This window comes from Stegodyphus dumicola, chromosome 6, assembly GCF_044657685.1.
Source record: "Stegodyphus dumicola isolate Sdum_Otavi_A_Nest chromosome 6, ASM4465768v1".
In the NCBI taxonomy this organism is placed as follows: Eukaryota; Metazoa; Arthropoda; class Arachnida; order Araneae; family Eresidae; genus Stegodyphus; species Stegodyphus dumicola.
The window spans coordinates 10,904,426-12,057,858 of NC_140773.1; the positions used below are offsets into that span (position 1 = coordinate 10,904,426).

Here is a 1,153,433-nt window from a genome sequence, read left to right on the forward strand (position 1 = left end):
GTACAGTAAATGCAGAAGTGAGCACCCTGGTTTTAGTCAATGCGGTTAAATGTTTTCAACAGCGTATTAAAAAATTACTCGATTTCAAAAATAACCAAGCGTATTATCATATTTCAACCTTTCATATCAGCCAGAGAACACGATAAATTTATGTTTTCGACGTTAAGATAGAAACACATTAATCTATAGATGAAGTGATTTGACGAATGCAAATAATGCTAAAATATTAATACAGAATGATCTCTATCTCTTAAATATAAGCAACTGTATTCCTAACCACTATCTTAAGACCAAGATTCATTTTAACCACCTTTGGCAACATCTTTTGAGCATCGTGCTGTTTTCCTAATTTTCGAATGCGTTACTTCTATTTATATGAACTTCTATTTATATATATATATATACTATATTTCATTTTTCCAGAGTTATTTTACGACTTAAGTGTTATTTGTTATGATATGAACTTTTTCCTCGTTGTTGTTTAGGAGGAGGGGGTATTTAACACCCGCAAAACATTTCCCTTATCAATAATAGTTATGTGTTGTTCGTTTTTCGACATTTCGGTTTATGAAACATTTTACAAGAACTCTCTCTCTCTCTCTGTTTTTGTAAATCTTGGAAAACCTGGAGCCTTAAATTTCAGAAAGCGCAATAAAGAAAGATGTCTGATGTGAACAAGAAATGACATTCTTGTACGGCTTATAAAATTATACTAATTTTTTGCTGCACTTCATGTGAACATATTTCCTCGAATTTCATCAGAGATAGAGTTCTCTTTCAATCAATTCAGATTTCACTTCGCGTAAAAACCTCAAAACATCTTCATTAAAAATTGTAAAATACAGAAACACTTAAAATACCAAATACAGTTGAAAACAGTTAAAAAAAAATTTGATGTGTACACCACATGACTTCCTTCTACGGAATATTAAATTATACGCATTTTTTCTTGCATTTTATTTAAACTTATTAGATTGAATTAAACCTACTTCGCCGACAGCGCATAAACTACAATAGAATAAATGCATTCTTTAAAATTCACTTTGTTTACCATAGCCACACTCTGGGGCTAGGTTTACTTAACAGTATTATATTTCATTCATATTATAACTCAGAATGCACAAAATGTATATCATTTAAAGAATTATCTAATCGTTGCTACATGTTCTATTCAAATACTATAATAAAGCTAGAACTATGTATAAAAGAAATTAAGCAAACAAAACAAAAAAGAAACAGTTCTTCACAGACGATTCAATATTTCTCATTTAATTAATTCAGTTCTCACTTCGCGAGAAGGCAAAAATGCATAAAAAATCAAAATATCTATATTAAAAATTACGAAGTAAATCTCAAACGCTTATTTCCTCGAAAAAATTCCAGAAAGAATTAAGCATGATTTTATTGGCAATAATAAATGAATGCGTTATCTTTGTTGTTGCGAAGCTAAGTTTCTCTAGATTGGTAACAAATCCATTAGTCTCCTGTATCAAACGTAAACATCAATGGCCGCCATTAAACAACTTTAAAATTGCTGATAATTCTAAAAATATTGCACACAGATTTACTAAAGGCATAAAATCCTTAACCGGAAGATAAAACAACATAATTCAATCATTTTTAAAGCAAAACATGTACAATTTACAAACATATAAGAGTAAAGAAACTGAGATCACTGAGCCGGGTAATAGAGTAGATATATATACAAATATATTTATATACGTTTGGTGCGGCCGATTGCAACCAAAATACGAGGTACACATCTACATGTTATAGCAGTTCCTATATACAAAATTTCAACGTTCTGAGGCTACTCGTTTTTGAGTTATGCGAGATGCGTACGTACATACGGACATACAGACGCCACGAAAAATTCTCTTCAGAATTCATTTTAAAGCAGTTTCGTAATTTTTTTGGAGGAAAAGAGTATTTTATTCTGTCCTTACGTACAGATATCACGCAAAAACATCATTAAATTGCATTCGATAGCGGTCAAGATGGATATTTTCGTTGAACTATGCTGCCTGAAACTTTTCGCGATTACAATACTTCCTTTTTACTTCGTACAAGGAAGTAAAAAACAATTTTTCTATTTCAGATTAGTGTTTTTCTCAAAAACAAGCAATTCGGCCGACAGGTAGGAAGACAAAATTTTCGATACATAAAAGTTTATAGTGAACCTTTGGCCGCACTGGGTAAGGAGACACTGAAGTCAGTGCACTAATTGCCTTAATTGCCTCTGCTACTGAGAGTTTCAATTTTTTTTAAACTGTACTTTTTAATTTTTACAACTTTTGTAAAAACATATCAGATATAAACTATAACGTTTCTGCCACCACATAATGTAGATGTATTTCTAGGCATACCTGCAAATAATCAAACATTTTCATTGAAAATTTTTTTAAAAAAAATTAAAGTGTCTACTGAAAAATAGGCAACTCGGCCAGGGGACAGGAAGAACCGAAATTTTGGCTGGACAAAAAATTTAATTTTGTTCCCACTGCCGAAAAGGCATTGAAATTAGTACATCAACTGACTTAATTCACTGCTCTTCTAATAATTTCAAATAAAAACAAATTGCGGCTTCGTTAGGCCTAGCGCCACTGAAACTTTTAATTTTTTTATAATTCTATAACTACTCCATGCACATTAACTAAAAGCATAAAAACCTTAACCAAAACATAAGAACTACATAATTCAATCACTTTTAAAGCCAAAAATTCATAATTTACCAACATATAAGAATAAAAAAAACTTATGCTTGTGGAATGTATGTATATCTATTTATTTGTATAAGTTTGGTTAGACCGAATGCAACGAAAAAGGGAGGTGCAAAACTAGAGGTTATAGCAATCCCAGATACAAAAATTCAATGTTCTTTCAATGTTTCAATGTTCAAATTTCAATGTACTCGTTTTTCAGTTTTATGAGATACATACAAACATACGTACAGATGTCACAAAAAAATCTCTTCTGAATTCATTATATCCCTTTTGCTATCCGTTTTGAAAACAAAAGAGTCCTTTATTCGTTCATACGTACAGGTGACAGGTGACAGCAGGGTCGGACACCCGTACGGCTATCAAATACTAATCGGGTCTAGTCCGGGACCCGCTCCATCTAGAGCATAACATGTTTACAACATAAAATACCTAGAGTTGCATTACCTACACGACAGGAGAGCATTGCATAGCGACATAACATAGCTCAGCACAGACATAACATGGCATAGCATTCGACGGGACATAGTATAGAATACAGTCATAGTGACATAACATATTTACAACATTAAATACATAACGTAATGTAACTTATATGACAGGTGGATATAGTATAGCAACATAACATAGTTAAGCATAGATAAGACATAGCGACATAACATATTGTGGTTACATATTTACAACATACAATTCGCAGTGTGGCATGACCTATGCGACAGGTGGACATTGCATGATGACATATCATAGCTTAGCGTAGACATAACATAACACAGCATTAACATTGCACCATCATGTGACATAGCATAGAATAAGGATTACATATTTACAGCATTAAATACACAACGTAACTTAACTACATGAAAGATGGGTATTGCGTAGCGACATACCATAGCATCTCATAGACATAATATACATAGTAATGCGACATAACATATTGACATCACAGATTTACGACATAAAATACACAGCGTCATATAGCCAGCACGGCATACAGAACATAGCCTTCCATATGAACATAGCTTAGAGGCATATGTTCATACGTACAGATGTCACGTAGAAATATCGTTCAAATGAATTCGAAAGCGGTCAAAATGGATATTTCCGTTGAAATGTGATACCTGAAATTGGTCGCGATGACAATACTCCCTTTACTTCGTACAAGCAATAAAAAAGTGTTTAAAAAAGCTCTTCTTAGCAGCAGCAAAAAATTCAATTTGTTAAAAGGATCGAATAAGTTTTAAATGAAAATTGTCTCTCTAATTGCATAAATATGCAGTAAATTAATTAATAAAACACATTATAGGATGTGTAAAACTAGGAATTTACATTTTCCTCTTTCGCTTTTGATGCAAGAATTTCGAATTTTTTATTAGTTTTCTTTTACCTTAGCATAAAAGTTATCAGAAGCTTTAGGAATTCCCGATTTAGCGACAGGAACAAGAAAATAAGCCCCTAATCGATTACACTATTTCATCCAATTATGGAGTCAAGAAAGGTGCTTTCAGTAAAAGAAGCCAATGTTATAAAGAAACCAAATTGTTAAAGCAAGACGAGTCATTGTTCCAAACAGTATTCCCATTTTGTGCATCACTTACAATGTCTCGTATTGTGCTAGACTTACATAAAAAGATCTTTTTGTTCTTTAAAGACGCCTACGCAAGTAGAGTATATCAGTGATAGCATTAACATTTTATGCAGGTAGGAAAAATAACAAATAGAGACGTTGACGTTCTGAGCTTTTCGTTCTTCTATTTTAAACTTCTTATTCCTGCTCTTTTGTAATCTTATTTCCTTCTGTGGAGAGAATCTAAGCCTTAACTCATTATACTTCCCATAGTCGTTGAATATGGTTATTCTGAAGTAAGTTTAACTTGGAAAACACAGAATTTCATCCAAGGGTTTTAAATATTAAACAAATGAGTTGTTGAAGAGTGCATCCCTTTATATCTTAATTTTTGTCAAATTAATTTAATTTTTTATAAGTATTTCAATGCAGCTCTGTCCAAAAGGACCACTTACAACTTTTATTTCGCTGTTATTAAGGAATTATTCGCATGAGAAAACTCAAGAATTAAAACAAAATATATAAACCTACGATAAGGGGACCCATACACCTTAAAACCCATACGATCTTCGAATATGTGACTGTTGCAAGAATTGGTATATTTTATTTATTTTAAAAGCAATCAACTTTTACAGCTTCCAACTTTTTACAGCTGACTACGTAATATAGCTGCTTTCTGAAATAGCAATCAGAAAGTTTGTGTTGCCACAAATATTTTTATAATTTAATCCGCTTTTTGACAAAATATTTCGCCATGTTTCCACCTTCCGCGCACAGTTTAAAACATTCTGTTGCATAATTTAATTCCATATTTAATATATAGCTTTTATAACATTTGCAAAACTACTGTGAACCAAAAATTCTAAGAATCTCATTTAAAATTTTTATTTTATTTGGAGTTGAGTTTATAAAATGTATTTTATTAAAAAAAATCTGAAATGTTTTCGTTCATAAAAAATTTTTTAATATTAAAATATTCATCAGATTTTTGGTTCAGTTAAAAAATAGAGCCCGTATAAAGAATTCCATCCAATTTCAAGTATGTAGCATTAGCCATTTTTAAAATATCCTGCGCGCAAGGTGGAAACATGACGAAAGATTTTGTCACAAAGCGGATTAAATTACAAAAATATTTGTGGCAACACAAACGTTCTGGTTACTCGTTTCTAAAGCAGCTATATTATGTAGTCAGCTGTAAAAAGTTGGAAGTAATTGCTTTTAAAATAAATAAAATATACCAGTTCTTGCAACAGTCACATATTCGAAGATCATATGGGGTTTAAAGTGTATAAGCCCCCTTAAATAAAACTTTCACTTTGATTGTAAATAATATACCAGCTCACACTGAATGTCATAAATTCTAAAATCGAATTCGTAGAAAGTTGTAAAAAATGAGGCTCGAGCTTAGATATTTCCTACTATACAACAACACGATAATAAATTTTTCTTAAAGTTATGAGATATTTATTTTATGTGATGAGTTATTTTATTTTCAGTAGCTATACTGTTAGTTCTCCCTTTCCGTTTTCCTCCCAGAATGCAAATTTTAGTTCGTGCGTATTTACATTAGGTAGGAAGGGATAGTATTTAAAGAGAAATTTGGGATTGTTTAGACAGAGCGTGTTCCGCCTGTGGAAGGCCACGTTGCTAGAATTTCTACGATAGCATTCTGTCTCCGGTGTTGCATTATTTTTGCCAGTAGTACTTGTTACACCGGTGTACGCTCAAGCCAACTTGCTGGTTAAATCTTTCTTTATACCTTTTAGCTAATTTAAGATTTGTAGTTTTAATTTGAAATTTCTTATTTTTGATTTATGCCGTAAATGCTGGCCCGCGAACGGGCTGGCTGCATGGGTGTTTTCGTGGTTTTCCCCATGTGTAACGTGTATACGAGCCAGTTTCCCTTAAAAAGTCCTCCACGAAGGCATCCCTCCCTTACGGCAGATATCCCTCGAGGGCTTTGCCGTAATCTAATAAACCAAACTAAATCAAGAAAAAGTAATAATAATATTTTTTTAATCTGAAAGGGTTTAGATTTTAACGGTCGCCCAAAAGGGTTTGTTAAGGTTTTTTAAGCTGTCGCTGAGTTTGCAGTTTACCAGTCTGCTGTTATACTTACTTGTACAAACACTTTCTTTTTTAGCTTTATAGTTAAATATAATTTTCTTCGCACTTACGTCACATACAATTCAACAATAAAACTGTAAAATCTTTAACAGCTAGCAGAACATGTTTAAAATTCCTGGTTGAGTATTAAATACTGGCATACATATTCACATCTTAATAATTTAAATTTTCGTTTTACTTTTTAATAGCACATCTAAATTATACCGAATTCTCCGTGCATGGTCTAATAGTGTGCGGGGTAGCACGTCCAGCAACGAAATGAGTTTGAAGATCTTATTTTACTGCCATTTGGAATTTTTAAAGATATGCTGTTTTTAAATATTTAGAGATTTTGCCGTTGAATTGGATTTTATGTGGAGTAAGTGCGAATAATGCGATATTTAATAAACAAAGCAAATACGTAAAAAGTTAACAATAAAAAGACAAAAATTTTAAAAAAAATCTGAAAGTTTCAGATTTTAAATTACGTCCCAAAGGGGATGTTTTCAACGTTTTGTGTGTTACCTTTTCTGTGTAAATATCATGTTCTTCGCACTCAAACCATAAAATTCAGTTCAATAGCAATGTTGCAAAATAATTTTAAATTGAAACTATCTTTAGAATTTCCGATACACAGTTCCGCGCACTGGAGATAGAAAGGTTCCCCCCCCCCTCCCGTAGAGTGTTGCCATTGCTCGCTTTGAAATCCTTGAGTTTGTTAATCAAAAATTTGTTAAAGTTTTACAAAATATGAAATCGATAATAAAACATATTCCAAATTTCAAATTTGGTCTTCCACATGCCCATTTTCGTAGGAGGATTACATCATTCAAAATTCGATGACTCTATATACCAGTGCTCCGCAACCGGTGTGCAGCGGCACACTGGTGTGCCATGAGTAGGATATAGGTGTGCCGCAATCAAATACATGTATTTGACATTTTGCAATTTTTTATCATGTATTTAATGCACAATGACAATTTTTTTTTCCCTTAACAATGTCTATTTTAAATGTTTTTATATATTTCACTGTTGTGTGGTTGTGATTGTAAGTGTGTCAGCACTTGAATTTTTTCGACACTTCCTTGATAACTCGGAACTCTTTGGTGTGCCACGAAATTCCAGAAAGATTTTTTGTGCGTCGCAGGTGAGAAAAGGTTGCGGAGCACTGATATAAGGTATGTGCCAAACTAGTTATGCATAAATCTTTCACCGTACCAGGCTGAACACTAAACCGAACGTTAAACGAAGACTAAATCTGAAAGGATTCACATTTTAACCATCATCCAAAAGGATTTGTTAAGGTTTTTTAAGCTCTCGCTGAATTCTCAGTCTACAAATCTGCTGCTGCACTCACTCCTGATAATCCACTTCTTTTGTCTTTTTAGCTTTATTATTAAGCATCATTTTTAGTCCAAAGGGGCTTTGTCCCTGAAGGACTATTGTTTTCGTTTTGCGAATTTGCGTTGGTTCACTATAAATGTCCGTTTCACATTTCAAACTGTTGCCACCAAATGTTAGAGTCCTGCGTTATATTTGAAGAAATTAAATAACGAAAAATCTGCATAAATGTATGTATATTTCTCACATTGTGATAAAACAACGGTATATAGCAGTGCTCCGCAACCTTTTCTCACCTGCGACGCACAAAAAATGTTTCTGGAATTTCGGGGCACACCAAAGAGTTCCGAGTTATCAAGGAAGTGCCGAAAAAATTCAAATGCTGACACACTTACAATCACACACACAACCACACAACAGTGAAATATATAAAAACATTTGAAATAGACATTATTAAGGGAAAAAAATTGTCATTGTGTATTAAATACATGATAAAAAATTGCAAAATGTCAAATACATGTATTTGATTGCGGCACACCTATATCCTACTCATGGCACACCAGTGTGCCGCGGCACACCGGTTGCGGAGCACTGCCTTATATTACCGACAAATACATAAAATCGTAATTCTCGGTACACGTTTCAGATACAAAATCTGTTACTCATATTTTAGCATTGTTATAGGAGAATAAAAAGGTTATTGTTATAGGAGCTATAATTTCCATTGAAAATTCACTAAACCTCTTTTTAAATTACATTAATAAATATTCTTTCACAAATTAGCATATTAATATCCAAAGAGTTTTTCAATGAGGTGTATTAAATCAAGGAATTTATTTTTGTATTTTTCATTAACTGACATTTTCAGAGTTTAAAATGAAAGTTTCATTTTGACACACATGAGAAAAGGGCAACTGCTATTGATTAAAACGCGTCTGCTATTTAAGTAAATAATTCACATATAGTATTCTTCATGGTTGGGAAGCTGTACAATAACTGGCAAATGCAACCTTACAAACGCGAGAGTTGTTGGCCTTGGGCGTAAAAGCACATGCAAGACGTGATTGCTCTGTCTTCCCCCTTGAGGTTATAAACACTGCGTACCTAACGTCTTTGTTTCTCTCGGAAAACCCAGGGTGATAAACTGGAGCAGTTTTTTATTCTGGATAGTTAACATTTCCTTCGGGAAGCGTTTAAGTCGAAAATTATTCCGTTTGACTACTTCGAGATAATTAACTTACGTAATCCACAGAACAGATATCAGATTTAATTAAAACGCATTAGAAGAAACAGCTGAAGCATGTAGACGGTTACGTCAATGACTTCAGGTTACATTTATCTCGTTCACAAGAGATGGCAGAGAGTTAAATCTTTGTTTACTCTATCGCTTTTTGAAAGAAGCCTTTCAAAGAGTCGATTGCCTATACAGGCAAGCGTGAAATTTCCTTTACTCTGAAAATTACAAAAGTAAAAACGTATTTCTTTCTCACAATGGCATTTAAATTTGTGTTAGTTGCGATTCGGCTAGTATAAGCATTTTTCTGCATATTGAAGCATAATTTTATGGAACAAATCATATTACTTCCTTATACAAAGTAAAGGACGCTTCGTAATTGCAAAATATTTATGGTATCGCGTTTCAACGGAAATTTCCATTTTGACTGTTCCCGATTCCATTTTGACTATTTTCTTGACTAAACGTCTATATGTATGGACAGAACAAAGGACCTATTTTGCAAAACAAACTGTAAAAGGGATTTAAGAATATATATATATATATAATAAGAAGAAAAATTATAGTGAGCTCGCCAAAAAGTTACCAGGGGCTGTGACTCCAAGAAATAGTACAACGCAGTATTTTTTAAAAAAACAATGACATTGAAGGGTGAAAAATTAGGCTACACGCGAAATGAAATGTGGAATATAAAAAACAGTTAAAATCAATCGTTGGAAACATGTGAATGGCAAAAAATACAGTAAAAACCTATCGATGTGATAAGTGAAAAGTTAACATATATAAAAAACCGATCGATTTAACAAGTTAAAACAAAATTAAAACATATGAAAAACATAAAATTATAAAAATTACAAAGCGGAAAATGGTAAATTAGCCTAATTCGACCTCCAACCTGGCTTTTCAAGGGAAATTTCAGTTGGACGTCGAACCAAGCTAACACCATTACGCGTTTCGCCGAAACAGACAATTGAAACTCTTCTGTGACGAAAATTTTTTAAATAATATGAATTGTCCCAAAAAAATATTTTGGAGCTTCTATTCTCTGTTCCAATTTCCCGACGCGTCCGCAAAAAATGACACACACACATATATATATATATTGTAATACCTGCGCATATGTATCTCGAATATCTCGAAAACGATTAGCCGTGGAATGTTGAAATTTTGTATAAGGGAGTGCTATAACATCGAGTTAAGCACCTCCTTTTTTTATTCAATCGGCAGTACCCAAAGCCTATATATATCACACATATATATCACACACTTTCCCCCTACTTAAGTCCTTACCCAGACTTTATTTTCCAGTTGTTGGTCGTACTCATATATTTCCAAATATAGAAGAGTTTCAGGTGATAAAAATATTCATCTTTTGGAAACGTGAAATTTACAAAAAAAAAAAAAAAAAAAAATTAAATTTGAACAAATGACGAATGTTAACTTTTAATGCGGTATCCCGGTTATTATATTTATATTTAGGAAAATTGTATACTTGTTTTGAAAAATTAAAAATACAAGATATTTGACTCGCTTGCAACAAAAATTATTATTTTTCAAACAAAATTATTAAATTATTAATTAACAAAAATTATTATTTGTTTTATTTGATTTCAAAATTTTGAAGTTTTTGATGTCGTTTTCAGGTTACCTTGAGGAATTGGTAATTAAGTTATAATTCGAGAATATAAGTTTGTCCACATCAGAATGCTGAAATGTCATCCTTCCGAAGCAAATAAAACAACAGTGAAACTTTGTCTTTCTTAAATCAGCTAATAAGCTCAAAATTATAAAAAATTAACTTTTTTTCACATGTAACTTACAGTTTTATACTGTGCTTCGTGATATCTAGAAATTAAATTTTGAGGTGTAATCATAATGTCAAAACTAGAGTGTAACATTTTTTTTTTTTTTTTGCTTATAATTTTACTATTCAAAAATATGATTTAATCTAAAATTTATTTGATTCCTTTGAAATAGATTATTATCATTTAAATTCGTTATCACCCAAGTGAAAGAATTGAAATACTACAAAAATTTGATTTTCTTTAAGCTATAAAAGATCGATCAAAATAATTCATGATCTAAATTAAACTCAGTGGAGCAACAGTCCTAGTGGGCCACGGCCTGAAGTGCGCTTTTTTTACTTTCTTGACCTTTGGACCCCGGAAGCGTAATGGCAAACTGCACATTCAGTTGATCAATGTTAAAGGAATTTCGCATACTGCGCATGCCCAGAAGAGAATTTGGCGTAATTACGATTTTGGTACATTTTTAAAAGAAGATAAATACGGTGTGTGGTTGATATTCTGTTATCTAGGCGGAAACATTTCGGGGTTTTAAAACTTGTTAGGTTGTAAGTTCCTTTATTGCTTAAAGGGTAACTATCGATTGTAAACGACTCAAATTTTCGTTTAAGAATCATTACAAAACAGGAAACATTACAGGATATATTAGCTGAATCTTTATTGAATATACTTGTGAGGAATAAAAGCAACTGCGTATGGTAAATAACTATATGTTCCATTCGTATGTACTTTAACAAATTAAAGAATAAATCCAGTTTAAATTACTGAATTAAAGTCAAGGAAATTATTATAAATAACTGATATTAAATATAACGTTTATGAACAAAATAAGCCAAAATGAAATGAAACAAAAGCAAATATTAGCAAAAAATTCAGCACAAATAAATTTCGGTAGTATTGTAAATAGTCGATAAGACCTACATGATGAACAGGCTTATGTAATGGTTGCTTATGCTTAGTCGCCAGTATTTCCTGCCACGTCAACGGTACACCACTGAGCATGCGCATTAAACGAAATTCGTTAGCATTGATCAACTCAATGTGCGGTTTGCCATCATGCGCCCCGGAGTGCATGAGCATATGTCCTGGGCAAATGGTCAGCTTGTCGCAGGACCCCCCGTAGTTTAGTCCCCAAGCGTACTTGGTACTCATTTTAGCGACCCACTGAAGGGAGGAAAGGCTGAATCAACCTCGCCCAGCCCGGGGATCGAACCCCGGACCTGTAGTGCAGCTGCGTGACGAGCTAACCACTTCACCACCAGGCGGTAATTTATGATCACTAAAGTCAATTAGATGGTGTCACATCAAAATTTTCTCTCAGGAAGCTGGAGCCGAAAATACACGGAAAATAAACAAAATTTCTCTCCATTTAAAAAAAAAAAAAAAAAAAAAAAGTGTTTTGAAAAAAAAAATAAAGAATTTGTGATCAAAAGCCTTCGAGTATATGCCCGGAAAGTATGTCAATACAGACCTGAAAAATTAGTCGCTACTGACGGAAATTTGAAAAAACTGTCAATAAACCAAAATTCTAATGAAAGCTCTTACGCCGCTTACTTCCATTTTATTCTCAATATGCCGGTGTGTACTGTCAAGGTTCTCCGCTAAAAACGACGATTCAAGAGGCAATGGCCTCTTCTTTCCCATCCTTTTTTTCCTCTATTTCAGATATTATAGCAGCTCAGGATTACTTAGTGTCACATACCATTACGGCTTTATATCACAGTAAGTAAGAGATCGTCTTACCGTATGCGCTTGAATTTAATTTACTAATCAAACGTAAAATTCACTTTCGTCTGACTTAAGTTCTTTGCTAATTTCAAGCTTCTAGGAACTTAGAATGGACAAAAAGGATATTCCTCTAGGAAATGAAGAGTAAAACTTTTGTGTGCAGAAACTGATTGAAAGTTGATCCCTTATGAAATTACCATTCACTAGGAAAATTAAAACTTAGTAAAAAGTTGTAAACGTACTTGAATTAAAAATAATAAAAATAAAAACGTAAAGTGAAATATTATTGATGCCATGGAAAACGGCTGACTTTTCAGGGGGAATTAGTCTCTTTCCAATAACTTATCAAAAATTAAGTTAGATGATTGCCTTTGGTCTCTTTCGTGTATTTGAGAGAAATTCAATTCAAAATGCGAGAAATATGCTAAGAAATGTTAAAATGTTTTTCAAATCAATCAGTTGTCAAATATACGAAAGTGATTCCCCTACGTGAACTAACAAAAAGAAATAAGACACAATAACACGCCGAATAAATACTCATTCAGAAGTCGAACTACAAAAATCAGCGTTATATTTTCAAAATTTTCACAGGACTAGTTTCGATGGTTTTACCGAACTACCACCCTCAGCTGCAAAACCGCAAATGAACAAGATAGGAAATAATGATTAGATAAGATAAGAAAGCCTGGACAAGAATAAACAAGTGGCGCCATCTGTTGGTGAAACCAGAACTAAAACATAATTTCTTTAAAGGCTGAAGGCAAAGATGGATTGGAATTAGGATCGTTAACTAGAACAGAGAGATTTTTTTGGATATGAAATGTCTCTAGAAAATCCAGTTCTCCAATGGAAGATGTTTTTTGAATAATTTTGGCAGCAGAAAAATTGGAAGTGTGATTTTCGGACCAACAATGTTGAGCAACAGAAGACTTCTGTGTTTCCTTTTTTCTAACATATGCCTCATGTTCCTTGACGCGAAATTTTAAGGCTGCGGTTTTGCAGCTGAGGATGGTGGTTCGGTAAAACCATCGAAACTAGTCCTGTGAAAATTTTGAAAATATAACGCTGATTTTTGTTGTTTGACTTCTGAATTCGTAACAAAAAGAAAGTTAACCCCGATTACCGGGTAAAACATTGAGAACTAACAATTCCTAAAAACTAAGGCGGGAAAGCATTTATACCAAAATGCGTAAAAATAGTAAATTAAAGATTACCGAAAGGCATTAAAATATTTAAAAATTGCTTTTTATAAATTTTCACCTTTATACATATACATAGTAAAGATATAAAGGAAGAAATTTAGAACCAATTTTTCACAAAGTTTAAAAATTGAAATTCAAATGAACTTCATAACTTCTATAAATGCAGACTAAGAATATTTTAAAATGTAAAAATTTAAAATGAATTATCACAAGAAAATCCAAAAAAGAATATAAAAGAACAAGAAAGAAGAGAAATACAACCAACCTCGACGTCAGAAGGAGGTATGTCGAACAGTTTCCTTTCCAAAACAGAATCCTGGCTTTTCTGTAACCAGAATTAGCTGAAGAATCATTTCAATATATTTTTTAATCTTAATAGCTCAGCCGAAAATTCTGATCCTCCTCAAAGCGAAGAAAAATGACAAAAATACAAGGTTAAATCAATAAAAATATCATCCAATTTCTGTAATATACAGTAAAGAAATATATAAATATATAAATATAGTATATAGAAAGTTTAGTATACAGTATATAATAAATAAAAACTAGAAGATGAATTTTAAAATTTATTTCATAAGACTAAAAAGCAAAATTCTGCGCTATTGCTGCAAAGATACTATTTAGTTTAATAAAGTAAAGAATATAAATAAAAATTATCTCCTAGTAAATTTGAACAGAAATTTAGAAAGCAAATGTGCACGATAAAAATTTTTGAACTATAACTTACAAAAGTTTTACCATCACCTTAAAGTCGATGTATTTGTAGGCTAACCTGAAAGCAATTAAGAGATTTTTATTCAAAATTTCCCAAGGTATACGTCATTTTATATATTGATGCGTTTTGAGATTTACCATATATGTTATAAGCGATAATAAGTCCAAATGTAACTTACGCACTTTATCAAAATTATTTGAAAGAATGAAGGATGATTTGAAAAAATGAATGAATGATTCCTTTTTACTTCCTTGTACAAAGTAAAAAGGAAGTATTGTAATCGCGAAAAGTTTCAGGTAGCATATTTCAACGAAAATATCCCATTTTGACCTCTTTCAAATGCAATTTAACGATGTATTTCCGTGATATCTGTACGTAAGGACAGACTAAAACACTCTTTTTCTCCAAAAAAAATTATAAAACTGCTTTAAAATGAATTCCGAAGAGAATTTTTCGTGGCGTCTGTACGAACGTATGTACGTACGTACGTATCTCGCATAACTCAAAAACGAGTAGCCTCAGAACGTTGAAATTTTGTATATAGGACTGCTATAACATGTAGATGTTCACCTCGTATTTTGGTTGCAATCGGCCGCACCAAAAGTATATAAATATATTTATATATATATATATATCTACTTTGTTACCCGGCTCAGTGATCTCACTTTCTTTACTCTTATATGTTTGTAAATTGTACATTTTTTGCTTTAAAAAATGATTGAATTATGTTGTTCTTATCTTCCGGTTAAGGTTTTTATGCCTTTAGTAAATCTGTATGCAATATTTTTAGAATTATCAACAATTTTAAAATTGTTTAAGTGCCGCTAAGCCTAATAATGTTTTTGATGGTGGCCATTGCTCTTGTTTACATTTGAAACAGCAGGACAGCGGATTTGTTGCCAATCTAGAGAAACTTAGCTTCGCAACAACAAAGATAACGCCTTCATTTATTATTTAAACCATGCTTAATCCTTTCTGGAATTTTTTCGAGGAAATAAGCGTTTAAGATTTACTTCGTAATTTTTAATACAGATATTTTGAGTTTTTATGTATTTTTGCCTTGTCGCGAAGTAAAAACTGAATTAATTGAATGAGAAATACTCATTCGTCTGTGAAAAACTGTTTCTTTTTTGTTTTGTTTGCTTAATTTCTTTTATACATCGTTCTAGCTTTATTATAGTATTTGAATACGAGTAGAACATGTGGCAACGATTAAATAATTCTTTAAATGATATAAATTTTGTGCATTCTGAGTTATAATACGAACGAAATATAATACTGTTAAGTAAACCTAGCGCCAGAGGGTCGCTATGGTAAACAAAGGGAATTTTAAAGAATGCATTTATTCTATTGTGGTTTATGCGCTGTCGCCGAAGTAGGTTTAATTCAATCTAATAAGTTTAAATGAAATGCAAGAAAAAATGCGTATAATTTAATATTCCGTACAAGGAAGTCATGTGGTGTACACATCAGATTTTTTCCCGTTGGTGCACAATGAAAGGGAACTCGGTTACCGTGAATTGAAAATTTCGCCAAGTGAATTATTCTTGGCGCAAACTGGAAACGTGCACGAAGATAAATTTTTTAATTTCTCTGTAAGCTTCTCATCAAATTTTACAACATTTAATATTTAGGCTTAATTTTAGTCTTAGAATCGAAATATGGAAAAAACCGAAATGTCATTTCAAAAGAGTCCTATTTTGCGTCAAAATACTTATGTTATAACAATACTATATATAAATCTAATACATATATTAAGTTGCGCTTTAGAGATATTAAAAAGCAAATTAAATTTTGTCAATCGGCTCAGTAGAACGGGAGACATAAAACTGACCACCACCCACTTCTTTTGATGCAGAGTACATGTTATGTATTTATCAAAGTAGTCATGTCATAATCGTATATTAGTATTATTTCAGGCTTTGTGCGCCATTATGTTATTGTTTAACAAATCGTTTATTGTTATAAAAGAAAATTTTCCTTCTTTATGTTACGGGTACGTACTTTATGCCATTTTTGTCTAAGGCTTCTTTGAACGTTGGACGTTGGATGTTGAATGTTGAACTTGGATGTTGGATCCCCTTTGAACTCTGGATGTTGGTAGAAATTGTATTTATCTCCTTGCGTTGATGCAATCCTAATTTATATCTATTACCCCTATATTAATTTGAAATATAATAGATATTATAATTTTAAATACAGCATATATCAAAGGATATAACATTACTTAATAAAACTAAAAAATATTACCGAAAATTTGCTGCCAAATGTGTTTTGAAAAATCCACTATTAATTACGGCATGTGAAAGAAATGTTTTAGATAAATATTGAAATGTTTTTTTTTTTTTTTTTTTTTTTTTTTTTGTAACCTTCAAAGAAATTGCGAGAAAACTTAATTTTCATTTATTCAGACGAGGAAAAAAAATGGATTATCAGTTAGGAGGAATTAGATTTCACCTGAAAACTCTTTTTCGTCGATAAAACTTCACTAATTAACTTCGGAAATTCATTCATTAAACCGGCAAGAAGGCGCTATTAAAATATGCCGCATTCTAATGAAGCGCACAAATGATTGGTAAAATCAATGAGATAGTGAAAGAGAAATAAAGGATGTTTAAATATAGTGAAAGTAAAATTTCTTTTCTATAGATATAGATGGAATTAAATGACTAGACATTGTTCCTTTGCTTAGCGTATTGTCAAAAATATAGCGAAACTGTGACATGATTCAAAAACCGTTAATTATATTAAATCAATTAAATTTATGTAACGTCTTCAAGTATGTGATTGTCAAGGATGATAATATAATGTTATCATCGGGAGATATACCACTGCTTCGTTCATGTACAGGGTGGTTATAATTAAAGTGACCCTATTCAGACCCCGCTAGAATCTGTTCTATATACTGAATTTTGATGAAATTTGGTATATATGGATCCGTGGGGATGGACCGTGGGGACCGTGGGGATATATGTTATATGGACCGTGGGGAAACGATTTCTGCAGTCGAAAAGATAGCTCGACATGGACCCTTTTCGCAATCCCTTTAAACGGTGATATTCACGCAATGCAGCTAAGCTATTGCTGCCGTTCTGATTAAACGGTTTTACCAGTTAAGCTCGATCTTTCTTCTATAAGGGCAAATTAACGATGACAAAGGCACGCAGAATGATTTTCTGGCTTAGACTCTATAATTGACCGAGCTATTGCGAAGAGCAACTTTGCCGGTTCCAGAATTAAAGCCCAAGAGCACTTGATATAAAGAAAATCTCAGATGAGAAAACGGAGAAAAGGGGAACAAGAGAAGTACCAAAAGGAGCAAGACAATCCAATCGGACAAGTTCGCAAAACGTGACGAGCGATCATAGTTTTCAAGGAGGACCCAAGACAATGCAAATCATTGACAACAATATGAGAAGATACACTACAGCAATATTTCCAATGACAAATTCAAATACAACTAAACAACCTCAATCAGTAGTGCTAAATACAACACAATACAATACAATTATACAGCACAATTTTAATACAACTATTCAACGCAATACACTACAGCAACTCAACAACAACCTATTTACAACACTACTATATCATCACAATGCGAAAAATCTCACAGCATTAGTTTTATAACTCACCAAGAATAATATTCAAGCTACAGAAGAACTTCAATCAAAATCAGATGCATTGGAAGTATAAACAGCTACCGATTCAGGAGCTAAGTGAAAAAATTGTCGTCTCCTCCCATGAAGGTGTGAGCTGCAAGTGGTCTGACGCTGCTATCTTCGAAGAGAATTTCATAATTAAAGACTTGGGAGTAATTAACAAAGTCACATTGCACAGCTTTGCTGAAGTGAGTGAGTGAGTGAGTGAGTGAGAGATTATGGCGCAAAAACCAAAGATGATTATAGCACGCCAAACACGAGATGGGATGATTACAATTGATGATTTAAAATTCAATAAATAAACAAGTAGACAAATGTACCAAATCCAGAGGATGGAGTCATATAAAAACAAATTAAAAGCACATATTAAAATTCAAGACACAGTCTTCAAAACAAATTACATTTGGTAATAAAAGCCAGTCTCTTTCAAATAATAAAACAAACCACAATTGACCTCTCTTCCGATTAAACGGTCGAGAGGCAAGTCACAGCTATTAAAATATTTCTGGCGAAGCCTATTAAAACATGGACACTCAATTAAAATATGACGAACAGATAAACAAACATTACAGTTAAAACAAACAGGCTCATTTTCAGCTTTTAAAAGGTAGCTATGTGTCACTCTTGTGTGACCAATTCTGAGGCGAGTCAAAAGAACTTCCTCCTTACGATTTTTGGTTAATTTCCAGTGCTCAATTCTAGGTTTTACATGTCTTAATTTATTTTGAAGCTGAACATCCCAAAGTTGCTGCCATTTTTTTTCGGATCTTTTGTTTCACAACACAACAGATGTCTGCAAAAGGGATGAGACGACTGGACAGTTCAACAGCACATTTTGCTGTGATATCTGCCAGCTCATTCCCTTTTATTCCCACATGCCCGGGAACTCAGCAGTACAGGATTTCATATCCACGATTCATTAAGTTTATATGTATTTTGAGAATATCCACTATTACTGGATTTTGAGTATTAGGAAAAGCTTCTATTGATTTAATAGCACTATACGAATCTGTATAAATTATAAACTTTTTGTAGCAGAGCCTTGAGATGTATAAAAGACTATAATATATCGCAGTTAGTTCGGATGTTAAGACAGAGAAAGCATTGTGCAAGCGTCTGCCCTCCATGTGGTCTTTAATTACAAACGCCATCCCGACATGATCTTTTGACTTGGACCCATCTGTATAAACTGGAAGATAACTGCTATATTTGTTCCTGTGCTCAGCGAAGAATTGTCTGTAAATAATCTCGTTAGTGCTTGCCTTCACATGATACTTAAAAACATCAAGAAGCTGAATCTGTGCATTTTCCCAAGGTGGGATTTCAAAATTCTGTACTGCTTGGGGGTGCATATCAGCAGCTTTGCTGAAGAATTTTTCATTAGATCTTCTGATGTAATCTGGAATCGCCTCAAGGTTTGAGTCTCTGTGTAAAAGTGTAAAAGTTTATTGCGGATAAGATAGTGTGAATCAGTAATAATGCGCAGAACTTTGTTTTGCACTACTTGTAATTGATGCAGTTGAGTTTGAGTGACCGTGTTCCAAGCAGGAGCAGCATACCAAAGTATCGGTCAAATGCAAATGCTATACATATGTTTTTTGGTACGCAAGCTAAGATTTGAATATTTTCCAATGACCGGGAGAAATCTGCATATTATGCCCATGGCTTTGCTCTTGATACTATTAATGTGGTTAGACCATGTGAGCCTTTGGTTCAAAATAATTCCTAAGTATTTGGCTTTTGTGACTAGAGGAACAGCTTCCTGAAAAAAATTTTATGGCTCTGACTGCAAGTCTCTTTATAGGTTTGACTAATTTGCATAAGGAACTTTTGAGCACTGCCATCTGGTGGTCAAAATTTGAACTATTTTTTATTGCAGAAATCTTTTTCCCGTAGTCCATATAACGTATTTGCCAAGTTTCATCAAAATCCGACTGGCAGAAAGGGTTCTATAGGGGTCTGAATAGGTTCACTTTAATTATAACCACCCTGTATAATGTAGCTTATTTACACGGGAATTTTGCTTACTTAACTCTACAGGTACAATCGAGAGGGACTCACCTTGGCCATACAGATATAGCCCATTGCACTAACTGTGCAGCTCTTCCCGGAAGATAATCTGAAGGTTTCTCACCCATTTACCTTTACAACCAAACTACCGTAATTTCCGGAAGAAACGCCGCGGCGTTTACGTGTTTAAAACTTAAATTTTCAGCGGGTGCGGCGTTTCTACCCATGCGGCGTTTAGGTGCACTAAAAACAAAATATTTCCTATGATTGTCATTGTACATAGTTTGGATGGCCTTGTCATTGTGCATAGACTGGTGCTGTTCCCACACAAAAGACCACTCAGTTGCTTTTTGCGAGCGTTATTTTGTTTACATTCATTCCCTTGAACGGACCTACATGCCTTATTCACCCTAAACGAGATCTCAGAACAATAACATTCTTCCCCCTTTCAAATCAACATTCTCATCAGTTTGAATAGTCTCTCTCCTCTTCCATTCGATAAATCTTCCAGGACCCATCCTCTCCCCATCCCTGCCTTTTCTGCAATTTTTTTCAAAGGCGGACATGACTCCACCTGCCTCGCAATAACGAACTCTGACGTATTTTCCCTTCAGCATGAATGTATTTTTCTTGGCATTCTGCCAAATACAGATCCCATCAGTTTGGGTACAAGTACTCGTTGAACAGTTTTTAAGTAAGAAGGGAGCGGAAAATTTTTGAAAATGTCTCTAAACGGCACAGAAGCTATACATTTCTTACCTTTAATTTATTTTTGAGTTATGGTTTCATTTCATGCATTTTTCTTAACTGGTATGTCATATATCAGGACTTAGGTTGAGTTTTTGCATCTATACGGCCCACGACGATGTCACGCGCAATTTAATCTATTGCGGCGTTTACGCTGATGCGGCGTTTCTGTGTAATTTTAATTTTTTTCCCGCCATTTTTCTCGAGTGCCGCGTTTACGCTGATGCGGCCTTTCTTCCGGAAATTACGGTAATGGAGAGTACTATCAGCTTGCCAGTATTTTAAATGTCCCCATGCCACAAAGACACTATACGCTGTAGAGACATTAGGTTATTTCGATGCTGGGGAGAAATGACCAATGCCGTCGGCGGGACTCTGACCACGGACTAACCACTGGTATTGTAATTAATTCCTGTTTAAACTAGACTGAATGTTGACTTGCATAGAAATACCACTGAACCACACATATAGAAATTTAGATGGGACATCTATTTATTTTAGAACTTTGGTACTATGTCGCGCCATTACTGTCTATTGAACAATAGAAATATCCCTTTTAAATTAATGTTCGTATCGTTTGAAATGGAATTTTTCAAGGATTGGATTTTTCATTGGTGGCTGTAAGGACATTTTTTTTTTTTTTTTTTTTTTTTTTTTTTTTTTTCAGTGTGAAAAAACTAGCATATATTCATGATGATTCTTCCAGTACTTAATTTTGTAATATAATACAGGGTGATAATATTTGTTGGCAACAGTTAGAAAAGTAATGCGACATTTATAGTAATTCAACGCATTCAAGACTTGTATCCCATTCGGGACTAATGGGCTTAAATGTGAACCAACATTTAACGCTGCATCGAGGATTTTAAACGTACACTGCTATGCTGCTTTTAAAATGTTTGTAATTTTGCTGTTGGTTTATATGGTGTAAATGGGAAGAAGATCTTGCTTAATAATAAAGCTAAAAAGACAAGAAAATGGGTTAGCAGAAATGAGTGTTACAGCAGACTGGTAGACTGCGAGCTCATTGAAAGTGTACAGAACCTTAACAAACCCCTTTGGGCGAATCTTTCAAATCTGAAACCTTTCAAAATCTTTTGTTATTGTTGTTATTTATTTTATCATGTATTTAAACTTTAATCTAAATTGAAAGAAAGAAAAAGAAAATTGGTAAGTTAACTGTAAAGCATTTTAATAAAACGATTTTAAAGAAATTAAAGGATTTTTTTTTCTTTCTTAACTTGAATTTAAGTTTGTGTTTAGTAACTCTAGCTCTTTAATTCATTCATTGTTATTCTTTAATTCTTTCACTGTTATTCAGTCTTACACTGTAATTATACTTTTACTGAAATAAAAAGTCTTGCTTTAAAGAGCTAATGGTTTTAATTGAAAAGCATTCAGAAATTGTTTGTAATATGTGTAATGACTACTTATGTTCAATAATAGAAGCACACAATAATTTTCTTGGAAAGCACAAAAAATAATTTCAACAAAAAATAAATGTATTAATTAGAGTTCTGTTATTATTTTTCATTAATTTTTATAAAATGTAGCAATCCATGTGACAGACCGTGCTTACAAATTTCTTGTTTTAAATGTAAGCTGCTGCTGCCATTCCCGATAATTCTAATAACTCACTTATAATAAATTTTAAAAAGAAAAAATTGCTTATGCTACCATAAAAAGGTAATCAGGTAATATCATTTAGAATTCCTATTTAAAATCTTTCGGAAATGCTGCACAGAAGGCTTTTTTCCCATGAAAAGTATATCTAGCCCAATAACAGTTCCATTTTGCTTTGAAAACTGCTAAACGATCTGTTTTCCAATACAAAATGAGATATCTGCGCTTATTATACTACATAACCAATGATGATTTGGCCGAAAATTATGGACCTAATAAGTGAAAGGTACTTAAAATCCGTATTTAGTGTGCTGTCGTGACTTATGTTTTACATTTCTAAGAACCAAACATACTTTCAGCTTTCTGCACTTTCGCAATCAAGTTTCAAAATTAGAAACTCCACTCTATCGAATTCTGGTCAGTCCCGTTGAAATGTCAGACGACATTTATGTTCCGGAATCGATCGAAGTTTCTACCGGCCATTGCAACGGCGAATGTGGCTATTCTCGTGGCGTATCTTATATTCTCGAAAATGCAGCAGTTTTCCATGCAATTGTTCTAACAAATTCTGTACATACATAACTGCCATATTTAACAGCTCAAATAAAATAAAAGCTCATATCTGTAACAACGAAGTTTTACAATAAACGTTTCACGAGTTGTTATTGATATATATACATTTTTAGGGGTGGATCGAACTTTAAATTTTCTCTTCTCCAAATCCAATCCTCGAACCTTTCGAATAGTTTAACTAAAGTAATAATAAAAACAAAAAAAAAATTATTTAATTTTAAATGTTTTCATAAAGCAAATTTAAAATCTGAGTTTCAGGGAAAAAATTTTTCAGGAGATATAAATGAATTTTAGAAACTGGAACATGTAATTAAGACAATTGAATTTTCGGGTAAATTTCCTCAACATAATTTGTCAAAAAGTATTTGAGTCCGGCCCAGTGAATGCTACTAAAGGAGGAAAATAAAGCTAATCTTTCCAAAATGCTGCGTTAAAAGCGTTTAGCCCAGCAGCGGCCGAGCGGTAAAGTCGCTAAACACTTGTAGTGCCGCCCAACCGGTATAGTGTTTAGAGTCGCTAACTGTTGTGTTGAAGGGCTCTGAATTGAATCCCGAAGAAGTCATGGATGTTTGTAAATGTATAGTGTCCGTGCGGAATGGGGAGATACTCCAAATATGCGAGCCAAAAACCCTCTCGAGAGGTTGGAAGGGGAAGAGGGATGGGAGATCCTCGGGCTCGTTCCCGCCCCCGAGGTGCTGTCCATCAAAATTTGGGGCGGAACTGAATTAAATCACACTGTCGCCTGTAAGGTGCTCAAGGCTGTTGCCAACGACAGGTGTAAACTTTCTATTAATATAATCAAACTGTCAGTTGTAATACTAATAATATGGATAGTATTGTTATGAAAAGAGCGAATTTTTAAGCACGAAGTCTCTTTCAGTAAAATCCATCGAATCGTTTATGTTTGATTTCGTCAGTTCGAATAGGCTTAGCTGGCAATTTTATCCTATTTTCTTCAAAATAGGTTCACTCTTTTCAGTTTTAATAGAGATAGTGTTATAAGGGACACTATATTCTCAAATTGAATGGGGTTTCAAGGCATTTATTTAAGCTCTGTTATTTTAAATCATATCTACGGTTTCGCGAATTTGATATTAGATTAATCCTTGTAAAATTCATAAGGACTCTTATCGCCGTTCCTTAAACATTTGTGGAAAAGCGAAATACATTGTGAAACTCAGAAAAACGCTTTTAAAAATGTTTTTATAAAGTTTCGTTAGTTTTGGCTTGGTAAAGCTTGGCCTCTTCAGTCGTCCATTTTTATCCTCTCTCATCTTTTTCATCCGTCCTCTTTAGAAACACAAATTTAAAACTAACTCAGAACTAACAGAAAGAAACTAAGGGAAACTAACAGAAGTACTTATTACAACTTTCAGCCACACAGTATTCAGATATTCTGCAATGACGTTAATAATGGGGACGCCTAGCTCAAGGGTCAAATGCAAAATATTTTACTGCATTATTCTGCCTTACCAGATTTATGATCCAAAGAAACGGTACTTAACAAGGTACGTAAAATGGAAATAATTAATAAGTAAATCATTTAAGTACCGCCCGGTGGAAAAATGGCTAGAGCGTCGCGCAGCTGCGCGCTGTTCGATTCCCGGGCTGGGCAAGGTTGATTCAGCCTTTCATCCCTTAAATGGGTCGATAAAATGAGTACCAAGCTCGCTTGGGGACTAAACACCGGGGTCCTGCGGCAAGCTGACCACTTGCCCAGGGAATATGCTGATGCACTCCAGGCCCAAAAGGCCAAGAAAGCAGAAAAAGGGTACTGCAGGCTGTGGTCCACAAGGGCTCTTACGCCACTGAGTTTAGTTTAAATCATTTAAATTTCAGGTTCCATACAGCAATTCTTGTTCGTGATTGCATGTAAGGCAAAACAGAACAATTATACTCGAATCGCCAGGAAATCTCAAAAGATTTACGAGATCTTCTAAAGGCTGCATTCGTGAATCATGAAGTGCCCACCAGCGGCCGAGCGGTAAAGTCGCTGAACACTGGTAGTTCGGTCCGAGGTTCGAATCCCGCGAACAGGCTGGCTGGGTGGGCGTTTTCGTGGTTTTCCCCATATGTAACGTGTATACGAGCCAGTTTCCTCTAGAAAGTCCTCAACGAAGGCAACCCTCCCCTTAGGCAGATAGCCCTAGTGTGCTTTGTCATAATTAAATAAACCAAACCGTGAATCATGAGTATATTTTGCTTAGATGTTTTGTTCTTGTTCTAGTAGCTTACAGTTGGTAAGGAATGCTTCAAGATTTGGTAGAACGTACAATGACGTACGTTTGATTAATGCATACTTCAAAACAAAATGATCGACATACTTCAACATCAAAAGACAGAAGAAGATTTATTATTTTAGTTATTTTGCACATCATTGTTTGATTTTTATTAGTAACCTCTTGAAAGTTATTAAGTCTGTCGCTGGGATCTTATTGTGATATGCAGCCGTCAATGGGCATTTGCAAAGACGATCTGCGAGATATATCGAGCATCTCATCTCCCCGCGAAATCATCAATCTTAAGCTAATCGTTACCTGTTGGTGGGTCGTAAAAGAAAATACGTAACATATTCTATGGTAACCAAGATAAGTATGACTAAATCAATGGTCCTTCGTCCAAAATATTGATATATATTTTTTAAATGATGTTTATCTTAAGAAAGACTCATTATCCAAAACTCACTCGTTTAAAAGAACATTCTGTGTAAGTCTCTTCCACATATATTCAGTAATAATCCATTTTCTTAGCAAGTGATATAATATTAATATATATTAATTTATTAATACTGTTATGAAATGAACAGGCGCGGTGAGATGGCTTCCCCGCAAAGCAGTTTTAGAGTTGCCATAAAATAGCAAGGAGGCAGGGTTGCCACATTTGGTGAGAAGTCGCCCGTTTGGCGATATTTGGTGACAAAATTGGCGATATACCATGGACGGTTGGAGAACCTTCTGGAACAAATTCTTACCGGTTTAGCCCAGAATGTTCTCGAACACAGGCCGAAAGCTATATAAACCCTGCTGGTCCGCAGTCAGTTAGTGTGCGTCTCTCATCGAGTGAGTGTGTCTCGTCTAGCGAGTCAATCCCTGCGGAGGCGATCGCGTTGACAGCCGGCCAGCGAGTGCCGAGTGGGTTGTCGAGTGCACCGAAAGAGTCTCGTAGAGTATCGCGGTTAGTGCATCGTCGAGAGAGCACGTTGAGCTCCGGAAACGACTGAACCGAAGAGTGGGGAGCTGTGCTCTGTGTGTCGTCGAGTGCATCGCGAGTTGTAGCGTGGAGAGTCTCGAGAGTACGTGGAGTTCTGAGAATGACCAAGCAGAGTCGGGAGCTGTACTCCGAAAAGCAGAGTCGGGTGCTTTGCAGGAAGCTGTCTCCACCGTGATAGCCTGATAACCTGAAGGCTGTGTCGCTGATCGTATCAGCATGTTTATAGCAGTTCATCGACGTTTGTAAAACGTGTTTTGGAGCTGTCCTGACAATATTGTCTAAATAAAGTGTGTTTCGATACTTCATCAAGTGTCGTCGTTAATTACTCCAAATCTACGAACCCCGTACGAACGTGAAGAAGAAAATGCAACAACTGGTGTCAGAAGAAAAGAAAAACGCAACAATATGATAATAATGCGTATTACTGTAAAGTTTAAGAGTACTGTTATGTATTTACTCAGGATATGACTCAATTTTTTTTTTTTTTTTTTTCGTTTCTCTCGTTAAATTTCTAAATTTTGAAGGTAATGCGATTTATAAATATTCAATACTGTAAGACCGAAGATGTTGTAGGTGTTTGAGCAGAATTATAGTAGTCTCCGTGTTTTTGTTTGATACTTTTTGCTTAGTTTTGTAAAAGTGGTAAAATCACTGAACTTTTATGTCTCAATCCTGGATAATGTGTGTGTGTGTGTGATTATGGCAAAGCCTCGAGGGCTATCTGCCTAAGAGGAGGGATGCCTTTGTGGAGGACTTTCTAAGGGAAACTGGCTCGTATACACGTTACACATGGGGAAAACCACGAAAACGCCCATGCAGCCAGCCCGTTCGCGGGATTCGAACCTCGGACCGAACTACCAGTGTTCAGCGACTTTACCGCTCGGCCGCTGGTAGGCCAATACTGGATAAAATCCCAACAAAAGGAAATTTTCACGTTTCTCTCTATGTGCAACAAGCGAATACATAGCTGCATGCGAATTTTCGCGTTTTTCTCTATGTGTAAGGTGAATATGAGCTAGTTTCCCTTAAAACTTCCTCCTTTCTTTGCACACCTTTCTTTGCATAGATAAAGCCCTCATATGCTTTGCAGTTTATTCTCATATACCAAGCCTTTTGTTTGCTATCTCTAATTCTTTAATTTACTATGCACTTCACCAAGTATCTTATGAACGTATTCAAGAAGCAGAATAATTTTTAATCACTTGCGTAAATACTTGCAGCAATTTACTAGAAAAAAAACTAATATTTGAAAAATGAACGTTTTAAAAAGTGTTTTAATATTATTCTTTGCTATTTTTTGACTTAAATATATATTTAAAAAAGATTATTTTCTCTATTCAGCTTTGTTATTCACATAATAATAGAGACAAGAAGAGAAATAATCTTCTTTGGGATTCTCGATGATAACGTAACAAATAGGTAACAGATTTTTAATTTGTCATTATTTTCCTGACATGATTAAAATATTTAACATTTTAGAGAAAAGATGCAATACTTTTTTTTAATTATTATTTTTGAAGGCTTCTTTGAATTTCTTTTGATTACCGTGGCATTCTTTTTAAGAGATATATTCCTTTTTTACTTAGTTAAAACCTGCATTTCTGATGTTCGAAGGTACACTAAAAGTTTACTTCAATTTAAAAATTCAGTTGCTTTTATTCATTTATTAAATTTGTATGGTTTTTTTTTTTTTTTTTTTTTTTTTTTTTTTTTTTTTTTTTAAGTTTCATGTTTATTACAACAACACAATTGTTGTTTGTTTATCGCAATTGTATTGTAAACAAAGAATTCTGCTTTCATACGAAGATAAAATTTTACTCCTCAAGATTATCTTTCAAAGATGTTTTTGTTAAATATAACAGAGATATATATTCTATCACTATTTTATAACGTGGAATTTCTTTTTCTTTTGTATGAAAGTGAAACTAAAAATAATTAATTAATTAGCGAATTCCAAGATTATGTAACATTTCAAATCTCGAAACAGTTTTTTTACGAGGTCGTCAATGACTGTAATTAACTGAATTAATTTTCCATTATACAGCAAATAACTGATGGAATCTAAAATTATATGATCCAAATTCCTAGTGTATTTTTACTTTGCTGTCCGAAGTAAAGGAAGTAAATGTAATCGCGATAAATTTCGGTTATCACATTTCAACAATAATACCTACTTTGACCGTTCCCGAATCCATTTTGATTATTTTTTTGCATAACATCTGTACGCACATACAAAATAAAGGACTCCAAGATGTCCAAAATGGATTGTAAAACGGATTCAAAATTTACTTTTTTGTGACATACCTACGTATCTCACACAACTCCATAAATTATTTCTCCCGCCTTCCTACCATGCCTTCGTGGTGTGGTGGTCTGCACGCTGGATGCGTATTCCAGAGGTCCATGGTTCGATTCCCGATTGCTCATTTTTCATCTCTCCTGCTTCCAAAAAAAATACTTAATGTCTCTACAACTCAAAAGCGATTAGATACATAACGTGTAAATTTTTTATATGGAAATGCTATAAGATCTAGTTGCGCACTTCTCTTTTGTATTCAATCGTCAGTCCCAAAATTATGTATATAAAGTATATATATATATATAATTTCTAAAATACATTGGTTTCTAGATTTATTTTATTATTTTATAAAAAATTAATTTTTAAAAAATTTAATTTTTTAAGAAAAAGTTTAATTCTTGACTTTACTTGCTTGTTTCTCAAAAGACTTAATTAGTATTTTCCTTTTTGAACTTTAATTCTTAAATGTTAATACTTAAATGTTAATTTCTAAGGGTACCACTTTATTGGAATTACTTTTGGTTTTGACTTTTACCCTTGCCTGCATGAATGACGAAACACGAATTGAATGATTGGAGAGTTAGGTTTGGAGGCAACTTCCCCTTGATAAGTCTGTCTCCTGCCTACTCTACGATCATTCACATACGCATTTTTTAAAAAAATTGTTTAATTTAATTTTAATTTATTAAATTAGTAGATTTATTTTCATGGATAGATTTTATATTTGATTTGCTTATGCTTCTGAATTTAAATGATATTGTAGATTAGTTCGAGAATTAAATCTTTTACATGTTTGCATATTTTTAAATTATTTTAAATTATTTTGGCTTTTTTCCTTTTTTTAGAATTTAAATTTGCTTTTCTACTTTTTTACTTTTATACGTATTTGTTTAGAATTTAAATTTGTTTAAATATATATAAAGTATATATATATATATATAATAATTCTTTTGAAAACAATATACACCCATTCTCTTGCTCGTTTTAATAGTTCTTACGAAAAGTTGAAGGAAAATGTAGTACGAAAGTTCTTATGCGGCCTCCATTTTAGCGATCATTGGTCTTTTAACTACAGAAGCATTTTAAATAAGGAAAATATTCATGTTTTGGTACCGTGAAATTAAAACAAAATGAATTTAAATAAATGAAGAAATCTGATTCTTGGTTCTTATATTTGGGAAAATTTTACATTCGTTATGAAAAAACAAAAGCGCAAGAATTTTGTTTTCCGTCCGACAAAAATTGACCTTGATATATAATTCCAAATTTTTAATTTTTGATGTCATTTTCCACTTGCCTCGAGGCACCAATTAATTAAGTTAGAATAATTCGAGGAAATAAGTTTAAACGAAGTGCAGCAAAAAACTGTGTATATTTCAAAAGACTGTACAAGGAATTTATGAAGTGTCCATGTCAGAATTTTTCTTATTCTGAAAAGAAAATAAAAAATAAAGCGGACTGAAAATTTTTCTTTCTTGCACATAACATTTTGTGGAAAAGGTAATTATTATTTCACCCATGGAGAGTAAGTGAACAAAACCTCTGATACGGATATTTAGAGCCGGATTCAAATTTTGACAAACAGGCTATGAGTATTCCTCTGCCTCTTTCCGTGAGTAATGTGAATAAATTTTCCCTTGAAATTTCTACACGAAAGCATTCCCTCCTTTAAATAGACAAACTTAAGATCTTTTGTCATATTAAAACAAGCAACAAATAACATAATTATTGTTTTACACTATTATTATTTCCTATGTTATATCTCTGAAGAGGGGAAGCAGACAACTGACTTCATATTTTTTAAATTCTCGACATAGCTTTCTTAAAAAACAGAAATTAAAATATTCTGCGAAAACTATTTATACCGTCAAGTAGAAAAATGTTTGACTTTGAAATAATAAAATATACCTTTCACTTAATTAATTATTTCATTGAGATTTGCTTTGAAATTATGTGATTACGCTATTGCTTTAAATTGCCAAATTACCAAAAAGTAATTCTTAGAGACTGCCAAACGATTTTTCTCCCTAGGATTCTAACGAAAAGCAAAATTTTTTCATTAATACGTCCAGCAAACGGTTGCACAAACTCAAAAGTTTAGCCGGAACAAAAAGCTACTAACTGCGGAATATATGTTCAAATTAAACAAAATGCGAAGTACAAAATAACACGAACTAAATCTTGGCTCGCAGCTAAATGTTTGTGAAACAGGAGCAGCTAGCAGAAGCATAAGCTGATGAATTAAATCCGTAGGATGGAATTAAAGCAGAGAAACTCTTAACCTACGCTGTCAGAAAACTTGATGTCTGTGGTCTTATTTATAACTTAAAATTTAGGTATTTAGTAAGGAGCTGACGAAAGCAAAAATCAAAATGGTTTGGTTTATTGAGATTGCGGCAAAGCACACTAGGGCTATTCGTGGAGGACTTTCTAAGGGAAACTGGCTCGTATACACGTTGCACATGTGGAAAACCACGAAAACGCTCATGCAGCCAGCCCGTTCGCGGGATTCGAACCTCGGACCGAACTACCAGCAAAAATCAAAATGAAAACAAAAACACACTAACATAAAACCGTGCGAATGAATTTTAAAGTGTTTTACTTTAATATTATAAATGTATGACAATGTCTTTTTATTTTTCTCAGCAAAATTTGTTTAACACGTTGAGTGGCACGCGTATGTTTTATAGGCAATCCCGTTCAGGCCACGCAGTTCGCTTAAAAGCGCTGGTATTGTAGGGCCAGTGATTCGTATCGCGGTAGAAGATAGCAACAAGTTGTGAAAAAGAAGACATTCCGTCGAACAAAAATGCAAGAATATCTAGAAAACGACAACATAAACTCCGAAGGAAACCGGGAAAAGCCTCTGAAGTACGAAAATATTGTAAATTATGTTATGATAAAAATGCAACAGAAGCTGGTATGTATAATATTGCGCATTCAAATAAAATAAAAATAATAAAATAATCTTGCACATTCAAATGCTTACATTGGTCTTGCACAACATTTTGCCAGTCACCTAGTTTTCATATTTCATGCCTTAACCTAGGCACAATTCGATTCTGCATTCAGTTGCAGATAATTGACATAAATAATTACATAGTTGAACATTAGTTGTCAGCATATTTCCTCAACTAATTGTTCAATTTTAACATAATTAATGTATGAGGATCATTCCAAAAGTAAAGAAAAAAGACTAAAAGAGTGTTCTCACATTTTGCAATAGCTGTAATGGAGAACCGTTTTTATATTTACTGTGTTTCAATGAAATCCAATGAATCAAAATCAAATCATGAATCAAAATTAAGTAAATTTTAAATAAATTTTGTGTAATTTCATAAAACAGTGTAAATTTTATAGTTATATATCGTGTTACACGCTGTCAGACAGCGGCGGTCGACGCGGCCTAAACGAAAAGGTCTAGTGTCAGCCAAGGATAGCTGACACGGCCTAAACGGAAAATCTAGTGTCAGCCGCAGATGTCTGACGCGGCCTAAACGGAAATTCTAGTGTCAGCCACAAATGGCTCACGCGGCCTAATCGGAAAATCTAGTGTCAGCCACAGATGGCTCACGCGGCCTAAACGGAAAATCTAGTGTCAGCCACAGATGGCTCACGCGGCCTAAACGGAAAATGTAATGTCAGCAGCAGATGGCTGACGTGGCGCTCAACGTGTTAATAGAATTTCTGATTTTTGGAAACAGCAATAGACTAAAAGAACAGATAATCTTGCTCTCAGCAGCTGCCGTGCGGTTAAATCGTTGAACACCTGTAGTTAGACCTGGATTCGATCCCAAGTGAGCGAGTTGGCTGCATGGGTGTTTCTATGGCTTTCCCCATGCATACGAGCTAGTTTGCCTTAGAAATTTCTCCCTGAAGGCATCCCTCTCCTTAGGCCCTAGTGTGCTTTGCGATAATCTACCAAACCAAGCAGCTGATGTTCTGACTGAAATTCTGCAAAATTGATGAAGTTGTTTAGTTACAGAAAATTGAGCTTGTCTGACGTAAGAGCATTCTTTTACTCAGATCTTACAGAAAGAGACTGGCTTTTTACTCTGTATTTCTATCTTTTATTATAATTTTCTACAACTTGTAGCCTAAATTATCTTCCTGCTTTCAACCCGTCCTCAAATAGGCGCATTTTCTTGTCATAATGAACCCAATCCTTCTCTTTTCTAAAATAAATTTTTGAGTCAAGACATTCATGTAATATCATTTTCAGAAAGCTATGGTAGTGTTCGGTCTCTGATGCTTTGTCTTTATTTATATCACTCACTCCTGATGCTCGCTTTCTCATTACTTCTTTATTTCTGACAGTTATTGTCCCATTCTCTCTCTCTTTATTCCGAAAGAGAGATGCATTTCAAGTGTAGCTAGTAATACAGTAGTGAATGTGTTTGCTTCGAATAATTCAACTTCTTGCAATAAGATGAACAATATTTTACTTTTATTTTAGGAAATAATTAACCAAGATGTGAGTTACTTTAAGATTTTTTGCTGCTTCCAGATTTATATTTTCTTCTCTCCACGCCTGTTCCATGTTTGTGCCGGAATGACTGGGAAACGATCGACAAAACCGTATATTTCAAAAAGCGTTTTCTGGTTTTGTTTGAAGTTATAAATATTAACTCAGAAATATATTTTCTCAAACAAATAAGGATTAATTTTTATTACTAAGTTTCTTGGTTTCGTTATTCTTCATGCATTATACGTATCTTAATTAATTTTCCAGAGGATTTTCTCGTAAATATTTATTCCTTCCCTTTCAAATCCTTTTAATCCAGAAAATAGCTATTACAAGGCTTATGGCATGCATTAATTAAATAAATAAGGTACTAATTCATTAGTGCATCATTTAAAATTTATTACTTACTTGACATAAGCGAGTTTCATAATCTTTAATAATAATACAGCTAACTAATATGAGATGAGTTTTGGGTCGTTTATATCTCATGCATCTAAGTTCAATAAATATTTTTAAGACTTATTAACTAACAAACTGATCTTGTTGAAACCTTAAAACTTTATTTTTCAAGTAAATGCACCTATTCTTATTACCATATGACAACTTTTGACAATGCGTATTAATATCAAAACAGAACAGAAACACGCCAAAGGGAAACAAAAAAAAACAAAGCAACATCGTTATATCTGGCGTGCATTTAATCAAGATCTCAATCGATTTCGAGGGCAAACAGGCACAGATTCCTCTTCACCAGGAGTAAAAAAATCTACATATTAATATATATAATTTTCTATCTTAAATAAATCAGGTATTGTTTACGGGATGTTTCATAACACGTTAGCATGGGTTTGAATAATCTGTGCATCTGTCGTTATCTTACACTTTATGCCTCCATTGTTAGCAACAGAATTTCATAGCCCAGAGGCACCACAACTTAAAAATCTAGATTTTCCAGGCGATAGTACCCGAAGGCTTCATATGTTTCTTTTCATGCTGTCAGCTTCTCGAGAAAATCTCCCTACCGGCTAATTTCAAGAACTTTTATTCCGCATATGCACAAAGAATAATAAAGGAAAGAAAAATCTGAAAGGTTTCAGATTTTAACGGTCGCTCAAAACGTTTTGTTAAGGTTTTTTACTTTCTCGCTGAGCTCGCGGTTTACCAGCCTGCTGTTACACTCAGTCCTACTAATTCATTACTTTTTTTCCTTCTTAGCTTTATTATTAATAATAAATTATATAAAATTATATAAAAGCAGCTACAGAAAATTTATCGAAACACGCTCGCAGTTTAGTCCTTTGACGGTTATCGCGACTGCAATTAAAATTGCAGGAAAGGAGAATAAAATGTGCTATAATAAATAAAAACTGACAGTTAATATTTTAACTATGTTTTAAAGTAATTTAATTTGTAGACAAGTTTATTTGGCTATGTAAAATAACACAGTACTCAAAACAACAACGTTCTTTAAAAAAAGGAAAACAAAAAAGTCTGAAAGGATTTAGATTGTAATTTTGCATCAGAAAGTTAGTTAAGGTTTTTCCTGTTGCCTCTGAGCTCGAAGTTTATCTGCCTTCTCTTGGACGCACTCCTCCTGCCACAACTACTTTTACCTTTTTATAGCCATTACTAGTTTATTGTTGGTATTGTTATTTAAGAAAAGAAATGCAAAACATCACTTTTTTCACCAGATCGGTCATGAGGCTTGCAGAAGTAAGGAAATACCTCAGCAATACATAAGAGCTATAATACAGATGAATAAGACAACGCAATAATATATGACACCTAGATCTGGAGAGAATAACGAATATATTGTTCCGATTTTGTATTTAGTTAGCAATTTTTAGTAGAATTGTAATTAAAATCGTTTTATTTTCCCGTGTAATGCAGCGCGTGACGAGTTTTAAGAGAAACCACGCCGGAAAAGTAAAAATACTGGAGCACGAGCAATTAATGATAGATATCTGGCAATTTACGAGTATATTTAAACTGAATAAATGTAATTGACTACTGTGTTAGCTGTGACCGTAATTCTAATCTTTTGATTTACAGAAATCTCGAGAAAACGGAAATTACCAGAACCTTCTTGCTCACGATTAAAATGTTTTAAAACGCCGGAGAGAAATATCTCAGTTTAGTTGTTTACATAAGTGGTTTGTTGACTGTAGCGAATTTGAAGTGAGATCGGGTTAGCTTTCTCTGAGCTTTGGATTGCATTTCATTTGATGCTTTAGTCGTTTAAAATGTAACTACTGCGTAATATTCCATGATATTGTGATATTGTACGCATATTTAAGAGGAAAAATCCAGAATTGTGTTTTATTTGTTGCGGTAAGAATAAATTTTGGCGCCCCACTGACCCAGGCGCCCTTGTGCGCTGAACAATTTTGCCACCCCCACGCGGCGGCCCTGTTTCCGACCTAAGACAAAATCAATGTAGCATCTGATTTCTAAATAACGAAACAAACAAATTTAACAGTGAAAAAAAATGTAGGTTCTTATTAGCAAAAAATATCTGATGAAGTGAAGTAAATTCAGCTAGCAGATCGAAATATTAACTAACAAACATTAACAATTAAAGTAAAGTAAGAAGCAATAAATAAAAAAAAATAGAATACCATCTTAAAAAATTACTGCTATAATGCTAAATATCCAGACTTGAGAAAGAATCTAACAAGAGAAATAAATAAATTGACCAGAAAATAACATCCTCAGCTAAGAATTAATTAAATGAAGAAATATGGATTAAAATAATAGAAAACTAGCCATCTGGTTTTAAGATTTTCATCGTACCTAATAAGCGTAATATAACGCTAAGAATCGAATTAAAATCTGTAACTTGCGGAAGACTCAGAGACTGAATTTAAGGTATCGACAGAGATCATGTGAGATTATGAACCTATGACGTGATCTCTGAGTCACGAGCTACTTTTGGCGACATTTTGTTTCTTTTCTTCCTACTTAATTCAAAATTATCTGGCAATATTGATACCAGCTGGGCAGAAAAGAAGATAGAAAATCTAAAAACATCTATACATAACCCGCGATTCGAACCTAGGTCCAATGATATGACAACTTTGCTAGCACCGTATCTAACATGGCAGCATAGAATGCATTCCTTGGAATAAAGAATATCCTTGCTATTTAAGATGGAGATTCGCATGCATCATATGAACGGAATATGATATTACCGTAAAAGACCAAATGCATTAAGTGTTATGGCGATGGACGGATTGTGTTATTAAAATATTATAAAGAACTTGATAATTATCTGCCTCAGAAGAATGCTGCTTTCGTGGTAGACCTTTTAAGAGAAATTGGCTCATATATTCATGTTACACCTCAAATTTTCTCATGAAGCCTTTCTGTTCGCCGAGATTTGATGGCCAACTACCAGTATTTAGCTACTTTACCGCTTAGTAATAGATGGGCTTCTATAATGGCGATAATCTCATCTATTAAAACTGTTATACAGTAATTCTTTTAGAAAAATCACCTATAATATGAAATCTTAGTGTTTTCCTAAAAGGAATGGGATAGTGCCCGAACTAAAACAGAATTAAAAAAAAAAAAAAAAAAAAAAAAAAACATGTACGCAACTTTCTGCATTAAGGGCACAAAACTTAGAAATTCTTTGAGAAGTAAATCGAGGAACTGTATTTGGACTATCAAGAATTTATGTAGATTAAGGTCGCACAGTGAGCTGCAGAAGTTTTAGGAAACCAAACCTTGAATTTTAAACTGATACCTGCTAATATTTAATATTAACGTTTTGTTGATATTTTTTGTTAGCCTAATCATACCTTATGCTTGCACTTAAAAGGCAGCATGTATTGTAGCCGTATTATGGAACTTCTTCAAATATTCATTAAATCTGTTGGTTGGGAAATTTCTTCGAAATAGTCGTATTGCAGCATTTATCCTTGGATGTTTGAATTCCGTTGTTTAGGGTTAGGTTTTAAATGCTTAAATTTAATTCGTATGTGGAAGGAAAAAAGATTTTCTGATATCGTAAAAGAATATCGTTTTGCAGAAAAATGTAAATTGTGCTGAGTAGAGAGCAATTCTGGTGCTTTAAAACATAATTGGGAGAAACAACGATGAATGGCTGGAGTCAGGCAAAACAGATAAGGTTTTCTTTATGCCATGGTTCAAGAGGAGAAGTTAGTAATAAAGAAAGGGAAGATATAAAAATGTTGAAACTGAAGACGGGATAAATGGTGCGGTCATGAACTCTACTGATAAGCTGTTACATGGAAATCAGTTAAAATTTGGATCAGTGTTCCCATAATTGATTAAAAACGTGCAGCATAGCTCAGAGGAAAGAATACAGTTGACACATTCTAGAAGAATAAATGAAAAATCTATGTAATCTTCATGATAATTTCAATAAAACACTATTTTTATCTGTTTAATATATATCAGTCAATCAAAACTTTCGAAGACTATCCGTTTTTCAAGTTTTGTATGCCTCACATGGCTCGGCAGACTTTAACATTTTTTATTAGGTCTTGATTCTACGTTAGAACAACTATGCGTCATTAATACATTATGAGCAATTACGGCTGATATGTTCGTGAGAACTATTTCTTGATAGATGTTGGGTCTCGAACCTGAAGACTCCGGTGATGCACTACTCTTACTTACATAACCTGCTTCATTGTATAGTTGGAAATTCAACATGTTTCATTGTTTTCAAGTTTTCTCATTTCAGCATGAAGGAAATAAAAATATATGCCCCGGTAAATGTGAAAAAATTTCAAAAAACGCTATATATCAGGATTCTGAATTAAAAATCTAGTTAAATTTAAACTTTACATCTAGTTAAATTTTTATTAAAACTATTATCTTTCTCTCATTTGTATCAATTCAATCAAATAAAGTATTAAAATTTAACTCTAGAGGTAGCTTTTTGTTCATTACCTACGCAAACTTCAACTATTATCAGTATTTAGTAGCTATTTCTTTAAAAGTTCAAAGAGAAGGGCAACAGCTTTCATCTCAGTTGCGGCCTCTGGCGGCAGATCTTGATAATTTCAATCTGAGATTTGTTTATCACAGGAGTTGACGGTTGTGTTCGTGCGGTGTCTTGCAGTCGCGTAAATTATGTAATGTGCGCTGTGTTTTATGAAGTAAATGTGAGAGTTACGTGAAATATATCTACTTTACGATCTGAAAGTGTTTTAATTTGTGTGAAAGTTTATCTGTGTTTTGCAAAGTTATGTTTCTTCAACCTAACATATGATTAAAGAAATAAACACGTTCTATTTCTCTTTATAATAAGATATGTTCATATCAGTTACATGTGCAATATTTTGAACTTATTTCTTAACTGTTAATTTATCCGGTTTATTATCTGTATTAAACATATATCTTGCATTATTTCAAATGCCAGTGACCATGTTCTATAGTCCGAAATAGTATAAATGAGTTCTGAGGAGATCATCAGTAATTCTACGAATAAATCTGCACTTTCAGGGGAAGTTAGGAAAAATGGTAATTGTGCGAATGTTTGTGAAGGCACTTCTCCTATATCAGTTTCAATTGATAAAAAGGAGAGTGCGAGTGATTGTGATCGAAAATATTCCAGTTCTGCTCCCGTAGGAATAAAACCTGTGCGAAAGGATTTGCCAAATCTCCCACCAATTTCTCACCAATTAACAAAGAGCTTAAATGTGAAAGATGACAAAAATAGTTTATCAGAAGAGGACAGCAGTGAAAATTTAGAAAGTTTGGACTGGTCCTGTTCTGGAAGTAGAGATGATGGAATGCTGCAAAACCAATCCCAACGACCGAAATCAGTATCATTTCATACTGGCTCTAGTCTTCCGGTCGAGAGAAAGATATCTAACGGTAAGCGTGTTTTTTTTTTTAATGTATTATAACTTTTTAAGTATAATCTGGTCCCAAAATATGTTTCGCGATTACTGGAAATGACTCTTCTAATCGTCAAATAGTCACGTATTCTGATATTAAAAATTTAATTATTCGTATATTATCAGTGCTTACTTTTAGCCGGAACCTGACTTTTGTACTTTTTCGTTTTTTACGGAAATCATTAAGAAACCCGGAATTGTGACCTATCTGTAGTTCTGAAGTGCGCTCTTTCAGTTATCTTCGGTACAGCGGCAAATTTACGAAGTAGTGTTTTTTACCCAGCTCACCAGAACTTTTTTGTTGTGTTCCTCATTTTTAGATACAGAGCATAATTATTACTTTTTAAATCCAGGAACTGATTTGAAAGCATCTCGCGATAGCGACTTTTACCCGAAACCATACATCCATCTTTTTACAAGGGTACCCTGTTTTGTATTCGCTCATTTATCAGGTGAACTTATTTTAAAGGGGCTGATTGTGTAGCGCTGAATTTTAAATCAAGGGGCATGATATTAATTGTCTTGTTATTTAATAATGTATTCTACACTGAAAACTGATGCTAATTTAATATTTATAAATGTACAACACTGATCCTTCCATATGCCTGGTTAAAATACAAATGCTAAATTTTACATTTCATTTTGTATCAGCTTATTTTTAATTTATTACCTCTTTTCATTTCATTTCTTTCAATTTCAAATTTATTTCTCATATTTATTTTAATTTATTTATATTTTCTTTCATTGTTATTTTTTTAAATATGCATTTCTAGTTATGGATTCTGTAATACATAAAAATGAAATTAAGACGTACTAAACAATACTTTCATAGTGAATCATCAAAACGTGTAATATATTTAAAGCAGTGAAAAATTTCATGTTACTATTCTTAAATTATAAGTTTTTTGGTCATGTTGATTATTTGTGGTAGTGAATTGTTACTTGATTAAATTTTTAGCTATTATTTTTTTATCTGAAAGTTTATTCAAGTACTATAAAGTAAACATCCTGCATGTGTAATGTGTTATTTTACATTTAACAAACATGTTTCATTAATTTAACCTATAATTTTTATATGTATTCTTATTGGTGGTATTGCTTGCATTTTCATTATTATATTTTATATTACCGCATATTAGTGGGTACTTTTAAATCGCAGTATAGTAGCCATTGAACAGATTGTGTTTTTATAATTGAAATATGAAGTGTTGCCTATTTGTTCATAGAGATGTACATAAAAACACAATAAGTGAAAAATTTTTCCCTTGCTTCTTCTCTCTCCCAGTAGACTTAAAAGAATATCATAGATTTTTTTTAGGTTAAACTAACATGCCGAACAAAGATTCATTTAGAAGTCAAACAACAAAAATCAGCATTATATCTGCAAATTTTCCAGGATTAGTTTCGATGGCTTTTACTGAAACATGTTCCTCAGCTGCCAAAGTACAAATGAATGAGAGATTTGCTCTTTGAGAGAGTAAGAAAGAAAGATTGGGGAAAGTGCAGAATCGGCCACTGCTTCGCACGTTTATAAGAAATGCACATACTCGGTATCCATGTACACATCAACCTATTTTCACTTAAAAAAAATTCCAGAATTGCACAAAAATGGCATTGTGCATTCCCTTGACTTTATCCATGTACACATCGACCTATTTTCACTTAAAAAAATCTCAGAATTGCATAAAAATGGCATTGTGCACTCCCTTCACTTTATCTATGTACACATCGACCTATTTTCACTTAAATAGTCAAAGAAAATTGACGAAAATCCAATTCTTCTTACTCTTATAAAAAGTGCCAAACAAATAAGTGGGCAATTCTGCACTCTATCCGATTTGCACCTCTCTCTTTCATTTGCACTTTGGCAGTTGAGGTAGTGGTTCGAACCATTTGAAGTGTTGAGGTAGTGGTAGTGGTGAAGCAGTTGAGGTAGTGGTTGAAACCATCGAAACTAGTCGTGGAAAGTTTGCAAATGTAACGCTGAATTTTGTATTTTGACTTCTAAATTGACATAACAGATGTCAGTTTTCATCAGATAGTTTTCAAATTACAAATGTTGAATTAAAAGTATAGTATAAATATTTCTTATTTCAAAAAGAGCCACTGGTAATAATACTCTATTAAACATTTTCAGGTTGCTGTTATTGTGACTAATGTCGCTTGTTTGAAATCAGAACAAGCCCACGAAATTCATCGTGGCAAGGTGTCAAGATTGTGCGTATCATTGGCAAGAGACAATACGACTTTGTGCAATTCTACCCCCAATTTTGAAGGAGAGCACCCTAGAAAGGGGACAGATCTTGAGGGTCTCTCTTTACCTTTTCCCTTACCACCAACCTCTCGCCTCTCGATAGGACTTCCGTCTCATATTTTGAGTGCCTCCATGCCGCAAAGACATTGTTCATTTACAAACATTCATGTCTTCTCCAGGATTCGAACCCGGGTCCTTTGGTGTGGTTATGACTGGGGTTAACCCCTGTTCCAGTTGGGCAGCTCAACATAAGTATTCTATGCGAAATTATAAAATTTGTGAAATTCTCTTTATGTAGAATTTTGAGATATATCTGTAAAATTTGTATCCATTATCTTCACTTCTACTGTAAATGCTACTTATTGTAATCTAAACTAGCATTTTTTTTTTTTTTTTGTTAATTAACATGGATTTGAATAGCAATAAATTTGTATGAATTCTTCCTTATAAAAAGGTTTTTGTCTGCCTTATGTGCAGTATTCATATAAGTACATGAAGGTACTTATATGAATATAAGTACATGAAGGTACATAGGTAAATAGTCTTTGTTGTACAGTAGCAAATTACTTATCAGAAACTTCCTAAAAATTTTTAAATACTAATTTAATCAACAGTTTGCAGCCAAAATAGTACTAGCAAATGCTGATGGGATAATTTTTCTTTATATGTAATGTTCATAATTATAATCGATTAAGTGCCGTTGAGGTATGTTCTGCACTTTAAAGGATATTTGCAATCGTGTAAAATTGTGATTAATATATATGCATTTTCCATATTATGGGAATTTGGGGATCAACCTAGTGTCATGTTTGTTTCATCTCACTTAATGCTGTGTATTGTTGTTTCATTTGGACAATAAATGGCAGAATTTTGATCCACATTTCTTCATTTGCAAAGAGTTTTGTATGGAGCTGTTCTCTTTCTTTTTAAACCCTCATACCGGGTTTAAAGATTGAGAAAATTGTCATGTATTTTCGTGAAATTTTTCTAATTTATGAGAAAAAAGCAGTGTACATGGATATGGTGAAGAGTGTGCGCAATGCCATTTTTGTGCAAGTCTGGGATGTTTTTTTAAGTAAAAATAAGTCGGTGTGTACATGGTTTATGTGTATGTGTTACTTTGAAAAACGCATAAGGAGTATGGTATTGTGCACTTTTTCCCAATTTTGCAGTGAATATTTGTCATGATTAAGCAGTTTTGTTAGATAAAATTTCTAGCATAAGTGTAATTCGGCTAGTAGATTGTTGGAAGGAGTGTTCAGTAGATAAAAAGAAAAGAAACATGTCTTTACTTCGTGAAGACAAAATGGTGGCAGGAAAAAAAAATAGAGGGTTGCTGTAGGAGAGTTGGTCGCCAAAAAAACGCCAAGTTACCATAATGTAAAGATCAACCGCAAAATTGTTTGAAATATTTTTTAAACAAGTTGTATTAGTACATGGTAAGAAAGTGTCTCATTGCCATGTTCATCTCTTCTCGAACATAAATTTGATATGTCTGCACTAATTCAAAACACACAGTGAATGATCTTAAAAAGAATGAATACTGAAGTACAGTATTGCTTTAGCTAATGCTAGATGTTTGCTCTAATATTCATACTCAACCAATACTCTATGTCAATATTTCTCAAACTTTTGACATATGTGGACCCCTTCTATAATTTTCATAATGCTGATTACCCCTCATAAAAAATGGATGCATTTTAATAACAATCAAAATATTTATTTTAAAATTTATTTATTTACAATTTATTTTACTTTACAATTTAGTTTAAATACAATTTTTTTTTTTTTTTTTTTTTTTTTGTGACATACGCAAAATAATACGAAAAGAGAAATAAAATTATTCATAATAAAATGTAAATAAACACTATATTATAAATAACATTTATTTGAATTAATGAAAAGATAAAATTGTTTGTGCAGAGATGACAGATCGTCATAATTTGGTTTCCTGGTTGTTAATTTTAATCTGAGATGCAGTTCCACGTTCAATAGTCTGTTCCTTTTTTTCAACTTAATATGTACAAATATTGAAAAAGCAACTTCACATAAATATGAAATTATTGGAAAAGGCAAGATGTGTTTCAGAACTTTTTCAATTAAAACTGGATACACATTTTGCATTTGTAACCAGAATGATGTTAAAGTACATTCCTTATGTATATTTTTCAAGAATCCGTCTGAAGCCAATTCCAATAATTGCTCTTCTTCCACATGGGACAAATCTTCTGGCATGGATTGTGTGTTAATGTTAAACAGATATTTTATCCATTCAATATTTTTGTTTAAATCAGGGAAATAGTTTTGCAAGCCCACTTGCAAACTCTCCAAATGCTGTGTTATGCATTTCAGAGTATCAGCATCAGTTTTAGTAGACGAACTTGTTGTAAACTCATGAAGAGAGGGAAATGAGTCTACTTCTTGATTACAAAATCTCTTTTGTCATAAATTTAGTTTTGCGATGGCAGCGTTCACTTTATCTTAAACATGAAACAATGAAATTTCTTTGCCTTGTAATGATAAATTGAAACAATTTCAAACAGAGAATATATCTGCTAAGTATGCTAGTTTAGCCATTTCCTGTCATGTAAAGAATTTCTCAACTCATATCTATCAATAAGAAAACATCAAGTTCAAGCAATTGATTTAGAATTTTTCTTCAGGATAGCCAACGATTATCAGTATGAAAAAGAAGCTGAGTATGACTACTTCGCATTTCTTCACATATCTGCGAAAAAGGTCGTGCATTCAATGGACAGTATTTAATGTAGTTAACGATTTTCATGCTTTCATCCAGAACTTTCTGTAGATTATCGGGCATCTTATGTATTGCCAAAGCTTCTCTGTGCATGCTATGCAGCCATGTGTAGATATAACATTTGGGGTAAAATTTTAAATTCTTGCAATGAGGACTTTTTTAATTCCGACCATACTTTTTGCTCCATCTGTGCTTATTCCAACACATTCCAATCAGTTTTGTTCTCTTGCATAAATTCATTCATATCATTAAAGATATCTTCTCCTGATGTGTGACCTTAAAGGCTTTCAAAATAAAAAGTCACCATGAATTTCTTGATATTTTTCGTATCTAACAAACGCTATAAGACCTGCAAAATGTGCAATATCAGTGGACTCATTGACTTGCAATGCATAATAATGACTCTGAGAAATATCTAACAATAACATCTGTCTCACATTAGTAGACATATCAATGATTCGTCGCTATATTATTTGAGGGAGAAACGTGGTCAAAAGTTTGGTTTGTTCTATTTCCTATCAGTACCTCTGCGAATATCTTGGCTGCAGGCTTGACTAAAATTTCGCCAGTGGTTTCTGCTGCTCTACATTTTGCAATTAAATGCGACACGGGATACGAAGTTTCTAGCATTTTTTTTTTTTTTTTGTCACCTCCTGTCAGACCCACATTACTTTTGGAGATTAATTTAAATCCTTAAATTTATTTTTAAAAAAATCTAAGGGTTTATCATTGTACTGATTATGGTTTATCTCAAAGTGGCATTTTAAGTTGGATCGTTTCATGATTTCATTTGTTAGATTTTCAAAACAAATGACACAAAGTGGAATAGGTTCATTTTCATCTCCAGTCCACAAGAATCAAAATTTAAAATATTCTTTGTCATACTTGCAAGTTTTCCTTGCTTTTTTCCTTAATAGGTTCTTTCAGAATTGAAGTTGATTCATCATTAATTTCATTATTTCCTGTTAGTTGATTGCTACTATAATCATTACTTTCTTTTGGTGTAGTAGTTCCAGATTTCAACCAGCGATCCATAACCTACATTAGAGATAAAAATTATGTTTTATGAAAATAATAAAAATCAGAAGGACTTACTAAAGCACATAGCAAACATTTCATATAAGAAAAATCGCACAAAGCTAAAAATACACAAGGGCCGGGAGAAGCTACCAACTATTAACAAAGTAAATTGTCTCTGTAATGAAGTGCTGTATATTCCTCCCATGTTACACCGGACCATCTCATACTTCACAAGAGTGTCTTGACTCATAAGAATGTAGAATTAGGAGCAACTAATTTCGGTGTAGTGCATATCCCCACCAAACTCTGGTGCTATGTTGTTGTGCTATGTCTCTCACCAAAATCTCGTGTACCCCAGGTGAGACACATACCACACTTTGGGAAACACTGGTCTATGTGAATGTTTTTACAAAGAATGCAACTGTGCATTTTGTGAAAACTACAAAACATCATTAACAGAAGTGAAAATTTATTTATCCATATTGCTGATGCCATTAAAATAAATTAAAAACAAGTTTAAATGTAAATTTTATAGTTTTGTAACTGATAATGCAACAAATATGACAGAAAGGAGAAAAGAATAAGAGGTACTTTTCCGTTTGGCGGCGTAAATTTCACCAAGCAGACTTTATTGGGGACAACACACAGTATACACATAAAAGATGTTGACAAATGTTAGTTCTAAGAATATTTTATGATATAGAATTTATATGATATAGAATATCTAAGAATATTTTATGATAGGCATAAGCATTTTAATGTTGTTTAAAATTTTGTAAAAAAGCCAATAAATAAAGGCAATGAATTTATAAAAAAGATATTAATTTAAGATTTTACTATGCTTTCATGGTACAACATCCTGATTCGTTGGTTCGTATCACGTGACTCCAAGTGATCTCATCTCACATAAACTACACTACAAAAATCTAATTCTCTCAGTAATTATCTACATTAATTTCAAATTAAATCTTAATTTGGAATACAAGTTTAAATGCAAGAGTTATTTCAATTTGTACGAAAAGCTTACTCAGAAATTATGTAAAACCGCAGTGCTTTACTTTGCTAGTGCATTCTCATTAGAAATAATTAATTTAACCCTTGACTTTGCCTTTTCTAAATTTTTGCCTTCAGGTGAGCAGTGTGACAGCATCCTAATTGATTTAGTTATCGCCTGAGGCACCTTAGGGCATAAAATTAAACTATCTGGTAAAAATTCTATGTAACTGTATGCCAGTATTGAAAGAAGCAATAAATTTGATAAGAAATGGCTACGACTTGTTTTGAAAAGGAGTAGTAAAAGGTTACCAGCGAGGATATTCCATTTGGCATCAGTTGTACCATTATTGGCGAATTTATCGGCCTGCACCAGCAAAACGAAAAAGTACCGACTAAGAAAACAACTTCCAGTTTATATCTTGTTATTGATCAACACATGCACTTGATTTATAGGCTAAAGTTTAAATGTATCGAATGTTACTGAGCATGTTATTCAAATCATAATACATTTTTGAAATCACCAGATTGTGTGAGCCATATTTAGTGAATTAGTTTAAATATAGCTTCTGTCAGAACAGGTAAACAGAGGTTAAATTTCACAGAAGCCCACTACAGCCTGGCTACAGTACTTTGAAGTTTTAGAGATAAATCATAATTTTAGCTGAAGTGCACCAAAGTCCTAAATAAAGAAGCTTCTATGTAAGTGAACCTCAATTCCAGCTGATAGATTTTATTTTAATAATAAATATGACTTGAAACTTGATTATAACTTCTGAATGCACGTCTGTGTATCCTTGGGAAACAAGCCCTTTGACAGAAGTTGAGACTTTTAAAGAAAGAAAAGCCCCTACCCACATATCGAAGGCTTATTCTCCAGATAGTGCAATGAATTTATGACAGCAGTTAAGTTTTTTGTTTCTGAAAGCATTAAAAGTGATCACCCTTGTTGTATACGTGCATTGCTAGTAACTTCACACTCCAGAGTCTTTGCTGACTTTTTTAAAGAATGTAACCATCAGGGAGGACAGTTGTCACTTGTGCAGACGAGTTTTAATATTAATTCTCACATTGTTATCAGATTAGATTCAGGGAAAATTTCTGCATGACGGCTCAATTTGTATCAGCAGGAAATTGCAATCAGAAAGAATTGGACTCTTCCCATTTTCGAAGCTACCCCATCTCCATTAAAATTTCCTTCCGTACACTCGTACTGTTTCTAGTATTTTTATATTCTCATGTGTGATGATTTAATTGTTTTATTTTTTTCATTGATGTGTTTGAAAAGAGTGGTTTTATATTTACCATCTCTTGAAATAGTACATTATGACATATATTCAGGGTTAAAATTCAGCCAGAGATGGGCTGAGCTATTTCTTAATTTTTGAGTGATTGTAATTTCCAGCATTAACCCCAAATAAAACGAGATCTGATTTTTTTAATATTTATAATTAATTTAATAAATTATTAAATTTTTATTTATGTCTTTATATTTCTTTTAATTTGATTATTACAAAGTCCGTAATCCGGACTCGTCGGGACTTCGGCGATTCCGGATTAGGGGTTTTTCCGGATTATAGATCATCAGTTTAAATTTGGTAAGATGGCATGCAGAAATTATACAATTAAAAATATGAAACCGTAATTTATGAAATAAAGAGCAATTATGATATAAAGGGTATCAAAATTTACAAAAAAAAAGCGTAATATTTATTTGTTTACTTTATTAAACATTTCTTCACTATCGGAAGCGCACATGGGTAAACGCTTTACTGGCTTTATGCGCATGCGTAGCGGACACGCGCATTTGTAAGTTTGTGGCTTTGAGGTCCGGATTATAGATCATTCCGGATTTTGTACTTTGCACTATATTAATGTAGTATCAAAATCAAATGTAGAAACTCTCTTTTTTTGTATGAAGTCAATTTCAATCAATATGACCAAAATCTAGAAGAATAACTGCAAGATTGCTGAAGCTGTTGAAATTAGGAACGATCTTAAAAACAGCATAAAAAGTCTTGATATAAAGCATGTATAAATTTATCTAAAACAGGATGTGAGCAACAGTTATCATCAGCACATTTTTAACATATACTTTACTGTCAGAATATAAAGATGAAACCTTATTAGCAACTTAAACAGGCAGTGGAATTAGTTAATGACAATATAGATACTGTTTTTGTTCAACAATACATTGAAGTATATAATTTGCGTTTTACTTCTCTGTGGAACCATTTTTAAAAATGAGTTGTCAGGTCATTTGAATTATAGAATAGAAAGAATGTGCATTGAAAAAAGAACTGGATATTATCAAAATGTTACGACTAAGATCTTCAACAGAAGGGACTAAAGGAATGTTTTCTTCTTTTGGAGTAGTATGTAACAAATTGAACAATGAATTAGGGATTGAAAATATAGCCAAACTTTCTTGTTTTGTTTTGTTTAAAGCACTGAATGCAAATCTAATGGGGTAAACTACTTTGAAAAAGTTATGCAGACTGCAGCTATAAGTACCATTGCTATAGTTATATTCACTTCGATTTTTTATTCTTATAAAAAATATAACTACAAAAGTTCCCTCCCCCCGGTAAAAATATACTTATGGGTGTCCCTTGGTGAAAATTGGCGGTACATGGATACCGAGTTTGTGCAGTTCTTTGACTTGTTATTTTGGCTTTGTGTAGCAACGATTTTTGTGTCAACACTATGCCTCAAATTGTGGAAAAATTTTGTAAATATTGTGGATTTTTTTTTTTTTTTTTTTTTTTTTATTGGCACTCAAAATGTTTGCTTAGTAGAATTTGGTGTACACTAATATAATTGGTTTTTTAATTAAATTTTCTTTACATTCCCTTTTCATAATCTGAAATTTAATTTAAGCCAAATAAAATTAAGGCTTTTTTATTTATTTAAAAAAAATTACTTTTACATAATTACTTTTAAATAATTTTTTTAAATGCTTTGAAAAACTTTTTCATCTACAACCTATAAAAATTTGCGCTCTATCTGAAATTAAAATTTTTTTAGCCATATTTTCAAAAGGTTAGGATATTTTTATTTAAAATTCTGGAGATATATTTAAATATTAAAAATGTTTGGCAAAGATAAAAAAACTATGATGCTATAATGGTCTCAAATCTGAGCACTGTTTTGCACTATTAAGTTTTTTCTTTTTTTTGTGTGTGTGTGTGTGTGTCTAGCCGTTTTTTAGGGTGCATTATATTATGTATAACTTTAGTTTTGACAATTTTTTTTCATCATAATATTTTAAATATTTTATTTTTAAAAACATCAGATTTACAGTTTTTGCACAGCAAACCTACAGAGAAATTGTGATGTTGTTCCAAAATATCATCTGCAAACTTACTGATATTTTAAATGAAAATTTTTTTTTTTTTTTTTTATTTTTTATTTTGCCCTGTTTTCACCGAAATATATTTAATTTTTAGCTTTTAATTAGTTGAATTTTACGTATTAAAGAGATTAATGTAGATTAAAATAGAAAAATAGTTGTTGAATTTATATGAAATCCATAATAAACTTGCATCAAAATGTATGTTTCACAGAATGGCGTATTTTAACCTTCCAAATATGGACAAACTTCCGTATTGAAGAATGGCTTTTCCATTTGTTATACAGGAAAATTGCTACCAGGTCTAGATGAATATGATTTTTGGTTGGATATATATTTGGAAGAAAAAAGACTTAAGGTACAAAAGGTGAAAGCGTCGTTTTGGAATTACAATCAAGAAAATACCATTTGTTCTTTACACTTTGGTGATTTTTTTAAACCAGGGCCAGACCCGCAATGCTAAGACAGTTAAAAAACTTTGGAGAAATACTTTACTTATTATATTTTTCCAGTTTTGTGAAATCCATAGTTATTATTTCTCACAGCAATTTTATGATGCAAAATAAAAAGTGCGGAATGTATTATTGAAAAAATTTCCTTTTATTGCCAGGATAAAAACTCATGTGCAGATGATATGATTGATAAACTGGTAAATAAAATTGCAATTTTTAAAAATACCTTTACAGTATGCAATTGCTTATACACAGAAAAGATTAATTATTTTATTTTAGAATAAAATATGCTTAATATTTTCATTGAAATAATGGAGACTGCAAAAGACATGTGATATCCCCTTTTCCCTCGTATATGAAAAGAGTGTTATGTATAATCGGTTGTTAATAGTAAATAATTTAAAAAAAAAAAAAAAAAAAAAAAAAAGATAGCAATGCAACTTCAGCTTCTTTATACAGTAAATATCTGACTATCTTTCGTTCAACTAAACTGGAATATTTTCTATTTCCCCACCCCTATGTAAAATTAAGCAAATAAGAGATTTGTAACTCCTTTATAAAGCACGAATACAACTACGATTCGAATCAAACAAAACCGTCGCCGGACAATGCTATTTAGCGCAAATAATGCATTAGCGTAACGTAATCCTTTGTTCTTTTATGTACGCTCGATTGATTTTCGGTAAGTCGATTTAATTTTTATATAGAAACGATGTAAGTTAACTCCTATTTATCTGTATTTCAATCCTATTTTCAGAAAAGAAAAAATGAAAATCTTAGACTTGTGTTCAACTGAACTGCATGCAGTATTTCCCAAATGACGGTAGCCTGGCTTCAAAAACGCGACTTATATAAAAATGAGTTAACACTGGTTGTGCAACGGAAAAAATTATGACGAGCGATTTAAGTCTCTTTATATGTTGCATCCGTAACTTATATACTATGATGATTATATACTGAATAAAGAGTGACTCGTACCTTCAAACTTCTGCCTAAATGACTGGTTCATGATTGGCGACATGTCTGCCGATTGTCATCATCGTGACGGAATTTCGTAATCAAGTATGATGCCTCACTTCGGCGTTTATGTCTGTAATGCTCGTTTTTCCTTTGAAATCTCACATAATTTAAATGTAGGCATTTGATGTTCAAGTTGATAATAAATATTTTATTTAAAAAAAAAAAAAAAGTTCGAAAGGGTTCAGATTTTAACAATCGTCTAATAGGGCTCTTTTCAAGTTTAATATTATTGCGTGCTTACTTGTTCGTAATAGACTGAATCACAAAGGTCTGATGATAGGTTGATAAAATATTTTATCAACCTAATAAAATGATAGGTTGATAAAACATGCCTTCTCCGGGATTCGAACCCGAGCTCATCGCTAGGGCAGTTAGGGTCATTAACCACTATACCGGCTGAGCCGCAGTAATTACACTTGCGGTGATACAGGCACCAGTGCAAAATGTCGCCAAATAATCGCCAAGTTTAGCGGTTATTTGGCGATAAAAATTAGTCTCCAAGACCGTTGCCAGCTTTGCAATATCTCGCCAAATTAGCAAGACAGCTATTCACTTATTGGTAAATAGACTTATCCCGGTATTCTTACTTTCCTGCTGGAGCATCGCCTCTCTAGACTTTCATGTTACGTTATAAAGGAAAAATACAATTTCACACAGTATGCACTAAAATCATCTATCTAATTGTATGTACAAAATTCATAACATTGCCCCGTTCCCAAGGACTGCGCGTCCCGCGCATTATGATGCCTGGACAGGAAGCCATACTTACAAGTAAGACAAATTGGTTACAGCCGAAAACATCGCGGCAAAAACATCGCATACGAAAACGTCGCGGAGAAAACAACGCAAGGCAAAAACATCGTGGGAGAAAACATCGCAGATCTAAAACATCGTCGTCGAAAATAAAGTGCTTCAAAAACTTCGCAGTTTAAAAACATCGTCGTCAAAAATATCGTGGTAAAAAATAAAGTATCTACAAATTATCGCATGACGATAACATCGCAAACATGCTTTTTTCAGGCTTTAATAACTATACATGGATATTCCCGTAATGATTTGTGAGCACAAGATGGAAAGAAGGATAATTTTTACTTTCATATTTTTTATTAATCAATAAATTTTTGCTGAGAAAATAAAAAAGAAACTTAAGCATAGAAAATTAATGCAACTTATAGCATTGAATAGAATTGTAAACCGACATAGTTAACTAACAAAGGCCATTAATAAATAATTTTTTGTAAAGTTTTCACTGGTAATTTTTCATGAAAAGTATAATCTATAAGTTGCATTTAGTTTTCTATGCTTAAGTTTCCTTCTTACTTTTTCAGCAAAAATTTATTAGTTAATAAAAAAAATGTGAAAGTAAAAATTATCCTTCTTTACATCTTGCGCTCACAAATCATTATGGGAATATCCATTTACAATTATTAAAACCTGAAAAAAGCATATCTGCGATGTTATCGTCATGCGATGATTTGTAGATACTTTATTTTTTACCACGGTATTTTCGACGACGATGTTTTTAAACTGCGAAGTTTTTGAACTGTTTTATTTACGACGACGATATTTTGTACCGCGATGTTTTAGAACTGCGATGTTTTGTAGCACGACGTTTTCGCATTGTGTTGTTTTCTCGGCGACGTTTTCGTCCGCGATGTTATCGGCGGACACCGACAAATTAATACAATAATTATAAAAATAAATGCGTAAATTTACAAATTAATCCTCAACTACCGTGTTTATTCGAGTAATAGGCTCAACCCTGTTTTGAAACAAAAAAAAGGGGGGGATCGTCAAAAGTGTACAATATTGTGTAGTAGATTTTCCCGCACCTAGACCATAATAGTCGCACTGCAATAAAATATTGGCAAAAAAGTGCCACTATTACGCGAGTAAACACTGTGGGACTACTGTGGGACTGAGTAAACACTGTGGTCTTAGTAAGCTAGTTACATTATATACACTATGGGGACTACTTACTTTTGCCATAGTAAGGGTATTGTGGGCATAGTACCTATCGTACTGCACGACTTATAACTTACGGATCCCAACTAAGGCGAGAATATCATGACTTATGGATCCGCACTGACGTTGTTCACTCCGTTTACGACCGTTTAAGGACCGACTCAAGGTGACTAGTTTAGAAGATAGTCCTTTCCGTCAAATCGGATTCCGTAACTACACCTTCTCACCTTCGTTGACGTCCTGTAGCTCTCGTGTTGTATCGGGTCTTCATCTTCTTGGCGCCAAGTTGACTTGCTTTCATGCAAAAATGTGCATAACTTAAAACCGTACCTGGATATCTTGAATGTGCTTTTCAGGCGATGAAAGCGCATCTGAAAGGCGACCAAACAAGAGATCACGACCAAAGAGCATCTGGCATGGAGAATAGCCGGTAGTTTCGTGGATAGCACTGCTATTGGTCAGTAAAAACAGAGATAATTGTCCCAGTCCTGTTGGTTTCTGGAAACCACCAGTGAGAAGTTATTAAGGATAGTTCGATTAATACTTTCTACCATGCTATCTGACTGCGGATGTAAAGGTGTCGTTTGGGTTTTATTGATGGCGAGTAGCTTGTAGAATTCTTTAATTACAGCCAAGGTAGAATTTCTTCCTTGATCGGAATGCAACTGAAGAGACGCTCCGAGCTTGAAAATTTAATGCTGTATCATTACCACTGCTACCGTGACAGCCTCCTGATCAGGAATAAAATACGCTTCTGGCCACTTGGTGAAGTAATCGATGATAATGAGGATTTATTTGTTACCATCAGCAATTCGTGGCAGAGATCCCAGGATGTCAAAGGCGATACGTTCAAAAGACGCTTCTACATTGTAACGTTGTAGCTTGCCTCAGCTGCGTTTCTTCGGTCCTTTCCGACCCGGCAAGTGTCGAGTGATTGGGCATCGCTCTTGCACATCAGCCCTTGCATTACTCTAGTAGAAGCACTCTCGAACTCTATGCAAAGTCTTCATTATTCCGAAGTGGTCTCATGTAGAGCTGTAATGCAATTCTTTAAGAACATCCGGGATCTTGGAAGTATGTGCAGCCATCAGAATGCCTTTCCATCATCTTATTGAAATTTCCGGTAAAAGACGCCGTTTGGCATATAGAGTGGTTCCCATAGAGTCTAGTATTATTTTTCCATAGGACTGTAGATCGAAATGTCTTGCCAGGTAGGTTTCCTGTTTGAAATCTCCATTAATTCAATTATTGGGTTTAAATGTCGCTTTCTTCCAACTGGTCTTTCCTGACTTCTTCGTCACTGCATGGATCTGGGTCAGACGATGTTGGATTCGTAACTTGTCGTACGACCGGACCAAGCAGCTCATATTTCGCTTAGACCGTGAAATGATATCGAAGGTTTTCGGGACAAGGTCTTCAAGACAGGGCGTCGGCATTTCCATCTAACGATCCCTTCCGATAACGGATAGTTATGTCATATTCTTGCAGTATATGTATCACCTGGCTATTTAACCTTCGGCATTCTTGAAATTTAAGAACCAGGTCAACGATGCATGATCTGTGCGGAGCAGGAATGTTCTGCCATAGATAGAATGATGGAAATACTCTGCGGCTTTAACTATGACGAGGAACTCTTTCTTGGTGAGACAGTAATTCCTCTCCGGTTTAGATAAACACTTGCCATGACACGTTCTTGACCGTTTATTTCTTTGGAACAAAACGGCAGTGACACTCTCATTGCTCGCATCCGTATCGAGAATGAATGGTTTGTCGAGCTGAGAATACGTTAGGATTGGAGCAGATGTTAAATCTTCCTTCAGTTTGTTACATGCATCCTCACACTCTTTTGTACACAAGAACTTCTGCTTGTTCTTTATCAGCTAATGAAGGGATCTTGCAGTGGAAGAAAAGTCCTTCACAAATCTCCTGTAAGGCTAAGGAAACTTCACAGCTGATAGACATTTGCGGGGCGTCTCCAGTCTTTAACTGCTGACACTTTTTCTGGATCTGTACACACACCTTCGGCTAAGATAGCATGTCTAAAGTAAGCCATTTCTGTCTGAATAGTTTGCATTTGGCAGGACTTTAGATTGGCTTCCTTCAGTTCCTTAAGCACTAAGGCTTTCTATATCCTCTTCTAAAGTTTTCCGGACGATGACAATGTCATCGAGGTATAAGAGACAGGCTTTGAGGTGTGCGAATGTTTGCGGTGCACTACATAATCCAGACAACATCACCTTGAACTGGCAATGTCTGGTAGTAAAATGTGTCTTTTATCGGTCATCAGGATGTGTGTCTACCTGCCAATATCCACTCTAAACAACTTGCTTCCGGAAAGAGCGTCCAGAATGTCGTCAGTTCTAGGAAGAGGGTAGCTGTCTAACCTCATTCAGCCGGCAATAGTCAACGCAAAATCTTGTTGAACAAGCTTTCTTTCTGACCAGAACGATCGAGAGGCCGAAGGATGTGCTAAAGGGTCGATGACGTCGCTTTTTTGCATGTCTTTTAGGAGTTCACCTACGTCTTCCTTTTTAGCAATCGGTAGACGTCTTGGATGTTGCTTGATTGGCGGATGATCCCCGGTATCAATTCCTGTGCTGTGTCAAAGTGGTTCGAAGTGCGTCAGAAGACTAGCAGGGAAAAAACGTCTTGAAATTCTTGAATGGCATATTCGCAGAGTTGCCATCGCAGAGTTCCGATCATACTCTCGCCAGCCCGATTTTCAACATAGTTCTCCCGACTTTCTCTTATCAAAATTTTTCACGACGTTTATGTAACTTGGAATAATACTTCGTTATTTGCACCAAAAAAAAAGTGCTTTTCGGCATCACGATGTTTATGTAGCATGGTATAATACTTCTTTATTTGCACCCAAAAAAAGTGCTCTTTGGCGTCTGAAAGCGCTTGATTTTCTCTAGATGCATATAAAAAACCGAAGTTGTTTCATCACTGAGATATAGCACGTTTCTGGTTTGTTGTGACAGTCCGAAAACATCGTGTTCAGTTCTCCAATGAGAATGAAACGCCATTGCAAGTTATCTGGCATATATTAGCCAATGAGCACAAAGCAAGATCGAGGTTGTTTATTTCATTCGTCTCGCGAGAGAGCAGAGTACATTTCACATGCTTTCCAGAAACACTTTAAGAAACTGTCATATTTAGTCTTACTTATGTCTGCTTAAAATGTAAAATACTCATGTACTTTTCAAAAATCGTACGCATGTGACTTCCGTATATGATTTCCTTTTATTATTTCGTCAAGGATATGTAATATTGCAATGTGTATCGTTTGCCATTGCGATTTTTCGTTTTCGTACGGTGGAGGGGCCGATGTTCTTAAACATATGCGTATACAAGGAAAGCATAAATTGTATTGGGGGAAAAAATTTAATTTTTCTGTAGAAAAAAGGACCAAAAAGTTATTGGTGCAGAATGCTTGTTTTTTGCATTTTACTGGAGCACTTGCCATTGAATGCCTCGGATCATGCTGCAGCTTTTTTAAAAAAATGTTTCCCGACAGTAAAATCGCTGAGAACAAACTCAAGGACAAAAACACCTGCAATTGTAGAAATGGGTTTAAAAAATTGGTATGAAAAATAAATCTTCTGTTATTGATTGCATTAAAACAGTTCCATTCTGCCTCTTTATGGATGGAAGCAATAATACCAATACAAAACTGTATCCAATTGTTGTTTCTTTTTTTTTTCTTCTTTTATAATCCAAAGTCTTCAGAAATTGGGTGTAGTTTACTTTCTGCCCCCATTTTATTCGACAGACTTTAATATATAGCATAGATACTTATGAAAACTTTAGAAGAAAATGCGTTTCTTCAGCTTAGCACTTATTGCCGCACCAGGAACTGTAAGCTTGAAGACTGATATTGCAGGCATCTTAAAAAAGGAAAATTCATATTTGCAAAGTATAAAATGCACCTGTCACCTTTTACATTTAGCAGTGAAGAATGGTCAGCTTCTTTGCCAATAAGTGTGGCTGAACATATTGTTAATATTTATTATTATCTTGGAAAGATTGTTAAAAGAAAGGGAAAATTGAAACAATTCCAACAGCTGCATAATACTGAAATAAGAAAAAAAAAATTGAAATGTGAATCTGGTTATCTTTAGAGAAATATTTATTTAGAATCCTCGACCAGTGGAAACCACTTTTTACATTTTTTAAGGAAGAAGTTGATGCTTCTAGAGTACAATACCTTATGTAAATGCCGATGTAGTTATTACTTCCACTGTTAAAAATCGATGTGAGGAATTTCTGCACCTGCGAGTAAGTAATTTCTGCACCTGCAAGCAATTTAATTGGCAATTCTCAAAATAATACTACAAAATATAAGTATAAAGCTCTCTCAAAACAAAGTTCTCCCAAAATAAAATAATCGCTTGACAAGGGACACATTTTCTGATTAGTGTAAATTTATCTTGTGAACAACGAATATTTATGTTTTTGCCTTCGGACCTTAACAAAGCTTTTTGCTTTTTTTGTACGCTTCTTTTTGCCATCATTCGATGTTCTTAACTCAGTTTTACAGTGCAAATTCATGTTTTGCTATCATTGATTAGTGATCTAGTTAAATTATTACTTAATGATTAAGAAAACCGATTAGAGTATTTTTTTACATGTATAAGTATTTTTGCATTATTTGCATTGAAGAGATAATAACTGAACTTTCAGATATTAATTAGTACAGTTAATTTATTGTTTAAAAATATTTTTTCTTTCTGTGTATTTTTATTATTTTAAAAAAAAAAAAAAATTCTTTTTTTCATTGAGAAAATTCTCTTGATTTTTTAGGGTCGTAGGTTGGCAAGTATGCCCTCCTATATCACTTAGTTGTGATATTAGGCTTTCCGAAGATAGCGTTTGGCGGACAATTGGGTCGTTTAATACAGGTCACTGGAGTACATCGCCTGCAACCAGTTCGCCTTTCTTAATGATTCTTGCTTTACCACTGACGTTGACAACTCTTACCAGGATAACTGTCCTCGATAAGTCGACGAGTGCCGAGGCTACTAGTCCCCCTCGCGGGGTGTTAAGAGCTCTTGGGATATTCCATTACACTGTACTGGAAAGTTCTGTTTTCGGCATTGGATTCAGGAAGTAAAAATTGTGTTCTCTCATGTACAATGATATCATCTTTAGCTATAATTTGGTGGGCAGATTTAACTCCTTCATCAATAATTCCGAATAGAATTATGTTCTCAAATGCAGACTGCAGTTCGTTATTTTTAAAGTTCAAGGAAAAATTTTATTTCTGTACAAAGTCTAATCCAAATATGCAAGTGTCTGTAATATTCGCTACATATGCCGTGTGATGGTAAGGCGGCAGTTCCAAATGTGATGTTAACTTTTAATTTTCTATCGATGTCGATTTTATTCCCGGGCACTCTGAAGGATAACGCAGGGCTGCGTTCAGATGAGCTTGCCTGATTGTTGACACAGATCTTTTCAGATGATGGCAGCATTGACTCCTGAATTGATGGTCATACTGCAAGGAATTTCATTGATATGTCTCATGCTGAAGAGTCCATTACTTCCGCCGCTCATTGCAGAAATCTGAAGCGCTTTAAATTCGGGGGTTCTTATTATCTGATAACCTCCACCCCATGAGAGAACCACTAATTTGGTTCCTGTGTCTTTACTGGGAGTGGTCTTATTTTTCGTGCCTTGGGATGTTCTGCAATTCCTTTGTACATGGCTTTCGCCACCGTATTTCCAGCACTTTATGGTCGGTCTCTTGTCACTCCTATTCCGTATCAAGATATCGACTTGCTGGTTCAAGACTTTTTCAAATTTTTTAGCATAAAATCTGCTGTGTGGAGCATAGCAAGATCGTAGGAGGATGTGTCTCTAGATATGTTAAAAAAATGCTTGGCATAGTTTATGGCCAGCTACCATATTTCATAGTGAGGACGATGAAGATGATAGCCGCAAATTTGAACGTTTTCAGACATCGCAAACTAAAGGTGAAATTTTCCAGTTATTGGATTTTGTAAAGAAATCTGGAGAAGCGGTAATAAATGAAGATGATATAACAGAAATTTTTCATTGCGACGGCAATGCCCCAATCATCAATTAATTAACGGACGGCGAAATCTGGAGTATGGTTCTAGATCCAGAAAATACCGCTTCCGATAGTGAAGAAAGTGACAGAGAGGTTATTGAAAAGGAAAAAAGTGCGATTGACAAGTTAGTCAGTATTCTCGACACAGCAATTACAGGACTTGAACAGTGGAACTTTGAAACTGAACAAGAAATTATGTCTGTTTATGGAATTAAAGAGAAAGTATTAGCACAAAAAAACGAAGCAACGTAAACAACTTACATTGAAAGAAATGTTTAATAAAGTAAACAAATAAATATTAAGCTCTTTTTTTTTTTTTTTTTTTTTTTTTTTTCAAATTTTGATACCCGTTAGATCATAATTGCTCTTTATTTCATAAATTATGGTTTCATATTTTTAATTGTATAATTTCTGCATGCCATCTTACCGGATTTAAGTTGATGATCTATAATCCGGAAAAGCCCCTAATCCAGATTCGCCGAAGTCCCAACGAGTCCGGATTACCAACTTTGTACTCTACAGTTAGGCAAGCAACCAATAAACTATCTGCGACAAACAGACACTTAAGCCGCATATAATAAAGATGTTTATTTATTTCATTTTATTTGTTTTTTTCATCATTGCCGGTTGCATATTTCCAAATTCTATTATATATGGATCTTAAATTTATTTATTAAATGTTAAATGCACGTGCTCTTGTATTTTTTATTTTTAAGCCGGAAAAGGCTTAGCTTTCTCATAATATTCGTCACGCGCTGCACTGCACGGGGAATAAAACAATTTACAGTTAGGCAAGGATCCAATAAACTATCGGCGACAAACACTTAAGCTGCATATACTTTATAAGATAAGTAGGCCTTTTGGGCTAAAAATACTATTGAAAAAAGATTTTTATACAATAATCTTTTTTTTTTTTTTTAAATCGATATTATAATTAATGCACTAACGGAGAAAAATAATAGATCATATTGTTTAATGGGAATAGTAGAACTATTTAATCTATTATTCCCATTTAACAATATGGGCACTCATTTAAAGAGATAATGATTTATTCTTTTGACAATGGATAGCAGTTAAATTAGTAGAAAATTTTATACATTTTGTTATTTAAGCACCCCACAGTTTTATTATTTGCAATATAAAATTATAAATGAATACTGTAAGTAGAATTATTCAATCTAGTATTCCAATTAAACTGTATGATAAACTATTTTTCTGCTCTTAGTGCATTAATTGTCAAATTCATTTTAAATGAAAGCTTATTGTATTTAAAGAAAAAAAAAGAAACTTTTTTCCTTGGAAATTGTAATTTATTTTGTTTTTTAGTCTCATTTTCATATTATCAATGAGGAAATTTTTAGTCATTATTAAAACATAAGCAAATAATTGTAAGAAAATTATGAAGTAAAGGAAAGTGTCATTCAGAGAATAAAGAATTTGAATATTCAAAATATTCAGTTTCAGAAAGTGGATGTGATAATATTACAACAAGCATTTTACATGAAACTAAATTGAAAACATGAAAATCATCAGTTCCTCATAAAGTGCACCAAGATAGAAAACTTGGTCATTAAGTGCACTAAGATGGCAAACTCAAAAGCAGTTTTTTTTTTTTTTTCCTTCTGTGGTCTACTTCAGATTTAACACATTTTTTAAAACAAGCTCTAAAAATCACTCAGTTATATTTATTTTTATCATTCTTGTTTTAAAAGAGGGCAAAAAGTTTGAAAATTTCAAAACTTTATATTTAATACATTTTTTTTTGTATTGAAATTATGAAATCTTAAATGTCAAATAGTCTTTTTAGACTATTATCATTTTCAAAAATTCATTCCAAACTACAGAAATTAAGTTGGAATTTTCACACAAGTTTCATTGAAAAGATTTTCTCCTGCTCTATTCAATAGTGCAAACTAGAATAAAAGAGAAACACGCCAATGTGACAATCAAAATCGCAATAAAAACCTTGTTTTTAGCGTATATATATATTATTATTATTGACTGTAAAATTCTGATATCTTTAAAATTGTTTGTTAAATGAAGGCATGTAAAAATTTATTTAAACATCAGATAACAATAAATCTGAATCAAATTTCGAAACAATTTATTCTCACCATCACATTTTCATCAACCAGCAGCGTATGTAGAAAATTTGAGCTCGATAGCTTTTCTGGAAATTGGAAATTCTAATTTTTCTAATAGGTATATTTTACATATGTACATTTCTTCCAGCTACTGAGTCGATTTCATTGTACTTTATGTTAAATACATAAAAATATTGAATTATTTAATGACTAGTTCATTATTAGTCAGGGAATCTTTTCTGTTTTCTGTTCAAAAATAATGCTAATAGTATGCTCGTGGATGATAAATATTGTTGCTGATATCCACCATACCCCTAAAGAAGTCCACTCTCAGAGCAATTAATTTTCATTGTTTGGTTTATTAATTTGTGTCTAAGTTTAGCCACAGGCTAGCATTTAACCTCTGCTTATTTTGTAAGGTTCTTACTCTACTACTGTCTTACATTAATTGTTTAATCATAACATGGTCTTAGTAAGGAGCTTATTCATTTATTTCTAGCTTATAACAAGCACTCTATAACAAAAAAAATCGACACACCAAGAAGGAGTTGTCCGATGGAGACAAAAATTGGTGGATAGGAAGATTATGTACAGAATAGAAAATTATTAAAATTTCAGAACGATTGAATGATTTATTTCAGAGTTACTTAGTTACGAAGTAATGAGCTCAATAAGGTGTTGACCCACCTCTAGCCTGGATGCAAGCTGCTACATGTCGTGGCATAGACTGATAAAGCTCCTGGATGGTCTCCTGCAGTATTTCATGCCAAGTTTGCTCCAATTGTCAGGCTAGGTCATCAACATTTGCTGGCAGATGCAGTTGCTTTTCTCTCATATCCCAGACATGCTCAATGGGAGAGAGATCTGGCTGGGCAAGGAAGTGTTTGACAAACTGAAAGAGAGTTTATAGCAAGACGTGCCATATGTGATCTGGCATATCTTGCTGAAAAATAAGGCCAGGGGACTGCAGAAGGAACGGTAGCAAAACAGGTCTCAGAATGTCGTCAACGTACCACTGTGCTGTAAGCATGCCTCTAATGAAGACCAAAGGAATCCGGTTAGAAAGAGAAATAGCACCTCAAACCATAACTCCTGGTTGAGGGCCTGTGTGGTGTGCAGTAGTAAAAGCAGGATCGGCATGCTGCTCTGGGCGTGATCGTCATGGCACAGCTGGAAGTGGGATTCATTGCTAAGGACTATACATTCCCAGTCAGCATCATTCCAACCTGATTGAGTCAAGCACCACTGTAATTTGGTTCGACGGTGTGCAGGCGTGAGTGGCAGGTGGTGTAACAGTCAGTCTGAGCGTAGATTTTGCTCTATCAGCCGTGTGTGAATGGCCATGGTGGACATTCATATACGTGTCGCACATCTGATGGTTGATAGCGATGAATCAGGTGCTGTGACAGCTGATCTGATAATCACTCTGTTCTCCCAATCAATTATAGCCCTAGGTCGACTGCTAACATCATGACGCTGAAATCTGCCATTGCTCACCCATTCTTGCCAGCATCTTCTAATCGCCGCATCGCTTCGACTCATATGACGAGCGATTCTCCAATTTGCCGAACCTGCCTCTTTCAATCCAATGATACAACCTCTTTCAAACTCTGACAGTTGCACGTAATGAGCTCGAATCATGTGACGAGGCATTTTTTCAGTCGCTGAAAGGTATTCTAAATCACAATGCAACAGAAAATTTTAACAACAGTTCAAGAACAGCTCCTTATATACATCTGCTGGATGCACAGTATTGATGCGCTGGAGATTACACTATTCATTCATTGGACACCAAATTTTGAAGCAATTGGATGATTCCTTCTTCGTGCGTCAATTTTGGTTTTGTTGAAACCAGAAACTTGGTGGCCGTGAGTCCAAAAACAGATCAGCCTCATTTTGGACGTCCTGCACAGAGTGGAAGATAGAACCAGCAAGATGTAGCTGCAGGTGGGAAAAAAGAAGTTCGATAGAGCAATGCCATAGCTATATGGTGGGTGTGCCAAAAGATCCCATTCAATTCCATATAGAGTCCAGCCGGTGAATGCAGACACATGTGGTCTTGCATTATCTTGACGGAGCATTACCTTTTTGCACTGGAACTCAGTTCAACATTTTTGCTTGATAGCAGCATCAGCATGGACTAGCATCTCGCTATACACCTTATTGTCAGGGTTTTACCTTTTTCCAGATACTCTTTGTGGATAATACAACGGCAGTCCCACCAGATGCAAAGCATGATCTTTTTGTTAGTCGAATTGTGCTTTGCGACACTGTCGACGGACTTGTCGGGCACAGGCCAACCCCCTTTTCGGCCTGCATTGTTGAAGTAAATCCACTTTTCATCACAAGTGACGATTCGGTCCAGAGTTTTGTCCTTACATTGATATTCGAGCAGATTAGTGCAGGTCCGAACACCTCTGTCCTTACCAGCTTGAGTCAGCTCATGTGGCACACAGCAACTGAACTTTTACATAAGTTTTTGCAGTGCGCATTGCCAATAATGAACATGACACTAACGTCTAACTCCTTAGCAAGCTCTCGAATGGTTGCATACTGATCTTCTTCGACAAGTTCTCGCTGGCGGGCTTTAACATCAGTAGGCCGGCCAGAGTGCTCTGCTTTTTGAATGTCATAATCCTTGTTTCGGAACTTTCAGTACCAAACTTTTACACTGTAATATTATACAACATTAGTACTTAAAGCTATACATATGATTTCGTAACATTCTATAGCTGATTTTTTGCTACAGAACTGGAAGTAAATGATGGTTTTAATCTGTTAGCGTGATAGTTCCATTTCAGACACCTTGCACTTAACCCCTTCATGCCGACTGTCACGTATACGTGCCAGCAACGAACACACTTACCGGCCGCCATGCAGGTGTGCCAGAGGATCGTTCCGTTCTCTACCGACTGTCACGTATTTGTGCCAGTACTTTGGATTGTTTTTCAAACTATAATTTCTGCCACAAGATGGCACTGTATGTCCATATTGTTTCAGATATATGTAAATTAGACCTTCTACTCGAAATGAGAGAAGCATGACTCACATACACGTGTTTTTGATTATATAAACAAATGGGGAAATAAATGTTTCCGAATGGCGTGATTTATGACGTATCTTTATTCGCACGTGGTAGTTGTTTACTGTAAATAGAGAAGTTTTATTTGCTCTAAAGCATTGGGTATTTCGGTTTGCAGTTCAGTTTTTAGAAAATAATTAGATCTTGTTTGACGTGAATTCTTTCTGTTTTTACCCTTTCAATGTCGAAGCGTCGAAAATGTTTAACAGAGCATGAAATAGCAGAAATGATGCAAAATATTTCAGATATTGATTGTGAAATTCTGATATTGATTCTGAAAGATTAACTGAAAGACATTTTCCAAAACTTTGTTCAGAAGAGGCTGATAAGAAAATGAGACGACGGTGCTTCGTTTGTTCACATTCCCGGAAAAATCCTCCAAAACGGCAAATGAGTTATTACGAGTGCAAGGAATGTAACGTAGGACTGTGTGTAGATCCCTGTTTTAAAATTTTTCATACGAAAAGAGAATTTTAAGTAATATATTTAGTTTTCAGATGTATAATGTTAAAATTCATAAAATGGTGAGTAATTAAATAAAATGTGTAAAATATGCATTTAAACAAGAAATAAGGTAATTAAAGTATATATATAAAAATATCTATAAAGCACAAGCCGTTTAAATACTCTATAGAGCATTATTAAACAATGCGTTGATACTTCGGAAATTTCATGGATTTAGGCTTAGTAGCAAAAAATCCCCCGGCCCTGGAGAGACGCTCGCGTAAGACACTGCCGGCCTCAGCAATAAGCGCGCGTTTTCGCTACCCGGCTCGAAGGGGTTAAAAGCGTTGCCTTCAAGGCCAGAGGTTAGTCCTCTTGATAATTTCAAACGTATCGTAGTTTTAGCAGCTCTCTGTACTACATAAGCACGCTTTTTCGCTACCCGGCTCGAAGGGGTTAATGACATCTTTTTACAAATTTCACAACACAGTGTTCTAAAGCAAAAGTCTTTGTTTCAAATGCCAAAAATCATTTGGCAAAATATGATTAAATATGCCAATGTGAACTGCTTGTGCAGACGATATTTGCTGTAGCGGGGATCTTTCGTTAAAACCCGATATATATGTAGATAGATAGATAGATATAATTTAACAAATATGCTTAAGTAATCATATTTAACATACTTGTAATTGAAAAGAAGAAGTGATTTTTTTCCAAGAGCGTAAAATTTTGCATAGTGAGCAAATTTGAAAACATGACGACTCAATGAAATTATTTATTTGAAAGAAGGTATTTATAGATACTATGTGAAAAGCTGCTGTGTAAGAAAAGTCTTTGTGCTGATAACTGGCCAGATTTCTTTTTTTACTACCTTGCACTTCATGTGCTAGTGGGTTGAAGAATTAACTTCCATCAGATGGTGCAACAGACAGTTAAATATAGCTAAACATGGGGCAATTAATTGGAAAAGCTAATTAGAGAAATCTGTTGCTTGTTTTTGTTCAAATGCTTGTATGGTACACCTAAAATGATAGACATGAAAAGCTTATTGAATCTGTCTATCAAGCCAAAGGACAATAAAGCAGAATTTTGTTAAATCTGTTGGTTTGGGGAGATATCTAAGAGGAAATAAACAAATGTTTTCTTGTGCAAATACTGGATAGATGTATCAAAACTCTAATGGAGATGATAAAAAACTGTGTGTATAAAAGAAGTACAGTATATTCAAATCACTGGAATGATTAATAAGAAACTATCCAGTTTTTAACAATTTGCAGTGGAACATAGATACAACTTTGTAAAGTCAACATTAGCCACAAATACACAGAAAAATTAATCATTCTGGGGTGCAATCAAATGGTGAAACAAAAGACAAAGAGTAACAGTTCACCAGGAATTTGATCCATATTTAGAAGAATTCGCAAGTCGACAGTATGTAGGACAAGAGAAAATATTTGATTCAATAATTGCAGCAATTCAAGAATAATGGCATCCACACAAGGAAATAAATGTTGTCATATTTACTCGCATGTATCTCCCCTCGCATATTCCCCTTAGTTTTTAGCACAATTTTCAGAAATTTCTGATTTATGGTAACAATATAAAATGTATGCTCAAATAGAAAGTTATTTGGTGTAAGTAAAAGGAATGCTATTAAAAATGATAATTCCTATGAAATGCATAATGTAATAATATTATTGTGCCGTTATGTGGGCTTTTTAATGTACTGTGCTTATAATTTAAGCCATCTCTTTAAAAACAGCAAAAATTACATAGTTTTCCATTCCCAGTTTTCATGTGATAAAATTACCAGAAAAGGGTGGAAATACACTATTTCCCATTGCACATTGTAACTTTTCAATTTCTGAAGGTTGCCATAGTGTTTTCTTTAAATTAATTTTAAATGCCGCCAAATTTTACCAAAACTGTTTTAACAAGAAAGAACCAAGAGTTTTAATTCATTTTTTATTTACAGCCATCAGTGGACATTCAAATTATTTTTTGGGTGTGTGCACACTGTTATATATGTAACTATTATTGCATCAAAATGTTTTTCTTTTTCACTTAGCTCTGGATTGTCTGAGGTACATGATAAATGGGAGCAGTTTGATTAAAGTGAGGCCAAGTGCTCGTCAGTATCGGCGTTTTTTCTCTCTTGAAGAAGATCTTTCTGCTCTTCGATGGATACCATCATCTAAAAAGTCTTCAAAAGCCAAAAGTATTTGCAAATTTTTTCTATCTGTTCTTTAACTAAAATTTTTGCATAATTAGAAAAAAATATTAGGTTTAGTATTTTCAATGTTTTTTTATGTACACTTGTGTGTGTGTATAGGTATTTTCCTGTTGACCATTTTCAATTTAAGGGGGGAAAAAAACTGTCCTCAAATAGTGCAGTTTAGCACCAGTAATGGATAAGTGTAATGTCACAACATGCTTATAAGATCTTTACTTTAGTTTTATTTAACTGCAGTCTACAGTTAAATAAAACTAAAGTAAACTAAACTAAAGTCCATTTAGTCTTTGAAAAAAAAAAACTGGTTATAATAGTTCACATAATTAAAACATTGAAAAGCTGTGAGTCTTTGAAAAAAAAAAACTGGTTATACTAGTTCACATAATTAAAACATTGAAAAGCTGTGGGGTTTGACGAAATGGCGCAGTAAAAAAACACCATGTTACACCACTTTGATTTGGATTCAAGTGAGTTTTATGTTACAGTAAGTTTACGAAAAAGGTGACCATTTATTGTTGTTTTAGCTGCCATTATGGAATTTTAAATTTTTTCTGCTATGTCTGCAATTTGTACCTGTTCATTATCTAACTAGTTAAATAATGATCTGTGATTATCTAACTAAAGAATTGTCTATACCTTTAAACTTCCTGAAGGATTGACATAAGTTCTGGCAGGAACTCTGCCAACTTTCCCATTGATAGGAAAATACGTCCTATAATAATAGTAAAATACAACTTTTAGCTTGAAAAAATTCCATGTTTTAGTTAATTAATTCAAATTAATAATAATGCATATCTATTGAAAAATAGGACCTTGAATGTAAAACTCTATGCCTAGGATAAATTTTAAGAAATCAAAACATTGATGAATATTTTGTCTTCCAGTAGTTTTAAAGAAGAAAATCTTAGTTTTCTTCCTTTTCTTTTAGAATTTCTTCGAAATTACTGTACTTTTATATGTGGCACAAGAATATTTTTATTGATACTTTGTTACCCACTTGTCTTCGGGCATGTCAATGACCAATATAGAAGGTGCAGATCTGAATGAAAATTAGTTAGATATGACTTTTAAAATTGGGACTTCAAGTATAGCTAGTCAATATTTTATTTTTATATCATTATGTATTTGGATTTAGAATCTTTTGTTTAATAATTGATAACTGAGTATACTCTAGAATTCTCGCAATGTGTCTTACTACTTGTTGCACAGTTTCGTTTTGTTGTAAGGTGTAAGTAATTTTCTATAAGAAATTAATTACTTTAGCAAATTTTCTTAATTTTAAAGACATGCAGAAATCTTATGTTTATTAAATTGCCATATTTAATCTGTTACTTAAATATATTTGTTTGCATTGTTATTCTAGTATTAATTAGGTGCATGAAAGAAGTCAGAATGGGGCGAACGACAGATGTACTTAGGAGCAAAGAAATTGCTTGGACCTACTCTGAAGACTGTGCTTTCTCTATTATATATAATGATAACTTTGAATCTCTAGATCTGATTGCTTCCTCACCTGATGAAGCCAATATTTGGGTCACTGGACTGAATGTTCTTATTGGAGCATCCAAATGTAAGATAAAATATGTTTTATTTACTAGAATGTCTATTAATTTGCATATAAAATTTAATGTGTTATTGTTTACTGTACTAATAGTAGTAAAGAATAAAAAATATACTTTACATCGACATATACATGAACACTTTTTATATAGTTTAAAGTAATTTTTAATGAAGCAGTTTATTGACAAATATCCACAATTTTAGTTTTTTTACAAATATCTTTATGTAAATTTATAAAATACTTACTGAAAAGTTGCAAAAACGTATTCATGAGGCAAAGCAGTCTGTAGCAACCCATGATGTCACCAAAAAGTATTTATGTGGCAACCTAAGTATGTGCGTAGCGCATGTGTGTTTTGGTCAATGCTGAATGCACAATGCCAAACTTGTGGAATTCTCTGGTGTTATTTTAAAGCTAGCTGTGAACCTGGGGAGAACAACAATGCAAATAAGAAAATTTTTGTCAAAAAAAGCAAGCATTTTATAACCTATATTTCTTGCTCTTTTAATTTTATTAATTGACGGCTGTTTATGGAATCTTAGCACATCACCATTTTGAAAATACAGTCAAAAGTCGTTAATTCGGACACCCATAATCCGGAATGATCTATAATCCGGACCTCAAAGCTAAAATCTTTCTGTGCATGCGCCGCGTTGACGCATACGCATAAGCATTTAAGCGTGCGCGCAAGACCTTTACGGCTGCGAATATGTGTGTGCACATGCGCATAATACGTTTACGCATGTGCGTTTAATGTATAACGGACGGTATAAGTTAAGGTAAAATTATCTATTTCAGTTAATGTTGATGATTGCATTGTTCCTTAATCTTCGAATTAGATCCGGCTTATTATTCTTTGCAGACTGTAAGAGCAATTTTATAAAAGTAAGCTTGAACTTTTGATTATGTCAAATAGAATTTCCGATGCTGGAGCTCCCAAAGGATCTACAAAACGAAAGTATGTTTCGATGTCCATCAAACAAAAAGTGGAATTGCTACAAAAAAATGGATAAAGACATATCCTTTGTTTATCTAACCGTTCCGAAATTTGTTTATCAATTTCATGCTGCTCTGCGCGGGGAGGGGGTACGTCGCGGCGCGCAATGAACTGGAAGTTGATCTGTCAGCACTATCGTTATCTTCAGGGCAGATGTTTTTATTTTATTCGGCTTATAATTCCTTACTAAATGTAGTATTTTATCTCGATGTAGTCCGTCTTTGATATGATTTAAATCAAATTCCTCGTCATTATAAATATCGCGAATACAAATCAAATAGTTTTCTGGTTGCGATTTTCTAATTTCGGCTATGCGTAATGTATGCTTTACGCATGCGCGCGTTGAATAAACAAATAAATATTAAGCTTCTTTTTTTTGTAAATTTTGATACCCTTTAGATCATAATTGTTCATTATTTTATAAATTACGGTTTCATATTTTTAATTTTATAATTTCTGCATGCCATCTTACCAGATTTAAACTGATGATCTATAATCCGGAAAAATCGATAATCCGGAATCGCCAAAGTCCCGACGTGTCCGGATTAAAGACTTTTGACTGTAGCTGTTGCCTCTCGCTCATTAACTTGTTAAAATATTAATCATCAATGGGTTAACAAATGTTCTCCGAATTCACCAACAAGTTTATCTCATTTTTGTGCGGATAATCAAAACGTACTAAAATTTCAATGTGCCAAATTTGCATATTTAAAAAAATTACTCATATAAAAAAGCTAGACATTCATTAGTCTGAACTCTGAATCGCATTTTAAGAAATTTTGTATAGTGAATATAATCAAGTTAATGTTTGAGCTAAAAATAAATTATAATTATTATAATTAAAAGAACATTGTAATATTTAAAGATTTTTTTTCAAACAATTTCCATACATAAGTTGGTACCAATATCCATACATTGTCCATCTTATAGGAGCTAAATTCATTAAACTCAGAGATTCTACATTGGATTCCTAGCTAAAAACTGTTAAGATCATCATTATTGTGTTACCTTAGATTATGTTAAACATATGTAACACTTCAGGTTAAAATAACATGCCGAACAAAGATTAATTTAGAATTCAAACAAGAACAAACACTTGTGTAGTAAATTTAAATCCTAAACCCTTATTCAAGATGTGAAATCAGTCTTAACCTTTAACTAAACTAATACAGTACAAAGTCTGTAATCCGGATGTCCATTATCTGGAATGATCTATAATATGGACCTCAAAGCCACAAACTTTTCTTTGTATGCTTTACGCATGTGCATTTAATATTATGCATGCATGTTTAATGTTTATGCATGCGCATTTAGCACAAAAAACAAAGCAACTTAAACAACTTACATTGAAAGAAATGTTTAATAAAGTAAACAAATAAATATTAAGCTTTATTATTATTATTATTATTTTTATTTTGATGCCTTTTAGATCATAATTGCTCTTTATTTCATAAATTAGGGTTTCATATTTTTAATTGTATAATTTCTGCATGCCATCTTACCAGATTTAAACTGGTGATCTATAATCCGGAAAAACCCTTAATCCAGAATCGCCCAAATCCCGACGAGTCCGAATTACGGACTTTGTACTGTATTTAATACTGAGCAAGTGGTTAAATGAATGTAAATGATGTGTTTTTCTCTTTCAGTACAATAATAAATAAGATAGTATTATTTGACAAACTAGTTATGTATGATAATATTTAGTTTTCACCTTTGTATATTGTCTTTATAAACACGGGTTTCCAGAAATTAAGGGAAAGTCACAAAAATTTCACTAACTCTAAAAAATAAACCAATCTTTATAAAATTTGAGTATGTTGCCAAATACGAGATGTTTAATAGAACTGCAGTATGCAAATTAGTGGCACTGCAGTCATAATGCGTCATCTACGAGGAGCATAAAATTGCATGTTTGAGAGTAAGCCTGCAAATTTCTCTGTGATACTGAGACATGAAATCTGGTATAGCCAAGGCATAACAGTGACCACTAGGCATCAATTGCCCGAAGAACTACAATGGAGAGCTATTGGGAGACTAGAGGCAGAACAAAGTCAGAAAGAAGTGGCAAAATATGAGTCTTTCTGTGGTTCATAGATTTTGGCAACAATTCTAATCATAGATTCAGCATCCTGAAGGTTCAACCAAGGATGGACATTTGCTATGACGAGTGTCGATGACGGATATTTGTTGTTATGTGCATGAAGGTATAAAACCGACTCAACTTAGATCCTCCCTTCTTGCAGCCATCGAAAGGTTGATGTCAGCGTCAACTGTGCGTAAAAGGCTTTAAGAATGAGGTCTGTACATGAGGCAACCAGCCATTTGTGTGCCGCTCACATAATGTCATAGAAGGGAAAGTTTGAGATGGCCACATAAACAATTCAGCACGTGGAGTGACCAGATCGATCACTGGATCTGAATCCTATCGATCATGTTTAGGATGCTTTTGGAAGATGTGTAACTGCTCTCAGTCCTTCTCTTTAGACCCTTGCCACACTTGCAACTGCTTTACAAGCGCAATGTTCTCACTTCCTTGGAACTGCTAGACTGCATAATTGATAGCATCGCACATCGCTGTATGTGTTGTATTGTATTGCTTCTAGGGGAGATTTTACTCCATATTGAAGGTAATTTTCGTATATCAAATTGACACATCCGATTTGTTCATATTATACATTTGCTAATTTTTATAATACCATAATTGCCTGGTAATTTATTTTCATGTTATTTTATACCTTACTATGTGTTCTATACTGTGGGTCAGTTTCATTAAATTCTACATGAAACTTTTTGTGTAGTTATCATTTTTGTGACTTTTCCTTAATAGTCTGTGTAGTTTCACCATGTTTGTGTAAGTATACTCAGAAAATCATATGTTATATTACTTAATATGTAATTACTAAGAATTAATATTTGTACTTAATCTAGTTTATGTTACCTGTATATTGTGAATTTTTTTTTTTTTTTTTTTTTTTTTTTTTTAATATGAACGTTTTGTTAAATTGCACCATTTTACTGACTATTTTTTCTGAAGTGGAAAATAATTTTCCCTTTCATTTTGTTGATTTTTTCTTTGTAACCATTTTTTTTAATAAGCTTTTGCTGTTATAAAAAAGGTGTGCATTATTTCCAAATCTGTCTGTACATTTGCTGATACAGTTGAGAAAATTGTAATTATGTGACATTTTTCAGAAAATTAAGAATTATGTGCTGAATTTGAGAAGTCTAGAGAAAAATCAGTTTTAAAATGTGTTTAGTTTTAAAGTAAATTTCTCAAAAAAAATCTTTTTTCTTAGAGGCATAGCAAACTGTTATTGTTATTAACTTTTGCTAAAAAAATTGATCTGTTTGTTTCTATATATGTGTACTAGTTATAGATATATTGTGCAGATGATAATTCAAAAATTATATTTGATGATTATCAAGATAATAATTTCAATATACAAAATGTATTAACTGTTTTAAGGAAATATTGTCTAATATATAACAATACTTTACTTGAAGATTCAGAAGAGAAAAGACTAGTTTGTTGTCTCCTAAACAAGTAATATTTTTTTATGCTGTTATATATTTCCAGCTTATGTTTTAACATATTATTTCATCAGCAGCTCCTGATACTTTTGACGAGAGACAGAAAATGCGAGAAAAGTATCCTTTTCTGTTATATAAAATTGATTTATTTCTGTAGATTTGGCTTTATGATTGAAAACTGTATAACCTTAATGAAATTGGTCAGATGGTTAAAAGAAGTTTTTGAACAAGCTGATACAAGTCAGAGAGGGCTTTTAAGTGAAGGTGAGACTATATCATTGATGAAGAAGCTGAACAATCAATTGAGCACTGTTCGCCTGCGACAAAAAATTATGGTGAGTAATGCAATGTTTTGTATTACATATTTTGTAAGTTCTTTTTCAAATTATTTGAACATAGTGTATTTAGTGATATTTAGGCTAAACAAAAATACATATGTCATGTCATCCAAAAAAATTGCTATGTTATTTTGGAAAAGTGGGATTTTGTGTCAAAATGCCTATGTTAGAACAATGCTATATATAAGTCTAATATATATCTTAAGTTGCGCTTTCGAGACATGAAAAAGACCATTTGAATTTTGTCAATCGGCCAAGTAGAGCGGGAGATATAGAAACGTCTCCTCCTCTTTTTTTTTTTTTTTTCCGAATTGTACATATTTACTTAATCACCCTCAAAGTAGGCTCCTTCAGAAACAAATACATTTGTTCCATTCCTCCTGCTATTGCTGGAAACAATAAAAGTCCTGTTGTGGTAGCCTCTAAAATTCATGTGTTGCATTGTTTTGATGTATTCTGTGGTGTCAAAGTGGTAATCTTTAAGGCCCACTTCGATATTGGGAAGAGCCACAAATTCAATGGTACCTAAAATCCAGTGAATAGGAAGGCTTTTTGAAGTCTCGAATGTTCTTTTTTTTTTTCCCTGCGAGCTATGTCTGCACAACAATGGATGTGCAGAAAGGAGCATTGTTGTAATGCATTTACCATCCTCCTTGCTGTCTGGCAGGTCATTTTCTTAGGATTGCCTCCCTCAGTCTTTTCAAATCTTGCACGTAAAAAGGGCCATTAATAGTTTTTCCAGTTGGTACAAATTTACAGTGCACCACACCTTCACTGTCAAAATACACAATGAGCATCACTTTTGTTTGGGATTTAACATGATGTGATTTCTTTGGTCGAGGAGAGGACATTGTGTGTCATTCTGACTCCAGGTCATAAGCATACACCAAGTAACAATTGCCAGTAACAATTGCCTGAAGAAATGGCAAGTCCTGTTTGCTTTTTTCAAAACATTCGGCCTCAATCAACTGTTGAGTTTCCATTTGATCCGGGTTCAGCAGCCTCGGGACAAAGTTGGCACTGACACTTTTTACAGTCAAATTATCTGATAGGATTATGTGAATGGATCTGTGAGAGATTCCTATTTCTTCGAAAGGCATTCTTTGCTGTGATCTGATTAACTGTTTCCCTTCTTCAACTATTTCTCCGTTTCTGGAGGTTGAAGGTTTCCCACTGCAGTCTCGTCTTCCAGAGATTCCTGGCCACCTAGAAATCTCAAAAAGCAATTGCAAACGGCTTTAACCCTCTCGGCGTTGCGGCCAGAAAATTCCGTACAGAAGGTTGTCTTCTATATTCATTATACATGAAAATTTCTGCTAGCTTTTAAATGTATCTGATTTCGGTTTGGATGTATATTGGAAGAAAAGGAATCAAGGTACAAAATGAGATAGTCACTTTTTAATTAAAATCAAGAAAACATCACTTATTCATGACATTTTGAGGAACTTTGAAATTTCAGGGCTAAACCCGTAATGCTCGGAGGGTTAAAAAAAAAGAAGAAGAAGAATCACTATAAACTGTTTGTAAACACAATGTCTCTGAAGCAGATTTTCCCAATCTGCACATGAACTTGATGTTTGTCCATTGCTTGAACTTTGCTATCACACCCACTGATCACCACACACTCCTACTGCCTGCCTGTAATGTATTCCAGTAGTAACTAAATAAGTAGTAAGAAAAAATTATATGTGGTGATAAAGAGTTACAATGAATTTCTGGGAACTTTTTGACTGCTGGTCAGATCTTTTAAAGAAAAACTATTCATTCTCAATTCCAAATTTAATTTTCTGTTATTTAAAAGAGTAATAACAAATAGTAACCACAAAAATCTCAATCAAGAATTTATCAAGAAGCAAGAATTTTACTTATATTGTCTGTCTTTAATATCTTATGCCTTTATTGTTCTTTATTTCTGATTGTGAGTTTTAATTTACCTGCATGGGATTTTATTAATGGGTATAATAAAGTTGCTTTATATTAATTCAGTTTTCTAAATTTTTATCTTATATTTTATTAGGAATTTGAGCATGGCAAACAGGGAGAGGAAAGAGGCAGGATAGACAGTAGTGATTTTGTTAGCATATTTAAAGAAACATCTACAAGACCAGAAATTTATTTTCTGTTAGTAAGGTAAATAGCTTTATTCCCTTTAATTTTAAAATAAACCAATTTAGTTTCACTCTTTCTCTTTCTCTCTCTCTCTCTCTTTTTGTTTGTTTGTTTGTTTGTTTTAATGTGACTAAATGTTTTTGATGGAATTGTGTAAAATATGTTTTAGTTAACTTTCCATAACAGTTAGTATTTTAATTGGATCCTAAACAATTTTTATCCATTCCTTATTTCACTGTGCAGAATTAGATTGAAAAATCCTTTGTTAAACCCTTCAGTAGATAGATATTTAAAGCAAGATTTCAGACTTTACACAATTTAACAAAGTACCTTACATTTCCAAATATGAGCTGTTCTTTAAGGTGAGAAGTAAAATTTTGCTACAAAAATTCAGTCAAATTTGAAAACTAATATATAAGTCAAATGTAACCATTTAAGAAGCACTGCTTTTTTAATCCGCTCATGAAAATCTGTATTTAAATGACATTTGTTATCTAAATTTATGTTATTACTTATTTTATTTTCTGTTTTTATAAATTTCCATTCAGTAAGAGAATATTTTAATCATGCAAGAAAGAAAGAATACAAAGTATTTTAAATTATAAGCTAATGTAGGCCAAGTGAAAAGAAATCTCATGATCGGCTTTATCCTATCATGCCACTCAGAGGGTTAAAATCATCTTGAATGTCCAGCATTAAATAATGTCAAAATTACAGATGATTGGTCATCTAACTTAGGTAGACCTATTGGATGAACTGAAGATGAGTTTATCATTTTTGATGAGCAATCAACTTTTGATGGTATTGAACATGATATGATCTATAAAATGTGGTAATGATGTTAACTGTGAAGTGATAGATGATGACATTCACCTGGACTTTGCCTGTAGCAAATGTAGACCTCCAAGAAGTTCTAGAAATTTCCAAATTAGGTACTGAACCTGAGAACTTTAATTAATATATATTAGAATTAAATAAAATTTATAAACATTTTCAGTTACTTAATGTGTAATATCATTTATGTATATAAATTATTTATAAATCATTTTGAACTCGTGTAGAAACCAGTCTCCATATTTTAATGGTAAAATCGTGTCCCAAATTCTTGACTTGTATATAGTATATATGGTTAATCAATTACAGACTGATGAGTATTTTTCAGATATACTTCATTTTATTAACCACTTTTATTATGCTTTATTTATTTATTTATTCCATTTTTATTTGGATTTCCCACCCTCTCTCTCTCTCTTTTTTTTTTTCCCCAGTTTGTAGTTTATAAACCACTGTGATCTTTTCTCAGTTAGAGCTTCATAAATCAAATTTTTCATAATCTTCCCATTCCTTTTCACATCCTTTGTATTACTGAAACTGTTATTGTTAGAATTTTATCTGCTGTGCATGAAAACACTAATAATATAAAAATATTTTAACTGTTCCAGTGAGATCATAATCTGAAGATATTTCAGTGCAAATGACTAAAAGTTAGACTACAAGTCAAAGTTTTAAGCTTAACAATAATTTTGTATTTCAAGAAAATTGCTGCTTTTTTATATTGAATCACAAAGTCAGAAAACAATTTGCAGAACCTAAGTGTCTAATCACTAAATGTTGATTTTTTTCAATTTGCTATTAAAAACCATGATTTTTATATCTAATCTTCTGCTTTCTTGATGATATGGTGGCATAGGAGCCAGCTGCCATAGTCTTGGGCTGTGGTTTGTATCCTGGAGAAGGCTTGAATGGCTGTAAGGTGTTACAGTGTCTTTGCACTTAAAGTATGTGTAGTTAAAAGGTCTGTGAAGGAGTTGATCATAAGAGAAGAGGGATACAAGACCTCTAGATTAATTCCCAAAGGTGTTGTATTTCAAAACTAGGATGGAGTTTCATCTTTCTTGCTGGTGGAATTCAGTCATCCTCTGTGGTTCACCCTGGGCAATGTTCTTGATGATGAGATGGCTAAATAACTAATGGGTTCAGCCATTCCTGAATAATGCTTAATCACGTGGTTGGAAAAAAATATTTAATAATCTCTGAAATGCATACTTATAGAATGCAAGAATTTATGGTATTTACATTTTGCTCCATTGACTATGAAATTTGGCTGCCATTCAACCATGTAAGTTGATGGAGATCCTACCAAAATTGCACTAATTGCTCCTGCAGAATTCTGAAGAAACTGATGCCTCTTTATTAACTAAACAATCAGTATTTGACTCATTTCATTTTTACGCTTCTTAAAAGGGCTTTCATCGATTTCTACACATTTGTTGTGCATTGTGACCCAAGGCTGGAAAGGTGGGTTCTGATAGTCGAAGGGTGAGGTACTGTCTATAGTACACTGTTTTGGTCTCTACTTCAGATTGAAACAGAAGGAAGCTTCCCCCCCCCAATATCAGTTGGCTAGTCATTAGTGTCAGTATCTCTGGGATAAGCTTTTGGGCTTTCAGAAAAGCTGATTGTTGGACTCCTGGTGCAGGAGTGTAGGTCCTCTGGTTGAATTTCCTGGAAGGTGGGGCCACCAGGTTCAAATGTTTATTAATTTCAAATACAGATTCTGAAACTACATCAAATGCTAAAAATGAAAGTGCCTCTCTACTCTAAAATGTGAAAATGAATATAATTGCAAATCCTGATAAAAATCTACCAAAATTCTTTGTTGCCAACAATACAACAGACAAACTTCAGAAAATATCACCAATCAGGATCTGTAAATATAAACAGGCTGCAGTCTAGTGACCTCTTTATTGGAACTTCTTCAACTCAATCAGCTACACTACTTAAATTGAAAAACTTCGGCTAGTTGATGTTGGTGTTTCAGAACACAAAACTCTAAACTACAGTAGTGGTGTATACTCTGAGATCAATGTTCTGTTCATATAAGAAGAGGAAACTGTCTCAGAACTGTCTGTGTTGTTAAACATATCAAAATGAGCAAAGGTCAGTTGATAAATATGAAACGCGTAATCCTGATCTTTAGTTCCCCTGATTCTGCCAAAGCGTATCAAGGCTGGGTACTTACATTGCCCTCTAACACCCTATGTACAAGATCCCTTACAAGGCTTTCTGCAACAATATTTTACCCATTCAGAAATGTCCTGTCATAGTAAGCTCATGTGTACACATTGCTCTTGTGGAAGGTCATGATGCAGCATTACAGTTGCAATTGTAAAATAAAAAGGAGCACTCAGCATTCTTTTGAAATATCCTTAGCGAAAATTTGAAAAAGTCACTGCAGTGGAATGTGAGCAGTTGTCTCTTCATTACTATTTCAATGTACGTAGGCTATTCAGAAAGTAAGAAACATTTCCGTCTGACGTCGCTAGGCGCGCGCCGATCACATATAGTTTGGTGTCTGCGTGCTCTGCATCCAGTCATCACAACGGGAACATTTCCATGCTGCCCGTTTTTTCAATATTCAAATTTAAAATGTGCGCAGCAATTGAAAATCCCGCCAGTTATGAGATGCGGTCTGTGATACGGTTTTTGTTCGCAAAAAGCCTAAAACCTATGGAAATTTATCAGCAAGTGTGTGAAGTGTACGGAAACAACGTAATGAATGAAAATTCAATCCAGAAATGGTGCATTCAGTTTAAAAATGGGCGAACTAACGTTCACGATGAAGAGAAGAGTGGACGCCCTAGCATTGTGACTGATGAACTGGTTGCTAAAGTTGATGAAAAGATTCGTGAAAACCACCGTTTCACAATAACAGAGCTTTCGCCTAGTTTTCCACAAGTTTCACGGACTTTGTTGTTTGAAATTGTCACACAAAAGCTAGGCTACCGCAAATTTTGTGCAAGATGGGTGCCGAAATTGCTTACAGAGCACCATAAAGGTCAACGAATGGGAGCAGCTTTGGCATTTCTGAAGGCCTATGACAGACATGGTGATTCATTACTGGATTTAATCATAAATGGTGACGAGACATGGGTGAGACAAAATTACATTCCATGCATTGCGGGCACACAATTTCCCCCAAAAGACCAAGAAAATGTTTGCAAACCTTGTCACCAAAGAAGATTATGGTGACTGTGTTTTGGGATGGGCAAGGTGTGCTTCTGATTGATTTTCTCGAATGTGGTACCACAATAAACTCTGAGCGGTACTGTCAAACTGTGAGCAACCTTAGGAGAGCAGTTCAAAACAAGCGCCAAGGAAAGTTGATGTCCAAAATTTTGTTTTTGCACGACAATGCCCGACCTCACACGGCAAAACGCGCTCAAGAACTCCTTAATTCATTCAAATGGGAGGTTTTTCCTCATCCTCCCTATAGTTCCGATCTTGCACCTAGTGATTTTCACTTGTTTCCAAGGGTGAAGAACTGTCTAGCAACACAGCGCTTTGACTACGACAAAGAGCTGCGGGTGCGCGTCACTGAGTGGCTGAGATCGCAGCCGGCAGAATTCTATGACGAAGGAATTTCAAAGCTTGTCCACCGCTATGATAGTGCCACAATTTGTTTGATGACTATGTAGAAAAGTAGAATTTTAGTCACTCTTTCTGACGCATATAATGATTTTTTTTTTTTTTTTTTTTTTTTTTTCCCTTGTACTTAGTTTCTTTTTAATTCCAAAATGTTCCTTACTTTCTAAATATCCCTTGTAATATACCAACCAGACCATCCTTGAAAACTGTCCTTGCTTGATGACATGTGTGATCTTTTGTTTAAAGCATGGCCATCTTGTGTGCCTTTTTCTCTCTGAGGGTTCAATCTAAGAATATTGCATGTCAGATATTTATACCGACAGTAAACTATTTTGTGGTCCCTCCTTGGAGTATGTACATAGCCAACTTCTTAATATTTTCCACCATCTTGCCAAAGAAATGCTAACAAGATAATTTAAAAACAAAGTTTTATATCCCTATATATATATATATACAGATGGATCAAAAGCAGCTGGTCATGTTGGGAAAGCATATTTAATTGATGACCACATGGAAAGCAAATGTTTCCATGACAATTGCTTAGTCTTGACATCTTGCTGTATATTATGTGCTTTTGTTGATATCAAAGCTCTGCTAAAGAAAGTTCATAACTTTTACAAACTCATATATAATGTATTGAAAGCTTTAGAAATCTTTTCTGGAATCCACAAACCTGTAATCATTGAAGTTAAATGTAAACATGCAAATATATTTAAGTATGTAGGTAAAGTATTTGTAATTATTCTTAATATTAATAAATTATGTACAGTGTTGAGTAACCACTGACAATTCTGTTATTAAAAGTTATAATTAAGATTTTAATTTATCTAAATTTCTATGTTATAAACTAAAAATTGTGTTTAAGTGATGTGTATTAAATATTTCCTTAGGTAGACTGCTGTTTTAAATGATTGCCATAATGTATTCCATTAAAATGTTTTATTTCCTGATAGGTTCTCTGGCAAAGATTACATGACATTAGAAGACCTACATTTATTTCTTGAAGGAGAACAAGGGGTAATCAAAAATTCCTATTAAGTCATCTTAATTTATTTTATGTTGTATGTTTTGTATTTGTTTTTAATTTTTATATTTATTTATAGTTTTTAGTTTCATTTTAAACATGAGGAAATTTCTGTTTTATGTACTTTTTTTCCTTAATTGTGTTTGAAAAGGAACTTGTGTTTCTTCAAATTATGTAAAATTTTTGTAAAAGTTATGATACTTTGTATATTTGATCATATATAAATTAATTTATGGTTTCTTTTGATTTCTTTTGTCATAGTGCTAAAAGATATTCTGAACTTTTCAGTCAGTTTATTTACTTGGTATTTTGGGGGGAGAAGGGAAAGTGAGTGAGGAAATATATCAATTATTATAAAGAGGAATTTGTTAATGGAAAGTATTAATTATTTATATGTGAAATTTTCTTCAGTATTTAAAGTATTATGTAGCATGTTTTTTTCAATCAGTGTCTGATATCTAGGATGAAATTTATCATTTAAAGTAGTAATTAATATAAATTAATTGTTTAATTTAGCCTGATTGATATAATGGTTAATGATGCTAGCTGCCATATCCTTATGCCCAGTTTTGAATACGAAGAAGGCTTGGATGCTCATAAGTGTATAGTGTCTTTGCAGCATAGAGGCATTTAAAATACTGACCCGCCAAAAGTTCTCTCAAGAGATTTGGTGGTATGGTAAGAAGGAGAAGAGATTCTAGGGTCTGTCTGTGAGGAAAAGAATAAAGCTGAGTAAAGTCTTTCTGATATGTATAATGTGGCCATGACAGACACACTTGTGCTACCCTCTGCCATAATAAAGTTCATGAACTTGATGATTTGATATTACTATCAGACAAGTGAGATAATTCTCAATGAAACAGTAACACTTGAATAAAGGCCAAAGTTTCATTCTTTTTTGTTAGGAGATTGACCATTTTCGATCGTAAAAGTAATCAGAATTTAATTGCTTATTGACCATTTTCGATCGTAAAAGTAATCAGAATTAATTGCTTGAGTACTTAAAACAGGAGAGCTCAGTAATAAGTTTTTTGGAGGGAGGATAATTTTGTAAGTAGCTGCACAATAAAGATAAGATAATGGACTCTGATAAACACTTCAGTATTGAACAAAAGCCATCCACATGATGACACAACACTTTTTGTTTGCACATTTCACTTAAAAACACAGTTGTAATAATATCCAAAATGAAATACACTAATACATATAAACCAGGCTCATTACCATGACAGCCATAAATGAAATCATGAAGAGATCCTGCCATCCATTGTTGTTAAGACACACTAGAAATTTGCTTGGTAACAGAAAAACTAAACAGGGGGTTTAATCAAAAATTTGATTTCTAAAAAATAATTGACATTAATTTTGCGTTCTACATTTTGACATTCAACTACTATTGACAGCAAGTTCTACTGTCCTGGGTCTTTCTATTGTAATCGAAATTTTATCTGAGAACTCGTAGCATAAACAAAGCAGAGAGTTATGGTTCCAGTTAAATAATGCTTATTCAGTGTCCTTTTAATATATATTGTACACTGATGTTGCTTGAGTTTTACATAGAGCTTCATTTAGAGGTAGTTTTATCGAAATCTCTGGTAGCCAGTGATTTTCCTTTTATGCTTGAAGTTGAATTGCACAAAATTTTACTAATCCTGAATAAAACTCGTTAATACCTGTTATGCAAAGTGATTGTACCTGTGCGTTGTTGAAAAATATAGAGCGCAAATCTGGTGGGAAATTGCAATTGCGGGATATTAAACAGCATATTTTGATCATGGGTATCAGCGAAGGAAGAGGAATAAGTACATCTTCAACTGCAGCATACCCTGTGGTGATAGGAGCCCCTATTATGTTCATTTGTATTTATTATTAATTCTTAAAACCTCACCATTCATTTATAAATATTCTGTGTATAGATGATTTTAATGATATATAGATGATTTAAATGAATCTAGGGTGTAATTTTCTGCTTCCAACTAATAATTAATAACATTTTAAAGTATTTATTGCTTTTAAATCGCTTAGTTTCTTAATTAATAACTGAATAAATTTGAAAAAAAAAATGTTAAATGTCTTATGCTTTTCTGGACAATAGCACACTTAAAAGTAATTTACTTTGGTCTGTGGCAATAACTTTTTTCAAGTCACTAAATTTGTGTATGAAATTTGAAAAACAAATATGTTGCATTTTGCTCAATGCCAACACACATCTTTTATATTGCTGAGTTTTCTGATTAATTTTGAAACGTATTAAATTGCAAATCTTGTGCTTTGCAATCACTGAAATTTTAATCAAATGTTCATTAAGTTAGCATAAAATACGTATTTACATAGTGTCTGAACACAATGGGGTGGTTTTTGACAAACTTTATATAGATAGTGACCTTCCTATTGTTTCTGAGGTCTGATATGTCAAATTTTGTCAAGGTCAAACTAAAACTGTAGATTTATAGGAAAGACAAATACACGTACACTCTTCCTTATTCATATAGATTTTTATATCTTTTTTTTTTAAAATAAGTATGTTTTTAAAACACAAAATTGTTAAAGCTTATTATATATAACTTTATCAAATGAAAGAAAAGTTTACATAATTTATCACATTCATTTTTTAGATGGTGAACGTTACAACTGAGGAATGTTTGAAGATTATTGAACAGTATGAACCATCAGAAGAAGCAAAACAAAATAAGCAAATACTAATAGATGGTAAGAATTGAATATTTGTGAAACAGAAAATTGAAACCATTTTAAGTATTAAATACATAGCATGACAGTTAAATAATGGGACTTGTCTAAAAAATATGTCTTTCTCAAAACTTATTACAAATGTAATATATTTGTAATAAGTTGCAACCTCTTACATACCTCGCTTGCCTATCTGTACAGCTCTGCATAAAATTGCCTGGTATAGTACAATTAAAATTTTCAGGTGAAGCTGCTGAACTATCTGCAGATGAATTCATTGAACTCATTAATAGTGAAACATTATCTCCAGTACAAATTTACAGTGCTGATGAAACTGGTCTTTTCTAGCAATATATACTGCGAAATACCTTGGCAACCTCTACAGAAAAGGCTCCAACTGGTGTCAAAGATCCCAAAGTTAGACTAACAATTTTAGCATGTGCAAATGCTGCAGGAATGCACAAGTGTAAACATGTCATAATCAGAAAAAATACATGACCTCGAGCATTTAAAGGAGTAAAGATTTTCCTTGTCATATATCATGCAAATAAAAGAGCTGGGATGACACTGTAACAGCTTTAAATAATATTAAAATTTTGTAGTTTAAATAATTTAAATAGATGAACATTAAGGTATTTGTGAATGGCAATATTTGAAACCAGACTCGAGTGCCTCGTGCGACTCTCGCACGACGAATGTGATTTATTTTTAAATGATAGAATATGTTTTATCTTCTTGTTTGTATGTCGCCATTTTTTTGAGTGGTAAATAAAAGTTATTGCTGTGTTCCATCATTGGAGTTGCTTCATTTCGCCAAAGAAGTATCACAGTCTTAATTATTTTGGAGGCACCGACCGAGATCGAATAATCGTGCGTATTTTTATTTTATTAGTTCATCATTGAACATAATATTAGTGATACCAGATTATTACCTCCTGTTAATATTGAATTGCTTTATTTTATTAGTTCATCATTGAATGCAATATTAGTGATACCAGATTATTACTTCCTGTTAATCTTGAATTGCTTTATGTTATTAGTTCATCACTGAACGCAATATTAGCGATACCAGATTATAACTTCCTGTTGATATTGAATTGCCTTATTTTATTAGTTGTTCATCACTGAACGTAACTTCCTGTTGATATTGAATTGTCTTATTTTATTAGTTCATCACTGAACATAATTTAGTGATACCAGGTTATTACTTCCTGTTGATATTGAATTGCCTTATTTTATTAGTTCATCACTGAACGTAATATTAGTGATATCAGGTTATTACTTCCTGTTAACACTGAACTGCCTTATTTTATTAGTTTATCACTTGAACGTAAACTTAGTGATACCATTTTAATGCCATTTCTACTAGAGCTCAAAGGAAAAGAAAAATAGCTGAAGAGCAGATCTTGGAACCGATGAAGGAAGAAAATAAAGCATCCAGAGATGTATTTGAAGAAGAAGTTAAATCACCAGAATTAAAAGAGGAAGATGTTCACGAAAATTTAAAAAACGATAAAGAAATTAATATTGAGAATCATTTTGCAATGCAGCGTTATCATCATCTTTCGGCTTTTGATTTAATATCAAAGCCGCTATTAATATACGAAGAAAACAATTGTCGAAAGCAAATGACAAATGAATATTATCCGAAAGGCACAGATGAACTGAGGAAAGGCTTTGCTGTGAATTATAGCCGATGAACTGGTCCACCATGGAAGAGATCTAGGCGCCGTCAAGAAAAAAAAAGAAGACTAATTTGAATGTTCTCCATTTTTTTTCTTCCTATTTAAATGTGATGTAAAAATATTTGTTTAAAACTTAAAAATTTTGGCCTGAAGTTTGGAAATTTATCAGAGAAGTTACCTTTACTCTTTAAGCAATTGAGCAAGCCGAGCTTATAAACTTTCGAAATTTACAGAACTTTTCCCTTCGGTAAAAGTCTCTCCGTTGGGGGAGAGGTTGTAACAGCTTTAAATAATATTAAAATCTTGTAGTTTAAATAATTTAAATAGATGAACATTAAGGTATTTGTGAATGGCAATATTTGAAACCAGACTCAAGTGCCTCGTGCGATTCTCGCACGAAGAATGTGATTTATTTTTAAATGATAGAATATGTTTTATCTTCTTGTTTGTATGTCGCCATTTTTTTGAGTGGTAAATAAAAGTTATTGCTGTGTTCCATCATTGGAGTTGCTTCATTTCGCCAAAGAAGTATTACAACACAAACATTAATGTATGATTGGTTTGAAAATCATTTCATCCCGAGGCTGAGCAAAATTTGAATTCAATTGGTTTACCTGATGATGCAGAAATTGTTGTGATTGTAGATAACTATTTGACTCATATTTCACTTAAAGTTTTAATGAAAAATAATGTATCCATGTTATTCTTTCCTCCAGACTGTACATCCATCATTCAGTCTATGGATATCGGAATACTGTGAGCAGTGAAAGGCAAAAATAAAGTAGCATTTTTAAAATCCATGTTAAATTTCTTAAGAAATGGTAAAATTATTCAAGAATTTTTTAAATATTTAGCATAAAATGTGCTGTGTAGAGAATCGCAAAGATCAGGGAAAGGTATGTGTACGGATACTTTAAAAAATGCTAGGCATAATTTATGGCCAGCTACCATATTTCATGGTGAAGATGATAGCTGCGAATTTGAAAGTTTTTGAATATCGCAAACAACAGGTGGAATTTTCCAATTAGTGAATTTTGTAAAGAAATGTGGAGAAGTGGTAATAAATGAAGATGATATATAACAGAAGTTTTTCATTTTGATGACAATTCTCCAATCATCAGTCGGTTAATGGAAGGTGAAATCTGTAGTATGGTTCTAGATCTAGGAAATACCGCTACCAATAGTAAAGAAAATGACAGAGAGGTTAAAGAAAACAAAAAAATTTCAATTGACATGTTAGTCAGAATTCTCAACACACAGCAACTATGGGACTTAAACAGTGGAACCACATTTAGTAGATATATCCAAAGCTCCTGTGGAACTGCAAATGGAGTTAGAGTTGCAAAAAGATAGTAGCTTCCAATCTCTTTTTGACGCTAAAAAGGATCCCATAGAAATCTCGAAAAATGCTGTTGAATATCCATGCCTTATGAGAGCATGCACATTATTTACTTTCACGCTTTGGAAGTACTTCCTGCTGTGAGTCAATTTTTTTTTCTTACGACAAAAATTAAATGTAGTTTAAGAATGCAAATTACCAGATGCTCATTTAGAGAATCTGCTAAGGCTGCCCATTACGAAGCTTGATCCAAATATTCAATTACTTTCAGGAAAGAAACAAATGCAAATATGCCACTAAATTAAATTTTCCATCGTATTTAACATTATTTCACATACTGTTGCTATGTTTGTTTTTATAACTTAATATTATTACTTTTCTATTGTTTTTCTGTATAATGTAATAAATTTATTGAAAAATACTTCTACTTTATTATTTTTATTTGAAACAGTATTTAAATATATATAGTTGTTTATTAAAAATATTTTAAAGATTATTGTTATAACCAGATCTGTGGAGTCGTGCAAATTTTGGGGTAAAAGGAGTCGGAGCTGTAATCACTAAAAACAGGTCGACTTCGACTCACTTCAGTTTTTGTTGGACAGTTTGAATTTGGAATGAAATTAAAATGAATTGAAAAAAATTAATGGCAAGCTGAGTTATTATTTTTATTTATGGACTGTATAACTATATACATTAATAAATAGTTATTTTCTATTTTATTGACCTATTAATAAATAAATATAAGGAAGGAGGAAAGATGTGATATTTGCCATTAATGATTAAACTGATTCATTTAGTCAAATCTCGCTGATAAATTTAGGTAAGCAACAAGAACTCACACAATTGATACCATTTTTAGGAAGCAAGCAGGAAAAGAAACAATTATCAATGAAGCAATGCGATAAGGAACTACATATTTGATGATAAAGATGTTTTTAGAATTAAGAACTTTTTTAGAAGATGTAGATAATCCTAATGTTTCACTTAAAGACTGGGGACTGATCTTTCAGAATTGGAATCTCTTCTTTCTACACTGTATAAGCCTCAAAAATGCTGCAATCTGAAGAATTGACAGGAGGTGAGAATGGAAGAATGGGATGTTTGTTTTTTCTGAATGGAGGGTTTATTGCAGAAGAAATAATTTCTTCAATGAAGAAAAGGGAAACTAGTTTGCTAGAGAATGAGATCTTGTTGGGTTTAATATATGTGGATCCGAAACACCGTTTTTTTTTTTTTTTTTTTTTTTTTTTTTTTTTTTTTTATGCTGAATAAATTAAAAAGGCAAAGAAAGCCATGTATGAACTTTCATTAAGAATGAAATTATTCTGAGAACAATTGGAGAATTCAAATCAGAGACTGTCAAACTGTAGACATTGCAACTGAGTCTCTATCATCCTCTTCCAGTGATGAATAAGATTTTGAGAAATATTTTTGGACAATATTGAAAAGCTAAGGCAAAGCGAATGAAAATAAAGAGCCTTTAGATATAAAAATGAAAAAATACAAACAAGGTTTCTACACGGCCTTTGAAGAAATAGAGAAATATGATTGCGCTTGCAAGACACCTCTTTTAGAACCTCTAAAAATATATCCTGAAAATTTAAAAGAAGTAGTCCTAACAGTAACAGCTCTTCCTCCAACTCAAGTTAGTAAGGAAAGACTCTTCTCAGCTCTGAAGTTTATCAAATCGAATCTATGGCACTCCAACAAAGAAGATCTTTCCGAAGCTATACTGTTTCTTAGAAATAACTAATACCAGTTTTTCCATTTCGTAATAAATGCTAATTAATATAAATACACCATCAATTTTATTTTTCTGTAGCATCTATTGCACCTTAAAAAAAATAAGCTGTATCTCGTGTGTATATGTTTACATGTATATATATATATATTGATATTGTTACGAAATGTAGAGGTGCGGTAAGATGGCAAAGCAGTTTTAGAGTTGCCACATTTGGCAAGAAATCGGCCATTTGGCGATATGCCATGGACAGATGGAAAACTTTCTGGAACGAATTCTTACTGGTTTAGCCCATAATGTTCTCGAACACAAGCCGAAAGCTATATAAACCCTGCTGGTCCGCAGTCAGTTAGAGTGTGTGCGCGCCTCGTCGAGAGGGCAAGTCAGAGTGTGCCTCGTCGAGTGCTAGTCCATGTGGAGACGATCGGGTTGACAGCCGGCCAGTGAGTGTCGAGTGGGTCATCACATGCACCAAAAGAGTCTCTTCGTATATCGCAGTTAGTGCATCGTCGAGAGAGCATGTTAAGCTCCGGAAACGACTGAACCGAAGAGTCAAGAGCTGTGCTCTGTGTCGTCGAGAGCATCGCGAGTTGTAGCGTGGAGAGTCTCGAGAGTACGTGGAGTTTCGAGAACGACCGAGCAGTGTGGGGAGCTGTACTCTGGTGCTTTGCAGTGAAGCTGTCTTCACCGTGATAGCCTGGAGGCTGTGTCGCTGATCGCGTTAGCGTTTTTATAATAGTTCATCGACGACTGTAAACGTGTTCTGGAGCTGTCCTGACAATACTGGCCAATAAAGTGTGTTTTGATACTTCATCAAGTAGTATTGTCATTATTCACTCCAAATCTTCACGAACCAGTACGAACATGAAGGAAGAAAATAATGTAACAACTGGTGTCAGAAGAAAAACGTAACAATATGTTGTTAATGCAATGATATTAAATACATAATACTGGAAGAACTGGGTAAACTTGTCCTCCCTCCTCTATGATAAAAATGCTCAAACTGAATTCAATAAAGCATTTATGGGAAGGCATTTCCGTGATATTTTAAAGATGGTCAATGACATGCTGATGACAGCCAGCGGACGTTTACGTTTCCCTTCATGGTACGCCATGCTCGAGTTATTTTTCAACAGGATAATGTTAGCTCCCATAAAGCTCGCATATCCCTGTACTATCTCCGAGCTGTCGATACTCTTTCTTAGCCAGTAAGGTCACCAGGCCTTTCGGCAATCGAACATGTATGAGATATGGTTGGCCAACAGATTTGGTCACCCCAAAATATCGTAGATTTAGATCAACAGTTATGGAATGCCTGGCAGAATGTACCGTAGAAAGAGATCAGGAATTTTTATCACCCTTTAACATGACGAACATTCAATGGACAATTGTTAGCCATAGATTCGTCCTATGGCTTTGAATTTTTTATCATTTCAATACCTGTCACTTTCTTCATTGTGCTTGTTTGCTTTTGAAAATGAGTGTATAATGAAAGCAAAAATATTAAAAATAGACTGTAAACTGCATAATGCCTCATTTGTAGTCAAACACAAAAATTAACTGCAATTCTGCTTTTTCATTGGAGCCTTAATATTTGATCGTATCTATTATCAAGAAAATTTCTGTGTATTCTAATACGAAACGCACTGACGTTTAACAATGCGAAAGCTTTTATTATGAAAACTTCGTGGAAAAAGTTAGATTCCTGATGTAAAACTTAGGGCACAATTCTGATTTAAAACTCTGCATGAAAGTGAATGATAAACGGATGCATTAAAGACGGAACAAAACAAACCTACAATAACTATGAAGATAAATTATGTCACTTTCTTTGTGAATATTATAGATTTGTGCATATTAGATTTTGTGAAAAATTTAGACTAAAATCTAATATTTCTGTGGTCTGATGCTAAAATTTCTGGAATTTGAGTTCTTTTTTACAGTTGACATTTCAACACCTAGAAAAAGTTTTGCATCTGTTTATCGAAATTGTCAAATTTTTCATTGGAGATTCATTCATTCTTGTAAGAGAAAAAATTGTCATCCATTTTGCTGCTCTGACTATTTGTTACTTGTGGAGATTTTATTTTTGTGTTTCATTAGCATTTGGTCTTCAAATAGCTTTTAGTAGGTCAGGTGGGGTCTATATATTAAAAATAGACTGTAAACTGCATCTTATGGTCTATAGAGGAAAAATTTCCATTTTGCTGCCCTCGACTATTTGTTACATGTGGAGATTTTATTTTTGTGTTTCATTAGCATTTGGTCTTCAAATAGCATCTGATAGGTTAAAAATAGACTGTAAACTGCATAATGCATGTGATATAGAATTACAATTTTTTAATTTTTAGAATAATGCAAAGTGTATGTGTGCCTTACAATTCAATCATTGTATATAACTTGTTTTCTCTTTTTTATATTAGGTTTCACTTTGTTCCTCTTGTCTGATAGCTGTGATATTTTTGATCCCTTCCACAAGACAGTATGTCAAGAAATGAATCATCCCTTTCCTCATTATTTTATTGCCACATCACACAATACGTACGTATTTGGTACATTCATGAAATTGCACTGTTTTTGTTCAGATATAATGTGTGTACTTCTGTCTTGCAGTTTCAAGTATCTAATGTCAGGAAAGAATTGTGTATCAAAAAAAAAAAATTATTGTTCTGACACTGTTTACAAATTTATACTTTAGTGAAGAAAAGTTGTAGTATATTTTCTAATATTTGATATATTTTATTTCTCCAAGTACTGAAAGATATTAAAGAATTTGTTTACATGTTTTTCGTTGCATTAACTTTTTATTTTTTCTTATTTCTTCTTTTCTTTTTTGTTGCATTAACTCTTTTTTATTTTTTCTTGTTTAAAACTGCTATGAAAATATATTCAAATATAAATAGGGAAAAAATAAAAGCTTCTTTCATTAAAAGCTATCTTTATAATGAAAGAAAAGTAAATAATTAAAAATTAAAATTAGGTAGTAAAAGAAAAATGTATTCATAAATTTAACAGTTATCTTAACACATTATTTTTATCTCATAGGTACCTTTTGGAAGATCAATTGAAAGGTCCTTCAAGTATTGAAGGTTACAGTACTGCTCTTAAAATGGGATGTCGTTGTGTGAAAGGTGCATTAATTAATATTTGGTTTTGCTGTGTCACTTGTGAAAAATATATTTTGTTATCTCATGTATTAGATTCTTTGTAACATTTTAAATATTAATAAACTCTTTGAAATAATTTGTAAGAAAGTTTTGAGACTCAATTTCATAGTTTTTTTAAATTTTATTTCAGTTGATTGTTGGGACAGTATAGATGGACCAGTTGTGTATCATGGAAATACGCTCACATCAAAAATTCCATTACATGATGTTTTTGAAACAATTCAAGAATTTGCATTTGTTACTTCACCGTAAGTAGATGTTATAGTAAACTACTAATTTCTTAGTTTTAAGTTGAAAACTGTTGTTTCAGAATTACAAACATGAGATGTAAAACCGTATGAACAAAAAATTTGAAAAAAAAAAACTGCAACAAAATTGTAATTTGATTGTTTACGATATGCATTAACATTGATTACTGAAATATTGCTTTAATGTTATTGTTTTGATGTATGTTAAGTAGAATAGAAATTCTGGAAAATAGTTGGAAAGTATATGCTTAATTGTAAAAATAAAAATTTTTAGTTATGAAATGCACTTTTCTGTGCAGAAGTTATATTTTTTTTTTTTTTTTTGGTTATTTTTTTAGATATCCTCTTATAATACACTTAGAAAATCATTGCAGTCTTGAAAACCAAAAACAGGTTTCAATTTTGACAGAAAAAGTATTTGGAGACCATCTGTATGTACCTGGTAGAGATGGTCATTTGAAAGTCTCTCAAATGACTCCTGAGCATCTCAAAGGAAAAATCATTATTAAAGTGAGTGTTTTATATTAATTACCAGCATTATAATGACTTTTTAACTTGAGTAATCAGCGAAGAGTTCAGTTTCTGACTTGTTTTGTTATACTTTATAAATATAAGCTTTTATAAATTTTATCAAATTTTTATGTATTCCAGGAATTTATTTAGTTTTTGCACGCATCAGTAAATGATATACATGGAAAAACTGAAAGCAGCTTGAAAAACTTATTTGAAGAGTATTAAAAATCTTCTCTGGAGAAATTAATGTTATAAGCCGATTTGACTGATGAAGTTTTGAAAAACTGATACAACATGAGTGAAAACTTGAGAATAAGCAAAAACATTATCAGGAGTAATCTGGAAGAAGGTAAAGAAGAAAAAAGTAGTGAATTAAATAAGAGAACAGTTTATATTTGAAAGAGCATTGAAATATTTACTATATGTGGTGGAAAAGATGTATTTTAATGTCAAACGTAAAATTAAGCAGAAATCAGCCTTTACTATATTAGTTTACTACTGTCAGTCATCTAGTCAGTATCTAAAGTTTGTCATCTAACCTACTTACTAGTGAGCTTTTATTCTTTTTGTGCTGGTGGAAATTTCATGTAGATCATTTTAAAAATAACATCCAAGCAATCAAAATACTGTATTCCTGTAGAAATTTCATGTAGATCATTTTAAAAATAACATCCAAGCAATCAAAATACTGTATTCCTGTAGAAATTTCACCTCAATTTCTTCCATTTCAGACAAATGCCACAAACCTATATATTAAAACTGAGATTAAGACAAAAAATAGTATGATTTATCTGTAAAAATGGAACTTGGAATACCAACAAAAGAGTACATGTAAAAATGGTAGCTTTCCTTGAAACCAATGAATTGCTATGCTCATGGTTGTCAAGGTATGAGACATTCTGAAAATTTGACAACCTATATTAATGATGGTACTACTGGACCTGTAAGTAACCATATTTCTTTAAAATATTACACCATGCTGTTATGTTCTACCGTTTTGTGGATTTGGAGAAGAATCAAAATACAGTTTATTTGGCAGTATTACACAGTTCGAAAGACCCGTTTACACTTGTCAAAAAACTATGACAAAGACGCTGAAACATTCAGGGCACATTCTTCAAGCTATAATGAAGAAGAAAGCTTCACAGCAAACACTAAAGTATGGTTTTTGACTCTCTGAAGCTAATCTCTGAACTCATACTACTCTCCTTGTACAAGCAGGGTATATATAGCTTTAACCTACCTTTGAAAATATTCTTGAGAAAACCACTAAGAAGGCGTTCCAGAATGTTTTTGTTCTGTCTATTGCATATTGCCAGTGTGATCACCAAAAGAATGATTTCGCACCAAATCTGGCAACCCTAAGCCCGCTTTGCAGGGAAGCTATCTAACAACGTAGCCACTGGGCCTTTCACAACATTTCCCCAACCCAAGGAAATCATTGTTTCGACCAATACAAGGTTAGGAGCCAAATTCAGTATGAACAGACAAAACAATCTAAAAGGTAACGAAACAAATAAAGTAAAAAAAGCTAAAAGAAACTGTTGTTCAGAAGCCCATATTCAGAGTAAAATATGCATCGATTTAGGACAACACACTTTATTTATACAATTAACAAATAAAAAGTGCACATAGCAAATCATATTGACCATCACACAGCATATAATATCTCACCATCTCCGTACGCTCGAATGACGGATGTGTCGGGAGAAGAGACAGATGCTCCATAATTAATAAGCATATGCATAAGAAAAACGTTTGCTCGCCTCTTCTCAACACACCCCTTCTGCGAGCAATATTTTTTCAATACAAAAATGAAATACAAACAATACATAATACATTACATTAAGAAATTATTTTCAATGTATTCATTAATTTTTCTTCACTGATACTCTTAGTTAGAAAATCTCCAATCATATTATCAGTTTGTAAATATTCCAACTTAATGACATTGTCCTTCATTAAGTCCTTCATAAAAGGGAAATGTAAGTTCATGTGTCTTGATTTGGTAGAGGATCTGGCACAGTTGATCCACCGGATAGCTGCTTGACTGTATTCAAAGCCACTGCACCATTCAAAAATTGTTTACATTTTAATTCTGATAATAAATGTACAGTCCAAATAATAGCCTTACAAATTTCAGAAATAGAAAATAATTCTGCTTCACAAGTAGACAAACTAACACTTCTTTGCTTACGAGATTTCCAAGAAATCGATGAATCACCTAGTAGAATAGTACCACCAGAAAATGAATTACCATATTCTGCATTTCCCCAGCTAGCATCAGCATATGTATTTAAAACTCCAAAATCATTGCTATAAAAAGTTTTTTATTTTTTTGTACCTTTTAAATACCTTAATACCCTTTTAGCCAAAAGGTAATGCCTTTTTTCTGGTACATGATTAAATTGTGACAAATACAAGGTTACAAATGATATATCAGAATGCGTTCTATTCGCTAAATATAAAAGTTCCTCAATTAATTCCTGATACAAAGTTGTATCAATGTTTTCATTTGTATATGAAAAACCTTTATCTGCTCCTTTAACGATTGGCGTTTTTACTGCTTTACAATTTTCATATATTTCAGTTTTTAGTTTCATATACCAATTTCGACCCGATTGAGGCAACCCGTAAAAACTTTTCTTTAATTTAAATGCTTTTACTTCCCCAATCAGTTTTTCATAACCAAGTGGAGGAGTCCTATACATATCCTCGTTTAAGTCACTTACAAGTATGCTGTTTTTACATCATAAAAGTTAACAATCAAATTTAATTTAGCTGAAAGTGCGAGCAATAATCTAAAACATTCAATGTTAACTATGGGTGAATATGATTCGGTTTAAGCCTTATTTTTTATTTGATTAAGCCCAGCAGCTACTAATCGTGCTTTATATTTTACTTCCCCAGAGTCTCCTTCCTTCAAAGTGTACACCCACTTACTTTTTACTAATTTTTTTTTAGGCCTCTCTATTGTTTCCTACACTTTGTGTTTATGTAATGAATCTAATTAATTTTCCATCGCGGATTTCCAGTCATATCAATTAGCACTTTAGCTTCTGAAACGTTTTGCTTCTGAAAAATCATTCCGAACATTATTGATTATATTTGACGATAGTTGTTTTGATTTGAGCCTCTAGGATCCGATCCTCTTAATGGTATTTCATTTCCATATTTATTACTTTCTTCATAGCTATCAGATGTTTGGATTTTATTCCCCCTGTCATCACCCCAACAACTTATGTGGGTGATTTCGAAATTCGAGGAGTCATCATCATATTCGCTTACTTAAGTATTTTCCCTAACAACCAATTCGAGATGTGGTTTTTCACTTTTTGTTTTTTGATCTACTTTGTTTTCCTTACACAGAATTCCTTTTAATTCTTCTATATCCCAAGTTTCTATATCTTCATGTGGTTTTATTTTCCCCCATATAATTACTACCTTTTAAAGATTTGTTAAATTTAACTGATTGTTCTTCAATTATTTTATTACTTTCTATATCATAAATATGATATCCTTTTCTTTCTCTAGCATATCCTAACATTATCCCTCTTTTTCCCTGGTTATCAAATTTGTTTCGCATTACTTTCGGAATATAAAAGTATGCCACACATCCAAGTTTTTTTTAGATAATTTAATTTGGGTTTTTTACCAGTCCAAATTTCTAAAGGAATTTTTTCTTTTCCTTTCCAGGGTGTTAAATTTGATACTTGAGTACTAAAATTAATTGCTTCTACCCAGAATTTTACCGGAAGCTCATTCTCAGGTAGTAATGTCCTAACTCTTTCCAAAAGAACTCTGTTTGTCCGCTCAGCTTTCCCATTACTCTCACTGTTATATGGAATTGTTTTTTCATGAAAAATACAGGAATTAGCAAGATAATTATCTAATTGTTAATTTACAAATTCTAAACCATTGTCTGTTCTCAAACGTTTAATTCTTTTACCAGTTAAATTTTCATACTTAGCTTTAAATTTAGAAAATACATGAAATACTTCGTTTTTACTTTACTTGTACAATCATTAGCAACGCAATATTCAGAATTATAATATGGCTCTAAATTAACTTCAAGCTTACCATTATTTTTAAATGCTTTAAAAAGTAATTGATTACACCTACTAAAAACTAACACAGAATTATTCAATTCAATTTTACATCCTTTATCCATTAATGCAATGAGTAACAACAAATTATTTCTTAAATCAAGAGTGTAACTAATATTACTAATAGTTAAATTAACAGAACTAGACTTCTTTGTACTTATATTTTTTATTTAACAGTACCAATACCCTCTGAAAATATTTTTGAATATAAATCTGCCTGGTAAATCTCCCTCACCTCTGATGTAATATTCTGAAACCAAAAGGAGTCTTTTGCCATGTGTCTAGTTGCACCACTATTCAGCAACCAAATTTTGTCACACTCATCATTTTTTCCACGTGTAAGTTGAAGAGCGAAATCACTTTCTCTTTCATCAGAACGAGATGAAACGTTCACACTTGTAGGTTGCAACTTCTTTCTTTCTTTGTTACCTTTGGGATAATTCACTTTTTCGATTCTTGTTTCTGTTGTAGCAATCTTTCGCGTTGTGACCAGACTGACAGCAAATGTAACAAATTCCTGGATTATAATTTTTATTTCTCCTTGATACAAACGCCTCAGCGTTGGTTCCATCAGATCATTTCCTGTTCGTTGTACTGTATGTAGATTCTTCCTCATGGAGTATTTCGAGTACTTCATCAATTGCTTTTTATGCTGAGTTTTTTACAATTTCCCTAATTCAAGAAAATTTTCCATGAAGTCCACGGACTCTGTAAAACACCAGTTCTTGAGGAGATACCTCTAGTCCTAGCAATAGGCACTTAGTTGCTGTTCCTCTCACTCTAATTTTTGCATTCTCTTCTGTGGAGAACTGAAACATCTGTTGATCCGATAGTGAAAGTTTTATATACGCTGCAACATCAGCGTTTTTCTCATTCCACAATCTTTCATCTTTCTTGTCTAAGTTTTCTGGTTTATAGATGAAATTAATGAGTCAGGTCTTTTCAATGATAAGGCAGCTTTAATTTTCAATGCCCAAATAAAATAGTTCTTCCCAGTTAATTCAATTCGGGAACATTCCACTTCTCCATTTCTGGCTTTCAGCGAGACATTTTCGATTTCTACTTGGTATTTTACATTCAAGTCTTCTTGATATAACCACGCTCTGCTACCATTTGTTGTTCAGAGTAAAACATCCATCGATTTAGAACAACACGCTTTATTTATACAATTAACAAATAAAAAGTGCACACAGCAAATCATATTGACCATCACACAGCATATAGTGTCTCACTATCTCCATGCGCTAGAATGACGGATGTGTCGGGAGAAGAGACAGCTGCACCACCATAATTAATACGCATGTGCATAAAAAAAAAGTTCAAATTCTGTATCACCAAATGGGCGAGTTTGCACCAAATCTCGCAACCCTAAGCCCATTTTACAGGGTATTTCACAATGATATTATTGTTACAGTAATGTGCTGAGCTGTTCTAGAGAAATTTACAAAAAGAATGGAACTGAAGAATGTTCAACTATTTTAGGTACTCCCTCCCGTTAAAAATTTGTAATTTAATTTTATTCATACATTAAAAATATTTCTTTCATTCTAAGTTTTTTTTTCAGTTAGTTATATTAAGTTGAAGAGAAATATATAACTGGACGAGTTGCAGCATTTTATATCCATTTTTAAATTCAATAAAGTATATTTTATTTCACATGTTGTTATCCAGAGATAATTAACGGTATTAAATGAGAAGTTGCTGTGTTTCATTTGTGATTCTTAAATCAAGTATAAAATTTAGCGTTAAGTTCTTTAAATGTTTTATTGTGTAATGCTATGAAAAACTCTAAGGACTGAAGCTCAAAATTTTTAAAATTTCATATAAAACAGTCTCATTTTTTTTTTATAAACTTTGTAGGGTAAAAAATTGCCTCCACAGTGTACAGAAGAATTTGGTGATGTGTCTGATGAGGATGAAGATCAAGACTGTAGTAATAGTAAGGTCTGTCAATTTTTTAGTTATGTATACTAGTTGCATTATTTGTTTAAATTTCTTGAAGGTAGTGCCGATTCTTTATCTCTTATTGTTGATGCTTCTGAGACACATGTGTGTATAGTAAAACCAAAAAATTCCTTGAAAGCATTAAGAAATGATGGTGCTCATTCAGATATATTTCAGGCCTAGCTGAAGAATGCACTTTTATATCTTCGTCTTTCAATCCAACATTCAATTAAGGAGCCTGTTCTACATATATACTTTAAATTGAAATATTTATATATCTGTTATTTATGGAGCTATTTAAAAAATTTGTTTGTATCCAAAGTTATCCCAATTCATAATATTCCTAGGTTATTAGCTACAGTTGAGGGGTTCTTAGACAGGGGGAAATGCAGTCAGCCTTTTATTTAGGTGTTGAGTATTTAGCTTTAGTTTATGAATATAAAAAATCACTTTTATTCAGGTTTTGGTATTTGCCAATATTTACTGTAACGTATAAAAGCATGTTAAAAATGTTCTAAATATATATATGTATGTATGTATGTATGTATTTAACAAACATTCTCTATTCGTAAAAAGCAAATTTAAATTAATTGTATTTTCACAATTTTGGAAAGGAGAAAATGATCTTGCAACAGTGGTGAAAGAGGTGCAGTTGATAAGAAGTGAGAACCATTGCATTCAGGAGAATGTAACGTAGTCATTCAGGAGAATAAAACTATAATTTTCTGCCAAGTCTAATAACTTAGCTATAAAAATCTTCCAACCAAAATTTCCTATCGTAACTTTTTTTTTTTTTTTTTTTCTTTTCTTTCTGCTAAGTAGTTTAATACTTCGTCTATTGAAATGCATCTGCCGTTAGGTTTAGAACTTTTCAGAAAATCCTTTTTTTTTAGGTGTATTAATTTGTAAAGCAAAAATTGGGGATATTTTATACTAGTTTATCTTTGACTACTGTAAATGTATCTTTTCATAGTCAAATTTCTTCGCAATTTTTTATGTTCTTAAGTGCTTATTCATATGAATCTAAATGTGTTCATGCCACAACTAAGTTTATTAGATAAATGTAACTTTTCTGAAAATATAATATATGCAATAATGTGACAATATTAAATGCTATTTACCTCTTTTTTCCAAGTTCAGCTGTATAAAATCATTTAAAAAAACTGATTTCTATAAATAGTGTAAGTTATGATGATGATTAAATCTCTAAAAGTGTTTTCCTTCTCTTCACCGAGAAAAGTAACCTCTAAAATAATTATAATTTTTAGGTATTTAATTTCAATATCTGCAATTTTTGGTGCTATTTTTAACTTGTTTGGAGGGACCGGTTAATAGATTAAGTTGAGTAATTCCAGGAAATAAATTTAAATGAACTGTGGCAAACATTTTAGGTAATTTAATAGACTCCATCAGATTTTCTTTTTCTTTTGCTGTTCAAACATTTTTCATTCATCCCAGGTTTTTTTTTTTTTAATGCTAACTAAGCTAAGCAATTTTAACAATAATCTGTAAGTTAACTTACAGACTAACAGGGCTAAGAGTAGCTTACAGACTAGATGTTCTAAATTTAACAGTTCTTTGGATCATTTGGGTTCAAATGGATAAACTTATATGCCATAAATTATGATATTTAATTAAAAACATGAAAGAGTTGTTATATAGCTAGAACATAGTTTACGGAGGTACATAAATACTCTTGCATTACATTCTCTTATCCCCCCATATGAATCCAGGAATTATGATCCACATGCTATAGTTTAATCAAAATTCTAGACATTAATTTTCGGAGAATAAGAACTCGTGTTTAACTATACTTTTTTATGCATTACATTAGTTTATAGCATTCTAAAAATGTAAAAAAGGAAATGAGAGAAGAAACTAATTGAGTCTCTGTAATACTTTGAAAGGAAACAAAATGACTATTTTATGGATAGAATTAACTAACAAGAAGCATAGCTAAATTTTGGCTGATCAGACCATTATACTGTAAATAATAGATAAATTCTGTGAGTAAAGCTTTGATACGATTAACTGTGTTGCAAATATTTTAGCAATAATTCAATTTAGTAGAAAAATTTTGCAAAAAAAAAAAAATTTATTAGGAATAATTGACAATTATGCTGGACATGTAATGGTTTTAGGTGGATCAAATTAAACTAGTAACTTAATTCTGTGTGCATTTTCCTTTATTTTACAAATTCAGTTTAACAAAATGTGATTGGCTTAAAATAGCACTCCGTTGTGCTGTAGCAGGTATAAGAATATCTTTGCAACAGTTAGATATAATAAATTATATAATAATAGTTATAAGATATATTTTGAATAAGTTAAATAAATAAGTTTCAATAAATTATAATATATATTTCAAATAAAATTTACTTAAAATTGTGTTTGAATCTTTTTATTTACTCATTCATAAATATAAATATATATTAAGTAAAATCAAATGGGAGAAACTCTATAGCTCGAGTACCAGTAATTGGATTATATTTAATATTTACCATATTTCTCAATGTATAAGATGCACTTAGTCTAAAAACTGGGTGTCTGACATACAATGATGGCACCAGTCCCAAATCCTCAAATGCAAGCCTCAGCTCCTAGTAGATTCTCAGTTACTTTGAGAATAAAACTGTTAACTGTGATATATAAAATCATCTTTAAAGCAAAAATAAAATAATAATTAGTCACAAAAAATGGAGAATTTCAAAATTTTATGCTGCATGTATTAGACTTTCTATGAGGACTTTTAAACATGGTGAATAACATCATTAAGTACTTTTTTATAGTTCGACTGCCTCATCCGCGACCATGAGCGCAAACATGCATGCGCCATTCGGACCGAATTATTCTGAAAATAAGGTGGAAGGATGGGGACTTTCTTTCCCTCCATCATAGCTCTTTCCAGAAAAGAGAAGACCTTTCACATCGCAGTAAGCAATACCGCCCCTTTTGGACGAGTCTATGGGTTTTGGCAGAATGCCAACCAGGGTTGCACTTGAGACGGCCAAACTATACCATTACATATTCATAAGTACATATGTTTTGTATTAAGAATTTAGTCTTTGAAGCAGTATTCTCCCCATTTAAAGTATACTTCATTGATATCGGGAATTTTCTTTTCTTTGCAGAATGTTTTAAGGAAAATTAAACTTTCTCGTTCATTATCAGATCTTGTTACTTTGACAAGGATAAGATTTTGGGATATTGAATTAACTGAGGAAATTCGTAAGTCTATCTTTTATATAAATTTTTATTAAAAAAAGAGCAGTCTGGTTTTATTTTAACATTATTTTTTTCATATATTGTAACTAAATGGTTAATGTAAAGAAATTGGATCTTTTGTGTTGTAATAAAATATGTTCCTTTAGAGAGATATATGAGCCAACTTGATATTTTGTATATAAAAATTTACTCTTTTTCATCAGTCTATCCTAGCTGAAGTTCATTAACCACTTTCTTACTTTCAAGTCAATCTATTTATGGTGCAGTGGGAATTTTTATGCATTTGCTTCATGTTATTGATAGCAAAGGTAAAGCAGATGATTTTTTGCAAAGTAAAGGGCTTTGTATATGTTACACTAAAGTTTTCATGTACTGAAATGCAAGAATTCTGAGAACTAACATATCTTAACTGCTGCATGACTCACCAGTGGATCATGATAGGTTTGTTTTGGGGGGACTTATGATCCACTGGTAGTTCACATCAACATTCACATTTGTGAACATATGTACCACTGGTAAGTCAGCTTTTCTGCAGTTTTATATGGGACCACAAATTTTTTCAGCCTCCAATCCACTTTGGTCACATAGCTAACATACATAATTTCATAAGTGTATTTCTTTATTACTCATAAAAATGTATAAAGTTCTAAAATTTTAGAAATAATATTAATTTTTTTTTTTTTTTTTTTTTTTTTTCCTTACGAAATGGCGTTTAAAATATATGAATATGTGCTGCAATGTTCTGGAAAGCTCAAAGCATTGTTCAGAAGTAAATAAAATTTATATAAAATACCGCATATATGCATCCTATGCATAATAACTTGTAATTACTTTTCTTTTAATTTGTCTTATTGAAAATATATTTTTTGAGATTTTGAATGAGTTAATACAGTTGCTAAGTGTAGTTACACATATTATTTTTGGACCATTTTTTAATTCTGTGTTTAATGATAATTATCCATATCAGATATTTTTATTCAAAGGAGGGAAGAATGTTGTGATTGCATCCCACCTCTTTAAAATTATGTGTCGCAGCTGAACTGAATAATGATTAGTGAAAGTTAACTAAAAGTTTTTGGAATATAAGTTTAAAATATCTAGGCAACGATGAATAAATCATTCACATACATATTTAATAAGATTTTATTTTATATTTTACATTTGAATTCCAGTTTCTGTTAATTTATAGCAGATTTAAACATAATTATTTAATTGTGCTAAAAGCAAAGGTGAAGCTTCTATAGTTGTAGATCATAAAGTAAAATGCATACTCTTCCTTTTTTACTTTGATGGAGAAATCGAGCAGATTATGTGTCATGGAATGATATTCCTTAATTGCTCAAAATGTTGAAAAAAGATGCTACTCTTTCATTTCTTTATCTTTTTTGTATTTTTCAGTGTTATTTTTTCCTAATTATAACAATTTTATATCTCAGAAATATCTCCATACTTTTCTTTCCTGTTCTGTAAATTATGATGTTTGTATTTCTCCCAACTCTGACTCAAAGTTGATTTTCAGTTTAATCTCTAAGAAGTACTAAGTATATAAAAATCGCAAAGAATTAAACCTTTTTTTTTTGTTGTTGTTGTTGTTGTTGTTGTTCTGCCCATGAACATAGTAGTCTGTTTTCTCTTAATAAAAATCAGAAAAATTGCACAAATTCAGCATCACATGCAGCTTCAACATTGCATGCATTAAATATTATATATGTTATTCTTATATACATGTTCACATTCTGGTATAAACAGGTTATCATATTAAGTGACTGGCATCTCGTTAATAGAAAAGTACCAAAATTTTTACAGTCCCAGAGATCAGGCTATACTGCCATATTTCTTTCTCTGATGTGCTTAACAATGTGTTTCCATAAGAGGGAAGCAGTTTTCGGTTTAATGTGTATTTTTTATATGTGCTTTATTTTATTACTATGCATTCCTCCAATCAAAAATTGTTCAAATTCATTCAAATGTTAATAAGTTTGAACTGTTAAATTTTCTTGATATTTTTACATCATTTCTGTTAATATTTTTGATGCAAAATTATTTGTAGTGTAAATATTATTTTGTATTTTTATTTTTAGAAAGGCTGTCAGATGTTTCCTCTTTCTCTGAAGTGATGGCTTCTAAATTATCTCAGTTTTCAGCTGAAGATATGGTTAACCATAACAAATGCTTTTTAACTCATGTTTTTCCGAATAGTAGCCGCATTGATAGCAGTAATTATAATCCTCTAGAATACTGGAGCTGTGGATGCCAATTAGGTATGTTCTTGGCTATGATTTTGCAGTCTGTTAACAAAACTATATCTGCTTGCTTTGTGAAATTAATTTCTTATAATATTTCCACAACTGTTCCTTCTTAAAAACTATAGTAAAATTATGTTAAGAGGGGGAGGGAGATTAACTGTCAATGTGTAAGTTGTTAGCACTTAATTAATAAAAAACATTTCAAATTTATTTGTGTGTTGAATGTTCTGTCTTTCATTGTATAATGTTTTTATTATAATTGTATAAAAAGATGAGTTTGCTTTTGCTTTACCCTTCAAAACTTTTTTGGTTTGGTTTGTTTAATTACGGCAAAGCACTCTAGGGCTATCTGCCTAAGGGGAGCCTGCATGCGAAACCCAGATTAAGTTACTTGTGTTCAACGACTTTTATCATTCGTACGGTGGTAGGCCTTTTCAAAACTTTTTATTAATTTCCATATTTACATTCATTTGTGTGCTTTATGCATATTCATGTGCTGTATGCATCATGCATTCAGTTATGAGCTTTGTATTTTCCAAAAGCACATTATGTAGATAATTATGTATTTTATTACTTACATATAAATTTAAAATGTATGAGCAAGTTCAGTTATGCACAATTATATTTTTTCATATTTATTGATTAAAGGTAAAATGTCTTTCCATGTGGTCCCTTGTAATAATTATTATGTCATGTAAACTAAGTGCTTCAGTATAAGTAAAGGAATTTAATACAAAGCATGCACACAGAGTTGGAAGTGGTTAAATGCAAACAGTTTTTTAAATTTTGTGCTTCCACGTGGATTTTGATGAAGCAAATAATTATAAATGAAATATGGGGCATGAACATACTTCTTGAACTTAGGTTCATTTGTTTAATTTCGGGGAAAATATCAGTCTTGAGAAGTAAATTGCAAGATTGATTTTCCCCAAAATTTAATAAATATGATTGCTTGAATTTAAAATAGTAATGTCATCATGTAGATGAAAAAATTGTTTTAAGGCACTAATTTTCAATTTGAGGGGTACTAATTAAAAGGAAGATTTTTATTTTGTTTTTTTAGATTTTAAAATAAAAATAAGGGGGCAATAAATTTTTAAAGGAAAAGCAAACAGGAATCATTCATTATTCTCTTCTAATTATTAAATAATTGAAAAGGGATATAATGTGTAATAAATAACTCAGTAATTGAAAATTTTATGTTTATAATATCAAATTGTATATTTAACTGAGTATGAAAGCTTATTCAAACTTAAAACCTTTTACGAACACAGACTCACTTAAGAAAATGGGTGCCACAAATGTGAGGAGAAAGAAAAGTCTTACCTTAGAATCTGCATGTCAACTATGCATGTTTCCATACAGAATATTTATGTATCAGTAAAAGCAGATGTTTCTCGCCATTGTACTTGATATATTAAATCTATCTGCCTTAGCATATAACCAGTTAGTTTTCAAGCATATATTTGCCTTGCATATAACTAATTAGTTTTTAAGCATATAACCAATTCATTTTTTTATCATTATTTACCCTTTAGCCCCCCAAGGGATTCTTCTTCTCTCTTTCTCTCTCTCTCTTTCTCTCTCTCTCTCTCTTTCTCTCTCTCTCTTTCTCTCTCTCTCTCTCTTTCTCTCTCTCTTTCTCTCTCTTTCTCTCTCTCTCTCTCTCTAAACAATGTTAAATATCAAAATAAATGCATCAGAGTGAAAGTATCAACAATTAGGCATTAATGGAAGTGCAGCAATAGACAGGGAAGATCCCAGAATTAAATCAGGAAGTAGAGATAAAGCTTTCACAGTTCAGAAATAGCTTTAACTGATAAAGGTCTCATGAAAACCGGTTACCCATTGCAGAGGTTCTTCATTTCTTTCTTAGATTTCTAGAATTTGATTTTGTTGTTATATCATTTGAGTTGCATTTTACATGGTAAGCAGTGGAATAGTTTTTTAATTTTACCAGTGGAAGTAGTGAAAACTATATGATTCTGTCAATAAGTAAACAAATTAATAAATAGAGGCTGTTCACACATTTTTTAGACGATGTATATTGTATTCACAAAACTAAATTACATAAAATTCTTGTATTTTAAATGTTCTATTTGACATCCCTTATTCTAAACTATCTTTCGACACCGCAATTTCCAGGATAATAATGCCTTTTGAAGTGGCAGAAGAGGTATTCTATCCCATTCCTCCTGAACAGCTTTCCAGAGTCCTGTTAGGGTTTTGAGACAACGTTTGGATAATGCAGTTTTTAAAAGTCTGAAAGCACAAAAATCCATAGGTGACACATCGGGAGATTTAGTAGGGATATCAGTGAAGTGTATAGCCTTGATACCAATTTTTTGTTCCATTACTTTTAGGAAATTTACAGTGGATTTGGATGTGTGACTGCTAGCTTTGTCCTGATGGAGTCTCAGAGATTGATGGCACTGTGGGTAAAGCGATGGTATTTCATTCAGAAAAATTGGCGATAAAATATGTTCCTGATAGTATTTGGAGTTAATCTTGACATTTTTTTGCACTATCTTTATTTTTAACTTGCCATTATAAGAAAAACCAGCAACAATCATGAATCCCTTAGAAAAACTTTCTTTCGATTCTTTGAACCATGTACTTAATTTTTTCTCCCCTTTTATGATAATAAATGGCTCCTTTTTTATTACAATCATTTAAATACACCCATGCTTCATCTATTGTGACAATTTTTTTCCATTATTCTTTGGATTAGTGTTTCTCATACAGAATTCTGCAGCGTGTCCTGCATTGAGCGATATGCTTTGGAATAACATTAAACAACATACCTTTGCAATAGTCGAAGATGACCCTTTTTTCCTTGGATACTTGTTTGGAATTTTTGTCCCACTTGAGGCTCCAATTTGACTTTTTTTTTTCCTTTCTTGTTGATGATATTACCTATCGACGTTTTAGATGTCACAAAACCATGACTCTTACATCGTTTTTGGAAAACAGAGTATGCATATTTCTCTTCGGAAAGAGCGTAAATGTAGCCTTCGAACCACTGCTTTGTTAAATTCGCCATCTTGAATAAAAACAAAACTTTCAAGCCACAGTTGATAATTTGGACTTTTAAAAACATAGTACAATTGCAATTACTTCTTTTGCAGCAAACAATTTTTTTATTACCGCTTACCAAAATCGTCTAAAAAATGTGCGAACAGCCTCTGTAAATATCTAACATCCAAACATTCTGTAGTCCTATACAATGCAAATATTTGTGGCTTGCTCCTCCCCATAGTTGCATAAGTGAAACTCCTTTGCTGTGTGCAAAGAGTTAGAATTCCTTCCAGCCAGTTAATGGTCATATTAGTTGACTTCATTTATCAATAAATGCCTTATTAATACTGATAACTAGAATTTAATATGCATCGACAAAATATTTAAGAACAGTGAAATATTGTATGTTTATATTGAAAAGTCCAGAGATATAAAGAAAGATCTTTAAAAGTAAACTAAGAAAACATTGAGGCAAACCTATTCAAAAAGATAAACTAGGATTTATAAAATAATTAAATGGTATAGATCATTTCCATCATGTACTAATTTTCTGAATTTGTGGCAGTCTTATCTCCAGCCCATATTATTTATATAAGCTTCATTAGAATAATCATTTATATACATTAATTTACATTTCTGTTTGAATTTTATGAAAAATTGAACTCAACTGTCATTTACCCTATACTAAAATCATATGCTCTTTCAGTTGCTATGAATTACCAGACTGCAGGTCATATGATGGATCTTTACCAAGGTTGGTTTCAGCAAAATGGTAACTGTGGTTATACTCTCAAACCCTCCTTTCTACGAGATCAGCTTTGCCTTTATTCTGGTGGTTGTGCAAAAGATCCTCTTCCTGGTGTGGAGCCCACAATCCTATATCTTAAGGTATCATAATTAATGTAAATGTAATCTCTCTGATTTATAAAAAAGGCTATTAATAAATATAATCTTTTCATTAATTTCTTTCCTCATCTGAAGGTATACAGTAAAAGTAATTTGGAAGTTTTTCATGAAAAATGAATTTATAAACTCAAAATGGTGCACTTCCAAACTTTCTTAAAGAAGACATGTATTTAATTTCAAATCATGTTATAAAAAGTTTATGTAAATGGATTGGTTCTACTAGATTCTGTTTCCTTTAACATATTATTAAAGAAAGGTTTACCAATATGCCACTTTAAGAAAAGATTTAAGTATAATTGCAACATTTGTAATTTTTAGGAAGTAATTGCTTATTAATGTAATTTTTATTTAGATTATCAGTGCTCAACAATTGCCTCAGCCAAAAGGTGCATCTGCTAAGGCAAGCTCTATTGATCCTTATGTTGTTGTACAAGTTTATGGGATGGCCATCGATTGTGCAGAAGCTCGTACAAGGACAGTGTCAAATGAAGGTTATATTTCAAATTTATGATTTATTCTATATTTTTCAGCATCATTATTTTATATTATTCGTGATTACTCTTTTATTTGATAAAATGTTTCTTTTATCATATTAAAAAATGTAACACATTTCATCTTTTTGTGTAATAAGTAATTTTTTATTTTATAATTATATAGGTCATTCCCCCATATTTGATGAAAGCTTTGAATTTACTGTAACAGTTCCTGAATTGGCCTTGTTAAGAATAGCAGTTCTAGATGATGAATTCATTGGGGATGATTTTATAGGACAATATACTGTTCCTCTTACGTGCTTACGAACAGGTAGGCATCATATCATTGTCTCTTGCCACTTCTACCATGCATTAACAAAAAATTTACAATTTGTATTTCAGACGTAAGTTAAACTATTGAACATTATCGGAAATTATTATTTTTTCAGTGTAAAATGCACAAACCTATCAAAAAATGTAAATGTCTTATTAACAAGAGCAGTCAAGTGTCGTTGTTCTCATTATATGAAAAGTAAGAATTTATGTCCACAGTAGAAATTATTGCCTGTTGAAGAGGCCTAAAATCCTTTATTTATCTTCCATGTTAAAAAAAATGCATTCTTATTAGCATAAAAAAGGGAATTCTCTGAAAATAACTTATGTGCACTTTCTACTATCAAATTTGTTAGCCAGGAGTCTCTTGAAAAAATTGCTGGATGTTTTTCATCATGTGACAAACTAGGATGTTCTAATCTTCCACCAGCTCCCAGTATCCCGTTCTGGTCTAAAAATGGATTAAAAAGATATAAATATGATTTCTTTTCAACTTTATTCACTTTCTTCATAGACTCGATTTCTTTGGGATAAAAACTTTCTTGTTCAGATCGAATCCAATAATTTTCGGCATCTATTTATTCTTCAGTTATTAATGGACCTGTCATATGGTTTGTTTTCATACTTTTACCAATGAATTCCTTCATCCAACCAGTTATTCTTAACGATTTTCCTAAATGACTATATTTTTAGATGTCTATAAGCCTTTCTTCAAATGCTGTGCACACAAATTCATAAATATCATTAATGTTTTTTGCAATATTCTAATTCTTCTTCAATGATAGGTTTCTCTTCATTCTGTCGAGGCCACAATTCAGACAACATTCTAGGCCATTCTGGTCCTTGAAACCAGATAGGATTGTTTTTCAACTCATGAAGTTTAGCTCCTCTCGAAGCCAAATCAGCGGGATTACATTTACTGGGGCAATAATGCCAATTTGTCAGGGGACATTAAATTTTGTATTTCCTGAATAAGATTTTTAACGAAAAGCTTAAATTTCTTTGCACAGTCTTTTATCCAGAAAAGTGTGATTTTCGAATCAGTCCAAAAAAAAAAAAAAAAAAAAAAAAAAAAAAAACATTAAAGTTTTAACTTTAGTGATGCTAGTGCCTAATTTGGCTGATAAAAGAGCTTCCATTAGTTCCAACCTAGGTAAGGTGAGCAGTTTTAAAGGTGCTACCCTAGTCTTTGAAGCAACAAAAACTGTAAATATTTGTTCATTGCTAGAAAGTATACGCAGATACGCTACTGTACCATATGCCTTTTTGCTAGCATCAGAAAAACAAAGCAGCTCAATCCTTTCCACATCACTATTACCAATTGCAGAAAAATTATATCGTGGAATACCGATTTCGTTCAAATTTGAAACTTCTTTGCACCATTTTTTCCATACAGAACATAAATTTTCTGGTAGTTCATCATCCCAATCTAAAACAAGTGTCCAAATTTGTTGTAATATGATTTTGACTCTAAGTACAAACGGTGATAATAGACCTACAGGATCAAAAATTCATCCTATTGCTTGTAGGACAAAACGTTTAGTATTAACTCATTTTGATAAAAATGTTATCAAATTTTTGACATCATAGTAAATTATGTTACTTTGGATGTCCCAAGCGACTCCTAACACATTCAATGGAGGATTTCTAGCTTCTGAAACATGATGAGATTCCTCGGATTCATTTAATCCATATTTCGCGCAGTTCTTGAAAATTGGTGTGCCATTTATGTAGAATCATACCAGCGTCTCTAAAAATACTAACACATTCTAAACTGGTACTGAAAGCAAGTTCAACGTTTTGGTGTCCTCCAATGATGTCATCTACATAAATGTGATCATTTAAAAATTCGCAAGTGGCAGGGTAGGTTTCCTCGTGTTTCAAATGTTGTTTAATAGTTGCAGCCAGTAAAAAAGGACTGCTATTTATGCCAAATAACACACGACTGAACCTATAAGTTATGAAATCTTGTGGATCATCGAATAGGTTTTTAGTAAACAGAAAACACATTACATCTCTGTCTTTCTCATCTACTTCTATCTGCAGAAAAGCCTGCTTTATGTCACTTGCAAATGCTACAGGATGAAGCCTGAAGGCCAATAGAAGTTCAAAAATGTCAGGATACAAATTTGGACCAATATACAAGCAGTCATTCAACGAAATTTCACCAGGTCCATGTGAAGATACATCGAATACGATACGTAGTTTACTAGTAGTTCGATCACTATGAACGATTTCTCTGCGAGGCAAATAAAATGTGATTTGAGATTCATTATCAACAGTGTCTGAAACTAGTTCGATGATGTTTTGTTGTAAATAATCTTGTAGAATTGTTTGGTACGAATAAAAAAGTTTGGTGTTATTCTGAAATCTGTTTATAAATTTCTCAAATCGTTTCAGCGCAATCACTTTATTATCATGCAAATCATATTTTCAATCAGACTTCCATGGCAGCCTAACCTTGTAACAAGAATTTTTGTATAAAATTTTCCCATTATAGTATCGTCTAATGGGTCAGATCATTCATCTTCTGGTTTTATACCTAAACTTTCAAGCTCCCAAAATTTCTTTATCTGATCAGATATTATATCTTCCTCAACTACGATATTAAAGGCTGTGGACGTGTGTATTGTACCTGTAGTATAAGGCTGTGGACGTGTGTGTTGTACCTTTAGTGTAACGTAGCATAGACCAACCGAATAACATTTCAGCATTGTCTAAACACTTAAGTTTCCCAGTCACTATATCATAATAATAATCAGCTCCTATCAAAAGAGTAATTTTTTCTTTGTAATCCCAAGAGTCTGCGAGTTGTAAACCTTCTAACTGTTTGCCTAAAATGTGTTCACCCAGTTTAGGAGGTGGTAAATCAGAACTTGAAATTTGTTTAGTCACAAGAGCTTCAATTTTGATTTTCAAATTCGGTGTTTCCTTGTTCTGTAATTTTATCTTAACAATGCCAAATGTTTTTCTAATGGGTGTTTTATTTCCTAACGTTAATACTGAAAGAGTCTCTGTTCGAATAATAAGGAAGCTTCAATTTATCCACGATTTCTTTTTTCACGAAAGAACGCATACTACCTGAATCCAGTAGAGCTCTAATTAAAACCGACTGAGTATTTGTTCGAAGTGTTATGCAACACGTTTGATGTGAAATAGTTTGAATTTTGCTCTGTGATAATGCTGAAAGAGCATGCGAATCTTCTATACCTTTATTTTTTCCATTTAGTTCTTTCTCAGCTCAAAAGCATATTGAACAGTTATGTCGACCTGTGCACTTGGAGCAGACAAGGTCGCTTCTACATTGCTTTATGCGGTGATTCGATTTAAGGCAAAGGAAACATCTTGCTTGCTTATGCAATATATTTCTCTTCTCATCAACTGTCAATGATTCACTGTCTTCAGTAACATGTTTGGGTGTATTTCAAAACAGACACCAATTAGTAGTTTTGTTTTCTTTGACCGGCGCCAACAGCTGCTGAGTGGAATGGGTGATACTTCCCTTTCCACCCTTCTCTTTATAAACACAGGAAGTGTTTTCTGATTTATGAGTGGAGAGCAAAAGATGGCTTCTCTCGCAACTTTCCAGTTCTGAGCGAACAAACTGCAATAACTTATCCCCATAAAAAAAAAAAAAGATGACAAATCCATTTTACGGTTGAATTCTAACTCACATGGCAGAGTTTTCATTATGGCCAGAATCAACATATAACTGTATTTATCTGGTGTGACTTCTAATGATTTCAAGCTGCGTATTTGAGTTTCTATAGTGTCCCAAAATTTGCAAAGTTTTAAAGTGTCACTGGATTTGATTACTGGGGTAGGATTCAGGAGTTTTTGCATGTGCGAGTTTATAGTTATATCTTTTCTGCCAAACCTGTTTTTAAGTATTTCAATAACTCATCATTCAAAATTTGTTTCTGAAATACAAAATCCTTCTATCGAGTTTGCAGCATTGCTGCATAAGTACGATTTTAAATAATTAAATTTTTCGATCTTTATTAACCCTTTGCGACACGCATATTTAAAATATATTTTAATCTTTAAAAAATGCCTTAGAATAAGTCAGATGGACTTACTTAAGTGCCTTTAAGGCTTGAAAAAAAAAATCTGCGCTTTTATTTTTTACGGGAGAAGGTGGGATACCGTTTGTCCCACCATGCAACTAGCACATGTCTTATAGCATATTGGTGTATAGCAGGGGAAAAAAATCATATGTGGAATGAATAAACAAAATAAAGGGTGCATTCTAAAATATTCATAATAAACACACTAAAATGCATTTTGTACTTATTGCATATATGCACGACTTGAAAAATTTTGCAAATTGCACACTTTGCATATATATATTTAATATTTTTAAATTTTAGGAACAAAAGAAAATATTTTCTTGAATATTATTTTAAGATTAAAATTTGATACTCGTACATATGAGACTAAATAAAATATTAAAATTGACACTTGATTCAAAAACATTTGTATATGATTAAAATTGAAAAAAAGTCATTTTTCATGAAACTTTGAAAAACATGTTGTTTCATTCTTTTGTAAGCATAGAGGCACTTCACATGTTTCACACATCCAAAATGTTCATCGTTCTTCTTTCGATGTGCTGCAATAGGCACATCTTCTCCTGCTCGTTCTCTTTGGCGTGTGACTTACATGTTTTAGTCTCTTTTCTGGTTGTACGAACGGGTTTTTAGTTTTTATTTGAACTGGGGATTCCAGTTTTCTTTTCAGCTCTTTCTTGCCTGCAAGTGCCGTTAGACCTTCTATAACTGAGAGAAGAAAATCTTTCATTGTTTTTACATCATGATCGGATTCACGAACAAACTTAAATAGAATAAATGCGTTTACTATACTTGCATCTAAAAAGTAAAAAAAAAAAAAAAATCATGTGCCACCATTTCTTGCTTTTGCGGTCTATTTCATATAGTCCTTTCAGTTGATCAATCAGTCGACATATCCCATATTCTTATTGTATGAAATAATGCTGTTTGAACACAGTACTTTTTTTTTTTTTTTTTTTTTTTTGTCTTTCCATCTCGTTCTTTTCTATTAATTTCTTTCATTTCGGTTGCCTTTTCCAAGCAAGACAGGATAGAAACGGATCTTTTATCCTTCCATTTTATGCAATAAATTGAATCATCGCTAACTGAAAAGTCTATATATTCTCTTGACATAAATTTGTCTTTTAAATTTTTGGGTAGATACTTCCAATTCATATTTACAGTGCCACATGCATAGATGGCAGTCACATGCATAGACGGGTCTGTGTCTTTAAAAAGCGAAACAAATTATAACTACTTCCCTTTCTTCTTCAGCAATAACTTCAACCTCAGTTATTCTCTCCTGGATTTCAATTTCATCTGAATCAGAACTGACATCTGAAGCATTTGAGTCGCAATCGGATGGCAATTCAGCAAAAAGATCCAAAGCTTCCTGAGTTAACTTTTTTCTAGACATTTTAGCACATCAGAGCATACAACGGATGTAAAAGCGCGCGCAATCACGAAAAAAGTAGATGCAAAAAAGAAAAGAAAAGTAATCGTGAGTGCTGCCATCTATTGAGTGGAAATTCAAGTGTGTGGTGGGACAAATTTTAACCCACTTATTTCAACTGCAAAATTAATGTTATAAAATATTGAATCCAATTAAGATTTTTGAAAATAAAATACCTTTGAATATTAAAAAGAATCGTACATATTATAAATTGTATACCAAAATTTTTAAAATATTGAAAAATGCGAGATACATGGATATCACTCTTGTGATCCTATTTTGAATATTTTTTGCTTATAAACTTAAGCCCTGGTATAGTAGTAACATCTACTGAGAAAAATAATAACTAAAATAGATTATTTTTAAAAAATAGATTATTTTTAAAAGATTAGAAAATTTCTAACGGAAATTGCTAAGTGAGAAAATAAATATTAATTAGGTGGGACATATATTGACCCACCATGCCGCAAAGGGTTAAAGATTCATTATCGTGGATTGCTACTTTGAAAGAGTTCCAAAAACTTGTCCACAAGGTATAATCTCCGTAGAATTTAGCGATGGTTAATTTTGGTAGACGTGTACATTTATTACTTTCGATTTTAAAATTAGTTTTCATTATCTGAATTTGTTACTTTATTTAATTCTTTCAATTTTTTATTAACTCTGAATTGCCATAACTGAATTTCCTCTTCGTATTCGATGGAAGATAGAATTTCTGTTTCAAACTCTTCCACCTCTGATTTCAAGTCGCGCTCTATCTGATCATCTAACTCACTCAGAGTTTTCGATTTCATTATTAATTGATCTAAATTTTCTTCTAATGTACTTGTATCAATTTCTTCTTTATTCAATTCGGTTTCGATTTTTTTTAGAATCTTGGACATGGTGGTCCTGATAATTTTTCGTTTTGATTTTAATTTAACAACAGACTCTTCCACAATTGTTACTTTACAAAATAGAAAATTTAGCCTTTCCTTTGCTGTCTTTGCACACTTGCAATGTGCTAAATCCAATTTTGGTGGCCCTATGCACCAGCTGTTTCAAAATATTCTAAGATTGCTATAAATCAACATCAATCACTTTTAAAATATAGCTTTTAATATGTACAATGTTTACAGATCATTAATTAAAACATGGTGGTTCAGTTATCAAACAAATGTATATGCTTTCACAATCGAAATCTTTTAAATAGGAACCGAAGTGTTCCTAAAGTGTGTGAAGCATCTAAACATCCATCTATCGAGCTGCCGGTGGGCATATTTCACAAGTGCACATCAGCGGAGCCACTGAGGGATTGACCAATGAGCTTCTTTGCTCTTGTGACGCTAAATCATCATGCTTCTGAGTGTAAGTTTGTTTACGTTTTAATTTGTATTTGTTTTGCAGTTATAAATGTATGGCATAATAGTAGAAAATCTGAAAGTGATTTCATTTTATGAGTTTAATTAATTGCTGACTTTCGCGAATTTTATCATGCATGGATATTTGGATTGATATTCACGGCATGTATTATAGAACAGCATCGAGAAAATGACTCAAGCTACTATTAGCCTCGAATATTATGCATTTTCTAATGATTATATCCATTGTTAACATTAAAAGCCTATGTAAATAAATTCAGTATATTCATTGTGAAGGAATAAATTCATTCTGTTTGATGAGTATTTCTCGTGTAGATAGTACATTTAAGAGTGAGCAGTTATTAAATGTGAAATTTAACATACGAATGGAAATTAGTGAAGTTCACTTTGAATAAAATTCTGCGTTGGCTAATATTATAGAACAGCTTTTCATATAGACTGCAATAAAAAGTGCTGACTTCTATTTACATATATAATTAGTGTAAATATTTTTCTCATATGCATAGTTTTATATAAAGATAGCATTTGGGCTCAGATGTTTAAAACATATTTCTTTCTTCATCTTATTTATCACTTATTAAGTAATATTTCACGTGGATATTTTTGAGCAGTATCCCAATATGTGCTTGCATTTATCTCAAATTCTCTCAACCAAGTAGTAAAATCGTCCCAATTGGTTATATTTGTTTCACAATCGTAACAATTGCTTATATTAGATCTAACTTCAAAATAAAAATTTCGCTTATATTAGATCTAACTTTGCAATGAAGAAAGCGACGATGCTTTAGTTATTTTGTACGGAAAATTGCGTGGCAAAATATTTTCAACCATGTTTCTTAAAGCGTGCGATAGGTAATGTGACGTGATAGAAATATTAATGAATACCCATTGGTCCATCCTATAAGCCACTCCCTCGTTGGCTACACAGATGTGCACTTGGGAAATATGCTGCCAGTGGAGCATATATGGAAATTCAGAAAGCACGTCACGTTTCACACATGACGCTATCACCATCTATCAATTAATCAAAATAATTTCCACAAGCATAATGTGTGATGAAATTGCATAACTGTAATTTATTCCATGTGTATCTGTATGTATGTATCTGGCCATATGTGTTCCATATGTATCTGGCCCTCTTATGCCTTCCAGTAATTTTGAGAAGTACTAGAGATTTCTCAGTGGATGGGGAAAACTATGCAAGACCAGGGAAAGTGTTAGTTTCTGAATTGAGTAGTTGTTAGTTCAGAGTGGAGTATTGAGAAATCCATGAAAGCCTAGAGTATGAGAGCACATAATCACAAAAACTTCTTTTGTATGTAAATAGAGTTGAAATCAGTTATAGGTTTGTCAGGAGAAAAAATGAATAAAAGGTAATTATTTCAAATTCATAATAACTTTTCACAGTTTGATTTCATTCTGCACAATATCTGATCATTAAATGCTGGGCACAGAACTTATTTCAAAGCTATTAGAGCAAAGAAAACATTCAAATTTATTTGCAGTTTAAAACTTTCGCTAGCACAATTTATATCTGGAGCTTTTCACATTCTTTTGCTATGAAGTAATAAAATATAATGCTAATGAACTGAATAATATTTTATAATTATCTTTTTCAAAGGTTATCGGCACTTGAGACTTTTATCAAATAATGGAGATCCTCTGTATAATACCACTCTATTTATATACATCACCATGACCACAAGATCTGAAAAACAGGTAATGGTATTCATAATTTTCTTTTAAGTTATACAGTCAAAAGTCGTTAATCCAGACTCGTCTGGACTTTGATTCCGGATTATCGATTTTTCCAGATTACGGATCATCAGTTTAAATCTGGTAAGATGGCATGCAGAAATTATAAAATTAAAAATATGAAACTGTAATTAATGAAATAAAGAGCAATTATGATCTAAAGGGTATCAAAATTTACAAAAAAAAAAAAGCTTAATATTTATTTGTTTACTTTATTTAACATTTCTTTAAATGTAAGTTGTTTAAGTTGCTTCGTTTTATGTGATAATACTTTCTCTTTAATTCTATAAACAGACATAATTTCTTGTTCAGTTACAAAGTATCGCTGTTCAAGTCCTATAATTGCTGTGTCGAGAATACCGACTAATTTGTCAATCGAAATTTTTTCGTTTTCAATAACCTCTGTGTCACTTTCTTCACTATCGGAAGCGAGTTATGATGATGAGAAATTTGATTTAAATCATATCAAAGACGGAGTACATTGAGATGAAATACTACATTTGGTAAGGAATTATAAGCTAAATAAAATAAAAACATCTGCCCTGAAGATAAGGATAGTGCTGACAAATCAACTTCCAATTCATAGCGCGCCGTGGCGTTTTCCTTCCCCCCTCCCCACCGCAGAGCAACATGAAATTGAAAAACAGATTTCAGAATGGTTAGACAAACAAAGGATATGCCTTTATCCATTTTTTGCAGCAATTCCACTTTTTGTTTGATGGACATCGAAACATACTTTCGCTTTGTAGATCATTTAGCAGCTGCAGCATCGGAAATTCTATTTGACGTAATCAAAAGTTCAAGCTTACTTTTATAAAATTGCTCTAACAGTCTGCAAAAAATGATAAGCCGGATCCAATTCGAAGATTAAGGAACAACGCAATCTGCAACATTAACTGAAATAGCTAATTAGATAATTTTAGCTTATACCATCCGTTATACATTAAATGCGCATGCATAAACGTATTATGCGCATGTGCACACGCATATGCACAGCGGTAAAGGTCTTGCACGCATGCGTAAACGCGACGCATGCACAGAAAGTTTGTAGCTTTGAGATCCGGATTATAGATCATTCCGGATTATGGGTGTCTGAATTAACGACTTTTGACTGTATATGAATTTTATTTCATCCCAGAATTTGTTTTAGTTAAATATAATATTGAAAGATAAAAATTGATCACCACATTTTGACTTTTTTTTTTTTTTTTTTTTTTTTTTTTTTTGTTCATTTTCTTTTCAAGTATGAACTTGTTTTCTTAAAATATTCCAAAGTATATTGTACAGCACACTATGCACATTTAAGATTTTTGGCAATCTCAAGATTTTCTTTTCATTTTTAAAAAAACAAGATCTGATATAATTCCTTCTTAAGGTCTCTATGTTTAGGCATTTTTTAAAGAATTTGTGTGATTTTCAGATTTTTCAACTAGCTAGCACAACACAGTAATGCAGCTTGCCCTGAAACAAAGTAAATTGGAAATTTTAATAAAAGTCATTTTTAAAGAAAAAAAATATAATTAATTAACCATCTGACTGGACAGGCTTTTTGCTAAGAAGGTACAAATTTCTCAAAACTAATAAGAGAAAAAATTATTTTCTTGATTTTTATGTAAAACTTCTCCTTGTATTTTGTATGTGAATTTGTGTACCTTTAATATATTGTCTTAATTTCTCTCACATAGTTTAATATACACATATATATGCATTCTTACACATATCACAAAAATTATCTTGCACATATCTGACTTTGCCAGTCAGAGGGTTTAAAAGTTGAACTGTTTGTTCACTTTCATACTTCATGTAATAACTTTAAAAAGAAATTTATAATTGTATGCAGATTAGTATTTCTTATCTGACTACTTTTAAAGCTATCTTTAAAATACTGGGGTGCCCGACACTTTTGACCAAGGTTGTATTTTCTTTAATATGAATGCTTAATGTTAATCCATCTTTTTAAGAATGTTTAGTTGATACTCTGATTTACTAGAGTTATATTCTGAGTTTCTGAGATATTCTCAGTTTAATTGGTGTTCATAAATTGAATGAGATTTCGTTTATTTATTTATTTTATTTATTATTATGTTTGGCTAATTCAAAATAATTTCTCTACAGAGATCTAAAAGGAGGAAAGCTTGGTTGAATATGAAATGTGTGGGTATAAAACAAGCAGATGACGTATTTAAGGTATTAATTCAATTTAAAATATATATATTCAAAAATTTTTTGAATAATCTATAATTTTTGTTAAAGTTGTATGTTGTTTAAAATCATAAAATTTTTTATATGTTATATAACAAATTTTGTAGGAAAAGCATAAAAATGTGTTTAGCTAATTTAATTATCTGTAATTAATGTTGTAAAATTTAGTAGTATTCGTGATATGATACAATTTTAGAGGTAGTTTGTTAAATTATATTGTTATCTTAGTTAAACATTACTGTTCTCTAATTTATTTTTTTAATTATAATAAAAATTTTAATTTATTTAAATATTTAGAATCACCAAAACTTTTTTTGGGAGGTATATGTATCTGTTTAAATTGTTTTGTTATAAATTATATAAATATCTAAAATTTTCTTCACATAAGTAAAAATAATACTTCATGAAGTAAGCAATAAATCTGATGTATGTTTTCATAAAGTAAGAAAAAGATAAACTTAATTATTATCCAATCCAATTTTGTGTGTTTTCTGAAGTAAAATAATTACGTGAAGTTGTTAAACATTGTGGCAAGTAATTTAAAAATGTAAGCGAAATTCTGAACAATTAGTCAGCCATGAGTTAATGAGTAAACTTGTTTCTGTCTGTCAGTTTCCAATCTAATCGGTATTTCAGTTTAAAAGCTTAGTGCATTTATTACAAGAGCTACTGAACATGATCTTCCTAAAATATGCATTATATGTCAAAAGTTTTCTTAAAAAAAAAAAGAGAGAGAGAGAAATTGAAGATAGAACGAGATTGATTTAAACTGCCAAACTATTCTGTTAGAAATAACATTGTTAGTTTTTTTCTAAGAGACCTTTTTATGAATCTGGATAATTCTTAAATTCCATAACTTCATTCATCTATTCAATTTATTATAAAATGCTCAAACTAGAAAAGCAGTATAATTTCACAGTCAATACAATTAGCACCCAGACACATAAATAATCCATTACTCATTATTATTGATTTCATGATTATGCATTTAAGTTTTAAAATCATTTGGAAAGTATTTTTTATTGATGAATTGTGTTTCCTTTACTCATAAAATCTCTCTCTCTCTAAATGTTACCAACAACAATTGACCGATTTGAACCATTTACTGGTTGAAAAAAGGCCAGAATACTGAAATAGGCAATACAAAATCATTTCTTCATAACAATGCTCCATCGCATATGGCTAAACCAGTTCGCGACATGTTGGAAGCACTCAGCTGGGAAGTTCTACCGTATGTGGCTTACTCACCAGACTTGGCTGCTTCTGATTATCACTTGTTTGCATCGATGGATCATGCACTTGCTAAGCAGCGCTTTGGTTTGTACGAAGATGTGATAAAAATGGTTCGATGAATGGTTTGCAGAAAAAAGGGAAAGATTTTTACTGCCATGTTATTCACAAATAGGCCAAAAGATTGAAAAAGTATATAACAAGTGATGGAGCATACTTTGAATAAAGCACTTTTTATCATTTTTCCGGATTTAACATGTTTTTTTAGAAAACAAAAAATCTGTATTTTGTACTTATACACCTGTAAAGCAGTAAGAATGAGAGAAAGGAACTCAAGCCATGTATTGGTATGAAATGAAAACAACTATGAAATAATTTCTTTAAATCTTTCATGCCAACTGTCACACATATGTGACAGTCTGGAATACCCTCACTTCCTGGCTGGCACGCCAGTATGACAGAGCATTTTCTCATTCACCCCATCCATCACACATTCATGTCAGAATTTTAGAATGTTTTAGAAATAAATATTTTTTGCACAAGTTGGCATTATATGTCCATAGGATTTCAGATAAGTGTAAATTTGATCTTCATTTTCTGCTCAAAATGAGATGACATGCACACACACATACTCTTGGATTTTGATTACATAAACATAAGGCAAAAAGCATGTTCTCAACTCTCAGGCTTTGTGATGGCCTTTTTAAATGCACATGTAGTATTTATTAATAAGTGTTATAAAAGGTGATTTTTAGAGCATTAGGTGATTCTTTAAATGTGCACATAGTATTTATTTATAAATATTATATATATATATATATTTCTGCTGACCAGGTGGTATAATGGTTAGGCAGGCCTACTGCAGTACTGAAGGGCCCGAGTTCAAATCCGGGAGAATGTATGGTTGGTACTGCCTGTCCTGGAGGCAGTGGTAGCTGCCCCTAAAATAAAATGGCCATCACTTCTGGCCTTAGGAGTGGCCAAAGCTGAATAAGCCAAAAACAAAAAACAAAAAAAAAAATCCTCAGAATATGATGATTGGATTTGTTTGCAGTCCAGTTTTTAATCAAGAATTGTACCTTGTCTGTGTGAAATGTTTCTATTTTAAGTGTTGCAATGTTGAAGCATCAAAATTCTTTACCAAATTATGTGAATCTAAATCTAGTTATTTCTTTGATGGCAATGCTTCATTTGTTCGTGCTGTTGCAAAAATCTTCCAGAAAGGCAAATGAGCGATTATGAATGCAAGGATTGTGACATAGGACTGTGGTGTAGATCCCTGCTTTGAAATTTATCGCATCAAAAATGAATTTTAAGTAAAATATTAAGTACTGAAAAGTAGTTAATGTACAGAATAAAAATATTTAAACAGAAAAACTTCAAGTGTATGATGTATGCAAATGAAAGAGTATGTAAAGCATCTACCGCATACATACTCTACATAACATTATTAAACAACACGTTCATTCTACATTGTTGGGGAAAATATCATTATTTCTGCAGAAATGCAGTATTTTTTTTTAATCAACTGGCAAACTCCGTAGTCCCATTATGATCTGTTGCAATATAGATACTCAATGTATAAAGAAACACTAAACAGAAAATGATGGTTGAATTTCAGAAATGCATATCAATGTATAATTAGGTATGCTAACTTCATGCCTGGATTTCCACATAAACGCTCTCTGACAACATCCTGGTTTGTCACACATCTATTTTGGTGACATTACTGTATTACCTCATGAATACTTTTTTATGGTTTTACAATGAGGGGCAGATAATCGGGAAGTACCAAAACATTTATCAGACAACAATGTGGACATGTTTTATTTCCCCCCCCCTTGCAAGCAAATTGATTGTGATGTTATGGCTATATAGTATATTTTTAATACAATAGATAAACTTCTTAAGTAACTGGTCTTTGAATTTGATTTAATCCAGGCCATCTCATTTACTTATAGAAAATTCACAGTTTAGTCAAGAATTAAAAACGCTGAATGCCAACATTAGGAACTTGATTTAATTCTGTAAAATATCCGTGTATTTTGTGTCTGCTTACAAAAATCCCATTCTTTGTGAAATGAAATTTTAAAATGCTTCATTCATACATTTAACAAATAATATCCTCATCAATAAATTATCTGAAAAATCGGTTTTAAAATAAAATGCAAGCTAGGTCTATATAATGAATTTCAAATTGTGGAGAAAATAATAAATTGCACTTCTCTTGTTCAGAAAAATATGTGTAGATTTTGTACTTAAAAAGGAAACCTATTTTTCTGCTTAATTTGTATATATAAAAGTTTGTAATTGGGAAAGGAAGTAAAGTTATCAGGTTCAAAGTTCCGCCTTACTTTCTTTGGGAACATGCAAAGACCCTGACTCGGAACAGGGAGCTTACTAAAGCTATGTTCAATAAATGTGGGAAGTACACAAGATACACAGGAAGGGTATACGAAACCCTTTATTTTTCACTCTTTACAATAATTTCCGTACTTCGGAAATACAGAGACCAACTACTTGTGGTCTGAACGTAAGAATATAAAAATATTTAACTAAACTCTAACTTAAGTTTGGAACAATAAACAAGGGCCTACGTGGAAGATTGGCCATATATTAACAGGAAGCCGTATGTAGTACAGAGAACTGTTAACACTACAATATGTTTAAAATTATCAAGAGGATTAAACCTCTGGCCTGGAAGGCAACCAGCAACCGAGTAAAACTGCTAAGGTAAGCGGCCTGCTTCGACTAACTCCTTGCTCTCTCTCGCTTGGCAAAAAGCCACAACTTAAGTACTTGGCGTTCGCCAGACAAATTTTGCATAAATAAGTTAAAGCTTTTAATTCTGGCCGGAAGTAGAAAATAAGAAGTGATAGTAAAGATTTAAAATAAAAATAAACATTAGTAAAACTTAAGATCCTTACAAAGTATATAAATATAAATGTCAAAACAAGCAAACTAATGTGATAGGTATTATTAATAATCAACCACCAACCAGTATAGTGGTTAGTATCGCTGACTGCTGTGCCAAAGGTGGAAAGGGAGAAGGGTGGGAGATCCTCGGACCCATCCCCCCCCCACTGCTGGGTGCGTCCATCAAAATTTAGGTGGGCGGAAATGAACTAAATCGTACTGTCACCTGTATGGTGCTCAAGGCTGTTGCAATGACAGGCATATTCTAGCGCTTCTTGCCCCAAGGAATTTCATGGCCTTGGGCTGACCATGTTAGACAAGTGAGCATAAGCAACAACAACAATAATTAATTATTAGCATACAAAATTATAAATTTCTTATTTAAAAATATGTAATGAAAATTGCCGTAAGTGTTTAGAGAATTGTGAGTAACTAATTCTCTGCTGATATCTTGATTAACAATAATTTTTTAATGCTTAAGTTTTATACAAAGATTAAAATTTAAACTAAAGCATGTTTAATATAATAGTATTATAGTAGTGTAAGTAATTTTTATTGCAGCATGCAGTTTTTAATTTTTACATTTAGATAAATGTTATGATTTTTTTTAATAAAAAATTTCACAATTTTTATGAAAATTTTTTCAACAGCATATCTAATGTTATCTTAGTTGATTACATGCACATATATATGCTGTTCTGAAATTGTTTGTATGAGAATTTCATGATTCCATCTCCACCTTTCATTATATTGCGTAATAATAGAAAGAAACTTATAAAAAATTTCAATTTTCAAACTAATGTAAATGTTTTATAATTATTGTTTTGAAAAGTTTTGGATTTTCCTTTGTTATAGAATGCAGAAAGTCACTTAGCTGAAGCATATAAAATGCGAGTAGATGAAGAACAAGCAATGCTTGATTTGTGTAAAGAGTGTGGTGTACCTGATAGTGCGAACATTGTTCAATGTTTGCGTGTTCTTTCACTAAGAATGGCTAGTTGTCCTGCAGTTACAAGTTGGGAAATAACAAGTATTAATAATGTAAGTATTACCTTTAATAGGAAAATGCAGGAATTTACTTTAGAACATAATACAGTGGAGCCTCAGATCGTGAATGTTCCACAAATTATCTGAACAAAAAGTCCTTTTGATGATAAACAGTGTTTGGAGTTACTAACACTCAACAACAAATGAATTTCAAATTCTGTTTAATATTTAGGGGCATCCAGAAATATCATTTTAATATTTTTCCTTGCTGATCTCTGATTAAGTGATTTTCAGGAGCATGTGTTTGGTCTCGAAGAAATCATGGATAGATGGCATGCAGAGATTTTGAGACCTTTGACACTTACAATGTTTTTATTATTATTACTTGTATTATGTCTACTGCAGCTACTATACTTGAAAGTTAACATAGAACATATGCATGAATTATTAGAGGACCATAAAAATGAGATGAACAAGAAAGAACTGAACAACTTCATAAGCAACAAAAGGCAATTGTGAAGGGAATGTCTTCAGAGGAAGGGAGGAAAGATGACACTATTTCTTTAACTCTCAAATTTTTTATAAAACAAGATGGCAAGATGAGAAGTTTCATTTAGTGATATCGCCCTGATTAAGCACTAGCAAGTTACAGCATAATCATTTTCTATGACAGCACAATGCCTCACTTTATAATCATTTTGAAATATAGACAACAACAAATCACAGGGCAGCAATTCTTACTGAAACAAATCCTCAGTAAGTCTTAAGCAGAATTAAATGGTCCTCAGAGACCCTCCCCACTAAAAAGAGGAGAATGCCACAAGAAAAGTGTCAGTCAATGTTTTACGTTTTTATGGAAAGCGACTCCTCATCCATCTCTCCACTTCCTTTTCTTCATCACTTTTTGCTTATGACTTTCATTCCCCTTCATACAGGTATAGTAAAATTAAATTTCATGTACTTTATCTGTTTGATTCTATGTTTTTCTTTTTTGTCATAGATTTAATTATTTTCATTAATTTTTATGAACTTACAAAGTATTATTGTTATGAAGTTTAAATAATCATCTGTAGTACAGGAACAAATTAATCTATATTACATTTATTCCTGTGTTCCTTGAAAATAGTTTCTGTTCATAAACGTTTTAGATGAGAAAGTACTTCAAGAACAAATTAAATTCCTGAACTGAGGTTCCACTGCCTTTAAATAACTCTGTTTATTTAAATATTGTATTATGAATATTTAAAACAAGCTTCTGTATTAGTAGATAAGTGAAAACTTTTAATAATTGGCACAAATAAGCAAAAATGTTTTACTGACTGTGCTTTATTTGAAGCTTAAAATTCCTGTTACAGTATTCAAACTTGAGAGAGAATTTTTCAAATACTTTGTTGTGGATAAAATTTGATAAACCACTGAGCTGTATTGATAATGAAATTTTGAGTTGTATTAAACATATTGTATTAAAACATCTAATTTTTCTGGCCTGGGTTTTAATTTTGTGAAACATTCTTCTTAAGACAGATTATTTTGTAATGCTGAGTTAAAGTAAACAGTTTAACCTCAGTTTAAATACTAGATTATATTACAGTACCACACATTAGCTGCATTATAGAGCAGTCAGTCAAATGTTATGCTTATGTTATGCAAACTCCTTTTGCAGATTTTAGCTTTAAAGCAAAAATTATATATATAATCTATTATTTTTTTCTTAAACCAATCTTTTACCTCTTGGCCTTTAACTATTATCTACGCAGCAAGTGTTATTGGTAGTGCTTAAGCAAGACAAGTTAATCTAAAATAGTAAGTTATAGATTAAATACAAATAACCTAATGTATTGGATATATATTTACTGATCATTGTACCTTCTTGGATACATTAGAAATACTTATTTATTGTTATAAATTTAGTTCTGCTTTTCATAATTGCATTTTAAAATTACAATATATAAAGTTATATTTTATAAAATCAAAATTCCTTCATATTCTTGATAGGCAGCTGTAAGCAATTTTAATTTTAGTAAATTCAAAAATCAAGTGATAATTTATTTATTTAATTTTGAATGTAATTATATGCTTATGTTATGTAGTTAACTATAATTTTTCTGCTGTTAATGTGCTATAAATAAAATTGTATTCACTTTATAATAAAAGTAGCTCAGTAAAAAAAATAAACTATTCCATTTAACAATTTAACCATGTTGTGCTTAACCCATAAAATATGATTTGATGTTAATTTGATAATCTTTCTGTGCCCCCTTCCTGTAGCAACCATCTGTAAAGGTTTGTGGTGAACTTACACCATGCCTGTGTAAAGCAGTTTCATTATTAGAAAAGGTAATTATCAGTTTTACACTTTTGAATACAGTATGTTGTTTTGTATAAGCTGACTTTGAACAAGGCTTGTTGCATAAATATTATCAATTCAATCCATGTACAGCATTTCTTTTCCTGAAAACTTAACTATTGACCATCCTGCTGTTGATCTTAAATTTTACAAATAGCATACACTGTTGATTAACACATAGTTTATGTGTTACATGTGTTAGGTATTCTGCTTTTATACTAAAATAAGTCAAAGAAAAGGAATTTGTGGTAAGAAAACCATAAGGAAGGAAAACTGCAATTATAATGTATATATTTATTGATAATTAAGTTTACATTCATTCTTTACAATGTAAATCATTTAGTTAACATTAATATTCATTGATATTGACACAAAATGTCATGTGGATGATATATGTACTACTAACATTTATTATTTGAGGAACAACTGCACTATAAGCTAATATGCAAATTTGCTTGCTTTGAAATTATGGTTATATTTTCCAAGACTAATGTAAAATAAATTAAAAATTAAAGTCATGGTGACTTAACATGTCATTGGGCTGACTGGCTATGAAATGAGCTCTTCTTTTCCTCTTATATATATTTCATGAGATAAATGGAATAATTTCCATACAAATGCTTCTCATACATTTGTTTAAAATGTGTTGTACATATAAAAATATTCACATATTAGGAGATCTGTCTAATTGAACTCTGAATGGAAAGAAAAGTTTTGCTAGAATTTTTTTAATAGTAAACAAATGATGTATAATCGGCCATTTCCCTAACACAATATATTTCTGCTGGGCTGTTACAGAAACAATATCATAGTCATCTTTAATGATACGTGACAATGCTCTGAAACTATTTGTATTTGAAACTAAATTTATCGGGATATCCTTTTATATATATATATATATATTAACCCTCTGGCTGCTCATCCCGCAATTTCCACAGGCAACTCAAATGTAGCAAAATCTGTTCATCCCGCGATTTGCACAGGCATGTGTTTTTCCTCCTTTATTGAGGAGCATATCCCATTTAACGACTGAAATAAATTATATATAGTATTGGACTTTTAGTTTATGTTTTGGCCAATAGATATCGTAAGTTATCCACTAAATTGCGGCATTTGAAGACACGTGGTATTACCGCTCAAACTTCACTTTTGCCACTTTTTTCTTACAGAAATGGCTGCTAGAAAAGGTTCAGCGATTATCTTGATTATTTAATTAAATTATTGAATTATTTATAGATTAATAATTAGTTTGATTATTAAATAGATTTATTGAATCTGGTGCAAAAACTGTGAAGTTGAACTTTGCTTTGAACCCTGTTTTGAACTCTATCAGACTAAACTGCATTTCTAAGATATGTTTTCCTCAGTGCTTTATATTTTCTAAAATTTATATTTTACTTTTTTATATTATGCAATAAATAGAAATTAATTGTAATTCAACTGAAATTTATTTAAAAATTTGGGGGGGGTGATAACATCTGAAATTGGTTTTTCTGGCAACTTAGTTTCTCATGATAAAAATCTATAAAAAAAAATATTTTCTAGAAAGGAAAAATGCATTTTTTCAATTATCCAATATATATTGATTTAAAATATGAAACAAAAATTTCACAATTTTTGAAGCGATTTTGGTCCACAAATTGAGCAGTCGGAGGGTTAAGCTCATAAAATTATTCTGAGCTTAAACTGAACTGTTCATTTTATTATTTATATTTCCATGTTAATTTAATTATAATATTAGAAAAAGATTTAACTTTGTAAAAGTTTGCTAAAAATATGTTCAAACATTTGTGTAAATACTTTCTACATAGAAAAATTCATTTTAACCATGTGGACTAGAACAACATTTGTTAAAAGTTTCCTGTCATAGCACTTAGAAATAATACTTTTTTTTTTTTTTTTTTTTTTTTTTTTTTTTTTTAAATTTCATGCTGCTTATTTGTAGTTAAGGCATAAGTCTGCTTGTAAATTTTCGAATCCTTAAAATGGTCTTTATAAAATTTTAGATTTATTAAAATTTCTGTGTGAAAAAAACTTGTATTTCCATTTAGCCTTTATAATTGTAATACATCATATTATAAATGTTTCTGTAAAATATCTGTAAAACTGTATCTGTTCTGTAAAACTCCTGGTTTTAACCAATTAGCCTGAAGATTTTTTAAATATTGCTATTTTTTAATTCTGCATTCATTATATGAAATTCTTACACAAAGTTATGCAATTATGATTGGAAAACTTTACATGCAAGTAAAAGAATCCTTCTGATTAAGAGTTCTTTACCAATACTGGGAAGGAAAAGTGCTATTTAATCTGTTTGTTATAAATATTTTGCACTCTATTTTTTCATCACTTTTTATATAATTGATAAGGACTGATGAAATTTTGTACAAGGAAAACCATATATTACTCAAGACTGTAATGAAAACAGATTTCATCTGATAAGGTAAGCCAAAAAAAAAAAAAAAAAAAAGGATGATACCATGATTGTAAGGATTTTTGTGCTCAATGTGCTCATAATGAGAAAAGATCCTATGAAAGCCTCTTGAATTTTTGCATGGAACAAAATTTTATGTGTTAAATAAAAAATTCTATGAATGAAAGGGATTTTGAGTTGCAAAAGATGGTAAAAAGTGAGATGAATACTCAACTATCCATCTCTCTTTTAACCATCAGTTTCTATCATTGATCAGCACTAAGACAGGGTGAAAAACAATTTTCTCCTCTGGCATTTCTTAAAGTTATTTAGTATAACTATTAAAATTTAACTGAATATATGAGCTCTTTATTAGTATCAGTAGTCATTTCAGTTTTAAAGTGAATCAACCAGTTGATTAAATTATTAACTGATTATTTATAAGTTTAGGATATACATGTTCAAAGTTTTGATTATGTCCTTTTGATTTTCATAAAGAAAATAAAAGTAAATCTGAAATTATATGTTTTCTAAGCATAATTTTTAACTGATGTATATTTAACTGTATTACAGGTATTGATTGAATATTGTTATATTAAAAAAACTGCTCATGAAACACTTAAAGTCGTAAGTATAATCTGCTTCTGTTTTGCATTTTTTTAATTAAAAAATTTTAATTAATTTAAGCAATTTCTCTTGAAGCTGTCAGGTCTGTATAAAACTGGTGAAGCAGCTTGGTGTGAAATGATGCAAAATACATCTAATCTTGGATCAAAAGGAAGAAAAGTAGAAAAGGTTAGAAAACATCAATACATTTGTTTCTGTGTTTTTGTAATAGCTAAATCATTTTAAACATATTTATGTATATGCATGTAGCTCTATGTGTATGCACATTAATAGATACATATATAGTATTTGAATCCTGTTGTAATGAACTTCAAGCAATTGAAAGTTTGGTTCACTGTAACCAATAATTTGCTATATTCAGTCAGATAAAAAGATTCTCACATAAAATGTGTAAAATTTAAATAATGAATTATTCCTACTTCTCCCCCCCCCAAAAAAAAATTTTTTTTTTTTTCTACCAAAGGCTACCAAAGGTGAATGATGAATCTTTTTTTTAATGTTATTGAGATACAATTATACAATTATTATTTAGCTCAGTTACCAAATTTTCTTTCCAGTTTCACTGTATATTAATAATATTCCTCTTAGCAGAATTATCACACTTCTGATCTTTCTGTTTAATTACACATAACTTTGAATAATTATTTTATCCATAAAAGTATAAAAACATTAAAATTTAAAAACAAAACATATTGATGAATTCAGCTTTAACTTTTGCATAACTTCTGAGTACAAAAATGATTTGTTTCAGCTGCCATGATGCAGATTGCAGGAAATTTTTTTTCTGTATTTTTGGTCCCAAAGTTGAAAGAATTCCATCACTTTTGGTTCTACAGTTTGTATGAATGAAAACTTATTAATGAAATGTATTGCAGCCTTGGCATCTGCTGTAGTCGGGAGATCATTTTCTGTATATTGCATTTCCTCAACATCTTCATCTGCATCAGAAGAAGAATCTCCAACATAGCATTCCTCGTTTTAATTTCTATCATAATATCTTCATCATTTAGATCCTGCATTCAACAACATTAACTCTCCATCACATTTTGAAAATATTGAAATGCAATATTTTCTAGTGCGTCAGCAATAGGCAAAATCTCTTCAAAATGCTTAAAACAAGCTGCTTCCTGTGATGATACTTCAGGCTTCTGATCACTCCTTGGTCCGTACCATCTCAAGTTTCATTCGGGGACAAGAAAACATAATTGATCCATTCTAAGTTTCCAACTCTATTACATTTGTCAACCCAGAGATTTTTTTCACTTTTTTGGTCAACATACAACTTCAACAATAACTCTTCAAACAGTTTACAATTTTGACATCATCCCTGCCTTACGATTAACTTTTTAGGAAACGGGAGGTTGTTTCACATTTTTAAGCATCTTCGCTTTTGGAATTTTCCAGTCAAAAAAAAAAAAAAAGAAAAGAAAAAAAGAAAGAAAGAAAGAAAAAGAAGAGCTTGTGGTGGCTCTCAGTATCATTCATAGTTTGTAATCTAGCATTTTTATTTTTCACTGTCATATTATAAAGTTCCATTTTATCCACATATTATGCAATGTTTTGAATCTGAAAAATAAGCAAGGTATAATGCTATAAAGCACAATTTATGAAACAGTTTTTAGCAAAAGCAAAATAGCTATGTAATTAATTAAAAACGTCTGTTTAATTTTTTCATGGTAAGAGTTTTTCCCATTTCTCAGAATATTCAGAATTCTCAGAATATGCATCAGTTTTCTCTTTCTCTACTTTTCACTAGACACAAGCATGGAAAATATCAAAAATGCTTCTAATCTTATCTTATGGACAAGCATTATAGAAAGGAATTTTTTTATTAATAAAGAAATTGAAAACTGACAATTTAAGATTCATCTAATATGTCTTAATGCATGATACACAATGCTGGCGTTAGGCATTTTGCCATCTGACGCAGTCTCTGTGGATCCTACCTGGTGCCTTTCTAAATTCTGCTTCCAATGCCTGGTATGGCAAAAATTATGCCATACCAGCTCTGTGACCGAACCTTACCATATGTATTTCATATTTCTTCTGAATGTTTGTATTACTAAAGAAATAAAATTAGCAGCTTTTTCCATACATTCTAAATGCATTTTGTCTTTTAGAATAACAGAAATCTTTAATTAAATCCAAAAGTGAAAAGGAAATGGGTTGAAGAAACGAACTAAATATGTAAAGAGAAGGAAAATTATTCTTCATAGATATGTAGTTATTATTATGTAAATTACCCAGTTGTTAACAATTTCAGCCTTTACTATTTATAATTTCCCATTTCTATTTCTTCACCAGAATGCAAATCACTGAGACAGTTTTTAAATTGAGGTTTTTGGAGTGTAAGACAAGAGTGTGTTTCTGACCTCCACTTGCTCCCTGTATTAGTTCCTATCAGCTCTGATAATTTCCATTCCCGCTACTGACATTTGAGTTTATTATGACGATAGAGTTAACCAGATTAAATTGAGCACTAGTCCATATTTTTAGTTTGGATATTGAAACTTGTTTAATTACATCACCATGAGCTGTAATTGAGTTTGTTAGCATAAGAACATGCCTTTATAATCTAATTTCTTTTTAAATAAGAAACTTATTTAAACCTCTGATTTATAGTTACTTTCAGACATAGTCACGTCTGTCGGGGGGGGGATTATTTAACTTTTACTAGATCAAGTAAACCTCATTGTGGAGCGGTTGACAGTTAGGAGATAAAACACACAGAAACTAATGAGAACATTGTTTTGCGTATTGAGACAAATTTTTAATTGTTAGAAGAGATGCTTAAGGAGAAGGAAATCGATAAAAATTAGCCAAAATATCTGGGCAGGCTTCTATCAAATTAAAAAGATGCATAATTATTTTGTTGAGTTTTGTTGCTACAAAACATAAATGTTTAATGTGTAATTATCCTAATATTGTTTTAAAATGAATGTCATAAATTACATGTATTTTAAACTGTGAAATTTTATTAGATTGTGATATTAATAGGGTTTTTTTAACAAATATTATTAAAAAATAAATTTAATTTGATAGTGTCCATGTAAATCCATATCTAATACCTAATTTAATTACTTATAACTAAGTGCTTACCCTTAAAAATTATCTTTGCATATTAAGCCAGTTATTGCCTTTCATTAACATTTACTGTGGTCACAAGGTAAAACACAAAAATGTAAAAATTCATGTAAAACTTATTCTTCGCATCTAGTGAAACTTAAAATAATTCAAAGCAACTTATCTTTAGTGCTTTAGTGGCTTAATAGAACCTTAAAGTATATTAACTGAATTACAACCCCTGGAACTCTGCACGGAGCTATGACACTAACTGTGTGAGACAGAACTCAGCTAACTTTCAAAACTTACTTTTAACTTACTACATCAGGTCTTTCAGGTTTGTTCTGTTCAGCAGGCAATCAGGAGTGATGACAAAAGCTACTTTTTTTGTTATGAATCATGCTGATTATGATTTTAATGCTCATTTTAACCTATGCTGCTTGACATAAAAATCTACTTACTATTTACTAAACCTCTAGACTGAGGTGACAAAATGAGACAAAAAAAAAAAGAACTGTTAGTAAAACGTAACTAAAATGTCACTTATCTTCTTTCAAATATGTCCAGTTATTATAAGTGTAAAATATATAATGCTACTTGATAAATTTCATAATATTTATTTTATTCTCATAGTAATAATTATGTTAATTAAGCGATGTTTAATAATAATGCATCCTACTTACGGATCTCTTTTATTTTTAGGATGGTATTAAAAAGTGCAGTTCAGGCATAGATATATTTTTAATTGAATTTATTCAGTTCCCATTTGCTCATAGGGTCTTAATTTTTTTCATTAATGGTCCTTAAATGTCCTTAATTTCTGTATGAAGAAATGTGTACAAACCCTGAATCGGAATAAGTTGAAGATTTAATAATTAAGATTCTAATCCTGTTTGATTCAGTTCTTTAGCTAGTACTATGGTTCTTTGATTAATTACTCAAAACAGTTTATCGTGTATTTTTTTAAACCCTATAGTATAAATATATTTCATAAGTCTAACTCTTAAGTATGTGTTTTGAGCCATTAGTCTAACTAGTTGTAACTGGAAAATACGTTAATGAATGTAAGTTTTGTTTTTATTTTTATAGTTATAATTTTGATTAAATAGAAAAGGTTTTAATTTAGTTATATTGTTGAATATTAAAACTGTCTTTGCTTTAGAATAACCTGCTTTTAGTATAATAATTTTTTACTAATGCTTCAAAATAGTAATACAAAAATTACTTCCTGTTCTCAAGGTTGTTGAGAATTTTCTGTGGAATATGACTATGCTTGCTACTCAGACTGACTTGCTGAAAGTTGTTTATGAACAGAGTTGTATAGCTCTAGATCAGGTAACTTTATGTGTAATTTTAACACAGTGAGCCACTAATTTACTCCTACTCTGTTAAATATTTAATAATTCTTATTCTTGTAGTCATTCATTATTATATAAAAACAGATTTCATTGTATAGGGTCTAAAAAAATTGATATTGAAACTTTAAGGGGTGATAGAACATGGCAAATGTAAAAATTTTGCAATACAATGTGTGGTGGAGTGCAAAATGTCAATGTTGAAATACAGTAAGTATGAAGAATATGGAGAACAAAAAGTCATTTTGAACAGAGATATTTATAAGAAATATTGTTTAATATTTACAAACATTATTCAAATCAATGACTCACAACTATTGATACAATAACTATTATGATACATGCATCATTAATGACAACAAATATCATTTATGAGAGACTAAGCTAACATTTTCTGTGTTAAAAGCATTGAAAGAAAAACCATTTTGCATCTTTTGAAGCCAAGTGCCATTCGAATTTAGTCACGTTTTCATATGAGTGTAAGGAGCTGAAGTAGTGTTGGCTCTATGCAAGAGAGGACTGTCACCTATTCCGATAAATGGTATAGACATGTTAATTAGTGGGGGACGGTTGTAAGAAATTTTAATTTTCTCTTGGTTTTTTATAAGCAAAATTAATTATTGAGCTTTTATTGCTATATTTTAGTTCAGCTTCATGAAAGCAATCTTGCGGTACTTGAAAAAATTCAAAGTAAAATATATTGTTCCAGCAACTCCAAGTTTCAACTATGGAGAAGGAAGTGGGATAAAAAGCTACTCCTCTTACAACAGAACATGCACAATCAACCTATGAAGCTGTTTATGACAGGACACATCTCAGCTGTTATTGTCGCAACTTTATGCTTTTGATCACATTTTATGCGATAATGTGTTTTCAAAAGACCAAAATAATGAAAAAAAGTAAATGTAATCCACATGTTCTTATTTGCATAAATATGAAACATTATATCTATTATTCCAAAGCAGAATATTATATGACAGGTGTGGCCAAAGTGCGGCATGTGATCCTGATATGGCTCTCGCAGGCAATTTGTGTGGCTCGTGCATATAAAATATATGTATGAAATATGGTAAACTAAAACTCAGTGTCCAAAAAGAAGTAATTAGTTAAAGGAGTAATTTACAAAGTTATCAGGGATTTCTTTCTATTTAAAACCTCCTCCACTACTTCTATAATGATGCAAATATGAACTTGTGGCTTTTAGAAAATCTAGATGCAACTCTCGAACATTCCTGAATTCAAACATGCGGCTCTTCCTGACATGAAGTTTGACCAATCCTGTTATATGATTTCCAAATGATTAATGAATGCAAACTTAAGATGCAGTCCGTTTTGCTAGCCTTCTACTGTTTCTGAGATATAATGCTTTCAATTATTAATCTTTTAAGAAATTCATCATTCAGACCACCACAACTTTCTTTTCAATTAAAAAGGAAAGTTGTGGTGGTTGTATCGTACACGAAAGAAAAATGTAATTACTTTTTTTAAATCAAAATTTGTGATACTGTAATATATACATGCAAGATAAAAAATATGAAAGCAAACATGTTAATTTTAATTGGTTAAAACCTTTTTTTTTTTAATTTGGGAACTTCCTCTCTCTATCTTAAAAATAGTGCCACTATAAGTCTAAACTGCGTCATTCAAATTAATCATGTTATCCCACGTAACGCTTAATTCAGATACCTCATGCCCAATCAATGAATTAAAAACCAAAACTTTTCTAACCTGAAGTGAAACTTTTGACTCCCTCCCTTCTTCCTCTGCATAGTTGCAACACTTCTGCTTAGACTTTCCTTCTGGCCAGACACTCTGCGGCTACCTTCTTTGTTCACTGAATATACACCGAGCTAATAAAAATGTAGGGTTCATAAGATGCTCGTCCATGTGTGAACTAAATTATTGTGAATCCCGAATTGCTTTCCTCGATAATAAAATTATCTTGAATTCGGCCATGTTTTTTGGTCAAGTTCCTTCGCTGATCATCTATTATGCCACCACAAAGTTCCAAATTATTCATATCATGTCACATATACACATGTGTGCATGTGTGATGCTAATGTAGTTTGTGGCAGATAATTTGATATTAGATGACAGGTTGGTTAAGAAAACATTAATGCATGTTTTAATCATGTCCGAGAAAACTGCTGTTAATGACTGGATGGAATTTTAGAAGAAGAATGACCAGATTGGTAGTTAAACATCATTTATTTTTACTTACTGGTACTTAACTGGTCACTTAACTGGTAGAACACTAGAGATACTTAACACACCCCACAGTTTTAGATTTAAAATTACATCTTGCATAAGGAAGAATAACTAGCAGAAACTAAACAACAAGCAGCCAGCAGGAAGATGAAGTGGCAAAAGAGAATGTGTCATTGGTTGTGGTATTTTTATAAGTTTGTAAAATCTGTTTAGTTTTGGATAGCAACTAGGCAATGCACAGTGCAGAGAAAGAGTTATACAAAATGGTTACAAAACTTATCTTTGAATCAGGGATGTGTTTAATTAAAATTTGTAAATTTGAAGGTTTATTGCCAGTTGATTTAAATTAAGTTTAATAATTTTGTTTCATATTTTAAATTTTACATATTGTCCCTTCAAAGAGAAAGAAGCCTGAGAAGAATGCAGTAGTATAAGCAAAGGAATAGAAATTTTGGAGAATATTTGTAATATTTACAATTGCAAAAATATAATATAGTTTTGTCAAAGATACACTTTGCACTATTTTGAGTCACTCTGCCACATGTTATGTCACACTTTCCCTACACTATGACAACTTTTGCCCCATCGCTATCCAGAACTAAAACAAAGATTTTCCGAGCTTATAAAAATACTGCAACCAAGCAGGCATTTTCTTTCACCACTTCGCCTTCCTGCTAGCAATGTGTCACTTAGCTTCTACTAACTATTCTCCAGTATGCAAGATGTAATTACGTGTCTAAAATTGTGGAGCACATTTAGTACCCTTGGTGTTATTCTGTTTTAAGCAAAAATGTACTTTTGAATAATTGTTCCTATGAAAAAATAAAAATCATGTTTCATCCATCAAACCAGTTGTGATTTTCACACACCATTCATCGTCTAAGCAACAGCCTTCTTGAACATGACTCAAGAATGAATTAGTTTTCATCCCCTGCAGGAACTACAACATCACATGCATATATCTTAATAGAATTGTGTGAACTGTATTTGTAGTATTTAAGAAATTATGTGCCTAGAAAATAGTTAGAGAAGTGGGCAAAGAGTGTCATTCTGAGGACAGTGCTACCCATCACTTCTGATGTGGCAGCTTGTTTCAAATAAAAATTCTACAGTATCTTCTTATCCACCTTATTTGTTAGATCTGGCAACATTCTCATTTTTCTGAAATGCCCAACAGGCCATGAGAGGTAAACATTTTGAACTGATTTATGGCAACAAAGAAACCATGATATTGAGGTTTTAATTTCTAAAATTAGAAGTGCTAAAGTTCCGTGGAAACCCATCAGAATCAGAAAACAAAATTTTAAAAATAAAATAATGATTAATAAAATATAATGTAAATAAATGAATAAAAATTAACGAATTAATGATAAATATTTATACAATAAATGAAAAATATCAGAACTTATCTTATGCAGAACTCTGGCTGGAATTAAATTTATTTAAAGATTCAGAGGTACAGAGGTCTGGTTCTGCCTGAATTTAAGCCTTTATGACCCCATGACTAAAGACACAAAAGAAGACTTCTAACTTTTACTGAAAGTGAAAAGAAAGATGGGATAAGTACATTCAGAATGAAAGGGAGTATTTTGGGGAGATTACTGTTAATGTATCTTTTATGTCTATTTAAAAATTCATTGTATTTTTATTACACTATGTTATGCTATGCATAAAGAAAATATCATTATTTTGAAATTTTAAATGAAGACTTTCACTTACAGTTGAATAACTTAATGGGAGTATTCAGCAAGTTATTTCAAAAAGAACGTGAAAGTGTAATAGCTGCAAATGAGTCTAATCCTGCTGTAACACCAGTGCTTACAAATCAGATCAACTTGATGCCTTTCTCTGAACAACTTCCCCTTACACCAACTTCTCCTGGTGATGGCAGGCTGCGAGGCATCTTGAAAAAATCCACTGCGTCTGCTGTACCACCACCCTCTGCAACTCAGCCAGAGTGCAACAGTGGGTCTTCTGTGTTCTTCCCAGGTCATTCTAATGAAAACAGTAATAGGTAGCATACAATGTAATTAGTTACAACCTTTATTGTTCTCTTCCTTTGCATTAAAGTAATGACAGTTGCACAATGGAAGGTAACTTTTGTATTGTTTGTATAATGGAACTGAAAAATAAGAATGTTTGTTATGCAAAGTAATTGATCATCAATTTAAAATCAAGTTTCTTATATCTAGTCCTACATTCCCAACCCAATTTACTTATGAAATCATAGTATTTTTTTTAAATCCTTTTACTTCCTCCTTTTTTTTTTCTTTTATTTAAGAAACTTCATGTATATTAGTGAGATGTATAAAGTGATATGTCTGGAATTAGTGCAATGTTACATTTTTGTCATGTAGAATATATTCTAATACATTGAAGTTTAGGTGTTAAACTAAAAAAAGATTTTATAAATTTGTGTGATTTTTGTTCCTTGGCATTTTGCCCGTGATTTATTAAAAAATATCTCAATAATTTTCTTAATGGTAGTTTTATCATCAATCATGTAAATCATGTTATTGGAGAATATTTTGAATTATATGGTTTTAAAATTATTCTTTGTCTAAGAATTTTCCTTTAAAAAGTGTTTTATATATGTTATTGCCAAATATTTTAAATTTGTAGCATATCTTATTTACTTAAATGATGGCATTTTTTGTATGTCTATATATTATTTACTATTAAATATTATGCTTTTGCTACTTTATCATCTATAATTTGAACTGTAGATATATTTTAATTTTTATTAGTTTTGCCAAAATGTCGGCAGTGTTTACTTAAATTGCTTTAAAAAGAAATTTAAGTTGAGCTTGAATTTGTACTCTGTCATGGTGCTAGTCGTATATTAGAAGCTACTCATTTTAATTTTTAAATATAGCATGCATATTTAAATCAAAATATAATACAGGTGTAAATATTCTGTAATTTTAATACAAAACTGAATCTTAATTTAATTACAAATTTACTTCTTATCTTAAACAATTTCTCAACAGATATTATGTTATATAAAATGTATTTTTCTATTTAAAAAATATTCATATTATTTGCTGTATTTTCATAAAAGTATTATTATTATGGACAATGGTGCTTAATGAACACATAATTTAATGTTGTAATTAATTTTTACTGCATAAAATACTAGTTACTAATTTTAAAATATAGTTTAGAATTCTGATATATAGTTCTTATTGCTGTAACCATTTTAACAGAATAGTTAGAAAAAATTTTGACCTTGAGAAATAAAAAATCTTCGTAAGATTATTTCTAATCATATCTGGAACAGTATTTTGAAAAGCCCAATCTTATTACTGTGTTGAGTAGTTTTATTATCTTCAGCTCTATAGATTTTAAATTTTATTTTTACTGTATGTCACTCCCCCTTTAGTTTAGTTAACCATGCATGAAGAAAATAGATAATAAATTATAATAGCAATATAATGTATGCAAGTGAGAGAATAAGTATTTATAACAAGTTATCTGCAATGTTACTTTCCTTTTATATGGGTACTATCCGCAAAAATAAAATATAATATATATATATATAGCATATAACTTTTTAAACACTATATTAATTGCATTCAAGAAGTTCCTAATTAAATTCCTCTGTCCCCTGTTTTCAATTTAAAGTTTATACAGTATTTCACAAAATAAATGTTAATTTTCTTTTCTTAAAAAAAAAAAAAAAACTAACTTATGGTTGTTTCTTCTTCAAAAATTGGTTTTAATTAGCTTTTTGATGTATCTTTTGGTTTAAAAGATATGCATTCAATAGCAATTAAAACCAAAGTATTTCAATGCCTCTGACAAATCTGCCTCTGATAATACAAGTAGCAAAACTATTAAGCAAGTTCTTTTATTCCTTCCCTTCCCTGGGATATAGATTTTTTTTCTTTTAATGGCTTGTAAATAATGTCATTTCAAATGAAATACTTCATCACAAAGGAAAAAAATTACAGCCCAACTGTAACAGTTATGTAATTATATTCCATACAGCAATAAACAGTGAAAGAATTACATATCAGAGAACAAACTAAAAGCCAAACTATTTACTTATTTTAGAAAGGGAAGAAGGTTAATTACCACTGAGATTAAGACCAAATTAAATCACCAATTGTTGGTATTAGTTTCAAATTAATTTTAGCCATGCATATTGACATACCTTGGCTTTAAAACTAAAGTAGGAGTACATAAAATGAGCTATAATTAATTATTAATATGAATTTTAATTCTAATATACTATTGCCACATGAATGGTCTATCAATTGATTTGGATTGAAGTGAGTAGGAAATTTCATTTTTTATTACAATTGTAGTTTTTAAATAAAAGGTTAATTAATAACTTCTAAGATTTTACAGAGTGGAAATTCTTAAAATAAGATATGACAGTATGACAAAATTTATTAATGAAATAAGTTAGCCAGTATAAATTATAAAAAATAATTATTATTATATAAGTTATGTGGAAAAAAATTTAAGAGATTATTAAGCCCTTTAATGTGTAAAAATATAGCATATATCAGCATACAAGATACATATATCAGCATTACAAGCACGCACTGATTTTCATACCTTAAATTATGCATATAAATACTGTAATATGTGGGATGAAAATTTATTAAATCATGCAATTTAAATCTGTAGTAAGAAAGATTCACATCTGTATATGAAGTATTAGCATTTAAGAAAAAAAAAAGTGTCATACAAATACAGCACAATTAGATGTTCATTGTCAATAACCTGCAAGACATATAGGAGGTCCTTTTATTCACCATAAATCCTCATAATCCAAAATAATAAGCTGATTTTGCTAGTTAGTTTTTCAAGGATTTGATGTATGCATTTTTGGTTTAGAGACACGTATTTATGTGCTCCCAAATCCCTTGAGATATTCTTATACTCTTTCTGATATGACCAAGTCATAAATGTTTGAATAATTAAATCATATATCACAGTGCCATTTGAAATAAATTAATTAATTTTATTATTTTAAAACCTAATTTGCAGAGATATTGAAGAATAGAAAATTTGTGCATTATCCCTGAAAAGAATTTTCACAGAATGTAAATGTGTGCTTTGGGGTTCCAATCAAAGTATCCTGTATACAAATTACAACCTAATTATTTTTATTTAGATTCATAATATATGAAATTTTATAACTAAGATATCATAGTATCTTAGTTATAAAATTTCAATTTCAGTATATTTCCTGAACCGTAATTAAAATGTTTTTTGTGCATTTCATGTATATGATGAAAATCATCATGTAAGTCTTTTTCAGTTTACATTCAGAAAATGCTATCTTAGTGTGTTTTCTTATTGTAAAAGCTGTATGGAAAAGCTTTTAACCCCTTCGCGCCGACTGTCACGTATACGTACCAGCGACGAACACACTTATCTACCGGCCGACACGCAGTCGTGCCAGAGAATTGTTGTGTTTTCTACCGACTGTCACGCATTTGTTCCAGTACTTTGGAACGTTTTTCAAACTATAATTTCTGCCACAAGATGGCACTGTATGCCCATATGGTTTCAGATACATGTACATTAGACCTTCTACTCGAAATGAGAGAAGCATGACTCACATACACGTGTTTTTGATTATATAAACAAACGGGGAACTAAATGTTTCCGAATGGCGTGATTTATGACGTCTCTTTAAATCGCACTTTATTCGCACGTGGTAGTTGTTTATTGTAAGTAGAAGTTTTATATGCGCTAAAGCGTTGAGTATTTCCGTTTACAGTTCAGTTTTTAGAAAATAATTAGATCTTGTTAGACGTGAATTCTTTCTGTTTTTACCGTTTCAATGTCGAAGCGTCGAAAATGTTTAACAGAGCATGAAATAGCAGAAATGATGCAAAATATTTCAGATATTGATTCTGAAAGATTAACTTAAAAACATTTTCCAAAACTTTGTTCAGAAGAGACTGATAAGAAAATGAGACGACGATGCTTCGTTTGTTCACATTCCCGGAAAAATCCTCCAAAACGGCAAATGAGTTATTACGAGTTCAAGGAATGTAACGTAGGACTGTGTGTAGATCCCCGTTTTAAAATTTTTCATACGAAAAGAGAATTTTAAGTAATATATTTAGTTTTCAGATGTATAATGTTAAAAGTTATAAAATGATGAGTAATTAAAATAAAATGTGTAAAATATGCATTTAAACAAGAAATAAGGTAATTAAAGTATATATATATAAAAATATTTATAAAGCATAAGCCGTTTAAATACTCTATAGAGCATTATTAAACAATGCATTGATACTTCGGAAATTTCATGGATTTAGGCTTAGTAGCAAAAAAGCCACCGGCCCTGGAGAGACGCTCGCGGAAGACACTGCCGGCCTCCGCAATAAGCGCGTGTTTTTGCTACCTGGCTCGAAGGGGTTTAATAGCTTAAATAGAGCCAGATGTATATGCATATATCATATACTATGGAGATAGTGAGTCAGATCTGTAGAAGCTAGGCATTAGAACAATAAAATAGATCATGCATTGCTAGATGAGACTGGTGAGAGTATTCCTGGCAACAAAGGCTAGAATTTTAGCAATAATAACTCAGAAACTGTGAATGAGAACCAAAAAAGTATAAGACAAATTTGCATAGCTCATAAGGATATTTTTCAGAAATGAATTGCACAGATTGAAGGTTGTGGATTCTATCTTTTGAGTTTTTTTAAGTTGTATTTGCATAACTTTTGGTTCATTATGCAGCACATTCAACATATCTACCATCTGCATACATATTTGTATTACAAATATCAGATTGTTATAGACAATTTGATGCCTTAGATCTTGCTGTTATTAAAATTCACCGCTTATATAATTTCAGCACATATGCTGACTTGATTCCTCTCTATTACTGCATAAGTTGGAAATTAAGTATAACACAGCATTCTTTAATTGAATTTGCCAACCTACTACTTCATCTTTCTCATCTAGTCACACGCATGTCACTTTACAATACCTCACTTCCATAGCTCTTATCTTCATTCAGATATTTTTTGGGTGATTTATGCTGCTACTGAGTATCTTATGTAGATAATCTGATGTCATTTTAAGTTTTCAAAATAAAAATAATACTTAACCGTAGATTTTTCAAAATAATAAAGCTTTCTTATATTACAGGGCTCCATTTCTGTGCAATAAAAAATGCTACAGTTTTATGAACATATTCTAAACATGTATAAATTATCATACTTCTTAGTTTCAAATGAGATTATTAGTACTAGAACTATCAGTCAATGAAATGATTTTTTTTAACCTTGGTTTAATTATATATTTAAAATTCATGTGGAAAATTATCTGCATTGCAGTGAAAATTATAGTAGGAAAGTTAGCAATGTATTTTATATTGTTTTTAAACCAAACCATGTTTCTGTGTGTGACGAACAGCTCATACAAATATACTATAAGAATCTAGTCCATACTTTTAAACTTCAAGAGCATATATAAAACAGTATTATATAAAATATTTAATCTTTTTATATGCAGTTACATTTGTTTTATACATTGGGAAATAAATATCAAATGGACTTTGCTTTATATATTATTTATTTTATTCAAATTAATACGAGTACATTTATAATTAATTCATGTATGAAATAAGAAAGTATTCTGTATCAAAGCTATTCAATGAACATATATATTGAATAGCTTTGATATATTATTCAACCTGATTGCTTTGTAGTACAAAATCATAAGATATGTGTTTGAGTAGGTTTTCCCCCCTCCCATCATAATGTATATAAAATATATCATCTTTGATTCTAAAAGATCTGCAGTATTTATTGAGTGAACATTTATAAAAATAATTTATTTTTGTCCAGTGGATTGTTATAGCTGTTGATTGTGCTTAATATAGATGTAATTTGTTTTCTATCTCTTGTTTGTAATTTAAAAGGTGTATTAATTTGTTGTATTTTTAACTTGTATTAAAGCTTTATAAAGCAAATATTTAAATTTGAAATTGATGCTTGTCATTTCAAATTCTTACTATTATTGAATTTTTCCGGTAATATTTCTGATAAATGTGCTTCAGACAGTTTATTTTACAGCACTACTTATGCATTTATAGTTTAGCATTATAGAAATTTGAAGCATTTTAATTTTTGCTTACTAAAACAACTCTAATAGATTGTTTTTTCTTCTGTTGTGGAAGAAGACAGATGAAATTTACATTATAGATTATATCAAATTTGTGGAAAATGTGTATAAGTTTACAAAACATTCAAGCACACTAGAAATGAGATTTTCATAAACTTTATGTTTAGTAATACAATTATTTGACGATAGTTTTGTACAGTCATCAGGTTAATTGGAAGCAGAAAAGATGAAAAATTAACGCATTCGCCAGGAATCGAACCATGGAATACCAGCCCAGCGTGCTACCATTACACCATGATGGACGCTTGGAAAGCGGGAGAAATACCTTATATACTCCCCTTTTAAGGGCAACTAGGGTTTTAGAGGACCTAGTCACCAAATCCTGGGTGTGGAGAATCATCATCCACAATTCTTTTAGTTCGGGTGCCACTGTAGAGTCATCAGGTTAATTGGAAGCAGAAAAGATGAAAAATTAACAACGGCTTCACCGGGAATCAAACCACGGACCACTGGAATACCGGCCCAGCGTGCTACCGTTACACCACAAAGGACACTTGGAAAGTGGGAGAAATACCTTATACAGAGGGTGTTCGTACATTTTTTTAGATGATTTTGGTAAATGGTAATAAAAAATCGTTTGCTGAAAAAGAAGTAATTGCAATAGCACTATGTTTTTAAAATTCAAAATTACCGTCTGTGGCTTGAAAGTTTTGTTTTGATTCAAATTGGCGAATTTAAAAAAGCAGTGGTTCGAAGGCTACATTTACGCTCTTTCCGAAGAGAAATATGCATACTCCGTTATTCAAAAACGATGTGAGAGTCATGATTTTGTGATATCTAAAGCGTCGATAGGTAATATCATCAACAATAAAGCGAAAAAACGTCAAATTGGAGCCTCAAGTGGGACAAAAATTCCAAACAAGTATCCAAGGAAAAAACGGACATCTTTGACTATTGCAAAGGTACGTTGTTTAATATTAAAGAAAAACCCCCTAGTCAAAGGACAGTTATAAAATCATTAAAATGCTCGGTGTCCACTGTAAACCAAATGATAAACGTTGATTTAAATCTTAAGAAAGAGAAAAAACGCAATGTGCATCGTCTTCTTCCAAAGCATATCGCTCAACGCAGGACACGCTGCAGAATTCTATATGAGAAACACTTATCCAAAGAAAAATGGAAAACAATTGTCCCAATAGATGAAGCATGGGTGTATTTAAATGATTGTAACAAAAAAAGAGCCATTTATTATCATAAAAGGGGAGAAAAAAATTTAAGTATCGTATATACCCGCGTATAAGTCGAGATATTTTGAACAAAAAAAGACTTCAAAGTAGGGGGGGTCGACTTATACGCGGGACCATAAAAAATTAAAAGAATCGGAAGTTCAAAAATTTCTTTATATAATGCTGTTGTTTTCTTCCCACACTCAAATTGGATGACTTATCAAATAAGTCACTTAATTGAAGTAATTTCATGACTTAAATTATGTGACGAACTAATCACAGAGTTTCATACTTTAACTAGAGTAAGTTTCGATTAAATCAAAGAATTTTCGGCCTCCGAACAACCGATCAATATCGAGCTATAAAAAAAGTTTCGCCAACACGCCAAGAAAAGAGAAATGCAGATAGTTTTTACATACATATAAGTCTTTATAATAGTTATTGTTCATTCATGAAATACTTTTATTAATGTGTTTCGATCTACCAGAAAATAAAACAATTGAGGGAAATTGGGGGGAAAAAGCATTTTGATAAAAACGACCGGGCATGAAAAATCCCATTTTACATTCGTTCTTTCGTGCTTGGCTGACGGCAGTAAGCTTTGTCCGTTGATCATTTTTAAAAGAAAAAATTTACCGAAAAACTTTGTGTTTCCATCAGGTGTGTTGGTTCGCACCCACGAAAAGGGATGGATGGATGCTGACGGAACAGTCGATTGGCTTAAAAGTATGTGGGATAAAAGACCGGGAGCAGCTTTCAAAAAACCTTCTCTTTTAGTATACGATTCTTTTTGTGGACACTTTTCTGAAGAAGTGACAAAACACCTAAAAACGACTGTGGCCGTAATCCCGGGAGGATTGACATCCATCATTCAACCCCTAGATGTCTGCCTCAATAAGCTCTTCAAAGTAAATGTTAGAAAACATTGGGCAGAGTGGATTAGTTCCGGTCGACCAACATTTACAAAGGGAGGCAACATTAAAAAGCCCAATATTACATTAATTGCTCAGTGGGTTAAAGATGCTTGGAACGAAATACCCTCTGAAATGATTATAAAATCATTTTTAAAATGTTGTATTAGCAACGAACTAGACAGCACGGAAGATGATGCTGTTTTTGAAAGTAAAAATGACGACGAAGGCTCTAGTAGTGATTGTAACAATACAGAGTTCGAGACTGAAAATATGTATGATAACGACAGAAGAGTTCTATGAAATGTTTGGCGAATCTGACCATGAATCGGACGTTGAAGGATTTTGATTTTGTTGATTTATCAAGTTATTTTTTATCATATATTTACTTTTTTTTCTCAGATGATTCTAAATAAATGGCGTATTTAAAAAAAAATTTCGAAGTTTCTCGATCGATTTCGGACTTATACGCGGGTTTCTTATTTTCTACGAATTTTTTATGTCGAAGTGGAGGGGTCGACTTATACGCGGGTATATACAGTACATAATTGAAAGAAAGTTTTTCTAAGGGATTCATGATTGTTACTGGTTTTTCTTATAATGGCAAGTTAAAAATAAAGAGAGTGCAAAAAAAATGTCAAGATTAACTCCAAATACTATCAGGAACATATTGTATCGCCAATTTTTCTGAATGAAATACCATCACTTTACCCACAGTGCCATCCATCTGTGAGACTCCATCAGGACAAAGCTAGCAGTCACACATCAAAATCCACTGTAAATTTCCTAAAAGAAATGGAACAAAAAACTTGTATCAAGGCCATACCCTTCACTGATATCCCTACTAAATCTCCCGATATGTCACCTATGGAGTTTTCTGCTTTTGGACTTTTAAAAACTGCATTATCCAAACGTTGTCCCCAAACACTAACAGGACTCTGGAAAGCTGTTCGGGAGAAATGGGATAGAATACCTCCTCTGCCACTTCAAAAGGCATTATTATCATGGAATTTGCAGTGTCGAAAGATAGTTCAGAATAAGGGATGTCAAATAGAACATTTAAAACAAGAATTTTATGTAATTTAGTTTTGTGAATACAATATACATCGTCTAAAAAATATGTGAACAGCCTCTGTAGTTTCAGAAAACATGCTACCTTAAAAACAGTATGGTAGTTGGCAAACTTGTAACTTTATCCAGATGGCTTTGAATTCTGGATAAAGCAAAAACATTTATAACTCAACTATATTTTTGCAAAATGATAATACTTGTCCTTGGATAAGGAAACAAAGCTACAAAATCCTCTAATCTCATACCCTAGACATGCCTTAACCATAAGACCGATTATTATCGGCCAGGAGGGTTGCAGCCCACTCATATATTAGATTACCCTGAACTTTTCTCATAAAATTTGAGTAGTGCTGGATATAAAGTTTTTTTTTTTTTTTTTTTTTTTTCCCTTTAAAGCCTAAAAGCACAAGGTCTTTTGCCAATAATAAGGTTCCACCCCTAATGTTATTCATGATCCTTAATGAAGCCATTTATATGTTGCTAAATATGGAGAACAGCAGTAACAATAGAAAATACATTCAAAAATAAAAATTTAATAATACAGAATTTGTTCACATTTATTTAAATGGAAATTAAAGACCCTCACCCCCGAAAAAAGATAATGACCTCAGCAAACAGATGACAAACAGAATTGAATAAATTAAATCAATTATCTATGTAATTATCTTCACTCTTGCAATATCATTCCAAGAATAAAATAGAAATATACGAGATAAATTATTATTAGACAATCTAATATCTAACAAGACTAAAAACAAGTTCCCTAAAAATTTCAAAATTTAGTTGTGTAATCATATCCATGGTTTCACTTATGCACAGTTCAAAAATGCTTGAAATACAAAGTGAAAACATACCATAATGTATTTGAAGTATTGTATTTCAGATATAGTCTTTCAATATACAGGGGGTTTGGACAAAAATATGGAAACTCCTCGTGAAAATGCATGCTTGAACTGAAATGTTTATTCTAGCAAAAGCTGTTGGTGGTGCTGTACAACATTGTCAAATTCGTTACAAGTGTCATTTGTTATCGAAACAGTGTTTTATGTAGTTGAGTAGATACTTTTTAAAAAATGTTAAAAAGCTCAAGAGTAATGTTTCTTTATATATAGTATGTGATGCAAGTAATAATGGATATGGAAGTATAGCATATTTCAGATAGATAAATACGTTTGGTGAAATTAAAACAAGTTTTGTTTTATCAAAAACCAGAGTAGCTTCTCTTAAAAGCTTAACATAGCCCTCTTTAGAATTGATGGGAGCAATTATGGCAGCTAGAATTGCAAAATATCAAACTAAATTACTAATTCAGAAGTCAAACAACAAAAATCAGCGTTATATTTACCAAATTTTCACAGGACTAGTTTCGATGGTTTTACCGAACCACCATCTTCAGCTGCAAAACCGCAAATGAACCAGATAGGAAATAATGATTAGATCAAAAACCTAATCATTATTTCCTATCTGGTTCATTTGCGGTTTTGCAGCTGAAGATAGATGGTGGTTCGGTAAAACCATCGAAACTAGTCCTGTGAAAATTTGGTAAATATAACGCTGATTTTTGTTGTTTGACTTCTGAATTAGTATTTATTCGGCATGTTATTGTGTCTTAATCAAACTAAATTATTTAATCACATTTATAAGTAGATAGCAGAAGTATATTTTCACAGATATACTTCTGGACAGGTTTGCAAATTGTATTACACTGGATCAAAGAATCTTCTAGCAGGGTTCATAGCCACATTTTAGTTAAAAAAATAAGCACATTTTAAGAAAGAAAAAAATAAGCACCTATCTAATTACATTATACACGACTGCATAACCTTAAAAATTAGACTCGTAATTTAAGATATGAGGAATGCAGTATTTATTAAGAGAGCATAAGCATTACCTCAACCACGGAAAATAATTTTTTTTTTTTATTTTAAATAACAGTTCAATTTACAGAACTAGTTTACAATGAGAGAAAAAAACTATGCAGAACAACACTATATTACAAGATTTAATGATGAAATTTCAGTTCAAAATAGAGGAAATAAATAAATAATAAGGCATATTTATTCTATTCGCTTGGAACTTAATAATAAAGACAATTTATTTTTTCACTCATGTTGATATTTAACTAATTTAAATCTAAATTCTGAACATTTTCTAAATTTTCATCGTATATCAGTTTTCCCTTAACAGGTATTGCAAGCAAAGTAATTTAAGTAAAAAAAAAAGGAACATTTCTGAAATCAGAAAACAGAAATTTGCTTCATGCAGTCATCCTCTAACAGTAAAAGCTTAACTACCCGCATACTTGGTATTGGCGAATATTCGGACAGTCGAGCGTAACTTGAAAAAGAGGAGCGGGGGTATAGACTGTAGCCGTTCTCTAGATTTTTCCGCTAAATAAATGCTTTTGACATTTATGTATGTGCATTGTATAAAAACAAACCAACGGAACAGAAAAATATTCTGCTTTGCAAGCACAGTAAAACTCTTTTAAGTGTTCATAAACAAATCTCGGACCAAACATCAAAATTAATTATCTCTGCAAAATATTGCAATCGTTATTGTGCAATACGTGCGCCGTAATTCTTCCCTACATGATATTATGCAATCGGATTCAACAGCTGCCGGTATTGGGAAAATAAAGTAAAAGAAAGAGACTTACCAATCTGGGGTGTTTTTCATTCTAATTTTCAACAGACTGCGTTAAATTTCCGGAATAGAATCATTCTTCGCTTGGGCTGGTAGACCGCAGAACTTTTAGTCCTATTCAATCCAGATTGGAAAGTGACAAAAAAAAATCTGATGTGTACACCACATGACTTCCTTGTATTGGAATGTTAAATTATACGCATTTTTTCTTGCATTTCATTTAAACTTATTGGATTGAATTAAATCTACTTCGCCGACAGCGCATAAACCACAATAGAATAAATGCATTCTTTAAAATTCACTCTAGTATTTGTTTACCATAGCGACACTCTGGCACTAGATTCACTTAACATTATCAATAATTATATAACAGTTAACTTATATAATAATTATATAACGAAAATTAAGTTAACTGTTATATAATCCAATAATTATATAACAGTTAACATATATATTTCATTCATATTATAACTCATAATGCATTCATAAAGAAATCTCGGACCAAACATCAAAATTAATTATCTCTGCAAAATATTGCGATCGTTATTGCGCAATATGTGCGCCGTAATTCTTCCCTACATGATATTATGCAATCGGATTCAACAGCTGCCGGTATTGGGAGAATAAAGAACTAAATAAAGTAAAAGAAAGAGACTTACCAATCTGGGGTGTTTTTTATTCTAATTTTCAACAGACTGCGTTAAATTTCCGGAACAGAATCATTCTTCGCTTGGGCTGGTAGACCGCAGAACTTTTAGTCCTATTCAATCCAGATTGGAAAGTGACAAAAAAAAATCTGATGTGTACACCACATGACTTCCTTGTATTGGAATGTTAAATTATATGCATTTTTTCTTACATTTCATTTAAACTTATTGGATTGAATTAAATCTACTTCGCCGACAGCGCATAAACCACAATAGAATAAATGCATTCTTTAAAATTCACTCTAGTATTTGTTTACCATAGCGACACTCTGGCGCTAGATTCACTTAACACTATTAATAATTATATAACAGTTAACTTATATAATAATTATATAACGGAAACTAAGTTAATTGTTATATAATCCAATAATTATATAACAGTTAACTTATATAATAATTATATAACGAAAATTAAGTTAACTGTTATATAATCCAATAATTATATAACAGTTAACATATATATTTCGTTCATATTATAACTCATAATGCATTCATAAAGAAATCTCGGACCAAACATCAAAATTAATTATCTCTGCAAAATATTGCAATCGTTATTGTGCAATACGTGCGCCGTAATTCTTCCCTACATGATATTATGCAATCGGATTCAACAGCTGCCGGTATTGGGAAAATAAAGTAAAAGAAAGAGACTTACCAATCTGGGGTGTTTTTCATTCTAATTTTCAACAGACTGCGTTAAATTTCCGGAACAGAATCATTCTTCGCTTGGGCTGGTAGACCGCAGAACTTTTAGTCCTATTCAATCCAGATTGGAAAGTGACAAAAAAAATCTGATGTGTACACCACATGACTTCCTTGTATTGGAATGTTAAATTATATGCATTTTTTCTTGCATTTCATTTAAACTTATTGGATTGAATTAAATCTACTTCGCCGACAGCGCATAAACCACAATAGAATAAATGCATTCTTTAAAATTCACTCTAGTATTTGTTTACCATAGCGACACTCTGGCGCTAGATTCACTTAACACTATTAATAATTATATAACAGTTAATTTATATAATAATTATATAACGGAAACTAAGTTAACTGTTATATAATCCAATAATTATATAACAGTTAACTTATATAATAATTATATAACGGAAACTAAGTTAACTGTTATATAATCCAATAATTATATACCAGTTAACATATATATTTCGTTCATATTATAACTCATAATGCACAAAATTCATATCATTTAAAGAATAGAATTATTTAATTGTTGCCACATGTTCTATTCAAATACCATAATAAAGCTAGAATGATGTATAAAAGAAATTAAGCAAACAAAACAAAAAAGAAACAGTTGTTCACAGACGATTGAGTATTTGTCATTTAATTAATTCAGTTCTCACTTCGCGAAAAGGCAAAAATAAACTCAAAATATCTATATTAAAAATGACGAAGTAAATCTCAAACACTTATTTCCTCGAAAAAATTCCAGAAAGAATTAAGCATGATTTAATTGGCAATAATAAATGAATGCGTTATCTTTGTTGTTGCGAAGCTAAGTTTCTCTAGATTGGCAACAAATACACTAGTCTCCTGTTTCAAAGGTAAACATCAATGGCCGCCATTAAAAACAGGCTTAGCGGCATTTAAACAACTTTAAAATTGCTGATAATTCTAAAAATATTGCACACAGATTTACTAAAGGCATAAAATACTTAACCGGAAGATTGAAACAACATAATACAATCATTTTTAAAGCAAAAAATGTGCAATTTACAAACATATAAGAGTAAAGAAACTGAGACCATTGAGCCAGGTAACAGAGTGGATAGATATATAAATAGATTTATATATGTTTGGCATGGCCGATTGCAACCAAAATACGAGGTGCACATCGACATGTTATAGCAGTCCTATATACAAAATTTCAACGTTCTGAGGCTACTCGTTTTTTAGTTATGCGAGATACGTTCATGCAGACGCCGCAAAAAATTCTCTTCAGAATTAATTTTAAAGCAGTTTTATAATTTTTTTGAAGGAAAAGAGTATCTTGTTCTGTCCTTACGTACAGATATCACGCAGAAACATCGTTAAATTGCATTCGATAGCGGTCAAAATGGATATTTTCGTTGAAATATGCTGCCTGAGACTTTTCGCGATTACAATACTTCCTTTTTACTGCGTACAAGGAAGTAAAAAAGTCCGTTGCTTGTTTTGCAACGAACTGTAACAGTTTCAATATTCGAGATTTTGCGGAGAAAGGCGAGAACCTCCCAATCTTCGTACTGTATAATGTATTGGCCAAAAAAATGAAATTATTTTGACTATTCGATTACTTTCCCTTTAAGCCATTCCGAATATTATTCCTTGGAAAGCTAATCTGTGTTAAAACACAGCCATTTTTGGAAGTTTACTATACTTCAGCAGTTACTGCAACTATGTTATTATAAAGATTCATACATATACTCATAATATAAGCATAACGATCGTAATAAATACGAATATGAACTGACCAAGCGCAACGAGAATGCAAATTATTAAGATCTGGATAGAAATTCAAACGTGTGTAGTATTTAGGTGGGAGGAAAAGAATGCCGAATGTACCGGAATTTTCTACTGCTTTCGCAATTCTTTGACCAACAGAATGACGGGCACTTGTCTGTACTCTCCACGCACACCAAAGGTTATGCTAATGCAGAGAAAGGGGGAAAAGCTATTTCCTGGAGTATGATTCACCATCTGACATTCCATATTAGGAAGAAAAGTTGTTTATTTAGTTTTGGCTTTGGTACTGGTTAAAATTGCGCATTCACTTAAAAAAAACACTAAAAGCAAAAAATAAGCACTAAAAACAAAAAAGAAACAAAAAAAAAAAAAAAATAAGCACTTATAAGGACCGCTACGAACCCTGTCTAGGAACTCTTCGTCTCTAACAGGGTTGCAGAAATTCAGACTTTGACGAATCCCAATGACTGGAGATATTCATACTGGCATACATCTCAAACCAAAACATTCTACATCAAAACATCTGATTTTACACCTACTGAATAATCTATAAATATGTTGATTTTACACCTACTGAATAATTTATAACCCTGATGTCAAGCTGGTGAATCATTACTTATTATTTCTGCCTTCATTACCACAAACAAGTAGCAGCTTGAGGAATGATTTACACACAATGCATATTGTTTTTGTTTTAAATATCAATAACTGAATACCAAGGAGCATGGTAACCTTTTACATTGACATTACACTTGACAATAATTTCAGATTTTGGCTAACTGGACAGCGAAAAATTAAGTGCACTGACGAGAAGAAATTTATTTCCATATGCAAAAAATAGATCTTGTAAATGGTATTCATAGGCTCAAAAGATAACATTTTGTGTTTTTTTTTAAATGAGAATAACTGACCAGTGCCCAGGATTGGCGCCAGAGCTCGTGCAGCCTCACTAAAGAGCAGAATTTAGGGTATGTAACATTTTTAGAATTTAGAGAAAAAAATTAATTTTTTAGAATTTAGGACAACATTTAGGTTATTTTTTAGAATTTAGGACATATCGAAACTGCAACAGGCTGCAAAATTTATCACGCTGGCCCTTGATAAGATAAATATGTGCGAATTTATTTATTCAAGACTTGGGTAAGCCTGCAAGTGCAGGAAACGGGTGTAAGTATAATAAATAAATAAACTAATATAATTCAGGCTTAATTTCATCAGCTTGCTGTAGAAGTAAGACAAAATTTGGCTACCAATCTTATGATGCAATGCCAAAAGTGTATAGCGAATGCTAGCTAAACTTTATGGAGATAGTCACAAATTTAAAAGTTTTCAGATATTGCAAACAAAAAGGAAATTTTTCTAATTAATGGAGTTTGTGGAGAAATGCAAAGTAATAAATGAAGATGATATAACAGAAGTTTTTCATTGCGATGACAATGGACCCAATCATCAATTAACTAACAAATGGCATATTCATTTGTGTGGTTCTAAATTCACGAAAAATTGTTATTGACAATGAAAACAAAAACATTTCAATCGACAATTTGGTGGGAATTGTAGACATGGCAATTACAGGACTTTGTAGCTAGAAGAATGGAACTTTGTAGCTAACCAGAAAATTATATCCATCTATAGAATTAAAGAGAAAGTATTAATATAAGAAACAAAACAACTTACATTTAAAGTATGTTTAGATCCTCTTAAGGTCATAAATGCTTCATTATTTTATAAACTAGTATTTCATATTTTTAATTTTATAATTTCTACATGTCATCATACTAGGTTTAAACGGATGATCTAATATCCAGAAAAATCCTAAATTTGGAATTCCCAAAGTCCCAATAAGTCTGGATTAGAATACAAGGAAATTTATCAGTATTAAAAAGTCAAACTGTATTTATGCTAACTTTGGATGAATCAATAAAAGATTATTAGATTTCCGAATCATACAACTCAAATTAAATAATCAGACCTCGACTTTCAGTATTATTTAATTTCCTTTGCTTCATATTAATTATATATTTTATGATGCTTCAATTAGTAATTATTAGCAACTGGTTTAAAGTAAAAACTTTTATTTCAATTACAATGCATTTGAACCAAGGCGTTGGCTTTCGGAGTACCTTTGCTGAAAACAGCAATAACCTCCACAACTTCATTAAGAAAAACTGAATAATTAAGAGTAAAGCATGGCTTAAGTAGAGAACGAGAACCATTAAGGGCTTAAAGGGTACAAGAGATCGATAAGAAGTCCACACAATAGGATGAAGACTTCTTTCAACTCCTAACTTTGTCTAGGTAGGAGCCAAAGACCTCCTGCCGCAGCAAATGAGGACAGAAAGAGGTAAGGATTGAGGCGATTACCGTCACGTGAATGGTATCGAAAACAGGTTGAAAGAAAATGGAACAGGAGGCGAATTCCTTTAAGTTCCGGGAAAGGTTGTCATGGCAACTCAAAGAGCTGCGGAGATCGCTAATGCTTTGGTAATGGTCGGGGGGGGGGAAGGTCAGAGACCTAAAGAACTGGTATTGTAAGAGGATGCATTTGGAGGACTTAAAAAGCCTTTTTGATATAATAAAATTCTCAAAATTGATGGGCGAGGCCAATGTTCAGTAACATCAAAAAACCTTCAAAACATCCAAATTATATGAAACAGAGGAATAGTATAAATATCAGGAACAGTGTAAATCATTTCTATATTACCAATTCAAATGATAATTAAATCAAAATTTTGAGATTCAGTATTTCACCTCTTATAGTATTAAAGCTTTAATAATGCTATTTTCTTCTTTTTAGTTAAAATGAATAAAAATTTTCTACAGTTGCTCATTTCTAACATTTCTTCATTATAAAAAACATAAAGGTAAAACTATTTGAACTTCTACTATCACCTTACCCTATAAACTTTCGGTTTAATTAAATAAAATGTATTAATGCCCCTTTAACAATGAAAAAATTTCCTTTATATTCATAACATTCATATATTCACATTTTCTTTTAATACAGAAATTTTAAAACAACATTCAGATGTATTCTAAACTTTTCAAGTAATAATATTTTTATTAAAAAACATTCTGGTGTATAAATTCTAAGAAACATAGAAGACAAATAATTTCAGTTATGTGAATAATGAAATATCTGCAGAATTCTAAGTTTTGAAAAATAATTATACCTTCTTTAATGTTCAGAATTTCCTAAGAATTTATTTCTAAATTTTAACATGAACACGTAATACAATATGCTTATCTACATAAAAATTCCAGGATTAGGAGGCAGCTTTCACTAGTTCCTCATTCACTTCTATAGCAATCTGGGCTTCTGCTTTAGCTTCTTCAGTAGTAGCAGAACTTAACTGTTGCTGTGCTTTAGCTAGCCCTTCTCTACAAGCCTGCAAATGAGTCATTAAATTTTTCTTAGTCTGAAAGAAATATTAAATTTCTATCTGCAATACTTCAAATTTCAGCAGTATCACAGATTACATACTATTCAAAATGGATGCCTGCCTTACCAGTTTATTATTTCAATTATAATCTACATAAAATAGCTGCTAACCTTGAAATATGAAAATCTGGGAGTTTCCAGGAAATTTTCAAAGTGTGCACCAATGCCATTTCAAAAGAGCTTCAATTTGACTTTAATTCACGAGTGATTCAGGTTATTGAAATATTTACTTATATAAAATATACTAATATTTAATTAGATATTCTGAATTTTATATTTATATTCTTTCATTTTGTGAACAAAATGCTAAATCAATTCTTCTCTAATTTTTGGCTAATTCATTTTGTAAACAAAATTAAATAGATTAAATCTTCATAAAAATGTCTTACAGATATCAATAAATTAAGACAATTCAGGTGAAATTAAATTTAACAAAAAAAGGAAAAAATGCTGAAAACCACAAGGGGTGGAAGAATGGAATTTATTAATTAAATGGATTTCATTTATTGTTAGGAAATCTTTTCCATAAAGGCTAAAAATAAAGAATTAATTAAACTATTAATCAGTTATTTTCTAATTTAGACCTTTAATGTCACATCTTCCTTCTGTTTCTATCCCAGATTGCAAATTAATTTGCATATATATAAGATGAGATTTTTAGATAACACAGAATGCATTCTGCTTCTAGAGGCCACATTACTAAGTTGCTAGCTAAGGCAAAATTTGTCATTATAATTGCTGATATTGAATCTCCATACTGGTTAGACTGTGAGACAACTTTGCATTAAATTGAACTGTGTAGCCTTTGGCTGCAAGCTTATTTAATTTAACACTACAACTGCGGATGGGGTCATTTTGACCCAAAAGCAATTTTCTTTCTGATTTTCTCAAGTTACTAAAGGAATTGAAAAAATTTCTTGACTTTTCCTATTTTTATACCAATAATAATCTGTGAAAATATGATACGTTAAATACTTATCATTTTTTTGTTTTTAATACTTATACCTAAAACCGCAACCCCATTATAATCACAAGTACTCAATTTTTAATTCAACATTTCCTGGAATGGGAAAAGCTTTTTCAATCCTCTTTCCATTTCCGAGATATAAGTAGAACAATACTTCAAGGTCAGTAGATTGTTACTGATAACAGAAAAGCAGCTGAGAATTTCATCGTAGTAGTAGCCAGTGTTGCAGATCTCCCCTCCCGTTATCATTCCGTATGGGCAAAATGCCTCTGGTTAAGCATATGCAAGGAATGTTTTTTTGCTTTGGCCTATTAAATGGAATGTGGTGCAATACTACCATAGCCAATGCGGTAGTCTAATGGGCGCATATCTTATTCTTTATGACTGCACAACTGGTTATTCACATTGCCTTGAAGATAGTTTCAGTGTACCAATCTGTTCGATTTTTGCCACCTTGTTTACATGCTGAGATAAAATTGATCTTAGGTGAAAATGACTGGAAGAAATATGCGTAAATTAACAGTTAGTGAGGCCCTCGAATATATGTGACAATTATCGGAAAATGATAATGATGAAGAAATTGTTTTCAGTGATGATGAATATGTGCCTCCAGATGAAAAAAATATTTCCTCGAGATGAAGATGCTGTATCCAATTTTCCTGTACAATGTGATGCTATGGCGAGAGATAGATTCAGAGAACTTATGAAATTTCTGCGATTTGACAAAACAACTACATGATCTGATGCCTTTAAACAGATAAATTCTGTTTCATTTCTGAAGTTTGGAAGAAATTTATTGAAAATTCGATAACTTGTTATAAACCAGAACCATATATAACTATTAATGAACAGCTGTTTCCGTCTTTAGCTGGATGTTTCACGCAATATATGCCAAGTAAACCAGATAAATTTGGTATCAAGTTTTGGCTTGCGGCAGATGTTGATAGGAAATACATGCTCAATGGTTTTCCATACTTGGGTAAACGTGAGGAATATCCTGAAAATCTATCTCTCTCCGAATACGACGTTTTGCGTTTGACAGAACATTTTGAAAATAAAGAAAGAAATTTCACTACACAAAATCTGTCCCAAATGTTAAAAACAAAGAACACTAGTTTAACTGGAACGATGAAACAAAATCAGAAAGAAGTACCCAAATTTGTGAAAAAGTAAACATGCTATTATATAATACATTGTTACTGGAGCACGATGATATAACTTGGACAGTCTATCAGGGAAAAACCAGCAAAAATGTCTTATTATTGAGCTGGTTTCAAATGAAAAGGTACGAAATGTCGCAACAATCAATACGGCTAAAATTTGAACACTACACTTTGGGATAACTTACTGAGACAACTAAGGTGTGAGTGTAGTGTTCGGCGTGGTTGTGCACATCATGTGTAGGTAACCATAGATGACATACAGGAGAAGCAGGCAGTTGCGTGTTCTGTCCAGTTGACACGGCAGTGCATACGAGAGCATCATAGCATTTACATTGAAAAATTTGATGACTGAGGAGCAGTGAGGTATTATCCAATCTCTGACTAAAGTAATTAAACCCACTGATATTCATCACTGAATGCTGGCTGTACATGGAGTAGACTCTATGTCTGACAGGTAAGCAAGAAAGTAAGGTGCCATTTTCATAAAGGTCCGGGAGTGTTAAGTATTGACCTGAGACCAGGTCAATAACAATCTCTAGTCTCTGCTCCTGCTACTTAAAGCAATTGCAGCTTGTTTGCATTGGTTACGTACCAGTAACTGTGTTTGAATCCAGGTTTTGGAATACCTAGTTTTTCTCTCTCCTTATTAGGCAAGAGGAAAAGTAGTGCTACCTCACTCCTTATTAGGCAAAAGGACAAACAGCGTTAAGTTACTTTTAGGTTTGCTTTAGTGGCCTGTAGGCTAACACGAGGCAAAATGGGAAGGCTTGCTGGCACTGACCTCAAATAGTGGCTGATATAGGCTGATGAAAATAAATGAAGTGGGCCAAACGTCTGAAGAAAGGAAAGAGAGCATGAGCTGAATGAAGGTCTGGGCAGCAAGCCATTGGCTGAAAAGAAAGCAGAGTTCTGAAAGACTTAAGCTTGGCCTAAGGCAAAAGCATGACTTAAGGCAAAAAATGTCTTAAGTTAAGGCAAAAGCATGACACCAACTGTGAATACTATCATCCAATTGCAAGATTTACCATAGCAGCAAATTCTTTTACCCGTGTCTTCCAAATGACCTGTATGCTTTATTAAAAATATTACAAAATTACAAAGAATATATATATGAGAACACAGATAATTAGAGTAACTAAATTTACAATATTAAAAGATAATAATGAATAAAAAGTAAGAAATTGATTTCATTCTCTTAAGAAAAAAACTTTGTTTGAAGCCATTATCTCTGGTGATGGAAGGTGATATGGATGGCATTACGCTGTATTCGAGCAGGAGGTGATGCAGTTTAACATGCCAGTTAGCTCAATGCTGGGTGTGTTGATGTAGATAGAAACCTATCCTGTATAGTATTGCTTTATATGGTTAAATTTAGGTGTTCTTCACAGCCAATCAACAAGGAGAATAACCTGGTGAGAAATTATCAATGTGTCACAGCACGAATGTTATAAGTGATACCAAGGGCCCGTGTTGGAACACTGAACAGGTTAGGCTACCGGAAGGTGCATGCACAGTGGATTCCGAAGACGCTCAGCGAACCAATGCCGTGTCCAGGAAACTGTGTATGGACCTAGCACAGCAACACTTGTTCCGGTATCACGAAGCCTCTGCTTTCGTCTAGTGCCATCACTTCGAATCAGATGAAGCTGGACAGCATGCAATGGAAGCATGCGTTATCATCCCCCCTGAAAACTTCAAAGCTGTGCTCTCGGCAGGCAAGGTGATGCTCACCATCTTTTTTGACGTCTGAGGTCAGATACTTTTAGAATTCCTCAAATGCAGTGATGAACTCCGTCCATCAAGAACAAACAGCCTGGGCTGCTCTACGATAACTCACATATACATGCCGAAAATTCACACACAGTGTAATGGCCAAGTTCAAGAGAGAACAGCTTAAGCATCTGCTCTACAGCCCAGACTTTCATGTGTTTGTTTCACTAAAAAAGCATTTCAAACAAAAGCACTCAACTTAGATGATGAACAGAAAGACATAATGGAGGACTAGCTCCTTCAGCCACAGGAATTCTGGAACCAGGGAATCCTTCAGTTCATGAAACAGTGGGAGTGCTGTCAGGTATCTGGCGATTATTTGTGAATAAAGACTTTAATTATAACCACAGTGTTGTTTCATACCATTTTATTTGAACACCCTTCATACCCAAGTTTATTCTATTTAAAAAAAAATGACAACAAATCCGAAGAAAGATGAATACATTTATTTGGGGCTCACTCAGTCCAATAATATACCTTAAATATCAAAGCAACCTATCTTAGCAAAGTCTGATAATATGTGATATAACAGCCTGATAACATGCAAACAATAAAACAGTTCATTTACTTAACGTTATAATACCAAGAACATTTCCAACATTAATGATATGGGATATTTTTCACAAATGTTTAGGCTATAATGTTCTAAATGGAAACTAAAAGAATTATAGACAGAAAATTTAGATTCAGCTGTTATTTTACATTCAAAATTATATTGAAAATGATAGTCTTCCAAACTTCAAACAATTAATCATGAATTTTTTTTTTTTTTTTTTCCCCCCATAATATAAGAGTTCCAGCCAGTGAATTAGAAAATTATAAAGTGTTTACGACATTCTTGGAAAAAAACTATTGGTGAAAAAGCAATTAATCATGATAGCAGTGAAATAAATCACCAGTCTGCTTTTATATATATGGTACAATGATATGACACTAGCATCCACAATAAAAATAGGTTTAAGAGACATTGATTTTCTTTGCAAATGATGTAGGTGCAAATATTTAACACTAACAGTAATTATTTATTTACACAGAACAATTTTGAAAATAATAAATTCACCAAGTACGTAAGGAACTCCTCTTATATGCGCCCTCAGGTCAGCAAACATTTTTGGCGAGAAACTCCACACTGCCATATTACTATCTAAATTTTTTGTCTACATTTCAATCTTTAAGGCTAAAATGTCTCCAAAATCGTGGTTTTCACGTATGCAAAACCACGTTTTGAACACACAATTTAAGCTAAAAATCCGAAACAAAAGCAAAAAATTTAGATAGCAAAAACGAAGTTTCTAACCAAAAATATTTGACAAGAACCCATGTACACAGCGATATGTTTCAACTTTAAAAAACAACAACAAATTGCACAATCAAGGCAACAAACGAATCTACAAACTACCCCACCTTGTTTTAATAAATTAACATAACAATAAATTTCAAAGAACACCATGTACACAGCATCCTGTTTAAACTTAAAAAAAACATCTACGAATTGAACAATTTAGGCAAGGAACGAATCTACACACACCTCGCTTTAATAAAATAACATAACAACAATAAATTTCAAATAATACCATGTACACAGCGTTCTGTTTCAACTTTAAAAAACATCTACGAATTGCACAGTCTATACACTAAACAACAAAATAAACTAAAATAAATTTCAAACAATTCAAAAAAACAACAATAGCAACAGGAATTCATTCTAAAGAACCAATGAACATAACATTCTACAAAATAAGAATAAAATAAAATGCACTTACCATGAATTAATGCTTTTTCGAACAGCAGAAATACCAATTTCATACAGCCTTTAACATGCCGCCACGTAATCACTATCGCATTTATATGACAGCCAGACGCACTATCAGAAAATTCATACTATGGTTCACAAATAAATAAAATCACAAACCCTATTTCTATCATGCACAGCCACTAAAAATAATCTCCCAGACCCTCTTTCCACACCTCCAAATACCCACTTGCCCCTCAACAGGATGGCCACAATGATATTTCCTTTTGCCGAACTTTAATTCAACAACTTCCACCATTTTATCTATCCCCCCTAGCTTCTCAGATACAGAGCATGATGTGAACCAATGAACTCTAGTGAAAGATTTTTCAACGTCAACAGGGTTGCCATACAACACACAATCACACCAAAAAGCAGTGCAGAACACATATTGCCACATTTGGTGAAATTAGGGCATATATCAGAGTTATACAAGCCAAGATTAATATTAAAAACACATCTTTATATGTTAGTTGTTTACTTGATGGTATTCTCATATGACAGCAATTTTCATAACACCTATTTTATAAAAATATGCAAAATGTTTGGTACAAGCTTTATTTCCTGAGTTTTTGACTAAAGGCCTTAATTTTTGGATATTTAAGGAAATAGCCTTAAATTTTTATTAATCACCATTTGTTCAGTACCTGTCCCCTAAGATTTGGGAAATATTTTATTTTGGTCAAAAATAAACAAACATTGCACAAAAAGGTACAGAATTTTCTGCATTTTACTAAATATATCAGGAACACTTTTCTAATTGATTTTTTGCATTTTTCAAAACATTCCATGTCTGGTACTAAGGCAGTTTTCATGAAATGTTTAACTTTATTTAAAGAAATTTTATAATTGGTATTATTTGCCTATATTTGACAATTAAGAAAGCAAAGCTTACAGGTATTTTTTATCAACATCCTATACCTAAGAAATCCACAACTATAAGACAAAGCATTTACAATTAACTTCAGAATGTCAATAAATGAATCATTTAAAACAAATGCATTTCATTATATTTTTTAAAAATTTACTGAAATGGGTTCAGTGAAGAAACATCTCCAGAAACGTGCAGTAAAGTCCAAAAATACGTATTTATGTCTCACAAATTATCTTGTACCATTCTTGGTTCAAAAGGAATTTCAAGGTTTTAACACAAAGATTTTGAGAGCACTGCTGTTATCAATCTGCAAACTTTTTCACATTGTCAAGTTAACTTGTTAAATTTATATTTTTAATAAAAATAATTTAATTTTTATCAACAGAAACCCTCAGTTTGACTAAAAAAATTGTATACGCTTTCACACTTCAAATAAAGTTATTATAGCAATTTTCAACTGAAAGAAATAAATATAGGTACTTTTCCGTTTCGCCGGCGCAAATCTCGCCAAGCAGACTTTATTGGCGACAACATACAGTATACACATAAAAAATATTAAAAAAATGTTAGTTCTAAGAATTCCTTTTTCGAAGGCATAAACATTTTAATATTGCTTAAAATTTTATAAAAAGCCAATAAATAAAGACAATAAATTTGTAAAAAGACATTAATTTAAGAATTTACTATGCTTTCATGGTTCAACATCCTGATTCGCCGGTTTATATCACGTGACACCAAGCGATCTCATCTCACGTAAATTACTCTACAAAAATCTAATGCTCTCAGTAATTATCTACATTAATTTCAAGTTAAATCTTAATTTGGAACACAAGTTTAAATGCAAGAAATATTTCAATTCGTATGAATAGCTTACTCAGAAATTATGTAAAACTGCAGTGCTTTACTTTGCTAATGCATTCTCGTTAGAATTGATGAATTTAACACTTGACTTTACCTTTTCTATATTTTCGGCTTCAGGTTAAGCGCTGTGATTGCATCCTGATTGACTTAATTACCGAAAATGGCCTTAGACATAAAACTGAACTATCTGATAAAAATTCTATGTAATTATATGCCAGTATTGAAAGAAACAATCAATCTGATAAGAAAAAGCTGCGACTTGTTTTGAAAATGAGGCTTAAAAGGTTACCAGCGAGAATATTCCGTTTGGCATCGGTTGTACCATTATTGGCGACTTTATCGCTTGCGCCGGCAAAACGGAAAAGTACCTAAATATATTTAAAACAAATTTAATTAAAAATATTTTAATTAGTTTTCCTCTTTTAATTATAGTACTCATTTCAAACAAATATATTTTATATGTGAATATTTGAATAAATAAAGCAAAAGTTATGCATAACTCACTTGAGCATCTAGTCTATCAACTGGCACTGCTTCTTGAGCCAAAACTTGTACAGATGAATCATCATTGATAGTTATAGAACCACTGCTTACTAAAAAAAAATTAAGAATTAATTTTATATTACACTGTGACTACAATACTTTTTCAATTAACATTTTTAATTAACACACAGGAAATGTAGAATTACTTATAATTGATTTTAATAAAAGAAAGAGAATCATACATTTAAAAAATATAATTATAAAGTAGATATGACTTTTAGATTTCATATTGCTCTATATATTTTACTTTCATTAAATTACGCACAATAAAGCTACAAAGATAAATATGATTTTTTTTTATTTGTCAAAGTATGTTTTCTCTGTTTCATATTCTGCACTGTACTTTTGGAAACACAGATAGTGCATTGCAACTGAATATTATTATCACATTCAAATTATACTAATTTAAACCCCAGACTGACTGTATGTTTATATATTTATTTACATTTCAATCATTAGATATTTTTAAAAAACACACAAAGAGTATAAAATAAGTTAAGAGTATAAAATTAATACTAATCACAACGTTCAGCATGAATAAAAGACCCATCCTAATAACTCAACAGAATACAAACTCCATACAGATTTGATATTTGCCACTGCAAACTAAAACTCACATTCAGAATTTACTACTGGAGTTTTGACTGCATACAAGATGAATTCAAAATTTTTTTGAGAAAATAAAACTAATGCTGTTGTCTTTCACAAATACATATCGATATAAAACAAGATTCTCTTCTATACAAGCATGAAAATAATATACAGAATTTATGTGAATGCAGAACAAGACATTTGTTTACATTTATCAACAGCTGAACCTAAAATAAGAAATTGTTGTCCAAAATGAAACCACAGATACCACTCTCATCTTTTTATGTTTCTTAATTTAGGCCTACAGTGCCGATATAAATTGCATAATAGTAAGATTATTTTGTAATTGTCTAGCATAGAGTTAAAAATATTTTTAAAAAATAAGTAATAAATGAATATATATTTTAATTGAATTGCATACAATGATTAATCTGCAGGAACCAAATTTATTGTGATGACCTTAATGATTCTCTCAGCAACACAGCAAAAATATACAGTCAAAAGTTCGGGACTTTGGCGATTCTGGATTATCGGTTTTTCCGGATTATAGATCATCAATTTAAATCTGGTAAGATGGCATGCAGAAATTATAAAATTAAAAATATGAAACCGTAATTTATGAAATAAAGAGCAATTATGATATAAAGGGTATCAAAATTTACAAAAAAAAAAGCTTAATATTTATTTGTTTACTTTATTAAACATTTATTTCAACATGCGCATGTGTAAAACATACATTACGCATAGTCAAAATTAGAAAATTTCAACCAGAAAACTATTCGATGTGTATTCGTGATATTTATAGTGACGAGGAATTTGATTTAAATCATATCAAAGACGGAGTACATCGAGATGAAATACTACATTTAGTATGGAATTATAAGCTGAATAAAATGAAAACATCTGCCCTTAAGATAAGGATAGTGCTGACAGATCAACTAACGTTAATGAGATCAACTCATAAATGCATTATGCATTTACGCATGTGCAGAAAGTTTGTAGCTTTGAGGTTCGGATTAAAGATTTTTGACTGTATTATAGCACAAATTGGTTTGATTTACTGAACTTTGGAAGAATATTTACATATGGTTAACTTCTGACAATATCATGTTGAGAATAAATCAAGATATTATTGTAAATTTAAAAGTTGATTCTGACTGACAATTCTAAAAGCAGAATAAGCTTTCAACACACATGTGAAATGAAACAGAATGCTATATAAAATAGAATATTCATACGACCTACATAAATATAATGGAACTTAAAAATTGTATACTATATGACATTACTAACAATAAAATATACTATGTACTATACTATTAAATAAAGTAATGCAAAATATACTGGAAACTATATACTTTTGATACTATTTATACTTTCTAATACAGTGAAAAGTCGTTAATCCGGACTCGTCGGGACTTCGGCGATTCCGGATTATCAATTTTTCCGGATTATAGATCATCAGTTTAAATCTCGAAAGATGGCATGCAGAAATTCTAAAATTAAAAATATGAAAACGTAATTTATGAAATAAAGAACAATTATGATCTAAAGGGTATCAAAATTTGCAAAAAGAAAAAGCTTAATATTTATTTTTGTTTACTTTATTAAACTTTTCTTTCAATGTTAAGTTGTTTAAGTTTTGCTTCGTTTCATGTGATAATACTTTCTCTTTAATTCTATTAAACAGACATAATTTCTTGTTCAGTTACAAAGTTCCGCTGTTCAAGTCCTATAATTGCTGTGTCGAGAATACCGACTAATTTGTCAATCGAAATTTTTTCGTTTTCAATAACCTCTGTCACTTTCTTCGCTATCGGAAGCGAATTATAATGACGAGGAACTTGTTTTAAATCATATCAAAGACGGAGCATATCGAGATGAAATACTACATTTGGTAAGGAATTATAAGCCAAATAAAATAAAAACATCTGCGCTGAAGATAAGGATAGTGCTGACAGATCAACTTCCAATTCATTACGCGCCCGCCACGGCGTTCCCCCCGCCGAGTAGCGTGAAATTGATAAACAGATTTCGGATTTCAAAACATACTTTCGCTTTAGATCCTTTACATGTTAACAAATATATATCGGAAATTCTATTTGATATAATCGAAAGTTTAAGCTTACTTTTATAAAATTGCTCTTACAGTCTACAAAAAATAATAAGCCGGATCCAATTCGAAAATTAAGGAACATTGCAATCATCAACATTAACTGAAATAGGTAATTAGATAATTTTAGCTTATACATCCATTATACATAAAACGTGCACGCGAAAACGTATTCTGCACTTGCGCACACTCATATGCGCAGTCGTAAAAGGTCTTACGCGCACGCGTAAACGCCTATGCGCATGTGTCAACACGGCGCATGCGCAGAAAGTTTTTAGTTTTGAGGTCCGGATTATAGATCATTCCGAATTATGGGTGTCCGAATTAACGACTTTTGACTGTATACTATAACATACTTTTGATCTAATAGAATATGCTGTTCAAAAAACTTTACAAAAGAACGAGAAGTTGTTGTATGGGACTTGAATTCTGTAGCTATATTAATGATCAAGAGATTGCAGCAGCAGCATCTGATCACAAACCATTGGAATTGTTTTATGCTTAACGTCACCTACAAGTAGACTTGCTGGGTGGGCTATGTATGCATCTACAGTCCTTTAGTCTGAAAATAGAATACATCACTAGAAGAGCTAATTTTTTGGCTGATATGTTGCCACGTCTTGTGTGCAACCATGAAGGAGAATTTTATGAAGATGGTTCGGTAACCATAATGCCAACCAAAAGTGCAGCAGAAATACATGGAGAACAGCTGAAGATATGAATCTTAAAAAGATCATAAAATCATTTGAAAGTGAAGTAAAAAATGCAAATTTGTCTAACAGGACCAGACATGATTTTATGTTAAATCAAGGAAATTTGAATTGCTATTCTCCAGACTCCAAATCACAGGAAGCTCAACTAGTAGTACCAATACATGAGTGAGAAAGAATTCTTAAGCAATATCAAGATACTAGTACAGCAGGACATTATGGTGCTGAAGTGACATATCACAGAATTTCTCACAGGTATTATTTCACAGGAATGTGCAAATATATTGCAGATTATGTAAAAAACTATGACGAATATAATCGTTACAAACCCTCAAATCAGAAACCATCTGGGTTGCTCCAAACATTAACACATGGCCAAAACTTGGAAATGCTTGCTGTTGATATATTTGGTCTACTACCTGAAAGTACCAACAGAAAAGAAAAAAAAAAAATTTTTTTTAGGGCTGACGTTTGTAACACGAAATGGAAAGAGCTTTTTGCTTTACCCACTGCTACTGCAAAAGAATGTGCAATTACATTAACTGAAGAGATCTTCTTATGATATGGATTGCCTTGAAAGCTAATCAGTTATAATAGAACTCAGTTCATTAGTGCTGTCATGCAGCAAGTGTTTTCTTCTAGATTGACCATATGTTCCCTCTCAAGCAAATCCTGTTCAGCAAAAAAACATAGGTTCAAAATCTAGATTAGCTATATTTGTGGGTGATAAACATTCTTCTTGGGCAGAAAAGTTTCCTACAATTCATTTTGCAATAAATACTTATTAAATGTGAAAACAACAGCCAAACTGCTGCATTCCTCCAATGTTGAATGATGCTACACATGATCTTACACATATTATCTCTAATGATAATTTTATAGCAGAAATTACTCCATATTTAGCACCACAGTCAACTGGTAAAGGAATTGGTTGAAAAGAAACCAAGAGTACTGAAAACAATATGTTTATACACGTCAAAGCCAAGTTCCAATTTAAACCTGAAGATTGAGTTCCGATTTCCAAGCACAATGTAAGCAAATTCACTCAGCAGAAAACATCAAAGTTTAACCTCGTCAAGATGGCTCCTACGTTATTATGACTTAATACTCACTGACTACCTAAGAAATTTTAAACTTAAGTCAACCAGTTGCTCCGTTAGGTGTTTATCATTCCTCAACCTTAAGACCTTGTCTTGACTTAAATTCTACAACCTCTCTGAAAAAGACAATGTCCTAGGAAATTTACTTCTGGTTCCTTATCAAGACAGAGCTAGAGAAGCAAGATTCACTTCAATTACTAGTTAGATAATTGGAATAGCATCAGCTGGATTCATTAAAATCATAATATATATATATATATATATATATATTTAATAATAACAATTTTAGGTGGCTGGTCATGCAAATGACTAGTATTATAAAAATTGTATCCTTGCATATAGTTCTAGCATATCCATAAAATTGGATACAGTTTAGCATGCAGAAAAATTTCCAGTTCCTAGGACACAATTTCATGACATTCAAGAAAAGCATTTATGCACATACACCAGTATAAGTCAACCTAATAAATTTATTACACTAAGAAATTGGACCCAGCAAAAGAAGTTTCAAGACATCAGGGTTATATTCAAAACAGAACATGATTTTAAGCAATATTCAATAATCAAGTTTTAAATAATATTCAATAAAATATACAGCCAATTATCAATAGTTAGGCATCAATGTCTTTAAAGATGCTGGATCTCACCAAAATATTTCTTTGAGGCTCCATCTTCTTCATACACTGTTACCACACCTGGCTTTAAAACAGCTAATGTTGGAACATGATTTGGCAAAATACCAAAGCTGCCACTGTAGGAAGGCACGTCAACTTGTTTTACATTTGCCTTATTATAGAACACCTATATGATGAATTAATAAGTAAATAAATAACAGTTCAAATTCCATAAAAATATAATCACTTTTTAATAAAAATTTAAAAACATTGTAATGATTTATAAGAAATCTAACAAACATTCAGAATTCTAGCATAAGGAAAATGTGATTAAAATATTCTTTTAATAATATGAAAAACATTTGTATTTTTAATCTGAAAACCAACAAATATGTATTTAAAATTTTAAAATGAAGTCACTTAGGACAATTCATATTACATTCCAAACTCTGACAGGCCAAAATCGATACTAACAGCAAAAATTTCTGATAATCTTGAGGCTATTAACTGGCAAATCTAATGTCAAATTGAATAATGAAAAATTACTATCACACATTTAAAACTAAGTTATTTTCTAATGTGCAGGACTGCCCTTTTCTAATACAGGATATGTTCCATAAAACATTCTGCATTATATAAATAAATATTTCTACTTTCTGTAAGTTATGTAATATTCCTCAAACACCATATACCTAATTTTATGTATATTGTACTTTTTCTTTTTAAAATTTATTTGTCACACATATTGTATCATAGGTCATCTATATATTCAAATTTGCTTACTGTGTTTTTGTACATACTGTTATGAATTTTGCACACAGGTAGATCATTTTAGTGCAAATATATGTGAAACTGTTTCATTTTTCTGTGTAATAAAACATGAAAATCTACAGAGAGGAAGTATGCTGCAAAAGTAAGACTATAGGGGGAAGTCTACTTAACAATGAGTAAATGGCTATCTTGCTAATTTGGCAAGATATCACCAAGCGGGCAACTAAGAAAGCTGGTTCAACTAGATTTTGTGCTGCCTATTGCTGGTTGAATGAGATTACAGAGAAAGACAGTCAACCTCTTCCTAGAATTGACAACATTCTAGACACTTTGAAAGCAAGTGGTTTTCGACTGGATATTTAAGACTGGATATTGGCAGGTAGAGACACATCATGATGACTCAGAAAAGGCAGCTTTTGGGACCAGACAAGGACTTTGGCAGTTCAAGATGATGCCATTTGGATTATGTAATGCATTGGGCAACATTTGAATGCCTCACAGAGACCATGTTGAGAGGTATTTCCTACAGCAACCATCTGATATACCTGGATGGCATCACCATTGTCAGGAAGAGTTCTAAAGGACATTCAGAAAATCTTAGAAAGGTGCTCAAGAAAGTGAAAGAAGCTACGGGTGCCTCTTGGCAAAAGATAGCGATTTTTGGCAGTACATAGATATAAAGTTTGAGCAATTCTTTGACTTGTTGCTTTTGCTTTGTGTAGCGGCGATTTTTGCAAGTCAAAGTGTAAGGATCTTAAGTTTTACTAACGTTTATTTTATTTTAAATCTTTACTATCACTTCTTATTTTCTACTTCCGGCCAGAATTATAAGCGTGAAGGAGTTTATGCAAAGTTGTCTGGCGAACGCCAAGTATTTAAGTGTGGCCTTTTTGCCAAGCAGAAGAGAGGAAGCCGTGAGTTCGAAGCAGGCCGCTTACCTTAGAAGTTACGCAGTTGCTACTTTGCCTTCCAGGCCAGAGGTTTTAATCCTCTTGATAAATTAAACGTATTGTAGTGTTCACAGTCTCTGTGCTACATACGCTTTCTGTTATTATAAGGCCAATCTTATTCTAAAGTTAAATTAGAGTTTAGTTTTATTTTGATATCTTTTAAGTTAGACCCCGAGTGGAGGGTCATTGTATTCCGAAGTACGGAAGTCATTGTATATAAAGAAAAAATAAAGGGTTTTGTATACCCTTCGTCTGTATCCTGTCTACTTACTACAATTAGTGAACATAGCTTTAGTAAGCTCTCTGTTCTAGTCAGGTCATTGTATGTTTCCGAAGAAGGTTAGAAGAAACATTGAACCTGATAGTGGCGCCCGACGAAGAATAACCATGGCCGAGTTTCAAGAAGAACCTGTGCTGCCTGCAGAAACAGCTCAGAATCCAGAAATGCCAGCTGCCGCCCTGGAAGGATTTGGGTATATTGTCCAGACCATGCGCGCTTCGATGAAACCAGAAGCAACGTTTAATGGAAACTCACAGGTAACCAGTTTTTTGGAAAAATTGTATGACCACTTCATGCTCTACCCCGTGCACAAGTTTCAAAAAGTTACCTTAGCTACCAGCGCTTTGAGGGGCCAAGCGCTTAACTGGTTCAAATGTATCGGCAGAAGTCTCTTGGGTCAAGCAGGAAGTCCCACCTATACCTACGAAAATTTCAAGACTGCCCTACTAAAAGCCTTCCCTGTTGTAAGGGATCGTGCGAAATTAGAAACAGAACTTTTCAGTATATATCAACAAAGAATGGAAAACATCTCAAGTTTTATTTTAAGAAAAATTCACGTTTTCAAGCTCTTGTATGGAAACCGTCCGGATCCTGAAATAATTCAAGTGATTTTGCCGAGGTTACTACCCCAAGTGCAAGACTTTATTGAATTGAGAAATCCGACTACACTGGAAAAATTATTTGAGCTAGCAATCCAGTTTGAAAGTAGAAGAACGGCGGACGTCGAAAGAAGACGCCAATATCAACAGCGAAACCAATTTGGTACGCCAAGACTACAGCAAACTCAAGCACATGGCTACGGAGAAAAAGCGAATCAGTGGGCAAGGAAACCCGAGCATTCAAAAACAGCCGGCGAACGTCGACAGTTCAATAGCAACCCAGGAAAAAAGTCTCAAGGCCAGTGGAGAAAGAAGGAAAGCACCGAAAGGAAAAATAATTTAAACTAAAACGGATTTCTGCTGACGAGAGGGTGCGGAAATCCGAAGGCCACGAAAACCCCTCTTCCTACAAGTTAAATACAGTAATGGTGAAAAATTTAACTCTTCCGAAGATTGAAGTCTTGGTAAATAATATCCCGGCCACCGCACTCCTGGATACCGGCGCGCAGTGTTCCTGTGTGGCAGAAGTTTTTTTTAGAAAGTATTTTCGCAAATACCGCATATATAATGCGGATAATACAACAGTATTAGCGGCGCAAGGAGAACAATGTAAGTGCGTAGGTAAAGTACCTTTGTACATCCGTATCAAGGACGAACAAGTAAAGGTGATGTTTTTTATAGTAAAGAATTTGCAAGCACACTTAATACTAGGAATAGACTTTCTTTCAGACGCACAAGCTACACTGGATTTTAATGAAGAGTCTCTTAAGCTGACGATGAAACCAGTGCGTGTAGAAAAGGTTGAACCGCCAAGGTTAAATCTCGACCACCTGCCTAATGACGAGCAAGATAGAATCCGACAAGTGGTAAGTGAATTTGCTTCCTTATTTAGTGATATTCCAGGATTTACCCAGGTTACTAACCATAGTATTGACACCGGAGATGCATTGCCGGTTCGTCAAAAACCATACCGGTATGATAAGAATAAGGAAAAAATTATAAAATGGCATATTACCGATATGCTACGTAAAAAGATCGTAACGCCTATCTCAAGTAGTTATGCTAGTCCGGTGGTTTTATGTAAGAAAAATAATGATTATCCTTTGGAGCATCCAAAAAGGTGGAGATTCGCTATTGATTACCGTAAATTAAATTCCATAACGAAATATCCGGTATATCCGTTACCGATTATAGAAGAAATTTTAAGGAACATAAAATCAACCAAATTTATGACAACTTTAGACTTAACGAATGGTTATTTTCAAATAGGGATCCGGCCTGAGGACGTGCCTAAGACTGCTTTTATAACCAAGTCTGGCACTTATGCATTTTTGCGAATGCCGTTTGGCCTTTCAGGCGCCCCAGCAACATTTCAGCGATGCATGGACATTGTAAATGCATGGTCTTAACAGACCTGTTCTCGGAAAGTCCACATTTATCTATTTAGACAATATCATTATTACTAGTGATAATCTAGACCAACATGTACAGGATTTAAGATAGGTGTTTTCTTTATTAAATGAGGCCGGTCTAAAAGTTAATGTCGAAAAATGCAAATTTGCAGCCCCTGAATTAAAATATTTAGGTTACAAAATATCGCAAAAAGGGATCGAGACAGATGAATCAAAAATAATCGCTGTACAAAAGTATCCGACTCCAAACACGGCAAAGCTCTCTTCTTTTCTAGGACTTTGTTCATATTATAGGTCCTTTATAAAAGATTTTGCGGCTATCGCTGAGCCATTGTTAAAATTAAAAAGGAAAAAGGCAAGATTCTCGTGGACGGCCGAAGCCAATAGTGCTTTCGAAAAATTAAAACAAGCATTAACGCAAGCCCCTGTGTTGAAATTTCCTGAAAAGGATGAAAATTTAGAAATTTCAGCGGATGCTTCGGATTATGCGGTAGGAGCGGTACTTTCGCAAAATCAGCAGCCAGTGGCATTTTTTAGCCGAACTTTAAATCAAACACAAAGAAACTATTCCGCAACCGAGAGAGAGGCACTTGCAGTTCTGTTAGCAGTGCAAAAGTTCCGAGTCTATTTTGGAAAGGCGCCGATAACAGTATATTCTGATCATGCGGCGGTAACTAGATTGTACTCTGGAAAAAATTTATCCCCAAGGTTAATAAGATGGGCACTCAAGCTGCAAGAATATAATCTGGTAATCAAGCATACCCCCGGAAAGGAAAATATCGTAGCAGATGCCCTGTCACGAATTAAATTAGACGAACAGGGTAATACCGTAAAAGTTGCAATGCTGACAGCGTGTACAATCAATTCCCGAGAAACTGTAATAACCGAACTGGGTAAGGATCCTGAGTTTGGAAGTATTTATGAGTATTTGAAGGATCCTGAAAATTTTAGCCACCAAGATATTGTGGCGATAAGAAATAGGGCGGCCCATTACGAACTAATAGATGGTCTATTATTTTATACAAAAACTACGAATTCCAACAACGAATTTCGACCTGTTATCCCAGCTAGTCTTAGATTAAATATCCTGCAAGAGCTCCATGACAGCCCTTTAGCTTCTCATGCTGGTATTCGAAAAACTACTCAACGCGTACGCGAGGCAGTCTTCTTTCCTGAACTGCAAAAGTTAACAAGGGCGTATGTCCAGTCCTGCCCAACATGTCAAGCCGTTAATTGTATTAATTTCCGCCCGGCCGGGTTTCTAAATAGTATTAAATCCGAATTTCCAAATGAAATAATCGGCATCGATTTATTGGGCCCTTTCCCAAAAAGTCAGTTAAACAAAAGTCGCTATCTCCTTGTTATAGTTGATCATTTTAGTAAATGGACCGAAATTGTTCCCTTAAAACGAGCCTCCGCGAAATTAGTTACCGATTCTATTTTAAATAAATATATTTTAAAATACGGGGCGCCCCTAAAAGTTATATCGGATAATGGTCCTCAATTTGTAAGTAATATATTTGAAGACATGTGCCAAAAACTGGGCATACGTCATTTAAAAATGGTCCCGTATCGGCCGCAATCAAATATAGCGGAACGGGTCAACAGAAATATAGTGAAAATTATCCGTAGTTATGTTAAAAATTTTCATAAAAGCTGGGATAACTATGTCAATGAATTTGCTTTCGCCCTTAGGACCGCAAAACATGATACAACGGGCAAAACTCCTGCTGAGTTATTTCTAGGCAGAAAGGTTATAACACTGTTAGATAAACTATTTTATGTGCAACAAAGAGCCCCAGAATTTAAAATGGGTGATATAGAAAAACTAATAAAAGAAGCAAAAAAGAATACGGAAGTAGCACAAAGAAAACAAAAATTGTATTATGACTTGAAACGACGGGGAGTAACTTATAAAGTAGGGGATGAAGTACTAAAAATTAAGCATTCACTTTCTTCAGCACCAGAAGATAAAACTGCCAAATTTTTTCCACGCTTTGAAGGACCATATGTTATAGAAAAAATAACTCACGCTGTTGTAGTGTTAAAGGCAAGAAATGGTGAAACCTGTTCCGCAAACATTGACCAGATAAAACCATTCTATGACCGTAATAAAATGCAAATCTTTTCAGATCTTTTGCAGGATCCGGTACGGCAGACACCGCAGTTACAAGTTCCAGAGGTGGGAAAACGACAAGTACAAGGGCAAGCCAATGAGAGACAGAAGCAAGTGAAAAGAAAATTGCCCCGCGGAAAAACTGAAGGTAAAAAGAAAAAGAAGCCGTTCCACCGTCCAGAAAACAGAGTGCACGAACACCCCCAGAATGAAGAAGGGAGAAGGACGACGTATGTGGAAAGGACCGGGAGAAAGGACGGCAACTATAACCCGGCTGTGAAACGGAAGATTGACTCATCCGACAGAACTCTCCGCAGCAAAAGTCGCAGAACTGCGGAAGGGCCATCAGCGGCGGAGGAAAAAGTACAAGAAAAATTTGAACGGCCAACAACGAGGTCCAAGCAGGATCACGACAGAAGTTTCCCGGTTCCACCAAGACCAGCTGCCTTCAAACGGCCAAGACCACAAGCAGAGGACAGAAGGAAGATGTTTAAGGGTGGCCGTAGTGGTGAAAAACGGAAGCTTCCAGAGGAAAGCACTGAAGGGCGAGCCCGTACAAGAAGGAGGATCAACCAAGCTACGGTCTGCAGCACCTTTAAAGACTGGGCCCAGAAAAGGATGTCTGAATATTACAAAGATAAGTAAAATTTTATGTTACTTTGCAAACTTAAGTTAATCTTTCATTCTTACTGCAAGTGGCAGATTTCAAGAAGTTTTACCTCATGCGAGGTCTACCTTTATCGCCAAAAGGGCGAGAAATGAGTTGTGACCGATTTTCTTATTATGTTTTTCAATTACTCGCGCGTAAAACTAAAGTTGATGTATAATAGCGTTGTATAAAGACTTAAATATTGTAAAAAGTTATTGTATAAATTTTATTTAAAATATTCTAACAAGAAAGAAGTTTTAGTCTGAAAGACTTTTTGAAATGTAGTATTATTTCAATGTAGAAAGAATTGGCACTTGCTTTGAAAAGAATAGAAGTTAACAATGTACTACTAATGTATGTTTTCAAATGTGTAAAATTAACAGCATCTTGATATGTTCTTGTATACATGTGAACTGTTATTTTGAATGTTTAGAAATAACGTGATATGGTAAAAGTGAAAGTAATGTTAAAAAATTTGTTATTCGTGTGACTGTAAAGATTAAATCATGGTGAATATGTGTTAAAGGTTGAATGATGTAGTTAGGCTCTCTGACGCTACACTTTAGAGTTAGCCACTTTCAGAATAGTACCTCAGGGTCTAGAGTTGAAATTAGGGTGTGTTAAGAGGTCTCGTATGTTGAATTTTAACACGTTAGTGTTTTGATTGTAGGAGGAAGTGTTGAACACATAGACAGAAACACATTCGTGTTTGGTGTTTTTACAACACATGTCAGAGAGCACGGGGAGAGATAATTAAAATAGTCATGAATGAAATAAGAATGTTAAGAAAAGTATATTCTATATGTTATTTGCAATGTCATTCTGTAACATTTCATTAAACTAGTTTTCCTTCCAGATCTCTGGAAGGAACCAGAATTGAATAAAGCTCCTGTTTTGATGCAGTACAGATGAAAAAGAAAAAAGATTGTTGTATATTCCGGGAGCTGCTATTGTAACAAATTTCTTTCTTTTAAAATTTTCTAGTTTCTAGCTAAGTTATGATTGTAAAAGTTTGGCCTCGCGTTAGTTTCTAGAGCTAAAAGTTTTCAACAAGGTCGTTTTAGACCTCAGTTTCAAACTAATTAACTCTGGCGGGAAGTATGTAAGGATCTTAAGTTTTACTAACGTTTATTTTATTTTAAATCTTTACTATCACTTCTTATTTTCTACTTCCGGCCAGAATTATAAGCGTGAAGGAGTTTATGCAAAGTTGTCTGGCGAATGCCAAGTATTTAAGTGTGGCCTTTTTGCCAAGCAGAAGAGAGGAAGCCGTGAGTTCGAAGCAGGCCACTTACCTTAGAAGTTACGCAGTTGCTACTTTGCCTTCCAGGCCAGAGGTTTTAATCCTCTTGATAAATTAAACGTATTGTAGTGTTCACAGTCTCTGTGCTACATACGCTTTCTGTTATTATAAGGCCAATCTTATTCTAAAGTTAAATTAGAGTTTAGTTTTATTTTGATATCTTTTAAGTTAGACCCCGAGTGGAGGGTCATTGTATTCCGAAGTACGGAAGTCATTGTATATAAAGAAAATATAAAGGGTTTTGTATACCCTTCGTCTGTATCCTGTCTACTTACTACAATTAGTGAACATAGCTTTAGTAAGCTCTCTGTTCTAGTCAGGTCATTGTATGTTTCCGAAGAAGGTTAGAAGAAACATTGAACCTGATAAAAGAATTGCACTAACTCGGTATCCATGTACACACTGACCTATTTTCATTAAAAAAAAATAAAAAATCAGAGAATTGTACAAACTTGGCATTGCATACTCCTTTGACTTTATTCATGTACACATCGACATATTTTCACTTAAAAAAACATCAGAGAATAGCACAAACTTGGCACTACACACTTCCTTGACTTTGTCATGTACACATCGATCTATTTTCACTTAAAAAGTCAAAGCAGCACCCAATTCTACAGTAGAGCCAAACAAAAAATACATAATATCAATAAACTACATTTTAAATCAAACAATAAAATAACATAAAAAAGGAAATTCATCTTATGCATTCATCTTATGCACACAAAATTCAGCATCCAAAAACTTCTTAAAATTATCTGAACTAGAATCCATATATTGGCATCACTACATAAATTCACAAAAATAAGAGTAAAAATCTTTCGTCGTGCCGGTAGCCTCCGGCCTTCAACCATACGCATTTAGTTCCTACAAATGGGACACTTATAAAAGCTACTAAGTAAACCTTATTTTACACACCAGTCAATTAATGACCTTTTCCCATTTTGTTCCAAATCGTACAGAAACTTCAAATTAATCTTATCACATTCAGCCATTCTACCGTCTAAACCACAAAACAAGTAATGTATTTCCTAACCAATACACACCAGAAGCCCTTATAAATCTTTCCCATCATTCAAAATTTACCGCAACCACACAACCAATTACATCATAATAGGGTTTCCATAACATCAACTACTCAGGTTACTATAGATGAAACAACAACCTGGCGATAAATGAAAGAACAATTTTGTGATAATACAAGGGGCACCCTTCAATCTACTCTTACTGAAAACAAATAAAAAATAGCATTAAAACATGAAAAAATTGTGATAAGAGAATATGAAAACTGGAACAACAAACAAAAAACAAAAAGAAAAGCTGTTTATGGGCGACAAAAAGTAACTATTGAAACAATTACCTGGGGGAAGTCTGTACTTATAGCATTCTTAAAAGGGAGACTTAACGAAATAGCAGAAATCAATGAAAGCCTTTTTTTTTTTTTTTTTTTTTTTTTTTTGAAGCATAAAAACAAAGCAGATGGAATATTGATTATTTATTACATAAAGAGACATTAGTTCCTTCAAAATTCCACAACAATGATTAGCACAACTTTGGCGAGATCTCTGTCAATTTTCATGGTTTGATGGTTGTGAACTTACACGATTGACAGAATAATGCCCGAATACCAATCATCATTTTCATGTTAAATTCAGCTTTCAGATGATCACTTGTAGAATTTGCCCACAGTGAAAGAAGTTGCTGTAACATTTCTGCATGAATACAATATTTGCTGCAAAATTGCCTAAAGAGAATAACTGCTTTGAATCTATTCTGAAAGCAATTATCAAAAATTCTCAAAACAAAAGAAACAGAAACTCACTTTTATAAAAGTAAAAAATTTCAAGATTCATTTTTAAATGCTTCTAAGTCATTTAATTCAACTGCAATTCTACTAACTTTTGCAAAGGAAATTATGTATTCAATGCAATGCATGCAATGTATTAATTCACAGATTAAGTCATCATTCTTTTGTAAAAAACTACCAAACTGTGCCAAGGTGGCTATGCTAATATGGAAGTACAGTCAAATACCGAAAATCCGCCGACCTGAAATCAGTGTTGCCTCTCAAAATATAAACATTCAGTTTATAGGTTCCGGAAACCGCAACATTGAGTACGAAATATTGAAGGAAAAATGTCATAATTACCGAATAATAATGAGTCATAACAGAAATACCAAATTATTGACATCATGATAAAAGTTTTTTCCCCTCTAATCTGCATCGAGGTAAGAAAGCAGACGATTCACTCAACTCTTCTTTCAAGTTCACGATTCACGTTGTTGTATTTTCTGAGCTTTGTTATTTCACGAGATTATTTAGTGCTTCCTTTTTTGTTATCTGGCTATTTTGTGAATAAATTATGAATATTTTAAATTTCAGCCCTTTTTAATACAGTTACAGATTAAAAATGCACTTATGATTTTACTGTTTGCAACATTGAAAAATGTAAACACGTTGCATTGGGGTAATGCAAAAAGTGCAAATTCTGCAAAAGATGGAGACAGGTGCTACTCCTCCGTTTATAGCAGAATCGTATGGAATTGCGACACAATTGTGTATAATATATGGAAAAATAAAGAAAACTGTTGAAATTTTAAAGCAACAGTAATTCTAACACTGGAAATCTTTGCATGAGACGAAATCGGCAAACCTCGATGCTGTGTATATATAATACAATGAATAATATAATCAATTTATATATGTAATAATAATTCAATGCATATACAGTCAAAAGTCGTTAATTCGGACACCCGTAATCCGGAATGATCTATAATCCGGACCTCAAAGCTAAAATCTTTCTGCGCATGCGCCGCATTGACGCATGCGCATAGGCGTTTTACTCGTCCGCGCAAGGCATTTACGACTGCGCATATGCATCTGCGCAAGTGCAGAATACGTTTTCGTGTGCGCATTTAATGTATAACGGACGGTAAAAGCAAAAATTATCTAATTATCTATTTCAGTTAATGTTGATAATTGCGTTGTTCCTTAATCTTCAAATTGGATCCGGCTTATTATTTTTTGCAGACTGTAAGAGCAATTTTCTAAAAGTAAGCTTGAACTTTCGATTATGTCAAATAGAATTTCCGATGCTGGAGCTCCCAAAGGATGTAGAAAACGAAAGTATGTTTCGATGTCCATCAAACAAAAAACGAATTGCTACAAAAAATGGATAAAAGCATATCCTTTGTTTATCTAACCGTTCCAAAATCTGTTTATCATTTTCACGCTGCTCTGCGCGGGGGGCACGTCGCGGCGCCCAATGAACTGGAAGTTGATCTGTCAACACTATCGTTATCTTCAGGGCAGATGTTTTTATTTTAGTCGGCTTATAATTCCTTACTAAATGTAGTATTTAATTTCGATGTACTCCGTCTTTGATATGATTTAAATCAAATTCCTCGTCATTATAAATATCAAGAATACAAATCACATAGTTTTCTGGTTGCAATTTTCTAATTTCGGCTATGAGTAAGGTATGCTTTACGCATCCGCGCGTTAAAAGAAATGTTTAATAAAGTAAACAAATAAATATTAAGCTTCTTTTTTGGTAAATTTGGATACCCTTTAGATCATAATTGCTCATTATTTTATAAATTATGGTTTCATATTTTTAATTTTATAATTTCTGCATGCCATCTTACCAGATTTAAACTGATGATCTATAATCCGGAAAAATCGATAATCCGGAATCGCCGAAGTCCCTACGAGTCCGGATTAAAGACTTTTGACTGTAATAAGTTATTGCAATAATGTATATAATAATTTAATCAAATGTATCTAATACGCCTTATTTATTTTGTACTTTTTGTCAGAATATTATGATTTATCTTTTCTGTCCTGAAATCCGCAAAATCCTAAAATCCGCACAACCTCTGGTCCCAAGCTTTGCGGATTTCTGGAATTTTACTGTACCAATTTCACCTCCTCTCTTGCAGATAACATGTGGATAAATATACTGACATATTTTTTGGATACATTCTCAAAACTAAATTATATAAATCTCTGTCTACAAGATCTCAAAATAAAGATAAATTCAATAACCCTTGAGATTCCTAGGATTTAATAATGCTTCAGAAAATACAGGGGCTCGAGAGAAAACTTGGTTTGCGAATTAGTTGTGTAAAACGGAGAATGTTTTGACAATTTCCAACCTTAGAACCTTTTTCAGTAGAAATGATATCATTATCAGAAGAGAATTGCATAATGGCATATGTTTGCATCTTGAAACTCCGAGATCAGAATTTAAAATAATAAGTAGTAAATATAACATAACATATGTTCATGGGTTTGAATTAATTAACTGTCACTGAATAGAACAGAATCTCTACATATAATAAAACAAAGAGTCTGTCTACGTGTGTGTGTGTGTCTTTCGTTTGCGCTGCACGTAAGCTAATAGAACCATTTATGTTTAAAAATGTACAGTTTATTTTTCTTTCATTTTTGGACATGTTAAACTTTCATCCTTGCGACTTCTTTTACAAAAAGAATTTTGGAAAAAAGATAATATTTTGTATTTTTAAAAAAAATTTTAAATGAAGCTTCCGAGTACACTTTTCACATCTTACATCTTTAGAAATGTGATTTTGGCAACAATTTTCCTTATTGTTGTTGATAGATTTTTGATGAAATCGCATTATTTTGAATAGTTTCATTCTTTTAGAAATATGGGTTTGGCAACAATTTTTCATCGTATTTCTTATGTCACTGTTTTTAAGAGATTGGCATATTTCATTTTATTGTTATTTCATTTTATTATTATTTTTTATTGTCATTTTTTTGGTAGACGGTTGCACGGATTTTGCCGATTTTTCGTTTGGTGAGTAATACGACTTATGGTAAACCCATTGCTGGATAAGTTATTTATGGTAACCAATACATTGTCATTTTATTTTTAAAATAATGCATTTTATTATGCATAAATTCAGTGTTTTAAATATTATTTATGGCTTCTAAATATTAAAAATCAATTTAATTTTGCATTTTTATTTGAAATAAAAAATTTGTTGTTTATAATATTTTATATAATTTTATGTTGTGGATGATGTAATCAATGACATCACCTTACTTAAAAGGTAATTGGTTTTATTAATATCTATAAATTTAATCTAATGTTTTAAACATTTTTTATGGCTGTTAAGTATTAAAATACAATTTAATTTTGCATTTATTTTAAAAATGATTTTATTATGAATGATTATTTAAATAATTTTAATTCTATGCATGATGTAATTAGCTCCCTGATTGGTTACTTAATATTTGTGCATTACCGAACCATTTAAAAATTTTATTATTCATCTCTTCGAATTCCTCAGGTTTCAAATGGAATGGATATGTCTGTTTCGAAGATAAATGTTGTTATTGGTAATTACCAAGAATTAGTGGTATGGGAATAAAACCTTCGAGACCTTATTTTGGCCAACCTGGCTTTTTTAATCAAAGATTTGTTAAAGCTTATTAGGAGTTAATAGCGTCAGAGGAAATTTATTTTAAATTTTTGGAGAAAACCTCGCTAATTGCTTCTTCAATGAAGTGTGAGAGATGTGGATCACAGATAAAGATCATTAAAAGACTTTTTTTTTTTTTTTTTTTTTTTTGCTTTTTTTGTTTTTGTGGTACTTATCAATATACGACAGGTGAAATACTTTAAAAAATGTAAGTACATAATTTTCTTTCACTTTATAATTGTATACTTCAACTTTTATTAAAAAATTAATACAATGTTTTCAAAAATTCCTGAGATATTTATTGCCACATATGTTTTAATGTTAAATAATTAATTCCTATAAAACTTAAAGTATTTAAGTAATATTTTAATTCTTTTAAAGGTTGTATGATGTTTTTAATTCGATATTCAATTTAAGTAATATTTTAATCCAATTAAATGTTGGTGCAATGTTTTTATAGCGGTGTTTTTATTCTATTATATGAAAGTAATAATTTAACCTTACTTTAGCATTTTATACTCTTAGTAAATGTATTTATTTACATTTGCCAGCCATCTTAAAAAACAACGTTTTCAAAAAAAAATTAATCCATGATTTTTAACGATATTTACTTTTTTAAAGTTTCTAATATTTTACTACAGTCAAAAGTCGTTAATCCGGACTCGTCGGGACTTCGGCGATTCCGGATTATCGATTTTTCCGGATTATAGATCATCAGTTTAAATCTGGTAAAATGGAATGCAGAAATTATAAAAGTAAAAATATGAAACCGTAATTTACGAAATAAAGAACAATTATGATCTAAAGGGTATCAAAATTGACAAAAGAAAAGCTTAATATTTATTGGTTTACTTTATTAAACATTTCTTTCAATGTAAGTTGTTTCAGTTGCTTCGTTTTTTATGCGATAATACATTCTCTTTAATTCTATAAACAGACATAATTTCTTGTTCAGTTACTAAGTTCCGCTGTTCAAGTCCTATAATTGCTGTATCGAGAATACCGACTAATTTCTCAATCGAAATTTTTTCGTTTTCAATAACCTATGTCACTTTCTTCGCTATCGGAAGCGAATTATAATGACGAGGCATTTGATTTAAATCATATCAAAGACGGAGTACATTGAGATGAAATACTATATTGAGTAAGCAATTATAAGCCAAATAAATTAAAAACATCTGCCCTTAAGATAAGGATAGTGCTGATAAATCAACTTCCAATTCATTGCACGTAGCCGCGGCGTTTAAGATAAACAAAGTTTAGATAAACAAACGTTTAAGTTTAGATAAACAAAGAATATGCCTTTATCCATTTTTTGTTTAATGGACTCCGAAAGATACTTTCGCTTTGTATATCCTTTACATATTAGTAAATATATATCGGAAATTCTATTTGACATAATCGAAAGTTCAAGCTTACTTTTATAAAATTGCTCTAACAGTCTGCAAAAAATAATAATCCGGATCCAATTCGAAGATTAAGGAACAACGTAATCTGCAACATTAACTGAAATAGATAATTAGATAATTTTAGCTTAGCTTATCCCGTCCGTTATACATTAAACGCGCATTCGTAAACGTATTTTGCGCACGCGCAAATTCGCAGCAGTAAAGGTCTTACGCCTTACGCGCATGCGTCAACGCGACGCATGCGCAGAAAGTTTGTAGCTTTGAGGTCCGGATTATGGGTGTCCGAATTAACGACTTTTGACTGTATATGCGTAAAATACGTAAAACAGCATTTTTCAAGATGGCTGATGACTGTAAAAACGGCGCCAACAATTGCGCCAATGTAAATCGCCAAAAATCCGTGCAACCGTCTACCAAAGTAGCACCTAATTTTTTCTCTTGAAAATATAACATAAAATATCATTAATTATACTTTGCTTTTCAGAATATTTTGTTTTTTGTATTCTTTTATGTTATTTATTGCTCATTTCACTGTTTTCAAGATATTGAAAAGTTTTGAGTGATTTTTTTTTAGGAAACAAAGTTTTTAACCTCCTTTATACCATTTAAGTTCTTAAGAGTTTGCAAAGGGAAGTTGGTTAATTTATTTATTAGGATAATTAATATTTGTATTAAGGGATATTGCTTATTTCATTGTAATTTTGTTATACGTAATAACTTTTTTTTAATGAAGTTTTCTGCAGAGTAAAATTCTATGCAGTTTTTAAATTTAACGTTTGGTGCTCCCTTCAGCCATTTTTCCGGTACATTTAAAAGCCAGACGAAGGCTGGCAGTGAAGCTGCTAGTAGTTAATATATTCTCGAAGGTTTCATGTGCGAAACTCAGACTTATGCTAATTTACTAGTATTTAACCGGGCTTTATGAATATTCGTCATTTCACTGTGTTTCTCATAGATATTGTGAGCAAAATGGCTGGCGTTCAAAGAGTTGAATGTGTGAATTCTGCTTATTTGATTCAGTTGCAAGATAAGGACGAAAGATGTGCGATATAATGGTACATGAAGTGTGGTTTGATTTTGAATGTATACGAATGTCCTTAGTGTAAAAATAGTATGAAATTAGTTGATAGGAAAGATGCAACAGATTTGTGTAAATAAAGGTGTCATGTGTTCAGTTTTTGCAAGCACGAGGTCAAAAGAAGCATGAGAAAGGGCTCTTGGTTTTCTGAGGGTCAAATATCTGCGAGTCAATCCTTCAACCAACATATTTGTGGGGTAAGAAATGCACAAATCAGTTTATTATGAAATGCACAAATCAGTATGTTATTATGGATGAGTTGCATGTGAGTGACCACACTATGGTAGATTGGATGATGGGCTGATCTTTGGAATATGGTAACAGGTAGTCTGGCGACATTTTGGAGGCAATAAAGGGTACTACCTAAGACTTTGGTAATAATGTGAGAAGTACTGTTCCGATTACGCATTATTTTGTGTGAGGGAAATGAGAGAACATGAGATATGTCATGTGACATTAATGGACGAATTACAGTTCTTTAATCGGAAAAGGGGGTTAATTTGGAAAAATTATTTTGTATTAAGCTTCATTGTGTGTTGCATGAAATAGTGTTGATTAATTTTCGGATTGCATGGCGCTATGTAAAGTGAATTCTAAATTTTTAATGCGTTTATCTGATAATAATAATAAATTGAGATTGTGTGAAAGGAAGGATATTACAGTAAAGTTTAAATGGCGGTGCAAGAAATCTGGTGAAAATGGACATTTTGTGAAACGCAGTGTAAGGAAGGGTACGTGGTTTGCTGAAAGTAGTTTGAGTATAGGTGAAATTTTATTAATTTCTTATTACTTGGTGAATAGACTTCCAGTTGACTACTGGATTTCGGATTTAGAAATTAGCAGTAGTACTGCAGCCACGTAATGAAGGTTTTGAAGAAGATTAGGTAAGTTAGTATTTTTAATCATTTGAGGATATTATTTTTATGCATTGTTCTAAGTGTAAGGAGTAAATAAATTAATATGGTATTATTGGAAAATTGTTATTAGCAATGATTTAGTTTAAAGTAATTAGGATCGTAATCTAATTTTTATTAATTTAGTGTATGTGCTTATTTATATAAGTAGTGTTTTTTAATTTAATTATATTTTAATTTAATGATCGTGATTTTGTGAGTTATATATTTGTAGTATTTTGGAATACGTTTGAGTGATATACGTTGAGTATTTTCATGAAATTTTTCTAATTTATGAGAAAAAAGCAGTGTACATGGATATAGTGAAGAGTGTGCGCAATGTCATTTTTGTGCAATTCTGGGATGTTTTTTTAAGTAAAAATAAGTCGATGTGTACACGGTTTAGTGATATTTTAATTAAATGATAGTTATTTTGTGAATTTTATGTTTGTAGGAATTTGGTATACGTTTCAGTTGAAGTAAACGTGTATGGAAATAATTTAAATATTTGACACCAAGTATTTGTAACTATTTTTAATGTTTGCGTATAAATTTGTTAGTGACGTTTATAATATAATAGATAATTTAGAGGTAAAAGCTTTTGGATATTTTATTTATTTTATACGTGGAAATGTTCATCCTTGGAAAGGGTATGTACTTTTTCGTGATCAGGTAATTTTTTATCGAGTTTAAAGATTAAGAAAATTTTCCTGCATTTTCGTGCAAATTTTTGTAATTTATGAGAAAATAGCAGTGTAGATGGATAAAGTTAAGAGTGTGTGCAATGCCATTTTTTGTGCAATTCTGGGATGTTTTTTTAAGTAAAAATAAGTTGACGTGTAAATGGTTTATGTGTATGTGCTATTCTGAAAAACGTGCAAGGAGTTTGCGATTCTGCACTATTTTCCAATTTTGCAGTTAATACAGTCAAAAGTCGTTAATTCGGACACCCATAATCCGGATCTTAATCTATAATCCGGACCTCAAAGCTAAAAACTTTCTGCGCCTGCGCCGCGTTGACACATGCGCACAGGCGTTTATGATGCTAAAGCAAAGTTTCAAGTTTAAAGATATTAAACATTTAGCAGTATTAGCAATGAAAGCTCTCTGAGTTATGTTGTGCAGACATTGAAGACAATAAAAAATTTTGAACTTAACCAATTTATTAACAATAGAATAAAAAATAAAAACACATAAAATAAATTTCAACAATATTAGAGTATTAGGAAAAACATAACATAATCATCATTCATCAAATATTTTTACCTGTACTCCAAAACACTGGCATTCTATACAAACAAATTTCAAAAAAATGAAGATGTCCTAAATAGTGACTACGCAGCCTAAAAATAAAGCAGGCTACCCATTCCATAAGTCCATAATCAATGGTCAAGAAAACACCTGAAAAAATTTAAATGTGAAACCACTTAAAACCGGCCTAACGCCGTTTGCACAAGGAATCGTTGCCGCTCACGTATTTTTAATTCCACCCTCCTTGAAGAAACATGGACGCTGCCTACGGCAGTCACTCACAGGACAACCCCCGGAACTGAAGAACTTCAATCTGGAACCATCATCTTGTAAACCGGAATCAAGGCATCCTTTCACCGGACTGCAGGCATCCTTTGGAAGGGGCTGGAAACCGCTCACACACCAGCCGGGAAACCAGGAACTAGAAGCAAGGTTGAGCCAGAGCGACGCGAGATACTTATAGCAGAAGTAGGAATGACGTCATCTCACGGCAACCAATCAGCTATCGGCACGAATCGGCTTTTCAGATGACGTAAATCATGTTTCGTTTTTGCATCTCAATTAGGTTGAGACAGTCCGTTTTCAATGCAAACAGTGGCAGCAAGAAAAAGAAGTAGAAGTAACTACTATGTTATATTAAAAATAAGGATTAAACTAAATAAACATTTCAAGGAGGAGAGATGATGCATTAAAAAGTTTAAAAATAAGCTATATTTTCCAACAAATGCCCCCCACATCATCATCTCCGACCTGAAATAAAAACCGAATGCCAGTATCTTTACAAAATTCAAAACAAGAATAAATAAATATCACAATTTCATTCAGAAATTTTTAAGAACATTTTTCTTTGGGAAAATCTTATCCCATTATTCAAAAATTTTACCGTAGCAAGAAAGTCCAACATGTTACAAAACAATACAAAGTCATATATATGATCATACGCTCAATACATTTACCCAGGGCCCTGGTCACTCATACAACATTTTACACTATACAATTTTACATTTACCTAATATCCATCATATATGACTTATAACATATTTTTCAAATTAACAAAACTCTTAATTTAAATACACACAAAAACAAATTTCATAAGAAAATTGTTCCACAAAATTTTACCAGATTATGCTTAGTCAGCGGTTTTGTCATGGGATCAGCCAGATTATCTTTACTTGGGACATATTTTAAATCAAAAATTTCCCCGTTCAATAGATCACGAATGAAAAATAGTTTCACATCTATATGTTTTGTCCTCGAGTTTTCAATGGGTGATTTTGTAAAACATATAGCAGCCATATTATCAGCAAACAATATTGGTCTCAAAACATAGTTACTTGCAATTTTAAACTGAATGCATTCATCCAAAATGTTTTTAAACCAAACTAATTCTTTTGCTGATTCAGTCATGGAGATAAATTCAGCCTCCATAGTAGATAAACTCACTCCCCTTTCTTTAAATGTACGCCAAGATACAGGTGATTCTCCCAACAAAGCTATTTGTCCACCAATAGACACCATACCATCCCTGCTTGAAGCAAAATTCGAATCTGAATATATATTGAGCTTCAGTTCCTTGCATACCAGCTTGAGTTTGTGCTGTCTGGTATTGGAAACGTACCCTAAAAGTTTAAGTAATCCTTCCCAGTGAAACTTACCAGGATTGCTTTGGAATTGAGAAAGTATATTAACAGCATAAGCTATATCCGGACGAGTACGATTGCAAAGAAACGATAGACATCCCAAAACATTTCTATAAGGATAATTCATCATTTCATTCGTTTCTTCTTGTGTACTGGGACTTTGAGACTTTGAGTATTTCACACCTTTAAACTATTGGAAGGGAAGTAATTTGTATTTTAAAAGACTTAAATCGATTAACTATGTCTTCTATATATAATTGCTGATGAATTAAAACATTATTTTTCTCATATTCAAACTCCACACCCAGAAGCTTTCTTGTTTTACCTAAAATTTTCAAATCAAAATGTGAACTCAGAACTTTTAATATCCTTTTGGCCTGAACTTCACTTTTCCCAAACACAACTATATCATCAACATAAACCAACAGAATGACAAAATCTTTAAAACGATAGACACAATTACACCACTCAAACTTGATGAACCCTAGGTTACATAGTGTTCTATCCAACTCGTAGTACCATAATCGGCCACTCTGATGTAAACCATACAAGGCTCTATCTAATCGACACACAAAAGTTTCTTTATCTCGCTCTACAAAACCCTGTGGTTGGGACATGTAAATTTCCTCTGATAAAGGAGCGTAGAGATAGGCACTTTTCACGTCACATTGTATATTTGCCCATCCTAGGTGTGCAACTAAAAGGAAGAAAAAGAGCCTTATTACTGAAAAGTTGACTACAGGAGAGTAGGTTTCATCATAGGTATCGTATTTAATTTGCCGATAACCCTGAGCCACTAAACGAGCTTTAAAACGAACAATGTTTCCAAATTCGTCACGTTTAATGTTAAAAATCCACCTGCAACCTAGTGGAGTCTTGTCTTTAGGAAGTGGAACCAGATGCCATACCTTATGCTTTCGCATGTTGGCCATTTCCTCTTCCATTGCCTCTATCCATTTAATCTTTTCTGTGGATTTCATTGCCTGGTTATAAGTGTTTGGAATTGAAACATCTAGTCAGCTATCTCGGGTATACGACGTTGAAGGAGTACCAGTTGGGTCGATTTCACCACTATAAGTATTGCTTCCCTTGAAATCAAACAAGGTAGGATCATACTGAATATTATGTTCAGTGCAATACCTTTCTACATCATTTGGTGATCGTAGTCTTTGATTACACCCCCTCTCAAAATAATACACATCCGTACGAGTGCCGTCTGGCCTTGGAACAGGTTTACAAAGCCAAGTTACTTGTCTCAATGTAGATTGAGTGTCAGTGCCAATTGTAGAAGAAGGTACATTGGTATCGGTTCTTTCCTCTATTTCAGGAAAATAGCCAACTGGAGTGTCAGTAGATTGGAACTCTACCCTTTCTTCAGATTCCAAATCAGGTAGGGTGCCCAGTGCAGCTCCACTGCCACTTTTCTGCATTCCAATCGACTCTTTAAAAGTAGCATTTAGGGTTTCTACTACCTTTTGCTCATTTTCCAACCAAATCTTGTACCCTTTTGTTCGTACACTGTACCCAATCAATCGGCCCTTTGTTGACTTTGGATCGAGTTTAGAATTTCTTTTAGCCTTTGGAATTCCCACATAGTCAATCGTTCCAAATGCCTTAAGATGACGTACTGATGGTTTCCGCTTAGTGTATAATTCGAATGGGGTTCTATCTTGGCCCTTATGACAAATTCTATTAAATGAATATGCAAAATACATTACTGCATCTGACCAAAATTCAGAACTTATTCCACTATCGTGTAAGATTGCACGTACATTATTTAGAGCTGTTTGATTAAATCTCTCACAAACTCCATTCTGTTCTGGAGTATAGACATCTGTAAATTCGTGCTTTACACCATTTTTATTACAATATGACCTGAATTGATCATTATCATATTCTCGCCCATTGTCAGTCCTAAAGTATTTCAACTTAAGGTTCAAAGATCTTTCCGCACGTGCTATATGCCTTTCAAATACTTCAAACACCTGACTTTTCTCCACAATGGGGTACATTACCACATAACGAGAATATTCGTCAATAAAGGAAACGAAATAACGTTCACCATTCCTACCTGGAATGTTAATAGGTCCCCATACATCAGAGAAAACCCTTTCAAGCGGTCTCTTTACTTGAATACCTTCTAAAGGTCTATAGGAGATTCGTCTTTGCTTATTGATTTGGCAATGTTCAAAAAACAAATTGAGTGCTTTAACACAGGAAGACCTCGAACTGAATGTCTCTTACTAGTCCTGACAATAGTATCATAATTTATATGACCAAACCGACCATGCCATAATTCACTGTTATTATTCTGAACTGCGGATGCTTCAAATTTTACAGATTTGCCCCCCTTTTTGATTATTTTCGGGAACACATGATAGTTACTTCCTATCAACTTAGCCTTGTACAAAGTTGAATTCTCATCATCAGTAACTTTAATTTGCCCATTTTTACCATAAAATCTTGCTCCATTGATATCCACCCTAGGTCCAGATATTAAATTTCGTCTTAGTTCAGGTGAATATAACACATCTTTAAGCAAAATAACCGTATCCCCAAATTTCATTTTAACAGTACCCTTCCCATGAATTGGAAAAGTTACCCCATCAATAGCTACTAGCATATTCTCATTTTTCACAGGAGAAAAAGTATCAAACAATTCATGATTTTTACAAAAATGATGAGATGCTGCCGTATCAAAGATCCAACTATCATCATTTTCTTCCAAATTGTTAATATTGGCTTGAGCTATAAAATGGGACTGTGCATGGGAATTATTACTTTTACTCAACTTGGGTTTATTCTTACACTTAGAAGATGTTTTATTACTACTAGATACAGCTGAGGAAACAGAAGAAGCAGGTGAGGGTGATCTGGAAAAATTACCACTCATTCTACAGTATTTTTGAATATGACCTGGACGGCCACATTTATAACACTTGAGCCCTTTAATCTGCTTAAATTTGGGTTCATAGTGAGTACTTTGAACTTCTATAGTCTTATTGGAGTTTTCCCTATCCATCTCTCTTAAATTAAGACACGTTTCCTCTGCTAGAATTTCAAGTTCAACATTTTTAAAAATGAACTTTTCATCTGGCCACCTCAAAATATTCTGAACTACTTGATCAAATTTATCTGGAAGAAACCTAAGAAAGTCTCTTACAGCCTGATTAATATCAGCTAACTGTTCAGTTACTCGTTTTAATCTAGAAGAAAAGAAACTAATACTTTCATTTGGCTTGATTTTGCAATTTAAGAACTCTGAAAACAGGGACATATGTCTTGACCTATAATCTGGCTGGAAATATTTGGCAAGCGTATTCCATGCCACTACTGGGTCATCAATTTCACATATCAAGTTTCTATATTCAGGGCTTACATTCATATAAATTAACGATAATGCCAATCGACTTCTATTTTGAAAGTCGGCAATAATTTCTTTTGCAATACCCTTAACATCATCTAAATCAGGACATTTCTCAACACCTTTGACCAAAAGCCATGCATTTTTTTCATTCAAGACAAACTTCATATCTTTGGACCATGTAAAATAATTACATGCATCAAGTTTAGCAATATTATGCATGACACTAACAGTAGACATATTTGAATTTTAACAAAAACCGCCCCCCAATCTCTTAAGTCCTAAATTAACTTTAAACTTCAAAAGTCTGCACTAAAAATAACTCAGGAGCTACTGGGCCCATAACCAAAATGATGCTAAAGCAAAGTTTAAAGTTTAAAGATATTAAACATTTAGCAGTATTAGCAATGAAAGCTCTCTGAGTTATGTTGTGCAGACATTGAAGACAATAAAAGATTTTGAACTTAACCAATTTATTAACAATATAATAAAAAATAAAAACACATAAAATAAATTTCAACAATATTAGAGTATTAGGAAAAACATAACATAATCATCATTCATCAAATATTTTTACCTGTACTCCAAAACACTGGCATTCTATACAAACAAATTTCAAAAAAATGAAGATGTCCTAAATAGTGACTACGCAGCCTAAAAATAAAGCAGGCTACCCATTCCATAAGTCCATAATCAATGGTCAAGAAAACACCTGAAAAAATTTAAATGTGAAACCACTTAAAACCGGCCTAACGCCGTTTGCACAAGGAATCGTTGCCGCTCACGTATTTTTAATTCCACCCTCCTTGAAGAAACATGGACGCTGCCTACGGCAGTCACTCACAGGACAACCCCCGGAACTGAAGAACTTCAATCTGGAACCATCATCTTGTAAACCGGAATCAAGGCATCCTTTGGAAGGGGCTGGAAACCGCTTACACACCAGCCGGGAAACCAGGAACTAGAAGCTAGGTTGAGCCAAAATCAAATCAAATCAAATCAAATCGTTTCATGAACGTAGCAGTGTTAGTCGATCCCGACTTTAACTGATTCTTTTGTAGTTGTATGCCCTAAGGCGATGGAGTTAGAAGGAGAAGGCGAAAAAATCGCCGCGCCGTTAAGGGCGAAGCTCCGTTGCGTGACAACGCTAATCTGGAAAGGCAAGAAAGCTGTTCGGTGATGCGTGAATGGCGGGATCGGTCAATGACCCCATACGTAGCGTCTTTAAACGCTCTTTTGACTGAAACTGGTTCCTATGAATGTTCTCTCGGTGAAAAGGCACTCGTGAGTGAGGGAAAAGCTATCTCGGTACACAGAGAATTTGAGTAAATAGTAAAGAGTCATTACGCTGTAAACTAAGTCCGTTAGTAGTTTCCACCGGGGTATTTACACTATAAACACTAATTACAATATATTGTAAGTATAATACACTGGTAAAAATCTTGGTTAAATAGTATATGATAAAATGAAAAATTTGAAAATAAAACTTGATTATATAGTTGATAAGAGTAAGAAAACAATAGTAATGTGCGGTCGGGTACCGGACCAAGTCCATTTTATAAAGTCTTTATATACACTATTTACAGTTACCACTTGGTATCGTGGAAAATATTCCTCGGTCTTTTAGTTGGTGCGATGACTGTTGGGTCGTAATCTGTAAGTTTTCTGATGTGTTCATATCTTGAATGCGTAATTTTAGAGTAAAGATTATGGCTTGTTTTTAAAATTTCGTCTTCAATGGCATTTATTTTTATATCTTTGTGGAGTTGGATGTTTCTTGTAAACCAAGGAGCATTTAGGATTTCTCTAATAATTTTATTTTGATATATTTGAATTTTCTTCCTGTAAGATTTACATACGGTGGCCCAGACTGGAACAGCATACAGGAGCATTGGCCTGATAAGAGTGAGGTAAATTCTTCTTTTTAGATTAATGCTAAGGTTGGATTTTCTATTAAGGAGTGGTCGTAATGCCATTTTAGCAGCGGTGGCTTTCCTAATGGAGTAGTCAACATGGGTTTTAAATTGTAGTTGCTGGTCGAAGTAAACTCCTAGGTATTTGATGGTGGTAACTTCATTGACTTGTTGGTTGTTAATTTTGATATTATTAAGAATGGGAGTGTTTTTATGGTGTCTTCTGATGAAAATTACTTGGCTTTTAGTAGGATTAATTTTGAGCTTCCAGATATTGAAGTAGTGGGCGATTTGATTAACTGCAATTTCTAGTTTATCAGCTGCAAGTTGCGGCTTCAGGGATTTGGTGACTATAGCTGTATCATCTGCAAATTTGAAGATTTCCGAATTAAAGGGAATGGGCATGTCATTGGTGTAGATATTGAAAAGTATAGGGCCAAGAACACTTCCTTGTACCACTCCACTTTTGATTTTTTTCTTTTTGGATATGCGATTATTGATTCGGACTTGGAAACATCTCCCTTTAAGGTATGAGTAGATTAATTTAATGAAATTGATAGGCAGACGGGCAAGGTATAGCTTGTAGAGCAAACCCTCATGCCATACCTTGTCGAAAGCCTTTTCAAGATCAATAAAGCAGCTTGCAATAGTATTTTTTTTGGTGATGGCCTCTGCCATATATTCTGTGACGTTAAGTAGTTGATGGGTGGTGCTATGATCTTTTCTAAATCCAAATTGCTCTTTTTTAATAATATTATTGTTTTCAAGGTGGTAGGAGAGATGCTTTTTCATAACCCGTTCGAAGACTTTGCCCATACATGGTAGCAGGCTAATAGGTCTGTATGAGTTTAATTCTGCTGGATTTTTTCCTGGCTTGACTAAGACAGTGATAATGGCATGTTTCCATTGCCCTGGGAAATAGTTAAGACGAATGCAGGCGTTAATTATATTTGTAAGCAGGACTATGTAACTATGGGGGAGAATATCCAGTATTTTGTTGGTGATACCGTCAAAACCAGGGGCTTTGCGTTTTTTAAGGTTATTAATTATAATTTTGATTTCATTTGGAGTAGTAAAGGGCATGCTTTCAGTGTCAGTATAATAGTTGAGTTGGTTGATAAAATTATTGACTTCGGTTTCAGTGTCTTCATCTTGATAATTATTGGTGGTAAAGGTATTTTCAAAGTGGTCAGCTAACGCTTCTGCCATATCACTGTCTGTGTAAGCCGTTCCGGTTACGGTGTTGATGGGACCAAAGCTGCTATTACTATTCCTGAGAGTTTTGGCGATTTTCCAGACAGTGTCCTGATTTGTATCCATTGAATCAAGTAGGAGCTCCCAATTATTGGATTTATATTCGTTCATGAGGTTTTTGATGTTTCTAATTTTTCTATTAAGTATGTTTTTAATTCTAGGATCAGCTGTGAGCCTCCAAAGTTTTGCAGTTCTATTTTTATCTTTAATTTTATTGCGGATTTCTTCGGGTAGTTTAGGTTTTTTATATTCTTCGTACCAGGTAGCTTGATGTAGTGCAGTATTGATGCTTCTATTGATTTTGGTGATATTATATTCTATGTCAGCGGAGTTGGAAAGAGCAGGTCTGGCTGGAAGTTTTTCTAAGTAATTATTGAATATGTCCCAGTTAATTATTTTTTTCATTGGGATTCTATTGTCAAAGCCATAGTAGATGAATCGCACTGGAGGTTGAGCCAGAGCGACGCGAGATACTTATAGCAGAAGTAGGAATGACGTCATCTCACGGCAACCAATCAGCTATCGGCACGAATCGGCTTTTCAGATGACGTAAATCATGTTTCGTTTTTGCATCTCAATTAGGTTGAGACAGTCCGTTTTCAATGCAAACAGTGGCAGCATGAAAAAGTAGAAGTAACTACTATGTTATATTAAAAATAAGGACTAAACTAAATAAACGTTTCAAGGAGGAGAGATGATGCATTAAAAAGTTTAAAAATAAGCTATATTTTCCAACAGTTTATGCGTGCGCGTAAGACCTCTTACGACTGCGCATTTGCGTGTGCGCAAGTGCAGAATACGTTTTGCACATTTTATGTATAACGAACGGTATAAGCTAAAATTATCTAATTATCTATTTCAGTTAATGTTGATGATTGCGTTGTTCCTTAATCTTCGAATTGGATCCCGCTTATTATTTTTTGCAGACTGTAAGACCAATACTATAAAAGTAAACTTGAACTTTCGATTATGTCAAATAGAATTTCCAAATCTGGAGCTCCCAAAGGATCGTACAAAACGAAAGTATGTTTTGATGTCCATCAACCAAAAAGTGGAATTGCTGCAAAAAATGGATAAAGACATGAAGAATGCGACAGAGAGGTTAGTGAAAACGAAAAAATTTCGATTGGCAAGTTAGTCGGTATTCTCGGCACAGCAATTAATGGGACTCGAACAGCGGAACTTTGTAACAGAACAAAAAATTATGTCTGTTTATAGAATTAAAGAGAAAGTATTATCACATAAAATGAAGCAACTTAAACAACTTACATTGAAAGAAATGTTTAATAAAGTAAACAAATAAATATTAAGCTTTTTTTTTGCAAATTTTGATACCCTTTAGATCATATTTGTTCTTTATTACATAAATTACGGTTTGATATTTTTAATTTTAGAATTTCTGCATGCCATTTTACGCGATTTAAACTGATGATCTATAATCCGGAAAAATCGATAATCCGGAATCGCCGAAGTCCCGACGAGTATTTTTTTTTTTTGACTGTATTTTTCATGATTAAGCAGTTTGACTGTATTTTTTTTTGTACTTTTGACTTTGACTTTTGACTGTATTTTTCATGATTAAGCAGTTTTGTTACATAAAATTTCTAGCATAAGTGTAATTCGGCTAGCAGATTGTTGGAAAAAGTGTTGAGTAAATAAAAAGAAAAGAAACATGTCTTTACTTCGTGAAGACAAAATGGCGGTGAAAAAAAAATAGAGGGTTGCTGTAGCAGAGTTGGTCGCCAAATTTTCGCCAAGAAATCTCAAAGTTACCATAATCCAAAGTTCAACCGGATGATGTTTTGTAGAGAGGTGTGTAGGGAGATGTGCGTGTGAAAGAATAACGTACTTGAAAGGCCTGAAAGTGTGGTTAAAATTGATGAATGTAAATTTGGTAAAAAAAAATATCATCATGGAAGGTAAATGGGTGTTTGGGGGTTATGGAAAGGGGAACGACTAAATGTTTTTTCCCGTAGTTGAAGAGCAAACGAAAGAATGCCTGTTGAGGATTATTAAAGAAAATACTCTGCCGAGATCTATTATTATTTTGGACTGTTGGAAATGGTACGATTGCCTCAGTGATGAGGGATTCATGCACTTTCATTTAAATCGCTATCTCATTTTTAAGGATCCCATGACAAGTGCTCATACTAATTCAATTGAGGGCACGTAGAATGCCATTAAAAAGGATTTGAAGGTTACTCGGCAGGTAAAAGATGAATTTGATTCATACCTGGCCGAGTAGATGTGGTAGAAGAAATATTCTCATTTATCTGAGGGTGATCACTTCTCGAAATTTATGAGAGCAAATAAGATTATTTACCCACCTCAATCATCAGATGAATAAATGGAAAAGGTAAGATTCATTTTTGTTAGTTTTTCATAGATTTGTTAAATTTTCTGAATTGATTAATACAGATTTTGATTTAAATATAAACCACAATAAAAGTAATTTTCATTAGATGTAAATACATTATACGTGATTAAAACCGTGGTTGAAATGAACACGCCATTTTGAATTATATCTTCATTGTATTCTTATATTTTAGTGTAGATGTACACAAATGTGGGCTTCTATTGTTTATTACTAATAAAAATTTATTGTAAAAATATAATTTATGTAGTTAAAACTGTTAAACCATTTTTATTATTATTATTATTTACTACACAATGGCTCATGTTTCAGTCAATCAAAATTTTAAGTTTTATCTTCATTTTTCTTCCACATTTGTTTTAAAGTTTTAGCTTAAATATGAATCAGTGCTTTCCTATTATTTATTGCTCATTTACTGCTTATTACAATTGCTTAAACTTCATAATAAAACGTTTTACTCTCTTTTGCTACTGTATTAACACGGGAAGACACGCATGGGGTGTTCCGGCACCCCACGCTAAAAAAAATTCGCTGGCAATCTAATATAATCCGAAATGCTTAGGTCCATCAGCAGCTGCCTTCAAGGTCATGTTCTATATGTCTCGAGAGGAAACGGCAAAATCTGAGCATTTACCGTTTAAATAATAGTTTGGGGTCTTCTGACAACCCACGTGCGCTTTTGCGTTACTATTTTCCGTGTGAGCCATGGCGTGTGCAAGTCGCTCTGTTCGGTCTTTCCCTCATTTGACGTACGATCAAGAGATGAAAAGACTTCAAAATTTATAAAAGGGAGTTTCGTCGGATGATGATTCTATAGAAAAAGAATTAGAAGCTTCAGATAATGAAGATATACAGTACAAAGTCTGTAATCTGGAATGATCTATAATCCAGACCTCAATGCCACAAACTTACGCGTACGCGTTTGATGCGCGCGTCCGCCACGCATGCACGTAAAGTGTTTACACATGCTCACTTCGATACTGAAGAAAGTCACAGAGAGGTTATTGAAAATGAAAAAATTTCTATTGACAACTTAGTCGATATTCTCAACACAGCAATTACAGGATTTGAACAGTGGAGCTTCGTAACTGAACAAGAAATTATGTCTTTTTAAAGAAGAGAGAATTAAAGAGAAAGTATAAGCACAAAAAACGAAGCAACTGAAACCATTTGCATTGAAAGCAATATTTAATAAAGTATTGTAAATTTTGATACCCTTTAGATCATAATTGCTCTTTATTTCATAAATTACAGTTTCATATTTTTAATTGTATAATTTCTGCATGCCATCTTACAAGATTTAAATTGATGATCTATAATCCGGAAAAAACCCTAATCAGGAATCGCTGAAGTCCCGACGAGTCTGGATTACAGACTTTGTACTGTATTTAGTGATCATGAGTCTGAATTAGAAGAAGAGTGCGACTTTTCAGAAGACATTCCTTGTGATCAAACTGACTATTTTATAGGAAAGGATAAAAATTAGCTCCAATAAGAGATTTATTTGAAAATTTTGTCAAGAATTGAAAGAAATTATAGCATGTAGGGGAATACACGATGCTCCTTTCGGCAGTATATACCTAAGAAACCTGCAAGATATGGTATAAAGATATTTGCTATGGTTGATTCTAGAACCTTCTATGCTTTCAACATGGAAATTTACGCATGTCAGCAAACAGATGGGCCGTACAAGAAAGTCGGCAGTTCGGTAAAAGTATAGTTTAGGGTACCCCTTGGCGAAACTTGCCGATTTTTGGCGGTACATGGATACCGATTTGGTGCAATTCTTTGACTCGTTATTTTGGCTTGTGTAGCGGTGATTTTTGGCGCAAAAATCGCCACTACACAAAGGCAAAATAACAAGACAAACAATTGCACAAACTCGATATCCATGTACACATAGACTTATTTTCACTTTAAAAAAATCCCCGAATTGCACAAACTTGCATGCCACTTTCCCTTTACTTTGTCCATGTACGCATCAATATATTTACACTTAAAAAGTCAAAGGAGCACCAAATTCTACAATATAGGCAAGCAAAAAATACATAATCTCAATAAAATACATTTTAAACCAAACAATAAAATAACATAAAAAAGGAAAAACATGTTATAAATTTAAGCACTACCAAAAGCAAGTATTCACTTACCATGATTCTCGAGTTCGCTTCGTACACCCAGAGCCACGTAAAAATCAAAATATCAATCATACTCAAATGACTTTTTTCAAACCAGGTACTCTTTCTGATCGAACGCTTCACATAGTCACCATCTGAACCTTTCTTCCTACAAACCCATTCAAATCTATCTAAGTGGTTTTTATGTTCGACTAGATGCATATCCTTCCCACATACAGGACACTTATAATGGCTACTAAGTAAGCCTTCATTTACACACCAATCAATTAAAGCTCTTTTCCCCTTCTGCTTCAAATTAATCTTACTACATTCGGCCATTCTACCGTCTAAAGAATCAAACCAACACACACCACAAAAACGCTTACAAAACATCCCATGATTCAAAATTTCCCAGAATCATGCACCTGATTACGTCACAATAGGGTTTCCATAACATTCAACGGTTGATCTTTACAATATGATAACTGGTAGTTTGGCGACATTTTGGAGGCGATAAAGGTTACTACCTGGCACTTTGGTAATATTGTGTGTACTCAGTTCCGATTACGCATTATTTTGTGTGAGGGAAATGAGAAATCATGGGATATGTCATGTGATATTAATGGACGAATTACGGTTCTTTAATCGGAAAAGGGGGGAAATCGGGAAATTTTGTATTTGGCTTTATTCTGTGTTGTGTGAAACAGTGTTCGTGAATTTTTGGATCCCATGGCCGTAACTAAAGTGAATTCGAAATGGGTATTTATGTATGTATTAATTTAATGTATGTGCTCATTTATATTTTAAGTAGTGTTTTTGAATTTAATTATATTTTAATTAAATGATAGTTATTTTGTGAATTTTATGTTTGTAGGAATTTGGTATACGTTTTAGTTGAAGTAAACGTGCATGGAAATAATTTAAATATCTGACAATAAGTATTTGTAATGGTTGCGGTATGAATTCGTTGGTGACGTGTATAATGTAATAGATGATTTAGAGGTAAAAGTTTTTGGATATTTTATTTATTTTATATGTGGAAATGTTCATTACTTTTTCGCGATCAGGTAATTTCATATATGTTCTTTTTACCAGGTTTAAAGATTGAGAAAATTGTCATGTATTTTCGTGAAATTTTTCTAATTTATGAGAAAAAAGGAGTCTGCATGGATATAGTGAAGGGTGTGCGCAATGCAATTTTTGTGCAATTCTAGGATGTTTTTTTAAGTAAAAATAAGTCGGCGTGTACATGGTTTAGTGATATTTTAATTAAATGATAGTTATTTTGTGAATTTTATGTTTGTAGGAATTTGGTATACGTTTAAGTTGAAGTAAACGTGCATGGAAATAATTTAAATATTTGATACTAAGTATTTGTAATGCTTGCGGTATGAATTCGTTGGTGACGCGTATAATGTAATAGATGATTTAGAGGTAAAAGTTTTTGGATATTTTATTTATTTTATATGTGGAAATGTTCATATTTGGAAAGGGTAAATACTTTTTCGCGATCAGGTAATTTCATATATGTTCTTTTTACCAGGTTTAAAGATTGAGAAAATTGTCATGTATTTTCGTGAAATTTTTCTAATTTATGAGAAAAAAGGAGTATGCATGGATATAGTGAAGGGTGTGCGCAATGCAATTTTTGTGCAACTCTAGGATGTTTTTTTAAGTAAAAATAAGTCGGCGTGTACATGGTTTAGTGATATTTTAATTAAATGATAGTTATTTTGTGAATTTTATGTTTGTAGGAATTTGGTATACGTTTAAGTTGAAGTAAACGTGCACGGAAATAATTTAAATATTTGATACTAAGCATTTGTAATGCTTGCGGTATGAATTCGTTGGTGACGTGTATAATGTAATAGATGATTTAAAGGTAAAAGTTTTTGGATATTTTATTTATTTTATATGTGGAAATGTTCATATTTGGAAAGGGTAAATACTTTTTCGCGATCAGGTAATTTCATACATGTTCTTTTTACCGGGTTTAAAGATTGAGAAAATTGTCATGTATTTTCGTGAAATTTTTCTAATTTATGAGAAAAAAGCAGTGTACATGGATATAGTGAAGAGTGTGCGCAATGCCATTTTTGTGCAATTCTGGGATGTTTTTTTAAGTAAAAATAAGTTGACGTGTACATGGTTTAGTGATATTTTAATTAAATGATAGTTATTTTGTGAATTTTATGTTTGTAGGAATTTGGTACACGTTTAAGTTGAAGTAAACGTGCATGGAAATAATTTAAATATTTGATACTAAGTATTTGTAATGCTTGCGGTATGAATTCGTTGGTGACGCGTATAATGTAATAGATGATTTAGAGGTAAAAGTTTTTGGATATTTTATTTATTTTATATGTGGAAATGTTCATATTTGGAAAGGGTAAATACTTTTTCGCGATCAGGTAATTTCATATATGTTCTTTTTACCGGGTTTAAAGATTGAGAAAATTGTCATGTATTTTTGTGAAATTTTTCTAATTTATGAGAAAAAAAGCAGTGTACATGGATATAGTGAAGAGTGTGCGCAATGCCATTTTTGTGCAATTCTGGGATGTTTTTTTAAGTAAAAATAAGTCGGCGTGTACATGGTTTATGTGTATGTGTTATTTTGAAAAACGCGTAAGGAGTATGGTATTGTGCACTTTTTCCCAATTTTGCAGTGAATATTTGTCATGATTAAGCAGTTTTGTTAGATAAAATTTCTAGCATAAGTGTAATTCGGCTAGTAGATTGTTGGAAGAAGTGTTCGGTAGATAAAAAGAAAAGAAACATGTCTTTACTTCGTGAAGACAAAATGGCGGCAGGAAAAAAAAATAGAGGGTAGCTGTAGGAGAGTTGGTCGCCAAATTTTCGCCAAAAAAACGCCAAGTTACCATAATGTAATGATCAACCCATTCAACTACTCAGGCTACCATAAATGAAACAACAACTTGGCAATAAAGCAAACAACAACTTCGCCATAATAAAATGGGTACCTTAAAGTCTACTCTACCCGGCAGTTCTAGTGAAATAGCAAATCGCATCCTAACTCCATTATACTAATCTGAAGAAACCACAGACAATTGGCATATCAGTTATTAATTGGCCAATTTCTTACAGAAAATGATTTAATGAACCACAAAAAAAGAAAAAATATATAATACAGATGTTACATGTGCTGAAGAGAAAAAGAGAGAAAATCAAAAACTATGTGTGTGAAGTGTAAAAAAGAATATGTCAAGAGCACTGTGAAATAGATGATTCATGTATATATTGCAAAATATCTAATGTTTCTTGAGCCTAATTGATTTCAATATTAATTATAACTCGTTCATGTAATAATTCTGCATAATTTTGATTATAATTCCATTCACAAATAAAAAACATCAATGATCCCTACACATCTGGAAGAAAATTATTTATTTGGGTACAACTCTGATATACGCCCTAATTTCACCAAATGTGGCGATATGTGTTCTGCGCTGGTTTTTGGTGCGATTGTGTGTTGTATGACAACCCTGTTGATGTTCAAAAATCTTTCACTGAAGTTCGTTCGCATCATGCTCTGTATCTGAGAAGCTGGGGGGAAAGATAAAATGGTGGAAGTTGTTGAATTGAAGTTCGGCAAAAGGAAATATCGTCGTGGCCATCCTGTTGAGGGACAAGTGGGTATTTGGAGGTGTGGAAAGAGGGTCCGGGAGATTATTTTTAGTGGCTGTGCATGATAGAAGTAGGTATTTGTGATTATTTGTTATTTTATTTATTTGTGAACCACAGTATGAATTTTCTGCATAGTGTATCTGGCTGTCATATAAATACGATAGTGATTACATGTCGGCATGTTAAGGGCGGTATGAAATTGGTATTTCTGCTGTTCGAGAAAGCATTAATTCATGGTAAGTGCATTTTATTTTATTCTCGTTCTTATTTTGTAGAATGTTATGTTCATTGTTTTTTTAGTATGAATTTCTGTCGTTATTGTTTTTTTTTTTTTTTTTTTTTTTTTTGAATGGTTTGCAATTTAGTTTAGTTATTTTGTTGATTAGTGCATACCGTCTAAATTGTGCAATTCGCAGATGTTTTTTAAAGTTGAAACAGGACGCTGTGTACATGGTATTCTTTGAAATTTATTGTTGTTATGTTAATTTATTAATGCGAGGTGTGCGTAGTTCGTAGATTCGTTCGTTGCCTAGATTGTGCCATTCGTAGATGACTTTTTTTTAAGTTAAAACATATCGCTGTGTACATAGACTATTGTCAAATAATTTTGGTTAGAAACTTTACGGTTTTGCTACCTGAATTTTTTGTTTTTGTTTCGGATTTTTAGCTTAAATTGTGTGTTTAAAACGTGGTTTTTGCATTCGCGAAAACCGTGTTTTTGGGGACATTTTAGGCTTAAAGTTCGAAATGTAGACAAAAAATTTAGATAGCAATATGGCTGCGTGGAGTTTTTGGCCAGAAATTTGACGACTTGAGGGGACATATCAGAGTAGTTTCTTTATTTGTTATTAATTTTAAAATTAGCATTATTTTAAGCTATTTTATATAAAAAAATGTTGCAATTAATACAGAATGCATTCTTTTACTGAATTGTAATAATATGTTTAATTTTTACATCATTTAATTACTTGGGGTGTTCTCGTGTTACATAATACAGCACGCATCCTCACAAGTTAAAAATGGTATATGATATTATGAAAAGTAGATCCCATAAAATACATAGTTATTAACTTTCAAATACTTTTTCGTTGTCTTCCTCGAACTTCTGTTTTATATATGAATTTTTTGCATGTTTACATAATTCAACTTCGCAACCATCTAATAAAGCAATCTGATGAGTTAGCGATTTTTCTAAATGTGCGAAAATAACAGATTTGGCGATTTTTTGAAAACTCGCAAATTTTCTTCCATTATTAACTTAATACCCAAAAACAATTAAGTGAATTGTAATGAATTTTTAACTTAAAATATAAACACACCGGTAGTAAGTATGCTTAAAATTTAATTTTGAGTGGAACAAAAGTATGTCCCACTCAAAATTATGTCAAAGTCGAAAATACTTTGAGTGGGACAAAAGTATGTAATTAGAATGGTCTGTAAGCATTCTAATTTGAAAATGCTATTCTACAGGATAATTCATGTAAGGTTGGCAAAGATTCTCTTGCAGCAAGGAATATTTTATCAAACCTTGCAAAAAGACCAAATATGCTCGTCGAGATTTATTACTTTATGTACACTGTAAAAACGGGAACATAATTATGGGAAAAATTACAAGATCTTGTTGAAATTCTACAATGGTCTGGAAGTTATGCCCAATAGCCATTTGGATTTAAATCCTGGCAAATGATTTGGGTACATGGGCATTTTCATGCTTTTCTCCATGTATTATGAAAATATAAACTATATTCTCTTAAGCAGTGCCATTTTATTTTAATTAACTAACTTTACCCTAAGGTAAACACTGGCTAATCTACAAAACTATACATATTCATGGCTGTAACTAAACCCAAATATTAGATGGAACCAATGAATCAAAATTAACTGCCACAATGTAGAAACTTATACACATCCAAGGCAGTATATTAAAACCAGAGAGGAACCAATGAATCGAAATTAACAGCCACAGTGATATTTCATCACTGTGGCTGTTAATTTTACGTTAAATAAAGGCATACATATTACTTTCAATGACACATTACCTGCATAAATTTCAAATGTAAGCTTTAGTTAAAACAAAATAGCATTTTCACATACATGCTATGATTAAATATCTGCTCAGTTTTTACTGACATAAATATCTAGCGTTATATTTACTTACTTCGCTTGGGGAGGAAAAAGTAAATGACATTTCACTTGCATATCGCCGCTGTTGCTTACCGGAATGATTCAACAAACGATATGTGAAATTTACGGAATTTCGAGTTAATAATCTCGCCATTCTTTGAATTAAATCAGGGATACAAACAGATTACAGACAAGAAATATTTGCCGTAAGGTCGTATCGTCGGTCGCGCAGAAATTCTTAAGTTGAAGTCAAAGTCGTGCCAAAGAATCTCTAAGGTCTTTTTTGCAACTATTAAGCAGACATTTGAAAACAAGATTGCCAAACGTTTTAAGCGTAGTTTATTTATAATATACAAAATGCTTGTGTTATGCCAGGCTTACTAGTCTTTTTTTAAGCTTCTCTATTTTAGCCCAAACTCTGAATTGTACTTTTATGTTGTTTTTAGTTGTGCCTTTACGGTATCCCATATTCAAGACTGCAAAACAAGGGTTCCCTTTTCTCAGCCTGTCTTTTGCTTTCTGTTCTGTTCTACTTGTTCCTTCTTTTTAAGGTCTTTTTAAGTTTCAGGAAATCCATACAGTAAATTTATGAAATACCATTCAGTGATTAGACTTGAAAATAAAATTCTGAAAACTCGTTTAAACACTCTTAGACAAAAAAAAAAAAAAGGACGCACCAAGAAAGAGTTATCCTAATGGGACAAAAATCTGTAGAAGTGATGTACATGTACAGAAAAACAAATGATTACAGTTTGAGAAAAATTGGATGATTTATTGAAGTGATAGAGCTTCACAAAGCGAAAAAGTCAATAACGCGTTTGTCCACCTCTGGAACTTATGCAAGCAGTTATTCGGCTTGGCATAGATTGATAGAGGTTGAGGATGTTCTCCTGAGGAACATCGGGCCAAATTCTGTCCAACTGGCGCGTTAGATCGTCAACATCACGAGCTGGTTTGAAGGCTCTGCTCATAATGCTCCAAACCTGCTCAATAGGAGAGAGATCCGGCGACCTTGCTGGCCAAGGCAATATTCGGCAAGCACTAAGGCAAGAGTAGAAACATGTGCAGTGTGGCAGACGGCATTATCTTGTTGAAATATAAGCACAGGGGGCGTTACATGAAGGGCAACACAACGAGCCTTAGAACTTTGTCGACGTACTGCTGAGCTGTAAGGTGTAGACGGATGACAATCAAAGGGATCCTACTATGAAATGAAATGGCACCCCAGACCATCACTTCTGGTTGTCGGCCTGTCTGCCGGAAGACGGTCAGGTTGGTATCACACCACTATCCGGGGCGTCTCCAGACTCCCCTTCGCTGGTCATCGGGGCTCAATTCAAAGCGAGACTCATCACTGAAGACTATTCTACTCCCGTCAGTGACATTCCAGTGCGACTGAGCCAACGAAATAATATACTGGTAGAGAGCGTATTGCAACCTTCAACCGGTTCCAACATTAGTGTCACGTGACTGCTGCGCGAATTCCGAAAGTGCGGAAATACTTTACATTGCTTTCTATGGGACGAAAGACTGCTGCTCTGCTTGGTCCCATAAAATTTAATCCCAATTAATTTACAATCCAGAGTTTGGTTATTCGCTGCAGCGCCTACGGATGTAAAGAAAGTTTCGTGAAAGGAGGACTGGTAACCTTTCATACAATACATACATTCATTTCAAGTTAATACTGCATGATTTATAATTTTATTTTCAGTATTTTTGTCATTTTACTATCTCTGTTGAATTGGTTGGAAAGTTTCAGCCATATTGTATAAGAAAATTGCCGCCGTATATGACATTTTCAGCATGTATTATTAGCATCAAAATGTATTAAATACTGTGACACTATTTACAGGAATCACCCTTTCCAAATAATTGAATTTTATATGTTTTTTCCGTGTATTCCGTTGAAATAGAAAGCTGCGCCAATTGGCGTTAACCTTTTTTCGCCAAGTCGTACGCGTTTTGATTTCATAAACAATTACTGCCTGCGATAAAAAAAGAAAAACGCTATTATTAGCATTAAATTATTGAGAAAAGATTGTGCGATATGTTTACTTTGTTAAAAAAAAGCTAAAGATCTTGATTCATGCAACATTGAACATAAAAAGTTAAACAGCATTATTTTAAAAATCAGATTACTTTTATAAAGCTCAATGCTTTATCATTATTTTCTATAAAATCAATTAAAATAAAAATAATCTGGATTATAATTCTGTCTCATCTACGATGCTGTTAGAAATTTATTGTAATTGAAAAAATGCGATGTGAAAAACTTACCATATTTTAAATAGTATTTAAAAAAAAAAGAGTGAGAGAATTTTTAACTGTAATATCGTTTTGATCCTAATAATAAATACTGAGTTGAAGTTTGTTACCGTTTGATACATATTCAATATAAAATAATTTTTATAGTTAATAAGATGTATTGATCCCCCCCATGACATACATATGAGTGTGGAAATCAGTAATTAAGATTGCATTATTTTGTTCCAGTAATATAATCTCAAGAAAAGAGTGCATTATTTTGTTCCAGTAATATAATCTCAAGAAAAGAAATTCAATCAATGGCATAAATACATATAATACAATGTGATTTTCTTTTTCTCTTTAGGATGCAATGCATTAAAATTAAACGAGATTTTTTTTACCTTCTCAAATATTATAACAGTAGTGCAATTAATTTTTTAACGTTATTCAAAATTAAAGTTTCCATCTCAATATTTTATTATTTATTTTAGATTTTCTTCCTAAAATTATTTAACCTAAACATCTTAAACAATGGTGCAAATAATTTAAAGGAATTAAAAATATAGATAAAATATTCAGGAAAAAAGGGGTTAAGTTATATCTAAATATAATTGTAAAAAATCGAACAACCTAATTCGAGGCCGTTGTCTGCTGACTGCTAGCAGATGGAAATAAAAAGTACTACCTGCCATATCAAAAGCGGGCCAAACTGGCGATGAACAGCCTAAGCTATCACTCCCCAAGAGCATTAGTCACGTGGTATATGTTGGAGACATCCTAGCAGACGAATTCTCTGTGGGTGAGCCGTCTACCTGTTATATGAAGTCGTTGGAATGATCCCGACACCACTGAAAACGGGCTTGACGTTGTACAGAGGTCAATGGTAGTCGGCACAAGGGACGCCGTGCCCTCAGCCCCTTTTCTGTGAGTCGTCTATGAAAGGTCCTTGCGGTCACTGAAGCACTAGTTGCACGTAGAATCTATGATAATGCTGCACCAGGGGCTTTGAGTGCCGATCTGACGGTTGCTCGGTCTTCATGCTCTGCCACTTCTCTAGTATGTTCCCTACGGTTTCCTTCTTGACGCTGTGCGCGGCCATGGTTCACCCATTCCTGCCAACATCATCTAATAATGGCATCGCTCCTGCTCAAATGTCGAGCTATTCCTCGATAAGACCAACCGGCTTCTTTGAGCCCACTACACGACCTCTCTCAAATTCTGACATCTGCGCATATAGTTTGCGCACCTGTATACGAGGTATAGTTACTGTCTACCAGAGTACACGGAATGAAATTGGTGAAGAATTTATGACCTGGAATCGTAATTTCTCCTCCTAAATATCCTGTTAGTTGCGCAGATCAGATGCGCTATAGCGACAACTGTTCATTCATTGGCAGCCAAAATGTAAAATTTTGCATTTCTCGTCGAAACCTGTATGCATATCAATTTGTGTCCAATTTGCTTTATATCTTCTCGGTGCGTCGTTTCTTTTGTCTGAGAGTGTATAAGCGGAATATTGAGCCTAAATAATTCCAGAGAAAGTTACGGTTTTTTTAATAAAATGCATTTCATGCGCTGAGAAAATGTCGCAAGTGTAAATGGGTTTCATTGGTCTAATAACAGTCAAGCTAAAAAACTTTGGCCAAGCATCTACATGCATATAAAATATTTGTATAATTTTCTGCGTTAATAACGATATGTAATTTGAAGTTTTGAAATGGTAATTTCAAATGTAATTTTAGTGCTTGTTTATTTATTTTGAAACTACAACAGGGAATAGAGAACTGAACATATGTAAACAGAACGTTAGTAAGTAAAAGTTTCTAAAGTTTTCAGATTAATGTGCAGACTAGTATTCTAAATTTTTAAATACTTATGACGAGCAAATTATTGAATGAATAAAATTTGCTTTTGAAAAAGTATTTAATAATAGCTACAGCAATTTTTTTTACTATTGTCTATATTCGAGAACATCAGGTATTCCCAACCCTTTGCCAATCGATCGCAATAAAAGTATTTTAGTTCTCAAAATTCTATGTGCAAAGTTTCTCATTATTAATGAAAAAGAAACTGCGTGCAACACAGATACCAGCACAAAACGAAATACGACTAATCTCTTTTTTTATGCGCATGCATTATTCACTATTTGAAAAAGCAAATGATATCCAGCGTCCAACAGATACTCTAGATTGTGCTTTTAGGGACAAAACGTTTGGGGACTTCTGTAAAAAAAAAAAGCCGCAAAGACTGTTGCGCAGCGCCCTCTAGAAATATTTTTTATCACAATCAAGACCCAATGGCTGAACGAGTAGCTTTGTGTGTATGAATACGTGTTTGAAATATACGGGGTCGCCTTCGTACGCGCAAGGGTGTATTCGTTGAAGAAAAGTATAACGTTTTAGGAACCTGTATAAATTAAGAGTTCTTTGATTTAAAATTTATTATATTTGCAATATTATTAGTATTTAGGTTTCAGTTTGTGTGCTATATTACTATTTTTTGTTTTTATACAAATAAATATACATATATATGTATATATTGTATATGTATATTTGATGTACATACTCGGAAAGAAGGTCTGTCTAGGTTCTCTATTTCTGATAAACGAAATAGTACTATAAAAATTTCCATTCAAGTGTATGCTGTAAAGTGAAAAATTAGGAAAGGTAGGTTTGTCTATCCAACAACGTATATTATTTTGAAGATTAATGTATTTATAAAGATAAGTAACGAAGGTTTACACGTAAATAAATATATTAGCTGAAATATTCGTGTGGTATTTCTGTCGTAGTATAAAGGCTTGGAAAGGTGAGCAGAATCATTTCAGTATAAAAAGTAAGTGGATTTCAGAATTCCATAAATATGATTAAATGCAAAAGTTCTAGGTTAAAGTGTTCTTCCATGTTTCTAAAAAATGGCGTCTCAGTTCGTGGTAATGGCGTTCAGTTGAAAATGGCGATGCAGTAAGTTGAGGTGAAGGTTATTAACGGCGAAAAAGTTTTCTTAGGGTATCGTTTTCTCAATTCTTATTTGTTTCTTATAATATAAATCATTTGAGTTTGTAAAACATTGATATTGCAATGTGTTTCATGTTAAATTCATAATTTGAACTACTCGTTTTTTTAAAAATTTTTATTATAATTTGGAGATGTATCATAGAATGGCTGAAATTTAGTTTGATGGATATGGGACAGTTGTGTGCGAATTTTTCTTCCATTCGAGTTCTTGGTATAAGAGAGTTCATAAGGAGTTTAGTTTCTTGCGCATATATATATATGATAGTAAATATCTGATCATACATTCCTTTTTTTTATTGCAAAGAATTTATTCGAACGAAGTAGTGCTTGCAAGATGAGAACAGATTTTCCCCATGTTTTTCATGTATTTGAAATTAATGCATTCGCGAATAAGATTATTTTTTTAGATATATAAGACATTTTTAGAATAATAGTGCTTTACTATAATTTTAAAATGTAAAATAATATTGTGAAATAATACTGAGATTCTGCAATGATATATAGTTTGAGAGTTAGCAAAAATGACAAATTTACGTTTTAATCCTTTACCTCTGTAATTTGCATTTCAGGTAAGAAAGTATTGTATAAATTAAATTACATTGTCTGGCTGATTAAACTGTAAAATAAGGAATGAAGTAATATTTTTTAAATAAAATTTACGGGTTTAATCCTGCTACCATACACACAGGATTTGGCGACATCATGATCATTAAGCAAGCTTTATGTTTTGACAGAAAATATGAATTTTTATACACTGATAAAAAAACGGAAGACATAATAAAACTAATTTTTTTTGAACTTGTGTATATTAACATGCAGAATGCAGATGAAAACCCAATATAGGTATTCTAACATCATGCGAAGTCGTCATAGTACTGGACTTTTTAAGAATAATTTTTGCCGTTGAGATGCTCTGTTAAGAAGAGGAAATCTTTTTCTTGCTGATAACTGACACTAAAGTTTCCTAATTGTGATTTATTCAAAGAATGTTCACTAGATCAAAGTTTCTTAAACAGGGTCGCCTAAATTTTAGCAGTTTTGGTATTTCTTTAACTTGGTTATGATATAATAATTTTACAATTACCAAATATTTTTATACAATGTATCTGAAGCTAAGACAATACAGACGTAGGAAAAAAAAAACAAAAACGTTTTGATACATTCTTTTTATAATATAAACGTTCAATTTACTTTGCGCATGACGCTGCCATTTTGCTGTTATTTAAAATTTTGCATGTGTTATGTCTTAAAATTGGACATTAAAGTTAATGATCTGAAACTGTGATAGTATATTAAGTTCAGGTGAAAAAATTGACAGTCTTACTCACCCATATGTCGGATGCAAGTTCTGTGCCTTGCTCTAATCCAATCTTTAAAATGGTGCTCTATAAAAAATTGTGGTGGTTGATTAGTCGTTCCTCTAAATTATTAAAGTTTGTAAACATTTTATCTTGAGAGCAGGGCTGTCATTATTGCTAAATATGATTCATTTTTTATTTCAAAATATTCTTGATTCAAAATATTCTTTATTTCAAAATATTCATTTAGATCTGCAGTATCTCATATTTAAAGTTATTTTTAGGACATATCTCAGTTTTATCATCCAATGTTATATATTGTTTTAGCCCAGCAATCTACTTTCTAAGTTTTTAATTGCTGTATCTGATTTACATACAAAGGGTATAGCACAGTTCCTCCCCCTCTAGTTAATTTTACCAGTAAAAGATGTAGTAAGATCGTTATGTATGTACTGTTTTTAATACTTTTCTTTCTACTTACACTACATAGTTTATTACTTATACATATGGAAACGTACAATACCTATATATATATAATGAATATACAAAGGGTGTTCACAATAATGTTGTAATGATTTTGCGAAAATTTATGTATAAACAAACCTTAGAATTTTATTTTCTAATATGTTCTATTTAATAGCCCTTCTGCTGAACTATCATATTACATCTTGATTTCCAAAATTAAAGTCCTTTTCTTAAAACATCAAGGTTGATTTTATATTACTACTTCACATGTTCCAGTCCATCTAATGCTTTGACATGCCCCTTTATAACATCTTGTTTTAAAATTCCAGATGTGCAGTAATTCATAGGAGATACATCAAGGGATGTGGGATCCATTTAAAGGAAATTGCTTCAATTCAACTTTCATTTCTCATTTTTTCAAAAAAAAAAAAAAAAAACAGAGCAGTAGATATGGAGGTATGGCTTGGAGCCTTATCCTGTTGGGATAAAGAGAGGGAATTTCTTCTTTAAAAATAGGAGTTAACATATTTCTGATAGTAATCCAAATTAGTTTTGACATTTTTCTACTTTCCTTAAGTTTTCTGTTATAAGAGAATATAATAGTAACCATAAAACCTTTAGAAAAACTCATGTTTTCTCTGAGCCAGCATATTTTTTTGGAACAGCTTTAGTATGGGTCCTTTTGTCATCAAGGTAGACCTGACTAGATCGAAAAAAAAGCGGATTGTCAATAAAACCCGATCTAGACTAAATAACAATCCTAAAAAATAAGCTCTTGATTAGAATAAATGGTAAAAGTTTACAATTTGGTGCCCCTTGTTTTCGGCGATTCTTTTTTGACGTTAAGATCGGTGCCACGAAGGCACAATTTCAAGATGGCTGCTACACAAAACCAAAATAGAAAGTCAAAGAATTGCACACACTCTGTCCATGTACACATCAATCTGTTTTCACTTAAAAAAAATCCCAGAATTGTACAAACTAGACATTGTGCACTGCCTTAAATTTGGCCATGTACACATCAATCTATTTTCATTTAAAAGAAATCAGGAAGCTAAAACAAAGTTAAAACTATCATGGAAATGAGGTGGTAAAAGTATATTTTAGGGTACTTTTTGGTGGTACATAGATACCGAGTTTGTGCAATTCTTTAACTTGGTATTTTGCTTCGAGGCAATTTTTGCCACAAAGCCAAAGTAAACAGGACAAGGAATTGCACAAACTCGATAACCATGTACGCATCGACCTATTTTCACTTAAAAAAAAATCAGAGAATTGCACAAAGTAGCCTTTGCGCACTCCCTCGACTTTGTCCTTGTACACATCGAACTATATTCAATTAAAATGTCCAAGGAGCAGCCAACAAAAAAATGTATAATTTGAATAAAGTATGTTTTAAATCAAACAATGAAATAACATAGAAAAGGAAATTCATTTCAGCACTACACGAAGTAAATGCCCACTTACCTTATTTACGAATTTACGCATCAACACAATTCCTTAACAGCATCGAAACACTTCCCAAAAATATCCGATGTTCGACCATACGCATTTTCTTCCTCCACACCGGACACTTAATAATGGCTACTAAGTAAACATTAATTTACACAGCAGTCAATTAATGCTTTTTTCCCTTTCCTTCCGAATCCTACAGAAACTTCAAATTAATCTTATCACATTCGGCCAATTTGCAGTGTAAGTCGCAAAATAACAATGTACTAATCCATCACACACAAGCCCTTGCCCAAAATCTGACACGCACTTTCCAAATTTTTTCCCATAAATCAAATTCGCTGCAACCAATTACATCATAATAGGGTTTCCACAGCATTCAACTACTCAGGTTGTCATAAATGAAACAACAACTTGGCGATAAAAGAAACTGCAATTTTGCGATAATACAAGGGGTACCCTATAGTGAGCTCTAACCAATGAGGTTTTATTGTCAAAATTTTAAAAGCATATTGCTAATCGAAGGGGCACCCAATTCTACACCTAGAGCCGAATAAAGTCTTTAATTTTCAACGTTTCTAGTACTGCTATGATAAATTCTTGAAAAATTGCCGTAAATGAATTTATGGCAGTAATTATGAGTAATGAAATGTACAAAAGGTTAATATTTTAAGTAGTTGGTTAATATTTATATTATATTAGTATTTAGCTAATATTCTAAAGGGAACTACTCTTATGTGCCCTCAAGTCGCCAAACATTTTTGGTGAGAAACTTCACGGTGCAATATTACTATCTAAATTTTTTGTCTACATTTCGAACTTTAAGCCTAAAATGTTTAAAAACGTGATTTTCGCAGGTGCAAAAACCACGTTTTGAACACGCAATTTAACCCACCGGGCGGCTCGCATTCAAATCTATTTACGTCTCGAAAACTGCAGGAAAAATTAACCATGTTTACAATTTTTTTTTCATTTAGTGTGAACCAAAATTGTCCTGAAAACGGCCTTTGTTAGATTTTCTCCCCCCTTCTTGTAGGGCGATCAACAAGTCGTTTCACTTAAGTGATGGTTTCCTACTGTCCTTTGATTACCGCCTAGAGGCGAGTAAGCAGATGGGCTGCTTTTGCCCTTACGGAGGAAGGAACACGTTTTGTGTCCATGCTTTGGTTAGACGAAAAAAGATATTTTTTTCTGGAAATCCAAAACAGAAAAGGAAGTTTTGTATTGCCTTGTTACTAATTTTGTGCATATTTCTAATCTTAATTGCTTATCAGAGCCGTGCCAAGATAATTTTTCACCTGAGGCAGAAAGGTCAATGCACGTCCATATAAATATAAAAATAGCTACACTTGTATTAAGCAAAAGTAATTGTATTAAATCAAAATGTCATAACTCTTATAGCATAATTATACCATAATTCTTAAATTATTTTTTAATCGTAGTTTTATAAATTCAGAGAAATAATGTAGCCAATTATTTATAATTTTCAAATGAAAACGTTAAAAAATTCGTTTTTGATAAATAAGAAATAACACTGAAATGCATATTGCATTAATTTCCAGGTTTTCTTGCAATTTTTTTGGTTTGTTTTATTGATTTAAGTTTGACGAAGCCTATTTCTTCTAATAATTAAGGTAATTTTCTTCTAGTGATTCACATGAGCCCGGCTTTGTTGTAAAATAAAGCAAACCAAAACAAAAGCTTCAAAATTGGTGTTTAACATTTTTTTGGGTTCAAATACGCAAATTACTTCTTGATCTCAATTCACATTATCAAATGTTATTATTTAAATAAATAAAAGCAAGCTGAGGATTTCCATTTAAATTGTTTGTTTTAAAATAAAAAATAAGAACAGTAAGTTTTGAATAAATCTTGTCAACATCAAGCAGGGACAGGAACACGCCAATGTAAAATTTAATATTAGGCAAAAAAGAAACGCTTTGACGTAGATTTTGGATAAAACTTAATCAAATTCGCAGGTAGTCAGAGACAGGCCTTTCTTCAGTAGAGAGAAAAAAATGTTTCTGAAGTATTTGTGTATTTATTACATAAATGTTTTAATGCTTCCATAGCACTGCTAATCGATAAAATTTATTTGATGAAAAGTAGGAAGTTTGCTTTTAAAATTCCGATTTTTCAACTTTTTCAGTGACATATGTGGCATCGAAAAACACGTCTGGCCAGGAGGCAGATTGATGGCTGAAAAATTCTTAGAATTTAAAGAGGCATCGAACAAGAAAATTTAGGGATGGTGAAATTCTAAGAATTTGGCACTTGACAACGGCAAAAGTTTTAGAATGTAGAGAGCTACAGAATTTAGGCAGGGCAAAATATTTTAAATTTATAGAACATCGGTCAGTAGATCCCACAGCGATTGCACTGAGAAACAAATCGACCTGCTCCTCGATTATGCGGATGGACGCAGATTAACTTCTGAAAGCTCAGCGAAGCAAGAGCTATACATAATGCAGCTATTTACGATTTCTGCTATAATAAACTGAAATTTAATATAATAATTTAACACTATATATCAGTTTACGAAAACATGATGATACTTTTGAGAAATTTTCTTTAATTCCCCAGATTGTATAATGATATTACTAACAAAATGATGTCGATGACGCATTTAATTTTTATCTTTTTATTTATCTAAATAAACGTCATTGAGTTTTCCATAACTTATAGTTTTTCAAATTAAAAATGTTCAATAATATAATATGTGATTATGGTATTATTGGTATGGTGCTATTCAAGGCAAAGCACACGAGGGTTATCTGCCTAAATGGAGAGATGCTTTCGTGGAGGACTTTCTAAGGGAAACTGGCTCGTATACACGTTACACATGGGGAAAACCACAAAAACGACCATGTATCCAGCCCGTTCGCGGGATTCGAACCTCGGACCGAACTACCAGTGTTCAGCGTCTTTACCGCTCGGCCGCTGGTGGGTAATATATGATTATGAAAGCTGTGTAAAAGAAGAAAAATTCTTGCACATTCGTCAGGCAGCATACGATGGGCACCTGCTTGAGGAAAAGGATGCGTTTGTAGATGATTTTTTCAGAGAAACTGGTTTGATATATTCAACCTAAAATTCACCAAAATACCAAGCAACGAACGCATTCGCCGGAATTCAAACTTAGGCAAAACTACCAGTGTTCAGTTGCAAAAGAGAGTTAACAACATAAACAGGCAACATGTCTGAAATTAGTATTTATTGCATCCATCAGTGATATGATTTTCTGATATAATTTAATGGAATATCACTGTAAAAAAAAGGGAATCTTTTTTTTCTTTTTCCTTTAAGGAGATTTTTTTCCACTTTGTTTTCAACATTTTGGTTGAAATGCAAATTAAATAAATATTTACAAATGCAGAATATTGGATAGTTATTGATGATTTCGAGATTGTTTCTGAAATCCATTTCATGTGTCATTTCCTTAAAAAGGTGATACTGAAACCAACTTTCGAGGAGTAAAATGATTACTAGAAAAGAGTTTCCGATTTCTTTCATTCTTTTATTCCCATTATAAATTTGTCCCGTAGTTCTTAGAACATTCTTCTATCCGTAAGTGATGATTTGCTTTCCGAGAAAATTTTCTGAAAGGAATAAATTACTTAGTCTTCAAACCATGGGGAAAATCTTGCCATCGCCGGTACTTAATTCCCTTCATTTACTGAGATAACCTGCTTTGTTATAAGTATGGTACTTGTTTTCTGATTTTTACTGAATTTGCATGCTCAAAGCTATCTAAATAAAGAAACGCTATTGTAAATATCAGGGTATGAGTACATATATGAAAGGGTTATATATTTTTCAGAATTCCCCTATGAGCTGTTTATTCTTAGGGCAGAAAGAGGAAAAAGCTTGCATACATCGCCATTCCCGGAAACTAGACAGTACCGAAAACATTACTAGACAGTCCGGTTTACCAGACAATAGAGTTTATCTGATTCCTAGTTGTAAAAGCTGACAGTTATAAATTGTTATGTTCATGGCGACCTTCAGAAGGCATGAAATTACTTCAAAAGTTCCGCTGCTATAAATTTTCAGACTGCAATTTTGTTCCTTTAAAGTTTCGAAAATACCTATTTTTTAAGTATTTTTTGGTACTTATATTAATATTGATACAAATAATATAAAAAGCACCAAACGTAGCTATGATGTATTTCAATTTGTCCTTAGTATTTTCTCACATATAGTATTAACACTTTGTCTACACGTTTCTAATGTTTCACCATAGTAAGCCTTCTCTTTCCGAATGTATTCAGTTCCTTTTCGCTTTCGTTTTCTTCTTCTTCTTCTTCTTCTTTTTTTTTTTTAATTTTATTTATTTATTTATTTAATGTTACCATATCCTGAGTTTTACTCTAGCTATTAACTAGAGTATCTACTAGGTAGCATTCATTATAGTACATTCATTATATTCATATAGCTACTAGCTAGCATTCATTATAGTACAAAAACTAATATAGCTTGTCAATATCAACACATTTTTATCTTCAATAAAATCCACTAATTCGATTGATGTTGTAAAAATTACAATTTAATACTTTAGCCAATTATTCTGATTATAGTGATTTAAATTCGATTTTAGGCAACATATGCATTCTTTCAGAAAACACGATATATTGAGCACCGCTGTTACAAGTAAATACTGTACATTCAACCGTTTCATAATATGTAAATGTAGCATAACTTCTTTTCGAGTGCTTGCACTGAGAGTCTCCTTCAAGTAAACTTTAATGGAACTTTATTTCATGAAAATTTAGAAGTATTATAAAAGCCTCAGAATTATTTCCATTGCAAACATTTATGAATTATGCAGAAAAATATATAAGAAAAACATCAATGAGAAACTATTATCGAATATACATTTCATGACAGTAGTAAAACATTTTTTCAGTACCGATGGTATTAAAAAGCTCAATATTGTGATAAGCTAAATAAAATAAAACGGCATTAAAAGTTTAATATTGTGATAAGTAAAAGTATACTAATCTATAACACTCATTTGATATTTTTGCCATTAGAACTATAATGTAATTCTAACCGTTAAAGTGACATTGTATTTGTATTAACTAAAATTATAATTGTAATTTCAATTAAATTTATCAGTACTTGTTGTTTCCTGCACCTTGAGGGAGACGCATTATTATTATTATTATTTTCTATTATATAAAATACTGTCCTCAGAAAAAAATGCCTCTAGACATGATTCTGCTCCAAAATTAATGAATGGGGTGAACAGAAATAAGGCAGAGTATAATAAATAAATAAATATAATCAGTGTTCAAGGAAGATGAGAATGTATGATGTATTGTTAGAAATGTCTAAGTGCAGTAAGATAGCTTTCCCCCTGTCGCAAAGCGGGTTTAAAGTTGCCACATTTGGCGGGAAATTTCCCATTTAGCGACAAAATTCGCTATGTGCCACGGACGGGTGGAGAACCTTCTGGAAAGAATTCTTACCGTTTTAGCCCAGAATGTTCTCGAACACAAGTCGAAAATTATATAAACCCTGCTGATCTGCAGTTAAGAGTGTCTTTGAGAGTGCGAGATAGTGTGTCTCATCCAGTTAGTCTGTGCAGAGACGAACGAGTTGACAGCCGGTCAGCGAGTGTATCGCAGTTAGTGCATCGCTGAGAAAATGTGTTGAGCTCTGGGAACGACTGAACCGAAGAGTCGGGAGCTGTGCTCCGTGTCATTGAGTGCATTGAGAGTTGTGTCGTGGAGAGTACGTGAAGTTCCGAGAACGACCAAGCAGATTCGGGAACTGTACTCTAGTGCTTTGCCTTGAAGCTGTCTCCACCGTGATAGCCTGATAACCTGGAGGCTGTGTCAGTGTGTTTATAGTAGTTCATCGACGACTGTAAAAACTTGTTTTGGAGCTGTCCTGACAATACTGGCCAATAAAGTGTGTTTCGATACTTCATCAAGTAGTATTGTCATTATTCACTCCAAATTCTCACGAATCCCATATCAGAGCTGCCAACTCTCCCGATCTTTGACCGCTCTCCCGCCAACCCGATTTACAATACAATATATTTCTCCTGACTTTTTCTTATTCTTAAAATTTTTCACGATTTTTATTGAACTTGGATTAATACTTCGTTATATGAACAAAAGAAAGTGACTTTGGATGTCTGAAAGCAATTGAATTATATCTAAAACAAAACCTTGCGAATCTGATGAGAATTTCTGCTTTGTGAGTGAGAGCATACGTATCCAGAAATGCCGTTCTCCAGTGAGCATCAAGCTCCACTGCGTGTCATCTGGCATATATTAGCCAATGAGCACAAAGCAAGCTCAAGACTGTTATTTGGATGTTCTTTAGTTATTTCGTTCATCTTGTTCTGAGTTGTGCGAGTACACGTGCCTTCGAGAAATAGTTTTAGAAATTATTATCTTTTGATATGTCTGCGAGAAAGGTGAAATACTCCCGTACATTTCAAAAATAGTACACAGTTGACTTTCCTTCCGTTTATTTCCTCAAGGAAATGCAATAAATTTGCGATGTGTATCATCTGTCGTTGCGATTGTTCGATTTCGCGTGGTGAAAGGGCGGATGTTCTCAATCGTGTGTACACAAAAACACAAGGACAACGTGAGTTGTTTTGAAAAATTTTCTTGGAAACAAAGGATCAAAAAGCTATTAATACAGAATGTCTGTTCTCTGCCTTTTTCTGGAGCACAACTTGCCACTGGATGCATAGGATCACGCTGCAGCTTTATTTAGAAAAATGTTTCCCAATAGTGAAATCGCTAAGAAATACTCAATTGCAAGGACCAAAACAGGTGCAATTGTGGGTTTGAAAAATAAATCTTCAGTTATTGATTGCATTAAAACAGCTCCGTTCTACCTCTCTACGGATGGAAGCAATAATACCGATTCAAAACTTTATCGAATTGTTTCTTTTTTAATCCAGAGTTTTAAGAAATTGAGTGCAGTTTACTTTCTGTCCCCACTTTAAAAGGACATTCGACAGGCTTTAATATAGCACAGCTAGTTATTAAAACTTTAAAAGAAAATGCAGTCCCTCTGGGTAATTGCTTAGCGCTTGGTGCCGATAATGCACCAGTAATGGTAGGCTTGAAGACTGGCGTTGCAGGCATCTTAAGAAAGGAAAATTCAGATTTGCAGATTATGAGGTGCACCTGTCACCTCTTAAATTTAGCAGCTGAAAAAGGGCAGCTTCTTTACCAATAAATGTGGATGAACACATTGTTGATATTTATTATTATTTTGAAAGGAGTTCTAAAAGGAAGGAAAAATTGAAACAGTTCCAACAGCTGCTAAATACTGAAATGAGAAAAATTTTGAAATATGTGTGTACACGCTGGCTGTCTTTAAGGAAATGCTTATCTAGAATCCTCAATCAATTGAACCTTTTTGCATTTTTCAAAGAAGAATTAAATGCTTCGAGAGTTAAGATAAAAGGCTCTGTTGAAAGTTATAAAATACCTAAGGTAAATGGAGGTGTAGTTACTACTTACATTGTTAAAATAGATTTGAGAAAAATAAAGTAATTTCTGTACCATTCAGCAATTCAACTGGCTGTTCTCAAAATAATGCTGCAAAATATAAGCGTAAAGCTGATACAAATTTCTCCACGAAGTAAATAAATTGCTCAACAGACGAAACATTTTCCGATTACTGTAAGTTTAGCTAAGCACGAATCTGCCACTGTTCATAACATTCTGAATACGAAAGCAAAATCTGCCACTCATAAGATTTGTACGAAAACTAATTAAACTGTCTTTTTTTGTTTTGTTTTCTTAAACGATGCAAGTAATAAAAATGTTTTTATGTGCAAGGTATTTTTGTGTTGCTTGCATTTAAGAATTAGTAACTATTTAATTCATTATTAAAAACTATATTTTTATCATTTTGTGAAAAATCTCCTGATTTCTTTAAAAAATCTGATTTTTGAGTGTCAGAGGTTGGCAAGTATGCCATATGAACGTGAAGGAAGGAAATAACGTAACAACTGGTTTCAGAAGAAAAAGTAACATTATAATGATGTCAAATCTAGAAAATTATGTTGGGGGGAGATTAACCCTCTGAGGATCATGATTAGCTTTATCTGATAATAAGATTTGTCACTTGGTTAAATATTAGCTTATTGCTTTCTGTAATGGACACTAAAATAAGTAAATATACATATTTAGCTAATAAAGGCTGTTTAAATACAGGTCTTTGTTGACAAATCCAATTTTAATGTTTGAATGTTGGCAGGAAATAGTAAAAAAAAAAATTTAGTAGCTTAAAATTCTTTATAAACTTCATTTTAAACAATTTTTCTTCCTGTATTCAGTGGTGCAGACCGTAAAGTTCTAAGATTAGTACTTTTCTAATAAATCCATACCATGCATTCTTAGCATAAATATTAGTGCCTTGCTTTTCTTACACATTTTGGCTTGACATTAAGTCCCTTCCAAGAAGGTGTATTTGATTTCTCTTTTTAATTGAAAGGCTGTCGGTTTTGTACTTGTATGTTAATGTAGTTACTTCGGTTAGTTTTAGACTTCATGAGTAGAAAAGATATTTATATATATATATATATATAATAGTAAAAATTTCATGGAGGTTGCATTATTCAAAGTGGTTGTTTCCTTGGTGATTTTATGACAAAAAAAAACTGCATTACTTTAAATGTTTTACTACTGTTTTTTCCTTAAAATATGCCCACACGTGTATATTTTAAAATTTTAAACAACATAAAAAAGTATGATTTACCTGTAGAAGCAGAATATGGAATGTAACTAAAAATGCAGGGGTGTTTTGAACATTTGGCGATTTCTATAAAACTGGTTGTGCAAAACCAGAAATTCTTTATTTCTGTGAGTTTCAATGTGGGCAATGCTTGTTTACTGTGACATGGTGCTTTACGTCACTAGTGCTAAACAGATCAAGTTGTGTTTAATATGAACCACTTAGTGCGCAGGTTATTGAAAGATAATAATGGTGTGCTGTAAACTATACCAAATAGCGAAATCCACTGCAATAAAAAAAATAACTGACTAAAACTTGTTTGCACAAATGATGACTTATTGCTAGAAAAGAAGATAAATTAAGCGGTGGCTCTTGGGATAGAGAAAAATATTTAATTGTGAAGCTTCAATGGGAAAGAGTTGGAGGGAAAAATGGTTATGAACTTTCAATAATCTAAGCTCCATCCAGTCGAAAATTAATTAGAATTTTTAGCAAAATTGATATATCATTCTTATATGCAGTGAACTAGTAGTTAATATTATGCAGTATATTGATTCAGCATCACAGAAGTTGACAAGAAATGCAGAACATGAAATATAAACCATTAATAATGTATGCTATTAAAAATAGTACATTGCTGATTGAGTATTTTGTTATGAAATGTACCAAACCGGACACATTACATCAAAGTGTGTAAAAATATGAAGGCTATTGAAATTTCAAAGAGGTCTTGTTGTAAGGATTTTAAATTTTACTAACATTTATTTTAAAACTACTGTCCCCTCTTGTTTTCCACTTCAGGCCAGAATAAACACTGTTAATTTTAGTATGAAAATATGCAAATTGAGCTTACAAATTGTCAAGTATTTAAGTTATGTCTTTTAGTCAAGAAAGTTGGAGAGAGAGACTTTTCGCCACCTTATTTCACGCACGCTTTTCATTCAGTTGCTGTCTGCCTTTAAGGCCAAAATTTAGTCAAGACATCTTGTAGTTATCCTGCATACTACATATGTAAAGATTAAAAGGCCAACTAGTTACTAGTCTTTGTAAAGTATTTGAGTTTAGCTCTTATTTAAATTTAGTTAGGTTAGTTTGTAGTTCTTATTTTTACATTTCAGACTTAATCTTAATGTTGCATATTGGGGCATCTGTCATATGAACTATAGCAGTCTTAAAGGAAATAAAATACATCATCAGATTTATTTGCTTTTTGCATATGATTGCCCACAGCCTTCCTTTTTCACGTAGTAACCATCTCTCTTGGTAGATTGTTTTACTTTCTTTGGAATATTAAAAAAGTTTTGTAATTGAAAAAATTCCAGTAACAGTCTGATTTCAACGAAATATCTGTTTTGACCTTTTTTGCTTTAAGTCTGTATATACACAGAGAATGACTGTTTTTTCCAAAAACAGTTGTGTAAAATAGGGTCAGTTTTTTTATTATTATTATTGTGTGTGTGTGAGATGTATATCCGTTTAAACTCAAAAATGACTAGTCATACAATGTTGAAATTTTATACACGGGACTGCTGTAACATCTAGTTGTGCATCTCCCTTTGTTATTGCAGTCAATAGTAAAGTTCATATATGGATATGTGTGGAATAATTTAGGAATGACAAATTCTCAAACTTAAATACAAGAGTAACATGCACAGTTTTTGATTTATGAGAACTGGATTCTGCTTATGAAATATGAAGTGAAATATTTAATCTTGATGTAACTATAAAAACCTTCTCATGAACTTTGTGAAACTGTATAAATTTCTCAATCCTAAAATTGATCTGATTCAGAAATGTATATGCATGGTGCCAAAAAAAGGAACACAATTATCTCCCGGGGCCGATTGATGAAATTCAGATTGCGTTTTTTATGTCTCAAAAGTGCGACTTAGGCTATATATTAGATTTATAGATAGCATTATTCTAACAGGTATTTTGACATGAAATTGTACTTTTTCTAAAATGACAATTTTCTTTAAAATTGCACGAGTAATTTTTGAATTTGATTAATTGAATTAATAATTGTTACTGTGTTAATTGAATTTGATACATATATATTAATATCTTTTTTTTAAATTAAACTTGCTTGATTCATTCCAGAATTTGAAATTTAGGCTTAAACCAAATGTAATGTGCACATTTTTTAATGATTTATTTTTAAAATTTGTATTTTATAATTTATAATCATCTTAAAGTAGATGTATTTCTGGGTGCACCTGCAAAAAAGTAATTTTTATTAAAAATTTTCTAAAGGTATGCATGAATTTGCATATTGGCACGTTTTGAGATTAGGCTTTTTTTTTTTTTTTTTTAAGGGATAATAACGCCAAATGTGGTTTATGCACTTTGTTAAAATTATTTGAAAATGAACAATGAATCTTTTTCTTCTCCTGGACAATGAAAAAAAGGAAAGGAAAGTAGGTTGCTATAAATTTAGAAGTTCGCCAAGTCGATTATTCTTAGTGAAAATTGAAAAAAATAGACCAAGATAAATTTTTGAATTTTTCCATAAATTTTGCAAAATTTACAAAATCTAATATTTGAGGTGCAGAATCGAAATATGGAAGAAAACTGGCATGTCATTTCAGAAAAGTTTGATTTTGTGTCAGTGTCAAAATACCTATGTTAGAATAATGCTATATATAAATTTAATGTATATCCTAAGTCGCGCTTTCGAGATGTGAAAAGTGCAATTTGAATTTCAAGAACAGGAGATATAGAATAGTTCTGCCTCTCTCTCTTTTTTTTGGGGGGGGGGCATAGTCTACATATGTATACAGTACAAAGTCCGTTCGTCGGGACTTCGCATATACCAGATTAGGATTTTTTCTGGATTATAGATTATCAACTTAAATCTGATAAGATGGCATGCAGAAATCATACAATTAAAAAATCGTAATTTATGAAATAAATAATTATGATCTAAAGGGTATCAAAATTTACCAAAAAAGCTTAATATTTATTTGTTTACTTTATTAAACATTTCTTTCAATGCAAGTTGTTTAAGATGCTTCCACAAAAAATTCAAAAAGTTCCTTTTTATTGTGTCATATTAGTGGACTTTCCAATGCCATACTTCTTGCATAATTTTGAGACGGATAGGCATTTATCCATTTTTTGCAGCAATTTCACTTTTTGTTTAATGGACATCGAAACGTGCTTTCGCTTTGTATATCCTTTGGCAGAATTGGAAACTCTTTTTGACATATTAGAAAGTCCAAGCTTAATTTTTATAAAATTGTTCTAACAATCTGCATAAAATAATAAGCCGGATCCAATTAGAAGATTAACCCTTTGACGGTTATGGAAATGAGCAGTTTCTGTTGACTTAATTCGTGCAGCATTAGGAGTAAACAGTAGTCGAAAGTGGCAGCTGTTTTCCCCCGCCGTTCTTCCGAAAATGTCACCTTTCTCTGGCAATGCCGTAGATAGCTCGCCTCGCGCGTTTTAAAAATTTCTTAAAGTATTTGTAGTACATAAATAACAGTTTTTACGTACTTTAAAATAATTATTAAAGAGTAAATTATAAATGATTATATAAATAATAGTTAATTATAAATATAAGACAAATATTAAATTGAAAGGACTAAATAAATACAACTAATGTAAAACTTTATGAAGTACAGTATAAATACAGTAATTACCTAAAAATCCTTTTGTGTGTGATATACAGTCAAAAGTCGTTAATCCGGACTCGTCGGGACTTCGGCGATTCCGGATTATCGATTTTTCCTGATTATAGATCATCAGTTTAAATCTCATAAGATGGCATGCAGAAATTCTAAAATTAAAAATTTGAAACCGTAATTTATGAAATAAAGAACAATTATGATCTAAAGGGTATCAAAATTTACAAAAAAAATAAAGTTTAATATTTATTTGTTTACTTTATTAAACATTTCTCTCAATGTAAGTTGTTTAAGTTGCTTCATTTTATGTGATAATACTTTCTCTTTAATTCTATAAACAGACATCATTTCTTGTTCAGTAACAAAGTTCCGCTGTTCAAGTCCCGTTAATTGCTGTGCCGAGAATACCGACTAACTTGTCAATCGAAATTTTTTCGTTTTCACTTAACTTCTCTGTCACATTCTTCATGTATTTATCCATTTTTTGCAGCAATTCCACTATTTATTTGTTGGAGATCAAAACATACTTTCGTTTTGTAGATCTTTTGGAAGTTCCAGCATCGGAAATTCTATTTGACATAATCGAAAGTTCAAGTTTACTTTTATAAAATTGCTCTTACAGTCTACAAAAAATAATAAGCGGGATCCAATTCAAAGATTAAGGAACAACGCAATCATTAACATTAACTGAAACAGATAATTTTTGCTTACACCGTCCGTTATACATTAAACGCGCAAGCGAAAACGTATTCTGCACTTGCACACACGCATATGCGCAGTAGTCAAGGTCAAGTTTTTAGCTTTGAGGTCCGGATTATGGGTGTCCGAATTAACGACTTTTGACTGTACTTTAAAACATGGAATTGCACATAATGGGGCATTACAGTCTTTGCAATACGTACACGGCGAATTCTTTTTCCGTTAGCATCATTTTTGCTGCAACATACCACGCATCGTCTAGTAGGTTCTTTCCAATAGAGAATTTCAGAAATATTTGTCACGCAAGCTTTCATGCCTACATCACCAGTAAAACTAAATCGGCTAGGAGTGTGAGAACTTGAATCAATTATACACCACTGTCGAACACTCGAAAAATCTTCCTCATCGCTTGAATCGTCTTCTGAGCTTGAAATACTGTGAACAAAGTCTTCATCAGATTTAAAACTTGATAAGCTTTCTGTATCATAATCATCATCATACCTATCCAACTTTTGCTTTTGAGCCATTTTACTGTACAAACACCCTAAAAACCGTGCCAAAATACGTATAAAATTAACAAGGTCAAAAAAAAAAAATCCACCTTCATTATGCAAAGAAATTCATGGAACTCGTACTGCCATCTGTAGACAGTAAAACTAACTAAATTTCGCGAGTAGCATTCGTTTGAAACACAATCAGTGCAGAATAATAATGGCGAACGAAGTCAGCTCGTCAGCACGCATTGGGGAAAAATTTCACTATGCGAGTAGTGCTCGTTACTAACCATTTCGGTCAAAAATCTTGCTCCCGAGCGGAACTCGTTTGCGCGCATTATGAAGCACGACTCAATTGCGAGCTGAACTCGTTCATAACCATCAAAGGGTTAAGGAACAGCGTAATCTGCAACATTAACTGAAATGCCTTGGATAATTTTAGCCTAGTTTATACCGTCCGTTATACATTAAACGCGTATATGCATGTGCATAAAGTTTGTATGTTTGAGGTCCGGATTATGGACATCCTGATTACAGACTTTGAACTGTATATGTTTGGGTGTGTGTACGCACACATTCATATATATTCACCTTCATACATATCTGCATTTCTGAATAAGGTTCCAATAACAGAAGAGTACCTTCCATATATATCGTAAAATGCAATTTTAGGAATGTATTTAAATGTAAAATTACACGTAATGAAATATTTAAATATAAATTCATTTGAATTATGCTGAAATATTATGTTCTGTGAGAAATTTACATGTGTAACCTTTTTAAATATTTTGTTAATTTTTTTTTCAGCTGCAGTGTACCAAGCGAATGCTTCCCTATTAGAACAATTAGTGCATCAATCATGGTAAACATTTGACAATTCATATTTTATTAAGATGATAAAATGATTTATAAACCTACTATGTAGTTCGTATGTAAACCACCTTTTTAAGTTAATATATCAGTTGCTTCTTTTTTTTTAAAATTTAGATGATTTATTAGATGTAGATTTATTATAATTTACTTTACCTCATTTACACCAGTATTAAAGTGCATGGCTTAATTATTTTAATTTTCTAAACATATAGTAAAATAAATCTTTGCATTTTATTAGAGATCATGAAATCCAGATTCATCATACATTCTGTAATATAAGGATTTTGAAATTGTTTTCAGTCCAAACCATCACATAAATTTTTGACTAGTTTAAATTTCGCGTTAAGTACAATTTTTAAGAAATGACTTTAGATGATGCCACTGTGTTTTTAATTTACCTGGAAGCAGCAATTTTTAATTTAAAAGTTCAGTACTTCAAATTTTAGTGTTAGCAGAAATAAGGCTTAGTATAATGCAGTTTCAAAAATTTTTTTTATAAGAATTGGAGAAAAATCTATAAATTCTGATGGAAAGCATTTGCATGTAACAATAGAGCAGCTGTACAACATAATAATAAAATAATGGATTTTCGATTGCCGCATCTGGTGATGTTTTATTGATTGATAATCTATAATGCTTGAAAGTTAGAGCATGTTTTATGAAGTACAGTATTAATTTTTTCTTTTAATATCTTCAATAAATTCTAGGAATTTATATTGAGTTTATATATGTATTTTCTACTCTTAAAAGAAAAAAATAGTATTTTAATCCTTTAGACTTATTTTTCAAGCTTGTAAAAATTAAGAAGTCGCTTTTGTTATTTAATGTCATTAATAAATGCAGTGAATCTTTTTTTTTTTAGTACATTAGTTAAAGCGCAAACTTCAGAATTACGTGCAAGGTCTCATGGAAAGTTCTGCCCGATAATGTTATTTCAAGTTTCGGCATGCACGCAGATGTTCGACTGAGACATATGGCTGTCTCTTTATCACTGCATGTATATAAACATCTGCTTTTCTGAATTAATTGAAACAAGTATATTATGCCAGTATTAAGTAAGAAGTTAATTTTGTATGAATTTGAACAAGGATAAAATGCTGCAGAAGCATTTCAAAACTTGTGACCATTTTGCTGAACATACATTTTCAAGTAGAACATGCAGGAAACTGAAAAATTTGAGACTGGTGATTTTGACCGTAATGATAAACTATGCTCTCTGCACCCGTGAGATTGTCAGGATCACGATAGAGCAAGATTCTTAACATTGGATACTCCGGAAAAGCGAATTCAGCTCAACAAACCATTTCAGACCATACAGAACTTTCTAGTTTCTAAATAAATATTCCTGATGGGCACCGTATTAGGTAGAGGGGAAAAAGTGCATGATAGACTTGTTCTGTGCCCATCTCTGCTTGCTCGAAACAGAAATGGAATCCTTTTTGGACCTTTTAACAAAAGCATTGCTCTGAGCTCAGACAACCTGCCCTCTGCACCTCTAAACCAAGTTTCAGCATGAATGAAAGAAACACATTCCCGCCCCATAAAGGTGGGATGTCCAAAGGCCAATAAATATGTTACGAACATTTGAAACTTAAAGAAGCTGGAATTTGAAGAAATAATTTCATCAAATGGACAATTTAAACAAAGCTTTTGAAGAAAAAGACCAGCGATGCTGAATTGAAAGCCGTATTCTGCTTTGATGACCTGTCAGATAATTATAGAGCTAGGCTGGGAAATTTTGCCACATACGTATATTCTCCAGACTTCTCTTCGCACAATTTTTTAAATGGAGACTAGGTCTTCATCTTTAAGGACAAGTCATTTTTAAAAAATTGTCTACAAATTGTTGTCATGTTGGAAAGAGGTCATAAAGTAGTGAAAAATTATGTTGTACAATAAATATTATTAACCGCTTGTCTGATTATCCCGAGTTATCTTGGGTTCGTATATATTGCAGTTATTTATTATCCTGAGAAAACTTGGGTGAAGCAGAATTTGTTAGTACGTTTTATCGCGGTGTTACTAGCCCTGGAGGAAATGAAAGGAAATATTCAGCTTTGATTGGCAGTTTGCCAAGTTTTGTTTGTTGCGGGGGTTCTGTTGACAGGACTGGTCATGTGTTTCCCTATTGCATAGTACAGTCAAAAGTCGTTAATCCGGGACTTCGGCGATTCCGGATTATAGATCATCAGTTTAAATCTCGTAAGATGGCATGCAGAAATTCTAAAATTAAAAATATGAAACCGTAATTTATGAATAAAGAACAATTATGATCTAAAGGCTATCAAAATTTACAAAAAAAAAAGCTTAATATTTATTTGTTTACTTTATTAAACATTTCTTTCAATGTAAGTTGTTTAAGTTGCTTCGTTTTATGTGATAATACTTTCTCTTTAATTCTATAAACAGACATAATTTCTTGTTCAATTACAAAGTTCCGCTGTTCAAGTCCCGTTAATTGCGGTGCCGAGAATACCAACTAACTTGTCAGTCGAAATTTTTTCGTTTTCACTAACCTCTCTGTCACATTCTTCATGTCTTTATCCATTTTTTGCAGCAATTCCACTTTTTGTTTGTTGGACATCGAAACATACTTTCGTTTTGTAGATCCTTTGGAAATTCCAGCATCGGAAATTCTATTTGACATAATCGAAAGTTCAAGTTTACTTTTATAAAATTGCTCTTACAGTCTGCAAAAAATAATAAGCGGGATCCAATTCGAAGATTAAGGAACAACGCAATCATCAACATTAACTGAAATAGATAATTAGATAATTTTAGCTTATACCGTTCGTTATACATAAAATGTGCAAAACGTATTCTGCACTTGCGCACACGCAAATGCGCAGTAGTCAAGGTCTTACGCGCACGCATAAAACGCCTGTGCGCATGTGCCAACGCGCCGCATGCGCAGAAAGTTTTTAGCTTTGAGGTCTGGATTATGGGTGTCCGAATTAACGACTTTTGACTGTATATGTCGACTTGTGGATTAGTAATGTATAAAGAAGGATACATGCGTTGAAAAAAAGTAAAATAATGGCGATGGTGCAAGATAGTGGAAGTGATGATTTTTTCAGATAGTGATTATGAAGAGTTGGGAAAAATTAAAAAAAAAAAAAAAAAAAAAAAATCAAATCCAACAAGACAGTATAATCTGTGCTCCTGTGAAAGAGATTCCAGCAGTAAGTCAGTAAGAAAAGAGAACAGATACCAATGTACAGAATGTTAGGTATCACTTTGTGTTCTCCCTTGTTTCAAAAACTATCGTACAAAGACTATTATGTTAATTTTTTTGTTTGCCTCAGGATAGTAAACTGATATTAAAACTAAATGCTTTTACACCTTCAAAAAATTAAATTTCAACTTAAAACCTACATATTTTGATTTGTTTTGTTTCGTTGTATTTAATAATAAACTTAAAAAATGGGATGATTTTTCAATTTTTTCAAAAAAATTGAAAAACGAAAAAATTGAAAAGGAAAGTGGTTAAAGATATAAAAAATGTATTATTTCCTTTCACTTCCCAAACGAACAGAATTTTCCAGTAGATCTTGTATGCATTTTCTAAAATTTACTTGAAACAAATTAGCTTCTTCAAAGTAATATTTTTTTGAGTTAATGAATTTTCTAACCAATTATTTTTATTGCTGTTTTTTACCTTTTGTATTCTGCAATGTAAAGAAAAGCTGACTTTGGATATTTGCAGTAGGTGTAGTATTTTGCATAATATGAAGACATAGAATGAGTATTAAAATTGATAAAAATATAATGCAACTTATTTTAGAATTTAAAACATGGTTGGTTGTAACTCACGAAGACAGAACTCTAGATATTTTCAAAATAGTTGATGTGGCTGTTGGAATTCATATTTGAAATATTAAAAGATAAAGTGCAAATAAGAAACTGAGGAAAGTGTGACATTTGACAAAGCAATGTCCAACTTATGAGAGTATTTTCTTAACATCCATAATGAAACACTGAAAATTACATAAAACAGCAACAGATTAATAAATTAAAATTCCAAGAACATCTGTAATAAAACACAATTTTCCCCCCACTCTTCGATGTAGGCACCTGTTTAAACTTTAAAAAAAAAAAAAAAAAAAAAAATGGAGAGTGTCAAAAATTTAAGAAAGGTATCATGGTTTTCAATCATCAAAAATTTAAGAAAGGTATCTGCAGTCAAACTACCTTCTTCTTCTTCCATGTACAACACGACCTGTTTTAACCTGAAAAGGTTAGAAAATTGGACAAAGTAGGAAAAGGCTGTCTTTGCAACTCTCTAAGGCCCATATCACATGGCATTTGTTTTACACGAACAACTGTTTTGAATAATGTTTCTGCCTGGTTTACTATTGAAAGAAAGACTCACAATTTTTTTCCCTTCCTTTCGGAAAAAATTACAAGTTCTTCGTTTTCAACCAGTCAGCTTCGAATGCTGTTAGCTTGTTTGTAATGGAGAACCAGTTTTCCCTATGGTAACCACAAAGCGATCTGTGGTGATTAGCTGTTGTGACAAAGCAGAAAAATTGTTCCAAACAGTTGTTCTTCAGAAACAAACGAACGTGTGATAGTAGCCTAAGAAAGTTGAAAAGCAGCAACCACAAATATGAACATCGAATTTCAAAAGCTAAATTCTTTGGTGATGTAATGCATGCTTAACCATTCATGGTTTATCAGATAAATATATTTTCATATAATTCTGTGTTATTTACTTCGGCGACGTAGCATATTGCCCAGCGATTCTTCACACCTTCCCTGTTGAAATTAACCTGGATGTTTAATCAAAGAATACCAAATAAATTTTAAGTAAATTGAATGTTTTTATTTTGAATTTTTTGAGAGCTATTAGAATGGTTTTAAATAAACATGATTAAGTGCATAATTAACAACAATATAAATGTACATTTTCTTTTTAGAATAGAAGTACAGTACAAAGTTGGTAATCCGGATCTCAAAGCCCCAAATTTGCTCATAAAGCGTTTACGCATGCGCGCTTCCGATAGTGAAGAAAGTGATAGGGATGTTATTGAAAACGAAAAAATTTCAATTGACAAGTTAGTCAGTATTCTCAACACGGCAATTACAGGATTTGAACAGTGGAATTTTGTAACTGAACAAGAAATAATGTCTGTTTATAGAATTAAAGAGAAAGTATAAGAGAATAAAATAACAATAGCACAAAAAAGAAAGCTTTTTTTTTTTTGTAAATTTTGACTCTTTAGATCATAATTGCTCTTTATTTCATAAATTATGGTTTCATATTTTTAATTGTATAATTTCTGCATGCCATCTTACCAGATTTAAATTGATGATCTATTATCTGGAATTGCCGAAGTCCCGACAAGTCTGGATTATGGACTTTGTACTGTATTAATTTAAAGTAAATTAGGTAAATATTTAAAATTATTAATTTATAAAATATTGTAACAAATTAACAAGAGGAATTATGTACCATATAGACACCTAAACAGGATACTCCAAACAAAGTGGACAAACGGAACATACATTGCCTAATAACAGTGAAAATATAAATTTGTTATTTAAATGTAATTTTAATTCATTTGCAATCTTAATTTCTTTTGCTCGGTGTTTAAACAGCAGTCTGAATTAGTGTATATAATTATTCTGGAAGGAAACTAGAAAGGAAAGAATAGGCAAAAAAATATATCAGATTGGCAGTAATAAACTTTTGCTTGATGTTACAAATTGAAGTCATTTTTGCAAAATTAATTAAAATTATGTGCTAATTCTTAACCGCTTTAAAGCAAAATGAAGATGGTCAAAAATTTTATATTGGCAAATTGTTAAATGTACATTTTCCTCAGCATTGTTTTGAGATAAACAATTTTACATGCTCATGATGTTATGTCTATTTTAATTATTATTTAGAAAATCATTTCGTTTTGAGGAAAAAAGTTTAAAAAAATAACTTTTCATAAAAGTTCAAAAATTTTGAAAATTGCTACTTTCAGTTCCTTATATTAATTGATTCATGTTTTTTTTTTTTTTTTTTTTTTTTTTTGAAGTAAACCACTATGGCTTGTATGTCCGCATTTAAGAGTATTTTAATTTTTTGGAATGAGTAAAATTTGAACAAACTAAATGATTAGTCATTTTACTCATTCTTTTTTTAAATTCGAAGTGTAATATTTTGAATTTTTTAAGGTTCTTTTAATAAAAATGTGTTTAATATTTTTTTTTTTATTATTTTTCAAGTGTACCCATTAGACAGTAATTTTTCGACTGTTCAAGTAAATTGAATATTTGCACAAATGACCGAGTCCTTTATAATTAAGCTGTTTTGTAATTAATGTATATGGTATTCATTCCTAATCGTAATTTAATATTCATATGGTATAAGAAATATAAATCTTATAACCTTAAATGTTGCAATATATTAGAACATATTGTTATTTATCGTTTACTTTAAATTGTCATGAGACTTGATTTGAGAAATTTTATGTTGTATTAGAAAAATACTCTCTTTAGAACACTATTCTATTTTAGATAATGGCAAATTTTAAAATTTTCTTGCGTAAATCATACTAAATGTGTGCTTCGAAATTATAAATTAAAATTTGACTATGCACTCAAAATTCAGTTGTGCCCAAAATTAAATATGTATATGCCTTTCCTTTTGGCTATTGTTATTTTTCTCCTTACAATGTTAAGTCATAATTCATCTCTAATTTAGTGAATAAAAAGGATTAATTTGGAAGAAGACTCTTAAGATCTTGGAGATTTTTAATTTTCTGTATTTTTTGCACTTCCTGCAAATTGTTTGTTAAATTAATTTAGGCTGTTGATATTTTTTCGATTGAAGTGACTACATCAACTGGAATTCTAATTAATGTCGATCTTCCACTGGTAGCAGCTTTCTTAGCCCCATAATGCTTGTTTTATGGGCATGATTTTTGCTTTTTTCCATCTCCCTTTTTTTCTTTTCATTTGTTTTCCAGTTTTCATGATATGTGAAGTGATTGTCCTAAAACCATTCATGAGGAATGCCATAGAAATCTTCCTCGGTTTGCGGAAAATGCGACATTTATTGCTAGTCTTATCCTTTTCTCGTATTGTAATTTAGATTCCTTATGTATGTATGTGTATATATATAGAAGCATGAATTTCTCTGTATTGTGCATACAACTCAAGTACACTGTGTTTCTCTGATTTTAAAACATTTTCCCATATGAATGTAGCAGGGTGTGCTACATTCATATGTAGTTTTCCCATCCTATTTGTTTCTGAGCTTTTGGTTCAGCCTTTTAAAATATAAAAAATGGTATTGATAGTAAAAAAGAATCGGTCTGGAATCATGAGTTTGTTTTATTTCATTTACTGATTTTCTTAGAATTGAAGCCTACTTTGATGGTATTAAAATTTTAATGGGTACTTTTAATTGATTTTAAATGAGCATATTTCTTAATTCTCTTTTTCATTAAAAAATACTAAACGGTCCTCATTTAAAATGAAAGGCAGTTTTTTTAAATCATGAATTCATGCTAGTTTTAAGAGCTTAGAATTAATGTGTTAGCTAGAGATAAGAGTCTAGAAACTTTTTCATGGTAGCCAATTTCTGTACACATGAAGAGTCACTTTTAAGATATGTGTTGGAATTGTAAACTACATGATTTGTTTTGTCCAGCTGATAAGAGTGTTCTGGAATAATTTATTTCAAGAAATAAGCTCAGATTAATTTTATAGCTAGTTTTAGAACGGTGTATCTAAAGTGTTATTCTTAGCATGTGTTTTGATAAAATATTTTGGTACTTTTCCCATTTTGCTGGCACAACCGATAAAGTCGCCAATAATGGTACAACTCGTGGCCAAATGGAATATCTTCGCTGGTAGCCTTTTACACCTCATTTTCAAAAGAAGTTGCAGCAATTTCTTACCAATTTGATTGTTTCTTTCAATACTGGCATACAATTACTAGAATATTTATAAAGATAATTAAATTTTATGCCCTAAGACCATTCACGGTAAGTCAATAAGGATGCAATCACATCACTCACCCAAAAGCGAAAAAATAGAAAAGGCAAAATTAAGGGTTAAATTCATCAATTCTAGTGAGACTGCAGTAGCGAAGTAAAGTTTTACATAATTTCTGAGTAAACTATTATTACGAATTGAAGTAATTCTTGCATTTAATCTTGTTTTCCAAATTAAGATTTAACTTGAAATTAATGTAGATAATTACCGAGAGAATTATATTTTTGTAAAGTAGTTTACATGAGATGAGATCACTTGGTCGCATGATACGAACCAGCGAATCAGGATGTAGAACCATGATAGCATAGTAAATTCTTAAATTGATGTTTTTTTACAAATTTATTGTTTTTATTTATTGGCTTTTTACAAAATTTTAAACAATATTAAAATGTTTATGCCTTCAAAATAACAAATTCTTAGAACTAACATTTGTTAACATTTTTTATGTGTGTACTGTATGTTGTCGCCAACAAAGTATGCTTGGTGAGATTTGTGACTGTGAAACGGAGAAAGTACCAATATTTTTAATTTAATTGTTTAAAATGTTAAGAGCCAATGAGACTATTGAGTTTTTTCATTTAAAGAACATGTATAATTGAAATTTTCAATGTTGCTGGTACATATTGAAAGTGTGATCAATAATGGGAACAAATATTAATGTATTCCAGTTTCTTATTTCCATTTTAGTAGTTGGTGCATGATAAGGTATGATATGTATTGTTATCCTATCAAAGGCTTAGCTTGAAAATCCCAAATTTCTCCCAAACATCATTAAGAAGTTTTTTAATAGTACTTAAATACATCTGGACTTTTTTGTTTTGGTATGCTTTTTTAATTGGATATGTTGCCAGGCATTCTTTAGAATATGTCATTTAGGCAAAGTAAAAAATACAAGAATTATTATATACTTTCCCTTGCCATTGTGTATACATAGGCATTCTAGAGAATGACAAATGCTAAATGCAAAGTATGAAAATAGGGAATCATTCCTTAAAATAATGAGAGTGCCATTAAAAAAAAAAAAACTGATTTAGAATACATGAAGAAAATTAAATTGTTTCATAATGTGCACTTTAATTTACATGTACACTTGGTGAATCCTTGGCCACTTCCATTGAACTGAGCAATTGCAGCTCACCAGAGAAAAATTTCATGTCTGGGAATATCTTTTATTCTAAGCATGTACTTAGGATGTTTTAAAATTTCTTCAGAAGTTCCAGGTCAATAGAAACTGTCTTTTGTCTCGCTTATTACAGTTGACAGTGTATTGTGCAAATCACTTCATCCCTTGTTGGTGTCAGGAATAGAAACTCTAGAAGTAGTTTGCAAAGAAGCAGTGGGAAATTTTATTCTCATTTTCATTTTTGACTTGTTTTTATGCATTTATTTTGGAATAAATTTTATACTTGATAGCATTTTCAGTCCATTTCATCATCTTTAACTTGAAAATATGAATTTTTTTACAATGCTTTGTGTATGCGTATTTGTCACGGGTTTCCTTTAAGTGCATACAAAAGGTAGAAGCCAGTTTGTCATTTAGCATTTCAAAGAATGCCTAGGAAGTGTGTGAAATGTTAATCATTTCATATACTGCTAGCCAGTTTTCGACGTTCTATAAAATACCGGCTTTCATATCTTGCATACATTATAAAGTCCAAATATATATACTTAAAGAAGTTACAAACATATTCTTAGCCATATGTGGGATATATATACTTCGCTCATAATATATGAAAGAAAACTGATAACTTTAATTTGGCTGTCTCTCCTTCCTGTTCTAAAATTGCTGTTTGTAATACATTGGAATTAATCCCCATGATAGTATCTCAGTTGCTGCCATATGTGCCAAGGTCGTAGATTTGAAAAAATGTGAAAAGTGTGGTTGAAATCATGATCAAAACATTAGGTTCCTGATTTAAATATGGACCAGTGAATTAAGTCAACTTTTGGAGTTAACAAGGAAAGGAGCTACCCTACATAAGGTGGCATGATGAGGATTACTTTTGAGTTATTATAAACGGCAAACACTTTGGGTGAAGTGCAGAATTGGCCACTTATATGGCGTGTATCGATGTGTACATGGACAGTCAAGGGAGTGCGCAATGCCAAGTTTGTGCAATTCTCTGATTTTTTTTTAAGTAGGTTGATGTATACATGGATACCGTGTGCAATTCTTGACTTACTTTCAAGTTGGCGATTTTGAGAAATGTGCGAATTAGTGGGCGATTCTGCGCCTTCCCCAACAATTTTAGGATATGAAGGAGACTTAGCCAGGTAAATAAGCCTTATGAGAAATAATATGCGACTGATGCCAAATTAAAGTTATATTTATATATATGGACCAGCTGGCTGCAAAGTTAATGATTCACAGTAATTGCTTATGAAAGAAATTGTAATTTAATAGGATTTTTGACACTGAAAGCCTTTTCCATGTAATTGAATATGTATTTCTAGAAATTACTTGTTTATATTTTGTGGTACCATTAGTAGAAATTGTAGCATGCAAAATGCCTCAGTCATATTTTAATGTCAGCCACAATTAAATGTTAAAAATAGATTATTTACAATTAAAAGACATAGGTGGGATTTTATATTTCAGAAAAACAAACACTATTTTAAAATTACCGTATTTACAAATTGCATGAAAGTTTTGAACTAGATGATAGCGTCTAACTTTGAGTGTTTGCCTACTTACAAGATTATCGCTGTAATGTTATAGTTACCGTAGTTGCCTACTTACGAGATTATCGCTATAGTTATAATTACCGTATTTATAATTGCATGAAAGTTATGACATTCTTAGGTGATAGCATCTAACTTCAAGTGTTTGCCTACTTACGAGATTATCGCTGTAGCATTAAAATTTTGCCGTTTGTGAAAGTCTGCAATTTTTTTAAGCGTCCTTTCCTGTAACTTCATGCTGTGTGCTTCATCTTTATCTTCTCTTTCTTTCTTATTTATCTTTCTCTTTTTTCAAATGAATGTGTGATTGTTCGTCGTTATCTTGGGAGAAAGTAGGGTAAGAGAACTTACACAACATAAAACTGCAGCTCCTCTCTGTCTAACTACTTCATTATCATAGGTCATAATTTTTACCAGTAAGTAAATAGCGAGTCTTTCAGTGGGAATTTTTTCTGAAAATATGAACAATACTTTCAAAGTTCACATGACCAAAAAGAAAAAAAAAAACATTTATGTTCTAGATAATTTTTTAGTCCATTGGTTGGATAATATTTGTCTTGTTGGCGCTGAAAAGTGAAATTTGGGGGGGGGGGTTAAATCATCAAATTGTTAATCTTCAGATTTAGACCTTGAAGTGTTCTTGTTATTATACTGCCAGTTACAAGAGATTTTACTGTTTCGAGCCAAATATAATTAAAAAAGGGTCTTAATATTAGGATTAGGAAGATGGATAAAGCTTTGAATCCTTTTAAGCATGCTATTTTTTAGGAAGTTAATGCTGTGTAGAGAAGGTAATCAAATCAACTTTGAGTATAGAATTTGGCCGGTTAACATGTTGATTACAGATTATGAGATAACTTTTACCCACCATAAGTATAATTCCTTTATATTGTCAGCTATGAATGTTCTCATGGTAATCGTCAGAAGTTATGCATAGTGTGTGTTCCTGGAGTAAGGACAATTAAAATAAGTGTTGGCAGAAAGATTGGATGTGCATTTTCATTTCGCATGTTAATATTTTATTATATAGCTGTTTGGAACAACAGTTATTAAATTTTGATGAGAATTTTAGATCAACAGTGGTAATAGTCAACAGAAGAGAAATATCAGCCTCCGAAAAAAATATATTGTGTATAGAATATATATATATATATATATATATATATACAGGAGTTTCAGCATTAAAATATGTGATTGTAACAAGTTTTCTGCCCAAAAACATTCTTAAGAAATTTAGGGGACATAAATGCAGTACGGTTAGTGTAGGTAGTAATGACCACCCAAATCTATGATTTCCTGCCGTTTCACTAGTTTTTCGAAGCCTTCAACCCCAACCCTCCTCCTGCTATTATGGTGGCCGCAAGTCGAAAAACAGATCAACTTCGTTTTGGAAATTCTGTGCAGAACAAAAGATAGCATCAGTAAGATGTAGCTGCAAATGTGAAAAAGGGTAGAATTTGAAGAAGTGATGTCAGGGTTATGTGGTAAGTGTCAAAAGATCCTGTTCAAGTCCTACAGAGTCCAGCTGGTGAATGCAGACACATGTGATTTTGCATTATCCTGATGGAACATTACCTTTTTTGTGCCAGAACTCAGTTTGACATTTTTCTTTGATTGCATCTCGCTGTACACTTTACTGTGGAGGGTTTTACCTTTTCCCAGGCACTCTTTGTGGTTAATACTATGGCAATCCCACCAGATACAAAGCATGATCTTTTTGGTTGTCAAAATACGATGCTGCCAACAGGCTCACCCGGCGTAGACCAACCTCTTTTTCAGCCTGTGTTGTTGAAGTAAATCCACATTCCTTCAAGTGATGATCCGGTCCAGAATTTTTTTTCTTGTGCTGATATTCGAGCATGTTAGAGCAGGGCCGAACACGTCTGTTCTTATCGCTTGAGTCAGCTGGTGCAACACACAGTGATTAAACCTGTATGTCTAACTCCTTAGCAAGCTCTCATCTTAATTTAATAATTTCTTCCTCGACCGTGACTGATGTAGTATCTATTAAATGTCCTATTTTTTCAGATACTCCATGAATGGTAACATTTTCATTAAATGGAAATATCATAAAATTGAGTATTTCTTCCAACCTAATTAAGTCAGCAAAACTTCTTTCAAATTCTTCAAAGAAAACATCTAAGTATTCGGCGAAATCTTCGGTTTGGATTATGGATGCACTCTTCCTCCATGTTTTTGAAGTTTCTCAATTCGTGTTTTCTTAATTGAGACGCATACCTATTTATTGTTTCTTTGAAAGTTTTAATCGCGCTCATCATATCTGTTAAACATTTATTCCTTCCTTGTAGATTTAGGTTTAAGTCGTTAAGTTTTGCAGTGATATCGCAGAGAAAAGCTAGTTTCATGAGCCATTTCTCATCTTCCAATTCAGTAATGTGCTCTCCTTTTGTTTGCAGAAAATTTTTTATTTCAGGTAAAAGAATACGAAATCCTTTTAAAAAGCACCACGGCTCAGCCACCTCACGTCTGTGTGCAATAAGAGATCTCCGTACTCTGATACAGTTTCTTCCAAAAGCACCCGAAATTGTCATCTCTGAAGACTTCTTGAACGAATTGAATTGACGATTTAAAAGCAATTTGCATTATATCATTAGATTTTAAAAGCAATTTGCATTATATTATTATAAAGTTTTTAAATGAATTGTAGATATTTTGGCCTCTCATTTGTCCTTTCAATGGAATTACAGTTAATAACTCTTCTTTTGAAGTCATATCTTTGAAAACCATTCTCACAAAAATGCATAACTGTGCAATGTTACTAATATCTGTGGATTCTTCAAATTGAAGTGATAGGAACTTAAAAACTTTTAAATAGTCATTTAATAAATCCTCCAAATTATTATTCATAGCTTCCGTCCATCGCATCACAGTGTTATGCGACAAAGAAATATTATTTCAGATTTGTTTTAAAAATTGTGGAAAAGCACTTCTCCCGCTTTACAGAAAGCTTCTTTTATCAATTCTCCATCTTCGAATGGTTTTTTTCGCTTTATCAAAACTTCTGTAATTTTAAACGCCACCTACTAGATATAATCTAAGCATCATGCTTTGTCAAGTTGTTTCTATTTAATTCTCCACTGTAAAACGACAAATTCATTGTACTACTTTGTACAGTTTGTTTTATGTTTTAAAGTGTAAACTAGTAAATTTTTATTTTAAATAATTCATTAATTCTATGTTTTAAGTCATAAATTAAATTGTTAATATCCGAGGTCATTATCGGGATAGTTGCGCGGACTACCTAAAATGTCTTCGCTGTTAATATCCGAGGTCATTATCGGGATAGTTGCACGGACTACCTAAAATGTCTTCGCTGTTGACAGGGGTCTTGGCCATCCCTGCCTTATACAGTGCGAAGTCGAATATCCAGACAAACTTCCAGACCACCAACCATAAATAAATAATGTAAAACAATCCCTTCCCCCAAATCTTAAGAATGTATATAATATAATAAATACTAATAAAAGAAAGTAGTTATGCTATAAACAGGGTTGCCACGCTACCTGGAAAACCGGAAAAAAGTCGTAGAATTAAAATGTTTTGGTCAAAATCTGGAAAAGTCTGGGAATTTCATATGCCGATCCCCCCAAAAAAGCGAGTTTTGCACTGACGTTTGGAAGCGATAACTTTCTTGGCGAGTTGTGTATCCCGTGAGCGTCATTCGGGCAGCTGGCATAAAGCCAATTATCGCAGCTCCAATTAGATTGTCTTTTAGAAAGGCAAAGCAAGTTTCCAGCAACTTTGGTTTCCAGTAACCTCGAGAATCGCATGTGCAGTGCATGTTGAACTAAACAAAATATTTATTCTCGTATAAAACAAAATCTGTTTAATCCTAGTATACAGAACTATGAAAGTTAGAATCGAAGAATATGTATTGCTAAGAAGGAAAACTTCTCTGCAACAGGAGTGGCTCTGTTCCAATGTAGAGGGAAACAGCTGCGCATGTGCGAAATGTGTGTCGCCAAAGCTCGAAGCCGGTGTTGAAGTTTGAAGGTCACATTATCAAGAGTTCATAAAACGAATTTTGCTTAAAATTTCTCTAAACTTTAAAGCAAAAGAAAATATTTTTTGCGCAAGTAAATAAATTAATGGATTAGTTATTTTAAGGGAAAAACTATGAGAATCTGTGTTTAAATTATTGCGCAAAATCAAAAATGTTTTCTTAACACTTATTTCTCAATGTCCTGCACATAACAGGGAGAGGGAAATTCTGGCCGTCAGGTTCCGTCGCCAGATCCCTTGGCGAATTTTCCCTCCGATTTCTAGCATTATGTCTATGGAACCTTTCCTTCTTTACATAGATGTTCTTTGGTTAGAATAACCTCAATGTACAGTACACACGGGATATGGCGACATTATGATGAGCAGTAAGCAGGTCATTTTGGTGTTGGCGACAATTTTCAAAATCGTGCCCACCATATACTAGGATTTTACCACAAAATCTTTTAAACCTTTTTTCTTTTTAATAAATGCCTTATTTGTCATTTTGCAGTAAAAAAAAAAAAAAATGGTAACCAGTCATTTAGCTAACCATTTAATATATATGCCAATATTTGTTAAAATATCAATGATTCCAATTCAATTTTTAAGTAATTATCTTTATTTTTATATTACTCATATCATTTAATGCTACTTCTTCCCTCTAAATTTGTTTATTATTAGTAAATAATACTTTTAAGTTTCAGGAAATTTTCTCTGGCAAAATCCTCAATTCTGGCAGAAATTAATTCTAACATGCCATCACGAAATTTAATGCACATATTTGTTGCTTATGTATGCTGCTGAATAAATATAAAATACCTGAATTTATTTAAAAATATCATTAAATATATTTCTTCCTTTCGTTTAGCTACAAAACGTCTGCAAAAAAACACATTTTTTAACCCGAATTGGGCAGATTCTAATTTCAAACTTCAGTGGAGAAAACAATTCCATGTTATAGTTTATTATAGTAATGCTTTGGGGATTATATATATATATACTCAAATTTTCTTGAAACATACCTAGAAAAGTCGGGGAATTTCACTCTCCTGTTTGAGTGGCAACCCTGTCTAAATGCAAATGCATTTGGGGGGATTAACTGAGATCACTGCTTGTCACTTTCAAACACCTGCTGTTTAGGGAGTCTCATCCTGCCTAATGACAATACATACCTTGTACTGTTGTTGGCCATGATCACATTTTCATCCCTTGAGTGATAGAATGGGGTAGTAGCATTTTTATTCAACCTAAACAAGTGAAGGCCAAATATTGCCATGTGTACATGCTATCTTACCAAATTTTAAGTGATCAAACATCCAGAATCACTGAAGTCTCAGCAATTCCGTGCTTTACACTGGATTATAAAGTGGTTGAAAAAAAGACAGCACAACAGTAAGTGAAAAGACTTGCAATTTCCTTTTGTAGCTAAATCCCAAAAATATTACTCTTGAAAATATGTTTCAAGGAACATTCACTATATGCTGATGGACTAATAGAATAATTTTCAAGTAAATGATGAAATGATAAGTAAAATATCGTCGTAAGAGAACTTCTAATGAATATCACCTGCACTGTAGCTTTACTTCAAGATTATAAAACGTTTTACATCATTTGTTAGTTTTAGAATTCATGTAATTTATATATATGTATATCCATTTATGACGCATGCATGCGAAATTTCAGGCTTTCCATATTAGCTTTTAAGGAATTGTATGTGCTATTCCATAGAAACTCTTAATATACATTACCCTACTTCAGCTGGGAAAAAAAAAAAAAAAATGTTATAAAAAAGACATATTGGTAAATGTTATTATAAAAGTATTCGGTGCAAGAATGGACTTAATATTAAAGCACAAAAACTAGATATTTTAAGGGGAAAAAACTAAAAATTGTATGTACCATAAGCATTGCATTTTCTTAGAATGATAATTATAAGTTTATTTGTGGTATTCGATTTAAATTAATTTTTTTAATTTATCAACTCTGGAAAATGAATGAGGGCTTAAAAGTGTCTCATCGACTGCTTCAGCTTTCTAAGTGTGATTAAAATGTGATAATATATGACTTTACATTTTTTACTGTTATGCAATCTCTAATTCCTTATTAATTTTAAAATGAAAGAATGATAGTAATTTTAATTGCATAGAACTGTAGTGATGTAGAGGATATAGGTGTTAATAAAAGTAGCATGCATTTGAATGAAAATTTTAACAGTAATTGTTTTATTCCCTCTTAATTTTGCAAATTTTGATAAATTTATTTGCGAAAAGGTTTATTCACTTTTTTAATTCTTTTGTATTTTTTATTTTTAATTAAGTAACAAATTTATGAAATGAGGAAAAAATTTGATTGAAAGAGTTAAAAATTTTGTAATTAAATCTGATTTTCATTAAAAATATCAGTTTTATAGTGGACATGATATAAGAAATTAAGTTCATGAGGAGAATTCCTTCATCAAATGTAATAAGTGGTAGTCTGTTTGCAAAAAACTTTTTATCATTGTTTATACTTTACACACAGTAAGATATCAATCATACTATCCTAGCTTCTAACTCTCCTGGTTTATAATTTTAAACTTTTACTAAAAAAAAGTGCTTTTCAGCATGAGTGATGGAATTGTGCCACTTTCATTCTCCCTTTCCTAGTGATTTTCAGCATAATTTAAAGTTTTATTTGATCTTAATTGTCTCATCTACAACAGACATTTCTAGAACTAAATGTGAAGATTTGACTAATATTAAATTTTGTTTTGCATCAAAATGTACCATATTTCCTTGCCTAGTTTTTCCCTTCATATATTTTTCTGCATAGCTTATTGGTGTTTAATAAGTTTAGAGAACATGGTGCTCGGAATTTTAGAATGGATTCATCCATGTAGTAATCATTTTCTAATAAACCCTCGCAAACCGCATACAAAGGTCACACCAAGCCTCACCTTTAACTGTTGAATTTTATGCCAGTCTGGTACAAGAACCGATGAGTCACAGGGAAGCAAACACAAACTGACATTAAGCCTGATTTCTCTGAGTCACATGCTATGTTAACAATCTCTAATTATTTGTGGAGGATTTGAAGCCTGAGTGGCAGAGATAATAAAAACGAATGAGATTCAAGTTACAGTCATGTAAGTAGAAATATCATATTAGATATTTTAATATTAGTATGTACTCTTATTGAAATGTAGGTTTCTTTTAAAGAAGTAATGTGATAGCTGCTTGTAGTTTATCCATAACTATTTTTTCGTTTGTTGTAACTGGGTCCTTTGGAAATGAAATTATTTGCATAATTTTCCCTACTTGATTTTCAGATGATAAAATTGATTAAAAAAAGAAGGGAGAGGAAATGCAATGCTCTGCTTATCTACATGATAGAATGCACAATAATGAATTATATTAATCTTATTTAAAAGATTATATAACTTTGATGAGTTAAAGCTTTGCTCCCTTATTCAGAAAAACGTAAAATGAAATTAACCAAAACAAAATGTAAAATTTAGAATATTGAGGCTTAAAATATAATTTACATTAGAAATATGAATAGTTAAATAATCTAAATCATACATTATATAACTTCAACTTTTCCTTTGGATTTTATTCAGTAATTCATTTGATTTTCATTTTGTAAAAGTGAATTTGAAATGGTCCCTCTGCTTCCCAGACAATCCTGATTTTTCATATTTAAAATAATTCAGCTAAATTTGAATATATATGTATATAAATTTTTAGTGACAACTGGTTTATGTGCTTGCATCATTAATAAGTTAACAGATGTAAATGCAGTAATCAGAAGAAATCAGTATGTTATTAAAAACAGGAATGGCAGTTATTTCACTTATATTGAGTACTGTAGTGGGATTTGTATTCAAGAAATCATAAGGCCCCCACCCCGATTTGTGAAATATGCACATATCATTTCAGAATTGGATATCAACGTGAAGGTAATAATTGTGAAGAAATTCAATGAATCGAGGCAGTATATTTAAGGTATAAGAAATAAAACCTCACCTTCCCTTTCATCCCTAAAAGGAAGAGAAAATAGAGCATATATTACTGATACATATTCAGGAATAAAAATAGCCATTTGAGAAGGTCTTCTAATATTAGTAATTTAATCATAATAAAATTTAAAACATGAGCGTCATATCTGCAACAAAATGGTTTAAGTAGTCACGTTAGGTTCCTGATTACTTGTAAATGTAACATGGTTAATTTCTTTCTATAATTGGTTTTGAAGAAAAATGCTAGCAGAATTTAATAGCATATTTGAAATGGTCATTGAATTCTAAAATATCAAATATAGTGATGGCGTTTTGTAATGTAGATGCTCGTCTGTTTTTAAATAAAGATAGCTTGTAATCTACTTTTTGCTTAAAATAAGTTTTAAAATTTTAGTAGTTTTAAATCTGAACTTTACCGTAATTTATCTGAAGCATTTTCTTGTTTTTTAGAAAGAATATTAAATTTTATGTATCCAAAGAAGCAAAACAAACCCTCTGAATTTTTCTTTTTAAATACATCTTCCTTTTTGCTATGTACTTTCTAGGCACACATGTACTTTTTTAGTGAATTTAGAGCACACAAGTTTGCATTAAGTTGTTTAAATTTTAACTTAAAATTCTCCGTTTGTTTTTGTTTTTTAGAAGGGCTGGGGGTCATGTAATTTGATAAATGTTGATTTTGAGTTATTTTGGAAATGTATCGTTTTCATTAAAAAAGACCTTGTACAGTACAAAGTCTGTAATCCAGACGTCCATTATCTGGAATGATCTATAATCTGGACCTCAAAGCCACAAACTTTTTTTTTTTGGCCATTGTGCGTTTGCGCATGCGCGTTTAGCATAAAAAACGTAGCAACTTAAACAACTTACATTGAAAGAAATGTTTAATAAAGTAAACAAATAAATATTAACCTTTTTTTAAAGAAATTTTGATACCCTTTAAATCATAATTGCTCTTTATTTCATAAATTACTGTTTCATATTTTTAATTGTATAATTTCTGCATGCCATCTTACTAGATTTAAATTGATGATCTATAATCTGAAATCGACGAAGTCCCGACGACGGACTTTGTACTGTATACGTAAATTGCCAGGTATGGTGATTAAAAAAGTATCTTGGAGTACTTGAAGGGTAGATGCATATTTAATCTTTCTTTGCAATATATTTAAGTATGAAATTTGAAGTATTTCACCATTATTACCTGCCAAATAATAAAATGAGCTTTTATATTCAGCCATACCTGAATCGTCAGATACTGCACATGCTGAGTAAAACAGCGCTTTATTGAATAAATAGTATGTTATCCTGATTGTACAATGGAGCAAAGGTTATGTTTTAAACACTCGGATCACTTTGTACTTACCACTATAAAGTTGATTAAGGGGAGTGTTTGGAGATGCATATATATATATTATTGTAGATGTTTCCCATTCACAGTTCAGCTGTCAATAAAGGAATCTTCAGAAAATAGGAAAGTAACCAGGGTGTGTATTTTCCATCCATAAAGAAAAATTCCTTATTAAAGGGAAAGAACACACCAAAGATCAAATGTAGCTGAGAGAATTGTTCTAGGTAATACTAATAAATAGTGTGCAGAATCTTATTGGTAGGTAAATGAGCAAATAGAAGGTATTTTTCCCATTTGTTACATACTAAATGATTTAAAAAAGATTATGTGAATTACATAATCAAAAATTTCATAAAATTTAGACATGGCTGCAGTCTGTTCTACAGCTAAATCTCTCAGTGTTAATTGGAAATCCCTAAAAGGTAAAGAGTTTATTTTTGAAGGTTGAAGATGTATATCTGTTGAAACTTAATGGAACTGTTTGATATGAATTAATATTTGAAAGATACAATGTTTCAAAGAACTGCTTCCTTTTGCATGACAGTACATCTGTACATTACAATGTTTCAAAGAACTGCTTCCTTTTGCATGACAGTACATCTGTACATTATGCTTTCACTGCCCAGAGGATTTGCTAAAAAAACAAGTGTATTGGTTCAATTATTTTTGTTATACTAAATCGTACATTTTTCATTTGTTTAATTAAATGAATTCTTATAAAAGCTAGCTCTGTGTAGGTCTTTACCAAAATTTAACGATTCAATTTACCAGATTTGGCGATTAATCTTGGCAACCACTTTAATAAGGAGGTATACATAAATGCATATAATTAAGAATTAACAAATGAAAAGGATTTTCATTAAATTTAAATTTCATTAGCTTTGTAAAATAAAAAATTCAATAGCTTTCGCATTTGAATGTGTGGTGAAATGGCAGAGAAAATGAGTGATTAAAATAACCAATTTTAGATTTACAATCTAAAAAGTGACTATCTAAAGACATCTGCTATTGCTTTTCGTAGAAGCCAAACAACAAAAATCAGCTGAGGATGATGGTTCGGTAAAACCATCAAAACTATTCCTGTGAAAATTTGAAAATATAATGTTGATTTTTTTGTTTGACTTCTAAATTAATACTTGTAGATGTTTCAGTCATGGTGTACCATGTATTATTGAAATGATTTTAAAAAAAAAATTGGCTACCCGTGTGTTCTTTCTGTTTAGAGTAATAATTTGTGCGTCCTAAATCTTGTGTTTTTTAAATCATGATAAAAAATTGCCTTTCAAGAAAATTGTTTTAGAAATATTTTAGATGAAAGCATTATTGTTTCTATCTAGTGTTTAAGATTCTAATTATTAGAAGGACTAACAAATCACCATTTTCTAATATCAGTATTCATTTAGCCACATATTTCTATGTTAAAAGATCTGTGGCATATTTTAATCTATGATTATTTTATATCATTGTATTTTGTGAATAGTTTTTATAAAAAGAAAATGCCCGTAGTCAAATTTCTGAACATTATTTGCATCAAATATTTATTTAAATATGTACTTTTGAATATTGAACAAGTTTCTATTTACTCGTGCATTTAATTTTGAAAAGTTAAATACACACAGATTTATATAAAATTGCATTGAGTTAAAATTTTATGTAAATTTATTAATATTTTAAAATTTATTGTGCAGTTTGAGTCATATAATAGTATCTTTTAAAAAGTTTATTATTTTAATATAAAAGGTCTGCATTAAGCCTAAAGCAATTTCTGGTAAAATATTTAAGCAGTACACATTTAAATTACTGCTATAATAAAATTAATAGTATAGCCTTTTTTCACATAATTTTTTTTAGATGTTTTAAATTGTATCTAGTATGTATTTAAAAAAAGAATACTTTGATGCTTTTCTGCCAATTAAAAAATAAGAGATTTAGAAATAATAGTGTAATATAAATGATTTGGTAAATTAAACTAAAACTAGCATGCAAATATGAAATAAAATTTTTTTTTTTTTATTTGAACTGCTGCATTTTTGCTTGAGCAGATCAAAACAGTTCTTATTTTTAAGGAATAAAACTGTTTTCACTAATCAAAGCATTAAATAAGTACATGTTTATTTATTTTTTTTTTTTCATTCAGCAGTTGTGCACTGTTATTGCATGCTCTTTGGCAAATAAAATGCAATGTCTGTCGAGCATATTGCTGAAGCTGTCACATCTGTTTATGTGTAAGAAATTTAGCCTTTGCTGCTCATTATGTATCATTTTAAGAAATATAATTTTTAGGTAGATCCTAATTTTGAAGTAAAGTATCGGGAAGTACTAAATGACTTTACACTTGCGCTGCTGCAAATTTTATATTACTGTAATTTTTACAGGATATTGATTTAATGGAAACAAGGGATTTTTTAGGCATTATTCTTGATTTCTGAACTCATCTTTCTCTTTTTAACCTCTAAATCACTTGCACAACACCAAAAACATCATTTTATTTATTTATTAATTTATTTTTTCAAAAAATTCATCTTTGGGCTACATTTAAACTAAATTTTGAGTGCTTTGCTATTTTCCTTGGAAAATAGGTTCTAATATTTAAATTATATATTTGTCTTTGAATATTTAGCATTTAAATCGTTGTCAATGTATAATATTGACACAGTCCCGAATATTTTTAGTTATGCTGTTCGAGACAGCATTTCTATTCCCTGAGTTTTGTAGGATTTCTTTAAATCATGAAAGGATTGTCTGTCCACCTGGGTGAATTATCTTTTTTTGATGACAGACTCGATTTTTGAAGCTGGTGCGCCATCAGGATGGCAAATGGAAAGCTTTACCCACTGAAACTGATGATTTAGCTCAAGTAGTACTTAAAGAAAGAAAATATGTAAGTATTTGTAGAAAGTGAATGCTGGAAAAAAAAAGTACTCTTTTTCTGGAAAGAAAAAAATGCAGTATATATGTATAATACACAAATATAAACTACTGATTCTGTCTTGGGCCACCTAAATTTAAAACTTGTGTATTTTTTGTTAATTTTTTTAATTTATTTATTTATGCACTTAAGATTGCATACGAAAATTAATTGCTTCATGGAATTTTTCTGTTTATGAAGGTGATTTAATGGTTTGATGTTTTTGGTGTGGTCTCCTACCTTCCTGTCGGCAGAAAGCATGTTTGTTTTATTACTTGTTATCTGATATTGCTTTTCTACACTAGCACTGCATTTAGCACTGATTTTAAATATTGCATGTTGGCTTTTAGTTGTCTTTTTTTTAATAAATAAATATTTATAAACATATGTGGCATCATCCAAATGTGTCCGGTATTAATTTATGTATTTTTTACCTACCTTTACATCTTTGTAAATGCTATTGCCATTTTGGAAATAAAGTTTTTTTTTAATTTAATGATTAGGTGCACTGCAGATTGAATGAGATGTATTTTAAATTATAAATATAATTACATTTAAAAATAATTCTTTTTTTACAAAAATTCACTTCAAAAGAAAATCAAATTTAGTACATCATTTAAAATGGTTTTGGGGAAAAAAATAATTCTGTCTTATGCTTATATACATAAATATAGAGATTCCTCTAAAAGGAGAAAAGGTTAGGTTAGGTAATCTTTTTAGTCTAAAAGGGGCCATGGGATATTAGTCTCTAAACAACATTTTGTGTTGAATCGTAAACAGTGTATCACTTTTCAGACTGTTGCCACGAAATATTATCTCCTTGTATTTTATTTAAAAAATTAAATGAGGAACAAGCTGCATTAATGTATGCATGTTTCTTGAAATGTAAAAAACAATGGTACCTAAAGTCATCAAATTTTGAATAACGTAGTCTTCCACCTGAACATGGGTACCTGGAAACCCAAATTTTGAATTTCAGATTTGTTTTATCTATTTAATATTTTGCATAATTTTAATGAATTTTTTATTAACAAACTCAAAAATTTCAAAGCAGGCATTGGCAACATTGTATGGGAAAGAACATTTTTTATCTCCAGTGTGCAAGATTGTCTATCCGAAATTCTAAAGATATGCTGTTTTTAAATATTTTGGGATTTTTCTGATGAGTTGAATTTTATGCTGCCTAAGCACTAAGAAAATTATGTTTAATAAATAAAAGTAAACACACCAAATGTTAATAATAAAAGGACAAAAAAGTTTTTTAAAGCTATCTTTAGTAAGCTGGCTGTTGGACTGTGATCTCAGTGAGAGAGCATTAAAAACATAAGCTATTAAAGATGCATAAGTAAACATAATATTAATGTATTCTGTATTTTCAAGGTTAGTTGTTAATTTGGATAATAATCTTTACTTTCACAATGTGCTTTCCTATCTGTGCATGTATTTTAGATTCATATTCCATTCCCATCTTACGTCATTAATCCATTGCTGAAGATCTTGTTTAATTTTTAGCTTTGTTAAAGAAAATATTTCCTAGTAATAAATTAATTGAATTAATGAAACTTAGTAAATTCTCTATTCCATTCCTGTACCTTTAGTAATTGTCATCATTTTCCGATTAAATTTTGTTTTTCCATTCCTCTACCTCTAGTAATTGTCACCATTTTTCTTATTAAATTTTGTTTGACCAGAGTTATCTTAATCTATTGTAGGCATTTGTAGAACTTTTTTCATAAAGATTTAGTGATATTTAATCAGTGAAATGTGTTTGATTTACATAAATTAATGAACATTAAATTCATCCGCACTATAGTATAGTATGTACATTAATGATTAATTTTGTTTCCATCATTTTAAAAGTACTTTGATGAATAAGAGTTTCTCTCCCATATTCAGGATTTTCTCAATAGAACGCATAAAGCAATTATGAAATTACTCAGAGAACATAAAATAATGGCATTAAATTAAATATTAATACATCTAATTAAATATTGATATATTTTATAACAGAATCTCAATATAAATGGTTCAGTAACCTGAATCATATTATAAAGAGAATTAAGTTCAGTTTCATGTGATATTGCCATACAGAATGGAAAACTCTTTGTATTGTGTATTTCAGAGTTTTGCCAGTTTTTTTATTTTTATTTATTTATTTTTATGTACAGTTATTACTAGAAATCAGAAATTTCAAAATCATATGTGTGAAAAATTGAGGGAAATGTATGAGAAAAAATATGCAAGTAAATATGGCATAAATTCTTAATTTAGAGGCTGTTAGAGAATATCCCACCCACCCAAAAAAATGTGGAGTTTTTTTTGTTAGAATTAAAGTTTAAAATCCATACAACTATTAGGTTAAAAGCTCTGAATTTCATTAAACATTTATTTCTATTATTGAGATTAGTTTTATTTTAATTTTTACCTTCTTTTGAGACATTTTGGTGTTTTACGAGATTTGAGATGTAAAACGAAAGCTAATTTATATTTCTTTATATTTGACTGTGTTGTCTTAGAAACTTCCTTTTCTTTGAATGTTATGCATTATAAATAGACATTTTTTTATAATTACTTGATTGTTAGATAAAGGTTGCTTGATTTTTCTTATATTTATCACTGAAATAAGTAAAAGCTGTACAATCTAGAAACCTCGAGAAATGTTAAATCCAGATAAGTGAAAATTCTGAATAGTTTATAAATGCAGTTCATATCAGAAAAGGCAAATAAATGGGCGAAGAAATTTCCAGCCTAGCTTGACTATCAAAAGCCTACATTTAATATTATGTAAGATTTTGAATGGGAAAAAAATGTATCTTAAAAATATTACATTACCGTATCTGATTTTGGCGTATATCCTGCCACCCTTGTTCTAAAAACAACTTTGAAAGAATTGTCCACTGTTTATTTATTAGAAAGCTAAGATTTAAGTTATGGGCATATTATAAAAACGTAAGTGTTTGTGATAGTTTTTTGGGGTTGTATTGCTTTGTTTATTAATTTTCAAAAGTTATGATTTTATGATTGTACTGTGACATTATTGCCTAAATCGATGCTTAGTGACAGTTTCTGTTTCCTCAAAATGTAGGTTCACTTTATGATGGCTTAACAAATCATTTATTTGATTTCTCTTAAAAAAAAAAAAAAAAATTAACATTTTAAATGTTCTGCTTGCTTGAGTTTTCCGGCTAGGTGAAGGCCAGAAAGTCAGGGTTTTACTATATTTCTTTTAACACCTTAGTATATTGTATTTACTGAGTATTGAATGTGTATTTTAAATAATAAAAATTATGAAATGCTTTTGATAAAGCATTAATTGAGCAAATATTATTCTTGCAGATGTTTTTAATACCAGCCAGCCAAAAGTTTAGCCCCAAAATCATATGAGAAGAGCTATTTTCTGAATTTAATTCGTAAATTTAACTCTTTTGTCTCGTATGTACTGTTTTGTATGGTATTTTTGCAAGAGGCAGTTATGTGTATTTTCTTGTGTGTCTTTCTGCGAAAAGAAATATTGTGCAGCATATGTGTATAGTTGTCTGACTAAGGAACTAACTAAGGAGGTTAAGGAAGTACAGAAAAAATTTAGGTTGTGAAAATGGTGCACAGTTTCTTAAGTGTGTGCAGAATGGAATTGGATCTGATGAAAGATCAGTATTCTCTAAATTTATAGTTTATGAATTGTATTGGTTTTCTTCATAAATGGTGATGTATCTCGCTTTCTTTGTAAGCTCTGTGTGTGTGTGTGTGTGTGTGTGTGTGTGTATGGATTTCTGCATTTATTTTCTTTGCACACACACCTAGCTGCTGGGCATCAACATGCAAATAACTTAAATCACTTTGTTCCATTCAGCTGCATTTTTATTAATGTTGCCATGATGTTTGGCACTTTTCCATTAACAAATGTGGTTCATGGCACAAAAACATAAATGCTGGTGTGAAATCTTAACTAGATCACCTGTTGACTGAACATTTCTGCTCGGAGGACTGTCAGAAGTAATGTGCAGTTAATCCATATTAATTATTATTCAAATTTTGTTCTTTTTCTTAGATGTGTACCCCAAAAGCTATCTTTTTTCAAGCCAGTCTACAGAAGCTTTTGTACAACCGTTGTTTTGGTCCTGACGGGTAATTTGTTTTGCTTCATGAACCTGAAACACCAGTTAGGTACTCCAACAAATTTTTAATGCCTGTTTGTTGAGCAGTTACTTTAGCTTGAAGGAAGATTCTTATTGTTGACACTCATAATCCAGTTTCTGTCTGCTCTATTGTCCATTTCTCTAAATTGTCTAGTTAGGCAAGTAAGAACTTGCTGCACTGTTAGTGCAATCTAAATGCTCTTATCAGTCTAAAATGTTGTGAATTTTACATTAATCGTTTTGCTTGTACATAATTTACGATCTAAACTAGTAAAGTTTTAAAGACAAGAAAAAAAATTAAAAAATACAGTAATAAAGCAAGAGCGGTAAAAGTTTAGTCCTTTTTATTCAGTTCATAGGAGTTAACACTTATAAAGAATGGATCAGTGTTTGTTTTAACTAGGTAAAACAATAAATAGTTACTTTATAACAAATAAAAGTCATGGACTATTTTGTAGTAATCCCCCGATTCTCTAATGAATCGAATAATGCTTGAAATATTTAAATGCTTAACCAGTGTACTTGTGCCGTGTCCAATGTTCAGCCCTTGTTTTCAGTCTGCAATTATCTGTCGTGAATAATTTCAATTTCTGGTGGTTTTTTATTACTTTCATTTTCAAAAACATTTCTCATAAACATTAATCAGCTAAGTGTATTCGTGCCATACACATTTTTCCTTCGCCACATCCGCTGTTGTGATCCAAATAAACTAAGATGCTATCATTCTTAATGCTGGAAATAGTTAAATTAGGCATGGTATGCCTTAAAGCTCATTATTCTCATATCTTAAAATAAACATCAAAACAGTTCATATAATGCAAATTATAAAATTTGACTATTGCAATAAGCATCCTATTAAATTTATTGCAATCTTAAAATTTTAACCACTTGCGCTAAAAAGACGTGCCACGCACGTCGAGATGCTTTTGTCTCAAACCGCGAGCGACGTGAACACCAGGTCGATAGGCAGGCATTTATCGCAAAAAATGAAAATAACGTAGTGCACACGTCGCCTATTTTTCGAGTTAAACTCTGGATTCCATTCAAATGTGCAAAGCGGCGTAAATGAGACACTTTACATTATATTGTAGCGCATGGCACAGCAACCGTGAAGTTTAGTCGTGATTTCCAAAGTAAAGATTTTAAAACTCAGTATTCCATTTTAAATTGCTTTACTAATCACTGCCATTCACAGCATCAAAACAAAATAATTAAGCATTCTGATATTTTCCAGAGTTTTCAAGAATGGACTTAGTATTTTTGTTTTCAAAAGTTCATATAAACTTTATGAATAAACATGCCAGAAGATCATAAAGAATAACCAGATATTTCAACTCCCCCTTTTTTACAACTCCAAGCTGTAATAACTTTTATAGGTAAAGCTATCTAGAGCAAATCTATATATTAGTCATCCAGATACTTTCACCTATGTACCTACCAAATATAAATAGTATGGCAAAGGTAACATAAAACGCTGATCAGCTGACTGCATGCACTTTTCTCTTTGCATATTCAAATACAGGATAATAAAGGCAATCTGTTTTCATCTCTTTTTTTTTTTTTTTTTGCTTCCTTGTTATTGGTTAGTATACTGATTCTGAAATAGGAGAAAATTGAAGATATTATGTTTGTGAGTAGTAACTATTTGTGGTATGATCAGCAAACACAGATCTTAAAATTTCTCTTTAGAGTAAGTTGAATGCTCGCACATGATATCAGTGATTTAAGTTTGTAAATATTGCTCTACCCCCTCCCCGCAATCCCAGAGTTTATTGAACAAAAGTAGAAAAATAGAAATATATGTAAAAATTTGATCGGTAGGATAAAGGGTGAATAAAGTAAGTATTTTAATTAGAAATGTTTTATGGTAAGCAGATTAATTACGTCTAAAATATATATTTGCTGTGTATGTGTGCCTGTATATATAGATATGTATGTATATGTGATGCGAGCAAGTTTGCAGTGTTGCAGAGTTGCTGGTGTTAGAAAATTATGACATATTTTAGATTCCATATGCAGTTTGAATGTTGAAGGAATTGATATAGCTAAAAAAAACAGTAATATATTTGTGGGAGTTGATGTAATATTAAACAATTAAAAAAATCAGAGTGGAGATATGGATGATTTTCTTTATATATGCGTGATGTCAACAATAACACATCAAATAAATACCTTCAGATTGTTTTCAGCTTAGAGAGGGGAAGTAAAGTTCACATTACCTGCATTTTAAAATAACTGACCAAGCAGCAAAATATACTTCTTGAAAATGTGCTTTTTTATATGCATTTTAAGACAAAAGATTTTTCTCATGCCGAGTTTTATGTAGTATACCAAAGTATTGTTTTCTTCATGCCGTTGCTTAAGGAAGGTAGAGGATATCCGGGAGCAATACTGTAGAATTTCTTGAAACCTGCAATCATCAGGCTTTCGAATATTGGAAATTTCCAGATTTTACATAATTGGTTTAAATCTAGTAAGATGACTTAAACATGGCAACATCAGGGCATCACTTACTGTTTAGAATTCTAGCCCCCAACAGGGATGGCAAAAGTTTTATGGGTTGTTTTATGTATTTCTTTCTTAAACCCATAATGGTATTCTGTCACTAATGCTATATCTTAATTTTATGAAATTTTTCACTGCGGAGTTAATTCTAATTTTATTGCAAATATATTCTGTAAATGAAACACCTTGGCCCTTGGTTTGAGGAGTAAAAAATGAATGACTTGAGTTTTGAACCTGCAGATATTAAGCCTGGCTTCTATGATTGCTCAAGGGCTGAATATGTGATCCTGGCTAGCATCAAAGTAAATTGCAATCAGCACATTATTATTGGCTACACTGTGACTCCCTAATCAGCAGGTGTTTGAAAGGAACACAGGAATCTCAGTTTGATAGAAGAAAAATTATATTTACACCATACTTGCTTTTTGTTTTTTTATCTCCATTCCTTGAATATGAGGAGAGAAAATTTTCATTATTTTGTTGGTCTGAGTGTCTGGATTTCCATTTTAATGCTATAATGATGAATTCAGTATTTGTTTTGAGTTAGTGATATGAGTTTCTGGTTTCCTACGTTGTGCTACAATAATAGACATTTGAATCAAGATATTGTTACTTTTTTTTTTCCCTGATACCAGTTGTTACGTTATTTTCTTCCTTCACGCTTGTACTGGGTTTGTAGATTTGGAGTGAATAACTACGACACTTGATGAAGTATCGAAACACGCTTTATTGGCCAGTATTGTCAGGACAGCTCCAAAACATGTTTTTACAGTCATCTATGAACTATTATAAACACATTGACACGATCAGCGACCCAGCCTCCAGGTTTATCAGGCTTTCACTGTGGGGACGGCTTCACGGCAAAGCACTAGAGTACAGCTCCCGACTCTGCTTGGTCGTTCTCGGAACTCCACATACTCTCGAGATTCTCCACGCTGCAACTCGTGATGCACTCGACACACAGAGCACAGCTCTCGACTCTTAGGTTCAATCGTTCCCGGAGCTCAACACACTCTCTCGACGATGCACTAAGAGACTCCTTTGGTGCACTTGACGACCCACTCGTCACTTGCTAGCTCGGTCGTCTCTGCACGGACTAACTAGATGAAACACACTCGTTCACCCTCTTGAAGAGGCACTGAGACACTGACTGACTGCAGACCAGCAGGGTTTATATAGCTTTCGGCTTGTGTTAGAGAACATTCTGCGCTAAACCGGTAAGAATTCGTTCCAAAAAGTTCTCCATCCACTTTTGTCGCCAAATGGGTGATTTCTCGTCAAATGTGGCAACCCTGCCTTACCTTTACAGTTTATGGCAACCCTAAAACTGCTTTGCAGGAAAGCCATCTTACCACACCTGTACATTTCGTAACAATATTAATTTAAGACTAGCCTAGCTGCTAAGCAGAATTGTTGGCAGTTGTTGAGGATGTCGCATAGTTGTGAGAGGCAGCTGTGGAACTTGGTGGTCGTATTGCCAACGTTTGTTGTGCAACTGCCTAGTTATAGGATCAGTGTGTGAATAGACTAACTGAAATATGATTATCTTCAAAGTGTCATGTTCACTTTAATCCAAATCTATTGACATGGGTTGGGTAAGTTTAAGTATTGTGTAGTGCCTCTGATAAACAAATTTGCTGTATAACAGTTTGTAATCACATCTAGTTCTGTCATGATTACACAGAGAAAACACACACTTGCTTTTATGACAGTTACTGCGTTTAAAGCAAAGCAAAATAGATCAGTTTGTATATATTCTGAGATGGTACCACACAGTGTATGTAAAATAAAGATATAAAATGGGTTTATTATATTATAGCTGCTAACTCTCCTGTTCTTTAATTTTTTACATTACTGGGGGAAAAGTTTCTTAATAAACGAAATCAACTGAAATAATGAACGTTAAATTAGGGAAATTCCATTCCCCACCCCTCTAGTGATTTTCAGAAAAAAATTTTCTTATTAAATTTGATTTTATCTTAATTGTATTTATAACGTAAACTTTAGAACATTTAATTAAATGCTAAAGTATTTTACATCAAAATTGTATTACAAATAATTCAATATCAGTCGTGCATTATAAAGTGAATTAAAATCAATTGGAGTTAATTAGAAATGGTTGCAGCGAGCATGAAAACTTCCTTGTGCTTAGGATTATAGCAGTTATTGTAAACTACCAACAGAGGTGTCACATTTGTATGATATTGTGTGTTTTTTATTTTAAACTTTTACAAATAGTGGCTGTATCAGATATTCTGGCCCCTGTACTTTCTAAAATGTACTAGAAACTTCTAAGATTGAAGTAGCTTGTGTGTTTCACTTGTTATAGTCACAGAAACAAGTTTGTTTTTATAAGTGATTGTGTTATGTCATCGTAACAAATAATCTAATGAGTAACTGAGTAATAATAAATTCTTTCAGAAGTATTCCAGCATTCATTCCTTCAGAATTCTAAATTTTCTTTAATTTGCCAGGTTTTATTAAACTCTTAATTTTTGTAATGCATTAATGATTTTAACATCATGTAAAATATTGGCCAAAATTTTGGCTGTCTCCTTTTTAAAATGCATATAACAATGATATATTTTTAAAGATATTTCAGTATTTACATGTTATGCTGTCAATTGTAAAAGTTATATCATGTCAGAGTTGTGCCGATCTCATTCTTTTGGAATTCTAAAGGAGCCGTCACCTCTTTATTTAATAAACAATCAGTATTTGACTCACTTCATAAAAAAAGGCTTTTTGTCACTTTCTGCTGTTTTATTAGCCCCCACCTCCAAAATTCTACTGGAAGCTGTGTTTAGAATGCTCTGCACTTTTAAGTGCAAACTTTCCGCCAGTGATTGTTCTAGTATATTTAATTTTTGTTGACCATATCGTTATCAATAACTTTTTTGTTAATATAATGATGTGAGTTCAAAATATTACCTCTGCTTCCTTTGTGGTAGAAGGCAAGTGCCAGATTTTATTTTTTTATTCAAAATGCAAGAAAGAATATAACACTATAGCTTGAATATTTTAATATAGCATATAAGAAATGAGTGAACACAAGAAAAAGAAAAATTTGAAGATCAGGTACCATTCAGTTAAAAGTTTACCAGGAAGAAGACAACCTTCTCTCTCTCTTCCCCCCCATCTCCATACATGTAATCATCTTATATAATGCTTCTCAAGAAAAGATTTTATCCTTTCATTTTAAATTATAGTATTAGATTCTTTATAATTCTGAAGTGGGTTTGTAAAAGTGTTTTTTGAAAGATTTGCATTTGGTCATGATGTTAAATGTTATCCATTCTGGTGAAGCTGTTGTCACACCTACAGACACAAAATGCTAAAGATTTACCTAGAAATGGATTGTCCAGAAGCTAGTTTATACAAGAGCAAGTGTTCTTAGTTGCAGTGTTTTATGACAGTAATGGGAAGTTTCCATTTGTCATTGTTTTGTGTAGATGAAAGGATTACAGTACCTAACTGCAAAATTCCCTAAAGCAAAGATTTTTTAAATATTGCTTTTGATGAGAGAAATGGTTATCTGATTTTAGTGGTTTAAAAGTTGTTCAGTTACAGCTTTTTATTTTTTAGGTAGGTAACTGTAATGATAACATATGATTAATGCAGGATAAAAATTCTGGATTCAAATTTAATGTACAAGTTATTTCAATGCAGTAAAGGCAATATGAACCAAATTGTTTCGCCACAGTATTGAATCTCCAATGAATAACATTTTTACCCCCCCCCCCCCGCTGAACCTTTAATTTTAATCAAAGAACTCATGGGATTCACTAACTTTTTTATTTATTACTTTAATGGCAATCTTAATACCAGTATATATTAAAAACACTAAACAACTATGTCATGCTGTAGAGTGTCGAATTGTTTTCCTTTTGTTGTATTTGTAGTGTGTGGTTCTTTTCGTCCCCCTCCCCAATTTATTGTTAAACATGTTCACAATTTAACCAGGTTACCGGGAAAAATTGGTCCTAACAGAATATTGATCGCTTCTTATTAAAACAAAAGCATTAAAACCATCGATAAGTTGCTTACACTTCCTCCAATACAGTGTCACCTCGCGTAACAATCTTTTTCCACTATGGTGTTCGTTTAATTTTTTGTTGTGTTTTGATTTACTCTTTAAATTAATAGTACATACTTTTAATTTATTCCCCTTTCAGGCCAAATAATGAAACATTGTAAAAATACTCTAAGAATATTAAAATTACCAGCATTATTGAAAATTTTAGGAATTTAATAGTTGTAAAAATATTGAAAGCAATGCCTATATACACTTTCTCTAATTTGTGAGCCTTTTGTTCTAGTTTGGAGCAAGAAAGTAAAACCATTGAACATATATATGTGTATGCATTAATAATTAATGCTTTAAATTCAGATGCATTTTCTAAAAATTATTTGAAAAATCTTTGCAATTTTGTTTTAACATTTGAAAGAGAATTGAGGGGTGTCATTCAAACATTTTGATTTGGCACTGTGTGTGTCATTAACATTTATCTTTGCTACTAATGACATGTAAACTTCCTTGTAAGATATTTTATAAAACATCAATGTATTTCAGTGAGCAAATGTTGTCCAAGTTATGTCTTTCACTGATAACTGGAGGCTTAATTATCCCTTACTTTTTCCTATATATGCCTTTGATTTTTTTTACGTTTCAGTTTTAAAGTTGTCATAAGTGGTTTTGCAGTGCTTTGATTGTCATTCGAACTGATCAAGGCTGTTTTGTCTCCACTTGTATGTATGCCAGTGCTTTAGTGCAGCCTATATCTATTCTTGATTTTATAATTGAATAAATTTTCTCTTTAAGAAATATGAATTCCACTCATGTCGTCATTGAACTGATCAACCCTGTTTTGTCTCCACTTGTGCCACTGCTTTAGTGTAGCCTGTATCTCTTTTTGATTATAATTGAATAAATTTTTCCTTTAAGAAATATGAGTTTTCCGCTTATGTCAAAGATTTTTAAAAAATGTGCTAGGCATGAATTTTCTGTGCTTTCCTTATCTTCCCGTGAAGTTTTCTACTTTGTTCCCTGATGTTCCTGTTCAAGGACTTGCATTTCTGTAGTAATGTTTTAATATTAAAAAATGTTAATTTTTCCTCATATTTTGTTATTTTAATGTATAGATTTTTTTAAAATTAAAGTAATACAATTTTAACTCTCCTGATACCTTGTTGTGAAAATCATTTTTGAGTATGTTTATTGAGCTAGGCATGGTTGGACATTAAATTGAGCTATGAAAGTCATTTCACCCTTTCATATCTGATATTTTTGTATTATTCAACAGGATAATATTTCTTGATTTCTAGATGTTTATTTCTTTTTATCAGTAAAATGGTAAAACTTTTAAAGCTAATAAATTTTCTAGGGAAGATTTTTTAGATTCACATATACATTTTATAAAACCTGCTGTTTCTAAATTATATGCATGTGCGATATAGCAGTTGTATATAAACAGAATATGGGAAATATGAATTTAGACACATATATGTGGTTTGCCATAAGACAACTTTAGATTGATTGAAACCTTTTTAACAGTGATATTTCTCTTCCTATTTGACCTATTCCTCTATTAGCTTTAAAAGTTCAAGAACATTACAAAATAAGCTTTTATTACTGTGTCCCTGCCCCGCAGAATATTTAGTGCAGTCATTTAAGATGCAAATTTGAAACTGCATAGATGTTATACACACATTAAGTAAATTTATAGTGCCATAAAAGTATCTAGTCTTTAATATTCATGTAAACTTTGATAGCTAAATTAGGATATTTTTTAATGTGTTTCAATTCTTAAAATGTTATTGTACATAAGTATAATACTCAGCTATTCACAAAGCATTTACTTTACAGTATGTAGATAAGACTGGTATTGAAATAGCAGTTTTTCATGTCACGGTGATCCAAAAAATAATGCACTACAGCCAGCTTTATTACATGGAATTTGTGATTAACTTATAAATGTTCTTTGACGATGACGGAATTCAAGAAAACCTTCGTAGAGGTGCCAGTTTTTAATTTTTAGCCTTTACCAAAAAAAAAAAAAAAAAAAAAAAAAAAAAAAAAAAAAAAAATGTTTTAAGCAATAAATGAAATTTATTGTATTAAGGATTGTGTAAGGAAACTTAAAATCAAGCAAATCTTGTTCTCCCACTGCATTATTTTTAGCATCATTTTTCATAGAAACTTTATTTGTTCTGACCTATGTTAATTTACTCTAGATATCTTTAGACTTTCAATGATGGTTCAGCCAACATTAAATTATTAAATATTTGTATTCGATTTTATTTTACGTAAGTATAATGGACCATTATTAAAGTTTATCCAACGCAGTAGTACATACATTAATTGTTAACTTTCTTATTTAAAACCACTTTGATGAATAAGTTTACTTCCATAGTACAAAAGCATAAAAAAATTACAAAATTGAAATTAGCCAATGAACATAGAAGTTTTAACATTTAATTAATTATTAGTGTATTTTACATCAGAATCTCAATAACTAGAATTATGTGATTAAGAGTAAATTAAAGCCACTATGGAATTCTTTCGATGTGGTGTTTCTGTCAGCAGAAAAATCTCTTGTTTTTCGTATTTATGTTTGTCAGCTATGTCTTATCAAAATACTTGTATCTTTATGCCCAAGAAGGGATCTCTTAGTGAAATAATAAGCATAAGTAAAATTTACTGAAAGTTTCATTTAAATATGATAGGACTGAAACTGAAAACTGAGTCTTATAGCTTTATATTTCTACTTACTACTCAATTTTGATTATTAATGTCTTTTCCGTCTTCACAAAAATCTCACCAAGAATTTTAATTGTACCAAAAAATTCACCTGAAACCGCCATAGGAGAGTTTCTTTCAGAGATACAGTTTAAAGAGTTGTAAAATTAGACAAGCGTTGCTTGCACAACACTAGCAGTTTGATTTTTAATAGACTTGCTGGATCGCACAGATTCGTTAGTCAAACTAGTGGTGTTTCACACACTAAAACAAAACAGAAATTTCTCCCTGAATTGTTACAAAAGCTAAAATAATGTTGAATCTGCATTAAAAAAAAATTCGAGAATTTCATAGAATAATTTTATTACCAGTTCCGCATAAAATATATAATTCATAATTTTATTTATATATTTTATGTGGAACTGGCAGCTGAAGTTTTTATTAGAGGTATGAAGTATGTAAATAAAATTGATTTAGAGGAGCTTAGAATGCAATGAAATTTAAATCTGTAAGGAGGAAAAAACAAAACTAAAAGGGTAAATGTTTCTGACAAAAATTTTTTTCTTTTATAGTAATTACCGTATTTGACGACATGTAAGACGCACCCTTATTTAGACGGCCACACGCAAGGAAAAAAAGTTTCAATAGCGTGGTTTCTTTTAGTTCTCGCGTTTCGTAAAAGCCAAATAAACAATTATTGAATGCAATTACCTTCACGTATAAGGCGCAGGTAACTTTTTTTGAGACCAAATTTAGGGAAAAAAGTGCGTCTTATATGCCATCAAATACGGTAAGTATTATTGATGTGTTTTACCACACTATATAGTGCAGTAAAATATTTGCAATTTCATCCGATTAAATTATAGATGTTTTTTCAAGATGCCAAATTAATATTCTGCAGCTTTTAATGTTTGAATGCTGAATATTAATTACATATACGTTGCAACTTTGGATTTTCGCAAGAGCTGTTTTATATATCCCCTAAAATGGGCTACTGAAAGGTGTAATATTTAAAAATCTATTTTTGCCTAGTCTCATCATATGCAAATAATATCTGCAGTATGACATATAATAGAGATTGTAGTTAGATATGTGTAGCTTTTTCCCCAATATGATTTCAGAATTACTTTTAACATGCAGGTTTTGCCTATTACAACCTGTGCAAAACTGTTTTTATATTAAGAATTTCATGTGAAAAGAAACTTAGGACTGATAACTTTTAAATGATTGCAATGCAACTTCTGTGTATATTTAAATTTTAATAAGCATGAATTGAGCATTAATCATTATATTCACTTCTATTTTCCTTGTAGGAAGTAATGTATTTAGTTATTATACTCTCCCTCGTATGTTAATTTCAGCACTTTTGCATACTATGTGTAGTTTTTATAGGGTAAGTTTATATTTTAATTTAGAGTAGTGTAATGTGTATATTTTTAAGTTTAATATACATTAGTTTGCCTAAGTTGCTTTTTCTAAAGTTTTTAATCAAAAAGTATTTGTTTTATAGTACAGTCTCAAAAGTCGTTAATCCGGACTCGTCGGGACTTCGGCGATTCCGGATTATCGATTTTTCAGGATTATAGATCATCAGTTTAAATCTGGTAAGATGACATGCAGAAATTATAAAATTAAAAATATGAAACTGTAATTTATGAAATAAAGAGCAATTATGATCTAAAGGGTAGCAAAATTTACAAAAAAAAAAAGCTTAATATTTATTTGTTTACTTTATTTAAAATTTCTTTCAATGTAAGTTGTTTAAGTTGCTTCGTTTTATGTGACAATACTTTCTCTTTAATTTTTCTATTAAACAGACATAATTTCTTGTTTAGTTGCAAAGTTCCGCTGTTCAAGTCCTATAATTGCTGTGTCGAGAATACCGACCAATTTGTCAATCGAAATATTTTCGTTTTCAATAACCTCTGTGTCACTTTCTTCACTATCAGAAGCAAATTATAATGACGAGGAACTTGATTTAAATCATATTAAAGACTGAGTACATCGAGATGAAATACTACATTTAGTAAGGAATTATAAGCCAAATAAAATAAAAACATCTGCCCTGAAGATAAGGAGAGTGCTGACAGATCAACTTCCAATTCATTGCGTGCCGCGTTGGTTCCCTCCCCCGCGCAGAGCAGTGTGAAATTGATAAACATATTTTGGAATGATAGATAATCAAAAGATATGCCTTTATCCATTTTTTTGCAGCAATTTCACTTTCTGTTTAATGGACTTCGAAACATAGTTTCGTTGTAGATCCTTTACATATAAATAAATATATATCGGAAATTCTATTTGACATAATCGAAAGTTCAAGCTTACTTTTATAAAATTGCTCTAACAGTCTGCAAAAAATAATAAGCCGGATCCAATTCGAAGATTAAGGAACAACGCAATCTGCAACATTAACTGAATTAGATAATTTTACCTTAGCTTATACCGTCCATTATACATTAAACGCACATGCGTAAACGTATTATGCGCATGTGCACACACATATTCGCAGCCGTAAAGGTCTTACGTGCACGCTTAAAAGCCTATGGGCGACGCATATGCAGAGAGTTTGTAGCTTGAGGTCCGGATTATGGGTGTCTGAATTAACGACTTTTGACTGTATACGTAAAGTGCTATAGATGGTTTGGACTGAATGTTCTTGAATAAGTAATGAAATAATAAAGATGGTAAAAGATTTTTATAATTAAATTTGCTTTCCTTTTATTATTAATTTAATTTTTTATCATATTTAGTTTTATTTAGCTGTTATGCATTTTATTTCAATTTTATTAGTAGTGTAAATCTTTAAACTTCTGATTGGGAGTACAGCTGAAAAGCCACACTTTTAGTTCCTGCTACAATGCATAAAAGTATAAATTGGATGTATTAAGTGTTATTTTTCTGTGCTAGCCTTAGGATAAGTAAAAAAAATAATCTTTTCAAGTCAACTTGGATGATGTCACAAACAAGTTCATCTAAAATTATGCATCTGCTTATTATATCTGCTTTATTTGCTTATTGCTTTTAGTTACTCTTGGCATATTTTCTTTGTAATAAGTAATTTTCTTTTTTGTATGTGTGTAATGCAAAATATGTCGCATTTTAATTTTTGCTTAATATTTAATGTTCATTTTTTGCATAGCTTTGAAGTCAATCTGGCTTAGCAGTTGAAAGTTGTGTGAAAAAATATAACTTTTAAAAATATTAAGTAACATGCTTGCCTTTAAATGTTTATTTTCATTTAAAGAAACTTGCTTATTTAAATTAATTTAGAATTCACTTGAACAAGAATGAATATTAAGAAACTGTGTAATGATTTTAATTAGTGCATGGTTCAAAGTACACATAATTCATTAGGTATAAACAAGTAGCTATGATAGGCAGTTTTTGATCCCCAAATCCTTAAAAATCAAGTAAATTAATTTGTTACTTAATAACTGGTGGTATGCAAAATGATTATGCACCACATTAAAAATTGGGTCTTCACAATGCTGCACTATATAATAATTTTTAAAAATATGGAATTTTGAAGTACTAAATGATGTTTTAGAACACATTTCTTTTTAAATTTTTCACTAAAAATATATGCACAAGCATGTGCAAATCATGTCTATACAGCTGTTTATCATGTAAGTTGGGGCTTAAATTATACCAAAACCTGATTCCAAATCTCAATTTTCCTCTGAAATCAGTTCCAGCTAGAGAATAATTGGGGTCGTTGTGTTACTAAATGACTACTAAATTAAAAAATTTTCTTATTAGTGCAACATGTTATTTAGCAGTAAAGAAAACTCATTTTCTGTGGGAGGACCAAAGCACTGAAAGATCCATTAGAAAAGGAAGTCTGGTGGCCTTTTTTTTTTTTTTTTTTTTTTTTTTTTTTTTTTTTTTTTTACTGAGGCAAAGATGTTTTCCCAAATGAAAAAATCTGATGTGTACCACCACATTACTTCCTTGTACAGAATATTAAATTATACACATTTTTTCTTGCATTTTATTTAAACTTATTGGATTGAATTAAATCTACTTCGCCAACACCACATAAACCACAATAGAATAAATGCATTCTTTAAAATTCACTCTAGTATTTGTTTACCATAGCGACACTCTGCCACTAGATTCACTTAACAGTATTATATTTAGTTCATATTATAACTCGTAATGCACAAAATTTATATCATTTAAAGAACAGAATTATCTAATAGTTGTCACATGTTCTATTCAAATACTATAATATAGCTAGAACGATGTATAAAAGAAATTAAGCAAACAAAACAAAAAAAAAAAAAAAAAGAAAGAAAGAAAGTTTTTCACAGACGATTGAGTATTTCTCATTCAATTAATTCAGTTCTCATTTCGCGAAAAGGCAAAAATACATAAAAACTCAAAGTATCTATATTAAAAATTACGAAGTAAATCTTAAACACTTATTTCCTCGAAAAAATTCCAGAAAGGATTAAGCATGATTTAATTCGCAATAATAAATGAAGGCATTATCTTTGTTGTTGCGAAGCTAAGTTTCTCTAGATTGGCAAAAGCTAAGTTTCTCTAGATAGTCTGCTGTTTCAAATGTAAACATCAATAGCCGACATTAAAAAAAGGCTTAGCTACACTTAGACAACTTTAAAATTGTTGATAATTCTAAAAATATTGCATACAGATTTACTAAAGGCATAAAAACCTTAACCGGAAGATTAAAACAACATAATACAATCATTTTTAAAGCAAAAAATGTGCAATTTACAAACATATAAGAGTAAAGAAACTGAGATCATTGAGCCAGGTAACAGAGTGGATAGATATATAAATAGATTTATATATGTTTGGCATGGCTGATTGCAACCAAAATACGAGGTGCACATCGACATGTTATAGCAGTCCTATATACAAAATTTCAACGTTCTGAGGCTACTCGTTTTTGAGTTATGCGAGATACGTTCATACAGACGCCGCGAAAAATTCTCTTCAGAATTAATTTTAAAGCAGTTTTATAATTTTTTTGAAGGAAAAGAGTATCTTGTTCTGTCCTTACGTACAGATATCACGCAGAAACATCGTTAAATTGCATTCGATAGCGGTCAAAATGGATATTTTCGTTGAAATATGCTGCCTGAGACTTTTCGCGATTACAATACTTCCTTTTTACTTCGTATAAGGAAGTAAAAATACCTTTATCCTCAATACCTTATTACTATACATCAAATTATTTCTTTTTGTTTTGCTGTTCATTTGAATTTTGTGTTTAATTTATTATTTCTCCTTTATCATAATATATTTTTTATATTTTAATAAATTTTTCCACTCTTGCCATTGGATTTTGCAACTTCTAGTTTTTAAAAATTAAGCTCCGTGTCTTGTGCTAATCATTAAAACTTGTGATTGAGAATGAGCAATGTTTTTTGCCCATTAATTTGCAATAACTTTACTAAAAGTATTGTAACCTCTGGTTTGAACTAGCTTCATATGTTCAGGAATGTCCCAGTTGTATGGAATTTTTTAAAGTTCTCTGTGATAATGGGAGGTTATCAAAGTGTCTGAATTCCCATTAAACGTAGAAATAATTTATGAATTATAAGGGGTTAAAGGTCAGTTTGCAGTTTCTCTGAAGTAACAAAGGGCGAGAGAAATTTTTATGAATGTACCACTACCTGTACCAATTGTAGACATGATGTTAAAAAATCATATAACCAGTCTACGTAATTCGGAATGCATGAGCAGCTAGCTGTCTTAATAGTTAGTGTGTAGTTAAATGGAAACTGTTTGTACATTGACAAATTTGAATTTATGGTAAAGGAGAGGTATGGTTTATGAGTGAAGAGGGTAGAAATACTGAAGTACGTCTTTGAGAAGTTATCGGGTTGGTGGGAAAGTTCTGTCCTATTTTAAATAGGCAGGTGATTTTTCTTGTAAATAAAAAATACATCTGGCTAGTGAGTCAATCGAATTTTTTTTTTGTTTTTTTAGCTGCTGTATAATATAAAAGGTGCCCTTTTTTACTGTTCATCATTTACTTGTAATATAAGGGAAAAACATGTCGGTAGGTAAAGTGCATTTACCACACTGCATTTTATATGAATTCCAAAAAGGAAGCAATGCATCTGTTGCATGTAAAAATTTATGTGCGGTATTTGGAAAAGATATTATAAATGTTCGTACTTGTCAAAGATGGTTTAGCAAATTTCGTTCCGGGGACCTGAGCCTCAAAGAAAGTGTTCGATCTGGACGACCATCCAAGATCGATAATGATGTTTTGCGATCCATGTTGGAAAATAATCCACATTTAACAAGTCGAGAAATTGCAGAAGAGTTTGGCATTCATCATACAACTGTTGGAGATCACATTAAATCTCTTTTGTCGATGTTATTTTTTTCTTGTCTCTATTCTTATCTCTATCTATTTTCAGATACATAGCGTACAAATATTTGGTAAATTATAATAAGTTAAATATCAAAGCTGCTAAAATATTTGGTGACCCCCAATTTAAGAAACCCTGCTTTAAAGGATTAATATTGTACTATTTTTTCTGACAACTTCATTTTATGGCAATATCTGGCAATTAATGATTTATAGTTAAAGCAAAATGTGATTTCTTTGTAAAAATTTTTATACGTGCTGAGCAGCAAAAATATTACTAAATACTGTATCCTTCCATATAGCTTTCCTGGCAGTTTTTTGTTTTTAAGCACTTTATGTCAGTAGTCATAATTCATATTTACAGGCTCCAATAGATCCTGCTCAGCTCCTTAAAGCTCTTGATTCTCTTCTCTCTGTGGATGGAGGAATAAGAAGTGTCGAAGATGTGCCAAGATTAGCTAGGTAATAATCAAGTTTAAAAAAAATTTTTTAAATGTTGTTTGTTTCATTTCTTCATGTATTATTTTTCTTGCAGTTACAACTTGTCATCATCTCCCTGTATCTGGATGCCTGTGATTCTGTAAATCCTGCATCAGTTACTTTTATTCATTATTATTTTCAGTACATTTCTTAAAGGTGCAGTATAGTATATTATGGATGCAGCTCCTTTGGAAATAATTTACTCTTAAAATGAAACAAGTTATGCCTTTTCGTCCTTAATATATAGATGCATGTCATAATATTAAGACATAACAAAACGTATTAAGACTCGTATTTCAAACTTTTATTGGGTTATTTATTGGGCAAATAAATTTTAAGCACTATGCTTATATTTTACATTTTAAATTCTTATTACAATCAAAATTTTATTGCACTTTATTTTTCTTGTTGGTGAAATAAGGTAACTAATTCTTTTAAAGTCAATTTTGTATTTTAGAAAGTAAGAATTGAGTTTTAGTATATTGTGAGTAATGCTGTTTATGAAAATTATTTTATATTGTTTTGTATTTTTCCTTTGAAAAATAAAGAAATTTTTAACTCTCTGTGTCATTCTTTTTATCTACCTGCAGTCTTCATACAAAACACAGTACTTCCGACAACACAGTTATACCAATTTAGCAATTCATTGTTATCGAAATAATGGATTCTTTTTAAAAGCAGTAACTGATCAGTTATTCATTACTCTTAACATGAAATATATCTCCAGGAATATAGAATTTTAAATATATATTTTTAAATTTTACATTCTTGTATTAGAAAGGAACAAAGTAAATGATTTTATATGGATGTTTGAGAAAAGTAATCGCAGGATTTCTTCATATTGGTTTTAAATGTATTTTCAATTAACATAATTTTTAAGTTAGAAAGGAAATTTAATAATGAATGCCATTTACCCAAGACATGGGCAACATCTGTTTTTGTTAAATTTAATTCTCAGATCTACAATAATATCTAAGTAGGCATTGAGAAGTCACTCAGTTTAATTTATTCTTTCGAACTTAAATATTTTAGTGATTTTTTTTTTTTTTTGCTAAAAATATAGATCACTTAATATAGGCCATAAGTATTTAATCATACAGAAACCTTACTTAATGGAGTCGTGTAAAAAGCTAGATTCCCCCTTCCCCGAAAATTTAACCTTACTCCCGACATAACCTGCTTTTTATCCAAATATTTGTGTTCTTGCATATGATATTTAAATATTTCTTATAAAAAGAAAATCCTAATACTTAAAGAAAAATTCTGAATAAATTAAAGTGCAATAATAGTAGTGGTGATTATATTCCCACATTTATTTTTGTAAAATAATGAAAATACTTAAAAATCTAAATATCAGCTCTTGTCATAGCCTTCTGCTATGCTTTAACTTACAAAACTTTTAGCTTGCTTACATTCCATAAAATGCTTCCAAATTTTGAACGTGTGTTGTTAGCATCGCTCATTTTCTTTTATAGAATAAAATAATCATCACAGCACACTTTAGAGATACTATTCAGTAAGTTTTACCAACATTCAGGCATAATTTCTGTACATTTTAATATTTGAAATAAAACTTTCCATTTTAGGTATGATATGGTGGGCCATTTGTGACAGTTCGTTCCTGTATAATGTTTGGGCGATGTCCCCATGGTGGAAAACAGCCGTATCATATATGAAATGCTGAGTGAAAAGAGGTTAAAAGTGTGATAAAAAATGATGAAGATAAAAAATACTTCAGCTTATTTTAAGAAACTTAGCACTTGTCTAGGATCCAAAAATATGGCCTGTAATTATATTTTTCAAACATCTAGTGTACATGCATGCAAGGAAGTTCTTAACTTTCTGTAATTTTTATATCAAATAAAATTTAATTTATTCATATATATATATATATATATATATATATATATATATATGCATACACACTTCGCCCACATGCACACACATATACAGAACAAAGTCCGTAATCCAGACTCGTCGGGACTTCGATTCTAGATTATAGATTATCAATTTAAATCTTGCAAGATGGCATGTATAAATTATACAATTAAATATATGAAACCATAATTTATGAAATAAAAAGCAATTATGATCCAGACTGTATCAAAATTTACAAAAAAAAAAGCATTATATTTACTTGTTTACTTTATTAAACGTTTCTTTCAATGTAACTTTCTTAACTATTGAAAGCACGAATGGGTAAACGCTTGATGCGCATGCGTAGCGGACGCGTGCATCAAATGTGCATTCGTAAGTTTGTGGCTTTGAAGTCTGGATAATGGATGTCCGGATTACGGACTTTGTACTGTATATACATATATCATTGCGATTGATTCCTTTGTAAAGAGTTGTAGGTTAACTGGGAAAAATATACATAAACTTTGAAAATAGTTTATTTAAGGTTAAACTTTTATTTTATGTAGAGGTAATATGGAAGTATATTTTTATACATTTACACATACGCACCTGTAACTGTTGATTCAATTTAACACAGGCATAGGTTTAAAAAATGCTTTCAAGAAATGTTGGATTAATTTTAAACTACTTTTTTAATACTAAATATTTGTGTACTCAAGAAAAAAAATTTTTAGAGATTTTATTATTGATTTTTAATTGTCATTAATACATAAAACATGTACAACAGTTGTGTGTATATAATTAGATCATACTTGAATAGCTACAAAAATGCTGCTGGCTAATGAAAAAATACCAGCTTAATTTTTTTTTCCCTTTTGCAACTTTGGAATTAAGTACTACTATTCTTTGCAGGCATTGGATGTTTTAAAGTGCTAGAAAACTTTAAAATTTAAACTAACCAAATAATACTTTCATGATCCTGATGACTATTTTAGTTATAACAAGCATTTTGATTTTTTTAAGTATAAAAAATATAGTTTCTACTATCACAAGGAATATGAAAGGCCGACTGTATCCAAGCAGTAAAAAATTTCTTGCCAAAATTAAGAAATAAACAGCTACGTAATAAAAATTTGTCTCCCCCCCTGCAAAACTAAAAATACCAGTAGTAGTTGAAAGCAAGTCTTGTGTCCAAAATCTGATGGATAAAAGAATAACAATGAGATTAAAAAAACATACTGAATAATTTACAGAAATCTTCAAATATCCTAAAAAGAAATCTTGAAGCATTTTGTCAAAGCAAGATTTTTATTGAAGGAAAACTAATTTTAAAAAATGAATTTGTAGTATTGGTTTGACGATGTCTAAAGGGCAACACTTAGTCACAAACTATAAATTATGCATTATTCAAAGAATAGTTCTTGGAGAACTAAGCCTAATTCATTATTAAAAAAAAGTTAGAATATATCATGACTAAGGGAAATTTTTTAACTAAAAATGCAAGTAAAGCTGATGATATACATTAAAACAATGAGTTAGTTTGATAGTTGAACCCTGGATTTGAAGATTACCTAATTAATTGTTCCAAGACATGTTTTCTACTTTTGTCACTCTTAAGAGTTTTGACATTCAAAAACAAATACATGGTTTAAATGTGTAATACTATTCATAAGTAGGATTTCAAGTTTCCGTTCTTTAGATAATACTATAAGAGGGTTTTGCATACTAGGGTTAGGAAAATGTAGAAGTTATATAAGAAAAAAAGGGAATAGTTTAATGACTGGTTGATTAATATAAGCTTTCTTTAATAAATTGGATGTAAAAACATTACTGCCTGATTTGAATTGGATTTTTTTAAAGCTGAGCTTAGATGCATGTTGTAGTTTATTGAGAAATTTTTATATTATCTATTACTTTCTACAGGTTTTGGTGTTTTACCTTTCCCTTTTTTTTTATGCTTCATTTGATTACATTTTATTTTGTGTGTAGCTTTTCATTATCAAGTACATGTGCATCAAATTCCATTCTTGCTTCAGATATCCATAAAATAAGATATAAGTAAACTTTATTTTACATTGTGATTATTTTTTATTAATGCGTGGTCCAGTTTTTCTCCGAAGAAAATTGTATATATATATATGTATAATTTTTTTGGGGGGGGAAAGTGTCTCTTGACCTGTGTTGAAGAAATTTTTTTCCCCTGAACTTGGAGAGCAGAATTTTGGTAGATTTCTTTTAATCAGTTTGCTTTGAAGATATTTTTTGATAGAAAGTACAAACTGATGTATTAGTATCAGTTTAATTTCTTAATTTTGCCTCCAGTTAGCTTAATGGTTAAAATTTCTTTAAATTATGAATACCAGGAGATGTGTGAAATTAAAATTCCTACTGATGATTGATAAGAGATGACTAAAAGATCCCTGAGAAACTCTTAACATATTTTTCTTCTTGATTTCAAAGTTTGAATTGATTGGCATTCACAAGCCTGATGGAATCTTAAAATAATAAGTGGTTATTGTGAGATTAAGCAATTCTTTCTTCCGAGACAATTTGATATTTAAAGGATTAAAAATTCTTTTTCTTTTTTTTTTTTATGTGTAGGTATTCATAATATACCCATTGTAGTGTTCAGAGCCTGAAAATAGAATTTTATTTTAATTCAGAACAAATTCTAATTTAGCGCAGAAATTTTCTGAATGTGTAAGCTTTATTTGTTTATGGTGGTATGATTTTGCATAACTTTTAAAGTTGTCCACTGATAATAATTTACATTTGATTCTGCAATAATATTTGAAAAATACTTCTGTCATGCAGCCGAATGCATCTTTTAACCTGCCTATATTTTCAGGTTTTATTTTAAATTTGATTAAAAGTGAATTTTTCATGTATTACCAAGGGAATGGTTTTTATATAACCCATTTAGGATGGAAATATTGTAAATATAATTGCCTTATTTATTGAAACTAATTTATTCTTTCAGCTTGTGTAATCCAATAATGATATGAAATAATAATTTGATTAATTAACAGTGTATTCAAAATATTTTCAGGATTTTATAGTCTTTTTGATTGGAATATAGAAAATTCTGCATGTATTTCTGTAATTAAATTTGATATACTATTAGAATTACTATGCTTAATTGTTTTTGCATCTTGCAGATTATGCCTCAAAGACCAGTGATTTATGAGAGCTGAAATCTAACTCCTCGATTCATGTGCTTCGTTGAATTTTTTAGGTTGTTTTCAGAATTCAAAGAAAGCAAACTCTCTGTACTGGCTGGTGAAATATTTTGTTAAATTTAGTAATATTTATTTGTAAGTTCCTAAATTCTAGATTAGATGTCTTTGAAATTATTGCAGCATTTAATTAAAAACAGAATGATAATTGTTTAAAGCAGACACCTTTTTAGAAATTGATGCTTGTTAAATATTACAATCACTACATGATCTTAACCTCTACCCCTAAAAAATTTTGAGGTAATTATATTTCCTAATAAATTTCTCTTTTTATGATTTACCAGGAAGTGTAACTTCTTAAATCTAATTACAAATGTTCAAAATTAAGTTATTCTGAAAGATAAACCATCCAGTTGGTGTGTCTGCTTTGCTTTAATTCTGAATTTTTCTGGAGAATTAAAAAACTGTTAGTAATGTAAAAGGATCTTTTATAACTAATTTTCAATTTGACTGAGTTGCATTAAGTTTCTAGCTGTAAGTTCTGCTTGGACTGCCTTTGTACAAAAAAATTTGTGCTGTGAAGACAAGGTTTCTTCTGCACAGAATACAGAGAAGTGATGTAAAATGTGGAAGTACTCTATCAGAAAAGATGAAGCTAAACATATTACACAGATGGACTTTCAAGATTGTTAATGCAGTGGTATTCATGTATTGAAGTGGATTGCATGAAGCTGGAAGAAAGAAATATATCACTGCATGTATCAACTTTGGAACATTTTGAAGTGGACTATTTGGACTGTACCTGGAATTAATAATTTTTCTTCCAATAGTTTTAAGTAAGGCTAATAAAAGGTATAACCTTTTCTGAATGCCTTCTTAAAATTTTGGATACATAAAGGTTTGAAGATTTTTCTCTTTTCTGCAAATTAAATTTCCACCAAATTTTAAATGTTTTAGTTGAAAGTTAATTAAATCTCATTTTAAAACATTTGATTTTATGCTGAGAAAAATATCAGAAGGTTGAGAAGCCAATTTCATCATATTCAAACTAGGAAGTTTTTCTTAAATTTATATCTTCACTGTTAAGAAAGTCATAATATCATATAATACTCAAAATGCTGAATGTAACAAATAAGATTTTCAGTTTAAATGAATTTTCAAAATTTAATATTCTGTCACACAGTTAAAAATTCCTCAGTTCTTTGCATTGGAATCTGTCTCACAGTTGAAAATTTTTCAATTCTCATAAAGAATTGAAGATTATCTTTAAAAAATATAAATTGGAATATCAAAATAAGTAATGGCTCCTTATGAAAGTAATTTATAAAATTAATAGATGAAATATGTCTAATGGTAAAACTACTTTAAGCTTTATTTCATCCTTTAGTAAGTTACAGCTACAGAAATATATGTTAAAACAATTCATGAACTTTGTTTTTAACAAAACTTCTAAGAATTTGTTTTAATAATACCCTACAGGTATTTTTGCATATATTTAAAATACTTGAAAAATTTTATGTTTTAAATGTTAAAATATGCAGTAAAGGAAAATTAAAAGTCTTTCGGAAGTGAAGATTATGTGGATTGGCTTCTACACATTGTAAAAATATATTGCTTGTGCTACAGCAGCAATATGGAAATGCATTTGTTTTTTAATTTAAGTTTTTATCTAATATATTTGTTCCAAGTATTTCATATAAAAATATTGACTTTAGTTTTTAAATAAAAAAAAACTTTTTAATTCAAGCATTTTAACATTGAATTAATTTTTTTAAATTACAAAATTATTTAATTTGAGATTTGATGTAACCCTTTCTTAGTTTAATCTGCTTACAATAAAGCATCTTGAGGAATTTAAATAATACATAGTTTGGTTGATATATAAGGTCTCTTATCACGTGGTGTCTTTAATATTAGCAAAGAAAATTTCTTTGCTTTTCGAGGGTGCAAATGAATGTATTGTAATATTTCATTGTTTAACCCATAACTTCCCAATTTTTTAAATTTCTATGAAAAAATTATATCAGCTACTTCTTAAGTAATAATAAAAGGGGAAAAAAATTTTTTTCTTTTTCTTTCTTTCTTTCTTTTTTTTTTTTTTTTTTTTTTTTTTTTTAAATTAAGCAGTTTTAAATTGAATTTCAGTCATTTTTTTGTTTGTTGCAGAAGCGCAACATTGCACAGTAGTGCTGTAAAATTACAAAACTTTTTTTTATATGAGGATTTTATTATTCATTGTTATAAATTGCTTTAGCCTTACATACAATGAAAATTTTTAAAGCAGTTATTGACTTTGTTGTAAAAGGTCCCCTACTTTACACTTTTCGCACTCAGTTTGAGTGTAGCTCTTGCAGTTTGGAAACTTGCACCGTATTCTTTTCTGATCATATTGGCCATCTCTACAAATGTCCTTACATGAAACGGATTGGGCAGGCCCTTTGCATCTTTTAGTCTGAGTCATTTGTTCTATTGAAGTATTACTAGGTCTTCCTCTTTTAGCATTTCGATCGTACCCCATTTTGCATAAGCATGATGCAACTTTGTAAATTCATTAGATTTTTTTTTTTTTAATTTTCAGATTTCTTCACTGTTTCTTTAATTTGATCAAATCCAAGCTCTTCTGACCAGTATGCTCTATAGTTTGGCAGGTGAACTAGAGATGCATAAATGCAAATACCCAAATATTGATTTATTTCATTCTCTGATATAGTCAAAGGCTTACTTGGATTCTTTTGAATAGCATATCATTTGCTGTCTTCATAAATGTTACTTATGATCTCTTCCGTCCATAAATATTTAAAAAATTGGTACGTAGTGTCCAAATCCGTAATTTCTCTTGGAAGTGTGTCATCTCTATAGAATTTTATTATTTCTTCAATCAATGAAATGTTTTGATTTTTCCATAAAATATTCTTTGACAATGTTTTATTATTCTTAACAGTTAAATTTAAAAAAGGTTCTCTGACTGAAATATACCAGCGGCCGAGCGGTAAAGTCGCTGAACACTGGTAGTTCAATTCAAGGTTCGAATCCCGCAAACGGGGCTGGCTGCATGGTCGTTTTCCCCGTGTGTAACTTGTATACAAGCCAGTTTCCCTTAGAAAATCCTCCACGAAGACATCCCTCCCCGTAGGCAGATAGCTCTCGAGGCTTTGCCATAATCGCACACACGCACACACACTGACTGAAATATTTCTATCAAATTTATTATCATCATCATCGGATTTTTTTATGTTCTGAATTGTATTTTGTGAAACAACACTATTTGCACAGTTGCTATCCGAATCATCATTAGATGACACACAATCAGGTAAAAAATGAACATCATCAGCAAAATATTCAAGACCATCCTCACTTAAATCACTTAATTTGTCCAAATTATTCATATATCTAGCAATTTCATCTTGGGTTAGTATACGCATTTTGGTCATGTCAAAATGGTAACCAAAGACCAATGTAGCAGACCTGCAACATATAATTAAAATCAAATTTCTTTCAAACTTTTTCCATTAGAAAATCAAAATTACTTTTAAATGAACATAAAAAATGTTTAAATTTCTTACCTGATAATTGTTTTCGTCAGTAAACGAGAGGAAGCATAAAATATAATGGATTCTTTTTATAACACAGTTCTTGAGGCAGCAGAGATTTTTACAATTGTCGTGATTTCTGGAAAAAATGTACTGCTATCTAGTGACAAAATTAGCATGCATTTCGTTGCAGTAATCTTTTTTCTCAGATAAGTGATTTGTAGGTAATTAAAACAAATATTGAGTCTGTTAAATTAAAATAAATCATACGTTGCAGAAATGCAATAGTGGGAAGTTAAGGGTTAACCTCTTCAAGTGATAGCATTGCTCAGTCATGATACGAGTGCAAATATGCACACGCTGTACCGAGTTATTTATAGCATCCCAAAACTTATCGGGTCTTCCTGAGACAAAAATACATATAAATTATTCCTTGTGTAAATAATAAAATCATCTCAAAACTCGATGTTTTATGATTTTGAGCTCCCCAAGTGCACTCAGCGTGGCGCTCATTCATGTTATATACGATCACACGTTCTTAAGTGATCTTGAGACTACTACTTCCGCGTAGCTTACTTTAAGAGACCACTGATTTGAAGGATAGAGTGGATAGGAACAAAATCTTCAGTGTTACCCCTTCACTAGAGCATTTTCTGTCGAACAAATAGTTTGGCAGTGTGCAAGTTGTGTGGAATATTACTCTATGAAGTTGAAGTCCATATAAAATAGTCGTCAATAATTTATCTTTTGTTACCGAAAGGTTGCATGTCAGTTCGTTCGACTTACTGAAAGCTGAAGTAAAATTGAGAAGAATGTGGTTAGGCAAGGTTGATTGATTAAGGTAAAGCAATTCAAGAACCATCTGCGTATGGGGAGGGATGCCTTCGTGGATGATGTTTTTAAGGGAGATTGTTCGTGCATACGTTACATAAAGCAAAAACACTGGTGCAGCCAGTCCATTCAATAGAGATTAAATCCCGTACTGAACGATAAGTAATGATCGGAACGTCGCAGCAATTAGAAGAATGATCGTCATACCTTTCCGATATAACAGGTTTAACATCGCCCAATCTTTGTTTGCGTTGGTTAAAAAATCAAGAGATGTTTAGGTCTGTTCCGCATTCATGATACTAAAATTGAAGTTACTGCGTGAAAGTGTTTCGAAAGTAATTAAAACTTTTCTTCATGAATTAATAAACACTTTGTAGCTATAAATCGTGACTTTTGAAAAATTAAATTTATTTTTCCTCATTTCGATACCACTGTCATTTTTTTTGTGTCGTAAGATTGCTTCATTGCTTCAATACGGCAAAGTAGCTGCTTTAAGAACCCACGTCGAACTCTCGATATTTAGTGGTCTTAATGACAAATAGGCCTTTCATTGGGCCTATTTGTCATTAATTTATTTTATATGATAGGAGGCCTTACTTATCAGTCACCTATTATGAATTAGAAATATTCACGCAAAAATCATTTATAAATGTGTCATTAATCAAAAGCATAATACCGCGAAATTTATAATTGAATTCCTAGCAAAATATTTTTGGAAGCATTATTTTCTGTTTTTGGACATGATGTGATGAATGTGTAACTAAGACTAAAATATGATAAAAATACACAAAAAAGTAATCAAATGATAAAATTTAGATCACATAGAAAATTGAAATTTAAGGACAGAGCAGTAGAATACAATGTAGAAAACCATATCTCCTAGAGACTAATTATTTATGATATTTTTGTTTAATATGATTAGATCATTAAACAAATCAATTCCAAATAAATTATTTCAGATGAACGGAACGTAACCATATACAGCTTTAGTTTTGAATCTAATTTGCTCTGCATCCATAGTACTACTGCGTCCAAAAAGACGCGGGAAAAGATTATAGGACGATTCTGTTTAAAATATAAATTGCTACCTAGTTGCCTTTTAAGTAACATCCGTCCGAGCACTTTTTTTTTTTTTTTTTTTAAATCTATGAGAAATCAGCTGTAGCGTCATAGCTTAAATTGTTCGAAAACATTTGACTTCGTTACAACCATCAAATACATAAAGAAAAGTGACTCCAGAAGGTTGAAAATTTTATGTAAGGTTTTTGATAATACCATAGGTTCTATTTTGATAAAAGGCACCAAACACTTTTTTACGCAAATGCTGTATGCCTCAACATCTCCGCCGGTTTTAATCCTCCACTACAACAAGAACTACACTATTCCAAATGGTGCCGTTTTGTACAGTTATGAAAAATACACAAACGCCCGTTTGACAGACAACCAAATTCGATGACTGTAAGCCCACCTACACAACAGGATTTGACGGGAATTAAAATAAATATGAAACAGTATGTCTCGTGAATATTCAGAATATATACATTCACGATTTTTTCCAATTTCGTGTACATTACTGTTACTATTTACTCACTTAACCATTAGACTTGAAGTCTTATCGGGAACTAAGTCTTTGCTTTAGCCAGAGATAACATTTTGTGCTAAAATATAGCCATACGATCGGTGTCGAGTACTAAGTAAACTGACGGTTTGGGAAATGGTGCAAGGGAGCTTCATATTTCGTTGCAGTTTAATCTGCGTACAAATGCGTGTGTGCAGTAGCTATATTGTAGTACTATTTTTAAGAAATCGACTTTTTAAAATGCTAGGAAAAAATATGCATAATTTTACTGTATTGAACTTTAGGTTAACGATAAGTCCCGTTAATTTTTGTCGAAATCGCTTATATTGTCGATCTATTCCAGGGGGAAGAGTCTAATTTTATATTAAGTGAAAATAAGAAATATTTTGATCATTAGTCAATTTCTTTTAAGCAGGAGTGCTAAGAATTTTCTGTGGTATGTCATGTATAGAGAAAGGATTAATAAGCTTGTTGTCTAATCATCGTAGCAGATTTCGTGAATGCGCTGTCGCGTGCTAAGTTTCATGCATTTAGGCAAGTATTAAAAATTTCTTCACACACCACGGTTTGCCTATTATGAACAAGCGTAGTATTCGCAGTGATTCAAGTCATCGTAGCTAAGAAAATTCATGCTTTGGATTGCGTATACATACAGTACAGTTTATAGCACAATTCTGCGTTTTACATATTATCATTTTACAGAATAAACTTTATTTTATTGTGGAATACTGGAGCTGTTAGTAATTTTTAGCATTAAACTGTTATACCAAGACCAAAAGCTACATTTTAAATTGCAGCTGAAAACTAATCTAGCGACCAGATGGAATGTAGTGTGCTCACACAAAATCATAAATATTTTAACAATAATGTTGAAATCATGAAGTGAATCTTAGAACTAATCAAAACCATAATTTTAGTGGAATTCATATTACATACTGAGGTATTTGAATCATAATCAAGTTGTGTTAGTTATCGGCAGTTTGTGAGAAGTAACTCTTAACACATGTGATGCAGAATCTATCAAGAAAATCAGAGTGAAGATTTTTTCATTACATTTTTTATCAATTCAGAGCTTGAAATTAAGTCGAAATACCGAAGAGATGCGTCTGTCCTCAGAATCGTAATGTGTGCCCGAAGTTTCGGGTTGGAGAGTTTAATAAGCTCTCAAATTTAAAACTGGGTCACTTCACCTGTCTTTTTCCTACTCGGTCTAAAACGTTTGGGTTAAAATCAATAATTTCAGAATGACAAGTGCTTCAAGTTTTCATCATAATTACTCCGCCTTTTTAAATTCTCAATTAAAGTCGATTTTGAGGCCAAGAGTAAAACTAAAGATATACAGGTATTCTCACTTTGCTTAAGTATGTTCAATTTCGAGGACAGGTGCTCGTTTATACTACTAATTTAATCCATGTTTCATAATTTTGTATGAACTTAAAAAGAGCCTTCCATATGTTTATTATTTATCCTAGTCTTCCACAAACATGCTCAAGTATTTCATTCTTGTGAATAGTGTCCATATTTTAAATTTAAAATAAACTGATCAAATTTGAAACAGCAGCGGTTTAACAAAAGGTTATCTTTTTTAGAGATGATTCTTAAGGCCGTATAGAAAAATGGAATAGTGTATTCTTGCGCGTGAGAAAAAAAAACTTCCGTTGTCATTTCGAAAGGCAAAGAGGCCTTGAGAATGAAGGCCCCTTTGAGAAGGCGCCTGCATTCTCAAGACCCCTGTAAATCTTTCCACTTCAGATGTTAAAATAAATTACAAGTTACTGAATTATCCAACTTCCCCACGAAAAACACACAAAAAATATTAAGCACCTAATACTCTTATCAGTTTTGATAGCGAAAGGATAAAAAGTATTAAAGAATTAGTTTAGAGAATTCTATTTAGAATATTCAGTTTTGATAACTATCTCAGTATTCTGAAAATTTCAGCGCATGCATTGCAAATTGCATTTATGCGTTTAAAAATCGATAATTGATATATTTTGGTAGTTTACAAGAACAAAGTATCAGCAATTCTTTTAGAATACAGTTCAAAAGCAAGTTACGGATTCCAATTTTTTTTTGACGGTTTATCGAATGATTTTAAATTCTTAAATTATGAATTAGAAGTCGAAATTCAAAATAACCTCCAATCACGTAAATTTGTGAGCATTTAAAAAGTTTGAAGTGATTTACAGTCAATCGTAAGTTCCCTTATTAGGGAAGTATCTGACCCATTTCGAATATAAATAATTGTGAGTTTTCGCGTGTAAATTAACAGAAACGTTTATCATGTAACGAATAAGATAAAAAATGAAGCACAAATGGCTTTAAAAATCAATGTATGAGGCTCAATTAAGTGACGTATAATTTGTTTTAATTATATTGTAGAATTTGATAGATTTGCATACCCTTTTTCTTTTAATATACAGAACATTCCTTCCTCATTCTCAGTGCGATCGCTATGTGCTTTTCTTCCAAATTATCGGAAGATCTGGGCTGAATTCTTATTTATTCTTGTTGTTTGAGCTCCCAAGATTCGATTTTCCCAGATTTATTTAAGCGTACTATAATGCAACATAACAAATGTGAATTTTATCCATTATTTAATTGATATATGCAGATTTCAATATAGGTAACTTGCAGGAATTGTGTAAGATAGGTATTTAATAAATCTGAATATTAACGAAGTATAAATTTTTTAACTAAAGGCTTAATAAATATAAGTAGAAAATGCTGAAATTTATAATTTGTCAGATAAAGTAGAATTAATGGTAAGGTTTACACACATTTTTAAAACTTTTTATTGTCCATAAGTTAAATTATTTCAAAGCGCGATGCTACAAGTGTGCTGCTTGTTTAGTATGTGGAATCGAAAGTAAGTTTTGGGGTCACGGAGAAAGACGGTTTATCGGTATTCGTAACATAACTGTAAAAGTAGTTTGATCTGTTTCTTCACCGGGTAGTGGTAGAATACTTTCGACTTTAGAGTTCAAGGAGATTTTTTCCCATTATTAAGGACAGTTTTAATCGGCATTGCGTTATCTGTATAAATTACGATGCATTATTTACTCTTTCGAAAAAGTGTATTTTCCACTTAGATTAATGAAGCTAATTTATGTAAATTTTTTTTTCGCCTGGAAAAGAAAAGCCTTATTTAAATTCAGATTGACTCCATAGTGAAAGATACTGTTAGATTAATGAAGCTGATTTATACAATAAATATTTTTTTTCGCCTAGTAGGGTATTTTTAATTTCCGATTGAATGCGTAGTGAATCGTATTGTAGATAACGATAGGCGTATTTCTTTATCTGCTGATACCTAGTTGAAAATTATATTTATATTCGTAACAGCGAATACAATTATAAAATCTGGGTTTAACGTGCAGATTTGCGCATGGCCAAATGTTTTGAACTTGGGTTGTGTGCCCAGAGTTCGATTCCAGCAACTGAAGAGTAACAATCTACTGCATGCACTGTTCTCTATATTCATGGTCACGGTGCAACGTAAATTCGACTCATGTTTGATTAGAAGGGACCATCATGAAGGCGTATAGTTGCTTTGCAACAATAAGTTGAACCAACTTCCTTCGCCGAGGTAGTTTCCATATCAGACAGCCCTTGATTGCTTTGTCGCAATATGTAACTTTAAATTAATTAGCTAGCGATTCATCTTCAAAATAAGCTTTCTTATTTTTTGTAGACTTTCGTTACGTGTTGTTAGATATATTAGTCCATCGGAGTTTTGAGTAGCTAAGTTAGCGCTCGTATTTCTTTTTGGGCTCGAGCGGGTTGTATTGAATATATAGTTTTCTCCTCCTCCCCCCCCCTCCATCTTGCCAGTATAACGAAAATAGAGGCAGTATTCCTACAAAGGCGGTTTCCGTCTGGCCTTTACAAATCCTCGGTATTAAGTGTGAAGTCTTTAAATGCATTCTTCCTTCTCGTGCGATCTCGCGCATTGTTTTGTGAATAAACCAATCAAATTTTCCTCCTGCTACTACGAATTGAATTAACCTAAAAAGGAATTTTTGATATTGGCGAATCACAGATTTAATACTGTGAAATAAATTACTACAAATTATTTTGTTCCATTTCTTTTATTAATATCAATTTTAAAAGTAAAATTAGCTCCGATTATAAATGTATTTTGTTCTTTCTTTGAGGTATTTAAATTTTATTCCTAAAATTAACGCTAATGAAAAGGAAATTAAAATTTTCGTGGAAATAATAAATCCGAGCCATACACAACTGCCACTATCCGATAAGATAATATTTTTCAATATATTAGGGAATTTATTCGCCAGCATGTAATTAATATTAAATTACATATCCTCGGTATTATGTGTGCTATTAAGTACGCATATGTACGTTATTTAAATTACATGTAAGTAGCCCAGATTTTAAACTTAAAAATATGCCGAGCTAGGTTTTTTTTTTTTTTTTTTTTTTTTCCCCTCCTCCAGATGTGGATTTTGATTATGAGCGATACCAGTAAAATGAGATAGGATAGATAAGGGCGTTGATGACTGGTAATGCAGTTCTGTTTCGAATGAGTTTATTACATGAGTGTTTTCGTTCTTTTCATCATAAGTAACATGAATATTAGCCAGGTTCCCTTAGAGAGACTACTCTAGAGTCGCCCACCAGCGGCTGAGCGGTAAAGTCTCTGAATACTGGTAGTTCAGCCCGAGTTCGATTCCAGTCAAACTGGCTACCTGTATAGGCGTTACCATACTGTTTCTCATGTATAACGTATATACGAGCCATTTTCCCTGAAGAAGTCCTCCATGAAGGCATCACTTCGACAAACGTCTTCGCGTGTTTTAACATACTTAAAATGAAACCAATGATGCCGTAGTTAAGTAAACAAACGAACATGACGAGAAGTAAAGTGAAGTCTCAGTTCTGTCATTTGTATCTGTATATGTCTGTTCGCTTTCATTGAATTTATTTCTGATCAAAGGAAAGAAAACCGCGGGAAATCGATGATGACATGCGCAGCAAAGTGTGCCGAACTTTAGGTGGTATAATTCTTAGTTTAATCTGAAATACAGTCACAAGAACACTGTTTTCTACCTTAGTCGTGTGCTATTTTTTGTTCCGGATCATTTCGAACGGGTGCCTAAATTATTTTTAGCTTTGATCGATTCTGGGTTTTTGATTAAATAAAATTAGCATCCGGAGTATTTGCTCAGAAGTTTCTAATATCAGCGAATTTTTAGTTTGAGATATCCAAGAAGTAAGTGGGATCATATTTTATAAAAAATTTCATTACCATTAACATATATTGGGGTTTTGTAGCGTTTATACCCATCTTCATTATTTCTATTTATTTCGTGCTATAAAACGATTAGACGCGTAGTAGCAACTTCGCATAGCATCTAATTTTTACATTTTAAAATTGCGCGGGTTGGGGAATGGCTCATCCGGTTTCGCGACAGACGAGAATGCCCTTTCATTTTGAGTGTAGGATAATTGGTACGTTAAACAACATACAGTATCACCAATTTATAGGAATAGTTTTGGGACATAATTGATGCTTTCTGATATTCTTATTTTCAAGAAACATTCAACCCTAAAAATAATGGCTAGTCAACTACGAAGTAAAGTAAAATACGAGCACTTTTTATTTTAATAAACTTTGCAAAAATCTGCTTAAAACGATATCTCATTTTTCTTACTTCTCTTGGATGGAGATTTTTTCATTTAAGTAATTTTAACAAAGATCTGAAGTTTATTATTGGTAGTGTCCGAGACATTTGCTAATGAAATGCGATAACAGAACTTGATGTTATTTTTAATTTTAATAGAAAAAAAGGAACCATTATTTATTATCGTAAAAACGAAAGATTTTAGCCTGACCATTGTTTTTCCCGATGAGGTGTTACGAACCGTGGTACTGAAATTAGAGCTGTGTGCTAATAATTTCATATAGGCGGAAAAAAAATTTGATGTACTGTATGTTATTTAGTCACGTAAATGTGCATTTCCATTAAAGCTGAATCTGTGGTATTTTTTTACTGAATTATCTACTGGAGTATTAACATTTTTGAAGTACATTTAGAATTTAAGTAAGCGTTATAAATGCCACGAAGCACATAACTGTTTTAAGGAATTTTGATACCCATCAATATTCTAAAGTTTGAAAAAATGTTTTGAAATTCTATGGAACTTTGATAAGCCTAATTTGCAGAGAAAAGAAGAATCTTTCGAGTAATGAAAATCCGATTTATCGAAAGCATTCACATACCGAATTTCTGTATTTATAACATCTTGGAGAAACGGAACTGCAGTATTGCTTAAAATACGCTGTGTTCTGTATGTCTGTTGAAGATTTTGTGAGATGTCCCAAAATTTCCGACTCCGAGGCTTGTACTTGAAGTGGATATGTAACAGTGGTTTATGGGCAGACGAACAAGAAGGAGAACCAAAATGGCTGGAATCAATGAAGTATCTGAAGATAGTTTTCAGAAAATCGGTTCCATTTGCTGTTTTATGAATGTATCTTAAAGCGTGAAGTTTCGTTTAATGAGTATATCTTGTTCAGGATTCGATAAGTAGCGTTATAATGTAAATCAGATAAGTTCTGAAACTTTGTTATGGTAGGTTTTATTTTGCATAAGAAGTAATTGATAATATTTATGATGATTTAAGTGTTTACTATAATTACGTATCATCTGTACTTTTCCTAATTAAATGTATATTTTCCTTATCCTTTGTGTAACTTGTATTGTTTTGTTTATTCGAGATAAGCATTTTTTTCAATATTTCCTCGGGGAGCTGCATCTGTTTTTCCTCCTTTTTTTAGCCAAATTACAACATTTTTTCCTTTTCAGATTTTCATGTGGAGGTGAACTAATGCTTTTGTTTAGTTTTCAGGAACTTGGACGTTTTCTAATTTACTACTCATTTTCAGCATAACATATGATATATCTTAATTAGCTGATATAACAGCTGAAAAATTGTTGATTTATGCGTTATGTGGGAGCTGCAAATCCATCCTTATTTGTCAAATTAAAATACTTTATCAATTTATATTCTGGCCGTAGCGATACATCATTAGATTTTTTTTTATTTTCCCTTTGAAATGATTTTTTTTTCTTTTGTCCTTTTTTGTATAGTTTGATGAAGAAATTTTCGAAAAAACTTGTCAGCCGTTGTGTTTATTGCAATGTACTTCAAGCTACACAACCAGAAATACTTTCAGAGTAAGTGTATTTAAAGAGTTAAGGTTATTTTGTAACATATTTATCTGAAAGGGATTTTTTTTGAAGTACATTTATATAGAAATTAGATTAATTAAAAGATTTGCTTTAAGTAGTATATTTCTGAAATTCATGTTCTGAATATCTGTATCTAAATTAATATCGGTTTAAAAATTAATGTCCATTATAATAAATATTACTCATTTGACAAATACGGAACCTGCAACGTGTTTAGACGCAGTTTTTGGTTATGCTTCCGCATAAGCGTTTAAGTTGCGTATTTCGAAATTAATGATGCAGAAATTCGTTTGAAATAGTCAGATACTGATAATGTGTAGACATTTTCTGTCTTGAGATTTTAGCAAATTATATGTTGTATGTGTTATTTATTAATACTTTTCGCTTAGCTATACGATGAAAGATTTTCTTCTTAACATTTCACTTAGTTATCACTTGGCCGACTGAATGAAACTGCTTTGATTCGTGAGATATTTATATAATTACATTAACGGTTTTCCTTGTATGTGACATGAATGGAAATTAATTTTCCTCAGGAAAACTTAATGAAGTGTCCATTCTCTTATGTATTTAGTGTTTGCTATAATAAAGCACTGGCTTGTTTAATAATTTCAAATTTTTGACCGTACTGGTCAAAAAATTGACCAGTACGGTCAATTAATCACGCTTTTTCATGGTCAGTTGATTGTCCATTCTCACCGCAGACTTTGCTGCATGCGTTTCTGTGATTTTTGTTATCGCATGAGGTCTCTTTGTATACTTTCTAACCCTATTTCAATCTCATCTACATTGTCAGAAAGAATTATTTGTCTTGACGTTGCAAAGGGGGAATGCTGTAGGAGAAGTAAAAAGATCGTTCCATTGGTTCTTGAATCGCAATATGCTTTAACAGGCAGTTAGTGACACATGAACTGAATATACGGAAGAGACATATACCAGTTTTTAATGTAAAATTACATTTAGGCAGGTCTCTCTATCTCTCTCTCTTTTTTTTAAATATATATTAAGGAGGGGGAAGAAAAGGCTCAGCTAAGGAAATAAAATATGCACAGTATATGCTGTTTAAAGAACAGAGACCTTGTTGCATGAAGTTGAAAAGTTTTCTTAAAATAACACCATCTGAAATTGATTTTTGCTAATTTTGTATATATGACTGGGATTAAGGTTTGTAATGCAAGTAAGGAAATAAATGGCGGAAGCCTTATTGTTGACATTTCTTGCCATTTCGTTAACGTTACAATCTGCTTTGACTGCCATCTTTCAGTCGTACATTCTATACGCAAGCCGTCAGCAACTGAGATCTTTTATTTGTATTTTTGTGGAGAGTTGTATGATTATGGTCACTTCAGTAATAGAATGATTAATCTAACTGTCGACGATGTGCCCATAATATACCTTAGTAAAATTGGAATTTTTTTATCCGTTCGGTTAGAATAGACTTCTCAATTCCCGGAAAGCCTTGTTCTTCCAAATTGGGACAGGGCTGTTCAGTTAAGTGTGGAACTGTCAGAAAGTTGGCGAAGAACTGGTGGCTCCCCTACTTTTCCCCGTCTTGTCTTAAGACTATGTATAGCTGGTGACTGGTTTTGGGTTCGTTCCATTATGCCCCGGAGAAATGCCTGTAAAACTATCACTAGTGTTTTGGTTGTTCACTGTTTAGATGAATAGGAGGGTATGCAAAATGCTTAAAACCACACATTTTGTATTTGTAAAATTAAATTGTTGTTTCCGCTTAGTCTGTTGATAATTGGGAGTACCTCTTTTGCAGAAATTTTAATAACTGAATTTTAAAAAGGTTGCCGTGGTAATATATCGATAGAATTTATTTATTTTCTTGTAATTCTTCGTATTTACGTCTCATTTTCTTGTATTTTGCATTTAAATAGTTATCGTTTTGCTTTTTTATTTTCAGGTATCTAGATAAAGGTGGATGGGAAACTATTAATACTTGGCTTCAGTACGCAAAATCATCATCGTCTCATTGTTTCTTGTTAGAAATGCTCAAATTGTGCAAACAGCTACCTATGACTTTGAGCAGGCTGAAGGAAAATAATACTGCGAAACTGATTAAAGCATTGACGAAGCATGAAAATTCAGGTACGTTTTTATGTTTCATTTAGTTTACGTTTGATTTGCAAGGGAGTGCCGCCCCCTCGTCCTTTTTTTTTCCCCATATAACGGTAGTTAGTATAGTAGTATACCTTACGTAGAAAAATAACAAAATATGTATCCCGCATATATATTTATGGTATGATTTTATTTTAGACAAATATCTTTGGTTTAGAGTAGAAAAATTCAAAATCAGATGCTAAGAAGCATAAGCTTAATGGCTTTCCGTCCATGGAAGTCTTTTGAACCTTATTTTTTATTTTGTGAATTCAAGCGGTCGTTAGGAAAAGCCATTTTATAAACAAGTTAATTGGTATAACGAACTGTAGCTTGTGTTTATTAGTTTTTTACTGGCCTGGAGAACGTTTTCGTTTGTTGTCATTTTTTTTAAGAGACTCTTTACTTTTAAGTTGTTGATAGACATTCAATGAGTTATTGCTGAGTGACCAATCAAGTTTTATTCATATATCGGAGAAAAAGTGATTACGATATAACGAGTTTAAGGAAATTATTACGAAAATTTCCGTTCATGAATGCAGCATAAAATAGTTGCTTAAAATCACCTACTTTTGATAATTAGAATCCGAACATTTGTGATTTAATTAACTTTCAAAAATTGTATGACCTTTGACAACAGAGTAAGGCATACATATTATTAGTTAAATATTGCATTTGATAAAAATATTAGATTTTGATTCTGCTGTATTGTTAGCGAATTGGACCGATTGTGAATGGTCTTATAGTTTGCTGTTTAAAGTAAAATGAGGTGTGTGTGGAAAGATTAATCTTCTAGCAAAATCCTTCATTACTTAGAATTGTTTTGAAAACTGTTGTACACCTTGCACAAAAAAAAGTGAGTTTATCTCCCGTTCTACTGGTCTGATTGTCGAAGTTCAACTTGCGTTTTCCATGTCTCGAAAGCGTGACTTAGGATATATATATTAAATTTATATATAGCATTGTTCTAATGTAGGTATTTTGACACAAAACCGGATTTTTACGTATCGATTTTTTTTCCCGTATTTCAATTCTATGACTCAAATTATACCAAAGTGCTAAGTTTTGTAAAAATCGCACGAGTATTTTTTTTAAAAAAAAATTAGCTCTCAAAATTTTAGCTTCTCCATGCTCCATGGTATATATTTATTAATGTCTCTTTTTTTATTAAACTTGATTCTTCCTTTCACATTTCGAAATTTAGGTTCATTCAAAATAAAATTCGCCCATTTTTTATGATTTATTTTAAAATAATTTTTATACATTTTACTGTTGTGTTAAAGAAGCTGTATTTCTGAGCATACCTGCAAAAAATTAAGGTTGATCTTTACATTATGGTAACTTGGCGTTTTTTGGCGAAAATTTGGCGACCAACTCTCCTACAGCTACCCTCTATTTTTTTTTCCTGCCGCCATTTTGTCTTCACGAAGTAAAGACATGTTTCTTTTCTTTTTATCTACCGAACACTTCTTCCAACAATCTACTAGCCGAATTACACTTATGCTAGAAATTTTATCTAACAAAACTGCTTAATCATGACAAATATTCACTGCAAAATTGGGAAAAAGTGCACAATACCATACTCCTTACGCGTTTTTCAAAATAACACATACACATAAACCATGTACACGCCGACTTATTTTTACTTAAAAAAACATCCCAGAATTACACAAAAATGGCGTTGCACACACTCTTCACCATATCCATGTACACTGCTTTTTTCTCATAAATTAGAAAAATTTCACGAAAATACATGACAATTTTCTGAATCTTTAAACCCGGTAAAAAGAACATATATGAAATTACCTGATCGCGAAAACGTTTATACCCTTTCCAAATATGAACATTTCCACATATAAAATAAATAAAACATCCAAAAACTTTTACCTCTAAATCATCTATTACATTATACGCGTCACCAACGAATTCATACCGCAAGCATTACAAATACTTAGTATCAAATATTTAAATTATTTCCATGCACGTTTACTTCAACTTAAACGTGTACCAAATTCCTACAAACATAAAATTCACAAAATAACTATCATTTAATTAAAATATCACTAAACCATGTACACGTCGACTTATTTTTACTTAAAAAAAATCCCAGAATTGCACAAAAATGGCATTGCGCACACTCTTCACTATATCCATGTACACTGCTTTTTTCTCATAAATTAGAAAAATTTCACGAAAATGCATAACAATTTTCTGAATCTTTAAACCCGGTAAAAAGAACATATATGAAATTACCTGATTGCGAAAAAGTATATACCCTTTCCAAATATGAACATTTCCCCGTATAAAATAAATAAAATATCCAAAAACTTTTACCTGTACATTATCTATTATATTACAAACGTCACTAACTAATTCATACCGCAAACATTACAAATGGTTACAAATACTTAGTGTCAAATATTTAAATTATTTCCATGCACGTTTACGCAAATTACTTTACTTCCACCTTACATTTAGAACAATGCATAAAAATAATATCCTCAAATAATTAAAAATACTAACTTACCTATTCTTCTTCAGAATCTTGATTACGTGTCCGATAAACTTTTCTTATTTCTGTTTCAGGATCTTTAAAATCATACTTATAGTTCACAGCAAGGTACCAGGTAAAATAAGTAACTTAATAAAACATCTTTACTTCTATCTCACACAACCTTAAAGAAACACTTATTACTACCCCTTTCAATTCCACTAAATACCCATTCCGAATTCACTTTAGTTAGGGCCATGGGATCCAAAAATTAACAAACTCTGTTTCACACAACACAGAATAAAGCCAAATACAAAATTTCCCGATTTCCCCCCTTTTCCGATTAAAGAACCGTAATTCGTCCATTAATATCACATGACATATCCCATGATCTCTCATTTCCCTCACACAAAATAATGCGTAATCGGAACTGAGTACTGCTCACATTATTACCAAAGTCCCAGGTAGTAACCTTTATCGCCTCCAAAATGTCGCCAAACTACCAGTTACCATATTCTAAAGATCAGCCAAAATTAAGAGTTTTGTATTCAAAATTTCCCAAGGTGTACGTGAATTTACATTTTGGTGCGTTTTGAAGTTTTGCATAATTTGTTATAAGCGACATTAACGCCAAATGCGGTTTACACACTGTGTTAAAATTGTTTGAAGCTGTGAACGATGACATTTTTCCGCTCATGTACAATGAAAAAAGGGAAAGGAAAATAGGTTGCTGTAAATTCAGAAGTACGCCAAGTGACTTATTCTTAATGCAAACTGAAAAAAATGTGCCAAGATAAATTTTTAAAATTTTCACCAAAAATTATAAAATTTAATATCTAGGCATAATTTGAATCATAGAGCCAAAATATTGGAAAAAAGGGGTATGTTATATCAGGAAAAGTCTGATTTTATGTTAGAATAATGCTATATATAAATGCAATATATATCCTAAGTTGCGCTTTCAGAAAATGGAAATCGCAAGTTAAATTTCGACAATTGGTTCAGTAGAATGGGAGATATAGAACTGTAGCTTTTACAAAAGATCTAAATGAATGTAAAGTAGTGTTTCTTATAGTACATGATGCTACATACATTTTTTATTCTTAATTATGTGGTACAAAATTTAAGAAATTTGAAAACCCCTGTCTTAGGATGTTTAGCACTATGATTTAATGAAACAAAACTCATGTTGAACATTTTGTGTTAAATAATTTATTAGGGACAAGACAAGTTTTTATTAAATTTTCATTGTTAATTTTGTATCCCCCCCACACACACTTCAGTTAAGGATTTGCAACTTTTGGCAAAATATTTATTTGCCCATGCTTTTAGAGATTAACTAATTCCTCATTAAAGGCAGTGATATATTTGTGTATCATAATCACAAGTTTAATGTATTTTCGCATGGGCGCTTAAGTTGGTGGCTAATGTAAGTTGCAGCCCTAACTAGAGATCTGTGTTACAAAGTATGTGCTGTAGTAAACTGTAATTTGAGGAATATTAATAGATATTAAAGAAATGCACCAACTTGAACTATAAAGTTAAGCAAATTTCAAACTTAGATTGGCGTTAGTTGTAGAGAAATGATGTTATGCATTGTGAGAAAATTTGCCAAGGATCTCTGCCAGAATAAAACAATTCTGCTTTCATTATTCAATTAAAAGCAGAACTGAATAAGTATGTATTTAGCTTGTTAAGAAGACAATTTTAAATAGGAGCTCCCCAAAAAAGAATGCAGATATAAAGTAAAGAAATGAATTACTGCAGATGTAATGCATCCTTGTTTTGAAATTCCCTTTTATAGCTATTTTAAGTTATAATATCTTGACTCACTTTTAGAAACAGAAGTACATCTGTGCCAGTTTTTATGTAAAAAGTATGTGCATTTGCCTGTTATTTTACTGCATGCTGTGATTGATAAATAATATTTTATAATAATTTCTAACATGAAAATGCTATATTGGTAAGATCCTTTATAGAAGTAATTCATTAGTGGTAATCATTTTATTGATTCATAATGGTTAATTGTTAACTCTGGCTTTTGCATTTGATGCTGTTTGTGTTATAGCTCTTTTAATGTCTTAAAAATGTGTTCATTTCTGTGATGGTTTGTGAATGCTGCAAAAATTTTTATTATATTCTTTTAACAGAAGTGAAGACTCTTTCTTCTGAAGTTGTAACCAAATGGATGTCTATAATTAAAGGAACAAAAGCTGAAGTTCCTGCAGGTATGTCTGTGTTGGTCTGTTACAATTGCACTGCCTTATGAAATTCTGTTACGGTAGGTATTGAAATGTATTAATCACTTATTTATGTCTTCTCACCTATAATTTTATGTGTATGTTTGTTTATAATTCAGCAGGAGGAAAAAAGAAAAAGAAAAAAGTAACAAAGCCTGAGGAAGACAAAAAAGAAGAAGAAAAGCCTGCTGTAGAAACTGTTAAAGAGCTAGTTGACAAGAATCCTGCAAAGATAAAAGGAGTGAAACGCACGTCAAGTGAAAAAGAGGCTAAAAAAGTTGAGTTTTATGAAGATGTAAAAATTGATCCTGAGCCCTTATTGCCTCCTCCTAAAAAGCCACGGCCTGATCGACCGAAGACAGTGAAATTATATCAGAAAAAATTCCGTGCCACTGGTAATTTAATTATTAAATATTTAGTGACACTAATCTTTTGCTTTATTATACTTTGTTGGAGAAATTTTTAATAATTAAATAAGCAGTGTGAGTTTTGATTTAATTCAAGAATCAGTAATTTATCTAACTGTATATAATGGAAGAGAATGAATCTTAATAGAATATATTTAATTGCAGTTTTTTGTAATATATTTCTTTTGCATAAGGAATTAGAATCGCAATTATTTTATTTGCAAAAAATATTGTGGCGAGTAATGTAATTTTACATTTAAGCTGGTCTCGCACGTCTTATGTCTAATATATGTTAACTTTTTAAACAGAAATAAATACATCCGCTGACTTTTGAGTAGTTTATTGTTTATGTCCCAATATTACTCAGGTTTATATACATATTCCACTTTTAATAGATAATGTAATTTTAAAATCTGAGAGACAAGGGTACCAATGTTCCTTTCTCTATCAGTTAATGCTGCTAGATATTTTAAAATGAATTTTCATGTATCAGATTTGTTTTCAGTTAGTTAATGTCACCTCTCACAAATAAGAAAATGAAATTTTGTTTGAAAGTAGAAAATTTTCATGCATAGCTTTAGTTATGTGTTTAATTTATTGCTTTTATATGCAGGTTTAGAAGAAGCAACTCCATTGCCAAAGAATATTCCCAAAAAGGCTCCTACTGTTGATAAAAGTGCACTTGCTGTTGTTAAAAATGCTCAGGTGAAAATTAATGCTCCTGATAGGATACTAGAGAAAAAAATAAAGCCTGAAAATCTTATGGCTATTAATGAAAATTCAGCAGCTAACAAAGGCATCAAATTGATTCCTGCAAAGCCACGACGTAAGCATGTCATACTGTTATTTTTATTATGCTGTGCACAGCATATTAAAATTTTTACAAGCTAATTTCTTTCAGTTAATAATATAAATTTCTTTTGCAGCAGCACATGTACTTCATGAAAGTGCAAGTTTTATGGATGCATTAATATCACAACCAATTGTTCCTGTAAAAAGAAAGAAAAAAGTGCAACCTAATAAAGCAGCAACTTCTCCTACATCTCCCACTTTAACTGCTCCAAAATTGCAAGTATGTTGCAAAGCTTTTATCTTTTATTTCTTAATTTTATACTCATTTTTACAGAAAATTATTGTTTTTATACATAATAGAAATAGATAGTGACCAGTGTATGGATCCAGGTCTAAAATGAAATTGCTCATAGCAGTAGTAATGCAATAAATAAATATAAATATATATGTTATATATATAAGACTTACTTGTATGTCTTATTTAGTATTTAAACAGTGTAATTATTCTGTATAATATGATAATAATGCATTTCCTCACATTCTGAACTATCTTTATCAAAATTCTCATTTATAAAGTCTGTCACAGATCCTAGTTGGCCAGTAGATGGTTTGAGGAACATTCTATCGAATTCTTTCTTGCCCACAGTTAAGTTCTGTTGCACACTTTTAAGTTATTTTGAAATAGATGGGGGAAACATGTCATCTATCATCAAATTTTAGAACAAATATGTCGCAAAAGAAGAGGGTCTTATTGTTAAGTAAATATGGTTATAGTTGTAAGTATAGCTTCTTTAAGCAGATTTCAAAAGTAGCATGATGGTTGAAATTTTGTATTGAGACACCTTCAATTGAAGAAATGGGTTTAAAAATAGTTTGGGAATTGTGGGTTTTTCTTCCACTGAGTCAACAAAGTAAGTCAACAGTATGTCAAATACATCAGTAAAGAAAAAGGAAGAATAATCAAGTAACTCTAAGGGATAAGTAGCAATAAATGATCATAATCCTTCATAGACTCAGTTTTATCATACATAGCCAGCGACATAAAAATCTTAATTCAGGTGACCACCCAGCTGAATGAGAGTAGACAGACAGATTATGGAATATCTGCTTCACTTTATGGGTTTCACTTCTCATTGCACTGGACTACAGAACACATATGACTGGATCATTGATGATTGGAAACATGATCAACGTTGCTGCATGGAGTATTGAGTCTTGAATCCAGCCACGTCATGCTAATGGTAGGCTAAGAATATGTCAACACCCCTTGAAGCCCCAAATTGATTGTTCTGGTTTGGAACTGTACTAGATTATGGCAACTCAATGATTGTCTGTGATGTTTTCATTTGACAATGCTCCGTACCTTTAATACTTGTACCAGGCATCCTCAATGCATCTAAGTGTCTAGTAGTCACATCAGTAGAGAAAAAGGAAGAATAATCAAGTAACTCTAAGGGATAAGTAGCAATAAATGATCATAATCCTTCATTATGATCATGAGTCAACTGTACTAGATTATGGCAGCTCAATAATTGCCTGTGATGTTTTCATTTGACAATGCCCCGTACCTTTAATACTTGTACCAGGCATCCTCAATGCATCTAGGTGTATTGGTCCTCTGGCCAATCATTTACAACACTACGTGCTTCTCTGTCGTCCAGGTTGCAATACAAAATACCAATAAGAAAACTGCTTCTGTTACAGATCCCCAGTTGACCAGTATCTGGTTTGAGTAGTATTTTAGTGAATTCTTACAGCCGAGTGCCCAGGTTTAAATCCCATTGAGTAATTTTGGAATATTCTGAAAAAAAGATCTGCAAGCATGTTATCTATCATGAGGCATCCTTAACTGATTTTCTGAACTGCATCATTTCTAGATCAATCCCTCTTGCATGGCTTGTGTAATGCTGATGACATAGCTAACTCGGAACCTGAACTCAAAATTTTCAGAACTGAAACTTTTCTGATCTAAACCAAAACCTTCTCTTGGCTAGCTTCCATACTTCTAAAATACGATACTCTGTGTAGTGATGAACAGTATGTTTTGATCATTAGTTTGAATAATAAAAGTTAAGTTAAAGTTAATAAAAGTTATATTCAATTCAGCCACATCTGTCTACAAGTCTTTCTTTGAGTGTTATCTTTCTAACTATGCAGTAAAGTCTTCACAGGCTATAATGCAGAGAGAACCATTGTCACTCTGTTGCAGTTTACTCCAAGTCATCTTATTACTTATATACTATACATATATGCAATAATTTTATTTTTATTTTTTGCAATTAAAATTTCTTAATTAAATTTTAAATTTATCTTAGCTTTATACGAATAGAGAATATTTGTTATATATATTATATATATGTTAATGTGTTTGAATCTTTTAATCTTCTGAAATATTTATATGTGGGAGAAAGAGATTGGTGAAATCATGTCTTTTTTTACATATCATAAAGGAAATTTTAGGGAATTTTAGTGCATATCCAAAATTAAACTTGTAAAAATTTAGAATTTAGCATAATCTTTGGTATTTTGAAATTTTGTGAGTGAATTTTAAATAAATCAAGTTTATTATGAAATAATTTCATAGATATAAATATTCTTTTGTAAATATATTAGGCATTTTATTCAGCCTGTTAATTTCTAATGATTTTGAGAATATTTATGCATTAGCCAATATTTGGCAATACACCTTCTATAATATCCTCACTACTGTAGTCTCTTTAAAGCATTGAACATTGGGGGAACCATAGAATAAGTGTTATAGTTAGTATTGTTACAAAGTATTGCAGGGTATTGATTAGTAGGTAAACATGAATTTTGATTTAATTAATTTCTGCTTTTCTGTTGTTGGATAATGAATTGGCGGATTTTATGAGCACAAGAGGAAATTAAATATTTTATTCTTCAGTTTTACAAGGATACGTTAGAAATGAATGACGAGGATAAAAAAGAAGATAAAGATTCTGCTACAAATGAAGAAAAAATTACAAGTTCAGAAGAGAAAAATAGTGCTAATAATCAAGAAGAAAGTGAGCCAATGGATACAACTGAGGAAGGAGGACAAACACCTCCTAATGAAGAATCAACAGATATAGTTAGTCCATCTGAAAATTCCCAGGAGTCCAAAGGTATGTTGTGACTAGTTATATTTATGCAATATGTAATTATAAGAGAGAGTAAAATTTAATTCGAACAGCTATCAAATATATTTTACTTGTTTATGTTCCATAATTTTAAATTGTGTGTTCCCATTCGTACCACCACTTCATAAAATCACCGAGATATTTTGCGGAATGTAATAAACTCCTGATTAATTATAGCAATAGTGGAGATGATGTTTGTGATTAGCACAAAATCATGAAAGAGGATAATAGAATTAAACTGTAATTTTAAGCAATTTAATAAGTTCATTTAGTGACGTATCCAATCAAACGCGATGAAATTCATTTGCGTATGATGTCTTCTAACTTAGAAAAAATTATGGTTGCCATCTGGATCCATGCTTGTATTTTAGCATTATCCTGTTGAGTGAGATTATTGTACTCTCATAACCATTTTGGACCATCTAAGAGATTTAATTTCTTAACTGAAAACTGTAAAAAATCTTATCCCAGAAATTCTCAAGAATTCCTTTTTTGTACTTTATTGAATATCTATTTTTTATGCACTCATACATTTGGGCATCAAAATATTATTTTCTTTAAATCTATTTTTAAAACAGGTATTAATTGAAGATTTAACAAGAAAAGAATGGGAACAAAAATATAAGAATAATGGGCTACACGAAATTGACGAAAAATTTCAGGGACAAATTTCGGAAAATGAGAAATGAGTGGATTGAATACATTTGTTACACAACGAATTGAATTATGATAATTATAATTAGTTTCAAAGACATGCATTCGTTATCAAGGGTGCATGTATGTTGTTCCTGCACTCAAGCTGGTCATTCAGTAAAAAGTCTGACATCTGTCTGGGTTGCTTCAGTTGTATGACCATAACACATTTCATTTCAGATATTTTACTTTTTACACACATATATATACATCAATTAATGGTGGTGCATAATTTATCATTTATAGATAGCAAAACCCCAAATGTAGCTGTCGATCCAAATAAATTGAAATCAATTTTATCACATGGAAGAAGGAGAGGAAGGAAGAAGTCTGTGAAATGGGTTGATGATTCCAGTTTGAAAGAAATTTTTTACTTTGAAATGGATGAAAATGAAAGAGGTTAGTGTATTTCTCTTATTTTGAGAATTTTCTCTTACACATAAAAAAAAAAAAAAAAAAAAAAAAAAAAAACTTTCATTCATCAATAAGTCTAATGCCTGTCTGGCTGATGTTCTTAATCAGTTTTAAACTGCAAGCATCTTGAAAAATTATAATAAGGTTTACTTTTAGAATGTACCCTTTTTCAAATATTCATAATTTTTATAAAGTATTTTTGAAATGGTTCATTAATATTTAAGTCATTCAACAGTTTTTTAATTCTTTGTAACGGTATCAAATCAGTAAATTATTACTCAAATTTTGTATTTTTTTATTATCATTTATTTATTTGTTCTGTAACTGATGATCCGTTATTAAATTTTAATGAGCTGCTAGATTTTTATTTTCATGTTTTTATTATTTATTGCTTATATGCAGATCTATCTGATCCAGAACCTTTCATGCTATTATATATAATGTTTACAAAATTATAGAATATAAAATAAAACACTGAATGTGTAAAAGATATTCCATGTAATTAACACATTTGCTGCCAAAGGTGATGGTGAAACCATTCACTAGTACCAATATCCCATCTGCATTTGTATGGTTTTAAATTATTATATGTTGTTTTATTATTTAAATACATACATAACAGATTCCTTTTAGTGGTAAATAAATTCAGACAAATGTACTCATAGTTGGCATATGAAGTAATATTTTTGCTGCCTGTGCCAACTACCAGATAACCTGGAACTAGATAAGCAATGCTCACCTTCTGCATATTCATGCTGAACTCCTTCATGTTCAATATGATTTTCGATTAAATACTGAACAAAAACTTGAGCAGTTTGTATAAAATATTTTCAAGGTGAATAAACCAAAAATGGGGGGCTTTGCTTTCTAAGTAAGGTGAAGAAATAAAAGAGAGAGAAGGGGACGTCCATTTCAGTATGCCAACTGAACTATTTAGTCTGTTCCGGTCTGCCAACTGAACTATTTAGTCTGTTCCAGTGTGCCAAACAATTAATCATGCATGCATTTGCTATGGCTATTCTCATATTTGTGGATTTAAGTACGGTGATCAAGAATGAGTTATCTTGTAGGTGACAAGTAAACTGAGTTTGCCAACTATGAGTAATATTGTAGATGGCAGCAAATTTGTTAAAGGTGGTTTTCTTATCCAGATTTTGTACTGCATTTATATTGCATTAGTTTATGCTCATCGTGAAATAGAATAATTTTGCTTCAGTTTTTTCGAAGCTTCCCCCCTCTCACCACTTTTTTTTTCTTTCCATCTCTTTTTTGATACAGGAGGCAATAAAAGATTTAATATCTAAAAGTAAGAGTACCTGTGTTAAGTATTCAGATAGTGTAGTGATTTTTAGATTTCTTATGCTTTCATAAATATATTTTTGAAATACATGAATGCATTTTATTGTGAAAGCTAATTTTTTTTTTTTTCCCTAAATAGTTAATGTGCTGAGAACTCAAAACTTTGGCGATCTGAAGTCTATTGAAGTAAAAAGAGAAAGAGAAGCCATGGAATTAGCCAAGCGACAAGCTGGTGATAGAATGGAAGAATCAACTCGGGTAAGTTCATCAGTCAAGTATTAATTTACTTATTATTTTGAAAGTTTATGATTAATATATTTTACGTATAATAATCATCAATCAAATATTTGATTTTTCTTTGGAAGAATGTATAAAACTTATTTCTTCTCCAATTTCTTCTTAAATTCTAGTAATATGCTTTGTTGTTAATTAGGTGCTGTGTATGAATTTTTAACACTGCTTTAATAGGAATACTTTTTACATTTTGATTTGTAATGTATTATGGTAATTGTAAATCAGTGAAAGGTTTTGCTATATATATATATATATATTATGTTTATGTATATAAATTAATATATCAGGGCACATTTTTAAAAGGTGAAATTTAAAAGTCGGTAAATCTAATATATGGCAACTTTCATAGGATTTTCTCTTTCCTTCGTCTCCTTCATTAACCCCCCTTTCTTGGAAGTTTATGTTTCCCAGCAGTAAATAGAATTTGTGGAATTATTGAAACTTAAATTAGATGAATTCCATTCCCCTACCTCTAGTGATTTTTAGAATATTTTTTCTTATTACATTTTTTTTTCATCTGGATTATATTTTTTTTATTAAATTTTATTGATGCTATCATATTTTTCTTGCTAAGTTTATCCAATGCAAATACTATGTACTTTAATTATTAATTTTATTTTCATCAAATTTAAAAGTACTTCAAATAAGTTTTTCTTCATTCCTTAAAATTTTCTTGGCATAAAAGTGTAAGAAAATTACAAAGTCAGTTTTTCAGTCATTATGAAATAAGTTTGGAGTTTCTTTGAAATGGTATCACTGTGTAGAGTTATCTCCAGGTTTTTAAGATTTCAAGATTAGCAGCTATGATCATAGGAGATTGTGCACTCACTCACTAACTTCAATTTACCTCCTAGAAACATGCTTTTCCTCTCAGAATTATATAAGGAATTTGATTAATATTATTGAATATTATTATTGAATATAGTGAAATCATATAGGTAATAATATAAACTCTGAACTGAGGGATTAGACTCTTGGCAAAAATTTCACGCAAAAACAATAAGGTCTGCCGGGAAATTCCACCCCTTTATGAAGTGAAAGTATATAAACATTTTTCATACCTTTAATAATATTTATGGTACAGTATAATTTCTGCCATTAATTATGATGTCTTGCCAGTGAGACGGTAATTTGTAGATAGTATTTTTGAAAAATCAAGTAGTGCTTGCCTGACATCTGCTTCAGTTTTGAATCCCCCCCCCCTTCAAAAAATTTTACAAGGAGAGAAACAAGTGATAATCAAAAGGTACTAGCTCTGCGAAGTATGAGGCATAATGATGTGCTTCTTATTGAACATTGCTCAGCCTGTTTTCTTTGACTGCTATCTTTATCTCATCCATTTGCTGACAGTGTCTCTCTGAATTGTGCTTTTCGTTAGTTTTAAAAGCTCATAATATATTGGGCCTTTTGACATCCTGTCATATACACAGCATTTTCTGATTCAGACTTGGCTTAGAGGTGGAGGAAGAGGTTGTTTAGGGTCACAGTATGCTCCTTTGCTAAGAGTGTTTTCATAGGTAATTCAGTTTTAATCCTGTTATTATTTGGTCCAAAAAGTGTTCATTTTTGTTCCGAGCAAGCAGAGATGTTCATGGGATGATTCAATGATATATGTCTTTCTTGTTTAACTCATGAGGCACCATTTATAGAATAATCCTGATTTCCAAATACTGCCCAAAACTGCCTGTTGAGTTGTTAAGTTTTTCCACATTCTTTGATATTCTGAAATATATATATATATATATATATCTTGCTGTGTCATAGTCTTCACAATATTGTCATTGATGAAAGATAGATGCCCAGAGTGTGACTCATCATTAAGGTCAGAATCACGTGCTTCAAATTTTTTTTAACAATCTTCTGCATGTCTACTAAAAACTGTCTCTAAATTTTGACATACTTGTGTAGCATTTCTTCCTTGTTGGAATTCCTACAAAATACAGTGTCATAAATATTAATAGCTATGTTTTCAAGATCACATCTTACTAAATAATGAGACACTTTTGTTTCAATTAGTTTATAAGAGGAGATGTGTATAAATGCAGTGAAGAGAGACGGCCATATATGTCTTAGATGAACACTTGCATGCATGTTGAAACTTGAAATAATATTCTCGGTTAGAAATTTCCGATAGACATTAAGAAACGTTAGTATATTGCAACCTGTATATGTTTTTATACGCAATTGCACAGTTTTTATTTGGAAAAATATTCATACTTTTGATAAAAATAATTCTTATGCACACGAGAGAGCTCAGCATTTTCATTAGTTTTCCCCCATGCAGAAAATTTAGCAATTAAATGTAAATTTTTCACTTGTGGATTGTTGATCATAAAAATAGAATTTTGTGTTACATGTGCAATTTGTTTTATGTCAAGTTTAAGAATATTAAAGTGCAACTTTCAGAAAAAAATTTGCAGTTATATGTATCTTTTTATTGCATCGTAGAGATCATGATCAGTATTTCTTTTATTCAACAGTGGTGGATAACTCCTATATTAATCGATGTACCACCTCCTCTGGTGGAAGTTGGCTGTGAAAGTGTAGAGAAAGATTTGGAAAGGTATAGGCAGCAATGTACATTACAAGAAATCTATTTCACAAGAGAAATGTAAGTCATGCAGTGTTTTATTCTTTTACTTTTTTCCCAATATATAAAAGAGTCAAACTTGGTGTAAAAGTAACTTGTAAATGGTTTCTAAAAGATTTTTGTGATTTAAAAAAAAAGAAAATTTTTCATGATGTAATCTGTTCAAAGTAGTCTAAATGAATACAAATTTACTATATTAAATTAAATATTCTATCGCCAGAAGAAATTCAAATCTGTTTTTAAATTGCATTCTGAATCTTGCTTAGTATAGAATAAAGGAGCAATAAATAATTCGTAAAAGGCTTTAAGCATGCTAGTTTTATAAATATAGAAATTAATTAAATTTAGTAAGCTAAAATTATTATTTTCTATTATAAAAGTCTGGTGGTTACAAAGTGAAGTATGTTTTTAAATTTAGTCTGAATCTTGTGGATAGAAAAAATATGGGATTATTGTGACAAATTTTTTTGGAATACAGTATATTTAAAAAAAATGCGAAAATTCATTGTAGTAATTGTTAAAATTTGTAATGCATATACTGACTAAAGGGCAAAATATGTTAATTTTTTTAATTTATGAGCACCATATGAATTCTTTTTTATATGCTGTTGTAATTTTAGGATACCAGATTCTCCACATGAACCAGATTTAGAAATTGTTCCAGCACAAGAACCTAAAGTCATTCCTTTAGATGAAGTAAGAAAATGGATCACTGATATTGTAAAGAAATTTATTAGTTATTATGCATGTGAAAATTATTTAAACTATTACAGTCATATCATTTTTAAGGGTATATACATATAAAATAGTCATTCATTTTATAAAGGAAGAAAAATGATAAAATGTTTGTAAAAATCCAAATTTTTTTGTCCTTTCAACGTATTAAGTAATTAAATGAAGAAAAGTTTGCAACCCCTATAACAATAAAATTATGCATATTAGTATAGTTAATTATTGTAGGCAGTGAATAATAGATGTACAGTCAAAAGTCGTTAATTCGGACACCTATAATCCGGACCTCAAAGCTACAATTTTTCTGCGCATGCGTCGTGTTGACGCAAGAAAAAATGCCGCGGCGCGCAATGAATTGGAAGTTAATCTGTTAGCACTATCCTTATCTTCAGAGCAAATGTTTTTATTTTATTTGGCTTATAATTCCTTACTAAATGTAGTATTTCATCTCGATGTACTCCGTCTTTGATATGATTTAAATCAAATTCCTCATAGCAATTATAGGACTTGAACAGCGGAACTTTGTAACTGAAGAAGAAATTATGCCTGTTTATAGAATTAAAGAGAAAGTATTATCACATAAAACGAAGCAACTTAAACAATTTACATTGAAAGAAATGTTTAATAAAGTAAACATATAAATATTAAGCTCTTTTTTTTTTTTTTTTTTTTTTTTTTTGTAAATTTTGATACCGTTTAGATCATAATTGTTCTTTATTTCATAAATTATGGTTTCATATTTTTAATTTTATAATTTCTGCATGCCATCTTACCAGATTTAAACTGATGATATATAATACGGAAAATCGATAATCCGGAATTGCCGAAGTCCTGATGAGTTCGGATTAACGACTTTTGACTGTATATATAACCTTTGCTATCTTTTCGAATAGCAAGAGTTAGCATATATTTCCATGTATAAGCCAAAAAGTTTTGTAACCTTTTCCAAAGCTAATTTGTGGGGCTCGACTTACATAGATTCACTAATCTAGGTAAAAAATATAGGTATACTTTTCCATTAGCCAGGAGCAAGCAATCATCACCAAATATTGCACTTGTTTATTTCTCAAGTTTATATTTGTTTCATTTATGAGAAGTTTTTTAAAGTGAAATGATTTATTTTATTTTCAAAATTATTCGTGATGCTGGTTTGGTATTTTCATCACGATAAATCTAATGTTGGTGAAATTGCACCCGTTTCTCCATTCTCTTTTTTATTTAATGCTGAGCAACTATAATCTTGTTAGGCTTGCAGTCGCGCTTTCTGATTTAGTACGATCACACTGTTACACATCAGTTTGATACACTTTTAGTCTCTCTCAAGCATGTAGCAAGAGAAAAACTGCATTTAACACAAGTCACCTGTAGTTTGAAATTTGCCATATAAGAATTTCTCTTCTCACTCATCTTTCAAATAAAAATAAAAAATGGCATTAAAAAAAATGGCTAGCACAGATGTTAAAGACTGTATACAAGAGAGCAAATGAATGGGGCAAATTTGCTGCCTTCCTATAGGGTTACTAGAGTTAAAACTACCATCTTTAACATCTATCTATAATTTAACAGCAATTTGAAAAATGATTTTTACTTGTTTGGCAATGTTTTCGCCCACATGGCTACATGTTTTAGTGCTAGAGAAATCCCATCTCCATTTTGACTTTGGTTTTGAATTTTGGATAAATTTTTGGAGAAAAAAACATGCTCTTGGCCTATACATGAAAATGCAGTTGCACAAACTGAGAACATTATGCATTTTTTCACACTTTTTAACATTGAAAGACATGATTGTATTTTTTAAAATGTTTTTAACATCCATCCGTCTTCACAGGAAAATTCTATTGGCTCAGTAATGGATTATTCAAATTATAAAGCTCCAAAGCCTCAGTTACCAGAAGTTTTAACATCCTTAATTCGATCAACTGGCCAGACTCAGAATCAGAATATTTCTCAAGAACAACAGGTATGTATTTTCTTATTATTTTACATTTATTCTTTCGATTTTCAAAACCTTTGAATCTATTATTTAATAATTCCATATTTCAAAATGCAAGCAACTTCTGTGTGCCTAACATCTTTCACAGAATTTTCCTTATGTAGCTGGATCATCTTCAATTAGTAATTTACTTCAATTAGTAACACAAAGTAAAATTCTCTATGCGTGCATACATAAAAATGTCTTTGCTTAATAATGATATCTCTTGGCTTTCATTTAAAATGCTTCAAAAGAAATATTGATTTCAAGGATTAAAAAATCTAGCCTTAAGAAATTTCTAGTATATGATTTAAATTTGAAATTCATAATGTTTAGTAATATTTTTTTAACATAGTTTCATATTATTTCATATTCATTAAAGTAGAAAGAATCAAAGTACATGAAAATATTAAAAAATATTTGTTTAGAGTTGATGTAATAACTTGACGGTGTATGAGAAAGTATTTTATTTTAATGAATAATACTTGTAGCTTTTGCAAAATAACTAATGTTTAAAAATAATCAAAGGGTCAATGTTTTCTTATAAGTTATGCGTAGTGCCTCTTTCCCCCCCCCAATCATACATTGTTTTATTGTTTATAATTTTTTTCTTTTTAAATGTAAGTAGTTTTACATTTTTTTTTTTTTTTTTCCCTGAAGAAATTTTTAAATGTAATGGCTATAATGTTAATTTAATGGTTTATTATGATGAATAAATTACTAATGTTAAGCAAGAATTATTTTCTGTTTCATTTTTAAAATAGTTTTCTTATACTTTACAGATGCCAAATGATCTTAACAATATTTTAAAGCAACCTATATTAAACCCTGAAATTACTAACCAGCAACATATTCAAGTACCATCATCTTCACCATATGATCCAGGTAAATTTATTTTTAATATTATATGTATGTATTGTATTATAGAGTGTTTCACATGCTATATGGTACATGTATTGCTCAATTATCAAAAATCTGGTATAATTTTTTACACATTTGCAATGAAACTGACCTGAACTGTGATGTAGTGCCAGTACACATTTTTTAGTTTATTTCAGAGAACATTAATCAGTTCTTAGCTAAATTTGAAGCAAAGAGCTGTAAATCATGCTTGCTCTTTCAAACATACCAGGTAACCATAATCCTAAGCTGGTTGTCACTAGCAAGTGAAAAATGAGCAAGGAAAGGTGAGCTAGTTGTGATACATGATTCCATCGCCAGTGTAATATATCTTATCCAATATATGCTGTGTATTTCTTACTATGAGTAAAATGTTGTGGAAAGCAGGAGTAATTAATAGTGGCAATTCATGAAGTTGTAATTCTAAGCAAATTTTGGAGTTTGTTAACTAGTCAACACTGACAAAAGTAAAAATATGAATGATGCTTGTGTCTACCAATTAAATCTACGAAGAAATTAATGTAATTTGTTGGCAAAAACGGCCTCTTATATATATATATATATATACCTCTTATTTTTACTGCAATCATATATATATATATATATATATGATTGATATATATATATGATTGCAGTAAAAATAAGAGGTGCATAACTAGATGCTATTGCAGAGTTTCAACCTTCTATGGCTAATCGTTTTAGAATTGTACAAGATATATACATATGTTATGGAAACAATTATCCAGTTGGATTCAGGAATAATTTAAATGCGTATTTCTGTTGAAAATGAAACCCAAAATTGTAATATTTTGCATTTGCAGGTTTGTAGGATTTATTTCCTATAAGGTCATAGGAAACTGATATTATAAACTTCTGGTCTGAGAAAAAGTGAAAAACAGAAATATTCAGAATTGGAGGAAAAAATTGCTTTAACTTGCTCGCATGAATCCACTGTTGAAAATTCATTTAGTTGTATTATGACAGAATATAGAACATCCTTGAACATTGATTGCCCATATGCTGACAGACTGTAAAAATATTTATTTGCATTAAACAAAAATGCATGTCAGGTTTTTTGGTGGGAAAATTCCCTCTCAAGTCTCCCTTAGTGACAAAGATATTTGAAATACTTTTGGAATACTTTTTGGTAAGCTGGGCAAGTTACTATAATTACTCCATGTATTCCCTTCTAACTAGTAACACTTCTCACCTGATCTCCAATGCATGTTAATTTGCATACTTCATTTTATAATCTAAAATTTGTTGAAGGTTTAAATGAAAAGTCATTATTTACATTAAAATAGCTTGCAGATAATACTAAATTTTCAGTTATTAGCAAATAAAAATATAAAGAAGCAAATTCTGAGAACTTAAAGCTCCCCAAAAAGCAAGCTAAGCATAGCAATTAGTTTTTTCAAATGGAGATATAACACCAAAAAGATAAGTGATTTTATGAAATGTAGTTAAAACATTACTTTTTAGTAATTATATATATACACTCATGTCCATAAATTAAGATTAATTCGGAGTCACACTGAAATCGAACTCTAAAATAAATAGATCACCTGTAAAATAACTACACACATCTTCAAGAATCATATGCAAATTTCAGGAAGTAACCAGATGACACCGATGGTGCGTCACAATGACGAGAGTGATATGTAAGGAATACAGGCAAAGAAGTAAAATTGTTCGCAGGCGCTTTATAAGCATTTCAGTGCAATAACCGAATAGTTATGACACAAAGGACGCAATTGGATGATTTTTTACGTGGTAGAATTATCGGCCGTCTGGAATGTGGAAGTATCAGACGAACTTGGAATTGCCCAGAGTGTCATCTCCAGGCTTTGGCAGCGATTCCAAGATGATGGTAATGTGAGTAGACTTTACAGCACAGGTCGCCCCAGAGTTACAACGCCGAATGAGTACCGGTATTTAACAGTTACTGCCAAAAGAAACAGGCGGAGCACAGCCTCAGACCTGTCTCATCAGCCACTGGTATGACAATTTCAAGGCAGACCATGTACAGACGTTTAGGGCAGATTAGTCTATATACTCGTAGACCTGTCAGATGTGTTATACTTACTGCAACTCACTGTTGCCTGCGGTTAGCTTGGAGTAGAGAGCTTGCATTGTGGACACCACAATAGTGGGCTTGTGTGATGACGAGTCCAGGTTTAGCTTGCAGTCTGATTTTCACCAGACTTTCATATGGAGAGCTCCAGGTACCTGTTACCACCAAGAAAACATTCTTGAACAACACCGTTACAATGGTGCAGGTGTCCTCGTTTGGGGTAGAATTATTCTGGGTTCCAGAACTGACCTGCATCTTCAAATTTGAACCATGACAAGCCAAATCTATCGGGACGTCATTCTGGAACAACATGTAGATTTGTTTTGGGGCGCCATGGGCACACAATTTATGTTTATGGATGACAACGCCCGTCCTCACCATGCAAATATCGTAAGCGAATGCCTTCAATCAGAGGATATCACCCGTACGGACTGGCCAGCATTCTCACCGGACTTAAATCCAGTAGAGTACGTGTGGGACATGCTTGGCCGTGGAGTTGCAGCCCGTCAACCTCCTCCTACATGTCTACTGGAACTTCGGAGAGCATTGCTTTTTGAGTGGTGTAATATCCCCCAAGATCAGATCGGTAATTTGATACTCAGCAAGCCTAGCTGTTGTACGCACTGTATTGCATCGTCTGGGAGACATACAATGTATTAACAATCATACCAACCATGTAATTTTTTTTTTTTTTTTTTTTTTTGTAATTTGCTCCAGGGAGGAAAAAAAATCGCTAATTTTTTTAATAATATCAAACATAGAGCATCTTTTTTTGCTCTTTACCTTTTGTTTAATAAATAAGCTTTACAAATAAGTCAAATTTGTTTTGCTTCTAACTCTTCCTTTGCCTGATTTTGCGTTATCCTTAATTTATGGACATGAATGTATTTAATTATTAAAAATGAGGATGAATCTTATAACGAAATCGATAACACTTTTCTTCAAAATATACACCAAATGGTGTTTTTTCCCCCCTTGATAATTTTAATTTTAACATTGGTGCATTTTTTTTTTTCCTGTTAGTTTTTTTTTTTTTTTTTTTTTTTTGTTTCCCTACTTTTTTTTTAAATTAATCATCACTTTTTAAAAATCAGAGTATATAATAGATCAGTTAACATTTACCAAAAAGAAACCAGCATTGAAGAAATTGCCTTTGACTTTCAAATGTATCAATTGTTGCTAATCTAATTGAAAAAGATATCAATAGGAGTTAGAATGATATGTAGTGGAATAAGTGCATTGAAATTAAAAGCTCTATAGTTATGATGATGACATCAGAGTTGCATAGAAACTTCATGTGACATTTTATAGATGACATACATGACAGTTTTAAATTGATTTATATATTTATTTTTATATTCATTTTCAGTTTTATGTTTAATATATATTTATTTATGCACCTACAAATGATCTGATTCTGAGGCATTTACAGGGCATTGAGGGATGGGGAGAATGAAACAAAAGTCTTAAAATTTAGTTTAAGGTAGTAGGATTCATGGTGTTTCGTTGCTCTGGCAGAAGCATTCCTTCCTGTTGTGCATCAAATCAGATTCTAAAACATTAAATATTGAGATGAATTGTAACAAAGAATGGTACATATTTGTATTCCTAAAAACATATTGTACATATCATTGCATTATTACCATAAAGATATGTGTGAATATTTATTTTCTATTTATGTTTGAAAAGCAGTGTTGTATCTTAAAAATTCAGAGCATCTACAATTTTTAATTTGAAAGAGCTGCAACTGTCTGCTTTATCTTCCTGATAATTGCCCATTGCATAATTTGCATAATCTGGATTCTGTTATATGTTAAATCAGTGAATTTTTATTAAGAAAAAGTAAAGAAGTTATTCAAAGTGCTGTAGTTTATTAACATTTGGTTATCAAAATCCCTCCTTCATTAATTAATTTCATTGTTTTTTCAGCGGAACCAGTGTCTGTTATGCCTTCAAACAGTTTACTTGGACCTCCTCCACCGTTGCAAAATATGTTTGGTATGTCACAAGATGTCCAAAATATGAACTCTCAAAATGATTGGCGGCCATCAGAAGTGATGCAGCCTGATCAGTTTTTTGGTGGTTATATGAATCCAAACATGGTTCATGATCCAGTTCCAGGCATGAATATGAGACCAAGAATGGTGCAAGAAATGTTCCGACCTCCAAACATGCACAAAGTTCCACCTCGAGGAATGGGTAGGTTTTTATCTTACGAGGGTGAATCAAATATAAATGAGCCTTTTGTTCAAACAAAATTAGTTTTATAGGAAAAATCTACATTTCTCCAAATTATTTTTCTAAATAATCTTCTACTTTTATGATAGATTTTCCTCAATGTTTTTCATTCTGTTCTCATAGAATGAAGTGCAATAGGTATCTAATCAGTTGTGCCTGGATGTTTCAATTTGATCTTTGGACTCAAATCGCTTGTCTCCAAATGCCTTTTTAAAGTGTCCAACCATGTAAAAATTGCCTGGTGATAAGTCTAGGCTGTAAGGTAGATGATCAAGCATTTTTCAGTGCATTTCCATCAGTTTCTGTTGCGTTACACCTTCTGTGTGGGACCTGGCATTGTCGTGGAGGGGACAGTCTCGTCTTTTGCATCAATACTGAAGCAAGACTTGATCCAAGAGACCTCAGCAGTAGGTTGCATTAGTTCTGATGCCGTAAAAGAAATCCATCATTAAGACCTCCCTTCAGTCCCAAAAATCCGTTACAAGTGCGAGGATGGCGGGGATAACCTTGATTCGCAACACGTTCGCGGCCTTAACTGAATTCGTTGCACCAAACCTTCACTCTTGACTATGAAAGGGTAACTTCCCCAAAGTGGGCATGCAGCCTTTGGTAAATTTCAGCTAGTTTCACGTGTTCGGGGACGAGAGAACTTCATGATGATGCGTTGCTCAATAGGGACAGGCACACTTCTCTCACTCAGCATAAGGACTACAAAATAAAGCATGGGACAAGCTGCTGGTATAGTTCCCTTACTCTAGGCAACCACATCTGCCCAAGCACGTACAAATACTCATGCTGACGCTCAGTCAGTGAAGGCTCGTTCATATTTGATCGTCCTACATATTTTTTATTATAAGCACTCTTTGGCATTTAGACAGTCAGAATTTAACATTGGGAATGAATAGTTAAAACTTTTTATTTGTGTTAATATGTTTTTTTTCCCTCCTTTTAGGTCCTCGACCAAGAAATGTTCACAAAGTTCCATGTCGACACTTCATTGCAGGAGGTTGTCGATTTGGCATGAAATGTTCCTTCTTACATCCTGGAATTAATGGGCCTCCATTATAGTGTGATAGGCAATTCTTCATGTGAAAATGTGCCTTTTCAGTATTACTGTGATATGGACATTTCATTCATGGCTTCCATTATTGACTATTACTGCTTTTTGAGAAAGCAGAAGCCTATCTCATGCCATTAATGTACATACTATTTACTGTACAGATTGTGAATAGATACCATGCGGAGCTGAATTCACAGACTAGTATTAAAAATTGATCAGAAATCACGGAATGATTTCTTTTGCTTTAGTTTGCATTCCACGTAAAGGGTGTGCTTAATTAATTTGGACAGCTGTTAAATTCTATAAACTTTATAAATACAGAATTGCTGATTTAAGTTTGTGGGAAAATAAGCATTTAATAGTGAATTGGTGATTGGCATTGCTTTTGGTTTGACAAAGCATAAATTTTCATGTTACTTTATGCATGCTGAAATTTGTTAACATTGTCTTGAAAATGTGTACTTTGCTGAAAATATTTTCTTTCCCCCCCTTCAATATTTCAGTGCAAAACCAAATAAATAGTTTTAAGGTGGAATTTAAAAATTTGTCTCTTAATCTGATATTTGCATTTTAATTGGTCAGATTTTCTTTAAAAGATTGATAATAAGTATAATTTATAAGGATAGGCAAATGATCTGCTCCATTTTATTTCTGGGAGTAGTTAAAAATAAAATGTTCAGATATTCCACAGATGAGTAATTGCTTTCATAAATAAATAAAAAAAAAAAAAAAAAAGAAAAAAATATTAAGAAAGATTAGCAGACATGAAGTTCTGCAAGTTTTCCCTAAATTTTTCTTGGTGTGCTTTAAAAATTTTACTACCTAGCTCGTTTTCCCAATTTTTATATGGATAAGGTTATTGATATATTTCATCATTTGCTCACAATGTGAAAGCCTTTGGCAATTTTTAGTTTCTTTTTAGATACACTGTTTTATTTCTGTACATATTTTATTGTAAATATGTTGTATAGTATTATGTTTTTTTATGTAAAAATGCAACACTTGACTGAAAGTTTATTGCAAGTAATATAAAAGTTTATGTGTATATATGTGATGCTCATACTTGAATTTCTTTCTAAAGGAATTAAAAATAATGTTCATTTAAGAAAAAGAGTGCTATTGTGAGCAGAAGCAATTCAATAAAATTTAAATATTTTCTTTTATTATAATGCTTGCAGTTCTTTCAGCCAAGTAATGTATAATATGTACATTGTAAAAAGAAATACTGAATATCTTTTATTTGCAGTTATATAAAAAATTATTAATTAAATTTAAATTGCCTTTTTATTTTTCAAATCCATGCCACCACATTTCAAGCATATCGAAAATACGATAATTTCATTATTTTAAGGTACATGTTTTGGTTTTCCAAAAAGCATTCTTTTGAGTGCTGCTCTTTTTCTTCCTCTTTTTCGTTTACCTGAAGTAGACAGATTTATCATTTAAGTTGTCACCAGTACAGTCAAAAGTCGTTAATCCGGACTCGTCGGGACTTTGGCGATTCCGGATTATCGATTTTTTCAGATTATAGATCATCAGTTCCCTCCACCCATCCCCCGCTGCAGAGCAGCGTGAAATTGATAAATAGATTTTGGAATGGTTAGGTCATTTTTTGCAGCAATTCAACTTTTGTTTAATGGACTTCGAAACGTACTTTCGCTTTGGTAGATCTTTTACATATTAGTAAATGTATATTGGAAATTCTATTTGACATAATCGAAAGTTCAAGCTTACTTTTATAAAATTGCTCTAACAGTCTGCAAAAAATAATAAGCCGGATCCAATTCGAACATTAAGGAACAATGCAATCTGCAACATTAACTGAATTAGATAATTTTAGCTTAGCTTATACCGTCCGTTATACATTAAACACGCATGCGTAAGCGTATTTTGTGCACGCGCACACAACTATTCACAGCCGTAAAGTTGCGCAGAAAGTTTGTAGCTTTGAGGTGCGGATTATAGATCATTCCGGATTATGGGTGTTCCAATTAACGACTTTTGACTGTATTTCATTTTTAAACATTTTAATTATTTAAAATTTAAGTAATAATAACTTACCATGTTTAATTTCTGAAATGCCTTCTTCAGGTATCTGTTAACAAAAAAATCTAGTTCAAAATATATATTTTTATCAGTTTAACATGAGCTTTGATGGAAACACTGATAAGTGGATTTCCCCTCCCCTTTTTATAAAAATTTTTAATTTTATTATAGTGAGTTATAAAATAGGTCGGCTATTATTTTGTGAAGTACAATAATGTTTAATAGTGTGAACTTGCTTTCATACAGTAAAATGTGTTAGGTATGGGTTGGCTGCCTGTGAACCTCCCCTCCCCCCCCCCCACACACACACCATGGAGGTAGGAAAGGGAGGAGGGGCCATTCCGCGCTAGAAGTGAAGCACTGCTTTCAAGCTTGGGTCACCAGACGGGGTGTTCTTTGTTTACATTCAGAAGCTCGCTTGACAAGATTCTGATAGTATTTCGACACACGACAGTTCCATAGAAATCGAAAAAAGGGACACTCTCGCATGAAAGAAACATTCATAGTGGGATGGATAATAGCAATTTGTATACTTTACTGACACTTACGCAAAAATCACATCTCGGTTATTTTTCGATAACTAACAACAGCGATTTTGATTATGAATTTGTCTTATAAAATTCTAAGCTGTTGCACTACAAAAATATAGATTTTAAGAAAATTGCTAAAAGAGATCTGCCAAAATTTATTTTCTAGATGATTTGAAAAGTTTGAAACTTGATGGCTAAATGTAAATATAAAATTATGTATGTTAAAATATTTGTAATTAGGCACATAGGTCAGATTAAGTTTTTATTAAATAGAGTAACGCATGCAAGGGCTATCTGCCTAAAGAGAGAGATGCCATCGTGGATGAATTTTGAAGAAAAACTGACCTTTGAGTGGGTATTAAAAATAATACTTATAATTTTCATTCAAATTATATTCATATATATTTTTATGTAAAACTTTCGGGTGTATGCTAAATTAGTGTAAATTACTTTACACGAAAAATATAGTGAATGCACAGAAATTAAAGATTTGCACATGCCGGAAATGATAAATAGGAAATATGTATGGGTATTTATGCATGTGCTTGCAAAAAGCATGTATCTGCCTTTGAAAAAATACTTAAATATTCATTAAATTATTTATAAATGTAATTGAAATGAAGAATTTATTCACTTATAAACAACTGTGAAAGTACTGTGAAGAAATCTAATGATTAAATGTATCTAATTTATAATGATTATAAATGTTATCTAAATATATAATAACCTTAATATTGAATTGTAAACACAAATTGAAATCCTGTTGACAAATACGTTATAAAACTATTTAAACAAGAATTGTTCGTATTGTAAAGCAAATGCTATGAGATGCGCACTTAACAACGTAATAAAGAGTTTTGGAATATGTATTGTTGAAATGAATTGTAAAAAAAAAAAAAAATCTGATGAGTATAATTAAAAGAATTATTCCCTTTACATTTTATAATAACTCAGTTACAAGTTTTAAATAATACTTTAAAAAAAAAAAAAAAACCTTATTTTATTCCCTTTCAGAAATGTTCAGAGAAAGTGAAATACTATTTTCCTAATAATTCTCTAATTTAAAATGAACCGAATAGAGCATTAATTATAAATTGATTTACATTTTTCAATTTAAAAGAAGCCAAAAAATCATGTCATATTTAAGAAAGTATTTTAGGAAGAAGCTCTATAAATAGAAAAGAAATAATGCATAATTTTAATATTAATAATACAATACACCTTGATCTTAATTTTTGTACCTTAACCGAATAAAATCGAATTACCTTAATTTTTTTTTCTAATGTAATTAACGAAAACTTGTGAAAATATTTCACTCAAATTAAACCATTCTGAGAAAACTGTCCTGTGAAAAGTATAGCATTTAATTCCGTTCAGAATGAAATGTTGTTTAAAAATATGTTGTTTTCACATACTTAGGACTCTGAAGTGTTGTAAAAAAAAAGAAAATATATACATTTATATGTATATTTGCGACGTAATTACAAAATATTTACACCCGAACGCGTCAAATCCCATAAAACTCAATGGTAAATGACCCAATGTTTTGGTCACCACGTAGGGATCGCCGGTGCTTCAGAGCAGGGTACGGAGAAACTTGTTTAGGGCGACTCCTTCTTACTTCCTACCTCCATGACACACACACACAAAAAAAAAAGATAGGGGTGCTGCCAAAAAATATTGTGAGAGAGTTTTAAAAAGAAAATGCTTAGAAATGTTTTATTTTCCAACAAGTATTCAATCCTACCAATCAAGTAGCAAAATCTCTGAACACCAATAATTTGACCTGGCTCAAATAATGGTGAAGAGGCAGACTGAATGAGAGTTTTCGTGGTTTTTCCTATGGGAAATAAGCCAATTTCCTTGAAACTGTTCCTCACACACAGGCATCTCTTAACATGCTTTGTGGTAGCCAAAATGATCTAATCCCATCTTGACAAGATGGGGTTGTGCACTTACATTACATAGCCAAAAAAAAAAAAAAAAAAAAAAAGCCTTAGCCAAAGAACCCTGTACTGTAATCTAGTGAATGCTCAAAATGAAAAGCTGTAGAAAAAAGAATTCAGAGAAAATCAGTGTGCACAGAAGCAGGTTTAGTGTCATGTCAAAGCTGAATTATAAATCTTTGGTACTTGAAAATGCCAGGCAGTTTAACATGATTAATTTTCACCTTTAACCTCTTTGCTCCAGACATTGAGGAAAGAGAGCTGCCCATGACCTTGGAGCAATGAACATCACCATGTACCTGAGTGCATTTTGCAGTAAGTCTAAATGCAAAAATAATTCTTATAATAACTGCTTTTTATCTAAATATTTTGATTCTTGCATATGTTATTTAGATGTTATTTTTTATTATAACAAAGAGAAAATCCTAATATTTAAAATAAAAATTTGTGATAAGTTAAAATGCAGTACAGTACAAAGTCCGAATATCCAGAATGATCTAAAATCCGAACCTTAAAACCACCAACAAAAATATTTTTTTGAATTTTTCTTTATGCTTTATGCATGCGCATTTCATTATTTTCCCCGTAAGAAAACGTGGTAAAGAAATGTGGAGAATTCAGATTCTTAATTTCACTTCAGCATTAAATAGAATACCTCATTATCGAAGAAACAACCATTTTAGCATAAATTTATGTGATCAGTAATTTGGCTCCATAGCTGCATATCTGCTTGGCATACATCTCAAACCAAAATATTCTACACAGAAACATCGTTAATTTTACAACTATTAATATTTTATATCTCTGACTGCAACATGGCAAATCATTATTTATTATATTTTGCTTTAATCACTATGTTTATTAACACATGACAACTTGACTCATTCAACGATGCCTAAACTTTTTTTTTATGTTAGTAATTGAATAACAAAGAGTATGGAAACCTTTTATGTTGACATTATGCTTGGTGATGATTACAGATTTAAATTAAATGTGCTAAATGTGTTGACAAGGGAAAATTTCTTTCCATATGCTAAAAATGGACTTTGTTAATGATACTCATAGGCCAAAAGATTACATTTAATGCTATTTGAATAAAGAATAACTGATGTTTTATTCGCATAAACGCAGAACTGGCGCCTGAGCTCGTATGGCTGCACCAGGCGGCAGAATTTAGAGAAGCACCGAATAACAAAAGTAAGGAATGATAAAAATTTTTAGATTTTAGGGAAAGCACTGGGACCCAAAATTAAAGAGCGGCAAAAACTTAGGTGTTTGGTAGCAGAATTTAGTACCCACAGAGACTGCATCAGGTGGCAAAATGTCCAGAGCCGGCCCTTGGTAAGCTTATGTGGAAATTTGATTTATTCAGGACTAGGATAAGCTTTGAGCATGTGCAAGATTTAGACGTATGTATAATAAATAACTAAATTAATACAATTCAGGTTTAATTACCTCAGTGCACGATAGAAGCAAGACAAAATTTATTGGAACATTTTTGTCTTTTGTCACCATGCTACATAGCCAATAATGCATAGTGGACGCTGTTAGGCTAGGCTAAAATTATATTACTAATTACAAAAAATTTCAGTTAATATAGCAGATTGCACTGTTCCTTAAATTTCTGATTTGATCCAGCTTATTAGTTTTTGCAGGCTGTTATAATTTTATAAAAACTAAAATTTGAACTTTCGATTATGTTGAAAAGAGTTTCTAAATCTGGAGCTGCAACAAGATCTACAAAGCGAAAAGCATGTTTCGATGTGCATTAAAGAAAAAGTGGAACTGCTGCAAAAAATGGATATAGGTATATCCGTCTCAAAATTATTTGAGGAGTATGGCATTGGAAAGTTGACTGTATATGGACAACAGAGAAAGGAACTTTATGAATGTTTTGTGGATTTCGACACCCGACTCGCAATGAATAACAGAAAGATTATTCGCTGTACTAAAAGTGATGATCATGACGAAGTGATGATTGAATGGTCAGACAGAGATGCAGTGCGGGGGCGCCATTGACAAGTCCAATGCAAATGGCTCAAGCCAAAATTTTTCGTGAAGATATGAACTTAAATACTGAATGTACCTATTCAACAGATTAGTTATTTTAAAATTGCCATGGTATAATGCATTTGAAAATCTCAGGTGAAAATCTTCAGCTGATACCGAAGCTGCTGAACTATTTTCAGATGAATTCATCAAACTCATTAATAGTGAAACGTTATCTCCAGGACAAACTTACAATGCTGATGAAACTGGTCTTTTCTGGCAATATGTACTGTGAAATACTTTGCCAACATCTACAGAAAAGGCTCCAACTTGTGTCAAAGCTTCCAAAGCTAGATTAGCAATTTTAGCGTATGCAAATGTTTCAAGAATGCACAAATGTAAACTTTTCGAAACTGTATTAGTAATAATGTTTATATTGCCATATTTAAATTATTTCTGTATAGTAATTGAAGTAAAAAATGTAAGCATTTAAATGTCGATGCTTTTTATATCACACTGCCATCTTTATGTAAAGAATTTTTAAACTATTCAACAAAACTATTTACATTGCATTGTTTGTTTCTAAATTATGAATATATTGTTAGCCTCACACACTTTACTTTCATAGAATAAAATATTAGTATTCATCACAACATTCAGTAAGTTTTCACAGCATTCTGACATGATTTATGGGCATTTAAAATTTTATATAAAACATTCCATTTTAGCGCATCAAATATGATAGATATTGTGGGCCATCAGTGACACTTCGCTCCATATCACATTTGATATGGTGGGTCCATGCCGGCTACGAAGAGGTTAAAGTAAAGATATTTCAAGAAGAAAAATTTATCCCTCAAAGTATTTCTGGTGTTGGACAATGCATTTTAAAAGGGCTTTGCCTTCTGCCCTCTAAAAAAGTAGATTAATTTTGGTACTTGCTATTATATCAGAGGTAAAGGAAATTAGTGCTGATATGTAGGATTTGCAGAATATCATATTTCATGGCAAACTATGCTGATTAACTAAAAGGCATGATAACTAGAAACTTTACTTGTTAACATGAAGAAAAATTAAAACTTCTCAAATATAATTTGAATAATGGGAGCAATTTTCAATACCAGTGATAATAAATCATCCAGATGCACCCTAGTAAGTGAATATAGTATGTCTATTATACCCAAACCCAGAGCACTTTCTTTGTAGTTTTTCTTTGAAGATTTGGCTGCAAAATTTACAGCAATACCCAAAAATTTACATTGTAATCCATTACTAGACCAAGGATAGAAATCAAGAGAAGTTTTTCCAAATTTTCCATAAATATGAGGGTAAAACAACAAAAGGGCAAGCAAGGTAAATAGTAAGATTATAACGAAATATAAACAACTACTTGGCTATCAGGACTGAATAATATAATCCTATTAGATTTGTCAAAAGAAATATCTAAAAATCATATGATATACTGTCAGGAGCTGTATCATTAGACAAAATATGGAAATATACATATGTTAGTTAAAGGATGTAATCAAGAAATTTGATTTATCCACTGCTCTTTTTTCTATTCAGCTAGTGAATAATAAACTTCACTCATTTTTTTATTTTGCTGTTTTCATCTTCAGTTCATTAGAAAATCTTTTTTCAGTAACCAATTCTGGATAGGATGCCTCATACCTGGAGCATATAAAGGCCAAGAAATAACAATATTTTATTGTTGTAGCTGCTGTTTTAAATTATGCTTTATCTAGCTGAAAGAAGAATTTTTACCCCCACAAAACATAGCAATTATGTATGAATCATATTGTTCTAGCAACTCTGCATAGGTCTGTTAATTCTTCTCTTTAGGGATAAACACATATCCCAGTTTTAACTGATTTCTGTACACTCACTATTGGGATCATAAATATTTTATGTGGCAAGATCTAATTTTTTAATTTTGATACATGCTCAAGATTTTCAAAATTGTCAGAAAAAAATCAGTTTTCAAATATTAATTTTAATCTAAAATTAAATGGCATTGAATATGATCACATTTACTTACGTCTTGTTTGCTTTAATAACACTTAAAATAATTGCAAATTTCACCGTGATTTATAAACTGTAGATAAAATAATCTAATAGTATGTATAATAACAATCCCTTTAATAAAAAGCAATTTTTTTTAGATGTGTCTAACAAATGTTGAGTTTTTATATCTTCCAGTTTTTCATGATCTTTAAAATCTCCCCAAATAGGCAGGCACTAAGGCCAGAAGTGGTGGCCACTTTATTGTGGAAGCACCCAATAGGTGGGCCACCATTACCTCCTATGAAGGGATCAACAATTAAAGCCATGCCTTGTTGAGATTTGAATTCAGACCCTTCAGTATCACAGTAGGCTCCCCTATCCACTATACTATTTCGGCGTCATGATGTTTAATGTTTTAGAAGGAATTTTAAATGGAAGTCACTAATAATATATTATGGAATGGTCAAATTATATCCTATTTAAAATGAAAAGTAACATTTGAACTAGCATTTCTTTTTCACAAAATGGAGAATAAAAAGGATAGATTCATAAAGTATGAAAAAGTTAATTTCATAATGTTATATACAACAATATCAAGAAATGTGAATTTAAGAAGGGCACACATTGTTCATAATTTGTAATCGGATCACAAATGTCAGTAGGTCATCATATCAAGGATGATTCATCTGAATTTTCTTTTTGAGTGGAAATTATTGTCTATAAAGGCAGAAAAGTCTTGGGTTCAAGTGCCAGTCAAAGACCCTATTTTACAGCTTTTTGGGGGACAGGATTATAAATGTTAAAATTTTAAGCTACTTTTTTGCATTACCTTTATGTGAAAATGGGGTTTAATTTTTCTCACTATGTAAAATTATAATTTTTTAATAAACTTCTTTCTCCTTACCTGTATTACTAAGAAAATTATGTTTAATGGAAATGTCTAAAATCAAAATTAATTTGATTTATCGCATTACATGTTGTAATAAAATTATTTGAAACAAGAAAAAACTTTTTAAAATTTATTTCCTACCTCCAAATCAAGAATATCATCACTTTCAGAGAACTTAATTTCTTCTAGACTATCAATTGCATCATCACTCTCCTGAAACATAATTTGAAAAATTAACCTTTATAAAAGGTATTTTAAAGTATTTTTAAGTTCTATATTCTACTGCGTTTCACTATTTAAAAATTTCACTTAATTTATTGCTTGTTCCTTTAAGTGAGAAATAAGTCTCCAATCCAAAATGCTGTGATAAAATTTTCCCTTAAAATACACCTACTATTCAAATTTACTAGTGAATTTTCGTGAATTTATTAATTTTAAAATGAAAACCTCATGCAAATTTGTTTGCATAATGTTTCTTTTTTGTTTATCTGAGGTTTCTAAATTATAAACTTTAATTTATCAAGATTATTAAGTTTATTTGGAAAATTTTAATGTTATAATTGAGAGTTGGAAAATTTAGAATCTTACAAATAACTGAAATACCTAAAATTAGTAATTATAAAAAAATTAATAGAGGGAGGTTTACCTGTTGAGGGGTGACAAATCAACAGTTTCCTTATATCTGGTTTAAGGTTTTCGATGTACAAATTTTATACTTTAATTAGTTTTTGATATTATCTTAAGCACATTATGTGGCAAATTTAATATTCTACTACTTAAAAAAATGTCCAGTTTTAAAGGAAATTTCCCACCACCGCAAATATTGTCTGCGCAAGCAGTTCACGTTGGCGTGTTTAGTCATATTTTGTCAAACGATTTTTGGCATTTCAAAGAAAGAGACTTGCTTTAGAACACTGTATTGTGAAATTTCTAAAACAAATATCGTTATCATTAAGTACAAGGTGTCTGAAATGAAATCATCACTCTATCAGATTAGAACTATTATTTACTTCCAGTTCTGTTGTAAAATGTCAACTACAGGATGTCACCAAATCATGTGAACAGCTTTAGGTACTAATATTGTATCATATGACGCTGTGAGGGTTTGGTATCGAAAGTTCAAAATATGATACAAGGACTATAATATTCAAGAAGCAGAGCGCTCTGACGGCTTACTGATAGTGAAGAAGCCCGCCTGCGAGAAATTGTGGAAGAAGATCAGTATGCAACCACTCAGAGCTTGCTAAGGAGTTGGACATTAGTGCTATGTCCATTAGTCATGATATGCATGCCATAAACTTAACGTACAAGCTCAATCGCTGGGTGCCACATGAGCTGACTCAAGCAGAGAAGGACAGACGTGTTTTGGCTTGCACTAATCTGCTCGAATATCAACACAAGGACAAAAGTCTGAACCAAATCGTCACTTGTGATGAAGAGTGGATTTACTTCAACGACATAGGCCGAAAAGAGGGGTTGGTCTGCGTCCGCTCGTCGGCAGCATCGCAAAGCGCAATTTGATTAGCAAAATGATCATACTTTGTATCTGATGGGATTGGCGTTGTATTATCCACAAAAGAGTATCTAGAGAAAGGTAAAACCCTCGACAATAAGGTGTACAACGACATGGTAGTCCATGTTGACGCTGCTATCAAGGTAAAACGTCAAGCTGAGTTCCGTGTCAAAAGGGCAATGTTTAATCAAAATAATGCAAGAAAGACTACATAAGTCTGCATTCACTGACTGAACTCTGTACAGACTCGAATGGGATCTTTTGCCACACCCACCGACATCGGACCTTCGGACGTCTAACATTTTTCACACCTGCAGCTACATCTTGCTGGTGTTATCTTTTATTTTACAAAGGATGTCCGAAAATTGATCTGTTTTTGGACTCGTGGCCACCAAGTTTCTGAGCCGAAGGTTTTGAAAAACTACCAAAACGTTGGCAGAAAATCATAGATTTGGGTGGTGATTACTACCCGCAGTTGCTGCTTTCATGTTCCCCCCCCCCAACTATTAATAATGTTTTTGGGCAAAAAACTTTCGTTACAACCAGATATTTAAATTCCAAATATGAGTCATTTATTTATTTAATTACTTTGGACCAGGGGGTCATAGTCTAAAGACTGGGTACTAAAATAAGAGAATCTGGGAAAGAGTAACATAAGTAAACGTAATTCTTAAAAGGACAAATGGCATTAATTTAATTTTAGCAGAAGCGCTTTCAACGATTCAGATACTGTCGTTCTTTTTCATCTGTAACTAAAAGAAAGGCTAATAGCAGAAACAGGAGAGAATGAAAAATTTTCGGGAGTATGCTAGTAATTGCCCATGGCCCTCTTCATAATGAAAACAAACAGCAAGCAGTGCCATCTAAGGACTGAATATGGATGGGAAAATGAGTTACAATTTGACTAATACATAGAGATTTTTATGGATTTTTAAAATCTCAAAGAAGTAAGTCTAATTCAGGAATTGAAATTTAGTGGATGATTTTGACTGAAGTAAAACTGAATTTGTGGTTTGCAGCCCATTAATGCTGGGCAATAGTTGATTTATTTGTTTCCTTTTAAAATCTAATTTTACCCTGAGCGTAAGATTTTTTGTTCCTTAATGCGACATTTTGAAACTCGTTTTAATTTTTGAATGTATATCAAATTGCAATGGCGGTGAGTGCTATCAATTCCTTAAGAATTCATGTCCAGAATAGAGTTTTAAGCACAGAACTGCATATTTCACTAATGAGGAAAAAAAATAACTGGAAATTTCTATAAAATACACACAGTTTTAATAACTGACAGTAGAAAAGATATAAATAAATAACTATTATTAATTGAAACAGAAGAATGTATTTTCATTTTAGAGGTGAAAACACTTAATTGTTTCTTGTATCTGCGCCATTTTTTGGTTTTCTTAGAGTCAGGAATTCTGTTTACTTTTTTAATATGAAGTTTGTCTTCAAAAAATTATTTTTTCAGAATTACTATCAAGTCAGAGTTTTGTTTCTTAAGAGAGTAATTTAAGCCTTTTATTCATATATGAGAATTCCAGCAAAAAGGTTAGAACAAAATTTGTCACATGAATATACACATGCTCCAAAACTCCTTACCCAGCCTTTATTTTCGCAACTTTTGCTTTTCAGTTATAAAAATGCTTTAAATGTCGAAAGTTTTTTTTTTTTTTCGCCCAAAAAGCGTTAATAGCCCAGAAGGGCTATTAATTTCGTTTTGACATTTTGCGTCGAAACATTTAAAAGTCTGAATCACTTTTCAAATTGTTGCCACCCAATCTTATCGCCCTGTATTATATTTAAAGAAATTAAATAATGAAGAATATGCATAAATGTATATATGTTTTTCGCATTCTGATAAAATAACGGAACCTAGAGCCATCAAATTTTGAATAACGTAAGTCTCCGCCCGAATGTGGGCATCTGGAAACTCAAATTTGGAATTTGTTTTATTATACATTTCATATTTTGTAAAGCATTTATGATTATGAAACTCAACGATTTCAAAGCGAGCAATGGCAACACTGTAGGGAAAATCATTTTTATCTCCAGTGCGCGGGAATGTGCATCCGCAATTCTAAAGATATGCTCTTTTTAAATTATTTTGTGATATTGCTGTTGAATTGAATTGTATGGTTTAAGTGCAAAGAACATGATACAGTCAAAAGTCGTTAATCCGGACTCGTCGGGACTTCGGCGATTCCGGATTATCGATTTTTCCGGATTATAGATCATCAGTTTAAATCGCGTAAGATGGCATGCAGAAATTCTAAAATTAAAAATATGAAACCGTAATTTATGAAATAAAGAACAATTTTGATCTAAAGGGTATCAAAATTTACAAAAAAAAGCTTAATATTTATTTGTTTACTTTATTAAACATTTCTTTCAATGTAAGTTGTTTAAGTTGCTTCGTTTTATGTGATAATACTTTCTCTTTAATTCTATAAACAGATATAATTTTTTGTTCACTTACAAAGTTCCGCTGTTCAAGTCCCGTTAATTCCTGTGCCGAGAATACCGACTAACTTGTCAATCGAAATTTTTTCGTTTTCACTAACCTCTCTGTCAAATTCTTCATGTCTTTATCCATTTTCAGCAATTCCACTTTTTGTTTGATGGACATCGAAACATACTTTCGTTTTGTACGATCCTTTGGGAGCTCCAGATTCGGAAATTCTATTTGACATAATCGAAAGTTCAAGTTTACTTTTATAGTATTGCTCTTACAGTCTGCAAAAAATAATAAGCCGGATCCAATTTGAAAATTAAGGAACAACGCAATCATCAACATTAAGTGAAATAGATAATTAGATAATTTTAGCTTACACCGTCCGTTATACATAAAACGCGCACGCGAAAACGTATTCTGCGCTTGCGCACACGCAAATACGCAGTCATAAGAGGTCTTACGCGCACGCGTAAACGCCTGTGCGCATGTGTCAACGTGGTGCATGCGCAGAAAGTTTTTAGCTTTGAGGTCCGGATTATAGATCATTCCGAATTATGGGTGTCCGAATTAACGACTTTTGACTGTACTTGATAAATAAAGGTAACACACAAAAAGATACTGTTTCGTGATATAAGATACGTAGCGTATTCGGAAACTAAGTACCGTTTCATTCTAGCGCCGTCGCAGCGCTGTGGTAGGCATCCCGCGCATGCGCACTAGTCTTTCTTGTTCACTGAGTTTCAATTGTTGGTTTTGGTTGCTCTATGTTGTGTTTTATGTTTGCTGTGCACATTCAAAATGTTTAAGAGAATTAGTTCTCCCGCTGACTGTGAGATTCGTGCCGCAATTAAATTTTTGAACGCGAGGAATGTTAAACCAGCCGAAATTTATCGTCAAGTGACAGAAGTTTATGGCAAATACGCGATAAGTGATGGAATGGTGAGAAAGTGGGTAAGAATGTTTAATGCAGATCGAACAAATGTCCACGCCGAAGCTTGGAGTGGTCGGCCTTCTGTTGTCACCGATGATTTGGTAAGGAAAGTTGGTGAAACAATTCGTGAGAACAGGCGCTTCACAATGACAACTCTTTCAGAGGCATTTCCACAAATTTCACGTACTGTTTTGTTCGAAATTGTGTCTGACCGCTTGAATTATCGCAAACTGTGTTCCCGATGGGTTCCAAAAATGCTCACTGATGTTCACAAAACAAAGCGACTTGGTAGTGCCCTGATATTTCTCACGCGGTACAGTGATGAGGGAGAAAACTTTTGAAATCAAATTGTGACAGGTGATGAAACTTGGGTGTGTCATTTCACACCAGAATCGAAACAGCAATCGATGGAGTGGAGACACACTCATTCTCCGAAAAAACAAAAGTTCAAAGTGACAATGTCATCACAAAAAATCATGTGCACTGTCTTCTGGGATAGGAAAGGCGTTTTGCTTACTTAATTTCTTTTCAGAGGTGAAACCATTAATGCGGCACGATATTGTGAGACTTTAACAAAACTAAGGCGTGCCATTCAAAAGAAACGAAGCGGAATGCTCAGTAAAGGAATTGTGTTGCTCCATGACAATGCTCGGCCCCATACTGCTGGTGTCACTCAATCGTTAATTCGACAGTTTCATTGGGAGCAGTTCGATCACCCGCTGTACAGCCCGGACTTGGCGCCGTCCGAATATCACTTGTTCCTGCACATGAAGCGCGAGCTTGTTGGCAAGCACTTTGGATCTGATGATGACACGAAAAATGCTGTGGAGTCGTGGTTATCGAAACTGGCAGGATGTTTCTTTGACGATGGTATCTTTGACAAAAACTGGTCACCCGCTATGACAAGTGTTTGATCATTGGCGGAAACTATGTTGAAAAATAGTTTAAGACATGTATTTTGATGTAAAAATAAAATTGGATTCGAAAAAATTGTTTTACTATTTTTTTTTTTTTTTCAAAATGGTACTTAGTTTCCGAATACGCCTCGTATATTACCGTTAAACAGAAAAATCTGAATTTACGTATATCTTAGAAAGTAATTTTGTATGAGAAAAAAAATCTAATTTTTACGCGTTCCTCTGGTTCTATACTTTGAAAATTTTGTACTTCATAAAAAATTAAACATAGGAGGTTTTATTCTCGTACGGCAAAAATTGACCGAGATATTTAATTTCAAAATTTGCTGTATTTGATGTCATTTTGAATATGTATTGATGATCCGGTTAATAAAGAAATGAGAATAATTCGAAGTTGATTTTTCGTCCCTTAAATGTCATTCAATGATTCTTTTGCGATTTGTTTATAATTTTGTTACATATGGTATGCCGAAAGAATTTTAACACAAGCAATTTGAAGGAGAACACAAGTAGTTTGGAAGTCTAAAACTTTGTGATTAATATTCTCACACGGAAGTTTTATTACTTTAGAATTACAATCTGATAACCTGAAAAATTCACTAAAATACTATATAAAATATTACGAGTGCCAATAATGAAGTCTACCAGTGCCTTTCGGGAAACGAATTCTTTAAGATTCGGTAAATAAGATCGCCATTTTGAAAAAAAAAAAAAAAAAAAAAAACCTATATTCATCACTATTTTTCGCTGTAAATTTGCACAGAAATGCTCGTCACGTAATCTCTTTACATAAGAAACCCTTTTCTGTATGATATTTTATTTACACACAAATGCAAACATTTTGTGTACAGCCCCTGAATACGATTACCAATTTTTATATCAATACCTCAGTCAAAATTTTGTCGTACGGGGGCCAAACTTTTTGTGTTTTATTTTTTATAATGAGTAAAAAAATTTTCTAAATGTAAGTGTAGAGACTGGAGAAAAGTGTAAAAAGTTTAGATTTCGTATTTTATTCAAAGTTACTTTTTTTTTAACCTTAAAAATATGCAAACGTGAATCTTTGCATTATTGAAAATATTTCTGTTAGTATGCGTCTACAACAAACAGTTTTGAAAATAAAGGCCAAGTAAAGGCTTTTGTGAACCTCGCCATGAAATTTTATCATATTGTATGGGAAATATAAATTCCAGCAAAGAAAGTGATATAAAACTAAGACTTAACTGGGTCAAGACAAAAGAGAAGCACCCCAAAGTAAAGTCCCAATCACATGTGTTTCCGCTACTAGGGACTGGACTTCGAAAGGGACAATTTTTAGAACGTGTGCATTTCCACGAAACCTAAGTAGCTGGTCCCAATCACATCATATTTCGGCTACATGGGATTTAATGCCCAAAATACATGGCTACATGGGACTTAATTCCAAAGGAACAATTCTCAGAACTCACACAATTCCAGGAAACCCACGTAGCTAGGTTACCATTTTCAGTTACTACAAAGACTTGAATGCCAAACAGTAATCGATTATTGCTCAGATTGGAATCGAGTGCTCCTTCAGAAGCAGAACTTTTGTGTGATTGGTTGATCTCTACCCGGGACAGAGCTGCAGAAAAAACATTTTCGGCGAGGTTTCGAAAAATTCCACGTAGCCGGTACACCGTTTCTCTAACTAGGCGAGACTTCCAACAGAGCTGTTTTTTTCTAGGAATCCTCCCATTTAAACCAGTGTTACCAGAATCTCGTTTCTCAAAAAAGTCCCGTCTAGCAGGGACCATCGCTAGATGTGATAACCCTTTTAAACATTAAATTAGGCAAAACAAAAGTCTTGTGTTTAGCGTAGATTTTAGTGAAGACTACCGATTTCAAGGGCAAACATTTGCAGGTACGTCTTCATCAAGAGCAAAAAATTCGCAGTGAAGAGAAAGCCATGATTTTATTTATACCCCCAAAATTAGCAAAGCGAATACTTCATTTGAATGATTTTAATTCCAATCCAGTCCTTCCTAAAGCTTAAAATTCTATTCATTTAATTTTGCAGTTTTCGTTACTGTTTTTGCCGATAGATGGCACTACTTTCCCGTTTGCTTTACTTCTTTCGAGTATAAATACAACCATAGTGTTCCATCGGTTACAGATTTCTTTGCTTCTGCTGAAGATTGACTTGTATCTGTTTGCCCTCCAAATCGAAAGAGTCTTGACTAAAATCTACACCAAGCACAAGGTTGTTGATAAATTTTCTGGATAAAGATACCAGTATACACTGGTCTAAAACAATGGATATGCAAAAATATGCAAACGTGAATCTTTGCATTATTGAAAATATTTCTGTTAGTATGCATCTACAACAAACAGTTTTGAAAATAAAGGCCAAGTAAAGGCTTTTGTGAACCTCGCCATGAAATTTTATCATATTGTATGGGAAATATAAATTCCAGCAAAGAAAGTAATATAAAACTAAGACTTAACTGGGTCAAGACAAAAGAGAAGCACCCCAAAGTAAAGTCCCAATCCCATGTGTTTCCGCTACTAGGGACTGGACTTCGAAAGGGACAATTTTTAGAACGTGCGCATTTCCACGAAACCTAAGTAGCTGGTCCCAATCACATCATATTTCGGCTACATGGGATTTAATGCCCAAAATCCATGGCCAAAATACATGGCTACATGGGACTTAATTCCAAAGGAACAATTCTCAGAACTCACACAATTCCAGGAAACCCACGTAGCTAGGTTAACATTTTCAGTTACTACAAAGACTTGAATGCCAAACAGTAATCGATTATTGCTCAGATTGGAATCGAGTGCTTCTTCAGAAGCAGAACTTTTGTGTGATTGGTTGATGTCTACCCGGGACAGAGCTGCAGAAAAAACATTTTCGGCGAGGTTTCGAAAAATTCCACGTAGCCGGTACACTGTTTCCGTAACTAGGCAAAACTTCCAGCAGAGCTGTTTTTTTCTAGGAATCCTCCCATTTAAACCAGTGTTACCAGAATCTCGTTTCTCAAAAAAGTCCCGTCTAGCAGGGACCGTCGCTAGATGTGATAACCCTTTTAAGCATTAAATTAGGCAAAACAAAAGTCTTGTGTTTAACGTAGATTTTAGTGAAGACTCTACCGATTTCAAGGGCAAACATTTGCAGGTACCTCTTCATCAAGAGCAAAAAATTCGCAGTGAAGAGAAAGCCATGATTTTATTTATACCCCAAAAAATAGCAAAGCGAATACTTCATTTAAATGATTTTAATTCCAATCCAGTCCTTCCTAAAGCTTAAAATTCTATTAATTTAATTTTGCAGTTTTCGTTACTGTTTTTGCCGATAGATGGCACTACTTTCCCGTTTGCATTACTTCTTTCGAGTATACAACCATAGTGTTCCATCGGTTACAGATTTCTTTGCTTCTGCCGAAGATTGACTTGTATCTGTTTGCCCTCCAAATCGAAAGAGTCTTGACTAAAATCTACGCCAAGCACAAGGTTGTTGATAAATTTTCTGGATAAAGATACCAGTATACACTGGTCTAAAACAATGGATATGCAAAAATATGCAAACGTGAATCTTTGCATTATTGAAAATATTTCTGTTAGTATGCGTCTACAACAAACAGTTTTGAAAATAAAGGCCAAGTAAAGGCTTTTGTGAACCTCGCCATGAAATTTTATCATATTGTATGGGAAATATAAATTCCAGCAAAGAAAGTGATATAAAACTAAGACTTAACTGGGTCAAGACAAAAGAGAAGCACCCCAAAGTAAAGTCCCAATCACATGTGTTTCCGCTACTAGGGACTGGACTTCGAAAGGGACAATTTTTAGAACGTGCGCATTTCCCCGAAACCTAAGTAGCTGGTCCCAATCACATCATATTTCGGCTACATGGGATTTAAAGCCCAAAATACATGGCTAAAATACATGGCTACATGGGACTTAATTCCAAAGGAACAATTCTCAGAACTCACACAATTCCAGGAAACCCACGTAGCTAGGTTACCATTTTCAGTTACTACAAAGACTTGAATGCCAAACAGTAATCGATTATTGCTCAGATTGGAATCGAGTGCTCCTTCAGAAGCAGAACTTTTGTGTGATTGGTTGATGTCTACCCGGGACAGAGCTGCAGAAAAAACATTTTCGGCGAGGTTTCGAAAAATTCCACGTAGCCGGTACACTGTTTCCGTAACTAGGCAAGACTTCCAGCAGAGCTGTTTTTTTCTAGGAATCCTCCCATTTAAACCAGTGTTACCAGAATCTCGTTTCTCAAAAAAGTCCCGTCTAGCAGGGACCGTCGCTAGATGTGATAACCCTTTTAAGCATTAAATTAGGCAAAACAAAAGTCTTGTGTTTAATGTAGATTTTAGTGAAGACTCTACCGATTTCAAGGGCAAACATTTGCAGGTACCTCTTCATCAAGAGCAAAAAATTCGCAGTGAAGAGAAAGCCATGATTTTATTTATACCCCCAAAAATAGCAAAGCGAATACTTCATTTAAATGATTTTAATTCCAATCCAGTCCTTCCTAAAGCTTAAAATTCTATTAATTTAATTTTGCAGTTTTCGTTACTGTTTTTGCCGATAGATGGCACTACTTTCCCGTTTGCTTTACTTCTTTCGAGTATACAACCATAGTGTTCCATCGGTTACAGATTTCTTTGCTTCTGCCGAAGATTGACTTGTATCTGTTTGCCCTCCAAATCGAAAGAGTCTTGACTAAAATCTACGCCAAGCACAAGGTTGTTGATAAATTTTCTGGATAAAGATACCAGTATACACTGGTCTAAAACAATGGATATGCAAAAATATGCAAACGTGAATCTTTGCATTATTGAAAATATTTCTGTTAGTATGCGTCTACAACAAACAGTTTTGAAAATAAAGGCCAAGTAAAGGCTTTTGTGAACCTCGCCATGAAATTTTATCATATTGTATGGGAAATATAAATTCCAGCAAAGAAAGTGATATAAAACTAAGACTTAACTGGGTCAAGACAAAAGAGAAGCACCCCAAAGTAAAGTCCCAATCACATGTGTTTCCGCTACTAGGGACTGGACTTCGAAAGGGACAATTTTTAGAACGTGCGCATTTCCACGAAACCTAAGTAGCTGGTCCCAATCACATCATATTTCGGCTACATGGGATTTAATGCCCAAAATACATGGCCAAAATACATGGCTACATGGGACTTAATTCCAAAGGAACAATTCTCAGAACTCACACAATTCCAGGAAACCCACGTAGCTAGGTTAACATTTTCAGTTACTACAAAGACTTGAATGCCAAACAGTAATCGATTATTGCTCAGATTGGAATCGAGTGCTTCTTCAGAAGCAGAACTTTTGTGTGATTGGTTGATGTCTACCCGGGACAGAGCTGCAGAAAAAACATTTTCGGCGAGGTTTCGAAAAATTCCACGTAGCCGGTACACTGTTTCCGTAACTAGGCAAGACTTCCAGCAGAGCTGTTTTTTTCTAGGAATCCTCCCATTTAAACCAGTGTTACCAGAATCTCGTTTCTCAAAAAAGTCCCGTCTAGCAGGGACCGTCGCTAGATGTGATAACCCTTTTAAGCATTAAATTAGGCAAAACAAAAGTCTTGTGTTTAACGTAGATTTTAGTGAAGACTCTACCGATTTCAAGGGCAAACATTTGCAGGTACCTCTTCATCAAGAGCAAAAAATTCGCAGTGAAGAGAAAGCCATGATTTTATTTATACCCCCAAAAATAGCAAAGCGAATACTTCATTTAAATGATTTTAATTCCAATCCAGTCCTTCCTAAAGCTTAAAATTCTATTAATTTAATTTTGCAGTTTTCGTTACTGTTTTTTCCGGTAGATGGCACTACTTTCCCGTTTGCTTTACTTCTTTCGAGTATACAACCATAGTGTTCCATCGGTTACAGATTTCTTTGCTTCTGCCGAAGATTGACTTGTATCTGTTTGCCCTCCAAATCGAAAGAGTCTTGACTAAAATCTACACCAAGCACAAGGTTGTTGATAAATTTTCTGGATAAAGATACCAGTATACACTGGTCTAAAACAATGGATATGCAAAAATATGCAAACGTGAATCTTTGCATTATTGAAAATATTTCTGTTAGTATGCGTCTACAACAAACAGTTTTGAAAATAAAGGCCAAGTAAAGGCTTTTGTGAACCTCGCCATGAAATTTTATCATATTGTATGGGAAATATAAATTCCAGCAAAGAAAGTGATATAAAACTAACACTTAACTGGGTCAAGACAAAAGAGAAGCACACCAAAGTAAAGTCCCAATCACATGTGTTTCCGCTACTAGGGACTGGACTTCGAAAGGGACAATTTTTAGAACGTGCGCATTTCCACGAAACCTAAGTAGCTGGTCCCAATCACATCATATTTCGGCTACATGGGATTTAATGCCCAAAATACATGGCCAAAATACATGGCTACATGGGACTTAATTCCAAAGGAACAATTCTCAGAACTCACACAATTCCAGGAAACCCACGTAGCTAGGTTAACATTTTCAGTTACTACAAAGACTTGAATGCCAAACAGTAATCGATTATTGCTCAGATTGGAATCGAGTGCTCCTTCAGAAGCAGAACTTTTGTGTGATTGGTTGATGTCTACCCGGGAGAGAGCTGCAGAAAAAACATTTTCGGCGAGGTTTCGAAAAATTCCACGTAGCCGGTACACTGTTTCCGTAACTAGGCAAGACTTCCAGCAGAGCTGTTTTTTTCTAGGAATCCTCCCATTTAAACCAGTGTTACCAGAATCTCGTTTCTCAAAAAAGTCCCGTCTAGCAGGGACCGTCGCTAGATGTGATAACCCTTTTAAGCATTAAATTAGGCAAAACAAAAGTCTTGTGTTTAACGTAGATTTTAGTGAAGACTGTACCGATTTCAAGGGCAAACATTTGCAGGTACCTCTTCATCAAGAGCAAAAAATTCGCAGTGAAGAGAAAGCCATGATTTTATTTATACCCCCAAAAATAGCAAAGCGAATACTTCATTTGAATGATTTTAATTCCAATCCAGTCCTTCCTAAAGCTTAAAATTCTATTAATTTAATTTTGCAGTTTTCGTTACTGTTTTTGCCGATAGATGGCACTACTTTCCCGTTTGCTTTACTTCTTTCGAGTATAAATACAACCATAGTGTTCCATCGGTTACAGATTTCTTTGCTTCTGCCGAAGATTGACTTGTATCTGTTTGCCCTCCAAATTGAAAGAGTCTTGACTAAAATCTACGCCAAGCACAAAGTTGTTGATAAATTTTCTGGATAAAGATACCAGTATACACTGGTCTAAAACAATGGATATGCAAAAATATGCAAACGTGAATCTTTGCATTATTGAAAATATTTCTGTTAGTATGCGTCTACAACAAACAGTTTTGAAAATAAAGGCCAAGTAAAGGCTTTTGTGAACCTCGCCATGAAATTTTATCATATTGTATGGGAAATATAAATTCCAGCAAAGAAAGTGATATAAAACTAAGACTTAACTGGGTCAAGACAAAAGAGAAGCACCCCAAAGTAAAGTCCCAATCACATGTGTTTCCGCTACTAGGGACTGGACTTCGAAAGGGACAATTTTTAGAACGTGCGCATTTCCACGAAACCTAAGTAGCTGGTCCCAATCACATCATATTTCGGCTACATGGGATTTAATGCCCAAAATACATGGCCAAAATACATGGCTACATGGGACTTAATTCCAAAGGAACAATTCTCAGAACTCACACAATTCCAGGAAACCCACGTAGCTAGGTTAACATTTTCAGTTACTACAAAGACTTGAATGCCAAACAGTAATCGATTATTGCTCAGATTGGAATCGAGTGCTTCTTCAGAAGCAGAACTTTTGTGTGATTGGTTGATGTCTACCCGGGACAGAGCTGCAGAAAAAACATTTTCGGCGAGGTTTCGAAAAATTCCACGTAGCCGGTACACTGTTTCCGTAACTAGGCAAGACTTCCAGCTGAGCTGTTTTTTTCTAGGAATCCTCCCATTTAAACCAGTGTTACCAGAATCTCGTTTCTCAAAAAAGTCCCGTCTAGCAGGGACCGTCGCTAGATGTGATAACCCTTTTAAGCATTAAATTAGGCAAAACAAAAGTCTTGTGTTTAACGTAGATTTTAGTGAAGACTCTACCGATTTCAAGGGCAAACATTTGCAGGTACCTCTTCATCAAGAGCAAAAAATTCGCAGTGAAGAGAAAGCCATGATTTTATTTATACCCCCAAAAATAGCAAAGCGAATACTTCATTTAAATGATTTTAATTCCAATCCAGTCCTTCCTAAAGCTTAAAATTCTATTAATTTAATTTTGCAGTTTTCGTTACTGTTTTTGCCGATAGATGGCACTACTTTCCCGTTTGCTTTACTTCTTTCGAGTATACAACCATAGTGTTCCATCGGTTACAGATTTCTTTGCTTCTGCCGAAGATTGACTTGTATCTGTTTGCCCTCCAAATCGAAAGAGTCTTGACTAAAATCTACGCCAAGCACAAGGTTGTTGATAAATTTTCTGGATAAAGATACCAGTATACACTGGTCTAAAACAATGGATATGCAAAAATATGCAAACGTGAATCTTTGCATTATTGAAAATATTTCTGTTAGTATGCGTCTACAACAAACAGTTTTGAAAATAAAGGCCAAGTAAAGGCTTTTGTGAACCTCGCCATGAAATTTTATCATATTGTATGGGAAATATAAATTCCAGCAAAGAAAGTGATATAAAACTAAGACTTAACTGGGTGAAGACAAAAGAGAAGCACCCCAAAGTAAAGTCCCAATCACATGTGTTTCCGCTACTAGGGACTGGACTTCGAAAGGGACAATTTTTAGAACGTGCGCATTTCCCCGAAACCTAAGTAGCTGGTCCCAATCACATCATATTTCGGCTACATGGGATTTAATGCCCAAAATACATGGCCAAAATACATGGCTACATGGGACTTAATTCCAAAGGAACAATTCTCAGAACTCACACAATTCCAGGAAACCCACGTAGCTAGGTTACCATTTTCAGTTACTACAAAGACTTGAATGCCAAACAGTAATCGATTATTGCTCAGATTGGAATCGAGTGCTCCTTCAGAAGCAGAACTTTTGTGTGATTGGTTGATGTCTACCCGGGACAGAGCTGCAGAAAAAACATTTTCGGCGAGGTTTCGAAAAATTCCACGTAGCCGGTACACTGTTTCCGTAACTAGGCAAGACTTCCAGCAGAGCTGTTTTTTTCTAGGAATCCTCCCATTTAAACCAGTGTTACCAGAATCTCGTTTCTCAAAAAAGTCCCGTCTAGCAGGGACCGTCGCTAGATGTGATAACCCTTTTAAGCATTAAATTAGGCAAAACAAAAGTCTTGTGTTTAACGTAGATTTTAGTGAAGAATCTACCGATTTCAAGGGCAAACATTTGCAGGTACCTCTTCATCAAGAGCAAAAAATTCGCAGTGAAGAGAAAGCCATGATTTTATTTATACCCCCAAAAATAGCAAAGCGAATACTTCATTTGAATGATTTTAATTCCAATCCAGTCCTTCCTAAAGCTTAAAATTCTATTAATTTAATTTTGCAGTTTTCGTTACTGTTTTTGCCGATAGATGGCACTACTTTCCCGTTTGCTTTACTTCTTTCGAGTATAAATACAACCATAATGTTCCATCGGTTACAGATTTCTTTGCTTCTGCCGAAGATTGACTTGTATCTGTTTGCCCTCCAAATTGAAAGAGTCTTGACTAAAATCTACGCCAAGCACTAGGTTGTTGATAAATTTTCTGGATAAAGATACTAGTATACACTGGTCTAAAACAATGGATATGCAAAAATATGCAAACGTGAATCTTTGCATTATTGAAAATATTTCTGTTAGTATGCGTCTACAACAAACAGTTTTGAAAATAAAGGCCAAGTAAAGGCTTTTGTGAACCTCGCCATGAAATTTTATCATATTGTATGGGAAATATAAATTCCAGCAAAGAAAGTGATATAAAACTAAGACTTAACTGGGTGAAGACAAAAGAGAAGCACCCCAAAGTAAAGTCCCAATCACATGTGTTTCCGCTACTAGGGACTGGACTTCGAAAGGGACAATTTTTAGAACGTGCGCATTTCCCCGAAACCTAAGTAGCTGGTCCCAATCACATCATATTTCGGCTACATGGGATTTAATGCCCAAAATACATGGCCAAAATACATGGCTACATGGGACTTAATTCCAAAGGAACAATTCTCAGAACTCACACAATTCCAGGAAACCCACGTAGCTAGGTTACCATTTTCAGTTACTACAAAGACTTGAATGCCAAACAGTAATCGATTATTGCTCAGATTGGAATCGAGTGCTCCTTCAGAAGCAGAACTTTTGTGTGATTGGTTGATGTCTACCCGGGACAGAGCTGCAGAAAAAACATTTTCGGCGAGGTTTCGAAAAATTCCACGTAGCCGGTACACTGTTTCCGTAACTAGGCAAGACTTCCAGCAGAGCTGTTTTTTTCTAGGAATCCTCCCATTTAAACCAGTGTTACCAGAATCTCGTTTCTCAAAAAAGTCCCGTCTAGCAGGGACCGTCGCTAGATGTGATAACCCTTTTAAGCATTAAATTAGGCAAAACAAAAGTCTTGTGTTTAACGTAGATTTTAGTGAAGACTCTACCGATTTCAAGGGCAAACATTTGCAGGTACCTCTTCATCAAGAGCAAAAAATTCGCAGTGAAGAGAAAGCCATGATTTTATTTATACCCCCAAAAATAGCAAAGCGAATACTTCATTTAAATGATTTTAATTCCAATCCAGTCCTTCCTAAAGCTTAAAATTCTATTAATTTAATTTTGCAGTTTTCGTTACTGTTTTTGCCGATAGATGGCACTACTTTCCCGTTTGCTTTACTTCTTTCGAGTATAAATACAACCATAATGTTCCATCGGTTACAGATTTCTTTGCTTCTGCCGAAGATTGATTTGTATCTGTTTGCCCTCCAAATTGAAAGAGTCTTGACTAAAATCTACGCCAAGCACTAGGTTAGTGATAAATTTTCTGGATAAAGATACCAGTATACACTGGTCTAAAACAATGGATATGCAAAAATATGCAAACGTGAATCTTTGCATTATTGAAAATATTTCTGTTAGTATGCGTCTACAACAAACAGTTTTGAAAATAAAGGCCAAGTAAAGGCTTTTGTGAACCTCGCCATGAAATTTTATCATATTGTATGGGAAATATAAATTCCAGCAAAGAAAGTGATATAAAACTAAGACTTAACTGGGTCAAGACAAAAGAGAAGCACCCCAAAGTAAAGTCCCAATCACATGTGTTTCCGCTACTAGGGACTGGACTTCGAAAGGGACAATTTTTAGAACGTGCGCATTTCCACGAAACCTAAGTAGCTGGTCCCAATCACATCATATTTCGGCTACATGGGATTTAATGCCCAAAATACATGGCCAAAATACATGGCTACATGGGACTTAATTCCAAAGGAACAATTTTTAGAACTCACACAATTCCAGGAAACCCACGTAGCTAGGTTACCATTTTCAGTTACTACAAAGACTTGAATGCCAAACAGTAATCGATTATTGCTCAGATTGGAATCGAGTGCTCCTTCAGAAGCAGAACTTTTGTGTGATTGGTTGATCTCTACCCGGGACAGAGCTGCAGAAAAAACATTTTCGGCGAGGTTTCGAAAAATTCCACGTAGCCGGTACACTGTTTCCGTAACTAGGTGAGACTTCCAGCAGAGCTGTTTTTTTCTAGGAATCCTCCCATTTAAACCAGTGTTACCAGAATCTCGTTTCTCAAAAAAGTCCCGTCTAGCAGGGACCGTCGCTAGATGTGATAACCCTTTTAAGCATTAAATTAGGCAAAACAAAAGTCTTGTGTTTAATGTAGATTTTAGTGAAGACTCTACCGATTTCAAGGGCAAACATTTGCAGGTACCTCTTCATCAAGAGCAAAAAATTCGCAGTGAAGAGAAAGCCATGATTTTATTTATACCCCCAAAAATAGCAAAGCGAATACTTCATTTGAATGATTTTAATTCCAATCCAGTCCTTCCTAAAGCTTAAAATTCTATTCATTTAATTTTGCAGTTTTCGTTACTGTTTTTGCCGATAGATGGCACTACTTTCCCGTTTGCTTTACTTCTTTCGAGTATAAATACAACCATAGTGTTCCATCGGTTACAGATTTCTTTGCTTCTGCCAAAGATTGACTTGTATCTGTTTGCCCTCCAAATCGAAAGAGTCTTGACTAAAATCTACGCCAAGCACAAGGTTGTTGATAAATTTTCTGGATAAAGATACCAGTATACACTGGTCTAAAACAATGGATATGCAAAAATATGCAAACGTGAATCTTTGCATTATTGAAAATATTTCTGTTAGTATGCGTCTACAACAAACAGTTTTGAAAATAAAGGCCAAGTAAAGCTTTTGTGAACCTCGCCATGAAATTTTATCATATTGTATGGGAAATATAAATTCCAGCAAAGAAAGTGATATAAAACTAAGACTTAACTGTGATATGAATACCAGTATACACTGGTCTAAAACAAGAGAAACCGTGTGATGTTAGTATGGCAATATTAACAACGTAAAAATTATTGATTCACATTTCGAGATTTACGTTTTGGTAGGCAATAGCCTTCAGGTGAAATATTAACTAAATGAAATTAAAATTATTTATCACTTTGAAATTCATGAAAAGCTTATTTACACGAAAGCTTATCCCAAATTAAATTTAAGCGGTTATATAAAGTTAAAAAGAATGTAAATATTAATAATATTCGTCAGCTCTAATAGAAGAAGTATAGAACAAAATCTAAAATTACTAACCTTTCCTTTGAAGTCTGAAATTGAAGATCGTAAAAGTTCTTTCAAATATGAATCTTCTTTAGACTAAAGGAAGAGAAAATAATAATATATAAATATTTTATTGTGCAATATATATTCAGTTAAATACTTATAATAAAGAATAACATGCATTTACCGGCATAATAGCTTTCTGACAAAACTGAAGTAGCACTAAAAATCTCTTATAAAAATTTCTAAAAGGATTAAGTCAAACCAGGGGATTTCAAACCCTGCTGTGATTCATTCGTATATATTTCATACGTAAATATGCGATGATTTGGGAATGATGCAGATAAATGTTGAAGTACAAAATTAGAAGCTTTTAGTCGTAGCAGATTTTAAATATTCGTTTGATTTTAGTTAAATATTTTGTGACCACAGACAAATTTGCACACTAAACGTGTCTGTTTCAGAACATCTAAGTAGGCCGAAGAGGGCAAGCAGAGTAGAAATGGAGATGCATAGTTATCCAATATGGAGGCTTAATTTAAGTGAAAGGTTTTGATTTCAAGGCATTTAATTGGGTAATTAATACAGCTTAAATTATTATTCTGTGTTTGAGTTTTGGCTCCATTTCGTCCCCGGCGCTATGTAAAAGTCTTATGATATGGATTAATCTAGAAATCATTCTGTCCAGAAAAAGTTGTTATAAACAATTGGTATTGCTTGTATATCGATTGTTCAGATATGTTATAAAGTATAAAAGAATTTTAAGGAAGATATTTTAAAAGGAACTATTCAAATTTGAAAGATTTTGCAGAGACAATAATGAAAATTATAAATACGAACAAAGATAGAATTGGAATTTGGCACTGAGACTCAGATTTTGAATTTTATGTGTTCTTCTTGACCACTCCCTTATTTTGATCACACGGCCGGCTTGTACAGGCTAGGAGAATCGGGGCTGTGCCTTGTAATAAAAATGATAGTGTTATAAGGTATTTCTCTCACCTTCTTAGCATGTCTTCGTGGTGTAGTGGTCAGCACGCTCGTCGCGTATTCGAGAGGTCCGTGTTCCAGTCCCGACGAGGACATTGTTCAATTTTTATCTCGTCTGCTTTAAAAAAAATACCTTATGCCTCTACAGTGGCGCCCGAACTAAAAAAGGTGGTGGTGGATGATGATTCTCCACCACCAGGATTTGGCGATTGGGTTTCCTAATCCCTAGTCGCCCTTTAAAAGGGGGGAGTATATAAAGTATTTCTCCCGCCTTCTTAGCATACCTTCGTGGTGTAATGGTCAGCACGCTCGACGCATATTCGAAAAATCCGTGGTTCGATCGCCGACGGGGGCATTGCTCATTTTTATCTCCTGCTTCGAAATAATATAAATGTCTCTATAATGTAATGCGTCATTTTCGTTTGCAGTAATCTCCAATGCTGTATACTCTCGTTCAGTCACTGTTCATTATTCAAACAAAGCATAGCGAGCTTATTTATAGATCCTACTGAAGTACGCAATCACTTCTCTCCTCTCCTCTCGCTATGTAGGCATGTAATTAACCGTTTGGAAGCTTCTCTATTATAATAATGCGATTTTTTTCTTCTTGGTATGCTCTAGAGCCGGTTTTCGGCCAAATCTGTCTCAGCCAGTTTATGCCATCTTGATCCATCCAACGCCGCAGTCCTTCACCCATTGACACCAACGTTCTTCATTCAAACAAAGGTGCTGGTCTTCCTCTCCTTCTCTTTCCCTCTGGCTTTTGGAATGTCACTCTGTTCACTAGATATTCATCTCCATAAATGTGTATATGGCCTAGCCATCTTAGTTGAGAGGCTTCAATAACTTTTTTATTGGGTTGGAACATAAATAATGGCCGTTTATGTTGTGTTTAAAATTACGCGGTAAAAGTAAAATATACTGGCATAATGTTTTGTATTATTCGAAAGAGAATCTTTCCCTCTACAAGATGGCGTATTTGATTTTTCTGTCTGAGGTAATTTTTGTTATTTTTCAAATCCTTAAAATGTCAAGTCGACAAAAATAAGCATTGTCGAAACCTTTTTGCGTTTAATCGAGGCGCCAAAGCTGCAGAAGCTGTCAGAGAGATATGTGAAGTGTATGGAAAAGGTGCAATACCAGAACGAACTGCAAGAAATTGATTTGCCAAGCTCAAAAATGAAAATTTCGACCTCGAAGACGCTGCTCGTTCCGGACGACCCAATGAGTTTGATGAAGAGCATTTGAATCAAATTCTGCACGAAGACGAGCGTCAAACCACTCGAGAATTAGCCAAACGACTATAGTTTCGGCATCTGTAACCAACGACGCTAACCAACGATCTGTAACCAACGACATTTGGTTGTAACCAAATGACTATTGTTTCGACATCTGTAACCAAACGACTAACCAACGATCTGTAACCAACGACATTTGGTTGTAACCAAATGACTATAGTTTCGACATCTGTAACCAAACGACTAACCAACGATCTGTAACCAACGACATTTGGTTGTAACCAAATGACTATAGTTTCGACATCTGTAACCAAACGACTAACCAACGATCTGTAACCAACGACATTTGGTTGTAACCAAATGACTATAGTTTCGACATCTGTAACCAAACGACTAACCAACGATCTGTAACCAACGACATTTGGTTGTAACCAAATGACTATAGTTTCGACATCTGTAACCAAACGACTAACCAACGATCTGTAACCAACGACATTTGGTTGTAACCAAATGACTAGAGTTTCGACATCTAGGTTCTATGAGTAAAGTCACAAAAGTCGGATATTATTCATTAATGTATTGCTTTTTGTTTTGTTAAAATAAAAATTTTTAAATTAAAAAAAGGCAATTATTTATGTTTCAACCAAATAATATTTGGTTTTCTAAATTATTGCTGGAGTTCAAAATTATATCACATTCTCTACACTCCATTTTCCCTTATTTGCTCCAAAAATTCTTCTCAAGATCTTTCGTTCAAATGCCATTACTCTATTCTCATTTGCTTTATTCACTGTCCAACACTCACTTCCGTAAAACACCAACAAATCTTACTAAGGTCTTGTGCAACTGTATTTCAGTTTTACTGCTTAAGTATTTTCATTTAAACTGGTTTCGTAATCCATAATTAGATATGTTAGGAATATTGATTCGGTTTTCAATTTCAATAGTTATATCATTATTATTATTTACAGTTGTACCCAAATATTTAAATTGTTCCCAGCCACCTCAAAAACATAGTCATTTATTTTCGGTTGTATCAGGTTATGTCTTCGGTTTGTAACTGTCATGAACTTAGTTTTTTCTTCATTGATGGTCAAACCAATATTATTTTTGCGGACTCGAGAGCAAAAAAAAGCCTCAGCTAACAGTGTGATTTGCGTATATAAAACTTCGGGATGCTTGTAGACCACTAGTGTTGTTCCAATCAAGAATGAATTCTATGAAATTCGTCGTTCAGAAATAAAATGATTGTTTTACCTATCAAGATAGTTATGTTTCTCCAGTTATTTTTACAACAGTTTCAAGTTATCTTCTATCACACATCGTACTCGTATGCGAGCTAAATCTCTTTAAATCTTGCTCACGATTGCTAGTTAATTTGCTTCATCTTCTGCAAAATTATTACAAATTATGTATTGAAGTCTACATAAATTCCAAGTTTATGAAGTCGTAATTTTTTAAAAAACAATAGAAAAACTAAAAGTAAAAATTTTTCAAAAACTTTTATTTTGATTCACTTCAAATTACTATGAACGCTGAACACAAAGGCGTAAATTCTCACAGTGGTCTCGCAGCACTCAAAAATAGACTGAGCTGAACTCAGCTCTGAGCTAAATCGAAAACAAATGCTCTCTCTGGTCTTAGATAGTTTCCGAGAAATTTCCAGTACTCATTACAGTTGCATGGGAATCAGACCAGTTACGCTTACATAGGGTTCGGAATGAAACGTTTCCAAATAGTTGCCGAGATTGGCGATTTGCGCCGAATTTGGTGATAAAAATTAGTTGCGAAAACTAAAGTCAACTTGGCGCTTAGCTGTTTACCTCAGTGTTAAATAGAACCTTGTTTATCCTGCGATGTTTTGTTCTCTTCAGGCCTTTCATGTTACATTATAAAAGACACTACAATTTACACATAATTTCATCAAAATTATTTACGTTATACCAAATCCGTAACATCATAATTTAGTTTGTAATAGGGTCAGTTTGCATGTCTACCAGACATCAGACCACATATCATAATGTAGTTTATAGGATTATACTAAAACTACGAAATTACGCAGGGCCGATCCTAGCGGAGGGGGAGATGGTGCACAGAACGTGGGCGGCCAAATATAAGGATATACGGTCGACGGTCTTGGACCGGTACTGATATTACGAATTCAATGACTAAAGATCATGGACCTTGATCTTATGTTTCTTATAAGGTCCATGCTAAAGATGCGCCAGTTGAAGAGTTGGAATGTGGAGTAAGTAAAAATGTGGAGGAGGGAGGATGAGCAAGTATGACCCACACAAATCCGACTGCAGGTATTTTGGGTGGACTGGATGAAAGCATAGTTAGTGCCCCGAAAAATTAACCGTCGTGATTCAAATTACACAGTGGAACCTCGAGATGCGAGTTTAATTTGTTCCAGTATTGAGCACGTATAGCGAATTTCTCGTATCTAGAAACAAACTTCCCCATTGAAAATAATGAAAATCCAGTTAATCTGTTCCGCATACTCAAAAATCCCATTTCATCTTCAGTAGACGTACCTGTTGTTTTTCGGAGAACGTCCAACTACAGATTCTTAGTCTTAGCGCAAATAATAGCTTCCGATACCGAATCGCTTTTTAACTGCTTTCTCGTTAATCCAGACCAACAACAACTTTTCAACATCTTCTAGGAGTTTTGGATGGGGCTTGGAAATAACGGTAACTCCTTTGGCAACATCAAGTTTCTTAATTTCTACCTTCTTCTTCAGAAACCACAGATCGTTGAGGTCGAACGGCCGTATATCTTTGCCAGTTCCATCACTCTTACACCACACTTATATATGATTTCTTTCGTAATTTCAACGACTATGGCTTCTTTTGTTTTCTTTGCAGCACTTTCTGAGGCAACAATCTTCTTGCGATGCATCGTGAAATAATTATTTTCACGTTAAATGTAAAATCAATGAACTCAGAAGCGCACAAACACGTAGATTAAAGAACACTGACTGAGTGCCATCAACCAGGCTCATTGCTCGAGTCAATGCTCCTATTTAGAGACAAATGTTTCGCTCGTAATTTCCTAGTATCTCGAATCTCTCGTATATGGAGATGCTCATATCTCGACGTTCCACTGTATGCTTTTATTTAGTTGTCACTTGCGATAACAACTTGTCTGCTGCCCTTTGCCAGTATCCTAGGCAGCTGCCTCTGTTATTCTGTGCTTGGAACAAACGCTGAACCCACGGTAGGGCACTATATAGGGCAGATAAACTGTTAACCTGCATATACATCAATAAAATAAGTTCCATGTCACTGCTTTTTGCAGCATTTTATATAGAATCTGAGGGAATGTTATCAAGACTTGCGAACTTGTAGAGTCATTAGGATATTTTTGGAAGCCAGAGAGATGAAAAAGAAGCAACCTTCTTCGCCGGGAATCGAACCACGGACCTCTAGAATACCGGCCCAGCGTGCTACCGTTACACCACGAAGGCACGCTAGGGAACTGGGAGAAATACCTTATAAACTTATCAACGTTATCTAGGGTGTTGGCTACTGAATCTGAAAAAACTACGAAAGTTCATTTTCGTTTAAACTGAAACTTATAAACCGTTTTAAACACCACATTATATATTCTTATTCAGAAATTTATGAATTGCTCTAAACAGCTCAGCTTTTGCTGCACATAAAACCAATTTTGGATTATTCAGTTTTTTTCTATTACACATGCATATTTCATATACGGCTAACCGGGAGTTCAGTGCAAGTTTAAAGATTTTTTTCAAATATTTCATTTCCTTAACTGTTCAATTTCGTTAGCTATTTTAGAAAATAATGTTATGTAATGGAAGATTAGCGTAACAAACCTTAAAATGCTTTTCAATTACTCATACCTCAGCTAGAGTAGCCTTCAGTATTACTCCGGTATCAAAAGATGAGCTAGGCTTTGGTTCCAAAAGGATCTAGAAGTAAAAATTATCATATATTTACTAATGTCATTCGCACTAGAACTTTTATACATTAGCAACTATGCAAAATTACGTATCATAATTTAGCAGCTGTGAAGAGATAAACTGAAAAAAATATATATATAAACGTCATTCACAAAATATGTAAGCAGTCAGTCGCTTGAAACAGTTATTTACAGAAAAGAAAAAATCTAATGTGTGTCATCCCATGACCTCCCACCAATTGTATGTAAAGATGTAGTATTCTCGGAATAGCAACAAGTTTTAAGTAAACTATCATTTTCACTTGAAGTAAACTATCATCTCCGATTGTTTCCAGATGCATTTAAAGATATCTGTAAAGGAATTTTTTTTAGGAATACATTCGCCAGCACGCCCCTCTACAAAATTACTTTATGTATAAGTCTCGAAAAAGAATTTTGCGTTAAATCACTGGAAAAGGCTGGATCACTTTTCGAACTGTTGCTATCAAATATTATCAAACTGTATTGTTTTAAAAGAAATTAAATAAAGAAGAATGTGCATGAATTCAGGTACATTTCTCGCATTGTGAAAAAACGACGGTACCTAGCGCCATCCAGTTTTAAATAACATAATCCTCCACCCAAACATGGGCACTTGAAAGCCCAAATTTTAAATTTGTTTTATTTACCTATTTCACATTTTGTAAAACTTTAACGAATTTTTGATTAACAAACTCAACGATTTCAAAGCGAGCAATGGCAACACTGTACGGAAAAATCATTTTTATATGCAGCGCGCGAGACTGCGTATCAGAAATTCTAAAGATATGCCCTTTTTTAATAATTTTTAATATTCGGTTGAATTGAATTTTATGTGGTTTAAGTGCAAAGAACATGATATTTAATAAATAAAGATAACACACAATACGTTAAAAAACATATAAGTATAAAATCTGAAAGCTTTCAGATTTCTTTAAAGTTTTTTTTTACATCTTGCAGCCATACCAACGAAAAGTCATCATTGCTATAATTTTCCAGGAATTAATATCTAATTATTTTTGCTTATGTATCTAAGTACTTGGACAAGCGATAAAACTTGAAGTAGCATGACTTCTTGAACTATTTTAGCTTTAGTAGTTACAAATGATAAACATCTTTAGAAATCTTAGTCACTTCTAGCATTTTCATGAATTCTGGTTTGTGTATTTTCGAATTTAAAAATCATGTATTTGATGATCCAAAAGAAACTATTATCTTAATTAAAATAGTAATCGGGCATCACTGAATTTCATCTGGCCATTAAAGGAAACATAATATTTAAAATTGCAAACTACAGTACCGATATTACCTCTCTTCTTTCTTCTTCTGTTCCACCGCTTTCGATCTCTGATGACTCTCTGAAAAGGTTATATTCTGGTAAATATGAATATGCTTTTAGGATCAATGAAACAAAAGTTAAATACAATGTAGGGGAAAACAAGGTATTTCATGACGCTGTACATTTACTTAAAGTGCTTTTAGATTTTCAAAGATGTCTCTGTGACTGTACTGATTCTGTGTCTTTCTTCTCTGTAACTGTACTGATGTTTTACTTTTTATTTAACCAAAAAATGTTTGTTTAAGCTTTAAAATAAATATTAAGAAGGCCAGTGGTCTGATTATTTTTCCATCTCGGAATCTCGCTTACGTTACAACCTCCGCGATCTCAAGCATGTCAAGTTCTTATAACAAGATATTTTTCATTCATATCATACACCTAGCATTTGTACTATTAGTGTCGCCATCTATCGGCATCTTATTTAACCAAAAAGTGTTTGTTTAAGTTTTAAATAAATATTAAAAAGACCAGTGGTCTGATTATTTTTCCATCTCGGAATCTCGCTTACGTTACAACCTACGCGACTTTCAAGCATGTCAAGTTTTTATAACAAAATATGTATGTTTTTTTACATATTTATCATACATATCATATGCCTAGCATTTGTGCTATTAGTGTCGCCATCTATCGGCGTCTTAATAAATGAACTTCTTATCAGAAAGTGAATTTAATAATATTACATTGTACATATGTATAATACATCATGATTATCAATTTATATCCTAAATAAAAAACATTCAAAAAATATTTCTTAATAAATACGTTACAACCTCCGCGACTCTCAAGCAATTCAAGTTTTCATAATAAAATATGTATGTTTTTTACATATTTTTCATACATATCATAACCTAGCATTTGTTCTATTAGTGTCGGCATCTTAATAAATGAACTTCTTATCAGAAAGTGAATTTAATAATATCACATTGTAGATATGTTTATAATACATCATGATTATCAATTTATATCCAAAATAAAAAACATTCAAAAAATATTTCTTAATAAATTTGTGTCAGATCACACATGAAATTTGTGTCAGATCACACATGAAATTCGGAAATTAAAAGATTTAGCACCGAGTAAATATCATTTGACATCTTTGAAAAAAGTCACACTAAATTATGATTGCACAATCATAGCGAAATTAGATTTTAATTGTATTGAAGATGGATATTAACTTACAAAAAATATATTAGAAAAGATTCTTAATTTTATTAAATACTTATTATTTTTTTACTTTAATTTGTAAATAAGTATACGTTTCGTAAAAGAAAAAACGTATTAACTAAATTTACAATATATAACTTATAGGCAATATGCTAACTGTAATAAAAACCAAAGTTAAAAAGTTTCATAATAATTTAGCTTTATTGATCAAATTAATGTAAAGAGCAATGAATAATTATTAATGTATAAATAGTAACTGTGAACTGCTTACTACATTGATTTTAGAACACGTTGGAGAATAATGTATCCGAGTACCTGGTTGTAAACATGTAATCGAAGATTTTTATTTTTTTACACTTAAACTAACTGTACTTTTAAGCATCTCAGTACAACATTCTCGAAAGAAATTTGAGTTCATTCAAAATCAATATGTTTATTTTCATTTATGAGGAAAAGTAATCGCAAATCCACAAATACTACGAAAGAATGCTAAATAAATCACTTACGCTAAATTAAAACAAAAAGATGGACAGGTCGTCATCACAGATACATCTTCCATTAACGGAGTTTCTTCTTCTATCCTGTAAATAAATAAAAAATATAGATAACACGTCACAGTTTCGGTACCCAATATTTTGGAAGAATCTGGAGAATCAATGTTAATAAGAATAAACATGTGGTCTCTCTTTACTGTGAAGAGGAGCTAGAGAGGGAGATTATCTTTAAAGAATTTTGCTGTTTAAAGAATTTCGCCGGGATTCGAATCTTGAACAGAACTACCAGTGTTCAGCTACTTCACTGCTCGGCTGTTGGTGGGCCTCAGTAGTGGAGCCAGTGATACACAGAAATTAATATCGTCTGCTATAATGACCCACAGATAAATACAGTCACGTTTGTGAAAATTGCAACACCATGAAGGACTTACGCGAGTGAGCTGAAATTTTCAGGAAATGCAAAGTAGCGCATGATATGCAAATGATTAGAATTGCAAATCCGTAGCGCATGCGTATGCTGAGCAGCGCCCTCTGAACGGCTGATGGATCCGAATAAATAGACGGCTGTAGCGAGGCGTGTATGGTTATCGGTGGTTATCTGCTAGTGGTAAACGTTAACTCAATCTGTACTTATGCCTCGTCGACGAAAGAGAGCGAGATTTGAACAACTTACAGAGTTTGAACGAGGGAGAATCATCGGCCTTCGTGAAGCTGGATTGTCGTATCGTGCAGTAGCCTCTCGTGTGCAGCGTAACAGCAGCACAGTGATGCGCGTTTGGAAGCAGTGGACGGACGAGTGTCGGACAACTCGGAAATCCAGGAGTGGACCCCGAAATGTGACGTCAGCTCGCGATGATAGACACCTGGTCCGCATGGCGCGGACGGACCGTACAGCTTCCTCTAGACAATTGGCAGCACTGTGGTCAATAGCTACAGGTGTTTCATTGTGTGCTTCATCAATTCGTAGACGTATGCTGCAGTGTGGACTGCGCGCACGGACTCCTTTATACAGGATCCCCCTAACGCACGACCATCGCCGCCTGCGGCTACAATGGGCCAATCAGCATAGAGACTGGCGTGCTGATTGGCAGCATGTCGTGCTTTCTGACGAATCCCGCTTTAATTTGTGGTACCATGATGGCCGCATTCGTGTCAGACGCTATGCCGGTGAACGCCACCTTCCGGAGTGCATTATCGAACGCCACAGTGGACGAACACCCGGAGTTATGGTCTGGGGCGCCATAGCATATCATAGACGATCTCAATTGCTACGAATTGTGGGCAATCTGAACAGCAACCGGTATATCCGTGAAGTTCTACAGCCCGAAGCTGTTCCCTTCCTTCAAAGCTTGCCAGGCGCTGTATTTCAACAGGACAATGCCCGCCCTCATACTGTTCGGATTGTTAAATCCTTCTTTGCAGCGCAGCAGGTACAGCTTCTTCCTTGGCCTGCGTGTTCCCCGGATATGTCGCCAATTGAACATGTGTGGGATGTCATTGGTCGGCATCTTGCTCGTGATCCTCGTCCTGTTGCGTCTGCAGACGAACTTTGGGTACGCGTACAAACGATATGGAATGCTCTTCCTCAGTCAGACATTCAAACTTTGTTTGACTCCATGCCACGTCGTGTAGCAGCACTTATTGCGGCGCGTGGTGGCCACACAAAATACTGATTCTGATCTCTTGTTCTTGTTTGTTTGCTTTGAACATTTAATCATTTATTTGTACCACTACCACTCAACTGTGTATTAAATTGCATTCAATTATGACGATTCCTTCTTGGTGTTGCAATTTTCACAAACGTGAGTGTAGAATGTTTAAATGGGAAAAAATGTTACAAATTATCGTTTTGATATTAGTGGATTAAAGGAAATTATAAAAGACCTGTTTGAAAAGTAAAGACTGCTAAACTTCATACACCGTTTCATAAACAGGTTGACCACAATTGCATTAAACGATAACTAGGTGAATAAAAATTTATTTATAAGACCTCTTATGCACAAATATTGAGTTTATAGGAACTTTTCTCAGAAACCACATAAGAATTTTTATATAATAGAAAAAAAGAAGTGAAGAGTTGATGCAGACAAGGTTGTCCAATATTTGGCCTGTGGTGGTCTATATTGGAAATTTTCTTGATAATAGATACCATCAAATAGTAAGGATCTAATGAAAAAGCAGAGTTGCAGTTAATTTTGGTGTTTGACTACAAATGTGGCATTATGCAGTTTACAGTCTATTTTTAACCTATCAGATGCTATTTGAAGACCAAATGCTAATGAAACACAAAAATAAAATCTCCGCAAGTAACAAATAGCCGAGGGCAGCAAAATGGATGATATTTTTCCTCTATAGACCATAAGATGCAGTTTACAGTCTATTTTTAATATATAGACCGCATCTGACCTGCCAAAAGCTATTTGAAGACCAAATGCTAATGAAACACAAAAATAAAATCTCCACAAGTAACAAATAGTCGGGGCAGCAAAATGGATGACAATTTTTTCTCTTACAAGAAGGGTTCCAATGAAAAATTTGACAATTTCGATAAACAGATGCGAAACTTTTTCCAGGGGGAAATTTGAGCATCAGACCACAGAAGTATTAGATTTTAGTCTAAATGCTTCACAAAATCTAATATGCATTTAATAGATTAGCACAAAAAAAGTGATATAATTTATCTTCATAGTTATTGTAGGTTTGTTTTGTCCCGTCTTTAATGCAACCGTTTATCATTCACTTTCATGCAGAGTTTTAAATCAGAATTGTGCCCTAAGTTTTACATCGGGAATCTAACTTTTTCCACGAAGTTTTTATAATAAAAGCTTTCGCACTGTTAAACGTCAGTGCGTTTCGTATTAGAATGCACAGAAATTTTCTTGATAATAGATACGATCAAATATTAAGGCTCCAATGAAAAAGCAGAATTGCAGTTAATTTTTGTGTTTGACTACAAATGAGGCATTATGCAGTTTACAGTCTATTTTTAATATTTTTGCTTTCATTATACACTCATTTTCAAAAGCAAAGAAGCAAAATGAAGAAAGTGACAGGTATTGAAATGATTAAAAATTCAAAGCCATAGGACGAATCCATGGCTAGCAATTGTCCATTGAATGCTCAAATCGGTAATTGATGAACTCCCCTCGCAGCGATGCATGTTCGTAAACGTTGAGGTAAAGGGTGATAAAAATACCTGATCTCTTCCTAAGGTACATTCTGCCAGGCATACCTTAACTGTTGATCCAAATCTACGATATTTTGAGGTGACCGAATCTGGCCAACCATATCTCATACATGTTCGATTGGCGAAAGGCCTGGTGACCTTACTGGCTAAGAAAGAGTATCGACAGCTCGGAGACAGTACAGGGATATGCGAGCTTTATGGGATCTAACATTATCCTTTTGAAAAATACTTAGCTCGAGCGTGGCGTACCATGAAGGGAAACGTAAACGTCCGCTGGATGTCATCAGCATGTCGTTGACCATCTTTAAAATATCACGGAAATGCCTTCACATAAATCCTTTATTGAATTCAGCTTGAGCATCTTTATCATAGAGGGGGAAGGAAGGGTTTACTTAGTTCTTCCAATATTATGTATTTAATATCATTGCATTAACAACATATTGTTACGTTTTTCTTCTGACCCCAGTTGTTACGTTATTTTCTTCCTTCACGTTCGTACGGCTTCGTGAGGATTTGGAGTGAATAATGACAATACTACTTGATGAAGTATCTAAACACACTTTATTGGCCAGTATTGTCAGGACAACTCCAAAGCATGTTTTTGCTCCAAACGCGATGAACTACTATAAACACGCTGACACGATCCGCGACACAGCCTCCAGGTTATCAGGCTATCACGGTGGAGACAGCTTCACCGCAAAGCACCAGAGTCCAGCTTTCGACTCTTCTTGGTCGTTCTCGCAACTCCACGTACTCTCGAGATTCTCCACGCTACAATTCGCGATGCACTCGACGACATGCAGAGCACAGCTTCGAACTCTTCGGTTAAGTCGTTCCCGGAGCTCAACACACTCACTCGGCGATGCACTAAACGCGATACACTAAGAGACTCTTCGATGCACTCGATGACCCACTCGTCACTCGCTGCCCGGCTGGCAACTCGATCGACTCCGCACGGACTGACTAACTCGAGACTAACTATCTTGCACTCAAGACGAGGCACTCTCTGACTCGCCCTCTCGATGAGGCACACTCACACTGACTGCGGACCAGCAGGATTTATATAGCTTTCGGCTTGTGTTCGAGAACATTCTGGGCTAAACTGGTAAGAATTCGTTCCAGAAGGTGCTCTCTCCGTACATGGAATATCGCCGATTTTGTCGCCAAACGGGCGATTTCTCGCCAAATGGGGCAACCCTGTCTTCTTTTATCATTTTATGGCAACCCTAATCCTGCTTTGCGGGGAAGCTATCTCACCGTACCAGTACATTTCGTAACAATATGTTTTAAAACCCTTTTCAGCAAGACTATAATTTACATGGCATTTATTTGATAATAATGGAATTCACTTACTCAGTTAAAAGGTCTTCTACAGTTTCCTTTACGCCTTTCACTGTTTCTTCGTCGTAGTCATCATCGCCGGTTACTTTTCTTGTCTGCAGAAAATATCGCAAAATATTATTAAACACGCTTGGAAGAAATCTCTAAAGAATGAAAAATACCATAAACTGTTAAACTTCCGGTTTTAAATTTTGATTTCAAAGACTGAAACAAGTGAATTATTTTAATACTGATGGAAAAAGCGTTTCGTTAAACAGAACTGCAGTCAGAGGTTTCAGTTTATGTGCTTGTTTGTATTGTTTATAATTTCTAAAGCTAAAATTTTATGCCAAAAAATATTTCATGAATTATTTTCAATTATCAACACCAGAAACCTGAAATCGAAGCAAACCGCTTTCCTTTCTAGCTTTAAAAAAAAAAAAAAAAAAAAAAAAAAAAAAATCATTTGAAATTTTCGTTTTGGTATGCAGGCGATTCTCGCTATGGTAACTACTGGTTAAAATAGTAGTTCCCTACAAAAAAATCATCAAGTTAAAAAAATCATCTACGGATGAGAGTACGTTAAATCGAGTTTCATATTATCATGCAGTTCCTGCTCGTGTTACTCCAGATACAGTGACCGATATGAGAATTTGTAATCGATGGGTCCAGGAAGGTCTCACAGAGAAACTTGCAGGATCTCAATGATCCCAGCACAGTTCTTTGAAAAAGATATCCCCCCGAGACAGGGCAAGATAGAGAACCCCCCTCTTGTTCCCGAGGTAGACCAATACAGCCCTCGAGAAGAAGGCTACCTTGTCCACTGCGCTGTTAAAAGGCCGTTCACACTGGGGTTTATGTGTGAGCTAACGGAGACAACTGACATAGCCGACCCATCTCCAAAACCAGTTTTTCTCCATAGGGCTGCAAGTTAAAAAATCTGAACTGCAGGCATAGGGGAGCTAGTCTACACACGAAACTGACTCCGTTAGCTCCGATAAGCGCCGTTCCCACTGGGGTTTATCTGAGCTAGATGAGTCAGTTCCATGTGCCGACTAGCTCCGTTGTGTCTGCAGTTAAGATTTTTCAACTTGCTGCCCTATGGGAAAAAACTGGTTTTGGAGACGGGTCAACTACGTTAGTTGTGTTCGTTAGCTCAGATAAACCCCAGTGGGAACGGCCTTTAAAATTTTTTAAAATTGTTTTAACTGTGTTTGGTATTCTATGTTTTGGTACTATTCCGTTTTGAGGACCGTAAAAAAATTTCAGCGAAAATGTATGCGCAAAAGCGCCAAATCTAGCAAACGCGCCCATTTAACAGTGCGCCAAATCTAACGTACGCGCTGATTTCAGATTGCGTAAGTTTATGGAGTTCTATATTTCTCAAGACGCCATTGAAATACTAGTTTAATTTTTAAATCCTTTTTTATGATTTTAAATCCTTTTTTGATATCTCATGGATTTAACAACTTGGGAATTACCCATGACGATATGTCTGCAATAAAAATTTTGGGTAAAGTGCAGAATCGCCCACTGCTTGACGCGTTTTTAAGAATTGCACATACTCGGTATCCATGTAAACATCGACCTATTTTCACTTAAAAACAAATCCCACAAATTCACAAAAATGACACTGCGCACACCCTTGACTTTACCTATGCACACATCGACTTATTTTCACTTAAAAAGTAAAAGAAAATTGACAAAAATCCATTTGTTTTTACCCTTGTAAAAAGCGGCAAACAAATAAGTGGGCGATTCTGTATTTTACCGAGAATTCTTTCAAAGAAAAGGCATCATTCATTATAGAAAATTATGTTTGAACAACCAACGAGATGAAACTATGCTTTAGCGATAACTCGGTAGCGAAATAGCGATGCAGGCATCCATTCGGTTATGTTTAGCAAATTTGATATAAATTATAATAATAAAAAAAGTATTATATGAAATTAACCTTTCATCTAAATTAAAACATCGATCTTAGATAGTTATTTACTATTATACTTCCTTTCTTGCGTTAGGGTTGCCTCAATTATTTTTGGCAGCACTGCCATCAACAATAGTTTGGCAATTTTTTACGGCCCTCAAAACCGAATAGTACCTATGTTTTTCTGTATTTTTCAATTTTTACTGAAGATTTTTTGCGTTTTTATGAATTTTTGCTTTGATGCGAAATGAGAACTGAATTAATTGAGAAATATATCTCTAATGAAATTCGAGGAACTGAGTTTAAATCAAATGCAGCAAAAAATATGTATAATTTGATATGCCATACAAGAAAGTCAATGTGGTGCCCACATCAGATTTTTTGATCTCATATTTCTTTAAATAAATGTGAGGAAAGCTCTGAGGCTTGTGTTGTGGGAGCTAAATACTTAAAAATACATTATACTCGTAATTAATTAGTTATCAATTTCTAGCTTAGAATAGGAATATACTTTTTTTTGGACTTGATTTAGGTTAAACCTTAAATAAGCCACACATATTATACAGGACTAATCTTGATGATCGATGTCTGTGACTTCAAATAAAACTCATGATTATTTGAAATCCATCCACAGTGATAAGCAGTTATCAGAGCCAGAAGTTTCTGAATAGCTAAAATTATCAGCCTGGCATCAAGAACAAAGTCAAAATAGCAGCCAATCGGAGAAAAGGTAAAAGCAATCTCAAAATAGAATTTGTTAATTAAGACACAATAACACGCCGAATAAATACTAATTCAGAAGTCAAACAACAAAAATCAGCGTTATATTTACAAAATTTTCACAGGACTAGTTTCGATGGTTTTACCGAACCACCATCTTCAGCTGCAAAACCGCAAATGAACAAGATAGGAAATAATGATTAGATAAGATAAGAAAGCCTGGACAAGAACAAGCAAGTGGTGCCATCTGTTGGTGAAACCAGAACTAAAACATAATTTCTTTAAAGGCCGAAGGCAAATTTGGATTGGATTCTTGTTCATTTGCGGTTTTGCAGCTGAAGATGGTGGTTCGGTAAAACCATCGAAACTAGTCCTGTGAAAATTTTGTAAATATAACACTGATTTTTGTTGTTTGACTTCTGAATTAGAATTTGTTATTCAAAATTTGAAATGGGATCATCATGAAAACTGATATTCTGTCTTATCAGTTTTCCTTATTTCCGGAAAGAAATATTCGTTTCATAAAAGTAGAATGCATATTTGTTTTACAATGCAATTTTTTTAAACAGAGACTTGTTAGTACTTTTAGTACCAGGTTTAGTTTAGTTATTTTACTTGTGTTGCAAAAAAATTTGCAATATTATAAGGTATTTCTCTCGCCTTCTTAGCGTGCCTACGTGGTGTAATGGCCAGCACACTTGGCGCATATTCGAGAGGTCCAAGGTTCGAGTCGTGACGAGGGCATTGCTCATTTTTCATCTGTCCTGCTTCGAAAACTAATGTAAATTAATGAAATCATTAACCAGTAATGTATATTATCCCTTGCGTTTCAACTTCGCTTCTGTAGATGGTATAAAAAATGTATGTGCAGGAATTAAATTTAATTAAAATTTGTTTTTGTTTAATATTTTCAAAATCCTTTTTCATATTTGCTTGGGTACGCGTTTTTTTATTAACTAAATGTAGTCAGATTTAGTTGTAAAAAATTTCGGTTGCAATAATGAAAACATTTACCTCTATCTGCTTGTCAAGTTCAGGGTAATACCACGTTATCATATCTATGAACTCCATATCTACAGTCTGAAACTAATGAGAAAAGAAAACTATTGGAATGAATTTCAATTAATAACCTATTCTCTTGTTGTAACCATATTTGCACATGACACTGAAAATTCGGAATTCAGAAAATTACTAAATAAATATAAATATTTTAATACTAAATTCAGAATTAGAAAAAATGCTTCGGGTTTTATTAGAATTATACTTTTTATCTACATTAAGTTTTTTTCAATATTTTATGACTTGCTAAGTAGATCCTAAGATTCAATAAATATTTTTTATAGTATTATATTTTTCAACTAATATTAGACGCACGCATTCTTACAATAAATGTTTGGGTTGAAACTTTAAAGAGTGGCGACACTGCTGCATATATACGCCACGAAAAGGAAACAGATGGTTCTCCCTTACATCACAAATTAATTGCCCAGTAACAGTGATTAAGACTGCTGAATATTGGGAGTTCGAACACACGTGAACGAGCTGGATGCATAGTTGTTTTCCGTGGTTTTCTTAACGTATTATGTGAATACGAGCCAGTTTCGATTGGAAAGTTCTCCCCAATCCCTTTGCTTCTCTTAGGTAGTTATCCTTGATGTGGCATGCCATATTCAAATAACCTAACCTATCACAGGTTATTGAACCTAACTCACAGTAAACGGACTCTTTCAGTCAAAGCAGTATGTGTTGCGAAAGTCAGTCTTCCGTATGTGTTGCGGAAGAGAAGAGCGAAGAACGTACGTCTCATGCGGTCTTAAATTTTATAGCTATAGTGTTTTCGAAGCAGGATCGAAGCAGGAATAGCGCAGTTGTAGGAAATTCAGAAATGGCTACAATAAAGTGGTGTGCATATGTCTTTTGACAGCGAAGACAGGACTTACATTGTTAAATGGATGAGACATAGGCTAGATGATATGAGCAAAATTTGAAACGACAGTCGAAAAAATGACGTCATTACTGATCACCAATAGAACTCAAAACTTCAATTGAGTCACAACAATATGAAGATTAAGGAGTATTATAGTTCATTTTTGGAACTTAAGTTGTGACCAGCTTTGTAAAACGAAGTGGCGAAGGAACCGAGCTCCTCCCATCTTTTGCAGGACAATGCTCGGGTTGGTTAATTTATTAGCTCTTGGGTTAATGTTTTCTCAGTGGGTCTAATATGTGCTTGATTATATATCACTCTCTTCTGAGGTTAATTTGTTTCTCCAGTAGGGCTAATAGATGCTCGATAATCCACTATACGCTTGGAATTTGTCTTTGTCAATACGTTTCCTTTCCTAAGGAACTACTTCCTGTGATTTGTGTTTGAACTGTTGAAGATATTCATTCTTCAAGTAATAGACCGTTTCATCCAAACCATCAACAGAATAGGGGTTGCTACAGGTATGCTACGAATTTCACATCCCTGGGAGGCAGTTGCAGGGCAAGATGGTGGTAACATCGAAATCCAGTACAAATTTCACATGGGTAGTACTTGTTTTATGTCCATATATATTTGCCGCTATTAAAATTCAACCTTCGTAGTTTTATTTCTTTAATTAGACATCATCAAAGGAAAACTACACCTGTTAGCATCACGTCCTTTAGATATATCACGCTACTATAACATCGTTTTGTTTATTAATTAAACAACACATGTAGTAAACTATGAAAAGTGGTTCACCTTTAAAAAGCTGAGCAAGACATCTATAGATGACATTAGCTTTATTTAGAAAATAGATAATGTGGTCAACGATTCTAAAATTTTTCGAAAGCTATATTAATCAGTTTTAATATCAATTAAGAAACTATTTAAAGGTTTTTCATGAACAACGTGCTTAAAAAGATGAAAAGGTGATAAACCTTTCTTGGAGTGTTTTTAATAATGATATTGTTACGAAATGTACAGGCGCCGTAAGATAGCTTCCCCGCAATGCAGTTTTAGGGTTGCCATAAAATTGCAAGGGAAGGCAGGGTTGCCACATTTGGCGAGAAATCGCCCATTTGGCGACATAATTGGCAAAATACCGTGAACGGATGGAGAACCTTCTGGAACGAATTCTTACCGGTTTAGCCCAGAATGTTCCCGAACACAAGCCGAAAGCGATATAAACCCTGCTGGTCCGCAGTCACTTAGTGTGTGTCTCTCATCGAGAGTGAGTGTGTGTGCTTCATAGAGTAAGTGCCTCGTCGAAAGGGCGAATGAGTGTGCGAGTTAGTCAGTATTGAGTGTGTGTCTCGTCTAGCGAGTCAAGCCCTGCGGAATCGATCGAGTTGACAGCCGGCCAGCGAGTGCCGACTGGGTCGTCGGGTGCACCGAAGGAGTCTTTTAGTGCATCGTAGAGTTTTGCTGTCGACTGTGCTGAGTCTACAGCTATTCTCTTGTGTATCGTCGAGTGCATCGCTTGGACAGTCGCGGGAGTACGTGGAGTTTCGAGAACGACCAAACAGAGTCGGAAGCTCTACTCTGGTGCTTTGCAGTGAAGCTATCTCCACCGTTATTGCCTGACAGTGTGAAGGCTGTGTCGCTGATTGTTCCAGCGTGTTTATAGTAGATCTTCGACGACTGTAAAAAGTGTTATTGGAACTGTCCTGATTAATATTAGTTAAATAAAGTGTGTTTTGATACTTCATCAAGTGTCGTCGTTATTCACTCCAAATCTACAAACCCCGTACGAACGTGAAGGAAGTAAATAACGTAACAACTGGTGTCAGGAAGAGAAAAACGTAATAATATACAAGATAATCCCCTTAAAGGGCCATAACACTTCACACAATCATACATGGTTCAAGAACGAGCTGGCTAATTTAAATTTCAGTTTAAAGCAAATCAATACTATAAAAAAGCTAATGTTTTTTATAAAATATACAAAATGGTATTATTAAAAGTCCACTTTTTTAGCGTTGTTAAAATAATGGCATTTAAAACATTAATCCAGAAGTACGTTCCAAAATTCACAGTTTGCCGTGTTCTTTCATAATATTTTTTTAATAAAATAATATGTCATTCATAAGTTTAAAACGTGCTACAAGCTAGACAGAGCCATAAAAATGGTGAAATACAGCAGCAAACTCATGCAAAATTAGCTTTTTGGAAACGGTACTACTGTGAAGACATACTGACGATAATAAAAATAGGAATTTGTAGGAATATCATTACAGTTAATGTATCTTTCAGTTTTAATACTATCGAATACTGTAATTTACTCATTGTTAAAAATCTTTTTGAAAAATTGATGTAAGCGCTAACGATTTCATTTATTACGATTGTATAACATTTCATTAAGCCATCTTAAAAATTCATTTTAAAATTATCTTCTGAAATAATTAGTCAACTTTGAACTTTTTCTGTGCATACTACAGACACAACTTTTCTTTATTTTCTGTCTAAGACTGGTGAATTTAAAGTTATATGCAGAAAAGGTAATGTAAAATTATTACACAATTCTCAACAATTGTCTAAATTTAAGAATTTTAAAATAAAGATTATCCGAGAGACGATTTTTTCTGAATAGTTTAAAAAAATAGAAAACAAGATATACCATACTTAAAAAGAGTATAAATTTTTTGCTACAAATACCTGCTGATTGTAGATATCCAATCCGGATATAATATCAAGTGTATTTGGATCAATGACATTACTTTTCTGTTCTGAAAAAAAAAAAAAAAAAAAAAAAAAAAAAAAAAAAAAAAAACAAGGCAAATGTTTGTAAGTTATTCAAGAAATAGTAGAATTAACTATTTGGCGAATGTTTAGGTGCTTGTAAAAATTCTTATTGGAGACTGAAAACTTATTTCCCGCCATAGTAAGGTGTAGTTCGGTCCGAGGTTCGAATCCCGCGAACGGGCTGCTGCATGGGTGTTTTCGTAGATTTTCCCATGTGTAACGTGTATACCAGCCAGTTTCCCTTAGAAAGTCCTCCACGAAGGCATCCCTTTCCTTAGGCGGATAACCCTAGTGTGCTTTGCCATAATTAAATACACCACCACCACCGTGATGTAATTGGAGGCATACTCGATGCGTATTCGAGAGATCCGGGTTCGACTCCCGGCGAGACCATTGCATATTTTTCACTACTTTTCGAAAAACGTAATGACTCTACAAGTGGCGCCCGAACTAAAAAAAGGTGGTGGACGACAATTCGTCACCACCAGGATTTGGCGATTGGGTCCCCAGCCACACTTTAAAAGGGAGACACTTTATAAGGTATTTTCTTCGTTTTTTTCCGCATCCCTTCGGGGTGTAATTGGAAGCATAGTCGACGTGTATTCGAAAGGTCCAGGCTTCGAGTCCAGGCGAGGCAGTGCACATTTTTGACGTCTCTTGCTTCAAAAAGAACCTAATAACTCTAAAACTTTATTGAATTTAATATTTAATTTATGCGGAATTATCATCTTCCCATGAACATGCTCTCGTGATGTAACTAGAAGAATGAATGGCTAGCTGTCGGCTGATCTGCTGTTTGTGTCCCAGCGATGGCATAGCAGACTTTTAGTGTTTTCTGTCCTGATTAACCTAGCAGCTCCATACATTAAAAAATCCGAACGAGTTTTTTGTGTTTGAGTATATCTTTTTTGCTTTTCAACTGAAATTATAATGAGCTTCTAATCTTTATGCAGTCTATTTCCCATGATTCCTAGAAAAATTAAGATATCATGTTGGAACTGAGAAACCGGTTGCTTGATAAAATCTCTAAGCTAATTTTAAAATGAATTTTTAGCGGACAGGAGTAATCTGATATCAAAGAGGAAACTACTTGCATTTACATTCTGCGCTTATAATAATAATCATAGAATCTAAATTACTTTCGGATCCTTTTGGAATATCCGTCTTCAAAACTCGGCTGTAGGACAGAGGTACGGTTTTCTTTTTATCTCGTAGAGGCTTTACCATCTGGAAGCAAACAACGATTTATAAAATAAGTAATAAACGATTCAAATCTTATTTTAAAAGGAAAATATTTTAAGATTAGAAAGCAACTAATAACTTTCATTAGTGCTCGCACTTTTACAGTTACGTGCGTAAAGACTGCGTCTATCGCTGCATTCTTTAATTACAAGTGTTGTTTGACGTAAAATATTAATCTTCATTCAAATGACTGGTAGGTAAACAGGTAGGCTGAAGGAAGGCCCGACATCTGTGCATGCAAGTAGGTATATTATCTTGTAGAATCATTAGGATTTTTGGAAGCCGTAGAGATGAAAAATTAGCAACCGCCTTCGCCGGGAATCGAACCACGGACCTCTGGAATACCGGCCCAGTGTGCTACCGTTACACCACGAAGGCACGCTAGAGAAGTGGGGGAAATACCTTATATACTCTCTTTTTAAAGGGCGACTAGGGTTTAAGGGGACCTAGTCGCCAAATGCTGGGTGCGGAGAATCATCATCCACAAACCTTTTTAGTTCGGGCGCCACTTGTAGAGTCGTTAGGTTAATTGGAAGCAGGAAAGATGAAAAATTAGCAACCGCCTTCGCCGGGAATCGAACCACGGACCTCTGGAATACAGGCCCAGCGTGCTACCATTACAACACGAAGGCACGCTAGGGAAGGGGGAGAAATACCTTATAATCTAACGGCTACCATTGCACACTGCTAAGTTATCGGCCCAGGCCGAAATCCGAGGGAGAACACCCCGAAGTATCTCACCCCTAATCCCCCACCAATAACCTCTCGAGAGGATTTCGACTGGCCGTGTATTTTGAATGTCATCTTTCCGCATAGACACTACACGCTTACAAACATCCATTCCTTCTCCGGGATTCGAACGCAGATCCTTCGGTAAGGCAGTCAGCTTCACTAATCACTATTCCGTCTGCGCGGTACTGATAGAGATGATGCAGGGGTAGATTCCTGGCATCTAGCAGAGGTTAGCAGAAATTGTCTCTGCCTTCTCAGAGTGAGTTTATTGCTACAAAAGTAATTTTCGCACTGCTAAGACAAGGGCTGAGAGTATATAAATGATATTTTACAGATGATTTTGTTTTTTCAGTACGCAATAAACAGTTTGGTCTTAAAGAAAAAAAGCGTGTTTCTTAACCAAACATGTAATTTTAGGACATAATATATAACATAATACTAACTAAATTAAAATTAAATTAAAGTTAAAAGAATACTAGAAATAAACAAAAAATTAGATTAAAACTAAAACTAAAATGTACTTTTTCCGTTTTGCCGGAGCAAACGATAAAGTCGCCAATAATGGCACAACTCATGCCAAAAGGAATATCTTCGCTGGTAACCTTTTACGCTTCATTTTCAAAACAAGTCGCTGCCATTTCTTATCAGATTGATTGATTCTTTTAATACTGGCATACAATTACATAGAATTTTTGCCTAGATAGTTAAATTTTATGCCCTAAGACCGGTAATTAAATCAATTAGGATTCAATCACACGGCTCACCCGAAGGCGAAAATATAGAAAAGGCAAAATCAAGGGTTAAATTCATCAATTTTAATGAGAATGCGCTATCGAAGTAAAGCACTGCGGTTTTACATAATTTCTGAGTAAGCTATTCGTGAGAATTGAAATAATTCTTGCATTTAAATTTGTATTCCAAATTAACATTTAACTTGAAATTAATGTAGATAATTACTGAGAGAATTAGATTTTTTGTAGCTTAGTTTATGTGAGAGGAGATCACTTGGGGTCGCGGTATACGAACCGGCGAATCAGGATGTTGAACCATGATAGCATAGTAAATTCTTAAACTAATGACTTTTTACAAATTTATTGTCTTTTTACAAAATTTTAAACGATATTAAAATGTTTACGCCTTCAAAATAAAAAATTCTTAGAACTCACATTTGTTAACATTTTTTATGTGTGTACTGTATGTTGTCGCCAACAAAGTCTGCTTGGCGAGATTTGCGCCGGCGAAACGGAAAAGTACCAACTCAAATTATGCAAATAAATTTAATAAAAGTTATGAGCTTAATTATAGTTTTATTTAAATTTTGTAGATTATTTTTTTTAATTTGTTTGGTTGTTTTATCGTTATTAATTTATTTTTAATTGTTTTTCAATTGTTTTAGATTAATTGTTGCTTTGCTGGAAAGAAGTGTAACTGAGTGAGTGTTCCTAATTTGACTAGTGCTGTTGACAGATATCTTGTCCAATGCACTTCGAATTTTATCATTCTGAAAATTTAGTTAATCTCCGTTTGTTGATTAAATCCCTCTTATATGCATCAACATTGTTGGTAAGTACACACAGATTATTTGCCACCGTTAGCAGGCAGTGGAAACTAATGTGATCAAGGTAGACGCAGTAGTTGTTTAGAAGCACTTAAACAACTTTTAAATTGTTGATAATTCTACAACTATTGCATGCAGATTAACTAAAGTCATAAAAACCTTAACCGGGATATAAGAATAACATAATTCAGTTCATAAGATCATAGAGTATAGATCCAATCACAAAAATCACCATAATCACCATCACTCTGTTCACCATAGTTGCATCGCCGTGGTACGATGAATTAACTGAATTTTAGCCCTCGAAGCTTCGTGAAAGAGCCAATATGGCGCGCAGGCTGAAATGTTTGGATACCCTCGTTCAGACCATTCTATAACCAACTCGATCCCCAGATTTGTCCTCTACCGATTTAATTTTTTTGGGTTACCTAAAAAGCCTAGTGTAAGTATTCTCAACCGGTGGTACGCAAGAGAAAAATAGGTGGTACGTAAGGAAGAAAATTATTTTTAACTATTAAATTCAAAAATTAAGACCACAACATCTTGATTTTCTTTCTCTAACATTCGTCAATTTATGCCATCTGAGCTTTGTTCAAGAGTGGTGGTGTATTAGTACTTTGTAGTGGTGGTACTAAATGTTTTCAATTTTTGTTTAGATGGCAAGCGTTAGTCAAAAGGTTGAGAAACGCTGGCCTAGTGTATGAAACCCTGGTGGAAGCGGACATGAACCTAATAGTACGCATCGCTGCTGCAAGTGATTGTGGTGTTGAAACGCTCGACTATCTTGCAAACGTTCGTCTATCGACGCGTCATCATTGCGAGGATACGAGGCGTGCATTGCATCTGCAGGCTGCAACTTCAGGCATCTGATTTAATAGTATCATTTCAAACAATACTCTCTCTTTGTTAGAACCCAGCCTTAGTTATTATCTTTCTTTTCATAGTTTGTCACTGTAAGAGTGGCAACCATCTGATATTTGTTGCAGTTTGTTGTAGTTCTACGGATTTTGAAAATTAATATGACGCTTTGGAATTTTATATGTAAAGTTATTTTACTTTAAGTTTACAGCCTGAGTAAAAACTTTAAGGCCAGTAAAAATTTTGAGAAAATGTAAAATGAAATAAAAGGGATTCAAATAATATTAATTATTAAAGTTCATTGATAAGAAATAAATGCTATAAACATAATTTGTAAATACATAATTATGAGAAACATGTGGTTATTTACAAAGTTTGTATTTCTGCCTGAGTAAAAACTTTAAGGCCACCAGTCATTTTTTAAAAATAAATATAATATAATCATGTAATTACCATTGCAACTACTAGCTTGTGACAACGCTGCAATTTTCATATTTGTCATATGTTTCTTCGAAGTATTAGTGATCTTTGTGAAGATGGCGAATGGTAAGAAGTTAACTGATCGTGAAAGAGGAGAGATCGAAGCTTTGTCTTCAACAGGAATGAGTAGTCGTGCTATTGCGATAAAGATAAGATGAAAGACTATAGTCAACAATTTTTTTAAATTGAAAAAATTATGGTAAAAAAATACTGGGGAAAGACCTAAAGCTTTGTCCTCGCGTGATGAAAGAAGAGTTTGCTAACTTGTATCTACTGGGAAGTACTCAACCAGGAAACTGATTCCGACGAAATCAGTTTTCTGGTTTCAGGTTTAAAATTTTGTCAAAAAACGATTTATAACACAATTAGAAGGTCTGGAAGGTTCACTTATACAGCAAAATTGACTAAGTCTCAGTTACTGCAGAGACACAAAATAGAGCGTTTGAACTTTGGCCAGAAAGTCATGACCTGGGACAACCAATGGATAGAAATTATTTTTTCTGACGAAAAAAAATAGAATTTCGATGGACCAGATGGCTGGAATTTCTACTGGCATGATATAAGAAATGAAAAAGAAATATTCTCCAAGCGTCAATTAGGTGGAGGGTCTGTCATGACTTGGGGTTGTTTTGCTTACAATGGTGTGGGCTCAGTTGCATTCGTTTCAGGTAGAATGAATTCACAAGGATACCAAAATGTCCTAACAAATCATCTTTTCCCAAATGCTGAATGTCTTGCTGGAAAAAATTGGAAATATCAGTAAGACAATGCATCGATCCATTCGAGTAACAGCACAAAAAATTGGTTCCAAGTCGACAATGTTGAAACTGTGAAATGGCCAGCTAGATCACCTGACCTCAACCCAATCGAGAACCTTTGGGGGTGTCTTAGCAAGAAGAGTTTATGCAAATAGAAGACATTTTACATCAACAACAGAGCTGAAATCTACTATCCAGGATGAATGGTATAAAACCGACTCCACCCTTTGTCAAAAACTGTTTCATCCATGAAAACAAGAATATTTGAAGTAATTCGAAGAAATGGCTCCTACGCAACATTCTAAGAATTTGTAATTTTTTTCTTATATGTTATTTTTTATGTTGGCCTTAAAGTTTATACTCAGGCTCAAATATTCATCTGTGTGTTCTGTAATATTTTCTAATAATAAAATATTTTCAAATTAATTTTTCTACTTTTTTTTTACTTTTTTAAGCTTAATAATTATCAATCAAATGGTATTTTAATTTATCAGTTTAAATGTTTCCATTTTCTCAAAACTTTTTACTGGCCTTAAAGTTTTTACTCAGGCTTTATTAGGAGAAAGGAGAACGGGTAGTTCTTGCAAATCTCGAACACTCTGTGTGTGTCTCTTCGAGCGTATAGCGATAACCTTATACGATAACAGTTAATAATCTTATATGAATATTGGAACAACCAATAATATTATATTATTACTGGCTGAAGATTATTGGTTTTTATCGTGTTCCGGATCTTCATGCGTATTTCTGAACATAATTCTGAAACTTGCTGAATAGGTAACGTATTTTCAAAGATATTTTAAAAGAGAATGTTTTTTTCGTTTCAGTTCATATGTAGAATTCTTTATCCACTTACTTTTCTGCAATCAAAAGCTGACATTTCATCTATGAGTGTTGATAACTCCAAGGCCACATCATCCGATCTAGTGGTCAAGTCCTTAAAAGAAAGAAATTATAATTATTAGGATAGTTTTATATGAGGAGGCGTGAAGTTGTTGATAATTATCGAGGCGATAATCAATGAAATGTGGTAAATTGGCTGCGTTATTAGTAAAAGAAGTTTGTCTTCAGTAACGTTCAAATATCTCTAACATTCGCCAAATTCTATCACATACCTCAAATTGAAGAATAAACTGTTATCTTACTCAAGGTTTTAGGTAGGGGAATATATCTTAATTTCTAATTTCTGCACCCTTGGTTTCAACATTTGGCAAAATTGCTGTTTTTTGGCATACTTTAGGGTACATATGAGACAAGAGGCAATCCACACATGGACTTACCGTACCACATTTTTCCGTATCATAGTCGTAAAAAATAACCAATAATTTTTCGCCAGTCACAAAAGTCTTCAATAAAATGACGATTTTTCATGGAGGTGTTGAAAATCAGAAAATAACAAATATTCTTTAAGTGTTTTTGACGTGTAATAAGCAATAAATAACTTTAAGTGCTTACATATTACAGCAACCGTCTTGGCGCAAATTTGTGATTATTTACAAATGAAAAGGTAAAAGTTAGTTACGGAGTACAAGTTGGTGACTTTACCGATTTTTTTTAAGATTACGAATTTATCTCTATTTGTCACAAGTTCGCAAATATACCGGTTATCATAAATTAAGGAAAAATCACAAAAATAGCGATAACTCCCTCAAAAATAAGTCAAACCGTGTAAAATTTGAATATGTTGCCAAGTAAGAGTAGCTGAGTAAAACTGCAATATGCAAATCAGTGGCACTGCACTCGGAATACGTCATCTGCGAGGAGCATAAAAGTCCATGTTTAAGAGAAAGCCCACATATTTCACTGTGATAGTGACATCAGAAATCTGAGATAGCCAATTCGTAACAATGACCTCCAGGCATCATTTGCCTGCAGAACTACGATAGAGAGCCATTGGGAGACTACAGGCAGGACGAAGTCAAACAGAAGTGGTTAGATGGCTAAATGCGAGTCCTCCTGTGGTTCATAGACTTTGGAGGCAATTTCAAATCACAGACTCAGCACCTAGGAGGTTCAGCCAAGGACGGCCAACTGCTACGACGAGCGCCGATGGCCGATATTTGACATTGCACTGACTACCAATAAGTATTTGGACACCTGTGATAGAAAAGAAAAACTAAATTTATTCAAAATCAGTAGTTGGTAGAGCGTCCACGAGAGGTAATTACAGCGTGGACCCTCCGGGGCATACTTTCTACAAGTCTTTGTATGACAGCTAGTGGTATTTTCTTCCACTCGGCTTGGAGAAGACATAGAAGTTCTTTCACAGATTTTGCACAGGTAGTGCACCCCTGAACTCGGGGATTCAACTTGTCCCAGAGGTTCTCGATAGGGTTCGGGTCTGGACTCTGTGCAGGCCAGTCCATTCGATGAACTCCATTGGCACCATATTCTCACTCCATGGCCTTGGTTAACGTCGAAACATGACAACTGGCATTGTCGTCCTGAAAGTAACAGGGGTCCAACCCATAAAACTGCCACAACGTAGGAAGCACATTGTCATCCAAAATAGTGCAGTAGGCATCGGAGTTGAGCTTACCATGAATGGGGACCAAGGGTCTCAGCCCATACCAGGAGAAACACCCCCAGACCATAATTCCACCTCCGCCGAACTTGACTGTTGGCCCAATGCATTCTGGCAGGAGAGGTTCTCCAAGTAGACGCCAGACCCAGACCCTGCCATCCGAACGGTAAAGGGTGAACCTTGATTCGTCACTCCAAAGAACCCGTTTCCACTGATCTGTGGTCCAATTTCGATATGCTTTGCACCACATTAACCGAGCAGCACGGTTGGACTTTGTGATCAAAAGCTTATGGGCAGCAGCACGACCATGAAAACCAAGTAGATGTGCTTCCTTACGGATGGTATTCATTGAAACAATACTTCGGGATGCCTGTTGAAACTCCTCGCGGATGAGGGCCATCGGTTGGGTGCGGTTCTTCCGAATTTCTCTGGACAGCACTCGTCGGTCTCTATCTCCCAGTTTCGTTGGTCTGCCGACTGGGGGCACATTCCGACAATCACCGCTCACCTTCCACTTCTTAATTACATAAACCACTGTCGATTTTGGGTACTTCAAATCGCTAGATATGTCCCTTAAGGATCGGCGACATTTGTGATACCCGATAATTATACCTTTCTCGAAATCAGAGAGCTCCGAACTGCGAGGCATCTTGCATGCGACTAAAGCCGATACTGTTTCCTACACGATATATACCGGCGGAGTCCGTGACATACCTTAGGACCGCAGATATCGTCATTTGCCTAGGTGTCCAAATACTTATTGGTAGTCAGTGTATGTACATTCACGAATAGAACCGCTACTCCGACTCTTCTTAAGACCCTTCCTTGTTGCAGCCACCGGTAGGTTGGTGTCAACGTCAACTGTGCTTCACGAAGCTTCACGAAGGGCGAAGGGTGGGGAAGCTTCATGAAGGGTGTGGCGAGGCTAACAACCATTTGCGTGCCGCTCAAGTCACGCCATAGGAGGGACCGTTTGCAGTGGGCACGACAACACGTCCACTGGACGCCTGAGCAATGGAGGGCTATCCTCTTTATGGATGAGTCCAGGTTTAGTCTAGAAAGCGATAGTAGGCGTTATTTGATATGGAGAGAACCTGGAACCCTATATCATCCGTGAAAGAGATGCATGCGGAAGAGGCAGTGGCATCTCTTTGGGTGGACGCACAGACCTCCATGTTTTTCCAAGGGGAACCGTTGCTCATGCTCATGTTTATAGAGATGACATCCTTGATGCTTATGTGCACCCATATGCGGGGCCAATAGGTGATGCTTTCCTGTTACAGGACGAGAATGCAAGACCACACAGGGCTCGCATCGTATATGATTATCTTCAACAGGAAACAATTATGCGCATGGAGTGGCCAGCTCGATCCCCGGACTTGAATCATATCGAGCACGTTTGGGATGCTTTAGGGAGACGTCTAGCTACTTTCAATCCGCCCCCTTAGACCCTTGCCGCACTTGCAACTGCTTTGCGAGAGCAATAGCTCTCGCTTCCTATGGAACTGATAGACCATCGCTGAAGCATCACACATCGCTGAATGTGCTGTATTGCTTCTAGAAGCGATTATATTCCATATTGAAGGTACTTTTACTATAGCAAACTGACATCTTCGATTTGTTCCTTTTATACATGTGCTAATTTCTATACTAACCATAATTGTCTGGTAATTTCTTTTTATGTTACTTGATACCTTACTATGTGTTGTATATTGTGGGTAAGTTTCATAAAATTCTACATGTAACTTTTTCAGTAATCGTGATTTTTGTGATTTTTCCTTATTTATGATAACCAGTGTATTACCATCTAAAATAGACATTTTAATTATGAAATAAGGGTTATAGCATACAAAAATGAATAAATAAATAGATTTTTCGCAAATGGCTTTAATATATAATTGAGTGGCCCTTCGATTGGTGACAAATTTTGTTCAATTTTGCTGATGAAACCCCTTTTCTGGTTACTGGGATAGTTTTAATTTGGTTTTAGCTTCAATTACCTTATGGTTACCGAGACTTTTTTTTTAACTTTATACGACGTCATCATTAGTCGAAAGGGATTTGAATCTCGAAGGACTATTAGTTTCGTTTTGGCATTTTGCGTCGGACTCATAAATGTCGGTTCACTTTTCAAACTGTTGCCACAAAATGTTAGAGTCCTGCATTATATTTGAAGAAATTAAATAATGAAAAATCTGCATAAATCTATGTATATTTCTCGTATTGTGATAAAACAACGGTACATAGAGTCATCGAATTTTGAATAACGTAATCCTCCAACGAATATGAGCATGTGGAAGACCAAATTTGAAATTTGAAATTTGTTTTATGATCGATTTCCTATTTTTTAAAACTTTGACGAATTTTTGATTAACAAACTCAAGGATTTCAAAGCGAGCAATGGCAACGTTGTGCAGAAAAAACATTTTTATCTCCAGCGCGTGAGTCTCTGTATCGGAAATTCTAAAGATATGCTCGTTTTAAAACTATTTTGCGATATTGCTGTTGCACTGGATCTTATGGTTTAAGTGCGAGGAACATGATATTTAATAAAGAAAGGTAACACACAAAATTTTAAAAAACGCCCCTTTGGACGTAATTTAAAATCTGAAACATTTCAGATTTTTTTTTTTCGGGGGGAGGGACGTCATTTTGTTTTTACGAAGTAAAGGCTTTTTTTTTTTTTTTTTTTTTTTTGTAACTCGACATTTTTTCCAACAATCTGCTAGCCGAATTACACTTATGCTAGAACTTTTATGGAACAAAAGTGCTTAATCATGACGAAGAGTGGGTGCGAAACTGGGAGAAAGTGCAGAATCGCGCACTGCTTCGCGCGTTTTTAAGAATTGCACATACGCGGTATCCATGTACACATCAACCTATTTTCACTTTAAAAAAACATCCCAGAATTGCACAAAAAATGGCATTACGCACACTCTTGACTTTATCCATGTACGCAAGGACTTATTTTCACTTTAAATTCAAAGAAAATTGACAAAAATCGAATTCTTCTTACTCTTGTGAAAAGCGCCAAACAAATAAGTGGGCGATTCTGCACTTTAGTAGCGAAATTGTTTCTAAGTGCTTATTAGCTAAAATCACGATCGGAATTTTCCGGAAAATGTCACATGACATGTCTCGTGATCTCTCATTTCTCTGAGACAAAATAATCTGTGATTCGAACTGTGCACTTCTCAGATTATTGCTAAAGTCCTACCTAGTAACCTTTATCGCCTTACCAAAATGTCGCCAAACTACCTGTTACCATATTCCAAAGATTAGCTATGGTGTCTTCTGAGTGTTGCTATTAATATTTTTTAAGTTGATGAAACTTCTTATTTTGTTTTTTGGGTAGCGGCCATCTTGTAACTGTGCGTTCTTGGCGTAAAAAAAATCGCCAAAAAAACAAAGGGGCACCGCACCCAATTGTAAACTTTCATCTAGCAAATTTTTGGCTCTGTTCTCCGTGTATATAGCAGTCTATTTTCTATTAAAAAAGGACAGACAACTGCACAAACTCGGCATTGCTCGCAACATCAGCAGTGCTAGTAGGGTATCTATCAAAAGCATTTCATCATTCTTCGGCTTAGCAATTTTACGACAAAATACTATATTGTTGCAGAAATTTTACATGAGTTTCTTTCAATGATAGCAAATTTTCCAAGCGAATATTTCTAAAACTGAGTTTAAGGTAACAAAATTTCACGATTTGTCTATAAAAACGGTTAGAACTTGAAATACTATAAGAAAAAGAAAGCAATTTGAAAATGGCGATGTTGTTTGACTAAAATGCTGTTAGGAGGTTGCCTGAAGAATGCCCATGCACATGGTTGCCAAAGTTTGACACATACTTTGAATAATTTGGAAACTTCTACTAATGTGCTTGCGATAAAAAGTAAGTATTTGTGTATTTGCTTTAAATGAAGAAACAGGTATAATGAATAAAAAAATCTGATGTGTACACCACATGACTTCCTTGTACGGAATACTAAATTATACGCATTTTTTCTTGCATTTCATTTAAACTTATTGGATTGAATTAAATCTACTTCGCCGACAGCGCATAAACCACAATAGAATAAATGCATTCTTTAAAATTCACTCTAGTATTTGTTTACCATAGCGACACTCTGGCGCTAGATTCACTTAACAGTATTAATAATTATATAACAGTTAACTTATATAATAATTATATAACAGTTAACTTATATAATAATTATATAACGGAAACTAAGTTAACTGTTATATAATCCAATAATTATATAACAGTTAACTTATATATTTCGTTCATATTATAACTCATAATGCACAAAATTTTTATCATTTAAAGAATAGAATTATCTAATCGTTGCCACATGTTCTATTCAAATACTATAATAAAGCTAGAACGATGTATAAAAGAAATTAAGCAAACAAAAACAAAAAAGAAACAGTTTTTCACAGACGATTGAGTATTTCTCATTGAATTAATTCAATTCTCACTTCGCGAGAAGGCAAAAATACATAAAAACTCAAAATATCTATATTAAAAATTACGAAGTAAATCTCAAACACTTATTCCCTCGAAAAAATTCCAGAAAGAATTAAGCATGATTTAATTGGCAATAATAAATGAATGCGTTATCTTTGTTGTTGCGAAGCTAAGTTTCTCTAGATTGGCAACAAATCCACTAGTCTCCTGTTTCAAATGTAAACATCAATGACCGCCATTAAAAAAAGGCTTAGCGGCACTTAGACAACTTTAAAATTGTTGATAATTCTAAAAATATTGAATACAGATTTACTAAAGGCATAAAATCCTTAACCGGAAGATAAAAAGAACATAATACAATCATTTTTAAAGCAAAAAATGTACAATTTACAAACATATAAGAGTAAAGAAACTGAGATCACTGAGCCGGGTAACAGAGTGGATATATATAGAAATATATTTATATACGTTTGGTGCGGCCGATTGCAACCAAAATACGAGGTGCACATCTACATGTTATAGCAGTCCTATATACAAAATTTCAACGTCCTGCGGTACGTACGTACGTACATACGTTCGTACAGACGCCACGAAAAATTCTCTTCAGAATTAATTTTAAAGCAGTTTTATAATTTTTTTTGGAGGAAAAGAGTATTTTATTCTGTCCTTACGTACAGATATCAAGCAAAAACATCGTTAAATTGCATTCGATAGCGGTCCAAATGGATATTTTCGTTGAAATATGCTGCCTGAAACTTTTCGCGATTACAATACTTCCTTTTTACTTCGTACAAGGAAGTAAAAACGTTTACTAATTTTTTGAAGTTTATGAGGGTAAAAAGGAATCCAAGTGTACAAATATTTCAAGACTTACCGACATTTATACTTGGCCACTTCCTGACACTTTTAAGAAGAAATAAAATTTAGATTAAAAAAATTAAATTTCTTTATTGTTTACTTTTACCATAGAAATAAAATCTTTATAATTTCCTGCATGCAACTAATTTAATCAAACACACGAAATCATCTCCTCCTTGCATGTGATAAATTAAGTCTCGAGCTTGAATTTAACGAGACAGAAAGTTAAATTTGAAAAAGATTTGCTTTACAAAATGTATGCGAATAGAAATCTGTGAGAGTTGTTAACATATGCAGTGTGTTAGTTCTATGCATTCAAAATAGCTGGTATGTACAAATGATAAACGTTAGCCAACTCCTTTGGCCAGTGAATAAGGACTTCCTTAGCTCCGATATTTTTTCCTGTAATAGGAGCTATATGCCGTATATACACCGGTTGTGAATTTCTAGGGTATATACAATACTCTTTCCCAATGTGGCTTCATTTGTAATAGTTAAACTATGAGAGCATTCAAATTTGCACTAAGAAGCACAAAACATATGTTAGGAAAAATAAATACATCAATCCCATAAATGTCCCTGCGGCGAAATGGCCTCAGAAAATAAAAATACACTTCACCGGTTTTAAAATACTACGGTGTTTATTTATACGAAAACGTAGTTAGAACACACTCACATCTTTATTATTATTTTTAAACTCAACTGCCAGATAGAATATTCTAAGTAAACAACATAATTTCTGTTGCCATTCCAAAAAGGTAAATATGAAACGAAATAACTGCAATCATTTCCAACAGCCTCCAAAATGGTATTAAAAAAATTTAGATTTTTCATTTCTCTGCTGCCAAAGCTATTCAAAAAGGTATCTTCAGTTGGCGTACTAAATCGTTTCACATTTGTAATAATCTTTCACTTTTAGTCAACGATACCAGTTCTAATCCATCTGGATTATCAGCTTTTAAAGAAAGTATTACTTTTTATCAATAAAGAGCGCGAATGACTTTATTCCCTTCATTAGCTGGAACCTTTATCGAATTTTCTGTCTAATTGGTATCCACATGATCTCATAGTATGCTTCCTTTTCGCCATTTTCACTTCTGAAGCTGAAGAAGGTGGTTCTATTTGACGTTCGGAACTACTCCTGTAAATTTATGCAACATACGCTGATTGTCGTTGCTATAGTATCTTTAACATTTAAGTGTGATTGGTTGCCAAAAGTTGCGAACATCCACAGAAATGAAAGAGACTAAAAGGTGATCAGTGCAAATCATTTAACATCCGGACAACTTGTAAGGTTTATCCTAAGTTTTTAATAGTTATTTTAAGCTAAAAATCCTTTCTTATCTCTCCTAATTTCAGTTTACAATTTCCTACCAGAATGGGTTTTTAGAATCGCGTTTAATGCAAATAAGTAGGAGTACTATTTAAGTCGAAGTTCCACTGACTTTGAGAAAGAGCCTCAGAAGTTCTGACTAGCGCGCGTTTGACATTTGGTCACGTCTCTCTAAGCTGCTACTACTCTTGGTCGTATTACGAGCCCTTGACTTTAGTTAAGCATTAGTTAAGTTCTTATTTCTTGTTATTTTGAGTTCAAGCCCAAGTAGAGGCTTTGCTGTACGCCCTGAGAAAGAGGCCAACTGTTCATTCTTATTTTGAGCAATAAAGGGCAGTTAACCTTTCTCGAGTATTATGTTCCTGTTACTGAAGCGATTATTCGCTTAGCTGTTCACTAGGTTCTTCCACATTTAGTTGTTAGACAAAAGGGTGGAATCCCAGAAACGTACTTAATTAATACATACATATAGAAGCAAGTTCATTTTTAACGGACACATTTTAGAGGCAAGAATGATGCCTGAATATAAATTCAGATGGGTGCGACTCTACATGACGAAGAAGTTTATACCTGAGTTTTTGTTTTGTTTTTCAATGCATATTGTTACGAAATATACAAGCGCGGTAAGATGGCTTTCCCGTAAAGCAGTTTTAGGGTTACCATAAAATGACAAGGGAATGCAGGGTTACCACATTTGGCGAGAAATCGCCCATTTGGCGACAGAATTGGCGATATGCAATGGACGGATGGAGAACCTTCTGAAACGAATTCTTACCGGTTTAGCTCAGAATGTTCTCGAACACAAGCCGAAAGCTATATAAACCCTGCTGGTTCGCAGTCAGTCAGTACGTGTCTCTCATCGAGTGTCTCAGAGTGTGCCTCGTCGAGAGGGTGAGTGAGAGTGCCTCGTCTAGAGTGCGAGTTAGTTAGCGTCGAGTGTGTCTCGTCTAGCGAGTTGACAGCCGGGCAGCGAGTGCCGAGTGGGTCGTCGAGTGCAACGAAGGAGTCCGTTAGTGCATCGCGGTTAGTGCATTGTCGAGAGAGCGTGTTGAGCTCCGGGAACGACTGAACCGAAGAGTCGGGAGCTGTGCTCGTGTGTCGTCGAGTGCACCGCGAGTTGTAGCGTGGAGAGTCTCGAGATTACGGGGAGTTCCGAGAACAACCAAGCAGAGTCGGGAGCTGTACTCCAGAAAGCAGAGTCGGGTACTTTGCAGGAAGCTGTCTCCACCGTTATTGCCTGACAGTGTGTCGCTGATTGTTCCAGCGTGTTTATAGTAGATCTTCGACGACTGTAAAAAGTGTTATTGGAGCTGTCCTGATTAATATTGGCCAAATAATGTATACGTTTCGATACTTCATCCAGTGTCGTCGTTATTCACTCCAAATCTACAAACCCTATACGAACGTGAAGGAAGAAAATAACGTAACAACTGGTGTCAGAAGAAAGAAAAACCGTAACAATATTTTTTTTGTTTTGTCATTTTATGAATCTCTATGAATGTCTGCTTTCTGTTTGTAGTATCTTTTCCCGTCAAGGGAAGATAACAAATAGTAGCGTATTTAAATATTTAACAGACAAAGAACTTATACCTTGAAAAAGCAAATTTTGTGCACACACACACACAAATCAGTAAACCATTTGTTTCTCATTAAGAAGGAAACGCGCTTCGTTAAGGCCTCTATAACAAGGAAGCACCTTTAAATTTATTAATTTCAGTTCGCTCTTTAATTACGTTAAGAATTTGACGCCTAGACTACATAATTCAGTCAACAGATATTTCATGAAATAGGTCAGCACGTAATACAAAACCCACTCAGCAGTATAATTCTCTCGGACATAAAAATTCTCTTTTATTTACTAGGATGTGCAATAGATGGCAGCAGCAACACTGAAAGAGAAGTTTTACCGTGAAATAGAAATTCATCCCCGCCGCTCTCATTCACCGTTTAGTTTACAACTAAACGTTTCTTTTAAAGTCTTATACCAGACAACTAATTTTTTTGTAAAGTCTTACAAAGCCTAAAACGAAATCATAAAAACAAATATATTTGCTATTTAAACTTAACTTGCTTGCTATTTCTGTGAGGTATTGTGCGAGCCTTGTTTTGTATACATGTAAATAATTTTAGTGAAATTATATGTAAATTGTAGTATCTCTTGTATAATGTAACATGAAAGTATTTAAGATGGAAGCGTTGCCGGAAAAATAAGGTCCAAGCAGTAAGTTCATTCAACATTGTGATAAATGGTTATCTCGTCAATTTGGAGAGAAATCGCCAAGAGTCACCAAACTTGGCGATCACTTGCCTTCATTTTTGCCCCAATCCTGTGTAACTGTATCTAACCCTATGTAACTGCACCTGTGTATACATTTCAGCAATTTTGAGAAATCGAAGGTACAGGAAACTTCTCCGCTGCCTGAGGTATACCATATGAGATCAGAAGGAACATCAGTTTTCACTTTAGATTAGTTTGTTGTATTGAGAGTTCAGAGTATTAAAAGATTACCGTTTGAGCTTACGTTTTGAGGGATTTAGCATTACCTAGCCTTCAATGTTCTTAATAGTGTTCCGTGCGTATGAGTTTATAATAGATTGAATGTCGACTACCAAAAGGGACACTTCATAGTTCTGGAACTTTCCACAAACATAGTCGTAGAGCTCTTCACAATGTCACAGAGTACAATTAGTAATTATACTTCAAACGACTAAGAGCGTTAAATACAATGCAATGCAGAGCGCATCTAAAGAGCTAAGCTAACCCAGAGATATTTCAGTATTTCAAACTCAAGCTGAACTAACAATTACAGCGACTAACAACTGAGAAAATTACGTTCTCTTTAGTCTTATATACTTTTCACCCAGCCACCAAAATATTCATAGTACTTTCGGCTTCTTGAAATTACTGGAAGGCCTATGAGGGCCGAATACGGTTACAGCTGCATAGAGGATCAATTACAGTTATTCATTTACAATATCCATTGCAGTTATACAACGACCGGACCAAACCGTAGCAAAATGGTCGCCGAGTTTGCCGACTACTGGCGATTTCCCGCCAAATTTGGCGAGAAAAATTAGTTGCCAAACACAATGCCAACTTGGCGAGATCAGCCACATAGCCATTTATCTCAGTGTTAAATAGACTTAACCCTGTAATCTTATTTTTCCGAAAGAGTTTCGCTTTGACCCATTCAGTCTAATCCATCAATTCTTATAATACTATGCTAAAACGTGTTGCTTGTAATTATAGAGTAATATGAAATTAACTATTGAATGGAAGAATGATTTTTATTTTATGTGTCTTAATGTATGAGAGCATTCAGCTGCATACAAGATCAATTACATTTATTCAACAATATACCAATTATAGTTATAAAGTGATCGGACCAAAATGGCGCCAAATAGTCGTCTAGTCTGAAGACTTCTGGCTAGCCAAATTAGCAATATAACCATATGTGTTAAATACACTTGCCCCTGTATTCTTATTTTTCCGGCACATCGTGCTTTTTCTCAGCTTTTCATGTTACATTATACAGAAAAATACAGCAATTTCACATATAATTTCCCTAAAATTATCTATCTATGTATAAAATTTGTAAAACTGCCACTCCCGGACGCGTAATGGCAAACCGCACATTGAGTTGATCAATGTTAAATGAATTTCGCTTACTGCGCATGCTCAGAATAGAATTTGGCGCAACTACAACTTTGGCGAAATTTTAAAAGAAGATAAATACGATATATGGTTGATATTGTGTTATCTGGGCGTAAACCGTTCGGGGTTTTAAAACTTGTTAGGCTGTAGTGGTGGTGGTGGTAGTGGATATATGGCGCAAAGCTCTAGAGGCCATATGCGCCAAATGCAGGCTTGTTAGGCTGTAAGTTGCTTCATTATTTAGAGTGTAACTATCGATTGCAAACTACGCAAATTTTCGTTTAAGAAGGATAACAAAACAGGAAACATTACAAGATATATTAACTGAATGCTTATTGATTATACCCATGAGGAATAAAAGCAGTCGAGTATATTATCAAATTAAAGAATAAATTCAGTTGAAATTACTGTATTAATTTAAATTTCTGAATTTAAAGTCAAATAACTGATATTAATTGTAATATTTATCAACAAAATAAACCAAAATGAAATGAAACAGAAGCACATGCAATAAGCACACAACAAATTTTCGTAGTAATGCGATTGTAAAAAAAAAAAGGTAGCCCCCCCCCAACATGACTAACAGCCTTATGTAGAGTTGCTTATGCTTAGTCGCCAGGATTTCCTCCCACGCCAGCGGTATACTATTGAGCATGCGCAGTAAGCAAAATTCGATAACATTGATCAACTCAATGTGCGATTTGCCATTACTCCTCCCGGACACTGCAATCCTTGGAAGCCATATATACAATAAATTAAAATTAAAGCAACACTAAAACAATAATTTCAAGAAATAGCGAATCAAATACTAAACCAATAAATAAATGCATAAACTTACAAATTTATATATAAATATGACCATAACTTCGCTTCTTTAAATTTTCATGTTATATTGCACACACACAGAAGGGGGGGGACTACAATTTTACAAATAATTTCACTAAAATTATTTACATATGTAGAAAATTCGTAACAGTATTCATGATATACGAAAGTAGATTAATATTTCATCTTATTGGTAAAATAACAATCATATTTTAATAAATAAAGTAAATTAATAATTTTATGGTACTTTTCCGTTTTGTCGGCGCAAACGAAAAAGTCGCCAATAATGGTACAACTGACGCCAAACGGAATATCTTCGCTGGTAACCTTTTGCGCTTCGTTTTCAAAACAAGTCGCACCCTTTTCTTATTAGATTGATTGTTTCTTTCAATACTGGCATACAATTACATAGAATGCTTACAAGATAGATAAATTAAGTCAATTAGAATGCAATCACACCGCTCACCCGAAGGCGAAAATATAGAAAAGGCAAAATTAAGGGTTAAATTCATCAATTCTAACGAGAATGCACTGCAGTTTTACATAACTTCTGAGTAAGCTATTCGAACAAATTAAATAATTCTCGCATTTAAACTTGTATTATACTTCCAAATTAATATTTAACTTAAAATTAATGTAGATAATTAATGAGAGAATTAGATTTTTGTAGAGTAGTTTACGTGTGACGAGATCACTTGGGGTCACGTGATACGAACCGGCGAATCAGGATGTTGAACCATGAAAGCATATAGTAAATTCTTAAATTTATGTCTTTTTACAAATTTATTGCCTTTATTTATTGCTTTTTATAAAATTGTAAACCAAATTAAAATGTTTATGCCTTTAAAATAAAAAATTCTTAGAACTAACATTTGTTAACATTTTTTTGTGTGTATACTGTATGCTGTCGCCAACAAAGTCTGCTTGGCGAGATTTGCGCCGGCGAAACGGAAAAGTACCAGTTCTATATTTACTTCTGTCAACTTAACATTCATTTTTCCCTTTCCACAACAGGAGTTTTCCCCAAGTAAAAACGTAAGAGCTTTTTTTTTTCCTTGAAAAGCTCTCCACGAAGACGTCGCTCCTCTTAGATTCTTGGCCCACCAGCGGCCGAGCGGTAAAGTCGCTGAACACTGGTAGTTCGGTCGGAGGTTCGAATCCCGCGAACGGGCTTGGGTTAATCTTTGGATTATGGTAACTTGGCGATTTTTTGGCGACCAACCCTTCTACAGCAACCTGCTAGTTTTTTTTGAACGGCATTTTGTTTTCACGAAGTAAGTGCATGTTTTTTTTTTTTTTTTTTTTTTTTTTTACAACTCAACATTTTTTTTCCAACAATCTGCTAGCCGAATTACACTTATGCTAGAACTTTTATGGAACAAAAGTGCTTAATCATGACGAAGATTAGGTGCGAAAATTGGGAGAAAGTGCAGAATCGCCCACTGCTTGCCGCGTTTTTAAGAATTGCACATACACGGTATCCATGTACACGTCTACCTATTTTCACTTAAAAAAACATCCTAGAATTGCACAAAAATGGCATTGCGCACACTCTTGACTTTATCAATGCACACTGTTAAAGTCCTAGCTAGTAACCTTTATCGCCTTACCAAAATGTCGCCAAATTACCTGTTACCATATTCCAAAGATTAGGCCGGGCTTGCTGCATGGGCGTTTTCGTGGTTTTCCCCATGTGAAACGTGTGTACGAGCCAGTTTCTCTTAGAAAGTCTTCCACGAAGGCATCCCGCCCCTTAGGCAGATAGCCCTAGCGTGCTTTGCCATTCTTAAATAAACCAAACCTCTTAGATTCCTAGTTCTCGAACGCTCTGTCGTAATCTAAATAATTTAATCTGTTTTATCCTTTCGACCAGAAAAAAAACCATTGCTGAAAGAGACAACAAGAAGTTTGCCAACAACGAGAAGAAGCTCACACCTATACGTTCTAGGAAGAGAGGGCAAATGATCTTTTATTACAGGAATTGAGGAATTAATTATTACCTCTTCATTTTGACCGTTCCATTTTATAGAAATTCCCATACTTTTTGTTGAATTTAATTATAAAAATGTTAAGTATAGACCAAATACACAAAAACGTAGATGCAGTCTGTGAGATCACGTGAGATCATATCCTTTATAAAAGCCTTATTGTATACAACTCACAGTTTTTTAAAGTTCCTTCAACTAAAATATTTCCACTTTACTATAAATTTGCATTCATGAATATGCTTCGAATCTAGGAAGATAATCATAGTTATCTGAAATATGACATTATAAAACATTATGGCTAATGCCGTGGGATTATCTAAAAATATTACTTCTGTCCCAATAATTTATTACATACTATACTATACCTGTAATAAATATTACAAAAATTGCTTGCAAAGAAATAACTTTAAACTTTAATGATTATCGTTTAGAAATTTTTACTTTATCTTCTTCGTTTCCACTATGCGGCGCGTAAACAAAGATAAAATCAGTTAGAATATGAATCCCGAACGCTCGTCATGCCCGTGGTGTGGCATCATACAATGAGTACTTAATACCCCGCTGAGAGGGGGAAGACAGGCTGATTTACGGTAAGAGTGCTTACTAGCATGGCCGGATATCCGGGTTGGGCATTCCGGACTGGAAATCTCTCGGATTTTTATCCTGGTGTTTCGTGAGCCGGAAGGAAGTTGAGAGGGCTGAAAAGACAAGCGTTTAGTCACTATTTAGATGACACCCGTGGAGAAGATGAGGTATCAGCCCATTTCATGAGATGCATTAATGCTGGTAGAGTGGGAATATTTTCGTGAACTTCTTTCCCTCTTAAGCCTTTATTATTAACGTAGAACGCGCACTTTTAATAATAATAATAATAATAATAATAATAATAATAAAAGACCGAAGTGTGCGGGTGCGTGTCATACCCCGGATATAAAAATGATAGCGTAAAAATAAGGAAAATTTAAATTTTTACATGCACCAAATTATTTAAACGAAATGGCGGAACTACTCTGATATTGACCTCAAGTCGCCAAATTTCTCGCCAAACATTTTTGGCGAGAAACTCCTTGCTGCCATATTGCTATCTAAATTTTTTGTCTACATTTCGAACTTTAAGCCTAAAATTAAAATGTCTACAAAAAGAAGGTTTTCGCGAACGCAAAAACCACGTTTTGAACACACAATTTAAGCTAAAAATCCGAAACAAAAACAAAAAAATTTAGATAACAAAACCGTAAAGTTTCTAACTAAAATTATTTGACAAGAGTCTATGTACACAGCGATATGTTTTAACTTAAAAAAATCTACGAATGGCACAATCTAGACAACGAACGAATCTACGAACTACGCACACCTCGCTTTAATAAATTAAACATAACAATAAATTTCAAAGAATACCATGTACACAGCATGCTGCTTCAACTTCAACAAAAATCTACGAATTGCACAATTTAATCAACAAACGAATCTACGAGCTACGCACACCTCACTTCAATAAACTAACATAACAACAATAAATTTCAAAGAATACCATGTATACAGCGTTCTGTTTCAACTTTAAAAAACATCTACGAATTGCACAATTCAGACGGTACGCACTAATCAACAAAATAACTAAAATAAATTTCAAACAATTCAAAAAAACAACAATAAAGACAGAAATTCATACTAAAAAAACAATGAACATAACATTCTACAAAATAAGAACAAGAATAAAATAAAATGCACTTACCATGAATTAATGTTTATTTGTACAGCAGAAATACCAATTTCATACCGCCTTTAACATGCCGCCACGTAATCACTATCGTATTTATATGACAGCCAGGCACACTATCCAGAAAATTCATACTATGATTCACAAATAAATAAAATAACAAATAATCACAAATCTCTACTTCTATCATGCACAGCCACTAAAAATAATCTTCCAGACCCTCTTTCCACATTTCCAAATACCCACTGCCACTCAACAGGATGGTCACGGCGATATTTCCTTTTGCCGAACTTCAATTCAACAACTTCCACCATTTTATCTTTCCCCCCTAGCTTCTTAGACACAGAGCATGACGCGAACCAACGAACTCCAGCGAAAGATTTTTCAACGTCAACAGGGTTGCCATACAACACGCAATCGCGCCAAAAACCAGCGCAGAACAGCCACATTTGGTGAAATTAGGGCGTGTATCAGAGTTGTACCGTCAATGGCATACCTCATGAAATTAAACATTTTCACGATCGGATAACATGAAGAGTTCGATGTGTTCGTCTTCCGTTATATCTTCAGGCATATCATCCAATTTTGTTTCATCTTCACCATCATTGTTATTTTGATCCATAAATAAATAACCATTATCCGTTCCAACTTTCACCGACACCAAACATCCTTGCTGCAGCACGATTTCCATTTTCTTTGGCAAAATAAATGGCTTTGCGTTTGAAACCAACACTGTGTTTGTTTCGTTTCGTGTGAGTCATATTTACTACTAAAAGGAGTACTACATCAAGTTTATATCAACTGAAGCAAATGCGATTTACGAAAGTCTTCGATTTTCACTTTAAAATCTAGTCTTCAAATGGCTACAGAAAGCGTAAACATCTAATTCTTACGAATTCATTCAGGTTAAAAGGGCTCTAAAATAGCACTCTTTTGGATAGCTGCATTGAATACAATCCTCCCTCATTGCCGGAATATTTACTGCCTTGAGCATTTAATATACACACATATTGTTTTTCTAATCGCTTGTCAGGGTGGTTTGCCATTGTTTAAAAGGCTACGATAAATATTCGAATAAGTGACCTCAAAAGATAAGAGCATTGCAAATGTATCTTTTGGATTACTTCATGAAGAAATGGGTGCGCGTTACATGGCGAATAAACTTAAAAATTAAAAAAGTGTAGCTTGAAATTATACATGCGTGTTATACACCGCTGCACGTTATATAATGGAAAATACGGTGAATACCTTACACTGAAAAAATCTAGTTAGTATTTGTAATAAAAATCAATTCTTATTAATTTTCGCAAACTGAACAAGTATACGATACCTGAAGTTATTAGTTTATATGATTCATAGTCATGTACTGAAAAGATGTGTGTTATAGCCGCTGAGTATACAAAATTTGCCCTTGCTGAAAACTTTAGTTTCCTTTTAATCGTAATTTTTCTTAAACATCTATATTTCTTCAACGATCTATTTATTCTGGACAAAAGCTGATACATCATATATATATATATGATGTATCAATCAGCTTTAGACTCCTTGTGATGTATCAGCTTTAGTCGTAGCTTAAATAATCAGACGATAAGTTTAAAAAACAGGATCCATTTATTATTGGTCAGGAGAAATAGCAGTTACAAAATCCTATTTCCGGAGTAAATAAAAAAGAATTACTAATAACTTTTTGAATGAAGTTTACTGCATCGTTATATTTAAGAAAAAACCCCGGATATTCTTTTGCGAGTCCTTTTATAACCTCTGGAAAGGCGGAGCTTCAAAGAAATGACATCAGCCAATCCAGTTCGCTTTAAATATCTCGAGAACATTCTATAACTGTACGTGTAGAAAAGGCGGGAAAAACAACTTGACTACGGGGCTGTGGATTTAATTCCACGTACTTTCAAATAAGAGAACGTCGCCATTAAAAATGAAAAGAACATACAGTTAGAATTTTAAGATTATTCTTGACTATGGAATTTTATTATTACAAATATATATATATATATATATTGGAAATATAGGAAAATCAGAAGGACCACATAGTGTTGTGTTCTTTTTCTTGGAGGACCACATTGAGAAACTCTGCTCAATTATTTTCTGGAATAGGGTAAAAGTACATTCTAAATTCTTTAAAAATCTTGTTAGTGGCCAAAAATTTGCTCTATATTATTTCGGAAAAGGGTAATTACATAGAAATTCTTTGAAAAATTGAGACGTCCTCTACGGCATTGACTGCCTTTTTACTTTCTATGGCAGTACGATGTCTAACCGGGCGGTGATCCAGACAAATACTACAGTGCCTTTAAAAAGTGCATGCAATTATTTGTAATTTTGCTTATTTTCAGACTTGGGCAAAATGTGCAATTTAAGACAGTTCGAAAACTAGAGGACATGATGTATCATACTTTCTATCAGATAAATTAGTTGCGCGAAATTTACCATTTATTATCTCCGAAAAAATTTCACCCGATCATTCATCGATGCCGTAAAACTTGACCCCGCCCTTCTATTTTATCAAACTGCACAGACCCGTGAGATCTCAAACTAGATCGAGGAAGGCCTGTCCTTCAAAGATGCGCGTGACTCTTTTCATCCAGCACAGTCGCGTGACTCGGAGGGTGGGGCTTTTGGTGTCGAGAATAAGGACTAAAAACAGCAATAAAGAATTTTATGGGCGGAAAGATTTTCCGCCGCGGAATCTTGTCCCCAAGAGATTTGATTAAAGGGATAAAGTAGCAGTTATCTAGCCAGAGCACAGTTTACAGGAGGAGACACGCAAGCTCTGCGACAACTGCCCTATTATCTTTTCTTTATTTTTCGACAAAACTCCAAAAATCCCTACTGTGATACGTCAGATGCATATGAATAAAATTTCTAGTCTGCTAATTGTTAAGAATAATGAGAATTTCATGTTAAAAAGTTGACTTTTGCCTTGTGCATTTCTAACAGTTAAAACATTCTAAAGAACTTGCAGATTTGCATAACAACGAAACAGATTCCTTTCTTTTAAACTATCTTTTTAAAAGAACTTTTTTTTTTCAAGCAGATGTTTTATATCACAAATCCGATTATTTGATTATTAAGTTCTTGTTTTTTATGCTGTCCACCATCTTTCTATTCTCAAACAAGTTTAAAACGAAAAGATTGTGAGCGACACAACAGGAAATTTCAAAACAAATGTCTTTTTTTGAGGTCAGGGCGATAATTGATTCCTGTTTGGCCTTCCAGTCTGTTTATTAAGTGAAGATAGTTACAAAGCTACGAAAGTTTCGTGGAAATGGGGTTTCTGAGAAATGTTTCTTTTGACGCATTGCTCCGGGTAGGAATAGCAGATGTAATAGCGGTTAAAGTTGTAGGGCGATCGTACCCGTTGGACAGTTGAGTTGTCGGGAAACTGAGTGTCAGGCAAACGGCCTGATGCGATTCATACAGCTGTTTGATTCTTTCGCAGAACTCGTCTTTCGGAACTCTGTTTAAATATCTGGTTACGATTTTCTGAATCTCCTCATTACTACTGAGATATGACTTCTGAAGTGAACTTCGCTTTAACCCTTTCCGGCACGCTACCTTTTAAAGTCGGAATTTTGATTTAAAAAAAAAAAAAAAAAAAAAAAGGTAGGCAGTCTAATTAGGCCTAGAGGAGTACACAAGTAACATTTTGTGAAGATAGCACTTATCGTTTTAATTCTGTGGGTGTGCCAAAAGTGGGCACACTCATTGAATAGAGCTTCAAAAAGAGTGCTGAAACGAGCATTATTGTCAATGAACTGACCGATGAGATGAGGAGAAACAAAGAATACAGACTCTCAGTAGTCTAGATGATCGGTGAGCCCGGTCTGGGCACACCTAGGGTTCACCGTTTGATTTTAGGCAAGATTTCAAAGTAAAAATTTAAAACTAATATAGAATAAGGATATTAGCATACAGCTAAAAAAACGTAGGAATTTCTTTTCAAACAATTCCTTTTATACCCTAAAAAAATCTGGAAGATTTCTTTGAAACATGAGGGTCCTAAAAAATTAAACATGGCTAAAATATATGGACTGGTTTGTGTTGAGCTGCCATCTACTATAAATAAAGAAGGTTCAGAGTAAAACTTAGTAACCTATAAATTCTTTTTCATTCAATTTTTCTGTGCGTAAAGAAGGAAATTTTTAGGTATGTCCGGACTGGACCCACTGTGCCGCAAAGGGTTAACAGAGAGAAATTATTCCGCAGGTGACAGATCCGATGAATAAGGAGGGTTGAGAAATGTGACGTTTTCTTTGCTAGAACCTTCTTGACGAGAATGTGGTTATGTTATTCAGTATTGTCGTGCAGAAGAGAGCAATTGTTTGAATAAGCGTTTTCAGGTCCAACGCGTTAAGTTTTGTTCGGAAATATATTCATTATGTCTTATAAAATATGCAATTCATCGTCTACTCACCAAAGGAAAAATCCTTATTAATTGCTTTTTCAATGAAAAAAGATCACAAACGTTGTCTGTACTCAGGATTCCTGGAAGCTGAGATTTATCCTGGTGGTTACTTCAGATGTTTATCATTTCGTCTTAGGATATAACGAAAGTGCCAAATTACAGCTCAAGCCTCTCTTTGTATCACAAAATCAGGATTAAATCCCATTTTATAGCAAAACTCTATTGCATACTACTTGATTTTTCACGACCACCGTGATAAACCGCCAAATTAAGTAAATAAATAAATAAAAATAAAAAAAAAAATAAAAAAAAAAAAAAAAAAAAAAAAAACGGGATTTTTAAGAATTTGACAAACCCACGTTATATATTAGTAATAGTGTTTTTTTTTTCAATTTAAATGTTATAAAAAATGTTAGTACATTACGTAAAAAAACAGCAATTTCACTTTCAACGAATATTCGCCAAATTTGACGAACTGCGTGATATCGTTATAGTGTTTTCTCAAATTTAAACATTGCAAACAAATGCTGACAATTTTTAATTTACCAGTTGAAGAAGATGCCATATCGTTTTTCCCAGAAAGAAAAATATTACCTCGCATTCAAATATGCGTAAATAGCCACGAGATGAAACTGTATGTAAAACGAATGAACGTGACGATGGAACGGGAAAAGTTGCTTAAAAAAAATCTGAAAGGTTTCAGATTTTAAATTACGTCTAAAGGGGCTGTTTTTAACATTTTGTCTGTTACCTTTATTTATTAAATATCACGTTCTTCGCACTTAACCATAAAATTCAGTTCAAGAGCAATACGCAAAATAGTTTTAAATTGAGCATATCTTTAGAATTTCCGATACACAGTCTCCCGCGTTGGAGATAAAAATGTTTTTTCTGTACAACGTTGCCATTGCTCGCTTTGAAATCCTTGAGTTTGTTAATAAAAAATTCGTTAAAGTTTTACAAAATATGAAATCGATAATAAAACAAATTCCAAATTTCAAATTTGGGCTTCCACATGCCCATATTCGCAGTAGGATTACGTCATTCAAAATTCGATGGCTCTATGTTCCGTTGTTTTATCACAATGCGAGAAATATACATACATTTATGCAGATTTTTCATTATTTAATTTCTTCAAATATAATGCAGAACTCCAACATTTAGTGGCAACAGTTTGAAAAGTGAAACGGACAGGGCCGGATTAAGGGTGTCGTAGGCCCTAGGCACTCCAGCAGCGTAGGCCCCGAAATAATAAACATTTTTTAACTGAAATTGACCGCTAATATTAAGTAATAATTTTGTTGTAGATATAAATCCGAAAATGTGATGATGCGGTAAAATAACATTATTTTATTTTGGGATTTTAATGTTTTTATTTTTCATAGAACCATTTTCAATAGCCATAATTCCAGAATTGAGTTTATCTGCAACAATACAACTTTTATATCTACCAAATTCCATGCAGAATTCCAGGGTTTTAGTACATGAACATGACAAGACATTAGCCGCCGGGAAAACCTCTCGGACGGGCACATGCGTTTGACACAGTTGGCCACGTTTCCATGCCCACTACCAAACGCTTGCGCGCGATCGAGAGGTTTTCCCTGCTGCTAAGGTCTTTTGTTTTAGTAGCTCAGTTGTGTAATAAGTTAATATGTAAACACTACGATAGAGCGTGTATGCCTGTGCTTCTATTTAATCACGCTCAACCCCAAGTCAATCTTTAGTTTAAAAACTGGAAGTTAAATTTATTATAAGTAAGGTAAGTAAAGGAAAGTTGTTTTTATACTCTACTTATTTCAACCTAGTTTTTGATTCTGGAATATTGCTTCATACCATTATAAATAATAGAATTTTCATTTTATCACTTCTTATTAGTATAATAGTCCGCCGTAGAATGCAGCACAATGCAAGGAACTTTGAGTAGGCCTACTATGGGGTGGTTTGGCCATACTATTGTAAAAAATCTCCAGTAGTAGTCGTAGAAATAGTACAGTCCAAATCACCTTTGGAATAGCTTAATTTTAATCCATACTCGTAAATCCGGGTTTCGTTTTTACAAGTTTAAAATGCATTACTTAACAAATTTAAAATAACTTTTTAGCTTTCTGATAGCATAATAAAAGCGACGGGCGCAAACTAAAATGTATATTTAAAGGTGACGAGAAGAAGGAGAAAACAAGTTTAAATTTTAGTTTGTGCGTGCCCATCGCTTTTATTATGGTATATCAGAAAGTTAAAAAATTATTTTAAACTTTTAAGCGCAATTTATAAAAGCTTTTTTTAAATATTTTTTTTTAGCGAAAAATGTCTGATGGATATAAAAGAAAACACCAAAGTGGACATGAAAAACGCAAAAAGAAAGAGAAAGTGAGTGAGTCGCTTAGTAAAATTAAAGGTTCTTTATTGAAATATGTTAACATTTCTAAGGAGACAGAAGATAATGCAGATGCGGTAGATATTTCCTCGATCGAGGTTAGACCTAAAGAAGCTGAGGCTTGTTGGGACTCGCAAGAATGTTCAACCAATAAAACTGAGAATGTCACAGAAGACGAGGCTGACGGGGGTTTACGAAATTTTAACGACGCTTCCAAGCAGGTGGTGCCTGAATCACTACCAACAGCATCAGCCTCAAGTATTTTCAGTTCTGATCCAGCACGGTGGACAACCATAAGCGCAGATCTTATCGATTACTTCTCTCGTAATCACCCTGTGCAGAAATTGGATATAAATTTTAAGTTATACGCCACTAAATTTGGCGAAATAATGAGATGTCCATCACAAGATTATTTTTTCAGAAAACTGAACAACAATGATATTATAAAAAGGGACTGGTTGATATTTTCCGAATCTACTGGCAAGTTTTTTTGTTATAAATGTATTTTGTTCAAATCGGACCTACCTGGAAATCCAAACCTGTGTAACCAATTCCTTACAGGCTTTAATGACTGGAAAAACGCACATTCGAGAATTTCAAGTCATGAAGTGTCAAAAGAACATTTTGCATCTATTTCTGCTTTAGTGAACTACCAACAAACTAGAAAAATTGATGAGACGTTTGATATTGTCAAGGAAAAAGAAAGCACATATTGGACAACGGTTTTAAGAAGAGTAGTGGAAGTAATTAAGTTTTTGGCCGAAAGGGGACTAGCGTTTAGAGGCGATAATGAAATACATGGCAATCCTAGTAATGGTAATTTTCTTGGGTGTATCGATCTCTTAGCCAAATTTGATCCGTTTCTAGAAGAACATGTAAGAAGATACGGTAATCCAGGCCGCGGAAAAGTATCATATTTATCCTCCACAACGTATGAAGAACTAATAATTTTACTGGGGTCAAAAGTATTGGAAAAAATAGTTACAGAAATCAAAGAAGCCAAGTATTATGGAATCACTGTGGATTCTACACCTGACGTTAGCCATACGGATCAACTCTCCATAGTTATTAGATATGTCTCAAAAACTGGAGATATATATGAAAGATTTTTGATGTTTGTTAAAATAGAAAAACATGATGCCAAGTATCTTTTTGACACTCTAATTTCAGTTTTAGAAAATCAGGGAATAGACCCAAAATTTTGCAGATGTCAGTCTTATGACAATGCGGCTAATATGAGCGGAGTGTATTCGGGAGTACAAACTAGATTTAGGGAAATCAACAGCGCAGCCACTTGGGTACCATGTGGAGCTCATAGTCTTAATCTAGTTGGCACAGCGGCGGCAGAAAGCTGCTTAGAAGCTGTAAAATTTTTTGAAATTTTGCAATCGCTCTACAATTTCTTTGCAGCGTCCCCTCAAAGATGGTCTAAACTAAGGTCTTTGGGAAGTAAAATTTCTGTAAAAAGACTTTCAGAGACCAGATGGTCAGCACGTTATGAGGCTGTAAAAACATTATGTGCCCATTATGATGATATACGTGGTATTCTTACAAATATTTCAACTAGTGAAGGTATGAAACCTACAACAGTGATTGAGGCACAAACCTTAATCCATCAAATGAATACTTTGGAGATGGTATTACTCACAGTTATTTGGGAAGATCTACTAAAACACGTCGATATTGTAAATAAATCTCTTCAAGAACCTGGCATCGAGTTTAACACGATGGTGCGACTTTACGACAGTTTAATTCAATATTTATCTCACTGCAGAACTGAGGACATGTATAATAGCTATTATCTTAAGGCAAAAGCCCTTGCACCAGATTCAGAATTTAAAGAATCCGAAACTAGAGTTCGTAAGAGAAAACGACAGTTCGATGAAGGGCCAGATGAGACTCCCTCTCGCAGTGCCAAAGATTCCTTTAAGATTAATGTTTTTTTTTATTGTTCTGGATGTGCTTTGCGCTGAAATGACAAAGAGACGCACTGCGTATACCAGCCTTTATGACACATTTAGTTTTCTTACGGATAATACACTGACCGAGGACATTATCAAGGTTAAGGCTCAAGCTCTGGTAAAAATGTATCCGTCTGACTTAGAAGAAAACTTTGTTGATGAGTATTTGATTTTTTCAAATTTGTACCCCAAAACCACCTCTATAACGGATCTCATCAAATTACAAATAAAGGATAAACTTGTGTCAAGTTTCCCAAATGTTAATATTGCATTGCGCATATACCTTTCGATATTGGGTTCGAATGCAGAAGGAGAAAGATCATTCTCCAAGTTGAAGCTTATAAAAAATTTTATGCGTTCAACTATGGGTCAAGAGAGAACTTCGTCACTGGGCCTTCTGTGTGTTGAAAGTGATGTCGCTCGCGGCATTAATTTTGAAGATATAATACACGAATTCGCTGTGTCAAAATCCCGAAAAAAGGAGTTATTTTAGGATCTACTTAGTAAACCAAACGTTTTGTATTCGTATTTTTTGTGTATTTGTATTTACATATATTATTTTGACCTTCACTATATAATAATATAAAAATGTTTATAAGTTTTTGGGGTATTTTTATTTCAATATATTTTTTTTCAAAGCCCTAAGACCTTTGGCCTTCGTAGGCCCTTTGGCCTTCGTAGGCCCTAGGCACGTGCCTACTGTGCCTAATTGGTAATCTGGCCCTGGAAATGGACATTTATAGTGAACCAATGCAAAATCGCTAAACGAAAACAATAATCCTTCAGGGACAAAACCTCTTTGAACTAATAATTGAAATAGACGTATTATTACTTAAAACTGTCAGAAAAATTAGTATTATAAATATTTTTTATAAGTATTCTCAGCTGATAATATTGACAGCCAAACTGTTATGTTCGAAAGATATACAGTTGCTCCGACAATAGCATTCAAAAATCCCTAATGTCGAAGGCAAAGCTCAGGGAAAATCTCACAAAGGGAAAAAACAAGTTTCACTTGTCATTCGTGTCGCGCTCTGTATGGACAATCTGTAACAACGCTTTATGTAAGAGTGTTCGAGATACTCCATCTAAATTATTCCTATCTGCGAGGCAAATGAAGCGACTGGGTGGGGATCCATGCAAACCAATAACAGAGACACATACGGTGCTGTTTAGAATTCCAGGCGCGTTATCCGAGGTCGACGTTTAATTCACGAGTTGCTTAATTTCGTGTCATCCGAACAGAGATTTTCGTCACGGAATCCTTCTGGGGGATATCTGGTCGATTGTTGTTGGGTGGATGAAGTATTGTGGCTGAGCATGCAGAATCCTTCCTTTTGTTCTCTTGGGATTTGAGTGGGCACAAGGTGTTCGTTGTTACACAAAACTATAACTTTACCCGACGTCAGAAACCGCAGAGTAATATACAGCTTCCTTTGCCCTAAATTTGTAAGTGATTCAGTGAAGTTTGTTCTCTCTTTCAAGATGGTTCTCTCCCGCAACCTGTTAAAATGATCGGAAAACTAACTTGCTTTGTTTTATTTAACAGAAATTTCTAGAAATGGAATAAATAATCCCGATTAGAGTTTTCTTCTAAGATTTGTTGGTATATGTCAGTGGTCCTCAAACTTAAACTCGCGGAACCCTTAGAACTAAAAGATTTATTTTTTCAGGAATCTCTCCTACTCTTAGAAAAATATATCGTAAAATAATATATAAGTAGATCAATATTTTTTTAATGGCAGGCACTAGCCATTTCGCCTTTCGCCACTACCAAGGCCAGACGTGATGGTCATTTTATTATGGAGGCACCTAATAAGTGGGCACCGGTACCTCCTATAAGGGTGTAGAGTTCCTCACTTTGTAGTTCTAAGTTACTGTTGGAAGTGAAGAATGTTATGAAATGATAAGCGACTAATCGCTTGAGTTCTTGTGACAGGAAACAATAAGATAGAAGGGTAAAATAACCCTTTATTATTCCAATTAAAGTTTAACAAAACTCCGTCTTGGAGTGTACAATAAAGCCGACACTTGGGCTTGAACTTAAGAGACTAAGAATCAAACTAAATCTTAACTAAAGAGATATAGCTGAAGCTATCAAGATTCTAATAGAGTTGGCCTCTTAACGTTAATAGACTGCAAAGCTATCGAGGGCCTAAAGTACGGCCGAGCGTGATAGTAGCTTACGAGAGAGTAGCCTAAAAAGGCGGAAGTGTGTAGCCAGAATACCTGGTATCTCTCTCTCTCTAAGATCGAAGAACTTCGCGGTTAAATACCATTCTTCCTCATTATTGTTTCAAATTGAGCGAAAAGAAAATTATTATTATTTTCATGCTAGAATAATTTAAAATATTTTTGTTAATACAATTAGATGAACGTTAAAATATAGTTTAATATAGGATTTATGAATATAAATGTGGAACTATGTAATAGTATTTTTGAATTATAATTTCTGATCACTTATTACTTTGAGCCCAAAGAGACGCTAGCCTAGAAGAGCTATTAGACTCGAAACATCATTTTGCGTTGATTCACTAAAAGCGTTCACTTTCGAGATTGCTGCCACCAAATAGTATCGCCCTGTATTATATTTAAAGAAATTAAATAATGAAGAATATGCATGAATGTATGTATCGCACTGCGAAAAAACAACGGTACCTAGATGAATTTAGAAGTCAAACAACAAAAATCAGCGTTATATTTTCAAATTTTCACAGGACTAGTTTTAATGGTTTTACCGAACCATCATCCTCAGCTGCAAAAGCGCAAATGAACGAGATAAGATATAATGATTAGATAAGATAAGAAAGACTGGACAGGAAATAAGCCACTGGAGCCATCTGTTGACGAACCCAGAACGAAAACATAATTTCTTTAAAGGCTGAAGGCAAAGATGGATTGGAATTAGGGTCGTTAACAAGAACAGAAAGAATTTTTTGAATATGAAATGCCCCTAGAAAAATCCAGTTCCCCAATGAAAGATGTTTTTTGAATAATTTTGGCTGCAGAAAATTTGAAAGTGTGATTTTCGGACCAACAATATTGAGCAACAGAAGACTTCTGTGTTTCCTTTTTTCTAACGTATGCCTCGTGTTCCTTAACACGAAATTTTAAGGCTCTCTTAATTAAGGAACATGAAACGTATACCCTTTTTGTATATCTTCTTGTCACAACCTCATTTTTTCTCTTTTTCTGCTGAGTAGACGTTGAAGCCATCTCTCACTGTCTTGTATCTTATGTAAAAAGGCGCGAATATTCATAAAACCCGGGGCAAATTCAATTAGAAATAGAATAAACATTTAGAAAGTGTTTTAAAAGTTTTAAAATGTAGAAGAACGCTTGACGCGCGTTACAATCGCCCTGCGGAAGTTTCACTTGAACGCGCTAGACGCGTTACGGACGACGAAGATGTTAAAGTGACCTTTTATTTAACACATATTAGGCTTAAATACACAGAAAGGCACAGCTTGTGCGACGAACTCCGCTACTTGTAGGTAATTAAATTAACATCACAGAAAGTTACATTCAAATGTAGTTAACTTAGACTACACATTTAATAGACTGCTTAAACTGGCTAAAGTCCCGTATGTTAACAGTCGGCCAGCAAGAAGCTAAAACTGGAATGAAACTTACGTAGAGCTGGCGAAAATAAGCAACAGCAAGATGCGCTACCAGAAGCTCTAATCTAAAAATTCAAAATCCTCAGCTAAAGTACACAAGACAACTAATTTGTATTTTGGGGAAGACCACGGAAAGGAGGAATTATAGTAAAGGTTTAAACCATTATAACTGGTTAATTAACATAAAATAATTTATAAATTAATAAATTATATTTGTGGAAAGGCATGAATTATGGTTATAGAGAAACGCGGGGTTTGCTTTATTGATATTTATTTCCAAAATTAGCTGAATCTTACCATCTTAATCTTCTGCGTTAAATATATTTCTTATGTTTTCTTTGACGTCAAAAAATTGAAGAGGGTGTATATTTTCATATGTCGTGCACTACTTTCTCTTCAGTTTAAAAGCGCCTCTTATTGCGTGTCCATTTAACTAGCGATTTCGAATATTATACCTATCAGCACACATCAGCTGTGCCTCTCGTATCTGTTAAATGGCGATATAAGGAAAAGAGAAAAAAGGGCATTTTGTAGATAAAAACCAACTATTCCGTGACATATAGCCTTTTGCACAGCATCTCATAAATTGACATAGGATAGGTCGCACGACAGGTTATATTGAATGATGTGAAATTTCAAAGAATTCCCTCAGCAACCATTTTTGGTCACCAAACCGTTGAGTGGTTATAAGATCAAGATCAGGGCTAATATGTTACAGCATTTCTAAGATATCGACAAAAGTTTTGACTTTTTAATTCTAAACGTGATAGCCGAAATAAAATTTCCTTTTCCCTGTTATAAAGAAATTACGCTTTCTTATTTAAGAGTTAGAGGAGAGAGATTATAAATCTTTTAAATCAGAAGTGGATGCCCACTGCACTTTATTGCTTTTACTATTCATCGTAAATTTCTTGATATATGTATGTTTCCACATTCTTGGCATCTCAGGACCTGTTGAAAATAACAATGCCATCATTTAAAATGGCTTTGGTAAAGTTATAAAGTCTAACTCAATTTGACTTAGTTTTGACGAATTTCACTTGCAGACTATTTATTTTGCTCGTTCGAATGTGTACTCAGGGCACCTCGGAAATGGAAAGAAAACAATATGAACTATATTAAGGAAGTCAAGAAGCCAAACAACAAGAGTTCAAATAGTTCCTCCTCTTCTCCTTATAGTTGTGGAGATCGAATTAAATCCAAGATTTCTGACCACTATTTTATTTGAGTCCCTAAAATAGGGCTCTTTTATGAAACTTCCTTCTACGGAGTAGAAGTTCCCACTAGTGATCCAGTGGTCAAGTCTACAGAATACTGACAGTTTGATTCAAGTTCTAACCCAAGCACATGAGCTGGCTGCAGGTCGGTTTTTGTGGTTCGTCCATGTGTAATGGGAGAACACGAGGTAGTTTCCCTTAGAACGCCCTCCACAAGGGCATCCTTCTCCTTAGGTAGACAGCTTATAAGGTATTTCTTCAGCCTTCTTAGCTTGCCTTCGTGATGTAGTGATATGCACGCTGGGCGCGTATTCCAGTGGTCGGTGGTTCGATTCCAGGCGAAGGCGTTATTCCTTTTTCACTTCTCCTGCTTGCAAAATACCTAATGTCTCTACAAGCTCTTGTGTGTTTTGCCATAATCAAATAATCTAATCTAACTTAACGTACGAAGTAGACGTAAAAGTGTGTAACCCTTTCGATAAAATTATTTAACAGGAAGGAACAACTCTTTTATAGGAAAGTGCAGAGTTTTAATATAAAGGAGTTTGCACACCAGATTTTCGAACTAAATTACACGTCAGATAAACTCGCCTTGTCATTAACTGATATTTTATTTCAAGCCTTAAAATTTACGAAAATGAATATTTCGTTCAAAATATGCATTCATGAAGATATTTTGAATTTTTTTAAGTGTTTAATTTTACATCTGACCTAGTGTTACTTTAAGCTAAAATACAAAGATAAATTACAACCTGTTTAATAATACTGTTATCCGTGTCTATTATTCTAAGAATCATTTCTAAATGTTGGCCGAGCAAAACATACTTTACGGCCTGTTGTCGTCAATATATAACTTTAATTGACCAATTGGGATTTCTGTTTATTTTCACTAACCAGTTAAATTTAAGTTTACGTTCTTTCCTATAAGCCTTCATTCCCCTAACTGTCAATGCCAGAATATTTAAATTTGATAACGCGCGTGAAGTAGTGTAAATTCTGCCTTAAGGAGAAAAGGTTTAAATAGAGTTCTAGAAGAGAAAGTTAGAAACTGTGGACAAGCGCCGTACCTTTGAAGCGTGAGCTTCTGGTTCTGCATTTATTGCTGGTTAACTTGGCGTTGCTGGTTAATGTGGCGTAACAGCTATTACTTTGCTGCCACTAGATTTTAGGTAATAGGGAGGCGCAGCGGCTAGCGCATCGCGTAGCAGCACCACAGGTCCGAGGTTTGAACTGGTTCAAGGTTTGATTTCCATCCCTTGAGTCGATATAAGAAATTAATATAAGAAAGATAAATTAATATAAGAAAAGTTAAAGTTTCATAAATTAAAGTTAATATATAACCAAAAAGAGGAAAACAATTTTTAAAGAATTAAAATGTTTTCAAGAATTCACGTTTTCACGTATATGTGCCATATTTACGTATATGTTCACTTATATGTGCACGCCATATACGTGTATGTATACGTATATATATATATATAGGCGCAGTGGCTAGCGCATCGCGTAGCAGCACCACTAGTCCGGGGTTCGATTCCCGGGTTGGGCAAGGTCGACTCAGCCTTTCACTCCTTAATTTCCATCACTTGGGTCGATAAAATGAGTACAAAGTTCACTTGGGGACTAAACACTGGGGGTCCTGCGACCAAGTTAACCACTTGTTCTGGGCATTTGCTTACGCACCCTAGGGCCCACGGTCAAGAAAGCAGATTTCGGGGCACTGCCCATCAGGGCTGTTTGCGCCACTGAGTTTTAGTTTTTTTTAGGTAATAGGATTATCTGAGACCTATAGAGTAATTCTACTGCTTGTTAATATCTTCGAATTTTTAGTTTAGTTCTTTTATTTGAGTTACCGCTCGAGGGAAGCGTAGTGTGTTAGTGTCAAGTCGATGCATTGTGAATTTTAAAGAGTTAATAAAGGGTTCTTTTTACCCTTCTGCTGTGTAGTTCCTATTACGTACTTCAGCTGTCACATCAAAAGATAAACAAGCAAATATTACAGACCCTTGTATATATATATATGTGATGTACCAGCTTTTGTCCGGAATAAATAGATTGCTGAAGAATCATAAATGTAGTCGTAGCTTAAATTATCAGACGATAAGTTTAAAAAACAGGATCCATTTATTACTATTCAGAAGAAATAGCAGTTACAAAATCAGATATCCGAAGTAAATAAAAAGAATTACTAATAACATTTTGTATGAAGTTTACTGCATCGTTACATTAAAGAAAAGCCCCCGATTTTCCTTTGCGAGTCCTTTTATAGCCTCTGGAAAGGCGGAGCTTCCAAGAAATGACGTCAGCCTCGTCAGCCAATCCAGTTCGCTTTAAATATCTCGAGAACATTCTATAACTGTACGTGTAGAAAAGGCAGGAAAAACAACTTGACTACGAGGCTGTGAATTTAATTCCACGTACTTTCAAATAAGAGAACGTCCCCATTAAAAACGAAAAGAACATACAGTTAGAATTTTAAGTGTATTCTTGACTATGGAATTTTATTATTACATATATATATATATATTCAAGTTGCTACTTCTTTCTATAAAAAATACTTATGAATAAATTTCAAAAGAGGGAATTTTAACCTTTTAGGTTTCTTCGTTATTTTGGCATTTATTTAAGTAAATCATTCCGAGTTATATGGTGCCCCATAATTAGCCCATGCTTTCACGTTAATAAAAACTATGTAGTTATGTTTTTACTATGCATTACTAACGCTTGAAAATTATATACTTTAGCCAATCTGAGACGAAAGAATGAGCTTTCAATCATAAAAATTTTACTTATGCTTCTACGCTGCTAGAGTATTCAGAGATTCATGTAGCGTAGTTATCAATTCATTATAAGAAAGACAGGTAAACCCTTACAGCGGTCATGGTTTTCTTAATATAGTTATGAATTTTGTACATATGCAAATAATTTTAGTGAAGTTATGTTTAAAACTATACTTTTTTTTTGCATAATGTAACATGAAAATTTAAGAAGCGAAGCTTTGAGGGAAAGGTAAAAATACAGCGGCAAGTCTATTTAACATGGAGTAACTGGCAATCTAGCTAAACTGGCGAGATATCGCCAAGTTGGCAATAATTTTGGCAACTAATTTTTGTCACCAAATTTGGCGAGAAATCACTTAAAGTCGCCGAACTTGGCGATCATTTGGCGACATTTTGATTCGGTCCTTGTATAACTGTAATGTGTATTGTAACTGAATAACTGTAATTGATGCTATATGTAGCTGTAACCGTATCCGACCCTCATATGCTTTCTAATAATTTCGAGAAGATATTGGAAATCTTTCCGCGGCAGGGAGAAAACTATGTGAGACGGGGGAAAGCATCAGTTTCTGAATGGTAGTAGTAGTTTAGTTCAACATAAGGTTCGGAATAGTGAGATATCTCCGTGTTAGCTTCGCTCTTTAGATGTGCCTTCCGTTGCGTTCTGTTTACGTTCTTAGTAGTTTGAAGTGTAACTCCGTGATACTGTGACGATCTGAACGAGTATTTTGGGGGAAAGTTCCGTAAATGTGAAACGTTCCTTTTAGTAAAATAAATTTTATCAAGCTATCATCAATTCTGCGTGCATTGAATTTACTACGAACCCCTACGCACGCAATAATATGCAATAATATTATTCTAATTAAATTTTTGAACACATCCAAACTTCAGTATACATTTAAAATTGGGCCTAGCAAGCATACCAATTAGATCACTTGCAGATATTATCTTAAAGTTTGCAATCATCGGTATGCGTGTGTTTAACCTAAAATAATAATTAATGAAAGATTAAGTTGCAGCCAATAAGCAACTCGTTTCCAGCGGTTTTAAGTAACGGTAATGTTAATAAGTAACGGTTTTAAGTAACGGTAGGATCATTCGAAACGTAAAAAATAATTTCAAGAGTTTACGAATAACAACCACCGTGGGTGACTCCTCCCGTATTTTTCTTCCATCCTCTTAGAACTAGGTTTTTAAAATTTTAAAAATATTCCCAAATATTCCCCTTCTACTAATTTACATAGTTTTATCCTTTGAGGACTAGTTTATTGATAAATTGGATTCCCCTGATTATTTTTATTCAATGTATTCAATTTGTACTAGTGTTTTATCCATTTTATTTTGTCTCTCATTTATCATTTGAAACGTATTTTGTGCAGATTCTTTGTTGAGATACCCGGACGTGGCAGGTGTTCTAACACTACCCCAGACTTCCCGAAAATGTGATTTTACCTTACTTCTGTTAGTTACGTTCCAACTCACTGTAGCCTTATCTACTGCTGATGTGCTCGATCTTTGAAATCCGAGTCTTTTGTTCTTCCTGTTCTCCTTGGTTCCTTTGATGTCCCTTTTTGAAACTGTGGTCAAGATTCATTCCTGTGAGGTGTCTCTGGTGCTTTACAAGGTAAACTGCTGTTAGATTTCGGTTCAATAGCCATCAGATATTGTAATGGTATTAAGGGGACTCATACACCTTAAAACCCATAAGATGTTCGAATAGGTTACTGTTGCAAGAATTGGGATAACTTATTTATTTTAAAAGTAATTACTACCAACTTTTTACAGCTGACTACATAATATAGCTGCTTTCTGAAATAGTAATTAGAAAGTTTGTGTTGCCACAAATATTTTTATAATTTAATCCGCTTTGAGACAACATTTTTCGTCATGTTTCCAACTTGCGCGCCCAGTTTAAAACATTCTGTTTCATAATTTAATTCCATATATAATATACAGCTTTTATAATATTTGGAAATTACTGTGAACCTAAAATTCTAAAAATTTCATGTTAAATTTTTATTTTATTTTGAGTTGAGTTATAAAATGTATTTTACTAAAAATTTTGCAATGTTTTCGTCCATAAAATTTTTCAGTATTAAAATATTCATCAGATTGTTTGTTCAGTTAGAAAATAGTGCCCATATAAAGAATTCAATAAAATTTCAAGTATGTACCATTAGCCATTTTTAAAATATCATGCGCGCAAGGCGGAAACATGGCGATATATTTTGTCACAAAGAGGATTAAATTACAAAAATATTTGTGGCAACACAAACTTTCAGGTTACTAGTTTCCAAAGCAGCTACGTTATGTAGTCAGCTGTAAAAGGTTGGAAGTAATTGCTTTTAAAATAAATAAAATATCCCAATTCTTGCAACAGTCACATATTCGAAGATAAGGGTTTAAGGTAACATAAGGGTTTAAAGTGTATGAGTCCTCTTAATATATGCATTCTTATTTGAATTTGTTAAGAAACTGCTAGATTCTTATGTTTATTAACCGGTTATTATGATTTTGGTCTTTACTTTTCTTTCCGTATTCCTCACTAGAATGCAAATTAGCTTTGAGTGTATTTTAACTAAGGGTTTGGGATATGTGAGAGATTCTGGCACTAGAGTCCACTGTTAGAATTTGCAGCTGTCTCTAAATGTAATTATCTTGGCTTTTATATTCTCTAGTAGTGCAATTGCTTTAAACTTACGTACCGATATACGTAGTTATTTGAGCCAGCTAACAGCTTAGCAGAGTATTCTTAAACTGCTTTATCAGCGTTTAGATTTAACTGTCTGTTACCTTTTAATTTACGTCGATAAAAGTAGTGGTTTATCTGTAGCACAAGTCGTGCCTTTTATGTTAAAAGTTCAGTTTAAAAATGTTCAGGTCAGTCTGTTAAAAATTCAGTTTTTTCTGTTAAAAACCTTTACAAGTCTTAGTCATGCTGTTTCACACAGACGATAACTCGGCAACTTGTCTAGTAGGACTGTAGGATTTAAATTTGAGTATCAGCTATCATTGAAACCTTACAAATTAATATTGCGATAGTTACCAGTAGTTAATCTATGACTAAGTTTCATTTGTTATGTTCTTACTGTAAACGTATTCTTCGAAAATTAAGTTAATCTGAAATTTTTTTTCTCTCTTGTTTTTTAACCTACTTTTGGAGGAAAAGGTTAGTTAAAAACGGGGGGGGGAATATGCGAGGAAACACGGTATGCATTAATTATTAAATAAGAAATTCTCTTTTATAAATGCTTATCAATTAATGACGCGTGCCTATTAATTAACTGTGATCAAGACTCATTTATTTATGGTGTCTCTGGTGCTTTACAAGGTAAATTACTGTTAAATTTCGGCTCAATATCCATCAGATATTGCAATGGTATTAATATAAACATTCTTATTTGAATTCGCTTAAAGAAGTATTCGTAAAGAATTCTTAAAGTTGTAAGGATTATGTTAATTTTATTAACAGTTAAATTTTAAGTTAAAGTTCCTTTCCTGTCAAATTCTTAACTTCAACTTACTACTTCCGGCCAGAACGTAGTTTTGGAATCTTGCTGAATATTTAATGAGGAGGAGCGGTATTTAAACTACGAAGTTACTTACTGAGTGAGAGAGAATCAGAGTTTCTGATTTACGCGCGTCTGCCATTTTTTGGCCACTCTCTTTCTCAAAGCTGTTATTACGCTCGGCCGTACTCAGGCCCTTGCTAAGCTTCGTAGTCCAATAAGTTAAGGGGCCAACTCGATTTGAACCTTGATAGCTTCGGCTATACTTCTTTAGTTAATCTTAGTTTTAGTTTAATTCTTAGTCTTTTTAGTTCAAGTCCAAGTGCGGGCTTTGCTTGTACACTCCCAGGCGGAGTTTGTTAAATCTTATTAGAATAATAAAGGGTTAGCTACCCTTCTATCTTGTTGTTTCTTGTCACCGAACGCAAGCGATTATTCGCTTATCCGTTCTTAGATTCCTCACTTCCAACATTAACTTAGAATTCCAAAGTGAGGTATTCTACAAAGTAAAAAAAGCTTAGCGAAGCACGCCGTTGGATTCCGCAGGTCCGTGGCACGCCATTTTGACCATTCGCGTCTTCTTGGAACTTTAATTAGCCGAGATATTAATTAAAAACTAATTTTTCCCTATGTTTTCCCTACATTTTCTACTTTCTTTCTTGGGTTTTCCCTATTAGAGGGATTTGACTACGTGCCAAATTATTTTTTCTCGAATATATACGGAACGGCATATTCGAGACGCGTATCCTCGGATTCCAAAAATTCTCCGAATCCATCGATACCGTTCTCATGTTTGTACGACTTTACAGAGACTAAATTACAGAGACTTTACAGAGTACATTTATAGAGACTCATTAGGCCTTTCAAACATAAAATGGGAAAAATCAGTTGCGCCATCACCGGGATTCGAACCTCTGATTTTTCCACTGTCATTTGGATGTATTAACCATTTACATCACTACAGCATGTGCGAAAAATATGATAACACATTTTATTCTAATACTTTCTCGGATCTTTTAACTGAAGGTCCACTCTACCTAGAAACCACTCTTCTAGAACCACTAGAACAACCACTCTTCTAGAAACTCAGTGCTTGTATTTATTTTGAGTTTTTTGAAAACCATTTCATGTTCTTTCACCTTAGACTTTGTTGTAAGCTCTGCCAGAAACTTACAAAATGGTCTTTTAAGCTTCATTTCATCATTTCTAACTTAGATTTTGCTTTAACTGTTTTTCATTCGAGTCACCAGTCGTGTTTTCGTTACTCTTTACTACTTACACATTAAGAAAAGTCGCCAAAACGGTATAATGGTTAGTGATTATACCGTTTTGGCGACTGACTACTGCACCGAAAGGCCTTGGTTCAAATCCCGGAGAAGGCATGTATGTTTGTAAATGTGTAGTGTATTTGCGGCATGGGGACACACTAAATATGCGGCGAGCGGAAAGTCCTCTCGTGTGTTTTGGTGGTAGAAGAATAGGGAAAGGAGACCCTCGGACCCCACCCCCAAGTAGCTCGCCCTCAAAATTGGGATAAAACTGGGTAATATCGTACTGTCAGCTTTATGGTGTGCAAAGCTTCTGCCAACGACAGATGCAATCTTGCACTTCTTGCCAGGATAAAATTTTGTCGGCTTGTTCTGCTGAGATCAGTCAAGTGAGATTAGTCACAACAATAATAACATTAAGAAAATCCTTTCAACTATGCTCCTAAGCTCAAAAATATTCACGCTAGAATTAATTCTCCTGATGATATTTAATAGGGGGACCGGAAAGTAATGTCGTTTTCTTGCATTAAATTCAAACGAATAAGTTTGTAACAAGCTTTTATTTTTAATATAATCACCCTCGTTATCAGCAACCTTTTGCCATCTAGTATGCCGATTTCAATACCAGACCGATAAAAATCAATTGGTTTTTGAGTAAAATATCTCGAGATGGCATTTTGGACATCATCCCAAATTTTCAAATTTTTTTGTCACTAAGAAAATGTTGTAGGGATCGGAATAAATGGAAATCCGAGGGTGCGATATCGGGCGAATATGGTGGGTGAGGCAGTACCTCCCACCCCAATTCATTATATTTTTCCAGTGTTCGTCTTGCACAGTGCGGTCTTGCATTGTCGTGTTGCAGAATGACGCTTTTTCCGTTGACAATCGCCAGATATTTTTCGATTAAAGATTGGTGCACTAGATCCAATTGTTCACAATAAAGGTCTACATTAACAGGTTTCAGCAATTCAAAATGAACAATTTCCTTCTGGGTGTTTGGTGGAGTATAAAATACTCCACCAAACACCCAGAAGCGCGTTTTCGGAATGTAAACCCTTTGTAACCCCTATTAAAACTACCTTTTGAGTTTTGGATTATTATATATGACTTATATTTTTGGTCTCCACTAATCAAACGATCAAAAAACGATTCTGTACAGTGCCGTTGAAGCAATACGTCGCATGTGATGGATAGGTTGGCTTTGTTCTTTTCGGACAGATTATGGGGGACTCAAACACCTGCTTTGCTTATTTTTCCATTCTGCTTTAAATGTTCTTGGATGGTCGACCAAGGTTGGTTATGCATTTGCTTCCACTTCTGCTCTTAGCATGTTGGTTTCGACATGCGCAGGAACAGCATTACTTTCCGGTCCCCCTATTACATTTAAACTCAACTGTTCCAGTATAGAAACCCTAAATTTACTTTGATGCAACCTTTGATATTTCCATTTTTAATTCGCAGAAATTGATGCATTAATCTTTCCTTTAAATAAATGCATCGTAGTTTGTTTCCAAAAAATCACCGTTCTTGTCCAGCAGAAGGAATAATACCTATCTTCCGTTGCTCTCAATCTTTATTAAAATAAAATTTAGAAATTTTTTGTTCAAAAAAATTATTACTTTTTTCGAGCATCAAAATCAGCTCATCAGTTCGACTTTTTTTGCACATATTTATGTGAATATATAAGTAAATAATTTCATGTGCGTGATGCACATATACATGAATCTGGAATATATATAAACTAAACTCAGTGGCGTAACAGCCCTAATGGGCCAAAGCCTGCAGTGCCCGAAATCTGTTTTCTTAACCGTGGGCCCCGAGGTGCGTAAGCATATTCCCTGATCAAGTGGTCAGCTTGTCGCAGGACCCCTAGTATTTAGTCCCTAAGCGAACTTGGTACTTATTTTATCGACCCAAGTGATGGAAATCAAGTAATAAAAGGCTGAGTCGACCTTGCCCAATCCGGGAATCGAACCCCGGACCAGTGGTGCTGCTGCGCGATGCGCTAGCCACTGCGCCCCGGGCCTATATATATATACGTGAATATGGCACATATACGTGAAAACGTGAATTCTTTAAAAAATTTTAATTCTTTAAAAATTGTTTTCCTCTTTTTGGTTATATACTATATACGTATATATATACGTGCAGATATACGTGAATATGGCGCATATACGTGAAAACGTGAATTCTTTAAAAAATTTTAATTCTTTAAAAATTGTCTTTCTCTTTTTGGTTATATATTAACTTTAATTTTTGTTATATTAATTTATCTTTCTTATAATAATTTATCTTCCTTTTCTTATCTTTCTTATATTCCTTATATTAACTTTAATTTTTCTTTTAATAGTAGGAAACACGATTTAACAAATATGTTAATATACTTAGCAATGTTATTAATTCTCTTACTTGCAGTTTTGAGATTTGGAGCCATTTCATATCCTGTCTTTTCTTGAATTTATAAATATGTAGTTAATCCAGTCTGCAAGTTCTGGAATTGCCAATTAGGACAGAATTTCCTATTTGCCTTCCTTCTCATATCACTCTGCTTAACAGAAAAATAGCTTCTTTGCCTTGATTTTGTACACTTAACATTTGTTTCTCAGACTTGTCTCGCCCAGAAACTCAATGATTTAAAATCGTTTATTACTTAGAGATGTTTTCCACACTTTTATTTTACTTTATTTTATTTTATCCTTTCCGAGAGATCTATAAAACACTTTGCTACTATCAACACAAAACATTTTTCCTTTAGAAGTTATTACCATGGAATTACTTGTTAAAAATGCCTATAGATTTATTCTTTTTTACCCGAATTTCCAGATTACAATTGAAATTATTATTTGAGAGATTTTAATGCGTGTTTAAATGGGTCGACATTATGTTTATTTATACAAAAATTATGTAAAGGTTCGTCATGGTTATGCAACAATAACAATGATCAAACAAAATCGAGGATTATACAATAACCTTTTAATGATTAATATATCAGGACTTGTGTTTCTCTTGATTTGCTTTGGAAACATGGTAAGTCCTGAATAAGAACAGGAAGCTTACTCAAGCTATGTTCAAGATTTGTGTATAAAAGACGACACAAGCAGGAAGGGTATACGAAACCCTTTATTTTCAATACTTTACAGGTACTCCCGAACTTCGGAATACAGAGACCAACCACTTGTGGTCTGAACGTAAGAATATAAAACTACTAACTAAAACTCTAACTAAAACTCTAACTAAAAGCTAACTTTGAATTAGTATACAAATGCCTAGCACTAAGACTGGCCTTTATTTAAAAGGGTACGTATGTAGTACGCCGAGCTGCTGAAACTACGATAGGTTTGCAAATATCAAGAGGGCTAAACCTCTGGCCTTAAAGGCAACCAGCAACCGAGTGAAAAAACTCGTAAAACTGCAGTGGCAAGCGGCTCGCTTCCTAAATCTCCTTCTCACTCTCTCTCTTGGCAAAAAGCCACAACTTAAATACTTGGGCGTTAGCAACACAATTTGCATAAGCAAGTTAAAGCATTTAATTCTGGCCGGAAGTAGAAAATAAAAAGTGATAGTACAGTTTTAAAATAAAATAAAGGATACTTATAAATATATTTTATTTTTTAACATCCAAAACAACGGCACACGTTATGTTTTATTTATCTTATGATGTTGCGTGGCCCCAACTAGTCAGCAACAGTAGTAGTGACTGCTATAAACTGAAGATTATACAAACTCGTAAGAAGGGTTTAAATCCCTTTTTATTTCACTTTAGGAATCACAGTTGCGTTCACTTGACGCTCACAAACTACGCCGACCCGGCGGTTAAACAAAATAGAAAAGTACAACTAAAAATAAATGACAGGATGAATAAATAACGAAGTCACTATCTACGAGGCTCTATAATCGTAACTAACTTAACCGCGTTCTAAGATACAGCTGAGATTCAGCAAACTTACTGTTTAAGAAGTTGAAAGATTCAATGAACTGCCGAAAGAGGCGCACAGGCCAAAACGCGCGGTTCTTAAAATTTCTACCTAGCAACCTTCACGCTCTCGATTCAAGAAGCACACTTACAATCTCGTTTCCCTTCTATTTAAACTCAATTTACTTCTGCTAAAATTTGAATACTCTGCGCATTCTACTAAAATTTACATACTCTGGCATTGGCAATTCTAGGGGAAAGTAAAAGCTTGACAGGAAAGATAGCTTAAAATAAATGTTAGTTAATATAAATATAAACCCTACAATCTTTAAAAGTGATTACAGCTGCATAGTCCGTTTAAGTATAAGAGTCGGTTATCACTCAAAAGATTTCTTGTATATCCAAAGGTTAATTATTAGGCTTTCAGAAACAGCGTGGTCAAATATGGTGGAGACAGTCGGATCGTTCATTTTATGACGGATAAGCTCCGAGGAGAAAAAATCATACAAACGGAACTCGATGACTGGCATGGAAAGGTTCAGAACTGTCACTTCCCAACAAATGGACAAGTCGTGTCGTACACGTAAAACGCACGCACCTCGACTCGAATAGGTTAATTACAGGTCACCTTTTTTTTCCAACCCGCTCCTACTATTTCCTGGAAAAGATCTCGTGTCAGCAGACCCTTCCAGGCTTGCCTGGTCTTAACTAAAAGATTGTTTTGGGTTTGAAATCTTTAGCCTTCCAATGTTGGGAGGGGAGGTTGACGTTGCATGTCTTCGGAGTTTTATCCCGCTGACAAATGGAGTTGATATTTCTTACCAGTGGATGCAAAAATGTATAATAGCTTCTACACACGCGGGGTAACAGTTATGGAATTTCTTTTGCCTCTCAGGCAAATTGTCTTTTCTTTATTCCTTCTAAAATACTCAAAAATGTACTATCACGGGGCTTGTGTTGCTGTCACAATACTTTACGTTATTTAAAGCATTTCAAATTCCTGGGCATTTTATTACCATTTAGCGTTGATCAGAATTTAGTGATTTGGTTTCTTGGTCACTCTGGCGACCGATCATTTAGTCGAGGTCAGTTGTGCGAGTACTGTGGTTAAGCAGATATTAGCAAAACTTATTTGCTAACTCTATTACTAGGGTAACTTAAATGAAATAAAAAGTACTGCATTCGATTCGCGATTGGGACCCAGGTCTTTACACTAAGGTGCCTATCATCATCGCGGTACTAGGCTGCAATATTTTCGGCTCCAAATTGCAAATAGGGAGCATAGTGGGAACATCGTAATAACAATCAGATCAATTAGTCAAGTTTAAATTACTCAAGCATTATGGTTAAATAAAAATTATCCGAAATTAACAAACTGCTTTTGATAGTTCAGTTTATAAAGCATTTTAAGAGAGAGAGTCTATGTAAGGTTAGGTTAGGTTATTTAATTACGGCAAAGCCTCGAGGGCTATCTGCCTGAGGGGAAGAATGCCTTGTCTCTTAGGAAGTCCTCCACGACTTCCTAAGAGAAACTGACTCGTATACACGTTACACATGGGGAAAACCATAAAAACACCCATGCAGCCAGCCCGTTCGTAGAATTCGAACCTCGAGCTGAACTACTAGTGTTCAGCGACTTTACCGCTCGGCCGCTGGGGGGCCGTCTATGTAAGGAGATTCTAAGGATGACTAAAAGATTGTAGGGTTTATATTTATTTTAACTAACATTTATTTTAAGTTTAAACTATCTTTCCTGTCAAGCCTTACTTTCCCCTGGAACTGCCAATGCCAGAGTATGTAAATTTTAGTAGAACGCGCAAGGATTCAAATTATCAGCGGAAGTATTCTGAGTTAAATAGAAAGGAAACGAGTTCGTACTTCACGAGCGCGGAGGTAGTTAGCCAGAAATTGAAAGAACCCCGCGTTTCGGCCTGTGTGCTTGCCTCGGAGAATTGTTAATTGTTCAACGTGATATTCAAAGTTTGCTGAATTGGCAGCGGTATTGTAAAACGCGGTGAGGTTAGTTACTTTTAGAGAGCCTCGTAGTTAGAGTCTTGTTATTATTTCTTTTCAGGTTCTTATTTTTATTTTACCGCCGGGTCGGCGTAGTTTGTGAGCGTCAAGAGCACGCAATTGTAACTTCTTAAGTTGAATAAAAAGGGACTTAAACCCTTAGCAAGACTCTGTCTATTTTCCAGTTTCAACAGTCACCTCTTGGTTGCGTGCAGGTTGGCGGCGCGCAACTCTACAAGATGTCAAGTAGATTTTGGGTTCGGATGTCACAGGAAATTTATATCTTTTATAAGCAGTGCTAGGTACATATATGTATACTTATATTGCAATTTAAGTGCTGTCCATTTCCAAATGAAACAATGAACTGAAAACCACAAAATCATGAATAAGGGAGACAATTTACAACAGAAATTGAAATAAAATATTAATTAAGAAAGTACATCGATTGCATAAGCATATACGGAGATTACAGTTTACGTACTGATATTAACCCTTCACATAGGCCTTTTTTTAATGTCTTTGCCGATAATTTTTAAATTTCGGTAGTAAAGATTAATTTATGTAATAAAACAGCAATAAAAAAACACAAATTATAGGTAACAAAACAAAAAAAAAAATCTGAAAGGTTTCAGATTTTTAATTACGTCCAAAGGGGCTTTTTTTAGCGTTTTGTGTGTTACCTATATTTATTAAATATCATATTCTACATACTCAAACTATAAAATTCAGTCCAAGAGCAATATCGCAAAATAATTTTAAAATGAGCATATCTTTAGAATTTCCGATACAGAGTCTTACACTCTGGAGATAAAGATGTTTCCTTTCCCGTACAGTGTTGCCATTGCTCGCTTTGAAATTGTTTAGTTTGTTAATCAAAAATTTGTTGGAATATTACAAATTTCAAATTCAAATTAGGGCTTTTACATGCCCATATTCTATGGAAGATTACGTTATTCAAATTTTGATGGCTCTAGGTACAGTTGTTTTATCATAGTGAGAGAAACATACATACATTCATGCAGATTCTTCATTATTTTGACGCAAAATGCCAAAAATTAATAGTCCTTCTGAGCAAATTGCCCTTTGGACTAATAAAAATATGATGCAGTGGTCTAAAAGCAATTATCTCTAATTCTATATTTCATATTTTTTTCAGGTTTTATGTTTCGATTTATTTTAAATACCGATTATGTTAGACCCCCCGTGTATTCATAGTATCGATATATCATTATATATATAGATATTTTTGATTTAAAAATTTATTAGTTTTTTCTAATCCCTTTTTGTTTTTGAAGTTTATATCGTTTTGTAGTTTTTACGTTAAGTTTTCACTCGATAACTTTTACTTTTTTAGTATTGTATTATTGTTTATACATGGTGTAACTTTTTTACTCTAGAACTCCACTATCAAATGTACTTTTAAGCAATAGCTATTTAGAACTTTTCATCTTCTTTGCAAATATTTAAAAAATTTTGCAGCTCAATGCACAAAATTCTTGACCACATAGGTCTCTCTTGTTCGTGTACTATATATATAGATATATATTGTTACGAATTTCGTATTTAAAAAGCTAATGTTAGTTCAGTTATAAATTAAATTGTTTTATTTCCCGCGCAGTGCAGCGCGTGACGAATATTAAAAGAAAGCTAAGCCGGAAAATTGAAAATACAAGAGCGCGTGCATTTAACATTTAATAAATATGTCTTTTTGATTTCGAGAAAGTACCAGAAAATTCTCGCACGCGATTTAAAAATCTTATAAAAAGGAGAAAAACCTCTCAATTCAGTTACTATCTTCATTGTGTCATTTTACCAGTGTCTTTGAAACTTTATAGACTTATGGACATGATCCGTGTACCTGGATCTTCAAAGCTCTGATTATTTATTGCTAGTGTAAAATGTTTTTTCACCATTTGCTACTTCGCTCAAATATCGCCGTCACTATATGAACATAGTGTATAGTTTCAATAACTCATGTGCCTCAGTGTTGTACAAGAACTTTAGTGTTTAATTTCTCAGACCAAGACTTCACTGAATTGTGATATCTACTATTTCAAGATGCATTGGCTGTGGACAGTTCACGGGAGGGTGACCCCCACGTGACTACCACTGTTCAATCTGTGTTTTACAGCAAGGATGAATTTGAATATTTTGTTTAGCTAATCTGTTGCACTTAGTTGTGCCATTTGTCTTCATTTAGATCGCGATATTAGTTTAATTATTCCAATCTGGATAACCTGTTCCAAAACTTGATAATTATTAATACATCCAATATTTCTCATTGCACGCGTAAGCTGCTTTGCTCGGAGTGTGAACTTGGGTGGGTGACCACCCACGTGACAGGCTCCTGCCAATCATCTCCTTCCACTCCACCTACATTTCACAAAAATTTGACAAGTTTCGCCTAGTTGGCGCGGCGTAAATCGCCTTAATTAAAAACTTAAGTACCAACGCCTTAGGGCAATTTACCAACAGAGACGGTTAAAGTAGCGGTTGGCTACTAATTGCCGCCTAGCCATTGACTCGATTTCGATTTCAATTCAGTTAGTTAGTTACTTAGTTTGTTGTTGTTTAGAAAACTGCTCTTGTTGACTGTAGCGAATTCGCGGATTAGCTTTCTTCAGCTGTTTTGAGTAAAGTTCTATTGAACGTTTGAGTAGTTAAAAGATAACTTCTGTGAGATATTGTAATACTGCACGATAATTTGAGGAAACTTAAGCATATTTGCTGTGATAATAATAAATTTTTGTTCATTTTTCATCGGACTTGTGCATTTATTTCGTAACGAACCCGTACGCACGCAACAGGGCAGCCCAAGCAAGGATGAAGCATATCAGAGTCATAATGATACATAAGTTTTACTACCAAAATTTTATTTAATTTGTTCTCCGCGAAGTTTGCTTATTACAGAATTCACATAGATTTTTGAGAATCAAATAGTTTTACTATAAAGTGTAGAATTGTACTAATAGAAGATTTGTAGTTTTTGATAATGAGAGATTTGTGGGCTTCCGCTGCCTTGCCTCTAGGAAAAAAGAATGTATAAGACATTTTCTCCCTCCTTTCCACATTCGTTTATATTATAATTGGAAGTATATTCGACACGCATTCGAAAGGTTCAGGATTCGAATCCCGGCCAGGGCACTGAGCATTTTCACATATTCTGCTTAAAAAAAAATTGTCTCTACGACTGCTTTTGTTGAAGTCAGATCTTTTACACTAAGTTTAGATCCCGCTTGGTAAGTGCGCGTTCGAAATTCTGTCGGGGTATAGGAAATCTTGTAATCTCTGTCTGGGATTTTGAAATCAGTTTAGTTGGCTAGTAATTTTATGTTTATCATTTTTAATTTGGACATTCACATGAAGTAAGGTATAATAAATTTTAAGTACTTTAAATTTTTGTCAGTTTGCGTGACGGATAATGTTACAATAAGAACTGTGGTTAAATAATTTTCGGGACAGAATTTTCTTTTCCTCCGAAAACATATACAGTCGTAATCTATAAAACCTTTACTAACTTGTTTGATATATTAATATATCATATTGCTGTACTAAAGTTGATTGACATTGTTATCGATAGCCCCTTCGGTTAATATCCTATGCTACCACAAAATAGTTTCTCAGAGTAACGCTTTAAATACATTCTAGCTTTCAGGAAACCTAATTAAAAGCTTGGCTGTTGTTATTACATTAAGGTTTTAATAAAATATAGGTTTTATTTATATATTTTGCAACCATTTGCTATTTATACGCTACAAAAAATAACAAAATGCTTTTTTTTTTTTTTTAACAAAAGAATTTGTTTTGAACGGAAATATTCCAGTAAACATTTTCTGGTCAATTTGAGAAAATTTCATGGAAAATTACTATAATTTCTGCAAAAATAAGCAGCATAGCGAAAATCATATAGAAAGAATACCATGTAAAGTTGAATTCTAAACATCTGACATACTAGAAGAACATCCCAGTTATTTAGAAAATACGAATATTAACTCTTATTGACAATATACGTATTTATTATAATACGAATCAAATAACTTCGCTTTATACTTCTTATTGTAATCACGAAAAATTTCGGGTATCCTATTTGAAAGAAAATTCAATTATCGATCCTCGATCTTTCCGTGAAGTGTGAACTGAATTGACTGAAAGGTATTTCTAATAAAGATCGAGGAAATAAATTTAAATGAAGTGCAGCAAAAAACGTATATAATTTAACAGGCCGTACACGTTATGTGGTGTCCACATAAGATATTTAATAACTTATTTTGCTAAAGATTATGCAGTTAAAATTATTTCACTTCAAGAAAAGAAATGACGCTATATAAGGAATGAAAAATCGCACTCAAAATGTAATGCGACGTATGCTAGAAGGTATCTGAAAATAACTGATCGAAGTGGCACAGCATATTATAATTCTTAAAGCTCTCTAAATAGAAAGGAAATCGACACCTTTATTTAATCTATTTTTACAAAAGGAATACTTGATATGAGTAAAATAATACTTGATAGGAATAAAGTAATAACTCACAGAACAAATAAAGAACAGTAGCTTGTATGTAATACGTATTGTTTTTCTTTAGCTTTTTAGCTTTTCCCATTTACTTAAATTAATTTAAAAGCTAAAGTATGCATTCTTATATGATATATTTTATGTTACTAAACAATCCAATAATATACCGGGTGATCAAAACGTCAGTATAAATTTGAAAACTTAATAAATCACGGAATAATGTATATAGAGAGGTAAAAATTGACACACATACTTAGAATGACATGGGGTTTTATTAGAACTGTCGTGGAAACTACATTGCACGACGAGAAATTCACGGTAGGCGTTGGATTTACCACATCTACTGTTACCGGGCCTTTTTTCTTCGAGGAAATGCGTGATTCTGGTTTTGTAACTGCTACCGTGACGGGTGAGAGGTACGCCGATATGTTACAGAATCGCATCGTCTCCAGCCTGGCTGATAAACACCTGCTGGAACATACGATTTTTATGCAGAATGGCGCTCCACCCCATATTGCTAGACGCGTGAAAGGTCTCTTGCGCGCGTCGTTTGGTGATGATCGTGTGCTCACCCGCCACTTTCGTCATGCCTGGCCTCCCAGGTCCCCAGACCTCAGTCCGTGCGATTATTGGCTTTGGGGTTACCTGAAGTCGCAAGTGTATCGTGATCGACCGACATCTCTAGGGATGCTAAAAGACAACATCCGACGCCAATGCCTCACCATAACTCCGGACATGCTTTACAGTGCTGTTCACAACATTATTCCTCGACTACAGCTATGAGGAATGATGGTGAACATATTGAGCATTTCCTGTAAAGAGCATTATCTTTGCTTTGTCTTAATTTGTTATGCTAATTATTGCTTTTCTGATCAGATTATTGCTTTTCTAATAAAACCCCATGTCATTCTAAGTATGTGTGTCAATTTTTACCTCTCTATCTACATTATTTCGTGATTTATTAAGTTTTCAAATTTATACTGACTTTTTGATCACCCTGTATATAAAAAAAATAACAAAATAATTTAAAAAAACAAGAGAAAATGTGTATGTTTAAAGAACAAACAATTAATAACAAATTCAATTTTATTTGGCTTAGCAAGTAATAGAAAGTTAATTAGAAAGTTCTTGTACATTTCTGATAACGAGTTCTTCTGCATATGATGACTTGGTATTTTGAAAGCTTTTGTGTACAATATAACTCTTTCAAAAGGAGTTTACTCCTAAAAATTTTTAAAAATGAAAGAAACGTAAAGCAATTAAAAATATGAAGCTTTCTATGAATGTTTTGATTTCTCCTTAAATGAAAATAACAGCTACTTTAATTTAGATGTGAAACAACAAAAATCAGCGTTATATTTTCAACTTTTCACAGGACTAGTTTCGATGGTTTTACCGAACCACCATCCTCAGCTGTAAAAGTGCATTTTCATTTGCACTTTTGCAGCTGAGGATGATGGTTTGAAAAAAACCATCGAAACTACTCCTGTTAAAATTTGAAAATATAACGCTGATTTTTGTTGTTTCACATCTAAATTCATATTTTTTCGGCGTGTTATTGTATCTTAACAGCTACTTTGTTTCTAACCTATAAAAATATAACTAGATTGGTTGTAATTACGGCAACGCATGTGAGGGTCAATGGATGTCTTCGTGGAGAAAAAACCACGAAAATTTCACCTAGGATTTGAAACCAGTTTGAATAGCGTGAGGGTTTATATTGCCCCTTCGCTGGTGGGCCCGGTTTATATAAAAATAAATTTCTATTAAATAAAGTTAAAAATGAACTCAAATTTAATTTTTAGAAGTGCAGGGTTTGTTTCTGGAAATCGTTTTTGAATGCGAAATGATGTAAGGAGAAGAATATCAAAATATTAAAAACAACTATTCCGTTTAAATGAAATAAAAAAAGGAATATGCAATCAATCTTTCATAGTTTATTTGATCATAAGTTTTTAAAGGATTCTTTGACCCAGTTTTATAATATGAAAGATAAAAGGAAGAATTTATATCTTATCATTGACCATAACTTTTACTTATCAGAAACGTGATTTTATCGAGCCAAAAAACAATAATTCCTCAAAGAAGCTTTTCTTCAAAGTGCTAAAAAAATAAAGGAACATAAAATGATAGCGATTTGGTATCTTGTCTTAAGAAGCATTATTTTCGAGCATTTGAGATCATCTTTAGCAAAGACAAAGCTCGCCCAGAAAGGCAGAGATATTTGAAGCAATGACAGAAGATATTTCTTTAAAATCTCCTACTCTTCAATCTTATATTTTCATATATTTTTTTTACCCTACTGTTCTTCAAGCTGTGATCTACTTGCCTTCCAACATCGATGTTTCGAATCGAATACAATCCTAAAAGCCCATCGCACTATCAAAGGAGGGTGCGGGGGAGAAGCTTCAACCACTTTTCTTGCGGTAGGTGGCGACCTCTCGCGGCTCTCACAGACATCCCGCAGAGCCCTCCCTAATGGAATTTCGGTGTAGCTTTTGACAGTGCGGATGACGCATTGTCTTGCGGATCGGTCACGGACCGCGGGTCCCGACAAAGACCTTTCCCACCACCTTGTCTCCCTCCGCTTCTGTTGCTCGACCAATCACCTCTCTTGAATGGTGGACGAGGCTGTCAACGAGGAATCCGCTGTGGCTGCTTTCACCGCATGGATTATCACTCGACAGTGAAGACGGCTTTACAGGTTTACATAGCAAAGAAAAGGGCAGAGAAGTGATCTCTCCCCCCCCTTTTCTACCCACTTTGCACAATGAGTATTACGTGTATACGACGTTATTAAGCTTGTTTCGTCTCCATATATAAACAGACAAAAATATCTCAGAAGTTCAGTATGATCACTACATAACGCAAATTTAAATTTACAGTCAATGAAATATGAATGTAACAATTTTCTTTTGCTAATAAAATTAATAATTTTAATTAAAATTTTATTAACATATAACCAGTAGTCATCAAACTATGTTTCGATGAACCCTGGGGATTTATCTAAATTTTATAGGAATTCTGTTAATCATTTTTCGTTTTATCATGTTGACCACAAAACTAACCACCTAAAATAATAAATAATAAATAATTAATTAATAAATAATTAATTGAATAATAAATAATTAAAATAACAAATAATTAATTGAATATTTCTTATTTCTGCTACTTATTTTACCTAATTTTGAATTAAGTCTACTTCGTTGATAGTGCATAGACTACAAAAGAATAAATACACTCTTTAAAGTTCGCTATGTTGATTTACTATAGCGACACCTCGACGCTAGGTTCACTTAACAGCGTTACACCTCATTCATTTTATAACTCAGAGGGCACAAAATTATATCATCTAAAGAATTACCACATGTTCTATTCAAATACTGTAATAAATTTAAAACGATGCGTAAAAGTAATTAAACAAATTAAAAAGAAGCAGTTTTTCACAGACGATTCAGCGCCGCTTACGTAATGTGCATGCGCTACTAATTAATTTAGCGGCAAGGCAAAAATACATAAAAATTAAAAATACTTTCATTAAAAATTGAAAGATTAAGAAAACCACAAGTACATTTTTACAATTAAAATTGCAATTTCTACGCAAAAACAAGCTAATAGCTTAAATGATAAAATAAAAGAAGACGTTGCTTTGTTATTGCGAAGCTCAGTTTCTCTAGAATGGCAACAAATCCACTATTCTGCTAAGTTTCAAATGTAAACAAATATGGCTGCTGTAAAACAAAATTAGGCTTAGCCGCACTTAAAACACTTTTAAATTGTTGATAATTCCCTAATTATTGCATGCAAGTTAACTAAAGGCATAAAAACCTTAACCAGGAGATAACAACTACATAATTCAATCATTTTTGATGAGATGGAAGCAAAAAAATGCTCGATTTACGAACATATACAAAATTTATACGTTCTGAGGCTTCTCGTTTTTGAGTTATGCGAGATACGTACGATCAGATGCTACAAAAAATCTCTTCAGAATTCATTTTAAATCAGTTTTATATTTTTTTTTGGGGGGGAAGGAGTCGTTTATTCTGTCCTTACGTACAGATATCACGCAAAAACATTGTTGAATTGCATTCGATAGCGGTCAAAATGGATATTTTCGTTGAACTATGATACCCGAAAATTTTCGTGATTGCAATACTTCCTTTTTCTCCTTACAAGGAAGTAAAAATAATTTTTTTCCTATTTTCGTAGGAATGGTAATAGTTATATATTTTCTGTGTTTTCTTAACATTTGTTTTTCTAAGAAGGATTGGGGTTTCACGAAAATTATTACCGTTTTTAGGGGTTCCAGAAAACGCGATTATATTTTTAGGGATTCCCCGAGTCAATAGAGTTTCAGGATCGCTGTCGCATGTCATTGTGAGGAACTTCTAAATTTAATCCGTGGGATTAGAATTAATATTAATTAATTCTAATCCGGATTAATCCATATTAAATCCGTGGAAACAATGATTAAGTGATGATGAGTGATTAGATTTATTAAGTCAATATTAATTCTATTAATATCGAAAATAATGTATTAATATTGAATAAATCTATTAATTTAAAATAATTTAAATTATTTTAATCTAATAATTTAAATAATTATTTATCTAATAATTTAAAATCTATTAATATTGAATATTGAAGTCAGTATTCGATATATCATTTCTCAGGTTGCATAACCAAAAATTCCAAGTTTAAGACCATAGCTAAAGAAGACTGCTAAAAGTTAAATGTTATTATTTCAGCGCTAGTTTAATATTACTACTTAAAAAATGCAAGAAACTTTCGATTTACACAATATTTAACTTACGTATTTTCACTTGTCGTATAGTATGTACAAGTAATATATTCGTATTTTAGTAACCTTTCGAAATCAAACTTTTGCAGAAATATCAGATAATGCAAACACTGGTGCATATTATTCTTTGATTATAACTCAGAATTTTTGTATCTTCATTTTAAAGCAATAAATGTTATATTTATTAATTTTTATGACTTAAAAAACGGAGTACAGGTAAACAGAATGGATAATTCAAACCAACTGCCATGATTTCGGGTGACGTTTTTCTGCAATATACGAATATAAAGGTAAGAGGTAAATGAAATGAAATATAAATTATGTAAGTTTTATCTATAAGCATTTTAAGTATCTTAACGATGAACAATTATGACTGAATTGTGGTTTTCATGTAAATGGTCAGCACGTCCGTATAATAACGGCAAACCCTTGGCTCGATTTCCAACGAAAACACATTTGATTTTTCCTGTTTCCTGGCTATAAAAAATTGAATACTCTTCACAGTTTCTTTTAATTGGTGATCGCGAACGAAAACGTCGCGGAGAAAACAACGCAAGGCGGAAACGTCGTGCTACAAAACATCGTGGTAAAAAACATCGCAAAGAGAAAACATCGCAGTCCTAAAACATCGTGGTACAAAACATCGCCGTCAAAAATAAAGCGGGTCAAAAACTTCGTAGTTTAAAAACACCGTCGTCGAAAATATCGTGTTAAAAAATAAAGTATCTATAAATCATCGCATGACGATAACCTCGCAGACATGCTTTTTTCAGGCTTTAATAACTGTTAATGGAAATATGGTTCCCATAAAGATTTGTGAGCGCAAGATGTAAAGAAGAATAATTTTTACTTTCACAGTTTTTTTATTGACTAATAATGTTTTGCTGAAAAAATAAGAAGGAAACTTAAGCGTAGAAAATTAAAAGCAAATTATAGATTATATTTTTCATGAAAAACTACCAGTAAAAACTTTATAAAAAATAATTTATTAATGGCCTTTGTTAGTTAACTATGTCGGTTTAAAATTCTATTGAGTGCTATATGTTGCATTTATTTTCTATGCTTAAGTTTTTAAGTTTCCTTCTTATTTTTTCAGGAAAAATTTATTAGTTAATATAAAATATGAAAAACAAATTATCCTTCTTTCTATCTTGCGCTCACAAATCATTATGGGAATATCCATTTACAGTTATTAAAGTCTGAAAAAAGCATGTCTGCGATGTTATTGTCATGCGATGATTTGTAGATACTTTATTTTTTACCACGATATTTTCGATGACGATATTTTTAAACTATGAAGTTTTTGAACCGCTTTATTTTCGACGACGATGTTTTGTACCACGATGTTTTAGGACCGCGATGTTTTCTCTTTGCGATGTTTTCTCCGAAGATGTTTTCTAGCACGACGTTTTCGCCTTGCGTTGTTTTCTCCGCGACGTTTCGTCCGCGATGTTTTTTGCAGCGATGTTTTCGGCTGTAACCCTTTTAATTACATACAAAATAGAAAGATGTTAATCATAAGCTTTCTAAACTTGTTACAGGGTATTTTTTGTTACCGCCTTCTCAGAACGAACAATACGAGTTAAATGTTAGGGCCTGTAAATTTGTGGGTAATTTTGTTGAAGACTAACGCAATACCTTAAATGTATCTCCAAGGAAACGAATCTCTTGATATAAAATTCAGTGGCCTAGGAGATTGGCTGTGAAAACTTTAGGTTTTGGATAAGGAAACTGAAAACTAGGAATATATATTATTCCAAATTTCAAGCCATTGTTTACATATTTGAGGCTTAACTGTGAACGATTTCCCCTTTCATCTATAACTGCAGAGTATAAATTTCATATTTTGGCCAGTACAGTATTAGGCTACTAACTTTGTCAGGACTTGTGTTTCTTTTAATTTGTGTTGGAAACATAAATGATCCTGAACAGAAACAGGGAGCTTACTCAAGCTATGTTTAAGAAGGTGTGAAGTAGAGAGCACAAGCAGGAAGGGTATACGAAACCCTTTATTTTCAGTCCTTTACAGGATCTTTCGAACTTCGAATACAAAGACCAACCACTTGTGGTCTGAACGTAAGAATATAAAAACTACTAACTAAAACTCTATCTAAAAAAACTAACTTTGAATTAGTATACAAATGCCTAGCACTAAGAATGGCCTTTATTTAAAAAAAAATACGTATGTAGTACGCCGAGCTGCTTAAACTACAATACGTTTTCAACTATCAAGAGGGCTAAACCTCTGGCCTTAAAGGCAACCAGCAACCGAGTGAAAACTCGTAAAACTGCAGTGGCGAGCGGCTTGCTTCCTAAAAGTCTCTCTCTCGCTTGGCAAAAAGCCACAACTCAAGTACTTGGGCGTTAGCAAGACAATTTGCATAAACAAGTTAAAGCATTTAATTCTGGCCGGAAGTAGAAAATAAGAAGTGATAGTACAGTTTTAAAATAAAATAAACGTTAGTAAAACTTAGGATCCTTACAACTTCAAACACAATTATAAGGCATAATAGGGAGATATATCGAAGTTCAAAAGAGGTGTGGTGTATTTAATTATTGCAAAGCACAGTAGCGCTATCTGCCTAAGGGGAGGGATGCCTTCGTGGAGGACTTTCTAAGGGAAACTGGCTCGTATATACGTTACACATGGGAAAACCACGTAAACACCTATGCAGCCAGCCCGTTCGAGTTCAAAAGAGGACAAATTACTGACGTTCTTCTAATTGTACTTTTCACCAAGACAATATGATTTTGTGATGTATTAAAAGCCTTAATATCCAGACTCAATTCTATACATATATAAAAGACGAAGAATAATTTCAGCTTCGGTAACTATGAAGGTTAAAAATAGTTATTTAAAAAAAATTACTGTTAAAAGGAATTGTAGCCAAAAAATATGAAACGACGACTCCTGAAATGTCAGTAGAACATTAGAAACTACTCATATAAATTTATGCAATTTACACGCGCAATTAAACGACACTGTCATTGTAGGGTATTAACTTGATAGAAGTTTAATTACCTAATATTAGTATATAATATATAATATTACTTTTAATTTTTTTAACAGTAATTTTTATTTTTGAACGCGCTTTCGTTTACTTTCTTATTTCCCACCTACTATTCCCTGCCAGAATGAGTTTTCAGGATCGCGATTTATGTAAATGAGGTAGAACCAGTATTTAAGTGGAAGTCTCGGTCACTTCAGTGGAAGAGCTTAGAGGTTCTGACTAGAGCGTGTTCTGCCCTCTGGTCATGTCATTGCTTTAAGCCTAATCGTACTACGTCAGCCGCATTATTATGTGCCTGCTAGTATTCGCCGGTGATCTTTAAATAAGAGCTAAATCTGTTAGTTATTTCTGTACTGCTTCGGCTGGTCTTAGTTTAGTTAGCATTAGATTAGTTTCTTATTTTCAATCTTAAATCATAGCCCAAGTGGAGGTCTATCGTAAATTAAAGCCCAAGTGGAATGCTTATCGTAAATTAAAGTTCAAGTGGAGGCTTCCTGTAAGCCCGAGAGGGGGCCATCTGGCATTGCGTGTGTGCTAGATTGTTAGTTTTCTGCCATCTATGATATTTGTAATTATTCGGCTTTGTGTTTTCTTACTGCCGACATTTTAATTATGATGCTCCGGTACAGCAGTGAGCCAACTTCTGGTATAATAATTAATTATTTAGCCTTTAACTAATAATTCCCACTTAACTAAAATTTGACTGTTCTATTTATTTCCATCACCATGACTTAGGGCTATGCTGTAGCACAAGACAGTGCTTTTGTGTTCAAAATTCTGTTTAAATAAACAGATTATTTTTAACTTTCTCACGACTTTGTCATCGTTTCAGACATAGCGATAATTCGCTTTATGTGTTTGTTAAGGTTGCTGGACTAAATAGCATTACCCGGATCAAGTGAACTCCTACGAACTGAAAACAATAGGTTGTTTCAGATAATAGACTAATCTTAATTTCAGTGTAATAATTTCGGTATTAAAACAATACGAATATTCATTGAGAGCGATCACAAAATTGATTCTTTCTATGACAGCGTTCCATTCTCTTAGCGAAGCCCGCCTTTTGATTCCGTGTAACATTTGACCGATAGCTGACACCGAATCGATGCAAAAAGTTATGAAAACCACTGGTTTTCTTTCCAATGACTATCCATCAAAAGGAGTCACGTGACCCTCAGAGTGCCATTTACCCCCTCGATGTATCATCTCTCACAAAAGACAACCCCTCCATTAGACGGTTTACGTGCCCGTCCCAAATTGTGTGTCAGAAATTGCGTGTATTTTTGTGGCACCCGAGCTCCGGAAGTTATTCTGTTTTTCTCTGAGCTTCAATCCACGAAGAGTATTATTCCAGGGGGGCCAGTTAATCATTACCCGTTTAAATATCCGATTGATTAGGAACACGATGTTGAAGTGCGATCAAAACAATGCATTTGTTGACACACACAAGGTATAAGAAGATTTCATATGACAATAGTGCGTGATACTTTATTAAGTTTACCATGCACGCTGTTATTAGCATATTAATATAAAAAAACGTCTTTAATTGAGTCGTTTTTCCAAATTTCGGGGTAGTCATGTTACCTTGCAGCGCCATATTATTTATTTTTCACTCAGCGTGGCAAGAACTGCCACTGGACTAGGAAGAAATTGTTAAAGCACCTTTCTGGTGCCGTAGGAAACAACAATATATGAAACATCATTATGCAGTTGCATGTATTTTATGTGAGTTTAATTGGCATTTTTCGCCTTCCAATAAATTTGTGGTTTAATGTATCAAAACCACATTCTAGATATGCAGTATCAATGGTGTTCCACATTCTAGATATAGAGACACCACCAATGACTAGAATGTCTAAAATAGACAAACCATATTCTAGACCTTGCTAGTGTTACTTAGTATATATTATCTTAACAAAGATAACCTTGACATTTCGCATTAAAGGGCATGAAATTTCTGTTCGAAAAAAAGAAACTCATAAACCTGTATAGCCCCTCAGGGTAAAAAAAAATCTTATTTTCCATTTTTTTTTTCTTTCCTAAAAGTCAGTGGTTCAGCTTCATTGTTAGAAGATCATCCCCCCCGACCGTTACAAAACTAAAAAAATCTGATGTGTACAACACATGACTTCTTTGTATTGGAATATTAAATTGGAATATTAAATTATACGCATTTTTTCTTGCATTTCATTTAAACTTACTGGATTGAATTAAATCTACTTCGCCGACAGCGCATAAACCACAATAGAATAAATGCATTCTTTAAAATTCACTCTAGTATTTGTTTACCATAGCAACACTCTGCCGCTAGATTCACTTAACAGTATTAATAATTATATAACAGTTAACTTACATAATAATTATATAACGGAAAATAAGTTAACTATTATATAATCCAATAATTATATAACAGTTAACGTATATATTTAGTTCATATTATAACTCATAATGCACAAAATTTATATCATTTAAAGAATAGAATTATCTAATCGTTGCCACATGTTCTATTCAAATACTATAATAAAGCTAGAATGATGTATAAACGAAATTAAGCAAACAAAACAAAAAAGAAACAGTTTTTCGCAGACGATTGAGTATTTCTCATTCAATTAATTCAGTTCTCATTTCGCGACAAGGCAAAAATACATAAAATCTCAAAATATCTATATTAAAAATTACGAAGTAAATCTTAAACACTCATTTCCTCTAAAAAATTCCCGGAAGGATTAAGCATGATTTAATTCGCAATAGTAAATGAAGGCGTTACCTTTGTTTGGCAACAAATCCACTAGTCTGCTGTTTCAAATGTAAACATCAATGGCCGCCATTAAAAATAGGCTTAGCGGCAATTAAACAACTTTAAAATTGCTGATAATTCTAAAATTATTGCACACAGATTTACTAAAGGCATAAAATCCTTAACCGGAAGATAAAAACAACATAATTCAATCATTTTTAAAGCAAAAAATGTACAATTTACAAACATATAAAAGTAAAAAAACTGAGATCACTGAGCCGGGTAACAGAGTGGATATATATATAAATATATTTATATACGTTTGGTGCGGCCGATTGCAACCAAAATACGAGGTGCCCATCTACATGTTATAGCAGTCCTATATACAAAATTTCAACGTTCTGAGGCTACTCGTTTTTGAGTTATGCGAGATACGTTCGTACAGACGCCACGAAAAATTCTTTTCAGAATTAATTTTAAAGCAGTTTTATAATTTTTTTGAAGGAAAAAAGTATTTTATTCTGTCCTTACGTACAGATATCACGCAAAAACATCGTTAAATTGGATTCGATAGCGCTCAAAATGGATATTTTCGTTGAAATATGCTGCCTGAAACTTTTCGCGATTATAATACTTCCTTTTTACTTCGTACAAGGAAGTAAAAATACATGTATAAATTGATTTAAATTTAGATTGTATAAATTAAACAACAAAGAACATACAATATGCTGGTAAATACCAAAACTTGAATAAAAGCTTCATTTTACATCCTTAAACTATAAATAAATGCATAAATAAAATTCTGACAGCGTTCTGCCCTGAAGGTGTGAAATTATCCCTTGGGGGGGATTCCCCCTTAGTTTCCTACTCAAAGTGATTCAACAACGTTTTCTATTTGTGAACTGCTCTTCTGGATCATTTTGGATCCTTGAAAATCTTTCAGTTCACGTTAATAATCCTAATTCTAATGTGTACTTACCGTTAACTTTCTAAGAATTTGTTTCTTATTACGTTTCTTTGATTTTTCATTCAATAGATGGCGCTAGCAGTTCATTTTCCTGCAACATTGTTAGAATATTCTCGAACTTCTATCTGTTGTTCTCAGGAAAGTACATGTTCCTTTTTCGTTATTTTCCCTTCTGTAAGCTAAGAAAAATATTCTATTTAACCTTCGAAAAACGTCTTGCAAGTTTATTGAACTGATAACATCGATTATTTTTATCAGTTGCTTTAGTTTTTAGTTTTTCGTTGTGCTTTCATCTTTAATTGATCCTTTTTGCAACCTGGAAAACAGCCTGTTTCTAGAATATTGCCCTTTGATGTGAGAGATCTTTCAGACTGTGTAACTGGCTAACTAACACATTGAATAAAAAGTAATTTAATGCCCTTTTTAATTCTTTAAATCTTTGCTTTATATGTTAGAAATTTATCCATTGTTATAATTCATAATTTATTTAATTGATATAATTTAGAGTATATTTAAGTGATAGTTTTTATAAACATTTGAAATCGTTTGTTGAGTATTTCCTACTCTGCGGGCTTTAAATTACACTCATGTCCATAAACTGAGGATTATGCAAAATCAGGCAAAGGAAGAGTTAGAAGCAAAACAAATTTATTTGACTTATTTGTAAAGCTTATTTATTAAAAAAAAAAAAAAAAAAAAAAAAAAAAAAGGTGCTATATGTTTGATATTATTAAAAAGATTAGCGATTTTTTCTCCCTGGAGCAAATTACAAAAAAAAAAAAAAAAAAAAAAAAAAAAAAAAAAAACAATATTACATGGTTGCCATGATTGTTAATACATTGTATGTCTCCCAGACGATGCAATACAGTCCGTACAACACCTAGGCATGCTGAGGATCAAATTATCGATCTGATCTTGGCAGATATTACACCACTCAAAAAGCAATGCTCTTCGAAGTTCCGGTAAACATGTAGGAGGAGGTTGACGGGCTGCAACTCGTCGGCCAAGCATGTCCCACACGGGCTCTACTGGATTCAAGTCCGGTGAGAATGCTGGCCAGTCCATACGGGTGATATCCTCCGATTGAAGGCATTCGCTTACGATGTTTGCACCGTGAGGACGGGCGTTGTCATCCATAAACACAAATTGTGCGCCCATGTTTGCGCCGAAACAAACGTACAAGTTGTTCCAGAATGACGTCCCGATAGATTTGGCTTGTCATTGTTCCAATTTGAACATGCAGGTCAGTTCTGGAACCCAGAATAATTCCACCCCAAACGAGCACTCCTGCACCACCGTAACGGTGTCGTTCAATGATGTTTTCTTGGTGGTAACGGGTACCTGGAGCTCTCCATATGAATGTCCGGCGAGAATCAGATTGCAAGCTAAACCTGGATTCGCCGGAAAACATCACACAAGCCCACTGTTGCGGTGTCCACAATGCGTGCTCTCAACTCCAGGCTAACCGCGGGCCACAGTGAGTTGCAGTAAGTGGAACGCATCTGACAGGTCTACGAGCATATAGACCAATCTGCCCTAAGCGTCTGTACACTGTCTGCCTTGAAATTGTCGTACCAGTGGCTGAAGGGAGCTGACGAGACAGGTCTGAGGCTGTGCTCCGCCTGTTTCTTTTGGCAGTAACTGCCAAATACCGGTCCTCATTCGGCGTTGTAACTCTGGGGCGACCTGTGCTGTAACGTCTGCTCACATTACCATCATCTTGGAATCGTTACCAAAGCCTGGAGATGACACTCTAGGCAACTCCAAGTTCGTATGATACTTCCAGTTGGGTACGCCCACATTCCAGACGGCCGATAATTCTACCACGTCGAATTGCTGCACTTCGCCGGGCAAAAGGAGGACCGACAAAATATTAGGAGGTATCTCATGACTTTTGTACTTCAGTGTATATGTACTTTTGATACTGCCTATTGGAATAAAAAAGGAAGTGCACAAATAGATATTACAGCAGTCCCCCCCCCAAAAAAAATTTCAATGTTTTGCAGCTAATCGTTTTTGAGTTATGCTAGATACATACATAGATATGTACGTACGTACGTACAGACTTCGTAAAAAAATTCCTTTTGAATCCATTTTAAATAACTTTACAATTATAATAAAGGATTCTATTATTCTGTCCGTACAGACATCATGCAAAAACAAATCGTCCAAATGGATTCGGGGATTATCAAAATGGATATTTCCATTGAAATATGATACTTGAAATTTTTTGCGATTACAATACTACCTTTACTATGTGCAAGAAAGTAAAAATGGTGGAATGATATAACCGGGGATACTGATTCGCAATCTTTGTAGCTTTCCTTCAAAATTTTGCACTTGATGCATAGAGCATGAATTTTTAAACAATCACAAGATTAGATATGTATTCAGACCATTAGCAGATGTTCCACATTTATGTATGTTATACATGGATTTATTGGATTACGTTAAAGAACAATAGGGTTATCGATCTATGGAGAGCGGTGCGTTCGTAGAAGGCTTTCTAAAGGAAACGTTTTATTCATGATAAGTGTGAGGAAAATCACGATAACTCTTACGTAACAATCCCATTAGCCAGAACTTGAATCCGGGTCTAATTACCAGGACAGCTATCACGCCATATATAAGATTTTAATCACGATACTTCCTTGCGGTTGCTATCTATGAAATATTATAAAAAAGTCATCAAAAGTTTAATTTTATTTCTTTGTATTTTTCCAGACTTATTTGTTATAATTATCACAAAAACTGAAGTTCTAAGCAGCGATCAAAGAAGGAACGATAACTGCCGAAAGTTTTTGGTTTTGGTTTGGTTTATGTGATTACGGGAATGCCTCATCTGCCTAAAGCAAGGCATGCCTTCGTGGAGAATTTTCTAAGGGAAACTGGGTCTCATACACGTTACAAATGGGAAAAACCATGAAAATGCTCGTGCAGCCAGACCGTTTGCAGGATTCGAACCTCGGATCGAACAACCAGTGTTCAGTGATTTTACCGCTTGGCTGCTGGTAGGCCGATAATTGCCGAAAGTATTTCTGCTTAATTAATGAATATAATTAATTTCTTGGATGCTATTAGGTTTACTTGGTGAATCACTTTTATGCTAAAGAACCGCTTTTGATTTGCAGTTAATAATTTCTTAATTAATTATTTTTGTGATTACGATATACGATTTTCTGAACACAAGGTGTTACAAAAATCATTAGAAATCGTTTCCGCTTAATTAATCAATTTAATTAATTTCTTGGATGCTATTAGGTTTGCTTGGTGAATCACTTTTATGCCGAAGAACCGCTTTTGATTTGCAGTTAATTATTTCTTAATGCTAATTAATTATTTTTGTGACTAGATTATATAATTTTCTGAACACAAGGTGTTACAAAAATCATTAGAAATCGTTTCCGCTTAATTAATCAATTTAATTAATTTCTTGGATGCTATTAGGTTTGCTTGGTGAATCACTTTTATTCTGAAAAACAGCTTTTGATTTGCAGCTAATTATTTCTTAATGCTAATTAATTATTTTTGTGACTACGATATACGATTTTCTGAACACAAGGTGTTACAAAAATCATTAGAATGCGTTTCTGCTTAATTAATCAATTTAATTAATTTCTTGGATGCTATTAGGTTTGCTTGGTGAATCACTTTTATGCTGAAGAACCGCTTTTGATTTGCAGTTAATTATTTCTTAATGCTAATTAATTATTTTTGTGACTACGATATACGATTTTCTGAACACAAGGTGTTACAAAAATCATTAGAAATCGTTTCTGCTTAACTAATTAATTTAATTAATTTCTTGGATGCTATTAGGTTTACTTGGTGAATCACTTTTATGCTGAAAAACAGCTTTTGATTTGCAGTTAATTATTTCTTAATGCTAATTAATTATTTTTGTGATTACGATATAAGATTTTCTGAACACAAGGTGTTACAAAAATCATTAGAAATCGTTTCTGCTTAATTAATTAATTTAATTGATTTCTTGGATGCTATTAGGTTTACTTGGCGAATCATTTTTTATGCTAAAGAACTGCTTTTGATTTGAAGTTAATTATTTCTTAATTAATTATTTTTGTGATTACGATATACGATTTTCTGAACACAAGGTGTTACAAAAATTATTAATAATTTGAGAATTAATTAAAATTTGAAGTCATAACTTTGCTTACTTTGCGTTTAACACGCAAAGTAAGCAAAATAAAAGGGCAAAAGTAATTAATTTATTGATTAGTTGAATACGACAAAGCATAGGAGAGCTATCTTCTAGGAAAGAGATCCCTTTCTGAAAGACTTTCCAAAGCGGTGGTTTTCATCACTTTATGACCCATTCACCCCTTTCCCATTACTAGAAGATCACTTGAAAAATACATACATACATTTATTTGCATTTAGGTTATTTGCTAACGTATTTTATAATTATACAAAAAACAAATCAAAACATTTTTCACTGGGTCAAAATACTGTTCCTTAGCGATCTTCAAAAATTTGGGCATTGATGAAAATTATTAAATGATGTGAATGAAAAGATATTATTAATTATGTGTTTGGACTTCTCATAGATGCAGCGAAACCTGTTATATAGTGGGATGTCTGTAAAGATTTTCAAAATTTATAAAATCAATCAGTCAATCAATAAATGAGCATAAAGGAATGAGGTTTTCAAGAAATGAGTTTAAAAAAAAAAGACTTTTTTGAGTGTGGATCAAGGAGGGAAATATTTAGTTCATGTTTTTACTAACAGATGGCGCTGTGTCATATCGCTATTCATAATAGCGCTGCCTACGCTCTTCTAAAGCTTCTATCAACGAATATTTTGAATATTTATTTTTTAATTCCTTCTACGAAGAAAAAGAAATATTGTAAACTCGAAAAAATTCGGCTTTCGGATTTCAACGGAAATATCCATTGTGACCGCTCCTGAATCCATTTTGACATTTTTTCCCCTTGACTTCTGTATGTATGGACAGAGTAAAGGATTCTTTATTCCGAGCCGGACTGTAAAAGGGATACAAAATGGATTAATTTTTTTTTTTTTTTTTTTTTGTGACGTCTGCACGTACGTGTGTATCTCGCATAATTCAAAAACGATTAGCCGTAGAACACTGAAATTTTGCGACAGCTATAAGATCTAGTTGCGCACCTGTCTTTTTTATTGCATTTCGCAGTATACCAAAAGCACACCCCTTACGTAGCTTAAAAGTTTAAGACGTATACTTCCAATTATAAGATGTTTTAAATGACTGGCTATTTCAAATTTAATATATATATATAGTGGACAAATAACGAAATCCAACTTTAATGCAGTTTACCGTTTCCTATACTTATATTTGGGGTAGCCTTGTATTCGTTATGAAAAAATAAAAATGCAAGAAGTTTGACTCCGTCGCAAAAACAGAGAGGGAAATTTAATTTCAAAATTTTCAATTTTTGTTGTCATTTTCGGCTTGCCTTTAGGGATCGGTTAACTAGGTTAGAATAATTCGAGAAAATAAGTTTAAATAAAGTGCAGCGAGAAATGTGTGCATTTTATTAGGCATACAAAGAAGTAATATGGTGTCCATGTTACCGTGAAAGACCGAAATTGCAGAATGTCGACTTTCACCGGAGAATATCAACATTCACCAAATACGTCGATGAAAGACCGAATATTTCACTACATTCTTGTATATTCGGACCCTCACCGGTGTATGTCGACAATCACAGATATGCTCTGGTGAAACTCGAAAGAGAGGTCATAAAGTGCCATAATAGTTTAAGTTGTTGCAATAAATAAGATTTGAATCACATAATTTAGTCAGTTTTTTTATGACTGTTATTTTATTTTCTTATATAGAACGTACTGTATAATTAAGTAAGTTTTTAACTTCTATTATTTTCCTTTCTCATTTGAATGTATTGTGTGTTTTAGGTTCTCATGTTCTTAAGTTCTTATTTCAAGTCTCAAGTGCGTTTATTCGCGACTGAATGACGCAGAAGAAAATATAATATTGTTATATGTTCAACATTCGCCATTAGTACATGGTGAATGTCGACATTCAAATCGCGCGCTCTATAATACATATTCATTTGATTTCTTTGAATACAAACTTCTGAAATATGTTTGGGATCACCATCAAGAGTAATAAAAAATATCAGCATGAATAGTTTCTTCATTTAATGCTATAATGCTATATTTCATTCATATTTGAACAAAGAAGTAGAAACTCTTTTTATCTCCCTAGTATATGACTAAAATTTAGTGAAATAATATGCATCATTTACAGAAAATTAAGTTGTCAATGGGAAGTTCACTGCAGTTAGAGCCTGAAAAACCCAATGAAAGGGTTTTAAATGTTTTATTAGGATCCAAACTGCAAGTATTTTCCGGAAATCGAAATAAAAGTGCAGCTCTCTATTTACTGGGTAATATCAGGAATGACGTCCACGGCTAATTCAAAAGGTTACAGCCGAAAACATCGCGGACGAAAACGTCGCGGAGAAAACAACGCAAGGCGAAAACATCGTGCTAGAAAACATCGCAAAGAGAAAACATCGCGGTCCTAAAACATCGTGGTACAAAACATCGTCGTCGAAAATAAAGCGGTTCAAAAACTTCATAGTTTAAAAACATCGTCATCGAAAATATCGTGGTAAAAAATAAAGTATCTACAAATCATCGCATGACGATAACATCGCAGACATGCTTTTTTCAGGCTTTATTAACTGTAAATGGAAATATGGTTCCCATAAGGATTTGGGAGCGCAAGATGTAAAGAAGGATAATTTTTACTTTCATATTTTTTATTAACTAATAAATTTTTGCTGAAAAAATAAGAAGGAAACTTAAGCATAGAAAGTTAATGCAACTTATAGCACTTATTAGAATTTTAAACCGACATAGTTAACTAACAAAGGCCATTAATAAATCAATTTTTATAAAGTTTTTACTGGTAATTTTTCATGAAAAGTATAATCTATAAGTTGCATTTAATTTTCTGTGCTTAAGTTTCCTTCTTACTTTTTAAGCAAAAATTTATTAGTTAATAAAAAATGTGAAAACAAAAATTATCCTTCTTTACATCTTGGGCTCGCAAATAATTATGGGAATATCCATTTACAATTATTAAAACCTTAAAAAAGCCTGTCTGCGATGTTATCGTCATGCTATAATTTGTAGATACTTTATTTTTTACCACGATATTTTCGACGACGATGTTTTTAAACTAGGAAGTTTTTCAACCGCTTTATTTTCGACGACGATGTTTTGTACCACGATGTTTTAGAACTGCGATGTTTCCTCCCACGATGTTTTGTAGCACGAACGTTTTCACTTTGCGTTGTTTTCTGCGCGACGTTTTCGTCTGCGATGTTTTGCCGCGATGTTATCGGCGGACACCAATTTAAAATGTGTATGAATCAGCTAGTTCAGATCTGCTAGTCTGAGGGCAGTTAAAAAATGAAGAAAAGAGGAATAAACTATGTCATGACCAACAGAAAAGTACTATTAACAATTTGCTTGTAACTCAGTCTGGATAAGAAATTTATTTGGTAGAGTAACTTAAATAAATATTCAAAGCAATATTAATTCCTCTATCGTTTCACTGAAAACAAATTTAACTTTTTACAAACAGCGCTCGGTTGTTTCACAATCCATTAATACACCTCCAGTAAATCGACAATTGATTGTAATGGTAATGAAGATGTAGATGATAAACTAGAATTCAAATCTGAAGTTGAATTTCATTACAAGAAAGTTAACAATTTAATAATGATAGATTTCATATGCTTTTGGATACTACACGCATACCATTAACTGGACGTTATTATCAGCTAGATATGTGTAGGAAGAACTTTTGTTATCTCCAGAATTTTTCAGAAACTAAAAACAAATATCTTCATCATTTTAGACACTAAAGATTTACAATTTGAAAAAATAATAAAGATATACAATTTGAACGGCTTCAAAATCTTTTTGAAGAAGATTAAAGAAACACGTACATGATTCTAAGAACGGTATATCTGCGTAAAAAAAATAGAGAGAAGAGCTAAGGACAAATTCAAATTTGAAACCTTATGATATTTTTCAGTTAATCTTATCTTGTAATTTCATATTTTTTAAACTTGATGATTACTATTTAAAATTACGCCAAAAAAACTCCTTAAATTTTCTCCGTCTACCCTACGCTGTGGTTGGGCTATTAACTTAATTTTACACTAACATGTTTCTTTTCTTATTACTGACTTTCATTCAAGCCTCTTTGGTTTTTCCCATTCTATTCAACCGATGAACGATCATTATTGAAATCAAAATTAGTATTTGAAAATAATTTAAAGGACACATTAATATTTAAAAATTAATTTAAATGATCATGTAACACGCTCCCAAAAAAGATATTAAATTAAATAAAAACCTTGTTCATTTTACATAACTTGTTGCTAAGTTATTTTGAAGCAGAAGATATGAAAAATATGCAATGCCCTGGCCAGGACTCGAACACATCAACGCTTCCAATTACACCACGAAAACACGCAGAGAGGAGGGAAAAAATGCCTTATATATTCCCCTTTTTTAAAGGGCGACTGGGGATTAAGGGTCAAACCTGGTGGTGATGATTCCTCGTCCACCACCTTTGAGCTCGGGGCCCACTTGTAAAGTCATTAGGTAACTTTGAAGCAGAGACATGAAAAATATGCAATACCTTCTCTGGGGTTCGAACCCTAGACCTTTCGAGTATGCTCGAGTATGCCATCACGAAGGCATGCGGGAAGGAAGGAGAAATTACCTTATAGACTACAATTTAAAACTATATGAATAAAGTATTAAAGCAATTCCACGAAATTTTAGATTATGGATTCGGTTCAAATATAATTTCATTGCTTAATACAGTCCCCTAAAATTTGTTAAAGTGTGCTAAAAAGGGGGAAAACTGAAAGGCGCTTATTTGGTCGCTGACCGGCTCCGAAAATCTTAAGCCCTGGTTATTGGGGATTAAAGAATATGCACTGCTCAAAACAATTATCGGATGTTGTGAGTTTGGTATGAAGTAACCAGATAATTGATAACTTTTTAAATAAAAATGAAATAGAAGAGGTTAAATATGAAAATTACAATGTTTACAAAGTTGGAGGTCTGCAAATTTTGTGTGTGACATTGAAAAACACGCGTTTTAAGTAAAAAGTGACCTGCAGCATTCCTTCCTTAAAAGGGGGTTAAAAATAATTGACACGCGTTGAATGTGTTGTATGAGTGACTACGATGTCTCAACAAGATGACTTTGTTTACTCGCTAGCCTGGAGGGCCATCGGTCGTTTCAAGGCCGGTCAGACGCATTCCGTTGCAGCGGAAGCATTGGGAGTTTCTCAAAGTGTCATTTTCATACTATGGAATCGGTTTTGGAGTACTAGAAATGTTAGCCGAAAATTGAGGCAAGTCGTACGCCAGCAACAACACAAAATGAAAATCGGTAAACTAATCGCCCTATGAACGGCACCAGAAGAAAAGAAAACCAAAAGAAATCGCTCTGTGAACGACACCTTCTTGCAACTGTCCCTTCAGAGGGCTACTGGTACCAGAGATTCGACTGAAACTGTCTGAAATCAACACCATCGTGTGGTTTTGTATACTCTCAGACTTATGGTTTGAGTTTCGTTGACAGAGTACCACCGTGCGGTCCGCAGAAGGTGGGTGCAGGTTCACACCCAGATGTGGGTTCCCACATCCAGATGTGGGCACCCAGAAGGTAGGTGCAGGTTCCCATCTCAGATGGGAACGATGGGAGTAAAGCAACGTGCTCTTTAACGTGCTGCAACGTGCGAGTCCCGCCTTAGTGTACAGCCTGACAATAGACGGATTCTTATCTGGACAGAAACTGGTACACGGAATACTCCTGCATTTATGCATGAAATTGTCCAGTTTGGTGGAAGCGAGTGATGGTCTGGGCCGGTATTTCTATCAATCGCCGCCCCGACTCACGCATTATCAGGAATGGAGCACTAACCTTCAGCATCATAGGGATAAGATTCTCAGACCTATTGTGGTCCTTTACACTGCAGCAATCGGGGATGACTTCATTCTCATGAATGATAACGCCAGACTGTATCATGCTCAACTAGTGAACAATTCCCTTTTCGGCGAAGGAATCCTTTGAATGGATTTGCCAGAATTCTTCCCGAATAAGGACCCAATGGAACATGTTTGGGACATTCTAGGGAGAAGGGAAAGTCGCTCATCATCCTCAGAAATAATCCAACAGTTTGAAAGCTCTCTTACACAGGAGTAAGCGAGGATATCCCCCTTCCTCATTGATAACCTTACGGATTCCATGCCTCGTAGATGTGCAACATTGCTTTAGGTCAGGGAAAACCATACCCCTTCATGAAACTTATTGGTATCCGAGAAATCACATTTTTTGTTTGTTTGTTTGCACAAATTATACATTTGTTTGTTTACTGACATATATCGTCAATAAATTTTAATTATTCCTTGATCGTTTTTTCTTTTTCTTTTCTCGTATCTTACAACACCTATACATCATTCACCAAAAAATTTCCTCATCTGCAGTTTATATCCAAAATTATGATATCCCCTAATTGTTTTGAGCAATGTATTTTGCTACACAAGATGGTACAGTGAATACTGCATTCGTGGCAGTGAGCTTCTGTAATAAATACCCCGTAAGCCTCTCTGGGAATTATGCAAAGGTATTTAAATCAAGGTCTTAACACCGACACTTGGTTTTAATGAATGGCTTTGATTTTGATTTGCTTATCTTCTTGATGTGGTATTTGCATTTAAAACCTACAAACTTTCTGTAGAAACAGTATTTTACCTTAGCTGAAAATGAATTAGAAATAAATTTATGTGGAATCTCTTCAATGGATATGTAATGCGTACTTTAATGGAATTTTAATGCTGTTGTTAGAAACCAATTCGAAATTTTGTAAAGGCAGATTTTTAAATTAAAAAATTTTTGGAATGCTTCCAAGTTAAATGATACACCAACAACTGATCAAAGGAATATTCACGCTGAGACTTTGATGATGAAGATTTAACTGTTTAGTAGGAGGCCCTCTAAGCGGCAAGGCCGTATATATACGGCCTAGAATATTTTTTGTGATATATGTAAGAACGTATATATACGTGCATATTAAAATATGTCAAAGAAATAAAGGCAATATATCAAAAGTACACAAATCCCGGTATTAAATTCCAGGAGAGTTTTTATATTAAAATCAAAAAAATAATTTGTTCCCATAGAGTTTTTGCGAAATTTGTGCTTTTTTAGTAAAACCCGTGGCCGCTCAGAGGGTTAAAAAAGTAGGAAGAAAGAGGGGAACCTGGGAGGAGAGAAGCTGCTAAAGGTAAATTTTAGAAGCGTCAATGGCCTTTCATAAGAAGACGCGATAGGAGTGAAAATAAAAGAATTTTCTCTTCCATTTCTCGATTAGAACAAGATTTTGGGTACTTTTCCGTTTCGCCGGCGCAAATCTTGCCAAACGGACTTTATTGGCGACAACATACAGTATACACATAAAAAATTTTAACAAATGTTAGTTCTAAGAATTTTTTATTTTGAAGGCATAAACATTTTAACATCGTTTAAAATTTTTGCAAAAAACCAATAAATAAAGACAATAAATTTGTAAAAAGGCATTAATTTACGAATTTACTATGCTTTCATGGTTCAATATACTGATTCGCCGGTTCCTATCACGTGACCCCTAGTGATCTCCTCTCACGTAAACTACGCTACAAAAATATAATTCTTTCAGTAATTACCTACATTCATTTCAAGTTAAATCTTAATTTGGAATAAAAGTTTAAATGCGAGAATTATTTCAATTTGTACGAATAGCTTACTCAGAAATTATGTAAAACCGCAGTGCTTTACTTCGCTAGTGCATTCTCATTAGAATGGATGAATTAAACCCTTGACTTTGACTTTTCTATATTTTCGCCTTCGGGTGAGCGGTGTGGTTGCATTCTAATTGACTTAATTACCGCGAATGGCCTTAGGGCATAAAACTGAACTATCTAGTAAAAATTCTAATTTTATGCCAGTATTGAAAGAAACAATCAATCTGATACGAAATGGGTGCGATTTGTTTTGAAAATGAGACGTAAAAGGTTACCAGCGAAGATATTGTGTTTGGTATCAGTTGTGCCATTATTGGCGACTTTATCGCTTGCGCCTACAAAACGAAAAAGTACCGCTATTTGAATACGGCAAAACACACAAGGCTTTTCATCTGTTTGAGAGAGAAGGCAAGGCTTCAAGGAAGACGTTTTAAGGAAAACTAGCTTGTATTCAGGTTACAAATACGGAAAACCATAAAAAAGAATCACACTACCAGCTCGTTTGCCTAGGTTAGATATTATGTCAAACTACCAGTATTCAATGGTTTTAACCACTCGAGTATAATTTCCTGTTAATTTTTTATGTATACCTAATGTCTCTACAGTGGCGCCCGAGCTAAAAGGATTGTGGGTGATGACTCTCCACACCCAGGATTTGGCGATTGGGTCCCCTAAAAACCCCAGTTGCCCTTTAAAAAGGGGAATGTATAAGGTATTTCTCCCACTATCCTAGCGTGCCTTTGTGGTGTAGTGGTTCTGCACGCTGGACCGATATTTCCAGAGGTCCGTGGTTCGATTCCCGACGAAGGCGGTTGCTATTTTTCATCTTTCCTGCTTTCAAAAATATACCTAAAGTCTCTACAATGTATAAGCAAGAATTTGCCCCCCCCCGTTAGCCTTTTAAAATGACGGAAACAATTTTTGTCAATCGGAGGTTGTATAAGAGATGAGAAACACCTGAAATAAAGTATGCTGACATTTAATTTCATGAAACCGAAGAGAAATACGCCAAAGTGAAACATAAAATTGACGAAGCAACAGTCTTATATTTAGCGTAGATTTAGTTAAGATCTCAGTCTATTTCGAGGGCAAGCAGATACGGGTCCTTCTCCATCAGGAGCAAAGAAATTCTAGCAAAGCAGCAAGAATAGCAGCAAAGAATCTGCAGCGTGTTTTGCAGTATGTAGTGGAGAAAGAAGATACACATTATGTTTTTTCGTCTCTTTAAAATTCAAATCAGAATTTATCACTTTGTTTGCAGTTGAAATTGTGCACTTTAATGATCTGGAAACTGTGCTTTGACTTGGAGGATATTCTTTTAACATTAAATATCTTACCTTCGCAACATTCGAAATAGTCCGTTTTTTCCGTGGATATGTATTTGGTAGAAATGTTTCCACTTGAAGCCAAACTCTGCCTTTTTTTTTTTTTTTTTTTTTAAATTTTTTGGGAACAATATTATGTGTCTTAGTTTAGGTATCGGAAAACCATGGCTTTCACAACGTTTTTTAAGAACTAGAATAATTTTCTTCGGAAAGAGCACAAAAATAGCCTCTCATCCATCGCTTCTTTCAAAGTGCCATTTTTCATGAAAACAAAATTGTCAAGTAGCAAAAAATAATTTATGCTTTTAAAAATATATCTGCATAGCAAAGCTCTCTCGTCTAAAAAAAAATGAGCGAACTGCCTCTGTATCTCAATGGAAGAAGACCGCATTATTTATGGGATAAGCCTATACAAATTTTCATTCATTTCATCTTTCTTCTTTAGATATGAAAGATGAAAATTATTTCGAAATATCAATTTTTATATACTTCCTGAATGCCTGGAATATAGGCAGGATCAATCAAATATATATAAAAAAAAAATATAACTTTCTTAGAGAGGATTAATAATTTCGGAATCAAGAAAATAATATAGGAATATTAATAATCTCTATATATAATAAAAGAAAGAGTCTGTGTGTATGTGTGTGTGTCTTTCGTTCGCTAATAGACCCACGGCTACGAAATTTGGTACATAGGTGCATCTAGACAAGAGCCAGTGCATTTCGAAGTGATTTTTTTTTAAATTCGAATTAGAATTTGTTTTATTTTATGTTTTGTGAAGAAATCGCGTCATTTTGAGACATAATGGGCTATAGGAAAGCGAGATTTTACTTTACGCACTCCATTTTCACATCGTCATGAAACGTAGGCACTTAGCTATTTTACGAAGTTAAAATAAATTTCCTGTTTCAATAAATCGATTCAATACAAATTTATTTAACAAAGGGAGCTTAACACCTTTTCAACGGGATTTTTTCTACAAAAAGTTTATTTTTAAAAATGTACAGTTTATTTTTCATTGATTTTTGGACACGTTAAACTTTCATCCTTGCGACTGCTTTTACAAAATTTTGGAAAAATGATAATACTTTGTATTTTTTAAAATGTTTTTAAATGAAGCTTCGGAGTACACTTCTCACATCTCACATCTTTAAAAATGTGATTTTGGCAACAATTTTCCTTTCTTATTGTTGTTGATAGATTTTTGATGAAATCGCATCATTTTGAATAGTTTCATTCATTTAGAAATATGGGTTAGGCAATAATTTTTCATCGTATTTTATATGTCACTGTTTTTAAGAGATTGGCATATTTCATTGTCTCATTTTATATAATACATTTCTATTGATTTTTTTTTTTTTTTTTTTTTTTTTTTTTGGATAAAGTTGTTCTGCAGAGTAAAATTCTGCGCGGAATTTTATGTTTTTTGAGTTGCTTTCATGTTATTTTTTGCTTATTTCACTGTTTGTAAGATATTGAAAAGTTTTGCATGATTTTTTTTCTTCAACCGAAAGCTGGTTTTAATTTTTTTATTAGGATAATTAATATTTGTATTAAGGGATATAGCTTATTTCATTGTAATAATAAATTTTAATAATTTTCATAATAAATAATCGAAATAATTTTCATCTTTCATATCTAAAGAAGAAAGATGAAATGAATGAAAATTTGTATAGGCTTATCCCATAAATAATGCGGTCTTCTTTCATTGAGATACAGAGGCAGTTCGCTCTTTTTTTTTTTTTTTTTTTTTTTTTTTTTAGACGACTGAGCTTTGCTATGCAGATATATTTTTAAAAGTTATCTTTTGCTACTTGACAATTTTGTTATACGTAATAACTTTTTTTTATGAAGTTTTTCTGCAGAGTAAAATTCTACGCAGTTTTTAAATTTAACGTTTGGAGTTCCCTTCAGCCATTTTTCCGGTACATTTAAAAGCCAGACGACGGCTGGCAGCGAAGCTGCTAGTAATATTAATAATAGTCAATATTTTTGTATCCATGTCAACAATTTGAAATTTTTTAAATAAAATCATAACTAAGCTATTAAAAAAAGTATGACAGAGACAGACTAATAAGCATTTAGATGCTTATAGTATCCACCAGGTATTTTATCTTTAGGAAATTCGGTCGCGTTTTGACTTCGTTCCCCCAACAAGACAGCGGGGCGTTGTCTTGAGGATGCGTGCGGACACCAAACCAACCAATGGTGAGTTTCCGGGCGTCGCAGACACTCTTCGCTCCCGTTTCTATGGCAACCGGAGAATCAACAGTGACCCCTCCCATTCCCCTGTGTCATCCCCTCACTGGGTGGAGTGGCCATTGCTGACCTTTTCCACTGGCGATGCTCTATGTCCCCTCAACCGGTGGCCGACACGCTAAGGCAGAACATTCGGCGTATTAATTCGTTCCGTTGTCCTTGGACAGCAAAATTAAAAGAAATCTGAGATAAAAGTCTCCTTTGGTATTGCAGATCGCATCGCAGAGCCATTTTTCAGCTTGCGGTTGACATTTTGGCAAGCGAAGCGTTAGCTTTCTTCAGGCGAAAGGAAATGAAATACAGTATAGCTTCTTAAAATTTATGCAAACTTCCACGCCCAGGCACTGGGGAATTCGCTTTAATAAGGAACAAATCTAAATCTTCTCTTTAAATGGTTATCAACTGTGACGTGGGAAGACACTTTTTGTCCTTATACTAATTTTTGATTGATTAAATAGGAATAAAAATGGTTGTCTTTTCGTTTCCTTTTTACTGCTTGGTGGCTTAAAATTTCTTTCATCCATAGTTGAGTGATTTCTAAGCACAAACTATCGATGAAAGAAATATAGGTTATACTGCTTAGCAATTTTCTTTTGGCTACTTTTCTCTTAATTATTTCTTTATATATTTTCCTCCCCTTCCCCCTCAAAAAAATTTGACGTGATCCTTATGCGGTCTGTTAAGTTATACAAATTTATTGCTGCATTTGATTTAAACTTATTTCCTCGACGTTCTAACTTAATTAATCGATACCTCAAGGCAAAGTGAAAATGACAACAAAAATTTCAAATTTTGAAATTAAATATCCCTATTAATTTTTCTCGTAGAGGAGTCCAACTGCTTATAATTTTATTCTTTTAATAACGAGTGTAAAATTTCCCAAACATAAATATAGGAACCAGCAGACCGCATTAAAATTTCGATTTCGTTATTGTCTAAATTTTTTTTAAAAATTTGACATTGCCAAAACGTGAATATTTTCCTCAGTTAAAACACTTCTGTAAATGGAAGTATACCGATCAAATAAGACCAACGATTGCGTTAGGCCAGCTAAAGGGGGGTGTATATGTATGTATATATATATATATATATATATATATATACCTTGATAAAAAACCTAAAAATTAAAGAAGTAATGAAAAAATAATATATGAAAAGTAAGCAAACCTATCAAAAATTAGTCATCCCTATTTAATGTTTCAAATAGAACTTTTCAAGGGGTAAGTATTTAAAAGACTAAACCGGATTGATTAAGGCGAGATGAATAACATGTTTCGTTCCTCTCAACATTGTAAATTAATTTACTTTTTGAAAAATTACTTACAGGTGGTCTTGCCAGTGAAAAACGTTTCGTGATGCCGATTATAATAAAAAAGTGAGGTGCACAACTAGATGTTACAGCAATTCTATGTGCAGCATTTCAACGTTCTACCGCTAACAGATACATATGTTACCGTGAAAGACCGAAATTGAAGAATGTCGACTTTCACCGGAGAATGTCAACATTCACCAAATACGTCGGCGAAAGATCGAATATTGCATTACATTCTTGTACATTCGGACCCTCACCGATGCATGTCGACAATCACAGATATGCTCTGGTGTAGGTAGAAAAGAGAGGAGTATATGTACACACTTTGTCATTGCAAAAGGAAGTGTTCCACAAATAAATACAATTGTAAAAGCAAGGGCCTCTTCTGCAATTCAAAGTGTCATAATAGTTCAAGTTGTTGAAATAAATAAGATTTGAATCACGTAATTTAGTAAGTTTTAAACTTCTGTCATTTTCGTTTCTCATTTTGAATGTACTATGTGTTTTAAGTTCTCAAGTCTCAAGTGCGTTTTTTCGCGACCGAATTATGAAGAAGAAAATATAATACTCTTATATGTTCAATATTCACCATTAGTACATGGTGAATGTCGATATTGACCGGTGTAAGTCAGAAATAGAAGTATTTGGAAAATATTTCGGACATACACCATACGACTATGTGAATGTTGACATTCACCGGTGAAAGTCGACATTCTCCAAATTTCGGTATTTCACCGGAACATATACATATAACAGATATATACGTAGGTACGTATACAGACGTCACGAAAAAAATCCCTTTTGAACCCATTTTAAAACCATTTTGGAAAAAAGAGTTCTTTATTCTGTGCGTACCTACAAACTCCACTTAAAAATGGATATTTTCGTTGAAATATTATAGCCGAAATTTTTCGGGATTGCTTGCTTTACTTCATGGAAGGAAGTAAAGCGGAAACCATTTTTGTTTGCAGAAAAAAAAAAAAAAAAAAAAAAAAAAAGGGAAAAATTTGGGTTTTCCCGTGCATCAGCTAGGTAGCACATTTTTTACTTTAAATCGCGGTTAATATTGAATGCTATAGATAACGCGATATTCATTTAACATCTATAAATAAATTTTAATTGATAAATTAAGCAGAAAAGAAATTTCTATCATTAAACTGAGTAATAATAATAAAATGTATGCCTCTTGCATTTTACATTAACGACTTAGTTTCGTTCTAGTATCTTGGAAAGACATAGACAGTAAAGGACAAGATGCAGCTTCTGACATCATATTCAAAAACATTTACTCGATGCCTTTGTAATCATATCATTTGTAGGAACAAAGATCTCTCTGAATGCTGCATTTATTAAATAACACAATAATAGCACAAAATATTAGGAGACAATTTAATAAAAAATAATTATGTAGATTAATGGAAATACATCAGGGCTGGCGGTGGAAATCTGACTGAAGTATCAATTTCGTCAAAAAAGATATAATTATTTTAAGGGGATTCATACACCTTAAACCCCTCATGATCTTCGAATACGTGACTGTTGCAAGAATTGGAATATTTTATTTATTTTAAAAGCAATTACTTCCAACTTTTTACAGCTGATTACATAATATAGCTGCTTTGGAAACGAGTAACCAAAAAGTTTGTGTTGCCACAAATATTTTTGTAATTTAATCCTCTTTATGACAAAATATTTCGCCATGTTTCCACCTTGCGCGCATGATATTTTAAAAATGGCTAATGGTACATACTTGAAATTCGATGGAATTCTTTATATGGGCACTATTTTCTAACTGAACCAACAATCTGGTGGATATTTTAATATTGAAAAATTTTATGGACGAAAACATTAAAATGTTTTTTAATAAAATACATTTTATAAACTCAACTCAAAATAAAATAAAAATTTAACATGAAATTGCTATAATTTTAGGTTCACAGTAGTTTCCAAATATTATAAAAGCTATATATTAAATATGGAATTAAATTATGAAACAGAATGTTTTAAAATGTGCGCTCAAGTTGGAAACATGACGAAAACTGTTGTCACAAAGCGGATTCAATTATCAAAATATTTGTGGCAACACAAACTTTCTGATTGCTATTTCAGAAAGCAGCTATATTATGTAGTCAGCTGTCAAAAGTTGGAAGTCATTGCTTTTAAAATAAATAAGTTATCCCAATTCTTGCAACAGTCACCTATTCGAACATCTTATGGGTTTTAAGGTGTATGAGTCCCCTTAATGTTTTCATGTTCACCGGTATTTATATATACAAGCAATAAATAATATAAAATATTTCCATGTAGTAGTCTGCAACACTCCCAGCAAGCACCTATGCCCAAACTCAGAAAAGTGTTGCAAATGCGGCGGACTGCTTAGAAGCAATGTCTGCTCCTTAAAAGATGAGGAAAAACCTACCTGCATTTTCTGCAAATAATCGCACGTATGTAGTTATCGTGGATCCCTGAATACCGACGCAAATTTGAGAAAAAACCAGTACAGAAACCTAAAACACCTATTCCAAAAGCAAAAGGCTTCCCTCAACTAAGTATAGCAGAAACATCTGAAGAAAAACCTAGTAGTAAGCCCTACAGCACGGTCAAGAAAAGCTACAGTTCCAAATGAATTCAACGAGGCAGTCGCCTGGCTCCGCGATGAAAAAGCTCAGAAATTTTTAGGAAACATTATTGGGCATATTGACCGCATCAAAAAAGCTACTCTAGAAAAATTAACTGCAGGCTTTAAAGCAGCCGTGTGCCTTGTCCAAATTGCAGAAAATAAAGATTAGACGTTTCTTTTCAAGTATGTATGCAGAAAATGACTGTATTTTTATTTTTCAAAAGATTCACTTATCTCGCTTCATAGCTCACCCCACGACATCCCCACTACACACAACACAACACTAGCCATGTATGCAGACGACACAGCGATCTTTACGCAAAGTGCATTTGTTAGTTCAGCAATACAACAGCTACAACACCACATCCACTCGCTCGAGACTTGCTGACCAAATGGAAAGTGAATGTCGACAAGACACATGCCATACTGTTTACCACTAACAAGAATTTCCCGACTCACCTGCAAATGTATGGTGTGGACATTCCCTGGGTCAAGCAGGTCCCTTATCTTGGGGTAATCCTCAGTAAATCTCTTATATGGAACCCACACGTTACATATATTCTCAGGAAGTTTCGAGCTAGTAAAGCTTCACTCTTCCCCTTAATTGCTCGAAACAGTGTTCTATCTATTGCTAATAAGTTGCTCATTTACAAAACCATGTTGCGTCCAATTCTTAGTTATGCCTGCCTCATCTGGGCATACTCGTGCAAAAGTTTGAGAAAGCAATTACAAGCTGCCCAAAACGGGGTATTGCGTATGATATGTAATGCCCCCTGGTACATTCGGAATAGCCAAATTCGTAAAGAGTTAAGAATAGAGGATCTTTGTGATTTTTATTGCCGCCTATCTAGGGCATTTTATGATAAACAGGAACTTCTGGACAATCCTGTGGTTGTTAACTATTGTTATGATACTTGGGACCCCAATTTCAGTAAACGCCCAAGGGCGATCCTAAATGTTAGTAATATGTAATTTTGTATATGTGTTATGCAAATTGTTGCTCAGATTCTTTATTGTAAATTGTTCTTTTTTCCTCCTGATTGCATTTTGTTTTTACTAGTGGCACTAAGGCGTCGCACTTCATATTTTGTTTCTCTTGTGTGTACATGTATTCTTCTGTGAAATAGTTGTTAAAAAAATAGTTAATTATGTATGGATTAGTAATTAGGTACTTAAGAAAAAAAATATGTATTTAACTATTAGCAATTATGAATTTAAACTCTTACTCATTTAATTATTTAGCACATTCAGTTATATTTCTCATAATTCGAAACTTTTATCATGTTATTCGATGAGGGGTAGGGCTGTGGCGCCCAGGCACCCTGGTGGTTAAGCAGCGCAGTTCAATGTATTTTTTTATAAGCAACATCTCGCGGGGTCAGGTCTTGGGAGGGTGACCTCTCACGTGACTGGCTTTGGCGAATAATCTTTGAATACCTACAGAGAGGATTTTTGCCACTAGCGAGAAGACTTTTCCTTACTCCCATGCAATGCAGTAACAGAATGCTTGACCTCGAGGCTTTCGCCACCACGACCATCCTTCGTCTTCGGACGCGGTGCTCATGCATCCTTGAACTACATAATTTAAAATTCAGGAGCGGCCACTGGCCTACCTGATTTATTAGTAAAAACTCGTATGTAGTTGGGACTATAAACGAAATTCAAGATTCAAGATAGTAGCCTGCACGCGTATAGAACGGTAAGTACGCTGATGAACAAAATTAAGAGACTTTGCAATTGATGTCGATTTTTACGAAAAACATTGAACCAAGGGTACAAATTATTCCGCCGAAGAATTATCGGTTCGCCCAGACGCGAAAATGGCTAGTGACTCTGATTGGCTGTACCGAAGCAACCGGGTTCGAATCCCGGGGAAGGCATGGATGTAATTTGTCCGTCCTTTCATAAGGACACAACGGCAGCCCTCCTGTTAGACCTCCATAAAAAAGGTAGTAGGTTCTAGTCGTTTATGGGCTATATCGCTACTCCGGGCTTAGTAGCGGCCAACGCCCATAAACGACTAGAACCCATCATCAGAAAAAAAGGGGGGAAACAACATTTAATTCTGTTCGCAATTTTACTAATTCCTTAAAAACCTGAGATATATAGAGACATTCGTAAAGAAAGTAAATAAGATTAAGCAAGCCACACGCTCCTCATGAATTGTTCACGGCTGTACGAAGAGGTTAAAGTTTCCGTTCATAAGTCGGGATCTTTCCATGAATCAACAATAATTTTATTGTTAGTCCAAAGGGGCTTTTGTCCCTGAGGGACTGTTGTTGGGCATGTGGAAGCCCAAATTTGGAATTTATTTTATTATCAATTTCCTATTTTGTAAACTTTTAACGAATTTTTGACTAATAAACTCAAGGATTTCAAAGCGAGCCATGGCAACGTTGTACAGAAAAAAAATTTTTTATCTCCAGCGCGCGAGGCTATATACCGGAAATTCTAAAGATATGCTTAATTTAAAATTATTTTGCGATATTGCTCTTGAGCTGAATTTAAGTGCGAAGAACGTGATATTTAACAAATAAAGGTAACACGCAAAAAAAAAAAAAAAAAAAAAAAAAGTTTAAAAAACGCCCCTTTGGACGTAATTTGAAATCTGGAACCTTTCAGATTTTCTTCATTTTTTAATTCTTTTAGCTTTACATTTTAATTAATTACAAGCTCCCAATTTTTAATTTTCACAATAAAAATATTTACTATCTAAATTTCACTTCACATTTCCTAGGAGATAATATTTCATTTGTATATTCTCTCTGTATGTATACGTTACGGTGAAACACCGAAATCTGGAGAATGTCGACTTTCACCGGTGAATGTCAACATTCACATAGTCTCTTGGGGTATGTCCGAAATATTTTCCATTATTTCTGACTATTCCAATTATTCTGAATTCTAATTATTCCAATTATTTCTGACTTACACCGGTCAATGTCGACATTCACCATGTACTAATGGTGAAGTTTGAACATATAAGAATATTATATTTTCTTCTCCGTCATTCATTCGCGAAAAAAACGCACTTCAGATTCAGAATAAGAACCTAAGAACATAAGAACTTGTGATGTTGAGAGGCCCCCAACTTGTCAGCAATAGTAGTAATGACTGCTATGAACTGGAAATTACACAAACTCTTAAGAAGGGTTTAACTCCCTTTTTATTTCACTTTAGAAGTCACAGTTGCGTTCACTCGACGCTCACAAACTACGCCGACCCGGCGGTTAAACAAAAATAGAAAAGTACAACTAAAAATGAATGACAGGATGAATAACTAACGAAGTCACTATCTACGAGACTCTATAATTGTAACTATCTTAACCGCGATCTAAGATACAGCTGAGATTCAGCAAACTTTCTGATTAAGAATTTGAAAGATTCAACGAACTGTTGAAATAGGCACACAGGCCGAAACGCGCGGTTCTTAAACTTTCTACCAAGCAACCTTCACGCTCGTGATTCAAGAAGTACACTTACAAACTCGTTTCCCTTCTATTTAAACTCAAATTACTTCTGCTAAAATTTGAATACTCTGCGCATTCTACTAAAATTTACATACTCTGGCATTGGCAATTCTAGGGGAAAGTAAAGGCTTGACAGGAAAGATAGCTTAAACTTAAAATAAATGTTAGTTAAAATAAATATAAATCCTACAAACTTAAAACACACAGTACATTCAAAATGAGAAAGGAAAATAATAGAAGTTATGAACTTACCAAATTATGTGATTCAAAGCTTATTTATTGCAACAACTTAAACTATTATGACACTTTGAATTGCACAAGAGGCCCTCGCTTTTACAAATGCATTTATTTGTGGAACACTTCGTTTTGCAATGGCAGCGTGTACATATACTCCTCTCTTTTCGACCTACACCAGAGCATATCTGTGATTGTCGACATACACCGGTGAAGGTCCGAATGTACAAGAATGTCAAGAAATATTTGATCTTCCGCCGACGTATTTGGTGAATGTTGACATTCTCCGGTGAAAGTCGACATTCTCCAATTTCGGTCTTTCACGGTAACATATACGTATATGACTTTTGTTTTATTTAACGAAATTTTTTCTGTAGTGTTATTCTTTCTTTTATGCTTTTATTTAATCACCTTTTATTTAGAGAAATTTACGAAAAGTATGAGAATTCAGTTAATATATCAAGTGATTGTTCCACTTTCATTAAATTGATAAATTCGACCGTGATCCTTAATGTGCTATAATGATTGTTCCGTCCAAAATGTTACAATAGCACTCAACAGAATGTGCTATGAATTTTGGATGTACTTAAAGATAATTAAATGAGGTAAATGTGGTGTTCATTTGAACAAATAATTTATTACTTCCAAGATACTTCGGTATTCGTTTTTTTGAAAAGACAGGAAGCCAAATATCAGTATCTTGTTATCTTTGAGGCGCAACTGCCAATGTAGTATTAATTACAAATAAGAATTCCACCTGGATACCAGACATTTTTTCTCCCTCCATGGCAGTCTTTCAAGGCTCCTTTTGCTTCTTCCAAAAAGAATTTTCTTCAGAAGAGAATTTCCGCGTCTCATATGCGAGGATATAGCGCTCTGAAATCTGTGCCGGAAGCCAAACAAAGCATTTTTCACACGAAAAGTGTAAGAAGGAAGCCATCTTTTAGAACCACAACTGCTATTGAAAAGCGGCCTCAGATCAAATATTCCATGATCCGCAAAAGGCAAAACATCGTTCTTCCATTAGAATCTCGACGTGGGGCGTCTTCCATTAAGTGCCGCAAGAGGTCACCACGTGCCATCACTTTCCGCCATTCCTCTTCTCTTAGCACCACGCTGAGCTCGCCAAACGACCCTCATCCAATCTTTTCAGGCGTCTTCATTTTCCAACTCTCTCACTCTCACACCATCTTTTTTCTCTCCCCTCCCCTCTTCTAACCATTTTTTTTTTCAGCTACTGCTTCATCTATTATTTACCCCGCGATTGAAGCGTCCTCTGCCGCACTTAACTTTGTCGGTGGTGGTTTTTTAATAGCTAAAGTTCGCCAAAACTTTACCCTCAAGGTACTTTTTCTTACGTTCTGAAGTTAAAAATGAAAAATAGATAGACAGAACTTACGGGAAGCTAAGCCTTTTTTTTTTTTTTTTTTTTTTTAGAACATATATGAAATTGGAAAATAGGTTATTTTTCAAGCCGAGGGGGTAATTTTTTTTTAGATCATTCGGGAAAAAGTGCAGTTTTCCTAGCAGCGCTCTGAGGGAATATTGAAATTACTTTTAAACCTTACTTTCATGTAATTAATTTAATACTTTACGTAACCATTTTACAAACACATTAATTAAAAAGAAAAGAAAATCTGAAAGGTTTCAGATTTTAAATTACGTCCAAAGCAGCGTTTTTTAAACATTTTGTGTGTTACCTTTATTTATTAAATATTCCGCTCTTCGCACTTAAAACCATAAAATTCAGTTCAACAGCAATATCGGAAATTAATTTTAAATGGAGCATGTCTTTAGAATTTCCGTTACACAGTCTCGCACATTGGAGATAAAAATGTTTTTTTCTGTACAACGTTGCCACTGCTCGCTTTGAAATCCTTGAGTTTATTAATCAAAAATTCGTTAAAGTTTTACAAAATATGAAATCGATCATAAATACAAATTTCAAATTTAGTCTTCCACATGCCCATATTCGCAGTAGGATGACGTTATTCAAAATTGGATGGCGTTGTTTGATCACAATGCGAGAAACATGCATACATTTATGCAGATTCCTCATTATTTAATTTCTTCAAATATAATACAGAGCGATAATATTTCGTGGCAACAGTTTGAAAAGTGAAACGAATATTCAGAGTGATTCTACGCAAAATCTCAAAGCGGAAACATTAGTCCCTCAGGGACAAAACTCCTTTGGACTAAAAATATTGGAGAAGCAGTTGTTAAAGATGAGATGTTATCTGCGTCGCAATTACTTGGAAAGCCTTTGATGCGTAGATACATAAGATGACATAATGGGAGGAAAAAAAATGCTTTCAGATGTGGCCGTTGATTCAACATATGTTTTTTCGTAATAAAGCAAGCTTTGATATTCATAAACAGTTTCACATATCATCGTTATAGGTACGATATGCAGCGCACTATTCTGCACAGATATTTAAGTTTTTAAACAACAGATAAAGCCAGTGGTGTAGCTAGGGTGGGGCAAGAGGGGGCATCTGTCTCTGGGGGCAGCATCCAAGGGGCGCCTAATTGATGCTGCGAAATTTTTTAATGAAATGTTTTCCATTCTTAGCACACAGAAAGGGGCGCAAATTCTTCAGTTGTCCCCGGGCGCTGGAAACTCTAGCTACGCCCCCGGATAAAGCACAGTAGGCAAACGATGCCCGTATACCGGCAGCAAAGTGAAGCAGGAAAAAGGGATGCGTCTTTTAACAAAGCGATATTTATGGAGTTGGTTTCTTTATTTAAATTTTTATCTGTGATTTGATAAGAGATGTCGCATGCACCAGAAGGATTACATAAGCAAGTCTGACTTAACCCTTTCCTGCACGATACCTTTTAAAGTCAGAGTTTTGATTTAAAAAAAAAAAAAAAAAAAAGGTAAGCAGTCTACTTAGGCCTAGAGGAGTAGAGGAGTACACAAGTAAAATTTTGTGAAGATAGCATTTATCGTTTTAATTCTGTGGGTGTGTCCAAAGTGGCACACTGATTGAATAGAGCTTCGAAAAGAGTGCTGAAACGAGCATTGTTGTCAATAAATTGACCGATGAGATGCGGAGAAACAAAGAATACAGACTCTCAGTTGTCCTAGATGATCGGTGAGCCCGGTCTGGACACACCTAGGGTTCGCTGTTTGATTTTAGGCAAGATTTCAAGGTAAAAATTTTAAACTAATATAGAATAAGGAGATTAGTATACAGCCAAAAAATAACATAGAAATTTCTTTTCAAACAATTCCTTTATATCCTAAAAAATTCTGGAAGATTTCTTTGAAAAATGAGGGTCTTAAAAAACTAAACGTGGCTAAAATATATGGATTGGTTTGTGTTGAGCTGCCATCTACTATAAATAAAGAAGGTTCAGAGTAACCTATCGTAACCTATAAATCATTTTTCATTCAATTTTTCTGTGCGTACATAAGGAAATTTTTAGGTGTGTCCACACCGGACACACTGTGCCGCAAAGGGTTAAATTATTCATGCTTACTTATGTTATTGTCATGGTATTAATCCAGGATACTGTTAATTTCTCCAGGATTAATTTTGATAAACGCAGTCCAGAAAATTTTTATAAACAATATTATAAAAATTTCTAGGGCAGAAAGGAGACATAACCAAATTAAAATGGCTAATAGAAAAAGACTATTGCAAAAATTCATGTTCATAGTTTTCTTTCATGTCTTGGAGATAGAAAAAATTTTTAGAAGAAAGCAATTCTAATTTACTAGAGAGAAACAAAAATGAGCATTTTAGGTTTGGTTTGGTTTAGTTTATGTGATTACGCAAGTTTCGAGAGCAATCTGCCTAAGGAGAGAGATGCCTTCGCGGAGGTTTTTCTAAGGAAGACTGGCTCGTATATGCGTTAAACATGGGGAAAACCAAGAAAACGCTCTTGCAGCCAGCCCGTTCGCGAGATTCGAAACTCGGACTGAACTATCAGTGTTCAGCGGCTTTACCGCTCGGCCGCTGGTGAGCGATAGGCATTTTAGCAAAGCGTATTTATAGAATCCCTTTCTTTGATTAAGAATATCGATCTGTTATTTGATAAGAGACGTCTCATTGAACAAGAGTGTTACATAAGCAAGCATAAAACGGATTAGCAGTGTAGAAAGTTATTATAAATAATATTATAAACAATTTCTACCGTCAGGACAGAGAGGAGATAGCCAAATTAAAATGGGGAATAAAAAATATTATTGCCAAATCAAAATATATTATTTTCTTTCATATTTTGTAACTTATATATATTAAATAATTTAATTTTTTATGCTTAAAAGCTGAAGGGGAAAATAAGATGAATAATAAAAAGGAATCTACACTCAGAAACTCATTATATTTATGTTAAATTTATATTAATGCTCATTTATTAAAGCTGTTCTTATTTATTAATCAGCAAGATCAGACCACTTTAAAGCAAATAAATCTTTGTACAACATATCGACAGCCAAACTTAGACTTCTTTCTAGAAGTTTCAAAACTTTTAGAAGCTGTAGATAAAACTTACCAACAGTTTTAGGAGCTGTAGATAAAACTTATTACGAAAGATAAGGCATAAGTATATGTAATGTGACTAAGTACTTAACTATAGTAATGTTAATTATAATAGAAGAATAGTATTGCTGAATATACTTATACAGAAGTATACATTACATATACAGAAGTACAGTATTAAGGGAAGAATAGTACAAGGCCAGTCTGTTGATTTATTATGATTATTATTTTAACCATTTTCTTTCGTTTATGCTTTATAATTTAAATATGTTTTTGATTCTTTTTCTTTAAGCAAGGCTTAGTTTTAGCATTTATTTATTACAGCATTTATATATCTATCTAAATAGAAAGGAGTGGACATATAACTACAAATTTCCATTAAAATGCAATCAGAAGTTCTACAAATCCGCGCACTACAAAAATTCATAAAACTTAATAATTATTCACAGAATGCTTGAAAACACAAGGATACTTGCTTTACCATAAAATGTTTTTAATATTTTTACCTTATTAAAAGCATTTTATGATAATAATATTCAAATATTTAATTACTGTATTTATTCGAATGTAACTCGATATTGATTCTAAAGCAACACCAGAAAATCTAAAAAGATTATAAGTAGAAAAAATAATATATAATTATAATAATAATAACAATCCGGCCGTATTAATGACACCGATCCTTTAATAAACCACGAAGGAAAAAAATGATTAGTTTGTAATCGGATAAATACGTTCTCACAAGCTCAAAAAACAATTACTGTCTCATTTCCAGTAAGCAAGAACTGTCCAATCGTCTAGAACAGGATTTCTCAACTTTTTTCTTTTTTTTTTCCCTTGACCCTTTTTCACCACTGTTAGAAGCTCATTTCACTGTCCTCCTTTCTAAAACACTTGAAAACTGCGTGTATATTTATTTAGATTAGAGAAAACTTTGATAAATGCAAAAACGCGAATGAAAGTAGCTTTTTTTTTTATATTCATAAAATAAATGCTGAACTGCTAAATAAATACATAATTTTATAACTTAAATTTATATTTAGTCCAAAAGGGCAATTTGTCCAGAGGGACTATTAATTTCGTTGGCGCATTTTGCGTTGATTCACTACAAGCGTTGTTTCACTTTTCAAACTGTTGCCACTAAATATTATCGCTCTGTATTATATTTAAAGAAATTAAATAATGAAGAAACAGCATAAATGTATGTATGTTACTCGCATTGTGATAAAACATCGGTACCTAGAGCCATCGAATTTTGAGTGACGTAATCCTACTGCGAATATGGGCATCTGAAACGCCAAATTTGGAACTTGTTTTATTAGCGATTTCATATTTTGTAAAACGTTAACAAATTTTTGATTAACAAACTCAACGATTTAAAAGCCAGCAAAGGGAACATTGTACAGAAAAAACATTTTTATCTCCAGCGCGTAAGACTGTGTATCGGAAATTCTACAGATATGCTCAATTTAAAATTATTTTGCGATATTGCTGTTGAACTGAATTTTATGGTTTAAGTTCGAAGAACATGATATTTAATAAATAAAGATAACACAGAATTTTTTTTTTTTTTAAAAAAAAAAACGCCCTTTTGGACGTAATTTGAAATCTGAAACCTTTCAGATTTTTTATTTTTACTTTTAATCTTTTTTTATTTTATTTGCTCATGTGCAGAATTTTAATAAAGTTTTTAAAACAAGTCACAGTTGGTAACGTTCACAATAACCTATTAAATATAATTTATTAACTCTTCACTATACAGTTAAAGGTTTGTACCCCTCTTAATATTCACGTGGCTCTTGTTTAATTTGGTTTAATTGCAAAGAACGTGATATTTAATAAATAAAGCTAGCACACAAAATGATTAAAAAACGCCCCTTTGGCCGTAATTTACTATTTGAAACCTTTCGGATTTTTTTTAATAATTTATTTTATAATTTAAACAACAGAAAGTAGAAGAAACTTTTGATAAATACAAAAACACAAAAACTTGAATAAAAGTAGTTTTTTTTTTTTCTCTTTTAATATTCATAAACTAAAACTAAATTCTGAACAGCTAAATAACAGGTTGACCGCATTCCCTCCCACTGGGAAATTTCGAAATTTCCTCTAGGGGTAATTCCCCCTCCCCGGTTGAGAACGTCTAGAGACAGTTGTCATTTCAAAATAGTGGCATCACCGACCACTTCCTTTTCAGAAAACACCCTTACCCACCTATAAGAACCCGACCTCAGACCGACAGCATCGAAGCCACGAATTTCATGCTGAATTAGCGACTGACGCACCGTTCCATCGGATGCCAAAAACATTAGACTCACAGAAGACTTGTCTTCTGCTTCGTTAAAGAAACCGTCTCAAAATGATGGAACGACGGGCTCGATTTACACAAGAAGGTTAACAAGAAGAACTGCTTCGCAAAGCCCATAAAGACAAAGGAAAAGGAAAAGTCTGTATTAGTAATGAGGCGAGGAGGGCCATCCTTTGAAGTCCCCCGGAAATGCGTCGTGGCGCATTTATGCGATGCGAGACGCAGCGTGAAAGGTGCAAAGTTTGTTGTAGGCGGGAAATTGCCACGATGACATGATAGATGGGATATTTTTTCCTTTCCAAGCGGTTAGTTGAGCAATAGGTTATGCATATTTGGTTCTTAGGAGTCAAAGTTCACAACGTATCGGTTACTGAGATGGTGAAAAGAATGACAAAGTTTTCAGGCCTCGTTAATGTTTGCTCTCTTCTGCAAACAGGAAGTAGAGCTACGTGTTGGAATCGAAAAGAGTTTTATGGATGTAGAGGAAACTTCCTAAAAAATATGCAGAAGTGTAAGAGAACAGGTACTTATCTGATTTGCCATTCCGGATTTGATAACTAACGATCTGATTTGTCATCTTTAGTGTAACTTTTTTTGCAACTTCGAAGAAGATGTAGGAATCCAGTCTACTACAGTTTCAGCTAAACAGCAAGGACAAAGAATATGAATGTACAGTAAGACCCCGCTTAACGCTGTTTCGTTTAGCGCTGTTTCGGTTTAGCGCTCTTTTATTTCAACCCGGGGATTCCACGAAATCGGTCGCAGCATACGGGGATTCCCCGAAATATTATGCAGCGATAGGTTTCAAATACATATCCGAAAGAGTGTACTTGTATTTCTTGTTTGGTGCGGTATTGTACAGACATATTTTGAAGGGGTAAACGTCGAAGATGTCGAAGAAATAATTCAAGAAGCAGCGGCTAGTCTTTCTAATGATGAGCTCAAGGAATTAACTGAACAAGAAGAAAACAAAAATGTTGACAGCAGTGATTCAGAAGAAGAGCAAAAAGAACTTTCGATGGCGTTGGTAAAAAGCAGTTTGTCTACCATAACTGAAATAATGGATCAATTCATTGAAAATGATCCGAATTTTGACAGGGGCTCAAAAGTAAGGCGTGGTGTTAGAGATGCTCTATCCGTTTATGAAGAACTTTTAAGAGAACAACGCAAAAGAAAAAGGCAAACAACATTAGATGCTTTTGTCACAAAAAGGCAGAACGCTGAAAACGCGGAAGGCTAACTAAATATGACTGACTTAGAAATTTTTTTTTTTTTTTTTTTTTTTTTTTAAGAATATTCGTTTTGTTATTTATATTTTGTTTTTATTTTTGCAAGAAATAATAATGTGGTATTAATTTGGGCTTTAAGAAATAAATGTTTGGTTTTATTTTTATTAAAAAAACATACTTTTTAAATTTAATACCTAACCAATTTCCTAGCCATCTTCCCCTAACCCCAATATTTATATGTAAAGATAGCCTCGTTTAGCGCTGTTTCGCATTACGCTCTACTTTGATGGAACGTATCCCCCGCGTTAAGCGGGGTCTTACTGTAATTCTATTTGGCAGAACCTACCGTATATACCCTTGTATAAGTCGAGATATTTTGGACAAAAAAAAAAAAGACTTCAAAGTGGGGGGTCGACTTATACGCGCGGCCATAAAAAATTAAAAGAATCGGAAGTTCAAAAATTTCTTTATATAATGCAGTTGTTTTCTTCCCGCACTCAAATTGGACGACTTATCAAATAAGTCACTTACTTGAAGAAATTTCATGACTTAAATTATATGACGAACTAACAAAGAGTTTCATACTTTAACTAAAGTAAGTTTCGATTAGTTCAATTAGGCTCTAGCAGTGATTGTAACAATACAGAGTTCGAGACTGAAAATATGTATGATGACAAGCCAATGACGACAGAAGAGTTCTATGAAATGTTTGGCGAATCTGACCATGAATCGGACGTTGAAGGATTTTGATTTTGTTTATTTACCAAGGTATTTTTTATCGTATATTTACTTTTTTTTTCTCAGATCATTTTGAATAAATGTAGTACTTAAAAAATTTTTTTCGAAGTTTCTCGATCGATTTCGGAAGTGGGGGGTGGACTTATACGCGGGTTTCTTATTTTCTACGAATTTTTTATGCCGAAGTGGGGGGGGGGGGTCGACTTAGACACGGACTTATACGCGGGTATATACGGTAACTATGATCTAACTTATGATCTTAACTATGCTTTTCCCTCTGCATAAAGGTAAAATTTCTCGAAGTTACGCTACTAAGTATTTAAGACAACTGTAACAACCCATTTGTTAAAGAGGCAAAGAAAATTTTGCGGGTAAAAGTGTTGGTTAGTTTTTTTGCTCATTACTTATATCCATTCACCTCCCTTCTTTTTTTTAATTACAGTTTTTTAATTTCAGATTACAGTTCGAACACCTCGAAGAACTCAGTATTCAGGTTTCAAATGAATAAGTAAATAAAATAAAATAAGAGAAACAAAAATAAAATCTGAAAGCTTTCAGATTTTACATTATGCCCAAAAGAGGACTTTTTTTTAACATTTTGTGTGTTACCTTTATTTATTAAATACTAACGTAATTACCGATCTCAGTTAATTAGATTGAGAGTAATGCATTTAACAACTGAGAGAACGATACCGCTGTAATCCTTCTCCAATAACGATGCAAAAAATACGATTCATAGTCATACATTTGTCAGTTTGATGCAATATGGAACCTACATAAAATTTTCGATAAAAAAAATAAGCTAATTCTCTCTCATTTTATCAGCAACAATGGCACGCAATTTTTAATGATTTTCGTTTTTCTAATCAAATGGTCATATAAGCTCACGCTCCATACTATATTTCACCATTATTCAATTTTAGCCGATTAAATATGACAAAACATTTATCATAATTAATCACAAATCAATAACGTGAACAAACACACAAACAGACATGCTTCTTTTGTACGTATAAGATTTTGTAAAACTTACAAATTTTTAATTAACAAATTCTACGATTTGAAAGCGAGCAGTAGCAACACTTTTTGAAATAAAGCATTTTTATCTCCAACGCGCGAGACTGTTGCCACTCAGAAAAATGAGTACGAAAAATAGCCGCTTTCAGAGATTTTAATTAATATTTCGGCTGATTAAAGTAGTACGAAGATGGGAATAGTCGAAACGGCTTCCCACGAATTTTTTGAATCGGGAATAATGTATTTAATGTTTGGCAATTCTATTTTTATTCTATCGTAAAATTTAGAAATTTTTGATTAACAAATTCTACGATTTAAAAGCGAGCAGTAGAAACACTTTTGAAATAAAGCATTTTTATCTCCAGCACACGAGACTGTTGCCACTCAGAAAAATGAGTACGAAAAATAGCCGCTTTCAGAGATTTTAATTAATATTTCGGCTGATTAAAGTAGTACGAAGATGGGAATAGTCGAAACGGCTTCCCACGAATTTTTTGAATCGGGAGTAATGTATTTAATGCTTGGCAATTCTATTTTTACTCTATCGTAAAATTTAGAAATTTTTGATTAACAAATTCTACGATTTGAAAGCGAGCAGTAGCAACACTTTTTGAAATAAAGCATTTTTATCTCCAACGCGCGAGACTGTTGCCACTCAGAAAAATGAGTACGAAAAATAGCCGCTTTCAGAGATTTTAATTAATATTTCGGCTGATTAAAGTAGTACGAAGATGGGAATAGTCGAAATGTCTTCCCACGAATTTTTTGAATCGGGAATAATGTATTTAATGTTTGGCAATTCTATTTTTATTCTATCGTAAAATTTAGAAATTTTTGATTAACAAATTCTACGATTTAAAAGCGAGCAGTAGCAACACTTTTGAAATAAAGCATTTTTATCTCCAGCGCACGAGACTGTTGCCACTCAGAAAAATGAGTACGAAAAATAGCCGCTTTCAGAGATTTTAATTAATATTTCGGCTGATTAAAGTAGTACGAAGATGGGAATAGTCGAAACGGCTTCCCACGAATTTTTTGAATCGGGAATAATGTATTTAATGTTTGGCAATTCTATTTTTATTCTATCGTAAAATTTAGAAATTTTTGATTAACAAATTCTACGATTTGAAAGCGAGCAGTAGCAACACTTTTTGAAATAAAGCATTTTTATCTCCAACGCGCGAGACTGTTGCCACTCAGAAAAATGAGTACGAAAAATAGCCGCTTTCAAAGATTTTAATTAATATTTCGGCTGATTAAAGTAGTACGAAGATGGGAATAGTCGAAATGTCTTCCCTCGAATTTTTTTAATCGGGAATAATGTATTTAATGTTTGGCAATTCTATTTTTATTCTATCGTAAAATTTAGAAATTTTTGATTAACAAATTCTACGATTTGAAAGCGAGCAGTAGCAACACTTTTTGAAATAAAGCATTTTTATCTCCAACGGACGAGACTGTTGCCACTCAGAAAAATAAGTACGAAAAATAGCCGCTTTCAGAGATTTTAATTAATATTTCGGCTGATTAAAGTAGTACGAAGATGGGAACAGTCGAAATGGCTTCCCACGAATTTTTTGAGTCGGGAATAATGTATTTAATGTTTGGAAATTCCATTTTTATTCTATCGTAAAATTTAGAAATTTTTTATTAACAAACGCTAGAATTTGAAAGCGAGCATTGGCAACAACTTTCGAAATAAAGCAGATTTTCATCTCCAGCTTGCAAGATTGTTGCCACTCGGAAAAATGAGGGCGAAAATTATCGTTTTACCTTGTTTTTAATTAATATCTCTGATTTAACTACTTTTTTTTTTTTTTTTTTTTGGAAAAAAAGTGGACGTCGACCATTTCCAGGACCCAGAAAAGCATCTTAGAAAGTTTGGTGACGATAGCTAATAGTAGTGACTGGGTTCTGTTTGGTGGTAACACACAGACTTTATTCTTTGTACTATAAGTAGATCATGTTAAGCAACATAAAATTCAGTTCAACAGCAATATCACTAAATATTTAAAAAGTAAAACAGTATATCTTTAGAATTTCCGATACACAGTTTCGCGCGCTGGAGATAATTTTTTTCCCCCGTACCGTGTTGCCATTTCTCGCTTTGAAATCGTTGAGTTTGTTAATCAAAAATTCCTTAAAATTTCTTAAAATTCGAAATATTACATAAAACAAATACGAAATTCAAAATTCGGTCTTCCAGATACCGATGTGCGTTTGGAAGACTACGTTATTCAAAACTGGATGGCTCTAGGTACCGTTGTATTTCAAATGCGAGAAACATTTATGCAGATTCTTCATTATTTAGTTTCTTTAAATGTAATACAGGGTGATAATGTTTGGTGGCAACAGTCTGAAATGTGAACCAACGCAGAAAATGAAACAATGCAAAATGCTGTTTTGGGACTAATAGTGCTTTAGGTCTAATGCTGATAAAAAAATAAAAATTGCAGTTTGAAACTCCGTATTACAGCTTAATACTCCAATAAGTTTGTAAGGATTGTGTTAATTTTATTAACAGTTAAATTTTAAGTTAAAGTTCCTTTCCTGTCAAATTCTTAACTTCAACTTACTAGTTTTGGAACCACTCTGAATACTTAGTGAGGAGGAGCGGTATTTAAACCGTGAAGTTCTACTTGCTGAGTTAGAGAGAATCAGAATTTCTGATTTGCGCGCGTCTGCCTTTTGGCTACTCCCTCTGAATGCTGTTATTATGCTCGGTCGTACTCAGGCCCTTAATAAGCTTTGTAGTCAAATAGAGTTAAGGGGCCAACTCCATTAGAATCTTGATAGCTTCGTCTATACCTTTTTAGTTAATCTTAGTTTTAGATTATTTCTTAGTCTCTTAAGTTCAAGCCCAAATGTCGGCTTTGATTGTACATTCCAAGACGGAGTTTTGTTAAATCTTATTGGAATAATAAAAGGTTAGTTACCCTTCTACCTTGTTGTTTCCTGTCACACGAACTTAAGCGATTATTCGCTAATTAGTTCTTAAGGTTACTCACTTTTGACTGCAATTACACAGTGGTAAACTTCACAAGTTTACATCAAAATTTAAAAGAATAAAAGTATTTTTTTTTCATTATTTAAAGGATATCAAAATTATGAAATTAAAAAGAAATTGTAATTTGATTTTTGCATACAAATTTCAGTTTAACATGTGAAACAATTTTAAGCTAAACAATTACGATAGACATGGCAATTTGAAAGTTAATCCTCTGGAAATTTAAGATATTTAACATAAAATTTTATATGTTTTATATATTTTTTCACCACAAATCTACACCAAGCAGAGACATTTGAACTTATTTAATAAAACGAAATTAATTATTCAAAAGCTATCTGTGACGAATGCAACAATTATCCCTTCATAGGGCAATACAACAATAAATGCTTTCATCGGGGTTTTAAAAAAGAGGCTTTAGATGCATTCATATATATGGATAAAAAGATGCCTTTTATCCATATGTATAAATAATGAACATTCTGTAAGTAAGATTACTACTATTTTGTACAATTATTATTAAAATTAGTTCCTTTCCATATAATTTTATTCACATTTCGCGTCCAAATGAGCTCATTTTTAATACAAAATCTACAAGATCTTTTTTAAGTTAAATCGTTTCGGCAGCGTGAATAATTTCAAACGATCCTTCGCGTGATTTATGTTATTCTTATTACTTACTTCCTTGTAGGAAGTAAAAAGGAAGTATTGTAATCGCGAAAAGTTTCAGGCAGCATATTTCAACAAAATATCCATTTTGACCGCTATCGAATGCAATTGAACGATGTTTTTGCGTGATATCTGTACGTAAGGACAAAGTAAAATACTCTTTTCCTTCAAAAAAATTATAAAACTGCTTTAAAATTAATTCTGAAGAGAATTTTTCGTGGCGTCTGTACGAACGTATCTCGTATAACTCAAAAACGAGTAGCCTGCGAACGTTGAAATTTTGTATATAGGACTGCTATAGCATGTAGATGTGCACCTCGTATTTTGGTTGCTATCGGCCGCACCGAACGTATATAAATATATTTATATATACGAGTACATCCATTCTTTTACCCGGCTCAGTGATCTCAGTTTCTTTACTCTTATATGTTTGTAAATTGTACATTTTTTGCTTTAAAAATGATTGAATTATGTTGTTTTTATCTTCCGGTTAAGGTTCTTATGCCTTTCGTAATTCTGGAAGCAATATCTGTACAATTATCAACGATTTAAAAGCTGTTTAAGTGCGCTTAAGTTTTAAATAACATGGCGGACATATTTGTTTACGTTTGAAACAGCAGAATTGTAGATTTGTTGCCAATCTAGAGAGACTAAGCTTCGCAACACAAAAATAACGCCTTCATTTATTATTGCGAATTAAATCATGCTAAATTTTTTTCAGAAATTTCTTCGAGGAAATAAGTGTTTAAGATTTACTTCGTAATTTTTAATGCAGATATTTTGAGTTTTTATGTATTTTTGCCTTGTCGCGAAGTGAGAACTGAATTAATTGAATGAGAAATACTGAATCGTCTGTGAAAAACTGTTTCTTTTCTGTTTTGTTTGCTTAATTTCTTTCATACATCGTTTTAGCTTTATTATAGTATTTGAATAGAACATGTGGCAACGATAATTCTTCAAATGCTATAAATTTTGTGCATTCAGAGTGTCGTTATAGTAAACAAATATAGGGAAGTTTAAAGAGTGCATTTATTCTATCGTGGTTTATGAGCTGTCGACGAAGTAGATTTAATTCAATCCAATAAGTGTAAATGAAATTCAAGAAAAAAAATGCGTAAAATTTAATATTCCGTACAAGGAAGTCATGTGGTGTACACATCAGATTTTTAATACAAAATCTACAAAATCTTTTTTAAGTTAAATCGTTCAGCAGCGTGAATAATTTCAAACGATTCTTCGCGTGATTATGTTATTCTTATTACACGGAAAAAACAATTTCCTTGCAGTAACATTATAAATAAGAATCCCACAAATTATCCATTAATTTTTTCAGGAGAGGATGTAAAACTAACATTTGAAATGAAATGTGCACATACATTCGAATTTTACCCAAAAGTGTACATTAGTAATCCATTGATCCTTCTTTCTGCACATTTAGTATCTATACAGTGTTTCATAGTCTCGGTAAAACGTTCGCAGAATACTCATTAAATTATAAAAAATAAATAAATGTGAAATTTTTAATTTTATCCTCTTCAATCATGCTTTCTTATTCATTGCAGTATATTTAACACATCAAACTTGTCACAAAAGTTCGTGCTTATAGACTTCATTTGTTTCTCCTATTTCCGTAACAGATTTAATGCAAATCTTGGGTGCTATTACGTTGATAAGAACCTCAGTGAATAACTAGGAGACACGCAATATGGCCTTTCAAAACAGCTAAGAGCGATGGAGCAGTAATAATCATCTTTTTTGCAATAGATGGCGCTAGCTGTTCGGTATTATTGAAGTAAATATATGCAAGTTAAATTTCCTTTTAAATTTTAATTATTAAGTCATTTAAGACACTTCAGTTTTTCCGAAACATGTCTCATAGATGGCTTATCTCGTATAAGATCGGAAAGTTGTAGGTTATTATAAAGAAAATAATATACAAAAAGTAATTTGATAATGAAATTCTGCATATTTCAGAATCCAAAAGAATTTCGGATTTTTTACGAATAATGTCATGGCAAGTAAAATACACTGGGGAAAGAGAGGAAGAGATTACTTTTCAGTTTTGAAAAACACGAACGTCTTTCGATCATTGCAAACATTTCATTTTTCAGATTTTTGCCTCCATCTCTGACAAATTTTTCTCCTTTTTAATGTAAATTCATATTTATATATTACACCTTTTGGCATATTTCTTTGCTCTTGGTGAAGAGGGACCTGTTCCTGTTTGCTTTCGAAATCAATAATTAAACCTGCGTCTAACACAAACTTGTTGCTTTGCTAATTTTGTGTACACAGATAAAGTATTACATTTCATTTTCTAAAAATAACACACACATACAGAAAGAAAAAAGAAAAAGAACAATATATGTAGAATCGGTATTTACTGTCTAGGAATATGATGTTTGTAAACTTACTTCCGATGTGGCTGTCTAGGGGCTAATAAACTAGTCCGATTTATGAATACCTTGAATATTTAATGAAACATGAATAGTTGCTACAAACTACAAAGTAATTACATACGTAGAAAGAAATAGATGAGATTATTTACAAATGAAGAGAAGGAATCGTATTTTATAAGCAAACATCTTTGAATCGCGTCATCGTCTTAATGGCGGAATCGTCTGCCTTCTATCATCGGAAAAGTCAAAGATTTATTCTCACAGCTTGTCGCGTCATCTGATTATAATGAACGATGCCATCCCATACACACACATATATATATATATATATATATGTAATAAAAATAATAAATCTGAAAGGATACAGATTTTAAATTACGTCCAAAGGGGCGTTTTTTTAACGTTTCGTGTGTTACCTTTATTTATTAAATATCATGTTCTTTGCACTTAAACCATAAAATTCAGTTCAACAACAAAATAATTTTAATCATATCTTTAGAATTCCCAATACAGAGTCTCGCGCGCTGGGAATATTTTTTTTTCTCCCCTGTACAACGTTGCCATTGCTCGCTTTGGAATCCTTGAGTGCTAATCAAAAATTAGTTAAAGTTTTACAAAACATGAAATCGATTAAAAAACAAATTCCAAATTTCGAATTTGGGCATCCATATGCCTATATTCGCAGTAGGATTACGTCATTCAAAATTGGATGGCTTTAGGTTTCGTTGTTTTATCACAATGCGAGAAACATATGTACATTTATGCGGATTCTTCATTATTTAATTTCTTCAAATATAATACAGGGCGATAATATTTTGGTGGCAACAGTTTGAAAAGTGATACTCCGTTTATAGTGATTCGACGCAAAATCGCAAAACGAAAACAATAGTCCTTCAGGGACAAAGCCCCTTTGGACTAATTTTTATAATAATTCGAAATGTTTTAGATTTTAATGGTTACCCAAAACGGTCTGTTAAGGTTTTTTTACAATCTTGCTTCAGCTCTTTCACTTACATTAGTTAACCTTTCGTTTTTTAGTCCAAAAGAGCTTCGCGTCGAATCACTTTAAATGGCTTATCATTTTTCTAATTGTTGCCACCAAATGTTAGAGCACTGCATTATATTTAAAGAAATTAAATAATGAAGAATCTGCATAAATGTATATATGTTCCTCGCATTGTGATAAAACAGCGGTACCTAGAGTCAACCAATTTTGAATGACGTAATCCTAAGGCGAATATGGGCATCTGAAAGCCCAAATTTGACATTTGGAATTTGTTTTATGATCGGTTTTATATTTTGTAAAACGTTAACGAATTTTTGATTAACAAACTCAACGATTTAAAAGCGAGTAATGGCAACACTCTACGCAGGGGGGGGGGGAAATACCTTTATATCTCCAGCGCGCGGAACTGTGTATTGGGAATTCTAAAGATATGCTCAGTTTAAAATTATTTTGCTGTTGAATTGAATTTTATGGTTTAAGAGTAAAAAACAGGATATTTAATAAATAAAGGTAACACACAAAACGTTAAAAAATTTGATTTTTTTGAAAGTAATCAAAATGGTCCCTTTAGACGTAATTTAAAATCAGAAACCTTTCAGATTTATTTTTATTATTTTTTTTTTATTAATTTTTTTTTCTTTGTCTTTTAAGCAAAAAATTGTCTTAATGGAAATGTGTTGGTCATGGGCTGAAACAAGAACTTTAAACGTTAATTGTAACATGCTACGAATTCAATAACTTAGAGAGTCTGTTATTCTAAGAATAGCAGAATCCGGTTGTCCATCGGCTACAACTCGTTCAACTAGTCACATAGTCACATTATGGCCTCTTCGCGCAGAATGGCAAGTGACTGTCAGCTCTTTAGCAATTATTTTATCACACCAGGAAGTCATATACATGCTTCAGCTATGAAAAGAAGGCTCATATAAAAAGGCTATTGTTAAAAACGAACTGTGCGTTCCGATAATTTTTTACATATGAGAACCTGACAACGTCCAGCAAGAAAACATGACATAGAGAAGATTTCATGTTAATTAATTCAAATATTCTCTACACTGTTACTTGCTTCGATAATTTGGAGAACATAAGGAACAAGATGCAACCACTTTAAAGAGACAGATCCTTGTCTGGGTAACGATTTCTCTCTCTCTCTCTGTATATATATATATGTTACCGTGAAAGACCGAAATTGGAGAATGTCGACTTTCACCGGAGAATGTCAACATTCACCAAATACGTCGGTGAAAGATCGAATATTGCATTACGTTCTTGTACATTCGGACCTTCACCGGTGTATGTCGACATTCACAGATATGCTCTGGTGTAGGTCGAAAAGATTAACTCAAATTCGTGATACTGTACGAATACAAGTCCCTGATGTCGACCGTGGTCGTACAAATAACCGGAATGTGTTAGCGGTTGTTGTTGGAATAGAAGACTGTATAAACTCCTATAAACTTGCAAACGAAAACGGTACTCTCAAGTAGCTTTACACACGTAATCAGTTCGTAATTTGTAAAGAAAAGTTACTTTCCATAGATGAGATTTATTTACAAGAAATGTCGCTGAGAGAAGCAGCTGCAGCTAATTCGAGAAGCGGTGCGCAAGCTGTACACAATGTCATTGCAAAAGGAAGTGTTCCACAAATGAATGCAGATGTAAAAGCAAGGGCGTCTTGTGCAATTCAAAGTGTCATAATAGTTTAAGTTGTTGCAATAAATAAGATTTGAATCACATAATTTAGTAATTTTTTTATTACTATTATTTTATTTTCTCATTTAGAACGTACTGTATCATTGAGTAAATTTTTAACTTCTATTATTTTCCTTTCTCATTTTGAATGAACTATGTGTTTAAAGATCTTATGTTCTTAAGTTCTTATTTTAAGTCTCAAGTGAGTTATTTCGCGACTGAATTACGGAGAAGAAAATATAATATTGTTATATGTTGAACATTCACCATTCGTACATGGTGAATGTCGACATTGACCGGTTAAGTCCGAAATAAGAGTATTTATAAAATATTTCGGACATACACCAAGCCACTATGTGAATGTTGACATTCACCGGTGAAAGTCGACATTCTCTAGATTTCGGTGTTTCACTGTAACATATATATATATATAAATGTTACCGTGAAAGACCGGAATGGAGAATGTCGACTTCACCGGAGAATGTCAACATTCACCAAATACGTCGGTGAAAGATCGAATATTGCATTACATTCTTGTACATTCGGACCTTCATCGATGCATGTCGACAATCACAGATATGCTCTGGTGTAGGTAGAAAAGAAAGGAGTATATATGTACACGTTTTGTTATTGCAAAAGGAAGTATTCCACAAATAAATGCAGTTGTAAAAGCAAGAGCCTCTTGTGCAATTCAAAGTGTCATAATAGTTCAAGTTGTTGAAATAAATAAGATTTGAATCACGTAATTTAGTAAGTTTTTAACTTCTATTATTTTCCTTTCTCATTTTTGAATGTACTCTGTGCTCTTATGTTCTTAGTTCTTATTTTAAGTCTGAAGTGCGTTTTTTCGCGACTGAATTACGGAGAAGAAAATATAATATTCTTATATGTTCAACATTCACCATTAATACATGGTGAATGTCTACATTTATCGGTGTAAGTCAGAAATAAGAGTATTTGGAAAATATTTCGGACATACACCAAGCGATTATGTGAATGTTGACATTCAGCGGTGAAAGTCGACATTCTCCAGGTTTCGGCGTTTCACCGTAACATATGTATATGAAACTGCGATTACTTTGTAGAGACATTAGGTATTTTTTGGGGGGAAGCAGGAGTCATGAAAAATAAGCAACGCCTTCGACGGGAATCGAACCGCGGACCTCAGGAGTAGGCTCCCCGCGTGCAGACCACCGCACCAGGAAGGAATGCTAAGAAGAAGGGAGAGATACCTTATAAATTTTCAGTATAATAATTGCATAATTCGTTTAGTACGATGTGTAATTAATGTCTATATTTTTCTTTTTTCTTTTTCAATTTCCATTAAATCTTATTTTGTATTTTATTTTTATCTTTAAATGCTCAAAAGGTCATGAAGTTTGGTGTGGTTTATTGAGATTACGGGAAAGCACTCTAGGGCTACTTGCCTGAAGGGAGGGATGTCTTCGTGGAGGACGTTCCAAGGGAACTGGTTCGTATACACGTTACACATGAGGAAAACCATGAAAACGCCCATGCAATTAGCCCTTTCGCCTGGAATCGAACCCAGGTCTGGACTACCAGTGTTCAGCGACTTTACAGCTCGGCTGCTACTGGGTCAAGGTCATACGAAACGTTGTTGTTGTGTTGTGTATTTAATTATGGCAAAGCACACTAGGGCTATCAGCCTAAGAGAAGGGATGCCTTCGTGCAGGACTTTCTAAGGGAAACTGGCTCGTATACACGTTACACATGGGGAAAACCACGAAAACACCCATGCAGCCAGCCCGTTCGTAGGTTTCGAACCTCGGACCGAACTACCAGTGTTCAGCGACTTTACCGCTCGGCCGCTGGTGGGCCCATACGAAACGAAAGGTAATAATAGTTCTCTCGAATTATTCAGGTTTTGATGTTTCAGATTATTACCCCTTGAGAAGTCGGCCTGGAACATAAAAATAAGAAGAAGCTATAAGTTATTGTAAATTTTAATATAATTGGTATATCTAATTTAAATGAATTATTAAAAAAAACTTAGTAAATAGTAAGGGATCGTCTTCTGGTTCATGATTTGAAAATGCAATAGGTTTCTTTATGCAATTGTGCATCCTTATGGGACGGTTAAATTTGCTTCTAATAAATTATATATAACGGGTGGCCATAATTAAACTGACAGTGCTCACAGTGTTCTGTAGCGCGATTTATTTTCGAGAATGACGCCACATTTTGTAGGAAGATTAAACAAGACGGCGAACGAAGGATTCCGCGAAAAAAAAAAAAAAAAAAATTAGTTCCAAAAGTCACCGCTAGGAGAATATTTAGCGCTGTGTAATAGAAAACAGAGTGTTAACAAATGCAAATCAATACGGAAATTACCTTTTATTTTGCATTCAAATGAGGTTCAATGTGGCTGCCGTTGTTGTGGACCACATATTGCATTCTTTGCACAGTATGCACAACAGCAGAAAGTAACATGTCTGCAAGAATCTCCCGTACAGTCCGTGATATGTTATCCTTCAACGTAGCCAGGTCCTAGACCACTCCTTGATAGACTTTGGACTTAAGGTAACCCCATAGCCAGAAGTCGCATGGGGTAAGATCAGGCGACCGAGGTGGCCATGCAGTTTCAAAGTAGCGGCTAATGACTCTTTCTGTTGTGAATTTCTGTCATAGCATCTGTTGCACCCGTACAGCAACGTGTGGAGGGGCTCCATCTTGCATGAAAATGATTTTCCCCAGGCATTGTCTTTGCCGAAGTGCCGGAATGACACAGCTGTTTAACATGTGGCGATATTTCTCTTCGGTAACAGAACAGGTTTCCGGTCCTGTCGGGGTAATGTTCTCATAGAAGAATGGACCTACGATACATTTTATTCCGTATTAATTTGCATTTGTTAACACTCTATTTTCTATTACACAGCGCTAAATATTCCCCTGGCGGTGACTTTTGGAACTAATTTTTTTTTTTTTTCGTGAAATCCTTCGTACCCCGTCTTGTTTAATCTTCCTGCAAAACGTGGCGTCATTCTCGCAAATAGATCGCGCTACAGAACACTGAATTATGGCCACTCGGTATATATGTGTGTGTGTGTGTATATTCAGGGACTATGTAATGCGTGCAGCGTATGCCGATACATTTCAAATTGTGTAAAAAGAATTATTAACTCATTCGTATAGTAAAATCTTTAATAATTACTTTAAATGTACAGTTTTGCATTGCGTCATCGATTTGATTTAGAATCAGAAATTCAAAACAGACTGAGTTGCGCCTTGTTGTGCCTTCTCTTATTCTGCTCTGCATATAATCTCATCAATAAAATAACATATTTTGCGAGGACAAAGAGTAAACATTATCCCTCCTTTTCCCCGCAACGTGAGATGGTTGATCAATTTTTCCCTCACTATATGCTGCAGCAATAATAGCATTTAAGCAGGAAGAAATGAGTATATTCGCTGTTTGGTCCTGAATTTAGCGCAATTTACGTTTTAACGATTACTATTATAGCAAAGGCGCATTTTTTGCTTGCAAATTTATACTTAAGTTGTTTATTAGTCCAAAGGGATTTGAATCCCGAAGGACTATTAGTTTCGTTTTGGCATTTTGCGTCGGACGGATAAATGTCGGTTCACTTTTCAAACTGTTGCCACAAAATGTTAGAGTCCTGCATTATATTTGAAGAAATTAAATAATGAAAAATGTGCATAAATGTATGTATATTTCTCGTATTGTGATAAAACAACGGTACATAGAGTCATCGAATTTTGAATAACGTAATCCTCCAACGAATATGAGCATGTGGAAGACCAAATTTGAAATTTGAAATTTGTTTTATGATCGATTTCCTATTTTTTAAAACTTTGACGAATTTTTGATTAACAAACTCAAGGATTTCAAAGCGAGCAATGGCAACGTTGTGCAGAAAAAACATTTTTATCTCCAGCGCGTGAGTCTCTGTATCGGAAATTCTGAAGATATGCTCGTTTTAAAACTATTTTGCGATATTGCTGTTGCACTGGATCTTATGGTTTAAGTGCGAGGAACATGATATTTAATAAAGAAAGTAACACACTAAATGTTAAAAAACGCCCCTTTGGACGTAATTTAAAATCTGAAACATTTCAGATTTTTTTTTTTTTTTTTTTTAAAGTTGTTTAATTAAAGTTGGCTTATTTCATAGACTTTTTCCCTGTTTATAGGCTTCCTTCAAAATTCTGCAGGATAATGTATTAAACTTGTAATATTGAGTGAGAGTCATCATTTTTTAGAAATTGGAAGCATAGCTGAAGATTAAACAGAGGAGCTATCAACCGATTTTCGATTTTGATCACGCTTTGAAAAATAAAAATTATTAAAAAAATTATAAAACTTTATGCGCATGTTCATTAAATAAAAAGCTAAAAATGTGAGACATGCTCAAACTGCATAATGCGAGAAAAACTAGTTAAATGATAGTTTATGACATTAAAAAGCGATTTTCTTTTGCCATGATCATTTGTAAATGATGAATTTAACAAGTTCAGTGTGTTATAGGTATCTGTTTTAAGACATGAAAAACTTCGCTCAGATCAAGACTGGAATCCAGTCAATGTCCGGTTCTGGCTTCTCAATTTTTTGACCAAAATCCCAATTCTAACCAGAGCTTCAAATCAGACAAACTACCGTTTATACATGTGTTATACCCACTCTGTTGCCATGCTCGGTGAGCTCAGTTCTTTTTATTCTGAAATGTTGGTAATTTTTGCATTTTTTTTTCTTTAAAAGGGAATGAATTATGTTGTTCTTATGTTCCAGTTAAATGTTTTATGCCTTAAGTTAATTTGCATGCAATAGTTGTAAAATTATCAAAAGTGGCCGCCTTTTGTTTACATTTGAAACTTTTAGTAGAACAGTGAATTTCAGTTGGTGCACCAACTTCAGCGTCTTTGTGCCCAGTGGAACCAAATTAAACTTTGAATTTTGTGCTTCGAAAAGTTTGCCTTCCTGCCGATGGTCGAATTGCTTGTTTTGGTGTAGACACTCCAACTGATTATAAAAATTGTTTTTTAACTGTTTTACTGTATTTGGTTTTTTAGGCATTTCTATATTTTAAAACTTCTGTATGATTTATTAGGCTGCGCCAGTTTGGCATCGACATTATTACTTGAGTAAAAGACGAAACACCTTCGCATTTATTAATTATTGTTCATTTAACGGAAATTGGATTTTTCCCTTGAAAAGTCAACTAATTTCCGATTTGATTTATTATTGTATTGTTAATTACCTTTTTGGATTTGTTGGAATTCCAATTTATTAATTTGTTAGTATTGAAATTGAAGTTTCTTGTTTTGTCAAAAAGTAAAATTTTTTTTGTAGTTAATAATTTGAAGATCTAGATAGTCTATGCTATTTTATGAATTATTAGTTTTATTAAGTGTAAGACAATTTGGATAAATCTCGGAGTGTTCTTCAATTTTATTAAAATTATTAATTGTAATAAGGTCATCAATATATCTAAGTGTGCTTGTAGTAATTTAATTCTTGTGATTGTAGATTTTTTTGGAAGTTAAATTCTTTGATAAATAAAAAGATATTACAGAGTGAAGAGATCCCATTGGAAGACCTCTGACTTGTTTAAAAAGTTGATTTTGAAATTTGATGTAGTTATGAAAAAGTATGCATTTTTTCCATTTGTTAAGATTCGAGAACCATGTCTTTAATGATTTGTATTTCGTCGTAGCTTTCATGAATGAATTTTTTTAGTTTGATAAGGAATTTATTAGTACAAGAGTGTAACCAGTTGAGAAGTTTCTTGGGGAAGTTTTCCGAGTCGAAAAAACATTTCAATTGTTTTTTCAATGCAAGTGTATCCAAAGTGGGTAAAAATCTCGTATTATATTTTAATTTGCTTCCTCTTTTTCCTCTTTGCGTTTTGTTGCTGTAAAGCTTAAATTGGCTGAAAATGGATTTTTTAGAAGTATCTATTTATGTGACTATGTATATAAGTGTCAAGTCCATAGGGATAAAGTGAACGTTGTTTTAGTATATAGAGTGATTCCTGAAAAATTCGTGTTTTGTGATTGGGTATTATATCTAAGGTCTGAAGTTGAATAGAGTTGAAGTCATGGTGTTTAAAGTGCTCTAATTCTGCTGTATTGAGTTGTGATGGTGTACTTATTTTAGTGCTATTTTCTTGTGCTTTGAATTTTTTAATGTGAGCTCTATGGTTATTGATTCGAAAGTTAAGATTGTTTTTATTCTGTCCTATATATTTAATATGTCAGGTGCCGCAGGTAATCATGTAAATACAGTTAAATGTTTTTCACAGAAACTGTTTTTTGGGGTTGCCTGTAGTAGGCATGGCGTTAAATTTGCAAGTTTGTCATCTAGTGGAATGACATTTTAATGATTTCAATTTGAGATTACGAGCAAGATTTAAAAGTAAGGAGGCTGCTAACCTTCAATACAGTAAAGTTTTTGTAGAAAAACTTTTAAACTTAAAAATTAAAAAAAAATAAAAGATGGAGATAATATATATATAGTGAGTTCATTAAATAAGAGATAAACAGCGCTAATAGCTGCTATTTAGCATATCAAATGTTGTATGATCTTAAATTCACTTTGTGCGAAATCGAGTTATTCTACTACTTGCGCAATTGCTGCAAAGTAAGTTAATAATAATTTATTTACTAAAGAAATATTGATTATATTATCTCCTAAGATTAATTTTAGTAGAATTATCTTAAAAGAGTGAATCCATACTTAGTAAGTTCAATTTCGAAAATTGTTTTAAAGTAACTTGAATGTAAATTGTTAAAAATGTTTAACGGAGACTTGAATTAAATCGTGAATAACAAAATTTCAATTGTAAAAAGAAATAAATTAAAAGCAAGTAATTAAATTAAATGCAAGTAATCATTGCCATTGATCAGAAATTAGTTGCCTTTCCAAGGGGAACCAACTCCCGTTTCAGTTTGTTAGTGATTAGTTTTTGTATGTAAAATATTCCTTCATACAGTTATTAATACTTTTCCCTCGTACAAAAACAATAAATTCTTAATTTTCATGGATGCATTGTTGGAATTTCGCCCTTCCTTGCACAGACATAAAAACTACCTGATTGAATTTACCTGATTGCAAGTGAAAACCCTCTCCCCTTTCCCTTTTGTTTTCTTCTTTTACTTTTTTCGTGGCTTTAAAAAAAAAGTTCCTCATCTAAGAATCGGTATCATTAATGCCATCAGTATGATTATACTTCTTATTTATTTTCGTTTGAGTTTTCCCACGCCCGGTTTCTAGTTAAAAAAATACGTCCATTAAAAAAGAAATATTTAGGTATGTTTAAAAGGTATTTCTCCCACTTCCCTAGCGTGCCTTCGTGGTGTAACGGTAGCACGCTGGGCCGGTATTCCAGAGGCCATGGTTCGATTCCCGGCGAACGCGGTCGCATACTTTTCATCTTTTCGGCTTCCAATTAACCTAATGACTCTACAAGTGGCGCCCGAACTAAAAGGATGGTGGATGATGATTCTCCGCACCCAGGATTTGGCGACTAGGTCCCCTAAAACCCTAGTCGCCCTATAAAAAGGGGAGTATATAAGGTATTTCTCCCAGTTCCCTAGCGTGCCTTCGTGGTGTAACGGTAGCACGCTGGGCAGGTATTCCAGAGGTCCGTGGTTCGATTCCCGGCGAAGGTGGTTGCATATTTTTCATCTTTTCGGCTTCCAATTAACCTAATGACTCTACATGTTTATCTGATACAGAACTATTACAAAAGGCCATTGAGTAGCATTAGAGAGAATCTGCATCCTTCTTTGATAGAAAAAGATATAAGAAATAAAGACTTTTTTCCCTGCAAAATACTAAAACTATCTATTTTTAAAAATGGATGTTGACGTTGTCAACTGTAACGTGCTGAATTCCGAATAGCTTTTTAAGAAATTAATGTGAAATAAATCTGAACTGTGAATCCTTACCAAAAATAAACAATGCGCGCATAATTAACACTTTAAAAATATGGTTTTATGTTTACATTTCAGCACGTGCCGTATCCGAAAGGATAGCTGTAATGAATTGAAAACTATCGCCCATTAGAAACGACCATCTGCCCACGAGCACTCCAGAACAACTTAATCGGGCGATCGAAGTGCTTCTAGAAAAAAGACAAGGACTTTACTGTATGTCAACAGAAGACATTTCCAGGCTATTTTCATCTCTCATTCAAACGGCTATATGGGCAGGCAATGCGTTTTCATTCCGCTGTTTTCAATGAAATCCTTTTTTCCAACTCTCAAGTGGTCATCCTAACCCCGAGATGGCAGACGTCACGGGCAGGATGAACAAGTCTATTCTCCTTGGACGTGCTTCGGATGCAGAACATGATTAAAAGATGAAATTAAATGCCCAACTGCTTATTGTGTCCAACAACAGAAGCTGAGAATTCTTCTTTCATGAGCTGTCTTGACGTCACTGGAGATATTTGTTGTATGTCTTTTGTGCGTGTCACAGCTTGGACAGATATGTGCTCATACTCAAATAAAAAAAAGACCGCATTGAGAATGGGATTGTTATGATAGCACAATGGGCATATGCCCAGCAAAGGGAGTATTCAAAGATCTTCATCCGAGTGATCCTATTATATAATACGATTTTTCAATGACAAGTATCTTACAAACTAGAAATGCGCGCATTATTTAATGTCTCCATATAATTAATGTATATCTAATTCTGGTTTTTAATTCTTTTTCCTACTGATTTCTTTAACACTATATTAATGTAATATTGTTTAAAGAAATGTATTTCACTTTTAAAATTATTTAATTTTTCTTTTTAACAATCTCCAATTAAATTTAATTCTGTAAAACATTCTTATTTGAGCAAAACATTTTTAGGATGCACGAAATCTATGCAGTTTTTAGCATCACTATTTTTTAATGTAACTTTAAAAAAATTATCGCATTCCTCGTCCATGTACAGTAGAGCTGCAATTATCCGAATCAACTGGGACCGGACCTGTTCGGATAATCAAAAATTCGGATAATTGGATATTCGGATAATTTTTCCGAAGAAAAGGTCTACGTGGACTTAAATTAATTACTGTATGTCGAAAATGGAAGATAAAAGACTATGTTTAAAGAAAAAGAGGTTTTAATTAATTAAAATGTAAAGGCAACACTTTTGTGTATGTGTTATGTACTGTACAGTACTTGTGTACAAGTGCTGAATGTCATTGCTGAACATCTCTGTCAAAGTAAGCTGTCTGACGAACACCATATCTGCACTTAAAATTTCTTAGCCAGCCGTTACTTGTTTTAACGGATGAACAACCAAACTTTTGATCTAAGATCTTAGCTTTTTCAGAAACAATCGAACCCGAAATTGGGTTTCCCATAGAACGCTGCTGTAAAAACCACTTGAAAACGACATCTTCTAAATTTTTGTTTGTTGCTGCATTGAAGAACTTCCATCTTCGTTTTCAAACAGTGACGCGAAGTTGAAAAGTGTAGGTTTGCTCCTTTTAGCGTATGAAACCGTTGATTGTCCAACACTACGTTTCTGTCTTAATTTTTGTTTTCTTAAATTCTGAAAGCGATTCGGATAATCAGCGATTTGGATAGTCGGAGTTCGGATAATTGGGGTTGTACTGTACCTAGGGGATGGGAAAATCACTCCTCTAACCAGTTAGCTACGAGTTCGTTTTTACATCCTAAAAACTCAAAAATCTCTACCAATTTGTAAAGTTTTACTGTTTTGGGAAGCATGCGCTAAGTCGAGAAGACTTAAGCAAATTATCGCTATGCCTAGAATACGCAGTAATCTAAGAAGAATGTCAAAGACCCTTTTATTATGAACTGAAATAACTGAACAGAAGACACTTCTTGTGCTTACAAAACCAGCCAACATTTATGGCGTATCTCAAAAAATAGAATTTCAGCTATAAGCTAAGGCTAAGTTCAGGTGACAAGCTCTATTTGCAAGAGTAAAGCAACGCCTAAGATAGAAATTTAACGTAGAATTTTAGCTAGTAACGTGGTCTTCAGCAGGAGGAACATGCTCTGCCTATGCAAGCTAAAACCTCACTTTAAATATTATCTCTTTCCATCTCATTTGAATCTCTCTCATTTTAATACGCGCGAACTAAAATTAGCATTCTGGTAGGAAAACGGAAAAGGAGAAATGATAGTATAGATCTGAACATAACCTAACTGAATACAAATACAAAAAAAGAAAAATAAATATAAAACATAATTTAATATACAACATAAATATAAAAAACGTAACACAAATGTAAAAAAACATATCATAACTGAACATAAAATAACTAATTAGATGAAATAAATAAATACCTTGCAAATTTAATTTTAAAATTGCACACTTGATATATATTGTTACATTATTTTTTTCTTTCTTTCACGTTACGTTTAAGGGCGAGATTTTTGCGGATTTGGAGTGAATAATGAACACAACACTTGATGAAGTATCAAAACACACTTTATTAGCCAGTATTCTTCAAGACAGCTCCAAAATTACGTTTACAGTCGTCGAAGTTCTACTGTAAACTCGCTCGAAGAATCAGTGAAACACCCTTCAGTTTCTCAGGCTTTCATGGTGAATCACCACAGTACAGCTCTCGACTCTGCTCGGTCGTTCTCGAAACTCCACTTACTCTCGAGACTCTCCACGCTACAGCTCGCGATGCATTCGACGATACACTATAGTACAGCTATCGACTCCTCGGTTCAGTCGTTCCCGGAGCTCAGCACATTCTCTCGACGAGGCATTAACCGCGATACACTAAGAGACTCTTTTGGTGCACTCGACGACCCACTCGACACTTGCTGACCGAGTGTCAACTCGATCAACTGCGCACGAAAAAAAGCTTACTGCATGCTAGACAAGACACTAAGTAAGCTTTTGGCTTGTGTTCGAGAACATTCTGGGCTAAACCAGTAAGAATTCGTTCCAGAAGGTTCTCCATCCGTCCATGGCATATCACCAATTTTTGTCGCCAAACGGGCGATTTCTCGCCAAATGTGGCAAGCATGCCTTCCCTTGCCATTTTATGGCAACCCTAAAACTGCTTTGCAAAGAAGCAATCTTACCGCCCCTTGACATTTCGTAACAATATGTTTTGAAACTTGAAATCCTTAAAATGTAAACCTTCCGTTAGATTTATCTACATGTCCTATTTTATGAGAACATTACATGCAGTAAGCTTTTTTTCAAAAAAATATTGGGATAAAATCTAGACAATAAATGTGCAAGCCAAAATGTTTTTGCATTTATACATTATTGAGCTCTCACACATTTTCTTGAGAACGCTAATTGACACTTTATATTCTTATATAATAGCATTTATAAGTTTATAAAACAAAACAAAACAAAATGTCGCAGCAGTGCACAAAATAAAAGTGTATTTAAAGACATGTTTAAAAAATCATTCATAATGCAATTTTACGTATACATAAACAGCATTTTTCAGCTTATATAAAATTATCGTTGTACCGCATGTCTCACAAAAACCATTTTATTCATTACTTAGTTATTTATTGATAATTTAAACTATTTTATAATTATTACTTATTATTAAGAGAAATTACAAATAATTTTCCAGCAATCATTAACATGTTCTAGCGTAATTTTCTACATGTTATTCTGCAAAATATTTACGGGATAAGAAATACTTATGGACATTTTATTTATTAAAATTTCTATATAATTTTCCTCCTAGAGCAACAAAGCGATACTTTGCAAAAATCATAATCTCTACATGACATAATCTAAAGCTAATAAGCCCTAAAAATGTACATTTCCTAAAATATATTCGACTGATGTGCTATAAATATGTGCCTTTTGCTCCCGAATTTGCTCATAATGATTTATTTACCATGCGCTCTCTTTCCGATTATGGAAAATGCGATGAATCGTATCGAAAAATCACTTTAACCTCTGCTAAGGCCCTCGAAATTGATTCCATAGTTGGAGAACTCTAATCGTTGTTGAGGGCTAGTCCATTAATGCTAATGGGGGCCAGAAGCAAATGCAGATAGGGGCTAAAGTGTTCTTAAATAGCAATTTAATATCCGTTGGATACTTTTCCTAACGTGGGAAATGGAATTAACTTTTCTTAGTTCCAAAAAAAAAAAAAAAAAAAAAAAAAAAAAAAAAAAAAAAAAACTAAAAGAAAAAGAAGGCAATCTTTTCTGCATTTGAAATGCTGTAAAGCGATTTTTGCGTTTCATTTAAGATGAACAACTAGCACAGAGAGAAAGAAAAAAAAATACTGAACAATAAGAGTAATTATTTTGTATATTACTTTGTTTTTTGATTTTATAAATTATAAAGATTTTTCGTCACTCTTAACTAGATAGACAATGAAAATAAGCAAATTTGTCAACAGTTCACCGACAAATATATTGCTTCCTAAGATGATAATAACTGAACTTGATTATCTCCCAGGTATATTTAAGAACTGCTTACGGAAAATACACAGTTTTGAACCTTTGTACAGTAAAGTTCAAAGAACTAATGTAACCAAAATAAGTTACATGCAAATTAGCTATTTTCATATTTTTGGCGAAAATTGTCTGTTATTTTTACATTATGTCAAAAATGTACAAGGTCAAAAAATTGCTCTGAGGATTGTTTTCTCAGAATATTTTGATTGTGTTTATTAAAGTACACGTTTTATTTGCCCACAGTAAAACAGGAAGTATTAGTGCCTAATAAGAAGAATAATTGCAAGTACTACAGGATTCATGTAATACGCGAACCTATAAATTTTGGAATGAAATTTTTAAATAAAAAGTTCTTGCATTACAGTAATGCATACGAATACTTAAATTATTATATCTAAATTATATCAATGAACGAAATAAATACGATATACACGCGAAAAACACAACATAAATTCAAATTACTGCTGTAGCTGTAGTTCTGTACATAATTTCAAATTCTACTTGACGGTGCGAGTGGATACAAAGAGCAAGCTGTGGATACAACAGCTGGACGCTAAAACTAGTAAAATCTTATCCAGCCTACAAGTTCGCCTGCGATCTATCAGTCAACTGTCATAACTGTCGAAGCGTATACAAAGATCAGTCAAAATATTGACTAGAGAAAGAATCTTGTTGAATAGAACCGCATGCGTCTACACTTTTAATATCTAAATATTGGCAAATCATTGAATGCGAAACTACGTTATTAATTAATTTGTATTCTTCTTCCACTTCAAGCTTATAATATTTTACTTTAACTATTTCTTGCGTAATAGCTACCTAAATTTTGCCAAATCTTGTCGCCGGGTAAATTTGACAGTTAACTAACGTTAGCTTAAAAGTTTAAGTCGAAAGTAAATATTTGATTGGATCATTTGTCTACGAAAAAGCATATAGGAGATATTCGTCTAAACGAAGGAACCTTCGGGGAGAATTTTGTAAAGGGAATTAATTCGTACTCACGCTACACTTGGGCAAAAGCACGAAAAGGCTCACGAGGTTCTCCAAGATTCGAAACAGGTTTGAAGTACCAATATTCAGGGGTTACACCCAATAGCAACCGAACCGGTATAGTGGTTAACGCCGCTGACTGCCCCTGCCGAAGGACCCGGATTCGAATCCCGGAGAAGACATGGATACTTGTAAATGTATATAGTCTCCGTGCGGCATAGGGGCACATTAAATATGCGGCGAGCAGAAATTCCTATCGAGAGGTTGGTGGTAGGGGTAGAGGTGTGGACGACTCTCGGACCCATCCACCCAGGGTGGCTCTATCAAAATTGGGAGCGGAACCGAGCTAAATCGCACTGTCACCTCAAGGCTGTTGCCAACGGCAGTTGCTAAACTTGCGTTCCTTGCCACGAAAAATTTCGGGGCTTGGACTGACTATAGGTCAGACAAGTAAGTATTAGTCAACAACAGCAACAATACCCACTAGATCTAAGGATCTAAGTGAAAAACGGTGCGGTAAGGTAACAGTTTAAAATTTATTTGGTTTAATTATACGTAATTTACATACTAAATCTAAGGGTTTATAATACGTGAAAACGCATTTTTTACATATGAATTTAGTTCCCCAAAGCAGAGCCCAAAAATTTCAAAACTAGGCCAATATATTCCTTGGTGACTGATATGCTAAGGAAAAATGTCCATAAATTAAAACAGAAGTTGCATCAGCGATAAGTATAGCGCTTCTCATTACTGTTTAAGTCCCCTACGAAAGCATTCTAGCGAACTTCATCAGTTTCTTTTAGGTAATATATTATTAGGAAGCAAATCACGAACGCGTTATCTTCTTAAAAGATTTTCTCCTTCCCCTAGTTTTGCACGTTTTAGCGAAAATCCATTTCCTTATCCTTAATTTCACCTTCGTACATGAACTTTAAGAGAAATTTCTCACCGCCGGCTGTATCATCTTTCACTTCTTTCACCCATTTCTTTTCGTTAACATCATAGTGCTACTGCAACGTGTCTAAAGTATTAAATATATCTAAAACTTAAAATAAAACACATGCTCTCACTGAAACATGACTTCTTCATCATATTATTATCAGCGGCTGGGAAAAAAATAACTTCTGAACATCTGTAGAAGAAGAGTAAGCATATTCCTTTGTCGTTGGGAGACGGGAGAGTAAAAAGTGTACGCAGAATGGAGTAACTTGTTTTCAGTGCCGAAAAGTGTTCAGATAGTAATAGGGATGATAAAAGGATGCCGTAGATATCCTCTCTTTAATAAAAAAGAAAAAACAAAAACGAAAGAGAAGCATCTAATGTCGAATGGGCAAAAAGATACTAAAGGGAAAATTTATACTTCATTTTTTAAGGGGATTTTTTGTTGATTAACAGAAATTTCTTATAGCAAAATGAAATGTAATCGTGAACCCAGTGTTTTTTCACATCAGTTCTATTATACTAAAGACGTAAATGTCGAAAATTATTGCTTCAAAAATATTACCTCTTTCGAAATGAACTTAAAGGTATATTGATTATCCATCGCGTTCTAAACAAGATTTGCAACGTTTTCTTGTCATCCCTCCCGTCTGTTCCTTCATTTCAGTGTAAATTTCAGTTTTTGTTTCTTTTTTAAATAAGGTATAAATACTAGCTGTGTTATATATAAAGATACTATTTATATTATATTAAAGTTTTTATCACTACTTTAGCGTTTGCGAATCAACCTGCAAACAAGTTTGTGTCAATGGTACTAGTAATCTCGTTTGTTACCATTGTAGAGACATTAAGATTTTTTCGAAGCCAGAGAGATGAAAAATTAGCAAAGCCTTCGCCGGGGATCGAACCACGGACCTCTCAATTACGCGCTGAGCGTGCAGACCACTACACCACGGAGGCTCGTTAAGAAGGCGGGAGAAATACCTTATATACTCCCCTTTTTAAAGGGAGACTGGTGTTTTTTTAGGGGACCCAATCGCCAAATCATGGGTGAGGGGAACCATCATCCAACACCCTTTTAGTTCGGGCGCCACTGTAGAGACATTAAGATTTTTCTCGAAGCCAGAGAGATGAAAAATTAGCAACGCCTTCGCCGGGAATCGAGCCACGGACCTCTCAATTACGCGCTGAGCGTGCAGACTACTACACCACGAAGGCTTGCTAAGGCGGCAGGAGAAATACCTTATAATACCATTAACAAAAACTTCTTTCGAAAATGTTACAGCAAGCTCGAAATCTGTAATAAACATTTAGTTTAGTTAGTTGAATATGAGTTACTACTCTATAATTAATTTAGAAGTCAAACAACAAAAATCGGCGTTATATTTTCAAAAAAACCATTGAAACTAGTCCTGGAGAAAATTTGAAAATATAACGCTGATTTTTGTTGTTTGACTTCTAATTAATATTTGTTCGGCGTGTTATTGTATCTTAATTACTACACTATTATTTAAAGGATGGTTTGTATTTAGGTTACACACAGGGAAGCCATGATCCATAACCTATTCAATTCCATGAGCATGTATGTAAGCGTATTTAATTGCATCTTCTGAAAGGTTCAGTTGTTCTTGCCCATTGGAACAAAATTCTAAAACTGTTGTAAAAAATAAGTGCTATAAAGTGAATCATCCTGGTCGGGATTGAAATATACATGCATGTACAATTTGTTTTGTTGCATAGAGAAGAAAAATAAAAGAAAGCTTTGATCTAAATATCCAGGTAATCAAGTAACTTAAATCGTATAATTAATTAGTAGAATTAATTAGAAATTAGTAGATTAATTAGTGTATCCCTTTCATTACTCACGACGGTGGTTTGAAATTATTCAGAATTCAATAACATCTATGTTAATGATAAAAAGAATTGTTCTTAGAGCTCAGATTTATGTAAATTGGCTCATTGCACTAAATTTATGACAAAATCTTAAATATTTGTAAGCAGGATTATTTATTTTTTCGGATATTACTTACACGGACAAAACGTTTAAGTAACTGAAGAACTGAAAATAGCTTACCCATTTCATCAAAATATCTTTAATAACTGCCTTTCTTTCCATTATTTTTCCCAAATTTCCTAAATTAAATTACTTTTTTAGGCAGAAATCGGCAGAGAAAAACAGTAATCATTTTTAGTCGACAGTATTTATTTATTCAATAATATTTACAGCTTTTTACTTCCTTGTACGAAGTAAAAAGGAAGTATTGTAATCGCGAAAAGTTTCAGGCAGCATATTTCAACGAAAATATCCATTTTGACCGCTATCGAATACAATTTAACGATGTTTTTGAGTGATATCTGTACGTAAGGGACAGAATAAAATACTCTTTTCCTTCAAAAAATTATAAAACTGCTTTAAAATTAATTCTGAAGAGAATTTTTCGTGGCGTCTGTACGAACGTAAGTACGTACGTGCGTACTTACGTACGTATCTCGCATAACTCAAAAACGAGTAGCCTCAGAGCGTTGAAATTTTGTATATAGGACTGCTATAACATGTAGATATGCACCTCGTATTTTGGTTGCAATCGGCCGCACAAAACGTATATAAATATATTTATATATATATCCACTCTGTTACCCGGCTCAGTGATCTCAGTTTCTTTACTCTTATATGTTTGTAAATTGTACATTTTTTGCTTTAAAAATGATTGTATTATGTTGTTTTTATCTTCCGGTTAAGGTTTTTATGCCTTTAGTAAATATGTGTGCAATATTTTTAGAATTATCAACAATTTTAAAGTTATCTAAGTGCCGCTAAGCTTTTTTTTTATGGCGACCATTGATGTTTACATTTGAAACAGGAGACTAGTGGATTTGTTGCCAGCTTAAAGAAACTTAGTTTTGTAACAACAAAGATAACGCATTCATTTATTATTGCCAATTAAATCATGCTTAATTCTTTCTGGAATTTTTTCGAGGAAATAAGTGTTTAAGATTTACTTCGTAATTTTTAATATAGCTATTTTGAGTTTTTATGTATCTTTGCCTTCTCGCGAAGTGAGAACTGAAATAATTAAATGAGAAATACTCAATCGTCTGTGAAAAACTGTTTCTTTTTTGTTTTGTTTGCTTAATTTCTTTTATACATCATTCTAGCTTTATTATAATATTTGAATAGAACATGTGGCAACGATTAGATAATTCTATTCTTTAAATGATATAAATTTTGTGCATTATGAGTTATAATATGAACGAAATATATAAGTTAACTGTTATATAATTATTGGATTATATAACAGTTAACTTAGTTTCCGTTATATAATTATTATATAAGTTTACTGTTATATAATTATTAATACTGTTAAGTGAATCTAGCGCCAGAGTGTCGCTATGGTAAACAAATACTAGAGTGAATTTTAAAGAATGCATTTATTCTATTGTGGTTTATGCGCTGTCGGCGAAGTAGATTTAATTCAATCCAATAAGTTTAAATGAAATGCAAGAAAAAATGCGTATAATTTAATATTCCAATGCAAGGAAGTCGTGTGGTGTAAACATCAGATTTTTTGTTTATAAAGTTACAAATATATTACAGTTTGAAAAAGTCTGCCCGTTTCATATATAAATTTTTATACACACTTGGAAGGACTTGGGGGCCTTTGTTAAGGAAATTCATTACCAAGAATGTGTAATCGAGATTAGCATTACCTAGTCTAATCATATTAGAAAAAATAAGTTCTTTTTTTCTGGAATATTATAAAATAATTTTCTCTGGCACAAATTTTTAGCTTCCTTATTTTTTGTGATATTGCTTGGGGAAAATAATACACGACTACTTCTGCATCGGAAATACCAGACTAGACCTATTCAAAGCGGCAATCTAAAAGAGAAAGTGGAGAAAACTGACCTCGTATAACGACCATTAGATTCTTTTGAGCATGAAAGGGCGAAAAATCAACTTGTGCCTTGACCGTGATTCAGGCTAGGGATCCTCCACTTACCAGATGGACGTGCTTAACCATTGAAGCTTAACCATTAACAGCGCGCATGAAAGTTCTGTATACATTATGGACGAAGGGTTACTTCCATTCCAGCTTGATTTCACACTTAAAAACTCTCCTTCAATAGATATTAGAAGCAGGAAGATTTTCCCCAAAGTTGATAACTAATAAAACACTTGATACTTAGAGGCAAAACGTTTGGCCGATTCAAGTAGCGTTTTTGAAGGCATGATGGAGACATGAAATTAGCTTCGGACTATGTTTTATTTCGAGCGATACTAGATATGACTATGTTTATAAGTGCAACAGTGTCAAGCAATAAGAGTGATGTATCAGATAAAGAAAATTAGGAAATAATCAATATTTTGATTTAATATTAGGAAATTTTAAAGTAAATTTTGCTGTTTAATACCATTACACAAATTCCTTTTCCTTCGTCAGGAAATCTGTGAGATAATTACAGATCATCTTATAGTTTTTCTGCGTCAGAAAATGTGTGTTAACTATATATATATATCACTACAATATTTCTTCCTATTATTTCATGTTTTTGCAGCATTTTGCGCAAAAAATTTTTAAGACCAAATAGGTCTTACGTTACATTACTTGTTTGCTTTTCAATTTCTATTTCGATTTTATATATATATAAATATATATATATTATATTTACTAAAGAAATATTGTTTACATTATCTCCTAAGATTAATTTTAGTAGAATTATTTAAAATGAGTGAATCCATAGTTAGTAAGTTTAATTCCGAAAATTGTTTTAAAGTAACTTGAATGTAAATTGTTAAAAATGTTTAACGGGGACTTGAATTAAATCATGAATAACAAAATTTCAATTGTAAAAAAGAAATTAAATTAAAGGCAAGTAATTAAATTAAAAGTTTCTTAATTATTGTTCGAATTAAGAACAAATTACGAATCATTTTAATTACGAATAATTAAAAGTTTCTTAATTATTCCTAAATATTGTTCTTAAGTGTTAATTAATGTTAATTTATTTATTTCTTAATTATTGTTCATTGAACGGGAGTTGGTTTGTTCCCCTTGAAAAGTCAACTAATTTCCGATCAATGGCAATGATTACTTGCTTTTAATTTAATTTCTTTTTACAATTGAAATTTTGTTATTCGTGATTTAATTCAAGTCCCCTTTAAACATTTTTAACAATTTACATTCAAGTTACTTTAAAACAATTTTCGGAATTAAACTTACTAACTATGGATTCACTCTTTTTAGATAATTCTACTAAAATTAATCTTAGGAGATAATATAATCAATATTTCTTTAGTCAATAAATTATTATTAACTTACTTTGCAGCTATTGCGCAAGTAGTAGAATAAGTCGATTTCGCACTAAGTGAATTTAATATCATACAACATTATATATATATATTATAGAATGTTGAATGATCTAAAATTCACTTAGTTCGAAAACAAGTTATACTAATATTTGCGCAATAGCTGCAAAGTAAGATAATAATAATTCATTTCCTAAAGAAATATTGATTATATTAGCTCCTAATATAAATTTAGTAGAAGGATCAAAAAAGAGAGAACCCATATGTAGGAAGTTAAATTCCGAAAATTGTGTTTTAAAGCAACTTGGATGTAAATTATGAAAAAGACGTTTTACGGGGACTTGAGTTTAAATCATGAATAACAAAATTTTAATCTTTGAAAAGAAATTAATAATTAAAAATAAGTAATTATCATTATTGATCTGAAATTAGTTGACTTTTCAAGGGGAACAAACTATCTCCCGTTCAATGAACAATAATTAATAAATGCGAAGGTGTTTCGTCTTTATTAGGAGATAGTTAATATAATCAATATTTCTTTAGTAAACAAATTATATATACCAGTTTTTACGGACCAGTTTTTTCAAGTCATTTTTGTATTTTATGTGACAAGTCCTCCATGAAGGCATAAAATAAGTTGAATGTAAATAAATACCAATAAATAAAACTGAAAACAAGCATGTTACAGGGAGGGAGACACAAATGCACAAATTTATATACCTATATATTTGTATACCTATATATTATCGTTTTAATACTTCATCTCGAGAATATTGAATACATTTATTAGAAAAATCCATGTAACATCTCTCTAAAATTGATGCCAACTGGATTTTCAAATTCTAGCTTCTCTCAAAACTCCACTGTATTCAATTAAAGTTACATATACATACAATTAAAGTTTTTTTACATAATTCGGATCGTCAAACAAAATAAGCTTAAGGAAACGTTAAATCTGAAAGGAAATTCACATATCATATCTGAGATTCTGGTCACGCAAAAGCTGCAACTGTAATTTGAATGTTGATAAAAAAAAATATGTTAGAAACTGAAAGTGAACAATTTTTTGAAGAATTATTTTTTGATCCATTCCATTACACAGCAGAAACCATGCATATTTCTACTGAAAAAAGACAGAGAATGAAATAATTTCGTGCCAATCTTTGCATCCATTACGCTTCTCCTATCTCTTGCTCTTCACTCTCCGGAACATTTACCGAACGATAAAATGTGTCTGCATTCTAACCCCCTCCAACGCCTGTAGTCTGTGAGGCCACCTCTAGGACCGTCTGCGGCGAGAGATTAAGAACAAATTTCCCGCTCTTAAAACGACTCTGCTTGGTGACGTGACAAGTGGCCGCTGATAAGTTTTGTAATGCTTCTTGAACTCGAGTTTTGTCATCTCACGTTGCCAGCTACCAGTTGTCTTACCAGGCTCTGACAGGACCGAGTGGTAACATAAATAAGGTTGGCACGTCTGCAATCTCAAGGGGGTTGTCTCGTCTTTTATTTAGGATCGTCATTCGATAGCAATGATAACTTGGAGGGAAGAACTGCCGGGTGATTCTGTAATGGCACCAGAATGCTTGATGTTTCTCCGCAAAGGGATTAAGATGCTTCAGGCCATTATGGATGGTACTTCATCATCCGGGCTTAGCACATAACAAATTCCTGATTACCGTAAAATCGCCAGGAAGAGATATATATGTATTTTTGGAGCTAGCAACATAGAATTGTTCGTTACTAGTTAATTCTAGACATGATCTCGTGTGCTGTTAACAACTATTCATTTTGGTATTTGTAGAAATGAGTGATGAGTATATTGCAGTTGACATTAGTGGCAAGTAAATTTTTTTCTGAAAAGAATGATGGATGATTTGTTGAAATGAATGACGAGTGACCTTTTGTAGAATCTATACTGTTTCTGTGAAAAAGATTTGAAAAATCCGTTTACTGAATTAAAGCATCTGAATTGATAAATTATAATATTGCTACGTTTTCTCTTCCTAACACCAGTTGTTACGTTATTTTCTTCCTTCACGTTCGCACGGGGTTCGTATATTTGGAGTGAATAACGACGACACTTGATGAAGTATAGAAACACACTTTGTTTAGCCAATATTAATCAGGACAGTTCCAAAACACTTTTACAGTCTTCCAAGATCTACAGTAAACACGCTGGAACAATCAGCGACACAGCCTTCAGGTTATCAGGCTATCACGGTGGAGACAGCTTCATTGCAAAGCGCCAGAGTACAGCTCCCGACTCTCCTTGGTCGTTCTCGGAACTCCACGTACTCTCGAGACTCTTCACGTTACAACTCGCGATGCACTCGACGACACACAGAGCACGGCTTCCGACTCTTCGGTTCAGTCGTTCCCGGTGCTCAGCACGCTCTCTGGACGATGCACTAACCGCGATACACTAACAGACTCCTTCGGTGCACTCGACGACCCACACGGCACTCGCTGCCCGGCTGTCAACTCGATCGACTCCGCACAGACTGACTCGCTAGACGAGACACACTCACTCACCCTCTCGATGAAGCACACTTACTCTCCATACTAACTGACTGCGAACCAGCAGAGTTTATATAGCTTTCGGCTTGTGTTCGAGAACATTTTGTGCTAAACCGGTAAGAATTCGTTCTAGAAGGTTCTCCATCAGTCCATGGCATATCGCCAATTATGTCGCCAAATGGGCGATTTATCGCCAAATGTGGCAACCCTGCCTTCTCGTGCCAATTTATGGCATCCCTAAAACTGCTTTGCGGGGAAACCATCTCACCGCGCCGTGACATTTAGCAACAATATTGTAGTATTATATAGCTAAATATAAGTACAATAATATTTTAGTTGCTAGTTAAGGCAACTCAGATTGGCACCTGCGGGCATATTGCCGAGATAATACAACATAATAGTTCTGCATCTACTGAAGAAACAGTTCTCAGTAACTCTAGCACGTGAATGGGACTAGTGATGGGCAAATTCGGTACTTTCTTGTACCCGGTACGAGAGTAACGGGTACAGACAAGTACCCGGTACAAAATACCCGTTACTCAAGTAACCGTTACTTTGAAAAGTACCGAAAACCGATTTCAAGTACCGAGTACCCAAGTAACGATTTGGAGTACCGAAGTAACGAAATACCGGAGTAACGGTTTGCTGTACCGGAGTACCAAAGTACCCTAGTAACGATTTGGAGTACCGAAGTGCCCTAGTAACGATTTGGAGTACCGAAGTGCCCTAGTAACGATTTGGAGTACCGAAGTGCCCTAGTAACGATTTGGAGTACCGAAATACGCAGCTAACGATTTTGGGCACTGAAGGAACTCTGGCACGTCACCACGTGTTTATCTGTACGGAGTAAGATTTTGAATATCAGAAAACATGTCAACTACGCAAGTGTCTGATGAGCAGACCATTCATGGACACAAGGAGCGCATATCACCATTTCGCAAATACAACCAGATACTACTGTTCTCGTACCAAAACCGAAGTGAGCTGAACCCTCATCGATCCTCCAGTAACGAATACCGAAATACCGAGAAGAGACGCATATTTTCGTTACAAAGTAGCGAATACCGAACAGCATCCGTTTCGGTACAGAAGTAACGAATACCGAAAAGTACCCGTTTCGGTACAGAAGTAACGAATACCGAAAAGCATCCGTTTCGGTACAGAAGTAACGAATACCGAAAAGTACCCGTTTCGGTACAGAAGTAACGAATACCGAAAAGCATCCGTTTCGGTACAGAAGTAACGAATACCGAAAAGTACCCGTTTCGGTACAGAAGTAACGAATACCGAAAAGTACCCGTTTCGGTACAGAAGTAACAATACCGAAAAGTGCCCGTTTCGGTACAGAAGTAACGAATACCGAAAAGTACCGATTTGGGTACTGAAGTAACGGGTACTTGGACGTACCGATTTTCAGTACCCGTTACAACTAAGTACCCGTTACAAAATACCCGGTTCGGTAGTACCGACGCATCACTAAATGGGACTATTCGCAGTATTCATTTTGCCGTGGCCGTTTCGCCGTTAAGATATATTTTTCTATACATGACTGCATAATATCTTGCCGTATTATATTAAGTTGATTTAAATTAATAATTCTGCTTAATTTAGTAATTTAATTTAATTTAACAAACATTTTATATAAAATAATATATAAAATGTTTTTGTGTACAGTTTTATGCAAATATACCGTTAAACATGACATATCAATTTTATGGGAGTAAGGTGCTGAGAAGATTCCAAAGTAATTCCGTTTTCCATTCAGGTTTTTTAAAAATATGAATTTCCTGCTTGTATAATTGATTTCTCTGAACTGGACGATTAAAATTCAAGAAATTTTGACGAATCATGTAAATATTGTACCCGCATAATTTTAAAATCGATAATACAACTTCTGTTATATCAGATGTTTAGCCCCAATTCCCTTTGATACTGACATAATTTTCCAACTAACTATGTGTAATTTCTTTATATCTCATGCTTGTAAATAACTATATATATTAAAAGCAACCTTTATTAAGTATACAAAAGGAAAACAGAATTATTAAACTAAATAAATTTAATAATAATACATCAAGATAAAATAAGTATAATACGGCAAGATAAAATAAGTATAATACGGCAAGATAAAATACAGTCATATAAAGAAAGAAATGTCTTGTCCCAACAGCGAAACGGCCACGGTGTAGTAGGAGTGGCCGGCATCGACTGCTCCTATGGCCATATGTGGTGGTCTTTTTATTATGGAGGCACCAAATAGGTGAGCCACCTTTGCCTCCTATGAAGTGACACACAATTACATCCATGCCTTCTCCCCGGGACTCGAATCCGGGGCCTTCGGTATCGCTATGGAGGTAGGAAGTTACATGGTGTGGCCCTAGTAGTATAAAAATACGGGTTCTGCTGCACGGGGTGTGGGGTGTGGGCGTGGTCAATGACGTCACACAGAGGGCGGGGCCAAAGGCAACGTCATCACACTAAGAGGCGTGGTCACGAGTGGAGTTGAGGTGTTGGTAGACTGCTGATTGAGTTGTAGACCTCCTGCTTTTCATTTAAAGTTAGTTTTTTAAAAATTGGCAACGGGAAATATTTTCTGCATCTTAATTTTGATGATATAGTGATGCTGCCCTCTCTTGACTAAAAAGTGAATTATATGTTTTAGAAATATATTTTATAAGTCTGGTGTTAAAATTATTCAACGCGCGACTCTGAAAACAATGTAAAAGAAACAAATATAAAAAAGACTTTCCTTTAATGATAGTTCATCATGTCATGAAAATGAAATTACAAGATAATTTGTTTTTATTACTCAATTTTATTCTGATACTTTTATCCTTTCTAGTTTTAAATGAAACTTTAACTTATTTCTTAGGTTTTCTGTTCATAATAACATATTCATTTACTGTCATATTTTTTAATACTTAACACGTTTCTAATTTGTAATATTTTATTTAATTTCCACATACTATTTTTTTTTCATACCTTTCATAAATTTCAGCATACCCTGATTTTTAACTTATATGTTATATTTCACAAACGTTCCCGCACATGCTGTTTATTTGTTACATTACTTAATTTTAGATGCAATTTAACACTTTTTTTAACGTTATAATGTTCAATATATTCTGAATTTTAACTTCATTTACTTTTTTTAAACCACTCTAGTATTCTATACACACTTTAACTTAGTGGTATGAAATTCTATTTAAAAAGAAACGTTTATTTTTCGTCATCTTAGTTCTTTTACTAAATTTCCTACAGAATTTCTAATTTCTTTCACGTGTTTAACAATATCTTCCTTACATTACCGAATATTTTTTAAAAAAACTTAAGTCTATAACTGCTAATTGCTTTTCTTACGTTCATGATTTCCCTTCTGTGTTTATATTTCTTAATTCTAGCTTAACTTATTTATTATAATGTTTTTATTTCTGTCTCATCACTCGTAATTCCAACATTTTATCCCTTTTTATTCATTTTAACGATATGGATTGTTTTCATTTACTCCATATTCAAATATTTCCTTACAATTTTTATAATACTTGTTTTATTCCTCGATCATAATAGATCATCTACAGGTTTTACTCAGAAATTTCCATTCACAACTTTACAGTTTAATACCATTTATATCTAATTGTATTTCTTTCTCATATAGTTTTATGGTTTTCAAAGTTTCTAACATCATATTTAGTTTTAAATCCCGATTACCTTTAAGTGTGTTGATAATTTTCATTTCTAATTTTACAACCACGTTCAGTGTTTCATCCACACATACCAAAATATTTCTTTCATTTTCTGATATTTAGTCTATGTCATATTTCAGTACTTCAAATGAATTTACACTGCTCACATTATTATTTTTTCATGTTTTAGAGACACTAACTATACTAATTTTACTATTTTTCCTGCACTAATTGCATCTATGTCAGCACTCATGCTAAACTAGCAATTGTTTTGCATCACATGCATAAAGAAATTCTTAAAACCAACTTTTTCAATATCGTACTCAAATTACTGTTTTCCAGATGGGAATTACCAGTATTCTTTGGTTTTACTCTGTTACATCTTTTTAAATTTTAACATCTTACTTTTAATTCTAACATACATCTTTTAAACAGTTTTTTCTTTTAATGATAGCCTTACCTTATTTGTTCAAATTAATTCTTTCATTCACCTTCTTTACTACCTTTCAGTACCTTCATAATTCACTATGCAAACGCAATGTCTTTCACTGACATTCTGTTTAATAATACCACAAGTTTCCTTAATTGACAAAAAGCGAATTATTTCTCATTTCAAAATAGAACTACTATATTTTTGCACAAACATTACCTTTATCCATTCAAGCCACCCCTTAACCTGTAACTGACGTAGCGATAGGAAAGGAGATTCTTATCATATGCTCTTTCGACATTTGAGGTTTCTAGAACTTCTTTGACAAGTATATCAATACCATCAGAAAATATACTTAACACTTTTACCCAGTTTAAAGGCAACATACTGTTATAAGAATGGTTTTAGTTAAATTTATAACTCAAATAAACGCATTTTGTGCTAAATAGGCATAAACATTTAGATTCAGAATATTTCTTTTTAATCCGATGTAAGACTTGAATTTCATTCATGATACGGATTGTCTCTTGATTTTCTTTTTGTTTACCTTACACTAATAGAAAATTTTTATTTTACAAGTTCAGCTTTTAATGAAATAGAAATAAAAACTACGATACACCTGCTGTTTTTAAGAAAAGGAACTTTGATATATTTCTGGAAATGTAAATGCTTTTAGAGTTTTCTTTCAATAACGTTGATTTTCATTACTTTACTAACTTCAATAATTCTCTTATTAGCTAATATGAATGAAAGAAGGTTGTCAAAAATGTGACACAGTATAATTCTTACGAACATATGTACCTTTACCAGCATACAGATATTACCGATTGAAATGAAGAAAGATACAGATATTTTACTCCAATCTACATTAAATTAAAAAAAAAATATTTAAACTTTCATACATTCCAAAGAATAAACGAAAACTCAATAGATATTGTTATGTTTGTATATATGAGATAAAAGTTTTATGAATGGTATCTAAAGTAATGCTTAGAACTTCATAAAAGCGAACATTCACTATGTTAATACACATATCATCAATTATTTACATAATTCAATGTAACATTAATCATTACATGTAATATATACATATGTATTTAAAGTTTAATTGTCTTACAACTGAATAATTAAATATTGAGAAAAAGAGGTTCCTTTCTTGCACTATTTAATTCACATGGAACAAATTTTCCCATCAACCACATTGAACCGCGTTTATTAAATTCGCCAAAGCTCTTTTATTTCTGCATTTTCACACTCACGACACATTTTAAATGAAACTATTGATTACCATTTCAAACACCGATATCATAACTCAGTGTAAAACTAAATCATAACTCATTTTTTCCCTACTAACTACAATTTTATATGTTCAAGAAGTACATCTAAGACATGATCATTTTCTATGTTCTAGCAAATCGATTCAATTGCGAACATACTATTAAGACTTGCGATTTTAGAAGACTTGCATGTATTAACGATGTCAACGTTTCTTCGTTTTTGTAAGATTCGCATCAAATCATGTCGCATTCGAATGTGGTGTAAGAGATCACTTTTTCTTTTAAACACTTGTAAACAATGGATGCAATTTATAAGAAGCGAAGTATCATGCTGTTTCAAAACATCATCATCAGCATATTTCTGTTTCTTTTGACACCGGCAACATTTAAAAAAAAAAAAGTTTCGTGAGATATTCTTCAAATTCTGTTTTACTTGAAAAAATGTCCGAACTTTCAATACGATGTAAAGTTTCATATTGTTTTAAATTCTTATGCTCACTAAATATTTTTTATCACGATTTACTCTTAAAAGTAACTTTATAAGTTTTCATATCCTTTTTACATGAAAAGAACTTGTGATTATTCACTACAAAATTCTAAGACGAGAAGCTTCGCGACTTTTCAAACTACAAACTTAAATTTCTTAGGACATACACTACATCTGATGTTTCTTTCATGAGATTTCAAATATCTCTTCAGATTACTCGTATTCAAGAAACCTTACAAATATATCACATAAGTTCAGCGAATAATCGCTTCATAAACTCTTAAATTTTCAACACGAGTGAATCACTTGATGCATATACTGCACTGTAAACATACAATACTTAAAAAAATTGTTATAAAAAATAAAAATACATTCATTTCACCAAGAAGCTTTTCAATTTAAATAGATTTATTTATTTCCAAAGAACAAGTTTCTGTATTATACATAAAATATACTTAGAATTTTCTTTCATTAGTTAATATCAAATTAACAACAATATCCATTTACTGATATTTGATATACATGTTTGCTTTAAAATTAAAACTAAAATTTCAATATATTTCTATTAAAAAAAAACATAATGAAAAAAAAATACTCATAACATCAACCAAAGACAGAAATTTAAATAGAATAGCTGTACTTATATTAGTGCATTTTTATAATCTTCATAACATTTCGATTCAAAAAACCTATTACAAAATAAATGAAACATTTTTTTCTGCCTTAAAGAATCTCTTATATTTTTAAAATTAATAAATAAAAATATATCTTCACCAATATATTTAATTCTGTCCTCAACACTTATTATAATGCAATCATGTCTTGTTTGTGAAGGATGATTTACAATGCAACCTTCGCATTTATATAGCTTTTTTATCACTGAATTTAATTCAGTTTTGATAGAGTTTATGAGTTCTTTAAAAAGTTCATCATCATCACTTACCATATCCGAACAATTGTTTTTACATTTGATTTGCAACGGTAAAATAATTTCAAAAATACTTTTATATAAAGTATTAGATACATCAGGAATAATTTCTTTCAATTTTTTTAAAATATCACAGTTTACTTTTAGGTATGTAGGTTTTAGTTTAAAAGAATTTTCATCTTGTTTAAAAACTTGTTGAAAAATACACTCACCTTCTTTGTTGAAAACTACCAACTCATTATTGCAAATGATGCTGGCACTCATATAGATAAGATTAAATTCATATATTTTTGAGGAAAATTCTTGCCATGTTGCAGGAGTTATAACAACACCGCGTGTAGTAGGGTATAATATTTTATTTTGTTCCACACATTCACGTAGATGAATGTTCATTCTGTTTTCAAACTGATTTATGGATACAAAATATCCCCAACCAAGAGTCCACTGTGCAATCAACTTCGAACTTTCTTTTTTCTGTTCTCGATTATTCGGCATGAAGATATTTTCAGGAACAGACTTCATATAGTGGGCAAACCAGTCATTTTCTGGAAGTTCATCCTCATTATCTTCCAAGCGTCGTTTTTTAATTTTCGAAATTTTTATGTTTCGGAATGTGATACTAATTCTAGGATATTTAACGTCAGGTTGAGAGGGTATTCCGTGCATCCAAAATTGATTCGTTGGGTGTTTCATTACAAGGAGAGTTCCATGAGTTAAGTCCACGCTTCGAGATGTGAAATTTCGCCTGGTAAATACCATTTGACGTTTTGCACCTAAACTGATGATAGGTATATCACTTTCAGGTTCGAGACAAGTTTCATTGTCTTTATGCGTTGAAATTTTCGCCACTCCGTCAGGATAATAGTTCAATAAAGCAAAATTATATTTTTTGCCAGTTATCGTTTCAACATAATCTTTTACATTTAGAAGAGTTTGAGTCCATGGTTCTGCACAAATGCTCGTTCCAGAGAATTCGTAACTAAGTCCTTCATCACCAAAACCGAGTACTTTTCTTCGTGGAACATACTGAGTCCCATTAATTTCAAAACTAATATTTTTAAAATCATAATTTGATAGTTCATCTAGCAAAATATCAGCTTCATTTCGTGAATAAAATTCTTCGTATAATTAAACATTTAACTCTGTATCACATATATTCCTCATATTCGCTTTTGAATCTAACGACAATTCTGAATGATATAGAAATACGTAGCATTCTTAAATAGCAAAAATTATCTAAAACATACATTAACGAAATGATTTCATCAACACTTATCGTAATACATTCTTGTCATGTCTTGTTTGTGAAGCCAGTCTTTCCGGCGTCATATGTGTAAAAATAATCATGATAAGATAGTGGGAAAGAGTTATAGTGTCCTAATGTTGTTATTCTGAACCTCGATATTACATATATGCATAAGGAAAATCTTAAAAGCATCATCCACTTATCATGATAGAGTAATGGAAAATTTCTAAAACTCTGATAATCATACGCGAAAGAATGTATTATCTTAAGATTGTTGTTGCTATTCCAAATTTGACAGTACATACAGAAATGAAGGAAGATCCTTGATAAGCGCTGTAGATGCAGCGCTTATCAAGCGTCTTCCTTCACTTCTGTATGTATTGTCAAACTTGGAATAGCAACAACAATCTTAAGATAATACATTCTTTCGCGTATGATTATCAGAGTTTTAGAAATTTTCCATTACTCTATCATGATAAGTGGATGATGCTTTTAAGATTTTCCTTATGCATATATGTAATATCGAGGTTCAGAATAACAACATTAGGACACTATAACTCTTTCCCACTATCTTATCATGATTATTTTTACACATATGACGCCGGAAAGACTGGCTTCACAAACAAGACATGACAAGAATGTATTACGATAAGTGTTGATGAAATCATTTCGTTAATGTATGTTTTAGATAATTTTTGCTATTTAAGAATGCTACGTATTTCTATATCATTCAGAATTGTCGTTAGATTCAAAAGCGAATATGAGGAATATATGTGATACAGAGTTAAATGTGGAATTATACGAAGAATTTTATTCACGAAATGAAGCTGATATTTTGCTAGATGAACTATCAAATTATGATTTTAAAAATATTAGTTTTGAAATTAATGGGACTCAGTATGTTCCACGAAGAAAAGTACTCGGTTTTGGTGATGAAGGACTTAGTTACGAATTCTCTGGAACGAGCATTTGTGCAGAACCATGGACTCAAACTCTTCTAAATGTAAAAGATTATGTTGAAACGATAACTGGCAAAAAATATAATTTTGCTTTATTGAACTATTATCCTGACGGAGTGGCGAAAATTTCAACGCATAAAGACAATGAAACTTGTCTCGAACCTGAAAGTGATATACCTATCATCAGTTTAGGTGCAAAACGTCAAATGGTATTTACCAGGCGAAATTTCACATCTCGAAGCGTGGACTTAACTCATGGAACTCTCCTTGTAATGAAACACCCAACGAATCAATTTTGGATGCACGGAATACCCTCTCAACCTGACGTTAAATATCCTAGAATTAGTATCACATTCCGAAACATAAAAATTTCGAAAATTAAAAAACGACGCTTGGAAGATAATGAGGATGAACTTCCAGAGGATGACTGGTTTGCCCACTATATGAAGTCTGTTCCTGAAAATATCTTCATGCCGAATAAACGAGAACAGAAAAAAGAAAGTTCGAAGTTGATTGCACAGTGGACTCTTGGTTGGGGATATTTTGTATCCATAAATCAGTTTGAAAACAGAATGAACATTCATCTACGTGAATGTGTGGAACAAAATAAAATATTATACCCTACTACACGCGGTGTTGTTATAACTCCTGCAACATGGCAAGAATTTTCCTCAAAAATATATGAATTTAATCTTATCTATATGAGTGCCAGCATCATTTGCAATAATGAGTTGGTAGTTTTCAACAAAGAAGGTGAGTGTATTTTTCAACAAGTTTTTAAACAAGATGAAAATTCTTTTAAACTAAAACCTACATACCTAAAAGTAAACTGTGATATTTTAAAAAAATTGAAAGAAATTATTCCTGATGTATCTAATACTTTATATAAAAGTATTTTTGAAATTATTTTACCGTTGCAAATCAAATGTAAAAACAATTGTTCGGATATGGTAAGTGATGATGATGAACTTTTTAAAGAACTCATAAACTCTATCAAAACTGAATTAAATTCAGTGATAAAAAAGCTATATAAATGCGAAGGTTGCATTGTAAATCATCCTTCACAAACAAGACATGATTGCATTATAATAAGTGTTGAGGACAGAATTAAATATATTGGTGAAGATATATTTTTATTTATTAATTTTAAAAATATAAGAGATTCTTTAAGGCAGAAAAAAATGTTTCATTTATTTTGTAATAGGTTTTTTGAATCGAAATGTTATGAAGATTATAAAAATGCACTAATATAAGTACAGCTATTCTATTTAAATTTCTGTCTTTGGTTGATGTTATGAGTATTTTTTTTTCATTATGTTTTTTTTAATAGAAATATATTGAAATTTTAGTTTTAATTTTAAAGCAAACATGTATATCAAATATCAGTAAATGGATATTGTTGTTAATTTGATATTAACTAATGAAAGAAAATTCTAAGTATATTTTATGTATAATACAGAAACTTGTTCTTTGGAAATAAATAAATCTATTTAAATTGAAAAGCTTCTTGGTGAAATGAATGTATTTTTATTTTTTATAACAATTTTTTTAAGTATTGTATGTTTACAGTGCAGTATATGCATCAAGTGATTCACTCGTGTTGAAAATTTAAGAGTTTATGAAGCGATTATTCGCTGAACTTATGTGATATATTTGTAAGGTTTCTTGAATACGAGTAATCTGAAGAGATGTTTGAAATCTCATGAAAGAAACATCAGATGTAGTGTATGTCCTAAGAAATTTAAGTTTGTAGTTTGAAAAGTCGCGAAGCTTCTCGTCTTAGAATTTTGTAGTGAATAATCACAAGTTCTTTTCATGTAAAAAGGATATGAAAACTTATAAAGTTACTTTTAAGAGTAAATCGTGATAAAAAATATTTAGTGAGCATAAGAATTTAAAACAATATGAAACTTTACATCGTATTGAAAGTTCGGACATTTTTTCAAGTAAAACAGAATTTGAAGAATATCTCACGAAACTTTTTTTTTTTTAAATGTTGCCGGTGTCAAAAGAAACAGAAATATGCTGATGATGATGTTTTGAAACAGCATGATACTTCGCTTCTTATAAATTGCATCCATTGTTTACAAGTGTTTAAAAGAAAAAGTGATCTCTTACACCACATTCGAATGCGACATGATTTGATGCGAATCTTACAAAAACGAAGAAACGTTGACATCGTTAATACATGCAAGTCTTCTAAAATCGCAAGTCTTAATAGTATGTTCGCAATTGAATCGATTTGCTAGAACATAGAAAATGATCATGTCTTAGATGTACTTCTTGAACATATAAAATTGTAGTTAGTAGGGAAAAAATGAGTTATGATTTAGTTTTACACTGAGTTATGATATCGGTGTTTGAAATGGTAATCAATAGTTTCATTTAAAATGTGTCGTGAGTGTGAAAATGCAGAAATAAAAGAGCTTTGGCGAATTTAATAAACGCGGTTCAATGTGGTTGATGGGAAAATTTGTTCCATGTGAATTAAATAGTGCAAGAAAGGAACCTCTTTTTCTCAATATTTAATTATTCAGTTGTAAGACAATTAAACTTTAAATACATATGTATATATTACATGTAATGATTAATGTTACATTGAATTATGTAAATAATTGATGATATGTGTATTAACATAGTGAATGTTCGCTTTTATGAAGTTCTAAGCATTACTTTAGATACCATTCATAAAACTTTTATCTCATATATACAAACATAACAATATCTATTGAGTTTTCGTTTATTCTTTGGAATGTATGAAAGTTTAAATATTTTTTTTTAATTTAATGTAGATTGGAGTAAAATATCTGTATCTTTCTTCATTTCAATCGGTAATATCTGTATGCTGGTAAAGGTACATATGTTCGTAAGAATTATACTGTGTCACATTTTTGACAACCTTCTTTCATTCATATTAGCTAATAAGAGAATTATTGAAGTTAGTAAAGTAATGAAAATCAACGTTATTGAAAGAAAACTCTAAAAGCATTTACATTTCCAGAAATATATCAAAGTTCCTTTTCTTAAAAACAGCAGGTGTATCGTAGTTTTTATTTCTATTTCATTAAAAGCTGAACTTGTAAAATAAAAATTTTCTATTAGTGTAAGGTAAACAAAAAGAAAATCAAGAGACAATCCGTATCATGAATGAAATTCAAGTCTTACATCGGATTAAAAAGAAATATTCTGAATCTAAATGTTTATGCCTATTTAGCACAAAATGCGTTTATTTGAGTTATAAATTTAACTAAAACCATTCTTATAACAGTATGTTGCCTTTAAACTGGGTAAAAGTGTTAAGTATATTTTCTGATGGTATTGATATACTTGTCAAAGAAGTTCTAGAAACCTCAAATGTCGAAAGAGCATATGATAAGAATCTCCTTTCCTATCGCTACGTCAGTTACAGGTTAAGGGGTGGCTTGAATGGATAAAGGTAATGTTTGTGCAAAAATATAGTAGTTCTATTTTGAAATGAGAAATAATTCGCTTTTTGTCAATTAAGGAAACTTGTGGTATTATTAAACAGAATGTCAGTGAAAGACATTGCGTTTGCATAGTGAATTATGAAGGTACTGAAAGGTAGTAAAGAAGGTGAATGAAAGAATTAATTTGAACAAATAAGGTAAGGCTATCATTAAAAGAAAAAACTGTTTAAAAGATGTATGTTAGAATTAAAAGTAAGATGTTAAAATTTAAAAAGATGTAACAGAGTAAAACCAAAGAATACTGGTAATTCCCATCTGGAAAACAGTAATTTGAGTACGATATTGAAAAAGTTGGTTTTAAGAATTTCTTTATGCATGTGATGCAAAACAATTGCTAGTTTAGCATGAGTGCTGACATAGATGCAATTAGTGCAGGAAAAATAGTAAAATTAGTATAGTTAGTGTCTCTAAAACATGAAAAAATAATAATGTGAGCAGTGTAAATTCATTTGAAGTACTGAAATATGACATAGACTAAATATCAGAAAATGAAAGAAATATTTTGGTATGTGTGGATGAAACACTGAACGTGATTGTAAAATTAGAAATGAAAATTATCAACACACTTAAAGGTAATCGGGATTTAAAACTAAATATGATGTTAGAAACTTTGAAAACCATAAAACTATATGAGAAAGAAATACAATTAGATATAAATGGTATTAAACTGTAAAGTTGTGAATGGAAATTTCTGAGTAAAACCTGTAGATGATCTATTATGATCGAGGAATAAAACAAGTATTATAAAAATTGTAAGGAAATATTTGAATATGGAGTAAATGAAAACAATCCATATCGTTAAAATGAATAAAAAGGGATAAAATGTTGGAATTACGAGTGATGAGACAGAAATAAAAACATTATAATAAATAAGTTAAGCTAGAATTAAGAAATATAAACACAGAAGGGAAATCATGAACGTAAGAAAAGCAATTAGCAGTTATAGACTTAAGTTTTTTTAAAAAATATTCGGTAATGTAAGGAAGATATTGTTAAACACGTGAAAGAAATTAGAAATTCTGTAGGAAATTTAGTAAAAGAACTAAGATGACGAAAAATAAACGTTTCTTTTTAAATAGAATTTCATACCACTAAGTTAAAGTGTGTATAGAATACTAGAGTGGTTTAAAAAAAGTAAATGAAGTTAAAATTCAGAATATATTGAACATTATAACGTTAAAAAAGTGTTAAATTGCATCTAAAATTAAGTAATGTAACAAATAAACAGCATGTGCGGGAACGTTTGTGAAATATAACATATAAGTTAAAAATCAGGGTATGCTGAAATTTATGAAAGGTATGAAAAAAAAAATAGTATGTGGAAATTAAATAAAATATTACAAATTAGAAACGTGTTAAGTATTAAAAAATATGACAGTAAATGAATATGTTATTATGAACAGAAAACCTAAGAAATAAATTAAAGTTTCATTTAAAACTAGAAAGGATAAAAGTATCAGAATAAAATTGAGTAATAAAAACAAATTATCTTGTAATTTCATTTTCATGACATGATGAACTATCATTAAAGGAAAGTCTTTTTTATATTTGTTTCTTTTACATTGTTTTCAGAGTCGCGCATTGAATAATTTTAACACCAGACTTATAAAATATATTTCTAAAACATATAATTCACTTTTTAGTCAAGAGAGGGCAGCATCACTATATCATCAAAATTAAGATGCAGAAAATATTTCCCGTTGCCAATTTTTAAAAAACTAACTTTAAATGAAAAGCAGGAGGTCTACAACTCAATCAGCAGTCTACCAACACCTCAACTCCACTCGTGACCACGCCTCTTAGTGTGATGACGTTGCCTTTGGCCCCGCCCTCTGTGTGACGTCATTGACCACGCCCACACCCCACACCCCGTGCAGCAGAACCCGTATTTTTATACTACTGGCCCTAAACCGGTTTCCCCATACCCTGCTTTGAAGTACTGGCGATTCCTTCTTTGGTGACCAAAACATTGGGTAATTTAGCATTGAGCTCAAGGGTTTTGACACGATCGGATGTAAATATTTTGTAATTACGTCTTAAATATGCACATAAATGCATACATTTTCTTTTTCTACAATACTTCAAAGTCCTAAGTATATTATTACAAAATATAAAGGCGCGGTGAGATGGCTTCCCCGCAAAGCAGTTTTAGGTTTGTCATAAAATTGCAAGGAAAGGCAGGGTTGCCACATTTGGCGAGAAATCGCCCATTTGGCGACAAAATCGGCGATATACCATGGACGGTTGGAGAACCTTCTGGAACGATTTCTTACCGGTTTAGTCCAGAATGTTCCCGAACACAAGCCGAAAGCTATATAAACCGTGCTGGTCTGCAGTCAGCAAGTGTGTGTCTCTCATCGAGAGCGTGTGTGCCACGTCTAGCGAGATGATAGTCATTGAGCGAGTGTCTCGAAGTCTAGCGCCGAGTGGTCGTCGAGTGCATCGAGAGAGTCTTTTAGTGCATCGCAAATTAGTGCATCGTCGAGTTTCGTCATAGACTGTGCTGAGTCGAGAGCTATACTCTTCTGTATCGTCGAGTGCATCGTGTGGAGAGTCTCGAGAGTACGTGGAGTTCCGAGAACAACCAAGCAGAGTTGGGAGCTGTACTCGGGTGTTTTGCAGTGAAGCTGTCTCCACCGTTATTGCCTGAGAGTGGGAAGATTGTGTCACTGATTGTTCCAACGTGTTTATAGTAGATGTCCGACGACTGTAAAACGTGTTTTGGAGCTGTCCTGACAATATTGTCTAAATAAAGTGTTTTTCGATACTTCATCAAGTGTCGTCGTTATTCACTCCAAATCTACGAACTCCGTACGAACGTGAAGGAAGAAAATAACGTAACAACTGGTGTCAGAAGAATACGAAAAACGTAACAATATGAAAAGAATATTTTTTAAACAACATTTCATTCTGAACGGAATTAAATGTTATTCTTTTCACAGAACAGTTGGCTCAGAATGGTTTAATTTGAAATATTTTCACAAGTTTTCGTTAATTACATTAGAAAAAGAATTTTAAGGTAATTCGATTTAATTCGGTTAAGGATTACAAAAATTAAGATCAAAGTTTATTGTATTATTAAAATTTTGCATTACTTCTTTTCTATTTACAGAGCTTCTTCCTAAGATACTTTCTCATATATGACATGATTTTTTAGCTTCTGAGGCATCTTTTAAATCAAAAACTATAAGTCAATTTATAATTAATGCTCTATTCGGTCCATTTCAAATTAGAGCTCCTTTTAATTTAATAGCGAAATACTTTAAATAGTACTTAACTTTCTCTGAATATTTCTGAAAGGGAATAAAGTAAGGATTATTTTTTTAATATTATTTGAAACTTGTAACTGACTTATTATAAAATGTAATAAGGAATAATTCTTTTAATTATACTTATTTTTTACCCTTACCTTTTTTACATTTATACCTCAACAATACATATTCCAAAACTCTTCTTTATTACTTTCTTAAGTACGCATCTCATAGAAATTGCTTTACAATACCTTTTAACAGATTGCTTTCCAGTACGAACAATTCTTGCTTAAATAGTTTTATAACGCATTTGCCAACAGGATGTCAATTTATGTTTACAATTCAATGTTAAGGTTATTATATATTTAGCTAATATTTATAATCATTATAAATTTAGATACATTTTATAATTAGATTTCTTCACAGTTGTTTATAAATGAATAAATTCTTCATTTCAAATACATTTATAAATAATTTAATAAATATTTACGTATTTTGTTAAAGGCAGATACATGCTTTTTGGAAGCACATGTATAAATACCCATATATATTTCATATTTTTCATTTCCGGCATGTGGAAATCTTTAATTTCTGTGCATTCACCATATTTTTGAGTAAAACAATTTACACTAATTTAAAAAAGTACATATTACAATAATATGTAGATGTGAAAAAAATTTATTTTAATCAAAACATTTTGGCGTTTGGAACATAAAAGTACCGAATACTGATTTAAGGATCTCGAAAAATGTATACAATTTTAAAGCTACGGTGAGGTATTTTTCATTCTTTAAGCATCACTTTTTGCTAAAATCTATATTTTTGTAGTTCAACAGCTTAGAATTTTATAAAATAAATTCATAATCAAAATCGCTGTTGTTATTATCGACAAATAACCGAGATGTGATTTTTCCGTAAATGTCACTAAACTATGACTATTATCTATTGCTAAACTATTGCTAAATTGCTATTATCCATCGTACTAGGAATGTTTATTTTATGCGGAAGTGTCCCGTTTTTTGATTTGTATGGAACTGTGGTATGTCGAAATATTATCAGAGAGCTGTCAAGCAAGCTTTTAAATGTAAACAAACAAACAAACAAACAAACAAAAAAAAAAAAAAAAAAAAAAAAAAAAAAACCATCTGGTGACCGAAGCTTCGGAACAGTGCTTCACATCTAATGCCGGTTTGGCCACTCCTTCCTTTCTTACCTTCATGGGTATCGCAGTCAGGCTCCCCTAATAACTACACCGTCTGGGCCGCCTTGACTTAGTATATGCTACTAAACCGACTGAGACTCTTTAAAACATTTTTGGCCATTACCTTGTTTAAGAATAGTAATATCTTCAGGATAATTTTCATACTTGGTTGATGCTTAATCAAGTTTATTGCACAGCAAATAATATGCTTCCGCACAACGTTCGATAAACACACATTTAGTGCTTTCTCAGACTTTCACGAGCTCATTATCACAAATCTGTGAAAATATTTCTATCGCTGCAAGTTAAGCATTCATATTTCCAGACATTTGAACGCTTTTTATCGTGCTAAAATTAGATTCTCCCCCCGTTAAAATTCCATTTTTCCGTAGACATGTTTTCAAGTGGTCGAGCACTTACAATTAAAGCTCAGAATTTTTAAGAGATGACTCTAATTAAATTAACTAATTAATTAATCTAATTAACTAATTAAAACCATATTTTACTAATAGATATAGAAGAAAGCCCTTGTCTGTTGGAATGGTTAATATCTTCAAACTTCAGGTTTGAAACTGACACTATTTGAAACTGTAGACAGAGGATTACAGACATCGTATTTTAAACTTCTGAATGATAATTATATCTAATACATTATACCTAACTAAAAACAACAATCAAAATCCTTTTATTTAATTTACCTATTTAAATAGTAACTGTTCCTTTGGCGGTAATTGTTATCTTATCACAGGCACAAAAATTTCTGTAGTCGCTCATTGCAATAAATTCTTTCACAATACTATCGCTATTAATTAAAATGTATAGTCATAATTAAGTGAACAAATATAGATTATCGGGCAAAATATTTCCACTAATTAAAATGCTCTACAAAAATATAACTTTTAAGGCAGTTTTTAAAGATATACTTTTCTGGGTGACTTGCGTACAATATTAGAAACTTTCTCTGAAATGAAACTGTAAAATTATAAGATTAATATTTGAACTTTAGATAACCAATTCGTAGCTTTTTCTGTTACACATGTAAGATATCGTTTAGTTTATTAACCAACTATTTTATGTTAAACTGTTTTCGTGTCCGCATCGTTTCCCATTTTGCTGCCATAACGTAAATTTCTAGCCCGTGTTATATTATATTCAAATGAGGTCGAAATTAGACAATATTTAAAGGAAGGTTTTAGAGCGTGGTTAATCTACTTTTGAGTTAAGAATAAAAAGGTATTTTAACCCTTCTTTGGAGTTGTTATTTACTCAAAAAGAACTCAGCGAATAATCGCTACGCAGTTCTTCAGTATTCTAGCGTTCAAAGAATTATGTTTTAGCTAGGATATTACAACAAAATAGTAAAATATTCGCCTTAACAATGGAGTAGACCATAAAGAATTTTGATTACTTTTCAGTTTGCTTCTGAATCTCTCGTGTTTGATTTGAGATTAAGATAGCTAAAGCGGGATGTAAAATTTATGCATCAATATGTCGCTACTACGTACTAAAGTCTAAGCAGAATCTGCCTGGATAATGGACTTCTCCAAAGCCTATTTACCCTTCGAGCGGAAGACTCATCCACCCTGATGATGTAAGCCCCAGGTGTTACTCTTTTCACCAACGGACAGAATAGAAAGTACTGATTGAAAAAGATCCTGAACATCTTTATCTTCTGGGCTCTGCGCCAGACAGAGAGAAGAATGGTTATGGATCATAAAGCAAGGTTAGTGACACGCCTCCTGGCTCGGGCTGGGCAAAACCTGGCAGCTCTTTGACAGCCGAAATAATCACCTTTGGTCATTTACGTCGCGTTTCTATAAAGAGGGCACATTCTACGCTATTGTGGATTCGTTTTGTATAGTGAATGCTCCCCCTTCGAGAAGTATCGTGCAGTTGAAATCGTTGTTACACTTGTTAGAAATATTCAAGAGCCATGTGAACACTAAGAGGGGTACAAATCTTTGAGTGTATATCGTTAATAAATTATATTTTAATAAGTTATTGTGAACGTTACCAACTGTTACTTCTTTTAAAATCTTTATTAAAATTCAAATAGAATTAAAAAAGATTGAAAATAAAAATAAAATATCTGAAAGGTTTCAGATTTTAAATTGCGTCCAAAGGGATTTTTTTTTTTTAAACATTTTGTGTGTTATCTTTATTTATTAAATATAATGTTCTTCGAACTTAAGCTATAAAATTCAGTTCAACAGCAAACATCGCAAAATAGTTTTATATTGAGCCTATCTTTAGAATTTCCGATACACAGTCTCACGCGCTGGAGATAAAAATGTTTTTTCTGTACAACATTGTCATGGCTCGCTTTGAAATCCTTGAGTTTGTTAATCAAGTTTTACAAAATATAAAATCGATAATAAAACAAATTCCAAATTTGGACTTCCAGATGCCCATATTCGCAGTAGGATTACGTTATTCAAAATTGGATGGCTCTAGGTACCGTTGTTTTATCACAATGTTAGAAACATACATACATTTATGCAGATTCTTTATTATTTAAGTTCTTTAAACATAACACAGGGCGATAATATTTGGTGGCAACCATTTGAAAAGTAAAACAACGCTTGTTATGAATCAGCGCAAAATGCCAAAACGAAATTAATAGTCCTTCTGGGAAATTGCCCCTTTCGACTAAAAACTGAAAGTTCTCAGTTTTTATAATACTTTTAAATGAGCTATTTTTTGGTGGAACAATGTTCCTCAGGGAAGACGCACATATAACTTGATCCCCAATGTAAGCTTCGCATCTCTGTACTCGAATCCTTCACTAAATTACTTTATAACAGGTCATTCCCCACATATTTTTACGCAAGAAATTTGGCAAATTCTGATATCTGTATATGTGGGGAACAGGGAACGCCTGATCATTACACTTTCTCATGCCCCTTAACCGAGGATATTCACATAAAATCCCCAAGAACTGATCTCCTGGCATTCCAAAGGTTTTTAATCGAAGATAAACATCAGTATCCAAAGTTTCAGAAAATTATGCAACGACTCTCTTCCTACGGCCTAGAACTCTGTCAAGTGTAAGTCCACATACTGCTTAGTGAACTTTTACATGCTGTGATTATGGATAAAATGGCTCCCCTCGTGAACTTTATAAACTGCAATAAATCAACATATCTGAAATAACCCATGGACACCCACACCTCTTTAGCATTATTATTACAATTCATTCTAACATTGTGTTGCCAGTACTAATTATAAATATCTCATTATGTTTATCTGTTTATTAATTATGTTTATCTCCTATTTTTGTTGCACCAAATCAGATGTTCAATTTATCTTGTGAATCTCAAATTCTATTCCTACTATTTTGTAATTTACTTATGCCCTACACCATTATTTTTAATAAATACTGGATGCGGGGCGTACTGTGGAATTGCACGATGTACCATAATAGGCAAACTATAGACCTTTTGGAAAGCTTCAGTCTATGTAAATTCCTATAAAACTTCCAATTCCCCCCCCTTTTTTTAAGAGTTAGTATGGGAAGGCATTACCAGTTGACCTATGGTACATCGCTGGTGTCTCCCATACTTTTACCTTTACCTGTATTTTTATCTGTACGATTATGTTATGTATTAATATATTGTAACTATAGAATTTTACCTGGGTATCAGTATATCATTTATTGTTGCATCACATATTCGTCGTATTAGCATTATTTTTAAGGATTACTTTATTATTATTATTATTATTATTGAATTATTAGTGCAAAGAGGCAATTTGCCCAGAAGGACTACTAATTTCGATTTGGCATTTTGCGTCGATTCACGATAAGCATTGTTTCACTTTTCAAATTGTTGCCTCCAAATATGTACCATATTTAAAGAAATATGGTACATATTTGGAGTGCCTGTACCCTCGCCCTGTACCATATTTAAAGAAATTAAATAAAGAAGAATCTGCATGACTGTGTGTATATTTCTCACACTGTGATAAAATAGTACCTAAAGCCATCCAATTTCGAATAACGTAATCCTCCTACGAATATGGCCATTTGGAAGCCGAAATTTGAAATTTGGTATTTGGTTTATTGTCGATTTCATATTTTGTAAAACTTTAAGGAATTTTTGATTAACAAATTCAAGGATTTCAAAGCGAGCGATGGCAACGCTGTACAGAAAAAACGTTTTTATCTCCAGCGCGCGAGACTGTGTATCGGAAATTCTAAAGATTGTTCATTTAAAAAATTATTTTGCGATGTTGCTGTTGGACTAAATTTTATGGTTTAAGTGCGATATTTAATAAATAAAGGTAACACACAAAATGTTTAAAAAAACGCCCCTTTGGACGTAATTTAAAATCTGAAACCTTCCAGATTTTTTTTATTAATTAGGATTTATTTTCTTTTTAGTAATAGTAATAGCAGTATTATAGTTTTATTATTAGACCAGAAGAGCGGTAGCCCAAATCGGTTATTCCTGAGACGATTGTTCCCGAGAAACCGTGTCACAAGACTAGATATCCGCATTCATGTATACAGCATTTCTTTCAGATGTTTCCACTGGTATTTTTTTCCGTTTCTACAACAACTTCTTATGTTATTTTCGCTCAGCTTTCAAATCCGTGACAAAATGGATCGAAATTAGTAACAGTATAGAAAATTCTCTCAGTATAGGCACGAGGTATGACGTCATATAATAAATTCTATCAATTACCTTTTGACAAATTTCTTGGAACTTGCAAAAGAATTACGTTTTAGAACTTATAGCACTTAAAAAAATGTTCCTGATAATAAATGAAAGAATATTATGGTAGTAAACTAGAAAAGAAAACTGTATTGCATAAGCTATTTTTTCAAATTTGAGTAAAATTCTTATTTTGACAGATAGAGTAATGTTCGGCTTAAGGACAGATTAATGTTCAGCAGTTGGGTTTTAACGGAAACTAAGATAAGTGCTCCCTACGGGATAACCACCGTGATGATAAATGCCGTAAATGCTTCCGACTTCTTGCTGAATAGTAGGAAATTCCTTTAATTTAGTTTTTACTTCCTTGTATGAAGTAAAAGAAGTCGCGAAAACTTAAGTATCATATCTTCGGTTATCAAATTTCGGTTACGTACATATGATTCGGTTACGTACATATGAAGTAAAAGAAGTCGCAAAAACTTTCAAGTATCATATCTTCGGTTATCAAATTTCGGTTACGTACATATGATTCGGTTACGTACATATGAAGTAAAAAATGTCACGAAAACTTTCAAGTATCATATCTTCGGTTATCAAATTTCGGTTACGTACATATGATTCGGTTACGTACATATGAAGTAAAAGAAGTCGCGAAAACTTTCAAGTATCATATCTTCGGTTATCAAATTTCATGATTCGGTTACGTACATATGAAGTAAAAGAAGTCGCGAAAATTTCAAGTATCATATCTTCGGTTATCAAATTTCGGTTACGTACATATGAAGTAAAAAAAGTGACGAAAACTTTCAAGTATCGTATCTTCGGTTATCAAATTTCGGTTACGTACATATGATTTATTTCTTCTAAGTGTGAACTTCAACGGCCACCACGACGTGAAGCAGCTTCGGGCACGGTCAGTATTTGGGACTAGGGCGTTAAGCACTTGAAAACTCCCCGTGCTGTTAGCATTATTTTTTTTCTTTAGTTCCCTTTAGTTCCCTATTATATACAAATATTTATTTTACATAGTATTAACTATTATTTAAAAAGCATTATTTTCTTTATGAAGAGAAAATGTATGCTATGTAAGAAGAATTGATTAAACGCGAGCCTTAAATTTAAATAGCATGCTGATTACATATGTGAAATTTACGATGAAAGCTATATTTTGAAGCTTTCATCGTAAATTCGCACCGGAAAGATTTACTGTACATTATTAGATAATACAATTCTTTAGCGTATCTTTAAATGAAATCCTCGAACGGGTAAAAATTTTACCTTTAGAACAATCGTTTTACGATTGTTTTAAAAACAATACAAAATTGACACGAAACACATCATATACTCTTTTATGCGTTACATAAACAAAAAAAAGGGGGGTCATATTGCTCCAAAATTTGAACGTATATCTTGCAAAAACGTTACAGGGCCTCTTCTAAAAGGCATATCAATTCAGTGCCAGCAATGAGCCGGGAATTAGAACATGACAAAACACTCGCATACGTTTTTAATAACGCCGACAGATCAGTCAATTGGGGCCCAATTACACCCACTTACGGAAAAGAGGGGAGTCGAGCGATGAGGTGTTCCACACCATCACACCATCACGTGACACATGCCATTTGCTTCATTTACGGCCGCCGGTGATCTCAAGTCACGTAAAACGCTGGCTACCAGCTTGCCACCGCAGGGCGGTTCTGGTTCTGCTCACCAGGTCTCCACTAGAGGGGATTAGGATGAAATAGAGGAAGAAGGTCTTTCCGTTTCCTAAACATCGAACATGCTCACTTGATGGAGAGATACCTTATCGACTTGTAACACGGCAGGAATATTTCGCAAGAGGTTATACTTCCAAGCTAATGAAAATCTTAACTAATAAGAGCTGTAATTCTCTTTCGTTATGATGTTGCTGGAAGAGCCCATTTACTTTTTGTTCGCATTTTCCTGTTTTGTGTTGTTTTCATGACTGTATCCAAACCAGCGACTATTTTTTCGTTCACCATTATTGTTGCTCCACCCCGGGACTGAACTGCTAAATAAATACCGAAATTTCCATCCCAGGCGAATGGGTTGGCTTGTGGGTGGTTCGGCGACAGGTCCGTATAATGAATCGTACATTTGTGAGGTTGCATAATACTCACTGCATTTCTGAACTCAAAAACATATTTATTACAATTACAAAGCTCTTTACATATATATCTATATATAATTCATGGATAGTATAGAACAATTATGGTAGTAAGGTATAGTCTTCCTGACGTGAGGATAGTCGTATAGACGTACATACGACGTGACAAATATATAGACGTATATGCATACATATAGACATACATATAATAGACATATAGACGTATAGACGCACATATATAGACATTTTTGTGGCGTACATATAGACGTCACAAAAAATCTCTTTTTGAATCCATTTTAGAAAAGAAGTCATTTCTTCTACATACAGACGTCACGCAAAAAAAGGGGGGGATACGGGAATGGTCAGAAGGACATTTTCATTGAAATATGATACCCGAAATTTTTCTCGATTACAATATTTTTTTTCTCGATTACAATATTTTTTCTGCTGACGAGGATCTCTCTAGTCGAGAGTTGAAGAGCATTCTGACGTGTTGTTGTCCTGATAGAAAACAATCGGCAAACTGAATTAGCCACGCCTCCTGAATTTTTCAGTTGTATTTAACATCCTCTGATTTGTTATATCTGGAATGATATCAGAGGAGAAACGAGATCATTGCTTCGTCAGCCCTCATGAAATCAAGCGTCTTCGACGACAGACATAGTGCAGAACGTTAAATTCTCTTGACACTGGTCGTGAAGTTACGTGATCAAGCCTAACAACAATCTAATACCATTTAAGAAATATGCAATAAAGAACAGACACCTTAGGGACAAAATCAGAGACGTTCTTATACATATCCAAAGACTCGGACAGGATATTTGTCATATCTAATGCTTATTCATCTCCATATGTTACTATACCATATTTGTCTTTTTTATTTTATTTATATATTTTTATTTTTTTATTTTTCATTATTTATTTTATTTATTATTTTTTATTTTTTTTATTTCATTTTAATGTTCCAACAGTTTCATTTATCTACGCAATGCTGATGGACGGGAGCTCCAAAGACTTGCTTATTACACCTTCCGCCTTAGAAAAGACATTTATTCTTACATTTATGCTTTTGAAAGCATCAGTTGTTGAACTTTTCAAGGATAGTCTTTTCTCAATATGATTTGTGTACACTATTAATACCAGAACTCAGTTATCTCAGAAAGTCCTCTCAAGTGGTAGATGGTGAAAAAAGAGGGGCGGGAGAACCTCGGACCATCCCCCGGGGTGTTCTCCCTCAAAATTGGGGTGGAGAGTTTAACAGTTAGCTAGGTTCAGCAATACCTCAATTACCTGTGGTACTACGGAGGTGCTGGCCTAGCTTCTACCTGTACCTGTACTGCCAACTGGAACGAATTATCGCGTCTGCGATGTCACAACCGTATCGTGTGACACATCGAAAAAGCTTGGAAACAGTGACTTGCGGTAACCGAACAAACAATTTTCTCACCTCTGTGTGGTCCACCGCAGGCTCTATGGTTGGTTCTCGTGGTGTTTCCCATGTGCAAGGTTAATAAGACCCAGTTTCTCTTAGAAAGTCCTCCTCAAAGACATCCCTTCCCTTAGGAAGACAGCCCTCTCATACTTTGACATACTTAAATAAATTAAGTATGACTTCAACATTCGGCTCCATATAATTCTTAAATGTACTTCAAAGAGAAGAAATAACTTTATATTCACATTGTTTTGAACAAAGATAAATGTTAAGAGACATGTTTTAATAAAAAATGTTAATATTAATGCTTGGCAGAGCCAAGCAGAATACATGGCTAACAGTCCCGCACCATTTTCAGAAATTAACTAAGAAACAACACTTACCCCAAAATTACCTTTTTTTCTCAGTCTTTTTTTCCCGTTTTCCTGTGCTATTCATAACACCCGAAGGAATATCATAAAATGATAAAATGGTAATCCATCTTAAATGTTTCGGAATTCTCTAATGTTACCAGAGAGTATATTTTAATCTAGAAAATGAAATAATAAAAAACTAGGGCATTTAAAAGCAATAAATACATTTCATAAGAATATTTTTTCATAAGATTATAAAATAATTTCATAAGAATATTGCAATAAAGAAGAGAGGTGCAGAACTAAACGTTATAGCAATTGCATACAAAATTTCAACCTTCAACGGCTAATCGTTTTTGAGTTATGTGAGATACGTATATACGTACGTATAGAAGTACATACGACGTGACAAATATATAGACGTATATGCATACATATAGACATACATATAATAGACATATAGGCGTATAGACGTACATATATAGACATATAGACATATTTGTGGCGTACATATAGACGTCACAAAAAAATCTCTTTTTGAATCCATTTTAGAAAAGAAGTCATTTCTTCTACATACAGACGTCACGCAAAAAAGAGGGGGATACGGGAATGGTCAAAAGGACATTTTCATTGAAATATGATACCCGAAATTTTTCTCGATTACAATATTTTTTTTACTTCGTACAAGGAAGTAAAAACTGCCGGATTTGAACATGAGTTGCATATTGCAGATATATTTCTTTATTTGGGTAAAATCTTCGTAAACCTAGGAACTAAATCCCCTTTGCATCATTTCAAATTCATGACCCCTCTTTTTAATTCGAAAGATCTTTATATTGTTTTCATTAAAGATCACAAACATGCATAAAACCGTGCAGACATACATTCATCTTACCAGACATTCATATTAAAAAACACTAATAACTGCAGTTTCTTGTATGTAAAAAATATTTCAAAGAGTTTGTATTTTGAAACCGAGCGAATGTAATATACTATATATTGGATCTTATAACGTCTTTTTACGGAGGTTTTACAAACTTTCTAGAAATATATTAGTTAATAAATACCAGTTTTCTATTTCCTTTGTAATTACATTATTTTAAGCATCTTTCATCTGTAAAAAATTTAATTCCTTCGTAAAGAATTTCCAGTAAAATTCTTCAAAAGGAATTCAGCAAGTAGCATGATTCGGTTATTGATAAATGATAAATTCGGTTATTGATAGTATTTGATAAATTTATTATAAATTTTCTAGCAATATCTTTATTAACAGAGTTATCTTTATTCTTTCATTTGAATAAAAGTAATGAACACCCAACCCCTCTCACGCACTATTACTCGCCCCCCGCCCCCCAGTAATCGTTACGTTTACCTTTCAATTTTCAATCTAATAGCGACGTTGCATGCGTAGGTGCAACCCATGCCACGTGTGAATCGTCTGCATAAACAAAAAAGGGCTTTAATATTCTCGTCTATATGCTATCTGCTCCCACGAGATAATCTTGATTGTAATTATTAGATTCTCGATTATCGACCCAGTGTTGCTTGTCGAGGCACGAATAGTTCGGGAAAGATAATAATTGCAGCAAAAAATCATACCGTTTTGCACGGCATGTGAATTATGTGATAAAAGATCATCTTACCGATAATGGCGTCTATATGTGCTTGTTAGAAATATATTTGGTTCACGTATCTCATTGTTATGATTCCCAAAATGTATCTAATTCCGTTTATACTTGATTTTGATTTTTCTTTTTCGAATAAATTGACTGCTGAGATGATGTCCCGTTTACGATTACTTGATTATATAACTTAAAGCATCTAAAGTTAAAAGTAAATTGGAGTCATAGCAAGGTAATTCCTCAACAATATTAATAATTGCATCCTTGTATAAGAGCTTTAACACAATATCAAACGAATTCAAAATTAAAAAATCTGATGTGTACACCACATGACTTCCTTGTACAAAATATTAAATTATACACATTTTTCTTGCATTGCATTTAAACTTATTGGATTGAATTAAATCTACTTCGCCGACAGCTCATAAACCACAGTAGAATAAATGCATTCTTTAAAATTCACTCTAGTATTTGTTTACCATAGCGATACTTTGGCGCTAGATTAACTTAACAGTATTATATTTCGTTCATATTATAACTCATAATGCACAAAATTTATATCATTCAAAGAATAGAATTATCTAATCGCTGCCACATGTTCTATTCAAATACTGCAATAAAACTAGAACGATGTATGAAAGAATTTAAGCAAACAAAACAAAAAAGAAACAGTTTTTCACAGACGATTGAGTATTTCTCATTCAATTAATTCAGTTCTCACTTCGCGAGAAGGAAAAAATACATAAAAACTCAAAATATCTATATTAAAAATTACGAAGTAAGTCTTAAACACTCATTTCCTCAAAAAAATTCTAGAAAGTATTAAGCATGATTTAATTGGCAATAATAAATGAATGCGTTATCTTTGTTGTTGCGAAGCTAAGTTTCTCTAGATTGGCAACAAATCCACTAGTCTCCTGTTTCAAATGTAAACATCAATGACCGCCATTAAAAAAAGGCTTAGCGGCACTTAGACAACTTTAAAATTGTTGATAATTCTAAAAATATTGCATAGAGATTTACTAAAGGCATAAAAACCTTAACCGGAAGATAAAAACAACATAATTCAATCATTTTTGAAGTAAAAAAATGTACAATTCACAAACATATAAGAGTAAAGAAACTGAGATCACTGATCCGGATAACAGAGTGGATATATATATATAAATATATTTATGTACGTTTGGTGACCGATTGCAACCAAAATACGAGGTGCACATCTACATGTTATAGCAGTCCTATATACAAAATTTTAACGTTCTGAGGCAACTCGTTTTTGAGTTATGCGAGATACGTACGTACATACGTTCGTACAGACGCCACGAAAAATTCTCTTCAGAATTCATTTTAATTTCATTTTTTTTTGGGGGGGGAAAGAGTCTTTTCTTCTGTCCTTACGTACAGATATCACGCAAAAACATTGTTAAATTGCATTCGATAGCGGTCAAAATGGATATTTTTGTTGAAATATGCTGACTGAAACTTTTCGCGATTACAATACTTCCTTTTTACTTCGTACAAGGAAGTAAAAAAGAGTCATAGTAGCTGCTCTTTCTTTCTCGAAAACTAAAAATGCAACAAGGGAAAAAATATACAAGAAATAAAAATATAGAAATTAATTTCCTTTTACTGAAAGTCCAATTCAGAACTCATAAGGGGAAAATGAATTAAAGCTTCACAAAAGTTGATTAATATGCTTCGAAAAGGAAATTAATTTTTGTATTTTAATTATCTTGTATATTTTTCCCTTCTGCATTTTTAGTTTTCGAGTTTGTACTATTATGATCCCTTTTTAATTTTGAATTTGCTAGATATTGTGTTAAACCTCTTATGCAAGGATGCAATTATTAATATTTACAATATTGCCTTGCTTTGACTCCAATTTACTTTTAACTTTAGATGCTTTAAGTTATTTTACTTCAATCCTGCAGCTGTAGTGCAGGACGAATATAATTTTTTTTTTTAATTTTTGCCCCTTATTAAGTTTCTTTATGTGTATATTTACATGTATACATATATATATAAAGAGAGACAGATATAAGTAAAAATTATCTGCTATGAAAAATGAAGTAAAATTTGGTTAGTAAATGTGTGTTATTGCGGAACTTAATAATTGGAATTTGTAAATAGTTAAACTAGAATTGTTAACTTATAAGGTCAGGCCTTCTTAGCGTGCCTTCCTGGTGTAGTGGTCTGCTCGCTGGGCGCGTATTCCAGAAATCCGTGGTTCGATTCCCGGGGAAGGCGTTGGTTATTTTTAATCTTGCCTGCTTCCAAAAAAATACCTAATGTCTAAAAACTAAAATGAAAAACTAAAGAATAAAACAAGAGATTTATTGCTGATTCCATAGAAAGATCTCGACTTAACAAAAGGAACCGGAACCTCTCCATAACGCCACCAACAATTTATGAGTAACGGATTTCCTCCTTTCGCATTTCTGTACAAAATCCTTATTCCAATTTTAAATAGTCTATTCGATTTTATAAAACCGAATTTAAATTTTAAAGTTCAGGATTGTAAAATACCCGCGTCTGGGAATTAGTTCATACACTGTAAAGACCCTTATTTTCGCGAGCCCGTCGTAATCGCGAAAATTTTAAGCCTCGCGAAGTACTTTTTTTTTTTTTTTTTTTTCCTGCGTCAAATAATAATAAAAAATCAGAAATTTTTCACTTACCCAAAATTTAATGATTTATTGCACATTGCACAGTTACAAGCTTTTTCTTGACAACTTTCTTTCTTATAACTATTTTTTGAATAATATACAACTATATTTCTCTATAAAACAATAAAATTAATGGAAGGCAGCTCATTTTCTTAGAATACTATTTATACAAGCTTCTTTAAACCCATTCAAAATTATCTCATGTCTGGCTTTAATACCGTTAAATACGCGCACAAGCCAAGAAGCGTGAATCGGTTTTAGTCGTGATATTCGCAAGTCCACAGATTCTTTCTCCTCTAGAAATTGAAGCTCATTAGAATACCACTCAATAAACTCATTCTTGAGCAAACTCTTCAACTCGTTTACTCGCCGGACGAACCCATTTACTCGCCCATTTACTCGCCGGACGAACTTTTCGGACAAAAGGAAGTTTCTTAAAGTGCTTTATGCAAAAGATGTACTTTTGGAATTTTTCAACTTTCTCAACTTTACTTAAGTACTTTTGAAATTTTTCAACTTTCGGTTCGGTTCATATAAAATTCGCGAAATTTTCAGCTCGCGAAATCACCGATATATTCATTTTCGCGAAAATAAGGGCCTTTACAGTATATAGATATGCATATATACAGGATCTGTCATTACATGCGACATGCGACGGAGGACTTGGGCACCACCCCTCTACCAATACGCTTAATCGGTATCGCGCCACGTCCACCTTTATCTAGATAACCCTATGTAGTCATTGTGCTAATACACTAATGCATAAACATCCATACAAATTTGGTACTTAATACAGTGGCGTTAAAGCTAATTAATGTTAGACACTAGATAATACGTTACCATGTTACAAGGTGTATGCAAAAGAATGGATACCGTAGCATATATACATAACGTGTGTACTCATATGTTGAGTACACTATGATCCTTTGAAGCATTATCATTAGACACACAAGATATGTACAGAGGCTGTTCGCACATTTTTTAGACGATTTTGGTAAGCGGTAATAAAAAATCGTTTGCTTCATAAGAAGTAATTGCAATTGTACTATGTTTTTAAAAGTCAAAATCATCGTCTGTGGCTTGAAAGTTTTGTTTTTATTCAAAATGGCGAATTTAACAAAGCAGTGGTTCGAAGGCTACATTTACGCTCTTTCCGAAGAGAAATATGCATACTCCGTTATCCAAAAACGATGTGAGAGTCATGGTTTTGTGATAGCGTTGATAGGTAATATCATCAACAAGAAAGAAAAAAAAAACGTCAAATTGGAGCCTGAAGTGGGACAAAAATTCCAAACAAGTATCCAAGGAAAAAACGGACATCTTCGACTATTGCGAAGGTACGTTGTTTAATGTTAAAAGAAAATCCCTTTAGTCAAAGGAAAGTTGCAAAATCATTAAAATGCTCAGTGTCCACTGAAAACAAAATAATAAACGTTGATTTAAATCTTAAGAAACGCAAAACGCGAAAAAACGCAATGTGCATGGTCTTCTTCCAAAGCATATCGCTCAACGAAGGACACGCTGCAGAATTCGATATGAGAAACACTTATCCAAAGAAAAATGGAAAAAAATTGTCAAAATAGATGAAGCATAAAAATTTAAGTACATGGTTCAAAGAATCGAAAGAAAGTTTTTCTAAGGGATTCATGATTGTTGCTGGTTTTTCTTATAATGGCAAGTTAAAAATAGTGTGCAAAAAAGTGTCAAGATTAACTCCAAATACTATCAGGAACATATTTTATCGCTCATTTTTTCTGAATGAAATACCATCGCTTTACCCACAGCGCCATCCATCTGTGAGACTCCATCAGGACAAAACTAGCAATCCCTACTAAATCTTCCGATGTGTCACCTATGGATTTTTGTGCTTTCGGACTTTTAAAAACTGCATTAGCCAAACGTTATTCCAAAACCCTAACAGAACTCTGGAAAGCTGTTCTGGAGGAATGGGATAGAATACCTCTTCTGCAACTTCAAAAGGCATTATTATCCCGGAAATTACGGTGTCGAAAGATAGTTCAGATTAAGGGATGTCAAATAGAACATTTAAAACACAAAAATTTTATGTAATTTAGTTTTATGAATACAATATACTTCGTCTAAAAAATGTGTGAACAGCCTCTGTACATATTGAAATATTAGGTGCGCAATGTTATGCTAGAATTTCTCTTAAATGGATTGATGAAAACCTAACTAAAAAAATATATTGATATACAGGGTGTATCATTACAGCGGTGACAATATTTCAGGAGAGATAGAGTACACCTAGACGATGGGAAATCACATAGCAATGCATGGTCTTAAACGCTTTCCTGGCGCGGTACTGACGACACAGAAAGCAAAAACGGGAGGACACAAACAGTGAAACAAAGCCATGTTCTATTATGTTTAGTGCAGCAGAAACCAACAAATAAGGACGAAAAATAAACAGCGATCTTTATTAAAGAAGGTTTTTCCAAATTGCGACCCCGTACCGTGATACAGGCTTCACTTCTCCGGCCCACGGAAGATCTGCATCACGAGTGGAAGATCACATGAAAGATGCATGACGCACGGTTCCTGCATAACGGCCCGGGTCTTAATTTCGAACGTCTTCTTTGATGACGATCGTTTTCATTTTATACTGTTTTTTTTTTTCTTTGTTTTTGCTCTACTCCAAATAATAAACATGTTTTCTCACCCTGTTCATGTCCTTTCTTTCTTGACTTTTGTGTCGTCACTGCCGCGCCAGGAAAACGTTTCCGACCATGCATTGCTATATGATTTCCCATCGTCTAATTGTACACTATCTCTTCTGAATTTTTGTCACCGCTGCACTGATATGCATTGTATGTATACACATCGTATATATATGTTACCGTAAAAGACCGAAAGTGGAGAATGTCGAATTTTCCCGGAGAATGTCAACATTCACCAAATGCGTCGGTGAAAGATCGAATATTATATTATATTCTTGTACATTCGGACCTTCACCGATGCATGTCGACAATCACAGATATGCTCTGGTGTAGGTCGAGGAAGAGAGGAGTATATGCACACGCTTTGTCATTGCAAAAGGAAGTATTCCACAGATAAATGCAGTTGTAAAAGCAAGGACCTCTTGTGCAGGTCAAAGTGTCCTAATAGTTTAAGTTGTTGCATTAAATATGATTTGAATCACATAATTTAGTAAGTTTTTAACTTCTATTATTTTCCTTTCTCATTTTGAATGTACTGTGTGTTTTACGTTCTTATGTTCTCGTTTTAAGTCTCAATTGCGTTTTTTCGAGACTGAATTACGGAGAAGAAAATATAATATTCTTATATGTTCAACATTCACCATTAGCACATGGTGAATGTCGACATTTAGCGGTGTAAGTCAGAAATAAGAGTACTTGGAAAATATTTCGGACATGCACCAAGCGACTATGTGAATGTTGACATTCACCGGTGAAAGTCGACATTCTCCAGATTTCGGTGTTTCACCGTAACATATACATATAGTATAAATATATTGGCCAAGGAAAGGTGCGAGAGCAACTCCAACAGGTGAAAGTGGAGCTTACAGAAGAAACTGGAGCCATAAAAAGTCGATATGGAAATGATAAATATGGTATCTGAAGAATCAAAGGATGAAGAAATGAAGGAAGTAGCTAATGAACTGTCTGAAGAAGATCAAGAAATGAAAGATGAAACAACTAACGGATCCGTAATATATCCGTATATATACGGATTTAACTATACGCATCAACCGTGTGAATGTATACTATTTCAGAAATCTCTGATATCTCACTATATTTTAGCAGTTAATTATAATAAAAAAGAAATTACGGCTTTTTTTTTTTATAATCCTTTAGTATTAAAAATCAATTTAAAGATTTCAGCGTGGCGCAGTGTACAATGAATATTAAATTACAGTAAATAAGGTAGAAAAGTGTTCAAAATGATTTAGTGAAAATTAAACGTTATTGCGTCATTAGAAATAAAAATATCTTTTGAATGTGTTCTAAAAGTATAAGTTATTTCTCCCGCCTTCCTAGCGTGCCTTCGTGGTGTAGTGGTTCTGCACACTGGGTCGGTATTCCAGAGGTCCGTGGTCGATTCCCGGAGAAGGTTTGCTAATTTTTCATCTTGCCTGCCTGCAAAAAAGTACCTAATGTCTCTACAGTGGCGCCCGAACTAAAAGGGTTGTGGATGATGCCTCTTCACACCCAGGATTTGGCGACTGGGTCCCCTAAAAACCCCTCTCGCCCTTTAATAGGGGGAATATATAAGGTATTTCTCCCGCCTTCTTTAGCATGCCTTCGTAGTGTAGTGGTCTGCACACTGGGCGCGTATTCCAGAGGTCCGTGGTTCGATTCCAGGCGAAGGCGTTTGCTCATTTTTCATCTTGCCTGCTTCCAAAAATACCTAATGTCGCTACAAAAGAACCTCCTAAGTTTGAACAGTTTTCTAGTATACGTTTGTCATTTTTGCTTATTAATTTAACTCTCTAAGATTGAGACTTTTAAATTTTGAGGTTTTTATTTATTTCACATGCAACTGTCATATAGTAAGACAATAGAGAATTCAAATTAATAGCGTTTGTCATAATTGTTTTACAGTTATTTGACATTAAAATGTTTCCCATTTTCATTTTAAATAAATAAAATGCTTTTTTTTTTTTTTTTTCAAAAGAAGTAACATTTATGTATCTACTGATCTGTTTGTAAAAGAGAATCATGTCTGCATATGCAAATAAAATGTGTGAGCACATTTTCCTAAAAACACAAATCTGTTGATGATTTTTCAAGTTTCTAATTTTCCATAAAAATTTAAATTTCTCTTTTTCCCTTTTTCTAAAAAAATTGCTTGCACAATGTTGCACTTCAGAAAGATAAATTTCAATTTTCCAGATATATCTGTCAGAACATTTCTATCAATTTGCTGTCACAATGTTGCACTTCAGAAAGATAAATTTCAATTTTCCAGATATATCTGTTAGAACATTTCTGTCAATTTGCTAGCACAATGTTGCACTTCAGAAAAATAATTTCAATTTTCCAAATATTTCTATCAGAACATTTCTGTCAGTCTTCCAAACATTTCTGTCAATTTGCTAGCACAATGTTGCCCTTCAGAAAGATAAATTTCAATTTGCCGGATATATCTGTCAGAACATTTCTGTCAATTTGTACCATAATGTTGCACTTCAGAAAGATAAATTTCAATTTTCCAGATATATCTGTCAGAACATTTCTGTCCGTCTTCCAAACATTTCTGTCAATTTGCTAGCACAATGTTGCCCTTCAGAAAGATAAATTTCAATTTTCCAGATATATCTGTCAGAACATTTCTATCAATTTGCTGTCACAATGTTGCACTTCAGAAAGATAAATTTCAATTTTCCAGATATATCTGTTAGAACATTTCTGTCAATTTGCTAGCACAATGTGGCACATCAGAAAGATAAATTTCAAATTTCCAAATATTTCTGTCAGAACATTTCTGTCCGTCTTCTAAACGTTTCTGTCAATTTGCTAGCATAATGTTGCACTTCAGAAAGATAAATTTCAATTTTCCAGATATATCTGTCAGAACATTTCTGTCAATTTGCTAGCATAATGTTGCACTTCAGAAAGATAAATTTCAAATTTCCAGATATTTCTGTCAGAACATTTCTGTCCGTCTTCCAAACGTTTCTGTCAATTTGCTAGCACAATGTTGCACTTCAGAAAGATAAATTTGAATTTTCCAGATATATCTGTCAGAACATTTCTGTCAATTTTCTAGCACAATGTTGCATTTCAGAAAAATAATTTCAGTTTTCCGAATATTTCTATCAGAACATTTCTGTCAGTCTTCCAAACATTTCTGTCAATTTGCTAGCACAATGTTGCCCTTCAGAAAGATAAATTTCAATTTTCAAGATATATCTGTCAGAACATTTCTGTTAATTTGCTAGCATAATGTTGCACTTCAGAAAGATAAATTTCAATTTGCCGGATATATCTGTCAGAACATTTCTGTCAATTTGCTACCATAATGTTGCACTTCAGAAGGATAAATTTCAATTTTCCAGATATATCTGTCAGAACATTTCTGTCCGTCTTCCAAACATTTCTGTCAATTTGCTAGCACAATGTTGCCCTTCAGAAAGATAAATTTCAATTTTCCAGATATATCTGTTAGAACGTTTCTGTCGATTTGCTAGCACAATGTTGCACTTCAGAAAGATAAATTTCAATTTTCCAGATATATCTGTCAGAACATTTCTGTCAATTTGCTAGCATAATGTTGCACTTCAGAAAGATAAATTTCAAATTTCCAGATATTTCTGTCAGAACATTTCTGTCCGTCTTCCAAACGTTTCTGTCAATTTGCTAGCACAATGTTGCACTTCAGAAAGATAAATTTCAATTTTCCAGATATATCTGTCAGAACATTTCTGTCAATTTGCTAGCATAATGTTGCACTTCAGAAAGATAAATTTCAAATTTCCAGATATTTCTGTCAGAACATTTCTGTCCGTCTTCCAAACGTTTCTGTCAATTTGCTAGCACAATGTTGCACTTCAGAAAGATAAATTTGAATTTTCCAGATATATCTGTCAGAACATTTCTGTCAATTTTCTAGCACAATGTTGCATTTCAGAAAAATAATTTCAGTTTTCCGAATATTTCTATCAGAACATTTCTGTCAGTCTTCCAAACATTTCTGTCAATTTGCTAGCACAATGTTGCCCTTCAGAAAGATAAATTTCAATTTTCAAGATATATCTGTCAGAACATTTCTGTTAATTTGCTAGCATAATGTTGCACTTCAGAAAGATAAATTTCAATTTGCCGGATATATCTGTCAGAACATTTCTGTCAATTTGCTACCATAATGTTGCACTTCAGAAAGATAAATTTCAATTTTCCAGATATATCTGTCAGAACATTTCTGTCCGTCTTCCAAACATTTCTGTCAATTTGCTAGCACAATGTTGCCCTTCAGAAAGATAAATTTCAATTTTCCAGATATATCTGTTAGAACGTTTCTGTCGATTTGCTAGCACAATGTTGCACTTCAGAAAGATAAATTTCAATTTTCCAGATATATCTGTCAGAACATTTCTGTCAATTTGCTAGCATAATGTTGCACTTCAGAAAGATAAATTTCAAATTTCCAGATATTTCTGTCAGAACATTTCTGTCCGTCTTCCAAACGTTTCTGTCAATTTGCTAGCACAATGTTGCACTTCAGAAAGATAAATTTGAACTGTCAGAACATTTCTATCCGTCTTCCAAACATTTCTGTCAATTCATGGAACAAAAGGTTTCAATTCACGTATCAAATTCTATCATGGCATACTTTATAGTACCTTCATAACTTTTAATAAAAACAAGATCTTCAATATTTGTAGAGTGTACGTTGTTTGAACCAAGATTTGTATTCATTGACATTTTAAAATCATTTACACCATACTTATATGCAGAAAATGCATTCCTAAAGCTATGCATTAATACTTTGACTTCAGTATTTTCTTTCTTTGGTACTTACGTATTTTCGCAACTAGTGTAACGTAAGCCAGTTTCCGAGATGCAAAATAAAAAGTAAATCATCAGCACAGTTACAGAAAGGAAAGACACAGCTTTCCCGTCACGTGACGCGACGTACTCCTCGGCGTTTTCCGGGAAAAAAGCACTTTTTTAACCTTTTCGTTTTCATCCCAAGGAAACCGCACAAGGGGGCTGTCCTTACAGAGTTTTTTCATTGATAACTTTCCGGTCATTTCGACGGACACTCGGGGTATGTTCCCATGATAACCGGAAGTTCTCTAATATAAATCTGTTTCATCAAAACTGAGAATTATCGCACTACCTTTGTAGAAATCACTAAAATTTCAGAATATACCAAACTCTGCATAAATACATATATACGTACATAAAAATGTTTTAGGTAACCAGTGCTTGAGGCAGTTTTTCATTTTTAAAAATTCAATATCCCCATTTTCGCATGCATTCTTTTTTATTGAATTCTAAGTTCCAGTGGTTGTTATGGACAAAAGTGTAATTATTTTTTGCCTCAGCCTCAATTAAAAATCTAGTCTTATGGAATTTGCCTACAGTAGGTAAAAACTGCAGGAAAATTTCAGCAGGCATTTCGTACTTTGCCACAAAATCATTAAAGGACGGTTTACATCTTCTCCGGCCAAACAGCGGCAAGGCGGTAAAGTCTGAACACTGGTAGTTCGGTTCAAGGCTCGAATCCCCCGAAACGGAGTGCCGGCATTGTTGTTTTCGTGTTTTTCCCCCATGTGTAACGTCTATACGAGCCGGTTTCCCTTAGAACGCCCTCCACGAAGGCATCCCTTCTCTTAGGCAGATAGCCCTCGAGTGCTTTGCCTTTATTAAATAAACAAAACCAAAACTAAACAAAAACTTCTCAAAGTAATCGTTACGAAATTTTCACTAGAACAAAAGAATGCATTTTGGGATAAACAACTACTCAAGATGTTAAATGTGTATGCCTGTGGTAAATATTGTTTTACAAAAATAAGTCATTATTCTTTTTCCCCGTAAAATTCGACAAACAGCGCCAAGGTGTTTGCGCTAATACGTAAGTACTATTAGAGCAACTAACTGTTTTGTTTGTCTTTCTGTTTGTCAAACAAGCACTTTTGTTTGTCTGTCTGTCTTCAGCACATGTGTTACTTCACACTACAAGATGATTCAATATATGAAGCTCTTTTGTTTGTTTTTGTTAAATTTACATCTATATATCACAGTTGTATCATTACGTTGTGCATAAAGCTATCCTAATTTTTTCTCTGTCGTTTGGGTAATTAAATATATATATATATATAATTAATTAAAAACAATCTAACAGGTTTCGGATTTTAAATTATGTCCAAAGGGGCGTTTTTTTAACTTTTTATGCGTTACCTTTATTTATTAAATATAATTTTCTTTGCACTTAAACCATAAAATTCAGTTCAATAGCAATGTCGCAAAATAATTTTAAAATGAGCCTATCGATAGAATTTCCAATACACAGTTCCGCGCGCTGGAGATAAAAGGTTTTTCCCCCCCGTAGAGTGTTGCCATTGCTCGCTTTGAAATCGTTGAGTTTGTTAATCGAAAATTCGTTAAAGTTTTACAACATATGAAATCGATCATAAAACAAATTATAAATTTCAAATTTGGTCTTCCACATGCCCATATTCGTCATTCAAAATTTGATGGCTCTATGCCCCGCTGTTTTATCACAACACGAGAAATATATACACATTTATGCAGATTTTTCATTATTTAATTTCTTCAAATATAATGCAAAACTCTAACATTTGATGGCAACAGTTTGAAAAGTGAAACGGACATTTATAGTGATTCAACGCAAAATCGCAAAACGAAAAGAATAGTCCATCAGGAACAAAGCCCCTTTGGACTTATAAAGAAATTTATCTGCTTTGATGGCAAAGATTTGGAGAACTTGATGAGAACGCACCATTTTTATTTCCTTGTACGAAGTAAAAAGGAACTATTGTAATCGCGAAAAAGTTTCAGACAACATATTTCAACAAAAATATCCATTTTGACCGATATCGAATGCAATTTAACGATGTTTTTGCGTGGTATCTGTACGTAAGGACAGAATAAAAGACAATTTTCCTCCAAAAAAATTATAAAACTGCTTTAAAATGAATTCTGAAGAGAATTTTTCGTGGCGTCTGTACGAACGTATGTACGTACGTGCGTACGTATCTAGCATAACTCAAAAACGAGTAGCCTCAGAACGATGAACTTTTGTATATAGGACTGCTATAACATCTAGATGTGCACCTCGTATTCTGGTTGCAATCGGCCGCACCAAACGTATATAAATATATTTATATATATATCCACTCTATTACCCGGCTCAATGATCTCAGTTTCTTTACTCTTATACGTTTGTAAATTGTACATTTTTTGCTTTAAAAATGATTGAATTATGTTGTTTTTATCTTCCGGTTAAGGTTTTTATGCCTTTCGTAATTCTGGAAGCAATATTTGTACAATTATCAACAATTTAAAAGCTGTTTAAGTGCGGTTAAGTTTTAAATAACATGGCGGACATATTTGTTTACGTTTGAAACAGCAGAATTGTAGATTTGTTGCCAATCTAGAGAGACTAAGCTTCGCAACACAAAAATAACGCCTTCATTTAGTATTGCGAATTAAATTAATGCTTAATTCTTTCTGGAATTTCTTCGAGGAAATAAGTGTTTAAGATTTACTTCGTAATTTTTAATGCAGATATTTTGAGTTTTTATGTATTTTCACCTTGTCGCGAAGTTAGAACTGAATTAATTGAATGAGAAATACTCAATCATCTGTGAAAAACTGTTTCTTTTCTGTTTTGTTTGCTTAATTTCTTTCATACGTCGTTTTAGCTTTACTATAGTATTTGAATAGAACATGTGGCAACGATAATTTTTCAAATGATATAAATTTTGTGCATTCAGAATGTCGTTATAGTAAACAAATATAGTGAATTTTAAAGAGTGCATTTATTCTATTCTGGTTTATGCGCTGTCGACGAAGTAGATTTAATTCAATCCAATCAATTTAAATGAAATTCAAGAAAAAAAAATGCGTATAATTTAATATTCCGCACAAGGAAGTTATGTGGTATACACATCAGATTTTTTTAAAGTTTTCATTTTATTTCATTAGAGAAAAGAACTCCAAACTTGTGTTTACATTCCTCAGTGCTGAGGTGCTTGGATATAATTTCAACATATTCACCGGAACTCACTCATTTCAAAGCTTTAAACATACTAATTCCCAGCAGTATCAAAATTGTGCGCCGTTTCATCTCCTGTACAATCAATTTTTGCCGTGGAGATCATGGTCCCCTTTATTTGAACGAGCAAATCTTTCGGGAGGTATTGCACTCTCTGACCACATTAAGTTTTCCCTTCCCCCAGACTATGGAGCGTCAAATTTCGTGTTCTCTGCGGAGAAATAACAGGCTACTTGGGGTCATTTGCATAGCAAATGCTTAAAGGGAGATGGATGCCACAATAGCCGCAGAATCCAGAGAAATCTTTTGCCATCTCATGGCGGCCCGATCAAAGGAAAATTGAGCAGAAACAGAAGTGGACTTAGTGAAATGGAAAGTATTTTAAACTCAAAGGGCTTACGTGGACTAGACCAGACGAATTAAACTTCAGTGATGGCGTGTTTTCGCCACAGCACTGCTGTGTGTAAGGTATAACTTTTTCATGTGTGAAATTCGTGGCGTATCAAGTTGCATTAAATGGCTAAGTGTTTGGAAAAGAGGTTTTTAATAGTATTTATTGCTATGGAGGTTTAAGGACCGGAATTATTTCCAGAATCTTTCAAGTATATCGAAGTATCTGTAAAATATTTGACTCTTGTAGTAAATCGAAAGGATGCCTTTATTTTTTCTAACGAAGACAAACCACATTTTCGAAGAAATTCCTTGTATTAACTTCATGAGAAAGTTTCTCATAAATTTAATGTATTAAGTATTCCTTCTCCCCCCTTCCCCCCAAAAAAATGACGGTAAGTAAAATGACGGTAAAAATGACCCTCTCTTTTAGTTTAAAGAGCTGCTGGTGTTTAATGCACAGGATTACTAACGGAAGTGTAAGGCGGTTATAGAACAAATAAAACGAACAAAAGATTTTACAAGCACATACATCTTATTTTACACTCATGTCCATAAATTAAGGATAATTTGGAGTCACGCGGAAATCGAACTCTAAAATAAATATATCACCTGTAAAATCACTACACACATCTTCAAGAATCATATGCAAATTTCAGGAAGTAACCAGATGACACCGATGGTACGTCACAATGACGAGAGTGTAAGAGAGTGATATATAAGGAATACAGGCAAAGAAGTAAAATTGTTCGCTGGCGCTTTCAGTGCAATAACGGAACAGTTATGACACAAAGGACGCATTTGGATGATTTTTTACATGGTAAAATTATCGGCCGTCTGGAATGTGGTCGTACCCAACTGGAAGTATCAGATGAACTTGGAATTGCCCAGAGTGTCATCTCCAGGCTTTGGCAACGATTCCAAGATGATGGTAATATGAGTAGACGTTACAGCACAGGTCGCCCCAGAGTTACAACGCCGAATGAGGACCGGTATTTGGCAGTTACTGCCAAAAGAAACAGGCGGAGCACAGCCTCAGACCTGTCTCGTCAGCTCTCTTCAGCCACTGGTACGACAATTTCAAGGCAGACCGTGTACAGACGCTTAGGGCAGACTGTTCTATATGCTCGTAGACCTGTCAGATGCGTTCTACTTACTGCAACTCACTGTCGCCTGTGGTTAGCCTGGAGTAGAGAGCATGCATTGTGAACACCGCAATAGTAGGCTTGTGTGATGTTTTCTGACGAGTCTAGGTTTAGCTTACAGTCTGATTCTCGCCGGACTTTCATATGGAGAGCTCCAAGTACCCGTTACCACCAAGAAAACATCATTGAACGACACCGTTACGGTGGTGCAGAGTGCTCGTTTGGGGTGGAATTATTCTGGGTTCCAGAACTGACCAGCATGTTCAAATTGGAACCATGACAAGCCAAATCTATCGGGACGTCATTCTGGAACAACATGTAGGTTTGTTTCGGGCGCCATGGGCGCACAATTTGTGTTATGGATGACAACGCTCGTCCTCACCGTGCAAAGATCATAAGCGAATGCCTTCAATCGGAGGATATCACCCGTATGGACTGGCCAGCATTCTCAACAGACTTGAATCCAATAGAGCACGTGTGGGACATGCTTGGCCGACGAGTTGCAGCCCGTCAACTTCCTCCTACATGTTACCGGAACTTGGGAGAACATTGCTTTTTGAGTGGTGTAATATCCCCCAAGATCAGATCGATAATTTGATCCTCAGCATGCCTAGGCGTTGTACGGACTGTATTGCTTCGTCTGGGAGACATACAATGTATTAACAATTATACCAACCATGTAATTTTGGTTTTTTTGTAAATAGGTTTTTTTTGTAATTTGCTCCAGGGAGAAAAAATCGCTAATTTTTTAATAATATCAAACATATAGCATCTTTTTTTTGCTCTTTACCTTTTGTTTAATAAATGAGCTTTACAAATAAGTCAAATTTGTTTTGCTTCTAACTTTTCCTTTGCCTGATTTTGCATTATTTTTAATTTATGGACATGAGTGTATTTTACCTATGTAAAATTGGTCGAACCCTATGTAACATTGGTCGATGATACGAGAAATAAGATACATAATTTAATATGTCTGCAGTTATCGCCATAGTATAATGTTAAATCTATAAATAAATTGCCAAGTGTACTCGGATAGTTACTTTGAAGCCTATTGCTATTAAAATGACGTTTCATAAAATCAATTACATTTGCATTTCGTTTGAGGTTTACCTTGAAATCGCCCGTCATATTAATAGGAACATCTGTATCTACAGTAAACTCTTCATCGATCAGTAAAGTTGTAGAGACATTAGGATAGCTTCTAAGCAGAAGACGTCAAAAATGAGCAATGCCCTCTCTAGACACGAACCACGAACCTCTCGAATACGCGCCGAGCGTGCTGACCACTACACCACGAAGTCATGCTAAGAATGCGGGAGAAATACCTTACAAAGTAGTTTCAGAATATTTCATCAATTCACCAAACAAGAACTTCCTGAAATCTTCTGAGTTAACAGATGCAGGAATATATACGGATGCTAGAATAAATCTTGACTGCCCTTTAACATTTACATCAACCATACAAATACCACCTATTTCTGAATTCTGTATTCTCTTATGTTGCTTAATAGTAAATTCTATTGGTACACAGTCTGCTATACTTGGCAAATTTCTGTAAATCGAAATACAACTAGCTTGGCGAAATAAAATAAAATATAGCAAACACTGACTATCTACGCACGGTTGTTTACTAGACGACCTTGCCACTCACACGTGGTCGCACATGAGCTCAGAGCTTTGTCTTCATGAGCTTTATAAGAGATAGACTAACGCAGTGGGCGGGGCGCGCGTCACCAACATGTCGGCAAGAAAGAGTAGGGACGATCTGGTTTACTTTAACACTGAAACCTATGGCGTTTGTATCACATAACTCTTTTTAATTATTAAATGTGATACGTTGTATAGTGATGAGATTATAAAAACCACCGTTTTTTTCCAAATAGGATTTAATATATCTCATTAAAGCACTTTTTACTGCATTTCGTCCATTTTTTTACGCGTAATTCTTGTACAAACATCTTTACTTTGGTAAAACGGTAAAAACTCTAAGCACAAAATTTATGAACTTAATTTTGCGCAAAAATAAATTAAAATTAAATAAGATTGACAGTACGTGATGCTTTGAAATAAATAAAGTAAAATTAAATAAGATCTGATAATTTTTTTTTTTTTTTTTAAATTTAATGAACATTTTCAGGCAGTGATTTTCCAAACTATAATAACATTACAAAACGATCATATTTATTTGATTATATGATCATTAAATTATTAACATTAAACTGGATTAGTTATTTTAATAATTCATAAAATTCGGAGCATAAAATTTTCTGAGCGTAATGAAGGGGAAAAAAAGATAAAATAAAATTTAGAAGCGCTCAGATTTTATATTACGCCCAAAAGGAACCTTTTTTTAAACTTTTGAGTGTTACCTATATTTATTGAATATCATGTTCTTTGCCCGTAAAACACATATATTTGAAAACAGCATATCTTTAGAATTTCCGCACTGGAGATAAAACTGTTATTTTCCGTACAGTGCTCGCTCTGAACTCGTTGAGTTTGTTAATCAAAAATTCGTTAAAGTTTTACAAAATATGAAATAGATTAAAACAAATTCGAAATTCGACCGTCCAGATGCCCATGTTCGGGTGGAGGATTATATTATTCAAAATTTGATGGCTCTAGATACTGTCGTTTTCGTCACAATGCGAGAAACATACATGTATTCATGCAGATTCTTCATTATTTAATTTCTTTTCATATAATACAGGGCGAAAATATTTGGTAACAATTTGCAAGGAGATACGGACATTTATAGTAAAACAGCGCAAAATGCCGCTTCGAAACTAACAGCCTTTCTAGGCTACCGCCCCTTTGGGCTAATAAATTAAATTAACGGTAAATAAAAAAAAAGTATTATGCAGAACTAAAAATAAATTTAAAAAATACTCACTATAAAATACAAGCAAAATTAATTATTACGGTTAAATACAATTTTAATATTAGAATTAAATGTATAAAAATTTTTAAGGAGTCAAAAGTGCTTATCACTATGATGTATTATGAAATATAATTGAAATAAAATTCCTTTATAGAAATTGTGCTATAATACTCATCTATAATTTTAAAGAAGCAGCACAATTTAGAATTTTAAACAAAACTTTCAAAAATTCGTTTTTAAATATTTTAGTATTTTTTACTTATTTACACCAATAAAAAGCATAAAAATTGCAAGAGAAAAATGCTTGTTTGAAATTTTCTATTAGTTCAGATTTAAAATATTATTTTTTAAAAGAAGTGGTTACAAATTTCCTTACAGCATAGGAAAAGCTAAAAAAATTTCCAGCCCTGAAAGCATGCAATAGCTTTATAATTATTTGGAACGTTAATTATGCTTGATAAATACGCTAAATTTTTAAAAATCAATCTCAATTTCAAAAATACAACTATGTAGAAATTCTAATTTGTGAAATGAGGCGCTACAACCAGCTTTTTCTTGACAATTATACACGCTGCAATAGGCAACCAATGTTAAATTTCTGCAAGTCGTCCCTACTCCTCCGGATGTGATCAAGGTGACAGCCGGCAACGCCTCAGAAGAGGGAGAAAACCCATTTGGGTTAGTCTATTTCTTATAAGGTCCATCTTTGTCTTCCCCAAAATTTCGCTATTTTTAACGCGTCACTGTGCATATACCCTTTTTCCAATTTCTAAAATTTTCTTTGTGTTTGCTAATGTGCTCTTTCATCTATCTAATGATGTATTTAGATTGATTGTAACAATTGCAGTTTCAAAGACATAAGCATTCGCGCAAAATTCAAATAGAGTGTTAATTTTTGCTTTCCCAGCAGACCATTATTGAGGAACGTAAACCTACCGGGGGACAAAAACAATAATAATAATAATAATAATAATAATAATAATAATAATAATAAATCTGAAGGGTTTCAGACCAAAGGAGCGGTTTTTTTAAAGACATTTTGTGTGTTACCTTAATAAGATATTTCTCCCGCCTTCTTAGCGTGCCTTCATGGTGTAGTGGTCTGCACGCTGGGTGTGTGTTCCAGAGGTCCGTGGTTCGATTCCCGGCGAAGGCGTTGCTCATTTTTTAATCTCTCTTGCTTCCAAAAAATCCTAATGTCTCTGCACCTTTATTTATTAAATATCATGTTCTTCGCACTTAAACCATAAAATTCAGTTCATGAGAAATATCGCAAAATAATTTTAAAATGAGCATATCTTCAGAATTTCCGATACACAGTCTCGCGCGCTGCAGATAATTTTTTTTTTTTCCCTGTTAAACGTTGCCATTGCTCGCTTTGAAATCCTTTGAGTTTGTTAATCAAAAAATTTTTAAAGGTTTATGAAATACGAAATCGATAATAAAACAAATTCTAAATTTCAAATTTGGGCTTCCAGATGCCCATATTCGCAGCAGGATTATGTCATTCATAACTGGATGGCTGTAAGTATCGTTATTTTATCACAATGCGAGAAACATACATCCATTTATACAGGTTCTTCATTATTTAATTTCTTCAAATATAATACAGGGCGATAAAATTTGGTGGCAACAATTTGAAAAGTGAAACGGACATTCAGAGTGATTCGACGCAAAATCGCAAACCGAAAACAATAGTCCCTGAAGGACAAAGACCCTTTGGACTAAAAATAACCCTAGGCAGCTAAGTAAAAATATGGTGCTCCTAATAAAAATATACAGTTTGATAAAGTTTAAAAAATATCCATTATATTTAATACGCTTTTGGGGGGGAGGAAAGACGCCATTTTTGTTTTCTTTTACCAATTTTTTTTTTCAATGAACTATTAAAATGAAAATATATGAAGTTTTATTTTTTAAATAAATTAAAAATTTGCAAAAATAAACATATTTGTTTATAATTTATAAGTATTTCACCCTTGAGATCCGTTCATAAGGAAACACACACTACCTAGAATATTTTAGTGATAAAAATGAAGAGAAAGAAATATAATTTTTGATCTGAATTGCAATTGCAACAAGATCTTTCTTGAGCACATACACGCGAAAATATCATTTAACTATCACTTTGTGAGTGACTGCACTTAATTAAACTTCTAAATTTTTAGTTGCTGTCACTTCGCAATGTTCAGAATTCATCTTATTAGTACCTAAAGAACACCCTAATAAAAAAAACATAAATTAATAATAAGAAACTGGGATCTGGCTTAAAAGCAAATAATCCATCCAGACCAACTTTTCTCTCCAGGTTTCTTGAAGACAGAAAGAAGAAGGGGGATAAAAAAGGGAAAAATTGGAATTCTCCACTCGCTTCAGAGAACATACACCAAAAGCGACGGGAAGCAAAAGGAAAAAACAAGAGAAGGCGAAACTTTTAGAATAAATAAACCTCGAAAAGATCTTTTTCCGAGCCAGAACCCAATTTTCTCCCGCTTCTGTCACAACAGATGTTGCTCTGCCGGATACCTTTCCCGGGGTAACAGGATCCCGAAGAATCTTCTCCGATCAATCCGGGAACTTGTGACGTGGTAAATGAGGCGAGCACGCCAGGTTTCATCCGGCTAGGAGGAGCCGAGTCAGAAGCGTTAATTAAAGCAAATGGTCCGGATAGCGGGGAAGGAGTGAAGAAGGAAGGGCAGGGGTAAACGAAGCTCGAAATCGGCCTTATCCTTAGAACACACCGACTCATCTATCAAGACAGTCGTCCAAGCATGGTGCAAGAGGTCTCTATGCTCCATTTTGCACGCCAACTTCTGTTTCCTTCTGTTTGAAAGTGGGGAACAGGTTATGGGAAAGGACGCTGTCCATACACTGGTATGATTGGTTGATTCTCAGGATCGCAATTCATTGAATTAAACGCATAGAGAAAGGCACGGTTAGTGATTCTGAATAAATCCTCATTCGTAAGAGCCTATACCGGTTGGTGGCATGAGGCCGAACATAGTACCCCGAGTAGATTGCAAGATAATTTAGTAACAGAGATTCAGCGACCTTGTCACCCTTTCGCCAGAATTGAGTTTATGCTTGTGTCACTTATTTACTTTTTCGCTGTAAAATATTTATTTATTTTAATTACCCAGTTATTTTACGCTTACGTATATTTACTGTCATTTGTCCCCTTTCACTTTCCTGCCAGAATGGAAATTTTAGTTCGCGCGTATGAGGCAGTACTAAAAGGGAGGTTTTGGATTATTTAATTAATTAAAGCGTGATTCGCCTGTTAAAAGTCCACGTTACTAGCTGATATTCCAGTTTAGCAGGCTTCTGAGTCCTGTCCCTGTTCGAGCGCCGCTGTAGAGTCATTTAGAATTATTCGAAGTCACGAAATTGAAGAAATTCGGTTTGCTCTCTCCAGTATTCGAATTCGGAATTCCCGAATATGCATCGATTGCTTCCAGTTACATTCCGAACGCATGCGGAAAGGTGGGAGAAAATACCTTGTAACGCTTTTCAGAAAATTTAAAGAAGATTTCAACGACGATACAGTAAAATCATAAAATCGTATTACTAGTGAGCATAGTGAGTTAAAGACACCTGGCTCTTTATTTCCCTTATCTTACAAAATCTGTTACTTTTCTTATATTACAAAAACTGCCACCGGAAAATTAAATGTGCGTAATTAGTCGCCAAAAATTCAACTTCAATTATTAATATTAAGGATGTCAACAACACAGGTAAAAATTAAAATTTTTCCTTACCGATTCATCTATGAATTTGATTTTTCTAGCTTATTACTATTCGGTGTGACTGGGTGTTTTGCACGAATTATGAGACTGCAGGTTCTTTAAAATTCGTTCAAAAGATGATTTTAATGGCATAAGTGGTTTCAGGCGAGCTCCATTGCTAAGTAACCAGACCTTGCTATGTCACAAAAACTAGGTTTAAGGATTTTGCCTAAAGTTTTCCAGACGACGGTTTTGTCATCATAATGCTTTGTGGTTTAACCATAGCCAATCAGGGAAAGGAAAGTTACGTGCGAGTAAATGTGTAGCTGATTCAGCGAAACCTTCGACCGATATTTGCTTTACTGTCATATGTGGCATAAAGTTGAAAAATTAGAACATTTAGGCAAAACCCTTAAGAGGCAAGGCTGTATACAAAGGTTGGACAAAAATATGGAAACACCTTTAAAAAAACATGCTTCTTTGCTTAATATGGTGTAGGAAACCCGTTGGCATCCAAAACAGCTTGCAGTCTACTCGGAATGGATAAATACAGTTCCTGTATGTTTGCCAAGGGAATATTATACCATTCTTCCTGCAAAACGGTGGCAAGTTCAGATAACGATGTTGGCGGTGGATAACGAGAACGCACTTTCCGTTCCAATGTAGACCACAAAGGTTCGATAATATTCAGGTCTGGTGACTGTGGTGGCCAGGGGAAGATGGGACAACTCATCCTCGGGCTCAGAAAACCAGTCCTGGACAATGTGAGCTGTGTAAACAGGGGCTTTGTCGTCTTGGAAGACACCATCACCATCGGGGAACAAAGTTTGTACCATGGAATGAACTTGATCGGCCAAAATGTTCACATAAGTCTTGGCAGTCGTATGCCCTGACACAGTTATCATGGGGCTAGCAGAGAACCACGATATGGCTGCCCAAACCATAACAGAACCCCCGCCATGTTTCACTCTTGGCAACAAGCAGTCTGTATTATAGGCTTGAGATGGCGTTCTCCAGACGTAAACTCGGCCAGAAGTGGGAAACAATGTGAAAGATGACTCGTCAGACCATATTACTCGCTTCCACTGCTCTATAGTCCAGGCTTTATGACTTAAACACCACCTTTTCCTGTTACGGGCATTAGCTTCACTGATGAGTGGCTTCTCAATTGCAGCACGGCCAGCAATTCCCTGTTTATGAAGCTCCCTTCTAATTGTTTTGGTACTCACAGGGTTCGGTAACACAACATTCATTTCAGCAGTAACTTTTGCAGCTGTGGTCTTTTTATTTTTCGTCACAATTGCCCTTAATGATCGTCTGTCACGATCACTCAGGACACACTTTGGTCCGCGCTGTGATTTAGCAGATGATGTTTTTCCGCTTTTCAAATATGCGGAATAAATCTTCGATACAGTACCTCTTGAAACACTAAACACCTCGGCTACCTTGCTTACGGAAGCACCTACCATACGTGCTCCAACAATTGGCCCACGTTCGAAGTCTGTTAACTCTGACATAATGCAATGACAACTTCACATAACAGTACTCCGACAACAACTGAACTGTTTAGCACACTTACGAAGTTGTATAGGTGGCGTCAGTAGTCAAAAACGCCAGCGCCACCTACATATTTCATTAAAATCGATCTTTCTTTTCAAACATGCATTTCACAAGGTGTTTCCATATTTTTGTCCATCCACTGACGGCGTAGAATATTTTTTGTGATATCTGCAAGAACGTATATATACGTGCATATTAAAATATGTCAAAGAAATTAAGACAATATATCAAAAGTATACAAATCTATGTATGAAATACCAGAAGAGTTTTTACATTAAAATAAAAAATAAAAAAATTCTCATAGTAGTTTTGGGAAATTTGTGCTTTCTTAACGAAACCCTCAGAGGGTTAAACCAATTTTACTGACGTAACAAGGTCTCGTTGCGTAGCAACGAAGCTTATACGGCTTAGACCACTTATGATTTTAAAACCACTGTGGTAACGAAGCTTAAGAGTCCTAACATTTCAACTTTATAACAAGTCAACTACCAAGCATAGAGAAGCAAACATTGGTCGACGGTTTCGATAAGTCAGCTACATATTTACGCATTTTATTCTTTCTTTTCCTTGATTGGTTATGGCTAAAGTGATGTGAATGGATTTAATAACTTTTATGCCATATACCACAAAGCTTTATGACAACAAAACCGTCTTTGGAACGAAGCCATAGGTATCATGTGAATAATACTTGTACTTAGCATCGCAGTTGATCGTGTAGCAATACCTGTAAAGTGTCAATGGCAAAATGTAAGGCTTTTTTAAGGTTGAGCTTACCGCTCAACTTAAGAGCGGAGTTATCATTTAGATATTTCAAATTTAAGAAAAGGAGAGCGGGAAAATAAAAGGAGATCTGACAGTTATAATGTTCAAATATTTACTTTGAAAGTTATTCCTTGCAGATTAATTATTCCAGCCTCAATTTATAATGTGAAACTCAGTTTAGCTTAATTTAAACACTAGTTTAAGCTTCTTAGCCTGGCGAACCCGACTTTACCATTCATTCCCAGAACGCTAAGTAATTACAATAATGTAAAACAACTGAAAGACTGATTTGCACTTCATCTAGGCGGTATAAGAACTAAAACAGGGCTTAAATTCTAAAGTGCCGGAGCCCTATGGAAGACGATCAGGGAAGAGGAACAAGAGTAAATAAATAAATAAAATGACTATTAAAATTATTAATAATTTAAAAATTAAACTGTTAATGAGTATCAAATTAGTTAATTATTTAATTGATATTAATGATTAAAATTTATTAATGATTACTTAATTTATAGTTATTATTTAATTGGTTATTTATTTATTTATTAAAATAAATAAAGATTAAAGTAATTAAATCATTAAAATTAAATAAAATTCAACTAAATTAAAGTAATTAAATCATTAAAATTTCAGAGATAAATTAAAATTTAATATGGGATTTTTTATATAATTTTATTTCTAAAAATGAAATTTTCGAGATCAAATTTCTACTGCAATAATTGTTCCGTTACATTAAAAAAGTACCGGAGCTTTCTTATTTAGGGCTCAGGTGTGCTCCGAATAGAATTAGAATATGTTCTAAAAATTAAGAAGTAACGCAGCCCGGCTCCAGTGGGCTCCAGCGCAATTTAAACTTTGAACTAAAGCATTAAGAAAGTGAACTTCTTGGTGGGCTGGTCAGACAACAATGATCAAATTATTTCCAAGTTCAAATGTGAAGTCTAACTACCTGGCTCCACAACATCACGACAGCTAACATTTTTTTAATCAAAAGACAAACTCATCAACTCATAAAATAGCTCTAAAGATAGAAAATAGTAGAAGAGTTTCAGTGCAGCAAAGTAAAGTTACAGTTCTCTCTTTTAAACTTATATTCTCCCTCCTTATCTAAAAGTCACTTCCTTTATAATTTTTGGTGGAGCAGACTGAGCAATAGAAGTGAAGGAAAGAGTTTACTATAAAAAATGTATAAAAATAAAAACTCTGAAAGATTTCAGATTTCAAAGGTTGCCAAAAAGGTTTTGTTAAGGTGTTTACGCTCTCTGGCAGCTTGCAGTTTACTACCAGTCTGATCTTTCACTCATTCATGCTGATATTTTTTATTTTTTATTTATTACTTTTTACTTCCTTGTACGAGGTAAAAAGGAAGTTTGTAATCGCAAAAAGTTTCAGGCAGGATATTTCAACAAAATATCCATTTTGACCGCTATCGAATGCAATTTAACGATGCTTTTGCGTGATATCAGTAAGTAAGGACAGAATAAAAAACTCGTTTCCTCCAAAAAAATTATAAAACTGCTTTAAAATAAATTCTGAAGAGATTTTTTCGTGGCGTCTGTACGAACGTGCGTGCGTACGTACGTATCTCGCATAACTCAAAAACGAGTACCTTCAGAACGTTGAAATTTTGTATATAGGACTGCTATAACATGTAGATGTGCACCTAGTATTTTGGTTGCAATGGGCCGTACCAAACGTATATAAATACTATATTTATATATATATATATCCACTCTGTTACTTGGCACAGTGATCTCACTTTCTTTACTCTTATATGTTTGTAAATTGTACATTTTGTTCTTTAAAAATGATTGAATTATGTTGTTTTCATCTTCCGGTTAAGGTTTTTATGCCTTTAGTAAATCTGTATGCAATATTTTTAGAATTATCAACAATTTAAAAGTAGTTTAAGTGCCGCTAAGCCTATTTTGATGGCGACCATTGCTTGTTTACATTTGAAACAGCAGAGTAGTGAATTTCTTGCCAATCTAGAGAAACGCGTAGCTTCGCAACAACAAAGATAAACACCTTCATTTATTATTGCGATTTAAATCATGCTTAATCCTTTCTGGAATTTTTTCGAGGAAATAAGTGTTTAAGATTTACTTAATTTTCAATAATTTAATTTTTAATAATTAGTAATTTTTAATAGAGATATTTTGAGTTTTTATGTATTTTTGCCTTGTCGCGAAGTGAGAACTGAATTAATTGAATGAGAAATACACAATCGTCTGTGAAAAACTGTTTCTTTTTTGTTTTGTTCGCTTAATTTCTTTTATAAATCGTTCTAGCTTTATTATAGTATTTGAATAGAACATGCGGCAACGATTAGATAATTCTTTAAATGATGCAAATTTTGTGCATTCTGAGTTATAATATGAACGAAATATAATGCTGTTAAGTGAACTGCGCCAGAGTGTCGCTATGGTAAGCAAATAGAGTGAATTTTAAAGAATGCGCTTATTCTATTGTGGTTTATGCGCTGTCGGCGAAGTAGATTTAATTAAATCCAATAAGTTTAAACAAAATGCAAGGGAAAATGCGTATAATTTAATATTCCGGAGAAGGAAGTCATGCGGTGTACACATCAGATTTTTTTATCTTAACTTCATTATTAAGTATAATTTTCTTCACACTTACGCCACATTCAGTTCACCAACAAAATCATAGAATTTTTAAAAGCTGCATAGCGGCATTATGTTTAGAATTCCCGATACAGTATTAAGTGTTGGTATATATTTTTATATTTCTTTAGTCCAGTTCATCAAATCAATATTCAGTTTTCTTTGTGAGATAGATTTTTTTGGCTTTTTATTATTAACTTTTTACGCGTTAAATTTTATTAAATATCGCGCTCTTTAAACTTATGCCATATAAAAGTCAATTCAGCAACAAGATAACAAAATATCTAAAAGCAGCATGTTTAGAATACCCAACAGAGTGCTGGTTGCTATACATACTTTTATATTCGTTGTATTATTTCTTTAAAATCTAGCCGGTCGCGGGGGTAACCGAATGCAGTTATTATAAAAAAGAAAATGTATATAAGGATTTTACTGAGACCATCTAAGTGTAATTCACAAAAATATTGCATATTTCTAATTACCCATCTCGTAATTTTAATACATGTTTATTTAAATCAATCGCATTAAAAAGTAGAAAATTATTATTCTTCAGAACTGTGTTTATTGGTTTTGAATCGCTTAGTTTATCACTCAATAACCTTCAAGACTGAATTTGAAATTTTATGCTTTACGGAATGGCAACACGTTTGTAATTTGTTTTATTATCTGTTTCATATTTTGTAAAGTATTTATGAGTTTTTGATTCAAAAACTCAAGGATTTCGAAGCGAGCAATGGCAACACTGTACCGGAAAAAAAAAACCACACATTTTTAACTCCAGCGCGCGAGATTGCGTATCGGAGATTCTAAAGATATGCTCATTTTAAAATTATTAGTCCAAAGGGATTTGAGTCCCGAAGGACTGTTACTTTCGTTTTGGCATTTTGCGTCGGACTCCCATTAATGTCGGTTCACTTTTCAAACTGTTGCCACAAAATGTTAGGGTCCTGCATTATATTTGAACAAATTAAATAATGAAAAATCTGCATCAATATATGCATATTTCTCGCATTGGGATAAAACAACGGTATCTAGAGCCATCCAATTTTGAATGACGTAATCTTACTGCGAATATGGGCATCTGAAATCCCAAATTTGAAATTTGGAATTTGTTTTATGATCGATTTCATATTTTGTAAAACTTCAACGAATTTTTGAGTAACAAATTCAACAATTTAAAAGCGAGCAATGGCAACACTGTACGGGGAGGGGAACCCTTTTATCTCCAGCGCGTCGAACTGTGCATCGGAAATTCTAAAGTGGTTTACGTTTATGGTTTAAGTGCGAAGAACATGATATTTAATAAATAAAGGTAACACGCAAAACGCTAAAAAAACGCCCCTTTGGACATAATTTAAAATCTGAAACATTTCAGATTTTTTTTTACGATATTGCTGTTATATTGAATTTTATGGATTAAGTGCGAAGAACATAATATTTAATAAATAAAGGTGTAGAGAAATTATGTTAATTAGAACAGCCGGAGAGTGGAAAAATGAGCAAACGCCTTAGTCGGGAATTGAACCGCTGGATACCGGCCCAGCGTGCAGAACCCTACACCACGAAGGCACGCTAGGAAAGCGGAAGAAATACCTTATATACTCCCCTTTTTAAGGGGCGACTGGGGTTTTTAGGGGACCCAATCGCCAAATCCTGGGTGTGAAGAATCCTTATCCAACACCCTTTTAGTTCGTGCGCTACTGTAGAGACTTTAGGTTAATTAGAACAGCCGAGAGAGGAAAATGAGGAAAAGTCTTCGCCGGGAATCGAACCGCGGACCTTTGGATAGCCGCCCAGCGTGCAGTACCACTACACCACGAAGGAACGTTAGGAAAGTGGGAAAAATACCTTATAAAGGTAACACAGAAAACGTTAAAAAAACGCCCCTTCGGGCGTAATGCAAAACCTAGAAGTGCTCAGATTTTTTTTTCTTTTGTTAAGTCCTTACCTTAAATTAAAATACCTTTTATTCAGCACCAAAATGGTGCTTCATTCTAAAATTATTTCTCATTACATACATATAATACGCGAAAAATCTTTTGTTTTTTTACAAACATCTTTATGTATCAATGGACAAGAAAACCATTGTCCACTCGCTCGAATGACGCGTGTCTGAATCCCATCGGACTCATGGTCGTGAGACTAGCTTTCTGGCAGATAATCCATTTCCGAGGAATTCTGTTCGTAGGAACCTGGCAGCTATGTTCTCAATTGGTGTGGGAGGAATAGAGCCGCGAGGACCTCATTTCCGATCGCTCAGGCTTCTCACGAAGGAAGTGTCAACCGATGCCCACACACACACCTGAAATGGAGAACGACAGGAAGCACCCACACGAGCCGACGATTCGAATTTGTGGTCATTCTTTTAACCGGTCGGTGTCGGCTTCCGTTTTGGGGATTCTGAAAAAAGTAAAGCGAATCTCCGTCGCGTGACAGGAGATAAAGTATTGATTGAACCTTTATCTAATAGAGTATCGTTCGTCGGCGCCAATGCTTGCGGCGGAGAGAGACAAAATTTTCCTTTTTTCTCCTCTTCTACTACAGTGCATTATTTATTGTTTACGGAAAAACTGATTAGTTATTTTATATCAGATTCGCAGAATGTGGGGAAAATTGCTCGGCTAGTGCACTCGGAGATTCACTCGTGAAAAATTAAAAGCAATAATGAAAAATAAATAGTAATAATTTTGTTTTTTTTTTTTAAATCTCAAAACTTTCAGATTTTATAGTGAGCCTAAAAGGGCTTTTTTTTTTTTTTTTTTTTTTTTTTTTTTTTTTCATTTACACATACATACGCATTTTGAGCTAAAAATAATTAAAAAGCATTTTTTTAGAATTTCCAACAGACAGTCTCGCACCCTGGAGATATTTTTTTTTTTTTTTTCCCCTCGTTCAGTGTTGCTATTGCTTGTTTTGAAATCGTTGAGTTTGTTAATCGAAAATTCGTCAATTTCAAAAGATATTAAATAGATAATAAAACAAATTCGAAACTCAAGATTCGGGCTTCCAGATGGCCATATTCGGGTAGAGGACTACGGTACTCAAAATTCGATAGCTCTAGGTATCCCTGTTTTTTCACATTGCGAGAAGCATTTATACATACTTGCAGACTCTTAATTATTCATTTTTTTAAATATAATACAGCACGATAATATTTGATGGCAACAATTTGAAAAGTGATACATTCGTGTATAGCGATTTGACACAAAATGCCATTTCGAGATTAAGAGCCCTTCTGGCCTAACGCCCTTTTAAGCTTAGAAACTGTTGAGCTAGCTAAATTTTTTTTAACTTTTAAATTTTTTTTAATATAACGGGTGGTCATAATTAAACTGACAGTGCTCACAGTGTTCTGTAGCGCAATCTATTTTCGAGAATGACGCCGCATTTTGTAGGAAGATTAAACAAGACGGGAGACTAAAGATTCCGCGAAAAAAATAGTTCCAAAAGTCACCGCTAGGGGAATATTTGGCGCTGTGTAATAGAAAATAGAGTGTTAACAAATGCAAATCAATACGGAAATTACCTTTCTTTTTTGCATTCAAATGAGGTTCAATGTGGGTGCCGTTGTTGTGGACCACATATTGCATTCTGTGCACAGTATGCACAAAAGCAAAAAGTAACATGTCTTCAGGAATCTCCCGTACAGTCCGTGATATGTTATCCTTCAACGTAGCCAGGTCCTGGACCACTCCTTGATAGACCTTGGACTCAAGGTAACCCCATAGCCAGAAGTCGCATGGGGTAAGATCAGGCGACCGAGGTGACCATGCAGTTTCAAAGTAGTGGCTAATGACTCTTTCTGTTGTGAATTTCTGTCGTAACATCTGTTGCACCCGTACAGCAACGTGTGGAGGGGCTAGATCTTGCATGAAAATGATTTTCCCCCAGGCATTGTCTTTGCCGAAGTGCCTGAATGACAAAGTTGTTCAACATGTGGCGATATTTCTCTCCGGTAACAGAACAGGTTTCCAGTCCAGTCGGGGTAATGTTCTGATAGAAGAATGGGCCTACGATAAATTTTATTCCGTATTAATTTGCATTTGTTAACACTCTAATTTCTATTACACAGCGCCAAATATTCCCCTAGCGGTGACTTTTGGAACTATTTTTTTCGCGAAATCCTGCGTTCCCAGTCTTGTTTAATCTTCCTGCAAAATGTGGTGTCATTCTCGCAAATAAATCGCGCTACAGAACACTGTGAGCACTGTCAGTTTAATTATGGCTACCCGGTACATATTTGATTTTATTAACAAAATTCCTGCCCAACTGGTATAGTGATGAGCGACTCTGCAGTACCGAAGGGTCCAGTTTTGAATTAATTTTAGTAAAATTACATGTAAAATTGTTTCTAACGTAATGTAACATGAAGTGCCTTCGAAAATGAAGGTCTACGGCAAAAACAGCATTACAGGAGCAAATCTATTTAATTTTGGGATTAAATGTCTGCCTCGCTGTGGTAGATGAATGATAGATGTTGAGGTGGTTTATGTGCGCCAGAGAGAGGAAAAGATATTTTATTATTCCCTTAAATTCATCAGGCCTATCAGAAAACTAATGTCTACATTTTCTTTTGTGCCTGCTTCTTTAATCCAGAAAGTAATCGCAATTCTGTTATCTGCTACAATTTTCTATTAAACCGTGTTTTATAAGCAGTCAATATCTTGAAAGATTACCCTTAGGAACAGCGAAATTAAATTTATGCTCTCTTTTCAGAAGTATACGCTTTTTTGGAAGCACTGTGTAAAACAACCGCAAATGTTATTTCAGTCTTTTTTCGTAAAAGCAGAAATTACTTATCCTTTCAATTTCGAAACCCTCTTTTAAGTTCGAAGACTTTATGTTTTCAGTGGTGTAATATAAACCATGATTGGAAACGTAAAATCATAACATGGTACGTGGTTCAACTTTACGTGTCCAACCATGATTAAAATTTGCAGCCCAGAAAGCTTTTTCTCTCGCCCACTTTTTTTTTTTTTTTTTTTTTTTTTTTTTTTATTTATGAACATCATAATAAGCAAATGAATTTTTCAGCAAATGTAAGTTTCAAAAATGAAATGATCTATTTCGCTGACCTTGTGTTAACAAGGTCAGAAACCAGATCATTTCTCAGTTTGTACATGTTTAAACATTTTTACGTTTTAAAGCATTCCACATTGGAATTACAGGTAAAATGTTTGGTTTGAATAAACAGGTACATCTACCGTAAATAAATGGGTACTTCAAAACCAATAAAAAATTATGTGAGCAAATTAAATCAAACACACAAGTATTAAATTTACCACATAAGAATGCCATCAAGAGGGGTTGCTTTTTGTGGCTGTCATCTTGTTTTTTTAAGCGACATATTGAGAAATATCCATCTAGAGCAGGGGTGGGCAAATATATTTAACCACAGGCCAAAATGGTACAGGTATAACATCTACCGTAAATAAACCGTACAAAATAAACAGGTACATCTACCGTAAATAAATGGGTACTTCAAAACCAATAAAAAATTATGTGAGCAAATTAAATCAAACACACAATTTACCACATAAGAATGCCATCAAGAGGGGTTGCTTTTTGTGGCTGTCATCTTGTTTTTTTAAGCAACATATTGGAAAATATCCATCTAGAGCAGGGTGGGCAAATACATTTAACCACAGGCCAAAATGGTACAGGTTAAACATCTACCGTAAATAAACCGTACAAAATAAACAGGTACATCTACCGTAAATAAACCGTACAAAATAAACAGGTACATCTACCATAAATAAATGGGTACTTCAAAACCAATAAAAAATTATGTGAGCAAATTAAATCAAACACACAATTTACCACATAAGAATGCCATCAAGAGGGGTTGCTTTTTGTGGCTGTCATCTTGTTTTTTTAAGCAACATATTGGAAAATATCCATCTAGAGCAGGGTGGGCAAATACATTTAACCACAGGCCAAAATGGTACAGGTTAAACATCTACCGTAAATAAACCGTACAAAATAAACAGGTACATCTACCGTAAATAAACCGTACAAAATAAACAGGTACATCTACCGTAAATAAATGGGTACTTCAAAACCAATAAAAAATTATGTGAGCAAATTAAATCAAACACACAAGTATTAAATTTACCACATAAGAATGCCATCAAGAGGGGTTGCTTTTTGTGGCTGTCATCTTGTTTTTTTAAGCGACATATTGAGAAATATCCCATGACGATCTTTTGCGTTGCACTCTTATTTCCAGGGCTTGTCCTGTTATTTGCATATGCGACGTAAACAAAAAACAAAATAAAACAAAGACTCTTCTGAATACGTTTTAAATCCATTCTGGAAAAAAAAAAAAAGCTTTTATTCTGTTCGTATTTACAGATGTCATGCAGAAACATCGTTGAAATAGATTCAAGAGTGATCAAAATGGATATTTTCGTCAAATTATGTTGTTGTCACACATGGCTTTATTGGAAGGATCAATCCATACATATAAAATAGCTGAAGTGTCACACAAGAACAATCATCTCTACATATAAATAAAAGAAAGAGTCTGTGTGTGCGTGTCTTTCGTTTGCGCTTGCGCATAAGCTACCCACGGCTACGAAATTTGGTACATAGGTGCATCTAGACAAGAGCCAGTGCACAACGAAGAGATTTTTTCGAAATTCGAATTCGAATTTTTTTATTTTATGCTTTGTAACGAAATCGCGTCATTTTGAGACATAATGGGCTATAGGAAAAGCGAGATTTTACTCTATACGCACTCCATTTTCACATCGTCATGAAACGTAGGCACTTAGCTATTTTACGAACTTAAAATAAATTTCGTGTTTCAATAAATAAATCGATTCAATACGAATTTATTTAACAAAGTGAGCTTAACACCTTTTCAACGGGATTTTTTTCTAAAAACGTTTATGTTTAAAAATGTACAGTTTATTTTTCTTCGATTTTTGGACACGTTAAACTTTCATCCTTGCGACTGCTTTTACAAAAAGAATTTTGGAAAAATGATAATATTTTGTATTTTTAAGAAAATTTTTAAATGAAGCTTCCGAGTACACTTCTCACATCTTTAAAAAAGTAATTTTGGCAACAATTTTCCTGTCCTATTGTTGTTGATAGATTTTTGATGAAATCGCATCATTTTGAATAGTTTCATTCTTTTAGAAATATGGGTTTGGCAACAATTTTTCATCGTATTTCTTATGTCACTGTTTTTAAGAGATGGCATATTTCATTGGCATTTATATATATATATATTTTGATAAAGTTGTTCTGCAGAGTAAAATTCTGCTCAGAATTTTATGTTTTTTGAGTAGCTTTCATGTTATTTTTTGCTTATTTCACTGTTTGTAAGATATTGAAAAACTTTTGCATGATTTTTTTTCTTCAACGGAAAGTTGGTTAATTTTTTTATTAGGATAATTAATATTTGTATTAAGGGATATAGCTTATTTCATTGTAAATTTTTTCTCTTGAAAATATAAGATAAAATATCATTAATTATACTTTGCTTTTCAGAATTTTTTGTTTTTTGTATTCTTTTATGTTATTTATTGCTCATTTCACTGTTTTTAAGATACTGAAAAGTTTTGAGAGATTTTTTTTAGGAAACAAAGTTCTTAACCTCCTTTATACCATTCGAGTTCTTAAGATTTTGCAAAGGGAAGTTGGTTAATTTATTTATTAGGATAATTGATATTTGTATTAAGGGATATTGCTTATTTCATTGTAATTTTGTTATACGTAATAACTTTTTTTTATGAAGTTGTTCTGCAAAGTAAAATTCTATGCAGTTTTTAAATTTAACGTTTGGTGTTCCCTTCAGCCATTTTCCCGGTACATTTAAAAGCCAGACGAAGGCTGGCAGCGAAGCTGCTAGTATATAATAAAAAAGAACAAATATTTAAAGTAAGTACCTGAATAAATGAAACAAAAGTAAAAAGTTAAAAATTTATACAAGGAAAGGAACATAAAAGATACAGTCTTTATAAGGAATTCATGAAAGTTCTGGTATTCCAAATAGTTTGCTTCCCCAAATTTCTGAGACTCTTTATCTAGCTCTGGACATATAAGTAGCATTATGCATTCATGATTCCTGACTTACAAATTTGGCATGCAATAGATGGACGGATGCCTATTTATTAAGATGATGTGCCATGAAATCATGGCCTGTTTGTAGTCTGAAGTTTGCCAAAGCCTTTTTACGGGATTTTTGACAAAACTTTTTCCAAGTGTCTTGATGTTAGCCCAGGATTTGCTTATTGATTTTTTTTTTTTTTTTTTGCCTGGTTGGATTTAAGAGCGTCCATTAATTTCTTAAAAATAGGCTTTTTAAGAAATATGATGTCGTCAAAATACGATACCCAAAACTTTTCGCGATTACGATATACTTCCTTTACTTCGTATAAGAAAGTAAAAAAAAGTTCGCGATAAGCTGTCTTACAAAGGATTACCGTGAATAATCAAAGCGAGTTTTGGTTTGATACATCTGATCAACATACATATCAGGGAAGGACGTCATAAAATGGCAGCTGGCTGGTTTATGCTGTAGGTGGTCCTCTGATTTGATACCAGAGGATTTATTCCTTTGGATACAAGAATAAAAGTTTTCCTTAAGGGTAAAAATACATAACATTTTTGAAAGCGTTGATTTGAAGCATGTGGTTGCGAGGAATCAAGCAGTATTTTAATTGAACTGTGAGATGATATCACTTGTCTTCTTCAAATACCAACGCACGCAATGATCCCGCTAATCGTCGCCGAGCATATCTTGATCTTAAAGCAAAATGGTTGATCATTGGAAACACGCAAACTACTTCTAGCATGCATTATTTTTCAAACCTATAATTTTACTTCTATTTATAATGAAATATATTTTTCATCAGTTGTTTTAAATCATACGGCTTTAAATGTGATGAAGTACTTGATGAGGCCATGTGGCATATTTAGTTTGCTAATTTAGTTAAGATAACCAAAGAAAAAGGTTATTTAAACCGTGTACCACAGATTTTAATGTAATTTGCTTTCCTAACAGCGAAAGCATCTTCCCGACAGTGTTACCTTCTTAAGTGCCACAAACATCGATGTTACGACTATCTTTCTCCAATCGTCTACAACAACCCACTTTAACAGCTATAAAGACATACTCGACAAGCAGGTAACGATTCACTCTCTGGCTCTATCTTTCTTCACTGCTCCTGGAGCACTCTTGACAAAAGGGTACTAGTGTTCCCACGCGAAAAAAAACAAGCTTTGCTGATGTCAAGTGTGGAGATGACATTTCTTGGGGTAGATCGAGACAGAAAGACATTTAGAACCAAGTGGACAAAGATTTATCGATGCTACTTTTCCTCTCGACCATCCTTTCATGTGGGAAGAAAAGCAACTTCATTTCGAAACGTTTTTTGCTTTGTAATGCCAAGAGTGTTCGTCTTGTCAAAACACTTTGTCAGAAAACTGGCCATTTGATGGTCAGTCGTAAAAATGGATGTACAACCTCATAAAGGAAAAATGGAAAACGTCTAAAAAATCTCAGAATTTTCTGACGTAGAATTCGTTAATATAAATAATACTTTTTTTTTTTTTTTGCTTTGAATGATTTCTCAGATAAATTTCTCCCATCTTTACTTTGCAATATTAGTTTAAACTTGATATTCTTAATGTAAATGTTGTTAGTGATTAATCAATAATATAATCTTGTCCAGAGATGTAAGTCTCTTCACTTATTTCGGGAACATACTGTATCCTGAATAAGAACAGTTAACTTACGGAAGCTCTGTTCCAAATTGTGTGGAATAGACGACACAAGCAGGAAGGGTATAAACGAAACCCTTTATTCTCTATTACTTTACAGGTACTCTCGAACTTCGGGATACACAGACCAACCACTTGTCGTCTGAACGTAAAATATAAAACTATTAACTAAAACTCTAACTAAAAGCTTTGAATTATTATACAAATGCCTAGCATTAAGATGGGCCTTTATTTAAAAGGGGTACGTATGCAGTACGCCGAGCTGCGGAAACTACAATACGTTTTCAAATATCAAGAGGGCTAAACGTCTGGCCTTAAAGGCAAATAGCAACCGAATGAAAACTCGTAAAACTGCAGTGGCAAGCGGCTCGCTTCCTAAATCTCCTTCTCACTCTTTCTCTCTTGGCAAAAAGCCACAACTTAAATACTTGGGCGTTAGCAAGACAATTTGCATAAACAAGTTAAAGCATTTAATTCTGGCCGGAAGTAGAAAATAAGAAGTGATAGTACAGTTTTAAAATAAAAATAAACGTTAGTAAAACTTAGGATCCTTACAATCTCAAGAAAATGTCTTGGAATTAATTTTTATTAAAGTCCAGTTTAATATTTGGTTAGCTGGGATTTCCTCAAAAACCATTCAAATAAGTCTTAGTCGGTCAAAAAATTATCATAATGCTTCCATTAAGTCTAAAAGAATGCATAAATTGAAAAGTATATACGTCCTTAAAGACTGAGGAACCATTTAGTGGCTTTGGTTGTGGAAGGTGCTTCTGGATCTTTTAACGAGTTTTTCAACTGCACAGAATGAATAGAGTTCTGTCAGCGTAAGTCTGATAGAGTTTATGAGCGAAAAGATGTAAAACAAAGTGGATGTATAGGGTGTGCTTTGATTACAGTGAACTAAAATAATTTTTTTGCAAAATGAACTCATAGTAATCACTGGGTTTTTTTCTGAATAATCTGTGATTTGTTTTAGTAACAACACCGAGTAGCAAATACAGGATGTTGGAAAAAAGAAATCTACGGACTTGATTCCCTTAAACATTAGTATTAGACAAGTTTTGCCAGAATTTTACTAGCTCACCTTTTCTGTATTTATTTATTTTTTTAATTTAATGAACAATACATGACTAGAGATTTTGCTTTACAAAGAAGTTAGGTTGTTGTGACTAATCTCGCTTGTAAAATCAAAGCAAGTCCAGTGACCGTGAAGGCCAGCTAAGACATGCCAGCTCTTTGACCACCAATCCAACGGTTCGGTAGAGTTTCATTCAGATAATCCCGCACTTGGTGACACCAGTGAGGGGGTGCCCCGTCTTGCTGAAAAATGAAGTTGTCTTCGTGCAGCATCAGAAACAACCAGTTTTGTAACATAGCCTGTCACTTTTGTCACTTTTTTTTTAAGTTTTAAAAGTCAAGCCTCATATTTTTTTTCTTTGATTTATATTTTCTTAATATATAATTCTAAGACTGTTTTCTTTTTATTACTTGTTAACTTTCATCCATTTTTAAAGGAAATATTTCAGACATGCAACACAATGTTTTTCCTTCTCGAATAAATCACTTCCGTACTTGGATAATTTTTTTTTAATTAAGCAATATTTAATCGACGTTTCCTTTAATTTGCTTATTGTCTTTCCACATAAAGCCCATACCTGGTATTTTCAATGCAAATCTTCTACTAGATTACAAATTCCTGCTTTTTGGAATATATGAATTATTAATACCTCAAGACATTCTTATACTTGCAATTTTCATCTTACGTCAGTACAAAGATAGAGCGAATGTATATTTATCGGAGCAGAAAACAAATAAATAAATAAAATAAAAATTAAAAAATCAATGACTCCCTTTTCGGGATTCGAATTCAGAACCTGCTGATGACAGCTAGACGTGCTTCGAGTTACACCAAAGGCACGCGGGAAAGAAGAAGAAATACAATATTCTTCTTCATTAAAGATCGACTGGGGAGGAAGAGACCCAGTCGTTAAAATCCTTTTTTTTTTTTTTTTTTTGAAAAATCATCGCCCATACAGAGGCTGTTCGCACATGTTTTAGACTATTTTGGTAAGCGGTAATAAAAAATCGTATGCTACAAAAGGAGTAATTGCAATTGTACTATGTTTTTAAAAGTCAAAATTATCGTCTGTGGCTTGAAAGTTTTGTTTTGATTCAAACTGGCGAATTTAATAAAGCAGTGGTTCGAAGGCTACATTTACGCTCTTTCCGAAGAGAAATATGCATACTCCGTTATCCAAAAACGATGTGAGAGTCATGGTTTTGTGATATCTAAAGCGTCGATAGGTAATATCATCAACAAGAAAGGTAAAAAACGTCAAATTGGAGCCTCAAGTGGGACCAAACAAGTATCCAAGGAAAAAACGGACATCTTCGACTATTGCAAAGGCACGTTGTTTAATGTTAAAAGAAAATCCCCCTAGTCAAAGGACAGCTGCAAAATCATTAAAATTCTTGGTGTCCACTGTAAGCAAAATGATAAACGTTGATTTAAATCTTAAGAAAGCAAAAAAAAAAAAAAAAAAAAAAAAAAAAAAAAACGCAATGTGCATCGTCTTCTTCCAAAGCATATCGCTCAACGCAGGACACGCTGCAGAATTCTATATGAGAAACACTTATCCAAAGAAAAATGGAAAACAATTGTCACAAAAGATGAAGCATGAGTGTATTTAAATGAATGTAACAAAAAAAAAGAGCCATTTATTATCATAAAAGGGGAGACAAAAATTTAAGTACATGGTTCAAAGAATCGAAAGAAAGTTTTTCCAAGGGATTCATGATTTTTGCTGGTTTTTCTTATGATGGCAAGTTAAAAATAAAGAGAGTGCAAAAAAATGTCAAGATTAACTCCAAATACTATCAGGAACATATTTTGTCGCCAATTTTTCTGAATGAAATACCATTGCTTTACTCACAGTGCCATCCATCTGTGAGACTCCATCAGGACAAAACTAGCAGTCACACATCAAAATCCACTGTCAATTTCCTAAAAGAAATGGAACAAAAAACTGGTATCAAGGCCATACCCTTCACTGATATCCCTACTAAATCTCCCGATGTGTCACCTATGGATTTTTGTGCTTTCGGACTTTTAAAAAGTGCATTATCCAAACATTGTCCCAAAATCCTAACAGGACTCTGGAAAGCTGTTCTGGAGGAATGGGATAGATACCTCTTCTGCCACTTCAAAAGGCATTATCATCCTGGAAATTGCGGTGTCGAAAGATAGTTCAGAATAAGGGATGTCAAATAGAACATTTAAAACTGAAGAATTTTATGTAATTTAGTTTTGTGAATACAATATACATCGTCTAAAAAATGTATAAACAGCCTCTGTATTTTAACCCATTAACCGCCATTAGTAAATTAAGCATTTATAACATAAATTTACATTGAAAATTTAAAAAAATGCTCTTACCTGTGGAAAAAGCGAGTGTTGCGTTCGCGCAACGTCAGCGGAATAAGACTACGGATGTTTAGTGAGTAGGATTGTACTCGTGTGATGTTTCTTTTGAGTGGAGCGCAGGATTACTTTTTAGCTGTATAACGTTTTATAAATTTACAAATTACTTTACTTGTAATTAATTTAATATTAAAATATACGTTGTATTTCTTTTACAAATACAGTTTATTTCGTTTGAAATATTCAAGCATGAAAAGCTTGATTACGATCATGATAGCTACATTACATACTTTGCATCTATAAACAGTCTGGCTATTGTACTCTTTACAACATAGTATTTTGTTATCAACGGACTTTACGATAAAATGTCTACCATCTCCATGCAATGGTTTTTGAATGCTGAATTTACTAGGTCTTCCTGTTTCTGATCTATTTCTGGCTAATTCTACACTTTCAATAGAAGTTTACAAAAGAAATAATGCATTCTGGCGTCTGAAATCTAAAAGAGACTTTATATTTCCAGTAGTAAAAAGTGGTGATATTTAGTAAGTTTAGATACGGTCTCACCTCATATAATTTATCAGTATTGTCAAATGCAAATTCTGCTTCATATTCCTGTACTGCAAACGTGATATCAATTCTCGTACAACAGGAACAGAAATGTCATTATCAAAAGACCAATGCATTTTTTCTTGAGGTAAAGAATATCCTGCAAGCAATAATATTCCAATAAATCTCCTCATATAGGCTTCAGATGCAACAAATTCTGTTTTTTTTTTTTTTTTTTTTTTTTTTTTTTCCTGAGCATATATATTTGTCTGTTCAACGAGAAGAGACCAAATGTCTAAACCAAAAAGAAAATCGAAAATCTGTGCACTAGTTTTACCTTGTGTTTTGTCGTTTATAATTCCTCTTCTATCTCTTTCTTCATGTTCTTCCTGAGACATAACTAATAGTTCCTTTTTTATACACTTCAAGATTTCAGTCTTCTGCTTTTTAAACTTTTTAGTATGACTGTAACTGATTTTAGAAGGCTGAAACTTACTTCTTACGTGAATTTCAATTTCCCCCAGCAGTATCATTTGGTAAAATATGATTATCATTATTTAAAACATTGCTATTCCTTTCTTCTTCGTCACTAGCCTCTGCAATTTCTGGGGAAACAACAACAATATCAGTTTCATTCTGGTCATTATTAACATTATCATCATCTGTTTCTTCATCAAAAAATCTTTGAAGGGCTTCTTCTAATGTAAGATACCTCCTTCTAGGCATTTTTAAACAACCAGAACATCGAAAGGAATGAGTGAAAAAGGAGATTGACTACCCGTTTCCTGCTGACGTTGCGTCAACGCAACACCTGTTTTCCCTCTTTTCCCAACACAAATATAAACATGTGACTGATGTAATGTTCTGATAAACGGTGACCTTGACTAAAAATTGATCACTCATAAAGACGGCGATTCTTTCGTTAAATATTTTCAGCAAAAATACCCGGTCGAAAATTTTGCTTAAAGTATGAGATTAATTATTATAAACAAAATGATTGTTGAAGGCGAATATTTTTTACAGAAATAATCTTCATAATATTCCCTACACAAAATCATCTGCTGGTATAAAATATCTTGGGTAGCTATATTTATATACGCATTTACTTTGACCGTTGCGTCAACGCAACACCAGCGGTTAATGGGTTAAGTCTAGCGCTATCTTTAGATTCATTAGATTTATTGAGTAAACAAAATATGCAATGTCCTTGCTGGGATTCGAATTCTGAACCTCCCGATCGCCAGCCAAACTTGCTCTCAGATCCATCAAGAAGGAAAATGGTAAGAAAGGTTGTAATCTCTTACTCTTCATTTTTCTTTTGAAATTAAAGAGAAATTTATAAGGGGGGGTCAAATATGACTGATTACAAATGTGCCATATATCCAGCTGAAATTACAAGTGTGTCACATTGTACTGAATAAAAAAAATCTACCATTTTATTTCTCTCACTGAAAGAAACTTCGGGTATCTTTTTCTTGAGAACTGACATGGGAAAAATTATTCTCCCAAAGATCTTTAACATGTACTTTTTCCTCCCCTCAAAAATACATATCTGATTAAAAATACATTCATTAAAGAAAAACTATTAATATTTTAAATTATACTGTATGCAAAATACTGATTATCAAGTGGAAAACCTCACAGTTTTGTAAAGCTGATCTATTTAAAAAATTTGACACATGCACGATTTTTAAAAACTTCTTTGTTTCCAAATTTTTTGCAGGTTTGTGTGCGCTCAGATAGCAATGAAAAGAATATGTCAACATCAGCTTCTCACCATTACTCCAAGTGATTACATCGCATAACAATATCCGGGACGAGGAATTAGCGTCGTATAAAACGAGAGTATTAAAAACCACGGTGTGGCCACCGCTGAAACAACAAGTGTCTTGGGGACAATAAGGAAGTCCCTGTTTCATCCGGACATATGATGACAAGTTTGTTGAATCGCCCTTTTTTCTATTTCGAGCCTCGTCGACAATTTGTCTGACCGTCCTCCTTGTGCCCAAGACAAAGTGAGTCTTTGAGATTATTTCGGGTCTCATCTCGCGGTGAAAGAGGACTTTTATCTTCGGCCCGCTCTGACCTCCCGAACTCTTCAAAGTGAAGTGCTCCTGGTGCTGAACGTCTCTAGTAGGTTTCGTTTTATTCCTAAAGGGTCCGTGCTTATACTGCATTCATCTATTTTACGCTTCAATTCCTTCTCCTAAAGTTTATCTCTCCTCCTAGTGTCTTCTAGAGTCTGCCTAGAAAGATGAAACCTATGAGAAATTTGGAACGTGAATTATGTTGGGCTAAGTAACCATGCTTTTTCTTGCTGGATTAAGTAAATTAGCAACAGCATAAACTGTTTTATTTGCTGTTATGCTGATAAACTCAGAAGGAAAACGATCGGAAAATTCGACCAAATAGAGAGGAAATATATGCATCAATCAAACTGAAAATGCTTTTGAACGGCGGGAACTAGCCATTTTAGGCTTTGGCCATTATTAAGGCCAGAAGCGGCGATCGTTTTATCGTGGAGGCACCTAACAGGCAGCCACAGTTTCCTTCCCTGAAGGGACAGGATGGATTAAGTAAATTTGCTTGCTGGATTAAATAAATTAGTAAGAACAGAAATTGTTAGATATGCTGATAAACTAAGAATTAAAACGGTTGGAAAACTCGACCAAATAGAGAGAAAATGTATACAACAATCAAACTGAAGAGTTTTTTGGACGGCGGGCACTAACCATTTTAGGCTTTCGCCAGAAGCGGTGGTCATTTCATCATGGAGGCACCTTAGGCTCCGTTCAGACGGTGGTATAAATGTCATAACTGGTTTAAGCCGAATATCGTTGCTAAGTAACCAGACCTTACTACGTCACAAAAACTGGTTTGGGGCATAAAGTTCGTAGTTTTCAGCTTTATGCCGACTTGGCAAAAGAGTCGACCATCAGGGCGAACGCGCGAAACTTATTGAGGGGGAAAACAGAGAGGGAAAGCTTTAGACACATCCACGCATGCGCAAATTTAGGTTGTAATTGTAATTGCTTGTAATTGTAAAATTGTAATTGTTTAGGACTCAGACCCTGTCTCGCAGGTGTGAACGGAACTCATTTATGCCTTATGACTATGCCTCTGTGACATTTGTACCACCGTCTGAACGGAGCCTGAAAGTTGGCCACAGTTACCTCCTATGAAGGGACAGAGAGTTTACATCCATCCAGTGTCTTCTCCGGGATTCGAACCCGGGTCCTTCGGTACGGCAGTGAGAATCACTATCCACTTTCCCGTCTGGACTTTCGTAAAATAATGTAACAGCAAATAAGTAATACACAGTATCTCAAAATTCATTAAGGATTTCAAAGTATTCTTTGGTGCGCCAGATTTTTTTGTAGTTTTAATATTTTTCCCCAAAAAATATTTTAATGTAAGAAAATCATTTATGAAAAAAATTCAGAATTTAACAAAGGATCAAATTTATGGATTTTTTTAAATTTAATTACTCCATCATTCGCAACCAAAGGGTTATTGTTGACAGTTCAATACCAAGAAACCATCAGAGGTTTTTATACTTGACCGTTGATTCAACTTGTCTATTGATTCAACGTCAACAAATCCAACATAATTCAGAAACTCAGAGATAATATCAGTATAGAAATTCGACGACTGCAGCTAGAGGTACTCAGTTTTGCAATCGAGAATGTAATCGATATAGTTAACGTAGTATGATTTTTTTTAATTAAGTAAGAATTTATTTCCATTGTTTTGAATTTCTGTTCTGTATTCTTAAGGAGTAATGAAAAATATAGAAATTGTATGAATTTAAAATCTTTAGTGATTTTTGGAATTTTTTATAGAAGGATTTATTACAGCACCTTAGAAGACAATATATTCGTGAAGGACTTTCTAGAAACTGCATATTTAAGTTAAAACGTGGCTCTCAAAGTGTGGACGAGAGAACTTTTGGTAGTTTGTGACATGTTTTAAAGTACCTTTTTACTTATTGAGCAATCTATATTAACTCAGTCACTACTATAGCTATCGTCACTAAACTTTCTACATTTCTTTTCTGGGTCCTGAAAAAGGCCGACGTCCACTTAAAAAAAAAAAAAAAAAAAAAAAAAAAAAAAGCTAAAATAAAAGATATTAATTAAAACCTCGGAAAAACGATCATTTTTGCCCTCTCATCTTTCCAAGTGGCAACAATCTAGCAAGCTGAGGATGAAAATCTGCTTCGTTACGAAAGTTGTTGCCACTGCTCGCTTTCAAATCCTAGACTTTGTTAATAAAAAATTTCTAAGTTTTACGATGAAATAAAAATAGCATTACCAAACATTAAGTACGTTATTCCCAATTCCAAAAATCCGAGGAAAGCCATTTCGACTATACTCATCTTCGTACGACTTTTATCAGCCGAAATATTAATTAAAAACTCCGAAAGCGTTAATTTTCGCACACATTTTTCCGAGTGGCAACAGTCTTGTGCGTTGGAGATAAAAATGCTTTATTTCGAAAAGTGTTATATACTACAGCTCGCTTTCAAATGGTAGAGTTTGTTAATCAAAAATTTCTAAGTTTTACAAAATCTACACATATAAAGAAGAGTGCCTGTTTGTGTGTTTGTTTGTTCGTGTTAATGATCTCTGATCAATTATGATCAATTTTTCGCCGCATTTAATCGACTAAAATGAATATATGTGAAATATTGGATGGAACTTGAATTAATTTATTTAGCTAAATGTGTTTTGGATGAAGCACAACAATCCTGGTAGTTAAACATAATTTATTTCTAGGTGACGAATTTTTTAGCGCATGTCTTCTTAACTGGTAAAACAATTGGGCTGAGGAAAGAACCCCACAGTTTTAGGTAGGCTATTAAATTTTACCATAAGGGAGTATAGCTTATAGAGGCTATGCGATACATTGCCACCAGGAAGATGAAGTAGCAAAAGAAGGTGCGTAGTTAGTTGCGGAATTATTTGTAAGCTTAGAAAGTAATTGTTTTAATTCTCAGCAGCAACTGGGCAAAGATATCTCACTGCGGTTACTGCAGGGAAAGCGTAATAAACATGGTGCAATGCAGACTTTAAAGAGGGTATGTGTTCAATTAGAATTAAGAATTTAAAGGGCCATTGCAATTAAGCTTAATTTGGTAATAAATTTTTCTTTATATTTTCACGTTTAGAAACAGTTTTATTCTTCTAACAACTTGACTGACGCCATTTTGAATTCTTTTCATGTCTTTTCGAGTCTTTCAACCCCTCTTTAAATCGGGGGGTACGAGTTCCCGCCAAAGGACAATATAATCGCATTGGCTGCTACACTGTGACATTGTTTCACCCGCCTACGTCACACGACGAGAGGGATGGCTTTGAAAGACACAGAGGGGATTACAATCCCCTTTTCAAATTTGCTTCGCGATCTAAAGGACAGCATAGCCACACGTCTGTTTTTTATGTTTCTTTTTTTGTGTTTTTTAAAAAAAATTTTTGGGTCTTAGCAAGACCCACGGCGTTTGTTTTCATTTGAATTTAATTTCAGATATATTAAATTCATAAAGGTTTAATTCTTTAAACCTTTATGAATAAACGTTATTGTATAGTTTGACTAATAGCAGACCGCTATTTATTTTATTTTTTTAAATTTTAGCTGTATCGGAGTTGCATTCACATTTTTTACACCTTAATGTGTCCTTTTTTGGTGGACGCGTCGGGAAATTGGAACAGAGAATTGAGGCTCCAAAAGATTTTTTGGGACAATTCACATTATTTAAAAAATTTTTCGTCCCACAAGAGCTTCAATTGTCTGTTTCGGCGAAACTCATAATGGTGTTACCTTGATTCGACGTCCAACTGAAATTTCCCTTGAAAAGCCAGGTTGGAGGTCGAATTAGGCTAATTTACCATTTTCCGCTTTGTAATTTTTATAATTTTTGCAATTTTATGTTTTTCATATGTTTTAATTTTGTTTTAACTTGTTCCGTCGATCAGTTTTTGCCATTCACATGTTTCCAACGATTTTTTTAACAGTTTTATATTCTACATTTTATTTCGCGTGTAAACTAATTTTTGACCCTTCATTATTTTAAAAAATACTGCTTTGAACTATTTCTTGGAGCAACAGCTCTTGGTAACTTTTTGGCGAGCTCACTACAATTTTTCTTCCTATTTTTTCATAATTTTTGCAACATATTGCGCAAAAAATTTTTAATACCAAATAGGTCTTACAGCACAGTACTTATTAGCTTTTCAATTTTCTTTATATTTTGATATATTACATATTTGCAACCAAAGTCTGATTTCCGCAGGGGCAAACTGGACACGTGCTCCATAGGTTCCCTTTTCAAGGGGCCTCCAAATTTTCCTGTAGTTTTCATAACGCATAAAATTTTATGTATTTGTTTAAATTTTAGGTTTTAAAAATGTAAAATAGATGGTTAATTAATTAACAGGAAATAAATTTATAATAATATAACGGTTTATAGGATCTTTTTCATTTAAAATTATTGATCATTAAATTATAATTTGTAGTAGGCGAGAAGACAGGTTTTTCCTTAAGAGTTCCAAGATAAATTTTTAAGATGATCAGAGCAATAATACCAGGAAAGGAAACAACAGCAGAAGCGATTTTTTACACATTTGAAAGTAACTTATTTTTTTTTATCCTGTATTTTATTCAGATTTTTTAGTATTGAATTAATAAACTAGTTTAACTGCATTTATTTGACCAAATCTCAGCAATTTAATATTGACGTTACAAAACATTGCTTTTAGGCTTTTCCGTTTTTTCTTTCCTCAAAAAAAAAAAAAAAAGTTTAAAATATATAAGATCATATTTTACACAACATATACCAAACTGAAATCGCGAAAAGAAAATTTACAAAAAGAATTAATGTACCTTTTCATTTAAATAGATTTGAATGAAAAATGTTGAATTAGAAGGTTATTTTACGAAATATCTTACATTAATTTTATTTTTATGAAAAATATAATTTTCATCTATAATGCCTATGTTCTAAACATTAGGGAAGTCCTCCGTAATAGATTTTATTTCGGGTTCTGCCTGTAACTAATTTTTGATTTACAATAATCAACTAATTATTAGTAGTTATAAATTTTAATTTATTATTACATTATATTATTTTGCTCAGTGAATCTTCTTATATTCTCTCCTTTTTTTTCACAGCAGCTTTACCTGTTCGTGCCAGGATAAATTCATAATTTCTTGCATGTAGTTTGGGTGGCTAAAAGGTGTGGGAGACACTAACAAATAATAAAAAATAACCTCAATAAAGTAGCTTTTCCTCTACAGAGATTCGAAGCTTCGAGTGCACTTATGATTGTCCAATGATTTTATCCGGTTAACCACTGATGACCTCAGTTACTATTTGCGAGCTGATTACTAACATTTAAGACTTAATAATGCTCCAATAAAAACTCTATAAAAACATACGTCTTATAAAACTGAAGACACTTGTGATCTTATTTTAATACTTAGTAATCGATATTTTAATACTTAGTAGTCTAGACTAGAAGAGAAACACGCTAATGTGACAATCAAAATCGTAAAGAAAGCCAGTTATAACCACGTGCAGTGCTGATAAGGACCACGTGTTTCTGAGACTCCTTCTCCTTTATTTTCTTCTGTCTAAGTACTTCTTTCTCCTGATGAGGAGGGACCTTTAGCTGCCCTCGAAATCGATTGAGTGTTTCATTATACTTACGCTAAATACAAGGTTGTTTTTACGATTTTGATTACTTAGTAGTCGATAAGGTATTTCTTCCGCCTTCTTAGCATACCTTCGTGGTGTAATGGACAGTACGCCAGGCGCGCATTCCAGAGGTCCGTGGTTCGAGTCTCGGCGAGGGTATTGCTCATTTTTTATGTCTCCTGCTTCGAAAAAACCTAATGTATGTACAATTTTAGTAGCCACTCTGTTCGATGACCTTTTGCCATCCTTCTGGGAACCTCTCTATTCCGCGCTCATGTAACTTCTGATCTTTATCAGCAAAATCTCAATTAAGGGCGATTTGAAGTCACCGCTATTACTGAAATGATTTTTACCATTTTTTTTTTTAACCAGAAGTTTTGTAAGCATTAGAATAAATGATAATACAGTGGTGCAGATCGCGCTTATATGGGAGGATGCGACATCACTTCCAAGATTAAGCAATTTCGTACATATTGCTAAAGATGTGTGAGGTGTGGTATTGTAGTGGTGGAACACGATTCCTTTGCGATTTGTCAATTCTGGCCTTTTCTCTTTCATTGCTTCTTCCTTCATAAATTGTTGGCAGTAATCAGTATCTGAGGTGATCGTTTGGTTGCTTGAAAGCAGCTCAAAACACACAGTACCTTTGTTGTGTTAAGAGAATTCGTTTGAATTCATGTTGAATCCAAATATCGAGCTTCTTAACGAGTCATAAACATATTACGTGATTTTCAGATGCTGTGTGTGATACATTGAAACTCTTTGCAATCACTCTGACAATTCCATAACCATTCGAATCCGTTATGGCTTTACTTTTGTTATCATCAACTTCAGAAGATCGGCCAGAACGCTGGTCGTCTTCAAGCGAAAAATGAATTTTTTAAATCAATTCTGAAACATGAATTCTGTTAACATAATAAACTTACCTGTCTCTTTGTGATACCACACTATAACATTCAATACATAATTCAAATATAACGCCTTAGGTATCATAAAGCATATGTTATGTCAAAACCAACATTACTCTTAACTATTGAGTTTGTTAGTCTAAATATCATTAATTTCCCGCAAAATATAAAATTAATTAAAAAATAATCGAAATTCAAAATTCGGATTTTCTAGTTGCACATATTGGGGAGGAGTATTATGAGTGTTGAAAACTTTGTGGCCTATGTTCGTCGATTTCCGCAAGGAGAGAATTATACTTGCATACATACAAACATACATACATAGATACAGATTCTTCATTACTGGACGGTAAAGAAGAGATGAACCCTCTAGAGACATTAGGTATTTTTTTGGAAGCAGGCAAGATGAAAAATTGGCAACGCCTTCGTCGGGAATCGAACCACGGATCTCTGGTATACCGGCCCAGCGTGCAGAACTACGAAAGCATGCCAAGACGGTGGGAGAAATACCTTATATACTCCCCTTCTTAAAGGGCGACTAGGGTTTTAGGGGACCCAATCGCCAAATCCTGGGTGTGGAGAGTCATCATCCACAACCCTTTAAGTTCGGACGCCATTGTAGAGACATTAAGTTAATTGGAAAGCCAGAGAGATGAAAAATTAGCAACTGCCTTCGCCGGGAATCGAACCACGAACCTCTGGAATACTGGTCCAGTGTGCAGAACCACTACATCACGAAGCCACGTTAAGAAGGTGGGAGAAATACCTTATATACTCCCTCTTTTAAAGGGCGACTGGGGTTTTTAGGAGACCCAATCGCCAAATCCTGGGCGTGGAGAAACTTCCTCCAACAACCTTTTAGTTCGGGCGCCACTGTAAAGACATTAGGATTTTTTTGGAAGCAGACGAGATGAAAAATTAGCAACCGCCTTTGCCGGGAGTCGAACCACGGACCTCTGGAATACCGGCCTAGCGTGCAGAACCACTACACCAAGAAGACACGCTAGGAAGGTGGGAGAAATACCTTATAATCCGACTGTGACGATTAGACACATGCACCCCTCGGACTTCCAGGTGCTTAATGAGAACTTCCTGTTTTGTTCAGAGACAAAATGGACAGCAGAACTTTGAAGAAATGTGCAGCGGAAACCCCATCGTGTGGTTTCCGGCATTAAGGGACTAATTATTCTCTTTCCAGGTTTTTAACAAAACGAAGAGAGAGCTTTGCGTAACAAAGTTTTGGATGCTGTAAACGAGAGGAAGCGGACGCACTTTGGAGTCCTCGCTGCGCGAGTGGCTTTTGTTTAATTTATGGCTGTAATGATTCAGTTATTTTACTATTTAATCAAGAATTTCTAATTAAGATTTTAAAATAAATATTTTAAAAGGCAACCTGTCTTTTCTTACACCCAACACGGGTGTTCTGACGTTACATGATAAAGCAAATTAAGATTCCTGCTATGGTACGCGCAATTGTATATATGTTACCGTGAAAGACCGAAATTGGAGAATGTCGACTTTCACCTGAGAATATCAACATTCACCAAATACGTCGGTGAAAGATCGAGTATTGCACTACATTCTTGTATATTCGGACCCTCACCGTTGTATGTCGATAATCACAGATATGCTCTGGTGAAAGTCGAAAAGAGAGATCATAAAGTGCCATAATAGTTTAAGTTGTTGCAATAAATAAGATTTGAATCACATAATTTAGTAAGTTTTTTATTACTGTTATTTTATTTCCTCATTTAGAACGTACTGTATAATTAAGTAAGTTTTTAACTTCTATTATTTTCCTTTCTCATTTTGAATGTATTGTGTGTTTTAGGTTCTTATGTTCTTAAGTTCTTATTTCAAGTTTCAAGTGCGTTTATTCGCGACTGAATGACGGAGAAGAAAATATAATATTGTTATATGTTCAACATTCACCATTAGTACATGCTGAATGTCGACATTGACCGGTGTAAGTCCGAAATAAGAGTACTTGGAAAATATTTCGGACATATACCAAGAGACTATGTGAATGTTGACATTCACCGGTGAAAGTAGACATTCTCCAGATTTCGGTGCTTCACCATAACATATATACTGAAAGAACATGCTACATGAGGAACTGGATATCACTGAAGGTATGTATTCGTGCTCATGGTTTTAGAAGTTTATATATATATATATTTTCTTTGGAACAGAAAGATGACCCCGTGTGCAATTTGAATCAACATGCGTGGAAAATTGCCTGACATAATTTGGTATTCATTAGAAAAGTATGTGACAATTATATTTGTGTAATCAGGTATTAATGAATGCTACGAAAGTATTCACGAACCAGTTTACCAATTTACCAATTTTCCTAGCATATTCTTAATAAGCCTTTAAATGCTTCTAGCTTCTCAGTGTTGGCCCACTTAATGATCCTCGGACCAAGAATGAATGACCGTCTAGATCTCCTCAGCATCCGCTAGGGAAGGGATGTTATGTTCACGATGGGAAACTAGGAGTTAAACCAATGAAGAACTTTAAAATAAACAATTCTTGTGCAGTTTTTTAACTTGAATAATTAATAATTATCTGAATCTCACCAGAATGGTTTTCTTAGGAACGGTTCCATGATAATGGTTCACCAGAGTGGTTCCATATGAATGGTTTATCAAAATGGCTCCCTGAGGTCATGAAAAATTATAATCTTATATTTGCATTTCGTTTTTTGCATTTCGCTTGCCAAATAAAAACTTTCAATTGATGATATGTTGAGTTGTAATAACTTACTGTTTTGTTATTCCTTCTTCAAACGCTTTATCCTTCCAACCCCTCGGGGGTCGACGTAGAGTACTCTGCGCAGTACTGGCTAGGATCTGTACCTAGGCAGTCTCGGCCACAGGGGTATATATAATTTATGAACTTGGCGGTTCCCGATGGTCCATGGGCCGGGAGGTGTAAGTCCTTTCCACTAGAGTATTGGTAGCCAAATAACAAACTGGACCATTGAGAGTCTGGTCACTGCTGTCCTTGGAATTCCATGTAAAGCCTAAGGAGAGGGGCATCCCGTGTAGTGCTGGCAGGTACCCCAAATTAACGGCCGGTCATCGACCCTAAGTTGTCATCGCCCACTCCGCCGTGGTCTCGGCCCAGCCGGGACGGTGGTCTTGACTGGTTCGTGTTTAGCGGTAGGCTCGATGATCGTTGAGCAATCATCAGAGGGTACCTTAAATTTGTTGGTGTCTCGGGGATGTGGGACCCCGGGCCCAGCAGGAGTGTTCTTTCCATCCTTTGGGTGGTTTCTGACTGATTTTTCAGTCCCTGTAGTGCTATTAAGTTGGCGAGGCAAGTAGAAATTTAGTTAGTTATCCTTCCAAGGCTGTCTCTGTCAGCTACCGCCATTGACTCATTCAACGAATGCCACAGTCCTCCATGTGTTGACACCAACGTTCTTTAACCACTTTTTCACATTGTCTAGTTACATCGCCCGTAGCCTTCCTCATTTTCCGTCTGGCTTCTAGAACGTTAGTTTCTTTAATCTCCAATCTGAAATCACCTTATATGCGGTCAGGTCGTAAATTTAGAACCCCTTTTTTCACGGGGGTGCTGAAAAGGAGGGGATAATCTTGCTCGTGGTCTTGAGAAAATGTGGGGGTCGTTTAAACATCTAACTTCTCTACATTCAGTTTTTATACAGAGGAAAATACAAATTGAATTCTTCGAATGAATGCAATTTTGTACAATGAAAATGTATTATTGAACTATAAACTGTAAGACAAATAACATCTTTTTTTAAAGTAGGAGTAGAAAGGCAAATATTTGTTACATCAATTAATTTGTAGTAAATATTGAATTTTTCATTTTGTTATGTTACATGTATGCGAAGTAGCTGAGTATCTGAGAAAATAGTCTTAACCCAAATGGCTTTTAACCTTTTCACGTCTAAGGACTGTTTTTCAATTACTATCACGATGGGAAACTAGGGAGTACTGTACTGACTGTGGTCGCTGCTTTTTGGTTAATTTTCTTATGACATATAAACATTAAATTGAATACATTTATCCTATTATCCAATTTTATCCTACAAAAAAACTTTTAAAAAGTGTGGAATTAGCAGTGCACTAGGTGGAATTAAAGATGACATTGTGTTTTAGAAAAGTGGCAAATCTAGTTACAGTGAAAACCTAAATGAAAATAACTATGATTTTAGCAACAGTGATGACGCATTTCTGGGATTCTAAGAAACGCTGATGTATTTGCTAATTTTTTAATGCAACAGTTCCGTTTTCGTTGTATAAAGTGTTATCGTTAAAATAGGTACTTAATTCTTTTCTGTCTAAGTATTCTTCCAAAGTTTTAACCTGATAAATAAATGCGCGTCTTACAGGTCAGGAAATTGAGGTATAGTATAAATCGCCCTTCATTTCGTATCAGATTTCGATGAAAAGGGTACCTTTTTAAAAACGAACTTCTTAACGAAGAAAAGCCGTTTTATGTACAGCATAATGTCTAAAAATACCGTCAAATTAAACAGTAATATTGACTTTAATGCTTTTGTATGCATTTCTTGAATTGATTAATAAATGTAAATTTTTAATTTAAAAAAAAATGTATAATATTAGTTACATGCTAGTTATCTATGTTATTGCTTCGTTTCTGATATAGACCCCCCCCCGCTCCCAGAAAAAAGCGTTTTGCTCCTTAATTGCAAAAATTTCTCGATTTTCCATTACTTAGCCAGTGGAATATCCTAGTTCCCCCCCCCAATAAAATTACAACTCTGCTACAACAACTGAATAAAATATTTGCAGCTATCTACACATAAATTGAATGTTTATTTAAAAATAAAATATTTCCTAATTTTTATATCCCTTTTCTAGTTTATACGAAATTTTAAAATTTAACAATATCAATTAATGACATACTTGCAAGTAATATAACGGTTCTGCGAAATATATCCTTGATTCCAAACCCTTACTGCTAGGCATCAGCCCATCGCTTTTAGAATACATTATTAGTCCAAAGGGACAATTTGCCCAGAAGGATTATTAATTTCATTTTGGCATTTTGCGTTGAAAACTATAAACGGCGAATCACGTTTCAAATTGTTGCCACCAAATATTATCGCCCTGTATTATATTTAAAGAAATTAAATAATGAAGAGTCTGCATGAATGTATCTATGTTTTGATAAAACGACGGTACCTAGAGCCGTCAAAATTTGAATAACGTAATCTTCCATAGAATATCGGCGTGTGGAAGCCCTAATTTGAATTTAAAATTTGTTTTATTATCGATTTCATATTTTATAACACTTCAAAGAATTTTTGATTAACAAACTCAGCGATTTCAAAGCGAGCAATGGCAACACGTACGAAAAAAAAAAATTATCTCCAGCGCGCGATATATATTCCTGATATACTGATACTGAACGAGACCTAAAAACACTTTTCTTTTAAAATATATCTCCTCTTATGATCCCTGACACAGCCGTTTACTTTCCCTTTCCGTAATTAACGTCAGTCTCCTGCTCTTGACCGCATTTGCAAAGCCACCCTCCAATCTGTATGCATGCCCTAACCATCTAAGTCAAGGCTTTAATAACTTTCATAATATTTGGTTCTCTAAATATTTGCTGAGGTACAAATTTATATCTTATTCTCCAGCCTCCATTTTCCTTTAGTATTCCATAAATTCTTCTCAAAATCTTTTGTTCAAATGTCATTATTCTATCTTCATCTGCTTTATGTATTGCTACTCACTTCAATTGTCATAAGAAGACTCACTTCGATTCAACACTATAGGTCTTGGTTTGGTTATTTAGGTTTCTCAAATATTAGTTGATAATATATTTTACAGTAAAATCTCATTTATAAATGTGAAATTTGCAAGAAAATTCCTATTGTATCAAATTCGAATTGCTTCATTAAGCTTTAAAAGGCTGTAATACAGCCATTTCCTAATATTCTGTTTCTCCTTTTTCCTCGAAGAAATTTGATGCCGAGAAGACCCCTAGAAACATCCCGAGTTGTCATCTTGGCGGCGTGCTTTTTCTCTGCCGTGATCGAAAACATTGGCGGTGTCGATGACGACACCATCTACCGTTACTGGATGACACTAACGATGCAGTGGGCTTCGGTCGAGAATACTTCAGCTGTCAAGATGAACTGTGTGATCGGTTACATTCGTTCTTATCTCAACAACATTTTTATTTTTACTTTTTCTCAGCATTTCTTTTTCCTCATTCAGTTTAAGTTCACACTGCTTTTGTATTTCGTACACAACTCACATACTGGCTAAAGAAGTAAATGCGAATACTTGCCAAAAATAACTTAAAAAAGCTTAAATTAAAAAAAGAAAATTTGAAAGGTTTCAGATTCTAAATTACGTCCAAAAGCGCATTTTTCTTTTCTTTTCTTTTTTTTTTTTAAACTTTATTTATTAAATATCATGTTCTTCGCACTTAAACCATAAAATTCAGTTCACTAGCAATATCACAAAATAATTTTAAAATGAGCATATCTTTGGAATTTCCGATACACAGTCTCACGAGCTGAAGATAAAAATGTTTTTTCTTTACAATGTTGTCATTACTCGCTTCTAAATCTAAAGTTTGTTAATCAAAAATTCGTTAAAGTTTTACAAAATATGAAATCGATAATAAAACAAATTCCAAATTTCAAATTTGGGCTTCCACATGCCCATATTCGCAGTAGGATTACATCATTCAAAATTTGATTGCTGTAGGCACAGTTGTTTTATCACAATGCGAGAAACATACATGCATTTATGCATATTCTTCATTACTTAATTTCTTCAAATATAATACAGGGCGATAGTATTGGGTGGCAACAGTTTGAAAAGTGAAACGGACATTCAGAGTGATTCGACGCAAAATCGCAAAACGAAAACAATAGTCCTTCAGAGACAAAGCCTCTTTGGACTACTAATGGTGCATTCCATCAAGAAATCGGAGTTAAAGAAAATACTCTTAGAATACTCGCAGCCTCTGCTGCACAGTTGCATAAAAATTAATCGCAATTAGCATTCGAAATAAAACATAGATATGAAAAATTAAAATATACGATACAAACCCCAAATGTGTATTATTTTCCACATTAAAAAACCGCACGCAAAGGTTTATTTTAATTAACACATTATTTCTTAAGTAAATAGTTGTTCTATACTCCTACTGTTTCATCTGTTCAGAATACATTAATGAGATGAGTTTTTAGTCTGAAAAAGATTCAACATTTAAGTGAAAGGTTTGGCAACATCTTAGCACTATTGCTACCAGTTGGTGAGATAAAAAATTTCGATTAGTAGTCCGGCTTTTACACTTCTAATAAAGTAATCAAAATCAAATTTGTAATCAAAATTTACACTTCTAATTTGTAAATAATTTCATTGTAAATAAACTCATTGTTACTGTCAATTTTGCTAGAGGTGGAACAAAATTTTATTAGTTATTTATACACCAGAATTTTCACCATTGGTCGTACAGGTATATTCCTATGTTTTGAAAAGAAGACAAAATAAGTCCTTAGGTTTTTTATGCTGTTACATTTACTTAATATTCTGGTATAGATAGATAACGATGGGACGAAAATTCGTCTAGCGGGGGGGGGGGAGTTCTAGAAGGTTACGCTACTATCCAGATTTAGACAAAACAAACTTAGAGTCATGAAGATTTTATGACACTTTAAACCACATAATTTTATACTAATGCAAATTAATAAATAATTAAGCTGTAAGAATTATGTTAATTTTATTAACAGTTAAATTTTAAGTTTCTTTCCTGTCAAATTCTTAACTTCAACTTACTACTTCCGACCAGAACGTAGTTTTGGAATCTTTCTGAATATTTAATGAGGAGCAGCGGTATTTAAACCGCGAAGTTTACTTGCAGAATGAGAGACAATCAGAGTTTCCGATTTACCCGCGTCTGCCTTTTGGCCACTCTCTCTCGTACTCAAGTACATTACGCTCGGCCGTACTCAAGCCCTTGATAAAATTCGTAGTCAAATAGAGTTAAGGGGCCAACTAGTCTAGAATCTTGATAGCTTCGGCTACATTTCTTTACTTCATCTTAGTTTTAGTTAAATTCTTAGTTTCTTAAGTTCAAGCCAAAGTGTCGGCTTTGGTTGTACACTCCAAGACGGAGTTTTGTTAAATCTTATTGAAATAATAATATACCCTTCCATCTTGTTGTTTCTAGTCACACGAACTTAAGCGATTATTCGCTAACTAGTTCTTAAGATACGTCACTTTCTACAGTAACTGAGATTTACACTAGTGAGAATCTTTCAAAGTTATACTAAACATATCTATTAATAACGCGACAGAAAATTATAGGAATTGAATTCGGCATGGTAAAAATTTAGATATGGTTTAAATTACGATGTATGTGCTTACTCTATAGAATTGAGGCGAATGGGTGAACAATAAATGTAAATTTTGTAATTTTCCGCAAATTTGTCTAATTATTTTCTAAACTTCTGGCTTTTACTTTGACTATAAAACGGCTAGTTTAAAATTTCTGAAAAAAAGTCTCTTTTGAAGCCGAAAAAGACTAATTTGCTTTAACATGCTCTTCTCCCCCCCCCCATTTTTCCTAACTTTCGGCAGAATTTAATTATTTAATCCATCTGAAAATAACAGTTTATTTTTAAAATGTCAGAAACATTTTTGGCCAATATTTCATGGCGACATTAAAAATCGTCACTATAACCGGAATGTGCATTCCTGTCTTTATCAACCTACATTGTTGGACGGTAAGTTTTTTGAAATTTTAAGCTTGACGTAAGTACAGTTCTAATTGGCTTATTTCATTTATTCCTTTTATATTTTGTATTTTACCGTGAATTCAGTTTAATGAGATGAAAGTTTAATTAATTAATTCAATATATATATATATATATATATATATTGAATTAATATGTATAAAATCCCTGTATAAAATCCCCCATTTTTTTTCATTGTTTACAGACTTTCATGTACAGAATTTCTTTTTGGCAACTGAACCATTTTGCATAGTTTCTGAATATTTGTTTCCTTTAATTTGTTTTTGAACAATTACAACTGACTGACTGTTTGGCAAATTCGTTATGTAGAGGAGGCGCTTTTTGTTTTTTAAGAGGTATAAAGAATTTTAAATAATTTATTTCGGTGCTTCAACTAATTGGAAACGAACAGAAACATGATTGATTATGCCAGAAAAAGAAGTGATATCGGAATATTCTTCCTTCTCTTGAAAAAGTTTGAATGTGACAATGATAATACAGCTTTTTTCTTACTGTATTTATTATTGTGAACATTTATATATTTTTACATAGTATTTTTTTACTCAGTCCAGGTTAGTTTAATAATTTGCACTAATTTTACTGAATTATTTTTAATAATAATAATAATTGATAAATAATTTAATTCTATAATAATTTGATTTAAATTTCAACTTTCTAATTCATTCTGTGCTTGTTTAATCTTAAAATTTAATTAAATAACAATAATGTTAGGTAGATAGATAGATAAATATATAGGTATGTATGTATGTGTATAATAATTTGATAGAGAAGAGAGTTTTTGTAATTAAATATTTACTATAGCAAAAACAGATTTACCACATGCAGCTTATCCAGCTTTGCAGATACTTATGTTACTTTGAAATGTTTTCTTCAAAATAACCAGGAAATGCCACACAGATGCCTGTGTCGAGATTTTACATAGTATTTTTCTTTTACAATCCTTCTGAAAATTAGGAAGCAGGCACTTAACGAGCGTATATGGTATTACTTAAAAAAAAAAAAAAAAAAATCTGATGTGTACATCACATGTCTTCTTTGTACGGAATATTAATTATACGCATTTCTTTCTTGCATTTCGTTTAAACTTATTGGATTGAATTAAATCTACTTCGCCAACAGCGCATAAACCACAATAGAATAAATGCATTCCTGGCGCTAGGTTCGCTTAACTGCATTATATATCGTTCATATTAAAATCAGAATGCACAAAATTTATATCATTTAAAGAATTATCTGATCGTAGCCACATGTTCTATTCAATAACTTTATTCTGTTAATTATAATAAAGCTAGAACGATGTATAAAAGAAATTAAGCAAACAATACAAAAAAGAAACAGTTTTTCACAGACGATTGAGTATTTCTCATTCAATTAATTCAGTTCTCGTTTGGGAACAAAGCAAAAATACGAAAAAACTCAAAATATCTATATTAAAAATTACGAAGTAAATCTTAAACACTTATTTCCTCGAAAAAATTCCAGAAAGGATTAATCATGATTCATCATGATCAGAAAGGATTAATTATGATAATAATAAATGAAGGCGTTATCTTTGTTGTTGCGAAGCTACGTTTCTCTAGATTGGCAACAAATCCATTACTCTGCTGTTTCAAATGTAAACGAGCGATGGCCGCCATCAAAAACCTTATTAGGCATAGCGGCACATAAACAACTTTAAAATTGTTGATAATTCTAAACATATTGCATACAGATTTACTAAAGGCATAAAAACCTTAACCGGAAGATAAGAACAACACAATTCAATCATTTTTAAAGCAAAAAATGTACAATTTAAGAGTAAAGAAACTGATATCACTCAGCCGGGTAACAGAGTGGATATATATATAAATATATTTATATACGTTTGGCGCGGCCGATTGCAACCAAAATACGAGGTGCACATCTACATGTTATAGCAGTCCTATATACAAAATTTCAACGTTCTGAGGCTACTCGTTTTTGAGTTATGCGAGATACGTACGTACGTACATACGTTCGTACAGACGCCACGAAAAATTTCTTCAAAATTCATTTTAAAGCAGTTTTATAATTTTTTTGGAAGAAAAAGAGTCTTTTATTCTGTCCTTACGTACAGATATCACGCAAAAACATCGTTAAATTGCATTCGATAGCGGTCAAAATTGATATTTTCGTTGAAATATGCTGCCTGAAACTTTTTTCGATTACAATACTTCCTTTTTACTTCGTACAAGGAAGTAAAAAAAGGAGGGTAAAATATAAGCTTAATTAATGACACTATCTTTGACCATTGAAACTTTTTGAATTATATTTAGGTAACTCAATTCAAGTGGATATTATCATTAATTGTTCTTTATTTTCAATTCATTACTGCTTACTGCTGTAATCTTATTTTCAACTCACTGCATAAAGATAACTACAGTTTTAAGCAAAATTGAACATTTTTATAATGACAAGGCCAAACAAGAGAAAATTCTTGACCTGTTGCTGTTTCAAGTTTGGAAAGGAATGGAGAACTTTCTCCAGATCTGTACTAGAAAACATTGTTATGTAAGATTTCTACATGACTACATTGTTGCTGTTACCTGTTAAAAAAATGTTATTTTTCTCGCATTCAATATCACAAAACATTCTCTGAGAGCAACCTCGAACTTAGATGCAAGAGACATCTCTGTTTTCCCCCCTCTTCCGAAGATCGGAACAGAGAATCCTCGTAGAATCTCTGCGGGCGTCTTCGAAACCTGCTGGAAAAAGAGCGTCGTGATTTATTGCTCTCTGATCCGCTCGACCAGTTCTCACTTCATATCCCACTCGCATACCCTCGCAACAACTGAATAATATGGGAATCCCACCGTGGGACTTTAAGACTCTATCAGTTCCCTCATGTTGTGGAAAAGGAGAGAGAGAAAGATATCGTCCCAGAGTTGCCACTTCCGTGCTTTAATCACCAACGTTCAAGTGCTGATTATTGTCCTTCTTAGCTGTCGAGTCGATTTGGGGAATTGTGATCGGGTGTGGAATACGTGAACTCCCTCCTCGTTTTCGCATTCATGATGTAGATATTATCAAATATCTTCCTGGATTACCAGGGGGGAGGGAGGAAATACCTTCCAATTCAATCACATCTTTGACTGATAAATACGAGTTCCTCAAGTCTTTCATATTCAAATGATTCCAGAAGATTTTCAAGAGTAGCTAAACTCAGATTATGTGCCTCTACCAGTCAAAAGAATAATTTTTTTTTATATTAATATGATCTAAACACAATTTGAAATTTCTATAGTCAAATTTTTCCTTTTTCAGTTTTGCATGCAATATTATGTTACTTTTCTTTATTTTGTGTTGTCACAATCTTAATCAACTACGTCAACCTAGTAAATTCGAAAAGCTGGTTGCCAGTCTTAAGGGAGAAGATCTTTAATCCCGAAGACTGGCAAATTACCCATTTTTCCGAAGAGTAGTTAGTTTTTTCGAAGAAAACATTTAATTTATTATCCGAATCATACATGTGATTTTCATATCAATCAGTGGAAACAGACTGAAGTTTAAAAGCAATATGCGTACACTTTAATAATATCTATACCTATGTTTTAATAATAATAATAATAATATACACATGAAATGATTTAGATGTTGAAGACGGAGATACTTATAATCGTGGCCAATTGAACAACTGGCCACAGTTTTCTGCTGTATTGATATCTTACCATGGATGCAGTCACAGATAAATTTCCAGTGAGCACTTCCATTCTGAAGTGAATTTTCACATTTTTGAAGTAAGCATGTAAAGAAGTGAACACCAGACACGGTATTTTCAAAGATAAAGAATGCGATATGTCTAAGATGGTGGTCTTAGATGAACACCCGGTGAAGAATAAAATTAGTTTTAGTTTAGCTTCATTTTGTTTGATTGTTTGGGTTTCAGTTAGCAGAAATTAAAATTATTACTGGTTGAAGCTTTATGTAAGCACTCTCGTGATTAGTGTTATGCAAAAATCATGTGAGAAGGATTAATCTGGAAATGAAAGTTTAGAGCGGTTTATGATAAGCATATACTATTTTTAGTACAGAAAGGAAAAACAACCAAATTTAGAAAAAGAGTTAAACTGCTATTTATTACAAATTAACAGTAAAAATTTTGATTGATGTATACATCAAACTTCCAAGTTTAATTATAAAAACTAAGTTTATTAAATTAACTAAAACTAACTTTATTAATTATTAAAACTTAATATAACTTTAATTATTTTTATATTACATCCCGATTAACTGGAGTAATACCTGACACAGTTGAAATGCAAGAAAGAGGAATAATCTATATTACAAATTACAGAAAATACTACTAACAATTTACTTATGTTTTAATCAATTTAATCTGAGAAGTAAGTTCATTCATTCGGCTATTTAAATCAAATCAACGTTCGAAACAAAAGGAATACACTTCAAAACTGGAAAACAATGCTTTTGTTTTTATTATTCTTGCATTTCAATTGGAGTCAATGGAAAGAGAAGATTAGTAATTGCACGCTTAATTAATTTTTGAAGTTTAACAATTTATTTTTAATAGATGATTTAACAATGTTTATATATTCCAGATTATACACAGTTCAAATACGTTTTATTGTGGATAAAAAAACAGTTCCTAAATACTGCAACTGTTATCACTGTTAGCTCATGTATTTTCTTCTCTATTTTTTTTTTTTTTTTTTTTTTTTTTTTTTCATTTACCATAGAAAAAGTGCTTAATTCAGATGGTTTTTCATAGCAGCATTTCCATTGTTCCAAAATAAATAAGCTTAACTTTTTCAGACCTATTTTAATCGGGTGTTGACTGTGTGTATGTAACTAATGTAAATTATAATTCCTAGGCAAAACGTTAACAAAGAACTAAAATCTTATAAACAGAGGGTACAAACAATAAAACTAAAGAACAAAGAAGAGCGAAGTCATTGCCTAAGGAGCGCTCTTGCCTCCCAGTATCTCGACTCATCTGTAAAGTTCCTAAATAGCCACGAAGAGCCCCACATCGAAGCAGGTGGTCCCTGTTCGTATCTTCTCCAGAATCACAAAGTGGGCAAATAGGATCGCTTAAAATGCCTATGCGGTGCAGGTGGATGGCAAGGCAATCATATCTTGTAGACAGACCGGAAGCGGCAATTGCCTTACGTCTTGGACTATCGGAATAAGAGAAGGACTTATTCTCCAAAAGGCTGTACGACTCTGAAGATCTCGTAAGATACTAGACATAAATATTTTTTTAAAACAGTTTAATCGTTAACCTGTAACCCCCCCACCACGCAGGGCGCGTCCCCAGATGGAGGATCGGGGAATGCCTTCATTGGATTTCCAATGGGTGGATGAGAGAAAATAAAATACCCTCCGCGGTCCAACAGGCAGAAGTCCAACCTCTTCGGAGGCTCTGGCAGACTTCCTTTTCCATGGATAGGGCAATATTGGTATTCTCTGATTCTGAATTTGAGCTCCAAGCCATTCTAAAGAGAAACTCTCAACTTACCCAAGGCATTGTCATGCTCATAAACAAAACTACTGCAGCCCAAAGGACCTGTACACTACAGTGGATACCAGCGCATGTTGATAGTTACGGAAATGAGCAGGCTGATGAGCCTGCCGAAGACGCCCGAAATAGTTCTCAACTTCCCAACAGCTTAACGCTTACCGATGCAATAGCCAGCTGAAGACCTATCTCTTATTCAATCAAGAACTCCATTCCTGCCCTAAATTGTAACCGTGTCATCTGTACTAACATAGTCAGACTGAGAACAAAACACTTTAAAGGAATAAAGATATCCCCTGATGTCGAGCGAAATTATAATAGCTGTCCTCACTGTACTGATATCCAACTTTCTCCAAACCATCTCTTCGACTGTCCTGCTATTTTGATCAGGCTTCTCAGTATATATATATATATATATATATATAGCTCCCTCGCACCAACTCCTCTATTCTTCGAAGGTTATTGATGTTGCTGGGGCTATTCAGGATACTTTCGGATCTATTTGACTCCTCTGCACTCCTCGGACAAGACAACAGCAATAATAAATGGCTGTATTAGGATATTGAAGCAAACTAGCACCTCTTTTTGCAAGGAAGTCCGCTTGTTCATTGCCTCAAAAGCCATAATGGCCAGATATCCACTTAAGAACGATTTGTTTCCCCTTCGAATTGAGAGCTCTCAGGACTCTTGACATTGCTAAATTGCAGGAATCAATAGGTGTTCAACAGAGCTAACTGATTGAATGGTTGCGTGAAATTCAGAAAAAAAAATGGCTGCCTTTGCACACTTATAATGGATAGCTAATAATTATTTTAGGCCTATATAGATGGCTTCTAATTCACCAACAAATGAGGTACCAATGTATCCTGCAGGGGCGTAAAAAGAAAAAAGATTCGAAAACACACCAGCCCCAAACATTAAAATGACAGTCAAACAGAACCATCAGTAAAAATATGCAGCGATTTAGCAGATGGATGTAAATTGTAATTAGGGTTACGTAATTTTTGCATTAATGAAACAGATGCGAATCAATAAAAATTTATGTAATTTGTACTGCAGATAAAATGCGAAATATTGTTTATGAATGATTTTGATGAATAAGTGGTTCTTCGTTCGAAACTGTCATTCATTTGAGATAATACAGGGTGTCCTATCAAGACCGCCCAACTTCTGCACAGCTGGATTCCTCGCTTGGAATACATAAAAAAAGGCTCAAAGAACTACGCCTTTGAAACCTATAGTCGAGATAAATGATAAAAAATGTATGACGTCATAACTGTCACATCGCTTATAATTCCAGCATGATCGAGCTCCAGAGCATTTCAGTGCTTCTCTGCGTGATTGGGTTGATATGGAATATCCAGGCTGTTGGATTGGATTGGACGTGGTGGTCGGTTTCATTGCCAGATCTAACACCTTTGGATTTCTTCCTACGGAACCATCTGAAGGAATTGGTCTATCAAGACATATTTACTACTGAAAGTGACTTTGTTGCTCATCTTCATGGTGTGTATACTTTAGCGAACACCATGCTGCTACTGCAAATGTGTCTAGGCAGCCATTCCACGGTGCGCACATACGTAATTCGCTATGCACAGCGGACATTTTGAGCATCTACCTATCTAAACGTATACAGTTACCGATGTTCTACACCCGATATGACGTTATACTTTTGATTCCTATTTATCTCGAAAACTATGGGTCGTACAGGTACAGTTCTTTAAGCATATTTTTATTTATTCCAAACGAGAACTCTGGCGGGGCAGAGTTTGGGCGGTCTTGATGGGATAGCCGGTATATGGAAATTGTTGTTAATCTCGATGATATGAGAATGACAGCTCCAATATCGGTTTCCTAAAGGAATATCTCTAAAACGAAAGGTTACATCATTAAGTACGGGTTCAAAAGGCTTCCGTTTTTCCAAATTCTGCCCAAATATTATGAAATTGGTTCAGAATTTAGAAGGAGCAAACTATAGATTCGTATTCATTCACAAATAGTGGAGTCAGTTTAATGATTTAATGTCCTCTCATGAGCACTAAGGGGTGCACTGAAGTTAGTACTACAGTGGTCGTTATTTGGGGTATAAGATAGAAAGTATTTTGACAAACAGAAAGGTGAAGTCGATCAGAAACCCAAAATGATTCTGATGACAGAAGCAGAGAAGAATTTGAACAAATTGACTCCAGACATGCTATCCAAAGTAACGAATAAGTTCTGTAAGTATATTTGGCGGTTATTTTCCCTGGCTGTGGCAGCAACTTATCAGTTTTGAAACCAAACTTATTATTGGAAAGCTTCTCTAAAATATTCCCTTTATGGAACATTCTAAAAGACGAACTCATTAATGTGTATGCTTATTTTCATTCACAAATTCTTAACAATAGTCAGTCAAGAGATTCACGATGATGCTATAAAGTAACATTATTTTGTTACAAAATTTATCAAAGACCAAACCTTCATACCCGGAAGCTAAGAGATATTTCAGTATCTATGATATTGTAGCTACGGACAGAAGACAAAGACTCAAGCAAGGGAAAATTGACATTAGAATCATCTTTGTTTTGAATTATTCTTTTTTATTTCTTTTACTCTTTGCTTTCAATTATTCCTTTTTTCTTTTTCTCTTTACTTTCAATTATTCCTTTTTTTTTTTCTCTTTGTTTTCAATTTGTCTTCTTCTTTTTCTCTTTTAGTAATTCTTTTTCTCTTTGCTTTCAATTATTCATTTTTTTTTCTCTTTGTTTTCAATTTGTCTTCTTTTTCTCTTTGCTTTTAGTAATTCTTTTTCTCTTTGCTTTCAATTATTCTTTTTTTCTTTTTCTCCTTGCTTTCTATAATTCTTTTTTTCTTTTTCTCTTTGCTTTCTATTCATTTTTTCTTTTTCCAAATAAGTGTTTAATAATAATAATTGTGATTATAAATAATTGTGATTTAATAAATAAAATTATTTGTGATTAACTGATTTTGTTGTTGTTGTTTTTGCTTTTTGTTAACCAAATGCTAAATTATAATTTTTTACATTTTTTCACAATATTTCGACTTTTTAATTCAAAAACTGCTTATCCCTGATTATAGCATACATAATTTGAGCATTTTACGAACATTTACAGGGGGTTCGTAAAAAAAAAAAAAAAAATCCCTCGATATATGAACCACTAGCAGAATATTCGCTCAACCAATCGAAATGAAGTTTGAGGCATTGTTATTTGAAAGTATACGCTCGAGAGTGGGATGATTTAAAAAAACAGAACTCTCACGGTTAGGGTTACAGTGAAAAAATTTGAAAGTTTTGAATGCCAAAACCCACTTTTTCCTGAGCAAATTAGTCAGCGCATTGAGAAAATATGTATGTCGTTGAAACTATACACGTTAGAAAACGCGTTCGCAGAGACTCGAATCCTGGACCGAACTACCAGTGTTCAACGCTTGGCCGTTGGTCAGCATGTTTTATTTAATGTTGTGCAGAACTTTCCAATTTAGCTTCTAGCTGCACAATTCATTTAAGCTGGAGTTCTTCAGAGCTAAGTACAATGTAGTTTAATTCGTTTGTCAGCAATTTGCCAGATCTTCTGAAAATGTATATTGTCAAATATGCTGGCAATACAGCAGTTTTAAGTGTTCCACATAACCCAAATTACGTAATAGACAAGATCCAATTTAGTGTTTGTGATATTTCTTAATGGTGCTTAGTATGGAATTCGGGAGATGTAATAAGAATCCTAGGGTACTTAATATTATTTTCAACAATAATACGCAACTTCCAGTTGTCATCGCAATAAAATACTTAGAAATTAGTTTGGTCCGCAGAAAATCGGGACCTTATTTATATTTGTATGAAGATTCAGTTTAAAAAATGACGAGTGACAAAACCTATTATAGAATACGGATTATACTTTTTTTAATTTTAGCTACTACTTTTAGCGAAATTCCTTCTGAATTTAGCGACTTGTTCACTACTTTTGCAGGTGTATCTAGCGATATTTGAAAGTGAGAGTTGGCATCCATAGATATGCTGCTGTTATCAATAATAGCGCGAAATGGAATTCTCTTTCCTTTTGAATTACAAACATATACTATTGTAGTCGTTAATAACACAGTTTTTCTCGTGTCAATAGGCAACTTGAGGAATTTTTATGAGAACCATCTGCTGTGTTGTTTATAATTGCATCACTGGAATTTACAACTGGCTGTCTCCACGGCTCTAAGAATTGATAGAATACTATACTTTTTGTTTCGCCCCACATTCTTTCCACTTTTTTGACAGCGCTCCACATTCTTTTCACTTTTTTGACAGCGCCCCACAATCTTTCCACTTTTTGGATGTGAACATCCGTTGTTGGATCAACAAAATTAAATGTGCGATTCACAGTTAAATGGCTGAAACCAGCCTTCTGACTCGCCAACAAACTGTATACTGTCGGTCGATCCTTCCACTACGTAGTCTACAATCGTTGATATCAGTGTGTTTGCTTCCCGGTTTGGAACCTGAACCAAAATACGTTTCCCACTTTCAAGCCATAACCCGCTGAATATTCAGAATGTGAAAATACCATACCAGCGTTGTTTTTTTAAGTCGCATGAATAAACTCTCGTCAATTTCAACTATTTTTACAACCCACCTGCATGTCTTTTAGGTCGTCGAAGTAAATCTAGTTACCAAACCTTTCTCATAAAATTGTTCCAGTCAGTCGCGGTATTTTGACACATGTCGAGCTATTGATCGCCCCGCTTAAGCGATGTCAGTACCTTTGCCCAGTCGCTGCTAGGAATGGTATTCTACAACCATTAAACCAATTGCCGGATAGAAAGATCCTTTTTCTTTGTTTGTTTGTTTACAAATTTTCACTTTGCGTCTCCACATACTTTCGTTTACATATAGAGGCCCACCAGGGGCCGAACGGTAAAGACGCTGAATACTGGTAGTTCGGTCCGAAGTTCGAATCCCGACGAACGGGTTGACTGCTAGACGTTATCGTATGGCATTTGTAACATGTATACGAGAAAGTTTCCCTTAAAAAGTCCTTCCCGAAGGCATCCCATCTCAGGCAGATAGCCCTCCAGTGCTATAATCAAGTAAACTAAATCAAACCAAACATTTACATATAGTTTCATTTTGTGGCCATTTATGCATATTCGATTACCAGATAATATACCTTTTATCTGAAAAAAGAATACGTCATCTTCTTCATTCCTCGGTAAATTAAAAATTGTCAATATTTTTTTAAATGCTTAAATTGAATAAAGACTATTACGATATCACGCGGCTCGCCGAATTCGTGAGAAAGGAACTGCCGTTTTGTTCGCAATGTGGTGGTTTATAGCGGGGAGAATGAAAATCAAGTAGTACCGAAAATTTTTCTTGTTATTTATTTACATTTGTAAGAGAATTACATTTGTCATGTATTAATTATAACATATTAATTCTTTATAGATAAATCATACATATTTTTGAAAGTGTTACATTTGTTACAGAGCAGCTAGGTAACGATTACGTATTTCTACGTAAAACAACGCTAATATTCAAACTTGTTACTATTCCATTTCTCATGAAAAGTAATTTAGCATTGATCATCAATTCTGAAGTCGTTTTCCTGGTTTTAAGCAACTTATTTGTATCTTGTTTGAAATCAAACAAAATTGTAAGTTCACCTATTTTATGTCGATTTTATCTAATAGCTTATCCTAAATTTAACATAAAACGAGTCTTCTCTGTTGTAAAATGGACAGTTCTTGGGTTTCATATGTAAGGAGTTATATTTTTGATTGACATTCGCTTCGGTAGTGTAGTGCGATTTAATTGCCGTTTATTGTTTTTAAAATAAAATAAAGCATGAAATTCCTTAAAAAAAAAAAAAAAAAAACCTATGAGGTAAAAAGCTTTCGAGATAAACAAATTGGCGCAATCTGCTTGCAATTTTTTCGTAAATTTTGCCCGTCTGCCTTTCTTAAACTGAAAAGGCATCAGCAGTATATTCACCGAAATGCGGCCAAATCGAAGTCATTCCACTGCTGTCGAGTCGTTTAAATCTGCGGCCAAAAGGCGGGAATCTGTTAAGAATGATACAAATGAAGAGGGGGGCGCCTTGTGAGGGGGACTATGGGGGGAAGCAACGATTAAGACCCACACCCCAGGTGTGGATTGTGACACCCATGAAGAAAAGGCACACAATAGGAGACGGGACTAGAGATAGGACACCCGATTGAGATGTTTCTCTACGCGCTCAGCCGATCGGAAGACCTCTTGTGAGGGGCTGCCATAATAAATAAGGTATCGCTCATTTGGCAATTTGTATCTTAGAAATTTTAGTTTTCGTAAGTTTCGTAATTCATTAAATTTACCCGCTCTTTTTATCTTCCTTTATTTACAATAACTCAAAAGGCGGTGAAGGATGTCGTTTTAAAATTTTAAAATTTGAGGAGTTCTTTAATTTTAACGTAATTTTACCCTAAGTGGAAACTACATTAAAATGTTATGAATTTTCATGCCATTCATCTTTAAGAACAAACAACATTTATTTGTTGAAATTTCTGCTTCAGAGAGGTCATACTAATTGGATCAACTGAAAAAATTCGGCAAGATGACTGCGAGCAATTAAATCAACTAATGTCTTCATAGAATGGCAAATTCATGTTTTAAAATGGAATTCCATTTTCGAATATAAGCGTAAATGCGGAACAACGGATTATAAATTTTATATTTCACTGTAGATCAACAAATACAGTGGATGCAAAAATTTATTTCATATTTATCCCCTCCCATCTTTAAAACTTAAAAGCTGTTAAGATCTTAAACCAGATGATCATAGGACGAAACATCCGTAAAAGGTCTTTAGAATAACTTTTAAAAATAAGTTAAAATTCCCTTACTGACTTTGTGAGTTAACTTTGTATTAACTTTCTCGCATTGCGATAAAACAACGGTACCTAGATCCATCGAATTTTGAATAACGTAATCTTCCATAGAATATGGGCATATGGAAGCTCTAATTTGAATTTAAAATTTGTTTTATCATCGATTTCATACTTTGTAACACTTCAACGAATTTTTGATTAACAAACTGAAGGATTTCAAAGCAAAGAATGGCAACGTTGTACAGAAAAAAGATTTTTATCTCCAGCTATACTGTGTATCGGAAATTCTAAAGATATGCTCATTTTAAAATTATTTTGGTATATTGCTGTTGAACTGAATTTTAAAGTTTAAATGCAAAGAATATGATATTTAAAGGTAACACACAAAACGTTAAAAAAACGCCCCTCTGGACGTTAAGTTAAAATCTGAAAACTGTCAGACTTTTTCTTTTTTTTAATGATTTTAGGGTCAGTTTAACTTTGTTTCAATAAATCGGCTCTAAGTACATGGGGTTAATATATCAAGTCTTTGTTTTAGAGATAACATTACGCGAGTTAAAATTCTTTTACTCTTGCACGTAAAAGTAGAAAGATATTTCCTACCTTTTAGACGAGGTGTAATTATTTGAAAAATATGTCTTTGGAATATTATACTTTGCTTGTATTATATAACTTTGTATGAATGTAATACTTTCCACCAGAATTTTACCGAAGTTTATCAGAAGAGTGAACTGGAAAATGGTCTAAATTGTTCCATTTCTTCTCTTTTTTTTTTTAACAGATGCAGCGGGAAGGATTACCTTCGCCAGGCTTGCGGACTTAGTTCCATTGGATGCGACAGCAGAAAGAGGCGATTAAAGTATTCAATGCCGAGACAATGTTTGGCAACCCCAGACTGAAGTCTGAAAAGAGTGGAAAAAATGTAGCAGCCCTCGGACAATAGGAACCCTGGACCATCTGTGTGTTTCCGAAGAAGAATATCACCCCCTGCCACTGAAGCGCCGAATGAGATGTCAAAGGAAGAGCCGCAGATATTTTATCCCCCCTCTCATAACTTCCCCTGCTGAATTCTTTCGGAAACTTTACTAAACCCTATTTATGACTATATTAAAGAAGCGAAAGGGACGTGGTATTCGATGCTTTGAATTTGACTCCGAAGCAATTTTGGTACAAAGTGTTAATGTATATGCAGTGTATGTTCTATGATTTACCCCAAGAAATGGAGCTAATAAATAAAAACTTTTCCTTTGAATAAAAGTTGAAGAAACTTTTATTGCCATTTGGCTTTTGTATACGCAAAGCCCTATTTTAGGTACTCGTAGGTCAACATTTTCTGCGAAATAAACTGAAACTCGGAGATGTCTTGTAGATGTCACTGTACCGTCTTTTCATCTCTAGATCTAAAAAATCTGATGTGTACACCACATGACTTCCTTGTATGGAATACTAAATTATACGCATTTTTTCTTGCATTTTATTTAAACTTATTAGATTGAATTAAACCTACTTCGCCGACAGCGCATAAACCACAATAGAATAAATGCATTCTTTAAAATTCACTCTAGTATTTGTTTACCATAGCTACACTCAGGCGCTAGATTCACTTAACAGTATTACATTTCGTTCATAACTCATAATGCACAAAATTTATATCATTTAAAGAATAGGATTATCTAATCGTTGCCACATGTTCTATTCAAATACTATAATAAAGCTAGAATGATGCATAAAAGAAATTAAGGCAAAAAAAAGAAAAAAAAAACAGTTTTTCACAGACGATTGAGTATTTCTCATTTAATTAATTCAGTTCTCACTTCGCGAGAAGGCAAAAATACATAAAAACTCAAAATATCTATATTAAAAATTACGAAGTAAATCTCAAACGCTTATTTCCTCGAAAAAATTCCAGAAAGAATTAAGCATGATTTAATTGGCAATAATAAATCAAAGCGTTATCTTTGTTGTTACGAAGCTAAGTTTCTCTAGATTGGCAACAAATCCACTAGTCTCCTGTTTCAAATGTAAACATCAATGGCCGCCATTAAAAACAGGCTTAGCGGCGGCCATTAAACAACTTTAAAATTGCTGATAATTCTAAAAGTATTGCACACAGATTTACTAAAGGCATACAATCCTTAACCGGAAGATAAAAACAACATAATTCAATCATTTTTAAAGCAAAAAATGTACAATTTACAAACATATAAGAGTAAAGAACCTGAGATCACTGAGTCGGGTAATAGAGTGGATACATATATAAATATATTTACATACGTTTGGTACGGCCGATTGCAACCAGAATACGAGGTGCACATCTACATGTTATAGCAGTCCTATATACAAAATTTCAACGTTCTGAGGCTACTCGTTTTTGAGTTATGCGAGATACGTACGTTAGTACAGACGCCACGAAAAATTCTCTTCAGAATTAATTTTAAAGCAGTTTTATAATTTTTTTGAAGGAAAAGAGTCTTTTATTCTGTCCTTACGTACAGATATCACGCAAAAACATCGTTAAATTGCATTCGATAGCGGTCAAAATGGATATTTTCTTTGAAATATGTTGCCTGAAACTTTTCGCGATTACAATACTTCCTTTTTACTTCGTACAAGGAAGTAAAAAGAATTTCAATAGTCTTATATACCAAACATCATCAATGACTTCAGATCAGTTGCTTAATTTTGATGGTTGAGAAGACAGAATTTCTCATTGGATGGTATATTTGTATCAAAAAGTTCAATATGTAACACTTTTTATCGATAAATATATGATAATATTTGTAACGAGCCACTGGCTATGTTTCATAGACATAGATTAAATAAGTTTGAAGATATAATCCAAGGCAGTTCGAAAGTTGGATATTAAACTTTCAATAGTATATTTGCAATCAAAGCACAAACGGGGGAAAAAAATCTTCAGATAAAGGAAGAACAACAAAGTTTCAAAAAAGTAACGGTAATAACTGCACTTTTAATTTGTTCGCTTCTTATTTTAACAGCATGCGAGTTTTGCTATTTATATTTCTGGCTTAATAATGAAAAAAAATTTTTATGATCGAAATTGGTTTTATTGCTTTTCAAAATATTCTCCGTGAAGATCAATACACTTTTGCATGCGTTTGAACCAATTTTCGAAGCACTTTTTCCACTCCGATTGAGGTAATTCCAAAACATGCGTTTTGAATGCATCAAAAGCTTCTTCGGGTGTCGCAAATCGCTGACCATGTATTTTATTTTTGATGTGCAGGAATTAAAAAAAGTCCTTGGTTGCCAAATCAGGGCCGTACGACGGATGACCCATCAATTCGATGTGCTGGCCCCTCAAAATTTCCTTTGTTTGAGCCGATGTGTGAGAGCTCGCATTGTCATGGTGAAGAATGATTCGCCTCTTCTTTTGCTCTTTTCCGATGACTTCTGGCAAACAAATGGACGTGTACCATTTGGAATCGACCGTTCTGCGTTGCTCTAACGCCACTGTAGCCACGTGATCGGTAATGCCATAGAAGCAAGCAACTATTTGCTTCGATGTGCTCGCGAACTTTTGTTGGATTTGGCTCGTCTTGAAATGCAGTCAACTGCTGTCTTGTTTCGGGCTCATACGCATAGATCCATGATTCATCATCTATGTAGGTGTTATACAAAGCCTTTGATGCACCTTGAACGCATTTTTCCAACATTTCCTTGCACCAATCGACACGAACCTTCTTTCCAGCGTTTGTCAGATTATGTGAGATTCAACGCGAACTAATCATTTTTATAGCCAAATGTTTAAACTCGATCTAGTGTCCAACACGACACCACCGACTTTCTATCTCCCCCTTATTCTTTCTATATTGGAAGAATATTCTGAGCGGAGGGAAAATCTTTACAGACAGTTTCTTCATCCTGTACTTGTTAGAGACCAGAATGATTTTGAATAAAAAAATTTAAAACCAAAATTAAAACCTTGTTGACTTGCCAACAGCAGAGAGTATTTTCAAATAGCCCACTAAGGATTCCAAAATGTAATTTAGTATTTAATACGAACTTTGAAAAGCGTACTAATACAGTTCCATTTCGGGAAAGAATGTTTGTTGAATACATTAAGGGGACTCATACACCTTAAAACCCATAAGATGTTCGAATAGGTGACTGTCGCAAGAATTGGGATAACTTATTTATTTTATAAGCAATTACTTCCAACTTTTTACAGCTGACTACATAATATAGCTGCTTTCTGAAATAGTAATCAGAAATTTTGTGTTGCCACAAATATTTTTATAATTTAATCCGCTTTGTGACAACATTTTTCGTCATGTTTCCAACTTGCGCGCACAGTTTAAAACATTCTGTTTCATAATTTAATTCCATATTTAATATACAGCTTTTGTAACATTTGGAAACTACTGTGAACCTAAAATTCTAAAAATTTCATGTTAAATTTTTATTTTATTTTGAGTTGAGTTTATAAAATGTATTTTATTAAAAAAATTGTAATGTTTTCGTCCATAAAATTTTTCAATATTAAAATATTCATCAGATTGTTGGTTCAGTTAGAAAATAGTGCCCATATAAAGAATTCCATCCAATTTCAAGTATGTTCCATTAGCCATTTTTAAAATATCATGCGCGCAAGGTGGAAACATGGCGAAATATTTTGTCACAAAGAGGATTAAATTACAAAAATATTTGTGGCAACACAAACTTTCTGGTTACTAGTTTCTAAAGCAGCTATATTATGCAGTCAACTGTAAAAAGTTGGAAGTAATTGGTTTTAAAATAAATAAAATATCCCAATTCTTGCAACAGTCACATATTCGAAGATCATGGAGGAGTTTAAGGTGTATGAGTCCCCTTAAAACATGAATAAATATCCTGGATTGTGTACTGCTAGCAACAGACGGAAGACAAGAAAACTTGCAAGCATAAAACGGATATTCAATTTGAAGCGCGTAAATAAAAATCCTAAGAATCTCTGACCTCAAGTAGTGTGGGTTTTTGAGTTCAGAGATTCTTAAAGTTTACTTTCCTGACCTTCGACTTGATCTTAGAATTATTTTCCCTTCTAAAGTTCCTCTTTGACAGAAGAAAACGCACTCCACCGCGATCCTTCTATTCGAGCTTATGCTCCTTTTGTTGCGTTCTGCTTCTAGTCTAGCACCTACAATAAAAGGACGCTACCTCCTCCCCGCTTTTGGATTAGAGAAGTTACGGTACAAATCCCCGTCATACAAGCATTTCCCCAGCCCATTACATGCGCAATAGTGGCAGCGAAAGACGACTCGTTACATCAGTTCTTTTCCATCGATTAGTTTTAAAAATTATCTAAGCAAACTGTAATTATACTTACACTGTTATCATTTCTGCGTATGTTTATTTATTTATTAAAACACTGGTGAATGAGGTCATTTACAAGGTCTTATTATATATTTTTAGGTATGAACGAGTAAAAAATAACATAAAATTGTAGAATGCTTTGTAAGGTCAATAAAAAGTACCATATTCCGGCGTATAAAGAGCACTTTTAATACAGAAAATAGGACAAAAATTTTAAGGATATGCGTTATACGCCGGATATCAAAATGATAATTTAAAATAAGGGAAATAATTAGATTTTTACATGCAGCAAAATGCTGCTTATTTAAAAAAATCTGATGTGTACATGACTTCCTTGTACGGAATATTAAATTATACGCATTTTTTCTTGCATTTCATTTAAACTTATTGGACTGAATTAAATCTACTTCGCCGACAACGCATAAACCACAATAGAATTAAATGCATTCTTTAAAATTCACTCTTTTTGTTTACCATTGCGACACTCTGGCGCTAGATTCACTTAACAGTATTATATTTCGTTCATATTATAACTCATAATGCACAAAATTTATATCATTTAAAGAATAGAATTATCTAATCATAGCCACATGTTCTATTCGAATACTATAATAAATAATAAAGCTAGAATGATGTATAAAAGAAATTAAGCAAATAAAACAAAAAAGAAACAGTTTTCACAGACGGTTGAGTATTTCTCATTCAATTAATTCAGTTCTCACTTCGCGAGAAGGTAAAAACACATAAAAACTCAGAATATCTATATTAAAAATTACGAAGTAAATCTTAAACACTTATTTCCTCGAAAAATTTCCAGAAAGGATTAAGCCTGATTTAATTGGAAATAATAAATGAAGGCGTTATCTTTGTTGTTGCGAAGCTAAGTTTCTCTAGATTGGCAACAAATTCACTAGTCTGCTGTTTCAAATGTAAACAATCAATGGCCGCCATAAAAAAAAAAGGCTTAGCGGCACTTAAACAACTTTAAAATTGTTGATAATTCTAAAAATATTGCATACAGAATTACTAAAGGCATAAAAACAATATAATTCAATCATTTTTAAAGGAAAAAATGTTCAATTTACAAACACTGAACCGGGTAACAGAGTAGATATATATATATATAAATATATTTATATACGTTTATACGATTGCAACCAAAATACGAGGTGCACATTTACATGTTATAGCAGTCCTATATAAAAAATTTTAACGTTCTGAGGCTACTCGTTTTTGAGTTATGCGAGATACGTTCGTACAGACGCCACGAAATATTCTCTTCAGAATTAATTTTAAAGCAGTTTTATAATTTTTTTGGAGGAAACGAGTCTTTTATTATGTCCTTACGTACAGATTTCACGCAAAAACGACAACATGAAGAGTTCGTCATACTTGTCTTCCGCTATATCTTCAGGCGTATCATCGAATTTTCTTTCTTCATGATCATTGTTATTTTGATCCATAAATAAATAACCATTATCCGTTCCATCTTTAACCGACATCAAACATGCTTGCTGGAGCTCGATTTCATTTTCTTTCGCAAAATGAATGGCTTTACATTTCAAACCAGCACTGTGTTTCTTTTGTTTTCCTCGAGAGCCATATTTACTTTAAGAGGAGTAATAGACCAACTGTATATCAACTGAAGCAAATGCGATTTACGAAAGCCTTCGATTTTCACTTCAAAATCTCGTCTTCAAATGACTACAGAAAGGGAAAACATCTAACTCCTAATTCCACGAATTCATTCAGGCTGGAAGTGCTCTACAATAGCATTCTTTTGGATACCTGCATTGAATACAATTCACCCTCTTTGCCGAAATATTTAATCCCTCAGGCATTTAACCCACGCACATTGTTCCCCTTATCGCTTGTTAATGCGGTTTACCATTGGTCGAAAAGCTAGGTCAAATCTTCGAATAAATGATCTAAAAAAAATAAGACCATTTCACATGTATCTTTTAGGGTTCTTCGCGAAGAATTGGGTGCGCGTTATATGGCGAATATATCTAAAAATTAAAAAATGTAGCTTGAAATTATAGATGCGTATTATACGCCAGAATATACAGCACATTAAATTTTAACAAGAAGCACATTTTGGTATAATTTTAGAAAGCGAAAGCATTAGAAACACCAATTTATTTAATATGAACACCGATTTATATTATAACACCAATTATTTAATATGAACACTAATTTATATATAAAACAAATGAAAAAAAGGGTACTATTCCGTTTTGAGGACCGTAAAAATATTGCAACGAAAATGTATGCGCAAAAGCGCCAAATGTAGCAAACGCGCCCATTTAACAACGCGCCAAATGTAGCGTACGCGCTGATTTCAGATTGCGTAAGTTTATATAGTTCTATATTTCTTAAGACGTCATTGAAATACTAATTTACTTTTAAAATCCTTTTTTTTTTTTTTTATTTTAAATCCTTTTTCGATATCCTATGGATTTAACAATTTGGGAATTGCTAATGACGAAAAGTTTGCAATAGAATTTCAGGTAAAGTGCAGAATCACCCACTGCTTGACGCGTTTTTAAGAATTGCACATACTCGGTATCCAAGTACACATCGACCTATTTTCACTTCAAAAAAAAAAAAAAAAATCCTAGAATTGGACAAAAATGGCACTGCGCACACCCTTGACTTTATCTATGTACACATCGACCTATTTTCACTTGAAAGAAAATTGACAAAAGTCCAATTGTTTTTACCCTTGTAAAAAGCGGCAGACAAATAAAGTAGCGATTCTGCACTTTACCGAGAATTTTTTCAAAGAAAAGCCATGATTCATTATGGAAAATTATGTTTGAACAACCAACGAGATGAAATTATGCTTTAGCGATAACTCGGTAGCGAAATAGCGATGCAGGCATCCATTCAGTTATGTTTAGGAATTTTTATATAAATTATAATAATGATTTGAAATAGTTATTTACTCTTATGCTTCCATTCAGTCATGTTTAGCCTTTTTTTTATATAAATTGTAATAATTAAAACGTATTATATGAAATTAACCTTTCATCTAAATTAAAACATCAATCTTAGATAGTTATTTACTATTATACTTCCTTTCTTGCGATAGGGTTGCCGCAATTATTTTTGGCAGCACTAGCATCAACAATAGCTTGGCGATTTTTTACGGCCCTCAAAACCGAATAGTACCAAAAAAAGTGCCTTAGCCTTAGAGTGAAATGTGTAGAAGCGATTTTTGTTGATAAGGAGAAAAACACAATTTGGTTAATCTTTAGAATATGGTAACACGTAGTTTGGCGACATTTTGGTAAAGCGATAAAGGTTACTAGCTAGGACTTTACCAGTGTACATGGATAAAGTCAAGAGAGTGCGCAATGCGATTTTTGTGCAATTCTGGGATGTTTTTTTAAGTGAAAATAGGTCAACGTGTACATGGATACTGTGTTGTATGTGCAATTCTTAAAAATGCGGCAAGCAATGGGCGATTCTGCACTTTCTCCCAATTTCGTACCTAATCTTCGTGATGATTAAGCACTTTTGTTCCATAAAAGTTCTAGCATAAGCGTAATTCGGCTAGCAGATTGTTGGAAAAAAAATGTTGAGTTAAAAAAAAAAAAAATGCCTTTACTTCGTGAAAACAAAATGGAGTCCAAAAAAAAAAAAAAAAAAAAAAAAAAAACTAGCAGGTTGCTGTAGCATGGTTGGACGCCAAATTTTCGCCAAAAAATCGCCAAGTTACCATAATTTGAAGATTAACCCACAATTTTTTAAGATTTTGAGTGTGTGTTTGTGTGTGCGCTCACCATTGATCAAGCGGATCATACTCCCTGACATGAATTGTGAGATACAAAGTGAAGAAAATTAAATAAAAGTTTAATAATATATTTATTATTAACTGGTTTATTAACCAGTTTCCTTCAGAAAGGCTCCAGAAAGATTCCTTTAGAAAGATTTAATACGGCTCCTGCAGTATTATAACGTTTAAGGTCTCCTTCAAGATATTATTTATACTCGTAGCAGAGAGCTGGAGGCAGCCGCGGCACAATGATTTAAGTTGATACTTAAAATATTCATATTCATTATTCATATTCATTAATTTTCTTTAGAATCAAAATAAAGTTCATAAAATCAACTATATACACTTTAAAATCAAATATATGTACAATGTCTCTAAAAACAGTCTAAATTAAAAGAAGAAATAAAATCATTCAGAAGCCAAAAGTCTATTTCCCAATAATTTTAATGAACTACTTACCAGGGGTGAGGGCAAAAATCTTCATCTGTCTCTTGAGATCCAGTATAATATACTTACTTTTATTCCAATCAGAACAAGACACAATAAAAATAAAATAGTCCCCGCCGACAATATAATTAAAAACAAATATTATATGTCTAAGTGCGCTTTCAAAAATTTCATTTCTGTGAATCTTTACCTTATGGTAACTTGGCGATTTTTTGGAGAAAATTTGGCGACCAAACCCGCTACAGCAACCTGCTAATTTTGTTTTGGACGCCATTTTGTTTTCACGAAGTAAAAGCATGTTTTTTTTTTTTTTTTTTTTTTTTTTTTTACTCAACATTTTTTCCAACAATCTGCTAGCCGAATTACGCTTATACTAGAACTTTTATGGAACAAAAGTGCTTAATCACGACGAAGATTAGGAAATTATTGTAATTACGTAATTGGGAGAAAGTGCAGAAGCGCAAACTGCTCGCCGCGTTTTTAAGAATTGCACATACACGGTATCCATGTACACGTCGACCTATTTTCAGTTAAAAAAAATCCCAGAATTGCACAAAAATGGCATTGCGCACACTCTTGACTTTATCTATGCACACATCGACCTATTTTCACTTAAAAAGTCAAAGAAAATTGACAAAAATCCAATTCTACTTACTCTTGTAAAAAGCGCCAAACAAATAAGTGGGCGATTCTGCACTTTAGCAGCGAAATTGTTTGTAAGTGCTTATTAGCTAAAATCACGATCGGAATTTTCCGGAAAATGTCACATTACATGTCTCATAATCTCTCATTTCTCTGAGACAAAATAATCTATCATTCAAACTGCGTACTTCTCAGATTATTGCTAAAGTTCTAGCTAGTAACCTTTATCGCCTTACCAAAATGTCGCCAAACTACCAAACTACCAGTTACCATATTCTAAAGATTAGTCAAAATTTTTTACACCTCTGGAAAATAAAAAACGCCTCCTCTACATAACAAATTTGCCAAACAGTAAGTCAGTTGTAATTGTTCAAAAACAAATTAAATGAAACAAGTATTCGTAAAGTATGCAAAATGGCTCAGTTGCCAAAAAGAAATTCTGTACATGAAAGTCTGTAAACAATGGCAAAAAAAAAGGGATTTCATACAGTATGGAATTAATTAATTAAACTTTCGGTACAACTCTAATATACGCCCTAATTTCACCAAATGTGGCGATATGTGTTCTGCGCTGGTTTTTGGCGCGATTGCGTGTTCTATGGAAACCCTGTTGACGTTGAAAAATCTTTCGCTTAGAGCTCGTTGGTTCGCCTCTGTGTCTGAGAAGATGGGAGGGGAAGATAAAATGGTAGTTGTTGAATTGAAGTTCGGCAAAAGGAAATATGATTGTGGCTATCCTGTTGAGGGGTAGTGGGTATTTGGAAGTCTAGAAAGAGGGTCTGGGAGATTATTTTTAATGGCAGTGCATAATAGAAGTAGGGATTTGTGATTTTATTTATTTGTGAACCATAGTATAAATTTTCTGGATAGTGTGTCTGACTGTCATGTAAATACGATAGTGATTACGTGGCGGCATGTTAAAGGCGTTATGAAATTTATATTTCTGCTATTCGAAAACGCATTAATTCATGGTAAGTGCATTTTATTTTATCCTTGTTCTCATTTTGTAGAATGTTATGTTCATTGGTTCTTTAGTATGAATTTCTGTCGTTATTGTTGTTTTTTTAAATTGTTTGAAATTTATTTTAGTTTATTTTGTTGTTTAGTGTCTAGACTGTACAATTCGTAGATGTTTTTTAGAGTTGAAACAGAACGCTGTGTACATGGTATTATTTGAAATTTATTGTTGTTATGTTATTTTATTAAAGCGAGGAGTGCGTAGATCGTAGATTCCTTCCTTGCCTAAATTGTGCAATTCGTAGAATTTTTTTAAGTTTAAACAGGATGCTGTGTACATGGTATTCTTTGAAATTTATTGTTGTTATGTTAATTTATTAAATCGAGGTGTGCGTAGTTTGTAGATTCGTTCGTTGCCTACATTGTGCAATTCATAGATTTTTTTAAAGTTAAAACATGTCGCTGTGTACATGGATTCTTGTCAAATATTTTTAGTTAGAAACTTTACGTTTTTGCTATCTAAATTTTTTGTTTTTGTTTCGGATTTTTAGCTAAATTGTGTGTTCAAAACGTAGTTTTTGCATGTGCGAAAACCGCGTTTTTGGAGACATTTTAGGCTAAAAGTTCAAAATGTAAACAAAAAATTTAGATAGTAATATGGCAGCGTGAAGTTTCTCGCCAAAATATTTGGCAAAAAATTTGGCGACTTGAGGGCGCATATCAGAGTAGTTCCAAACTTTCATCTAATTAAACTGAATTCACGTTAAAATACAAAAGGAATAAATAAAATAAGCCAATTAGAACCGTACTTGCGTCAAGCTGGAAATCTCAAAAAAACTTACCGTTCAACAATGTAGGTTCATAAAGACAGGAATACACATTCGGGTTATAGTGACGATTTCTAATCTCGCCATGAAATATTGGCCAAAAATGTTTCTGACATTTTAAAAACAAACTGTTATTTTCAGATGGATTAAATAATTAAATTCTGCCGAAAGTTAGGGAGAAAAAAAAAAAAAAAAAAAACAGCATGTTAAAGCAAATTAGTCTTTTTCGGCTTCAAAAGAGACTTTTTCAGAAATTTTAAACTAGCCATTTTATAGTCAATGTAAAAGCCAGAAGTTTAGAAAATAATTAGACAAATTTGCAGAAAATTACAAAATCACGATCGGTGTTTTCCGGAAAATGTCTCATTACATGTCTCATAATCTCTCATTTCTCTGAGACAAAATAATCTGTCATTCAAACTGTGTCAGATTATTGCTAAAGTCCTAGCTAGTAACCTTTATCGCCTTACCAAAATGTCGCCAAATTACCTGTTACCATATTCTAAAGATTAACTTTCATTTCCTCAATATATACATAGAAATCCTTGAAAAAACATTAAGCGAAACATCAAAATTAGTTTTAAATTTTTCATTGTACTCCTTACAATTAATACAACAATGTGATTCTCTCTTGCACGATGTCTTGCTATGTTCACCCGAAAATGTAATGTCAATAATGGTAATGTAATACCACTATTATCTCATACCTCATATATAATGTCAATGCCGTATCGCATAGTGTCTATATAAGACATGCAATGTCATAATTATGTAAATATGTATATGCACAGCACTATTTATACGTGCACTGAAGTAATTTAGTTGCAACCGCCTTCTGCACACATGTAGTGCATATGTACTAGCCCTGCATGAAAGCTCTCCCAAGTTCATTTGCGTAATTACAGGAATAATTATTATGTTCTATATGTCCTATATGCATTCTCTAGCCAACTTTAGATAAGGGTGGACGTGGTGCTGTACTGATTAATCTTTACGGCAAAGGGTCAGTGCCCACGTCCACCGTCACTTATGTTCACCCGAGCACCTACTACATATCACTGTACTTTCGCAGTGTTTTCTCGTGTGTCCAAAAGCAAAGCATTTCACACATCGCTTTGGTCGTAGAAATAACTTTGCTGAATAAGATTTCGACTCGAAAAGAATTCGTTGATCTTCCAAAACTGTCTGTTGACATTCGCCATTTATTAAGAACACCCGATGGGAAACCTCCTGCTCAGTTGCTCTAATCCTAAATATAGGCTTTACACATTCCTGGGTACAGGAACAATCACGCCTCAGCGCAGAAATAAACTTTTCATCCGGCACTGCGTCAGAAACATTATAAATTATCAATTTAGGACGTATAAATTTACGTCTCTTTGGCAAAACCAGTCGATTTAATTTCTGATTATTCACAACTTCCTTTTCTACATTCCTCTTTATTTTTCATTCGAACTACCATTCCACCGTTTCTCCTACAATAGAATTTCACTATATCTATTCCCATATCACTTGGATTTAGGTTTTCTCTAATTTCATCATAGACATCAACACCCTCTTTCAAAGGTTCCAATATTATCTCGTTAACACTGTCCTGATCCAAATTTTTCTTCTCTTTATTTCTGCTTTTCTTGCTTTTAACTTCAATCCACTCTTCTCTCGTGTCCTCTTCATCGCACTTAATTTTATCTTGAATATCAGCAATACCATGCTAACTTTTCATGTGAAACGCGGTCTAACTTTGGTAAAAGTCTCGTTATCCGTGTACACATCGACTTATTTTCACTTAAAAAAAACCCCTCGAAATGCACAAAAATGACATTGCGCACTGCTTTGACTTTATCCATGTACACGTCGACTTATTTTCACTTAAAAAAAATCCCAGAATTGCACAAACTTGCATTGCACATCGATATATTTTCACTTAAAAAGTCAAAGGAGCACCAAAGTCTACAATATAGGCAAACAAAAAATACATAATCTCAATAAAATACATTTTAAACCAAACAATAAAATAACATAAAAAAGGAAAAACATGTTATACATTTAAGTGCTACCAAAAGCAAATATTCACTTACCATCATTTTCGAATTTACTTTGTACACCCAGAGCCACGTAAAAATCAAAATATCAATCATACTCAAATGACTTTTTTTCAAACCAGGTACTCTTTCTGATCGAACGCTTTCACATAGTGACCATCTGAATCTTTCTTCCTACAAACCCATTCAAATCCATCTAAACGGTTTTAACACACACCACAAAAGCGCTTACAAAACATGTTATGATTCAAAATTTCCGAGAATCATGCACCCGGTTACATCACAATAAGATTTCCATAACAATCAACTACTCAGGCTATCATAAATGAAACAACAACTTGGCGATAAATCAAACAACAACTTCGCCATAATACAAGGGGTACCTTAAAGTCTTACGCTACCCCTAACTTTTCATCTAAATCATTCTGCTTAGTAGTATTCGTTTGCTCTAAATATCTACTAGAGACGCGTTCTGAAATAAAAATAATGCCGTTGCTTAAAGACTCGGCCAACATTTTCGGTACACGTTTTTCTCTCAAAATTTCAAAAACATTACTCATTTGTTTAAGCACTGTGACAATATCATCTTTATTATCATTTTTAATAATCTTCGTAAGATCCTCAGTATTACTACTCTTTAATTGAGACATTTGTCGGCTAGGGAACTCAGACATTGAGTATTTACATATAAAATACAAATTTACAAAGAATAAAAAGTTCTAAAAATATAAAAATATAATGAAATATTAAAATAATTGTAGAATCATGATCTCCAAAGCATAAAATAATTTTTAAAATTAAAAGCAGGTTTCTAGCATGAAAATTGAAGAAGTTTGCCAACGGGTAGAAAGACGAACCGAAAATTGGGCAGAGTTTCCTTTCCGCTGGGCAGAAAGACTTAATGAGTTGGTGCACCAGCGTTTCAATCATAAACAAATGTCATCCATTAGTCATACTTCTACACTCAAAATTTTTCAAAGTTCAAATTTCACTATCAAGACAAAATAATGCAATAAAACTTATATAATCATGCACCGGAGTATCAAATACATCAAATTTACAAAGAAATAAACACAAAACAGGCTTTAAATACGATAAAAAGTCAAAAGATTACTCACGGTATGCAAATAAGATCAAAGTGACACGTAGAATCTTAAAATCCTTCAATCTTCATAAATATGCAACATCCTTTCAAAATAAGCACATTTTTCGAAACCGGAAGTCACAATAAGTCATAAAATCACACTTGCACAAACACAAAAACAATATTTACCAGAAAATAAGCACTTTTTCGATGAGCACAGAAACAACCAAGCAACATGGATGCGGTCATGCGCAGAACCGATACGGTAAATAATTGAAAACACTATAGTTGGATAGTTTATATGAATATTTCATTGTATCGTACTGATTCGAATCGTAGCTGAATATTTTAAACGGTTTGAGTAAAAAGGTATGCGGTTTAAGAATCTATATCGGAGTAGCATAAATAATTGACAACGGAGTATAATGAAGAGGAGAAATATTTGATTAAATTTTTACAGTACAACCTTTGATCACGAGCCGCCCAGTCAGTATGGTGGTCAGGGAAGCTGACTGCAATGTCGAAGGGCCTGGGTTCGAATCCCGGAGAAGGCTTGGTTGTAACTGTCCGTCCCTTCATAGGAAAGGCGATGGTGGCCAACCTATTAGGTGCCTCCATAATAAAGGGACCACATCATCCGGCATTGTATAGATTAATGGGCTGGGTTACATTTGTAATTATTTACAATCTACCTTTGGGAAAAAGAAAAAAAAAAAAAATTTTTTTGGATCACGAATATCTCTTATTGTGAAACAATCGGTTTGATATCAAATTATCTGAATATAAAAATGTCTCAGCGAACAGTGTTTCTAATTATGAGCCCACAAGTCAGAAACAAATGGTTTTCATATGTATTTTGAGGCTCTACTACAGATTTAGAACACAGTTACTTCTAGAAACATCTTCACATATTTAACAAATTTTTAGAAATAAATAGTACTGTCCTTTGTTTACCATTCATTAGCAAAGGCCGGCAGTCAGCGATATAAAAGGACAATGAATTAATTCTACCTGGAATCCGCAAACGCACACCATGCAATCAAGAAATTACAGGAGCTTCTACCAGTGGTAGAACGGTACCAGTGGTAGAAGTGGTGTACGACTTGGAGAATTGCTATTAATGCCAGCAAGTCGCAATTATTATTGATAAGGAGGAAAAATGCACAGTTGACTATTAATAGCAAGCTCTTCTTATTCTCTGAAGAGATTCCTAGAGTTAGTAAGGCGAAATATTTAGGAGTAATGCTAAATAAAAGATTAAAATGGGGAGATCATATAACAGAGGTCAGAAGAAAAATTTTCACTATTGTAAATAGTCTCATCCCTATATTGGGTAATTATTCTAGCTTAGACCTCGGAAAAAAGAGGCTAGTTTATATCACGGCAATTAGGCCATTGATGACTTATGCGTCGCCGGCCTGGTGCACGGCTACCAAGGAGGATATAAAAAGACTTCAAATCATGCAAAACAAAGTCTTAAGGCTTATCACCCATGCTCACTTTTTTGTGAGCTATGCTACACTGCACTGTGACTTAAAACTGGACACTCTAGAAGAGCACCTGAATAAGATCAACAGGAAATTCTTCACGAAAGCTCTGAACTGTGACCATATGAGAAATTTTGATATCTTTACCTACGAAATATTGAATGAGGACGCCAAACTGCGCCCACTTGCGGCCCACCTTATCAGGGACCCGAACTTTCCCACCTAGTGCCCACCTGTAAATAATGTACCCAATGTGTTTATTAGCATTCTTAATTTTGTATCTTACTCATTTATTGTACTGTGTATTTCTCAAATTCACTAGTTTTATTCACATTCTACACTCATTTTATGACTCCCACTTAGTCACGCCTTTACCGGGCCGGTTACTTGCTAGTGAGCTCTTGCGTTGCTGGTCTTCCTATTCTTTATCCGTCTTTCTCCTCCTTACTGCGGACATTATGTGAAGATAGTTCTATGTTATTGTGCCCATCTGGCATAAATTTGATTGAGCCAGATAAACTACTGATCTCAGTGGTATTCTGGCTATAAGTTATCAGTCAGTCAGTCTACCTGGAGGAAACTGTGGTCAGATTGTTCTGCAGGTAGAAAATTTGGAGAATTCTCTTATCTATAATAATATTGTGTCTTTAGATAAAACTGTGGGCTTGAAAGCTAAGACTGAAACTGTGGGCTTGGAGGAGTTACTAGAAGACCAAAGGAAAGGAAGATGATCCTGTCTTTGATCGGCGAAATTTGTTTAAGATGTAAGGTGTAATGCTTCGTGTAGCAATATCATCCTGATAAAGTAATAATAAGCTATAGCATAAGTATTTTCAGTGACAATGGCCTGTCTCACTTTAAAAACATTTTAAAACGTAGACAAAAATAAACCATCGTGGACAAACTTTAACTGAAATGCAGGCCCTATGAACCTCAAACAGTCGTGTGGTGCTAAGAGACAAAAGAAAACTAAAATTTTTGAAGGCAGTTTCTTGATATTTTTATGGAAGGCATGCTTTTATGCTAGATGTTTTTTTTTAAGTTGTCATCATCCAAACTGTAACATCCGTTCCATTTCTATTTCTAATTACTTTCTTTCAGTAAATTTAAACTGAGTTTTTGTATGTATTGTTACGAAATGTACAGGCGCGGTGAGATGGTTTCCCCGCAAAGCAGTTTTAGGGTTGCCATAAAATGGCAAAAGAGGGAAGGGTTGCCACATTTGGCGAGAAATCGCCCATTTGGCAACACTTGGCGACAAAATTGGTGATATGCCATGGACGGTTGGAGAACCTTCTGGAACGAATTTTTCGCTCGTAGTGCATTTCTTTCATTGAAACCGAAGATATTTTTGAAAATTGGATGGAGTACTTAGATATAGCCCAGAATGTTCCCGAACACAAGCCGAAAGCTATATAAACCCTGCTGGTCCGCAGTCAGTTAGTGTGTGCTTCATCGAAAGAGCGACTGTGTGTGCCTCGCATAGAGTGCAAGAGAGTCAGTATCGAGTTGGTGTCTCGTGTAACGAGTCCATCCCTGCGGAGTCGATCGAGTTGACAGCCGGGCAGCGAGTGCCGAGTGAGTCGTCGAGTGCACCGAAAGAGTCTCGTAGTGTATCGCGGTTACTGCATCGTCGGGAGAGCGTGTTGAGCTCCGGGAATGACTAAACCGAAGAGTCGGGAGCTGTGCTCGTGTGTCGTCGAAAGCATCCCGAGTTGTAGCGTGGAGAGTCTCGAGAGTACGTGGAGTTCCGAGAACCACCAAGCAGAGTCGGGAGCTGTACTCCGGAAACCAGAGTCGGGTGCTTTGCAGGAAGCTTGTCTCCAATGTTATTGTCTGACAGTGTGAAGGCTGTGTCGCTGATTGTTCCAGCGTGTTTATAGTAGATCTTTGACGACTGCAAAAGTGTTTTGGAACTGTCCTGATTAATATTATTGATAAATAAGTGTTTCGATACTTCATCCAGTGTCGTCGTTATTCACTCCAAAACTACGAACCCCGTACGAACATGAAGGAAGAAAATAACGTAACAACTAGTGTCAGAAGCAGACAGGAAGAGCAAAACGCAACAATATTTTATTTATTTAATATTTTGCTTACCTTTTTTTTAATTTCAGATTTATTAATTTAGTGTTTTGAATGTCTGTGCAAAGTACTTCATAAATATTTTAATTAGCAAACATCCGTAATACAGGAACAGATTTATCCATTTTGCATTAATTCCTATGGGCAAAATAGTTTCGTTTTACCAACACTGCAAATAACAAACGACCTTCACAAGCAAATTAGATTCATGGACTGAGGTGTCATTGTTTACTGTATCTACGTAGAATCGGTACTGCTATAAAATCGACACCAGCGAGGATTGAAACAGGTTTTCGGACTACCCTGTCGATCGTGTGCCAGAATAGAAGCAGCCGATCTTTTGCCGCATTTTCGAATCACGTGCCACCAGCAAAATTTTATTGCTTCCTGTAAAAGCTTGGAGTGAGATAAACCACTTTAGTGATAATACCCGTCTTCTTCGAGTCCAGGCCTGCCTATGTTCTCAGAAGCCACTAATCAACTTCTCAACGAGCAGTTAACTACGTGATACTCCAGGGGGAACAATTTTACTGCTTGACGCAGTCCAACAACAAGTCATTTAAGCCAAGCATAAGGGGTGGAAGACGGAAAAAACTCCCCCCTGTGGATGGAGATGGGTCAGTTAAGGGGTTCCAAGAGTACGTGCTTTTAAAGAAGGGGAATACAAGAGCAATGATGGATTGGTGCGAAAAGACATGCTCCAAAGATAGAAGGATAGAATGAGAACGGTCAAATAAGAGCCGAACAAGAGTCAGCCACTGTAATTGATTTATTTTTTAAAGTATTATTTGTGATTTGATGTCTTCAGTGACGATTCATTTCCGCCCCAACTCGAGACGTTAACATGAGGACTGATAGTTTGAAAATGATAAATTCAAAAAAGGAAAAAAAAAAAAGAAAAAAGAAAGAAAGAAAAGAGAAACAGAAAGAAAAGATATACCGCTTGGAAGGAAAGAGGAATAGCAAATTTATAGGTATTTATTCAGCGAAACAAAGTTGAACGAACCATTCGCAGCAAACATACATGAAGTCGTAGCGCGTTTCTTTCATTGAAACTAAAGATATTTTTGAAAATTGGAGTACTTAGATATAGAAAGGGATTAAAAATACCGTGTTTTCATTGGTTATGTTGCCTAAAAGCAATCCCTTTTTTATACGAAAGAAGGGGGAGACTTTGAAGTTAAAAGACAAAAGCAGCTGTAGATCCCTATATAATTTTATAACCGTTTCCTCCATGCAAGAATTTAATGTTTAATATTTGGTTAAACATATGTATAACCAATCATAACACGAATGGTCTTAAGTTTCAAGATGTGATTTAATCTGTGCATAACACAAGTGTCATACACGTACAAAACAGCAAGTGTATTTAATTCTTTTTTACTCATCATATTCTACCAGAGATTAAATATTTTTACTTCCTCTCATGTACGTTGAAAAATTTTCAGTCTGATAATTTCAGATTATTGCTTAACATCTCGAAAAGTTTCAAAAAATTAATTAGTGTTTAAAAATTTTAAATACACAAAATTTCTAAAATATTTAAAAAACTGCAATCTTATCTTTAGATGCTGATTCCATTTTCAGGATTAAAACAATTTACGATTAGCTTGTCAAATTTAGAATTCAATATATAGAATGTAATATTTTATATTTATAGCGAGCTGCCTAAAATGCACTCATGTCCAAAATTTATCTTTACATATCCAAAAATAATGATATTCCATGAAGTGTAGAATCGATTTAGCTCATTTTTGATGGGAATATGTGAAAGACAAACTTAATTAGCATTGTTCAACCAAAAGTTATCACACGGTTTCTGACATGCAAATGAAGGTTTTACGTCATCTTATGGTGAATCAAGTACTTGCCGCAAAGTAAACTGGCTGAGTGAATTTCTGTAGTAAAGCGTTGATTTCAGTCTGTAAAGATGCAAAACGGACTGGTATGGCCTCGTTATCTGGACCCCCGCCGGGGGGTCGACGCAGAGAATTCTGCGAAGCTACTGGCTAGGATCTGTACCTAGGCAGTCTCGGCCACGGGGGTATAATATTTTTGAGCTTGTCGGTTCCCGATGATCCATGGGGTGGGTCTGTACTCACTCTTTCCGGATCGGGTGTCGTAAATCCCGGTAACTAGGGTATCGGTAGCCAAATAGCGCCTGGACCATTGAGCGTCCAGTCCCGCTGTCCTTGGAATTCCGTGTAAGTCCTGGAGGGAGAGGTAGCCCGTGTAGTACTGGCGGGTAGCACTTTCAACGACCAGTAATAGCGCCAGGCATTCAGCCCACCTCATCGTGGTCTCTGATCGCTGGGACGGTGGTCTTGGTTGACCAGTGTAGCGGTGGGCCAGCTTTGCTGGTGGAGATTAATTTTGAAGCTGTTGTCCTGGTGATGTGGGCACCGGGACCTCAGTTGGAGTATTTGACCATCTCCAAGGTGGCTTTTTGCTGAGTAGCCCACCCCGTGCCTTATATCGGGGGTTTCAGTTGGGCATAAACCAGTCGTGTAGCGTCATTAAGTTGACGGGGCACGTATAAAGTTTAGTTAGTTAGTTCGTCATCTGGAAGAATCTGTGCGGTGGCGAATCATCGGTCGTTTAGAGGAAGGATAGACAATCATGGATGCAGTTACATGTGCGAATATTTTAAGACACAGTTTCTACGCTATGGAAACAATTTCAGAAGTCTAAAACTGCTGTAAGGAGGTCCGGACAAGATCGTAAGTCGTAAACGAATAACATTTGCTTCCCAAGATAGATATCTGGCAATAATTGCCGGTCTTAGTATGGAATTCTACTGCTGGGCAGTTAAGTTCAGAGCTTGCAGCCGCCACTGAAACTATTGCATCAGGGAAAACTGTATTCAGAAGCCTTAATGAGAAAGATTTTTATGCCAGAAATCCAAAAGTATGTATTTCACCGTCTTCACAACGAAAGAGAGATCGCTTTGATTGGTGCAAAGAACATCAGAACCTGAGTGAACACTAGTGGTCCCACGTTCTCTTTAGTGATGAGTCGAAGTTCAGTTTAACATCCGATACTAAACATGTATTCGGAGGTAGTAAGGAACGCGAAATGCTCCTTCGAATATTATGGAACATGCCCGTTTAGGCAATGCAAGTGTGATGGTATTGGAGGAATAATACTCGATGGATCTGCACCCCTACACAATTTTTTCAACAGTGGATCTGTCACCGAGGATCTTCTTAAACATCACCGAGGATCCTCTTAAACATCACTGAGGATCCTCTTCATCCTCTTCAACAGAGGATATCCAGAAGGGGTCTTAGAACCTAATACAAGGCATTTTAGCTATGCATATGGATCTGACTTTTTAACATAGATGATAGTGCTTGTTTACATCAAGCAAACCTTGTTGACGAATTCTTTGAAAGTGAAGACAACCGAGCGAATACCGAGGCCGGCAAAATCTCCTAATCTTAACCAGGTAGAGAACTTATGGAGCTAGTCTGGAAAAGCAGTTGCACGGAGACATCCTCCCCTTAGGCTGTTATCACGCATCCGCTTGCTTCGGAAGAACCATTGTCCAACTAAAAGTTATCCCACGGTTTCTGACATACAAATCAAGGTTTTACGTCATCTAATGGTGAATCAAGCGCTGACGGCGAAGTAAATGGCTGAGTGAATTTCTTTAGTTGTTTGAAACAATTTTTCTGCTTTGTCACAACAGCCAATCACCACAGATCACTTTGTGGTTGATATGTGAAGGGCAAACTGGTTCTCGATTACAAACAAGCTGATAATTGATTGGTTGAAAACGAACAACAAAGAAAGACGCTCGATTTTTTGCTTCCTTTCGAAAAAAATTGAGCGTCTTTCTTTCAATAGTAAACCAGGCAGAAAAATTGTCCGAAACAGTTGTTGGTAACAGAGCTTAATTTCTAAAATTACAAGTGCCGGAGCCCTATGGAAGACCGTTAGCAAAGAGGAACAAGAGTAAATAAATAAATAAATAAAGTGACTATTAAAATCATTAATAAATAAAAAATTAAATAGTTCATAATTATCAACTTAATTAACATTTATCAATTATTATTTAATTCATAATTATTATTTAATTAAATAAAAATTAATTTATTAGTGTTTATTTAAGTAATTAAAGATTAAGGGAATTAAATAAGTAAAATAAAATGTAAAGAGGTGAACTAAAATTTAATAAGCGATTTTTAATAGAATTTTATTGAAAAAAACACAATTTTCGAGATCAAATTTCTACTGAAATTGTTGTTCAGTTACATAAAAGAAGTGCCGGATCCTTCATATTTAGAGCTCCGGTGCGTTTAGCCTAGAATTATGATTTATCCCCAAAACTAAGAAGTGCCGAAGCTCGGCTCCGGAGCAATTTAAGCTCTGGTTGGTATGAAACAAATGCATGTGTGATATGAGCCTCATGTAAACGCCTTGAAGACCTCATTGCCATAGTAGTGGAAATTAATTCCTCAAATCATGGTTAGCAATGTTATTGCCAGAATGAAAACACGCTGTTGTATACCCGTACAAGTCATCGGACATCATATCGCACATTATTTGGAACAAATATTTCTAATTTGCCTAGTTATGAAATCTGTGAATAAAACTATAAGCAACTCAATTCATAAAACAAGAAACGAATCTGCTTCAGATCTGGTTAGATGGCGTCTCTTTATCAGGTATGCCGTTATTTATATTTATGTCCGGTAAATCTTAATGGGCGATGAGAAAGTCATAATTCTGTTGGTTGTTGGTTGTTTTGAAGATAACTCTCTTTAGATGATATGTAATTTTAGGTAAAAGAAAAACCACGGTAGGGAAAAAATATTATTCCTTGTAATCAGATTCATTCTAAACTAATAATTAAGGATGAGCGTTCGAATCTTGAATCCCACGAATCTTGAAAAAAAAAAAAAAAAAAAAAAAAAACATTCGATATTCGAAAACGCAAATCTTCGCCCATTTTTTCTCATTCGAATCCTTCAAACCTTAACTTGTTATAGTGATTAAGGTTTTTATCAGCACGGGAAACACGAAAAAATAAGCAGTGCCTTCGCCGGGATTCTAACTTGCCAGCCGAACATGCTGCGAATCACATGACGAAAGAGCTCAGGAGGGAGGAGAAAATACTTTATATTCTCTCCCCACTTAAAGGGTGATTGAAAAGGCGAGAATCCAATCGCCAAATCCTGGTGGTAATAATTTATCGTTCACCACATTTTACTCTGATCGCCGCTGTGCAGTGATTAGGATTTTTCACACTCAGGAAACTTTAGAAATCAGCAATGTGGTCGCCGGGATTCGAACACCGGGCCTTGCGACTGCTAGCTGGACGTGTTGTTCCACTGCATTAGGAAACTACCCAGTAAGGAATGCGAAAGTTCTTAAAATGACCGTTAAATGTTTTAACTTAAAACTTTGGAAAGACTATTTTTACTGACCACCGGTAGAAGAACTCATTTAAAATGGCGATTGTTGCAGTTTTAGCCCTTTCTGGATCATCAGTACCATCTGGTCCCCCCCAGGGGTGCACTTGCTGGCTTAGTTATTATACTATGACAGTAGCATTCTGGTGGCAGTGACGGTTTCAGAATATCAAGGGAAGGGTGTTTTATACGGTTCGATCAAAGGAGATTGGCTGTTAAGTCGCCAAACTGGTGCTATCGGTAGTGGTCGCGGCTTACCGTTCGATCCGAATTCCGTGTGATCCCATTTAGGCGTCAGGAGCGGTGCAACGGTCAGTCCGTTGTCCACTGAATTCTGTGTAATCTCTTCAGCGCAGGGCTGTCCGCGAAATACTAGCAGGAGCATTCTGACGACCAGTCAAATCTTCAGGGTCATAAAGCCGCGCGCCATGGTGGTCCTTGGTTCGCTGAGCATATACTCTTGTTGGTGGTGAGTTGGCATATACTCTTGTTGGTGGTGAGGTGGCATATACTCTTGTTGGTGGTGAGTTGGCATATACTCTTGTTGGTGGTGAGGTGGCATATACTCTTGTTGGTGGTGAGTTGGCATATACTCTTGTTGGTGGTGAGGTGGCATATACTCTTGTTGGTGGTGAGGTAGCATATACTCTTGTTGGTGGTGAGTTGGCATATACTCTTGTTGGTGGTGAGTTGGCATATACTCTTGTTGGTGGTGAGTTGGCATATACTCTTGTTGGTGGTTTCTGGTTCTCTGGGCATATACTCTTGTTGGTGGTGGTTCGCTGGGCATATACTCTTGTTGGTGGTTTCTGGTTCTCTGGGCATATACTCTTGTTGGTGGTGGTTCGCTGGGCATATACTCTTGTTGGTGCCTTACAGACGCACCCAATGCCTAATATGGAGGTGTTAAGTTGGCGTCAGGCCTGGTTGTGAGTCTACCTGATACTAGCAATTAATAAAATTACTATCATCTGTGAGCGTTCCCTACCGCTAAATAATTTACTTGAGACAGTTTAGCGTTCCATGTTTAGTGCTTAAGAATGTTAACTCTTAAAATAATCCTCGGATCCCCCTTTGCTTTAATTATAAAAAATTCTGAAGGAATGTTAAAAAAAAAAAAAAAAAAAAAAAAAAAAATTAAAAAAAAAAAAAAACTGAAATTTTTCAGATTTTAAATTACGTTCAAAGGGGCGTTTGTTTAACGTTTTGAGTGTTACCTTTATTTATTAAATATCATGTTCTTTGCACTTAAACCATAAAATTCAGTTCAAGAGCAATATCGCAAAATAATGTTAAATTAAGCATATCTTTAGAATTTCCGATATACACAGTCTCGCGAGCTGGAGATAAAAGTATTTTTTTTTCTATATAACGTTGCCATTTCTCGCTTTTAAAGCATTGAGTTTGTAAATCAAAAATTCGTTAAAGTTTTACAAAATATAAAATCTATAATAAAACAAATTCCAAATTTGGGATTTCAGATGCCCATATTCGCAGTAGGATTTCGTCATTCAAAATTCGATGGCTCTATGTACCATTGTTTTATCACAATGCGAGAAATAGACAATCATTTATGCAGATTTTTCATTATTTAATTTCTTCAAATATAATGCAGGACTCTAACATTTTGTGGCAACAGTTTGAAAAGTGAACCGACGTTTATGAGTCCGACGCAAAATGCCAAAACGAAAGCAATAGTCCTTCGGGACTGAAATCCCTTTATTTATTTATTGTATATTAATTATTTATTATAAATTTATTTATTATAAATTGTAATTATATATATATATATATTTAAATATTTTTCATTATATATATATATATATATATATATATTTTTTTTTTTTTTTGCCAAATTTTGAGGTTTAAGTTTCAAGAATTCTAATTGTTACGCCGCACAGCCGACATAGTGGCTAGTAACACTGACTGCTGTAGCGTTGGGCCCCACGTTCGAATCCCGGAGAAGACATGGTTGCATCTGCCCGTCCCTATCTTAGGTGGCAACGGTGATGCTTCCATAATAACATTATTAGATGCTTCAATAATAAAATAGCCTCCATAATAAACCACTTCCGGTTCCTGTAGTGGCTCAAGGTTTATGGCTATGAAATAAAGCGCCCCGCCATTATTAAAAAGATATTCTAACTGTGTATTTCGTTTAATAAATATAGATGAGTTTTTAATTTGTTCCCTATTAAATGCAGATTTTAAATGTTGCTTTTAACTAATGGCTTCTAATGAGTCCAAAGGGGCAATTTGCCCAGAAGGACTATTAATTTCGTTTTGGCATTTTACGTTAATTCACTTTTCAAATTGTTGCCACCAAATATTATCGCCCTGTATTATATTTAAAGAAATTAAATAATGAAGAATCTGCATAAATGTATGTATGTTTCTCGCTTGTGATAAAACAACGGTTCCTAGAGCCATCCAATTTTGAATGACGTAATCCTCCTGCGAATATGGGCATCTGAAAGCACAAAGTTGAAATTTGGAATTTGTTTTGTTATCGATTTCATATTTTATAAAGCTTTAACGAATTTTTGATTAACATACTCAAAGACTTCAAAGCAAGCAATGGCAACGTTGTACAGGAAAAAAAAAAAAAAAAAAATATCTCTAGCGCGGGAGACTGTGTATCGGAAATTCTAAAGATATGCTCATTTTAAAATTATTTTGCTATATTGCTCTTGAACTGAATTTCATGATTTAAGTGCGAAGAACATGATATTTAATAAAGAAAAGTAACGCAAAAAATATTTTAAAAAACGCCCCTTTGGACGTAATTTAAAATCTGAAACCTTTCACATTTTTAGTCCAAAGGGGCATTTTACGCAGAAGGACTATTAATTTCGTTTTTGGCATTTTGCGTTGATTCACTTTTCGCGTTATATTATTTATTTTTCTCCTCCGTTTTTCCTGTTGTTACTATTATATAAATAATTCTAGACCCATAAACATTTAATATTTTTTTTAGAATTCGGAGTCGAGAATATTTAGGACTCGTATCCTCTTCACTATTATTGATTCCATATCTTTCAAAAAGAAAATTAAATACTTAAGGAAATAATTAACTGTTAACCGCATCTTTTCTGATGTTTGATTGAAGTTATTGAAAATGCCCTTTCTTTTATGATATCTCAGTGTGCAACTAAAATAAGAGATAGACTCATCATTATATAAATGTCATATAACATGTAATGTTAAAAAGATAAAAAGACAAAGATCATTATCAGGCTTAGCATATAAAGATAACTACGCAATTTATATTTTACATTTGCCGAGTAACCGATTCTTCTGCGTAATCGGAATCAAAGAGGGTGGAAAGGCAGAAGAGAGGAGGCATGAATGAAATGACAAGAACTCAATCCGATGCTTGCTCTACTCCATAATCTCTGCCAGAGAATCCGAATGCATCATCAGAACCTACCTACCGGCTGGCATCATTGGACGTCCAAACTTTTCCGCTACCGGAAGGTGAGTCGTGCCAATGAGGGCTTCCCACCGTGTGTGACGTCACTACACCCCGCCTTTTCGTGCAGAGACGAGAGCAATAGCGGAAAAATTTTCCCTTTATCGGGTTTGTTGGGATCTCCAGCCAAACAGGGACGAATCCATTGTCAATGTATTGAAGAGAAATCTTGATGTGCTCCTTCAGCCACAGAAACAAACGTGTTTTTGACTGCTGTAAATAACAAACGATTGTGATCGAAATAATTATTCCTTTTGTTCTGCTGCTGTTGTTAATTATGATTTGGGACTATAGAATGAAACGAGGTGTAAGAAGTAGTGTACCACAACGTGTGAAAACACAAGTTGTATGAAGAAATTTGAAGTAGCACCACTCTCTAGTAAGTCATGAATTTATTTTTTACTGCTTGTTATCATTCGGAAACACGTATCGTACCATTTTAAAAGTGTATTAATGTATATATATATTTTTTCTTTTCTCTGGGAGCCACGTAATCACTATTTTGAACTACGTAAAAAGTTAAAATTGTAAATTTTATTTTTGTAATATAAAATTGCCTGTTTAATTAGTTTAACTGTGTGATCAGATTGTATATTTTTAAATTTCGTAAATCGAAGCAAACATTCTTTTTTTCGAAACCTGTTAGTTTTTGATAATTTTTGACTTTTAGTATTGTTTTATCTGCAAACTTACTGCATACCTCGAGAGTAATTTTTAAGAACATTTATTTTTTTATAATTTTTAAATTTTTGGTTTGAGAAACTCTTCACATCCACTTGTAAATCAGATCAATCATCCAATTAGAATTGATCATTCCCCACTTAGTTTACTGAAGGTAGCGGGGGCAGGGCAACAATCAAAACAAAACAACAACAACCCCCCCCCCCAAAAAAAAAAACAGAAAAAGAAACTCAGCGAATTAGCTGTCTGAAAATTCGTCAGCATAAAACGAAATATAAGTACAAATATTAGATTTTAAATGCACGGATATTAAATTTTAAAAACATAAATGTTAGATTTTATTAAGTATTTCGGAACTTGTGATAAAATTGATGCATTTTAGTATTTATTTTTTTATTTACATTCAGGTTGATATATCGAAGTTTAAAATTGAATAATAACCTTAGATATGACAATATCATTGTCTGCTTAAGTTTTTTGAAAGAAATATTTTTACAGTGTTATTCATTTGATACAGGCGAGAAAAGGCAATAATTTTGATACCTACTTTTAAAAAGTAATTACTTCCGTCTTGTATGAATAGATTTCTGTAATTTTATGCGATATAAGCATAAAGTTACATCAGGTTAAAATATAGAATTATGCATAGATAGAACTAGAGGAGGTATACATTTCTACGCTTCTAAAAAGTGTTTTTAATAAAATATGACCATTAAAATGGTAAGGTACGTGATTAAATCCTCATAAAATACTTCTCGACATTTTGCAAAGATGCATTCAAACGTAGCATATTGCCATTGTTTTAACCGCAAGTTAGATTAGCCTGTATTTTAGCCAAAAAGCGTACTGAAGAATTTCTAAAATATGGTCAGTTTTAGAATTTCGCGAACAGGCCATTTGTTGCAGAGAGACAGACCATTCACAAGCTGGTTTTCAGCAGACTTTTCCATAAATTACATTCACTTTTATACAAGTTTTGGATACGACTGCGTAATAATGTTTAATCTTATGCAGATATGAACAAATGATAAGTTGGTTCTCAGCATTTGTAAAGTTGAAAGTTGATACTCCATAATCATTTGGAAGTTGATAATTCATAGTAGTTCACGATTCATTTACAGAAGCTTCTTTCTTAATTAACATGCGTAAATGTGTCTATTATAATTAATTCTCTGTAACTACAGAGATAGAAGACTGAATAATGCGCATCTAATATTTGCTATTTATTTTCAGCTAGTTCGGTTAGTTCTTGCAAGTTCGGATTTTAAGGTGATTTTTACTATATATGCAGCTCATGTAAAGTAGCTGTTATACCCTCTTAAACCCCTTTCAGAGAATAAGAGTTTAAACTTTAACCACAATAAGGAATTTCACTCTGAAGGGACGGAATTCAACTTGCGAGGGTTCATATTTCTCCTTATTCGTGAGGTAAAAAAAAGACGCAATTTTCCCTAGCAAATTCTCCGCGAAAGCATCTTCGTAATGCCCGATACGTTTTATACTGTGACGCAATCAATTGATCTCAAGCGGTCCTTTTTTAACGTACATGTTCATCTAAAACTAAAATTAAATATTAATTTCTGCTGGTGATTACTTTTATTCAATACCTAAATTAAATAACGATTAAGTATCATTGTTATATTCAGTTTCAAGATAAAATCTGAAATAATGTGTCAAAAAAATTGAGTGACCTTTTTTCTTCATGTAATTTCTTGTCCCTTGTCTTTCCTCGTTTATAGATGGCTGAATTTAACTCGGATAACTAGCGAGAAATTGTATGAAATAACAATAATAGTCATTTTCAATTCAGTGTCTTGTGTCACCAGTTGCTACTTAATATTAAACCAAAGTGCTTATTTCCCTATTTCAATTTCTCAAAATTTTTTTACTATTTAAATTTTTGTTGGGTATACTGAATTTATGCTATTAACAAAAATTTTCTATAAAAAGCGTAGTTTACTAAAGCGAAGTAACGGTATTAAATTTTGGATTTAATGTTTCTTTTTTTATACATCTGAATAATTTATATCTTCATAAAGCGATTTGTGAAACAATAGTAATTATGTAAATGTGAATATTATTAGTAATTATGTAAATAGGAATATTATCAGTAATCATGTAAATAGGAATATAATCAGTAATTATTATATAAATACGACTATTATTAGTAATAATTAAATTTGTATATTATTAAAAATTATGCAATATTTAAAAAAATTCAGAGTAGTTAAGAATATGAATTTCATTTCTTTCATGTCTTTGTGGATTTGGTTCTAAATTTCTTCCTTTTTGCTTATAATTGACGTATGTAACATATATACACATTCTTTGATTAACTTCCAGCATGTAATTAGAAGGATGTGTTAGAAAATCAACCAATTTCAGCCCCCCCCCACACGAAATGCTGTTTTGCAGCAAGTTTAGAAGTAAAAATGAAATTGAAATTAGCAAAATAATGTTCAATGTTCTTAATGATTAACCCGCATCATAGTAGTTTGCAAGTGTTCAGTGATAAATTCATAATTTCAGCCGGTTGTATAGGAATAAAAGTGAGGTGCAAATGAAAAGTAATTCTTCTTGTAAATTTTTAATTTGCTCGCTAAAGCTTTATTATGCAAACTTTCTTACACAGTTGTATATTTTTTCGATGAAACATTTATTAATATTTAATAATAATTAACTTTTAATAATTGCATATTTACCCATAAATGCTCATACATTAAACATACCAACCTTTGTGAATAATAAACGAATTAAACTAAGAATCAGGAAGAATAATTAAAGTGTTTATCAAGCTTTCTAAATGTTCGCTACGGAATGCTTTGAGACTGCATTTTAGAAGAAACATTTTACGGAGTATTATTTCTCATCGTCTACCTTGTATTCATAATATACAAATAAATGATAGCATATTTTAATTTCGCTATTATGTAGGTGCTGCTTTTATAGCATCACGTGCATTGGTATACTCGAAATTAAACTCGCATTTAAACTTCGAAAACATTTGGTTTTAAAAAGCATTCTGAGTCATTGAGATCGTGGTGATTTCACTTAAATCATGCTAAAGTCACACTGAAATTCAAAAAAACCTTAAGCCATATTATTAAGTAGGTTAATTTGCTAATAACATCAAAGAGAAATTTATAATTTAATTAAATATTTAAATGCAATTTAAATTCTGAAGGCTCGAAACGTTATCCGATAAGAAATCAGATAGGTAATATAAAACCTAAGATTCTGAGAAGACTTCACCCCCCCCCCCAAAATAACAACAATTGCTCTTTGATATTTTATTGTGCTACTTTAACAGTGTCTAGTACTTTAAGCGCTAGAATTTTGTTCTAGCTACAGGGACAGGTTGTCTCTCTCTCAATGCATAATGTAAAACACACAGAAAAGTTTACTTTTTGAAGATGCCGCTTTCAAAGTACTTTCTTATAAAATGCATCCTGAGCAATTCATTTTACTTGAAATTCGTATAATGCGTTCATTACTATTCTGGAGATAGATGTAATTTCCATAATTAAATAGTTCGGTAAAGTATAAATATAATAATTTCAATTTCTGTAACTAAGTAATTCGTTTAAAATATAGCTACAATACTCTCTGTGTAGCATCCATCATCAAAGATTTACAAAGAGATATAACATTTATCGTGAGATTACCGCAGTCATTTGCAAACTTTTTTTGCCCCGTGCATCCTTTTCATCATTGCTAGACGATCCCCCTTCCTATCCAAAGCTCGAAAAATACATATACTACAGTTACTTATATTTAGATTATTAGATTATTTTTAAAATGGTTTTATAGATTAAACAAGAAGAAGTCTATAAAATGTTCATAAACACAAAACTTGAATAAAAATAGTTTATTTTATTCATAAAATAAATTTAATTACTAAAAAAAAAAAAAAAAAAAAAAAAAGCTGACAGCATTCCTTCCCCTGAAACTAGAAAATTTCTCCCCCCCCCCCCTCGGTTGAGAAATGGATTAGTGGATTTATTGGCATAAACGCATATCTAGCATATCTAGTAATGTTCTCTAAATCTGTTTTAAATAATTGTTTTTTTTTTTACTGATTTCCTATTTATATTTACTAGAATTATCAATATTGCTTATTATATTGCCAAATTTTAATTGTGCTTAAAGAAAAGGTTGACTTTTCTCTTAAAGAGTATCTGCTTACGTCTGTCTCATGCCACGTCTTAATCTCTTAAAGAGCATCACACATCAGTGTTGGATATTTTACTTGCGAATACGCTTCTATTTGCTGAAACAAATCACCAAGTCGAATTGTGTGCTAATTGTTCGTTTCGGTGGTATAGGAAATTAGAATACCACTGACAGAATTTCATTGACGTAGAAAATATGTTTTCTCAAACGCGGTAGTTTAGTTTGAACTGTGAGATGGGTTTAAAATGAAGATTTCGTCGAGTGAAATATTCGAAAAATTTATATAGAGAAAGCCAACTCTTAAGACAGAGTTCTTTTAATACAGTGCCATCGTTTATTAATAAAATGTTTTCTATTGTTATGAATTAAGCTCCTAAATTTTCATTCTACTACATCATAGTCTTTAAAAAAAACAAAAACGTTTTGCCTCAATGTATTTAACGCTTAAATAGGCAGATCTTTAAAATGATAACAATAATGATAATCTTTGACTTTCGTTTCGGAAACACTAAGCAAAACTTTTTGTAACACTTTTGTTCAGTATCGCTGGGTAGATACCGGTTATAAGAAATTTAGATATCTGGAATGTAAAATTAGAATTAAAATACACGTTTGTTTGTTTATTTAGTTTACTATGGTAAAGCCTTAGAGGGCTATTTTGCTACTTGTTACATAAGTAACGCAGGAAATATAATGCCATATTCAGTGTTATATGATGGAAAAATAAATAAATAAAATCTAACACAAAAATTAATTAATTAATTAATTAATTCTTCTATCCAGATAGATCAGGATGCATTACAGATTCACTGAAATAAAAAAGACAGATCATTAGTAGATTTACCCTTCTCTGAAAAGATATTATTCTATTGTGCATATATAAATAAAGAAATACTACATAATATAAGTAAAGAAAATAATGTTACAAAACGTGATAAATATTACATCACAGTTACAGTACATAAATTAACTTAAAAATTTCAGGAATTCTCTAACAAATTGTTAAATTAATTATATCCAGTAAAAAGGCAATCTTAATAATCTTTGCTTTTTCGTACATTCTTTCTTTTATGTCCCATATATCCAGACTTCATAAGGCTTTTAAAAGATAAATGTTTTAATACTTAAAACATTTAGTTACGCGTTCGTCTATTAAGGGAATGAAAATCATTTTAAGGGTTATATCTATTATGTAGGATGGGAGAAGATTTTTCAGACTGGGTGATTAATTGCCGAATAAAATCTTATTTCTGCCATTATTTCGTTTTCCCCCTTCCTCTCCCTCGGGGGGGGATTCATTTATCTATTTTCCTTCCCCTATTCATGTATTATTCCATTTTACATATGGGTCATCAACAGAGCCAGATTTAAACTTAATAAGGCCCTGAGCTATTATTTGAGATATGGGGCTCTTTATAAGTCTGTTATAATATATTTTAATACTATTTATACTATATTTGATTTTTTGGGCGGGGCCTAATCTATAACTTGTGTAGCTTATTCATAAACCGGAACTCCTGTCATCAAGTTGTGTATGCTTTCCTTCGCCTCCACTACCAATTTCCAAATCAACTCACAATTTTTGGGGATAACACCGTAAGCTAAAACTACGGTAAATTCAAAATCATGGAAAATCCGAGGACAGTTAAAAATACACAGAAAAGAAGAATATACCGTATTATAATTAACAGAAAATTATTATTAAAAATTTACTCGTATATTTCAAGGTAGTTAAATCTGGGGAATAAGTGTTTAATTGATAGACAAATTAAAAATCAGGATTTAAAGCAAAGAAATCACGTTATGAATAATAGAAGACTATATATGCTGTTCTCACATTTTTTAGAAGATTTTTGATTTCCTACAAAAAACAATCGTCTGCTTGGAATTTTTTTTAAAATTTCAAATATATTTTCGAAAATATAAATTATCATCCGCTACCTGTTTTGTTTTCGTCCAAAATGGCGCTGTAGAAGCAATGGGTGGTAGGCTATGTTTGTGCTCTTTCCGAAGAAAATTATCATGTCTAGTTATTAAAAAACGCTGTGAAAGTCATGTTTTTTTTAATCTCTGAAGTCAAGGTAGGTAATATTGTCAACAAGAAAGGGAAAACATGCTAAAGTTTGGCATCAAATGGAAAAATTGTTGCAAATACATATCCAAGGAAAAAAGCAAATGTTGCAAAGAGAAGTTGCAATGATTTTAATGGTAAAAGAAAATCCGCCAAGTCAAAAGACAGTTGCAAAATCATTAAAATGATCAATTCCAACTGCAAACAACAAAAAAATAAATAATGCTGATTTGAATCTTAGAAAAGTGATAAAAACATAATATGCATCGTTTTTCTCCGCCGAACTCAGAACGTGCTCCAGAATTCTTTATGAAAAGCATTTATCCAGAAAAAAGTGCAACAATGCTGGCACAACAGATATCTAGGGTGGATTTAAATGACTGCAATAAAAAGAGATCCATTTATTGTCATCAAAAAGGAAGAAAAATCTTAAAGCATAGTTCAAAGAATCTAAAGAAAGTTTTTTCAAGGGATTTATGATTGCTGTTGGTTTTTCAAATAACGGCAAGTTAAAAATAAAGAGAGTGGAGAAAAACGTTAAGATCGACTCCATGAATTATCAGGAATATATTTTATATCCACTTTTCGAATAAAAAATAACTTCTTTTTACCCACAGTGTCATCTATCGGTAGAACAGCATCAAGATAAAGCCACACGTCAAAATCCACTGTTAATTTCCTGGAAAGGGCATTGGTATGAGGTATAACAAGAGGGCATTGGTATAACAAGAAATTGGTATGAAGGGCATAACACTTCATTGATATTCCTACTACTCCTGAGGTGTTGCCCATGGATTTTTGCGCTTTTGGAGATTTAAAAAGCGGATTGTCGACCTACAAACCTCCTTGGATTTTGGGAAACTGTTCAAGAGGAATGGCTCCGATACTACAAAAGAGGCAATTTATGATATAGAAAGATAGTGAAGAATATGGGTTATCACGTAAAACATTTAAAACACAAAACGTTTAGGTAAAATATTTCTGTAAATACAACGGAAATCGTCTAAAATTGGCCGAACAGTATCTGTAGACACCAGCTGAAGCGAACAAACTAAACTATAAGTGATTGGTAACTAGTGCTAAAGAAACAATTTTAATGTCTGTACGCTTGATTTAGATTTGAATCTGAGCAATTTACTTTAAACGAATGATTTAACTGCGTTTTTATGTTCCGAACTACGTACAGTTAAATTATATACTCCGTTGTGGATAAATTCAACTTTCATATATTGTAATATAACATTCCGTTGTGGATAAATACAACTTTCATAGATTGTAATATGCATTCCGTTGTGGATAAATACAACTTTTATAGATTGTAATATAACATTCCGTTGTGGATAAATACCACTTTCATGTATTGTAATATAACATTCTGTTGTGGATAAATACAACTTTCATATATTGTAATATAAACAACTTTCATATATTGTAATATAACATTCCTTTGTGGATGAATACAACTTTCGTAAATTGTAATATGCATTCCGTTGTGCATAAATACAACTTTTATAGATTGTAATATAACATTCCGTTGTGGACAAATACCACTTTCATAGATTGTAATATAACATTCCTTTGTGGATGAATACAACTTTCATAGTTTGTAATATGCATTCCGTTGTGGATAAATACAACTTTTATAGATTGTAATATAACATTCCGTTGTGGATAAATACCACTTTCATATATTGTAATATAACATTCCGTTGTGGATAAATACAACTTTCATAGATTGTAATATAACATTCCGTTGTGGATAAATACCACTTTCATGTATTGTAATATAACATTCTGTTGTGGATAAATACAACTTTCATATATTGTAATATAAACAACTTTCATATATTGTAATATAACATTCCTTTGTGGATGAATACAACTTTCGTAAATTGTAATATGCATTCCGTTGTGCATAAATACAACTTTTATAGATTGTAATATAACATTCCGTTGTGGATAAATACCACTTTCATAGATTGTAATATAACATTCCTTTGTGGATGAATACAACTTTCATAGTTTGTAATATGCATTCCGTTGTGGATAAATACAACTTTTATAGATTGTAATATAACATTCCGTTGTGGATAAATACCACTTTCATATATTGTAATATAAACAACTTTCATATATTGTAATTATTTAAAAAAATTAAATGATGAAGAATCTGCATGAATGTATGTATGTTTCACGCACTGTGAAAAAGCAACGGTACCTAGAGACATGCAATTTTTTAATAATGTAGTCCTCAACCGAATATGGGCATCTACAACCCGAAATTTTGAATTTGTTTTATTATCTATTTCATATTTTGTAAAACTTTAACGAATTTTTGATGAACGAAATCAACGATTTCAGAGCAAGCAATGGCAACACGGGGAAACAACGGGAAAAAAACATTTTTATCACTAGCGCGCGATACTGTGTATCGGAAATTCTAAAGATACGGTCTTTTTAAACTGCTTTGTGATATTAATGTTGAATCGAATTTTGTAGTGTAAATTATGGTTAACCATGGTTATTTTATGGTTAAGAACATGATATTTAATAAGTAAAGGTAACCCACAAAACGTTAAAGAATAGCCCCTTTAGACGTAATATATAATCTGAAAACTTTCAGATTTTTTTTTATTGTTTTATCTATTGCATATTTTTTTCTGTTATATATGTTGCTGATCTTTACATACTATATGCACTTTGTTGCTTGAAAATTAATAAAAAAAAGCTTTCCTGGTGTATTATTTAATAAATAAAGGTAAGAAAATCTTCTTTTTATGTAAGTATTTGATTCTTTTCAAGGACGAATTCTTTACTGGTTTAATATTAATTTTAATACGACATATCGCGTAATAATGAAATATTGCAGTATATCATGTTTGCAATACTTATTCAGTATTTGTATTAAATAAAGACAGAAATAAATATTTTATATTGCACACCGGCTTTGGATATACAATGTCAACTTTCTGCCATTAAAGTGCTTGGAATCAAAATTAGGAATAAGATGGGAAAATTATTTTTATGATCAGAGCGATCAATATGTGATATCAGAAATGGCGGCGATAAAAGTCAAGCCTTGCAGACGCACATCACAAACAGTGGGAATTATGGGAAAATATAACGATGTAGAATTCTTTGCTAGAAAGGGGTGACTCTATCCATACTCTACATCTTCATTTCGTCAACATCCACAACCTATAAATGCTCTGATAACACGTGAGTGAACTATGTATATATGTGCCACAAGGGATTGGCTACAACCACAGAGAGGGGGGTGGAGGCCTCGTAATACGATCTGGTCGCGTTTCGGTGTCGGCATTTGCTTTGAATCCGTGCGGCGGGCGTACCGTACGGGTCCGGGGAAATCGGATTCCCCAGGTGGCCGGTTAGGGGTCCGCTGGCGAGATCGGCGGCTTTGGTCGCCACTTAATCTAATCACGAACCCGTGTTCGTAATAGAGCGTGGTGCTTGGTGGGGGGTGGTCATCATGCATTGGGAAGGATTTCGAACAAGGATTTAGGGGGGGGTTGTTTCTCTACATCTCCTCATCAGTTTTGGACGGAAATATGAGCTTTTGCTCACTGAACTAATATACAACTGCATCTCTTGCAAATACAAGCTTGGAATTGTTTTGTTTGATGTACTTTCGCTTGAAGTATGTCGAATTTCAATCATAGCATCATCAAGACTTTAAATAATCCCAGAAAAGTCGGTTGCGTAATTTATTGTAGAAACGAGTCACTGCCTAAGGAATTTTAAATAACCACTTCTTCAATATAGTGTACTAACTTTTAGATATTATGCGTTGTAGAACTGGCATAAAAGATTTTTTTTATCGTTAGGCTAATAAAGTCGAACTTTATAGGGTCGAAACCCAGATGGGTAGAATAAATTTCGAATAATCGAAAATTTGAATTAATGTAATTTCAATAATACTTATCTTAAAAACAAATTCCTAAAAATATATCTAAAAAAAACGATCGTGGTGTACATAAATAATGAAAACTGCTTTGATATATCAGAAAATTAAAACATGTTTAAAACCAAGAAATACGATTTTTTTAAATCGTACGTTTTCGTTGAAAAAAAATGTTACAAACAGCGTATGAATTCAAGCGTTTCTGGTAGAAAATTAGGCTTTGTCTTTAGATTTCCTTAAGAAAAGTTACATATTTTATAACATAGATTAAAACTGTAGAATGTAGAGTAGATGATAATTTTATTTCATCACAAATTAAAAGCACAAATTGCGTTTTTAAATGAAATTATAACTTTCTGTAGGATGAATTTTTTTTTTAAATACCCAATAACTACAAGAATGACTAACTCATATGGATGACAAAATGACCCCGAAAGTTCCACGAACAAATATAATTCACGGTATTCGAAGTTTCCAGTTACGCCTTGTCTAAACAGTTTGAGCTTAGGGTTGTAATATTTAGGAGGTTCAAAATCATCCTGTAGTTCTCAGTAACTCTATTTGTTTCCTTATATCCCCACAAGTGGCCGCGTGGTTAAGACCGCTGAATGGTGGGAGTTCGATCCCAGGCCAGCTGGCTTAGCTGCATGATTCGTTACGAACCACTTTCCCGTAGAATAAGGTGACAAGATTGTAACATTGGTAAAGCGGGACACCATTGATCGGGGGGGGGGTGATTAAACATGTAGAGCAACACAAATTTTCATACAACGAAAAAATAGTATTGTAATATATTTTCAAATTTTCAACACAAGCACAATTTACAAATACATTAAAAGAAATTGTGTATAGTATTATTTTATTCGGTACTATTCTGTTTTGAGGGCCGTAAAAAAATTGCAGCAAAAATGTATGCGCAAAAGCGCCAAATCTAGCAAACGCGCCCATTTAACAGCGCGCCAAATCTAGCGTACGCGCTGATTTCAGATTGCGTAATTTTATATAGTTCTATATTTCTTAAGACGCCATTGAAATACTAGTTTAATTTTTAAATCCTTTTTTTGATTTTAAATCTTTTTCTTTTTCTTTTTCTTTTTTATATATATATATATATATATCCTATGGATTTAACAATTTGGGAATTGCCCATGATGAAAAGTCGGGAATAGAATATTTATAAGGAAACAAGCTTACGGTTATTTGAATGTAGTAAAGCTGTCTGCCTCGGAGAGGATGTCTTCGTGAAGAGCTTTCTACGGTAAGGTGACCAGATGTCCCGCTTTTTAACAGTTTGTCCGGCGGCTTTTTAAAAAAAGTCCCGATTTTTAAGAAGAATGCACGACAAGCTATGGAATATATTAAAACAGGAACTTAATTGGAATGTGCAAAAATCATTCGATCATATTACTCAAAATTTCCCATATAGTAATATTTCTGAAAATGATCTTTTTAATTAGACATCATTATTAAAAAATATATTAAGTGGTAAAGTGCAGAATCACCCACTATTCGGCGCGTTTTTACGAATTGCACATACTCGGTATCCGTATGCATATCGACCTATTTTCACTTAAAAAAAATCCCAGAATTGCACAAAAATGGCACTGCGCACACCCTTGACTTTATCTATGTACACATCGACCTATTTTCACTTAAAAAGTAAAAGAAAATTGACAAAAATTCAATTGTTTTTACCCTCGTAAAAAGCGGCAAACGAATAAGTGAGCGATTCTGCACTTCTGAATTCCGATTCTGAATATTTTCAAAGAAAAGGCATCATTCATTATAGAAAATTACGTTTGAACAACCAAGGAGATGATATTATGCTTTAGCGATAAGTCGGTAGCGAAATGGCGATGCAGGCATCCATTCAGTTATGTTTAGCAATTTTTATATAAATTATAATAATGATCTGAAATAGTTATACTTCCATTCAGACATGTTTGGCCTTTTTCATATAAATTATAGTAATAAAAATGTATTATATGAAATTAGCCATTTCATCTAAATTAAAACATCTATCTTAGATAGTTATTTACTATTATACTTCCTTTCTTACCTAAATTATTAGGGTTGCCGCAATTATTTTGGCAGCATTGGCATCAACAATAATTTGGCGATTTTTTACGGCCCTCGAAACCGAAAAGTATTTTTTATTCTTTAGCATATTTCTCGTTTGAATGAATTTTGTTTAGTAGATTGCTGTCGTTGTTTGAAAGGTCATAAAATTTTTCACAAGAATTTCTTAAATTATATTTCACACATAAAATGGCTTTGAAAGTCTCAACACTTAATTGTGATTTTTCTGATGTCCACACTTTATTTACCGTAGAAAAAAAGCGTTCAGTCACAGCATTAATTCTTGGGGTATTCCACAGTTTTTAGTGCATTATTGTATGGAACATGGTTTGTTTCAAAATGATGAAATATTTCTAACCATTTGTTTTTCTATTGTGACTTTCGCTGATGTCCAAGATTTAACCTTTTTCTTATCAATATATTTTTTAATAATGATGTCTTATTAAAAAGATCATTTTCAGAAATATTACTATATGGGAAATTTTAAGTAATATGATCGAATGATTTTTGCACATTCCAGTTAAGTTCTTGTTTTAATATATTCCATAGCTTGTCGTGCATTCTTCTTAAAAATCGGGACTTTTTTAAAAAACCGCGGGACAAACTGGTAAAAATCGAAACTGTCCCGCTAAAAACGGGACGTCTGGTCACCTTACCGTATAAAGCTCTTCATGAAGACATCCTCTCCGAGGGAGACAGCCCTCGTGTGCTTTACTATATTCAAATAACCGTAAGCTTGTTTCCTTATAAAAATTTGGAAACTGCTTGTTGAGACTGGGAACAAGGACAATTAGAAACCTGCCTGTTGAGACTGGGAACAAGGACAATTAGGAAACTGCCTGTTGAGACTGGGAACAAGGACAATTTGGAAACTGCCTGTTGAGACTGGGAACAAGGACAATTAGGAAACTGCCTGTTGAGACTGGGAACAAGGACAATTTGGAAGCTGCCTGTTGAGACTGGGAACAAGGACAATTTAGGAAACTGCCTGTGGCCAGATTGATCCTCGATCGCGTCCTTGGAATAATGCATGAGTTCGGCCTTATATACTGAAAAACGCACCTATAAAAGTGCTTTTATTATGCAAGGTATTTATATTATAAAACTTCTTTTAATGTAATTCTAAACTAGCTTAAGAAATAATTATTTTTTTCCTTTAGGGAGATTAGAGATGTTAGTTCTCACAGTTTTTATTTTTCATTTTCCTGTGTAGCAAATTGACAATAAAAACATTAAGACAATTATTTGTGTGCGTCTGCCTCACACAATATGATATTTTTAGTCATCAGTAAATAAATACATTTTAATGAATTACAAATTTCAATATTTAAAAAAAGGGGGGATTGTATGCTTTCATGTCAAGTAATACTTGACCCTTTTATTGGGGTTATGTTTAAAAAAATCCATATAATCCTCCAGGGTTTGTGTATTTCATTAGCTATCTATTTTAATTCATAAATTATATTTAAAATAATCAACGGCGGTTTTACTTTTTGTTTCTTAGTTATAGTCAGAAGGTAGATTTGCAGATTATTTTTGCCCGAATATGTAGGGAATCTGCCTGAGATCTGCAGGCAAACTATGAACACAATTTTAACAATACACAACGCTTATCAATAAATCTGAAAAGAAACTTATAACAAACATAAAAATTTGAAAATATTATGTTATTAAAAAAATGATTATTATTTTTTTTCGAGTGAAAGGATGACAATAATAGTTGTCAAATATTTTCATTATCATTTCATGCACATCGTTTCTAATATAATTTTATATAACATATTATAGAGGTAACTGATGTATTAGAATCATATATTCCTAGAAGATAAGCATCAAATAATCAAACTGATCATTTTAAGTAAATGTATTTTGTATAGGAATTTAAAAAAGCTAATGTACTATAAAGTAGTTTTAATGAAGGAGAAGGTCTATGTTTTAAAAAATTACGTAATTAAACTTCTTATTTTGCACATACCTCGAAAGTATGGCATCAGTATAATTACTTTTAAGAAAACTGAGCGGCCACATTTAGAAAGTCATTTCTCAAGCTAGAAACAGCCAAAAATCATTGTAAGTTGTACATATTATTTGCAAAATCATTTTCAGTTACTTTATGTAATGCTAAATATTTAAATTAAAAAAAAAAAAAAAAGAAAGAAAGAAAGAAAAAGAAAGAAAGCAACATTAAAAAAATCCTGAAAGCTTTCAGATTTTATATTACACCCAAAGGGGCATTTTGTTAATGTTTTGTGTTTTGTTAACGCCTTTACTTATGAAATATCATGTTCTTCACACTTAAATCATAAAATCCAGTTCAATAGCAATATCGCAAAATAATTTTAAAATGAGCAAATTTTTAGAATTTCCGATGCATTGTCTCGCTCACTGGAGATAATTTTTTGGGGGTGGGGTCTGGGAGCGTAATTTTTGCATGAGCTATAATTACAAAAAGTATTTTGTTAGTATTGTTACATTTGGGATAGGTTTTCCTGTGTTTAACATGACAGCATTAATTTAAAATTGTTTTCACTTTTAATATGCATCTAACAGTACAAAAACACAGATTTAAAATACACAAAATTTAAAACAGAAGCAAATATTTAACTTTTAAAGATTTTTGATTACCATATGAATCGTAAAACTGAATTGTAAAATTTTCTCTTAGTAAAACAGTTGTGAAGCACCCTCACGTTACTCATTTCACTGAATATTTTGTTGGTGTGCATATGAAGATCCTTATTAACAATGCACGTTCAAAGTGAGTTTACATAATTACATATTAGCATACAGATATTGGAAAATAATGTCGAGTGTCGTGAAAATGTCTGCAACAGGATGTGATTTCTTGCTCATGCAATTCTTACTACATTTGAATATTTAACTAATATTCCACAGATAAGTAGCTAAGCTGGCAACTAAAGAAGATTACGGAAATTACCGACATTCACGCCAAATTGAAGGAAATGACTGATATTCACGCCAAATCCAGGAGGAAAAAAATTACTGATATTTAAGCTTTGGCGATGTTTGGCATGAGGCCAATGATAAAACTCTCGTCATATAATCCCTAATGATTAATTGTTATTATTCTAATGTTACAGTCTTTCAGCTAATGTAGGAAAGTTAAAATAATTGTATGACGCCAATTGCGATTATGAACAAGCACAATGGGTGAAAAATTTTATTGCACTTTATTACTGTGAAAATCTTTTGAAATTTGTCTTTTCGATCACATTCGTATTTGCTTTTTTTTTTTTTTTTTCCTGAGTGGGTAGTCTTGTGGTAATTTTAAGGCAGAAATATTGATGTGAAGATCTAACCATTGTAAAACTGTGTAACAAGCTAATTTTAATTAGGTCTTCCACGGAGGCATCCTGTCGCGGCACACTGGTTGAAATTTTCTGGTGTGATTTTTCATCGCCCCGGGTTTGTTCTTTGGCAACGAGCAAAACTATCGTCAATAAACTATCAACTTTTGGCAATAAACTATCAACTTTTGGCAAACGAGCGGGAATTATAATAGTCTTCTTTATTTGTCGGCGTCACAGTTTATTTGTCATTTACGTGATATCTGTTCCTAAAGGAGGTAGCTATCACATGCTTAGCCAAAACCAATTTAACAAAACATTATTGACAAAGCGGGAAAAAAAAAAAAAAAAAAAAAAAAAAAAGCAATTTTATTCAAAGCATTTCCCTAAATCAGAGTCAACAACGTATACATCGGTATGGTTTAAATCAGCGGTCGCCAACCGGTGGTTCGTGAACACATTTTGATGGTCGGCAGAAAAGTTGGGACATTATTTATATTTATATGAAGATTTAGTTTAAAACATGTAACAAAACCTATTATGGAATATGGATTATACTTTAAAAAAAAAAATTTTTTTTAGCTTCTACTTTTAGCGAAATTCCTTCTGAATTTAGCGACTTTTTCGCTACTTACTAGCCGCTAGACACTGCAGGTGTATCTAGCGACATTTGAAAGGGAGAGTTGGCATCCATGGATATACTGCTGTTATCAATAACAGCGCGAACTGGAATTCTCCTTCCTTTTGAATTACAAACATATGCTATTGCAGTCGTTAATAACGCAGTTTTTCTCCGTGATAATAGGCATCTTGATGGATTTTTATGAGAACCACCTACATTCTTGTTTATAATTGCATAACTGAAAGTTTCCGTTTTTGTTTTGTCTGACTGTTGATCGATGGCGCCATTGCTGAGTAAGCGTTGATTATTACGTTTACAATAATTAAAAATTGGCGGCATAACACTTTCCATTCATTGATATTGCTTTGCGTTTGAAGTTTGTTCTTGCTTTTCATGAAGTTCTTTTTCAGTGATATGGGAATGTGAAGCTTTCTGTACAAGAAGGAAAGATTTTTGTACTTCATATAATTTTTCAATGTAAACGAAATATGTGTAGTTTGCTGATTATTATTATATAAATGCATTTACCTCTTTAAAAATTCATATTAGTGGTCCGTCAAATATAAAATTATGTATGAAGTGGTCCGTGAAGTTCTAAAGGCTGACGACTGCTGGTCTACTAGATGTCTTCTTAACCTCTCAGAGAAGAATGTAACAGTAATTTACGAAAGCTTGAGATTTGTAAGTAAATATCCTTTGCTTCTGCGTAGTAGAAAACTTTCATGTGTTCAAGAAGTTCGTGGAACTGTCTTGTCATATGCATGGATCTTGGAATAACTGAATTTGCTGTTGGAGAGCATTAATTATTAACTATAAAAGAATTACATAAAATTTTCCTAAAAGCTTAAGTAATTATATATCGTGGTTACACTGCAACGGGTACACGTAAAACCGTTAGCGGGCGCAAAGGTGGCCGCTGGCCCAGGGTTGGAGATCCCTGTCTTTGAAAGCATAACAGAACTTTTCTTTTAATATCTGACATACTCTAGCCATCTTGTCGCTTTAGATAGTTTGTTCTGTATGGAAGCATTGACCCTGTAAAGCTCTGAGCCCTGTAGAACCAACCATCTTGATAAGAGAAAACTGGAAGGCTGGTGGTACGGAATCATGTTACAGGCTGGTGGTGTGCTCTGTTACATGAATGCACTGACATCATTCAAGACACTTATGTTTGTACTGACAACGAACCGAAAACATCTTTAGACTATTCAGCTTGATGTAGCTTTTAAAAAAATTTTCGTTTGAGCAAGGAAGCTTGTGTTAAACCGATCCAAAATATATGCCCATTATGCCCAAACCATTTTATTCATCAGATTCCGTACCACCAGCCTTCCAGTTTTCTCTTATCAAGATGGTTGGTTCTACAGGGCTTAGAGCTTTACAGGGTCAATGCTTCCATACAGAACAAACTATCTAAAGCGACAAGATGGCTAGAGTATGTCAGATATTAAAAGAAAAGTTCTGTTATGCTTTCAAAGACAGGATCTCCAACCCTGGGCCAGCGGCCACCTTTGCGCCCGCTAACGGTTTTACGTGTACCCGTTGCAGTGTAACCACGATATATAATTACTTAAGCTTTTAGGAAAATTTTATGTATTTTTTTTATAGTTAATAATTAATTAGAGGCGTTGAATAAGCGTATTTGCTCAAATAATTATTCGTTTATATTTTTAAATCGGCTTACTACAAGTCCCGGATTGTCCCAGTTTGGAGATACGGTCCCCCAGCGTCCTGGTCAATTTGTCATTATGACTCAGTTATTTCCCGAAAATTAAAAGAACTTCAAATATCATTGATTCCGACAATGTATATCACAAAATCAAAGTACAGATCTTGAATTTACCGAAGATCATATTCATTACTGCTTATGAGCAGGAATAGCATCATATATTCTTTTCCTATCTATGAAGCAATGGCCTATGAAATGCACTGCCAAATATCACAAAATTTTATCTGCATCATTTGATAATTATTTATTTTACATAAGACTACAGTAATTTATTTTTATATCTTAAAATTATAATTAGTCCTTGAAGTACTATTGTTTCCGTTTTGCGATTTTGCGTTGAAAACTTTAAAAGGCTGTATCACATTTCAAACCGTTGCCACCAAATACTATAGCCCTGTATTATATTTGAAGAAACTAAATAATGAAGAATCTGCATAGATGTATATATGTTTCTCGCACTGAGATAAAACAACGGTACCTAGAGTCATCCAATTTTGAATGACGTTATCCTACTGCGAATATGGACATCTGAAAGCTCGAATTTGAAATCTGGAATCTCAACAATTTTAAAGCGAGCAATGGCAACATTCTATGGGAGGGGGGAAACTTTTTATCTTCAGCTCGCGAGATTGTATAGCGGAAATTCTAAAGATAGGCTCATTTTAAAATTATTTTGCGACATTGATGTTGAACTGAATTTTATGGTTTAAATCCAAAGAACATGATATTTAATAAATAAAGGTAACACACAAAACGTAAAAAAAAAAAAAAAAAAAAAAAAAAAAAAACACGCTTGTTTGGACGTAATTTAAAATCAGACCTTTCAGATTTTTTTTGGAATGTTTTTTTTTTTTTTTTCTTCTGTATATTATCTATTTTATTAACTTTGCCAACCTATAAATTTACCTTGAAAGAATATATGTGCTCGCCACCCAACGATATTCTAGAATGTGCTATGAGAATGAGATATATAAAGGTTGTGGATCCCTGCTTTAAGAAATGTCAGGAGCAATGGAGCGAGTGTACGTGTTCCAATGGATGTCATTTCGACAAGTATTTCGCGTTTCAAACGGAACTGACCTACGAGCATTTTCCTGTCATTTTTTTTAACATAAGAGTATTTTATAGTCCATTAGCTTTTGCTTTATGATTTGAAACATAAAAAATCGAGGAGTGATAAAATACCACTGGATGCAGAGATTGAAACCAAAATAATGTATGATGATGCCTTTGGAATTTAAAAAAAAATAAATAAATAAATAAAAAAAAAATAAAATAAAAATAAATAATAAATAAATAAATAAATAAATAAAATAAAGTGAATAAGAAACATTTACTGCAAAATAATGCAATTTTGCTGCTTATCTGCCATATATATCTGTCGAAAAGTATTAACTTTTTAAGATGATTTTCTTCTAGACGCATGCAATGCTTCGGGGCATCCAGAAATAAAAGTTCCCGCACGCCAGACTGTGACGATGAGACAAGACACATCTTCATTTTGCTGAACTGCGGCGTGTCTGTCAAATATCATTTACAAGTGGCGCTTTGTTTTTCACTGTCATTAGAGTCCTTTAAGAAGATCCAGAAAATGCCTTCCTTTTGATTTTTTTCTTATTCGCTTCATTTTGGAGGACAGTGAAAAATTAGATGGGTCCTTAAGATTTTGGGATGGCTGATATTGTATCCTACCGCGCGTATGCTCAGCACGCGGTATACCACTTTTTATCGAAGGAAAGGATGGGGGTAACAGAAAAAGTAAAAAAAAAAAGGGAAGAATGTCTATCATGAGTGGTGTCTTTCTTTAAGTTGATAGGCCAAGATGTCGCACTTAAGAAATTCATCTGCTTTTCTGACGTTGCTGAGGTTGTGCGACGGAAAAGAAAAAAAAAATCTCCTAATGATTCACAACTCACTTCAGCTTTATTTCATGTTAGGGTATGCGAGGTTTCGAGAGCAACTTACTGGGATCGCATTGCCCTTTAAGAAGCAGTTTAGATAAACGTTTATTATTATTTCATCATTAAAGGTACTAATGATTTCTATTGATGAACATAATTTCTAAATTATCTATTAATCATGAAAGGCGGATTGATTGAAGGAAAAAATTTAAACGGAGAAAAATTAACTTTATAAAATTTTCTCATTATTTGTATAGGTTTTAGTACTTAGTTTTTTACATTGTTTTACGTGAAAAAAAAGGTAATTTTTAAGTATCTGTAGCTTCCATCTCTACGTGTAATTTTTCATCACTTATTCCATATTTCTTCAGTTCTAAGACACACCTTCTATCCCTTGCAAAGCTATCAATGCCAATTCAGAATCTCAAAACAATTAATGTCAACGATCGAGCGGTAAAGTCGCTGAACACTGGTAGTTCGGTCCGAGATTCGAATCACGTGAGGTTTTTCGCATGTGGAACGTGCATACGACCCTGTTATCATTAGAAAGTCCTTCATGAAGGCATCCCTCCCCTTTGGCAGATAGCTCTCGAGGGTTTATAATAACCTAAATCAATCAATAGTTTCGGGTCTTCGAAAATTCTTTGCATGAAGCTTTTTGATACCGTAGACAAACATGATGCTGATACGGAAAGTATCCCTTTATCGTCTGCCAGTCATATTCATGCTTTCCCGCTGAACTCTTCCACGAAAAGATATGAGATATAGATAATGAATGATAAGTTTACAAACTCAGACTTTCACAAGACATCACCATTTGATCCTAAATGTTCGTGACATTTTTCATCTTATCGATTTCTGGAATAGACTTTCCACCCAAAACAACTCAAAGCATTGTCTGTAACCTTTGGATTCCAGAACCCTTGTTATGCGCCAAAGAAGGGTCGGAGTTCGTCTGCCCCTTTCGGTGTGTGTGCCGAGATTCTTGTTGACTTGTCGAACGGTGACCCCTATTTGAGTAAACACCCCAAAAGATATGCGTGTCTGCACCCCGTTGATATCCGCCCTCATTCTCTTGTAACCGGAAAAAGGGCGAAGAAGTTAAGAAAAAAATTTTTCCTCTTTAGTTTGGTACCAATCACCAATAGCTGCGATTTTTCTGTCAGTGCTTTAGGCAATTCACTGTTCAAGTTGTCATCTTGCTCCATGTTGTTTGGGACCTAGCGAAACAAGTAATCTGAGACCAAAATTTGCTTTTCTTCGAAACACGTTGCTGTATAAGCACATTTGATTTTATTGTAAGTGTTATAGCTTTGAATTAGGTATGGTATTTTCATTAGTTTTGGGAACAAATTATGTTTCAGATACGCAGAATATACTTAATAATTTTATTTTAAATAATGGATATGTGTTATTCTAAGAAAACTTGACATAATTTATCTAGGATCTTTTTTGGACCAATTTGCCCATAAGGGCTATTGATTTCGTTTTGCCATTTTGCTTTCGTTCACTATAAACAGCGTTACACTTTTCAACTTGTTGCCACGAAATACTAGAGTTTTGCCTTATATTTAAAGAAATTAAATAATTAAAAATCTTCATATATATATATGTATGTTTCTCGCACTGTGAAAAACCACGATACCTAACAGGCATCAAATTTTTATGAACGTAGTTTTTCACTCGAATATGGACATCTAGAAGCCCAAATTTTGAATTTAGAATTCGTTTTTTTTTTTTTATATTTTAAAAAATTTTAACGAATTTTTGACTCTTGAGTAAACTTAACGATTTTAAAGAGAGAAATGGCAACACTGTACGGGGGAAAACGCGCGAAGAGAATATGGTATTTAATAAATAAAAGTCACACAAAAAAGGTTAAAAAAATGCCCGTTTGGGTGTAACATAAGTGTTTATTTATTTTAAAGCCTAGTAAAATTCTATCTAAAACGAATTTGAGAAGTTAATCAATATTTAAAAAAGTGCTTATGAACAAAATATGGTAATTACTCGAAACAATTTGTTTGTTTGAATATTATAGGCCTAAAAGGGAATGGGATTTTGCGTCGAATCAGATGCGTGATTTCGCTTTTCATTCGAGTCTGTTGCTATTCGATAAAATGTAATATATTTATTTTTCAAATTGAATCAGTCTGTTATGGATTAACAAACTCAGTTATTTGAAAGCAAAGGATGCAGTTCTCAAGAATATTCGTTTCTTACTTTGGAAACGGATTGACTTGAGTAATAAAAATGCATTTGATTCATTATCTGCCTAATTAAAAATATTCAGTATTTTCATAGAATGACGCTATATATATATTTTTATTATTTAGTTCGTATTTAGTTAAACTTTGAAAAGTTCTTTTGAACGAACTCAATAATTTGAAAGCGAGCAGTGGCAACACCGTAAGGAATAAATCATTGTCATCTCCAGTTCGCATTACTGAAAATTCTAAAGATATGCTGCTTTTAAATATTTTTTGATTTTGCTGTTGAATTGAATTTTATGTGACTTGAGTGCGAGGAATGTGATATATAACGAATAAAATTAACGAACAAAACGTTAATAATAAAAAAAAACTCGGAAAAAAATTTTGTAACCCAGAACATAAGAAAATTGTGGTATAATAAACTGAAAAAATATTGAGAAATTAGATAAAATGTACGCTGGCATTTAACATTGCAACGAAATTCTAAACATATGCTGCTGTTGAGATTTTTGTCATTTTGCTATTGAATTGTATATGGCGTAAATACGAAGAAAACGATGCTTACTAATAAAGCTAAAAAGACAAAAATAAATGGGTTAGCAGGAGTGAGTGCAGCAGCTGAATGGTAGACTGCTAGTATTTATTTATTTATTGTATTTTGTTGTGCAAGTAAAAATTCCTATTACTTGGGTCTCCATGAGGTAATTAATTTGATTTAACTGTTTCCATTTCTTTCAAATTGCTTTCCTTATAATAAAATAATACATACGATGTCAATAGACTGGCGGATTTAATCTTGTAGTTAAGTCTTAACGTTTATCTTTACTGCAAAACAAACAATTTTTTTTCCTATTACGAAATAATTATTACAATATACCTGTTATGTTACGTTTGTACGCAGCATTAAAGACGTCAAGATTGAACTTTGTATTAATGCCTTTAATGCTATATTACTTTGCGTTCTTAGAATTAGAAAATCTTTGCTCTAGCAGGGGAAAAAAAAATCCCGGAAAACGTCAATTTGAAACGTCGCAACGCTGCAGATTATTTTTGTCAACGCAGTTTTGGTTATCTCTGTTACACACTCTGTCCCATAATAATAGTAGCAATTGATGAATTTAATTTGTCCAATAATAATAGTAGCAATTGATGAATTTAATTTGTCCCATAATAATAGTAGCAATTGATGAATTTAATTTGTCCCATAATAATAGTAGCAATTGATGGATTTAATTTGTCCCATAATAATAGTAGCAAATGATGAATTTAATTTGTCCCATAATAATAGTAGCAATTGATGAATTTAATTTGTCCCATAATAATAGTAGCAATTGATGAATTTAATTTGTCCCATAATAATAGTAGCAATTGATGAATTTAATTTGTCCTATAATAATAGTAGCAATTGATGAATTTAATTTGTCCCATAATAATAATAGTAAAAGAAAATAAATATAGAATGCAACATATATTTAAAAAAAAACTAGATTAAATTAAACAATATATTATAAAATTGTTTTAAAAAATCTGAAAGTTTTTCAGATTTTTTTTTAAATGTGAAACAACAAGTGAACTACATAAAAGCTCACTTGCATTTGACCCTAAAAATAATACTAGGGTATAACGCTAGGTAATGCGTTATACCCTAAACTACCCTAGTGTTAATATTTCACCCTAAATAACTCTTTTATAAAGCTTAACATTTTGCTTTAAAATTTCTTGTGACCTTAAAGAATGAGTATCTTCAGTTTCTTCAAAGCGCTCAAAGGAAGTGTTGTCAACACAAAGTCAAATTTGTTGAAATGTGTTTCATCATGTCGATAAATTAAAGTATATATGTTTCAAGTTTTGAAGTGCTCTTTTACGTATTTATTAAACAGCTTAATAATATTAGTATGCACTTTTTTGGTTTATTAATAAATAAATAATTAATATTAATAAATTATAAAAAATTTATTAATAAATTAATAAATACGTTTTTTAATAAAATAGTACATAAACATATCAGTAATAAAGTATTTAATACTATTTTAGTAATAGTAATAATTAGTAAAGAAAAATTTTCAGTTTATAGAAATGATAAATTTTTCTTTAAGATGTTTTTTTTTTTTTTCTTACCCTAAAAACTATAAAATAAAAATCTATACTTAAAATATCAATTAAACACTGCAAGTTGTTTACTACTATATTCCTGCAGTGATTTCGACATGAAAATTTATAATCTTATGTTAACATAAATAGTTAATAAAATAAACTTAAAAGGGAGAAAAATAATTCGAGTAATCAAAAATTCGATTTACCGAGGTATCGATTTCGAATTCTACATTTCGACATTCAGTTCAACTTATCGAAGTTTTAACTCTATTAACATCATTAAAATTGATATTATGCATATATGTATCGCTATTAATAGCACCACAGTTTCGAAAAATATCTTCAATCTATTTCATATACTAACATTTTAAAGAAGTAAGATTTATGACCTCATCTAATGATTTATTGCCTCGGCGCTTTTAAGGAATATGTCCTAATTACTGTGGACAGAGCATTTTTTCTGATCAAGAAACACTTTTCGCGACATCCGACAACACAATCGCTGTCTTGTATAATTAAGACAGTGCTTCCCAGATCATATCCTCTTGTAAAGAGGATGTCACCGTTCAGGCGCCTCGTGTCATCCTTCTGCATAGTGTCAATGTGGACGGTCGGACAATTTCGCCTCTGTTCGAAAAATATTGAGTCACACAAGTCCTATTCCTCAGGGTGGGCGGAAAGGAAAATCCGCAGGCATTGTAGGAAGAAAAAGACTTACTGACGACAAAACTAATTTTTGTTCTCCAGCTGGTGGTGGAATTTTGTACAGTATAGTAAAACTTGCCATTTTTGAAAAACCATTGCGATCGATTATTGCCAAACATTTTATCCCCGTTTATTTAGGGGGGATATCACGAATTTTCAAAATATATTACCCTCCGCTAACAAGCTCCAAACATTTATTTAAAAAAAAAAAAAAAAAAAAAAAAAAAAAATGTTCTATTCGTTTGAAAACCTCTTCTGAAACAATGATACTCTTTGATTTTCAAATCAGTGTACTTTTCCTTTAAACCAAAGACCAATCATAGATCAGCAGCTTAATTTCGAAATACTTAGTAATTGATTCCGGGTTCAGATCCTGCCGGATAAATGGATTAATTGCTTGAATTTTTCCTAGCTATATGTGCTAGTCCTAGCTATTCCTAGCTATATATTTCCTAGCTATATGTGAAAAGGGCCTTACCCCACTGGGCCACAACAAAGAAATATGAATATTTAATGGCAATATTAAGTAGGCTGTCATGGATTCTGAAGAGCGTAACGTTAAGCATGAACTTAGCTAGCTTCCTTATCGTTCCATATGTTATTTGGAATACCGACTCCTTCGGTGCGAAGTGCTGAATCCACATCGAAGGATAATCTTTCACCCCATTTTCAGTTTTACACATTTCCTAAGGATGGTCGGTGCCCTCCCTATACCCAAAAGTTTCCATAGCGCAAGTGTTCGAAGTTCAGTCCAGCTGGTGTTAAGAGAACAAATCACACCTATTTGGTGTTTTCGAATGTCTGCGGTGAAACTTGGCAGTGCTATTTGATCATTTTTCATCTACTGGGTCACCAAGCTTAGAACTGTCAAATGGATGCTCCCATCTTTCTCACCAGTTGTTCAATAACTGGTAAATTACAGTGCATTCAGCTCTGAACTTCGGCCTATCAGACTGAAGCGAAATTCTTCTGGAATAATTCAAATCAATTCGCATTAGAGAAGATGGTATCGCCAATACCATCCCCGCAACTCCGGTCAATCGCAAAAAGAACGTCATGGATCGGGAATCACCAATGCCCAACTGGAAACTGATTCATATATAGTTATTTCTCCACATAGTGCGTTGGTTGACATTTTGCTTACGAAGATGAAGGTGCGACTTCCTTTTGGACGACTTCCATCTACGAGATTGCCATTGTTGAAAGAGTAGCTCTTCTGTACGCGTTGCAGTCTACCTTTTGGATGTCTTCCATCTAGATTGCCATTGTTGAAGGAGTAGCTCTTCTGCACACATTTGCAGTCTACCTTTTGGATGACTTCCATCTAGATTGCCATTGTTGAAGGAGTAGTTCTTTTTGGGCGACTTCCATCGAGATTGCCATTGTTGACATAGATCTTCTGTACGCATTAATAATAATGTGTTCTAGCGTTTTTCCGAATTTAACTATCCTTTTAAATAAGCAGTAGTTGATTGGAATAAATATTAATTTAGTAATGCTGCAACATGTTGAAAATTTACGAATTTGAAATTTTAAGTGGAAAGCAAAAAATTTCAAGAGCCTTTAAAGACATTCTGAAGTCTTTGACAAAACATTCTGTCAGGCGTCCAGTTCTCAGATTTGTTAATTTTATAGAGAAATAACAGAATTATAAGGAACTGAAAGAGGATTTTGGGGGCCTTGTTTTTACCTCTATATATTTTAGGTATATTATTTAGAGAATAATAATCAATGCTTGAAAGTATTCATTCACTTATATTTGGAGGAGAAGTAAACGGAATATTTTTTTCTATCTATTTCGGTTCTGATGTGAAGTAATTATAAACTGTGAGTCTAAAACACGAAGTTGTTTAAATTTGTTTTTATTTGTGTATTTCACTTTATTAGTTTTGTACCTGATGATGTGACATAGTACTCAAATTAATACACAGCGATTTATTATCACATGACGTTTAACTGTTCGATATACATTTTAAAATAACTTTATGAAACAGTATAAAGACGAGTTAGAGATAAGACGATCCTTTACGTATTAAAACCGTTTAAACATATTAAATAAGCTCACTCCGATGCACACCGGAGCTAGCAAAAGTCTTAACAAGTTCTCCCTAATCTCTCCATTTAATCTTTCCTAGACGTAAATCTCATTAATTTACTCTCCGAATGATTTGCTTCCGCTTCCATTTGAGAGTCTTAATAAGAAAAATAAATAAATAATTCGTGTGCAGAGATTCGAAAATTTAATGGCGCCTGACAAAAATCAAGAATTTTTAGTCATTTTTGCATTTTTGATGAAACGTTTAGCTCCACCCATCCGAGAGTGAAGAACTCTTAATTCGAGTTTTTACCCCAATATTTTTTTTTTCTGAGTCGCGCTTTCACTAATCGCCTTGAAACGCTCATTTTTAACACTACCACATCTGGACTTTTCTTGAGTACCTGGCTGAAAGCGCCATTGGTCTAAGTCATACTTATACAAACAAAGTAGTCCGTTTCCCATTTCTGAAATACGTATTTCCTTCACTGCTTAAGCTTACATATTATTTAGTTCTCACGTTTATGTTTTATTAGCCTTTAACTTTACAGTTTACTTCATCTTTTAACTTTATATTTTTACATATTCTTAAGGTATTCCGTTATTCATTACTAAACTTACATTGTTCTAAATAATGCTCATAGATTTTTTATGATTTTTTAACTTGCAGATTAAGCAATTTTATTCTGTAAGAACCATGTCGTTACCTTTTTAAAGATAATTTATTAACATTATTTTAAAGTCATTCTAATTTGTATTTTTTTTCTTTTGCATGTTAAAGAATAATTTGCACATGGTTTATAATGTTTCGTTGTTTCTGCTTAAAATTTAAAATATCAAAGACAGTATTTTACTGTGATTAGCTGGAAATGTTTATTAATTTAAAATAGTCAAATGATAGTTTATTAAATGAAGTTAAAACAGTCAATCAATTAATGGACACAAGTTCAGCTCTTGAATTATTATTTGCTCATTATTTTTTAAGGAAATAGTATTCTTATTTATCTTTTATATTTCTTCAGGGGGGGCAGCTTTTCTTCAATTTTTTTTATCTTTCTTCATTCTTCTAAACTAACTTTAATTACTTTGTAGATTATGGAATTTTGGCACCAGATTTATTTTAAAATCGCTGCGGCTAAATTTTAAAAAAAAAATGCTTACAGCGTGTTATTGTATAAAATGTTTGCATTTGTATCCATGTATTTTGATATCAATATAACACATAAAAGGTTTTCCATAAATAACGTATTATAAACTATTCACGTCACTGTTTTCATAGAAATTTATGAATTTATTCTCTAAACGTATGTTTTATATTATGTGTGTATATATTGTATTTTTTTTTTTTTCTCTGACAGTCTTTTGGAGAAAGGAGAAAATAAGAGTTATCATTGCGTGCAGTTAAATTCATTCGAATTTCCAAATGCATAAGTCATGAAATCAGTAGCAGAAGAAGTAGAAGTCGTGATATAAATTTCGAAATAAATTCCATCTGAAAAATATCCAGAATTTACGAAGAGGAAGGATGAGGTAACTGAGAAAATGAAAATATATAATGTCATTTAATTAAGAGATATTGTCTAACATATGAAAATATGTTCAACATACCTTCGATTTGATCATTAAATAAAAAATGAATGTACAGTTAATTATAGTAAAGATCAATTATATGAATATACTTACTATTAAGTATAGTATCTTTTAAAATAAGTGGGGTTATTTCTGAAGGAATTTCTTCCGAAGACTGTTGCGGTTGCAGTAACTTCGCTGTGAAGTCTATTCTAGCTTGTTAAAAATGTTCTAAATTCAGAACTCGTAAAAAATAATGATCTTGCACTATCAGAACTATCCAAACCTAGATATTAGGAAAAATATAGAATTCAGGAAGGGAAATAAATAAAAAATTAAAGTTTATTGGAAAAAGAAGACGTAAGTACATAAGAAATGTTGACATGCAAAATAATTTTTTTGTAATTGCTGTAGGTGAGCTTGCTACTGTTTGACGTTCGGTACATCGCTGACAATACGTTTAGTTCTGTGGTGAAACCAAAAAAAGGTCTGACTCAAACCACTGTCGCTCGGATTTCGTATAGAAAATCTGCCAGTACTTAATTTTCTCTTTGGAAGCATTTCTTGATTAAATCTCCAGTGAAATGACACCTCGTTCCGAAAAATTAAAGTCACGCCAAATTGCAGAAATTTTCGTCGAGCGAGCCAAAAACTTTTAACTGGAGGAGTTAGGGGAGGGAAGATGAGGGGGGAGGAAAATGGGGGGAGAATACTAATCGGATAATGTCGTGTGAGTGGAGTGGAGTTGTAATTAGCGCGACCAAACGATCCGTAATAACGCTCGTCCCCTTTTCTGATGTGGTTCAATCGTCTGTGTATTGGAGAAAATTCTTTCTTGTGTTTGAGGGAATGTATACATACTTAGCTTATGAAGGACAGTTTGGAAGTTAACCTGGAACCCAGCCGGACTCAATTTACGTTAAACTACACTCTTACAATCTGGCAACTAGTAGAGTGAGTTTCTGTTTCGCAAATAACGGTGTGGAGTAGAACTTCATTTTGTAAAGAATTCTTTTAACTGTGGAATAGTATCAAAACTTGAAGAAATGAGAAAGACAATGATTGATAATGCCAAGCATCTTTGCGTTATTGCAAACAGGTTTTTCTTCTTCCAGTTTTTTTCTGAATTTTTAAATAATGTTGCATATTTACTTTTTCTTCTTTTAAAATATAAATAAACTTGCTACAAAAAGTCTGTTTAAATGCTGTGCAATGATTTACAAATTACATAAATCTGCAAATCATTGCACTTGTGTGAATCTACGTCATTTGACGATGATAAGTTTGTTAACTTCTCTGCTGTATTTCAGAGCCAGTAATTTTTACAGATATGTACATTATTCTTAATATAAGCATTTTTATTAAGTAAAACTTTTGGTAGACCTCGTTATTTTTTTTATCTTGTGATATTTTCGGGGTGGGGACGACCAAAGAATTTGTTTCATTGTTCTTTAACTATAAATAACCCAACTATTAAAACCGAGCTTTTCACTAATTAACATCATTTTATTAGATAATGCTAAATTATTTATGTCTTTCTTCTACTCAAATCTAATTTATAAATTCTGTAACAGGGGTTCTTCGCCAAGGGGGAATTCTCTCTTTGGGAAGGGGGATTTTCTAGTTTCAGGGGGATGCTGTTACCCTTTTATTTACCTGTTAAGTATTTAGTTTTAGTTTATGAATTACTACTTTTATTTAAATTTTGGTGTTTATGAACATTTCCTATACATTTTCTTGTTTACTTTATAAAAACAATTTTAAAATAATCTAAGTTTAAACAAATGCATGTGCATTTTTTGAGTCTAAGAAAAGTGGGGGTCATCAGCAATAGTAAAAGGGGTGTATTGGGCATAAAAGATTGAAAACTTCTGCGCAGTAGAGAGGAAACTATGCATCGAGTTCTCAATTAACTGTAAAATTTTTACACTGTTTCATTGAAATTAATACAGTACAAAGTCCGTAATACGGACGTCCATTATCCGGAATGATCTATAATCCGGACCTCAAAGCCACAAACATACGCATGCGCGTTTGATGCGCGCGTCCGCTACGCATGCGCGTAAAGCCAGTAAAGCGTTTACACAGTGGAACACAGAGAAAGTATTAGCACAAAAAACGAAGCAACTTAAACAACTTACATTGAAAGAAAAATTTAATAAAGTAAACTAATAAATATTAAGCTTTTTTTGTAAATTTTGATACCATTTAGATCATAATTGCTTTTTATTTCATAAATTATGATTTCATATTTTAATTGTATAATTTCTGCATGCCATCTTACCAGATTTAAATTGATGATCTATAATCCGGAAAAATCCCTAATCCGGAATCGCCGAAGTCCCGACGAGTCCAGATACTTTGTACTGTACTTATTCCTGATTGTAATAATTTCCTTATTGACTTTGGTACTTTTAAAAGAAGATTGTTTTATTTTAGTATTTCATGCACTTTGTTTCATGATCACAGATATATACAAATTTGCTATTTAGTCGTAAGTTTGTACATCTCCAATAAGATGGTGTGATTTGAGAAAGTTAAATATTGGGAAAAAAAAAAAATCTGTGCTGTTTTAATTTTGTTGCTGTTCTCCAATATAAAACAAAATGTTAGATTGTTTAAATAACTGTGGTCAATTATTAGCGGACTAGCTATTTATGGGAAGTTGCCTTCATGGATGAAATTTTATGAGAAGACTGCCGTTATCTATACAGGATAATTCTAAATTAACTGGCAAATATATAAAGGTAGATAGAGGGGCGTGAAATAAGTAGATTTTATAATGAAATGCGTATCCGGACATGACATTGATGTGATGCAGGGCGCTGTTGAGAGTATTTAAAAGCATTCCGCTGGCGTAAGGCTTCATTCTCCGTGCGAGCGATATGCATCCCTACATGAAACCAGAGCTTGTTGACATATATTTTATCTAAGGGACTGAGGCTAAAATGAAATACTTTACATATATACTGCACGGAAAATGACAATTTACGTCAGTAAAATGCTACGTCATACGACCGAATAACATCTGGTACCGCCTCATTATTTCTTCACACACATTTAAGTAAAACATCAGAATTGCAGAAGTGAAAAGGGTATAAGGTCCCCAAATAAAGTAGTTTTAGTTTGCTTTATCCTGAGTGGTCAGTATTTAAGCCTCTAAAATTATAATTGGCTGAAGCCGTCTATAACTTATCTGCGTCACGAACTTCATCATACGACCGCTATTAATTTTGAAATGACGCAATTTAGAGTGGTTTTTTATAAGCAGTTACTATTTTTAGGAGAGACGGATAACCAGATTGAAATGGAGAGTAAAAGCGAGTAGCAAATTAAAGTATGAATTTTGATTTGCATATTTTTATCTTACATATATTTGTATATTTTCATTTTTATAGTTTGCTTCGAAAAAATGAGACCTTGTATTTTTTAAAATTAACTTCCCCCTTTTTTACTTTTGTTTATTCTTTTTCATTAATTCTTCTTTCGCAAATAAATGATAATGCACGTGTTTTCATAATCGTAATATTTTCTTTATTTTTAATGTATTATATTTAAAATTAGCAACACTCAAGACCTTTATATTACAAAAACTTAAAGATTCACAGTTCATAGACATCATAAAGAACAAAAATATGTAGTCTTTTTTCAAGAGAACTGTAGCCATTTTGTCAGGTTACACTGACGTCAAGGAATTTCACACATTCGAATATATTAGAATTTTATTTTTAAATTTTTCAAGCATTCTTCATAATTATTCTTTGAGAATGTACTTTCTCTTCTTTAGATAAATCCGGTCCTCATTTTGTTTCACAGTTTCCGTTTTCTGCACGCTGAGAAAAGTATCCATGCTTAAAGAAAAGAAATCGGGCAAAAAGACTTCAAGAAGAGTAGAGTGAGACAACTCGTTAGCAGAGATCCCACTTGCGATTATCAGAATAGAATAGACAGAAAGAAAAAAAGAGGAAGAATCGCAGGGGTAGGGGGAGACCTTAGAAGTGCATGCCGCAGTCACGTTCTAACGACATTGGAGACAACTCATTTCCTCCTTTCGGGGCTTCGGAGACACGATCTTTGCTCATCCCCGGTTTCATCCACCCCCTCTAGTCTCCACCCCCTGAAACATCCCCCGAAAGCACTTGTTATCGAGAGGCCGCAACACGTGGGTGACTTGTTGAATTTTAGGCTATTCCATTTCTTCGGATGTTTGTTGATCCAGGGTTTGTGTGATATCTCAAGAAAAGGTGGTAACACAAGTTAGGAAAAATATTGACAATACTGTAAGATGGTGCATTGAAGGGGACACATCCTGTTTAGGATGCTAAACTTTACCCAGAATAATTCAGCTTGAAAGATGTTAAGTATAATTCTGGACTTCGATAGAAAAATGGCGGGTTCTCAGTTTATAAGGTCCTGAATTATAAGCAGCGAGTTTAAATATATTGTATTTTCTCAACGATTGTTTAGTTTTATCCAGAAAAGCATGTAATTGTTCATTAGTTTAATGCATGTATGTCTAATGACATCTCCAGGTTGATGGGAGAATTTTATTGATGGGAGAATAAACGACCCGAAAGTTAAATTTCTGAAAAATACGTGCAAATTTATAGCTAATTGATGGAAAGAAGGGAATGACAACAGAATTTTTATAATCTCCTAAAACGTGAGTGGGTCTTTTGGTTAAAATAGCCTTTTTATATGAACGCACATTTCGTACTTATTTCATGTTGAAAATGAGTGCATCTTGAAATCCTGTAACAGTGACATCTCAGTTTCAATCCACCTGGAGATTCCTTTAAAATCCTTTGATATTCCCTTGATATCATTTTAATAGCTATTTTTCACTTTAGTATGATCTCTTTAGAATGGGTATATCTTAGAATGTAACTGTAGAAAGATATTGCCCTTTTTCTTTGCAATGACAGTCACGACCTTGATGTGACATGTGCAAATGTCTCTGTTAATTTAGAAGTCAAACAACAAAAATCAGCGTTATATTTTCAAATTTTTCACAGGACTAGTTTCGATGGTTTTAAGGAACCATCATCCTCAGCTGCAAAAGGGCAAATGAACGAGATAAGATAAGAAAGCCTGGACAGGAGAAAAGTTACTGGCGCCATCTGTTGATGAAACCAGAACTAAAACATAATTTCTTTAAAGGCTGAAGGCCAAGATGGATTGGAATTAGGGTTGTTAACTAGAACAGAAAGCTTTTTTGAATGTGAAATGCCTCTAGAAAATCCAGTTCACCAATGGAAGATGTTTTTTGAATAATTTTGGCAGCAGAAAAATTGAAAGTGTGATTTTCGGACCAACAATGTTGGGCAAAAAAAGACTTCTGTGTTTCCATTTTTCTAACATATGCCTCATGTTCCTTAACGCGAAATTTTAAGGCTCTCTTAGTTTGTCCAATGTAAATTAAACCACACCGGCAAGGAATCCTGTAAATACCCCAGAAATTCATATCCGGAATGGGGTCCTTGAATATGGAACTAGGAAATTTTATTGTGGGAGAATAAACGACCCGAAAGTTAAATTTCTGCAAAATACGTGCAACTTTACAGCTAATTGATGGAAAGAAGGGAATGACAACAGAATTTTTATAATCTCCTAAAACAAGAGTGTGCCTTTTGGTTTGTTGAGATAAGAATTGTTTAACTGCTTGACTAATAATGTTTACAAATCGAAGGGAAATCTTTAAGACGTGTCTTCAGTTTGCGGAATTCGTATTCTATCAGAATGTAAAATATTGCGACTTAAGAAAGATAATTTTTGAAAGCTTCACACATAAGCGATCCAGTGAAATAAATACACAGCGAAGTCTTGAATAATTAAGCCTTTCCTTTATTAAATTAATGAAGTCTGCTCATGGCGTTTATTAACAGTAAAGTAATTTCACCGCAGTTCTTTTTGCTCTCGTTGGGTAATGTTAATTTTAAAGGCTTATTTAAAATATTTGTTCTGTTTCTCGAATGATAAAGGGATTATGACCTCAATTAATGGGCTAATTGTAATTGTGTAACGAAAACGTTTTCAAATATTAAAATGAAATTTAATTACCAAAAATAAGATTGCAATTATTTTTTAACTTGGGATTTTTTAACACTTTTTAATTTTTTAGATTTTTTAAAAAAACTTTCTGGAATTTAATAATAAACTCTTCCAAATGACTGTAATTTCCTTTTCTCCTGAGCAGAATGGTGCATCACCGGAGTTTTAAGGACCTGACCCACATCGAGAAATAGATTACTTCGAATATGTCAACATAAATACAAGTTTGAAAGTTGTAAGGTTTATGCAAAAAAATTATAAAAGTAGAGAAAATTTCATAAAAATCGCAAGATTATCGTGAATATTTAGCAGCAAGTAACATAGCGAGGTGGGAACACGTGATGAACATGAGAAAAATACGAGCACGGGCAGTTAAGAAAACATAGGGCACATAACATAAAATTTTAACATAATAGAGACAAAATTACATCATAAACTGATAGTCCAATGTAGTCAAAGTTCCAGCACAAAATTTAAATTATGTGCATATCGAAAGATGGTTCAACAGTCAAAAATGCAAAATGCCTAGTTTCTAATTTTACTAAATAAAATTTCCTCTAAAAATTTCTTCTACTATGTCAAAGAAGACAAAAATTTTGTCTGTGGGAGTCGGTGCAGCACGAATTTCAATGACTGTAATCTGAAGTTTCCAGATTTGCAAGCATGCCTTTTTTAGTGTCGCTAAATAAGTTACAGCCGAAAACATCGCGGCAAAAACATCGCGGACGAAAACGTCGCGGAGAAAACAACGCAAGGCGAAAACGTCGTGCTACAAAACATCGTGAGAGAGAACATCGCAAAGGGAAAACATCGCAGTCCTTAAAACATCGTGGTACAAAACATCGTCGTCGAAAATAAAGCGGTTCAAAAACTTTGCAATTTAAAAACATCGCCGTCGAAAATATCGTGGTAAAAAATAAAGTATCTACAAATCATCGCATGACGATAACATCGCAGACATGCTTTTTTCATACATGCTTTTCGCAAACATGCGTTAATAACTGTAAATGGATATTCGCATAATGATTTGTGAGCGCAAAATGGAAAGAAGGATAATTTTTACTTTCACATTTTTTTATTAACTAATAAATTTTTTCTGAAAAAGTAAGAAGGAAACTTAAGCATAGCAAATTAATGCAACTTATAGCAATTAATAGAATTTTAAACTGACATAGTTAACTAACAAAGGACATTAATAAATCAATTTTTATAAAGATTTTACTGGTAATTTTTCGTGAAAAGTATAATCTATAAGTTGCATATAATTTTCTATGCTTAAGTTTCCTTCTTACTTTTTCAGAAAAAATTTATTAGTTAATAAAAAATGTGAAAGTAAAAATTATCCTTCTTTACATTTTGCGCTCACAAATCTTTATGGGAATATTCATTTACAGTTATTAAAGCATGTCTGCGATGTTATCGTCATGCGATGATTTGTAGATACTTTAATTTTTACCACGATATTTTCGACGACGATGTTTTTAAACTGCGAAGTTTTTGAACCGCTTTATTTTCGACGACGATGTTTTGTACCACGATGTTTTAGGACTGCGATGTTTTCTCTTTGCGATGTTTTCTCCCACGATGTTTTGTAGCGCGATGTTTTCGTCTTGCGTTGTTTTCTCCACGACGTTTTCGTCCGCGACGTTTTTGCCGCGATGTTATCGGCGGACACCGCTAAATAAGAGCAAGTTAAACTGATGCATAGACCAGCGGTTCTTAACCTTTTGACTAAGACGTACCATATAAACAAAACCTTTAGTACCATCACTACAAAGTACTACTACCAACACCACTCTTGAACAAAGCTCAGATCGCATAAATTTACAAGTGTTAGAGAAAAAACTCAAGCAGGATGTTGGTGTTTTAATTTTTGAATTTAATAGTTAAAAACACTTTGCTTACCACCTAGTTTTCTCTTGCATACCCCGATTGAGAACTCCTACCATAGACAGTTTTAAATTGTACCAGTTTTAATAATTCATTTGTAACGATTGTTGATATACCATATTGAGTAACTAATGTACTAATTTCAATAACTTATATCTCATTTTGTGGGCTTTTTTTCGATGCAAAATAAAAATTGGAAATTTGCTTTTAAAACAACGTGACTTTATAAAACTTCAATATTTTTACGAAAAAAAATGGAATCAGTAAAAGAATCAAATTCTTTAAAGCTCAGAGTAGCTAACGAGCACATCTGGCTACTATTTAAACAATTTTTACCAAGGCTGGATAAGGTGTAGATAATTTGCAATATCACATAAAGATGTAGATAATCAAGCACTGTTATCCAGCTCCCAAAAAATGCCATGCTATATGATTCGTGTTGTACAAAACAAAGAGGCAATGTAGAAACTAAATTTAAATACCAAAAATAAACAAAGTGATCCATTGTTCTTGTAAGAGGCATATTTTGTATGGTAATAAAAGTGTCAATGTAGTTGACAGAGGTTATTTTATACAAAATAATTTATGTTAACTTATTTTTCATCATTATTAAGCACCACTAAATGAGGATAATTCCTTTCTAGCTTAATTGGGTAATTTTATTGTTTTCCTTCAATACTGTTGCGTTTTTTTCTTCCTTCACGTTCGTACGGGGTTCGTAGATTTGGAGTGAATAACGACACAACACTTGGTGAAGTATCGAAATACACTTTTATTTGCCAGTATTAATCAGACAGCTCCAAAATCACTTTTACAGTCGTCGAAGCATTATAAACGCGCTGACACGTTCAGCGACACAGCATTCACACTGTCAGGCTATAACGGTGGAGACAGCTTCACCGCAAAGCACCCGAGTACAGCTCCCAACACTGCTTGGTCGTTCTCGGAACTCCACGTACTCTCGAGACTCTCCACGCGATGCACTCGACGATACACAAGAGTTATAGCTCTCGACTCAGCACAGTCTAAGACAAAACTCGACGATGGACTAATTCGCGATGCACTAAAAGACTCTCTCGATGCACTCGACGACCACCTCGGCACTAGACTTCGAGACATTTGCTCAATGACTGACTATCAGCTCGCTAGACGAGGCACACACACTGAAACACACTCTCTGAGACACTCCCTGACTGCGGACCAGCAGGGGTTTATATAGCTTTCGGTTTGTGTTCTAGAACATTCTGGGCTAAACCGGTAAGAATTCGTTCCAGAAGGTTTTCCATCCGTCCATGGGGTACCGCCAATTTTGTCTCAAGTGTCGCCAAATGGGCGATTTATCGCCAAATGTGGCAACCTTGATTTCCCTTGCCATTTTATAGCAACCCTAAAACTGCTTTGCGGGAAAGCCATCTTATCGCGTCTGTACATTTCGTAACAATACCTTTTCCTACAAATCTGTTGTTTGAGTTTGTTTACATTTTTCTCACAGATAATTTATAAATTGACTTCGCAATTTTACCTCCAAATTCCAAAATGCTTTCTACTCCTAGTTTAGTTGCACCAGAGAAAATATTCATTTTTTTCCCTGGTCATTTTTATATATTCAAATAATTTACATTGTTTTTTATAATTTTTTAATACAGGATTTACTTTTTTATAATCTTCTACAACACTCACAGTAGTAACACACTACGTTTTTATTACCTAACAGAAGCAGTATTCTTTAATAATCGTCAAACAGTATAGTAAGAGCTTAATTTCTTAAATTACAACTTTAAAAAGCCGTTAGAAAAACCTAACAAAAAGTAACAAATAATGAATAAATTAAATAAAATATTCGTAATTAAATAAAATGTTACGAAATAAATGAAAAAACGTCTAATTTTTAATAAATACGCCATTTTATTAAAAATTTTAATAATTTTTAATAAAATGGCACCCGAAATGCGATCATTTATGACCGTACTACGAAATGCGAATGAGAAATATTCAGCTTAAAATTAAGGGGGAAGAAAAATCTGAAAGGTTTCAGATTTTAACGGTCACCCAAAAGGGTTTGGTAAGGTATTTACACTCTCGCTGAGCTTGCGGCCTAGTTGTCTTCTCTTGCACTCATTCCTGCTAACCCATTTTTTTTTGGGGGGGGCGGGGCTCTTTTTAACTTTATTAGTATTCTTCTTCCTTTTCTTCGCGTTTAATCCACATGCAGTTCAACAACAAAATCACAAAATTTTTAAAAGCTGCATAGCGGCATTATGTTTAGAATTCCGGATGCAGCGTTAACTGTTGGCATACATTTTTCTATTTTTTCAGTTTATTATATCAATATTCATTTTTCTAAGTTGGCTAACAAACCTTTTTTGTCTTTACAGTATTGACGTTTCGCGTGTTAATTTATTTAGTAAATATCACATCCTTGTAGCACTTACGCCACATAAAATTCGATTCAACGTAAAATCTCGGACTATTTAAAAACATCACATCTTTACAATTTCCGATAGACAGTGTCGCGCGCTGGAGATAAAGATGTTTTTTTCGTGCACAGTTGCCACTGATTGCTTTGAAATTGTTAAATTTTTGTTATCACAAATTCGTTAAAGTTTTACAAAATAGGAAATAGATCATAAGGTATTTCTTCCGCCTTCCTAGCGTGCCTTCGTGGTGTAGTGGTTCTGCACGCTGGGCCGGTATTCCAGAGGTCTGTGGTTCGATTCCCGTCGAAGGCGATTGCTAATTTTTCATCTTGCCTGCTTCCAAAAAAAAAAAAAAAAAAAAAAAAAAAAAAAAAAAAAAAAACCTAATGTCTCTACAAGGTAATAAAACAAATTCGAAATTCATTCTTCCAGGTGCCCATGTTCGAATGGAAGACTACATTATTCTAAATGTGATATCTCTAAGTACCGTTATTTTGTCACTATACGAGGAACAGGCATACATTCATGCAGGTGAATGGTCTTCATCATTTAATTTCTTTAAATATAATACCCCTTGGTTAGACGTTGCTCTCTAGAGCCATAAAATTGGCTTGTGTCGGTTAGGTGGGCCGGGCAAAGGGCGATAATATATGGTGGCAACAATCTGAAAAGTGATACATCGCATGATTCGACATAAAATTCCGTTTCGAGACTAATAACCCTTTCGGGCTAACGCCCTTTTGGACTAAAGATTTAAGTTAAATTAATGAAAAATAGTTCAATAATAACTTAAAATACCAGAGCTCATTTTATTAAGGTACCCGGTTGGAATTAGGATTTCTCTCAAAAACTGAGAAGTAATACACAAGAGCAGTGGCTCATTATTTTTGTTTACCATAGGCAATCATATCTGGAAATATTTTATTTCATTATAATATAGGTATTTTTTTACTGTGTTAGAGACCTTTATCTTATTATTTACTAGCCACTACGCGGCCAGCCTTCGTCTGGCTTTTAAATGTCCCGGAAAAATGCCTGAAGGGAACACCAAACATTAAATTTAAAAACTGCGTAGAATATTACTCTGCAGAACAACTTTATAAAAAAATCAATAAAAATGTATTATATATATAAATGACAATGAAATATGCCAATCTCTTAAAAACAGTGACGTAAGAAATACGATGAAAAATTGTGGCCAAACCCATATTTCTAAAAGAATGAAACTATTCAAAATGACGCGATTTCATCAAAAATCTATCAGCAACAATAAGAAAGGAAAATTGTTGCCAAAATCACATTTTTTAAGATGTGAGATGTGAGAAGTGTACTCAGAAGCTTCATTTAAATTTTTTTTAAAAAATACAAAATATTATCAGTTTTCCAAAATCCTTTTTGTAAAAGCGGTCGCAAGGATGAAAGTTTAACGTGTCCAAAAATCAAAGAAAAATAAACTGTACATTTTTCAAAATAAACTTTTTTAGAAAAAAATCTCGTTGAAAAGGTGTTAAGCTCACTTTGTTAAATAAATTCGTATTGAATCGATTTATTGGAACACGAAATTTATTTAAAGTTCGTAAAATAGGTAAGTGCCTACGTTTCATGGCGATGTGAAAATGGAGTGTGCAGAGTAAAATCTCGCTTTCCTATAGCCCATTATGTCTCAAAATGACGCGATTTCGTCACAAAACATAAAATACAAAAAAATTCGAATTCGAATTTCGAAAAAATAGCTTCCAGGTGGACTGGCTCTTGTCTAGATGCAGCTATGTACCAAATTTGGTAGCCGTGAGTCTATTAGCTTACGCGCAGCGCGAACGAAAGACCACACACACAGACAGACTCTTTCTTTTATTATATGTAGATATAGATTGATATAGTTTAGCTCGCACAAAATTTTATTTTGGCAGCCCTGTTCTCAATTTTTGTTAAAGCGAAACCGCGTTGTAAAATTGTAGTGTTATACGGGACTTGTCTGCCACTGTCGATTTCTTTAACAAGGTACGCATTGTTTCATCACACAATCAACTTGCGCAAGAACGGTTGTTTATACTGACTTAATACGAATAATCAATAGACTGAAATGGTTGGAATTTAATCGGAATGGTAGCTTTTTTCGGAAGGTTTCTGCCGAGACGCATTCGTATCCTGGAACGCAAAAATGTACGTATATATCATCCCGGAAAAACATGGGAAAACGTCGATGATGTCTGATATGCGCGAAACTCTCGTAAAACCGACCAAAAAATGAAAAATTTCTCTCGACTAAAAACATGCGAGCCAATCCCCTGAAGGCACACTCGGGCCGCAGATGAGCGATCACGAGTTGGGGCATTTCAATTAAGCGCCGAAACATCTTTTGTCAATTAAAGAGCTAATGTTCGCACAAGCTGACGCCCATGGAACTGAAATGATCCTTGCTCGGGCTCTTGTCATTAGACGCCAGCCTTGGGCATTGTCTAAACTCCCATTTAGCAATGGCTGCAGCCACCCCCTATTGATTAAAGCTCTTCCCTCCCCCATATAACTACTGTTCCGTCCCACTGATCAAGCTCCGTTCTATAGCCGCGCCACAACCATTAAGGACGGATCGGAAGATTTAATAAAGAGCATAGTGGTATCGATGTCGATTTTGAACATCGGAGATCATTCCCACTCCGTGTTTTTAATACGCCATTTGTGCGATTGTTTTTGCTTTGGCGTTATTCCGAGAGAAGGTGGGTTTTCTGGTAAGTAGAAGAGCTAGCAGGAGAAGTTATGTAAATCAATAAAGAGTCCCTTTCGCCTTTTGGTCTGGCATTTTTCAGTTTATCATTTTTAGTTTATGGACATTTTGGTGGGAAATCTCCAGAGCGGAAGAGTTCTCATTCCTGAATTGAAACCTATATTGCAGTCGATTGTGAAGGTAATTGCAATTGCAGATTCATCGAATAGATGGGTGGTGTTGGTGTATTTAATTATGGCAAAGCACACTAGGGCTATCGGCCTAAGAGAGAGAGAACGGAGGACGTGGGCACTATCCCCTTATCAAACGGTTAATTAGTATAGCACCACGTCCACCACTATCTATAGCACCCCTTCAAAATACATAATGCCACCTGAAAGGTATTCAACGTGCACGACAAGACATACAATATAATGTTACAGAGTTACAGATTAATATTCAAGATATATTACTGGTACATTACCGATACAAACATGACAGATGCTGAACTGATAAAAGACTGATATAATACTAATAATAACACTGATTATTACTGCTACAGTACTGATGCATTGATATAACACTGAATATTATCACTGATTAAATGGGAATGATTTTGCAAAAGTCGGTAAATAAATCCACGAAATAATACGTTACAGAGACTCAAAATATTGCGAATTAAAATATCACAAATGAATGTTCTACTGTTACATTTCTTGTACTATTGTACTATCTATAGCACCCCTTCAAAATACATAATGCCACCTGAAAGGTAATCAACGTGCACGACAAGACATACAATATAACATGTTACAGAGTTACAGATTAATATTCAAGATACATTACTGGTATATTACTGATGCAAATATGACAGATGCAGAACTGATTAAGGGCTGATATAATACTGGTACTGATATTAACACTGATTAATACTGCTACATCACTGATACATTGATATAAAACTGAATATTAATACTGATGAAATGGGAATGATTTTGCACAAGTATACGTTACAGAGATCCCCGCTATCTGCCTAAAGGGAGGGATGCCTTCGTGGAGGACTTTCTAAGGGAAACTGGCTCGTATACACGTTACACATGGGGAGAACCACGAAAACGCCCATGCAGCCAGCCCGTTCACAGGATTCGAACCTCGGACCGAACTACCAGTGCTCAGCGACTTTACCGCTCCGCCGCTGGTGGGCCTCGAATAGATGGGCTTGAGATCCTTCTACGATTATAGATGCGTAGTGGATTTCTCTACGTATCCTTGTCTGCCGGGTGAAATCTTTATTATTATTAAACAGCAGGAGGATTTCAGAAAATACCAGTAGCTTTATTTTATTTGATTAGTGATTAACAAGTAATTAATAAATAAAAATACAAATAATTATAAATAAATAAAATTAGCCATAAATAAATAAAAGTACAATAATTATAAATAAATATAAATACATATAATTATAGACTAAAGTAACACTAAATAAATATAAATAAAAATAATTAGAAATAAATGAAAATAACAATATAATAGTTTATAATTAGAAAATTTTTCATATACCATCTCCGAGGAACAGAAATTCAATTAAAACTGTGAATATTAAAAAAATTTTTAGTCAGTATTTTAATTAGTTTTTTTTTTTTTTTTTTTTTTTTTTTTTTAAATAGTATTTTCTACACCTCTATTGCTTTAAAAACATAAAAATCTATAAAGAAAATCCTTAATCGCACACACACACACAAAGTGAAAAGTAAAAATTTTTTAAATATTATTAAAAGTAGCAATTGTCATTGATCTACTAGCAATTAACGACAACTAAATACAGTGAGAGTGTTTCGTCTTTCTTCCAAGTAAGCATCAGATTATATCAGACAAGAAATTATATCAAACAACAACGCAGAAACAAACAGAAAAGACAAGTTATATTAAACAAGAAGACTTCATGTGCAAAACGCATTCTAATTTGTGATCATTAACATTCATCCTCAGTTTCTTCAAGCATTTACTCACTAGGGGTTTCGCAAAGGACTGGAAGAATTTAGGAAAGTTTTCTCTTAAAACATGGCAACTGTTTAATAACTCATCCTCATTTAACTGCCGCAAATTCAATATATCAACTAATATATTTGATTTATATGTTCACATCCTTGAATAGATCAAAATCATATGCAATACAGTTTTTACCTAGTATGTGGTTTTCAAGTGCATATTATTGATAATAGTAAAAAATTTTTAAAAAAATATCCCATAATTTTACTATGCACTTGAAAATAATGTGTTCTCGAAATACTCGAAAATGCTTTTCAGTGCGCGTGTAACTGATACAATAATTCTATAAAATATTATATTTCCATCTTTCTCCTTTTTTTACTGCTTTGTAGGCTTGGTTTGGTTTATGTGATTACGGCAAAGTCTCGAGGACTATCCGCCTACGGGAAGGGATGCCTTCGTGTTGAACTTTCTAAGGGAAACTGGTTCTTTTACATGCTACACATTTTGAAAACTGCGAAAGCGCCCATGCAGCGAGCCCGTTCGCGAATTCGAACCTCTGATCGAACTACCAGTGTTCAACAACTTTCCAGCCCAGCCGCTAGTGGTACATCTTTGTAGGAAGTAAAGGAAATTCATGAAAATTTTAGGCTATCATATTTCAACGGAAATATTCATTTTGACTACGTTTTTTCGCTTGACGTTTGTACAAATGGACTGAATTAAGGATGTAAGGATCTTAAGTTTTACTAACGTTTATTTTATTTTAAATCTTTACTATCACTTCTTATTTTCTACTTCCGACCAGAATTATAAGCGTTAACGTATTTATGCAAAGTTTGTCTGGCGAACGCCAAGTACTTAAGTTGTGGCTTTTTGCCAAGCGAGAGAGAGGAAGCAGTTAGTCGAAGCAGGCCGCTTACCTTAGAAGTTTTACTCAGTTGCTGGTTGCCTTCCAGGCCAGAGGTTTAATCCTCTTGATAACTTTAAACGTATTGTAGTGTTCACAGTTCTCTGTACTACATACGGCTCCCTGTTAATATAAGGCCAATCTTCCACGTTTATTATTTTAAAGTTAAATTAGAGTTTAGTTTTATTTTTATACTTTTACGTTTAGACCACAAGTAGTGGGTCTTTGTATTCCGAAGTACGGAAGTTATTGTAAATAGAGAAAAATAAAGGGTTTTGTATACCCTTCTTGTGTATCATGTCTACTTCCCACAGTTATTAAACATAGCTTTAGTAAGCTCTCTTTTCCGAGTCAGGTCCTTGCATGTTCCCGAAGAAAGTAAGACGGAACATTGAACCTGATAAGGATTCTTTTTTCCCAAACGGATTGTAAAATGCCCTGCAAAATTAAATAAAATATCAAACAGAAAAAATTCCATTATGAGTAAACATACAAGCAAATTGGTAATTGATTTAAAGTAATAAAAATTGGTATCTGATATGAAATAAATTGATTTAAATTTTGATTAAATATCCGTGGAAATCACGATACAGACTTATACGTTGCAGACTATCACGTTACAGACTTATACGTTGCAGACTATCACGTTACAGACTTATACGTTGCAGACTATCACGTTACAGACTGTAGTTCAAGATAGAACATTAAAAAAAAATCTTTACAACTTAAACATTAATTAAACGGCCTTGAAGTCGTTATAAAAATGTGTAAATATTCTCTGTAGCTTATCTGCCCTTTTTATCAATTAATCAAGCCTTTGGCATTACTGATTTATTTATGTTCTAATTAATAATTATAAACTGTGTTTAAAAGAAAAAGCTAAACGTCAGGATCGCTTTCGCTTTCCGCGGATGTGCTCAATGTAAAGCGATACATCAAGCTGACATCATTTGTTGACATCAAGCCAGTTAGACCACCCACAATACGTCTACAAAAGGATTTCGCCTCATGCAGCCACCTGATAACCACTGTCCGAAGCTCTAATGATGTGGCCCTTGAAGTTTATCAGTGCCTTCCATGTCCGTCTTAAGAGAGTCCAGAGAAGATCTTCCAGATGATCGGTTTTGCGGATTTCCTTCTTCCTTGTGCGGAAGACACAACTTCCTCTCATTAGTGAATGGCCATTGGGAGGAAGTCATTATTGATGCACTCTACTTCAGATCTTCCGAAAAATGTTCCGGTGCCATTCCACTGAAAGGATACTTGTGTTTATATTTTGTGTGCTGTATGCACGAAACGTAAATGAATTAATTTCATTTGCGTCTATGCTTTCGTGGCAATGATTAACCGTAAATCTTGTGTAATTAAATATGATCGCAAGAATATTCTTCCAAAGCCGCAAATATAACCGTGTTAATTTCATTTCATGCTCTTAATAAGTAATTAGATATCCATTTACGAAATTTATCTTTTGATAGAATTGATAGAAAATTTATCTTTTGATAGAAATTTTTGATTTGATAGAAAATTTATCTTTTGATAGAACTGCCTTATGGCAGTTACTTTTACATTAGCTTTTCTTTATTTCAAAATGAAACTCCAAACATACAAAGTGGAGCTATAACACATCCGGGTATTTAGAATGCGCGGAAAATAAATTTTGTCTTTTTTAAGAGGAATGCGTAATGAACATTTATTGTAATGTAAGAAAATTTTATTTTTTCATTTCTTATTTTTTTTTCACAAAAATTATTTGCTTTAAAGGTTAAAATTATTTGCTTATTTAGAGGCAAAAACTTACGTTTTTATCTCTAAAAAATTCAAGATAAAAATTTTCAAAGAATTTAAAAGATAAAACAACTTTCAAATGTCTTTAAGATTTATCTCATTTTTCTATCAATTAACTCCAAAATAAACTCTTTCAAAATAAAACTCCAAATATATGGAATAAGTGGAGCTATAATACATCCGAGTATTTAGAATGTACGGAAAATAAATTTTGTCTTTTTTAGAAGAAAGGCGTAATGAACATTTATTGTAATGTAAGAGAATTTTATTTTTTCATTTGTTATATTTTTCTACAAAAATTATTTGCTTTAAAGGTTAAAATTATTTGTTTATTTAGAGGTAAAAACTTGCGTTTTTACCTCTAAAACTCTAAAACCTCTTGCGTTTTTACCTCTAAAATTTTTTAGCCTCTAAAAAATTCAAGATAAAAATTTTCAAAGGATTTAAAAGATAAAACAGCTTTCAAATCTCTTTAAGCCTTATCTCATTTTTCTATCAATTAAACTAAAGCAATGATACTGATTTGTATTTAAAAATGCATAAAACCAAACACATAATCTTATTTTTACTGTACTAAAATAAATAAAAGAATATTTGTTCTTTGGGAGAAATAAAACGCGTAACATATTTCTGTGCAACTACAATTCAATTAAGATGTTATACTTTTATTTAAGTAAACGATAATTAACAGTATAAAAAAGTATAATAAGTTCTCGTATTTTAGAGTTTGAAATAAATTCAGTATGATTTTCATAAATATATCCAGAAAACATATTCGTTAACTGATTAAAGTTAATAATAAGAAAAGTATCAGCGTAAAAGGGAAACACGTTTTCGTGTAGGATTTTTTAAGGAAACTGGATCATCTTTAAATTATACGTAGAGGACCTTGTGTAATCTAGAGACCTATGTAACCAACCCGTTCGCTGAAATTTTAATCATAGTGAAATTACCAGTACTCAGCAGTCTTATACACCTAGTCACTGCAGAATCGTTTTTACTTCCTTGTACGAGGTAAAAAGGAGGTATTGTAATCGCAAAAAGTTTCAGGCAGCATATTTCAAAGAAAATATCCATTTTGACCACTATCGAATGCAATTTAACAATGCTTTTACGTGATATCTGTACGTAAGGACAGAATAAAAGACTCGTTTCCTAAAAAAAAAAAAAAAAAAAAAAAAAAGTATAAAACTACTTTAAAATTAATTCTGAAGAGAATTTTTCGTGACGTCTGTACGAACGTATGTACGTATCTCGCATAACTCAAAAACGAGTAGCCTCAGAACGTTGAAATTTTGTATATAGGACTGCTATAACATGTAGATGTGCACTTAGTATTTTGGTTGCAATCGACCGCACCAAACGTATATAAATATATTTATATATATATCCACTCTGTTACCCGGCTCAGTGATCTCAATTTTTTTACTCTTATATGTTTGTAAATAGTACACTTTTTGCTTTAAAAATGATTGAATTAAGTTGTTTTCATCTTCCGGTTAAGGTTTTTATGCCTTTAGTAAATCTGTATGCAATATTTTTAGAATTATCAACAATTTAAAAGTAGTTTAAGTGCCGCTAAGCCTATTTTGATGGCGACCATTGCTTGTTTACATTTGAAACAGCAGAGTAGTGAATTTCTTGCCAATCTAGAGAAACTTAGCTTCGCAACAACAAAGATAACGCATTGATTTATTATTGCCAATTAAATCATGCTCAATTCTTTCTGGAATTTTTTCGAGGAAATAAGCGTTTGAGATTTACTTCGTAATTTTTAATATAGATATTTTGAGTTTTTATGTATTTTTGCCTTCTCGCGAAGTGAGAACTGAATTAATTGAATGAGAAATACACAATCGTCTGTGAAAAACTGTTTCTTTTTTGTTTTGTTTGCTTAATTTCTTTTATACATCCTTCTAGCTTTGTTATAGTATTTGAACAGAACATGTGGCAACGATTAGATAATTCTATTCTTTAAATGATATAAATTTTGTGCATTATGAGTTATAATATGAACGAAATATAATACTGTTAAGTGAATCTAGCTTCAGAGTGTCGCTATGGTAAACAAATACTAGAGTGAATTTTAAAGAATGCATTTATTCTATTGTGGTTTATGCGCTGTCGGCGAAGTAGATTTAATTCAATTCAATAAGTTTAAATGAAATACAAGAAAAAATGCGTATAATTTAACATTCCGTACAAGGAAGTCGTGCTGTACACATCAGATTTTTTAAATGGGAATCTAGGCTTATTAGAAGCGTGCTTTCCGCTCTGCTCTGCCGGCCTTATCTGATAATGTAAGTTTTCAAATTTGTGCGGGCGCATAGGGCGACCGATTACGAAATAAAAGAATCAATGCCACTTCTGCTAAAGTTTTTCTTTATGGTTGTGTCATCTTCCATGTCTACGCAATTTTATCATTCTGTATACGCAGTATTAAGAATCATCAGGTATCTACAGCTAATTATCGCATCCATATATTTTTTGCATCCAAAATGCATAGCAAATTTAAATGCTTCAGAAATTTTCTGCGCCAAACTTTTACAGTGCTGGATAAAAAGCCTACTTTCTAAAAATAAATAAATCTCAGAATCCGAAGTGGAAAAAAAGAGAAAGATTCAGAGTGATGGATTATTGTTCAAATTCTCTGATCATACTGCCACCGAGAGAATTCTTTGACTCAGACAATATCAACAAATCCTTGGACATGCATCACTTCTCCTGTGATTTCATTCGCTGATTATTTCCGTTATTTTCTCTCTTTTTCTTTTTCCAGCCTTCACGCATTCGATGCAGTAGATCAAAGCTGAAATGAAAAGTTCCTTTTCGATAGAAAGTTAGAAAACGCATAGACCTCAACTTTCTTCTCTCTTTGCCCATTTCATCCTGGATGGAAGATTAAGGGGGTTTTTATTTTTCTCCGGTAATGATTCCCTCCAGAAAGGAAAAAACCATTTCTTGGGAAATGGACAAAAGAGCCATTGCTTAACGGTCAGTTTTCTTCCTTTATATCTGAGAAAGATAGAGTTTCATCAGACTCTAGGAAAGATTTCGCGAGATACATTTGAACTTTATATATCACGCGGGTGTAAAATGAATTTTTTTGTTTGAAGTTTCGTGTTTGGGGTATTAGGAAAATAAAAATTCATGATAAATCTCCCACGTTTTAGATCGCAGCAAAAGGAAAAAGTTACATTATATATTGCGTATTGGAAATACTTTTAAATCGTCTGCTAAAATTTCATATTCCTAATAGGGTTTAAATTCAGCTGAAGCGAGGAGACCCGTACGCATGTTTCACAAGTGCACATCAGCGTAGCTACTGAGGGAGGGATTTCGAAAATGTACCAATGAGCCGCTATTGCTCTTGTGACGCTAAATCTCGTAGCGCTTTCGTTTTCTGAGTTTGATTAATCGCTGATATTTCACTTTCGCGATTTTTATCACGCATTAATATTAGGATTGATGTTCACGGCATATTATGTGGATTAAGAGGATTCAAGTGTATATATATATTTTTTAATTGAGCTGAGAATGACTGAAAGTGTTACGATGAATCTAGTATTTTCTTATTTCAGTGCTTGCAATCTTTTGATTTTTAAAGTGTAAGATTCAGAATACATATGATCTGATTATATCCATTGTTAACATTAAAAATTATATGTGAGTAAATTGAATATACTCGTTGTGAATAAGATAAATTCACTCTATTTCATGAGTATTTCTTGTGTAGACAGTACAAGTGAGTAGTTATTAAATGTGAAATTTAACACACTAAATGAATACGAATGCAAATTACGTATAGTAAGGTTTAGTTTGAATAAAATTTTGCATTGGTTATTATTATAGAACATCTTTTTCATATGGACTGCAATAAAAAGGGCTGACTTCTATTTACTTATATAATTGGTGTAAATAGTTTTCTCATACGCATAGTTTTATGTAAAGTTACGTAAAATTATGTGAAGTTTAGTTATTTTACTCATAGTTTTATGAGCATTTGAGCTCAGATCTTTATCACATATTCCTTTTTTTCATCTTATTTACCACTTATTAAGTAATATTTCACATCGATATTTTTGCAAAGTATCCAACATGTGTTTGTATTTATTTCAACCTGGTAGTGAAATCTTCAAAATTTCCTGTAACTGATGTAACTTCGCAATGAAAAGTTTCAGAAGCAATCGATGATGCTTTAATTATTTTGTACAGAATATTTTCAACCATCTTGCTTAGATCTTAAATCACGCGAAAGGTCATGTGACATGACAGAAATATTACTGGATGCTCATTGGTTCATCCTAGAAGCCACTCCCTCGGTGGCTATACAGATGTGCACTTGTGAAATATGCGACCCGCACTTCTCGGTTTTTGAGAGAAATTGCAATTTACACTGCAGTGAGATGAAAATGCAAGTAAAATAAGTGAATGGTGGTTTTTTTGAATCCCTGATGCGCAATATAAGGAGAAAATTCTGTTACGAATGCAATATTTAACATTTAGTAAAACTGGCATTGATACTATCTACTCAACATGTGTACACTCTGCACACACACACAAAAGAAATGGGACAGCTTTATAGCCCTTTCTTCTGGTCCGATAGACGAAATTTAATTTCGTTTTTCATGTATCGAAAGCTGGACATAACGATATGTGTTAGATTTATATATAGCACTGGTTAAACTTAGATATTTTGATACAAAATCGGAGTTTTTCTGAATTGACATATCGATTTTTTTTTTCTCTATTTCGATTCTACGACTCAAATCGTGACTAAATATTAAACTTTGTAAAATTGAGAAATTTACCGCGAAATTAAAAAAAAAAATTATCTTGGCGGACTTTTTCAGTTTGTGCCGAGAATAATTCAGTCGGAGAAATTCTTAATTTATGGTAACCTATTTTCATTTCTCTTTCGTTGTGCACAAGCGGAAAAAAAAAGGGGGGATGCTTCATTCATTCTTTCAAATAATATTAATAAAGTGCTTAAACCACATTTGGTGTTATTGTTGCTTAAAACAAATATGCCAAGTTTTAAAACGCGTCAGTATGTAAATTCACGTATGCCTTAGGAAAATTTGAATAAAAAGCTTTAATGTTTTGCAGGTGCACGTCACTTAGAAATACCTCTATTTTATGATGATGGCAAAAATTTTATATGTTATAATTCAAACATTTTATCGAAAAAGTTATAAAAATCACAATACAAATTTTAAAAATAAATCAGAAAATATATGCGATTATTATTTGAATTGAACCTAAATTTTATCATTCTGTATACGCAGTATTGAGGTGGTGATGTGGTGTATTTAATTATGGCAAAGCACACTAGGGATCTCTGCCTAAGGGGAGGGATGCCTTCGTGGAGGACTTTCTAAGGGAAACTGGCTCGTATACACGTTACGCATGGGGAAAACCACGAAAAGGCCCATGCAGCCAGCCCGTTCGCGGGATTCGAACCTCGGACCGAACTACCAGTGCTCAGCGACTTTACCGCTCGGTCGCTGGTGGGCACGCAGTATTCAGAATCATTGTGAAAGAAGAAATGAAGTAAATTTAAGGCGGGGAAAGCGATATTAATAAACACGTTACACTAAATTCAATTAATATTGCGGAGCTAAAATTTGAGAGCTAGTTTCTTAAAAACTACTCGTGCGATCTTTGTAAAACTTGGCGGTTTAATACAATTTGAGTCGTAGAATAGAAATAGGGAAAAAATAATTATGTCGTTTTGGAAAAAGGTCTGGATTTGTGCCAGAATACGTTATAAAAATGGAATATATAAATCTAAAAATGTATCTTGAATGGCTGCTTCGAGACTTAAGATACGGAAGTAAAATTTCGTCAATCGACTCAGTTGAGTGGGAGACACTGAATTATCCCATTTTATTCTGTGGAAGGTGTATTTTTTTGTTTTTGCGAAGGAAAATAAGTATTTCGTTGTACAATACGTGTACAATGCAAAACTTATTTTCGTTCCTAGAAACAAAATAGTGTACTCGAAAAGGATTCGCTCTTCAGGTACTCAAATTTTTCAATGTACAGTTTAGTCTCGATTATCCGGCTGTGAAACAGGTGACTGATAACAGATCGGAACATCCGGATACGGATGATCCGGTTTGCGGATCATCCGTGCCCACGCGTGCACCCTCAACAAGAGACACACTCGCGAGGTTGTGTAAGAAATAAACATGCTCAAGTTCGATGATAGAGAAAGATTCTTTTTGATATAGGAAACAGACATTTTCTAATTCTGAAGAAGTCGAGGCGATAATTGAAGCTGTGTGTCATAAAAATTGAAAATGTAAACTGAAATTCTTCGAATGTATCGATTGGGCAAACATCGATGAATGATTCTAGGATGATTCGACTGAGCCGGGCTTTTTCCGTGCTTGAATACAGGGGCGTAGCTAGAGTTTCCAGCGCCCGGGGACAACTGAACAATTCGCGCCCCTTTCTGTGTGCAAAGAATGGAAAACATTTCATTAAAAAATTCCGTAGCATCAATTTGGCGCCCCTTGGATGCTGCGCCCGGGGACAGATGTCCCCCCTTGCCCCACCCTAGCTACGCCACTGCTTGAATCATGCGGTTATGGTTTCAAATGTCACAAGAACAGAAAGAAGAAGCAGAGAGTGATACTGAAAATACAAGAGAAGAATATATTGAGAATTACGTTAGTCCCTCGAGAACAATGACTTTGCCCACTTTACACGGACAAAGAAAGCTGAAAATGGTACAGTAAGACCCCGCTTAACGCTGTTTCGTTTAGCGCTGTTTCGGTTTAGCGCTCTTTTATTTCAACCCGGGGATTCCACGAAATCGCTCGCAGCATACGGGGATTCCCCGAAATATTATGCAGCGATAGGTTTCAAATACATATCCGAAAGAATGTACTTGTATTTCTTGTTTGGTGCGGTATTGTACAGACATATTTTGAAGGGGTAAACGTGGAAGATGTCGAAGAAATAATTCAAGAAGCAGCGGCTAGTCTTTCTAATGATGAGCTCAAGGAATTAACTGAACAAGAAGAAAACAAAAATGTTGACAGCAGTGATTCAGAAGAAAAGCAAAAAGAACTTTCGATGGCGTTTCTAAAAAGGAATTTGTCTACCATAACTGAAATAATGGATCAATTCATTGAAAATGATCCGAATTTTGACAGGAGCTCAAAAGTAAGGCGGGTGTTAGAGATGCTCTATCCGTTTATGAAGAACTTTTAAGAGAACAACGCAAAAGAAAAAGGCAAACAACATTAGATGGTTTTGTCACAAAAAGGCAAAACGCGGAAGGCTAACTAAATATGACTGACTTAGAATTTTATTTTTATTTTATTTTTTTTTTTTTTAAGAATATTCGTTTTATTTATATTTTGTTTTTATTTTTGCAAGAAATAATAATGTGGTATTAATTTGGGCTTTAAGAAATAAATATTTGGTTTTATTTTTATTAAAAAAACATACTTTTTAAATTTAATATCTAACCCATTTCCTAGCCATCTTCCCCTAACCCCAATATTTACATGTAAAGATAGCCTCGTTTAGCGCTGTTTCGCATTACGCTCTACTTTGATGGAACGTATCCCCCGCGTTAAGCGGGGTCTTACTGTACTTTAAATATCAAAGTTACTTTCTGGTTTCATGCAAATCGCGACTGCAACAAGCCTTTTTCGAAATGAGATACCAGTTTCAAAACAAATGAACAAATTCTTATTTTTTAAGAGTGAAAATCCCTAGCTCCAGTAACAGACTGTTAAACGACAGAACGAACGAAAAGAAACATCTCAAAGAAAGGATGCAGGCCTCTTGTATTCCCAAGGCAGCCATTCTCCGCATCAACCCTCTACGCCACCATTGACAATTTTCAATTTTAGGGAAACTGTCTATTTGGCCCTCCTTTTTTATAGCTTTCTCGGACGTTACCAAAAACTCAATCCCGGGTTCTCTTATCGAAGGCGAGATGTTATCGAGAAGGCATTGAAAGGGAAAAGGCCGTATCTACCTCTCCAGTGAGTAAATGGGATTTTTTTCCTCGTCCTCTGTACGAGTTTTCTTTTAAGAGAAGTTCTCGCTCAGAGGCACCCCCACAAGATTTGTGGGATCGGTTCGATCCTTGACGGGAATAATGGGGGACATTTAACCCCTAATTGAGTCCAAGGGGTGGCACGGCGGAGAGGAATAAAGTGATTCTTCCCCACCCATGGTTCTGGCTGAATCAGATATTCCAGCTTGATTTTGGGCCTTTTTTTTCCCCTTTGCGTTGCTTTCTATCTTTTCGTAAGGACAATTTTTCTTCTGATAGCCTCTTCTGTTGTTTGAATTCCTTGGCTTATTTATTAGAGGAGTGTAGCGTATATAAAAATATACTGCTTTTTATATAGTGAGAAAATTCTATTCTTTCCCTGGTGATAGAGAAGTACTTCGCCTACTTCTGAATCCTGTATTCGCTTGTAGGGTTTATATTTATTTTAACTAACATTTATTTTAAGTTTAAACTACCTTTCCTGTCAAGCCTTACTTTCCCCTGCAACTGCCAATGCCAGAGTATGTAAATTTTAGTAGAACGCGCAAGGATTCAAATTATCAGCGGAAGTATTTTGAGTTAAATACTAGAAAGGAAACGAGTTCGAGGTGTGCTGTTCTTACTTCACGAGCGCGGAGGTAGTTAGCCAGAAATTGAAGAACCCCGCGTTTCGGCCTGTGTGCTTGCCTTGAAGTATTGTTAATCGTTCAACGTGATCTTCAAGTTTGCTGAATTAGCAGCGGTATTGTGAAACGCGGTAAGGTTAGTTACTTTTAGAGAGCCTCGTAGTTAGAGTCTTGTCTTTAGTTTCTTTTCAGGTTATTATTTGTATTTTACCGCCGAGTTGGCGTAGTTTGTGAGCGTCAAGAGCACGCACTTGTAATTTATTACGTTGAATAAAAGGGGACTTAAACCCTTAACAAGACTCTGTCATTTATCCAGTTTCAACAGTCACCTTTTGGTTGCGTGCAAGTTGGAGGCGCGCAACGCTACACGCTTATACTGCTAAGGGGACAGTGGACTTTAAAAATTAGTTTTTTAAGTTTTTGTGTTTTCAACAAGAAATTTTACACATATACATATTATAACATCAATTTATAAAATATATGTTCAAAATTTCAATTTATTTTAAATTAAAAAAAAATTTAAACGAATAATCAATTATTTTAATTAAAGATTAAAAATGCTCCTTGCGCTCTAATTTTCAATATTTTTACCTAATTTTTCCTTTAAGTTAGTTATAAAGACTTAACAAACGTTTTTGTGCATCCGTTATTGAATATGATGGATAAAAAATTTTAAAAACAATTTTTGCGAACTTAAACCCGGTTTTCGGAAAAATATCACCTTTTGTTAAACATTATCACAAGTTTAAACTTCCTAATAACCTCACATCCAAAAATGTATACACAGTTCTACTGCAACATACAACAAGATAGTTCTTCCAAATATCATTCATTTTGAACTAAACATGAGTCGCATGGGGCATTTTCAAGACATACAAAATGCGAAACAATTTATTTTGTGAAAACCGAATTTTCTTCAAAGCTTTTCTTCAAACTTACCTTTAATACATGGTCATGAGAAACAGCAAATTAACTTTAAATATGAATTTGTAAACACTAGATAACATTTTCGTATCATTTAACTATTTTTAATCTCATAATATTAAATATGACCAATATAAATATATCGCAAATTGGTATGTGATTCAAAGTTATAGGGAGAATACGCATTACATCCAATGAAACTTTTGAAATTCACCCGCAACTTATGTTTTACCTTCATTTGTCACATTTACATTATCATTTTAATGCTTTACAATATTTTTAGTCCAAAGGGATTTGAATCCCGAAGGACTATTAGTTTCGTTTTGGCATTTTGCGTCGGACTCATAAATGTCGGTTCACTTTTCAAACTGTTGCCACAAAATGTTAGAGTCCTGCATTATATTTCAAGAAATTAAATAATGAAAAATCTGCATAAATGTATGTATATTTCTCGTATTGTGATAAAACAACGGTACATAGAGTCATCGAATTTTGAATAACGTAATCCTCCAACGAATATGAGCATATGGAAGACCTAATTTGAAATTTGAAATTTGTTTTATGATCGATTTCCTATTTTTTAAAACTTTGACGAATTTTTGATTAACAAACTCAAGGATTTCAAAGCGAGCAATGGCAACGTTGTGCAGAAAAAACATTTTTATCTCCAGCGCGTGAGTCTCTGTATCGGAAATTCTAAAGATAGGCTCGTTTTAAAACTATTTTGCGATATTGCTGTTGCACTGGATCTTATGGTTTAAGTGCGAGGAACATGATATTTAATAAAGAAAGGCAACACACAAAATGTTAAAAAACGCCCCTTTGGACGTAATTTAAAATCTGAAACATTTCAGATTTTTTTTTTTACTATTTCTGTTTTTTTTTTTTCCAAGCAGGTAAACTTCTCTTTTTGCTTTGGTTCAAGTGACGTTGATCCCGCTTTTTTGCAACGAATAGGGAAAACGAGTTTGTTTCCCCCTGCTCTACTCGTATAGCATTTACATAACCAAAGTTAAATTCATTAATAGTTGTCAATACTGACAGTTTTGGTCTTCTTTTTCTAGAAATAAACACGTTTTTTGGGCAAATATATAAATTAATTATAACTGTTGAAATAAATTTTTTTTCACATTTTCTCTAAAATTTAAAGGTCAAAGTTTACTCTATTTACACATTTTAAGTGCTTGCAACTTCTATAAAATTAGGATATTTGAATTCTTTTTTTTTTTTTTTTTTTTTAGCTTTGCCAATGTGCTTTCATCTGTCTAATGATGTATTTTGATTGATTGTGACATTTGTAGTTTCTGAGATATAGGCATCATGCACACCTCAAATAGCGTTATAATTTTTGCTTTCCCATCAGACCATTTTGGAGGAATGTAATCCTATGTTAAAACCTCCGGTTTTTTTTTTATATCTCTCCATTTTCCGTGTGTATTTGAGATTTTTGTTTGTATCTGAGCTGAAAATTATCTTAAAAGTTAGGTAGTTAACATACATTCTCAATGAAATCATTAGGAAAAACTTCTTGTTCTATTTTAAATATTGCACGAAACATTCAAAATTTCTGTAAGCTCTGTTAGATTTCAGCTTATCAGGTTCAGTGTTTCTCCTTACTTGCTTTGGGAACATTCAAGAACCTGACTCGGAACAGGGAGCTTACTAAAGCTATGTTCAATAAATGTGGGAAGTAGACAAGATACACAGGAAGGGTATACGAAACCCTTTAATTTTTCACTCTTTACAATAATTTCCGGACTTCGGAATACAGAGACCAACCACTTGTGGTCTGAACGTAAGAATATAAAAATATTAACTAAACTTTAACTTAACTTTGGAATAACAAACAAGGGCCTACGTGGAAGATTGGCCGTATATTAACAGGAAGCCGTATGTAGTACAGAGAACTGTTAACACTATAATACGTTTAAAATTATTAAGAGGATTAAACCTCTGGCCTGGAAGGCAACCAGCAACCGAGTAAAACTGCTAAGGCAAGCGGCCTGCTTCTACTAACTCCTTCTTCTCTCTTGCTTGGCAAAAAGCCACAACTTAAGTACTTGGCGTTCGCCGGACAAATTTGCATAAATAAGTTAAAGCTTTTAATTCTGGCCGGAAGTAGAAAATAAGAAGTGATAGTAAAGATTTAAAATAAAATAAACGTTAGTAAAACTTAAGATCCTTACAAGCTTCTAAAACATTTTTAAATATAAAGGTGCTAAATGTTAATAATTTGTGGATAAATGAAATTTTATACATCCAATTAGAATAACACGCAACTTTCCACACAAGAAGTATATTGGCCAAAGCATTAGACTTAAAACCAAACTTCAGAATATTTTATAATTATCCCTTGATTTAAAAAATAATTCGTAAATTATGCGAATTTGCAGAATGGCGTTAAAAAGGGCCTTCGTAATTAATTTTATCAATAAATATAGACAAAATATATAATAAAGGAATAACAGTAAATGATTTGAAAAACGCGATCCCAGTTTAAAAAAAAATCGCTAGGGGGGGGGGAAATCATAACATAGGAAAGAAAAATAAAAGATCTCACTTGAACAATATTGAAAAGACAGTTCTTCTTTTCAAAACTAGAGCATTTCTGTGGAATCCGCTATGCCTCTTAAAACGTAAATAAGAAAGCAAAGAAAATATTAAACAATCTTGCCTCTACTCTAAAATAGAAAAAGACATGCAAAAAAGAACCAGAAGATGCATAAGAGAATACAATGTTTCTCTGAGGCCTTCCGCAACAGCATTTCAATTTACAATTCAAGACCCTTTTCTTAATTTTTGAATCTGTATTTACCTAATTTAAATTTGGTTAACTTTATTTTAAAAATATTTGAAAATGTCACTTTTATTAATTGGATATTTAATATACGTTTCAGTTGGATAATTTTATCTTATCAAATCTTATCATTATCTTATCGTATTATTATCAGTTTGTGGAAATAATTGTTTTACCTGCACATATGTGTGCGATTTTTGCTAAATAATTGCATATATTACATATTAAGTAAAAATATATGTAGTTAGATATAGCGTACACAAACAAAATCATATGAGTGAGATCAAAAGTATAGAAAATAATATCATATTTAATATTTCTTCTATATTAATTGTATCATAAACGCTTAAACGCTAGTTACATTTCTGGTGCATAACATTATTAGTACCTAAGAGATCGAATATTGAAGGTATAGTTAGCTTTCTTACATTAGTACTTCTGTAATGCTGAAAAACGTATTATACAGGAATGAAAGTGTGAACACGTAAGAAATGAAGCCACGAAACAGTTTTTCTCAGGTATGCCTAAAGCACAAATAATTTAAGATGAAGCTGGTATTCAAAAGCTATAAAACGTCTTCGAATGTGAATGGAAGAAAAATCGCTACTTCGTAACATAAAAGGTCTGATTTTTATGCCAAAATACTTATGTTAGAACAGTGCTATACTTAAATCTACTTTCGATGAAAAACGCCAAGTTAAATTTGTCGATCGTCCACGTAGAACGAGAAATATAGAACTGTTTCCCCCACTTTTTTATGCAAGGTATACATATTTTTGCATTTATTATAGCTCATTTCCTTCTAGACACCTTTCTTTCTAATCGCACTTTTGATTAAATTTTAGCCATATTTTATATTGTAAAGTACATTGTGAATGACGTGTTTGGAGCAAAGAAGATTGAATAAATCCAAAGAGTTTTATTTTCTTTAATCGTGTAATTTTAATAATAGTCAAAAATCATATCGAGGCTAAAAAATAAGAAAATAAAATAAATTAAAAATTTTTAATTTAAATAAAAATTTTAGTTTTACTTTTTGAGGCAATTAAATAGTAGCATTTAGGTATTATCATAGTTAGTGAACTAACTATGATAATATTTTTAATTTCCGATTGTATTTTTAATTCAGTGGATTAAAAAACTGTATAAGTTTCGAGTAATTAAAATGGAAATTGTTGGTTTATTGATTATGGTAAGGAATGTAAGGGCTGTCTGCCTATGGAGAAGGAACCCTTCGAGGAAAAGTTTTTCAGGAAGCTTGATTCGTATTCACGCTTTACGATGCTGAAATACAAAACTTCTATGCTGCCAGTTTGTTGACGGATTCTGAATTCAGGATGAACTTCAGTAATCTTAAACACTAGGCCATTGGTAAGAGAAAAAAACTGAATTCGATTTCGATTAATCGAGATAACGGGGCTTTACTTGCTAGTGAAAAACACACTTTCTGCTCAAGCTGGGAATTTTATATTTTAATTTATATTATTCAAATATTTTAGAGCTTTATTTTTCAGTTTTTTGTAAATATTATTCATTATTAAAAAGATTTGTTACCTAATACAAGTTCCAGCCTTTTTTTTGATTTGTGGAGTTTTAAATTTTTATACAGCAAAATCATAAATACTTCTGAGGTGAGAAAGGAGATCCAGAGTTAAAGTTTAACATCATAATGAAAATGTTATCGATATCTTCAGCACATTTTTAACATCATAATGAAAATGTTATCGATATCTTCAGCACATTTTTAACATCATAATGAAAATATTATCGATATCTTCAGCACATTTTTAACATCATAATGAAAATGTTATCGATATCTTCAGCACATTTTAGCATAATGAAAATGTTATCGATATCTTCAGCACATTTTAGCATAATGAAAATGTTATCGATATTTTCAGCACCTTTTTAACACCATAATAAAAATGTTGTCGATATTTCCAGCACTTTTTTTTTTTACTGTATTTAAAAGAAATCTAAAATGAAAACATTCTAGCGTCATGAATACTTCCGATATGCAGCAGTATTGTTTTGAATTTTAGAACCACTGCTGTATTTTCATTTCTTATAAAATTTCAGTAAGTATACATATCTGAAACCCAACGATTACGTAGTCTTTATTCTAATTTTACATTCTGTTCCAAGTTTAATTTAAATTTCTTCACTTTTGATTAAAATTTCATCTAAAGGTAAAAAATAAAGTCAGGTTCAGTACCATTTTAACGTTAAAAATTAAGAATTTATCTTTCGTCATTTATTTTTGAATTTAACTGTATCACTTTTATACGCAAAGTAATGTGATAAGTATTTATTATTTGATCTAAACGTGAATTTAATCTGCTTGTTTGGATGCAGCGAATTTGCAGCTATGATACTGTTTCTATTTTTGAAGATGATATTTTGAGAAGATTCCAAACGCCGAAGTTTTGATGGGATATTGATTGCATAAGTAAAAAATATGCTTCTGGGGGTATTTTTAAGTATTAAATAAATTCCAGAACGGAAAAAAATTAGTTTTTATAATATTACTTTACATTGTAACTGTTCTTAAAAAAATGTTGAATCGTTAAAAAATTTTAATCAATCTCACACTTTTAGAATGTTCCACGTGTCAATATAATTTCATTTTTATTTTAGAATGGCAAATCGTAGGTTTAAATTGACATCGCCTTTAAGGTAATATTTATGTAAATGATGTATATTATATTTAATATAATTTAAGTGCATGAATACGCAAAGTAAAGCAATGGGCATTTTATATTGTTTTGAGTGCATTAATCCTGAAGGAGAATCCAAAAATTAATACTTAAAATGCAGTTTTAACTTATGGGGCCATATTATCAGTAATTTCTGAAACGAAATTATCAGTAATTTCTTTGAATTATATTATCAGTAATTTCTATTATCAGTAATTTCTTTGAAACTCTTTTTTTTTTTTTTTTTTTTTGAAAAGAAAACTTTCCATATTTTTTAAGAAGAGTAATATAATATACCATCTTGCATATTCAATTTGTTTAATAGATGGCGATGTCTTTTTTCGTTCAAGTCGATGAAATAGTGAGAACCAACGAATAATATTTTTGCTCTGAAGAAAACGGAAGTACATCAAACTATTTCTGAAAGCACACTGCTCTCCAAAAGTTGAAGAACAGCATGTTTTTCAACGTTCACAATTACACAAAAATGTCAGCAACATTTAAATTCACAGTTTATATGCATGGTAGTAAAGAAGTTTAAGAAAATATATGCGAAAACAAAAGCTACTGCTTTTATTTTGTAGAAATGAAGCCTTATATAGGAGTTGGAGAAAAATGTAAAAATTGTAAGTTTTGTTTACGAGTGTTGATCTTCAATTGTTATTAGCAATTTCATTAACAATATCCAGTATAGTTTATCAATATCCAGGAGAAGTCTTTTGCCCGATTCGTTGAGGTAGCGTGCGATCGGATGGATAGAAATGGGGATGTCACAAGCTAATGCTGTTGAACGTCTCACTCTCTTGCAGTGTGGTCCATCGACTATGGAATCGGTTTGAATCCAAGGATACTGTGTCTCTGTCTGAAAGACAAGTTCCAGGCAGACTAAGAGTTACAACACCTGTGAGAAGCCGTTATTTAGCTGTTTTAGGCCCGAAGGAGGAGCAAAACTGTGCCTCAGCTTATGGCAGATCATTTAGTGGCAGCACAACCTAGAATCTCAGCTACTACAGTGCGCAAACGCCTGCACAGTACAGGTCTATATGCAAGACGACCAGTTGTTTGTGTCCCGAGAATAGAGAGGTGGTCATTTATGTTGGGCAAGAGAATATATCTCCTGAACCAGTCAGCAATGGGCATCTGTTCTTTTCATAGACGAGTCCGGATTCACACTGGAGAGTGATTCAGGTCGTCAGCTGATCTGGAGGAACATCGCACCAGACACAACAAATCCCACGTTGTGGTAAGACACAGTTAACAGAGGTGCTGGAATAAGGGTTTGAGCCGGTATATCTCTCGGTGACACTGACCTGCATGTTTTCCATGGAGAAACTTTGACCGGTGTGAGACATCGAAATGGCCCGACTCAATTCTCGAATCCGATAGAGCATCTTAGGGACTAGGGAGACAGGTTTCTACTTTAAGTCCTCCTCCAAAGTCGTTAGATGAGCTTGAACGAGGATTACTCCGTGTCTGGTCCTTTCTTCCCATCTCAGTGACCAACAACTTTAACTGACAGCATGGAACTGCCGCCAATGTATTGTAGCTAAGGATGGAAACATTCCTTATTATATCCCATTTTTGTAACGTTACCACCACATTTTTTCCTTAAAAAACTGTAATATACTGTTTCTCCAAGACTGAGTTTCTCTGCCAAGAGTTAAATTTTTTTGTTACAGTCCATGTTTGTGTTGAACTTCAGAAACATTTTATATTGCCTCAAATTAGACACAAAGAACATGCTGTTCCTCAACTTTTGGACGGCAGAGTATATCGAGATTTTTTCTAAAGTTATTGTCAATTTGATTATAGTTTTGCCTGTTTTAAAAAGCATCTTAAATTGCCATCTTGATTGATATGGAGGTTAGCAATGCCGACAGTCATATCCTTGAACCCGGGTTCGAATCCTGGGATAGGTATGGATGTTTCTAAATGCATAGTGTTTTTGTGCCAGAAGGTACACATAAAGCTTCGTCACGCTGAAAATCAACTTGAGAGGTTTATTGTTTCGAAAGGAGAGATAGATAGCCCTTGAATTCCATGCTCAGAGTTGCTCTCCGTCAAAACTGGGAAAGAGTTGGGCATTATCGTGCTATCACGTGTGAGGTGCCCATGGTCTTTGCCAACGTTGGCTGGTCACTTACTCTTGGCCATGATGAATTCATGAACCTGATCGATATGCTCTAAGGTTAGGGGATAAGCAACATCAACACGTATTTTTAAACTCTATTATTAATATAAACAAATTTTTCACTTAAAAGCAATAAAAATGCATGACGTTTATAGCGTCCTAATCGCAAACGAAGAAGCTTGTCAAAAAAAATTAAGCACCATTTTTGACGGCAACAAACTCATCATATCTTATTTATGGATGCTTCCTTATAAAAATGTACCGGAAATAAATGAAAAAAATCGATAAGTATTTGAATCTTTTATTTCGATTCATGTATCTGTCGTTCGATTATCCATATTCTGAAACACACCAGCCTTAAAACTCCCTGATCCCTTTTCGAAAACCTGGACGATGGACATAAAATCCTTTATTTTTTACAACCTTGGAATTTATACTTGAGTGATGTCCCTAGTATCTGTAGTCGGAAGATAAAATAAAGAGAGGGGGGCTGGCACAATATAAGAGATATCTCCATGAAAAGGCAGGCGGGGGTAACAGCTGGGCCGGTGCTTAGAGGGGCCCGCTTTAATAGACTCAGAACGATTTAAGTTTTCGTCTGCTCTCCCCCCGCTAGGGGGATACTTAAGGGGTTATTACTTCGTGGATGTACAAGCTCTTGTGTCTTCTAGATTGGCCTTTGGATTATTTTGGGAGGAAAGGGTAAGGTAGGAGTCATGTTTTAGAGGGGACTGATTTGGGAGCGCTTCATATTAAATGCCGGGGCATTCAGGGATTTGATTTCCATCGTCTTTTTATTGTGTTCTGTTCTTTTTAAAGATAGCGTGGGTGGTAGTCAATTGTTAAGCGAATATTTGAAGCATGCCTTGGCTGAGCTTTCGAATGTTTACTTTCTTTTTTGCAATTGGTATGACAATGTTAAAATAAATAATGTTTTTATGTTTCCTGTTTTAAGTTTAATTTTGCAGAGGGAGAAACAGAAAATAAGTGTGTTTTAAAGTACTGTTATTGCGAGAAGAAAGAGATTAACAGAAATGTTATCGTTAACAGAAGTTACGCACGACTTGAACTTACATGGTTTGGTTTAGTTTATTTGATTACGGCAAAGCACTCAAGGGCTATCTGCCTAAAGGGAAGGATGCCTTTGTGGAGGACTGTCTAAGGGTTATCCACTCGTACACACGGGGAAAACCACGAAAACGGCAATGCAGCAAACCCATTCGCGGAATTCGAACCTCGTACCGAACTACCAGAGTTTAGGGACTTTACACCGCTCGACCGTTGGTGGACCTTGAGCTTATACACTGACTACCAATAAGTATTTGGACACCTGTGATAGAAAAGAAAAACTATATTCAAAATCAATAGTTGGTAGAGCCTCCACGAGAGGTAATTACAGCGTGGACCCTCCGGGGCATACTTTCTACAAGTCTGTATGACAGCTAGTGGTATTTTCTTCCACTCGGCTTGGAGAAGACATAGGAGTTCCTTCACCGATTTTGCACGGGTAGTGCACCCCTGAATTCGGCGATGCAACTCGTCCCAGAGATTCTCGATAGGGTTCAGATCTGGACTCTGGGCAGGCCAGTTCATTCGATGAACTCCATTGGCACCATACCAAGCCTTGGTTAACGTCGAAACATGACAACTGGCATTGTCGTCCTGAAAGTAACAGGGGTCTAACCCGTGAAACTGCCACAACGTAGGAAGCACATTGTCATCCAAAATAGTGCAGTAGGCATCGGAGTTGAGCTTACCATGAATGGGGACCAAGGGTCTCAGCCCAAACCAGGAGAAACACCTCCAGACCATAATTCCACATCCGCCGAACTTGACTGTTGGCACAATGCATTCTGGCAGGAGACGTTCTCCAGGTATACACCAGACCCAGACCCTGCCATCCTAACGGTAAAGGGTGAACCTTTATTCGTCACTCCAAAGATCCTGTTTCCACTGATCTACGGTCCAATTTCGATGTGCTTTGCACCACATTAACCGAGCAGCGCGGTTGGACTTTGTGATCAAAGGCTTATGGGCAGCAGCACGACTATGAAAACCAAGCAGATATGCTTCCTTACGGATGGTATTCATTGAAACAATACTCCTGGATGCCTGTTGAAACTCCTCGCGGATGAGGGCCATCGGTTGGGTGCAGTTCTTCCGAATTTTTCTGGACAGCACTCGTCGGTCTCTATCTCCCAGTTTCGTTGGTCTGCCGACTCGGGGCATATTCCGACAATCACCGCTCACCTTCGACTTCTTAATCACATAGGCCACTGTCGATTTTGGGTAGTTCAGATCGCTAGATATGTCCCTTAAGGATCGGCCACATTTGTGATACCCGATAATTATACCTTTCTCGAAATCAGAGAGCTCCGAACTGCGAGGCATCTTGCATGCGACTAAAGCCGATGCTGTTTCCTACGCGATATATACCGGCGGAGTCCGTGACGTACCTTAGGACCGCAGATATCGTCATTTGCATAGGTGTCCAAATACTTATTGGTAGTCAGTGTATGAAACAAATTCATGATCCAAGCATTTTTCTTTATATCAAGGCCAAACTAAGGTTAAAATTTGTTACTTTTAAAGTTATTACTGCTGGAACAATGGCTTAGCTCTAGTTTAGTTGAAGAAAAGAAAGACTGACTAAATGCGAAATAAATCCTGTTTTTCTGTTTCAAAGATTGAAATTTTGTTATACATGTTTTAAATTCAAGTATCCGTAAAACATTTTAATAATTTACATACAAGTTACTTTAAAACACAATTTTCGGAATTAAACTTCCTACGTATGGGTTCCCTCTTTTTTGATACTTCTACTAAATTTATTAGGAGATAATATAATCCATATTTCTTTAGTAAATAAATATAATATATTGTTGCGTTTTTCTTTCTTTTCTGCTGACACCAGTTGTTACGTTATTTTCTTCCTTCACGTTCGTATGGGGTTCGTAGATTTGGAGTGAATAACGACGACACTTGATGAAATATCGAAACACACTTTATTTAGCCAATATTAATCAGGTCAGCTCCTATAACACTTTTTACAGTCATCGAAGATCTACTCTAAACACGCTGGAACAATCAGCGACACAGCCTTCACACTGTCAGGCAATAACGGTGGAGACAGCTTTGTTGCAAAGCACCAGAGTACAGCTTTCGACTCTGTTTGGTCGTTTTCGGAACACCACGTACTCTCGAGACTCTCCACGCGATGTACTCGACGATACACAAGAGTTATAGCTCTCGACTCAGCACAGTCTAAGACAAAATTCGACGATGCACTAATTTGCGATCGAGATTCTCTCGATGCACTCAACGACCAACTCGGCGCTAGACTTCGACACACTCGCTCAATGACTGACTATTAGCTTGCTAGACGAGGCACACACACTAACTGACTGCGAACCAACAGGGTTTATATAGCTTTCTGCTTGTGTTCGGGAACATTCTGGGCTAAACCGGTAAAAATTCGTTCCAGAAGGTTTTCCATCCGCCCATGGTATATCGCCAAATGGGCGATTTCTCGCCAAATGTGGCAACCCTGTCCTCCATTGCCATTTTATGGCAACCCTAAAACTGCTTTGCGGGGAAGCCATCTTACCGCGCCTGTACATTTTGTAACAATATATATGTATTTTAAATGCTCATCAATGGCCGATCGGAGGAGATCGCTGAACATTGGTATATTGACTCGGGCTCAAATTCCGGCAAATGGACTGGCTGTATGGAAGGTTTCGCCGTTTTCCTCACGTATAATGTGAGTACGAGCTATTTTCCGTTAGATAGTCCTCTGTGAAGGTATCTTTACTATTAAACAGATAGCTTTATGTTGTCTTTGTAAAGTGTATTTGTAATATGTATATTCTGCTGTAAAGTATCTAAGTATCTGTAATAATTATGTAAATTATGTAATTATGTCTTGAACCACAATGGCTACAATACCTTACAATATTATTTGTCGTATCTCGTAATGGTAGACATGTTGGAATGCGAGGTAATGCCACCTAATTTCTTGGTAGAATGATGGTGTCTCCGATTCCCGTCAACTGTGTTCTTCGCCTTAATCCATTAATCTAACTTAATCGTACTTAATTCTCTTTTATGAATATTATGATTCATCAGAATTAAATCTATGTTAAAATACTAACATCATCTGAAAACAAAATAGTATATGTTCGTACATACTTCCGAATAGTTAGAAAAAAAAAAAAAAAAAAGAATAACTAACGGGGAGGGAGAAACGTGTGAAATCCAGAAAAAACAAAAATATCTGCTCGAATGGATATTTCAATATTGAATATCATAATCATAAAAATCTTAACTAAACAAGGAGTTAGCAAAAGAATGAAGAATTACCCTGCCCACTTTTCTCTCAAAGTAACACTAAAATGCTAGTGTCAAGTTCGCGAAAGAATCGCATTGTGAGTTTCACACAGGCATTTTGACACCGTGCACGTTATCCTGTCCCTGCAGAAGCCGTTTTCTAGAAGTCAATAAATAATGAACTCATCCGATATCGGACCTTCGCCACCTGCCGCTTCCGTCCCGGGAAAGGACTACTTTCCCTCCCCACTTTTTTTCATAGGTTAGACCCCCCTACTCTTGCAGCCCCGCCTATTAGGGTGGCAAAGGCGGGGAAGGACTTAATCTTTCATCTAGTTTCGTTCCAGATCGATTGAAAGTGGCCAAAGAAGTGTTACTTAAGTTACACGATCTCTTTTAACTGGCTTTATTTCTTAACGATCTTGAAAGGTTAAAAAAAATTAGTTTGTGCATAGGCATGCATTTGTGACTGCTGTGTAATTGGCAAAAAGGTCTCAAACGGAGAAATATGTGAGTTCATTGTTAAATTGCAAACTGTTCTTACGATAAGTTGTTTTTATTTCATTCATTTACTTTTTCAGTTTCAGTAAAAATTGGATCTTAAAAGCAAGATTAGGTGTTTTTATGTATTAATAAAAGAAATATTTGGTCTGTCGAATCATTTCCATGCAACCAAATATCCGGACATCTATTCCAAACATCTGGACATCATCAGTGTCCGGAAGATTTAAAACACGAAATACTGGCACTTCGCCCTGAGTTTTACGTATTCTTCTGCATTTGAATGGGTTGGTTGAATGATTGTTACATGGTTTTGTTCATGTGTAACCTAAATAACGGGCATTTTCCTTAGAAATTCTTCCATGAAATGCTTCTCTGGTAGCAGATTGCTGCTACGTTTTTTGACATAATCGAATAATCCAATCCAACAGAAGCATTATGTCATATTATTATAAGATGATAAATACTGAGTATGTTTATCCTGATAATATAAGATGATAAATATCAAAATACGATGCTGTGTGGGAGGGAGAGGGAAGGTAAGAAAAGTAACGAGAGTTTATTATTTGAAAAAGTTCATAAAAGAAATTTTATTTTGAAATGTTTGTAAGGTATTTTTAAGACCTATCGTTAAGTCTTAAAAATCTACGGAGACTTGAGAAGGGTGTAAATGACTCTTTATTCTAAGCTAAAATAGATGAACAGAAGGCACAATTGGTGCTTACAAATCAGCCAGCATTTATGGCGAGAATTCAAAATAGAAATTCACATTAAATCTAAATCTAAATAGCTAATAGCCAAAGGCTACGCAGAGTAAATTAATCGCGAAGCTGACTCTTAAAGCTTCACCGTCATAAAATACTTCCGGCAATAATAATGCACGGCCAAAGACAGGAACTCTTATCTTCGAATAGCGCGCCAAGCAACCTGGCCTTGACCAGACAAAACACTTTATGAGTTCGCAATCTCAAAGCTGCACTTCAATACACACGAGGTAATTTGCATTCCGTCGCGAAAACAGAAGAGTAAAAATGACAGTAAAGAAACAGAGCATAAAATAACTGGGTAAACAAATTAAACAAAACTTGCATGTTTTTTAAAAGCATTAATAAAGGAATGAAAACTCGTAATGCTTTTTATGCTGAACATAGTCATTCTATTAGAATGCATAAAAAAAGAAATGTATGCATCGTTTAAGAAACCAGTTGATAGGACCGATTAAGATTAATTTGCATGTCTAAGCTATTTTTCACAGATTTAACTGTGCAATTAATATGCACAGTTTTTTTCCCTCGTTAATTTGAAGCTAATAAATATCCCTGTTGATACATATTCACGAAAGGAATTCCATTTACACTTGGATACTATCCAGTGAAAACTTCTTTTAACTGTTTATGAACTAGTATACAGATACGTAATAACGATGTAGGGAAAAATTGCGAACAAAGAAAAAGATCTATTAAGTGAAGGATAAAATGATATCGATTCTGTTGCTGAAAATCAGTAAGCATGCTGTTTAAACCTTACTGTTAAAAATGTTAGTATCATTAATATCAGAAATGGAAGTCATAACCAGTAGATTTAGTCAATAACCTGTTGCTGTGGCTAATCTCGCTTGTGTGATATCAAAGCAAGCTCACGTAATTCATCGGAGCAAGATTACACACACACGTGACAATACGCTTTTGCTCAGTTTTGCCTCCCCCCAGTTTTGAAGGAGGGCATCCCGGGCGACGGGTATCCCACCCCTCTTTCCTTACCACAGACTTTCAAGAGGTAAGCTCGCCGCATATTTAGAATGCCTCCATGCCGCACAGACACTATACATTTGCAAACATACATGCCCTCTCCAGGATTCGAAGCCTGGTCCTCCGTTACGGCTATCAAAATCACTAATCACTATCGCTGCTGGGCGGCTAATTTAAATTCATTTCTAAAAATGGTGCTGTTTTCAATATTGCCGTTTGCAAGAGATTTTACTGTATTTAATTGCAAAGCGTATGACCAGACACACATATTTCCCGCTTTTGCTGCACTTGCTCATTTGCTTTATTTATTTATTTATAAAAAGAGCTGCACTGTAAAAATTATTATCACTGTCCGTTTCTGGCGAACAAAATAGACATGAATTTTGTAAGCTGTTCCATTTATTAAGAGAGTTTAAAGGCAAGGTAAATAAAGCAAAATTAAATTAGACGAATTAATTGAAATGAAATTATTTAGGTTACAAACACTTGGGTAATTTTTTATGTTGTTTTTGTTGTTGGAAAAATAATACGTCAGTAGAAACAAGCTGTTTGTTTGTGTGTAATAGGCAATACATATAAAATTGAGACTTAAGTTTTAATAGGTTATTTTGTCAGTTTAATGACTATTAAACTGAAAAAGTTATTTCGTGTTCAATCTCAATTCTTCTACTTTGACGAAACGCGATATGGAATTAGCTGGATTCGAAGCACATTGTGCATTTCCCCTGAAGAGTCCGTAATGAGATTCGAATTAAGCTAATTTACCATTTACCGCTTCTTCGTAGTTTTGCTTGTGTCTTAAATAACTTTTTGAGTTTATGTTAAAATGTCATAGGATTGTTTAAACTTTAATCAACATTTTTAACATTCATATTTGATTTAAGTTTTACATTCAGTTTTTATTTGTCAGTTTTCTTGTTATCATTTCATTTTTCGTGTATTTAAACTTTTAGCAATTGCAGTTTATTTTAACTTAGTGTTAAAAAAATTTTCACGGGAACCATAGTATCACATTTGCTTAGCATGAAGCAATAGCATGAAGAATTTCCTTTTTACCTTGTTTTCTAATTTTGCAGCTCAATGCGCAAAATTCTTGACCGCACAGATCTTTTTTAGTTTGTTCTCCTTTCTTAATATATATATTATCAAGCAAAGCAGTAATAACAATTTTTAAAAAAACCAATTTTGGTCTAGAAAACATCTTGCGCAATATGCTGCAAAATAAGTAAAATATAAAAATTGTAGTAAGCTCGCCTAAAAGTTACCAAGAGCTGCTGCTCCAAAAGGTTTAACACGTTTTCAAAAAATTAATACACATGAAAATCAAATCATTAGACATGTAAAACATTAAAAAATTAAAAAACAGAAACGTTAAAAAGTAAGCGGAAAATGGTAAATTAGCCCAATTCGACTTCCAAACAGGCTTTTCAAGGGAAATTTCATTTATTTGAACGTCGAATCAAGCTAACCCCATTACGCATTTCGCCGAAACAGACAATTTAAACTTTTTCGCTAAAATTTTTTTTTTTTAAAATTTAGACAAAGTGTCTTGGAAATTTTAATAGTCTCAATTCTCTGTTCCAATTTCCCGACGCGTCCTCACAGAATGACACATTAAGGTGTTATATATATATATATATATGTATATATATAATGTTGAATGATCTTAAATTCACTTAGTTCGAAAACAAGGTTTTCTAATTATATATACGTTTGGTGCAACCGATTGCAACGAAGAAGGAGGTGCACAACTACATGTTTTAGTAGACCCAAATACAAAATTTCAACGTTCTAATGCTACTCAATTTTAAGCCGTGCAAGATACATATATTCTTACGTACGCACGTACAGACGTCAGGGGGGGGGAACTGTTCTGAATCTCTTTTAAATCCATTTTACAATTCGTTCTGGAAAAAAAGAGTCCTTTATTCTGTCCGTAACTACAGATATCACGCAAAAACATCGTTCAGATAGATTCTATATTAGTCAAAATGGATATTTTCGATGACGTACGACACCTGAAATTTTCTCGAGCACAAGTGCTTCCTATACTTGTACAAGGAAGTAAAAATATCAAAGTTGAAAAGTGAGAGATATGAATGAAAACAATTTACAATCGATGAGCAGGAGAAAAGAAAATATAATTTGCTTGTTTGGCGCCAGAAAGCGACATCACCTTATTCCCAGCGGTTCAATATGGAGACGAGATTCAAACACGATCGGTGATGACCGCTTCGTGTCGAATGGTGTGAGTTTATAGTCTACTGAACTAATACGCCGGTTGAATTTGTTCCATCTTTTTCCAAAGATTATTACCATAATAACTGACGTAATTCTGTTATATCATAACAAAAAATTGCATGCAAAATTAATCTAAACTAAGACTACATTTCTTCCCCCCCCATTCCACTTTTTTAGTCCAAAGGGATTTGAATCCCAAAGGACTATTAGTTTCGTTTTGGCATTTTGCGTCGGACTCATAAATGTCGGTTCACTTTTCAAACTGTTGCCACAAAATGTTAGAGTCCTGCATTATATTTGAAGAAATTAAATAATGAAAAATCTGCATAAATGTATGTATATTTCTCGTATTGTGATAAAACAACGGTACATAGAGTCATCGAATTTTGAATAACGTAATCCTCCAACGAATATGAGCATGTGGAAGACCAAATTTGAAATTTGAAATTTGTTTTATGATCGATTTCCTATTTTTTAAAACTTTGACGAATTTTTGATTAACAAACTCAAGGATTTCAAAGCGAGCAATGGCAACGTTGTGCAGAAAAAACATTTTTATCTCCAGCGCGTGAGTCTCTGTATCGGAAATTCTAAAGATATGCTCGTTTTAAAACCATTTTGCGATATTGCTGTTGCATTGGATCTTATGGTTTAAGTGCGAGGAACATGATATTTAATAAAGAAAGGTAACACACAAAATGTTAAAAAACGCCCCTTTGGACGTAATTTAAAATCTGAAACATTTCAGATTTTTTTTTTGTTTGTTTGTTTTGTTTTGTTTTTTGTTTTTTTGTATGTGTGTGTGATTGGGTATTTGCAAATATAACGGTGATTTTTGTTGTTTGACTTCTAAATTAATATTTTAATTTGAAATTTTTAACATTTTTTTTTTCCCTATTTTGAGCTGGTATGTCTAATGTTTCACTGAAATCACACTCGTGTTAAAGTTAAATCCGCATACCAAAATCAGACTGCAGTTTTTTTTTTAATGGTATAACTCTCATGTTTTTTAATAATTTTCTTTTTAATTTTCCGAAAGTGTGATGATAAAGTCATCACTGCAGATAATAAGATTTGGTTTCCAGTCCAATGAATACCCGCTTTGCGTGACTGTCGTTAAACGCGCTCTTCTGACGTTAAGCAGAGCGGTGTTGTATTTACGTAGTTTATTGCGAAGTGAAGGAATTCTCGACAAGCATACGAAAGTGCATCGTCGTTTGAATGTGTACTTAATTCTTTCCTGAAAATAAGCAAGTGAATAAACAACAAGCACGGGCACAAAGAGCAGAATCTCTAAAAAGATAAAAATACAAAATTAAAAATGACTAAAAGCAGTATTGGCAGATTCACGAATTTTCCATCAACTTAAAAGAAAACGTTAAACGCATTTCTAAGCCACGCACGCCAGCTTCAAAAGATCACTTCACTTCACTTCCTTGAGATTCTTTCATCTAAAGAATTAAGCTTCCGAAAGAGAAGAGTATAGGAAAAATAAAAAAAGAAGAACATTTTTCTTGTGGGGCTTGAAACCCTTAAGATTTCTTTATGTTTTAGCATTTGCATAAAACACATCAATACCTTTGGCTCTTTTGCTAATGGATATCCAGTCCATTTAACCGCTGTTAAGCACATGGAAGAAGTGTAATAGCATAGCCTACCGCAAATGGGAAAGGGCACGCGTTGTTTCTTTTACAAGAATAAGTGAGAGAATGTTTTTTTTTTTTTTTTTTTTTTTTTTAAACAGGGAAGTTGTAAAAATTTCTCCAATTTCGAGCATTGTGTCTGTAAAATAAGAGTTAAAATACCTCAAATTTGTTTATTGTGTTTGTTCTTTTTGCTGAACTGAAATGACTAGTCATCCCAGAGTAGCCGATTCGATCCAAATTATGCGACTTGCGTTTTCCATTTACAAGTAAATAAATGGCAAAATATCCCCTGTCATTAAAAAAAAATTAAACAGTATTCTAGTTTGGTTAATTCGATTTGATTATATGTAATTAAATAGTTAAAAGGAGTTAATTAACGAGCCTAAAAAGAGGCTATTGGTCACGAAATAGCATTTTGCGTCGGTTCACTACAAACAGCGAATCACTTTTGAAACTGTTGCCACAAAATATTTTTGTTTTGTATTATTTTAAAGAAATTAAGTAATGAAGAATTCGTATGTTTGTATGTATGTACCATCCTCGCATTGTGAGCAAACGATGGCACCTAAGGCCGTCCAATTTTGAATAATGTAGTCCTCCATCGGAATATGTGCTCCTGTAAGTCCGAATTTTGAATTTCGAAGTATACATTTCATATTTTGTAAAAATTTTAGGGAATTTTGGATTAATAAACTCAACGAGTTGAAAGCAGCAATGACAACACTTTACGCAATAAAACATTTTTATCTCCAGCGCGCCTAGGCTGTGCATCGAGGATTCTAAAGATATGCTGTTTTTAAATATTTTGTGATTTTGCCGTTGAACCGAATTTTATGTGGGCTAAGTACAAAGAACATGATATTTACTACATAAACGTAACGCACAAAACATTCATAATAAAAAGACTTTTTTCCCCTTTTCTTTTTTTTTTTTTTCTTTTCTTTTTTTTTTTTTTTTTTTTCATTTTACGAAGAAACTAGACATTGATATAATGAACTAGGAAAAGACTGAAAAGAAAATAAGAAAAATGTATGCTAACACTTAACAATACATCGGGAATTTTAACCACATTTTGCTTTTAAAATTTTTGCAATTTTGGTGTTGAATTTTATATGGTGCGAAGAAAATAATGCTTAATAACAAATCTAAAAAGACAAAAAGGAAATGGCGTAGTAGGACTGAATATAACAACAAACTGGTAAATTGAGAGCTCAGCTGAAAGCGTTAAGAACCTTAACAAATCCTTTTAGGCAATTTCAGCCTTTACTCTAATTTCTCCTTTCCGTTTTGTCACCAGAAATGTAAATGAGTTAGACAATATTTAAGCTGAGGTTTTGCGATTTAAGACAAAGTTACGCAAACACGAATTTCTTCTAAGATCACTTACATGCAATCTCACATTACATTGGCTAGGCCCATTTCTCATCACATCCCTGCAATCCCCCGCTAAAGGGTTTTTCTGTGATGTAAATTATGTGAAGTCTCCCCAAAAGTTCCTGCTAACAGGAACTCGTTAAAAAGTATCAAAGTATCAATATAGTGTAAGACAGAGCGTGTTTCTGCCTCTCAAAGCCACGTTACGTAGTTTTGTCAGCTCTGATAAGTACGTAATTATTCTGCTTTGCGTTATTTAAACTTTTAAACTTTTACAGGAATACGCCGGTCAGAGTTTTATGAGCCTGCCCTTATTACTTATTACTTAGTGTATAATAAATTATTACTTAGCCCTTATTACTTAGTGTATAATAAATTATACACTAAGTAACAATTGCCTTATGTAACTGTTATATTGCCTTATCTTATATATATGCAGCTTAAGTGTTTGTCGCCGATAGTTTATTGGTTGCTTGAGTGACTATACTAGCCAATGGTTTCTCATACATTTGGTTTTCAAATCCAAGTTCAGAATTTTCTTTTATTGTTGCCAAAACTAGATATGAAATACAATGTTGCCAATAAATGCACTTTCCTTTAAAATTATTAAATCTGTTTTTGTATCTTAAACTGAATTTTCAGCTGAGCGCAAATTGAGCGTATCAGGGGGAAGTTGAACATTTGTTTGCATTGGCAATCATCTGTTTTTGAAATGGTTTACAACTGTACTTATATCTTTATTCCACGGAATCTGTTCACGAGGATATTTGTTATTTAGTACTCTTGCCAGATTGGGATCAAATATATACTTTGCATTTTAAACAAAATTCATTTTGTGCAGTAAATAAACTAATTCAGATTAATTCAGTTTGAATTAGCAGACACCTTTGCACAAATTATTTTAATTACAATTTATAATATCTAGAACAGCGGTCATTTCGTATGACTGCGGGCTTCCTAGTAGTGTATAATAAGCATCGGTATTGTAGAGCTGCTTTCAGACGAAGGTATAAAGGGAATAAATGGTTTAAGCCGAGCTGCGTTGCCACGCAACCAGTCTGTGCTTCGTCACAAAATCTGGTTTAGGGCTTTGGCAAAGTTCGAAGTTTTCAACTTTATGCCGACTTGGGATAAGCGTCGACCAATCAGAGCGAACGCGCGAAACCTGAATGGGAAAACAAAGCGGGAGAGCTGTAGACACATCCACGCATGCGCAAATTTAGCTTCTCTAAGTGGGTGCGGCTTAGACCTTGTGTCGCAGGTCTGAACGAATCCGCGCATTTTTATTCCTTGTGACTCTGTGACATTTGCGTCACCGTCTGAACGCAGCTAAGAATCCGCAATCCTTCTGTCTTCCAATATGAGCCCTTTTATACTAATGTTTTTCTGGACAGTTGAGGGATCCGGGTTATAACCGAACAGTTAGTGAAAGCCGCCTTGGTGTCCGGACCCTGCTTTCACCTGTTACTTTAGTTGCATCGCCCCAAGCGATGGTTGATTTGTATGAACACGAGAAGTGCATTTATATTCTAAGTTCTGTTAAATAAAATGGTTGTTTGAAACCTTTTAAGTCTCTGTAGTTGTTTCAAACACAGCGATGATTCCCACTACGTCTGTAGAATTTGCATCTAGTTTCCGCTTCCAAGTCAGGCTTTTGCATACATAAATGGTTAACCCTTTCCGGCACGCTACCTTTTAAAGTCGGAGTTTTTATATAAAAAAAAAAAAAAAAAAAAAAAAGGTAGGCAGTCTAATTAGGCCTAGAGGAGTACACAAGTAAAATTTTGTGAAGGTAACACTTATCGTTTTAATTCCGTGGGTGTGCCCAAAGTGGCACACTGGTTGAATAGAGCTTCGAAAAGAGTGCTGAAACGAGCATTTTTTGTCAATGAACTGACCGATGAGATGCTCAGAAACGAAGAATACAGACTCTCAGTTGTCCTAGATTATCGGTGAGCTCGGTCTGGGCACACCTAAGGTTCGCCGTTTGATTTTAGGCAAGATTTCAAGGTAAAAATTTAAAGCTAATATAGAATAAGGAGATTAGCATACAGCCAAAAAAAATAACATAGAAATTTCTTTTTAAACAATTCCTTTTATACCCCAAAAAAATCTGGAAGATTTCTTTGAAAAATGAGGGTCTTAAAAAACTAAACATGGCTAAAATATATGGACTGGTTTGTATTGAGCTGCCATCTACTATAAATAAAGAAGGTTCAGAGTAACCTATAGTAACCTATAAATCCTTTTACATTCAATTTTTCTGTGCGTACAGAAGGAAAATTTTAGGTGTGTCCAGACCGGAGACACTGTGCCGCAAAGGGTTAAACGAATTCGTACGGAAAGCAAAGTAGAATCAAAAGTAAATTTGTTTATTCCCCTAAAGCTGATCACTACTCATTCCATATCTTTGTTTGCGATGCATTAAAATAACCATTTTTTATCCTATTATGCTATAGAGCATTATTTCTACGAATGCATTCTGAGTCTTCATGATATTTTCTAATAATACATGCGGAGTGTTAACGGGTATATTATCGTACCTGTCAGAGCTTTGACATTTGTTTAGCATAATGAAAGTTGTCCTGGTACACATTGCGTCTAAAAAACGGAAGGTGCGTCACATGAGTTCCAGCTGTCGCTTCCTCTCATCTCAGATACAAGGAAAAAAAAAAGAAAAGAAGGTTTTGAAGATAACGCGTGAAATAATTACTGAAGTTGTGTTCACTCTGATAATATGGGAGGAAATCGCGCCCACAACTGCTTTTCAAACAATGTCAACGGAAACGAATCGCTCTATATGACACCTCATCGGCACACTTGTGGCCTATGATTTCTTCCAGGAAATACAAGCATTAATATACTTCAATTGCTGATAATTAAAATCGAAGGTGTATCTTCTCCATGACGAACATTCTTATATGTTTGTAAATTGTGCATTTTTTGCTTTAAAGTGATTGAATTATGTTGTTCTTATCATCCGGTTAAGATTTTTAGGCCTTCAGTAAATCTGCATGCAATAGCTGTAGAATTATCAACAATTTAAATATATATATATTCTTTGTTTGTAGACGAGTAAGCGACATGTCGCTATGTCTAAGTAGACGCAAAACTGAAAAAAGGTGTAAAAGGCTCTTTTATTTAAAACTAAGTAAGCTGAATAGAAGCCTTAACTGGTGCTTACAAATAAGCCATCATTTATGACATGAACTTTAAATAAAATTTTAAATTAAAGCTAAATTTAATTTTAAATTAAAACTGAATCTAAAAATTTATTAGCCAAAGTCTAGGCAGAGAAATTTAAATACGGAAGTTGGCTCTTAAGCGTGCACTGGCATGACAGCACTATCGGCATGAATAAAGCAGTGCCATAGACAGAGGAAAGCTTATCTTAGAATAAGAACTAATTACGTGGCCTTCAAGAAGGCAGAACACGCTACGACTAAATTTTGAGAGATAATTCTTTAAAAGTTACTTATGCGACTTTTACAAAGCTTGGCAGTTTGGCATAATTTGACTCGTAGAATCGAAATATGGGGAAAAAATGTCGTGTCATTTCAGAAAAAGGTCCGATTTTGTGCCAAAATACCTATATTAAAACAATGCTATATATAAATATAATACATATCCTAAGTCGCGGTTTCGAGACATAAAAACGCAAGTTCCATTTGGTCAATTGCTCCAGTAGAACGGGAGATATAGAACTGTCTCTATCACTCTTTTTTTTGGAGGGGGGGAGCACCGTGTACGTGTAGAAATCAAATTTTTGCACGCTCATCTTTTCCTTATTTTAACGCCGCACCCGTGAATTTCGAACTTGTTTTTTGTATTAATTGTACGTGTTATACACCAGAATATGCGGTTTTTACTTCCTTGTACGAAGTAAAAATACAGTATTGTAATCGCGAAAAGTTTCAGGCAGCATATTTCAACGAAAATATCCATTTTGACCGTACGTACGAATCCACGTACGAATGTACGACCGTACGTACGAATCCGTACGAAATATCCATTCGTACGTACTTGTGTACGTACGTATCTCGCATAACTCAAAAACGAGTAGCCTCAGAACGTTGAAATTTTGTATATAGGACTGCTATAACATGTAGATGTGCACCTCGTATTTTGGTTGCAATCGGCCGCACCAAACGTATATAAATATATTTATATATATATCCACTCTGTTACCCGGCTCAGTGATCTCAGTTTCTTTACCCTTATATGTTTGTAAATTGTACATTTTTTGCTTTAAAAATGATTGTATTATGTTGATTTTATCTTCCGGTTAAGGTCTTTATCCCTTTAGCAAATCTGTGTGCAATATTTTTAGAATTATCAACAACTTTAAAGTTTAAAGTGCCGCTAAGCCTTTTTTTTTTTTATGGCGGCCATTGATGTTTACATTTGAAACAGGAGACTAGTGGATTTGTTGCCAATCTAGAGAAACTTAGCTTCGCAACAACAAAGATAACGCATTCATTTATTATTGCCAATTAAATCATGCTTATTCCTTTCTGGAATTTTTTCGAGGAAATAAATGTTTGAAATTCACTTCGTAATTTTTAATATAGATATTTTGAGTTTTTATGTATTTTTGCCTTCTCGCGGAGTGGGAACTGAATGAATTGAATGAGAAAAACTCAATCGTCTGTGAAAAACTGTTTCTTTTTTGTTTTGTTTGCTTAATTTCTTTTATACATCATTCTAGCTTTATTATAGTATTTGAATAGAACATGTGGCAACGATTAGATAATTCTTTTCTTTAAATGATATAAATTTTGTGCATTATGAGTTATAATATGAACGAAATATATACGTTATCTGTTATATAATTATTAATACTGTTAAGTGAATCTAGCGCCGGAGTGTCGCTATGGTAAACAAATGCTAGAGTGAATTTGAAAGAATGCATTTATTCTATTGTGTTTTATGCGCTGTCGACGAAGTAGATTTAATTCAATCCAATCAATTTAAATGAAATTCACGAAGAAAATGCGTATAATTTAATATTCCGTACAAGGAAGTCATGTGGTGTACACATCAGATTTTTTTAAAATAACTTTACTTCACTTCAGCACTTTATCGAGGCAAATCTAGCCCGGAATAAAGTTCTATACTAAAACAAGAACGATTGTGAAGCAAGAACTTTTAAATCTAGCGGTGAATCAAACTCTCTTTACCCATTTACGATCGTATCATGCTGTCATCGAAAATGTTGTTGCGGTTTGTGGTTATCAGAGTGGAATAAACAGAAAAAAAGCATTGAGTACCCAAAGCCAAAATGGAGGCGCATGCAGTTGAATGATATAAGCAAACATGGAACAGATGGGCACGTGTAACAAGTTCAATTATCATGTCGCTTTTGTTTGATGTCTTCAGCGAGTGGTGTTTGTAGATGCACTCGAGAAGCTCTCGTTGGAAATTTTTAACATCGAGCAAAAAAGGATATCTTTAAAATAATCTGTCTTCATATAAACCATAGCCACATGGTATAAAGGTTGCAGAAGTAAAAAGTCAGACGTGGACTTGTGTCTTCCTTCACGGCCTATTTAAATTATAGAAATTTTTTGGTGCCCTTCGTTTTAAGTTTATTTCCTCGAATTTCGTTAGAGGTATATTTATTTTTCTCATGAATCAATTCAGTTCTCACTTCGCAGCAAAGCAAAAATACAAAGAAGTCGAAATATTTTCATTAAAAATTGTAAAATGTTGAAAAACTTAAAACACCAAATACAGTTAAAAAAAAATTTTTTTTTTTCGATTAAAATTAGATTTTCTATAGGAAAACATGCAATACATGTGTTTTTTTTTAAAATTAACCTACTTCTTAATAATGAATGTATTCATTTTATTTTGTAATAATATATCGAATTAAAATCATTTATAATATATTTAATTGATACAAATTATAATATTTTCAAGGGATAGCTTTTATGAACATCTGAATTCTGGAGGTATTAAAAAAAGTATTATATTTTGACATGCAAGTTTTATTTTTAACATTATGATAATGATTTCGTGCAATGCAGACTTATTTTAATAGACTGTATGTTACTAGATATTTGTATTGAAATAAATTAGTATCGTTTTTGCATAATGAAAACCGAACGAGCGCCAAACGGTATATTGGGCGAGAGAGGATTCTATCTACGTTATCTCTACATCTGTAGAGATAAAAAAAAAAAAAAAAAAAAACTTTGTACTTTCGTGGTACTTGAGCTTTGTTCTTTTTCAGCCATGTTACCTTCTTTTATATAATGTACTCCTGATAATATGGCGTAATAGGTAAGCCTGAAGGTATTTAAAACTTGTAAATGAATCACTTGTGAGTTCTTTATTTAACACTTCAATTTAAATGTTTGTGAAGACTATTAAATTTGATTTGTGTTCTATTTGAGCCAAGCAAACTTTCTAACTTGTTAAATAAAGGTTTCATAGTTATTCAAACTTATGATTCTTTTATACAGAGGCTGTTCACACATTTTTTAGACGATGTATATTGTATTCACAAAACTAAATTACATAAAATTCTTGTGTTTTCAATGTTCTATTTGACATCCCTTTTTCTGAACTATCCTTCGACGTCGCAATTTCCAGGACAATAATGCCATTTGAAGTGGCAGAAGAGGTATTCTATCCCATTCCTCCCGAACAGCTTTCCAGAGTCCTGTTAGGGTTTTGGGACAACGTTTGGATAATGCAGTTTTTAAAAGTCCGAAAGCACAAAAATCCATAGGTGACACATCGGGAGATTTAGTAGGGATATCAGTGAAGGGTATGGCCTTGATACCAGTTTTTTGTTCCATTTCTTTTAGGAAATTTACAGTGGATTTTGATGTGTGACTGCTAGCTTTGTCTTGATGGAGTCTCACAGATGAATGGCACTGTGGGTAAAGCGATGCTATTTCATTTAGAAAAATTGGCGATAAAATATGTTCCTGATAGTATTTGGAGTTAATCTTGACATTTTTTTGCCCTCTCTTTATTATTAACTTGCCATTATAAGAAAAACCAGCAACAATCATGAATCGCTTAGAAAAACTTTCGATTCTTTGAACCATGTACTTAATTTTTTTCCTCCCCTTTTATGATAATAAATGGTTCTTTTTTTGTTACAATCATTTAAATACACCCATGCTTCATCTATTGTGACAATTGTTTTCTATTTTTCTTTGGATAAGTGTTTCTCATATAGAATTCTGCAGCGTGTCCTGCGTTGAGCGATATACTTTGGAAGAAGACGATGCACATTGCGTTTTTTCGCTTTCTTAAGATTTAAATCAACGTTTATCATTTTGTTTACAGTGGACACCGAGAATTTTAATGATTTTACAACTGTCCTTCGACTAGGGGGATTTTCTTTTAACATTAAACAACGTAACTTTGCAATATTCGAAGATGTCCGTTTTTTCCTTGGATACTTGTTTGGAATTTTTGTCCCACTTGAGGCTCCAATTTGACGTTTTTTTAATTTCTTGTTGATGATATTACCTATCGACGCTTTAGATATCACAAAACCATGACTCTCACATCGTTTTTGGATAACGGAGTATGCATATTTCTTTTCGGAAAGAGCGTAAATGTAGCCTTCGAACCACTGCTTTGTTAAATTCGCCATTTTGAATAAAAATATACTTTCAAGTCCCAGATGATAATTTTGACTTTTAAAAACATAGTACAATTGCAATTACTTCTTTTACAGCAAACGATTTTTTATTACCGCTAAAATGTGCGAACAGCCTCTGCAAAACTGTTCTTGATAGAGGCCAGTGTACTTAAACGCTTTAACTGTGTTAAATGCACGACATAATAATTTGCAAATATGTGTGAAAGACATCGTAAGAAAACGGCTGAAACTGTTATGTTCTTTTGCTTCATTTCCAAGTACAAAACTTTTTGTGTAACCTTGTAGAGTCATTAGGTTATTTTAAGCAGGAGATGTGAAAAATTAGCAATGTCCTCACCAGGACTCGAACCTGGACCTCTGAACCTCGAACCTGGACCAGGACCCGAAGGCATGCAGAAAGAAGGGAAAAATACCTTATCAATTCCCTATTTTAAAGGGCGGCTGAGGATTAGGGCATCCTATCGCCAAATCTTGGTTGTGAAGAATCATCATTCACCACTCTTTAGTTCGGGCGCCACTGTAGATTTAGTAGATTTTTATGAAGCAGAAAACGTGAAAAATGAGCAATGCCCTCGCCTGGACCTGAATCTGGGCCTCTCAGATATGCGCCGAGTGTGCGAACCGTTACAACACGAAGGCATGCTACAAGCTGGTTATATATTCACAGAAGCATGTACGTGAGCATGCAAATCATACATTTATTTATAATGTAAGAAACCTCACGCATTACAAATATAATGTCACAAATATTTTAATCATTTGCGATGCCTCACAGTACTACTGTTATGTCTTTGAGCATTATTAACTGAACATATGAAATGAGCATTGCTATTATAATATCAAAATAAAAGAAATCTGATGTGTACACCGCATGACCTCCTTGTACGGAATATTAAGTTATACTCACTTTTTCTTGCATTTCATTTAAACTTATTGGATTGAAGTAAATCTACTTCGCCGACAGCGCATAAACCACAATAAAATTAAATGCATTCTTTAAAATTCACTCTATTTGTTTACCATTGCGACACTCTGGCGCTAGGTTCACTTAACAGTATTATATTTTGTTCACATTGTAACTCAGAATGCACAAAATTGATATCATTTAAAGAATTATCTAATCGTTTCCACATGTTTTATTCAAATACTATAATAAAGCTAGAACGATGTATAAAAGAAATTAAGCAAACAAAACAAAACAGAAACAGTTTTCCACAGACGATTGTGTATTTCTCATTCAATTAATTCAGTTCTCACTTCGCGACAAGGCAAAAATACATAAAAACTCAATATATCTATATTAAAAATTACGAAGTAAATCTTAAACACTCATTTCCTCTAAAAAATTCCCGAAAGGATTAAGCATGATTTAATTTGCAATAATAAATGAAGGTGTTATCTTTGTTGTTGCGAAGCTAAGTTTCTCTAGATTGGCAACAAATCCACTAGTCTCCTGTTTCAAATGTAAACATCAATGGCCGCCATTAAAAACAGGCTTAGCGGCAATTAAACAACTTTAAAATTGCTGATAATTCTAAAAATATTGCACACAGATTTACTAAAGGCATAAAATCCTTAACCGGAAGATAATAACAACATATTTCAATCACTTTTCGCGATTACAATACTTCCTTTTTACTTCGTGCAAGGAAGTTAAAAAAAAAAAAAAAAAAAAAAAAAAAAAAAACTTTGGTAAATTTTTCAGCATATGGGGATTTTAAGAGAACGGAGCATACTTTAAGCAAAAAATGTACAATTTACAAACATATAAGAGTAAAGAAACTGAGATCACTGAACCGGGTAACAGAGTGGATATACATATAAATATATTTATATAGGTTTGGTGCGACCGATCGCAACCAAAATACGAGGTGCACATCTACATGTTATAGCAGTCCTATATACAAAATTTCAACGTTCTGAGGCTACTCGTTTTTGAGTTATGCGAGATACGTACGTACGTACGGTCGTATGGACGCCGGGAAAAATTCTCTTCAGAATTCATTTTAAAGCAGTTTTATAATTTTTTTGGAGGAAAAGAGTCTTTTATTCTGTCCTTACGTACAGATATCACACAAAAACATCGTTAAATTGCATTCGATAGCGGTCAAAATGGATATTTTCGTTGAAATATGCTGCCTGAAACTTTTCGCGATTACAATACTTCCTTCTTACTTCGTGCAAGGAAGTTAAAAAAAAAAAAAAAAAAAAAAAAAAAAAAAAAAAACTTTGGTAAATTTTTCAGCATATGGGGATTTTAAGAGAACGGAGCATACTTTAAGCAAAACAATCAACTCGATAAGACTTCAAAACATTAAATTCTTATCTAGACCGCAAAGCTGAATCAGCCGTGTAAAAATATCCAATGAAAAAAAGAAAAAAAAAAACGAATAAAAAAAATTTGCAGCAACTTCGGCGACAAGCAGTCTGAGGATATCAACAGGCTTAGCGTTTGAGGGCGCAAAAGAGATCATAAACCCATTTCTTGCCTGTTGCACAGATAGTGAGGGAGTGTCCTCTTCTTCTTCCCCACACACCTGCGTGTTGTATCGGCGTCGGCGCTTTGATCTCTGCAAACAGCGGATCTTTTGAAGAGTCACGGACTGCCAGGGCCACCCTAACGTCCGCTTCTAGAGAAAAGCTGCCCATCCTGAAATTGAAGCAGCGTCAGTTCTTCAAATGCCAAGGTCGCTGAAGTAAAAGATGTGTGCGTCACAATGCGTGTGATTTAACCGCAATCAAAAACGTAAATAATTCGCATTGGTTCTTGAGATTAAATTGTGCTGGTTAGCTAAGTTCTTTAAGAAATGAGGATTTGAAAATTCTAGCAGCGTTCTTCAGTATACATTACATTATATTTAATGATGGAAAACAAGTAATATATATGTATTAATAAAATTCCATACTCAAGAATACACTTAAAATTCTAACTGTATGTTCTTTTCATTTTTAATGGCGACTTTCTCTTATTTGAAAGTACGTGGAATTAAATCTACAGCCCCATAGTCAAGTTGTGTTTCCCATATTTGTAATAATACAATTCTATAGTCAAGAATACACTTTAAATCCCTTGTGATGTACCAGCTTTAGTCGTAGCTTAAATTATCAGACGATAAGTTTAAAAAAAACAGGATCCATTTATTATTATTCAGGAGAAATAGCAGTTACAAAATCAGATATCCGGAGTAAATAAAAAGAATTACTAATAACTTTTTGTATGAAGTTTACTGCATCGTGACATTTAAGAAAAAGCCCCGATATTCCTTTTGCGAGTCTTTTTATAGCCTCTGGAAAGGCGGAGCTTCCAACAAATGACGTCAGTCTTGTCAGCCAATCCAGTCCGCTTTAAATATCTCGAGAACATTCTAAAACTGTACATGTAGAAAAGGCGGGGAAAACAACTTGACTACGGGGCTGTGGATTTAATTCCACGTACTTTCAAATAAGAGAACGTCGCCATTAAAAATGAAAAGAACATACAGTTAGAATTTTAAGTGTATTCTTGACTATGGAATTTTATTGTTACATATATATATTTTACAGTTCCTACTTAGGTCAACAAAGAAAAATTTTATTTTAGTTAATTTTTATTAAAATTTTTTCGTTTCTAATTTATGAAGCTGATGGTGGTCTATAATTTCTTATTCTATCTATCTCTTGTAGCGCTTCGTCTTTGCAAGGAACCTTTTCAGTGAGTTTCGAGCAGTCCAGTTCTTCAATTAATATTCCATCTAATGATTTCACACGACTCAAGGCAAAATATGCTTGAGTGGCTGCGAAAAGTCGTCCTAGATATATTACTGCGTAATCTACAGTGGCTACAGTAGATATAGATTACATATATTCGTCCTAGATATATTACTGCATAATCTACAGTGCTTCGCAACTTACTTTGCGAAGTAACGGGACATTAAACCCGCTTCACACAACTGTATAAAACTACAATTCTTTAATTCCATACACTTTTAAAGTCTTTAGAACTCTGTCTTACTGTTGCCACTTATTTTTGTTAAATATTACAATCCCGTCATGTACTATTATTTATAAGTTGTTATACAATGAGATACATTCCGCAAAAGAAGAAGAGGAAGAATGACCTTGCTTGTTTGCATTAGCTGTACATAAGTCACGTGATCGCTGAGGTCATCTGCATTGTTTGTTTACAAAAGGTATGTATAAGTCACGTGATCAATGAGGTCATCGGAATGTATTTCATTAATTTTTACAGTAGGCGAGAATTCGTCGTTATTTGTAAGTCTTATATTAAAAAAAAAAAAAAAAAAAAAAAACAGCATATCTTTAGTTCCGATATACAGGAATAAATAAATAGGAATTGACTTTAATATGTGAAAAAACTGTATTAACATCTAGTGTCATCCACTACAGGTTTTAAAAAAATGCATTTGAACTTGAGTGGATGAATAAACAGCATTTTATTAACGACTGAAAATTTGAACAAGATATAGGATTTGAAATTATTATAAGATTTGAAATTGTTAAGACAAAACATTATGGTCCTGTATTATTTTTAAAGGAATTAAATAATGAGGAATCTGCATGTATGGACAGATGTTTCCACGCATTGTGAAAAAACGAAGGTACCTAGAGCTGTGAGATTTTGAATAACGTAGTCTTCCACCCGAACATGTGCACGTTGTTATCCCGAATTTTGAATTTCGAATTTGTTTTATAATTTATTTCATATTTTGTAAGCCTGTAATGAATTGTTGATTGACACACTCGACGATTTGAAAGCGAGCAGTGGGAACACTGTTCAAAATAAAATATTTTTATCTTCAGAGCGCAAAACCATTGCCATTCGAAAAAACTCAAGATATATTTTTTTCAATTTTAATAAACAAACTCGGTTATATGAAAGAAATGTGTTACCGAGGTCGGAAATAAAATATTTTTATTTTCCACGCGTCAGCATGTTGCCATTCAGTGAATCATAAGATATTTCCCGATTTAATCTGGAAGGTTACTAGGTGCTACTCATCGAAAAGTAGTGCTAATAAACTCTAGCTGTATTGATTGAAAGCTTTATAGACTTTTTCTTTTTTGAAAACTATATAAATATACTATAAATATTTATTATATATTTGTTATATTTTATATAGTTTTATATAAACTAAATAAAATAGTTTCTATCTTTATAGAAATTGTAGAAATTGTAGAAATTTTGAAAAATTGACAAATTGTAGAAATTTTGAAAAATTGACAATTGTTGAAAATTGACAAATTGTAGAAACTATTTATAAAATAGTTTCTACAATTTGTCAGTACAAATAATAGTACAAGGTTACGGAGATGAAAATATTTTAGAATTTTATCATCTGTTAAGTTTATCTCCTATATTAGAAACACGATTTCCTATTAATAAGGTACCGATACTAATGAGTATTTTATGCTTTGCGTTTAGATACTAATGCTATGTGTAGGGTTGTTTAAATCGAAGGACTGTGGAATGAAGGATTACGTCCTTTTCCAATTTTAAGCCGTAGGAACGGCCACTTAAAATTTCACTTATAGTTTTATTATCGATTCTGCAAGTTTCCCAAATGCGTATTAAATGTTATCGAATAAACTTCAAGAAAATAGGATAGTTGTCGTTGGATGGTCAGATTTGAAGGAAAAATTCGAAATGTCTGTGAAATGACTGATCAAGATTTTGTGATAGTGCTGGGAAATAACTGTCACGTGCGCTGAAGTTGGTTGAGGAAGTGAATTTATGCCGTTGGCGAGATCCGGTCCCGTTGTCAATTTCCGCAAATATAACGCAAAGTTAAGTCAGAGTGTTGGATAAAGAGTACAATCGCCGATGTCGATATTTGCAGAGGGCGATATCGGAAATACCTCAAGGAAGATAATTGCTTTTGGAAAAGTGAATGATAAGATAGTTTGAAGTCAAAAGCAACCAAAAAAGAGTTTATTAGCACTACTTTTCGATGAGTTTATTTATAAGAATTTGCGTATATAATTTTTCACATCAGAATCTATGTTTTTCCCAAAATTTATTTTCAAGATTAAACCTAAGGAATTAAGTGATTATCCTTAACAAATTTAATATTGAAAATTATTTAATGTTGCGTGCATTTGCCAATAATTAGAGCTCAAATTCTATGTACCTTTGAAACACTGATTTTATTTAAAAGAATATGAAATGGTTAAATATCAAAAATAAGGAGGCCCGCCAGTGGGCGAGCTTAGTCGCTGAACACTGGTTGTTCGGTTCGGGGCTCTAGTGCCGGAGAACGGGCTGGCTGCAAAGTCCACCACGAAGGCATCACTTCCCTTAGGCTGATAGCCCTCGAGTGCTTTGCCATAATTAAATAAACGAAATCAAACCAATGAAAAATAAGGAACATTATTTAATAGATAATATTAATTAAAAAATTTCTGAAGTAATTAAAGAAAAATTTTAAACTTTCAGATCCGTAAAATGGGTTTGTTTGTTTGATTATGGTAAAGCACTCGAGGGCTATTTGCCTAAGCGGAGGGATGTTTTCGTGAAGGACTTCCTAAGGAAAAACGGCTCGCATGTAAGTTACACATGGGGAAAACCACAAAAACATACATTTAAGGTTTATTTAATTTAAGCAATTAAGTAAGGGAAGAAAGTTATCATCATATAAATTAGGGAGTTTATTTTTCTGTGCCTGCCGAGAGTTGTTAAATTTGTTTTCAATGAAAAATACGTCTACTTAGAAAACCTACAATTGCTGTAATTTTTAGAGAAGAAATTCGGTGGTTATTATTTCATTTTCACACAATGAAATTTTTTAACATAAATCAGAAAAACTGTGCATGATTCTCGTACTTAAAGGCGGAAGAGTGGGGTTTTAAAGATAGTTAAAGCATGTAATTTCGTAAAAAATTCAGAAATACTGAAGGAATACTACTATAAAACAATTTTGTATGAATACCAGTATTTAAAAAAAAATAATATAAATTAAATTATCAAGAAAAGGAGTCGAAAAATGAAAAACTAAAGAAATATTAAACATTCTTAACTTTAGACACTTAAGAATATATTGAGTTCAATACATCTTAATCGAAATCAATAATAACATAGGCTTTAATAATAATATTTGGTCTCTTGTAGAAAAAAATTTCGACACTTAATTTTTATTTATCAAATCAACATTTAATCATTTTCACAAAGTATTAAAGATGCTGCAGAATTTAATAAATGGAAAAGTACAAACTTTGGGCTTTATTTTTATTTTATTTATTTATTTACGTATTCCAATTCATACACCTTAAACCCCTTATGATCTTCGAATATGTGACTGTTGCAAGAATTGGGATATTTTATTTATTTTAAAAGCAATTACTTCCAACTTTTTACAGCTGACTACATATTATAGCTGCTATGGGAACTAGTAACCAGAAAGTTTCTATTGCCACAAATATTTTTGTAATTTAGTCCGCTTTGTGACAAAATTTTTCGTCATGTTTCCACCTTGCGCGCATATTTTAAAAATGGCTAATGGTACATATTTGAAATTTGATGGAATTCTTTATATAGACATTATATTCTAACTGAACCCAAAATCTGATGAATATTTTAATATTTAAAAAATTTATGCTCGAAAACATAACAGATTTTTTTAACAAAATACATTTTATAAACTCAACTCCAAATAAAATTAAAATTTAACATGAAATTCTTAGAATTTTGGGTTCACAGTAGTTTCCTAATGTTATAAAAGTTATGTATTAAATATGTAATTAAATTATGCAATAGGATATTTTAAACTGTGCGCGCAAGGTGGAAACATGCCGAAAAAGTTTGTCACAAAGCGGATTAAATTATAAAAATATTTGTGGCAACACAAACTGTCTGATTACTATTTCCGAAAGCAGCTATATTATGTAGTCAGCTGTAAAAAGTTGTAAAAGTAATTGCTTTTAAAATAAATAAGTTATCCCAACTCTCGCAACAGTCACGTATTCGAAGATCTTATGGGTTTTAAGGTGTATGAGTCCCCTTAAATATGATTTTAAAATTTAAAAAAACATATAATACTTTTCTCGTAAAGTTATGCCTAGATTGAACAAATGTGCTATGTTAACTGGGATAACACTTTCTAATCCAAATTCGGCACATTATTTGTTTACGTTGCGTTGCCCCATAATACTTACTGGCAGAAATTAATATGATAGTTAGCACGTTTTCTTTTTGGCCATATCGATTTCGCTGAATGACAGACGATTCCCAGTTTTGTGGTCTATGACACTTTTGCCACTTCAAAGGTTGCAAAGGATGTGAAGCGACGCCCCGGAAGGCCATAGGAACAAGACGAATGTGTCAACCCAAACCCGTGACTGTGCGCGTGTTTGTCTTGAATCAGCTCACTGCCATCTCCAGCCTTTAGCAACGAAGTACACACAGATAGTGCAGCTTATATTCGCAAGGGCAAAGAGGAAAGAGTTTTTTTTTTTTTTCCCTCTTCACGTGTTCCTTGGTCATACGGCAATTTTTTCAGAACTTGGTGAGTTCTAATTTGTTTACTTAACCCTTAGGGAAGCAGGCCAATCGATTGTGCTTTAACGTTTGGTTTTTATGTAAATATAAACAATAAACGTAATGGGTAATACCTGTTTTTTTGGAATGAGGAACTGTATTTTATGAAATTACGAACTGTTTTCTAGTTTAAAATAAATCCGAGGATAATTATAAATGCATCACTTAAAAATGCTTTTGATATTTTTTATATTATATTTATTTTTAATATTTAATAATAATTGTGCATTTTTTATGGATTTGTGACATGTGGCTTTAAACTAATAAAATTTGTGAATGAGTAAAACAGTATACATTTTATCCACTTATAAATTATATAGATTATTTGTAATTTTTAATAGCATTACGTGTATGTATTCGAAATATATATTTATGCGAAATTTTGCATTGTGGCTTAATTTTTCTGTTATTAATTCTTTGCAATATTTTATGAAATATTATACAAAGCTTAAAAAAAGTATCGAATTAATTTTGATTTGTTTAACCACCGAGATTCACAGCTAAGAATATTTATGGAAAAAAATTGTGTTTAAATTTATTTTTTCGAATTTTTGCAATAATACATTTGTTTCAATTATCACTCGAGTAAATTTATTTTTAAAATAATTTGTTTTAGTGGAAAGACAGTATGTTATTATTTAAAGTGTATTAATTAATTTTATTATTGATTTATCTTAAATGCTATTATTAAATAGATGTTTGGGAATACCTGTAATTGCTTTGAAATTTTTTTAATAGCAGAAGTTATCGAAAAAATTAAAAAGAAATAAATTAAATAAACGCTGTCATATAAGCAATGCTCTCAGAAAAATTACTTGTTGATTATTTAATAGTTTTCTATATGTTAAATTTATGAATATGAAATTTGAAATGATGCATAAGGGAAAAAGTATGTATGAACTAGGAGACACTCATAGACGAAGCATGTCAGAGAAAGAAAACAGAAATTTATTCCATGTGCAGTTGCATTTTTTTCTTTATTCAGCTTTAATTAATATGATAAATTTAATTAATACAATTAATATGATTAATATGAGCTTTAATTAATAATGTATTATTAAATACATAAACACAACAAAAAAATGTCAAATTCGAACTGCAGTTGAATTTGTCATGCAAAATGATATTATTTAAGACGGAAAAATTTTGTCAAAATTTGACTAATTCTAAGGATTTTGTCAAAATTTGACTAAGTCTAAGGTCATCGGCAGATTTAGTAGGGATATCAGTGAAGGGTATGGCCTCGATACCAGTTTTTGTTCCATTTCTTTTAGGAAATTTACAGTGGATTTTGATGTGTGACTGCTAGCTTTGTCCTGATGGAGTCTCACAGATGGATGGCACTGTCGGTAAAGCGATGGTATTTCATTCAGAAAAATTGGCGATAAAAAATATGTTCCTGATAGTATTTGGAGTTAATCTTGACATTTTTTTGCACTCTGTTTATTTTTAACTTGCCATTATAAGAAAAACCAGCAACAATCATGAATCCCTTAGAAAAACTTTCTTTCGATTCTTTGAACCATGTACTTAAATTTTTTTCTCTCCTTTTATGATAATAAAAGGCTCTTTTTTTTGTTACAATCATTTAAATACATCCATGCTTCATCTATTGTGACAACTGTTTTCCATTTTTCTTTGGATAAGTGTTTCTCGTATAGAATTCTGCAGCGTGTCCTGCGTTGAGCGATATGCTTTGGAAGAAGACGATGCACATTGCGTTTTTTCGCTTTCTTAAGATTTAAATCAACGTTTATCATTTTGTTTGTTTACAGTGGACACCGAGCATTTTAACGATTTTGCAACTGTTCTTTGACTAGGGGGTTTTTCTTTAATATTAAACAACGTACCTTTGCAATAGTCGAAGATGTCCGTTTTTTCCTTGGATACGTGTTTGGAATTTTTGTCCCACTTGAGGCTCCAATTTGACGTTTTTTCGCTTTATTGTTGATGATATTACCTATCGACGCTTTAGATATCACAAAATCATGACTCTCACATCGTTTTTGGATAACGGAGTATGCATATTTCTCTTCGGAAAGAGCGTAAATGTAGCCTTCGAACCACTGCTTTTTTAAATTCGCCAATTTGAATCAAAACAAAACTTTCAAGCCACAGACGGTAATTTTGACTTTTAAAAACATAGTACAATTGCAATGACTTCTTTTGCAGCAAACGAATTTTTATTACCGCTTACCAAAATCGTCTAAAAAATGTGCGAACAGCCTCTGTATATAGAGAGAGATTACAAGCAAATACACGTGGGAAGAAAATCTTGAAAATGTGAATCTGTAAAGCGTATATGCTTCGATGAACGGCTTTGATATTAGAATAGCTGTGCTGTTAGAATTTATTGCACCAACAGCGTAATACTCTTGTTTTGTATTAGAATTCATTTATATTTAGATTAGGTATTCCGCATGAAATTCGTTCTTATTGCAAAATTTACTCTTTCAGGTGGTGATGAAGATGATGGAGAATCCGCTGTCTTGAGCTTGGATAGCTCGTTCTTGGTGACTTCTGACTCTGAGGATAGTTTGGTCCTCCGTGACTTCGGTAGGGATATGATCACTGATCTTCAAGAGACTCCCCTGCCGAAGGAATTAGAACTTCGTGCTGGTTCTCAACCACTGGAGTACGCCCTGTGGACAAAAGTTGAGCTAAGTCGAGGAAAAAGATTTGGTCCGATTCCTGCTCAGCTCAAAGATTCCCAGCCCCCTAGCTCGGATGTATGGAGGGTAAGTAAAAGTGTCTGCCTCTTTTTTTCTGTTAAGTGTCAGAGCAGTCTACCATAAGATATCAAATACTGAATTGATTTAAAAAGTGACATAGTAAGCAGAATCACCTCAAAAACATATTTGTTTTCTTTCTTTAAATAAGATTTTAAGTTGATGTGTAGGACTTCTCCGTTAAATTTAAAATTTGCTTAAAAGGACTCATACATCTTAAAACCCATAAGATCTACGAATATGTGACTGTTGCAAGAATTGGGATAACTTATTTATTTTAAAAGCAATTACTTCCAAGTTTTTATAGCTGACAACATAATATAGCTGCTTTCTAAAATAGTAATAAGTTTGTGTTGCCCCAAATATTTTTATAATTCAATCCGCTTTGTGGCAAAAGTTTTCGTCATGTCTCCAACTTACGCGCACCTTTAAAACATTCTGTTGCATAATTTAATTCCATATTTAATATACAGCTTTTATAACACTTGGAAACTACTGTGAAGCAAAAATTCTAAGAATTTCACGTTAAATTTTTATTTTATTTGGAGTTGAGTTCATAAAATGAATTTTATTAAAAAATAACTAATATTTTCATGCATAAAATTTTATAATATTAAAATATTCATCAGATTTTGGGTTCAGTTAGAAAATAGTGCCCATATAAAGCATTCCATCAAATTTCAAGTATATACCATTAGCCATTTTTAAAATATGCGCATAAGGTGGAAACATGACGAAACATTTTGTCACAAAGCGGATTAAATTTCAAAAGTATTTGTGGCAACACAAACGTTTTGGTTACTAGTTTCCAAAGCAGCTATATGATGTAGTCAGCTGTAAAACGTTGGAAGTAACTGCTTTTAAAATAAACAAAATATTCCAATTCTTGCAACAGTCACATATTCGAAGATCATAGGGGGTTTAAGGTGTATGAGCCCCCTTAATGTACAGAGTTAAAGAAAAAATATTTCACTTATTTACTCGCCCTTTTTACGTTGTTCTAAAATAGCTATCGATTCGAAATGGATGTAGATCATTTTGATTAAAAATCAAAAATTGTTTAAAGTCTTTTTTTAAATCTTATAATTTTCAATGTCTAGCCTATTACTCAGTTTACCCGATTTGTAACATTCCATTTTAATCACCGAACAATAACACAGTCTAGGTACCCACCATTAAGGAGTTTAAAAAAATGAGCAGCATTGGAAGGGAGAGAACAAGATTTTCTAAAATTCGGCTTTCTAAAATTCAGTATTTACTCATTCAGAGCGCGTGAAAGGGTACGGGTATTGAAATTCAATTTATAGCATTGTTTTATAATTTGTGGAAACCATTCGATTGGATAAGTCTCATACCTTGCGCATATAATTGAAGGATTTTACCAAAAAACGAGACATGCAGGGTGCTCATAAAAAAAATTGCAAATTTTTTTCACTTTTACTGCTTCGAAAAAATACTGACTCTACAGTGGCACCCGAAGTAAAAAAAAAAAGTGGTGGATGATGATTCTTCAACACTAGGATGTGGCCATTGGGTCCCGTTATCCCCAGTCGCCCTTTAAAAATGTTATTTACTCCTTCCTTTCTGCATGCCTTTGTGATGTAACGGTCAGCACACTCGGCGCGTATTCGAGAGGTCCAGGTTCGAGTCCCGGGAAGAACATTTTTTGTAAACACATTTTTCACTTCTCCTGCTTCGAAACCTAATGACTCTACAATTGCATGTTTTTGTAGATACATGTAAATTCTGGAAAGAAATTTATTGTGTCTCTGAATGTTTGCATATGCTTTATTTAGTTCTAATTCTTCTATCTACTTATACAAAGGGTATATCAATTACGTTCACATTTCTAAAAGGTACGCAAAGTATAAATAATTGAAAACTACTGCTCTGTTGGATCAAACCGATCCAACAGAGTAGTAGTTTTGTTTAAGGCAAAGTCCGAGAGGACTGTTTGCCTGAGAGAGAGTTGCCTTCATGGAAGACTTTTTAAAGGAAACTGGCTGGTATCCACGTTACGCATAAGGAAAAATTTAAGTTGAAAATCCTTCAATGTTTTTACCTTTTTTTTTTTTTTTTTTTTTTACTGTGGAAGGCAGTTGCCTTTGATGCCTTTGAACCATTCAATTTGGCTCTCAAAATTTTTATCCTATTTTATAAATCTCTCTTTTGAAGTAAGTACTGATTCTTTGATAATGTGGAGGTAAAAGTTTCATGCCGAAGTAAACGATTCCTTTCTCCATTCTTGATCCATAAGGAAAAAAAAACCACAAAAGTGCCCATGCAGATAGAATGTTCGTCGGAATATGAGCCCGGGTCGAACTACCAGTGTTTCGCGACTTTACCGTTCAGCATCTGGTGAAAAATTGCTATTGAGTAAAAGACGCAACTTTTTAACCAAAGTGTTTTGCTTTCCTTCTACTAAATAAGAATTTTAAAGTTCGGAAATTCTCTATGTATAGTATTGGGTCAGTCTATAAATTCGTGCGCAATTTTCGTAAATTTTTAAATAATATAAAAGAAACACAATTTAATATTTAAATCAATCATATATTTTCCTCCATTATCTACAATGTCTCGCCATCTTAGAGGCAGCTTTTTTATGCCATTGCTGTAGAAAGACTCTGGTTTTGATGGGGGAAAAAAAAAAAAAAAAAAAAAAAACTTGAAGCTTCATTGTGTACATCCTGCTTAAAATTTAATTTTTAATCCCAGTAAAAAATTTTGTAATGCACGAAATAAGTGAACATCACTTGGGGCAATATCTGGGGAGTAAGCAGGATGTGGCAAAAGCTCCCAATTAAGTTCACCAATTTTTTGCAGCGTTGTTCGAGCCGTATGCGGGTTAGCGTTATCATGCTGAAACAACACTTTCTTGATATTCACCCATCGTAGGCGTTTTTTGATTCATTCTGAGTTTAGACGGCAACGTTGCTCACTATAAACTTCTGAATGAATCGTTTGATTTGGTTCTAACAGTTCAAAACGTCCTGAACGGGGTTCATCATCCATGCTGCTTTTTCCAACTTTAAATTTTTTAAACCATTTCTGGGCAGTCCTTACACTACTAGTGTGTTCACCTTGTACACTATTAATTTTTATCGCTGCAAACCTGGCAGATTCACCACACGAAAATAAAAAAATCTGATGTGTACAACACATGACTTCCTTGTACGGAATATTAAATTATACCTATTTTTCTTGCATTTCATTTAAACTTATTGGATTGAATTAAATCTACCGAGCCGACAGTGCATAAACCACAATAGAACAAATGCGTTCTTTAAAACTTACTCTATTTGTTCACCATAGCGACACTCTGGCGCTAGGTTCACTTAACAGTATTATATTTCGTTCATATTATAACTCAGAATGCACAAAATTTATATCATTTAAAGAATTATCTAATCGTTGCCACATGTTCTATTCAAATACTATAATAAAGCTAGAAAGATGTAGAAAAGAAATTAAGCAAACAAAACAAAAAAGAAACAGTTTTTCACAGACGATTGAGTACTTCTCGTTCAATTAACTCAGTTCGTACTTCGCAACAAGGCAAAAATACATAAAAAGTCAAAATATCTGTATTAAAAATTACGAAGTAAATCTTAAACACTTATTTCCTCGAAAAAATTCGAGAAAGGATTAAGCATGATTTAATTCGCAGGCGTTATCTTTGTTGTTGCGAAGATAAGTTTCTCTAGATTGGCAACAAATCCACTATTCTTCTGTTTCAAATGTAAACAAGCAATGGCGGCCATCAAAAAAATTATTAGGCTTAACGGCACTTAAACAACTTTAAAATTGTTGATAATTCTAAAAATATTGCATACAGATTTACTAAAGGCATAAAAACCTTAACCAGAAGAAAAGAACATCATAATTCAATCATTTTTAAAGCAAAAATGTGTACAATTTACAAACATATAAGAGTAAAGAAATTGAGATTACTGAGCCGGGTAACAGAGTGGATATATATAAATATATTTATATACGTTTGGTGCGGCGGATTGCAACCAAAATACGATGTGCACATCTACATGTTATAGCAGTCCTATATACAAAATTTCAACGTTCTGAGGCTACTCGTTTTTGAGTTATGCGAGATACATACGTACGTTCGTACAGACGCCACGAAAAATTCTCTTCGGAATTCATTTTAAAGCAGTTTTATAATTTTTTTGGAGGAAAAGAGTCTTTTATTCTATCGTTACGTACAGATATCACGCAAAAACGTCGTTAAATTTCGTTCGATAGCGGTCAAAATGGATATTTTCGTTGAAATATGGTGTCTGAAACTTTTCGCGATTACAATACTTCCTTTTTACTTCGTACAAGGAAATAGAAATGTATCAAAGCACGTTTGTACTGATTATCTATATTCATCTTCTACGGGTACTATAATGCGTTCAATATTTACGAAAAGTTGATGATGAACTGAGTAATACGTTAGTCAAACGATGACAAGTTTCAACAGGTTCAAAATTGTATTGTTTTATTAAATGCGTCGTGGTGAATTCCACGCATACTCTTAATGCGCAGGAACCTATGGACTGACTCGATATATATCTGTTTGTATATAGGGTATTAAGCATTCGTAGATAAAATTTCTATTTAATGACGAGTGTATACATGCATGCAGTAGTTGCAAGTATCACAAGAATGCATAGGAGAATCTTTACCTACAGTGAAAATTCGTGGCATTTGCAGATATCGGAAAAATTAAAATGCTTCCTCCAAATTTGAGTATCTTATTATATGGATTACCATTTAATTGATTATCTTTACAACATTAATTACAGTATCAAACGCTTTATTCAGCTTCTTTATTGTTTAATTCCCATTCATTCGTTTCGCTTCGTGATATTCAGTGAGCGGAAGATGTAGATGTTGCAAGAGGCTTGGCATCGATGCAGACCATTAATGCTTTGATGGAAATGGTAAGCTTTGCAATAGAGAACAATGCGATTTCGAAATGGGCAACGATATTAGTAAAACGGAGATGTGACTACACAGTTAATCATTACGACAGTGTACACCTGGCTTCCCCCCCAATTGCCGGACCGAAGTTCATATCGCCGGACCGGAATGTCTGCTGCTGCTCATCAACCACGGGGGTTTTCCGAATAAGCCGGTTGACAAGATTATGAGAAAAGGCGTGATTTATACTACTCATCCCTCGTGCGAGGGATTATGCGACAGCGGGAGATCCCGGCTTTCCGACTAATGAAGAACCATCGCAAGTACCCTGGGCTCATCTCTTCCCCTGTCACCTTATCATTCATAATACCTGGCCGGGATTTTGTGTAGGTCCGGTTTTCGAAATAATATACCTGGCAGAAAAGGCTGAAGATGCTTTCAGGTAAATTTAGGTTAGAACTTATTATTCTTGGAAGACTATATCCAGACGATAATTGGTTTTGCCACAAGCGGATAATTAACACATCCGAAAGGGTTCAGATTTTAGCGGTCGCTGAAAAGGATTTGTTAAGGTTTTTTTAACGTCTCGCTGAACTCGCATTCTACCAGTCACTCACTCCTCCCCACTTTTATTGTCTTTTTAGCTTTATTATTAAGCATAATTTTCTTTGCTCTTACGCGTATACAGAAAAATTCCAAACATTTTAACAGCAGCATAGTTTAGAATTCCCGATGCAGCGTTACGTGTTTGTCATACATTTTTCTGTTTTTAACAGTCTTTTCTCAGTTCATCGTATCAGTGTTCAGTTTTCTTACTAAAATAGCTTTACAAAGGTTTTTTTTGTCTTTTTATTATTAACGTTTTGTATGTTAACTTTATTTATTAAATATCACGTTATTCATCTTACGCCTCATAAAATTCGATTCAACTGCAAAACCGTCAAATATTCAAAAACAGCATACCTTTAAGGATTTCCGGTACAAAACCTCGTTCACTGGAAGTATTTTTTTTTTTTTTTTTTCTGTACAGTATTAACACTGCTGGCTTTGAAATAGTTGAGTTTGTTTATCAAAAATTCGTTAAAGTTTAAAAAAAAATACGAAACAGATATTAAAGCAAATATGAAGTTCAAAATTTTGGCTTCCAGGTGCCCACGTTCGGGTGGAGGACTACGTTATTCAAAACTCGATGGCTCTAGGTACCGTCGTGTTTTCAGAATGCGAGAAATACGCATACAGTCATGCAGATTCTTCATTATTTAATTTATTTAAATGTAATACAGTTTGATAATGTTCGATGGCAACAATTCTGAAAAATTATACGCCATTTATGGTGATTCTGCGCAAAATGCCGTTTCGAGAGTATGGGCTAATAATCGCTTCTTGAAATGATTCTTACGCTTCCTTAAACCCGCTCGCATACATTTGTATAACGAATTATCTAATCACACGGGACTTCAAGATTTTAATAAACAAAAAATGAATATTACATTTTACTGAATATGCTAATATGTTTATGAAGAACTATCGAATTACCTCACACGTGCTCTTTCGGTGTAAGTGGTTGACACACCCATCTCTCAAACTGGAAGATCCATAGTTCGGATCCCGTACAGGGCATAGCTGATTTTGCATGTTACCTGCTCCGAATAATCCAAATGGTCTATTAAAAATGAAGATGTGAATCGATGTTCTATCAATTTTTAAATCATTTCTATCAGTTTGTAGAAACATTAGGATTTTTTGGAAGCAAGAGAGATTGAAAAGTGAGCAAACGCCTTCGCCGGGAATCGAACCACGGACCTCTGGAATACCAGCCCAGCGTGCAGAACCACTACACCACGAAGGCACGCTAGGAAAGTGGGAAAAATACCTTATAATTTTTTAAAAGAAAAGGAAGTATTGTAGTCTCGAAAAATATCGGGTGTCATATTTCAACGAAAATATCCATTCTGACCTCTCGAATCCATCTGAATGATGTTTTATCTGTATATACGAGCAGAATAAAAGTTTCTTTCTCCCCAAACGGATTAAAAAAAAAGGATTTAAAATGGATTTAGAAGATATTTTTTCGTGATGTCTGTACGTACGTACATATGCATGTATCTCGTATAACTCAAAAACGAGTAGCTTCAAAACGTTGAAATTTCATATATATGGGACTGGTAATAGCATGTAGTTGTGCACCTCCCTTTTTGGTTGCAATCGCCGCATCCAAAGTATGGTCTGAGCGCATTTGAGACTCATTCGTAATATTATATTTAAATTTACGATTTATAAGTTGAAAAAGCGGTATAAAACCTCAAACGATTCACAGGAACGAAACGTGTGTTGGGAATCAACTGAGTTTAAAGCTTCAAAACACTTTTCCCTTCATAAAATCTGTTTGAAGCTTTTAAACAAAGGAGATAAATTTTCGAACAATTGTATAGCACTGTGTATTTTTCTATAGTCTCTTGCTGGATGTTTTTAAGATATTCTTTAATCACTTATGTTTTTCGCTTTATATCCTTCAGTGATATTGTTCGGGTTTTGTTACCATTTCACGGAGATAAAAAATTTGATGTGTGCATCACTTGACTTCCTTTTACGGAATATTAAATTATACGCATTTTTTCTTGCATTTCATTTAAACTTATTGGATTAAGTTAAATCTACTTCGCCGACAGCGCATAAACCACAATAGAATAAATGCATTCTTTAAAATTCACTCTAGTATTTGTTTACCATAGCGACACTCTGGCGCTAAATTCACTTAACAGTATTAATAATTATATGACAGATATAATAATAATTATTATATAACGGATAATATATAATAATTTTCGTTCATATTATAACTCATAATGCACAAAATTTATATCATTGAAAGAATAGAATTATCTAATCGTTGCCACATGTTCTATTCAAATACTATAATAAAGCTAGAATGATGTATAAAAGAAATTAAGCAAACAAAACAAAAAAAGAAACAGTTTTTCACAGACGATTGAGTATTTCTTATTTAATTAATTCAGTTCTCACTTTGCGAGAAGGCAAAAATGCATAAAAACTCAAAATATCTATATTAAAAATTACGAAGTAAATCTCAAACACTTATTTCCTCGAAAAAATTCCAGAAAGAATTAAGCATGATTTAATTGGCAATAATAAATGAACGCGTTATCTTTGTTGTTGCGAAGCTAAGTTTCTCTAGATTGGCAACAAATCCACTAGTCTCTGTTTCAAATGTAAACATCAATGGCCGCCATATAAAAAAAGGCTTAGCGGCACTTAGACAACTTTAAAATTGTTGATAATTCTCAAAATATTGCATACAGATTTACTAAAGGCATAAAAACCTTAACCGGAAGGTAAAAACAAAATAATACAATCATTTTTAAAGCAAAAAATGTACAATTTACAAACATATAAGAGTAAAGAAACTCAGATCACTGAGCCGGGTCACAGAGTGGATATATATATAAATATATTTATATACGTTTGGTGCGGCCGATTGCAACCAAAATACGAGGTGAACACATGTTATAGCAGTCCTATATACAAAATTTCAACGTTCTGAGGCTACTCGTTTTTGAGTTATGCGAGATACGTACGTACATACGTTCGTAAAGACGCCAAGAAAAATTCTCTTCAGAATTAATTTTAAAGCAGTTTTATAATTTTTTTGAAGGAAAAGAGTATTTTATTCTGTCCTTACGTACAGATATCACGCAAAAACATCATTAAATTGCATTCGATAGCGATCAAAATGGATATTTTTGTTGAAATATGCTGCCTGAAACTTTTCGCGATTAGAATACTTCCTTTTTACTTCGTACAAGGAAGTAAAAATAGGTTAATCTTTATATTAACCTCAAAGGAAAAGGTTCTTACTTTATATTAAAATACAGGTAACAACAGGTTTGTTTGAGTCTTAATAAAACAGATGCTACAACAGATGTACGCACAAGCATAGGAACTTTTATTTAAGGATCGTCATACAATATTTCATCACAGTCCAAATCCCAATCTGCTTCCTTGAATTTAAATCTTAAGAACAAAACTTCGTTTTACTGTTGCCACTGAATCACAAAAAAACAAACAAACAAACAAAAAAAAAAAAAAAAAAAAAAAAAAAGTCTGAAAGCTTCCAGATTTTACATATACAGCAAGACCCCGCTTAACGCTGTTTCGTTTAGCGCTGTTTCGGTTTAGCGCTCTTTTATTTCAACCCGGGGATTCCACGAAATCGCTCGCAGCACACGGGGATTCCCCGAAATATTATGCAGCGATAGGTTTCAAATACATATCCGAAAGACTGTACTTGTATTTCTAGTTTGGTGCGGTATTGTACAGACATATTTTGAAGGGGTAAATGTGGAAGATGTCGAAGAAATAATTCAAGAAGCAGCGGCTAGTCTTTCTAATGATGAGCTCAAGGAATTAACTGAACAAGAAGAAAACAAAAATGTTGACAGCAGTGATTCAGAAGAAGAGCAAAAAGAACTTTCGATGGCGTTTGTAAAAAGGAGTTTGTCTACCATAACTGAAATAATGGATCAATTCATTGAAAATGATCCGAATTTTGACAGGAGCTCAAAAGTAAGGCGTGGTGTTAGAGATGCTCTATCCGTTTATGAAGAACTTTTAAGAGAACAACGCAAAAGAAAAAGGCAAACAACATTAGATGGTTTTGTCACAAAAAGGCAAAACGCGGAAGGCTAACTAAATATGACTGACTTAGAATTTTATTTTTATTTTATTTTTTTTTTTTTAAGAATATTCGTTTTATTTATATTTTGTTTTTATTTTTGCAAGAAATAATAATGTGGTATTAATTTGGGCTTTAAGAAATAAATGTTTGGTTTTATTTTTATTAAAAAAACATACTTTTTAAATTTAATACCTAACCAATTTCCTAGCCATCTTCCCCTAACCCCAATATTTACATGTAAAGATAGCCTCGTTTAGCGCTGTTTCGCATTACGCTCTACTTTGATGGAACGTATCCCCCGCGTTAAGCGGGGTCTTACTGTACGCCCAAAACGGTGCTTTTTAACGTTTCCTGAGTTACCTTTATTTAATAAATATCATGTTCTTCGCACTTAAACCATAAAATTCATTTCAATAGCAATATTGCAAAATAATTTTTAAATGAGCATATCTTTAGAATTTCCGATACACAGTCTTAAGATAAAATCCCCCCCCCTTCTCGTACAGTGTTGCCATTGCTCGATTTGAAATCATTTTGTTAATAAAAAATTCCGTAATGTGTTACAAAATATGAAATCGATAATAAAACAAATTTCAAATTTGGGCTTCCAGATGCCCATATTCGGAGTGGGATTTACGTTATTCAAAATTGAATGGCTCTAGGTACTGTGATACTTCTTTGGCAATATTAAGCAACTCCAATGATGGAACACAGACAAAACTTTATTTAGCACTCAAAAAGGCGACATACAAACAAGAAGAGAAAACATATTCTAACATTTAAAAATAAATTACATTCTTCATGCGAGAGTCGCATGTGGCACTCGAGTCTGGTTTCAAATATTGCCATTCACAAATACCTTAATGTTCATCTATTTAAATTATTTAAACTACAAGATTTTAATATTATTTAAAGCTGTTACAGTACCGTAGTTTTATCACAATGCGAGGAACATGCATACATTTATGCAGATTTTTCATTATTTAGTTTCTTTAAATATAACACAGGGTGATAATATTTGGTAACAATAGTTTGAAAAGTGATACGTACATTTCGATATTTTAAATTTATCCGACATATTGAAAAACGACTGAATATCAAATTTTAAAAAGGATAAATACAGAATAAACGTACTATTAAACAACTGCATCTGCTTAAAGGTTCCTTATTAAAACAATTTATGCGTATATTAATATTAACAATTACATATCAAAGAAATAAAATATTTGTTCCCTTCAAGTCTCGGGGATTAATTTGATGAAGAGAAATTCTCACACATAATGAGGAGGCTGCCTTCTACCCAATAAAGTATCACCTTTAGTCAACTCAGAAGAGAATGGACTTTTCCGGATAATGAAATAAATGACCTACAGTTGTCGAGATAACAGTCGTTTATTTTATGCCCTCTTCTTTCACAGAGCGTTAAAAGGGATCCAATTTATCTTCGCGTCTGTGGACCTGATAAAAACGCGGAACCCCAGATACATTCGGATGGCCTATTTATTTGGAATGACTGTGGAAGGAAAGTGGACAGCTCAGTTGATGCCTTCAGGGATAAATTTAAGAGTAAAAAATGTTAGGTGCTTGACTCTATTTCCTTGTATTACTCCTTTATTTAGAAACACGTTTAATTTAATAAAAGTTATAATAAAAATGAATAATTTATAAATTAGTATTTATAAATAAATATTTATAATTTAGTTGCGAACTAATCTACAATACCATTTAAATTCTGAGAGCTTATGTAAATCAAGTGCAATTATCAAATTCATGAATAAATATAAAATTCTAAAAATTATTTAATCCTAAAAAATTATTTAGAAAAATGCATAAGTGAATTGCATTTTGAGCAGGCAGGAGACAGACTTTAATTTTTTAATTTCAATTCTTGTCTTTTAATTGCTAATTTCTCAAAATTCCCCTTGTTTAAATTTCTTTTTAGTAATTCATCACATTTGGTATTACTTTTGGTTCGACTTTTACTCTTGCCTACATGAATGACGAAACACGAATTGAATGATTGAAGAGTTAGATTTGGAGGCAACTTCCACTTGATAAGTCTGTCTACTGCCTGCTCAACATCATTCACTTATGCATTTTTCTAAATAATTTTTTAGGATTAAATAACTTTTAGAATTTTATATTTATTCATGAATTTGATACTTGCACTTGATTTCCATAAGCTCTCAGAATTTAAATGATATTGTACATTAGTTCGCAACAGCATTCATCATTTATTTGCTTGCATTAAATTTAATTTTAATTTAAATTTGCTTTTAATTTCCTTTTACGAATAGAGAATGTTTGTTAAATTTAAGTTGCAGTGCATACTTTGGCTTTATACTGTTTCGGCTATTTTGTGAAGTAAGAATATTAATAAGAAAATTCAAACACTATTTGAAGCAATGTAATTTATAAAATATAATAATTTAATTCTGCAATTTAGAGAGCATGTTGATTTATTTTATTTGTCTTTCTTGAAATTCGTTTTAAATTTATTGGCTCAGTGCTTAATGTTACGCTGAGCAAGCATACTTTGCACCAAAATGCATTAAAATTTTGAGATGCTTTTTCATATAACATATCCAATAATGTATAGCTTATTAAAGTGCGAAAGTACCTTTTTAAATAGCTTTAAAATATTAGACATTGATGGATTTATTTCTCTCGAAATTCCAGAATATTAATTATCATTTTGTTCTTAGATTTCATATTTTATTGACAAGTGCAATCCAGATCCTTTCATACACTGCCCTTCCAGCACATAGTTCTAATGTGTATGCCTAACTACCAAAAGGAATAGAGAACTAATAACTTTTCGATACAATACCTCGTAGTTAAAATGGGGGAAAAAGACCCTTCTTTCGCAAAATAAATATCAAGAGATTTGGATTATCAGGCAATGACGTACGACTCTTCAATTTTAAAATTATTTCCAATTTTTAGTGGAGCAGGATGGGAAGAACGAAATCTGTTTTGTCGAATCGGTGGGAATAGATTCCGTTTAAAGATACCGATACCACTCCAGCTTTCGCACAATAAAAGAGAGAAAGAAGAAATAAAAAGTGAACGGGGATTGTATCCAAAGCACAGTCCGTGAGATGCTGGTATCTGCCAATATCAACTCGTCAAGGCATCCTCAGCGTCAAACGACCAGAACTCTTGAAAACGAGATTAAGCCAACAGGTTGGGAAGTAATCTCTTCCCCTAAGTCCTGTCCTCCCACAGCATTCAACCGCCACGATCTTTACCCCTCGGGTCAGGAAGATATGAACAATAATTCATTCCCCAAACACTAAGTGATATCCGCGGGGGGATCACCGAATGGTGATAGGGGTAAATGTTAAATTCCTGTTCCCCTGCAGGGTAGGGGGTTTTCCTCTCAGGATTTGTCAATCGCAGCGGTTCGAAATCGAACAGGAAAATACACAAACTATATAGAAAGCGAGTATACTTACAACTTTCGGGATTATCTTTTTTTTTTTTAATTTTTTTTCTAAAGTTGAAATATTTTCCGTCTATTTTTTTTGGTAAGATATTTCTTTCCTACAATAAAAAAATAATGGTAATACAGGTGGATAAGTATGTGTATATGCCAACTCAAAATTTTTTTCTTATTGAATCATTGTGCGGTCTAAGTTACAAAAGGCAGAAAACGATGGGAAAGCTGATAAATGAATGAACGTAGATTTAAAATGTAAACGTTAGTATTGCAATTAGAATGTAGAAAATGTTTAATAATTAAAAAATGAATGTACAAATGAGTTTTTTTTTTTAAAAAAAAAGAAGTTATTGTTTGATTAATCGTATACTTTACTACAAATTAAATTTCCGTGCAACAGACTTTCTAAAAAAAAATTTAGAATTTAAAATTTAAAGTAAATTTGTTAAATTTACACACACATGAAAAAAAAAAAAAAAAAGTTTGAAACAGTTCAGATTTTAACGATTGCCCAAAAGATGTTGTTAAGGTTGTTTGCATCCTCGCTGAGCTCGTAGTCTGCTGTAGCATCTATTTCCTGCTAGCTTTATTGTTAAGCACCATTTTCTTCGCACTTACCGTATGTCAGACGTACCAAATCTCAAAAGCAGCATAGAATCACATGTTTAGAATTTCCGATGCAGTGTTAACCTGTTGCATAAATGTTTTTCTATTTTTTCCAGCTTTTCCAGTTCATCATGTTAATTAATGTTCACACTACTTAGTAAAGATGGCTTACAAAAGTTTTTTGGGTCTTTTTATTATTAATGTTTTGTGTGTTAACTTTATTTATTAAATATTACGTTCTTCGTTCTTCCTCCAGATAAAATTCAATTCAACAGCAAAACCACAAAATATTTAAAAACAACATATCTTTAGAATTTCCGACAGAAAATCTCACGTACTGGAGATAAAAATAATTTTATTCCGTACATCGTTGCCTCTGCTTGCTTTCAGATGAGTTTGTTAAACAAAAATGTATTAAAGTTTTACAAAATATAAAGAATTTCACATAAAGATATAAAGAAATTCACATTTCAGGCATCCAACTGCACGTGTTCAGGTGGAGGACAACCGTATTCAAAATTTCATGGCTCTAGGTATCGTCGTTTCTCACTGTGCGACGAACATACATACGTACATACATGCAGATTCTTCATTATTTAATTTCTTTAATAAAATAATACAGGAGATAGTATTTGGAGGCAGCAATTTGAAAAGTGATTCCCCGTTTATCGTGGACTGTTTGGGAGACTAACGGGTTATCAGTCTCGATATATATATCAGTCCTTTCGGGCTAAAAAAACTTTTTTTTCTTCCTACTAAAAATTAATTTGCTCAAATATTTATTTTATCTTATTTTATTAGTCCAAAGGCACAATTTTGCACAGAAGGACTATTAATTTCATTTTGGCATTTTGCGCTGATTCACTACAAGCTTTGTTTCACTTTTCAAATTGTTGCCACCAAATATTATCGTCCTGTATTCTATTTAAAGAAATTAAATAATGAAGAATCTGCATAAATGTATGTATGTTTCTCGCATTGCGATAAAACAACGGTACCTTAGAGCCATAAAATTTTGAATATTGTAATCCCCCTGCGAATATGGGCATGTGGGAGCCCAAATTTTAAATTTGGAATTTGTTTTATTACCGATTTCATATTTTGTAAAACTTTAACGAATTTTTAATTAACAAACTCAAAGGTTTCAAAGAGAGCAATGGCAACGTTGTACAGAGAAAACATTTTTATCTCCAGCGCGTGAGCCTGTGTATCGGAAATTCTAAAGATTTGCTCATTTTAAAATTATTTTGCGATATTGCTGTTAAATTGAATTTTATGCATTAATTGCGAAGAACATGATATTTAATAAATAAAGGTAACACACAAATCATTAAAAAAAAAAAAAAAACACCTCTTTGGACGTAATTTAAAATTCTGAAATCTTTCCGATTTTTAGTCCAAAGACGCTTCGTCCTTGAAGGATTGTTTAGCGATTTTGCATTGGTTCACTATAAATGTCCGTTTCACTTTTCGAACTGTTGCCATTAAATGTTAGAGTCCTGCATTATATTTGAAGAAATTAAATAATGAAAAATCTGCATAAATGTATGTATATTTCTCGCATTGTGGGAAAACAACGGTATCTAGATCCATCCAGTTTTGAATGACGTAATCCTACTGCGAATATGGGCATCTAGAAATCCAAATTTGAAATTTGGAATTTGTTTTATGATCGATTTCGTATTTTGTGAAACTTTCACGAATTTTTGATTCACAAACTCAAAGATTTCAAAGCGAGCAATGGCAACGTTGTACAGAGAAACCATTTTTATCTCCAGCGCGTGAGCCTGTGTATCGGAAATTCTAAAGATATGCTCATTTTAAAATTATTTTGCGATATTGCTGTTAAATTGAATTTTATGGTTTAAGTGCGAAGAACATATTTAATAAATAAAGGTAACACACGAAATGTTAAAAAAGAGCCCCTTTGGACGTAATTTAAAATCAGAAACCTTCCATATTTTTTAATTAAATATTTTATATTAATTTTATTATGTTATTCTTTATGTATTTATGGCTTTCTAGGCTGTGGTAATCCAAAATCCAGCACCTGGCTGAAATGAGAAAAGCCATTCTGTCGGCTTGCTATACTATCGTAAAGTCCATTTCCCATAATGGTAGATATCTTCGTTGTACCTATAACACCGTTCTCATGCACACCACCTATGAAAAGATTTTTTTTTCACTTCCTCGCCCACCGATCCTCATTACACAGGAAGCTGACCCCAACGGGGTGCATGGAAATAGTCAAAGAAGAGGTCAACGGGCATACATTGAAGGGTACAAATCCATGACAAACTTTCTCACCCCGCGCGTCGGTCTCACAAAAGGGAAGAGACCGTGCTTTATCTGACTGTTCCCATCTTGACCACTGGTCCATCGCCTTCTTTGTGTTCCATTCCCCATTCTGGTTCACGCTTTGTCCGACAGTCCTATCTCCTTTCAAAGGATCTGTGGATTCCAAAATTGTAACAGGTATCGTAAAAGAAGCAGATTCTTTACAGTTTATAGGAAATCTTTGAAGTCTCTATTTGTGAAAATTCTTGGAGTCTTCTGTTGGAGAATCTGCTAAATTCTACTTTATTTGGGCAAAAACTCCATTTCAGTTAACGTCCGTTTCTGCTTCATCCGTTTCTGTTAAGACGGTCCATCTCCGTTAAGTCCATTTCTGTTAAGCCAGTTTCTGTTAAGTTGCACACTATGAACGACGCAATTGTACTTTTCATTCTAACAATAAATGAAGCTTTGTGATAAAATATAAATACATCAAGCTATATTGGATAAAATAACACGGAAAACAAACATTGAAGATACTAAAGTATTCAGCAAAAGCTTGTTCTCATTGCTATAGTATCTTCAACATATCAAGCTAATATTGTTATGAAATTTCCATAGATGTAAATAATTTTAGTGAAAATATATATGAAATTGTCGTATCTTTTGCATAATGCAATATGAAATGCTTGAAAGAGATGATGCTCTGCTGGAAAAATAAATTACAGGAGGCATATCTGTGTAACAATGAGTAAATGGCTGTAGCGCTAAATTAGCGAGACATCGCAATGCTGGAGATGGCTTTGGCAACCTTTTTTTGTAGCCAAATTTTGCGAAAAATCGCCGTAAGTCGCCAACCTTGGCGACTATTTGGTGACATTTTGATCCGATTCCTGTATAACTGTAATTGACTAAATGTAATTAACCCCTGCATGTAAGTCTAACCGTATCCAACCCTCATGTGCTTTCCAGTAATTTCGAGGAGTGGAAAGTACTAGAGTTTTCTCGGCCGTTGGGAGAAAACTATATAAGCCCGAAGGGAGCATCAGTTCTGAATTGTTAATTCAGAGCTGAATTCGGAATATTGAGATATTCATGAAAGCTTCGTCTTAGATGCTTTGCACTGCGTTGTGTTCAACGTTCTTAGTACCTTGAAGTATAACTATTGATTGTGTGCTCTACGATCCTGAGAAGAGCTGTACGAGTATTTTTGTCGAAAGTTCTAGTACTGTAAAGTGTTTCTTTTGGTAAAATAAATTTGTCATCGCCTGTGTATGCATTCAATATATTACGAACCTATACGAGCGCAAGAATATGCTAATAAATTGAAATTATGAAGCCGAAAAGCAGAGAAAGACAAAATGCTCTTTTAATAACTTTATAAGGTATTTCTCCCGGCCTTCTCAGCATGTCTTCGTAGCGCAGTGGTCTGTATGCTGGGCGCGTATTCCAGAGGTCGGTGGTTCGATTCCTGGCGAAGGCGTTGCTCATTTTTCAAGTCTTCTGCTTCCAAAAAAGGAAAAAAAAAAAAAAAAAAAAAAAAAAAAAAAAAAACCTAATGTCTCTACAGTGGCGCTCGAACTAAAAGGGTGGTGGATGATGATTCTCCACACCCAGGATTTGGCGACTGGGTCCCCTAAAAACCTCAGTCGCCCTTTAAAAGGGGGAGTTTATAAGGTATGTCTCCCACCTTCTTGGCATGCCTTCGTAGTGTAGTGGTCTGCATGCTGTGCGCGTTATCCAGAGGTCCGTGGTTTGATTCCCGGCGAAGGCCTTGCTCATTTTTCAAGTATCCTGATTCCCCCCCCCCCAAAAAAAAACCCCTAATGTCTCTACAACTTTAAAAACGGAAAACGGTAAATTTTTACGTTTTTTAGTCAAATACTTTACGTGTTACCTACATTGAAAAGATTTAGAGGAGAAGGGGTTGCTTAAGAAATTTGGTCTGGGGGATCTAGTTTTATAAATTGGGTCCTGAATGTGCGAGGGAGAAAAACAAATTAAACTAAAACAAAAAGTCTAGAAATTGTCACTAATGTTTTCTATAAACCTCACTCGTAATGAAAGGGTTAAGTAATTTTCTGAAAATTATAAATTTAATTATTACCGTAATTACCTGAATTATTGTTCCAAAGCTATGATGTACATTACCAAATCCAACAATTATCGCACTCAGAACTTGTCTTATGATGCCGCAGACCTTATCAGCTCGCTACAACTTAGCTTAGCATTAATTAGTAGAAACTCCCTCTAGGCCATCCTAAAAAGAGCATCGAAAGGCAGGATCCTTCCAGTCGTCGTGTGTGAGCATCTGGTTGACATCGCAACGTTGTTGTCTCGTCTCTATCGGTTGGGTACTGCATCTTGTGTCATCTCGTCAGTCGATATCTCCTTTTTTACTTTTAACAAGCCGTGACATTTTAACTGGTTGGACAAACAAAGAACTTTCATATTGGTGTCATCTTTCCTTTTTCTGTTGCAGAAAAAGAAACACCAACACATCTTAGTAGTGCTGGGCTTTGAGAAACAAATGCTAACGCAAACTAACGGCAAAATGCATCCTAAAATTTCTCGATTCCGAATACTAAAGGTTCTGAAGTGACTTATAGATATTTCGAATCACTTAGTATAAAAATAATAATAAGGAGAAAAATGGGGGAAGGTCAAAAATGTAGCTGAATATTAAAATATTTTTATTAAAGCATCATTCAAGATATGTGTTTGCCAAGCCTGTGCATCCGAAATTCTAAAGACATGCTCATTTTAAAATTATTTTGCAATATTGCTGTTGAACTGAATTTTATGGTTTAAGTAGGAAGAACATGATATTTAATAAATAAAGGTAACACACGAAATGAAAAAAAAAAAAAAAAAAAAAGGGACGTTTTTTTGGACGTAATTTAAAATCTGAAACCTTTCAAATTTTCTTTTATATTATTATTATTCCTTGTTTTTTTGGTGGCTCCATTACATCCATTATATTGCATCAGTGACTGAAAGAACAGAAACTTACAATTAAAAGAAAGAGAGCTAGTGGAAATTTCACTGTAACTTTATAATAAATGATATTAATGAACACAAAATATACATTCATATTTTTCTACGAATTTTGTATTTTTTTTCTTCCTCTGTTAAAGTTGGCGATACTCAGATAGCAGAATTCTTTTTATACATGGCGAACTTTACGTTTGTGCAAAAAAAGCTTTTGTTAAACTGTTTGATTTTTGACTATATTGGCAAAAAAGACGACACCGCAATTTATTTAAGTTAAAAAAATTCCCCGCTGAGAATTACAAAGATTCAGAAAGCGACAATTCTTGTCACATTGTATGTTTTCAATAATATTAGTCTGTCGAGAATGGCAACAGTTATTGCGATCTGAAGTGACTGCCATCTGGTGCTGAGTAATGTTCCTATCTTCAAACAAGATACCTTTATTTGATTAGATAAAAATAACCTTTCATGCTACTCATCATAGGTACTCTTCCAAAAGAAGTCTCAAAAACGCTTTTAAACTACAAAGGGGGGAGTCATTGTGATCAGGGCTTCCGGTTATAATCTTTGAACTTTTCCGCCAAGTTTTTTACCTGTTTGAGACGATCCTGCTGAGAGGGAAAAAAACATTCGCGGACAAAAACCTTTTAGGGAAGAACTCACTTTCTTCCATAGTTTCTTCAAGTGTTTTTTGGTGAGTTATGTCAAAATAGATCTAAAAGTTTAGGGAATAACCACATTTAGCATATTGTTTGATCTTAAACAGAGCTAAAAATATGTAACACAGTGTTTGGAAAACCTGACGTTTAATTTCCGTTAAAAAAATGTGTTACGATTTCTGACTATTTTATACGACGAGTATTTGATACGACACTTTTTTCAAGCGATTTTAAGACAATTCTATGAACAATCATTTGGCTTCCGACAATGAAAAATCATTTTTTGTACAGCGTTGCCACTGCTTGCTTTGAAATAGTTGAGTTCAAACGATTGCACCAATTTGAAAATGAAACATCGTTTGTACTCATTCAACGCAAAATGCCGTTTCGAATATCTCATTGGAGATTAACGTCGCTTTTGAACTAATAAAACTAATAAAAAAAAAAAAAATCTTAAATGTTCCAGATTTTAAATTACGTCCAAAGGGGCGTTTTTTAACATTTTGTGTGTTACCTTTCTTTATTAAATATCATGTTCCTCGCACTTAAACCATAAGATCCAGTGCAACAGCAATATCGCAAAATAGTTTTAAAACGAGCATATCTTTAGAATTTCTGATACAGAGACTCACGCGCTGGAGATAAAAATGTTTTTTCTGCACAACGTTGCCATTGCTCGCTTTGAAATCCTTGAGTTTGTTAATCAAAAATTCGTCAAAGTTTTAAAAAATAGGAAATCGATCATGAAACAAATTTCAAATTTGGTCTTCCACATGCTCATATTCGTTGGAGGATTACGTTATTCAAAATTCGATGACTCTATGTACCGTTGTTTTATCACAATACGAGAAATATACATACATTTATGCAGATTTTTCATTATTTAATTTCTTCAAATATAATGCAGGACTCTAACATTTTGTGGCAAAAGTTTGAAAAGTGAACCGACATTTATGAGTCCGACGCAAAATGCCAAAACGAAACTAATAGTCCTTTGGGATTCAAATCCCATTGGACTAATAATATTAAAGTATTTCATTACATTAAGTTTAAATTACATGGACTTGATTTTTGGGGCTAATGAAGTGTTGATATGTTGCACTACAATCCTGCTAAATATTATATATCTTTTTTGCTTCTTTCAGAAGAATTTTCACATATTCAGTCCTTCTAAAAAAAAAGGGAGGGAAAAAAGGTTAGCAGCAGTGAGTGCAGACTGATAGACTACGGGCTCAGCGAGAGAATAAAAAATCTTAACAAACACTCTTGGGTGAATGTTGTAAAATCTGAAACCTTTGAGATATTTATTTGTTTTATAATATTTTAGTACACTTAAGTAAAACCGAATAGTTAAAAAAATTGATACGTTTATTTTTTCGCGACACATATTGTTCGTAGATTTATATATATATATATAAAAGGAAGAGTCCGTTTGTGTATTTCGTTCGTGCTGCGCGCAAGCTTATAAGGTATTTCTCCCACTTCCCTAGCGTGCCTTCGTGGTGTAACGGTAGCACGCTGGGCTGGTATTCCAGAGGTCCGTGGTTCGATTCCCGGCGAAGGCGGTTGCATATTTTTCATCTTTTCTGCTTCCAATCAACCTAATGACGCTACAATTGGCGCCCGAACTAAAAGGGTTGTGGATGATGGTTCTCCGCACCCAGGATTTGGCGACTAGGTCCCCCTAGTCGCCCTTTAAAAAGGGGAGTATATAAGATATTTCTCCCACTTCCCTAGCGTGCGTTCGTGGTGTAGTGGTTCAGCACACTGGGCCGGTATTTCAGAGGTCCGTGGTTCGATTCCCGGCGAAGGCGTTTGCTAATTTTTCAATTTTCCTGCTTCCAAAAATATCCTAAGGACTCTACAAGCTAATGGACCCAGGGTTACGAAATTTGGTACAAAGGTGCATCTAGACAAGAGCCAGTGCGATTTTTTTCAAAATTCGAATTCAGTCTTTTTTTGTTTTTTTTTGTTTTTGTATTTATGTTTTTGATGAAATCGCATCAAATCGTTAATTCTCTGCCATATCTCATCTCATCATATCGTCCACCAGCGGCCGAGCGGTAAAGTCGCTGAACACTGGTACTTCGGTCCGCGGTTCGAATCCTGCGAACGGGCTGGCTGCATGGGTGTTTTCGTGGTTTTCCCCATGTGTAACGTGTATACGAGCCAGTTTCCCTTAGAAAGTCCTCCACGAAGGCATCCCTCCTTAGGCAGATAGCCCTAGTGTGCTTTGCCATAATTAAATACACGAACACTATCTCATCATATCCAAGAATGGCACGCAGCCATTGTTGCTGATATCAGCACTTGTATGTCATTTTTGTATTAAGGGATATTGCTTATTTCATTGTAATTTTTTTATACGTAATGCATTTTTATTGAATTTTTTCTTTATTTGTTTGTTTTTCCTTAAGGAGTGTTAGCTCAGAAGGGCTATTAATTTCGTTTTGGTATTTTGCGTCGATTCACTGTAAATATCTGTTTCACTATTCAAACTGTTTCCACCAAATATTATCGTCCTGTGTTATATTTAAAGAAATTAAATAATGAAGAATCTGTATGTATGTATGTTTCTCGCATTGTGATAAAACAACGGTACCTAGAGCCATCAAATTTTGAATGACGTTATCCTCCTTCGAATATGGGCATCTGGAAGCCCAATTTTGGAATTTATTTTATTATCCATTTTATATTTTGTAACGAATGTTTAATTAAGAAACTCAACGATTTCAAAGCGAGGAATGGCAATACTGTACGCGGGGAAAAAAATTATCTCCAGCGTGCGAGACTCTATATCGGAAATTCTAAAGATATCTTGTTTTAAATATTTTGGGATATTGCTGTTAAGTTGAATTTTGGGGTGTAAGTGCGAATAAATAATAAATAAAGATATTACACTATAAGGTATTTCTCCCACTTCCCTAGCGTGCCTTCGTGGCGTAACGGTAGAACGCTGGGCCGGTATTCCAGAGGTCCGTGGTTCGATTCCCTGCGAAGGCGGTTGCTTCTTTTTTTCATCTCTCTGGCTTCAAAAAAATTCCTAATGACTCTACAACACAAAACGTTAAAAAAAAATGCCCCCTCTGGGCGTAATGTAAAGTCTGAAAGCTTTCAGATTTTTTTTTTTTTTTTTTTGATAAGTTTGTTCTGAAGAGTAAAATTCTGCGCAGTTTTTAAGTTTAATGTTTGGCGTTCATTTAGGCACTTTTCTGGTACATTTAAAAGCCAGGCGACGGCTGGCGTAGCGGCTAATGTTGAATACATGTTTGGCATTTGAATCCAGGAAATGCTATAGCTACCCACACGAAAGATTCATATTCTGTAAAAGCTTAAATTAGAAAAAGCTCGGCTTCACTGTCTGACAGAATGATTTGTCAGCGACAGTGTATTACCTACCAATTGACGATTCTGGTGCTGCGAATTTTAACGATTGCATTCTGTAAACTGTATCGAATCAGTCATCCGGCAAAGTGATGGCCATCCTCACCTTTTATCTGGTCCGGCAATCAGAGGTGCCTGTCGTGACAGTCTTGGCACAAAACAAATCGTTTTGTTTTGCGTGCTATTGGGGTCGCCATGGAAACTCAATTAAGGCGACTTCCCTGTTACAGTCTTTTTAAACGTTGGGCATTCGTGCGGTCGGAATGTGGCATGCAATATGTTTCATTTATGACCTATCTCTCGCCGCAGGCGCCTGGGGTTAAACGATGGAGCATATTTAATGATGCAACTCTATTTCTTGTCTCTTGTTTTCCTATCAGCTTTTACAGAGCTCACACAGGTAATTGACACTGGGCAGTATCAGATGCCAAGCGCAGAGAGATACTAATTACAAACCATTGCTTATCTATCCAGATGTAGAAACTTAGATGAATTCATATTTAGACAAGAGGGGCTGCTAATTTCATTTTGGCAATTTCCGTTGAAAACTTTAAATGTCCGTTTCAATTTTCAAATTGTTGCCACCCAATATTTTTGCCCTGTGTTATATTTAAAGAAATTAAATAATGAAGAATCTGCATTTTAACACTTTTAGCTGTATTTCTTGGACGTAAATAATTAAATATGTTGAAGAATGTATGAAGTATTGCAGATTTTTTTATTCTTCCAGAATAATGGTATCAATAATATAACATCAATGCCTGAAAAAAAAAATTAGGCGCGACATCCAAAGTTTATTGGAATCATGTTTCTGTATTCCTGATACTTAAATTATAAATGATGAAGTGTTGGATTTGATTTTTGCTGCTTGTTAAAATTCGTATATACTGCGCAAGAAATAAATAAATAAATAAAAAAGAAAGTCTGAAAGGTTTCAGATTTTAAATTACTTCCAAAGGGGTGCTTTTTTTTAACATTTTGTGTGTTACATTTATTTATTAAATATCACGTTCTTCGCACTTAAACCATAAAATCTAGTTCAACCGCGATATCGCAAAATAATTTTAAAATGAGCATATCTTTCGAATTTCCGATACAGAGACTCACGCGTCGGAGATAATTTTTTTTTTTTTTTTCCTGTACAACGCTGCCATGGCTCGCTTTGAAATCTCGAGTTTGTTAATCAAAAATTCGTTAAAAATTTACAAAATATGAAATCGCTAATAAAACAAATTCCAAATTTCAAATTTCGGCTTCCACATGCCCATATTCGCAGTAGGATTACCTCATTTAAAATTGGAAAGCTCTATGTACCGTTGTTTTATCACAACGCAAGAAATAGACATACATTTATGCAGATTTTTCATTATTTAATTTTTTAAAATATAATGCAGAACTCTTAACATTTGGTGGCAACAGCTTGAAAAGTGAAACAGACGTTTATAGTTAACCAACGCAAAATCGCAAAATGTAAACAAAAGTCCTTCAGGGACAAAGCCTCTTTGGACTAATAAATAGGTCAGTTCTATATCTTCCGTTCTGCTGGGCCGATTGTCACGAAATTCAAGTCGCGTTTTTCATGTCTCGAAAGCGCGACTTAGTATATATATTAGATTTATATATAGCATTGTTCTAATATAGGTATTTTGACACGAAATCGACTTTTTCTGCAATAACATGCCAATATTTTCCCATATTTCAATTCTACGACTCGAATTATGCCTAAGTATTAAATTTTGTAAAATTTGGTGCGAAATTTACGGAGAAATTCAAAAATTCTTGCTTTTTTTTTTTTTTTTTTTTCCCAGTTTGCGCCAAGAATAATTCACTTGGCGAACTTCTTAATATATGCAGCATATTTTCTTTTCCCTTTTTACCTTGTGCATAAACGGAAAAAAGGTTACTTCTTTCCTACTTTCAAATAATTTTAACAAAGTGCCTAAACCACATTTGATATTGTTATAGCTTTCAACAAATTTGCCAAATTTCAAAACACGCCAGTATATATATTCACGTATATCTTCAAAAATTTTGAATAAAAGACTCTAATTTTTCGCAGGTATGCTTAGAAACACACCAACTTTAAGTTGATGGCAAAAAATTTATAGATTATAATTCAAAATTTTAAAATTTATTCAAAAATACAAATTTGAAAGATAAATCATAAAAAAAGGGGCGAATTTTATTTGGAATAAACTTAAATTTCGAAATGGGAAAGGAAGAATCAAATAAGTTTAATAATAAAAAAAGAGATATTAATAATTATATACCAAATTCAATTACCATTGAGGAGCTGAAATTTTAAGAGCTAATTTTTTAAAAACTACTCGTGCGATTTTTTACAAAACTTCGAAGTTTGGTATAATTTGAGTCGTAGAATCGAAATATGGAAAAAAAAATTGACATGCCATTTCAGAAAAAATGCGATTTTATGTCAAAATACGTGTATTAGAACAATGCTGTATATACAGTGGATGGACAAAAATATGGAAACACCTTGTGAAATGCACGTTTGAAAAGAAAGATTGATTTTAATGAAATATGTAGGTGGCGCTGGCGTTTTTGACTACTGACGCCACCTATACAACTTCGTAAATGTGCTAAACAGTCCAGTTGTTGTCGGAGTACTGTTATGTGAGATTGTCATTGCATTATGTCAGAGTTAACAGACTTCGAAAGTGGGCAAATTGTAGGAGCACGTATGGTAGGTGCTTCCGTAAGCAAGGTAGCCGAGGTGTTTAGTGTTTCAAGAGGTACTGTATCGAAGATTTATTCCGCATATTTGAAAAGCGGAAAAACATCTTCTGCTAAATTACAGCGCGGACGAAAGTGTGTCCTGAGTGATCGTGACAGACGATCATTAAGGGCGATTGTGACGAAAAATAAGAAGACCACAGCTGCAAAAGTTACTGCTGAAATGAATGTTGTGTTACCGAACCCTGTGAGTACCAAAACAATTAGAAGGGAGCTTCATAAACAGGGAATTGCTGGCCGTGCTGCAATTGAGAAGCCACTCATCAGGGATGCTAATGCCCGTAACAGGAAAAGGTGGTGTTTAAGTCATAAAGGCCTGGACTATAGAGCAGTGGAAGCGAGTAATATGGTCTGACGAGTCTTCTTTCACATTGTTTCCCACTTCTGGCCGAGTTTACGTCTGGAGAACGCCATCTCAAGCCTATAATACAGACTGCTTGTTGCCAAGAGTGAAACATGGCGGGGGTTCTGTTATGGTTTGGGCAGCCATATCGTGGTTCTCTGCTAGCCCCATGATAACTGTGTCAGGGCACATGACTGCCAAGACTTATGTGAACATTTTGGCCGATCAAGTTCATCCCATGGTACAAACTTTGTTTCCCGATGGTGATGGTGTCTTCCAAGACGACACAGCCCCTGTTCACACAGCTCACATTGTCCAGGACTGGTTTTCTGAGCACGAGGATGAGTTGTCCCATCTCCCCTGGCCACCACAGTCACCAGACCTGAATATTATTGAACCTTTGTAGTCTACATTGGAACGGAAAGTGCGTTCTCGTTATCCACCGCCAACATCGTTATCTGAACTTGCCACCGTTTTGCAGGAAGAATGGTATAATATTCCCTTGGCACACATACAGGAACTGTATTTATCCATTCCGAGAAGACTACAAGCTGTTTTGGATGCCAACGGGTTTCCTACACCATATTAAGCAAAGAAACATGTTTTTTTAAAAATGTTTCCATATTTTTGTCCAACCCCTGTAAATCTAATGCATATCCTAAGTCACGCTTTCGAGACATAAAAAACGCAAGTTGAATTACGTAGTAGAACGGAAAATATAGGACTGTCTTTTTTTTTTTTTTTTCAGTGCACAATAAGAACAACATGGATAATCCTTTTATCTGCAAAATAACTTGGATTATAATGTGGTCCACAATAACCTTGATTCGTATGTTATTGAAATTAATAAATATTTCTCTCTATATATAAATCGTAAACAGGCTCCAAGCGTTGCTTATAGAAAACAATCATTCCTTAATTCGTTGAGGTTTACGAAATTGCTAAGGTTTACGCTAAGGTTTACGACAGTCTCATTTGGCCACTGATAAATTACTGCTTGGGAATTTCTTTGAACAAAACAAGGTTAGGGTCTAGATAAATGTGAACATCCGAAACTTTGTTCTATTAACTGTCCATCACAGTCCAGTGATTCCACCGTTCTCCAAACATGTCCGAACCAAATGCCATCGTTTTTTTGCGGAAGCGGTCCCAGATGACAAATCCAAATAAACGGAGGTGAGGGGGGGGCGAAGATAAAAAAAAAACTTATCTGGAGCCATCCACTGCACTTGTTCTTCGCTTGTGGAGCGATCCTAGTGGCCGAGAAAGTTTCTGTGATTAGTGTTGGCTCATCCATTTTTCGCTGACCGGACAGACGTCAGGGTGGAGAAGGGGGAGGGAAAAAGACCCCTCGGCGTCGAAAGCTAAAAGAGAACTACTATAGCGTTTATTATAAAATGCCAAACGCAGACGGTAGAACTGGGGAATGAAAAAAAATCTATATGGATTACGTGTATGTGTACGTGTGGTATATGAAGAAAAAAGTAAATTTTCCCTGCTCCATCCGGTGACAAATTTGTTATGTGAAAGAGTGCCACAATTGTTCTCAAATATTTTGATTTTTATTACTTCACATTGGCAGATCTACCTTTCTTAAGCGGGCTCATACACCGTAAACCCTTCATGATCTTCGAATATGTAACTGTTGCAAGAATTGGAATATTTTATTTATTTTAAAAACAATTACTTCCAACCTTTTACAGCTGACTACATAATATAGTTGCTTTGGAAACTAGTAACCAGAAAGTTTGTGTTGCCACAAATATTTTTGTAATTTAATCCCCTTCGTGACAAAATATTTCGCCATGTTTCCACCTTGCACGCAGGATATTTTAAAAATGTCTAACGGTACATACTTGAAATTGGATGCAATTCTTCATATGGGCACTATTTTCTAAGTGAACCAAAAATCTGATGAATATTTTAATATTAAAAAATTTTATGGACGAAAACATTACAGATTTTTTTAATAAAATACGTTTTATAAACTCAACTCCAAATAAGATAAAAATTTAACATGAATTTATTAGAATTTTTGGTTCACAGTAGTTTCCAAATGTTATAAAAGTTATGTATTAAATATGTAATTAAATTATGCAATAGGATATTTTAAACTGTGCGCGCAAGGTGGAAACATGCCGAAAAAGTTTGTCACAAAGCGGATTAAATTATAAAAATATTTGTGGCAACACAAACTGTCTGATTACTATTTCCGAAAGCAGCTATATTATGTATTCAGCTATAAAAAATGGAAGTAATTGCTGTTAAAATAAATAAGTTATCCCAATTCTTGCAACAGTCACATATTCGAAGATTTTGTGGGTTTTAAGGTGTATGAGTCCCCTTTTAAACAAGTAGTAAACGTAAGAATGGAATCTGTAAAGCTTTGCTGCACCAAAACGGGTCATTATTTTCCATTACTTCCTGATACGAAGTAAAGGACGTATTGTAATCGCGAAAAATATCATATTTGTGGAAATATCCATTTTGACCGTTCCCAAATGTATCTGGACGATTTTTTTTTTTTTTTTTTTTTGCGTGACATCTGTACGTACTGACAAAATAAAAGACTCTTTTTTCCAAAATGGATTGTAAAATGGACTTAAAATGGACACAAAAGGGATTTCTTCGTCCCTTCGTGCGTACTTATGTGTGTATGTATATATCTTGTATAACTCGAAAACGATTAGCCGTAGAACGTTCAAATTTTGCGTAAGGGACTGCTATAGCATCTAGTTGTGTACCTCTTTTCTTTTATTATTGCAGATGGCAGCAATCCACATCAGATTTTGTTTTAAATTAAATTACTAAATTTTTAAAAAATCAAATTATTAATTTTTTATGAATGGTATTATATTTATTTAATTTTTGACATGTGCAAAAGCAAGAAAAGATGGTTTAAAAGAGTCTTTTGCTTTAAAAGTGATTTAATTATATTGTTTTTTTGTTCCGGTTAAGGTTTTTATGCCTTTCGTTAACCTGCATGCAGTAGTTGTAGAATTATCAACAATTTAAATGTTGTTTAAGTGCGGCTAAGCCTAATTTTTTTCCCATAGCAGCCATAATTGCTTACATTTGAAACTTAGCAAAATAGTGAATTAAGTCAGTTTCTGAACCTTCAGTGTCTTTTTGCCAAAAGTAAACTTTCAGTTTTGTGCAACGAAAAATCTGCCTTCTTGCACGCTGATCGAATTGGTTGCTTTTGCGTAAAAACTCTAATTTTAATAGTAAATATAGTTTTTTTTAGTTTGTTTTAATTGTATTTGGTGTTTTATATTTTTCAATTCTTAATGAAGATATTTTGAGGTCCAAGTCGCCCTTTTTTACATTTGAAATTCGTGGCAGAATTAAGTCAGTTGGTGCACCGACTTCGATGTCGTTTTGCCCGAGTGGGTCCAAAAGTTAACTTATATCAATTTTGTGCACCGAAAATTTTGTCTTCTTGTCCGTTGACCGAATTGCTTGTTTTTGCGTAGAAACTAATTTCAATTGTAAAAATTGTTTTTAACTGTATTTGGTGTTTTAGGATTTTTTTGCATTTAACAATTTTTAAGATGTTTTCAGTTTTTGCATATTTTTGCCTTGTCGTGAAACGAGAACTGAATTGATTGAATGAGAAATATATCTCTAATGAAATTCGAAGAAGTATGTCTAAATGAAATGCAGCAAAAATATGTGTAATTTAATAGTCCGTAAAAGGAAGCAAAGTGGTGTCCTCGTCAATTTTTTTTTTCCCCCTCCTTCTGATTACGGGTAGATTTCTGATAGAGTTTAGCTGAACTAGCTTTGGCAGCATTTTCTTCGATAAAATTGCTACCTCGAAGCCCGAGTTTCGCAAGCTATTTTTAAGCTATAGTATTAAATTTTTATTGCATTCTAAGCCTTAAAATTTAACGACATAAACATGTAAATGGTATATTGAACAATGCATTTGAAAGGTCAATTTCAATGTTTTCATGTGTGTTACCTTTACATTTGATTCTGCTTTACTTACTATCTAACTGTATCGAAAAATAATTTGAAGCAAATATTGTCTTTGTCTTGAAATAACCGAATTTAATTTTAAAATAATTTTTACAGCAATCTTGAAACCTTGATGAGTTAGGGAATCACTAAAATTGTAGTTTTCTTTTGCTGAACCTCTTAAAATTATATTTATAATGTATACCGAATGGAAAGAAAATTATTATTTCATTTCCGTTTTACCCCCAAGCAAGATTTATTTCCTATTGTTTTAGGTAGTAATAAAACAGAAATAAAATAAATATCATTTAATTAACTATTCTTGGCAGTTAATCTTGCGATCTGCGTGATATTGAAAAATTCTTCCAAACTTTGATTTTGGTTTCCTTTTGGACTAAAAAAAAAAGAAGAGTTTCTTTTTTTAAAGAGATTTTTTTTAAGATTTCTTTTTCTTTTTCTCTTCTTTTTTTTCTTTTTTCTTTTTCTTTCTTTTTCTTCTTTTTTCTTTTTCTTTTTCTTTTTTTCTTCTTCTTTTTCTTTTTCTTCTCCTTTGGACTAAAAAAAAGAAGAGTTTCTTTTTTTTTTAGTCCAAAGGAGCAGTTTGCGCAAAAGTATTATTAATTTCGTTTTGCCATTTTGCGTTGTTTCAATTTTCACATTGTTGCCACCAAATATTATTGCCCTCTATTATATTTAAAGAAATTAAATCATGAAGAATCTGCATAACTGAATGTTTGTTTCTCGCGCTGTGAACAAACGGGTCCTAGAGATATCAAATTTTGAATAACGTCGTCCTCCACTCGCATGTGGGCATGTCGAAGCCCAAATTTGAATTTGTTTTACAATCTATTTCATATTTTGTAAAACTTTAATGAATTTTTGATTAACAAACGCAACGATTTCAGACCGGGCAATGGTAACATTGTAGGGACAAAAAAAATAATTATCTCCAGTATGCGAGACTGTGTATCCGAAATTCTAAAGATATGCTCTTTTTAAATTACTATTTTTGTTACTGCTGTTGAATTAAATTTTATGTTTTAAGTGCAAAGAACATGCTATTTAATAAATAAAGTAAAACACACAAAACGTTAAAAAACAACCCCTTTGGGTGTAATATAAAATCTGAATCTTCAGGGCTTTATCTCTGAAGGACTACTGTTTTTATTTTGCGATTTTACGTTGGTTCACTATAAATGCCCGTTTCACTTTTCAAACTGTTGCCACCAAATGTTAGAGTCCTGCATTATATTTAAAGAAATTAAATAATGAAAAATCTTCATAAATGTATGTATATTTCTCGCATTGTGATAAAACAAAGGTACCTAGAACCATCGAATTTTGAATGACATCATCCTACTGAGAATATGGGCATGTGGAAACCCAAATCTGAAATTTGGAATTTGTTTTATTATCGATTTCATATTTTGTAAAACTTTAACGAATTTTTGATTAACAAACTCAAGGATTTCAAAGCGAGCCGTGGCAACGTTGTACAGAAAAAACAATTTTTATCTCCAGCGCGTGAGTCTCTATATCGGAAATTCTAAAGATATGCTCAATTTAAAACTGTTTTGCGATATTGCTGTTGAACTGAATTTTATGGTTTAAGTGCGAAGAACGTGATATTTAATAAATAAATGTAACACACAAAGTGTTAAAAAAAACGCCCCTTTGGACGTAATTTAAAATCTGAAACCTTTCAGGTATTTTTTTTTCCTCCCTACGCGAATTTGAACGTTTCCCTATTATTGGCTAAGCAAAACATATTGTGTGGACTTCACACATTTTAAATAGGCCTATGTGTACACAAACTGTGCACCATTGTCTTACGTAATAACGAATTATAAGCAAGTATAAAGAAAAAGCGTAAAAAACCTTTCTTTTTGAAAACAGACACAGTGGTTTCTTTCTGCATAACCGATCTCTTTCATATTACGGATCGGCGAACATGCAGAGGGCGGAGGGGGTGTACGGGGGAGGAAGTTTGTGTCTCGGAGTTAAATGATCTGTTCTAATCAGAACAAGCTGTGGAGGGGGGTGAGGGCCGAAAGAACGGGAGTCGATCTTCCTCTTTTCATCTCTAGATATATAGATATATTTTCGGCAATATATTGGATTTTGGGTTCTGCGCTGGACTACGCTTATTTTTCTTTTTCTGTACATTTTTTTAAACCTATTTATTTTGGGTGAAAATTGAGGTAATTTATTTTTAAAAAAAATAAATAAAGACGTAGACAACAAGAGGGTTTATTTTCTACAAATATATTATTAGACATGCATAAAATACTGCACTAGATTCTTTGTAAATTAATTGATTAATTTACGATATTTATTTTTACTCTGATTTTCATTTAATTTGTAAACGATCTTTCTTGTTGAATACTTACTAATGTGTAATCTAAGTTCAAATTTAGCTGTGTCAGCAAACATATATAGTGTCGATATAAATGCAATGTAGAAAGTAAAAGCTTAAATATGTTTGCCTGTATTCATTAAAAAAAATCATTGTGTATAAAAAAAAAAAGCATCGGTAAAATGCCAATTTCATTGCAAAAATTAAGAAAGCTGAATGTTAGTAAAACAAAATATAAAAAACACCTTGATGGGAAACCTGGAAATGGATTATTCTGGGAGTGAAACACATATATTTCTCATATAGTGTAAGTTGTGTATGAGGCTCTAATTTATAGAAGTTCTTGAAAATCTGTTAGATTTTATGTTGGCTAGTAAAGAAAATGTATAAGTTTCTAATAAATCAGACTGAATCGAAATTCATGTAATAAACAGATAGCGTTAGTCTTTGTAACATTTCCTGTGCACGAACACGACGAACTATTGCATATATACAAATATGACATCACAGTTTCTTTTATCAAAAAACAAAAATCTTATGCGGCCACCGCATGACTTCATTCTACGGAATATTAAATTATGCGCATTTTTTTGCTGCATTTCATTTAAACGTATTCCCTCGCAACACATTAGAGATATATTTCTCATTCAATAAATACAGTTCTCAGTTCGCGGCAAGGCAAAAAAAAAAAAAAAAAAAAAAAAAAAAACTCAAAATATTTGAAAAATATAAAACACCAGCTACAGTTAAAACAATTAAAAAAGCAATTTTTACAATTAAAATTAGTGTTTCTACACAAAAGCAAGCAATTCGGCTAGCAGGCAAGAAGGCAGATTTTTCGGTGCACAAAACTGAAAGTTTACTTTTGGTCCCACTCGGCTAAAAGACACCGAAGGTGCAGAAACTGAATTCACTATTCTGCTAAGTTTCAAATGTAAACAAATATGGCTGATTTGATAAAAAAAAGATAGGCCTAGCCGCACTTTTTAAATTGTTGATAATTCTATAACTATTGCATGCAGTTCAGAAGTCAAACAACAAAAATCAGCGTTATATTTACAAAATTTTCACAGGACTAGTTTCGATGGTTTTACCGAACCACCATCTTCAGCTGCAAAACCGCAAAATTTTCACAGGACTAGTTTCGATGGTTTTACCGAACCACCATCTTCAACTGCAAAACCGATTTTGCGGTTTTGCAGCTGAAGATGGTGGTTCGGTAAAACCATCGAAACTAGTCCTGTGAAAATTTTGTAAATATAACGCTGATTTTTGTTGTTTGACTTCTGAATTAGTATTTATTTGGCGTGTTATTGTGTCTTAATTATTGCATGCATATTAAATAAAGTTATAAAATCATTAACCAGAAGATAAGAATAACACAATTCAATCATTTAGAAAGCAAATAATGTATAATTTACCAATATATATTAAAAAAAAAAAAAAAAAAAAAAACTGAGCTCATGGAGCGGAGTAACAGAGTGGGTATATATAATGTTGATTGATCTAAAATTCGCTTAGTTCGATAACAAGTTTTTCTAATACTTGCGTAATAGCTGCAAAGTAAGATAATAATAATTTATTTACTAAAGAAATATTGATTATATTATCTCCTAATATAAATTTATTAGTATTTATTTATTAGTATCTCCTAATATAAATTAAGTATAAAAAAAGAGGAAACCCATATGTAGGAAGTTGAATTCCGAAAATTGTGTTTTAAAGCAACTTGGATGTAAATTATGGAAAAAAAAAAAAAAAAAAACATTTTACGGGGACTTGAATTTAAATCATGAATAACAAAATTTAAAACTTTGAAACAGAAATTGAAATTAATAATTAAAAACAGGTAATTATCGCTATTGATCAGAAATTAGTTGACTTTTCAAGGGGAACAAACCAACTCCCGTTCAATGAACAATAATTAATAAATGCGAAGGTGTTTCGTCTTTTACTCAAGTAAGAATGATGATGCCAAACTGGCAAATTAAGTTAGGTCAAAATAGTTCCGTGTGGTGATGGGATTTACAACCAAAGTATTCATTCTGAATGAAGCATTTTCGCTAATACAAGATTCTTTATAAATTTTGAGTGAAAAGCAATTTATGTAGTAAAATTTACTTGAGTAATACTTCAGTAAATGTGCCCCGACACCTTCGCTTTTATGCATGTTAATTCAAGACTATTTTTATAAAAATAAACAGTAGTAATCTTGATTGGAATTATGAAATAGAACTCAAAGTAACTGAAATAAACATGAGAAAATTAAGAAACATTAACAATGCTATCTTTGCAAAAACAAATCAAATAAAAATTGAAAAACTGAAGCCGATTGCAACCAAAAAGGGAGGTGCACAAATACAAGCTACGAAAAAAAAAAAAAAATCTCTTCTGAATTCATTTTAAATCAATTTTACAATCCGTTTGGGGAAAAAGAATCCTTTATTCCGTCCTTACGTACAGATGTCACTCAAAAACATCGTTAAATTGCATTCGATAGCGGTCAAAATGGATATTTTCGTTGAAATATAATACCCAGAATTTTTCGTGATTACAATACTTCTTTTATTTCGTACAAAGAAGCAAAAAAATCTCTACCGCCATCTATTGACGAGCTGAGATTACGTAATCACAAACTTATATTGAACAGTTAGAGGTATTATCATAGTGCTCAATGCAGAATTATAAACTGGAAAGTAAATTGTGCGATTTTACATGGCAGGGATTAATAGCAGTGTTCAAAACTGTCGTCTGCCAGCCCATATTGGCGACTAGTTCGATGTAATATGTAGCGAAAATATGGCAAAAATAGATTATATACATCTCTAATGCACTATCAGAATATTTGTGATTATTGTTCGTAAATAGGGTGTTTTATAAGCCACATGTTGTAGCTGATTTTATAGCGAAGCTGTTACAGTAACTAGATCGTAAAATTCGAAGAAGTACCTAAAAATGAAGTTACTGATTTTTTTCTGATTTCAACACGAACTTTCGATGGTGAGCATGGAATCCTGGTCATTTGGGGGTCCGCAAGCAGCAGTCAATCCATTCTAGAGTGTCTGACTAAGGGAGAATATGCTTTCGTGGAAGGTTTTCTAACGATACTTGGTCCGAATTCAAATTACACAGGAGGCACAGAAAATGGGGAATTTATTGACAAAGATTAAAATTATCTGCGGACTTATTTTAATTTAATCTTAGCTACGCAAAGTTAAGAATAACACTATTTTTTGGAAAAAATACAAACTTGCAATATATTTTGGTTGATAATAAAGATTTTTTTCACTGTTCTTCTCATACTGTTTAATTATTCGACAAAGCAAAAGAGAAAAAAAACTGAGTTATTGTAATTTAAAATTTTTCAAGCTAATGCCACTCATTTTTTGCTAATATTTATTTAACTAATTTTGAAAGTGCAATATTCAGTTCTCCAAACTGGAAATATTTCACTGCGTATTTGTCAATTTTAAAACGTAAATGGCAATTTTTTTTTTCATATTATAATGAAAAGCTTTTATCTGAGGAGGTAATGAAATTAATTGTTTATCCTCTCAAAATAGCAATTATGTGGTAAGAATTGCGTCCGAAAATTGGCACCATACAAACGAACATTCTTCAACAAACAATACACCCCTTTTTCTCAACTTTACGTCAAACAGGGATATCAAAAGATTCGGTCAGCCAACCGAAAATTCTCTCTCTCCACCTCTCAACTCAACTCAAGCTACTATTTCTCGTCTTTTTTATACCATAGACCCGCACCCCCTCAGCAACGGCAAGAGAGGACGAAGCGGACTGTATGGTGGAATAGGACAACACATGTTGGAGTCATAAATTTCAGAACAGCACCCTCTCTACCTATTGAGACATCTCACGGAACCTCCACCCCCCAAAGCTACCCCTTCGAATGAATACTGTGGTACTGGGGGAAGAATGGGGGTCAACTTCGTATATGGAAGAAAAACTCCCGGACAGAAGGAAAAGTTGATTGATGCGGCTTCTCCTCATCACTGGCTAGCAACACAGATTAGAAGGGTTACCATCTCGCAACGCTTGTCGCCAAATAAACACGTTTTGGTGATAAGATTATGGATGTTCACAACGAGCGAAGATTTTAACATTAATAACAGATTCTTCAATAACCATTGGCTTAAAACGTCATTGAAATTAGCATCATTGCATATATAATTACAAATATTGGGTATTTTATATTAGAACTAGGCGTATGCGGCAAAAGCTATTACGAAGGACCACTTTTTCCAACATTAATATAATGCCACGAGGCAAATTATTTTTATGTAAAATATATTTTAAATAAATTACTTCATGAAATAACCATATAATTTAATATTTTTCATTCAAAGCTATCCAAAAAAGTGCTTTTTTTGGTATGTTTTGCTTTCGTGTTTTCGGTCAAGTTTGTCACAAAAAAATAAAATTTAGACAGTTTAACCCTACATTTTGTTTTGCATGAAAAAAAAAAAAAAAAAAAAAAAAAAAAAAAAAAAAAAAAAGAGAGAGAGAGAGAGAGAGAAAAGAAAACTGAAAGGTTTCAGATTTTAACGGTCGTCCAGAATGTTTTGTTAAGGTTTTTCAGGCTCTCGCTGAGTTCGCAGTCTACCTTTCCACTGTTACACTCCCTCTTACTAACCCCATTTTTAAATCTCTTTAGCTTCATTTTCTCAAGCATCATTTTCTTCACATTTACGTCATATAGATTTCAACAGCAAAATCCCCAAAATTTTAACAGCAGCATAGCAGTATAGGTTTAGAATTCCCTATGAAGCGTCAAGTGTCGCCATACATTTTTCTGTTTTTTTTTTTTTTTTTTTTTTTTTTTTTTCAGTCTTTTTACTTCCTTGTACGAAGTAAAAAGGAAGTATTGTAATCGCAGAAAGGTTCAGGCAGCATATTTCAACGAAAATATCCCATTTTGACCTCTTTCAAATGCAATTTAACGATGTATTTCCGTGATATATGTACGTAAGGACAGAATAAAACACTCTTTTCCTCCAAAAAAATTATAAAACTGCTTTAAAATGAATTCCGAAGAGAATTTTTCGTGGCGTCTGTACGAACGTATGTACGTACGTGCGTACGTACGTATCTCGCATAACTCAAAAACGAGTAGCCTCAGAACGTTGAAATTTTGTATATAGGACTGCTATAACATGTAGATGGGCACCTCGTATTTTGGTTGCAATCGGCCGCACCAAACGTATATAAATATATTTATATATACATCCACTCTATTACCCGGCTCAGTGATCTCAGTTTCTTTACTCTTATATGTTCGTAAATTGTACATTTTTTTCTTTAAAAATGACTGAATTATGTTGTTTTCATCTTCCGGTTAAGGTTTTTATGCCTTTAGTAAATCTGTATGCAATATTTTTAGAATTACCAACAATTTTAAAATTGTTTAAGTGCCGCTAAGCCTAATAATGTTTTGATGGCGGCCATTGCTCTTGTTTACATTTGAAACAGCTGAGTAGCGGATTTGTTGCCAATCTAGAGAAACTTACCTTCGCAACAACACAGGTAATGCCTTCATTTATTATTTAAATCATGCTTAATCCTTTCTGGAATTTTTTCGAGGAAATAAGCGTTTCAGATTTACTTCGTAATTTTTAATACAGATATTTTGAGTTTTTATGTATTTTTGCCTTGTCGCGAAGTGAGAACTGAATTAATTGAATGAGAAATACTCAATCGTCTGTGAAAAACTGTTTCTTTTTTGTTTCGTTTGCTTAATTACTTTTATACATAGTTCTAGCTTTATTATAGTATTTGAATAGAACATGTGGCAACGATTAGATAATTCTTTAAATGATATAAATTTTGTGCATTCTGAGTTATAATATGAACTAAATATAATACTGTTAAGTGAACCTAGCGCCAGAGTGTCGCAATGGTAAACAAATAGAGTGAATTTTAAAGAATGCATTTAATTTTATTGTGGTTTATGCGCTGTCGGCGAAGTAGATTTACTTCAATCCAATAAGTTTAAATGAAATGCAAGAAAAAGTGAGTATAATTTAATATTCCGTACAAGGAAGTCATGTGGTGTACACATCAGATTTTTTCAGTTTATCATGCCAACGTTCAGCTTTCTTTGTAAGATGGTTTTACCTTTTTTTTTTTTTTTTTTAAATCCTTTTATGATTAATGTTTTGTGTGTTTACTCAATTCAAAAGCAAAATCACAAAATATTTGAAAACAGCATATCTTCAGAATTTCCGCTAGACAATCTCCTGCCCTGGAGATAAAATTATTTTTTTCCGTACAGTGTTGCCACTGCTGTCTTTGAATTGTCATTCAAAAATTCTTTAAAATGTTACAAAAATATGAAATAGGTAATAAAACAAATTCGAAATTTAAAATTCGGAGCCCTTGTTCGGGTGGAGGACTACGTTATTTAAAATTTCATGGCTTTAGATAATGTCGTTTTGTCACAGAGCGAGAAACATACATACATTATGCAGATTCCCCATTATTTAATTTATTTAAATATAATACAGAGCGATAATATTGGGTGGCAACGATCTGAAAAGTGAATTAAAGCATCTAAGCGTTTCGACGCAAAATCCAAGACAAAATTTTTCGAGACAAAAATCCTTTCGAGATTAACGCTTCTTTTGAGCTAATAACAAAGAGATGATCTTAAGGAAATTTCAAAAAATTTTCTTTAAACTATGGAGATACAACCAAACTAAAGCAGTTAAACTCTTTATCAGTTTTATAATTAGGTACTGAATAAAAGGTAGAATTAAAAAAACGCTTTTCAAATGTAAGAAGAAATTATTTCTCCTGCCCATAATTCTGCATTTTAAAGTGCCGTTAAATGCAAGTGTCCGCCATTGGGGAGGGGAATGACTAAGTCAGTTTGTGCACCAACTTAAGTGTCCTAAATTTAATTGTACAAATTGCTCATTTGGCGTTTTATGGTTTTTTGGATTTTACAATTTTTTATGAAGATGTTTTGAGTTTGTATGTGTTTTTGCCTTGTCGCAAAGTGAAAACTGAATTAATTGAATGGGAAAAATATCAGTAATGAAATTTCAGGAAATAAATGCAAATAAAATGCAGCAAAAAACGTGTATAATTTAGTAGGCCGTACAAGGAAATCATGTGCCCCACCCCCAACGTTTTTTGTTTGTTTGTTTTGTTTTTGAAAAGGACGCTTCAGTTACATTTTATCGGCATTGTTAGACATTGGAAACAGACTTTGCACAACTTTGACAAACTAATTTTACTTATATATTCTAGTTCGGGTTTTGGCGTAGGATTTACTTGACTGAGTGTTTTTGCTGGAACTCTAAAATCATCATAAAAATCGTCGTAAAAATTATTTAAATGTAAAAGCAATCTAACAAATATAATTGAATAAAAAGCAGCAGAATATGAAACCGAATTTCGGGGATATGTTCTACATCCTCCCCCCTTCTGCAATACATTTACGAAATCTTAGCACATTCCCTAAACCTCGGGATAGTAAACGTAGAAATTATCACCGTGATAAAATTTTAGTCCTGCCTATACACCGACCTGATCGTTATAATTGTTAACGATGCTGGCTGCCTTATCGTTTGGCCCGGGTTCGAATCACAGAGAAGGCATAGATGTTCGTAAATGCATAGTGTCTACGTGGCATGGAGGCACTTAAAATTCTGACGACCCTCTCAAGTGGTTTATTAGTGGGACCCCTTAGGATACGTCACCTGGGATATTCTGAATCAAAATTGATTGTGAGAGCTGAAATGTTAGTGCGGTAGGTTTATACCTTTACGAACAACGGCGAAATTGTTATCCCCCCCCGGTTCACCAGTTTCTGTCGTACCTATACGGTAGTGCGTTTATGCCTATGAGTAATATTTTATTGGAACCGTTAATAATAGCACGCATGTAAAAAGTATTTTTATGTAACATAATGTAATAAAGGCTCAGTTTAATTAATATGTTACGTGCGTTAAAGACATTGTCAATGTTAAACAAAGTAATAATAAAATGTACTTTAAATGTACATTATATGCTTTGAAAGGTTTCAGATTTTAACTTTTGCGCAAAAGGGTTTGTTAAGGTTTTTTACGCTGTCTCTGGACTCGCAGTTACCAGTCTGTTGTTGCAGTCACCATTCACTACTGCTGAATTTTTTTTTTTTATTATTTCGTCTTTTTTTGTCTTTTTAGATTTATTATCAAGCATCGTTTTCTTCGCAGTAACGCCATATGTAATTCAACAGAAAATCGCAAAAATTTTAAAAGCAGCATGTTGCCATATGTTTAGAATTCCGGAAGCAGTGTTAAATGTTGGCATACATATTTTTTCTAATTTTTTTTTTCTTTTTTTTTTTCAGTTTTTTCGGAGTTCATCATATAAATGTTCAGTTTTCTTAGTAAGCTAATTTAACAAAAAAATTTTTTGGCCGTTTTATTATTAACGTTTTGTGTGCTAATTTTATTTATTAAAAATATCACGTTTTTTCTCACTTACGCCACATTAAATTCAGTTGAACAGCAAAATCATAAAATATTTAAAAACAGCATAGCTGTTGGATTTCTGATAGACAATCTCGCTCGCTGGAGATAAAAATCTCTTATTTTTGTACAGTGTTCCCACTGTTCACTTTCAAGTCGTTTAGTTTGTTAACGAAAAATTCATGAAAGTTTCACAAAACATGAAATCTCTACATATCTGAAAAGGAAGAGTGTGTCTGTCTTTCGTTTATGCTACGCTAACAGACCCAGGGCTACGAAATTTGGTACATAGGTGCATCTAGACAAGAGCCAGTGCATCTCGAAGCGATTTTTTTCAAAATTCGAATCAGACTTTTTTTAAACTTTTTTTTTAAATTTATTTATTTATTTATTTATTTATTTTTATGAAATCGCATCAACTCGATAATTCTCTCTCAATTATATCAGCAATTATGGCACGCGGCGATTATTTGCTGATATATCAGTGTTGCTGATATTTAGCACTGTTGCCACTCGGAAAAATGAAGGTGATAATTCTGTGCAGTTTTTAAATTTAACGTTTCTCTTGGATACTGGACGTTTGTCGAGAGGTACTTGGATACTTTTGTCGAATTTGTCGAGAGGAATTTGGATACTTTTTTCGAATTTGTCTAGAGGACGTTTGTGTTCCAGTTCATTTAAAAGCCAGACGAAGGCTGGTTGCATAATAAATAAATAATAACTAATAAAATAAAAATAATAAAATAATAAAAATATATAACTGGTAAATAATAAAAAAATATATATAGCGTTGTTTCTTAATATATGGTTTTGCGTGTTTTTGTGTATTCAAGCACGTATAAATCTTTCTATGAAACTGGTGATATGCCCTTTTATGTCCGAGTGTACAAAGTGGCTATTCATTAATCTTCCTGCTTCCATCTATGTGCCCCACTAATGGCCGAGTGGTTAAAGAATTGCTGAATGCTGGTAGTTCATCCTGCGTTTGTAACCAAGTGAACGGGCTAGCTCTATGGCTGGTTTACTCCTTGTGTAATGTGAATACGAGCGTGGTTTCTTTAAAAAGTCCTTTATGAGAACCCTCACGTACATTTTCATACACCTTAAACCCCTCATGATCTTCGAATATCTGATTGTTGCAAGAATTGAGATATTTTATTTATTTTAAAAGCAATTACTTCTAACCTTTTGCAGCTGACTACATAATATAGCTGATTTGGAAACTAGTAACCAGAAAGTTTGTGTTGCCACAAATATTTTTGTAATTTAATCTTCTTTGTGACAAAATATTTCGCCATGTTTCCACCTTGCGCGCATAATATTTTAAAAATGGCTAATGGTACATACTTGAAATTCGATGGAATTCTTTATATAAGCACTATTTTCTAACTAAATCAACAATTTGATGAATATTTTAATATTGAAAGATTTTATGGACGAAAACATTACAATTTTTTTTAAATAAAATACATTTTATAAACTCAACTCCAAATAAAATAAAAATTTAACATGAAATTTTTAGAATTTTATGTTCACATTAGTTTCCAAATGTTATAAAAGCTATATATTAAATATGGAATTAAATTATGAAACAGAATGTTTTAAACTGTGCGCGCAAGTTGGAAACATGACGAAAAATGTTGTCACAAAGCGGATTAAATTATAAAAATGTTTGTGGCGACACAAACTTTCTGATTACTATTTCAGAAAGCAGCTATATAATGTAGTCATCTGTAAAAAGTTGGTAGCAATTGCTTTTAAAATAAATAAGTTATCCCAATTCTTGGAACAGTCACCTATTCGAACATCTTATGGGTTTTAAGGTGTATGAGTCCCCTTAAATAACTAAACCTAACCTCCCATCTAGACATCTACTTTTCTGAGGCTGTATACCTTCCTTGCGCAGTATTTAAATGGTCAGGATCAATACCCGAATATTTCTGCATTACATTATCATTTCTGTATATCTATTTACATTAATTATGCTATGTCAGCTCATTTCCCTATTTTTGAGTTTAAGATTTGTATGTCTGCATCTATATGAATCTGGATATATTTCTTTTTCTTGAAATTCGTGCATAGAAATTCTTAGCTTCAAGTACGAAAGTTCTTTTTCACTCCGTGTATTCTTCTTAAAGCAGTTCTGTCCGTAGAGCTAAATAAAAGCAGAAGTTTTGAGTGGAGGCTGAAAATCCCGAAACGGCAGCCCAGCTCCGCAACATCTTCTGGTCTTGTCGTGTCCTGTCCGGAGATATTGGGCCATATCCGCAAGCTGCTGCATCCAATCTTCTGTGGGGTGGGGGAGTCGCTCTTCTCCCGGAAAAAAAAAAATTGCTCTTCTCTTTCGTCCCTTTGGACCATCCTTCATGATTCACGGACATTCGACCATCAAATTCGCATCAGAGCGCCCACTGCTCGATATTGGGAGACCCTCACTCTGAGCCTCTGCAGTTTCGAATTCATATCTTTCCCTCCCCAACCTTCATAAAAGTGACTTCACTTACCTTGATATATTTTAAGGAAGAAGCATGTAAAGAGACCAAGCATGTAATATTTCATCCTAAATAGGTATTCCTTTCTTTAGAGCTTGGTTAATTTTTCGTAGGTATTCGGGCCATTTTTTTTTTTTTTTTCTTGAATAGCCAATTAGTGTTACTACTTCGTGCTGTCTTTCTCGGATATGACTTATTATTAACGTTATTATTAACGTTATAATGTTTAAGATATTCTATTCCCCTTCATTTTAAAACCATCTTGTAAATGAATACATTAATTAAATGGTTCTACTATTTAGTGACGGCCGTATAATGAACCGAGTTTGCTGTAATGTAGGACGTTTTTGGCCATTATAAGAAAAACTTTCTATTTTTGAAAAGATTTTGCAAAGGAAGTATACGACTTGATACGACTATCAGTTCTGCATGAACTGGAATTTTGAAAATTATTCTACAGGAGTGAAATGATTTGAATACTACGGTTTAAAGTAAAACCAAGCTGATGTATGAAGAGACGTAGCTAGGGTTTTCAGCGCCCAGGGACAACTGAAGATTTCGCGCCCCCTACTGCTAGCCAAGGATGGAAAACATTTAATTCTAAAATGTCGTAACATCAGTTTGGAGCCCCTTGGATTCTGCGCCCGGGGACAGATGCCCCCTCTAGCTATGCCCCTGGATGTGTGTTCTTTTAATCCAAGTGTTAAGCGATAGACAACAGCTATGCTTTTTTTTTTTTTTTTTCTTTTGCGTTAGGTTCACATTTAAGGTGAGTATATTCTATAGAAAGGAATTTGAAGGTTTAAAAGATCATCTTGTATTCGGACCAATACGAAGATACACCGGCTTCCAAAGGTAAGCTTGCGATGATAAAATCAAGAAAAATGGGAAACTTAAGCTTTTGTTAACATCAAATTGCACATGAAGGTAGCATATGTATTTAAGCATAAAAGAAAACACATTATGTCCAAGGAAGAACGCAATATTCAATTCTTTTAAGTTATATCGTTACGTCACATTTGGATAATTACCAAATTGATGTGTAAAGCTAAAAATAAGATAACAAAACATTTAAAAGGTGTATAACCACCCCAGACCTTCGACCTTCCCATAAACTTCACAGCGTCTGCTCATGCTTTTAATGAGGTGACCAACCATGGACTTCTAACTTCCTACCCCCATGTAAGAAAGGACTTCTAACTTCCTACCCCCATGTGACCAACCATCGCAGGTGCTAGCAAGGGTCTATTCTCCATTAAGCGAGTTTTCAACTATCTTAGACTGCCTGGAGGAGGTACACCTGCAGAGAAGTACTCCAGGGGTCATCCCAAAAATGTTCTTTGGGAAGCTCGCGGAAATTGGGCGACAGGTACATGCAAGAAATGTTCTTACTCTCGAGGAACTTGTTAACAATGTTGGCTGGATGATGATGGGCATTTTCATCCATGAGAAGTAAATCAGGACCAATTGCTGCAGCGCAGAGTCTCACAGCTGGGTGTAGGATTTCATTCCGATACCACTCCGCCGCCACAGAACCGTCTTTAGAGATGTGCAGCTGGGTGAGCCAACCATTTGAAATTCCAGCCCACACCCTGATGCTGCGACCTCTGAATGTGTGATATTCGATAATGTTCTGGCTCTGATTCCGTGTGGGGCGTTTACTCCACGCTTATCATCTGATTTGAGGGCAAATCTGGACGCGCCTGTAACGAGGACGTTGCGCCAATCAGGGAGACTTTAATTGAGATAGTGAAGACACCCTTTTAATCTTGCCCGTCAGAACTGGGTAGTTTGTGGAATACAAACATTTGGCCCTAGGGGGTATATAGTCTCTTTATGTGAAGTTTTGGGCAGGCTGGACGGGCAGGTATTGTTTTACCTAGTGACGTTGAAATCATGTAGGTAACAATTCCGCTTGGCTACTATAACAAATACCAATTTTCAGAAGTTGACGGTAGCCTTTGGTTCACTGGGCCCACGTCTCCGGACAACTGTTTGACTTTTTTGGAATTGTTTCCACGTACAAAGAATTACAGAATGGTCAAAGCCAACGAAAGGAGTAACATCTATAATAGATTGTTGCGTTTCATTCCAACAGCTCGCCATCGCTATTTGCCAATCGGCTTCTTTTATCCGCAGGAGCATGAATATCATCAAAATTTATGGTACGAAAGTTATAAGCAAAGTATCGGCATTTAAATGAACCTTCTGAAACCCTTCTAAATGCTGGCTACTTAACTTTTTGAAGGTGGTGTACTATATGGAAGATTATCAAGCTAAGTAGAACTAAGTGGAACTTAAGGCATGGCTCATTTTTCATGTCTCCCGCAATTAAAAAAAAATCCTAATGTCCTTACAACATTTTCCAGAACAGCATAATCTTTTTAATGGTAAAAAATAAATCTGAAAGCTTTCAGATTTTTAACGTTTTGTGTATTGCCTTTGTTTATTAATTGTTTATTAAATATCATGTTCTTTGCACTTAAACCAAAAAAAATCAATTCAACAGCAGTTTCGCACAATAATTTTAAAATGAGCATATCTTTAGAATTTCCGGTACACAGTCTCGCGCATGGGATATATATATATATATATATATATATATGATGTACCAGCTTTTGTCAGGAATAAATAGATTGTTGAAGAATCATAAATGTAGTCGTAGCTTAAATTATCAGACGATAAGTTTAAAAAACAGGATCCATTTATTATTGGTCAGGAGAAATAGCAGTTACAAAATCATATTTCCGGAGTAAATAAAAAAGAATTACTAATAACTTTTTGTATGAAGTTTACTGCATCGTTATATTTAAGAAAAAGCCCCGATATTCCTTTTATAGCCTCTGGAAAGGCGGAGCTTCCAAGAAATGACGTCAGCCTCGTCAGCCAATCTAGTTCGCTTTAAATATTTCCAGAACATTCTATAACTGTACGTGTAGAAAAGGCGGGAAAAACAACTTGTCTACGGGGCTGTGGATTTAATTCCACGTACTTTCAAATAACAGACCGTCACTATTAAGAATGAAAAGAACATACAGTTAGAATTTTAAGCGTATTCTTGACTATGGAATTTTATTATTACATATATATATTTTACAGTGTTGCCATTGCTCGCTTTGAACTTGAGTTTGTTAATCAAAAATTCGTTAAAGTGTTACAAAATATGAAATGGCTAATAAAACAAATTTCAAATTCCGAGTTAGGGCTTCCAGATGCCCATATTCGGTGGAAGATTACGTTATTTAAAATTTGATGGCTCTAGGTGCCGTTGTTTTATCACAGTGCGAGAAACATGCATACATTTATGCAGATTCTTCATTATTTAATTTCTTTAAATATAACACATGGCGACAATATTTGGCGGCAATAATTTGAAAAGTGATGCGCTATTTTTAGTGATTCAACGCAAACAAAACGAAATTAATTATCTCTAATGATTAATTTTAAACGAAATTTATAGTTCTTATGGGCAAATAGTCCTTATGGGTGAATTTATAGTTCTTATGGGCAAATTGCTTCTTTGGACTAAAAATTTTAATTTTTTAAAAATTAATTTATAGAAATATATGTTCAATTATCCGAAAAAAATTCATATATGGAATCGGTGAGGTGCCGTTGCTGCCGGTTAAATGTAACTTTACAGTAAAAAGAAAGCTGCTGAAAAACAGCAGCGTGTAGATTATATATTCTATTAGAAATCATTTTACATACTTCTTCTATGAACACTTTAAACAAATATTGAAATAAAGACAAAACCAAATCTGGCAGCCTAAGAAATTTTAATGCTTCTTGAAATAAAGATTTTTTTAAATTATTGAACAAATGCTAGTAAAATATTTAATTGTATTCTCTTTAGTTTCATAAACCAAATAACTGCAACAACAGTAACATGAAACTTTTTGCTTATGTACTGAAAACTTCCAAAACAAGCACTACAAACTTCAGCGAAAACTCTCTCTTATGATTGTCAGTACTCAATAAAACATGACAAAGGACAGCCCAACTCTATTTTTCTATTTCTTAACAATTTTCTTTATTAGTAGTGTATTAAAAAAAACGCTGACCTTCCCAAATATGAAGGCTTGAAGCTATGTATGTTGCAACAGCTTGAACAAGAGCGGGAAAAAGTATACCATTAAAAAAAAAAAAAAAAAAAAGACGTTCTTACTTATTTTCTGCTCATAGAAGAATCGCAGACAGATAAGCAAATAACAACACTCATAAAAACAAACCCCGAAAATTTTCTTGACGATATATTTCTCTAAACCACCGCTAGATTTATAAAAATCAAACCTTCAAAAACTGAAGTTCCCGGCCATGGCAAATGAGGTAGCTATGTTTGAACAGTGAACTTTTTCTTCTCTCCCTTTCCTTGCTGTAAAGGTGGGACGAAGTCGGAAGGGAGGGTGAGGAATCAAAACACAAACACAATGTGTGGCGCAATCATATACGGTGGGTGGCGCGACACGGGCACACTGCCTCCCCCCCACACCACTATCGTGATTGATAGGCCCAGGCCTTCGAAGCAATATTAAACCTTCCTTGGTAAAGCAGTAGGTCTTGGTTGCATCCATCACGAGGTACCGTACGTCGGGACACACGGAGCAGTTCCTTGTACTCTAATGATATCCAAAAGGCGTCTGACTTTATATAATACAGAAGGGATATAGATATATGGCGAGCTGTTCGAAAAAGGACAAGGGGAAGGGGGTCGTGACGTGTATCATTTTGAGTTAAACTACTTCAGTGTAAATAAAAGTGCAGTAAACTGGACATTAGATGGAACATTTGGGGGAGCTTGTGGTGTCGTTAGGCCAACGGTAATAGGCCAGACGCCATTTTCTTGGGCGTTATGCCAGGTTTTCTGTCAGTTTTCCCTTCTTTTTAAATTTTTTCTATTTTCTTCTTTTCCATAAGTAAGAAAACGGGAGGGGCTGCATTTTTCGAGAAAAATCCCATTTTGGACCGACCGAATATTGAATAAAAAATGAGTGGATAGAGGCTCGATAGTTGAATTTTGATGCGGCGCTTGCCACGGTCTCATAATATTCAAATGGAATGTCAACCTCTATTGGAAGGGATAAACGGGTTTCTATATTTTTTTCCTCTTCATATTTTGAGCTGTAGGACGTGTTCTGGACAGATTGAATGGCATAAGTCTTTTCCTAACGGCTAAACTATAGCTCAAACATAGTCTTTATGGATTCGAGTACGGTTACGATTCTTGATAAGAATGGGAATTTTCCTAAACTTGTAACACCGGCCATAGTGATGACCAGCCTTCGGTATTTCTATATATTATATATATATTTATGTATTTTGACGCTAATATGCAGTAAAAACACATTATTGTTCCCTGATGCATTTCTTAGTACCTTCAATAGAACTTGAATGACATTTTTATATATATAGTAGCATACGACTACATTTCTGAAGTCTGACAAGACGCAGATGTGGAATTAAATCTCTATAATAAAGTGGGAACTGAAAAGTGACTTTCTGCTGTAATAAAAAAGATTTAACCTTACATTTTAATCTAAAGTGTTTTTTTCACTTTCAAGATGTTCAGTGGATCGGTGAAAGATTCTGAGACTATTTTTTGAACTGTTAATTCAGAAAATTTGAAGATGTTCAGTGGATCGATGAAAGATTCTGAGACTACTTTTTTAAACTGTTAATTGAGGAGATTTGAAGATGTTCAGTGGATCGGTGAAAGATTTCAGGAAATTTGAAGATGTTCAGTGGATCGACGAAAGATCCTAAGACTACTTTTTTGAACTGATAATTCAGGAAATTTGAAGATGTTCAGTGGATCGATGAAAGATACTGAGACTACTTTTTTGAACTGTTAATTCAGGAAATTTGAAGATGTTCAGTGGATCGACGAAAGATACTGAGACTTCTTTTTTGAACTATTATTTCAGGAGATTTGAAGATGTTCAGTGGATCGGTGAAAGATTCTGAGACTACTTTTTTGAACTGTTAATTCAGGAAATTTGAAGATGTTACTACTGACATCTATGAGTCTTACTACTGACTTACTACTGACATCTATGAGTGAAGAAGTAAAATAAAATTAAGAAATTCTTTATGATTTGGGAACGTCCATGATACAAAATACCATTAAGGTCTGAAAGATATATGCATCCAATAAAGACTTGTCAACATGATTATAATTTCTTCAAAGAAAGCTGCATGGTAGCTTCATTCAACTGTCACGTAATTTTTTTAATGTAAGATTACGTTCTTCCATAATGGTCAGATGGGAAAGCAAAATTCAAGATGCTATTTGAGGTGTGCACGAATGCTTATATCTTCGAAACTACAAATGTTACAATCAATCTAAATACATCATTAGATAGGCAAAAGAACACATCAACAAACACGCAAATAATTTAAAAATTGGACAGAGGGTATGCGCGTAGTAACGCGTCCAAAATAGCGAAATTTTGGCGACGTAATCGCGCATGGGCACGGAACTTCACCATAAGCAAGGTTGTCTGGTAGACAGCCGCGCGTAGACAGTCAGTGTTTGCTGTATTTTATTTTATTTCGCCAAGCTAGTGTTAATGCGGATTATAGAAATTTGACGAGTGTAGCACATTGTGTACCAATAGAATTTAGTGTTAAGTAGCGCAAGAGATTGCAGGATTCATTCTGAGACTACTTTTTTAAACTGTTAATTGAGGAGATTTCAAGATGTTCAGTGGATCGGTGAAAGATTCTGAGACTACTTTTTTAACTGTTAATTCAGGAAATTTGAAGATCTTCAGTGGATCGATGAAAGATTCTGAGATTACCTTTTTGAACTGTTAATTCAGGAGATTTGAAGATGTTCAGTGGATCGACGAAAGATCCTGAGACTACTTTTTTGAACTGTTAATTCAGGAAATTTGAAGATGTTCAGTGGATCGACGAAAGATACTGAGACTTCTTTTTTGAACTATTATTTCAGGAGATTTGAAGATGTTCAGTGAATCGGTGAAAGATTCTGAGACTACTTTTTTGAACTGTTAATTCAGGAAATTTGAAGATGTTCAGTGGATCGACGAAAGATCCTGAGACTACTTTTTTGAACTGTTAATTCAGGAAATTTGAAGATGTTCAGTGGATCGACGAAAGATACTGAGACTTCTTTTTTGAACTATTATTTCAGGAGATTTGAAGATGTTCAGTGGATCGGTGGAAGATTCTGAGACTACTTTTTTGAACTGTTAATTCAGGAAATTTGAAGATGTTCAGTGGATCGATGAAAGATTCTGAGACTACTTTTTTAAACTGTTAATTGAGGAGATTTGAAGATATTCAGTGGATCGGTGAAAGATTTCAGGAAATTTGAAGATGTTCAGTGGATCGACGAAAGATTCTGAGACTACTTTTTTAAACTGTTAACTCAGGAGATTTGAAGATGTTCAATTGGATCGGTGAAAGATTCTGAGACTACTTTGTTGAACTATTATTTCAGGAGATTTGAAGAGGTTCAGTGGATCGATGAAAGATTCTGTGACTACGTTTTTGAACTGTTAATTCAGGAGATTTGAAGATGTTCAGTGGATCGGTGAAAGATTCTGAGACTACTTTTTTGAACTGTTAATTCAAGAAATTTGAAGATGTTCAGTGGATCGACGAAAGATCCTGAGACTACTTTTTTGAATTGTTAATTCAGGAAATTTGAAGATGTTCAGTGGATCGGTGAAAGATTCTGAGACTACTTTTTTGAACTGTTAATTCAGGAAATTTGAAGATGTTCAGTGGATCGATGAAAGATACTGAGACTACTTTTTTGAACTATTATTTCAGGAGACTTGAAGATGTTCAGTGGATCGGTGAAAGATTCTGAGACTACTTTTTTGAACTGTTAATTGAGGAAATTTGAAGATGTTCAGTGGATCGGTGAAAGATTCTAAGACGGCTTTTTTGAACTGTTAATTCAGGAAATTTGAAGGTGTTCACTGAATCGATGAAAAATTCTGAGACTACTTTTTTGATCGATGAAAACTTTACTGTAGATACAGTTGTTCCTATTATTATGATGGGAGATTTCAACGTAGGCGTCACACGAAATGAACACAAAACATGTCATGAAAAACAAAACATGAAATGAACACACGTCACACGAAAAGGCGTTTGATTTTACAAAACATCATTTTAATCCCAATAGGGTGCCAAGTAACTATCCGAGTACATTTGGCAATTCATTTATGATTTAACATTTACTAGGAATATAACTGCAAACATCATAAATTATGCTTCTTATGTCTTAGAAAAAAAAAAGTTAAAATAAATAAGTAACGTACGTATTAAACACTAACGGATCTTTAAACTAGAAAAGAAAGCCTGCCGTCTATTTTTACAAATAAAAATTGTAATTACTGGGGATGATTCAATGCTAGCAGGAATTTTACTATTTCAGTAGTCTTAACACAAATGAGGTCATGACTATTGAAAGTAAAACGTGTATTTAAACGTAATTAAATGTAATGTAAAACGTATTATTCATAATGGAACTTCAAAATTTGACTAGAGGTTCATACTTTGGAGTTCGTTAATAAAGAACTTTGGCACCGGTGTTTACCGCATGCGTATCCAGGTTATAAGGTATTTCTTCCGCCTTCCTAGCATGCCTTCGTAGTGTAGTGTTCTGCACGCTGGGCCGGTATTCCAGAGGTCCGTGGTTCGATTCTCGCGAAGGCGTTGCTAATATTTCATCTTGCCTGCTTCAAAAAAAAAAAAAAAAAAAAAAAATGTACCTAATGTCTCTATAAGGTAAGGATCTTTACTATATGATTGGTTTAGTTTCAGGAACCATGCATAGAATCCAGAATACTAGGAATCTTCAAGCAAAAAATGATCATGTTCCTGGCCGAATCCGTACAGAAATCGAATCAAGAAATCAAGAAAATGAGCCGTACAGAAATCGAATCAAGAAAAAGAAGATATTCAACTGAACATTTTCTTCTGCTACCGTTTCTTCATAAATAGCTATAATTGCTTCATAAATAGCTATAATTCCAAGCGCATCGCAACATAAAATGTGTAGATAAATTTCCAGCTTCAGATGCTGTTATCATACATTGTCATACGATTCAAATGCTCTTATCATACATTGCTATACGATTCAAATGCTTTTATTATACATTGTCATGCGATTCAAATGCTCTTATCAGACATTGTCATACGATTCAAATGCTCTTTTCGTACATTATCATACGATTCAAATACTCTTATCATACATTATGATACGATTCAATTGCTCTTATCATACATTATCATACGATTCAAATGTTCTAATCATAGATGAAATTTGGGGACAACCAAAATGATATGGACGTCATGATAGTCCATTCTCTCTTTTTTTTTCTATTAGTTTGATTAGTAATACCAGTAATTTAACTGTAATAGTTTGTTCAGAATTCTGACTAACAAACTGAGTTTTTGACAAATAAATTTATGAATTTAATGTATTTTGCTTGGAAAATAATTGAAAAGCAATTTTTTTTTTTTTTTTAAATTGCTCAAAATGTTTATTTGCCTGTTGCTGAAAGTATTCAAAATGCAAAAAGAAAATATAGAACAAAATACAGTTTTACAGTTTCGGAAGGACAGAACGCAAATATTGTCCTGTCCCGAAGCATTTATCGAGTCTCCGCTATCGAAAACCCCATCCTCTGAAGGGGGTGAGGAGTAGGGGTAAGGGGAAGTCCCATCACACGTGTTACACGCCCATAATCTCTGGGCGCTCTGTGTCTTTCCGAAACATTAACTTCCAGTGCTTTAATCGAAACATCGGTTTCTCCCTGGGCGTCTGCCTATTCGATGGCGACGGGGGTGGGGTGAAATCGGAGGAAAAAATCAGGGGGTGTTCACACCTCTGATTTCAATTAAGCCCCGCGAAGAACTCGGCTTACGTTGCGTTCAAGGCGAGAGTGCAGGATTGGTTGGCGCTTGACCATCTCGCCACTTTGCCAACGTCATTTCCGTTTCGAGAATCTTACCCAACGGAAATTTTAGCTTCTGAGATCAATTTAATTGAAGATGTTATGTAGTAAGGACTAGAAGTAATAATATGGTCTGCATTTCAAACGGATTGCAGTTATTATGAAACAGGCTGCCATACGTATGATTTATCATGCTAAGATTTTAACTGATCTTCCTTTCAACATGAATTTTTCATTTGATTACAAAAGAGTAGGATCCCTGATTGGACTCGTTGCTTCTCGCTAATCTTTTGTGCCCTACACTCGCTTCCTGGAAGTAATATTGATCTACTTTCTGGTACACATCTTGTAAACAACGTTTTCATACGATTTAGGAAGCCTTTTTTACCCAATCCACTGAGGTGAAAATGAACTTTAATACATCGTGGACAGTCTATTTTAATCTATTCTACTATTAGAAACTGAAAAGACCCGCTGGTCCTTAAAAATTGAAACCTAATTCTTGATTAATATTTATTGAATGAAAACTTAAATCTTTACGAGCAGCTAAATTTTTGAGAATGTGTACATATCCAAAGTAATCTGCAGCAATATAATAGCAGATGAGAAATCATTGAAAGAGCAGGAAGCCCTAAATATTATATGATAATAAGATTACCTTAAGGGGACTCATACACCTTAAAACCCATAAGATCTTCGAACATGTGACTGTTGCAAGAATTGAGATAACTTATTTATTTTAAAAACAATTACTTCCGACTTTTTACATCTGACTACATAATATAGCTGCTTTCTGAAATAGTCATCAGAAAGTTTGTGTTGCCACAAATATTTTTATAATTTAATCCGCTTTGTGACAAAATTTTTCCGTCAAGTTTCCACCTTGCGCGCACAGTTTAAAACATTCTGTTACATAATTTAATTCCATGTTTAATACATAGCTTTTATAACATTTGGAAACTACTGTGAACTTAAAATTCTAAGAATTTCATGTTATATTTTTATTTTATTTGAAGTTGAGTTTATAAAATGTATTTTATTAAAAAAACCTGCAATGTTTTCGTGCGTAAATTTTTTGAATACTAAAATATTCATCAACTTTTTGGTTCAGTTAGAAAATAGTGCCCATATAAAGAATTTCATTAAATTTCAAGTATGTACCATTAGACATTTTTAAAATATCATGCGCGCAAGGTGGAAACATGACCAAAACGTTTGTCACAAAGCGGATTAAATTGCAAAAATATTTGTGGCAACACAAACTTTCTGGTTACTAGTTTCTAAAGCAGCTATATTATGTAGTCAGCTCTAAAAGGTTGGTAGTAATTGCTTTTAAAATAAATAAAATATCCCAATTCTTGTAACAGTCATATATTCGAAGATCATGAGGGGTTTAAGGTGTATGAGCCCCCTTAAAAAGAACTCATTATTTTTTATTTATAAGTAATTCCTACCAATTTTTCCGAGCTGCGTAGAATAGAATTATACCTACACCGTGCATTAATTATTATATCATTATAAATGCTTTGCATTTAGATGTCCTGCAGTCAGCTGTGTGTGCGGGAAAGAAAATATTAAGCTATTTTCTTCCTTCTTCCAGCATGCCTTCGTGGTGTAACAATAGCACACTCGGCACGTATTCGAGAGGTCAAGGTTCGTGTCCCGGCGAGTATATTGCTTGTTTTTCATGTCTTCTGCTGTAAAAAAAACCTAACGACTCCACAAAATTATCTGTATAAATTTACAGAAATCAATACGCGGTCGATCATCACGGAAGTATGCTTTACCGAGACTAATTTAAAACGATATCTCTTTTTATGGTGTTAGTTACAATTGTCTTAGCTAAAAATATTAATTAGAAGAGTTACCATTAGAAAACGTTCTCATCAAATACCGAATGTAATTTTACGAAACGATAGAAAAGGTAGAGGAGATAAAGAGAAATATTTTTTTTCTTTTTTTTAAAGCTAAATCTGAAATTTTGGCCTAATCTAAAAATGATTAGTTCTTGAAATTAACAATTCATTCTTTTTGGAAAACAGGTTTATGAATCAAACTCTGTTTTCGACATTTTTAGAAGCCCAATTTCAGACGTATTTGTAGGTCACTAATGAGTCGTAAACTCTTTTTTTTTTTTTTTTTCCCTCGTTTTTATGGGAAAATTGTCAAAGTTCGTACATATAGTACCTAATTTCGAATAATCCTACGAATAGGTCTGATAATTAACTGGTAATATCTGTGATGGTATGTTAAAAATTTATTTTGATATTCAAAGTGGATTTTAATTTTTTCTCTACTTATTTGAATTCACTATATTAAATAATATTGAATAGTATTGAAAATATTAGAAGTAAATCTACACTATTTAAGATAATTAAGATACAATAACACGCGGAACAAATATTAACTTAGAAGTCAAACAACAAAAATCAGCGTTATATTTTCAAATCACACTATTTGCATTTAATTAAAGTAAATCCTAAGTAAATAATGAACTCGCAATAACTAGGACATCTCTGAAATCATTACTTCGTTGCCCAGCAGTTAGAGTACTGGTACAGGTTGAATTCTTCGAAACAAGATACCAGTTTCAAATAAATTAAATTCGACGATAAGATTCTTCGTGATTTGTTGATAAATTCTGCCCGCTTCACTAACTATCAGTAGATTACCAATTATTAACTATGATATCTAGAAGCAAATAAAAATAACTAAGTTAAATAAAATACAATTATTCTTATTTACTGAAGTCTTTATTATTATTATTATTATTATTATTATTATTATTATTATCATTTAGTTTTCAGCTGTATAGATTGGTGGTTTTTCAATTTTTTGACTCCTTTTGCGAGTCTTTTTATAGCCTCTGGAAAGGCGGAGCTTCCAACAAATGACGTCAGTCTTGTCAGCCAATCCAGTCCGCTTTAAATATCTCGAGAACATTCTAAAACTGTACATGTAGAAAAGGCGGGGAAAACAACTTGACTACGGGGCTGTGGATTTAATTCCACGTACTTTCAAATAAGAGAACGTCACCAAAAATGAAAAGAACATACAGTTAGAAATTTAAGTGTACTCTTGACTATTAATTTTATTATTACATATATATATGGGATTTTAAATCCATAGCTTAATATTTTTCCTCGCGCGCTGTCTAAGTTTTAGCTGTTGCCTACACGAGTGAAATTGATAGAACTCTCGCCACTTTGTTTTATGAGAGGAGATGTAAGATGATATAGATATAGTATTAATAGATGTAAGACGTTATAGTAGTCATATTAATAGATGTAAGATGATATAGATCTATTAATAGATGTAAGATGATATAGATATTGTATTAATAGATGTAAGATGATATAGATATTGTATTAATAGAGGAACTATATTATAGATGTATTAATGTTTAATTAAATGTGCTTTGTTTGAACATGAATTGTGATTTTGAAACTAAAGCACCCACATATATATATTTTCGGTTCAGCCAAAAGTCAATGTGTTATTTTTGAAATCTTCAGTTAGAGTTCAATCGTAGGAAATTTCTATCAATTTTCCTTTTCTCCAAGAGATTTTTGAATTGAATAGTTAAAAATATTCTGTTTATTTGCGTATTTTTCTCTTGATTACCACCAGTGGTACGTATACCACCGTTGAGAATTACTGGTCTAGATTATTTGTATTGAATCCGAAGGAATGAATTGAATCCGAAAGAATGAATTAAATCCGGAGGAATGTGTGATCATTTGTATTGAATCCGAAGGAAAGAGTAAAATATGTTAATTTTTCAATGCATAACGTGATCACAAGTAAATTTGTAATCAATCATTTTTGTTTCTCTATAAATCATGTACGCATGGGTGTAATTTTCGGGAGCTAAGTCAGGTATAAAATTTTTACTAAATGCATTCTTATTTTCATTTACTACGAGTTTATTGGGAGAATCCATTGTTTAATTTAGTGTATATGGCACATTGCATAACTATTCATATTTAAGTAACAGAAATAAATTTGGCAGAAAGGGTTAATGACCAAGTTTTGCAGGAAAGTTGTTTGAATTCCTGAAAGTTTTTGAATTAATGTTGATTGAAAAGGTCATGTAATTACTCTCTGTTTAATTACACATATCACCAATAATAATCATTGCAATCCTGATTTCTGTTGAGGATGGTGCTAACTTTCAACTTTTATACTCTAACAGCACTAACTTCCTTCCCGGTCATTTATGATTTATGCAAAAATCTCCATTTCGTCCTGTTTGGACATTGGCCCTTTACCCTGCTTATGTACAAAAATAACGATGTCGTCGGAAAGTGACTTATTTCAGTCAGTAAATACAAATATTAAAAAATTTCGGGGGCGAATTGGAAAAGTTTTCTTATCACTGGCGCGCATCCGCCAGCTGTCAAATATGTTTGCTCAATAGTTTCGGTTAATAACGCAAGCAACATCCTTTTCCAGAAGTCTCCAACAACCCAGACAGATCCCTCCGAAAGTCCCCCGTCCCAAGGGGGGTGTCTCTGTGTCCCTTTATACCCCGTCATTGTGCCCGGGTTGCCACCCTAATACGCTTGCACCCTGATATCTCTATTAGGATTCGTCGAGGGCGCTAAGCTCAACGTGACCGTCGCCTATCGGTGAACATCTGGCATGAAAAATTGTCACTTTCTGAATGAGACACAATGTTGTTGTGAGGGGCAGAGGTGTCAGCTTTTTGTTGCCCATCAAAAGAAGGGACGGACACAAAAGAGGAGTTAGGCTTAAGGATTTTGCTGTGGCCTCTGCTGTTCTGCCGGATACGTCAGGGAGAAGGATAGAGATATTTTGGCTATGATGAGTGTGTTATGGGTTTTCTCTTCTCCTGGTGCGACTTTTTATCTCTGTTGTTGCAGCCCTCCCTCCCCTACGACTTGGAGCATCTCGAGACAGATCGAGATCTCTTTGGGGTACGGTTTATGTTAATCTCGGCTGCTCTTCTGGCTTCAAGGCTAAATGGACAATGTGGGCACAACATTATTCGATGCACACGAATTTGAGAATGTGGAGGAGATCTGTTTCTGGTTTCTTTAAATATTTTTTCCCGAATGCCAGTGGATCTGAGCTTTGATACCGTTCTGTGAGGAATAATTTTGTTCTTTTTACAGTCTTCATTTGTGGTAAGAGAATTTAAGAATATAAGTTGTCTTCATATTTTGTCGCAAAAACAGACGTTTCCTAATTATTTGACAAGTGATAGTTCAGGGAATTATTGAAAACCAGTCTAGTTTTGTTTTAACTTGCAAATGTGCTTTGAGTTATGAAGACGTAAGTGACGCATTACATATCGCCTTCGAAATAAATACCATAGCTAAATAATAATAGTAGTAGTAAAATACGTTACGTAATAGCAAAACGTACTTCAAAGTGACCAAATGGGATTAAGCATAATGGGAAAACATCCTCAAGGTACCTTATTTGTTCTGATTCTCTTTCTTCTCTTCAACTTTTGAAAAGTATTACCACCTGCGACAAATTAGTTATCGAAACTCTAGTAACTGTTAGTTCCCTTAGAAATAGAAGAATTGATATCTGCTTTGCTTATGTGCGTGCTCATCATGGTTTCTATTGGAAGTATAATTGGAAATGAAAGAGCTGATTTCTTAGCTAAAGATGCTTTAAATTTACCAATTGATATCAACATTAGCATTCCAAAGAGTTATTGGAAGTCCTTTCATTATGCGAAACTTTTAGCTATGTGGAATGAGGAATATATTTCATCTTGTAATGCTGAGGTCAGCAAAAAGTTCTTCCCTTCTATTTACCATAGACTGCATTCCGACTCTTTCCTCTCTATAAATTTTAAAGTGTCTTAGTTTTTATCTGGTCACGGTAAATTTGAAAGTTACCTGTTTCGTTTTAATCTAAGATCAAACAATTTATGTGAATGTTCAAAAAGAGTGCCTAAGGATGTGGAACATTTGATTTTCTCATGCCCTATATTTGATGGCCCTAGATTATGCTTACAGAACGATTTGAAAATTTTCGGAGTGACTTGGCCGGTGAACTTATCTGTTTTCGTGAAGTCCAGACTGCTGTTCTCTGCTTTTGTTCGTTTTATTTATGCATGTAACTTTTAATGTTTTAGTTAAATTACTTCTGTAAGCCACGTGTTGTAGATATGTGGTACACGGGAAGTTTGTATGTTTTCAAAGAAAAAAAAAGTGACCAAAAAGTCTGCAAACAAGTACAAGAAAAACATGACGAAACAGGTAGAAGGGGAATGCATTAGGCGTGTCATATATGGATCTTGTTCATTGGCGAAAAATAGCTTAAAAGCGAACAATTGAAAAGTAGAGTAGGAATTCGTACGTTTTTATTTTCTGAAAATGTTTTGATTATTATTATTATTATTATAAGGTATTTTCCCCCTCCTTTCCGCATGCCTTCGTGGCGTAATTGGAAGTATACTCGAAGCGTATTCGGGAAGCCCGGGCTTCGAATCTCGTCGAGGCCATTGCGGATTTTTTTCAGTTTCTTAAAGCCGAAAAAATTCTGCATGACTCTACAAGTGGCACCCGAAGTAAAAATTCTGCATGACTCTACAAGTGGCACCCGAAGTAAAAATTCTGCATGACTCTACAAGTGGCACCCGAAGTAAAAATTCTGAATAACTCTACAAGTGGCACCCGAAGTAAAAATTCTGCATGACTACAAGTGGCACCCGAACTAAAAATTCTGCATGACTCTACAAGTGGCACCCGAAGTAAAAATTTTGGATGACTCTACAAGTGGCACCCGAAGTAAAAATTCTGCATGACTCTACAAGTGGCACCCGAAGTAAAAATTCTGGATGACTCTACAAGTGGCACCCGAAGTAAAAATTCTGCATGACTCTACAAGTGGCACCCGAACTAAAAATTCTGCATGACTCTACAAGTGGCACCCGAACTAAAAATTCTGCATGACTCTACAAGTGGCACCCGAAGTAAAAGGTGGTGAACGATGATTCGTCACCACCAGCATTTGACGATTGGCTCCGCTATATCGCAGTCGCCCTTGGGGGAGTATATAAAGTATTTTCTTTCGCCTCTCTGCGTCCTTGGTGGTGTAAGTGGAAGTATATTCGAGAGCTCCAGCGTTCGAGTTCCGGCGATGGCATCGCACAATTTTCCCGTCTCCATGCTTCAAAAATAATTGTAATAATAATAATCATGATCTAATTATTAGATCATATTATGATTAACATTTTTAAATTTGAATACAACACTGAACGTATATTTCACATTCTTAGCATATAACTAATTTGGCAATTATTTTATCATATCATCTCAATGGTAAAAAAAAAAAAAAAAGTGCTTTTCATTTTTAAATTTGTTCTGAAATATTTTAATATATTTTTGGACGGTAAGATCGAGAACACGTGACGTATTGTTCCTTGAATTTGAATTAAACACCTTTTTTTTTTTTTTTTTTTCCGTTTAATGCAAAGATCAACCATAATATACATCTTCATTTTTGGACAGGAGAGGACATTTTTCATTAAGCTGAAAAACACTTTACTGTTTCCGTAATTTTCTGACAATATTCCGTGAAAAGTTTCATTGAATGGAAATGTATATCATTTTTATGATAGCTTCATCTGCACTTTGAAATAAATATATAAATTTTTAAGTCAGTTATTCACCCCCCGAGATGTATATAAAATTTGCTCAAAATATTAGCAATAATACTTTAGCCCAAAGGGCGTTAGCCCAAAAGGGCTATTAATTTTGTATTGGAATTTTACGTTGGTTCACTATGAATGTCGGTTCGCTTTTCAAATTGTTGCCAACGAATAATACAGCCCTGTGTAATATTTAAAGAAATTAAATACTGAAGAATCTGCACAAATGCATATATGTTTCTCGCATTGTGATAAAAGAACGGTACCTAGAGGCATCGAATTTTGAATAACGTAATCTTCCACTGAATATGGGCATCTGGAAGGCCTGAATTTGGAATTTGTTTTATTATCGATTTCGTATTTTGTAACACTTTAACGAATTTTTGATTAACGATTTCAAAGCGAGCAATGGCAACACTGTAGGGGGAAAAAAACATTTTTATCTCCTGCGCGCCGAGACTGTGTATCGGAAATTCTAAAGATAGGCTCATTTAAAAATTATTTTGCGATATTTCTGTTGAATTGAATTTTATAGTTTAAGAGAGAAGAATATGATATTTAATAAATAAAGGCAGCACACAAAACGTTAAAAAAATGCCCCTTTGGATGTAATGTAAAATCTCAAAGCTTTGTATGAAAATTTTCATATGCATTTATTTTTATACCTTGAATGCGTGTATAAGAGGGAGTTGGATCGGATTTCCTCTTTTTGCGCATTAAGCCACAGGAGTTTAAGGAGAGAGGCTGTCAAGTTAAACATTTCCTTCTGAATTTTTAGCGAGTACAACAGACCGTGCTGTCCCTCCCTTTTCGCTTTCCCTTCCCGTTTGATTATTTTGATAAAGATATTCCTGAATCGGTATCGGAGAAACCGAATGAGATTGTCAGATCCACGTCTGCCGATGATCAACGCTGTCCTGTCTCGTTCTTTATTCCCTCTCCTGGCTACAGTTGTTTTTTCCGTGGTGACGTCCATTTGTCATTTATGGAGATGGTAAAACGACACAAAAACTTCGACCCTCTCAGAAATCACATTTTCTACATCATTACGTTTCATCTAATCATTTCTGCCTCCCCCCTGATTCCCTACCAGCCACCCCTCTCTCCTATGAAGGAAGAAAGATTTCTTATTTTCCGTTGATAGGACAACTGACAGACACAAAAAAGACTTATCAATCTTTCTATCGGAGCGGGATTTTTACTTTCGTGCGCCTGCAAAAACAATGCGACTCGGAAGAGAAGCTATTACGAGACGAAAACATAAGTAGAAAATAACCTAAAAGGATTAATAATGCTGACTGTGTCTATTTTTTAATGTACCAGTTTATGAAATATGCATAAATATTTGCTGCTGGTAGTTTCATATCACCATCACGAGTTTTATGGTGACTACAAGCATAAAATCTGCGTTTTTGGCAAAGCAGGCTGTTTTTCTTATCCACCAGTTATTTGATATAAGAAAAAATGCAATCAGGAAATTCACCGAACTTTCTGCAATTAAACTATTTGCTTTTTGAGCACTAGGCTTCTCAAAAGCTTTCATAAAAAGTAATTGGTTATGGACACCACGTGATTTCCTTGTACGGAGTATTAAATTGTATACATTTTTTCCCCCTACGCTTCATTTAAACTTACTTCCTCGAATTTCATTAGCGATATACAGTAAGACCTCGCTTAACGCTGTTTCGGTTTAGCGCTCTTTTATTTCAACCCGGGGATTCCACGAAATCGCTCGCAGCATATGGGGATTCCCCGAAATATTATGCAGCGATAGGTTTCAAATACATACAGTGTACTTGTATTTCTTGTTTGGTGCGGTATTGAACAGACATATTTTGAAGGGGTAAATGTGGAAGATGTCGAAGAAATAATTCAAGAAGCAGCGGCTAGTCTTTCTAATGATGAACTCAAGGAATTAACTGAACAAGAAGAAAACAAAAATGTTGACAGCAGTGATTCAGAAGAAGAGCAAAAAGAACTTTCGATGGCGTTTGTAAAAAGGAGTTTGTCTACCATAACTGAAATAATGGATCAATTCATTGAAAATGATCCGAATTTTGACAGGAGCTCAAAAGTAAGGCGTGGTGTTAGAGATGCTCTATCCGTTTATGAAGAACTTTTAAGAGAACAACGCAAAAGAAAAAAGGCAAACAACATTAGATGCTTTTGTCACAAAAAGGCAGAACACTGAAAACGCGGAAGGCTAACTAAATATGACTGAGAATTTTATTTGTTTTTTTTTAAGAATATTCGTTTTGTTATTTATATTTTGTTTTTATTTTTGCAAGAAATAATAATGTGGTGTTAATTTGGGCTTTAAGAAATAAATGTTTGGTTTTATTTTTATTAAAAAAACATACTTTTTAAATTTAATACCTAACCGATTTCCTAGCCATCTTCCCCTAACCCCAATATTTACATGTAAAGATAGCCTCGTTTAGCGCTGTTTCGCATTACGCTCTACTTTGATGGAACGTATCCCCCGCGTTAAGCGGGGTCTTACTGTATTTCTCATTCAATCAGTTCATTTCTTCGCTGGCGGCAGAGCAAAAATGCTTAAAAACTCAAAACATCCTCATTAAAAATTGTAAAAGACAGAAAAAAAAAAAAAAAAAAAAAAAAAAAAAAACTAAAACGCCGAATACAATTAAAAACATTTTTTTTTTCAATTAAAACTAGACTTTGCACGCAGAAAAAAGCAATTCGGACACTGGGACACAAGAAGACAAAAGTTTAGGAGCACCCAAAACTGAAAATTAGCTTTTGGTGCCTCTGGACAAAAAATACATTGAAATTGATCTGACTGACTTAATTCACTGTTCTACCAAAAGTTTCAATTGTAAATAAATGGCAGCCTCGTTAGGCCTAACGCCACTTAAACTTTTCAATTGTTGATAACTCTACAACTACTGCATGCAGATTAATTTTAGTCGGAACATGCAGACATAAAATTTTAGCCTGAACGTAAGAACAGTATAATTAAATTACTTTTAAGGCAAAAATTACACAATTTACCAATACAAAAGAATACAATATCAGAGCTCATCGACGGGGTAAGAGGGTGGGCTATATATGGATACACATTAGGTGCAGCCAATTGCAGTAAAAAAGGGAGGTGCGTCATTAGATATTACAGCAGTGCCATATACAAAATTTCAACGTTGTACGACATATCGTTTCTGAGTTATGCGAAATACGTACCTACGTATGGTTAAAGCAGATGGCACGCATGGCACACAGAACCGATGATAGTGTGCTAAAACTTATTTTACAAAAAAGAAAAATACTTTACAGTTCTGAAACTTTCGAGGAAGGTACTCGTACAGATCTTCTCGTTGTCACAGAGTACAATCAGTAGTTACATTTCAAATTACTAAAAACGTTAAACACAAAGCAATGCAAAGTGCATCTTAAGGGTGAAGCTTTTATGGATTTCTCAATGCTCCGATTGAATCACAACTGAGAGCAGATGCTTTCTTCGATCTTAGGCAGTTTACATTCGGCCGCCGAGAAATCTTTTGTATCCTCCCATTTCTCGAAATTACTGAAACGCGTGTATGGTTAAAGTTACATCTAAGGGCAGGATACGGTTACAGTTACATATAGGGCTCGCCAAATATGGCGACAAAAATTAGTCTTCAAAATCATTTCCAGCTTCCCGATGTCTCGCCAGTTTAGTCAGTTACTCAGCCATTTATTAATCATTTACGTCAGGTAGTAATTTTCTCAATGTTAAGCAGACTTGCCCCTGTAATCCTTTTTTTTTTTTTTTTTTCCTTTTAATCCTTTTTTCCACAGAGTTTCGTCCCCTTCAAGCATTTCACGTTACAATATACAAAAAATAATACAATTTCACATATAATTTTCCTAAAATTATTTACATATATACAAAATTCGAAACGGTACGCACACACGTACAGACTTCACGGAAAAATCTTTTCTTGAATCCATTTTAAATCCATTTTTCATTCCGTTTTGGAAAAAAAAAAAAAAAAAAAATGCCGTCTGTTTCTTGCGTACGTACAGATGTCACGCAGAAACATCCTTCAAATGAACTTGAGAGGTGTCAAAATGTATATTTTTGTTGACATATGACACCCGAAATGTTTCGCGATTGCAATACTTCGTACAAACAAGTTGAAAAAGGGGAAAGGTATGATAGAGATTTTTCTGCTTACTGATGATGTTGAGAACATTATTTTTTAATCCCGTAATAGCCTTAAGACGTCAATACTCCTTCTGTCTCATAATATTGGTAGCACGTGACAATTAAAACTGGAATTATTGGCGAATGCAACTGTAAGATATGTTGCAGCGCAAAATGGCGAAGTCTTCCAAAATTCAGTGTTTCATGACATGTGTCGTTTATTTTGACACATCTTTCAATTTTTAGATCAATCTAATTATTAAGAATTATAATTAATTTTCTAATTTCATCCGCTGATCGAAGTCGGTTATTTTATTTCAGTTGAATATCAACCCATTGTAAAAGTAAGATGAAAAAAATCTGATGTGTACACCCCATGACTTCCTTGTACGGAATATTAAATTATACGCATTTGTTTCTTGCATTTCTTTTAAACTTATTGGATTCAATTAAATCTACTTCGCCGACAGCGCATAAACCACAATAGAATAAAGGCATTCTTTAAAATTCACTCTATTTGTTTAACATAGCGACACTCTGGCACTAGGTTCACTTAACAGTATTATATTTCATTCATATTATAACTCAGAATGCACAAAATGTATATCATTTAAAGAATTATCTAATCGTTGCCACATGTTCTTTCTAAATACTATAATAAAGGTAGAACGATGTAAAAAAGAAATTAAGCAAACAAAACAAAAAAAGAAACAGTTTTTCACAGACGACTGAGAATTTCTCATTCAATTAATTCAGTTTTCACTTCGCGACAAGACAAAAATACGTAAAAGCTCAAAATATCTGTATTAAAAATTACTAATTATTAAAAATTAAGTAAATCTTAAACACTTATTTCATCAAAAAAATTTCAGAAAGGATTAAGCATGATTTAATTCGCAATAATAAATGAAGGCGTTATTTTTGTTGTTGCGAAGCTTAGTCTCTCTACATTGGCAACAAATCTACGATTCTGCTGTTTCAAATGTAAACAAATATGTCCGCCATGTTACTTAACCGCACTTAAACAGCTTTTAAATTGTTGATAATTGTACAAATATTGCTTCCAGAATTACGAAAGGCATAAAACCCTTAACCGGAAGATAAGAACAACATAATTCAATCATTTTTAAAGCAAAAAATGCACAATTTACAAATATATAAGAGTAAAGAAACTGAGATCACTGTGCCGAGTAACAGAATGGATATATATATATAGTATTTATATACGTTTGGTGCGGCCGATTGCAACCAAAATACGAGGTGCACATCTACATGTTATAGCAGTCCTATATACAAAATTTCAACGTTCTGAGGCTACTCGTTTTTGAGTTATGCGAGATACGTACGTTCGTACGCACGTATGTACATACGTTTGTACAGACGCCACGAAAGATTTTCTTCAGAATTAATTTTAAAGCAGTTTTATCATTTTTTGGGAGAAAACGAGTCTTTTATTCTGTCCTTATGTACAGATATCACGCAAAAACATCGTTAAATTGCATTCGATAGCGGTCAAAATGGCTATTTTCGTTGAAATATGCTGTCTGAAACTTTTCGCGATTACAATACTTCCTTTTTACTTCGTACAAGGAAGTAAAAAGAGACAGAACTTTCGTGCAAAGTATTGCGAATGTCCAGTTCTTGAAGCGTCCAAAGAAAAACATAAAGCTGCAGAATGGTGCAATTACGTTGGCTGCAAAACAATTTAACTGCAGAAGAATGACCACAGCAAGGATTTGTAAATGGACTTCTGATAATAATTGTCAAGGTGAATCTTATGGTAATGTTCATTCGTTATGGACGGAAATGAAAAAATTGTGGAGAAAACACACTTACTAATCAAACTTAAATAATTTAAGAACAAATTAAAAAAAAAAAAAAAAAAAAAAAAACTTGTTTATTTCTCTTAACATAGGAGTCACCATAGAAGCAGTAAACATAGCTTTTGGTAATATTTCTCCGGAAATAGTGGAATGCGTTTTTTCTTCATTGCTTCCAACAAGTTATGCTGGAAGCAATGAAAAACGATGGCTCCAATAATTTTAAGCTCACGCATGTACAGGGAAAGCAAAGCATCGAAGCCAAGGAAGCCTACAAGTTTAAAATGCAGAAACCAAGGAAGCCTACAAGTTTAAAATCCAAGAAAGCCAAGGAAGCCTACAAGTTTAAAATCCAAGAAAGCCAAGGAAGCCTACAAGTTTAAAATGCAGAAAGCCAAGGAAGCCTACAAGTTTAAAATGCAGAAAGCCAAGGAAGCCTACAAGTTTAAAATCCAGAAAGCCAAGGAAGCCTACAAGTTTAAAATGCAGAAAGCCAAGGAAGCCTACAAGTTTAAAATCCAGAAAGCCAAGGAAGCCTACAAGATTAAAATCCAGAAAGTATCGTAATCCAGAAAGTTCAGAAAGTAATCCAGTAATCCAGAAAGTTCGAAGCCAAGGAAGCCTACAAGTTTAAAATCCAGAAAGTATCGTAATCCAGAAAGTAATCCAGTAAGGAATCCAGTAATCCAGTAATCCAGAAAGTTCGAAGCCAAGGAAACCTACAAGTTTAAAATCCAGAAAGTATCTGCATATTCAAAATAAAAGTTAGGAGTAATAGTTTTAATTTATTGTTAAATTTAATCTAGTTTTTTGGTAACAAATGTTGTGTTCTATATTTATTTTCCTTTGCTGTTAATTTTCTTTTGCTGTTCTATATTTTATTTTCTTTTGCCCATAATAATAGCAACTGCTGAATTTTATTTGTCCCATAATAATTATGGCTCAAATTAAATTCAGAAGTCGCTATTATTATGGGCAGAGGAAGTACCTATAGTTAGTTAACTTTATAAAATAATGTGCATGCAGCATATCATCATAAGTAAAACTTTTTCTAGTTATTTTAAACGGTACAGTTTTCTAGTTAATTTAAACGGTACAGTTTTCTATTTATTTTTAAATTTGTTGTATATCTCTTAAAACCAGAAATGGCAGCATGTTTTGCAAATTGATGTCACTTTCAGAATCCTTTTTCTGTCTATTCCAACATCTGGCTGGGTATCACAGCCTGGTATTATTCTTCAAATTGCTCAAACCCACCCCTATGATAACTCCGACACCCGGTAGATTAAGGTATATCATGGAGATCAAAATATTAATCATATTTCACACGCTGGTCGGGATATCCCCCCTCCCTGTATGGAGATCCCCATTTGACCTTTTGTGAAACCGCTCTTTTGTGGACCGCCGATTCCGTACTTTCGTTTGGGGGTGTGAAAGCGATGGTGGCAGACGACCCTTTTACTTTTCCTCTTTTTACGGCGCAGACGATAAATCACTGGGCGTTGATCGTTTGGTGTGGGTCGCACAAAGAGACTGTGACCAATCGGAATCCTTTTCGGAATGGATGTTGATTTCATTAATGCCCGCCAACCGTTGATGGTGGATAAAAGGCTGTATTAGGGTCTCTTGCATGTTCTTTTTTGCTACAGATAAAAGAGTAAGGGAAGTTATTATTACTATACAATTCAGAAATCGAGGTACAAATCGTCTGCAATGAAGCGAGTATTAGCATATAATATAACAGAATGAGCTTCGACATCAAATGAACGTCTGAATTTTCGGAAAGTACCTACCATCTTAGGTCCCAATCACATTATGTTTCAGCTACGCGGGATTTGACGTCGAAAGGGACAATTCTCAGAACCGTCACAGTTCCAGGAAGCACACGTAGCTAGGTTACCATTCTCACTTACTACAAAGACTTGAACGCCAAACAGTAATCGATTATCGCTCAAATTGGGATCACGTGATCCTTCAGAAGCAGAACTTGTCAGGACTTATGTTTCTCTTGATTTGCTTTGGAAACATGATGTGTCATGAATAGGAACAGGGAGCTTTCTCAAGCTATGTTCAACAATGTGTGAAGTAGACAACACAAGCAGGAAGGGTATACGAAACCCTTTATTTTCAATACTTTACAGCTACTCCCGAACTTCGGGATACAGAGACCAACCATTTGTGGTCTGAACGTAAGAACATAAAACTACTAACTAAAACTCTAACTAAAAGCTAACTTTGAATTAGTGTACAAATGCCCAGCACTAAGACTGGCCTTTATTTAAAAGGGTACGTATGTAGTACGCCGAGCTGCTGAAACTACAATACGTTTTCAAATATCAAGAGAGCTAAACCTCTGGCCTTAAAGGCAACCAGCAACCGAGTGAAAACTCGTAGAACTGCAATGGCAAGCGGCTTGCTTCCTAAATCTCCTTCTCTCTCCCTAACTCTTGGCAAAAAGCGACAACTTAAATACTTGGGAGTTAGCAAGACAATTTGCATAAACAAGTTCAAGCATTTAATTCTGGCCGGAAGTAGAAAATAAGAAGTGATAGTACAGTTTTAAAATAAAATAAACTTTAGTAAAACTTAGGATCCTTACAAACTTTCGTCTGATTGGTTGTCTTTACCCGGGACCCGAGACATTTTCGGTGAGGTTTGAAAAAATCCCGCGTAGCCGCTACATTGCTTCCGTAGCTAGGCGGGACTTCGCTTCGGGAGGGGCATCTTTTTTAAAGAAATCCTCCCGTTTAAACCAGTGCTACCAGAATCTCGCTTCTCAGGAAAGTCCCGTCCAGCAGGGACTGTAGCCATGGCAACCAGGGCTCGATGAAGAAAGTTTGGAGTTTTAAGCCTATTCTTTTTTTTTTTTTTTTCAAAGTTCCCCAAAATTTGTTATTTAAATTTTTATAGGGAAATTCAGTATTATGGTCTACCGCAGGATGATTTTTTGTTTCAATGTTATTTGGTGCAGTCTACATGGGACTAGAAAATGATTTAAACTTGAAGGTGACCTTGACCTTTTGAAACTTTTTTAATGAAAACAATGGACTTTGTAAAAATCCCCACAAATCCTCAGATGCTCTTAACCTTGATTGGCTGAAGAAGTTTAATATTATATAGATAATTAAAGGATCTAAATACGAGTGCTTGATGCGAAGCTAACGAAATATGCTGTCGAACTTTAATAAACCGAAACTAAAGGAAATCTAAAGAAGAAACGGAAAGAGGTATCGATTAATCGAATACTCTAATTGTCGAAGGAAGTTAGCATTAAAAAATTCGAATTCTGCATTTCCGCTGAACGAAAATTTCAATTTATCAAGGTTCGTGTAGCGAACGTTTTGCTCTATTTTTTTTTTTAATTTAGATGTCACGAATTAGTGATACAGATTTTAACACATTGTTTTACGATTTAAGCTGCGCCTACAAGAAGTATGATTTTTCAAAGCATTTTAAGTGAAAATGCATTGTTTTATGCCAGGACAAATTATCATAAAGCAGCAACTAACTGATGTATGAATAAAAATACAAATGATGTACTAAAACGATGTTATTCCAGGATAAAATTCCGGGATACATACTAATGATGTTATTCCAGGATAAAATGAAACTCTGAATGAATAAATGATCAAATGCAGAGGAAATGTAATATATCGCCATAAAAAAGGGAATTAAAACATTTTCCATTTCTAGTTTTAAAAATTATTATTAGCAAATTTGACTTTAATTACCAGTGATATGAGACTGCTGAACACATAGTTCGTGTTTTAGCGAATAGTTCATTTTCGCGTTTTTTTTTCGATGTGAAGTTAATACTCCCTTAAACAGTAATCCATGAAAGCATCTCTTCCCTTAAGTAGATAGGCCTATTGAGGTTTGTCATAATCAAATAATCCAATCTATCTTTTCATGTATAAAACCTTCAAAGCATTCATGACTGAGAAATAAACATTTCCAGATAGTAGGAGTAAATTAAAAGCAAGTCGTAAAGACATCTAACATATAACTTAGTAGTTGAGCTAATCTTGTTTTGGAAGCATTGATGACAGAATTCCCAAAGCTGATTTAGACGAATTAAAACAAAATTCATAAAATCTGCGTTATATTTGGTTTCCATCTATTCGTCGAAATCTCAAATGGCCTCTATCAGTGTTTGAAGTATGTTATATACATAGTTATTTTGCGAATCTAAGACTATTTTTCATAGTCTAGTATTTTTAGAATCTGTATTAGATTACAAAAATCTTAATTATTTTTTCTATTTTAAAGCAAATATGAGATAACAGAAATATTATAGAAAAGTATTTCGAAGCACATTTCTCGCATTGTCGTTGCAGTAAAATAAATTAATAATAGTCTGCACTATCGTGTAAAATCTTGTTTTCATGCAAAATGGTATTTGTTATTCTATTTTCATTATTAAATACATAATATCCAAAGCAAAAGATGTTGTAATGCGCATCTTTTTTCAATCTTATTTTTACATATTCGGCATGTGTAATGATATACTGCTGCCATCTGTTGGAATATTTATGAACTAATATGTACCTTTCCAAAGTAGATTTTATAGTTGAAAACCGTTCCAATGGCATATGTGTATATTTCTACCCGCTTAAGTATATAAGAATATGTATGAATCTTTATCCGCCCACAGCAAACATATTTTTCTCCTTTTTATGTATATTTTATATAGTTAATGAAAAATTCTTATTGAAAGCTATTTAATAATAATTAGAAGCATTTTAAAACAGAGACATAAATTTTTTTATAAAAGCATGCAGAAACATGTCAGTTAATAACTTTGTACCTTTTATCTATAATAAATTTTATTTTATTTCTTATCGAAATAGATTTATGCAGATTTGAAGGGGATCATCATTACCCCCTCAAATCTACTATGGAATTAATGGATTTCTATGGAATTAATTCTATGGAATTAATCTACTATGGAACTACTACTAATTTCTATGGAATCTACTATGGAACTACTATTAATTTCTGTGTAATTAATCTACTATGGAATTTGGCTCACTTTTTTTTTCTTTCTTTCTTATCATAATGCAAGAATGCAATGCAGATTCATGGACATCATTGAATGCACGTTATTTGGCATGTAACACTTCATTCAATTCATGCAGCACTCGTGAAGAGTAGTGAGTAAAAAATAATAGAAGTTGAGGTTGAATTTATTAAAATATGTCAAAGCATGTATTAGAATAAAAAGCTTAATTTAACAACAAGCTAATTTGTATGGCATTTATTAGCCCAAAATTTATTAAATAAATATTACATGGGCATTCACTGAGTACAGATCAAAACGAACTCCATTTTTAATGGAAGTATATAAGCGAACCTACAAGAAAATAATCAAACATGGAACTTCACAAATATATATGTAATGTTTTTATGTTTAAATTGTTCATTTTAGTGTATTGATAAAAAAAGGGAACTAAAATGTATGCACTGAAATGTATTGAAATGCATATATCGGGCTAGCAAGAACGTGATTTCGATTTTTGAGTGGGAAATAAAACTAATTTTTTTCTATATAAAACATTAATTTTAATCAGTCAAATCTTCCATTCTATTCGATGATCTTTTGCTGTCTTTCTGGTGGCTAACTTCATGATTCCATTTGCGTAGAAATTCTGGACTTTTTCAGCAGAAAAACTCAACCAAGTGCGATTTGAGGTTATTGTTATGACTGAAATTTTTACCATTTAAGAAGTTTTATAAACTCCGACATAAGTGACAGTTTGATGATGCAAGGTCAGGGCTATATGGCGGATGCGACATCACTTTTCAATCGGGCTCCAGTAATTTCGTACGGGTTGCTAAAGATGTGTGAGATCTCGCATTATCGTGCTGGGAAACACGATTCCTTTGCGATTTGCCAATTCTGGCCTCTTCTCTTTAAGGGGACTCAAAACCCGTAAGATCTTCGAATATGTGACTGTTACAAGAATTGGGATAACTTATTTATTTTAAAAGCAATTACTTCCAACTTTTTACAGATGACTACATAGTATAGCTGCTTTCTGAAAGAGTCATCAGAAAGTTTGTGTTGCCACAAATATTTTTATAATTTAATCCGCTTTGTGACAACATTTTTCGTCATGGTTCCAGCTTGCGCCCACTATTTAAAATATTCTGTTGCATAATTTAATTCCATATTTAATATATAGCTTTATAACATTTGGAAACTATTGTGAACCTAAAATTCTAAAAATTTCATGTTAAATTTTATTTTATTTGGAGATGAGTTTATAAAATGTAATTTATTAAAAAAATTTGTAATGTTTTCGTCCATAACATTTTTTAATATTAAAATATTTATCAGATTTTTAGTTCAGTTAGAAAATAGTGCCCATATAAAAAATTCCATCCAATTTCAAGTATGTACTATTAGCCCTTTTTAAAATATCATGTGCGCAAGGTGGAAACATGGCGAAATATTTTTTCACAAAGAGGATTAAATTACAAAAATATTTGTGGCAACACAAACTTTCTGGTTGCTAGTTTCCAAAGCAGCAATATTATGTAGTCAGCTGTAAAAGGTTGGAAGTCATTGCTTTTAAAATAAATAAAATATCCCAATTCTTGCAACAGTCACATATTGGAAGATCATGAGGGGTTTAAAGTGTATGAGCCCCCTTAATTACTTCCTCCACTGTCATAAGTTTTGGCCATAAACATATGAGTTGATCGTTTGGTTGCTTGGAAGCAGCTCAAAATACACAACACCTTTGTAATACCATCAGCATGATAAAGTAACAGCATGTTCTTTTTTTAATGCCATTTAGCTTTCCGATATGATTCGTACTGATTCATTATACTTGGACCGTGATCTTTTTCGATTAATGTTATTGTAGACGATCCATTTTTCCTTACCAGTAATAATTCTTTTGAAAAATAGGTTGACTGCATTATGCTTGAAATGCATATTGTAATTATTAATTCGTTGTGTAAAGTGAATGTCTTTTAGTTCATTCAGAACCAAAATATCGAGTTTCTTAACGAGTCAAAAAACATCTTATGTGTTTAAGTTGTTGTCAATCTTAAACCTTTTCGAAATCTCTTACACAGTTATATGATGATTCGATTCAATTATGGCTTTAATTTTTGTCATCGTCATCTTCAGGGGGTCGACCTGAACGCTGGTCATCTTGAAGTGAAAAATCTCCAAAACGAAATTATTAAAACCCATTCTGACGCGTGCGTTCTGTTAAGCATTTAAAAACGTAAACCCACATATATATATATGAGCTTCAGCCGCTTTTTTCCCTATATGAAAGTAAAAAAGAAAAAATAATGTAAAAAGCTTTCAGATTTTACATTACGCCCAAAGGGGCTTTCTTTTAACATTTTGTGTGTTACCTTTACGTATTAAATATCATGTTCTTCGCACTTAAACCATAAAATTCAATTCAACAGCAGTATCGCAAAATAATTTTAAAATGAGCATATCTTTAGAATTCCCGATGTACAGTCTGGCGCTGAAGATAATTTTTTTGTTTTTTTTGTTGTGTTGCCATTGCTTGCTTCGAAATCGTTGAGTTTGTTAATCGAAAATTCGTTAAAGTCTTACAAAGTGTGAAGTAGATAATAAAACAAACTGCTGTTTCCAAATTAGATTGCCCATATTCGGTGAAGGATTACGTTATTCAAAATTTGGGGGCTCTAGGTACTGTTGTTTTTTCGCAGTGCGAGAAGCATACATACATTTATGTAGATTTTTCATTATTAAATTTCTTCAAATATAATACAGGGCGATAATATTTGATGGCAACAATTCGAAAAATGATTCGCCGTTAATAATGAATCAAAGCAAAATGCCAAAACAAAATTATAGTCCTTCTGGGAAAATTGCCCCTTTGGCCTAAAAATATATCGAAAATGTTTATTTTTGCACCCATGTTAAAATTGACCGCAAACTAAAAATTTTAAACAAAAATACACGGAATTTGTTTCTGTAGCAAGCTAAAAGCATCATCTGCCAAAAAGAAAAGAACAATTAAGATTGACAGAAGAATAATAAGACAAACATAACCGCATGTATCTGTACAAATTTACTTTCTTGCCAATCCAATAAATTACCAAATCTGATAACTATGTGAATGATAAAACTAAACGTACGAACGAATCATTATAAGATAATGCAATATAGGATATTCTTAAATCTTCATAAAAATTAAAGGATGTAAGAATTAAGAAATTGGTATCGTAATTTTTGTTTGTATTTATAAAGGCTCGAGATATGAGTTGTTAAAATTTAATTCATGTATAGTTTAAATATGTTTTAGTAATTAAGTCATAAATCAAGAAATTGACTACAAATAACACTCTGCGTTTATAGAAGTATTTTACATGTAGAGTTAAAGTACAAAATGTATATCAAACTTCAATTTACAATTTATAAGTGTTAAATTTTAATTACTAATAAATTAAAAAGTAAATGCTAGGTTTTAAAATGAGTCTGAAAATATTATGCACTTATATAATAATAAATAAAACGAATGATAACATTTAAAAAAGCGCTTAGGAAAATAACTTGTCTGATAAGCATTATTATGGGTATGTAATTAGTTTCTCTCAAGAATTAATTAATTATTTAAAAAAAATGTAAGGTTGTTTTGTGATGTTGCGTGGCCCCAACTTGTCCGCAACAGTAGTAGTGACTGCTATGAACTGGAAGTTACACAAACTCGTAAGAAGGGTTTAATCCCTTTTTATTTCACTTTAGAACTTACAGTTGCGTTCACTTGACGCTCACAAACTACCCCGACCCGGCGGTTAAACAAAAATAGAAAAGTACAACTAAAAATGAATGACAGGATGAATAACTAACGAAGTCACTATCTACGAGACTCTATAATTGTAACTATCTTAACCGCGTTCTAAGATACAGCTGAGATTCAGCCAACTTTCTGATTATGACGTTGAAAGAATTCAACTAACTGCCGAAGTAGGCATACAGGCCGAAACGCGCGGTTCTTAAACTTCTACGAAGCAACCTTCACGCTCGTGAATCAAGAAGCACACTTACAAACTCGTTTCCCTTCTATTTAACTCAAATTACTTCTGCTAAAAATTTGAATACTCTGCGCGTTCTACTAAAATTTACATACTCTGGCATTGGCAATTCCAGGGGAAAGTAAAGGCTTGACAGGAAAGATAGCTTAAAATAAATGTTAGTTAAAATAAATATAAACCCTACAGTTTGATAATTTTCTAAGTGACAGTGATGTTCTTTATCGTTCATAACAAGGATTCAAACAGATATATTACATAATGAAATGATGTTTTACACGAAACAATTTAATTACAGCGTTTCAAGAGTTTTACATTCAATAAAACGATATTTCACAGTAATAATAATGAGCTATATTGATTTTTATAGTACATAATAGCGAGCTGCGTTATAATTTACATATATGACATTATATCCTATGTGCAGCAAATTATGGAAGATTTCTCATTACACAAGATTCGATCAGCTGTTATACAATACATAATAAGATGACTTTATGGAAAGTCCCTCAAAAACGCACCAGAATCATTCAACGGATCATAAAAATAAAAGTCTAAAAATTCCAAAGGTTCATGCTGTCCAAAAACGTTACAAATTGAACTCGTACCACATAATAATGAACTGGGTTTTAGTTTATTATTCTAAAGTTCGATGCGGGCAAAAGTGTTTTTGCACTCCATAAGCTTGGTAAGCCCATCAAGTACATACCGCGTATCGCCTTAGACATCCTCTGCCGGCGTACACTTGAATCATACGCTGCAAGAGAAAACCAAAACCATTTAACCCATTAACCGCCAAAGCTACAAGGAATGTTTCTTTTCTCATGAAAATAAAAACAAATATTAAATTAAGCATTTATAACATAAATTTACATTGAAAATAAAAAAAAAAAAAAAAAAAAAAAAAAAAAAAAAAAAAAAAAAAAAAATGCTCTTACCTGTGGAAAACGCGAGTGTTGCGTTCACGCAACGTCAGCGGAATAAGACTACGGATGTTTAGTGAGTAGGATTGTACTCGTGTGATGTTTCTTTTGAGTGGAGCGCAGGATTACTTTTTAGCTGTATAACGTTTTATAAATCTACAAATCACTTTACTTGTAATTAATTTAATATTAAAATATACATTGTATTTCTTTTACAAATACAGATTATTTCAATTGAAGGATTCAAGCATGAAAAGCTTCATTACAATCATGATGTACATACTTTGCATCTATAAACAGTCTGGCTATGGTACTTTTTACAACATATTTTGTTATCAACGGACTTTACGATAAAATGTCTACCATCTCTATGCTGTGGTTTTTGAATGCTGAATTTACTAGGTCTTCCTGTTGCTGATCTATTTCTGGCTGATTCTACACTCTCAATAGGAGTTTGCAAAAGGAATAATGCATTCTCGCGTCTGAAATCTAAAAGAGACTTTATATTTCCAGTAGTAAAAAGTGGTGATATTTAGTAAGTTTAGATACGGTCTCACCTCATATAATTTATCAGCTGCGTTATAATTTACATATATGACATTATACCCTATGTATAGCAAAATATGGAAGATTTCTCATTACACAAGATTCGATAAGCTATTATGCAATACGTAATAAGATGACTTTATGGAAAGTCCCTCAAAAACGCACCAGAATCATTCAACGGATCATAAAAATAAAAGTTTAAAAATTCCAAGGGTTCATGCTGTCCAAAAACGTTACAAATTGATCTCGTACCACATAATAATGAATTGAGTTTTAGTTTATTATTCTAAAGTCCGATGGGGGCAAAGGTGTTTTTGCACTCCATAAGCTTGGTAAGCCCATCAAGTACATACCGCGTATCGCCTTAGACATCCTCTGCCGGCGTACACTTGAATCATTCGCTGCTGCAAGAGAAAACCAAAACCATTTAATTAAACCTTCTGCACTGCAGGCAGAAGGGCCATAGCACTTGCCCCTTCCACAGATGTTGTTGGAACGCAACATCACAGAAAAGAGCCTAACATCACGCTCCGTCGCTCTGGCTTGAGCAAGGTCTGCCATCTGCTAATGGGATTGGTTGTTCCTTGACATCACGTGAGTCTTCCCCCGCCGGTCTCTGCTAATTACCCCAGCCCTGATTAATGATTGTCGCTTGGGAGCAATTTTCGTCTTTCGCAAATTCATTAGCGAGATCATCAAAAAGGCTCTGTATTAATTGCTACTGTGCTCCGCTCCACCCCCACTGTGAAGGAGGAGGAGGGAGGACTACCCCTCATTAGCTTACGTAATTATTCGGGGCGTGATTAATAATTAAAAGAGAGCGTCCCCATTTTGAAGCCCACCCGGCAGAGAGAAAGTTTTGACAGCAAGTTCAGAAGTTGGTACACAGGCCAGTTTATTTTTCGCGACTGATATTTTGAAGACCATTTTTTTTTAACCCCTACTTTTTCCAATTTTTTTTCTCTCCGGTGCTTTCATTATCGAAGCTTTGACTATCTATTTTTATAATTTTTCCATTTAGATAATCTGACTTTTATCATTCTCTTTTCTGGATAAAATATTAAGAAAAAGAAAAAAATAAAAAAAAAAAAAAAAAAATAAATAAATAAATAAATAAAAAAAAAAAATCTGAAATGTTTCAGATTTTAAATTACGTCCAAAGGGGCGTTTGTTTAACGTTTTGAGTGTTACCTTTATTTATTAAATATCATGTTCTTTGCACTTAAACCATAAAATTCAGTTCAAGAGCAATATCGCAAAATAATGTTAAATTAAGCATATCTTTAGAATTTCCGATATACACAGTCTCGCGAGCTGGAGATAAAAGTATTTTTTTTTCTATATAACGTTGCCATTTCTCGCTTTTAAAGCATTGAGTTTGTAAATCAAAAATTCGTTAAAGTTTTACAAAATATAAAATCTATAATAAAACAAATTCCAAATTTGGGATTTCAGATGCCCATATTCGCAGTAGGATTTCGTCATTCAAAATTCGATGGCTCTATGTACCATTGTTTTATCACAATGCGAGAAATAGACAATCATTTATGCAGATTTTTCATTATTTAATTTCTTCAAATATAATGCAGGACTCTAACATTTTGTGGCAACAGTTTGAAAAGTGAACCGACGTTTATGAGTCCGACGCAAAATCGCAAAACGAAAACAATGGTCCTTCAGGGACAAAGCCCCCCTAAAAAGGACTAAAAAGAACTTTTTTTTTTCCCTTTATGTGAAAGGATGAGTTTTGGTAAGGTAAAGAAGAATTAAAAGATTGATAGCATTTAATTTTTGGAATTTTAGAGATGTCTGATTTTTTTCGTATATGAAAGAAATGATTTAAAACGACTGCAGTTATCTGTATAATCTAGTATAATGATATATTATCTAGTATAATGGTAGGTAAATGTATTATTGCATTTACCTAAGCATGCCAGTAGTCAACTGTTTCTATCATTCTGTAGTTAAATACGTGCCTCTATAAGTAATTGTATCAAATCTTATAATATTAATTAGTTTCTATCTCTTTCTATTTAAATTTAAATTTCAATAATTGCATTTTACTTCCATTTAACTACGAAGCCGTCCTTTAAAGTTCTTTTGATTGTACGAGTATATATCTGTCACTGGCTACTGCCTCTATGGATAACCATTTACCTTTTATCTCTGTAAATATATCTTATTCATATAGCAATGCTATCTACTTAACTTTATCTCTTTTTCTAACTATCTGCATGCTTCTGTAGCTCTGCGAATTCAGACTCCTACATTCTCAAAAAGATGTAATAAGACCTGGTGAAATTTCAATCATGCGCCAATTGTTGGACCATCGAATAAGATACTGTCACCACCAGATAAAGACAGTTGAGAACGAAGATCCAATTTGAACACAGTACTGTTACGAATTTGGTGTATATGTAAATCCTTTTAGTGAAATTTTGTGTAAATTTTAGTGTGTCTTGTATAATGTAACCTGTAAGGCCTCACGAGTACGAAGAGTCGCCGGAAAAGCAGTTCGTTTAACGTGAAAATCCATTTAACAGTAAGGTGGCGAAATAACGCCAAACTGGCAATGGTTTTGACGACTAATTTGGTGAGAAATCTCCAAAAGTCGCCACACACACCAACTGGTCGCCACACTTGGCGACCATTTGGAGACATTTTGGTCCGACCACTCTGTAACTGGTTCGATCCCTGTGTAACCCTGTTTGTATGCCTTCCAACAATTTCGAGAAATCGACGATACTAGAAATTTCTCGGAGGACGAGATAAAGCTGTCAATCACCGGAGAAAGCATCAGTTTTCAGTTTAGTTCAAAATTTAACTCAGAGTATTGAGATAATCACCATGCAAAGTTACGCATTTTGAAGCCTTGTCTTATATTTAACGTTCTAGGTAGTTTGAAGTGGTAACTACTGATTGTGGTAACTACTGATTGTATTGAAATCTCTGTTCTAGGTAGTTTGAAGTGGTAACTACTGTTTGAAGTGGTAACTACTGTTTGAAGTGGTAACTACTGATTGTATTCAATGTTCTAGGTAGTTTGAAGTGGTAACTACTGATTGTATTCAACGTTCTAGGTAGTTTGAAGTGGTAACTACTGATAGTGTTCTGTCATACTGAAAGGAGCTGTACGAATACTTTTGGGTGAATAGTTCCAGAACTGTATAGTGTTTTTGGAAAAATAGATTTCATCAAGCTGTCATCGGTTCTATGTGCATTCAGTCTGATACCAAAAAATTTTTACGTGCGTATATTGTGCGAAAAAGAATGTTTAGATAGGAGTTGAAATTTCGTTAGGTTTTAGCTCTTTTAACTAGCTAACTATTACCTACTTAAAGTAAAATTACTGAATTAAAAATAAATTCGAAACAGGCTACAATCGTAGCACGATAAAAATCAAACATCTTTAACCCTTTGCGGCAGAGTGTGTCCGGTCTGGACACACCTAAAAATTTCCTTCTGTACGTACAGAAAAATTGAATGAAAAAGGATTTATAGGTTACTCTGAACCTTCTTTATTTATAGTAGATGGCAGCTCAACACAAACCAGTCCATATATTTTAGCCATGTATAGTTTTTTGAGAGCCACATTTTTCAAAGAAAGCTTCCAGATTTTTTTTAGGGTATTAAAGGAATTGTATGAAAAGAAATTTCTATGTTATTTTTTTGGCTGTATGCTAATCTCCTTATTCTATATTAGTTTTAAATTTTTACCTTGAAATCTTGCCTAAAATCAAACGGCGAACCGTAGGTGTGCCCAGACCGGGCTCACCGATAATCTAGGACAACTGAGAGTCTGTATTCTTTATTTCTCCTTATCTCATCGGTCAGTTCATTGACAACGATGCTCGTTTCAGCACTTTTTTCGAAGCTCTGTTCAATCAGTATGCCACTTTGGGCACACCCACAGAATTAAAGCGATAAGTGCTGCTTGTGTACTCCTCTAGGCCTAATTAGACTGCCTACCATTTTTTTTTTTTTTTTTTTTAAATTAAAACTCCGACTTTAAAAGGTGGCGTGCCGAAATATGATTCTTCGCCGCAGCTTCAGCTCAATTTTGTTTCTTACTGTCGGGACGCGTAGATAATTTTTTCTGAAGATTTATGTACCGCTACATGAAGTGCTTTAATAAATGGCCCTAAAATATTCATAAAGAACATAATAATCTATAATTACTATACGTAGATAGTAATTTTTTTTAAAGAAAAATCGTTTTCACACGGATATGTTTGACTTTTACAATATAATATGCTTTTTAACAGTATTGTTAGCTTTTTATTTTAGAGGAAAATTCATATTTTACTGTGCAGTATGGCCTATTTTAAATTACGAATTTATTTTTGATTTTTTTTACACTTCTTTTAATTTTTTTCCTTTTGATGAATTTATTCGGTCTAGCTGTTTCAAAATCTGTCGAATAAATCTACGGTGAAAAGAAGTTTGTACGGTACTGACTGTTAAAAGTGTGATAGATAATCGAATACCAACTGTATTTAAGTTTGCATTGGCAATGGACGTATAAAGGCCAGTTTCCTTTAAAAAATTCTCCATGAAGCCACATCTTTCCTTAGGCTGATAACCGTCGAAAGGTTTCCTGTATTTCAAGCAATCATTTATCAATCACATATGCAAGAAACAAAGCGAAAACGGCTGCAGAATAATAGAGAGGACAAACAGTAAGAAGGCAAGAAAAATTTAAAGGAAAAGGCTTATTTTATGCTTATTTACTTCAAATAAGTCTGAAGCTAAGAACTGTAGAACAGTAGAACTGAACTGTTATAACAATAGCTTTGTTAATATTGCATATTGTTACGTTTTCGTGAGCTGTTACTTTTGAATCTTTTATTTAATAGCACAACAAGATATGAAAAAAGCTCCCAATCGAGATAATGGTTAGTTACTTTGACCGCCGCCACGAAGGGCCCTGGTTCGAATCCCGGAAAAGGCATGGAGGCTTCTAAATGTATAATACCTGTGCGGCATGGGGACACTCTAAATATACGGCTAGCCGAAAGTCCTGTGAAGAGATGAGTGTTAGACCCTCGGACCCATTCCCCCGGGGTGCTCTACTACCAAATTGGAGACTGAACTGAGCAAAGTCGTATTGTCACTTGTATGGTGTCCAGGCTCTTGCCAACGACAGGTACGATGTTGCCACCTTGCCACGATGAATTTCGTGGGCTTGTTCTGATTTCAGGCAAACGAGATTAGTCACACCAACAAGAAGCAATGTTTGTGCTTGTTCTTAGTAACAAAGAAAGTAGGTAATGAAATGATGAGAATCGTATATTCATTTTCACATTCCCCTATTTTTCACTCATAAGAAGTGTAATTGGAAAACAATAATAATAAATAAGAACTGTTTCGAATGAATTATAATTTGAAAATGTCAAAAAAATTAATATTTTAAAATTCAGTGAAGAAAAATACCATTTAGTGACTTATAATTATTTTACTTTTATTATGACTTAATTTATTTTTAATTTGTCAAAAAGTATGCAGAAGCTGAAGTTAAGTTATTTTTTATCATGATAATACCTTTTCATAACTGACATTAGTAATTATGAACGCCAATAAAACTAACCTAAATAATCGCCAGAATTATGTATTTCATGATATTAATTGCAAATTAAAAAATCTCAGCGCATTTCAGAAACCAAAATACGTGGTTCCAGTTGTTTGTCAACTTTTCAGCTGAAATTCCCGTTAATAAAAAAAAATTAATTAGAGATAGTTTTAATAACTAAAATATTTTAAACGCTTATATGGGTAATTTTGATTGAATATTACCTTTTTAAATCAAAAATAAAGGTCTTAGAAAGTTCAGTATTTTTTCCTTGGAAATACAAATTCACTTTTCCTCTCTTAACTCTTGTTTTCTTTTATTTGTTACAGCGTGCATATATGTGGAAATTAAATTTGCTGAAAATATTGATAGCCTGATAACTTTTTAAAATAATTCATGATTTCTCGTTTGATAAATGTTAAAAAATGAAAAATACTCATTGTTTTTCGTAGGTAGCTGGAAAATTTCCTATATTGAGTTCCATTTAATAGATTTATCTCATTATGCCAAATATTCTTGTAATTTTCTAACAAACATATAGATGGCGCCACCACATTTTAGCTCTCGGAGATGTAATGTCGCAAATTAATCTTAGATGGCAGCACTGCAGACAGCTTTAAAATGATTTTTGGAGCAGATGAATTGCATTTAATATTTTTTATCCGATCCTCATTAAATGAAAGAACAGAATAAAAAATATTATTTAAGATTTCAAAGAATTCTAATCAATCAGTTGAAGTTCTGATTCTAATCTATTGCTTTTTTTCTTCAAATACTGCATTTTCACTTGTTTTAAATTTTCAGAGTTAGGAAGTGCTATGTAAATATCGTATGGAAAACTCGGATGTGCGAAAATATTCTAAACTGTCTGGTAGGTTTAGGTCAGTTTCTCAATGTAATTTTGAAGGCGCGGAGAAAGGAGGGGGGAACGAGACAAAAATTCTCAAATTTACATTATTATTATTATTATTATTATTGAAAGACTAGATATAAATGATTTTATGTTTGAAATTACATACAATTTTCAAACCATCACTCTAATAAGTATGTGAATAGTATGCCATTTCACTTATTATGTCACTTTTATTTATGAAGCACCGATTACTTCAATCCGTTTTTTCACATCGCTATGTAACAAGAAAACTCGCATACTGTGTAATACTGAGTTTACACTTTCATTTGATTCTTAGTCCAAAAGATACATTAGTCCCAAAAAGCATATTAGCGCTTACACGGCATTTTGCATCCTAACATTTAAAAGCGTTGCATCACTTTTCAAATTAAATGAAAGAACAAATATTATCGCATTATATTATGTTTAAAGAAATTAAATAATGTAGAATCTGAATAAATGTAGGCATGTTTTTCGTATAGTGGAAAACAACGGTATCTAGAGCTGTCATATTTTGAATAACATAGTCCGCCACCTGAACATGGGAGCCCGAATTTTGAATTGCAAATTTGTTTTATTATCTGTTTCAGATTTTGCAAATCTTTAACGAATTTTCGATTTACGTACTCAAGGATTTCAAAGAGAGCAGTGACAACACTATAATGGGGGGGGGGGGAGATAAGTGCAAATTATCACATGAACATCGCAGACATGATTTTTAAGGCTTTAATAATTGCAAATGTATATTCGCATAATCATTTGTGTGCGTAAGATTGAACGAAGCAAAATTTTCACATTCATATTTTTTATTAATTAATACCTTTTTAAAAAAGCAAAACAATAAATTCAAATAAAACAAAAAGTAATTTTCATAATAAGAGTATCAGATTAACAAAAGTGAAGAAAATTATCTCATAATTAGCAATTTTTACTTATCTTTCTTTTTCTATTTTTCTTAGATAATACTTTTCACGAAACCAGTAAAACTTACAAAAAATATTTTATTAATGACCTTTGTTAGTTAACTACGTCAGTTTGGAATTTTATTAAGTGCTATAAATTGCATTAATTTTCTATGCTTAAGTATCCATTTTACATTTTCAGCAAATATTTATTAGTTAATAAAAATATGAAAGTAAAAGTTATCCTTCTTTACATCTTGCGCTCACAAACCATTATGCAAATTTTTAAAATTATTAAACAATTATTAAATTTTACTGTTATTAAAGCCTGGAAAACTCCTGTCTGCGATGTTATTGTCATGCGATGATTTGTAGGTACTTTATTTTTTACCACGATATTTTCGTCGACGATGTTTTTAAATTGCGAAGTTTTTGAACCGCTTTATTTTCAACGACGATGTTTTGTGCCACGATGTTTTAGAACTGCTACGTTTTCTCTTTGCTTTATTTTCTCCCACGATGTTTTGTACCACGACGTTTTCGCTTTGCGATGTTTTCTTCGCGACGTTTTCGTCCGCGATGTTTTCGGCGGACACCTTTTATCCTACTCTTCTTATTTTTAATTTCTGATTAACAGAGATTTATGCACTTTCTTTTTCGATAATAAATAGACCTTTTTTTTTGTTGTAGTCAGTTTGGTTGATTCATATTTCATCAAAGCTCACTACATATTTCCATTTAACTTCTGCTAAACAGTTTTCATACAGGGTTCTACAAATTGTTCTGTGTTGAGCCACACGCCTTGGCAAACGCTGATGAATAGTATGCTTTTTAGCATTTTTAAGTTGTAAATCTTGGTTTATTATTTTAGTTATAGTTGTTACAAATGTACGTGAAGATTGACTTCTATGACAGCGGAGTTTCTCTTGTTCCCAACCAACTTTAGAAACATTAGAAACAGTACGTACCTTTTTCGGGTATACGTTCAGACTATTCTTACCATGCAGAAGGTAATACAGTAAGACCCCGCTTAACGCTGTTTCGTTTAGCGCTGTTTCGGTTTAGCGCTCTTTTATTTCAACCCGGGGATTCTCCGAAATTGTGCGCAGCGCTAGGTTTCCAAATAACATATCCGAAACAGTGTAGTTGTGTTTCTTGCTTTGTGGACGCATTTTTATCATTTGAAACATTTGTTGACATTATTGTAAGTTTAAATTTGTATAATACTATAACGAATAATACAGTGACAAATATTATGATCTTAAGTTTTTATCATGGGTGATAATAAAAAACAAGAAAAGAAAGCAACCAGAAAAAGCATTTCACTGGAAACTCAAATGCAAGTGATTAGAAGATTAGATTCTGGTGAACGTCAATCTCAAATTAGTGCTGCATTGATTTTGGCAACTTCAACAATAAGGACAATTCTTAAGAATAAAGAAAAAATACTGTCATCGGCAACTGCAACTACGTCAAGCTCTGCAACTAGAATTACCCGTTCTAGAAATAACATTATAGAGGAAATGGGAAAACGACTGTCTATATGGATTGACGACGAAATTGAACGCAATATGCCATTAAGCCAATCTATCATAATGCCTTCTTGATAAAAAGGCAGAAAATTGGAAACCCAGAATAGACTGAATGATCTGACTGAGAATTTTATTTGTTTTTAAAAGTATATGCGTTTATATTGTTTTTATTTTTGTAAGAAATAAATGTTTGATTTTATTTTTATTAAAAAAACATTATTAAATTTAATGCCTAACCATTTTTTATCCGTCTACCCCTAACCCCATTATTTACATGTTAAGATAGCCTCGCTTAGCGCTGTTTCGTATTACGCTCTACTTCGATGGAACGTATCCCCCGCGTTAAGCGGGGTCTTACTGTAATGACGTTTTTTCCCTTTCCGATTAATAATGTTGTTTATTTAAATACCACTTACAGGTTTTAATACAATACCTTTCCCAACGTTTTTGAATAGTACAAAAGAAAATGAAGTAAAATTAAGTTATTTTTAAAAGAAAATTAAGTAAGTCTAAAAGTAGCAGACGATGTTTCCCGTTTAAAATAATAAGCTTTTTCCAGAAATTTTATTCCAAAACTAGACGTCGTTCTAAAAATGTGTAAACACCGTGTGTATTTATTAACTGTTGATATTTAGTTGTGATTAATACGAATGGCGTGTTTTGCATTTTAAATCACATTTCATATTTATAATCCGTATTTTTTTTTTTTAATATTCTAAAAGAGAAACTTTTGAATCATAATTGTTTAATGTAAATTTGCTGCATGAAGCGGCGTGTGTTAATTACTACAGATTTATCTTTAGCAGTGATGGATAATTTAATTAAGCAAGTTAGTGACAGTTAGAAAAAGCTTTTACTTCAAACTTCAAACTTGTATATATGCAAGATTTGACAGCAAGGATCCTTGATATCTAATAGACCGCGTCTTCTACTTCCTATATCTTTATTTTTATACTTCGTAATCAGTTAATTTTAAGCTGCGAAAAATGGGGGGGGGGTGGTGGAGAATCCAATTCTATTGCGTCAAATTTAAAAAAGAGTTGCGTGTAATGTTTTGAAATTCAATGTAATAAAATGCGCAGGAATAAAATTAAGAGAGATGTCCCCATGCGTGAAGGATACACTTTTTTTTAGATGTTTATTAACTAACAAATTTTAAGAACAGTAGTTCTAAATTATTGATAAAGAAATTACTTTATTTTATTATTTGTATTCAAAATAATACAACCGTAAAGTCATTAATTTTTAAGCGTGAAAGTGTTCTTCAAAAAACTCGAGTGTAAGCTATATTTATTTTATTAGGTATTTAAATACAATTCCGTGCTTTTTATGTCAGTAAGTAAAATTTTTCTCTTTTTCATCATTAGGTTTAAAGCGTAACAAATGATTAAGTGCCAAATTTTTGCTATTTAAATTTTTGAAATGTGATTCATGTAAATCAATTTAAATGTTATATTATTTAGAAACATCGCATTTAAAAAAATATAAGCAAAGAAATTTATGAAATGTATTGGACTTATCAATGATAATAGAGATTGTTTAAAGTATTTGTGTGTGTGTATGTGTGTGTATTTAAATATGGCAAAGCACACTAGGGCTATCTGCCTAAGGGGAGGGATGCCTTCGTGGAGGACTTTCTAAGGAAAACTGGCTCGTATACACGTTACACAAGGGGAAAACCACGAAAACACCCATGCAGCCAGACCGTTCGCGGGATTCGAACCTCGGACCGAACTACCAGTGTTCAGCGACTTTACCGCTCGGCCGCTGGTGGGCTAAAGTATTTGTTTGAGATTTCATCAAGACACTAAACATATTTCTCTGATTTTTCTTTTTTCTTTTTTTAAAATTTATTTTCACGTCCTTCATTATTATTATTACAGGGTGTTTATAAAGTCCCGGGCCCATTTTGATGTTTAATAACTCATAAAATAATAAAGATAGATTAAAATTAATAACATAAATGGTTAGATAGACTCAAAAAGTTTCATGACCCTTGTCAATGAACTTCCCCGTTTGCCCCCTTCGTCGCACGGAGAATATCAAGTCGATATTCAATTTCACGCCAGATACCGGCAAGCATGTCGGCCTCCACAGAGGCTATTGCGGTTGTATTTCTGGCTTTTAAGTCATCCATGTTCGATACTCTCCTCTTGTAAACGTTGTCCTTTACCAATCCCCAAAGGAAAAAGTCCAGTGGCGTTATATCAGGTGATCTGGGTGGCCAAGAAATTGGACCTCCTCGCCCAATCCATCTTCCTGTAAAATGGTCATTCAAAGAACTACGAACGATGGTACGCCAATGAGGTAGTGCACCATCTTGTTGCAAAAAGACATGTGGCTCAAGCTCTTCTAGTTGTGGAAATACGAAGTTTTTCAACATGTCTAAGTATATGACTGATGAGACCGTCCGTCTTTTCTGTAAAAATGAAAGGCCCAGGAAAAGAAAGGTCGTGCATTAGTCCACACCACACATTAACCTTTGGGGAATCACTTTGTGCCTCACGGTATTCATGGGGGGTTTTCAGATCCCCATATGCGCACATTATGGCGATTAACAATGCCAGAAAGATGACAAAAACAAAAGAGAGAAAAATGCAATTAATAAGCGGACGTTATTTAGAAAAGTGCAGATATTTAGACTGGAAAATGAAGTGATCTGAAATTAACCACACGCGAAGACGATATTTACAAAAGTAAAGATATTCAAACCTCAAAAGGAAAATATATAAGTTATTCCGCCAATAAATGCCATAAGTTTGTTTATATCTTCATTATTTTATGAGTTATTAAACATCAAAATGGGTTTTGGACTTTATAAACACCATGCATTATTATTATTATTAGTATTATTAGCACAAAGGGACAATTTGCCCTGAATGGCTATTAATTTCGTTTTGTCATTTTGCGTTGATTCAATATAAAAGCCTGAATCACTTTTCAAATTGTTGCCACCAAATATTAGAGCCCTGCGTTTTATTTAAAGAAGTTGAACCCTTGGGACTGGTTTGGCGGGGAAGGGGGCGGACTCGTAGTGTCCTTTAATGCGACGGAACGATGAACGCCCGATATTACGTTAAGTTATATTAGTCAGATAGCCCTCGCGTGCTTTGCTTAATTAAATTGTAGAGTCATTAGGTTAATTGGAAGCAGAAAAGATGAAAAATATGCAACCGCCTTCGCCGGGAATCGAACCACGGACCTCTGGAATACCGGCCCAGCGTGCTACCGTTACATCACGAAGGCACGCTGGGGAAGTGGGAGAAATACCTTATATATCCCCCTTTTTAAAGAGCGACTAGGGTTTTAGGGGACCTAGTCGCCAAATCATGGGTGCAGAGAATCATCATCCACAACCCTTTTAGTTCGGGCGCCACTTGTAGAGTCATTAGGATACTTTTGGAAGCAGGTAAGATGAAAAAGTAGCAACCGCCTTCGCCGGGAATCGAACCACGGACCTCTGAAATACCGGCTAAGTGTGCAGAACCACCACACCACGAAGGCATGCTAGGAAAGTTGGAGAAATACCTTATAAAATAAACTAAGCCATATGATCAAAGAGTGCGGTTTTAAAGATCGTTTAATAACCTCTTTTAAATAAAAGTTGTCGGTTGCTTTATGGATTACAGAACATTTGAAGTTTCTTCTGGGACTAGAAATCGATTTTCTATATGGTTATGAAACCAAAACGAAAGATTACGTTCAGGTAATTTGAAATATAAGACTAGAATTTCCAGTTTTATAGTAAAGCAAAACATATTCAAAATAATCATAACTAAAAATCATTCAGTTGCCCATCATTTTGAGTTTTAACGATAACGAATTTCCCTTCGTGAAACAATATGAAGTTAGTTTACTTTTGCATACTTTTGCAATGTAAGTGCTTTACGGTATTTTAGAATGGCGTCATGTATAAAAAAAGGCTCATAAATGTCAAAGCAAAGAACTCTCGCCAATTAAAAGAGAGCTGTCGTGTTGTCGCTTCAGAGTTGCGTGTTAACTCTTCATTTTTATGCCAAGTTAGCTTTAATTTGGATAAAAGGATTTTGCGCTGTTGTCTCAATACATTTTGTTTGAGGGATTTTACTCAAATCTGAATTCATAACAACGGAAAGATTATTAACTTGGCTACATTTGTTGTCGCGTACCAATATTTAAGCGAAATTAGTTTAAATAACATTATCTAAACCTAAACCTAAACTATAACTTATGAAGTACATTTGTATAAGCTAATGAAAATAAAATAATAAAGATAATTTTTATAATTAAAATTGTCCGTAACTTTAATAAGTATTTTTATAAATGTACTTTTGGTGAATCTTTAGATTATGGTAACTTGGCGATATTTGGCGAAAGTTTGGCGACCAACCCTACTACAGCAACCTGCTAGTTTTGTTTTGGACGCCATTTTGTTTTCACGAAGTAAAGGCTTTCTTTCTTTCTTTCTTTTTTTTTTCTTTTTTTTTTTTTTTAACTCAACATTTTTTCCAACAATCTGCTAGCTGAATTACGCTTATACTAGAACTTTTATGGAACAAAAATGCTTAATCATGACGAGATTAGGTGCGAAATTGAGACAATATCGAATCGCCCACTGCTTCTCGCGTTTTTAAGAATTGCACATACACGGTATCTATGCACACGTCGACCTATTTTCACTTAAAAAAAATCCCAGAATTGCACAAAAATGGCATTGCGCACACTCTTGACTTTATCTATGCACACATCGACCTATTTTCACTTAAAAAGTCAAAGAAAATTGACAAAAATCCAATTCTTCTTACTCTTGTGAAAAGCGCCAAACAAATAAGTGGGAGATTTTGCACATTAGCAGCAAAATTGTTTCTAAGTGCTTATTAGCTAAAATCAAGATCGGAATTTTCCGGAAAATGTCACATGACATGTCTCATGATCTCGCATTTCTAATCAAACAATCAATCTGCGATTCGAACTGTGTACTTCTCAGATTATTGCTAAAGTCCTACCTAGTAACTTTTATCGCCTTACCAAAATGTCGCCAAACTACCTGTTACCATATTCTAAAGATTAGCCGTACTTTTATTATCTTTTAACTTCTCTTGCATCTCGGAGAGGTGTTTGTTTTTCTAGTAAGCCGTCAAAATAAGAATGTATCCTAAAAAAATAAAAAGTATTCTCACTTGAGAAATATTTGTTGCAATTCTTCTGCCCTCTCCACATGACGATAATTAATGATGAAATAATATTATATTAATGGTTTTTTTCTCTTTCTTTTCTTTTTCCTTTTCTTTTCTTTTTTGTGTGCCTTTTGGCATTGTTATTTTAAACAGCTCATTTTTCTTGAAACGGTACAGATTAATTCCTAAACTATTAGGCTAATCGTAAAATTTCGGTTTGGCATTGCTATTTTGAACAGTTTATTTTTTCTGAAACGGTACAGATTAATTCCTAAACTAACAGGCTAATTCGTAACTGTGTCGGTTAAAAATATTTCTGGCATTTTTTTTTAAACTGAAATCTGTGTACCAACATCACACAGCACGATTTCTTTTTAATCTTTTCATTTTTATGTGTTTTTTAAGTACGATTATAAAAGAGATTCTCGTAAAACCAAATTCAGATAAAAAAATCAAATAAAAAAAAAATCTGAAATGTTTCAGATTTTAAATTACGTCCAAATTAAATTACGTTTTTTTAACGTTTTGTGCGTTATCTTTATTTGTTAAACATCATGTTCTTCGTACTTAAACCATAAAATTCAATTCAACAGGAATATCGCAAAATAGTTTTAAAATGAGCATATCTTTAGAATTTCCGATACAAAAACTCACGCGCCGGAGATAAAAATGTTTTTTCTGCATAACGTTGCCATTACTCGCTTTGAAATCCTTGAGTTTGTTAATCAAAAATTCGTCAAAGTTTTAAAAAATAGGAAATCGATCATAAAACAAATTTCAAATTTCAAATTGGGTCTTCCACATGCTCATATTCGTTGGAGGATTACGTTATTCAAAATTCGATGACTCTATGTACCGTTGTTTTATCACAATACGAGAAACATACATACATTTATGCAGATTTTTCATTATTTAATTTCTTGAAATATAATGCAGGACTCTAACATTTTGTGGCAACAGTTTGAAAAGTGAACCGACATTTATGAGTCCGACGCAAAATGCCAAAACGAAACTAATAGTCCTTCGGGATTCAAATCCCTTTGGACTAATAAAACAGTTTCAGGTAAAAATAAATCCAGAAACTTTATCTGAAAGTTTATCTGAAAGTTTATCGGGAATTTTCAGATAAAAAAATAATAAAACAGATTCAGATCAAAACAGTTTCAGATAAAACAGTTTCAGATAAAAAAAATCAAATATAAAACAATTTCAGATACAGATTCAGATAAAAATCAGATATAAAACAGTTCCAGATAAAAACAGATTCAGGTTAAAAAGAAAAAAGATTCTGTTAAAAAAAGGGCAAAGATATTTTACTTGAAAATTTCAGATAAAAACACAGATATTTTATCTAGAAGTTTCAGGTAAAAAAATAAAAAGGTATCTGAAAATTTCAAGTATTAATTTTTTTTGTACGTTTTTCAAGCGTACCGTAATATAAATAAAATTTTTATTTTTCAAATTTCCATATAACTCTGTTAATCCAAACTAACTATTTTTTCTGGCATTAGTATTTTTGTGGTTTGAAATATCCAGGGAAAGACAGATTCGTCCGAGATATTTACCCTGAATTTTGGCAGTTACAGACTCTGGTTATGTAAATTTTAAGCAGAGAATTAGCAGTTCATATTTAGGTGCAACATACACATAAATGCATGCTTTTTCATACATATAGCAACAAAAATACGGCACGAATGAGTTCATTTATTTTAATGCGCATTCACCACCAAGAGCAACCTATACATATAAGTTTTTAAGACACGAATTAATTTGACATTTTTAGGCATTAACAAAAGAACTGACGCCTACGTCCCAATTCTTAAAATTAGAGCTATTCAAATTCATAGAAATCTTTGACCTGCAAAGATATAGTACTATAAGGTATTTCTCCCACTTCCCTAACGTGCCTTCGTGGTGTAACGGTAGCACGCTGGGCCGGTAATCCAGAAGTCCGTGGTTCGATTCCCGGCGAAGGCGTTGCATATTTTTCATCTCTCTGGCTTCCAAAAATCCCCTAAAACCCTAGTCATCCTTTAAAAAGGGGACTGTATGAGGTATTTCTCCCACTTTCCTAACGTCCTTCGTGGTGTAGTGGTTCTGCATGGTGGGTCGGTATTCCAGAGGTCCGTGGTTCGATTCCCGGCGAAGGCGGTTGCTAATTTTCCATCTCTCTGGCTTCCAAAAAATACTTAATGTCTCTACAAGTGGCGCCCGAACTAAAAGAGTTGTGGATGATGATTCTCCGCACCCAGGATTTGGCGACTAGGTCCCCTAAAACCCTAGTCGCCCTTTAAAAAGGGGAGTATATAAGGTATTTCTCCCATTTCCCTAGCGTGCCTTCGTGGTGTAACGGTAGCACGCTGGGCCGGTAATTCAAAGGTCCGTGGTTCGATTCCCGGCGAAGGCGTTGCATATTTTTCATCTTTTCTGCTTCCAATTAACCTAATGACTCTACAATACTTCCAAAATTTAGAACCTTTAATTGAGAACTGAAAAAGTAACGAAAGAGTGCTAATGAAATGAAAATTGTACAAAACGAAATTTATGCTTTTCTCATTAAAAAAACGCATAAAAATGTATGAAATGTATTTGTGAATGTATTAAAGTTATGGATATTCGAAGCGAATCTGGGACGTATTTCATACTTTTTCGGTTTGCAATTGGCATTCTGCAGAATGTCTAGGAAAGGTATGAAATGTTAATTGATTCATACATCGTCGACCAATTTTCGGCATTCTATTAAGTGAACTCATACACCTTAAATCCCTTATGATCTTCGAGTATGTGACTGTTGCAAGAATTGGGATATTTTATTTATTTTAAAAGCAATTATTTCCAACTTTTTACAGCTGACTACATAATATAGCTGCTTCGGAAAATAGTAACCAGAAAGTTTGTGTTGCCACAAATATTTTTGTAATTTAATCCTCTTTGTGACAAAATATTTCGCCATGTTTCCACCTTGCGCGCATGATATTTTAAAAATGGCTAATGGTACGTACTTGAAATTGGATGGAATTCTTTACATGGGCACTACTTTCTAACTGAACCAACAATCTGATGAATATTTTAATACTGAAGAATTTTATGGACGAAAACATTACAAATTTTTTTAATAAAATACATTTTATAAACTCAACTCAAAATTAAATGAAAATTTAACATGAAATTTTTAGAATTTTATGTTCACAGTAATTTCCAGATGTTATAAAAGCTATATATTAAATATGGAATTAAATTATGAAACAAAATGTTTTAAACTGTGCGCGCAAGTTGGAAACATGACGAAAAATGTTGTCAAAAAGCGGATTAAATTATAAAAATATTTGTGGCAACACAAACTTTCTGATTATTATTTCAGAAAGCAGCTATATTATGTAGTCAGTTGTAAAAAGTTGGTAGTAATTGCTTTTAAAATAAAAAAGTTATCTCAATTCTTGCAACAGTCACCTATTCGAACATCTTATGGGTTTTAAGGTGTATGAGTCCCCTTAAAATACCTAGGTATTTTACAGAATGCCGACTTTCATACATTACCGGTAAAATGTATAATAATCCTACCCAGTTTCCTCTTTTAAAATTGTATAGTGGCTCATAGAAAAGTCTAAAATGTTTAAAGATATACCATAAGTAATCCAAAAGACATCCCCCGAAGTTTGCCATCGCTGCGTTTGCAAATAAACAAGATGCAATGGATCCTATTTGCGACAAAATTCGTTGTATTTAGTCATCACGCTGATTTTTGCATTTCGCGAACTAAATTTAATCTTCGCTTATGCAACTGCTCTTGTTTACCGAGAATTTTTCACGCATCACCAAAAAAGTGAAAAAAGTCTTCCTTCAACCATTATTATGAACTGTAAATAAAGTTACCGTAAAGTACCGTAGAGAGATGCCATGAATAATACTTACTACTAGAATACTTTGTTTCGCATGACTATTTGCGAGGAAATCGGTACAATGAAGAAGAAAGCGAAAACACGCCTAATCTGATCGATTGGTAACATTCATCACTTAGTAAAAGTCGATATTTCAACTACTATATCAAGCGCGTTTTTTATTCATTTTTTTAACCGCTTATTAACGGTTCTACTGTTAAGTGGTGGAAGTTTTTCAGAGTTTTGCTCCATTGCTCCAGTTTATTGCTATGGGTTGCATGATTTAGGGAATGGATAAGTAAACATGCAGTGATATCTCACATCTATTCGTAAATAAATGCAAAGCGAATTATTTGTGATTGTTTATCGTGATCGATAAGCGCTTTACTTGTGTTTTAACTTAAAGGCAATTTATCGTTCAGACGTCACAATGACCGTTAAGGAAAAAGTTACTACCGGTGCTTCAGGAAAGATCCGTGTAGACTTCACCCGAAAGGTAAACAAGAAGAAACGCAAAGATCCCCTCCCAATATACCCCTCCCCCAATATCGGGCTGTAGCCGTTTATAGGCGTTGGCCACTACTAAGGCCGGAAGTGGTGTTCTCTATTATTATGGTTATAGATGTTATAGATGAACCACAGTTGCCTCCTATAAAAAAACGAAAAATTACATCTATGCCTTCTCCGGGATTCGAACCGGACCCATCGGTACCGTGGTCACCCGTCTGGGCGGCGGGTGTTCACAAGTAGATTCCATAATATAGTATTTCATCAATAAAAAACACCTGTACTATGCATGGACTTTACAATCATCAATATAAAATAAATTTTTTACTCGATTGAAGTGGGTCATATACGTTTCCTCCGCGACGCGTGCAATATCGGAATCTTGTTTTTGAAAATAAGGTGAAGCTACCAAGAACGGAATTGAAGAATCTAGTCACAATTTTCAGTCACATTATTAAAAATATTTCGATGCTATAAGCTCAATGTAAATTCAGTTAGTGCAAGGATTAACATAAGAAATTATACAAATTTGAGGTTTGTTTGGTTGAATTTTGATTTTGGGAACTATTAAGTCATGTAGTGGACACTTGGACCTGTTTTTGTTTACTAGCATCGGATTAAAAGAAATGATTTCAGTACCGTCAAGACATTATCTAGCTGTACAGCTAGCTATGTTTAGAATTTGTAGAAGACACGTGTTTATTTTTCGGTGGCCGAGCGGTAACGTCGCTGAACACTGGTAGTTCGGTCCGAGGTTCGAATCCCGCGAACGGGATGGCTGCATGGGTGTTTTCGTGGTTTTCCGCATGTGTAACGTGTATACGAGCCAGTTTCCCTTAAAAGTCCTCCACGAAGGCATCCCTTCCTTAAGGCAGATAGCCCTCGAGTGCTTTGCCGTAATCTAATAAACCAAACCAACCATGTTTATTTTCGTTTATCTGGAGTTTCACGAAGTTAAACTTTGGCTCATTGTAAAATAGAGGGAAAAGTTATTCATAAATTTAATTTTTTAAGGCAGTGCTGTAGACCAATTACTTTTCTTTTCCTGTTAGTTGAACCTGATATCAAATAATTTAGTATTTTTATCTTAAAATAATCAGCCTTTAAGGTAATTCAGATATGATAACTATATAACAATTTGGTAAAGTACTCATTAGAATTAGGCCTTCGAAGTATAGAACATTTGCAAAACACTCTCTTGCATTCTTCCCACCTCCCAGATAGGCCTAAGTCCTGTTCCCAGATAGGCCTGAGTCCTAAGTCCTGTTGTAAATTTCTAAAAAGAGTTTAATCAACATCTTCTTAATTGTCAATAATATGTTTTGTGTTCATTATAGAAAACTGAAACTCATTATAGAAAACTGATTTATGTACCTTCAAGTTTTAGTAATTTAGGAATTAGGAAGAACTTAACAATTCTTTTGCAACTTACTACAATTTTCATTGGCTTTTTCTAAATGAACTGTCAAGAAGATATAAGTTTTATATAAACTATGATGGGCTCAATTATGGGGCACAAGTAACACCCCTTACTCATTCGTGATAACAACAAATATAAATGGAAATGATGATTAAAATTGAAAATTAATTACTAAGTAATTGGAAATTAATTACTTCTTGTTCTTAGTTACGTCCCCTCTAGTAGCTGAGAACGAGAGATTATTTCACTTTTAAACTAAAAAGTAAAATTATTTATTTCTTTATTATTTGATGATTCAAGTGGTTAGAAATTTATCTTATCTATAACTAGTCATTACCATAACTAGAAAGTAGAAGACGTCAATTTTTTTTAACGTTTAAAATGAACCTTTTCGAGAGTCCAAGGGGGCGTTGCAACTAAAAAACGAACAGACATTCGAGCGATCTAGGGCGTGGCCACCTTCGCCTGCACTTAAACACTCAAGCGATGTGAACGAACTCGAAATTTTGATGAATTTCCTTTTGTGGACTACATGCAGGGAATGCTGAATCTCCTGCTCATCAGTCCGTCTATTCAAGGATCATTGGAGACATGGCCACATACGCAAAGTCCTATACAATAAGAACCGGGTTCAGATCTCGAATAATTCTAAACGCGCTTGTTTACCTCGAATCTACCGTTCTTATTTAGAGGTTCTAGAATGCAATCATTGCTCAGGATAAAAAGATAATTCTTAGCCCCTGTTATTTGGTGCACATAAAAGATGAGAAATTCAAGAACCTGGTGGAATTAATGTAAAACGAGTTGATGCGAAATTATACATTCCAAGACAAACCTTTAGGGGACTTCTGGAAGTATTTTTCGTACGTTGTTGACTACGTTTATACCGTATCTGCGATAGGCTTGGTATGACTTGAAAAAGGTGTGGTTCCGACGATGAAAGATTCTCTCTTCTGTTCCCTCCCCTGAGAGATTCTCATGCTAGCAAATTTCACAAACTGGATTTCTTGGAAGGAAAAACGACTTAAGTCTGAAAGTCTGGATTTTTCAGTTCTAAAATATAAGCAAGAACAATTTGAATTTTATGTTAATTTTATCCGTTTTATTTAATTTCCAGCCCAGATGAAGTAGTTTGTTTTTGTCAACCTGTCTTTGTTATATCATCTGTCTTTTGGAAATTGGTGGTATTTTCTTGGTTAGATAATACAGCTTTTTCCATTTTACAGTCATTGGTCTTGCTGGTTAAATACCGGGTGATCAAAAAGTCAGTATAAATTTGAAAACTTAATAAATCACGGAATAATGTAGATAGAGAGGTAAAAATTGACACACATACTTAGAATGACACGGGGTTTTATTAGAAAAGCAATAATCTGATCAGAAAAGCAATAATTAGCATAACAAATTAAGACAAAGCAAAGATGATGTTCTTTACAGGAAATGCTCAATATGTTCACCATCATTCCTCAACAATAGCTGTAGTCGAGGAATAATGTTGTGAACAGCACTGTAAAGCATGTCCGGAGTTATGGTGAGGCATTGGCTTCGGATGTTGTCTTTCAGCATCCCTAGAGATGTCGGTCGATCACGATACACTTGCGACTTCAGGTAACCCCAAAGCCAATAATCGCACGGACTGAGGTCTGGGGACCTGGGAGGTCAAGCATGTCGAATGTGGCGGCTGAGCACACGATCATCACCAAACGACGCGCGCAAGACATCTTTCACGCGTCTAGCAATATGGGGTGGAGCGCCATTCTGCATAAAAATCTTACATTCCAGCAGGTGTTTATCAGCCAGGCTGGGGACGATGCGATTCTGTAACGTATCGACATACCTCTCACCCGTCACGGTAGCAGTTACAAAACCAGAATCACGCATTTCCTCGAAGAAAAAAGGCCCGATAACAGTACCTTTGAAATTTTTATTTATTTATTTATTTTTTTTTTTTTTTTGTTCTAATAAAACCCCATGTCATTCTAAGTATGTGTGTCAATTTTTACCTCTGTATCTGCATTATTCCGTGATTTATTAAGTTTTCAATACTGACTTTTTGATCACCCGGTATATAACAAATAACTATATATGCTGGTTAACTATATAACAAATAACTATATATGCTGGTTAACTATATAACAATTTGGTAAAGTGCTCATTAGGATTAGGGTTTCGAAGTTATAGAACATTTGCAAAACACTCTCTTGCACCTCCCAGATAGCCCTAAGTCCTGGTTATCGCATAAGAGCGGCATTTAAGTAGGAATATTATTTAATAATTAATTAATTAGTATTAAGTAGGAATATTAATCACACTGAGACTTCTACATCGAAGTCTAAAACTTGATAATTGCCCTACTTTAATCATGGTTCAAGATTAAAATACCCCTCTAGCTATATATATACTTCAGGTTTTGATTTCGCACTATAATACAGCTTTACCGTTAAATAATTTACTGGTGTTTAAAACATTTAAGCCTTTTAGACAAGGAAAATTTCTAAAAAGAGTTTAATCAACATCTTCGTAATTATCAATAACAATATGTTTTGTGTTCATTATTCAAGGGTCGTATATTTCTAAGTATCATGAATTTGAATTTATCTCAAAATTATTCGTCTCTCGACTTCGCAATATCGTTCATTTTCAGGAATAAATTTTGTACGCAAATTCTGGATCTTAAAGTACAAAGCTCGAAATTATATGTATGCAACTCAAAAAGGACTTTCAAATTCAACTTTCAAATTTCCCGTTTTGAATATAACAAAGTCCGCATAAACAAAAAGTCTTGAGTTCGTCAGTTTGTTTTATTTTACAAACAATTTGTCTTATTTTACCAATGCAACAAACAATTTGTCTTATTTTACAAATGCGAAAAACAATTTGTCGTATTTTACAAATGCAACAAACAATTCGTCTTATTTTACAAATAATATTTTAAATACTTTAAATAATTTAGAATAATATTTTAAATACTTTAAATAATTTAGAATAATATTTTAAATACTTTAAAATAATATTTTAAGCAATTTTAAAGCATTTTTTAAGATTTAATAAGAATAAATTTTCCTTTAATTAAGGCCAAAAGGGACGTTATTCCCGAATGCACATTACTCTCGAACCGACATTTTGAGTTGAATCACTATAAACGGCGTAACACTTTTCAAACTGTTGCCACAAAATATTACCGCCCCGAATTATATTTAAAGAAATTAAATATTTAAAGAAATTAAATAACGAAGCATCTGCATGAATCTATATGCATGTTTCTGGTACGGTAAAAAAAAAAAAAAGGGGGGGGTACTTAGAGACTCGAATTTTGAATAATATTGTCCTCCACCGAAACATGGTCACTGGAAGACCGAAATTTGAGCATCGAATTTGTTTTATTATCTATTATATTTTGTAAAACTTTAATAAATTTTTTATTAACAATTTCAACAATTTCAAAGCCAGCAGTGGCAACACCGTACGAAATAAAATATGTTTATCTCCAGTACGCTAGACTGACTGTCTGTCGGAGATTCTAAAGATATGCTATTTTTAAATATTTTGTGATTTTGCTGTTGAATCGAACTCTACGCCAAGAACATGATATTTAATAAATACACATGCAAAGCATTAATAATAAAGTTTTGTAAAGCCGTCTTTGTAAAAATACTGAACATTGATTCGGTGAATTGAGAAAAGACTTGGGGGGGGGGAGAAAATGTATGACAACACTTAACGCTGCATGGGGAAAGAAACGATGCTGAACTATAAAGCTAAAAAGACAGAAAAATCATGGGTTAGCAGGAGTGAGGTTAAGAGATAACTGGTATACTTAGCGAGAGCGTGAAAAAAAAAACATTAATAAAGAAACCCTTTTGCGCAACAGTTAAAATCTGAAACCTTTTAGGTAGTTTTTTTTTATTTGCAGCTATCGTTTTACTGCAATTTACTTTGGGCCTGACGAATATGTGAATTTAAGAGATTCCTCTGAGAGTATCACTTGCATGTGCACAACATTCATTATAACAGTTATACGTTTACTATGAAAGATGTGGGTATTTAATCCAAAATTCAATTATCTCAATATTATGTTTCAGATATGGTTTGCAAAAGTAATGTGTAAAGGCTGTTATTTTTAGTTTCCCTTCGTTAATGTATATTTAGACTAATTAATTCCAATAACATTTGTGAAAAAAAAAATTAAACCATTCAATGTGCATTTCAATTGAGTTCTTCAGATGCGGATTAGATTTTTAGTAACTATTAGTACGATGGCAACAAAATAATTTAAAATTTCATTTTTAAAATTATTCTGAATTTTCAAGTTAAAAAGGCATTTTTTAAGATTTAATAAGAATAAATTTTCCCATAATTCATATTAATAGTAGTAATTAGGATTTCACTGATATATTTTTATCTGAAATTTAGCTATTAACTGAATCTTGAATAATTGCAGTAATATTTTTAAAAGAGTTTTTTAATTCGATATCAAAGAACGCGATAAATTATTTAATCCGTGCCATTAAATTCTATTCCAAAGTCCGAGGACTAACCTCAACAAAAAATGGGAAACATCAAAATATTTTTTAAATCTTTCTTAGAATCGAAAAATAAAGGAGCGGCCCTAACACTTTCCAAATTCTGCTCCAAAACTCATCTAAAAATATCAGCATGATTCAAGAATTGGAAAAGCAGTCGAAAACATAATACAAAGAGTAATTTCCGGCTTTTCTAGAAACCTCATGTCATTAAGAGATTTACTTTTTGTATGTTAGAATTCTTTCGGACAGTTTTGCAATTATGGATCTTCTTCCGACGTCCCACCCGGTGTGGGCCAGTTCAAGGCACAAAGAAGAACGAACGGTGTTTAAGAGTGATTTATGCGTGGGCGGATGAAAGATTCCCCCCCCCCCCACACACACACACACTCGGGTGAAAAATTATTAACTAGGTTGTGAAGAATAGCTCTTTGTTGCTATTGAAATCTTCTAAAACTAATATCAGTCATTTGTGAATTAGGCACAAACCTTAAACTGAAATATGCTGACCACAAATGTGAATTGTTTTACTTATTAAGGCAAAGCACACGAAGAATACCTGCCTAGCTTTGTCAAGGATAAATGCTTCGAATTTGCATTACACATAGTGAACATGAAACCCCCATGCAGTCAGTTCTTTGCTGGGATCCAAACCCGAATCAAATTACAAGTGTTTCGCAACCTTTTTTACTTGGCCACCGGTGAACTTTCAAATGTTGTTAGCCGTTTTTATCCCTACTTTTATCTTTAATAATAGCCGTTATTAACTGAAATCTATGAAGACTCCATATGACAAAGAGGCTTTCTGTGGCCTGATAGACTGTAATTCAACACGAATCATACCGCAGTAAAAGAGCTTATCAGGTTCAATGTTCCGCCTTACTTTCTTTGGGAACATGCAAAGACCTGACTCGGAACAGGGAGCTTACTAAAGCTGTGTCCAATAAATGTGGGAAGTAGACAAGATACACAGGAAGGGTATACGAAACCCTTTATTTTTCACTCTTTACAATAATTTCCGTACTTCGGAATACAGAGACCAACTACTTGTGGTCTGAAGAATATAAAAATATTAACTAAACTCTAACTTAAATTTGGAATAATAAACAAGGGCCTACGTGGAAGATTGGCCGTATATTAACAGGAAGCCGTATGTAGTACAGAGAACTGTTAACACTACAATACGTTTAAAATTATCAAGAGGATTAAACCTCTGGCCTGGAAGGCAACCAGCAACCGAGTAAAACTGCTAAGGCAAGCGGCCTGCGTCGACTAACTCCTTCCTCTCTCTCGCTTGGCAAAAAGCCACAACTTAAGTACTTGGCGTTCGCCAGACAAATTTGCATAAATAAGTTAAAGCTTTTAATTCTGGCCGCAAGTAGAAAATAAGAAGTGATAGCAAAGATTTAAAATAAAACTAAACGTTAGTAAAACTTAAGATCCTTACAAGCTGACTATACGTGGATGTTTTCCTGGTTCTTAACATCCCGGTGACCGAAAAGTCCGTTAAGGGGACTCATACACCTTAAAACCCTCATGATCTTCGAATATGTGACTGTTGCAAGAATTGGATATTTTATTTATTTTAAAAGCAATTACATCCAACTTTTTACAGCTGACTACATAATATAGCTGCTTTGGAAACTAGTAAATAGAAAGTTTGTGATACCACAAATATTTTTGTAATTTAATCCTCTTTGGGACAAAATATTTCGCCATGTTTCCACATTGCGCGCATGATATTTTAAAAATGGCTAATGGTACATGCTTGAAATTGGATGGAATTCTTTATATGGGCACTATTTTCTAACTGAACCAACAATCTGATGAAAATTTTAATAATGAAAAATTTTATGGACGAAACCATTACAATTTTTTTTAATAAAATACATATTATAAACTCAACTCAAAATAAAATAAAAATTGAACATGAAATTTTTAGAATTTTATGTTCACAGTAGTTTCCAAACGTTATAAAAGCTATACATTAAATATGGAAAATTATTATGAAACAGAATGCTTTAAACTGTGCGCGCAAGTTGGAAACATGACGAAAAATGTTGTCACAAAGCGGATTAAATTATAAAAATATTTGTGGCAACACAAGCTTTCTGATTACTATTTCAGAAAGCCGCTATATTATGTAGTCAGCTGTAAAAAGTTGGTAGTAATTGCTTTTAAAACAAATAAGGTATCCCAATTCTTGCAACAGTCACCTATTCGAATATCGTATGGGTTTTAAGGTGTATGTGTCTCCTTAACATTTGAAAATTCAATAATTCACTAAATAATGTAAGTAGGGAGGTAAAAACTGACACAAATGCTCGGAATATCATGGGGTTTTATTGAAGGCCAAAAAGTGTTTAAAACGGCCAACAGCTGGTGCTTTATATCATAATAAAAGCAATGATTGGCATAACAATTCATTTTTAACAAAGACTTAGTTCTTTACAACAAATTTTTAACCTGTCATTCATTTACAATACCTGTAGTCGAGGCACAGTGTTATGAGCAGCACTGTACAGCATATCTGCAGGTATGATCAGAAATTGCCGTCGGATCTTTTACCATCCCTCAGGAGGTCCTACGATCGCGGGTAGACTTGCGGTTTCAAGTAACCTCTCAACCAATAATCACACGGATTGAGATCTGGGAACCTGAGAGGCCAAGCATGACGGAACTGGCGCCTGAGCACGCGATCCCCACCAAACAATATGTGCAACAGATCTTTCCCACGTGTAGCAATATGGGGTGGAGCGCCATCTTGCATAAAAGTCATATCTTTCAACAGATGTTAATCAGCCAGTCTAGGGATGATGCGATTCTGTAAAGCGCCGTTAAGACAGACAGGATCAATGCATGCACTTATATGCATGAGGTGTTGTCCCGGATAGTTGCGGAACCTGGACTAGACCCGAATAGTCTAGGTAAGCCACACGGGTGTCCAGTTTCTGCTCTCACTCAACTGGGGTTTATAGGAGCTAACGGAGTCAGTCTCATGCGTCGACTAGCTCCGCTATGCATGCAGTTCACATTTTTTAACTCGCTGCCCTATGGGGGAGGGAACTTGTTTTGGAGATGGGTCGTCTATGACAGAGGTTTCCGTTAGTTCAAATAAACCCCAGTCTGAACGATCCTTAACATATCAACGTGCCTCATACCCGTCACACTGACAGTTTGAATAGCAGAAGGAGTATTTTCTTGAAGAAAAAATCTGATGTGTACACCACATGATTTCCTGGTACGGAATATTAAATTATATGCATTTCTTCTTGCATTTCATTTAAACTTATTAGATTGAATTAAACCTACTTCCCCGACAGCGCAAAAACCACAATAGAATAAATGCATTCTTTAAAATTCACTTTGTTTACCATAGCGACACTCTGGCGCTAGGTTCACTTCACAGTATTATGTTTCATTCATATTATAACTCAGAATGCACAAAATTTATTTCTTTTAAAGAATTATCTAATCGTTGCCACATGTTCTATTCAAATACTATAATAAAGCTAGACCTATGCATAAAAAAAATTAAGCAAACAAAACAAAAAAGTAACAGTTTTTCACAGACGATTGAGTATTTCTCATTCAATTAATTCAGTTTTCACTTCGCGACAAGGGAAAAATACATAAAAACTCAAAATATCTGTATTAAAAATTACGAAGTAAATCTTAAACGCTTATTTCCTCGAAAAAATTCCAGAAAGGTTTAAGCATGATTTAAATAATAAATGAAGGCGTTATCTTTGTTTTTGCGAAGCTAAGTTTCTCTAGATTGGCAACAAATCCACTAGTCTGCTGTTTCAAATGTAAACAAGCAATGGCCGCCATCAAAAAAATTATTAGGCTTAGCGGCACTTAAACAACTTTAAAATTGTTGATAATTCTAAAAATATTGCATACAGATTTACTAAAGGCATAAAAACCTTAACCGGAAGAAAAGAACAACATAATTCAATCATTTTTAAAGCAAAAAGAGGAAAAGAGTCTTTTATTCTGTCCTTACTTACAGATATCACGCAAAAACATCGTTAAATTGCATTCGAAAGCGGTCAAAGTGGATATTTTCGTTGAAATATGTTGCCTGAAGCTTTTCGCGATTACAATACTTCCGTTTTACTTCGTACAAGGAAGTAAAAAGGGTCCGATCACGATTGATGTGATAAATCCACATCACACCGTGACCAACTTTCGTTTAGAAAATTCTCAACGAATGCACCCCTTCTAATGCAGGTAGTCTTCGCGTGTTTTGTCGGAAGGAATCAATAAGCAAACAGTCTTTATCGCGATTAAAGATCGCTGAATGCTGGTAGTTTGTTTCGAGTTTGAGCCTAAGCGAAAGGGCTGGCTGATTTTCGTGGTTCTCCCATGTTTAAAGTAAATATGAGCCACTTTCTGTAAGAAAGTCTCTCACGAAGGCATTCCATCCTCTGTTTGCTCTTCCACACTGAAATAACCAAAATCTCTGTAGATTTATTAAAAGTAGGATAGAATATGTTTCAGTGCCAAACTAAATATAAAAATGTGCACAAAATGTTTTAAAAAGAAGTATGTTATGATAGGCAATGCGGCTGCTACTTCTTAGAAGTTGATTGGTTAATCGACTAAAATAAAACAGGATGAAAGGTGAGAAGGGATGATTCCGTGGAAGATTTTTCTGAGGAAAACTAGCTATGTACGTTAGACATTGGGTTTGGTTTGCGTTATGTGATTAAGGCAAAGCCTCGAAGGTTATCTGCGCAAGAGGCCTTCGTGAAGAATTTTCTAAGGAAAATTGGGTGGTATACACATGAGCAAAACCACGAAAATGTCTATGCGGCCAGCTCGTTCGCGGGATTTGAGCCTGGGACCGAACTACCAGTGTTCAGTGACTTTACCGTTCGGCCGCATGGGGACACCGTTAGACACTGCGAAAGCCATGAAAAACCTGTATACCCAACTTGTTCGCTGGAATTTAAACACGAGTCGAACTAGTAGAGTTCAGCGGTTTTATTTATTTAGCCACTCGTGAGATTTGGATATGAATTTAATGGAACTTGGCTGTTTGTCTAAATGGAAAGATACCTTCGTGGAGGAGTTTAATGTCTCGTAATCGTGTTACGTATGCGTGAAATATGAAAACACCCATGCGTCTTTTGATTCAAGATTTGAATCTGCCTCTAATTAACAGTGTTGAAAGGTCTTAGCAATTCTCAGGAATCTCCACAGAAGTTAAAATCTTAGTGTTAAGGGCAATTTAGGAAATTCCTTTATAGTATAATGTATTTCATCCTTTCCAGTACTGTTAAGCGCAAGTACTCCTAAGTACTGTAACTTAATACTGTAAGTACTGTATCCAAAATTTTTATTTATACCAAATTTTTGATTTATTTTTGTGACTATTTTTATTATTAATTTTTAGGGGGCAAAAAGTAAACTAAAATAAAAGGCTTCTTTTTAATAAGTTCCGATACCATATGGAAAGAATTTTTACATTAATATAATAATCTCATCTTGTTCTCCAAGGATCTGCGACCTTAGCTGTAAGAAACATGCAACTCCGTGCAAGAAAAAGTTCTTATTCTTGCATGGAAATGACGGTAAAAGAAAATTGTTATTTCTGAGATAATAGTTGAAAAATTTCGTAGTTTCTGTGTGGTGTTTTTACATGGATCTCATGCGTACCATCTGTTGTCCATTATGAACTTTGCGATGTGAATCAAAGTCTGAGTTACCGAAAAAGGGTCTTAACGTAGGCGTAAATTATCTCACACTTAGGTGGTGGCTGGAATAAATGGGACAACGGAATTAAAACTGAAATGTCACTGTGCTTAAATTCAAAATTAAAAGAGCCTCCTACTCCGCTGAGATTCAAAACGTGTTACGCCCTCTTCTTTTAGTATTAAAAGGGAATATAACTGGCATTGCACTTTCGTAAATTTATCGCCATTATGGCGGTGTTTTTTCTTTGCTCGTTCATCTTTGTTTAAATGTAATTTCACGCATGTTAGAGGAGATTTAAATCAGTACTAAAGATGCTAACAGAGAAAACCCACGCTGTGAATAATGAAACACTGGAAAAAGAGTGTTTTTAATGAATGGAATTGGAACAAACAGTACCTGATACGTGTAGGCAGGGAGGACCTGATGTCAAGGGGTAAGGATGTCCGAAAATTTCGAGGACTTTCTTATGAATATTTTAAATATTAATTGGTTTATTTTGGCATTTACTTGATTTGCCTTGACATTTCCTTGACTTGCTTTAGGGCACAACATTTTTTTCTGAAGCGTTAGGAATGGATGTAGTTCATCACGGAAGGCTTTCTTTGACGTTTGTTTAGAAATGTTCATTCAAATCAGGAGGCTATAAGTCAGAAGTATCAGTTTTAGCTTCGTGTATAGTTAAGGAAAGAAAACAAACCCACAGAAAAGTATCTAAAGAAAAAAGTATCTAAAGAAAAAAAAAGTATCTAAAGAAAAAAGTATCTAAAGAAAAAAGTATCTAAAGGAAAAAAAAAGTATCTAAAGAAAAAAGTATCTAAAGAAAAAAATATCTAAAGAAAAAAAAAGTATCTAAAGAAAAAGTATCTAATATAAAACCTGAAAGTTTTCAGATTTTATATTACGTTTAGAGAGACTTTCTTTTCGTTTACACACACAATACATGTTTCGAGAGCATTTGGGCTAATATCTCTTTGACTTCAAAGTATTTAAAAACAGCATATCTTTAGGATTTCCGATAGATAGTCTCGCGCGCTGGAGATAAAAGTGTTTGTACACTTTATACAAAGTACAGTATTTAAAAGTACAGTGTCTTTGCAATCGTTGAGTTTTAATCAAAAATTCGTTAAGGTATTACAAAATGTCAAACAGACAATAAAACAAAGTCCAAATTCGGGCTTCTAGGCGCTCATATTCGTGTGGAGGACTACGTTATTCAAAACTGGATGGCCCTAGGTAATGTTGTTTTTCAGAATGCGAGAAACATGCCTGTATTGAAACAGCTTCTTTATGATTTAATTTCTTTAAATATAATACGGGGCGATAATATTTGGTGGCAGCAATTTGAAAAATGATAGACTGCTTTTAGTGATTCTACCTAAAATGCCGTTTCGAGACTGATACCCGGCCCACCAGCGGCCGAGCGGTAAAGTCGCTGAACACTGGTAGTTCGAATACCGCGAACGGGCTGTCTGCATGGGTGTTTTTGTGGTTTTCCCCATGTGTAACGTTTATACGAGCCAGTTTCCCTTAGAAAGTCCTCCACGATAGGCATCCCTTCCCTTAGGCAGATATCCCTCGAGGCTTTGCCATAATCACACACACACACACACACGAGACTGATACCCCGTCTGGATTAGAAATACAATCATAGTTATGTCATGTCTCAGTAGGGTTCTTCAGCAATAAAGAAAATTGTCTCCCACTAAATTGTCTTTATCTTAATTGACTTAATTGTCAGTCACGGGACCTCTCAAATACGCTCCGACCGTTCTACCGTTTACACCACGAAGGCACGCCGAAAGGAGAGAAGAAAATTCTTTATAGGAATTCTTAAAAATTTCATTGCTGCCAAAAGTATAATGTTCTTCTATTCGGTCAAAACACTTTTATAAATTTTACGAAAAAATTATAATTCTTACTTGTAGTAAAATATAGAGATTGATAAAGAGGCTAAATGGAAAAGGCGCCAAAAGTATCCAAAAATGCGCCACTTTAAAATACTTTAGAAAATAAGATTTCCTTGCTAGGCTAACCTCAGTGACATGGTTTTTTCTCTATCAGAATGTTTTTGCATAATGATTTCTCAGATGTAAGGTGGAATGAATTAGAATATTGAAATGTTATGTATCAAACAAAATGTCATAAACCTCTTATTATATGACAGTCTTGTATGCGGAGAACGAATGTTATTTGAAATCAAATAAAGATGAATTTTTAGTTCCAAGAGCGTGATTCTGAAAAACAAAAATCCCAAAGGTGAATGCATTCATTTCGTAAAGATTAATTTGTATACATATCATTTGACATCACATCGTTATGGCAGAGCTGATTCAGTAACAAAATGTATGTACATTAATTTGCATTGCCACAATAAAACACACCCTTTACTATATCTTCGTTTCTATCATGATTTATTTGATTAAAAAGGTTTCACAAAAGAGTGCATGCTTTTGTATAAAATCTTATTCATCTGTTACACTGACATTTGAAAAAAGATTTTCACTAAACATTAATCTGAATAAAAGCTGTTTTTTCTGCTTGTTGTATGGAAATCTACTTTTTCTTTATTAATGCTCAATTGTTTCCACGTTCCATTGGTACAGCAAGAGCAGGATACTGGTAGTTCACCTCGAGGTTAGTTCTAGGCGAATGATCTGGCTGTGTAATGTAAGTAACTTCGTAGTTTTCTGTGTTTCTGACATAATAATTTATTTTCCTTCAGAAAATCTTCCACGAAATACCTTTAAACTTTAAACAGCGGGTTGTCACCTTTAAACAACTAGCCTTCGAGTGCTTTGCTATGGTCAGTTAATCAACCAATCAACTACTTGGTGCTCGAAGCGCACTGGTGGCCAAATCTAAAGTAAATTACTTAATTAATTCTTCGTTTGTCTTCAAATAGATCGGCTGCAGGAAGTTTTCTTTGTTTTTAATCTTTTTTAATGCAAATACTACAAAGTTTTTCTTAGAAAGTCTTCCACGAAATCATTCCTTCCTGGAGGTTTAGATAGTACATCACGTACTTTGCCAGGGTGAGAGTAATTAAATAAACAAATATCAACATTCATTTTAGAATTTTTAAGCCTAGATGAAAGCATATTTAGGAGATAATATTTGAAAAAATTATTGAGAAAAATCTACTATTTACATTAAGAGTGGAGAAATAAATTTTGCTGCGTGCACTTTTAACAAAACATTAATGTCAGGACATACAAAAAGCAGAACTGGATTTAAATTTGAAAGGATAAAAATAGGGAGCAGAGAGTGAGTCATAAAACTACCAGTTAAAAAAAGAACAACGAGGAGCTGAAAAAAAGAACAAATTCCTTCCGAAAGAAATACAACGAGCATCAAAATACTAGGAAACAGGCTACTTTGTTTTGATTGATTCTGACGACCACACTAAGGAACCGTCATTGGTAACAGCATATAAATGAAAATCTATCATCTTTTACTTCCTATCTTGGAATTCTGCGTTTTATGCAGTTTTTTACACGTTAAAACTAGATTTTCTTAAGTTTTTGGAAAACAGGAAGTTATTTTAAAGAATTAGAAAAAGGTATATTTAAGAAAAGAGGAATGACACTACTAGGAAGAAGCTACTAGGCTGTTTTCCACTTATCCAAAATATATAAATAAAATAAAATAAACTACAAATAAACTAAAGTAGCACATAGAAAGAACGGAATATGTCATTTTTTCGAAAAAGAAATCGCATTTTCGGCAATAATCTTGAATTAGAAGATCTAAGATCTTCTAGTTCAAAGATCTAAAGTCCTAAGATACTTTGCAGGATCTAAGGTTCTAAGCTCCTAAGCTTCGTTAGACCTAAGGTCTTTTTCTAGTTCAAAGACTTAAAGTCCTAGTGTCCTTCACAAGACCTAAGGTTTTCTTCTAGTTCAAAGACCAGAGGTCCTAAGCTCCTTCTTAAGATATAGGGTCTTCTTCTGGTTCAAAGACCTAATGTCCTAAGTTCCTTCTTAGGATATAAGGTTTCTTCTAGTTCAAAGACCTAAGGTCCTAAAGTGCTTCTTGAGACCTGAGGTCTTCTTTTAGTTCAAAAACCTAAAGTCCTTCCTAAGACCTAAGGTTGTAGAGACATTAGATATTTTTGAAAGCAGGCAAGATGAAAACTGAGCAAACGCCTTCGCTGGGAACCGAACCACGGACCTCTGGAATATCAGTCCAGCGTGCAAACCATTACACCACGAAGGAAGGCGGCAGGAATATCTTATATATTCCCCCTTTGAAAGGACGACTGTGGTTTTTAGGGGACCCAATAGCCAAATCCTGGGTGAGGAGAATTATCATCGAACACCTTTTCAGTTCGGGCGCCACTGTAGAGACATTAGGTATTTTTTGGAAGCAAGAGAGATTGAAAAATTAGCAAAGCCTTGGCTGGGAATCGAACCGCGGACCTTTGGAATACCGGCCCAGCGTGCAAACCACTGCACCACGAAGGCACGCTAGGAAGGCTGGGAAAAATGCCTTATAAGGTCTTCTAGTTCAAAGACTTGTTGTGATTGTTGTGTGTGACCGTCCTATCCGAAGACGCATTCAGTTGCATTGTTTGACTCAGATTTCCGTGCACAGAGCATCAAAATTAGAGATGTGTTAAGTATCTGTTAAGTAAAAGTAAAAAAGTACATATAAAGATGAGTCTTTTCTATATATTCTATTATGGCAAAGCAGTTGAGGTAAATCTGCTTAAGGGACCGCATGGGTCCTTCTCATATGACTTTTAAACAATGCTAATGACACAAGTACTTACGTACCGCTTCACAGAATAAAAGTTTTAAATTCTGCACACCGATACTTTTAATAATCAGTAAAAGTAAACGGAGGGCTTAAACCTTCTTTCGTTGATACATCGCAGTTCTTTCTCTGCTTCTGTCATCTTCAATCTGCTGCACTTTTCTTCTTCAAATATTAAAAATATTTATAAAAAAAAAAAAAAAAATCTGAAATGTTTCAGATTTTAAATTACGTCCAAAGGGGCGTTTTTTAACATTTTGTGTGTTACCTTTCTTTATTTAATATCATGTTCCTCGCACTTAAACCATAAGATCCAGTGCAACAGCAATATCGCAAAATAGTTTTAAAACGAGCATATCTTTAGAATTTCCGATACAGAGACTCACGCGCTGAAGATAAAAATGTTTTTTCTGCACAACGTTGCCATTGCTCGCTTTGAAATCCTTGAATTTGTTAATCAAAAATTCGTCAAAGTTTTAAAAAATAGGAAATCGATCATAAAACAAATTTCAAATTTCAAATTTGGTCTTCCACATGCTCATATTCGTTGGAGGATTACGTTATTCAAAATTCGATGACTCTATGTACCGTTGTTTTATCACAATACGAGAAATATACATACATTTATGCAGATTTTTCATTATTTAATTTCTTCAAATATAATGCAGGACTCTAACATTTTGTGTCAACAGTTTGAAAAGTGAACCGACATTTATGAGTCCGACGCAAAATGCCAAAACGAAACTAATAGTTCTTCGGGATTCAAATCCCTTTGGACTAAAAATTATTTAAGAATATGTGCATCTAGGACAGTTTAATAGCGTTCTCATCAAAAATATTCATAATGTATTTATTTGGTATTATCCCATTGACCTTGAAACTTATCTCTCCCTGAGTCAGACAACCTTCGAGTACTTGGCCATCTCTACATATAATAAAAGAAAGAGTCTGTCTGTGTGTCAGTGTGTGTGTCTTTCGTTCGCGCTTGCGCGTAAGCTAATAGACCCACGGCTACGAAATTTGGTACATAGGTGCATCTAGACAAGAGCCAGTGCATTTCGAAGTGATTTTTTTTGAAATTCGAATTAGAATTTGTTTTATTTTATGTTTTGTGAAGAAATCGCGTCATTTTGAGACATAATGGGCTATAGGAAAGCGAGATTTTACTCTATACACTCCATTTTCACATCGTCATGAAACGTAGGTACTTAGCTATTTTACGAACTTAAAATAAATTTCGTGTTTCAATAAATCGTTTAAATACGAATTTATTTAACAAAGGGAGCTTAATACCTTTTCAACGAGATTTTGCTAAAAAGTTTATGTTTAAAAATGTACAGTTTATTTTTCTTCGATTTTTGGACACGTTAAACTTTCATCCTTGCGACTGCTTTTGCAAAAAGAATTTTGGAAAAAATGATAATATTTTGTATTTTTAAAATTTTTTTTAAATGAAGCTTCCGAGTACACTTCTCACATCTTTAAAAATGTGATTTTGGCTGCAATTTTCCTTTCTTATTGTTGTTGATAGATTTTTGATGAAATCGCATCATTTTGAATAGTTTCATTCTTTTAGAAATATGGGTTTGGCAAGAATTTTTCATGGTATTTCTTATGTCACTGTTTTTAAGAGATTGGCATATTTCATTGTCATTTATCTAATACATTTCATACGGATCTAATACATTTCTATTGATTTTTTTTGGTAAAGTTGTTCTGCTGAGTAAAATTCTGCGCGGAATTTTTTCTTTTTTGAGTTCATTTCATGTTATTTTTTTGCTTATTTCACTGTTTGTAAGATATTGAAAAGCTTTGCATGATTTTTTTTCTTCAACGGAAAGTTGGTTATTTTTTTTATTAGGATAATTAATATTTGTATTAAGGGATATTGCTTATTTCATTGTAATTTTTTTCTCTTGAAAATATAAGATAAAATATCATTAATTATACTTTGCTTTTCAGAATTTTTTTGGTATTCTTTTATGTTATTTATTGCTCATTTCACTGTCTTTAAGATATTGAAATGTTTTGAGTGATTTTTTTAGGAAATAAAGTTCTTAACCTCCTTTATACCATTTGAGTTCTTAAGATTTTGCAAAGGGAAGTTGGTTAATTTATTTATTAGGATAATTAATACTTGTATTGAGGGATATTGCTTATTTCATTGTAATTTTGTTATACGCAATAACTTTTTTTTTTTTTTTGAAGTTGCTCTGGAGAGTAAAATTCTACGCAGTTTTTAAATTTAACGTTTGGTGTTCCCTTCAGCCATTTTTCCGGTACATTTAAAAGCCAGACGAAGGCTGGCAGCGAAGCTGCTAGTAATTAAATAAACCGAAGCCTCTATGATAATAATTTTTCCCAGTGTTAATTGTTTCGAAATTTTCATTGTCAGTTTTTCCCTTGAGATTCACTTTATGCTTTTTTCCTGAATTTCTCTCAAAATCTTTATGATATTTTACTCTAGACGGAATTGAGTATGCCATAGATAAATTCACGCATATCGCAGAATCGCAGATGACAGACGTTTAACAAAGTATTTGATCAGAATTGTGAAATAAATAACCACCATAACCAGTCTATTGGTATCCCAAGTGTGGTGCTTCATTCCATTAGGAATGAGTTTTAATCTGGCCATTAAACTCCTGCTTGACCATAAACATCCATTAAAATTTCGGTCAGTGGAACAAACATACGGATAAAGCCGGGATATATTTGTATGCGTAGAACTCAGTAGTTTTTGTATAGATAAATTATGTTTCTTTTTCAGGTGGTGGATGAGAATGGTACAGTAAAAGCGTGGGTAGACACCTTAGTAGTGAGAGAAGGGCAGTGGACAACATTTCTTAGGAAATCGGACAACGCCCAGGCTCGGAATGTTAGCCCAATATTCTTCGGAGGACAGGTAAGCCTATCTCCTTTTATTCGAACAATAATCTTTCATGCGCTTTTATTTCCGTAGTTTTATTGGAGGGTGAATGAGCTTGTTTTGATATACCAAGCGACAGATTTATATTTATTACTGGCAATAGAGCTGCATAAATGATTCAAATTAATCTGAACATGACCAGAGCAATATCTGAGTCGTAGTATATAGTATATTATGGTACATTCCGCACACACACAATGCACAAAAAAGAACAGGTTCTATAAGTCACGTTCTGCTGGGCCAATTGACGAAATTTAATTTGCTTTTTTCATGTCTCGAAAGTGCGGTATAGGATTTATAATAGCTTTGTTCTAACGTAGGTATTATGATGGCAAAATCGGACTTTTTCTGAAATGACATACTGATTTTTCCCATGTTTCTTTTCTACGACTCAAATTACGCTGAAATATTAAATTTTGCAAAATTTGGTGAGAAACTTACCGAGAAATTTAATAATTAATTTTGGTACACATTTTTGAATTTGCGCCAAGAATAATTCGCTTCGCGTAATTCTTAATTTATGGTAACCTATTTTACTTTCATTTTCGTTTCGCACGAGCAGAAAAAAAAAGTACACCGTTCATTCTTTCAATTTAACAAAGTGCATAAATCACATTTGGCGTATTATCAAATAAAAAATATGTTAGATATGTTTTAGAACAAATATATCAGATTTCAGAACGCGCCTATATATAAGTTCGCGTATATCTTGGGAAATTTTGAATACAAAACTCTTAATGTTTTGCAGGTATGTCTAGAAATACATCTACTTTAGGCGATGGTAAACATTTTATAAGCTATAATTCAAATAAAAAATACTAATTTTGGAAATTTGCGAATTTTATTCGGATTGAACTTAAGTTTCGAATTGTGAAAGAAGATATAAAGTCAGTTTAATAAAAATAGAGATATTAATAAATATATACCGAATTCAATTAACACTGAGGAAACTGAAATTTGAGAAATGGTCTTTTAAAAACTTGTGCGACTTTAACCTTTTGCGGCACAGTGTGTCCGGTCTCGACATACCTAAAAATTTCCTTCTGTACGCACAGAAAAATTGAATGAAAAAGGATTTATAGGTTACTCTGAACCTTCTTTATTTATAGTAGATGGCAGCTCAACACAAACCAATTCATATATTTTAGCCACGTTTAGTTTTTTAAGACCCTCATTTTTCAAAGAAATCTTCCAGATTTTTTTTAGGGTATAAAAGGAATTGTTTGAAAAGAAATTTCTATGTTATTTTTTGGCTGTATGCTAATCTCCTTATTCTATATTAGTTTTAAATTTTTACCTTGAAATCTTTCCTAAAATCAAACGGCGAACCCTTGGTGTGCCCAGACCGGGCTCACCGATCATCTAGGACAACTGAGAGCCTATATTCTTTGTTTCTCCGCATCTCATCGGTCAGTTCATTGACAACAATGCTCGTTTCACCACTCTTTTCGAAGCTCAGTTCAATGAGTGTGCCCGCTTTGGGCACATCCACAGAATTAAAACGATAAGTGCTATCTTCACAAAATTTTACTTGTGTACTCGTCTAACTGCCTACTTTATTTATTTATTTATTTTTTTTTTATCTAAACTCCAACTTTAAAAGGTATCGTGCCGAAAAGGGTTAAAAGAACTTGGCGCTTTGGCATAACTACAGATAAAACCCAATTTTCTGTCAAAATAGATATGCTAGAACAATGCTATGTATAAATCTTATATATATATCCTAAGTCGTGCTTTCAAGACATGAAAAACGCAAGTTAAATTTTGTCAATCGGCTCAGTAGATCGGAAGATATAGAATTGTGGTTCTTTTTGTGTATGAGTGTGCAGAGCTTAGAGAGACTTTTAAACACTGATTCTTTTATTTCAGTTTTCAAATGCTTAAGAATTTATTTACAGTAAGACCCCGCTTAACGCTGTTTCGTTTAGCGCTGTTTCGGTTTAGCGCTCTTTTATTTCAACCCGGGGATTCCACGAAATCGCTCGCAGCATACGGGGATTCCCCGAAATATAATGCAGCGATAGGTTTCAAATACATATCCGAAAGAGTGTACTTGTATTTCTTGTTTGGTGCGGTATTGTACAGACATATTTTGAAGGGGTAAACGTGGAAGATGTCGAAGAAGTAATTCAAGAAGCAGCGGCTAGTCTTTCTAATGATGAGCTCAAGGAATTAACTGAACAAGAAGAAAACAAAAATGTTGACAGCAGTGATTCAGAAGAAGAGCAAAAAGAACTTTCGATGGCGTTTGTAAAAAGGAGTTTGTCTACCATAACTGAAATAATGGATCAATTCATTGAAAATGATCCGAATTTTGACAGGAGCTCAAAAGCAAGGCGTGGTGTTAGAGATGCTCTATCCGTTTATGAAGAACTTTTAAGAGAACAACGCAAAAGAAAAAAGGCAAACAACATTAGATGCTTTTGTCACAAAAAGGCAGAACACTGAAAACGCGGAAGGCTAACTAAATATGACTGAGAATTTTATTTGTTTTTTTTTAAGAATATTCGTTTTGTTATTTATATTTTGTTTTTATTTTTGCAAGAAATAATAATGTGGTATTAATTTGGGCTTTAAGAAATAAAAGTTTGGTTTTATTTTTATTAAAAAAACATACTTTTTAAATTTAATACCTAACCGATTTCCTAGCCATCTTCCCCTAACCCCAATATTTACATGTAAAGATAGCCTCGTTTAGCGCTGTTTCGCATTACGCTCTACTTTGATGGAACGTATACCCCGCGTTAAGCGGGGTCTTACTGTATTTATTATTATTTTTTTGCTTTTACTTAATTTTAGCTTTCATATATGCTAATCGTTTCCTTCTGCAACTTATTTCTAAAAGTGTTTTGAGATTTATTTAAGTTAATCCATTTAAAATTTTTTTTGAAAACTCATGAAGCGTAGCGAAAAAATTATTCATTAGATTAGACCCCATTTATTTATTATTCATTAGTATTCGTAATTTAATACTTATCAATAATCTTCAATCGCTTCATTCAAGCATTAAACAGATTCATTAAATGTGTGACACTTGAAAAATACGAACGGCTAGGTTCGGTTTTAAAATAAAAATCTGATGAAATCTTTCACTGCCTTCAGTTTTTAAAAAATGGCGCAATTCAATAACAAACTGCTAGAATGAAAGAAAACAATAGAATAAAAATAATATAGTAAAAAATTTCGTTTATAGTATTAAATATAGAATTGCTATTCTATATTTAATTACGTGAAATTATTAATGTCGGGAATATGAATAGCATTTGCAGTGATTCGAAAATTTTAAATTAAAATTGGAAGTCAAATTGCATACAAGTTACAAAACAATGCAGTATTTAGTTCATTCCATTCCATTGTCCATAATCAACACGGTATTAATTTAAATTATAGATTTGTGTAAAAAGAGAATTAACGAATTAAATCCCAGAATCAAAAAATCATTCGGAAACGTCACACCCATCCAAACAGCCTTCTTTGGCGCATTCTGTGAGTGCTTTACATAATAACTTTCCGCCGCCTACCTTGGCTGTACGCAAACGATTTTAGTTACGAAACAATCATATCCAACAATGGAAGCCATTTTGGTTGCGTCATCAACAATGGTGCCCTTAATCGCTGCTTGAAGATGGATGGAAATATAAGTAATGCAAATAAAATAAAACTGAAAGCTTTTTATTCTAGTAATATTTTGCAAAGAGTTATTTCCGATTTGTGTGTTCTTCATCGGTTTGACACTTCAAGATATAATGGTGACGTTAAAAATTAAGTATATGTGTGTGTTACATGCATACATTAAAACAAATTTCCAGCAGTTTTATGCTTTACCTCAGTATAGATTACGCAATAATTCTTAAATAAAAAAAAATCTGATGTGTACACCACATGACTTCCTTGTATTGGAATATTAAATTATACGCATTTTTTCTTGCATTTTGTTTAAACTTATTGGATTTAATTAAATCTACTTCGCCGACAGAGCATAAACCACAATAGAATAAATGCATTCTTTAAAATTCGCTCTAGTATTTGTTTACCATAGCGACACTCTGGCGCTAGATTCATTTAACAGTATTAATAATTATATAACAGTTAACTTACATAATAATTATATAACGGAAACTAAGTTAACTGTTATATAATCCAATAATTATATAACAGTTAACGTACATATTTCGTTCATGTTATAACTCATAATGCACAAAATTTATATCATTTAAAGAATAGAATTATCTAATCGTTGCCACATGTTCTATTCAAACACTATAATAAAGCTAGAATGATGTAAAAAAGAAATTAAGCAAACAAAACAAAAAAGAAACAGTTTTTCACAGACGATTGAGTATTTCTCATTCAATTAATTCACTTCTCACTTCGCGAGAAGGCAAAAATACATAAAAACTCAAAATATCTATATTAAAAATTACGAAGTAAATTTCAAGCGCTTATTTCCTCGAAAAAATTCCAGAAAGGATTAAGCATGATTTAATTGGCAATAATAAATGAAGGCGTTATCTTTGTTGTTGCGAAGCTAAGTTTCTCTAGATTGGCAACAAATCCACTAGTCTCCTGTTTCAAATGTAAACATCAATGGCCGCCATTAGAAACAGGCTTAGCGGCAATTAAACAACTTTAAAATTGCTGATAATTCTAAAAATATTGCACACGGACTTACTAAAGGCATAAAATCCTTAACCGGAAGATAAAAACAACATAATTCAATCATTTTTAAAGCAAAAAATGTACAATTTACAAACATATAAGAGTAAAGAAACTGAGATCACTGAGCCGGGTAACAGAGTGGATATATATATATATATATATATATATATATTTATAGACGTTTGGGGCGGCCGATTACAACCAAAATACGAGGTGCACATCTACATGTTATAGCAGTCCTATATACAAAATTTCAACGTTCTGAGGCTACTCGTTTTTGAGTTATGTGAGATACGTACATACGTTCGTACAGACGCCACGAAAAATTCTCTTCAGAATTCATTTTAAAGCAGTTTTATAATTTTTTTGAAGGGAAAGAGTCTTTTATTCTGTCCTTACGTACAGATATCACGCAAAAACATCGTTAAATTGCATTCGATAGCGGTCAAAATGGATATTGTCGTTGAAATATGCTGCCTGAAACTTTTCGCGATTACAATACTTCCTTTTTACTTCGTACAAGGAAGTAATAACTGTCTGTAACACCTAAGCTTTTCTCGAATAGTATCAGAATTTCATTTTTAGTATAATAATTGTTTTAATCAGAGGATGTAAGCACCGAAGTATGTAAAGCCGTCAGTAAAACATTTACACCTTTAAGCTTCTACGGACAACTGCGGGGAATATGGGCTTTCCTAATAACGTGCTTCAAATGCAGTATCTCCAAAATTATTAAATCTTTTTTATAATTTTTTTTCCCATTATTGCATTAATGAGTATAACTGCCGCGCAAACCTGTGTGGTAGTTACCGTCGCTGACTGCCGTGTCGAAGGGCCCGCTTTCGAATACCGGAGAAGGCATGGATGATTGTAAATGTATAGTGTCCGTGCGGCGTGGGGGCACTCTAAATATGCGGCGAGCCGAAAATCCTCTGGAGAGGTTGGTGATAGGGAAAGAGCGGTGGGAGACCCTCGGACCCGTCCTCCCCGGGTGCTCTCCATCAAACCTGGGGGAGGAACTGAGCTAAATCGCACTGTCTCTAAGGTGCTCAAGGCTGTTGCCAACGACAGGCGTAATCTTGCGTTCCTTGCCACGAGGAATTTCGTGGGCTTGAGCTGAATTTAGGTCAGACAAGTGAGCTTGATTTCATATTTATAACCATAAATTATCGGTGCCATTTTATTCCTAGTAAAAGTTATAATGACTCACTTAAAATTATAAAAGAAAGCTATTGAGAATCTATATTTTGCGTTTTTATTTCCTGATATTTCTGTCTTCTGATTTTTAAGATGTGCATCAATAGTAATTCGCACAGCAATCTGACTGGAATTCCAGATGGAATGCTACATTTCCGTTGCAGCATATCCACATCAAATTCGTTCAAACTTTGATTCTTGTTTGAAAACCATCAATGACTATCATCCTCGAACTACACATAATATTTTTGATGGATCTCCAAAGACCAAAATCGTAGAATATTTTTTTTCCTCAATGGTGGGCATTTGCCTGTAACGGCATTGGCCACCACTAAGGCCAAAACTGGTGGCCATTTTATTGTGGCACCTAAGAGGCAGCCACTGCTACCTCCTATGAAGGGACAGACAATTTTACATACATGTCTTCTCTGGGATTCGAAACCGGACACTTTTGGTATCGCAGTTAGGCTCTCCTAAGCACCATCTGAGCGGCAAATTCTAGGATGTTAAAAGAGCTTGTTGGCCAATCTTACACCATGCTAGTTGGCATGTTTGTTCTTGATGGATGAGTTCTGTCGTAAATTGATCTACCTTCGCTGAGTCTTTTTATAAGTCTAATATGAGTTTGTAACAGAACTATTTAGATGCAACCGAACTATTTTATCGAACGCCACCTAGTGGCAAGGAGAACAACTACAGTCAGTCGAGCTCCAGCTGCGATGAGGTTAGGTTCTCCAGTATTATGTCTCCGTGACACGAACGTTAATTCTAAATGTTAGGTGTTCTGTTTGGGTGTATGTTAGGTGTTCTGTTTTGATGCATATTTTCTTTATAACTGTTTTTGTGCTTTGTTAATAAATACTTTTAGAGCTAGCCGGCATTTGTGTTTATAGAAAAATGGCTACAAAATAGCGCCCAACGAAATGCTTAGAAATTTTGCTTACAAAATGGCGCCCATCGAAATGTTGAGCATTTCTGTTTATAAGTCGCGATAAAACATATAACATACTATATTTTCTCAGGTGCTTCTTGTGATATAACAATTACTTTACGATGTATAATTTACAGTAAAGATGCAATGATTTCCTAAATCATTTGAATGTCCCAGCATTACCTTTTGGATCATCAGAAATAAGTCAGTATTTTACTGCATGCTTTTTAATGCAGAATTCACAATAAAAACTTTTCATTCCTGAAAAATATATTAGTATATTACGTTAGTAACTGCTTCTATACAATGTACATAAAGAGAACAATGATTTAATGGCATCCATAATCTGCTTGTTTCATTTTAAATTATTTAAACCACCGTAATTTTAAATTACTTACTCCAATTAGTGGTTAAAATGTGTCATTAATAAAAATTCAATGAATTTATTCCAAAGCATTTATTTTTTTATCTTCGAGCAATAATTAATTATTCTGCCGAACAGTATTGATTCATAAATCAGATTTGTCATAAAAAAGTCCGTCCCATTTTACAGGATTACAGTTTCGTAAGATATGGAGTTTTTTTCTCTAATGACTAGCGTAATCTCCAAAATGTAAGGACAAAGCGATATTACAGTCAAACAGTCTGTGGTAAATTTATTTCTCGGATAGGCAAAAAACAGACATTTCTCATGTTACCAACAGGCACCATTCCGACAGTTTTCAGTGGACGTACGGATTATCGGAAAAGTAGATAGGAATATGAAGTGTGGTTTGTAGACCTTGACTCAGTCTCTTGCACGAAAAGGATGGGCGTGTCAGACGCTTCATCATGCTTTTAAAATGCCATATTGTTTATGTTTTGTTTATTTGAATCACAGTTCGTAGTTTAACCGGTTTCAGACTCGCTTTCTTTGTTAACTAATATTACAAATATTCCTTTAAATATCTGACAGAAATGTCTTTATATGGGACAAAGGATCAAAACTTTATGATGCTATGTAAGGATCACCGAATGAAATAATAAACTGTAGATATAGTTTCATCGAGGAATCTGGACTTATTCCCAAAATAAAAACTAACGCAAAATATCTGAAAGGTTTCAGATTATATCGGCTGCCCAAAAGAGGTTTTTTTAACGCTTTCTACTCTCTCGCTGAGTTCGCCATCTACCAGTCTGCTCCTGCACTATCTTCTGCCAACTCATCCCCCCTATTTTGAATTTTATTATTAATTTTTTTTTTTTTACTTATGCCACATACAATTCAACAACAAAATCACACAATTTTTAAAAGCTGAGTAGAATTCAGGATGCATTATTAAGTGTTGGCATACATTTTTATATTTTTCATCAGTCTTTTCTCAGTCCATCATATTAGTGTTTATTAACTAATATTAATTAAAAAACACTCGTATGAAGTTGTTATGTCAGTTAAAAAACGCTAATATGTTTTGTGGCCATCTTACTCAGTTTACTCGGTAAGATGGCCAACAAAAATTTTCTTGTCTTTTTATTATTAATTAATTTCTTAAGTGCTAACTTTGTTTATTAAATATCTCGTTCTTCGCATTTAAGCTACATAAAATTCAACTGAACAACAAAATGATAAAATATTTAAAAACAGCTTATCTTTAAAATTCATGATCGACAGTCTCACACGTAAGAATAAAAATGTTTCACTCCGTACAGTGTTGCCACTGCCTACTTTGAGATCTTTGTGTTTCTTAATCAAAAATTCATTCAAATTTTACAAAATATGAAGCTAATAAAACAAATTCAAAATTCTGACTTCCAGGTGCAGATGTTCGGGTGTAGGACTATAGTATTCAAAATTTGATGGCTGTAAGTACCGTTGTTTTTTCACAATACGAGAAACATACATACGTACAGATTATCCATTCATTCATTTTTTTAAAAAAATAATACAGGGCGATAATATTTGGTGGCAGCAGTTTGAAAAGTGATACATCGCGTTTTAAGTGATTCGATGCAAAATCCCCATTTCGAGACTAAAATCTCATTCAGTCTAATCCCCCTTTGAGCTAATAATAACAATAAACTCAGTGGCGTAACAGCCCTAGTGGGCCAATGCCTGCAGTGCCCGTAATCTGCATTCTTGATCGTGGGCCTTGGTTTGCGTAAACATATGCCCTGAACAAGTGGTCAGCTTGTCGCAGGCCCCCAGTGTTTAGTCCCCAAGCAAACTTGGTACTCATTTTATCGACCCAAGGGATGGAAATCAAGGAGCGAAGGCTGAGTCGACCTTGTCCAGCCCGGGGATCGAACCCCGGACCTGTGGTGCTGCTGCGCGATGCGTTAGCCACTGCACCACCGGGCCTCAATATTAACAATAGTAATATTGGCGAAGGACGTGAGAATAAATGACAAAGTCAGGGAGCCTATGCCAATACATGTTGGTGTGTGCGACGTCCAACACAACGCCTGCCCAAACCATTACATCTCCACCACCGTAATGATAATTTTCCATAATATGGGAGGGATGATATCGTGTTCCAGACTCCTTCTAGATACAGGTATGCCGAAAAGAAGTGTCCAGGCTGAATCTAGTCTCGTTTTTAAAAAGCACTGTGCTGCACAGAAGTCTGGTCTAAAGCGCATGTTGTCTGCACCATGCTAAGCACGCTTTCTTGTGGGCTACAGTGAGCGGGATGCAAATAGCGGGCCTTCTGACGTACAGACCTATCTCATGAAGACGTTGGGCAACTGGTAGACCTGAAGGTGATTCCAGTGGGAATACGCTGTTCACATGAGAGCTGTGAAGTTATAGCAGTCCTGTGTCGCCCCGTTGAAACTGTCTAACAATAATCTACATTAAAAGTTGTGGACCTTGATCTACCTTGTCCAGGTCTTCTCATTATGAATTGAGCATCCTGAAACTGTGTCCACAAATTCCGGACGACACTGGGTGTTATAATTGAGCTCTGCAGCTACCTGCGTTTGTGGTTGTCCTGTGTCGCCCCGCTGAAACTGTCAAACAGTAATCTACATTAAAAGTTGTGGACCTTGATCGACCTTGTCCAAGTCTTCTCGTTATGAGTTGGGCATCCTGAAACTGTGCCCACAAATTCCGGACGACACTGGGTGTTATAATTGAGATCTGCAGCTACCTGTGTTTGTGGTTGTCATGTCTGCTTCCGACAAATCTCCATCTCATTCTGTCATCCATACATTTGTGGCTGCTCATTTTACCTGATATGTTATCAAATTTACCCAATTCTTCGAAAAACACGGAGAATGTCACGAAAGAGGGCAAGCATACCAATTGCCGAAAACCCGTCGTACCTTTTTATATCCTCGACAATCACAACTCCGCAGGCGTGTACTCTTACGTATTTCGAATCTGAACATTTGCGTAATTCTTCGGTGGCATGATTGGTACTTTGGTTCAGTACTTTTCCTGAAGAGAGACATAATTTGCAAATTTTCTTAATTTTGTACACAAGTATATGTGTATTATTCATATTTCGAAGTACAGTAAGACCCCGCTTAACGCGGGGGATACGTTCCATCAAAGTAGAGCGTAATGCGAAACAGCGCTAAACGAGGCTATCTTTACATGTAAATATTGGGATTAGGGGAAGATGGCTAGGAAATTGGTTAGGTATTAAAATTTAAAAAAATGTTTTTTTAATAAAAATAAAACCAAACATTTATTTCTTAAAGCCCAAATTAATACCACATTATTATTTCTTGCAAAAATAAAAACAAAATATAAATAACAAAACGAATATTCTTAAAAAAAAACAAATAAAATTCTCAGTCATATTTAGTTAGCCTTCCGCGTTTTCAGTGTTCTGCCTTTTTGTGACAAAAGCATCTAATGTTGTTTGCCTTTTTTCTTTTGCGTTGTTCTCTTAAAAGTTCTTCATAAACGGATAGAGCATCTCTAACACCACGCCTTGCTTTTGAGCTCCTGTCAAAATTCGGATCATTTTCAATGAATTGATCCATTATTTCAGTTATGGTAGACAAACTCCTTTTTACAAACGCCATCGAAAGTTCTTTTTGCTCTTCTTCTGAATCACTGCTGTCAACATTTTTGTTTTCTTCTTGTTCAGTTAATTCCTTGAGCTCATCATTAGAAAGACTAGCCGCTGCTTCTTGAATTACTTCTTCGACATCTTCCACGTTTACCCCTTCAAAATATGTCTGTACAATACCGCACCAAACAAGAAATACAAGTACACTCTTTCGGATATGTATTTGAAACCTATCGCTGCATAATATTTCGGGGAATCCCCGTATGCTGCGAGCGATTTCGTGGAATCCCCGGGTTGAAATAAAAGAGCGCTAAACCGAAACAGCGCTAAACGAAACAGCGTTATGCGGGGTCTTACCGTAATGCCCTTTTCACTTTATTGCCATTTTGATTCAGGTTGTGGTTAGGTTAATTTAAAGCAGGTTAATTAGGCAATAATTTAAAAAGCAGGTTAATCAGGTTTTAAATTAACCTAATGAGATTAGCAGGCTAATCTCATTAGGTTAATTTAAAGCAGGAGACATGAAACATGAGCAACCGTGACACCACGAAGGCATGCGGAAGTAAATGAGAAATACCTTGTATACTCCCCCTTTTAAAAAGCGACTGGGGATTAGGAGATCCAGTCGCCAAATCCTGGTGTTTAAGTGTCATCATCCACCACATTTTTAGTTCGGGCGCTACTGTAGATTTGTTAGCTTTTGGGGGGGGCGGAAAGCAGGTGACATGAAATATATGCAATGCCCTCGCCGGGACTCGCACATAGACTTCTCGAATACGCCCCGAGTATGCTACCGTTACACCACGAAAGCACCCAGAACGGGGGGCAGGGAGAAATTACCTTTAAGGTAAACCTTGACCGTTTAAAAAATGACACTAAAATGCTAATGAATCGAGATAAGCTTGGATTCTTTAGCTTAGGAAGAGTCAAAGCTCTATCCCTTTTTCAAATGACAGCCCCTTAGAGACCTCGCAATAGACTTGGAGAAGATATGACATATCGCGTAGATTTCGAGTCTCATACTTGATGGCTAGTCGGATTTGGGTTACAGCAAAGTGCAAGAGGGTTATCTGCCGAAGGGAAGGGATCCTTCGTGGAGGAATGTCTAGAAGTATTCACGCTGTAAGGATCCTAAGTTTTACTAACGTTTATTTTATTTTAAAACTGTACTATCACTTCTTATTTTCTACTTCCGGCCAGAATTAAATGCTTTAACTTGTTTATGCAAATTGTCTTGCTAACGCCAAGTACTTAAGTTGTGGCTTTTTTCCAAGCGAAAGAGGAAGGAGTTATAGGAAGCAAGCCGCTTGCCACTGTAGTTTTACGAGTTTTCACTCTGTTGCTGGTTGCCTTTAAGGGGACTCTTACAACTTAAACACCTCATGATCTTCGAATACGTGACTATTGCAAGAATTGGGATAGTTTATTTATTTTAAAAGCAATTACTTCCAACTTTTTACAGCTGACTTCATGATATAGCTGCTTTGGAAACTAGTAACCAGAAAGTTTGTGTTGCCACAAATATTTTTGTAATTTAATCTTCTTTGTGACAAAATATTTCGCCATATTTCCAGCTTGCGCGCAGGATATTTTAAAAATGGCTAATGGTACATACTTGAAATTGGATGGAATTCTTTATATGGGCACTATTTTCTAACTGAATCAACAATCTGATGAATATTTTACTACTGAAAAAATTAATGGACGAAAACATTACAAATTTTTTTAATAAAATACATTTTATGAACTCAACTCAAAATAAAATAAAAATTTAACATGAAATTTTTAGAATTTTAGGTTCACAGTAGTTTCCAGACGTTATAAAAGCTATATATTAAATATGGAATTAAATTATGAAACAGAATGTTTTAAACTGTGCGCGCAAGTTGGAAACATGACGAAAAATGTTGTCACAAAGCGGATTAAATTATAAAAATGTTTGTGGCAACACAAACTTTCTGATTACTATTTCAGAAAGCAGCTATATTATGTAGTCATCTGTAAAATGTTGGTAGTAATTGCTTTTAAACTAAATGAGTTATCCCAATTCTTGCAACAGTCACCTATTCGAACATCTTATGGGTTTTAAGGTGTATAAGTCCCCTTAAGGCCAGAGGTTTAGCCCTCTTGTTATCTGCAAACGTACTGTAGTTTAAGCAGCTCGGCATACTACATACGTACTTTTCTTTAAATAAAGGCCAATCTTAGTACTAGGCATTTGTATACTAATTCAAAGTTAGTTTTTAGTTTTTAGTTGAGTTTTAGTTAGTAGTTTTTGTATTCTTACGTTCAGACCACAAGTGGTTGGTCTTTGTATTCCGAACCTCGGGAGGTCCTGTAAAAGATAGAAAATAAAGGGTTTCGTATACCCTTCCTGCTTGTGTTGTCTACTTCACACTTTCTTGAACATAGCTTGAGTAAGCTCTCTGTTCCTATTCAGGACCATTCATGTTTCCAACGCAAATCAAGAGAAATACAAGTCCTGATAACGTTACACTTAGGGAATATACTCTGGAGTTTCGATTTCATCTGTTGGTTATTATCAGTAATGTTTACGGAAGTATCTTATTACATGTCTTAATGGCGATAATTTAATCGTACCGAAATACTGAAGTTCACATTTTTATTCTTTAGCATATAACGTTTGTACTCTTCTTTTAAGAACGTGTAAAGTGACATTTAGCAGTAATCCAAACTTTTAAAATTTACTTTTTGTTGTAGCTTTTTCAGTATAGATGTTATTTCAACAATGAAAATGTTAACCTTTTCATTGAAGTATAGACTGTCAGGACTGATGTCAATTAATTTTAAAGTAAACGCGGGGTTTAGTAAGATTGTTTTTGAACATTTATGAATAAGAAATAGTTCTTTTACAGATATTTTTAATAGTAGGTTTTAATTCCTAGAGTACCATTCTCTACCATGCTAAAATATGACTGAGTGAAAATCTCTGTCATATGATTACAGCGCAACAATTAGGCATAGTTTCTAACTTTTCGCGAGGAAGTCAAGATATTCTTTGACACGTTTTCCGGCTCTTCAAGCTGCGCGTGCTTGATTATTTCTCAAAGACGCAATTAATCTAAACTGAACATTCGTCGTTTAGTGTTTTTTATTACTACTATTCCTTTTTTCCGTTTTTATTGTTGCTGACGTTCAAGGAAAAATAGAATTCTTATCCACGTCTTCCATTACACTGATGACATTTTTTTATCTAGCTGTAATGAAGCTTTTAATGCGTTGAATGGGTAGCGGTCGAAACAACAGGAAGAATACTACTTGAGATAGGCCCAAGCAAAAGAAAGATTTAGACCATGAAAAGTTTCGGTCACGTCACACTCAGTACATTGTTTTGCTCTTGATGAGGAAAAAAGTGCCTTTTTTTTTTTTTTACAGCAGAAAAAATGTGCCAAATAACGATTTACGTTATTTTTCTGTAATTTTATCCCAATATGAGCTTTTAAATGCAATTTTTGGTTTGATAAAATTTTCACAAATATTAACCCAAACGGGTGTTAGCCAAACGGGTTATTAGTCTCGAAACAGCATTTTGCTTCGAATCGCTAAAAATTTTGAATCGCTTTTCAAATTGTTTATTTATTTTTTTATTTTAGATCTTCTTGAAGTGCTTAGTCATTAAACTATACATCTGCTCTGTTTCATACTTAAAATGAAATGCTTTTATTTTCTTAAATAAAAATTTTAATGCTTTTTATGCTTTTTATTTTATTTATATTTAATTGCTTTTTATTTTAATGCTTTTTATTTAAATGTTATTTAAATTTATTTAAATTTAATTTTTATTTTAATGCTTTATTTTATTTTAATGCTTTATTTTATTTTAATGCTTTTTATTTATTTTATGCATTTAAATGCTTTTTATTTTCTTAATTTGCCTTCATAAAAGGAATTTTCGAATGCAGCGAAAATGATATCATAGGGCCTGAAAGGTGTATTTAGTCCCTCCTTTTTGCATGTCTTCGTGGTGTAACAGTTAGCACACTGGGCGCGTATTCGAGAGGTTCAGGTTCGAAACCCGGCGAGAGCATAGCTAATTTTTCTTGCCTCCTGCCAAAAACATCTTGTCTCTACAAGCGAAGGAAGATTACAGTGAAAGAATTCAAATGAAATTAATAAAAGCAGAATGAGATGAAAGAAAAGTTAAAGTACATACTCAAATTCTGGCGCTATTAACATAGTGTACGTGTGTAATCAATACCAACATAGGATCGGCCGACATTTTATTTATCAATATTTTATTTACATTTATTGTATTTATTTACATTATATTTTTTAACAACATTTTATTGTATGAATACCATTATAGGATCGGTACTGTATGGAATAGGCACCGACATAAGATAGACACTATAGGAACCGACACCTGCATAGGATCGATACTGTATGTAATCGTTGCCGACATAAGATCGATACTGTATAAAATCGACAACCACATAAAATCGACATTGTATAGGATAGGCACCATTATAGGATCGATATTGTATAGAATAGGCTTCGGCATAAGATCGACACTATATAGAATCCATACCTACATAAAATCGACAACCACATAAGATCGATATTGTATAGGATGGGCACCATTATAGGATCGATATTGTATAGAATAGGCTTCGGCATAAGATCGACACTATATAGAATCCACACCTACATAGGACCGACACTGTATATAATCGATATCGACATAGAATCGCCACTATCGACAGTATGGGATCGACATTTTATAGAATATACACCGGCATAGGAAATGCACTATATAGAATCGACACCGGCGTAAGACCGATCCGGCGTAGGGTCAACATTGAAATTATAATGACATTCCCTTAGGGTAGGTAAGTTTTATAATTGACACTGACGCTCAGTTAAGGAAGAAATAGTTAGATTAAATTATTATTTTTTAGGGATTTTAATAGGAGAGATACTGGACATAAAACTGAAACCGGTTTTCGGACTGTTGTATAGATCCTCTTCCGGTAGAAAGGCTGTAAATTCTATGTAGTAGCCACTATGAACCAGAAACCATCTGCCTCTTTCCTTGTATATCCTACGGTAATATGAGATGAGTAATACTGAGAAATTGCTTCACGTTAACGCTATAAATTCTATAAAATTATAAAAACTTTAAATATAGAGGCATACGGTAGAATTCCAATTATTCGGACTTTAGCTATCCGAAACTCCAGTTTGTTCGTTTGTAGTTTTATTTTATCCAGGTAAATATCAACTTGTGGTTAACTTATTCATATGTACCCAATGTTTTCGTTAACTTCTACAAAATGGTAATTTATTACTATTTTAAATCGATGAATATTATTTAATTGCAGATTATTATTAATATCATGAAAAGGAAATAAAGGAAAACGCTTATATAGCTTAATTTTAATTGAACTTTGGGTTTTAGTTTGCTAAGTTTCGTTTGCAAAATATTGACACTCATTCATTCACATTTTTGGCTTACAGATTAAAGGTAACCCGATTATCCGACTTTTTCATTTAACCGAACGGGCTGGGTTATAATTGATGTTAATCCTGATCACTTGACATATCCTGTATTTTAATATCATTGATCTTATTTTCAGTTTCAAATGACCTGGATCCCTAACCATATATGAGACAATTCTTATTTTTTCAAAAAAAAAAAGTTTGATAACAGTTTTACGAACGAGCACAAATATCGCTTGACATTTCTCATCCAACTTTTGTTTCTTGTAGGATGCATATAATAACTGCATTTAAGATGGATGCATGTATTTTAGAAGGAAGATCATATATTTACTTTCTCATTAAAACAAGTGCTAGACGCATTTGGGACACAATCCCAAACTTAAGAAACACTCGAACTTTTAGAACGAGGCGTTCGATATTAATTATGACTGCAGAGCTTTCATTGTTTTAAGAAAAGGGGTTGAGGCGTTTGATCTACATTTCAGAAGAAAAATGACCCTTTATTTTAGCTTCTTTCTACTGTTCATTAGGTAAGATGAGCAACTGGGAACCCCGACTGAGTTTCTATGTGAATATAGACTTGTCTTTGCTTCGGCACTCAAGCTGATTCCCTTGTGTATTTCTGGAAATACCTACTTCTACTCCATTGATTCTTCTATCATATTTAAAAGAGTTATATTTATTTGAGGGGGGGAGGTAAATATTTTTTCTGCATGCTGTGGGTTTAGATCGGGCAGTATCATTTTCCATTAATGTACTTTTTGTTTTAAATGTTTCTTTTGAATTCCTGATGCAAAATGTTGACACAGATTGCAGACGTTAAAATTATTTTTAATATATGAAAGATAAATGGCTCCAGATGCGGAACTTCTATTTTTAACTCACAATATTTTGCTAATAATAAAATCTATGGTTTTTATTTTTTAATCGTGTATTACTAAACAAAATATTATTTAGGTAATGATTTAGCCTTCTCCCTCATATATTGTTACGTGTGATCGGGTTCGTAATAAATGGAATGCACAAGTCCGATGAAAAGTGAATAAAATTTATTATTATCCCAAGAATAAATACAAAATGCTTAAATTTCCTCAGAGATATTCGTACAATGTCTCAATATCTCACAGTAGTTATATCTTAAACTGCTAAAACGTTCTAGAACTCAATTAAAAACAGAAAAATGAATTGAGATGTTTTCCTTCAGCTTTTATAAGCTTTTTAATCCAGCACGAGAACTTTTCTTGATTTTCTGGATTGCAAAAGAGTACAGTTACGACATATCTATTTATTAAAATGTTAAATGCGCATACTCCTGTATTTTAATTTTCCTGCGTAGCTTTCTCTTTTATATACATATACATATTAAGCATATATCATATTTCCTCGCGTTCCTCCCCTTATACAACTAATTTTATCGTCCGAAAATAGAGAGGGAAAAATTATGCGAATAATTCAATTTCAAAAGGACGTGGTTACAGTGAGAATATAAGTGTTGAAGTTTTTGGACGAGAATGTTATTAGGAGATTTGGTGTTAAATGTTTTTAAAATGGAAAACTATCACGGAGAAAAAATTCATACATCAGAACTTTGAAAAATATTAACAGAATAATTTTGAAAGAAAGCCCCTATGAACCAAGTTTTTTATAATAATAATAATAATAATAATAATAATAATTCGGTAAGATTCAACTTTTCTAATGCAAATTTTTTAATACAGCTTTTCTAAATAATAAACTACCTGGGAATATTTGTAATAAAATTACCTCCAATGTTTGAAAACTTCTAGCGAATTCTTTCTCAAGAATCTGGCGTTTAGTTTCCAGCTGTAGGATAGTACAGAGGACTTATCTACGGACGCATCAATTGTTGGTTATATTTGAAACTAAACAAATTATTTTAGTGCGTAGCACATTTAGACAAAGGAGGCTATGAGGAGTAGTATCCAAGAAAAAATAACATCATTTAGTTTTTAGTGCGTTTCAGATAAAACTGAAAACATTCTTTAAAAACTTTCCTGGCACAAGTCAGTTAATTTTTCGGTTAATTTAAACTAGCGCGTAATTAATTTAATAATTTAAACTAGTGTGTAATTAGTTTAAACTAGTGCGTAGTTAGTTAATTTAAACTAGGCGTTTGATCTACATTTCAGAAGAAAAATGACGTGAACGTAAGTAAAACGTAAATGGCATATTCACATTTAAAATAAACGTAAGTGGCATATTATAGTAAAGCGTAAGTGGCATATTCACATTTAAAATAAATGTAATATTCACATTTAAAATAAACGTAAGTGGCATATTATAGTAAAATATAAGTGGCATATTCACGTTAAAAATAAACGTAAGTGGCATAGTATAGTAAAGCATAAGTGGCATATTCACATTTAAAATAAATGTAAGGGGCATATTATAGTAAAACGTAAGTGGCCTATTCACATTTAAAATAAATGTAAGGGGCATATTATAGTAAAACGTAAGTGGCATATTCACATTTAAAATAAATGTAAGTGGCATATTATAATAAAACGTTAGTGGCATATTCACATTTAAAATAAATGTAAGTGGCATATTGTAGTAAAACGTAAGTGGCATATTCACATTTAGTAGTGCGAAATTTATAGAAAAAGATACATTAAACGTAAGTGGTATATTCACATTTAAAATAAACGTAAGTGGCATATTATAGTAAAATATAAGTGGCATATTCATGTTAAAAATAAACGTAAGTGGCATATTATAGTAAAGCGTAAGTGGCATATTCACATTTAAAATAAATGTAAGGGGCATATTATAGTAAAACGTAAGTGGCCTATTCACATTTAAAATAAATGTAAGTGGCATATTATAATAAAACGTAAGTGGCATATTCACATTTAAAATAAATGTAAGTGGCATATTCACATTTAAAATAAATGTAAGTGGCATATTGTAGTAAAACGTAAGTGGCATATTCACATTTAGTAGTGCGAAATTTATAGAAAAAGATACATTAAACGTAAGTGGTATATTCACACTTAAAATAAACGTAAGTGGCATATTATAGTAAAATGTAAGTGGCATATTCACGTTAAAAATAAACGTAAGTGGCATATTCACGTTAAAAATAAACGTAAGTGGCATATTATAGTAAAGAGTAAGGTGCATATTCACATTTAAAATAAATGTAAGGGGCATATTATAGTAAAACGTAAGTGGTATATTCACATTTAAAATAAATGTAAGGGGCATATTATAATAAAACGTAAGTGGCATATTCACATTTAAAATAAATGTAAGTGGCATATTATAATAAAACGTAAGTGGCATATTCACATTTAAAATAAATGTAAGTAGCATATTATAATAAAACGTAAGTGGCATATTCACATTTAAAATAAATGCAAGTGGCATATTGTAGTAAAATGTAAGTGGCATATTGTAGTAGAACGTAAGTGGCATATTCACATTTAGTAGTGCGAAATTTATAGAAAAAGATACATTAAACGTAAGTGGCATATTCACATTTAGTAGTACGAAATTTATAGAAAAAGATACATTAAACGTAAGTGGCCTATTCACATTTAAAATAAATGTAAGGGGCATATTATAGTAAAACGTAAGTGGCCTATTCACATTTAAAATAAATGTAAGGCGCATATTATAGTAAAACGTAAGTGGCATATTCACATTTAGAATAAATGTAAGTGGCATATTATAATAAAACGTAAGTGGCATATTAACGTTAAAAATAAACGTAAGTGGCACATTCACATTTAAAATAAATGTAAGGGGCATATTATAGTAAAACGTAAGTGGCATATTCACATTTAAAATAAATGTAAGTTGTAGTAAAATGTAAGTGGCATATTGTAGTAGAACGTAAGTGGCATCTTCACATTTAGTAGTGCGAAATTTATAGAAAAAGATACATTAAACGTAAGTAGCATATTCACATTTAAAATAAACGTAAGTGGCATATTATAGTAAAATGTAAGTGGCATATTCACGTTAAAAATAAACGTAAGTGGCATATTATAGTAAAGCGTAAGTGGCATATTCACATTTAAAATAAATGTTAGGGGCCATATTATAGTAAAACGTAAGTGGCCTATTCACATTTAAAATAAATGTAAGGGGCATATTATAGTAAAACTTAAGTGGCATATTCACATTTAAAATAAATGTAAGTGGCATATTATAATAAAACGTAAGTGGCGTATTCACATTTAAAATAAATGTAAGTAGCATATTATAATAAAACGTAAGTGGCATATTCACATTTAAAATAAATGCAAGTGGCATATTGTAGTAAAATGTAAGTGGCATATTGTAGTAAAATGTAAGTGGCATATTGTAGTAGAACGTAAGTGGCATATTCACATTTAGTAGTGCGAAATTTATAGAAAAAGATACATTAAACGTAAGTGGCATATTCACATTTAGTAGTGCGAAATTTATAGAAAAAGATACATTAAACGTAAGTGGCATATTCACATTTAAAATAAATGTAAGGGCATATTATAGTAAAACGTAAGTGGCCTATTCACATTTAAAATAAATATAAGGGGCATATTATAGTAAAACGTAAGTGGCATATTCACATTCAAAATAAATGTAAGTGGCATATTATAATAAAACGTAAGTGGCATATTCACATTTAAAATAAATGTAAGTGGCATACTGTAGTAAAACGAAAGTGGCATATTCACATTTAGTAGTGCGAAATTTGTGGAAAAAGGATACATTTAAATGAGGAATAATGTAACTCAAATACTTTTGTTAATTTCTGCGAAATCGATTTAGCCAGAGTCCACAGTATGCTTTTTACTTCCTTGTACGATGTAAAAGAAATATTATAATCGCGAAAAATTTCGAGTATCGTATTTCAGTAGAAATATCCATGTTGACCATTCCCGAATATACTTCCAATTGCAGAAGTGTTTTAAATGACGAAAGTGTTCATGTTTTGACAATGTCGAAATTTAAAAAAAAATTAATTTTTGACAAATGAAGAAATTTAACTTTTAATGTGGTCTCCCAGCACTTATATTTGGGAAAATTTTACACTCATTATGAGACAATTAAATTATATAAAGATTGACTCTCTTACGATTAAAAGTCACTGGGATATTTAATTCCAAAATTTGAAATATTTAATGTCGTTATCAAAGGCGATTTTGAAGAATCGGTTAATTAAGTTAGAATAATTCGGGGAAATAAATTTAAATCAAGTGCAGCAAAAAAAGTGTGTAATTTAATATGCCGTACAAGAAAGTCATGTGGTGTCCATATCAGATTTTTTCTTATAATACCTAAAAATTCGTTACTAGCAGCAAGATGTCTTCGTCAGATGATTTCATCCCTCCCATTTAAAAGCGAGAATTTGGTGAGATTTCGCGTCTTCTACCTTCGTGGTCACTGACTTTTGGATCGGCAGGTGTGGCTGAGACGGAGTGTGCTAAGTCAGTACTGTCGAAAAGCGGTGAGAGAGAGAGAGAGAGAGAAATCAGGGAAAAAATATTCATTTTTGTCCCCTCAGGATGTGCCATCGGTCGGGCAGAACGTAAGCAGTGCTCTGACCGTGTCCCCCCTTTGAAACATAGGGGCCTACCGTTTTAAGAGTTTGAGGGAGTCGGTAAAAATTGAAAGTTGAGAAACCAAACCAGATCTGCGCAGGAATATTCCCGAAAAAAGATATATCTTAATGCGAAAAATTATAATTAATAAAACTGGTCTAGTATATTAACTTGCTAATCTAAATTTGCTATACTAAAAATCGAAGAGGGCTCTCGGGGAGAAATTGGTACTAATTTAGTATGGCGATTAAGAAAATGGTTAAAACTGCGTGAAGTTATCAAAACCAATTTCGAGACGAAGTACTACATGCGATTTTCGCTGTTATTATGTATACTTATTAGTCTGTATCCGAAGTGTCTGTATATATATATGTATATGAATTTATGTCTTGCATATGATAATGTAACTATGCATCTGCACATTTTATCCTGTAACACGGCACCGTATCGCAAAAATCAAACTAGGGTCCCACTCGAAAATTAACTGCACCAATTATCTGTTCAGCATTGTATTAAGTACCTATTGTTAATGTATGTTAAAGTAGCACTTACCTAACGCTTGGGTACCCACTGATTACTGTGTACCTAATACATGTGTTTTAATATCTTTGTACATTGGTTAATGTACTTAGGAAACAGTACAAATAATCAAGTAGCAAGACACTGTACCACACAGTACTAATCGAGGGTCTAACTTTTAATTCACTGTACTAATTACTTATTCCAGCATAACATTGCGCACCTAATATTTCAGTATGTACATGTCCTGTGTATCTAATGATAATGCTTCAAAGGATCGTAGTGTACTCAACATATGAGTACACACGTTATGTACATATGCTACCGTATCCATGCTTTCGCATACACCTTGTAACAAGGCAATGTATTATCCAGTGTCTAACATTAATTAGCTTTAACGCCACTGTATTAAGTACCAAATTTGTATGGATGTTTATGCATTAGTGTATTAGCACAATGAACACGTATGATTATCTAGATAAAGGTGGACGTGGCGCTATACCGATTAACCGTATTGGTAGAGGGGTGGTGCCCACGTCCTCCGTCGCATGTATACTCATTATTTACATGGGGAAAATAGAAACAAGCAGATAAGTAAAACGAAAAATTAAGTAAAACGTAAAATGAAAAAAAAAAAAAAAAAAAAAAATAAGTAACAAAATAAAAGGTAATATAAAAAAGTAAAATTAAAAAAATCAGTGTTTAACTATTTCTTAATTAACATGAGAAAAACGAAAGAATTTCTATTTTTTTTAACAGCAAAGCCTATACATAAAATTACTTATTTAGAAATATGTATCTGTTATTCAAGGGCATATTACTTTCATAATAAATTATATTTTATTACAATTAATCTTGAATATAAGATTTTACTGTTGTTCTCAAACTTTTGTTTCTCTTACACTAAAAAAATGTACATATTTTACGAGTTATGTAACAATAACAACTTTATTCAGAGTTATATGTCTATTGATATGTCCTTAAGTGTGGGGAACACATTTATCTTTCAGCTGTTTTAATGAATGTTAAAACTATGAAAGCATAATATTTGGCTTACATTTACTCGCATTTAAACAGCATTGGCATAGATAAAATAAAACATTAATTTCTTCTGTATTACTATAGTCTCGTATAATTGACTTTCAGTTAAACAAATGTATGACAGCATGATTTCTGTTCTTAAAGATGTTATATTAGCATACGAAGAAAAATCAACGAAGAAAAAAGAAAGCCAAATCGCATGACATTTCGAAATAAAGTAGATCCGAGACAAAATAAAACAGAATGTCATTTTCCCTGGCATCCTATATTATACAAACTAAATTCTGACGTATGGCCATACGACACTAACAACAACATTTATCATTTACACGATATTACGATAATAACGTTGTAGAGTTCCTCACTTTGTAATCTAAGTTAATGTTGGAAGTGAAGAATCTTAAGAACTGATAAGCGAATAATCGCTTAAGTGCGGGTGACAAGAAACAACAAGATAGAAGGGTAACTAACCCTTTATTATTTCAATAAGATTTAACAAAACTCCACCTGGGAGTGTACAAACAAAGCCCTTATGCTTGAACTTAACAGACTAAGAAATAAACTAAAACTAAAATTAACTAAAGAAACATAGCCGAAGCTATCAAGATTCAAAATCGAGTTGGTCCCTTAACTTATTTGACTTCGAAGCTTAGCAAGGGCCTGAGTACGGCCGAGCGTAATAACAGCTTTGAGAGAGAGATTGGCCAAAAAGGCAGACGCGTGTGAATCAGAAACTCTGATTCTCTCTGACTCTGTAAGTGACTTCGAGGTTTAAATATCGTGGTTTCTTCTCATTAAATATTCAGCAAGATTCCAAAACTACGTTCTGGCCAGAAGTAGTAAGTTGAAGTTAAGAATTTGACAGGAAAGGAACTTCTAACTTAAAATTTAACTGTTAATAAAATTAACATAATCCTTACAACGCAATAAATAATGCAGTTCATTCTCGAAAGAATAACATAACTATTTTCTAATGAATCTAATATGACATTTCTAATGAATCAATCACTACTACAGTACAGATCTACTACAAGTAACTATCATCACTACTTAATTACTATAGAAGACTATGACGTCTGAATCACAACAGAAGTAATATCACCAATGAAGATGAAGAGGTCTAATTTTTGTTTTGTTGAATGACTTTACGACGACTTGTTGTTCAAGGATAGGAGATACTTTGCCGCTCCTCTCTGGGGGGGGGGCGGTAAAGATATTCTGGGTTTAGAAAATCCCGATCTAGCGAATCTGTGTTCCCTGATGTAGCGTATTTAATCTTTGAAGATGTTGTTAGAATTAATTATTTGCCTAATCACTAAGTACTTCAAATGCCAGTAATCTGATTCCATGTAACATCTGTCTTGTTGTGGACTAATGCTCACTTGTCTGACTGTATAGTCAGCCCAAGCGCACCAAATTCCTCTCGGCAAGAAACGCAAAATAACACTTGTCGTTGGCAATGCGATTTACCTCAGTTCTGCCCCCTGTTTTGATGGAGAATACCCCGAGGGGGGACGGGTCCAAGGGCCTCCCACCCGTCTTCCCTAATACCAACCTCTCGAGAGGATTTTCGGCTTGTCGAATATTTAGAATACCCCAATGCCGCACGGACACTATGCATTTACAAAAATCAGTGCCTTCTCCGGGATTCGAACCCGGAACCTTCGCCACGGCAATCAGCGTACGCTAACCACTATACCAGCTGGGCGGCTTACGCAGAAATGAGGTGCATGTAAAAATAAAGTTATTTAAGCTTCTAGTGTTAGAAAATGTAACTGTGTAAATCTGGGGAAAGAATTTACTGTTTAGAATAATTCTAATAAAGCCTTTCGGTGAATCTTCGGTTTATGGTAACTTGGCGATTTTTTGGCGAAAATTTGGCGACCAACCCTGCTACAGCAACCTGTTAGTTTTTTTTTTTTTTGGACGCCATTTTGTTTTTACAAAGTAAATGCATTTTTTTTTTTTTAACTCAACATTTTTTTCCAACAATCTGCTAGCCGAATTACGCTTATGCTGGAACTTTTATGGAACAAAAATGCTTAATCATGACGAAGATTAGGTGCGAAATTGGGAGAAAGTGCAGAATCGTCCACTGCTTCGCGCGTTTATAAGAATTGAACATACTCGGTATCCATGTACACGTCGACCTATTTTCACTTAAAAAAAACATCCCAGAATTGCACAAAAATGGCATTGCGCACACTCTTGATTTTATCCATGTACACACGACCTATTTTCACTTAAAAAGTCAAAGAAAACGGACAAAAATCCAATTCTTCTTACTCTTGTAAAAAGCGCCAAACAAATAAGTGGACGATTCTGCACTTTAGCAGCGAAATTGTTTCTAAGTGCTTATTAGCTAAAATCACGATCGGAATTTTCCGGAAAATGTCACATGACATGTCTCATGATCTCTCATTTCTCTCAAACAAAATAATCTGTGATTGGAACTGTGTACTTCTCAGATTATCGCTAAAGTCCTACCTAGTAACATTTATCGCCTTACCAAAATATCGCCAAACTACCTGTTACCATATTCCAAAGATTAGCCAGCCTTTCTTATGCCAAAATCACTGTCAGTAATTTGGGGTTGTTCCCTCAGATAGCATCCAGATCAAAAACCGCAGAAGCCTTAATTGTCATCATCTGAAGGGTCATTACTACGCATAAGCAACCACCCACCGATTAAAAGAACAGTTCCCACCGCCCCATCAACTTAATTAGGGGTCGCTCCGCTGCCTGTCGCCCCTCTGCCCTTTTTTTTACACCCCTGTGGGGTTGATTTAAAAGATGGTTTCCTCCCTCAATTCAAAAGTCTCCTTCCGTTCGTTTGTTTGTTTGTAGTAGTTGTCTTTACCGATGTTTGTGGCAGAGTTAATTATTGCGCGGTTCCTTTCTTTTGTGATGACTAAAGATAAAAGGAAATAAAAGAAAACTTCGCAGCAGGTGGGGGGAACGGTATTGTGGTGATTTGAAATGTTACTTCGTTGACCGACAGTGTAGTTAAACGTTAAGCTTTCCGTTAAGCCATTCGCTTTCATTTTTTGATAATATACACTCCTACAGTTGTCAACATCATGTGTATAAATAAATTCGTAATATCATATTCCTATATTAATGTTTGGCAGCACAGAATACAGGCAATTCAAACAAATATTTGATACAGTATTTTAACTATTTATCTATTCCATTACTATCTAGTTTGAGGTAAACTACTATAATTGATATGAGAAAAACATTTCCAACACTGTTTCTATATGTATATGCGTGATAAAAAGTATTAGCAATAGCCCCTTAAGGGTACTCGAAAACCCCCTATACCGATAATGTTAAATTGCCCATTTTCGATGTACCGTTTCTCAAAATCTGCTGTAGATACAAGCTTGAAATTGTGTAATTAAAGTACACCTACCTCATTATACTGAAATGAGCTTTTGAAACATTTTCAATTTTAGAGTAATTTATAGAATATTGTATTAGGCATAGAACAATTTAACAATTTTCTCACCCCCCCCCCAAAAAAAGTGAAAATTTCTTTTCTTAGTTACAAAAGCTCATTTCAGTAAATATTAGGAAACATAATAAATAAGCCATAAATATTTTACATACTTGTGAGCAGTAGTCCTGAGAAAAGGTGCACTGGGTATAAAAAATCACGTTTGGAGAAAACGCGTTTTAATGTAATAGTCATCATATATCAAAGCATTCGAGGATAAATTAAAACTTTTTTTTACAGTTATAATTTTCATAGAGATTAAAGTATGGTATTTTTAGAAAGCTAAAAGTGTAGAGAATTTGAAAATGGAAAAATCCACCATTTTATGAAGATTTTTGGGTTTTGACACCCCTTAATTCCTCTTTTTAATCTCAGTATTTCTACTCTTTATCCTGAAAATAGTAATCACTTTTTCTAATTATGGCACCCATAGCGATGCGTAAATCAAAGATATGACAATTTGGATTTGGATGATTACGATGACAAAAATGATGCTGATACCAATCATGGAGCTCATGACGATGATGTTGATGAAGATGGTGATGACGCAGACGACGACATGGATCAAGATCATGATATTGATTATGACGACAATCATAACGCTAACGTTGCTGATGATGATGATGGCGCTCATGAATGATGATGAAGATCTCATGATGAAGATGGTGTTAATGATGTTGATCAAGATGACGTTGCTGTTGTTGATGGTGATCATGTCAATGAAGATTATGTTGATGACAACGAAGATGATGATGTCACTCATGAAGATAATGATGATGATGATGTCGATAATGATCTAAACGTGCAGAATAATGAAGAAACTGCGAAAAATAAACTGAATCAGTTTGAACAAGCATGTGCTGATCCAGCAAACGAGAAAACACCTGCTAAAAGTGCAGAAACTCCCAAAGAACAGAACGCCTGGAAGTATAAACGAAGAAAATTTACACGAACTTATTAACAGGATTAAAACAGAGGAATGCAGTGACATTTTAAAGGTATTTAATAATGAAAGAATAAGCATGATTATGGTATGTACAGAGTGAAAGGAAGTAAGATAAAAAGTCCTATTCATCATGAAACGGAATTACATCATCAAGCAATGTTTTCGAGCGAAATAGTTCAGCTCCATCCATCGCCACGTCATATCCTCATCGGAATGGAAGTCTGTCCATTTCCTCACGCAGCTTGAAGAAGTATCTCGCTGCTGTAGCTGTTGCCAGATTTAGGAAAAGGCGGTTGAGTTGTAGGAGCGAACGTCCACATATATATAATAGGAAATTATTCTACAAGAACCGCTCAGATGAGGCTGTGTTTAGCGACTCAGACGCCGTACTGAAGCGCCAGAGTTCGAATCCTGGAGAAGGCATGAATGTAATTTGTCCGTCCCTTCATCAGAAAGAATAATATTTGACCTACATTTACTACTCGCATTTAAACAGCCTTAACATAGATAAAGTAAAAACATTAATTTTTCATGTATTATTTTAGTTCCATATAATTGAGTTTCACTTAAACGAATGTATGAGAACACAATCTCTGTTTTAAAGATGTATTATATTAGCATAGGTACTACCTCACAACTGTAAGACATCTTTACATACAAGAAGAACTAAATCGCCAAGGAAGAAAAAGAAATCCAAATCGCACGACATTTTGAAATAAGGAAGATTCGAGACAAAATAAAACAGAATGTCGTTTTCCCTGGTATCCCATTATACAAACTAAATTCTAACGTATGGTCATATAGCACTAACAATGGCATTCATCATTTACAGGGAAGGCGGCACCACGGTAATAACGCAATAAATAACGCGATTGCGATGCCTTGCTAAACAATGAAAAGATAATAATGATTTTTTTTTCTTTTCCCTCTTCGTTTAATTAAAAGGCGAAGCATCGCGCGTGTTGCACAATCTGTGTCTCGTGTTTACCACAACAATAACAGTCACGACAACAGGACTGGGACACAAATCTTATGACTTCGATCTTGACGTCGGCCATGATAATCTTAGCACATAAATTCTGTTATGCTATCTAGAGTTTATATATGTTACTGTGAAAGATCGAAATTGGAGAATGTCGACTTTCGCCGGAGAATGTCAGCATTCACCAAATACGTCGGTGAAAGATCGAATATTGCGTTACATTCTTGTACATTCGGACCCTCGCCGGTGCATGTCGACAATCACAGATATGCTTTAGTGTAGGTCGAAAAGAGAGGAGTATATGTGCACACGCTGTCATTGCAAAAGGGAGTGGTCCACAAATAAATGCAGTTGTAAAAAGCAAGGGTCTCTTGTGCAATTCAAAGTGTCATAATAGTTTAAGTTGTTGCAATAAATAAGATTTGAATCACGTAATTTAGTAAGTTTTTAACTTCTATTATTTTCCTTTCTCATTTTGAATGTACTATGTGTTTTTAAGCTCTTATTTTGAGTCTCAAGTGCGTTTTTTCGCGAATGAATGACGGAGAAGAAAATATAATATTCTTATGTGTTCAACATTCACCATTAGCACATGGTGAATGTCGACATTGACCGGTGTAAGTCAGAAATAAGAGCATCTGGAAAATATTTCGGACATACACCAAGCGACTATGTCAATGTTGACATTCACCGGTGAAAGTCGACAGTCTCCAGATTTCGGTGTTTCACCGTAACATATGTTTGTTAACGATTAAAAAGAGGAGCAATTGAGAATAAGAAAGCGAAGGTTCGAAAAAGAAGTTGGAGTTTTATATCTGGAAATATGAACAGACCTCTTGTAAAAGCAAACAAGTATTATAATTCTTTTTCAAGTTATGTGTTCTTAAAGCGAAAAGAACTCGAAAAATATCGGCTGCAGAAAGTTATATTACCCGAATTCTCGTGTAAATATTCGTGTTCCGAATGTCCAAATGTTCATATAAATAAATTCATTTGTCATAATTCTGGCTAAAATAATATGCCATATCCATTTTACGTCCCTTTTAGAATATTAGTCTCGAAACGTCATTTTGCGTTGAATTAATATAATGACGTATCACGTTTCAAATTGTTGCTGCCAAATATTATTGCCGTGCATTATATTTAAAGAAATTAAATTAAATAATGAAGAATTTTCGTGAATGTATGGATATTTCTCAGAATGGGAAAAAACAACGGTACCTAGAGCATCAAATTTTGAATAACATAGTTCTCCACACGAACATGGGCACCAGGAAGCCCGAATTTTGAATTTCGAATCTGTTTTATTATCTATTTCATATTTTATAAAACTTTTAACGAATTTTAGATAAAAAAAAAATTCAACGATTTAAAAGGGATCAATGACAGCACTGTATATAAAAAAAAACTCTGATGCCACACATTGTATAATGGTCAATATTCTGTTCAGAAATATGACTGTTATGTTTTTACAGTATGTATAAATCATCCTACAGATTACATTCCTGATGATTTCCCGTGGAACAGGACACTTTCTATCTGTGTGCAGCGTGATGGGTTTAATGGAAGAATTTACACTGGAGTGCTCTTGTAACGAAAAACCAAGAACTTTAAATGTTTGCCGAATGTAGAATCTTTTCATTCGCAGACAGGCAATATTTTTCTGCCCAACCGAAGCTTACGGTCAATTTCTGTTAAAATCTATTGGAATATTTTTCGAGTGGCTGCCTTCATTATCCAACATTAGTATTTTTAAACTAAAAATATTCATAAATATTAACACTATTTTGAAGATTTTCAGGTTTTAAAATATCCTAACCAAAGTAGAGACGCATAATACTTCAATAACCTTTACAAATTTACAGCACTTTTACAGATTTGCACAGATTTTTGAAACATTACGTTATAAGGTATTTCTCCCACTTTCCTAGCGTGCCTCCGTGGTGTAGTGGTTCTGCACACTAGGCCGGTATTTCCAGAGGTCTGTGGTTCGATTCCCGACGAAGGCGTTTGCTATTTTTTTCATCTTGTCTGCTTCCAAAAGATCCTAATGTCTGTACAGTGGCGCCCGAACTAAAAGGGTTGTGGATGATGACGCTCCACACCCAGGATTTGGCGATTGGGTCCCCTAAAAACCCCAGTCGCCCTTTAAAAAGGGGAGTATATAAGATATTTCTCCCGCTTTCCTAGCGTGCCTTCGTGGTAGTGGTCAGCACACCGAGCCGGTATTTCAGAGGTCCGTGGTTCGATTCCCGGCGAAGGCGGTTGCTAACTTTTCATCTCTCCGGCTTTTCCTATGAACCTAATGTCTCTACAACGTCATTACGTTCAATAATGAAATTTAAAATATATATATTTTCATGTTAAAAAGTGCCTCCCAGGCGGTATACTGGTTAGAGAAGCCGACTGCGATACCAAAGGGCCTGGGTTCGAATCCCGAAGAAGGCATACTTGTAACTGTCCGTCCCTTCATAGGAGGCAAAGGTGGCCCACCTATTAGGTGCTTCCATAATAAAGTGACCTCAACTTCTGGTCTTAGTAGTGGCCAAGCCGAAGTCATTGGTAACCCCCCCCCCAAAAAAAAAATCAAAGTATTCATTTAAGATCTTAATGCCTTTAAATTATCTTTCTCTGTTACATAGAGACATACTCGTGCTAATTGTTACTTACGTTCAAAATTGTAGAGCTGCATAACAAAATAACTTTTGAAGAAAAGATTTCGTAGCAAACTAACATTTCATAACAACTTCCACATAGTTTAAGAGATTATTCTGTACAAAAATATAATCATGGGAGTTTTTACTTACATTTAGACCCATGAATGGCCGAGTGGTTAAGACCACTGGTAAGTACACCCGAGTTCGAACCCTGGCCACTGGGCTTGGATGTGGGTATATTTCGTGATTTCTTCAATGTGTAACGTGAATGTGAGCTAGTTTCCCTTATAAAGTCTTCCACGAAGGCATATCTTCAATTAGGTATGCTTTGGCTTATTCAAATGAGCTATCTTAACCTACTTTCAAACTTACACTCGAGTAAATAACAGCAAGAAGCAGTCAAATTATAACGTTTTCGATGAAGAGACCAATTCGCTTAATACAAGGTAACAACTCTTGGGATCATGCTACGCTGCAACACACTCTTAGAGTAATACTTCCGATTTAGCTTTCCTGTTGAAGGACAATATGCGTTAGCTTTATAAAATATCTGATGTGTACACCACATGACTTCCTTGTACGGAATATTAATTTTTTTCTTGAATTTTTTCCTTGAATTTCATTTAAATTGATTGGATTGAATTAAATCTACTTCGTCGACAGCGCATAAACCACAATAGAATAAATGCACTCTTTAAAATTCACTATATTTGTTTACTGTAACGACACTCTGAATGCACAGAATTTATATCATTTGAAGAATTATCTTATCGTTGCCATATGTTCTATTCAAATACTATAATAAAGCTATAACGATGTATGAAAGAAATTAAGCAAACAAAACAGAAAAGAAACAGTTTTTCACAGACGATTAAGTATTTCTCATTCAATTAATTCAGTTCTCACTTCGCGACGAGGCAAAAATACATAAAAACACAAAATATCTGTATTAAAAATTACGAAGTAAATCTTAAACACTTATATCCTCGAAAAAATTCCAGAAAGGATTAAGCATGATTTAATTCGCAATAATAAATGAAGGCGTTATTTTTCTTGTTGCGAAGCTTAGTCTTTCTAGATTGGCAACAAATCTACAATTCTGCTGTTTCAAATGTAAACAAATATGTCCGCCATGTTATTTAAAACTTAACCGCACTTAAACAGCTTTTAAATTGTTGATAATTGTACAAATATTGCTTCCAGAATTACGAAAGGCATAAAAATCTTAACCGGAAGATAAGAACAACATAATTCAATCATTTTTAAAGCAAAAATTGTACAATTTACAAACATATAAGAGTAAAGAAACTGAGATCACTGTGCCGAATAACAGAGTGAATATATATATAAATATAATATTTATATACGTTTGGTGCGGCCGATTTCAACCAAAATACGAGGTGCACATCTACATGTTATAGCAGTTCTATATACAAAATTTCAACGTTCTGAGGCTACTCGTTTTCGAGTTATGCGAGATACGTACGTAGACGCCACGAAAAATTCTCTTCAGAATTAATTTTAAAGCAGTTTAATAATTTTTTTGAAGGAAAAGAGTCTTTTATTCTGTCCTTACGTACAGATATCACGCAAAAACATCGTTAAATTGCATTCGATAGCGGTCAAAATGGATATTTTCGTTGAAATATGCTGCCTGAAACTTTTCGCGATTACAATACTTCCTTCTTACTTCGTACAAGGAAGTAAAAATGTGCAATAGCTATTCCAGATTTCATCTCACAGATAAATTTGTACCATTTCAGCTTGTGCATTATCCCTACATGGAGCAGGAACAAATCGAAGAGAGGACTTTTTTTTTTATTGTTATCATTTAAAACCGCGTAGCTAAGTGATGTGGGCTCCATTGTGGTCACCGGAGCGTGGACGGGCCTGCGAACGTGAAGCCTTGGAGCCTCTGTGTGCCCAGCGCCACTGTCTAACAATGCATTCGACTCCACCTTCATCTTTTTATACAACTCGTATGACTACGTATCCCATTAAACGGCATGTATCTTCTGCTGCAACTTTAAAGTTAAGCGTGTAGCTTTTTCTTTCTCTTCCGTATTTCAGTCACACTCTCTTATTAAGTAAACGCACGAGCGAGATTAGACGATAATGTTTTCACCTTTAATGCGAGTGTGCCAGACGCGAATATTTCACGTAAATTTTGTTTATTTGTGTTAAGATAGATTAATTTAAAAGCTTTTTTTTTTTTTTTTTTTTTTTTTTTTTTTTTTTTTTGTGTGTGCAAAATAAGTGTTTTCTTTAATAATTTTTATTTCGTTGCGCGAAGCAAAGGAAGTATTGTAGCTGCAAATTATTTCGGGGGCCCTATTTTAAGAGAAATATCCATTTTGCCCGCTCCCGAATCTATCTGAACGATATTTTTCTGCTTGACGGACAGCATAAAGGATTCTTTTTTCCAAAATGGATTGCAAAATATATTTAATGTGGATTCAAAATATATTCTTTTTGTGACGTCTGCACGTACGTATTTGTTATTCATGATTTAATTCAAGTCCCCGTAAAACATTTTTAATAATTTACATTCAAGTTACTTTAAAACGCAATTTTCGGATTTAAACTTCCTACATATGGGTTCACTCTTTTTTGATACTTCTACTAAATTTATATTAGGACATAACATAATCAATAAATATTTCTTTAGTAAATTAATTATTATTATCTTACTTTGCAGCTATTGCGCAAGTATTACAAAAACTTGTTTTCGAACTAAGTGAATTTAAGATTATATATATATGTAATAATAAAATTCCATAGTCAAGAATACACTTAAAATTCTAACTGTATGTTATTTTCATTTTTAATGGCGACGGTCTCGTATTTGAAAGTACGTGGAATTAAATCTACAGCCCCGTAGTCAAGTTGTTTTTCCCGCCTTTTCTACACGTACAGTTATAGAATGTTCTGGAAATATTTAAAGCGAACTGGAATGGCTGACGTCATTTCTTAGAAGCTCTGCCTTTCCAGAGGCTATAAAAGGATTCGCAAAAGAATATTGGGGGCTTTTTCTTAAATATCACGATGCAGTAAACTTCATACAAAATATTATTAGTAGTTCTTTTTTATTTACTCCGGATATCTGATTTTGTAACTGCTATTTCTCCTGACCAATAATAAATGGATCCTGTTTTTAAACTTATCGTCTGATAATTTAAGCTACGACTACATTTATGATTCTTCAACAATCTATTTATTCCTGACAAAAGCTGGTACATCACACATATATAATGTAAGAAAAGCTTATGAACTAAACGAAAAGGACCTGTGAGATCAAGAATTTTGCGCATTGAGCTGCAAAATTTGAAAATAAAATTCTTCAAGCCTGCGTGTAAAGAGATACTTCGTTCCTATGCAAATAAGTATAAACACATAGTAAATATCCAATTGCAATATAAAATGTAAATACATAGAATGCATGAAAAAATAAGAAAGAAAAGCTAAAGATGAATACTTAATTTGATTGGAATTTAAAAGTAAAAATATATATAAAATAAAATGTAAGCTATTTCATTACATATTAGGAAAAATACAACACAATATCATATTAAAAATAATAAGAAACATAGGCAGCGGTAAATGGAATAATTAGCTTAATTCGAACATCATACGCGGCTTAAAAGTCGTGGTCTTTTATTTTCGCAATCGTTGGTTGTAGTCATATACTTTCAAATGTAGAAGAGTTTTAAATGATGAAAATATTCATGTCAATTTCGGGAAAGAAGAAAATTAATTTTCGATAAATAACGAAATATAACTTTTAAAGCTATCTCCCCGTTGCTACATTTATGTTTGGGAAAATGTTATACTCATTATAAAAAGTAAAATTATAAGAAGTTTGACTCCCGTACGGGAAAAGTTGACCGGGATATTTGATTTCAAAATTTGGGATTTTTGAAGTCATTTTCAAGATGCCTTGATAGATTTTTTTACTCAGGTTAGAATAATTCGAGGAAAGAAATTTAAATGAAGCGCAGCAAAAAAAGTGTATAATTTTATAGGTGGGACAAGGAAATCATTTCCACATCAGATTTTTTTTTTTTTTTAAACTTTTCCACATTTGACTACAATACTGCAATAAAATCTCGTCTGTCTACTCAAGGCTTCGGGATCCTTTATGGTGTACAAATGTCCACATTACCAATTCAGTTTGCGCTTTTATAATAGTATTTGGATACATAGATTTTACAATATTGGATATTTATAATATTTAGTGCCGTTTTGGTTAGTTTGGTTAATGATATAAACTCAATTACGAAGCTGTTAATTGAAATAAAATGCGAAGTTTTACTTTTAATAATATGTATTTACAAATGATTGACTTTTGGCACTTTACCATTAATGCTTAAAGTACCATTAATGGTTTACCATTAATGCTTTTATCTTGTACTTTAAACTATATTTCAAGCCTCAATAAAATACTGACGTACATTTAATGGTATGTTTACCGTGCGTTACAAACTTGACTGCTAAACTTTACTGGTAATAATATAGTTTGCGTGTTCCGAGTCACTGTCTAGCTTTTCCCATGACTTACCCATAGCGTTACAGGATGTATTTTAGTGGCGGATTTCCTGAAGAGGAAGTCAGCTTACAACGTCCGAGAAACACCACAAGGAGTTAAAAGTGAAAATGTGTTCATTTCACCTTGATTTCTTGTCCCTTTCAAACTTGATTTCTGTGCAATTTTAAGATTGATTTATTGTCTAGCGTCGTTAATGATTTATTTTTGCTTCATGTTCATTTGCTTAAACTTTAGATTGTAATTGATAGATTTGAATCCATAAAGTTTGATGTTCTTTGATAACATAAACTGATATCAAACTTCTAATAGATTGGAAATGAACTGTCTCTTCGTCTGAAGTTAACGACAGAGACTTGGGATGGTTTTAAAACAAGCTTTTTCATTAAATCAGAACTTGAAAATGGAAACACTCCTCGTGCTTATATAAGCTAGTACAACAAGTGGCGATTAAACTTATAATAACAGTCAAATTCAAGATTTGAAACGAAGTCTAGCAGCCAAAGGCTACAGAATTTATTAAACGCGAAGTTGGCTCAAAAACTTCACACCGGCGTAATAATTTAAACGTTATCGGCAACTATAATGCAAAACGAAATAATATTTCCTTATTTGAGCTGGATAAACCTAGTAACGTGCTTCGAGAGGCAAAAGTGCGCTCTGTCTAACAGTCTGAAAAGCCCACCAGCGGCCGAGCGGTAAAGTCGCTGAATACTGGTAGTTCGGTCCGAGGTTCGAATCCCGCGAACGGGCTGGCTGCATGGGCGTTTTCGTGGTTTTCCCCATGTGTAACGTGTATACGAGCCAGTTTCCCTTAGAAAGTCCTCCACGAAGGCATCCCTCCTCTTAGGCAGATAGCCCTCGAGGCTTTGCCATAATCACACACACACACACTAACAGTCTGAAAGACATCAGTTTCAATATGCTGAAATTAAATTTGCATTCTGGTAGGAAAAGGGAAGGAAGACGTGACAGTAAGGATCTAAATCATAGTAACTGGTTAGGTTAACATAATGTAACTTATTTGTGATATTGCATATTTTGTGATTTCCACGCTAAGAAACTTAACAAAAATGGTGAGCGCGTCAAAGTATTTATACAGCAAATAATAAGGTAGAAAGCAGAGAAACATCATTTTAAGCAGAGAAACATCATTTTAAAAATCAATTCCCCGTGCATGATAGTAATTGAAATATTTGAGTAATTATGAAAAATCTGTGTGTGGGGGGGGGGGAAGGAAAAACTTAAAAAAAAAAAAAAAAAAAAAAAAATCACACCCCAAGGGGCGTTTTTATAACATTTTGTGTGTTACCTTTATTTATTAAATATCATGTTCTTCGCACTCAAAACACAAAATTGAATTCAATAATTGAAAAATAATTTTTAAAAATTTTTTGAAAAATAATTTTAAATAATTTTCGCAAAATAATTTTTAAATGAGCACATCATTAGAATTTCCGATGCAGAGCCTCGCGCGCTGGAGATAAAATTTTTATTTATTTATATTTTTTATTTTTCCGAAGGGGTTTTGTCCCTGAACGACTATTGTTTTCGTTTTGCGATTTTGCGTTGGTTCACTATAAATGTCGGTTCACTTTTCAAACTGTTGCCACCAAATGTAAAAGTCCTGCATTATATTTCAAGAAATTAAATATTGAAAAATCTGCATAAATGTATGTATATTTCTCGCATTGTGATAAAACAACGGTACATAGAGCCATCGAATTTTGAATGACGTAATCCTATTGCGAATATGGGCATGTGGAAGCCAAATTTGAAATTTGGAATTTGTTTTATTAACAAATTCCAAATTTCCTATTTTGTAAAACTTTAACGAATTTTTCATATTTTATAAAACTTTAACGAATTTTTGATTAACAAGTTCAAGGATTTTAAAGTGAGCAATGGCAACGTTGTACAGAAAAAGCATTTTTATCTCCAGCGCGCGAGACTGTGTATTGGAAATTCTAAAGATATGCTCAATTTAAAAATATTTTGCGATATTGCTCTTGAACTGAATTTTATGGTTTAAGTGCGAAGAACGTGATTTTTAATAAAAGGGACAAATAAAGGTGACAGACAAAATGTTAAAAAAAAACTCCCCTTTGGACGTAATTTAAAATCTGAAACCTTTCAGATTTTTTTTCCCGTACAGGCTTGCCATTGCTCACTTTGAAATCGTTGAGTTTCTTAATCGAAAATTCGTTGAAGTGCTGCAAAATATGAAACCGATAATAAAACAAATTTCAAACTCAAATTAGGCTTCCACATGCCCATATTCTGTGGAAGATTACGTTATTCAAATTTGGATGGCTCTAGATATCGTTTTTTTTTATCATAGTGCTAGAAACATACATACATTCATGCAGATTCTTCATTATTTAATTTCTTTAAATGTAATACAGGGCGATAATATTCGGTGGCAACAATTTGAAAAGTGAAACAACACTTATCGTGAATCGACGCAAAATGCCAAAACGAAAATAATAGTTCTTCTGGGTAAATTTTCCCCTTTAGACTAACAATAATCCATTTAAGAACATTGACAAATAAATAGTTAAATAAAATTTTTGAGTGTAGGGTATTTTTTAATGTAAAGGTCAAAAGCTTTGACTAAAATTTTACCTCAGGATTGTTGTTTACAGTCCAGGATACCGTACTGTATCAGTAAAGTTAATAAGTAATCTGTTACAATGTCTTGAACGTTCTTGGGCATAATATTTTACTATGACCTTTGACTTACACGGTATAATTGTGTCCTTTGACTTACACGATATAATTGTGTCCTTTGACTTACACGATATAATTGTGTCCTTTGACTTACACGATATAATAGTAGGACCTAGAGTGAGAGATGGTGAAGAGCTTTCTTTTCCCGTCCCCCCCCCCCAAGTGGGTGCCAACTTAGACGGGCATTACTGTAAAGTTAAACCGTTGGAGCTGGAATCCAGAACCGCATTGTCTGTAGAGTATCACTCGACCATCAAAGCCAATGACTAGTCTTTACTAATATCTTTTTTGAATTTTCCGCTATTAGGGATATATATGTTACCGTGAAAGACCGAAACTGGAGAATGTCGACTTTCACCGGAGAATATCAACATTCACCAAATACGTCGGTGAAAGACCGAACATTTCACAACATTCTTGTATATTCGGACCCTCACCGGTGTATGTCGACAACCACAGATATGCTCTGGTGAAAGATCGAAATTGGAGAATGTCGACTTTCACCGGAGAATATCAACATTCACCAAATACGTCGGTGAAAGACCGAACATTTCACAACATTCTTGTATATTCGGACCCTCACCGGTGTATGTCGACAACCACAGATATGCTCTGGTGAAAGATCGAAATTGGAGAATGTCGACTTTCACCGGAGAATGTCAACATTCACCAAATACGTCCGTGAAAGATCGAATATTGCACTACATTCTTGTATATTCGGACCCTCACCGGTGTATGTCGACAACCACAGATATGCTCTGGTGAAAGTCGAAAAGAGAGGTCATAAAGTGCCATAATAGTTTAAGTTGTTGCAATAAATAAGATTTGAATCACATAATTTAGTAAGTTTTTTATGACTGTTATTTTATTTTCTCATTTAGAACGTACTGTATAATTAAGTAAGTTTTTAACTTCTATTATTTTCCTTTCTCATTTTGAATGTATTGTGTGTTTTAGGTTCTCATGTTCTTAAGTTCTTATTTCAAGTCTCAAGTGCGTTTATTCGCGACTGAATGACGGAGAAGAAAATATAATATTGTTATATGTTCAACATTCACCATTAGTACATGGTGAATGTCGACATTGACCGGTGTAAGTCAGAAATAAGAGTATTTGAAAAATATTTCGGACATACACCAAGAGACTATGTGAATGTTGACATTCACCGGTAAAAGTCGACATTCTCCAGATTTCGGTGTTTCACCGTAACATATATACGCATATAAATAGGCTTTTGCTTCTCGCATTATATTGTGTATAATAACAGTCTATTGTAGCAAATAATTTTAGTAAATTCTGAAAAAATTAAACTATTTGCTTATTTCATTTTAACACATATTTATTGAAGTAATTTATCTATTTCAGTATTTTATATGTATGAAAGTTTTCCTTTTCAGTATGTTTTTATTCTAGGTGATATTGCATTATTTGTATCTGTATTGACAGAATAGTGTCGTGCTGCACGTTAACCTTTATTCTCACAGAATTAAGATATTTTGGAGTACTTTTCTATTAATGGCACTACAGTTGCCAAATGCAACAAACATAATCGCCAGATATAATAACGTCAAACAAACGACGCAAACAAAACACTATAAGATAACCCACACGACAAATTAAACCCTGGTAGATTTACGGTCGCAACAGGGGCATAGCTAGAGGGGGGCAAGGGGGGCATCTGTCCCCGGGGATTCCAAGGGGCGCCTGCAGATTCCAAGGGGCATCCTGCAGATTCCAAGGGGCGCCAAACTGATGTTACGACATTTTAGAATCAAATGTTTTCCATCCTTGGCAAGCAGTAGGGGGGCGCGAAATCTTCAGTTGTCCCTGGGCGCTGAAAACCCTAGCTACGACTCTGGGTCGCAATGTGCCAGCGAAACGTTAAAGTATAACATTACCAAAAATCAGACATTTCATTTCACCCATTTGAGAGTTATTCACAATTACACCATGTATACATTTTTGAGCCACTTTGCACAATTTAGAATAATTTAAGTAAAATTCTTTTCATATCATAGATGAGAGCCAAAGTAAAAAGTATGTATCTGGGACCTCTTTATAATATTCCAACAATAAAAATATATCAAAATTAGTACACGTAAAACAAAACTGGTCAGTCGACAAAGCATAATGGCTTCCGAAGTGGATGTTAAACAGTTGTACTTCTTTTACCTCTCCATCGTGAAGTGGGAAAGTAAAAGTAAGTAAATAAATAAAAAGAACAATCTCAATCTATTTGCTTTATTTATTTGTCCCACTGTAAGATAATTAACTTTTTTCACCCTCCGACAATTCCACTTCTGAGGCATCATGTCCAGCAGAAAAGAAGTATTGACATCCTTTAAGAGGACCTTCTAGTACCTCATCATTGGTAGATTGATGAGAAAAAAAGGGGGAAAAAAGGGGTAAAGTTAAACTTTACAGGAAGTAGTTTGATCTGCATGTCTGTTATTACCGACACCCAGAAAATATCCTTCTTTTCTGGAAATCAAAAAATCAAAATCTGTTGTCTTTTCCACCAGATACGTACTTGACGGTTATACACAAAAGATCCAAAGCTGTGAATTGAAAGAAAAGAACGTACATTTGGCGTGTACGTGCTTTATGCATTTCTCGGGAATATGAATTTTGTAAATGTAGTATCCTGTTATGGATAGCACCATAACATTATATGGATACCATATTATGTTATGGATAGCATTATAACATGGATTGCACATTATGTCATAGATAGCACCATAACAGGATAGAAAATTATATTATGGATAGCACCGTAACATGATATCGCATTATATGGATAGCGCCATAGCATCAGTTGCACATTATGTTAAAGATAACAGCATAGACAGTTTTGTTTTGCGCTTTTCGTTTCTAACAATTTTTCTATCGATTCGCAATAAACGAATTTAAACAGTTTTTACTTCCTAGTACGAAGTAAAAAAGAAGTATTGTAATCGCGAAAAGCTTCAGGCAGCATATTTCAACGAAAATATCCACTTTGACCGCTTTCGAATGTAATTTAACGATGTTTTTGCGTGATATCTGTACGTAAGGACAGAGTAAAAGACTCTTTTCCTTCAAAGAAACTAAAAAACTGCTTTAAAATGAATTCGGAAGAGAATTTTTCATGGTGTCTGTACGAACGTATGTACGTATCTCGCATAACTCAAAAACGAGTAGCCTCGGCACGTTGAAATTTTGTATATAGGACTACTATAACATGTAAATGTGCACCTCGTATTTTGGTTTCAATCGGTCGCGCCAAACGTATATAAATATATTTATAAATATATCCACTCTGTTACTCGGCTCAGTAATCTCAGTTTCTTTTCTCTTATATGTTTGTAAATTGAACATTTTTTTTTTCTTTAAAAATGATTGAATTACGTTGTTTTTATCTTCCGGTTGAGGTTTTTATGCCTTTAGTAAATCTGTATGCAATATTTTTAGAATTATCAACAATTTAAAAGTTGTTTAAGTGCTGCTAAGCCTATTTTGATGGCGGCCATTGCTTGTGTACATTTGAAACAGCAGAGTAGTGAATTTGTTGCCAATCTAGAGAAACGTAGCTTCGCAACAACAAAGATAAACCCCTTCATTTATTATTGCGATTTAAATCATGCTTTCTGGAATTTTTTCGAGGAAATAAGTGTTTAAGATTTACTTAATTTTTAATAGAGATATTTTGAGTTTTTATGTATTCTTGCCTTGTCGCGAGGTGAGAACTGAATTAATTGAATAAGAAATACGCAATCGCCTGTGAAAAACTGTTTCTTTTTTGTTTTGTTTGCTTAATTTCTTTTATACATCGTACTAGCTTTATTATAGTATTTGATTAGAACATGTGGCAACGATTAGATAATTAGTTAAATGATACAAATTTTGTGCATTCTGAGTTACAATATGAGCGAAATATAATACTGTTAAGTGAACCTAGCGCCAGAGTATCGTTATGGTAAACAAATAGAGTGAATTTTAAAGAATGCACTTATTCTATTGTGGTTTATGCGCTGTCGGCGAAGTAGATTTAATTAAATCCAATAAGTTTAAACGAAATGCAAGAAAAAATGCGTATAACTTAATATTCCGTACAAGGAAGTCATGTGGTGTACACATCAGATTTTTTAAGAAAAGGCTCGGTTAATTCATAGCCGGTTAATCCAGCGCTCTCTATATTACATTGATTCCTTATCACTATTAATTGAGTTTTAGTTTTATAATTGTGTGCATTCAGTTTTTAATTAATTTTTGACAAAAATGGAAATAAATAACTGAAAAAACGTTCACTCGATAAGTATTGTTCCAAGGCCTGGGTTTTCGTCACGTATATCATATAAAGATATTTATTTTGGCTTTTTTTTAACTGAATGAATTACGTGCTGCTTATGCAATGACACTTCAACTCATAATGACCTTCGGATTAAACACTTTCCGAATAATGGTCGTGCGATTTATTTCAACATGTTTAATTAAATTTCTCCGTACTTTGCGTATAGTTTTCATTTGAATAAATACTTAAATTTTCAATTATGATTATGTGAGAACGATTTGAATATTTTTATGCTTTTTAAAATCTACAGTTAAAATAATAATATGATAAAAAGATAATACACAGAAGTTACACACACAGAGAGGAATAATACATAGAGGAAAAAAATATTTTTTGTAAGCAAATTTATAGCTTCGAATTTATTTATTTATTTTTATTAAGCATCTTTTGATCAAGGAACTGAATATGTCGATATTTAATAGGTCAGAAAGCAATTTAAAAGAAAAATTTTAATGGAATAAAATCAATACTCATGGTAATTATTGCTTTTAAAGACACACCTTACTATTTCTTTTCGGACTTGTTAATTATAATGCCATAAATTTCCTTTAAATGTTACGTAAATGATTTAGGTTAAATGCATTTAACTAATAAAAAAGAGAATTTCATTTTTGGTGTTTATGTGTGCTTATATATACGCACAATAAGATATAGATCTACCTAACCTGAAAGGCTAATAATATTTAATTGGCTTCGTGAAATCTGATGAGCAATTAATCTTGTCATTCAAAAGTAAGCAATATGCATATGATAGATATTAAAATGGAACAGTATGTTAGAAATTGCATAAATGTGCAATGGACAAGATAAATTTAAATAGTTGACTTTATTATAAAGGAATATTTAATAGAATTCAATGCCTGAGATCTGTCTTGCAAATATATTGCATATAAATTTCATAGGATACATTGCTGGATATATTGATTCAGGAAGAGTTCAAGATGCGATTATCTTCTGGCAAATTTTACCATCGTATTTATTTGTGACTAAGCCTTGCAGAACACAACAGCGAAATATATCAGTAAAGAAAAATAACTGGCACTTGTTATTGCTATTAATGTGATATTTTCGTTTCTTTTAATATTGGCTTTAATAATTCTTTAGTAATTGTCATAGTCAATGTTCTTCCTGCATTCTCATCTTATAGCTGGACGAAATGAATTTACAACTATACAGTGCATTATTAATTGCCTAGCCATTTATATACTGGGCCCACCAGCGGCCGAGCGGTAAAGACATTGAACACTGGTAGTTCGGTCTGAGGTTCGAATCCCGCGAACGGTCTGGCTGCTTGGGCGTTTTCGTGGTTTTCCCTATGTGTAACGTGTATACGAGCCAGTTCCCCTTAGAAAGTCCCTTAGAAGACATCCCTCCCTTTAGGCAGATAGCCCTCGTGTGCTTTGCCATAATTGAATAACCCAACCCATTTATATATTTATAGATGTTGGCCATTACTATAAAGGGAGGAAGCAGTGGTCTGTTTATTGTGAAGGCACCTAATAGGTTGACCAACATTGTCTCCTACGAACTGACGGACAAAGTACATCCATGCCGTCTTTGGGATTCAAAATCGAGACCTTCAGTGTGGCAGCCAGAGTCACTAACGACTTTCCCGTCTGGGCGGCCTTATTTATAACTGTGCATAGAGGTGTTGTTTGCATTGCATTAAATGTGGTGAACCTTGGCCTAATATTGGACTGGTTTGGTTTATTTTTAATTATGGCAATGCGCTCGAGGGCTATCTGCCTGAGAAGAGGGATGCCTTCGTAGATGACTTTCTAAGGGAACTGGCTTGTACACGTGTTACACATAGGAAAAACTATGACCACGCCCATGCAATTAGCCCGTTCGTCGGGATTCGAACCCTGGATCGAACTACCAGACTTTGTCGCTCGGGCCGCTGGTGGGCCTAATGCATTGGAATAGGCTTAAGCGCAATAAATAAAATAATTGCATAAATTCGCAGGATTTTGAGGGCGATTGCATGAACGTTCCGCTTGGGCAGAACATCAGCCCAGATTATATCGATGAATGAACGTAAAAAAAAGAGAATTGTTTTGCTGGGATTCGAACTCTAGACCTCCCGAAGAGGTGTCAACTGCGCTTCTAGTTATACTACGAAAGCAAGCGGAAAGGAGGGTGAAGATACCTTATAACGTGATGAAGCTGCTTTATATTTCACTAGAGAATCAGTATCACTTTAATATTATTAGTTAATGTAAGTTTTATTAAAATTCTATCGGATAAAGGATTTCACTTTCACTTTTGACGTCATTGTATTTATTTTAGTCAGTTCCGATATACCACGTGGAAAAAAATCGTATAGTAGCCACTGATTTTGGAATGCTGCACTGCGGAAAGGTTTTTTTTATAAACATTTTACTGTTTTTAGGACAGAAGTTGGAAATAACCAAATTTAAATTTTAACGGGCCATTAGAAGTTAAAATTTTAGATTACACACATATATAAATGTGTATATGTGTTTGCGTACATGTATGTGTATGTATGAAAAGTATTAATATACTTGTATTATTGTCCTTAAAATTGACCACTCTAATTTTTGTAATATGTCACTTTTCTTAAAATACAAAACAATAAATAATAATTTAATTAATTTTTAGTCCAAAGGGATTTGAATCCCGAAGGACTATTAGTTTCGTTTTGGCATTTTGCGTCGGACTCATAAATGTCGGTTCAGTTTTCAAACTGTTGCCACAAAATGTTAGAGTCCTGCATTATATTTGAAGAAATTAAATAATGAAAAATCTGCATAAATGTATGTATATTTCTCGTATTATGATAAAACAACGGTACATAGAGTCATCGAATTTTGAATAACGTAATCCTCCAACGAATATGAGCATGTGGAAGACCAAATTTGAAATTTGAAATTTGTTTTATGATCGATTTCCTATTTTTTAAAACTTTGACGAATTTTTGATTAACAAACTCAAGGATTTCAAAGCGAGCAATGGCAACGTTGTGCAGAAAAAACATTTTTATCTCCAGCGCGTGAGTCTCTGTATCGGAAATTCTAAAGATATGCTCGTTTTAAAACTATTTTGCGATATTGCTGTTGCACTGGATCTTATGGTTTAAGTGCGAGGGACATGATATTTAATAAAGAAAGGTAACACACAAAATGTTAAAAAACGCCCCTTTGGACGTAATTTAAAATCTGAAACATTTCAGATTTTATTTATTTATTTATTTATTTTTTTTTATGTATATTCTTGATAACGAAACTGAAGTCACAGCATGTCCAACTACTTCCTTTAATCGTCATTGTTTTCAGTTTTTCCAGAAATTTTAGTTAAATTGTTCAATCTGAAATTAATTAAAATCAGTTTCACATGAATATGCGTCAGCCAGTGCCTCCATCCAAATGTATCCTTGCATTAACACTTTTTTTTATTTGCCGACCAGGAGTTGGTTCCTTCGTCCATAACTTGCATCCGTTTCATAAGAGAGCAGAAAATCAGTGAAGTGTGAAATTAAAGGCTCTCATTAGTTGCCCGGGGCCATACCATTCAAGGCTCCTCTCCTCTCCACAAATCGACTGGGGAAAAAGAAATTTTTTCCCCTAAATCTTCAGTAGATGACTATTTGTACTCACTTTCGGCCTTGGTGTATTTTGCAACTTGCATTGTAATGCCGTGACATTAATTTTTTGACACCTTTTTCTGGGATTGCCAGTTGCTCTTTTTCACGACTACATATTAGTATTTATCTCCCCGTTGAATGAAAATATTGAAACACCGGCCTACTTCTTACTCAATATTCACATTTAAAAATCTAGAATCCTGCACCGGTATTTCGTTGCTTGCAACAGTTTGCGTTTGTTGATGCAACACTTAACTACCGTTAGGTAGTATCCTTGTCTCTGGGTACTTCTGGAACCACAGGAAATTCTAAATGGGAAAAAACGGAAACGAGTTCTCAAGGATCCACGCATCATATTGTCAGACCTCAGCACCTAACCGTGCCTTAATAAAAACCAAAGTTTTAAAAAAATAAGTGAAATAATGTGAGAAATGAGTGGCTAGGCTAAGATCACTTAACACTCACGACAGCTAAATGTGTTGGTATACTTTGAACTGCGCCATCAAGTCACAGATTTGAAGAACACCTTCATATTACTGTCACTGTAATAAACCAAAAAGTATTTGAATTTCTATTGTTGAAGATAGAAATTAAGCCTAAAATTATTTAATATTTATTCATTTGTTGATTTGGGAACTGGCAGATAACCCCTTGCGGGCTTTGCCGTAATCAAATAAACCAAACCTAGTTTCTTTTCCCACAATGCAAAACATAAATTTATTTGTAATATTTCAGTCCCCCCCATTAAAATTACTCATACAAGCAGTAAGTTCTTGTTTAAGGGGACTCATACACCTTAAACCCCTCATGATCTTCGAAAATGTGACTGTATGACACAAATTGACCGAGATATTTAGTTTCAGAATTTTCAGTTTTTTATGTCATTTCAACTTGCCTTGATATATCGGTTATAAGGTATTTCTCCACTTTCCTAGCGTCCTTCGTGATGTAACGGTAGCACGCTGGGCCGGTATTCCAGAGGTCCGTGGTTCGATTCCCGGCGAAGGCGGTTGCATATTTTTCATCTTTTCTGCTTCCAAATAACCTAATGTCTCTACAAGTGGTGCCGGAACTAAAAAGGGTTGTGGATGATTATTCTCCGCATCCAGGATTTGGCGACTAGGTGCCCTAAAACCCTAGTGGCCCTTTAAAAAGGGGAGTATATAAGGTATTTCTTCCACTTTCCTAGCGTACTTCGTGGTGTAGTAGCTCTGTACGCTGGGCCAGTATTCCAGAGGTCCGTGGTTCGATTTCCGGCGAAGGCGTTTGCTATATTTCATCTTTTCTGCATCTAAAAAAAATCCTAATGACTCTACACGGTTAATTAAATTAGAATGATTCGAGGAATTCTTTGTTGAATTTCAGAATTTATTTATTTTAGTGTTATTTACATATATTAGTAATATCCCAGATTTAGTTTTATGTCAATGACAACTTCCTTTAATAGTTAAAATTAAGATAATTTAATATTTTCCTCATACCATTCAAGGCTCCTCTCCTCACACAAGAAACACAAGAAACTCCCATACCTTCCGTTTCGTGACCTAATTTTCCTAATTCGTGACTTTTTGGTTTATTACAGTGACAGTAATATGAAGGTGTTCTTCAAATCTGTGACTTGATGGCGCAGTTCAAAGTATACCAACACATTTAGCTGTCGTGAGTGTTAAGTGATCTTAGCCTAGCCACTCATTTCTCACATTATTTCACTTATTTTTTTAAAACTTTGGTTTTTATTAAGGCACGGTTAGGTGCTGAGGTCTGACAATATGATGCGTGGATCCTTGAGAACTCGTTTCCGTTTTTTCCCATTTAGAATTTCCTGTGGTTCCAGAAGTACCCAGAGACAAGGATACTACCTAACGGTAGTTAAGTGTTGCATCAACAAACGCAAACTGTTGCAAGCAACGAAATACCGGTGCAGGATTCCAGATTTTTAAATGTGAATATTGAGTAAGAAGTAGGCCGGTGTTTCAATATTTTCATTCAACGGGGAGATAAATACTAATATGTAGTCGTGAAAAAGAGCAACTGGCAATCCCAGAAAAAGGTGTCAAAAAATTAATCCTTAACTACCTACCTTTCGTTCCTTAACTACCTACCTTCCGTTTCGTGACGTACCGTCCGTGAACCATGATCTAAGAAATTGATAACATTGTCTTACTCAATCTACGAAAAGTATCAGTTGATAAATAAATACAAAAATAAATTATACGCTGTTACTTTTATTATATTAACAGATTATTACATTAAATTATACAACATTACCAGAAGAATTGCACTGATGTGGTTCTAAAAAGCACTTATCGTATCTCTTGATGACAATTACTGTTTTTTTTTTAAATACATTTAAAAAAAGCAGCTCAAGTGATCCTATTTAGTATTTATCTAATAAAACTGTTCTATTTTACATTTGTCGATAACTACTATTTATCGGATATAAAACAACAATGATCGCCATGCCTATTTTCATTCAGAAAAACCTTGTCTTGTTGTCTTTCAACACGGCCTGAAGTATGTCCCCATTGTTGATAGATCGCGCCATCCCGACCCAACAAAGTGACGGACAATATCGCGGGTTTTGTTCCTTTCATATTCCGTACAATTATTTGTTTAAGATGAATCCATAGAGATTCTATCGTCTGAGTGCTGGCACCATAGCAGAGTCAAGACAATTTGTCTGATGATTTATCGTCAGATGGGTGTAGCTCATGATTCATAGTCATAACCAATGGCAAATACAGGGTTGGTCACCTATTGTTATAGATGTAACCTGGCACGTCACCTTTTGGGAGAATATCGATTATTTTAATGCTAAATAAATCTAGGAGTTTACCATAAGCATTCTTTAATTTACAACCAAAAATCCCCATATGTAACAGGTAAATTTGGTTTATAATTTATTTCATGAATTAACCGCCCGGAGCGTCGCGCAGTTACACCACAGCTCCAGGGCTCGATCCCCGAGCTGGCCAAGGTTGACCCAGCCTTTCGTCCCTTGAGTGGGTCGACAAAATGAGTACCAAGTTCGCTTGGGGACTAAACATCGGGGGTCTTGCGACAAGCTGACCACTTGCTGAGGGCATATGCTGATACACACCGAGGCCCAAGGTCAAGAAAGCAGATTTGGGGGCACTGCAGGCTGTGGCCCACCAGGGCTGTTGCGTCATTTAGTTTAGTTTAAATGTATCTTCATTTTTTTTTTAATGTGAGCATGTCGTCCCTCTACTAGCTATTCAAGTGTAATTAATTCATTGGCGTCAATTATTTTGGAAGTCAAGAAACAATATTTTCAAAAAGCCAGACTATTTCATCCATCAAAGGTCAGTCACTTAAATAAAAGGTGGGAGGAAAAGCGTCCAACCACGAGGGGGGGGTGTCACGGAAAGGGAAGCATTAAAAAAATTTAGGGGTGTGAGGGAACAAGACGAGGAAGCGGAAGCCAAGCTGCGGATGGTCGCGAATCCATGAACACAAAAAGATGAAGGGAAAAAAAAAGTATCGTGAGAAGAAATCTCTGGTAATAATGATGGTAATTCCTCCCTTTTTGCCCACAAAAGTCGGCTCCTCACGTGACTTCCCCGGAGAGGAGATTCGGATTGACTCCTCCACCTGTTACAATCTCCGCTGATACCACTCCAGTCGACGAGAGGGTGGTTTTTTTTTTTTTTTTTTTTTTTTTTTTTTTTTTTTTTTTTTGTGAGGTTTTCTATATCAATTATGTGAATTTGAGATGGAAGTTCCGTTGTTTCATTCAAAAGTTTGACAATGAATGATATGTGGACGTCCCTTTCTTCCTCAAAACTGTTCAAGTTTGAGAGAAATTTCTACTTGTTAATGGATTCTCTATTGAGTTAAAATTGGAATGAATGAATTGAAGTTTTGCTTCATTTGCTTTAAATTAACAGCATTCTTTTTATATATCAAGCGATTTTGTATAAAGTGCGTAATATATGGCTTAATTGTTATATTCATGAATTATATTAATCACAGTATAATTTTATTCAAATTTTGCCTTGCAAATTAGAGTAGATAGCTAGTATTCTCTTTAAATCTTTAAAACAGTGTCGCGCGTTCTTTATCTCTCTAATTGAAATTATATTGCAGCAAAAAATTAGAAATCCCGCTGGCAGTAAAACCGCAGATTAAATGTTAAGGTTACGAGCAAGTATGGCTTCTGTTGTTTGTTTACGGTCCTTTAATGACACCGGAAGTGGTCTCTCGAGCGCAAACAAGCAAACAAACATTACACGGAACTGCGAAATATTAATTAAGATATTTCCTTTACGTCCCGGAAAGGAACAATAGAAATATTACACAGATTGATGTTTTAGGTGATGATATTTAACAATAAAATAGCAACATTTAATTTGCACATAAAGAGCGTAATCAGAGAGCAATCATTTCAAACGTAGCGGCACGTTTCCTCATTAAGATTTTAATTTCCCAAATCTTCGCTAGATGGCGGAATTATGAGCGAAGTTTAAACACAGCCACAGTAAGTACTCCGACATCGTGCATTCATTGAGTTGGCAAGACAGTCACGTCTCATCCGGTTTCAAATAAAGCGAAGTAAATATGCAGTTGGATAATTTATAGCTGCTCTTTGAGTCAGGGCGAGAAAGTGTTTTACAATAGGTGTTTATTGCGTAGTACTATGTGTATTTTGTTTGAAGGAACATTTACGGGGCGTATTAAGGAGAAATCCAAAGAGCCCTTTGTAGGATTGTCAGCTGTCATAGCACAATTAAACTGGTAGTGCGAATTAAATAGAAAAATGGTACTTAAAATGAAAAGAACTCCTTGTGAAAAATGAATAATTGTTCTTACTTTTTCACTCAATTATTTTTATGATGAAAAATACATTTTAGTGCTTTGTGACAGGGTACAAATAGCCTTCTCGCTATACTCAGCTTAGCAAATTACTGTAATTACTGTTATTACAGAGCAATAAACTGACGACGGTCTAAAACATAATCGTGTTAAAAGAGAATTTTAAGTAATAGCCGTATACAGTAAACTTGCCAAACTTAGCTCTTCCAAATGTTTTATTGTACAGTTTACAAGTGACTACTCTATGAATTTTTTTTTTTATTTTGTAAAGGAAAATCAAACTTAAAAATGTAAACTTTGTAAATAAAAAAGAAAATTGACAGTTTGAAGTTAGTAAATTGAGTTTCAAATCAAATGTTAGCAGCTGACTGGTTGGTTTACAATTCAGAAACGGACTAGCATTCAGGGTATACATGCTGAAATCGTCAAAAGCGCCCACTCAACCATCTCTTTCATCGGATAGAACAACTACCAGTGTTTAGTAACCTTATTCATTTGTCTACTAATAGGAAAGGTTAACGCTTTTATTTAGTATGATTTTAAAACTTCTCGCATTTTCAAGAATCGCAGTTATTGTTGCAAATTCAGGCTTCTTCCTTTTGCTGCCAACGCATTCATTGAAGGCGTATAATAAATGCTTTGTAAGATTTTATGTTTCACTAACCAGTTTAAGCACATCTGTTTACATGGTAATTGCATATATATATATATATATATATATAAATATATAATGTTGTATGATCCATTTAGTGCGAAAACAAGTTATTACTACTTGCCCAATTGCTGCAAAGTTAGTTAATAATAATTTATTTCCTAAACAGTATTGATTAATTGATTATATTATCTCCTAAGTTTAATTAAAGTAGAATTATTTTAAAAGAGTGAATCCATACTGGTAAGTTATATTTTGAAAGATGTTTTGAAGTAATTTGAAAGCAAAATGTTAATAATGTTTAACGGGGACTGGAGTTAATATTGCTAATGCTTCTATATAAGTAAAAAAGTAGGTAAGACTGATATCTATTGGCAACCAGAATTTTTGCATGTCTTAGAATACCATATTAATATATTTTGGATTGAAAATGTGAAAATTTCAAATGAACTCAGAGCGCTTTCTTTTCATTTGTAACTGTTCTTGCTTTCGAGCAACATTTACCAAATTCTTTAAAAAGATGATATAAAATTAAGATTTTTTTTGTTGTTGTCATGATTCTAATGAAAATCCTTCAAAAATTAAATAATAAAATCTATCAATAAATTTTGAAAAATCAACTTGTTAAAAAATTTTTGCACCTTTCTAATGCTTATGAGAGAAGAAACTAAAGAATTACTTTTTCTTTTACATTTATTTCCCATTTTCGTGATATTTTATTAGGTCTAAATAAATAATTAAGCAAAATTTATCATTTGAAACATGTGTGTCTAATATCTAATAGTGCGAATGCCAAATTCGAGTTTTAATTGAATATCTTTTGCATCTGACGCGAATTAACTAATGAAAATCAGAGAAAACACATTGCTATTTGACTTGTATAGAGACACGTTAAATATATATTTAATTTGTACAAAGGAATATGACACCAACTATTGACAAACAAAAGGCAACCGATTTTTCTTCAATTTATTTATCTTAACTGGGACCATGTGAATAATCCCACTGGATACTGTTGGTTCGAAAAGAATCTGAGTCTGTCATAACTGCATTTTCCATTGGTGCTGAACAATGGTAGTTCTTTCCTTGGTTCGGTTGGAGGATTTCCTAATTATAAATGATAAATAAATAAATAGATAAATGAAAATCTGAAAGGTTTAATATTTTAACGGACCTGCTCTTGCACGCACTCCTACTAGGCCATCTTTTTTTTTTTTTTTTTGTCTTTTTAGCTTTATTATTAAGCGTCATTTTCTTCGCACTTCCGTAATATACGATTCAACAAAAAATATAAGATATTAAAAATTACAAAAATATAAAAAACAGCATAGCAGTATACGTTTAAATTTCCAATATGCAGCGTTAAGTGTTGGCATACATTTGTCTGTTTTTTTTCCTCAGTTTATTATATCAATGTTCAGTTTTCTTACAAACGTGGCTTGACAAACTTTTTTTTTGTCTTATTATTATTAACGTTTCATGCGCTTACATTATTTATTAAATATCACGTCCTTGGCGCTTACACTGCATAAAATTCGATTCAACGGCAAAGTCACAAAATATTTAAAAACAGCATATCTTTAAAACTTCTGACTAACAGTCTCGCGCGCTGGAGATAAAAATGTTTTCCTTTCGTATAGCGTTGCCACTGTTCGCTTTGAAATCGTTTCATTTATCAATAAAAAATTCATTAAAGTTCTACAAAAATTAAACTGATTATAAAACAAATTCGAAATTCAAAAATCGGGTGGAGGACTACATTCTTCAAAATTTCATGGTTCCAGGTACCGTAATATGTGGTGGCAATAATTTGCAAAATGGTACAACGCATTTAAATTCGAGGCAAAATGCCGATTTAAGACTAATATCCCATTTGGGACTAACGTCTCTTTTATGATAATAAATAAATAATAAAATAAAATTAAAAAAGTCTGAATGGTTTCAGATTTTAAATTACGTCTAACGAGGCGTTTTTTCAATGTTTTGTGTATTATCTTTATTTATTAAATATCATGTTCTACGCACTCAAATCATAAAAATTCAGTTCAACAGCAATATCGCAAAATAATTTTAAAATGAGCATATTTTTAGAATTTCCGATACGCGCGTTAGAAATAAAAATGTCTTTTTTTTTCGTACATTGTTGCCACTGCTCGCTTTCAAATCGTTTAGTTTTTTAATGAAAAATTCGTTGAAGTGTTACAAAATATGAAATCGATAATAAAACAAATTTCAAATTCAAATTAGGGCTTCCACATGCCCAAATTCTATGGAAGATTACGTTATCCAAATTTTGATGGCTCTAGGTACCGTTGTTTTATCATAATGCGAGAAACATACATACATTTATGCAGAATCTTCATTATTTAGTTTCTTCAAATATAACAACAGGGCGATAATATTTACTAGCAACGATTTGAAAAGTGATTCGCCGTTTATAATTTTCAGCGCAAAGTGCCAAAGCGAAATGAATAGTCCTTCAGGACAAATTGCGCCTTTGGAAGGATAAAGGAATGTAAATAAAGGAATGTAGTGATGATGATGTCGTGTCTATGATAAAGTGCAATTATATAGCTTCGAAGACAGCTTTAGCAACGTCGGCAGCTCTATCAGTATAAAGTAGGTCCACTGGGTCTTCAATGCCGATGTTAAACAGTCTGGCCTGGATTGCTAGAGATGTGATGGCGAGACAGTGGGATGTCATCTGGGCAATGAGGACAAATGCTGGTGTAAATACGCTGTCCGTCTGCAGAAATCCACATCCCTTTTAAGTGATTTGTCCTAAATCTTGTTAAAAGGAATGTAATAAAAATTGTTAAAAAAATCTTATAAATTTTAGCTTTACTGGAATTAAAAATTTGATTCCATTTGTCTTGTTTTGTGCTTATAAACGTAAAACATGAGAGAATTCATTCATAATTGATCTCAATTGCATTTTGACTTTTGAAGTCCAACCAATCAGCTATAACACAAGTTTTTAACGGTTGAGAGAAGTTTGGTTCTATCAATTAAAAAGCAATTATATTTTCGCTGCTACAAATAAAAAAATCTCAATTCCACTGTCGGCTTTGGGATTGTGTAGGAATGATGAACAGATGTCAATAACCATAGCACGCCTTTATACCATGTTTAACAACATAGACCATCAAAGGAAAATCGACACCACGCAAGCGTATCATCATTGCCACATTACCTTCCAATTTTATAACTCATTACAAACGAAAAGAATAGTGTAGAGAGAAAGAGGAGCGCGATAACTCACAGTTACAGTCAGGAGTCTCTGTGAAGAAGCGCGGAGAATAGAACATTATTTTTCCAAGGTCTATGACCGATGTCACAGTTTTTATTCATTAGAGCATGAATGCATTTCTCCTGGCATCCATATTCGGACCATTCATAATAATCGGTCCGCGCCTGTCCATAATCGGGTTAATTCCAATCGGGGTTAATGAATATGCATGTCACTCTTTTTTAATCCCTACCTGGACGACGGCGAATTTCCCTATCGCTAAGACAAATGTCAGTTTCAACAGTGCTTCTGGAGCTATATTAGATGGAAAGTTACTCTCTTTTTACTTTTTGCGCAACCAAAGTATTCCGAACTTGTAAAATGTTCATGTTTTACGTAGAATTCTTGTAATGATTGTTGTAGAAGGAAGCGTATAATTAATATAAGTAATACCATATTTGACGGCGTATAAGACGCACTTTTTTTTCCTAAATTTGGTCTCAAAAAAGTTACCTGCGTCTTATACGTGAAGGACACAGTCTTATACGTGAAGTTAATTGCATTCAATAATTGTTTATTTGGCTTTTACGAAACATGAGAACTAAAAGAAATTTTTTTCCTCGTGTGTGGCCGTCTAAATAAGGGTGCGTCTTATATGCCGTCAAATACAGTATTAATGATACTATTGATATCAATAGTAATAATAAAAGAATTCGATTCTTTGGCAGAAATTATCGCATACAGGCACGTTGCATAATGCGACAATGTTTATTTGTGTAGATATAAGGGAATTAAAATGAAAGATCTTAGATATAAGGGAATTAAAATGAAAGATCTCTTTTTTTATTTTTTATTTTTTTAAAGCCCAGAAGGACTATTGATTTCGTTTTGGCATTTTGCGTTGCAAACTTTAAATGTCCTTTTCACTTTTCAAATTGTTACTACCAAATATTATAAATCGTGTTATATTTAAAGAAATTAAATAATGAAGAATCTGCACAACTGTATGTATGTTTCTAGCCTTGTGATAAAACAACGGTACCTAGAGCCATCCAATTTTGAATAACGTGCGTCTCCACCCTAATATTTGCATCTGGAAGCCCAAATTTAGAATTTGGAATTTCTTTTGTTATCTATTTCATATTTTGTAAAGAATTTATGAGTTTCTGATTAAGAAACTCAACGATTTGTTTTAAATGGGATTCTTTTGCTACGTGTGTATATCTGATATCTATCTCGCACAATTCAAAAACGATTAGCTGTAGAAAGTTGAAATTTTGCATATGTGATTGTTATAACTTCTAATTTTGAACCTTTCTTTTTTATTCTGTATGTGATTGCTATAGTGCAGCTCCTTGTTTTATTGCGAAAGGCCGTACCAAACGTGTATATATGTATATATATATATATATATATATATATATGTAAGAAAAATAAAGAACATATAAAAGATTAAATTAGCAACGTAAATTTCCCTTCTCTATTCTAAAAATAGTAACCCCTCTCTGCACTGCGTCATTTCGAGACTATTCTATGTCATATGATTCTTACGTAATTATGATGATGTAAATGGAACTAAAACACAACCAGCTTTACGAAGGAATTCCTCTTTTGGGGCAGATAACTCTAATGTATTCTGCCGTAATCAAATATTCCAATCCACTTATTTTTAGAAAGTTCTAGAACTCCAGTCCGAAACTTTTTAGAACTGTTCAAAATTTGCATTCAGTTATTTGCGAGTTACTTCGATATCGACGATCTCATGTTACTTCTGTATATCGACGCTTCTGTACGGTAGTTTGACCAGCAGTATTTAAACTTATTCAGTATATGCCGAAGATAAGTTACTTAATCTGTCACTTGCAGAATTGGCACCTTCCTTGTACTGTGCATTGTGGGTTTAGCTTATTCTTTATTAAATCGTTCAACATTTGTATTCTAACAACCTTCCCTTTGCACCTGCAATTTATTTCAATTTATCTATGCACCTGTTGTATAGGAGTGTTCCTGGTGTGTATGATGAATGTCGACCAGTTGCAGTTTATCTGTTACCTGCAGCAATCTTTTGTCCAAGATATATATGAATGCAGTCTATTTTAGATTTATCTCTCACCTGTTCCACTGGAGTTTTCTTCCTCCTGTATTAAGTATACGTAAATTACTTTCAATTTACTTTATTGCTGCATTGGAATCCTTATGTGCATCTAATGTAAATTATTTAAATTGGCCCTATCGCATGCTGCACTGGGGGTCTATTTAAAGCTTATTTAACTTTGGAAAAGTTAGTCAAAGTTGTTTAACATGATTTTTAAAACAATTCAAAACGTGATTCAAAATGTTTTGGTGACTGCTATTTTTCTCGCTTTGGTTTTATGTTAAATTAATGTGTAATCTTCTTTTCTTTATTATTTATTTAAGCTGTCTCTTTTGTGCCACAGGTGGTGGTAGTGGTGGTGGGGGTGGTGGAATAGCATTTCGTCTTGGCATTAATTGCTCAGATAATCAGATTGGTATTATTATAATCCTTTCCATTAGCATAAAGGAAAATATGCTAATTATTTGATTTTTAGCTTGAAGAATTAATGAATAAGAGAATAGTGAATAGACCGGAAATGAATCTTTAATCGCTCAAATCAATAGATTTCCCCGCTTCCAGATTTCCCTGCAAGAAGTCCCTCGTCACCTGAATAAGCGAAGCTGAAGGCGAGGGTGGGGTCCGAAGATCATCATCATCATCAATGGGGCCATCGGCCCCGCGGGGCGCAGGCTCACTCCCAGCCCCGGGGGCCAAACCGGAGTACGGAATCGTCGGCAAGAGAGCCGTTTCTGAAACGAAAGGGGTCGCCGGTTTTGTGTTTGTTTTTTAATTTTTGATTTACTTCTCGTCGCTGTTGAATATGGAGCAGAGAATGGGTTGGTATCAATTTACCATGCACGCGCATCTTGAAGTTCTAGTTTGTTTATTCCTTTTTATTTTGTCCATTTCCGAGAAGGCGGAGTACATATGGTTGGGAAGGCATTCTGTCTGAACTAGATGTGGTGTTTCGATTAGCGTGGTGAGTTGCAAGTAATTGCCAAAAAAAAAAAAAAAAAAAAAAAAAAAATGACAGCACGTAACCCGGGAGATAAATCTTCGAGAGATTTTTAATAGCTAATTACGAAGCCATGCAGCAGTAGTAACCATTATCTAGTTCGGAACCATTTTAAATTGTACACTTTAAATAGAAAATAAATACAGAGTAGAAGCTGAATTTACCGTTTCTGCAGGGATAATTTTTCGGCATGTATTTTTTGCCATTTTTGATTCCGTAAGAGGTTTCACTTAAATAACACTATTTACTCTGACCAACCGGTATGCAGAGGCTGTTCGCACATTTTTTAGATGATGTATATTGTATTCACAAAACTAAATTACATAAAATTCTTGTGTTTTAAATGTTCTATTTTACATCCCTTATTCTGAACTATCTTTCGATACCGCAATTTCCAAGATAATAATGTCTTTTGAAGTGGCAGAAGAGGTATTCTATCCCATTCCTCTCGAACAGCTTTCCAGAGTCCTATTAGGGTTTTGGGACAACGTTTGGATAATGCAGTTTTTAAAAGTCCGAAAGCACAAAAATCCATAGGTGACACATCGGGAGATTTAGTAGGATATCAGTGAAGGGTATGGCCTTGATACCACTTTTTTGTTTCATTTCTTTTAGGAAATTTACAGTGGATTTTGATGTGGGACTGCTAGCTTTGTCCTGATGGAGTCTTACAGATGGGTGGCACTGTGGGTAAAGCGATGGTATTTCATTCAGAAAAATTGGAGATAAAATATGTTCCTGATAGTATTTTGACATTTTTTTGCACTCTCTTTATTTTTAACTTGCCATTATAAGAAAAACCAGCAACAATCATGAATCCCTTAGAAAAACTTTCTTTCGATTCTTTGAACCATGTACTTAAATTTTTGTCTCCCCTTTTATGATAATAAATGGCTCTTTTTTTGTTACAATCATTTAAATACACTCATGCTTCATCTATTAAGACAATTGTTTTCCATTTTTCTTTGGATAAGTGTTTTTCATATAGAATTCTGCAGCGTGTCCTGCGTCGAGCGATATGCTTTGGAAGAAGACGATGAACATTGCGTTTTTTCGCTTTCTTAAGATTTAAATCAACGTTTATAATTTTGTTTCCATTGGACACCGAGCATTTTTAATGATTTTGCAAATTTCCTTTGACTAGAGGGATTTTCTTTTAACATTAAACAACGTACCTTCGCAATAGTCGAAGATGTCCGTTTTTATCCTTGGATACTTGTTTGGAATTTTTGTCCCACTTGAGGCTCCAATTTGACGTTTTTTTCCTTTCTTGTTGATGATGCGACCTATCTACGCTTTAGATATCACAGAAACATGACTCTCACATCGTTTTTGGATAACGGAGTATGCATATTTCTCTTCGGAAAGAGCGTAAATGTAGCCTTCGAACCACTGCTTTGTTGAATTCGCCATTTTGAATAAAAACAAAACTTTCAAGCCACAGACAAATAATTTTGACTTTTGAAAACATAGTACAATTGCAATTACTTCTTTTGCAGCAGACGATTTTTTATTACCGCTTACCAAAATCGTCTAAAAAATGTGCGAACAGCCTCTGTAGTGGTTAGAGTCACTGACTGGCGTGCCGAAGGGTCCGGGTTTCGTATCCTGGAAAAGGCACATTGTCGTGGCGGAATGGTGGCATGGTGTCGTGGCGGTCTCCATGCCTTCTTGGTGGTGTAAATGTATAGCGTCGTGCAGCTTGGCGGCACTCTAAATATGCAGGGAGCCGAAAGTCCTCTCGTGAGGTTGCTGGTAGGGTAAGGGGGTGGGATACCCTCGGATCCATCCTCGCGTCCTCCATCAAAATTGGGGGCGGAACTGAACTAAATTATTGCACTGTCACCTGTAAGGAGCTCAAGGCTGTTGCCAACGGCAGGCGTAAAATCTGCGCTATTTACCACGAAGAATTTCATGGGCTAGGGCTGGCAGACGAGTGGGCATAAATAACAACATTATTTACTCCCGAGTCCATGATTCACCGAATTATTGTTTATGGGCCAACGAGACTATGTGAAAAAGCTATTCATTTGATTTATTTTTTAAACAGGGCAATTTATTTTTAATACATAAGTATTCATGTTTATATTGCCATACAATTAAATTACCGTTGTTCAACCAATTTTCGCCCATTTCATGTTTTCCGTAGATAATTAATTACATTTTATGTTGATGGTTTATGGCAGTAATTTTTCATCGTTGCGCAGTAAAAAAACTGAACGTTTTTTTACACAGGGCTGTGTAATCCGCCCCTGGATAATAGGCAGTTGGTTGTACTTTTATAACATAAATACCTGCATTGAAGCTTTTTTTGCCAAGCTTATGTGTGGGAAGAAAGCCAAGAGTATGGACATGTAAAATGGAGGGAGAAAAGAAATGCATGCATTTTTCGATAACTTTATACCGCTTAAAAAATTAAATTTCGCAAAAATATGGTACTAATGAAATCAATGGATTCAGAATTGTATAAATAACAAAATGGGGCAATTAAAAAACCGATAATTAAATAATTTTTTGAAAATTGTGCAATGACTGAGGTGTTAATTAATATAAAATTAGCAAAGCAACAATTTTCTGTGTGGTGTAGATTAGTCAACAACTTTATCGACTTCGTGGGTAAATAGGTACACGTCCCTCTGCATCAGGAGCAAGTAAACTTGCGACACTGGAAAGCAGCAGGCGCAGCGATTCTATTTAGCCTACCGCAGTAAAGTCAATGAGAAGGCTGGCGCCATCTATCGGCAAAAATAGTAATGATAGTGAAACATTAAGTTAATGTTATTTTAAAAGTGTTAGAAAGGACTGGATTGGAATTAAAGCCATTAACTAAACAAGATAAAACTTTGTAAATGCGAAAAGCTTCACGCAATCCAAAGCACAATCCAATGCAATGCATCCTTTTTGAACATTATTTGCAGACCCAAAAGTAAAAATTATGATTAAATTTCCATTTATAATTAGCTCTCGAAGACTTGTTAATTTCGCTTTTTCAGGCTCAAAATTCGTTTTCTTTGATACGAAACTTTAACGCTCTTTTCTTTTGACCGAAATATATCTAAAACCACACTGACACGATCTGCTATAAACTGCTCAAGAATTGTCGTCGGAAATGGAAACTTTAAGAATCTAACCATGGATTTTATTGATAAGCGGGAAAATGACTTGAAAGTTGAACTTCTGGAGAATCAGTGCAATCAGTTATAACTGACGGAAGGATGAAATGGAAGCACGACATGTCTTATTTGATGATAAACTAAAAAGTTTTTAAAGGCTTTATTAATGACCACGGGTAGAAAATCCTTGGTCAGTGGCAACTCGTCTCAAATAACTTAGTTCATTAGAAAACAGCGGTTCGAGGCTATGAGGCACAAATTTTGAGAGCGCGAAATACATAATAGTAAAAAGAAGCCATTTTTTGCTTAGCCGGTGACATGACCTAGCATGGAGTAGTAAACAAAAATAAAAGGGTTTAAGGTAAACAGTAGTGTTGAAATCATATTTAGTCTGAATTAAAAGAATATCAAGGAAGGGAAGGGTATTGTCAGATTCAATTTTAAAAGTGCATTAAGCATTTTCTCCCACCTTTCTGGATACCTTCGTGGTGTAGCGGTAGCACACTCGGCGCATATTTGAGAGGTCCTGGTTCGAATCCCGGCGAGGGCACTGCTCATTTTTCACGTCTCCAGCATAAAAAATATCTAATGACTCTACAGTGGGATTGCACGATGTACCATAATAGGCAAACTCTAGACCTTTTGGAAAGCTTCAGTCTATGTAAATTCCTATAAAACTTGCAACTCCCCCCTTTTTCTTTTAAGAGTTAGTATGGGAAGGCATTACGAGTTGACCTATGGTATATCGATGGTGTCCCCCATACTTTACCTTTACAGTGGCGCCAGAACTAAAAGGTGATAGATGATGATTCTTCTTGGCGATTGGGTCCCCTAATCTCCAGTCACCCTTTAAAAAGGGGGAAGAGGTTTTAAGGTATTTTGTCCCTTCTTTCTGCATGCTTTCGTGGTGTAACGGTAGCACAGTCGGCGCGTATTCGAGAGGTCCAAGGTTCGAGTCCCGGAGAAAGCACTGCTCATTTTTCTCGTCTCTAGCATCAAATAACCTAATGAATCTACAACTGGAATTGTTGCGTTAGTAAACATATATAGACCAAGTTTCTTTTCATTTTATGTTACGCAATAATACTTAACCCATTCTTCCATTCTTTTATTTTTGAAGAAATTTTTAGAAGTCTATTCAACCTAGTATAAAAATTTTTAAACAGCAATAATGAAGATTTCTTTAAGCCGACAGCTGATGCAAAACCAATTACGCGTTATAGCTATTACACTCTAATAAAACATAAGATTCGCTGTGATTGTTTTGTTACGCATGCCAGTATAGATTAGGTTCACCAATAAAGAATATTAAAGAAGAATTCTCCAATGAGACAAAATCAAAAAGATAACATATAAATTTTATCTCATTGATGTCCAAAAGATTTTCCCACTGCTGACCCTTATTCACTTGTCAAATATTCTATATATTTAGATAATAAAATGGAATAATCTCTCTGAAATTTCCTTGAAATTCTTTTCGTGATCAAAAACACTTCAAAGCGAGGAGCGAGAAAAAATCGAGCAGATTCATATAAACATATAAGTCACCCAACAAAGGGGGAAAACTGATAAATGTCGACTGAACCACCGTTAATTAACACTGTTCGATTGAACCTTAAGGTAAAATAACAATAATAATAAGAAAAAAATACTAAATATTGTCGAATTTTCCCCAAGAGCGATTGGACAAAAGGAAATATAGGTGAAATTATTTGAAAGTGAATCTGATACTTTCAAGGTCAAGGAAAAAGTAAATAAATGAAAGTTGGCAACGTCATACTGCACGCAACAATTCGAGTGAATAGATCATCCCCAAAGAGTTCTTCGAAACTGTTCGACCGGAAACAATAATTCGGATAAAAGAACTCAGCCGACTTGTTCATGTGTTTAATCGTACTGCGGTTAAATTTAATAACACAAAATAAAACCTTTGTCTTAAAGACAATCCGATGGATTCGTAAAAGAACTGCTTCTTCGTATTGGAATTCGAATAGCAGTGACCATGACAATAATTGCCTAAAGAATGATTTGCAGTAAATGCATGGACTTGAATTACATATAGTTTATACCACGCGAAAAATAAGAATCTGCATTTTTTGGGGGGTTTCCGCCTAAGCGCATTTTCTAGGTTAGTTTTCGTTGCCGCATAAAATCATGTGAAAACAGAGAAATACATACTTCCTGATCTTTACATAGAAATTATTATTATCCCAAAAGTGGACGTTAGTCCCGCATGGGGTATTAGTCTAGAAACGGCATTTTGCGTTGAATCCATGGAGGTAAGAAACGAAGGAGTGGACAATCGGCACTAGAAGTGAAGCACTGCTTCGAAGCTTCGGTCACCAGATGGGATGTTCTTTGTTTACATTCAGAAGCTCGCTTGACAGTGTTCTGATAGTATTTCGGCACACGACAGTTCCATACAAATCGAAAAAGGGACACTTTCGCATGAAAGAAACATTCATAGTGTGATGGATAATAGCAATTTGTATAGTTTAGTGACATTTACGCAAAAATCACATCTTGGTTATTTTGCGATAACTAACAACAGCGATTTTGATTATGAATTTGTTTTATAAAATTCTAAGCTGTTGAACTACAAAAATATAGATTTTAGCAAAAATGTTATGTTAAAAGAATGAAAAATACCTTACGGTACCTTTAAAATTGCATACGTCTTTCGATACCCTTGATAGAGTATTCGCTACTTTTATTTTATGTTCCAAACGCCAAAATGTTTTAAAGAAAATAAATTTTTTTCACATCCATATATTATTGTAACCTGTACCTTTTAAGTTTTTTTAGAGAGGCTTTACTGCTGCTCATTTTAAACTCATCATTTTAATTTTATATATCTGAAAAATAATCCCTTTAGGCTTACACGTTTTACTTATTTGGGTTAATTAAAAATATAGTGAATGCACAGAAATTATGTATCTGCCTTTAACAAAATACATAAATATTCATTAAATTGTTTATAAATGTATTTGAAATGAAGAATTTATTCATTTATAAACAACTGTGAAGAAATCTAATTATTAAATGTATCTAATTTAAAATGATTATAAATGTTATCTAAATATATAATAACCTTAATATTGAATTGTAAACATAAATTGAAATCCTGTTGACAAATACGTTATAAAACTATTTAAGCAAGAATTGTTCGTATTGGAAAGCAATCTGTTAAAAGGTATTGTAAAGCAAATGCTAGGAGATGCGCACTTAAGAACGTAATAAAGAGTTTTGGATTATGTATTATCGAAATTAATGGTAAAAAATAATCTAAGTATAATTAAAAGAATTATTCCCCTTACATTTTATAATAACTCAGTTACAAGTTTTAAATAATATTTAAAAAAAAATTATTTTATTCCCTTTCAGAAATGCTCAGAGAAAGTCAAGTACTATTTAAAGTATTTCGCGAATTCCTAATAATTCTCTAATTTAAAATGAACCCAATAGAGCATTAATTATAAATTGACTTACATTTTTCGATTTAAAAGAAGCCAAAAAATCATGTCATATTTAAGAAAGTATTTTAGGAAGAAGCTCTATAAATAGAAAAGAAATAATGCATAATTTTAATAGTAATAATACAATAAGCATTGATGTTAATTTTTGTACCTTAACCGAATAAAATCGAATTGCCTTAAATTTTTTTCTAATATCATTAACGAAAACTTGTGAAAATATTTCATTCAAATTAAACCATTCTGAGAAAACTGTCCTGCGAAAAGTGTAGCATTTAATTCCGTTCAGAATGAAATGTTGTTTAAAAATATGTTGTTTTCATATTCTTAGGGCTCTGAAGTGTTGTAGAAAAAGAAAATATATACATATATATGTATATTTACGACGTAATTACAAAATATTTACATACGATCGCGTCAAAACCCATTGAAGTTAATGGTAAATGACCCAATGTTTTGGTCACCACGTAGGGATCGCCGGTGCTTCAGAGCAGGGTATGGGAGAAACCTGTTTAGGGCTACTCCATCTTACTTCCTACCTCTATGGTTGAATCACTGAAAATGGCGTATCACTTTTCAAACTGTTGCCACTAAATATTATCGCCCTGTATTATTTTTAAAGAAATTAAGTAATGAAGGATCTGCATGTATGTAAGTACGTTTCTCGCACTGCAAAAAAAAAAAAAAAAAAAAAAAAAAAAAAACCCCAAAAAAACGACGGTATCTAGAGCCATCTAATTTTGTCCTCCACCCGAACACGTGCACCTGAAAGCACGAATTTTGAATTTCGAATTTCAATATTTCACATTTTGTAAAACTTAAATGATTTTTTATTGACAAATTCACCGATTTGAAAGCCAGCAGTGACAACAATGTACGGAGTAGAACTTTTTTATCTCCAGCCTGCGAAGCTGTCTATCAGAAATTATATATATATATATATTATAAACTAGGTTGTAAAAACAATACTAAAAAGAGCAATTTTTGGTCAAAATCTTTTGCGCAATATTCTGCAAAATTAAGAAAATGAGAAGAGAAATTGTAGTTAGCTCGCCAAAAAGTTACCAGGAGCTTTGGCTCCAAGAAAAAGTTCAACACAGTTAAAAAATAATAATAATAAAATAAAATAAAATATATATGTATATATATAATTTATTTACTAAAGAAATATTGATTATATTATCTCCTAAGATTAATTTTAGTAGAATTATCTAAAAAGAGTGAATTCATAGTTATTCTTAATTTAATTCCGAATATTGTTTTAAAGTAACTTGAATGTAAATTGTTAAAAATGTTTAACGGGGATTTGAATTAAATCATGAATAACAAAATTTCAGTTGTAAAAAGAAATTTAATTAAAAGCAAGTAATTAAATTAAAAGCAAGTAATCATTGCCATTGATCGGAAATTAGTTGACTTTTCAAGGGGAACAAATCAACTCCCGTTCAATGAACAATAATTAAGAAATAAATACGAAAGTGTTTCGTTCTTTACTCAAGTAACAAGGCAATTTAAACTGCATAAAGTGCTTTTCACTCGAAATTGAATTAGCGAAAATGCTTAATCAGAATAAGTTCTTTGGTGTTCTGCACTGGTTCTTGATCCCTTCAATTCACGGAAATATTTGGCCTAACTTAAATTGCCAGTTTGGCATCGCCTTATTACTTGAGTAAAGGACGAAACACCTTCGTATTTATTTCTTAATTATTGTTCATGAACGGGAGTTGGTTTGTTTCCCCTGAAAAGTCAACTAATTTCCGATCAATGATTACTTGCTTTTAATTTAATTACTTGCTTTTAATTTAATCTCTTTTTACAATTGAAATTATGTTATTCATGATTTAATTCAAGTCCCCGTTAAACATTTTTAACAATTTACATTCAAGTTACTTTAAAACAATTTTCGGAATTAAACTTACTAACTATAGATTTACTCTTTTTAGATAATTCTACTAAAATTAATATTAGGAGGTAATATAATCAATATTTCTTTAGTCAATAAATTATTATTAACTTACTTTGCAGCAATTGCGCAAGTAGTAGAATAACTCGATTACTCACTAAGTGAATTTAAGATCATATATATATACATATATATATTTAAATATTTTGTGATTTTGCTGATGAATTCATTTGTATGTGGGTGAGTCTGAAGAACATGATATTTAATTAATAAATTTAATACAGAAAACGTTAAAAATAAAAAGTTTAAAAGAAAAAAGAGTTTTGCTAGCAATTTTTTACCAAGAAAACCGAATATTCATATGATGAACTGAGAAAAGACTCAAAAATATAGAAAAATGCTTTTATACTAACACTTAACATTATATCTTGAATTCTAAACATATGCTTCTATGCTGCTTTTAAAAAATTTCCAGTTTGTTGTTTAATTTTATACTGCACAAGTACGAAGAAAATGATGCTTAATAATAAAGCTAAAAAGACTAAAAGAAATGAGTTAGTAGGAGTGACTGCAATAGCAGACTTTTAAACTGCGAGTTCAACGAGAGGGTAAAAAAAAAAAAAAAAAGTAACAAGACCTTTTGGGTGATCGTTAAAATCTGATTTGCCGTTCAGAATTTCCTTTTTTTTTTACTTACTGATATTTTTTCAGTTACCACTTACCCGAAGTTTATTTATCATTAGAATACAAGTTTTCTGTAGCTGAATTCATTTTAGTTCCCGTAAGCACAATACATAAAAAAAAAAAAAAAAAAAAAAAGTTTTTTTTTTTAATGTGGACAAAATCTTCATCCCTATCAATTAATTTCAGTTTCTGATTCAAATGATGGAATAAGATTTAGTTGAAATTTTCGCTGTTTCAACTGATAAAGTTTCATATAGCGAAGTAAAGAAAGACATCATGATTGGAGAAAAATACATATAATTTGGTGTAATGTCTTATTTCGGCTGTCATATTAATCATATCTATGCTGCCAGTGTCCTATTCAAGGAGAAATCTGGAATTAAATTAATTAAATATTAATTTATTTATCAGATTTAACACCTAACTTAATTAGGTGATGAGTCACGTATCTTGACACAAAAGGAAGAAGAAATAAGAGCTATACTAACATGGAAGGAGACATGAAAAAAAAAAAAAAAAAAAAAAAAAAAAAAACAGAATGTACAAGATGTAGTTATTTGCGTTATCATCTTGCAATTAGCATAACTTGATTCTCGTAACGTAATTTGATGTTACCTGCTTTTGTTCTATATCTCGTCCGCGTATTGTGATGAAAATTTTTTACCTCATTCGCGGACATATTTTATGTTATCATTACTATTCTAAAAGCATATTCCTGGAAGTAAATGATGATTTCAATCTGATAACAATTCGCTCTAGATACGACAAATGTGGTTGACAGAAATTAAACCATTTGACGTTCTTTGTAGTTTTACTTTTAACGTTGAAAGTCTTAACTCTGAAGGTAGTGTAAACACGTTTAAAACTCGTTAATTTTACTGTTTGAAGAACCTCTGCATATACAATTCTAGAAAGCCCGGCCGTCATACGAAATGACGGCTGTTCTAGATATTATAAATTGTAATTAAAATGATTTGTGCAAAGGTGTCTGCTAATTTAAACTGAATTACCCAGAGCAGGCGGCGAGGACGCCCCTTTGCTTACTGCCCCACGGGGTTTTCCCCTTCTACTTGCTTAAATGCTTAAAGTAGAGTGCAATGAAGGAAACCACTGGCGGTACATTTCTTAACAGCTAGTTCAATAAATAAAGGTTATTTACATAATGAAATGTTAATTCACATGTCGAAGATCTCTTTATACACAGCATTTCTTGTGTATATCTTTCCATAATTTTTAAGCTCGATTTGCAGAAGACCATCCATTATTTTTAATTTTATGTCCGTTCTTTCACGAATTCTTGAACAGGCAACATAAAGTTGACCGTGTTCAAATGCAGGCTCAGGTAAAAAAATGCCAACACGCTTAAGCGTTTGGCCCTGATACCTATGGATGGTCATAGCAAAGGCAAGTTTTACAGGAAATTGTCTACGTCTCAATTGAAACGGCAACCCTGTGCCGTGGCAACTTCACCCCATTGGCTAGTACAGTTACGCAAACAACCAATAAATTATCGGCTACAAAAAGACACTTAAGCCGCATGGGTGTAGTAACATCATCTCCTATGAAACGGCTGGCTCCCGGGCTTAGCGAAGCACAACGTTGTTTCTTGGGACTTTAATTAGGCGAGATATTAAATAAAAACTAATTTTCCCCTACGTTTTCCCTACATTTTCCACTTTCTTTCTTGGGTTTTCCCTATTAGAGGGATTTGGCTACGTGCCAAATTCTTTTTTCTCGAATATCTACGGAACGGCGCCGAGTTGAAATTCCAGACGCGTATCCTCGGACTTCAAAAAATTCTCCGAACCCATCGATACCTTTCTCATTTTCGTACGACTTTAGTCAGCCGAGATATTAATTTAAAACCGCGGAAACGTTAATTTGCGCACTCATTTTTCCGAGTGGCAACAATAAACTATCGGCGACACACACTTTAGCCGCTGATATATGTATATATATATATATATATATGCGCAAGATGTTTTCTTGACCAAAATTGTTTTTACTGCTTTGCTTGATAAATTATATATATATATATATATATATATATATATATCTATAGTTAATATAAACTGTTGCATAGTGAACCACATTGTATGAAACTACATATTACATAGGACGTTAAGAAATAGTCACTATGTGGTTTAATATTTTAACCAAAACATAGTTTGTCGTCTGTTTTATAACCACTGCATTTATTGGTAAATTTTAATTTAATGGTAATTTTAAATTTTATAAATTTTAATAGATTTAATAAATTTTATGGTAGTTTTTAACATTTATTGGTAATTTTAATCTTAAATGGGATTTATTTAATTGGATAAAATATTTCTCATGAATTTAATTGAGTGAAAATCAGAGATGTGTCTACATATTTCTTCAACTGAGACAAAGAGGTAAATGCACTATGTACACGGTGCAATACGTCCCCTATACACAGTGCAATACGTCCTGTGTTCGTAGGGAGCTTGAGGCGAAAAATGTATATATGTAAATCAAAATTTTAAGTTAAATTAGCAATACCACCTCTCTATTCTAAAAATTGAAAAATTATAACAACTTTCTTGAACGCGTCAAAATTCATATCCGTCTTGCATGGCTTGCATAATGCTAAAGACGTAGCTAATTCGGAATCTGAAGTCACAATTTCGAGAACTGAAACCTTTCTAACCTAAACCAAAACCTTCTCTTGATGAGCCTCCTAAAGATTAACATGAAGATCGATGACCTTTTTTCTGTATACGAAAACGGAAATAGGTGAAATATCATTCTAATGACCTTGAATAACTTGTTAATGTATTAAGATGGTTATTTTAACGTAAATGATCAATAGTTGAGAACCACAGGTAGGTTGATATTTAAACACTAAAAAGCCACAGCATATCGTTTATATTTCTGTGTTCTTTCCTAAGTTTTAAATCTTTATAAGTTTTGCTTTCAATTATTATTATTCAAATTTTCTTTATATTATCAAAATTCATATTAAATTTATATGTTTACGTCAATCATATCTGTTTCCAATATGGTTTTCTGTTTTGTTATATCTCGATGCCAATAATCTTCTTATTCTCATCCACAATTTGGATAATATTGTTAGGGATTTGGTATTTAAATAACTAATGTTAGTTGAATTATATAAATTAAATTGTTTTATTCCGCGTGCAGTGTAGCACGTGACGAATATTGAAGGAAAGCTAAGCCGGAAAATTAAAAATACAAGAGCACGTGCATTTAACATTTAATAAATAAATAAATATCTCTTTTTGATCTCGAGAAAGTTCCAGAAAGTTCTCGCGCGCGATTTAAAAATCTTATAAAAAGGAGGGGGGGAAACCTCTCAATTCGGTGATTTTTTTTAGTTTGTTGTTGCTTTAAGAGTTTGTTTAGAAAACTGCTTTTGTTGACTGTAGCGAATTCGCGGATTAGCTTTCTTTAGCTGTTTTGAATTAAGTTCTCTTGAACATTTGAGTAGTTAAAAGATAACTACTGTGAGATATTGTAATAATGAAAGAATATGTAGTTATTAAATAAATCTTCAAACTTTGTAAATTTATATTTTTTCTCACTCTTCCAGTCAGGCAACAATCCTCGACGAAAGAATTTATTACAAACTTTACGTATATCATTTCCTTGAAGGTGGAAACTTTTTAAGTAAGTAGGGAACCTTCCATGTGTCCTCCTTTCTGCGTGCCTTCGTGGTTCAATGGTTAGCACACTCGGCGTTTATTTGAGAGGTCCAGGTACGGGTCCTGGTGAGGGCGTTGTTTATTTTTCATGTTTCTTGCTTCAAAAAGAAAAAGTCTTGCTAATGACTGTACAAACACGTCGCTTCCGTAGGACATTTCGATATTAAAAAAGAGATTTGATTTTAGATACTGAATAAAATATGGACATGAATTTTGAAAATAAATACCACGTTGCGATATAATAATTAACTGTGTGTATTCTTGCAAAAAAATAAAGACCTCTCCTCGCCTTCCAAAAATCTCCACACTATTACTTGCATAGCGAGGAATAAGCAGATACAGCATATTCCACATGTTTAAAGGAACTCATACACCTTAAAACCCATAAGATGTTCGAATAGGTGACTGTTGCAAGAATTGGGATAACTTATTTATTTTAAAAGTAATTACTTCCAACTTTTCACAGCTGACTACATAATTTAGCTGCTTTCTGAAATAGTCATCAGAAAGTTTGTGTTACCACAAATATTTTTATAATTTAATCCGCTTTGTGACAACATTTTTCGTTGTTTCAACTTGCGCGCACAGTTTAAAACATTCTGTTTCATAATTTAATTCCATATTTAATATATAGCTTTTATAATATTTGGAAACTACCGTTAACCTAAAATTTTAAAAATTTCATGTTATATTTTTATTTTATTTTGAGTTTATAAAACGTATTTTATTAAAAAAATCTGTAATGTTTTCGTCCATAAAATCTTTCAATATTAAAATATTCATCAGATTGTTGGTTCCGTTAGAAAATAGTGCCCATATAAAAAATTCCATAAAATTTCAAGTATGTAGCATTAGCCATTTTTAAAATATGCGCGCAAGGTGGAAACATGGCAAAATATTTTGTCACAAAGAGGATTAAATTACAAAAATATTTGTGGCAACACAAACTTTCTGGTTACTAGTTTCCAAAACAGCTATGTTATGTAGTCAGCTGTAAAAGGTTGGAAGTAATTGCTTTTAAAATAAATAAAATATCCCAATTCTTGCAACAGTCACATATTCGAAGATCATGAGGGGTTTAAGGTGTATGAGTCCCCTTAAGTTAACGGCCTGTGGGAAATGAGGTTTACACTTTGAAACATCTTGAACCTGAAGAATTTTCATAACAGATGTATAGTAATTGTGAAGTTGAAAACTAAAACATAAAGTTCATTTACTAAATCTTACTTGAGATTTTCCTTTTCGTTTCGATTTACTAATATATATTTTATTAAAATAGTTTATGCTTATTCAAAACGTGATATATCAGTTTTTGATTTATTTATCTGTCGTGCAAGTGGAGCTCATTAGCATTAAATTTATCTTTGTATATATAAGCCATGTGATATAGCCTAGTCATGTGATATACAACGTCATCGTTACTTGTGGTCTTTGATAAAAATATGTCATAAGCGCAGTTCATGTAACAAAACAAAGCCAGTTAAAACTGCAACATAATATTTCCCAATTTTCATGTCATGGGGTCATATAACAAGACAAAGGTAACTTGCACGAAATCCTTTAGCGTCAGAAAACCAATCCACCTTGTTTTAGCACCCAACCCTTAACGTCGCAACTCACCATCTAATGTCCAAGAGACCTAATGGGCACAAGAATCCCATTTGACAAACCCCACCCGTCCAGACCCATCGGAAGCTGAAGCAGAAATCGTTTTGTAATCGATGGTGGCACGAAAGACAATGGATACCGCTTCAAGGTTTAAAGCGAGACAAAAAAGAATCTAGCGTTCTTTGTTAATCGTCGCTAATTGTCCGGCCCTGTTGCCAAACCGTCTTTTATAATACTTCCTGTGCGTGTGTAACACTCTAGTAATTGGTATTAGTCATAGCGCACTCGCAGGAATGATAAATAAATAACTATAAAATAAAACAATTGGACAATACAGGCCAATTAGCGATTCTGTACGCGCGCCTCGGTACAATGAGAATGGCTTGGTGTAGGATGATACGGGAGAGGAAAAATCCTTACTGTTAAAATTACGATGCTATTTCCAGAAGAGTAGTAAGAGGAAAGTAATCAGCAATAATGGGGATTTGGGGTTGTAAATTCTGACTAACGAAGGCGGCGATTTTTTACTTGTGTTTTCATTCATTGTTTTCGTCGCGATAAATCTCTGTTCGATCCTGTATCATCTTATTCTAGACGGTTAGAAATCACGTCATTTTAGCAAAACAGGCAATGGCAACAGCTGCGGATAGTATATGTTGGGACAACTAAAAAATATTTAGGTTTTCACCTATTAAATACTATGCTGTTGACAGAATTCCTCGGTAATTATTTATACATTCAGTTTTCACAAAAGGATGTAACTTGTGTTTTATTAAGAGCAGTTAAAGAAGTAATACAGCATCATCTAACGCAGACCCATGTGTGGAAAATAAATATAACTGTATTTGGAAGAAAAATTTTGTGTTTGTGTATGTCTTTGTGTTTGGAATTATATATCAGCATTTTTTAAGAACGGGGACGTTAAAAACATATTTCATCTATTCAGGAGTAGGCAGCAAAAGTTTTTCAATTTTTTCCAGGGGTTTAAAATTTTTTAATTAAAAAATAAGCATTTGCTATTTTTACCACATGCCATTTTGTAAATGTAATCACCAATCTTTTATAATAAATATATTTATTATATTATATTTTATATTATATTTATATTATATTTATTATATTATAAAAAACTGGTGATTACATTTACAAAATGGCATGTGGTAAAAATAGCAAATGCTTATTTTTTAATTAATAAATTTTAAACCATCACAGTAAACAAAATAGAATTTTTGAAACTATTTTTTTATTTTGTTGACATTGTAAGAATTATGTTAATTTTATTAACAGTTAAATTTTAAGTTAAAGTTCCTTTCCTGTCAAATTCTTAACTTAGTACTTCCGGCCAGGAAATGTAGAGTTCCTCACTTCGGAATTCTAAGTTAATGTTGGAAGTGAAGAATCTAAGAACTGATAAGCGAATAATCGCTTGAGTTCAGTGACGAAAAACAACAAGATAAAAGGGTAACTAACCCTTTATTATTCCAATAAGATTTAACAAAACTCCGCCTGGGAGTATACAAGCAAAGCCCGCACTTGGACTTGAACTTAAAAGACTAAGAATTAAACTAAAACTAAGATTAACTAAAGAAGTATAGCCGAAGCTATCAAGGTTCAAATCGAGTTGGCCCCTTAACTTATTTGACTACGAAGCTTAGCAAGGGCCTGAGTACGGCCAAGCGTAATAACAGCTTTGAGAGAGAGAGAGTGGCCAAAAAATGGCAGACGCGCGTAAATCAGAAACTCTGATTCTCTCTCACTCAGTAAATAACTTCGTAGTTTAAATACCGCTCCTCCTCATTAAATATTCAGCAAGATTCCAAAACTACGTTCTGGCCGGAAGTAGTAAGTTGAAGTTAAGAATTTGACAGGAAAGGAACTTAAAATTTAATTGTTAATAAAATTAACATAATCCTTACAACATAAATCAGTTTGTTATTTTTTCGACTTCAGTTAATAAACATCACAATAACTGAATAGAATTTTTGGAACATGTTTTCGTTTTTCGGAGATAAATCAGTTTGTTAATTCTTCACGTCGTCATGGGCTGTTGTTAATTTTAAAACTTAGTTTTGTTCTTTTCTTTTAAGAGAATTCTTACTTGCATTGTTTTGCTAAAACTGCATTTTTTTTTCATTGCGGTAAAATTTTTTTAATCTTATTACTTCATTCTGCTGCTGCTCAACATTTTAAATTAGTTAAAATTTTATTAGTTAGTTAGTCTAAATATTTAAAACCATTTTACGCCGCCCATCCACCATAGTGGTTAGTAACTCTGACTACCGTGTCAAAATTCTCCGGGTTTGAATCCCGGAGAGGGCATGGATATTTGTAAATTTATAGTATCTGTGCAACATGAGCACACTCAAAGTATGCGGCGAGCCGAAAGCCAACTTTAAAAGTTGATGGTAGGGGAAAAAGGAGTGGGAGACCGTCGTACCCGTCCCCCCTGGAGGCTGTTCTTTAAAATTGGGGGGGGGGGGAAACTGTAGAAAGTCGTACTCTCACCTGTTTGGTGCCCAAGGCTGTTGCCAACGGCATGCGCAATCTTGACTCCTTGACGATGAATTTTATGGGCTTGAACTGATTTCAGCCAAGCGAGATTAGTCACAACAACAATAAATTGTGTGTGTGTGTGTGATTATGGCAAAGCCTCGAGGGCTATCTGCCTAAGAGGAGGGATGCCTTCGTGGAGGACTTTCTAAGGAAAACTGACTCGTATATACGTTACACATGGGGAAAACTACGAAAACGCCCATGCAGCCAGCCCGTTCGCGGGATTCGAACCTCGGACCGAACTACCAGTGTTCAGCGACTTTACCGCTCGGCCGCTGGTGGGCCCAACAACAACAATAAAAGTAAGTATTTTACAAACTGATGTCTAATGCCTCTTGTAGTGTAACATGAATTCTCATAAACTGCTACTAATGATTAAAATGTTGCTATTATAAATTTTACTTATGCACCGAAAAAAAAGAGTAGCCAGACGGCATTTTTATACCAAGGTGACTTCGGGCACATTGTACTGCCTATTTGGAAAAGAAGACAAAAAGACATTTTAAGGAAAAGTTAGAATCGAATCGAAACAATGTTTACCAAATAGTTTGTATTGTTACCGCCTTCATCTTTTTTATTGCAGAGTTCCAACGGGCACACTTCATTTACATTAAACTGTAACTGTAGCAGTTCACAATTTTATGAGGATTATTGTATGTATTAGGTATATAACAAATAACACACACAGACACAGACACCTATATATACACATACATTGAATTCGTTGAGATATGCAAAGTGGCTTTAAAATAGTATTGTAGGGTAAAACTTGTGGAACGCTCTTACATTTTTCCAAATTACTATTTTTCTGTTATTCGAGGTTGCATAAGTTCACATTTAAGTTAAGAGTTTTATAGTTTAATATTTTATACATTAAGTTAAGAGTTTTAGTTGTAAGGTCTATTTATGTTAAATAATCAGTTATTTTATGTTCTGAATCTTTACTGTCTTTTCTCTCTTTCTGTTCTCTTTTCGTTAGCAGAAGGCAAATTAGCTCGCGCGTATTTAAATGAGGGTTTGAGGTTGTTAACGCAGAGCGTTTTCTGCCTGCTGAAGGCCACGTTACTAGTTCTATTTTAAGTTAAGCGTTCCTGTCTACGGCGTCGCTTTATTCTTGCCGACAGCGCTGTCATGCCGGTGCAGACTAAGAGCCAACTTCCGCATTTAACTATATCTGCGTAGCCTTTGGCTAATAAATACTTGGATTTAGTTTTAAATTAAAATCCTGTTTTTGAGTTTGCTTCATAAATGCTGGCTGGTTTGTAAGCACCAGGTGTGCCCTTCTGTTCATCTTGTTTAGTTTTAAATAGAAGGATCTTTTACACCCTTCTTGGGTCCTTCATATTAGACATAGCAATAAGTCGCTTATATATCTATTTGGAGAATTGCCACAAGTTAAACTTAGTTCCGGGTACATCTCTACAAATTCTGCACTAAGACGTTTAAGTATATTTCGGAGCAGAAAACATGTAATAATCAGCAATGACTACACCGAGATTCGAACCCCAGACTTCCGATTTCGGGATGTCGAATGCGCTTCTTATTACACCACGAAGGAGAAAATTTCCTTGCCAATATTACAGCCGGTAAATGGGACTTTGTTGTATTTGAAAAAGAGGTGAATGAAATTTATATAAGATTTAATTCAGTAAAATAATAAATCGCTGCCTGCAAAATCTTAAGCAAACCTTTGAGTTCCTTTCATTTTAAAATCAGAATACTTGAAATCAGCTAATGTGTGAAATTTCAGATTTCACACAAATTTTTAATGAGAGCATTACGTAATTTACTTCACCTGACGTTTCTAGAACTTTAAAAGAACAACGTAAACATGTGCGATATTTTGTCTTTTACGAAATGCATGAATTTCAGTTTTCTTAATTTTCCTTATCTAATTTCAGATCTTATGTATCTGCATTAATTATCAGAATACCAAATTTTAAATTAATTTGTCTTATAAAAACTTATGAAATTCGAAATAAAATATTTTTTACGTAACTTATAATATCTTACATTTTTAGTCCAAAGGGGCGGTTTTGCTCAGAAGGACTCTTAATTTCGTTTTGGCATTTTTCGTCGATTCCTGATAAGCGTTGTTCGACTTTTCAAATTGTTGCCACCAAATATTATCGCCCTGTATTATGTTTAACGAAATTAAATAATACAGAATAATCATGAATGTATGTATGCTTCTCGCATTGTGATAAAACAACGATACCTAGAACCATCAAAATTTAAATAACATAATCTTCCATAGAATATGGGCATGTGGAAGCCCTCATTTGAATTTGAAATTTGTTTTATTATCGATTTCATATTTTTTAACACTTCATCGAATTTTTGATTAACGAACTGAACGATTTCAAAGCGAGCAATGGCAACACTGTACGGGAAATTTTTTTTTTTTTATTTCCATTCCGGGAGAGACTGTATCGGAAATTCTAAAGTTACGCTCATTTTAAAATTATTTTGCGATATCGCTGTTGAATTGAATTTTATGGTTTGAGTACGTAGAACATGATATTTAATAAATAAAGTTAATACACCAAACGTTAAAAGTATGTCCCTTTGGACGTAATTTAAAATCTGAAACCTTTCAGATTTTTTTTTTTGCTTTTTTTCGATTTTATAACATCCAAATAAGAAAATTCCTAAAAGTTTATAATTTAACATTATTTTAAGAACCAAAAGCTGTTACTTCTTCTTTATCTTTCACTGGAATTAGTAATATTACAAATTTAATGTTTAACGAAAGTAGGAATTAACAATTATTGCCTATTTACCCTAGAGTTATTGCGAGAATAAAATAATTTTTACAGAAAAGCTGGTTTCTTGATACCAGATACGATGTCAGCACACAAAATGAGACTTTCATCTACTAATATACTTTTCCTCCGCTTCGTCAGTCAGAATTGTTTTATTTGTCTTGTTAAACCGTCATAAGCAGTGGATAAAGAATAGAGCCGTCTAATTTTGTCACCATTAACAATAAAACCTAGAGGTAGAACTGCTGGACACTGATTGTTCGACCTGGGTTCAAATCCTGGCGAATGGGCTTTTGGATTAGTTTAATTAGTCGGATTGGTTAAATTAAAAAAAAGTTATTCACGAAAGTTAGCTACATAGCCTTACTTAGATAGATAGTCATAACCTAAGTAATCCTAATCCGAGTCCTACTGTACTTCGAGCTACTGTAGTACAGTTTCACTTCAACGAACCACTTTACTGGACACACCGACGGTTGCTTGATTGACAAATGGATTATGAACATTACAGACAGAGTTTATCTGCCTTAGAAGGGATGCCTACATGGTAGATTTTCTTACTGGACACACCGACGGTTGCTTGATTGACAAATTGATTATGAACATTACAGACAGAGTTTATCTGCCTTAGAAGGGATGCCTACGTGGTAGATTTTCTTACTGGACACACCGACGGTTGCTTGATTGACAAATTGATTATGAACATTACAGACAGAGTTTATCTGCCTTAGAAGGGATGCCTACATGGTAGATTTTCTTACTGGACACACCGACGGTTGCTTGATTGACAAATTAATTATGAACATTACAGACAGAGTTTATCTGCCTTAGAAGGGATGCCTACATGGTAGATTTTCTTACTGGACACACCGACGGTTGCTTGATTGACAAATTGATTATGAACATTACAGACAGAGTTTATCTGCCTTAGAAGGGATGCCTACATGGTAGATTTTCTTACTGGACACACCGACGGTTGCTTGATTGACAAATTAATTATGAACATTACAGACAGAGTTTATCTGCCTTAGAAGGGATGCCTACATGGTAGATTTTCTTACTGGACACACCGACGGTTGCTTGATTGACAAATTGATTATGAACTTTACAGACAGAGTTTATCTGCCTTAGAAGGGATGCCTACATGGTAGATTTTCTAAAGGAATATGCTAGATCTGAAGTGAAACACGAGGACTTCATTGAGCTTGTGGTTGGACTTGTTTGCTAAGAATTAAACATTGAAGAACTAGTAGAGTTCAATGATCTTATCTTCGCGGCTTCTGACGGCCATGACATGCCAAAGGATTCATCAATCATCAGCCTATTGTAGAATGTTAAGCTCAATACTGAGTGACTGAAAACTTTCAGTTTCAATTCCTTTAAATCAGTGCTCCGCAACCTTTTCTCACCTGCGACGCACAAAAAATCTTTCTGGAATTTCGTGGCACACCAAAAGCTAATGTATATATGTATTGGTTTATACACAAAATTTACAATAAATTTTTGTTTTTAATTTGAAAAATATGCAATTATAAAACCATAACATATTTGTTTATACGCAATCATAATAATTATCAATGTGATACCTGCGCTTGCTTCAACGAACACAAAAGTTTTATATTCGGCTCAATATCTGACAACGCAACACGAAGTTCTTACTGACTGCGAAATTTTTTTAAAAAAATTAAAAAACAAAAATTCTTCAATTTGATTGGTTTATTTCAAATTTAAAAAAAGAACAAAAAAAATTTTAGAGCTATTATTTTTAATTAAAATCGTCTGAAACCAATATATTTCGTTTAAATTTATGTTTAAAAAAAAGTTATATATTTTTGAGTTCCGAGTTATCAAGGAAGTGCCGAAAACATTCAAATGCTGACACACTTACAATCACACACACAACCACACAACAGTGAAATATATAAAAAAATTTAAAATAGACATTATTAACCTTTTGAGGCCGGAGCTTAAAGTAGCAGTAAAAGCTACCAAAGGACGGGGAATCTTGAACCGAATGCTTTCCCCCCTTTCAGAAATCACCTCCTATTTGCAACAAAGATTCTTGTGTGCAGTTTAATGGATTCTCAGAGGGGTGCATCTATGTCTCAAAAGGAAGACCTTTGAAAGAGATAAGTCGTTAAAACCCTAGGGACGTCAAATTTGACATTTCACCCCACTTTTCAGCCTGGAAAATGGGGAAAAAGACATGGCCACTAAAGTGGACAACCCCGTCTTTTCAAAGAGAGGACTCTATGGCCACTATAATGGCCATCCCGTCTTCAAAAGGTTAAGGAAAAAAAATGTCATTGTGTATTAAATACATGATAAAAAATTGTAAAATGTCAAATACATGTATTTGATTGCGGCACACCTATATCCTACTCATGGCACACCAGTGTGCCGCGGCACACCGGTTGCGAAGCACTGCTTTAAATCTTCAGACATTTTGCCAGATAACTCAATCCATTTGATTTACGTTAAGCCAGATATTAGTCAATGTTCTTCAGATAAAATTTTAATTTTCCACTTAGCATTCGACTTCTTCCGCTTGTATAAACTGACACAATGTATGAATATTTATGTACTATAGAAGTGATCCCGAACAACTTCCCTTTCAATTGAAATGGCTGAAAGTATCACTAATTTGGCATTTTAAGCGCTCGTCGTACTGCAACCTCACTCATCCCCATCTAAGTGCTCCGATTCCATTATTTTACTCATTTACTTTTTTCAAACCCATTTCCTTTCGGATATCACCAGCTTAATATAATAATAATTTTATTTATTTCATTATTATATCTTACTCCGTTGGCCTAGCATCTTGACTCAGTTTCGGGCTTCTGGTTGTCATGCTCTGTTTACCATCCGCCCTTAGTTCCGCCTGGAGTAGGATCAGGGTTACTGGGGGAAGGCTGACAACCGTCGCCAAGCTCGCCATATTTTATGACCGGCCCGGATTAATACTTACGATTTTTAAAAGGGGATTTCGATTTCTCTCTACTGAACTGAGAACTCGAACTTTCTCTTTTACCGGCGTGACTTTTTTGTGTGAACTAGATCACGAGATAAGAGAGAGAGAGAAAATTTTGGAAAAAGCTGTGATTACGAAGGGATTAGTTACAAAGTGGTCGACCAAATTGAAAAGTCTTGTTGTCGGTCGATATTCGAGGTCCTGATCGTGAAAAAAAATTGTTGTTATTTTATTGAAATGATCGGTTCGATTGTCCGAGTGACATACAACTAGTGATTGGTGCCCAAGTTAGCTGATTATCTACGGATAAATGGCTCAGTAAATCACAATGTCGAGTTACGGGGCAACTAGATACATCTATTAAGTCATCTTTGTTACACTACTTATTTTTATTTTGCCGGAAATGAGGGTGGGAATATGTCGACCAGTTTGTGTTTCCTATAATCATCCATAGATTCACTTTCGCTGATTCCGGTGCACTTAGAACAAATCATGAGTCATACTTGTCAGTTAATTATTAGATTACTCATGAAGGATAGGATTATAATTTATCAAGTGGTTGTGTTATTTTCAAAATTTCAGAGATTATCTGTCACGCGCAGAAAATGAGAGTGGTTCTGGAGAAGGTAGTTGATATCACAGACCAACCAAAGAATTTGTCATTATAAAAATTCGGTTTTAATGGCTTAATAATACGTAAAAATAATTGAAAGATTAACAAAATGTTATAAATATTTTGGCATTTAAGCAGTATATATTATATAATAGATAATTAATCTTTCAGTAAACGAAAATTATTATCATAAAATCACATGAGCTCGGCAAAACAGCTATAAATTTAATTTTAATTAGCTGAAATTTGTTTTTCTTTATTTAAATGAAAACAACAATGTTAAAGTTATGTAACGATTAATTATATATGACACTTATGCTAATCTTCACATGCAGCAAAACCATTAAATTATCTTCCAATTTATCATCAAATGATTGGGTAATCAACACTTTGCAATCATTCTGATAGTGCCCAAGAGGGTCGGGTGCGGGCAGGACTTGCTGGGTACCGTTCCTGGCGAGTCATACTAGCTGGATGGAGTTTTCTTGGTTTCCCAGTTCCTTTCATCTCTTATAAAAGCAGATAACATTTCTGGCGTGCTTTACTATAATCAGTCAACCAGTCAATCTTAAATCTTAATAATTCAACTGTAGAGACTTAAATAGTATGTAGTGTGTCCACTTGTACCACTGCAAGTGCATAACGAACAGGCTCAGTTAGTCAACATAATCAAATCTGGAAAGCAGTATTTATTTGTTTTGGATCGACAGATAATTAAATAATTTTCTGGGCTATCAACGAACGAACATGTGTGTCTTAAAAGCTGCTTTACTATTCCAATTTTTTAGCAAAGACTTGAATAATTTTCTGGTCTATCAACGAAAGAACTTGTGTGCATTAAAAGCTGCTTTATTATTCCATTTGTTTTAGCAAAGAACTAAATAATTTTCTGGGCTATTAACGAAAGAACATGTTTGTATTAAAAGCTTCTTTATTATTCCATTTATTTTAGCAAAGAATTAAATAATTTTCTGGACTATCAACGAAAGAACACGTGTGTCTTAAAAGCTGATTTACTATTCCATTTGTTTTAGGAAAGAATTAAATAACTTTCTGGGTTATCAACGAACGAACATGTGTGTCTTAAAAGCTGCTTTACTATTCCATTTTTTTAACAAAGACTTGAATAATTTTCTGGGCTATCAACGAAAGAACATGTGTGCATTAAAAGCTGCTTTATTATTCCATTTGTTTTAGCAAAGAACTAAATAATTTTCTGGGCTATCAACGAAAGAACATGTTTGTATTAAAAGCTTCTTTATTATTCATTTATTTTAGCAAAGAATTAAATAATTTTCTGGAGTATCAACGAAAGAACACGTGTGTCTTAAAAACTGCTTTGCTATTCCATTTGTTTTAGGAAAGAATTAAATAATTTTCTGGACTATCAACGAAAGAACATGTGTGTATTAAAAGCTGCTTTATTATTCCATTTGTTTTAGCAAAGAACTAAATAATTTTCTGGGCTATCAACGAACGAACATGTGTGTCTTAAAAGCTGCTTTAGTATTCCATTTTTTAGCAAAGAATTGAATAATTTTCGGGCTATCAACGAAAAAGCATATGTGTCTTAAAAGCTGCTTTACTATTCCATTTTTTAGCAAAGAATTAAATAATTTTCTGGGCTATCAACGAAAACGCATATGTGTCTTAAAAGCTGCTTTACTATTCCATTTATAGCAAAGAATTAATTTTTTATCTTATAAAAAAAACATTACCATTTCAAAAAAAATAAGCAGTTGGTATTTAATACAAAGTAACATTATTAGAAAAGGCGCATGCTCAAAGGCTTGGTTAAAATCAGAGTCACTCTTGTTTTTGAATTGTAAATAGAAGGAAAAGAGACAGCACATCGCGTGACTAAAGTCATTTAATTTATCTTCGCATAAACTTACGCTTTCACTCTTCAGATGTTATGTAACTTACGAAAACAGCCGCCATTTTCCCTCTTGCTTTTTATACCTATTTTATTTTTATTTTTACAATTCTAAACTTATATCTGTGTTTGCCTGGTTTTGATGTGTGCTTTATATATTCATTTTATGAATATGTCTCTGTTTTTCTCTCTTTATAGAATACTACATAAAATTTTAATTATTAAAATCCACTTAACATCCATTTATTTTAATTTCAAGATTCTGTCTGTTATGTTCTACAGAATAGCATATTATTATTATTCGCATTTTTTATGTATTTCCTTATCTAATTAATGTTTATAATTTGCCTCTTTAAAAGCTTGGCATTTGACGTTTTTAATGCGTTCAAAATTTCTTTTGATGGTACTATAATATGAAGGCAGTCAATGAGTGCGAAATTTCTATCAAATTCCATGCAATGATTACATTAGTAATAAAACAAATCGAACTGAAGAGGTGTACTCTAGAAGCGGGGAAAAATACAGAAATTCTTTCATCACAGTTTAAATACAGGAATTTTTAATTTAAAAAGAAAACTGCTTGAAAGTGTAATTGTTCATTAAAAATTCACAACTCATTAAACTTGTTATTAAAATTTAAGTATTTCAAAATGAGGTTTTCATTGCTTATTTATGTCGGAAACTTAATTCTATAATATAACTGTCCTCTATAATATAATTAGCCTTCTATAATATACTTATACTGAATAAAGCTATGATTGAGTCTGAAGTACGCAAACATACAAACTCCAATACCAAACATGTTACTGAATGTCATTTTTATTTATGTGTAGAAAATCATATGTCTTTCTGTATCTTTATTATTTTCAGTGAAAATATTCGATCTGGTTTGTTTAAAATTAAAATTACTAATTATTTCTAAGAATAATCAATTAGCATTTGAAAAAATATAATATTCGGTAGAGCATAGGATTGACATATTTGAATTATTCAGGAAGTTTTTCTCGTTCCGGTTAAAGGCTGAAAAATGATGATTGAATCCTTAGCAAGTCCTTAATTATTAAATCAAAAGTCTTAAGTATTTAATTTTGGCGAAGAAACACAAAAAGAAAAGATTGTTACTAAAACGCTTGTTGAAAAACATTACACATTCAATACTGCAGTTACAAGTACAAATTAATTAACCCTCGAATATAATAACTTTATTAAAAATAACCAAATTAGTTATTTTTAATTAGACGAATCATTTCATTAGATTAATAATATAATCATAATTATTTATTAAATATCATCAGATTATTTAATAGCGTGAAACCTGAATATCTAAAGCTATCTATATCTGAAACCGTAAAAATTTCAAATTTCAGCCAAAAAAGCGATAACGTTTCAAATCTGGTGTCGACACAGAAGAGACTTCTTTCCTTTTCAGGAGTAAGATTCAACTTTTCGTTTCGTTTCTATGGTTACGGGTGGCTTGATCCGAAACCGTTTGGCGAAGCGGGAAGAACTGTCAACGGGTCACAGAAAAAGTAACGGATGGTAAGAAAGGGGTAGAGCAAGAAAAGAAACAAACAAGAAAGAAAAAGTGTAATGTTTCTTAAATAGCGTCATTTTTATTGTCTCCGCAGTGTCACTAATTGTTCCGAGATTTTGATAGGAGGAAGGACGTTATTAGAGAGTGGACATCATGTAGACTTCTATTTATACATCTGCAAAGAAGAATGGAAACTTTAATTGGTCTTCCTAACAAGCTGTCAAAGATAAGTAAAATACACATGAACAGAAAACAGTAAAGTGAATTTTGAGCTAAATATATATATACATGTAAATAAAGATGTGCGTAATTGTAAAATAAAAAAAATAATAATAATAAACAGCAATAAAGTGAAATTTTAAGTATTTTTGGAGATGATGTAAATTTTTAATGCAAATTAAAATGAATTTGCGTTCTTTGCATTAATTGCATTCAAATATAAGTCTTGTACAGAAAGAGACAAATCTGTAATTTATACATTCGACATCATTTTTTTTTTATTTATTTTATTTTTGTTGTCGTTATTAGCCCAGAAGGGCATTAGGACTGATTGGGCTATCATTGTAGAAGTGGGAGTTTGCGTCTTCCATTATAAATGGCAAATCATTTTTTTAAATTTTTGCCACGAAATATTATCGCTCTATATTACCTATAAAGAAATTAAATAATGAAGAATCTGCTTGTATATATATATATATATATATATATATATAATGTATGTTCCTCGCATTATAAACAAATCTGATGTGTACACCACATGACTTCCTTGTACGGAATATTAAATTATACGCATTTTTTCTTGCATTTCATTTAAACTTATTGGATTGAATTAAATCTACTTCGCCGACAGCGCATAACCCACAATAAAAGAAATGCATTCTTTAAAATTCACTCTAGTATTTGTTTACCATAGCGACTCTCTGGCGCTAGATTCACAACAGTATTATATTTCGTTCATATTATAACTCACAATGCACAAAATTTATATCATAGAATAGAATTATCTAATCGTTGCCACATGTTCTATTCAAATACTATAATAAAGCTAGAACGATGTATAAAAGAAATTAAGCAAACAAAACAAAAAAAGAAACAGTTTTTCACAAACGAATGAGTATTTCTCATTCAATTCATTCAGTTCTCACTTCGCGAGAAGGCAAAAATACATAAAAACTCATAATATCTATATTAAAAATTACGAGGTAAATCTTAAACACTTATTTCCTCGAAAACATTCCAGAAAGGATTAAGCATGATTTAATTGGTAATAATAAATGAAGGCATTATCTTTGTTGTTGCGAAGCTAAGTTTCTCTAGATTGACAACAAATCCGCTAATCTGCTGTTTGAAATGTAAACAATCAATGGCCGCCATAAAAAAATAAAAGGCTTAGCGGCACTTAAACAACTTTAAAATTGTTGATAATTCTAAAAATATTGCATACAGATTTACTAAAGGCATAAAAACCTTAACCGGAAGATAAAAACAACATAATTCAATCATTTTTAAAGCAAAAAATGTACAATTTACAAACATATAAGAGTAAAGAAACTGAGATCACTGAGCCGGGTAATAGAGGGGATATATATATAAATATATTTATATACGTTTGGTGCAGGCGATTGCAACCAAAATACTAGGTGCACATCTACATGTTATAGCAGTCCTATATACAAAATTTCAACGTTCTGAGGCTACTCGTTTTTGAGTTATGGAGATACGTACGTACATACGTTCGTACAGACGCCACGAAAAATTCTCTTCAGAATTCATTTTAAAGCAGTTTTATAATTTTTTTGGAGGAAACGAGTCTTTTATTCTGTCCTTACGTACAGATATCACGTTAGAAACATCGTTAAATTGCATTCGATAACGGTCAAAATGGATATTTTCGCTGAAATATGCTGCCTGAAACTTTTCGCGATTACAATACTTCCTTTTTACTTCGTACAAGGAAGTAGAAACGACGGTACCTAGAGCCATTATATTTTGAATAACATTGTCCGCCACCCAACAACTGCACCTGGAAGCCTGAATTTTGAATTTTATATTTCCAGTTTCGTAAAACTTTAAAGAAATTTGAATTACCTGACTCCACGATGAAAGCGAGCATTGTACGGAATAAAACATTTTTATCTTCAATACGCGAGAGTGTCTGTCAGAAATTCTAAAGATATGCTGTTTTTTTAAATATTTTGTGGTTGTTATGTTAAATTGGAGTTTATGTGATTTAAGTGGGAAGAACGTAATATTTAATAAATTAAATTAACATACAAAACGTTACTAATAAAGAGACACACATACACACAACAAATTTGTAAGCCTTCTTACTAAGAAAACTGAGAAAAGACTAAAAAAATAGAAAAACATTGTGCTAACATTTACTGCCGCAACGAGAATTCTAAGCATTCTAATATTGTATTTAAAATATTTGTGATTTTTTTAATCGTATATGACGTAAGTGCGAAGGAAATGGTGCTTGAATATAAAGCTAGCAGAAGTAAGTGAAACAGCAAACTGGTAAGCTGCAAGAGGAGCGAGAGCATAAAAAAAAAAACCTTAAAAAATCCTTTTGGGCGGTCGTTAAAATCTGAACTAATTCATATATATTTTTTTTTACTTATTTTTTCAATGTAATGAATATTTTTTAAAAAGATTTCAGCACACTGAACTACTTCTATATTTCTGTGCTCTAGACGCCATAAAATAAATTAAGATCTTCTCAATAAAAATAAAGAAAATTGTACCAAGAACTCCGAAGGCAAAAGTCTTTCATTATAGCCCTAGCTACTAGTATATCTGTAAAAATAAGAAATTAAAATTGCGTAACTTTATATAATATGAGCAGAGGACCTGATCATCTTGAATACCGATGCGTTCTTTAGCCTACATGTCTGCAATTCGTACGAAGTTGTTACCAGATTTATCAGCACCTTCTACATCTACTGAACAACTGCCAAAGTATGCCGACGTTTCGTAAACATCTTTGTGCCTTTTAAGAGATTAGTTTTTGTTGTTGCATATGCCCACTTGTTTGACGTAAATCAAGCCCACGAAACTCCTCGTGGCAGAGAGCGCTAGATTACGCCTGCCGTTGGCAACAGCCTTGAGCACCGTTCAGGTGACAGCGCGATTTAGCTCACTTCCACCCCCGATTTGGATGGAGAGAACCCCAGAGGAACGGGTCTCTCACCTCTCTCCCCTTCCATCAAACCATACGAGAGGACTTTCGGCTTGCCGCATATTTGAAGTGCTGCCATGTCGCATGGACACTATACATTTACAAGCATCCATGCCTCCTCCGCGATTCAAACCTGGGCTCTTCGGTACGGTCAGTGGGGTAGCTAGGGTGGGGCAAGCGGGGACATCCGTACCTGGGCGCAGCATCCAAGGGCGCCAAATTCATGATACACATTTCAGAATGAAATGTTTTCCAGTCTTGGAACACAGAAAGGGGCGCAAAATCTTTATATGTCCCCGGGCACTTAAAACCGTAGCTATGCCTCTGGGTACGGTAGTCAGTGACGTCAACCACTATACCCGGTTGAGCGGCAAGAGATTAGTTGAAGTGGAGAATAACTCTCAGATAGACTCTACATTTTACTCCGTTGCGCTGCTGTTCCATCCTTCGAACAACTATGACACCGACGGACAGGCTTCAAGACATGCGCTGATCAGTGAGCGCTTGGAAGAATGCCCCTGTCAGTCTTTCAGATAATCCCACGTTTTGTTCTGCAAGATGTCTGTGGCTGCGATGCGATGCTAGGAACAGAGTATCGAATTTTTCTGACTCATTCTTCATACTTCGATATTCCTCCAGCTTCTCATCTACTATATACCAAATGAGCCGCCCAGACAAAAAAATTGGTTGGTGACTCTGACTGACTTAACAAAGGACCCGGGTTCGAATCCCGGAGAAGGCATGGGTGTAATTTGTCCATCCTTTCATAGGAGGCTGTGGTGGCCCACCTACTAGCTGTTTACGTAGTAGAGGCCACCGCGTCCGGTCTTAGTAGGGGGCCAACGCCTATAAAGCGCCTATATCCGCACCATTGGAGGGAAAAATACCAATTGATGAGATCATCTAAATATCTCCTAGCAGACATTCATATTCCTGCAACAGGTATTAAAACTTAGCAACTAGCTACAAATATCCTGCTCTCCTCTCCTGAAATTCAACTTTTATCCTTCTCTGTGATATTACGTAACCTATAACGTCATGATTTTAAAAAGCTATATCCTGATGGATATCCACCGATATGGAAATAACCACAGACTTCTTTCGCTTTGAGATCGTAACCTTTAAAAACAGCATTGTTTCTCACGATTTTAGTTAAGTAAATAAGTGTTCATTAAAATATCTCCTTATTATTGTTACTGGACAAGATTTTAACTTCTTTTTATTCGTATAATAAGATCACTTTTTAAACAAGCGTCCTCAAACGTTATGTAATTATTCTAGAAAGAAAACGGATGAAAGCAATTAAAGAATCTCGCAGAGCAGAAACCTGAACGATAAACATTCTGTCCTATTTTTGGAAGAAATGAAAGAAAAAATCGCTAAGAAATCCTTAACAGATTTAGGAAGTAAAACTTTTTATGAACCTTATATATGTTACATATATATCAACTCACTGTTACTTCTTTAAAATTCTCCTTCTTGTCGTTGCCAATTTAAAAGAGGCAATCCTTAAAAAGTAAACAATATTGCCATTTACAGGTAGTTGATAATTAAAATGTTTTAATATTCGTAGAATCATAAAACTAACATAAATTTTTTCAATGAAATTTTAACTGAAATTCAGCAATAGAGGAGGGAACCTAGAGTTTATTTATTAAAGCCATTCTAACTGAAGTTCTAACAAAAATTTGGAAAAATTAATAAGACGTACATATGCTTGAACAGTCACTTTGTGTATTTAAGTGACGTAAGAATTTATGAAAATGAGTAATTGGTGTAACCATGAAGATTACATATGGGTGGTTATTTGAGAGGTGGCAGTTTATAAAAAAAAATGTATCTCAATTAAAGATAATTACTTACCCTCTGGTTCTGCTTACCCCATGGTTTAAAATTCATTGCGCAAATTGTTGTAGATAGCAAGTTTTTATATCTATAGAAATTGCAGGTAATGAGGGGAAAAATAACGCCTCGTCTCATTCGTAGTAGTAAATGTCGGAAAAAAAAAATGCTTGAGTAGAGATAAATATAGAAGAGAATAAGTAAAAATAAATAAATAAAATCCTTACACCCAAAGGGGCGTTTTTTTTTAACGTTTTGTGTGTTACCTTTATTTATTAAATACCATGTTCTTCGCACTTAAGCCATAAAATTCAATTCAACAGCGAAACCACAAAATATTTAAAAAGAGCATATCTTTAGAGTTTCCGATACACAGTTTCGAGCGCTGGAGGTTTTTTTTTTTTTTTTTTTTTTTTTTTTTTTTTTGGGTACAGTATTGCCATTGCTCGCTTTGAAATCGCTGAGTTTGTTAATAAAAAATTCCTTAAAGTTTTACAAAATATTAAACAGGCAATAAAACAAATTCTAGATTTCAAATTTGGGCTTCCAGATGCCGTAGTCGAGTGGAAGACTACGTTATTCAACGTTTGATGTCTCTAGGTACCGTTGTTTTTCACAGTGCGAGAAACATACACACGTTAATGCAGATTCTTCATTATTTAATTTCTGTAAATATAATGCAGGGCTCTAATATTTGGTGACAACAATCTGAAAAGTGAAGGACCGTTTATAGTGAACCAACGGAAAAAGCCAAAACGGAATTAATAACCTTTCTGGGCAAATTCATGTAATAACGTAAATGTCATGTAATTATGTCATATAATAATATTCATGTAATTATGCCATATAATAATATTCATGTAATTATGTCATATAATAATATTCATGTAATAACGTAAAAACATTATAGCTGTCAAGAAAATAATGATTCTAAATAATGTTTTTATGACGTTGTGGAGTTCCTTACTAGGTTACTGTTGGTCACTGGGTTATTAAGTTACTGTTGGAAGTGAAGAATCTTAAGAACTGACAAGCGAATAATCACTTGAGTTCGTGTGACAGGAAAGAAGATAGAAGGGTAAACTAACCCTTTATTATTACAACTAAAGTTTAACAAAACTCCTCCTCGGAGTGTACAATAAAGCCGACACTTGGGCTTGAACTTAAGAGACTAAAAATTAAACTAAACTAATCTAAACCAAAGAGATATAGCCGAAGCTATAAAAATTCTAACAGAGTTGGCCTCTTGGGCCTAAAGTACGGCCGAGCGTGATAATAGCTTACGAGAGATTAGCCTAAAAAGGCGGACGCGTCCAGCCAGAATATCTGGTATCTTTCTGTCTAAGACCGAAGAACTTCGCGGTTAAATACCGCTCTTCCTCATTATGTATTCAGACGTGATTCTAAAACTACGTTCTGGCCGGAAGTGGTAAGTTGAAGTTAAGAATCGATAGGAAAGGAACTTTAACTCAAAATTTAACTGTTAATAAAATTAACATAATTCTTAGAACTTTTTTTTATAAAATTAAATGTTTATTAACAATAGATACGTTTTGTAATAATTGATTTTAATACTGATGTATACTTTTCCTGGAAATATTCAAGCTGTCATTGGGATCTATCAACAGAATCTGTTTACCTCGAAGCAAAAATTTAACACGACTTTGAATCATTGCAAAACATTTTCATCAACTGATCTATTATATTCGTTTCTTTAAATATGTTTTAGGCTCCAGTTATGGACTTTTTTTTTTAAATTACTGGCGCTGCGTTGTTCAAATTTATTTAGACGTTATCATGATGTCTGCGTTAAGTACTTTTGTTTCCCCTCGAAAGGATATGGATGTTGTGTTTAAATTTGATGACTGATATTGAAGTATATGGATGGAAGGTAATCAAGATAGTCGGATTGAGATAAGCTGTGTTCGAAACTGTTCCATGAATTTATGCAATAACTTCATCCTACACGTGCCGACTTCCAAACATCGTTTGACTATAAACAGGCAAATGGATTTCACAAACAAAACCAACCAGGGTCACCAGCAAAGAAACTGCTTTTCTTCTGCCATTATGTATGTACTTTCTTCTGATCTTTTTAATCGTCATCGAAAGTAAAGGCGAAGTTTTTCCGGAAAATGAGAGTGTTCCGGACGATTTGAGGGATTTCGATGGAACGCTTCGATGATTATGCAGGGCGTCCTTCGTACTCGACTGCTTGTCGATTAGGAGGAGAGAGAGAGAACGCGCGTAGAACACATCGAGCGCATATGGAACTGCTCATTATTGAGTTCGGTTCACTCGCTGGGTCAAAACGAAGTATCAGATTGAAGTAGTTTAAGAATGGATAAAAAAACATATGTAATGAAAGAAGTATCCTAAGAAACCGTAACCGCATTTTTACTTTGTGACGGAATTCCTGAACATGTCACATTTTCACTTGAGTCAGCGACGCAATAAAAATTGTTGTTGACTAATACTCACTTGTCTGACCTATAGTCAGCCCAAGCCCACAAAAATCCTCGCGGCGAGGACCGCAAGATGGCGCCTCTCGTTGTCAATAGCGTTCAGTACCTTACAGGTGAGAGTGCAACATTGCTCATTTCCGCCCCCAATTTTGATGCAGAGCACCCAGGGGGACGGGTCCGGGGATCTGCCATCAGCCTCTCGAGAGGACTTTTGGCTTTTGGTCGAACTGAGTTCCGGCGCAAAAAGGTAATGTTCCATCGAGATAATGCAAGACCACATGTGTCTGCATTCACCGACTGGACTCTGTACGGACTCGAATGAGAACTTTTGCCACACCCACCATATACCCCCGACATCACTCCTTCGGACTTCTACCTTTTTCCATACCTGCAGCTATATCTTGCTGGTGCTATCTGCCATTCTGCACAAGACGTCCATAATGAGGTTGATCTGTTTATGGACTCGCAGCCACCAAGTTTTGGGGCCGAAGGCTTTGAAAAACTACCGAAACGTTGTCAGAAAATCATAGATTTGAGTGGTGATTACTACCGGCACTGAAGATACTGCTTTGATATTTTTAGTCCAAAGGGATTTGAATCCCGAAGGACTATTAGTTTCGTTTTGGCATTTTGCGTCGGACGGGTAAATGTCGGTTCACTTTTCAAACTGTTGCCACAAAATGTTAGAGTCCTGCATTATATTTGAAGAAATTAAATAATGAAAAATCTGCATAAATGTATGTATATTTCTCGTATTATGATAAAACAACGGTACATAGAGTCATCGAATTTTGAATAACGTAATCCTCCAACGAATATGAGCATGTGGAAGACCCAATTTGAAATTTGAAATTTGTTTTATGATCGATTTCCTATTTTTTAAAACTTTGACGAATTTTTGATTAACAAACTCAAGGATTTCAAAGCGAGCAATGGCAACGTTGTGCAAAAAAAACATTTTTATCTCCAGCGCGTGAGTCTCTGTATCGGAAATTGTAAAGATATGCTCGTTTTAAAACTATTTTGCGATATTGCTGTTGCACTGGATCTTATGGTTTAAGTGCGAGGAACATGGTATTTAATAAAGAAAGGTAACACACAAAATGTTAAAAAACGCCCCTTTGGACGTAATTTAAAATCTGAAACATTTCAGATTTTTTTTTTTTTTTTTTTTTCCGGAAAACTTTCGTCGCAACCAAATAATAATCGAACTTCATTTGAACTGTTTGCCATAACGATATAGTTTACTTATTATGCATGTGTACAAGCAAATACTTATTACAGGTACAAGGAATAAAGTATCGATTTTTTATAGAATTTATTGCTTTGCGCTACAAGAACATCAATTTATAACGCCTTACAGACGCTAAACTGGCGATGGGGGGAAAACAGTTTACATTAAACGCTTTCTCTTAGACAACTGTATTAAGTGAGTTGAAGAACAATTGTAAGTGGAAAAAAATTGAACGCAAATATGTTACTGAAACACTAACATAAATTAAATGAAGATTTTCGTTCGCATTTTAAGGTGCGGCGAAACACATTTGAGTAGAATCCGCTGCGACGAAAGATTTACAGTTGCTGTTTTCTAGGACATTGAAACATCGCCTGTTGCGATGTATTCATTGCAGAACTCTTACAGAATGTTAATAATCTTTTACGGCTCTTGATATACGGCTTACATGTACCCGATGATCGAAAACATTCTAATTATCTGTAGTTTTAATTTATGACTCCACACCTTAAAATTCGAATTGGAATTCGCAGCTGCACTGCGCATTTTGAATGGTGCTGAGAGGCTATTGTAACAGGTCGGGAATATATTTAATAGAAGATATTTATTTACACATTAATTCATGCATTTCTCTGTGCGATAAATTTTTTAATAACAAGCCAATGAATTTTGCGTGAAGAAACTTAAGCAGATATTGGCATTAACAGATGTAAGAGAAGCTTGCCAAATGAAAATGAAAATTAGGTAAAATTTACCACAGTTTATATTAATTTTAGGGAAAAAAATAATCTGTGCATTTCGATAGATAGTGACATAGGTCTCCCATTAAGTAGATTTCTCTGAAATTTCATTTTCGTTTCATTCTACTGAAGTTTCATTGTTGAAAAACGCACTGTGTCCAAGTAAAAATAAACACTAAAGAAAAAATTTTTATGATGAAATACTGTAGTGGCAGGTAAAGGTAAAGTATGGGGGACACTAGCGATGTACCATAGGTCAACTGGTAATGCCTTCCCATACTAACTCTTAAAAAAAGGGGGGGATTGCAAGTTTTATAGGAATTTACATAGACTGAAGCTTTCCAAAAGGTCTAGAGTTTGCCTATTATGGTACATCGTGCAATCCCACAGTACGCCCTGCATCCAGTATTTAATTAAAATAATTATGTAGGACATAAGTTGATTACAAAATAGTCGGAATACAATTTGAGATTCACAAGATAAATTGAACATCTGATTTGGTCCAACAAAAATAGGAGATAAACATAATTAATAAACAGATAAACATAATGAGGTAATTATAATTAGTACTGGCAACACAATGTTAAAATGAATTGTAATAATAACGCTAAAGAGGTGGGTGTCCATGGGTTATTTCAGATATATTGGTTTATTGCAGTTTATAAAGTTCACGAAGGGAGCCATTTTATCTATAATCACAGCATGTAAAAGCTTACTAAGCAGTATGTGGACTTACACTTGACAGAGATCTATGCCGTAGGAAGAGAGTCTTTGCATAATTTTCTGAATCTTTGGATACTGATGTTTATCTTTAATTAAAAACCTTTGGAATGCCAGGAGATCACTTCTTGGGGATTTTATGTGAATATCCTCAGCTATGAGGCATGAGTTTTTTTTTTACGTTTCACATTACCTTTTTGAACAGCTCATTTTAAATGTAAAACTTTATATCTTGTACAATGAATTTTTTTAGGCGAATTAGTTCGTCTGTCAAAATTGGTTAGTCTTTTCAAGCGTTAAACTGAAATATACATGCAAATTCGGATTCCGGTTTATTTTTAATTTTATGACTGTTAGCCCAAAGGGCTTTTGCTCGAATGGGCTATAAGTCTTGAAACGGAATTTGGTGGCGTATCACTTTCCAGATTTTTGCCACGAAATATTATCGCCCTGTATTACTTTTAAAGAAATTAAAATAATGAAGAATCTACGTGAATGTATACTACGTTTCTACGCGAAGAATTTACGTTTCTCGCACTGTGAAAAAACGACGGTACTTAGGGCTATCAAATTCCGAATAACATGGTCCTCCACCCGAACATGTGCAGTTCAAATTCCGAATTTTGAATTTCGAATTTTATATTTCTTAAATTAGAAAACTTTACCATTTGAAACCGAGCAGTGGCAACACTCTACGGATTAAAATACTGTTATCTTCGGCACACGAGACTGTATATCGGAAATTGTAAAGGTATGCTGTTTTTTAAATATTTTGTGATTTTGCTATTCAACTGAATTTTATGTAGCGTAAGGGCGAAAAACATGATATTTAATTAATAAATTTAACACACAAAACGACGTTAATAAAGACAAAAAAGTTTTGTAAACTATCTTACTAAGCTATATGTTACACAGCTATATGTTAAACTGAGGAAAGAGTGGGAAAAGAAATAGAAAAGATATGCCAACATTTAACGCTACTTCTGGAATTCTAAACTGCTTTCAAAATTTTTGTAACTTTCTTGCTGAATAGTATATGGCGCAAGTGGGAAGGAAATGATGCTTAATAATAAAGCTAAAAAGACAAAAAGAAATGGATTAGCAGGAGTGAGTGCAGGAGCAGCTCAGCGAGAGCGTAGGAAAACCTTAACAAATGACTTTTGGGGAGCCGTTAAAATCTGAACCCTTTAAGGGTTTTTTAAATTATTATTATTTCTATTTTTTTATTTTTAGTGTAAATTTTAGAAATATTACATATAATAAGTTTTCAAAATAATTTTTAAAAAAAATGTTCAAGCCTTAAATTCAATTTGTTTGTCGAATCCTTATAAACAGTGATCCAACAACTCATTCAGACGATACCAGCCTATAATTTAAAACTATTAAGTGATGAGTTCAGAAAATGGCAGAATTCTGGTCTTAAAAATGTACAGATAAGATACTGTTTTTATTTGCATATAATGACTTGAATTTATACAAAAAGAAGCAATAGCCTCTTTTCGTAAACAAGCACAAAAAGTAATATATTAATTGGATAGATGTCAAATCAAGTTATTGATGCCATATTAGATATACAAATATCCTAGGAGTCTGAAAGTCACTTAGAAGTCTGATTTCGGAAGCCTTTCCAGGAGTGTAATGTATATGGTCAATCAAAAAACACAACGTTACAGTCTAGTACCTGAAACTTACGAGTAATGCATATTACAGCTGTTTTCATTTATATTTTGAAATATTCCATGCATCGGAATAGCTGTTATTTATATACCAAGCACAGTTTTTAATTAGGTTTCTTGATTAAGAAAATGTAAACCTAATGCATTAAACATAGCAAATAAAGTCCAGGTGATGAAAGTGTTTCATTGCTTGCGTTTAGAATTTTTTTTTTCGCCTTTAAGGTCTGTTTTGGCTGAAGGGCACATCGGGATTTTTATAAACAGTTAATAAATGCATGCTGCCTAACGGTTTTAGTGCCTTGACCTCTGAAGAGAGGGGGAGAGAAGGAGAAGGAATAACAATCACCATAACATTACAAGATTAAAAAAAAAAAAAATAAAGTTTTGAAGGCGTCATTTATTTGGCTTAATTAACACTCCATAGCTGTTTGCAATACAAGGCAGAAACTTTAATTCTTCAGTTTAAGCTGGGAAAAAAAATATTTTTAATCTAAATCTTAAAATAAATAAATAAATAAATAAAATAAATAATAATAATAAAAAAAAAGGTTCAAATTTTAACGGTTGCCAAGGAGTGTTTGTTAAGGTTTTCTTATTCTCTCGCTGAACTCGTAGTCCATCAGTCTGCTGTTTCACTCACTTCTACTAGCCCATTTCTTTTTGTCTTTTTAGCTTTATTATTAATTATCATTTTCTTCGCACTTACGCCATTTGCATTTCAACGGCAAAATTACAAAAATTTTAACAACAGCTTAGCAGTACAGCTTTAGAATTACCGATGCAGTGTTAAATGTGTTGCATGAATTTTTCTATTTTTTTCCATCTTTTCTCAGTTTATCTTATCAATATTCAGTTTTCTCAGTAACATAGCGAACAAAAAATATTTTTCTGTCTATTTATTATTAACTTTTTATGTGTTAACTTTAATTATTAAATATCACGTTCTTTGCAGATACGTCACATAAAGTTCGATTCAACAGCAAAACCATAAAATATTTAAAAACAGCATATCTTTGGAATTTCCGATAGACAGTCTCACGCTGGAGCTAAAAATGTTTTTTTTTTTTTTTTTTTTTTTTTTTTTTTTTTTTTTTCGTACAGTTTTGCCTTGTTCGCCTTAAAATCGTTGAGTTGGTTGATCAAAAATTCGTTAAAGGTTTACAAAATATGAAATAGGTAATATAACAAATTCGAAAATCATAATTCGGGTTTACAGTTGCCCATGTTCGGGTAGAGGATTACGTTATTCAAAATTTGATGAATCTAGGTATCGTCGTTATTTCACATTGCGAGAAACATCGATACATTCATGCAGATTCTTCATTATTTAATTTTTTTAAATATAATACAGGGCGATAATATTCGGTGGTAACGATTTAAAAAGTAATATGCCGTTTTTAGTGAACGGACGCAAAATGCCATTTCGAGACTAATAGCCCTTCTGGGCTAACTCTCCTTTGGGCTATAAACACCTAATTGTTGGATTCCACTCAGTTATTTAGATAAATGGGGACCCTAGTGGGATTATCAGACGACTTAATCGCCTCGTCTATTGAAACAGCTTGTAACATATAGCATAAAATGCAAATTACAGTGCTACGGGTACAGTTAATAGCCTTTTAAACTTCTCTCCCTCTAACCTCTTTTTGTACTACATTTTTGTCCCGAAAAATTTACTAATACATTTTTGTTAAAAAGAGCCAAATATAACATCTAAGTAGGCCTGTTTATCAAATGCATATTGGATAGCTCTGGGCTCGTATAATCAGTCGTCGTATTATTTCAGTGCTCGTTACTAAAATGAGACCAAAGACATCTGTCATCGCTTTGGGAAAGCAATTTCGACCTCCTTTGCTATGGATTTCATGTTGTCCTTGGTGTATTTTACTCTTCCTACAAGTTTCTTAACCTTGTAGAGTCTTTAGGTATTTTTTTGAAAGCAGACAAGATGAAAAATAGCAAACGCCTTCGCCGGGAATCGAACCACGGACCTTTGGAATACCGGCCCAGTGTGCTGACCGCTACACCACGAAGGCACGCTAGGGAAGTGGGAGAAATACCTTATAACCTGGTACTGAGGTTTCCTGTTTATTGCTTTATCATAAATAGTGCAATATAATCTAATCATAATAGTCAGCATATTTCCTGCATACCTGCTTTCTAACAGAAGTTTCAAGCAATAAATAAATAAATAAATTAACACATCGTGATGTAGAGACATTAGTTATTTTTTGGAAGGAGGAGTCATGAAAAATGAGCAACGCCTTCGTCGGGTATCGAACCACGAACCTCTGGAATACACGCCTAGCGTGCTGACCACTACACTACGAAGGCATGGTAAAGAAGGCCGGAGAAATACCTTATATACTTTTCCTTTTAAAGGGTGACAGGGGTTTTTAGGAGAACCAATCGTCAAATCCTATGTGTGGAGAATCATCATCCACCACCCTCTCGGGCACTACTGTAGAGACATTAGGTATTTTCAAGCATAAGAGATGAAAAATTAGCAACACCTTCGCCGGGAATCGAACCACGGACTTCTGGAATACGCGCTCAGCGTGCTGACCACTACACTACAAAGGCATGCTAAGAAGGCAGGAGAAATACCTCATAAATGAGTTTGCTATTTCTTCAGAATTTGTATACTCATCGAACCTTCATCTACTCTGATTTTGATGTTTCTTTTCCAATCTGTTGATGCATCAGTTTAAAACAGTTTCCATGTATAATCGCAAAGTAAAGGTTATTTTTAGTCCAAAGGGACAATTTGCCTGGAAGGACTTTTAATTTCGTTTTGCGTCGATTCACGATAAGCGTTGTTTAACCTTTGGAGTTATTACCACCAAATATTATCGTCCTGTATTATATTTAATGAAATTAAATAGTGAAGAATTTGCATGAATGTATGTATGTTTCTCGCATTGTGATAACACAACGGTACCTAGAGCCACCAAAATTTGAATAACGTAACCTTCTACAGAATATGGGCATGTGGAATTTGAATAATTTGCATTTGAAATTTGTTTTATTATCGATTTTATATTTTGTAACACTTCAACGAATTTTTAATTAACAAACTGAACGATTTTAAAGCGAGCAATGGCAACATTGTACGAAAAAAAAAAAAAAAAAAAAAAAAAAAAACATTTTTATCTCCAGCGCGCGAAACTGTGTATCGGAAATTTTAAAGATATACTCAATTTGAAATTATTTTGCGATATTGCTGTTGAATTGAATTTTATAGTTTAAGTGCGAAGAACATGATATTTATAAATAAAAGTAACACACAAAATGTTAAAAAACGGACTTTATTTAAAATCTGAAACATTTCAGATTTTTTTTTTTTTTAATTTAACCCGATGGGTTAATCGGATTAATGGTTTCTTAATTACTGGGGTGGCTACACTATGAAGTAAATGTCAAAGCCACCTTCTTATTTCCTGCGAAGTAAAATGGTGTAACATAACGTAACAGATGTGGTGTAACAATTTCTTAGAATTAATTATTAAAAAGCTTAAAAATTAAGAATGAAATACATCATTAATTTACCCTTTAAAAAATGGCCGCCGCAGTTGTACATTTTATAAATAAAATCCAATGAAAGCTACCTATGTAAATAACTAAGTAATTAAATGCATCAATCTAAACTAATAAACTTCTCCTTTCTTTTCCCTTAAGATGACTTAATTTACTGTACCTCTGAAGAACTAAGTTATTGCGACTAACGTAACAGCGTTGTTTTTCGATTTTATTTCTTTCCTCCTTAGGGTCATAACGCACGCCTTGATTTTTACAGTCATAACCTTGGACACTGAAGAGAAGGTGTATAATTAAAATACTTTTCTCTTCTTTGCCATGAGCTGCAATGAGGCAATACTTGTTTAAATAGTTGTAAAGTTGCTACTGGTTGCTCTAGCTTCAAGTGTGACCTGTATAGTGGCTGGATCAGTTAACCTTCCATATTTGAAATACTGTATTTTTCAACAAACAACAAATACATATTTAAACTACTTCAAGTTTTCATTTTTACTTCCTTGTACGAAGTAAAAAGGAAGTATTGTAATCGCGAAAAGTTTCAGGCAGCATATTTCAACGAAAATATCCATTTTGACCGCTATCGAATGAAATTTAACGATGTTTTTGCGTGATATCTGTACGTAAGGACAGAATAAAATACTCTTTTCCTTCAAAAAAATTATAAAACTGCTTTAAAATGAATTCTGAAGAGAATTTTTCGTGGCGTCTGTACGAACGTATATACGTACGTGCGTAAGTACGTACCTCGCATAACTCAAAAACGAGTAGCCTCAGGACGTTGAAATTTCGTATATAGTACTGCTATAACATGTAGATGTGCACCTCGTATTTTGGTTGCAATCGGCCGCACCAAACGTATATAAATATATTTATATATATATATCCACTCTGTTACCCGGCTCAGTGATCTCAGTTTCTTTATTCTTATATGTTTGTAAATTGTACATTTTTTGCTTTAAAAATGATTGAATTATGTTGTTTTTATCTTCCGGTTAAGGGTTTTATGCCTTTAGTTAATCTGTATGCAATAGTTTTAGAATTATCAACAATTTTAAAGTTGTCTAAGTGCCGCTAAAACTTTTTTAATGGCGGCCATTGATGTTTACATTTGAAGCAGGAGACTAGTGGATTTGTTGCCAATCTAGAGAAACTTAGCTTCGCAACAACAAAGATAACGCATTCATTTATTATTGCCAATTAAATCATGCTTAATTCTTTCTGTAATTTTTTCGAGGATATAAGTGTTTAAGATTTACTTCGTAATTTTTAATGTAGATATTTTGAGTTTTTATGTATTTTTGCCTTCTCGCGAAGTGAGAACAGAATTAATTCAATGAGAAATACTCAATCGTCTGTGAAAAACTGTTTCGTATTTGCTTTTGTTTGCTTAATTTCTTTTATACATCATTCTAGCTTTATTATAGTATTTGAATAGAACATGTGGCAACGATTAGATAATTCTATTCTTTAAATGATATAAATTTTGTGCATTATGAGTTATAATATGAGCGAAATATATAAGTTAACTGTTATATAATTATTGGATTATATAACAGTTAACTAGTTTCCGTTATATAATTATTATATAAGTTAACTGTTATATAATTATTAATACTGTTAAGTGAATCTAGCGCCGGAGTGTCGCTATGGTAAACAAATACTAGAGTGAATTTTAAAGAATGCATTTATTCTATTGTGTTTTATGCGCTGTCGGCGAAGTAGATTTAAATTCAATCCAATAAGTTTAAATGAAATGCAAGATCAAATGCGTATAATTTAATATTCCGTACAAGGAAGTCATGTGGTGTACACATCAGATTTTTAAATTCTTTAAAGGACGTATCATATAGCATTAGAAACATATTTTATTAACTACAGAAAAGTTTTCAAATGTTCATAAAATTATCAGTTGGATATATTATAAATTAAATCTATTTTAATTTGCATCTATCAGATTCATTATTAGAAAAAATCTGATGTGTACACCACATGACTTCCTTGTACGGAATATTAAATTATACGCATTTTTTCTTGCATTTTATTTACTTATTAGATTGAATTAAACCTACTTCGCCGAAAGCGCATAAACCACAATATAATAAATGACAATATTCGTAAATAGAATAGACAATAATAAATAGAATAGACAATATTCGATCAGGAATGGTTAAGACTGGAATTATCTCTTCAAAAAGGAATAACCAGAAATTGTCTCTTAGGTAATTCAGATTGACTTAGTTTATTTAATTATGGCAAATCACGCAAGGGCTATCTGCCTAAGGGCTATCTGAAATCGAACACAAGCCATTGGGTAACTCAGAAGTTGCCTAAGAGATTTTAGGTATCAGTTTACGTTATAGGAGATCCAGTTTTGAGTCTTCCTAGGAGATTAAGTGTATTTTATTTTTGATATGACTAACTCTTTCTATGAGTTAGAATAAAAACAAAAGGGGACTTACGAAACATTATGAAATTGTTAAGGCTTTAATGTTAATGAAGATAAATTTCAAGTTGATGATCGATCTAATGAAATGAAATTATAAGGTGGTTTTTTTCCCTCATTTCAGCATGCCTTTGCGTTGTATTTGAAAGCATAATCGACTCTTATTCTAGAGGCCCAGGGTTTGAGTCCCGGCGAGGAAATTGCACGTTTTCTCCGTCTCCTGCTTCAAAATCACCTAATGACTCTAAAATTGCTGCTAAAAATCTAAAAGGTTGTAGACGATAATTTATCACTGCTAGGATTTATCAATTGGGTTCTCTAATTCTCCAGTTGCCCTTTAAGAAAGGAGGCGTATATAAGTCTCCTTTTTAAAGGAGCCCTTTTCCGCCTGCCTTCGTGGTATAATTGGAAGCACACTCGACGCGTATTCGAGAGGTTCAGGATTCAAGTCCTGGCACTGCACATTTTTCATTTAAGGGGACTCATACACCTAAAACCCATAAGATGTTCGAATAGGAATTCTATTGTTGCAAGAATTGGGATAACTTATTTATTTTAAAAGCAATTACTACCAATTTTTTACAGCTGACTACATAATATAGCTGCTTTCTGAAATAGTAATCAGAAAGTTTGTGTTGCCACAAATATTTTTATAATTTAATCCGCTTTGGGACAACATTTTTCGTCATGTTTCCAACTTGCGCGCACAGTTTAAAACATTCTGTTGCATAATTTAATTCCATATTTAATATATAGCTTTTATAACATTTGGAAACTACTGTGAACCTAAAATTCTAAAAATTTCATGTTAAATTTTTATTTTATTTTGAGTTGAGTTTATAAAATATATTTTATGAACAAAATTTTTAATGTTTTCGTCCATAAAATTTTTTAGTATTAAAACATTGATCAGATTGTTGGTTCAGTTAGAAAATAGTACCCATATAAAGAATTCCATCAAATTTCAAGTATGCACCATTAGCCAATTTTAAAATATCATGCGCGCAAGGTGGAAATATGGCGAAATATTTTGTCACAAAGAGGATTAAATTACAAAAATATTTGTGGCAACACAAACTTTACTTACACAAACTCTGGTTACTATTTTCCAAATCAGCTATATTATGTAGTCAGCTGTAAAAAGTTGGAAGTAATTGCTTTTAAAATAAATAAAATATCCCAATTCTTACAACAGGCACATATTCGAAGATCATGAGGGGTTTAAGGTGTATGAGTCCCCTTAACCATGTGACTCTTCAAAATAACCCGGTGACTCTGCAAAATGTAAATTGATAACCAGATGAAATTCTGTTTCAAATTTCAAAGTCTAACCGACATTGTATCTGAAAGTAATTTTCTTTAATTTTTACTTGTGCTGAGGGCAATGTGCGCTAAATGCGTTGCTTGAGCAGAACAGAACCTTCTAAGGATTTAAGTACTTTGCATGGAGGAATACCGATAATGATGCAGCTCTTTTCGTAGTGGATTAACGTCAACGGAACAGTAGTTAATCAATTTCGGATGACTGGTCAGAGACTCATCTTGAAATGTAATTGTTGTTGCTTGGGCGTCCCACTAACAGACCACCCACATAGTTACCGCGCAATTATTTAGTTGCAGATAGGCAATTCACATCTTATTGCAAAGTACCTCAGACACGCTGTGCAAGGCGCGTGGGCGCTCTTTATGACTGCAGTTTATTTTTCTGTAATCTCTGGCAGAGTCGATGCAGGTTTCGTTTCGCCACGCGTTCCAACGCATCATTAAATGTCACTCAGAAGTGTTACAATAGCAAAGTGAAATAAATTTGGTGTAATTTATGAAGTGAAATATATAACAGCATCGTTAAGGATATTTATTTTCAGGAAAAAAAAAGACATCGTTAGATGGTGGAATTGCGATTCCTGCTTCTTCGAATGTTATTGACACGTTCTGTGCCCTAAACTGCATTTTTATCAAATATAAAATTGCTTATAAAAATTCAGTTCAAAGTAAATTAAAACCCTCTGGGAAACTGAATACTTTGTAAGAAGAAAACCCACGGTGCCAAATGGTTTGGATTTTTGCTCAGGAGTAATCCTGTTTTACAGGTGATTTTCATCATCGATTTATATCTATGATCTTAGAAATACTGGTCTGTTTTAGAAGTGATCGTCTTAAGGAGGTATTCTCCAGAAGTGGGTTCACTGTAATTCTTGCATAAGAAAGAAAGAAATGTTCGAACATTTTACAGCAATTAAACACGAAGTAATGTTTCAACTCAATGACGATACCATAACGCTATCATAAAAATGAAAAAAACTTAATTAATAAGTATTGCTTTGCATTACGTAAAAGAATATAAAAAGGAGAAAAGACGAAGTTAAAAATGTGCATTTTTAACAGATTCACAACGTTAAAACAGGAAAATAAACTGTTAATTTCATTAGATGTTGTCTAACATAGGTGAAAATATGAACCCCCAAAAACGTGATAACGCTTGATTACTTATTTCAAAAAAATGTATAAAATAGTGATCATAATTATTATAAAATTCGCTAAACTTAGATATGTTGGTTGATAAAATATAGATAAAGATTTGGTGAATCTTTGCATTATGGTAACTTGGCGATTTTTTGGCGAAAATTTGGCGACCCACCGTGCTACAGCAACCTGCTAGTTTTTGTTGGATGCCATTTTGTTTTCACGAAGTAAAGGCATGTTTTTTTTTCTTTACTCAACATTTTTTTCCAGCAATCTGCTAGCCGAATTACGCTTATACTAGAACTTTTATGGAACAAAAATGCTTAATCATGACGAAGATTAGGTGCGAAATTGAGAGAAAGTGCAAAATCGCAAACTGCTTGCCGCGTTTTTAAGAATTGCACGTACACGGTATCCATGTACACGTCAACCTATTTTCACTTAAAAAAACATCCCAGAATTGCACAAAAGTGGCATTGCGCATACTCTTGACTTTATCTATGTACATATCGACCTATTTTCACTTAAAAAGTGAAAGAAAATTGACAAAAATCCAATTCTTCTTACTCTTGTAAAAAGCGCCAAACAAATAAGTGGGCAATTCTGCACTTAGCAGCGAAAATGTTTCTAAGTGCTTATTAGCTAAAATCACGATCGGAATTTTCCGGAAAATGTTACATGACATGTCTCATGATCTCTCATTTCTCTCAGACAAAATAATCTGTGATTCAAACTGTGTACTTCTCAAATTATTGCTAAAGTTCTAGCTAGTAACCTTTATCGCCTTACCAAAATGTCGCCAAACTACCTGTTACCATATTCTAAAGATTAGCCAAAGATTTTTTAGGATAAATTCTTTTTTAAAAAAGGATTTTTATCTTATAATTACTTCGTGTAAATTCAATCTAAAAAGGAATCTAACCCTTATAATTACTTCATGTAAATTCGATTAAGGAAGGGATTTAATCTCTTAATTACTTAACGTAAAATTATTTAAGTAACATGAAGTCCTCACAAATTTTAAGGATACCTATATTTATGCCAAAGAAAAAAAATGAGTAATTTATCTCCTTACGAATGTTGTAAAACCTGACTTAATGACTTCTTAAACATTTTATAAAATTTGTGTAATTTAATTGAAAAAAAAACCGATGCGTAAAATAATTAATGCTTTGATTCTGCTTTTACTTAATAATAATTACTTAACCGACATTTTACTAGCTCATAAAAAATCGAAAGCTGAGTGTTCTGGTTTCGTAGTTAAACAGTCCTGCTGCCTGAAAAAAGAAATAACTCATAGGTGCAATTTGCCTGATTTTCGGTCCCAGCCCAAAGAAAAAGCAGAAGGCTGGGCTGGTCACCAAAGCTCTACTTACCCCATTTAAGGGAACAGCCCGTCAAAGAAAACTGAAAGAATCGATTATGAGAAAAGTTCATGGCTTTATTTTTACATAAACGTTAGACGTTCATGCTTGTTTATGTGTGTAGGGACTGACTGTTAAGTTTTTTAACTTAAACAGGAACTGGCATCGAACAACTCTTTCAGGGGCTGATTTGAAAAATTTTTGGGAACAGTTGAGACAGTTTAAACGTTTTCCATAATACGAGGCGTATTCGGAAACTAAATACCGTTTTGAAAAAAAAAAAAAAAAAAAAAAAAAAAAAAAAAATAGTAAAACAATTTTTTCGAATCCAATTTTATTTTTACATGAAAATACATGTCTTAAACTATTTTTCAACATTGTTTCCGCCAATGATCAAACACTTGTCATAGCGGGTGACCAGTTTTTGTATACCATCGTCAAAGAAACTTCTCGCCAGTTTCGATAACCACGACTCCACAGCATTTTTCGTGTCATCGTCAGATCCAAAGCGCTTGCCACCAAGCTCGCGCTTCATATGCAGGAACAAGTGATAGTCGGACGGCGCCAAGTCCGGGATGTACGGCGGGTGATCGAACTGCTCCCAATGAAACTGTCGAATTAACGATTGAGTGACACCAGCAGTATGGGGCCGAGCATTGTCATGGAGCAACACAATTCCTTTACTGAGCATTCCTCTTCGTTTGTTTTGAATGGCACGCCTTAGTTTTGTTAAAGTCTCACAATATCGTGCTGCACTAATGGTTTCACCTCTGGGAAGAAATTCAGTAAGCAAAACGCCTTTCCTATCCCAGAAGACAGTGCACTTGATTTTTTGTGATGGCATTGTCACTTTGAACTTTTGATTTTTCGGAGAATGAGTGTGTCTCCACTCCATCGATTGTTGTTTCGATTCTGGTGTGAAATGACACACCCAAGTTTCATCACCTGTCACAGTTTGGTTTAAAAAGTTTTCTCCCTCATCACTGTACCGCGTGAGAAATGTCAGGACACTACCAAGTCGCTTTGTTTTGTGAACATCAGTGAGCATTTTTGGAACCCATCGGGAACACATTTTGCGATAATTCAAGCGGTCAGACACAATTTCGAACAAAACAGTACGTGAAATTTGTAGAAATGTCTCTGAAAGAGTTGTCATTGTGAAGCGTCTGCTCTCATGAATTGCTTCATCAACTTTCCTTACCAAATCATCGGTGACAACAGAAAGCCGACCACTCCGAGCCTCGGCGTGGACATTTGTTCGACCTGCATTAAACATTCTTACCCACTTTCTCACCATTCCATCACTTATCGCGTATTCACCGTAAACTTCTGTCACTTGACGATAAATTTCTGCCGGTTTAACATTCCTCGCTTTCAAAAATTTAATCACGGCACGAATCTCACAGTCAGCGGGAGAACTAATTGTCTTAAACATTTTGAATGTGCACAGCAAACTGAAAACACAACATAGAGCAACCAAAATGGCGACAATTGAAAGTCAGTGAACAAGAAAGACTAGTGCGCATGCGCGGGACGCCTACCACAGCACTGCGACGGCGCTAGAATGAAACGGTACTTAGTTTCCGAATACGCTACGTATTTCTGGAATTACATAACTTTGTGCACGATATAATTAGAACAATCATTTTTTATATTCCTCATTAAAGAACGTATAAAAACGTAAATGCCTTCAAATTTAACGGCATAAAGGAGGAAAAGATTTTTTTATATTATTTTGAAATATATGTAAAGTAAATTTTCATGTGTATTGCATCTGAATAAATGAGAAAAATTCTTGTCTTTTGAGCCAAAATACAATACTTTTTTTTATTTCTTATATGTTATTATATAAGTATACGTCATGACTTAATATAATAACTGGTCATAGCTTATATATCATGACCAATACTATACTTTTTAATTTCTTAAAAAATCAAAAGATAAAGTTCGGAACGAAAAAGAATAAAATTCTGTTCCAGAAATGTAAAGGGCTAACTTTTCTGTCTTCGGGTAAAAGTTACCAAACTGAATAAACGTAAATTAAGGAAACTTTCAAAAACTAATCGTTAAATGAAAATTAAAATTTAAAAAAAAAAAAAAATACAGAACATGATACGTAACAAAACAAATACCAAAATAATTTTTCTTGATTTCCTCTATTTAAGGCTTCAAACAGAACTTGTCAAGGGAAAAGTGTTTTGAAAATCAAGTTGATTAATGAGTTCCCAATACGTATTTCCTCTGAACCTTTTGAGACTTAAAACCGCTTTTCATAACAAAATCTACATTTTAAAACAAATTTCTAATAGGTCTCAAATCTTCAGATCTTTTCCCTACATGCATTCATACTCAAAATAAGCAAAGATATCGAAATTAGTAGTGCAAAAAGTAGTACAAAAAAGGCCTAAAAATAAGCAAATCCAAACTAATTGCAAAAAACTAAATTGAATCAAATAGGAAATGTTATTAACGTGCATTTTCAGAATAGTGGATTATTCGAAACGTTTGATCCGATCCGAAATATATATGTAAATTAATTCTTTCCTTGACAAAGTGCTCCTTCGCTTTGAGTGCTTCCCAGCTGACGTGATTAAGTCATTAAATTTTAAGTCGTGTAATTATTTTTCTTTCTTTTTTTTGATGCTATAATTATGTTTTATTCGTATCACCTTTAACTATGATTGCTGTTGAGATAATAATTGCGGAAGGAAGGGTATTTCTGGAGGAAAGATATATTATGACCTTCTCTAGAACACTACCTTCCTAAGACGAAAGCTCTGAAAGTTATCAGTGTTTTGACAATTTAAATAAATATCGGTTTTGAAAATCATCTCCCTAAGATGACTGCCTATACAGAAGGCCCAAATCCTGGGGTTACCTTAATGAGGCTTGACTCCATTAGCCAAAGTACTGCAAAAATTTGGTTATTGGCAGCCCAAAAGGGCGTTACCCCGAATGGGCTATTAGTCTGTAAACGAGATTTCGCGTCTTCCACTATAAACCGCGTATCACTTTTCAAATTATTGCTAGCAAATATCATCGTCCTGAATTGTAAAGATAATAAATTCCTCGATAAAGAAAATAAATTCCTCGCAGTATGGAGGTATATAGGGTTATCTAATTTTGAATAACGTAGTCTCCCACCCGCTCACCTGGGAGCATAAATTTTAAATTTCGAATTTCATATTTCATATTATGTTAAACTTTAATGAATTTTAATTTACAAACTGAATGATTCCATAGCGAGCAGTGGCAACACTGTGCGTAATAAAACATTTTTATTTCCAGCGTAGGAGACCATCTATCGGAAATTTTAAAGATGTGATGTTTTTAAATATTTTGGTGATTTTGCCGTTGAATTGAATTTTATATCGCGTAAGTGCGAAGAACGTTGAGTGCAAAAGGTGACTGGTAAGCTGCGAGCTTAGCGAGAGCGTAGAAAAACCTTAACAAACTCTTTGGGAGGACTGTTAAAATCTGAGCCATTTCAGATTTTCCCTTTCCTGCCCTTGAAGTTGTTTATGCAACTAAAGGAAGTTACATTAAATTCTTACAAGTAAAACGTAGGTAGTTTTCTTCAAGTTCTCGGCAAATAAAACTTAAACAGTTTCTTGTATTGCTTATCACTCTACACTCAAATTAAGGCGTTTGAATTTTGATCAATCATTTGTCATTTTGAATAATTCTATATTTTATTTAATATTCAGCTTGGAGAGACTGCTGAAATTTCATTGCATGGTTTTTAGTGTACAACACCAAGTGAAAACCAACACCCTATTGCCGATTCTAAAAATGATAATTCTTTTATAAAAAAAAATTGCTTTTTTAAAGATATATAAATATCTATAATATTGAAGGAATGAGTTTTCGATGCTGCTTGTTCTAAACTAAATATTTATTATATTTTTTTACAGATTTACTTGGAAGTGATCCGAGATATTGAAGCTGGTCAGGAGCTGCATTTAGCATCTTGTAATCTGTTGTTAGCCCATGAGTCATCGTCTCATTCCAGAAATGGCAACTTAAGTCCTCATGAAGTTACAGGTCAGTTTACTTTATTAAATAAGTAATCTATGTATTGGAAAATACCTTTAAAAATACTACCGATCTTAAGTAAGTTATATTTGACATTTTAGTTTTAGCTAACGCGGTAGCTTAGTAAATAGAATCATTGAAAACTATTGGTTTTGTCTGAAAAATCATCACATCTCAGTTAAAGCTGTTTAAATGAGAGTTTTCTGTTCTTGGGGTGCAATTAATGATTGCAGTACGAGACTAAAACTGTATTGCCGGTATTCGGTTATAAAGTTCTTTCTCTCTCTTTTCCGCAATATCTTCGTGGTGTAATTGGGAACATACTCGATGCGTATTCGAGAGATCCAGGGTTCCAGTCCAAGTGAAGGCATTAAACATTTCGTATATCTCCTGCTTCAAATTTCCTAATGACTTGGCGCCCGAACTAAAAGGTGGTGGACGGTAATTCGTAACCACCAAGATTTGGCGCCTTAATCACCAGTCTTCCTTTAAAAGGGGGGGGCGGTGTCTAAGGTATTTCTTCCCTCCTTCTGCATGCCTTCGTGGTGTAATTGAAAGCATACTCGACGCGTATTCGAGAGGTCCAGGGTTCGAGTCCCACCAAAGGTACTGCACATTTCTCCTGTCTCCTGCCGGTATCGGAAGCCGGTTTCAAGAAATTTTTTTAAAAATGGGCAAAAATAGTTGTTTCTTTGCCTTATTTATTAGTTTCATACAAAAATGCATAAACAATAAATTTATTACAAACAATTTTATTATGTACAAATATAAAGTAAAGGAGCAAATGTTGCAATCAAATATTGTTAATAAGAGCAGTAAAATAATAATTCATAACATTAGAAACAAAAAAAAAAAAAAAAAAAAAAAAATGTAGAAAATAAACCACTACAGTACTGCAATACAATAATGGAACAAAATGTACTGCGTTATTATTAAGAAGAGTAAATACAACATAAAGATCTCTGTGAAGTAAAAAAAAAAAAAAAAATTAAAAAATAATTTATTAACTGCATATTTTTTAAATGTGACCGTAAAAAACATAATGCAATTATTGAGTTGTCATTAAGCTTGGAACTTATTTTTAACTAGAACATAGAAACTGAGCCTCTTCCCGGTCTTATATAGTTCCCTCCCCCGGCCGCTGAGAAATCTCTAGTACCTTCCATTCCCCGACACAAGGGAAGGCATATACGATTGAAGTTACGTATAAGGGCTAGATACAGTTACAGTTACAGTTACTTATAGAAATTAATTACAGTTATTCAGTTACAGTACCAATCACAGTTGTACAAGGACCAGACCAAAATGCCTCGAAATTTTCCGACTTTTGGCAATTTTCGCCGAATTTGGTGACAAAGACTGTTCGCTCTGTTCAGACTTATAGTGACCCATCCAGACTAGCCCATCAATTCTTACAATATTGCCAAAAAAAACAAAAAGTTGCTTGAAAGTATAAAGTAATGTGAAATTAACTGTTGAATAAAAGACTGATTTTTATTTGTCCAAAAGGGCTTTGTTCCTGAGGGAGTATTGTTTTCGTTTTTGCGATTTTGCGTCGAATCACTCTGAATCCCCGTGTAACCTTTCAAACTGTTGCCACCAATATTATCGCTCTTTATTATAGTTGAAGAAATTAAATAATGTCTGTGTCTGTGTGTGTGATTATGGCAAAGCCTCGAGGGCTATCTGCCTAAGAGGAGGGATGCCTTCGTGGAGGACTTTCTAAGGGAAACTGGCTCGTATACACGTTACACATGGGGAAAACCACGAAAACGCCTATGCAGCCAGCCCGTTCGCGGGATTCGAACCTCGGACCGAACTACCAGTGTTCAGCGACTTTACCGCTCGGCCGCTGGTGGGCCCGAAATTAAATAATGAAATACCTGCATAAATGTATGTATGTTTCTCGCATTATGATAAAACAATGGTACGTAGAGCCATCCAATTTTGAATGACGTAATTTTACTGCGAATATGGGCATCTGGAAGCCCAAATTTGAAATTTCTTTTATTACCTATTTCATATTTTGTAAAACTTTAACGCATTTTTGATTAACAAATTCAAGGATTTCAAAGCGAGCCATGGCAACGTTGTACAGAAAAAACATTTTTATCTTCAGCGCACGAGACTGTGTATCGGAAATTCTAAAGATATGCTCAGTTTAAAATTATTTTATAAATAAAGGTAACACACAAAATGTTAAAAAAAAAGCCCCATTGGACGTAATTTAAAATCTGAAACCTTTCAGATTTTTAATTAATATCTCTGATTTTAGCTACTTTAAAATTTTTATTAATTTTGTTTTGCGTGTTTTTATTCATGGAAAAAACTGCAATATGAATATTCCAAATTGCAGTTTAATATCTTAAATGGTTTACGATTAAAGTTCCAAACAGTTGAAAAAATTAAAACTTATAGTAATTAAAAGAATAAATAGAAACTGCCTTGATATGCAAATTTCAGTTTAACTCTTGAAATAAATTTAAGCAAGCGGACACTATAGACCAATTAATTCTAGAAAGAGTGAGGAAAGTAAAGATGTCGAACGTAAACTCTTTTATTTAAAATTAACTATGGGGAATTTATTTTAACTATGGGGAAATTTATTTTAACTATGGGGGAATTTATTTTAACTATGGGGGAATTTATTTTAACTATGGGGAAACTATGGGGAATTAACTATGGGGAATTATTATGTTCGAAAGTGGCACCACGTTCTGTTTTGCCAGGATTCCGAGTCAGCGAATGAACAGCTCTAAGTAATTTTCTTCGGAGAACTTTAAATACTTATAATTTTATGAATTAAATTATTTTTAAAATGTGTCCACAAACACATAAAACCGCTTTGACCTGCAAGACTTCAGCCCCCAGGTGCATTACATAACCTTTTCCTTACTTCAGCATATTGCAACGACTACAGATGTGTTTTCCAAAATTGTAACAGATTTTAAGCTTCGCACGCGCAACTGAGCGATACGCAGTGCGTGTAGGAGAAAGAGGATTTGAATATGTTTTTATTTATTTTATTTATTATTTTTTATCCGAATCCAGATTCGACCCAAAGCGGCTCTGTTCCAAATGGCAGAGTAGGCAAACAGGCGCGAGACTCAAAAAATCACATTGCGGGTGGAGGGTGTGTGGTTGGGGATATTGTTCCGTTATGTCACGGGTGGATTATCAACACCCTCTCTCCTGCAATCATTAAGGACACTCAAATACTTCCTCCACCGACAAAGGAAGAGGGGAAATACAGAAGTTTAAATGAATGCATACAGTAGCACGCGGAGTAAATCGATGGCGGTACAAACTACATTCTGCTGTAAGCAGAAATTTTTGTCCATATGGCTTGAGAATACTGTATATTTTAGGCTTTGAATGCTTGAACTAATATCACAAAAATACAAGGTGATCCAAAACTCTATAAACGCTTTTCTAAAAGCTGTATTTTACTAAATTTACAATGTGTCTCAATTCTGTTAAGAGTTGAGAACCACGTAATTAAGGTCGAGTTAGTTAAATTATTAAATGGTAAGGTATTTGATCTTTCTCTGCTGTACGTTGCGACCGAACCTCAATAAGACTTTAAGTTGCCTAATGCTAAGTCTTAAAAATACTCTTAAAAGACTTGAGAACGAAATAAATGACCCTTTATTTTAAACTAAAGTAGATAAACAGGAGGCACACCTGATGCTTACAAATCAGCCAGCATTTATGCCGAGAAGTAGAAATTCGAATGTAAAACTAAATGTAGGTATCTAATAGCCAAAGGTTAGGCAGAGTAAATTAATCGCGAAGTCGGTTCTAAGACTTTCATGGGTGTCAAATTACTACCGGTAAGTATAATGCACGCCCGAAGATTATCTTAGAATAGTAATCTTAACAACGAGACCTTAAATATACAGAACACGTCCTGACTTCACAATCTCAAATCCTCACTTAAATACACTTGAGATAATTTGCATTCTGGTAGGAAAAGGTTTATTAAATAAATTTAATAAACTTTACAATTTTTCCAGCCAGAATTTAACTAATCATAAAGAAGGTTTTTAACGACCTTGTTAAGAAAGAGCTTAAATTTTAAATAACCACGCCAACATTTTATAAGTAATAGAACTTACAAAACGCAATTTTCACTTCTAAATAATGTGAAATGTGAATTCTTCTGCTAAAATATTTTTCCTTCCTGGTGCCTGGAAGGAAAACTATTTTAGCAGAAGAATTCACATTTCACATCATTTTCCTATTCAAATTACTTTACCCGAATCTTTTTCCATTCAATTTTATCAGAAGCTTTCATACATTTTCATTCAATCTAGCATTCAATTTTCTCCCACTCTGGTCTAGTAAAATGTACTGAAATGTATGAATGAGCAAGTGTCATTTGTCCAAGTGTAATAACGCTACCATCTAACCGACGTCTTACATATTAGAAGCTTAGACACACTGCACCTGAAAAACACCCCAGTTTCAAAACTGCACTTAAATATACGCGAGCTAAAACGGGCAGGAAAACGGAAGGAGAGAAGTGATAGTAAAGATTCTGAACATAAAGTAACTGGTTAAACATGTTAAATAAACCTTACAGTACGTTTTTATTTGCATCCACTAGACAGCTCAACAATAAAAGCTCCATTAAAGAGTCAAAAACAGTAATTTAAAACATATTCGATGACCAGTATGTAGCTTATTACGAAACACAACCATATACACAGAGGAGGAAATGTTAATACAGTAATCGCCGTTTTAATTACTGTGCTATACTAATTATATTTTAATAATTCATGTCATAATAAAGCAAATTCTACATTAATAAGAATAAAAACTTGGCCTTATTATAATCACAAATATCAGAAGGAGCATCATTAGAATACAATGAAACAGGATAAGATTTTTCATGGGGTTAAAAAGCGCTTATATCTACCTTTTTTTACTTCCTTGTACGAAGTAAAAAGGAAGTATTGTAATCGCGAAAAGTTTCAGGCAACATATTTCAACGAAAATATCCAATTTGACAGCACGTAAGGGCAAAATAAAAGACGCTTTGCCTCCAAAAAAAAATTATAAAGCTGCTTTAAAATGAATTCTGAAGATAATTTTTCGTGGTGTCTGTACGAACGTGTGTACGTACGTATCTCGCATAACTCAAAAACGAGTAGCCTCAGAACGTTGAAATTTTGTATATAAGACTACTATAACATATATAACTACTATAACCTCGTATTTTGGTTGCAATCTGCCGTGCCAAACGTATATAAATATATTTATATATATATCCACTCTGTTACCCGGCTCAGTGATCTCAGTTTCTTTACTCTTACATGTTTGTAAATTGTACATTTTTTTGTTTTAAAAATGATTGAATTATGTTGTTCTTATCTTCCGGTTAAGGGTTTTATGCCTTTAGTAAATCTGTATGCAATATTTTTAGAATTATCAACAATTTTAAAGTTGTTTAAGTGCCGCTAAGCATAATAATTTTTTTGATGGCGGCCATTGCTTGTTTACATTTGAAACAGCAGAGTAGTGGATTTGTTGCCAATCTAGAGAAACTTAGCTTCGCAGCAACAAAAATAACGCCTTCATTTATTATTGCGAATTAAATCACACTTAATCCTTTCTGGAATTTTTTCGAGGAAATAAGTGTTTCAGATTTACTTCGTAATTTTTAATACAGATATTTTGAGTTTTTATGTATTTTTGCCTTGTCGCGAAGTGAGAACTGAATTAATTAAATGAGAAATACTCAATCGTCTGTTTTGTTTTGTTTGCTTAATTTCTTTTATACATAGTTCTATCTTTATTATAGTATTTGAATAGAACATGTGGCAACGATTAGATAATTCTTTAAATGATATATATTTTGTGCATTCTGAGTTATAATATGAACGAAATATAATACTGTTAAGTGAACCTAGCCCCAGAGTGTCGCTATGGTAAACAAATAGAGTGAATTTTAAAGAATGCATTTATTCTGTTGTGAGTTATGCGCTGTCGGGGAAGTAGATTTAGTTCAATCCAATGAGTTTAAATGAAATGCAAGAAAAAATGCGTATAATTTAATATTCCGTACAAGGAAGTCATGTGGTGTACACATCATATTTTTTTTTAAATAGCATCATCTACTTAAATTGTTCTGGTTATGTACTGATAGCACCGAATTATCTAATCCCTAAGTATTTATGCTCATTAGCAAGCATTTGAGGAGCACTATTATTGACTGAGAAGTAGTCATCTTAAGAAGTTATTTCCTCTTATCATTTCTCTTCCAAGGTGACAGGATGTCCTGAAAATTCTTTTTTACTTTGAGCAAGGGTGTATCTATTGATTTTTTTCTATATCCCTCGACATCATTACGAACTGTTATCATCATCAGAGCAGATTTTTATACTGTTTCTGGTTAAAATCTTACGTATTTACATTAAAATAGGCATTATATTCTCAAGTATTATATGTTCGTGGAATACGATAAGTAGAAAATGAATATTGAAGAGAAGCGATGTTTGTTACCATTTTATTTCTCTCTAACATTTCACAACGAATGGTAAATATTATTATGCGAGGATTCCTCACATGTTTATAAGGTATTTCTCCCACTTCTCTAGTGTGCCTTCGTGGTGTAACGGTAGCACGCTGGGCCGGCATTCCAGAGGTCCGTGGTTCGCTTCCCGGCGAAGGCGGTTGCATATTTTTCATCTTTTCTGCTTCCAAAAATCCTAATGACTCACCAAGTGGCGCCCGAACTAAAAGGGTTGTGGATGATGATGATTCTCCGCACCCAGGATTTGGCGACTAGGTCCCCTAAAACCCTAGTCGCCCTTTAAAAAGGGAAGTATATAAGGTATTTCTCCCACTTCCCTAGCGTGCCTACGTGGTGTAACGGTAGCACGCTGGGCCGGTATTCCAGAGGTCCGTGGTTCGATTCACGGCGAAGGCGGTTGCATATTTTTCATCTTTTCTGTTTCCAAAAATCCTAATGACTCACCAAGTGGCGCCCGAACTAAAAGGGTTGTGGATGATGATGATTCTCCGCACCCAGGATTTGGCGACTAGGTCCCCTAAAACCCTACTCGCCCTTTAAAAAAGGAAGTATATAAGGTATTTCTCCCACTTCCCTAGCGTGCCTTCGTGGTGTAACGGTAGCACGCTGGGCCGGTATTCCAGAGGTCCGTGGTTCGATTCCCGGCGAAGGCGATTGCTAATTTTTCATCTTTTCTGCTTCCAAAAATCCTAATGACTCTACATGTTTACATCATGAAGAAAGCAGAAATGAAAAACAAATTAATAACGCTATTACCGTATATTTCGGCGTATAAGGCCGGCGACTGTAATTTCGAACTACATTTTAAAATTTTTAGGTGTATTAGCCATATAACGCGCACCTATTTCGTTTAGAAGAAAAATACATGTGCGATGCTGTTATCTTTCGAAGATTTTTTTTTCAGGCTTTCAAACAGCAGTATACTGAATTGACAAGCGGTAAGAGGAACAATATGTACGGGGTGGGGAATGCTCAAGGGATTAAATATTTCTGAAAAGAGCGTAGGTTTTATCCAATGCAGGGGTGCACAAGAATGTTATTTTGAGGTTTCGAGAAAGGGAGGGAAATAATATGGAATGCGAATGTACTTCTGTCATGACGTGATGACTACGCACGCGCAGTTTAGCCGAACGGCCTGCAACGCCTTCCTCTCATGAGACTTACTAGAGAAGAGTAGTTAGTAGGTGGTAGCGAAGTAACGAAGGAAATGTGTTGTATGTCAGCTTAGATGCAAGATACGAAGTGATACTTGTGTGTTCATCGTTTGTACTTATTATTTTTATTTGTGTGTTAATAAAGTTTTGTGCCGTTAAAATGGCTGTTTTATGCAACGCACACAATACGATACGTCTACGGTAGGAAGTAAATACATATCCAGAAGCTACACGCCCAAGAAAAAGAAGGATATGACAACTTCAGACCCAAATGAATTTGCGGAATGAGGAGTCAGATATTTTCTCTTTGAATAATCATTTGCTGCCGTGATTTTAAATTGGACATTGAAGGCTTTAGTAAATCACATTTGCTTTAGTTGAAATAGAACAGATCTAGTGTTCCTTTTATCAGTAAATATGGCTCCTGACAAACGAAATAAACATAGTGCTGATTTCAAATGCAAAGTCATTCAGTCCTTGCTAACTGGGTCCTTGAAAATGGCTAGAATCTCCAGTTACGGCATTTAGATACAAATTTTTGTATGCCCATCTTTGCCTTATTTTTTAATCTATCATTTTTATATTCGGCGTATAACGCTCAGCCGTAAATTTCAATCTCATTTTTTATAATAAAAGTGCGTATTTCGGTAATCCGTTAATTGGTATTTTTCTGAAAATATATTCCGCCTTTATACGCCGAAATATACGGTAATAGCGTTATTAATTTGTTTTTCATTTCTGCTTTCTTCATGATGTAAACATATGAGGAATTTCTAATTTAAAATTAGACATTCTTCGCATAATAATATTCACCATTCACTGTCAAATATTAGAGAGAAATAAAATGGTAACAAACATTGCTTCTCTTTAATATTCATTTTGTACTTATCGTATTCCACGAACATCTAAAAATGGACGATCTAAAAAATAAATTACACGAAAGGAACAAAGGAAATAGTCTATATAGAATTTCTCAATTTTTACACCTTTGGGTAAGGTCCATTTAACCCCTATGACCATCAAGGACCCACAATTCCCGCTTCTTTTGTTTTTGGTAAGAAAAACAGATTTTGGGTTAGTTATAGGATATGTGAGGCTCTCTAAAATAGTGCTAGTACGCATAGGCAGTAATTAAGGCTGCTCTTGCGGAATCGTTGAAATAGTATTTACCTCAGAAAGTCCCCACATAAAAATTATACTTTCGTCACTGTTTTGCTTGGTAGCGTCTAGCGGTTTCACGCAGAATCCAGTGAGAAACGCTGGTCTAACAACAGTAGAAAAAGTTTTTTTTTTTCTTTGAGAACATACAGACTCCCGTGCACCACACATGTACAACACGGGACTTATAGAAGTAAGTTAACTAGAACATTAAAGGTTACGTGTATAAATAAACATTAAAAATTACATGCATAAATAAAGCGAACAAAAGCAGAGAACAGCAGTCTGGACTTCACGAAAACAGATAAGTTCACTGGCTAAGTCACTCCGAACATTTTCAAATCGTTCTGTAAGCGTAATCTAGGGCCATCAAATGTAGGGCACGAGAAAATCAAATGTTCCATATTCTGAGGAACTCTTTTTGAACATTCACATAAATTGTTTGATCGTAGATTAAAACGAAACAGGTAACTCACAAATTTACCGTGACCAGATAAAAACTAAGACACTTTAAAATTTAACGAGAGGAAAGACTCGGAATTCAGTCTATGGTAAATAGAAGGAAGGAACTTTTTGGTGACTTCAGCATTACAAGATGAAATGTATTCCTCATTCCACATAGCTAAAAGCTTTTTATAATGAAAGGACTTCCAATAACTCTTTGGAATGCTAATGTTGATATCAATGGGTAAATTTAAGGCATTTTTAGCTAAGAAATCAGCTCTTTTATTTCCGTAGAAACCATGATGAGCACGCACATAAGCAAAGCAGATATCAGTACCTCTAATTCTAAGTGAACTAACAGTTACTAGGGTTTCGATAACTAATTTATCGCAGCTGGTAATACTGTTCAAAAGTTGAAGAGAAGAAAGAGAATCAGAACAAATAAGGTAATTTGAGGATGTTGTCCCATGATCCTGGATCCATTTGACGGCAAGATAAATGCACAAAAGTTCTGCTTGAAAAAACTGTACATTCATTCCGTATACGGTGTCTAAGGAAACAAATCTCGGAATGGCCTTCAAAAAGAACAAATGCAAGGCCAAACTTGTTGTTCATCTTGCTGCCATCTGTAAAGAAAACCATATGAAAACTTACTTCAGCAGTCTCTTTATAATCGCAGAAATTTATGGGTTCTAAAGAAGCGGGATGAGGAAGATCAGTGAAAGGGACAATTCCATTAATACAGTCTTCCGAAGCATGAGTTGCCAATGACTCAAAAATACACTCATGTCCATAAATTAAGGATAATGCAAAATCAGGCAAAGGAAGAGTTAGAAGCAAAACAAATTTGACTTATTTGTAAAGCTTATTTATTAAACAAAAGGTAAAGAGCAAAAAAATATGCTATATGTTTGATATTATTAAAAAAATTAGCGATTTTTTCTCCCTGGAGCAAATTACAAAAATAACCTATTTACAAAAAAACAATATTACATGGTTGGTATGATTGTTAACACATTGTATGTCTCCCAGACGATGCAATACAGTCAGTCCGTACAACGCCTAGGCATGCTGAGTATCAAATTACCGATCTGATCTTGGGGGATATTGCACCACTCAAAAAGCAATGCTCTCCGAAGTTCCAGTAGACATGTAGGAGGAGGTTGACGGGCTGCAACTCGTCGGCCAAACATATCCCACACGTGCTCTACTGGATTCAAGTCCGGTGAGAATGCTGGCCAGTCCATACGGGTGATATCTTCCGATTGAAGGCATTCGCTTACGATGTTTGCACGGTGAGGACGGGCATTGTCATCCATAAACACAAATTGTGCGCCCATGGCGCCCCGAAACAAACGTACATGTTGTTCCAGAACGACGTTCCGATTTGGCTTGCCATGGTTCCAATTTGAACATGCAGTTCAGTTCTGGAACCCAGAATAATTCCACCCCAAACAAGCACTCCTGCACTACCGTAACGGTGTCGTTCAATGATGTTTTCTTGGTGGTAACGGGTACTTGGAGCTCTCCATATGAAAGTCCGACGAGAATCAGACTGCAAGCTAAACCTGGACTCCTCGGAAAACATCACACAAGCCCTGTTGCTGTGTCCACAATGCATACTCTCTACTCCAGGCTAACCGTAGGCGATAGTGAGTTGCAGTAAGTGGAACGCATCTGACATGTCTACGAGTATATAGACCAATCTGCCCTAAGCGTCTGCACACGGTCTGCCTTGAAATTGTCGTACCAGTGGCTGAAGAGAGCTGACGAGACAGTCTGAGGCTGTGCTCCGTCTGTTTCTTTTGGCAGTAACTGCCAAATACCTGTCCTCATTCGGCGTTGTAACTCTGGGGCGACCTGTGCTGTAACGTCTACTCACATTACCATCATCTTGGAATCGTTGCCAAAGCCTGAAGATGACACTCTGGGCAATTCCAAGTTCGTCTGATACTTCCAGTTGGGTACGCCCACATTCCAGACGGCCGATAATTCTACCACTTAAAAAATCATCCAAGTGCGTCCTTTGTGTCATAACTATTCGGTCATTGCACTGAAATGCTTATAAAACACCTGCAAACAATTTTACTTCTTTGCCTGTATTCCTTATATATCACTCTCTTACACTCTCGTCATTGTGACGTACCATCGGTGTCATCTGGTTACTTCCTGAAATTTGCATATGATTCTTGAAGATGTGTGTAGTGATTTTACAAGTGATATATTTATTTTAGAGTTCGATTTCCGCGTGACTCCGAATTATCCTTAATTTATGGACATGAGTGTATTATTCTTATATGCAATTTCAAAATCAATAGGCGGAACTCCAAGAACAAAAGTAGCCTCATAGCTTAAGGTTCTATAACCACTAATAATACGAAGAAGAATTCTCCGTTGAATCTTTCTTAAATTTCTTTTGTTAGCCTTCTTGGCAAGAACATGTCCCCAAGCACGACAGCCGTACGAAATGAAAGGTACAATACACTGCTTATACATGAGTTTCTTAGCATCGTAGCTTACTCCAAAAGTATTTTTGGCAATTCGGTGAAAGCCATTAATAATTTTTTTACATTTAGATGAAAGGAATTCAATGTGCTTTTTCCATGTTAATTTTTGGTCAAGAATGACACCAAGATATTTAACATTTTCTACAAATTCCAACGGAGAATTATCGAGCATCAAAGTAGGAAGAGTTGAACTTAAGTTTTGTGTTTCATGTTATTAGACAATTACATTATGACCGCTTTGAGATTTATCAATACCAGATCCAGTAATATTATACGCCGGTTTAATTTTTTTGTAGTACATACTGGCGTGTGATAATAATTAAAACTGGCGTGTGATAATAATAGGAAATCATGTGTGTATAGCTGGAAGACACGTAACATCAAAATCTCATGCTAGCTTGACCACCATTTTGTAATTGTGATTCATTGTAATCCCTTTCGCGTTCCATCTGCTGCGCGTACTTGACCTTTAGCACTTTCCCCGCGGCTGCTGTGATAGCATTCCGATGCATTGTTACCGGATACAATACGGAAACGTTTAATATCGAAATTACCTGGACGTCTGTCGTCGCAGCATGTTGTTGCGCCGCGATTTCGCGTGGGTGGAAACGTCCTCTCGGCGGGATGCATGTTTCCCGAACAGGTGGTCAGAATTTGTTGCTTTTATGGTGTTGATAAGAACGATTTTTATCTGCCGCTCAACCCTAAGCTAGTCTTGTATGAATACTGGCAATAATACTGGTTAAGTTTCTCTCTTGCAAAAAAGTTAAGTAATCAGAAGAAATTTAATATTGTAAAAAAATCTCATGTGTACACCACATGACTTCCTTGTAAGGAATATTAAATTATACGCATTTTTTCTTGCATTTCATTTAAACTTATTGAATTGAATTAAATCTACTTCGCCGACAGAGCATAAACCACAATAGAATAAATGCATTCTTTAAAGTTCACTCTAGTATTTGTTTACCATAGTGACACTCTGGCGCTAGATTCACTTAACAGTATTATATTTCGTTCATATTATAACTAATTATATGCCAAAATTTGTATCATTTCAAGAAAAGAATTATCTAATCGTTGCCACATGTTCTATTCAAATACTATAATAAAGCTAGAACGATGTATAAAAGAAATTAAGCAAACAAAACAAAAAAGAAACAGTTTTTCACAGACGATTGAATATTTCTCATTCAATTAATTCACTTCTCACTTCGCGAGAAGGCAAAAATACATAAAAACTCAAATATCTGTATTAATTACGAAGTAAATTTTAATATAGATATTTATAAATTTGAATATAGATATTCCAGAAAGGATTAAGCATGATTTAATTAGCAATAATAAATGAAGGCGTTATCTTTGTTGTTGCGAAGCTAAGTTTCTCTAGATTGGCAACAAATCCACTAGTCTGCAGTTTCAAATGTAAACAATCAATGGCCGCCATAAAGAAAAAAGGCTTAGCGGCACTTAAACAATTTTAAAATTGTTGATAATTCTAAAAATATTGCACACAGATTTACTAAAGGCATAAAAACCTTAACCGGAATATAAAAACAACATAATTTAATCATTTTTAAAGCAAAAAATGTACAATTTACAAACATATAAAAGTAAAGAAACTGAGATCACTGAGCCGGGTAACAGAGTGGGTACATATATAAATATATTTATATACGTTTGGCGCGGCCGATTGCAACCAAAATACGAGGTGCACATCTACATGTTATAGCGGTCCTATATACAAAATTTCAACGTTCTGAGGCTACTCGTTTTTGAGTTATGCGAGATACGTACGCACGTACATACGTTCGTACAGACGCCACAAAAAATTCTCTTCAGAATTCATTTTAAAAAAGTTTTATAATTTTTTTTTTTTTTTTTTTTTTTGTAGGAAACGAGTTTTTTATTCTGTCCTTATGTACAGATATCACGCAAAAACATCGTTAAATTGCATTCGATAGCGGTCAAAATGGATATTTTCGTTGAAATATGCTGCCTGAAACTTTTCGCGACTACAATACTTCCTTTTTACTTTGTACAAGGAAGTAAAAAAGGGGGTGTTTGAAGTCAGCTTTAAATCTAAATTTAAAATATGACTGAAACAAAGCAATGCTTTCAGCAATATTTAAAATTCTGCTACAAGACTATGCTGTGGCTGACAGAGGTAGCTGTGTAATTAGCACGGCAGACCGCTTCGGCGTAGGATTACTATTGGTGTTGGTGTATTGAGAATACGGCAAAGCACACTAGGGCTATCTGCATAAGGGGAGGGATGCCTTTCGTGGAGGACTTTCTAAGGGAAACTGGCTCGTATACACGTTACACATGGGGAAAACCACGAAAACGCCGATGCAGCCAGCCCGTTCGCTGGATTCGAACCTTGGACCGAACTACCAGTGTTCAGCGATTTTACCGCTCGGCCGCTGGTGGGCGATTAGTATTGGAGGCAGGGCTTAATTTCTAAAAGTAGGAATGGAAGACTGTCGAGAAAGTGTAAGAAGAGTAAATAAATAAATAAAATGACTATTAATATTATTAATAATTAAAAAAAATCAAATAGATAACGAGTATAAAATTAATTAATAATTATTTAATTGGTATTAAAAATCAATATTTATTAATTATTATTTAGTTTACAATTATTATTTAATTAATGCATACTTAGTTTATTATCATTTATTAAAATAATTAAACTATTAAAATTAAATAAAATTTAAAAAGCTAAATAAAAATTTAATAAGCGATTTTTTATATAATTTTATTGCTAAAAGTAAAATTTTCTAGATAAAAAAATCTACTGAAATAATTGTTCAGTTACATAAAAAAAAAAAAAAAAAAAAAAAATGCCAGAGCCTTCTGATTTAGGGCTCTGGTGCGCTAATTGGTATATGTCCCCAAAACTAAGAAGTACCAGATCCTCCCTTCGGTGGGCTTCTGTGCAATTTAAGCTCTGATTGGAGGTCCCTGTAAAAATATTGGTTATTATTTTATCTATACGATGTTGTTGTTGTTACTTATCACACTTGTCTGACAGACATCAGAACGAGCCCGCGAAATTCATCGTGGTAAGGAGAGCAAGATTGAATCTGTTGTTGGCAACAACCATACAAGTGACAGTACGACTTGGCTCAATTCAGCCCTCAATTTTGGTTGAAAGCAACCCCGGGAGCTCGGGTCCGAAAATCTTCAATCCCTCTTTCCCTACGACCAACTTCTCGAGAGGACTTTCGGCTTGGCACATATTTAGAGTGCTCCCATACCGCAAAGACAATATACATTTTCAAACATCCATGCCTTCTGAGGGATTCGAACCCGGGCCCTCGGTACCGCAGTGGGCTCCCCTAACCGTCTAGGCGGCATCTATACGGAGTATTAAGCACATAAAATCTATTAGTCTGAAAATTTCGCATAACACATCCGTGAAAACGGAAGAAAGCGAGATCCCCACTTCCATTTCTAGGGGTAATGTCAGTCAAATTTAGGACTGAAATAGGTAGTTAATTAATCACAGTCAAGCATGCTATTCCAGACTGTTTTAAACTGGGTACGTTAAGCTTCGTTCAGACGGGGGCATAAAGGGTATAAGTGGTTAAAGCCGAGCTCCGTTGCCAAGGCAACCAGTCTGTGCTACGTCACAAAATCTGGTTTAGGGCTCGTGGCATAGGGTTCAAAGTTTTCAACTTTACGTCCAGTGTGGGATACGCGTCGACCTATCAGAGCGAAGCTAAAACGAAGCGTCGTTCTACAGAAGACTTCACTGAAACAAAACAAGCAAAGCAAACGCGGGAAATCAATCGAGCAGGAGAACAGCGTAGGAAAGTTGTAGACACATCCACGCATGCGCAAATTTAGCTTCTCTCATTGGCCGCGGCTTACACCCCGTTCTCGCAAGTGTGAACGGAATTCCCGTGTTTTATGCCTTTATGATTACGCCTCTATGCCCTTTACGCCGCCGTCTGAACGCAGCCTTAGTGGTTTTTTACACCCTTAATACCTTTCTGTGTGATTAATTAGGCATAGCGAGGTCTAATTGGAGTCTTGACTTAGTTCCTACTATCTAAGAGAGTGAGATTGTAAAAGGTAGACAATGATGGATGAGAAATCCACCAATCAGTGGCAATCATACGACATCAGTTAATGTAGTTTTCAAATTCCATTAGTGCATTGCTTATGAAACGCAACAGAATGAGTTGTTTTGCTTTATAATTGCATTTTGGTATTACTTCTCAGTAGCAGCAAAACTGTTAACAAAATGTTTTTCATTTGAATAAGTTCTTTTCAACGACTTCTTTGTTAGTTATTAAACCAGTATTACTATTATTTATTGTCCTCAAATGCCTTCGCATAAAAATGTCATGATGACGCCGCCGCAGGCAGGCAGAAAGATGAAGCCTTTTAGTATCTCAGTAAACGTTTTATGCTAAGGAAAACTTTGTAAATCAGCCAACGCAGAGCTTTTTATTACGAGGAAATACCTAAAATGTATAAATATTTGCTTTTAATGTCTGAGAAGATTTTTCCGTCATTTGAGCTATGTAAACTGAATAACAAAATAGGAACGTTTTGCATAATTTTTGTACACAGCCAACTTAGAAAGGGTTACATATTAAACAAAGAATTTATACGTTTAATCCGTAGTTTAACCCATCGCTAAGTCCCACCGAATACGTTTTCGTCGAAGACAATGACTTCGCGTGTTGAATTATTCATAGAATTCTTCCCTTCGGTGGAAGAATATTATTCCGAATTAAAGGGTGAAATGTTTATCTTTTCCGATCTCGGTCAATTTCAAAAATATTTTCCTCTTTCGGAGATTTAGGATCTTTTTGACATAGAAACGAGTTATTTCTTTCCTTGGTAATGTTTTCCAGCATTTCAAAATGGTAAATAATCTTTAAAATTGACTCGTATATTATACATTTTCAAATGCACAAAACATAGCGAGAATATTTCTGATGATTCATATTTCTGTTTCAATAATGAAAGGCATTGTTAACACAATATTGACGATTTTAAAGCCACCAAACTTAATCTAGAAGAATTAGAGAGTAAGAATACAGTTTTATAACCAATATACATCTGAAGTAATGCAACTAAAGATATGCCACAGTTCTGTGTCTCCCTTTCTACTGGACTGATTATCGAAATTTAACTTGCGTTTTCCACGTCTTTAAAGCGCAGCTTAGAAAGTATATTGGATTTATATATAGCAATTGTTCTAACGTAAGTATTTGGACACAGTATCGGACTTTTTCTGAAATAATTTACCAATTTTTTTTTCTATACTTCGATTCTACGACTCAAATTATGTCAAAGTGCTAAGTTTTGTAAATATCGCATGAGTAATTTTTAAGAAGTAGCTTTCAAAATTTTAGCTCTGCAAAGAGAAAAATACATCCCAAGTTTACTTTGCAGTTGCTATCCATCCAGCTTTAAAACCTTTTTGCACATGCACGAAACAGCTGTCGGATCGGTATCGAAGTAGAGACAGCCTTAATACTTTTTGCGCATGCGCGAAATAGTTATCGAGCTGGTGTCGAAGGTCACGTTTGCCGAGAGTTTTAAACTTCAGTGATACCATTTTTCTCACCATATTGACGTAAATAAAATCAGCGATCCGCTCAAAATACTATAATGAAAATCCCAATTTAAATATTATCTCGAAAACCTTTGTCCAAGAACGAATCTTATAAATTCGATGGTTTTGTACTATATTCATCAATTTGCTGCGCACCTGGCGATCTCCCGATGAGAATTTGTCCCTCCACGATTTGGCGTCGCAATAGTCAAGCTGGTTTACCTTACGTCTGCGGAAGCTTTCCATCTTTACATACAAGTTTTCAACGTGTACAACGTTTCAAGTACGAGGACAACGTGTGCAACGTTTCAAGTACGAGGACAACGTGTGCAACGTTTCAAGTACGTTTCAAGTACGAGTCATTTCTTGTAACTTGGATTTTCGTGGTCACCGTTATCCTTTGGCCTCACTGTGATGGATTTCTTTTTCTGGGGTCATACGAAATCTAAGATATAAACATTAGATCCAAGATATTTGTCAGAATTGAAAGATGTCATAAAACGTGAAGTTACACACATTTCTCCTGCGACGTTATGTTTGTCATTGCATCTCCAGCGGAAAATACGTTTTGTGTTGAAAAATGGACATCTTGAAAACTTTTAATTCCAATAAAGGTTTTTTTTTTTTTTTCTCATCTCCACTCTTATATTGTCTTTGGTCCTTTATAATGTTCTTCTTTACAAATGTTTTAAGCCACGAATTTTCGTCATATGTGTATTGTTTTAGCGCCATTTATGGTTTCTCAATGCTCTGATTAATTTGCGCAGAAAAAAATGTCCATGTTGCCATTCGAAAATTTCGAGTTTTTGTTGTAACCGTAACCGTAGGAATAGTTTTAAAGCATTGTAATCTCGAGCACATACCATCAAATAACAATATCTGAAATTTTATTCCGATTGGCTCAGCGGATAGGCCACTAGAGTATCGTATATCGGGGAGGGTTTTTTATGATCACCCTGTATATATATTTTGTGTGTTACCTTATCCGATTACATACAAGCAGAGGATTAAAATATAATATTGCAGTATTTTTAATATATGGTGCATGTAATTCCATTAAGTTTATTCATGCATTAATCGTACATTTTTTATGATAATACAATCAATCTTTACATTGTGATCAATATATTAGGTTCAAGCAATTTATCAGTATGTTCTGTACTTAACCTATTATTTATTTGAAAGTATAATATTTCTAAAACAAAATATTTAATCAATTTTTTGTTATGTTATATACAAAACTTAAGAATAATGTTTACAGTATGTTATAAATTAATTGTAGATGTGCCCTCAATGTAATTTTTATAATTTAATGAAAAGACAAAAAATTTCAAACTATTTTGCATATTGACAAAAATGGTGAGATGAAAAATAAAAAGCAGGATTTTCCTACAAATAAAAGTCTTATTTTTATTCCTTTCTTTTTTTATTACTTAATGCTAGCTTTCTGAGAAGTATAATAATTTATTGTGCGAGGCAACAAATGTGTAAACAAATGTTTAAACTAAAAAATTCTTTAACTGGAACGCTATAGATTTGATTATTTTATGTACTTTTCTTAAAGAAGATTAGACTTGATGGTTGAAGAATGCTAAATGACAGAGGGAAAAAAACTGAAATAAACTGAATAAACTACTGTCTTCGAAAAATAGTTTTTTTCTTCTTTTTTTTCGTTAATTCTTTAGCAGTTTCATTTTATGGCTGTTTTTTCTGGTATACTTTTTATACTGGAATCACCGATGCTATGTTTTGAGTTTTTAGTGCAAGAAGCCATTTAAAACCAAACTTTATGCTTCTGCCTGACGTAGAAGTAAAAGTCTTTGTTTGCAATTAAAAAGAGTGCTTGTTTCACGCTTCTGAATATTGTAAGGGCGTGTTTTAAACACTTATTCGAAGTGAATAAGTGATTTTTTTTCCCGTTTCTCTTTAGAATCACTTGAAGAGCTAAAATGTCTTCTAAACAATCAGATATTTAATTGAAATAGTTTTTCTTTATACGAACTGGTTGGTTTCTGTAACACTTTTTTCTTTCTTTCTCTCCCTTTTTTTTAAAATCGCGAAATAAGTTTGTAGAAAAGATAAAAGGAAATGCGAAGTAGTCTAAATTTACACCAGCATATATCTGTTTCCAGATTTTTAAATATCTTACTTACTAAATTAGTCCAAGCATAAGACAGCTTGAGATATTAAGTTATGTATATGTTACGGTGAAACACCGAAAGCTGGAGAATGTCGACTTTCACCGGTGAATGTCAACATTCACATAGTCTCTTGGTGAATGTCCGAAATATTTTCCAAATACTCTTATTTCTGACTTACACCGGTCAATGTCGACATTCACCATGTACTAATGGTGAATGTTGAACATATAACAATATTATATTTTCTTCTCCGTCATTCAGTCGCTAATAAACGCACTTGAGACTTGAAATAAGAACTTAAGAACGTGAGAACCTAAAACACACAATACATTCAAAATGAGAAAGGAAAACAATAGAAGTTAAAAACTTACTTAATTATACAGTACGTTCTAAATGAGAAAATAAAATAACAGTAATAAAAAACTTACTAAATTATGTGATTCAAATCTTATTTATTGCAACAAGTTAAACTATTATGACCTCTCTTTTCGACTTTCACCAGAGCATATCTGTAATTGCCGACATACACCGGTGAGAGTCTGAATATACAAGAATGTAGTGAAATATTCGGTCTTTCACCGACGTATTTGGTGAATATTGATATTCTCCGGTGAAAGTCGACATTCTCCAATTTCGGTCTTTCACGGTAACATATGTACTATTGCTGTGGTTTTCAAAAGGGCTGATTTATAAAGAAGAAAACATTGCTTTACGTTTAGACCAATATGTTAATTAAGAAGACGTTTTTCGTTTTTCAACTTCGTGAAAACAGTGCAAAGAATTCTGAAGCCGTGTAACAGTAATACATAGCATTGCTTTAAATTTGGATCAATATTTTAATATAACCTAATTTGTGTGAATAAGGCTGTGAATATCGAGACAGAAAGATTGGGCAATAATGTCTACCGGCCTTTTTACCCAGGATCTTGTACTAAAAGTGGGGATACTTTTATCCAAGTCGACCAATATTTGCCAAGACAGAAAATACCACAAACACGCCTCGGCGTTAAGTTTCCTGCAAATTTTGAAGTGTAAAAGTAATGCAAAAGTATTGCTTTCTGTTTGAATCAATACATTAATTAAACCTCAAGTTTTGTAATCTGTGTGAACAAGGCTGTGAGGATAGAGATAAGAAGCTTTCGTAAAAATGTCTACCGCCACTTTTACCCAAGAACTCATACTAAAGGTGCCAATATTTTTATCCAAGTTGACCATTATCTGCCAAGACACGCCTTCACACGGATGTCCCAGAGTTACGTTGTCCCAGAGTTACGTTAACGTAGGATTAAGTTCTCCCGTAATGGTCTAAAGAGAAAGCAAATATTAAGACGCTGTTTGGGGTGTGCACGAACACTTAATCTTCGAAACACTTACAGTCAGTTCAACTACACCATTAGATAGATGAAAAAGCGCAATAGCAAACACAATTTTCTTTTGAAACTGGACAAAGGGTATACGCATAGTAACACATCAAAAACACCGAAATTTTGATGACGTCAAAGCTCCGTGCGCTTGTACGAGCGCGTGTGAGGGTGTCTGCCGAAAGCATCGTGGACGAAAACGTCGCGGAGAAAACAAGGCAAGGCGAAAACGTCGTGCTAAAAAATATCATGGGAGAAAATAAAGTAAAGAGAAAATGTCTCAGATCTAAAGCATCGTGGTACAAATTATCGTGGTCGAAAATTAAGCGGTTTAAAACTTCGCAGTTTAAAAATATCGTCGTCGAAAATATCGTGGTAAAAAATAAAGTACCTATAAATCGTCACATGATGATAACATCGCACACATGCATTTATCAGGTTTTAAAAGCTGTAGAAGGAAAGATGGATATTTGTACTTTTATATTTCATATTTTTGAATGAACTGATAAACTTTTGCTGAAAAATAAGAAGGAAACTCAAACATTTAAAAATTGTAAATGAGTAGAAAATTAATGCAGCTTATAGCACTGAACAGAATTTAAAATTTTTCATAGTTAATTAACAAATGCCATTAACAAATTAATCTTTTTTATAAAGTTTTACGCATAATTTTTCATGAAAAATACAGCCTATAATGTTTAGAAAAAGGAAGATAAATAATTGCATGAGGTTACCTCTATAAAAATTGCTTAGTTAATTATCAGATTACTTTCTTTCACGGTTGTTAATATGATATTGTTTTGGTGAAAATGATATCTTGTTTTGTTTCTGTTTATTCTTAAAGTGCCGTTAACATTTCTTGCGCTTTCAAATCTTTAAACGAATATGCATTTACAAATTTAAAAAACCTCCCAAAACACATGTGTGCCATATTATCGTCACGCGATGATTTGTAGGTGCTTTATTTTTTAGCACGATATTTTCGACGACGATATTTTTAAACTGCGAAGTTTTTGAATTGTTTTATTTTCGACGACGATGTTTTGTACCACGATGTTTTCTCTTTGCTTTCTTTTCTATTACGACGTTTTCATCTTGCGTTGTTTTCTCTGCGACGTTTTCGTCCGCAATGGTTTTTGGTTGTAACCATTCTATGAATAGTAGACAGGGCCTGATTGAGGATCTAAGGCTTTAGCCGCAACGTACTTTCAAGGGTCATTAAAACTAATATTTATTGCTTTCAGGAAAGAAAACACGAGCAGTTATAGATTTTCGGAACACCCTAAAGTGTGGAACACTATGCCCGGGACTTGCGTTCTCAGACGATAATAAAGCACTCTTCTAAAAAACATAAGAAAGACTTAAGAACTTAAGAAATTTAAGTTAATGTAAGAATCTAAGTAAGTTAATTAACCTAAACACTTAAGAAGCCTAAGGAAGCCTAACCTAAGACTATTTAAACTAAGAACCCTAAGGAAAACTTGGGTTAGAAATCCATTAAAATAGTAATGAGTAAATAATAAATTGTTAAATAACTAAGCTTTTGGAAGAAATAATGTTTGCAACATTAAATAGAACTCTCATCTTTTCCTATGTATCCGTAAGCAACATTTATCTGTATTTTACTTCAGAATATTTTAAGAGTAGCTATGTCTTTATCATAAGCAGATAATTCGCTTCTCAAATCAAATTTATCATTTAAATGCTATTCACAGCAATTAAATAAATCCAAATATACCTTATTTTGACCAAACTTTTACAAAGTAATCTATTATTATGCTTGTTTTCAAAACATACTAAAAACGGTGGGTATTTAGATTACGTAAAACCTGGATAAAAATTCAATGAACTATTTTGAATAAATTTAAAACAATGGAAATTATTCCTTTGTTTCAAATTAAAAAGCGTTAAGATTATCTTTAAGTAGTGGAGCCCTTGAACCCAATGTAATTTTAATTTTCTTACATTTCTTTAGTTGTTATTGAAAAGTGTTTTAAGAGTGGAAGCTGTATATAATCACACAAAGAAGGTTTTTAAAAATATCTAAGCAGAAATTTTTTTTTTTATGACTCTTGTATTTAAATGGAATTTTTCGTCGATGTTAACTGAGATTATTCCAAAAGCAGATTGAAAGCAACGGATCATTAACGAATAGAATTTGAACGTTAACAAAAATTGTTTATATATTTTTAATCAGTATTTTTATTATTATAAATGCGTTGTTTTACTTTTAGTTCGAATATGTTGCCATTTGGTAACATGTAATATCGTTCAAATTCAATCTGTCTGTTGTGCATTAACAAACTAAACTACTTTAAAGCAATATATGCAATTTTTCCGGATAATCGTTTTTTACTTTTCAATCGAATTGATTTAAATAATTGAAATTCATTTATTTTACGATTTACCTAATTACTAATATTCAACATTTTCACAAAATAACATTGTCTATTTTTTCTATTATTTATTTCATATTTTGTAACACCTTTAACGACTTTTTGATTAACAAATTCAACGATTTCAAAACCAGCAGTGGCAACACTGTGCGGAATAAAAGATTTTTTTCCCTCCAGCTCGCGAGGCTTTCTATCAAAAATTCTAAAGATATGCTTTTTTTAAATATTTTGTGATTTTGCCGGTGAATTGAATTTTATATAGCATAAGCGCGAAGAACCTGATATTTAATAAATGAAGTTAACACACAGAACTTTAACAATAGAAAGACAAAAAACAACTTTTGTAAGTCATTTAACTAAGAAAACTGAACATTCATATGATGGAGAAAATACTAAATATTTATATATGTATATAAGAATCTAAGAAAGATAAGAATCTAAATCTAAGATTCTAATTTTTCTTATCTCTTTCTCTCTATATAGATATATATCTATATATTATCTATCTATCTATCTCTCTCTCAAATAATTTCCCCTGAAGAGCCATGATGAGATTTGAATTAGGCTAATCTACCATTTACCGCTTCTCAGTTTTTATATTTTTGTTTAAGTCATTTATCGCACTTTAATTCTAATGTTTAAAATATGCCTTACTTTGATTAGCATATTGCTTATAATAATTATTGAATTTTATTCGTAAATATTCAAGTGTTTGTATTGTTTATTTTATCTTTATAACACATTTCATTGCACCTTATTTTACTCATGTTAATATTTTCACGGAACCAGAGTATCTAAAGCAACTTTTTAGCGTACGAACTAAGAATTTTCTTTTGACTTATATATATATATATATATATATGTATACATGAGCCAAGACTTAACCCTGAACCGGAAAGCGTGCATCTAAAGAGAGGCTGTTATGCTGCTTTTAAAATTTTGGTAATTTTGCTGTTCAGGTGTACATGGCGTAGGTGGTGAAGAAAACGATGCTTAACCCTTTGTTGCATCATGTCCACTCTAGTGGACAAAAGTTTAAATTTGTTTCTTCTTCTGTAAATGCCTTAACAGATTCCATTCCTGTGTTTATTCATTCTATATTATCAGAACTTTCACCTGTCGATCCTAGATGGCTGTATAGCATCACTAAGTAAAGCATTGCTGTTTGGAAAATGGCTGCTACTTCTGTTTCCAAGTTAGTACAATTTCTCATAATAAACTTTATATAATATTGCTTATATTTTCTAATACTGCCATTTTTTATTCATAATTAGTCATTTTGGATATTTTATTTTTAAATGTCAGTTTGAGAAAATTGTGGAGTGGGTCGATAAAGATCTACCGAAAAGAGTGAATTGAAACCCATCAAGCCAAAATACCACCGGAAATGTTTATGTTTGGCAAGCAATTTCTAGAACATTTGACATTTGAATCCAATAGGTACAGGTTACAAAATCGTAGCAAAATGAATTCAATCCCAATCGACGAAATGAAGGTATTTCGGGAGATCTGTATGTACATGTCAGTTGTAGATTTACCATTTAGAAGATGGTAATGATCACTGCAAACAAGGCAGGAAATGATTTCAAATCCGTAGATCGTTGGGAAGAGATTTGTATGCATGTACGGATATGCATGCTGTTCACTGTAGTGAATAAACTGTAGCCATTATTTAAAACGAAATTTGAATAAAATTAACTTTTTTTATTATTACTTAGGTTGTTTTAAGTAGAAAAAATACCAACATTTTCGTTTGACTTATCTAGATTATTTCTATGCAACAAAGGGTTAATAAGAAAAACCTAAAAAATAAATATAAATATAGAAATAAAAACCTGAAAGCTTTCACATTTTTTGTTACGCTCAGAGGGGCGTTTATTTAACGTTTTGTGGGTTACCTTTATTTATTAAATATCATGTTTTTCTCACTTAAACAATGAAATTCAATTGAACAGCAATATCACAAAATATCTGAAAGAGCATCGTTGTTTTTTCATATTGTGAGAGACATACATTTATGCAGTTCCTTAATTATTTGGTTTCTTTAAATATAATGTAGGGCTTTAATACTTGGTAGCAACAATTTGAAAAGTGAAACGACCTTTATAGTGAACCAACGCAAAATGGTAAAACAAAATTAATAGCCCTTCTGAGCAAATTCCGCTTTTGGGCTAATAAAAATAAAAATAATGGGTTAGCATGATTGAGTGCCACAACGGGTAAAATGTGAGCTCAGCGAGAGAGAAAAAAAATCGTAACAAACTCTTTTGAGTTACCGTTAAAATCAGAAACCTTTTAGATTTTGTTATTATTATTATTATTTGAAAAATAAGACAATTTGTGAAAACGAATATTTAAAAGTTCTCATTCCGTCCTCTTTTAATGATTTCCCAGCAAAGACATTTTCTCACGATATATATTTTATGAAGGAATTCGCTTTACGAAATCATTTCCGTTCATTTCATTCACTGAATTAAGACTACAGTGAGACGAACAATGCATAATGCGATAATTAAATGCGTGTAGCTTATATGATTTCACTGAAAATAGTTGATTATCGTCTGGAAGTCATCTCATCGAAGGATTCCCACGCTACATAGAAAAGTATTTCTATTGTATTGTGAAAGATTTTTAAAAATTATTTCTCGCCGGCTTTATATTTAGGAAAGCGTGAGAATTTTTACAATTTGAATTTTAAATGTTTTTTGGTGAGGTATTCATGTTGTTTTGGGAAGATTTCGGAACATCCGGCTGATATTAATTCTGCCGGTTATGAAACTGGTGGTAAAGTGGGCTACCAAAATTACATGGGAAAACTGCAGAAATTACGACAATTAAAACGAATGGTTTGTGTGGACTATTGTGATATTAATTCGGTAATGCAAATTTAAATTCGGTTGAAATATATGAAAGGAAGCTACTTCTCTTTTAGATGATTTCATTGCTTTAGTATTCTTTCTAAATTTTTTTAGTAATCCATAAATTTAATTTCAGAATTTGAAGACTAAAATATCTTTTCAGAAGGTGTTTATGTTTATTCCTCATATCGTTTGAAGTCGCGAAAGGTATAAGGTATTTTTCTCGCATTCTTATTATGCCTTCGTGGTGTAGTGGTCAGCACACTCGACGCGTATTCGAGAGGTCCGTGGTTCGAGTCCCAGCGAAAGCATTGCTTATTTTTTCATCTCTCCTGCTTCCGAAAAAAAAAAAAAAAAAAAAAAAAAAAAAACTAATGTCTCTACAAATGTAGCGACGATTTCAACTCGATTATTTTTCATTTTCAGAAACACATTTCGGATTTATGCTAATTAACCGTTGTTTTATTATTAGTCCTGCATAAATGTATGTATATATCTCGCATTGTGGTAAAACAACGGTATCTTGAGCCATCCAATTTTGAATGACGTAATCCTGCTGCGAATATGGGCATCTGAAATCCCAAATTTGAAATTTGGTATTTATTTTATTATCGATTTCATATTTTGTAAACCTTTAACGAATTTTTGAGTAGCAAACTCAACGGTTTAAAAGCGAGCTATGGCAACACTCTACCCGGGGGGGGGCTTTTTATCTCCAGCGCGTCGAACTGTGTATCGGAAATTCTAAAGATCCGCTCATTTTAAAATTATTTTGCGACATTGCTGTTGAACTAAATATTATGGTTTAGTACAAAGAACATGATATTTAATAAATAAAGGTAACACACAAAACGTTAAAAAAACGCCCCTTTGGACGTAATTTAAAATCTGAAAACATTTCTCTCTCTCTTTTTTTTTTTTTTTTTTTGTGTGTGTGTGTGTGTGTGTGTGTGGTGGTGGTGGTGGTGGTGGTGGTCTTTTTAGCTTGTAGATGTTGACTTTTACTTTACCTGTACTCAACAGGAGGTAAATCAGTTAATTTTATTTAAGCGTAGGAACAGTTAAAGAGGGCCCTTAGTAGTCATCGCTGATTAATCATTGTATTACTTCTCCTACAACTAAATTACTTAATTGGATTTAGCTTCGCTAGCCGTAACTGTTTCGTGAGAAATAGTAAGACAAGTAAATAAAAAAGTTTATTTCAAACCTGAGTTTTTTCCATTTCCAAGGAAACTTTAGAAGATAAATCGTCTGTGTGTCTGTACGGCTGTAGTTGTTAATGTTTAAAATACATAAGAAATAACATAAGGAAACATAAGAAATCAATCATGCTCTCACCAAGATTCGAACCGTGGATCTTTCGATCGTCTGCCGAACATGTTTTTAGTTATACCACAAAAGCATGCTGTGCGGGAAGCGAACGTTCCAGATGAATTGAACTCGAGGAAATCCAACTTTCTTTTACAGAAGCCATACTATAATAATCCATACACAGCCTTTTCCATCCTAAATGTACAGTACAACTCCGACTATCCGAATCGCTGATTATCCGAATTGCTTTCAGAATTTTTCAGAATTAACTGAAAAAGAGAAGGAAAAGGAAAAAGAAAAGAAAAGGAAAGGGAAGAGACAGGAAAAGATAAGGATGACGTATCATCCTTAGATAAAAGTTGATCAGATGAAGATGAAAGTTACTATTATTAATAATTTACGCTACAAGATAAGTCGAGAAATTTTACCATTAGTGAACTGTATTTCACTAATAGTAAATTTAACTGCAGAGTATTATTCTCTTACGGCTATATTCGTTTTTTTTTTTTATTTGTATTTTATTTCTCTTAATAACAAGGTTCACTCTACTGATAAATATCTGCATTATTCCTCAAAGCTATGCTTCGATTTACTTGGTTGAAACATCATGGATTCTAATCAGTAACTAATCTTCCTTCCTGGGAAGACCATTTTCGTGGTAAACAACGCAGACAGACATCCAAATGCGTAAGTTATTTCTTATTGTAGGTTTTCCGAGACTGCATCAATATGGGCACCCTATTTTACTTGCAAAGGGCGTTAAAGTGTTCAAATCAGTTTTGATGACGGTAGCGATATGGTCAAGCGACCCCACCCAAGCAAACGATGTCCATTGTGTTGTTTCTCCTTGCACGTCCTGGCTGAGGGAAGGGGTTGACGCCTCTTCGCATAGTAACCTCGGGGCTTTCAATGCATACAACTGTTATTTGCTTCCTAGTTTGTCTTTTTTTAGTTGGACTGTGAGATATTTCTCTTGCTTCTTTTGATTTTGAAATATATTTCCAGGTTATAAATTTTGTTAAATGAAGGATTTAAATACTTGGAAAGATACCATTTTACTTTTCATCGTAGTAATAAAGAATATTTTATGAAAGAATAAAACTAAAATAGTTAGTATTCTTTTTTTAAAATATGGATAGATTGCTGCCGCGGCCTGCAAGGATTGGGGTTTAGGAGTCGTAAAATCGTCTTATAATTCCTCCAATTCCAACTTTTCTTTTACAAAGATGGCATTGCGCACACTCTTGACTTTATCCATGTACACATCGACCTATTTTCACTTAAAAAGTCAAAGAAAATTGACAAAAATCCAATTCTTCTTACTCTTGTAAAAAGCGTCAAACAAATAAGTGGGCGATTCTGCACTTTAGCAGCGAAATTGTTTCTAAGTGCTTATGAGCTAAAATCACGATCGGAATTTTCCACAAAATGTCATATGACATGTCTCATGATGTCTCATTTCTCTGAGACAAAATAATCTGTTATTCGAACTGTGTACTTCTCATTACTAAAGTCTTAGCTAGTAACCTTTATCGCCTTACGAAAATGTCGCGAAACTACCTGCTACCATATTCTAAAGATTAGCCAAAAGGAGATATTAATAAATATATAACTAAGTTCAAATAGCATTCAGGAGCTAAAATTTTGACAGCTAATTTTTTAAAAACTACTCGCGCGAGGTTTAGAAAACCGGGCATTTTAGCATAACATGAGTCGTAGAATCGAAATAGGGATAATAATAGGTATGTCGTTTCAGAAAAAGTTCGATTTTGTGTCGGAATACCTATGTTAGAACAATGCTATATATAAATTCGCGCTTTCGAGACATGAAAAATGCAAGTTAAATTTCATCAATGGGCCTTTATAGAACGAGAAATATTGAACTGCCTTTTCCCTTTTTTTATGCAAGGAGTACCTGTAGCCTAGAAATTAATATAATGTCACCTTTAAATAAATAAAACAAACATACATGATAAGGCATCCTACCTAAATTTCAATTTTGTGGAGCAGAGTTTGTTATTTAGTACTTATATTTGTTTCTATATCTTTGTGTGAGTGAGTGAGTGAATGTGATTGTGGTAAAGCCTCGAGGGCTATCTGCCTAAGGGTAGGTATGCCTTCGTGGAGGACTTTCTAAAGGGAACTGGCTCGTATACACGTTGCACATGGGGAAAACCACGAAAACGCCCATGCAGCCAGCCCGTTCGCGGGATTCGAACCTCGGACCGAACTACCAGTGTTCAGCGACTTTACCGCTCGGCCGCTGGTGGGCCTATATCTTTGTGTAAAAGAAGTAATGTATTTTAATCGCCTTCTCGTGAAAGAGTGTTTAGTTTTTATGTCACTGAAAATTTGCAGGAACTTCTTAAAAGGTTCCACGTATCCCTAATACCACTTTAAATCCAATTAAGACTCCATTACAAGCTCCATTACAGCTCAAAAGCTGATTAAGGGGACAGTGGACGTTCAAATACTTTTTTTTTTAATTATTGTCATAGAATTATGAAATTTTGCAATGTATATTTTACTATAATTATACCAAATATCTTTCAAAAAAATTTCTGGATCATTGCAATTTAATTTTTTTTTTCAAATTTCTTTTGAATTTTTTAAATTTTTTTCAAAATGCTGCATGCGACTTAATTTTTTTCCGTTTCTTGTTATTTTTGCTTTATTTTTTATTAAAAATGCATTGCAAACACAACTTAGTTATGAATTAGTGAATTGCATAAAATGTTAGTTTTTAATTAATATTTCTTTCACATATACCTGAATTTTTGACAAAATTTCCCACTTTAATACACTTTAATTGGACTTTTATCCCCTTAATGAATTCGCATTCAAAAATGCATACTAAGTTTTGTTACATGTATAAATGGGAATCTCAATTACAAATTACAGTCATTTTGAACATAAAATAAAGCGCATGGAGCATTTCGAAGATGCAATAATCGCGAAAATTTCATTATGAGAAAAATACATTTTAAGAATATTTTTACGGTTACCTATAATATTTACTTCTTTACATGTCCTAATTATGATTTTATTTAATATAAAATATTTTAACATTATTTTACGTATGCATAAATAATATTTTTACTAATAAAATCGTAGAATGGTAAGAAATACTAAATATTATTTTAGACATTTTCTCGAACACTTTCAGTAAATTCATCCAAATACTTTTTTTAAAACTAAGAATCACTTTAAAAACGTCCTGCACCATATGTTTCCCTTTCCTCATTTACATTTTCATTATGTTTACCTTCTTTACATAGTTTTTCTGGTAATTCTTCTTTTCTTGTATCCAGTCGAACCCCTCTTTTTCCTTTGATATATACAACGTTTATCTTGCCTCTGTCCAATAGATATTCAACATGAATTTATATCTATATGTTCCATACCTAAAGTATTTAAACACTCAAAATTGAAGTCACTAATTGCTGTGATAACAGCTATTTCGAGTCTGTTTCAATACAAATGTTTCCTTCGGGCAGTTCTTCCAAATGTCGCTATGTGAACTCTCGTTAGTGTTTTCTATTTTTTCAGATATGGATCATGCTAAAAGCTGATTACTGGCTAGTCATTGATACACTGGCAATATTTTGCATAAAACATTTACTTTTAATTTGTTTTTCATCATTGAATGAGATTTAGGTTTCAAATTTTTAGCAATGCTACACTTTCAAAAAAAAAAAAAAAAAAAAAAGATATGACATCTGTTGGGTATTTATAATGTCTGGATAACTCATCCGTGAAACGAACTTGCATAAATTGCAGTCTTCATAACCTTACACATTTATATCTTACTAACAGTAAAAATAGTGTCGCGGAAATTAAAATAATGTTTACCTTTTTATTTTGACATTTAAATGTCCCAAAAAAGGTAAACAAGCGTATTCAAACGCTTATAACTTCTTTAAAAATAATTTTACATAAAAGCGGTTTTTTTGTAGACGCTAAAGTTGAAACCGAAGAATATTATCATATGAAATTTTTATTTTCCAATTTTGGGTCGATTTTTGCTAAAATCATCGTCCACTGTCAAGGTTCCACGTATCCCTAATACCACTTTAAATCTAATTAAGACTCCATTACAAGCTCCATTACAGCTGATTAAACGAAATTCCATTTAATTTTTTAAGCGTAAAAATAAATATTCTCTTCTCTTCTCAGAATCTAGTTAACATTCGATTTTGGAACTCAATACACGTATGAAATTTATAAACGGGGTTTAGCCACCCCGGAGTTGGTGTTCTCTTTTGTTCGATGTGATGGAACACAATTCCGGCATGACAGATGTTGATGGATGGAAAAGTCATTAATTATATGTATTTTTTAAATCTAACCGTCTTATTCCACACGTTCTAGAGCAGATTTTAGTTATTCTAAATTGACTACATTGTATAACATTGTATCCATTTTTAATTTCTTACTAAAATTACTTGGCTTATCTTTGAGAGACTGAGTACTAGTAAAATGGATGCCTTTGTAATACCTCGTGACTGGTGGAATAAAGGGGATAAGCGTGATGAATAAAGATTGAAATTATATTAAGTTACCTTTTTTTAAATGCATCTAAAATTGGGAAATGATGTTAGATCTTCATCTTTAAGATGCAATTTGTAATAAATAAATTCTAGATTTATTGTTATTGCTGTTAGTACTTTAAATGCTTAATGTAAGGGTAATGAATTTATTAAGCATTAAATCATTATAAATTATCAAAACTGTTAATATCATGTACGTTAAAATTTATATATCTTATTTAATTGTAAATTACGACTTTAAAGATTTTGCCTGCAGCGCAGAGTTTTCCTCACTATAAACCACTATATAATAATTAATAAGTTCTTATATTGACTATTTTAATTTTCATACTGGTCTGATTAATTGAACAGGCTGGATGTTGAGTAACTATGAATTAATAATAAAGTATCTTATAAGATATTTCTCCCGCTCTCCTGGCATGCCTTCGTGGTGTGGTATGCCCGAACTAAAAGGGTGGTGGATGATGATTCTCCACACCCAGGATTTGGCGATTGAGACCCTTAGAAACGCCAGTCGCTTTTTAAAAAAGGGGGAGTACATAATGTTTTTCTCCCACCTTCTTGGCATGCCTTCGTAGTGTGGTGGTCTGCATGCTGGGCGCGCATTCCAGAGGTCTGTGGTTCGATTTCTGGCGAAGGCTTTGCATATTTTTCATCTTTCCTGCTTCCAAAATACCTAATGTCTCTAGAGTCTGAGGAATATTTACAGAAATTTGTCTTACAGCTTTTGAGCATTTGAATTCTGATAAAACTGACCAGCGCTTTAACGTTAATTTAAAGAAAAATTAATTTGTGCTAATTATTCGTGTGATTATAAGCTGATTTAAGCCATAAAAAATACCCCATTAAGAATTTGAAGTGCGTTTTGATAACTGGACCCATATTTGATAATAATAATAATAATAATAATACAATGACATTCAAGTCAAAACCTGCAGTTTGATAAATGAATTTCACAGTTTGTATTTTACAGAAAACTTGTCTATTACAGTTAATTAGCCTTAGGTAGTTACTAAAGAGTCCAAAGATGATTTAAAATTAAAGAAAGAAGTTAATGACATAAATTCATACTGAAATAGCTAAAATATTTAGAATGTTTAAGCTTAAATTTTAGTATTTAAAAATCTGATGTATCTGTATACTTTGGTAAATTGTGCATTTTTCGCTTTAAAAGTCATTGAATTGTGTTGTTCTTATGTTCCGGTTAAGGTTTTCCTGCCTTTAGTTAATCAGCGTGCAATAGCTGTAGAATTATTAATAAATTAAAAGTGTAAAGTACGTACCGACTATTTGTTAAAACTCTTAGTAGTCTAGTTAATTAAATAAGTTGGTGCACCAACGTTAGTGTTTTTTTGCCAAGTGGGACGTTTCAATTTTTGTGCACTGAAAACTTTGTCTTTCTGCCCTTTCGCTGAATTGCTGTTTTCCCAGTTAAACTGTAATTTTAATCGTAAATTGTTTTAAACTGTTTTTGATTGTATTTGGTGTTATAGATTTTTCGGTATTTTACAATTTTTAATGAAGATGTTTTGAGTTTTTATGTATTTTTGCCTCTCCACGAAGTGAGAACTGAGTTAATTGAATGAGCTATATATTTTTAACAAAATTCCAAGTTTAAGGGGGCTCATACACCTTAAGCCCCTAATGATTTTCGAATATGTGACTGTTACAAGTATTGGGCTATTTTATTTATTTTAAAAGCAACTACTTCCAACTTTTTACGTAATGTAGCTGTTTTGGAAACTAAACAGAAAGCACCAGTTTTGGAAACAAAACTAAATAAGTTTGTGTTTTCACAAATATTTTTGTATTTTAATCCGCTTTGTGACAAAATTTTTCGTCATGTTTCCACTTTGCGCGCATGATAATTTAAAAATGGCTAAAGGTACCTACTTGAAATTTGATGGAATTCTTAATATGGGCACTATTTTCTAAGTGAACCAAAAATCTGATGAATATTTTAATATTAAAAAATTTTATGCACGAAAACATTAGAGGTTTTTTTAATAAAATACGTTTTATAAACTCAACTCCAAATAAGATAAAAATTTAACATGAATTTATTAGAATTTTTGGTTCACAGTAGTTTCCAAATGTTATAAAAGCTATATATTAAATATGGAATTAAATTTTGCAACAGAATGTTTTAAACTGTGCGTGCAAGGTGGAAACATGACGAAAAATGTTGTCACAAAGTGGATTAAATTATAAAAATATTTGTGGTGACAGAAACTTTCTGGTTGCTATTTCAGAAAGCAGCTATATTATGTAGTCAGATGTAAAAAGTTGGAAGTAATTGGTTTTAAAATAAATAAGTTATCCCAGTTCTTGCGACAGTCACATATTCGGAGATCTTATGGGTTTTAAGGTGTATGAGTCCTCTTAAATGAAATGCAGAAAAAAAAAGGTGCATAATTTAATAGGTTGTACAAAAAGGTCATGTGGTGTCCATATCAGATTTTTTCACACTGTACAGCTATTCCATAATTTCATCAAACTGATGAATATATTGCAGAACGATATATCTTTGCATGATGCATCATCTTCATCATTCAAGATAAAAATCATTTCAACAGGTATAGCTTCTTATAAAATAATGCTTAAATAATGCTTCTTAAAAAACATATGTTTACTTAGGTAAACCTCACCGACTAGTTTCGTTTTGAAATGAGGTTTCATGATGAAATATACTTAAAGAAAGTGAATACAGTAATATAGTCCAACGATTATTAGAGATTCGCATTACGGCGAACTCAAACGATATCGAAAACCTCAAAAATTAACTGCGCGTTCGGAGCACGTGACCAAACGAAACCCTCAATTTTCCTTTCCAACTTGACCTGGTCACTCTCACTTTTCGACCATCTGACCGAAATGATATACCAACGCCTACTTAACCATCGTAGTGCTATCTTGTATGGAAAACACCGTAAGGTACAAGTTTAATCTAAACTAATATAGCTCTGGTAGAAGAAAAACAGATGGAGAGAAAAAAAAACCTTCACTTTTACTGTTTATTTAGGTCACCATACATCGTTTAAGAATAGAGAAGGAAAAAAAAAATCTTTGTAGTTTTATCTGTATCATTTTCTTTTAAAGCATGGAAATCTCTTTTTCTGCTTCTTATTTTAACGCTCGACAGAATGCTGTTACTTTTTTTTTTCTCTTTTTTGGCAACAGTATTTTATAATTTATTTTTCTTGCTGGAATTTTTCTTTTTTTAATAGCGAAATATGCAATTTTTAAGGCGGTGTTAATTAATTCTTAAGATGGTCTATTTCGAAAGATTTCTCTATGATTTTACACAATTCAAGGGAAACCATTGCGATGAAGTCATAACAAGTTCAATGGCAGTTTAATTATTCGTTGATGCAACATTCCAATCTCAACAAATTGCTTTATTTTTTTTTTTAATTCTTTTATTTTTAGTCCAAAGGGACAATTTGCCTAGAAGGACAATTAATTTCATTTTAGCATTTTGCGTTGATTCACTACAAGTGTTGTTTCACTTTTCAAACTGTTGCCACCGAATATTATCGCCCTGCATTATATTTAAAGAAATTAAATAATGAAGAATTTGCATAAATGTATGCACGTTTCTCGCATTGTGATAAAACAACGGTTCGTAGAGTCATCCAATTTTAAATAACGTAATCTCCTGCGAATATGGGCATCTGGAAGTCCAAATTTAGAATTTGTTTTATTATGGATTTCATAATTTATAAAAATTTAACGAATTTTTGATTAACTAACTCAAGGATTTCAAAGGGAGAAATGGCAACGTTGTACAGAAAAAGCATTTTTGTGTCCAGTGCGCCAGTCTCTGTATCGGAAATTCTAAAGATATATTCATTTTTAAAATTATTTTGAGATATTGCTCTTGAGGTTTAAGTGCGAAGAACATGAAATTTAATAAATAAAAGTAACGTACAAAATGTTATAAAAACGCCTCTTTAGACGTAATTTAAAATCTGAAACCTATTTTTTTATTGTTATTTATTATTTATTAAACCATACTGGGAAATTTTATCAGTATGATAATTACTCTTAGTTTTCAGTATGTAAGTATTTTTCAAATAAACTGCTTAGTCGTGCATAAGAAAGAAAGATTGAGTTTTAGAAAAATGTGAATTTATTGTGAGTTTCATCAAGGCAATCTTTAATACTTAACAAGAAACATGTTAACTTTAAGATTAGCCAAAATTAGGCTTTGAACTAGAAACTGATTGCAAACAAAAGCTGCATGTATTTCAAGTGAGAATCTGAGGCATATCCTTTTTCAGAAGCATCAGTATTATGTATATGCACTACATTAAATGCAAATACGCGAATAATATCTATTCCATACAGCAAAATTAGTATAAGATATAATTTTTAAGAAATTTAGGTTAAAAAATCGATCTAAGCTCCATAGGATTTCTTTGTACAGTCTATTAAATTTACAGCTGCACTTCGTTTGGATTTCTTTCCTCAAGGCAAGTTGAAAAGGACATCAAATATTCTAAACTTTTGAAGTTAAAGATCCCGGTCAATTTCTCTCGTAGGGGTGTGAAACACCTCATAATTTTATTTTTTCATAAAGAGCATAAATCTTTCCTAAATATAACGATAGGAAATAGGATGTTGCATTAAAAGTTAGATTTCGTAATTTGTCGAAAACTATTTATTTATTTTTTAAGTTCCAAATTGCCAAAACATGGTTATTTTCGTCATTTAAAACGCTTTTGCGATTGGAAGTGTTTGACTATGACCGAAGATTGAAAAAAAAAGGGGGGCCGGTACGGACTTTTAAGCCGATAAGAGGGTGAGTATATATATATATATATATATATATATATATGTAATAATAAAATTAATAGTCAAGAGTACACTTAAATTTCTAACTGTATGTTCTTTTCATTTTTAATGGCGACCTTCTCTTATTTGAAAGTACGTGGAATTAAATTCACAGCCCCGTAGTCAAGTTGTTTTTCCCGCCTTTTCTACACGTACAGTTTTAGAATGTTCTGGAGATATTTAAAGCGAACTGGATTGGCTGACGAGGCTGACGTCATTTCTTGGAAGCTCCGCCTTTGCAGAGGCTATAAAAAGACTCGCAAAAGGAATATCGGGGCTTTTTCTTAAATGTCACGATGCAGTAAACCTTCATACAAAATATTATTAGTAGTTCTTTTTTATTTACACCGGATATCTGATTTTGTAACTGCTATTTTTCCTGACCAATAATAAATGGATCTTTTTTTTTAAACTTATCGTCTGATAATTTAAGCTACGACTACATTGATGATTCTTCAACAATCTATTTATTTCTGATAAAAGCTGATACATCACACACACACACATACACACACATATATATATATATATATATGTGTGTGTGTGTATATATATGACTCTATAGTTCCTTAGCAAAAATGTAAAATCATTCAACAACTAGAAACAATAATAAAGTAGTAAAAGCAATCTCGTAAAAACTAAATGTTAAAATTACAACTCTAGTTTTTACGAGATTGACAAAATTTTTCGTCATTTTTCCACCTTGCGCGCACGATATTTTAAAAATGGCTAATGGTACGTACTTAAAATTTGATGGAATTCTTTATATGAGCCCTATCTTTCAACTGAACCTAAAATCCGATGAATATTTTAATATTAAAAAATTTTATGGACGAAAACATTACAGATATTTTTAATAAAATACATTTTATAAACTCGACTCCAAACAAAATAAAACTTTAACATGAAATTCTTAGAATTTTTTGGTTCACCGTAGTTTCCAAATGTTATAAAAGCTATATATTAAATATGGAATTAAATTATGCAACAGAATGTTTTAAACTGTGCGCGCAAGGTGGAAACAGGACGAAAACTTTTGTCAAAAAGCGGATTAAATTATAAAAATATTTGTGGTGACAGAAACTTTCTGGTTGCTATTTCAGAAAGCAGCTATATTATGTAGTCAGATGTAAAAAGTTGGAAGTAATTGGTTTTAAAATAAATAAGTTATCCCAATTCTTGCAACAGTCACATATTCCAAAATCTTATGGGTTTTAAGGTGTACGAGACGCCTTAATATTTGACCAGCGAAGATTCATCGGAAATTTAAATTGCAGTTTTGAACGATTAATTGATTTTCTGTATTGATAATAGGGGGGGGGGAAACGCGAAAAAACTGGAACGACTCAAAAGGGGGAGATACCTTATGTTTAAGAAACATTTATTATCCAATTTCCTGATTTACTTGGATAATATTCTTTTATTTAAGGATGAAATTAGGTCATGCAGAATGTTAAAAATTCTTCATTCTTTTAACTGCTAGATTCAGCGGTATTTCGAGGTTACGACATTCTATTCGGTCTGACAATGTTCGAATTAAAGTTAGCGGCAGGGGTGGCGCACGTGACCGCGAAAGACAAAGCCATTTCTACGTAATCATCGTAATCGTGGCCCTTCAAATAGCAGAACAGGCGTATCCGTTAAGATAGTCTCCTTCTCGAACACCCACTCTACTAAAAGAAAGCTTTTAACCCCTTTCGCCATCATCAGACCTCAACGACAATCGAATTTCGTGACGAAACTTTGGGGGTTGCTTCGCTAACGGGGGTCAAGCCACACTGAGATGGTACCTAATTGAGTGCCGGTAAACAGAAAAGAACCATGTGCTTTAATTTCCAACTAGATAAAAAAATTTATGGCTTGCATATTTTTTCCTCGCTTTCTTTTATTGCTGTCTGCCTTAAATGTGGAGTTATCTTTTTTATTTTATACATTTGTTAATGTATGCATTATGTATTTATCTGAATTTGGAATGAATAAAAGCGAAATTTTTTCTAGCATCTATAGATGTGGTGTAGACAGTAATTAGTATACGCGTTTAATGTAGTCAAATATTTCATTGGGGAGGGGTGCACTGTGTAGCGAAGGTGCACTTATCTGTAAGTTTTCATCGGATAGTTTAAGGTATTTCTCCCGCTTTCTTAGCATGCCTTGGTGGTGTGGTTGTTTGCACGCTGGGCGCGTATTCCAGAGGTCCGTGGTTCGATTCTCGGCGATGGCGTTGCTTATTTTTCATCTTGTCTGCTTCCAAAAATACCTAATGTCTTTTCTGTGGCGCCCGAATTAAAAGGGTGATGGATGATGATTCTCCACATCCAGGATTTGGCGATTGGGTCCCCCCGCTAAAATCCCCAGTCGCCCTTTAAAAGGGGGAATATATAAGGCATTCCTCCAGCCTTCCTAACATGCCTTCGTGGTGTGGTGATCTGCACGCTGGGAGCGTATTCCGGAGGTCTGCGGTTCGATTCCCGGCGAAGGCGTTGCTCAGTTTTCATCCTGCCTGCTTCCAAAAGTACATAATGTGTCTACAAGTGTTAAAAGTGTAATTTGAATACTAATTTGGCATTCTGGGGATGCAAGCAGTATTTTACATTCATCACATACTTCGGACAGCAGCACCAACATGGGGAGTTTCTTCGATGATACTCAAGACGTGGTACACAGTGGTTGCAGAGCGAATTGAACTTTATGGGACCTGCATGGGGGCATAACTGTCACTACTTAAACGGAGAATCTGCTATGATCATCACCTAGATCATTTCTCTTAAGCATTTGCCGAGGATACAAAACCTCGACTACTAATGCACTATTGTATTAAACGTGGATCCAGGACATGGCGTCTCTGCATCTATTAAATCAGCGCGAGAGTGCATGTGCTCTGTCTCAAACAGGCAGCAAGTTTGTGGGCTGCGACTAATGTATATGTTACGGTGACACACCGAAATCTGGAGAATGTCGACTTTCACCGATGAATGTCAACATTCACATAGTCTCTTGGTGTATGTCCGAAATATTTTCCAAATACTCTTATTTCCGACTTACACCGGTCAATGTCGACATTCACCATGTACTAATGGTGAATGTTGAACATATAGCAATATTATATTTTCTTCTCCGTCATTCAGTCGCGAATAAACGCATTTGAGATTTGAAATGAGAACTTAAGAACATGAGAACCTAAAACACACAATACATTCAAAATGAGAAAGGAAAATAATAGAAATTAAAAACTTACTTAATTATACAGTACGTTCTAAATGAGAAAATAAAATAACAGTCATAAAAAACTTACTAAATTATGTGATTCAAATCTTATTTATTGCAACAACTTAAACTATTATGGCACTTTATGACCTCTCTTTTCGACTTTCACCAGAGCATATCTGTGATTGTCGACATACACCGGTGAGGATCCGAATGTACAAGAATGTAAAGAAATATTCGATCTTTCACCGGCGTATTTGGTGAATGTTGACATTCTCCGGTGAAAGTGGACGTTCTCCAATTTCGGTCTTTCACGGTAACATATGTACTGACTATGAGCAAAGTATTTTCGAGCCATCTTGTCACCCGTTTGAATTCAGTATTTCAATTTACTGTAAGTCCCGGCGTTGTTGAAAGCCACCGGAATCTACACTGATAGATCCAAGGGAGAATGTGGTACCGGCAGTGGATATTGTCAACTAGATCATAAAACCTGGGGCAAAAAGCTCAGGCAGCTCAACTCAGTTTTTCAGGCTGAGTTGGTTACATTAAAAGCTGCACTTGCCTATGCTAATAACTGCTCCAATATTTATACAGTTCTGTTCCAAGAATTTAATTTTTTTTAAAAAAATATTCTAATGAGATTCTCATTAGAGTAAAAAAGTAGGACACTGTCAGGTGTTCTTAAAAAATTAGTAAATTAAATTAAAAAAAAATAATCTTACGTTGTCTTCACGATCTCTGATCAAGGACAAGCACAAATGCGCCAACCTGTGACTGTTTATGAGAGCTATTCATAGGACTCAGTAACTCATTTCGAGATAAGTAGAGTCCAGAATGAAACAGTCAGATGTTTCAAGCCAGGTACTTGAAATCGGTTTTCGGTACTTTTCAAAGTAACGGTTACTTGAGTAACGGGTATTTTGTACCGGGTACTTGTCTGTACCCGTTACTCTCGTACCGGTACAAGAATGTACCGAAGTTGCCCATCACTACATACGTGCATCTTGAAATATGTCTTAGAAATTAAAACAATATTTTAAAAGTACGTAAATCCAGGTATAAAGTACCAAAGACATTTTCGCATTTAAAATCAAGGTAGTATGGCAGTTTCCGGAAACTGGTCTTAGTGAAATTCCGTGCCGGTCAATGGGCTAATTGATAACTAGTATATGATTGATGTAAGAATGATCATTAGTTGTCTTTATTTGAAAGAATTATCAAGTCTTGCTTATGTTTGTAAAAGAATTAAAAGAAGAAAGGCAATCGTTTAATAGATTTATGACTGCACTTCTCGATAGCAAAATTAATGAGCAGAAAAACTGCAGGTTTCTTTCTAAACTAATATTTAATTATAAATAACAGGGAACTAGTCAAAACTCAACTAAATTTGGCATGAATTTCAGAAAAACTTCTATTCATTTAGAGAGAATATGACCCGGCTGTCTATTCTTCAAGGAACAAAAGTATTCGCTACTTGTTTTCAAATTACATGATTTAGACATAAAGTGAAAACGAATACAAAAAATACTTGTTCATATATATAATTTATTTTTGGTTTTATATTTCAGCTATAAAATAAGTAAAATTGTACAGGATATTTAACTATCCTCTAGAGAAAATCCGGTAGAAGTTAAATATCCTGTAGAAGAAGAGAGATCAGTGTCAGATACTTTAGAGATGCATATAGTTCTGATGTAAAACTTAATCCAAAATACCATAACTCTTAGAGATGTTAAGTAAAGGGTAAAAGAAATCAGGCCACGAATGTTTTAAATATTATCGCTCTAATTTAGAAGATTGCACCTTCTTCTCATCGATAAACGGATAAAACATATTATCACTGTCTAGAATTTAACTGAGGAGCATTATAAGAAATGGTGTGAATACCTATCGTCTATAAGGAAAAGGCATAGTTAAAACTCAAATTAGACAAAACTTCAAATTTAGTTTGGCTTTGGTTTTTTATAGAAAATGTAATGTTATTTAAGGAAATTAAGCAGCGAATGTCCCTTTCCTTGAAGGCGCAAAGTTATTCTGCCAAAGTATTAGCAGCAAATTTTTAAGCAAGGAACGTATTAAAACCATTCTCATGAGAGTGAAAAATTTCATCCCATATTTAAATGATAAGATCACTTTACAAAAGTAAACTTAAATATGATTTTTGTGTCGGTTTTATTACGTTACTAAAATTTCTACGTAAGTTTTATATACACACGTAAAAAATTTTCACGCATTTTCCATTTCGAATTTTATTTTTTGGTCGTAACAAAAATTCACATTATTATCGTCTCGAGACTTTTGCGCTGTGAGCCTCAAATCCAGTAGAGATGAAGTTGTCATATTAATTATTTATCAATAATATTATTTATTTTTAATTTGAAACAGGTAAGTCATTCAAAACTTCCTTTCCTTGAAATAAACAAGTTTCTGCTCCAATTTTCGCACAACCCAACCATCTTCCGCTAGCATACGTTAAATACAGAACGGCAGAGAAAACTGCACTTTCAAAATTACCACAACCGGATCCTTCTATCTCATCAGTACCTTACTGGCGGTAGGGTGGACAATTTGTGGATAACCGCGATATGATAATTAATAACTCCAGTGTGAGGATAAGTCAACAGATTAGAACGTTTTAAGCGGGTGGTGCCGTTGCGTAGAACGCAAGCGCGCTGCGTCCTAATTTCACCAACAATGGTTTGGTTCAAGGAGTTAACCTCGAAACATCAGATCTGCTACCTTAATGAGATCTCTTTGACCGCAACCCCCTCATTGTTCGAAAGGGAATTTGTTTGTTTTCGGGGGTGGCCTCCTACCCTTCGCTGGGGTGACCCACATCGTACGACGGAGGCCCCCGCGAACGTCTATCATCCTCTTGATGAGAGTCGTGATGCACGCGCTAACTCGCTCTGCCAACGGACGGCGTGAGCAGATGGAACGATAGCCAGGTAATGTGTGAAGGGAAGGTCCATCTATCCAAGGATAGCGCGTGCCGCTGAAGAAAATCGCAAGAAAGAGAAAGTGTTTTCTTCTGCAACGGCAGAGCCTGAATCTGATGACCGTAAAAGGGCTCTTTCATTTCACTCGCAAACCTTTGATATAAGTAATCAGAGCAAGTTCTATATCGTGCGTATTAGGCGTATCCATTAAATGGGTAAAATAAACTCTGGTAAGAGAAAATAAAATATTCTTAAATAGTGCCCTAAAATTGCAATCCGGGAATGGAGGAGAGAAATGTGTTACTCAGTGAATGTTTCTGTAAGTCAAATTCAGAGCCACCGCATAGTAATTTAATTCAGTAGTACAGTAAGACCCCGCTTAACGCTGTTTCGTTTAGCGCTGTTTCGGTTTAGCGCTCTTTTATTTCAACCCGGGGATTCCACGAAATCGCTCGCAGCATACGGGGATTCCCCGAAATATTATGCAGCGATAGGTTCCAAATACATATCCGAAAGAGTGTACTTGTATTTCTTGTTTGGTGCGGTATTGTACAGACATATTTTGAAGGGGTAAACGTGGAAGATGTCGAAGAAATAATTCAAGAAGCAGCGGCTAGTCTTTCTAATGATGAGCTCAAGGAATTAACTGAACAAGAAGAAAACAAAAATGTTGACAGCAGTGATTCAGAAGAAGAGCAAAAAGAACTTTCGATGGCGTTTGTAAAAAGGAGTTTGTCTACCATAACTGAAATAATGGATCAATTCATTGAAAATGATCCGAATTTTGACAGGAGCTCAAAAGTAAGGCGTGGTGTTAGAGATGCTCTATCCGTTTATGAAGAACTTTTAAGAGAACAACGCAAAAGAAAAAGGTAAACAACATTAGACGCTTTTGTCACAAAAAGGCAGAACACTGAAAACGCGGAAGGCTAACTAAATATGACTGACTGAGAATTTTATTTGTTTTTTTTTTTAAGAATATTCGTTTTGTTATTTATATTTTGTTTTTATTTTTGAAAGAAATAATAATGTGGTATTAATTTGGGCTTTAAGAAATAAATGATTGGTTTTATTTTTATTAAAAAAACATACTTTTTAAATTTAATACCTAACCAATTTCCTAGCCATCTTCCCCTAACCCCAATATTTACATGTAAAGATAGCCTCGTTTAGCGCTGTTTCGCATTACGCTCTACTTTGATGGAACGTATCCCCCGCGTTAAGCGGGGTCTTACTGTATTCAAAATTTTCTATTAACGTTCCCCAAAGTCTGGAGTTTTATTCAAGTATTCTAAAGTTACCGCAAGTCAAATCAAATTTATTTAATTAATTAAATAATTCTTTTAACATCACGAGAATTAAACTGCCCAGAAAAAACTGACAAAAAAATTCCTTGTTGTTGTTGCTAATGCTCACTAGTCAGCCTAAACTCACGAAATTCCTCGAGGCAAGGAGCACACGTTTACATCTGTCGTTGTCAACTGTCTTTTCAGCACCTTATAGGGGACAGTGCGATTTAGCTCAGTTACCCCCCTCCAATTTTAATGGAGAGCACCCCGGGGGGGACAGGTCCGAGAGTCTCCCACCCCCTCTTCCTCTACCGTCAACCTCTCGAGAAAAATTTCGGTTCGCCGCACATTTAGAGTGCCCCCATGGCGCACGGATACTATACATTTACAAAAGAATCCATGTCTTCTTCGGGAATCGAACCCGAGCTGTTCGGCACGGCCGTCAGCGGCGCTAACCACTATACCGTTTGGGCGGCTAAAAAAAAAAAAAAAAATCGACTAATATCGAACTATTTATTCCGTTGAAGTTCGTGGTGTTCACTTAATATTCGCAACAATGTAATTGAAGCAATCCTGATAGCAATAAAGCACTACAAATTAAAATACTGATCGCAGGAGGCCTCTTGTATTTTTTTAGTTCTGTTCGCATTTGGGGGGGGGTGTTGTCCGGCACCTTCAGAATTAATTTCGAATAGCAGAAAAACTATACGGCTAAGAATAGAAGATTTTCGTTATTTGATTGATTTATCCTACTTTTCAAATAAACAAAAAGAGAGAAAGTAGAGAGAGAAAGAGAACTTTCTCTCTTTTGCAAATTAAATGAATAGTAAGAATTTACCTCAAATTATTGCAATTATGTTTAAAAAAATGCAATATTTTTTGTAAAAAAACTTAACTTACAACCCAAACCATAAAGACACCCGATCAGTTCTATATAAGATTAATTAAAAAAAAAAAAAAAAAAAGCTGCATGTCAAGTGGATTTTGAAAATTTGCTTTTGTGTTAATACTGATATTGCCGATCTAGAAAAACTAAATTCTTAATATATATATATATATATATATATATATAATAATAATAATAATAATAATAAAATTCCATAAGTCAAGAATACACTTAAAATTCTAACTGTATGTTCTTTTCATTTTTAATGGCGACGGTCTCTTATATGAAAGTACGTGGAATTAAATCCACAGCCGCGTAATCAAGTTGTTTTTCCCGCCTTTTCTACACGTACAGTGTTATAGAATGTTCTGGAAATATTTAAAGCGAACTGGATTGTCTGACGAGGCTGACGTCATTTCTTGGAAGCTCCGCCTTTCCAGAGGCTATAAAAAGATTCGCAAAGGAATATCGGGGCTTTTTCTTAAATGTGACGATGCAGTAAACTTCATACAAAAAGTTATTAGTAATTCTTTTTATTTACTCCGGATATCTGATTTTGTAACTGCTATTTCTACAGAATAATAATAAATGGATCCTGTTTTTTTTTAAACTTATCGTCTGATCATTTAAGCTACGACTAAAGCTGGTACAACACATATATATATAATAAAAGTGCTAGTATTGAGTTCTAATTAAATCTTTCATACTATGTGACATAAATTTAAATAAAATTTTTAAAAATTTTAGAAGAGTTTTTAGGATGCAATTAATTTGAAACTCCTAACATAAATTTAAATAACTGAAATATAATGAAATTTAATTTATGGATGAATCTGTTGTATCACGTGCGTTCTCAGTTGATGTTAACTCTTATGTATAGAATTATTTAAACTCAAAAGTGTTAAATAATATCACGCGAAACTTAAGAGGAAGCATTCATAATGTTCCACTTCAGTTGGGGCCTTGGTGGACTGTGAATCTATCATGTCAAGAATGGCCAAATAAGTCGATCTACTATCGCTGAAGCAAGCATTTAAAACGACGCTTTTTAAAACACTAATTAGTTAAAATCAGATCATTAGTACTGTCCAGTAAATCATTCTAACTTTTATTACCCAGGAAGTTAATGATATAAGGATTGCTTTCTCTTTCCTCAATTTCTGCACGGAATTTTTATTTATTTTCTTGTCATTTGCGGGGACATCAAGTGTCGTATAAAAATTTTGCTTCAACTGTTTATCGGCTTTGAGGCATTTTTAAGTACCGGTTCTGTTCTTAAAATTGTTTTGTTGTACATTTCATTGCTAGGTATAAATTAAATTAACAATAATATGTTTAAATTCGAGTATTATTATTATCATTTAAAATCATTTCTGACGATAAATAATTCCTTCAGTAAGAATAATTAAGAATGAGTAACTGTGCTTAAAACATACGTTTGCAAATTTTATTATCTAAATTTGGCTTTCTTTTTAGATATTTTAACAAAATAATAATTGTAGATTGACACCTGAACAAAACTGTGTCTTCTGTCTCTATGCAGAGAAAATCCAATCTTGTTAAGACAATTTTTTTCCTACTTGAAGCTATATAAGTCATAACTGAAAGTAATAAGTCATAACTGAAAGTAATAAGTCATAACTGAAAGTAATAATTGAATTAATTGATAATGCAATACATAGGGATTATATCGAAAACGTCTCGAAAAGCTAAATGAACAAAAACATTTTAATCGAAATATTTATTACATGCAAAAAAAAAAAGTGTTGCTATATTCTTCATTTTAAAGCTTCTTAGACCATTTCTAATTTATGAACTTCATCTTGTTCAAGAAAAGTAGATGACTATAAATGTTTTGTTAAAAATTATTTTTTAAAAAAGATTTTCATTTAACATAATTAGGTATTGATTTTAATTAAAAAAGAAGAAAGTATTTATATGATTTCCCTGCAAGCTTACTGTATCTGTGCAAATAAAGAAAAGTATCTGTGTATTTCTAATTCATACCTATCTACAGTTTTATTTTAGTCGCAATAAAATTGCACTTGACCTTCAAGGCGAGAGGAAGGTCACTGTCTACATAATATTTTAAAAAAAAGCACTCCACTCTATCTACGCTATTTATGTGTATATATATATATATATATATATATATAGGTAGATTTTCTGCGAATTTAATTAATTTTTGATGAAAAACTTAGCGATTTAACAGCTTGAGCACTTTGCAGATCGTAAGATATTTAAGTTTCAAATTTAATTTAGAAATCTCATCGATATAAAAGAAGTGTATTGCCACTCGATAAAACGCAGTATATTTGTAATTCGAATCTAATAAATAAACACAGCTATTTAAAAGAAATGTGTTGCCTCTGCATAAATTTAAATATTTTTTATTTTCCACGCGGAAGTGAGTTGTCGATTCAGCAAGGGGTAAATGATTTGATTTTTTTTCAAGGTCATTCAAATTCTGATATTATTTAAAAAATTAAGCAATTGAAAAGTAATATATGCAAATTCATTTCGATTATTATTAAACAATAGCTAGAACCCATGAAATTACACTGGTTGGATATAATTTATATGAGATTAAAAAGTGTAAATCAAAATTATAATTTAACTTAGCAATAGACTCTTAAATCTCCATTTTTTATTTGGGCGTTTCCCCTCTCTATTCTAACAATAGTAATAACTTTTTCTGGACTGCGTCATTTCAATCAGTTCATATCGTCTGACTTGCATAAGGAGAAAGACGTAGCTAACTCGGATCTTAAACCAAAACTTTCTGTTAATAAGCTGCATTAGATAAACTGCGCACTTTTGCTTCTACCTCTGTTCTCGCTAAGACTCAGCTTCGCTGCTCTCTTCCTATCCCACAGTATTAGCAATGTAAATGCTTTTGAACAGGCTTGATTAGAGCGGCAAGTAAATTGTGGCCGCAAATGTCAGTTGAAAAAAACTGTCTCGGCTGTTAAGTTTGCTGTTCATTACGGATTCAGTAGTTACTTAGAGGCGCTCAACGGTAACCATTACGGATTCAATAGTTACTTATAGGTTATTATTTGGTTATAGGCGCTCAACTATGACATTGTATAAATTGCTAAAGTCTCTTTGCGATTCTTGAGGATGATATAAACGATGAATCTATAAGGTATTTCTCATGCCTTGTTAGCATGCCTTCGTAGTGTAGTGGTCAGCACGCTCGGCGCGTATTCGAGAGGCCCGTGGTTCGAGTCGCGGAGAGGATGTTACTCATTTTTCATCTCTCCTGCTTCCAAAATACCTAATGTCTCTACAAAGCTTCGTTCCGCAAAATATATTAACCTAGAAATGTTTTCTATTTTCATTATGATCAAACGCAACCACGTCGAAAGAAACATACGACAACCACGAATCTATATTTTTTTGCCGTTCATTTTAACGGAAGCATTACTTTTCAATATTTTTCTCTGAGTCGAAGGAAAGAGAAGCCGTACTGTCCAGTAAATCATGAAATATATGAAAAAGTAACGTTACATAGATATCCTAGTTAAATTTTAAAGATTCCACCTCTTAAGATATTTTCCCCCTAGAAAAGCCATTTTGGAGATTGTCAGTTTTGGCATGGTATCCGCTAGTACATATTTACAAGAGTAAGGATTGTAAGAATTGGAGGCTCCCTTCAGCCCACCTGAACACAAGTGTCCCCATAGCTCAAAAGAAGGGGCCCCGTATCTCCACAAACGAGGGCAGCCAGTAACCCAGCCACCCCCAAACAACAAACAAAAATACTAAATCAAAACTAAATAAGCATATCTAACACAATATTACAGACTAACAAACAAGCAAAAAAAAAAAAAAAAAAAAATCCATAAACACAAATTCACAACATAGAACGCCACAGATATCCAAAAGCCATACAAACACAAAATTCAATTTTAACAGAAGATTCCTACCAGCGCCCTATTTTCATTCATAAACTTCATTAGAGCAATAGAATATGATTTAAAAACTTTAAAATTAATGGCACTTACATTAAAACCAGTAATGTTAAAAATATGCCCAATAGGGGCTGTTAAACTACAATCAACCACGAAATGCCTATCATCACCATCAACCTGATAACTGTTACATAATTTATTTTCTTGCAGTTTAAATCGGTTGAAATAGAACGGAAACCTACCATGTCCAGTTAAAACCTGATTAACATCAATGTTGTTCTTACATTTCATTTTATTGGTGATTTTAATTAGTTCCATAAATCCTTTGTTTTTAGGTGAAGGGAACCAGTGTATTCTCCATTTATTAATGGGTAATATATTTTTTTATTCTTCGAATTGCAATTCTGTTCGAACCTGTTACTTCATATTTACAAGAGCATTTAAGTTCCTCAAAATAGCAATTCAATCACCCAAAAGCAGAAACGTCACAAAAAATTACCCGCCATCCTTTCCGAGCTACTTCACGCTCACGAATGATCGTGACGGTGTATCATCTTTCACTACTTGTCCCTGATTGATTGCGATAAAATGTCATGTGTAATCGATATCATTAGCGCGTAGCGTATATTATTCATGTAAAACACACTTCTGCATCTCATTCTCACAGCCCTCTGTTTTTGCAGGATAAGCATTATTAACCCCTTAGGTTAATTTCTATTTTCTTTGCTTCTGCTGAGGGTGGGTGTTCTGTCCAAACTTCTCCGAGATGGCGTGATTATAACTTGTAGAAGGTGTAAAATGAGAAAAACGTGTGTTAGTTACCACTGCGTAAAGCACGATCTCAGTTACGGACTTCTCGTCACTGTTGGTGCGTACTTCTAAGCGGATATGTGTTGATATGTCAAGGTTTTCGGAAAAAAGTTTCACATATAATGTAAAGAAAGAGCACAATTTAGCTATTTTCATTTTGCAGATAAGAAATGAAAAATATAAATAAGTAAATAAATATTAAAGCTTGCAATTTCAAAACTTCAGATTACAATCTAATACCTGAAAGTAGTGCTTATCATTGAAAAGTAACTTTTTTTTTAAGTATAAAAACATCTGATGTAGACACCACATGATTTCCTTGTACAACCTATTAAATTACACACATTTTTGTCTGCTGTTAAACTTTGCTTTCCTTTGTTATTAAACTTATTTCCTCGAATTTCATTAGAAATATATTTTTCATTCAATCAATTCAGTTCTCACTTCGCGGCAAGGCAAAAATACATAAAAACTCAAAACATCTTCCTGAAAAATTGTAAAAGAGATAAAAACTTAAGACACCAAATACAGTTACTAACAATTTGGAAAACTATTTTTAGAGTTTCTAGGCAAAAACAAGCAACTTAGTCAGCGCGAAGGAAGACAAAATTTTGTTTGCGTAAAATTGAAAGTTTACTTTTGATTCCACTGCAAAAAATACGTGCAGTTGGTGAACCAATTGACTTAATTCACTATTCTACTAAGCATTTCAAATGTAAATAAATGGAAGCCAGTTGTTATGTTTCGACGTTAACCAAGGCTTGGTATGGTGCCAATGCAGTTCATCGAATGGACTGGCCTGCCCAGAGTCCAGACCTGAACCCTATCGAGAACCTCTGGGACGAGTTGCATCGCCGAATTCAGGAATGCACTACCCGTGCAAAATCGGTGAAGGAACTTCTATGTCTTCTCCAAGCCGAGTGGAAGAAAATACCACTAGCACCACAAAGACTTGTAGAAAGTACACCCCGGAGGTTCCACGCTGTAATTACCTCTCGTGGAGGCTCTACCAACTATTGATTTTGAATATAGTTAGTTTTTCTTTTCTATTACAGGTGTCCAAATACTTATTGGTAGTCAGTGTATAATTCTTGCATCTGCGCGTAATTTAAACGTGCCTGCTCTTTGTAGCAAGTGAAGTGGACATTAGATATTTTTTTTGTAAGTTTACGATCCCTAGTCCTTTAAGTGTTAATCAAAAATGGCCAAAGTCATCTGTAATTTAGCCGATTAATTGAGGGGAACGTTGACCAGAGTGCACCGCAAGAGGTAAATCGCTATTGAACCTCAGTGAAGAGGGAATAGACAGCAATAAACATTTTTGCCTTCTCCAGGATTCGAATCGGGACACAACACTACCACAGTTGGCACTGCTAGCCATCATCATCGATCCTTCATATCGATACCATCAGCAGGGTGGGTATTAGCACTTTAAAGATTTCACATGCAGAGGAATTTGAATAAGCTTTTGATGACATTTCCCCTCGGGGGGGGTAAAGGCAGTGGTATGTATTAACTGTATCACATCGCAGCAACGAAACACTAGTTATTCAGTCCGGATTTTTCTGTGATGTTGTTAAGGATTATGTTTATTTTATTAACAGTTAAATTTTAAGTTAAAGTTCCTTTCCTGTCAGATTCTTAACTTCAACTTACTACTTCCGACCAGAACGTAGTTTTGGGATTTGCTGAATATTTAATGAGGAGGAGCGGTATTTAAACCACGAAGTTACTTACTGAGTCAGAGAGAATCAGAGTTTCTGATTTACGCGCGTCTGCCTTTTTGGCCACTCTCTCTCTCACAGCTGTTATTACGCTCGGCCGTACTCAGGCCCTTGCTAAGCTTCGTAGTAAAATAAGTTAAGGGGTCAACTCAATTTGAACCTTGATAGCTTCGGCTATACTTCTTTTAGTTAATCTAAGTTTTAGTTTAATTCTTACTCTTTTTAGTTCAAGTTCAAGTGCGGGCTTTGCTTGTACACTCCCAGGCGGAGTTTTGTTAAATCTTATTGGAAAAATAAAAGGTTAGTTATCCTTCTAACTTGTTGTTTCTTGTTACCGAACGCAAGCGATTATTCGCTTATCAGTTCTTAGATTCCTCACTTCCAACTTAGAATTCCAAAGTGAGGTACTCTACAATGTTTAACGTAAATATCATCCATTCTTCACAACAAGGCATCTAAAAGCAGATATCGTATTTATTTTAATGAATTTTTTAATATATTTATTACTTTAACAGTTTATTCAGCTTGCATTATTTGCTACCGTCAATAGAAAGGTGTTGCACATTTACTAATAGACTGAGTTTAGACACAGTGAACATTAAAAGTATTACTCACGGGGTGGAGGTGGGCTTGTGTGGTCACGTATGTCACAAACGCACCTTCCAAAAGACCCTATTAACTATTTAAAAAAAAATAGTAAACATATCTTGTGTTTTAAGACAAGATGCCTCCGCAATTTCAAGTGAGGTTGGCTTCACACTCCAAAGAACTGACACCGATTCCAGACCAATAGAATAGCAGTTTCTTCTTTATTAATATTGCAGAGCGAATGTTACGTAAATTGAATCTTTCGTATTAGGTATGTTTCTATGTTATTTATTAATTAAAATTTAGCTAAAGTTTTTATATCAGCCGGCATAATTAGTGCTTGTTACTCTTGATTAACCACTGAAATGTTACTTAGACATGCTAGGGACTTCCCAGATCCTTCTGTGGGTACAATTAAACGGAAAAATCCTCCCGCATGGGACATCGTTTTACATAGATCCTTGTAGTTATTAAGCAGCAGATGGCGTCTGGGGAACCATCAGACTGGCATCAAACAGTTGGGCACGTTTTCTGATTGCACACTCCTGCATGCGCAGCAAGAAAAATCTCATTCGTAACCTTTTGATAGCTCCGCTTCTTCTTGATCAAACTACTTTCCTCACATTTTCTAGGTGGAGAGGGTAGGCAGAACAAAAAGGGTTAAGAACGTGCAGGTATGATGAGGATTCTTGCGGCATGCTGACTGAAGGCAGATGAGAAACAAAGCAAAATGGTGAAGGGAGCATCCTCTGCATGAAGTTGATCTCTGTGTTCCTTTCGTACGCGTCGTTACTGAAGAGGAATTCGTTAGGAAGTAATTGAACAGAATTCTCTTTTCCTTTTCGTCAGCAGATCTGCTAATTTTATTCAAGAAGGTTAAACTCGTATTTTAGTATATACTGCAAAATAAATAAGCTATATATTTTATTTCTCACAAAGGTGCTACATAATATGCTTATACTTAATGTTACGTATACACAATACAAGGTTTTTTTTCTTTTTACGGAAGGTATTTTAAATTCATAATAAATCCCAAAAAATATGAAAATTTTCAGATTTATATTACTCGTAAAGGGGCCCTTTTTTTAACATTTAATGTGTTACCTTGTAGAGCTATTAGGTATTTTTTGGAAGCAAGAGATGAAAAATAAGCAACAACTTCGCCGGAAATCGAACCGCAGACCTCTGGAATCCGCGCCCAGCGTGCAGACCACCACACCACGAAGGCATGCCAAGAAGGCGGGAGAAATATCTTATATACTCCACATTTTAAAGGGCAAGTGGGTTTTTTAGGAGACCCAATCGCCAAATCCTAGATGTGGAGAATCATCGTCCACCACCCTTTTAGTTCGGGCGCAACTGTAGGGACATAAGGTATTTTGGAAGCAGGAAAGATGAAAAATGAGCAACGCCTTCTCCGGGAATCGAACCACGGACTTTTGGAATACGCGCCTAGCGTGAAGACCACCACACTACGAAGGCACGCTAAGAAGGCATGAAAAATACCTTATAACCTTCATTTATTAAATATCATACTTAAACCATAAAATTCAATTCAACAGCAATGAAAGAAAGAACAGAAAATACGGAGAGCATACAGAAAATTATTTTTATGTTTCATTAAAATGTCATCCACCTACTTTAGTGGAATAAATCTATTACAGGAAGAATTTATCAATGATATTATTTACCAAAATATAGCTTTGATTTTAATATACTGAATTATTCCACATCTAACGCGCTTTGCGAGACGTATTTATAGGAAACAAGTTAATATTTCTTTCACTCTATAAGGTATTTCTCCCGATTTCTTAAGCATGCCTCCGTGGTGTAATGGTCAGCACGCTCGGCGCGTATTCGAGAGGTCCGTGGTTCGAGTCCCGGCGAGGTCATTGCTCATTTTTCATATCTCCTGCTTCGAAATAACTTATTGTCTCTACAGTGGCACCCGAACAGGGATGGGTGGTAGATGATGATTCTCCACCACCATGGTTTGGCGATAGGGTCCCCTAATTCCCACTCGCCCTTTAAAAGGGGGAGTATATAAGGTATTTCTCCCGCCTTCTTAAGCATGCCTTTGTGGTGTAATGGTCAGCACGCTCGGCACGTATTCGAGAGGTCCGTGGTTCGAGTCTCTGCGAGGGCATTGCTCATTTTTCACATCTCCTGCTTCGTCTCTGCAGCTCTTTTGCCGCATTTCTGATATCGAAGTCATTTTATCCGAAAACTAAATGTGTGTGGAGGGTGGAGTATTTCGGATAATATGTTTTTTTCGGCTAGTCTTCGAGAATTGCAATAAACGATCCCATTAAGCGAAAGTCAATTTACTATGTGCTATAGATTTTGAGTATTAAATTATATAAATTGTTACAATTTTCTTTTAAAATGATGAGTTGATGGCTGAGATTCGAATTTATTGCAGCTGAAAGCCGTGTATTTAGCAGCGCTCTTCACAAACGACTGATTTCCACCTAAAAGTGCAAAACGCACTATTAGCTGACACCCCCTCATCACTTTATCTGCTACTGCATCTGAAAGTCGTGCATCTTCATCCTCACGACATCCCCCCTTCTCCTAGAGCTTCCGAAGAAGCAACTCACGAAGTTCCCAGTAGCCAGGCCACGCCCCCTCACGAAGAATCCATCCTACCAGCAGGGCTACCTGAGCAGTTGGAGATAGATACAAAACGGAACAATATTCTGGCCGAAACTTCTTTACCCCTTTTCTCCGCTGCTTGTCATTATTATTGTTATTTCAAACTTAAATGTGGGATTGCAGATGGTGGTGGATGGGGAAGGAGACGAGAGTTTTAAGCGAAGGTATCTTCCACGTCTAGTAAGGAAAAACATAAATGAGAATTAACAGCTGTTAAAGCTTTTGCAAAATGTTTCACGAAGTTTGGAGACAACTGAGAAAAAGTGTCCGAAATCCTATCATGTAACATGTGCATTTTGTTACGCAAGGTATTTTAAAAATGATTGAATTTACGTCTGCTATAGCATATAGCAGAGTTCGCAATACTTCTTAGCTTTGAAATCGCATTGCAGGCATTGCGATTTCTCACAATGTAGGTGCATAAAGTTGTTTAAAAAGAAAAAAGTTGATAGGCGAAGTATAGGAAAAAATAATTTATCAATGGTTATAACGATAAATAAATACAGTTATTAATAATTATTGGATAATTTTAAATTAATAGATAATAACAATTTGATGATTAAATTAATAAATTATTAATTATAGGTAGGTATATTTAGGTATACTATAAGAAACAAATCTGATGTAGACACCACATAACTTCCTTGTATGGCTTATTAAATTAGGTTAGGTTATTTAATTACAGCAAAGCCTCGAGGGCTAGCTGCCTTCGTGGAGGACTTTTTAAGGGAAACTGGCTCGTATACACGTTACACATAGGAAAAACCACGAAAACGCCCATGCAGCCAGCCCGTTCGCGGGATTCGAACCTCGGACCGAACTACAAGTGTTCAGCGACTTTACCGCTCGGCCGCTGGAGGGCTGATTATTAAATTATCCACATTTTGTCCGGCATTGCATTTAAAACTTACTTCCTCGAATTTCAATAGAGATGTAATCTCATCCAATTAACTCAGTTCTCACTTTGCGGCAAGGCTAAAACACATGAAACCTAAAAAAAATCTTCATTAAAAATTCTAAAATACAAAAAAACATAAAACACCAAATACAGTTAAAAAAGTTTTTAGAACTAAAATTATTGTTCTTACCCCCAAAACAAGCAATTCGGTCAGCGGGCGGAAAACACATTTTTCGGTGCATAAAACTGAAAGTTTACTTTTGGTCGCACTCGGCAAAAAGACAATGCAGTTGGTGCAGAAACAGACTTAATTCACCATTCTACTAAGAGTTACAAATGAAAAGAAATGGATACTTCGTTAGGTTTAGTACCACTTAAACAACTTTCAAATTTTTGGTAATTCTACAACTATTGCATGCAGGTTAACTGAAGATATAAAACCTTAACTCACAATTATGTAAGAGCAACATAATTCAATCAGTTTTAAAGCAAAAAAATGCACAATTTATGAATATATAAGAATAAAATAACTGAGCTCACCGACCCGGGTAACAGAGTATATATATATATATATACACACATACATACACATATATGTACTTTTAGTACGGCCGATTGTAACCAAAAGTGAGATACACAATTACATGTTATAGCAGTTCCACATACAAAATTTCAATGTTCTGAGGCTACTCGCTTTTGAGTTATGCGAGATACGTACGTACGTATGTGTATACATACAGACGTCACGAAAAAAAAAATTCTTTTGAATCTGTTTTAAATCCATTTCACAATCCGTTTTGGGAAAAAGAGTTCTTTATTCTATCCGTAGGTAGGTATGTCACGCAAAAAGCCTCGTTCAAATTGATTCGAGAGCGGTCGAAATGGATATTTGCTTTGAAATTATGATCCCGAAATTTTTTTCACGATTACAATGCTGCTTTTACTTTGTGCAAGGAAGTAAGAACGAGCATCAAAATTTGTCGCAATTCTCCAGAAATTATCTATTTTGCACTGGCGAATTACAACGCAGCTTCTCGGAATTACTGCTACATGGATTAAAAGAAAGAGATTCTCGACTACAAATTTAAATCTTAGTTATGGTTTTTACTTCCTTGTACGGAGTAAAAAGGAAGTATTGTAATCGCGAAAAGTTTAAGGCAGCATATTTCAACGAAAATATCCATTTTGACCGCTAGCGAATGCAATTTAACGATGTTTTTGCGTGCTATCTGTACGTAAGGACAGAATAAAATACTCTTTTCCTCCAAAAAAATTATAAAACTGCTTTAAAATGAATTCTGAAGAGAATTTTTCGTGGCGTCTGTACGAACGTATGTACGTACGTGCGTACGTACGTACGTATCTCGCATAAAGGCTCGTTTCCACTACTGCGTACGAACGCGTTGCGTCAATTGAAGACACGCCTACGGCATCCGTACAAGCGTTTCCACTGCTGCGTATACGTAAAATATTTTCATTTTCCGCCACTAGGTGTCACTGTAATATTTTGGCGCCAAACAAGCAGTTCGCGAGTTACGACGCTGAACATCTGAATTTTTCCCGCTTAAGCGAGTATTGTTTGTTTTGGATTTGATATGGAATTTTAGATAAGTAAGGTTATAATGCATATTATGAACATCACGAATTCCATAGAAGCTGAAATAATTTTTTTTAAAAATTTTGTGTTTCTAGAAGCCTTAAATATTATGAAATAATATATATATTATTAAAACTAAAATGTACTGTTAGTGAAAAAGTAAACAAATAAATAACATAAAATAAAAAAGTTAAAGGGATTAAAAAATAGTTGGTACTTTAAAAGTACAGAGCAACTGTAAGGAAAGGTTCACAATATTTACGCAAAATTTGCTATGCTTGTATACCGCTGACTTCAGGGTCATAGCTGGATAATTTATAAGAAATCTCGTTTGTTTTAAAATGCACTATGGGCAGTTATATTTTATACATAATTCATAAAATATTATTTTTAATTTAAACATTTTTAATTCATATCTCTTTTCATACAAGAAGTTATAAAAATAAGATTTTTCTCTTTATATATACACACATTAGGTAAAGAAATATATTTAATTAATTAATTTCTGCGCTTCTGCAGGAGAGGACTGAATTTAAAAGCAATTATTATAGTAATTTTTTGTTAAAAAAATGTTTAGGGCATTAATACTGTCTCATGTTAATTGGAATGAAAGTTTAGAGTCGTAAACATCCCAAAGTCTGAGCACATGTATATACATTCACATAAAAGTGAAACGAAAATATATATATATATCTGCAGGGTTTCAAAATAAATTAAATTTAAATAATTATCTTGCGCCATTGCTGCAAGGAATGAAATTTGAATTTAACAAACATTTTCTATTCGTAAAAATTAAAAGTTAATTAAATTTAAATGAAATTTAATGCAAACAAATAAAGGATTAATTATTGCTGCGAACTAATATACAATATCATTTAAATTCTGAGAGCATATGTAAATCAAGTGCAAGTATCAAAATCCATGAATAAATATATAATTCCAAAAATTTATTTATCCTATTATTCACTTATGCATTTTTATAAGTTTTTAGGATTAAATCTATCCTATTATTCATTTATGTATTTTTATAAATTTTTTAGGATTAATAAGCTATCCTATTATTCACTTACGCATTTTTATAATTTTTTTAGGGTTAATAATCTATCCTATTATTCACTTATGCATTTTTATAATTTTTTAGGATTAATAATCTATCCCATTATTCACTTATGCATTTTTATAAATTTTTTAAGGATTAATAAATTTTTGGAATTATATATTTATTCATGGATTTTGATACTTGCACAGCAATAATTAATCATTTCTTTGTTTGCATTAAATTTCATTTAAATTTAATTAACTTTAAATTTGCTTTTTACGAATAGAGAATGTTTGTTAAATTCAAATATATATGTACAGGATATGCTTTAAATTAGTATTATATAATTTTCAAACTTTTTTGCGGGAAAAATTTAAATTAATAAGAGCATAAATAAAACAATATATTTAATGCATGTAATAATAGAAATAAATTATAAAACACGAATATAGATCAAATTGGAATAAAAAGGTAAGAAAGTTGCAGACATGGTGCAAAAAGCGTATGGGATTCGAACTCACGACTCCGAAAAGTGGACATCGTTACCATCAGCTTTACCACTAAGCTAGGATTACACGTGAGTCGTATGTATATTTTGGGTTATATACATCATCAAGTAAATCAATTCTTAAAACTTAAGTTTTTTGGTCCTATTTCAGTGTGCTATTGTCTGAAAAATTCACCAGAGTTTGTTCTTCAGCTTCTAGTACATTTTTTGGAAAAATCATTATCTTTTAAAGTGGCATTCCGATTGAAGTTAAACGGGCTGCTAAAAATATATTTCATGTGCTTACAAATATATGTTACCCAAAAAGATATATTTATAAAGGGAAATACAAAATTAACATACTCTTCAATGAACTGGAGTATTTAAAAGGCTATCAAATTTAATTTATAATTAACGTTCTTAGTTTTTACCTGTTTCTAAAGAAAAAAATAGCAAATCTTTTAATCATATCTAATTTGCTATAGCAGTTTGATATAGTCAGACATTCATTTTTATTAAAGCTAAATGATTATGCAGAACTAAAAAATGATTATCAGAACAAATTTTGCTATTTCATGGACTTGGAATTATAATTTTTGCTGCTGATTTTCTTGAACGAACAAGTACTGTAGTTGCAGTTATCTTGTTTTTCTTATCTTTTTTTAACTAAATTCAGCTGATTGCTATCTTTTTCAGCACGCAGATTTCTCGCTATAATGTTAATTCAGAAATAAGTATTTTTTAGCAAAACGTTCTTCTAAGCGAGCGTTCATCGCTCTTCTGCCGCCATTAATTTTTAGTGACTACACATCATTGCTCCTTTTTCACCACGTGACCCCAACGCAACCGCAGACATACGGATAGAAGTTGAACATTGTTGAACTCCATCCGTGTGTCATCCGTCACCGCACACCGACCGGATTACAGATGTCAATCAAGGTGAATTCGCTCGCTGATTGTTGAAACGCATACGCACCGCAACGCATACGCAGCAGTGGAAACGGACCTTAACTCAAAAACGAGTAGCCTCAGAACGTTGAAATTTTGTATATAGGACTGCTAGTACATGTAGATGTGCGCCTCGTATTTTGGTTGCAATCGGCTGCGCCAAACGTATATAAATATATTTATAAATATATCCACTCTGTTACCCGGCTTAGTGATCTCAATTTCTTTACTCTTATATGTTTGTAAATTGTACATTTTTTGCTTTAAAAATGATTGAATTATGTTGTTTTTATCTTCCGGTTAAGGGTTTCATGCCTTTAGTAAATTTGTATGCAATATTTTTAGAATTATCAACAATTTTAAAATTGTTTAAGTGCCGCTGAGCCTAATTTGATGGATGCCATTGATGTTTACATTTGAAGCAGGAGACTAGTGGATTTGTTGCCAATCTAGAGAAACTTAGATTCGCAACAACAAAGATAACGCCTTCATTTATTATTTAAATCATGCTTAATCCTTTCTGGAATTTTTTCGAGGAAATAAGCGTTAATTTACTTCGTAATTTTTAATACAGATATTTTGAGTTTTTATGTATTTTTGCCTTGTCGCGAAGTGAGAAGTGAATTAATTGAATGAGAAATACTCAATCATCTGTGAATAACTGTTTCTTTTTTGTTTTATATGCTTAATTTCGTTTATACATTATTCTAGCTGTATTATTTATGATAGTATTTGAATAAAACATGTGGCAACGATTAGGTAATTCTATTCTTTAAATGATACAAATTTTGTGCATTATGAGTTATAATATGGACGAAATATAATACTGTTAAGTGAATCTAGCGCCAGAGTGTCGCCATGGTAATCAAATACTAGAGTGAATTTTAAAGAATGCATTTATTCTATTGTGGTTTATGTGCTGTCGGCGAAGTAGATTTAATTCAATCCAATAAGTTTCAATGAAATGCAAGAAAAGATGCGTATAATTTAATATTCCGTACAAGGAAGTCATGTGGTGTACACATCAGATTTTTTATATCTGGAATTCAGTCTGAGCTCTTAAGAACACCTTCAGATCTTCTCAACGTTGAAAAGTTCATTGTATTTTAAATGAAATCAAATGAAAAGGTACCATAAGGATGTTTGGAAAAAAGACTTAAATATAACAAACAAGTGAAATAAAAGTCTGCAGTGTTAGTTAAAAAAAAAGGAATTTAAGAATCAGAAGCACTAAATATTACCTTTTTTCCATTTAATGATAACTCAAAATCCTTAGTAACTGGTGGCAAATATTATTTAAAATGTTAACTATATTTTAATAAAATCAACGAAATGTAGTAAAAGCATTTTTAAATGCAAATTAGCGTTTCGCATTAAGTGAATATGCGAAATAAGACGACTAATTAAATTTTATTAAATTAATGAAATTTCAAAATATGGATACTTTATTTAGAAAACTGAAAATGAATGGCGTTTAATTAAATTAGTGAAATTTAAAATAAAAGAGACGAAAAGCAAAATCAGATATGGAATTTTATATCTTGTAATTTAGTTGTCTCTGATACGAATGAAACTAACTATTTAAAGCAGTTTAAAAGAGCAAATTTAACATTTTAAACAACAAAACATGAGTTTCAGATTCACATGTGGTATCTTTTTAGAGAACATTTCATAAATTTGATTACCATTTAATATAATTCTGTTGAAATGAAGTTGCAAATATGCGTTTCGTCAATATATCAATATATTAAATTAAGCGAAAACTAAGTTTCACGACTTTAATTCTAACCTTCTGTGTTGTAATAAATGGTGTCCTGAAGATTATATTAGTAGTATAAAATCTAGGGTTATAATAAAAAATTGCAACAATGTTTTGGTTGCATAATTCTACAAAATGTCTCTGTTTTTCATAATCCTGAATTAGACCCATCAACGGCCGAGCGATAAAGTCGCTGAACACTGGTAGTTCGAATCCCGCGAACGGGTTGGCTGCATGGGCGTTTTGTGGTTTTCCCCATGTGTAACGTGTATACGATCCAGTTTCCCTTAGAAAGTCCTCCACGAAGCCATCCCTCCTCTTAGGCAGATAGCCCTCGAGTCTTTGCCGTAATCACACACACACATAATCCTGAATTTCCTAAACAGCTATCTGAAGAAATAAAATCATGTCCCCACATCCAACAATTCAAAATCCACAGTTTTAGTTCCTCGTGGTTTATTAAAAAATATCTGATATGGGCACCCCGTGTGCATATTTCACAAGTGCACATCTGTGTAGCCACCGAGGGAGTGGCTTCTGGGATGGACCAATGAGCGTCCAGTAATATTTCTGTCATGTCACATGACCTTTCGCATGCTTTGAGATTTAAGCAAGATGGTTGAAAATATTCTGCCACGCAATTATCTGTAAAATATAATTAAAGGATAGTCGATTGCTTCTGAAACTTTTCATTGCGAAATTAGATCAAATATAGGCAATTATGAAGATTTCACTACCTGGTTGAAATAAATACAAACACATGTTGGATACTTCGCAAAAATATCGATGTGAAATATTACTTAATAAGTGGTAAATAACACGAAGAAAGAAATATGTGATAAACATCTGAGCCCAAATGCAATCTGTACATAAAAATATGCATATGAGAAAAATATTTACAATACCAATTATATATGTAAATAGAAGTCAGCACTTTTTATTGCAGTCTGTATGAAAAAGATGTTCTGTACTAATAACCAATGCAGAATTTTATTCAAAGTGAAATTTACTAATTTGCATTCGTATACATTTAGTGCGTTAAATTTCGCATTTAATAAATGCTCACTCTTAAGTGAACTGTCTACACAAGAAATACTCATGTCTACAAATACTCATGAAGCAGAGTGAATTTATCTTATTCACAACGAGTATATTCAATTTATTCACATATAACTTTTAATTTTAACAATGGACATAATCAGATCACATGCGTTCTGAATCTTACACTTTAAAAATCAAAAGAATGCACTGAAATAATAAAACACTAGATTCATTGTAACACTTTCAGTCATTCTCATCTCAATTAAAAAAAATATATACACTTGAATTCTCGTAATCCACATAATATGCCGTGAATATCAATCCAAATATTAATGCGTGATAAAAAAATCTCGAAAGTGAAATGTCAGCGAATAATTAAACTTAGAAAACGAAAGCAATGCAAGATTTCTACTATTACGCCATATATTTATAACTGCGAAACAAATGCAAATTAAAACGTAAACAACATACGCTCACATGCACGAAGATTTAACGTCACAAGAGCAATAGCAGCTCATTGGTCCATTTTCGAAACCCCTCCCTCAGTGGCTACGCTGATGTGCACTTGGGAAATATGCACCCCGTGTCTTCCCTGCACGGCCTATTAAATTATCCACGTTTTTTTTGCTGCACTTCATTTCAATTTATTTCCTCGAATTTCATTAGATTCTAGTTCAATCAATTCAGTTCTCACTTCTCGGCAAGCTAAAGATAAGTAAAAACTTCTTCATTAAATTTTTGCAAAATACAGAGAAAAATTAAAACACTGAATACAGTTAAAAATACTTAAAAAGCAATTTTTGCAATTAAAATCGCAACTTAAAAAGGGAAGCAATTCGGCCAACGGGCAAAAAGACAAAATTCTCTGTGCACAAAAAATTAAAGTTAATTTTTCGATCCTCTGGGCAAAAGGACACTGAAGTCGGTGCACCAAATGACTTAATTCACTATACGACTAAGAGTGTAATCAAATGTAAACAAATAGCCAGCATGTTAGGGCTAGCGCGACTTACAATTTTAAATTATTGATAATTCTAGGACTATAGCATGCAGATCAACTAAAGGCATAAAAACCTTAACCGAATATAAGATCAACATAATTCAATCACTTTGAAGTGCGCGAACATGCACAATTTACCGTCATATAAGAATAAAAACACAGAGCTAAACGAGCGAGATAAGAAGTGTGGGTATATATGTATATGTAGTGCTGCGGATTGCAGTAAAAAGAGGAGGTATACGACTAAATGTTATGGCAGTCTCATATACGAAATTTGAAAAATTGCGGCAGATTGTTTTTTAGTTATGCAATATACATACCAACAGACGTCATTAAAAAATCCTTTCTGAATCCATTTTAATCCACTCCGTTTTGGAAGAATAGTCCTTTATTGTTTCTGTAGGTACAGATGTCACGCAGAAATCATTCAGACGGATTCTAGAGCTGTCAAAATGGATATTTTATATAATATGATACCCGAAATCTTCCGATGTGGTATCCAAAATTTCCTTTACTTCATACAAGGAAGTAAAAACCGTTCTCACCCTCAAAAATATTTTTAAAAAAATGAACATTTCATAAACTTTAAAACTGACATCAAGCAAGAACGGGTATGACACGGGGAAATGTAGTTGCCTATATGATCACAGCACTGTCTTCTTACCGAAATCCTGACAATCAAAATAAATATGCAGCCTGTCTTTGAATTACTATTTCATTGATTATGTAGTGCTTTGAAGGAAAAACCATCTGTATGGTTCTCCCATCCCTTAAAATTAAACATTCTATTATAAGGTATTTATCCCATTTTCCTAGCGTGCCTTCGTGGTGTAACGGTAGCACGCTGGGCTGGTATTCCAGAGGTCCGTGGTTCGATTCCCGGGGAAGGCGGTTGCATATTTTTCATCTTTTCTGCTTCCAATTAACCTAATGACTCTACACTATTACAAAGTACAATATCAGTATGTTTTCCATTTCTTTGCAAAAAATCTAATTTAGTTTAGAACAGCAAAAGACAGCATTCATAAATGATCTTCCGCATTTTATGAGGATCTTAACTCTTAAAATCAAAGCTGATGAAGAAGATTAGAATTTTGTAAATAATAGACCTATTTGTGACTGTCTGTTTGCTTTTCCTAGTCTAATGATACCAAGGCATATTGATATTCTCGGACTCGAGAATATTAAGAAATAAAATGAGTTTGTTTGATGTTCCCTCTTAAATTACTTTCGTAAATGCTTAAGAATACGCACTTCAGTATTTGTCAAAATTGGGTTGAGAAACAATAGATGGTAGAACTTTGTGAGTGCTCCCTTCCAAATGGATTCGTGTTCCCCCCTAGGCATGGGATTCATTGGCACAAAAGGGTTGAGAAGAGACATGACCATCTCTGTACCATCATCTCAATTAGGATACCCATTTTTATCGCGCATACAAAGAATTGAGACGTACGAGGTACACCTGACGTCCGGTTGCTGAACACGAATGAACAAAAATAATAATAAAGCGTATTTTTTGAAGAACAAAATAATATACTTTGTTCCATTCTCCACCAAAGCGCACGATTTCTATGGACTGAGAAAGAAAGAAAAAATAACATTAGCACGGTATAAAACTGCGCAAATAGCAATAAAATATTCGCCTTTTCTGCCCCTGTGCAATGTTACACTACGCCAGTGTATGACTAAAAGGCCGTTAGTGAAACCAAACACCTCATTTTTTTAACCTATCATGAGCAATTTGCATAGTTCAAAGATTAACACTCTCCTGAACAATGAGCAATTTTAGGCTTTCTCACGATCACTCCTGAATCACGATTGATTCTTTATAGATGTTCATTTAGTATGAATGTCTGTTTCTGCATACTCGTAAATGCTTGAAAAGTTAAGTGATTTTAAATATAAATATCTTTAGCATAATTTGGCAACACAGTTTCAGTATTGATGTTTTGCAGTTCTTGTAAGCCACCGCAACTCCAATAATTTACTGGATTTCAATCCCCTTCACAAAGGTTTTTTTTTTTTTTTTTCCCACTTTCTTCTTTTTAAGGAGTACGTTTTCTTTGCAACTCCTGGATACTTGCCAATTAGACATTCGCATTAGATGACAAATATTATAGATAATTTTAATTATCTCGACATCAAAATGTTGCTCAACATCAAAATATCGTTATTGCACCCGTAAAGTGCGGACAGACAGTAAACATAAACATTGTTTATAGGGTATAATTCAAATCCCAGCAAATATAAGTGGACAAGACATAAGAATTTAACCGTTAATTGTACAAGTACCTGTCGCACTAATTGTGCTATTCCGCTCCTAGTTTAGTAGAGGAAACCTCGAAGGTCAGTCCGCCAGTCTCCCACTCGTCTTTCCTTATCACCTAACCACTCTACAGGATTTCGGTTCACCAGTATTTCGAGTGGTCCCATGCCGCTCAGGTACTACACACATCCATGCTTTCTCTGGGATTCGAATCCCAGAGAAAGCATGGGTGTTTGCAAGTGTTATGAGGTATTTCTCCCACTTCCCTAGCGTGCCTTCGTGGTGTAGTGGTTCTGCACACTGGGCCGGTATTCCAGAGGTCCGTGGTTCGATTCCCGGCGCATAATGACTCTACAGTGTATAGTATCTGTACGACATGGGGTCACTTAAAATACTGGTGAGCCGAAAGTCGATTGGTTTGGTAGCATGGGTTTTACTGGAACTACTTCTTTCCCGTTTCTGTTCTCTTGGGCTCTTTTCCTACTTCATGTTTCCGTGATTTTCCTCACGTGTACCGTAAATACAAGCAGTTTTCTTTAGAAACATCTTCACAAAGGCATCCTCTACTTGGGTAGAATGCCCTGGTGTGCTTTCCTCTATCAAATAATGTAACCCAATTCAAATACAGGTTTTCTATGGTAATAATAATTAGCACAGACAGGTTTTTATTAACACAATTTTTTTTTGCAGTTAAATAATGATTGATGTTTAAGACCTTAAGTATCAATTAATATTTAAATCTGAATGTGTTAGTTGCATTGTCATATTTCCATAACATTACCTTTAACGATGGCTTTTATTCAAAGCCATTTTTCTATTTTTATGCATTTATAAAACTTTCTCGACTGTTACAGACGCTTCTAGGTAATTGCGATGGTAAAGAGTTTCAAGCGGAACTGCATTTTTGAAGTCTACCCGTATTTCCCCAATAACTTTGTGTTATTTGATACCTAAAACGTGCATTTTACAAAGTTGGGTGTGATTTTTTGACACAGAGGTTTCAAGCGTAATTCAAGAGAGATGACCATTTCCAATTAACACGCGTAACAATAAGTGTTGTAAGCAAACATTGTTTGTCATTGTCGCAGTGAATGCAAGTAAAGAATGGCATTTTTTCATTGTGGTTGGGCATGGTTGGATGATTGAGTATGATGGAGTTGTAAAAGCGGCATTAAGCAATATCAGAAATGAGAAGAGTAAATGAAAGTTGTCAGTTTTACGCCCTCAGTAAAGGAGATGGAGAAATTACTCATGTTGTCATCTGTATGATAATTGGTTTATTCAGAAGATATTTATGAGGAACTTAAATAGTTTATTCACAATAAAGGGTTGAGCCCTTTTTTCTCTCGTAGCTACTTTGGCTTCTGGAATTCTTCGAAGCTATTTAAAGGTGCTTAACCTCTTTTGCATTTATATGTCGTATTTGTTTGATACCGTCTACTAAAATATTAAATATGTGAAATATTGCTAATATATTGAATTGTTTTTTTATAACAGAAAATATTTCAGGAATAGTTAAAATTCCAAACTTAAGTATACTCTTTTTTTGCTTCTTTGTAAGAAGTAAAAAGGAAGTATTTTAATCGCGAAAAGCTTCAGGCAGCATATTTCAACGAAAATATCCACTTTGACCGCTTTCGAATGCAATTGAACGATGTTTTTGCGTGATATCTGTACGTAAGGACAGAATAAAGACTCTTTTCCTCCAAAAAAACTAAAAAACTGCTTTAAAATGAAATCTGAAGAGAATTTTTCGTGGCGTCCGTACGAACGTACGTACGTACGTGCGTAGGTACGTATCTCGCATAACTCAAAAACGAGTAGCCTCAGAACGTTGAAATTTTGTATAGAAGACTACTATAACATGTAGATGTGCACCTCGTATTTTGGTTTCATTCGGCCGCGCCAAACGTATATAAATATATTTATAAATATATCCACTCCGTTACCCGGCTCAGTGATCTCAGTTTCTTTACTCTTATATGTTTGTAAATTGTGCAATTTTGCTTTAAAAATGATTGAATTATGTTGTTTTTATCTTCCGGTTAAGGGTTTTATGCCTTTAGTAAATCGTTTAAGTGCCGCTAAGCCTAATTTGATGGCGGCCATTGATGGTTTACATTTGAAACAGGAGACTAGTGGATTTGTTGCCAATCTAGAGAAACTTAGCTTCGCAACAACAAAGATAACGCATTCATTTATTATTGCCAATTAAATCATGCTTAATCCTTTCTTGAATTTTTTCGAGGAAATAAGCGTTTAAGATTTACTTCGTAATCTTTAATACAGATATTTTGAGTTTTTATGTATTTTTGCCTTGTCGCGAAGTGAGAACGGAATTAATTGAATGAGAAATACTCAGTCGTCTGTGAAAAACTGTTTCTGTTTTGTTTTGTTTGCTGAATTTCTTTTATACATAGTTCTAGCTTTATTATAGTATTTGAATAGAACATGTGGCAACGATTAGATAATTCTTTAAATGGTATAAATTTTGTGCATTCAGAGTTATAATATGAACGAAATATAATACTGTTAAGTAAACCTAGTGCCAGAGTGTCGCTATGGTAAACATAGTGAATTTTAAAGAATGCATTTATTCTATTGTGGTTTAAGCGCTGTCGGCGAAGTAGGTTTAATTCAATCTAATAAGTTTAAATAAAATGCAAGAAAAAATGCGTATAATTTAATATTCCGTACAAGGAAGTCATGTGTTGTACACATCGGATTTTTTTACTTCTTTGTAAGAAGTAAAAGAAGTATTGTAAACTCGAAATATTTCGGATATCATATTTAAACAAAAATATCCAATTGAATGTTGAAAATCTGAAAGCTTTCAGATTTTATATTACGCCCAAAGGGTCTTTTCCTCCCATTTACATACACATACATATTTCCAGAGCATTTGAGCTAATGTTCCTTTGGGCTAAAAATATTTAAAAACAGCCCATCTATAGAATTTCCGATAGATAGCTTCACGCGCTCAAGATAACAATGTTTTCTTTTTCCGTACACTGTTGCTATTGTTCGCTTTGAAATCGTTGAGTTTGTTAATCAAAAATTCGTTAAAGTTTTACAAAATTTTAAAGTGCACAATAAAATATTTTAAAACACCACACCTTTGGAATTTCCGTTAGAGAGGCTCGCGCGCTGGAGGTAAAAATGTTCTTTACAGTGTTGCCAATGCTCGCTTTGAAATTGTTGAGTCTGTTAATCAAAAACTTTTTAAATGTTTACAAAATAGGAAATAGGTAATAAAACAAATTCGAGCGTCCAGGTGCCCATGTTCGGGTGGAGGATTATGTTACTCAAAATTTGATGGCTCCAGATAGCGGTACCTTTTCGCAATGTAAGAAACATGGATACAATCATGCAGATTCTTCGTTATTTTATTTCTTTAAATATAATACAGAGCATAATATTAGGTGGCAACAATTTAAAAAGAGATTCACCGTTTATAGTGAAACGCCGGCAAACGCCGTTTTGAGAGTAATAGCCCTTCTGGGCTATCGCCCCTTTAAGCTGAAAAATGGCTTTAAATGGCTTAATTAATATGAACTATTTTGTGGCTTTCTAACTGTAAAAATGTATTTCAAGTTTTCATACCTACAAGTTCTTTACAATTAAAGCGGTCTTATGCATAGGCAAAATAAAATATCCTGAAGTTGTTCTAACAGAATGAATTATACGTTAATGTTTACTTCAGTAAGCCATTGACACGTAATGAACACTCACTTCCTATGTAATATTCATCCACTTTTTAACCTCATTCCGATTACCATTCGAGTTTCCCGTCCGGGAGAATAACAGCTCCAGTTAAACAAACACTCGGCCATGTTTCTTTTCCGGCCACCCAAGTTTCTTGTTCTCCATTTCTAAAATTTCTCACGAGAAATGATTTTTGTTCCGTCATGCATTACATCGGCGCCTCTTCCTTGGACAATTTAATCTCTGCTGGTAATGAAGGTGGCTCTTCCGAAGGAAGCATCTTCTGTACGGAAGGGGGGTTGAAACAGCTCCCACACCATGGGGAGGGTTTGGGAGGTCATAGGCGGTTACGAGGAAGTTTGGTTAACGTTGTTTTCAGAAAAAAAAAAAAAAAAAAAAAAAATACGGAGGGATAAAAAAGTACTGTTAAGAACAAAAATTGAATGAATATTTATTATGCAACATATTTGTATTATGTATTAAAAATTACAAATCGCATGTGAACATGTAAAGTAAACAATCATAATTAAAAAAAATATCTAATGTACCTTTTCAGAATTTGACAGTCCCCTTTATATGTTTATTACTTCATATATTTACATTTAATCTGCGAAGTAATAAATATATAAAGTTTATAGTCATACTCTAAAAAAAAATGCAAATATAGATATACATTTAATTTTTTAGATTATTATTGCTCGGTGTATATACATGTTTATTACATTGTATATTTACATTCACTTTGCAGAGTAATAAATATATAGGACAGTCATAATTTTAAAAAGTATATATAGCTATATATTTACTTTCTTAGATTATTCCTATTTATTTTATATGTTTTTTTACGTTATATAGTTTTATTCACTTATATGCAATTTGTAATTGTTGTATAGTTATTTTTGTTTATATTTGTTAACATTGTTTCATTTTATTTGTGAATCAAACGATTGATTGATTGAGGTACACTTTAACAGAAAACATTATTTCTCAGGGAAACCAGTATATATTATAATTAATATAACTCTCAAATAATTATAAAACAAATTTCAATTATTTTTAAAAATAATTTAACTCTCATTAAACACAAAAATGGTTAAGAGCATTAAATGGGGAATGCTTCTTTAGTTTAACACTTTAAAAAAAAAGGTTTCCTTCCAAAATAAATCAACAATTTGTAAAATTTATTTGGAGATTTTTTCTGTATTAAATAAAATAAACCATAAGAATAGGCAGACGGAAGATGAGTAGATGGTAGAATGGGTTAAATTAAGTGATCCCCAGAGGCAAGTCAAAAATGACATCAAAAACTTCCAATTTTGAAATTAAATATCCCGGTCCTTTTTTTTATCAGATGGGAGTCAAACTTCGTAAAATTTTATATGCACATATACATATATGTATTCACGTTTGGTACTGCCGAAGATTGCAATAAAAAAGGGAAGTGTACAAATAGACAGTCCCATATTATACAAAATTTCAACATTCTACGACTAATCGTTTATGGATTACGCGAGATAAAAGACGTCACGAAAAGAATATATTTTGAATCCATTTTAAATCCATTTTACAATCCGTTTTGGATTTTCCAAAAATCAAAATGGATTCTGGAACGGTCAAAATGGATATTTCCATCGAAATACGATTCCGAAATCTTAAGCGTTTACAAAGAAGTAAAAAAAATTCTGAAGAAATGTAAAATACGTGAACTATTACTCAATTTTTGTTTGTGAAACTATACTGAAAAATTGAACTTAATTTTTTTTTTTTTTTTTTTTTTTTTTTTTTTTAAATAAGTTTTTTATTTTCTACTAAATTTGTCTTTTATTTTCTCAGTAACTCTAAAATCTCATTTTCAAAACCTGTGTTCATGAATATTTTTTTACTTACTGAATGCAGATCTCAAGTTTTTCTGTAATTAAAAACAATAGGTATTTTTGTATTTTTAGTCCAAAGGGATTTGAATCCCGAAGGACTATTAGTTTCGTTTTGGCATTTTGCGTCGGACTCATAAATGTCGGTTCACTTTTCAAACTGTTGCCACAAAATGTTAGAGTCCTGCATTATATTTGAAGAAATTAAATAATGAAAAATCTGCATAAATGTATGTATATTTCTCGTATTGTGATAAAACAACGGTACATAGAGTCATCGAATTTTGAATAACGTAATCCTCCAACGAATATGAGCATGTGGAAGACCCAATTTGAAATTTGAAATTTGTTTTATGATCGATTTCCTATTTTTTAAAACTTTGACGAATTTTTGATTAACAAACTCGAGGATTTCAAAGCGAGCAATGGCAACGTTGTGCAGAAAAAACATTTTTATCTCCAGCGCGTGAGTCTCTGTATCGGAAATTCTAAAGATATGCTCGTTTTAAAACTATTTTGCGATATTGCTGTTGCACTGGATCTTATGGTTTAAGTGCGAGGAACATGATATTTGATAAAGAAAGGTAACACTCAAAATGTTAAAAAACGCCCCTTTGGACGTAATTTAAAATCTGAAACATTTCAGATTTTTTTTTTTTTTTTTTTTGTTCTCCTTCGTAATTTTATCCTTATATAAAGGACTGAGAAGATTTGAGAGTCGACAGCTTCGAGAAACTGTAAGAATTTATATTCAGAAAAATTGAGGATTCCCATCTTCATATCAATCTCGCTTGTCCTGTGTCTATTTATAACCATATAAATGGTCTTCTAAATATAATCTTCAAAGCATTTGGCTGATTGCAGTACAGTCGTGTTCGCTTATGTGGGTGAGAAGATATTTTTTGTCCAAAAAGGGAAGAGGTCGAAGGAAAAAGAGAATGTACTGTTGGAGAAGGAAACAGGTGGGGGTTGTGGAAGCAGTGGACAGTGACTCGAGGATCAAAAGATTTCCGACAGCTGCGACGGATACGAGCAAAGAGAGAGACATCTGCGGTCTTGGAGAACGGTCAAGTGCATGTGTGACCGTACGCACGCGAACATCACATGCTTCAAATCGCCCGGTAATCTACCAGAATCTTCAACGGCTCTGAAATTGGTGACATATGGAATTGGTATTCTTCCACATCGACCCAATGAATTACAATAGACCTACGTGCCGTATATAAAATTAGACACTGATTTTATCTATATGGGTAGCAACCCCATGTGATGGGTTTATATCAATGGTTACACATGAAATTTGTATTACGTGTGTTTTTTCGCTTAATTTTTTGCTTTACGTTTGGATTAAGATAATTAATAGAAATTGTGAAATCTTTTTCTTTAGGTTTTTAATAAATTTATTTAATTTCTTGTTAAAAGTACATTTTATAACAGTTTCTGAAAATATTTGGTCTGTACTATGTTTACATTTATAAAATCCTTGAATCCTAAAATTAATTTTTCCAGAAGTTATAAACACAAAAGGACGTTCTGATATCTCCAAATAAAATTTAATAGATTTCAATTTCCTTCGGTGAAACGTTGCCGCGCTGCTGTAGTTCTCTTTTAAAAATATTAATTACACTACCATTAAATCAAAAAATCTGATGTGTACACCACATGACTTCCTTGTACGGAATATTAAATTATACGCATTTTTCCTTGCATTTCATTTAAACTTATTGGATCGAATTAAATGTACTTCGCCGACAGCCCATAAACCACAATAGAATAAATCCATTCTTTAAAATTTACTCTAGTATTTGTTTACCATAGCGACACTCCCGCGCTAGATTCACTTAACAGTATTATATTTCGTTCATATTATACTCATAATGCACAAAATTTATATCATTTAAAGAATAGAATTATCTAATCGTTGCCACATGTTCTATTAAAATATTATAATAAAGCTAGAATGATGTATAAAAGAAATTAAGCAAATAAAACAAAAAAGAAACAGTTTTTCACAGACAATTGAGTATTTCTCATTCAATTAATTCAGTTCTCACTTCGCGACAAGGCAAAAATACATAAAAACTCAAAATATCTATACTAAAAATTACGAAGTAAATCTTAAACGCTTATTTCCTCGAAAAAATTCCAGAAAGAATTAAGCATGATTTAATTGGCAATAATAAATGAATGCGTTATCTTTGTTGTTGCGAAGCTAAGTTTCTCTAGATTGGCAACATATCCACTAGTCTGCTGTTTCAAATGTAAACAATCAATGGCCGTCATAGAAAAAAGGCTTAGCGGCACTTCAAGAACTTTAAAATTGTTGATAATTCTAAAAATTTTGCACACAGATTTACTAAAGGCATAAAACCCTTAACCGGAAGATAAAAACAACATAATTCAATCATTTTTAAAGCAAAAAATGTACAATTTACAAACATATAAGAGTAAAGAAACTGAGATCACTGATCCGGGTAACAGAGTGGATATATATATAAATATATTTATATACGTTTGGTGCGGCCGATTGCGACCAAAATACGAGGTGCGCATCTACATGTTATAGCATTCCTATATACAAAATTTCAACGTTCTGAGGCTACTCGCTTTTTGAGTTATGCGAGATACGTACGTACGTACGTTCGTACAGACACCACGAAAAATTCTCTTCAGAATTAATTTTAAAGCAGTTTTATAATTTTTTTGGAGGAAACGAGTCTTTTATCCTGTCCTTACGTACAGATATGACGCAAAAACATCGTTACATTGGATTCGATAGCCGTCAAAATGGATGTTTTCGTTGAAATATGCTGCTTGAAACTTTTCGCGAATACAATACTTCCTTTTTACTTCGTACAAGGAAGTAAAAAAAATTAAGTTTAGAAAACTATATAATGTACATCAGCTTGTTTTTTATTTCTCTAATGTAAATAAGTTTTTGTCAAGAAGTAGCTGCCTTAAGAAATGTGAATACGTATTCAAATATTCTAACATTATTCTGGTGAAATCTTTACTTTTTTTTTCAAAGTGATTTTAAAATTTTTTGTCGAAGAATTTAGGAGTCTGCACAAAACAGGAAGCGTCACTAAATAAAATTATGAATTTTTTCAGTCTCTGTACGAAATTTAAATTTCTAATATACTTAAAAGACTTGGCGAATTACTTCTATTGTACTTAAACGACTTTCAAAAACTTTCTGATTGAGATATCTCGTTATTTTAGAATTAGGTATCCTGCAGTGAAATCCTTTTTACTATTTTTGGACCACATAATGCTTTATTTATACGGTATATATTAGTGTTTGCCATTAAAGCAAATATTGAGGTTATTTATTGTCTGCATTGTTTTAAAAATTTATCAGTGACATGTTTAAGCTGAAACAAAATATGATTTCGAAATTTTCTGTAGTTGCTTGTTTTTGTACATCCTTTCTGCATAGCGAATTTTTTCATGATGATCCTTTGAAGATCTGCTTTCTGCGATTCCAATTATTAGAGGAAAGTATATCAGGCGTGAAGTGCTTGAGAAGATGACCGAGGGGCTTATAATTACACCCTTCTCTTTTTGTTTATGATCTCCCTGCAGCGAATCCGCAAAGGTCGGGGAACACACCTGACCGACTGCCGTACACGAAAGGCCATAGGGCAGAACAGTGAAAAGAGAGTGGGAGAAAGAAAAAAAAAGTTCAAGGAAGCAGGTAGTAAGTGCCATCCAAGTCAACGTCCTTGAAAACCAAGAAGAGTCACCGTTTTAAAAAAAGGAACGAAGCTTTATCTTTTGAGCAATCTTCTCGCGTAATCCTTGAGTCATTGAGTCGAGTTAAGGGTGGGGCCGATGACACGTAGATGTATGTAACTGTTCCTCGAAAGATAGTCAGTCAGTCCATTGACACTTTATCTGGAGCAAAGGGAAAGTGGCTGGAAGTAGATCGCATCGACAATTCGTCAAAACTTCAACCTGTCGTTCGAGATCCCGATCGAGTAGTTGTTCAACCCTTTCTGCTACGCGCTTGGAAGATAGATGTTTCCATCTCCCCCCCCCTCTTTTTTCGGTTATAGAAACTGGGCATGCTTTAAGGCATGAATACGCTTCAGGGGGCTCATACACCGTAAACCCCTTATGATCTTCGAATATGTGACTGTTGCAAGAACTGAGATATTTTATTTATTTAAAAATCAATTACTTCCAACTTTTTACAGCTGACAACATAATATAGCTGCAAGAACTGAAATATTTTATTTATTTAAAAATCAATTACTTCCAACTTTTTACAGCTGACAACATAATATAGCTGCAAGAACTGAAATATTTTATTTATTTAAAAATCAATTACTTCCAACTTTTTACAGCTGACTACATAATATAGCTGCAAGAACTGAAATATTTTATTTATTTAAAAATCAATTACTTCCAACTTTTTACAGCTGACAACATAATATAGCTGCAAGAACTGAAATATTTTATTTATTTAAAAATCAATTACTTCCAACTTTTTACAGCTGACTACATAATATAGCTGCAAGAACTGAAATATTTTATTTATTTAAAAATCAATTACTTCCAACTTTTTACAGCTGACAACATAATATAGCTGCAAGAACTGAAATATTTTATTTATTTAAAAATCAATTACTTCCAACTTTTTACAGCTGACTACATAATATAGCTGCTTTGGAAACTAGTAAACAGTAATTTGTGTTGCCACAAATATTTTTGTAATTGAATCCGCTTTGTGACAAAATTTTTTGTCCTGTTTCCACCCTGCGCGCACGATATTTTAAAAATGGCTAATGGTACATACTTGAAATTTGTTGGAATTCTTTATATGGGCAATATTTTCTAACTGAACCAAAAATCTGATGAATATTTTAATATTAAAAAAATTTCTGCACGAAAACATTACAGATATTTTTTAATAAAATACATTTTTTAAACTCCACTCCAAATAAAACAAAAATTTTAAATGAAATTCTTAAAATTTTTCTTTCACAGTAGTTTCCAAATGTTATAAAAGCACTACATTAAATATGGAATTAAATTATGCAACAGAATGTTTTAAACTGTGCGCGCAAGTTGGAAACAGGACGAAAAATTTTGTCACAAAGCGAATTAAATTATAAAAATATTTGTGGCGACACAAACTTTCTGATTACTATTTCAGAAAGCAGCTATTTTATGTAGTCAGCTGTAAAAAGTTGGAAGTAATTGCTTTTAAAATAAATAAGGTATCCCAGTTCTTGCAACAGTCACATATTCGAAGATCTTATGGGTTTTAAGGTGTATGAGTTCCCTTTAACCAGTCTCCTACAGTTTAATATACGGTTGCGGTGTTGGGGCGAGGAGGTCAGAATCTGATTGTGGAGTCAGAAATACAAGGACGAATGAAAATAACAAATGCTTGAAACCGCAAGTTGCATTTAAGTGAGAAATAAAAGTTAATCGTCTTTTGTGCTTTTCATCTTGTCATTTCACAAGGGAAATGAGACACATAAGGAAAATAAACAAAACTTTGCAGCTTCAGGAGATAAATATTTTGCTGTCCGGCTTTCGCATTAGCGATTAGAATTGTAATAGCTTTACATTTGTCATACAATGCAAGTCGTATTTCTTAATTGCAGTCCAGCTCTTTTTGTTGGGAATATGACTGCGATTTAATCTTGCTGACAACGAGGTGCATCGTTCTGTAGTATATGCTTTTTATTTTCCTTGTCAATAACAACTTCCAATACAGAAACCTCAAGAGAAATTAATTGCATTTTGATTGCTCAGAGAGTATGATTTTATTACTTTTGGTAACATTTGTTTATTGGCATCGGTCAAAATGACTGTTCGAAATCTAGATTATGGGGATATGTTCATTTTAGCATTTTATTTATTAAAATCTATTTTTAATATATATATGTTACGGTGAAACAGCGAAATCTGGAGAATGTCGATTTTCACCGATGAATGTCAACATCCACATAGTCTCTTGGTGTATGTCGGAAATATTTTCCAAATACTCTTATTTCTGACTTACACCGGTCAATGTCGACATTCACCATGTACTAATGGTGAATGTTGAACATAGAACAATATTATATTTTCTTCTCCGTCATTCAGTCGCGAATAAACGCACTTGAAACTTGAAATAAGAACTTAAGAACACGAGAACCTAAAATACACAATACATTCAAAATGAGAAAGGAAAATAATAGAAGTTAAAAACTTACTTAATTATACAGTACGTTCTAAATGAGAAAATAAAATAACAGTGATAAAAAACTTACTAAATTATGTGATTCAAATCTTATTTATTGCAACAACTTAAACTATTATGGCACTTTATGACCTCTCTTTTCGACTATTCACCAGAGCATATCTGTGATTGTCGACATACACCGGTAAGGGTCCGAATATACAAGAACGTATTGAAATATTCGGTCTTTCACCGACGTATTTGGTGAATGTTGATATTCTCCGGTGAAAGTCGACATTCTCCAATTTTGGTCTTTCACGGTAACATATATATATATATATATATCATGTACCAGCTTTTGTCTGGAATAAATAGATTGGTGAAGAAATATAGATGTAGTCGTAGCTTAAATTATCAGACGATAAGTTTAAAAAATCAGGATCCATTTATTATTGGTCAGGAGAAATAGCAGTTACAAAAATCATATTTCCGTAGTAAATAAAAAAGAATTACTAGTAACTTTTTGTATGAAGTTTACTGCATCGTTACATTACAGAAAAGACCCCGATATTCCTTTGCGAGTCTTTTTATAGCCTCTGGAAAGGCGGAGCTTCAAGAAATGACGTCAGCCTCGTCAGCAATTCCAGTTCGCTTTAAATATCTCCAGAACATTCTATAACTGTACGTGTAGAAAAGGCGAGAAAAAAACTTGACTACGGGGCTGTGGATTTAATTCCACGTACTTTCAAGTAAGAGACCGTCGCCATTAAAAATTAAAAGAATTTACAGTTAGAATTTTAAATGTATTCTTGACTATGAAATTTTATTATTATATATATAATTTGCTAGCATAATCGTATTTAAATGCCTTCCTTCCAGAACATATGTCTTTCCATCGTTTTGTAAAATGCTTTAGTTTCGTGGCATATCAGTTCTAATTTGGTCCTTTAATTGATATCCTCTATTACTGAGTAATTTGTGAGGAGTGTGACTTTTGTATTCGTTTTTTGGTCTTGCTTTTCTTTTCTTCATTTTTAATTCATTACTATTCCTTTTTAATGCTGATTTCATCTTTTCTGATTGGTGAAGGATGAATGCTGTACTCCTATGGTTACTTCTGCCCGAAAATTGTGTGTCTCTGCACATTGTTTCTTCATCCTGTAGAGACATTAGGATTTTTTCGAAGCGCCAGAAAGATGAAAAATTAGCAATTGCTTTCTCCGGGAATCGAACCACGGACCTCTGTAATACCGGCCCAGCCTGCAGAACCACTACACCACAAAGGCACGCTAGAAAAGCGGGAGAAATACCTTATATACTCTCATTTTTAAAGAGCGACTGGGGGTTTTAGGGGACCCAATCTCCAAATCCTTGGGGTACAGAATCCTCATCCAACATCCTTTTAGTTCGGGCGCCACTCTAGAGACATTAGGATATTTTGGAAGCCAGAGAGATGAAATATTAGCAGTCGCCTTCGCCGGGAACCGAACCACGGACATCTGGAATACCGGCCCAGCGTACAGAACCACTACACCACGAAGGCACGCTAGAAAACGGGAGAAATGCCTTATAATCCTTTTGCATTTTTATTCATCAATATATGTGATACATATATCATTATTTTATTTTAAATTGTTGTTTTGTTTAGCAGAAGATAAAATTTTCCTATGTGGATATTTTGAATTAATGTGCAGGCTCAGTCATTTATAAAAAAAATAACGCCTACAGCCTTATGTATTTTTCCTTTGTGTATCGTTGGTTCATCAGTTAGAGATGTTGCACATTTGTCACAGATATACTTTTAGTTCTTCTTTACGATTTCCTATGACAGAGAAGAGAAAAATATTGCAATTTTCTTGTAAATTACTGTTTTATGTATCATTTTGATGAGGACTTAAAGTCTTATTAAATTCATTTTTGTTTCCAGACTTCATACCTGAAATTTATCATCTCCAATTACTGCAATTTGTCCAACTCCAATTACTCCAATTTGTTGTTTGACTAACAAAAATCGGCGTTATATTTTCAAATTTCACAGGGCTAGTTTCGATGGTTTTATCGAGCCATCAGCCTCAGCTGCAAAAGCGCAAATGAACGAGATAAGATAAGAAAGCTTGGACAGGAGACAAGCTCTAAAGTTAAAAGTTAATTAGCTATAAAGTTGCACGTATTTCGTAGAAACTTAACTTTCGGGTCGTTTATTTTTCCATCAATAAAATTCCGAGTTCTATACTCAAGGACCCCATTCCGGATATGAATTCCTGGGGTATTTACAGGATTCCTTGCCAGTATGGTTTAAATTACATTGGTCAAACTAAGAGAGCCTTAAAATTCCGCGTTAAGGAACATGAGGAATATGTTAGAAAAAATGAAACACAGAAGTCTTCTGTTGCCCAACATTGCTGGTCCGAAAATCACACTTTCAATTTTTCTCCTGCCAAAATTATTCCAGAATCATCTTCCATTGGTGAACTGGATTTTCTAGATGCATTTCACATTCAAATAAATCTTTCTGTTCTAGTTAACGACCCTAATTCCACTACATGTTTGCCTTCAGCCTTTAAAGAAATTATGTTTTAGTTCTGGTTTCATCAACAGACGGCGCCAGTAGCTTATCTCCTATACAGGCTTTCTTATCTTATCATTATATCTTATCTCGTTCATTTGCGCTTTTTCAGCTGAGGATGATGGTTTGGCAAAACCATCGAAACTAGTCCTTTGAAATTTGAAAATATAACGTTGATTTTTGTTGTTTGACTTCTAAATTAATATTTGTTCGGCGTGTTATTGTATCTTAATTACTGCACATTTGTTTTACCACAATTTAATAAATCGTTTAGAACTATGCAACAGTAAAAGCGTTAATGCATTTTCAAGTATAATTATGCATAACAAGAAGTAATAGCAAGAATTAAACAATTAGTGCCTTCCCCCCAAGTGGGATAGTAGTTAATGACTCTGACAGCTGTACCGAAGAGGCCGGTTTCGAATCCCGAAGAAGAAATGGATATTTGTAAATGTATAGTGACTGCGCGGTATGGGATCATCTAAATATGTTAAAGAGAGAAACTAAGGCATCTTGCATACAATGCATCGACTAATTTATTTTAAAAGTTGCAACTTTATTTAAAAGCTTTAAATCGAAATAAAAAGGTGGTGGGGTTATCATTGACGAAGGTACGGGTCCGAGGGTCTACCAGCAACCTCTCGAGAAGACTTTCGGCTTGCCGTATATTTAGAGTTGTCCCATGCCGCACATGCACTACAACACATTTACAAACATCCATGTCTTCTCCGGGATTCGAATCCGGGCTTTATTTTACTGTAGTCAAAATCACTAACCCCTATCCTAGCTGGACTACTTTTCTATTGGTAATACCCGTGTAAGCGATCATTTGTAAATAACAGAAGACTTCGGATTTTAAGGGGACTCATACACCTTAAACCCCTCATGATCTTCGAATATGTGACTGTTGCAAGAATTGGGATATTTTATTTATTTTAATAGCAATTATTTCCAACTTTTTACAGCTGACTACATAATATAGCTGCTTTGGAAACTAGTAACCAGAAAGTTTGTGTTGCCACAAATATTTTTGTAATGTAATCTTCTTTGTGACAAAATATTTCGCCGTGTTTCCACTTTGCGCGCATGATATTTTAAAAATGGCTAATAGTACATACTTGAAATTTGATGGAATTCTTTATATGGGCACTATTTTCTAACTAAACCAACAATCTGATGAATATTTTAATACTGAAAAATTTTATGGACGAAAACATTAAATTTTTTTAGTAAAGTACATTTTATAAACTCAACTCAAAATCAAATAAAAATTTAACATGAAATTTTTAGAATTTAGGTTCACAGTAGTTTCCAAATGTTATAAAAGCTATATATTAAATAAGAAATTAAATTATGAAACAGAATGTTTTAAACTGTGCGCGCAAGTTGGAAACATGACGAAAAATATTGTCACAAAGCAAATTAAATTATACAAATATTTGTGGCAACACAAACTTTCTGATTACTTTTTCAGAAAGCAGCTATATTATGTAGTCAGCTGTAAAAAGTTGGTAGTAATTGCTGGTAAAATAAATAAGTTATCCCAATTCTTGCAACAGTCACCTATTCGAACATCTTATGGGTTTTAAGATGTATGAGTCCCCTTAAGCTCGGCAAAAGAGTGAGTTAGTGAAAGCTTATGCCTCACATCGAATCGGAAATGTAGTTAAAAGCCTTTAATTCGTGTCCTTTGTGGTAAAACTGCCTTGAGCGAGCATTTGCAATCAAGTCTTTAAAGTTAGACTGAATTTACTTCAATAGCGTACTAAAAATCATACATTAAATTTTAAAAAGGGGAAAAAAAGTCCTCAAACTGTGCGTCCTTAATTACCTTTATCCATTTCCGCTTTTGCGTTGTTTCGGATTTGACAAACGGAAGACTAAAGGACACAACAGCAAAGAAAGCGACGAAACTTTTTTCTTTTCTTGCATTTTCCATCAGGTGCCATGCTCCGATACAATTAAATACCCTTTTGTTCGGGACCATTTCTCCGCCTGCATTTCGATATTCCATTAAATTCTAAAACACTCATTTAACTACTTCTGATTGCTTCCAGAAATCTTAAAAGGTAATGTTCGTACCTGTGTGAGTCGCAGTTGAGAATTAAGGAATAAAAAAACTTCTTACTTATCATCAAATAAACATTGGGGTCAATTGGAGACCGTATCAAGGTGAAAGTTAACGTTTTGCAAAGTCTTATATGATGAGAGAATACGCAATCAACGTTGAAGGATTTGCCCATGCGTATCCAATGAACTATTGAATATCAAAAGTCGAAAGAAAAATTACACCTTGACGTGTCAGCTCACACACAAAAAAAACTTTATTTCTGTGACTCTAAATATCACATTCGACAGTCGATTAAATGGTCCGAATATTTCGAATTTCTCACTTTTCCTTTTCCTTAAAACATTAAATTGGATGAACTATTTAACACATTTGCTCCAATGAAAACTGTTTTTCTCTAAGATAAATGTTTTAAAAATTACAGAAGAAATTTGAGCGGTTTTTGCTTTGGCACAGAAATGGAATTAAAAACTAAATACTTATCAGGAGAAAGGAACACAGTCTTTTCACATTTCAGGAACTGCATGTGGTAGCTATTCATTAAATGACGCGCATAACACTTTCATAAAGCTTTAAGGGGTATCAGAAACCCCCATACCGACAATGTTAAATTGGCCATTTTCGATGTACCTTTTTCTAAAAATCTGCTGTAGATACAAGCTTGAAATTTTTTCTGTAATTAAAGTATACCTGTCTGATTATACTGAAATGAGGTTTTGAAACATTTTGAATTTTAAAGTAAATTACAGAATATTTTGTTAGGCATAGTAAAATTTAGCACTTTTCTCACACAAAAAAAAATTTAAAAAAATGTTTTTTCTAAGTTTATTACAAAAAGCTCATTTCAGTTAATATTAGGAAACCTAGTAAATAAGCCATAAAAAGTTTAGATACCTGTGAGCAGTAGTTCCTGAGAAAAGGTACATCGAGTATAAAAAAATCACATTTGGAGAAAAACGCGTTTTTATGTAAAAGTCCTCATTGATCAAAGCAGTAGATGACAAATTAAAACTAGATTTTTTTTTACAGTTCTAATTTTCATAGAGATTAAAGAATGGTATTTTTAGAAAGATAAAAGTGTAGAGAATTTGAAAATGCAAAAATCCGAAACCACAATTTTTTTAAGATTTTGAGGTTCCAACACCCTTTAAAAGTTTTATTTTGGAAGAAAAAAATATGATCGGTTGCAAAATTTAGTTCTAGTTTTGCTTATGTTTTAATGTTCACAAATATAATAAAACGGACGCCATTTGTCATGAGAAATAGCATTTTGAATTCACTATTTGCGTTTTTTTATATGGCCATGATAAGTAAAATTACCCTGTTTATCAGACTTTTATTTGTTTATTTCTTTTACTTCATTTGCATCTTGATTTTTATTCTCTCCATAAAAACACAAAGAATTCAATTCGATCGCGTTTCGTCTTTCTCGCATTTTTGAATAAAATTCCTATTCCAAAATGTAAAAAATGCAAAGTAATATAATTCTTTAATTTATTTAATTTTTTGATTTTTAATAAAATACGAAAAATAGTTCCCCAACGCAATGAAACACAATAAACGTAGTATATTACAGTATGATATGTGAAACTTCAAGAGTCAAGTTACTAAACTAAATAGATGTCACTGAACAGAAGCATATGATGCAACTAAAATACATTTTAAATAGTCTTATCAACATTTTGAGTTTTACAATTCTATACATATATTTTAAAAAAGATATTAACATTTGTGTAATTTAAACTAGCATTTATATAATTTTGATTACCTTGAGATTTCTTCATTGTTTTAATTTGTTTAATACTTATGGAAATTCGCTGAAAATAAATTTCTAATATGTTAATTACTTATGGCAAAACACTATTGTCTATACAGCCTGTTTATTCGAAGAAATGGATGCCTACGTGGAATGTCTTTCTTAGAGAAACTGAAGCGTATTTACATTACACAGTGGAACTACAAAAACCATGCAGTCAACCTGTTCAGATAACAGGAACCGAACCCGGGAACAAATTATCAGTGTTCCGTGACTTTAACCCTACTCTACTAATGGAATTAAATATATGAAACAAAGATATGCGATTAGTTTAGGCATGCTAGAGAGATTAAAAAGAAATAAAGAAGTTTTGTCGTGTGAGTGCATATACTGTTCAAACTAAATGTGCTTTTAATATTGATCGAGGAACAAGAATCTTGTGTTTGAAAAACAAAAAATAATAATAATGAAACAAATAAATCAGCTGTTGCAGAATATTGTTGGTCCGCAAACCAAAAAATTCAGTTTTACTTTTGTCAGAATTATGCAACTTCTTCAGTTGATGAATTAAATTCCCTTGAGGCTTTAAATATTGCATCGAGGAACATGAATATTATGTTTGAAAACAATAATGAAACAAATAAATCAGTTATTGCAGAATATTGTTGGTCTGCAAATCATAAATTTAGTTTTACATTTGTCAGAATTATGCAACTTTCTTAGTTAGTGAATTAGATTTCATTGTAGCTTTAAATATTGCAGTAAAGAACATGAATATTATGGCTGAAGAAAAAAATAATGAAACAAATAAATCAATTATTGCAGAATATTGTTGGTCTGCAAACCATAAATTTAGTTTTACTTGTGTCAGAATTATCCAGCTTCTTCAGTTGATGAATTAGATTTCCCTGTGGCTTTTCAAATCCATAAAAATCTTTAGTCAATGATTTGAATTCTAACTCTTATTCCCCTCCAGTCTGTTGACAAACTGACTTTTAATTTGGATCTAGTCCTCATCCCTAGATGATTACTGGTGTCTTTTCGTTATTTTTTTCCCCGTCATTATAGATGGTATCATTATTTAGCTGCTTGTACGTTTTCACGTTCATTGGATTTGTTTACTTGTTTGTGGTACTTGTCTTTCATTTAGTTGCAACTTGAGAAGATGATAATATACAGACGTTAAAAACGCTTCTGGTAAAATGAAACGAACACCAAATTACAGTATTTATCTATATTCAGGTTTCTATAGTGTTGTGAAACTTGATTGTGTTTAAATCTGCTACATGAGTTCTGCACGAGTAGAATTGCGAAAAGAATTTCTTCTAAATGAAACAATAAAACCCAAAGGAAGCAAAGTTCTGCGTGTTTGATCTTAAGGAGTGGCAACTGTACCGCCAAATTCCCTTGCGGCAGGTCAGATTAATTTATTTGTAATCAATGAAATGTGTCAATGAAATGTTAAGTGATTTAATTTCTGTGTATTGCTTGCGGCTAAAAATAATACGATTTGATTTTTCCTTTCCAAAACTTTAACGTAACAGTTAAATATATACTATTTCGCTACCGTGTCAAAGCAACAAATTGGGCTATCTTGGTGTCCTTTTATAACCGCATGTTGTTACCTATATATATATTGTGTTTTGATCTTTTAGATAAGGATGAAAGAGAGAGAGATGTATTCTCACTGAAGATATAAGAGAATGAATATGTAGTCAGTATGAATATAAGTCAAATGCGTGTCGTACTTTAAACACGTTTTTCTCGGGGGAGGGATGTTTGGTTAATATTTTATCTCTATTTTTAGTACTTTTAACTTCCTTGTACGAAGTAAAAAGGAAGTATTGTAATCGCGAAAAGTTTCAGGCAGCATATTTCAACGAAAATATCCATTTTGACCGCTATCGAATGCAATTGAACGATGTTTTTGCGTCATATCTGTACGTAAGGACAGAATAAAATACTCTTTTCCTTCAAAAAAAATTACAAAACTGCTTTAAAATTAATTCTGAAGAGAATTTTTTTGTGGCGTCTGTACGAACGTATGTACATACGTGCGTACGTACATATCGCGCATAACTCGAAAACGAGTAGCCTCAGGACGTTGAAATTTTGTATATAGGACTGCTAAGCTGAATGTCTTAAAGGCGGTGCAGCTGCTCATCTGATGGTAAATAAATAAATAAATAAATAAATAAATATATAGGACTGCTATAACATGTAGATATGCACCTAGTATTTTGGTTGCAATCGGCCGCATCAAACGTATATAAATATAATTATATATATATCCACTCTGTTACCCGGCTCAGTAATCTCAGCATCTTTACTCTTATATGTTTGTAAATTGTACATTTTTTTCTTTAAAAATGATTGAATTTTGTTGTTCTTATCTTCCGGTTAAGGTTTTTATGTATTTCGTAATTCTGGAAGCAATATTTGTACAATTATCAACAATTTAAAAGCTGTTTAAGTGCGGTTAAGTTTTAAATAACATGGCGGACATATTTGTTTACATTTGAAACAGCAGAATTGTAGATTTGTTGCCAATCTAGAGAGACTAAGCTTCGCAACACAAAAATAACGCCTTCATTTATTATTGAGAATTAAATCATGCTTAATCCTTTCTGGAATGTTTTCGAGGAAATAAGTGTTTAAGATTTACTTCGTAATTTTTAATACGGATATTTTGAGTTTTTATGTATTTTTGCCTTCTCGCGAAGTAAGAACTGAATTAATTGAATGAGAAATACTCAATCGTCTGTGAAAAACTGTTTCTTTTCTGTTTTGTTTGCTTAATTTCTTTCATACATCGTTCTAGTTTTATTATAGTATTTGAATATAATATTTGGCAACGATAATATAATTCTTCAAATGATGTAAATTTTGTGCATTCAGAGTGTCGTTATAGTAAACAAATATAGTGAATTTTAAAGAGTGCATTTATTCTATTGTGGTTTATGAGCTGTCGACGAAGTAGATTTAATTCAATCCAATCAATTTAAACGAAATTCAAGAAAAAAATGCGTATAATTTAATATTCCGTACAAGGAAGTCATGTGGTGTACACATCAGATTTTTTAATTCATTATCAAGAGGACTTTACGATAGCTATAATTTCTGACATCTGAAAGTGAAGTATTTGTAAGATTTCGCTACGCATAATTTCGGGGCTGATTTGTATTTATAGGTGTCTTGTATAGCTGCTATTTATACCAACTTTTATAACCATATGAAACCTGCGAAAGCGTTACTGCACGTAACAGGAAATAAAATAAAAAATTATAAGCGTCGTTTATCTTATTTATTTATTATTATCGAGTCGTCAGAGGTAAAAAACGTAAACCGAGAATGAATCAGATCGAGTATGCTATTGTGTAGTTGGGAAGTCGTTCGCGCCTCCGGTTCATCATCGCTATTCTAAACATCTTCTTGCCTAACTTAACGGACGCTCCCGCATTGTCTGTACTCTAGAGTCAGGCGTATCCTCAGAATGCCCATCATGTGGCTAATCTGCACAATTAAACGACACTGTCCCTCCTTATGAACTGGTTGCGATGCATATTCGAAGCAGCCATTACCAGGTGCTAAAGAGGAAAGGAGTCGTGCGGGGCCGCATATTCCAATTACGCCGACTCGAGATTAGGAGCGAAGAATGCCCATTATAAAAACTGTGAACAATGATAAATGAGTGGACGCTCCTGGATCGAGTTTTTAGTTGTTTCTTCTTAGGGTGGAGCGATTATTGAACCCGTGTTGTCCAAACTGAGAGAAGGGGATTGTCCGCCGGACGCTGGAGACTGATGAACAAACATGCTGCAAAGCACGTTGTAAATCTCGACTCTTTTTTTTTTTTTTTTTTGTTTCTTACCGAATTCCGAACAAGAAGTGAGAAATTAGTGATTAATATGCATCTTTTGTGATAAGTTGAGCATCGTGTTGCAAAGACATCTAGGGCTTTATTGGTGAGATTGATGAATCCAGACGGCTGTTCTCAAGTATGAGAAGAAACCGGCTTATCAGGCTACGACTGGCTTTATCAAAGCATGATAAATCCCGTAATAAATCTGTAACTTCGGTGAACTTCTTATCTCCTGCAATCAATGGCTACACAATCATTTCTGCGAATGAAGAAATAACACAAATATTGCCCATTAATTTAACTTTTTAGAACTGAAATTACACTATTAATTTCCTAGATTTTTTAAAGTGTTGTCTAGCACTAAGTAAGAGGAATATTTCAACTGTATTTTAGTTAAGAAGGTCGCTCCATAATATGAATCTACTACGACATTCTCAATGGGATTCTAAACTTTCATTGTTTAATGAATTTGTTTAAATTTCTAGACCTTTTGCATATTTTTCATTCACTCCTTTAAAAGTCTTTCAAGTTACTGGATTTTTTTTGAAACTGTACCTTTGTTACTCATAAAAGGTAACTCATAAACTTGGAAAAATACATTACATAATTATTCTAGTTTCATTGCAAATCGTATATTAGCTATAATATTTACCTACCGTGAACCTATACACTTATGTAAAAGAGGTAATGTTTTCCGCCCAAAAATTCGGTTGTGAGTTTTCAATGGATTGGATTGGATTATTAATTTTATGGCAAAGCACACGAGGGCTATCTGCCTAAAGGGAGGGATGCATTCATGGAGGACTTTCTAAGGAGAACTGGCTCGTATACACGTTACACATAAGGAAAACCCCGAAAACGCCCATGCAGCCAGCCCGTTCGCAGGTTTTGAACCTCGAACCGAACTACCAGTGTTCAGCGTCTTTACCGCTCGGCCGCTGGTGGGCTGAGTTTTCAATGAATAAGCACAAATCAAGTTCCCCAGAACAAGTTTTTACCATTTTTAGAATAATGTGACGATTTTTTTCTTTCAGGATAACTCTTATAATAGGCTTCCAAAAATTTCCATTTTCCTTATTTAAGCTTCCTACTTCTATATAAATTGGTGAAAATAAAACTGATTAAGATTTGGGTAAAATTGGACAAACGGAAGTGGTACTTTATATTAAAGTCATAACAGTTTTTAGTGGACAACCGGAAGTGGTGCTTTGATGCCCATAACAGTTTATACTGAAAAAGTGTATTAAAATATAATTCAATTCAGTATTTAAGACTTTCCCATTGATTGGAATAACATATTAGATTTTGGCTTAAACTAATAAATTGGAAATACTTTTTTACTAGATTTTCATGCCACCTAACCATGAAAGTGGTTAGTGTCTCTGACTGCTGTAGCTAAGGGCTCGGTTTCGAATTCCGAAGAATGCTTGAATAGCCGCCTTAAAATATACATATACCGAAATATAAAAATCTTTTTATTGAGCAGGGTTACAAGGTGGATATATATATGTACTATATATATAATTTATTTTCTAGTAGATTATTGAATATATTATCTCCTTTTAAAAAGACGTATTTAGAATTTTTGAATTACCCACTCTCTAAGCTAGCTCGGTGAGGGTTTTTTTTTTTTTTAAATTTTTTTTTTATTCTAATATGTTGGTAAATTGTGCAATTTTTGCTTGAAAAGGGATTAAATTATGTTGTACTTATGTTTCGGTTAAAGTTTTTATGCATATAGTTAATCTGCATGCAATAGCTAATAGAATTATCAGCAATTTAAAAGTGGCGCTAGGCCTAACGTGGCGGTGTTTGCTTACATTTGAAACTCTTAGTAGTATAGTCAAGTAAAGTAGTTTTAGTAGTCAGTCGGGTCAGTCGGTGCACCAACTTCAGTGTCTTTTTGTCCTTTAAATTTTTATGTACTGAAAATTTTGTCTTCTTGCCCGTTGGCTGAAATTTTTGTTTTCTTGTAAAAGTTGTTTTTTTTCAACTGTTTTAACTGTATTTGGTGTTTCAGGTTTTTCTGTATTTTATACTTTTTATTGAAGGTGTTTTGAGTTTTTATATATTTTTGTGTTGCCAGAACTAAATTGATTGAGGGAGAAACAGACCTGTAAGAAAATTCGAGAAAATAAAGTTAAATGCAGTGCAGCAAAAAATGTGTATGCTTTAAAAAGGCCGTACAAGAAAGGCATGTGGTGTCCAGATGAGATTTTTTTTTCCCTTACAGTTTTCGGGATGCTTGCTGTTCGTTGCATTATTCGCACTTTATCATTACAGTATTTAAAACTTATGTTTATTTTTTACCTGTACTATGGTACACGATTTCATTACTTCAATTCTGTCGTTATAACAGTTCACAATAGACAATTATCTTTTACAAGGTAAAGTTGGACAGTAATACTTTTGTGTATATATAGTTGACGTTTGTTATCACATTTTTATTTAAAGAAAAATAGTTTAGTAATAAGCGGTGGGTGTAACGAAACTGGATTTAATATATTCTAATCATGTGGGACGTTTTGCATTGGAATAATTTCTATAACAAGCGATCCTTATAACGTATTGCACTTTTGTGTTTATTTTGTTTACACTATGTATTGGCACATGGAAGACACTCGATGTGTAATATTTGATGAAGGTATATTTTTATAATAAAGGTATAGGATAGAAATTGGAATTTAATATAACCACTAACGTGTCTTTTATACGAGTATAACTACCACACAACATGTTAACATGTCTTTTCTTTTACCAAATAACACTGTTTTCTGCTATTGCTGCGGTAAAAGCATAAACATTTTGAAAAATGCTTCATAAACCTGTGTTTTTAAACGAAAAACGTGTAGGGTAAAGGCTACTTTTAACTGAAGATTTCGAAGTACCTTCCTCAATGCCGGATGATTTGAGAAGTAGGATAAAGTTTTGCTTTTATTAGCGAATAATAATTTAGTTAGATTCAATGCAGGAAACAAATATTGACGAATACTGTTGAACAATAGCTACCGAAGCTAATCGTTGTAAACACTGGGCAGCATTTCTGCTTATAGGTTTGCTAAACTTGTGATGCTTCACCATAAAATGATTGGAATTAAATAATAATTACGAGAATAATGCGAATTTAAAGGGAAGATAAAAAATGGTATTTAACTTATCAACACAGAAATGTAACTTCATTTCACTAAGTTTATTGTAATGAATCAGAGGCGTAGTTAGGGTTTTCAGCGCCCGGGGACAACTGAAGATTTTGCGCCCCTTTCTGTGTGCCAAGAAAGGAAAACATTTCATTCTAAAATTTCGTAACGTCAATTTGTCGTCCCCTGAATGCTGCGCCCGGGGACAGATGTCCTCTCTTGCCCCACCCTAGCTACCCTACTGTAATGAATACAGTAAAAGTTGAGATGTTATCAGCAGTTTTTCATAATAAACAAATCTATACATATTTTAGACCTTGCATAATGTCTTGTTAATTTTTTTCCCTGAATTTTTATTGTTATTTCAAGCTGTCATAAGATAATACTATACTTCTTTGCATGAAAATTTCCTTTACGCAGTTGCAAATTTACATAATTTCTAATTTGGTGTAGTTGTATATATGAGTAATTAAGTCTTTAAATGTGAAAGAAAATGTTACGAACATCCGTGAATTTATTTTTAATTTCTGAAATTTTACTTCGCTGCACAATGGGAGTATGTGTCATTCTGTATGTATAATCAAAGAAGAATTATGTGAAAACTGTTACTGAAGTATATATGTTACGGTGAAACACCGAAATCTGGAGAATGTCGACTTTCACCGGTGAATGTCAACATTCACATACTCGCTTGGTGTATGGCCGAAATATTTTCCAAATAATCTTATTTTTTTCTGACTTACACCGGTCAATGTCGACTTTCAGCATGTACTAATGGTGAATGTTGAACACATAAGAATGTTATATTTTCTTCTCCGTAATTCAGTCGCGAATAAACGCACTTGAAACTTGAAATAATTAAGAATATGAGAACCTAAAACACACAATACATTCAAAATGAGAAAGGAAAATAATAGAAGTTAAAAACTTACTTAATTATACAGTACGTTCTAAATGAGAAAAATAACAGTAATAAAAAACTTACTAAATTATGTGATTCAAATCTTATTTATTGCAACAACTTAAACTATTATGGCACTTTATGACCTCTCTTTTCGACTTTCACCAGAGCATATCTGTGATTGTCGACATACACCGGTGAGGGTCCGAATATACAAGAATGTAGTGCAATATTCGGTCTTTCACCGACGTATTTGGTGAATGTTGATATTCTCCGGTGAAAGTCGACATTCTCCAATTTCGGTCATTACGGTAACATATACATTTCATCAAAGTGTAATTACTGAGTGTTCACACTGAGTGTAATCACTGTTACTTGTAAACAGTACAAATGTGCAAATTTTTTTAGCAGGTGAAGCGTTTTCCCATTTGGACACATTGCTACTTCACTGTCTTCTGGTTGCGTGTTGCTGTCTACCTATACAAGTTATACTTTATTATTTCTTTTTACTCTAATGGCTGTAAATTGCAGAACTGATGACGAGAAACACTTAACTGCTAGGGGGGAAAAAAAGCAAAAAAATGAAAAGAGCCCACTGGGACCTAAAGCCAAAATTAGGGCATGTTGAGAGAATCGAGTAATAGATTCCGATGTTCGACAATTGAAAGAATGGGGTGAACAAACCCGATCGCATATCACCTTTTCTTTTTTAAATGAGGATAGCTGCGATAGACATCCATCACCACTGAAGAGGGGGGGCACTCAAAACAAAGAGCTCCTAATTGCGTTAACGCTTGTCTCTGATTACAGATGGTAAGAAAGAGGGTTGGCTTGTATCGCTTGGTATTTATTACAGGGACCAGTTTTCGTGTGTAAGTGAGAAAGCACTAAGGACAATTTTGCTAACTTTGTAATATTTTAAGTTAATATGAAGAAGATAGAAACAAGTTAAGTGCAAGCAAGCAAAGAGGCTAGTAAGAATGATAGAAGTTTTGACAGACAAAAAAAAAAAAATAAAATAAACAGTAAATCTTTTTAATTACTGCTGTTGGCTCTGTGAAAGATTTAAATACGAGCAAATAAACACTAGTGATATTGTACCGTGGGCACTTATCATAGATATAGTAGCAAGGTTTTTATTATTCATAGGATAGATTTTTATTATTCATGTAGTAAGGATCCTAAGTTTTACTAACGTTTATTTTAAAACTGTACTATCACTTCTTATTTTCTACTTCCGGCCAGAATTAAATGCTTTAACTTGTTTATGCAAATTGTCTTGCTAACGCCAAGTACTTAAGTTGTGGCTTTTTGCCAAGCGAAAGAGGAAGGAGTTATAGGAAGCAAGCCTGTTGCTGATTCACTCTGTTGCTGATTGCCTTTAAGGCCAGAGGTTTAGCCTTCTTGATATTTGCAGACGTATCGTAGTTTTAGCAGCTCGACGTACTACATACGTACCTTTTTTAAATAAAGGCCAGTCTTAGTGCTAGGTATTTGTATACTAATTCAAAGTTAGCTTTAGTTAGAGTTTTAATTAGTATTTTTTTATATTCTTACGTTCAGACCACAAGTGGTTGATCTCTGTATTCCGAAGTTCGGAAATGCCTGTAAAGTATTGAAAATAAAGGATTTCGTATACTCTTCCTGCTTGTGTTGTCTACTTCACACCTTCTTGAACATAGCTTGAGTAAGCTCCCTGTTCCTATTCAGGACCATAGATGTTTCCAACGCAAATCAAGAGAAACACAAGTCCTGACAATGTTTTTATTATTCACACCATCTGGTCTCTTCCGGCGAGACATCCCCTAGTCCATTGTTTCACATCGTTTTCGTCTCCCTGCAATATGAGGAAGATCGCTAAGAGAATATGATTCAGTGCCTTAAATGCCAAGGATGGATACACGACTTATGCGCTGGAATTGAGGAGAAAATGAAAAATATCTTCGTGATCCTTGTTGTAAGCAATTGTATAAATAAATTAAAATCGACTTAATCTTACGACTTACGAATCTTACGAATACCAGTTGTCTACGTCGTATTAAGTTCGTGTCATAAATTTTATTAATTTTATCCAATAGAGTAGATTGAGTGGGAATTTTATTGTAATAAATACCAGTAGCGACAACTCAAGATATTATGATCACACATAATTTCTATTATTTACCTAGATCCTACAATTTATACCCATTTTTTAGGTCTTAACCCTTAAGGGGTGTTTCATATCATTAGAATCCACGCTGCAAACTGTCATTAACAGTATAGCAACAATTGAAGCAATTAACTGCTATGCTATGAGATGATGACAGAGACCACAGGTACAAGAGAGATCGCAAATAGATGACGTACTAAGCAGAAGCCCTGATGAGATAATAAACGATGATTTGCTGAACTCTTTAAGATTGTAAGTGATATGACCAGTGTGGCAACAACTGGTGCAATTGATTGATAAACTATAGAGTACTGGCAAAAGTCATAAATTCAAGAAGAGTGAAATTTAGCTGAAGAAATGGAGAGATGATTAATGGTGATTCATTGACCTGTCCTAGAGGAATGCAGTTTTAAGATATCACAGATAGTTTTTTCTCGGGTATGAATTTCTAAATGAAGAAGTAGGGGTGCTTAAAAGTTTTATTAGTTTTTTTTCCCATAAGCAACCAATCAAATTGTCTAGAACAGGGGCTCTCAATCAGGGAAGGAGGAAATTTACAGTCAACCTGACTTCACGTACCTTTAAAAAATTATCTAAATCTAAATAAATATACATGTATTTTTAGAATACTTAAAAGGAGGGGGAGTGATCTACTATCAGCGGTGAAAAAGGTGCACGGAGCAAAACAGATAGACAACCACTAGTCTTGACATTCACCCTTATAGACTTATACCTAAGAACCAGTGGTCTGAGTCTTCCCGCTTAGACCACTGGTTTTGATTTTAACCATGTATTTTTCAATCTTACGCCAGATAATCTTGGCTTCTGTGGGAATCTGAAGGTAAACTGGAAAAATGATTTCTAACAAGTTTGGAAAATAAAAAAAAAAAAAATAAATAAATAAAATAAAAAAAATCTGAAATGTTTCAGATTTTAAATTACGTCCAAAGGGGCGTTTTTTAACATTTTGTGTGTTACCTTTCTTTATTAAATATCATGTTCCTCGCACTTAAACCATAAGATCCAGTGCAACAGCAATATCGCAAAATAGTTTTAAAATGAGCATATCTTTAGAATTTCCGATACAGAGACTCACGCGCTGGAGATAAAAATGTTTTTTCTGCACAACGTTGCCATTGCTCGCTTTGAAATCCTCGAGTTTGTTAATCAAAAATTCGTCAAAGTTTTAAAAAATAGGAAATCGATCATAAAACAAATTTCAAATTTCAAATTGGGTCTTCCACATGCTCATATTCGTTGGAGGATTACGTTATTCAAAATTCGATGACTCTATGTACCGTTGTTTTATCACAATACGAGAAATATACATACATTTATGCAGATTTTTCATTATTTAATTTCTTCAAATATAATGCAGGACTCTAACATTTTGTGGCAACAGTTTGAAAAGTGAACCGACATTTATGAGTCCGACGCAAAATGCCAAAACGAAACTAATAGTCCTTCGGGATTCAAATCCCTTTAGACTAATAAAAATAAAATAAAAAAGAGGAAGAAAAAATCTGAAAGCTCTCAGATTTTACATTACGCCCAAACGGATTTTTTTAAACCTTTTGTGTGGTGACTTTATTTATTAAATGTTCTTAGAACTTAAACCATAAAATTCAATTCAACAGCAATATTGCAAAATAACTTTAAAATGAGCCTATTTTTAGAATTTCCGATACACAGTCTCGTGTTTGAATGAAATGAAAATGTTTTTTGGTGGAAGGAGAGGGGGATAGGAGACCCTCGGACCCGTCCCCCCTGGGGTGCTTTCCATCAAAATTGGGGGCGAAACTGAGCAAAATAGCACTGTTATCTGTAAGATGCTAAAGGCTGTTGCTTACAAGAGTCAAATCTTGAGCGCTCCTTGCCATGAGGAATTTCGCGGGCTTCGGTTGATGTTGCTATCAGACAAGTGAACATAAGTAAAAACAAAAACAATACATAGTAAGCTTTGTATGTAATATTCAGAAGCTGAGTCTTTATATATACGTACTGAAGGTTAAAATTTAATTTTCTACCAAAGAAAGCATCCTTAGGAATACATCGTGGTTATTTTCGTATGCTTTTAAGTTTATTACTTGATTTAGATTGATCTTTAATATTGTTTGAAACACTATGTAAAGGAAGCCTACACACTTGTCCTACAAAATAAACTGTCTGAGGATAAGTAGTAGTTTTCACACCATTAATTGCTAGCTTGCAACAAATAGATGGATTGTAGCAGATGCTGAATAGGCTAAATTCTCTCTAAAGACCACATTTCTTGAAATATACGCTTTGAAATGCTGTGTAAAACGTACATTATCTTCCATGCTCCCCACGATAACATCTCAAAAGGACCGAGATAAAAATCTTTCGAAAAGATACAATCCTATATGAAAAATTATTATCAGAAGATTAAACAATCGTTGGTGTGAAGAGATGGGGGACTAAATTTCAACAACCTTCCGATGGCCAGAGGTATACAAAAATAAAACTCATCAATCTCATTTCGAGAAACATAAAGGTTAAACGCAGGAGAAACATTCATTTCTTATAATTACATTTCTCGAGGTTCTGTAATCATAGTGTTGTACGTTGGGATAAGTAGCTAGCTAACTGTGGACGCCTTGTTTGATGTGGGGTAGGAAAGGCTCCCTGTGTGGTCAATTTTCCCATCTGCTCCCTTTAATAACGGCAGTGAATGAAGCGAAGATTAAATCAAAGTGAAAATTGAAATATTTTTGTTTTATTCATTCCTGACAATTACGTAGGCTTTTAATGTACTTCTTTGTGTTGAAAGAAATGAGAGGAAACCGTGTGAAACTTTCCCAAACTCTGATGGGTAAAGGATGATCATATTATTACCATATCTCATATTATCTATTATCACTTATCACCTTCCCCGCCCGGGATATTGTAAGTATAGCTGAAGGCTGCGGCAATGAGCTCTGTAATGAGCTGACCCTGGCATCAGCAAATCTGGTAATACCTTTGCACAATATATTGTGGCTCTTGATAATTATCGAAGTAGAATCTCATCAAAAATGTTGTAAAAATGCCAAATGAATGCTGTTTCCCTTCTTCTTCGTGATGCAGTTTTATTACGATGCAAACCTTTCAAAATATGTGTATATTGCAAAAGTTCGCGAAACGCATGCTAAAAGTCCATCGCTATTCTACTTTTTATATCCTCATCTATTTTAATCGTAAATTTTTGCTACTGAAGTATTAAATAATTTTTTTTTCGCTGTAAAAAATGCCTGAATTTAAACAAATTTTGAGTTTTTTCCCTCTTTTCCTTCCCTCTTCCTTTTAGCGTAGGATTATTTTCTTCCATAATGGTATGATGGGAAAGCAAAAATTAAGATGCTGTTTGAGGTTTGCCCGAATGCTTCGTAACTATAAATGTTGCTATCAAAATACATCATTAGATAAATGAAAGAGCACATTAGCAAACACACACCAGAAAATAAAATAAAATAAAAGTAAAAAATACGACAGAGGGTATACACATAGTCATTTTGAAGCAGGAGACGTGAAAAATGAGTCCTCGTCAGGACTCGAACCTGGACATATCGAATACGCGCCAAGTGTGCTGACCATTACGCTACGAAAGCATACTGGAAGGAAGGATGGAGAAAATACCTTATATTCTACCCACTTTTTAAGGGCGACTGGAGATTAGGGGACCCAGTGACAAATCCTGGTGGTGAAGAATCGTCATCCACCACCTTTTATTTCGGGCGACACTGTAGAGTCATTAGATGATTTTGAATCAGAGCAAGTGAAAAATGTGCAAGGCACTCGCCGGGACTTGAACCTGGACCTCTAGAATACGCGCCAAGTGTGCTAAACGTTACACCATGAAGGCATGCTGGAAGGAGAGAAAAATAACCTTATAATACTTCTAATTGCAGATGTGTTTTAAATGATGAAAATATTCATGTTTTGACAAAATTTTAAAAAAAATAATAATTCATTTTGGACAATAAGCCCAATCTTCAATGCCGTCTCCCGGTTCCTGTACTTATATTTGGGAATATTTTACACTCGTACTTGGAAAAGAATACTTGGGAGAGAATTCAGGATCAATTTAATTTAATGTTTATTTTACTGGACGTCTGAATACTAACTTGAAATTCCAGTATTAATACATGATCTCCTAGCAATTCGCGTATTATAATTTAAGAATGCCTGTTTTATGTGTCACAAAATACTGTAGAATTTTTACGTGCTAGGCAGAAAAGCCCTTTTGACGTAAAATCCTTTTGTAACACATTTGTGTAGAAACGCGCTTATGATATACATATGCTTTTCGGTATTTCTTGCTATTTTAATTGTCACCTACGTGATGTCTGCACGTGAAAGACTGCAAGCAGATTTTGTTTACATAAAAAAGAGCATTGTACAAAAGAAATCTCTAAGAATCTTTGTGAGGCACTCAACTTATTGCATAATTACATAAACGACCTTCAAGCGAATGTGCATATATACCACATTCCGAAAGAAGGAAAAACGCAAAAATAGATGTCAGTGTCCGGTTAAATGTTCCTCTGTTAACCAAGGTTTACTCATCTTCTGCGATACAGGAACTTTTAGCAAGTTCTGACCAAATGGGCATTTACGAAATGAATCGTAATTTACATAGCGAAGAGAGAGGGCAAGAAGGAAATATCCGTAAATGTCCTTAAAGATTACAAAGGCAGAGTATCTGTGGCAACTGGAGATCATTGAACTTAGTCCTTGTGAGGAAAGAATGGTGAGGATCTTGTGCAAGACTCTAAGCGAAATGAGAGCCCCGATGACAAAATATACCTAGCGTGACAACAGAATGGCACCCATTAACATACCTGCAGAGGATTAAAATGCGTATTTTATTTGAAACAAAACTGGTGTAACTGAGAATGATACTTTGTTTTTGCATTGCGAAGGAAAAAGAGATTCGTTTTAAGTTCAGCTTGCATTAAATGTATTATTTGCAAGAGAGGAAGAAAATGTGTAATTGATTGACAGGGCAATGAAAGTTTTTAGCTCATTTTAATTCCGGTGTTTTATTTAATTAGTTTCTCCGTAAGTTTGTTGATCTGTTTTGGTTAAATCTTGGATTCACTTCTGACTCTCTCTAATGAATCAGTTATTCTTAAAATTTTTCACAAACATATATGCGATGACAATGCAACTGCACATCGATGTTTTCAAAATTCGATGCGGATTTTTTGTTTGGTAAATTTCTGGCACATATCATTGCTTATCAGTCAAACTAATAATCGATAGATTTTGATCTTGCATTATTGGACAGTTTGATAATCTTCGAAATGAAGTTTTGTGGAATCTCTGAGACAATTGAATTCATCTCGATTGTTTTTAAAAATCGATCTCCTCCCTTTCTGACGGATTTTAAATTAAAAATTTAACTGTCATGGTAAAAAATGTCACCAGCCCATGATCTTAAGCGATGAAATCGGATTTTTAAACCGAACTGAAAGTTAAATTAATTGAGAGCATTCGCACGTCATTGGATAGCTCGAGTGACCTTGAAAAATGATGACGTCATGTACTTCAGCGTTAAGCTTATAGAGATTAGTAGGTGAAAGTAGTAGGCAATTTTGAACGGAAATCCTGGACAGTGTTTATGTTGATGAGCAGACGAAATGACATAATCATTCAACCACACCTCAGAAAATGCCTAATCGGCTTTAGGAAAAGATTTTTTCCTCTTCATATATTAAACAGATATCGCCAAGCAATGTTACTGTATATTTTGGCGTACAACGCACACTTGTAATTTCAAAATACATTTTCTAACTTTTAGGTATATTTACCGTACAACGCATACCCTTTTCGCTACGAAGAAACCTGGTTGTTTTCTTTAAAAGTCGTTGATTCAAAGATTTTTCGAAAACTTTTGAACAGTGATATACTGAACTGACAAGGAATTGCTTGAGGGAGTAAATAATTCTACAAAGAAGATGGGTTGTATTCAATGCAGGTTTGCACAAGAATGTTATTATAGAGTTTCGAGAAAAGGAGAAATAATTTGTGTACGAATATACTTTTGACCCGAATGAATTCGCGGAATCAGGAGTCATATATTTTTTCTTTCTGTAGTCATTCTAAGCTGTGACTTTGAAGTGACCATCGAAGGCTTAAGGGGACTCATACACCTTAAACCCCTCATGATCTTCGAATATGTGATTGTTGCAAGAATTGGGATATTTTATTAATTTTAAAAGCAATTACTTCCAACTTTTTACAGCTGACTACATAATATAGCTGCTTTGGAAACTAGTAACAAGAAAGTTTGTGTTGCCACAAATATTTTTGTAATTTAATCCTCTTTGTGACAAAATATTTCGCCGTGTTTCCACCTTGCGCGCATGATATTTTTAAAATGGCTAATGGTACATACTTGAAATTCGATGGAATTCTTTTATATGGGAACTATTTTCTAACTGAACCAACAGTTTGATGAATATTTTAATATTGAAAAATTTTATGGACAAAAACATTACAATTTTTTTTAATAAAATACATTTTATAAACTCATCTCAAAATAAAATAAAAATTTAACATGAAATTTTTAGAGTTTTAGGTTCACAGAAGTTTCCAAATGTTATAAAAGCTATATATTAAATATGGAATTAAATTATGAAACAGAATGTTTTAAACTGTGCGCGCAAGTTGGAAACATGACGAAAAATGTTGTCACAAAGCGGATTAAATTATAAAAATATTTGTGGCAACACAAACTTTCTGATCACTATTTCAGAAAGCAGCTATATTATATAGTCAGCTGTAAAACGTTGGTAGTAATTGCTTTTAAAATAAATAAATTATCCCAATTCTTGCAACTGTCACCTATTCGAACATCTTATGGGTTTTAAGGTGTATGAGTCCCCTTCAGTAAATCGTATTTGCTTCAGCTCAAATACAGTTGATTCTAGTATTCTTTTTAATAATAAATACGGCTACTGCCAAACAAAATCAACATAGTGTTTGCTTTGCAAATGCAAAGTCCTTCATTTTGCGAAAGAAAAGCGAAATCGTGCTGCAGTAAGGATGTTTGGTATTGGTGAAAGCTTTCATACGTGATTGTAAGGAAAATGAAATCTTAACAATTAACATGCCAAAGAAGGAATGTGCTTTGCGGAAAGGAATAACGAAATACTCGTACCTTATCGTAAAAGAAAGTCGCCAGAATCTCATTTACTTACACGTAGAAATCAAATTATTTTATACTCAAATTTTCCTTATTTTTAAATCGTATCATTTTTATATCCAGCATATAACGCAGAAATTTTAATCTTATTGCTTCTAAAGTGCGCGTTTAATATAAAAAAATGAGAATTAATATAATATTTTATATTAAAAGTGCGTCAGAATATACGTCAACTGACATCAATTTTTATTATATGTAGAAATGTTAATAAAATAACTGATATTTACTTTTTACTATATATGGAAATCGAAGCAACTTTTATTCATACTTTTTGTGATCGCATAATAAAAATTCCGTCATTTCATAACGACGGAACAGAAAAATAGCAACTTCGTCACGAACTGAATTTTAATTAAAATGGCATGAATAAGAAATTGCGATATGAAACTAGTAGCTGATTATAATTGGCCACCATTTTTACCTACTCTAATCAACGAAAGTATGCTTATCATTGCCAACAACGTTTAAATAATGAGCGCGTTTGTTTGAATATGAATACGTTAAATTACTATCCGAATATCTTACTATTCCCCTTTCAATCAGTGCAATTGTACAATACGATGACGTCACTTTTTGTGAATCTCAGCACCTGGCGACGATGACAGCAGTCACCAAATGATGACGAACCACACGGAGGACTGAAGTAACAATAAAAATATACTCTAATATTACAAATACACATCCCAACATCTGCCACATCCATCCTTACCGTCCGAAATTCTCATTACCTCCCTCTTTTCGAAGCGCACGCAATCCAATGAGAATTCAGCAAATGCTGCTTCCGACCAATGCGCGGCGAGACCCATAGCTGGGTGCCCCCTTGATGGTAAACATATTACCCGATTGTGGGGGTGGATAATACGGTCAGGTGTCTTCACCAGGCGTGACACGATCGTTTTCGGCTACCTGAAGAGTAACATGGGACCCGGTATTGACCTTTTCGCTGGCACCCCACCTGGATGGTCTGTAGGGTTGTTGCCGCAAACTAAACGCTCTCTTTGGCCAGGTTTTTACGCCAAATGTATATTTTCAGATAATATGTTCGTTTACAGAACACAATGTCCATTTCGAACACTGCGACACGCGCAAATTTAGAATTTCGTTTCGCAGTAGCAAATTATAGTTATAACAGCAATTTATGTTAAACGATAATTACTACTGACGCGGCAGAGAAATTTTTTCTCGTGACAATTTAAAAAATATTTTCTTTAACTAGCTATATCATTAAAATATCTTTTGTCAATAATTACTGTAATACTACAAAATGTTCATATCAACATATATTATAAATTAAATCCGTTTCAAATTAGGTGAATTAGATGCGTGTTGTTGTTTTGACTTATCTTGTTTATTTGACAATAACCTCAGATTAAATCCGCGAACTTTATTTTTTAGTCAGGAGCAGATCATTGAATCTACCATTGACGTAGGCCTTAGGCACCTAGGCACCTTATATATGAGATAGTACATCTTTGCAAAGCTCCGTTCCAATTCCGAGGGACAATACTTCGGGAGGTGGATCCAAGAATACCCCACTCCTTTTGCCCTGCCACCTAACCGCTTTAAAAAACCGTATATTTAAAGTAACCTCATATCGTAAATACACTATACACATACAAACATCGAAGCCGTTACCGGGATTTGAACCTGGGCTCAACGATACGCAGCTGCGAAGCTAACTACTATGCCGATTAGAGCGGCAACAGTTAAGTATGTTATATGTTATTAAAAATAAAGATATAAATTGCAGTCAACTCTAAGGACGGATTAACTGAACAAAAAAAAAAAAAAAAAAATCTAAATAAAAAAATAAAAGTGTCTGGGATCCTATAGTATTAGGGAATTATTCTCCTCCCACAAACAGTACGTAATTTACTTGTACGTAAGCCGGAATGTATAAACATTTTGGATTACGTACTGTGTATAAATATTATTAAATCATTCTTTGAAAACAAACAGCCAAATGTAAGCTATATAATATTGTTGCGTGCGTACGGGTTCGTTATGAAATGAATGCACAAGTCCGATGAAAAACGAACAAAAATTTATTATTATCACAACAGAAATGCTTAAATTTTGTCAAATTATCATGCAGTATCACAATATCTCACAGTAGTTATCTTTTAACTACTCAAACGTTCAAAAGAACTTAATTCAAAACAGCTAAAGAAAGCTAATCCGCTACAGGCAACAAGAGCAGTTTTCTAAACAACAACAAACTAAGTCACTACTACGAACTGAGAGGTTTTCCTCCTTTTATAAGATTTTAAAATCACACGCTAGAATTTTCCAGTACTTTCTCGAAATCAAAAAGAGATATTTATTTATTTAATGCACGCGCTCTTGTATTTTCAATTTTCCGGCTTAGCTTTCTTTTAATATTCGTCACGCGCTGCACTGCGCGAGAAATAAAGCCATTTAATTTATAATTGAACTAACATTAGCTTTTTAAATACCAAATTCGTAACAATATGAAAATAAAAGAATAATGTAGACAATTTTTGAGTAAAGTCTTTTTTTTTTTTTTTTTTTTCCTTCTCTTTGATTTGAATACTGGTTGTTTAACATAACCAAGCGAATTTAAACTGCTTGAAAATACGAATAAATAGTTAATAATATTATTCTATTAATTATAATGCAGATTTATCCTTTCTGTCGTGTTATTTTAAATGCTTTCGAATTAACCGAGATTTGAGGTAGCCTTGAACATCGTACTCTAAACAGTCGAGAACTGGATGTGTTAAAAATTATATTTATTGCTTTTGAATTACTCACTTTGGTAAAACATCTTATGCTCCACCTAATGGCAACACTCTTGAGAATCCGCTATGTGCAAGAACGCGTAGATAATAAAGATTTTATGTTTTGCGCAGTGATCTTTTTAGCAAAGGCCTGCTTTTAGACACGCGTTCTCAACCAGTGGGGAATTCTTCCTAGGGCGAATTTCATAGGTTCAAGTGAGGGGGCATTCAGCCTTTAATTTATGTGTTAAGAACTTAGTTATAGTTTATATATGTTACGGTGAAACACCGAAATCTGGAGAATGTCGACTTTCACCGGTGAATGTCAACATTCACATAGTCTCTTGGTGTATGTCGGAAATATTTTCCAAACACTCTTATTTCTGACTTACACCGGTCAATGTCGACATTCACCATGTACTAATGGTGAATGTTGAACATATAACAATATTATATTTTCTTCTCCGTAATTCAGTCGCGAATAAACGCACTTGAAACTTGAAATAAGAACTTAAGAACCTAAAACACACAATACGTTCAAAATGAGAAAGGAAAATAATAGAAGTTAAAAACTTACTTAATTATACAGTACGTTCTAAATGAGAAAATATCACTAATAAAAAAACTTACTAAATTATGTGATTCAAATCTTATTTATTGCAACAACTTAAACTATTATGGCTCTTTATGACCTCTCTTTTCGACTTTCACCAGAGCATATATGTGATTGTCGACATACACCGGTGAGGGTCCGAATGTACAAGAATGTAGTGAAATATTCGGTCTTTCACCGACGTATTTGGTGAATGTTGATATTCTCCGGTAAAAGTCGACATTCTCCAATTTCTGTCTTTCACGGTAACATATATAAAAAATACAACTTTTATTCAAATTTTGGTATTTGTCAATACTCTTTTTGCTTTTTGTTATTTAATTTATAAAGCAAGTTAAAAATAATTAAAATTTATATGAATTTATATATGTAATTTTCGAGTTTTCGAAAGGTAGGAGGGATGATCTACGAACAGTAAGGGCGGTGTGTGGGGCTAAAAAGATTGAGACCCACTGTTCTAGATTCTTTCTGTTCGCTTGGCATCCATCAGTTTTTGAAGCATGGTCTTGTCACGGGATTTTGTTTTGTCAGGTCAGGATGTTATATACTGAAATAAAATAATACACCTTTTGCAATTTTGCATAAGAAACTATAAAATACAGGGTGATCCAAAAGTCCTTTCATTTGATGCGAGATGGGAAAAACTCACTTCCATTTCGTACAAAACGAATTATTTTAAAGCTAGTAGCATAAAACTGCACTTGAAATTGCAAATGATTATTATGTTACTTGTAACTATTCCGGGATGTCATTCATGGAAACAATATACCATTAATATACATTTCAGGTTTTCTACAATTTTTGAAAATTTGATGTTGTCGACTTTTGGATCACCCTGTTCGTCTGACTGTATGTAAGAAATAAAGAGAGTGCTAAAGCAGTATTCCGATCTCCATATGTTCATTAGCAAATACGCTTTATCATCTAGTCTAAACAACAATTAAAGAGAGCTGATGAACGTCTTTGACAGACCAGTGGTCAGAAAATTTCCTTGAAGGGACTCCGAATTCAAACTAAAGCATTTCAAGTTTTTCTGATTAAAGTATGTGGGGAAGATTTTGTTCCTTTTGATGGCTTTCGGAATAAATTATTTTGTTTTAATGCTTCTTTTATATTACATCCCCCTCCTAAATGCACAGTAGCTCAAATCAGCTTCTAAAACTATATATTGTTACGAACTTAACTAATATGTAATACTATCCTAACGTTTTTTTTTTTTTTTTTTTTTTTATTTTAATTTAGATGCTCTTGATTTTGTAGAGTTTGTAATTCTAAGTTAATGTTGGAAGTGAAGAATCTAAGAACTGATAAGCGAATAATCGTTTACGTTCGGTGACAAGAAACAACAAGATAGAAGGGTAGCTAACCCTTTATTATTCCAATAAGATTTAACAAAACTCCGCCTGGGAGTGTACGATAAAATCCGACACTTGGGCTTGAACTTAAGAGGCTAAGAATTAAACTAAAACTAAGATTAACTAAAGAAATATAGCCGAAGCTATCAAGGTTCAAATCGAGTTGGCCCGTTAAGTTATTTGACTACGAAGCTTAGCAAGGGCCTGAGTACGGCCGAGCGTAATAACAGCTTTGAGAGAGAGAGTGTGGCCAAAAAGGCAAACGCGCGTAAATCAGAAACTCTGATTCTCTCTCACTCTGTAAGTAACTTCTTGGTTTAAATACCGCTCCTCCTCATTAAATATTCAGCAAGATTCCAAAACTATGTTCTGACCGGAAGTAGTAAGTTGAAATTAAGAATTTGACAGGAAAGGAACTTTAACTTAAAATTTAACTGTTAATAAAATTAAAATAATCCTTACAATTTAATCGCGAGTTTATCTGGTACCGTAGTTTTTTGATCAGCTTTGCCTCCTAATGAAAAGAAAAATATTATTAATCCTAAATTTTAGAAAGATAATTACGTATGACGACAATGCGTGAGATTCTAATATCATGGCTAAAGTAAAGATAATAATAAAAGATATATCAATCAATAAAACGCGGCTATTAAGTATTGGTCAGTAAAGATTAATTGGTGACCAAAAGGCGATAAATCGCCAGATCTGGCTAACTTTCATTCGCACGGAAAACAAGGTGCGAGTGAGTCAAAAAGCCCGGATAGGAAGCACTTCATTTTTTGTCCCTTTTCACCGTTCCGCTATCAACTGATGCGGGGAGAAGTGATGTGTAATATACGCGGAGTCACCATTGTCAGGTTATGAAGAATAGGGAAGAGGGGGGAATGGTAGCCACAATTAGTTCGCTGTTTTGAGAGAAATTTACCAAGTTGGGGAGCTTCTGGGAGCGGATATTGATGGATTTATTGCACGTGATGTTATATTCTTATTCAGTGACAAGCTAGAACCTGTCGTGCAACTGACGATTGTATTAGCTTTTTGAGGAGAGTTCACGGGAAGAGAGAAAAACCAGGCAATATATAAATATTGCATGAAAAAGCAAACAAACTTTTTTTTAAAAAATTAAGATATAAATTTGCAAAATGTTCCTACAAATAAAAAAACGAAATAAAACACGTAATCCTGTTTAGTTATAATTCTGTTGTAAGGAATTGCTTGAAAATGCTGTATTTGTGTATTAAATTTTCCCATAAGTATGTTTAGTATTTGGAAAATACTCGAACTAAATAGGTATTGAGAAAAAGGCGAACTTACAGAAACTATTGCTTATCAAAATCGGGCAGACATTCCTCGTGTGATTTGCCATATTTACATAATCCAGTTCTCTCTTTCTTAATTGTGGCCCACCAGCGGCCGAGCGGTAAAGTCGCTGAACACTGGTAGTTCGGTCCGAGGTTCGAATCCCGCAAATGGGCTGGCTGCATGGGCGTTTTCGTGATTTTCCCCATGTGTAACGTGTATACGAGCCAGTTTCCCTTAGAAAGTCTTCCGTGAAGGCATCCCTCCCCTTAGGCAGATAGCGCTAGTGTGCTTTGCCGTAATTAAATAAACCAAACCATATTTTTTGACCAAATTTTCATTCATTCATTTCTTCTGATTTACATGTTTTTGGACAATTCCCATGTCAAAAATTGCAAATTTTTATTTTTTATTTTTTAAGTCTTATGGCGTGTTTATGATTTATGCTATTTTTTATTCCGGCCTGTATCTTTTCAAAATTCATAATATTTTTTAAAATATTGTATTCATAATGTTTTCTTTTCAAATACTGAATTAGTGGCTTCAAAGGTATTTTGATATTTCTAAATTAATTATTAAAGTTTGGAATACATTTAAAAAAATAGAGAAATTATTTGTTAGCTTATTTGTATTTGTAAGCTTAACGTTTTGATGAATTAATCTTATTGAAAATTAACATTTATCATATACATAAATCAAAAATATTAAGTGCTTGAAAAGGAAATGGTTTGCTTTAAGCGATAGCTCTTCTGTTTAACAATGTTTAATATTAAATATTTTCATGGTTTTCCCCATGTGTAACGTGTATACGAGCCAGTTTCCCTTAGAAAGTCCTCCACGAAGGCAGCCCTCCTCTTAGGCAGATAGCCCTCGAGGCTTTGCCATAGTTATACACACACACACACACACACTTTCTTAATTACTGCACTTTTTCGATTCCTGTTCTTTACTGTAAAAATTCCATTAAATATACTCGAGAAAGTATGCGTTTCTATAAAACTCAAAAAACAGGATTTCAAATTTTTGAATTATGCAAACAATTAATTCTATTTGCTTTACTTTCATCTGTTTTTATAGACTAAATTCTATTGTGTAAAAATTCTGTTATAACCATGTCATATTTCTAATCTGGCTAAGAAAGCATCCTGTTAAAGAAAAATTCAATGGGATTTCAAAATTTTATAAGAAAATGCATTTGAACTTTAAGCAAATATTATTTATTACTCAACGGCAATAACTTATGATTTTTTTCTTTGATAAAATGCAGTGGTGATTCAAATTTATCAAATATATGTACACATTTTCAAGGAAAGTTAATTGCATCTTAAAATTGCAGTATACTTTAAATAGAAGATAATTACATATTCAAAAGAAAACTGTCAATATATAGGACATAGTAAAGTGGGAACTCAAAAACGTTTCAAATGGAATATAATTAAACTATAAATTTAATTGTGCATAATGCGTTTTCTGTTTTGCTTTGGTTTATTTGGTAACTTCAAAGCACGTTACGGTTATTTGTCTATGAGCAGGGATGCCTTTGTGAAGAACTTCCTAAGAAAACCTGGGTCGCTTACTCGTTAACATTTGGAAAACATGAAAACACCCTTGCAGCCAGCCCGCTTGCCTGGAATCAAACCCAGGTCGAAACTAGTGTTCAGCGACCTAACCGCTCGGTCGCTTGTGGGCCTTTGTGTAATGCGGAACCACAGTTAATCTGGAAGAGAAATTTTGACTATATTATTTTTTTGGATAAGCTATCCGCAGTCTGGATTTCATAAAATAGAGCATTTTTCATTTTTGGCAGTAATATTACACTGGTGGACAAAATTAAGTGATGAAAATCGTTTACCTACATTTCTCCTAAAATACCACACAAAACCTGGACAGTTGGCTGTCATATAATATCACTGTGGCGGTGGTGGCGCTGAGATGAGTCTACGTAGTCCTGTGAGCTTCGCTACGCTAGCAGGTGGTGTAGAAGTCCACGTCCATCTACTCAGTTCATTTCGCTCTGCAATACGGTAGTGATTTTTACTGTCTTCGTTTTAATAATCTTGTTGTTTTTTGGTGTATTTTATTCGAAATGAATTCACGTCATCGTTTAGACGAAGGTATGAGCAGAAGAATCGCGGGTAGATTTGAAACAGGGCAGTTCCAAGCTCAGGTTGCAAGAGAACTGGATGTAGCATCAAATATTATCTCTAATTTGTAGAGTCAGTTTTAAAAACAGCGGAATAATGCCCAGAAGACCAGGACAAGGTCGCCCGAGAGACACAACGACCCATGACGACTGGTATTTGGTACTTTCAGCCAAACGCCAGAGGCCTACATCTACAGCCTCGTAACTATATTGTGACTTCGCTTCTGCCACAGGAATATCAGTATAAGGAATGAATACAATTGCCAGAAGTTTTATTGAGACAGGACTGTATGTCAGAGATCCCGCCATTTGCATCCCACTCGCTCTCTCTTACAAAAGAGAACTTTTACAATGGTGCAGCGGGACAGTGATCCAAGGAAGGACTACTCATGACCCAGCTGCATCTTGTGCTGCCATACATAATTAAACGATCCAGACGGGACACCAACCCACCGAACAGTCCGCAGGGACTTCTCATGTTCATTGCCACAATCCATCACACTGAGGACTGCGCGGGGAGCCGCCCCCCCCCCCCGGCACAGCCCTTAAATCTACATGAGAGCGTCCCCACAGCGAAGGCAACGGACACGACAGTACCAGTACGGTCCCTGCCAAGCCTGCGCCTACCATAGGATGGACCTATGGTTCTAGTCCTGTGAAGTCTGATTATATACCCTGTAGACTCATTAGGACTTTTTGAGAGGCAAGAGAGATGAAAAATTAACAACCGCCTTCGCCGGGAATCGAACCACGGACCTCTGGAATACCGGTCTAGCGTGCAGAACCACTACACCACGAAGGACGCTAGGAAAGTGGGAGAAATACCTTATATACTCCCCTTTTTAAGGGGCGACTAGGGTTTTTAGGAGACATAGTCGCCAAATCCTGGGTGCGGTGAATCATCATCCACAACCCTTTTAGTTCGGGCGCCACTGTAGAGTCATTAGGATTTTTTGAGAGGCAAGAGAGATGAAAAATTAACAACCGCCTTCGCCAGGAATCGAACCACGGACCTCTGGAATACCGGTCCAGCGTGCAGAACCACTACACTACGAAGGACGCTAGGAAAGTGGGAGAAATACCTTATAACCCAACAAATCGAATATGGCAGGACACAAGTCCAGCTAGTGGTCTGGGAGAACCCCGGGTCTCCTCCCTTTAATGGTCGGTTCCGGAAATTCCCACCAGTCGACTGGACACAGCTTCAGTGGACTAATGTTCTCTCAAGAATGAATCCAGATTCAATCTACAACAGCATTCTCGGCGGTTAGTAATATGAAGTGAACCTGGGACCCTTCATATGGACCTGGACCATATGAATGACCTGGACCTGGATTATATGACCTTCATATGGAGCCTCGGACCATCCAGCAATGCCATAGAAGGGGCAAAATACGGTGGTGGAGGAGGGATGGTCTGGGCAGGGATCATGTAAGATACCAGCACATTACTCCCTGTGTTTGACACTGGTTCCGTGAATGCCAAGAAGTACAGGCAGTACGTTTTTCACGTTTGAATTAAATCGTTTATATTTGCAATAAACAGAAAAACTGTAAGTTAAGGTGGGGTACTCCTCAGGACTTTTCCTACCCTCTCCATTTCTGCCCCACCTGGCTGCTTTGAAAACAGGCAATAACAATCACTTAATAGCAATCAGGAGAGGAAAATCTCGCTACCGGCTCATGTGCAGTGGGGCGTGCGAATCAAACTCTCGCTCTTTCCCTCTTTATCCCCTCTATTTCGAGTGTGGGGAGGACAGTGCGTGTCTCCGTTACTCTTGCTTATTATTCAGGAATGGCGACTTTGGACACCCCCGCCACAAAGTATCGCCTATAACGGCTGGATTGGAACTATTGAGGAGTGTATTGTTCTTTGTGGCTGGCGCTGTTTTGTCTACCGGTTTGGATAAGGGGCGGGAGATGAAGCGAGATCTGTTGATATCGAAGCTCTTGCTTGGCAGTTTAAGCCACAGTTACAAACGGTAATCAATACGTAACTTTGAAATGATTTTTTTTATTAGAGAAATTGCAATGTCATGAAATATATATATTTATAATTAAACATTGTTAAACAGAAGAGCTATCGCTTAAAGCAAACCATTTCCTTTTCAAGCACTTAATATTTTTGATTTATGTATATGATAAATGTTAATTTTCAATAAGATTAATTCATCAAAACGTTAAGCTTACAAATACAAATAAGCTAACAAATAATTTCTCAGTATTTTTTTTAAATGCATTCCAACCTTTAATAATTAATTTAGAAAAATCAAAATACCTTTGAAGCCACTAATTCAGTATTTGAAAAGAAAACATTATGAATACAATATTTTAAAAAATATTATGAATTTTGAAAAGATACAGGCCGGAATAAAAAATAGCATAAATCATAAACACGCCATAAGACTTAAAAAATAAAAATTTGCAATTTTTGACATGTGAATTGTCCAAAAACATGTAAAACAAAAGCAATGAATGAGTGAAAATTTGGTCAAAAAATATGGTTTTGTTTATTTAATTACGGCAAAGCATACTAGCGCTATCTGCCTAAGGGGAGGGATGCCTTCACGGAGGACTTTCTAAGGGAAACTGGCTCGTATACACGTTACACATGGGGAAAATCACGAAAACGCCCATGCAGCCAGCCCGTTTGCGGGATTCAAACCTCGGACTGAACTACCAGTGTTCAGCGACTTTACAGCTCGGCCGCTTGATGGGCTATCAAAAAATATGAAATGAAAAATAAAAATAGAAGATCTGGTTCTTAAAATCTGTAACACAAGAGGAAAAAAAAAGTTTTGAAATGAAAAAATATATTCACCTGTATAGTAGCAAAGGCAAAATGACCAGTAATCAATTTAGAAAAACTACAAATTTTAAACTGATTAAACTCAGTACGAATAATTAGAAAAGAATTCTACTGTAACAAAAAAAAATAAATAAATAAAATAAATAAATAAAAAAATAAAATAAAAATAGAACAATTAAGAAAAAGGAAAAACATAGAATTACTGGGCTAAGAAGTTTTCTTTTTTTTTTTTTAAATTTTGTATTTATTCTTCCCCCCCCCAACCTCCTATCATGAAATTGCAAAGTGGTTTTCCACAACAGTGAATAAAATTCTTTTGTTTTAACTAGGACTATTGAAATCATCCCCAAAACCAGTTATCCCTAGGGCAATGTATTTTACTTAATACTTGGATCGCAAAAAAGAATATTACATGTATTTCAATTAATTAAACGTGTTTTCTTTTAGATCCAGAAAACACCGAGAGGCGAGAACATCAGCGAGGGGATGGAAGTGAACATTCTGCGGTCCATCCTCCCCCTCTGGTACCCATCCATAACAATGAAGACCCTGCCAGGGATCAAGGTTCAGCTCCTAAGTGTTTTGCCTGTGATATCGACTTTCCAGACCATTACAGGTGAGCTTTGCTTTTGTGTAATCCTTTATATATGCATAGTGTCCGGTAAGTCGACTATCATAAGGATCAAAAGTCCTATAATTAGGTAGTGGGTGACCTTCATGACTCAGACCTTCATGAAGGCTGTTCATATGCCGTGTGTTGAATGTCTTTCTACTAAATACAATTTGTTTGCATTCACCTGGAAGTGTTGGCTAAATCGAGTAGATTACTGCTACGCAACGCGGTGGTATAAAGGACATTTCCGTCTTACCATCAGTTTGATCTTGCTTTCATCAAAGGTTTGTTATTTAGAGTTGGAACATGGACAGAATCCGTGTGTTAGAGTTGGAACATGGACCAAAGGAAATCATTTTGAAGGCATTCAGCAAAATGACTTATGATGCTGCAGTTATCGTATGCCGTATGATTATCGAATGCAGTACCGTTATCATATGCCGATTTATGACTATGATGTTGCAATTATGGATCCAAGGAATATTGAATTTTTTATGTCCCAAGTAGGGAATTTGTTATCCATGCTTATGCAACGTTTCTGATGCTTCCCTGCTATGGTTATGCACAGCAGGATCATTAATTTGAAATATCTGTTGCTCCCATTTGAGTATGTATTATTTGTAATACATACTCAAATACATACCACCACAGTTACAGTACATTATCTGTAAGTGCAAGCCTAGTACCTTGTTTTCCGTAATGGGCTATGAGATAAGAGAAGAGGAATAAGAGGTTTGGAAAGAAGTGAAAATAGGTTGTTTTATCTATATAAGATTTAATTGAGTAATTTTTGTGTTAGAAAATTTACTCAATAACTGCAAGAAGACTAGCTAAAATTATTTCTGAAAATATTCTAATCCTGAAAATTGAAATTATTCCCATTTTTAAGCAAATCTTTAATTTAAATCACAATAAAATTCCCGTTGGTTTTGTTATTACTCGAATTAGAGCATTTTCATCAATTTCTTTGATCATCATAACCGCCTGTATGAGTCATGCTTACATATCATACAGATTATATTATTAGGGCCAAGAATACGGATCAGTAAAACTGCAAATGAATAAAGGTTATCGGTTTTAACGGCATAAGTAAATGCTTTCTTTTATAGATATTCCTTATGATGCTGTATTTGTTCCAACCATGGCCATAAGCTTTAAGAGGGGGGGAAAAAAACTGCAGAGGACTATGAAAAAAATCAAGAGAAACCATTCATGGTAATCGATGTAGCACGTGCATAGATGGCTGCCTGCAATAAACAAACCCAAGATGGCGTCGCTTTCTTTCTGGCGGAATATCCGATGATCCGTGAAGTGGAATAATTGGATCTCGCTTTCGTTTTCTAATCCAAGTGATTGAGGACGACTTTTAGTGAGCCCTGCTGCCCTACTGCGTGTTTCCGATACGGCCACTGCCTTCCTCCGATTGAGTGAGGCATTTACTTTGCCAGCGGTCGAATCTAGACCGCTGATAGAAAGCGATATATGCGACACGTACTAATTGTGTCTTTCTCACCAGCTTAGTTAACGGCTTCACTTTTTTGTATCCGCTAATGATCAAGTGAATTCAGAAAACATTATTTGCATAACTAAATGAACAAAGCAAAGTGTAATATGCTCATGAGACTTTATGGTGTAAATCAGAAACGATATAACTGCAAAGGATTTTCATTAACGAATTATTTCAAAATGAAGGGGGAAGTTATAATTTGTATGATATAAATTTATGATATCTTCATTATATGAAAGATAATTTAAAGTTGTATGATATAAAACTTTCATCTTTCTGCTCGAGCGACTACAAAGAGAAACTAAAATATTCCATCTTTTAACTTACGACTTAATATGCTCAAGGTATACGTTATTTGGTAATTTTCCCGTAAAGCAATACTAGACATTTTTGGCTTCATATTGGGGTATTTTGTATATATTATACAAAATATCCCAATTATGAAGTCCAAAGTTTATTAGTCCAAATGGGCTTTGTCCCTGACGGACTATTGTTTTCGTTTTACGATTTTGCGTCGAATCACTCTGAATGTCCGTTTTACTTTTCAAACTGTTGCCACTAAATATTATCGCCCTGTATTATATTTGAAGAAATTAAATAATGAAGAATCTGCATTAATGTACGTATTTATGTTTCACGCATTGTGATAAACACCGCTACGTAGAGCCATCCAATTTTGAATTAGGTAATCCTCCTGCGAATATGGGCATCTGGAAGCCCATATTTGAAATTTGGAATTTGTTTTATTATCGATTTCATATTTTGTAAAACTTTAACGAATTTTTGATTAACAAACTCAAGAATTTCAAAGCGAGCAATGGCAACGTTGTACAGGAAAAACATTTTTATCTCCAGCGCGCGAGAATGTATATAGAAAATTCTAAAGATATGCGAATTTTAAAATTATTTTGCGATATTGCTCTTGAACTGCATCAGTGCGAGAAAAATAATATTTAATAAATAAAGGTAACACACAAAAAGTTAAAAAAACGCGCCTTTGGATGTAATTTAAAATCTGAAACCTTTCAGATTTTATTATTATTATTTTTTTTTTTTTCCTCTCTCTCTCAAAACTGTAAAACCAAGATAACCGACTAGAGCTGTGCATCCTGTACATGTTCTCATTAAAGCACTGTTTGAGCTTGAAGATACTTCTGGCAAAAGAAAACTCGCACGTAGAAGATGAAAGGATTCATAAAGTTGTTCCTTCTCTCATTTAACAGCATTGTTGTTTGCTCTTATAAAGCAAAAGTACAAAGGGGAAACTTAGTTCTATTGAAATGTGGTAGAAAATATGATTCTGGATACCGTTACATTTTTGTATCCCATTTATTTGCAAAAGTACAAGCTTTTGTAACAGAAAAATTAATATCATACTTTAAAGAGAAAATTTTTACATTAAAAATTAGCTTTAACATTTCATGAAATTATAGCTTGAAAGTTAGATTTTTTTAAACCTTGTAAAGTTCTTTTGTGTTAAGTAACTAGTTAGTTTATGTTTTGGATCTTTACTGTAACTTCTCTCTTCCGTTCCCCCCAGCCATAATTCAAACTAATTCGCTTCTGTTTAAGGTTAGGTTTTTAGATTGTAAGACAGAGCCTATTCGGCCTCTCAAGAACACATTACTAGATTGCTAGATCAGATAAGATTTGTAGTCTTCGGCCTTGCATTGAATCTCCACTCCGGTTAAATTGAGCCAACTTAGCGTTAAATTGATTTGTGTAGCCTTTAGCTTTTACGTCTCACTGACTGTTACTGTAAGTTACAACGCCCGAAGTAGTTGACTAGTTTGTGAGCACCAGGTGTGCCTTCTGTTCTCCGTTTTAAATGAAAGACTCTTTTACACCCTTCTCAAGTTTCGCTTGTCATTTCAGTCTAGCGATAATTTGCTTAACATCTACTGAGAGTTTGTTCACTATTGAATGACTGCAAAATGTACTTTGGTACATTTTATAACCTCAATATTACTATCCGTAAATTTTGCTCTGGACGTTGACCAGTAATTATTTAACAAAATAACAGCAATAAAGTACTGGCTTTTAAAAACGTGACGTTTAAAGAAAATAACAAATGAAAAAAAGACAAGGAATGTTAGATGCTGGTGCTGCAAAATAAGGCGTATGAATGAATCATCTTGAATGCCACTGGTTTTGTAAAAATTCGAGTTACAAGGATTGAAAAATTAAAGCTATATCAAATTAATAAAATGTATCGCCTGACCCTTAGGATGGTTTACGATGCGCACTTTAATATTTGGTTAAAGACGCACACTTTAGCTTTTGGTTAAAGGCGCACGCTTTAACTTTTGGTTAAAGGCGCACACTTTAGCTTTTGGTTAAAGACGCACACTTTAGCTTTTGGTTAAAGGCACGCACTTTAACTTTTGGTTAAAGGCGCACACTTTAGCTTTTGGTTAAAGACGCACATTTTAGCTTTTGGTTAAAGGCGCACATTTTAACTTTTGGTTAAAGTCGCACTCTTTAATACTTTTGGCTCGCGCCGGATTAGAATCTATAAACGAACATAAAGATGAAGGCAGATACGCAAAATTCGGTAGAGAAAAGTGTGTGAAACATTAAAGAGGACACGTTAAAAAAAATAGATCAAATGAAAAACAATTAATTAAAGCTACATGTGTGTAACATATTCTAATAATCTGAGATAAAAAGAAAAAAAAAAAGAGTTTTGTTTTTTATAATTTTATTTGATATCTCAGTACTATGTAAGGGCGAATCTGGTTGGCTAATATTTACTAGGATATTAGGGAAGACTAGCATCGGCTTCGGCAACTCAATATACCGCTGAGGTATTTTGCTTTAATTTAAGTTCTTTGCTTTAAGGTTTGTTGAGAATAATAGATTTTTTCAGTGGGAGAAGCTCGAAAATTCAACAATGTATTTATTCACTAAGAATCGAACCACGGGTCTTTCAGCTGCTAGCTAGATGTTCCACTACTTAAAGACCAATTACCAAAAATGCGGTAAATCCTGACATTTTGCCCCATTTAAATGGCAACTGGGGGGAGACACGACTCCGAGTCGACCAAATTCAGGCGATAACGAATTACGTCGTCCGCCACATTTTAGTTTGGCAGCGAGTGTAAGGAATATCTGATTTTTCAGAGCAGGAAGAGTAGAAAATCAGCTCTACCCTCACTGGGGTTCGAACCATGGATCTTGGAATAGCTAGTTTCACGTGCTAACACTCGCACCACAAAAGCCCGCGGCGAAGGGGGAAAAGGGTAATTGCTTACATCTTTATGACCAGGTGATGAAACTCTGAATTCATCGTCTGTCGTTCTAACGAGGTGCAAGTTTTAACCTTTAGGCCAAAATCAATTAAATTTGTTGGACGAAATCACTTAGTAGGGTTGTAAGCCGAGGAAATAAGATTGTAAGTTGGAGGAAACTCGTTATTGTTAAAATATGATAAATAATAAAAGGAATTAGATGCACTCTAAAATCATTCCATCGGTGAACTAATGACATGTTTATTCAAATTTATACCAGTTCCTAACCTATCCATCAAGTATTTTAATACCATAATCTGACTCAGCAATGCGGACAAAACGTATGAAAGTGAATTCTTTCCTCGAGGCCAAAGTAAACGAATAAAAAGGAGAAACTATTTACTTATAATCCAATTCCAGGCGTACCCAGTAAACTTTCGCTTTTTTATCTGTTGTGACCCATCAACAATTTATTTCTCCTATCTTTTCCCGTTTTTAAAAATTTTCTTCTGTAGAAAATTGGGGTAAATACGGCAAAGCTTTGCAAGGCGATGGAACCAGCTGACACTGCAGCAGTTCCCAGTAGATTAAGATGCATTTCTCACTGCCGTTTAATCATGTGTATCGCTAGCTGCTGCGACGAGTTCGTTTGGAACATTCCGTCATAAATCATTCTCGCGCTGTACGTTACAAACAAATTTGTTTTTGTTCTTTTCTGAAGGCTGTGAAAAATAATGCAAATGTGACATCTCTTCCATCTTGTCAGCCATTCATTCTAAGAGGTGGAAGAAGGAGATTGAAATTCATCATTTGGGGGGGGGGGATGTGGCAAAAGGAAAGATTCCTGAAACACTCCAGAATGAAGACATTGAGGAAAAACTGTAACGTTTTTAATAACTTTACTCGATTTTCGAAGCTGAATTTATTTATTATTTTCATCTACCACCTTTAATGCATAACATGTATTACTGTAATTAGCCCTTAAATAATGGCAGAGACTTCCACAGGAAATTTTCTAAGTTGGAGAGTGCTAGGACACACAAAAAAAGGATCAGTCATTTGTTATTTAATTGTTTAGTTTAGTATGCTGCAACAGTACACAAATATATACATATACTACACTTATAAGTTTTCTTATATTAGGCTTACAGAAAGTAGTTAATGATATGAATTCAGCTGACACTTTTTATTAACTAATTATATATTAATGATTTGTAACTGACTATTATTTTCTGAAAATTATAAAAAATTTCAGACCTAAAAATAATAATAGTAATAAAACATAAGTAGTGACCTTAAAACTTAGCAGTGACCTTAGTAGTGACCTTAGTAGTGACCTTAAAACTGGTCGATGATATGCCTATAAACGACTAGAGCTCACCATCGGGGGGAGGGGGGAACAAATTGACGGTAGGCTTTCTCTTTTGTTTTAATGAAGAACAAATAAAATAAGCAAAAGATTTTACATGAACATATATTTTATTTTATTTTATTTATTACATTTATTCATTCAAAATGATCCTAAGTAAAACTGGTCGATGATATGAACAATAAGACACATAATTTAAGCTGTTATGCAGCCATATTCCTAATAAATGTTAAATCTATAAATGAAATGCCATGTGTAATGTTCCACCGTATTAATCTCAATACGGTGGAAGAGTTACTTACCACCGTATTAATCTCAATACGGTGGAAGAGTTACTTACCACCGTACTGAGATTAAAGTGATGTTTTATGAAATCAAATGCCTTTTTATTTCGTTCAACGTCTACATTGAAATCTCCTATCATAATAATAGGAACATGTGTACCTACATTGTACCTACAGTGTACCTACATTGATCGATAAAGTAATCCCATAATATTTCAAAAGGCCAGTCCCATCGGCTAGGAGGATTGGGGCTGTGCTATTATAATTATAATAATATAATAATATTTCATCTATATCTGAAACTACATCAACCGTATACATATCACCTGCTTCTGAATTCCGTATTCTCTTACGCTAATGCAGCTAGTTTATATATTTTTTTAACACATATAGTCTTCTCATGCACCATAAATGCAGAACCTTGGGCTTACAAAAGTAAGTTACCTAAAACATTAACTATTACATGCATAAATAAAACGAGCAAAATAGAGAACAGCAGTCTAGACAGCAAAAACAGATAAGTTCACTGGCCAAGTCACACCAAGCCTTTTCAAAATCATACTCCGAGCTTAGTCAAGGGCCATCGAAGATAGGGCAGGAAAAAAATGAATAATCTACATCTTGAGGTATTTTTTAATTTTCGCATAAATTATTTGATCTTAAATTAAAACGAAACAGGTAACTTGCAAATTAACACCAGTAGCTTGGCGAAATAAAATAAAATACAGCAAACACCACCTGAACACAGTGCCCGAACTTTCCCACCTAGTGCCCACCTGTAAATAATGTACCTAATGTGCTTGTTAGCATTCTTAATTTTGTATTTTACTCATTTATTGTATTGTGTATTTCTTAAATTCACTAGTTTTATTCACATTCTACACTCATTTTATGACTCCCACTTAGTCCCGCCTTTACCGGGCCGGTTACTTGCTAGTGAGCTCTTGCGTTGCTGGTCTTCCTATTCTTTATCCGTCTTTGCTCCTCCTTACGGCTGACATTATGTGAAGATAGTTCTACGTTATTGTGCCCATCTGGCATAAATTTGATTGAGCCAGATAAACTACTGATCTCAGTGGTATTCTGGCTATAAGTTATCAGTCAGTCAGTCAGTCAGTCACAGTGACTGTCTACCAGACAACCTTGCCACTCAATAAGCGGGCGCGGACGGGCATGGAACTTCACCAAAACTTCGCTATTTTTGAGGCGTTAATATGCGTATACCCTTTGCCCAACTTAAAAACAAATTGGGTTTACTAATGTGCTCTTTCATCTGTCTAGTGATGCATTTAGATTGAGTGTAACATTTGTAGTTTGGAAGATATCAGCATTCGCGCACAGTTTAATTTTTACTTTCCCATCAGACCATTATGAAAGAATATAATCCTACGTTAAAAAAACGTTTGAGTTCCTAAAGAATATAGAAAAATCACCTTATTCTCTAGCTCATACTTTCGATACATCACCACACCAACCACCGCTTATAAGCAAAGGTACGACAGCAAAGCTGGTTCGGGAAATCTATGTTTTTAAGTTTGGAAAGGAGGTTGAAACAAAATAGCTGTAGGTTAGTAGTTTTTGAGTTAAACCACAATAAAATTTAAACTTGAGGGCAAGATATCGAACCATTTCGAGTAAAACACGTTTCCGAATTATTTGACTTAAGTATTGAAGCCATTAAATTCGAATTCCATAAGAGTATTAGTTTTTCATGACACGTATATTGCCTGTGGCAATATTATTGGAGTCACTGACATGGAAACGTATTTCATTGCTTTTTAAAAACAAACAGTTTGCATCCTTTTTTTCCTTTTTTCTGTCAATTTTTAAACACTGAACAGTAGGAGAATTTTTTGAATAGTTTTACGATAAGAGAAAGCGATCCAACTTAATAATCTGCGTAATATATTCGGACTGTAGCATTCGTTTTTAACTAGAAACAATTAGCCGGTTTTGGCAACTTAATCTGCTGAAAACATTAATTTTAATTTTAATTTTTCCTGTTCACCGTAACCAACAATGTAATTGATATCAAGGAACTCCTAAAGCTGTATCAGTTAGAATATTTATAAATAAGGAAAAATAATAATAAAAAAACCTCATTAGATTGTTTATTTATTTTCAATAGCAATTATCAGTAATATTGCAGTGTTTCGGATTTCGTTTATTATTTTCAGAAACTAGGATCATATTATACTCAGCATTTACTTGATTTGTTTCCTTCATTGAAGTATTTTTTTTACCCTTTAACCGCATGCTTTTATAGTGTAACTGGAAGTGTGCGTGCTCTACGCTGACTGGGGAGGTCTGGAGTTCGAATCCCGGTGAGGGCTTTCTTTAGTTTCCTTACTTTGAAAACAATTCTGATGACTCTTCAGCGGCGTCTGACCAGGCACAAAAGGTGGTGGATGGTAATTTGTTACCACCAGGATTTGGCGACTGGATCGCCAGTCGCCTTTTAAAAGGAGGAGTATACAAGACATTTTCTTGCTCCTTTCCACATGCCTTTGTAGTGTAACTGGACGCACGCTCAATGCGTATTCGGGAGGTCTGGAGTTCAAATTATTTCTTGATGTTGTCTCGTAGTGAAATGTTACTTTTAATTGGTCGCGATTCTTGCAGTAGTTCATGGTATTCATAACTGTCACTTTTATTTGGCAAGGAGATTTTTTTAAATTCTTGATACCAGACTCAGTTATTTGAAATTCTTTCGTGCAATTTAGAAATTGTGAGATTGTTCACGAAATGCATGAACTTCTCGAACCTCGAAACGAATTAATGAACTCTGGAAACGACAGCAGTTATTATATGGCTGAACATGGAAGTGGCAGCAGTTACTGTATGGTTGAGCCATGGAGTCGAAAGGATTCGGGATGGTACTTACGGATATTGCAAACCATACGGCTTCTATTCTATGCCAGATTTCATTTGTCATACTGGCTGCAGAGTGTTGTTATCCCAGTCTCTGTGCAAACACTAATCAGACGTTATGACTTGAGGGCAAGATATCGAACCATTTCGAGTAAAACACGTTTCCGAATTATTTGAATTAAGTTATGTGACGTTATGTGATGAGAGATACAAAGAACCGATCGCCAAGATAGAGTCAAAGGTTCTACATATTGAGAAGATATAGAAGAGCTTGAGCAATATGCAATCTGACATTGTCCCGTTGAAACCTATGGCGACAGACCGTCCGAAGATACGGCAGAACCATGGGCATTAAAACCTCTAATGTAATAGTGGCTGGTTAAAATATCAAATATATGAATTAAAGGGGGAACATGATATATACATCCAATGATACCTCATACTACCAATCCAGATGCTGAGCCGTTATAATTGCAAAGAATACAAACTTCTAACGTTCGTTCTCTGCGATGCTTCTCCACACTGACGCAGCCATTATGTTCCTAGCAATATAGCGATTCGTCAAGAAAGGATAAGGATTCTTTTTGCCTCTGATGCTTTCTTGTGCAGCCAAGCATTGGGATTCAATGGAAGCCAAAGCAATGGCTGCCCATCTTGAACGCCCGTGATAATGCAGATGCCAAAAGATCGTATACGTGGATATTTGGTGGTATGCAACACATCCAGTTTCCTGATTCGGGATACGCGATGTGGCTGTATGATCCTTAACAACGATGGACATAAGATGTTTGTCGTCTTGAACGTTGTTGTGAGGGAGCCTTTGAAATTCCTCACTTCGTTTTGGTTATCCTTCTGGACCATCGACTGCAAATTTTAATCAAAGTCATTACACCACGAAACTGCTAACTTGAGTAGTAGTTTCGTGGTGTAATAGTTCACGGTCCCGAGAGACAACGATTCTCTAATGTTCCTTCTTCTTACATGAGGTGTAGCAAAACATCCAGCACCAACACAAGAAACAAGGAAATGAAAAGTCGTCTTTCTGCGTTGCTTTGAGTTGTCTTGAATATAATGTGCACATACAAAGAAATGCTAAACATTTGCGTGTCTTAGCAAGTTCTATCTTTCATGCAAATTTCGGGTATGTTAAGCTCTTCTTCGTTGATGTAGCAGTTCTAATGGATAACAGCGTAATAAATACATTCCTTTCTCCTGAGAGTTATAATCTCTACATTAGAAAGTATATGGAAATGAGAGAAAGTCTGGATCATATATCATTTATCAGCAGCTGAACTGATTAAGCTATTCTCAGATTTTTTTCTCTTTTTATTCCCCTTCAGGTGGCCCATTGGATAACTTAAACGTAAAGCGTTCCATATATGCATTATTTTTATGTTTGTTTTATTTTATACGTTTCAAAAGATGTCTTTATTGAGTGTCCGTTTGAATGGTAATTCATCAAAAACCATGCCAACTCTATGACAGATAGATCACGCCCCATATCAAGTATAAAAAAAAATCCGGATACGACGCCCATAATGGTTATTCAGTTGCTATACGTGGGAGAGGAAATTTTGAATTTTATGGCAGGGAACAAGGTAGAAATTAATACAAACCCTTCTTAGAATCTATCCGAAGATCCGGGTATTCAGCAAGTTGCTATGCCAGTCAAAGTATCATTAGATTAAAGATGGATGAAACTGTTATGTTTTCTGAAAATCATAAGGTAACATTAATCTCTAAGTAACTGCTTTTTTATATACGTATATACAGCTCTAGATAACTGCCCATATATTACGTATGCACAACAACCAAACAAATTGATGAGTCTAAAATCTATCTGCCCGTCGTAAGAAATTTTTTTGTAGGAATTCCTTAAAAAAAGGGATTCGAATTCAGATTTTTGCTTTATAAATTTGACGTAGAGGAACATTATGAGGGGCACTTAAGTATAGATATACATCTTGATGTTTTAAGCCTGGAGTTTGGTAAATATTACCCTCTATTGCGAAACTTCATGGGGAAATTTCGTTTTTGTGGGAATCAGTTTTTAATTTTATGCAAATTTTCCCTTGAGGAAGATTTTTAGCATAAAAGGCCGTTAACCCCCGAATGGGGTATTAGACTCGAAACGGCATTTTGCCTCGTTCACTATAAACAGCAAATCGATTTTCAAATTATTGCCGCCAAATAATATCATTCTATATTATCTTTAAAAGAATTATATAATGAAGAATCTGCATGAATGTATGTATGTTCTTCGCATTATGAAAAAAGACGGTACCTAGAGTCATTAAATTTTGCATAATGTGCACATGAGCACCTGGAAGCCTGAAATTTAAAATTTCATATTTCATGTTTTGTAAATGAATTTTTGATGAACAAAAATCATGTTAACTCTATGACGAACGATTTGAAAGTGAGCCGTGGCAACAGTGTAATGAATGAAATATTTCTGTCTCCAGCTCGCGAGACTGTCTTTCAGAAATTCTAAAGATATGCTGTTTTTAAATATTTTCTGAGTTTTGCTATTGAATTGATGTTAATGTGACATAAGTGCAAAGAACGTGATATCCAATAAATAAAGTTTGCACGCAAAACGTTAATGATAAAAGGTGACACAAAAAGAAGTTTCCTACGCTATTTTTGTACGCATGCGATACAAATTGAGAAATCACAATGTATTATTTCTTAAGGTTTTCATTAACATTAATGGTTTAATATTTTTTATAATTAAATAAACATATATATGTTAATATCATAAAACGAATTTCTCCTCAGCAGTATAGAGAACAAGCAGAATTTTGTAATTTTAAATGCTATGGAATATTTTCGGTAATAATTAAATTTTCGAAATTGCTTTATTCAAAAGAAACTAAATAACAATAATAGCATGAATTATGTAACTGTAAGAATGTTTCATTTATTTACAATTTGATTAGAATTGCTTGAAGGTAAGCATCTTTTGTCTTATTCACACTTGCTTTTCAGTAGATAAGAGATGCGGAGTTTCGTAAGATTTTCAACAGACTGTAAGCCATTTCGATTTTTTAAAATCTGTAGTTTATTTGCTTAAAAAAAATCTGATGTGTACACCACATGACTTCCTTGTATTGGAATATTAAATTATACGCATTTTTTCTTGCATTTCATTTAAACTTATTGGATTGAATTAAATCTACTTCGCCGACAGCGCATAAACCACAATAGAATAAATGCATTCTTTAAAATTCACTCTAGTATTTGTTTCCCATAGCGACACTCTGGCGCTAGATTCACTCAACAGTATTATATTTCGTTCATATTATAACTCATAATGCACAAAATTTATATCATTTCAAGAATAGAATTATCTGATCGTTGCCACATGTTCTATTCAAATACTATAACAAAGCTAGAATGATGTATAAAAGAAATTAAGCAAACAAAACAAAAAAGAAACAGTTTTTCACAGACGATTGAGTATTTCTCATTCAATTAATTCACTTCTCACTTCGCGAGAAGGCAAAAATACATAAAAACTCAAAATATCTATATTAAAAATTACGAAGTAAATTTCAAACGCTTATTTCCTCGAAAAAATTCCAGAAAGAATTAAGCATGATTTAATTGGCAATAATAAATGAAGGCGTTATCTTTGTTGTAGCGAAGCTAAGTTTCTCTATATTGGAAACAAATCCACTAGTCTATTGTTTCAAATGTAAACATCAATGGCCGCCATTAAAAACAGGCTTAGCGGCAATTAAACAACTTTAAAATTGCTGATGATTCTAAAAATATTGCACACAGATTTACTAAAGGCATAAAATCCTTAACCGGATGATAAAAATAACATAATTCAATCATTTTTAAAGCAAAAAATGTACAATTTACAAACATATAAGAGTAAAGAAACTGAGATCACTGAGCCGGGTAACAGAGTGGATATATATTTAAATATATTTATATACGTTTGGTGCGGCCGATTGCAACCAAAATACGAGGTGCACATCTACATTTTATAGCAGTCCTATATATAAAATTTCAACGTTCTGAGGCTACTCGTTTTTGAGTTATGCGAGATACGTACGTACGTACGTTCGTACAGACGCCACGAAAAATTCTCTTCAGAATTAATTTTAAAGCAGTTTTATAATTTTTTTTGGAGGAAAAGAGTATTTTATTCTGTCCTTACGTACAGATATCACGCAAAAACATCGTTAAATTGCATTCGATAGCGGTCAAAATGGATATTTTCGTTGAAATATGCTGCCTGAAACTTTTCGCGATTACAATACTTCCTTTTTACTTCGTACAAGGAAGTAAAAAACAGAAGTATTTTTAATTGTTCTGTAATGAGAGCTGCCATCTCTCACTTTCTTCAAGTACTACAATATGAAAAACGAAGGTACCGACGGGTTGTTTTGCAGAGAGTGAATGGGCGTTGGTGGCATCATCCCGGGGCAAGAAGGGAGTTGCCCCGAATCTCCAGGGCCACACCCTGACCTCTCCGCGATGACCCACATGATAGACAGTCCTGTCCATCTCGACTTCATATACTAACGCCGATCTTGCGCTGGTTGATGGACAGATTCCTTTGCTGGGCCGAGCAGGTCTGATTTATGGCACAGTAGTAACTAATATTCGTTGTTAGGGAGACGTGAAAAGGTTCAAAATTACAAACACATCGTGTATATTAATTCTAAAGTTATGGCAGACATCAAAGGTAGCTTAGGATCAAGTTATGCAAAAGGTTTTTGCATGCATTTTCTTCATTGCTTTGTTCAATATGAGTGTCAGATGTTTAATTAAATAGCGATACCACAACTGAGAGTTGCCTTAATACTGCATGGTGCATTTTGCATATCAGCGTTTTTTCAGTGCTTTATGTGTTTAATAAACAAAATAAACTTTTATGTTTGCTTATGCATATTTGCTAACTGTGTTTCAGAACTATTTTTAATATCGGAATGTGATATAACAAAACATTAAGTACGAATAAAACCAAAGCTTGAAGAACAGGATGCAAAATCTATGTGGTATGTTTTGCATATCAACGCATTTGAATGTGGTTGATGATTTGCATGTCAACGCATTTGATGTGGTTTAATCAATTCATTAAATTTTTATTTTATATTTTCTTAGAAGTTTAAAGAACGATCTTAAATTTTTCTCTAAATGAATCTTTCCTTAGAAGAAAAGCTGGTCTATTAAGTGTAGTTACGTAAATAAATAAAACAGCTAATTGCTCTATTTCGATTTAATCCTTAATAATCATAGGTTGATGTTTTAATCTATGATTAGTAGTTTTAATAACAGTTTCTTAGACTGAAGTGAAGGATATTATTACATCATACACTAGTAAATATGTCTTTAAGACAAGAAATTTTATATTATCTTTTTTATCTTTTAATTCATAAGTCATTTTTCTTATTATTTGTTTTATTATCTTTTACATATATTTTCTTTAAGATAAAAATTTGTATACTATCTTTTTATCGTATTTATCTTTATTATTTTATATCTTTTTATCTTATTATATTATCTTTTATACATTTTTCTTAAAGATAAAGTATTTCATACTATCTTTTTATAAGATATAGCTTTTTATTATTTTATACCTTTTTATCTTATGTTATCTTTTATCCTACATTTATATTTAAGATAAAGAATTAAGTATTATATTCAATTAGTATTTAATAGAGGGTAAATAAATTGCTTAACAAATATGGCGAAGAGACTTCTTAATTCTTCCGCTTGCAGTCAACAATGAAACTGACAGTTTCTTTGTTTAGAAAAAAGTGTGGTGTGACACTTCGTAAGGTATTTTCTCTTCTTTATCGTGCATGCCTTAGTGGTGATATTGGAAAACACGTCCGGCTAGCCTCAGAAGGTCCGGAGTAAAAGAAAATCACGGCATAGGCATAGTTTATCTCTCATATTTCCCGACTTCAAGAAATCATAATCGCTGTACAGCTGGAGGCTGAACTAAAAAAATATGTGGTGGGCGATAATTCGTCGCTACTTGTATTTAGTGACTTAGTCTCCTTTTTCCATGCCATTTTAAGTGGGGAGGATATGTCAAATTTTCTCTATACTAACCATGTGCCTTCATGGTGTAACTGGAAGTACATCCTGCTAGTAGTCGGAAGGTCGAAGTTTGAATTCCTGTGAGGGCATCTCTCATTTTTCACGCTTCTTTCTTCGAAATAAATCTAATGATTCTGCAAGTGGAACTCGAACTAAAACATTGTGGTCGGCTTATAAGGTATTTCTCCTACTTCCCTAGGGTGCCTTCGTGGTGTAACGGTAGCACGCTGGGCCGGTATTCCAGAGGTCCGTGATTCGATTCCCGGCAAAGGCGTTTGCTATTTTTCATCTCGTCTGCTTTCAAAAAAATACCCAATGTCTCTACAGTGGCGCCCGAACTAAAAGGGTTGTGGATGATGATTATCCGCACCCAGGATTTGGCGACTAGGTCCCCTAAAACCCTAGTCGCCCTTTATAAAGGGGAGTATATAAGGTATTTCTCCCACTTCCTTAACGTGCCTTCGTAGTGTAACGGTAGCACGCTGGGCCGGTATTCCAGAGGTCTGTGGTTCGATTCCCGGAGAAGGCGGTTGCTAAATTTTCATCTCTCTGGCAAAAAATCCTAATGTCTCTACAGGCTGATTTTCCTTTTTTGCCAGTCGGCCCTTGAGTGGAGAAGATTATAAAGTATTTTCTTCCTCCTCACCGTGTACCTTTGTGATGTAACCGGAAAGTAGATCAAGACAAGCATCGGGAGGTCCGGAGTTCGAATCTCGCCCAGGGCACTGCTCATTTTTGACGTTTCCTGCTTCAGAAATACCTAATGACTGTACAATTTAAGCTTTACTTTAAAAAGTGTAAGTGAAAGAAGTGATGGTTGTGATTCTTTGTGTTGGAGATTTGCCTTAAAAAGTAATGCTCTGATTGATCACCCTGCTTTCAAAACATCAGAAATTTATTACGCTTAAAATTTGAAATATTTTCCAAAAATATGAACTTTTTCTGTTGGTTAATTAAGAGAAAACTCAACTCAAGAAAACGTACGAATGATGAATGTGTTTTTCAAATTATGACAATAATGTAAACGAAACAAATAAACAGATAAGTAGGTAAGTGGGAAATTGCAGATTTCTGTAAAAAAAAAAAAAAAAATCTGTTACAGATTGCGCAAGACGGTTGGATTTCCTTTGCTTGCTATAGCAAGGCTGTAGAGTCATTAGGATTTTTTTAGAAGCAGAAAAGATGAAAAATATGCAACCGCCTTTGCTGGGAATCGAACCACGGATCTCTGGAATACCGGCCCAGCTTGCTACCGTTACACCACGAAGGCACGCTAGGGAAGTGGGAGAAATATCTTATAAGGCGAGGCCTTTAAAAGGATGCTTTCGTGGCGGGATCTGAGAGAGGAACTGCCTTCGGTTATTTATATAAAATATTGTGAAAGTCGCAAAACCCCAGGAAGCCGCCTGCATAACTGCAAGGAACTGTAACTTCGATTATTCTTAAACTCTTAATATTCAACGGCAGTCTTTCAGCTACTGGCGGGCTGGGCTAATTACATAAAGGAACAAATTTAATTAGTCCAGCACAAATTGTGGAGTTTTTCCTAAAAATAAATTAAAAAGAAAATATCATACTATAGTCTATTCATCTGAATTCTTCCAAAACTAAAATCTTTTATTTTTTCTCTAATGGTATATATAGTGTACAACAGATGAATTAAAATTTCAGAAAAATTACAATTTTAAACCACGAGTTCAGCTGTCCGAACTTCGACCACCGACAGCGTAATTATTCTCCAAACAGTATACAATTGTATTTCTTATCATCGTGGATAGAAGATACGTGATGGTGTAAACAATAGTTAACGGTAGTATTTGTAGTAATTTTCGAAGGCTTTGTTGGGTCCGAACTATAACTCCATCTTTCCCACGAACAAAAGCGTGGTGTGTTCTTTTGCACGTTTTCTTCTCCCTTTCCCCCTATGAGAACCAAATAATTTGAAATCGGTGTACCTTAATAGTGATTGCACGACCTATTGTGTCCATGCAACATCGACTATTAAAAAGTGAACATCGATAATTTATAAAACAATAGTGTTGATTTTAGAGTCACCAACTCACTTTTGTAGAATTAAAAACTCGTGGTGCCCGTTCTGTGAAAGAAAATAAAAAAGACGTCGTGATTCGATGGAACAATCGACTGTTCTTTGTTTATTGATAACCAAACAGGCATTGCTTTATTTTTCATTTATATAGTCTATGATTTAGTCAGGAGGTGCAAGTTTAAATCTATTTAATGCAACATTTTATCTGCAAAATATTCTCCTGCGATTTTCCTTAAAGTATTCTAAAAGTCATTAAAATGGGTTTCATATATCTGTTCATATAATCATTTACACGTTAATGTTGCTGCCATTTCCGAATCCATAATTCGCCTTCAGCTGAGGAGATATTTTCGTTATTTTTATGATGTTGCGGGCTGGAACTATTCAAGAGTTACCATTAGCGTGAATGTACTTTTTATTTATCTTGCATGATGTTAGGATGGTGAAATATTGCAGTTTCTTTATCTTGATTATTACCTGCAAGTTTACAGGAAGTTGATTGATTGGTTGTTTATCACACGGGACAACGAGAGAAGAATGGTTGTTTTCGATGCCTTGAGAAAACCAGGAAGAAACAACTTTCTATAGCATTTTATCAGAATGTTTGGTTTTTATAGAATTCCGATGCGAATAAAATCAAGAGAAAAATAACGAATTTGTTTATTTCTCATGTGTTAAAAAAACCCGAAACAGCATATGGGATAAATCTATTTATCTTCGTCACATCAGAAAAATTGCAATTTTAAATTGCAATTGCAAATATTATACATCACAGAAAAAGCAAGCGTAAGCGTAGTCCATTGAGTTGCATCGTTTCACAAGAAATAGCAAGGATATCGCAATGCATTGGTAAGTATTTGCAATGTCTGGTGCTGACGTCACTTAGAGTGTTAATGCTGCATCAGCTAAAGCAACGCTTTGCAGTTGAGTGATCCGCGAAGTAATTTATGTGCACTTGTTTCATTTTGTAAATATTCTCACATAAATTTGTTCTTAAAATAATGCAGATATTATTTTAATAACAGATCTCAATAATACAATAAGTTTTTCGTGATATTTTTAATTTTGCATTGTTTGCGCTTCTTTTATGAAAGAGGTTAAGTTTACCATATAGTTATCCGATCATATTTGCTTTTGTATTTATGTATTCAACAGACAAGATTCATGAGCAATTTTATTTCTTATCTTAATAATAATAAGATGTGAGCACACACATCTCTTATCTGAAATCAGGAGAAAAAAATCAGAAAAACCACATTTTAATTGTTTTTTTAATCGTCTAGTGAAAAACGTATTAAAACTTGAAATTAAAAAATGTATATACAGTTCAATTAAACTTTAACGGCGTCGAGTAAAATCTGAAGTATTTTATTTTTTCATACATTAAAATCTTCATTTTAGACAAAATTACAAAATAATTTGAAAAAAAAAAAATCTTGTAGAAATTTGTATTGCGATAATAATCATAAGAAAACTCTAATTTTTATTATTAAATTAATCTCAGTCATACAAATAAAAATCAAATTTTAGGTTTTATTCTTGATTATTTAATCGACTAATTATTTACATAACTCTAGCCTAAAATCTAATAAAACACTTCCTACACCGAAACAAAATAGAACCACACCAAAGTAAAACATAAAATTAGCAAACTTGCAGATTTCATTTGCTTTGATTTCTGCAAGATTCAGTCTTGCAGATTTCTTTGCTCCTGATGAAGAAGGACCTCTACTTTTTTGCCCTCGAAATCGATTTAGTTATTAACTAATGGTTGATAACTACTATGGACTAACTAACGGATGATAACTACTATGGACTAAATAATGGATGATAACTACTATGGACTGACTAATGAATGATAACTACTACTAAATATGGATAATATTTAATGCCATATAATAGAACACAGAATTTTTCTTTTATAGATACTGTGATTTCTTCTACAGTAAGACAGTAACAGAAATATTGTACATTTCGTCTTGAACGACGATACCGGTAGCATAACTGGATGTTTAAGGGGCTCATACACCTTAAACCCCTTAACACCCTTCGAATATGTGACTGTTGCAGGAATTGGGATATTTTATTTATTTTAAAATTAATTACTTCCAAAATTTTACAGCTGACTACATAATATAGCTGCTTTGGAAACTAGCAACCAGAAAATTTGTGTTGCCACAATTATTTTTGTAATTTAATCCGCTTTGGGACAAAATTTTCGTCACGTTTTCACCTTGAAATACTTACTTGATACCACATACTTGAAATTTGATGGAATTCTTTATATGAGCCCTATTTTTAACTGAACCAAAAATCTGATGAATATTTTAATATTAAAAAAATTTTATGGACGAAAACATTACAGATTTTTTTAATAAAATACATTTCATAAACTCGACTCCAAATAAAATAAAAATTTAACGTGAAATTCTTAGAATTTTTGGTTCACAGTAGTTTCTAAATGTTATAAAAGCTACATATTAAATATGGAAATAAATTATGCAACATAATGTTTTAAACTGTGCGCGCGAGGTGGAAACATGACGAAAAATGTTGTCAAAAAGCGGATTAAATTATAAAAATATTTGTGGCAACACAAACTTTCTGATCACTATTTCAGAAAGCAGCTATACTATGTAGTCAGCTGTGAAAAGTTGGAAGTAATTGCTTTTAAAATAAATAAGTTATCCCAATTCTTGCAACAGTCACATATTCGAAGATGTTATGGGTTTTAAGATGTACGAGTCCCTTTAACTAATACTATAACTAACTGTAACTTCACAAAAGGAATTTTTACCCACTGGATTCTTTTATTTAATAGTTTGCTATTGATTTTAATTCATGTAACATAAATCAAGAAAAATTACGTAACAATTTCAACAAATACTACAGATTTTCGCAAAGATTAGAAAATTCACGATCAAATATATATTTGTAGATTGTATCTGTCTTGCTACATGATTTCTAAATCGGGTGGAGAAGAGTCATTGAACAGTTGCGAAGTTAAAACGATTGTTGTATCAGCGATCTGTATCTCTTTACACAAAATGTGTTCCTAGAGGGTAAATTTGAATGTATGAGATTATACAGCGATATACATTCATTGGTTTCTATACCTTTCACCTACTTTTCCAATGCGGCAGCCATCTTGAAACGCGATCTGCGTAGTTGGAAAAATAATGATAGTATTTGTTTTAAAAAAAATAAATAAATAAAGTATTTGTCTTCGTATTTTGCCTCGGGCCAGGTTCGATGAAAAGAGAGAAGCAATTAGAAAAACCATCTTTGATTATAGCCATGCTAATCACGTTTTCTCGAGATTCGATCACAAAAATCTTTTTCGCGATATTCCTTCTCTCCACCTTGCAGAGGCGGAAATATTACATCCATCCTTTTTATCGACTGTTTTATATTTAGCAGCAACTATCCAACTCGGCACCAGCTCAGTCGATTCCTATCTCTCTTGTTATTCTTCTTCCAATTACGTCTTTTGTCTTACCGAGGTGAGGCGGCCCCGAAGCAAAGAAACAGAAACTGGAGAAATGGTCCCTGGGGGCTGAAGGAAGTTGATTTTCAAGAAGAGCACGAGCTGGTCTTCCTCGTTTGACGTTTTTCGTCTTCAGGAGTCGTTGATAGCGACGCCCTTGCCTGGGGACAGGGTGAGTCGCTCTTCTTGAAGTCCAAATCGCATAAAAAAAGAAAGGATCTATTAACTGATGCGTTTGTAGAACGTTTAGTGGGCGGACAGTGAATTGACTGCTGAAAATGTTTGGAAGGGAAGGGTTTCACTAACACCAGTCCAATATACTGGCGAATATATTTAGGGCAGGTATTATTTGCTGCGGACATGCAGGCGCTAACTGTGGAAGACCAGACCTGAAAGCGCAGTTATTAATGACAAAGTATTCTTTGGTAATAACTTTTCGCGCATTCTAAATATAGAAGTAATGATGAGTAAATTGACGCTACGTAATCTCCATTTCTGACTCGTAATGAATACAATTTCCTATCTGAAGTTTTCAAATTAAATCTGTATGGGTGGTGTACTTACCCGGATTGGATTGCATAGTAATAGATGGAAAATAATTGTGATAGAAAATAATTAATTATCATACAAGAATACCATTAACCCATTTTATTTGTAATTAAAATGAAGACCCCTACAAGCGACCGCAGAGCGTAAACAATCTGAAACTGTAATTTGTATCAATTATTATTATTATTATTATTATTATTATTAGTCCAAAGGGATTTGAATCCCGAAGGACTATTAGTTTCGTTTTGGCATTTTGCATCGGACTCATAAATGTCGGTTCACTTTTCAAACTGTTGCCACAAAATGTTAGAGTCCTGCATTATATTTGAAGAAATTAAATAATGAAAATCTGCATAAATGTATGTATATTTCTCGTATTGTGATAAAACAACGGTACATAGAGTCATCGAATTTTGAATAACGTAATCCTCCAACGAATATGAGCATGTGGAAGACCAAATTTGAAATTTGAAATTTGTCTTATGATCGATTCCCTATTTTTTAAAACTTTGACGAATTTTTGATTAACAAACGCAAGGATTTCAAAGCGAGCAATGGCAACGTTGTGCAGAAAAAACATTTTTATCTCCAGCGCGTGAGTCTCTGTATCGGAAATTCTAAAGATATGCTCGTTTTAAAACTATTTTGCGATATTGCTGTTGCACTGGATCTTATGGTTTAAGTGCGAGGAACATGATATTTAATAAAGAAAGGTAACACACAAAATGTTAAAAAAACGCCCCTTTGGACGTAATTTAAAATCTGAAACATTTCAGATTTTTTTTTTTTTTTTATATTATTATTACTTTCTGCAAATTGTGTTATTCTGTTGATATAAATTATGCAGAAGAATATCAAGTTCTAAAGCTATTAAAATTTCTTCTCCTTAATACCGAAAATGGTCCATCTATGAACGTTGAAAAAGCGTATTATCATTTTTAAAAGAAAAAAATATCTCTATTAGTTTAAGTAGCAGAAACTCTATGCTACTTATAACTTGCTTTCCATTATGTAGTTGGCCATTACCTTGGTGTCAAATGGTGTATCCTTTCAATCCCAGTTTATTTGTTTAAACGTAAAGACGTAGCATATGACGTAGCACATAAAGACGTAGCAGATGATCGCCTTATAATAAACAAGTTCACTAAGCTTTTATAAGAAGATGCGCCTACTATCAGTGGGACATCAACTACGTAGTAAATTGATGCGTGTAATTCCGTAATTCCCTATAGGCATCTTAAAACATCTACTGGGACTTGTATAACCTATTGGGAGTGAAAGAGGCAGCAGCAAAACTAAAGAAGAAAGTCACTGACGTATCTTCGTGTCATCTTGAATCCATCATAAATACTACGCGGGAGGGGAGAGCAAGGGATCATACTGGCGGCACCTCAAATTCATAATTTCAAGCTGATGAGCTCTGTAATACAAACGAAAAGCTGCAGCATCAGCTAGGTGGTAGTGCCTTTTCTGTACCCTCAATCGATAACTCTGAATAAGACATCAAAGATGATCATCTCGTGATTGCGCGCGACACCTGTCAGATAACCGTGATACTCATTCGGCGCCAAACAAAATCTGTGCTTTCTGTTACAGTACTCAAAAGTGCTCTTTTTTTCGGGGGGGGGAATAATAACCAAAGCCACTTATTTATGTTCTACAAAAGCGTACATTGCTTAGCGTCATTTGAATTTAGAATCTTAAGGTTCGTAAAAGTTCCTTGAATCTTTCAGTGTCTTGGAAAGAAATCCATAACTGAAAGCACACTTAACATTATTTTTCATGTAAAATTAATGACGCTTTAAATTAAATCGTTTAAACCATGAATTCGTTACAGCCGACTTAGTTATGAATGGTTTTGACAATGTCTTTAGAAACCAGTTTATCTCTTACTTAAACAACACCATTAAAAACATTCACAAAATGAACGGAAGAAAAAAATAATTTGCGTAAGTTTTAAAATTAAAGTGCGAATGAATCATCTTAACCTTGAAAGAGAATTTAGTTCTTAATGGACACTTACGAAAGAAAAGCAAGAGAAACATACATTTTTAAAGTTAGCATCACGATTGAATTGTTTTAGCAACTCGAATTACGTCTTAAAATGTAAAGAAAGTTCAAATCGTGAGTGACTTTCGCTTTTTGCTTTGAAGCATCAGTAGCTGTATGTTCGGATTGCTATGGCGTATCATCCTACTGACAAAAATCCGAAGTGAATTTCAAAAAACAGTTTGGAAAAGGGGAATTTATGCAAGGACAAGCAAAAAACGGTGCTCAAAACAAATCACGAAAAAAGGGTCTATGATGCATATATTCTATTTTTGCACTTATCGTATCATCCAGAACGTTTCAATGCGGTCAACAAGTCTCATTGCAGTTGGGAAACCCCGGCTGCAATTCCTATTTCACTACAATTAAGGTATCGATATCAATTTTTGCTTTCTAGACTTTCCTAATTAAGCAAAAGGAAAGTTCGCGTAATGAAAAACCCACGGGATTTTATCTTTAGAAATACGGATGAGACGGGGAAAATGTCCCATTAATTGAAAGAGTCATAGGGAAGAAGCAACCCCAAAAATTCCCTCTGATTGCAAACGTTTACTTTCGAATCTTTAAGTATGCCACATATTCAAGGACAACGGGGATCCCATCTTGTTATTATTCTGGAGAAATTCGCTCAGTTCTTTTTTTTTTTTTTTTTTTTCCCTTTAGTGCCACATTTTCTTCCTTGTCCGAGGTCTGCGATGTTTATAAGAAAAAAAAAAAAAAAAAAAATTAAGGTGCACATTTTGTCAAAAAGCAGCTTTCTCATCCGATGAGCCTTTTTTTTTTTTTTTTTTAAATAAAAATCATTATGCAGGCTTTATATCCAAAATACTACAGTAAAAGGAAAACAATCGCTTGATAATTTCCAGAAGGAAATTACCATGGTTTTTCTCCATTTATATATTGCCGACATTTACTATTTCACATTCAACTTTAATAATATCTCTTTCAATGTATTTTTTGTTTAATGGTGATGGAAAATCACTCGTTTCTCAGATGAAATGGAATGTTTTCCTGTTCTTGCAATAAGCAAAATTTTGCTGTTTGTGCTGTTTATGAACTTTCAGTTTCAAATCAAACACTTCGGAAATAACAAACACTTCTGGAAGTGTTCGTTACTTTCAATAAGTAGATTTTGTGCGCCTGCGAAATAAAACGATGTCTTAAGCGGGTCAGGGTGTGTATATATAAAGTAATAATGGTAACTAAATAAAGAAAATCTATTTCCCTACCTATTTATGGGCCCACCAGCGGCCGAGCGGTAAAGTCGCTGAACACTGGTAGTTCGGTCCGAGGTTCGAATCCTGCGAACAGGCTGGCTGCATGGGTGTTTTTGTGGTTTTACTCATGTGTAACGTGTATACGAGCCAGTTCCCCTAAGAAAGTCCTCCACGAAGGCATCCCTACCCTTAGGCAGATAGCCCTAGTGTGCTTTACCATAATTAAATACACCACCACCTATCTGTTTACCCAGGTGATTATGATAAAGCACACGATGGATAGCGGAAACCGGAGGAATGGCTCCGTGAAAGGATTTTTAGGATTTTGCGTTCACATTATACACTTGTGTGCATGGCGAAGAACACGAAAACGCCCATGCACCCAACCCGTTCGCCTGGAAACGGAACCCCGGTCGGAACCAGCGATTTTTCCTCTCGGCCGTTGGTGGGCCAAAAATTGCTTATAAGCATATTCTGTTTGAAGAATAAAAAGCAACATTTAGTCATTTAAGTATATTCATCAGAGCGCGTACACACACACGCTTGCTCGGGCACCCCCTAATTTACCTGGAAGTTTTGAAAGAATGTCTGTTTTATTATCTGTTACAAAATAAATTTCGTGATCTTGAATTGTCTGAAAATGTTGACCACATAGTACCATCTTGATAACTCTGATAAGACATCAAAGATGATCATCTCATGATTGGGCGCGACACCTGTCAGATAACCGTGACACGGCGCCAAACAAAATCTGTGCTTTCTGTTACAGTACTCAAAAGTGCTTTTTTTTGGGGAGGAGGGGAATGATAACCGAAACCAGTTATTTATGTTCTACAAAAGCGTACATTGCTTAGCGTCATTTGAATTTAGAATCTTAAAAATTCATTGAATCTTTCAGTGGCTTGGAAAGAAATCCATAACTTTGTTAGTCAAATGTTAAGAAGTCTGGCAAATAAGATTGTTGGTGTGTAATAAAGATCTGTTTCTGATCGAAGAAATCCAGAAATCTAACCTTCTTTGCTCATGTGCCTTTAGTTCAAAATCTGGTATGATTTAAGTCCGTTTTACTGTATAACTCTACGTTTCCTATAAGATATCACTTCATACATTTCTTCTGAAGAGAGTACGTTAACGCCCTTTAACAGCCATATCCAATTATTGTAAGTTTCTTGTCCATGACATGAATTTTGATGATACGAGCTTGTTGAGCAGGCGTGTAAATACGGAGCACATATCTGTGTACCTATTAATAGACTGAAAAACTAGACAGGTAATTTTGCGACGTATCACGATTCATTAATCTTGAAATAATTGTCCTTAACTGTAATTTCTAACGACTGAATAAAATTTCCTTCTGAAGCGAGAGTTATTGTTCCTGGAAAGGAAAACAATTGTGAAATTCACACAATTTTCTCTGCAACGAACAAATTTCAATTCACCTCTCATAACCCTCGATTTCTACAAATAACGCACAAAGGTGTTATATCACTGCTATGTATTATTAAATAGGATATTCAAAGTCATTTTGCGAAGGAAGGTAAAAAAAAAATTGTTGACAAAAAGATAATAAGATGGAAGGATAGCGGAAGGGGAAAAATAAAGGTTAAGGTGCACCTCTCTGTGGCTATTAAAACGACATTTGCGATGTTCTTTGCGGAAGTTGTTACTTCACAAACAAATTCGAAGAGAGCTGTTGGAAAGTACCTCTTGAAAAAGTTTGGAATAGATCTTGAAATATAAAAACAATGAGTGATTTTTTTTTTTTTGTTTGTTTGTTTATTTTTGTATGGATGTTGCATTGTGATTCAAGGAATCTCTTTTGTTAGAATAAGCAATTTTCTTACACTTTTCTAAATTACTTTTGTTTTGATTACGTTTTAGATTCTATCGCTAAATAATAATGCGTTACTTTGCATCGGTATTATTAAAAAGTAACTTAAATGAATATCTACTGTTGGAAGAATATACGCAGCGTGTAAATTTAAATTGTAAGTGTTCAGATGTTCTTGATAGAACAGACATAACAGACAAATGGGCAGGATGTAAAACCAACTACCCATATGTTAGATTCTCCGCGAAAGGGTGGGCTACATGCGGTATTTGTGTCTTTTTGCTTAGGTGGTGTTATTAACAGTAGTTTTCGAAACTCCTCCACGAAAGCATCGTTATGGATTAGGTTACAGTCTGATAACCCCAACGTAAGTTTATTTTTTTTCTCTTCAATGGCGGGCTTTAGCCGTTTGCAGGCGTTGGCCACTACTAAGGCCGAAGCGGTGGTCTCTTTATTTCGGAGGGATCCGAACCCGGCCCATCGGTACGGCAGTTAAGAGGTTATCACACATGGCTACAGTTCCTGCTAGACGAGACTTTTCTGAGTATGAAATTCTGATAGCACTCGTTTAAACGGGAGGATTTCTATAAAAAAGAGCTCCGCCTGAAGCGAAGTCCTGCCTAGCTACGAAAACAATGTTGCGGCTACGCGGGATTTTTTTTCGAACCTCACGGAAAATGTCTCGGCTGGACCTTAGCCCCGGGTAGAGATAACCAATCAGACGAAAGTTCTGCTTCTGAAGCCTCACGTGATCCCAATCTGAGCGATAATCGATTAGTGTTTGGCGTTCAAGTTTTTGTAGTAAGTGAAAATGGTAACCTACCTACGTGGGTTTCCTGGAATTGTGCGGGTTCTGAGAATTGTCCTTTTCGGCGTCAAGTCCCGCGTAGCCGAAACATAACGTGATTGGGACATTAGAGTCACTAACTACTTTCCCGTCTGGGCCGCTTATCTATCTTAAATGCATCTGATATGCTTAAGAAAACGAATGTCATAGACTAGCTTCCCTTTCGCATGTCGAGAATGCTCAAAAGACTTATATTGGGGAAAAAAATTACGTATGGACTATATTTACTGTAAAACTTTGAATAATTTATCTAATTTATTAAATGTTACTAGAAACTAAACAGATTTATTGATATTAAAAGGCAGAATAATTTATGGAAAATGATGTTAAATTCCGAATTCGTAAATAAAAGCTCCTGTATCAGTTTGAATGCATATTTGCCAATGTAGGTTACAGGTATCTTATTTTAGCCGTTCTTACAAGTCTGGAAACGACCAAAATTGAGAATTCGAAGGACGGTTTTTAACCGAAATCGTATCTCTTTCACACTGTCATAAATTCAAAAATTCATTCAATCAAGAACTGTAAAATAAATTAAGTTTAATTAAATGTTAAGCGTATGAATGCGTAGGAACCAAGTTACATCAAGCTGAAAACATCAGTCAGTTTTCTGCTTTACGAAGCAGTCTGCAAGAAGATTTAAAAAAAAACTTAGTTGTAAAAAATAAAAACATTAATTAGTATCAAATTTCACTAAAGAATGGATAGCTGATATAATGTGTAGATAATTTTCAGGAATCAATAAAATATAAATTCAGTAAAATGTGATGTAGATTAATGCTGCTTGAATTTTTCGATAGCTTTTTAACGGTTTTTCTGCAGAAACCGTGTTTTTTATTACTGAAAATGAGACTTATAGCTATCAAATTATAGTTACTATGCAACTCCATATTTGGCGAAGCATCAAGCGTGATGCTTCGCCAAATCTGGAAAGTTCTTCTGCGAAACTGTAATCAACAATTTTTTTCCTTTCGTCCCAAAGGCTAGTTTTATGTTATCAATTTAATTTTATACATTTATTATCACACTTAGCGGTGAAACCATATCTCCTATGCTAGCTGGCTAAATGTTGTGTAAGAAGTCTTCCGCCAAAGCAATATAGGAGATGGCTTGATAGGTATTTCAGTTAGTCAGATTGCAGAAATGAAATTTCTTACAAGTAATCTAAAGAAACACAAAGAGAATGCAGCGGCCGAGCGGTAAAGTCGCTGAACACTGGTAGTTCGGTCCGAAATTCGAATCTCGCGAACGGGCTGGCTGCATGGGCGTTTTCGTGGTTTCCCCCATGTGTAACGTGTATAGGATCCAGTTTCTCTTAGAAAGTCCTCCACGAAGACATCCCTTCTCTTAGGCAGATAGCCCTCGAGGCTTTGCCATAATCACACACACTCACACGAAGAGAATGAATACATTTCGTTGGTAATCCCTAAGTATTATCGGAACCTTCGGAATCGAAGAGGTTTTAATGTTTAGCGACTATAGCTTAAAATTGCAATAATATTAGCTTTTGGCCTGGTGGTTGGATAAGATGCTGAATATTGCTCGGCATGGAGTGGTTTATTTGGTTATCAGGACTATCCGTATAAAAGGAGAGATGCCTTCATGAACAACTACTTGCTAAGGCAAACTGGTTCATATTGACGAAACCAAACAGATATAGATAGAATTGACAAAATCAGACAGATTGAAAATCCTCTGGATATAAAACAAGCGACTTTGTTCGATTTTAGCCTGCATGGGCTTTTCACTTATGGAACAGTAGTTTTTGAAAGTCCTTCACGAAAGCATGTTTACTTTATGCAGATGGCTACGGTTAAGGGGGCTCATACACCTTAAACCCCTTGACATCCTTCGAATATGTGACTGTTGCAAGAACTGATATATTTTATTTATTTTAAAATCAATTACTCCCAACATTTTACAGCTAACTACATAAAATAGCTGCTTTGGAAACTAGTAACCAGAAAATTTGTGTTGCCACAGATATTGTTGTAATTTAATCCACTTTGTGACAAAAGTTTTCGTCCCGTTTCCACCTTGCGCGCACGGTATTTTAAAAATGGCTAACGGTACATACTAGAAATTGGATGGAATTCTTTACATGAGCCCTATTTTTAAACTGAACCTAAAATCTGATGAATATTTTAATAAATTTTATGGACGAAAACATTACAGATTTTTTTAATAAAATACATTTTATAAACTCGACTCCAAATAAAATAATTTAACATTAAATTCTTAGAATTTTTGGCTCACATTCGTTTCCAAATGTTATGAAAGCTATATATTATGGAATTAAATTATGCAACAGAATGTTTTAAACTGTGCGCGCAAGTTGGAAACAGGACGAAAATTTTTGTCACAAAGCGGATTAAATTATAAAAATATTTGTGGCGACACAAACTTTCTGATTACTATTTCAGAAAGCAGCTATTTTATGTAGTCAGCTGTAAAAAGTTGGAAGTAATTGCTTTTAAAATAAATAAGGTATCCCAGTTCTTGCAACAGTCACATATTTAAAGATCTTATGGGTTTTAAGGTGTACGAGTCCCCTTAAACAATTAGCTTTTTAATTACTAAGTACTGGTATTAACTACACCGGTTTCTAAAAATAAAGAAAAAATCACAAAAATAGGGATTACTCGTCCAAAAATAAACCAATCCGTATAAAATTTGAATATGTTGTCGAATTGTATAAAATTTATCCGTATAAATCCGTATAAAATTATATAAATATGTATAAATCCGTATAAAATTTGAATATGTTGTCGAGTTGTTGAGTAAACCTGCAGTATGCAAATTAGTGGCCCTGCAATCGGAATGCGTCATCTGCAAAAAGCGTAAAATTGCATGCCTCGGAGAAAGCCTGTAAATTTCGCTGTGATACTGAAATAAGAAATCTGGGATAGCTAAATCGTCGCGATGAGCTCCAAGCATCATTTGCCCGAAGAACTGCGATGGGAAGCTATTGGGAGACTAGAGGTAGGACAAAGTCAGACAGAAGTCAAACATCTAGCATACATTAGCCAGATGGCTAAATGTATGTCTGTCTGTGGTTCATAGACTTTGACAACAATTTCTAACCACAGATTCGGCATCCAAAAGATCCAGCCAAAGACGACCATCCGCTAAGACGAGCGCCGATAACCGATATTTGTTGTTATGCGGACGAAGGAATAGAACAGCATCTCAGATTCTTCTTTGCTGCAGCCGCCAGAACGTCAAATGTGCAGTCACGAAGAAGGTCTGTACGCGAGGCGACCAGCCATTTGCGTGCCGCTCACGTCACGTGAAGGGAGAAGATGACGAAAATATTCATGTTTTGGCAATGTCAAATTTGAAAAAAAAAAAAAAAAAAAAAAAAAAAAAATTCGACAAATAAAGAAATTTAACTTTTAATGCGAGTTATTATTTAGGAAAGTTTACACTCGTTATGAAAAAATAAAAATTTAAGATAATTCACTCTCTTACGGCAAAAATTAATCGGGATACTTAATTTCAAAATTTGCAATTTTTGATATCATTTTCGACTAACCTTGAGGAATCGGTTAATTAAGTTAGAATAATTCGAGGAAATAAGTTTAAATGAAGTGAAACAAAAAAATCTGTATAATTTAATAGGCCGTATAAGGAAGTTATGATGTCCACATCAGATTTTTCTATAGCAAAAATTATGTACATGTCTTAAATCTTCGTAATATTCATTTTAGAAAATGTAATGAAAGACTATTTTGTTCCTGATTTAATTTGTCTCTTTTGCAATTCCAGTTAGTTATCATTTTTAGCTTCTTTTTATTGCAAAGATTACTTGCGGGTCAAACACGTTCTTAATGGTGGTTTCAGAAAATCATGCAATAGTATTTTATTTATAAATTATCTCTGATTTTATGCAATTTATTTGCTATACATCGTATTATCTCATAGTTTTAACTTTAGAATTATATTTTTCGAGATTTAATTTATTAAACATACAAAGGAGAATGGTTCGTTATGCTTAAAAATGTGTTAAATGTAGGTTTCGCTTCTGATTACAGCTCTTCTCATCCACAAAGATTAATATTCTAAAATATTCTTGTTCAATATTTTTAATAAATGATGGAAAACAGAAATATATGGTCGAAAGATTAAAATAAAATAAAATAGTTCTAAAGATCAGAAAACTCATAAGCAGTTTTCTTAATTCCTTTGTTAAAGTTCAATAGAATAACGAAAAAATTAATAATTAAAATAAAATTACAAAGTGCAAAAAGGAAGATAATAATAATAAAAAGGTAGATAAATAAAATCTGAAAAGGTTCAGATTTTAACGACTGTCTCAAAGACCACTTTGAAAGTTTAATATAGTTTATTAATAAAGTTTATCGAGAGACACGGCCTAGATGGAATATTTAAACATTTTATAGGATATAGATGATATCTTTAGATGATTAGGTTCTTACATGTATATCTTCCGTATATTTAAAAAGTGAAAACGTGTGTAGCATAATTCTATAAAAAATAATTAATGCTTTTAATTAGATATATGATTGATTAAATGCATTTTTATTTAAATGAGTTACACTGAAAAGTGAAAAATTGTGTAGCGTAATTCTATAAAAATTAATTAATGTTTTTAGATATATGATCGATTAAATGTATTTTTATTTAGATGAGTCACATTAAAAAGTGAAAAATTGTGTAGTGTAATGCTATAAAAAATAATCAATGCTTTTAATTAGATATGTGATCGATTAAATGTATTTCTATTTAAATGCGTCGCATTAAAATGTAATTAAAATGCAAAAAATCATATTCAGAGGAACTGCAGTGATTTCTTTTAAAGAGTTTAGTTTTTAAATTAATAACAGACAGACTAATTATGGAAGAATGATATCTTACGTTTTTCTGAACAGCAACAGACTCGAATGAAAAGTGAAACAGCGTAAAATCGTGTTTCGGCCTTAATAGCCCTTTTGGGCTAGTAAAAAAATAAAAATAAATAAAAAATAACATCTAAAATTGTGAAAAATATGTTCAATTACTTTAAAATGAAAATTTATTTTGAAATTTTGAGAAACTATCTTAACTGAACTCATTAAATTGTTAACAGGCACATTTGATGTTAAACATTTTTGATGCGAATATAGATATATAATATAGGCACCGGTAAAAAATAATGCTATAAGTTATAAAAGTCCTTAATTTTTTAAAATAAATACTTACAAATGAATTACAGAAAAGGAGGAGAAGAAAGGCTATTTAATGCTTAAAAATTTGTAAGAAATAATTTCTAAAGAAAAATGTTTCTAAAGAAAAGTATTTATTCGATATTCTGAGGTATAGAATCATTTAAATATTTATTACGAGTAAAAAAAATCATTAAATAAATAAGGGAGAAAAAGTAAGATTAGATTTTCTAAAAAATTGTTTAAAACAGAAAGAGAAGGAGGATTTTTTTAAAATTTATTCTTAATTTTTCTAAATTAATTGAAAATAATTTCGTTATGCTCAATTTTTTAATGTTTATAAGATTTATGATAAATATTAAATTCTGTTGCAATCAAATATGTTGATATAAAATCTTATCAATAAATGGTAGATGCATGGTTCATTTATGGGGGCTCATACACCTTAAACCCTTTATGATCTTCGAATATGTGACTGTTGAAAGAATTTGGGATATTTTATTTATTTCAAAAGCAATTACTTCCAACTTTTTACAGCTGACTACGTAATATAGCTGCTTTGGAAACTAGTAACCAGAAAGTTTGAGTTGCCACAAATATTTTTGTAATTTAATCCGCTTTGTGACAAAATTTTTCATTATGTTTCCACCTTGCGCGCATGATATTTTAAAAATGGTCAATGGTACATACTTGGAATTGGATGGAATTCTTTATATGAGCACTATTTTTAAACCAAAAATCTGATGAATATTTTAATATTAAAAAATTTTATGCACGAAAACATAACAGATTATTTTAATATAATACATTTTATAAGATCAACTCCAAATAAAATAAAAATTTTAAATGAAATTCTTACAATTTTTCTTTCACAGTAGTTTCCAAATGTTATAAAAGCTCTACATTGAATATGGAATTAAATTATGCAGCAAAATGTTTTAAACTGTGCGCGCAAGGTGGAAATATGATGAAACATTTTGTCAAAAAGCGGATTAAATTATAAAAATATTTGTGGCAACACAAATTACGATTTCAGAAAGCAGCTATATTATGTAGCAGCTATATTATGTAGTCAGAAAGCAGCTATATTATGTAGTCACTATATTATGTATGCACGAAAACACTACAAATGTTATAAAAGTATATATTAAATATGAAATTAAATGATGCAACATAATGTTTTAAATTGTGTGCGCAAGATGGAAACATGACGAAAACTTTTGTCACAAAGCGGATTAAGCTATAAAAATATTTGTGGCAACACAAACTTTTTGAATACTCTTTCAGAAAGAAGCTATATTATGTAGTCAGCTGTAAAAAGTTCGAAGTCATTGCTTCTAAAATAAGTAAGTTATCCCAATTCTTGCAACAGTCCCATATTCGAAGATCTTATGAGTTTTAAGGTGTGCGAGTCCCCTTAAACCATCTCTGAAATATCTAAACTTTAATGAACTGGAAGATCATTAAAAGTACGTGCATCTTTAAAATGGAGATCAGATGTTAAGCTTTGTTTGCTTAAATATTATCAAGCTCCAGTAACTGAGCGGCCAAGATTTGCCTTTCCGAGAGGAAACGGAACAAGTCATTAATAAAAGTAATCTCAAACAAGGCAAACCCTTGCCCTGAAAGCGAAACAAAAGGGACCCAGCGAAGAAACCACCGTTTCAGAGAAAGCGAACGAAGCCAACAAACATCCAGGAAGAACAGGCACCGATAGAGACCTTGTTGCCAGCGAGCGTACCTTACCTTACCTTCTGAGCGGGAGGGAGGAGCCCCCGAAAACTGGGACACCATTGCCCGAACGAACCAGCGATATGGAGCGATCCGAGTAATTGCCCTCGGGCCCCCGTTGTTGGATGGACGGTCGGACAGACAAGCAACCACGCGCGACTGCCTGCTACCTGTTGCATGGCATTCATGAGCTAGAAGTGAGAGTTCGTACTCGCGTTCGCCCACACCCTCGATCTGTTGCTTTCTCTTCTCGACTACCAGACGATGGAGATCGCGTGTTGGACGAACAAGGGGGTTTGTGGTCGTTCGTCGGAAGTCAGTCTTGTACCTGAACTCCTCAACACCGGTCGGTTGTCATGAGTGCGGGGGTCCCATAGGACTATTATGAAAGAAAGTTTGTTTTCAAGTACTGGGACTTTACGAATTGAAGATCTGGAGATAGCACCACGTGCTGCAAGCGGTGATTAAAAGACTTTTATTCTTTTACAGATTAGAATTTAAAATGATTTTGCACGAATGGACTTTAAAAAATTTTGATCAGCAAGATTAAAAAGGAAAACATAATTATTGACAACTTTCCCCCCGTGTGATAGATACCTCAATAGAACTTAGTAAATTTTTATTACCTTAGACTCTGGAGCGAATTGTGGTACCTTTTATATACTAGTGAACTTCAAGAAACTAAGCGCAACAACAAATAAAGTGATATAAAATTTTGTTAGAAAAAAAATACAATTTCTTCTTCGATTAATGGATTTATGAACAAATGAAAAGTGAAAATATACTCAGTGGATAAATAGTTTTGCCGTCAAATGTTATTTATTTTCGCAAATGAGAGATATTAGATTTATAACACAGTGTTTATAAAAAGTTAGGACATTGTCGATAAATCAAAAACTAATTTCGACGAACTTAGTTGTCGAGAAAGCGGACCTTAACAGTTTGATGTTGTGCCTTAATTGGAATTTTCAGTGATCAACATTTCATTATTTCAATCCGGAAAGGTAAATATATTTTATTTTATACTATCCGCACCTTTATATTCCCTTCCTCTTTTTTTGTATTACTATTTTTTAAGCTTATTTACCTTAAATTTAATGCACTGTCTAATTAAAATAAACAAAAATGACAAAATTTTTACATTACAATTTCGATAATTTAATAAGTTTATTTTAATTACTTATTAAAGTATTAACTGGGTAAAAAAATTCACTGCAATTTTGGAAAGAAGGGGCACTGTTTGTGAAAATATATCGAAGATATTAAACATTGTAATTTAAGCACTTATGCGAATTTCTGCTATTAAACCATTCATTTAATCATACGAGATGCAAACGACTTTTTTTTTTCAAACATTAGCGAATGTTAAATAATTTAATGCGAAATACGAAACTTTGATTTGTGAATTTAATTTATTCATTAATAAAGAGATATAGCTATCGGCTTGAATAATGAAAAATCTATTAGTAAAAACATTCTTAATCCACGTTTTTAATCTTTAAAAAAAGAAAAACAATTTTATTTTATATTGTATTAATTATATCAAATTAAGTCACCTTTTTTATTTATCAAAATTTAAATAACTCTACAGTTTTAGGCTTTTTTATTACATAACATTTGTTGTAGTTATTATATAACAGCTCATAATTCATATTACGTATGCTTCTTATATTATAAGTCTCTCTTTTCAAAAATTTAAGTTTGCATGAAAAGTGGAGAAAGTTCTTTGTAGTCTGATTCTATGGCTTTCTGTATCTTTATTACGTATAGAAATTAATATATAGTTTTTGTCTAATTACCTACTACAGCTTGTATTACAATCTGTAGAAAACAGTATTTTTTTTTTTAAACAAAAAACTGAACATAGTAATTTTTTATCAATTGCGAAAAAACTCCGAAAGTAAAATTTTAATTCTTTTTATTCTTCTAAATATAAGATTTTTGGAAATAAAAAAATGAAATGCAAGGCTAATATATTAAAATTAAAGTAGGAAAGGAAAATTAAAGTAAATTAGAAGATAAACTCCCATTTTCAAATTTCAAATAAAATATATATATATATATATATAAAAATGTGAAAGGTTTCAGATTTTAAATTGTTTCCAATTTGACATTTTTTTCAACAATTTGTGTGTTACCTTTATTTATTAAATATCATGTTCTTCGCACTTAAATCATAAAATTAAGTTTAAGAGCAATATTCCAAAATAATTTTAAATTGAGCATATCTTTAGAATTTCGGAAACACAGTCTTACGCGCTGGAGATTAAAATGTTTTTTCTGTACAACGTTGCCATTGCTCGGTTTGAAAGTTTAAGTTTTACAAAATATGAAATCGATAATAAAACAAATTTCCAATTTAGGCTTCCAGATGCCCACATTACATCATCATTCGAAATTAGATGGCTCTAGGTACCGTTGTTTATCACAAAAACAGTGCGGGAAACTTACATACATTTATGCAGATTCTTCATTATTTAATTTCTTCAAATATAATACAGGGCGATAATATTAGGTGGCAACAGTCTGAAAAGTGAAACGGACATTCAAAGTGATTCGACGCAAAATCGCAAAACGAAAACAATAGTCCCTCAAGGACAAATCCCCTTTGGACTAAAAATTCTGACCAAAATAAATTATTTTATAACTTACCGTTTTAACTGGCACATTAACTGAGAGTAAAGATTTCGCGTTTAGTATTGCGGCAGTTAAATTTGAAATATACTGTTTCAGACATTTTTATGTATTCATACGACTGAGAATTAAAAACATTTTTAATATAACATTATCTTCGAAACGTATCTTGCTGTTGACATTTTTCGCAGATAACTTTGTGTAATAAAATGTTTTCAGCGTAAAAGATAAAAGACTAATAAAATCGTGAAGAATAAATTACTATCAGCTGTAACAGTTGACAGTTCATTGAATTTTGAGCGATGAAATGGATAAATATTTAATAAACTCGTAAAAACTTTATCGGTATAAACTCAATGACATGGAAATTGAGGAAAAAAAAAAAAAAAAAAAAAGATTTATTACAGGCTGAGAATTATTGTAAATAATTCATCTGAATACTATGGTCGTAGTTTTGCGGGAATATTCAAACGCATACTGATTAGAAAACGTTTTGTGTTACATGCAAAATACGGCTGAATTAACAATATTTTATATATTTAATACGTTTTCAGATATTCTATAGAGTTATTAATTAATTGGAGGGGAAAAAAGATTTCCAATTTCTTTAATATCATTTGAAGTAGACTTCTGTAATTTATATACATTTTTAACAATATGTGCTTGTACTGTGATAACGTTCATAAATTTTAGCATCGTCTCGTGTTTATTTAGAAAACTTTATAATAATGTGCATTCAGTATTATTGCGGAGGAACGTAATTCTCTTATTTATTCTGTGCCATTGTGTTCTGTGTTCATTTTGAAATCTTAGTCAAATGTATGCTTGATAAGCCGATTTTGGAAATCCCCCCCTTTTTTTTAAGATTATTTGAAATCCGTAAGCATATAATAAATTGAAACAGCTCGTTACGATATACCACGCTTTTTATTATTATTATTATCGTTTGGTGCTACTATGATGATAGATCTAAACGTTTATCATATGCGTAATATTCAAGAATCACCTAGAAATAATTTTTTCATCATTCATTATTCATCACCTTTTTCGTTACCATTTTCATTAATTTTTTCAAAATTCTTTTCATCTTTTGTATTTCGAGTATTATATATTAAAAAAATTAAAAAAGAATCGTATAAAATGGAAAATCGGAAAAGGTTCATATTTTAACGGTCGCCCAAAAGCCCCCCCCCCACTTTTTTTAAGATTATTTGAAATCTGTAAGCATGTAATAAATTGAAACAGCTCGTTACGATATACTGTGCTTTTTTTATTATTATTATCTTTTTTTAGTACTATGATGATAGATCTAAATATTTATCATATGCGTAATATTCACAAATCACCTAGAAATAATTTTTTCATGATTCATTATTCATCACCTTTTTCGTTACCATTTTCATTAATTTTTTCAAAATTCTTTTCATCTTTTGTATTTCGAGTATTATATATTAAAAAAATTAAAAAAGAATCGTATAAAATGGAAAATCGGAAAGGGTTCATATTTTAACGGTCGCCCAAAAGGGTTTGTTAAAGTTTATTTATACTCTCGTTAAGCTCGCAGTCTACCAGTCTGTTGTTGCACTACTCCTGCCAACCCATTTTTTTATGTCTTTTAATCTGTATTATTAAGCATCATTTTCTTCCTACTTACGCTATATATAATTCAGAAACAAAATTTCAAAAAGTTTAAAAGCAGCACATGTTTATAATTGCCAATGCATTATTAGGCGTTGATAGGCATTTTTATATATTTTTCAACCTTTTCTCAGTTCTTCTTATCAATATTCAGTTTTCTAAGTAAGGTGGCTTGCGAAACCTTTTTTTTTCTCCTTATATTATTAACGTTTCGTGCGCTAAATTTACTAATTAAGTAACGTGTTCTTCGCACATATCCCCCACACACTTTAATTCTATAACAAAAGCACAAAATATTTAAAAACAGGATATCTTTAGAATTTCCGACAGATAGTCTCACGCGCTGGAGATAAAAGCGTCTTATTCCAGATCGTTGAGTTTGTTGATAAAAAATTCAGTAAAGTTTTACAAAATGTGAAATTTGAAATTCAAAATTCAGGCGTCCATGTGTACATGTTCGGGTGGAGGACAACGTTCTTCAACGTAATGGCTCTAGGTACCGTCGTTTTTTGACAGTGCGTGGAACATACATGCATGCAGATTCCTCATTATTTAATTTCTTTAAAAATAATACAGGGTGATAATATTTGGTGACAACAATGGGAAAAGTGTTTCGTAGTTTATAGTGGATGACGCAAAATCACGTTTCGAAACTAATAACCCTTTCGGGCTAGTCTCCCTTTTTGCTAAAATGGAACATGTAACAAATAATATATATTTGCATATTTTTTATATAATTTGGAAGCAAAACGGGTTATATCTAGCAATTATTTATTTAAACGGTTCATCCCACGTATTACAGAAACGTTCTTCATTGAAATTCTTTGTAGAGCCCGGTCAGAATGTGTGTTCTTTCGAGTTACTTAAAATGTCCCCGTTGAAGTAGTTAATTTAGTGAATTATTGAGAATGGATGGATTTAAACTTACCATACTCACTTACATCGTTTGTTGTGATAAATAAACAGTTAGCACGATTAAGGGAACTAATACACCTTAAAACCCATAAGATCTTTGAGTATGTGACTGTCGCGAGAATTGGGATAACTTATTTATTTTAAAAGCAATTATTTCCAACTTTATACAGCTGACAGCATAATATAGCTACTTTCTGAAATAATAATCAGAACGTTGGTCTTGTCACAAATAATTTTATAACTTAATCCGCTTTGTGACAAAATTTTTCGTCAAGTTTCCGCCTTGCGCGCACAGTTTAAAACATTCTGTTTCATAATTTAATTCAATATTAACATATAGCTTTTATAACATTTGGAAACTACTGTGAACCTAAAATTCTAAGAATTTCACGTTAAATTTTTATTTTATTTGGAGTTGAGTTTATAAAATGTATTTTATTAAAAAAATCTGTAATGTTTTCGCGCATAATTTTTTTTAATACTAAAATATTCATCAAATTTTTGGTTCAGTTAGAAAATAGTGCCCATATAAAGAATTCCATCCAATTTCAAGAATGTATCATTAGCCATTTTTAAAATATCATGCGCGCAAGGTGCAAACATGACAAAAACTTTTGTCACGAAGTGGATTAAATTACAAAAATATTTGTGCCAACACACACGTTCCGGTTACTAGTTTCCAAAGCAGCTATATTATGTAGTCAGCTGTAAAAAGTTGGAAGTAATTGCTTTTAAAATAAATAAAATATCCCAATTCTTGCAACAGTCACATATTCGAAGATCATAAGGGGTTTAAGGTGTATGAGCTCCCTTTAAGGAATAATTTTATCTTTTTATTACTTACTTTCTCGTCAAAATTCGCTTCGTTAAAAGTGGATTACGAACGCATTTCGTTTTTCATTTCGTGAATTTCGGCATACATCGTAATTTAAACACCGTTAATAAATAAATTTGATTAGCGACATCTAATATGTTGTTCCAATCCTTGTTAAATGATTCAATAAAACAAAGTATATACGTCAACAATATATATTTAAAAAGAAGATATATACCAAGATAAATAAATGGCTTAGCAAAATAGGTAAAATCACTTTTAAGTGTAAAATTTACAAATATGTAAAATTAGCCATTCTGGAAACGAAGCCATTGCAAAGTTCCGAAACTTTCTCTATATATATTGCATTTGTACTTTATCTTAAATTGTCAAGTTTTACTTAAATATTTACCTGTTGAAATCGAGGTAATATGAAAGGCAGTTCGTGGAAAATCAGCATAATGCAAAAGTTTAGTATAGAACTTCTCATTTACTGTCATTGCCTTCAGAAATTTATGTACTTTCTACATTCTAATTTTCTGTTTGAAATCATAAAAAATTAACTAATTGTAATTGTTTATTAATTTTTTCTCCATCCTAGGAATATTTAATTTAATATTTTTTAGAGATTTCTTTAACTGGAGTATTCAAAGTTGAATTTTTAACAAATATGCTACGATGAATAATAACGCAAAATAAATGAACAATTAAGAGAAATTATTTAGGAATATAGAACTGATTACATTCTAAAAGGGGTGGTTTTCTTAAAATTGATTTTAGGTATTAATAATTTTCCATTCATTCTTTCGTTTTGCATCAACTGTGATCAAACTTTATGTAATTCAAAAACACGTACTGTATTTTGTTAATGCGTCATTTTTAGACAATACTACAAATACAAACATTTATTTTAACTGTGTTCGTAACTAACCATTTACATTACCAAAAGCTTGAAAAAATTTTAACGCTAATTTATTGCCAGAGCTTAAAATTTTTTTTCCTTCTAAGTCGGAGGTGCTGTAAAGGAAGAATACTTTAAAGTGCAGGAGCTACGATAGATCATATTGTTCCACATTAATACATTAGGAAAAAAGCTGTTTGAAATGTTGTATTCGTGATTATTTGTTTATTCAAATTAATTACGACGGGTGGTAATGCTAAAAAGTGCGTCCACTTTTTGGTCTACTTCCGTGAAAGTAGTTTGGATTTTTTCCATTTATCCATTCATATACTCACTCAGATCGAAAGTGTATTTTACAACGTCTGTCATAAAAGATCAGCTATAAATAGATACTTCTGTCATAATATAGCAACTATAAATTATGAGTATCATCGCTTTACTGTACAAGATTCATAAAGCAATCAGTAGGGTAAAACTAATTCTAAAATACACCACGATATTTATGTTCCTCACAGCAACTATCACATTGTATTTTTTTTTTTAATTAACCGAAGATAATATTTTCATTGAAGTTACTAAAATTGTCCACAATGTTTTCAGCCCAAAGGAGAAATTTATCCAGAATGGCTCTTAATTTTGTTTTGGCATTTTGCGTTTTTTTCACTATAAACGGAGAAAAAAACACTTTTCAAATTGTTGCCACCATTATATATTTTTGCCACCCTGCATTATATTTAAAGAAATAAAATAATGAAGAATCTGCATAAATGTATGTATGTTTTTCGCATTGTGATAAAACAACGGTACCTAGAGCCATCCAATTTTGAATAACATACGTCTCCACCCGAATGCGGGCATCTGGAAGCCCAAATTTGGAAATTTGAATTTGTTTTATTGCCTGTTTTATATTTTGTAAAGCACTCATGAGTTTTTGATTAAGAAACTCAACGATTTCAAAGCGAGCAATGGCAATACTGTACGGGAAGGGGAAAATTATCTCCAGCGCGCGAGACTGTGTATCGGAAATTCTAAAAATATGATCTTTCAAATATTTTGTGACATTGCTGTTGAATTGACTTTTATGGTTTAAGTGCGAAGAACAAGATATTTAATTGTAGACACATTAGGATATTTTTTGGAGGACAGAGAGATAAAATGTTAGCAACCGCCTTCGCCGGGAATCGAACCACGGACCTCTGGAATACCGGCCCAGCGTGCTACCGCTACACCACGAAGGCACGCTAGGGAAGTGGGAGAAATACCTTATATAATAAATAAAGGTAACACACAAAATGTTAAAAAGAAACGCCCCTTTGGGTGTAATATAAAATCTGAAAGCTTTCCGATTTTTTAATTGACAACAATATTAACTAAAATCACTTAAGCTGTTGTACTTTTGTCATATTTCATCGTTAATTATTGCATTTCATTAAGCAGTTTTACATTTTGGTTCTTTTCGAATAATACATTTACACGTCTATTGAATGTATTATTTAAAATACATTTTGAATGTATTTTAAATAATACATTTATTTGAATAATCATACAGATTATTCAAATAATATATTAATCCTACCAGAGAAAGTAAATTTAAAAGCAAAGAAAACTGAATCATCCGCCAAGGAATTTATTCGAAAGAAATACAAGATTTATCTGCACAGAAATGTGTTACGGATCTTCGTCTTCCGTGACACCGAAATAAAGGCCAGTTCATGCAAATCTCATTTAAAAATCAAAAGTGTGGGTATTCAATCCTCTGCAGTCCCGCAAACTTTCACCGAGAAAGATCTGAATTCATTGCTTACAAGCAGCGAGGAGAATACCAAACTCATCACCCCATATTCTAAGCATGCGTGCGTTAAAAGGCCCATTTTAGTGCAACCTGAGCGCTTTCGCATTGCCTGTTACAAATAGATAAGCATCGAAAGCTAAGTAGTATCACAGACAAACAACTTTTTCTGTTTTTTAACGATGCGTTTAGGCGAGTCGTACGCACGGCGGATTACGCACAATGCCCCCCAAAGAGATCCAGCGATGCTTCCCATCTTTTAGATGGATGACCATTGTAGTAGCCGTTGTCGAAAAGGGATAAATAGCTTTCCTTTCGTCTTGAACGCCTTTTCTTACTGGCATAGAAACTCAGGCGATACAAAAACGCTACGGATACTTTGTTTCGGTCTTTAGCCTACTTTTCCCAAGCGCAACTGGACAATTGGTAACGGTAGCCGACCTGGCGCATGTTATTTCATTGTGGTTAAACTGTTCCCCTTCATTTCATAACATACGTCCAACGTTAAACAAAGAAGGATATTCAATTGTTTAATTGCTGGGAGTTACGCTTTTATTTTGCTTTGAGATATTAATTCAGTATCGCCAATGAAACCAATGAAAGTAACCAATGAAAAAATCTGATGTGTGCACCACATGACTTCCTTGTACGGAATATTAAATTATATGCATTTTTTCTTTGATTTCATTTAAACTTATTGGATTGAATTAAATCTACTTCGCCGACAGCGCATAAACCACAATAGAATAAATCAATTCTTTAAAATTCACTCTAGTATTTGATTAGCATAGCAACACTCTGGCCCTAGGTTTACTTAACAGTATTATATTTCGTTCATATTATAACTCAGAATGCACAAAATTTATATCATTTAAAAAATAGAATTATCTAATCGTTGCCACATGTTCTATTCAAATACTATAATAAAGCTAGAACGACGTATAAAAGAAATTAAACAAACAAAACAAAAAAGAAAAGTTTTTCACAGACGATTGAGTATTTCTCATTCAATTAATTCAGTTCTCACTTCGCGAGAAGGCAAAAATACATAAAAAAATCAAAAATATATAAAATAAAAATTACGAAGTAAATCTCAAACACTTATTTCCTGGAAAAAATTCCAGAAAGGATTAAGCATGATTTAATAGGCAATAATAAATGAAGGCGTTATCATTGTTGTTGCGAAGCTAAGTTTCTCTAGATTGGCAACAAATCCACTACTCTGCTGTTTCAAATGTAAACAATCAATGGCCCTCATAAAGAAAAAGCTTAGCGGCACTTAAACAACTTTAAAATTGTTGATAATTCTAAAAATATTGCATACAGATTTACTAAAGGCATAAAAACCTTAACCGGAAGACAAAAACAACATAATTCAATCATTTTTAAATCAAAAAATGTACAATTTACAAACATATAAGAGTAAAGAAACCGAGATTACTGAGCCGGGTAACAGAGTGGATATATATATAAATAGATTTATATACGTTTGGTGCGGCCAATTGCAACCAAAGTGAACGTGCACATCTACATGTTATAGTAGTCCTATATACAAAATTTCAACGTTCTGAGGCTACTCGTTTTTGAGTTATGCGAGATACGTACGTACGCACGCACGTACGTACATACGTTCGTACAGACGCCACGAAAAATTCTCTTCAGAATTAATTTTAAAGCAGTTTTATAATTTTTTTGGAGGAAACGAGTCTTTTATTCTGTCCTTACGTACCGATATCACGCAAAAACATCGTTAAATTGCATTCGATAGCGGTCAAAATGGATATTTTCGTTGAAGTATGCTGCCTGAAACTTTTCGCGATTACAATACTTCTTTTTTACTTCGTACAAGGAAGTAAAAAACGAAACTATTGACTTTATTTAGTTTAATTTGTACCACTGGGAAAAGAGGGGAAAATGTAAAAGTCGCAGCATATGTAAATTATTAAGTTATGTAAGCATCTTTGAATTACTTACTTTTAAAGATCAAATTAATTTTAAAGAGTTACTTATTTATTAGCCTAAATGGCACATTAGTCTCGAAACGGCATTTTGTATTGAATTTCTATAAACGGAGTAACACTTTTTAGATTGTTGCCACCAAAATTTATCACCCTGTATTATAGTTAAATAAATTAAATAATGAAGCATCTACATGAATGCACGCATGTTTCTCGTACTGTAAAAAGACAATAGTATCTAGAGCCATCACATTTTGAATAACGTAGTCCTCCACCCGAACATGAGCACCTGGAAACCCGAATTTAAAATTTCATATTTTGTAAAAACTTTAGTAAATTTTTAACAAGCTCAATGATTTGAAAGTGAGCAGTAGCAACACTGCACGGATTAAAACATTGTTATCTCCACCGCGCGAGTCTGTATGTCGGAACTTCTAAAGATATGATGTTTTTAAATACTTTGTAACTATTCAACTGAATTTCATGTGACGTAATTGCGAGGAGCATGATATTTAATTGAAACATTTATCACATAAAACGTTTATAATAAAAAAGAGAGAAAATAGTTTTGCAAGCCATCTTAATAAGTAAACTCTACATTGATATGTTAAACTGAGAAAGAGTGAGAAAAGTAGGAAAACGTTGTGCCAACACTTAATGCGTTATCGGAAATCCTAAACACATGCTGCTTTTAAAATTTCTGTAATTTTCCTGTTGAATTTCATATGTTGTAAGTGCAAAAAAAAATTATGCTTAATAATAAAGCTAAAAAGACAAAAAGAATAGGTTAGCAGGAGTCACTGGAACAGCAGACTGGAAGACTTCGAACTCCGCGAGAACCTAGAAAATTCTTAACAAGCTCTTTCGGGCGACCGTTAAAATATGAGCCCTTTCAGTCTTCTTCCTTTTTGTTTCCTCTTTATAATTGTCCATGGACACTTTTTTTATGCTGATGATTTTTGTTTGTAGTTTTACCGTCATTCCGCAAGGTACAGATTTAATTGTTTTTCAGACACAGCCTAAGTAACCTACCTCGGTTAATCGGGAGATGATTGTAATATGATGGATGAAAATGTTGCAGCGAATTTTATATTAGACTGTCGGAAATGAATTCTTTTCTCTTCCTTTATCATCTTCCTTATTTTATTATTCATAAGAAAGATCTTCTTTTAAAGCAACAAAAAACTCCAGTCCACCCACAGTCTTGGGTCAGGGCTTTAAAAGAAAATAATAATAAAGGTAAATAAGACAGGCGAAAAGAAGCACTTTGTTGTCGGCGCGTTCACTTCCTTATGAGCACTTCGAAAGTTATTTGTGACACGACTAAAAAATCATCTCAAATTTTCTCCTCTTTTTTTTTCTCTCAGCGTTTTCTGTAAAAAAATAAATAAATAAATAAATAAATAAAAAACCCCAACTGTGTTTTTTACTCTGTGCGTTATTTGGACCCTATGACATTAGGCCGTGCAACCTTGCATGACGGATCTTCCTAAAACTTAATCCTCCTGCCGAAGAAATACGGTTGCAGTTTAGCTATACTTTTCCTGCTTCTAACAAAGATGTTTAAAGTGTATGCCAGTCCAGGATCCAAAAATTTTGCTTTTTTTTTTTTTTTTTTTTTTTCTTTCGCTTGAATAACAGGCTTATAAACCGCACAAAGACATTTATAGATTTTTATTGTAGGCTCATTGTTGGAGATAATATTCTTTTCTGAGAAATCTGTCCAATTTCGGAAGAAACGAAAGAATTTTTCGCTTCCGAGTTGTTCAGAAAAGAACTCATTTCAGACATTTGCAATTTGTAAGTAAAAAATAAGTATTCCACATCGTGGTTACAGTTTTTTAAAAAAGTTTGACTCTAGATATTATATTTTATTTGTTTTCTACATCTATCCGAATTTTCTGGAAATCTAAACAAACAAAACAATCTTGAATATCCAAAGTGATTATAGCTCTTGATTATGAGATGCGCCACACTGGTTCTGGAATCGCTTTTTAGAAATCCTATCAAATGTAAGAAAGATTAGAAGGGCTTCCCTCTTCTTCAGTCTGGAATTTGTAAACATAAAATACGTTTTTAAAAGAAGGAGAAGGAATCAATCAACTAAACTCGATTAAACTTAAAAAAATAATTTAATGATTTGTGTGTCTTGCGGTCCTTTATATGCCAGCGTCTTATTTTTTAAATTTTCATAATTTATGCTGATTTTTCATACAGTCGTATCCAATGTAATAAACAACACAATAACACACAATATAGAATATAAACAATATAATAATATAAACACTATAATAATATATACAGTATAATAATAATATAAACAATGTAATAAAAAGAAAAAAAAATCTGAAATGTTTCAGATTTTAAATTACGTCCAAAGGGGCGTTTTTTAACATTTTGTGTGTTACCTTTCTTTATTAAATATCATGTTCCTCGCACTTAAACCATAAGATCCAGTGCAACAGCAATATCGCAAAATAGTTTTAAAACGAGCATATCTTTAGAATTTCCGATACAGAGACTCACGCGCTGGAGATAAAAATGTTTTTTCTGCACAACGTTGCCATTGCTCGATTTGAAATCCTTGAGTTTGTTAATCAAAAATTCGTCAAAGTTTTAAAAAATAGGAAATCGATCATAAAACAAATTTCAAATTTCAAATTTGGTCTTCCACATGCTCATATTCGTTGGAGGATTACGTTATTCAAAATTCGATGACTCTATGTACCGTTGTTTTATCACAATACGAGAAATATACATACATTTATGCAGATTTTTCATTATTTAATTTCTTCAAATATAATGCAGGACTCTAACATTTTGTGGCAACAGTTTGAAAAGTGAACCGACATTTATGAGTCTGACGCAAAATGCCAAAACGAAACTAATAGTCCTTCGGGATTCAAATCCCTTTGGACTAATAATGAAGCATTTTAAGTCTAGCTGTAGAATATTCGCATCGAAATATAGAGCTGTCAAAGTAACCATAAATTTAATATTAACGAAAATTTTTTAAATTTTTATTAAAAAATGATTAAATGATTAAATTAATTAATTCCATAATGATGAAGCGCAGTAAATTTTGTGAAGAATTTTGAGCCCACAAGGGCGTTTGCCGGGCTATTAGTCTCAAAACGGGATTTTGCGTCGTCCGCTAAGAACGGCCAGTCACTTTTCAAATTGTTGCCACCAAATATTATCACCCTGTATTATTTATAAAGACAAATAATGAAGAATCTACGCGTATATATCTGTTTCCTCCAACTGTGGAAAAGCGACATTACTACAGCCAGCGAAGTTTGAATAGTGTAGTCCTACACTCAAACATCGGCACCTGGAAATCCGAATTTTGTACTTTGAATTTAATTTTTCACATTTTGTAAAACATTATGAATTTTTAATTAACAGACCGAACGATTTGAAAGCCATCAGTGGCAACACTCTACGGATTAAAACATTGCGCGACACTGTTAATTGGAAATTGTACAGATATGCTGAATTTAAATATTTTGTGATTTTGTTGTTGAATTACGTTGCATGTGGGGCAAGTGTTCTTCGCACTTACGTTATTTAATTAATAAATGTAACACACAAAACGTTAGTAATAAAAAGGAACAAAACAAATAAAAGGTTTCGGAAATTATCTTACCAAGAAAATTGAACGTCGATGCTATGAACTGAAAAAGTAGAAAAACGTATGTCAGCATTTTAAAACTGCCACGGGAATTCTAAACACACGCTGCTTTTAAAATTTTTTGCAGTTTTTCTGTTGAATTGTATATTACATAAGTGCGAAGAAAATAATACTTAATAATAAATCTAAAAAGACAAAAAGAAGTGAGTTAACAGGAGTAAGCGTTACAGCAGACTGGTAGACTGCATGCTCAGCGAGAACATACAAAAAAAAAAAAAAAAAAAAAAAAAAAACACTTAACAAAACCTTTTAGGCGATCGTTAAAATTTGAACCCTTTCAAATTTTGCATTTCTGTAATTACTTCATTTAGTTTGAAATTAAATTTTTTGAGTTTAAAATAAAAAATTAAATCAATGCAAAGTGATCAGACTTTCTCATTTTCCTCGCTTAAATGAATGAATCATTTGAAAGTAGAATATAGAATATTATAATAAATGCTTTATAAGTTACCCTATCGTGAACGCGCTAAGTATGATTTAATTATCGGGTGTTCTGCTACGATGATTAACATGGAATTTGAATACCAAAATGTTATTTAGTAATTTATGTGCATTTATTTTACTGATGCATACAAATCTAATTTACAGATCTTCTGATTACTGATTTAGAAAACTTAAACAGTTTTATATATATATATATATATATATATATATATATATTCAATAGAAATTTTAAGTATGTTAACTTATTTCACTTAACTGTACGGCAATAATTGGTTGTAATATTTAAAAAAAAAAAAATGAAAATTAACGTGAAACTTCTGCGTATTTTAAAACTTCTAACAATGATAGCAATTTACGGAAATAATATGTATCTGTCAGAAATAAAGTAATATAATATTTCCCCCTCCATTGAAATATTGATTTTAACCTTTTTGCTAGCTTTGCCTTTTCTTTTGAAAATTTAATTTCTTTAAAATGAATGTATAAATAAAACAAAACAAACAAACAAACAAAAAAATTCTGGAAGCTTTCAGATTTTATATTACACCCAAAGAGGCTTTTTTTTTTTTATTTTTTTATTTTTTTATTTATGTTAATTTCATACACGTTTCGAGTGCATTTGGGCTAATATAAAATACTATAATAAATTACAAATACATTTTTAATAACTCGTCGGTCTGTTTTATTTCATGAAATTCGTACGTGCGATAAAAAAGGATTTTTTTTTTTTTTTTTTTTTTTTTTTTTTTTTTTTTTTTTTTAGCCGAAAGGGGCGTTAGCTTAGAAGGCTGTTAGTTTCGAAAGGGCATACTAATGCCAGTTTGGGCTAAAAATATTTAAAAGTAGCATATCTTTAGAATTTCCGATAGATAGTCTTGCGCGCTGGAGATAAAATTGCTTTTCAGTATAGTGTTGTCACTGTTCGCTTTGAAATGGTTTTAAAGTTTTACAAAATATGAAATAATTAATGAAACAAATTGCAAATTCGATCTTCCATTTGCCCATGTTCCGGTGGAGAACTAAGTTGTATAAATTTTGATGGTCCTAACTACCATTGCTTTTTCACAGTAACAAAAAACATGCATACATTCATGAAAATTCCTCATTATTTAATTTATTTAAATATAATACTCGGTGATAATATTTGGTGGCAACAATTTGAAAAGTGAAACGGACATTTATATTGAATGGACGTAAAATGCCGTTTCAAAACTAGTAACTTCTTTTTTATCGCACGTACGAATTTCATGAAATAAAACAAACGGAAGAGTTATTAAAAATTTTAATTTAAATTAATTTCAAAGCGAAGTTTTAGAGTGTTTCGAAATTGGTAGCTTTGATACGGTTCCCACTGAATTTGTTTTATCTTTTTAACTTGGAGTCCGTTATCACGTTGGGCATATTTCAGCAAGCGTAAAATGAGGTTAAACGTTTCTTCCGTTTCTCAATGCAGTTAAATACTTTTACTTGTATGTTAGATTTTCAACTTCTTGTTTTATCATTTTATTAAAAATTTCATATAACTCTGCTTTTAACAGAAAAAACGAGGTTATCGAGATGCTATAATTTCGCGTTCTGCACTTAATAGCATTTTATTAAGTTTTCCTTTTGTATGATTGAATTTTATTAACCTCGGCTATAATATTGTTAAATACAGAATTAAGAGCAATTTAAATATGATAATTTTGGTCGACTTTTATCATTTTTTATCGACATTCACATTATAGCGATATTCAAAAACGGGTTTGTTACTATTACGATGAATATAAGTTTTCTTATTTGATATGCCCAATAAACTGAAAGTGGCAAGTGAAAAATGTTTGGAATTTTTTAGGATTTATTTTTAAGAATGAATTCTTTAGTGCATATTTGGAGAAATTCAATAAAAAGCAAGAAGAAAATCGGGATAATAACCTAAACTTTATCGCAGGTGTAAAAGCCTACGCTGCAACAAGGGTCTAAACATTCGCATTTGCCATTATTTGTTTTGAAATAGTAAATTTAAAATTTTACGTTCTGATTATTATTAATGTAAAAGAATTATACATTGAATTTTTTCACCCCGACGAGTAAAAAACGTACGAGGGTCTCTCACGCCTTTTCCCTTGACACCAGCCTCGGGAGGTGGCTGCGGAGGAGGATGACCTCAAGAGGTGGCTTTTGGCTCGCCGCATATTTGGGGTGCTTCATGCCGCACAGACACTATACATTTACAAAACTCCACGTAAGCTCTTCGGTATCGCAGCAGGCTGTCTTAACCACTATACCGTCTGGGCGGCACTTTTTCCGTTGCTTTTACCCCTATATTTAATTAATATAATATAGAGAATATTACTTTGACTCCATTTTTAGTTTTAATATAATTTTTTTTTTAATTTGCAATGCCATTAATTTACGCTATTTATTATATATTATTTCCTTTTTTTGGCCTGTTTAGTTTTAATTTTAACTTATATATATAAATTTAAACAAATTTAAATTTTAAATTTTAACAAACATGTATATACGTAAAAAAGCAAATTTAAAGTTAAAATAATTAAAAAAATATGCAAACATATAAAATATTTAATTTTTGAACTAATCTACAATATCATTTAAATTCAGATAGCATTAAGTAAATCAAGTACAAAACCAAACCATGAAAATAAATTCATCAATTTAGCAAATTAAAATTAATCTAAAAATTTTTTTTTAAAAATGTATAAGTGAATGACTAAAGGAACAATATTAATTTACTTATTTATAAAATTTTATTCACCTTTACTGATGCGTAGAAAAGTAAAGCAAATAATGAAGAAATTTTTACTTATATTTTTATTTCTTACCGCGCAAACAAAAAAATATTTTTTTCTGACGTGTGTAATATAATATATTCAAATAAACATCTTTTTTTTTAAATCATTAGCAAGGAAAAATTAAATAAATAAGATAAAAAAAAAAAAAAAAACTATTAGCGATATTCTTTTCAAATAATATTCAGCATAGAGTGAGGCTGCTTAGTTTGCCCTTGGAGTTCAATTCTCTTAAAAAATAAATAAATAAACCAATTCTAAGATAATTCCTTCATATTAATTTAGAATAAGGATTTAAAAATGTCATGTTACTCACTAAGCGTTCACGCATATATCTTTAAATTTAGCCGAGTTTTAAACTCGCAGAGCAATGGCTCAATGGCTCTTTGTATGGATAATGGAACATACATACACATGGGGAAAAAAAAGAAGTGTCTGGTTGTTTATCTTAAGTTTCCGGGAAGAATTTAAGTCTCTTTGTTTGTGGAACCGTTTTCTGCCAAGACGCACGTCTCGGTTACAGGTAAGTTCGCAAGCACCCGGCCCCCGGCCATCGTAGCCGAAGAGCGCGTGGTAATCGCGCTTGCATTTGATTTATAGTCTCTTCCGTATTGGAACTGCAATTTCTTATGCAAAGCTGAAGATGGAACGGGTCAAAAGGGGAAGCTCGAAATTTCCGCTAATAAAATTTATGCTCTTATTCAGAATAGAAAGATCTACTAAGTAATGCCTGAATGATAAAATAATTCCGCTTTCAAGAACATGCAACTCAGTGGTGTATGAAATGACCAGTCTTGGAACATCTCTGACAAAGCTGAAATGACAGGATTTAATAATCACACATGATTTCCAAGAAAGCAATCTGAGTAACACTGATACGGGTAGCAAATAGGGTATTTTCCACAATACCAAATACACATTAGCTCAAAAGTTCTTTCCCTCAATGTTTGGCTGTTTCTCTGGAAGTGATTCTTTATGATGTTTCAGCCGTGGTGAAATTTCTTTTTTAAGAGGTGCAGTTAAAACAAGTATCAAGAAGAATGATGCAGTTGAATAAGTAACAGAAAACATGTTTAATAAATAAATCTATGAGTAAAAGTAAAATAGTTCCCAAGCAGAGACTCAAGCTTTTCACCCCCTAAACGACTGTCATTTATAGGTGTCGACCATTCGGAAGCGGAAGTCTTTTAATTATGGAGACACCTAACAGGTGAACCATCGTTGCCTCCTATGAAGGGACGGACAAATTACATCCATACCTCCTTCGGGACTGGAGCATGAGCCCTTTGGAACAGTAGTTACAGTCACTAATCACTTTCCCGTCTGGGCAGCGATGCAAATACTCAGGGTGTTTTAAGGCATGGAAGACTACTTTATTATGCATACAAACTGGTGAAATCTTCGTAGCCAAAGCACATGTAAGTCTTCAAAATATGAAGGACTAAGCTGAAGTATTAAAGATCCTAATATCAAAATGCTATTCACTTTGATATTACCCCGCCTAGATTGTATATAGTGGTTAGGGAAGTAAACCGCTGAGTTGGCTTTCGACCCAGGTATAGATATGTCCATGCAGAATTGGTTACCAACTCGGCGGGGAGTCAACCACTAGCTACCAGGACACAGCCCTGGGCAGCCCCGGCTGAGCAGACGACATTTATAAAATGCAAAAAAGAGATATACATATGCATACAAGGCACTTGAAAAAGAGTACAACAATGTACAAAGAAATATATACATGTGCATACAAGGCACTTGAAGAAGAGTACAATCAAAATATATGTATATACATATAAATACACTCATATGCAGATATAGTACACACTTACATACATAGATATTCCCAAACAAATAAAAGTATACATACTTTCGCTCATATTGATATATACACCCATACATATACGTTATCATGATAGTTAAAGTTTACAAGAAGCATGCCATTGAGGTAAGCGTGATCCTTAGTATAAATTAGGTACCATAAATAAAAGATATAAACATGTACAGATACATTACAGCATTCAGGTACAGTACGGAATTTATGTATGAAAACCTGGCACAGCATAAATACAAAATTACATCTTGTACATACATATCACATACTCTGTTGCTGACATAGTGAACTAGCTTATATAGACTTTTATGACTACTAACTTCCAGTGTCAGAAGAGTAATTGCTAGTACAGTAGTCAATTATTGTTTTCCATTTCCGCTGGGCAACTCTGTTACTTTGTAGATTCTGGAACCCATTTGGCCAGAATCTGGCTCCTGGTTGCTTGAGGCTGTTAAGTGCTGTGTGTGGGCAGGAGAACACAAATGATCTGGATGACCCACCTCCCCACATTCACAGTTACCATTCTCTCTCAAGCCAAAGCGACAGATGTAAGTGGTTAGGGAAGCCGACTGCGATACCAATAGGCCCGGGTTCGAATCCCGGAGAAAGCATAGTCGTAACTGTCCGTCTCTTCATAGGCCGCCTATTTGGTGCCTCAATAATAAAATGGCCACCACTTCCGGCCTTAGGTGTGGCCAGTGTCGAAAAGGCAAGTGCCCGCCTTTGGGGTAGAGTGGGAGGGGAACTTTGACATTAGTATATAAAAAGATCTCACGCTTTGATTTCCCGAACGTAGCAGTGTTAGGAAAACTAAGTAAAAATATTAAAATATCGAAGAAAATGCACAGTCACTCCCAGTTAGGCCCTAACTTTTATATAGACCACACCCATTTAACCCCTTCGAGTTAAAAGACGCACGTTAAAAGGCTTATGTTCTCAGATTCGAGTTTCATCATGAATCCAAGCCTACAGGAGGTTCTGATTTCAAATCTTAGCTGGAAGCTAGCATTAGATAATTAAAATTTCACTCAAGGAAGAATATATTCGAACATCGAAGCTCAATAAGAATAAAAATAAAAGAATAAAATTCAGAGTTTAATTCCCGAACTATCTGCTGTATCATCGAGGAAAACAAATTTATCGTATCATTCGATTACTGGAAACAAGTCCTGTTTAAGCACAGGTTTAGAGTGTTCTGCGTTAGCTAAAATCACTAAAATCAAATTTCAGATGACAGATGCAAACAGCAAATTATTGAAATTAAGGGATTTAATATGTATAAATAGAAGAGCATTCATTATATTGTATAATAGCAAACATAAGGAATACGTATGTAAAAAACTTGCTGCATACATTTGTAGCACAAAAACGATTAGCATTAATCTTGTGGACCACCAGCGCCGAACGGTAAAGTCGCTGAACACTGGTAATTCGATCTGGGGCTCGAATCCCAACAATGTTAAAATGTCAATAATAAATAATTTCAGTGTGTTATTGAATGTTATGTTACGCATGTAACAGAGAAATAGTGTGTAGATCATTTTGAGGGGAAAATCTGATCAGTATCGCAGATCTTCAAATCATTTATATTGTCTCCAAACGGTAATAATTAGATTTATTTAAATATATCTTATGAGTCGTTTAGATAGTAATGTCCGCAAACCAGAATTTTAATCGGAATCAGACTCTTGCTTATTATGTCACCAACTTTCATTTCTATCATGAGCTTGTAAAATATTATGATTTTAGAACAGTAATCTTTTTTCTCCTTTTTAATGTTCGCTTGAAGTCGACTTTCACATCACTTTCAAGATGGATAGTCATAAAAAAAATAGTTCAGCAGCTCACGTTACACAAACACAATCTGTGGATTTAAACCAGTGGGTGAAACGCTCTGAAAACGATCGTAATGCCAGTTGGAAATCGGGCGCTTCTTAAGAAAAAGTACTTCCTCTCGGCTAATTTGCCCTAGAGAGAAACGTTTACCTGTCTGGAAATCCTATTAGGAAATGACAGTCTTGAAGATGGCTGCTTCAAGCTGAAGTTTGCATTGCTAACTTGTATCAGGTGAATATATGATGCCGAGTGTCGCTTGCATTTACATGCACCAGAATGCATAATGAAGGCTTAAAACACTAATGGCAAGAAACGGTATACTCTGTGACAGGTTTTAATCATGTGCGCTTATTTAGTGAAGCGTAACGAACACTTTTTTTTCACAGTATGTTTCCTGATGTCTTATATACACACTTATTTACAATAAACAACTTTTCTGTTTGCATGTACATACAAATTCTCAGATTATGGGCATGGTTAACCTTCCGAAGCCAGTTTCATTTCCAACTGCATGTTTCGGTGGAGAGTTCTACAACATGACATTTAAAAATTATGAGCAGAAACTCTTTAATGTAAGAGAAAATATGAGTAACATTGACAAAGGTGAACAAAAACATGCGTAAATTTTGGTTATGCAGTAACCTAAAACGAAATCTATTTTGAGACAGCGTAATAAAAACATGTCTCTCGCAGTCGCATGACCACTACGTACAGCTTATCTGGCAACAGAATTATAGAGTTTCTTGTTTCGAAGTATTCTGTGGAAATTTGAAATAGGTAAAGGAGTCGGGCAGTGAATGGAAGAGCAAAGAGAATAGGCCAAGTAAGAAAAGACTAAATGGATAAGTAAATAATCAGTTTTATTTCTAACCATTATTTCTATCTAAAAACCGTTGGTGTATACGAGCCAGTTTCCATTAGAAAATCATCCACGCAAGCAGTTCTCCTCTTAGGCAGATAGCCCTTTAGTGCTTTGCCGTAATCAAATAAACCAAACCAAACTAAAAACCGTTGTTTAGCTTATGAGCTTCTCAAAAGTATTTAATAAATGAAGATACAAATACAGCCTGAACTAAATAAGATTCTGGTGAGAAGTAACAGCTTATCAATTAAGCAATTATTAGGCAAAGCAAATTGAGGTTAATATGCCTATGAGGAGGGATGCCTTCGTGAAGAGTATTTTAAGGTAAACTGTCTCAAATCCACGCTACACATGCGAGAAACAACGGATCCAACTATGCAGCCAGACTGTTCGCCGGAATTCGATCGTAGGTTGAACTACCAGTGTTCAGCGACTTTACTCCTTGGTCGCTAGTGGGCACTAAAAGTTGAGAGGGGTGGGAAGAAAAAAAAACAATGTTTTTTAAAAATGCAAAAAAGAAAAGAATCAGTTACAGTAGTAAAGAAGAAAAAAAAAGAAAATGTGAATGGTTTCAGATTTTAAAGTACGCCCAAAGGAGCGTTTTTTTTTTAAACATTTTCTGTGTTACTTTTATTTATTAAATATCATGTTCTTCGCACATCAACCAAAAAATTCAGTTCAAGAGCAATATCGCAAAATAATTTTAAAATGAGCGTATCTTTAGAATTTCCAATACACAGTCTCGCGCGCTGAGGATAAAATTGTTTTTTTCTTCACGTTGCCGTTGCTCGCTTTGAAATCCTTGAGTTTGTTAATCAAAAATTCGTTAAAGTTTTACAAAATATGAAATCGATCATAAAACAAAATCCACATTTCAAATTTGGGCTTCCAGATGCCCATATTCGCAGGAGGATTACGTCATTCAAAATTGGATGGCTTCAGGTCATAATAGTCATAATACAGGGAAGACCCAATCCTCCTAATCCCACTGGACCATATGACCATAAAGGGTCGACCCCCTCAAGACCACAAAAGGAAAGAAGAGAGAAAAAGAAGCTAATTAACTAAAATAATTGGAGGTTAATTAACGAACTAAAAATAAGGAAGAGACATACAAACAACGAAGCACAGCACGAAACATTCAAAATCCAAAAACAATTAAAAACCCTACGGGCAAACAGAGTGGCGGAAACTCTCAAGAAACATTCATTCACATGAATTTTCGGAACAGGCACAGGCGGTCCAAAGCCATCGAGGAATTCCCAATTTAAATAACCTGTAGAAGGTCAAACCGAATTCCCTACAATATTACTTTAATAGCATATTATTTGTATAATCATAATTCTATTTAAACTATTAATTTATTTCAAAAAATTACTTTAAATAGTCCTACCACTGTCTGAATTCAAATGTATTAATTATCTTTAATAATCATAGAAAAGAAGCTCCAAGGCTGCCAATAACCAAAAACCAAAAACCAAACCAAAACCAAAACTGGAAAAACTTGCCATGTATCATATTAAAACTTTAGCAATTACTCCATTAAGAACAGAATATAAGAAAAAATTTTAAACTTTAAAATTTCAAAACATTTTAAAATCAAAAACTACAATTTAAAATTTAAGAAAAAATATAAAAATTCCATAAAATTTAAAATTTAAAAATAAAAATCCTGAAACTCAAAACCACCATTAATTTCGATAATTTAAATCTGGTAATCCATCAAGATTCTCAACATCTGCAAAGCCATATCCATGCAACAATCAGCTGCATCTCCTCGAAATACCACATGCACAAAACATCCACAATGCATTAAATAAAACAATACACAGAAAAATTTCAAAATTTTCGTAGTAAACCTATAAATACTCATAACTGAGAATATAATACATATAATCAAAAGATAAATATACACAATACTAAACAAATATTCCAAATTCAACTCTATTAGAATTAATCAACTTCATTGCACATTTAGAATATGTTTTTAAGATTTCCAAGTTCCATGACTTATCTCCCAAACATTTCTTTGGATGGCTCCAGGTACCGTTGTTTTATCACAATGCGAGAAACATGCATGCATTTATGCAGATTCTTCATTATTTAATTTCCTTAAATATAATACAAGGCGATAATATTTGGTAGCTACAATTCGAAAATTGAAACAACGCTTGTAGTGAACCAACGCAAAATGCCAAAACGAAATTAATAGTCCTTCTGGGCAAATTGCCTCATGGGACTAAAAAAAAAATTTTTTTTAAATAAAAAAAGGAAGCAGTTATAAACTTTTGTAACTCCTTGCTTTTTTTTTTCCTCACACGATATTTTGTAAAACGACTTTTTGCCTTGCGTTCTTTTCTCTGCGATGTTTTTGCTGTCATGTTTTCGGCGGACTCCATTCTATATATTGCAGAATCTGCTAAAGTATGCATTCTTCATTTCATTATTATTATTGGTCTCAACCGTTGTGTTTTAAGATGTTCTTTATTCTGTTATTTCTGCTTCCTTAAATTCACTAACATGAACTAACACCAGAACAAAAATTGTATTTAATTATTTAAGGAGTTTCAATCATATTATTTCTTCAAAATTTTCAGTTTGTTATTGACTTATTTTACGGACCTTTTTAAAGCTATAGTTAATGGACGTTCTCAGAATATCAGTCATCAAATTCTCGACAAGGAAGAAAGGAGGGTGCATCGGAGTATGGGTTTTCGATCACTCTGAAAAAGGAAAACTTCTAAAGAACTCATCATCTTATATCTTCCAAAAGACATTGTTTATTTTGAATCACAGAACTCAGTGAACTCCAATTGGTGTGAACTCCAATACGGTACGGATCACTGGAGTTGACAGTTACTTTCTTTTCTTTCCTTCTCTTCACGCGTCGAATATAGATCAAATATTTTTCTGCAAAAAAAAAAAAAAAAAAAAAAAAAAAAAAAAAAAAGGGAAAAAAATACAGAAGGTGGTGGTTTTTAGGCGTATTTCCCCCCCCTCTTGGGTTATGGTTTCTAGTACCGGAGCAATGAACTTCGAATCATTTCTGAACTATTTCTTTCCAAAAATTTGCTCTTAAAAGCCGAAACTCACTAATTCACTATGGAATAAGGAAGAGCAATACTAGAATCATTACAGATGATAGAGGATAATGAAGAATTTTTTTTTCTTTCCTCCGTGAAATTTTTCAGCGTACTTTAACTGAGAGAAGGGAAATCACCAAATTTTAAAATTTTTATTTATATATTTAACGTAGATATATACTCCAGAGTTTTGCAATAGATTTCCCCCATTTATTTAGTTCATGAGTAAAAAAAAATAGCTGTAAAAAGCAACGAAAACAAGTATAATGTGCGGTATTTATTTGTGTTTTTTTCATTTACACTTACATACAGGTTTCGAGAGCATTTCAGTTAGCGCTCCTTTGGGCTAAAAATATTTAAAAACAGTATATTTTCAGAATTTCCGATAGACAGCCTTACGCGGAGATAAAAATATTTTATTCCATACAGTGTGTTGCCACTGCAGTAAATCTGCTTACAGTCGCTTAATACTAGATAGCTCAGAAAAGTATTTAAGTTTTCTAATATATTCGAGCAGATTGAACACAGAAGAAAATTTCTTGTATTTAACTTAAAAAGACGCGAAAATTTTATCAATAGATTTTTATTTCCTTGTACGAAGTAAAGGAAGTGTTGTAATCTCAAATATATATAATATATATATTATTACACTACGAGTTATAGAACTGCTTTAAATGATTAAAATATTCGTAATCTGGCAGTGTCAATTAAAAAAAATTTTTTTTTGACAAATAATGAAATGTAGCTTTTCATGCGGTCTCCTAGTTCCTATATTTATATTCGGAAAAGTTCTATATTCGTTATGAAAAATAAAATTTTAAGAAGTCTGACTCCCTTACGAACGTAAATTGACCTAAATATTTAATTTCAAAAATTGTTTTGATGTTTTCATTGCCGTTTCAGCAGCTGTAAAGTGTACTTAGAGCTTTTTAAGTAAGCCATATGGCTTTAAACATTGCCGTGTCCAGACAAAACTTAATTTAAAATGTGTTGAAAACTGATTAATTTTTATTTTGGAGAGAACTGTAGGAAAAATCTTTTTTCCATTGTGCAAGACAGTATAAAAACAGTATATTTTCAGAATTTCCGATACACAGCCTCACGCGGAGATAAAAATATTTTATTCCATACAGTGTGTTGCCACTGCAGTAAATCTGCTTACAGTCGCTTAATACTAGTTAGCTCAGAATGCAAGATATTCTATGTTACCATAGCATCTTTCCTATAAAATTATTCCTCCGAGAAATTGGGATATTGAGGTTTAAATGATTATAAAGATTCGTGGTTAACCTCGCTGAAGCATCAGTCTTTTTTTATTCTCCAAATTTCCAGCAAAGTGAATTAGCCCCTTAGCGTCTGCATAGTTTAATACCATTTTTCTGTAAAGATTTTATTTTTAGCCAATGGCGAGCCCTCAGCCGACTTCGGCTTGGCAAGTACTAAGGCCAGAAGTTATGATTACTTTATTATGGAGGCACTTAATAGGTGGACCATCTTTACCTCGTATGAAGGGACGGACATTTACAACCAGGCCTTCTCCGGGATTCAAACCCCGGGTATGACAGTCAGCACCCCTAACCACTATACCATCTGGACGGCAGATTCTTAAATATTAAAACTTGTTAATCGTACATAAAATTCGAAACTGATGAAAAAAAGTGAGATAAAATAAAAGTTCCCAGTGGAAGAGAGTTCCATCTGAAGAAGTAAGTTTTAATCTTGCAAATGATGGATGGATTGTTAAAGACGTTTTTCTTCCCCATGCCACCAGACACTAACAGGACACAAAATAAAAAAGCATTCCGTCTGTTTTCTGCGAGCTCTTCCTTTTGTTGGAAGCGATGGGAACACGAAGAATGAGGGCCTGGATCTTCACTTTTGAGCACTTCCAGGTAAAAAGAGGAAATAAAAAAAAGTTCAACGATCGGCTCACTATCGCTGCTCTGTTTTCGGTATTGTTTAGATTCTCAAGCTTTTTAATATTAATGCGTTTTTTTTTATCATCTTCGATTGCGGATTTTAGTTGTTTTGTGAAGCAGCTGATATTTTAAATAGATCTGTGAGGTGCAGTGAAATGGAACGCGGAGATTTAGAAAGTAAATTACTGGGTTTTTATTATCGCTGTTGTTCAAATAGAATCTTGTGCTGCTTCTGAAAAATATTCCGCTGATAACAAAAGAATAGTTTGGCTAGATGTTATGTTATTAAAGTATGGAATGATTATTTTTTATTTTTAGACTAATGATAAGTAATTTTGATAAACATCAAATTACTGAGATTTCGAGCACAAGCAAGATATACTTTCATGTTTCTTCGTATATTGTTTTTATATAAAAGAAATTTTAATGGAAATATGTATGTATAGCCTAAACTTTACCTCTAAACTGGCGTTATTTGCGTTTTTACAGTAGGTTTTTCATGGTTCGCTTTCAATAAACAAATCCTGAAGGTTGAAGAATTTCCTTACTAATAGCAGAATTTGTAAAGATGTGATACTTATTACACTAAAAGCATACTAATTTTAGTGTGATATTTCATAAAAAACAACTGCTAATAATATTTTAATTTGGGAGCTTAATATGTCGGATTACAAATTCTTTGATAGACGGAGTAATCGTGGAAAAAAATCTTTCCCACTAAGGAATATTTAAAAGATTAAATATAAAGGGAATTCATTAAAAAAATTTAATGTGGACACTTCCTTGTACAGCAAGGATGTCAAACTCGCGGCCCACAACAAATATTTTTGCGGCCCGGCCAATATATCGGCAAATAATAATATATAATAATAAAATAACATATCATCGAAGAAAAAAATTAAATGTTTACTGCTAAGTAATTAACAATAATTTATTCAGTGTTGTTAGATTACTCACAGCGAGCTGACACACACACTACTTAAATTACAAATGCGTGTGAGTAGCTTGCGTTCAGCTACCTTCGGCTTTTGGGGAGACGTGCACTCAGAACTTGTACGCATCCCCCGATAGCCGAATGTGGCCGAACTCATGGTCTCAGTTTTCCAAAATTCATTGAAGTGGGAGTGCCTGAATTTTACAAATATTTATCAGCCAGGTTTGAAAATACTCGAAAATTCACATATGAAATTATTTCCATGTTTGGTAGCACTTATCGGTGCGAGTTCCGGTTTCAGTCATGAAAGGTAATAAGTCTCCTATTAGAAACCGTATTAATGATGCTCACCTTGGGTCAGCGTTGAAAGTTATCACTGCAAACAAAATTTCTCCCGAAATAGGAAAGATAATAGCAGAGAAGAGATGTCAAGTATCAGGACGCAAACATTAAATTTTTCTTGTTCTTTTCTATATAAATATATATATATGTTTATTATTGTATTATTCGAAATAAATCTACGTTTCTGTGAATATTGATTTTTTTCCCCCGCCTAAAGTTAAACCTTGTTTGTTTGGCCCAAGTGTACCTATGAGTTTGACATCCCTGTTGTACAGCCTATTAACTTATGTACATTTTTTGCTGCACTTAATTCAAACTTATTTCTAGAATTTCATTAGAGATATATTTCTTATTCAACCAAACAAAATTAATAGTCCTTCTGGGATAATAACAGTATCAGGTTCAGTGTTCCGCCTTATTTGCTTTGGGAACATTCAAGAACCTGACTCGGAACAGGGAGCTTACTAAAGCTATGTTCAATAAATGTGGGAAGTAGACAAGATACACAGGAAGGGTATACGAAACCCTTTATTTTTCACTCTTTACAATAATTTCCGGACTTCGGAATACAGAGACTGTATATGTGGTCTGAACGTAAGAATATAAAAATATTAACTAAACACTAACTTAACTTTGGAATAATAAACAAGGGCCTACGTGGAAGATTGGCCGTATATTAACAGGGAGCCGTATGTAGTACAGAGAACTGTTAACACTACAATACGTTTAAAACTATCAAGAGGATGAAACCTCTGGCCTGGAAGGCAACCAGCAACCGAGTAAAACTGCTAAGGCAAGCGGCCTGCTTCTACTAACTCCTTCCTCTTTCTTGCTTGGCAAAAAGCCACAACTTAAGTACTTGGCGTTCGCCAGACAAATTTGCATAAATAAGTTAAAGCTTTTAATTCTGGCCGGAGGTAGAAAATAAGAAGTGATAGTAAAGATTTAAAATAAAATAAACGTTAGTAAAACTTAAGATCCTTACAACAGAACTTCAAATGATTATCTCGTGAAGCTTCCTCTTGTGTTACAAATATTAGCATCTCTGTCATAAACAGGTGCATTTACATTATAAATGTCAATGAATATTTTCATTGTCATTATCATCAAATTCATAATTTCGTTAACTACATTATTAGCTTCAGTGCAATGAAGAATAATTGGAAGCACTGGAATTTTTGAATTCATTAGCAGATGAATGCAAGCTGTCGCCAAGTATTTCGCCAAGTGCATAGTTTCACTTTTAAAGAAAGTATTGCAATCTAAGCACGGGTTTAACTAGTTATTAGCCTAGTTTTCAACAATTCGTGCATGTCTGAGATGGATCGACCGTTCACAATTTCTGAGAAGTTTCTTGCATTGACTCTTTCTGTCAGACGATTCATCAGAGTTACGCTACAATGTTCTTTGACATCTAAGTATACAATGAAAATAATTTTCATAGTGCTTTCGTAAAAAAGTAGAATGTTTTCTCATTCCTAGCAAGTGTAAATAAAACTTTCACTGAATAAGTATCATTCTTTAGTATATTTTTCTAGTATATTGTTGAAAACATTTAAATAAAGAAAAGGCATTGTCACCTGCCTTTTTCTTTTAAATGCAGTTCTTTTTTTAGATACACGTTCTGGCATGAATATCATATAATGTATTTTAGAATTTGAAACGATCAATGAAAACTTTATTAATATCGGTAATAAAACAAAAACTCAAATATTAGTATTAATATAAACGTATTATCGTCAACAGTAATACAAATTAATTAACCATGATATTAATAAAAACATAAGTTTATCTAAAAGTGGCACATTAAAAAAAATAAGAAAGAGTTCGGAGATGTTTTAATCCCACTTTTTACTTCATGCAAATAACTTTTTAATAAAACGTAACCTTGTGATTTTTATTGCTTATTATATTACTTGATGCATTGCTTACATATGTGTCGCTTTTTTTTTTTTTTTTTTTTTTTTTTTTTCAATTTAATAAAATTTGCAAAAAACGAGAAACATTTTATTTATTTTTACTTTTACCGTCTGATATTACTATTCTTTATTTTTCCATCCATTTTTATTTCTGTCTTTTTCTTATCATTGTACTCATGTAGCTTATCTCTTATCTAATTTTATAAGGTATTTCTCCCGCTTTCGTAGCATGCCTTTGTAGTGTAGTGGTCAGCACGCTAGGCGCGTATTCCAGAGGTCCGTGGTTCGATTCCCGGCGAAAGCGTTGGTAATTTTTCATCTCTCCGGCTTTTCCAATTAACCTAATGTCTCTACAGTGGCGACAGAACTAAAAGGGTGATGGATGATGATTCTCCACACCTAAGATTTGGCGATTGGGTCTCCTAAAGCCCAGTCTCCCTTTAAAAGGGTATTATATAAGGTATTTCTCCCGCCTTCTTAGCATGCCTTCGTAGTGTAGTGACGAGCATGCTGGGCGCATATTCCAGAGGTCCGTGGTTCGATTCCCTATGAGGGCGTTGCTCATTTTTCATCTGTCCTGCTTCCAAAATACCTAATGTCTGTCTGTACATGCTTAACAAATTTAAGAAAAACGATTTTCTTCACTTTTATTATGCATTGAAATGATTATGATGAAACGATTCTCAGTTCATAAAAAATTTAATACATGATCATTTTTTATAATATTTTCACAAGATTTCTAATGCTGTTTACGAAGCTCTCTTCAACACACGAAGTGCACAATCCCCCCCCAAAAAAAATCAATTTTTTTTCTTGATTTTAGTACTTATTTGCACTTCTGCAATCTTTTATAAGTCTTAGGAAAATACTTGCGTCTTGTGTCAAACCATTTTAAAACTATCAGTCGCAGCCTTTTAAGCTATTGGCAATTTTTTCAAGACTTCCTGCGCCGAGTTTATAAGGCTTTAATTTTTGTATCATAACTTTTTCATCCAAATTACAGCCCAGCTACTGCAAAATTTTTTCTCCTTTTTTTTTTCTTTCTCTTAATCGGTGAATGACTTCAGAAAGAATTACGTTACAAAAAGATCAACTCCTGAATCTTTTGTTATCACAACGATAAATTATAAATTTTTGGTTTAAATGGGTTATTGTGGTGAAAGTAATAACACGAATTGCACTAATTTACAGATTCACAACACGTTGGTTTAAACCACTCGCATCGTTTATCTTTTGATTCGCGATACCAACTCTCACGCTACGCCCCGCTTGAATCCCAAATCAACATCTTTATTTCCGATTTGAATACGTATCCCATCCCCACCCTCTCGCCCATTTTTAAGACAGTGGCCTTTTTATTAAAACGCGCTGGTGGGTATGTCGTAACCTGCTTTTCTGTGCTGCCAGAATGCTTCAGACTGCGTGGGAGGTGAAAAATAACCAATGTTTAAGCTCTTGTCTCCTAGCTTTCGATGATCGGGAAGATGATTAGATCTCTTTTTTGTTAATCAAAATAACACTTCACTTTTCTTTCGTGGAGAGAAGCAGCTTTCCTGGGTGGTGTCTTCTAGCGTGGAGGTGAGTCAATGTATGAAATGGCAGTCCAAGTTGACGTGAGCTGTCTCGATTTACGGTTGCATGAAATCTTTACGTGTGCCTACAAATCGACGCAAATTATAAAATATTTACTGTTGGTTTTATTTATGCTGAGTAGTTTTACTAAAAACCAAGAAAAATCGGCAAGATTATAAAGATTATTAGGTCTTTTGCAGCAAGAAACTTGTAAACTCAACTGATGATCAAGAACCACTCGGAAGAGGCAATCAAATCCACATGGGGACAATTAGTTATATTTCATTTAGATCGTCACTTGTAAAGATTAATAGATTTTGCTACAAATCAATCACCTAAACGGCTTTCTAAGACTATTTGGGTGTTGTCCGAAGCCTGCACGTATCCTTTACTTACACTTTATTTCACATTGTTTAGAGTGGCTACACTAATTATGTACTGTGACTTGTTTAGGAGTTAATATCTACTTTGTTACTAATGGAAATAATACATTGCTTTAAAGTGAGAAAGAGCATTCATGTATACAGGCCACGGCTAGAAGACTGTGTGGGCATCACTAGTACTAGATGTCAGTAGATTCCAAGGCAAACATACTGCTATTACTCTGGACGACAAAAGTCCTGCCCCCAAGCCTCTAGTTTCGAAATGACACTATGCAGTTTTTTAAGCAATGAGGGTTGCTAAACCAGGAAGCATTTGAAAGCGGCTACCTCCATTGTAGGCAACTTTATGTGCCAGTCCTTAGTCTTTGTCCACTTGGTGAGATAGTGGATTGGAAGTCCTGTGTCGCCACATATGCAGATATCTCTTCTGTTTATACCTCTTTCCCCAAAGTAAGAAAGGGTCATGTCCCGTAATGAATCTCGCAAGAAAAAGGGCTGCAATAAGCTGATCTGTGCGTATCGCGCATTAGCTCCAAGGATTCGATTCCTGGGCTGGGCAAGGTCGACTCAACCTTTCATCCCTTGATTTCCATCACTTAGGTCGATAAAATGAGTACCAAGTTTGCTTTGGGACTAAACACTGGTGGTCCTGAGACAAGCTGACCAATTGTTCAGGGCATATGCTTACGCAACCCGACGCCCATGGTCAAGAAAGCAGATTTTCGGGCACTGCAGGCCTTGGCCCATTAGAGCTGTTACGCCACTGAGTTTAGTTTAGTTTTAGTGCTTACTTTATGAACAAATTCGTAGGTTTTCTTATAAGCAGTAAAAGTTTCTAGAAAGCTGTAGTTTTTTTACTTGATTAGCAACTATTAACCTCTTACCGCCCAGACGGTATAGTGGTAAGGGGTGCTGACTGCGATTAGGTAAAGGTAAAAGTATGGGGGACACCAGCGATGTACCATAGGTCAACTGGTAATGCCTTCCCATACTAACTCTAAAAAAAAGAAAAAAAAAAAGGGGGGGTAAATGAAAGTTTTATAAGAATTTGCATAGACTGAAGCTTTTCAAAAGGTCTAAAGTTTGCCTATTATGGTACATCGTGCAATTCCACAGTACGCCCCGCATCCAGTATTTATTAAAAATAATGGTGTAGGGCATAAGTAGATTACAAAATAGTAGGAATACAATTTGAGATTCACAAGATAAATTGAACATCTGATTTGGTGCAACAAAAGTAGGAGATAAACATAATTAATAAACAAATAAACATAATGAGATAATTATAATTAGTTCTGGCAACACAGTACCGACTGCGATTAGGAAGGGCCCAGGTTCGAACCCCGGGGACGGCATGGATGTAAAATTGTCTATCTCTCATAGGGGGTAACGATGGCCGCCTATTAGGTGCCTTCACAATTAAATGGCCACGCTTCAGTCCTTAGGAGTGGCCGACGCTATAAAAAGGGAAGTGCCCCCGTTTGAAAAAAAAAAAAAAAAAAAAAAAACTATAACCCCCATTAGACGTAAGTAAGACTAAAGTAACTACAAGCCAATGAAAGGTTTTAATAACATTTTTTATTAAACAAAATTATAACACCAATGCATGCTGTTCTGCTTAAGAAATCAACCACAACTCGCGGTTGTGCAGCTCAAGGAGCAGCAAATTTGGATTTAAAACGTAGGCTGGTAGTAAAAGAATACACAGTTAAATTGACATGAGCTGGCTCAATAACTCTACGGGCGTAGCAAATTCAAAGGTCAGCAGCGATAACAACAAACCGAATAATTACGAATTGATCAGAGATGGCAGGAACTAACGTAATGCGTCCGCGAAAGGCAGAAACATGCTCTGTTTTACAATCGAGAAACCTCAGTTTAAATACTATCATACTAATTTGCATTCTGGCGAGAAAACGGAAAGCAGAAGTATAGTAAAGGCTTTAATTATAAATAACTGGTTAATTTCAAATAATAATCTTTCAACATCATTAATACAAGATAATACTATATATTAATTTATCAGTCAGTGTGTAATATGTATTAATTAATGTATATTAATACGTGTTAATTAATTAAATTTGTCATAAATATGAGATATATAGACATGGCGCTAAAAAAAGCAAATCGCATTCATATCAGAAAGCACGAGGGTAATTATTATTTACTTAGTACTTCTGTCGTCATAATGCGCAAAACAGGACCAGAATTGCAACTGCATTTATAGTGAAAAGGAAAAGTTTATCCATGAAAAAATTAAATGTTTACGAATTATATTAGACATAAAAATTAGAAAGCAAAACAGTTATCATAAAAATGCCTGCAGTTATATGCCAGAACATTGATAATCAAGTAAGATTTTGTAATTAATAAAGATGGAGAAAATCTCATTTAGTGGTGCGCCGAAGTCAATGTGTCGTTATCTTTAAGAGTATTTCTTTTTTTTTTTTTTCAATTTAAAATTTCATCGTCGTAAAATTGCTGGTACTTTTATGAACAGGATTTTTCCCCCCTCTCTTGTCGAACAGTCTCGCTATGAGTAAATGTGCGGGCACTTTTAATGGCAGACATTTATGACATCATCTTTTTATTTGCGTGTGATTTTAAGCAACGCGTGCATATTATCTGCAAAAGCCATTAACGTGATCAGTTTTGTACTGTTTTATTTATTGCAGTTTTAATATTTACACTTCTTTGTAATATTCTGTTTGATTTAGATTATTAATAATAGGAGGCCCGGAAAGTAATGTCGTTTCTGCGCATGTCGACAACAACATGCTAAGGGCAGAAGTGGAAGCAAATCCATGTCAAACACTCTTAACCAACCTTGGTCGACCATCCAAGAACATTTAAAGCAGAATGGAAAAATAGACAAAGCTGGTGTTTAAGTCCCCATACCCGAAAATAACAAAGCCAACCTATCCATCCCATGCAACGTATTGCTTCAACGGCACCCGACAGAACCGTTTTTTGATCGTTTGATGAGTGGAGACAAAAAAATAAGTCCTATATGATAATCCAAAACTCAAAAGGCAGTTTTAATAGGGATTACAAAGGGTTTAAGCGCCTTTGGCGCTTCTGTGTGTTTGATGGAGTATTTGCGGAATTGTTCATTTTGAATTGCTGAAACCTGGACAAACTGTTAATGCAGACCTTTATTCTGTGAACAATTGGATGGAGTGAACGAATCTTTAATCGAAAAATATCAATTGTCAACAGAAAAGGCGTCATTCTGCAACACGACAACGCAAGACGAACACTGGAAAAAATTAATGAATTGGGGTGGGAGGTACTACCATACTCACCCACCATACTCGCCCGATATCGCAGCATTGGATTTCCATTTATTCGGATCCCTACAACATTTTCTTAGTGGCAAAAAATTTGAAAATTTGGATGATGTCCAAAATGTCCTCTCGAGATATCTTACTAAAAAACCAATTGATTTTTATCGGTCCGGGATTGAAAATCTGCACATTAGATGGCAAAAGGTTGTTGATGACGAGGATGATTATATTATTGACTGAAAATTAAAAACTTGTTAAAAATGTATTCGTTTGAATTTAATGTAAGAAAGCGACATTACTTTCCGGTCCCCCTATTAGATATAAAACAGAGATGACTATTTAAAAGCTTTTTATTTGTTCAGAGTCAACCACATCTTAAACTTCCAGCGATTAACCCATATCTAAATATTAAGGAAAAACAAAACGGGAAGATTAGTATGATTAGCAGAAATAGCGTTGGCCTACGAAGCATCGCATCCATTCTGGGAATGACTAATGATTAATTAAACTTTAGTAGGGAAGGAGGAAAATTGCTACATCTTTCCAGGATTAAAAACGATTAAAAAGTCGATGTGAGGAACGTGACTTGTCGTTCATTGAAGAGTGGAAAGCCATGCTGCCGTCATAGCGGAGTGAGTCACTCAAAGCAGATAAATGCCGCTGAATCTATGATGATGAGTTCACGATGCAAGATTTGCGCTCAACGTATCATTTGAAGACTTTTTTTAAATTTATTTACTTACTTTCTAAAACTTAATTCTGCGAGTATTTGTTTTTTCACACCATAAAATTAAATGTGCTTTACACTATATGCGAGTGCAAACGTGAATTTGCAATGCATTAGTATACTGGCTGTCAGCTGGTCTTTCAATGCATACGGATATAACTGCCCAAGGATATAACTTAATACAACAATTAATCCTTGGGTACCAAGGATATAATATATTTCAGTGCCTACTGCTTTCGTGAAAATGTAAAATGACCATATTGGCCTTTATATAAGATGGTTCTATATAAAGCATGTCTTGCGTTTTTCAAGGATTTTAACTAGTAAAACAGCTTGCTTATAAGACGTCCTCATATATGTAAACTTGGTGATATCTGATGAATTTCTCGAAAAATTTTAACTAAATAAATATATTACCTTTAAGTGCAAAACTTAAGCGATAAATTATTTTATATAAAACTAGAGTATTTTTTTTAAAGAGGAAAAAGAAATCTCGTACAAAATTACATGAATTTTATATGTGACACAGGGTTTACGATACACAATACATCGCATACGAAGTATTTTTTGGCCAGTTTGGTATGTATAATGTGATACAGCAACCTCAAAAATCAACCAACCAACCATCAAATCATAAAATGTTGCAATTAAATTAGATGAGTCCTTTAGTGTTGGAAAATTGTTCTGAAAGGAGTTTGTGGTGGTTCTGAAAGGAGCTAGTATTTCTGCAGCATGTCTAAATATATTAGTTACAATATCACGGTAATCTCAGCAATAAAGGGAATGCGACCTTCATGCTTTACGTTTGCAAATTTAAAGTGAGCTTTTAAGAGCTGGCTGTATGTTACAAATTTAGGAGCTTAAGAGACACTGGTACGTGCCATCCAAGCTCAACTACTATTTTGCATGTCAAGAATTTTTATTTTAGTTTGCAGCTGAGCAGAACGAGCTAAGCTTTGTTCATGCCTTACTTACACAATTACTATAATTTTATAATATGCTATTTTAGCTTTTCCGTGAAATTTGAGGCAAAAAATTGCCACTTTATGTACCAGACAGAACTGGAAAATACTGCTTTGGAAACTTGTTAAATAAAACTTAGCACAAGCTCTCAAAAACTGAAGTTAAAATATCAAGCTTCGAGTGGGCTCAAGGTTAGTTACAAAATTTTCATTAAAAGGCTAGATTTATGGACAAAAACTGAAAATAATGCAACAAAATCAAGTAATTTGGAATAAACTAATTACAAGTAATTAGTTTATTCCAAATAAAGTAATTAAATAAGTAATTAAACAAGTAATTAAATAAGTTAAATGTAATAAAATGAAGTGGTGAGAAACAAAATATAATGCAAAACGGACTAGAATTTCTCTTCTCCAAACTCATTGAAAGGGTAAAAAAGATTAAATAAAAGCAATAAATATGGGCTGTGTAGTTAAAATGTGCGGAATAACTGATATTAACACTTCTTTTGGAGGTATAGAATGTCATTATTCTGTCTATTTATTTCTGTACCAATTTTTAGTTTTTTTTAATTGCACCATTTTGTGAACTTTTAATTGCAATTACCATATTTTCGAAAAACGATCCAGGGCACTATTTTAAGTGTTAAGAAAGCCTTAAGCCTTACTATATTTAATTAATTTGTGTTAAGGAAGCAGCAACAACCTGGTTTACAATTTGATATTACAAATGAAAAATTGATACGAAGAAATAAAAGCTAATGACTTAATCAACAAAAGCACTCAAAGTATAAAAAGTAGACTGTACTATTCTTTAACAGATCTACTGTTAACGCATAATGCAGATATATTAATACAGTTATCTTCTAAGATAATGACAATGATAAATTAAAAGTCGCAATCTCGGACCCAAATGCCATAGGTAAATACAGATTATAAGAACATTTAATTCCAATAAAGCACCAACTCCATAACGTCAAGAGATCTACTTATAACTAAAACCATAGTCAGGCTTAGAAGTGGCCATAGCAGATGATTGGAAATTGACAGATAGGGTAGGGAAACCCATAGAAACTGTAATAAGTGCCCGGACACAGAATTGACAACTGCACACATTTTTGACTGTCCGGTCATCCTTGCTGAATTGTTGTTGTTGTTGCTACTTACAGGGGTTGGACAAAAATATGGAAACACCTTTAAAAAAACATGTTTCTTTGCTTAATATGGTGTAGGCATCCAAAACAGCTTGCAGTCTTCTCGGAATGGATAAATACAGTTCCTGTATGTTTGTTTGCCAAGGGAATATTATACCATTCTTCCTGCAAAACGGTGGCAAGTTCAGATAACGATGTTGGCGGTGGATAACGAGAACGCACTTTCCGTTCCAATGTAGACCACAAAGGTTCGATAATATTCAGGTCTGGTGACTGTGGTGGCCAGGGGAAGATGGGACAACTCATCCTCGGGCTCAGAAAACCAGTCCTGGACAATGTGAGCTGTGTGAACAGGGGCTTTGTCGTCTTGGAAGACACTATCACCATCGGGGAACAAAGTTTGTACCATGGGAGGAACTTGATCGGCCAAAATGCTCACATAAGTCTTGGCAGTCACGTGCCCTGACACAGTTATCATGGGGCTAGCAGAGAACCACGATATGGCTGCCCAAACCATAACAGAACCCCTGCCATGTTTCACTCTTGGCAACAAGCAGTCTGTATTATAGGCTCGAGATGGCGTTCTCCAGAAGTAAACTCGGCCAGAAGTGGGAAACAATGTGAAAGACTCGTCAGACCATATTACTCGCTTCCACTGCTCTATAGTCCAGGCTTTGTGACTTAAACACCACCTTTTCCTGTTACGGGCATTAGCATGGCTGATGAGTGGCTTCTCGATTGCAGCACGGCCAGCAATTCCCTGTTTATGAAGCTTCCTTCTAATTGTTTTGGTACTCACAGGGTTCGGTAACACAACATTCATTTCAGCAGTAACTTTTGCAGCTGTGGTCTTCTTATTTTTCGTCACAATTGCCCTTAATGATCGTCTGTCACGATCACTCAGTACACACTTTTGTCCGCGCTGTGATTTAGCAGATGATGTTTTTCCGCTTTTCAAATATGCGGAATAAATCTTCGATACAGTACCTCTTGAAACACTAAACACCTCGGCTACCTTGCTTACGGAAGCACCTACCGTACGTGTTCCAACAATTTGCCCACGTTCGAAGTCTGTTAACTCTGACATAATGCAATGACAACCTCACATAACAGTACTCCGACAACAACTGAACTGTTTAGCACATTGACGAAGTTGTATAGGTGGCGTCAGTAGTCAAAAACGCCAGCACCACCTACATATTTCATTAAAATCAATCTTTCTTTTCAAACATGCATTTCACAAGGTGTTTCCATATTTTTGGCTATCCACTGTATGCTCTGTTGTCTCTTGTCTGACGGTAACATCCTCGTGGCAAGAAGTGCAAGAAACGGCTGTTGTTGGGAACTGCTTTGAGCAGGTCACAATGCGATTTGGCTCAGTTCCGCCCACAGTTTCGATGGAGAGATCTCTGGGGAGGGATGGGTCTGAGGATCTCCCACCCCTCTCCTATTCCATCAAACCACACGAATGGACTTTCGGCTTGCCGCATATTTAGAGTGCAGTCATGCCGCACCAACACTATACATTTGCAAACACCCATGCCTTCTCAGGGATAACGCTAACCACTGTACCGATTGGGCGGCCTTGCTGAATTGTTAAAAAAAGGGGTCTCGTTTAGAAGACTGAAACTCTACGATGAGAACGTTTTGCAGATTGCCAGGGCTGTCATCTTTGCTCATGGCAATATTTGAATAGGCTTCATCATAGAGACAACAGCAGCAACAAATTTCTAAGATTTAAAATATAAGCTGATTTTATGTTAAAATACCTGAATTTTAATAAAAACGACACTAAAGTTCCGTGCTTTTCCTAAAGGTTATTATTATTTTCATTTTCAGATTTTATAACTACTCATTTAAAAATCCAGAACAGTTCTAACTAAGACATAGACCAGACCCAATTAACCATCTAAGACTATTCGGTCCAATCCCAGACATTTGGTAAATTCACTTTAATTTCATATCGCTTCTTTCCATTTTAAACCCTTTTATGCAGTGGGAATTTTAATAATTTGTCATTTATCACTCTAAAAAAAAATGTACTCTTAACTTGCAAGTTATGTTGCATTATTACATGCGTTTGCATTATTACAAAAAGCATTCAGAGAATATTTGTTAAAATTTCTACATTGTTAAATGTTTCATTTAGTAAATGATATAAGTCTAACACACGAAGTCGTGTTCTTCAAGAAGCAAAAGAACAGGTAATGACGACGTTTCTCGAATTCAAGGTCCGTTGCGAACTGTTCCATCTTGTCTACCCACTTGCTGAGAATCTCCTGACGCAACCACGGATCAAATTAAAACTTTCGCTTTACAAAATCCTTCGTTCCGGGGCGCTGGCCCCGCAAGACAGTTTCGAAAACGAAACGTCACTCGAGTTGATGACTAAGATGAGTCCACTGGAGCGTGCGATGAGTCGTGATCGAGCCATTCCAGTCGTGATGACCCGAATTGAAGTGCGACTCACGCGCTTCTCCACGCTCGTCTTTGCTACTTTCCTTTTTCCCTCCACTTTTTTGAAGTTTCTCAAATAAGCTGCTAGCGCCATCTGTGGGACAGTTAAGGAAATAATAGAGGTGAAGTTTCGCATTAGGAACTTATTCTCTCTTGTCTGACGGAGATATATATGTTTGAATATTATTAAATTCCACATTAGTTTTAGATCAAAATATTTCATTATTATCTTTTGTATATTTTTGTTCGAATACACCATAACGTCACGCTCAATCTGTTTAATTTTTAGGTGGAAAGAAAGATGTTGTATAACACAGTTTACTATTTATTAGGCATTTCTGGTCTCTGATGTAGTATATGTAGTATCGTTAACTGCTGATTTTTTATCATCAAAAAATAATAATCGGGATTAAAATTCAAATTAATTAACAAAGAAAAATTGAGAATCGAAGATTTCTTAAACTGTCATAAAATCTTTTGAGGAATAAACGAATGTAGATTTGAGTTCTATTAAACTATACCGTTTCTAAAAATTTTTCACTTTTAAACGAGGTTAAAGAAAGTAAATACGTAAATAAATAAAGTTCTTGTCTTAGTCTTATCATCAGAAATAGCCTTTTTACATGTGTACTTGTGAAAATGTGTAAAAATTGTTTTTATAACGCAACATTAAAAAAATAGAAATAAAATATTTTTTTATTTTATATAACATTTATAAATGTTAAATTCTTCGTTATGAATAGCTAAAAATTATTTTTATACTATTTGATTCAAGTTAAAAAAAACTATTTCCTTCTCTAACTCACTTCTCTCTTTCTCTTTTTACTTCCTTTTACGAAGTAAAGGAAATACTGGTTCGGGTATCATATTTCAATAAAAATATCCATTTTGACCGCTCTCGAATCCATTTGAACAATATATATGTACGTAATGTATATATGTATGTATCTCGCATAACTCAAAAAACGAGTAGCCTGAGAACGTTGAAATTTTGTATATGACTGCTATAAAAACATAAAATTGTAAAAAATAAATATAATAATGTATTTGTATAATTGTGACAGAATAGTTCTTAATATTGTGACAGAAGGATTTTTCCTTTCAATAAATGCAAATGATTTTTCAGTTTAAGAAAGAGGAAAATTAAAACTTCCTTCTTATAGCCGAATTTTCTTGCAGTCGAAACTGGCTTTAAATGAACAAAACTGTAATGAAAATGTTTAAAAGAATAAACTGTTATGAAAATGTTTAAAAGAATAAACTGTTATGAAAATGTTTAAAAGAATAAACTGTTATGAAAATGTTTAAAAGAATAAACTGTAACGAAAATGTTTAAAAGAACAAACAGTAATGAAAATGTTTAAAGTAATAAACAGTAATGAAAATGTTTAAAAGAATAAACTGTAACAAAAATGTTTAAAAGAATGAATGTAATGAAAATGTTTAAAAGAATAAACTGTAATAAAAACGTTTAAAAGAATAAACTGTTATAAAAATGTTTAAAAGAAAAAACTGTAATGAAAATGTTTAAAAGAATAAACAGTAATGAAAATGTTTAAAAAAATAAACTGTAATGAAAATGTTTAAAAGAATAAACTGTAATGAAAACGTTTAAAAGAATAAACTGTAATGAAAATGTTTAAAAGAATAAACTGTAATGAAAATGTTTAAAAGAATAAACTGTAATGAAAATGTTTAAAAGAAAAAACTGTAATGAACATGTTTAAAAGAATAAACTGTAATGAAAATGTTTAAAAGAATAAACTGTAACGAAAATGTTTAAAAGAATAAACTGTAACGAAAATGTTTAAAAGAATAAACTGTAATGAAAATGTTTAAAAGAAAAAACTGTAATGAACATGTTTAAAAGAATAAACTGTAATGAAAATGTTTAAAAGAATAAACTATAACGAAATACTGTTATCACCTGGTTCAGGGAGAGTTATTTTTGCTCAAATGGCAGAGCTCTGAGTTTGATGTCATGTGGTTTGCGTATACAAAACCGTTTTAGAAAGTTTTGACTAAAAAGTGAGAAGAAAATGTGACAAGATTACAAGCAATGGAAAAGGATCTAATAAAATAATATTTCTCACGATGTAGGTCAGTTCAACAATATACGCTTCTCTTTGTGTTAGCAAACCTGGTTTTGCAAAATGCCAAAAGTAATGCGCTTGCTAGAAATTACTTTTAGTTTACTTTAAACTAATGATAAAAGGTTTCCGGTTAGGTTATTTGAATATAGCAAAGCCACGAGTACTGTCTGCCTAAAAGGAGGGATGCTTTAGTGGAGGGCTTTCTTGAGGAAAACTGGCTCGTATTCACGTTACACCACGAAACCAGGAAAAACCAAGAGAATCAATCATACAGCCGGCCCGTTCGCTTAGTTTTGACCCAAACTAAACTGAACTGCCGGTATTCAGTGATCTTGGCCGCAAAATTGTTTCTGAATGTCATGTATCTTAGATTCATATTCAGTTGAATATGAGAGCAGGAGAAACATTTTGTATCATTAATGTTTGTTTGCTTAAAAAAAATCAGATGAAGTATAGTGGTAAATGGTAAATCCATTTTTTCGTCGTAACATGTTTTGCTCCTATTGCCTTTCTTGCAACTTGCCAGTGTGCTTCTGTTTTTTCTCTCCTTCGCATATGTTTATTCCCAGTTGAATATGGAATAGACTTTATTATTTATTTTAATTTATTACTACCACTTGTTGCTGCTTTCAGCGCGCAAATATAGTACTCAAATGCATAAACATGAAAGTGTCGGGGACGGTTACTCGAGTTAATTAGGATTTCTCTACAGTAGTTGATTTTTATTCGAAATTAAATTGACTAAAATGCTTCATAAGAATAAGTTCTTTGAGTATCAGCATTGGTTCATAATTCCTTCTATTCGCGGAAATTTTTAGTCTGACTAGAATTGCCGGTTTGGCTTTAACTTATGACTCGAGTAAAGACGAAACACTTTCGTATTTAGGTATTTTTATCAATTATTGTTCATTGAACGGGAGTTGGTTTGTTCCCCTTGAAAAGTCAACTAATTTCCGATCAATGACAATGATTACATGTTTTAATTTTTCCTTTTACAATTGAAATTTTATTCTTCATGATGATTTAACTCCAGTCCCCGTTAAAACATTATTAACATTTTGCTTTCAAATTACTTCAAAACATCTTTCAAAATATAACTTACCAGTATGGATTCACACTTTTAAAATAATTCTACTTTAATTAAACTTAGGAGATAATATAATCAATTAATCAATACTGTTTAGGAAATAAATGATATATATATATATATATATTCGCTTTTTAATGAGCACTGCCATTCAAATTATAGCATAGTAGCATCCGATTCATGTCATAAAAAATTATGGTTTCCAAAAGGATATGTAAGATATAAGGAAGAAAAGGATTATGAAATCTGCAGCATTTCTGTTATGCTAATTTATTTGCCTTTGAAATAATACACTGCATTGTAGGATCATTATTCATGTTATTTATTACTTTTATTTTTGTCTGTTGGAAAAAGCTGACTCTCTGACTTCCTATCAGTTTACCTCGGGTAGGCATGGGTCATAACTGCCACATTCGATCATCAATTATCTGTGCTCACTTTCGCTAAACCGCGTTCGAGACCATTGGACGGCAAAAGACTGAATAACTTATGATCTCCTACAGTTTGATCTGCCATAATCGCCCACGGTGGATTAAGTTCTACTAAATGGGTCATAAACCCGTTCAACATTGTGACATGAAGTGCCATCTGTGGCTGCCTCGGGGTCATCCACGCCCATTCGAGGTGACGGACGTGTTTATCCATCGTCTGCATCAGGTCAGATTGAAGCGGCGACATACCGATTGATACGAGGTCAGGTTGTTTTTCAGATATGCTTATATAACAAATAAATCAAGCATTTCGTCTTTCTAGAGAACTTTCAAAGCGTATTAAAGGATGCTTGATGTATAAAGAAAGCCAGCTAAAATATCATTATTCTGAAAGGGATATTCCAGCAAATTAGGTATCTTATCAGTAAAACATAGCAGCACTTTTTTTAAAGTTCTCTCGAAATTCCTTATCATTACTTCATTACATTCTGTTGGAGTTCAAAATAAAGAGCATTACTTAATACAATATTGTTGCTTTTTTTTTTTCCTGACACCAGTTGTTACGTTATTTTCTTTCTTCACGTTCGAGGATTTGGAGTGAATAGTGACAATACTACTTGATGAAGTATCGAAACACACTTTATTGGCCGATATTAATCAGGACAGCTCGAAAGTCACTTTTTGCAGTCGTCGAAGATCTACTATAAACACGCTGACACGATCAGCGACACAGCCTTCACGTTATCAGGCTATCATGGTGGAAACAGCTTCACTGCAAAGCGCCAGAGTACAGCTCCCGACTCTCCTCGGTCGTTCTCGGAACTCCACGTACTCTCGAGACTCTCCACGCTACAACTCGCGATACACTCGACGACACACAGAGCACGGCTCCCGACTCTTCGGTTTCAGTCGTTCTCGGAGCTCAGCACGCTCTCTCAACAATACACTAGCCGCGATACACTAAGAGACTCCTTCGGTTGAACTCGACGACCCACTCGGCACTCGCTGCCCGGCTGTCAACTCGATCGACTCCGCAGGGTTGACTCGCTAGACGAGATACCAACTTGATACTAACTATCTCGCACTCTATGCGAAGCACACTGACTCGCCCTCTCGACGAGGCACACATTCGATACTGACTAACTCCCACACTCGATACGGCAGGGTTTATATAGCTTTTGGCTGGTGTTCGAGAGCATTCTGGGCTAAACCGGTAAGAATTCGTTCCAGAAGGTTCTCCATCCGTCCATGGCATACCGCCAATTTTGTTCCCAAATGAGCGATTTATCGCCAAATCGGGTAACTCTGCCTTCTTTTGCCATTTTATGGCAACCCTAAAACTGCTTTGCAAGGAAGCCATCTTAACGCGCCTGTACATTTCGTAACAATATCTTTAAATATAACATTTACTTGGATTTATCATCCAGTAGCAACTTTATTGTGCCTTTCAGGAAAAGTCTTGGTCCTGCAACACTGAATGTGCACTCTGCACGATAAAAAAATGAGACACTTCTATATCTCCCGTTCGACTGAGCCAATTGATGAAATTTTTTTAACTTTCATTTTTCAACCTCGAAAGGGCGATTTAAGACATATATTAGATTTATATATAGCATTGTTCAAACATAAGTTTTTCTGGCACAAAATCGGACTTTTTCTGAAATGACGTACTAATTTTTACCCATGTTTCAATTCTGCGACCCAAATTGCGTCAGAATGCCGAGTATTTTAAAATCACTCGAGTAGTTTTGAAAAAAAATTAGCCCTCAAAACTTTAGCTTCTCAATGTCGATTGAATTTGGAATATATTTATTAAATTTATTTGATTCCTTCTTTTACATTTCGAAATTTAGGTTCAATCCAAATAAAATTCCCAGATATTTTCCGATTTCGTTTTTAAATTTCTATATTTTAGTAATTTTTATAAATTTTTCGAAAAAATTTTAAATTGCAACCTATAAAATTTTTACAGTAACCTTAAGTAGATGTATTTCTAGGCATACCTGCAAATCTAGTTTTTTTATTCAAAATTTCCGAAGATACACGTGAATTTATATATATTGCTGCGTTTTGAAATTTGGCATATTTGTTATAAGCGGTAATAACGCAAAATACGGTTAATGAACTTTGTTAAAAATATTTCAAATGAACGATGCCGTTTTTTTCCTGACACGCGCAGTGAAAGGGGAAAGGAAACTAGGTTACCATAAATTAAGAATTTCGCCAAACATATGTCGCCATTCTTGGCGCAAACTGAAAAAATTTGGCCAAGATAAATTTTTAAATTTCTCATCAGATTTTACAGAATTTAATATTTAGGTATAATTTGAGTCGTAAAATCCAAATATGGAAAAAATAAATCGGTGTGTCATTTCAGAAGAAGCCCGACTTTACGTCAAAATACTCGTGTTAGAACAATGCTATATATAAATCAAATATATATCCTAATTCATGCTTTTGAGAACGCAAATTAAATTCTTCGATCGGCCCAGTAGAACAGGAGACATAGAACTGTGTGTGTGTGTGTGCAGAGTGCACATGCGTCACAATTTCTACATTATAGAACTGTGTATGTGTGTGTGTGTGTGTGCAGAGTGCACATGCGTCACAATTTCTACATTATAGAACTGTGTGTGTGCAGAGTGCACATGCGTCACAATTTCTACATTATAATTTTGTCCTATAGCCAGCTGTAAGAAAATGATCCCCTACTTGTGTTCCTTCGCCTACATCAGAAGTAAATATAGTGGAATGTATATGTTACCGTGAGAGACCGAAATTGGAGAATGTCGACTTTCACCGGAGAATGTCAGCATTCATCAAATACGTCGGTGAAAGATCGAATATTTCATTACATTCTTATACATTCGGAAGCTCACCGGTGTATGTCGACAATCACAGATATGCTCTGGTGTAGGTCGAAAAGAGAGGAGTATATGTACTCGCTGTCATTGCTAAAGGAAGTGTTACACAAATAAATGCAGTTGTAAAAACAAGGGCCTCTTGTGCAATTCAAAGTGTCATAATAGTTTACGTTGTTGCAATAAATAAGATTTGAATCACATAATTGCGTAACATTTTAACTTCGATTATTTTCCTTTCTCATTTTGAATCTACTGTGTGTTTTAAGTTTAATGTTATTAAGTTCTTATTTTAAGTCTCAAGTGCGTTTTTCTGCGACTGAATTACGGAGAACAAAACATAATATTCTTATACGTTCAACATTCACCATTAGTACATGGTGAATGTCGACATTCGCCGGTGTAAGTCAGAAATAAGAGTAGTTGGAAAATATTTCGGACATACACCAAGCGACTAGGTGAATGTTGACATTCACCGGTGAAAGTGGACATTCTCCAGATTTCGGTGTTTCACCGTAACATATAGATATTATTTCCTGTATTCTTTCCTCTCTTTAAAGGTTTTATCAGATGATAATCTTTTGTAACTAAAACACTCGAAATAGGATAATTTTATTCATGACTTGCACAAAGGCAATCGAAGTGCAATGACAACTTTCACGTGGAGTGATAGTAATATAAAATAACAACTGCGATTAAAAGTACCACGACTTGCTACACGCCTAATGATTACCCCAAAAGTGTATATTCTGCAACACCAGTGCATGAAGTACCAGAAAATCTAACGGCCGCTCCTCAGAAAACTGCTCACAAAAGCCAAATATAACTGCAAAATTCACTAAAAAAGGTGAAAGTTCAGAGATAATTGAAGACTAAGCGGTATAACCGCCCACACACCTCTGTTGAAGTGAAAACGGGTCACGTAATGTAAACAAAATCGTGCGACGCGGTGGACATCGGGTGACACCCAGTTGAGGATGCTGGGCCACTTTCCCATAGAACACCTACCCATGCAAATATACAAGTTCTCTTCAACCACTTCAGCACCGGGGCCGGTTTGGTCTTTGTTATGGAGATGTTGTATGCATTCGTGGAGTTGAATAATGCGTGCATTAAAAGTTAAAACACACCGTTAAGCAGCACTCCTCCTTCTTCTTCAGACTTCTTGAAGATATATAATTGTCGCGTTTAATAATGTGTCTTTCAAAGAATTAAGATCAGGTCTATTTGTATTGAAGTGGTAGGAAGGGAAAACCATTTTTTAAGTGGGTTATGAGATGTGTCAATTCGCGTTCCGGAGTTTAACATATCAAAAGAATTGGGTATTCGAAATAATCTGAATTTAAAATAAATATTTGATACGAATAGTACGCCCCGATCTTTTCACTCAACAATAGGGAGGAGGGGAATTATATGATAGCTCTATGTTTGTTATTTGATGAACGAGCTAGTATAAAATGTAATTACTCTGTTATCAATTTTCTTAATGTCAGACGAATTCAATTAATCAGAAGTGGATTTAATTTTACTTATTGTTTTTAAGTTCTTGAATGTGCTTGATTTATTGCTTTTGAATTTAGCTTTCGGTTTGAATCTCCCCTTCCCCCGCGCACAAATGTAGAATAATTTGAAATACACGGTAGCAAATTGTGTGATGAATTATTTTCGAATAGTAGGTTTTTAATGTAAATACATTTACATTTATATCATGCATATGTTAGATTTATTTTTGCACGAAATTGTTTTTCCAACAAAGTAAAGTTATTTCTTGAGAAACCAGGGCGTATTTATTGATAAATCAAAACAGAACAGTCAAAAACAGTTTTTTTAATGTGATAAAGATGTTTCACATATAGTAGAAAACAGTTTTAAAAACTAGCATGTTTAAAATTAAGTGGTATTATTAATTAGCACGGGTTGTCTTTTAATAAACATTTCTTCTATCTAGAAAATATGAATACTATTTCTGCCTTTGATTATAAAAAAAAAATGAAAATAGTTTTTCATTATTTAGTAATAGCATTTACATGAATTAATGTATGAGAAATATTTAGATTATTGTCAATTTTTAACTTTTACAGTCAAAAGTCGTTAATTCGGACACCCATAACCCGGAATGATCTATAATCCGGACCTCAAGGCTAAAAACTTTCTGCGCATGCGCCGCGTTGACACATGCGCATAGGCGTTTACGACTGCGCATATGCGTGTGTGCAAGCGCAGAATACGTTTTCGCGTGCGCGTTTTATGTATAACGGACGGTATAAGCTAAAATTATCTAATTATCTATTTCAGTTAATGTTGATGATTGCATTGTTGCTTAATTTTCGAATTGGATCCGGCTTATTATTTTTTGCAGACTGTAAGAGCAATTCTATAAAAGTAAACTTGAACTTTCGATTATGCCAACTAGAATTTCCGATTCTGGAGCTCCCAAAGGATCGTACAAAACGAAAGTATGTTTCTATGTCCATCAAACAAAAAGTGGAATTACTGCAAAAAATGGATAAAGACATGAAGAATGTGACAGAGAAGTTAGTGAAAACGAAACAATTTCGATTGACAAGTTAGTCGGTATTCTCGGCACAGTAATTAACGGGACTTGAACAGCGAAACTTTGTAACTGAACAAGAAATTATGTCTGTTTATAGAATTAAAGAGAAAGTATTATCACATAAAACAAAGCAACTTAAACAACTTACAGTGAAAGAAATGTTTAATAAAGTAAACAAATAAATATTAAGCTTTTTTTTTTGTAAATTTTGATACCCTTTAGATCATAATTGTTCTTTATTTCATAAATTACGGTTTCATATTTTTAATTTTAGAATTTCTGCATGCCATCTTACGAGATTTAAACTGATGATCTATAATCCGGAAAAAATCGATAATCCGGAATCGCCGAAGTCCCGACGAGTCCGGATTAACGACTTTTGACTGCATTTTTTCATGCACTTAAGTTATCTTAAGTTGTTGTGTGTATGTGTCTGTGTGGTTCTTAAAATTTATTTGTAAGCGCAGTTTGTAATTTTTAAGCTATTTTATACATTATCTTTCCAGGAAGCTCTTTAAATGCTGCAAATATAAATATATTAAGTACATTGGGTTTGTTTATGTAGTATTTAGTTGTTATGTAAAGTTTTATAACTAAAATTAGGTAATTCTCAAAATTTCCTTTTTATTTTTTTTTTTAGACTAAACGAGCACATTGGGACGTGTCATTTCTCTGAAGACAGCAATCAAGGGGAGAAAGAATACAAGTGTCGGCAGTGCCCGAAAGTTTTTAATTGGAAGTCCAACCTCATACGCCACCAAATCGCTCACGACGAGAGCCGGCGATACGTATGTGAGAACTGCAAAAAGGTTTTCACTGATCCCAGCAACCTTCAACGCCACATAAGGTCTCAACATATCGGAGCTCGTTCTCACGCCTGCCCAGAGTGTGGGAAGACATTTGCAACATCAAGTGGCTTAAAGCAACATACGCACATTCACAGCAGTGTCAAACCTTTCCGATGTGAGGTTTGTTTCAAAGCTTACACACAGTTCTCGAACCTCTGTCGCCACAAGCGTATGCATGCAACTTGTCGCATGCAAATCAAGTGTCATAAGTGTGGTCAAGCTTTTAGTGCCGTAACATCATTATCTAAACATAAACGATTTTGTGAAGGCACTCCTACAAGTAATTCTTCTTCTTCTGTTATTCCAAATCAACAACAACCACCACAAACAACGAATCCCGGTTCTGCTGGATACGACTCCAGCAAGGCAGTGCCTATGAGCTTAGCACCTCCTAGCAACCAACTCTTATTCTATCCGCGAACAGGTTTTCCTTTATATCCTCCTTCGTTATTTGGGTACCCATTCATATCCGGCCCCGGATTACCGGCACCGCCGCCTTTGATCCCGGATACTGGTTTGTTATCAGGCCACGGTGTGAACATAGCAGCTGCAACTCAAGCAGCTCAGGACTTTCAGAGACATTTATTGAATAATAATGCCTCTCAGCAATCCCAACAGTCTACCCCAATCTTGAAGCAGGAACTAAACTCACCTGTTAAACAAACAGAAAAGCGCAATTCTGAAATATCAGAATCAGAAGCTTCTGAAGAACTGTCGTCAGAAGACACTGCTGGTGAAGATATTTCCTCTTTTAGTGACGGTGAATCGGAAGCAGATACAGTTAAATCTTCCAGAGCCTCTCCACAAGTACGACAGGCATCTACGACGCCTGTAGTCACGTCCGAAAACAATACAAATTCAGCAGCAATGTTCGTTAATCACCGACAAGGGTCCCCTAAGCAGGGATCTGTATGTCCCGATCCATCTCTCATTAGGTCTCCCGTAGGATCAAACGGTCCTTTAAGGCCAATGCCTACAAATGGAATGATTAAAACAGATCACGATATGCCGTTTGATTTATCGCAAAATAGTAAAAACAGAATTCATTGCGAAGAAGCAAATGATTACCATCCAAAAATGCGTGATGGGCCAAAGACTGATGATCAGCCTTTAGATTTAAGAATGTCTCATAAAAAGTCATCTCTCATTTCCGATGAAGACTTTGAAAAAAAGAAACCATTCTTTTATGAAGAGAAAGAAAGACATAAAGAATATGATAATCCTCCCGTTCTGGCACCTGTTCAAGAATCTATGCCTCAGTTAGAACTCCAGAAAAGGGAAAGTCCTCCTTTACCTCCGTCTCCTAGTAAAATGCCTATGGCTTACCCCAGGCCTATACATCCTATGTTCCTAGAATCTATGTATAGATTGCAACATGAAAAACCAGCATTCAATTTATTCCCAAGCCCAGAGCGTCTGATGCCACCATTTCCTCCCCGCTATCCTTTTTTAGGACCCCTTCTATCTGCTAACCCCTCTTTCGATTTCATGCGAGCACATATGGAGAAAGTTAGTAAACCTATGCACGAAATAATGTCACCTCATTTAAGTAAAGCCAAAGAAAGGTACTCGTGTAAGTTCTGTGGAAAGATTTTTCCCAGGTCAGCTAACCTCACCAGACATCTGCGCACACACACTGGTGAACAACCTTACAAGTGCAAATATTGTGAACGATCATTTAGTATCTCGTCCAATCTCCAGAGGCATGTACGTAATATTCACAATAAAGAGAAGCCTTTCAAATGCCCTCTTTGTGATCGTTGCTTCGGACAACAAACAAACCTTGACAGACATTTGAAAAAACACGAAGCTGACGGTCCAACTATTCTTGACGATTCTCCGAAGGGTAATGAAGCTGACGATAAAGATGAAGCATACTTTGATGAAATTAGAAATTTCATGGGAAAAGTAACTAATAGTGGAGCTCATAATGCTGTCAATCCAATGTCACTCATGACTTCGTTGGACGACAGGAAACGAGATCGGGAAGTGTTGATGATGTCGTCATCTTTGTCACCTCGTCAGAACAGTAGTCCAGTCAGCGGACAAAGTGACAACTTGGATGAGGAAACTGATGGCGGCATAAACGTATCTGATCCCGATGATGAACCTTCAAGCAAGAGGCACTGCAGCGATGACCAGTCTAACTTCAACAGTTCTTCACCTAGTACGGAACGAAGTAATAAAAGCCCAGATTCGACAAGGAATCAACCGACTATCAACAACCATCTGAAGAATGGAGATGTCGCCCTCAATCTACACCAAAAGGCTCTGGCCTACGAAGTCATGCTTCAGCTCAATCGGAAGCTTGACTTGAGCAATGGCGTTCAAGAAAATGGCCACAAGCGTCATATTAATGTAGAAGATGAAGATCTAGATGAGTCAAAGGAATATCATAGTGACGATGAGTTACAACGCCAGAACAGTTCCCTTCCACATACTCCAGAGGACGTGAAAGTGGATTGACACTTGATAAAGACTCTGTAAGTAGTGACTATATAGTAAACATTTCCAAAAATGGTTCTACTTCTGCAATGTGTTAAAATTCTCATCAGTGTGACCAACAAAATAATTCTGCTGAAAACAGAAGCAATAAGGACGAGTTTCCTGCTCTGATTGATTGAGAATTTTTACATAAAATAACGTGAATCAAAATGTAACAAAGACTGAATGCAAAAAAACTGACGAACATTTAACTCACTTGAGTAAAATAATTTTATTCGAGCACTTCATATCGCGAATAAAAGGAATTATGTGGTTGAAGCTAGTCAGCTGTATTCGACGTGCTGCGTGTTTTGAGTATCGACATGTGACTTATGGATGTTACATCTATGCTGCTTCGGACTTTTTTTAGCGCCGTTCTTTACGAATGATGTGTTCTTGAAGGAAAATATATAAAAACTATTTAAATCTTTTCGCGTAATGAAAGAGTTCAAAACGACTTGGTGCTTAAAGTAATTGTAATAACATTTCCAATAATGTCTTGTTGCTGTTACTTTTCAGAGGAAAAATAGATACCAGACTTTTTTCATTTGTAAGCCATAATCAATGTTGCATTCCATCAAACGAACTTATTCACTCTTCAAGATGTTATTTCTTTGTTAATTTGTGGTACGGATATATAATAAAATCATTGATTGTTTTGATGCGTTTATTTTGAATACTAGTGAATATTCTTACATCCTAGTCACGTTAAATAGTATATCAGAAGTGCAGCAAAAATTAAGAAAAACTTCATAATTATTATTTTATGATTGTTTGCTAATCAGATGAAACTGCGTGTGATATGATTGTTCTCATAGCTAACATTGTGCAAATTTTTTAAGAATTATTTTTATGTTTATTGTATTTTATATTATTTTAAAAAATAACTGTCAATGCATCATTTGTGAAAAAACTATATTAGATGTACTGGTAAAATTTCTCCGATATTAATATATTAATTTAAAGCGCTCATTCAAAACTAGTTCGAAGGAAAAGATTCTGAAGACATGTCTTTCTAAATGCTGTTCAATACACGTTGAAAATCCAAAGAAAATAAATGTATTGTTCAATTGTACAAAATGTGTCGCATATAGTGCGATATAGATATAGATTTATTTTATATTATGATGTTTTTAATGTTTGTTTCAAATCATGGCTACACAGATGTTTGCCTTCTCTTGTGTATATGAGATCTTTTCGTTTATTGATATAGGAGAGTGAAATGTAAGAACAATTTCCCTTTAGTAGTTTATGTTCTTAAAAATAAAAGTTTTTTCATTTTCTGATTTGTAAATAAATTTTTTATTAAACTGAATTTGTTTTAAAAACTTATCAAATGGCATATGTTGAAGCCAAATAAGAAAGTGAAGTAAGCTCTGGAACGATCTTAAAATATTTAAGTTGTTGGAATTTTAATAAAAAATAATAATTCTTATGCATGTAATTTACATAATTTCACTTTTATTATCTATTGAGTTAAAAAAAAAACAGAACTTAAAAATCTGATAAAATGCGCATTGGTTAATAAAAAAAGACAAATTTCATCGTAAATTTGCTGTTGGAAGGTATTTTCTATCTCCTTTCTGCATGCCTTCGTGGTGTAATGGTAGCACACTTGGCGCGCATTCGAGAGGTCGAGGTTCAAGGGCATTGCTCATTTTTCATGTCTCCTCTGGGCACACCGTTTGATTTTAGGCAAGATTTCAAGGTAAAAATTTAAAACTAATATAGAATAAGGGGATTAGCATACAGCCAAAAAAAAAAAAAAATAACATAGAAATTTCTTTTCCAACAATAAATTTTATATCCTAAAAAAAACCTGGAAGATTTCTTTGAAAAATGAGGGTCTTAAAAAACTAAACATGGCTAAAATATATGGACTGGTTTGTCTTGAGCTGCCATCTACTATAAATAAAGAAGGTTCAGAGTAACCTATAAATCCTTTTTCATTCAATTTTTCAGTGCGTACAGAAGGAAATTTTTAGGTGTGTCCAAACCGGACACACTGTGCCGCAAAGGGTTAAAGAAATTTTATTGTTAGAAATGATTAGAGCTTTGGAAGAAATATATTTCATTTTACATGCAAATACTTCAAATGATATTTGTATTTTAATTAAAGAAATTGTACAAAATTAATACAGATTTATACATGTGATTTACCAAAATGGATTATCAGAAGGATAATTTTTACATTTTCAAGCATTATTATAGAAAGCAAGCAAGGGCTTGTTTAATATCTAAAAGATGAATTATTCTATTAAATTAAAGTGAAACAGGTTCTTGACCTGTTGAAACTATTTATGTTTCTTTCAGCATATGCCATTTGAACTGAAATCGTAATTTTTGTCAATTAAAAATTGAAGTAACTGCTGCGAAACGGGCTGCAGCACTGGATGCATTATGTTAAAAGTAAAAAGAATCTTGTTTTATTCATATATTGTATAAACATATCAATTATTTCATTCATTCTCACTCTCCGCTCTGATGTACAGTTGAAATCTTTATCATATTTATTGGAAGCTGAATTTGTATATTTATTATTGATTACATATGAGTATGGAAAAAATAAACTTCTGTAAATGTTTTTATCGCATCTTCATTTTCTCATCGATCTGTAACTTTAGAATTTTAAAGAGAAATAAAATTATTCAACACATTGTGAATGACTTTTGTAGATAAAATGTATCTGCTCACAAGGGAGAACTACAGTGTGAAACTTTAGATTACAGTCTTACACATCAAATCAGTGTAGTGTAAAGGTTATAAAATAAAAAAGTACAAAAATCAAGGTTTTTAAACACTGACACACTTTCAAAACATAAAATTTTATTGCAAAATTAAAACGTTTAAGAACAAATAATATCTGAAAGAATTCGTTTAATATGCAGATTTCAGTTTTAAAGTGTGAAATAATTTTAAGCTAAGCCATTTGCTAAAATCTTTTTTAAAAATTAGTTCAAGATAAGCTAGAGATAAAGAGCATATAAAACATGATATTAAAAAAAAAATGTTCAAAATTACAAAACCAAATAGTAAACTATTGCTATGATGTTATTTCATCGTAAATTAATACCTCGGAGATTCACGAATTTACTTAATAAAGAAAAAAATCGGATGTGTACACCATATGACTTCCTTGTACGGAATATTAAGTTATACGCATTTTTTCTTGCATTTCATTTAAACTTATTGGATTGAATTAAATCTACTCCGCCGACAGCGCATAAACCACAATAGAATAAATGCATTCTTTAAAATTCACTCTAGTATTTGTTTACCATAGCGACACTCTGGCGCTAGATTCACTTAACAGTATTAATAATTATATAACAGTTAACTTATATAATAATTATATAACGGAAACTAAGTTAACTGTTATATAAACTAAGTTAACTGTTATATAATCCAATAATTATATAACAGTTAACTTATATATTTCGTTCATATTATAACTGATAATGCACAAAATTTATATCATTTTAAGAATAGAATTATCTAATCGTTGCCACATGTTCTATTCGTACTATAATAAAGCTAGAATGATGTATAAAAGAAATTAAGCAAACAAAACAAAAAAGAAACAGTTTTTCACAGATGATTGAGTATTTCTCATTTAATTAATTCAGTTCTCACTTCGCGAGAAGGCAAAAATACATAAAAACTCAAAGTATCTATATTAAAAATTACGAAGTAAATCTTAAACACTTATTTCCTCGAAAACATTCCAGAAAGGATTAAGCATGATTTAATTCTCAATAATAAATGAATGCGTTATCTTTGTTGTTGGGAAGCTAAGTTTCTCTAGATTGGCAACAAATCCACTAGTCTCCTGTTTCAAATATAAACATCAATGGCCGCCATAAAAAAAAGGCTTAGCGGCACTTAGACAACTTTAAAACTGTTGATAATTCTAAAATTATTGCATACAGATTTACTAAAGGCATAAAAACCTTAACCGGAAGATAAAAACAACATAATACAATCATTTTTAAAGCAAAAATGTACAATTTACAAACATATAAGAGTAAAGAAACTGAGATCACTGAACCGAGTAAAAGAGTGGATATATATGTAAATATATTTATATACGTTTGGTGCGGCCGATTGCAACCAAAATACGAGGTGCACATCTACATGTTATAGCAGTCCTATATACAAAATTTCAACGTTCTGAGGCTACTCGTTTTTGAGTTATGCGAGATACGTACGTACGCACGCACGTACGTACATACGTTCGTACAGACGCCACGAAAAATTCTCTTCGGAATTAATTTTAAAGCAGTTTTATAATTTTTTTGAAGGGAAAGAGTATTTTATTCTGTCCTTACGTACAGATGTCACGCAAAAACATCGTTAAATTGCATTCGATAGCGGTCAAAATGGATATTTTCGTTGAAATATGCTGCCCGAAACTTTTCGGCATTAGAATACTTCCTTTTTACTTCGTACAAGGAAGTAAAAAATAGCTGTGCATTTATTTTAGTGGATGGTTTACATACGAGATTTAAAACAGATATTATCCTCAAGTGGCAATACATTTTATTCTATAGAGCTACGAAATTTGCTTACTGAAAATATTGAACATCTCTCCTCTTTTTTAGTCTAAAGTGGCAATTTCCCCTGAAGGACTTTTAATTTCGTTTTGGCATTTTGCGTTGAAAGCTATAAACGACGAATCACTTTTCAAATTGTTGCCACCAAATATTAGAGCCCTGTATTATATTTAAAGAAATTAAATAATAAAGAATCTGCATCAAAGTATGGGTGTTTCTCGCATTGTGATAAAACAGCGGTACCTAGAGCCATCAAAATTTGAATAACGTATTCATCCATAGAATTTGGGCATGTGGAAGCCCTAATTTGAAATTTTTTTATTATCCCTTCATATTTTGTAACACTTCAACGAATTTTTGATTAACAAACTCAATGATTTCAAAGCGAGCAATGGCAATACTGTACGAAAAAGCATTTTTTTCGTATCTTCAGCGCGTGAGACTGTGTATTGGAAATTCTAAAGATATGCTCTTTTAAAAATTATTTTGCGATATTGCTGTTGAACTAAATTTTATGGTACGTAGAATATGATGAGGAAGTACAATATGATCCTTAATAAATAAAGGTAATACACAAAACGGTAAAAAAACAACATCCCTTTGGTCGTAATTTAAAATCTGAAACCTTTCAGATTTTATTTTTTATTTTTATGTGCGTCTATTAGTGCTTTAAAAAAGTGCTTTAAAAAATAGATATTTTCTCTATTTTCGAAAGCAGATTTTTCCTGTACAGTATTCACCCACAAACAGAAATATATAGCAAATAGGAAATTACCACTAACATTTAAATGGATGGGAGTATGTTTTTAACATTGCAAGTCCATGAGACTCAATGTAATATTACAGTAAAAGAAGGAGTGATCCGATAAATAAATAGATTCTGTAAAACAGAAAAAAATTGCACTATATTTTAGCTCCCAGGAATGGGAAGAAAACTCAGCAGACACTAGAGGGTTGAAGTTTGATTAGTTCTTTAAAATTCACTCTATTTTTTTTACCATAGCCACACTCTGGCTCTTGGTTCACTTAACAGCGTTACATTTCGTTCATATTATAACTCAGAATGCACAAAATTTATATCGTTTAAAGAATTATCTAATCGTTGCCACATGTTCTATTCAAATACTATAATAAATCTACAACGATGTATAAAAGAAACTAAGAAAACAAAACAAAAAAGAAACAATTTTTCACAGACGATTTTAGTATTTCTCATTCAATTAATTCAGTTCTCACTTCCCGACAAATCAAAAATACTTAAAAACTCAAAATATCTATATTAAAAATTACAAAGAAAATTTTAAACACTTATTTCCTCGTACAAATTCCAGAATGGATTAAACAAAATTTAATTCGCAATAATGAAAGAAGGCGTTATCTTTGTTGTTGCGAAGCTTAGTTTCTATAAACTGGCAATAAATCCGCAATTTTGCCAAGTTTAAAATGTAAACAAACATGTCCACCATCGCAAAATTCATTATGCTTAGCTGAACTTAAACAACTTTTAAATTGTTGATAACTCCACAAATATTGCATGCAGATTTACTAAAGGCATAAAAAAATTAACCGAAAGATAAGAACAACATAATTCAATTATTTTTAAAATAAAAAAAGCATATTTTACAAACATATAAGAGTAAAGAAACTGAGATCACTGAGCCGGGTAACAGAGTGGATATATATGTAAATAGATTTATATACGTTTGGTGCGGCCGATGGCAACCAAAATACGAGATGCACATCTACATGTTATAGCAGTTCTATACACAAAATTTTAACGTTCTGAGGCTACTCGGTTTTGAATAATACGAGACACGTACGTACGTACAGATGCCACGAAAAATTCTCTTCAGAATTCATTTTAAATCAGTTTTATAATTTTTCTGGGACAAAAGAGTCCTTTATTCTGTCCTTACGTACAGATGTCGCTCAAAAACATCGTTAAATTGCATACGATAGTGGTCAAAATGAATATTTTCGGTAAAATATAATGCCTGAAAATTTTCACGATTACAATACTGAAACCAAAATACGAGGTGCACATCTGCAAGTTATACTAGTCCTATATACAAAATTTCAACGTTCTGAGGCTACTCGTTTTTGAGTTATGCGAGATACGTACGTACGTACAGACGCCACGAAAAATTATCTTCAGAATTCATTTTAAAGCAGTTTAATATTTCTTTTTTTTTTTTTTTTTTTTTTGAGGAAAAGAGTCTTTTAATCTGTCCTTACGTACAGCTGTCATGCAAAAGCATCATTAAATTGCATTCGATAGCGGTCAAAATGGATATTTTTGTTGAAATATACTGCCTGAAACTTTTCGCGATTACAATACTTCCTTTTTACTTCGTACATGGAAGTAAAAAGAAAAAGGAAATGGGTTGTTATAAATTAAGAAGTTTGTCAAGTAAATTATTCTTGGCAAAAACTAAAAAAGTATGCCAAAATAAATTTTGAATTTCTCACCAAATGTTTACAAAATTTAATATTTAGGCATAATTTGAGTCGTAGAATAGAAATATGAAAAAAAAAAATGGCATATCATTTCAGGAAAAGTCCGATTTTGTGTTAAAATACTTATATTAGAACATTGCTATATATAAATATAATGCATATCTTAAGTCGCGCTTTCGAGACATGAAAAGGCCCACCAGCGGCCGAGCGGTAAAGTCGCTGAACACTGGTAGTTCGGTCCGAGGTTCGATTCCCGCGAACGGGCTGGCTGCATGGGTGTTTTCGTGGTTTTCCCCATGTGTAACGTGTATACGAGCCAGTTTCCCTTAGAAAGTCCTCCACGAAGGCATCCCCCCCTTAGGCAGATAGCCCTAGTGTGCTTTGCCATAATTAAATACACACACACACACACATTAAATACACACGAGACATGAAAAACTCAATTTGAATTTTGTCAATCGGCCCAGTAGAACGGGAGGTAGAGAACTGTCCAGTCCCCCCTCCCTTTACGTATTTGTTGGTACGCTTCCAACAAAAGCTCTTGATAGATGAACTCTAAAAAAGCTACCACTCTTTTTTGTTGAACTAGTGTTCGTTCGTTCAGTAAAATGAATCGGTTCTTTAATGAGTTTACCAGCAAATAACACATTTCTGTTTCTGACATTGGGAAAGCCGTTAATAATCACGCAACAACAGCAAGAAACATTTTTTTAGGCCACTACCTGCTTAGCTGCGAAACGATGTTATCATAACTAATTTTTTCATTTCAGTTAAGTTACAAATGATAGCTTCGTTGGTAAAATTCGACATTAATTATACACTGCAAAGTATACACTGTTACCCACATCTAAGAAGAGGTGTTTTCGTGAAGTATCTTGCGAGGAAAGCTAGAGCTTATTTTACTGGAATGAAACCATGAAAACCTTTTACAGCCAGCCCATTCTGCGCGGGAGACAAAGAACGCCTGACGGTGTACCCTTCTCGTGTAATTTTAACCATTTGGCTATTACTAGTTAGTCTTTAATGCCCACTATTAGATTTCTTTATTCTATTGACAGATGTTATTAAATATACAAACGCAATTTAAATAAATTATTTGGAGACTTACCGCTTATATTTAAAAACACATGGTCCTTGAATTAGTGAATAAAGAAAATTATATTTTTGATATATTTAAATATGATATAAAATAATATTAAAAAAATGTCCTTTTTATTTACATTTTTAGCCCAAAGAGGCGTTAGCTCAGAAGTGCTATTAGTTTCGTTTTGGCACTTTGCATAGGTTCTCTATAAACGGCGAATCACTTTTTAAATTGTTGCCACCAAATATTAGAGCCCTGTATTATATTTAATGAAATTAAATAATGAAGAATCTGCGTGAATGTATGTATGTTCCTTGCCTTGTGCAAAAACAACGGTACCTAGAGCCATCAAAATATATAAAGTCCTAAATCCGAATATGGGCACTTGGAATCCCGAATTTTGAATTCCGGATTTGTTTTATTATTTATTTCATATTTTATTAAACTTTAACTAATATTTGATTGACAAAACGATTTCAAAGCGAGCGGTGGCAACACAGTTTTATCACCAGCGGTCTATATTGTCAGTCGAAAATTCTAAAGATATGCTCTTTTTAAATATTTTGCGATTTTGGTGTTGAATCGAAGTTTATGTGAAATAAGTGCCACGAATGTGATGTTTAACAAATAAAGTGTTATTAATAAAAAGATAAAAGAAAGGTTTTGCAAAGCCATCTTAGTAAGAAAACTGAACATTGATATGATAAAGTGAAAAGACTCTAAAAACAGAAAAATGTACACCTAACGCTGCATTAGGAGTTCTAAACACATACTGCTAGGCTGCTTTGAAATTTTTATAATTTTGCTGTTGAATTGTATATGAAGTCAGTGGGAAGAAAACGGTGCTTAATAATAAAGCTAAAAAGCAAAAAAAAAAAAAAAGGGTTAGTAGGAGTGAGTTTAACAGCAAATAATTTGGTCGAACTTAATCGGTATTTATTTATTAGAAACAGAACAAAAACAGGAGCATATTTATTCATCGATGATAAGAATGACTGCTTTCTGTGGTCTATTTGTGTGATCCGTGCAAGGAAATCCAGATATTTGAAAACAGATGTGATCAAGATAATAGAAATTGCTTGAGCAAAGAGGTGTAAATGTCATATGACGACAAAAAGGTTAAACTCGTATTTCAATGAGAAATGATTGTTTCGCTTCCTTATAGATGATATCACCAGTACCTGGATTTAGTCACAATTGTCATTAACAATTAATGCCCTTCATTAAAACTTGTTTCAGCTAGCTAGAATACTAAAGATTTCCATTCCATAAATCCGGAAGCTTGTAAAAAATCGGTGAAAATGGACTTAAATGGAATTGGTTTAAGTCTCGAGACGATCAAGGATTAACTGCTTCGGAGTGCCCATGATTTTGAAACTATTCACAATATTAATAATAACACAATATTTCATATCGTAATATTAATACTCAGTAATATTAATACATAGTAATAGGAAGATTTTACCTAAAAAAATTTAAGAGGAACTAACATGGCAGAAAATTTAAAAAAAAGAAAAAAAAAAAAAAAAAAAAAACGAAATCTGAAAGGTTTCAGATTTTAAATTACGTCCAAAGAGGCGTTGTTTAACATTTTGTATGATAGATTTATTTATTAAACATAATGTTCTTCGCTCTTAATACTGGTATTTCGGTCCGATTTTCGAATACCGCGAACTGGCTGGCTGCATGGGTGTTTTCGTGGTTTTTGTAATGTGTATGTTACGGTGTAACGTGTGTAACGTGTATATGTTACGGTGAAACACCGAAATCTGGAGACTGTCGACTTTCACCGGTGAATGTCAACATTCACATAGTCGCTTGGTGTATGTCCAAAATATTTTCCAAATACTCTTATTTCTGACTTACACCGGTGATGTTCAACATTCACCATGTGCTAATGGTGAATGTTGAACATATAAGAATATTATATTTCCTTCTCCTTCATTCATTCGCGAAAAAACGCACTTGAAACTCAGAATAAGAACTTAAGAACATAAGAACTTAAAACACACAGTACATTCAAAATGAGAAAGGAAAATAATAGAAGTTATAAACTTACCAAATTATGTGATTCAAATCTTATTTATCGCAACAACTATTATGACACTTTGAATTACACAAGAGGCCCAGCATTTATTTGTGGAACGCTTCCTTTTGGCATGGCAGCGTGTACATAGACTCCTCTCTTTTCGACCTACACCAGAGCATATCTGTGATTGTCGACATACACCGGTGAGGGTCCGAATGTACAAGATTGTAAAGAAATATTCGATCTTTCACCGACGTATTTGGTGAATGTTGACATTCTCCGGTGAAAGTCGACATTCTCGGTCTTTCACGGTAACATATACGAGCCAGTTACCCTTAGAAAGTATTCCACGAAGGCATCCCTCCCCTTAGGCAGATAGCCCTCGAGGCTTTGCCATAATTAAATAACCTAACCTAACCTAACCTATCTTCGCACTTAAACCATAAAATTCAGTTCAACAGCAATATCTCAAAATAATTTTAAAATGATCATGGCTTTAGATTTTCCGACGCACTGTCTCGCGAGCTGGAGATAAAACTGCTTTTCCTGTGCAACGTTGCCATTTCTTGTTTTGAAATCCTCAAGTTTTTGAATCAGAAATTCGTTAGTTTTACAAAATATGAAATCGTTAATAAAACAAATTCCAAATTTCAAATTTGGGCTTCCAGATGCCCATATTCGGGGCAGAACTACGTTATTCAAAATTCTATGGCTCTATGGACCGTTGTTTTATCCCATTGCGAGAAACATACTATACATTTATGCAGATTCTTCATTATTTAATTTCTTCAGATATAATGCAGGGCGATAATATTTGGTATCAACAGTTTGAAAAGTGAAACGGACATTCAGAATGATTCGACTGCAAATCGCAAAACGAAAACAATACTCCTTCAGCGACAAAGCCTCATTGGACTAAAAAGAGTAAGGAAAATTTTAAATATTTTAAAACGGTTTATGACGTTTTTTTAAATACTAAAATATATTAAAATTTTTATTATAAATGGTACCAAAACATTTAAAATTCTGGTTTAGAATTTTTTGGCATTTTTTGGCCGGGATTTCGATTTGATTTTTTTGGCATTTGGTTCATCCTTGAACTATGGCTGTGATAATCAGCCATAGTTGAAGGATGGGTAAATAACTATGAATTTTAGAGGTATTCTAATCGCGAGTGACGAGCAAGGATGGTCGTGTCATGTGTCTAAACAACTGCGCTGACACTTAGCATGGGCGTAGCCAGGATCGGAACTAGGGGGGTACAAACGATCTCAGACGAAGAAAATGAAACTATGATATGACGCGAATACGTCATTGGTAGAATAGGGATACAATTGCTGGTGTTTGGTGTATTTAATTATGGCAAAGCACACTAGGGCTATCTGCCTAAGGGGAGAGATGCCTTCGTGGAGGACTATCTAAGGGAAACTGGTTCGTATACACGTTACACATGGGGAAAACCACGAAAACACCCATGCAGCCAGCCCGTTCGCGGGATTCGAACCTCGGACCGAACTACCAGTGTTCAGCAACTTTACCGCTCGGCCGCTGGTAAGCCGGGTACAATTGCTGAGGACCAGTAATTGCTAAGCACTTTAAGCTTTCTTGATCCTTGATCCATGTGCAAGTGTTTTTCAAACAGATTAAACGAATTATTATACTTTACAAGGTTCGTTTCTTTGATTATTTAACACTAAGTATTTTGTGAAATTTAAAACACCATAATGACTGGAATCATGAAAGAGTTTTGCAACAATTTTCTTACCCCCTGTCATTAATCCAAGAAAGAGATCTGTAAGTTGCAAATGTCATCGTCACAGAGGAGGTCTCTTTATTCCCCAGGGTTCTGAAAATTATACTTAGACCACACAAAGGGAGAACGCTTGTTTGTAGAAAACTCTTGGAATTAGAAACCAGACATCCTTTTCTTATTTATATCGTTTAAGGTGAACATAAGCAAAAGAATTTCCCGACACTAGGTGGCCTTATTTGTATGACCGGTTGTAAAAATCTTTGGAGCTGGGAAAAGATTAAAGTCATTCGACTAAGATTCTACAGAAGACGGGGGAAGAGGGTGCTTGAAGAGCAATATAAAAAACTGAGAAAACGTTTCACTAACTTGTTAGTTGAAAAACAAAAACAAAAAAACAAAAAAAAAAAAAAAGAATGATTCGTTTAGGAGGGTGCAAGTGCACCTCCTTGCACCCTCCTGGCTACGTCCATGACACTTAGTGAAAGCAAAATGTTCTATTTCGCCTAAAATTGCAAAACATTAATTTCAAATTTTCAAAAAAAAGGAACTTTTTGCCTACATCCTTCGAAACAGTTATTCTCTAAAATAAGCATACGTCCAAGTTTGAATTTTGTCCCAAATCAGCTTAGATTATTT

General features: G+C 33.4%; 5 protein-coding genes, 1 long non-coding RNA gene and 1 other non-coding gene across 22 annotated transcripts; 5 read left to right on the forward strand and 2 right to left on the reverse strand.

Annotated features, from left to right (window-relative positions):
• The first annotated feature begins 38,033 nt into the window (after positions 1–38,033).
• On the forward strand, positions 38,034–144,174 carry LOC118187231 (inactive phospholipase C-like protein 1). Of its 2 annotated transcripts, none has more exons than XM_035357399.2 (26): positions 38,034–38,857; positions 66,449–66,598; positions 67,977–68,183; positions 72,780–72,822; positions 72,911–73,040; positions 75,061–75,173; positions 80,534–80,597; positions 83,220–83,313; positions 90,484–90,601; positions 91,106–91,191; positions 91,358–91,475; positions 91,814–91,985; positions 97,955–98,038; positions 101,170–101,266; positions 103,345–103,524; positions 107,234–107,415; positions 107,786–107,924; positions 108,091–108,237; positions 116,724–116,821; positions 118,973–119,044; positions 124,061–124,246; positions 126,461–126,529; positions 129,526–129,579; positions 129,655–129,747; positions 133,882–133,977; positions 137,927–144,174. In XM_035357399.2, exons 1-26 carry the CDS (start codon positions 38,431–38,433, stop codon positions 138,221–138,223), a joined length of 3,516 nt encoding a protein of 1,171 aa, XP_035213290.2. In that variant the 5' UTR covers positions 38,034–38,430; the 3' UTR covers positions 138,224–144,174. The 2 variants fall into 2 exon arrangements, with proteins under 2 accessions (XP_035213290.2, XP_035213291.2); XM_035357400.2 differs by having other exon boundaries at positions 38,035–38,857; positions 72,783–72,822.
• On the forward strand, positions 38,940–45,729 carry LOC146996671 (uncharacterized). The gene is made up of 2 exons (XR_015041573.1): positions 38,940–39,301; positions 41,018–45,729. It is a non-coding gene; the product is annotated as an uncharacterized LOC146996671 (long non-coding RNA).
• Positions 144,175–156,379: 12,205 nt separating the features above from the next.
• Positions 156,380–206,723, reverse strand: ATPsyndelta (ATP synthase, delta subunit). The gene is made up of 4 exons (XM_085818098.1): positions 206,512–206,723; positions 169,912–170,065; positions 164,712–164,800; positions 156,380–156,727 (listed from the first exon to the last, which is right to left on the reverse strand). The coding sequence occupies exons 1-4, from the start codon at positions 206,629–206,631 to the stop codon at positions 156,605–156,607; spliced, it is 486 nt and encodes a 161-aa protein (XP_085674224.1). The 5' UTR covers positions 206,632–206,723; the 3' UTR covers positions 156,380–156,604.
• Positions 206,724–211,044: 4,321 nt separating this feature from the next.
• Positions 211,045–316,891, forward strand: LOC118194587 (serine/threonine-protein phosphatase 1 regulatory subunit 10-like). 12 transcript variants are annotated; one of them, XM_085818101.1, is made up of 19 exons: positions 211,045–211,112; positions 229,301–229,355; positions 252,173–252,274; positions 272,401–272,498; positions 290,605–290,691; positions 292,619–292,803; positions 297,454–297,531; positions 297,663–297,938; positions 298,564–298,776; positions 298,877–299,022; positions 301,648–301,867; positions 302,822–302,974; positions 304,428–304,546; positions 307,063–307,193; positions 307,793–307,892; positions 309,733–309,864; positions 310,659–310,761; positions 314,780–315,049; positions 316,041–316,891. In XM_085818101.1, the coding sequence occupies exons 2-19, from the start codon at positions 229,353–229,355 to the stop codon at positions 316,154–316,156; spliced, it is 2,532 nt and encodes an 843-aa protein (XP_085674227.1). In that variant the 5' UTR covers positions 211,045–211,112; positions 229,301–229,352; the 3' UTR covers positions 316,157–316,891. The 12 variants fall into 12 exon arrangements, with proteins under 12 accessions (XP_085674227.1, XP_085674225.1, XP_085674228.1 ...); XM_085818099.1 differs by having other exon boundaries at positions 211,052–211,390; XM_085818102.1 differs by having other exon boundaries at positions 211,052–211,390; positions 298,880–299,022.
• Positions 316,892–317,407: 516 nt separating this feature from the next.
• Positions 317,408–607,520, reverse strand: LOC118194589 (uncharacterized). 3 transcript variants are annotated; one of them, XM_085818112.1, is made up of 13 exons: positions 607,445–607,520; positions 607,290–607,359; positions 371,677–371,757; positions 366,332–366,419; positions 365,106–365,176; positions 357,868–357,950; positions 353,340–353,414; positions 351,631–351,688; positions 350,254–350,322; positions 344,188–344,250; positions 325,694–325,765; positions 318,210–318,243; positions 317,408–317,568 (listed from the first exon to the last, which is right to left on the reverse strand). In XM_085818112.1, exons 3-13 carry the CDS (start codon positions 371,698–371,700, stop codon positions 317,495–317,497), a joined length of 711 nt encoding a protein of 236 aa, XP_085674238.1. In that variant the 5' UTR covers positions 371,701–371,757; positions 607,290–607,359; positions 607,445–607,520; the 3' UTR covers positions 317,408–317,494. The 3 variants fall into 3 exon arrangements, with proteins under 3 accessions (XP_085674238.1, XP_085674239.1, XP_085674237.1); XM_085818113.1 differs by having other exon boundaries at positions 351,640–351,688; positions 607,290–607,502; XM_085818111.1 differs by having other exon boundaries at positions 607,290–607,502.
• Positions 607,521–619,821: 12,301 nt separating this feature from the next.
• On the forward strand, positions 619,822–1,143,580 carry LOC118186352 (histone-lysine N-methyltransferase MECOM-like). 2 transcript variants are annotated; one of them, XM_085818114.1, is made up of 6 exons: positions 619,822–620,095; positions 714,218–714,498; positions 829,503–829,637; positions 940,483–940,612; positions 1,053,298–1,053,466; positions 1,138,230–1,143,580. In XM_085818114.1, exons 1-6 carry the CDS (start codon positions 620,065–620,067, stop codon positions 1,140,901–1,140,903), a joined length of 3,420 nt encoding a protein of 1,139 aa, XP_085674240.1. In that variant the 5' UTR covers positions 619,822–620,064; the 3' UTR covers positions 1,140,904–1,143,580. The 2 variants fall into 2 exon arrangements, 1 of the variants encoding a protein (XP_085674240.1); XR_004758206.2 differs by lacking the exons at positions 619,822–620,095; positions 714,218–714,498; positions 829,503–829,637; positions 940,483–940,612; positions 1,053,298–1,053,466 and adding an exon at positions 1,087,307–1,088,720 and having other exon boundaries at positions 1,138,230–1,138,367.
• On the forward strand, positions 735,574–735,645 carry TRNAT-GGU (transfer RNA threonine (anticodon GGU)). The gene has a single exon. It is a non-coding gene; the product is annotated as a tRNA-Thr (tRNA).
• Positions 1,143,581–1,153,433: the final 9,853 nt, after the last annotated feature.

Coding starts and splice junctions, on each gene's coding strand:
- LOC118187231 (XM_035357399.2), top strand. CDS start 38,431: ATGAGTTCTGAGGAGATCATCAGTAATTCTACGAATAAATCTGCACTT. Junction 75,174..80,533: donor ATTTATTTTCTGTTAGTAAG/GTAAATAGCTTT, acceptor ATTTCCTGATAG/GTTCTCTGGCAAAGATTACA. Junction 91,986..97,954: donor AAGGAAAAATCATTATTAAA/GTGAGTGTTTTA, acceptor TAAACTTTGTAG/GGTAAAAAATTGCCTCCACA.
- LOC118186352 (XM_085818114.1), top strand. CDS start 620,065: ATGAAGAAATTTGAAGTAGCACCACTCTCTA. Junction 714,499..829,502: donor CTAGCTCGGATGTATGGAGG/GTAAGTAAAAGT, acceptor TTTCTTTTTCAG/GTGGTGGATGAGAATGGTAC. Junction 1,053,467..1,138,229: donor GACTTTCCAGACCATTACAG/GTGAGCTTTGCT, acceptor TTTTTTTTTTAG/ACTAAACGAGCACATTGGGA.
- ATPsyndelta (XM_085818098.1), bottom strand. CDS start 206,631: ATGGCGAGATTATTAACTCGAAATTCCGTAAATTTCACATATCGTTTG. Junction 170,066..206,511: donor CTTTTTCCTCCCCAAGCGAA/GTAAGTAAATAT, acceptor TTCATCATATAG/GTGTTCTATAATAAGGCAAA. Junction 156,728..164,711: donor TTGATAGACTAGATGCTCAA/GTGAGTTATGCA, acceptor ACTCATTTGCAG/GCTTGTAGAGAAGGGCTAGC.
- LOC118194587 (XM_085818101.1), top strand. Junction 299,023..301,647: donor TAACTGCTCCAAAATTGCAA/GTATGTTGCAAA, acceptor TTTATTCTTCAG/TTTTACAAGGATACGTTAGA. Junction 307,893..309,732: donor GAAAATGGATCACTGATATT/GTAAAGAAATTT, acceptor CCGTCTTCACAG/GAAAATTCTATTGGCTCAGT.
- LOC118194589 (XM_085818112.1), bottom strand. CDS start 371,700: ATGTCAGCTTTTGATTGCAGAAAA. Junction 350,323..351,630: donor AAAGAAGAGAGGTAATATCG/GTACTGTAGTTT, acceptor TTTTACTTCTAG/ATCCTTTTGGAACCAAAGCC. Junction 317,569..318,209: donor CATTTCAGAAATTAAACATG/GTAAGTTATTAT, acceptor TGTCTACTTCAG/GTAAACGAAAAAGAGGAAGA.